The 1,102,044-nt window shown below is 42.7% G+C and overlaps 4 protein-coding genes across 11 annotated transcripts; 3 read left to right on the top strand and 1 right to left on the bottom strand.

Moving 5' to 3' along the window:
• The first annotated feature begins 66,214 nt into the window (after positions 1 to 66,214).
• On the top strand, positions 66,215 to 74,209 carry LOC121571234 (60S ribosomal protein L34). The gene is made up of 5 exons (XM_041882577.1): positions 66,215 to 66,252; positions 66,763 to 66,835; positions 67,101 to 67,200; positions 69,648 to 69,751; positions 74,072 to 74,209. Exons 2-5 carry the CDS (start codon positions 66,771 to 66,773, stop codon positions 74,154 to 74,156), a joined length of 354 nt encoding a protein of 117 aa, XP_041738511.1. The 5' UTR covers positions 66,215 to 66,252; positions 66,763 to 66,770; the 3' UTR covers positions 74,157 to 74,209.
• A 4,388-nt stretch (positions 74,210 to 78,597) lies between these two features.
• Positions 78,598 to 88,911, top strand: LOC121571233 (oligosaccharyltransferase complex subunit ostc). The gene is made up of 4 exons (XM_041882576.2): positions 78,598 to 79,202; positions 85,287 to 85,380; positions 85,545 to 85,742; positions 88,666 to 88,911. The coding sequence occupies exons 1-4, from the start codon at positions 79,064 to 79,066 to the stop codon at positions 88,682 to 88,684; spliced, it is 450 nt and encodes a 149-aa protein (XP_041738510.1). The 5' UTR covers positions 78,598 to 79,063; the 3' UTR covers positions 88,685 to 88,911.
• Positions 88,912 to 132,301: 43,390 nt separating this feature from the next.
• On the bottom strand, positions 132,302 to 648,713 carry LOC121571232 (collagen alpha-1(XXV) chain-like). 8 transcript variants are annotated; one of them, XM_041882570.1, is made up of 37 exons: positions 648,070 to 648,713; positions 647,839 to 647,914; positions 418,443 to 418,487; positions 389,687 to 389,694; positions 342,153 to 342,179; positions 334,865 to 334,891; positions 295,155 to 295,226; positions 292,323 to 292,439; positions 284,523 to 284,558; positions 260,510 to 260,536; positions 250,637 to 250,681; positions 247,227 to 247,253; positions 245,985 to 246,029; positions 218,608 to 218,640; positions 216,756 to 216,791; positions 214,548 to 214,592; positions 186,366 to 186,428; positions 168,345 to 168,413; positions 167,413 to 167,457; positions 167,000 to 167,044; positions 166,088 to 166,165; positions 165,497 to 165,520; positions 160,112 to 160,156; positions 155,097 to 155,141; positions 154,378 to 154,458; positions 154,119 to 154,181; positions 153,930 to 153,980; positions 149,042 to 149,068; positions 145,210 to 145,290; positions 144,793 to 144,828; positions 143,475 to 143,528; positions 143,299 to 143,352; positions 143,005 to 143,031; positions 142,515 to 142,568; positions 136,695 to 136,772; positions 134,594 to 134,632; positions 132,302 to 133,649 (listed from the first exon to the last, which is right to left on the bottom strand). In XM_041882570.1, exons 1-37 carry the CDS (start codon positions 648,364 to 648,366, stop codon positions 133,623 to 133,625), a joined length of 2,049 nt encoding a protein of 682 aa, XP_041738504.1. In that variant the 5' UTR covers positions 648,367 to 648,713; the 3' UTR covers positions 132,302 to 133,622. The 8 variants fall into 8 exon arrangements, with proteins under 8 accessions (XP_041738504.1, XP_041738503.1, XP_041738501.1 ...); XM_041882569.1 differs by lacking the exon at positions 142,515 to 142,568 and adding an exon at positions 137,114 to 137,200 and having other exon boundaries at positions 132,302 to 134,339; XM_041882567.1 differs by lacking the exon at positions 142,515 to 142,568 and adding an exon at positions 137,114 to 137,200.
• A 278,928-nt stretch (positions 648,714 to 927,641) lies between these two features.
• On the top strand, positions 927,642 to 1,084,340 carry LOC121572726 (ADAMTS-like protein 1). The gene is made up of 13 exons (XM_041884748.1): positions 927,642 to 927,805; positions 946,692 to 946,819; positions 981,485 to 981,530; positions 982,077 to 982,313; positions 993,094 to 993,220; positions 993,929 to 994,003; positions 1,058,885 to 1,059,042; positions 1,066,435 to 1,066,546; positions 1,066,822 to 1,066,960; positions 1,068,023 to 1,068,073; positions 1,068,367 to 1,068,571; positions 1,071,478 to 1,071,625; positions 1,084,252 to 1,084,340. Exons 1-13 carry the CDS (start codon positions 927,752 to 927,754, stop codon positions 1,084,338 to 1,084,340), a joined length of 1,569 nt encoding a protein of 522 aa, XP_041740682.1. The 5' UTR covers positions 927,642 to 927,751.
• Positions 1,084,341 to 1,102,044: the final 17,704 nt, after the last annotated feature.

The following is a 1,102,044-nucleotide window of genomic DNA, read 5'->3' as shown; positions in this document are numbered from 1 at the left end:
ATTGCCCTCCCTCCCCACCTGCAGTTAACCCAAAATGGGCATAGAGACAGACAGTAACCTGACTGCATTCCTGCTATCAATATCCACTTACCATTGAAAGACAGATGCGTTCATGGACAATTCACACTGATTGACCCACCCACGTTGTCAGAAGCTCAGAACTACAAAATTGAGATGGACGACTTGCTTTCTCCCCTCAAAGCCTCAAACTCTTGACTACTATTCCAACCAACATATTGTGCACTTCCATAATGGCTTGTTATATATTTTTTTTTAATTCATGCATAGCCTACCAAATACACTAAACTCTTTTCACATTTAACAAAAATGCCTTTCAGAAATAGAACGCAAATTAAAAAGTAAGAAAATTAACAAATAGATAAAACAGCTATGGTATGCATTATAGTTATGGTATGCATTACATTATACGTACCATAAGGCATTGTGACAATACATTATGAACAGGGTACTCGTAGGAGGTGTTACCAAAACTATAACAGTATGACTAACGAGAGTATTGGACTTCATTTGATCAGGTCAAAATGGTGACATGACTGTTCCATGCCCATACTCCTGATACTAGGAGGGATTGTGAGGCATATTCCACTACGGCAAGCACATTTGTATTTTTTGTATTTGTATATGCCAAGGCAGCAGATACTCTTCCTGGGGTCAAGCAACATTAAGGCAGTTATATACAATTTAAAATATTAAATTACATTACATTTCATAACAATATACCCAATACATTTAGTGTGTTCCCTCAGGCCATTACTCCAGTTACACATATTTACTATACAACATCCATGTGTACATGTGTGTAGAGTGCGTGTCTTATCATGTGTATGTGTGTCTGTGCCTCTGTGTGTGTCTATTCACAGTCCCCGCTGTTCTATCAGATTTATTTGTATCTGTTTTTTAAATCTGATTCTACTGCTTGCATCAGTTACCTGATGTGGAATAGAGTTCCATGTAGCCATGGCTCTATGTAGTACTGTGCGCCTCCCATAGTCTGTTCTTGACTTGGGGATTGTGAAGAGACCTTTGGTGGCATGTCTTGTGGGGTATGCATGGGTGTCCGAGCTGTGTGCTAGTAGCTTAAATAGACACCTTGGTGCATTCAGCATTTCAACACTTCTTACAAAAACAAGTGGTGATGAAGTCAATCATATTATTAATGTTAGCTCTCCGTGTACATTTAAGGGCCAGCCGTGCTGCCCTGTTCTGAGACAATTGTAATTTTCCGAGGTCCCTCTTTGTGGCACCTGACAACACGACCAATTTGTAAGTCGCTCTGGATAAGAGCGTCTGCTAAATGACGTAAATGTAAATGACTAAACAGTAGTCCAGGTGCGACAAAACTAGAGCCTGTATGACCTGCCTTGTTGATAGAGTTGTTAAAAAGGCAGAGCAGCACTTTATTATGGACAGACTTCTCCCCATCTTAGCTAGTGTTGTATCAACGTGTTTTGACCATGACATTTTACAATCCACTCCAAGCAGTTTAGTCACCTCAACTTTCTCAATTTCCACATTATTTATTACAAAGTTTAGTTGAGATTTAGGGTTTAGTGAATGATTTGTCCCAAATACAATGCTTTCAGTTTGTGAAATATTTAGGACTAACTTATTCCTTGCCACCCATTCTGAAACTAACTGCAGCTCTTTGTTAAGTGTTGCAGTGATTTCACTTGCTGTAGTAGCTGACGTGTATAGTGTTGAGTCATCCACATAGACACACTGGCTTTACTCAAGGCCAGGGGCATGTCATTAATAAAGATTGAAAAAAGTAAGGGGCCTAGACAGCTGCCCTGGGGAATTCCTGATTCTACCTGGATTATGTTGGAGAGTCTTCCATTAAAGAACACCCTCTGTGTTCTGTTAGACAGGTAACTCTTTATCCACAATATAGCAGGGGTTGTAAAGCCATAACACATAAATTTTTCCAGCAGCAGACTACGATCAATAATGTCAAAATCCGCACTGAAGTCTAACAAAACAGCTCCCACAATCTTTTTATCATCAATTTCTCTCAGCCAATCATCAGTCATTTGTGTAAGTGTCGTGCTTGTTGAATGTCCTTCCCTATAAGCATACTGAAGGTCTGTTGTCAATTTGTTTACAGTAAAATAGCATTGTTTCCAAAAGTATAGTAAGGGTTGGTAACAGGCTGATTGGTCGGCTATTTGAGCCAGTAAAGGGGGCTTTACTATTCTTGGCTAGCGGAATTAGTTTTGCTTCCGTCCAGGCCTGAGGGCACACACTTTCTAGTAGGCTTAGATTGAAGATATGGCTAATAGGAGTGGCAATATTGTCCGCTATTATCCTAAGTAATTTTCCATCCAAGTTGTCAGACACCGGTGGTTTGTCATTGTCGATAGACAACACTTCTTCCTCACTCACTTTACGGAATTCAAAATTACAATGCTTGTCTTTCATAATTTGATCAGTTGTACTTAGATGTGGTGTCAGTGTTTTTTGCTGGCATGTCATGCCTACATTTGCTAATCTTGCCAATGGAAGAAAAAAATTGGACATAAAGGTGCAGTTTTCAAAAAAAGATATAACTTTTCAACATGGTGACCCTACTTTACTCAAAGGGGCAATCTGCAGTTCAAACAACAACAAAGCAGGCACCTTGCCACTGTTTTCATAAACGGCTAAGGAATGGGGCTGGAGTAATGTAAGCACTCTCAAATAGACAGAACTTTGGATGCAAGGACATTAAATCAAAATAGTTTTAACCATAGCCGGGATTCTATCTGTAGGCCAGTGCTCTGGACTGCCGACAATGCGATTTTTAAAGGTCATTTCTGATTGAGCCGACATACTGTATACAGCATTTACCATGAATGTGTAAAGGACATCATGCTGCTTGCTCTGGACAACCGACAATGCGTTTTTTAAGGGGACACACTTCAGGCTGAGTGGGTTTCACAAATCCTCATCTGTGCAAATGCAAAATCCACAATGCGGGAACATTGCCTTTAAAAGCTGCATCGTCTACAACCCGCAATCAGATTTAATCCCATCTCATGATTTGAGGCTATACAATGTTTGTTTATAAGTACATGGTTTACAAACAATTGAGTACAACAAGCTTATTTTGGGGGTTCTGATGTAATACGACAGTTGAACTAAGCTCATGAGGCATTTACAAGTTATATAAGAATCAATGGGTATTGTAGCGATCCTCGCTATATGAGCCACGTTACAATTCCCACCAAGTGTGTTAACCCTACTGGCGTGATGTGTAGGGTGTTGGCCTTTCACGCCAGAGACCCAGGTTCACTTCCCTGCCCTGACGATTGCTACAATGGTGTTAGAAGAGGGATGATGCCTTCAGCACGCATGACCGGACGTTTGAGGGGGTGGCGGTAGGTCAAAGCATGGGGACGTGCCTTCCCGTTTGGAGGGGGAAGTGTAGCGATGCTTGCTATATGAGCCAGGTACAATTCCCACCAAGTGGGCAAACTCTATTGGTGCGATGCGTAGGGTGTTTGCCTTTCACGCCAGCACCAGGGTTCGCTTCCCTGCCCTGCCGTTTGCTATATTATAATTAATTTAGAATCCCAAAAATGTACAGTTGAAGTGGGAAGTTTACATTCACCTTAGCCAAATACATTTAAACTCAGTTTTTCCCAATTCCTGCCATTTAATCCTAGTAAAAATTCCCTGTCTTAGGTCAGTTAGGATCACCACTTTATTTTAAGAATGTGAAATGTCAGAATATAAGTAGAGATAATTATTTATTTCAGCTTTTATTTATTTCATCACATTCCCAGTGGGTCAGAAGTTTATATACTCTCAATTAGTATTTGGTAGCATTGCCTTTAAATTGTTTAACTACGGTCAAACGTTTCGGGTAGCCTTCCACAAGCTTCCCACAATAAGTTGGGTGAATTTTGACCCATTCCTCCTGACAGAGCTGGTGTAACTGAGTCAGGTTTGTAGGCCTCCTTACTCGCACACGCTTTTTCAGTTCTGCCCACAAATGTTCTATAGGATTGAGGTCAGGGCTTTGTGATGGCCACTCCAATACCTTGACTTTGTTGTCCTTAAGCCATTTTGCCACAACTTTGGAAGTATGCTTGGGGTCATTGTCCATTTGGAAGACCCATTTGCGACCAAGCTTTAAGTTCCTGACTGATGTCTTGAGATGTTGCTTCAATATATCCACATAATTTTCCTTCCTCATGACACCATCTATTTTGTGAAGTGCACCAGTCCCTCCTGCAGCAAAGTACCACCACAGCATGATGCTGCCACCCCCGTGCTTCACGGTTGGGATGGTGTTCTTCGGCTTGGACATTTCTCCAAAAAGTATGATCTTTGTCCCCATGTGCAGTTGCAAACCGTAGTCTGGCTTTTTTATTGCGGTTTTGGAGCAGTGGCTTCTTCCTTGCTGAGTGGCCTTTCAGGTTATGTCGATATAGGACTCGTTTTACTGTGGATATAGATAATTTTGTACCTGTTTCCTCCAGCATTTTATAATAATATATAATATAATATGCCATTTAGCAGATGCTTTTATCCAAAGCGACTTACAGTCATGCGTGCATAAATCTTTTTGTGTATGGGTGGTCCCGGGGATCGAACCCACTACCCTGGCGGTAGAGCGCCATGCTCTACCAGCTGAGCTACAGAGGACCACCATCTTCACAAGGTCCTTTGCTGTTGTTCTGGGATTGATTTGCACATTTCGCACCAAAGTACGTTCATCACTAGGAGACAGAACGCGTCTCCTTCCTGAGCGGTTTGACGGCTGCGTGGTCCCATGGTGTTTATACTTGCGTACTATTGTTTGTACAGCTGAACGTGGTACCTTCAGGCATTTGGAAATTGCTCCCAAGGATGAACCAGACTTGTGGAGGTCTAAAAAAAAAATTCTGAGGTCTTGGCTGATTTCTTTTGATTTTCCCATGATGTCAAGCAAAGAGGCACTGAGTTTGAAGGTAGGCCTTGGAATACATCCACAGGTACACCTACAATTGACTCAAATGATGTCAATTAGCCTATCAGAAGCTTCTAAAGCCATGACATAATTTTCTGGAATTTTCCAAGCTGTTTAAAGGCACAGTCAACTTAGTGTATGTAAACTTCTGACCCACTGGAATTGTGATACAGTGAATTATAAGTGAAATAATCTGTCCATAAACAATTGTTGGAAAAATTACTTGTGTCATGCACAAAGTAGATGTCCTAACCGACTTGCCAAAACTACAGTTTGTTAACAAGAAATTTGTGGAGTGGTTGAAAAATGTGTTTTAATGACTCCAACCTAAGTGTATGTAAACTTCTGACTTCAACTGTATGTATCAATCGCAGATTGGCAATATCAATCAATCAATCAATTTTATTTTATATAGCCCTTCTTACATCAGCTAATATCTCGAAGTGCTTTACAGAAACCCAGCCTAAAACCCCAAACAGCTAGTAATGCAGGTGTAGAAGCACGGTGGCTAGGAAAAACTCCCTAGAAAGGCCAAAACCTAGGAAGAAACCTAGAGAGGAACCAGGCTATGAGGGGTGGCCAGTCCTCTTCTGGCTGTGCCGGGTGGAGATTATAACAGAACCATGCCAAGATGTTCAAAAATGTTCATAAGTGACAAGCATGGTCAAATAATAATCAGGAATAAATCTCAGTTGGCTTTTCATAGCCGATCATTAAGAGTTGAAAACAGCAGGTCTGGGACAGGTAGGGGTTCCATAACCGCAGGCAGAACAGTTGAAACTGGAATAGCAGCAAGGCCAGGCGGACTGGGGACAGCAAGGAGTCACCACGGCCGGTAGTCCCGACGTATGGTCCTAGGGCTCAGGTCTCTCAGTTGGCTTTTCATAGCCGATCATTAAGAGTTGAAAACAGCAGGTCTGGGACAGGTAGGGGTTTCGTAACCGCAGGCAGAACAGTTGAAACTGGAATAGCAGCAAGGCCAGGCGGACTGGGGACAGCAAGGTGTCAGCATGCCCGGTAGTCCTGACGTATGGTCCTAGGGCTCAGGTTCTCAGAGAGAAAGAGAGAACGAGAGAATTAGAGAGAGCATACTTAAATTCACACAGGACACTGGATAAGACAGGAGAAGTACTCCAGGTATAACCAACTAACCCCAGCCCCCCGACACATAAACTACTGCAGCATAAATACTGGAGGCTGAGACAGGAGCGGTCCGGAGACACTGTGGCCCCATCCGAAGAAACCCCCGGTTTCAAACAATAACAAAGTAGGTACCCTGCCACTGTTTTGGTAAAAAGATGAGTGATGGGGCTGGACAAATGTAACCACTCATAAACAGAGCTATGGATGCAAGGTGTAATAATATAATAATTATAGTTTTAATCATCTATTGAGGCTATACAGTGTTTGTTCACATTTACATTGTTTACAAACATTGGAGTAAAACAAGCTTATATATTGGGTTCTGATGGGTTACGACAGTTGAACTAAGCTCATGAAGTGTTTCTAAGTTACGTTATTCAATAATTAATTAATGGGTATATATCATTAATTCTATGTCCAAAAATGAATATACCAATCCCAGATTGCCCCCAATAAAAGATTATATCCATATTTCAATATATCATAACAATTATTATTATTAGAGCTGTCAGAGTTAATCAGTTAACTCAAGTTAACGTTTTGTAATGTTAGTACACCATTTTTTCTTTATCAATTTACCTGATTTTGTTAAGTGTTACTCTGGACAAAATCAAGATTTGAATATTAAAAATAAAAAATCTTAAATGACAGTTAAATTTAAGCAAATTCTGCATTTGCGATTAATCGTGATTATTCACAGCAAATCCTGCGATTAACTCGATTATATTTTTTTTATCGTTTGACAGCCCTAATTATGAATGTTGCTCGGCTCATTATCAAAAACAATAACAGGGGATATACATAATGCATTCAGTAGACAAGTCACAGCCAATGTTCTCTCTAAACTGTGCACGTGAGCGGGCACACAGTAGCGAAGACAGCTGGGCAGCTCCCCCAGGACTGCTGTACAGAGCGCAGAAGAAATATCAGTCCATGAAGAGAAGCATGAAATTGAACATCACTTAACTTTCAAGAGTTTTCCCTGTTAGTTAACACTATCAACGTTTCCCTTTACTGTGGCAATTGTGATCGAATCAATGCAATATTAGCCACTTTCAGTGCAACATTGTCACGGTTTCGGCCGAGGCGGCCCCTTCTCCTTGTTCGGGCAGGCTTCGGCGGTCGTCGTCTCCGGAGTACTAGCTGCCACCGTTCGATGTTTCATGTTTGATTGGTTTTGTCTGTTTGTCACACCTGTTTAGTGTTTAGTCTCATTAGGCACCCTATTTAGTTCCCTTGTGTTAGGTCAGGTGTTGTGTGTAATTGTTCTACTGTCGTGTGGTTGTTTGGTCCTCTGGATTTTTGTTCTCTCTTATTTCGTGTTGTTATAGAGAGTCCTGCACGTTGTGCACACTTACTTTGTACAGTTTAGTGTGCGTTTGTTTTCGCCTGTGGCCTGTTGCCGTGTTTGGCGTGTACTACGGACTTCACTAAAAGACCTTTGGATTTATATCTCTGTGTCCTGCGTGTGATTCCACATCCCACTACACTCCACTCCTGACAAACATACTGAAACAAAACAAACTATGCAAGATATTTTGCTGTAGGCAGAATGCTTTGGAGTAGGATTCTGTAATAATGGTATGGGAATAATAATGCATTTTGTTTTGTAAAGTGGTTTCTTGCATCAAACAATACAACAACATTTTCAGTCACCTCCTTGTCTGAAGGACAAGTGGATAAACAGGTTAATGTCAAGCCCTGCATGTTTTTTTTCTTCAAAAGTCTCATGGAATGTAGGCCTACCTTGAACACCACACATTGGCTGCTACTGTAGGCTGAATGATAGAACAGCTATTTCCATGTTAAAATGTTATGGGATGTATTTTCTCCATTGTTATTGATGGTAGGCCACTCTGGTAGGCCTACATTATGATGAAATAGCCATCGTAGCCTACTTGGCCACTGTTAAATCTGTAACTTAAAGTGTGTACAGCCTCAGTGTTCACAGTAAACATGTGCTGGAAGTTGCACAGAATTTTCACAACATTCAAGTTTGCACTCAGCAGAAAAGAATTAGAGGGAACATTCATCATAACACCTTTATCAGTGTCGCAGTATCATCCATAACAACCTAAATGGCACATTTATTCAAAATAATTCATTAGGAGTTTTCAAAATAATTCCCAGGGGTAATGATAGCCTGATGACAGACTACACCTATGGCCTACTACACTAACCCATTATGTGTCTGTTTAATTAATGCATTATCTATGGACTGCATTTTAACCCGTTATGTGTCTGTTTAATTAATGCATTATCTATGGACTATCAATGATTCAATGATTCTCTATCAATGATTCTTTAGAAATACATATTGTGTGTAATATCATACATTTCTCCATAGGAGAAACCAACGTGGTCTCCCAGGGACTTCTAATTCAACTTTGGTTTGAACTGTCAGGAGCGACGTGTATGTGGTGAGTGAAGTCAAGCGCAGGACACAGAGATACTAGCAGACGTACTTTACTGATAGTAAAGAACAAACAAAACCTCCGAACCGGGAGGAAAACAAAATACACGTAATACGACAAAAGCGATGCCGAATCCGCCTAGACACAAACAATAACACACAAATACCAAACGTGAGACATGGGTAAATATAGGATCTACAATCAAACATAATAGACAACAGGTGTAACCACTCAAGACAAAACAAGACAAACACCGAAACATCGATCGGCAGTAGCTAGTACTCCGGGGACGACGAACGCCGAAGCCTGCCCGAGCAAGGAGGAGGAGCAGCCTCGGCAGAATCCGTGACATGAACACTGTCTGATGCAAAAGCCCACTGGGCCACTGATTTATTTGCGTGTTTCAGAGTTTAATTGCTTTGCTTGATCCATTATGCATTGGCGTGCACTCCTCATAATGGATTGGGCAATGCCTCTCACGATTAGGCTCCCTAGACATCCGACTCCAAAGTTTTTTCCTGAGAATGTCTACATCCATTAGACAAGTTAATTAAAATGAGTGTTTGATTGATGGATGGGTATATAAGTAGGCCATTTGATCAATCAGATGGTTGCAGAAGATTTACTGTGCTGGAAGGAGTTTTCTGTTTATCTGTCAGTATTGAAGTTTGGTGAATTGAGTGTGCAAAATCACATTTTGTTTCAGGAGGCTGCAAATGTTGTGTTTCTGAAGTCGCCTGTGTATACTCATTGGAATAGCTTTTTTGAAAGGCTGAACAGTTCATTTTTTAGAACCGTATACACTGGGTGTACAAAAAGTTATGAACTCTCTCCATGACATAGACTGTACAGGTGAATCCAGGTGAATCCAGGTGAAAGCTATGATCCCTTATTGATTGATGTCACTTGTTAAATCCACTTCAATCAGTGTAGATGAAGGGGAGGAAACAGGTTAAAGAAGGGTTTTTAAGCCTTGAAACAATTGAGACATGGATTATGTATGTGTGCCTTTCAGAGAGTGAGTGGGCAAGACAAAATATGTTAAGTGCCATTGAACGGGGTATGGTAGTAGGTGGGGGGGTGTGCCGGTGCGCAACTCAATATTACGAAGGTCTTCCTAATGTTTGGTATACTCAGTGTATGTAAATCATGTAGTTCCATACCCACCGTACAATATTTAATTCAATAATGTATGTCACTTAGCAGAGACATTTATCCAAAGCAACTTACAATACAGTGAGTGGATCCGATTTTAGTATGTGATCTCTGCAGGACTTGAACCTACAACGTGGCCATGCTAGCGCCATGCTCATGCCACACTGGACTAATTCAAGCTAGACTGCCACAACCCTGTATGTAAATGTCCGTGACTGAAATACTTGTTAATTTCAGTCAGTTTTGTGGTCATAAAGGTAGTTTAAATAACTAGATTTGTGTTTGAAATATCTGCCAAATGACAAATGTACACTGAAATATGTTTCCACTGGAATATTGATGTTCTTGGAATGTTAAACAAGCCAAAAATATATATTTATAATTTGTAACTATTCTATTAATCCCATAAAAATGCAGAATTTAGTTGTTAAATTAGAAAACCTTTTCCCAAGGTCTGTCCCCTGACCAACCTACTATGGTTTCCCCACTAAATCTAGACCATTTCCACTACTGGGTAACAATATCCATGCACCGTATGTGGTGAATATAACAGTAATATAAAGTAACAATGGCCAATGGCCTGTGTGTGCACAACACTTCCTGACTACAACCAACCCCTCTTCACATGTGGCAATGATTTTGCCTATCAAATGAGATTCTGACATTAAGTCAGCTCTTTTTCCACAATGGGCACCCAGCCTCCTCCTCATTGAGTGGCACATATCTGGCTGCATCTCCAGCATAAAAGTGATGACTGGTCATGGGGCTTATTTTGATTCCTCTGAAATCTGCACGAAACAAAACAACAGAATTATCCACCCCGGCCCTACCCCCCATACCACCCTCAGTTTGGGCCAGCAGCTAAATCCGTGCTTTTGTGTGCCACATAGTTGGGTGCAGTTGTCAGCAATGGGAAGGGGGTGTGGGGGGTGGGGGGGGGTCTGTGGAGCTTTTCCAGCGAAGAGGGAGAGAGATGCATCCACCAAAGCAAATTTAACCTCACTAACCACAATTATTGCCAAAGGCTTGTGGCTTGGTGGTTGAAACAGTAAAAGTGTAGGGTCATCCAAACAGGATTTTTTTTCTGGAGGACTCTGGGATGAGATTAAATGATGGCCTAACATAGGCTGTAGGCTAATCCCCCTACTCAACCACAATACTGACCAAAGAGGCTTGGATAGGCCTGTAGGAGACCAGCTCCAGCTGTGCTTACTGCATGAACACCACAGACTACAATTAACAGAACAAATATTACATCTTTTGTTTTATAAATGTAAATGCTGCCTTCTCCATCTAACATACTGTATGTATCTTCTTGCACTTTAGCTGCCTGTTTAGGTGTACGATTGACTCCCACAGCTATTCACCAGAGATTTGTAGTTGGAACAGAGTGGGGAAAGTTTGCACAGTTTGAGATATTAGAGGTACAGTATACATATTTGGAATGGAGCAGCAAAACCAATGAGCAGAGAGGGGATGAAATGTGAATATTCATTTTAGTTGTCCCGCTAAAGAGATTAGGGGAACGATAATCCACAGGAAGGTCTCTTACTGGTAAATCCTGGGTCTGATTAGACAAGGGAAAGTGAGACACCAGCGCTCACTCGCACCTCATACATATCATCATGATGCACATAAAAAGCTTGCACGAGCACTAGCAACAAGAGTTTGCATGAATAGTGCCCCAAATACTCTTCAATGTATACACTCTGTTATGTGTCAATCTACTTTTATGTGTCCATCTCTGTGTTCATTATTGTCAGGAGTGTATGCCCATTGTAATGTAATAGGGACAATAATTGTCACTGCTAGGGGAGTTGTCATGTGCGACTCATACAGACCAAAACACATTGACATGATGATACAAGTTGTTATACCCATTTTCAATGTAAAGAACAACCAATTATTGGATTGTATATCGTGATAGTACAGTTATTGTCTCATCACCAGGGGAAGGATATTTCAGTCAAAAGTGAAACAGAGGCATGTAAACATTGGCTAAGCCCCAAAGACACTGAGCCACCTATCACCTCATGAGTTGAGTCAAAAGACTGCAGGACTGATCATTGGATCCATCCACACAGGAGTTTCTTCAGACGACTTCGCTCATCTCCTATTGCTGTAAGGAACTGGGTGGGACATAGATCATTTATTTCCTCTAGGGCCATAGTGGAAGACATTTGTTTAGTTTACTCATCATACTGTAACTAATACAGAGCTTACGATGAGTCAAAGCACAAACACATTTGGGAATCACTATAACAGTTGCTGTTTCTGCCAGTTTATAGTTTAGCTCAGCACTCAATTGACCAACAATGTGTTTTTCGAGTCTCTGCTCACCTACTTTCTCCTTCCACAGTGGATTGCCTCTAATGAAGTCGTTATATCCTAATATTACACCAGCATGCAGAAATTCTGAGGTCACTTTGAGCGTCCTACAAGATCACCCGTATAATATAACAGGCATGCCAAATAGTTGCCATATTATCAACACAATACAGGCCAGGGCCTTTTTACAGCAAAATCATACTGAATATGGATCAAATGCATTAGTTAATATTCCATTGTGTTTATGCATTTTCTTTAATCCATAGAATTCTATTTGAAGTAGAAAGATGTTCTATACCTCTCAGTAACTCATTTTATTATGGCATTGCATGACATGGTTGGCCTTGTATGTTCTTGTTAATGTTTTGCTTCCTTGTCATTTTTATTACCCAAGTAGAAAACTGGGAAATAACTTTTATTTAACCTTTATTTAACCAAGCAAGTCATGTAAGAACAAATTCTTATTTACAATGACTGCCAGGAAAGAGACAAGGAGCAATGTGTTCTCAGATTTCTTAAAATAATAAAGCCCTCAATAAATTATATTTTTGTTATATCTTAAACGTTTACTTTTTAAACAAAACATTAACTATGCCGCACAAAACTTCCATGAGCATGTTAATAAAACATTTTTACATTGACATTTTAAATCCAAGACATTATGTACTTGTATACATCTGAATTTAGTGTGTGACAGGCTTATTAAAAGTAAAAGTAATGTACTAAGCATTGTCAATATAAAAAGTAGTGGGGGAAATTATACCCCACCGGAATGGCAACGTCTTATCGATTTAATTGTACTATTTTATATTTTATACTAACAGTGACATCATTACAAGTAAGTGCGCCAATATTGTTAATGACATCCATGTTTACACAGATCTGACTATAAAATCAATCATTACAATAATGTATTAGTTATGTATTCAAAATATCACTCTAAAGCTTTCATTTTATATACAGATATACACTGAGTGTACAAACATCGGTTTGAGTGTGTCAAGAACTGCAATGCTGCTGCGTTTTTCACACTGAACAGTTTCCCATGTGTATCAAGAATGGTCCACCACCCAAAGGACATCCAGCCAACTTGACACAACTGTGCGAAGCATTGGAGTCAACATGGGCCAGCATCCCCGTGGAACGCTTTCGACACCTTGTAGAGTCCATGACCCGAAATTGAGGCTGTTCTGTTCTGAGGACAAAATGGGGTGCAACTCAATATCAGGAAGGTGTTCCTAATGTTTTGTACAGTCAGTGTACAGTATATTACATCTTACATGGATGGACAAAAGCCATCAAACCCATCTCCATATTTTCCGTGGACGTTATCTCTCATTGAGAAATCTGATGTGGGAGCAGCATTGATACAGAGTGTGCACCGTATTATAAGGTTAATCTCCATCACCCCACACTACTATGGACCGACCTGCTGGGCCACAGACAGAAGAGAGGAGGTGTGGGGCAGGAACTGGAAGTCCGTCCCTGTCGAGGACGATGTCAATGACTGAAAGAATTTAGGAGAACCAGGCAAAAATAAAAAATAAAATGTTTCATGCTGCAATGTTATTAGGGGACGAAAGCAGAGCTATAATCCTATTTTAATCGCAGTGGGATTTATTAAACAGAAGCAGCAGGTTTAAATCTCAGCAGATTATATGCCAGGCCTAAGGAGATGCCCAGTGAGCTTGTGTAATCAAGTGCACTTAAGGTAAAACAGTCCTGATGCAGTCCTCCTATCTGTGGTCACCATTCAGACGAGACTGTCCAAACCTGGAACTAGGACAGAGAGTAAAACCTATTTGCTAAGAAGGGTTGGGGTCAATTCATTAATTCAACACATTGGAATGCATAGAATTAAATCAATCAAATCAATGAAAAAATGCCCATTATAAAAAAAAATATTTACTTCATATAAACTTCCTGAGTTGAGTGAGTTTATCTGGTATGCACGGTTTTTATCCCAACTCCCTTTTGACCCTAACAGTCTTTTGACATGTCTGACATTGGGACCTTCTACAGATGGCTGTGTTTATTTGGAAACATGGGTGTGTAGGCTCTGTTTGCCTTAGGATCATGTCATGGATTACTGAGACTGTGTATTAAAGGTTCAATGAAGTCGTTTCTATCTCAAAAAAGCAAATAATTTCTGGGTAACAATTAAGTACCTTAATGTGATTGCTTTCAATTAAAAATGGTCAAAAATAAACAAAAATAGCTTCTTAGCAAAGGGCAAATTCTCAAGCAATAATTTTGCTAGGACTGTCTGGGAATGGTCTGAGTGGGGAGGGGAAAACTGAAAATTAGCTGTTATTGGCAGAGAGATTTGGAACACTCCTTTCTTATTGGTCTATTAACTAATTTACCGCATGGAGATGTCACCATGGAAGGCCAAAACTCCATCTCACCAAAACAGGCTGAAATTTCAGGCAGTCTTTTCAAACAGTTCTTACACTAAAAGGGCATTATCATCATTTTTCACAGTATTATTCCAACCTCAGTGTGGAAATATAAATAAAACATAGGAAAATCACGTTTTTGACTGCACTGGGCCTTTAAGTGAAATTAGTGTGCACAGCCCTATTGGACTAGTTGGACAGAGGAAATAAGGTTAATCCAGGACTTGGTACATCTGGATTTAATCAAATCAATCCTTTGAATCCTGAGTCTTTTTTTTCTACCTTGGTGGCCCTAACTAAGGCTGGATTTGCAATAGGGAATAGATTAAAGCCACAATCCTGAATTTGTGATTCAGCCAAACAGCAGCCCCACAACTTGTTTTCCTATGAAGCTGAGGCATGGGGCTGGAGAAATGTAACCCATCTCAAATACATAGATGGAGCCACAGATGCACGGACTGACATTCCATGAGATCAACATGATACTCCTAAACATGTTTCTGAGCTATAGGCTACCATAGAGATACATAGGCCTATACCATACCATACCATGATTGATTAATTGATTGATTTTATTTTGGGTAAAAGCATTTGAAAGGTTTAAAATCTGTTTAACCCTTTACACTCATACCCATATACGGATTGAGTGTCTCACCATCGATGAGGTGGTCTGTTGAGTAAAGTTGAGAAAGTTGTATTAGATATGAGATATTAATAGCAGTAGTTGTTTTACAGGATTATATATTGCATTGGAGTCAAGACTGGAGCCAAGTCTACAGACCAAGACCCATCCTCTTAAAACCAAGAACCAAAGCTATGATGCGATCACAACCAGTTTAAATGCTGAAACACAAGAAGCAAGACTCCATCTCAATTTTAGTCATATTTTAGACAAAATCACCTGCAAATCCAATGCCGGAGAGGGATTGTGAGTCTCCCCTCGGGATCAAGGTAGCTGTCCAGACCATGGAACACCAGTTCCTCCCCAGGCACCGCGGCTGCCCACTGGAGACTGTCCTCAACCACATAGGCATGTGCATGGCTGTTGAAACTAGAGGGAGTCATGAGCTTTCCACACAAATACCAGCTGCCCAATATGCTGTATATGTGGTTTACATTGAAGAACACTGGAATCTCCTCAGTGTGCGCCATCCCAATCACCAGACAATCACCAATCTGGTTTGACACGCTGTCTACAGTAATGCACTTTGTTTTGCTGACATGGTCTGGATTCAGATCCTCCCCAAATCTAGCCTGCAGAGCACAAGTGACAGAGACCGGGAGGGCACGAATTGGGATGTCTCTTGTGTCTGCGCAGAGTGGTACTGTGCTTCCTAAGCATGTGTTCTTTGACTGCTCCCAGCATTGTCTCATCTGGTGTCATTTGGCCAGTGTCTTTGCAATGTTTTTGTAGTTGCAGATGATGTGCAATTCTCTTGAAGTACTGATGTTTGGCTTCAAAGCGCATACACGACAGATGGATAAGTGGTCCACATGCCATCAGCAGTCGGGGGTAATGGATCAGAAAGTACATCTTGGGTGTTTGCTTGTTTGGGAAGACTTCTTGAAAAAGAGCATGCAATTCCATAATTTTCTCTTCCAGGTATGGTACCCAAGACCTTTTGATGGTAGGTGCCATGATTATGTCCCCAATGTCTCTCAGTAACAGGTACACTTCCCATGCATCACAGCTAACTATTTGGGACCCAATCATTTGGGGAAGCAATCTAAAGATGGTGAATTTCTCAGATGCACTCCCAGCCAGATGCCCATTCTTCCTCAGGACATGCTCAGATAGTGGTGATGGTCTGGATGATCTGTCGTAGTTCCCATAGGGGACGTTATCAATCTCGTAATTTAGCTGGACCACAGTGATTTGTTATTTCTTCACAAGCTCCTGTAACACCAACCTCAGTACAGCAGGTATGATGCCCTCAAGGAAGTCATGCATCACGTCAGGGGGAAATAAATACATCATTGGTGAAGGTGCATATGTCATGTCAGAGATGCAGCATGGACTTCTGACACCATAGACTCTTGCATTTTCTGGGTTTTCTTAGACTGCCTGCAGGTGGTAGCTGTAATTTGTTGAGTCACGCATGGTAAACTCCTCCTCTGTAAACTTCTAACAGATCTCGTCCTTGGTTGCTGTGCAAAAGCGACAGATCCTTCCTGAACTTAAGTCTTTTGATTAACCAGCAACATCATGGGAAGAGAGGTTGTCGGCAGAGATTCTGGCAATGGTGGCACGAAAGACATTGTTTTCTCCGTAGCACTCCAAAGAAACACCTTGTGTCTCCAGCAGTCTGATATCATCAAGCAGAGTCTGGAAGACTTCATCATAACTTGTTACTCCTTTCTGAATTAGCTTGTGTTGTATCAGGGTGGAGAGGTAAATGTTTTGCAGCTGAGATGTGTGTTTTTTGTCAAGATTGCCAATTTTGAAATACACAGCTGAAAGTTTGTGTTTTCCTTTTTTTGATCGAAGTGGATTGACAACCTCAAATTCATCTATATAAAAATGAAGCTGCATCGTTTGTTTTTGCGTGAGCAAGGGATTGCTCTTGAAAAAATTCCCATCTGTGAAATCACTCAAGATTTAATCGTTGGCAGGTTCTCCTTCTCTATTTAAGCTCACCCAAACATCTTCATTTTGTGCCACCTTCTTCAAAAGGTCAGGTAGTGGGATGTACTGAAAACTGCCTCTGTCCTGTTCTTCACCGCTGTATCTCTCTCGGTCTAACCATTCCCATTTCTTCACAGCAGTATTGCTCCAGCATCCACTCTGTGTTGATGCTTCTCATGCACTCTACAAAAACCTTTGTCTGGTTTAAAAGCTCACACAAGTCATTGTCCTCATCTACATTGATGTGAATGTTTCTAAGATGGAATTTCAAGGCATCATTGTAGTGGGACATAAATTCATCAAAATTAGAATGAAGATCCTCCAAAATACTGCTCTGCACAGTCGCAGGAACACAATGCTTCTCACTGATCTTCAACATGAAAAGGCAGAGGTTTCTCTTAAGGCCTCTAACCAGGTCTTCAGTTTTGAAGTCCACGGACTCAATAACATTAGTTGCAGGCGCCCACATAGTTGCAGGCGCCCACATTAGTTGCAGGCGCCCACATCGTTGTTCACATTACAGAACCATTAGGCCTATCTGTCAGCAAATCTTTGTGTTTTCTCTATATATGTGTCCTATATGACGCAAAGCATTTATATGTTTTCATGCAACCTCCAAGTCCACATGTTAACAGGAACCCTGGCTCACTCTGGTGATACTGACCAATGTGGCAAATCTGTTTTATGAGCAAAAAAAATGCTTGTTGCATATTGGGCAGTTATACAAAGCAGGCATTTTGACTGGTGTTGACTGGCAGGTAGCTTAGCAGTTAAAACATTTGAATTGTCCAGCCGACAAGGTGAAAAAATCTGTTGTTCTGTCCTTGAGCAAGACAGTTATAAGACCTCCACAACAAGAGCTACCCGGTAGTTGGGTTAAAAGCGGAAGTCAAGTTTTGGTTGGACCTTGCAGGCAATTGACGATCAAAAATTATTTAAATTGAAAACCTTGGAAAGGAGAGGAGTAGTCCTCCAACTGATTTTGATGAAGTCACTGGCAGACATCCTCCACTGACCATCCATATACTTCAGAATTTCTGAAAAGAAACAACAGAATCAGGTTTCATGCCGGAGTCCAGTTAGGCTATGCAAAGGCACTACATACCCTGTCCCCACCAGGTATACCCATGAAATGACCAAAACCAACTCACCAAAGACACTGGTGTGCCATTTGAATGCCATTTGTATGCTAATAGATTTCAGTTTGTATTGACTGCTATGTAGGTTAAATGTACACTTCAAATGCAGCTGTCCTACAACATATCCTTACCTTCTTCTTGATCCCAATTGCATTGTGTCCATGTTCTGTCCTATAAGAATTTCAAAGGAAGAGAAAATGTGTCAAAGAATAGTCTTACAAGCATTTAAAAAATATATATGTTAAATAAATATGAAAGATAAAGGGCATCGACATACAATTGAATGCAAAATAGAAGAACATATAAGAGAAAGCAATAGCCAATACAGTACTGCCATACAGTAAATGTACTGCCATACAGGCCTAATATCAAATTTCAAGCTATCTTTGTAAACAAATTGTTCAATATTTCATCAGGCTGACTTGAAAGATTATACTCAACATTTTGCTGTGTGGCAATACTGTGTTTGGATTCTGAAGGGCACGCATTTATACAAAGAGGTAGTCTAGTCACTGTATTAATCCCATTATGCATTTGAATCCGATCTATAGCTACCATCTAAGCTATTAATTTCCCTCCACAAGGGGGCATACATGTAACATTTCCAAAATGGGATAGTATTGTACATGTAATGTTATGCCCCATTGTGAGTTCATAATAGTATTGTATGCTGTAGCATGTTATATAAAGTGTCACGACTTCCGCCGAGGCTGCCTCCCCTCCTTGTTCGGGCAGGTTTCGGCGTTCGGCGTCACCGGCTTACTAGCTACTACCGATCCATTTATCATCACTCCATTTGTCTTGTCTTCAATCACACACACCTGGTCCTTATTCCCTCATTAGTCATGGTATAAGTGTTCCCTCTGTTTCCTTGTCTGTGTGGGTGATTGGTTGTGAAGCTCGGTGGAGCTCGTGTATTGTGTATCGACGGGAGTATTTTCCCGTGTGCCTTGTATTTTCCAGTGGGCCTGTTTTGTGCCCTGGAGTGTGTTTGACGCATTTCTGCGTAAACCTGTATTTTGCAGATTGTCACGAGTTGCTAAGCCAGAACCCAGAAGCAGACCAGGACAAGGTAAGTTGAAACGAAGGTGAGTGTTTATTTACAAGTTCAAGAGTGATGCTGAATAATCCAGGGAACAGAGCGGGCGGCGTTGATTAGTTGTTGGGGGTGCAGTGGTTGATCCCATCCTGGGTCGGCAGCCGCCGACCACCAGGCAGAGGTTGGATGAAGGTTCGGACGGGTGACTGCAGATGGAACAAAACGGGGTAAGTAAGCAACAAACCAACAAGGTGCAAAAACAACAAAACTAACGCTAGGCTCTAAGACTGATACTCTGGTAAACCTACTGTTCATGGCTAACGATCCGGCAGGGAATGGATGTTAGGCCAGAGCCTAAGAAGGGTGATGATCAGGACCAGGTGTGCAGATTGCTGATGGGATGCAGGTGCGGAAATCAAGAGAGCTCCCCGGAGCGTTCCAGAACCCTCGGGAAACTGGAGATCACGAACATAACAACTAGTCCACAGACAGGACCCGACTCAGACTGCCGGGATCGTTACAGTACCCCCTCCGACGAACGCCACCGGGCGGACTCCCGGAGCGCCAGGATGGAGGCGGTAGAAGTCACTGATGAGGTCAGCATCTAGGACCTGTCGCCGCGGAATCCAACTCCTCTCTTCAGGACCATACCCCTCCCAGTCCACGAGATACTGGAAACCCCGGCCCCGCCGTCTGGAATCCATGATGCGACGCACCGTGTAGGCAGGACCACCTCCGATCATCCGAGGAGGAGGAGGAGGAGGCGGAGGAGGCAACAGAGGACTGAGGAAAACAGGCTTGAGGCAGGAGACATGAAAGGTGGGATGGACTCTGAGCGTCCTCGGGAGTTTGAGTCGAACTGCCACCGGATTGATCACCTTCTCCACCACAAACGGACCAATGAACTTCGGTAACAACTTCCTAGACTCAGTCCGTAAAGGAAGATCCCGTGTGGCCAACCAGACCCTATCTCCGATGGTGTAGGTGGGAGCGGGGATCCGGCGACGATTCGCCTGGAGCTGATACCGGTCCGAAACTCTAAGGAGTGCTTTTCTGGCCCGATGCCAGGTCCGGTGGCAACGACGAATATGGACCTGAACAGAAGGCACTGAGAGCTCCTTCTCCTGAGAAGGGAACAAGGGAGGTTGGTAGCCATACAGGCACTGGAAGGGAGACATCCCAGTGGCAGATGTAGGGAGAGTATTGTGGGCATACTCAACCCAAGGCAACTGAGAGACCCAGGAGGTGGGGTTGGAAGAGGCCAGACAGCGTAGCGTGGATTCCATCTTCTGGTTGGCTCTCTCCGCCTGACCATTAGATTGGGGGTGAAAACCAGATGTGAGACTGACTGTAGCTCCAATGGCCAAACAGAAGGACTTCCAGACAGCAGAGGTAAACTGAGGGCCACGGTCGGAAACGATATCACTGGGCAACCCGTGGACCCTGAAAACCTCCCCTAACCAGGATCTCGGACGTCTCCGAGGCAGAGGGAAGCTTGGCAATAGGCACAAAGTGGGCGAACTTGCTGAATCTGTCCACGATAGTCAGAACGACCGTGTTCCCCTCAGAAGCGGGCAACCCAGTGACAAAGTCCAGGGCCAGATGCGACCATGGTCGCCGGGGAATAGGAAGGGGGTGAAGTAGTCCAGAGCTGGGCCGATTGGTACTCTTATTCTGCGCACACACTGGACAGGCAGCAACATAACCCCGAGTATCTCGGCCATGGCAGGCCACCAAAAATGTCTGCGAAGAAACGCCATTGTCCGAGCCACGCCAGGGTGACAAGCCATCTTGCTGGCGTGGGACCATTTGAGGACAGCAGGACGAACCGACTCAGGCACAAACAACCGACCGGGTGGACCGTTACCGGGACCGGGCTGAGTCCGAAGGGCCGCCAGCACCTCCTCCTCAATCTTCCACATAACTGCTCCCACGACGCAGTTCCGGGGGAGAATTGTCTCGGTCTTGGACCCACTCTCCTCCGTCTTGGAGAACATCCGGGACAAGGCGTCCGCCTTGCCGTTCTTAGATCCAGGTCGGAACGTCAGGGAAAACTTGAATCGTCCGAAAAACAACGCCCACCTGGCCTGACGGGAGTTGAGACGTTTAGCCGATTGCACGTAAGCAAGATTCTTGTGGTCAGTCCAGACAATAAACGGTTGCTCCGCCCCCTCCAACCAGTGGCGCCACTCCTCCAAGGCAAGTTTCACCGCGAGAAGCTCCCGGTTACCCACATCGTAATTCCTCTCCGCAGGCGAAAGGCGACGAGAGTAGTAGGCGCAGGGATGGAGTTTACTGTCCGTGGAGCATCGCTGCGACAGGATGGCGCCAACTCCCACATCAGACGCGTCCACTTCAACGACGAACTGACGGGCCGTGTCCGGTTGAGAGAGAATCGGTGCGTTGGTGAATCGCCTCTTCAAATCCAGAAACGCTCGATCCGCCTCCGGATTCCACTTGAAGGTCCTGATACTGGAAGTCAAGGCAGTTAACGGAGCGGCCACACGGCTGTAATCCCGGATGAATCTGCGGTAGAAATTCGCAAACCCCAAAAATCTCTGGAGCTGCAATCTCGTACCGGGCTGGGCCCATTCCAGAACCGCTCTAACCTTCTCCTGGTCCATCCTAATCTCTCCCCTGGAGATGATGTACCCGAGAAAGGATGTCGTGTGGGCGTGAAACTCGCACTTCTCGGCCTTCACGAACAGGCGATTCTCCAACAATCGCTGCAGAACCTGCCGGACATGCTGGACGTGGTCGGAAGGTTCCTTCGAGAAGATCAGAATGTCATCCAGGTAAACAAACACAAAGAGACCGATCATATCTCTCAGGACGTCGTTCACCATACTCTGGAATACCGCTGGAGCATTGGTCAGTCCAAACGGCATCACCTGATACCGAAGTGACCCATCGGTGTATTGAAACCCGTCAACCACTCGTCCCCCTCTCTGATCCGGACCATGTGATACGCATTGCGTAGGTCTAGCTTGGTGAACACCGTAGCACCCTGTAAGGAGTCGAAGGCAGAACTCATCAAGGGCAGGGGATACTTGTTCTTGACCGTGATGTCATTCAACCCCCGATAATCAATACACGGTCGAAGAGAGCCATCCTTCTTACCCACAAAGAAGAATCCTGCCCCCAGGGGTGATGACGAGGACGAACGAGACCAGCAGCTAGGGACTCCTTGATGTAGGTCTCCAAAGCCTCACGTTCAGGTCGGGAGATACTGTATAACCTTCCCTTGGGGTAGACAGCTCCAGGGAACAGGTTGATGGCACAATCATATGGTCGGTGGGGAGGGAGTGACAGAGCCTTCTGCTTACTGAAAACTTCCCCCAAATCGTGATATGTCTCGGGAACCAGGGACAAATCTGGGGGGTTTAGCCTCAATCACCTGACTGGGAACCGAATGGGGGCAGGCAGTCTTGAGACAGTTAGCATGACAATCAAGGCTCCAACTCGTTACCTTGCCCGTCACCCAATCGAACGTGGGATTGTGTTCCTTCAGCCAGGGGTATCCAAGGACCAGAGGAACCTGGGAAGACGGCAGAATGAAGAATGAAATCATCTCAGAATGATTCCCCGACAACCGCATCTTAACCGGTTCAGTCCTCATCGTGATACGTGCCAGACTACTGCCGTCCAGAGTGGTAGCTTCAATGGCTTCCGGCAATTGCTCCTTGGAAAGCCCCAGCTGTTCCACCAACTCGGCATCTAGAAAGCTTCCATCGGCACCTGAATCGATAAAAGCGTTAATCGCTAAGCTCTGATTCCTGTTCATAAGGGTAGCCGGGAAACGGGGTCTGACAGAGGTATTGAGAGGTCGAAACTGGCTCGCTAAAAGTCCTCCCAACTTTAGCGAGCCGCGCAGTTTGACGACCCGACTGGAACCTGAGAAGCTGATCGGTTGGACGGAGCCCATTGCTTCTCCCTCCTTCGCTCTCGGACTCGATTATCCACCCGAATAGACAAGGCTACCAAGCTGTCCAGGTCACTAGACTCCGGATAGGAGATCAACTCATCCTTGAGCTGCTCCGACAGACCCTGGTAAAAGGCCGCTTGCAGAGCCTCCTCATTCCACCCACTCTCCACAGCCAACGTCTTGAACTCGATCACGAAGTCGGCCACGCTGCGAGTTCCTTGGCGAAGCGAAAACAGGCGCCTAGCTGCGTCCCTCCCTCGGACGGAATGGTCGAAGAGCTTCCTCATCTCGGCCGTGAACCCCTGGTATGAAGCCATGCAGGGATCCTGTCGTTCCCAAACGGCTGAAGCCCACTCCAGCGCTCGACCACGCAGCAACTCAATCACAAAGGCTGTCCTAGCCTTGTCTGTGGCATAAGAGTAGGGCTGTAGATCGAACACTAATCCACACTGCATAAGGAAGGAACGGCATCTTCCCAGCTCCCCCTCATATTTATCCGGTGTCGGAACCTTGGGCTCACGGAAGGACACAGCTTCAGAAGCGGCAGGCGAGATGGGTGAAACCGGTAGTGGATCTTCCACCGGACACTTGCGTTGGTTCTGGACCTCCGTCAGACCGGTAGAAAGGTTCCGAACTGACAACGCGATCTCCTGTAGTACCGTGCTATGATGGCCCAACATCTTCTCCTGCTGGGTAATGGCATGGCGAACAGAGTCCAGGTCCGCTGGGTTCATTACTGGCCGGATCGTTCTGTCACGAGTTGCTAAGCCAGAACCCAGAAGCAGACCAGGACAAGGTAAGTTGAAACGAAGGTGAGTGTTTATTTACAAGTTCAAGAGTGATGCTGAATAATCCAGGGAACAGAGCGGGCGGCGTTGATTAGTTGTTGGGGGTGCAGTGGTTGATCCCATCCTGGGTCGGCAGCCGCCGACCACCAGGCAGAGGTTGGATGAAGGTTCCGGACGGGTGACTGCAGATGGAACAAAACGGGGGTAAGTAAGCAACAAACCAACAAGGTGCAAAAACAACAAAACTAACGCTAGGCTCTAAGACTGATACTCTGGTAAACCTACTGTTCATGGCTAACGATCCGGCAGGGAATGGATGTTAGGCCAGAGCCTAAGAAGGGTGATGATCAGGACCAGGTGTGCAGATTGCTGATGGGATGCAGGTGCGGAAATCAAGAGAGCTCCCCGGAGCGTTCCAGAACCCTCGGGAAACTGGAGATCACGAACATAACAACTAGTCCACAGACAGGACCCGACTCAGACTGCCGGGATCGTTACAAGATTAAAGCCTGTTATTCTGTGATTTACCCTCCTGCACCTGACTTCTTCAACACCACCTCATCACATAACGAGGAAGTCCTCCATTGACAGATTCAGTCTCGTCTGGACAGGTCACCATCCTTAGTTAGTTAGTTAGTTAGTTAGTTAGTTAGTTAGTTAGTTAGTTAGTTACTTAGTTAGTTAGTTAGTTAATTAATTAATTAGTTAGTTAGTTAATTAATTAATTAGTTAGTTAGTTAGCTAGCTAGCGTCAATGAAACTAGCTAGTTCATTCTCACAAAAGTGAGATAACTGCTCTAGATTGGATACTTACGTTAATGAGTGTAAAGCCATGTTGGCTTTATGGAAACAATATACAATATATGGGACAGAATATAGTTCAGGAAATAATACAAACCTAGTTCTGCCTAGTTAGGACATAACGTTAGCTAATGTTAGCTAGCTAGCTAATGTAGCACACACAACGGTCAAACCCGGCTTTCTAATATTTACGTTAATTCTTCTGAACTATAGCTAGCTAACGTGACAGCTAATGTTATGGAAGCTATTTACAGAAGACCATAATTGTCTTCATTATTCATTAGTATTTTATTATTTCGATACATATTCAGAGCCAAACATCAACCCAACTTACCTTTTTAACTGTTGTCGCATTCAAACGTGGCACAAGCGTTTTCAGTTGCAATTGCGAAGTTCCCCAAAGAAATCCAGCAACAATGGGGGTTCCTCGATGAACCCCACCTCCTAAGAAGTTATTTGAATAACCTTTTGTGGCTGTTTTTCATTGCCGAGAACCCTAAGGTTCTTTGAGGATCTTTGAGGATCTTAGAAGAACTCCAGTTGAACCCCTAATTGTTAAAGTGTACCCTGGGTTGTTCTGAACAGAATGAGCCTATGTTTGTTTATTGCGAACACGCACCTGAATGCACACATGAATTCTTTCTATGCGCACCAAAATTACGATCTGTTTCCACAAATTGCCCTGTGAAAGCCTAACACTGTATATTGTGACTTAGCTAGTCATGTTGGCAAAAGAACAAGCTTTCAAATGATGCCCACCTGACCCAGATTGCGATTTATAATGGGCTGTTTTTGGATTGCCCTAACAACAACAGTAATTGTGTGATGATGGGGATGCAGGGCTGTGTTTCAAACAAAACAACTAAAAGTGTGCTTGTTCTAGTTCTTCAGTGGCACAGCTAGGAGAGTAAATGTAAAATGCACTTATAAAATCAACAGTGTAATGTTTGGATTCAGTCTTGTGTCAGGTGAACTGTTGTGTCCTCAACTTTGGTCTAATCATTTCCCCGTAGTCTCCTAACTGTTCCCTTTCGATTGCTACCATGCTTATGCATATGCTTTTCATATTTCTTCTGTAAGAAACATTTAAATTTAGCCCTATCCATATAGGCCAATTCCCACAAGTGTAAAGGGTTAAAAGTACAATAAACCCAGAGGATGACACATCAACGCATACAAACACTTATTTCCAATGTGTAGGACAAAAACAGGACACAACGCACAGTGAAATACATGGAAATACACAGGAAAATACATGGGCCTATGATAAGCAGCTAACTAGCCTACATCATAATAAATCATACAAGAATCAAGACCATAATAAGCAGTTAACTAGTGTACATCACAATAATAAAAGAGATAGAGATACTACATACAGTATATTCATATACAAATTAGGACTGACCCCAATTAGTCAACTAGTCAATTGTTTGGTCGTTAGGCTGTTGGTCGACCGAGATTATTTTAGTCGAGAAGTAACAAATATATTTATATATTTGCGCCCATCTTGGTGAACTAATCCATTGTGGACGCCGAGACTAAAAGACAATTTATGCTTGATCCGAAAATGTGGTCGGAGGCTCCATATGGAGGGTGTGACGCAATTGCGGAGCCTGCAGAGGCATGCAGAGGCCAAATCGAGCTCTGTACCGCATCGCCATGCACCTCTCAAATGTTGTAACAATGCAGAGGGCTCTGTATAAAGTGCATTCGGAAAGAATTCAGACCCCATGACTTTTTACACATTCTGTTACGTTACAGACTTATTCTAAAATGTATTAAATTAAATGTTCCCCTCATCAATCTACACACAATACCCCATAATGACAAAGTGAAAACTGGTTTTTAGAAATGTTTTCACATTTATTAAACATAAAAAACAGAAATACCTTATTTACATTAGTATTCAGACCTTTTGTTATGATACTCGAAATTGAGCTCAGGTGCATCCTGTTTCCAATTATCATTCTTGAGATGTTTGTACAACTTGATTGGAGTCCATCTGTGGTAAATTCAAATGACTGGACATGATTTGGAAAGGCACACACCTGTCTATATACGGTTCACAAGTTGACAGTGCATGTCAGAGCAAAAACCAGCCATGAGGTCGAAGGAATTGTTTGTACAGCGCCGAGACAGGATTGTGTCGAGGCACAGATCTGGGGAAGGGTACCCAAACATTTCTGCAGCATTGAAGGTCCCCAAGAACACAGTGGCCTCCATCATTCTTAAATGGAAGACGTTTGGAACCACCAAGACTCTTCCTAGAGCTGGCCGCCCGGCCAAACTGAGCAATCGGGGGAGAAGGGCCTTGGCCAGGGAGGTGACCAAGAACCCGATGTTCACTCTGACAGAGCTCCAGAGTTCCTCTGTGGAGATGGGAGAACCTTCCAGAAGGACAACCATCTCTGCAGCACTCCACCAATCAGGCCTTTACTCCTCAGTAAAAGGCACATGACAGCCCAAAGACAGCCTAAAGAACTCTCAGACCATGAGAAACAAGATTCTATGGTCTGATGAAACCAAGATTGAACTCTTTGGCCTGAATGCCAAGCGTCATGTCTGGTGGAAACATGGCACCATCCCTAGAGTGACTCATGGTGGTAGCAGCATCATGCTGTGGGGATGTTTTTCAGCAGCAGGGACTGGGAGACTAGTCAGGATCGAGGTAAAGATGAATGGAGCAGAGTACAGAGAGATCCTTGATGAAAACCTGCTCCAGAGCGCTCAGGACCTCAGACTGGGGCGAAGGTTCACCTTCCAACAGGACAACGAAGCCAAGCACACAGCCAAGACAATGCAGGAGTGGCTTCGGGACAAGTCTCTGAATGTCATTGAGTGGCCCAGCCAGAGCCCGAACTCGAACCCGATCTAACATCTCTGGAAAGACCTGTAATCGCTGCCAAAGGTGCTTCAACAAAGTACTGAGTAAAGGGTCTGAATACTTATGTAAATGTGATATTTCAGTTTTTTATTTAGTTTAAATATGCTAAAATTTCTAAAAACCTTTCATTTTGGGGTATTGTGTGTAGATTAATGAGGGGGGGAAAAAACAATTTAATCCATTTTAGAATAAGGCTGTAACGTAACAAAATCTGGAAAAAGTCAAGGGGTTTCCGAATGCACTGTAGCTCAGTGGTGACTCGTCATTCAGGGCAGGTGGGGCAGAGCCATAGAGTTACATTAGAAGTGCCCATCCAAGAAGGCTCAAGGTCATTGGCCACAGATAAAATGACGTCAAATCACAATATATCTACCTTAGCTTTGATTGGACTGATCATGTCAACATCATACTTTCAAAATCTTAGTTAGCAAGCTAGACAAGCAGTCATCATGAATCACATCGACAATCTACTGGCAAATCCTTTTCAATCCTTGTCATATGAAGATAAATTATAGATAAAACGTATCGGTGCTCATCGGCCATTGGACATAAACATTACACAACAAGTTGGAAATCGCAAATTCAACAATGAGTGGTTTGGAAGGAATCAGTGGCTAACTACAAGCGATGCAAAGCAATCACTAGCGTGCTATTCAGTGGAGTGGGTGTGTGAACCAAGTCTGGGTTTAAGGGTCTCTTTTCCAAGCTTAAAAGGATAAACATTCAACACCATGGGCCAGAAAAGTTTGAATACATTGGCCATGCTGTCAATCCAGCATGACTTCTGCTGTGTTCAAAACAACTGTAAACTCAGAACTGTGAAATCTCAGACTTCAGTGAGTTCAAGACAACTGGGAACTAGGAAAAAAACGAGCTCCGACTGGGATAATATGTTTTGAACGGTTATCCAACTCTGAATTCAAAGTCGGGAACTTAGGCGTCTTTGTCTTTTTCCGAGTTGTCCCAGTTGTCTTGAAAGCACCATAAATCCAGAGAATTCCAGACTTTGAGGACAAAGTTAAATGACAAAATTTGCCCACAAGGAGCGCCGCGCCACCAAAATGTATTGTATGCTGCTGCATAAATGATGTAATATGCCAGGGAGATATGTATACTGTAGCTAAGAAAGTAATACTAAGTGTATGTTGTTTGGTAAGCTGTTAGTGCCTCACCCTAATAATTTGGTCCTTTTCCCCCTCATAACTTAGCCTACTGTTCTGACTTGGTGGTGCACATGTAGCCTATAGCCTGTTTTAGAGAAATATAATAATTTAATATTGTAAGAGCTTTCATTGTCTGCTTATATGCCCCCTTTATTTATATTACAGTTCTGACTTGGTGTACAGTCGTGGTCAAAAGTTTTGAGAATGACACAAATACAAATTTTCACAAAGTCTGCTGCCTCAGTTTTGATGATGGCAATTTGCATATGCTCCAGAACAGTGGCGGCTCCTGAAAAAATTCTCAGGGGGGCAATTTTTCTGATGATTTAGGTGACCTACACACATTTTAAAAAATATATGTCCAGCAACAACATGAAGACAGGGGCAGCATATAAGTCAATACCAGAAGCATTTATTGACTGATCTCAAAAGTGTTGGCTTACAAAAGCAAAATAAGTTATCACAGTAAAAATAATCAAGGGTGTTCTTTCACATTCCTCAACACTGCATAAACAATATGCATTTCCATAAAACACCTCATCTAATTGTGCCACAAAATTGACAAGTCCAAGAAAAATACCAGGGTTGGTGGAGCCCTCAGTTTCATCTTTGCCTCGCAAAGCTAACTCAAACACTCCGCAAAACTTCACACACTGGATTAGCCGGCTGAGGATGTGGCGGTTCTTGCTAACCTCATCGTTGTGGCGGCGGACAGCTAGCCTGTATCCCTCATCCAGTTGAGTGGCAATGTTCACTCTCCCCAAAGCAGACAATCTCAAACAGCTATCCATGTGGGTCTTTGACAGCTCATGTTTCTTAATCTTTTCTGAAAGATGGTGCATGTCCGTTACACCAGTCGCTGTCCAAGCGGTGCTGTCTGCCGTGCCGCCTTCAGGGTGAAAGAGTAAGCAGGGGTAGCAGAAGACTGCATTAGCTACATCGCAGCCTGCTAGCCAGGTTTTTCGTTCGTACCAATTTTTGGAAAATCCTCGGGTGTAGGACTTTCCCCCTTTAGTAGAAACCTGTTGAATTATTAAATTTGGTCTGGGAGGTCCTAATTGTTTCGTTGCCAATTTATCTTGATTTGTTCGCAGACAAAAAGGAACTTCTTTCAAAGAGATAATCGAGTTGCACTGAACGCTAGCCATCTTGACAGTAGTACGTGAATTGATTGACGCTGCTACCCGCTCTTTTCTTAGTTACGTTCATGGTTATGTTACGTATGACGAAAGCGCGTAAGTGCAAGCCCTCCCGGAACCCATAGAGATTGTATTGAAAGCTCTGATATTTGAAAAAAAAGATTTTACATGAGAGTCTATGAGAGACTTCTGGGGCGATTTTCAACCTGACTGAAATCGCCCCAAAAGGGGCGGGGCCATTTGAAGCACGACTTTAGCCTGATTGGACATTTAGTGGCAGATCAGACGTCTAGATTAGAACACTGATAACTACTGTTGCCGTGATATAATTGATTAGAAAAAAAATCCCTTCCTTTTCCCGTTTGGCAGTGCGTCGCCCATATCGCCCTAATGAACACACCGCCCCTGCTCCAGAATGTCATGAAGATTGATCAGATGAATTGCAATTAATTGCAAAGTCCCTCTTTGCCATGAAAATGAACTTAATCCCAAAAAGGCATTTCCACTGCATTTCAGCCCTGCCACAAAAGGACCAGCTGACATCATGTCAGTGATTCTCTCGTTAACACAGGTGAGAGTGTTGACGAGGACAAGGCTGGAGATCACTCTGTCATGCTGATTGAGTTAGAATAACAGACTGGAAGCTTTAAAAGGAGGGTAGTGCTTGAAATCATTGTTCTTCCTCTGTTAACCATGGTTCCCTGCAAGGAAACATGTGCCGTCATCATTGCTTTGCGCAAAAAGGGCTTCACAGGCAAGGATATTGCTGCTAGTAAGATTGCACCTAAATCAACCATTTATCGGATCATCAAGAACTTCAAGGAGAGAGGTTCAACTGTTGTGAAGAAGGCGTCAGAGCGCCCAAGAAAGTCCAGCAAGTGCCAGGACCGTCTCCTAAAGTTGATTCAGCTGTGGGATCGGGGCACCACCAGTGCAGAGCTTGCTCAGGAATGGCAGCAGGCAGGTGTGCGCGCACAGTGAGGCGAAGACTTTTGGAGGATGGCCTGATGTCAAGAAGGGCAGTAAAGAAGCCACTTCTCTCCAGGAAAAACATCAGGGACAGACTGATATTCTGCAAAAGGTACAGGGATTGGACAGCTGAGGACTGGGGTAAAGTCATTTTCTCTGATGAATCCCCTTCCGATTGTTTGGTGAGCGCTACCATCAGTCCTGTGTCATGCCAACAGTAAAGCATCCTGAGACCATTCATGTGTGGGGTTGCTTCTCAGCCAATGGAGTGGGCTCACTCACAATTTTGCTTAAGAACACAGCCATGAATAAAGAATGGTACCAACACATCCTCCGAGAGCAACTTCTCCCAACCATCCAAGAACAGTTTGGTGACGAACAATGCCTTTTCTAGCATGATGGAGCACCTTGCCATAAGGCAAACGTGATAACTAAGTGGCTCGGGGAACAAAACATCAACATTTTGGGTCCATGGCCAGGACACTCCACAGACCTTAATCCCATTGAGAACTTGTGGTCAATCCTCAAGAGGCGGGTGGACAAACAAAAACCCACAGATTCTGACAAACTCCAAGCATTGATTATGCAAGAATGGGCTGCCATCAGTCAGGATGTGGCCCAGAAGTTAATTGACAGCATGCCAGGGCGGATTGCAGAGGTCTTGAAAAAGAAGGGTCAACACTGGAAATATTGACTCTTTGCATAAACTTTATGTAATTGTCAATAAAAGCCTTTGAAACTTATGGAATGCTTGTAATTATACTTCAGTATACCATAGTAACATCTGACAAAAATATCTCATAACACTGAAGCAGCGAACTTTGTGAAGACCAATACTTGTGTCATTCTCAAAACTTTTGACCACGACTGTACAGGGAGAATACTCTTAAGAACAGCTCTTGTTCTGAATTCTGTCGCTGTACATTTCAAAAGGGCTGAACAAATAGTTATATTGACTACGTCCGTCCTAGCTGTCACGCCCTGACTCAAGGGACTTGTATTTGTTGAGTCAGGGTGTGTATTTTCTGTGTTGGGTTTGTCTATGTTAGATTCTAGTATGTCTAGATCTATGTTGGCCTGTGTGGTTCCCAATCAGAGGCAGCTGTCGCTCGTTGTCTCTGATTGGGGACAATACTTAGGCAGCCTTTTGGCACGAGTTAGTTGTGGGATCTTGTTCCGTGTGAGGTATGTTATTTGTCTACCTTGGACGTCATGTTTCGTTTGTTGTTTTGTCGTGTATTCAGTACGTAAATAAATATGAATGCATATCACGCTGCGCCTTGGTCCTTCTCGTCTATTAACGATCGTGACACTAGCTCGCTCATTAATGTCTTCATAGAAATTACGGATAGCCTCTTATCAGCTCATCGTCCCTTATGCCATAGTTTGTACATCTCAATTGTCAGTAGAAACCACATTTGTTTAAGCAAGTCAGCCATATCAACTATGTTTTTTTTAAAGGCAGTAAATGAAGCTGAATTAACTGTGACAGACAAGGCTCCACTGATAGCCAGGAGTAGCAGTGGTAAGGATTCACTCCATGGTTCTGAAAAGAAGCTCTGCTGTTGGGAAAGCTTTGTGTAGGCCCTAACAGTTTGTGGGCACCGTTTGTCACCGTTATAGTGCAATTAATGTATTGTTTAGTGTTGTGTTGTGTAGTGGCTTTGCTGGCATGCATCTTACATTTTGGGGGGAAATTTGCACCATCAAGATCTACATGCTAAAATCTCCAATGGTATAGCTCCGCATTGACATGATTGGTTGACGGTAACTGGGGGCGGTACATCCTGTATAAAAACAAACTCATTTCCTTGACAACAGCTCTGCACTGCTCTGCGAAGCGCACGAAGTATGAATGCCCTGACTTTTGCTGAGGCCATATCACCATAAATGCTGCATGGCCAATGCAGGCTTCGGATTGACCATGCGCCCAGATGCACAATGCACTTCTCTCTCCAGAATGTGATCTCTCCCACCAATTTGTGAACATTCATTGTTTCATAACTTCATTGTGTGAATTGTTTGCGTTTGATTGTTAGTGTATATAATTTCCCCATTACATATATCACCAGTAGTATATTTACCGTTAATTCCTATAATTTCTAATCTACAATGTTTGTTACTTAGATTATGGTAAATTCTGTTAATGCATTCAATATTATTATTCCAGTTTTCCCGTTCTCATTGTCGGAGTCAAAACATTGTTTGCAGAGTGCACAACCTATGCTACACTTGTGAGAAACAAGTTTTGGTTTATTTCATTCCATTTACGAGTTTTGTCAATTTAGTAATTGTCTTTAGTTTGGAGCGCGTGTGTCAATGTTGAGTAAGGACGCACGTGCATAGAAGTAGGCCTATAGGCTACTTGGCCTGCGCGCAAATGTAGTCATATAAATGTGCCCATTTGGGGATCTTATAGTATTTCTGATTGGCTTAACGCACCACCAATAATGACCTGTGGAGCGTCTCAAAGCAATGTTTTCTTCACCTCAAACAGCAAGCAAACAAAGTCTGTTTTTACATGCATTGAGAATTACAATAGTTCCTCAATGTATTTGAAAAATCTTTCCAGCTCTCTCCCTTTTGATAACCACTCGGCGTGAAAGGGAAAAATGTAATGCTCTGATCCAGTGGAAAAGTCATAAAATAGGCCAACCTGATTACTTCTTATCAGTGCTTGACTTGGATTGAAATAGGTTCTGGTGCTCATTTTGGGTGCTGGTACTGTTTATATTCAGGTGCAGGAGCTCCATAATACTTTTCAGCTAATATTCTATAAGAGGAACAGGAGCTCAAGCACTGGAGTATTTGAGGTGCCGGTACTCAGCTCTGGTGAGCTCCTGCCCAAGTCAAGCACTGCTTCTTATCCCTTGTGCAAATTGCCTACAGCTGTGTCTGTCCCGAGCTCACTGGCATCGGAAACTGAGGGCCCAGAATATTTTATACAATGTTTCAAGTTCGTTGCAGACAGGCCATGTGCAGCCAATGTGATTTATAGGATATTTATTTTTATCACAATATTTTCTACCTGCAGGCTGCAATGTTTTCATTTGTTGGCTTTATGTAGGCTATATTTACACATAGTTAGCAATAGCAATATAAGTTACTTTTTAGGGTTGTATCATTTTAATTTAGATTTGTATATACTTTTGATTAACCACATGACAATGATTTTGAGATATGAAGACGTTATTATAAATTAAATGAAACTGTTTCACGAAAATGTGCATATAACCGGCATGCAGATCGGTAGAAATGGTAGGGTAAATTGGCATTCCACATGAGAAAGGTTGCTCGTATAGCCTAATACCGGCAACTTCAGGAGAGTAATGGCAGAATCTGCCTTCAGGAGAGTAATGGCAGAATCTGCGAAAGCCAGCAGGAGTGGGAGGAGAATAGTTGGGTCAGGTTAAGGTATTTTTCTTCTGGTTATCTAGATCTCTGGCGCCCTCTTGAGGCATTTGTCTTATTTCATCCAATCGTAAGCTTAAAGCATCAGACAAGCTCAATGCATATAGTTGATTTTATTAGAACACATAGGGTGTGTCTATATATGGAAAAATACACATTTAGGACAGCCCTAATACAAATACACTATATATACAAAAGTATGTGGACACAGCCAGTAAGGCCATGAGCACACCGCCATGCAATCTCCATAGACAAACACTGGCAGTAGAATGGCCATACTGAAGAGCTCAGTGACTTTCAACGTGGCACTGTCATAGGATGCCACCTTTCCAACAAATCAGTTCGTCACATTTCTGCCCTGCTAGAGCTGTCCCGGTCAACTGTAAGTGCTGTTATTGTGAAGTGGAAACGTCTAGGACAGCCGCAAAGTGGTAGGCCACACAAGCTCACAGAAAGGGACCGCCGAGTGCTGAAGCGCGTATTGAGTAAAAATCTTCTGTCCTCGGTTACAACACTCACTACCGAGTTCCAAACTGCCTCTGGAAGCAATGTCAGCACAAGAACTGTTCGTTGGGAGCTTCATGAAATGGGTTTCCATGGCTGAGGAGCTAAACACAAGCCTAAGATCATCATGCGCAATGCCAAGCGTCGGCTGGAGTGTTGTAAAGCTCGCGACCATTGGACTCTGGAGCAGTGGAAATGCCTTTTCTGGAGTGATTAATCATGCTTCACCATCTGGCAGTCTGACGGACAAATCTGGGTTTGGCGGATGCCAGGAGAATGCTACCTGCCTCAATGCATAGTGCCAACTGTACAGTTTGGTGGAGGAGGAATAATGGTCTGGGGTGATTTTTAATGGTTTGGGCTATGCCCCTTAGTTCCAATGAAGGGAAATCCTACAGCATACAATGACATTCTAGACGATTCTGTGCTTCCAACTTTGTGGCAACAGTTTGGGGAAGGCCCTTTCCTGTTTCAGCATGACAATGCCCCCGTGCACAAAGCGAGGTCCATATAGAAATGTTTTTTTCGAGATCGGTGTGAAAGAACTTGACTGGCCTGCAGAGAGCCCTGACCTCAACCCCATCGAACACCTTTGGGATGAATTTAAACGCAGACTACGAGCCAGGCCTAATCGCCCAACATCAGTGCCCGACCTCACTAATGCTCTTGTGGCTGAATGGAAGCAAGTCCTCGCAGCAATGTTCCAACATCTAGTGGAAAGCCTTCCCAGAAGAGTGGATGCTGTTATAGCAGCAAAGGGGGGACCAACTCCATATTAATGCCCATGATTTTGGAATGAGATGTTCGACGAGCAGGTGTCCTCATACCTTTGGTCATGTAATGTATGTTCTATATAATTCTGTGTAGGCTACATTGTTTGTTTACAAAGACTCAAATAACAACAAAAGGATAAACAATTGAGTGAATCAACCTTATGTTTTGAGTTATGATGGGTTAAGACTGTTGCACTAAGCTGATAACCCATTGGGCATAAACTGTTGAATCAATGTTGTTTCCACGTTATTTCAACCAAAGAATTCAATTTGATGACAGTGAATCAACGTGGAAAACTGATTGGATTTGAAAAAACGTAAGGGAATATATATATTTTTTTACCCAACTTTTAACCTAAATCCAATAACATGGTGAAATGTTTTGTCGATTTCACGTTGACTAAGAGCAAGTGCTGCATATAAAACATTTATCAAAGTACTAGTAGTTGCACCTTGTCTTGCCAAATAGAAGGTGAATCGTGATAGTGAGCTTAGTTGAATAGACCTTTCTATGTGCCAATGGTGTCACGCAGTTCAATTAAGAAATTTAAAGGATGCCAAGCTCACCATCTGTTGGCAGAGCTTGGCACATTTCTGACTGTGACAAAGCAGTTTTGAGGAGACAACATCGGGAACCATTTTGAGCTATTGTTCTTATATATACCTATAGACAGCAGATTGCTGATAAGACATTTTATCCACCCCATTACAAATATGACTCAACCATAGCGGCCTGCATTATGTAAGGCACAAGAGTAAGGGATTTCTTTTTTCCAATCAACAAAAAAAGTCACATTGATAAACACCTAAACAGATTTTTTAGAAAAAGGAGCTGAGGATGACGTTACAGTACAGCATTTAGGGCATAAACGCGCTAATTTGAAGATGACCTTGTACCTTTTTAAAATTCCAATGGATTCATCCTATACCATGCTTTGTCTAGCTGGTGCACATGCAGATGCCTTCCTTCCTTACTCAAAAAGAGAGAGCTAATTATGGTTTTATTAGGACAGAGCAGTGGAAATCTATCAACCAGGAGAGGTAAACCTGTGGGAAACCAGTAGCAGAGGCCCTCATGCTTGCTGTAGCTCAGGGACAAGGTCCCAGAGGGTAAGGGGGGCAGGTGGTTAAGGAAGCTCTATACTTGGAGATCTATGCACTTGCCAGGTGTGCAACCACAGGAAGTCTGAAGCACAGTGCTTTCACAGCAACTGAAGGAGGAGTGTGTGCGCGTGCGTGTGTGTGTGTGTGTGTGCGTGTGAAATTGCATTATTTCCATTTGCCACAATATGATGGGCAGGAGAAGAGAGCTATGTCTCATTGTTGGGGGCAATGAGAGAGGCTTCAGCATTCATTTACACCTCGAGAATATTCAAACACTTGGTATGATACTGCTGCCACCAACTGGACAATAAATAATATTCCATGTGGTGTATGAAATGGACACATTATTTATTCTAATTTCCTGTCATTTACTGGTCTCTGATTTGAAAGAACTGACCAGTTGAAAGTCAGCCAAATGATGAGCTTCCACCATACTGTTTTGACTTGTCAAGTATTTTCCAATAAATGCAGGTGAAGAAGTGAAACAAGGACAAGACAACTTTTTTGACAATTTCCTAGAACCCTTTTGGTTCCAGATAGAACCCTTTCAGGTTCCATGTAGAACCCTTTCCACATATGGTTCTACATGGAACCCAAAAGAGTTCTACCTGGAACCAAAAAGGGTTCTACCTAGAACCAAAAAGAGTTCTACCTGGAACCAAAAAGGATTCTTCCTAGAACCAAAAAGGTCCTACGAGGACAGCCAAATAACCCTTTTGGAACCCTTTTCTCTAAGTGTGTATGATGTTTTTAAACCTCTTTGGAAACAGGCCTAGTTACTATATTATGTTCAAAATATACAATTAATCAAATCAAATCATTGAATCAAATTTCAAACAGTGCAATACACATTCATAGTGACATACAAGGCTAATAATAATCAAATACAATAAAACAAGAACTAAAACTCCAGTCTGGGCTTTGTTTGTCAGCTAAATGACAGCCTACACATGTATACAGCTGAGGGATGGGCCGAAGGGATTGTACAGTCGTGGTCAAAAGTTTTGAGAATGATGCAAGTATTGGTCTTCACAAAGTTTGCTGCTTCAGTGTTTTTAGATATTTTTGTCAGATGTTACTGTGGTACACTGAAGTATAATTACAAGCATTCCATAAGTGTCAAAGGCTTTTATTGACAATTACATTAAGTTTATGCAAAGAGTCAATATTTGCTTTCTTTTTCAAGACCTCTGCAATCCGCCCTGGCATGCTGTCAATTAACTTCTGGGCCACATCCTGACTGATGGCAGCCCATTCTTGCATAATCAATGCTTGGAGTTTGTCAGAATTTGTGGGGTTTTGTTTGTCCACCCGCCTCTTGAGGATTGACCACAAGTTCTCAATGGGATTAAGGTCTGGGGAGTTTCCTGGCCATGGACCCAAAATGTCGATGTTTTGTTCCCCGAGCCACTTAGTTATCACGTTTGCCTTATGGCAAGGTGCTCTATCATGCTGGAAAAGGCATTGTTCGTCACCAAACTGTTCTTGGATGGTTGGGAGAAGTTGCTCTCGGAGGATGTGTTGGTACCATTCTTTATTCATGGCTGTGTTCTTAGGCAAAATTGTGATTGAGCCCACACCCTTGGTTGAAAAGCAACCCCACACATGAATGGTCTCAGGATGCTTTACTGTTGGCATGACACAGGACTGATGGTAGCGCTCACCTTGTCTTCTCCGGACAAGGTGTTTTCCGGATGCCCCAAACAACCGGAAAGGGGATTCATCAGAGAAAATGACTTTACCCCAGTCCTCAGCAGTCCAATCCCTGTACCTTTTGCAGAATATCAGTCTGTCCCTGATTTTTCCTGGAGAGAAGTGGCTTCCTCGCTGCCCTTCTTGACACCAGGCCATCCTCCAAAAGTCTTTGCCTCACTGTGCGTGCAGATGCACTCACACCTGCCTGCTGCCATTCCTGAGCAAGCTCTGCACTGGTGGTGCCTCGATCCCGCAGCTGAATCAACTTTAGGAGACAGTCCTTGCGCTTGCTGGACTTTCTTGGGCGCCCTGAAGCCTTCTTCACAACAATTGAACCTCTCTCCTTGAAGTTCTTGATGATCCGATAAATGGTTGATTTAGGTGCAATCTTACCAGCAGCAATATCCTTGCCTGTGAAGCCCTTTTTGTGCAAAGCAATGATGACGGCACATGTTTCCTTGCAGGGAACCATGGTTAACAGAGGAAGAACAATTATTTCAAGCACCACCCTCCTTTTAAAGCTTCCAGTCTGTTATTCTAACTCAATCAGCATGACAGAGTGATCTCCAGCCTTGTCCTCGTCAACACTGACGTCACCTGTGTTAACGAGAGAATCACTGACATGATGTCAGCTGGTCCTTTTGTGGCAGGGCTGAAATGCAGTGGAATTTTTAGGGGGGGCATTAAGTTCATTTTCATGGCAAAGAGAGACTTTGCAATTAATTGCAATTAATCTGATCACTCTTCATAACATTCTGGAGTATATGCAAATTGCCATCATAAAAACTGAGGCAGCAGACTTTGTGAAAATTAATATTTGTGTCATTCTCAAAACTTTTGACCACGACTGTAACCCTTCTCCCAAAAAAAGGGAAATCATGTTGATTTGTATTTTGAGGGAACTATGCCTTTATGATAGTTGGATGGCGGGCCGCAAGTTAACTGGCTATGTGAATATTGTAATTATAATCGTTTAGGTGATTTTTCATGCCAAAAATAATTATCCGTGGGTGTCTCAATGGGAGGTCACACATTCATCACTAGTTGGCAGCATATTATAAGAAGATGCAGAAATATCCAGTGCTGAGAGAACTTCAAATTCCACACCAGGGTAGGCGGCTGTCTGATGGAGTCTCAGTCTTCTCTGCTGAAATGCTAGCACTAGAACTAGTGTGGGCATTTGCGTGGGTGGATGAAGTCTAGAGCACATCCAGACTTAATCAAGCTGTTGATAGCGCTTGAATAAATAACTAAAAAATGTTTTGTTGTCACATACACGGGATAGGGGCCAGAGATAGACTCTAGTGCCCAAAAGCCTGTTTTAGCATGGGCAGTGCCATGGAGGACTTTCACCATTTTGAAGTAGTCAGCTGGGTGGGACTTCCTATGGGTAAAGGAAGGGTCACATAATACTATCCAGGTCATCAAGAGGGATCATCCAATGAATTATACTTGTGAGCAAACATTCCATAACTGCAGGTGGCAATAAATCGGCAACCTTGGATTTATACTTGTTCAAACAACAGACTCCAGGTGGCAGTATGTGGCAGGGCTTGCAAACTATCACAGATTACAAAGGGAAACCCAGCCGCGAGCTGCCCAGTGACACAAGCCTACCAGACGAGCTAAATGCCTTCTATGCTCGTTTCGAGGCAAGCAACACTGTACCATGCATGAGAGCACCAGCTGTCCCAGACGACTGTGTGATCACGCTCTCCGTAGCTGATGTGAGTAAGACCTTTAAACAGGTTAACATTCACAAGGCCGCAGGGCCAGACAGATTACCAGGACATGTACTCAGAGCATGCGCTGACCAGCTGGCAAGTGTCTTCACTGACATTGTCAAGCTCTCCCTGACCCAGTCTGTCATACCTACAGTACGTTTCAAGTAGACCACCATAGTCCATGTGCCCAAGAACGCCAAGGTAAACTGCCTAAATGACTACTGCCCAGTAGCACTCACATCTGTAGCCATAAAATGCCTTGAAAGGCTGGTCATTGCCCACACCAACAGATCCACAGATGACGCAATCTATATTGCACTCCACACTGCTCTTTCCCACCTGGACAAAAGGAACACCTACGTGAGAATGCTGTTCATTGACTACAGCTCAGCGTTCAACACGATAGTGCCCTCCAAGCTCATCACTAAGCTAAGGACCCTGGGACTGAACACCTCTCTCTGCAACTGGCTCCTGGACTTCCTGACGGGCCGCCCCCAGGTGGTGAGGGTAGGCAACATCACATCCGCGATGCATGCTCAGTCCCCTCCTGTACTCCCTGTTCACCCATGACCGCATGACAGAGCACGACTCCAACACCATCATTTTTGCCGACGACACGACGGTGGTAGGCCTGCCTGATCACCGACGATGATGAGACAGCGTATAGGGAGGAGGTCAGAGACCTGGCAGTGTGTTGCCAGTACAACAACCTCTCTCTCAATGTGGGCAAGACAAAGGAGCTTATCGTGGACTACAGGAAACGGAGGGCCGAACACGCCCCCATTCATATCAATGGGGCTGTAGTGGAGCAGGTCGAGAGCTTCAAGTTCCTCGGTGTCCACATCACTAAGGACCTATCATGGTCCAAACACACCAACACAGTCGTGAAAAGGCACGACAATGCCTCTTATGCCTCAGGAGGCTGAATAGATTTGACATGGGCCCTCAGATCCTCAAAAAGTTATACAGCTGCACCATTGAGAGCATCTTGACTGGCTGCATCACCGCTTCGTAAGGCAACTGCTTGGCATCCGACAACAAGGCGCTACAGAGGGGAGTGTGTACGGCCCAGTACATCACTGGGGCCGAACTCCCTGCCCTCCGGAGGAAGGCCCAAAAAATTGTCAAAGACTACAGCCACCCAAGTCATAGACTGTTCTCTCTGCTACCGCACGGCAAGTGGTACCGGAGCGCCAAGTTTGGGACCAAAAGGCTCCTGAACAGCTTCTACCCCAAGCCATAAGACTGCTGAACAGTTAATCAAATGGCTACCCGGACTATTTACAATGACCCCCTTTATTATTTATTAATTAATCTTTTTTCTCACTTGACTCTATCCACGCACTCACACTTACTACACTGACACTCCAACACACACACACACGCACACACACACACACAATATAAGCTCACACACACATGCATATTGACGCCACACACACACTCTCACACAGACACACTTTCACACTCTTCATACAGTGCCTTCGGAAAGTATTCAGACCCCTTGACTTTTTCCACATTTTGTTAGGATACAGTCTTATTCAAAAATTTGGAAAATAGTTTTTTTCCCTCATCAATCTACACACAATACCCCATAATGACAAGCAAAAACTTGTCAAATTATACTTTTTTGCTAATTCATTACAAATAGAAAACTGAAATATCACATTTACATATGTATTCAAATCCTTTACTCAGTACTTTGTTGAAGCACCTTTGGCAGCGATTACAGCCTTGAGTTTTCTTGGGTATGACGCTATAAGTTTGGCACACCTGTATTTGGGGAGTTTCTCCAATTATTCTCTGCAGATCCTCTCAAGCTCTGTCAGGTTAGATGAGGAGCGTTGCTGCACAGCTACTTTCAGGTCTCTCCAGAGATGTTCGATCCGGTTCAAGTCCGGGCTCTGGCTGGGCCACTCAAGGACATTCAGAGACTTGTCCCGAAGCCACTCCTGCGTTGTCTTGGCTGTGTGCTTAGGGTCGTTGTCCTGTTGGCATGTGAACCGTCGCCCCAGTATGAGGTCCTGAGCACTCTGGAGCAGGTTTTCATCAAGGTTCTCTCTGTACTTTGCTCCATTCATCTTTGCCTCGATCCTGACTAGTCTATCAGTACCTGCTGCTGTAAAACATCCCCACAGCATGATGCTGCCACCACCATTCTTCACCGTAGGGATGGTGCCAGGTTTCTTCCAGAAGTGACGCTTGGCATTCAGGCCAAAGAGTTCAATCTGGGTTTCATCAGACCAGAGAATCTTGTTTCTCATGGTCTGAGAATCTTTAGGTGCCTTTTGGCAAACTCCAAGCTGACTGTCATATGCCTTTAACTGAGGAGTGGCTTCTGTCTGGCCACTCTACCATAAAGGCCTGATTGGTGGAGTGCTGCAGAGATGGTTGTCCTTCTGGAAGGTTCTCCCATCTCCACAGAGGAATTCTAGAGCTCTGTCAGAATGACCATCAGGTTCTTGGTCACCTCCCTGACCAAGGCCCTCCTCCCCCGATTGCTCAGTTTGGCCGGGCGGCCAGCTCTAGGAAGAGTCTTGGTGTTTCCAAACGTCTTCCTTTTAAGAATGATGGAGGCCACTATGTTCATGGCAATCTTCAATGCTGCAGAAATGTTTTGGTACCCTTCCCCAGATCTGTGCCTCGACACGGTCATGTCTCGGAACTCTACGGCAATTCCTTTGACTTCATGGCTTGGTTTTTGCTCTGACATGCACTGTCAACTTGTGGACCTTATATAGACAGGTGTGTGCCTTTCCAAATCATGTCCAATCAATTGAATTTACCACAGAATTTATTCTGCAATGATCACGGAAATAAAATAAATAGATTTTCGCTCTTCTCACTAACGGCAAATGATTGCATCTTGTTATTTCTTCCTGTTTTGGGGATTTTATGAATAAGCTTGCCATCATATTCCCCATTTGCACAAAATACTACTTGCCTGCTTGCAATGCAATACTTCAACCACCAGAAATTGTGCACACGCATGGTCAAAAATGTGCGGGAAGTTAAGCTCATTCTCACCTCAAGTAACATTTTGGTATAAATGTTTTGGTTTTGGTATTTTATTAGGATCCCCATTAGCTGTTGCAAAAGCAGGAGCTACTCTTCCTGGGGTCCACACAAAACATGAAACATGACATAATACAGAACATTAATAGACAAGAACAGCTCAAGAACAGAACTACATACATTTCTTTTAAAGGCACACGTAGCCTAGATATCAATACATACACACAAACTATCTAGGTCAAATAGGGGAGAGGCGTTGTGCCGTGCTGTTTATTTGAGCAAATTGAGGTGGAACGGAGTTCCATGCAATAATGACTGTATATAATACTGTACGCTTTCTTGAATTTGTTCTGGATTTGGGGACTGTGAAAAGACCCCTGGTGGCATGTCTGGTGGTGTGGTGATGTGAAGGAGTCAGGAGCAGGAGCATAAATCACAGAATAACAGGTTTATTCCATTGACACAGCGGTACGCAGCAATGCGTCAAACACTCCAGTGCGGAAATATACAGCGCACTAGAAACAACAAGGCACACGGGTGAATGTCCCGGCGATACAAAATACTGAGCTCCATCGAGCTAAACTAACCTCCACAATAAACAATCACACACAAAGACAAGGGGGCAGAGGGAACACTTATACAGGTACTGATGAGGGGAATTGAAACCAGGTGTGTGTAATAAACAAGACAAAACAAATGGAATGATGAGATGAGGAGCGGCAGTGGCTAGATGACCGGTGACGACGAACGCCGAAGCCTGCCCGAACAAGGAGAACAAGGAGAGGAGGCAGCTTCGGAGGAAGTCGTGACAGGTGGGGTAAGTGTGTGTGTCAGAGCTGTGTGTAAGTTGACTATGCAAACAATTAAGAAGTGATGCAGTCAGTCTCTCCTCAACTCTTAGCCAAGAGAGACTGGCATGCATAGTATTTATATCAGCCCTCTGATTACAATGAAGAGCAAGATGTGCTGCTCTGTTTTGGGCCAGCTGCAACTTAACTAGGTCTTTCCTTGCAGCACTGGACCACACGACTGGACAATAATCAAGATTAGACAAAACTAGAGCCTGCATAACTTGCTTTTTGGAGTGTGGTGTCAAAAAAACAGAGCATCTCTTTATTACGGACAGACCTCTCCCCATATTTACAACCATTGAATCTATATGTTTTGACCATGATAGTTTACAATCTAAAGTAACGCCAAGTAATTTAGTCTCCTCAACTTGTTCAACAGCCACACCATTCATTACCAGATTCAGCTGAGGTCTAGAACTTAGGGAATGATTTGTACCAAATACAATGCTCTTAGTTTTAGAGATCTTCAGGATCAGTTTATTAGTGGCCACCCATTCCAAAACAGACTGCAACTCTTTGTTAAGGGTTTCAGTGACTTCATAAGCTGTGGCTGCTGATGCGTATATGGCTGAATCATCAGAATACATGGACACACATGCTTTGTTTAATGCCAGTGGCAGGTCATTGGTAAAAATAGAAAAGAGTAGAGGGCCTAGAGAGCTGCCCTCTGGTTCACCACACTTGACATGTTTGACATTAGAGAAGCTTCCATTAAAAAATTACCTTTGAGTTCTATTAGATAGATAGCTTTGAATCCATAATATGGCAGAGGTTGAAAAGCCATAACACATATGTTTTTTCAACAACAGGTTATGGTCAATAATATCAAAGGCTGCACTGAAATCTAACAGTACAGCTCCCACAATCTTCTTATTATCAATTTCTTTCAACCAATCATCAGTCATTTGTGTCAGTGCAGTACATGTTGAGTGCCCTTCCCTATAAGCATGCTGTAAGTCTGTTGTTAATTTGTTTACAGAGAAATAGCATTGTATTTGGTCAAACACAATATTTTCCAACAGTTTGCTAAGAGCTGGCAGCAAGCTTATAGGTCTGCTGTTAGAACCAGTAAAGGCCGCTTTACCATTCTTGGGGAGCGGAATTACTTTGACTTCCCTCCAGGCCTGAGGACAAAGACTTTCCTCTAGGCTCAGATTAAAGATATGACAGATTGGAGGGGCTATAGAGTCAGCTACCATCCTCAGTAGCTTTCCATCTAAGTTGTCAATGCCAGGAGGTTTGTCATTATTGATCGATAACAATAATTTTTCCACCTCTCCCACACTAACTTTACAAAATTCAAACTTATGCATTAATACGATGGCTCACTGCTCATTGTTGGCATTTCCTGCCTACGTTTGCCCACTTTGCCAATGAAGTAATCAATAAAATAATTGGCAATATCAAATGGTTTTGTGATGAATAAGCCATCTAATTCAATGAAAGATGGAGTTGAATTTGTCTTTCTGCCCATAATTTCATTTAAAGTACTCCAAAGTTTTTTTCCATAATTCTTTATAAATCAAATCAAATCAAATCAAATGTGTCACATACGCGTGTTTAGCAGATGTTATTGCGGGTGTAGCGAAATGCTTGTGCTTCTAGGTCCGACAATATCTAACAATTTTACAACATATACCCAATACACACAAATCTAGTAAGGAATGGAATTTAAGAATATATGCATATATGGACAAGCAATGACAGAGCGGCATGGACTAAGATGCAGTAGAATATTATAGAATATTGCAAAGACTTGGGCGCTACGGGAGAGTGTGAGAGAAACATCTGCATGAGCTCAGCCATCCACATAAAGAGATGCACGTGCAATTATTGAACTGGGAACATTTTCACGCTGTGAGAAATTTTACAACATGACGTCACAATCACAACACAATCACTGGGAAGATTTTTACAAGACACAGGAAACGTGCCCAGTGGCTCTGACCTCCAGGGGGACCACATTGATTTTGTTAGTCACTCTCACTACGATATCATTAACATGGCATTCGAGATGCAGACAATTACATTGATGGAAGTTACAATCTATCTGCAATATTAAAGCTGATCTGCCCCCTAAAAACAACTTCACAATTTGCAATTATATGCCATTCGCATATAATTGCAGGAAAATAGCTTTAAAACTGCAACATTTTCTCTACGCCTCATGGCAAAATTTTCCGTAATAAATCAGACCTGTCGTAAAACTGTGCGTGCGTGAATGAGCATTAAAACTCAAACCGGAAAACACCCTCCATTCACCTTTCATGGTGACAATAAGGCCCTTTAATTGCTGTATACTTTGAAACTATTGGAATTAGGCCACGGCAGTTTCTATAAGAAAGAGCAATGTCAATTTTGATCACATTTCTGTAGAGATGTGGGCCGAATGTTTTTATATTTTGCAGTGACTTTTTCTACTAAACATGCATGTTGCCTATACAGCTAGTGCCTGTCCGTGGATTTTGCAGATTGATTGTATATCCAAAGCAATTCAAAAGTAGGCTAGATGCTACAGCACACTCTTCTATGCAAAACACAAATTGTTGTTCAATATTTAGTTTATCAATAGATTATTGGGTTTCTAAGTCCTGCCTTGGTATGTGCTCTGAGATTAAAGAGGCAATGATGTCGCGCTCCTATCGCACAGCAATACTGTAACCTACCCATACTGTCAAATATTTCAAAGAGGTTTTCGACACCCACCATCTCAGATTGTTCTGAAATCGATTCTGTAGTTAGAAACATTATTTTGTTGAAATATAATTTGATCTCTGAGAAACTAAGCTAATTGATTGCACGCAAATTGGCCATTTTAATTTATAGGATTCATACTGTGTATTCTTCAATAAATATAGTATCTAAAATCCAATTTGGACCATAATTCTTCCTAACAATTAGTAAAACATGAGGAATCCAATAAAATGATCAATATCCACCAACAGACCCCCACTCACCCCACACCAATCCCACCCCAACAACCAGTATACACAGTATCAGTTCTCTATGTCTGACAAGTAGTATGGAGCATTGCTTCTTCATTCTTTGCAATGTATTCCCTGTGAATCTGGTGATGTTTTTTTTCTTGTTCAGAGACATTGGCTATTGAAGTCGCTTGCGTTCTTTACCATAAATTAGTGTGAAAGTACCAAGTTTTGCCCACTAGATGCTGCTGTTCCAGCTTTTGCCACCACACCCTTTTATCCATTTTGCTGGTCTCGTGTTTATTAAATGGATCACAACATTTCCTTTGCAACTTTGGGTAGAAACCACTAGCTTTTGCTCATGATGAAAATAAAATGTGTGGTCAATTGTGTGGTCAAGCCAGTCATCCATGAAAGCAATTCAGTTTGTCCTTCTCTTAGGCTACATTTGTTTCCAGGAAACAGCCCCTCTGTGTGTGGTTTATTCTCTTAAAAAAGGTCTGAATTAGTTATACCATTCCTGGTGATTGGCGAACAAGCAAACCACTGGGCAACATGGAGGATGACCACACAATTTATTTTCATCATGCGCAAAAGCAATTGGTTTTCTACCCAAAGTTGCAAAGAAAATGTTGTGATCCAGTTGATAAACACAAGAGACCAGCAAAAGGATAAAGGGTGTGGTGGCAATAACAGGAACAGCGGCAACTAGCGGGCAAAACGTGGTATGTTCACACTAATTTATGGTATAGAATGCAAGCGACTTCAATGTCTAATTTCTCTGAACATGGGAAAATAACACCACCAGATTCACAGGGAGTACATTGCAAAGGTAAGCAGCAGCTCCATACTACTTGTCAGACATAGAGAATTGATACTGTATACTGGTTGTTGGGGTAGGATTGGCATGTGGTGTGTGGGGTCCGTGGGTGGCTTTTGATAATTTTATTGGATTCCTCATGTCTTAATCATTGTTAGGAAGAATTATGGTCCAAATCGGATGTTAGGTACTATATTTATTGAAGATTATAATAATCCTATAAATTAAAATGACACATTTGTGTGCTATCAATTAGCTTAATTTCTCAGAGATCAAATTATATGTCAATGAAATAATGTTTAAGGAATGCAAATCTTATTTGTTTCTAACTACAGAAACGATTTCAGAACAATCTGAGATGGTGGGTGACATGGTTTGCTGAAATGACAGAATTACCCTCACATAAGCTACCAGTCTATTTACTGTGTTGGCAGAATGTTTTAATATTTTGCAATAATTTATGTTGTATCTGGCAAAGGACTGTGTCAGTTTCTATAGGAGAAAACATTGGCAAATTGTTGTGGACTTGTCAACAGAACGTTTGAATTCAACAATGTTTTGGGTATTTTCCCAGGACATTTTTTGAAAGTTGAAGCTCATTTACAAACACGCATCAATGGAGCACACAGATGATCGTGTTATCACATTCACATTAATTATTTGAATATTACTTACAATTCTGTATTAATATCAGTGATGTATTGTTAAAAAAAGTGGTTAATGGGTAAACTATAAACTCCAGGGGAGCGATCGAGATAAGACGAACGAAAACTTATGGCATTAATAAACTGTATTTTTTGCATTTTGATTGCATTTTAATGTAGGCTTATAGGGAAGATAGGCCATGTGGAGATGTTCATATTGAAACATATCTTAATTTTTCTTAAGTTCCTAACTTGTTTGATAAGATTAGTACAGATTTTCTCAGGGGACCCCACATGGGACCCGACCTCAAGTTTGCGAACAACTGTACTAACTAACCACTGAGCGCCACATCACTGTCTGTCTCAGTAGCCTAGCCTACTCTCTGTAAAGAAAAGTTATTATGAGAACTTAGTAGCCAATTTTTTGCTCCTGCTGAGGTAGGCTCCGTTAGCTTCTAACTTCATGCTTCTAGCTGGCAAAAGCCTCGTTCACATTACCCATAAGCTCTCCGTTACGTTGTGCCTGATGTCAAGCATTTCAATGGGGACGTCCACAACGGAGTGAAATCGCAACGCCCCCTTGCGGTTGAAGGTTCCATTGCGAGACAGACGCTGCATACTTTCTAACTTGACATTGTCTTCAGTCAAGCCAGAGTATGTCGAAGAACAGGAAGTTACCAAACCACAGAAGAAGATGAACATTTGGTTTTTGGTGATGGCTTTATGGGATAACTAGCAACTTATAAACAATTACCCATTGCTATTAGTGAGTACTATTTGTATAGTAATGTTAAATAATACACATTGGCTGCAGTGGCGTGTATTCATGGATTCCAAGGGAAGCCAGGCTTCTGCAAATATTTGAGTAAAAACAAAATACAAATGATAAAATAATTTATCTTTCGTCTCTCTGCGTTTTCACAATTTCCCTTCAGTTCACAAGCTCTTAGAAATCTTAAATAATTATCCAATCAGCGTTGAGCTGAGCTCAACTGTGGGTTGTCCTGGCACAGCAAAACACCCCCAAGAGAGGCCAGTTTGGATTTGACGTCACACTAATCAAATCACATCCAAAGCAAAATGTCATTGTCAGAAAAATTTCTCTGTTTCTGGTCTGCTTGTGTTGATGTCCTGCTGTAGCTAGCTTGCTAAATTGGCCTGTTCCTAAGCCATGGATGGAGATGGGGATTTGGACTTGTGGTTTTGACTTAATTCTCTGTACAGGCCAATGATTGAGACGGCGATTCTGATCTAACCATTAATTCATATATTGTGCCACTGGCCTGAGACGATTGACGTTCAATATGTAGCCTAGCTAGATGTAGCCTAGTAGGCTCACATTAACTAGCTAAAATCAAATCAAATTGTATTTGTCGAATACAACAGGTGTAGACCTTATAGTGAAATGCTTACTTACAAGCCCTTAACCAACAATGCAGTTTTAAGAAAAATAAGTGTTAAAGTATTTACTAAATAAACTGAAGTAAAAAATAATAATAAAAGGAAATAAGAAGAAAATAGAAAAATAACAAATAATTAAAGAGCAACAATAAAATAACAGTAACGAGGCTATATACAGGTTAATTGAGGTAATATGTACAGTACCAGTCAAAAGTTCGGACACACCTACTCATTCCAGGATTTTTCTTTATTTTTCTTATTTTCTACATTGTAGAATAGTAGTGCAGACATCAAAACTATGAAATAACACATATGGAATCATGTAGTAACCAAAAAAGTGTTAAACAAATCAAAATATATTTTATATTTGAGATTCTTCAAAGTAGCCACCCTTTGCCTTAATGACAGCTTTGCACACTCTTGGCATTTTCTCAACCAGCTTCATGAGGTAGCCACCTGGAATGCATTTGAATTAACAGATGTTCCTTGTTAAAAGTTATATATTTGTATTTATTTTTTTGCTTTGTTTTTATTGAGGAACACAAAGAAAATACAAATAAAGTAAAAGATCAACAAAAAAGGTCTGGCAGGTACAGCACACATCATACGTTACAGTGACATCATCAGATTACAGTGACATCATCTTTGAATTAGACAATTTTCAAGTACGAAACCCATTTTTCCCAGTATACATGGCCTCTCTCCTCATGAGTTCTTAAAGCAAAGGTCATACGTTCCATTTGGTGTATTTCTTTAACAATATCTATCCATTGTGTCACGGTGGGAGGGTCTTTTTGTAGCCATTTCCTAGTGATAGCCTTTTTACTGGCTGCCAGTAGGACCTTTTCTCTATTGTGTAAGTTATCAGGTATTTCACCCAAATACAAATAAATTAAAGTTTGTTCTATGTCAAATCCCATTATTTTTCCAATGTTAGATCTTATTTCTCCACAGTAAGTTTTGATTGCGGGGCAGGACCAAAATATATGAGAGTGATCCACTCTCGATAGCCCACATTCTCTCTAACGAGTGTTGGGAGCCAGTCTGTTTTGATTTCAGTTTAGGTGTTATAAAGAAACGTATAACATTCTTCCAACAGAATTCTCTCCAAGACCTTGAGTTGGTAGAGCTTAGTTGAGTCTCAAATATGTTTAACCATGTTTCATCAGTTATTTCAATATTAAGTTCCTCCTCCCATTTCTGTTTAATATCGTTTGTAGAATGTTTCTTTGAGAATAGAATACCCAAGTAAAGATTTGAAATAGTTTTTTTGTTACTCCCCAAGTTGTATGCGTTAGTGAATACTTGGATACATTTTTGAAGTGCTTAAGGGTCAATCACTTTTATCTCCCTTAAAAAATAGTGTCGAACTTGTAGGTATCTGTAAAAATCTTGTTTATCCAAGCCATGTTTTTTGCTTAGGTCCTGGAAGTTCTCTAGGTCCCCATTCCTTATAATTGTACAAAATGATGTGATGCCTTTCTGCGTCCACTGTTTAAATCTGCTATCCTGAATTGCAGGGATGAAGCTGGGGTCGTATGCGGGCCAACTCAGCAGTTTGACCTCTCTGTCTAAATGAATTTGCTTAACTACCCTAACCAATGTCTAAGAGAGAAATCAATCCACTGATTTTGTCTATTGTATATTTATATTACCATGTCCTTATTACCCAAAACTGACTGTATGGGTATCTCTGTCAAAGTAGTCTCGATGTCTTTCCATTTGGATTCATATTCTGAATTGCACCAACACACCAGAGTTCTCAATTGGGCTGACACAAAATAATCCTTTAGGTTTGGTAAGCCCATGCCCCCACTGTTTTTTGGTAATTGTAATGTTGTATATCTAATTCTTGGTCTCTTACTGTTCCAGATAAACCTTGATATCCGTTTATCCCATTCCCTAAACTGTTTAGGAGGGATTTCTATGAGCAGTGATTGGAACAAATATAGTAACCTCAGCAGGATATTCATTTTGATTGTTTCAATTCTACTACTAAGATCCAAGGGAAGTGAATTCCACCTGTCCAGGTCGTCATATATTTTCTTGTTGATGTGAGCGTAATTCATGTCATAAAGTTTGGGTGTATCTTTTGGTAGATTTACTCCAATATATTTAATGGATGAGGAGGTCCACTGGAAGTTACTGTATACTTACTCTTCAGCTCTTCCTGTGGGTTATAATTATATACTAGGGCTTGGGTCTTGTGTACGTTAAGCACATACACTGAATATGTTCCAAATGTTTGTAAAACATCCACCGATCTAGGTACACTTGAGCCTGGGTCTTTAAGGAATAACAGAACGTCATCAGCATACATGCATATCTTATGTTCACTGCCTCTTATTGTTATTCCCTCTAAAGATGGGTCCTGTCTTATTGCCTGTGCTAATGGCTCGATGTACAAGGAGAAGGGCGTGGGTGAAATATTACTGCCTAATCTTATCGTTCATAACAATTGTCCATTAATCTTTATTCTAGCAGTCTGACATGAATACAGTATTTTGATGCATTGTATCACTTCTTTGTTGAAACCAAATCTATCCATAACTTGGAATAGATAATCCCATCCCACTGAATCGAATGCTTTTTCTGCATCTAGACTGATTAATATAGCACTTGTCATATTCTGAGTAATGTGGTCCATGACATGTAGTGTTCTCCTTATGTTGTCCTGTGTCTGTCTATTTCATATGAAACCAGTTTGATCCCCGTCAATCAATTCTGGGATTATGTCCTCGATTCTTTTGGCTATTATTGATGCATATAGTTTATAATCCATGTTAAGAATTGCAATAGGTCTATAGGAACTGCATTCCTTCTTATCTTTACCCTCTTTTGGGATTACAGATATGGCTTCTCTCCACGATGGTGGTAGATCCCCCTCCCGCGGAGTCCAGTTAAAACAGGCCTGAAGTAGAGGTGTTAGTTGTTCTCTGAAGGCTTTGAACCATTCTGAAGGGAAGCCATCAGTGCCTGGAGATTTGTTTGCTTTTAGATTAGATAAATTTTTTCAGTAGTAATTTCTGAAGTAAGTCTATCAGGGGAGCTCAAGTGAGTTCAAAAAATGCTCTATTGTCTGTGCATCTGCCTTCTCTGGTTGCTTGTACAGATTTGTGTACTATGATTATAATATGCCATTTTATAATATGCCATTTAGCAGACGCTTTTATCCAAAGCGACTTACAGTCATGTGTGCATACATTTTTACATATGGGTGGTCCCGGGGATCAAACCCACTACCCTGGCATTACAAGCGCCATGCTCTACCAATTGAGCTGTATTTCATACAGTTTGCATGTAATCGTCTTTGTTTTGGGGTCTTTTATTTTGAAAGTTGTATTCTGTGCTTGTTGTTTCTGAGTCTCCATGCTAGTAATTTTGTTGCCTGCTTCATAATATCGTGGTTTCAGGAACCTGAGCTTTTTCTCTACTTCTCCACCATAAATCTGGTCAATTTCTTGTTTTACCTTTTGAATCTCTTGTAATATAAGAGGGTCTTTGTGATGACTATGAGATCGTTCTAAGTTTCCTGTAATTTCAGCAATTTCTGTGCTTTAATATTTTTCTTGATGGATAATAACCGCCTTAGCTGCATCCCACAATGTAGCAGGAGATACTTCCTCATTATCATTATTCTCCAGATAGATGTTCAATTCTGTCTTTATTGATTCCTTGAATGCTAGATCACTCGGCATGCTTGTATTAAGCCTCAATAGAGTATTTCTTGGTTTGCTATCAAGGTGTAGAGTTAGGTAAACTCCATTATGATCTGATAAGTCACTCTGCCCGATCCTACAATCCTTAAGCCTGTGTCTATCTGCACTGTACATGAAAAAGTAGTCTAACCTGGAGTATTCAGTGTGGCGGGCTGAGTAAAAAGTATAGTCCCTATCTGACATGTGGATGTCGCGCCATACATCAAGCAGTCCTAAATCCTGCTAATCATTTTAGCAACCAGACAAATGTTACTGTTTTGATTTGTGCTGTCCAATTTTGAGTTTAAAATCATGTTAAAAATCCCCTTCACAGATAAGAGTGCCAGAGGTTTCTGTAGCAATTAAATCAAACACCTTCCTGTAGAAGACCATGTCACTCCCCGGAGGCATGTATACATTAAATAATGTAAGTTCCTTGTTATCCAGTTTACATTTAACAAAGATAAATCTCCCCTCCTTGTCTTTTATTTCTGATATAAACTCAAAATTAACTGAATTTGGAATCAAGATGGCAACGCCCCTTCTACCCATTTTATAAGAAGAAAAAAAGGTATTCCTATATCCCATTTTCTTGAGTTTCTCGTGTTCAGGAGGGGATAAATCAAATCAAATCAAATCAAATTTTATTGGTCACATGCGCCGAATACAACAGGTGCAGACATTACAGTGAAATGCTTACTTACAGCCCTTAACCAACAGTGCATTTATTTTTAACAAAAAAAGTAAAAATAAAACAACAACAAAAAAAGTGTTGAGAAAAAAAGAGCAGAAGTAAAATAAAGTAACAGTAGGGAGGCTATATATACAGGGGGGTACCGTTGCAGAGTCAATGTGCGGGGGCACCGGCTAGTTGAGGTAGTTGAGGTAATATGTACATGTGGGTAGAGTTAAAGTGACTATGCATAAATAATTAACAGAGTAGCAGCAGCGTAAAAAGGATGGGGTGGGGGGCAGTGCAAATAGTCCGGGTAGCCATGATTAGCTGTTCAGGAGTCTTATGGCTTGGGGGGTAGAAGCTGTTGAGAAGTCTTTTGGACCTAGACTTGGCACTCCGGTACTGCTTGCCGTGCGGTAGCAGAGAGAACAGTCTATGACTAGGGTGGCTGGAGTCTTTGACAATTTTGAGGGCCTTCCTCTGACACCGCCTGGTATAGAGGTCCTGGATGGCAGGAAACTTGGCCCCAGTGATGTACTGGGCCGTACGCACTACCCTCTGTAGTGCCTTGCGGTCGGAGGCCAAGCAGTTGCCATACCAGGGCGGCAGGTAGCTTAGTGGTTAAGAGCATTGTGCCAGTAACCGAAAGGTCGCTGGTTCTAATCCCCGAGCCGACTAGGTGAAAAATCTGTCGATGTGCCCTTGAGCAAGGCACTTAACCCTAATTGCTCCTGTAAGTCGCTCTGGATAAGAGCGTCTGCTAAATGACTAATTATTATTATTATTATACCAGGCGGTGATGCAACCAGTCAGGATGCTCTCGATGGTGCAGCTGTAGAATTTTTTGAGGATCTGAGGACCCATGCCAAATCTTTTCAGTCTCCTGAGGGGGAATAGGCTTTGTCGTGCCCTCTTCACGACTGTCTTGGTGTGTTTGGACCATGATAGTTCATTGGTGATGTGGACACCAAGGAACTTCTAGCTCTCAACCTGTTCCACTACAGCCCCGTCGATGAGAATGGGGGCGTGCTCAGTCCTCTTTTTTTTCCTGTAGTCCACAATCATCTCCTTTGTCTTGGTCACGTTGAGGGAGAGGTTGTTGTCCTGGCACCACACGGCCAGGTCTCTGACCTCCTCCCTATAGGCTGTCTCATCGTTGTCGGTGATCAGGCCTACCACTGTTGTGTCGTCGGCAAACTTAATGATGGTGTTGGAGTCGTGCCTGGCCATGCAGTCATGGGTGAACAGAGAGTACAGGAAGGGACTGAGCACGCACCCCTGAGGGGCCCCCGTGTTGAGGATCAGTGTGACAGATGTGTTGTTACCTACCCTTACCACCTGGGGGCGGCCCGTCAGGAAGTCCAGGATCCAGTTGCAGAGGGAGGTCTTTAGTCCCAGGATCCTTAGCTTAGTGATGAGCTTAGAGGGCACTATGGTGTTGAATGCTGAGCTGTAGTCAATGAATAGCATTCTCACGTAGGTGTTCCTCTTGTCCAGGTGGGAAAGGGCAGTGTGGAGTGCAATAGAGATTGCATCATCTGTGGATCTGTTGGGGCGGTATGCAAATTGGAGTGGGTCTAGGGTTTCTGGGATAATGCTGTTGATGTGAGCCATGACCAGCCTTTCAAAGCACTTCATGGCTACAGACGTCAGTGCTACGGGTCGGTAGTCATTTAGGCAGGTTATCTTAGAGTCCTTGGGCACGGGGACTATGGTGGTCTGCTTGAAACATGTTGGTATTACAGACTCAGTCAGGGACATGTTGAAAATGTCAGTGAAGACACTTGCCAGTTGGTCAGCACATGCTCGGAGTACACGTCCTGGTAATCCGTCTGGCCCTGCGGCCTTGTGAATGTTGACCTGCTTAAAAGTCTTACTCACATCGGCTACGGAGAGCGTGATCACATAGTCATCCGGAACAGCTGGTGCTCTCATGCATGCTTCAGTGTTGCTTGCCTCGAAGCGAGCATAGAAGTGGTTTAGCTCGTCTGGTAGGCTTGTGTCACTGGGCAGCTCGCGGCTGTGCTTCCCTTTGTAGTCTGTAATAGTTTTCAAGCCCTGCCACATCCGACGAGCATCAGAGCCAGTGTAGTACGATTCAATCTTAGTCCTGTATTGACTCTTTGCCTGTTTGATGGTTCGTCGGAGGTCATAGCGGGATTTCTTATAAGCGTCCGGGTTAGAGTCCCGTTCCTTGAAAGCGGCAGCTCTACCCTTTAGCTCAGTGCGGATGTTTCCTGTAATCCATGGCTTCTGGTTGGGGTATGTACGTACGGTCACTGTGGGGACGACATCATCGATGCACTTATTGATGAAGCCAGTGACTGATGTTGTGTACTCCTCAATGCTGTCTGAAGAATCCCGGAACATGTTCCAGTCTGTGCTAGCAAAACAGTCCTGTAGCTTAGCATCTGCGTCATCTGACCACTTTTTTTATTAACCGAGTCACTGGTGCTTCCTGATAAGTGAGTTACCTGCCAGAATAGTATGTCAACTCTCTCCCGTTTCATATTTGCTATTACCTTACTTCTCTTGATGGCACTCCCCAGTCTGTTTCCATTGAGGCTTATGACCTTAAATTCCCGATGATGCATCGATATAAAAAACAACCTGTGTACCATAACAGCCTGCTTAACATGAGCCTAAAAATGAACGAAAAAACAAGAACAATAAAAAAGCAAACCGAAGTGGGAAAATACTTTGTTATTTGGACTCCCATGTCACAGGACTGTCTCTTGCCTCTGGAATTTGAGGGGATGAGCCTGTCCGCTGGAGGGGCCCCTCACTCATATATGAAAATGCGTGATGCAGTCGCAAACAAGACCTGTTGGAACCGAAAATAAAAAGGGCGCCCATTTCGTCGCTTATACACATCGGTTAATTACAAGTGAAAACGATATAGATAATGCGTACATGTCATCATCCTCCCCATGATATGCCCTTCTGTCACCCTGTTGTCACTGTGTCATTCATCATTAGATAATAGATATGTTATTAACGTGACCATACATAATGTGTCCATAAAGAACACATACATTTGGCTACTCACCCTTGCTCAGCATTGTGGGAAAATAGGGGAGACATTTTACGTATTGCAATGTCAACTGTAACAACCCAATATGTCTAACAGCTCGCGTTAACTTTTAAGTCTGTTAAATCCGATTCAGTGTCTTCCATCTTCTCGTTGGAAATGCCTGAGTCTCTCGAATGTGAACGTCCGCTCGCCGAGGTGACTTCCCTCTTTCTCTCACGGTCCATGGGAAGACCTGCTCAAGTCTTTCTGCAGGTGAAGACGCCTTTCTCCTGGTGGTATACTCCACTGGTATGCCCCTCAACTTCAGGTCCTCAGCCGCCTCCTCTGCATGCTCGTATGTAACCGGGCCATTATCCAGAAATACCCGCATTTTTGCCGGGGATGGTGTTTGGAAGCAAATCCCTTTTTCTTTTAGTGCTTTCTTGATGGGGGTGTATTCCTTCCTTCTTTTCAGTATCTCTCCCGTGTAGTCATGATTGAAGAACACTCGTTGTCCTTGGAAGTTAACAGGCTTTTTCCAGGCTGCGCGAAATACTTTCTGTTTAATAATAATTAGTCATTTAGCAGACGCTCTTATCCAGAGCGACTTACAGGAGCAATTAGGGTTAAGTGCCTTGCTCAAGGGCACATCGACAGATTTTTCACCTAGTCGGCTCGGGGATTAGAACCAGCGACCTTTCGGTTACTGGCACAACGCTCTTAACCACTAAGCTACCTGCCGCCCTGTTTGATTGAGAATTGTAGGAACCGTACCACTATGGATCTTGATGGGGCGCCACTGGGTGGTTTTGAGGCCAGAGCTCGGTGTGCTCTCTCGATTCCCAGGTCAGTGTCGTCTTCAAGTATTTATTTGAATAGACCCCCCACGAATTTGGGCATAGTCTTTTTCTGCAGCCTCTAGCACAGAATAAAGTCAAATGTTATTACGACATGAAAAACCTTTGAGTTCTGTCACTTTTGCCTGTAGTGCGTGTTGGCTTTTCAAAAACTGTACAAGTATGTCCTTGACCGCAGTGTTCCATGTGTCTGTTTTGTTAAAAGTTAATTTGTGGAATTTATTTCCTTCTTAATGCGTTTGAGCCAATCAGTTGTGTTGTGACAAGGTAGCCCTATTTGGTAAAAGACCAAGTCCATATTATGGCAAGAACAGCTCAAATATGCAAAGAGAAACGACAGTCCATCATTACTTTAAGACATGAAGGTCAGTCAATCCGGAACATTTCAAGAACTTTGAATGTTTCTTCAAGTGCAGTCGCAAAAACCATCTCTCAACTGGCTCTCATGAGGACCTCCACAGGAAAGGAAGACCCAGAGTAACCTCTGCTGCAGAGGACAAGTTCATTAGAGTTAACTGCACCTCAGATTGCAGCCCAAATAAATTATTCACAGAGTTCAAGTAACAGACACATCTCAACATCAACTGTTCAGAGGAGACTGCGTGAATCAGGCCTTCATGGACGAATTGCTGCTAATTGGTAGAGCACGGCGCTTGTAACGCCAAGGTAGTGGGTTCGATCCCCGGGACCACCCATACACAAAAATGTATGCACGCATGACTGTAAGTCGCTTTGGATAAAAGCGTCTGCTAAATGGCATATTATTATTATTTTATTATAAACCACTACTAAAGGACACCAATAAGAAGAAGAGAGGGGGGGGCTTTGCTGGTGACACTGTCTGTGATTTATTTAGAATTCAAGGCACACTTAACCAGCATGGCTACCACAGCATTCTGCAGCGATACGCCATCTGGTTTGGCCTTAGTGGGACTATCATCTGTTTTCAACAGGACAATGACCCAAAACACACCTTCAGGCTGCGTAAGGGCTATTTGACCAAGAAGGAGAGCGATGGAGTGCTGCATCAGATGACCTGGCCTCCACAATCACCCGACCTCAACCCAATTGAGATGGTTTGGGATGAGTTGGACCGCAGAGTGAAGGAAAAGCAGCCAACAAGTGCTCAGCATATGTGGGAACTCCTTCAAGACTGTTGGAAAAGCATTCCAGGTGAAGCTGGTTGAGAGAATGCCAAGTGTACAAAGCTGTCATCAAGAAAACGAGTGGCTACATTGAAGAATCTAAAATATAACATATATTTAACAACACTTTTTTGGTTACTACATGATTCCATATGTGTTATTTCATAGTTTTGATGTCTTCACTATTATTCTAAAATAAAAAAATAAAACCCTTGAATGAGTAGGTGTGTCCAAACCTTTGACTGGTACTGTATATATATATATATATATATATGTGTGTGTGTGTGTATGAATGAATATACTGTATGTATGTATGTATGTATGTTACAGGAGGGGGTCACAGTTCCGGAGCAACCCACTAGGTGTCATCCTCCAGCACCTCCTCACTCACAGTCTGGACTAATCATCATCCTATTGGTGTCACCTGTGTCTATTTGTTCACCTGTGTATTTATGCCCTCACTTCCCTCTGTACCCTTGCTCAGTTTTCTCTGCTAGTTTGTCTATGACCAGCAGTACTACTCAGTGTCTGATCGGAGACCTATGTACAGGTACATGAGAAGTGTTCTCCCTGTTTCGTTATTTGTTTCAGTCTTAGATAGTATTTCGTATTTTGGCTGTCAGACGGTTTTTGGAGACTGATTTGCTCCGCCTTTCTTTTATCGTGATAAGTCCGTTATTTTGTATTTTGGCTTCGGGACCACCAGTAAAGATCCTTGTTTCACCATCTCTGCCTACTGCCTACTATATATCCTGCACCGCATCTGGGTCACACCTCACCCCAACCCTTACATATGTGTGTATGTATGTATGTATGTATGTATGTATGTAGTCTATACAGTGCCTTCAGAAAGTATTCACACCCCTTGACTTTTACCGTATTTTATTGTGTTACAGCTTGAATTTGAAATGGATTAAATTGAGATTATGTGTCACTGGCCTACACACAATACCCCATAATGTCAAAGTGGAATTATATTTTTCGAAATGATTACAAATTAATTAAAAATGAAAAGCTGAAATGTCTTAAAGTCAATTGGTATTCAACCCCTTTGTTATGGCAAGCCTAAATAAGTTCAGGAGTAAAAATGTGCTTAACAAGTCATATAATAAGTTGCATGTGCTCACTCTGTGTGCAATACTAAATCAAATCAAATCAAATTGTATTGGTCACATACACATATTTAGCAGATGTTATTGTGGGTGTAGCGAAATGATTGTGTTCCTAGCTCCAACAGTGCAGTAGTATCAAACAATTCATAACAATACACACAAATCTAAAAGTAAAATAATGGAATTAAGAAATATATAAATATTAGGACGAGCAATGTCGGAGTGGCATTGACTAAAATACAGTAGAATAGAATACAGTATATACATATGAAATGAGTAAAGCAATATGTAAACACTATTAAAGAGACTAGTGTTTCATTATTAAAGTGACCAGTGACTCCATGTCTATGTACATAGGGCAGCAACCTCTAAGGTGCAGGGTTGAGTAACCGGGTGGAAGCCGGCTAGTGATGGCTATTTAACAGTCTGATGGCCTTGAGATAGAAGCAGTTTTTCAGTCTTTCGTTCCCAGCTTTGATGCACCTGTACTAACCTCGCCTTCTGGATGATAGCGGGGTGAACAGGCAGTGGCTCGGGTGGTAGTTGTCCTTGATGATCTTTTTGGCCTTCCTGTGACATCGGGTGCTGTAGGTGTCCTGGAGGGCAGGCAGTGTGCCCCCGGTGATGCTTTGGGCAGACCGCACCACCCTCTGGAGAGCCCTGCGGTTGCGGGCGGTGCAGTTGCCGTACCAGGCGGTGATACAGCCCGACAGGATGCTGTCAATTGTGCATCTGTAAAAGTTTGTGAGGGTCTTAAGGGCCAAGCTGAATTTCTTCAGCCTCCTGAGGTTGAAGTGGTGCTGTTGCGCCTTCTTCACCACACTGTCTGTGTGGGTGAACCATTTCAGATTGTCAGTGATGTGTACGCCGAGGAACTTGGCGTACACAACATGATTTTCTAATGACTACCTCATCTCTGTACCCCACACATACAATTATCTGTAAGGTCCCGCAGTCGAGCATTGAATTTCAAACACAGATTCAACCACAAAGACCACAGAGGTTTTCCAATGCCTCGCAAATAAGGGCACCTATTGGTAGATTAAAAAATTAAATAAAAAGCAGACATTGAATATCCCTTTGAGCATGGTGAAGTTGTTAATTACACTTTGGATGGTGTATCAATACACTCAGTCACTACAAAGATACAGGCGTCCTTCCTAACTCAGTTGCCGGAGAGGAAGGAAACCTCTCATGGATTTCACCATGAGGCCAATGGTGACTTTAAAACAGTTACAGAGTTTAATGGCTTTGATAGGAGAAAACTGAGGATGGATCAACAACATGGTAGTTACTCCACAATACTAACCTAAATGACAATGTGAAAAGAAGGAAGCTTGTTTGCAATATGGCACTAAAGTAAAATGGCAACAAATACAAAGCGTTATGTTCGTGGCAAATCGAACACAACACATCACTGAGTACCACTTTTCATATTTTCAAGCATGGTGGTGGCTGCATCATGTTATGGGTATGCTTGTCATCGGCAAGGACTAGGGAGTTTTTTAGGATAAAAATAAATGGAATAGAGCTAAGCACAGGCAAAATCCTAGAGGAAAACCTGGTTCAGTCTGCTTTCCAACAGACACTGGGATACAAATTCACCTTACAACAGGACAATAACCTAAAACACAAGGCCAAATATAAACTGGAGATGCTTACCAAGACGACATTGAATGTTCCTGAGTGGCCTAGTTAAAGTTTTGACTTAAATCGGCCTGAAAATCTATGGCAAGACTTGAAAATGGCTGTCTAGCAATGGTCAACAACCTTTTTTTTTGACAAAATGTTAAAAAAAGGTATAATCTTTGTAAATGATTTCATCGGTAGGACTGGTGGAGTTATGTCGCACATGCAGCTAACAAAAACATATGGAAATGTCTGCTCTACCCAAAATTACAACCAAATAATTGCAGCCTTACCGCAAAAATGGAAGAGGAAAGTGGAAGGAGGAGAAAGTAAGGAACTTGTCTGTTGGCCTTGCATTAAAGAACATAATTGGTTAAGGAAAACTGATAAATAAAAAAGTATATCCGTTTCATTTAAGGACCAAAGGATTGACAGCCGTCCCATATAGATAGTTGGGAAGAGATTTTTGACGTACCGATCCCATGGCATAGTGTTTATGAACTGATACGCAAAACGACACCGGATTCAAAATTTAGAATCTTTCAATTTAAATTATTATATAAAATTCTTGCTACCAATAGAATGTTATTTATATGGGGGATACAATCTTCCCAGCTCTGCAGATTTTGCTGCGAAGAGACAGAATCACTAGATCATTTGTTTTGGTACTGTCCATTTGTAGCTTGTTTTTGGACACTGGTCCAGGAATGGCTAAAGGATTGCAATATTTACCTGGAGCTAACCCTGCAGATAGCACTACTGGGTGATCTGAAAAGTCATAGTCAATCGATCAATAACATAATAATTCTATTAGCAAAAATGTTTATTTTCAATTCACAAACTGTAGAAACAATGAGAATAGAAAGGTTCAGAACTTTTTAAAGACATCACAGTACAGTTGAAATATATATGGCAACTAGAAATCCTATATGGATGGTGTTAAAAGATCGATGGGAGGTGTTGAATGGAATTGAAGGATGGGACTAATAACAACTAACAATAACAAGATAACTAATAATGTAGGCACGCTGTGTCCATAATAAGTGTATGGGTTGTAGGTTGGGAGCTTTTGTGAAGGAGCACAGTTAGAAAGATATGGCATATAGAAGCAAACCGGATGGACATCATGAAAATGATCAGAGAGGTTGAGAGTAGAAGATGTTCAGGAGAAAGAACAAACAAAATGTAATTAGTGACTGTGTACATAAAATGTAGATAGTGGGTATGGGCTGGAAGTAGAGGCCTAGGCGTTGTTGTTCACTAGTTTACTCCAAGTGGGGAAAGGGTGGCGGGGTTGGAAAGTAATAAAGGGGAATATATATATATATTTTTTTTAAGGATATGTATGTATGTATGTATGTATGTATGTATGTATGTATGTATGTATGTATGTATGTATGTATGTACACTGCTCAAAAAAATTAAGGGAACACTTAAAAAACACAATGTAACTCCAAGTCAATCACACTTCTGTGAAATCAAACTGTCCACTTAGGAAGCAACACTGATTGACAATACATTTCACATGCTGTTGTGCAAATGGAATAGACAACAGGTGGAAATTATAGGCAATTAGCAAGACACCCCCAATTAAGGACTGGTTTTGTAGGTGGTGACCACTTCTCAGTTCCTATGCTTCCTGGCTGATGTTTTGGTCACTTTTGAATGCTGGCGGTGCTTTCACTCTAGTGGTAGCATGAGACGGAGTCTACAACCCACACAAGTGGCTCAGGTAGTGCAGCTCATCCAGGATGGCACATCAATGCAAGCTGTGGCAAGAAGGTTTGCTGTGTCTGTCAGCGTAGTGTCCAGAGCATGGAGGCGCTACCAGGAGGGCAACAACCCAGCAGCAGGACCGCTACCTCCGCCTTTGTGCAAGCAGGAGCAGGAGGAGCACTGCCAGAGCCCTGCAAAATGACCTCCAGCAGGCCACAAATGTGCATGTGTCTGCTCAAATGGTTTTTGCAGGTTTTCCTACTTACAAAGCATGTAGAGGTCTGAAATGTTTATCATAGGTACACTTCAACTGTGAGAGACGGAATCTAAAACTAAAATCCAGAAAATCACATTGTATGATTTTTAAGTAATTAATTTGCATTTTATTGCATGACATAAGTATTTGATCACCTACCAACCAGTAAGAATTCCGGCTGTCACAGACCTGTTCGTTTTTCTTTAAGAAGCCCTCCTGTTCTCCACTCATTACCTGTATTAACTGCACCTGTTTGAACTCGTTATCTGTATAAAAGACACCTGTCCACACACTCAATCAAACAGACTCCAACCTCTCCACAATGGCCAAGACCAGAGAGCTGTGTAAGGACATCAGGGATAAAATTGTAGACCTGCACAAGGCTGGGATGGGCTACAGGACAATAGGCAAGCAGCTTGGTGAGAAGGCAACAATTGTTGACGCAATTATTAGAAAATGGAAGAAGTTCAAGATGACGGTCAATCACCCTCGATCTGGGGCTCCATGAAAGATCTCACCTCGTGGGGCATCAATGATCATGAGGAAGGTGAGGGATCAGCCCAGAACTACACGGCAGGACCTGGTCAATGACCTGAAGAGAGCTGGGACCACAGTCTCAAAGAAAACCATTAGTAACACACTACGCCGTCATGGATTAAAATCCTGCAGCGCACTCAAGGTCCCCCTGCTCAAGCCAGCGCATGTCCAGGCCCGTCTGAAGTTTGCCAATGACCATCTGGATGATCCAGAGGAGGAATGGGAGAAGGTCATGTGGTCTGATGAGACAAAAATAGAGCTTTTTGGTCTAAACTCCACTCGCAGTGTTTGGAGGAAGAAGAAGGATGAGTACAACCCCAAGAACACCATCCCAACCGTGAAGCATGGAGGTGGAAACATCATTCTTTGGGGATGCTTTTCTGCAAAGGGGACAGGACGACTGCACCGTATTGAGGGGAGGATGGATGGGGCCATGTATCGCGAGATCTTGGCCAACAACCTCCTTCCCTCAGTAAGAGCATTGTAGATGGGTCGTGGCTGGGTCTTCCAGCATGACAATGACCCGAAACACAGCCAGGGCAAGCAACTAAGGAGTGGTTCCGTAAGAAGCATCTCAAGGTCCTGGAGTGGCCTAGCCAGTCTCCAGACCTGAACCCAATAGAAAATATTTGGAGGGAGCTGAAAGTCCGTATTGCCCAGCGACAGCCCTGAAACCTGAAGGATCTGGAGAAGGTCTGTATGGAGGAGTGGGCCAAAATCCCTGCTGCAGTGTGTGCAAACCTGGTCAAGACCTACAGGAAACGTATGATCTCTGTAATTGCAAACAAAGGTTTCTGTACCAAATATTAAGTTCTGCTTTTCTGATGTATCAAATAATTATGTCATGCTATAAAATGCAAATTACTTACTTAAAAATCATACAATGTGATTTTCTGGATTTTTGTTTTAGATTCCGTCTCACATAGTTGAAGTATACCTATGATAAGAATTACAGACCTCTACATGCTTTGTAAGTAGGAAAACCTGCAAAATCGGCAGTGTATCAAATACTTGTTCTCCCCACTGTGTGTATATATATATATATATAAAACATGGGGGATTGGAAGTGATGCAGACAATTACATTGATGGAAGTTACAATCTATCTGCAATATTAAGGTGATCTACCCCCCAAAAAAAATGAAAAATGAATTTTAAAAAAGATTAACAAAAGAGAAACACATAATACAATTAAAATAAACAAAAATGGTCAAGAACCAACTTGAAAGAGCTTGAACTATTTTTTAAAGAATACTGTCCAAATATTGTACAATCCAGGTTTGCAAAGCTCTCAGAGACATACCCAGAAAGACTAACAGCTGTAGTTGCTGCCAAAGGTGATTCTAACATGTATAAAAAAAACAAAAAAAACACAGATTTTCTCTCTTCTCGCTAATGGCAAATGGTTGCATTCTTGTTAATATGTTTTCCTGTTTTTAGGTTTTATGAATAAGCTTTTAATCATATCCCTTATTTGCACAAAATACTTACTTGCCAGCTTGCACTACAACATCTCAACCACTAGCATATGTGCGTAAGCATGGTCTAAAGTTTGTGGGGAGGTGAGCATATTCTCACGTCAAGTATATATTTTTTAAATAAATGCTCACTTTTGCATGAAAACTGGCGTACTGCACATTTTGGGCTATATTTTGTACGTGCGCAAGGTTTATAAATGAGGCCCCTGCACCTACGAGTGTGAGGCTATCAGATATATAAATGTGCAATTCTCAAGCCGACCTGCGAAAGGCAGCAATACGCAACACAGCGTCCATTCTGCGGGAAATTCACAGGAAGAAGAAGAAGAAGAAGAAGAAAAGAAGAAGTTCAACTTCCACAGCAGCGTCTTTAGTCTTTCCTTTTCCGGTTGCGTTGATAAAGGGTATGCGGCCTAAATTTCGTCGCTTATTTTTAGTCAAAGTAATCTGATGTAATCTGTGTCTATATAATATGAATATCGTATTTCAAAGACTATATTTCCAGTGTTAGAAAGACGTTAACACGTTGATGAGAATATTTCATGTTATCCTAGTACTTTGTTGGATTCGACCCTTAAGTATCATGCCTTCAGTAACATTAGCCCAATGCAGAAACGACAAAAAAATTGCCGCTGTAGTCTTGCTGCATTAAGTTCTTGTGTTTAAATGGCCAAACTAAGGTGTCTTCTTCCACGTAAAATCATATGTTTTCATCTTTGATATTTGATAAATGTGTTAGGTAGCTAACGTAGCTTACTTGGTTACACTGTCTTGCGCAGTAATGTTGACTCCATCGGCAGGCCCCGATACCATTGCATAATGAACAAACTAGCTAGTTAAATATCTAGGTAGGTAGTTATGTAATCAATCGGTGGAAGACGTTATACTACTGACCTACAATCATGTATTTACAGGTATCAACATGGTCCAGCGCCTAACTTACCGTCGTAGGTTGTCCTACAACACCGCATCCAACAAAACTAGGCTGTAAGTAGCTATAGCTAGCTAATTACATTGCAATTCCCATGGCTTTTTGCCATTCTTGGTTACTGCAGTGCCTGGCTTTTCTCGTGATCTAAACGGTTTGATTGTTGATAGTAAGTGGTACTGACTTGCACGTGGTTGTGTCTAGTTAGTTATTGATTTTAAATAGGAAGTAGTATTGGAAAAATGAATTATGTAAGCATGTTTTCATCCCTCAAAATATTGTGGCCAACTTTGCATAGTGTAATGTGTATTCCCCCACTTACAGGTCCCGCACTCCTGGTAACCGCATTGTGTACCTGTACACCAAGAAGGTGGGCAAGGCACCCAAGTCTGCATGCGGAATCTGCCCTGGTAGACTGCGTGGAGTAAGTATTGTCCCATGTACATCTTATCCCACTGCATAGTATACAAACTGGTATTTTTCAGGTCTGTTTCTGTTGTGGTGAAAATGCACTACATGACCAAACGTATGTGGACACCTGCTTGAACATCTCATTCCAAAATCATGGGCATTAATATGGAGTTGGTCCTCCCCTTTTGCTAATATAACAGCCTCCACTCTTCCTCGAAGGCTTTCCACTAGATGTTGGAACATTGCTGTGGGGACAACCTTCCATTGAGCCACAAGAGCATTGGTGAGGTCGTGCACTGATTTTGGGCGATTAGGCCCACATTCGGCATTTCAATTCTTCCCAAAGGTGTTCGTTGAGGTCAGGTGTCTGTGCAGGCCAGTCAAGTTCTTAAACACTGATATCGACAAACCATTTCTGTATGGACTTCGCTTTGTGCATGGGAGCATTGTCATGCTGAAATAGGGAAGGGCATTCCAAAAATTGTTGCTACAAAGTTGGAAGCACAGAATCGTCTAGAATGTCATTGTATGCTGTAGCATTAAGATCTCTTCACTGGAACTAAGGGGCCTAGCCCGAACCATGAAAAACAGCCCCAGACCGTTATGCCTCCTCCACCAAACTTTACAGTTGGCACTATGCATTGGGGCAGGCTAGGTTCTCCTGACATCCACCAAACCCGGATTTGTCTGTCAGACTGCCAAATGGTGAAGCGTGATTCATCACTCCAGAGAAGGCGTTTCCACTGCTCCAGAGTCCAATGGTGGCAAACTTTACACCACACCAGCCGATGCTTGGCATTGCACATGGTGATCTTAAACTTGTGTGCGGCTGATCGGCCATGGAAACCCATTTCATGAAGCTCCCGACGAACAGTTATTGTGCTAACGTTGCTTCCAGAGGAAGTTTGGAACTCTGCAGTGAGTGTTGCAACTGAGAACAATTTTTACGCACTGCACGCTTCAGCGGTCCCGTTCTGTGAGCTTGTGGCCTACCACTTCGTGGCTGAGTCGTTGTTGCTCCACTAATTTGAAGGGGCATCCACGCCTCCCGAGTGGCGCAGTGGTCTAAGGCACTGTATCGCAGTGCTAGTTGTGCCACTAGAGATCCTGGTTTGAATCCAGGCTCTGTCGTAGCGGGCCGCGACCGAGAGACCCATGGGGCGGCGCACAATGGGCCCAGCGTCGTCCAGGGTAGGGTAGGGGAGGGAATGGCCGGCAGGGATGTAGTTCAGTTGGTATATGGGTTGTCACTGGTATAATGTGGCCTTCTCGTTTTACTCAGTGCTGATCTGGAGACTAAGGGTGCTTCAACCAAAACAAATGTCTGCCGTAGTGGTGTGGGTGGGAAGAAATTATTTGATAAGAATGCGGTTTTACATTTTCAATTGGTTGGCAGATACATAATTACTTTTCTGACACTGGGCTCAACAATACTAAGCCCCAACTCACTGCTTCCACTGACTATTGAGTTGCTGTGTTTTTACATATCAGTTTGTATGGTTTTGAAGGCGCCCTAAGGATGGGTGAAAGCGGTACGTTGAATGCCCAGCCCATCAGCTAGGCCTATTGGCTTTCTCATGCTTTTCTTACCTGCAGATGAAGGAAAGTAAGGCAAACCATGGCTCTATTTGAATTCTTTTGACTTTTTTCTTCTTGTGACTACCTTTTTAACTATAATAATAATAATATGCTATTTAGCAGACGCTTTTATCCAAAGCGACTTAGTCTTGCGTGCATAATTTTTTGTTGTTGTGTATGGGTGGTCCCGGGGATCGAACCCACTACCTTGGCGTTACAAGTGCCGTGCTCTACCAGCTGAGCTACAGAGGACCAAGGGAAGTGAGAAGAGGGTGGCATTTAATCAAACAATCTTTAAGGAGAAGTTCACTTTATTTGAACCTAATCTATTTCAGCTGTTATAGATGTGCCCAGACACTTTTGTAAAGGTGTTGTTTTTGGGTAACTTACTCCTCCAGCGATATACCTCCTCATGCTCGTTCAGCAGTTGTAGGGGCATAACATGAGCAAAGGCTCCAAAAACACACAAATACATTGTTTAAAACTGTAACACTCTCAGTATACTGATGTAGATCTGTACTGTTGTACACATGGATTTGTCATCCCCAACTTTGTATTCCATTTTGAGCGACTCCAGTGATCTCCTACCAACTGTGCTGCACGGGCTACACAGAAGCAGCACAGCTGGTAGGGGAAACTGCTAGAAATCGGAATGACAACTTGACATGTTTCTCAAACAAGTGAGATTGCAAAAAGTGTCTGGGCACTTCTAACATGCCATAACTTTTGATATTTTGTTCAAATAAAGTCAACTTTTCCTTTAACAATGGCTGTGGCATTTCACTTTTTCAAAATGTCTTCTCCCATATCGTTTCTCCTGAACATAAACCTGGGTTCAGGTTTTGTTAAATCTGTGCTCACAAGCATTTCTTTGTCTTAAAGATCCGGGCGGTGAGACCCCAGGTCCTGATGAGGCTCTCAAAGACAAAGAAGCACGTCAGCAGGGCCTACGGCGGTGCCATGTGTGCCAAGTGTGTGCGTGATAGGTAAGAATGTATCCCTAACACCGTCTTCTGAAGAATCTGTCCCAAGTGTTGTGTATATGTCAGGTAAAATGTGCAGTTTATGAGATTAATATCTAGCTAAATGTGAAGGGTGAATGACTACAACTACCCATACTAGCGTATTACATAAACTGCATACTATGTACTCATCGTCGCATACTATTTAGCCCGTACCATTTAGTAAGAAGTGGCAGCAATTTAAGTAGCGGCTCCTGACTGCGGGTGGATTTTTCCAAATTTAACAGACATGCATCGCATTAACCAGAATGATAATGGCTAATTTCAATTAATTTCTCTAAACTGAATATAACAGGAATGGAGTTGTAGGCCTACTCAGGCTGGTTATACAGTGAGGGAAAAAAGTATTTGATCCCCTGCTGATTTTGTTCGTTTGCCCACTGACAAAGACATGATCAGTCTATAATTTTAATGGTAGGTTTATTTGAACAGTGAGAGACAGGATAACAACAACAAAATCCAGAAAAACGCATGTCAAAAATGTTATAAATTGATTTGCATTTTAATGAGGGAAATAAGTATTTGACCCCTCTGCAAAACATGACTTAGTACTTGTTGGCAATCACAGAGGTCAGACGTTTCTTGTAGTTGGCCACCAGGTTTGCACACATCTCAGGAGGGATTTTGTCCCACTCCTCTTTGCAGATCTTCTCCAAGTCATTAAGGTTTCGAGGCTGACGTTTGGCAACTCGAACCTTCAGCTCCCTCCACAGATTTTCTATGGGATTAAGGTCTGGAGACTGGCTAGGCCACTCCAGGACCTTAATGTGCTTCTTCTTGAGCCACTCCTTTGTTGCCTTGGCCGTGTGTTTTGGGTCATTGTCATGCTGGAATACCAATCCACAACCCATTTTCAATGCCCTGGCTGAGGGAAGGAGTTTCTCACCCAAGATTTGACGATACATTGCCCCGTCCATCGTCCCTTTGATGCGGTGAAGTTGTCCTGTCCCCTTAGCAGAAAAACACCCCCAAAGCATAATGTTTCCACCTCCATGTTTGACGGTGGGGATGGTGTTCTTTGGGTCATAGGCAGCATTCCTCCTCCTCCAAACACAGCGAGTTGAGTTGATGGCAAAGAGCTCGATTTTGGTCTCATCTGACCACAACACTTTCACCCAGTTCTCCTCTGAATCATTCAATGTTCATTGGCAAACTTCAGACGGGCCTGTATATTTGCTTTCTTGAGCAGGGGGACCTTGCGTGCGCTGCAGGATTTCAGTCCTTCACGGCGTAGTGTGTTACCAATTGTTTTCTTGGTGACTATGGTCCCAGCTGCCTTGAGATCATTGACAAGATCCTCCCGTGTAGTTCTGGGCTGATTTCTCATGATCATTGCAACTCTACGAGGTGAGATCTTGCATGGAGCCCCAGGCCGAGGGAGATTGACAGTTCTTTTGTGTTTCTTCCATTTGCGAATAATCGCACCAACTGTTGTCACCTTCTCACCAAGCTGCTTGGCGATGGTCTTGTAGCCCATTCCAGCCTTGTGTAGGTCTACAATTTTGTCCCTGACATCCTTGGAGAGCTCTTTGGTCTTGGCCATGGTGGAGAGTTTGGAATCTGATTGATTGCTTCTGTGGACAGGTGTCTTTTTATACAGGTAACAAGCTGAGATTAGGAGCACTCCCTTTAAGAGTGTGCTCCTAATCTCAGCTCGTTACCTGTATAAAAGACAACTGGGAGCCAGAAATCTTTCTGATTGAGAGGGGGTCAAATACTTATTTCCCTCATTAAAATGCAAATCAATTTATAACATTTTTGACATGCGTTTTTCTGGCTTTTTTTGTTATTGTGTCTCTCACTGTTCAAATAAACCTACCATTACAATTATAGACTGATAATTTCTTTGTCAGTGGGAAAACATACAAAATCAGCAGAGGATCAAATACTTTTTTCCCTCACTGTAGGTAGACTATCACGTTCAACCTATACCGTAGCCCATCTATCCTAATTTAAAGACTGAAACCAGACGCAGATAACATTTAAACATTTATTAGTAAAACCAAAGTGCTGTAACGTACATAAATTAAATCTAATTGCCTAGTACACACAAACTTTTCAAATGTTCAAATCAAAAGGCTATTGTACAGAAATGTGGACAGTCAGGTGCATCACAAATTCAGAACCGCTGGACAGCAACCTGATTTAACTTAAGCACTGTCCATTTTAGATCAGAATGACTGTGAAGGCTTGATCCATTAATTAAATAGGTAGCCTAGCCAACAACAAACGATCCTTATGTTAAAAAACGAAAGGCCTGATTAACATGACATCACCACGTGTCATGCTTGATTGCGTTTTCCTGCTATTCGTTGATTTCGGTAGTGCCTCCCCATATCTAATTGATCAGCTGTTGTAAAAGCTGACATAAGTATGACATCTGGGCATTTAAAGTATACTCAAAAATAATTGGTAGACTGAGTCTGTTCTTTCGACCAATCTATTGGTTAACGTATTTTTCCCATAGACACACCCTATGTTTTAATAAAATCAACTATAAGCACTGCGCTTGTCTGATGCTTTAAGCGCACTGTTTAATTAAGACACACACATGACTCGGGAGCCCGATGGCCACACTGTAAAAAAAAGACGCCGAATGCCTGTGACTGGTGCATGTTGTCTCTTCCATGCTGCAGCAAAAAGACACCACAGCACAGCAAGTGTCTATTGCGCTGTCCATGCTGAAGCTCCAACGTAATTTCAGCCATTTAGTTTCTTTCTTGTTTCCCTTAATGCCAAGAGTGTGCAAAGCTGTCATCAAGGCAAAGGGTGGCTATTTGAAGAATCTCAAATATAAAATATTTTGATTTGGTTAACACTTTATTGGTTACTACATGATTCCATATGTTTTATTTCAGAGTTTTGATGTATTCACTATTCTACAATGTAGAAAATAGTAAAAATAAAGAAGTTTTGACCGGTTGTGTATGTGTGTGTGTGTGTGATATATATATATATATATATATATATATATATATATATATATATATATATATATATATATATATATATATAAATAAACTGACTGAACAGGACAGAAACCAGACACATGCTCATTGCTCACATGGAGCATGTAAATGGTATGAAATAAACCAAAACTTGTTTCTCAGAAGTGTAGCAGGTTGTGAACTCTGCAAATAACATTTGTACTCTGAGAGAGAGACCAGTACATTACTGTATTACTACATGCATTACATTAACATACTTTTTTTTTTCAAATGACCGGGGTTAACGGTAAATTGCCTGTTTTACAAACGGTAGGTTACCACATGAACATTCATAAAAGTACATTGTGGGCCGACACTGTATGGCCTAGGCTACTATTCTACTTTGCGGGGATAGCAGGGTGGCATATTGGCCAGGACCGGGCCTGATTAGCGTTGACTAGTCTATAAATGTAAGAAAAGTTTATCAAATTATACCATGCCAGGTTGGAGCAGATTGGAGCATTCCATTTGACACATTAGCAAAAAAATTTACTCACGTGCCATAGCCTATAGCGCTCTACACCGCTGCGCATCAGTTGGAAAAATGTAGACAGATTTAAGTTAGCAAAACAATTGCTTATCATTAGTAAAAACTCTCGCTATTAGGTAGTTTATATACATGAAAATGAAGTTTATAAAAATTACACCTAAAATTAATGTATGCCTATTTTAACTGTTTTTTGACAGTTATTTTCATGACTGTCTTCATCCATAGCCGTCAGTTACATGGATATTCAATAACCGTCACAGCCCTACTCCTGCCCCCTGGGTGGTTCTGGCTGACAGGGTTTACTTGCATATTGGACTAACTATGCCAGAAAGATGTTATTGCTTTCAAGGCACCAGCCAGCCATAGTTTAATTTCTATCCTTAACAGTTTAAGTGCATTTTGTTTGCTTCAGCAGCTGCTGGTTAGCTTAGAATGCTCTTGTAAATTTAATGTGCTAGGATTAAAAACTACATTCTTTACAGGTAAGTCCAATCCTAATGACATCTCTCTCAAACTGATCAGTTGTGATTTTAAGTAGATGGTGGTTACGTTTTAGCTGTTTTTTGTCAAAGAATGTCACTGAGATTTTTTCTGGGGTGCACTGTGAAAAGCAGTGAAACTTCCTATGGGCAAAAAATAAAGATGTAGGATGTTTCTACAATCTGCATTGGTCTTTGCAACATGCATTCATTTGATTTTTCGTAGTGTTGACATTTGGTCGGTATTTGTAAAGTAACCATCAATGGCATGTCCTGAACATCTCAAAGTTAACTGATCCACTAACCTTCACCCTTCTGTCTACCACAGGATCAAGCGTGCTTTCCTGATTGAGGAGCAGAAGATCGTTGTCAAGGTCCTTAAAGCACAGGCTCAGAGTCAGAAATCTAAGTAAATGTGTATTTGTACTGCAACATAACAAATAATTAAAAATGTGTCGTGTCCTGACTCATGGTGCAACTGTCCATAGTATTCCTACATTTGAAGTTTGAGGGCAGTGTTTCTCGATGTGGACTACCATTTTGTAGTTTTGAATGAGACTGAAGTTTGTAAACTGAGTGGACTACTGAACATTGTCCTATTGACTTTGAAAGTGTTGACACTGACATTACATTTAAGGAATTGTTTTTACTCAAGCTTAGGCAGATTACATGAAATATTAAAATGGTGTTGCATGCGCTTGTAATTCTGACGGTGAGCAGGCTTTTTAAAAAACATATTTACTAATGTTCAGTGGCTGTTGCGGCTATCAAGCTGGCTAAGTGTTCTATAGGCTTTACATTTTTGGAATACTCTGGCTACCCACAGGATTCTATATAGCAGAAAATCTTCATACGGTTTGAAATATTCCACCAGAGAATCTGTGAAAAGATGGAAGGGCTACCAAAGACATTACTTTAGGGCTACCTACATTTACATTTTAGTCATTTAGCAGACGCTCTTATCCAGAGCGACTTACAGTTAGTGAGTGCATACATTATTAGATACCTATCAATGGACAGAATGGTGTCTCAGCTATTTGTGATTTTGATAGGATTTCATCCAATATACCAGAGGATGATGAATGATATAAATACTAACAGAGTATTACCAAAGATACTTTAACCTCTTTAATCTGTCATTAGCTACCCTTTAACTTTTTTTTTTACCCTTTTGTGGTCAGTGCTATCTGGGATCCTTGGGATGTCCTTACCCTAAGCATTGATGTGGTGGTGAAGGAGTCAATCACAGACGTTCCATTGACCAGATTGGTGCACATTCAACAATTCTTATTTAACAAAGTGGATATTCTGCAAATCTGTTATTGATGTATTGTAACAGGCCCACAATGTAGTTAAGTCCGATTTTGCTGTTTTTCGCTGCATAACATAGAAGTTGTCCCTTTTCAGGTTTAAAAGTGACTGCTAAATGCTAACTCCCGTTTAAGCTGGTTAGCATACAGCAATCGGTGGCGGTAGTGAAACGACTAATGCAGTTGATTGGTAATGATGACATGAACATGTGTTGGGGTTGACATCCATACAAGCATCAAATGATTTTTACCTCAACATGGTGTGAAATACAAACAATATCCTAAATGTAGGCAAATTTTTCTGGGGGCCAATGAGGCGACTTGCGAATTTGAACCACTGATGGTTGGTGGCACTTTAATTGGGGAGAACGGGCTTGTGGTTATGGCTGGAGCAGAATGAGTGGCCATTATTATGAGCCGTTCTCCCCTCAGCAGCCTCCACTGATTTGAATATGTGGCAAGAGAAAAGATAATTTGCCCTTATTAAACCCCGCCAGATCATTTTCCATCAATGGATGTCGTTTTTAACTCGTTTGACAGCAATAAGGCCCGAGGGGGTGTGGTATATGGCCAATATACCACGGCTAAGGGCTGTTCTTAAGCATGACGGAACGCAGAGTGCCTGGATACAGCCGTTAGCCGTGGTATATTGGCCATATATCACACCCCCTCGGGCCTTATTGCTGTCAAACGAGTTAAAAACGACATGAAAAATGTATGCACTCACTAACTGTAAGTCGCTCTGGATAAGAGCGTCTGCTAAATGACTAAAATGTAAATGTATAGCCCATGATAGGCCTACATCTCTTTCAGAAAGTCAACAGTAGCCTAGGCAAGATGTAAACTGAACGATTTAATAGTTTGCTTAGTTCAAATTAACAGACTAATTTATTCAACATGAATAGATTTCGAGGTATGAAGTGCTTGTTTCCCAATTGTCTGCTGGAATAGGGTACTGAGGATGGGGTCATAATTTAAATCACTGAATTAAATATTAATAATATGTATATGAACTGAATATGCTTTTTTTAACCGGTAGCCTAATCTGACTACTGTTGCGTCAATCTAATGCGTTCTAACTGATTGGCAATTGCGATAGAGCTTTGATAACTTCCAATTTAAGTAACTAAGCATGTTCATTAATAATTTCATAATAACAAGGCTACATCAAACTGAAGTTATAGGCTATTTATGAAATTGATTTCCCAGCTCCATGTAGGTTACACAAGTGGCACAAATTGATTTGCAATTACTCCAGTGATATCGTCATTTCAACATACACTACTGTTCAAAAGTTTGGGGGCACTTAGAAATGTCCTTGTTTTCAAAAGAAAAGCTATTTGCTTGTCTATTTAAATAACATCAAATTGATCAGAAATACAGTGTAGACATTGTTAATGTTGTAAATGGCTATTGTAGCTGGAAACGGCTGATTTTTAATAGAATATCTACATAGGCATACAGAGGCCCATTATCAGCAACCATCAGTCCTGTGTTCCAATGGCAGGTTGTGTTTGCTAATCCAAGTTTATCGTTTTAAAAGGCTAATTGATCATTAGAAAAGCCTTTTGCAATTATGTTAGCACAGCTGAAAACTTGTGCTGATTAAAGAAGCAATAAAACTGACCTTGAGACTAGTTGAGTATCTGGAGCACCAGCAATTGTGGGTTCGATTACAGAATCAAAATGGCCAGAAACAAATAACTTTTTTTCTGAAACTCGTCAGTCTATTCTTGTTCTGAGAAATGAAGGCTATTCCATGCGAGAAATTGCCAAGAAACTGAAGATCTCGTACAACGCTGTGTACTACTCCCTTCACAGAACAGCGCAAACTGGCTCTAACCAGAATAGAAAGAGGAGTGGGAGGCCCCGGTGCACAACTGTGCAAGAGGACAAATACATTAGTGTCTAGTTTGAGAAACCGACGCCTCACAGGTCCTCAACTGGCAGCTTCATTAAATAGTGCCCGCAAAACACCAGTCTCAACGTCAACAGTGAAGAGGCGACTCCGGGATGCTGACCTTCTAGGCAGAGTTGCAAAGAAAAAAACATATCTCAGACTGGCCATTAAAAAGAAAATATTAAGATGGGCAAAAGAACACAGACACTGCACAGAGGAAGATTGGAAAACATTGTTATGGACAGACCAATGGAAATTTGAGGTGTTCCGATCACAAAGAATAACATTTGTGAGACGCAGACCAAATGAAAAGATGCTGGAGGAGTGCTTGATGCCATCTGTCAAGCATGGTGGAGACAATGTGATGGTCTGGGGGTGCTTTGGTGGTGGTAAAGTGGGAGAGTTGTACAGGGCAACGCCATGCCATACCCTGTGGACGGCACTTGATTGGAGCCAATTTCCTCCTACAACAGGACAATGACCCAAAGCACAGCTCCAAACTATGCAAGAACTATTTAGGGAAGAAGCAGTCAGCTGATATTCTGTCTATAATGGAGTGGCCAGTACAGTCACTGGATCTCAACCCTATTGAGCTGTTGTAGGCTGCAGGTAGCTTCGTGGGTAAGAGCCTTGTGCCAGTAACCGAAAGGTCGCTGGTTCTAATCCCCGAGCTGACTAGGTGAAAAATCTGTCGATGTGCCCTTAAGCAAGGCATTTAACCCTAATTGCTCATGTAAATCGTTCTGGATAAGAGTGTCTGCTAAATGACTAAAATGTAAATGTTGTGGGAGCAGCTTGACCCTATGGCATCAAGCCAATCCAATTTGTGGGAGGTGCTTCAGGAAGCATGGGGTGAAATCTCTTCAGATTACCTCAACAAATTGACAACTAGATTGCCAAAGGTCTGCAAGGCTGTAATTACTGCAAATGTAGGATTCTTTGACAAAAGCAAAGTTTGAAGGACACAATTATTATTTATATTACAAATCATTATTTCTAACCTTGTCAATGACTACATTTCCTATGCATTTTGCTATATTTCATATTCAATCTCATTTCATGTATGTTTTCATGGAAAACAAGGACATTTCTAAGTGACCCCAAACTTTTGAACGGTAGTGTATGTATTGTATCAAATGGTAGCCTACAATAAGATATACATTAATAGGCTACTTGATTGCCAACAGAGAGGCAAATGTATAATTATCCACATTTAATGTAAGTTTCATTGAGGACTTTTCCCATAAAAAGAAGCACGCGAGGGAGTTCCATAACTTCCATTTCAATGTTCCACTCGGCCAGCCCCCGAGACCCATGAACTGAGCATGCATAAAACACTAAGCTTGATACAGTTTTCTTTACGCTAAATCAACATTCGAATGCAGTTTAAACCACCTCCGAGCGAATGTATGTAGTAATGCGCTATAGTGCGCCCAAAGTCGTTTTCCAGTGCTTTGTTGCCATTATTTATTGATGTGCATAAATTCTAGTATATTAATCTGTTTTATGGAAAAAGGGTTGGAAATTGGTGTCTCAATAATGACAATCTAAATCGCCTACCTACAGCTCACGTGACTCAGGCAATAGTTGTAGCTCACTCTCACTCAGCAACAGCCTGCCTCACTGCCTGACAGTCAGCAGCAGGTCACAGTGAATTATATACATTTTAAGAGAAATGCCATGGCGGCCGTGGTGCAATTTAGAAATAGCCCAAAAATCCGCAACCACTACATTTTCACCCGCAACATCGTTTTGAAAGTAAACTGCGTGGTTGCAACTTGGCAACACTGATAGGGGTAGATAGCGAGGATCATTTTGTTCTAGAACCTTTGACTATCGCACAACAACTACGTCACCACTACGGTCTTATCAGATAAATGACACATTTAAAAGTAAAATAGACTTTTGGTCACATTTTGTCAGTGTTCGAGTACAGTTATTTTGGATATTACATTTTTCCATTCATGAAATCCATTCTCTCATTCAAATTCTGGCATTGGCTTATTAAGTGTTTATCTACGAACTAGATTTTCGGTACTTCCTGGACACGTCGACGTAGCAGCCAGAAACCAGAAATCTTTTTACCGAAAGAGTCAATTCATATTGAATTATGGAGACATTATACGGTCTACCTTTCGCAGTGTTGGAATGTCCAAATATAAAACTCAAAAAGCCATCATGGTTGCACATGCCGTCGGCTATGACAGTCTATGCGATCGTTATTGTTTCGTACTTTCTCATCACTGGAGGTAAGTTGTCGAACACTGCTGCTAGCTAACGTTAGCTAGCTAATTTGCTGTAACATATGCTTAATAAAGCCTTTGGCTGTAACGTTATGAACCAAGTTACATCAATCTACTAACTAGCTATGTGTTAACGTTATTCAACCATCACGATTATTGTATGCAGTTAGTGATAGCTGGGTTTCTCAACGTTAGTCTTAGTCGACTCAACTCCACGATTTACATTGGAGTTGACTGGTGGTTGGACTGGTACTCCGTCACATAAAATGACGTTTATATATATAAAACAATGTGTGTAATTGTGGGCTATTGTTTGGGTGCTGAAAATAGTAGTTTTTTTAAATTACTAAATATTATGTGACATCAGAGCTCCAGTCCGCCCACACCAGTCGCTGCTTAACTCCATTTTAAATGGTGGAGTTGAGTGAGTTTCATCAGCTACTTAACTCCAGGATTTGTAACTCATGTAAAATGATTTAGTTAACATACACATTGAGGAAAGACTCTGCCAGTACATGCAGTCAGACCTATACAATCAGCTAATCAGTGTTGCAAAAATGAAGGGATTTCATAAGAACACAGGGAGATAGCTAAATTAACATTACAAACCTCCGTTTTGTGCCAACCATCAACCGAATTTGCTTTTTCCAAGCACACCCATTCTGTTAACATCTGACTCGACCTGTGATCTGTTCCTGCAGTCATGGTAACAATTTTTTTGATGTAGCTAGTGAACTACTTTTTTAAAGTAACTTTAGTTAAACTTTAGTTGACTCCTGAGTGGCGCAGTGGTCTAAGGCACTGCATCGCAGTGCTAACTGTGCCACTAGAGATCCTGGTTCGAATCCAGGCTCTGTCGCAGCCGGCCGCGACCGGGAGACTCATGGGCGGCGCAAAATTGGCCCAGCGTCGTCCAGGATAGGGGAGGGAATGGCCGGCAGGGATGTAGCTCAGTTGATAGAGCATGGCGTTTGCAACGCCAGGGTTGTGGGTTCGATTCCCACGGGGGGCCAGTATAAAAAAATATGTATTCACTAACTGTAAGTCGCTCTGGATAAGAGTGTCTGCTAAATGACTAAAATGTAAAATGTAAATGTAAACAAACTAGCTATAATTCTAAGGGTAGCTTTACTGTGTAGCTCAATGTCTTTCAGTGTCAGTGAAGTAATTGGTAGCTTGGTAATTTTGACTTTAATTAATCAGGCTGTAATACTTGCTTAATTGGTATAAACAATCTGAAACTAATACCTGCAAAATTGTGTAAATGTTCCGTACAAGCTAGAATTTTGAATGCAATTACATTTAAACATACTCTACCAGTATCTGTGCGGTTTGTCCTTCAGCTGCTCGAAATTTGAGACAATATCTACAGGGAAGTATTGTTTACCCAACTTTTTGAGAGCCCATAGGTACAGTGCATTCGGAAATTATTCAGACCCCTTGACTTTTTCCACATTTTGGTTACGTTGCAGCCTTATTCTAAAATGGATTACATTGTATTCCCCCCACCCCCCCCCACTCATCAATCTACACACAAGATCCCATAATGACAAAACAAAAACAGTTTTTTAGAAATGTTTGCACATTTATTAAAAATAAAAAACGGAAATATCAAATTTACATAAGTATTCAGACCCTTTACTCAGTACTTTGTTGAAGCACCTTTGGAAGTGATTACGACCTCGATTCCTCTTGGGTATGACGCTACAAGCTTGGCACACCTGTATTTGGGGAGTTTCTTCCATTCTTCTCTGCAGATCCGCTCAAGCTCTGTCAGGTTGGATGGGGAGCGTAGCTGCACAGCTATTTTCAGGTCTCTCCAGAGATGTTTGATCGGGTTCAAGTCCGGGCTCTGGCTGGGCCACTCAAGGACATTCAGAGACTTGTCACAAAGCCACTCCTACGTTGTCTTGGCTGTGTGCTTAGGGTCATCCTGTTGGAAGGTGCCAAGCCAAATTTCTTCAGCCACCTGAGGTTGAAGAGGCTCCATTGCGCCTTCTTCACCACACTGTCTGCGTGGGTGGACCATTTCAGTTTGTCAGTGATGTGTACGCCAAGGAACTTGAAGCTTTCCACCTTCTCCACTGTGGTCCCGTCGATGTGGATAGGGGGGTGCACCCTCTGCTGTTTTACTGAAGTCCATGATAATCTGTTTTGTTGACGTTGAGTGAGGTTAATTTTCCTGGCACCACACTCCTAGAGCCCTCACCTCATCCCTGTAGGCTGTCTCATCATTGTTGGTAATCAAGCCGACTACTGTTGTGTCGTCTGCAAACTTGATGATTGAGTTGGAGGCGTGCTTGGCCACACAGTCATGGGTGAACAGGGAGTACAGGAGGGGGCTGAGCACGCACCCTTGAGGGGCCCCAGTATTGAGGATCAGCAAAGTGGAGATGTTGTTTCCTATCTTCACCACCTGGGGGCAGCCCGTCAGGAAGTCCAGGACCCAGTTAAACAGGGCGGTGTTCAGACCCAGGGCATCAAGCTTAATGATGAGCTTGGAGGGTACTATGGTGTTGAATGCTGAGCTATAGTCAATGAAGAGCATTCTTACATAGGTATTCCTCTTGTCCAGATGTGATTGTGCAGTGTGATGGCGATTGCATCGCCTGTGGATGTATTTGGGCAGTAAGCAAATTGAAGTGGGTCTAGGGTGACAGAAAGGTAAGGTAGAGGTGATATGATCCTTGACTAGTCTCTCAATGCACTTCATGATGACAGAGGTGAGTGCTACGGGGCGATAGTCATTTAGTTCAGTTACCTTTGCTTTCTTGGGTACAGGAACAATGGTGGCCATCTTGAAGCATGTGGGGACCGCAGACTGGGATAGGGAGAGATTGAATATGTCCGTAAACACACCAGCCAGCTGGTCTGCGCATGCTCTGAGGACGCGGCTAGGGATGCCGTCTGAGCCGGCAGCCTTGCGGGGGTTAACATGCTTAAATGTCTTACTCACGTCGGCCACGGAGAAGGAGAGCCCACAGTCCTTGGTAGTGGGCCACGTCGGTGGCACTGTGTTATCCTCAAAGCGGGCGAAGAAGGTGTTTAGCTTGTCCTGAAGCAAGACGTCGGTGTCTGCGACGTGGCTGGTTTTCCAGTCTAAGGTCCTGAGCGCTCTGGAGCAGGTTTTCATCAAGGATCTCTCTGTACTTTGCTCCGTTCATCTTTCTCTCAATCCTGACTAGTCTCCCAGACCCTGCCGCTGAAAAACATCCCCACAGCATGATGCTGCCACCACCATGCTTCACCGTAGGGATGGTGCCTGGTTTCCTCCAGACGTGATGCTTGGCATTCAGGCCAAAGAGTTCAATCTTGGTTTCATCAGACCATAGAATCTTGTTTCTCATGATCTAAGAGTCCTTTAGGTGCCTTTTGGCAAACTCCAAGCGGGCTGTCGTGCCTTTTACTGAGGAGTGGCTTCTGTCTGGCTACTACCATAAAGGCCTGATTGGTGTAGTGCTGCAGAGATGGTTGTCCTTCTGGAAGGTTCTCCCATCTCCACAGAGGAACTCTGGAGCTTTGTCAGAGTGACCATTGGGTTCTTGGTCACCTCCCTGACCAAGGCCCTTCTCCCACGATTTCTCAGTTTGGCCGGGTGGCCAGCTCTAGGAAGAGTCTTGGTGGTTCCAAACTTCTTCCATTTAAGAATGATAGAAGCCACTGTGGTACCCTTCCCCAGATCTGTGCCTCGACACAATCCTGTCTCGGAGCCGTACGGACAATTTCTTCGACCTCATGGCTTGGTTTTTGCTCTGACATCCACTGTCAACTATGGGACATTATATAGACAGGTGTGTGCCTTTCCAAATTATGTCCAATCAATTGAATTTACCACAGGTGGACTCCAATCAAGTTGTAGGAACATCTCAAGGATGATCAATGGAAACAGGATGCACCTGAGCTCAATTTTGAGTCTCATAGCAAAGGGTCTGAATACTTATGTAAATAAGGTATTTACTAACATTTCTAAATCTGTTTTCGCTTGTCATTATGGGGTATTGTTTGTAGATTGATGAGGAAAAAAAAGTAATTCAATCAATTTTAGAATTGTACTGTAACGTAACAAAATGTGGAAAAAGTCAATGGGTCTGATTTACTTTCCGAATGCACTGTATATGGTTCGGTTTAGCGCCGAGGTAAAGTGAGTTTTATATTGGATATTCGGTTTTTCTCTCCTCAATAGCGATTGAACCAATCTTGCCATGACAATGAAAATAGTATATTCTGAATCAGGGGAGGGAGAACAATCCACACGTTTTGTGATTTTTGTGTATTTTTGTATAAAACATAAATCACTCAAAAGGTGTGGATTGTTCTCCCTCTCCTTATTCAGAATATACTATATTCAAGGTCATGGCATGCTTGGTTCAATAGCTACACTGAACAAAAATATAAACGCAACATGTTAAGTGTTGGTCCCATGTTTCATGAGCTGAAATAAAAGATCTCAGACATTTTCCATACGCACAAAAAGCTTATTTCCCTCAAAAAAAATTGACAAATTTGTTTACATCCCTGTCAGTGAGCATTTCTCCTTTGCCAAGACAATCCATCCACCTGACAGGTGTGGCATATCAAGAAGCTGATTAAACAGCATGATCATTACACAGGTGCACCTTGTGGTGGGGACAAAAGGCCACTCTAAAATGTGCAGTTTTGTCACACAATGCAACAGATGTCTCAAGTTGAGGGAGTGTGTAAATGGCATGCTGACTGCAGGAATGTCCACCAGAGCTGTTGCAAGAGAATGTAATGTTCATTTCTCTAACATAAGCCGCCTCCAACGTTGTATTAGAGAATTTGGTAGTACGTCCACTCAGCCTCACAACCGCAGACCACATATATGGCGTTGTGTGGGCAAGTGGTTTGCTGATGGCAACGTTGTGAACAGAGTGCCCCATGGTGGCGGTGGGGTTATGGTATGGTCAGGCATAAGCAACAGACAACAAACACTATTGCATTTTAGCGATAGGCAATTTGAATGCACAGAGATACTGTGGCGAGATCCTGAGGCCCACTGTCGTGCCATTCATCCGCTGCCTCCATCATCTCATGTTTCATCATGAAAGTATGAAAAAATATATAAAATAAATAAATGTATGCACTCACTAACTGTAAGTCGCTCTGGATAAGAGCGTCTGCTAAATGACTAAAAATGTAAGAAATGATCATGCACAGCCCCATGTCGCAAGGATCTCTGTACACAATTCCTGGAAGCTGAAAATGTCCCAGTTCTTTCATAGCCTGCATACTCACCCATTGAGCATGTTTGGGATGCTCTATATTGACATGCACGACAGCGTGTTCCAGTTCCCACCAATATCCAGCAACTTCGCACAGCCATTGAAGAGGAGTGGGACAACATTCCACAGGTCACAATCAACAGCCTGATCAACTCTATGCAACCGTGATGCAGCGCTGCATGAGGCAAATGTTGGTCACACCAGATACTGACTGATTTTCTGATCCACGCCTCTACCTTTTTTTTAAAGGTATCAACAGATGCATATGGGCCCCGTGTAGCTCAGTTGGTAGAGCATGGCGCTTGCAACGCCAGGGTTGTGGGTTCGATTCCCACGGGGGGCCAGTATAATTTTTAAAAATAAAGAAATGTATACACTCACTAACTGTAAGTCACTCTGGATAAGAGCGTCTGCTAAATGACGAAACAATACTTTCCTGTGGATATTTTGTGTCAAATTTTGAGCAGCTGAAGGACAAACCGCACAGAAAACCGGTGGAGTTAAGTTTAAATGTCATTTTATTCAACACTATATACCAATTGTGTATTACAGCCTGATTAATCACACTAGGTAATGTTAAACTATATTCTCAGAGTAGCTTCCCCAACACTGCGGCTAATAAACCTTGAGTCGTTTATTAGCCGATTTGAATAGGCTACGTATAGCAAACCAGCAAGCCAGCTCAGATGGTCTGGGCTAGCATTGCACCCTCTTTTGCCCTCGCACATCACGTTTACCATGCCAATTCATATACTATGCCAATGCATAGCTAACTATTGATTGTATTTCTAGTTACTTTAGCTAAATATTTCCAATGGCTTTCATCGTGTCGCTCTCCAATCTGCAGGTATCATCTACGATGTCATTGTGGAACCACCTAGTGTGGGTTCAATGACCGATGAACATGGGCACCAGCGGCCAGTTGCCTTTTTGGCATACAGGTAAGTACGCAGCCTCTTTGCCAGTGTATGCTGTTCCTGCATTGTCAACGCTTGGGGCCATCATTTACACCATTCATTATCATAATTATCTGCATTGTATTGCCAAAAATTGTAAGGGTAGTCAGTAGTCATAACCACCTTTATTTGTTCTCTTTCCCATGAAGAGTGAATGGCCAGTACATCATGGAAGGGTTGGCCTCCAGTTTCCTCTTCACAATGGGAGGCTTGGGCTTCATAATCCTGGATCGCTCCAATGCCCCAAACATCCCTAAACTCAACCGCTTCCTCCTGCTTTTCATTGGTTTTGTAAGCGTCCTGCTCAGCTTCTTCATGGCCAGGGTGTTCATGAGAATGAAACTGCCGTAAGTACTCTTGTGAAGATTTAAAAGGGTGCCTCCAAACCAAACCAAAACACATTAAACTCATGTCCTTGGGGTGGGGAGAAATGTGCTACTTATCTGATGGACAGTGCAACACAACCCTAGGCCCTTCCCCAACGCACTGCTCCCATTGAAAACCATTACGTTGCTGCGTTTTTTACACATTTGTTTGTCTAGTTTAAAGGCGACCTAATCGTCACAACACAAGCAACACTCTTGATAGGATGGTTGAGATTGATGTTTGGGTTTTGGACTACCACTCAAAATATGTATCTCATTTGATACCACTCAATGAGAGGATATTCCACTCAAAATAGACCTGGGTTCCTTCAGTTCGATTCAACGTTTGCTACGTTGCGTGGCGTTTTGTAGTGAATTACATGTTTCCCCAAAATGGTGTGCACCATCCTTCAACAGCCTTTGGTGGGAGTGGCGAGGTGTGGCCTGATCAATATGGGTGTGACCATTTCAGATCGCAAAACACACCATACACATTCTCCCTCTGGGCCACCATAATCACACTGTTCTTCAACTAGTCGTTCAGTACAGTACCGTCTTCTTTCAACCCTGCTCAATCGTACTGAACGCACCAGTCTTCGTGACAGTGAAGTCTATTGCAGGACAACTCTCCTTTGAAATGTTGTAATGCATCAAAACACCAGATTTAAAAAGTAACTTAAAAAAATTATAATCGAATGCAGACATTCTCCTTAAAAGGATACTGTTGTAATATGATTTGGGTTGGAGCGTTTGTAAGGTGTTTTCGACCCGTGTTTCCCAAACCTCTCCTCGAAGTACCCCCAGCCAGCCTAGTTATTTCATGTATTCCAGAACCAGCACTGCTGATTCAACTAATCAAGGGCTTAATGATTTATAAGACCATTTGAATCGGCTGTGCTAGTTCTAGAAAACATCAAAGAATTGGACTGGCTAGGGGCAAAGATGGTGGATAAATGAAGATGTCTTACTCAGGCAGTTTACCGTTGGAAAAAATGGGCAAGGTTCTTGTCTGTCTTAGTGATCGTTCCCGCTCTCGCGTGAGCATGCTTTACCGCGTGAGCTCACGGTTCCTCCATAATATCTGGCATGCTCACACCAGAGAGGGCACACCCACTTACACAGACAATATTTTTTTCAATGGGAAACTGCCCAATAACAGCTGGCTATGGTCTACATATTGTCCCCCTCCCTGATCGCCCCGCCCTGCCCCGACCAGAAGAAATTAACCAGTGAGATGTCTCGCTTTCTCTACCGTCTCAGGCTGGGGGTATGCGAGGTTTGGGAAACACTAGGTGTTTCTCAAAATGCATACTACCATGCTCCCAGCACGCATATTGGAGCACAGGAGGGTCAGAGTATGAGTCCAAATCAAAGTGTGCGAAGCAGAGCACAGGGCACTTCTCGACTGCGTACTCCGTTTGTACATATTTTGGAGCATGCATCAATGCAATCTTCAACAGAAAGTATGGACAGAAATAAGAAGCAACCATGTAAAAAATTACGTAAATGTGATTGAAATCAAAATGTCTTAACCATTATTTGAGCTGAAGCGAGAGAAAATAAACTCAGACTTCAGAATGAAATATTGCCCAATCACATCACATATGTTGCTTGACTCCAATATTTTATATTGGTGCTTTAATAAATACATGTTGTGTTAATTTTGGCATGTTTACCTGCCTACAATACCCATGAGCTAGTGTGCGTAGATCACAAGCCCATAGTAATTTAATAGGGCTTACTGGCTAGCTAGCCAGATAGCCACGACGAATTGTTAGCTAGCTACCCACGAAGAATTGTCATCTACCTTGCATAACATTAGTTTTAGGTCATTTTTGCCTGTTATACTATCTAGTTAGACCATTTACTCAGTACTTTGTTGAAGCACCTTTGGCAGCGATTAAAGCTTAGTCTTCTTTGGTATGACGCTACAAGCTTGGCACCTGTATTTGGGGAGGTTCTCCCATTCTTCTCTGCAGATCCTCTCAAGCTCTGTCAGGTTGGATGGATGAAGGCCATTGATAAATGCCGAAACATCAAGCTTAAAAATAGTTGTTTAAATAAAATGAGTTTTTAATGGTGAGCGAGCGTTTCGCCTTTTCAATAATGAATTATTTGGTTGCACCTCGACTCACGTTGGTTGAGCGCCATCCACTTCTTTCCAAGGTACACTACATTACCAAAAGAATGTGGACACCTGCTCGTCGAACATCTCATTCCAAAATCATGGGCATTAATATGGAGTTGATTAATATGGAGTTGCTGCTATAACAGCCTCCACTCTTCTGGGAAGGCTTTCCACTAGATGTAGGAACATTGTTGTGGGGACTTGCTTCCATTCAGCCACGAGCATTAGTGAGGTTGGGCACTGATGTTGGGCGATTAAGCCTGGCTCGCAGTTGGTGTTCCAATTCATCCCAAAGGTATTCAATGGGGTTGAGGTCAGGGCTCTGTGCAGGCTAAGTTCTTCCACACCGACCTCGACAAACCATTTTGTCGAGGTCGGCTGAGCCGTTGTTGCTCCTAGACGTTTCCACTTCACGATAACAGCAGTTACAGTTGACCGGGGTAGCTCTAGCAAGGCAGAAATTTGGAGAACTGACTTGTTGGCATCCTATGATGGTACCGCGTTAAAAGTCACTGAGCTCTTCAGTAAGGCCATTCTACTGCCAATGTTTGTCTATGGAGATTGCACGGCTGTGTGCTAGATTTTATACACTTGTCAGCAGCGGGTGTGGCTGAAATAGCCCAATCCACTAATTTGAAGGGGTGTCCACATACTTGTGTATATATCAATCAGCTATTTACCTGAACTGCTGACAAATATTTAAAAAGTGTTAATTTTGACTGCACGTGTTGGAAGCATACTCTAATCTGTCTCTACCTTTCCTTTATTTCCCTGCAGTGGGTACCTCATGGGTTAAAGATGGACACAACACATTACCAAGACGAAGAAAGAAGGGCAAAGACAACTATAACTTGCACATTCACTGTTGATTATGGACTGAAGCTTCAATTGATTTAAGGCAGCCTAAACATTTATAACACAGATTTAAATTGCAAATTTAGAATTGACAGTAACATCGTTCCCTAGAAATAAGTATTTGACCATGTTTGAGTGACGTATTAAAGGCCAGTGCAGTCAAAATGAGATTTTCCTGTGTTTTATATATATTTCCAAACTATGAGGTTGTAATAATAAATAAATAAAATACTGGGAAATTGTGAAAATGATAATGCTGTTTTAGTGTAAGCTGTTTGAAAAGACTGCCTGAAATTAAAGCCTGTGTTGGTGGGATGGAGTTTTTGCGTGCCTGTCGACATTACCAGGCGGTATAAGTTAATACAGGGTTTCCAAACTTGGTTCTGGGGCCCACCCTGGGTACACATTTCATTTATATGATGAGTTGGTCATTTGAATCAGCTGTTTAGTGCTAGGGCAAAAACCAAAATGTGGCCCCAGGACAGAGTTTGGGGAAAAACTGAGTTAATAACAGTTTCAAACCTATAACAGCTAGTTTTCAGGTTGCATATCCCTTCCATTAGGGTTGTCCAATTAGGCCCCTCACTCAGACCACTTACAGATAGTATTAGCAAATTCTTGCTTGATAAATTGCTCTTTGATAAGAAGCTATTTTTTTTTTTTTTTTACCAGTTTATTAGGGGAAAAAGTAACAATAAATAAGTAGACCAGAGCCAGCTGTTATTGTGCAGTTTCCCATTGAAAACAATGGTCAAGGTTCCTGTCTAAGTGAGCGTTCCCCCTCTCTCGTGACCATCTTTGAGCATGCTTTCCCTTGTGAGCTCACGCAGGACAGCATGCTCACGCAAGAGAGGGAACCTTGACCTGAAACCGAAGTGGAAGTGAGACACCCCACTCCCTTATTTTTTTCTGGCTACATAAGCAGACCAGACCCAGCTGCTATTGCATTGTTGTCAATGGGAGAACCACCCCGTTAAGCAGACCCGAACTGACAATAGTTTTCGGTGGAAACGGCCTTTATGCGACCTTTATTGTCCACCATCTTTGCTATTGCTATCCTGTCTTCAGTCAGAGAGGAAAAGGTGAAATGAGAGGGTTTACTCCGCCCAAAATTTGTCCATGAAAATAAAACCACTAAATGTTAATATCTAATTTGCTATGTAAGGCTAGGTTGTTACGAATGCGCTGATATAAGTGGCATTTCAGCATCTGAAAAAATAGACGTTATATCAGAGTTGTGCCTGTTCACACGCGTATCTGCCCTCTCATTGGCTAGAATGGTCCCACCTGATCTTGCCGCCTTGCCTGCCTGCCATTTTTGAGGACACGTATTTCCAATTTTAGAGTGGTGACTTGACTATTTTGTAAAAAAAATATATATAATATTTTCTTCAGTTTAGTAATGCAGATGGTCAGAAGATGTGGAGATAAAGCCACTATTCTTAGACTCTTGAGATCAATGATTTATATGTACACTAGATGACTGACAGGGGGGCGCTGTTTTCAAGCCACCGTGCCTCTACAATAACAAAATACTTAAATACATGTAATTGTAGTCCTTGATGGAGGGACACTCCATATATTATCCACAATGAATGGAGTTAAGAATCTGAACAGGCAGTAAATATGAGGTTGGGGTTATCGAAAATATATGTTTTGTAGACAAGGCATTCATTGTAAATGCCTTTGAACGTGTAGCAATTGTGTTTTTCTATTAGAAACTGAAATAAATGTTCTTTCCATAAAGTTTGTCCTTCTGTGATCATGCTTTCTAATATACAAGTAATATCCTTCTTCTTACTTAGATCCTCCAGAAAAAAAATATATATATTTGTTTACCAAGTGCAATGTCCATATCCTGTTCAAGTCCTGTTAACATCTTACAGCACTTATTGACAATTTAACTCAAAAGTTCCTGATCACCACTAGCACAGTTGGGATTGCAAATGTGTAAACATAACCGCTTTCCTGAGGTGGGTCTTTGGTTGGGTCTTTTATCTATTTTACTATGTCAATATGCCTTTGTTGTAAATGTTTCGGTGCCAAACTGGTGGCAGTTGTGAAAAAAGTCAATAGTTGGAAGAGTTTCTGAGTTAATAGAAATAATGCCATTGTTGATTAGATGCTTTTTTCATTAATTAGGGTATTTTCTCTTGAACCATATGGTCTATCCACTAGAAACTCATGGACAATATGGACATATATATTTAAAAAAATGAATACTATATATGAATACATTGTTTTTAAGTTATTCAAGTATAAATTACAAAAGTTACCATATATTACCTGTTAATTACCAACATTACAAAAGATTCCAGTAACTTTGGTGAATTACCGGTAGCTCTGCAACCCTCCCTTTGTGACTATACATGTAACAATGACCCATTGCCTAACATAGTGCCCTCTAGTGTTATTATTATTATTATTATTTATTATTTTATTATTATTATTATTTTTATTATTATTATATTATTTAGTGTACAAATTAAGTGGCACAGACAAACTACAGCTCACTACACAACACAACAACCCCATAAGTAGGCCACAATTGATATTTTGGCAGTGATATCAATAGCAATCATTTAAAACTGAGATCTGCGATTGGCGCAACAGCCATTTGTTATTGTTTTTCTATTGCGGAAATGAGCATCCAGCATCGTGGAAAAATACATCTTAATTTGTATCAGCATCTTTCTGTTTACAGAGGTGAAAAACATCCATAATGCAACCGTTCACATCTCCGCAACAGATGATTCTTCTTGATTATTTTATACATTATTACCAAAGATTATACAATTTGTGGTAGTATTGAATCTAAACTGAATTCATGCTAGTGAAACAGCCTGAATTCTGTTTGGATCACAGGGTGGCAGTGCATGATGAAATAAGTATATAGAGAAGATAAACTTTGCTGGATGTCCAAAAGGTGGTGCTCTTTCCCTCTCACAGCTCAAATTGAGAGCAGCGCACGGGGCCAGTAACAGATCTTCCAAAAGCACTTTGTTTAATGTTTCATTATGCTTTCTTTCAGGTTCGACATTGTTATATGGTGGTATAATACATTTTGTATTGTAGATATGTGGTGGTGTAATAATGTTATGTGATGTACAGTTTTATCTTTTGTTTTATGTGTGATGTAAGTGCCTTAATGTGTTTGGACCCCAGGAAGAGTAGCTGCTGCCTTGGCAAATACAAATTCAGTTTCTACCCCATTACAAATGAGTAATTTATATCTGCAACTCTATTACCAGTCTGGTTACATTGTTTGAACATGTGGGCATGTCCAGACACAGGACCTTCTATGGAACAAGTGTCAAGTTATACTTCACTGACTTTATTGTCCCACTGTTTGCAGTATCACATGCTTCTTGTTGTGATAATTATTCTCAGCAGGTTCTTCTGAGAGACAGTAGCATAACACCAAACCAACAAACAATTCAATAATCTCAATGAAACATTTGTAGAACAAAACCAGAGTCAGTATAGAACAGTTAACATTATATATTTGGGTAGCACTTTTGTGTACAATGCTGAAATAAGAGGGTAGCGTCTGGAAAGTACCAGGAAACAACAGCGAAATAAGACTGCAACATCCAGGTAGGAATGCGGTAATTACCCATTAATAGTTTGTTTGTAGCTGCTAAGTACTGATATAAAGAGTGATGAATTATCATGGTTGTTATGTAGGAACAACTGTTCGTTACTGAATATCAATAATAGAGGCTATACTTATTAAGAATGTTCTTGGAACTTTCACTTATGCTGTATGTGGGCCATCAAAAAAAGTTGCCTGTTTAAGTCTTGTTTCCGATTACTTTCCTGTCATTACCCAGTTATTTCAGCACCGTACTTAAGTAAATATTATGTATCTTACCTGTTACTTCATGTGTACAGTCGTGGTCAAAAGTTTTGAGAATGACACAACTATTGGTCTTCACAAAATTCGCTGCTGCTTCAGTGTTATGAGATATTTTTGTCAGATGTTACTATGGTATACTGAAGTATAATTACAAGCATTCCATAAGTGTCAAAGGCTTTTATTGACAATTACATTAAGTTTATGCAAAGAGTCAATATTTGCAGTGTTGACCCTTCTTTTTCAAGACCTCTGCAATCCGCCCTGGCATGCTGTCAATTAACTTCAGGGCCACATCCTGACTGATGGCAGCCCATTCTTGCATAATCAATGCTTGAAGTTTGTCAGAATTTGTGGGGTTTTGTTTGTCCACCCGCCTCTTGAAGATCGACCACAAGTTCTCAATGGGATTAAGGTCTGGGGAGTTTCTTGGCCATGGACCCAAAATGTTGATGTTTTGTTCCCCCAGCCACTTAGTTATCACTTTTGCCTTATGGCAAGGTGCTCCATCATGCTGGAAAAGGCATTGGTCGTCACCAAACTGTTCTTGGATGGTTGGGAGAAGTTGCGTTGGATGTGTTGGTACCATTCTTTATTCATGGCTGTGTTCTTAGGCAAAATTGTGAGTGAGCCCACTCCCTTGGCTGAGAAGCTACCCCACACATGAATGGTCTCAGGATGCTTTACTGTTGGCATGACACAGGACTGATGGTAGCGCTCACATTGTCTTCTCCGGACAAGCTTTTTTCCGGATGCCCCAAACAATCGGAAAGAGGATTCATCAGAGAAAATGACTTTACCCCAGTCCTCAGCAGTCCAATCCCTGTACCTTTTGCAGAATATCAGTCTGTCCCTGATGTTTTTCCTGGAGAGAAGTGGCTTCTTTGCTGCCCGTTCTTGACACCAGGCCATCCTCCAAAATACCTAATCCCAATTGCGATGTTGTGGCAGAAGCAGTGCGGTTTAGCGGGGTTGTGTTTCGGAGGACGCACGGCTCTCGACCTTCGCCTCTCCCGAGTCCGTACGGGACTTGCAGCGATGGGACAAGACTGTAACTACCAATTGGATATGACGAAATTGGGGAGTAAAGGGGGTAAAAACTGTTTGAAAACCCACAAATGTCGCTGAGTTAAACCAGGTCTGCATGCAAGAGTGGGCCAAAATCCCTCCACAGCGCTGTGAGGGACTGATCAACAACTACAGGAAGCATTTGGTTGCAGTCATTGCAGCTTAAAAGTGGCACAACCAGTTATTGAGGTTAAGGGGGCAATTACTTTTTCACACAGGGGAATTGGGTGTTGCATAACTTTGTTAATTAAATAAATAAAATAAGTTTGTTATGTTATTTGTAGACTCAGGTTCCCTTTATCTAATATTATGTTTTGGTTGAAGATCTGATAACATTCAGTATAAAAACATATGCAAAAATAGAGATAATCAGAAAGGGGGCATATCTTTTTTCATAGCACTGTATGTCTATAGGTGTAAGGTTAGTTTAGTGTAGAGATTCTACTGTACCTTCACATAGGACCTGAGGTGATGTTCCAGTCCCCCCTCGTGACACTGAGCTACATTATGAACCATCACTCTGGAAACAGGAACAGCCAGTATTACTCCTAGCTAACAACCTCATTAAAATATTGTTGTTGTTGTGTTATAATATTTTGCCTATGCCACCATTTGCAGAATGCTTACCTGCATGTGAATATAGTGCGGGAAGAAGGAATCCGGACACAATGTGGACACGGTAGACACATTTAAATGTAGGTGTAGACGCATGGTGTTTGAAATTCCATGATCAGAACTCCATGATCAAAAGACAAATACTGCATTAACTGTCAAGTCTATACATGGCCTTGGTGACTTGAGTAGTACAGACCTGTGTGTAGACAGTAGAGATCAGGTGAGTTGACACTTTGAACAACGGCTTCCCTCCATCCACCCATTTAATTTCTGGACCAGAGTGCAAAAAATTAATGGTATTTAAGGAACTGTAAAAAAGCTACTGTAATTCTTTACTGAGACTGAGTAGAGACCCATTACTGTCTGGAAGCAGTGGGTTACATGGATTACATTTAAATGTTAATAATTCAGAATTCTATTATATTCCCTTCCCTCCCCTCTCCTACCTTGATGCAGGGCCGGCACCAGAACGAATCATTTGGATGGGCATTTGATTTCTATAGGCGGACACGTTTTCGTAACGTGTGCATGCGCTTGTTAATGGGTGTTATAATAAAGACCATAGGCAGCTTGTGAGTTTCAAGTTTGTGGAAGCTTACAATTTATCCTACCATTTCTACCTATCTTTTATATGCACATTTTTGTGGAACAGTTTCATTTCAATTATAATGTTTTCAATTATTGCCACGTGGTTAATCATAAAAATCTTAATTAAAACGATAAGAATGTAAAAGTTAAAATTAAACTAATGCAAGAGCACCAGCCTTTGCCATATGGACACATTGATAGCCTACACCATGATCCGTTGGTGGCTAAAGAAATTAGCACATGAAACTCAGAGATAGCCTATAGGCCAATGCAGCAGTAGGCCTATAGCTTCTATCGTCAACTAAGTAAAATACATAGGCCTAAATCTGACAAATAAAAACAGTATAAAATATCCTGATGAAAATTCAGGTTCTTTCAATCGCATTAATCTCTCTACTCCGCCTCTCTTTCTATCTGTATTGTCTTGAGCTATCGCCAGTGCAAGCAAACATATCAACTCAGCAGGTTGGCGTGCTCAGGTGCACACGCTCCTTCAACGGTATCAGGACAGAGAAACCACTCAAATGGAGCACTCCAAACAAAAGACAATGAAAAGATTGACAAAACTCCTAAATTATGGTTATGAAATTAACCAAAACTTGTTTCTCACAAGTGTAGCAGGTGGTGAACTCTGCAAACAACATTCCCACTCCGAGAATGAGAACGGTAAATGACTATAATACATGCATGAACAGAAATTCATGCAACAAAATGACGGGGTAAACAATCAAAGGGCAAACAATTCACACGACGAAACAATGAATGTGCAAGAATTGGCAGGAGACATCGGAGCACATTCTGGAGAGCTGAGTGCATGCATTCTGGAGAGGCCCATATCTTTACTACAACCCCCTTCACTTCTTCTTGTCTCAACATTTTAAATTATACTCAAGACAAATTATCTTCACACATTTTAGATGCTTTTCACTGACAGCCGCAACTCAATAATCAGCTAGGCCTTTTGCCACACGTGCTGCCCAAATTGCTGGCTTCCTAAATAGTCATGGGCCTACTGTATGCTATGCATGTGATTTTAAAAAATCCACAGCTTTTTTATTTTTAAAGAAGCTAATGATCCTCTATTGTCTAAGTCAAGCTCTCTGGTAAATTATTTTGAATGATTTTATTTAGATACAAGTAATTATATAATATTGGCAAAATATCAATTTACTTTAGGGGAAGCCAGCATTCGAACAGTGCACTGTGCACCCGCCAAATTTCCCTTCTAATTCGCAAGGGGCTGAAACCAGAGATCTGTATATAATGACGAGAGATCTGTCTATAATGAAGAGATGCTCATGTCTCCGCCCTAACAATGTGCGTCGTCCCAAAGGCGGCAATGCAGGCGACAAGCTTAGGTCTGCATATTATTCCCATAGAAACGCATTGGGCGGGCCTCCCGAGTGGTGCAGCGGTCTATGGAGTCACTACAGACCCGGGTTCGATCCCAGGCTGTGTCACAACCGGCCTTGACCGGGAGTCCCATAGGGCAGTGCACAATTGGCCCAGCATCGTCCGGGTTAGGGGAGGGTTTGGCATTCTAGGGACTCCTTGTGGCGGGCCAGGCGCCTGCAGGCTGACTTCGGTCGTCAATTGAACAGTGTTTCCTCCGACACATTGGTGTGTGCGGGTGTTAAGAAACGTGGTTTGGCGGGTCATGTTTCGGAGGATGCATGACTCGACCTTCGCCTCTCATGAGTGGCGCAGTGGTCTAAGGCACTGCATCGCAGTGCTAACTGTGCCACTAGAGATCCTGGTTCGAATCCAGGCTCTGTCGCAGCCGGCCGCGACCGGGAGACTCATGGGCGGCGCACAATTGGCCCAGCGTCGTCCAGGGTAGGGGAGGGAATGGCCGGCAGGGATGTAGCTCAGTTGATAGAGCATGGCGTTTGCAACGCCAGGGTTGTGGGTTCGATTCCCACGGGGGGCCAGTATAAAAAAAAAAATGTATTCACTAACTGTAAGTTGCTCTGGATAAGAGCGTCTGCTAAATGACTAAAATGTAAAATGTATGAGCCCGTTGGGGAGTTGCAGTGATGAGACAAGATCGTACCCACGAAAAAGGGGGTAAAATAAAAAAAAAAGAAACGCATTGGGCTTATTCAGGACAGATTTTGGCGAGAGTGAGCCCTCTCGCGTTGCCTTTTCCTCTATGCTGAAAATATCGAGTGAAACAGCGCTGCTCTGTCTTACTATATGTAGCCCATGTATCTGATGCTGTCTGGCCAGAAAAACTATGACATGCCATACTCCTTTTGTCCAGACAGCATCAGATACATGGTCTACACATACGGAAACAGAGGGGCAGTGTTTCGCTTGCTCGGATGCTTTATCTGAGATTGATGCGTCTTTCTGTCAGCATGCATCTCGGTCAAATAAATTATCAATATTTCAATGTTTTATTTGGATGGGCAAGGAGGTATGGTAGGGCGGGCCCATAATGCCGGCCCTGCTAGGCAACAACACATTAATCAAACAATGCACAACAAATGACTTGGCTAGCTAGCATGCAAGCCTAGATGGAGCGTTCTGCTAGCCAAGTCACAGCTAGCAGCATTTCTTGCTTTTTTAATGAGATAACATTAATGTTCCAATTTCTTATCTTCAAACCAGTCGGGTTAGTGTGGTTTGTCCTGGCAATGCATTCTTCTTTAGTCCCTGAATGAAAACAGATCGAAAAAGACGATTTGCAACATTTGTTATTAGCTGGCTAGCAAGATCACCAATTTTTCCTGTACAACTGCGGTCCTTCCGTGGGGTGCTGAAATTCATACTTTTAATAAAAACTTTTAGCGAATACAACCACCAACTTTTTCTTCATTGCTTGTGTGCTGCCATCCTGTTAGAAGGTAACAGATTATTTTATTATAGTGGTTAAGAGTGACTTTCATTGGGTTCCATGGTGTTTATCGCCCCCTAGTGGAGCTTTCTGGTACTTAGAATAATGTACAAAAAACAGAAGTAAAGTAGTCATTCTGCACGCAGACAAGCAGCTAGAAACAACGCTACTGTACAGTTCTTTCTGTGCAACTATTTCTTGTTACGCTTCAGCCTCTGAAAATATTTGTTTGTAAGTTCAATTCAAGCATATTGCTAGTGATGATAATATTGTTAATGATATAATTGTTTACTTATCAATGATAGTTGGTTACATTTACTCATGCAAATTGCATTGACTTTCATGGATGTCGTCAGCTGTATTAGTTTGCTTGTGCGTCATGTAAAAGAAGTGTAAAACATACTATAGTTTGTTACTGTTTCTAGTGTAATATGCTTTGTTATTGTACAGAGGTGTTTGCACATTATTAGAGTAATGAAAGGAGTTGGCTAGTTGTTACTCATAGAGTAATTATCTATTTGGTTTGTCGTCATGTCAGATACATGGTAACTTGGCACTTGCTTTGTATTTATGCAACTTCAACTTGAAATGTATAATGTACAGCTACAGTATGTCAATGTGAATTGAATACTAAAGTATATTATGTTCTGTATTTGCAGTTTCACAACATAAACGTTTTCAATACATTAGTTCAAGAAAAGTCATGCCTTGGAAGTTTTATTGAAGACTCAGTTGTTAGCTATCTGTCTAGTTTTGCATGGGAACGCAATTCCAGGGCAGAATAGTGAAAAAACATCATCACGGCGGGCTCAAGCACAAGAATAATCGCATGTGGTGGTTATGATTCTACGTTCATTAGCCAACAAAGCCTCTGATCCTAGGGATGACCAGCAGTCTACGATGCAGCAACCAGAGGCAAATGTTCGACAGAAAGAGGAAGAGGAGCGAGTAAGAGAGATGGAGGAGCCTCTTCAGCACATTGAGAACTTGTCTCAGTCTACAAGATCAAGGTCATCAAAACAGTCAAGCAGATCCTCAACGGCGAGTTCTGCAGCCATCAAAGCACGTGCCAAAGCGGAAGCAGCGCGTGCTCAAGTCTCCTATGCTGAAAAGGAAGCTTCTGTGATGAAACAAAAAGCTGACCTTGAAGCAAGTCTATATGTTCTCCAAGTTGAGAGAACAACTGCTGCTGTGTTGGCTGAAGCTGCAGCCTTTGAAGAAGCTGTAGAGTCAGAACGCAGAGAGCTCCACAAAGAACTCAACACAGGGACACAGCCCTTAAGTCCAGTCCAACGTACTTGTGAGTATGTACAACAACATGCTAGGCCCTACTTTGCTGAACTGCCATTTGAAGTAGAGACACAAAAGCTTAGTGTTGACCCAGCTACACGCCACAATCCAGAAAGTAGCAAACAACGGAGCATGAGCAGAGACTCTCCGTTCAAAAGAAATGAAGAGCAGCATGGTGGAAAGGGAAAACAAGCCCACTTCCAGTCACCGACACAAAGCTTCCCTGAGCCACAAGTGGCACCAGAACTCACCAAGTACCTCCGCCGTGAGATGGTGAGTTCCGGACTCCTGAAGTTTGATGATCGTCCTGAAAATGATTGGGCATGGAAAGCATCTTTTCTCAGTGCGACCAGAGACATGAATCTATCAGCCAGGGAAGAGTTAGATCGAATTACCAAGTGGCTAGGGGCAGAGTCATCTGAGCAAGCAAAGAGATTAGATTAGATCTGTGCATATTCTCAATGCAACAGCAGGGCTTAACATGGTCTGGCAATGACTAGAAGAGTGCTATGGTACACCCGAAGTGATCGAGAATTGTTGAAGAAAATTGATGATTTTCCAAAACTGTCTAACAAAGACAATCACAAACTAAGAGAACTGGGTGACATTCTTCTTGAACTGGAGTGTGCTAAAGAAGAAGGGTACTGATAGATTAATTATTAATGACTAATTATTACACCCTGAAACTGTGTGAAATGTGTTAGAATGTGTGAGTGTAGGACCAGTAAAGATTATGACATTGTGTTACTATTTAGCAATGTGAGTAAGAGTTAGGCCAGACAACAAAGGACAAGGAGAACTGTCTACAGGCAACTGAGATAACTGAGGAATTTAGGGAGGAGAGAAACTGTTAGGCTTTTTAATGAGTATGAAATATGGTGCAGGATATTGTGAGGCAGCCTATGTGTGTGTGTGTGTGTGTGTATGTGTATGTGTGTGACCTAATGGTTAGGAGAGCAGTTTTAAAGTGGAAAACTACAGCCCGCCTACAGAGAGGAGGGATGTTTGTATGACGTATGAGTATAAAAGATGGACTCTGAAATTGTGATGGCAGAATTCTCAATGAATAAATCTCTGACTATGCAGACCGGGACGCTGTCCGTTCCTTCATTTTGGGAGACGCACAGAGACACTGAAATAGTTTGTTAAATAATTCACATAACAGCTTGGTCCTCCGAGCTCGGAATCCAATACCTGCCTCTGTCATTCCAGGTAACTCTGAAAACCGTTGACGGGCGAATGATACATTCGTAAATAGAAAGTCCTGCCCTTTGACATTAAGGGTTAAGACAGGCCAGAGGACACCTGATTAATGACAGAGACGGTGACGGAATCCAAACCTACATTGAATCTCGGCTGCAAGGATAGGTCAGTAGTCTTTATTAATTACTTGGTGAAATTGATTTGAGAACCTGCTAAAATATTGACTGAGGGTAACGTCATCATTTAAAGTAGCAAATTGATCAATGCGTAGCCATTTTAAGGTAGCCAATTTAAGGTTGTAGCCGGTAGCCAATTTAAGGTTGTAGCCGGTAGCCGATTTAAGGTTGGTGGGTCTGTAACGATTCACGGTAATAGGCCATTACCAAAAGAAACTTCCATGTGGTTGTATAGAGAAGAGGGAGAACCCATTCCTGTTGTATGAGACTGTCAGGAATTGTCAAGATTACATTGTGGGGATAAATTCCTCCGTAGAGTAGGAGATAATTATGGGGGACTAGTCAAGAATACCTATACAGGGAGGGGCGATTCCAGGTGTTGTGGTGTGAAGCTATTTTGAATTACTTGTTATATTGACTTGTTATATAGAAGAGTATGGCTTTTGGAGGCTCGAAAGAGAGTCAGAAAAGACTAGAGAATTTAAACACAGAGAGTTGAAGAGATTAGAGAGCTATAATAAGTCAGGGAGGCAGAATAGGGGAGGAGATAAGAGGAAGTGCTTTAACTGTAACAAGGAAGGTCATTTTGCAAGAGAGTGTGAGGCCCCGTGTAAATACTGTAACAAAACAGGTCATAACCATCGCGACTGCAGAGATAAAGGAAAGGGCAGTGTCCGGGAAATGACAGTCTATTTTTTGGTTCCACGGGTAAAAAGTTTGAAGAAGTGATTTGTGTCGATTAAGAATTGGCAAAAAACGCCACAAAGGGATTATTTGGGAGGTACCTATACATTTCTAACGATATATATGTATGAACTTGCTCACCCAAATGTAGACGTACGTCGTGGGTGAGAAAGTAGAGAATATGAGTTTAAGGTTGTACCGTTGTTGGATCATGTGATAAGGTTTAATGGGTAATCAGACCATAACTAATGTGGTTATAGAAGTTATAGAAGTAATGTATAATAGAGTAGAAAGTGAGAGACAGTACATAGTTCAAATGATAGGAATATAATTAAATGTATGCTTATCAACGATAGCAAGTATTTGTTTTATTAATTAGGGCCTAATCAGAGAGAACAGTTAAAGAAATTGAATAGCGAACTGAAAATTGCTATAGAGTTGGGACAATGATTTGAGTTGAGAACAAAGCAAAATAATTGATGGTTCTAGTTCGCGGGTAAAAGAGTTGTACTTGCTTGACTGGATCGAGCAGAAGTTTGAATAGTTGAATGAAAAGCATTTCTTTGACAAATTCTAATGGTTATTACTTTATTGTATAGGTTGGGTAACACCAGTGGTGTATGAAGACATGAAGGTTTTGGGGGCTTTGGTAAGAAGGGGGCGTGTACAAGAAAGTTAGGTCCTAGAAGGTATGGTAAATACATTTGCACTGGGGAACGCTCATGTCCTTGGGCAAGGGTGTTTAAACATACCTGGGGAACATACTAGGAGAATGGAATGGACGCAGTACACCGATGGGGAATTAAACAAACCCATTATAAATGTAAAACGGAACTGGTGATAATGGTAAAGTCAATTATGCAAGGAACTATTGGGCCTGTGTTGATGATTTCGGGGCAGATATATGTTTGAGGTTCATTTTTCAGGAGAGAAATTAATCTTCCACCCCCAAGACAGAACAGCAGGTAGATCTAATGTTATCACCAGAGGTACCAAAAAACTAGTCTAATACCCCTTGGAAGGCCGTCAGAAGGAATCCTAATTAGCACTAAACCACCAAGGGTAGAATATTTCCTCTTGCAGGAAATGAACCAAGGAGAAGTAGAAGGAATTTCAAATGAGAACTTCTGGGTAAGGTGGATGAACTACACAGCTAGGGCGTTGGGTCAAACGAATTGTTATGCCTGTTCAACAGGTAGGCCAACCGTTGTAACTGCACCTATGCCTCAGACCATGTTCTCTTGTGTGATAGATTTGGGATCAAACCAAACCTCACCTAATTGTTCTGATATTAAAATAACCACTCTTAAAAAGGATAATACTAAGCCACCCCAATTCACCATGAACCCCAGAGATTATCAATGTTATAGACACCAAAGTAATGCAAATCACAGATCAAATTGGAGAAGGGTTTACAACAACGTTTTTCTGGTGGGTTACAATTGATAAAAATGTTGACTGGATTAATTACATCTACAAAGGTTCGTTAATTAGACAGGGGATGCAGTGAAGAGAATCTCAGGCCAACTATCCGCCACCTCACTCATGACCTGCAGAATAGTTTGGTTCTCGAAATGCTTTTAGCAGAGAAGGGCGGATTTGCAAGATGGTGGGAGGTCATTGTTGTATGTTTATCCCCAACAATAATAATATAATAATATGCCATTTAGCAGACGCTTTTATCCAAAGCGACTTACAGTCATGCGTGCATACATTTTTTTGTGTATGGGTGGTCCCGGGGATCGAACCCACTACCTTGGCGTTACAAGCGCCGTGCTCTACCAGCTGAGCTACAGATACAGCCCCAGATGGTACAGTAACTAGAGCACTGGCAGGTCTCACTGCATTAAGTAAAGAATGGGCTGAGAACTGGGGGGTGAATACATCAATGACTGGTTGGTTTGATCAAATGTTTGGTAAATGGAAAACTATTGTTGTAACTATTTTAGACGCGGCAATCGCGTCTATGGGTATGCTTGTTCTTTGTGGATGTTGTCTTATTCCCTGTGTCCGAGGGTTGGTGAGCAAGGCGTTGAAGAATGCAGTATCACAGCAGATGGTGAGATACGACCCAATCCCGGACTTCGACCTAAGGAATGAAGAATATGACCCACCAGGCTTGGTGGAGGATGACGACTATTCAGATAGTTTGAGACTGGATGAAACTTTTCTTAGTTCTAATGTGTGAAGGTTGCAGTGAAAATCTGATGAAGAACTGTGACTGGATGTTTACCTAGAACTATAGATTTCTAGTTTAAAAGTTATTGTAATGATATTTTGTGTATTACAGTCTTGTTTTAAGTATGATGTACTAGTTAACCAATGTTGCAGGATGTGATGAAGCAAATGTTCTTTACTATAGGCTTAGACTGTTGTTTCCAGATAGTGGGTAAACAGGTTAGGTACCATTGCTAAAGAGTAATGTTACGCTTTTAATCATGGGGTAACCCTGATGAACCTGTATTGAATGAGACCATTTTTTATGTTTTTATATGCAAACCAACTTATATGCTTCAATGTGTGTGATTCATTTCTATAACAACATATATTTTATATGTGTGTAATATTTAGTAAAAGTTTGGATTGATAGATTAATTATTATTGACTAATTATTACACCCTGAAACTGTGTGAAATGTGTTAGAATGTGTGAGTGTAGGACCAGTAAAGATTATGACATTGTGTTACTATTTAGCAATGTGAGTAAGAGTTAGGCCAAACAACAAAGGACAAGGATAATTGTCTACAGGCATCTGAGATAACTGAGGAATTTAGGGAGGAGAGAAACTGTTAGGCTTTTTAATAGTATGAAATATGGTGCAGGATATTGTGAGGCAGCCTATGTGTGTGTGTGTGTGTGTGTGTGTGTGTGTATGTGTATGTGTGTGACCTAATGGTTAGGAGAGCAGTTTTAAAGTGGAAAACTACAGCCCGCCTACAGAGAGGAGGGATGTTTGTATGACGTATGAGTATAAAAGATGGACTCTGAAATTGTGATGGCAGAATTCTCAATTAATAAATCTCTGACTATGCAGACCGGGACTCTGTCCGTTCCTTCATTTTGGGAGACGCACAGAGAAACTGAAATAGTTTGTTAAATAATTCACATAACAGGTACCTTCCAGGCCTCGCTTATCTGGACACATTTCGGGGGGTAAACCCTATAGTAGAGAAACTTCCATTCAGTTTACAAGAAAAAGCACAGGGATCCAAATACAAGGAGGACTATCGGGTAGCATTTCCACCATTCTCGTTTTTCTCGAGATTCATCAGGAACCAGGCAAAAATTTGAAACGACCCCAGCTTCACCCTCTACACCTCAACTACCCAGGTGTCTGTGAAAAGTGAGAAACCTGTCAGGTACAGCAGCAAGACACCTGTGACTGTACACAAAACAGATGTGTCATCTGAGCCCTCAGACCACCAAACCAAACCCAGTAAGACAAAGGTTGAAAGCCCTGACCATCACTGTCCAATACATAACAAGCCTCATCCTCTTAAAAACGTGTCGTGGGTTTAGATACAAAACTCTAGATGAGCGCAAATCTTATCTCAAAGAGAATGGCATTTGTTTCCGATGTTGTGGGTCAAGTTGTGGGTCAACTCAGCACAGAGCTAAATACTGTAAGGTGTCAATCAAGTGCTCCGAGTGTGACAGCGACAGACATCTTGCTGCTCTGCATCCAGGTCCAGCCCCTTCAACTATAGACACTGCTACAGCAGAGAAAGAGCATGGCGGGGAGCAAGGTGAAGATGCTCTTCTATCAGTCACCTCAAAGTGTACCGAGATCTGTGGTGAGGCAGCCAATCCAAGATCATGTTCAAAAATATGCCTAGTCAAAGCTTATCCAGCTGGGAAAAGAGAGAAAGCTGTCAAAATGTATGTAGTGCTTGATGAACAGAGCAACAAATCTCTGGCCAAGACAGAGTTTTTCAATCTCTTCAACATCAATGACAACTCTGCTCCATACACCATGAAGACCTGTTCTGGGTAACAGAGACTTCAGGCAGGAGAGCCGTCAACTTCATGGTGGAGTCTATAGACGGACACAAGCAGCTCACTCTCCCTACTCTGATAGAGTGTGACATGATGCCAGACGATAGAATGGAGATTCCCTCCCCAGACATTGCACATTATTATCCCCATCTGCAACCAGTGGCGGACACAAGGTACGAGAACAAATCAATGGGCCCTACGACACTCCTTATGCACAGCGACTCGACCTCGGGTGGGACATCGTGGGTGAGGTTTGTCTGGGAACGGCTCACCGACCAGCCAGTGTTAACGTGTTCAGGACAAACATACTTCACAATGGTCGCACGTCCTATCTGAGCCCTTGCCCTGACATCATGTGAAAGACATCAGGTGAAAGAGAACTACAGCACTCGAGAGATCCAAGCACAACTGTGAACACAGACAGCCTGGGATGTTCTGTGTTCAACAAAACACAAGACGATGATAAACCAGCACCATCTGTGGAAGACAAAGCTTTCTTGGACATTATGGACAAACAGGTTTTCCAGGATGTTGGAAACAACTGGGTGGCTCCACTACCCTTTCGCCCCACTAGACGTTGTCTTCATAATAACAGGGAGCAGGCCATGAAGCGTCTCACATCACTTCGCAGGATTTTAGACAAAAAGCCTGACATGAAACTTCATTTTATTGACTTCATGCAAAAGATGCTGGTTAACGACCAAGCCGAACATTCTCCGACACTAGAGGGAGACAAAGAACGCTGGTATCTGCCAATATTTGGTGTTTATAAGAGTGGTGTTTGACTCCAGCGCTGAGTGTCAAGGCGTGTCATTGAACAACGTCCTGCTCAGGGGTCCAGACTTAAACAACACACTCTTGGGCATCCTAATGCGCTTCCGCAAGGATTGCATTGCACTAACGACAGATGTGCAACAAATGTTTTACTGTTTTGGTGTACGTGAGGATCACAGAGATTACTTAAGGTTTCTCTGGTATGAAGAAAACAACCCAGATAGAAACATAACTGAGTACAGGATGAAAGTCCATGTATTTGGGAACAGCCCCTCACCAGCCGTAGCCATCTACTGCATGAGACGAGCAGCTCTACAGGGTGAGAAGGAACACGGGTCAGAACCCAAGCAGTTTGTAGTGAGGAACTTTTCCAGAAGAAGCTATCAACATTATGAGAAAAACACAAGCAATGTTAGCGGAGTCCAACATGAAACTACACAAGATTGCATCCAATAGCAAAACAGTCATGGAAGCCTTCCCCATGGAGGACCGTGCCAAAGACTTAAAAGACTTGGAACTCGGAGTGGATCCTCTCCCTTTTTAACGGAGCCTGGGACTTGCCTGGAACCTGGAAACAGACAGCTTCACATTCCAGGTGTCCCACAATGAGAAGCCTTTTACACGGAGAGGCATCCTGTCCACAGTGAATAGTCTTTATGACCCCCTTGGGTTTGTGGCTCCAATAACAATGCAAGGTAAAGCCTTAATCAGAGAACTCTCTTCTGATCAGAGTGAGTGGGATGCCCCCCTTCCCACAGAAAAAGAAGAGGAATGGAAAATGTGGAAGGAATCTTTGATGGAGTTGCAACATCTGTATATTCAGCGGCCCTACATCCCAGTCTCCTTGTCTACCACTCAAAGAAGAGTGCTGCACATCTTCTCGGATGCCTCTACAGTAGCCATAGGAGCGGTAGCCTATCTGAGAGTTATTGACTCGGAAGGTCAATGCCATGTTGGATTTGTCATGGGGAAATCTAAATTGGCCCCTCGACCGGCCCACACTATCCTACGCCTAGAACTGTGTGCGGCTGTGCTAGCTGTTGAGATGTATGAACTGATCAGAGACGAAATAGACATTGATGTAAATGCAGCCATGTTCTACACAGACAGTAAGATAGTTCTCGTTACATCCACAATGTCACCAAAATATTTTATGTGTTTGTTGCCAATAGGGTAACTCGCATCAGGAAGTCTACCCATCCAGACCAGTGGTGTTACGTAAACACTGACAGCAATCCAGCAGACCATGCAACCAGGCCCATACTAGCCGCACTCTTAAAGCACACCAGTTGGTTCTCAGGTCCCCCTTTTCTGGCCCAAGCAAACTGAAGTGAGTCTGAGACCATCAAATTTGACCTTGTAGAGCCTGACGCAGAGATTCGGCCAGACGTCACTGCTTTCGTCAGTAAGGTTTCTGGAGCTCAATTCGGCTCGCATCTCTTTGAGAGGTTCTCGAACTGGAAAGCTCTCAATCGAGCCACAGCACGACTCATTCATGTTGCCAGATCCTTCCACGAAAGTGCGGATGACAACAACTGCAGAGGCTGGCATCAGTGTAAAAAAACATGCAGTACAAGTGAGTTGTCACAAGCCAAAACAGCAATCATTCACTGTGTGCAACATAAAGCCTTCAAAGAGGAATTCAAATGCCTTGAGAAAGGAAAAGAGTTACCAAAACAAAGTACACTCAAAAAGCTGAACCCAGTGATTGATGAGGATGGGTTGCTGAGGGTGGGAGGCAGATTATCCTCTGCCGACCTGTCACAAGACGAAAAACATCCTCTCATCATCCCACGGACGCATCATGTCGCCACTCTGCTGGTAAGACATTATCACGAGCAAGTAGCTCACCAGGGCCGTCATTTTTCAGATGGAACTATTCGAGCAGCAGGCTTCTGGAATGTTGGGAGCAAACATCTGGTCTCTGGTATCATCCACAAGTGTGTCACTTGCCGTAAGGTTGGAGGGAAGTCAGTTCACCAAAAGATGGCGGACTTACCTGCAGACAGACTCACATCTGAGCCACCATTCACCAGCATTGGGCTTGATGTGTTTGGACCATGGAATGTCATAACTCGTCGCACTAGAGGTGGTAGTGCAGACTCCAAGCGCTGGGCGGTACTCTTTACATGTATGTCTACTAGAGCAGTCCATATTGAGCTCATCGAATCCATGTCCACATCCAGCTTCATCAACGCGCTGAGGCGTTTTTTCTCTATCCGTGGTCCAGCAAAAGTGCTACGCTCTGATCGAGGTACAAACTTTATAGGTGCCTGCAGGGAACTGGGAATCGACACAAATGACTCAGAGCTGACTAAATACCTCTCAGACAAGGGATGTACTTGGATATTTAATCCCCCACATTCGTCTCATATGGGTGATTCTTGGGAGAGACTCATTGGGGTTGCCAGATGTATCCTTGATGCTATGCTGTTTCAGACGGGCTCCACTCGTCTCACACATGAGGTCTTGAGCACTCTTATGTCTGAAGTTATGGCAATAATCAATGCGAGACCCCTAGTGTCAGTGTCAACCGATCCCGACATGCCTGCCATTCTCACACCCTCAATGTTACTGACACAAAAGACCAGCGCTACCTCAGCCCCTTCTGGATATTTCCACATGAACGACCTTCATGGAAAACAGTGGAAGCAAGTCCAGTGTCTCGCTGACCATTTTTGGAAAAGGTGGAGACAGGAGTACCTGACAACACTGCAAAGCCAAATGTAAAAGTGGGAGATGTTGTCTTATTGAAAGACAGTCAGGTGCACAGAAATGACTGGCCAGTCGGACTTGTGGTCAAAACCTTTCCCAGTACTGACGAAAAGGTCAGGAAAGTAGAACTAAAGGTTGTCAAGCAAGGGACTGCTAAGGTGTTTCTGAGACCAATCTTAGAGATTGTTGTTCTGCTTTCTGAAGCATCCTAGAGGCAAAATGTTTTATTTCATAGTGGCACAATTTCATTATACCAGGCAGAGAGTGTGCTGCCATCCTGTTAGAAGGTAACAGATTATTTTATTATAGTGGTTAAGAGTGACTTTCATTGTGTTCCATGGTGTTTATCGCCCCCTAGTGGAGCTTTCTGGTACTTAGAATAATGTACAAAAACCGGAAGTAAAGTAGTCATTCTGCACGCAGACAAGCAGCTAAAAACAACGTACTGTACAGTTCTTTCTGTGCAACTATTTCTTGTTACGCTTCAGCCTCTGAAAATATTTGTTTGTAAGTTCAATTCAAGCATATTGCTAGTGATGATAATATTGTTAATGATATAATTGTTTACTTATCTATATTAGTTGGTTACATTTACTCACTCAAATTGCATTGACTTTCATGGATGTCGTCAGCTGTATTAGTTTGCTCGTGCGTCATGTAAAAGAAGTGTAAAACATACTATAGTTTGTTACTGTTTCTAGTGTAATATGCTTTGTTATTGTACAGAGGTATTTGCACATTATTAGAGTAATGAAAGGAGTTGGCTAGTTGTTACTCATAGAGTAATTATCTATTTGGTTTGTCGTCATGTCAGATACATGGTAACTTGGCACTTGCTTTGTATTTATGCAACTTCAACTTGAAATGTATAATGTACAGCTACAGTATGTCAATGTGAATTGAATACTAAAGTATATTATGTTCTGTATTTGCAGTTTCACAACATACATGTTTTCAATACATTAGTTCAAGAAAAGTCATGCCTTGGAAGTTTTATTGAAGACTCAGTTGTTAGCTATCTGTCTAGTTTTGCATGGGAACGCAATTCCAGGGCAAATGTCCCTAAAACTGACCAAATAATAGTACTTTTACGCTGATCTGCTCACTCGTGGACAACAACATCCAAACTGGATAATAACTCAAAACAACTTCTAAGGCTAGAGCATTTTATAGACAAATACTACCAACGCAGTCAACACCATAACATGGTGGAGAGTAAACACGGAAAGAATGGAGAACCAAACTCTAAAAGAAAACGAAGAGACTCTTCGACGGACACCGATGACCCATTTTCACCACCTTATACGGTAAGTGTGGAAACCGAACTGCTAAAATCTATAAACAATAAATTAGTTGTGGTTGAGTTAGTCCGTAAAGATATACAAGAGATGAAGGCGAGCATAGAAATGAGTGATGAGAAAGCCTTGAAAAATTAATGAAAAAGCTGAAGGGTACAGTCAATGTTATCGAAGCTGACGTTAATGAACTTAAAAAGGATGTTAAGAGAATCCCTGCTTGATATATAGACTAGATCAATGCGCAAAATGACTAGATCAATGCGCAAAATGAATGAAAGGAAAAGATCCAGAGAGTGTAGTGAAAGAATTCATGGTAAAAGCTCTGCAGATCCCACTGTCGACCAAAGTAAACTCGAACGCGTACATCGTTTCGGACAGAGAGGACAGCGATACGAGCGCCCAATAGTTGCCAAATTTGTATCCTTCAAAGATAAATAATGGTTAAAAGCCTGGGCAAAAGACTTGCTGGCTTTAAAATAGGCATGAATGATCAGTTCCCAAAGGAAATCGCAGAACAACGCAAAGTACTGTATCCACTCTTCAAAGACAATAGACTAAAAGGGAGACGTGTAGCTTTCGTAGTCGACAAGTTATACATTGATAACCAACTGTTCCGAGACACCAAGACCATGGCTATTCTAAATAAAATGGAACATCCAACACTATTAATAGTAGTAAAAATAAAACAGAAATAATAAAATACAACAATTCATAAAGAAACTATGAATAAACTATACTATTCAAGTCAGGGAATGTTGTAAAATAATTTGTATTACATTTTTTATGTATAGTATTTATAAATAGATAAAAGATAGGACAATTTATGAAATAATAAATCCCCAAATAGAAGGAACTGGAACAAAAAAGTACCCAAAGCCCAAAATTAGGGAGGAATCAACAAGGTAGAAATAAAAACACGACAAACAGAGGATATGAAAGGCACAGTATGTGGGTATGTGCAGGTGTATATGTGAGGGGAGTGCGGGTGTGTTGGAAGATTAGGTGCCTGTGTGTTTTGTGTGATTGGAAAAGTGTGATGAGTTGAGTGAGTGAGTAAGGAAAATGGTTACAAATGCAAAAGCCCATGTGTGTCCTGGCTGCACAGAATAATCAAACGGTCTGACTGCACAGAGGTGCTTGGGAAGATGGGTCTCAACGAGGGACCAACTTGTGTGGGTTTTGGGGGAAGGGGGATATCCGAGCTCCATCAGCTAGAACTAGATATTGGATAATAAAACCTTCCCATTCCTGCTTCTTAAACAGTCAAACTGCATACTCATTCACACATCAAGTCTTCTCTTGAGTTGGGCTCGGGGATGGCACAACTGTTTAACATTTGAGCTTATGGTTGTGTGTGTGTGTGTGTGTGCGGAGGGTGGGGGGGGTTGTCGATATATGGGTGGAAGGGGAAGGAGGTGTTTGTTTGGGAGGGGTGGGGTGAGTGTATGCATCCCACATCTGCTGACAAAAATGTAGAATTCCTACTGCCAGCCCTTGTTATAGGTAACAATCCTTCGTAGAAGTGCTTATACTATTATGCATATTATTCCTCAATTGTGGGAAGAAATTAAGATATGGAAGATTAGAGGTTTACTTAGTCGCACCTACAGTATGCTTAACAGTGCAAATATCATGTAGTCACCCTTTGCCTTGATGACAGCTTTGCACACTCTTGGCATTCTCTCACCTGAAATGCATTTCAATTAACAGGTGTGCCTTCTTAAAAGTTAATTTGTGGAATTTATTTCGTTCTTAATGCGTTTGAGCCAATTAGTTGTGTTGTGACAAGGTAGGGGTGGTATACAGAAGATAGCCCTATTTGGTAAAAGACCAAGTCCATATTATGGCAAGAACAGCTCAAATAAGAAAAGAGAAAAGACAGTCCATCATTACTTTAAGATATGAAGGTCAGTCAATAAGAAACATTTCAAGAACTTTGAAAGTTTCTTCAAGTGCAGTCGCAAGAATTATCAAGCACTATGATGAAAGTGCCTCTCATGAGGACCGCCACAGGAAAGGAATACCCAGAGTTACCTCTGCTGCAGACGATAAGTTCATTGGAGTTACCAGCCTCAGAAATTGCAGCCCAAATAAATGCTTCACAGAGTTCAAGTAACAGACACATCTCAACATCAACTGTTCAGAGGAGACTGCGTGAATCAGGCCTTCATGGTCGAATTGCTGCAAAGAAACCACTACTAAATGACACCAATGAGAAGAAGATACTTTCTTGGGCCAAGAAACACGAGCAATGGACATTAGACCGGTCGAAAATCTGTCCTTTGGTCCAAATTTGAGATTTTTGGTTCCAACCGCTGTGTCTTTGTGAGACCAGGTGTGGGTGAATGGATGATCTCTGCATGTGCAGTTCCCACCGTAAAGCATGGAGGAGGAGGTGTTATGGTGTGGGGATGCTTTGCAAGTGACACTGTCTGTGATTTATTTAGAATTCAAGGCACATTTAACTGCATGGCTACCAAAGCATTCTGCAGCGATACGCCATTCCATCTGGTTTGGGCTTAGTGGGACTATCATTTGTTTTTCAACAGGACAATGACCCAACACACCTCCAGGCTGTGTAATGGCTATTTTACCAAGAAGGAGAGTGATGGAGTGCTGCATCAGATGACCTGGCCTCCACAATCCTCCGACCTCAACCCAATTGAGATGGTTTGGGATGAGTCGGACGGCAAAGTGAAGGAAAAGCAGCCAACAAGTGCTCAGTATATGTGGGAACTCCTTCAAGACTGTTGGAAAAGCATTCTAGGTGAAGCTGGTTGGGAGAATGCCAAGAGTGTGCAAAGCTGTCATCAAGGCAAAGGGTGGCTATTTGAATAATCAATTTTTTGGTTACTACATGATTCCATATGTGTTATTTCATCGTTTTGACATCTTCACTATTATTCTACAATGTAGAAGATAGTAAAAATAAAGAAAAACCCTTGAATGAGTAGGTGTGTCCAAACTTTTGACTGGTACTGTATATTATGGTAGGTATAATCAAAACTTGTATATCATTATGGTAAGTGGCGAAATAAGTATAGCTAGTTATAATTGTAATGGCTTAGCAGATAATAAGAAAAAACTATCAGTTTTTACATGGCTAAAAGAGAAGGAATATATTATCTATTGTTCCATTCTGTCACGCCCTGGCTCTGGGGACTCTTATATGTTGAGCCAGGGTGTGTAGGTTTCATTGTTTAGTTTTCTAGGTTTGTTTTCTAGCTCTTGTATATCTATGTTGGCTAGGGTGGTTCCCAATCAGAGGCAGCTGTAGCTTGTTGTCTCTGATTGGGGTCCATACTTAGGCAGCCTGTTTGGCATGTATGTTTTGTGGGATCTTGTTCCGGAAGGTTTGTGTATTTAACCTAGGACTTCACGTATCGTTTATTGTTTTGGTTCGTTGTGTGTACAAGTAATAAAGATGTACGCTTCTCACGCTGCGCCTTGGTCCGCTTCTTCCCATAACGATCGTGACAGAAGATCCCACCTCGACTGGATCAAGCAGCGTGACGATGAGAGAGGATGGACCTGGGAGGAGATGAGTGAGAGTCTGGCATGAGCACGGGGGAGAGACAAGCCCAAAAATTTTTTAGGGGGGGGGCTCACGCCGTGGACGACGAGGCAGCAGGAGGCCGCGATAGAGCGGTTCAGCAGGTTGGCAGAGGAGGCCACCAGGTTACGGGGGCCACTGGTCACGAGGGAGAAGGATAGTGTGGAGGCACGGCGAGAGGAACTGAGTAGGCAGCAGAGGGAGCGGAGGTTTATGAGGAAACCCAGTCCCGCTCCTCGCACCAAGCAAGTGGTGTGTGTCACCAGTCCGGTCCGGCCCGTTCCTGATTCCCGCACAAGGCCAGTGGTGTGTGTTCCCAGTACGGTCAGGCCCGTTCCTGCTCCCCGCACTAAGCCTGTGGTGCGCGTCGCCAGCCCGGTCCGGCCTGTTCCTGCTCCCTGCACCAAGCCAGTGGTGCGCGTCGTCAGCCCGGTCCGGCCCGCTCCTGCTCCCCGCACCAAGCCAGTGATGCGCGTTGTCAGCCCGGTCCGACCCGTTCCTGCTCCCCGCACCAAGCCAGTGGTGCACGTCGTCAGTCCAGCACGGCCCGTGCCTGTTCCACCGGTGCCTGGTCCGGCACCGGTCAGCTGCTCCACTCCGGAGCCAGAGCAATCCGCTCCACCGGTGTCCAGTCCAGCTCCGGCCAGCGGGACCAGACCAGGGGCGCTACGGGGGGGTAGAGAGAGAGTGGTGGTCACGCCCGGAGCCGGATCCGCCTCCGAGGCGGAATGCCTACCCGGCCCCTACCCTCTTGTGTTTGGTTGGCGCGGTTGCAGTCCGCGCCTTTGGGGGGGGGGGGGGTACTGTCACGCCCTGGCTCTGGGGACTCTTATATGTTGAGCCAGGGTGTGTAGGTTTCATTGTTTAGTTTTCTAGGTTTGTGTTCTAGTTCTTGTATATCTATGTTGGCCAGGGTGGTTCCCAATCAGAGGCAGCTGTAGCTTGTTGTCTCTGATTGGGGACAATACTTAGGCAGCCTGTTTGGCATGTATGTTTTGTGGGATCTTGTTCCGGAAGGTTTGTGTATTTAACCTAGGACTTCACGTATCGTTTATTGTTTTGGTTCGTTGTGTGTACAAGTAATAAAGATGTACGCTTCTCACGCTGCGCCTTGGTCCGCTTCTTCCCATAACGATCGTGACACATTCAAATATTTTTTATTGAACACACACAATAATGATGTATAGGTATCTTGTAGAAAAGACAAGTATGCAATTCTTATATAAACATAAACGAGCAGACAGATACAAAAATACCCAGAGTTCTATGTACAAAATAAATAAAACAAAATAAGACATACAGAACAAGGACACGTAAACAGAAAGAGGGCAGATGTCACCCACCATATCTCCCCCCCCCCCCCCTCCCCACTGCCATCCAAGGGTAGATTAAAATATTACAAGTGAGAGTGCGTTAAAATGTACAAATTCACAGCGCCGAATGGTCCAAGTAAGAGAGGAGAGGCTGCCAGATTTCATAAAATGTTGATAATTTATTCCTCAGAATATATCTAATTCTTTCTAAGAGTGTTTGCCAAATCGCTGAGCCATAATTTGGTAGAGGGAGCTTCCTTCCTTTTCCAAAACAACAAGATTATTATTTTTGCCGAAATGAGAGTGTAGGAGATGAGTAGTTTTTGGGGGTTGGTTAATCTGTTTAGGGTTTTTGACACTCCCAGAATGATCAGATGTGGGTCTGGGTAAATTGAAGTCTCCAGAACTTCAGAGAGGATCCTTAAAATTCCACACCAATAACCAATCAATTTAGAGCATAGGGCAAAGGAGTGGAGTAGTGTACCCTCCGCAGCATGACATTTATCACACATAGGGGATGTACCAGGAAATATCCTATGCAGCTTAGTTTTGGAGTTGTGTAATCTGTGTAATACCTTGAATTGCATGAGACGATGTCTGGAGTTAATGGAGCAGGTGTGGATATACTCCAAGCTATCTTCCCAGTCTGCCACAGAAATGTCAGTCCCTAGCTCTTCCTCCCATTTTGCCTTAATGGCATCTGTAGAAGGTGTGCTAACAGACTGAAAAGCGTCATATAGACGAGATATACGTTTGCCTGAGGTGGGACACATTTTTATGCATCTGTCAAACATGGAAGGTTTAGCATTTCCAAATGCTGGAAGATGTTTCTAACATCGTCTCTAATCTGTAGGTATGTGAAAAAGTTACTTCTGGGAAGATTATAGGTTTCCCTCAGCAAATCAAAGGAGGCAAAGGTCCCTTCTATATATAGATCCTCTATGGTATTTATCCCTAGCTCTCCCCATCACTCAAAGGTGTTATCAAGGTTAGAGGGGGCAAATGAGGTATTCCTCACAGTAGGGGGCAGGAATGATATTGGTCTAAGGTCAAAGTGGACCTTAATTTGCTTCCAGATTCGGATTGTGCTACATATAATAGGATTGTTACTATAAAGTGACATCTCCAAATTGACAGGGGACAAAATCACAGCGCCAATAGAGATGGGGTGGCAATCCTCACACTCCATACTAAGCCAAATGGATGACAGAAGTGTGTCATCCAGCCAAAACGTAACAGCACGGAGGTTAGCGGCCCAATAGTAAAATATTAAATTTGGGAGAGACAATCCTCCTTCCATCTTGGACTTACAGAGGTGTTTTTTTTTACCTATCCTGTGTGTTTTATAATCCCAGAGGAATGGATTGATAATTGAGTCCAGTTGTTTATGAAAGGACTTAGGTATGAATACTGGGATGTTCTGGAATAGGTAAAGCAGTTGTGGGAGGAAGACCATTTTAATGGGATTCATTCTTCAGAGCAGGGAAATTGTATGTTTGCCTTGAGTTTTTGCATCGGAGGGGGGAAATTCTCTTTAAACAGAGAGAAGTATTGTTTGGTAACTACAATTCCTAGATAGGAAAATGTATCTGAAGATAACTTAAATGGAAGAAGTTCTAACCAAGAGGTTTTGCCACCGTATCGGCATTAATTCGCTCTTGTTCCAATTTATTCTGTATCCCGAGAAGGTACCAAACAAGTTAATCAAATCAAGAATATCTGGAATACTAGATTGAGGTTCTGTTACATAGAGGATAATGCCATCTGCGTATAGATACATCTTATTTAGAGTATCTTTAGTATTATAGCCGTGTATTGCTGCATGAGATCTGATTGCCTGAGCGAGAGGTTCAGTACGAAAATGTATGCACTCACTAACTGTAAGTCGCTCTGGATAAGAGTGTCTGCTAAATGACAACATTTTAAAAATGTAATGGCTAGAGCAAAAAGCAGAGGCGACAACGCACAACCCTGCCTTGTCCCTCTATGAAGGTTAAATTGGGGCGACAATGATTGTTTAGTGAGTATTCTTGCACAGGGGTTCCTATATAAAAGCTGGATCCATTTTATGAACCCATCTCCAATATTACATTTCTGTAGGACCTTAAATAGATAGGACCACTCAACTTGGTCAAAGGCCTTTTCGGTGTCAAGAGATATAACGGCAAGGTCCACGTTGGGTAACCTCTGAGAATATATAACGTTGAAGAGGCGCCTGAGATTGAAGAATGAGTTTCTGTTAGGGATAAAGCCGGTCTGGTCCGAATGGACCACTTTGCCCACTAAGGTGCTAAGCCTGTTAGCCAGAGTTTTTGCTAAAATCTTTTGGTCTGTATTGAGGAGAGATATTGGTCTGTATGACCCTACCTCTTCCGGATCTTTACCCTTTTTATGTCTAACGGTAATAAATGCCTCATCCAAAGTAGGTGGGAGAGCTCCATCCTCATTGGCCTGAACCAACATTTTGAGCAGGTAGGGAGAGAGCATGTTACTGAATGTTTTATAGAATTCACCAGGGAACCTATCTCGGCCCGGGGTCTTGCCACTCTTTAGATATTTAATTGTTTCTCCCATTTCTCCAAGAGATATTTCCTTATTCAGGAAGTTAGAATCTTCCTGGTTCAGTCCTCCAAAAAGTTTTGCATAATTAAGGGGTTAGGATCTGCTTTAGATGCATATAGAGTCTCGGAAAAACTGACGGAATCTGTCATTGATGTCCTTGGGAGAAGAGAGTAATTCCACAGATGCAGATTTAACTTTGTGAATCAATCGGTCACTCTCAGTTTTTCGAAGTTGTCTGGCAAGTAATTTGTGTGGTTTGTCACCAAACTCAAAATATTGTTGCTTGGCATAGAGAACATATTTTGCAATTTTAGCTGAGAGAATCTGATTATATTCAAATTTTAAAGCAGTTCTTTTTTTAAAATGTTTCTCCATAGCTGGATGACTAGCATTCTCCCTATCCAGTAAGTGAATTTGTCCCTCCAATGCTACTAATTTTTCTCTGCTTTTCCTACTCCTGGCAGCCTGAAAGGAGATGATACAGCCTTCAGTGTTTCCCACAATAATGCTGGGGAAGTCTGTGTTGTCGTTGGTATCAAAGAAAAATGTAATTTGGTCTTTAAGATGTTCACAGAATGTTGGTTCTGTGAGGAGCTGAGGATTCAACCTCCAGACCCTCTCGTTTGATATGTCACCCAATCTCAGGGAAAAGGTGAGTGGACTGTGGTCAGAGATTATAATATCATGATACCTTACATTACAGGTATAAGGGAGTAATTTCGCATCAACCAAAAATTTGTCAATTTGGGTATAAACATTGTAAAAATTAGAATAAAATGAGTATTCCCTACCCGTTGGGTATGTACAGTACCAGTCAAAAGTTTGGACACACCTACTCATTCAAGGGTTTTTCTTTATTTTTACTATTTTTTACAATGTAGAATAATAGTGAAGACATCAAAACTATGAAATAACACAGATGGAATCATGTAGTAACCAAAAAAGTGTTAAACAAATCAAAATATATGTTATATTTGAGATTCTTCAAATAAAATCAGATGACCTGGCCTCCACAATCCCCCGACCTCAACCCAACTGAGACAGTTTGGGATGAGTCAGACAGCAGAGTGAAGGAAAAGCAGCTCAGCATATGTGGGAACTCCTTCAAGACTGTTGGAAAAGCATTCCAGGTGAAGCTGGTTGAGAGAATGCCAAGATCTGTCATCCAGGCAAAGGGTGGCTATTCGAAGAATCTCAAATATAAAATATATTTTGATTTGTTCAACACTTTTTTGGTTACTATATGATTCCATATGTGTTATTTCATAGTTTTGATATCTTCACTATTATTCTACAATGTAAAAAATATGAAAAAAAAAAAAAAACCTTGAATGAGTAGGTGTGTCCAAACTTTTGACTGGTAGTGTAGGTATTCGCTTGAATAGGAGGTAGGGGTACACCGGGTAGAGGATCTATGACCAGGTTAGCATGTGAGATTTCTGGAATAAGGGCAAGGACTCTTTTGAAAATCATTATAATAATAATAAAAATAATTTTTATATATATACAGTACCAGTCAAAAGTTTGGACACACCAACTCATTCATAGAATAATAGTGAAGACATCAAAACGATGAAATAACACATATTGGAATCATGTAGTAACCAGAAAAGTGTTAAACAAATCAAAATATATTTTATATTTGAGATTCTTCAAATAGCCACCCTTTGCCTTGATGACAGCTTTGCACACTCTTGGCATTCTCTCAACCAGCTTCACCTGGAATGCTTTTCCAATAGTCTTGAAGGAGTTCCCACATATGCTGAGCACTTGTTGGCTGCTTTTCCTTCACTCATCCCAAACCATCTCAATTGGGTTGAGGTCGGGGGATTGTGGAGGCCAGGTCATCTGATGCGGCACTCCATCACTCTCCTTCTTGGTAAAATAGCCCTTACACAGCCTGGAGGTATGTTGGGTCATTGTCCTGTTGAAAAACAAATGATAGTCCCACTAAGCCCAAACCAGATGGAATGGCGTATCGCTGCAGAATGCTGGTGGTAGCCATGCTAGTTAAGTGTGCCTTGAACTCTAAATAAATCACAGACAGTGTCAACAGCAAAGCACCCCCACACCATAACGCCACCTCCTCCATGCTTTACGGTGGGAGATACACATGCGGAGATCATCCATTCACCCACACCGCGTCTCACAAAGACACAGTGGTTGGAACCAAATATCTCAAATTTGGACTCCAGACGAAAGGACAGATTTCCACTGGTCTAATGTCCATTGTTCATGTTTCTTGGCCCAAGCAGTTGTCTTCTTCTTATTGGTGTCCTTTAGTAGTGTTTACTTTGCATCAATTCGACCATGAAGGCCTGATTCACACACTCCCCTCTGAACAGTTGATGTTGGGATGTGTTTGTCACTTGAACTCTGTGAAGCATTTATTTGGGCTGCAATTTCTGAGGCTGGTAACTCCAATGAACTTATCCTCTGGAGCAGAGGTAACTCTGGGTCTTCCATTCCTGTGGCGGACCTCATGGGAGCCAGTTTCATCATAGCACTTGATGGTTTTTGCTACTGCACTTGAAGAAACTTTCAAAGTTCTTAAAATGTTTCTTATTGACTGACCTTCATATCTTAAAGTAATGATGGTCTGTCGTTTCTCTTTGCATATTTGAGCTGTTCTGGCCATAATATGGACTTGGTCTTTCACCAAATAGGGCTATCTTCTGTATACCCCCCATACCTTTTCACAACACAACTGATTGGCTCAAACGCATTAAGAAGGAAAGAAATTCCACAAATTAACTTTTAAGAAGGCACACCTGTTAATTGAGAAGCATTCCAGGTGACTACCACATGAAGCTGGTTGATAGAATGCCAAGTGTGCAAAGCTGTCGTCAAGATAAAGGGTGGCTATTTGAACAATCTCAAATATAAAATATATTTTTATTTGTTTAACACTTTTTTGGTTACTACATGATTCCATATGTGTTATGTCATCGTTTTGATGTCTTCACAATTATTCAAAAATGTAAAAAATATATTAAAGAAAAGAAAAACACTTGAATGAGAAGGTGTGTCCAAACCTTTGACTGGTAGTGCACATACACACACATAGAAACATTATATGCACACACACACATATACATATATACACACATACATTGATATACACATACACACATACAGTGAGGGAGAACAAGTATTTGATACACTGCCGATTTTGCAGGTTGTACTCATCCTTCTTCTTCCTCCAAACACGGCGAATGGAGTTTAGAACAAAAAGCTATATTTTTGTCTCATCAGACCACATGACCTTCTCCCATTCCTCCTCTGGATCATCCAGATGGTCATTGGCAAACTTCAGACGGGCCTGGACATGCGCTGGCTTGAGCAGGGGGACCTTGCATGCGCTGCAGGATTTTAATCCATGACGGCGTAGTGTGTTACTAATGGTTTTCTTTGAGACTGTGGTCCCAGCTCTCTTCAGGTCATTGACCAGGTCCTGCCGTGTAGTTCAGGGCTGAACCCTCACCTTCCTCATGATCATTGATGCCCCACGAGGTGAGATCTTGCATGGAGCCCCAACCGAGGATGATTGACCGTCATCTTGAACTTCTTCCATTTTCGAATAATTGCGAATATTGTCCTGTAGCCCATCCCAGCCTTGTGCAGGTCTACAATTTTATCCCTGATGTCCTTACACAGCTCTCTGGTCTTGGCCATTGTGGAGAGGTTGGAGTCTGTTTGATTGAGTGTGTGGACAGGTGTCTTTTATACAGGTAACGAGTTCAAACAGGTGCAGTTAATACAGGTAATGAGTGGAGAACAGGAGGGCTTCTTAAAGAAATTCTAACAGGTCTGTGAGAGCCGGAAGTCTTACTGGTTGGTAGGTGATCAAATACTTATGTCATGCAATAAAATGCAAATTAATTACTTAAAAATCATACAATGTGATTTTCTGGATTTTTGTTTTAGATTCCGTCTCTCACAGTTGAAGTGTACCTATGATAAAAATTACAGACCTCATGCTTTGTAAGTAGGAAAACCTGCAAAATTGGCAGTGTATCAAATACTTGTTCTCCCCACTGTATATATATTTTTGTGTGGGGGGAATTGATCTGCGGGCCTACATGGGGCGGCACCACTTGCCCATCCCTGACATAGAAGAGGAGCTGTTGAAGCCCTAATATTAAGAGAAGAAGTGGCAGGAGTGACTTTAAAAGGAAGTCCTGTAAATGAAGACTAAAAGGTTATTTGAAAGACTGCATTTATTTGGCTCCAACAGTACAGTCATATGAAATGGTTTTGAGATCATGTGTGCAGAAGAATCCATAATCTAATAGTACATTTAAATAATTTGCAAACTTGTAAAAAAAAATCTGTGATACAAATACAGAATGGCTAATGTGTGCAGAAGAATCCATAATCTGATAGCACATTTAAATAATTTGCAAACTTGTAAAAAAATCTGTGATACAAATACAGAATAGACAAAAAACAACAACATAAATGCAATTTCAATTATTCAAAAACCTTGAGATGGATTTAGTTGTTGCATTTAACTTTGAGAATAGTTAGACAACTATGTTCAATTTAAGTTCTACTGGTACATTTCCGGCTTCTATTAGTTGCATTATTGCACTGAGGGCAATAGGCTATAGTGTAAGGAGGATATTATAGGAAATGTCAGTATGTAATTTAAATAAAACTGGGAGTTGAAAAGTGGGTGCCTGGTACTTGGTGGGTTATAGAAGTGTGTATGAACTATGTGACGACCCCCCTATATTTAAGCAATAAGGCCCAAGGGGGTGTGGTATATGGCCAATATACCACGGCTAAGGGCTGTTCTTACGCACAATGCAACGTGGAGTGCCTGGATACAGCCCTCAGCCGTGGTATATTGGCCATATACCACAAACACCCGAGGTGCCTTATTGCTATTATAAACTTGTTACCAACGTAATCAGGGCAGTAAAAATAAATATTTTGTCATACCCATGGTATACGTTCTGATAAACCACGTCTGTCAGCCAATCAGCATTCAGGGCTCGAACCACCCCATTTATAACAGCCTTTAAATGTATTTTTGTAACTTGATAATATATCACAACCAAATGACCCTTAATACATTGAACAAAGATAAAAAGAAGAATCAGCTGCACGTTAACTGAAGACACAGCACCATTGTAGTACAACATGTTACAAAGGTTCTAAATAAAAGACAGACAGAATCACAGACAAATTATGTTTTTTCTATCACACCATTAAACTAGAGCAAATTATTTATGGACAGCAATTGAGGCAAAAATAACTAAATTCAAATCAAGCCTCAAAATATGGATAACAAGAAAGTATATATACAAGTTTGAAAACAAAATTGACTTGTAAATCAAAACCTTTGTGTTTTTTCTATGCCAATGTAGTGGTACTTTTCATGAGGGAACAAATTGATTAACATTTGTCCTATTTGTCCTGTTATTAAACTGTTAAGCTGCATTCTGATGCTGTACCAACGTATAAATTGCACTTTTGTCAAATGAGCACATATTAAACTGCACATTTATAATCCACTATAACAAACTACATTCAATGCAAAGAGAGAAATAGAGAAAGAACAATATCATCTTATTTATGCTGCTTGTCGGGGACAGACAACATTTTAGCCAAGCCCATCAATACTTCCTTTGCTTATGACATACACTACCAGTCAAAAGTTTGGACACACCTACTCATTCAAGGGTTTTTCTTTATTTTTCACTATTTATTACATTGTAGAATAATACTGAAGACATCAAAACTATGAAATAACACTTATGGAATCATGTAGCAACCAAAAAAGTGTTAAACAAATCAAAATATATTTTATATTTGAGATTCTTCAAATAGCCACCATTTGCCTTGACGACAGCTTTGCACACTCTTGACATTATCTCAACCAGCTTCATGGAATGCATTTAAATTAACAGGTGGGCCTTCTTAAAAGTTAATTTGTGGAATTTCTTTCCTCCTTAATGCATTTGAGCATTAACTTGTGTGGGTGTTGGGGGAAGGGGGATATCCGAGCTCCATCAGCTAGAACTAGATATTGGATAATAAAACCTTCCCATTCCTGCTTCTTAAACAGTCAAACTGCATACTCATTCACACATCAAGTCGATATATGGGTGGAAGGGGAAAGTGGTGTTTGTTTGGGAGGGGTGGGGTGAGTGTATGCATCCCACATCTGCTGACAAAAATGTAGAATTCCTACTGCCAGCCCTTGTTATAGGTAACAATCCTTCGTAGAAGTGCTTATACTATTATGCATATTATTCCTCAATTGTGGGAAGAAATTAAGATATAGAAGATTAGAGGTTTACTTAGTCGCACCTACAGTATGCTTAACAGTGCAAATATCATGTAGTCACCCTTTGCCTTGATGACAGCTTTGCACACTCTTGGCATTCTCTCACCTGAAATGCATTTCAATTAACAGGTGTGCCTTCTTAAAAGTTAATTTGTGGAATTTATTTCGTTCTTAATGCGTTTGAGCCAATTAGTTGTGTTGTGACAAGGTAGGGGTGGTATACAGAAGATAGCCCTATTTGGTAAAAGACCAAGTCCATATTATGGCAAGAACAGCTCAAATAAGCAAAGAGAAACAACAGTCCATCATTACTTTAAGACATGAAGGTCAGTCAATACGGAACATTTCAAGAACTTTTAACTTTCTACAAGTGCAGTCGCAAAAACCATCAAGCGCTGTGATGAAACTGGCTCTCATGAGGACCGCCACAGGAATGGAAGACCCAGAGTTACCTCTGCTGCAGAGGATAAGTTCATTAGAGTTACCAGCCTCAGAAATTGCAGCCCAAGTAAATGCTTCACAGAGTTCAAGAAACAGACACATCTCAACATCAACTGTTCAAAGAAGACTGCATGAATCAGGCCTTCATGGTCGAATTTCTGCAAACAAACCACCTCCCGAGTGGCGCAGTGGTCTAAGGCACTGCTTCGCATTGCTAGCTGTGCCACTAGAGATCCTGGTTCGAATCCAGGCTCTGTCGTAGCTGGCCGCGACCGGGAGACCCATGGGGCGGCGCACAATTGGTCCAGGGTAAGGGAGGGAATGGCCGGCAGGGATGTAGCTCAGTTGGTAGAGCATGGCATTTGCAACGCCAGGGTTGTGGGTTTGAGTCCAGTATGGATTTTTTTTTAAATGTATGCACTCACTAACTGTAAGTCGCTCTGGATAAGAGCGTCTGCTAAATGACTAAAATGTAATATAAAATGTAAAGGACACCAGTAAGAAGAAGAGACTTGCTTGGACCAAGAAACACGATCAATGGACATTAGACCAGTGGAAATCTGTCCTTTGGTCTGGAGTCCAAATTGGAGATTATTGGTTCCAACCGCTGTATCTTTGTGAGACGCAGTGTGGGTGAACGGGTGATCTCCGCATGTGTATTTCCCACAGTAAAGCATGGAGGAGGAGGTGTTATGGTGACACTGTCTGTGATTTATTTAGAATTCAAGGTACACTTAACCAGCATGGCTACGACAGTATTCTGCAGTGATACACCATCCCATCTGGTTTGGGCTTAGTGGGACTATCATTTGTTTACACCTCCAGGCTGTGTAAGGGCTATTTTACCAAGAAGGAGAGTGATGGAGTGCTGCATCAGATGACCTAGCCTCCACAGTCCCCCGACCTCCACCCAATTGAGATGGTTTGGGATGAGTCGGACCACAGAGTGAAGGAAAAGCAGCCAACAAGTGCTCAGCATATTTGGGAACTCCTTCAAGACTGTTGGAAAAGCATTCCAGGTGATGCTGGTTGAGAGAATGCCAAGAGTGTGCAAAGCTGTCAACAAGGCAAAGGGTGGCTATTTGAGGAATCTCAAATATAAATTATATTTTGATTTGTTTAACACTTTTTTGGTTACTACATGATTCCATATGTGTTATTTCATAGTTTTTATGTCTTCACTATTATTCTACAATGTAGAAAATAATAAAAATAAAGAAAAACTGGAATGAGTAGGTGTGTCTAAACTTTTGACTGGTACTGTACATAACTTGAAATAAGAAAAATTTAATATCAAGGTCTGCAAAATTGGAAGTGAACTAGCACTGTAAATAAGATATGACCAATATCAAGTTGATAATGACAACAAACTTCCTTCACATTGTATGTAATGTACTTGTGTGATATCTTATAACATGATCCAATGCCCCACTATGATAGATAAAGCTGTGGAAACTTACCTTCAAAAGCTACCCCCATTTAATAAGGAATGCCTGTTTTAAAGAAATACTAAAATAAATAATGTACCACTTAAAATAGTCAGATAAATAAAAGGTATATGCACAAAATGATTTAAACTGTTACATGAAAAACAATAAAGAAACCTCTTTTGTCTTATGGTTGTCATGGATAGTGAATACCCTTTAGAGCTTTTTCAAACAAGTAAAGTTGATAGCACCATAATAACACCATGATCTATTATTCATTATACAACGGGTGGGTCTAATCCTGAATGCTGATTGGTTAAAACCACATTCCAGCCGGTTTCTATTCCACAAGTTACCACCAGCTAAATCTATGACTTTAAAATGCCTATTTACACTGTTCCATCTGACTACGCAATCCACTGTCTCATCAACCAAGTCAGGTACTTTATAAACTTGATCTCCACTATAAAAAGCATCTAGACATTATCTCACATTTATTTTAGACTAACATTTAGTTTTCAACAGTGGAGATTTGTATAAACCTTGCTGTCTGTCTCTCCAACATTTGCAGCATTTGTTTCAATATTCAAATTCGATCTCCTGCTGTCCCATAGTATTGAACGTGTCGGGAGTTGGGACGAGACAGAAAGGCAGGCAGCGTTTCTCAGCTGGTCGAAATCATGAATCAGGTGGCATCATTTTTATGGATATATACAACAACAAAAAATCAACTGAAAAAAGGTAGAACGAAACGCAGCTAATTTGCAGTCTTTTCAGCTTCAGTTTGAAGTGATTGTGTTACTGTAGCTGTGTTGTTGGCTAGCTCCTCTAAACAATCGTGTCCTGACAAATGAGCACATTCTCTATGCCAGGCGAAATCACGCCTCATTAGCTCATTGTCAACACCGCAGCCATTGCTAGCTAGCCAACACTACCAGTATGGCAGTACTGTAACAACTAAATACAATATCAGTTTAGTCCATGAGAATTTTGCAACGTAAAGCTTCACTTTCTGAACATTCGAGATGTGTAGTCCACTTGTGTAGCTAGCATGACTGACTTTGTGCTAGCTAGCTAACATTTAATTATTTCTGCGTTATGAAAGGAACTCGACACGGACACGAATGATCTGTTTAGTGTGTTAACACACTATTGGTAGTTTGTTGTAACAAAGCATTGGTGATAAACCTTGTGTTATTGGATGCTAGCATGCTAGTTAGCTATGGTGTCATAGGATACAGTGCCCTGGGCGGTTTTCACTGAAGAATACTGTACCAAGTTAGCTAGCTGAATAAACTAAGTTAGAGTCTATTCCTAGAAAACATTGAACCGCTGTAGTTTACAACAATTATAATTTCTAAAGTGGAAATTGGGAGAGTTATATTTGAGTGTTTCAGTGAAAGGTAAGTGAGGGAGGCCCTCGCTTCCCCAGATGTTTAGTTAATTTTATTCTGATCTCTTTCGCATTATTGTAGCCTTTTCTGTAGCCTGTCAACTATGTGTCTGTCTATCCCTGTTCTCTCCTCTCTGCACAGGCCATACAAACGCTTCACACCGCGTGGCTGCTGCCACTCTAATCTGGTGGTCCCTGCGCACGACCCACGTGGAGTTCCAGGTCTCCGACAGCCTCTGGAACTGCCGTTCTGCGGCCAACAAGGCAGAGTTAATCTCAGCCTATGCTATCCTCCAGTCCCTCAACTGCTTGGCGCTGACGGAAACATGGATTACCACTGAAAACACTGCTACTCCTACTGCTCTTTCCTTGTCTGATCATGTGTTCTCGCATACCCCGAGAGCATCTGGTCAGCGCGGCGGTGGCACAGGAATCCTCATCTCTCCCAAGTGGACATTCTCTCTTTTCCCCCTGACCCAACTGTCTATCTCCTCATTTGAATTCCATGCTGTCACAGTCACTAGCCCATTCAAGCTTAACATCCTTATCATTTATCGCCCTCCAGGTTCACTTGGAGAGTTCATTAATGAGCTTGACGCCTTGATAAGTTCCTTTCCTGAGGATGGCTCACCCCTCACAGTTCTGGGTGACTTTAACCTCTCTACGTCTGCCTTTGACTAATTTCTCTCTGCCTCCTTCTTTCCACTCCTTTCCTCTTTTGACCTCACCCTCTCACCGTCCACCCCTACTCACAAGGCAGGCAATACGCTTGACCTCATCTTTACTAGATGCCGTTCTTCTACTATCTCACTGAAACTCCCCTCCAAGTCTCTGACCACTACTTTGTATCCTTTTCTCTCTCGCTCTCCTCCAACACTACTCACTCTGCCCCTACTCAGATGGTAATGTGCCATCGCAACCTTCGCTCTCTCCTGCTACTCTCTCCTCTTCCATCCTATCATCTCTTCCCTCTGCTAAATCCTTCTCCCTCCGATCTCCTGATTTTGCCTCCTCAACCCTCCTCCCTTTCTGCATCTTTTGACTCTCTATGTCCCCTATCCTCCCAGCCGGCTCGGTCCTCCCCTCCTGCTCCGTGGCTTGACGACTCATTGCGAGCTCACAGAACAGGGCTCCGGGCAGCTGAGCGGAAATGGAGGAAAACTAGACTCCCTGCGGACCTGTCATCTTTTCACTCCCTCCTCTCTACATTTTCTTCCTCTGTTTCTGCTGCTAAAGCCACTTTCTACCACTCTAAATGTCAAGCCTCTGCCTCTAACCCTAGGAATCTCTTTGCTACCTTCTCCTCCCTGCTGAATCCTCCTCCTCCTCCCCCTCCCTCCTCCCTCTCTGTGGATGACTTCGTCAACCATTTTTAAAAGAAGGTTGACCCATTTAATTAAAATTTTTAATATGCCATTTAGCAGACGCTTTTATCCAAAGCGACTTACAGTCATGCGTGCATAATTTTTTTTTTTGTGTATGTGTGGTCCCGGGGATCTAACCCACTACCTTGGCGTTACAAGCGCCGTGCTCTACCAGCTGAGCTACAGAGGACCACTTGTCAAATGACACAGCTGGTCCTGCTCACACTGCCCTACCCTATACTTTGACTTCTTTCTCCCCTCTCTCTCCAGATGAAATCTTGCGACTTGTGGGGGCCGGCCGCCCAACAACCTGCCCACTTGACCCTATCCCCTCCTCTCTTCTCCAGACCATTTCCGGAGACCTTCTCCCTTACCTCACCTCACCTCGCTCATCAACTCATCCTTGACCGCTAGCTATGTCCCGTCCGTCGTACATTTTACATTTACATTTTAGTAATTTAGCAGACGCTCTTATCCAGAGCGACATACAGTTAGTGAGTGCATACATATTTTTTTAAATTATTTTTTATACTGGCCCCCCGTGTCTTCAAGATAGCGAGAGTTGCACCGCTCCTCAAAAAAAACTACACTCGATCCCTCCGATGTCAACAACTACAGATCAATATCCCTTCTTTCTTTTCTCTCCAAAACTCTTGAGCGTGCCGTCTCTAGCCAACTCTCCTGCTATCTCTCTCAGAATGACCTTCTTGATCCAAACCAGTCAGGTTTCAAGACTGGTCATTCAACTGAGACTGCTCTTCTCTGTGTCACGGAGGCTCTCCGCACTGCTAAAGCTAACTCTCTCTCCTCTGTTCTTATCCTTCTAGACCTAGACCCACCTCTGGCCTGCTAGCCCCCCTACCTCTACGAAAACACAGTTCCCGCTCAGCCCAGTCAAAGCTATTCGCTGCTCTGGCACCCCAATGGTGGAACAAGCTCCCCCACGATGCCAGGACAGCGGAGTCACTGACCACCTTCCGGAGACACTTGAAACCCTACCTCTTTAAGGAATACCTGGAATAGTATAACAGTAATCCTTCTACCCCCCCTCCCCCACATAATAAAAAAGAAAAAAAAAGGGTGGCTGTCGCACTGGCTATCCTAAGTTGAATGCACCAATTTGTAAGTCGCTCTGGATAAGAGAGTCTGCTAAATGACTTAAATGTAAATTTTAAAATTGTTATGGATGTATCCAAATAAATGTCACTAGAAAACAGCTTAAACAAATGCAAATGCAGCTACTTTGCTGTTATTCTGGCTGAACATTTTGACGTGACTGTAAGTTAGCCGTAGTTGGCTAGCTAGCAAGCAAGGGATAAGATCGTTGCAAGCCAGTATGGCAATGGAACATTTAGAACGAACAACTGGGTCGCCTCCATAGATACAGAACAAAAAGAACGAACGACTGGGTCGCGTCTCTAGCAACCCTAGATTTGTGTCGGGACTATATCTTGTGGAAGGAAGAAATAGTACAAATAAATTAATCCAAATAACGTTTTTAATGAAAATATGTCAATCATTATTTTAATATGTTGGTAACCCGTTGTATAAAAGTGATAATGCCCTCGAAGCCGGTGTTTGTTGGATATATTGGAACGGTTTGTCGGCCCTCGACTTCATCTCGGGCCTAACAATACCCATGCCAATATATCCAACCAACACCGGCTTCTCGGGCATTATCACTTCACTAGCATACTATTTACTTTGTGACATCGATAGCACTGTACGGTTGGGGTGGAGTGGGCAAACTTGTCACAAAAACAAAAAAAGAACACTTTTATTATTTGATATAGGTCCGGTTTTCACAGACACAGATTAAGCCTAGTCCTGGACTCAAATGTATGCTCAATAAACATTTTCCATTGAAAGTACTTTTTAGTCCAGGACTAGGCTTAATCTGTGTCTGGGAAACCGTCCCATATTGTAGTAATTGATTTCTAATATGTGACTCGTTTCAGGAAACTAGGCATATGTCGCGGGTCACTACTTCACAGGAGAGCCATTTGAACGTAAACTTTTTCATAAAAATCCAAATGCGTTTTTTGCCATCTGAAACATGTGAACTTTCATTTGCCTTAATAACAAACTTGTATGCCATCTGTAAATACGAATACAATTGTTAAATTATGAGCCTAGTTGGTTTAGCCACAGAAAAAGACAGCAAACTTCCCGCTAGCCATGATTGGCTGAGATAATGAGTGGGCTAGACATGCCGAGAGATGAGTTCGGATTGGTCTGCCATGTAGAATGCTTCTGTCTATTTGAGCTGGTCAGTATGTGTAGGTAATCCTGTCTGTGGCTTTAAAAAAATATATATTGCATAGTAGAACTGCATAAGTGTTGCTCTCCACATTCTGGAGGACCGAGTTTTGAAATCAGTGGAATTAGAGTTTGATAGCTAAAGAGATGGAGAAAACACCTGTTTCCGGATTACATCTTCAATCGAACTAAGGGCAACCATGGCATCCGTGACAGGGAGAAGTGTCCATCCATGATGTATACGGGTAAGATAGTCTAGCTAGCTAGCTACATTTTCAGATATCACACGTTTCTAATTTTGACAGAAAGTTGTTTTCATTTCAAGTTAAAGTGTACTGTTAGCTAGCTAGCTAACGTTAGCTGGCTGGCTCGCTATCTAACGTTACAAGTATGATCTGTGTAGTAATATTATTCGTATCTCAGAGCCATTTGCTTAGCTAGTTATAGCCTAATGTTAGCTACCTAGCTAACATTGAACCTGTTTGGTTAGCTACCTGCAGATTCATGCAGGGTAGTAACGTCATGAGTTGGGATTATGGTTCATTGTTTACCTAGCTAGCTAGCTACATGTCTTAACAAAATACTTCACTATGCAAGTATCCATTTCAATAGGGCGAGTAAAATGGTCAGTGAGCTGTTCTCTCATTTGTGTCTGGAAGTAGCTAGCAAGCTAGCCAATGTTAGCCAGTTAGCTTGGGTGCTTGACTGCTGTTGTTAGGTCAGCTAGCTAACTTTACGTGTATGATCTGTGTAGTAATATTATTCGTACCTCAGAGCCATTTGCTTTGCTTGTTATAGCCTAATGTTAGCTAGCTAACATTGAACCTGGTTGGTTAGCTACCTGCAGATTCATGCAGGGTAGTAACGTTATCAGTTGGGATTATGGTTAATTGTTTACCTAGCAAGCTAGCTACATGTCTTAACAAAATACTCCACTATGCAAGTAACCATTTCAATAGAATGTCAATGCGACAACTGTTGATAGACGTAGCTGGTAAATTAAACCTTGCTGTCGTCTGAGTGTGCCAGAGCACAGAATAACTGACAAATTTACGAACGCTCAACACCCATTGAATATGGCCGGTGTCTGTAAACGTTGGAAAAAAATGTGTAAATTGTTGCCAGCAGCACAGTTGCAGTCACCAACGCTCTGGATAACATAAAAACAGCCTAACCAGCTCTGCTAGGGCAAGTAAAATGGTCTGTGAGTAGCTAGCAAGCTAGACAACGTTAGCCAGTTAGCTTGGGTGCTTGACTGCTGTTGTTAGGACAGAACGCTCGGATCAACCCTTAAAGAGATGGGTGGGGCTAAAGAGGGTGTGAATGTGTGTAGACAAAGAAGAGCTCTCCAGTAGGTACCAAAACATTCAAATGCAATTTTCTCAAAAGTGAGGTTACAAGTTTATCAACTTTCAAAGCAGAATTACTTTCCCATTGTTCCTCAACTGTAGTGTATGATTGTCACGCCCTGACCTAGAGAACTCTTGTTGGTTGGGTCAGGGTGTGAGTTTCAGTTTGAGATCTATGTGATCATATTCTATGTTGGAGATCTAGTATGTGTATGTCTAGGTTTGGCCGGGTGTGATTCCCAATCAGAGGCAGCTGTCGCTCGTTGTCTCTGATTGGGGATCATACTTAGGTACCCTGGTTGCCTACCTTAGTTGTGGGATCTTGTGTTCCTGATAGGCTTGTGGTGTTAGCCCTTAGGACCTTCACGGTTACGTTGTTTTTGTTGTTTTGTCAAGTGTTTATTTGTTCTAATAAACATGTACGCATACCACGCTGCACCTTGGTCTGACCCGTCTCTCAACGACCGTGACAATGATATACCATTTTCTAGCTCTGAGTCTCCACTTTTAACCAATGTCAAAAACACAATTTCAAATTTTGCTACACTAGACCGAATATTATTATGCATAAAAAATCATTGTGCATAAGGGCATTGTTGGGATTATGAAATCCTTAACATTAAGAAATGAAGAAATAGGCCCACTTTTTTTGTCGAAATTGCTTTGGAATGTGATGTAAATGGCAATGAATCTGATTCTGGGTTACAAATTCAACTGAAATGAAATGTGTTTGAGAAAACAAAATAATAAAAAAAGGTTGAATGTTTCGTATGGTGTACTGTAGACATTATCCAGTTGATGCAAACTGACACTTGACATTTGGATAAAACAACAATTATCTAGCAACAAATTATGGATATACCGAAAGGCATTTTCACCTATACTGAATTACCAGGTCAAAATGTACAAAAAGCTTATTGTTGCAGACATATTACTGCATTTAAATGTAAAGATACATGAAACTTGCAGTGAAGCACATTGTAACTCACAGAATGAATTTTACACTTAATGGCCAGCAAGTGTTATATATCTCAGTGTTTGCACATACTGTATGCTTCTTCAAATGAGTGTAAAATCTGATGCTGTGTAATCATAAAAATGACTTAAATCTTTGCGACAAACAAATTCCCTTTGTGTTACACAGAAGTTTATGTTCATTTGAAGCCATAATGTACATGCCATATTAACACCCAGTAATATCAACGTTCAATATATATTAAGAGTGCAACATAGGTGTTTTTATACTTTAACAATTTACAAGAGGTTACCATTGCGCAATAAAGACCATTCCAATTACTCAAAGCAGGACAAAAAGTTGCACAGTTCTGATAAAGGAATGAATAACAAAATCTTGAGGCACCAAAGGCTGTTATACACAGAAAAAAGTATTACAAGTAAGTACAAGAGTAAAACTTCAAATAAAAAGGCAGAATTCCATCTTGACCTTGTAGTGTTGTGACTGTAACATTGTTACAGGCAGACACACTCCTTGATCGCCATGGAGACCAGTGATTGGCAGGAGAGATGATTGGAGTCTCCTTGCCGAGGCCCACTGTCTCCCCTACTTGGAGGGATCCCAAACAGGTCCGTTGAATCCGAAGTCCTTGTCAGCCTAACCCATTTCCGATTGTCTGTGCACAGTGCAGTGAGCTCCCACACTCTCCTCCAAGTCCAATAACAAGTGGTCATTGGCAGCAGGGAACGGGCCCTTGGACCCACCCAAGTGCAACGGTGAAGACCTGTATCTATTGACTCATTGCAGATCCCACCACAATAAAGAAAATCAACCCAAATTGACTTCCTGGGGAACAATTCTTTTTAAGCCACCAGCCAAGGCGTGACTCCCTTTGGAACATTAAAAGAAAAAGGAGCAAATAAAACCACAAATCTAAAGCTCTGGGTTTTCTTTTTTGAGTAGGTAAGATTGACTGACAGCCAGTTAGTGTTTTGCTGAAGCCATAAAATTTGACCACACAACAATGAAATATGTGCTGTATATCAATACATATAGCCTAAATATAGTTTGGAACAGTCGTCATGCTCTTTGGGGAGTGGGGAGGGTGTTTTGTTGGAATGGAGTCTTTTAAGCTAGTAGTATGTCATGAATGGATGGTGAGCTCAAGCTTTTAAGAGCCAGTCCAGATCCCTACAATGCCTCCTTCTCCTCATCCTCTGCTCACACAACCTCCTTTTCAGTCTTCTTACTACCCTTGAATCAAATTTTGCCATGACATTCCAATCTGTGCCCAAGCACTCTGGTCATGCAAGGACTGGGACTAAACACCTTTGTGTGTGTGCAAGTTCTGCTGCTGGCCAAGGATCTGGACTCCACGATGTGGATGTGAGAGTGACACACGTTCCACATAGTGAGGTGAGTAGAAGCAGCTAGGAGTGATGGACCTTTGCTCTTTTTCATTGTACACATACAATACAGTATATTTCATCTTTATTTTATATTTTCCATTTAAAAAAACTATAAATACCAAAAAAGAAGCATTATTTACAAACTCCATGCTTTTCGGGTTAGATTGATCACTGCAAGAAAAACAACAGAGAAAGATATAGTGAGATGAGGTAAGAGACAGACATGGGGTGACCATTTTTAGGCCTGAAAAATGTAGATATTTCACACACCACTCACATATTTATGTGAACCAACGAATATAAAAAAAAACATGCTTATGGCCAAGGCTGAGTAAAGCTCAAATCCTCACCCAGAGACGTTAACTCTTTCTGTGTGTGTGTGTACTGGGATTTAACAGGGATTACATTACCGAGATAATGCTTACCTTCTGCCAACATCCAGGCATTGGTAGTCCGTCTGGGCCCTAGTAAGGGGAGCAGAAAGGGGAAGAAATTACCAGTTAGTGACAAAAAATTGTGACAGAAACAGACATTTTATTGCCCAAAACTGACATTCACAAATGTTTGTTTGATGTTGTGTCTCTAAGTCTGTGATTACGTTGTACAAGGTCTTTGAAGGAGTGTACCTCATATCTCCAGCACAAGTACAAAAATAGTGTTGTTATTTCAAAACTGGGATTCCCAAATATATGATGATGTCTGTGATGGAATGTTTCATATGCAGTAGTTTTTGAGTCCTATCTTGTGCTGCAATAGGCATAAGACATATAACCCCGTGATGTAAGATTTTTAGTTGACAGACACAGGGCTTTCACTGCAGAGATGAAGTACACTACTTTACAGACATTAAAGGGATAGTCCAGGATTTTGGCAATTAACCCCCTTATCTACTTCCCCAGTCAGATGAACTCGTGGATACGCATTTTATGTCTCTGCGTGCAGTTTAAAGGAAGTTGCTAGCTAGCGTTAGTGCAATTGTTAACTAGTGTTAGCACAATGACTGGAAGTCTATGGGAACAGTTGGTATACTCTTGTAGACTTCCAGTCATTGCGCCACCGCTAGTTAGCATTGGCTTACGAAACTACCTCTAACTTCCTTCATACTGGATGCAGAGACATAAAAATGGCATCCACGAGTTCATCTGACTCTGGGGGAGAAGATAAAGAGCTTCATTGTCAAAATCCCAAACTATCCCTTTAACAGACATTATACTATTTAAGATTAGAGGTTCAACTTCAAACCATCATTTTTCATTAAATGATTTGTTACATTTTCTTTACATCCAGAGCATAGTACATGACTCAATCTAATTTCATAAAAAATCTAGTGATACATTTATCATATAACTTATGTTTTAGTTAATTGCTTGTGTAATTTAGATATTGCATGTTTAAATAGTCTTGTTTTCAATCAAAATCTAAAGGGAAAATGTAATGCCATGCTCAGGTTTGATGATGTTTTATCACATTTCAATGAATTCTCACTCATGCAGGTTATATAAAGTAAAATTAATCTCATCATGCAATGATATGGTCCTCCCTTAGGTTTATATTTAGTTAATGTATTCAAAATGTATCCAAAGTTATGAATAATTAAAATGCCATTGTACAGGGTCTATAGTCCTAAACAAATGTGAAACTGTAAACATATAGCAAACATATCAACACTCTTGAAGTGTAATTTGTTCGGTGAGAATAATATGTTGACATACATTTAATCTAGCTTGATATATTAACTCATGAAGGACCCTTGGCACAAAAGCAATCATCAGTTCCATGCATTACATACCATTCATTAACGACATCTCAGAAATCACACAAGATAAGAACACTTCTCCCCGAAACCAAACGAGAATTACAAATTTGAGTTGTAGCTGGCATTGGAAAGGTCTAGGGCAATAACTGATTTCACATCTTCCCTCCTTGGTCATGGTGTGCCCAATTGGTACAAGTACAGAAGGGGGAGAGGGAGTTAAAGGTAGGAGGGGTAAGGTCCATGCTCCAATTGCACGGAAACTCATCAGTAAAGAAGAAAACTGATGAAACTAAGACTTTAGCTTGCCATGGTTAGAGTCCATTTTGGAACTGGGGATGTTAAAGAAATGTGGAAGCGAAACAGTCCATTTAAGGAAGGGTATTGTTTCTAGGAAAGAGTCCCTGTACACTTATTGAAAAAGTAGGGGGAGGAGGATTAAGTTAGAAGGATACATCTCAAGGGAGAATACAATAGATCCACTGCTTTACATTTACGTACAGTGGCATTCCATTGCAGATTTACAGTAGGTCTGTATCTGGTATGTATCTAAGAAGGGCTGCTTGCAGTCAGTTAGTCAGGAAGAAGTGTGTTGTTGTTGTGGTAGCATTTATGGCACTAAAAGAGACAATACATGTCTGAAAAACCTGGAGGTGATTTAGAATGTGAGCTGGTGGTAATTTGTAGTGGGAGTTGATGGATGATTTGGTGGGTGGGTCCAATCATGCTGAAGCCATGCATTGGAGAGGTAGAAGAAAAGAGGAATACTGTACCAATTGGCATGGGGCATCCAGCCCATCCAGACCAGGCTGCCCTGGCTCTCCCTTTTCACCCTTAAAGCCCCGGAACCCCTGTTCGTAAAGATGACCTGGGAGTGTTACTGGGAAAGATGTGGACGGAGCACCCAATGCATCCCCCAGCTAAGGGGATAAGATCGGGGGAAAGAAGGAGCCACCCTGTGACCTACAGACACCTAGATCCAGCCCATCATCCAATAATTTAGTCAATGGAATATCTGGTCCTTTGCCCAGGTCTTAGCACTGGCCAATAGGACTTCAGAGGGACATAATCCATTTCTGTGATATTAAGCTTTTTCAGGGATTTTTCACAACCGCTGGGTGCCAAGTTAGCCAGGGGGGATCCTCCTTTTTGGGGGTCCACTGTCTTACGTCGCTCTTAGCTTGGGACATACCAATGGGCAGGGTGCATCTAATCCAGGGGCACCCTGTTCTCCTTTCTCCCCCTTAGGCCCTTTTTTGCCCTTCTTTCCCTTCTCCCCCTGTGGATACAATGGTTTGGTCAGGTCAATAATTATTTCCACTCACAGATGAAGGGTGAATATTCTGAGTCCAATGAGAATGAACATTTGTGTATATATTTTTTTTTTGTCCATTTGATTCACAATTTGGAAATCTCATGTAACTAATCAAATTAGAAGATGGAACTAAACCTTGACTATAATGTCACTGTCCATAACTCACTGTTTGCAGAATTTCACAAAGCACATTGTTGGCTAAACTGCATCTCATATGAACTATCATTCCCTGGGTATTAGGGTATAGCAAGGCCAATTTAAACATCATACAGATGTAGAATCTGATCACACTGTTGCAGAAGAACTTTCCTGCAATTCAGGAAATTTAAAACGTGTAGTGTATTTGAGGTTTAAAAAGGCTTCTGAAGTTTGTCATTTCCGCTTTGAAATTTGAGACTTGATTTCCCCTTACAAAAAATGTATCAACCCCTACAAAAAAGTCCATTAATTATAATCCACATAATAATTCACATTTCCTGTTGCTGCAGGATTATTTTCCTGCTGTAGCAAACTGGCACGAATTAAGATCCTACATCTGTATAAAGTAGAGATCTCCGTGAAGGTTATACTTTTCGGTTGCACTTTATTCTACAGCACTGTTTCCACTGGTATATGTTAACAATTGGTACTTTCTGGTACTCATTAAAAAAGATTATACACTTCAACCTGGTTCCACAAAACTATCTGGTTACAAAAGGGATTTGATAAATCCCAAAGAAACCTAAGTTAAAAAAATATACATGTATTCCTTCCAATGACTGATTGTCATGGCACTGAATAGATTAATCCGCACAATGGTTTACAATGGTCAGAATAGTCAGCTCAAAACATTAGCACGACCCCGCAAATGAAGGGGGAGAGATTAAAAGCTATTGCTTATAGAGGATGGGAAGACATACTGTAGTCAATATTAGATAGGAGAGGTACTAGAATTAGGGACCGGAAAATGGGAAGTCCAGAACATTCCTCAGAATAGGAAGAGCGGGAAGGAGCATAGGAGAGTCACTTGGGACTTAAGAGGGCACAAGGGAGGAGAAAGAGTAGCAGGGAAAACACCTCCAGAGGCACAGAAGACACCCCATTCCCCCAACAAGAAACAGCAAAAACTGTATCCCTTTTCACAGTCCACTGCAAAAGTGCATAATAATGGTTGAGGTCTGTTCCATTTCCACTGAGTCTATTCAGAAAGTGAATTGAAATGTAATTTATTTCTCCGAAAATTTGACCATTATTTTCAGTAATAATTGTTTCTTTTCAATTCATGTAGTGAATTAAAGTTTCCTGAATTGATTTACAATGGAAAAGGCCTCAACCATGAAATCATGGAAATACCCATGTTGCCAGAAGCAAAGCGTTAGTGTAGCCTTGAGAGCTGTTGTGGGTAAACACAGACTTAGACTAGATTAAACCATAAGATATGGTTTCATAATGCATTAGGTCTGAAGAAATGTTGAAAACACAATCGGAATGAGATTTGAAAAAAGACCATAGAGGAAGCTTAGTGAACATGGAAAATGCAAATTTAGTTATTCATATTTGCAAAAAGAATTTGTGGCAGCATTATAGTGAAGAAATATAGGATGCATTGATTGTACTGTGTAGGCCAGGGATGGGAAATTCCAGTCCTTGGGGACTGGAGTTGCCCATCCCTGGTGTAGGCAAAAAAAGGGATAGAGTTTAATTGGGAAGAATTTACACTCATCATAACACTAAAGCAGTATACTGACACAGACGCTCAATGTTACAGGCCATTTAAAAGGGTCAGGTCAACAACAGTCCAAAGAACACAAAGTGGGATGTTAGAAGGTTAATGCTCATGATTGAAAACTGCAGAAAACCAATAGAAAGATGAGTTACAACTGCCTGTTGTCAATGGACAAACTCTCAATTCACTTTTAGTTTAATTGAGTTCAGCTTCTTATTAAGTGCCTTCGGAAAGTATTCAGACCCCTTTACTTTTTCCACTTTGTCACGTTACAGCCTTATTCTAAAATGGATTAAATAAATGAAAAAACTCAGCAATCTACACACAACACCCCATAATGAAAACAGGTTTCTAGAATTTTTTACACACATAAATAAAAATAAAATACCTTATTTACATAAGTATTCAGACCCTTTGCTATGAGATTCGAAATTGAGCTCAGGTCCATCCTGTTTCCATTGATCATCCTTGAGATGTTTTTACAACTTGATTGGAGTCCACCTGTGGTAAATTCAATTGATTGGACATGATTTGGAAAGGCACACACCTGTCTATATAAGGTCCAACAGCTGACAGTGCAAGTCAGAGCAAAAACCAAGCCATGAGGTCGAAGGAATTGCCCGTAGAGCTCAGAGACAGGATTGTGTCGAGGCACAGATCTGGGGAAGGGTACCAAAAAAATGTCTGCAGCTTTGAAGGTGCCCAAGAACACAGTGGCCTCCATTATGCTGAAATGGAAGAAGTTTGGAACCACCAAGACTCTTCCTAGAGGCACATGACAGCCCACTTGGAGTTTGCCAAGAGGCACCTAAAGACTCTCAGACCATGAGGAACAAGATTCTCTGGTCTGATGAAACCAAGATTGAACTCTTTGGCCTGAAAGCCAAAGGTCACTTCTAGAGGAAACCAGGCAACATCCCTACGTTGAAGCATGGTGGTGGCAGCATCATGCTGTGGGGATGTTTTTCAGCGGCAGGGACTGGGAGACTAGTCAGGATCGAGGCAAAGATGAACGGAGCAAAGTACAGAGAGATCCTTGATGAAAACCTGCTCCAGAGCGCTCAGGACCTCAGACTGGGGTGAAGGTTCACCTTCCAACAGGACAACGACCCTAAGCACACAGCCAAGACAACGCAGGAGTGGCTTCGGGATAAGTCTCTGAATGTCCTTGAGTGGCCCAGCCAGAGCCCGGACTTGAATCGGATCAAACATCTCTGGAGAGACCTGAAAATAGCTGTGCAGCAACGCTCCCCATCCAACCTGACAGAGCTTGAGAGGATCTGCAGAGAAGAATAGGAGAAACTCCTCAAATACAGGCATGCCAAGCTCATAACGTCATACCCAAGAAGACTCGAGGCTGTAATCGCTGCCAAAGGTGCCATGACCAAGTAATGAGTAAAGGCTTATGTAAATTTGATATTTCCGTTATTTTTTTAAAATATATAAATTAGCAAAAATGTATAAAAAACAGTTTTTGCTTTGTCATTATGGGGTATTGTGTGTATATTGATGAGGGGAAAAAACAATTTAATCAATTTTAGAATAAGGCTGTAACCTAACAAAATGTGGAAAAAGTCAAGGGGTCTGAATACTTTCCAAAGGCACTGTAAGTGTTATAAAAAAAAGTAAAGAAAAATATATTTCAATCACAGTTTTCGGAGGCTTTAAAATGTGATTGGATTAAAATGATTTTGATAAATGAGATGACAAATTATTCGATGGTGGATAACAAAAGTTGATGTGAGAGAATTGATAATGGAATTTAGAGTTAATTGGACTTTAATCGACTGTAACGTATGTACAGTAGGTATGACCCTCATAATGACTCATACAAATGCTCATACAAATTTGTACAGCACATTATTACCATGAAAGTATCCTGAGACCCATTATTTGTCATCAGTGACAGCTATGTCAAATACCATACCACTCCTTCCATATTGTCATAACAACTGTCATACATGTATGTCCACTCAGTTAAAGTTAAATTACATTTTCGAAAGTATATCCACTTTGTAGTTACAAGGCTTAGTTCCTTTCCCTCATTGTCCATTGACACCAGTTCTTCAAGGTAACATTATGGGAGTGATATTCATTCCCTAAGGTAGCATATCTAGATCTACAGTTGAAGTCGGAAGTTTACATACACCTTAGCCAAATACATTTAAACTCAGTTTTTCACAATTCCTGACATTTAATCCTAGTAAAAATTCCCTGTCTTAGGTCAGTTAGGATCACCACTTTATTTTAAGAATGTGAAATGTCAGAATAATAGTAGAGATAATGATTTATTTCAGCTTTTATTTCTTTCATCACATTCCCAGTGGGTCAGAAGTTTACATACACTCAATTAGTATTTGGTAGCATTGCCTTTAAATTGTTTAACTTGGGTCAAACGTTTCGGTTAGCCTTCCACAAGCTTCGCACAATAAGTTGAGTGAATTTTGGCCCATACCTCCTGACAGAGGTGGTGTAACTGAGTCAGGTTTGTAGGCCTCAACTTTGGAAGTATGCTTGGGGTCATTGTCCATTTGGAAGACCCATTTGCGACCAAGCTTTAACTTCCTGACTGATGTCTTGAGATGTTGCTTCAATATATCCACATAATTTTCTTTCCTCATGATGCCATCTATTTTGTGAAGTGCACCAGTCCCTCCTGCAGCAAAGCACCCCCACAGCATGATGCTGCCACCCCTGTGCTTCACGGTTGGGATGGTGTTCTTCGGCTTGCAAGCAACAACCTTTTTCCTCCAAACATAACGATGGTCATTATGGCCAAACAGTTCTATTTTTGTTTCATCAGACCAGAGGACATTTCTCCAAAAAGTACGATCTTTGTCCCCATGTGCAAACCGTAGTCTGGCTTTTTTATGGCGGTTTTGGAGCAGTGGCTTCTTCCTTGCTGAGCGGCCTTTCAGGTTACTGTGGATATAGATACTTTTGTACCTGTTTCCTCCAGCATCTTCACAAGGTCCTTTGCTGTTGTTCTGGGATTGATTTGCACTTCTCGCACCAAAGTACGTTCATCTCTAGGAGACAGAACGCATCACCTTCCTGAGCGGTATGACGGCTGCATGGTCCCATGGTGTTTATACTTGCGTAATATTGTTTGTACAGATGAACGTGGTACCTTCAGGTGTTTGGAAATTGCTCCCAAGGATGAACCAGACTTGTGAAGGTCTACAATTTATTTTCTGAGGTCTTGGCTGATTTCTTTTGATTTTCCCATGATGTCAAGCAAAGAGGCACTGAGTTTGAAGGTAGGCCTTGAAATACATTCACAGGTACACCTCCAATTGACTCAAATGATGAATTTTCCAAGCTGTTTAAAGGCACAGTCAACTTAGTGTATGTAAACTTCTGACCCACTGGAATTGTGATACAGTGAATTATAAGTGAAATAATCTGTCTGTAAACAATTGTTGTAAAAATTACTTGGGTCATGCACAAAGTAGATGTCCTAACCGACTTGCCAAAACTATAGTTTGTTAACAAGTAATGTGTGGAGTGGTTGAAAAACGAGTTTTAATGACTACAACCTAAGTGTATGTAAACTTCCGACTTCAACTGTACCTTTTCTCCTCTTTCCCCCAGGTCGCCTTTCTCTCCCCTTAAGCCTGGCAACCCCTGCAAAATACAACTCTAGTTCAGTACTGGTGCCCTGGGTAGTGTATCTGATAAACCTGATCTAGGAACAGTATAGATAGAACGTCCAAGGAGGTTCTGTTTCCTCTCTGACAATGTTACACCCCTAGAAAAGCGAGAAGATGAACAGAGAGTAGGAAATAGAGAGGGGGACAGTAAGAGATACAGAGAGAACACAAAGGGATACAGAGAGAGCATTATGGGGAAAATGTGTATACTCAGAAAGAGAGACTAGTGCTGCCATTTTGACAGCCTTATACATCCAGTATATTTGCAGAATGTACTTTGATACAGAGCATACTTTATGGTGAAATGAAATTACTCTCCTCTTGAAGAACAAATTAAGAAGAACAGTTTGGGATATAGGAATTACAGATATCACAAGTCTGACAGGGACAGACATAACTGCCTCACTCACATCAAGGCCAGGTGTTCCAGCCGCTCCCTAAAAGTAAACACAGAATAAAGTAAGAACCTTTTCAGATACATGAAACTATAATTGAATTGTATTGAAACAATGCCAAGTTGTTTTGTATTGAAACAATGCCAAATTCTATTTCAAGTTAGTTCTTGTATATGCCAAATTATGTCACCAAATGACAAATTCTCAAGTTAGTTATGAAGTTGTGAGACTGATATTAAGATTGTGTTTGTTATTTGGACTGGATTGGAGTGTTGGCTGGGGGTTTTGATTTTATCAGAGCACACTTACAGGAAGTCCATAAGGCCCCCTTGGCCCGGGTTCACCTGCAGCTCCTCTCTCACCCTGACACAAGCACAAATAGGTATCACATTTTAATAACACACATCTACCAAAAGGCTATCAAAGTTAGTGTGGTAGCTAGCTAACACAGTCAACTATGCAAATATCATATATCACACACTTACTATGTCCCCCTTTGGCCCGGCTGGACCGGAGGGACCCACAGGCCCGTCCATACCCTGTGGAGAGGTGGAGACAAGGGTAAGAAAGACCCTCAGGTAAGACCACACTTTGGTCAGGCTACATTCCCATATACTGTACCATAATGTTGATTATGGTCCACCCGAAAAGTGAGCTCCAATTTCACATTCCAAATAATGGACATAGGGCATTGTATTTTGCAGCTAGACAAAATGCAATATTATATTGAATGATTCAAGTTGATAGAATATTGGAACACTGAGCAGCTGCTTGTTCTCATGCACTGGACACGAGAGACAAATAATGTATGAGTGAGTGTTAATGCTGTGTTAATGGCACACTCATCTATAAAAACAAAGAGAGTCGCACACTTCATATGTATAACCTCCCAGTAATTTATTGGGTAAAAAAACACCAACGTTTCGGCATCACTGTGCCTTCTTCGGGGTCTGGCACACTCATCGACAGACAATCAAGAACCTTGAAATGCCTGCTGTCATTATACACTGAGTATACAAAACATTAAGAACACCTGCTCCTTCCATGACATAGACTGACCAGGTGAATCCAGGTGAAAGCTATGATCCCTTATTGATGTAACTTCTTAAATCCACTTCAATCAGTGTAGATGGAAGGAAGGAGACAGGTTAAATAATAATTTTTATGCCTTGAAACAATTGAGACATGGATTGTGTATGTGTGCCATTCAGAGGGTGAATGGGCAAGACAAAAGATTTGAGTGCCTTTGAATGGGGTATGGCAGTAGGTGCCAGGCACACCGGTTTGAGTCAACAACTACAACGCTGCTGGGGTTTTTCACCCTCAACAGTTTCCCGTGTGTATCAAGAATGGTCCACCACCCAAAGGACATCCAGCCAACTTGACACAAGTGTGGAAAGCATTGGAATCAATATGGGCCAGCATCCCTGTGGAATGCTTTCGACACTTTGTAGAGTCCATGCCCCGATGAATTGAGGCTGTTCTGAGGGAAAAAGGGGGGGTACAACTCAATATTAGGAAGGTGTTCCTAATGTTTGGTATACTCAGTGTAGTTATCTCTCTTGTTCCTGCAACTGGGGGCTTTGAACTTTTAAGATTGAAAGCCATGCTGAATATTGGTGTTGGCTTTGAAAGGGGGCAATTCAGTTTTCAATATCGAATTAAAACAGTATACATAACCTTTTCTTGTCTATAAAGATAGCGGAACAGAATATCCATTCAGTGGATGGAGGCTGTCAACAATAGGTTTCAGGATACATGGGGAGGGATTGGGGGGGTGAAGCTGGGTCACAAGAAACTCACCCTAATTCCAGGCTTGCCGTCCAAGCCGGAGGCTCCCTGTGCCGTTATGGAGGGATGAGTGACATGAACAAGGCGGGATTAGTACAAGATGAACACAGTGAAACGGACACTTATTGTTGAACGTCGTTATTGGGACAGGGGGGAAATACAACAAAACGTCACAGGGAGGTTGAAATGCTGTCGGCACAAGCAGGCGAATGAGAGAGAGAAAGACAAACACAGGAGGAGACAGACAGACAGACAAACAGACACAGACACAAAAGAGACACATAAATATATGCTGTGCAGGAATGCACACAAAGAGCAGGAAGTAGGTCAGGGGCTGAAAGCAGAAAAGAGGCTTTTGGGGTGGAAAATGGAGGACAGGGTTGGGGTGGTGGGATTATTTCACAGGATGGAGGACTGTGTTGTACTTACGGGGAGGCCCAGTGGTCCTCTGTCCCCCTTGTGCCCTGACTCCCCGCGCACTCCCTTCAGACCATGATTCCCAGCCTCCCCCTAAATGCAAGAAGAGTGGCAGAGGTTAGGAGCAGGGGATGGGCAATACAATGATGGACAGAATTTAGTAGACACATACACTGCACAAATTTGTATGAGCATTTGAGTCATTATGAGGGTCATACCTACTGTACATATGTTAAATTCGATTAGTCCAATTAACTCTAAATTTCATCATCAATTCTCTCACGTCAACTTTTGTTATCCACCATCGAATAATTTGTCATCTCATTTATCAAAATCATTTTAATCAAATCAAATTTTGAAGTGATTGAAATATGTTTTTCTTTACTTCTTTTTGTTAACACAAAGTATTCAGACTCCTTGACTTTTTCCACATTTTGTTAGGTTACAGCCTTATTCTAAAATTGATTAAATTGTTTTTCCCCCTCATCAATCTACACACAATACCCCATAATGACAAAGCAAAAGCAGGATTTTCAATAATTTCTCTGTACTTTGCCCCGTTTATCTTTCCCTCGATCCTGACAAATTTCCCAGTCCCTGCCACTGAAAAACATCCCCAGAGTATGATGCTGCCACCACCATGCTTCACCATAGGGATGGTACCAGGTTTCCTCCAGACATGACGCTTGGCATTTAGGCCAAAGAGTTCAATCTTGGTTTCATCAGACCATAGAATCTTGTTTCTCATGGTCTGAGAGTCTTTAGGTGCCTCTTGGCAAACTCCAAGCGGGCTGTCATGAGCCTTTTACTGAGGAGTGGCTTCCGTCTGGCCACTCTACCATAAAGGACTGATTGGTGGAGTGCTGCAGAGATGGATGTCCTTCTGGAAGGTTCTCCCATCTCCACAGAGGAACTCTGGAGCTCTGTCAGAGTGACCATCGGGTTCTTGGTCACCTCCCTGACCAAGGCCCTTCTCCCCAGATTGTTCAGTTTGGCCGGGTGGCCAGCTCTAGGAAGAATCTGGGTGGTTCCAAACTTCTTCCATTTAAGAATGATGGAGGCCACTGTTTTCTTGGGGACCTTCAATGCTGCAGACATTTTTTGGTACCCTTCCCCAGATCTGTGCCTCGACACAATCCTGTCTCAGAGTTCTACGGACAATTCCTTTGACCTCATGGCTTGGTTTTTGCTCTGACTTGCACTGTCAACTGTTGGACCTTATATAGACAGGTGTATGCCTTTCAAAATCATGGCCAATCAATTGAATTTACCACAGGTGGACTCCAATCAAGTTGTAAAAACATCTCAAGGATGATCAATGGAAACAGGATGCACCTGAGCTCAATTTCGAATCTCATAGCAAAGGGTCTGAATACTTATGTAAATAAGGTATTTTATTTTTATTTATTTTTGTAAAACATTCTAAAAACCTGTTTTCGCGTTTTCATTATGGGGTACTGTGTGTAGATTGATGAGGAACATACATAATTTTATAAATTTTAGAATAAGGCTGTAGCATAACAACATTTGGAAAAAGTAAAGTGGTCTGAATACTTTCCGAATGCACTGTAATAACTGCAGAGCTCTCTGCACCTTGATGCTCTGGTGCCTCAAGGGCAGTTGAATTTGTTAATGGAGGACCACATTGTTGAGGAATGTGTTTGCTTCTTAAATTGATTATAGCATTGTATGCTTTTATTACGTTGTATGTTTAAATGTTGTAAATTGTATAAATTGTGTTCATGCAGGGCTCCCTAGAAAAAGAGGCCTTGGTGTCAATGGGGAACCCTGATAAAATAAAGGTTAAACAAATAATATTAATAAATAAATAAAAATGTCCCAAATATAATTTTATCCAGCCAAATTGGTCTGGTAGAATTATAAAAAATGGATTGGATTGGAGAGAATTGGGGTTGGGCCAAGTTTAAATACGTTAAAAATGCTTAATTCCTGCCCGCCCCCTCAAACCATCTAATACATCTAACAATCTAATACAACTGGATTCATGAAATTAACATGTTGGAAACTTTGCTTTCACCCAACAAATCCTATCAGAACAGAACAGACTAAAGTGGGAAAGAAAGAAGGATTCAATTTCAAAGTATTCTACCACAGCCCATATTTCTGGGCAGAACATTGGAATTTGCAGCATGGTATACTGTACATATCAGTACCTAACAAGGAAAGGTATAATAAGGTATTACATACAGTTGAAGTCGGAGGTTTACATACACTTAGGTTGGAGTCATTAAAACTTGTTTTTCAACCACTCCACACATTTCTTGTTAACAAACTATAGTTTTGGTAAGTCGGTTAGAACATCTGCTTTGTGCATGACAAGTAATTTTTCCCAACAATTGTTTACAGACAGATTATTTCACTTATAATTCACTGTATCACAATTCCAGTGGGTCAGAAGTTTACATCCACTAAGTTGACTGTGCCTTTAAACAGCTTGTGAAATTTCAGAAAATGATGTCATGGCTTTAGAAGCTTCTGATAGGCTAATTGACATAATTTGAGTCAATTGGAGGTGCACATGTGGATGTATTTCAAGGCCTACCTTCAAACTCAGTGCCTCTTTGCTTGACATCATGGGAAAATCAAAAGAAATCAGCCAAGACCTCAGAAAATAAATTGTAGACCTCCACAAGTCTGGTTCATCCTTGGGAGAAATTTCCAAACACCTGAAGGTACCACATTCATCTGTACAAACAATAGTACGCAAGTATAAACACCATGGGACCACACAGCCGTCATACCGCTCAGGAAGGAGACGCGTTCTGTCTCCTAGAAATCAATGTACTTTGGTGCGAAAAGTGCCTTTCAATCCCAGAACAACAGCAAAGGACCTTGTGAAGATGCTGGAGGAAACAGGTACAAAAGTATCTATATCCACAGTAAAACGAGCCCTATATCGACATAACATGAAAGGCCACTCAGCAAGGAAGTAGCCACTGCTCCAAAACCACCATAGAAAAGCCAGACTACGGTTTGCAACTGCACATGGGGACAAAGATCGTACCTTTTGGAGAAATGTCCTCTGGTCTGATGAAACAAAAATAGAACTGTTTGGCCATAATGACCATCGTTATGTTTAGAGGAAAAAGGGGGACGCTTGCAAGCCAAAGAACACCATCCCAACCGTGAAGCACGGGGGTGGCAGCATCATGCTGTGGGGGTGCTTTGCTGCAGGAGGGACTGGTGCACTTCACAAAATAGATGGCATCATGAGGAAGGAAAATTATGTGGATATATTGAAGCAATATCTCAAGACATCAGTCAGGAAGTTAAAGCTTGGTCGCAATGGTTCTTCCAAATGGACAATGACCCCAAGCACACTTCCAAAGTTGTGGCAAAATGGCTTAAGGACAACAAAGTCAAGGTATTGAGTGGCCATCACAAAGCCCTGACCTCAATCCTATAGAAAATGTGTGGGCAGAACTGAAAAAGCGTGTGCGAGCAGGGAGGCCTACAAACCTGACTCAGTTACACCAGCTCTGTCAGGAGGAATGGGCCAAAATTCACCCAACTTATTGTGGGAAGCTTGTGGAAGGCTACCCAAAAAGTTTGACCCAAGATAAACTATTTAAAGTCAATGCTACCAAATACTAATTGCGTGTATGTAAACTTCTGACCCACTGGGAATGTGATGAAAGAACTAAAAGCTAAAATAATTCATTCTCTCTACTATTATTCTGACATTTTGGCTAAGGCGTATGTAAACTTCCGACTTCAACTGTATATCTAATGGTTAAACTTTTTACATTTTAATGTGGGGCATGCATGCATTATTAATAAAAGCAAAAGCAGCTGTCTTTTACATTTTCTTGTTTGGATTTACCTTTGGTCCAGGGAATCCATGGGGTCCCTGAAAAATAGAATCAAGAAAACATGTTTTCATTAATTGTATCAGTTAGTTTGACCTGATGATGTTTTTACAAATCTGCAACATGGAATGAATGTAATTTCTTACTAAATTACATTTTCAGGAATATGCATTAGGAGCAAGGTATAAGCATTCACTTTAGAAGGAGCTACGGTTGTGAAACTCAACACATTATCTTATCAGTGGATCCATGATACACTTTTAATGTACAGTGCCTTGCAAAAGTATTCATCCCCCTTGGCGTTTTTCCTATTTTGTTGCATTACAACCTGTAATTTAAATAGATTTTTATTTGGATTTCATGTAATGGACATACACAAAATAGTCAAAATTGGTGCAGTTAAATGAAAAAAATAACTCAGTTAAATGAAAAAAAATTCAAATAAATAAATAACGGAAAAGTGGTGCGTGTATATGTATTCACCCCCTTTGCTATGAAGCCCCTAAATAAGATCTGGTGCAACCAATTACCTTCAGAAGTCACATAATTAGTTAAATAAAGTCCACCTGTGTGCAAGTGTCACATGATCTCAGTATATATACACCTGTTCTGAAAGGCCCCAGAGTCTGCAACACCTCTAAGCAAGGGGCACCACCAAGCAAGCAGCAATATGAAGATCAAGGAGCTCTCCAAACAGGTCAGGGACAAAGTTGTGGAGAAGTACAGATCAGGGTTGGGTTATAATACAATATCTGAAACTTTGAACATCCTACGGAGCACCATTAAATCATTATTTAAAAATGTGGGGATGTTTTTCTTTTTTTTTCTTCGGCAGGGACTGGGGAACTGGTCAGAATTGAAGGAATGATGGATGGCGCTAAATACAGGGAAATTCTTGAGGGAAACCTGTTTCAGCCTTCCAGAGATTTCAGACTGGAACGGAGGTTCACCTTCCAGCAGGACAATGACCCTAAGCATACTGCTAAAGCAACACTCAAGTGGTTTAAGGGGAAACATTTAAATGTCTTAGAATGGCCTAGTCAAAGCCCAGACCTCAATCTAATTGAGAGTCTTTGGTATGTCTTAAAGATTGCTGTACACCAGCGGAACCCATCCAACTTGGAGGAGCTGGATCAGTTTTGCCTTGAAGAATGGGCAAAAATCCCAGTGGCTAGATGTGCCAAGCTTATAGAGACATACCCCAAGAGAAGGTGGCTCTACAAAGTATTGACTTTGAGGGGGGAGGTGAATAGTTATGCACGCTCAAGTTTTCAGTTTTTTTGTCTTATTTGTTGTTTGTTTCACAATAAAAAGTATTTTGCATCTTCAAAGTGGTAGGCATGTTGTGTAAATCAAATGATACAAACCCCCAAAAAATCAATTTTAATTCCAGGTTGTAAGGCAACAAAATAGAAAAAATGCCAATGGGTTGAATACTTTCGCAAGCCACTGTACCTCTGTTGTTGCATCCAAGAAAGTTTATGTATGCTAACATTGCGGAGTAACTTTGGGAAGATAACTAGACCTACTGTATATTGCTGAGTGAACATGCAGATAATGGGAAAAGTGGATTTCCATAAGGAAAAGTGTTGCTGACTCATTTAGCATTTCAGGTGCAAAAAGCCCTTAACACTCCAGATTGGATAAGTCAGTTTGACCATAAATAAAACCTACTTGGCTTTCAACAGTATTTATCTGGTTGCTTTCCCATACACATTAAAGAGGAGCTGAACCCAAAAAACAACTTCTCTGGTCGAAAACGGCCGATGTGGCATCAATATTAGTCAGATACATCTATTCTAGTGCCAACAGGATACATTTGGTTATAAAGTCAGTATTTTCCAATACTGAGATTTGCGAGATTTAAGAAATCGTTGCCAATGTTATGTTGAAAGAACAGGACCTGTTCTTTATAAACAGCTTGGGTTTTTCCACCTCAAACATCCTCACATTCGTGAGCTAATGTTAGCATCAATTTATTCCTTTAGCCAAAGTCATAGTACGGTGGCTGTATATATCTCAACTACGGTGAGTGAAGAGGAACAAACAATGATAACTGCCAGAATACGATATAGCGAACATAACACACCCATATCAAACCACACCCTCAAGACGCAATTCGCGTTTCAGAAATAGTTTTTCTTAATGAGGAGTCGGAAAAGTGAGGTAAATCAGTGAGTTCAGCCCCCATTTAAACCTACTACCTGACTAAAAAGCATTCCCAATGGAGATTCTTAATTGAAAGAGCTTTTTAGTCCAGGACTAGGCTTAATCTGTGTCTGGGAAACCAGCCCATCATAACCAGAGGTACAGATAGTTAGTTTGACAATCAGAACAAATTACTTTTTTGTCAACTGCCTATGATAAATAAAACCATGCAAACATTAAATTCAACTACTTGACTTGTGTCTGTGCCCCAGGGTGATAAGTCCTGGAGAGTGCATAAGATTTCTCTGCATAATTTGGGAGATAAAAACATTATGAACATTATCATCAGTAGATGCAGAAGTCATTTAATTTAGTTGTCCACCACTGGGGACATACTGTAGTTTATCCTATGTCAGATTTGTAACCCAGTGTATTTTGAATGAATGCCTCTGAGTAATGAGTGGGAGTGTCAGCTGTTATGGGTGACCAGGCTATCTATGGGAATCATCCAGAGAGTAGGGAGACGCTCTTATTCAGAGCGACTTACAGGAGCAATTAGGGTTAAGTGCCTTGCTCAAGGGCACATCGACAGATTTTTCACATAGTCGGCTCGGGGATTAGAACCAGCGACCTTTCGGTTACTGGCACAACGCTCTTAACCACTAAGCTACCTGCCGCCCCATGATACCTCAGTATATAGTTGTCAGAAAAGGGTGGGGAAGATCTTGTCCCTTTGAACTATGACACATATCGCAAACACTGTATAACAGCAACACTCAATACTCATCAACAATTACTTCAATTACATAACACATTATAACAGCTTGGACTGAAACTCCATGACACTGAATCCAAAATTCACTGCCAATCTAAAATCCAACTGGCTGTCTGGCTTGTATTTACATTTCATTGTATGGTAATATGCCTGTAGGCCCCTGGATAGACCAGCCAGAGATGCATTTTAGTGAATGAATGAATGAAACTGTATTTTCACGTCAAATCAGCAGTTGGCAACCCATCCCTCATGGGATTAATTGACACATGAACAAACATTACAATAATTCACAGTGATAATTCTTCTGGTGTTCTGCAAAGTGCGCACCGCATACAGAATGAAAAGGAAATCATTACATAATAGTAGATAAGGTTATCCAAGCAATAATATCCTTAGCGCAGTAAAAAAAAACACAAAGAAAACCCGATTAAAAACAGTAAAATTAAACAGAAAAATTAAACCCAGTACAAAGAGAATATTCAAGTGTGAGAGATATAGGCCATCACACAACTTTGCTATATGTCTGGAGCTAAATATTTTTTATAATTTAATTATAGGTCGCTCTTTATCTTTTATTCCAGGCTTTATCAAAAAATTCAGCTAACGGAAATACACAATGGACAAAAAACATCTTCGTTTCTCTTCACCACTCATAATGCCAGGGTATATCTGGTGTGCTTTCTGGAATAAGGGCAAGCGTATATCGTGGAAGAAAAGGCAATAGAGGATCAAATGAATTTCATTCTCTATCTCTTCGAGGTCACAATTGTTACATAGTCTGCTATGTTATGGACACATGTTTTTTAGATACCTCTTAGCACCCAACACTCATGCTGAATAGTCCAGAACAGGACACACACATGTCTCATAGAGTTTGGAATATGTTGCATAACCAATATCTTTTAGTTTTTCCTATAACTCCCCCAAGAGTGCTACTTGCTGAGTTGGCCAGGGCAGATGTGCAGTATAGAAAGGTCATATGTTCATCAAAATTAAGACTTAAATATTTATAATCGCTAGTAAACTCAATAATTTCTTCACCAAAACTTCTCTTAGTACCTGGTTCTCTAAAATGATTTATCTGTGTTTTTTTCCTGATTGATCATGAGTCTCCATCTTATGCACCAATTGACTGCACATAATAACATTTCTAAAGATCATCAGTTCAGTTTATGTCATCAAAATAATATAATCAGCAAATAGGAGGATACGTAGCATTTCATCATCATAACGTACTCCAATATTTAACTGTTTAATTTATTTTGCCAAATCATTAATAAACATAGCAAACAAAGTCAGTGATACGGTGTCGCATTGTTTTATACATGAGGGTGTGGGAAACCAATCTGTATGATATTCGTTAACACGCACACAGGCAGTTGGTTTGTAGAGGGACTGCATTGTGTGATAAAATTTCCCATCAACCCCTATCTTTATCAAACTATAGGCTAAAAGACCCCTATTTGCAACATCTAAAGCTTTCTGGAAATCAATTAAACATACAAAAGTAGGCTTATTTTCCTTTAGTCTATTTCTGACTATTGTGCAGACTGAGAAGATATGGTCGATACAGGCTCTGGATTGTTTTGATCCTCCAAAAAGGTAATTAACCTACTGATGAGGATGGATTAATATAATTTATAGACCGTACTTAGTAAACTTAAGCCCCTATAGTTCAGTGGCACTCTCTGGTAATTTTTAAAGGTTTGGTAATGGGATTCACTTTACAGTGAATCCCAGTTGTTTTAATGGATATTCTAGGGTAGGGGTTGCAGCTCTGGTCCTCGAGGGCCACAAAGGTGTCACACTTTTACTCCAACCCAACATTAACGCACCAGATTAATATAAACAACTAATAGTCTTCACTTTACACCACAATTACAATTTGTTTCATAAGATGTGTGTTAGAGTTAAGTGTGACGTAAATGCGGCCCTTGAGGACTAGAACTGCCCAACCCTGATTTAGGGGGACAACTCACCATGGGGCCTGGGGGTCCATGGAGCCCAGGTGCTCCAGGTTGGCCAATAATCTGTATGTGAGAGGGAGACATCCAATCAGGTTGAAATAATATAACTCACATGGTTAAATAATCACCTTCATATAGCTTTTGTTTGTGGTCATACACTGACAGTTTGCCAAGCAGGCCTCTGAAGTGGAGTTCACTTACTGAGGGCCCTTGAGGACCAGGCAGACCGGTATCACCCTTATCTCCTTTCAATCCGTTGACGCCCTAGGAAACAGGACATTCATTATTACATACTAAAGAAGGCTGCTCAAAGTGTTCAAGACAGTCAGCATATTTGATCTATAGTGCTGTCCTACAAAAGAAGCTATAGTGATAGTTCTCGAAGATGAAGCTATTTGCTTTCGCTTATTGGAGTCAAGAATAATTTGATATGTGTTAAGGTTAGTGGATAGACTCTTACTGGTAAACCAGGTAAGCCAACAGTTCCTTTTTCTCCAGATGTGCCAGGGATTCCAATGTCTCCTTTGGAACCTTTAAAACCCTGGGAATACAGTAGATAGAGTAATCAGAATGACAATCAAAATGGGAAAATTTAATTGCAGGGGTATCAAACTCAATTCCTGGAGGGCTGTGTGTCTGCAGGTTTTCGCTCCTCCCTTGTATTTAATTCATCCATTAAAGACATGTTCCGTAACTTTGGCGACTTTGGGCTGGATGTGTCAATGTGTAGTTCTTTCATGCATAATCTATGAGCAGAATGACTGTTTTAGCTCAATTAGTTACAAAATCCTGTTTTCTGGAAGCTTTGTGGCACCCTTTTTCCTATATTTTCCCACATGCGGGCAGCCACCTAGCAGTTCGAGTTCCAGCCAATGAGCTTCAGCCCCTCACCATTTGAGTGACAGCTAGCAAGATACACACAGCAGAGCAAGAGAGAGAGCAATGACATGATGCACATATCTGCACATATATGTTGCAGTGTGCAATTTTCGGGGACTACTTTTGGCTCGTGAGTGCTACTTTCAGAACTACTGGCTAAAAAAGTATACAAAAGTACCGGATAATATCTTTAAGGTCAATGAGTCCAATGTAAATTGTACAAATCTTAAAGAATGGCTTTTAATGGTCTATATCTTTACTAGGCATGACTGGGTAATGAGACTTCTTGGGTCTACTTACCCTTTCACCATCCAGCCCAGGGAGGCCAGGCATGCCTTGATCTCCCTGAATCAGAGAATGGATTGTGACAAACGCATAGCAAAAATGTATAGTGACTTGCTGCAGACCTGGGTTCAAATACTATTTCAATCACTTTCACATACATTTCAAAGTAAATATTTGGATATTTTTTCACTTGGAAAATATTGGCATGTATTTGAAAATACAAATATTTAAATACTCCCATGCATTTCAGCCCAGGTCTGTTTGGTCATAGGGTTATTTGAAATCATGTATTTGAAAATAAGTATTTGAAAATAGTAGGCTATTTGTAGAAAGTTATTTTAAAATACTTTAAAATACTTCTAATAGAAGTAGTTGATTCTGCAACACATTTGAAAATACTAAAATACACAAAATGTAAGTAACAAATACTTAAATACACATGTATTTGAACCCAGGCCTGACCTGTTTTGAGTGAATGTTCCATTGTACAGTGCTTTCAGAAAGTATTCATACCGCTTGACTTATTCCACATGTTGTTGTCTTACAGCCTGAATTAAACATTTAAATATTTATTTTTTTCTCACCCATTTACACACAATGCCCCATAATGACAAAGTGAAAACATGTTTTTAGAAATATATGCAAATGATTTGAAAATGAAATACAGAAATTACATACGTATTCACACCCCTGAGTCAAAACTTTATAGAAGCACATTTGGCAGCAAATACAGCTGTGTGTCTTTCTGGGTAAGTCTAAGAGCTTTCCACAACTGGATTGTGCAACATTAGCCCATTATTCTTCTCAACATTCTTCAAGCTCTGTCAAATTGGTTGTTGATCATTGCTAGACAACCATTTTCAGGTCTTGCCATAGATTTAAGTCAAAACTCGGCCACTCAGGAACATTCACTGTCTTCTTGGTAAGCAACTCCAGTGTAGATTTGGCCTTGTGTTTTAGGTTATTGTTCTGCTGAAAGGTGTCTGATGGAAAGCAGACTGAACCATGTCTTTCCTCTAGAATGTAGCCTGTGCTTAGCTCCATTCTGTTTCTTTTTTATCCTGAAAAAACTTCAGTCCTTAATGATTACAAGCATACCCATAACATGATGCAGCCACCACTATGCTTGAAAATATGAAGAGTGGTACTCAGTAATGTGTTGTATTGGATTTGCCCCCAAAATAACATTTACATTTTAGTCATTTAGCAGACGCTCTTATCCAGAGCGACTTACAGTTAGTGAGTGCATACATTTTCATACTGGCCCCCCGTGGGAAATGAACTCACAACCCTGGCGTTGCAAGTGCCATGCTCTACCAACTGAGCTACAGGGGACACCACTTTGTATTCAGTACAAAAATATTTTTGCAGTATTATTTTAGTGCCTAGTTGCAAACGGGATGCATGTTTAGGAATATTTGTATTCTGTACAGGTTCCTTCTTTGCACTCTGTCAATTAGGTTAGTATTGTGGAGTAACTACAATATTGTTGATCCTTCCTCAGTTTTCTCCAATCATAGCCATTAAACTCTGAAACTGTTTTAAAGTCACGATTGGCCTCATGGAGAAATCCCAGAGCAGTTTCCTTCCTCTCTGGCAACTGTGTTAGGAAGGACTCCTGTATAATAATAATAATAATATGCCATTTAGCAGACGCTTTTTTCCAAATCGACTTACAGTCATGCGTGCATAATTTTTTTTTTGTGTATGGGTGGTCCCGGGGATCAAACCCACTACCTTAGCTTTACAAGCGCCATGCTCTACCAGCTGAGCTACAGAGGACCACAGAGGACCACCTGTACAGAGGACCACCTGTATCTTTGTAGTTGATGCACCATCCAAAGTGTAATTAATAACTTTGCCATGCTCAAAATGTATATTTAATGTCTGCTTTTTTATTTTGTTACGTTCCTCAGCAAGAAAACCAAATAATGTAGCTTAAACAGTAGGGGGAACTAAAAAAGAGTCACAGACAACAACCAAAACGAAACAGGTGTGACATCAATCTACAACCAAAACCACTAACGCGGAAACATCAGTCTACTTACTAATGTGCTAAAAGTCCAATCTCAAAACATGAATGGAAAAACCAAGACCTGTAACAATTTTAACTCATCAATAGGTGCCCTTATTTGCTAGGCATTGGAAAACCTCCCTGGTCTTTGTGGTTGAATCCGTGTTTGAAATTCACTGCTCAACTGAGGGACCTTACAGATAATTGTGTGTGTGGGGTACAGAGATGAGGTAGTCATTCAAAAATAATGTTAAACCATGCAACTAATTATGTGACTAGTTAAGCACATCCTGAAATTATTTAGGCTTGCCATAACTAAGGCTTTGAATACTTATTGACTCAAGACATTTCAGCTTTTTATTTGTAATTAATTAGTAAAAATTTAGAAAACTTAATTCCACTTTGACGTTATGGGGTATTGTGTGTAGGCCAGTGACAAAAAAATCTAAATTGAATCGATTTAAAATGTAGGCTGTAACACAACAAAATGTGGAAAAAGTCAAGGGGTGTGAATCAATTTTTTTCCTTTTCTTTCTTTCTTTTTTTACATTCCAAAAACAAACGTATACATACGAACGACAACTTACAGACACATACAAACAATGACTACATCTCACCTGCCCAGACCCGCCTGCTCACACCCCCATCCCTAGTGCCTCCATTATTGTTTGCCACTTGGTCTTAAATTGTACCAATTCGTTTTTCTCAGTCGCCCATGCTATTTCAATATTTCAATAATAAATCATTAGATTTTTCCATTGTGTCAATGATGGCGGATTGATTGACTTCCAAGTTTTTAATATAAGGTTTTTCAAAATGAGTGGTGAGAAAATAATCTTCCAGCCCATTGGGTATCTAACTACACCCCCATATGTCATGTCTTGAAATATGCAGACAGATGGATTAAAAGTAAGTTTATATTGTAATACTTCTTACAGCCAACTTTCTAGCTCTGCCCACAACTTCCAAACTTTATAGCATTCCCAAAAAGCATGGATTATTGAGTCATTATTAGTTTTACACTTGAGACATGACTATCGTTGTGCTGTAGAATTTGTGAATTTTGTCACTTGTATAATAAATTCCATACATTAGTTTATACTGGATTAAGCATACATTTTAGTTAACTGTAATTTCGTTAGTTATGCTCCAACTTTCCCTCCATCTTATGCCAACATCAGTTCTTTTTAAATCTTGGTTCCAATAGTTTCTATTTTTTTCTAAGAGATTGTCAGTTGGATATGCTCTCTACAAGGTTTGTAGATATTTCCTATCATGGTCCTCTGTAGCTCAGCTGGTAGAGCACGGCGCTTGTAACGCCAAGGTAGTGGGTTCGATCCCCGGGACCACCCATATACAAAGAAAATGTATGCACGCATGACTGTAAGTCGCTTTGGATAAAAGCGTCTGCTAAATGGCATATGATTATATGAACATCCTTTTCTGTATTAAATAAGATTCCCTCAAGGTTGTGCTGATGTCCAAAAGATTTCAAATCGAAATTTCATGATATGTAACTTTTAAATTGCATGTATTTGAAACTATACTGAATAAAAATATAAACGCAACATGCAACAATTTCTAAGATTTTAATCGAGTTACAGTTCATATAAGGAAATCAGTCAATTGAAATACATTCATTAGGCCCTAATCTATGGATTTCACATGACTGGGAGTACAGATATGCATCTGTTGGTCACAGATACCTTAAAAAAAGGTAGGGGCGTGGATCAGAAAACCAGTCCGTATCTGATGTGACCACCATTTGCCTCATGCAGCGCGACATATCTCCTTCGCATAGAGTTGATCAGGCTGTTGATTGCGGCCTGTGGAATGTTGTTCCACTCCTCTTCAATGGCTGTGCGAAGTTGTTGGACATTGGCGGGAACTGGAACACGCTGTCATACACGTCGATCCAGATAATTCCAAACATGCTCAATGAGTGACATGTCTGGTGAGTATGCAGGGCATGGAAGAACTGGGACATTTTCAACTTCCAGGAATTGTGTACAGATCCTTGCGACATGGTGCTGTGCATTATCATGTTGAAACATGAGGTGATGGCGGCGGATGAATAGCATTACAATAGGCCTCAGGATCTCGTCACGGTATCTCTGTGCATTCAAATTGCCATCGATAAAATGCAATTGTGTTCATTGTCCATAGCTCATGTCTGCCCATACCATAACCCCACCGCCACAATGTTGACAATAGCAAACCGCACACCCACACAACGTCTGCCATCTGACCGGTACAGTTGAAACTGGGATTCATCTATGAAGAGCACACTTCTCCAGCGTGCCAGTGGCCATTGAAGGTTAGCATTTGCCCACTGAATTTGATTACGATGCCGAACTGCAGTCAGGCCAAGACCCTGGTGAGGACGACGAGCACGCAGATGAGCTTCCCTGAGACGGTTTCTGACAGTTTGTGCAGAAATACCCTGGTTGTGCAACCCCCCAGTTTCATCAGCTGTCCGGGTGGCTGGTCACAGACGATCCCACAGATGAAGAAGCTGGATGTGGACGTCCTTGTTACACGTGGTCTGCGGTTGTGAGGCCGGTTGGATGTACTGCCAAACTCTATAAAACAAACATTCAATTCTCTGGCAACAGCTCTGGTGGATACCTGTTACATTTGAGTCCTGTCTAATTATTTTTGGAAGCGGTTCAATTGCCAGTGCAAACAGGAGGGGAGAGAGAGGACATCCCTGTCTTGTGCCACTTTCTAAATAAATGTCATCAGATAATGTATTATTCGTGTATATTTTAGCTTTAGGATATTTATACAATATTTTTATTAAATGTATTATTTCAGCTGGAAAGTTGAAACCTTCCAAAGTTTTGAATAGAAAAGGGGTGTGAATACTTTCTAAAGGCACTGTATGTACTGTGTGTTAGATACACACACACAAACACACACACACACACACACAGTGTATCATTGGCTTATGCACAGATAAGTTACTGTACTGAAGTTAAAACAGAACCATGATTTCAATACAATGATGGATTACCTTGATTCCCGCCGGTCCTGATAGTCCAGGAGGCCCAGGGGGACCCTAAATTCACAAGATAAATATGTTATTATTATTACCATCATACACACATGTAGTACATAAAAAAAGACCAAGGTTGGCGTCAATTCCACTCCAATTCAGTCAATGCTGCAATTAAATAAAAAGTCAGTAACCATGTTTCCATCCAACCATTTTTATGCAAGTGAAGTACCTGTTGGATACAAAACTCACGACATGCCTGATGGAAACAGCAATTGTCTGTAAACTTTCCTACATTTTGACAAAACTAAAACACTTTCGAAAGGAGTGGATAATTGTTTTGTTGATGAAGTAGAAAAGGATTTCCCAAACTCTGTCCATTATTATGTGGATTATAATTAATGACAATTTTTGTTGGGGTTGATACATTTTTCTTAAGGGAAAATCAAGACTGAAATTTCAAAGTGGAAATTATAAACTTCAGAAGTTTTGTAAAACCTCAATACACTGCAAGTTTAAAATTGGGTGATAAAAAAAAAAATCCTACATCTGTATAGTGCATATGCCAAGACCAGAGTGGGCACATTTGCTGTTTATTGCAAGACTTTGTGCATAACCATCGACACGGTTAAAAAAACAGGATGGAAATACATAGAACTTCTGTTGTTGTCTTTTCAGTATATGACAACGTGCTTTTTATGTGCACTACGTCATCATGTACAGCTTTTTATTCGCAACAAGCCAGTTTGATGGAAACACATCGCTTCCTTTAAAATTTGCATATTTTTTTGTGTGGGAATATTTGAATATTCGCTTGAAAAACTTTAGACAAATGGATGGAAACCTAACTATTGCCCCAAAAAAATAGGAAAATAATAGACAATTGTAAACTCATCACTTAAATTGACTGAATTGGAATAGACACAAACATATCCACACACGTTAGGAATCACTTGAGAATAAACATGACACAATGATGATAAAAATAAAAAATAAAACGATCACAACAATTCCCACACCAAGGTCACAAGTGGGTCAATTGCAACTAACATCATCAGGATATCACCTTATTTCTTAGGTTTAAAATCAACTCCATATCCTCTGAAAATACACTTGTTTCAACTAATTAAAGTGCATTCGGAAAGTATTCAGACCCCTTGACTTTTTCCACATTTTGTTATGTAACAGCCTTATTCTAAAATTGATTAAATAGTTTTTCCCCCTCATCAATCTACACACAATACCCCATAATGACAAAGCAAAAACAGGTTTTTGGAAATTTTGGCAAATCTAAAATAAATAACTGAAATATGACATTTACATAAGTATTCAGACCCTTTACTCAGTACTTCGTTTAAGCACCTTTGGCAGCGATTAAAGCCTCGAGTCTTCTTGGGTATGACGCTACAAGCTTGGCACACCTGTATTTGGGGAGTTCCTCCCATTCTTCTCTGCAGATACTTTCAAGCTCTGTCAGATTGGATGGGGAGCATCGCTGCACAGCTATTTTCAGGTCTTTCCAGAGATGTTCAATCGGGTTCAAGTCTGGGCTCTGGCTGGGCCACTCAAGGACATTCAGAGACTTGTCCAGAAGCCACTCCTGCGTTGTCTTGGCTGTGTGCTTAGGGTTGTTGTCCTGTTGGAAGATGAACCTTCGCCCCAGTCTGAGGTCCTGAGCGCTCTGGAGCAGGTTTTCATCAAGGATCTCTCTGTACTTTGCTCTGTTCAGCTTTCCCTCTACCCTGACTAGTGTCCCAGTCCCTGCTGCTGAAAAACATCCCCACAGCATGATGCTGACCCCACCATGCTTCACCGTAGGGATGGTGCAAGGTTTCCTCCAGATGTGACGCTTGGCATTCAGGTCAAAGAGTTCAATCTTGATTTCATCAGACCAGAGAATCTTGTTTCTCATGGCCTGAGAGTCTTTAGGTGCCCTTTGGTAAACTCCAAGCAGGCTGTCATGTGCATTTTACTGAGGAGTGGCTTCCGTCTGGCCACTCTGCAGACTGTCATGTGCCTTTTACTGAGGAGTGGCTTCCGTCTGGCCACTCTACCATGAAGGCCTGATTGGTGGAATGCTGCAGAGATGGTTGTCCTTCTGGAGCTCTGTCAGAGTGACCATCGGGCCACTGTGTTCTTGGGGACCTTTAATGCTTCTTGGGGACCTTTAATGCACAGATCTGGGTTACTCTTCCCCAGATCTGTGCCTCAACACAATCCTGTCTCGGAGGTCTACGGACAATTCCTTCAACCTCATGGCTTGGTTTTAGCTCTGACATGCACTGTCAACTGTGGGACCTTATATAGACAGATGTGTGCCTTTCCAAATAATGTCCAATCAATATAATTGACTTGAGGAGGACTCCAATCAAGACCATGGTGCTTGCCTACGGAGCTGTGAGGGGAACGGCACCTCCTTACCTTCAGGCTCTGATCAGTCCCTACACCCAAACGAGGGCATTGCGTTCTTCCACCTCTGGCCTGCTGGTCCCCCTACCTCTGCGGAAGCACAGTTCCCGCTCAGCCCAGTCAAAACTGTTCGCTGCTCTGGCACCCCAATGGTGGAACAAGCTCCCTCACGACGCCAGGACAGCGGAGTCACTGACCACCTTCCGGAGACACTTGAAACCCTACCTCTTTAAGGAATACCTGGGATAGTATAAAAGTAATCCTTCTACCCCACCCCCACAAAAATAATAAAAAATAATAATAATAAATATAAAAATTAATAAAATATATATATATATTTTTTTTTAAACAACAACTATATATATATATATATATATATATATATATATATATATATATATATATATAAAACAAATTAAATTTTAAAATATACTCTAAAAAATAAATAAATTAAAATTGTAAAGTGGTTGTCCCACTGGTTATCATAAGGTGAATGCACCAATTTGTAAGTCGCTCTGGATAAGAGCGTCTGCTAAATGACGTAAATGTAATGTAAATGTAATGATCAATGGAAACAGGATGCACCTGAGCTCAATTTCGAGTCTCATAGCAAAGGGTCTGAATACTTATGTAAATAAGGTATCAGTGCTTTTTTTGTATAAGTTTGCAAAGAATTCTTAAAACCTGTTTTCACTTTGTCATTATGGGGTATTGGGTATAGATTGATGAGGATTTTTATTTATTTAATCCATTTTAGAATAAGGCGGAACATTTTGAAAAAGTCAAGGGGTCTGAATACTTTCCGAATGCACTGTATATTTACATTTTAGTCATTTAGCAGACGCTCTTATCCAGAGCGACTTACAGGAGCAATTAGGGTTAAGTGCCTTGCTCAAGGGCACATCGACAGATTTTTCACCTAGTCGGCTCGGGGATTAGAACCAGCGACCTTTCGGTTACTGGCACAACGCTCTAAACCACCTGCTACCTACAAGTATTCAACCCTATTCCAGGGCTAGTTATGGACCGTCAATAAATTACACAATGTAAATGGGATAATATTTTCATGTTGCACACCTTTTGGTTTTCTCATTAAATGCTTTCAATATTTGTATACAGTGGGGAAAAAAAGTATTTAGTCAGCCACCAATTGTGCAAGTTCTCCCACTTAAAAAGATGAGAGAGGCCTGTAATTTTCATCATAGGTACACGTCAACTATGACAGACAAAATGAGATTTTTTTTCTCCAGAAAATCACATTGTAGGATTTTTAATGAATTTATTTGCAAATTATGGTGGAAAATAAGTATTTGGTCAATAACAAAAGTTTCTCAATACTTTGTTATATACCCTTTGTTGGCAATGACACAGGTCAAACGTTTTCTGTAAGTCTTCACAAGGTTTTCACACACTGTTGCTGGTATTTTGGCCCATTCCTCCATGCAGATCTCCTCTAGAGCAGTGATGTTTTGGGGCTGTCGCTGGGCAACACGGACTTTCAACTCCCTCCAAAGATTTTCTATGGGGTTGAGATCTGGAGACTGGCTAGGCCACTCCAGGACCTTGAAATGCTTCTTACGAAGCCACTCCTTCGTTGCCCGGGCAGTGTGTTTGGGATCATTGTCATGCTGAAAGACCCAGCCACGTTTCATCTTCAATGCCCTTGCTGATGGAAGGAGGTTTTCACTCAAAATCTCACGATACATGGCCCCATTCATTCTTTCCTTTACACGGATCAGTCGTCCTGGTCCCTTTGCAGAAAAACAGCCCCAAAGCATGATGTTTCCACCCCCATGCTTCACAGTAGGTATGGTGTTCTCTGAGTTTTTACCAAAAAGTTATATTTTGGTTTCATCTGACCATATGACATTCTCCCAATCCTCTTCTGGATCATCCAAATGCACTCTAGCAAACTTCAGACGGGCCTGGACATGTACTGGCTTAAGCAGGGGGACACGTCTGGCACTGCAGGATTTGAGTCCCTGGCGGCGTAGTGTGTTACTGATGGTAGGCTTTGTTACTTTGGTCCCAGCTCTCTGCAGGTCATTCACTAGGTCCCCTCGTGTGGTTCTGGGATTTTTGCTCACCGTTCTTGTGATCATTTTGACCCCACGGGGTGAGATCTTCAGTGGTCTTGTATGTCTTCCATTTCCTAATAATTGCTCCCACAGTTGATTTCTTCAAACCAAGCTGCTTACCTATTGCAGATTCAGTCTTCCCAGCCTGGTGCAGGTCTACAATTTTGTTTCTGGTGTCCTTTGACAGCTCTTTGGTCTTGGCCATAGTGGAGTTTGGAGTGTGACTGTTTGAGGTTGTGGACAGGTGTCTTTTATACTGATAACAAGTTCAAACAGGTGCCATTAATACAGGTAACGAGTGGAGGACAGAGGAGCCTCTTAAAGAAGAAGTTACAGGTCTGTGAGAGCCAGAAATCTTGCTTGTTTGTAGGTGACCAAATACTTATTTTCCACCATAATTTGCAAATAAATTCATTAAAAATCCTACGATTTTCTGGATTTTTTTTCCTCAATTTGTCTGTCATAGTTGACGTGTACCTATGATGAAAATTACAGGCCTCTCTCATCTTTTTAAGTGGGAGAACTTGCACAATTGGTGGCTGACTAAATACTTTTTTCCCCCACTGTATGTATTTCTACAACTGTTGCGTAGCCTTAATTCTGTTACATACCATGTTTTCCTAATCATCTCGCAAATATCAGTTTTGGACAAGACTGACTATGACCAAAATTATACTATTTACACTTGTAGTCAATTTTGACACTAGAATAAATGTTTCTGACTCATATCGATGCCACATAGGCCGATTTCAAAAGGAGAAGTAACTTTTTTGGTTCTTTAAGCAACAATGTGTGGGAGTTATGTGTTAGTTAGAAAAGAGGATGAGGAGCAGGGGAGGGCAGGGTAGGGTTGGGTTCATGCCGGGCCAAAGGTGCATTACTCATATATCACACAGACAGAATAGAGGTGAATTACCGTCACTGTAATAGTGGTAATCTTCTGTGGTCCGCCAGGGAGGAGGCGAAAAATAAGATAACTGGTTATGCACCAAACAAACCTGTGTGTCAGCATGCTTTTTAGTTCTCTCTCCTTGCTAACCTAGTCCACAAACTGTTCCAGATGGAATTTGAACTGTCTGGAAAATTCGAAAACATTGTACAGTACACTCAGATGGCTTACGGCCACTTTGGCCAGTATATGTTCACAAGCAATTTTACAAGTCAGATAGTAGGATGAAAATGAAATCTTGTCACAATGTTTTAAAGGGCACTGTAGTTTTAAGACTTCCATCTTTCCACAGAAGCACCAAAGTATACCCTTTCAAGTCCATCAAGGACTATGGAAGAAAATATATATATGGATGCTAAAGATTGTGGTGGGTGCCACATAAAACATATTTCACCATTAATCCAAGTTAAAATAGTACTTAAGTTAAAAAGAGGGACATCAAAACAACTAATCTAACAGAAATAAAGAAATACAGCTCAAAATGTAAATACAACAGGTAAAATATTGCCAGAAAACAATGTTTAACTAAAGCTGGAGAGCAGACCAGCAGTTTCTGACCTGTAAAGCCTCTTGGATGTTACCGTTGTAATCAATGATTTCAGTGGCTCCTTGGTCACCTTTCTGCCCAGGGGGTCCCTGCGTGCGGATAACATTTAGATGTTTATTAAAATCCATAGAATAAAGGGCTGAAGTTCAATATCATTAAACACAAAAACAATGTTTAAAGGGATAGTTAACTTTTAGTAGTCCTCTGTTAATTACAATACCCCCAAAATGTGCATGTTCTATATTGACTGCTGACTGCAAATTTTCTTCAGGATTGTATTAACAGTGAACTAATAAATAAAATACTAAAATATTGGATTGTACCTGGATTGTACAAGATTTGCACATTATTCTTTAAAAAATTCCAGTGTATATTTGGCCTTGTGTTTTAGGTTATTGTCCTGCTGAAAGGTGAATTTGTCTCCCAGTGTCTGTTGGAAAGCAGACTGAATCAAACTTTCCTCTTGGGTTTCGCCTGTGATTAGCTCTATTCCGTTTCTTTTTATCCCAAAAAACTCCCTAGTCTTTGCCGATGACAAGCATACCTATAACATGATGCAGCCAACATCATGCTTGAAATTATACAACGGGTGGGTCTAATCCTGAATGCTGATTGGTTAAAACCGCATTCCAGCCAGTGTCTATTCCACAAGTTACCACCGGCTAAATCTATGACGTTACAATGCCTATTTACTCTGTTCCATCTGACTGCGCAATCCACTGTCTCATAAGCCCAGCCAGGCACTTTATAAACTTCATCCCCACTATAAAAAGCATCTAGACATTATCTCACATTTCTTTTAGACTAACATTTAGTTTTCAACAGCGGAGATTTGTATAAACCTTGCTCTCTGTTTCTTGCTCTCTGTTTAAGATTCATTCGTCAACTTTTTTTAATTTTTATATTCTGTTGAGGGCACTCACCCTTGGTCCCATGGAGCCCAGGTCTCCCTTGTCTCCTGTTCCTCCCTGAGTTATAGTAAGAAAGGACTGTAAGATGTATGAATATGCATGGAGTACAGTCATTTATCACAAACTTAGACCTACAGTGGCTTAGAACAGAGTAGAATAATACATTATCCATTTGCTGAAAACAATATTTTGTTATCTTTTCCACATGAACATTTACTCATTGGGAATGTGCAGTGTGCACTTTGTAATTGTAATTGTGTAATTCCTCAATATATCAATGTTGGCCAAGCATCATCAGCCATACATATGATTGAGAAGGGCAACAGTAGATTTGTAGTAATAATAATAATAATAATAATAATAATAATAATAATAATAATAATAATAATAATAGTAATAATAATAATTAGCAGTCATGCAATGACCTTTGAACCTCTAGGGCCTGGGTTCCCTGCCTCTCCTGGCCCTCCCTGCAGGAGACAAGGAGCAACAGTGGAGTAGTAAGTCACCACATGACCCCTCAGTATGAACAGACACTTTTGATAGTAAGACAAGGCTATCAAATACATTACATATTGTGACTTTAAACATTTTCTAGTCCACATCACAGAGGAATATCATATTAAACCAAAGGTGGCATGGAAGGCTAACCAGAAGTTTATTCTTGATAAAGTTTTTCATGTTTGCTTCATCAAATTCAATGACCTTTTGGCATAATAAGAAATCCAATCAAATTCTGTTTATTTGATCTCCAGTAAATGCAAATGGAGGGTTTATTCCCTTTGGTACTCCATTTGAAAAGGCTGTCAATTCTGTTCCCACTCTCATTCCAAACGAATATTTACTGGTATGATAATCACTAATTCAGCCATCTTTGTCCTTACAAAGTGCACTACATTAGCAGCAATGACATCTGAGGTGTGACATTCTTCAACTTTACCCTGGCTAGAAAACTTTTGTCGATTTAAGCCAGTGCTCTGAATGCATACAAAACAGAATATGTTCCTTAATCAATGTGTAATAAGGAAGACCTCTACAATTGGTCAAAGTTTGGAAAACCCTTCATTCATTGAATCTTCCTGGTCTACTTCCTAGTCTATCAGAAACTTCCTAGTCAACTGTGAACTGAAGGCTTGCTTCATCTTGCATGTTTGGAAACATAAAAGCCACTAGAGTGCAGCAAATACTGTACCAATGATCCAAAAGGTAGAGCTTAGAATGTTAGAAAAATAACATGCACTTGCTTGAAACTAAAATGTGTGCCTCTCGAATAACATCAATGAATGGTCTCTCTCTCTTGTGTCCCAAGCCAGCTTCCCCGCAATCACCCTCCCCCCGGGTTAACCACAACACTGACCTTTTGACCGGGCGGTCCAATCTCGCCCCGCTCTCCTTTGCTTGGTGGGCCAAGTTCCCCTCGCTCGCCCTGGAGACAGTGGAGAAGAAAGACACTTTCAGGAATTGGGGCCTGGAGGGCTCTATCTCTCGCTGACCCCTTTACCCATGGATGGATCTCCCATCTCATCATTACATGAATGCACACACTGGGCTCTATTCTAACAAATCTAATGCAATGGCAAATCTTAGAGCTGGCAGTAGGGCTATAGGTCTGGGGGTGTCAGAAATATTTTTGCTTTATACTGCGGCAATTATGAGCGCAATAGCTAGCGGTGGCATGAAAGGGCTGGGTTTTGATGAATAAATACATTTTAAGTGTGGCGAGGGCTTGGCCACTCACTTGCTTAATACTGCATGCCGTTGTCTCAAGTTCTGTAGGTAATTGACAGTCTTTGCGTCATCATCAACTCCAAGTCCACTGTGGATTTTTACAGTTTATTAAATAGCCTAGGCTACAGTAACGAGTAATAGCAACAGTAAAGAAAATACATTCAGTGTTTGCTCAATATTTTTAGTATTTAGTATTTATTAGGATCGCTAATTAGCTGCTGCCGAGGCAGTGGCTACTCTTCCTGGGGTCCAAACAGGAAACAACACAACATAAAATACATAATATACATAAATATACATAGCACAACATTTACATTACAATTTAGTCACTCAGCAGATGCTCCCATCCAGAGTGACCCACAGCTAGTGCATTCATCTTAAGATAGCCAGACGAGACAACCACATACCACAGTCCCCAACCAAGTATAACATACATAATACAATGCAAAATATAATACGCAATGCATAAAAATGGCTGTGTCTGACAGTCAACATTGTTGTAATTGGCTTCAACGAGTAGCCTAGGCCTTTACGCATTGCACTTCTCCTCAAATAAAACATACTAGGCTCCCGTAAATTGTATTGTACAGTCGTGGTCAAATGTTTTGAGAATGACACAAATATACATTTTCACAAAGTCTGCTGCCTCAGTTTTTATGATGGCAATTTGCATATACTCCAGAATGTTATGAAGAGAGACCAGATTAATTGCAATTAATTGCAAAGTCCCTCTTGCAAAATCCCCAAAAAACATTTCCACTGCATTTCAGCCCTGCCACAAAAGACTGGAGATCACTCTGTCATGCTGATTGAGTTAGAATAACAGACTGGAAGCTTTAAAAGGAGGGTGGTGTTTGAAATCATTGTTCTTCCTCTGTTAACCATGTTTCCCTGCAAGGAAACACGTGCCGTCATCATTGCTTTGCTCAAAAAGGGCTTCACAGGCAAGGATATTGCTGCTAGTAAGATTGCACCTAAATCAACCATTTATCGGATCATCAAGAATTTCAAGGAGAGAGGTTCAATTGTTGTGAAGAAGGCTTCTGGGCGCACAAGAAAGTCCAGCAAGCTCCAGGACCTTCTCCTAAAGTTGATTCAGCTGCGCGATCGGGGCACCACCAGTGCAGAGCTTGCTCAGGAATGACAGCAGGCAGGTGTGAGTGCATCTGCACGCACAGTGAGGAGAATACTTTTGTAGGAAGGCCTGGTGTCAAGAAGGGCAGCGAGGAAGCCACTTCTCTCCAGGAAAAACATCAGGGACAGACTGATATTGTGCAAAAGGTACAGGGATTGGACTGCTGAGGACTGGGGTAAAGTCATTTTCTCTGATGAATCCCCTTTCCGATTGTTTGGGGCATCCGGAAAAAAGCTTGTCCAGAGAAGACAAGGTTCTCAGCCAAGGGAGTGGGCTCACTCACAATTTTGCCTAAGAACACAGCCATGAATAAAGAATGGTACCAACAGATCCTCAGAGAGCAACTTCTCCCAACCATCCAAGAACAGTTTGGTGACGACCAATGCCTTTTCCAGCATGATGGAGCACCTTGCCATAAGGCAAAAGTGATAACTAAGTGGCTCGGGGAACAAAACATTGACATTTTGGGTCCATGGCCAGGAAACTCCCCAGACCTTAATCCCATTGAGAACTTGTGGTCGATCTTCAAGAGGCGGGTGGACAAACAAAACCCCACAAATTCTGACAAACTCCAAGCATTGATTATGCAAGAATGGGCTGCCATCAATCAGGATGTGGCCCAGAAGTTAATTGACAGCATGCCAGGGCAGATTGCAGAGGTCTTGAAAAAGAAGGGTCAACACTGCAAATATTGACTCTTTGCATAAACTTAATGTAATTGTCAATAAAAGCCTTTGACACTTATGTAATGCTTGTAATTATACTTCAGTGTACCATAGTAACATCTGACAAAAATATCTTGAAACACTGAAGCAGCAAACTTTGTGAAGACCAATACTTGTGTCATTCTCAAAACGTTTGACCACAACTGTATGTGTGCGGCACGTTCTCAATAAGCAAGATATAGCCTAGGCCTACCGTTGATATGGTGTTATAGGACTGAATAATTTGAATATGTTTGGAGGAGCGCGTATTTGGTAACCGGACAAGAGGCGCTCTTTGGAAATGTGGATGGATACAAGCCAAGTGGAGTAGCCTGTGCACTGCAGGTAAGCTTATGTGAATTGTGAATATTGCAAAAGCATGATGGCAAAAGCCTCATGAGTAGACCATTTAGAAAACTTTTATGGATAGGCTACTTGGCTAATGCATGGCCAAGATAAGAAAGACACCAGACCAGACACGTTGCTGTTGAACCAGCTTTCGTTATAGTAAGGGTAGCCTATAAGGGCTTGTTTTTTTATAAAACCAAACGGAAAACAAGCAATTGTTACAGGAAAATAACTGAAATATTTCTAAATGTCAGTGTCATCGGATCATCTCATCTCTCGTTCCATGTTGGGCATATAGCCTAAATTTAGGGTTTTCTGCGCACATCCAAAATAATCAGGAACTAGCTAAAATAATGTACAATAGCCTACATAGATAAAAAAAAGGGGATAATCCCTTTTAATAAAGCTTTGGTGATTAAGATTTATTTCAACAAGGTCTCATGAGCCAAACCCTTTATGATAGTCTTGACTACTTGGCGAATGCATTGGGCAGGACAAAAAATAAACAGACTTCATTGAGAGGAGGGGAGGCTATGCTTGGTTTTTCATCAAATGAAACAAAATGGGAAAAACAATTGTTTTTTATGTTTCTAAATACGAGGTTTACGGGCACAAAAAGCACATCTGTCATGTTTGGATTTGGCTTCACACCAATCACATCTAAAGGCAAATGTCATTTACAGAAAAAAATGTAAATTGTTGTGTTGTTGTCCTCCAGTGTCTAGCTAGCTAGCTAAAATCGGGCCTTTCCTAAATTAGCCATGGCTGGAGATAGGAATTTGGACTTCTGGTTTTACTTAATTCTCCAAACTGGCCAATGATTATAACGGTGATTCTGATCCAACCATAAATTCATACATTGTGCCCCTGGCTTGAGAGGATGGAAGTTCAATATGTAGCTAGATGTAATAGGCAAATGTTTACTAGCTGGCCTAGCGAGCAAGCATTTTAGCCAGGTAGCCTAGGACAACAAAAACTAAAAGCGTGTACTGTATGACAGAGTCATAGACCGTTTCACATTGCCGTTTCTCTACATGTCGGTTGTTTTGATCTAGGACGCCTACAAGCCTCACAAGACTAGTCTGAAGGTAGCCGGGTACCAGTTTAAAAAATGAATGGAAGTATACATGGAGATAGTTTAGTGCCTAAAATGGCTAAAATAAGGGGTTAAATATATGTACAACATTATTTTGTTTTTTTAAGTCTCCTGATCTTTCTTATGTCTCTCAGATATAGGACAGACACTGCAGAGCAAACTTCCTTTTGATAAAAATGTTTTACTATCTGTTTATCCATATAATGAAGCTATTTGTTATTCAATGCTTTTCTATGGGCTAATTTGTTTCAAAATCTAATAGCAAAATGATCCTTGGTATGACCATCTTAAAACAATTCCATATGTCAGTTTAGTAGAACCCCCCCTCTCCCGGCTTAGACTTTTAATTAAGGATTAAAATTGTAATTTCGACAGACAGCTTTGCAGCATAGCTAAATAGGATGACTCCTTGGGGAGCACAGAGATACTGTTAGATGGTTGTCTGGCTGGCTAGCTCCTACTGCCTGGACAAGCATCCAGCTGCAGATTATGTGCGCTTAGGCCGCCTGGTCTGCGAACCTCAAAGTGCATGTGGTTGCGTCTCAGATTGTATTTTTGAGTCTGAGTTGGTATGTGCACATGCAGCACTCTAACACCCTGGACCCAGGGCTCTAAAGTGCAATCAATTTGGTCGCATATGCAATGAAATATTTTGCTGTGCAACCTGGAGTTTTATTTTGGGAGCACCCGTGCGACTAAAAGAAAATCCCCCGCAAAATTAAATGCGTAACAATATTTCGCCGCAACACTCTTCTCTACACTGCTCAAACAAGAGGCTGCTTGGTTCCAGTTTCCTGGCCACACACACCAAACCCCACCCCCTGTCACTCAAGCAGGCAGCACACAGTTCCTTCACGCTGTTTATTCTCTCAACATGCTGTCAATTCATGCACTCAACATATTATTTTAAAACAAGAACGATGATGCTTTCCATATTGCTTCTACATTTGAATCCACATGTTTGCTCTATTATACTATTAGTTTGTGTATCTTGTTCTCTGCTGGCATGTGCTGGCATGTGCCTAAAATAATGTTAATTGCTAATTCTAATCGCTAACTAGCTAGCTGGCTAGCTAAATGCCATTTAGCTAAATGCATTAGCTAGTGCAAAGCGAACATTAGCGCTAATACAGGTTGCTACCAGTGGTAGCATTTTCTGAATCAGATAGCCTATTCTAAAATCTTTTAAAATCTATTCAAATATGATTAGGGTCCCCTGGGAAACACCGACCAACAGTTTGGTTCTTACCCTGTCATAACTCCTACCTGGCTTTTTTATTTGGTGTCATGCCAAACATTGATAACCATAGAATTAGAATATTCATTCTATTTCTATGAGGTCATTCTTTTATTTAATGAAAAAAACATTACAAACCGAACCGACCTCAAAATGAACTAATCGCTCAGCAATACAGTTTTTCTCGATTGCTAAGACACATTTTTTGAAACCTTCACCCATTTTCTCCAAACTTTAAACACAAAACCAAATTGTCAAACTACATTCACAAAACCTCTGACTCTTCTGGCAAAAACAAACAATCGCCTCAAAACCATTTACTCTGTGCTCAAAATCAAACAATGCTTTCAGACCATACACACAGCCAGTCAATATATAAACACTACAGAGCGTTCATTAGACACTACATAAAACAATTGAGAACACAGCGTCCAGGGCATGTAGTTACAGAATTTTATTTTTATTGTATATAGTAAACGCATTTTGCAATTAAAACAAAAAGTATATTAATCACAACTTAGTACAGTGAATATATTGTATACTGTAAGTACTGCAAGTAATACAGTATTGAATGTCTGTATATTCAGCACTTGCATAAAAATACAGTAGTCCAACTGCAAAAGCCCAAAGAACAAAGAAAACTCTAAATGAAAAGCAAATTACAGTACACTCAAAAATGTTGTGCAACTGCGAAATCAAAGTCAATGAGAGATTCATTCTGCCTCAGCATCACGTCTTTGTGCTGGTTCCGGCCAGAGGACTTTGTCCACATCATAGGCAACGTTGTCCCTTGCCAGGCAACGGGGGGAAAACCCTCTGGGGTGCCGGATCTAGCCTTGACAACACTCCACACCTATGTCATCACAAATGAGCCCATTGCCTGTAAGAGATTTTCCCTGGTATATGGGTTTCGGTCATAGACCTTCCACCGCCACGCAGAGAAAAACAATTCTATTGGGTTGAGGAAAGGGCTGTATGGTGGAAGGCAAACATTTATGAATCGCTGGTTGATGTTGAACCACTTGCGTATCCGGACACCACTGTGAAAGCTGACATTGTCCCAAACCACGACATAGACAGGATGCACTGCCTGCTGATGATCCTGCTGCTCACGCTCAAACAAAACCTCCCGAAGACCACCCAGAAATGTAAGAAGATGTTCAGTGTTATATGGCCCCAGGGTTGCATGACGGTGGAGAACCCCACGATTACTTATGGCTGCACAAAGGGTGACATTGCCACCACGCTGGCCAGGGACTTCCACAATGGCACGTTGGCCAATTATGTTCCTGCCTCTCCTTCTCCTCTTCGCCAGATTGAACCCTGCTTCATCTACAAAAATGTATTCATGGGGCCTTTCCATGGAATCCAATTCAAACACTCTCTATATATAAAAATAGATAAATAAGTAGTTTAGTAAGTTTAGTAAGTGATACAGAAAGACAGACTTCTGCAAAAGTGCATTTGTATGCACTCCTGATTTACATACACTACAATATAGTGCAGTTTACAGTAACAGTAGGCTAGTAGCATAGCATTGTACTGTAAGCATCAGCGCTGAAAGTGTCTGAGTGTACACTTACTTGCACATACTGAAATCGTAGATATTTGACCCTTTCTGAGTTGTGCTCAAAGGGTACTCTGTACACTTGCTTCATGCGTACCCTGTTGCGCTGGAGGACACGGTCAATGGTAGAAAGGCTGACACTGTTGATTCCTTCAAAGTTTACATTGTGTTCAACAACTCTTTGCTGTATTTCACGCAGTCGGATGGCATTGTTTTGAAGGACCATATTAACAATGAGAGCCTCTTGCTGTTGGTAGAACATAGCAGGCCTTCCACCCTCATGTGGTACTCTTGCAATTCTACAAAAAGGGAAAATGCAGTTACAAACTTATACATAAAGTAAAAATAGTAATGGACATTACTTCTATACGTAAAATATTGTATGTTAAGATTTTTTTTTACATTATTTACCCAGTCCCCTTTCTATTGACAAAATGATGTACTGAATCAAATGTATCCAGTAAACTTTCAATGACCAAAATAAAAAGAAACAATTACCTGTTCTCTTCTCTGAATGTCCTGATTATGGTGGCCACAGAGAATCTGCTCAAATTGGGTTGTACTCTTTGTCCTGCGTCCCTCATTGTCATTCCATGAACAACAACATGGTCTATCACAGTTGCTCGAATTTCTTTTGAAATTACTGTTCTTGGTCTTGGTCTTGGTCTTGCTCTTCCTCGTCCTCGTACTCTTCCTCCTCGTCCACCACCTCTTACACGTACTCTTCCTCCTCTGCCTCTCAGATTGTTTCCATCCATTGTTGGTATCAACATTCAACGCACCTGTGCCACCTGTGCACTCTGAACTGGCTTATATTCTGTACAATTGGTTTGATCACATCATTAGAAACAAGTCTGAACAATTTGGAGTCGTTGTGTGTAAACGATGACAACTGTGTTGTAGTTGTGTTTAACTTTTGCCGCCTGTGTTTACCATTTTGTAACACAAGTGCATCACAGTGCGAAATGTGTTTTAGTGAGTGAGAATGTGTTTAGAGTTTTGCAAAAAGAGTGATTGATTCGACAAATGGGTTTAGGCCACTGAGCATTTGGTTCAGAGAATGGGGTTTAGTGTTTTAGCAATTCAGAAAAACTGTAATACCCAGGTCTATTGGTTGGCTAATGTTCTACGTGATTGCTTCCAGTCCTGAAGTTAAGGAAGGAGAGAGAGAGAGAGAGAGAGAGAGAGAGAGAGAGAGAGAGAGAGAGAGACTACCGAAATCTCTGTTATGCTATTGTTAATTGGAAATAAAACATTTACATGCGATATACTATAGTATAAACGCAAGTCAAATAGCTAGAACTGACATACACTCAAACAAATCTACTAAGGTAGAAAAACAACCACATGTAAAAGTAAAAAGTTTATATAACCGTTACTGAGAATGTCGTTGTAGTTAATCTGGTATGTTGGTTAGTTTATTGTCCCTTAAACTCTGCTGGCTTGGGGAGCTGGCAGAGAAGCTCATAGCTGAGCAAGAAGCAGATGGGAGCACAAAGCTCCTGAAATCTTCACAATACCATGGTTAATTTGAATTAAAACTGTTGAATGTAAAGAAGTTCTTTTTTTTCATTTAGAAGTTAAGATGAATGTAACTCAGAGCTGGAGCTGACACAAATGATTCATTTGGGAGGTACCTGTTCTAATTGAGTTGATTACCTGAATACGTGCTTTCATCTGTGTCTGGTGTTAGCTAGTTACTGGTTAGCTAGGTTTTCAGCCAGCATGGAACAAAAGCAGGGGTTGCCCAAAACTCATGGCATGTGAACATATTGACATCAATATTATTCATGATATATGAATATTGTCTGACAGTATATATATATATACAGTGGGGAGAACAAGTATTTGATACACTGCCGATTTTGCAGGTTTTCCTACTTACAAAGCATGTAGAGGTCTGTAATTTGTATCAAAAATCCAGAAAATCACATTGTATGATTTTTAAGCAATAATTTGAATTTTATTGCAGAGAATGATTTATTGAGAGAATGATTTATTTCAGCTTTTATTTCTTTCATCACATTCCCAGTGGGTCAGAAGTTTACATACACTCAATTAGTATTTGGTAGCATTGCCTTTCAATTGTTTAACTTGGGTCAAACGTTTCGGGTAGCCTTTCACGAGCTTGCACATGCTTTGTCAGTTCTGCCCACAAATGTTCTATAGGATTGAGGTCAGGGCTTTGTGATGGCCACTCCAATACCTTGACTTTGTAGTCCTTAAGCCATTTTGCCACAACTTTGGAAGTGTGCTTGGGGTCATTGTCCATTTGGAAGACCCATTTGCGACCAAGCTTTAACTTCCTGACTGATGTCTTGAGATGTTGCTTCAATATATCCTCATAATTTTCCTTCCTCATGATGCCATCTATTTTGTGAAGTGCACCAGTCCCTCCTGCAGCAAAGCACCCCCACAGCATGATGCTGCCACCCCCGTGCTTCACGGTTGGGATGGTGTTTTTCGGCTTGCAAGCGTCCACCTTTTTCCTCCAAACTTAACGATGGTCATTATGGCCCAAAAGTTCTATTTTTGTTTCATCAGACCAGAGGACATTTCTCCAAAAAGTACGATCTTTGTCCCCATGTGCAGTTGCAAACCGTGGTCTGGCTTTTTTATGCCGGTTTTGGAGCAGTGGCTTCTTTCTTGCTGAGCGGCCTTTCAGGTTATGTCGATATAGGATTCGTTTTACTGTGGATATATGTCACGCCCTGGCTCTGGGACTCTGTTATGTTGAGCCAGGGTGTGTTGTTTCTATGTGTTTTGTGTACTAGGGTGATTATCTAGTATTTTGTTTCTATGTTGGCCGGTGTGGTTCTCAATCAGAGGCAACGTGTATCAGCTGTTGCTTGTTGTCTCTGATTGGGTACCATACTTAGGCAGCCTGTTTTCCACAGTGTGTTGTGGGATCTTGTTCCGTTTGGGTTTGTGTAACCATAGGACTTCACGTTTCGTATCGTTTGTTGTTTTGTTCGTGTGGTCATTCAAATTAAAAGTATGTTCGCATTCCACGCTGCGCCTTGGTCCTCTGTGTATGACGATCGTGACAATATAGATACTTTTGTACCTGTTTCCTCCAGCATCTTCACAAGGTCCTTTGCTGTTGTTCTGGGATTGATTTGCACTTTTCGCACCAAAGTACGTTAATCTCTAGAGACAGAATGCATCTCCTTCCTGAGCGGTATGACGGCTGCGTGGTCCCATGGTGTCTATACTTGCGTACTATTGTTTGTACAGATGAATGTGGTACCTTCAGGTGTTTGGAAATTGCTCCCAAGGATGAACCAGACTTGTGGAGGTCTACAATAATTTTTCCTAGGTCTTGGCTGATTTCTTTTAATTTTCCCATGATGTCAAGCAAAGAGGCACTGAGTTTGAAGGTAGGCCTTGAAATACATCCACAGGTACACCTCCAATTGACTCAAATGATGTCAATTAGCCTATCAGAAGCTTCTAAAGCCATGATGTCATTTTCTGGAATTTTCCAAGCTGTTTAAAGGCACAGTCAACTTAGTGTATGTAAACTTCTGACCCAATGGAATTGTGTTACAGTGAATTATAAGTGAAATAATCTGTCTGTAAACAATTGTTGTAAAAATTACTTGTGTCATGCACAAAGTAGATATCCTAACCGACTTGCCAAAACTATAGTTTGTTAACAAGAAATGTGTGGATTGGTTGAAAAACTAGTTTTAATGACTCCAACCTAAGTGTATGTAAACTTCTGACTTCAACTGTATATATATATATATATATATATATATATATATATATATATATATATATATATATATATATATATATATATATATACAGTGGGGAGAACAAGTATTTGATACACTGCCGATTTTGCAGGTTTTCCTACTTACTAAGCATGTAGAGGTCTGTAGTTTTTATCATAGGTACACTTCAACTGTGAGAGACGGAATCTAAAACAAAAATCCAGAAAATCACATTGTATGATTTTTAAGTAATTAATTTGCATTTTATTGAATGACATAAGTATTTGATCACCTACCAACCAGTAAGAATTCCGGCTCTCACAGACCTGTTAGTTTTTCTTTAAGAAGCCCTCCTGTTCTCCACTCATTACCTGTATTAACTGCACCTGTTTGAACTCGTTACCTGTATAAAAGAAACCTGTCCACACACTCAATCAAACAGACTCCAACCTCTCCACAATGGCCAAGACCAGAGAGCTGTGTAAGGACATCAGGGATACAATTGTAGACCTGCACAAGGCTGGGATGGGCTACAGGACAATAGGCAAGCAGCTTGGTGAGAAGGCAACAACTGTTGGCGCAATTATTAGAAAATGGAAGAAGTTCAAGATGACGGTCAATCACCCTCGGTCTGGGGCTCCATGCAAGATCTCACCTCATGGGGCATCAATGATCATGAGGAAGGTGAGGGATCAGCCCAGAACTACACGGCAGGACCTGGTCAATGACCTGAAGAGAGCTGGGACCACAGTCTCAAAGAAAACCATTAGTAACACACTACGCCGTCATGGATTAAAATCCTGCAGCGCACGCAAGGTCCCCCTGCTCAAGCCAGGGCATGTCCAGGCCCGTCTGAAGTTTGCCAATGACCATCTGGATGATCCAGAGGAGGAATGGGAGAAGGTCATGTGGTCTGATGAGACAAAAATAGACCTTTTTGGTCTAAACTCCACTCGCTGTGTTTGGAGGAAGAAGAAGGATGAGTACAACCCCAAGAACACCATCCCAGCCGTGAAGCATGGAAGTGGAAACATCATTCTTTGGGGATGCTTTTCTGCAAAGGGCACAGGACGACTGCACCGTATTGAGGGGAGGATGGATGGGGCCATGCATCGCGAGATCTTGGCCAACAACCTCCTTTCCTCAGTAAGAGCATTGAAGATGGGTCGTGGCTGGGTCTTCCAGCATGACAATGACCCGAAACACACAGCCAGGGCAACTAAGGAGTGGCTCCGTAAGAAGCATCTCAAGGTCCTGGAGTGGCCTAGCCAGTCTCCAGACCTGAACCCAATAGATAATCTTTGAAGGGAGCTGAAAGTCCGTATTGCCCAGCGACAGCCCCGAAACCTGAAGGATGTGGAGAAGGTCTGTATGGAGGAGTGGGCCAAAATCCCTGCTGCAGTGTGTGCCAACCTGGTCAAGACCTACAGGAAACGTATGATCTCTGTAATTGCAAACAAAGGTTTCTGTACCAAATATTAAGTTCTGCTTTTCTGATGTATCAAATACTTATGTCATGCAATAAAATGCAAATTAATTACTTAAAAATCATACAATGTGATTTTCTGGATTTTTGTTTTAGATTCCATCTCTCACAGTTGAAGTGTACCTATGATAAAAATTACAGACCTCTACATGCTTTGTAAGTAGGAAAACCTGCAAAATTGGCAGTGTATCAAATACTTGTTCTCCCCACTGTATATATACACACACGCACATATACACACATATATACACACACACAGTGTCTTCAGAAAGTATTCAGACCCCTTGACTTTTTCCAAATTTATTTACGTTACAGCCTTATTCTAAAATGTATTAAATTGTTTTTTTTCCCTCATCAATCTACACACAATACCACATAATGACAAAGCAAAAACAGTTTTTTTGAAATGTTTGCTAATTCATAAAAAATTTAAAACGGAAATATGACATTTACATAAGTGTTCAGACCCTTTACTCAGTACTTTGTTGAAGCACCTTTGGCAGCGATTACAGCCTTGAGTCTTTTTGGGTATGACGCTGCAAGCTTGGCACACCTGTATTTGGGGAGTTTCTCCCATTCTTCTCTGAATATACTCTCAAGCTCTGTCAGGTTGGATGGGGCGTGTTGCTGCACAGCTATTTTCAGGTCTCTCCAGAGATGTTAGATTGGGTTCAAGTTCGGGAACTGGCTGGGCCACTCAGGGACATTCAGAGACTTGTCCTGAAGCCACTCCTGCGTTGTCTTGGCTGTGTGCTTAGGGTCGTTGTCCTGTTGGAAGGTGAACCTTCGCCCCAGTCTGAGGTCCTGAGCGCTCTGGAGCAGGTTTTCATCAAGGTTCTCTCTGTACTTTGCTCGGTTCATCTTTGCCTCGATCCTGAATAGTCTCCCTGCCGCTGAAAAACATCACTACAGCATGATGCTGCCACCACTATGCTTCGCCGTAGGGATGGTGCCAGGTTTCCTCCAGATGTGAAGCTTGGCATTCAGGCCAAAGAGTTCAATCTTGGTTTCATCAGACCAGAGAATCTTGTTTCTCATGCTCTAAGAGTATTTAGGTGCCTCTTGGCAAACTCCAAGCAGGCTGTCATGTGCCTTTTAATGAGGAGTGGCCTCCGTCTGGCCACTCTACCTTAAAGGCCTGATTGGTGGAGTGCTGCAGAGATGGTTGTCCTTCTGGAAGGTTCTCCCATCTCCACAGAGGAACTCTAGAGCTATGTCAAAGTGATCATCGGGTTCTTGGTCACCTCCCTGACAAAGGCCCTTCTCCCCCGATTGCTCAGTTTGGCTGGGTGGCCAGCTCTAGGAAGAGTCTTGGAGGCCACTGTGTTCTTGGGGGCCTTCAATGTTGCAGAAATGTTTTGGTACTCTTCCCCAGATCTGTTCCTCAACACAATCCTGTGTCGGAGTTCTACGGACAATTCCTTCGACTTCATGATTTGGTGTTTGCTCTGACATGCACTGTCAACTGTGTGCCTTTCCAGATCATGTCCAATCAATTGAATTTACCACAGGTGGACTCCAATCAAGAAAAATCTCAAGGATGATCAATGGAAACAGGATGCACCTGAGCTCAACTTCAAGTCTCATAGCAAAGGGTCTGAAGACTTATGTAAATAAGGATTTTTTTAAAACAATTTGCTAAAATTTCTAAAAACCTATGGGGTATTGTGTGTAGATTACTGAGGATTTTATTTTATTTAATCAATTTTAGAATAAGTCTGTAACGTAACAAAATGTGTGAAAAAGTCAAGGGGTCTGAATACTTTCCGATTGCACTGTATATACACTGCTCAAAAAAATAAAGGGAACACTTAAACAACACATCCTAGATCTGAATGAATGAAATAATATTATTAAATACTTTTTTCTTTACATAGTTGAATGTGCTGACAACACAATCACACACAAATTATCAATGGAAATCAAATGTATCAACCCATGGAGGTCTGGATTTGGAGTCACCCTCAAAATTAAAGTGGAAAACCACACTACAGGCTGATCCAACTTTGATGTAATGTCCTTAAAACAAGTCAAAATGATGCTCAGTAGTGTGTGTGGCCTCCACGTGCCTGTATGACCTCCCTACAACGCCTGGGCATGCTCCTGATGAGGTGGCGGATGGTCTCCTTAGGGATCTCTTCCCAGACCTGGACTAAAGCATCCGCCAACTCCTGGACAGTCTGTGTAGCAACGTGGCGTTGGTGGATGGAGCGAGACATGATGTCCCAGATGTGCTCAATTGGATTCAGGTCTGGGGAATGGGCGAGACAGTCCATAGCATCAATGCCTTCCTCTTGCAGGAACTGCTGACACACTCCAGCCACATGAGGTCTAGCATTGTCTTGCATTAGGAGGAACCCAGGGCCAACCGCACCAGCATATGGTCTCACAAGGGGTCTGAGGATCTCATCTCGGTACCTAATGGCAGTTAGGCTACCTCTGGCGAGCACATGGAGGGCTGTGCGGCCCCCCAAAGAAATGCCACCCCACACCATGACTGACCCACCGCCAAACCGGTCATGCTGGAGGATGTTGCAGGCAGCAGAACGTTCTCCACGGCGTCTCCAGACTCTGTCACGTCTGTCACGTGCTCAGTGTGAACCTGCTTTCATCTGTGAAGAGCACAGGGCGCCAGTGGCGAATTTGCCAATCTTGGTGTTCTCTGGCAAATGCCAAACGTCCTGCACGGTGTTGGGCTGTAAGCACAACCCCCCACCTGTGGACGTCGGGCCCTCATACCACCCTCATGGAGTCTGTTTCTGACCGTTTGAGCAGACACATGCACATTTGTGGCCTGCTGGAGGTCATTTTGCAGGGCTCTGGCAGTGCTCCTCCTGCTCCTCCTTGCACAAAGGCGGAGGTAGCGGTCCTGCTGCTGGGTTGTTGCCCTCCTACGGCCTCCTCCACGTCTCCTGATGTACTGGCCTGTCTCCTGGTAGCGCCTCCATGCTCTGGACACTATGCTGACAGACACAGCATACCTTCTTGCCACAGCTCGCATTGATGTGCCATCCTGGATGAGCTGCACTACCTGAGCCACTTGTGTGGGTTGTAGACTCCGTCTCATGCTACCACTAGAGTGAAAGCACCGCCAGCATTCAAAAGTGACCAAAACATCAACCAGGAAGCATAGGAACTGAGAAGTGGTCTGTGGTCACCACCTGAAGAACCACTTCTTTATTGGGGGTGTCTTGCTAATTGCCTATAATTTCCACCTGTTGTCTATTCCATTTGCACAACAGCATGTGACATTTATTGTCAATCAGTGTTGCTTCCTAACTGGACCGTTTGATTTCACAGAAGTGTGATTGACTTGGAGTTACATTGTGTTGTTTAAGTGTTCCCTTTATTTTTTTGAGCAGTGTATATACAGTACCAGTCAAAAGTTTGGACACACCTACTCATTCAAGGGGTTTTCTTTATTTGTACTATTTTCTACATTGTAGAATAACAGCGAAGAAATCAAAACTATGAAATAACATATATGGAATCATGTAGTAACCAAAAAAGTATTAAAGAAATCAAAACATATTGTATATTTGAGATTCTTCAAAGTAGCCACCGTTTGCCTTGATGACAGCTTTCCACACTCTTGGCATTCTCTCAAACAGCTTCATGAGGTAGTCACCTGGAATTCATTTCAATGAACAGGTGTGCCTTGTTAAAAGTTAATTTGTGGAATGTCTTTCCTTCTTAATGCGTTTGAGCCAATCAGTTGTGTTGTGACAAGTTAGGTTGGGTATACAGAAGATAGCCCTATTTGGTAAAATACCAAGTTCATATTATGGCAAGAACACCTCAGATAAGCAAAGAGAAACGACAGGCTCTCATGAGGATCACCAAAGGAAAGGAAGACCCAGAGTTACCTCTGCTGCAGAGGATAAGTTAATTAGAGTTAACTGCACCTCAGATTGCAGCCCAAATAAATACTTCACAGAGTTCAAGTAACAGACACATCTCAACATCAGCTGTTGAGAGGAGACTGCGTGAATCAGGCCTTCATGGTCGAAATGCTGCTAAGAAACCACTACTAACACCAATAAGAAGGAGAGACTTGCTTGGGCCAAGAAACACAAGCAATTAACATTAGACTGGTGGAAATCTATCCTTTGGTCTGATGAGTCCAAATGTGAGATTTTTGGTTCCAACTGCCGTGTCTTTGTAAGACGCAGAATAGGTGAACGGATTATCTCCTAATGTGTGGTTCCCACTGTGCAGCATGGAGGAGAAGGTGTGAAGGTGTGGGGGTGCTTTGCTGGTGACACTGTCAGTGATTTATTTAGAATTCAAGGCACACTTTACCAGCTTGGCTACCACAGCATTCAGCAGCGATACGCCATCCTATCTGGTTTGCGCTTAGTGGGACTATCATTTGTTTTTCAACAGGACAATGACCCAGCACACCTCCAGACCATCACTAGCATATTAGAGGCTGCTGCTGCCTATTGAAATCACTGGCCACTTTAAGAAATGGAACACTAGTCATTTTAATAATGTTTACATATCTTGCACTACTCATCTCAGATGTATATACTGTATTCTATTCTATAATATTCTACTGTATCTTAGTCCATGCCGCTCTGTCATTGCTTGCCCATATATATATATATATATATTCTTAAATTCCATTCCTTACTAGATTTGTGTGTATTGGTATATGTTGTGAAATTGTTAGATATTACTTGTTAGATATTACTGCACTGTCGGAGCTAGAAGCACAAGCATTTCGCTATACCCGCAATAACATCTGCTAAACACGTGTATGTGACAAATAAAATGTGATTTGATTTGATTTGATTTGACTGTGTAATGGCTATTTTACCAAGAAGGTGAGTGATGGAGTGCTGCATCAGATGACCTGGCCTCCACAATCACCCGACCTCAACCCAATTGAGATGGTTTGGGATGAGTTGGACCGCAGAGTGAAGGAAAAGCAGCCAACAAGTGCTTCGCATATGCGGGAACTCCTTCAAGACTGTTAGAAAAGCATTCCAGGTGAAGCTGTTTGATTGTGCAAATCTGTAATCAAGGCAAAGGTTGGCTACTTTGAAGAATCTCAAATATAAAATCTATTTTGATTTGTTTAACACTTTTTTGGTTACTACATGATTCCATATGTGTTATTTCATAGTTTTGATGTCTTCACTATTATTCTACAATGTAGAAAATAGTACAAATAAAGAAAACTCCTTGAATGAGTAGGTGTGTCCAAACTTTTGACTGGTACTGTATGTATGTAATGTACCAAGACCTCACTCTGTAAAGTTTCAACAAAAATTGTCCAAGATTAACTAGCTAGGTAGCTTGATAAACAGTGGTGACAATTCCATTTGGGCTAGCTAGCTAACTTATACAGCCAACATTTAGCCTATATTGATGCTGTTACAATAACCAAACAGGATAAACCCATAATTTGTGAAACCATGACGTGAGTTGCTTTGTGTATCAGTAAATTTGCTTGAGATAATCTCACTGCAACACTGCTCACTGCGTCCATGTTGCTTGACATAGGCATTTTCAAAGAACTGTCAGTCAAGGTGAGTTCCCCGCCCACTCACTCTGTCTTTCAGACTTCGGGAAAAAATTATTTTGGGTGATGTTCTAGTCATTTAAAAGGCTAGTTTACATGGGAACCAGACTGACTGTTCGGGACCTTTAAGTAGATCCAAATACTTTTTTTTGTGTATGGTAACAACTTATGGATACTCACAGATGTTATTTTGCCCAGTTACCCCTTCAATTCAGTGTAATCATATATTATTGTTTGTTGGTTGTACACCACATACAGTACATAATAGAGTGGTAACAATACAATAACAATGTGGTACAGGGATTCCCTGCCTGCATGCCTGTCTGTCTGTCTATGTGTCTGTCTGAGTCTCACCAATTTACCCATTGCAGCTTTATCTCAAACTCTTTTGCATACTGTTGACGCATACATTTTTGCATTAAATGCAATGTATTGACTTATGGGTAATAGACCTTGATGCCTAACTTTTCGCAAAAGCTTCACTTTCTGTGGCTTATCAATGACACCATGTTGTAATGGAGGGGTTGATCCCAGATCTGGTCTACAGGCAAATTCGACCTGGATATTGACACCCAGGAGCTAAGCCCAAACACTGTAGAAACAGATCTATAAAAGTTCTAAATAACCATGACAGACAATGACAATGATAGATTGGAAAATGGCCTTGACAGTGATAGATCTGATTGTCATTTTAATTACCTTTTAAAAGCATTCTTGGGTAACCCTCCTTTAACAACCCAGAATCCCCCATCTGTTTAGCCATCCAATCACGCACTACTGTACAGTATATTACATATGATATACATGGTTCAAATTGATTCGTACCTTGGTTCCTGGTAGTCCTGGGAGCCCTGGTTCTCCCTGAGGTCCTAGGAATCCAGGCTCACCCTGTAATCAGAAAGGATATAAGAGATGTGTCACAAAAAAAAGATGTTTCTGTTGTTACTACTATGCACGCAGGCATACACACACGCACACACACTAGCCACAATCAACAACAGTGCCCAAACAACATATGCTGTGGTTTCACACGCTGTAATGATTGCTCCTCTCGGAATACCATCTATAAAAATGTAAGGGCAGACTAAGCAAGCCCAAATTTGTAACTGAAGTGTATTTAGCTTAAGTGTTTCTAAATTCAAGTCTGCTGCCTGTTCTGGTCTGTAGATACATGAGCCCTTTAGATTCCGAAGTGACAAAACATTTCCACTTTGGTGTTAGATATAACAGGACGATTCCAATGGCGGAATAAAATGATTCTTGCCATGAGCAATACCTAGTAATGCTGTACACTCGTAGAAGTAAAGGTGCCTGGAAGAACCTTTTGGGTGGCCATTCCAGTGGAACCTTTCCAGTTCAAAAAGGGTATTTGAGGAACCCCTGTGTAAAAGGTTTAATCCGGAACCTTTTGTGATAGGAGGGGTTACATTTTTAACCTTTTTAATAATATATTGTAGAGGTGGCAGCCTATCAGATTGGAGGTATGGCTTTCAAAAAGCTATTTTTGGCCACCCGTTAACGTAAATGTCACTCCTGTTCATCATGTTAAGTTAGTACACAGTAATTTTTGACTTTCCTTGAATATTGATGCATATTACATATTCTAATAGAATAATTTACATTACTGAATACATATACAGTGGGGAAAAAATTATTTAGTCAGCCACCAATTGTGCAAGTTCTCCCACTTAAAAAGATGAGAGAGGCCTGTAATTGTCATCATAGGTACACGTCAACTATGACAGACAAATTGAGATTTTTTTTCTCCAGAAAATCACATTGTAGGATTTTTTTATAAATTTATTTGTAAATTATGGTGGAAAATAAGTATTTGGTCACCTACAAACAAGCAAGATTTCTGGTTCTCACAGACCTGTAACTTCTTCTTTAAGAGGCTCCTCTGTCCTCCACTCGTTACCTGTATTAATGGCACCTGTTTGAACTTGTTATCAGTATAAAAGACACCTGTCCACAACCTCAAACAGTCACACTCCAAACTCCACTATGGCCAAGACCAAAGAGCTGTCAAAGGACACCAGAAACAAAATTGTAGACCTGCACCAGGCTGGGAAGACTGAATCTGCAATAGGTAAGCAGCTTGGTTTGAAGAAATCAACTGTGGGAGCAATTATTAGGAAATGGAAGACATACAACACCACTGATAATCTCCCTTGATCTGGGGCTCCACGCAAGATCTCACCCCGTGGGGTCAAAATGATCACAAGAACGGTGAGCAAAAATCCCAGAACCACACGGGGGGACCTAGTGAATGACCTGCAGAGAGCTGGGACCAAAGTAACAAAGCCTACCATCAGTAACACACTACGCCGCCAGGGACTCAAATCCTGCAGTGCCAGACGTGTACCCCTGCTTAAGCCAGTACATGTCCAGGCCTGTCTGAAGTTTGCTAGAGTGCATTTGGATGATCCAGAAGAGGATTGGGAGAATGTCATATGGTCAGATGAAACCAAAATAGAACTTTTTTGGTAAAAACTCAACTCGTCGTGTTTGGAGGACAAAGAATGCTGAGTTGCATCCAAAGAACACCATACCTACTGCGAAGCATGGGGGTGGAAACATCATGCTTTGGGGCTGTTTTTCTGCAAAGGGACCAGGACGACTGATCCGTGTAAAGGAAAGAATGAATGGGGCCATGTATCATGAGATTTTGAGTGAAAACCTCCTCCCATCAGCAAGGGCATTGAAGATGAAACGTGGCTGGGTCTTTCAGCATGACAATGATCCCAAACACACCGCCCGGGCAACGAAGGAGTGGCTTCATAAGAAGCATTTCAAGGTCCTAGAGTGGCCTAGCCAGTCTCCAGATCTCAACCCCATAGAAAATCTTTGGAGGGAGTTGAAAGTCTGTGTTGCCCAGCGACAGCCCCAAAACATCACTGCTCTAGAGGAGATCTGCATCGAGGAATGGGCCAAAATACCAGCAACAGTGTGTGAAAACCTTGTGAAGACTTACAGAAAATGTTTGACCTGTGTCACTGCTAACAAAGGGTATATAACTGTCACGGTTTACTAAGCCAGAACCCAGAAGCAGACCAGGACAAGGTGAGTTGAAACGAAGGTGAGTATTTATTTAACAGATTCAAAAAACGATGTAGAATAATCCAGGGGACAGAGCGGACGGCGGAGATGAGTTGGTGGAGGTGCAGTGGTAGATCCAAGAATGGCTCGGCAGCCGCCGACAACCAGGCAGGGGTTGGGTGAAGGTTCTGGGAGATTGACTGCAGATAGAAACAAAATGGAGGTAAGTACACGGCAAGCCAACAAGGTGCAAAACAACAAAACTAACGCTAGAAACTCCAAGGCTGATACTCTGACAAACATACTGTTCATGGCTAATGATCCGGCAGGGAATGGATGTCAGGTCAGGGCTTAAGAAGGGTGATGATCAGGACCATGTGTGCAGACCGCTGATGAGATGCAGGTGCGGTTAATCGGGAGATCTCCCGCCTAGCAATGTCGCCCGGCAACCAGGCCGGGAGCGTTCACGAACCCTCAGGAAACTGGAGATTCCGAGCAGAAAAATGGCAACACAGGCAGGAACCGACTCAGGATGCAGGGTTCATGACAGTACCCCCCCTCCGACGAACGCCACCGGGCGGACTACCCGGAGCGCCAGGATGGAGGCGGTAGAAGTCACGAAGGAGGTCAGCATCCAGGATCTGGCGCCGAGGAATCCAACTCCTCTCTTCAGGACCATACCCCTCCCAGTCCACGAGATACTGGAAACCCCCGCCCCGCCGTCTGGAATCCATAATGCGGCGCACCGTGTAGGCAGGACCACCTCCGATCATCCGAGGGGGAGGAGGAGGAGGCGGAGGGGGTAACAGAGGACTGAGGAGAACAGGCTTGAGGCAGGAGACATGAAAGGTGGGATAGACTCTGAGCGTTCTAGGTAACTTGAGTCGAACCGCCACAGGATTGATCACCTTCTCCACCACAAACGGACCAATGAACTTCGGTGACAGTTTCTTAGACTCAGTCCGCAGAGGAAGATCCCGTGTGGCCAACCAGACCCTATCTCCGATGGTATAGGTGGGGGCGGGAATCCGGCGACGATTCGCCTGGAGCTGATACCGGTCAGAAACTCTAAGGAGGGCCTTTCTGGCCCGATGCCAGGTCCGGTGGCAACGACGAATGTGGGCCTGAACAGAGGGCACTGAGAGATCCTTCTCCTGAGAGGGAAACAAGGGAGGTTGGTAGCCATACAGGCACTGGAAGGGAGACATCCCAGTGGCAGATGTAGGGAGAGTATTGTGGGCATACTCAACCCAAGGCAACTGAGAGACCCAGGAGGTGGGGTTGGAGGAGACAAGGCAGCGTAGCATGGATTCCATCTTCTGGTTGGCTCTCTCCGCCTGACCATTAGATTGGGGGTGAAAACCAGATGTGAGACTGACTGTAGCTCCAATGGCCAAACAGAAAGACTTCCAGACAGCAGAGGTAAACTGAGGGCCACGGTCGGAAACTATGTCACTGGGCAACCCGTGGACCCTGAAAACCTCCCTAACCAGGATCTCGGGAGGGGGTGAAGTAGTCCAGAGCTGGGCCGGTTGGCACTCTTATTCTGCGCACACACTGGACAGGCAGCAACAAACCTCCGAGTATCTTCTCCCATGGCCGGCCACCAAAATCGTCTGCGAAGTAACGCCATCGTCCGGGCCACGCCAGGGTGACAAGCCATCTTGCTGGCGTGGGACCATTGGAGGACAGCAGAACGAACCGACTCAGGCACAACCAAACGACCGGGTGGACCATTACCGGGACCGGGCTGCGTCCGAAGGGCCGCCATTACCTCCTCCTCAATCCTCCACATAACTGCTCCCACGACACAGTTCCGGGGAAGAATAATCTCGGTCTTGGCCCCACTCTCCTCCGTCTTGGAGAACATCCGGGACAAGGCTTCCGCCTTGCCGTTCTTAGACCCAGGTCGGAACGTCAGGGAAAAATTAAAGCGTCCGAAAAACAAAGCCCACCTGGCCTGACGGGAGTTGAGACGTCTAGCCGATTGCACGTAAGCAAGATTCTTGTGGTCGGTCCAGACAATAAACGCGGTTGCTCCGCCCCCTCCAACCAGTGGCGCCACTCCTCCAAGGCAAGCTTCACCGAGAAGCTCCCGGTTACCCACATCGTAGTTCCTCTCCGCAGACGAAAGACGACCGAGAGTAGTAGGCGCAGGGATGGAGTTTCCCGTCAGTGGAGCATCGCTGGGACAGGATGGCGCCAACCCCCACATCAGACGCACCGATTCTCTCTCAACCTGACACGGCGAACTTTCCACGACGAACTGACGGGCCGTGTCAGGTTGAGAGAGAATCGGTGCGTTGGTGAATCGCCTCTTCAAATCCAGGAACGCTCGGTCCGCCTCAGGGTTCCAACTGAAGGTCCTGGTACTGGAAGTCAGGGCAGTTAAAGGAGCGGCCACACGGCTGTAATCCCGGATGAATCTGCGATAGAAATTCGCAAACCCCAGAAACCTCTGGAGCTGCAATCTCGTACCGGGCTGGGCCCATTCCAGAACCGCCTAACCTTCTCCTGGTCCATCCTGATCTCTCCCCTGGAGATGATGTACCCGAGGAAGGATGTAGTGTGGGCGTGAAATTCGCACTTCTCGGCCTTCACGAACAGGCGATTCTCCAACAATCGCTGCAGAACCTGCCTGACATGCTGGACGTGGCTGGAAGGTTCCTTCGAGAAGATAAGAATGTCATCCAGGTAAACAAACACAAAGAGACCGATCATATCTCTCAGGACGTCATTCACCATACTCTGGAACACTGCTGGAGCATTGGTCAGTCCAAACGGCATCACCTGATACTCGAAGTGACCCATCGGTGTATTGAAACCCCGTCAACCACTTCGTCCCCCTCTCTGATCCGGACCAGGTGATACGCATTGCGTGGGTCTAGCTTGGTGAACACAGTAGCACCCTGTAAGGAGTCGAAGGCAGAGCTCATCAAGGGCAGGGGATACTTGTTCTTGACCGTGATATCATTCAACCCCCGATAATCAATACACGGTCGAAGAGAGCCATCCTTCTTACCCACAAAGAAGAATCCGGCCCCCAGAGGTGATGATGAGGGACGAATGAGACCAGCCGCTAGGGACTCCTTGATGTAGGTCTCCAAAGCCTCACGTTCAGGTCGGGAGATGCTGTATAACCGTCCCTTGGGATAGACAGCTCCGGGGAACAGGTTTATGGCACAGTCATATGGTCGGTGGGGAGGGAGTGACAGAGCCCTCTGCTTACTGAACACTTCCCCCAAATCGTGATATGTCTCGGGAACCAGGGACAAATCTGGGGGTCTAGCCTCAATCACCTGACTGGGAACAGAATGGGAACAGGCAGTCTTGAGGCAGTTAGCATGACACTCAAGGCTCCAACTAGTTACCTTGCCAGTCACCCAATCGAACGTGGGATTGTGTTCTTTCAGCCAGGGGTATCCAAGGACCAGAGGAACATGGGAAGAAGGCAGAATGAAGAATGAGATCACCTCAGAATGATTCCCTGACAACAGCATCTTAACCGGTTCAGTCCTCATCGTGATACGTGCCAGACTACTGCCGTTCAGAGTGGTAGCTTCAATGGCTTCCGGTAATCGGCTCCTTGGAAAGCCCCAGCTGTTCCACCACTTCGGCATCAATAAAGCTTCCATCGGCACCTGAATCGATCGAAAGCGTTAATCGCTAGACTCTGATTCCTGTTCATGAGGGTAGCCGGGAAACGGGGTCTGACAGAGGTATTGAGAGGTTGAAACTGGCTCGCTAAAAGTCCTCCCAACTTTAGCGAGCCGAGCAGTTTGACGACCGCCGGGAACAAGTGGACGGGCCCCATTGCTTCTCCCTCCTTCTCTCTCGAACTCGGTTATCCACCCGAATAGACCAGGCTACCAAGCTGTCCAGGTCACTAGGCTCCGGATAGGAGATCAACTCATCCTTGAGCTGCTCCGACAGCCCCTGGTAAAAGGCCGCTTGCAGAGACTCCTCATTCCACCCACTCTCCACAGCCAAAGTCCTGAACTCGATCACGAAGTCGGCAACGCTGCGAGTTCCTTGGCGAAGCGAAAACAGGCGCCTAGCTGCGTCCATACCTCGGACGGGATGGTCAAATAGCTTCCTCATCTCGGCCGTGAACTCCTGGTATGAGGCCATGCAGGTGTCCTGTTGTTCCCAAACGGCTGAAGCCCACTCCAGAGCTCGACCACGCAGCAACTGAATGACAAAGGCTATCCTAGCCTTGTCTGTGGCATAAGAGTGGGGCTGTAGATCGAACACTAATCCACACTGCATAAGGAAAGAACGGCATCTTCCCAACTCCCCCTCATATTTATCAGGCGTCGGAACCTTGGGCTCACGGAAGGGCGCAGCTCCAGAAGCGGCAGGCGAGATGGGTGAAACCGGTCTTGGATTCTCCACCGGCAAACTGAGCTGAGCTTGGATCTTCGTCAGACTGGTAGAAAAGTTCAGAACGGACAAAGCTATCTCCTGTAGCACCGTGCTATGTTGTCCCAACATCTTCTCCTGATGGGTAATGGCATGGCGAACAGAGTCCAGGTCCGCTGGGTTCATTTCTGGCCGGATCGTTCTGTCACGGTTTACTAAGCCAGAACCCAGAAGCAGACCAGGACAAGGTGAGTTGAAACGAAGGTGAGTATTTATTTAACAGATTCAAAAAACGATGTAGAATAATCCAGGGGACAGAGCGGACGGCGGAGATGAGTTGGTGGAGGTGCAGTGGTAGATCCAAGAATGGCTCGGCAGCCGCCGACAACCAGGCAGGGGTTGGGTGAAGGTTCTGGGAGATTGACTGCAGATAGAAACAAAACGGAGGTAAGTACACGGCAAGCCAACAAGGTGCAAAACAACAAAACTAACGCTAGAAACTCCAAGGCTGATACTCTGACAAACATACTGTTCATGGCTAACGATCCGGCAGGGAATGGATGTCAGGTCAGGGCTTAAGAAGGGTGATGATCAGGACCAGGTGTGCAGACCGCTGATGAGATGCAGGTGCGGTTAATCGGGAGATCTCCCGCCTAGCAACGTCGCCCGGCAACCAGGCCGGGAGCGTTCACGAACCCTCAGGAAACTGGAGATTCCGAGCAGAAAAATGGCAACACAGGCAGGAACCGACTCAGGATGCAGGGTTCATGACAATAACAAAGTATTGAGAAACTTTTGTTATTGACCAAATACTTATTTTCCACCATAATTTGCAAATAAATTCATTAAGAATCCTACAATGTGATTTTCTGGATTTTCTTTTCTCATTTTGTCTGTCATAGTTGACGTGTACCTATGATGAAAATTACAGGCCTCTCTCATCTTTTTAAGTGGGAGAACTTGCACAATTGGTGGCTGACTAAATCCTTTTTTCCCCACTGTACTGTAGTACTAAAGTGGTAACTATTCCAACTTGCTTAGGCTCTTGAGGAACTAAAACACCTCTGTTAGCCTCATTGAAACTACCAATGTAATGTGTTTAAGTGTTTAACCATATCATGTGATGACAATACAACAGAACAAATTAACAGGAATGACATTTACTCTAACTCTAGCCAAAAAAATATATAACTTTAAAGCCACGCCCCTACTAAGCTAAGCCTCCATTCCAGGGTTCCTCCAGGAACCTGTTGCTACATTGAACTGTTAAAGGTTCCTCCAAGAACCCCCTCTACTAACTGAAGGTGCAGATATGAAGGGTTCCTTGAGAGTCTCCAGGGTTCCTTGAATCACCACTAATTCAAAGATAGAAAGCTCTGATGTTGAGCTTTTTTAAGGTCTTTATTATTTATTCATTCGTTGTAATACCTTTTCAACCCACAAGACCTAGTAAATAGTAAATAGTATTTATTTTTGGTATTTGTGTATTTTATTAGCTGTTGCAAAAGCCTGGAGTCCACACAGAACATGAAATGTGACATAATACAGAACATTAATAGACAAGAACAGCTCAAGGGCAGAACAACATACCTTTAAAAATGGCACACATAGCCTACATATCAATACATACAAACAAAATATCTAGGTCAAATAGGGGAGAGGCATTGTGCCGTGAGGTGTTGCTTTATCTGTTTTTTAAAACCAGGTTTGCTGTTCATTTGAGCAATATGAGATGGAAGGGAGTTCCATGCAATAATGGCTCTATATAATACTGTACACTTTCTGGAATTTGTTCTGGATTTGGGGACTATGAAAAGACCCCTGGTGGCATGTCTGGTGGGGGAAGTGTGTGTGTCAGAGCTGTGCGTAAGTTGATTATGCAAACACAATATTTATTATAAAAAGAAGAAGTGATGCTGTCATGCACGCTGAGTGTGGATGTGGTGTAGGGAATCAAGCGCAGGCACACCAGAGTTCGTCAACAGTCTTTAGTGGTGCAAAACAACTCCAAACAGGAGAAAATAGCCAACCCAACCGGGAGGCGATAACGACAAAAACGCACACAACACAGTGCGTAAAACAAGGAAAAGCGCACGCAGTGCGGACTCTACAAATACACAGAAACGAGAGTCAAAAATCCCATGAACACGTACAGCTGACAAGAACAATCACACATAACACCTGACCCAAAATAACGAAACTAAATAAGGAACACAATCAAACACTAACAAGGGACAGGTGTTACAAACAGACAAAACCAAACAAACATGAAACATTGAACGGTGGCAGCTAGTACTCCGGAGACGACGACCGCCGAAGCCTGCCCGAACAAGGAGGAGGAGCAGCCTCGGCCGAAACCGTGACAGTACCCCCCTTGAGCCAGCGGCTCCAGCCGTGCGCCGACCCGGCTCGGGGACGACCCGGACGACGGAGCAGGGCGCGTAGGATGACCCCGATGGAACTCGGTCAGCAGGGACTGGTCCAATATGTCCCTCCTTGGCACCCAGCACCGCTCCTCCGGGCCGTACCCCTCCCACTCCACGAGATATTGAAGACCCCCCATCCGGCGTCTCGAATCAAGGATGGACCTCACAGTGTACGCCGGAGCCCCTCGATGTCCAACGGGGGCGGAGGAGTCTCCTCTATCTCATACTCCTGGAGTGGACCAGCTACCACCGGCCTGAGGAGAGACACATGGAACGAGGGGTTAATATTCCTATAGTCAATAGGCAGTTCTAACCTGTAACACACCTCGTTCAACCTCCTCAGGACTTTAAATGGCCCCACAAACCGCCGACCCAGCTTCCGGCAGGGCAGGCGGAGGGGCAGGTTCCTGGTCGAGAGCCAGACTCGATCTCCAGGTGCGTACACAGGCCCCTCACTGCGGTGGAGATCGGCGCTCGTTTTCTGCCGACGGATGGCCCGCTGCAGATGTACGTGGGCAGCGTTCCATGTTTCCTCCGAGCGCCGCACCCATTCATCCACCGCAGGGGCCTCGATCTGGCTCTCGTGCCAAGGTGCCAGAACCGGCTGGTACCCTAACACACACTGGAAAGGGATTAGTTGGGTGGAGGAGTGGCGGAGAGAGTTCTGTGCCATCTCGGCCCACGGAACGTATCTCGCCCACTCCTCCGGCCGGCCCTGGCAATAAGACCTCAGAAACCTACCCACCTCCTGGTTAACACGTTCAACCTGCCCATTACTCTCCGGATGGTAACCCGAGGTAAGGCTTACCGAAACCCCCAACCGTTCCATAAACGCTCTCCACACTCTGGAGGTGAACTGGGGGCCTCGATCAGACACTATATCCTCGGGTACCCCGTAATGCCGGAAGACATGGGTAAACAGAGCCTCAGCGGTCTGTAGGGCAGTGGGTAGACCCGGCATGGGAAGGAGACGACAGGCCTTCGAGAACCGATCCACAACGACCAGGATGGTAGTATTTCCCTGTGAGGGGGAAGGTCGGTAACAAAATCCACCCGAGAGGTGGGACCAGGGTCGTTGTGGAACGGGCAGGGGTTGTAGCTACCCCTGGGCAAATGTCTGGGCGCCTTACACTGGGCACACACCGAACAGGAGGAGACATAAATCCTCACATCCCTAGCTAACGTTGGCCACCAGTACTTCGTGCTAAGGCAGTGAACTGTCCGGCCGATACCCGGATGTCCAGAGGAGGGGGACGTATGAGCCCAATAAATGAGGCGATCGCGTACCTCGAACGGAACGTACGTCCGACCCACTGGACACTGTGGAGGACTTGGGTCGGTACGTAACGCCCGCTCGATCTCGGCATCAACCTCCCACACCACCGGTGCAACCAGACAGGACTCTGGTAGTATGGGAGTGGGCTCAACGGACCTCTCCTTCGCGTCATACCGCCGAGACAGAGCATCTGCCTTCCCGTTCTGGGACCCAGGGATGTAAGTAATTTTGAACACAAACCGGGCTAGAAACATAGTCCAGCGGGCCTGGCGAGGATTCAGTCTCCTAGCTGCCCGGATGTATTCCAGGTTACGGTGGTCAGTTAGAATGAGGAAAGGGTGTTGAGCCCCCTCAAGCCAATGCCGCCACACCTTTAGGGCCTGTACCACGGCTAACAGCTCCCTGTCTCCTACGTCATAATTCCGCTCCACCGGACTGAGCTTTTTCGAATAAAACGCACAGGGACGGAGTTTAGGTGGTGTGCCAGAACGTTGGGAAAGAACGGCCCCTATACCGGCCTCTGACGCGTCCACCTCTACCTGGAAAGGTAAAGAGGGATCCGGATGCGCCAACACCGGCGCCGAGGTAAACAGGTCCTTCAGTTTCCCAAAAGCCCTGTCCGCCTCAGCTGACCACCGCAAGCGCACCGAACCCCCTTCAACAGAGACGTAATGGGAGCTGCCACCTGTCCAAAACCCGGATAAACCTCCGGTAATAATTTGCAAAACCCAAGAACTGTTGCACCTCCTTCACAGTGGTTGGGGTCTGCCAATTACGCACAGCTGACACCCGGTCTACCTCCATCTTCACCCCTGACGCAGACAACTGATAACCCAGAAAGGAGACCGACTTCTGAAAGAACAGACATTTCTCTGCCTTGACATATAGGTCATGCTCCAACAGCCTCCTCAATACTCGGCGCACCAGGGCTACATGCTCTGCTCGGGTAGGACTGTACACCAGAATATCGTCGATGTACACAACTACTCCCTGTCCCTGCATGTCCCGGAAAATCTCATCGACGAAGGATTGGAAGACTGAGGGAGCATTCATTAACCCATATGGCATGACTAGATACTCGTAATGTCCGGAAGTCGTGCTAAACGCTGTCTTCCATTCATCGCCCTCTCTAATGCGCACCAAGTTATATGCGCTCCTGAGATCCAATTTTGTAAAGAACTGCGCACCGTGCAATGACTCCGTCATAGTCGCAATCAGAGGAAGTGGATAGCTGTACTTCACCGTAATCTGATTGAGACCGCGGTAATCAATACACGGGCGCAGACCTCCATCCTTTTTCTTCACAAAAAATAAACTTGAGGAAGCGGGTGAAGTGGAGGCCCGTATGTATCCCTGTCTCAGAGACTCAGCGATGTACGTCTCCATTGCCTTCCTCTCCTCTTGAGACAAGGGATACACATGGCTCATGCGGGAGAGCTGCTCCTGACTGGAGATCTATCGCACAATCCCCCCGTCTATGAGGTGGCAGCTGCGCGGCCCTAGTTTTACTAAACACCAGTTTCAAATCCTCATACTCGGGGGGAATATGCAGTGCTGGCATTAGATTCGGACTTTCCACCGAGGTCGCCCCTATGGAAACACCCAGACACCGCCCCTCACACTGGGCAGACCACCCTTTAAGAGCTTTCTCTCGCCACAAAATAGTAGGGTCATGGGTCATCAACCAGGGAAGGCCCAGCACTACCGGATACGCAGGAGAGTCAATCAGATAGAGCTGAATCGTCTCCTCATGACCCTCCTGCGCCATCATCTTAAGGGGTGCCGTGACCTCCCTAATCAACCCAGATCCTAACGGACGGCTATCTAGGGCATGAACAGGGAAAGGTTTATCAACGGGAAGGAGGGGAATCCCTAACTCTACACAGAACTGGCGATATACAAAATTCCCAGCTGCGCCTGAATCTACCAGCGCCTTATGCTGGGAACGAGGTGCAACCTGTGGAAAACAAACAGGCAACGTTAGGTGAACGACAGAAAGCTCTGGGTAAGTAGGGCGCCTACTCACCTGGGGGGACCCCCCAATGCGTGACCTGCCTTCTCCTCCACCGGGGGACCCTCCCCAACACCTAGCCGCGGTGTGCCCTCCACGGCCACAGTTAGTGCAGGTAACGGCCCCCTCGGGTTCCTACTCCTCCGTTCTCTAGCGCCCAGCACCCCGAGCTCCATAGGACTCGGCTCGGAGGTGCTGGAGGGTGAAATGGGCGAACCCCACCCGGGACGTCCACGGGTGGCGAGCAGGGTATCCAGCCGAATGGCCATGTCGACAAGTTGGTCAAATGTCAACGAGGTGTCCCTGCACGCCAACTCTCTCTGGACGTCCTCCCGGAGGCTGCAACGGAAGTGGTCTATGAGGGCCCGCTCATTCCACCCTGCATCGGCCGCTAGAGTCCGGAATTCTAAAGCAAAGTCCTGGGCGCTCCTCATCCCCTGTCGGAGGTAGAACAGACGCTCCCCGCCGCCTTCCCTTCCGGTGGATGGTCAAACACAGCACGGAAGCGGCGGGAGAACTCCGCATAGGTAGTGGTAGCGGAGTCCATTCTCCTCCATTCGGCGTTGGCCCACTCCAACGCCTTGCCGGTGAGACAGGAGATGAGGGCTGAGACGCTCTCGTGTCCCGAGGGCGCCGGGTGTACGGTGGCGAGGTAGAGCTCCACTTGCAGCAGGAACCCTTGACACCCGGCAGCGGAGCCGTCGTACGCCCTCGGGAGCGAGAGCCGAATCCCACTGGGTTCCGTAAGTGGGACAGGAGGACTGACCGATGGGGATGGTTCGGTAGGTGGGGTCGTGGGTACCCGCTGGTTTCCCATCGGTGGAGAGTGTTCATCACCCCTCCAGGGCATGACAGACCTGGTTAATCCGGTCCTCCTGCCCACGAAGACGTTCCTCCATGCTTGCTGTTGGCGCGGTCGCTCCTGCTGATTCCATGGGTGATGTGTGATTCTGTCACGCACGCTGAGTGTGGATGTGGTGTAGGGAATCAAGCGCAGGCACACCAGAGTTCGTCAACAGTCTTTAGTGGTGCAAAACAACTCCAAACAGGAGAAAATAGCCAACCCAACCGGGAGGCGATAACGACAAAAACGCACACAACACAGTGCGTAAAACAAGGAAAAGCGCACGCAGTGCGGACTCTCCAAATACACAGAAACGAGAGTCAAAAATCCCATGAACACGTACAGCTGACAAGAACAATCACACATAACACCTGACCCAAAATAACGAAACTAAATAAGGAACACAATCAAACACTAACAAGGGACAGGTGTTACAAACAGACAAAACCAAACAAACATGAAACATTGAACGGTGGCAGCTAGTACTCCGGAGACGACGACCGCCGAAGCCTGCCCGAACAAGGAGGAGGAGCAGCCTCGGCCGAAACCGTGACAGATGCAGTCAGTCTCTCCTCAACTCATAGCCAAGAGAGACTGGCATGCATAGTATTTACAGTATATTAGCGCTCTGATTACAATGAAGAGCAACAAGTACAGCTCTGTTCTGGGCCAGCTACAGCGTAACTAGGTCTTTCTTAGCAGCACTTGACCACATGGCTGGACAATAATTAAGATACGACAAAACTAGAGCCTGCAGGTAACACCAAGTAATGTAGTCTCCTCAACTTGGTCAACAGCAACATCTAGCGCTTAGGGAATGATTTGTAGCAAATACAATGCTTCGTTTTAGAGATGTTCAGGACCAGTTTATTACTGGCCACCAATTCCAAAACTGACTGCAACTCCTTGTTAAGGGTTTTAATGAGTAGGCTGGGCATGCCGAGAGATGAGTTCGTATTGGTCTGCCATGTAGCATGCTTCTGTCTATTTGAGCTGGTCAGTATGTGTAGGTAATCCTGTCTAACACAGCTTTTTAAAAAATATATTGCGTAGTAGAACTGCATAAGTGTTGCGCTCCACTTTCTGGAGGACCGAGTTTTGAAATCAGTGGAATTAGAGTATGATAGCTAAGGAGATGGAGAAAACACCTGTCTCCGGATTACATCTTCAAACTAAGTGCAACCACGGCATCCGTGAGAGAGGGAAAAGCATCCATCCATGTATACGGGTAAGATAGTCTAGCTAACTACATTTTCAGATATTACACGTTTCTAATTTTGACAGAAAATCGTTTTCATTTCAAGTTAAAGTGTACTGTTAGCTAGCTAGCTAACCTTAGATGTATGATCTGTGTAGTAATATTATTAGTATCGCAGAGCCATTTGCTTTGCTAGTTATAGCCTAATGTTAGCTAACTAACATTGAACCAGGTTGGTTAGCTACCTGCAGATTCATGCAGGGTAGTAACGTCATGAGTTGGGATTATGGTAAATTGTTTAACTAGCTAGCTACTGGTCTTAACAAAAGACTCCACTATGCAAGTATCCATTTCAATATGGCGAGTAAAATGGTCAGAGTGAGCTGTTCTTGTAGAGTGTGTCTGGATGTAGCTAGCAAGCTAGCCAACGTTAGGCAGTTAGCTTGGGTGCTTGACTGCTGTTTGTTACGTCAGCTAGCTAACGTTACATGTATGATCTGTGTAGTAATATTATTCATATCTCAGAGCCATTTGCTTTGCTAGTTATAGCCTAATGTTAGCTAGCTAACATTGAAAGTTAGCTATTTGCAGATTAATGCAGGGTAGTAATGTCATGAGTTGGGATTATGGTTCATTGTTTACCTAGCTTACATTTACATTTTAGTCATTTAGCAGACGCTCTTATCCAGAGCGACTTACAGGAGCAATTAGGGTTAAGTGCCTTGCTCAAAGGCACATCAACAGATTTTTCACCTAGTCGGCTCGGGGATTAGAACCAGCGACCTTTCGATTACTGGCACAACGCTCTTAACCACTAAGCTACCTAGCTACATGTCTTAACAAAAGACTCCACTATGCAAGTAACCATTTCAATAGAATGTCAATGATGTCACTGCGACAACTGTTGATAGACGTAGCTGGTAAATTTGGTCTGGCTATCTACTCTGATTTCAGAGCACTCTCGTCTAAGTGTGCCAGAGCGCAGAATAACTGACAAATTTACGAACGGTCAACACCTGTTGAATATGGCCGGTGTCAGTAAACGTTGGCAAAAAAAGCGTAAATTGTTGCCAGCAGCACAGTTGCCGTCACCAACGCTCTGGATAACATAAAAACAGCCTAACCAGCTCTGCTAGGGCGAGTAAAATGGTCAGAGTGAGCTATTCTCTAATTTGTGTCTGGAAGTAGCTAGCCAACGTTAGCTTGGGTGTGTCGTATATGAAGATTATGACTTTGTTAATGTTTTTAAGTGGAATCTGAGAGGAGGTTTATTTGGCAGAAAGAGAGACGTTTTTAGTGTGACGCCACATACAAAATACAGGAAGTGTGTGTTGTAGACAGGGGATTGGACAGTAGAGGGAGCCACCCATATCTTGGGAAGATTATATATACTGGGTAAAAAGGAAGAAGAGGTTAGAGCGGCCATTGCAATCTGAGACGCCGTTCTCCGGGTGGTCATGACATCCGTAAACTCATGCTGAAAGCTTGTGATATGAATAAACTTATGATCAAGGTTCAGTATGAGCGGACTCCTTTGTTTATCAGCAATAATTGCCAGCATTGACTCGACACTACAAATGGCGTCACGAAAAGGGAGGGTCTGCATCTCTCCTTTGTTCCATTCATTGCCGCCAGGCTGACTCGTTCTGAAGTCATGGCCAGATAAGGGTGAGTTTTTTTTCTCACCACTTTGGAAATGTGTTAGTTTGGAGGCTATTTGAGTGTGCACTGGAGAGATGTACCGTTAGGACCGATGTGTGGCTCGTGTTGCTTTATTGCTGAGAACTGGGGGTCTGGCTAATCATTATAAAAAATTATGCACTGGTAAACAGCGCAAAAGGGGGGAGAGCCTATAGATTGGCTATAGAGATATGTTGCTTGAATAGGAATTCAAGAACAATCGATGGAAGTGAATAAGGCAGAGATACGTATACATATTAGGGCGTTGCGAATCTGGAAAAGACCTCGGAACGAGGCGACCCCTAGGGTGGGCCTAAAATCCTGATAACGCATTCTGTGTTTTAGGTGGGTTCTGGGAACTCGAGTTTATGGAATATACATTCTATTGCATGTTACCGCTCAGCTGGTGGTTGACGAAGCATTTGTTTGATGTAACCTCTCATAGGATATCTATTGAACTCACGGCAGCATAAAGTTAGGGACAAAGGAAAAATGTATTTAGGCGCAATGCAGGTTACATTGTTGCCTGCCACATGGTACTTACATGCTAATGCTAAATGCTAATGCTAAATGCTAATTATGCTACATGCTAACGTGTGACCTTAGAGGGCCATTGCGATGGAATAAAGCCTCTTAAATTATGTTTGTGTGTGTAGAATTTACGTTCTATGCTTTGTGAGCTCTGTTAAGTGTTATTGTTTGACTATAAGGGGTAAAAGAGAGGAGCTATAGCAGAATGCTAACGTTCTGTTGTCTGGAGCTGCTTGAGGGCTCCCTTCCACGGTGAAATCGTATTGATAAATGTACCGCGCATGCGTGTGATTTTACGGCAATAGATTATGACACGTTTGATTTTACGGCACTACACTACAACACGTGGGATTTTACTAAACTACAACACGTGTGATTTTACGACACTAGAGTGACGTAGGGAGCAATCCTCTGTTACACTGGGTGCAAGGGGAGGAGACAGAGACACAGACGAAGGAACAAAGAGAAGAGATTTGAACACGAATGGAATGTTCTGGTTGTTACATTGGCTGTTGTTTGAAGATGAAACTATTTATTGAGACATATTGAATTGATAAATGAGAGAGATATGTTGACGGATTAAAAATAAAAATAATTAAATAAAAAAATAAAATAAAAATGTTATTGAGCTATTTGAATGCGATTCCTGAGTTAATTCTTAGAGCGAATGTGAACGGAGGAATATTGAATGGTTGAAGTGACTCAGTGACTGCATAAACTGCTAAATTCTTTTTCTGTTTCTCTGTTCTTTTGTCATATGAGTGGCGATGGGACGAGAGAGAGAGAAAGAGAGGAGGTGCTGACGTGTACATCACATGACAAGGGTTGACACGACAGAGGATCGAGTCAAAAGGTTTTGGTGCTGTTCTGCTTACAAAATCTTCCCCTACAGGATATTTGATGTTATGACAATTTCACAGAGACTTGGCAAAATACTGATTCATTAAAATTTGCATTTTTTGAGTTTCTGTGCATCAGTTGGTTTGATTACAGTTCTGTTGGAAATCGAGTACTGACATTATTCTGTAAAATTAAGATAATTGGGTGCTTATAAAGCAAGGGGGTTTATGGGTATTGTAGTGTTGTAGGATTAGAAGTCTTTATTTTTTGGATTGCTCTGAAGTTGACTACTTGCATTTACTTTCCTGATGGGATGTGGTAAAATAGCCACTAATTGATAAATTAGTAAAATAGGATATAGAAAAAAAAAATTTCTTTAGAATATTCATAATTTTTTAATGAATTTTTTATTTTTTTTTATTTATATTTTGAATCTAAATTTTTTGAATATTTTTTTTTTAATTTTTTTTTTTTGAATAATCATATTTTTATTGATTGATTTGGGGGAAAGAAAAAAAAAATACATATATATTTTTTAGGTTATATTAATAATTAAAGGGAGGAAGCCATAGGCTATATAGTCTAAAATAAAATAATTCACAATAAAGGAATATAAAAGGGTTGTTACAATGGGGAAAAACGACATAAAGGCTATGAAGGTAATTACACCTGTTGATATAGTTGAAAATATTAAACGTTGCAATACTATTAACTAAAGGGTATCTGGAAAAGGGAATAAAAGTTGGCCTGACATTGAACAACCATAGCTAGTAGAGGGGACTCTTAACCCTGACGTCATCAACATAATGAAAGTGCTTCTGTCAATTCATAAAGCAGTCAAAAGAAGGGAAAAAAGGGAACTACGTAAAGAAAAGAGACAGAGAGCTGGGTGTTCTTAAGTTGTCCTTCATTCTCAAACAAAAACTGATAAAAGATTCCAGCGATAAGATAAACAAAGGTATAGAGAAAATGCTAAAGGAAGAGAAGGCGACAGAAAAACTAATGGCAGAAGTTAGTACACCTTTCTCACATACGGATTCAGCAAAAAGACCCCCACCTTATGAGAAGGAAGTAGAGCTTAGGGATGTTTATCCTCAGCTTCCAGTGATCATCCAGGAGGGTGATTATTGCATCAGAGATGAAGATGAACGAAAAATAGATAGAGGACAAGCAGAAACGACAATAAAAATGAATCCAAAACTCCAGAAGTAAGAAAAAAACGAGATGTCTGGAAACTGAAGAGAAGAGGAAAAACCTGCTGAGAAAAGGATCCCAAGAATGGGAGGAGAAGAATACATTGAGGCCAAGGAAAGAGAGAAAAGTAAGAAGATGATGGAAGATGATATTTCGAGGGCAAAACTTAGAATATAAGCTGTTGAAGAATACTGATATGTCAACAACAAGAAGGAACAGGACCAAGAAACTTTCAGAAAACTCAATCAAATACAACTGGTGGAGAATAAGAAGGAGAAGAGAAGCTTTGGTTATGAAGAATCAGAGTGAACCAAATCAACAATCACTGCTACAGCTTCAACTGAACAAGGTCAAACGCAATTGTACCAGCCACCAATGGAGGTACCAGTTGTTATTCATATCCACAGCCAGTTTCTGGACAGACACAGAATTGGAGAGGAAGAGGACGAGAAGACTTAGAAAGAGGAAGATTTAAGTCATCCTTCCAGCAACTTTCAGAAGAGTGTTATAATTGTGGACAGGGTGGTTACTTTACCTGTGAGTGCAATGGGCCAGGAGGAAACAACAGAGGACATTTCTGAGGAAGATAAAGGAGCAAGTGAAGATCACCTGTTCTCCAGGTGAACCCTTAAAGGAGCAATGAGTCTAGAGTGCCTAGAAGATCCGAAGGGGGGTGTCAGCTGATAGCACCGATTTAGGGAGAGGAAGAAAATATCCAACAATTGAAGTGAAAATAAAAAGGACTATGAGAAGTGATGGTGAATAGAGGAAAAGCTTTTATCTGTGTTGAGCCTAAAGAGGTTAAACATCTCACCATGTAAAATTAACTGATTAGGATAGGGATTTGAGGTAGTAAAACAGCTAATTACTCTTAAGGAACCAATTGAGCTCTGCTATAAAAAATCAAAGAGAAATTAAAATAGACATACTAATATTAGAACATATACCTATTGCATTGTTGGGAAGAGATGCATTGTGTAAATTGAACTGTACAATAAGATGTACACTAGACGGCTGTCTGGTAGAAGATTTTAAAAAGTAGGGTTTTTGGGAATCATATTTGCTTAAGAAGATAATATCATAGGAAGGATGATAATCTATTAGACTGACTATTAGACAATCTGTCTGAAAAATAAAGTTAAAAGGGGTGACTGTTATTCTGGGTTACATTCCTACACAAAGAGATTTCAAACTAGGCTAAAAGATGTTCGATCGTTTGCCAAGTCTGTGTGTAAAGAAGTCAGAAGCAGGTGGGGACTTCCCAATCACATATTCTAAAAATTGGTGGTAGGAGGATTTTGTGAATAAATCAGTGGAAAAGTTTTTTAAAAGTTAGGAGAAAAGATTAGATTAAAAAGTTAAGAAAACTAAGATTGAAGGAACTCTAGGACAGTAAGCTAAGTTTCAAAGTTAGTAGTAAGAGAGAGAGAACAGTGGTGAAGGACATTTTAGAGTTTAGTGGGAAGATAGATATGATAGGAGTTTAGATCTGTTAGGAGCAGATGCATTGAGAAAGTATGCGTTGCTGAATGATAAGAGAAGATTGAGGGTGATTGAGTATCTATATTTACAATTCCCAGCAGGAAGATCAAGGTAATTGTAGGTGTATTTTTTATAATCAAAAGTTTGAAAGTGAGGGTTTAGAGTAGGAAGAGAGAGTGAATGTAGTGACACTAGTGGTGATAGATGGAAGTACAAGTAAAGAGTTCAAAGCTTTGGGGAAACTAGATGAAACAACGACAATGACATCAACACTTCAGCCTATTATAACAACAGTGAGAAGCAATTCAACTCTTTCAACATTGATAGTTATTAAAGCCATAAATATATCGCATTTGATTACAAGGGAACCAATAGCTCCAGCACCAATTTTAGAGGAAAAAGACTGTTATTAGGGTTAGGATGGGTGATACAGCTCATCTTCCTTGTAACTGTGAGAGATAGAGTGGGGGAGGGGACGTTCCTCCCACATGGAGAGATAATTATGGAGAAGAAGTATTGTTATCAGGACCAGAAGTAGAAGCTGTTGCACCTAGTCAAAGGAAGTATAGTTTGTACAACGATATGAAGTGGAAGAGGGTTATGAGTGATTGTTCACTTATTTTGCGTAATGTTACAGAGAAAGATCAGGGAGAATATATGTGTACTTATCTAGTGCAAGCATTAAAATTTGTTCCGGTTAAGAATTATTGGTTAAAAGGCTATGTAATTCGTAAAGTGACGCTTATAATGGAAGAGTTGAAGTCTGTTGAAGCTTCCACAGTCACCGAAGGAGTTCAGGAGAAGTATATTACAGTAGCCACTCCAACAGTAAATAATACACAGAGGATATCGGTAGCTTTCCCACTAGAAGTAGTTAAGGGTGTTAATACATCAACTAAATCAACTACTTTAATGATAACTTTGAAAGGGATTAATGGTACGACGGCAATAACAAATGTAGGAAGTATGACACCGACACCAACAACAACTTTTCTGAAATTAAAGGATGAAGCAAGAGTGACTCGGGAGTTTATGGTACGGATGGAGAGTGCTGTCAATGGTAGTAAGGATAGGGTTAAAATAGGAGAGCAGATGGTGGTAGAGAAGAATATAGATTCATCTGAAATAGTGAAGGATACTATCATGGAGGTACAGGATGAGTTCTTTGATTTTAATGACAGACAAGGAGAGGTATCTGATCAGTACCGCTCGTTAGGGAAGAGAGAAACTAAATGGAAGGCATATGGGTTTGATTCTTCTGTTGTGAAAATTAAAGATGGATGGGCAGGTAGGAATCTTTGGTTCCAGCAGCTAGCTCATTCTATAAGATCAGTGAGGAATCTTGAGGGTCCATGTCTGTTGAGAATTCCAGCACCAGACACGTGGGGTTCCATTTTAGAGACGGTCGCTCGACCTCTATCAAGTACGTGTCAATCTTATGCTTTGTCATGGCTGTTGTATCAGCAACAATCATTAACAGATAAAATAATGTCGTTGTCAAAACATTTGTTTAAGCCTAGGTTTAAGTGTTCTTGGTTAAATGAATTACCCTATGTGAATATGTGAAGAGCCTTGGCGTGACCCTGGACAACACCCTGTCGTTCTCCGCCAACATCAAGGCGGTGACCCGATCCTGCAGGTTCATGCTCTACAACATTCGGAGAGTACGACCCTGCCTTACACAGGAAGCGGCACAGGTCCTAATCCAGGCACTTGTCATCTCCCGTCTGGATTACTGCAACTCGCTGTTGGCTGGGCTCCCTGCCTGTGCCATTAAACCCCTACAACTCATCCAGAATGCCGCAGCCCGTCTGGTGTTCAACCTTCCCAAGTTCTCTCACGTCACCCCCCTCCTCCGCACACTCCACTGGCTTCCAGTTGAAGCTCGCATCCGTTACAAGACCATGGTGCTTGCCTATGGAGCAGTGAGGGGAACGGCACCTCCGTACCTTCAGGCTCTGATCAGTCCCTACACCCAGGCGAGGGCATTGCGTTCATCCACCTCTGGCCTGCTGGCTCCCCTTCCTCTGCGGAAGCATAGTTCCCGCTCAGCCCAGTCAAAGCTGTTCGCTGCTCTGGCACCCCAATGGTGGAACAAGCTCCCTCACGACGTCAGGACAGCGGAGTCACTCACCACCTTCCGGAGACATTTGAAACCCCACCTCTTTAAGGAACACCTGGGATAGGATAAAGTAATCCTTCTACCCCCACCAAAAAAAAAAAGTATAATTGTAAAGTGGTTATCCCACTGGCTATAGGGTGAATGCACCAATTTGTAGTCGCTCTGGATAAGAGCGTCTGCTAAATGACGTAAATGTGCCCTTGAGCAAGGCACTTAACCCTAATTGCTCCTGTAAGTCGCTCTGGATAAGAGCGTCTGCTAAATGACTAAAATGTAAAAATGTAAATGAATTTGTTAGATGGGAAGGAAAATCAGGTAACAGCGAACCCTGAAGCATTGGAGGTGAAACCAGTGAGGGCTAAAAGTTGTTTTTGTTCTAATAAAACATATGATGGAAGGGGTATGTTTATGGGAATATCAGATTGTGATGATTATATGATGACTTTGGGTAAGCATGACCTGAAGGGTAGTAATGAGAAATATAATGTTACTTTTTATGTTCCAGTTAGTAAGAAGAGCAGGACTTTGATGGTGAAAGATTAGCTTTTGCCTGACAATGTGACTATTGGGAATTTTAGAGATATTTGGAGGGTTTGTGGTGATAAAGCGTATATATTCTTACCCTATGGATGGACAGGATGTTGTTACATGTCAACGTTGAAGCTTCCATATGAGGTTTCTACCATTAAAAGAGGGGTAGCACCGGACACAGATAAATCTGAATCTAGGTTTGGAAATAGGGTGAAAAGAGACATGGCGACATTTCATAGTCTGGGAAGCCTATCATTGGAGGATAAGTCTAAGAGAGAAGGGGGGACTTTTTCCATGGTATGGTGTACATTTTTGGCAGATCATATTGATAATATTAGCTATACTTTGATTTCAGATAGTTATAGATGCATTGAAGAATATAAGGGATGCATTTGGTAGATCTGAAGGAGCTGGATGGTCAGCGAAGTCTTGGTTGCAAGATCAGTTAGGCCCAGTGGGAGCAGTGATGGTTTACGATTTAATAGCAGCTTTGATAGCACTGTGTGTGATGTTTGTAATTTGTTACTGACCTTTGAGAAAGCTATGATATTGAGATAGGTTGGAGTAGTGATGCCTGGAGACAACGCTCAGATGCCGTTGTTGACTGTTCCTGATCTGGATGAAGATGGACAAGTGGGACTGGATGGAGTATTGATGGATAAATATCCTTTTTGATTATTTGATCATTTTTCAATTTTCTTTTTCAATATTAGTGTGATTTTAGTATGATGTTATGAATCAAAGGGGGGAAATAGGATAATGTGATTCATACATCATTTATATATAATTTTTATATTCTTAGTTGATATTGATGTTTTAATTTGAAAATGTTGTTTTGCAAAAGATACTGTTTGGTCTTTTCTTTTCTTCCAGAAGCATTTGGGGGAATATGTAGAGATTGAAATACTCAAACAAGGACAATATGAAAGGAGAATGACTGGAGGAGATGGAACAAGGAAGGTGTGGAAATGTTCCGATTCCATCATCAACGATGCATTGGAAGAGGAGACTACGGAGGAGATGAAGTGTAGTGGACTACATTCCAGTGTCTGCAATGAAATATAGACATATTTGCATGTGTAATACATAATGTGTGTCATATTCTTAGGTATTACTTTTTGTAGAATGATATTTGATGTTATTGGATACATGTGGGGATCTTAGATGTTTTTGTTTATTTCGGGAATGTTTAGGGACATGGAGTTTAGGCAGGGATAGAGATCCACTGTAGGGTCTGATGGGTCGACCAGCCTGAGAGTGGACATTTTGGATAGTATTTTGTTTGCTGGGGCTTTCATGTGTATTTAATGGCATCATAGTTTCAAATGCATTGATAAAGATTTATGAGTTGATTTGGAGTACCTAGGTGGTTGCCTGGGGCAGAGGGACCGTGAGAGAATTTTACTGTCTTGATTGATGGATGGATATTTGGAAAGAAGGCTGCCAGACAGTTTTTCGCTCTCACACTCCATAAAGATTTGTTCATATTTCATAGTAATGTATTCACACTCCATAAAGATTTGTTCATATTTCATAGTAATGTATTCACACTTCATAAAGATTTGTTCATATTTCATAGAAAGGTATTTACACTCCAGAGGGAAATGTTTTTGGTTTAATGTTAAAGATACTCAATAAGATAAATTGTTACTTGTCATAATCCTATTCTGTTTGTTTTCTAGACTTTTTAGTCTCGAAGGGGGGAATGTCGTATATGAAGATTATGACTTTGTTAATGTTTTTAAGTGGAATCTGAGAGGAGGTTTATTTGGCAGAAAGAGAGCCGTTTTTAGTGTGACGCCACATACAAAATACAGGAAGTGTGTGTTGTAGACAGGGGATTGGACAGTAGAGGGAGCCACCCATATCTTGGGAAGATTATATATACTGGGTAAAAAGGAAGAAGAGGTTAGAGCGGCCATTGCAATCTGGGACGCCGTTCTCCGGGTGGTCATGACATCCGTAAACTCATGCTGAAAGCTTGTGATATGAATAAACTTATGATCAAGGTTCAGTATGAGCGGACTCCTTTGTTTATCAGCAATAATTGCCAGCATTGACTCGACACTACAGGTGCTTGACTGCTGTTGTTAGGACAAATGCTTGGATCAACTCTTAATGAGATGGGTGGGGCTAAAGCTTAAGAGAGTGTGAACAATGCTGAATGGGTGTAGACAAAGAAGAGCTCTCCAGTAGGTACCAAAACATTCAAAGGCCATTTTCTCAAAAGTGTGGTTACAAGTTTATCAACTTTCAAAGCAGAATTACTTTCCCATTGTTCCTCAAATGTTGTGTATGATATACAATTTTCTAGCTCTGAGTCTCTACGTGGTCCTCTGTAGCTCAGCTGGTAGAGCACAGCGCTTGTAACGCCAAGGTAGTGGGTTCGATCCCCGGGACCACCCATACACAAAAAAAATGTATGCACGCATGACTGTAAGTCGCTTTGGATAAAAGCGTCTGATAAATGGCATATTATTATTATTATTATTTTATCCAATGTAAAAAACACAATTTCAAATGCTGCTACATAAGACCGAATAGAGCCGGTCGGTCACATTAGAAGCTTCCATTGAAGAAAACCCTCAGAGTTCTATTAGATAGATAGCTCTGAATCCACAATATGGCAGAGGTTGAAAAGCCATAAAACATACGTTTTCTCAACAACAGGTTATGGTCAATAATATCAAAGGCAGCACTGAAATCTAACATACAGCTACCACAATCTTCTTATTATCATTTTTTTTTAACCAATCTTCAGTCATTTGTGTCAGTGCAGTACATGTTGAGTGCCCTTCTCTATAAGCATGCTGAAAGTCTGTTGTCAATTTGTTTACAGAGAAATAGCATTGTATTTGCTCAAACACAATTTTTTCCAACAGTTTGCTAAGAGCAAGCTGATTGGTCTGCTGTTAGAACCAGTAAAGGCCGCTTTACCACTCTTGGCTTCCCTCCATTCCTGAGGACAAACACCTTCCTCTAGACTCAGAATAAAGATATGACAGATAGGAGTTGTCAATGCCAGGAGGTTTGTCATTATTGTTCGATAACAATACTTTTTTCCACCTGTCCCACACTAACTTGAATATGCCTCACTGTTCATTGTTGCCATTTCCTGCTTAAGTTTGCCCACTTTGCCAATTAAGTAATCATTTAAATAATTGCCAACATCAAATGGTTTTGTGATGAAAGAACAGTGCCTTCAGAAAGTATTGACACCCCCTTGACTTTTTCCACAATTTGTTGTTACAGCCTTAATTGAAAATTGATCAAATTGAGATCTTTTGTCACTGGCTGTAACACAACAAAATGTGAAATAAGTCAAAGGGTATGAATACTTTATGTAAATATGGCACTGTAAATATGATGATTTCATATGCTATGAACAACCTATTCTTGACAAATGGGTGAATAGGGACTGAAATATTTGTTTGATAATTTACATATACGTTGCATTTACAATCAACTTTACAAATGACATCCTATAAGAGTTCAGCTGCCTTATTACTATAACAAATTATAATTTAACTTGTGGTTAGGGAAGAGTAGCCTTATTTCTGGGTCACGGCTTTCATTAATTCTTGTGTCCCTCCCCTCCTGAAATGTACAGAGTCAGCTGGCGACTCTACAAATTGGATACAATCTCAGCTTTCAGCTCCTATAAGTTGTCTATCTGTGATTAACAAAAAGTGGTTTTGTTTCACGTCTACAAATAATGAAAAAAACATTTGAGGGGTGAACGTGGGGAACCGAATCTCATCTGTGAAAGATGTGAATTTGGCTCCCAGACTTGCATACTGCTACTACTGCTTTTTGAGCTCCAGACAACGACAACGTTGAGCACCAGACAACAATTATAAGTTATAAAAAACATTCTCGGAAGATTGTAATTCCTCACTGCAGGAACAATAGGTAGTGAGAAGTGCACCTCATTCTGACCCACGCTAGATTTTTGCAGTGTGTAAAAAAATAACTAATAATTGTCAGGTAAAAATGTATTTGAACTCACATTTCATGATCAGACATAATGGTAGTCAACCTTTTAGGCTTAACATTAGAAATGTGCTATTTTTCATGGGTTTAAACACTACTGAACGAAGAGCCATTTGGGAACCAAATGAACGGCGCTTTTAGGTGAACGGAGCCAAAAGATCCGGCTCACAGAAAAGACTCGGAATGCCCATCGCTAGAACAATGGGACTAGTTGCTAACGATGCGGAAGGTTCTTAGGTTCTTAGTTTCTTAGCGATGTCTTTCCTCCACAAATTGACAGAGTCCGACAAGCGAATGAAAGTGTAGGCGGGACTTCCCAGCTTCCAATGTCTGTGGATATGTAACCCGATACCCCAGAGCCTTCTGAGGCAAGCTCAATTCAAGCAGGGAAGCGTGGCTATTAGCCTAAACCGTCCCGAAGCAAATTGGTTTAACAGAGGCTGATTTATAAGCGAATTACCTTGATAAAACAATTAAACTATTAAAATATCCCTGAAATCAGGGACTTTACGCTTAACAGGTTTTAAGGACAACACTGGGAGGGAGCTTTAAAGCTCACATGCCTTGTGCTACTGGAATATCTTACAGTAGTGTGTGGACTAATCAGAGATATTGGGCGACCAACTTCCCCTGTCGTGAAAGGCTATGCAATGGCCAGTGGGTACTTGGCCATATTTCGACTGACTGAAGAAGTGTGAAAAGGTTGCCCATAGTGCTTGGTAAGTTCAATCAAGACCATAATGGAGAAGTATATATATTTTTTTGCTGTAGAAGAAGATGTGAGTATTACGTTAGTGCAACATTGTTAGCTTCCAAAAGTATTCAGCACTTTTAAAAATCAAACCAGGGTTATACTGTATAAAAGGCCAACAGGTTATAAGCATACACAAGTGGTACAGGCAAACAAACTAAAACATCAACAAGCATTATCACAATGGCTGTTTTAGCATTGCTTTATAGCTCAGTAATATGACAATATGTTCTGAGTGAACATAAATACTCTAGTGATGTAAATTGTTGACTGCTTACGTGAAGAGTGGATTAGTAACATAACGTACCTCAGGTGTGCTTGTAGACGTTTATTTCCCACTGAAGTGAAAATCAAGTGCTCATTTGCCCAACAAATCATCATTATCATAATCCTTGAATGATGCATTACATACAGTAGATGCTCTTTCAGATGAGGTGGAACTAAAGGAAATGTCAGTGACCAATCATTTAGTGGTATGCCTGATTGCAGCATTGCCAGGTGTGTATTTATCAATCAGCACTGCTATTCAGCTGGCCAACTCACAACACAATCTGATCGTATGTTCCATACTAATTTGAGCAATAATTTGCATTTGTTTCTGTGAATGACATGTGAATAGTTTCATCCTTGACCATTGAATCATGAACAATTAATGACAAATCTGTATTAGCTTACATTTTAATGTTGGTAGCTGGGAATTCTTTGGGATGAAGTCAACAGAATTTACCTTAATCCCGGGAAGTCCAGGCAGCCCTGGAAGTCCTGGCTCTCCCTACACAGGAAACAATGTTACAGCCGAGTCGAGCCTCTGTCCTGGGGCCTTCAACAGCAGTCTCTACCCTCTCTATAACTGGGTCCCAAAAAGCTCTACAATGAGCTGGGCCCTGATGAAGATTACAACTTGCACTTGTGTTATGTACCAGTGTTATATGCAATCATCGTTAGATAGGTGTACTGTGTTGCTGATTATGTTGACTAATAGAGTTAAGAGGTCTGCAAAGGCTTCAAAGGGATTCAATTCAGTAAGTTTGGATTGTTTACTACTGAGATTTAATTTTCATTAAAGGCGCAATCAGCTGATGAAACAATAACAAAGGCGACACCCCGCCTCTGTTTTGGTAAAATGCTGAGAGATGGTGCTGTAGAAACGTCACCACTCTCAAATTCATACACAGAGCTATGGATGCAAAGACTGACCATCTATGATATCAAAATTATAGTTTTAAAGCTATACAGTGTTGGTTTACATTCACATTGCTAACAAACATTGGAGTAAGACTAGACAATATTTTGGGTTATGATGGGGTATGACAGTTGAACTAAGCTCATGAGGCATTTATAAGTTATATTCCTCAAGAATCAATGGGTTTATATCATTAATTTATAAGTCCAAATATGGATGTAGCAACTTCAGATTGCCCTTTAAGGCAATGTCATTCTCAAGTGGAGAATTCTGGACTCGCATACAGAGCACAAAAGGATGAAACCTAAATTGGGATTGAGTGAACTATGGAAAAGGCAAGAGGCCAAGTACTTTATACGATTTCTTAAAAGCATTTCAACATACAATCTTCTGACTATGAATAATTTAACGCACTATTTAAGTATATTACATTTATGACATATGAGAAAAAATATTTTGCACTGTTGACAATGATCAAGCGTAATGGCACTTAGAACTCAGCGAGAGACCTGTAAATTACAATTGAGCCTCCTGAAAGCATTGTAAATGTAATTAATAAAAGTAGCTCATCTGGAAATACTCCTTAACAAGCTCCACCGACCGTCACCCAAATTAATTATTCAATGGAGATCAACAGTTCCCTAATAGGCAACTGGAAGAGAAATACAACTTCGTAAGAAAGCATATTTAAGCAAATAGATAGAACGACTGTGAACTGCCATAAAACCGCATAAAGATCTGACTCTGTGTCAGGCGGAACCTGTTTTGCAGCAGCAGCAAAGGGCTGCCTGTTGTCCTCATGGACTCTTTTTCTGAGAGGGAAAATAATGGGGTATGGCTCTTGGTAGTAAATAGTGTGATTAGGTGGGATCCTAGTGCAGTCATGACAGCAGCTCTGCAATGGCTAGTGGGTACTTGTCCATATTTTTCCTAGCAAATGTTTCTGTCGTTGCAAGAAAATAAATGTCAGGCACTGCTATTAAAAGTACCAAGCTGGCTTTTTGTCAGGATGGGGTGCTTTACTTTGTACTCTGTGGCCGATATTCAATCAATTTGTGCAGACACTTTCAGAAGTTTGTAGGATTAGCAGAGCAGGCTGTCCCAGGTGGATGGAATCACTGATCATCAGAACTGAACAGGGGCCAAGGGACTGTAAATTTCTAAATCAAGTGTCAACTTCTTCCATCTGAGACACTGCTGGGAAAATCAAACACACTTCTGAAAGCTCTATCTGACTCCCCACCCCTGTTTCGGTAAAAAGCTGAGGGATGGGGCTGGAGAAATATAACCACTCTCAAATTCATAGAGAGAGCTATGGATGCAAGGACTGACCATCCATGATATCAAAATTATAGTTTTAACCATGTTTTAAGGCTATTAAGTGTTTGTTTGCATTTACTTTGTTTACAAATATTGGAGTAAAATAGGCTTATATTTAGGGTTCTGATGGTGTACGGCAGTTGAACTAAGCTCACGAGGCATTTATAAGTTATATTCTTCAAGAATCAATGGGTACATATCATTAATTTATTAGTCCAAAAATGTATGGAGCACACTTTTTTGGCTGTAATGGTGTAACATTACGCAGATATTGCAAAATCACACCTACAAATGTACCTTTAGGTTAGGAAGCACTTTATCACACTATCACATTCTAATATCAATCTGAGAAAATAAAAAGGTATTCCTATTGTGAGGATTTAGAAACTTGGGAAACACGTGCCATGGGATTGTAGTGCAGGCTAGTCTTACCTTTGCTCCCCCACGTCCTGGCTCTCCTGGTTCACCCTGTAATACAGACAGATAGAGAGCTCACTTTTAACCATTACGGTTAGCAATAACGATGGATGCAATTATTTATTTTGTTCTTCCCTTAATATTACCTGTGTCATTCCATGCATAAAGCGCCTTTTAGGTAGTGTAATTTTCTCAAAAATGATTTATTTCAGCTAATTTTAACATGCTGTCAGCACATGTTCAACTTCATAACACACGTTTTCCCATCTCAATAGGTTAAATCAGCATTTCCCAAACTAGGGGTCACGACCCCATGTGGGGTCACCTGATTTGAAAATGGGGTCTCGAGTGAAACTCTGAAATAACATTTAAAAAATTGTGCTTGGTTCATAGAACTGGGGTTACGTCAGTAACCTCCGGTAGCCGCTAGATGCAGTTGTAATAAACACAGCGGTTTCTGTTTTATTTCTACAAATGTGGCTCCATCTTTTGAACAGTTTAAATATTATGACCCCATATTATGATCACATACATCACTGAAAGACAAGACTCAAAGGAACACATATGTGTTTCCCTCTACACAGGACTCATTAGAACCAAGTGGACAAGACCAGGCACTAAATCAGATTGAGGGAAAAAAACATAATCAATGATGATATTATTTTCTACACAGAAGATCATACAAAATGATTGCCTGATGATCTTCTGAACTTCCCAGTACCTTGGTGCATTTCAGTCATTTCAAACAATACTTCCTTCAGATTTAAATACTGTCAAAAGTGCTGTTGAACTGATTTGTAATAAACCAATAAAAAAAGTTAACATTGGCCGTTGATTACATCAATTTATTTATATGGTAGGGTCGTGAAAAAAAATTGATATCAAAATGGGGTCGAGGGCCAAAAAAGTTTGGGAACCTCTGGGTTAAATTAAGAAAAATTACTATTAAAGTGACAGGGTTGACAATAACAGTTTTGACGATTTCATCTTTAATCAGCCATAATTTAAGATGGAGGGGCAGGCAATTTAATGCAATCTTAACAAAAAATGTGTTGATGTTAAAACATTTCTAGCCTATCTACCTCTGGGTAACAGGGTTGACGTGTTACGCTCGACACGCTCAGTTTTTCACCACAAAACACCAGAAAATGGCCAAAAAGCGTAGAACCAGCTCATCTGCTTTTACGCTATAATTTGACTATCAGATGTTCAATGATAAAAATTATAATAATACAAAAAATATATATATATCGTTTCACCATTTTAAAACAAGAGTTCAGTTCCTGTTAATAAGTAAAAATAGTCAGAAATGACTTTACCAAAACAAAATAAACTAGGGCTATAAAATGATGGTGAAAATCTTGGGGTTAAGTGTCTTAACATCTTCCTAGAATGTGGAAAAACATGAAAATAAATATTTTTAAAAATACACTGTTATTTTAATTTTTGAAGATAGAAAGAGCAAAATGATGTTGCAACGAACAGCACCACAGATGTTGAGATAAGTGAGATGCAAGACTTTGCTCTCACACAGTCACAGAGAGTATCTGCGCATGTGCACTGGTGCACTTCATCCTGCTACAACACGTAGCTACAGGACCAAAACAGCGGAGAAGTTTAGCCTTAAGCTTCAACGCTCTTAGTTGTTGAGTAAATTGACACACTATGTGTTTACTTCATGCATGCAATGTCATCTCGCTGAGTCTACCTTTAACATAGTTTAGTTTAGATAGAGCATAGACGTGTATCATCCAACTGTTAAATTGAGTGTTTTATCAAAATGTACACACATAATGTCTGAAGGACATAAAAGGCACTCTATTCGTGGAACAACCCACCTATTTCAGCATTTAACCCAAAAACGTACCTTGATGCCTGCCGCAGAGGAGCCCGCATCACCCTACAAAAGAAGAAGAATAACAACATCTTTACTCGCAACATCTCATTGTTACAGACATACCAGCTACCAGACCCGGTCTCAGGGATGGATAACTCTGGAGATCCCTTCGGTCTGCACTGAGTTAATTACAGTGCATTCGGAAAGTATTCAGACCCCTTGACTTTTTCCACATTTTGTTACGTTACAGCCTTATTCTAAAATTGATTAAATTGTGTTTTTTTCCCTCATCAATCTATACACAATACCCCATAATGATGAAGCAAAAACAGGTTTTCAGATATTTTAGCAAATTTATAACAAAAATAAAAAAAGGAAATATCACATTTTCATAAGCATTGAGACCCTTTACTCAGTACTTTGTTGAATCAATTTTGGCAGCGATTACAGCCTTGAGTCTTCTTGGGTACGATGCTACAAGCTTGGCACACCTGTATTTGGGAAGTTTCTCCCATTCTTCTCTGCACATCCTCTCAAGCTCTGTCAGGTTGCACAGCTATTTTCAGATCTCTCCAGAGATGTTTGATTGGGTTCAAGTCCAGGCTCTGGCTGGGCCACTCAAGGACATTCAGAGACTTGTCCCGAAGCCACTCCTGCATTGTCTTGGCTGTGTGCTTAGGGTCGTTGTCCCGTTGGAAGGTGAACCTTCACCCCAGTCTGAGGTCCTGAGCGCTCTGGAGCAGGTTTTCATCAAGGATCTCTCTGTACTTTGCTCCGTTCATCTTTCCCTCGATCCTGACTACTCTCCCAGTCCCTGCCACTGAAAAACATCCCCACAGCATGATGCTGCCACCACCATGCTTCACCGTAGGGATTGTATTGGCCAGGTGATGAGCGGTGCCTGGTTTCCTCCAGACGTGACGCTTGGCATTCAGGCCAAAGAGTTCAATCTTGGTTTCATCAGACCAGAGAGTCTTGTTTCTCATGGTCTGAGAGTCCTTTAAATGCCATTTGGCAAACTGCAAGCGGGCTGTCATGTGCCTTTTACTGAGGAGTGGCTTCCGTCTGTCCTCTCTACAATAGAGGCCTGATTGGTGGAGTACTGCAGAGATGGTTGTCCTCCTGGAAGCTTCTCCCATCTCCAGAGGAACTCTGGAGCTCTATCAGAGTGACTTTCGGGTTCTTGGTCACATCCCTGACCAAGGCCCTTCTCCCCCGATTGCTCAGTTGGGAAGAGTCTTGTTGGTGTCAAACTTCTTCCATTTAAGAATGGTGGAGGCCACTGTGTTCTTGGGGAACTTCAATGCTGCAGACATTTTTTGGTACCCTTCCCCAGATCTGTGCCTCGACACAATCCTGTCTCGGAACGCTACGGACAATTCCTTCAACCTCATGGCTTGGTTTTTTGCTCTGACATGCACTGTCAACTGTGTGACCTTATATAGACAGGTGTGTGCCTTTCCAAATCCTGCCAATCAATTGAATTTACCACAGGTGGACTGCAATCAAGTTGTAGAAACATCTCAAAGATGATCAATGGAAACAGGATGCACCTGAGCTCAATTTCCAGTCTCATAGCAAAGGGTCTGAATACTTATGTAAATAAATTCTAAAAATCTGTTTTTGCTTCGTCATTATGAGGTACTGTGTGTAGATTAATGAGGAAAACAATTAATTTAATAAATTTTAGAATAAGACTGTAACGTAACAAAATGTAGAAAAAGTCAAGTGGTCTGAATACTTTCCGAATGCATGTACGTGTTCCCCAGCAGAAGTCTGACATCCCCAGGGAAGAGCAAGGCTCTTTCTGTGGCCGGTATCATTTCTGTAGTGTAACAACACAAATCATGGTATAAGCAGAAAGTAAGGAGAAGAAAGTGTGAGTGGTGACACAGCGCTTCAGTATTTGATACTTTTTAAAACACTCATACGTTTTATATTTTTAAAACGCATATATTTTATAACTTACAACTTTTGTTTTACAGTGGGGAGAACAATTATTTGATACACTGCCGATTTTACAGGTTTTCCTACTTACAAAGCATGTAGAGGTCTGTAACTTTTATCATAGGTACACTTCAACTGTGAGAGACGGAATCTAAAACAAAAATCCAGAAAATCACATTGTATGATTTTTAAGTAATTAATTTGCATTTTATTGCATGACATAAGCATTTGATACATCAGAAAAGCAGAACTTAATATTTGGTACAGAAACCTTTGTTTGCAATTACAGAGATCATAAGTTTCCTGTAGGTCTTGACCAGGTTTGCACACACTGCAGCAGGGATTTTGGCCCACTCCTCCATACAGACCTTCTCCAGATCCTTCAGGTTTCGGGGCTGTCGCTGGGCAATACGGAATTCAGCTCCCTCCAAATATTTTCTATTGGGTTCAGGTCTGGAGACTGGCTAGGCCACTCCAGGACCTTGAGATGTTTCTTACGGAGCCACTCCTTAGTTGCCCTGGCTGTGTGTTTCGGGTCGTTGTCATGCTGGAAGACCCAGCCACGACCCATCTTCAATGCTCTTACTGAGGGAAGGAGGCTGTTGGCCAAGATCTCGCGATACATGGCCCCATCCATCCTCCCCTCAATACGGTGCAGTCGTCCTGTCCCCTTTGCAGAAAAGCATCCCCAAAGAATGATGTTTCCACCTCCATGCTTCACGGTTGGGATGGTGTTCTTAGGGTTGTACTCATCCTTCTTCTTCCTCCAAACACGGCGAGTGGAGTTTAGACCAAAAAGCTATATTTTTGTCTCATCAGACCACATGACCTTCTCCCATTCCTCCTCTGGATCATCCAGATGGTCATTGGCAAACTTCAGACGGGCCTGGACATGCGCTGGCTTGAGCAGGGGGACTTTGCGTGCGCTGCAGGATTTTAATCCATGACGGCGTAGTGTGTTACTAATGGTTTTCTTTGAGACTGTGGTCCCAGCTCTCTTCAGGTCATTGACCAGGTCCCTGCCGTGTAGTTCTGGGCTGATCCCTCACCTTCCTCATGATCATTGATGCCCCACGAGGTGAGATCTTGCATGGAGCCCCAGACCGAGGGTGATTGACCATCATCTTGAACTTCTTCCATTTTCTAATAATTGCGCCAACAGTTGTTGCCTTCTCACCAAGCTGCTTGCCTATTGTCCTGTAGCCCATCCCAGCCTTGTGCAGGTCTACAAGCTGTTTTCAACTCATTTAGAGGGCTTAAGCTGTTACATATAAAAATGCAAAGTTTGATGTCAAAGATGGACGTTCTTGATATCTGGGTGCATGACACGAGCCCGGATATTCTGGTTCTCACAGGAACGGCTAAATGGTTTGATCCCGGATAAGGACATTGACATTGCTGATTACAACATCTTCAGGTGTGACAGACTACAGTATACTGTATATGTGAAATCAACTCTTGTTCTCTAAATATCACTATCCCCCCAATTGTTTTGCTTTTGGTTATAGATGTGGCCATAAAACAAACTATGCATTTATATGTTGCGGGGATTATTTCAAGCCTTTTCTCTCATCTGAAGTGATGCTTTTAATCAGCATTTTATCTCGGCAGGCTTTTTATTTGAAATAAATGGTGGTTTAGTTGACCCTGGTCAGTCATTTGACTGCTCTTCCCTCTCTCAGTCTTTAGTTGGCATGATGGAAGATTCGTCAACTTCTAGTGAATGTGCTAGAAACCCTGCTTAAAATGTGCTAGACACCCTGGGGCTGTGATAGATGAATTTGTATGTTTAATGTAATGACTAATATATTCCACCCCGATATTGTATAACTGTGTAAACTGTGTTAGAGTTATAAGACAATAAAACATTCCAATTTGGAAGGGGACCTGGAAACAGTTAAACATTAACATTCCAACAGGGAAGGAGATCTAGAAACTGTTAAACTTAAACATTCTATCCTGTGGAAAGTCACAGGTCGCCTAAAGGTGGGTGGAGCATGGTCCTTTATGTGAACGCATATAAAAAGGCTGTTCTTTTTAGCGGGAGAGCTCTCATTAATAAAAGACTGATCTATTGCAGACTGGGACTTTGTTAATTCTTTATTAACCAGAGCCTTAGAACCTCTGAGAATTATTCAAAGCTTGAGTGATAGTTGAGTTCAACCATTGAGATAGCAAAATTCTCGTGACAGGCTGCTTTGCTTGATCCTTTCTTGCTGCAGCCTTTTGCTCCCCTGATTGTGGAATCATTTGACACATATTATTTCCCTGACGATTATCTTGGGTAATTTCCCTAGGCTCTGGAAGGCACACTGTGTTTCTTCTTATGGTCCTGTGTGGCTCAGTTGGTAGAGCATGGTGCTTGCAGCACCAGAGTTGTGGGTTTGATTCCCACGGGGGACCAGTATGAAGTAAATGTATGTACTCTGGATAAGACCATCTGCTAAAATGTATGTTGAGTTTCCTTGATAATACTTAAGGGTAGAATTTGGGCCCTGTAATTTTAACTATCTTTAAAAACAATATTGGTTTGTCTGTAAGAAATTGTAACCTCCACTTGTATTCAGATGATACTGTTATGTATTCTGTTGCCCCTTCTGTTAACAAGGCTCTTTCAGAGCTACAATCTGCTTTATTTGCTTTGCAGAAAGCCTTTCTTGAACTGAAATTAGTACTTAATGCAGGTTAACTAAGTATATGTTATTTTCCAAAAAGCTTAATAATGTATCAGATGATTTATGCATACAGTGCATTCAGAAAGTATTCAGGACACTCCGCTTTTGAAATATAAAAAATAAAACACAGAAATACCTTATTTACCTAAGTATTCAGATCCATTACTATGAGACTCGAAATTGAGCTCAGGTGCATCATGTTTCCATTGATCATCTTGAGAGGTTTCTACAACTTGATTGGAGTCCACCTGTGGTAAATTCAATTGATTGGACATGATTTGGAAAGGCACACACCTGTCTATATAAGTCCCACAGTTGACAATGCATGTCAGAGCAAATACCAAGCCATGAGGTTGAAGGAACTGTCAGTAGAGCTCTGAGACAGGATTGTGTCGAGCATTGAAGATCCCCAAGAACACAGTGGCCTCCACCATTCTTAAATGGAAGAAGAAGAAGTTTGGACCCACCAACACTCTTCCTAGAGCTACCCGCCCGGCCAAACTGAGCAATCGGGGAGAAGTGCCTTGGTCAGAGAGGTGACTAAGAACCCGATTGTCACTCTGACAGAGCTCCAGAGTTCCTCTGTGGAGATGGGCTAACCTTCCAGAAGGACAACAATCTCTGCAACACTCCACAAATAAAGCATTTATGGTAGAGTGGCCAGACGGAAGCCACTCTTCAGTAAAAGGCACATGACAGCCTGCTTGGAGTTTGCCAAATGGCACCTAAAGGACTCTTTGACCATGAGAAACAAGATTCTCTGGTCTGATGAAACCAAGATTGAACTCTTTGGCCTGAATGCCAAAGAGTTCAATACCATCCCTACGGTAAAGCATGGTGGTGGCAGCATCATGCTGTGGGGATGTTTTTCAGCGGCAGGGACTGGGAGACTAGTCAGGATCGAGGGAAAGATTAACAGAGTATAGAGAGATCCTTGATGAAAACCTGCTCCAGATCTCTCAGGACCTCAGACTGGGGCGAAGGATCACCTTGAGTGGCCCAGCCAGAGCCCACTTGGAGTTTGCCAAAAGACACCTAAAGACTCTCAGACCATGAGAAACAAGATTCTCTGGTCTGATCTTTGGCCTGAATGCGTCACATCTGGAGGAAACCTGGCACCATCCCTACGGTGAAGCATGGTGGTGGCAGCATCATGCTGTGGGGATGTTTTTCAGTGGCAGGGACTGGGAGACATGTCAGGATCGAGGCAAAGATGAACAGAGCAAAGTACAGAGAGATCTTTGATGAAAACCTGCTCCAGAGCGCTCAGGACCTCAGACTGGGGCGAAGGCTCACCTTCCAAAAGGACAACAACTCTAATCACACAGCCAAAACAACGCAGGAGTGGCTTCGGGACAAGTCTCTGAATGTCCTTGAGTGGCCCAGCCAGAGCCCGGACTTGAACCCGATCAAACATCTCTAGAGAGACCTGAAAATATCTGTGCAGCGACACTCCCCCTCCAACTTAACAGAGCTTGAGAGGATCTGCAGAGATGAATGGGAGAAATTCCCCAAATACAGGTGTGCCAAGCTTGTAGCGTCATACCCAAGAAGACTCGAGGCTGTAATCGCTGCCAAAGGTGCTTCAACAAAGTACTAAGTAAACGGTTTGAATACTTATGTAAATGTCATATTTCAGTTTTCTTTTTTTTTATACATTTACCAAATTTTCTAAAATCCTGTTTTTGCTTTGTTATTATGGGGTATTGTGTGTAGAGTGATGAGGGGAAAAAAAACGATTTCATTCATTTTAGAATAAGGCTGTAACGTAACAAAATGTGGAAAAAGTGAAGGGGTCTGAATTCTTTCCGAATGCACTGTATGTACATTGGATGGTGCTCACATTGATTGTGTCCCTGCTTATAAATATCTGGGTAGCTTTCAAAAAGCATATTAATGAGTTAGTTAAGAAGTTAAGAATTAAAATGGGCTTCCTTTATAGGAATAGGCTGCCTCTCTTTTAATAGCAGAAAACAAATAATTCAGTCGACATTCATACCAGTGATAGATTATGTTGATATTGTCTATATGAATGCGGCTGCCACTGTATTGGAACCTTTGGACGCAGTTTATCATAGCGCACTGCGCTTATTTACGGGCGACAGGTTCAGTACACATCACTGCTTTCTGTATCAGATTTAGGGAAGGGGATAGCAGCTCTGTAGAGTGTTCACTAGCTGGCACAGTGGTCACTAGCTGGGATAGCCACAAAATCTGATTTTAAACCTAACCTTAACCCTAACCTTAACCACACTGGTAACCCTAATGACTTAAATTTAAACCAAAAAGCTAATTTTTGTTTTCATGACTTTTCACAATATAGACAATTTTGACTTTGCAGCTGGCCTAAGGGGAAATCGCTCAGTTCTGCCTCCAGGACAAGACTCATGAAAATAAATGTCAACCTGCAAGGGGATAGCTCTAGCGATTGTAGGGCCGTTGGTGGGGTAGGGAACAGAGAGTGAGGGGCTGGGCCTTTTGACTGGTGCCGATTTTGCGGTTCTACTTCACATGCGCCTTGCTCTCAGAAGTTGCCAAGGAATGCCTGCCCTGGCTTTTATGGGAGTCATTACGATGCACATTACATTACAATACAAGGCATGTTTATTTGCTGAATTTTTATGTTGCCAATAAACTGCATCAATAGTTACAGCTGGATATCGCTCTGCTCAAACTTTTTTTTTACAGATGTTTTCACAACTTAGCACTAGCTTGTTACAAATTTAATTGAGGCTAAAACAGATACGATGATCTGAGGGGATGGATTTTACACTACAGCTTGTGCTATTCTTCAGCTCTGAAGAACAGGTTCCTCATGCACATATGTTTTGATCACTGTATCTAGCTACTGATTAGTAGCTAAAGTTCACAATCTGCTTTTGAATGAGCATTTAAACAAATATCCAGTATGTTTAACCCCCCTTTTCTTTGTTACAGTTTTTTTTGATTGCTTAAGCACGATTTTCAAAACAGGGCCCGTGTTTTCAAAACACTACACACAATTAGCACAACCACACACCCAATTAGCAAAACACTACAGATCCTTTGCAAAATTAAACACTCTTGTAAAAACTATACACTTCTTTTTAAAAAACCACACTTTGTTACCATATGAAACACACACGTTTCACATTACTATACTCTGTTTGCACGAGTTACACTCTGCTGTGATAAACCTAAAACACTTTTAGCACTTATACTTCCCTATGATTAGAGTAGGCTACTCTCAACAAAGTACAAATATAATGTAAATTCACCAAACACTACACAAGACCAATGTTGCAGACTGAAGAAACTCATTTATTTCTCAACACGCCCAAAATGTTGACATGGAGATTCATAATACTGTAACCAAACGTCACTTTACGTATTGTAAGTTCAAAAAAATTTTTAAAAAATAACTAGACATTGTCTCTTCGCCTAGCTGGATCTGGCCAGAGAATTTCATCAACATCGCAGGCAATGTTGTCATTAGCAAGACACCTTGGAAAGAAACGTCTTGAATGACGAATCCATCCTTGCATTGCTGCTACCTCCATCTGGTCACAGGCCTCCTCCATGGCTTGGATGAGGGGTACCTCAGCCTGGAGACGGAGATCATATACCTTCCACCGCCATGCCGAGAAAAACTATTCTATAGGGTTGAGGAATGGAGAGTATGGTGGAAGATATAGGACGGTGAAATGTGGATGTTGCTGAAACCAGTTCTGAACCAGAGCAGAGCGGTGGAAAGACACATTGTCCCAGACAACAATGTATTGCATATGATCGATTTGATTTGCTGCTGTTATGTTGTGCAATTGGTCCAAGAATGTAAGTATGAGTGCTGTGTTGTAAGGGCCCATATGGGCATGGCGGTGGAGGACCCCATTCTGTGTAATGGCTGCACAGAGTGTTATATTACCCCCACGTTGCCCTGGGACATTGACTATAGCCCTGTGGCCAATGATGTTTCTTCCCCTCCTTCGTGTTCTCGTCAGGTTGAACCCAGCCTCATCTACGTAAATGAACTCATGCTGGATCTCCCTCTCCATCCATTCGTAAAACTCTCTGAAAAACAGTGTCAGGCAAAATTGTGTAGTTCAGTGTAGATCTAGTATACATATTACAGTACAGTAAAAGATTATGAGACAGTATGCAAGATCACACTGCTAAAGTGAATACATACCTCTGCATAATCATGCCGCAGTCGTTTCACCCTTTCGGAATTGCGCTCGAAAGGCACTCGATAAATTTGCTTCATTTGAATATGTTTTTTTTTAGGATGCGTGCCAGTGTTGATGTTGAGACCTGATGGATATCGTTGAAAATGGCGTGGTTATTGACAATGTTAGCTTGGAGCTGCTTGAGTGTTATAGCATTGTTGGCCAAAACCATGTTTACTATCTCCCTCTCTTGCTGTTCTGTGAACATAGGAGGCCTTCCCCCTTGTCGTCCCTGACCCTCAATCCTATGTAGAAAAAAAAACAGTATACAATAGTACAGTAATTTCACAGGAAAAGGTAACAGAAGTGCTGATAGTGCATAGAATATAGTACTGTAAGCAGTTACTGAAACCGTGCAGATGTTTTTGATATGATGATATTTTTACAATACCTATTTTCCAGTCGAAATGTTCTCATCACACTTGCCACTGTATATCGGCTTAGATTTGGCTGTACTCGCAGTCCAGCCTCCCTCAGCGTCAGGCCGTGGTTGACAATGTGGTCAACCAGTGTTGCGCGGATCTCATTTGTCAGATTCGGTCCTCTTTGAGCACCTTCTTGTCTTCCTCTTCCTCTTCCTCTTCCTCCCCTTCCTCCTCCTCCTCCTCCTCCTCGTTCTCCTCCTCGTCCTCCTCGTTCTCCTCGTCCTCCTCGTCCTCCTCGTTCTCCTCCCTCGTCCTCCTCGTTCTCCTCGTCCTCCTCGTCCTCCTCGTTCTCCTCGTCCTCCTCCTCGTTCTCCTCGTCCTCCTCGTCCTCCTCGTTCTCCTCGTCCTCCTCCTCGTTCTCCTCGTCGTCGTCCTCCTCCTCCTCCTCGTCTTACTCTTTCTCTGACTCTTTCCATTGTGCTTGAAGACCGATGAACTCACCTGCTGCTTTTTATAGTGCTTATACACCTGATTGGTGTGTCTACAATTAACAAACGAGTGTTTGCACACCTGATGACTGTGTTGAACCAATTGGTTGGACGGTGTGGTAATTTGACAGTCAGTGCTTTGGTATTGCAAGGACGTGACTTCATGATAGATTTTTGTGTGTAATGTATGTTAAGTGTGTTTAGTGTTTTGCAAATCACTGTGTGTAGAGTTTTGCAACAAGTGTAAGGTTGACAATGTGCTTATAGTTGTGCAAATATGGGCTGATGTTTTGCTTTTTTGAGTGTAAGGTTTTGCTAATAGTGTACTACTTTTAATTTTAGTGTGTAAGCAATCCAAAAAAACTGTAATACAAAATGGCACAAGGACAAGGATCTGGATATATATTGAGCAATGTGATTAAAGGCTTTGTTTTGGCTCTGATAGACTGTCAGATTGTAACTGTGCAGATATCAAAGTAAATGCTGTTGTGAACCTGTTGATTTCTGGTAGAGAATCTGCCTTTGTTACAATTGTCTGTTACAATTACCTGGGCCTCTCAAGAAAACATGGTAAATATAACTTAACCGAGGCAATCAATGGGCGTCAAATGGATGCATCTGACTGCCTGCAATACAAAACTCACATACATACTGTATATTTATTGTCAACTGAACATTTGAAAAGTTAAAAAACTTTATTATGGTGATACTAAAGTTACCACATAAAATCCACTAAACTTGCCATATGAAGACATTTGCAAAGTATCTGCAGCCTGTTCGAATTTTCGCAATGGATATGTGACAAGTGAGGCTTGCAAAACCATTGAAGCACAAAATGGTTTTGATATTAGTACTGTTTGAATATTAGTGGCATAGGGAGGTATACAACCAATCAACACTAAACTCTGCAGCTCCTGCCAAACAATTACCACTGGTGACAGGTGACACAAACAGTTGTAGCCATGCTACGACACAAGACAAACCAAGCCAGAGAAGTGACTGAAAGGTCTCAAGATGTTGAGTAACAGTACAATGCATACTGACACATCGCTTAATCACTCCCAAGTGAAAGACAGTAATCAAGAAAGATGAAAAAGAGGCTAAGACGCCAAGAGGCACCATAAAAAGTGCTGATGTGTCCCAATTGGGACTATTACCACGGCTAAGCTATAGCCTGTGACTTACACAGAGCACAGCAGGGCAGGGTGCTGTCGATGTGGCAGCACCTTGTCATAAAAGCCAATAATAGACGTCAAAAAAGTAGAAAACTGTGTATTGGCACTTAAATAATAGCATAAAGCCCATATGTAAGATGCATGAAACAGGCGGTTGCCATGCAGCAGTGGTGCCAGTGAGGGTGACCGAAGTAGAGTATTAATCAGGCTATGAAGCCAAAGCGGTGTGGTGACTAATTTGTACCATGGGCAGAGATGAGCGTCATACTCAATATTATAGCCTGGGGCTTTGGCGTTAATCCCTGCCTCAGTTTTCCTCTAATGATTGAGCAACAGTATATGTGAGGGACCATAAATTCTGATTGGCTCAGAGACCAGCTAGTGGCACTGCCAGCAGTTGAACCATAGCCAGATGACTGACCTCAAATTTGAAAGGTAACTCTTCACCACTATGGCCCAGGCCAAGCTCCCACAGCTCTCCTAGTCTAAACCTACTCAAGATCCAATTAGAGAGTTTACTTGGTTTAGCTTTTTTGACCGGAAAATGATTTTTCCACCTCACATGTCTGACTTTTGGACAGAGCTAGTCACAGCTAATTTCACACCTTGTTAAATATTTACACATATTACACAAAAAAGTTATTGTTTTAAGGAGCTAAAGCCATGCATGTAAACTGTGGTGAGATTTGTTTGTACCGCAGCCAGTGCTGGACATGTAAAAGGGGTTAGAGAGAGAATGTTGAAATGGAACAGATTCTGTCCTGCTTGGCAAATGGTTTATCAAAATTATTGAATACCAATGCTGTTTTTTAACAAACGCGCCAGAGTTTGAAAGTTTTTGTTATATTGAACATGACATAACAATATAGACATTTCAACTAATTATATGAAGAGTGCTCTCTCTTGGTCCTCTTTGTGTTATGATGCAAGTTAACCCTTTTACCAAAGAGCACCTTCTACCTATTGTATTCCAGCAGTGCTTCACTTCCTTCAATTTTCTTTAGACTAGAATGTTGAAAAAGGTGAGAAGAAATCCTTTATTCTTCAATGCATGCTGCTTTTGATTCGAAGATATAGGCCTACTCAGAATCGCTTGTTATGAAAGGCATTTAATGTTTATGTTTTTTTAATAACTGCAAGATGTGTTACGACTATGTTTTGGATGGCCATCTGTGCCAGCACAGCTTTTTCTAGGATCTGGTGTTCTGCTCTGACAAGCTCATTGGTGCCCCCATCACTTGAAGAGTTGGGGGGCATGGAGGGGGGAAGCTTGTGTCATTTTGTGTTTTTCACACTTTACATAGCAGCTGTCAAAACAATCTCACTTTATATCTGTGCAAACTCAGAGCTGACTATTCTCATTGCCATCTCTGTTTCACCAACCACATTGCAGATCCCATAGCTTCACCCTGTAACGCATATTATCACATGTTTCCTGGTGTCTGTGTGCACTGGGCTTAATTCTCATCTCCAGTATGGGAGCACCCAAAGCCCCTGCCTCCTTTGAAAGGGCTTCACAAAAAGCAATTGACAAAACCTGGACCCTCGAGTGGGTTTTAGTCGGTTAGTTCGTAATACAGAACCCAACTTGCTCATTGGTGAATCACACATCGTCTGCCTCGTCTAATCAATGCTTAGTTGCTTTTGGTTATGACAATAGTTTATTATCTAAATTGTCTAGTAGTAGTTAGTATCTAAGCAGCCAAGGCATATACCACCATGAGAGGGGGAACTGAGAGAGAGCATAAGGTTATACAACAGCCCATATACCATGAAATGTGTCGCTTTGCATCTTCCTATTACCTTCTGGTGTTTTCCACAATGATATCCATGAGAGCTACTAAACAATCAAATCCTGTGCATCTGACTGTTGTTAGATTAGTTTAGATATGCAGAGACTTTGAGTTATTCCGTGATTTATTTACCACCATATGTTTGCGTTCTTGTGTTCTTTGGAAAAAGTCTGCTGCTCACATTTTGCACCCGAGACAAGAGACAAGGTTTGATAAACTACTATTGTTCATCTAGATGAAGGAGACAAGAGACAAGGTTTGATAAACTACTATTGTTAATCTAGATGAAGAATAACCTGCTTTTTAACTTCCCACTGGGCACACCATGTAATTTCAACGTGGACAATTTCAGTAATATTTGGTTGAGCCCTTCATGGATGAGATTACAAACTACACTGAACCAAAAAATGTACGCAACATGTAGAGTGTTGGTCCCATGTTACATGAGGTGAAATAAAATATTCCAGAAATTCTCCATACGCAAAAAAAGCATATTTCTCTCAAATGTTTTGCTCAAATTTGTTTACATCCCTTCAGTGAGCATTTCTCCTTTGTCAAGATAATCCATCCATCTGACAGGTGTGGCATATCAAGAAGCTGATTAAACAGCATGACCATTACACAGGTGCACCTTGTGCTGGGGAAAATAAAAGGTCACTCTAAAATGTGCAGTTTTGTCACACAACGCCACAGATGTCTCAAAGTCTTTCTAAATGGTCTACTCGTGAGACTTTTGCCGTCATGCTTTTGCATTATTCACAATTCACATCGGCCTACCTGCAGTGCATACTCTTGTACGGTTACCAAAGATGTGATCCTCTAAACATATTCAACATTTTCAGTCCTATAACGCCATATCAACGGTAGGCATAGGCTATATCTTGTATATTGAGTAAGTACAATACAATTTACGGGAGCCTAGTATTTTTTTTTTTTTACATGCGATGCGTAAAGGCCTAGACTCGCTGAAGCCAATTACAGCAATGTTGACTGTCAACACTACAAACATATTGAGCAATGTTGAGCAACATGGATGTTTGTTTTTTTACTGTTGCTATCCCTCGTTACTGTAGCCTATGCTATTTAATAAACTGTAGCATCAACCACAATGGACTCAGATGAGAATATTCTGTGCCAACGCAAAGGCTGTCAATAACCTACAGAAGTTGAGACAAACGCATGCAGTATTAAGCTATGGAATGTTTGATTGGCCAGTGAGTGGCCAAGCCCTCGTCACACCTACAAATTGTTTATTAATCAAAACCCAGCCCTTTCACGCCACCACCAGCTATTGAACTCATAATTCCGGGTGTGAAAATAGCAAAAATATTTCTGACACATCACGGACATATAACGCTACCGCCAGCGCTTAGATTTACCATTGCATTAGGTTTGTTAAAATAGAGTCCCCAATGTGCTATGCTTACAGGTGTGATGAGGGCTTGGCCACTCAGAGTAAAAAATATAACAAATCCTTTGTTCTCTATAGAACTTTCAGATCTTGTTATAATGAGAAATCAGGCCTGAGCCAAGGCTAGAACAATGTCTTCTTTTCAGGTAATTGAGAAATAGATGCACTTCCTCAATCAAGTAAGCTAAATCTAGCTACTTTCTAAGTGCTATCTCAAGTACTGCTGGTGATATGTCTACATTTTGGAAAACAGTTAATGACTGAAGCGTGGAAATTCCTCTCCTTCCCTGCCTAAGCAAGTTGTGTCAGACTCATTACTGAAAAATAAATAGATAAGTGATCACTTTAATAAGCATTTTATCTCGGCAGGCTTTTTACTTGAAATAAATTGTTGTTTAATTGACCCTGGTCAGCCAGTTGACTGTCTGCCCCTCTCTCCAGCCTGGTCACATAGACTAGACGTAACATAGTAAAGGTAAATCCGGGACACTCAAATTAGTATGATATGTTACATTTGGTATGGTTACATGAGACAGAAGGTTACTTCAGACAAAAAAGAAAGGAGGGTAGTTGGTCGGAGTGGATAGGTAGGCATATAACGCAAACGTCTAGCAACTCAAAGGCTGTGAGTTCTAATCTCATCACGAACAACATTAACATTTTAGCTAATCAGCAACTTTGCAATTATTTACTACTATCTAGCTACTTTGCAACTACTTAGCATGTTAGCTAACCCCTCCCCTAACCCTAACCTTAGCCGTTTTAGCCAACCCTTCCCCTAACCCTAACCTTAACCCTTTAACCTAACTCCTAACTCCTAACCTTAACCCTAACCCCTAGCCTAGCTAACATTAGCCAGCCAGCTAACATTAGTGTTAGCCACCTAGCTAACATTAGCAGCAACAAATTGTAATTTGTAACATATACAACATGGATTATTGGACATCCACAAATGAATATATACCATCCGAAATGTAACTAAATGGAGTGTCTTGGATTTACATACAGAATAATACGAAATGCTCTAAGACCAGGTTGCTTTCCCAGGCTCTAGTTGGCTCAATCAAAGTTCTGTCAACTTCTAGTGAATATTTGTTAATTTCAACAACTTTCTACTTGTGATGTGCTAGATGCATTGCAAAAGATTGATGTAGAAAAATACACTCGGGCTGATTTGCGTGATCCTTTCTTGCTGCAGCTTTCTGCTTCTCTGATTACAAAATCTGTAACACATATTTGTTTACCTTACAATTATTTCTGGTACCATCCCCAGGGTCTGGAAGGCGGCCCACATACTCCCCCTTCACAAAGGTGGTGACCCGTGTGACCTAAATAATTATCGCCCCATTTCCAAACTCTCCTTGGGAAATACTAGAATCCTTGGCAAATACTCAACTTAGATCCTTTTAAACTACAAAATGTATTCTAAATGTACACCAGTCAGGTTTCAGACCAAGTCATAGTAACATCTCTGCTATTTCTTTGGTTTTAACCCATAAGAGTCTAAGCCCTGTCTAAGCCGGGGGGTTCTTCTAAGCTATATGGAATTGTTTTAAGAAGGTCATACCAAGGATCATTTAACTATTTGATTTTGAATTTTAAGACCCCTTGAAGTATAAAAATATATATATACAGTGGGGAGAACAAGTATTTGATACACTGCCAATTTTACAGGTTTTCCTACTTACAAAGCACGTAGAGGTCTGTAACTTTTATCATAGGTACACTTCAACTGTGAGAGACGGAATCTAAAACAAAAATCTAGAAAATCACATTGTATGATTTTTAAGTAATTTATTTGCATTTTATTGCATGACATAAGTATTTGATACATCAGAAAAGCAGAACTTAATATTTGGTACAGGAACGTTTGTTTGCAATTACAGAGATCATACGTTTCCTATAGGTCTTGACAAGGTTTGCACACACTGCAGCAGGGATTTTGGCACACTCCTCCATACAGACCTTCTCCAGATCCTTCAGGTTTTGGGGCTGTCGCTGGGCAATACGGACTTTCAGCACCATCCAAAGATTTTCTATTGGGTTCAGGTCTGCAGACTGGCTAGGCCACTCCAGGACCTTGAGATGCTTCTTACGGAGCCACTCCTTAGTTTCCCTGGCTGTGTGTTTCGGGTCGTTGTCATGCTGGAAGACCCAGCCACGACCCATCTTCAATGCTCTTACTGAGGGAAGGAGGTTGTTGGCCAAGATCTCGCGATACATGGCCCCATCCATCCTCCCCTCAATACGGTGCAGTCGTCCTGTCCCCTTTGCAGAAAAGCATCCCCAAAGAATGATGTTTCCACCTCCATACTTCACGGTTGGGATAGTGTTCTTGGGGATGTACTCATCCTTCTTCTTCCTCCAAACACGGCGAGTGGAGTTTAGACCAAAAATATATATTTTTGTCTCATCAGACCACATGACCTTCTCCCATTCCTCCTCTGTATCATCCAGATGGTCATTGGCAAACTTCAGACAGGCCTGGACATGCGCTGGCTTGAGCAGGGGGACCTTGCGTGCGCTGCAGGATTTTAATCCATGACGACGTAGTATGTTACTAATGGTTTTCTTTGAGACTGTGGTCCCAGCTCTCTTCAGGTCATTGACCAGATCCTGCCGTGTAGTTTTGGGCTGATCCCTCACCTTCCTCATGATCATTGATGCCCCACGAGGTGAGATCTTGCATGGAGCCCCAGACCGAGGGTGATTGACCGTCATCTTGAACTTCTTCCATTTTCTAATAATTGCGCCAACAGTTGTTGCCTTCTCACCAAGCTGCTTGCCTATTGTCCTGTAGCCCATCCCAGCCTTGTGCAGGTCTACAATTTTATCCCTGATGTCCTTACACAGCTCTCTGGTCTTGGCCATTGTGGAGAGGTTGGAGTCTGTTTGATTGAGTGTGTGGACAGGTGTCTTTTATACAGGTAACGAGTTCAAACAGGTGCAGTTAATACAGGTAATGAGTGGAGAACAGGAGGGCTTCTTAAAGAAAAACTAACAGGTCTGTGAGAGCCGGAATTCTTACTGGTTGGTAGGTGATCAAATACTTATGTCATGCAATAAAATGCAAATTAATTACTTAAAAATCATACAATGTGATTTTCTGGATTTTTGTTTTAGATTCCGTTTCTCACCGTTGAAGTGTACCTATGATAAAAATTACAGACCTCTACATGCTTTGTAAGTAGGAAAACCTGCAAAATCGGCAGTGTATCAAATACTTGTTCTCCCCACTGTTTATATATATATATATATATATATATATATATATATATATATATATATATATATATATATATATATATATATATATGTATATATATATATATATATATATTTGATGAAACATTATTTTGGGCCTTACTGCTATTAACCCATACAAACGTATTGAATAAAAGATTCACTAAATGGAACAACAGAAAGTCGCAAAAAATCTAAAGGAAGTTTGTTCTGAAGTGTCTGTCATATATATGTGCGATATAACAAAGGTCAGGCAACATTATATATGTTTTTATATGTATTTAACCCCTTATGTTTTGGCACTAAACAGTCTAAGCCCTGTCTAAGCAAGGGGATGTCTAAGCAAGGGGAGGGGCAGGAGGGGTGGTTCTACTAAGCTATATAGAATTGTTTTAAGAAGGTCATACCAATAATCATTTTGCTATTTGATTTAGAAATGTAAGACCCCTTGAAGTATCAAAAAAACATATTACAAAATAATTTAATGAAAAATATTATTTGGCCTTACTGCTATTAACCCATACAAAATAATTGAATAACAGATTCACTACATGGAACAACAGGTAGTCCCCAAAAAATAATCTAAAGGAAGTTTGTTCTGAAGTGTCTGTCCTATATCTTTTTTATGTGTATTTAACCCCTTACTTTTGGCACTCTCCTTATATACAGTGCCTTCGGAAAGTATTCAGACCCCTTGAATTTTTCCACATTTTGTTACGTTAGAGGCTTATTCTAAATGGATTAGGTATTCAGACCCTTTGCATAAGTATTCATACCCTTTGCCATGAGAATTGAAATTGAGCTCAGGTGCATCCTGTTTCCATTGATCATCCTTGAGATGTTTCAACAACTTGATTGGAGTCCACCTGTGGTAAATTCAACTGGTTGGACATGATTTGGAAAGGCACACACCTGTCTACATAAGGTCCCACAGTTGACAGTGCATATCAGAGCAAAAACCAAGCCATGATGTCGAAGGAATTGTCCGTAGCGCTCTGAGACAGGATTGTGTCGAGGCACAGATCTGGGGAAGGATACCAAAATATTTCTGCAGCACTGAAGGTCCCCAAGAACACAGTGGCCTCCATCATTCTTAAATGGAAGAAGTTTGGAACCACCAAGACTCTTCCTAGAGCTGGCCGACCGGCCAAACTGAGCAATCGGGGGAGAAGGAGTGCTCAGGACCTCAGACTGGGGCGAAGGTTCACCTTCCAAAAGGACAACAACCCTAAGCACACAGCCAAGACAACGCAGGAGTGGCTTTGGGACAAGTCTCTGAATGTCCTTGAGTGGCCAGCCAGAGCCTGGACTTGAACCCGATCGAACATCTCTAGAGAGACCTGAAAATAGCTGTGCAGCAACTTGACAGCGCTTGAGAGGATCTGCAGAGAAGACTGGGAGAAACTCCCCAAATACAGGTGTGCCAAGCTTGTAGTGTCATACCCAAAAAGACTCAATGCTGTAATCGCTGCCAAAGGTGCTTCAACAAAGTACTGTGTAAAGGGTCTGAATACTTATGTCAATGTGATATTTCAGTTTAAATTTTTTATAAATGAGCAAAAATGACAAATAATTTGTTTTTGATTTTTCATTATGGGGTATTGTGTGTAGATTGATGAGGGGAATAAAAAAAAATCAATTTTAGAATAAGGCTGTAATATAACAAAATGTGGAAAAAGTCAAGGGGTATGAAGGTACTGTACTTCCATTAATTTTTTCAATTGGTACCGGGGGACCTTCAGAAAAGTATTGTGCGGCCTGTGAGCAACCTAGAACATGTACGTGTTTGCGAGAGCCTCACCATCATATTAGTGTGTAACCCAAACTGTTCGGACACTACAGACAGAAGTTGGCAGATCGGCTGTACTGACTTCAGACGAGTCCCAAGACCCTATGGGGGTTGTAGAGCCAAACGTAGAGCAGAACACCATTATGTTAGTGAGAGTCTCATCTTTCCATAGAGGGGTCATAATAGTTTGCAGGCCAAACTGTTCGGACACTACAGACAATTTTGTGAGAAGACCGACTTTCGGGATGTCTCATGGTCTGACAAACACCGCTCTAGCTCTGTCACCTTTCACCACAAATGCGAAAGTGTGACATAGAAATTTGCAGTGGATTGAGATGGATCCAATGCAAAAAACAGATATCTCTAGTTTAAACTCACAGATTTTGATGTTTTTTTTTTATTATGCTACCTAATTAGATTTCCGCGGAGGCGTGGACATTGACCTTAAGGGTTTTTAAATGATGTTCTTAATTGTTTGGATGAGAAGAAACACTGTTCAGCCCTTTTTATTGACCTGTCTAAAGTATTTGACACTGTGGATCACTCATTACTTATTCAGAGGTATTCATAAATTGGCCTGGACCAGGCTGCATTAGCTGGTTTGAAAATCAGAACACAGTGTGTATTTACTGATGGTGTTAATTCTGGTTTTCTGGAGATAACAAAGGGTGTCCCACAGGGCTTGATTCTTGGTCCGGTTCTTTTCACTATTTACTTTAACAATATTTATTTATCTGTAAAAACTTTCACCTGTATGCAGATAACACTGTGGTGTATGCTATTGCCCCCACAACTGACCAGGCTCTGTCATAGCTTTAGTCTGCCTTTATTTCCCTGCAGAAAGCCTTGGTTGAACTGAAAGTTGTACTTTCAAGTATATGTTATTTTCCAAATCACATAAAAATGCATCTGATGATTTATGCATACGTACTTTGGATGGTGCCCTTATTGATCATGTCCCCACTTATAAATATGTGCACATCTGGATTGACAAAAGCTATCGTTGATGAGTTAGTTATGAAATTAAGACATAGGCTTCTTCTATAAGAACAGGTCCTGCCTTTCGTTAAATAGCAGAAAACAAATAATTCATTCCGGTTATTGACTATGGCAATATCGCCTATATGAAGACGATACTGCCACTGTATTGAAGCCATTGGATGCAGTTTATCATAGCACATTGCGCTTTATTATGGGCGATAGGTTCAGTACACGTCATTGCATTTTGTATCAGAAAGTAGGCTGGCCCTCCTTGAAGTCTCATAGATCAATGCATTGCACTCTTTTTGTCTATAAAGCCCTCTTGCATAAACGTCCACCATTACCTCATTGTTAACCTTCAGACGTATAAATTACCAGACCCGGACTCAGGGAGATTCCTTCAATCTCCACCGAGTTAAGTAAATCTGTTTTTAGTTTTTCTGCACCTCTCATGTGGAATGATCTCCAAAAGTCCTTAAAGTTGGTGGAGTTGGTGCCTTAGGGCAGTTCAGGCAGATGTTAGAGGGCCTTTTTACTGAAGAATGTGTTTGTTTCATATGATTGTGTTTTGCTTTTCGTGTTTTGTGTTTTGTGTTTTGTGTTTGCTTTTCATGTATAGTGTAATTGTTGTTTATTAATGTGTTCATGCAGGGCTTATCTGCAAAAGAGACCGTGCGTTACTCCCTGCTTAAATAAAGGTTAAATAAAATATGGAAATAGGGACGTTTCTTTTTCCATGGTGTGTCTACTGTGGGACTGGAATGTGATGTGGCATATGTATCAGACTTTTATTCTGATTTCCATCCATACCTGTAATCTATTTGGCAAGGGCTCACAGGAGCTTGGTGGCACCTTAATTGGGGAGCACGGGCTCGTGGTAATGGCTGGAGTGGAATTAGTGAAATGGTATCAAAAACATCAAACACACGGTTTCGCGCCATTCCAGACATTATTATGAGCTGTGCTCCCCTCAGCAGCCTCCTGTGCAAGGACTTCTGGGATCAGTCAGAGCTGCCATGATGTAGTGTGTGGAGTTGTCGCTAATCCCTCTCCCCTTATTTTTTATTTGATATCCCCTCATGAGTTATGCAGAGACTCATCATTAAAGTTTGCCATCTAATGCACTTATGTACGCATTGTGTCAGCTTCTTCAAGATCAACAACACGAGACCTTACACTAGTGAGTGGTTAAGGTAAGGTTTATGGTTAGAAGTTAAATCATGCCTAGATTTGAACTGCTGCCACTCGCAGATTTGAAGTCTGATGTGTTACTCTGCCACCCCCAACCTAACACCTACTGTATCTTGCCACTTCCTCTTATGACTCTTGCGGCATCTTCACTCCACATGGGGGTGAAGCATCCACATTGTTGGCATACAACATACAGCATATTCAAATGCACACAAACTGAGTTTCCGGTAACACTTTATAATAATAATAATTTATAAGGAATTTACAAACAGTTTTCTCACCATTTATTAATGTTAGTAAGCTAGTTATTCACACATTTTTAAACAACTTTTGAACAATGTATTAATGATTAATAAGATCATTCATAAGATGTTTAATATAGGTCCTTATAAACCAGTGTTTTCCTAACTGTGGTACGCATACCCTCAGGGGTATGGGTGAGGCCTCCAAGAGTTATGCGAAAAAATCTCACATGCACAATTGCAAATGTTCTATTTCCAAACATTGCATTCTCCACACATTGTGCTGTCAGGCCTCTGTCAAAGAATGGTCCAATATAAAGCTAGTCTTGTGCACTCTCTTAGTGTTTCCTCTGTGTTCATTTAGTCGCACTGCTAAATTGCTGCCGCCACGCCTCAAAAATATGGAACACGAAATAGTATTTCTGCCGGCACATGCCAGAGCTGTCCACATTAAGCTTTCCTCAGCCAACAAGACGAGTAACGAACAGCAAAATCAGACAACCTCATAGTAGAATACGCTAGTTTACCATATTTAATGTGAGGAAAGAATATTCCCCTCGAGGCACTTTCAAGTTGTGATGGCCACAGGGAGATAAACATGCATTCTGATAAGCCCAGTCATTGCATAACATTTCTTAATGCAATCCATGGAAAAACACACTTTTGAAAGCATACCGTATTTGATGGCCACAGCTATAAGAGGGGGATCCCAGCTTTCCCTTGCTACTATACAGAACAAAAGTATAAACGCAACATGCAAACAATTCAACGATTTCACTGAGTTACAATTCATATAAGGAAATCAGTCAATTGAAATAAATTAATTAGGCCCTAATCTATGGATTTCACATGACTGGGCAGGGGCACAGCCATGGGTTGGCCTGGGAGGGCATAGGTCCACCCCCTTGGGAGCCAGGCCTAGCCAATCAGAATGAATTTTTCCCCACAAAAGGGCTTTATTACAGACAGAAATACTCCTCAATTTCATCAGCTGTCCGGGTGGCTTGTGTCAGACGATCCCGCAGGTAAAGAAGCCGGATGTGGAGGTCATGGGCTGGCGTGGTTACAAGCGGTCTTCGGTTGTGAGGCCGGTTGAACTTGAGACATCTGTGGCATTGTGTTGTGTGACAAAACTGCACATTGTAGAGTGTCCTTTTATTGTCCCCAGCACAAGGTGTGCCTGTGTAATGATCATGCTGTTTAATCAGCTTCTTGATATGCTACACCGGTCAGGTGGATGGATTATCTTGGCAAAGGAGAAATGCTCACTAACAGGGATGTAAACAAATTTGTGCACAACATTTGAGAGAAATATGTTTTTCTGCGTATGGAACATTTCTGGAATATTTTATTTCAGCTCATGAGACATGGGACCAACACTTTACATGTTGCGTTTATATTTTTGTTCAGTATACATTTATTTCTCAACTCCTAAAAATGAGCGAACTGCACCATTTTAAAATGTGAGTATTTAGCAGCATGGTTTAGGCATGTTAGCGCTCAGCCTGTCGCATTGAGTGCATAGTGGAGAACGGGGCAAACATTTTACCGGGGTCAGTTGTAACATATATTCACAGAGTGTTTATACATCATTGGCTGTGTACCAGTGGAACGTTTTTTGGGGACATTGAAGTTATCAATATGTTGTATGTAATTATTTTTCTAATGAATCTATAGGCCTAATGTAGCACAGTCAAATTGTATTAATGTGAAATTAATTAATATCTATTATAAATGTGTTGAAAAGCTCTTCTTCAAATGCAACTGAGATGCTTTTTTGAATGTTAAATTAATACAAAGTCATTATAAATGTGTAAAAAATATCTAAGCACCTATAAATACAATCGTTTTCAAGCCCACTTTCTGTCATAAGCCTCTTTCAAAAAAAAATGTGGAGTGTAGTAAAATGTGTGGTGCGTGTTAGTGCTGTCCATGGTGGTGAAATGGGTACTCGAGGAAGGTTGAAGTTCAAAAGTGGTAATTGGTTGGTAAAATAATAAGCACACAACACAGGATATTTAAAGACCCCCTCCAGCAATTTTCTAACTTTTCCCGTTGAAATATTATATCTCAAGTATAAATACAGTAATGTACACACACTTAAGGGTAAAAAAAAAGCTAAATACATATCTGCTATTTTCTAGTTGTCAATTCAAGGAGTCGGCAGGGGTTGGTTTGTGTCATCGGCCATGCTTGCGGGAACAATAGAGGCCAAGCCCACCCTGCCATGTTATGTGAAGACCTGCACCACCTATTGAAATGCACCTTTTGTTAGGTAAATCATGTGATAAATGAAGTGCTAAGGTGGCTGGAGGGGGTCTTTAACCTTTTCACGTGCGAGTTCCAAATATCTCTAACGGTCGCCCCAGTGTAAAAAAAATGTAAGCGCATGATGTCAGATTGCACTCACTGTTCCAAAATTTGATTGTTATGCAACAGGGCAGTTAACCTGCGCTGCCCTCAAACTAAGGCAAACTGCCTGCTAATTTTCTATAGGCTATGTTTCAATTTCTAATTATTTTCTAACAAGTTAGATTTTCTAACAATAGTTTGAATTGAGGTGTGTTCCGCCTCCTAATTAATTCACATAACAAGTAGCCCGTTTCACTGTTGTGGACACTTTATGCTTGAGGCTTTACTGAGCCGGACAAACTTCTCTCTTCGACGAGAGCCCAAGCACTTCCCCAGTGTTTCCCCAGATCAAGTATGAATACATTGCACATCTCTAGTTAGAACAGGCCTTGCACAAACTTTTTACCCCTGGCACATTTTCTGGCTGGCGACCGCATTATCTTCATTGTTGTTTTCCTTACAAATAATAACTTTGGACATGTGTGTGTTCCTATCAAAGTAAGTGCCTTATTTTCTGTATATCGTGTTGTCGTTTCTACTGTAGCATTCCATTGTATGTTTAGAGCATAATGTATTTACTGTTTTATTTACATGTTTTCAAGTACTGGTGACAACTCATGCAATCTTATTCTTGCATAGATTGTAATATGATATATGTAAAAAACGTTTTGGAAGGTTGTACTGATTATGATGAGCTAATGCTACAGTGAGGGAAAAAAGTATTTGTTGCCTTGGCCGTGTGTTTTGGGTCATTGTCATGCTGGAATACCCATCCACGACCCATTTTCAATGCTCTGGCTGAGGGAAGGAGGTTCTCACCCAAGATTTGATGGTACATGGCCCCGTCCATCGTCCCTTTGAAGCGGTGAAGTTGTCCTGTCCCCTTAGCAGAAAAACACCCCCAAAGCATAATGTTTCCACCTCCATGTTTGACGGTGGGGATGGTCCCCTGCTGATTTTGTATGTTTGCCCACTGACAAAGAAATGATCAGTCTATAATGTTAATGGTAGGTTTATTTGAACAGTGAGAGACAGAATAACAACAACAAAAATCCAGAAAAACGCATGTCAAAAATGGTATAAATTGATTTGCATTTTAATGAGGGAAATAAGTATTTGACCCCCTCTCAATCAGAAAGATTTCTGGCTCCCAGGTGTCTTTTATACAGGTAACGAGCTGAGATTAGGAGCACACTCTTAAAGGGAGTGCTCCTAATCCAAGCTTGTTACCTGTATAAAAGACACCTGTCCACAGAAGCAATCAATCAATCAGATTCCAAACTCTCCACCATGGCCAAGACCAAAGAGCTCTCCAAGGATGTCAGGGACAAGATTGTAGACCTACAAAAGGCTGGAATGGCTACAAGACCATCGCCAAGCAGCTTGGTGAGAAGGTGACAACAGTTGGTGCGATTATTCGCAAATGGAAGAAACACAAAATAACTGTCAATTTCCCTCGGCCTGGGGCTCCATGCAAGATCTCACCTCGTGGAGTTGCAATGATCATGAGAACGGTGAGGAATCAGCCCAGAACTACACGGGAGGATCTTGTCAATGAACTCAAGGCAGCTGGGAAAACAATTGGTAACACACTACGCCGTGAAGGACTGAAATCCTGCAGCGCCCGCAAGGTCCCCCTGCTCAAGAAAGCACATATACATGCCCGTCTGAAGTTTGCCAATGAACATCTGAATGATTCAGAGGAGAACTTGGTGAAAGTGTTGTGGTCAGATGAGACCAAAATGGAGCTCTTTGGCATCAACTCAACTCGCCGTGTTTGGAGGAGGAGGAATGCTGCCTATGACCCCAAGAACACCATCCCCACCGTCAAACATGGAGGTGGAAACATTATGCTTTGGGGTGTTATTTTCTCTATATGTTAACAAATACTGACAGTAGGCCTATATAGGCTATTTTCTCAGCACATACAATGCATATGCTCTTGGCTGAGGTCAATATCAGGATCTTGATATGCATTTTGATATGCTAAATAAGGACAATTTCTAATGCTTATTTGAGTTTTGAGGACATGCTCAATAATTAGGCAAATATTATATCCATATAATTCTTTCAGACACTATAATTTTTGTATTCCCTCTGGATAATGACGCACACAAACCACAAGCTAAAAAGCACTCTAACTGGTAGCCTAGCAACAATAATCACTTATTTTCTGCTGCGGTGTTCCAACTGTCATTTTTGAATTTGGGCGGAACAAATGAGTGTGTCAACAGTGTGATCGAACTGACAACTGGAGAAACAAATAAGTGAGAAGCTGTTCAGAAAATACCCCAAAGAAGTTAAAGCTAGAGTGAGTAACTAATTTCAGATATGTTTTATTTATCTTAGTAACTAGAATTAAGAACATTAGCTAATTTGGCGAGTAGCCAGTAGGGCTAGCTAGCCTTGATAGGGGAGTAAAAGCTAACTTGTAGCCTAGCTAACAAATAACGAAATTGCCTTGAAGGGAAAACATTTTTATACCCTATTAAACCTCAAGGTGACAGGTAATGTTTTAAAACGTTTTAAGTATTTTCTATTACTGGTTAATCTAAGCTAACTAGCAAGCAAACTAACTAAGGAACTTGGCTAGCTAGTTAGTTAGTTCCAGTTCGTTTTCTCGTCATGAATGAAGCAGGTAACGTTAGAGTTGCTACCTTGTGCTATGGATATGTGAAATGAAAATATTGTCTTGCAATATCGACAAAATTGTATTAATGATTTATGCATTGACAATTTGGAGTGGATCAGAGACCAACACTCTACCACCACATTGGGTCTGGACTGCGAGGGCCCGTAGCTGACGACCCAATCTCCACCCCCCATCGCATCGTCCATAATAACAAACAGGGCAGACATTGGTATTGAGGGAAAAGGGAAGGGGTCTGAATACTTTCCGAATGCACTGTGCTCTTTATATCTAATATTGACCCATTTTGACCAGTGCCTGCCCTGCGTGCCTGGTCGGTATTCGGCCATGATTATTACAAGTTTAGATAGCAGGCTAGACTAATTTACCAATCTAAAAATTGTTAGCAGACATGCTAATTGAGTGATTGTCAGTGACTGACATAACAAGAGAAAAACTGTTGATTCACAACCAAATTTCGAAATTGCACCTCGTGTATTCTACTATTCTAACTCTAAACAGTAAGTTGAGACCCGACTGAGTTTTTAAACCAACCAATAAATGTTTTTTAGCTTAGCAGCCGGGAGCCCTAAGCAACCGTTTATGTTGCTTATGTCTGGAGCCGGCCCTGCTTAATGATAAATGGTCCCATATTAGCTCAAAAAGCATCCAACCAGGAATTTAACAAAACCGAAGCGCAACAATTAGGCCCACTTACGTTCAAAGAAAGAGTGTTAACTGTCAGGGGTGCCTGCCTTCTTTGTTTAGGTTCTGGTTTCTCTAGCTATTGGTGCTCCTTTCCAACATTGGTTTCTCACATGGCTAACATTAAGCTGTTGCTCCTTTCTAGAGCTAGGTCCTCGCTCCATCAGGTTCGAGGAGTAAACACAAAGGAAGGAATGTGAAGTTGAATTTACATACCTTCTCCCCGGCTTCACCTCTTTGACCATCTTCTCCCAAGTCACCCTGTGTGAAAAACAGCAGATAAGCAAAGATACAGTACCAACAATTCTGAAATGGCTTATACATAATTTACAAACAGATAGGAACGTTGCAAATTAAATGGCAACATTGTGGCTATTCAAAGCAGAACACATGTTCTAATAAATAGTAGCTTCACAGGATTTGTTAACAAATGTCAGTTGACAGCAGGCAAAGCTCAGTAACACACTATAGGGGCTGATTTCACATCTTGGCTTCTGTAGTCTCGTCCATAGTCTCGACTAACATGAGAAACACCATAAATGTGGACAATTGCAAGAGCATTGAACAGATTGCTGCTGGAATCACTGAGAGGTAGTGAGAAGAGGCTATGTCCCTTTGGGCATGCTAAACAAGGCCCTGGTGCCATTGAGCTGAATGAGTCACCACATCCCCTCCTGCCTCCCTGGGCCAGGGGACGGGGTGAGAGTTTTCACCTACCTCTCGCACCTAGCCAACAATAGCAAATCAAATCTTTAGAACCGAAGGGACGGAGCTGGGACTTTTGTTTGCGCATCATCACTGCTGCATAGGTTCCTAATCTTGGCTGATTAGGTTCCACCAAGGCCTTGCAACAGAGCTCGGTCTTAGGAGGGCTCAGTGACTCAACTTCATTGACTCTGCTGATGTCCGTAAAATTGGAGGGACTTGTGACATGCTCTCTAAAGATGGTTTGCTTCTAACGTCACAAGTTTGTCTAGGGCTTAGAGATAAAGTGATTCCATGGAACCTTTCTATAAATGACAACACTGCAATGTTGTATGGACCGGTATAAAACTAATCCTGATTAGTCAACTACTATATGTAATCTTAATGGCAGTCATGACCATGTCAAGTTAGTTGTCATAACCTATTATGACTTATTATGCCTGTCCATGACATGTCTTATATCATGCTACAGTTTAAAGATGGAAAAACAAGTTAACTGTTACTCTAAAACAAGTTAGCTATAAAACATTCATAACTTGAACTTTAGTGAAGATCTCCAATTGATATCCATGCACAATTAAAAACTGAAAATAGTGAGTAGCCCTTAAAACCAATACAGAAAAGCTGTTTTCACAAGATCATTTAACATTATAGAATAATATATTTTAGAACCTCAATAAAATAAAATAAAATTTGCATGGGAGGGATGGGTGGGCTGAACATGAAGTCTGAAGATTAAAATCAGGTCTTTACCTTTTCACCTCGCTCTCCCATTTCACCCTATTGGAAAATAAAGCAGATGGCGTTAAATCACACAAAAGCTCTGGGAATGTTGAGGTTAGGGGAAATTATGGCAGCCAGTCCCAGATTGTATCTGGGGTTAAATTCACATTTGATTATAAAAACGGGTCTCATGTTTCGGCTGCTCCCTCCTTAGATACCCTCTTTGTTGTTAAACATGTTTGACATTCTCTAAACATTATCCAATGATTTAAAAGAAACTCTCTCATACACTGACGAGATATTACGCTCAGGCCGGGATTCAATCCGATCCGCATTAGATCCGCGTTATAGCGCGTTTGACATTTAAAGATAATTTCCGATTGAGCTGAAATGCGTTTACAGTGAAGCGTTTACCGTGAATGCAATCTCTGCGAACATCTGGGAAATGCCTTTTTAAGTCACATTGGGGCTGTCCAGCCTGCTGCGCTATTAATTGAATTACTGGCCTCAGTCTAAAGCACAGAGCTAACACAACCTGCTAACGCTGTTGTTCTACCAATACCCCAATATCACAGGATATTGGGTAACAGAGGGCATAATTACACCAGTATATTTACCTCACTGATTTGAAATTTTTAATTTGTTTCACAGGACTCACAGATGACCATGGTGACATGGTAACATGGTTGATTGTTATGACAATGTTCAACTCTATAAAACTTTTTTTTTTTTTAACTATAGTGCATAAACCTATCATGTTTCCAATCAGTATTTATAAAAAGAAAGAAACTCCATCACTTGTATGTTTTCTTCATAAAGGAGAGCAGTTTACAACTCTCTATAAAACGCTGTTGAAGGCCTATTGACAGAAATGTCCATTAAATTGTTTGTGGAGCATCCAAGATCACCAGTGTTTTGGAGTGTATTCATTTTCTTCCTCCAGCTCTGTAAATGTATGACTCACAAAATGATAATATTTTGACCATTGAAGCAGGTATCTTGAAAGTGTAGGATTATGGCAAATGATTTGAAAAACAAGTGTTGAGGAAACAAAAAGAAACAAAAGCCTGGCTCCAAGAATATGTCACGAATGCAATGTGTTGAACGATAAGAGCATCCATGACAGTGTGTCACAAACCTTGGCACCAGGGATTCCATCTAATCCTGATGTACCCACATCCCCCTACAGACAACAAAACACACAGCTTATTCAGATGTCCTGTATCTCTAGAAATCATTTAAACACAGAAGGAAGGTTATGAGGTAAAATGAGGCCCTCGGTTTTTAATAATATAATAATAATATGCCATTTAGCAGACACTTTTATCCAAAGCGACTTACAGTCATGTGTGCATACATTTTTACGTATGGGTGGTCCCGGGGATCGAACCCACTACCCTGGCGTTACAAGCACCATGCTCTACCAATTGAGCTACAGAGGACCCCCAGGTACAAATAACCTCAAAGTAGGTTATAGGTTTGATTACATTTAGGTCAAAGAATAGGGCAACTCGCTAACTGTGTATTTCCTATGATTAACAACATGATAGCAACCTGAAAAGATATTGAAACATATGTATAACTGAAACGTATCTATGGCCAGGCTACCTACTGTAAGTTGCATTCACTATCACATTATTTATAGATCTATGGGCCATGGTTTTTCACTGGCTGGCACTTTATGTACTGTACTGTATGGTGCACGTGCACCTCTGTTGATTCAACACACTTTCACAGCTTATTGTGAAATATACACAAATTACTTATTCGAAATTCATGACAGGTCCACTTTTTCGTGTGTATTACATGATTTTCATCACAACGCATTTTGTGTGTATTACACGGTTTTCTTTCTTCATAACGCATTCGTGTACATTACACAAATTCCAATTTGTTGTGGCTAACATTAGCTAGGCTAGCTAGGTGGATAACGCTAGCTAGGCTAGGGGTTAGGGTTATGTTTAGGGGTTAGGGTTAGGTAACATGCTAGCTAAGTAGTTAAAGGGTTAAGGTTAGTGATAGGGTTAATGTTAGGGTTAGGAGAAGGGATAGCTAACATACGAAGTAGTTGCAAAGTAGCTAAAAAGTAGTAAGCAGTTGCAAAGTTGCTAATTAGCTAAAATACTAAAGTTGTCCATGATGAGATTCAAACACACACCCTTTGGGTTGCTAAACGTTCGCGTTATACTCTCACCTATCCTCCCCGACCAACCTTCCTCTTATCGTTTCTGTCTTAAGTAACCAATTGTCTATATGTGATTGTAATTCACTACAAACAAAATTGTGTACTGCACATGAAAAAATACACTTTTTCGTGTGCCTGACACAAATTTCCAATAAGCAATTTCACAATAATCTGTGGGTTGGTTGATTGGATAGCAGTCTCTTAGATTTGATTGATATTATCTGAGGTGTTGTAAAATACATCCATACAGGCAACCATTGCCTCAAGCTTAGCGTTGAAGTCCATGTGATGTCGTTTTATGCCTCATACTATTTCTTGGTGTTTTTTAAAAGGTTTAATAAACCATGTTTATTTGGAAGTCCAAGCATTGTTTACATGAATAGGAGTGATGCACAGTTTCAAACATTACAATGTTCAAATCAAACATTGAGTCAATAGCTACATACAGTACTATTTAAGATCAAGGGCGTTACCCATGTAATGCTAATAAAACCCATACATCATGCAATTATCTATAGGCCTGCACATGGACGTAATTGACATAACGATGATGGAATGTTGTCATAATGATGATGGAATTTGATTAAAATCCGCCATGAGTGTTGCTCCTTTCATATCTTTTAAACGTTTGCTGAGACTACAAAGACAGTACCTAAGAGTTTTTGTGTTGTTGTTATTTTCAGGAAAATACTTCATTATCTTTGTAATGGGGAAATGTGTTAAACTGTTTTTCTTTTCATGAATAGATACTTTGTGTGAATTAACTTTTAAATCAATTTTTTTTAAAGCTTTGGGTGAAATAATGTGGTATAAGCGGGTAGATTCACAGCCCGCTTATACCACATTACTTTGTGGTTACGGCTTTGAGATGCAGCACAAAGGATTTCTTATAAACAGGATAGTGGTTTGACCATTTCAGAATCCATGCCAGAATTCCTTCAATAAGACGGAAGCGACATGAGGCCAAAAGAACAAATGGGATTACTGACAATTGAATACCAGGTAGTATGAAACCTATTAAAATAAAAACAAAGAAATAGCTTCAAGGATGAGACAGGAATATGTATTTTGAGGTATGTGTCATCCCTACAAATAAAAACCCACAGCTATATAATATTTGCACAGCAGGATATTAGAAAGGAACAACTAGATTATTATCCTAGGTTGTTAGGTAATCTGCAAATAAAGCTATTTGAAACTGTAATCTCCCTATGTGTCACGTCTATCAGGTCTTCCTCTATAACAATGATTTTACCTTCAGCCCATCAACACCTGGGACGCCAGGAGGCCCAAGGGAACCCTGTAAGAGAGCCAAAAACAAATACAACTTAGATTACATTACATTTTTGATGTAGTATGCTTGTATGCATCTTGGGGAAGGTGACTATGATGTGCAGTCCTAATTATTAAGTGTTTTCCCCTGTTAAGACTAGTTGTATCATGATTTAATGAAAGGTATCATAAGCAGACTGACATAACTTCTCAGTGTTGAATGATTATTTGACAGTTCTGGAGAAGTCAGATTTACGGTTGCCACTAAGGGCTTATTCTCACAGAATAGAGTTATCAGGACGAAATTTCTATTTACGTAATATGTACATAGTGAAGGGAATGTCATGAGCCGAGAGAGGGTTCGGTTGACGTTCTTACTTCGCAGCTCAAAAGTACCGTAAATGTCACAGTAGCCATTAGCCAGGAGGCTAAGCATTGCAAACTATTCTACTAGCTAGCTAGCTAGCTACTAGCTAACGTTAAGCAAGCAACTCTTCCTGCTTCTTGTGGACCCGTGAAAGGTTCAACAAATTGTGTGAGTGGTAGGAATGGGCGGATTTCTCCATTCCCTTCTCCGGCCGTTGTATTGGGCAGTTCAACAGTGAGAAATGTCTAAGTCCCTGGAACAAAAACTTTGTGCTATCCAGGAGCACGAGTCCAGGACATCAATAAGCTGCTCCCAAACGTTTTAAACCTGCATCAGGAAATTGAGTCTATCATAGTTAATGTGGGATTCAATGACATTATGAAGGGCAGCTCAGAACAGCTGAAGATGGATTTTAAAGAACTGATTGGGTCACTGCTTGACACCAACAAATGCCCCATAATATCTGGCCCTCTGCCCTCCCTAAATCGTGGCATTGAACGTTTCAGCTGACATTTAGCCCTCCATAACTGGCTATGAGACTATTGTAGCTCTGTGGGTGTAACATTTATTGACCATTTTGATACCTTCTGGAAACAAAGCTCGTTTTATAAGGCTGCGTTGAGACAATGACTTATCAATGACCTAAGCCCAGCTCAGTTAATCCCTACCATTGTATCGCTGAGTTGTCATAATGCTTCAGCAAATGTACATTATCCCAGGGGCATTGGAAGACACAATGTAAGTAACCTAATGTAGTCCCTCTAACTGCCCTGAATGCCTCTGCTGATGCCACAGATATTGTGTGCAGTAATCATGTGCCTAAGAACCAGATTTATACTGTTAGCACTTAGCCGGTGTGCCCAAGGAGGCAGTCCACTCTGTGCAGCTCACCGTGCACTAACATGAAGAACATGAGCACATTTACTGCTGCTAAGCTTCCCAGTAAAGCGCTAAAAACAAGTAAGCATCCCAGAAGAAAAGTGCTCAAAATAGCCCACGTTAACATATGTAGTTTATAAAACAAGGTTCATGAAATCAATAATTTGCTAGTAACAGATGACATTCATATTCTGACTATCTTTGAAACTCACTTAGATAATACCTTTGATGATACATTGGTAGTAATACAAGGTTATAAAAAATCTCAGAAAATATAGAAATGCCAATGGTGGAGGTGTTGCTGTTTACATTAAGAACCACATTCCTGTGAAGATTAGAGAAGATCTCATGTTAAATACTGTTGAGGTAATATGGCTACAGGTTCATCTGCCTCACCTAAAGCCAATTCCAGTGGGAAGCTGCTATAGACCACCAAGTGCTAACAGTTAGTATCTGGATAACATGTGTGAAATGCTTTATAATGTATGTGATATCAGTAGAGAGGTATACTTTCTGGGTGATTTAAATATTGACTGGCTTTCATCAGGCTGCCCACTCAAGAGAAAGCTTCAAACTGTAACCAGTGCCTGTAACCTGGTTCAGGTTATCAATCAACCTACCAGGGTGGTTACAAACAGTACAGGAATTAAATCATCAACATGTATTGATCATATCTTTACTAATGCTGCAGATATTTGTTTGAAAGCAGTATCCAAATCCATTGGATGTAGTGATCACAATATTGCAGCTATATCTAGGAAAACCAAAGTTCCAAAGGCTGGGCCTAATATTGTGTATAAGAGGTCATACAAGACGTTTTGTAGTGATTCATATGTTGTTGATGTAAAGAATATATGTTGGTCCGTGGTGTGAAATGAGGAGCAAACAGACACTGCACTTGACACATTTATGAAATTGTTTATTCCAGTTACTAATAAACATTCACCCATTAAGAAAATGACTGTAAAAACTGTTAAATCCCCGTGGATTGATGAGGAATTGAAAAATGTTATGGTTGAGAGGGATGAGGCAAAAGGAATGGAAAATAAGTCTGGCTGCACAACCGATTGGCAAATGTATTGCAAATTGAGAAATCATGTGACTAAACTGAAAAAAAGAAGAAACAACACTATGAAAAAAGGAGCACCTTAAATGCAATGTTGGGAGAAAAGGCAAACTCAGCTCCATCATTCATTGAATCAGATGGCTCATTCATCACAACACCAACTGATATTGCCAACTACTGTAATACTTTTTTAATTGGCAAGATTAGCCAACTTTTGCAACCATTGCTGACACTCCACATCCAAGTATATTTGACAAAATTAAGAAAGACAAGCATTGTAATTTTGAATTCCGTAAAGTGAGTGTGGAAGTGGTGGACAATTTATTGTTGTCTATTAACAATGACAAGCCACCAGGGTCTGAAAACATGGATGGAAAATTGCTGAGGATAACAGCGGATGATATTGCCACTCCAATTTGCCATATTTTCAGTTTAAGCCTACTAGAATGTGTGTGCCCCCGGCTTGGAGGGAAGCAAAAGTCATTCCGCTACCTAAGAATAGTAAAGCCCCCTTTACTGGCTCAAACAGCCAACCAATTAGCCTGTTACCAACCCTTAGTAAACTATTGGAAAAAATTGTGTTTGACCAGATACAATGCTATTTTACTATAAACAAACTTTCAGCATGCTTATAGAGAAGGGCAATCAACAAGCACAGCACTTACACAAATGACTGATGATTGGCTGAGAGAAATTGATAATAAAAAAGATTGTGGGGGCTGTTTTGTTAGACTTCAGTGCGGCTTTTGACATTATCGATCACAGTCGGCTGCTGGAAAAACGTACCTGTTATGGCTTTACACCCCCTGCTATAATGTGGATAAAGAGTTACTTGTCTAACAGAACACAGAGGGTGTTCTTTAATGGAAGCCTCTCAAACATAATCCAGGTACAATCAGGAATTCCCAAGGGCAGCTGTCTAGGCCCCTTGCTTTTTTCCATCTTTACTAATGACATGCCACTGCCTTTGAGTAAAGCCAGTGTGTATACAGTGGGGGAAAAAAGTATTTAGTCAGCCACCAATTGTGTAAGTTCTCCCACTTAAAAAGATGAGAGAGATCTGTAATTTTCATCATAGGTACACGTCAACTATGACAGACAAAATTAGATTTTTTTTCTCCAGAAAATCACATTGTAGGATTTTTAATGAATTTATTTGCAAATGATGGTGGAAAATAAGTATTTGGTCAATAACAAAAGTTTCTCAATACTTTGTTATATACCCTTTGTTGGCAATGACACAGGTCAAACGTTTTCTGTAAGTCTTCACAAGGTTTTCACACACTGTTGCAGGTATTTTGGCCCATTCCTCCATGCAGATCTCCTCTAGAGCAGTGATGTTTTGGGGCTGTCGCTGGGCAACACGGACTTTCAACTCCCTCCAAAGATTTTCTATGGGGTTGAGATCTGGAGACTGGCTAGGCCACTCCAGGACCTTGAAATTCTTCTTACAAAGCCACTCCTTCGTTGCCCGGGCGGTGTGTTTGGGATCATTGTCATGCTGAAAGACCCAGCCACGTTTCATCTTCAATGCCCTTGCTGATGGAAGGAGGTTTTCAAATCAAATCAAATTTTATTGGCCACATGCGCCGAAGACAACAGGTGCAGACATTACAGTGAAAGGCTTACTTACAGCCCTTAACCAACAGTGCATTTATTTTTAACAAAAAAGTAAAAATAAAACAACAACAAAAAAAGTGTTGAGAAAAAAAGAGCAGAAGTAAAATAAAATAACAGTAGGGAGGCTATATATACAGGGGGGTACCGGTGCAGAGTCAATGTGCGGGGGCACCGGCTAGTTTCACTCAAAATCTCACGATACATTGTCCCATTCATTCTTTCCTTTACACGGATCAGTCGTCCTGGTCCCTTTGCAGAAAAACAGCCCCAAAGCATGATGTTTCCACCCCCATGCTTCACAGTAGGTATGGTGTTCTTTGGATGCATCTCAGCATTCTTTGTCCTCCAAACACGACGAGTTGAGTTTTTACCAAAAAGTTCTATTTTGGTTTCATCTGACCATATGACATTCTCCCAATCCTCTTCTGGATCATCCAAATGCACTCTAGCAAACTTCAGACGGGCCTGGACATGTACTGGCTTAAGCAGGAGGACACGTCTGGCACTGCAGGATTTGAGTCCCTGGCGGCGTAGTGTGTTACTGATGGTAGGCTTTGTTACTTTGGTCCCAGCTCTCTGCAGGTCATTCACTAGATCCCCCCGTGTGGTTCTGGGATTTTTGCTCACCGTTCTTGTGATCATTTTGACCCCATGGGGTGAGATCTTGCGTGGAGCCCCAGATCGAGGGAGATTATCAGTGGTCTTGTATGTCTTCCATTTCCTAATAATTGCTCCCACAGTTGATTTCTTCAAACCAAGCGGCTTACCTATTGCAGATTCAGTCTTCCCAGCCTGGTGCAGGTCTACAATTTTGTTTCTGGTGTCCTTTGACAGCTCTTTGGTCTTGGCCATAGTGGAGTTTGGAGTGTGACTGTTTGAGGTTGTGGACAGGTGTCTTTTATACTGATAACAAGTTCAAACAGGTGCCATTAATACAGGTAACGAGTGGAGGACAGAGGAGCCTCTTAAAGACGAAGTTACAGGTCTATGAGAGCCAGAAATCTTGCTTGTTTGTAGGTGACCAAATACTTATTTTCCACCATAATTTGCAAATAAATTCATAAAAAATCCTACAATGTGATTTTCTGGATTTTTTTTTCTCAATTTGCCTGTCATAGTTGACGTGTACCTATGATGAACATAACAGGCCTCTCTCATCTTTTTAAGTGGGAGAACTTGCACAATTGGTGGCTGACTAAATACTTTTTTCCCCCACTGTATGTATGCGGATGACTCAACACTATACACGTCAGCTACTACAGCAACTGAAATAACTGGAACACTTAACAAAGAGTTGCAGTTAATTTCGGAATGGGTGGCAAGGAATAAGTAAGTCCTGAATATTTCCAAAACTAAAAGCATTGTATTTGGGTCAAATCATTCACTAAACCTTAAACCTCAACTACATCTCATAATGAATCATGTGGAAATTGAGCAGGTTGAGGTGACTAAACTGCTTGGAGTAACCTTGGATGGTAGACTGTCATGGTCAAAGCATATTGATACAACAGTAGCTAAGATGGTGAGAACAAGGCATGTCCTACAGGCCTTAGTTTTGTCGCACCTAGACTACTGTTCAGTAGTGTGGTCAGGTGCCACAAAAGAGGGACTTGGGAAAATTGCAGTTGGCTCAGAACTGGGCAGCACGGCTGGCCCTTAAAACTACACGGAGAGCTAACATTAATGACATGCATGTCAGTCTCTCCTGGCTAAGAGTGGAAGAGAGATTGACTTCATCACTGCTTGTTTTTGTAAGAGGTGTCGACAAGCTGAATGTACTGAGCTGTCTGTTTGGAATACTGGCACACCCATGCATACCCCAGAAGACATGCCACCAGAGGTCTCTTCACAGTCCCCAAGTTCAGAACAGACTGTGGGAGGCACACAATACTACATAGAGCCATGACTACAAGGAACTCTATTCCACATCAAGTAACTCATGCAATAAAATTTGATTTAAAAAACAGATACAAATACACCTTATGGAACAGCGGGGACTGTGAAGAGACACAAACAGAGGCACAGACACATGCATACACATGATAACATATGCACTATACACACACGTACACATGGATTTTGTGTTGTAGATATGTGGAAGTAGAGTAGTGGCCTGAGGGCACACACTTAATCTGTTGTGAATTTATTGTAATGTTTTTAAAATAGTATAACTGCCTAAATTTTGCTGGACCCCAGGAAGAGTAGCTGCTGCCTTGGCAACAGCTAATGGGGATCCATAATAAATACAAATAAATACAAATCTACCATATTACACTCTTATTGTTGTTTGGATCCTGGATGCTGATAATAATAATAATATACCATTTAGCAGACACTTTTATCGAAAGCGACTTACAGTCATGCGTGCATACATTTTTGTGTATGGGTGGTCCCGGGGATTGAACCCACTACCTTGGCGTTACAAGCGCCGTGCTCTACCAGCTGAGCTACAGAGGACCACAATGGGACAAGCAGCGTTCCAAGCCATGCTGTATTGGCCGTCACAGATACACCTATGCCTGCTTACAGTTCCATCCAAAAATTATCACTGCGCTTCCATAAGAATACCATGTTCATGTTGCTGTCCGAATCATCTCTTGTATTTTATCTCTTATTTCCCCTTTCTTCCAGCCTAGCATAGTCAGGGCCAGACGGATTACCAGGACGTGTACTCCGAGCATGTGCTGAGCAACTGGCAAGTGTCTTCACCGACATTTACAACATGTCCCTGACTGAGTCTGTAATACCAACATGTTTCAAGCAGACCACCATAGTCCCCGTGCCCAAGGACACTAAGATAACCTGCCTAAAAGACTACCGACCCGTAGCACTGACGTCTGTAGCCATGAAGTGCTTTGAAAGGCTGGTCATGGCTCACATCAACACCATTATCCCAGAAACCCTAGACCCACTCCAATTTGCATACCGCCCCAACAGATCCACAGATGATGCAGTCTCTATTGCACTCCACACTGCCCTTTCCCACCTGGACAAGAGGAAAACCTATGTGAGAATGCTATTAATTGACTACAGCTCAGCGTTCAACACCATAGTGCCCTCAAAGCTTATCCCTAAGCTAAGGATCCTGGGACTAAACACCTCCCTCTGCAACTGGATCCTGGACTTCCTGACGGGCCGCCCCCAGGTGGTAAGGGTAGGTAACAACACATCTGCCACGCTGATCCTCAACACGGGGGCCCCTCAGGGGTGCGTGCTCAGTCCCCTCCTGTACTCCCTGTTCACCCATGACTGCATGGCCAGGCACAACTCCAACACCATCATTAAGTTTGCCGACAACACAACAGTGGTAGGCCTGATCACCGACAACGATGAGACAGCCTATATGGAGGAGGTCAGAGACCTGGCCGTGTGGTGCCAGGATAACAACCTCTCCCTCAACGTGACCAAGACAAAGGAAATGATTGTGGACTACAGGAAAAAAAAGAGGACTGAGCACGCCCCCATTCTCATCAACAGGGCTGTAGTGGAACAGGTTGAGAGCTTCAAGTTCCTTGGTGTCCACATCACCAACAAACTATCATGGTCCAAACACACCAAGACAGTCGTGAAGAGGGAACGACAAAGCCTATTCCCCCTCAGGAGACTGAAAAGATTTGGCATGGGTCCTCAGATATTCTCCTGAACAGCTAATCATGGCTACCAGGACTATTTTCACCCCCACCCCATCTTTTTTACGCTGCTGCTACTCTGTTAATTATTTATGCATAGTCACTTTAACTCTACCCACATGTACATATTACCTCAACTAGCCGGTGCCCCCACACATTGACTCTGCACCGGTACCCCCCTGTATATAGCCTCCCTACTGTTATTTTATTTTACTACTGCTCGTTTTTTCCCCAACACTTTTTTGTTGTTGTTTTACTGTACTTTTTTATAAAAAAATTAATGCATTGTTGGTTAAGGGCTGTAAGTAAGCATTTCACGGACTTCAGTATGACTATATAAGTGCAGGTCAACATAGTTTTATATGATTCAGAACAATGACGAGACCGCCTACCCAACAATGTCGAGACCGCCTACAGGGAGGAGGTGAGGGCTCTGGGAGTGTGGTGCCAGGAAAATAACCTCTCACTCAACATCAACAAAACAAAGGAGATGATCGTGGACTTCAGGAAACAGCAGAGGGTGCACCCCCCTATCCACATCGACGGGACCGCAGTGGAGAAGGTGGAAAGCTTCAAGTTCCTTGGCGTACACATCACCGACAAACTGAAATGGTCCACCCACGCAGACAGTGTGGTGAAGAAGGCACAACAGAGCATCTTCAACCTCAGGAGGTTGAAGAAATGTGGCTTATCACCTAAAACCCTCACAAACTTTTACAGATGCACAATTGAGAGCATCCTGTCGAACTGTATCACCACCTGGTACGGCAACTGCGCCGCCCACAACCGCAGGGCTCTCCAGAGGGTGGTGCGGTCTGTCGAACGCATTACCGGGGGCAAACTACCCGCCCTCCAAGACACATACAGCACCCGATGTCACAGGAAGGCCAAAAAGATCATCAAGGACATCAACCACCCGAGCCACTGCCTGTTCACCCCGCTATCATCCAGAAGGCGAGGTCAGTACAGGTGCATCAAAGCTGGGACCGAGAGAATGAAAAACAGCTTCTATCTCAAGGCCATCAGACTGTTAAATAGCCATCACTAGCACATTAGAGGCTGCTGCTGCTGCCTATTGAAATCACTGGCCACTTTAAGAAATGGAACACTAGTCACTTTAATAATGTTTACATATCTGCACTACTCATCTCATATGTATATACTGCATTGCTTGTCCATATATGTATATATCCTTAAATCCCATTCCTTACTTTTTTGTGTGTATTGGGTATTTGTTGTGTAATTGTTAGATATTACTGCACTGTCGGAGCTAGAAGCACAAGCATTTCGCTACACCCACTATAACATCTGCTAAACACATTTACATTTACGTCATTTAGCAGACAATCTTATCCAGAGCGACATACAATTAGTGAGTGCATACGTACCGTATTTTCCGCACTATAAGGCGCACCGGAGTATAAGCCGCAGCAGCTAAATTGAATGATATTGAATGATGTGTACATATATAAGCCACACTGGACTATAAGCCGCAGGTGTTTTAATGTTTAATTACCATATGTAAGGGTTCGTGCACAGAGGGGATTGTCGGGAAAGAGACAAACTGTCTCGCTCTCGTAATGTCTGTCTGTCTTGCTCTCGTTCTGTCTCTCGTTCTGTCTCTCGTACCACTCTCGGTTCCACTTTTACTTTTGCGCGCTACCTGTCTCACTCTTTTCCGGCCTCCAGCTTTTCCTGCTGGAGCCCGCCGCTTAAAGGTGGGGGGCGCGGACCGGTCATAGAGCCCATAGAGTTAAAGTTGGTGGACTGTAACCTGTAAAATCCATAGATTTAGGAGGTCTTCCAGTGGCCGTTAGCTGTAAAAATCCATAGATTAGCCGCACCGTTATATAAGCCGCAGGGTCGAAAAATTGGAAAAAAGGCGCGGCTTATAGTCCGAAAATTACGGTAATTTTTATTTTTTCATACTGGCCCCCAGTGGGAATCGAACCCACAACCCTGGCGTTGCAAACGCCATGCTCTACCAACTGAGCTACATCCCTACCGGCCATTCCCTCCCCTACCCTGGACCAATTGTGCGCCGCCCCATGGGCCTCCCGGTCGCGGCCGGCTATGACAGAGCCTGGATTCGAACCAGGATCTCTAGTGGCACAGCTAGCACTTCGATGCAGTGCCTTAGACCACTGCACCACTCGTGACAAATACTATGTGACAAATACAATTTGATTTGATTTGATTTGAGAAGCGAATGAATGCATTATTCACCTTCCGATTTACCTAAGGGAGAAACTTTGCTGGTTTAAGAATGGTTATAGAAGATTAAATCAACTCTACCTTTTGTCCTGGTGGCCCCTCAGGTCCCTAGAAAGAAAGAGGAAAATTATTCATGATGTTAGATGAAATAATATGATTTCCTCTGCCAACACGGTCACAAGGGAGAGACTCGCCCTGCCCCTAGTGGTATGGTTTAATTCCCTGAAAACAAAAATGTGTCGTTAGGACGTCATGAAATGGTTGCCTAAAGTCGCCAGGATGTTTTGTCATATTCCTGTGGAGGTTTTGTTTACTTCCCGGTTTGTTCCTGGGACGTCCCTGAGGATGATTTTAGGACATTCTCGGTTGTGTCATGGTCCTGTGGAGGTTTTGTCTACTTCCCGGTTTGTTCCTGGGACATCTCTGATGATGATTTTAGGATGTTCTCGGGGACATTGTGTCATGGTCCTATGGAGGTTTTGTCAAGTTCCCGGTTTTTTCCGGAGATGTCCCCAAGGGATGTCCTCACCTGGTTTTGAACTCACAAGATCTTGGTTCACGGCAATGACTGCTGTCACTTGTATTGCTACACTTTGCACTTCGAAGTAAATCTCAGCTCTGTTAAAAATACACTCAAATGTTTTATCATAATGATATAGTAGTAACATAATTACAGAGCAATATGCAACACCAACATTAGACAACTATACAGAAAATCCTCAAATTGCTGAAATAAGTCAATCAAATTAATGATGAGAGAATAGTCTGATCCTAATAACTGAAATAGCAGTGCCGATAGCGCTCTTTTGCTAAGTGTAGAGATGTAATTTAGGTAATAAATGTGTAGGGGACTTCTGAGAATGCTACTGACTTTTGTGGGGCTGCAGAAAGATCAGCATACTCCAAATCCAGAGGTTGTGAGTTCAAATCCCAGGGATTGTCTATACCATTCTCAGATGTCCCCTACACAGCTATGTTAAATTGTATTCTTCATACTATAAAATAATATAAAAGAATGCCACGGAATTCTAAGCAAATCTTGTCTGCTAAATAAACTAGTGTAGCCCACATCCATATGGCATAGCCAGATCAGGGCCTAACTTATGGACAACTCAGAGTATGCTATTATGTTCTTCTGAAATAGATTTCCTTCATACAATATCATGTTTCTTTAGACCTGTCTAAATTAAATAATGGATTTATTGTGATGGTGTAGGCTATATTAAATTGATTTATTATACTTTTTAAAAATGTAAATATTCAAAAGGTCTGCATCAGTGGCTTGTAGGAGCCAGGAGATGCTAAATGTGTTTATATTAATTGCCGGTCAATTACCGTGAGACCGGCAGTTATTTGCTTAACAATCACCGGCTGACAAAATGTCATGACTGCCACAGCCCTAGGTGGGGTCATATTAAAAAGGTAGTACTATAAAAGTGATCATGTCAAATGTAATCATAGTGTCAGATTTCCTACACTATTTTAGCTGAACATCGTCCCACTTACCTTAAACCCCCCATCCCATTTCATTACTTTACTGGTTTGGGACACCTGGGACCATCATGCGACGTCCTGACGACTGGTAAAACAAATGTCATGAGAAAGTATTGAAAATGTCCTCAACGACATCCTGGTAACTTACAGAGAACCTGACAAAGGACCCCTTGGGACCATCATGCAACGTCCTAATGACTGGTAAAATAAATGACCAGTCCTGGTAACTTACAGGGAACTAGTCAAAGTGTGACCAATTTGCCTAGCATATGCAATTAAATATTTTACTGTGTGACCTGGAGTTTTATTTTGGTAGAACCAGTGCGGCTAAAAGAAAATCCAATGAAAAAATGTAATGCAATATTTTGTCGCAACATTCTTCTGTACACTGCTCAAACAAGACAGTCTGTCTCCTACGGTTGCTTGCTTCCAGTTCCCGGGCCACACACACCAAGCTCCGCCCCGTGTCACTCAAGCCGGCAGCACACAGTTCCTTCATGCTGTTTATTCATGCATTCAACATATTATTTCAAAACAAGAACAATGCTGCTTTCCACATTGCTTCTAAATATGAATCCACATTTTCTCTATTATACTATTAGTTTGTGCATCTTGCTCTCTGCAAAACGTGAGTTAGTTAGTCTAAGGAAGCTGGCATGTGCCTAAAATAATGCTAACAGTTAACTAGCTAGCTGGCTAGCTGAATGCCATTTAGCTAAATGCAGTGGTGGTGTAGATCAGCATGTTGTTTGTGCAATGACATGTTCTGAATCAGATAGCCTTTTCTAAAATATTTGTCTAAATTCAACATCTATTCAAATGTGATTAGGTTCCCCTGGGAAACACTGACCAACACTTTGGTTCCTACCCTGTCATACCTCCTACCTGGCTTTTTCATTTGTTGTCATGCCAAACAACACCAACCATAGAATTAGAATAATCATTATATTTCTATGATTACAACAGTTCACCCAAGTGTGTTGATCTCCATTGAATGTACAAAACATTGGGAACACCTGATATTTCCATGACATAGACTGGCCAGGTGAATCCAGGTGAAAGCTATGATCCCTTATTGATGTCACTTGTTAAATCCACTTTAATCAGTGTAGATGAAGGGAAGGAGACAGGTTGAAGAAGGATTTTAAGGCTTGAGACAATTGAAACATGGATTGTGTATGTGTGCCATTCAGACGGTGAATGGGCAAGACAAAATATTTAAGTGCCTTTGAATGGGGTATGGTAGTGGGTGCCAGGCGCACCAGTTTGAGTGTGTCAAGAACTGCAACGCTGTTGGATTTTTCATGCTCAACAGTTTCCCGTGTGTATCAAGAATGGTTCACCACCCAATGGACATCCAGCCAACTTGACACAACTGTGGGAAGCATTGGAGACAACATGGTCCACCATCCCTGTGGATGCTTTCAACACCTCATAGAGTCCATGCCCTGAGGAATTGAGGCTGTTCTGAGGGCAAAAGGGGGTGCAACTCAATATTAGGAAGGTTAATGTTTTGTACACTCAGTGTATATCGCAAGTCAAATTGCAAAATTTGGTAAAACAATCGCTATTCAATTGTTTTACCATATTGTGTAGCCCTACTAACAACCTGGTAATTTTACCAGTATATGCAAACATTTAGGGGCACAGAAAGAAGTAAAAGTGATATCTTCTTCAGGAGATGTGCTTCCAAAGTAAGTAGGATTCATACAGGCCAAATGTAGGCTATATCTCAATCAATTAAAACATATATTTCTCTGGTGCTTCTACATTTTATGTGGTGCTCCTAACTTTTCTAAGTTAGGAGCACCAGTGCTACCATTTTTTTGGGGGGGAGCCCTGCTTGGGACCATCATTAAACATCCTAACGACTATTAAAATAAATGTCCTGAGAACGGTATTAAAAAGTCCTGACATGGTCCTCACTGACGTCCTGGTAACTTACATGGAACTAGACAGAGAACGTTCCCTTGTGATCATCATTTAACATCCAAAAGGTACACTAAATATCCTGAGAATGTTCAAAAAAAATATTTCATGATATCCTGGAATGTACCGGGAACTACACAAACCCCTTTTGGGTACCATGACACAACGTTCTGGTGGCAGCAAACTAGGACCTATTTAGAACATCCCTGTGTGTTTATAGAAGTCATTCCCTAATGGTCATTCAAATACCTTATTGTAACGTTCTGTCGGTAGTAAACCAGGACCTGTACTGGACTTTTTGTAAATGTCCCAAGGACAACGCCAAGACGTTATTGTCACGTTCTGTCTGTAACAATCCAGGACCAGTCTAAAACGTCCCCTTGTTGTCATTGAATGTCTAGAGGACAACGTCCTGTCAGAACAAAATAGGGACCTATTTGTAACGTTCCCTATTGGTTATGCTAAGACCTTATTGTAATGTTCTGTCTGTAATAATACAGGACCTGTCTGAAACGTCCCCTTGTGGTCATTGAATGTTCCAAGGATAATATTCTATCAGAACCAAATAGGAACCTTATTTGTAATGTGTAACGTCCCCTATTGGACATTAAAATACATTTTTTATAACGCTATCCTGCAACCAAATTGGGACCTGTACTAAATGTCCCCTTATGGTCCCAAGGTTAACGTCATGTTTTAATGTTCCTAGAAAGTTCTCAGAATATCATTGGGATAAAGTCTCGCCAAAACCTTAAAAGGGACCTAATGGGAACAACGCCTAATATCCTTATGACGTCCCCTGTTTGCTGGCTAGTGAGCAATGAGCACAAACCCTCAAGGCAGTTTAAGAAAATAATTACAATCAATCCCTTGTTAAATTTTTGGTAAGAAAAAATACAGTGTGCTTTGGATCGTAAATATAAATTTTGAATGAGGTCAGAATAAAGAAAGCGCTAGTGATTGTATTTTACATGTAGATTTTTCCTTCATTTCTTCCCCTTCCATGGCAAAATTACATTTATTGTCTTTTATTTTACTGGGCAAGTCAGTTAAGAACAAATTCTTATTTACAATGACGGCCTACACCGGCCAAACCCGGACGACGCTGAGATGCAGTGCCTTAGACCACTAAGCCACTTGGGAGCCCAATTGTCTATGGAATTACAGTTGAAGTCAGAAGTTTACATGCACCTTAGCCAAATACATTTAAACTCAGTTTTTCACAATTCCTGACATATAATCATAGTAAGAATTCCCTGTCTTAGGTCAGTTAGGATCACCACTTTATTTTAAGAATGTGAAATGTCAGAATAATAGTAGAGAGAATGATTTATTTCAGCTTTTATTTCTTTCATCACATTCCCAGTGGGTCAGAGGTTTACATACACTCAATTAGTATTTGGTAGTATTGCCTTTAAATTATTTAACTTGGGTCAAACGTTTCGGGTACCCTTCCACAAGCTTCCCACAATAAGTTGGGTGAATGTTGGCCCATTCCTCCTGACAGACCTGGTGTAACTGAGTCAGGTTTGTAGGCCTCCTTGCTCGCACACGCTTTTTCAGTTCTGACCACAAATGTTCTATAGGATTGAGGTCAGGGCTTTGTGATGGCCACTCCAATACCTTGACTTTGTTGTCCTTAAGCCATTTTGCCACAACTTTGGAAGTTTGCTTGGGGTCATTGTCCATTTAGAAGACCCATTTGCGACCAATCTTTAACTTCCTGACTGATGTCTTGAGATGTTGCTTCAATATATCCACATAATTTTCCTTCATCATGATGCCATCTATTTTGTGAAGTGCACCAGTCCCTCCTGCAGCAAAGCACCCCCACAGCATGATGCTGCCACCCCCGTGCTTCACGGTTGGGATGGTGTTCTTCGGCATGCAATTAACCCCCTTTTTCCTCCAAACATAACGATGGTCATTATGGCCAAACAGTTATATTCTTGTTTCATCAGACCAGAGGACATTTCTCCAAAAAGTACGATCGTTGTCCCCATGTGCAGTTGCAAACTGTAGTCTGGCTTTTTATGGTGGTTTTGGAGCAGTGGCTTCTTCCTTGCTGAGCGGCCTTTCAGGTTATGTCGATATAAGACTTGTTTTACTGTGGATATAGATACTTTTGTACCTGTTTCCTCCAGCATCTTCACAAGGTCCTTTGCTGTTGTTCTGGGATTGATTTGCACTTTTCGCACCCAAGTACGTTCATCTCTAGGAGACAGAATGCGTCTCCTTCCTAAGCGGTATGACGGCTGCGTGGTCCCATGGTGTTTATACTTGCATACTATTGTTTATACAGATGAACGTGGTACCTTCAGGCGTTTGGAAATTGGTCTACAATTTGTTTTCTGAGGTCTTGGCTGATTTCTTTTGATTTTCCCATGAAGTCAAGCAAAGAGGCACTGAGTTTGAAGGTAGGCCTTGAAATACATCCACAGATATAACTCCAATTGAATCAAATGATGTCAATTAGCCTATCAGAAGCTTCTAAAGCCATGACATAATTTTCTGGAATTTTCAAAGCTGTTTAATGGCACAGTCAACTTAGTGTACCCACTGGAATTGTGATACAGTGAATTATAAGTGAAATAATCTGTCTGTAAACAATTGTTGGAAAAATTACTTGTGTCATGCACAAAGTAGATGTCCTAACTGACTTGCCAAAACTACAGTTTGTTACAAGAAATTTGTGGAGTGGTTGAAAAACGAGTTTTAATAATTCCAACCTAAGTGTAGGTAAACTTCCGACTTCAACTGTACATTGGACTTGTCCAGGACTGAATAAAAGAAGATTGCAAATGTCTCATTGCATACTATAAAAAAAAAAAAAAACAAGGTCATAGATAGTCTACAGTGGCAGCTGCATTGTTTCTAGGCCTTTGTGGACCCACAGTGGAAGATGAGCCAGAATGGTGCATTGTTTGATTAAGAACTATTTGATCCTCCAGGAAGCCATTTTGGACCTGCAACTAGCTGAAGAACAGTTCCCTTGGCAAGTCATTGGAGGAAAAAAGCTGTCTGACTGACAGTGAAAAGTTTCAGACACAAAGGCGCATGGCGGCGTCGTCTTCAACTGGATTCACTCTCAATTTCAGCCGATGGGCTAGAGAACACTATGCTGTTGAGAGGCCACCTCAGTCCATCAACACCTGCTTACTGGGCTGTTGTGACACTATTGTTTGCAAAAAATTATTGCGCAGTCGGTTCACTGGAAGATGCCATTTGGCGCATCACAGTGCTGTCCTCCAAATTGGGATGGAGCCAGGAGGCTCTTCAGATCACGCCCCAGTCAACCTGAACAAGGGCTGTGTATGGAACAACAGTTAACCTTTAACTGGCATTCTGCTGATCTCGTCTAATGTAAAAGGCCTGTGAAAAGACAGGCGGCATACACCCACAGTACCATTTTCCCATTTCTCTCTCTTCCTTGAAGTGATGAATCTTCACATTATGTTGAAAATAAAATTGGGAGCAAGAGCATGGAGATTCTCCATTTAGTCAGATGCCACACTTCACATTTCGCACAGCCCAGACGTGTAAGGGGGCTGAGTAGCCGTTCGAAGGGGGCAGTGTAGCGATCCTCGCTATTTAAGCTACGTTACAATTCCCACCAAGTAAGTTAATCCTTTTGGAGCAATGAGTACAAAAAAATATTTAAATGTATGCACTCACTACTGTAAGTCGCTCTGGATAAGAGCTTCTGCTTAATGACTAACATGTAAATATATAAAATGTAGGCTGTTTGCTTTTCACCCCAGTGACCCAGGTTCTATTCCCTGCCCCGCAATAATTCCCACCTCTACAATAAACTATTTTTTCTTTCTTTTTTTCTCACTCGCTCCACATAAAAAACATGACATTCGTTAAACAGTTAATACAATTTGTATTCCAAATTCAACAGGCCTTCAAAGCTTTGTTTGCATGTTTAAGAGGCTGGCCTGTAAAAATACCTGCGGCTCCATGTTCTCTCTCGTAATGGCCTACAGTTGCAGAGGCTTTCCTATGATTAGAGAACCTTAATAAATGAACAACTTCTCCCCTACCTACCACGAGAATAATAAAAAAAATGTAGTAGTCTGGAAAAGCTTTTGTTAGCAATACTCACTGGTTCAGGAAAAACATCTTTATGACCCACTTGGTATGTGAGCGCATGGGCCGCTTGCTATAGAGCTAATTAGCCTAGCTGGAGCTGAGAGCATTCAAAGCCAAGGAGTTTCTTCTGGAAAATCAAGAGCCTCTTGTGGACAGGGCAATGCTGCCTTGTCTTCAGCTTAGATTATTGACATTGAGAACATATTTTATTTGGAAATATGTCAGAAAAATGTCCATTGTGGTTATGTGAGCTTGTTTGCAATAAACAACCGAAACTATGTAACCCAATACACAAATACACAACATGAACTAACCATTCAGAAGAGGTCCGTTTGACCAACCCAGTTACTGAATGCAGTGATTGGTTCATGCATTAATTCATGACCGGGAAATAACTGACTTCATTGCCAGTGGACTGGCTTTATTCCCACACTCTACATTAGAACCTCTGCCAACTGTAGAAGACGTTGAAAAGCTTTGTCAGAGTACAGCTCTCATCGAGGGGCCCTGGGAAACTGTGGCCAGGATTCAATCAAAGGGGCATTGTTGACAAGTGCATTGCACTTGACTTGTAAAGACAATTTATAGTGCCTTCAGAAATTATTCACACCCCTTGACGTTTTCCACATTTTGTTGTGTTACAGCCTGAATGTAATTTCTATTTTTGTCACTGGCCTACACACAATACCCCATAATGTCAAAGTGGAATGAGTTTTTTTGAAATTTTTACAAATGAATAATAAATCAAAACCTGAAAAACCTAGAGTCAATAAGTATTCAACCCCTTTGTTATGGCAGACCTAAATAAGTTCAGGAGTAATAATGTGCTTACAAGTCACATAATAAGTTGCATGGACTCACTCTGTGTGCAATAAAAGCGTTTAACATGATTTTTGAATAATTACCTCATCTCTGTACCCCACACATACAATTATCTGTAAGGTCCCTCAGTCGAGCAGTATATTTCAAACACAGATTCAACCACAAATACCAGGGAGGTTTTCTTATGCCTGGCAAAGAAGGGTACCTATTAGTAGATGGTGCCCTTTGAGCATGGATAAGTTATTAATTACACTTTGGATGGTGTATCCATACACCCAGTCACTACAAAGATACAGGCATCCTTCCTAACAGTTGCTGGAGAGGAAGGAAACCACTCAGGGATTTCACCATGAGGCCAATGGTGACTTTAAAACAGTCACATAGCTTTATGGCTGTGATAGGAGAACACTGAGGATGGATCAACAACATTGTAGTTACTCCACAATACTAACCTAATTGCCAGATTGAAAAGAAGGAAGCCTGTAAAGAATAAAAATATTCCAAAACATGCATTGTGTTTGCAACAAGGAACTAAAGTAATACTGCTAAAAATGTGGCAAAGCAATTCACTTTTTGTCCTTGTCACCACCGGCCGAGGCTGCCTCCCCTCCTTGTTCGGGCAGGCTTCGGCGTTCGTCATCACCGGAGTACTAACCACTGCCGCCCCAATCATCATCACAATTGTCTTGTCACGTTATCACACACACCTGGTTCTAATCCCCTAATTAGTCAGTGTATAAGTGTTCCCTCTGCCCCCTTGTCCTTGTGGGTGATTGTTTATTGTGAAGGTTAGTGGAGCTCGGTGGAGCTCGTGTATTTTGTTCGACAGGAGTATTTTCCTGTGTGCCTTGTATTTTCCAGTGCACCTGTTTTGTGCCCTGGAGTATGTTTGACGCAGTTCTGCGTAAACCTGTATTTTGTGGATTAAAGCCTGTTATTCTGTGATTTACCCTCCTGCGCCTGACTCCTTCAACACCACCTCATCACAGTCCTGAATACAAATTGTTACGTTTGGGGCAAATCCAAAAAGTTACTGAGTACCACTCTCCATATTTTCAAGCATAGTGGTGGCCGCATCATGTTATGGGTATGCTTGTAATCATTAAGGACTGGGGAGTTTTCAGGATAAAAAAGAAATGGAATGGAGCTAAGTACAGGCAAAATACCACCAGACACTGGGAGATAATAACCTAATCTACACTGGAGTTGCTTATCAAGAAGACAGTGAATGTTACTGAGTGGCCGAGTTACAGTTTTGACTTAAATCTACTTGAAAATCTATGACAAGACCTGAAAATGGTTGTCTAGCAGCATCCAATTTGACTGAGCTTGGAGAATTTTGAAAATAATAATGGGCAAATGTTGCACAATCCAGATGTGGAAAGCTCTTAGAGACTTACCCAGAAAGTCTCACAGCTTTAATCGCTGCCAAAGGTGCTTCTACAAAGTATTGACTCAGGTGTGAATACTTACAGTGAGGGAAAAAAGTATTTGATCCGCTGCTGATTTTGTACGTTTGCCCACTGACAAAGAAATGATCAGTCTATAATTTTAATGGTAGGTTTATTTGAACAGTGAGAGACAGAATAACAACAAATAAATCCAGAAAAACACATAAATTGATTTGCATTTTAATGAGGGAAATGTGTATTTGACCCCCTCTCAATCAGAAAGATTTCTGGCTTCCAGGAGTCTTTTATACAGGTAACGAAATGAGATTAGGAGCACACTCTTAAAGGTCCACATAAGCAATCAATCAATCAGATTCCAAACTCTCCACCATGGCCAAGTCCAAAGAGCTCTCCAAGGATGTCAGGGACAAGATTGTAGACCTGCACAAGGCTGGAATGAGCTACAAGACCATCGCCAAGCAGCTTGGTGAGAAGGTGACAACAGTTGGTGCGATTATTCGCAAATGGAAGAAACACAAAATAACTGTCAATCTCCCTCGGCCTGGGGCTCCATGCAAGATCTCACCTCGTGAAGTTGCAATGATCATGAGAACGGTGAGGAATCAGCCCAGAACTACACAGGAGGAGCTTGTCAATGATCTCAAGGCAGCTGGGACCATAGTCACCAAGAAAACAATTGGTAACACACTACGCCGTGAAGGACTGAAATCCTGCAGCGCCCGCAAGGTCCCACGCTCAAGAAAGCACATATACAGGCCCGTCTGAAGTTTGCCAATGAACATCTGAATGATTCAGAGGAGAACTGGGTGAAAGTGTTGTGGTCAGATGAGACCAAAATGGAGCTCTTTGGCATCAACTCAACTCGCCGTGTTTGGAGGAGGAGGAATGCTGCCTATGACCCCAAGAACACCATCCCCACCGTCAAACATGGAGGTGGAAACATTATGCTTTGGGGGTGTTTTTCTGCTAAGGGGACAGGACAACTTCACCGCATCAAAGGGACGATGGACGGGGCCATGTACCGTCAAATCTTGGGTGAGAACCTCCTTCCCTCAGCCAGGGCATTGAAAATGGGTCGTGGATGGGTATTCCAGAATAACAATGACCCAAAACACACGGCCAAGGCAACAAAGGAGTGGCTCAAGAAGAAACACATTAAGCTCCTGGAGTGGTCTCCAGACCTTAATCCCATAGACAATCTGTGGAGGGAGCTGAAGGTTCGAGTTGCCAAACGTCAGCCTCGAAACCTAAATGACTTGGAGAAGATCTGCAAAGAGGAGTTGGACAAAATCCCTCCTGAGATGTGTGCAAACCTGGTGGCCAACTACAAGAAACGTCTGACCTCTGTGATTGTCAACAAGGGTTTTGCCACCAAGTACTAAGTCATGTTTTGCAGAGGGGTCAAATACTTATTTCCCTCATTAAAATGCAAATCAATTTATAATATTTTTGACATGCGTCTCTCACTGTTCAGATAAACCTACCATTAAAATTATATCTGTATTTCATTTTCAATACATTTGAAACATTTTCTAAAAACATGTTTTCACTTTGTCATTATGGGGTAATGTGTCTAGATGGGTGAGAAAAAAACAACAATTTGATTCATTTTGAATTTAGGCTGTTCACTTGAACCGACATCCGTAGCGTTTAAAGTGAATGCAATCTCTGCAAACATCAGGGAAATTACATTTAAAAGGTGTATTGTCGACAGTGCAGTGCACTGCTTCAGCTCAAGGTCAAAATGATAATGAGCTTATTCAACAAATCACCAGAGACATTTTTTAAAGGTAAAAGCATTTTCTACCAAACATATAATTTCACTCGATTTCAGGTCCTTCAAGCGTGTCTTTTGCTATTTACTGAAACATCTTTGCTCCTTATGTTTGGCTGGGATATTAAAGGAAACTTAATATCAAGGATACCAACATTTAAAAGTACTTTATCTCCTCATTACAAAAGGGTATGACCCCACATGCCTGCAATGCATCTCATTAAATGTCTCAGGTGAGTGTCTAGCACTATGCTGTGGTAACCTTTTGAATGATAGGATGGAGGAAATACAGTCATTCCCCTCAAAATGGACAACAACTCCATGAAACAGTGGGGAGAACGTTTCCATTGCACAATGCACATGGAATACCATTTACAATATCTCACTCATGTTCCATATTTAGCCTTTTGAAACATATTCAAACGCCGGATGAAAACTGTGTGCACGGCTGCAAACCACCTTTGGAAAGCAGAAGACCCCCTAATTTTCCTCAGCAAGACCTTATGGCACTGATGATTTCAAATTGATTAGTGAAAATATTTCCTTTTGCCCATCCTTTCTACTCCATTGAAGCTTAATCCTCCTAACCAGCACCAGATGTCCTGGATGGCTTTGGAAAACTTTGGAATTTACTTTAACCTCTTTAAGAATAGCATCTACATCCAAACGCTGAGCTGTGTCAAGTGGGCACTGACTCCTGGAGGCTGTCTTAGAGAAGCATCAACAGTGTCATGGCTCCATTGTCCTTCCAGAAATGCAGTTACCCAAAACATGATTTACTGCTTCAAAGACATCTCTGTATACCACCCCACTTGAGTTTCTCTTGGTTTGTGATTTTTATCTCCACAGCTGAGAAGTTTGGGGAGAACCAAGGGAGTCAAATGTCTGAGGCTGAAACTCAAGAGACTGACAACCTGCAGACTGACAACACAATTGTGTTTCGGCAGTGGCATTTTATGACAGTTGGGATGTGTATGCTCGTCTTACACTGCTTTAAAGGCAGAGGGATTCCCAAATGATGAACATTTTCATTGTTAAAAGTACTCGTTCCAGGAAACTAGGTGTATGTCGCGCGTCACTACTTCACAAGAGAGCCATTTGAACTTCAACTTTTTTTTTATCAAAATGCGGTTTTTGGCAGAAATACCTTCTCAAACATGTGAACTTTCATGTGCCTTAATAACAAACTTGTATGCCATCTGTAAATACGAATAAAATTGTTAAATTATGAGCCTAGTTGGTTTAGCCACGGAAAAAGACAGCAACCTTCCAGCTAGCCATGATTGGCTGAAATAATGAGTGGGCTGGACATGCCGAGAGATGAGTTCGGATTGGTCTGCCATGTAGCACACTTCTGTCTATAACATGAGTGGGTCAGTATGTGTAGGTAATCCTTTCTAACGCAGCTTTTTTGAAAGATATCACGTAGTAGAACTGCATAAGTGTTTGCTCTCCACTTTCTGAAGGACCGAGTTTTGAAATCAGTGGAATTAGAGTATGATAGCTAAGGAGATGGAGAAAATTCTGGCGTCGAAAAGAGAACACACAGTAGGCTGTTGTATAAAACACCTGTCTCCGGATTACATATTCAAACTAAGGGCAACCATGGCATCCATGCCAGAGAGGGTGAAGCGTCCATCCATGTATACGGGTAAGATAGTCTAGCTAGCTACATTTTCAGATATTACACGTTTCTAATTTTGTCAAAAAGTCATTTTCATTTCAAGTTAAAGTGTACTGTTAGCTAGCTAGCTAACTTTATCTGGCAGGCTCGCTAGCTAACGTTACATGTATGATCTGTGTAGTAATATTATTTGTATCTCAGAGCCATTTGCATTGCTAGCCTAATGTTAACGTTGAACCTGGTTGGTTAGCTACCTGCAGATTCATGCAAGGTAGTAACGTTATGAGTTGGGATTATGGTTCATTGTTTAGCTAGCTAGCAAGCTAGCTACATGTCTAAATAAAAGACTCCACTATGCAAGTAATCATTTCAATAGAATGTTCATGATGTCACAGCGACAACTGTCGATAGACGTAGCTGGTAAATTCGCTCTGGCTATCTACTCCGATTTCAGAGCTCTCTCGTCTGAGTGTGCCAGAGCGCAGAATAACTGACACATTTACGAACACTCAACACCCGTTGAATATGGCCGGTGTCAGTAAACATTGGCAAAAAAGCGTAATTAAATTGTTGCCAGCAGCACAGTTGCAGTCACCAATGCTCTGGATAACATAAAAACAGCCTAACCAGCTCTGCTAGGGCGAGTAAAATGGTCAGAGTGAGCTGTTCTCTCATTTGTGTCTGGAAGTAGCTAGCAGGTTAGCCAACGTCCAGTTATCTTGGGTTGCTTTACTGCTGTTATTATGTTAGAACGCTCAAATCAACTCTGCTCCTCGGCCAGAGCGTCCAGTGTGCACTCTGAATGCTCCGAGAGCGAAATGCTCTGAATTTACGAACTGACAATCTGACAACGCTCTGAGTTTACGAACGCCCAGAAAAAACTCTGGCAATCCAGATTAAATTTATGAACACACCTGTGGTATAAACCAGCCTTTAGTCTTGAAATCTTTGGTTGTTTAGTACATGGCCTCACATGTGAATCCTTAAAGAGGTGGGTGGGGCTAAAGCTTAAGAGGGTGTGAACGATCCTGAATGGGTGTAGACAAAGAAGAGATCTCCAGTATGTGTACCAAAACATTCAAGGGCCATTTTCTCAAAAGTGATTTTACAAGTTTATCAACATTCAAAGCAGAATTACTTTCTCATTGTTCCTCAACTGTAGTGTATGATATACCATGTTCTAGCTCTGAGTCTCTACTTTTATCCAATGTAAAAAACATAATTTAAAATGTTGCTACATAAGACCGAATCGAGCCGGTCGGTCACATATGTGTCACTGTTCAAATAAACTGCTGGAATACTATGCCTTGACTCATGAATTACAGTTCACAGGATATATTTTTCACTCAAAGTACTGTGTAAGTGCATTCTAATTTTGAGAGTGATTTACAATTAATCTTTTGACAAATGTGATGGCAGCTGTTTTGACTTGTATTATAGGGACTAAACGTTAGTGAGGACCTCTGACCTGTGGAACATAGAGGATGCAGAACATTGGGGTTAATTCCTCACCATAAACCTGCATGAGCAGGTTTTTCTTAAAAACATGTATTTAATAACATTTGCTATGAACCACTTGTCTGTAATGCATTGTAATTACATTCAGTCAATTGTGTATTCAGAAAGGGTATTTTAAGGAGCCATGAGCTGCTATGAATGCTTATAGCACGTTTCATAATCGATTATAGGTGTGATAGAAAACATAATGAATGTACTGAGGTGGATAGACGGTAATATTGTAACTATAACCATTTCTTCTTCTATCCCAGAGAGGTAGACATGAAGCAAACTCAAGCAAACAGAGACAAAGCACGGTGTCAATTTGACAGAGAGCATGACCCAATGTTATTTGGTCTAAAAAGAAACAGCAAAAGGGTGGGTTGAATAATACATTGGTACCCCCTTTCTTTCTCTCTCTCTATCACACTCTCTCACTCAAGCCAGTGATGATGGAATCAGAGAGAATAGCACTGGAGATAACTCTGTTTCTCTGGCACCCCATGAACTTGTGAAATTTTTGATCACCCAGTGTATTCGTTTGTATTTGTATTTTTTGTATTTATTATGGATCCCCATTAGCTGCTGTCAAATTAAGGCAGTTATACCATTTAAAAAACATTACAATACATTCATAATAGATTTCACAACACATTAAGTGTGTGCCTTCAGGCCCCTACTCCACTACCACATATCTACAACACAAAATCCATTTGTACGTGTGTGTATAGTGCGTATGTTATCATGTGTGTGAATGCATGTGTCTGTGCCTATGTTTGTGTTGCTTCACAGTCCCCGCTGTTCCATACGGTGTACTTTTTATCTATTTTTTAAATCTGATTTTACTGCTTGCATCAATTACCTGATGTGGAATAGAGTTCCATTTAGTCATGGCTCTATGTAGTGCTGTGCACCTTCCATAGTCTGTTCTGGACTTGGGGACTGTGAAGAGACATCTGGTGGCATGTCTTGTGGGGTATGCATGGGTGTCTGAGCTGTGTGCTAGTCGTTTAAACAGACAGCTCGGTGCATTCAACATGTCAATAACTCTCACAATTACAAGTAGTGATGAAGTCAATCTCTCCTCCACTTTGAGCCAGGAGAGATTGACATGCATATTATTCATGTTTGCTCTCTGTGTACATCCAAGGGCCAGCCGTGCTGCCCTGTTCTGAGCCAATTGCAATTTTCCTAAGTCCCTCTTTGTGGCACCTGACCACACGGCTGAACAGTAGTCCAGGTGCGACAAAACTAGAGCCTGTAGGACCTGCCTTGTTGATAGTGCTGTTAAGAATGCAGAGCAGCGCTTTATTATGGACAGACTTCTCCCCATCTTAGCTACTGTTGTATCAATATGTTTTGACCATGACATTTTACAATCCAGGGTTACTCCAAGCAGTTTAGTCACCTCAACTTGCCCAATTTCCACATTATTTATTACAAGATTTAGTTGAGGTTTAGGGTTTAGTGAATGATTTGTCCCAAATACAATGCTTTTAGTTGCCACGCATTCTGAAACTACAGTGGTTCTTCCTTTAAAAGTTGTGGGGTGCTACGGAATGGTATGGCACGTTCGAGTGCATGACGTCATAGTATTTTACTGTCAGCCATTGTTGCCATTAATGCTAGTTCGACCACCAGAGGGCAACTTTGAGAAGCTAAGTTATTGAAATGACATAGAGCTGTAGACCTAAGAGTCCTGTTTACTGTAGCTGTAATAGCTTAACTTAATTATTGGCATAAAGGCCTACTTCAATATACAGTATGTCAATCAATCATTCATTCATTTGTGCATGTCATCACTCAGCATACAAGTCATCCATGTCTTTAAATACAGTCAAGCGTTGTAGTTATAAAACGAAATAACAAAGGGAGCCTTGAATAATTAAACAATGAATAAACCGCAACATGTCGGCTAAAGCGAATTAGTTCATGAATGCATTTGACTGTTTTTAATATTGGCTGTACTAGAGACATTAAAACCTTTTTTTGTTAGAACAGACTATATGGGATTGATTATAATTTGTTTGTAAATTATTATTGTATTTGTTGTGCTGTTTATACTGTTAATTAAAGTGATTAATATTATGGTGTATCTATTCCAAGAAAAATGAAAATGCATTTTAAAGTAGCCTATGTAGGCCTCAGGGTTTCCGTTAGGAAAATATGGCGCTGTACAACGTGACGGGTCGGGAGTAGACCTAGGCTACTAACTGACTGCGAGTGGAGAGCAAAATAATCCTAACATTTCCACACCCTAATTATAGGCTAACCAATACCCAAACGAAGATTCAGTGAAAATAAAAATCTGATTGATTTATCAAGACCAGTCCCCATGCTTGTCTCAAAGCAGCGCGAAACGGTGCTGAAATAGTTGACCACACATGGGTAGGCTATTGCTTCAAATCCTATTATAACAATTGGAGGACGTTGGGTGTTTCAGTAAGCAATAATTTGTTGCCTTCTATTGCATTAGCCTACTTTATTCCCATATTTCTGTCATTCAGTGATATTTATTCCCATAGTAATTCATTATGGATCCATCCAGATGTGGTTAGAAAACAGTGCATGTGGTGGGCTATGCAAAGAGATGGGTGAAGTGACATGCCTCGCAAACCTCCATTAATACATTTAAAGTCCCTAAACTCTGCAAGAGTCTATTGTCCTGCTGATAGCCCATCAAGGGTGGATGGCTTCTTTTGTATTCCAATTTATTGGAAAGGCTGCTAAACCATTTACACCTGGCCCACAGCATTGTTGCGTACTTACAGTACAGTGCACTTTCACTCCATACTCCGCCTGACTTTCTACCAATGCCACCAGATTATTATTTCTATTGTTGCTATCTATTCGGTAACATTCCACAAGTATTTTACTAGGCAAGTCAGTTAAGAACAAATTGTTATTTACAATGACGGCCTGCACCGGCCAAACCTGGACGACTCTGGGCCAATTGTGCGCCACCCTACGGGACTCCCAATCACAGCCGGTTGTGATACAGCCTGGAATCGAACCAGGAGGTCTGTAGTGACGCCTCAAGCATCACTGCGCCTTAGATCACTGCGCCACTCGGGAGTGGATGTATCAACTTGTTAAATTAGCAGACCTCACTTGCATATATTCAGTCAACACATGTATTTTAAGAATATAATGGAATATGACAGCCCATTTTAGTTTCTCTTAGAATATAAACCTTACAGTGTAACAACAGTTTTAGTAAGTAATGAGCTACGGTCCAGTTACAGCTTCTTCTGACAAAGTAGAAAAAATAAAAAGTGTATTTTTGTGTGCGCGCGGGACAGAGGAAGAGCAATTCTTGCACTATTGTTCTAAATTCAATCACTCTCTTCTTCTTCTTCATCCTCATCATTAAGTTCACTCCCATTCAACAACTCCAAATCACTTTTGCATGTGCTCCAAAGGGATAACTTGAAATAACATGATATAGGTTAATTAAATAATCAAAAGGAAAAATTTGATTATTTATTTGCATAGAGGATGCATTTTAGGCATATCAGGTGAATTAGGCCTCATGTAAAATCATTGTCAAAAGTGCAAGAGATACTGTTGCATGACAAACAGGTTTTAAAACAGACACATTTGTGAAATTGCTTTTTCCAACATTGCGGTTGCATGAGGCTTGGTGATCACAGAATCAGTAGGATATTAAACAAACACTCAAATAGGCAACAGAAGCAGGAACAGCATAAGGCTGAGTGACTCACTCATTCCTGGGTTTCGTTCAAAATAAGTTATATTGCAGGGTTAAAGACACATTCTTTCTGATTGTCTTTAGCATGCAGTCTATCCTTTTGTTACAGCTAATTTTGTTTGAATTATTATGTAGATTATAATAAAGTAATATATTTGTAGGGGTTTATGCTTTTTTCGTTAGGGCAAATCTAGTCTGTGATATTGAGTTAGAAATGTAAAACGTTAGAGTACTTAAGCATTGAATACATCACAAGTTTGGCCATTTCTTTGGCCATTAGGCTACACTTTACAATAGGACTCAACTCTGACTGACCGCAACATCTATCGGTAATTTAAACGGTGGCACAAATTGGGGGATTTTTCACACCTAGCCGAGCTATTAGACTACCCTTTGGTAAATTAATGGAGGTGTGAATGTTTCAGTCAGTCTCTCTCCTATCGCACTAGAGTCCTGCATCAGGCAAAAAAATATCAGCTGGCGGGTGGTCCCGGAGTTGAGAGAGAACTTGGGTAAATACAATGGCGCAATTACACTTGAGATGAGGGCTGCCGATTTTCAAAAAATAGGAAACTTGTGCCTTACAGCCCATTACATAAACGAAGAGTTGATGTTATCCACCACGGAGTGGGACAGTTATTAAGGCCAGCTATTGTGAAAGAATACTTGTGGATCTTGTTGATATCCTCTATCGCTTCAAGATGCCTACTGTCCACCTGGTAATTGTGTGGTTCCAAAGGATAAAGCGTCACCTTCGGATGGATGGTGTGGTTTCAGAGAGAAGCCAGCTGCGAGCCTGCGACCAGGCACAGTGGATGACATCCTTTTCCTGCACAGCAATTTTAAGAAATCCAGTGATGAATGGACTGTTTTTGAAGTTATTGTTTTAGTATATTTATTTGTTGTCCAATATTAGAAGGGTCTTTAAAGCGATTTGAGTTGTCAGTGTGCCGCATTGTGAAAAAATATATTTATCTGTTCTTAATTCATGGCAGGGTTTCTTTTTAGCCAAATGTTGAATAGACATGCAGACAAATTAATTAATGCAGGAAAAAAATAATAATAGCCTACTGTCTGTAGACATAAAAACAATTAGGCTAAATAAATTGATATTATTTTGTTGGGTAATGGATCAGCTCTTGGAACTCATTAAGAGGTGGCTTCTATCTTCAATATAATCATTCAGTCAGAAGGTTAAACCAATTGGTCTTAGGCCTGCAGTAAATTAAATTAGATTACCAGGTTCCTTTTTCATTAGGTTATAATAATCTATGCCTTCTGGGAATGTTATAAAGTCCAGAAGTATTACAATGGAAATGTACTTTTAATCCGTCTGTCTGCATATTTCAAGACATGGCATATAAGGGTGCAGTGAGATGGGTTGGACGATACTTTTCTCATCAATCATCTTTAAAACTGAAAATCAACCAATGTAAGCCTTTAAATGCTTTATTATCCAAATGTTGAAAGTGCGTGTGGGCGACACAGCGATACAAAATGGTGCAGTTTGAGGCCATGTGGCGGAGAGTGATGCTGGAGATGGGGGTGTGAGCAGGTGGGTCTGGGCAGGTGTGATGTCGTTGTCGTTTGTATGTGAATGTTTTGTATTGTCTAAAAAATTATAAATTAAATAAGGAAAAATGACAAGCTTGCAACACGCATCTGATTATTCATTATGAATATGATTTATTTTGTGTACATTATTCATTGTAACCACAATGTCACAAATAATTGAACACACACAACATGAGCAGATTAACTTGGTCAAAACATTTCTTTATTAAAGACTATCAGAAAGAATGTTTGTACTTATTTTTTGTTGTTGATCCAAAGCCACGAATGAGTGAGTCACTCAGCTTTATGCTGACAAATATATTTTTATGCTGCGAAATAGCCTACTAAATAGGCCAAGCCTAAAGTAATATATTAAATTGCCTAAATAAACTAGTACATTTCATTAAAAAATGAAGTAGCTCAGGTCTTGAAAATATGGGCAACCTTTTCCCCCTCCCTATCCTCGCTGGACTCTCTTTCATTCAGTTTCGTTTTCACATCAGCAAAGAAGGCCTCTGTGTTTCAGAAACTCACTTTATATAGAGTGGCCATCACTCTTTCGCACTGTGGTAAATAAAGCCAGTTTGTTATTTAGAATGATTTCTTTATGTTTTTAGATTGAGATAAACCATGCCTATTTTTTTGAATATCGTCAGTCCACATGTCAAGTGTAATTGCGCCATTGTATTTACCCAAGTTCTTTCTCAACTCCAAGACCACCCACTAGCAATTTTGTTGTTGTTGCCTGATGCAGGACTAGTGCCAGAGAAGAGAGACTCTCGGACTGAAACATTCACACCTCCATTAATTTACAAAAATATAGTCAATTTGTGCCACAGTGCAATGACAGAATGATGCAATTTGCCACAATCTGCCACCATCTACCACAAAAGGTCGCAGCATAAGCTCAAACTTTTAATTGAGGAACCACTGTAACAGCAGCTCTTTGTTAAGTGTTGCAGTTTTTCAGTTGCTGTAGTAGCTGACGTGTATAGTGTTGACTGATCCGCATACATAAACAAAAAGCCAGTGGCATGTCGTTAGTAAAGATTGAAAAAAGTAAGGGACCTAGACAGCTGTCCTAGGGAATTCCTGATTCTACCCGGATTATGTTGGAGAGGCTTCCATTAAAGAACACCCTCTGTGTTCTGTTAGACAGGTAACTCTTTATTCACAATATAGCAGGGGATGTAAAGCAGCAGATGATGATCAATGGTGTCAAAAGCCACACTGAAGACTAAAAAAACAGCCCCCACAATCTTTTTTATCATCAATTTCTCTCTGCCAATCATCAGTCATTTGTGTAAGTGCTGTGCTTGTTGAATGTTCTTCCCAATTAGCGTGCTGAAAGTCTGTTGTCAACTTGTTTACTGTAAAATAAAAAACACAATTTTTTCGAAAAGTTTATTAAGAATTGGTAACAGGCTGATAGGTGGGCTATTTCAGCCAGTTAAGGGGGCTTTACTATTCTTAGGTAGCGAAATTACTTTTGCTTCCCTCCAGGCCTGAGGGCACACAATGTCTAGTAGGCTTAAATTGAAGATATGGCAAAAAGGGGTGGCACTATTGTCCGCTATTATCCTCAGTAATTGTCCATCCAAGTTGTCAGAACCCGGCGGCTTGTTATTGTTGATAGACAACAATCATGTTTTCCCCTCTTCCACACTCATTTTACGGAATTAAAAATTACAATTCTTGTCTTTCATAATTTAGACAGATATACTTGGATGTGTAGTGTCAGCAATTGTTGCTGGCATGTCATGCCTAAGTTAGCTAATCTTGCCAATGAAAAAAAATATTTAAGTAGTTGGCAATATCAGCCGGTTTTGTGACGAATGAGCCATCTGATTCAATGAATGATGGAGATGAGTTTGCCTTTTTTCCCAAGATTTCATTGAAGGTGCTCCAAAGCTATTTACTCTCATTCTTTATGTCATTTATCTTTGTTTCATAGTGTAGTTTCTTCTTCTTTATATTCAGTTTAGTCACATGATTTATCAATTTGCAGTATCGGTTGTGCAGCCAGACTTATTTGCCATTCCTTTGGCCTCATCCCTCTCAACCATACCATTTTTCAATTCCTCATCAATCCACGGGGATTTAACAGTTTTTACAGTCATTTTCTTAATGGGTGAATGCGTATTAGTAACTGGGATAAGCAATTTCATAAATGTGTCAAGTGCAACGTCTGTTTGCTCCTCATTTCACACCACGGACCAACAAATATTCTTTACATCAACAACATAGTAATAACTACAAAACATATTGTATGACCTCTTATACACTATATTAGGCCCAGCCTTTGGAACTTTGGTTTTCCTAGATATGGCTACTATATTGTGATCACTACATCCGATGGATCTGGATACTGCTTTCAAGCACATTTCTGCAGCATTAGTAAAGATATTATCAATACATGTTGATGATTTTATTCCTGTGCTGTTTGTAACTACCCTGGTAGGTTGACTGATTACCTGAACCAGGTTGCAGGCACTGGTTACAGTTTGAAGCTTTTTCTTGAGTGGGCAGCTTGATGAAAGCCAGTCAATATTTAAATCACCCAGAAAATATACCTCTCTGTTGATATCACATACATTATCAAGCATTTCACACATGCTTTCCAGATACTGACTGTTAGCACTTGGTAGTCTATAGCAGCTTCCCACCAGAATGAGCTTTAGGCGAGGCAGATGAACCTATAGCCATATTACTTCAACAGTATTTAACATGAGATCCTCTCTAATCTTTACAGGAATGTGGTTCTGAATATAAACAGCAACACCTCCACCACTGGCATTTCTGTATTTTCTGTAAATGTTATAACCTTGTACTGCTACCACTGTCTCGTCAAAGGTATTGTCTACGTGAGTTTCAGAGATAGTCAGAAGATGAATGTCATCTGTTACTAGCAAGTTATTAATTTCATGAACCTTGTTTCTTAAGCTACATATATTAACTTGGGCAATTTTGAGCACTTTTCTGGGATGCTTGCTTGTTTTCATTGCTTTACTGGGAAGCTTAGCAGAAGTTTCTTACGTAGGCTGGTGACCTGCGTAATCAAGGAAGCCACCTCAAGCCTATAATCCTCGGCAAGCAAACAATTGCCGCATTGGAACTCTGAGTGATCCAGTTTGTCCCGAAACAAAGCGTAGTATATACAGCTCCTACAGTGCTGTAACCGTTTATTTACTTCTCCAGACAAAGAGGGCTCCATTGTAAAACTCATCTTTGACTAACTTCGTTAGCTTGATGGCTGGCAGCTTAGCTAGGTTTGCAGCTCTGTCAAGCTGTCTTAAACCTGTCAGTAAATCGGGATTCCAGGACAAGACATAGCGGTCTTAGCTGTTAAAAGTTTGGTATTTATATTTAACGAAGATTGGTTATGTTTTAATCAAAAATAACAAACCAAGTGTTTACAGCATACAGTATTCAGCTTTCCCATTTTCTGTCCTCACTTCTTTGGCATCAGAAGATACAGTCTGGGTTGACATATTCTATGCATTTTTATGAGGGACCTTTCATGAAATGCCTTATTTGCTAAACACCAAAAGCAGTATCCAATTGTTGTTACTTTGAACAGTTTGCCTCTATAATGGACTTAATGTGTGAAAATAAACATTTTTGTAAAATGCTGTTGTCATTCACCATGGTTAAAATAAATCAGTTATTTAAATTCCCGTAAAAATTGATTGCATGATGCAAATATAAACATTTTAAATGAGAGGCAGCTTCCTTAAGTGATTGCATTTGCATACTAAATTACTTCAACAAAATACTTTATGTTGATTGATTATTGTGAGAGAGAATATATGCCACAGTTGAACATATTAATCTAACTGGCAAACCATCTAAGTACAGAAAACGTGGCAAGGCATAATTTTTCCAAGGGGCAACATGTGGTCTTACTTTCCTGAAGTACACAGCTCCTCAGTCAAGTACTTTAGATCCTCAACATGGCAATATTTTATATTATTATTGTGGAAACAGACATCTAAATATAATCTCAACAATATCCTTTAACAATTAGGCACAAAAAAGCTATGGCAATGGTAATAATTTGTCCATCTCTGGATTCATTTCACAGAATCAGTTAAATGTAGGCAAAAAGCTAAATAACCACAGCATTGAGTTATTGGGTAAATCAGCATTGGAAGAAGTGTATGTCATAATGACCTACTTACCATCAGTCCTAGCTCTCCTGTGGTCCCAGGATCTCCCTGTACAAATATAAAATAGCCAATTAGTAAAACGGAGATAAAAGGCTTGAAATCATAGTTGGTGGTAAATTATTGGATTGGATTGTAACATACAATTATTTTAATTTCAAATAAGAAATGTGGTTATGAACATTTGGATTGGAATTTCGGGTTGTGCAGATGGATGTTAGTATTCAATACTGAGGCAAATTCAGCAGTTGATGCAGATTCTGGATAAAATGCAGCAATCCACATCTTAATTAGGTGTCCATCCCTCCTCTTGCATCTGGCGGACTCTACTTTGAATAGCAATTGGTTCAAATGAACATTTCTGTATTGGTGCAGTTCTGGGCTGCATGTACCAATTCTTTATGTAGATACAGTGAGGGAAAAAAGTATTTGATCCCCTGCTGATTGTGTACGTTTGCCCACTGACAAATAAATTATCAGTCTAGAATTTTAATGGTAGGTTTATTTGAACAGAGAGAGACAGAATAACAACTAAAAAATCCAGAAAAACGCATGTCAAATATGTTATAAATTGATTTGCATTTTAATGAGGGAAATAAGTATTTGACCCCCTCTCAATCAGAAAGATTTCTGGCTCCCAGGTGTCTTTTATACAGGTAACGAGCTGAGATTAGGAGCACACTCTTAAAGGGAGTGTTCCTAATCTCAGCTTGTTACCTGTATAAAAGACACCTGTCCACAGAAGCAATCAATCAATCAGATTCCAAACTCTCCACCATGGCCAAGACCAAAGAGCTCTCCAAGGATGTCAGGGACAAGATTGTAGACCTACACAAGGCTGGAATGGGCTACAAGACCATCGCCAAGCAGCTTGGTGAGAAGGTGACAACAGTTGGTGCGATTATTCGCAAATGGAAGAAACACAAAATAACTGTCAATCTCCCTCGGCCTGGGACTCCATGCAAGATCTCACCTCGTGGAGTTGCAATGATCATGAGAACGGTGAGGAATCAGCCCAGAACTACACGGGAGGATCTTGTCAATGATCTCAAGGCAGCTGGGACCATAGTCACCAAGAAAACAATTGGTAACACACTACGCCATGAAGGACTGAAATCCTGCAGCGCCCGCAAGGACATCTGAATGATTCAGAGGAGAACTGGGTGAAAGTGTTGTGGTCAGATGAGACCAAAATCGAGCTCTTTGGCATCAACTCAACTCGCCATGTTTGGAGGAGGAGGAATGCTGCCTATGACCCCAAGAACACCATCCCTACCGTCAAACATGGAGGTGGAAACATTATGCTTTGGGGGTGTTTTTCTGCTAAGGGGACAACTTCACCGCATCAAAGGGACGACGGACGGGGCCATGTACCGTCAAATCTTGGGTGAGAACCTCCTTCCCTCAGCCAGGGCATTGAAAATTGGTCGTGGATGGGTATTCCAGCATGACAATGACCCAAAACTCATGGCCAAGGCAACAAAGGAGTGGCTCAAGAAGAAGCACATTAAGGTCCTGGAGTGGCCTAGCCAGTCTCTAGACCTTAATCACATAGAAAATCTGTGGAGGGAGCTGAAGGTTCAAGTGCCAAACGTCAGGCTCGAAACCTTAATGACTTGGAGAAGATCTGCAAAGAGGAGTGGGACAAAATCCCTCCTGAGATGTGTGCAAACCTGGTGGCCAACTACAAGAAACGTCTGACCTCTGTGATTGCCAACAAGGGTTTTGCCACCAAGTACTAAGTCATGTTTTGCAGAGGGGTCAACTACTTATTTCCCTCATTAAAATGTAAATCAATTTATAACATTTTTGACATGCATTTTTCTGGATTGTTTTGTTGTTATTCTGTCTCTCACTGTTCAAATAACCCTACCATTAAAATTATAGACTGATCATGTCTTTGTCAGTGGGCAAACGTACAAAATCAGCAGGGGATCAAATACTTTTTTCCCTCATTGTATGGCCATGTGACACCTTCCCAATTTGGCCCTATGGAGCTGCTGACCAATTTGGAAAACTGGTGTCCTAGAGTGTAAAAGGTTGAATCTGCAATGGCACTGAAGCTAAACATCTTTATTTAGACATATCCTGTCTTTTTGTAAAAGTGTTGTGGTCTTATCATAAAGGCATTTTGTTAAAATGAGTATCATGCAGCTCCACATGTATCTTTCATCTCTGCTCAATAACATCATTAATCAATAGCCTTCAAAGTCATCCAATATTAGAATCTGAAGAGGCACAATATGATTTGATGGGCTCTATTTTAGGCTGGTGATAAGGCTGCACGACTGTCAAACACACACTCGTTGGCAATTTCAGGGCTCTGCTATTTTCTTACCCTTGCGCCAGGGTTAGTAATTTACCTGTCTAACATCAGCTCGCTTGCGCTGAGGTGGTAGAGGTGCAAGTATTTGAGGTGTGTCCTTAAAAACGTGTGCTAAAGTGTCAATTTCAGGCAGTGCAGCTGGGGATATTTAAGACCAACCAAAAGCTGGTCTTAGCGGTAAGGCAGTTGGTTATGGCATCAATTTTGACAGTGGAACCGCACAGTAACCTAATCAGTAGCCTAATCAGTAGCCTATCACCAATGTTTTATTAAAATATCACCTTGGGAGCAGCAAAAACAGTCAACAGATATTCCCCTTTTTCTTTCGATTTTTTGTCCAGCTCTTGTGAAAGATTTGGACTCATTATGTGCGATGCCCATTTAATTAAATATGTCAGTGACTGTAGGAAGCCTGTTTAGAAACATCAAGTTGTTAAAAAGACTGCTTATTGTTTTTCATTTTATTGTTTTATTAAAAAAAATATGCATCTTCCACTTTCCTCTGTTGGACCCAAATGTAAAATCGTGGGAATTCCGATCACTCTCCATGGTGCTGAATACGCTTTGATATTTGCCTGTTCGTTTGTTTACCTTTATAATTCTTTATGTGGCAAAGTCACCATACAGGCCATATCAACAGCAAAGGTATAATCTTATTAGAACGTTTGATAGGCAATGTCGATGGCTCGGATATGCAATGTCTTGCAACGTCTTCAACGGATAGTAAATACACAACTTGAAGCAGCCACATAAAAATCTTCGGAGCAGGTTTTTATTTTGCCAGTGAGTGGTCAAGCCCTCTTCACACCGACAATGTATTAATTCCTAGAATGCCTGCCTCTTTATGCTAATGCCAGGCAGGGCCAGCACCAGAACGAATCAGATGGACGGTCATTTGATTTCCATAGGGGGGCATGTTTTTTTCACGGGACAGAAAACATTTTTTATGGGTTTTATAGTAAAGACATAATTTAACTGTAATTTTTTTTTCTTTTTAATGTGGCATAAACACAACCAGTCATGACATTTTCATCTGATTGTCAAACAAATCACTGTGCACTGTGCACCAACTTTCCTTCAATTCTAGTGGTGTAGTGCAATTTTTGTTTACGTGAGGGAGCACAACATTTATATTTAAATGAAGTCATAATTTCTCAATCAAAGTTTGTACCAACAGATGTAGCCTATTGAATATCATTGTAGAATAGGCCTATGAATACAATTAATCCTTCAATTGCAACGTCTGCCTATGACCACACATACAGTGAGGGAAAAAAGTATTTGATCCCCTGCTGATTTTGTACGTTTGCCCACTGACAAAGAAATGATCAGTCTATAATGTTTATGGTAGGTTTATATGAACAGTGAGAGACAGAATAACAACAAAAAAATCCAGAAAATGCGTGTCAAAAATGTTATAAATTGATTTGCATTTTAATGAGGGAAATAAGTATTTGACCCCTCTGCAAAACATGACTTAGTACTTGGTGGCAAAACCCTTGTTGGCAATCACAGAGGTCAGACGTTTCTTGTAGTTGGCCACCAGGTTTGCACACATCTCAGGAGGGATTTTGTTCCACTCCTCTTTGCAGATCTTCTCCAAGTCATTAAGGTTTCGAGGCTGACGTTTGGCAACTCGAACCTTCAGCTTCCTCCACAGATTTTCTATGGGATTAAGGTCTAGAGACTGGTTAGGCCACTCCAGGACCTTAATGTGCTTCTTCTTGAGCCACTCCTTTGTTGCCTTGGCCGTGTGTTTTGGATCATTGTCAACTGGAATACCCATTTACGACCCATTTTCAATGGCCTGGCTGAGGGAAGGAGGTTCTCACCCAAGATTTAACGGTACATGGCCCCGTCCATCCTCCCTTTGATGCGGTGAAGTTGTCCTGTCCCCTTAGCAGAAAAACACCCCAAAGCATAATGTTTCCACCTCCATGTTTGACAGTGGGGATGGTGTTCTTGGGGTCATAGGCAGCATTCCTCCTCCTCCAAACACGGCGAGTTGAGTTGATGCCAAAGAGCTCCATTTTGGTCTCATCTGACCACAACACTTTCACCCAGTTCTCCTCTGAATCATTCAGATGTTCATTGGCAAATTTCAGACGGCCCTGTATATGTGCTTTCTTGAGCAGGGGGACCTTGCGGGCGCTGCAGGATTTCAGTCCTTCACGGCGTAGTGTGTTACCAATTGTTTTCTTAGTGACTATGTTCCCAGCTGCCTTGAGATCATTGACAATATCCTCCCGTGTAGTTCTGGGCTGATTCCTCACCGTTCTCATGATCATTGCAACTCCACGAGCTGACATCTTTTTTATTTTAATGTTTATATTTTTTTTAAATTTTGGTTGGGGTAGATCAGCTTAATATTGCAGATAGATTGTAACTTCCATCAATGTAATTGTCTGCGACATTTCCAATCCCCCATGTTTTTTATATATATACTCCCCTTTATTACTTTTCAACCCCGCCATCCTTTCCCTACTTGGGGTAAATTAGTGAACAACAATGCTTAGGCCTCTACTTCCAGCTTACAGTGGGGAAAAAAAGTATTTAGTCAGCCACCAATTGTGCAAGTTCTCCCACTTAAAAAGATGAGAGAGGGCTGTAATTTTCATCATAGGTACACGTCAACTATGACAGACAAAATGAGAAAAAAAAATCTCCAGAAGATCACATTGTAGGATTTTTAATGAATTTATTTGCAAATTATGGTGGAAAATAAGTATTTGGTCAATAACTAAAGTTTCTCAATACTTTGTTATATACCCTTTATTGGCAATGACACAGGTCAAACGTTTTCTGTAAGTCTTCACAAGGTTTTCAAACACTGTTGCTGGTATTTTGGCCCATTCCTCCATGCAGATCTCCTCTAGAGCAGTGAAGTTTTGGGGCTGTCGCTGGGCAACACAGACTTTCAACTCCCTCCAAAGATTTTCTATGGGGTTGAGATCTGGAGACTGGCTAGGCCACTCCATGACCTTGAAATGCTTCTTACGAAGCCACTCCTTCGTTGCCCGGGCAGTGTGTTTGGGATCATTGTCATGCTGAAAGACCCAGCAACGTTTCATCTTCAATGCCCTTGCTGATGAAAGGAGGTTTTCACTCAAAATCTCACGATACATGGCCCCATTCATTATTTCCTTTATACGGATCAGTCGTCCTGGTCCCTTTGCAGAAAAACAGCCCCAAAGCATGATGTTTCCACCCCCATGCTTCACAGTAGGTATGGTGTTCTTTGGATGCAACTCAGCATTCTTTGTCCTCCAAACACGACGAGCTGAGTTTTTAACAAAAAAATATATTTTGGTTTCATCTGACCATATGACATTCTCCCAATCCTCTTCTGGATCATCCAAACGCACTCTAGCAAACTTCAGACGGGCCTGGACATGTACTGGCTTAAGCAGGGGGACACATCTGGCACTGCAGGATTTGAGTCCCTGGCGGCGTAGTGTGTTACTGATGGTAGGCTTTGTTACTTTGGTCCCAGCTCTCTGCAGGTCATTCACTAGGTCCCCCCGTGTGGTTCTGGGATTTTTGCTCACCATTCTTGTGATCATTTTGACCCCACGGGGTGAGATCTTGCGTGGAGCCCCAGATCGAGGGAGATTGTCAGTGGTCTTGTATGTCTTCCATTTCCTAATAATTGCTCCCACAGTTGATTTCTTCAAACCAAGCTGCTTACCTATTGCAGATTCAGTCTTCCCAGCCTGGTGCAGGTCTACAATTTTGTTTCTGGTGTCCTTTGACAGCTCTTTGGTCTTGGCCATAGTGGAGTTTGGAGTGTGACTGTTTGAGGTTTTGGACAGGTGTCTTTTATACTGATAACAAGTTCAAACAGGTGCCATTAATACAGGTAACGAGTGGAGGACAGGTCTGTGAGAGCCAGAAATCTTTCTTGTTTGTAGGTGACCAAATACTTATTTTCCACCATAATTTGCAAATAAATTCATTAAAAATCCTACAATGTGATTTTCTGGATTTTTTTTTCTCAATTTGTCTGTCATAGTTGACATGTACCTATAATGAAAATTACAGGCCTCTCTCTTCTTTTTAAGTGGGAGAACTTGCACAATTGGTGGCTGACTAAATACTTTTTTCCCCCACTGTACTTCCAAAGTTGTGGCAAAATGGTTTAAGGACAACAAAGTCAAGGTATTGGAATGGCCATCACAAAGCCCTGACCTCAATCCTATTGAAAATTTGTGGGCAGAACTGAAAAAGCGGGTGCGAGCAAGGAGGCCTACAAACCTGACTCAGTTACACCAGCTCTGTCAAGAGGAATGGGCCAAAATTCACCCAATTTATTGTGGGAAGCTTGTGGAAGGCTACCAGAAACGTTTGACCCAAGTTAAACAATTTAAAGGCAATGCTACCAAATACTAATTGAGTGTATGTAAACTTCTGACCCACTGGGAATGTGATGAAAGAAATAAAAAGCTGAAATAAATAATTATTTCTACAATTATTCTGACATTTCACATTCTTAAAATAAAGTGGTGATCCTAACTGACCTAAAACAGGGAATCTTCTAGATAATGAAGGCTTTATGAAGCTTTTATAAGCTGAACGTCATTTAAAGCGGGACCTGAAGGCAAGGAGGTATGGTAGGACAGGCCAGACCCCCTAAGGCCCACCCATAATGCCGGCCCTGATGCCTGGTGTTGCACCCATAATTCCGCTGTCAAAATATCATAAATATTTCTGACACACCCACAATGCAACAGAGTCACATGAGTGTGCTAAGATTTACGTTTGCGTAAGGTTTGTTAAAATACAGCCCGATATGTTACAGCAATTGTCTGAGTAAGACAGGCTTTCCAAAGTAATTTGCACATTTCCAAACTACCCTGCTGAAGCCAACCAGAGAAATTGTTGTATTGTTCGCTTTTCACTTTGTGTCTCAAATTCTTATGACAACGTCTGACACCCTCCCTGAGTGATTCATACGAGCAGCGATTTAAATAGCAAGTGAGAACTGCAGCAAGAAAAGTTTAATCTGTTGGAAAAATGGAACAAGCATAACAACCCCGCTTCAATTTCTGAAATGAGCAACTGGAAGGGTTGCAAACAATAATGATCTAACTTGGAGCAAAACAGATAAACAACACTTAATAGTTTGCGCTCCCGCTGTTGTGCCGAAAGAACAAAGATCAGTTGGTACCCTGTGAAGGTTTTATGACAGTACATAATTGACAGGCTTTCTATTTTTCTTCACAGGCAGAATGCACATAAATTAGCACAATGCCATTAACAGGCGTGAACACATGGAAGAAGTTATATTAAATGGAAAGCAAATGAGTTAAACATCTGTATAGAGAGGCAGATGCATGAATAGATGAATAGATACAGCATAAAGGCGATCGGAAGCAGTGTCGTTTGTGTTGCATTCATTAAAGGGGTTTCCCCTTTGTGCCATTTCACCGGACAATGACAGAGATGGACTGTACTGCACCCATATCAACATACAGCAATACTGTACTCACCGGCAGACCTGGCACTCCCCGGGGCCCATCCTTGCCTGTGTCCCCTGGTGGCCCTCTGGGGCCAGGGGGACCTGGGGGCCCAGGAGGCCCTGGTGGACCTGCTGAACCCTGATCTCCCTGTAGAGCAACATAAGAAGTCAGATCATTGCATTAAAATGGCTTCAGCCTTTTAGATAAATAATGAAGGTATCAGTAGAGCAACCATTAGAAATAATAGTGAAATTAGTCATTGGTTTGGTGTGGAAAACCTCCATAGGGAACATGGAGGGAAGTTTGCAACTCTTACTTTAGTGTTTCAGATGTTAAGTCAATAACACTGGAGTAGGATTTTAGACATGACGTTATTTACTAACAATATCTAACTGGTCTATATCTGATATATTGTGTAAAATAATTTCTACTTGGAGTATTCCCAATTGGATCTTTCCAGTTTAATTATGCTTAAAGGTCCAATGCAGCCATTTTTATCTAACTATCAAATCATTTCTGGGCAACAATGAAGTACCTTACTGTGATTGTTATACATTAAAATGATCAAAAATAAACAAAAGTAGCTTCTTCGCAAAGAGCAATTTCTCAAGCAACAATTTTGCTAGGACTGTCTAGGAGTGGTCTGAGTGAGGAGGGGAAAACTGAATACTAGCTTTTATTGGCAGAGAGGTTTGGGTCTCTTTCTTGATGTTCGATTAACTAATTTATCACCTGATGATGTCACTAGGCAGGCCCAAACTCCATAACACCAAAACAGGCTGAAACTTCATGCAGTCTTTTCAAACAGCTCTTACACTAAAAGGGCATTATCATCATGTTCACAATTTTACAGTATTATTCCAACCTCATAATGTGAAAAAAATACAGTACCTGTCAAAAGTTTGGACACACCTACTCATTTTTACAATTTTTTACATTGTAGAATAATAGTGAAGACATCAAAACTATGAAATAACACATATGGAATTATGTAGTAACCAAAAAAGTGTTAAACAAATCAAAATATACTTTATATTTGAGATTCTTCAAAGTAGCCACTATTTGCCTTGATGACAGCTTTGCACACTCTTGGCATTCTCTCATCCAGCTTCATGAGGTAGTCACCTGGAATGCATTTCAATTAACGGGTGTGCCTTGTTAAAAGTTAATTTGTGGAATTTCTTTCCTTCTTAATGTGTTTGAGCCAATCAGTTGTGTTGTGACAAGCTAGGGTTAATATACAGAAGATAGCCCTATTTGGCAAAAGACCAAGTCCATATTATGGCAAGAACAGCTCAAATAAGCAAAGAGAAACAGTCCATCATTACTTTAAGACATTAAGGTCAGTCAATCCAGAACATTTCAAGAACCTTTAAAGTTTCTTCAAGTGCAGTCGCAAAAACCATCAAGCGCTATGATGAAACTGGCTCTCATGAGGACCGCCACAGCAAAGGAAGACAAAGGAGTTACCTCTGCTGCAGAGGATACGTTTATTAGAGGTACCAGCCTCAGAAATCGGCAATTAACTGCACCTCAGATTGCAGCCCAAATAAATACTTCACAAAGTTCAAGGAACAGACACATCTCAACATCAACTGTTCAGAGGAGACTGCGTGAATCAGGCCTTCATGGTCGAATTGCTGCAAAGAAACCACTACTAAAGGACGCCAATAAGAAGAAGAGACTTGCTTGGGCCAAGAAACACGAGCAATGGACATTAGACCGGTGGAAATCTGTCCTTTGGTCTGATGAATCCAAATTTGAGATTGATGGTTCCAACCGCCGTGTCTTTGTGAGATGCAGAGTAGGTGAACGGATGATCTCCGCATGTGTGGTTTCCACCGTGAAGCACGGAGGAGGAGGTGTGATGGTGTGTGGGGGCTTTGCTAGTGACACTGTCAGTGATTTATTTAGAATTCAAGGCACACTTAACCAGCATGGCTACCACAGCATTCTGCATCGATACGCCATCCCATCTGGTTTGCGCTTAGTGGGACTGTTTTTCAACAGGACAATGACCCAAAACACACCTCCAGGCTGTGTAAGGGCTATTTGACCAAGAAGGAGAGTGATGGAGTGCTGCATAAGATGACCTGGCATCCACAATCACCCGACCTCAAACCAATTGAGATGGTTTGGGATGCGTTGGACCGCAGAGTGAAGGAAAAGCAGTCAACAAGTGCTCCGCATATGTGGAAACTCCTTCAAGACTGTTGGAAAAGCATTCCAGGTGACTACATGAAGCTGGTTGAGAGAATGCCAAGAGTGTGCAAAGCTGTCATCAAGGCAAAGGGTGGCTACTTTGAAGAACCTCAAATATAAAATATATTTTTATTTGTTTAACACTTTTTTGGTTACTACATGATTTCATAGTTTTGATGTCTTCACTATTATTCTACAATGTAGAACATAGTAAAAATAAAGAAAAACCCTGGAATGAGTAGGTGTGTCCAAACTTTTGACTGGTACTGTATATAAAACACAGGAAAATCACATTTTTGACTGCACTGCGCCTTTAATGACCAGTAATGGCTTAATAATTTAGACAAATCTGTCTACACTAAGCTTTGACAAACACCAATAGAAAGTGTCAGGTTTTGATTAAGATGAATATAAAACATTCTGCAAATGTATTCTTTAGTTACAATTGACAATGTATGAAGATCATTCATTCCACCTCTAAACTAAATGTACAGTATGCTTCTAGACATTCCTCTAAAATGACAGAATGGGAAGCAGAGTTCTTCTGATAGGTCTGTCTAAAGGCTGTCTGGCATGCAAGCTGAGGAATGAAAAGGGAGAAGTTGTCAGGTGAGAGGCCCCTTCGAAGGAAAGAGAAAGACGAACAAGGACAGCCACTACCTTAATAAGCCGCCGCTTTATGAGCTGCTGGTCAGCGGAAAGAAAGCCATGATTGATCTTAGGGAAGACCATCTGAGCGAGCAGGTGTGTGAGGTCAAGAGGTCGAAGGTCAGAGGTGAGAGAGGTTGGAGGAGGATGAGGTCCCAGAAGAAGAGGAGGAAGGAGGCAAAGGGGAAAAAATTGATTTAATTAGAAGTTGCGTCACGATACCCAACTAAGCACCTCCACGGATTGGGAGAAATCCACACTTTTCCACCACAGTGGCTTTGGAAATGTGGACTTCATTTTGGAGCCAGAGCCCATAATTACCACCTCAGGGGTGCTGGGATGCCACACTAGGCTCGCAGACGCAGGAAAAATGGGGACTCCTCCTCTGTGGAGGTGCTGTCATCATCAAAGTAGTGCTTAGTGCCAAGTCAGACCCCTGGAGTTGCACATATAGAGAGCTGCATGGTTGACCTTCTGAAGTGTTTTTTAAGGTGGGCATGTATATCTGGCGGTGTCCATTGGTATAATCTAGAATGATCTATTACTGGAAAGAGAAATCATGTATGTTGGAGTTGAATTTGTGTGATTGAAATATGGAAATCATACTCCAAAATGTTATCACAAGCGCATACAGGTGACTGCCAAAATAAAGGAAACACCAACATAAAGTGTATTTATAGGGCTTTGTGGCACCACGGGCCATCAGAACAGCTTCAATGCGCCCTGGCATAGATTCTACAAGTGTGTGGAGGAATGCATCACCATTCTTCCTTGAGAAATTCAATAATTTGGTGTTTTGTTGATGGTGGTTGAAAACTCAGCAATAGAATTTCCAATACGTGTTCAATTGGGTTGAGATCTGGTGACTGAGACACGCACACCCTTTAAACCCCCTATGCTCCTCTGAGACCTCTTCTTCTAGCCATGGTAGTCAACTGGGAATTTTTTATACATTACCCTAAGCATGATGGGATGTTAATTGCTTAATTAACTCAGGAACCACACCTGTGTGGAAGCACCTGCTTTCAATATACTTTGTATCCCTCATTTACTCAAGTGTTTCCTTTATTTTGTCTGTTACCTGTATATTTAGCACTTAATAGCCCATTGAAAATTATACCTCGGATTGAGAGATTTGCGCTGAACCATGGGTATGGGATTTAAAAACATTTAGCCACTTTTGTTTATCATTTCATGTTGCTGAGTTCCTTCCATTCATTCAGCATCATTGGACATTAGCCTGACCATGTCTTGGTTAGAAAAATGACAATTCTAGTCGTAATCAACTCCACATTGGGTTATAAAAAGCTACATTTTGCTTTCAATGGGGCACTGGCATCTTGCATAGAAAGGAAACCCCGCAGGTAAAAGACTGTTGGTGGCACTGAGGGGACAATGATAATTAATTGTCCCTGATTAATTAGATACTACTGTGCCTGGCCCTGGTCTGTCATCGGGGCCAGCAGTAAGGGCCCGACAGTGATGCATTCATCTTCAGTGTGTGCCGTCCAGGGGTCAGACTGAGCAGCTAGGCCACACCAACAAACCTTGACAGTCAGGATTTGATTGCTCTGCAAAGCAGCCAGTGTAGGGAGACCAGGCAATCCCTTAAAGGACAGACATCACAAGATGGCACAACACAAACAAAACATAGAGAACTCCAGACACAACACAATCAAAGTTATGAAAACATCCATAACAGCAGAGTAGTCAAGCTATCTGTTCCACATTTCACTGACTTCAACAAGCCATATTGTTTTGTCTCCTCAATATTTTTTTCATTTACGTTATAACAGACTTAAAATGTTCATTCATCTCTGTAAAACAGAGAAAACCAGTTTGAGTATTTTAAATACATTTCAATTAATTGTACTACATGCTAACAACATCAAATGTTGCTTTGATGATTGTCTTTATTGTTTGCCAAACACCTGTCAATGCAATTGCAACCCAAGAGGATTTGTCAATGGACTTATTCCCTGATTATAATTGTTTTGTTAGATTACAGGTCTTTTTTCAAACCATATCATACCTTTTTTTATTTTACCATACCTTTTTTTATTTACCATATCATAGAATTCAAATGTAACCAAGTAAGCTAGTGGCCAATACTCAAAAAGGCCTTTAGTTTTTGACATACCCCTGCCCGAGGTATAACAAAGCACAACCATGTTTTTCCATATCTCTAAGGTCTCCCATATATGAAATGGATGGTTGTATAATTTTTTTTACTGCAAAAGTGGTTAAATTGATAGATATTGTGACACACACCCTTAACTCAAACAAGTTTTCATTTTGTCATTATCGGGTATTGTGTGTAGATGGGTGAGAAACATCTATTTAAACCATTTTGAATTTAGGCTGTAACTGTAACACAATTTTTTTTTAATAAGTCAAGGCATATGAATACTTTCTGAAGGCACTGTACATGTAAACAGAAGTACTAGTGACCAGTATCAGGATATATAATAATGGTAATGGCAATCAATAATCAATGGACAGCAGCATAATGGAATAATACATCTAATCAATATGTAACGATTCCGGCAGTCTGAGTCGGTTCCGGTCTGTGTATTAGTTTTTCTGCTCGGGATCTCCAGTTTCCCGAGGGTTCTAGAACGCTCCCTGCCTGGTTGCCGGGCTACGTTGCTAGGCGGGAGCTCTCCTGATTTCCACACCTGCATTCCATCAGCAATCTGCACACCTGGCCCTGATCATCACCTTCATAAGCTCTGACCTGACATCCATTCCCTGCCGGATCGTTAGCCATGAACAGTATGTTTATCAGCGGATCAGTCCTAGAGCTTAGAGCATTAGTTTTGTTGTTTTGCACCTTGTTTGCTTGTCGTATGCTTACCTCCGTTTTGTTCTCCCTACAGTCACTCGTCCGGAACCTTCACCCAACCTCTGCCTGATGGTCGGCGGCTGCCGAGCCATCATTGGACCAACCCCTGCACCCTCTACAACTCATCCACGCCGCCCGCTCTGTTCCCTGGATTATTCAACATCACCCGTGGATCAGTTAAATAAACACTCACCTTTGACACCACTTACCTTGTCCTGGTCTGCTTCTGGGTTCTGGCTTAGTAAACCGTGACAGAACGATCCGGCCAGTATGAACCCAGCGGACCTGGACTCTGTTCGCCAGGCCATTTCCCATCAGGAGAAGATGTTGGGCCATCATAGCACGGAGCTACAGGAGATCGCGTTGGCAGTTCGGAACCTTTCTACCGGTCTGACGGAGGTCCAGAACCAGCGCAAGTTTCCGGTGGAGGATCCACTACCGGTTTCACCCATCTCGCCTGCCGCTTCTGGAGCTGTGTCCTTCCGTGAGCCCAAGGTTCCGACGCCGGATAAATATGAGGGGGAGCTGGGAAGATGCCGTTCTTTCCTTATGCAGTGTGGGTTAGTGTTCGATCTACAGCCCTACTCTTATGCCACAGACAAGGCTAGGATAGCCTTTGTGATTGAGTTGCTGCGTGGTCGAGCGCTGGAGTGGGCTTCAGCCGTTTGGGAACGACAGGACCCCTGCATGGCTTCATACCAGGGGTTCACGGCCGAGATGAGGAAGCTCTTCGACCATTCCGTCCGAGGGAGGGACGCAGCTAGGCGCCTGTTTTCGCTTCGCCAAGGAACTCGCAGCGTGGCCGACTTTGTGATCGAGTTCAAGACGTTGGCTGTGGAGAGTGGGTGGAATGAGGAGTCTCTGCAAGCGGCCTTTTACCAGGGTCTGTCGGAGCAGCTCAAGGATGAGTTGATCTCCTATCCGGAGCCTAGTGACCTGGACAGCTTGGTAGCCTTGTCTATTCGGGTGGATAATCGAGTCCGAGAGCGAAGGAGGGAGAAGCAATGGGTTCCGTCCAATCGATCAGCTTCTCAGGTTCCAGTCGGGTCGGTGATTGGACCAGAATACGTCGATCATCGTCCACCACACAGGATTAGTGGAGAGGTCCTGTCTCCCGATTCTGAACCAATGCAAGTAGGGCGGCACGGGTTAACCAAGGAGGAACGCCAACTCAGACGTAGGACTAACTGTTGCCTCTACTGTGGTGGTTCGGGACATTACCTCGCCACCTGTTCCCGGCGGTCGTCAAACTGCGCGGCTCGCTAAAGTTGGGAGGACTTTTAGCGAGCCAGTTTCGACCTCTCAATACCTCTGTCAGACCCGTTTCCCGGCTACCCTTATGAACAGGAATCAGAGCTTAGCGATTAACGCTTTATCGATTCAGGTGCCGATGGGACGTTTTCTTGATGCCGAGTTGGTGGAACAGCTGGGGCTTTCCAAGGAGCAATTGCCGGAAGCCATTGAAGCGACCACTCTGAACGGCAGTAGTCTGGCACGTATCACGATGAGGACTGAACCGGTTAAGATGCTGTTGTCGGGGAATCATTCTGAGATGATTTCATTCTTCATTCTGCCGTCTTCCCATGTTCCTCTGGTCCTTGGATACCCCTGGCTGAAGGAACACAATCCCACGTTCGATTGGGTGACGGGCAAGGTAACGAAGTTGGAGCCTTGATTGTCATGCTAACTGTCTCAAGACTGCCTGTCCCCATTCGGTTCCCAGTCAGGTGATTGAGGCTAAACCCCCAGATTTGTCCCTGGTTCCCGAGACATATCACGATTTGGGGGAAGTGTTCAGTAAGCAGAAGGCTCTGTCACTCCCTCCCCACCGACCATATGATTGTGCCATCAACCTGTTCCCTGGAGCTGTCTACCCCAAGGGAAGGTTATACAGTATCTCCCGACCTGAACGTGAGGCTTTGGAGACCTACATCAAGGAGTCCCTAGCTGCTGGTCTCGTTCGTCCCTCGTCATCACCCCTGGGGGCAGGATTCTTCTTTGTGGGTAAGAAGGATGGCTCTCTTCGACCGTGTATTGATTATCGGGGGTTGAATGACATCACGGTCAAGAACAAGTATCCCCTGCCCTTGATGAGCTCTGCCTTCGACTCCTTACAGGGTGCTACGGTGTTCACCAAACTAGACCTACGCAATGCGTATCACATGGTCCGGATCAGAGAGGGGGACGAGTGGTTGACGGGTTTCAATACACCGATGGGTCACTTGAGTATCAGGTGATGCCGTTTGGACTGACCAATGCTCCAGCGGTATTCCAGAGTATGGTGAACGACGTCCTGAGAGATATGATCGGTCTCTTTGTGTTTGTTTACCTGGATGACATTCTGATCTTCTCGAAGGAACCTTCCGACCACGTCCAGCATGTCCGGCAGGTTCTGCAGCGATTGTTGGAGAATCGCCTGTTCGTGAAGGCTGAGAAGTGCGAGTTTCACGCCCACACGACATCCTTTCTCGGGTACATCATCTCCAGGGGAGAGATTAGGATGGACCAGGAGAAGGTTAGAGCGGTTCTGGAATGGGCCCAGCCCGGTACGAATTGCAGCTCCAGAGATTTTTGGGGTTTGCGAATTTCTACCGCAGATTCATCCGGGATTACAGCCGTGTGGCCGCTCCGTTAACTGCCTTGACTTCCAGTATCAGGACCTTCAAGTGGAATCCGGAGGCGGATCGAGCGTTTCTGGATTTGAAGAGGCGATTCACCAACGCACCGATTCTCTCTCAACCGGACACGGCCCGTCAGTTCGTCGTTGAAGTGGACGCGTCTGATGTGGGAGTTGGCGCCATCCTGTCGCAGCGATGCTCCACGGACAGTAAACTCCATCCCTGCGCCTACTACTCTCGTCGCCTTTCGCCTGCGGAGAGGAATTACGATGTGGGTAACCGGGAGCTTCTCGCGGTGAAACTTGCCTTGGAGGAGTGGCGCCACTGGTTGGAGGGGGCGGAGCAACCGTTTATTGTCTGGACTGACCACAAGAATCTTGCTTACGTGCAATCGGCTAGACGTCTCAACTCCCGTCAGGCCAGGTGGGCGTTGTTTTTCGGACGATTCAATTTTTCCCTGACGTTCCGACCTGGATCTAAGAACGGCAAGGCGGACGCCTTGTCCCGGATGTTCTCCAAGACGGAAGAGAGTGGGTCCAAGACCGAGACAATTCTCCCCCGGAACTGCGTCGTGGGAGCAGTCAGGTGGAAGATTGAGGAGGAGGTGATGGCGGCCCTTCGGACGCAGCCCGGTCCCGGTAACGGTCCACCCGGTCGGTTGTTTGTGCCTGAGTCGGTCCGTCCTGCTGTCCTCAAATGGTCCCACGCCAGCAAGATGGCTTGTCACCCTGGCGTGGCTCGGACGATGGCGTTTCTTCGCAGACGTTTTTGGTGGCCTGCCATGGCCGAGGATACTCGGGGTTTTGTTGCTGCCTGTCCAGTGTGTGCGCAGAATAAGAGTACCAATCGGCCCAGCTCTGGACTACTTCACCCCCCTTCCTATTCCCCGGCGACCATGGTCGCATCTGGCCCTGGACTTTGTCACTGGGTTGCCCTCTTCTGAGGGGAACACGGTCGTTCTGACTATCGTGGACAGATTCAGCAAGTTCGCCCACTTTGTGCCAATTGCCAAGCTTCCCTCTGCCTCGGAGACGTCCGAGATCCTGGTTAGGGAGGTTTTCAGGGTCCACGGTTTGCCCAGTGATATCGTTTCCGACCGTGGCCCTCAGTTTACCTCTGCTGTCTGGAAGTCCTTCTGTTTGGCCATTGGAGCTACAGTCAGTCTCACATCTGGTTTTCACCCCCAATCTAATGGTCAGGCGGAGAGAGCCAACCAGAAGATGGAATCCACGCTACGCTGCCTTGTCTCTTCCAACCCCACCTCCTGGGTCTCTCAGTTGCCTTGGGTTGAGTATGCCCACAATACTCTCCCTACATCTGCCACTGGGATGTCTCCCTTCCAGTGCCTGTATGGCTACCAACCTCCCTTGTTCCCTTCTCAGGAGAAGGAGCTCTCAGTGCCCTCTGTTCAGGCCCATATTCGTCGTTGCCACCGGACCTGGCATCGGGCCAGAAAGGCACTCCTTAGAGTTTCGGACCGGTATCAGCTCCAGGCGAATCGTCGCCGGATCCCCGCTCCCACCTATACCATCGGAGATAGGGGTCTGGTTGGCCACACGGGATCTTCCTTTACGGACTGAGTCTAGGAAGTTGTTACCGAAGTTCATTGGTCCGTTTGTGGTGGAGAAGGTGATCAATCCGGTGGCAGTTCGACTCAAACTACCGAGGGACGCTCAGAGTCCATCCCACCTTTCATGTCTCCTGCCTCAAGCCTGTTTTCCTCAGTCCTCTGTTGCCTCCTCCGCCTCCTCCTCCTCCTCCTCGGATGATCGGAGGTGGTCCTGCCTACACGGTGCGACGCATCATGGATTCCAGACGGCGGGGCCGGGGTTTCCAGTATCTCGTGGACTGGGAGGGGTATGGTCCTGAAGAGAGGAGTTGGATTCCGCGGCGACAGATCCTAGATGCTGACCTCATTCGTGACTTCTACCGCCTCCACCCTGGCGCTCCGGGGAGTCCGCCCGGTGGCGTTCGTCGGAGGGGGGGTACTGTAACGATTCCGGCAGTCTGAGTCGGTTCCGGTCTGTGTATTAGTTTTTCTGCTCGGGATCTCCAGTTTCCCGAGGGTTCTAGAACGCTCCCTGCCTGGTTGCCGGGCTACGTTGCTAGGCGGGAGCTCTCCTGATTTCCACACCTGCATTCCATCAGCAATCTGCACACCTGGCCCTGATCATCACCTTCATAAGCTCTGACCTGACATCCATTCCCTGCCGGATCGTTAGCCATGAACAGTATGTTTATCAGCGGATCAGTCCTAGAGCTTAGAGCATTAGTTTTGTTGTTTTGCACCTTGTTTGCTTGTCGTATGCTTACCTCCGTTTTGTTCTCCCTACAGTCACTCGTCCGGAACCTTCACCCAACCTCTGCCTGATGGTCGGCGGCTGCCGAGCCATCATTGGACCAACCCCTGCACCCTCTACAACTCATCCACGCCGCCCGCTCTGTTCCCTGGATTATTCAACATCACCCGTGGATCAGTTAAATAAACACTCACCTTTGACACCACTTACCTTGTCCTGGTCTGCTTCTGGGTTCTGGCTTAGTAAACCGTGACACAATAATCATATTAGCAGCAGCGTAGGTTGTGTCTGAGTGGGTAGAGACCTGTGGATGGGCATAGAGTCAGTGTGGATAGTCTGTGGGAGAGGGAGAGCAGTAGTAGTTAGCCATTTCACAGTCATATGGCCAGGGGATAGAAGCTGTTTAGGAGTCTTGATGCACCATTACCGCCTGCCAGACAGGAGCATGGAGAACAGTCCATGTCTAAAATCTGGAGTCTTTGGCAAATTTTCTGGCCTTTCTCAGACACCGCCTGGCATGTACGTCCTGGATGACTGGGAGCTTGTCCTCAGTAATCCACTGGGCTCTGTAGGGCCTTCCGGTTGCGGGCGGTGCAATTGCCATACCAGACGGTGATACAACCAGTCAGGATACTCTCAATGGGCAAAGGTTCTTCTGTGGATTTTATATATACAGCCCCTAGTATTGCAATTATGTTAGCCCCCCCTAGATTTGACTCCAAATCCAATAAGGCATCCAAAATCCAATATGGCTGCCACAATGGTGGTTTATTCACCCGTATATGTTAACATTTTAAATTAGATATTGTTTTTAGATTTGTATACTGCAATTATGACCGGTCCTCAAGACAATTTTTGTGTACTTCAACTATGTTAGGAATCCAATATGCCCACCATATACACACTCAAACACCTTTGTCTGGATATGTAAAAAGGCAACACCAAGCATTCCAAGTCACAAGCCTCTTTGAGGATCAAAGAGAATCCAACCCTGGACTCTGACACCCTCTCCCTAGCTCTCCAACTTGCCCCCACTGTACTATAACTTGCACCTCCAAGATTGGGTTCTTAAGTCACCTCCTTATCATTTAGAAGTGAGCTTTGATTCATTGCTAGTCCAATACGTCTGCCTGAATCCAAAATGACCTTCCACTGGCTGACAGTATTTGGGATGCACAGTGCGATCTTCCTGTTTGGGTTGAGCTGACACATTGCTTCTTCCAGATAATCATGTCCACCATCCTGGCTGTCTGCCCTGGAGTTTCCTTATATGTTGACTTGATGACATTATGGTGTATGGGGAGGATGAAACCACACATGACAAGCGCATAAAGCAGGTGTTCACTACAATCAACCAACAAAACCTGACACTCATTGACAAGAAATGCCATAGAGATAGGAATTCATAGGAATTGTACCTGTTCAATGTCAATGCCATCCTGAATCTCCCAGAACTGTCCTCGATAGGCCCACTCCACCATCAGTCCTCCCCTCAGGCAGTTATTAGAGACAGAGACACCATGGAACTGGACTGCTACATGTCAGGAGGCTATTCAACAGCCAAAATGTAATCTGGAAATTGCTGGTGTGCATTGCCATCATACCTATTTTGCTGCCAACCATGGCTGGCCAGCCCATGTGACACCTAAACTGGACTCGAATGTGAAGAATGAGAGTGGGGTGACTCATGCATTGGTCTGGGAAACTGTGCAGTAATCTCAACATCCCTATAAGGACATATGCAAACAAGAGGAACCTTGGGATGGTAAAACCTCCTGTATGTGATCGTTTACAGTGACTGGGGATTGACTGTGAGATAGTGGTCTTTGTGCACCATGCTTAATCAGTTCCACCTCCTCTGCAACCCTTTAACTGTCCATCATTGCCCAGGGATCATCTTCAAATGTATATGAGTCTAGAGCTGTGCTATGTCCCTCACAACCAATGCTTCTTAGTCATAGTCTATGACCTAGCTACACTAACTAACCTCTCTAAGTAACCTGAGGTCACCCTCACAGGTTCTGTCACTCTCCACTGTAACTTGGTTACGCTACTGTGTGCTTGTGTCGTTTAAGCCTTGTTATTATATTTTGTGGAATTGCCCATTGTTGATATGCTGTAAGTGTGTGAATGATATTAAAACATGAACACACACTGAAAAACTAGATGCTTGGGCAATTCAAACACAACAGAGGCATGGCAGTGCCACACCCTAGATATACCAAGAGCCTTATGAAACCCTTTAAAATACAGAATAACACAAAATGAACCAGGGCTACTTACAATATATGCAGGCGAAGGTGTTAGAGTGAAATCATGTTGGCCATATTGGATTCAGAATCAAATTGATTTACACTAACAGTCTTTATAGGCATGAGTGTTGTACACAATTCTGAAAAAAATGCCTCATTAAATGTATTTATTTTACCCTTATTTTACCAGGTAAGTTGACTGACAACACATTATCATTTACATCAACGACCTGGGGAATAGTTACAGGGGAGAGGTGGGGGGATGAATGAGCTAATTGGAAGCTGGGGATGATTAGGTAGCCATGAGGGCCAGATGGGGAATTTAGCCAGGCCACCGGGGTTAACACCCCTACTCTTACGATAAGTGGCATGGGATCTTTAGTGACCACAGAGACTCAGGTCATCCATTTAACATCCCATCCAAAAGATGGCACCCTACACAGAGCAATGTTCCCAATCACTGCCCTGGGGCATTGGGATATTTTTTTAGACCAGAGGAAAGAGTGCCTCCTACTGGCCCTCCAACACCACTTCCAGCAGCATCTGGTCTCCTGAACAGGGACCAACCAGGACCAACCCTGCTTAGCTTCAGAGGTAAGCCAGCAGTTGGATGCAGGGTGGTATGCTGCATAATTGATATTTACATGTGATTTAACCTCAAGTGTTATGTCAGCCATATTGGATTTTTGATGCCATATTGGATTTTAGGCTAAATATAAAGATAATATGTGATAATCGTTTAAGGAACCTTGGACCCCCAAAAATGTTATTTCGATGTTGGAGCCCACTTGTTTTCCTTTGAGCCGATTACAATAGCCACAACATTAAAAAAACATGTAACTATACTCAGGCAGGACAACATTAAGATATCCTAATGCTGTTTGTTTATGTATGTATGTAACTACTTGTATTCCAAATTTGAGCAATATCAGAGGTTGCAATATTACATGAGCTTATGTGGCCCACCCTCCCTCCAGCCAAGCATTATTCTGCACTGTTTGAGTTAAGGGGGTGTGTCACAATATCTATCAATTTAACCACTTTTGCAGTAAAATATTTTTACACAACCATCCATTTCATATATGGGAGACCTTAGACATATGGAAAAACATGGTTGTGCTTTGTTATACAGTACCTCGGGTAGGGGTAGTTCAACATTATGGGGGACTCGCCACAAGCCTATATACAATCTCTTGATTCCAAATGTACGCAAAGGGTTCAATGTGGCTTGTCTCTCTTTCTCCAGTTGGATCAGTAACATACATAGACATAGGTTAAGATTTCCAGCAAAGCAAAAAATAACATTGTTCAGAGGGGGAAAAATATTTTCTGTGGAAATTCATAACAGCTGTGATACACTCTTGAAAAGTGAACAATGAATATATGACCTGCTTCACTTGTGAAGAGAATACACTCATTTATACAGCTGAGCACTGGCTTCAGTGTCCAGGGACAGCATAGATATGTTCCCAAAGAGGGATTTTGAGTTTTGTTTGATTAAGCAAAGTCCAGTGATTTCATATGATTGAGAACCATGGTATAGTGATCATACTTCGGTTACTTGGACATTATAAATACCATTTAAGACATTTTGCAGACAGTGGGATTCTTGTTTCCATGTAGTGTACCCTTGCCTGCCAAATGCAAAAAGAACACATTGGCTTTAAAGCAGTAAGGAGTGATAATCATGTTTTATATTTTGTTAGGATTTTGGTTTAAAGATTTATTGAAACCTGGAATTGCAGGGGTGGTTGGTAGGATGATGTTCTGTTGATTGAAGTATTCTAATTATCCTACTGGTTAATACAACATGCTTGTTGACAAAAGTCAGATGTAGATCCTATTGAGTATATCACTGACTGTGTTTTCAACCAACCATTGTGTGAGCATAAAATACAATCGGCATCTTTAAATGTTGGCCATACCACTGCCTTTCCAGAGAGTGAAATATAATTCAAAATGCATGGCTCATTGAGGAGATGAAAGCTAAGACAGCCTCACTGACTGTGTCCCAAATGACACCCTATTACCTACATAATGTACTACTTTTCACCTAAGCCCTATGGATGCTGTTCAATAGTAGTGCACTATATAGGGAATAAGGTGCCATTTGGAATGCGGCCAATGTCTTCTATTTCGGTGTATGAGTGTGCAACAGGGATTGACATGCAAATATTTCCCATCAAGTTCTTTGCAACCACAAACATCTTGAAGACAGAAATGGAACCGGGCACACGAGTGCCAGATTAGTAAGGGGATGACTACCAAAGAGTCTGGGCAACATCTCTTGTGGTGCTCAGTGCCTGGATGTAAACTGGCAATGTGCTAGCTCTCTGGGCTAGAGTATGTTAGATTTGTGATCGGTTCGATACATTTGCTAGGAGACAGTGGGACTTAGGCATTGATCCACCACCTTTCACAAGATGCCAGCGGTCTGTGTAAGCTCTCGTTATACACTGCTGGCTTGGCCAGAGTCTACCACTCCTGCTAGGTGTGGGTTAGTGCACTAGCCACAATGTGAGCATTCATAGATATGGGTGAGAATGGTAATGCATATGGGTGAGAATGGTAATGCATGATGGTTGACTGAGAATCACAACCATTTGCAAATCATTTTTAGTTTTTCTCTCTGAATAGGATGTGGAATATTTGGTAGAGTAACATTACCATGTACTTGCCTGCAGCAGGATGATTGCAGTTGTAGTAAACAAAATGCCCAATATGGGGAGAATCAAAAACAAACATATGACATCCATCCCCCACCATCACCATCAACCCAACAGACACACTAACTAACCTCTCTCTCTCTCTCTCTCTCTCTCTCTCTCTCTCTCTCTCTCTCTCTCTCTCTCTCTCTCTCTCTCTCTCTCTCTCTCTCTCTCTCTCTCTCTCTCTCTCTCTCTCTCTCTCTCTCTCTCTCTCTCTCTCTCTCTCTCTCTCTCTCTCTCTCTCTCTCTCTCTCTCTCATCAAATTGTAGAAACATCTCAAGGATGATCAATGGAAACAGGATGCACCTGAGCTCAATTTCGAGTCTCATAGCAAAGGGTCTGAATACTTATGTAAATAAGGTCCTTCTGTTTTTCTTTTTAATACATTTGCTAAGATTCTAAAAAAAACTGTTTTCACTTTGTCATTATGGGGTATTGTGTGTAGATTGATGAGGATTTTTATTTATTTAATTCATTTTAGAATAAGGCTGTAATGTAACAAAATGTGGAAAAAGTCAAGGGGTCTGAATTCTTTCCGAATGCACTGAATATCCATAATTTGTGTCAAAATTGGACAAGCTCACTTAGCTCAGTAAATTTGGTTGGGTTTCCTCTAACTTTTTATCTGAGCTTTGCGCCTTTCATATTTCATTTATCTGACCCATAACATGATGCTGCCACCACAATACTTGAAAATACAAAGGGATCAACAACATTGCATTCATTCCACATTACTGACCTGTATGAACATGTGAAAAGCTTGTTTAAAAAAAAAATCCACTCTAAATCATTCATTCTGTTTCAAAAAAGGCAGTTTCGTAATAATGCAAGACAACACGGCAACGAAATTGACTATGGCCTAAATTTAAAACTACAGGCTTGGGTCCAATTCAATACAACACAAAGTGAAAACCTCTGTATTTTCAAGTATTGTGGTGGCAACATCATGTTATGGGTATGCTTGCCACTGGCAGGGACTGGGGAGTTGGTCAGGATAAAGTAGCAAAGCCCAGGTGAAAAGTTAGAGGAAAAACCTGCCTGAAAAGCTAACCCTAGGATATAGTTTATTTTCTCAGTGGGACAATTACACAATTTTTTATATCAAAGACACACCAGAATGGCTTTCCAATAGGTGTTGAGTGTTCATGAGTGGTCCAGCCTCAGTCCTGATTTAAATTTGCTTGAAAATCAGAGACAAGGTTTGAATATTGCTGTCCATCAATGACTCCCACCCAAATTTACTGAGCTTGAGCAATTTTGTGAATAACAATAATTTTGACAAAAAACTGTGAATAAATGTTGCCCTAAGAGTTGTGCAAAGTTGGTAGAATCATATTCAAAATTATTCACAGCTGTAATGGCTACCAAAGGTGCTTCCACCAGTATTAACTCTGGGGTGTGAAAACATACACAATCAAGACATATTAATTTGGAAAATGGTCTATAACTTTTCTTTCACTTTGTAAATGTGGATTAGGTTGTGTAGATAAGTAGGAGAATGTATTCCCATTTGAGATGTAATTTTAAGGCAGCAAAATGTGAAGACTGCAAGATTTTAACTAGTGACTGTAGCGCCACTGATATTGCCAACTACTTTAATGATTTTTTCATTGGCACGATTAGCAAACTTAGGCATGACATGCCAGCAACAAACGCTGACACTACACATCCAAGTATATCTGACCAAATTATGAAAGACAAGCAATTGTAATTTTGAATTCCGTAAAGCAGGTGTGGAAGAGGTGAAAACATTATTGTTGTCTATCAATAATGACAAGCCACCGGGGTCTGAGAACTTGGATGGAAATTACTGAGGATAATAGCTGACGATATTCCCACTCCTATTTGCCATATCTTCAATTTAAGCCTACTAGAAAGCGTGTGCCCTCAGGCCTGGAGGGAAGCAAAAGTTATTCCCATACCTAAGAATAGTAAAGCCCCCTTAACTGGCTCAAATAGCCGACCAAACAGCCTGTTACCAGCCCTTAGTAAACTTTTGGAAAACATTGTGTTTGACCAGATACAATGCTATTTTACAGTATACAAACAGACTTTCAGCACGCTTATAGGGAAGGACATTTAACATGCACAACACTTACACAAATGACTGATGATTGGCTGAGATAAATTGATGATAAAAATATTGTGGGGGGATGTTTTGTTAGACTTCAGTGCGGCTTTTGACATTATCGATCATAGTCTGTTGCTGGAAGAACTTATGTGTTATGGCTTTACACTCCCCGTTATATTGTGGATAAAGAGTTACAGTACCTGTCTAACAGAACACAGAGGGTGTTCTTTAAGGAAGCCTCTCCAACAAAATCCAGGTAGAATCAGGAATTCCCCAGGGCAGCTGTCTAGGCCCCTTACTTTTTTCAATCTTTACTAACGACATGCCACTGGCTTTGAGTAAAGCCAGTGTGTCTATGTATGTGGATGACTCAACACTATACACGTCAGCTACCACAGCAACTGAAATGACAGCAACACTTAACAAAGAGCGGCAGTTAGTTTCAGAATAGGTGGCAAGGAATAAGTTAGTCCTAAATATTTTAAAAACTAAAAACATTGTATTTGGGACAAGTCATTCACTAAACCCTAAACCTCAACTAAATCTTGTGATGAATAATGTGGAAATTGAGCAAGTTGAGGCGACTAAACTGCTTGGAGTAACCCTGGATTGTAAACTGTCATGGTCAAAACATATTGATACAACAGTAGCTAGGATGGGGAGAAGTCTCTCCATAATAAAGCACTGCTCTGCATTCTTAACAGCACTATCAACAAGGCAGGTCCTACAGGCCCTAGTTTTGTCGCACCTGGACTACTGTTCAGTTGAGTGGTCTGGTGCCACATAGAGGGACTTAGGAAAATTGCAATTGGCTCAGAACAGGGCAGCACGGCTGGCCTTTGGATGTACACAGAGAGCTAACATTAATAATATGCATGTCAATCTCTCCTGGCTCAAAGTGGAGGAGAGATTGACTTCATCACTACTTGTATTTGTGAGAGGTATTGACATGTTGAATGCACCGAGCTGTCTGTTTGAACTACTGGTACACAGCTTGGACACCTATGCATACCCTACAACACATGCCACCAGAGGTGTCTTCACAGTCCCCAAGTCCAGAACAGACTATGGGAGGCGAACAGTACTACATAGAGCCATGACTACATGGAACTCTATTCCACATCAAGTAACTCATGCCAGCAGTAAAATTAGATTTAAAAAACAGATAAAAATACACCTTATGGAACAGCGGGGACTGTGAAGCAACAAACATAGACACATGCATACAAACACACAAGAACATACGCACTATACACACATACACATGGATTTTGTGTTATAGATATGTGGTAGTAGAGTAGAGGCCTGAGGACACACACTTAATATGTTGAGAAATATGTTATGAATGTATTGTAATATTTTAAAATGTATAACTGCAAATGTTTTGCTGGACCCTGGGAAGAGTAGCTGCTGCCTTGGCAGCAGCTATTCGGGATCCATAATAAATACAAATACAAATACTGTACGTAAACTAGGCACTATACAATTTTGGTTCAGTAGTTATCAGTTTTGAGCCGTTTGAGTGATAATTGAATGTATTATTAAAGGTGACAGGCAAAGGTTTCTCTGTTTGTTAAAACCTTTCTTTATTCATATAAATACATATATATATATTTATATTTTGTTCACTAAGAGATTGATATGACATAGGCTTTACCACCTGTATATAGCCTCACTACTGTTACTTTACTGCATTTATTTTTTACTTATCTACTGTTTACTTAACACTTATCTTTCTTAAAACTGCATTGTTGGTTAAGGGCTTGTAAGTAAGCATTTCACTGTAAAGTCTACACGCGTTGTATTCGGCTTATGTGACAAATAAAATGTGCTTTGATTTGATTTAAATGCTCTTCTGGAATGCTTGGAAAGTATGTCATTTGTGGGCATTGTGAAAATTCCATAATCTGGAAAGATTTAAAAGTTATCTGATTTTAAAGCACAATTTAACACATCTCTGAGCTTACATGTGCAATATTGTACTGTTGAGAGCACAATCAGAACTGTATTTCATGTTTTTTTCATGATCCATCTATTCCAGTCAGGAAATAATCCAGTGCTGGGATTTAAAAGTAGTTTTCACCTTTCACTTGCACCACACAGTCAGTTGGATATGTTGCAGAATGAGACGACAAGACACTGTTCTTCATCTACATAACGATAATAAATCACTTGAATGACACTACTTTTTACAGTGATCTTTAAAGGGGAATAATGTTCCTTAACCCCTCTGACTCGTTGTTGGACTGTCAGTAAAAATGTGCACCTCTCCCACTCAGGAAGAGCGAGATAGAGCTAGAGCGTGAGCTACGTCACAACACTCACTGCAGTGCTATATAGAACTTTGTGAAATAAGGCAAATCTACAAAGAATATAAACGTTCTGTCACAGCAAAAATAGTACATTTGGGAAGTCCAATCGATTGTGAGACATGGCATATACATTACATTTTTGGTGATAAATGTGGGTTGCGGGTTCACAATTGTACCTTTTCTGAGATCTCTACCAAGCAAGGAGGAAAGGAGCCGTAATCCCACCTCCCACTTTTACCTTGCAACCCTATTGGACATAATTTCACCTGCCAATCAACATTTTCCATCTTCCCTCTATGACTGTAGGATACATCCCTTGTTGCATGGTATGATCTTTACGGCATAATATATCTACTAAAATGAGAGGGAAAGACTTGTGAGTGTGCAACATAACGTCCACTTCATAGGACAGTGTTTCCCAACTCCGGTCCTCGAGTACCCCCAACAGTACATATGTTTGTTGTAGCCCCGGACAAGCACACCTGATTCTACTTGTCAACTAATCATCAAGCCCTTGACAAGTTGAATTAGGTGAGTTTGTCTGGAGCTACAACAAATATGTGTACTATTGGGGGTATTGGAGGACTGGAGTTGGCAAACACTGTCATAGGATGACAAATGGGCTAAAATGCTAATGTTATGTTATGTTATGTTATGTTATGTTACAAATGTTTCATTAGATTGTAACTTTCCTACAGTAGCCAGCTGACAGCCAACATATCCTTGTAAATTAATTTCTGTTGCAGATATAATAGATAGCCTAGGTACTGATGTATGCATCTATCGAAGACTCAAACCTGGATGAAACCTTATAGCATATTGCGCAATATATTCCAAAATTCGAACAAAATACACCAGCAACATAATTTAGGAGATAAAGGTTGAGAGCACAATGTTTCTGATCAGATCGACAATTATATTCTAATGTATTTGTGTGGCTAGGATGCCATCTTTAGAGTACAGCATTTTCTGCTTGGTTTCCAGAGCATTGAAAGAGAGAAATGAAATAGGCTACTACGAGGTCTGATGATGCTTCTGACAATATAGTAAAAGGCGTGTTGTGTTGGGTGATGTAGGCTATTTTGAAAACTGCCAGTGTGTTGTGTTTATGAGGAGCCCCCGTGTGTGTTGTTGCATGAGCTGGCTGCTGTTTCATCCTTGCTTGGCAGAGATCTCAGAAAAGGTCAAATTGTTAACCCGCGACCCAAATCTATCACATAAAATTTATATGCCATATCTCACAATCGATTGGACTTCCCGAATTTAGTATTTTCGCTGTGACAGAACGTTTATATTTTTCGTAGATTTGCTTTATTCCACAAAGTTCGATCTACTGCTGCAGTGAGTGGCGGGCTTTATAACATGGCTAAGTAGCTCTGGCTCTAGCTCTACCTCACTCTCCCTGAGTGAGAGAGGTGCACACTTTGACTAACAGTCCAACAACAAGTCAGAGGGGTTTAGGAACATAGACACATTTTTCGAAATTTGCCATTATTCCCCTTTAAGGCCTTTCCAGACAAGCAGCTGTGGACGGAGTGGCTCATACATTTTCAACGGACCTGGCGGGGGGTGGAATTCTATCCAGCCGGAGTGTTCGGCGGTGCTTGTGCACGTAAAACACCCAGCTAGCTAACCTTGTATTCACAGTACATTGGGCAGAAACGGTCCGTTTATCTATATGGCAACATTTGATGAGAAATATCTGATAGCTGAATTAATTGTATGTGGTAGTTAGCCAGTTTTGGTTAGCTAGTTAACTAGCTAGTTGGCTGCAGCAACAATGGCTGTCTATCTAGCTAACTAGCTTACTTCTTGGGAAACAATATTTCTGGTAAGTTGTTTAGCTAACTAACTAGCAAGCTAATGTTCATTATAAAATGTATTTTCAACTCGAAATGTTTAGTTAGTTAGCTAGCTAGTCTTAGCTATTTGAATGGCAGCCTCATCACACTGATTGGGAATCCACTGACTGACTGTAGCTAGCTAATCATCTAGATCATATACAGTTGAAGTCGGAAGTTTACATACACTTAGGTTGGAGTCATTAAAACTCATTTTTCAACCACTCCACAAATGTCTTGCTAACAAACTATAGTTTTGGCAAGTCAGTTAGGACATCTACTTTGTGCATGACACAAGTAATTTTTCCAACAATTGTTTACAGACAGATTATTTCACTTATAATTAACTGCATCACAATTCCAGTGGGTCAGAAGTTTACATACACTAAGTTGACTGTGCCTTTAAACAGCTTGGAAAATTCCAGAAAATTATGTAATTGATTTAGAAGCTTCTGATAGGCTAATTGACATAATTTGAGTCAATTGGATGTGTACCTGTGGATGTATTTCAAGGCCTACCTTCAAACTCAGTGCCTCTTTGCTTGACATCATGGGAAAATCAAAATAAATCAGCCAATACCTCAGAAAACAAATTGTAGACCTGCACAAGTCTGGTTCAACTTTGGGAGCAATTTCCAAACACCAGAAGGTACCACTTTCATCTGTACAAACAATAGTACGCAAGTATAAACACCATGGGACCACGCAGCCGTCATACCGCTCAGGAAGGAGACGCATTCTGTCTCCTAGAGATGAACATACTTTGGTGCGAAAAGTGCAAATCATTCCCAGAACAACAGCAAAGGACCTTGTGAAGATGCTGGAGGAAACAGGTACAACAATATCTATATCCACAGTAAAACAAGTCTTATATCGACATAACCTGAAAGGCCGCTCAGCAAGGAAGAAGCCACTGCTCCAAAACCGCCATAAAAAAGCCAGACTACGGTTTGCAACTGCACATCGGGACAAAGATCATACTTTTTGGAGAAATATCCTGTGGTCTGATGAAAGAAAAATATAACTGTTTGGCCATAATGACCATCATTATGTTTGGAGGAAAAAGGGGGACGCTTGCAAGCTGAAGAACACCATCCCAACTGTGAAGCACGGGGGTGGCAGCATCATGTTGTGGGGGTGCTTTGCTGCAGGAGAGACTGGTGCACTTCACAAAATAGATGGCATCATGAGGAAGGAAAATTATGTGGATATATTGAAGCAACATCTCAAGACATCAGTCATGAAGTTAAAGCTTGGTCGCAAATGGGTCTTCCAAATGGACAATGACCCCAAGCATATTTCCAAAGTTGTGGCAAAATGGCTTAAGGACAACAAAGTCAAGGTATTGGAGTGGCCTTCCCAAAGCCCTGACCTCAATCCTATAGAACATTGGTGGGCAGAACTGAAAAAGTGTGTGCGAGCAAGGAGGCCTACAAACATGACTCAGTTACACCAGCTCTGTCAGGAGGAATGGGCCAAAATTCACCCAACTTATTGTGGGAAGCGTGTGGAAGGCTACCCAAAATGTTTGACCCAAGTTAAACAATTTAAAGGCAATGCTACCAAATACTAATTGAGTGTATGTAAACTTCTGACCCACTAGGAATGTTATGAAATAAATAAAATATAAAATAACTCATTCTCTCTACTAATATTCTGACATTTCACATTCTTAAAATAAAGTGGTGATCCTAACTGACCTAAGACAGGTAACTTTTACTAGGATTAAATGTCAGGTATTGTGAAAAACTGAGTTTAAATGTATTTGGTTAAGGTGTATGTAAACTTCCGACTTCAACTGATGTACTAGTCTGTACCATTTTTCAAGTCTACTGCAAACCAATTTTAAAGATCTGTTTCCCTATGACACTGTAGAAGTAGCAACATGACCTTTCCGGTAGTTGGCAAGGTGTAGGCCTATTCAGGGCACTGAATTCCGGATTTTGTAATACCAATTTCTAAGATTTAATCCAAACCCGATTGCCGCAATCCAATCAGAAAAGTTTACCCAAATCAGGTGAAACGTAGCAGTCAGTCTTCCAGTAAATAAATGGGGAAAGGAAAGATAATTTCACGCAAGGCAAGCATTACCCCTCCTGATTTCATTTAGTTGAGGGAGATTTTTCTATCCAGATAGAGTTTCTGAAGTCTTTAATTTATGTTCAACCTTTTAATGGAATGATCTGCCATAATGTAACCTCGTCCTCAGACTATTGTGCACAGCGCATATAAGCCTGGTACGTCAACTATTCAAAGTTGGCCATAGAATTCTATGGGAGTGACTTTACTGTGTAAAGTATTTGTCATCATTTAATTTTAGCAAATCACATGACTATGAGGCGTGGCTCTGTGCTTGTGGTGTGCTAGTGTACAGGGTTAGGGTTAGGTGTTGTGGGAGTTGATTGGTTGGTAGATTAAGACGATTAAGCCAATGCCTATGCGCCGGGAGTTTCTCCCAGTCTTTCTGTATTGGCTAATGAAGGCCAAGTTTCATGCATTGGTCCACCAGACTCTTCGCGTATTTGGGTGGAAGTGCCTGGGAATGAGATTAGTCATAATGTAAAACCATTTCTTTCCCAACCATCTCTCAGAGTAAATATATACTACTTTAAAACTCACTGTCACAATACGATAATTTCATTAATACACACATGTGTGTGTGCACATACACATGCCCACATACTGTAGTAGGCTTTGGTGAAAGACTATAGGGACATGGAGTCAGACAGGTCAAAACAAATGAAATGACCCACTAAGATGACATATTGACTTTGGACATTATATTAGGTAAATGTAGTGGAACCGAATTATGAAGATTGGCTTAATGAGTGAAGCAGTAATAGGATAAGTAGTATTTGCCCTTGACATTCTTACAGCAAAGTTATAGTTTAAAAAGCAGTGTTCTAAAGTCTTTCATATGGAAAATCAATTTGCATACATATTTGTAACGTCCCGCTGTTTTGATTGCTTATGTTTATAAGAACTGAGGTCGGAGCGTTCGTATACTTTATTTTAATTTTACTCAGAAGTTTGCTGGCATTACATGGTTCACATGGCATCACTCCCCCTGTCTGGCTACTGTAAAACATTGTAACTGGAATCCCACAGTACGAATACACGGACTGGTCAGTATAAATTTCACTTGGGATACAACATTAAGGTTTTTAACTATTTCACAGTCTTTGAACTTGATTAATTACATCTCTTCATTGAAATATCTTGGAGGTCTTCTATTGGTTCTCATAGAGTATTGAGGGTTTGGATCTGGATCCGGGTTTTGATCTGGTTGTTCAGCGGCATGTGGACAAGTGTTCAGGTCGTCCTCTTCTTCCGACAGCTCGGGGTCAAAGTCAACAGGTATTGACGGTGGGAGCTTTTTGAAGAAGGATGTTTCTGGTTACCAGACGTCCAGAGCGTGTCACCGTTATAATCGATCAATTGATTCTCACGACTTTGTAAGGTTTAGGATCATAGGGAGTCATAGGGAGTTTTCCTTCGACATGCTGACGGCAGTGTACCATGTCTCCTGGTTTGAGTGTGGAGGGTCGTGCTCGGTTCTTGTAGTCAGCAGTCTCGTTCATGCGTTGCTTTGCACGTTAGTCAGTGTCATGTAGCTTGGTGTTTGGTGCGAAGTGAGGCATTGTGGTAAGTGTACTGCAGAGTTTTCTTCAAAACATCAGCTCTGCTGGGGTTTGTTGAGTAGTTCCTTGAGGGGTTGCGTGGTAGTTTCTCAGAAAACTGTAGAGATTTTGTTTCCAAGGTTTTCCTTCAGAGTTTGTGGCTTTGACAGTTTTCCTGAGTGTTCTCATGAAGCGTTCTGCTTCGGCATTAGCTCTCGGCCAGTAAGGTGTTATTTTCTATGTTTAAATCCAAGGTAGTGGCTGAAATCTCTGAAGGACTGTCCATTGATGTCACGATCGTTGAGAGACGGGTCTCATGTTTATTAACTAAATAAACATACAACAAAACAAGAAACAACGTAACGTGAAGTCCTACGGATATACACATACAAGCCTAAATGGAACAAGATCCCACAACAAAAGTAGGCAAACAGGCTACTTAAGTATGATCCCCAATCAGAGACAACGAGCGACAGCTGCCTCTGATTGGGAATCACACCCGGCCAAACCTAGAAATACACATCTAGATCCTAAACATAGACATTCTAACATAGATCCTCACGCCCTGACCAAACCAACTAAAGACAACCGGCCTCTCAAGGTCAGGGCGTGACAGTACCCCCCCACCAAAGGTGCGTACTCTGGCCGCACCAACCTGACTCATTAGGGGAGGGTCCGGGTGGGCTTTTAGCCTCGGAGGCGGATCCGGCTCCGGGCGTGATGACCTCTTCCTCTCTGCCTCCCCGTTGCGCCCCTGGTCTGGTCTGGACCTCGGCGCGATGCTTCCCCTCTCCTTCCTCCCACGATGCACCAAGCCCTGTCTGGACCCTGGTGTGGGAGACCCCGAACCTGGAGAGGGGCGGACGTCTGGGCCTGGATCGGCAATCCTCCCGCGATGCACCAAGCCCTGTCTGGACCCTGGTGTGGGAGACCCGAAACCTGGAGAGGGGCTGACGTCTGGGCCTGGATCGGCAATCCCCCCACGATGCACCAAGCCCTGTCTGGACCCTGGTGTGAGAGACCCCGAACCTGGAGAGGGGCTGATGTCTGGGTCTGGAGTGGAGCCGCTGACCGGAGCTGGACTGGACCCCGGTGGAGCGGAATGCTCTGACTCCGGAATGGAGCCGCTGACCGGAGCTGGATCAGGCACCGGTGGAGCGGAACGCTCTGACTCCGGAATGGAGCCGCTGACCGGAGCTGGACTGGGCACAGGTGGAGCGGACTGCTCTGGCTCCGGAGTGGAGCCGCTGACCGGAGCTGAACTGGACCCCGGTGGAGCGGACTACTCTGACTCCGGAGTGGAGCCGCTGACCTGAGCTGGACTGGGCACCGGTGGAGCGGACTGCTCTGGCTCCAGAGTGGAGCAGCTGACCGTTGCTGGACCAGGCACCGGTAGAACAGGCCGGACCGGACTGGGGACACGCACCACTGGTCTGGTGTGAGGAGCAGGAATGGGCCGGGCCGGACTGGAGACACGCACCACAGGTTTGGTGCGGGGAGTAGGTACGGGGCTTACTGGACTGGATACACGCACCACTGGATTGGTGCGGGGAGCAGGTATGGGGCGTGCCGGGCTGGCGACAGGCACCACTGGTTTGGTGCCAGGAGCTGGCACGGGCCGTACCGGACTGGATACGTGCACCACTGGTTTGGTGCGGGGAGCAGGTACGGGGCGTACCGGGCTGGCGACACGCACCACTGGTTTGGTGCGGGGAGCAGGTACGGGCCGTACTGGACTGGATACACGCACCACAGGTTTGGTGCGGGGAGCAGGTACGAGGCTTACCGGGCTGGTGAGGCGCACTGGTGACACAGTGCGTAGAACCGGAGCAGGATATACTGGACCGTGGAGGCGTACTGGAGGTCTGGAGTGTACAGCTGGCACAACCCGTCCTGGCTGGATGCCCACTCTCGCACGACACGTGCAGGGCGCTGGCACAGGACGCACTGGGCTGTGAACGCGCGCTGGAGACCAGGAGCGTTGAGCCGGCACAACCCGTCCTGGCTGGATGCCCACTTTCGCACGACACGTGCGGGGCGCTGGCACAAGACGCACCGGGCTGTGCATGCGCACTGGCGACACAGTGCATATCTCCACATACTTAGGTTCCTCTATGAACACACGCTCCTTCTGTTGCCTGACCAGCTCCTCTCTCCTTGCCTCCACTACTTCCTTCTCCCTTTGAGCCTCCTGTAGCGCCTCCCTCTGAACGGATACCTCCTGCTCACTCTGATCTAACAGCCCCTGTAACGTGGTGGCCTCCTCTCTCAGACTCTCGATCCGCAGGTCTTGGAGGACCTCTAGAATAGCGGCCTTCTCCTCTCTAGTCAGCCCTTTCCCGGCCTCCTGCTGCCTCGTCGTCCACCCCGTGAGCCCCCCCCAAAACATTTTCTTGGGGCTGCTTCTCGGGCTTCCTCTTCGGCCGGCACCGTTGATGTCGCCGTTGATCCTCTCCTACCCGGGCTTCCTCCTACATAGCCTTACCGTAACGGACGGCTTCCTCCTCAGTGATTTTCCCCCAACCGAGGAGGACATCTACCAACGTAGCCTCCCGTTGAGTCCCAGGCGTTTGCTACTGGGCACGCTGCTTGGTCCGTTTTTGGTGGGATCTTCTGTCACGATCGTTGAGAGACGGGCCAGACCAAGGTGCAGCATGAAAAGCGTACATGTTTATTAACTAAATAAACATACAACAAAACAAGAAACAACGTAACGTGAAGTCCTCCGGCTATACACATACAAGCCTAAATGGAACAAGATCCCACAACTAAGGTAGGCAAACAGGCTACTTAAGTATGATCCCCAATCAGAGACAACGAGCGACAGCTGCCTCTGTTTGGGAATCACACCCGGCCAAACCTAGAAATACACATCTAGATCCTAAACATAGAAATTCTAACATAGATCCTCACGCCCTGACCAAACCAACTAAAGACAACCGGCCTCTCAAGGCCAGGGCGTGACAATTGAAGGGAGGTCCGTTGTCAGTTTTTTTTAACAATCTCAGTTACTCCAAAGGAGGAGAAATCTTTGTCAAGCTTGGGAATGACAGAAGTGGCAGATGTGGACTTTACGATTTCAACTTCCAGATAACTTGAGTATTCGTCGACGACTACAAGCAGGTAGTCACCCGATGGGAAAGGACCACAGAAATCGACTGATACTTCTAGCCATGGACCTTTGGGTAGTTTCGACATAGACAGTGCTTCCATAGGATTTTCTGCAGTGGCAGCTTGACATGGAATGCAGTGCTGAATTGCTTTTTCCACCATGTCATCTATGCCTGGAAACCAAACCTCTCTCAGTAGCTGTTTTGTTTTCACAATACCTAGATGTCCTGTGTGAGCTAGGTTGATTGCTTTTTTATGGATAGAGGCTGGCAGAACAAGCCATGTTCCTCTCAGAATGATGTTTGCTTGAGCATTGATTGTTAGTTCATGTCTAATGCGAAAGAGTACTTTTAATATGTGTCACATGGTGAATCTAGCCAGGTTCCTGTGGACAATAGGCACATCACCTTCTGTAGTCTTTCTTTGTTTCTTATTGCACCTCTTCTAGAGTTATCACTTTGGGAACTGTGTTGTCAATGATAAAGTTCACATATTCCTCTGCCATGCGAGAGGTTCTTTGTGGTGTTTCCCTTGCGATGGGATGTCTTGACATGTAGTCGGCAGGGTTGTCTTTACCAGCTTTGAACTTCACAGTGTAGCTGTAGGGTTGTAGTCTCAGTCTCCATCGCTCCAGTCGTGCGTCTTTTGGGTTGTTGAAGATAAGCTCTAGTGGTTTATGGTCTGTGATGACCGTGAAGTGAGCTCCGTAGAGATACAAGTGAAGTGTGAGTAGCACTGTTCAACCTCTGAAAGCGCTCGGCTGGCATATTACATTTTTACATTTTAGTCATTTAGCAGATGCTCTTATCCAGAGCGACTTACAGGAGCAATTAGGGTTAAGTGCCTTGCTCAAGGGCACATCGACAGATCTTTCACCTAGTCGGCTCGGGGATCAGAACTAGCGACCTTTCGGTTACTGGAACAACGCTCTTAACCACTAAGCTACCTGCCGCCCAATGGTATGGGCGTCTTTGTCGCTTGTAGGGTTGTGCTGACTTAGTATGGCACCTAAACGAACTGGGCTGGCGTCAACTAACAGTGTCGACCTCTTGGCTGGGTCAAAGTAGGCTGTCGGCGTGTGCTGCATCAGACGTGTTCTTACATTTTTCATCGCAGACTGGTGCTGTATTCCCCATGACCAGGTGTGATCTTTTCTTGTGAACTCACGAAGAGGCTGTGCGGTTGTTGCGAAGTCTGGTATGAACCGTGAGCAGTATTGTATCATACCAAGTAGAATGCGAACTACCGAGACATTTTGAGGTGCTGGCAGATTCTGTATGGCTTTGTATCACATTTGTCTTTGTTCAGCATGATATTTTTCTCTCTCAATCTCTGAAACACAGCTTTGAGACTTGCGTTGTGTTCATCTTGAAATCTACCGTAGACTAGGATGTCATCGCTCATGTTTCTCACGTTGTGAATGCCTTGCAGCACTTGCTGTATTGTATTTTGAAACACCTCGGCAGCTGAATTTATGCCAAAGTTCAGTCTGGTGTAGCTCCAGATGCCAGTATGTGTAGTGAAGGTTGTGATATACCTTGAGTCTGGATGTAACTCAAGCTGGTGGTATCCAGCATTACAATCTAGCTTGGAGAACATCACTGCTCCATTCAGATCATGGATGAGGTCATCAACCGTTGGTGTGATGTGTCGTTCACGTTGTATTGCTGTGTTCGGAAGGCCCATGTCACAGACACAAACTTTATCATGCGTCTTGGGTTTTGGTGTGACCACTAAGCTCCTGTTTTCCTATGCCTTGGAAGAGGTCCTGGTATTTCTTGGTAAGCTGGCTTATGAATGAACCATCAGCTGGTTCACTTGGAGTGGACAGAGAGTTTATTATTTTCTGAAGTCCAAGGTCTGTTGCTGTCTGACAGCTAAGTAGTGAGCCAGAGTGACCTTTGATTACATAGAAAATGGTATCCACCATCTTAGTCTTGGAGCGGACTGGTGCTGTGAATTTTCCTCTCAGTGGAAGTGGTTCGGATGAGCCGTAAGCAAAGATGTTTGCCTTAGCCTGTTTTAATTCACAGCTGGGCTTTAACTTGTCATATGTGACATCATCAACAATGTTAATGCTTGCTCCCGAATCAACAATAACATCCACAGTTGTGTTCATAATGGTAACTTGGATATGTGGTTGCGATGGTTTCTGTGGTGTACACACAACATACACATAATCATCATCATCAGAGCTTGGTGAGGTGTCTTGTTCTTGTGTATTTTTATCATCTTGTGACTGCACTTTATGGACTTTGTGTTTCGGACGCTGTTGGGTTAGTTTTTCAGCAACTGGAGGAGTGGACTCGGTGGTTTGTGATCTACATCTTTTCCTCCATGCAGGGCAGTTTGTTTGTCCTCCGTCGTGTGGGAATTGTCCTCCACAATTATTGCATGTTCTGTTTTGACGTTTGTCACTTTCATTTTTGTAGCCCTGGCTTTTGTTATAGTTTTACAGCACACATTGAAAGTTATTTTTGTGATTTTGATTGAGCATTCTCCATGCCTGCAGCTTGTTTATCTTGTGCCCTACCTGTATCAAGTAGTTATTGAAGAGCCATTTAATATTTAAGCGCCATCCGGCGGAGGAGCGCGGAACTGCAGTGACTTGATTTCTTAATCAACATTTGCAAACTCGCATCTGGATGCTAATTGCCTCAATCTTGTGTGGTAAGCATCCAAGGTTTCGCTTTCATTTTGTCTTGCTTGTCTGAAAACGTAGGTTTCATATTCTGTGTTGACTTTTGGACAGAAATATGCATTGAGCTTGGCTACAGCTGTATCACCATACAGTCATCAGCTGCTTGGGTATCTTGCAGTGTGTCAAATATATCATACACACCGACCCTGCATAGCGTAACAGTAATGCCCTTTTCTGTGTGTTATCCACAATGTCTAATGCCACTAGAAAATTGTTGAATCTGTTGATCCATCTTTTCCACCTCGAGCCGATTTAGCTGGGTTCTGTGTGCACATCAAAGATCGGAAAGTTCTTTAAACTAGCCATAGTGGGATTGTACTGTAATGTACAATGTTAGCTAGCTGATTCCGACGTTAGCTTGGCTGTTGTTGCTATCTGCGTTTACTCACATAGGCACGTCGTTCGTCTTGTAAATTGCATTCTTCTCTTGTGCGTTTCAATCGTCGCCAATTGTAACGTCCTGCTGTTTAGATTGCTTATGTTTATAAGAACTGAGGTCGGGGCGTTCGTATACTTTATTTTAACTTTACTCAGAAGTACAGTGGGGAAAGAAAGTATTTAGTCAGCCACCAATTGTGCAAGTTCTCCTACTTAAAAAGATGAGAGAGGCCTATAATTTTCATCATAGGTACACGTCAACTATGACAGACAAATTGAGAAAATATTTTCCAGAAAATCACATTGTAGGATTTTTAATGAATTTATTTGCAAATTTTTATGGTGGAAAATAAGTATTTGGTCACCTACCAACAAGCAAGATTTCTGGCTCTCACAGACCTGTAACTTCTTCTTTAAGAGGCTCCTCTGTCCTCCACTCGTTACCTGTATTAATGGCACCTGTTTGAACTTGTTATCAGTATAAAAGACACCTGTCCACAACCTCAAACAGTCACACTCCAAACTCCACTATGGCCAAGACCAAAGAGCTGTCAAAGGACACCAGAAACAAAATTGTAGACCTGCACCAGGCTGGGAAGACTGAATCTGCAATAGGTAAGCAGCTTGGTTTGAAGAAATCAACTGTGGGAGCAATTATTAGGAAATGGAAGACATACAAGACCACTGATAATCTCCCTCGATCTGGGGCTCCACGCAAGATCTCACCCCGTGGGGTCAAAATGATCACAAGAACGGTGAGCAAAAATCCCAGAACCACACAGGGGGACCTAGTGAATGACCTGCAGAGAGCTGGGACCAAAGTAACAAAGCCTACCAGCAGTAACACACTATGCCGGCAGGGACTCAAATCCTGCAGTGCCAGACGTGTCCCCCTGCTTAAGCCAGTACATGTCCAGGCCCGTCTGAAGTTAGAGTGCATTTGGATGATCCAGAAGAGGATTGGGAGAATGTCATATGGTCAGATGAAACCAAAATATAACTTTTTGGTAAAAACTCAACTCGTTGTGTTTGGAGGACAAAGAATGCTGAGTTGCATCCAAAGAACACCATACCTACTGTGAAGCATGGGGGTGGAAACATCATGCTTTGGGGCTGTTTTTCTGCAAAGGGACCAGGACGACTGATCCGTGTAAAGGAAAGAATGAATGGGGCCATGTATCGTGAGATTTTGAGTGAAAACCTCCTTCCATCAGCAAAGGGAATTAAAGATGAAACGTGGCTGGGTCTTTCAGCATGACAATGATCCCAAACACACCGCCAGGCAACGAAGGAGTGGCTTTGTAAGAAGCATTTCAAGGTCCTGGAGTGGCCTAGCCAGTCTCCAGATCTCAACCCCATAGAAAATCTTTGGAGGGAGTTGAAAGTCTGTGTTGCCCAGCGACAGCCCCAAAACATCACTGCTCTAGAGGAGATATGCATAGAGGAATGGGCCAAAATACCAGCAACAGTGTGTGAAAACCTTGTGAAGACTTACAGAAAACGTTTGACCTGTGTCATTGCCAACAAAGGGTATATAACAAAGTATTGAGAAACTTTTGTTATTGACCAAATACTTATTTTCCACCATAATTTGCAAATAAATTCATTTAAAATCCTACAATGTGATTTTCTGGAATTTTTTTTCTCATTTTGTCTGTCATAGTTGACGTGTACCTATGATGAAAATTACAGGCCTCTCTCATCTTTTTAAGTGGGAGAACTTGCATAATTGGTGGCTGACTAAATACTTTTTTCCCCCACTGTATGCTGGCATTACATGGTTCACATGGCATATCACTCCCACTGTCTTGCTACTGTAAAACATGGAACTGGAATCCCACGGTATGAATACACGGACTGGATAATGGCATAATGTTCACTACATTACAATATTCAATATACGTTTATGCTTTTCAAAATGCAATATTTAAATTACTTTTGAAATGGTTTTCTTGTCATTTGAGGTGACAGGCAAAGGTCTCCATGTAAACCATAACACTTAATAATCATGTTTATTTAGGCTTCATTAAATAAGCCAAAAAAACATGTTTGTCTATGACTACATTTTGGCTACAATTTCTATTTTCTGGTGAAGATGTCATTTTGTGGCCATAGAATGCAAGGATGACAACCTTTGTGGGCAAAAAGCAAATGTCTTACTGCAAGAAACACAAACAAAAGACATGGCTCATTTTATAGATCAGAAATTAAACTAATGATAAGACAATATGTGAAAAGACACTTGTATATCTGGGGAATAAACATGTCAATAATGATCACTCATATGCAGATAATGAGATACAGTTGAAGTCGGAAGTTTACATACACCTTAGCCAAATCAATTTGTGGATCACTCATTACTTATTCAGAGGCTTTCTTCAATTGGCCTGTACCAGCCTGAGTGTAACTGGTTTGAAAATGATTTAACGGACAGAACGCAGTGTGTATTTACTGATGATGTTAAATCAGGTTTTCTGGACAGGGATCGATTCTTGGTCCGGTTCGTTTTATATTAACAATATTTGTTATCTTAAAAAAAATATATATATAATAATAATTCACCTGTATGCAGATGATACTGTTGTGTATGTTATTGCCCCCACGGCTGACTAGGCTATTTCGGAGCTTCAATCTGCTTTCATTGCTTTGCAGAAAGCCTTTGTTGAACTGACATTGGTATTTAATGCAGGTAAAAGCAAGTTATGTTATTTTCCAAATCATGTAAAAATACATCTGATGATTTAGGCATACGTACATTGGATGTGCCCTCATTGACTGTGTCCCCACTTATACATTTCTAGGCATCTGGATTGATGATAGGCTTTCCTTAAAAAAGCATGTTGATGAGTTAGTTAAGAATTAAAATTGGGTTATTTTATAGGAATAGGTCATGCCTTTCGTTAAATAGCAGAAAACAAATCATTCAGAAAATTTGACTGTGATGTGTTGTGTTGGATTTTCCCCAAACATAACACTTTGTATTCAGGAAATTAAGTTAATTTCTTTACCACATTTTTTGCAGTTTTACTTTAGTGCCTTATTGCAAACAGGTTGCATGTTTTGGAATATTTGTGTTCTGTACAGGCTTCCTTCTTTTCACTCTGTCATTTAGGTTAGTATTGTGGAGTAACTATAATGTTGTTGATCCATCCTTAGTTTCCGCCTATCACAAACATTAAAATCTGTAACTGTTTTAAACATGGTGAAATACCTGAGCGGTTTCATTCCCCTCCAGCAACTGAGTAAGAAGGATGCCTGTATTTTGTATTGACTGGCTATATTGCTACACCATCCAAAGTGTAATTAATAACTTCACCATGCTCAAAGATATATTCAGTGTCTGCTTTTCTAATTAAAATGTTTACCTATTCAACCACAAAGACCAGGGAGGTTTTCCAATAACTCACATTGGAAAACCTCCCTGGTCTTTGTGGTTGCATCTGTGTTTGAAATCACTGCTCAACTGAGGGACCTTACAGATATTGTGTGGGGTACGGAGATAGGTAGTCATCAAAAATCATGTTAAACACTATTATTGCACACAGTGAGTCCATGCAACTTATTATGTGACTTGTTAAGCACATTTTTACTCCTGAACTTATTTAGGCTTGCAATAGCAAAGGCGTTGAATACTTATTCACTCAAGACATTTCAGCTTTTCGTTTTAAATTAATTTGTAAGAACATAATTCCTCTTTGACATTATGGGGTATTGTGTGTAGGCCAGTGACACAAAATCTAAATTTGATCAATTTTATATTCAGGCTGTAACACAACGAAATGTGGAAAAAGTCAAGGGGTGTGAAGACTTTCTGAAGGCACTTTCCCAAGGTCATTGCTGTAAATGAGAATGTATTCTCAATCAACTCACCTGGTAAAATAAGGAATAATATATATTATACAGTTGAAGTCGGAAGTTTACATACACCTTAACCAAATACATTTAAACTCAGTTTTTCACAATTCCTGATATTTAATCCTAGTAAAAATTCCCTGTCTTTGGTCAGATAGGATCCCCACTTTATTTTAAGAATGTGAAATGTCAGAATAATAGTAGAGAGAATGATTTATTTCAGCTTTTATTTATTTCATCACATTCCCAGTGGGTCAGAAGTTTACATACACTCAATTAGTATTTGGTAGCATTGCCTTTAAATTGTTTAACTTGGGTCAAACGTTTCGGGTAGACGTCCACAAGCTTACCACAATAAGTTGGGTGAATTTTGGCCCATTCCTATTGACAGAGCTGGTGTAACTGAGTCAGGTTTGTAGGCCTCCTTGCTCGCACACGCTTTTTCAGTTCTGCCCACATATTTTCTATAGGATTGAGGTCAGGGCTTTGGGAAGGCCACTCCAATACCTTGACTTTGTTGTCCTTAAGCCATTTTTCCACAACTTTGGAAGTATGCTTGGGTCATTGTCCATTTGGAAGACCCATTTGCGACCAAGATTTAACTTCCTGACTGATGTCTTGAGATGTTGCTTCAATATATCCATATAATTTTCATTCCTCATGATGCCATCTATTTTGTGAAGTGCACCAGTCCCTCCTGCAGCAAAGCACCCCCACAGCATGATGCTGCCACCCCCATGCTTCACGGTTGGGATGGTGTTCTTCAGTTTGCAAGTAACCCCATTTTTCCTCCAAACATAACAATGGTCATTATGGCCAAACTGTTCTATTTCTGTTTCATCAGACCAGAGGACATTTCTCCAAAAAGTACGATCTTTGTCCCCATGTGTAGTTGCAAACCGTAGCCTGGCTTTTTTATGGCAGTTTTGGAGCAGTGGCTTCTTCCTTGCTGAGCGGCCTTTCAGGTTATGTCAATATAGGACTTGTTTTACTGTGGATATCGATACTTTTGTACCTGTTTCCTCCAGCATCTTCACAAGGTCCTTTGCTGTTGTTCTGGGATTGATTTGCACTTTTCGCACCAAAGTACGTAACATCTCTAGGAGACATAACGCGTCTCCTTCCTGAGTGGTATCCCATGGTGTTTATACTTGCGTACAATTGTTTATACAGATGAATGTGGTACCTTCAGGCGTTTGGAAATTGCTCCCAAGGATGAACCAGACTTGTAGAGGTCTACAATTTGTTTTCTGAGGTCTTGGCTGATAACTTTTGATTTTCCCATGATGTCAAGCAAAGAGGCACTGAGTTTGAACGTAGGCCATGAAATACATCCACAGGTACACCTCCAATTGACTCAAATTATGTCCATTAGCCTATCAGAAGCTTCAAAGCCATGACATCAGTTTCTAGAATTTTCCAAGCTGTTTAAAGGCACAGTCAACTTAGTGTATGTAAACTTCTGACCCACTGGAATTGTGATACAGTGGATTATAAGTGAAATAATCTGTCTGTAAACAATTGTTGGAAAAATTACTTGTGTCATGCACAAAGTAGATGTCCTAACCGACTTGCCAAAATTATAGTTTGTTAACAAGAAAGTTGTGGATTGGTTGAAAAACAAGTTTGAATGACTCCAACCTAAGTGTATGTAAACTTCCGAATCAACTGTAGCTGAATACTGTATGGAAAATTGTTAGTTAGAAGTTAAGAATTAAAGTGGGCTTCCTTTATAGGAATGGGGCATGCCTTTCATTAAATTGTAGAAAACAAATAATTCAGTCGACATTCATTCCGGCTTTAGATTATGAAAATATCATCTATATGAATGCAGCTGCCACTGTATTGAGGCAATTGGACACAGTTTATCATAGCACACTACACTTTATTATGGGCGATAGGTTCAGTACACATCACTGCATTCTGTATCAGAAAGTCTCGTAGATTAATGCACTGCTCTCTTTTTGTTTATAAAGCCCTCGTGCAGACTTCCGCCAAACCTTACTTCATTGTTAAATTACAGACATATTGTACGAGTCACCAGACCCGATCACAGGGATGGCTAGCTCTGGAGATCTCTTCGGAAGTGAATGAAACAATAATAGAAATAATAATATATACATATTTACAACTCTAACAATGATAAATATTCATTGGACATTTGCTGAGGAATGTTTTTTTTTAATGATCATGTTTTGAAAGTTACTTTTCTTAAATTGCTTGTAATATTTTTCAATGTTTTTATTGCGTTGGAATTGTAAATATTGTGAAATTGTATGCTGCCCTATAAAGGCAAAACACAGTAACTACACTTTTGGTCAACATTAAGTTAAGACTGAAATCAGGCTTTGTAGTATCTGTTTTATCTTGTGATAAAATGTCCTGGTGTTCCGTTTCAGAGAAAATGGAGTGTAAAATTTACAGTAACTACAAAATCTAATTAAAAACTAACACAAACAGTAGTTACTGAAGTTGCTACACTTTGACTTTGTTTCACCATGTTTTGACTGCAGTTACCCGCTCTGCCATACAAAGGGAAAGAGCAGTAACTACAACAGGGTTTCCCAAACTCAATCCTCGGGACCCCAAGGGGTGCCCTAGCACTACACAGCTGATTCAAATAATCAACAAATCATCAAGCTTTGATCATCTGAATCATCTGTGTAGTGTTAGGGCAAAAAATTTAACGTGCACCCGTTGGGGTCCCGAGGACTGAGTTTGGGAAACGCTGAACTACACAAACAGTGAAACTGAGAAGAATGTATTAAAGTGTATTTGCTGTCCAGGTAAATACGTGATAATGCACTGATGTATTATCTTATTATGAAGTAATGTTTTACTCATATCAACCATGACAACTGATTTGACCAAATGAATTACCATAAAAAGTCAAACAGAAAAACAACATGAAAGTTGGACAAACACCTTTAGATTATAGTTAAATAATAGATACTTCGATACTACTGCACTGTTGGAGCTAGGAACACTAGCATTTCGCTACACCCGCAATAACATCTGCTAAATATGTGTATGTGACCAATAAAATTGGATTTAATTTGATACTGCACAAAGTCAAATATTTCAAGTATAAACATTCTGCATGATGAAATAGTCCTTATCTTATGGCCAAAAAATGGTTGAGGGTTACTACAAAACAACATTCAAAACATGAAAACATAACTACATAAAACCATTGAATACAGTTGGAATGTACTTAGAACTCTCAAACTGTTTCCATCAAACAGAAAAATTATAAGAAAGTTGGATAAACACATCTAGATTGTAGATACTGCACATTTCCTTTGCATTACTCATATAGTTGTTTATGTGGAACTGACAGCATTTTAGTAACATTAAATCTTAGTAAATGCATGCTTGTCCCAACCCACATTTTTACAACTGAAGGGGAACTTGCCCACCCATTTGATCATTGCCAAATAAATTTAATTGAAAACTAAGGGTGCGTTCATAAATTGCCTCCAGTGTGTTAGAATGTGCTCTGCGTCATTCGTAAATTCAGAGCGTTGTCAGATTGTCTGTTTGTAAATTCAGAGTGTTTCGCTCTCCCTAGCGTTCAGAGCGCACACTGCACGATTGACACCGGATGCTCTGGCCGAGTAGTAGGGTTGATCCGAGCGTTCCTTACAATGGCAGTCAAGCACCCAAGCTAACTGGCTAAAATTGGCTAGCTTGCTAGCTACTTCCAGACACAAATGAGAGAACACCTCACTCTGACCATTTTACTTGCCCTTGCAGAGCTGGTTAGGCTGTTTACGTTATCTACAGTTTGTGACTAAATGTTACTTTTTTTGCCTACGTTTACTGACACCGGTCTTATTCAGCAGGTGTTGCACGTTTGTAAATTAATAAGTTATTCTGCGCTCTGGCACACTCAGATGAGAGTGCTCTGAAATCGGAGTAGATAGCCAGAGTGAATTTACATACGCAAGAGATATGCTAACTGGGTAACAGTAATTCAAGTTCAGAATAGCTAGCTAGCTAGCAAAGCAATTAAAATGTTTTGCTAGCTAACTAAATGACACCTGCATCTCTAACTGTAGCTACTGAAAAACAATATAAGGGGAGAAAGTAGGTCACTCACCCACTACTAAAACGAAGACAAGACATACTCCCAGCTAGCTAACGTTAGGCTCTGTGTTTTTAGCTTGCAAAATAAATAGTTACATAAATAGGTACACTAGCCTATTTAGCCACATTACAACTGACTTGTGATCATTGCCCTTGTTAGTTTGATTGTATTGACATTCCCAGCCTTAGTTACATTCGTCCGTTTTTGTCCAAAATATTGAGTCATTGAAACTGAAACAGTGTATCCCGAATGGGTGGAGGCAGCAAACAATGTACCAGGCCAGCTGTGATTTACAACCTATTTTTTGGACTACCACAAAATGTATTGGTGAATTATAATAATAATGCTTTGAACTGCATCCATCTATTCTGTCAACAATACCTTACTGTACGTCATGTAAATAGGTCAAATCAGTGGTCATGATTGATATGCAACAAAAATATACTTCATAATAAGACGGTCCAGCAGTGCATTATCAATTATCTACCTACAACATATTTGGCTGGCTAGCAAAAAAACTTTAAAGACATTTTTCTCAGTTTCACTGTTGGCATAGTTACTGCATTTTGCTTTTGTAGGGCAGTATGATTGTGTGCAGTGCTCCCTTGCAAAACAGGCCTTGGTCTCAATGGGATCCCCCTGTTTAAATAAATAAATTGTATTTACCCTCTATTATTCCTTCTATTCACCACTTCAAAAATATCAGTTTTGAAAATTGTATAATGTATTTTTATGCTATTGGATTAAATGTTCATTACATTTTCTAAATGGTGAGCCTATCATTATCTAGAGCAGGGCTCTCCAACCCTGTTCCTGGAGAGCTACCATTCTGTAGGTTTTTGCTCCAACCCTAATCTAGCGCACCTGATTCTAATAATTGGCTGGATGGTAAAATAAATCAATTTATTTACAACTGGGGTTGAAACGAAAACCTACCGCTCTCCAGGAACAGGGTTGGAGAGCCCTGATTTGATGTAAAAGTTGATTAAAGTACAGTGGCTTGCGAAAGTATTCACCCCCCTTGGCATTTTTCCGATTTTGTTGCCTTACAACCTGGAAGTTGTAAGGCAACAATACTTTGTAGAGTCACCTTTTGCAGCAATTTCAGCTGCAAGTCTCTTGGGGTATGTCTCTATAAGCTTGGCACATCTAGCCACTGGGATTTTTGCACATTCTTCAAGGCAAAACTGCCCCAGCTCCTTCAAGTTGGATGGGTTCCGCTGGTGTACCGCAATCTTTAAGTCATACCACAGATTCTCAATTGGATTGAGGTCTGGGCTTTGACTAGGCCATTCCAAGACATTTAAATGTTTCCCCTTACACCACTTGAGTGTTGCTTTAGCAGTATGCTTAGGGTCATTGTCTTGCTGGAAGGTGAACCTCCGTCCCAGTCTCAAATCTCTGGAAGATTGAAACAGGTTTCCCTCAAGAATTTCCCTGTATTTAGTGGCATCCATCATTCCTTCAATTTTGACCAGTTTCCCAGTCCCTGTCGATGAAAAACATCCCCACAGCATGATGCTGCCACCGCCATGCTTCACTGTGGGGATGGTGTTCTTGGGGTGATGAGAGGTGTTGGGTTTACACCAGACATAGCGTTTTCCTTGATGGCCAAAAAGTTCAATTTTAGTCTCATCTGACCAGAGTACCTTCTTCCATATGTTTGGGGAGTCTCCCACATGCCTTTTGGCGAACGCCAAATGTGTTTTCTTATTTTTTTCTTTAAGCAATGGCTTTTTTCTGGCCACTCTTCTGTAAAGCCCAGGTCTGTGGAGTGTACGGCTTGAAGTGGTCCTATGGGCATATACTCCAATCTCCGCTGTGGAGCTTTGCAGCTCCTTCAGGGTTATCTTTGGTCTCTTTGTTGCCTCTCTGATTAATGCCCTCCTTGCCTGGTCCGTGAGTTTTGGTGGGCGGCCCTCTCTTGGCAGGTTTGTTGTGGTGCCATATTATTTCCATTTTTTAATAATGGATTTAATGGTGCTCCGTGGGATGTTCAAAGTTTCTGATCTTTTTTTATAACGCAACCCTGATCTGTACTTCTCCACAACTTTGTCCCTGACCTGTTTGGAGAGCTCCTTGGTCTTCATGTTGCCGCTTGCTTGGTGGTGCCCCTTGCTTAGTGGTGTTGCAGACTCTGGGGCCTTTCAGAACAGGTGTATATATACTGAGATCATGTGACACTTAGATTGCACACAGGTGGACTTTATTTAACTAATTATGTGACTTCTGAAGGTAATTGGTTGCACCAGATGTTATTTAGGGAAAATGAACTGAGCTACCTGGAGATACAGAACCAAGTTAATGCAATCAACTTTAAACAAACCTACACATTTGGATAGTCTGTATTTGGGAAAGATCGTTTAAATAAAAAAGGGCACTTCAAATCAGACAGCTAACTGCTAGATACTGGACTGAGATGAAAGTTATTTATTTTTTAGTTTGTCGGGCAAGGAAAAACATTCACATTATCGTCATTTAGATGGTGTGGTTTTATCAAAATGTCAAACAACTGAGCTGAAAATTATTAAAGTATTCAATTGGTCTTGATGTGTTGAGTATTGAAGTGAGTCATAGGTAATTACAGAGAGGGATATTTAGATTTACATTTTAGTCATTTAGCAGACGCTCTTATCCAGAGCGACTTAAAGTTAGGGGATATAATGGTGAGGCCTTCTGCAGATTTCTTACCCATGTCATTATGACTCCTATGATAAAGTTACAATTAGGATGCCTGATGAACAACTTGAAAAACAGCAAAAGGGAAATATATTTGCCAAAAAATGTGGCTGTCAAAGTGATTTCACCGAAAGCATTGCTTACATTTTTTACACTTTGGTTTCAGATTTTTTTTAATAAAGCATTAAAACGATTATCTTTTGCAAAACAAGAAGAACCACATCCCAGGAATCCCATGCATCTCAGACCTTTTGCCTACATTTTGGGTGAGGGAGACATACAATCACAAAAAGTCACATTCAACAGCCAATCAGAAAAGGACAAGAAGGAGCAAACCACATACCCGCGGTCCTTGGTCGCCTTGATCCCCCTGCAAGAGGCAGAAAGAATTGTCTTGAAATACAAGTATCAACCAGACACACACACACACACAAACACAAACACACACACACAGACACACAGAATGAAAATCGTTGAGGCATAATTCAAAACATATTGATGAAGAAAAATAATAGTCAACCTCAAATATTCATTGTGGTTGAGAGTAAAACCACTTCTGATAACACAGACTGATGTGAATAGGGTTGAGGGGAAGGGGTAGAAGGATGTGGTGTGTGTTTGGGGAAGTTTGGTGAGGCATGCTGTCTGTGATTGAGGAGGGGAGACCCAAGAGATCTCTCCTGGCTCATAGTCTTTTGGTTCATCATCTCTTTGGACAGTTCCCCTGAGAAAGAAACTATGAAAGGCTCAGTTTACACTGTGGTTCAAGTGTGTGTGAATATGTGGTGTATGTGTGTGTGTGCGGGAGGGGGGTATGATCATGGACCAAATTCTTAGTTTTAGGCTACTATTTTGCTCATGGGTGTAGTAAAGTGTTCCACTTTCTGTCCAATGAGGTCCTTTTTGGACAATATTACTGTTTAGGTGACCCCTTTGGTTCAAGAGCACCCCAGAGGCAGAAGGTCTGTATAGCCTCTTTAAAAAGGTGCAATCTGCGATTGATACATCAATTTTTAGAAATGTAAATGAATGATATATACCCATTGATTATTTATTGAAGAATATAACTTATAGATTTTTGGAAAACCGTAAATGCACTGAAGCTTGGAAATTCCTCTCCTTCCCTGCCAAAGCAAATTGTGTTAGACTTTGGCATCATTACAGAGATGTTTTAAATAAATGATGCTTTTAATCAGCATTTTATCTCGGCAGGGTTTGTATTTGAAATAAATTGTGGTTTTGGTGGTTTAATTGACCCTGGTCAGTCAGTCGACTGCTTTCCCCTCTCCCAGCCCCCAGTTGGCTCGATGGAAGATCAGTCAACTTCTATTAAATGTTTTTGTACCTGTACTTGGATGTTTAAAAAAATCCACTGGGGCAGATTTGCTTTCTTTCTTGCTACAGCTTGCTGCTCCCTTGATAGCGGAAACTTTAACACATATTTTTGACCTGACGGTGGTTTCTGGTTCCATCCCCAGGGTCTGGAAGACAGCCCATATACTCCCCCTTTGTAAAGGTGGTCCGTGTGACTTAAATAATTATTGCCCTATTTCTAAAATCTCTTGCCTAGCTAAAATCTTAGAATCCTTGGTAAATACTCAACTTTGATTCTTTTTAACTACAAAATGTATTCTAAATGATCCTCAGTCGGGTTTCAGACCTGGCCATAGCACCATCTCTGCTGCCTCTAGGGTTTTAAATTATGCTATTAATTGTATGGATAGGAAGAAACACTGTGCAGCCCTTTTTATTGACCTATCTAAGGCTTTTGACACTGTGGATCACTCATTACTTATTCAGAGGCTTTCTTCAATTGGCCTGTACCAGCCTGAGTGTAACTGGTTTGAAAATGATTTAACGTACAGAACGCAGTGTGCATTTACTGATGATGTTAAATCAGGTTTTCTGGACATAACAAAGGGTGTCCCACAGGGATCGATTCTTGGTCCAGTTCTTTTTACATTAACAATAATAATAATAATAATAATAATAATAATAATAATTCACCTGTATGCAGATGATACTGTTGTGTATGTTATTGCCCCCACGGCTGACTAGCCTATTTCGGAGCTTCAATCTGCCTTTATTGCCTTGCAGAAAGCCTTTGTTGAACTGAAATTGGTATTTAATGCAGGTAAAAGCAAGTTATGTTATTTTCCAAATCATGTAAAAATGTATCTGATGATTTAGGCATACGTACATTGGATGTGCCCTCATTGATTGTGTCCCCACTTATACATTTCTAGGCATCTGGATTGATGATAAAAAGGCTTTCCTTAAAAAAGCATGTTGATGAGTTAGTTAAGAATTAAAATGGGGTTATTTTATAGGAATAGGTCATGCCTTTCGTGAAATAGCAGAACACAAATCATTCAGAAAATTTGACTGTGATGTGTTGTGTTGGATTTGCCCCAAACATAACACTTTGTATTCAGGACATTAAGTTAATTTCTTTACCACATTTTTTGCAGTTTTACTTTAGTGCTTTATTGCAAACAGGTTGCATGTTTTGGAATATTTGTGTTCTGTACAGGCTTCCTTCTTTTCACTCTGTCATTTAGGTTAGTATTGTGGAGTAACTATAATGTTGTTGATCCATCCTTAGTTTCCGCCTATCACAAACATTAAAATCTGTAACTGTTTTAAACATGGTGAAATACCTGAGCGGTTTCATTCCCCTCCGGCAACTGAGTAAGAAGGATGCCTGTATTTTGTCGTGACTGGCTGTATTGCTACACCATCCAAAGTGTAATTAATAACTTCACCATGCTCAAAGATATATTCAGTGTCTGCTTTTCTAATTAAAATGTTTACCTATTCAACCACAAAGACCAGGGAGGTTTTCCAATGGCTCGCAAAGAAGGGCAAAGACCAAGGAGGTTTTCCAATAACTCGCATTGGAAAACCTCCCTGGTCTTTGTGGTTGCATCTGTGTTTGAAATTCACTGCTCAACTGAGTGACCATACATATATTGTGTGGGGTACGGAGATAGGTAGTCATCAAAAATCATGTTAAACACTATTATTGCACACAGATTGAGTCCATGCAACTTATTATGTGACTTGTTAAGCACATTTTTACTCCTGAACTTATTTGGCTTGCAATAACAAAGGTGTTGAATACTTATTCACTCAAGACATTTCAGCTTTTCGTTTTAAGTGAATTTGTAAGAACATAATTCCTCTTTGACATTATGGGGTATTAAGTGTAGGCCAGTGACACAAAATCTAAATTTGATCAATTTTAAATTCAGGCTGTAACACAACAAAAGCCATGACATCATTTTGTGGAATGTTCTAAGCTGTTTAAAGCCACAGTCAAAGGGTGATAAAACATTTATTCTGGAATGACAGTAATTTAAGACGTGCCAATTCTTAGTATTTTTTAAAAACTTGCATTAACAATAAAACTGACATGAACTACCACCGAACTAGCACATCCTCAGACTTTGTACTTTATTCAACTTGGGTGGGTGATTGAACACAGTTGCTGTTTCAACATTGAACAGCAATGGCTGTAGTTGAATGAGAGGCCAAACAATATGCAAGTGTTTCCAATTACCAAATGTCAGTTAGCTACACTAGCATAAACCTCAACTTTTGAATGAGCCATTCTGTGGTCAAAGATTATTGAAAAGGTCTTGCATTTACTGTATGTGTTGTGCCCTGATCGACACACAATTTGTTGATGGGGTCCATTGAGTTATTAAAGGGGTCTGACTGAACAACAAGGATTGATATCAAACATAACTTTAATTAAACCCAAATACCAACAGCTGTCAGATATCTATCTAAAAACAAATGGATTCAGGAAATCATTCTCAACCCTATTAGAGCTTTGCAATGCCTGTTAGTCGAGCAAGACAGAGGAAGACAGAGCAGCCCTATGTCCATTGTGTGTGAAGCGAGGGGTCTCAGCCATTTTCATGGTTTTATTCTTCCCAAGCAAGGCTCATGGGTACATATTCGTCCCCAAGTCTACACACTTATAAAGAGACAGTGTGGCTATTTCTCATGCTCAGTGTGACACTCTGGCTCCATGGACTTTGATTATTGAGCCAGGGTTGTTCATTTTCTTTTGGGTGTATTTCTATGTTGGTTTCTAGGTGTTCATTTCTATGTTGTGGTGGTTCTTGATTATTCATGTGACTCCCAATCGGAGGTAACGAGTGACAGCTGTCGGCTCGTTATCTCTGATTGGGAGCCATATTTAAACTGTTGTGGTTTCACTGTGTGTTTGTGGGTTTTTGTTCCGTTTTCGGTCTGTTGTACCGTGGACTTCATTTGAGTCGTCTTTTGTTTTGTATTTGGTTACTTTGATTAATAAAGTCATGTTTCTTGGACACGTTGCGCCTTGGTCATACTTGGACGACATAGACGATCGTGACAGAAAAACCCACCACAAAAAGACCAAGCAGCGTGTCAAGCGGCAACAGGACCTACCTACACAGGATTTATGGACTCCCATAAAGGATTCATGGACATGGGAGGAGATTCTGGATGGTAAGGGGCCTTGGGATCAACCGGGAGAATATCGCCGTCCTCGTGAAGAGCGGGAGGCAGCTAAAGCCGAGAGGCGGCGATATGAGGAGGCAGCACGGAGGCAAGGCTGGAAGCCCGAGAGTACTACCCAAGAATTTCTTGGGGAGGAAGCGCCAGGTATGGAGAGAACGCTGGTGGATGTCCTCCTCGGCTGGGGACATATTACGCAGGAGGAGGCCGTCCCGGTACCGGAGGGCGATGAAGGGGGAGAACCTGGCAGGAGAGGAGCAACGGCATCAGCAGGGCCATCGTCGGAAGGACGAGAGGCAACCCCAAAAATTTTTTGGGGGGGGCACATGGCTTGGGCGCCTGGGCAGCAGGAGGCTGCCACAGGGAGATGTGGAGAGAAGGCTATCGGATTACGGGAGCCATTGGCGAGTAGAGGGAGGGAAGTTGTTGTGGCACGGCGTGAGAGACTGAAGTGTGTTACCAGTCCGGTCCGGCCCGTTCCTGATCCCCAGTTAAGGCCAGTGGTGTGTGTTCCCGGTACGGACCGGCCTGTTCCTGCTCCACGCACCGGGTCCGCGATGTGCGTCGCCAGCCCGGCCCGGCCTGTTCCGGCCACTCGCACCGGGGATACGGTGCGCGTCGCCGGCCCGGCCCGGCCTGTTCCTGCTCCACGCACGGATCCTGCGGGGTGCGTCGCCAGCCCGACCCGGCCTGTTCCTGCTCCACGCACGAATCCTACGGGGTGCGTCACCAGTCCAGCCCGGCCTGTTCCTGCTCCACGCACGAATCCTACGGGGTGCGTCACCAGTCCAGCCCGGCCTGTTCCTGCTCCACGCACGGAGCCTACGGGGTGCGTCGCCAGCCGGCCAGAGTCTGCCGTCTGCCCAATGGCGCCTGAACTGGCCGTCTGCCCAACGGCGCCTGAACTGCCCGTCTGCCCAACGGCGCTTGAACTGCCCGTCTGCCCTATGGCGTCTGAACTGCCCGTCTGCCAAGCGCTGCATAAGCCGCCCGTCTGTACTGAGCCTGCAAAGCCGCCCGTCTGCCATGAGCCTTCAGAGCCGTCCGCCAGACCGGAGCCGCTAGAGCCTTCCGCCAGACAGGAGCCGCTAGAGCCTTCCGCCAGACAGAATCATACACCAGCTATGGAATCAGCAGGAGCCGACGCAGCCCATACTAGACTGGAAGCCCAGGTTCGGGGCCAGCAAGAGCAGCTCCTGCAGATGGGAGCCGCCCTGCTGGAGGTGATGACCGCAATCCGAGGCTGGGGTCCGCCTCCACCGCCAGCCGCCCAGCCAGCACCATCAGCCAGCCATGAGCAGCCAGATCCGTCAACCAGCCACGAGCAGCCAGATCCGTCAGCCAGCCATGAGCAGCCAGATCCGTCAGCCAGCCACGAGCAGCCAGATCCATCAGCCAGCCATGAGCAGCCAGATCCGTCAGCCAGCCATGAGCAGCCAGATCCGTCAGCCAGCCATGAGCAGCCAGATCCGTCAGCCAGCCATGAGCAGCCAGACCCGTCAGCCAGCCATGAGCAGCCAGATCCGTCAGCCAGCCATGAGCAGCCAGATCCGTCAGCCAGCCATGAGCAGCCAGACCCGTCAGCCAGCCATGAGCAGCCAGATCCGTCAGCCAGCCATGAGCAGCCAGATCCGTCAGCCAGCCATGAGCAGCCAGATCCGTCAGCCAGCCATGAGCAGCAAGATCCGTCAGCCAGCCATGAGCCGTCCAGCCAGGATCCGCCAGAGCCGTCCAGCCAGGATCCGCCAGAGCCGTCCTGCCAGGATCCGCCAGAGCCGTCTAGCCAGGATCCGCCAGAGCCGTCTAGCCAGGATCCGCCAGAGCCGTCCAGCCAGGATCCGCCAGAGCCGTCCAGCCAGGATCCGCCAGAGCCGTCCAGCCAGGATCCGCCAGAGCCGTCCAGCAAGGATCCGCCAGAGCCGTCCAGCCAGGATCCGCCAGAGCCGTCCAGCCCGGATCCGCCAGCCAGCCAGGATCAGCCAGAGCCAACCAGCCAGGATCCGCCATTCAGTCCGGAGCTGCCCCTTAGTCCGGTGCTGCCCCTTAGTCCGGTGCTGCCCCTTAGCCCGGTGCTGCCCCTTAGCCCGGTGCTGCCCCTTAGCCCGGTGCTGCCCCTTAGTCCGGTGCTGCCCCTGAGTCCGGTGATGCCTCTTAGTCCAGTGCTGCCCCTTAATCCTGTGGGGTTTAGTTGGGGGGTGGTCATTTGGAGGAGGCTACGTAAGCGGGTAGTGACTATGGTGGGGTGGGGACCACGACCAGTGCCAGAGCCGCCACCATGGACAGACGCCCACCCAGACCCTCCCCTAGACTGTATGCTGGTGCGCCCGGAGTTCGCACCTTTAGGGGGCGTACTGTGACACTCTGGCTCCATGGACTTTGATTATTGAGCCAGGGTTGTTCATTTTCTTTTGGGTGTATTTCTATGTTGGTTTCTAGGTGTTCATTTCTATGTTGTGGTGGTTCTTGATTATTCATGTGACTCCCAATCGGAGGTAACGAGTGACAGCTGTCGGCTCGTTATCTCTGATTGGGAGCCATATTTAAACTGTTGTGGTTTCACTGTGTGTTTGTGGGTTTTTGTTCCGTTTTCGGTCTGTTGTACCGTGGACTTCATTTGAGTCGTCTTTTGTTTTGTATTTGGTTACTTTGATTAATAAAGTCATGTTTCTTGGACACGTTGCGCCTTGGTCATACTTGGACGACATAGACGATCGTGACACTCAGCTGCCATTCTAAGGAGGAATGTTCTGCGAAGCATTTAAGCACTTCAGTTCGGGTCCTGGTGTTTAGTCATTAATGTAGTGTGCCGTAGATGTGTGAACGACAAACATTCAGAACTGAGACTTGAGGTCGTTAGGACTTCTTTTTTAAAGGGGACCTGCAGAATACCAGGCAAATTACATTATTTATGGCCACATTTAATTAGAGAATAAAGTAAAGTCATATGTTAATGCTTTTGACCCCAAAATGTACTGTACGGGAGGGTGGGAAATGCGAATAAATTATGGATCATGTCCATGCCAATGCCAGAGAAATCAAAGAAAGTTAGTCCTTGGAAAGTAATGCATTAATTACATTTTGAACATATGAATAAAACATATAAACATTTGTTTACCTACCTTCTCACCCTGTGGACCAGGAGTACCCTATTGGGGGGGAAACGTTCAATGAAGAAAGCAGAGCTTTTTAGACATCTTAACAGAAATCTTAACAGAATGCAAATAAAGTCCATGTTTACCAATGGGCATAAATCCAGCAATATCCAACCACATTCTGGCAAGTGGTAGGCAGAAACTACCCACTGGGCACAGATATAATTTATAATTTTGATACAAATTTGGTTGAGGTGTCAACTAACGTGAATTCAATGTGAAATCAACCAAAAATGTAAAAGGTCATGGGATGAACAAGAGTATTTTAACACAGGATGCTGTCCGTATGCTCAGTAATAGGCATAATGAGGTCACCCAGTTTTTTAAAACCTGTTTTGTTGCAGGGACTAGCATGTCAAGGGTTTCCCTCCTTTGAGCACCACTTACAGTAAAACTGCCATTTGAACTCTAATTAAATCAGTGTCAGCTTACTAACTGACCAAACGGTCAGCAACATTTTACCTACCAGATGTAAGACTGTTCAAAATCAAATAAAATAAAAATCAAATATTTGTATTTGTCACATGCACCAAATACAATAAGTGTAGACTTTACCATGAAATTCTTCTTAAGTGCCCTTCCCAATGATGCAGAGTTAAAAATAAGCTATACACTGAGTGTAAAAAACATTATGAATACCTGCTCTTTCCATTACATAGACTGACCAGGTGAATCCAGGTGAAAGCTATGATCCTGTATTGATGTCACTTGTTAAATCCACTTCAATCAGTGTACATGAAGGGGAGGAGATATGTTAAAGAAGGATTCTTAAGCCTTGACACAATTGAGACATGGATTGTGTATGTGTGCCATTCAGAGGGTGAATGGGCAAGACAAACTATTTAAGTGCCTTTGAAAGGGGTATGGTAGTAGGTGCTAGGCGCACTGGTTTGTGTCAAGAACTGTAACGCTGCTGGGTTTTTCACACTCCACAGTTTCCCATGTGTATCACACATGGTTCACCACCCAAAGGACATCCAGCCAACTTGACACAACTGTGGGATGTATTGGAGTCAACATGGGCCAGCATCCCTGTGGAACACTTTCGACACCTTGTAGAGTCCATGCCCCAACAAATTGAGGCTGTTCTGAGGGCAAAAGGAGGGGTGCAACTCAATATTAGGAATGTGTTCTTAATGTTTTGTACACAGGGAGTACCAGTACCATAACAATGTGCAGGGGTACAATGAATTTGAGGTAGATATGTACACTGAACAAAAATATAAACCCAATGTGCAAAAATGTCAAAGATTTGCAGTTCATCTAAGGAATGTCAAAGAGTTACAATTCATCTAAGGAAATCAGTCAATTGAAATGAATTCATAAAGCCCTAATCTATGCATTTCACATGACTGTGAATACAGATATGCATCTGTTGATGACATATCTCTTAAAATAAAGGGAGGGAGTGGATCAGAAAACCAGTGTGACCACCATTTGCCTCATGCAAATGGTTGATCAGGCTGTTGATTGTGGTCCCACTCCTCTTCAATGGCTGTGCGAAGTTGCTGGATATTGGCAGGAACTGGAACACGCTGTCGTACACGTCAACCCAGAGCATGCTCACCAGACATGTCAACCATTGAGCATGTTTGGTCAATGGGTGACATGTCTGGTGAGTTTTTAAATTGAACCTTTATTTCACTAGGCAAGTCAGTTAAGAACAAACTCTTATTTACAATGACGGCCTACCCCGGCCAAACCCGGACAAAGCTGGGCCAATTGTGCGGCACCCTATGGGACTCCCAATTACGGCCGGATTATGATACAGCCTGGAATCGAACCAGGGTCTGTAGTGACACCTCTAGCACTGAGATGCAGTGCCTTAGACCGCTGCGCCACTCGGGAGCAACATGAGGTGATGGTGGCGGGTGAATGGCACGACAATGGGCCTCAGGATCTCATCACGGTATCTCTGTGCATTCTAATTGCCAATGATAAAATGCAAATGCAAATAAAATAAAATTTCATTTGCCACATGCCCCGAATACAACAGGTGTAGACATTACAGTGAAATGCTTACTTACAAGCCCTTAACCAACAATGCCATTTTTTAAAGAAAAAGTAAAATAAAAAAAAGCAAATCACTAAAGACCAGCAGTAAAATAAAATAACAGTAGGGAGGCTACATACAGGGGGGTACCGGTACAGAGTCAATGTGATTCTAGTCGAGGTAATTGAGATAATATGTACATGTGGGAGAGTTAAAGTGACTATGCATAAATAATAAACAGAGTAGCAGCAGCGTAAAATAGGGGGATGGGGTGGGGTGGGGTGGGGGGGCAGTGCAAATAGTCCGGGTAGCCTTGATTAGCTGTTCAGGAGTCTTAAGGCTTGGGGGTAGAAGCTGTTGAGAAGCCTTTTGGAACTAGACTTGGCACTCCGGTACCGCTTGCCGTGCGGTAGCAGAGAGAACAGTCTATGACTAGGGTGGCTGGAATCTTTGCCAATTTTTAGGGCCTTCCTCTGACACCGCCTGGTATAGAGGTCCTGGATGGCAGGAAGCTTGGCCCCAGTGATGTACTGGGCCGTACGCACTACCCTCTGTAGTGCCTTGCGGTCGGAGGCTGAGCAGTTGCCATAACAGGCGGTGATGCAACTAGTCTGGATGCTCTCGATGGTGCAGCTGTATAACTTTTTGAGGATCTGAGGACACATGCCAAATCTTTTCAGTCTCCTGAGGGGGAATAGGCTTTGTCGTGCCCTCTTCACGACTGTCTTGGTGTGTTTGGACCATGATAGTTTTTTGGTGATGAGGACACTAAGGAACTTGAAGCTCTCAACCTATTCCAATACAGCCCCGTCGATGAGAATGGGGGCGTGATCAGCCCTCTTTTTTTCCCTGTAGTCCACAATCATCTCCTTTGTCTTGATCACGTTGAGGGAGAGGTTGTTATCCTGGCACCACATGGCCAGGTCTCTGACCTCCTCCCTATAGGCTGTCTCATCGTTGTCAGGACAAGACCCTGGTGAGTACGACGAGCACACAGATTAGTTTCCCTGAGACGGTTTCTGACAGTTTGTACAGAAATTCTTCGGTTGTGCAAACCCACAGTTTCATCAGCTCTCCGGGTGGCTGGTCTCAGATGATCCCGCAGGTGAAGAAGACAGACGTGGAGGTCCTGGGCTGTCTTGGTTACACGTGGTCTGCGGTTGTGAGGCCTGTTGGACGTACTGCCAAATTCTCTAAAACAATGTTGGAGGCGGCTTATGATAGAGAAATTAACATCCAATTATCTGGCAACAGCTCTGGTGGACATTCCTGCAGTCAGCATGCCAATTGCACATTCCCTCAAAACTTGAGACATCTGTGGCATTGTGTTGTGTGACAAAACTGCACATTTTAGAGTGGCCTTTTATTGTCCACAGCACAAGGTGCACCTGTGTAATGATCATGCTGTTTAATCAGCTTCTTGATATGCCACACCTGTCAGGTGAATGGATTATCTTGGAAAAAGGAAGCCTAAGGCGGAAGCTTCTCACTTTAACCAGTGCCTGTAATCTGGTTCAGGTTATTAATCAACCTATCAGGGTGTTTTCAAACACTACAGGAACAAGATCATCCACACATTTTTACATCACATTTGTACTAATACTGTTCTAAAGCTTTATCCGTACCCATTGGACGTAGTGTTCAAGTAGTGGCTATATCCAGGAAAGCCAAAGTTCCAAAAGCTGGGTCTAAAATAGTGTATAAAATAACATACAAAATACTTTGCTGTGACTCATGTGGGTTATGTAAAACATACACTGCTCAAAAAAAAAAAGGGAACACTAAAATAACACATCCTAGATCTGAATGAATGAAATAATCTTATAAAATACTTTTTTCTTTACATAGTTGAATGTGCTGACAACAAAATCACACAAAAATTATCATTGGAAATCAATTGTATCAATGCTCATGCTACCACTAGAGTGAAATCACCGCCAGCATTCAAAAGTGACCAAAACATCAGCCAGGAAACATAGGAACTGAGAAGTGGTCTGTGGTCACCACCTACAAAACCAGTCCTTTATTGGGGGTGTCTTGCTAATTGCCTATAATTTCCACCTGTTGTCTATTCCATTTGCACAACAGCATGTGAAATTTATTGTCAATCAGTGTTGCTTCCCAAGTGGACAGTTTGATTTCACAGAAGTGTGATTGACTTGGAGTTACATTGTGTTGTTTAAGTGTTCCCTTTATTTTTTTGAGCAGTGTACTTGTTGGTCTGATGCACTTGATGGATTTATGAAATTACTATTTAAAATGATTGATTAACTGAAACTGACTGTTAGAACTGTTAAGGCTCCGTGGATTGATGAGGAATTTAAAAACTGTATGGTTGAAAGAGATGGGGCAAAAAGAGTGGCTAATAAGTCTTGCTGCACATCTGACTGGCTGACTTACAGCAAATTGAGAAATTATGAAACTCAACAACAAAAAAAGAATAAACTCTATTATGAAGCCAAGATCAATGAAAAAAAGGAAGATGAAAAAAAAAAAAAATTGGGAGTACTTTAAATTAAATTATGGGCAGAAAGACAAATTACTGAATCAGATGGCTTATTCATCACAAAACCATTTTATTTTGCCAATTATTTTAATGATTACTTCATTGGCAAAGTGGACAATCTTAGGCAGCCATCGTACTCATGCATAAAAAAAAAGAAATAATGTCATGTTTCAGAGGACGCATGACGTGACCTTCGCCTCTTCCGAGCCCGTTGAGGGGAGTTGCAGCGATGAGACAAGAGCAAAATTGGGAAGAAAAAGGGGGTATACAAATAATAAAAATAATTAATGAAAGAAAAGCATTGCAAATTAGAATTTTGTAAAGTTAGTGTAGGAGAGGTGGAAAAATTATTGTTATCGAGGATGGTAACTGACTCTATAGCCACTCCTATCTGTCATATCTTTAACCCATAAGAGTCCAAGCCCTGTTTAAACCGGGAGAGGGGGGGTGGGGTACCACTAAGCTATATGGAATTGTTTTAAGGTCATAACAAGGATCATTTTGCTATTTAATGTAGAATTTTAAAACCCCTTGAAGTATCCCCAAAAATATATAAAAACATTATTTGATGAACATTTATTTTTGGCCTTACTGCTATTAACCCATACAAACGCATTGAATAACAGATTCACTACATGGAACAACATGTAGAAGTTATTTGGCCACTTTAGTTGTGATACAAACCTTATCAAAACATATAGGCCTATGGGCGACTATGTTTTGAAAAAGACGCAAAAAAAGGCATGCGCTGTTTCTTGCCCTACTGCACACAAGCTGGGCATCATTGACAAGTGATAATATAGCATTCACAAGTGATAGGCTAATATTGTCACCCATCAGGCTGTTCTTGATTTAATCTTGTCTTTACATATACTAAATACTATATGTGTAAAATTTGTTTTGTCACACAACACAATGCCACACATGTCTTACGTTTTGAAGGGAGCATGTAATTGGCATGCTGACTGCAGGAATGCCCACCAGAGCTGTTGCCAGAGAATTGAATTTTAATTTCTCTACCATAAACCAATGTTGTTTTAGAGAATTTGGCAGTACATCCAACCGGCCTCACAACCGCAGACCACATGTAACCATGCCAGCAGAGGTCTGTCCGTAATAAGGTGATCAGAATCAAATTGAATCAAATTGTATTTGTCATATGCGCCGAATACAACAGGTGTAAACCTTACCATGAAATGCTTACTTACAAGTCTTTAACCAACAATGCAGTTTTAAGAATATTGAGTTAAGAAAATATTTACTAAATAAACGAGTACTACATTTTTTAAGTAACACAATAAATTAACAACAATGAGGCTATATATAGGGGGTACCAGTACCGAGTCAATGTGCGGGGGTACAGGTTAGTCGAGGTAATGTGTACATGTAGGTAAGGGTAAAGTGACTATGCATAGATAATAAACAGTGAGTAGCAGCAGTGGGGGGTGTCAATGCAAATATTCTGGGTGGCCATTTGATTAATTGTTCAGCAGTCTTATGGCTTGGGGTTAGAAGCTGTTAAGGAGCCTTTTGGACCTAGACTTGGCGCTCCAGTACCACTTGCGGTAGCAGAGAGAACAGTTTATGACTTGGGTGACAGGAGTCTTTTAAAAATGTTTGGGCCTTCCTCTGACACTGCCTAGTATATAGGTCCTGGATGGCAGGAAGCTTGGCCACAGTGATGTACTGGGCCGTCTACATCACACTCTGTAGCGCTTTGCGGTCGAAGGAGGTGTAGTTGCCATACCAAGCGGTGATGCAGCCAGTCAAGATGGTCTCAATGGTCCAGCTGTAGAAATGTTTGAGGATCTGAGGGCCCATGCCAAATCTTTTCAGCCTCCTGAGCGGGAAGAGGCGCTGTCGTGCCCTCTTCACGACAATGCGGGTGTATGTGAACCATGTTAAGTCCCTAGTGATGTGGACACCAAGGAATTTGAAACTCTCTACCCACTCCAGTACAGCGCCTTTGATGTAGATGGGGGCGTGCCCTGTTTCCTGTAGTCCACGATCAGCTCCTTGGTCTTACTGACATTGAGGGAGAGGTTGTTGTCCTGGCACCATACTGCCAGGTCTCATCTCCATCAGTGATCATGCCTACCACTGTCGTGTCGTCAGCAAACTTGATAATGGTGTTGGAGTCGTGCCTGCCCATGCAGTTGTGGGTGAACAGGAAGCACAAGAGGGAACTAAGCACACACCCCTGAGGGGCCCCTGTGTTGAAGGTCAGTAAGGCAGATCTATTGGGGCGGTATGCAAATTGGAGTGTTCCAGGGTGTCTGGGATGATGGTGTTGATGTGTGTCATGACCAGCAGTTCAAAGCACTTCATGAATCCAGATGTACGTGTTACGGGATGATAGACATTTAGGCAGGTTACCTTGGAGTTCTTGGGGACAGGGACACTGGTAGTCAGCTTGAAACATGTTGTAATTACAGGCTGGGACAAGGAGAGTTTGATCTATGCATGCTCTGAGTACGTGCCCTGGTATTCCGCCTGGCCCGGCAGCCTTGCAAGTGTTAAAGGCCCAGAGCAGTCAGACATGTAATTTTCCTGTGCCTTCGGAAAGTATTCAGACCACTTGACTTTTTCCACATTTTGTTACGTTACAGCCTTATTCTAAAATTGATTAAATTGTTTTTTTTTCCCTCATCATTATACACACAATACCCCATAATGACAAAGCAAAAACAATTTTTTTTAAAACGTTTGCTAATTTATAAAAAATCAAAAACGGAAATATCACATTTACATAATTATTCAGACCCTTTACACAGTACTATGTTGAACACCTTTGTCAGCGATTACAGCATCAAGTCTTCATGGGTATGACGCTACAAGCTTGGCACACCTGTATTTGATGAGTTTCTCCCATTCTTCTCTGCAGATCCTCTCAAGCTCTATCAGGTTGGATGGTGAGCGTCGCTGCACAGCTATTTTCAGGTATCTCCAGAGATGTTCGATCGGGTTCAAGTCTGGGCTCTGGCTGGGCCACTCAAGGACATTCAGAGACTTGTCCCGAAAGCACTCCTGTGTTGTCTTGGCTGTGTGCTTAGAGTTGTTGTCCTGTTGGAAGGTGAACCTTCGCCCCAGTCTGAGGTTCTGAGTGCTCTGGAGCAGGTTTTCATCAAGGATCTCTCTGTACTTTGTTCCGTTCATCTTTGTCTCGATCCTGAATAGTCTCCCAGTCCCTGCCACTGAAAAACATCCCCAGAGCATGATGCTGCCACCACCATGCTTCACTGTAGGGATGGTGCCAGGTTTCCTCCAGACGTGACGCTTGGCATTCAGGCCAAATAGTTCAATCTTGGTTTCATCAGACCAGAGAATCTTGTTTCTCATGGTCTGAGAGTCCTTTAGGTGCCTTTTAGCAAACTGTGCCTTTTACTGAGGAGTGGCTTCCGTCTGGCCACTCTACCATAAAGGCCTGATTGGTGGAGTGCTGCAGAGATGGTTGTCCTTCTGGAAGGTTCTCCAATCTCCACAGAGGAACTCTGGAGCTCTGTCAGAGTGACCATCAGGTTCTTGGTCACCTCTCTGACCAAGGCCCTTCTCCCACGATTGCTCAGTTTGGCCAGGCGGACAGTTCTAGGAAGAGCTTTGGTGGTTCCAAACTTCTTCCATTTAAGAATGATGGAGGCCACTGTGGTCTTGGGGACCTTCAATGCTGCATAAATGTTTTGGTACCCTTCCCCAGATCTGTGCCTCGACAGCACAGCCTCTCGTTTTAACAATAAGTTGTCGAGGTCACGTTATATCGGCATCGAACATGTCACCCTCCCTAGGAGATGGGGTGACCTCGACAACTTATTGTTAAAACGATCTTTAATTTAAAGACCCTTGCTCCCTTCGGTCTCAACATAGACTTTGATTTGAAGCCATTCTTGTGATTTTGCTATTCATTGTAAATGTTTGTAGGCCTATGTAGCCAAGTTGTATCTATGATCGTATGCTATCCATGTTTTTTGTATGTTCTGTTCATCTGTGAATTAACCAATGCTATTATGCCACACCCAGACATGATTACAGACACCTGTGTGTGTCCTTTGACACTATTTAAACTAGTGACCCGCAGTTTTTGTCATTATATCCTGATGAAGACAGCTTGTCTATCGAAACGTTTGTTATTAGGTTATTAAATTATTGCATCTGAGCTCCTAGAGTGTGCGGCTCTCCTTTTCCTTTCCAAGTGTTTTACTCCGTTAGCCAGCACCTTGCCTAAATAGGTGTGCATTTCTTTCGCGTCTATATCAATCAATTGAATTGACCACAGGTGGACTCCAATCAAGTTGTAAAAACATCTCAAAGATGATCAATGGAAACAGGATGCACCTGAGCTCAATTTCTAGTCTCATAGCAAAGTGTCTGAAAACCTATGTAAATAAGGTATTTCTTTTTTTAAATGGTATATATTTTTTTATACTACAAACCTGTTTTCACTTTGTCATTATGGGGTTAAAAAAAAATTATATTTAATCAATTTTAGAATAAGGCTGTATCGTATTTTTTTTGTGGAAAAAGTCAAGGGGTCTGAATACTTTCCGAAGGCACTGTAGATGTCTGGTTTCAGCCTCTTGCAAGTTGGAAAGGAAAGTTGGCGGGTGCACAGTGCACTGTTAGGATGCTGTATTGCCCTAAAGTAAATTCATGTTTTGCCAAAATCATATACAGTGAGGGAAAAAAGTATTTGATCCCCTGCTGATTTTGTACATTTGCCCACTGACAAAGACATGATCAGTCTATAATTTTAATGGTAGGTATATTTGAACAGTGAGAGACAAAATAACAACAAAAAAATCCAGAAAAACGCATGTCGAAAATGTTATAAATTGATTTGCATTTTATTGAGGGAAATAAGTATTTGACCCCTCTGCAAAACATGACTTAGTATTTGGTGGCAAAACCCTTGTTGGCAATCACAGAGGTCAGACGTTTCTTATAGTTGGCCACCAGGTTTGCACAAATCTCAGGAGGGATTTTGTCCCACTCCTCTTTGCAGATCTTCTCCAAGTCATTAAGGTTTCGAGGCTGACGTTTGGCAACTCGAACCTTCAGCTTCCTCCACAGATTTTCTATGGGATTAAGGTCTGGAGACTGGCTAGGCCACTCCAGGACCTTAATGTGCTTCTTCTTGAGCCACTCCTTTGTTGCCTTGGCCGTGTGATTTGGGTCATTGTCATGCTGGAATACCCATCCACGACCCATTTTCAATGCCCTGGCTGAGGGAAGGAGGTTCTCACCCAAGATTTGACGGTACATGGCCCCGTCCATCGTCCCTTTGATGCGGTGAAGTTGTCCTGTCCCCTTAGCAGAAAAAACACCCCCAAAGCATAATGTTTCCACCTCCATGTTTGACGGTGGGGATGGTGTTCTTGGGGTCATAGGCAGCATTCCTCCTCCTCCAAACACGGCGAGTTGAGTTGATGCCAAAGAGCTCGATTTTGGTCTCATCTGACCACAACACTTTCACCCAGTTCTCCTCTGAATCATTCAGATGTTCATTGGCAAACTTCAGACGGCCCTGTATATGTGCTTTCTTGAGCAGGGGGGACCTTGCGGGCGCTGCAGGATTTCAGTCCTTCACGGCGTAGTGTGTTACCAATTGTTTTCTTGGTGACTATGGTCCCAGCTGCCTTGAGATCATTGACAAGATCCTCTCATGTAGTTCTGGGCTGATTCCTCACCGTTCTCATGATCATTGCAGCTCCACGAGGTGAGATCTTGAATGGAGCCCCAGGCCGAGGGAGATTGACAGTTATTATGTGTTTCTTCCATTTGCGAATAATCGCACCAACTGTTGTTACCTTCTCACCAAGCTGCTTGGCGATGGTCTTGTAGCCCATTCCAGCCTTGTTTCGGTCTACAATCTTGTCCCTGCCATCCTTGGAGAGATCTTTGGTCTTGGCCATGGTGGAGGGTTTGGAATCTGATTGATTGAATGCTTCTGTGGACAGGTGTCTTTTATACAGGTAACAAGATGAGATTAGGAGCACTCCCATTAAGAGTGTGCTCCTAATCTCAGCTCATTACCTGTATAAAAGACACCTGGGAGACAGAAACCTTTCTGATTGAGAGGGGGTCAAATACTTATTTCCCTCATTAAAATGCAAATCAATTTATAACATTTTTGACATGCATTTTTCTGGATTTTTTGGTTGTTATTTTGTCTCTCAATGTTCAAATAAACCTACCATTACAATTAAAGACTGATCATTTTTTTGTCAGTGGGCAAATGTACAAAATCAGCAGGGGATCAAATACTTTTTTCCCTCACTGTAATTACTCCTTTCTAAATAAAATTGTTCAAAATACTTCACCAGGGAGCATGACTTTGCCACAGATGATCATTAGCGTCTTTAAAATAAATTGCTGTGGATTATTTCAAATCAAGTTTTTTTGCGAAGCCCGCAATTTGGGTAGTGTGTGTGGCAATATGTTTAGCTGATTGAGTTGCAGCTGTCAGTGAAAAGCGTCTAGAATATATGTGAAGATAATGTGTTTTGAGTATAATTTAAAATGTTGAGAGGGGTGTGGCGAAGATATGGTGCATCTCCAGAATGCATGCATATGTAGGAAAGTGCCCATTTGGCAATGTCTTATTTCTGATTGTCTTAACTCACCACATACACCACTCATGATTTATTCACCTCACACAAGTCAACAAAGTCAGTTTTTTTAACATCCATTGCAAATTATAGTTTCATCAGTATTTGAAAAATCTTTCCAACACTCCCGGCCTCGATAATCGCCAAGCCTCGGTGTGAAAGAGCAAAATATCACAATCTGATGATCCCATATATCCAGTGGTCACTGGTGCAGGAAACTTTGAGGGCCCGGAATAGGCTAGTTGATACAATGTTGCAAGTTCGTGAGCAACAGCTTCGGGCTGGACCCTGTGATAATTTGATACAATGTTGAACTTCACTAGCAATAGCTCAAGTCAAGACAGATAGAAAGGGAGGCAGACAGGCGGAGAAGAGAGGTGAATGTGATTGAAAGAACCAGAATTTTTATCAGGATATTGTCGACTGTTTTTATTTTGTCGGCTTTAGGCCTATGTATTTTACTTAGTTAATGATGAAAGCTATTGGCCTACTGCTGCATTGGCCTATAGGCTATCTCTGAGTTCTATGCTCTCATTTCTTTGGCCGCCAATGGAACACAGTTTATCAATGTGTCCATTTGGCAGAGGCTAGTGCTCTCGCCATAGTTGAATTTGAACTTTTAGGTTTTTATAATTTTACTTCAGATTTTTATGATTAACCACGTGACAATGATTTTGAGAAATGAAAACGTTATTATTGAAAGGGAAAATGTTCCACGAAAATGTGCATATATAAATATTCGTAACTGGCACACATATTGGTAGAAATTCTAGGATTAATTGTAAGCTTCCCCAAACTTGAAACTCATGAGCTGCCTATGGTCTTTACTATTACAACAATTTAAAAAATGTGTGCACACATAGGAGGTCCCGTGAGAAAACGGGCCCACCTATCGAAATCAAATGCCCGTCCAACTGATTTGTTTTGGCGCCGGGTCTGTTGTGCATGTGACGAAAACGAGTGCAGCAACGCACTGTCGTGCTTGCGGTGGCAGAAGGGCGGGGGAGGGGACTTTTTAAGAGATTCATGAGTTTATGAGAAATTATATAGTTCGATGGGCAATTTGTTGCATTTAAAGTTAGAATAGAAAAATAGACTAGAAATACAATAAAAAGTAATGAGTTTAAAAAAACACCACCAATCAAAAGGGCACTTTTGCCATAGGAGGGCAAAATGGCAGGTGCTCCAGCACCCCTATATGTGCACGTGCCTGGTTCTAATGCAGCCCATGCCAATGACCGTCAGTCCATGGGTTCAAATTTTATTTGAAATAATTTCAAATACTTTGTCAGTGCTTGATTGAGCTTACCTGGCTTATTGGACAAATATAATAGTCCTAAAATAGTAAGCCCCACCCATCTGGCACTCCCAGAAGACTAGATCAAATCCTCAAAATATGACAACATTTTCAATTAGTATTTGAACCCAGGTCGGCTGACTGTTATTGTGGAACGTACATCTTGCACATGTTGTTTATCTGGCTCAAGACCATTGGGTCAGTTTAAGGATTGATGGGATTTTGTGGTCAAATAAGTATGTTTGTGGTTTAAGATTAAGAGTCAGCATCAGGAAAATCATCACTAATGAATTGTGCCATAACACAACTATCCTCATCAAAGCTGCATGTTCGCAAGCACTCATGGATTTTTTCCAGACATGGCAAGAGACCATTTGGCTTAAATATATAAAACAAATATGACTGGTTGTGCACTAACAGTAATCTGTAGATTGATGGTATAAAATACGTTGACCTGTGTTTGTTTGTGTTGTTCTCACTGTACGAGTCCACTGACCCAGAAAGCAAGCCTACAGACTCAGACTTTTTGGTGGTACATCGCCACACCAATTCAAGTCTGGAACGAAAGTGATCCAGAGATATTTCAGTAGCTTTACTCTTCAGCCAAGTTTCACAACACTGTGCTAAGGAAATATAGCTCCAATAGGATTTCAGCCCTTCCACATAGTTATTTGGTGTGCAGGGCCCACTCTTATTGGAGCAGAGTGGCAGAAGAAATCTGATGAATCCAATGTCACAGATGGTATTGCGGGGGAAGTGCCGGCTCATGGGAACAGTCATTTTCCTCCTGGAACAGTGTTATAGTCCACACCTTTAAAGGACATAGGCTGATGTTTCCTTTGCTGGCCCCTGAAAGGGGCATGATATACAGAGAACATCGGGTGGTATTCTGACTTGAGATCAGTCAATCATTTATGTAATTTATTATTAGCAGACAAGACACGCATATATTCCCCTGCCCTTATCATAGTCAAACCACATACATTTTATAGTAAGAATACAATTGCTTGGCAAACGTAGGAGTGTTAGAACCCTTAGAATCTGCTCTTTCCGATGATCTATACACTACATTAAAAAAAAGGTTATAGAGGGGTTCTTTGTCAGGGGTGAGGGTGATATTTGTACCCATTTTTTGGGGGGGAATATCAGGAAGGGTTCTTTACTTCTATGATGGTTGTGAAGAACCATCCTGTTCTTCCCCTCTCCACCATGTTTTCCTTTTATACCATGAAATGCTACACTGTTAAAAAGTTTTTGTAATTTTACGGTACACTACAGTCTACCGGCTGCACTGAAAGTACAATAAACAGAAAAAACGTTAATGAATTTGTATATCTGAATTTAGGTGGTATTGTTGTAAAAGGATAGTATGCTGCTTCCTTGAGACTATAACTCACTTGGGATTTATACTCACAACCTCCTGGTTGCTAATGACATGAATTTCCTGCTACACCACCAGGTCTGTGGGCATGACAGAGATTGGCCACAGATTCAATGGCAATAATACATTTCTGCACTGTGCTAAACCCCTAGCGCCAGGGTTGGTAATTGACCTGTCTTATAGCAGCTCGCTTGAGCTGAGGTGGGAGGGGTGAGCCAATGTGCCAATTTCAAGCAGCACTACTGATATACTAATACATGGTTGTTATAACTAGGACTATTGTAGGGTTACTGTATACTATTTAATAAACTATCTTCAATGTACAGGACAAACATCCATGCCTCCTGCCGAAGAGCCTTAGGCCTATGTGTGCACACATTGCCTTCTGCTCATGGAACGAGAGATGTGATTTATGATATCATGCTTCTGACCCGATCCTATATAGAAATATTGTTGTTGTTTTAAAAAAACTGATTGTTTTTCATTTAATTTGATTTGAAAAATCTAACTTATTTGAAAGATTCACTGTCCATGGGTTTATGTTGAGAACGTACATGACTCGAAAGCAATGCAATTTTGTCTACTATTTCTGGAGAAGTGCAAATATGATCTGTAAGATGGTTCCATGATGTTTATAAAACATTACATTTGGGAGCAGTATAACGGTGAGTGGACATTCCCCCTTAATCTTCATATTGGATCTTTGTCTAGCTCAAAGTTTGGATGTTAATAAAACCTTCCATAGTCAAAGTTGCCTTGTCTGTATTATATGCTCAGGGGGAGCAATTATGGTGCCTGCAACTGTATTTAGACATAGCCTATTTTTATTAGAATTTGATTAGAATTATACTCTCTTTAGTCCTCATCAATAGCCTGGTGAATTTAATCTTGCTTATTGACTACGTTTGGCATGTCCAGACTGCAATTTATAGCAGGCCTAGCCCCTATATCAGTGTGAATGCTTTAGCCTATGTTTAACAAAGAAGCATAATGAAGCAATACAATTAGAATAATGTGGACAGCAAACATGTTCAGCATATTTAGCAAATATGGGGCAGGCTATTTAACGAACTAGGCTATAACGGACTAACAATCCAATTGGAGTTGATGACAACACATACATAAAAGGATGTAAAATACACAACTTGAAGCAACAACATATTTAGCCATGGAGCACATTCTGATTGGCCAGTCAGGTGTCAAGCCTCGACACGCCCACATCTTGTTTAGTCATCAAAACCTAGCCCTTTCGCGCCACCGCCAGCTACTGCGCCCATAATTCGGTTGTAAAAATAGCAATAATACACCCCCGCCCCTATAGCGCTACCGCCAGCACTAACATTTACCATTTCGTTAGGTTTGTTAAAATAGAGCCCCTAATGTAAAATGTGCATCAATGCTTTGGGGATTTGAACTTGCAAGGTTTTGTGAGAAAGTGCATTAATGTTTCAGCAGTGTCACCAGATACAGACAGTGCATTCGGAAAATATTCAGACCCTATACTTTTTCCACATTTTGTTGCGTTACAGCCTTATTCTAAAATGGATTTAAAAAATATAAAAAATCCCCATCAATCTACACACAATACCCCATAATGACAAAGTGAAAACAGGCTTTTAGAAATGTTTGCAAATGTATTAAAACTTATAAACAGAAACCCTTTGCTATGAGACTCGAAATTGAGCTCAGGTGCATCCTGTTTCCATTAATCATCCTTGAGATGTTTCTACAACTTGTGGTAAATGCAATTGATTGGACATTATTTGAAAAGGCACACACCTGTCTATATAAGGTCCCACAGTTGACAGTGCATGTCAGAGCAAAAACCAAGCCATGAGGTCGAAGGAATTGTCCGTACAGCTCCGAGACAGGATTGTGTCGAGGCACAGATCTGGGGAAGGGTACCAAAACAATTCTGCAGCATCGAAGGTCCCCAAGAACACAGTGACCTCCATCATTCTTAAATGGAAGAAGTTTGGAACCACCAATACTCTTCCTAGAGCAGGCCACCCGGGGGAGAAGGTCCTTGGTCAGGGAGGTTGACCAAGAACCCGATGGTCACTCTGACAGAGCTCCAGAGGTCCTCTGTGGAGATGGGAGAACCTTTCAGAAGGACAACCATCTCTGCAGCACTCCACCAATCAGGCCTTTATGGTAGAGTGGCCAGACGGAAGCCACTCCTCAGTAAAAGGCACATGACAACCTGCTTGGAGTTTGCCAAAAGGCACCTAAAGGACTCTCAGACCATGAGAAACAAGATTCTCTGGTCTGATGAAACCAAGATTGAACTCTTTGGCCTGAATGCCAAGTGACACATCTGGAGGAAACCTGGCACCATCCCTACGGTGAAGCATGGTGGTGGCAGCATCATGCTGTGGAGATGTTTTTCAGTGGCAGGGCTTGGGAGACTAGTCAGGATCAAGGGAAAGATGAATGGAGAAAAGTACAGAGAGATACTTGACGAAAACCTGCTCAGGACCTCAGACTGGGGCGAAGGTTCACCTTCCAACAGGACAATGACCCTAAGCACACAGCCAAGCCAATGCAGGAATGGCATTGGGACTATTCTCTGAATGTCCTTGAGTGGCCCAGCCAGAGCCTGGACTTAAACCCGATCTAACATCGCTGGAGAGACCTGAAAATAGCTGTGCAGCGATGCTCCCCATCCAACCTGACAGAGCTTGAGAGGATCTGCAGAGAAGAATGGGAGAAACTCCCCAAATACAGGTGTGCCAAGTTTGTAGCACCATACCCAATAAGACTCTAGGCTGTAATGCTGCCAAATGTGTTCAACAAAGTACTGAGTAAAGGGTCTGAATACTTATGCCAATGTGATATTTCATTTATTTTATTTTTTTATACATTTGCAAAAATGTATAAAAACCTATATTTGCGTTTTCATTATAGGGTATTGTATATAGATTGATGAGGGGGAAAAAACTATTTAATCAATTTTAGAATAAGGCTGTATAGTAACAAAATGTGGAAAAAGTAAAGGTGTCTGAATATTTTCCGAATGCACTATATGTATTACCAAGAATATCTTAAGAGTTTCATTACAAAACACTATATATCCTTTTCCAGAAATGTTGGTAAATTACCTTTTATTGTTTAAATAACTGGTTTTTTTTTTCACCCCACCTAATCATGGCATGGAGTTGTTCAATGCAAGACACGTATTTGTTTGAAATCTCTCACTCATGTTTTGTTGCAAAACACTATATATCCACCTCACTCTCAGAGAAATAAGTAGTACTGCTAGGTTTTACACAATCAAATGTGACAAATAACTACATTTTTAATAAAGATCTCTACAAATGATACATTTGTGACATCTATAAAACAGTTGAAGTCGGAAGTTTACATACACTTGGAGTCATTAAAACTCAATTTTCAACCACTCCACATATTTCTTGTTAACAAACTATAGTTTTGGCAAGTCGGTTATGACACAAGTTATGACACAAGTAATTTTCCAACAATTGTTTACAAACATATTATTTCACTTATAATTCACTGTATCACAGCTTGGAAAATTCCAGAAAATGATGTCATGGCTTTAGAAGCTTCTGATAGGCTAATTGACATAATTTGAGTCAATTGGAGGTGTACCTGTGGATGTATTTCAAGGCCTACCTTCAAACTCAGTGCCTCTTTGCATGACATCATTGGAAAATCAAAAGAAATCAGCCAAAATTGTAGACCTCCACAAGTGTGGTTCATCATTGGGAGTAATTTCCAAACGCCTGAAGGTACCACGTTCATCTGTACAAACAATAGTACACAAGTATAAACACGCAGCCGTCACACCGCTCAGGAAGGAGACGCGTTCTGTCTCCTAGAGATGAACGTACTTTTGTGCGTCAATCAATCCCAGAACAACAGCAAAGGACCTTGTGAAGATGCTGGAGGAAACAGGTACAAAATTATCTATATCCACAGTAAAATTAGTCATTTATCGACATAACCTGAAAGGCCACTCAGCAAGGAAGAAGCCACTGCTCCAAAACCGCCATAAAAAAGCCAGACTACAGTTTGCAACTGCACATGGTGACAAAGATCATACATTTTGGAGAAATGTCCTCTGGTCTGATGAAACAAAATAGAACTGTTTGGCCATATTGACCATCGTTATGTTTGGAGGAAAAATGGGGTTGCTTGCAAGCCGAAGAACACCATCCCAACCGTGAAGCACGGGGGTGTCAGCATCATGCTGTGGGGGTGCTTTGATGCAGGAGGGACTGGTGCACTTCACAAAATAGATGGCATTATGAGGAAGGGAAATTATGTGGATATATTGAAGCAACATCTCAAGACATCAGTCAGGAAGTTAAAGCTTGGTCGCAAATGGGTCTTCCAAATGGACAATGACCCCAATCATACTTCCAAAGTTGTGGCAAATGGCTTAAGGACAACAAAGTCAAGGTATTGGAGTGGCCATCACAAAGCCCTGACCTCAATCCTATAGAACATTTGTGGGCAGAACTGAAAATGTGTGTGTGAGCAAGGAGGCCTACAAACCTGACTCAGTTACACCAGCTCTGTCAGGAGGAATGGGCCAACATTCATACAACTTATTGTGGGAAGCTTGTGGAAGGCTACCCGAAACATTTGACCTAAGTTAAACAATTTAAAGGCAATGCTACCATATACTAATTGAGTGTATGTAAACTTCTGACCCACTGGGAGTGTGATGAAAGAAATAAAAGCTGAAATAAATAATTCTCTCTGCTATTATTCTGACATTTCACACTCTTAAAATAAAGTGGTGATCCTAACTGACCTAAGACAGGGAATTTTTACTAGGATTAAATGTCAGGAATTGTGAAAAACTGAGTTTAAATGTATTTGGCTAAGGTGTATGTAAACTTCAGACTTCAACTGTAGGACACACCTACTCATTCAAGGGTTGTTCTTTATTTTTTTACTATTTTCTACATTGTAGAATAATAGTGAAGACATCAAAACTATGAAATAACACATATGGAATCATGTAATAACCAAAAAAAGTGTTAAACAAATCAACATTTATTTTATATTTGAAATTATTCAAAGTAGCCACCCTTTGCCTTGATGACAGCGTTGCACACTCCTGGCATTCTCTCAACCAGCTTCATGAGGTAGTCACCTGGAATGCATTTCAATTAACAGGTGTGCCTTCTTAAAAGTTAATTTGTGGAATTTATTTCCTTCTTAATGCATTTGAGCCAATCAGTTGTGTTGTGACAAGGTAGGGGTGGTATACAGAAGATAGCCCTATTTGGTAAAAGACCAAGTCCATGTTATGGCAAGAACAGCTCAAATAAGCAAAGAGAAACTTTAAGACATGAAGGTCAGCCAATCTGGAACATTTCAAGAACTTTGAAAGTTTCTTCAAGTGCAGTCGCAAAAACCATTGAGCGCTATGATGAAACTGGCTCTCATGAGGACCGCGACAGGAAAGGAAGACCCAGAGTTACCTCTGCTGCAGAGGATAAGTTCATTAGAGTTAACTGCACCTCAGATTGCAGCACAAATAAATGCTTCACAGAGTTCAAGTAACAGACACAGCTCAACATCAACTGTTCAGAGGAGACAACATGAATCAGGCCTTGATGGTCGAATTGCGGCAAAGAAACCACTAGTAAAGGACACCAATAATAAGAAGAGACTTGCTTGGGCCAAGAAACACGAGCAATGGACATTAGACGGGTGGAAACCTGTCCTTTGGTCTGATGAGTCCAAATTGGAGAATTTGGGTTCCAACCCCCGTGTCTTTTTGATACGCAGAGTAGGTGATCGGATGATCTCTGCATGTGTGGTTCCCACCGGGAAGCATGGAGGAAGACGTGTGATGGTGTGTGGGAGCTTTGCTGGTGACACTGTCTGTGATTTATTTAGAGTTCAAGGCACACTTAACCAGCATGGCTACCACAGCATTCTGCAGCGATATGCCATCTGGTTTGCGCTTAGTGGGACTATCATTTGTTTTTCAACAGAACAATGACCCAAAACAAACCTCAAGGCTGTGTAAGGGCTATTTGACCAAGAAGGAGAGTGATGGAGTGCTGCATCAGATGTCCTGGCCTCCACAATCCCCTGACCTCAACCCAATTGAGATGGTTTGGGATGAGTTGGACCGCAGAGTGAAAAGCAGCCAACAAGTGCTCAGCATATTTGGGAACTCCTTCAAGACTGTTGGAAAAGCATTCCTCATTAAGCTGGTTGAGAGAATGCCAATACTGTGCAAAGCTGTCATCAAGGCAAAGGGTGGCTATTTGAAGAATCTCAAATATAAAACATATTTTGATTTGTTTAACACTTTATTAGTTACTACATGATTCCATATGTGTTATTTCATAGTTTTGATGTCTTCACTATTATTCTACAATTTAAAAAATAGTAAAAATAAAGAAAAACCCTTGAATGAGTAGGTGTGTCCAAACCTTTGACTGGTAGTGTATACTTTGTATTTTTTTTAATGAAATCAATACACTAATATGAGATCTTTGTGTAAAATATTTACATTTAACATTTTAGTCATTTAGCAGATGCGACATACAGTTAGTCCATTCACCTAAGATCACTAGGAGAGACAACCACATATCACAATCAAATATACTGGATAAAAACATTATATTCCAGCTAAACAAAGGATATATAGCGTTTTGCAACAAAACCCATTATAATACCGATCTAAAATCTATTTAAAACAAATCTGAGGATATATTATTTTACACACACATGAAGGTACCCATAAACAATCATTTCTGATTGTCACGTCTCCTCCCGTTGCTCCCCTCCGGCGCTCTGATTCGCCGGTCTACTGAGCCACCGGACTGAGCGCACCACCTCGGCAACACCGGAATGGAAACCAAACACACCCTAATCACCTCCAGCGCACCTGCACCTCATCACCACCCCTATTTAGCCCTGGACTGTTCTGTATGATGTTGTGTGTGATTGTTAAGCTTCGTGTCGTTTACTCTATCTTTGTTATTTCACTTTCTCATTGTTAAGTAAACCTTGAAATTGTTATTTCCTGTGCCTGCGTCCTGCCTCTTCGTATACTCAACACTCGTCACAGAATCACACACCAAACGAAAATGGATGCAGCAGGAGTTTCCCAGTGCCTCGACCAGCACCAGCAGCAGCTTGCCCAGTTGAACGCTGCCATGCAGGAAGTGCTCCAAACTCTGCATAATCTGCCCAGTGCTCCGGTTCCACCTCAGGGAGCGGCGAGTGCCCCCAATCCACCTGTTCCCGTGCTATCACCCACTTCTGTGGGAACCCTCGCCCTACCGGAGTGCTATGTCGGTAAAACTACTAAATGTAGTGGGTTCCTGCTACAGGTTTCACTTTATCTGGCGTGTCAGCCTGGGGCATATCCCTCTGACCAAGCCAGGATAGCGCTGGTGATTTCGCTACTTAAAGGAAAGGCGCTGGATTGGGCCACGGCAGTCTGGGAAGGAGAGGAGGCAGTGGCGCTTCCCTACCCCACTTTCCTAGCTCGGTTCAGGGCGGTGTTTGATCATCCCACAGAGGGAAAGGATGGGGGTGAGCATCTCCTCCATCTACAACAGAGAGAGGAGCCTGAGTACGCTCTGAGCTTTCGCACAGTGGTGTCTTCTGGCTGGAATGAGCGTGCTCTGCGCACGGCCTTCAGGAGAGGACATCAAGATGGAACTCGCATGTCAGGACGACGAAGATGGACCTTGATACCATCATCACCACGTCCATCCGTATTGACGACATGTTGAGAGAGAGACGGCGTTGCTAACACCTCCCGGAGCCTCAACGCTCACCCCATCTGAGCTATGGAAGCCGCCCTGCTTCCGAGTCCTCACCCATGGAGGTGGGCAGCACGCCTACACCACCACATATCTTCTGGCGGCTCCCTATCTAGGCGGTATGACTCCCGTCGCTGCTCCATGAGTGTTACGTCAGCTCCTATCACAAAACCATTGTTTTTAGTTCCCATAACGGTGACTGGTTATTCCTTCTCTTCCATTTCTACTGCAATGATAGATTCCGGATCAGCAGGGAACCTTATAGATAGGGAGCTGGTCTCTGAATGGGGGTTGCCCACCGTGCCACTGCCATCTCCGCTACTCGTCACCTCACTGGACAATAAACCCCTTGGATCAGGCACCATTCCGCACGTCACTCTCCCCATCACCATCACCATTCCCACACTACCGGAGCACCACGAGGAGCTGTCATTCCACATCGTCACGTCACCCCTTCACCGGATCGTCTTGGGATTGCCCTGGCTCAGACTACACAACCCCACCATCAATTGGAGCACCAAGAGGATCACAGCCTGATCCACCTCATGCCGGAAGACCTGCCTGCCGGCGGTTTGTTGTTCCACGTTAGTGGAGAGTCCGGAGTTCGCCCTCCAGCCCAACATTACACGTGAGTACACGGATCTCTCCGATGTCATCTCTTCATTAAAGGCTACGTGTCTCCCTCCTCACAGGCCCTGGGACTGCGCCATTGACCTGCTGGAGGGACAACACCCCCTGAAGAGTTGAAATTACCCCCTTTCCATGGCGGAGACTGAGGCCATGGAGAAGTATGTGGTGGAGACCCTGAAACAGGGGTTCATCAGACGCTCTACCTTTCCTGCCTCTGCCAGCTTCTTCTTCTTGGCCAAAAAAGACAGAGGACTGAGAACATGCATTGACTACAGGGGGCTGAACGCAGTCACCACCACGTACTGTTACCCCCTTCCTCTGGTTCCGTCGGCCATCGAGCAGCTACGAGGGGCCGGTACTTTACCAAGTTGGACCTGAGGAGTGCCTACAACCTGATCCGAATCCGGGAAGGAGACGAGTGGAAGATGACATTCAGCACTACCTCAGGCTACTATGAATACTGCGTCATGTCCTATGGCCTCACCAACGCACCTTCTGTGTTCCAGTCCTTCGTCAATGACGTGTTCCGGGACATGCTGAGTAGACAGGTGGTGGTGTACATCGACAATATCCTGATATACTCAGCTACGTTCGAGGAGCACGTCAGGGACGTCCGAGCTGTCCTACTCCGCCTCCGGGAAAACAGCCTGTTGGTGAAGGGGGAGAAATGGGAATTCCACCAACAGACCATCTCCTTCCTGGGATACCGGATGAGTCCTCAGGGGGTGTTCATGGAAGGAGTGAAGACGGACGCCGTCAGGTCATGGCCAGTTCCCACCACCATCAAGGGCCTACAAAGCTTCCTGGGCTTCGCTAATTTTTACCAGCGTTTCATCAGGTCCTTCAGCTCCATAGCCGCCCCGCTCACCTCTCTCCTTAAGGGTGGCCCTCAGAAACAGGCTTGGAACCCTGAGGCTGACGCTGCCTTCAAGAGGCTGAAGGAGACGTTCACCACAGCGCCCATCCTAAAACACCCAGATCCATCTCGTCCTTTCATCCTGGAGGTGGATGCATCGGAGGAGGGCGTGGGTGCGGTCCTCTCCCAGCGGCACGGTAAGCCAGAGAAAAGGTATCCCTGTGCCTTTTTCTCTAAAAACCTTACCCCCACAGAGAGGAACTATGGAGTTGGAGACAGGGAGCTGTTGGCGGTGGTCCTCGCTCTGGAGGAATGGAGACACTGGCTGGAGGGCGCAGTCCATCCATTCCGGTTTCTTACTGACCACCGGAATTTGGAGCACATACGGGCAGCGAAATGTATTAACTTGTCAAGCCAGGTGGGCCCAATTTCTCACTCGCTTCCAATTCATTCTGTCCTACCGCCCAGGATCCCAGCATGTGAAGGCCGACACACTCTCCAGGATGCACCATACCGGAGAAAGGAAGGATCTGGGGGGTCCTATCCTGCCCTCGTCTCTCATCGTTGCACCTGTCATTTGGGATGGGGGGGGTTTACTGTCACGTCTCCTCCCATTGGTCCCCTCCTGCACTCTGATTCGCCGGTCTACTGAGCCACCGGTCTGAGCGCACCACCTCGGCAACACCGGAATGGAAACCCAACGCACCCTAATCACTTCCAGCGCACCTGCACCTCATCAACACCCCTATTTATCCCTGGACTGTTCTGTATGATGTTGTGTGTGATTGTTAAGCTTTGTGTCGTTTACTCATCTTTGTTATTTCTCTTTCTCATTGTTACGTAAACCTTGACATTGTTAATTCCTGTGTCTGCGTCCTGCCTTTTCGTATACTCAGTACTTGTCACACTGATGAAAAAGACACAATGAAAACAGGGTTTGGAACAAACCTCTTCATATATTCACACACTCTCAAAAACAAGGGTACGGTTAGGGTACAGTGTTGTTCCCTGGGATACAAAAAAGTCAAAGTTGCATATAAGGTACCTTCAGAGGTAGGCCTACACATAGGAGCTCACATGGTACTGGTCGGTACCTTTTTGGGTACATGTACGTATAATCTAGTATAATGGTACATTTTCAGTGGTTGATGGTTATGTTATTAAGGTCGAGCACCTCTTAACACTGTCAATTCTGCAATCTTTGTAAGAGCATGTGACAATAAAGAGCTGCGCTGCTCATCAGCCTCTTCATTCAAAATTTGACAATTTATAATATTGTCACCCATCAGACTTTTCAATGTAATCTTGTCTTTAGGCTACATGTTTTATTATATGTGTGCAATTAGTTTCAATATACACTCACTGGCCAGTTTATTAGGTACACCACCCTGTTCACGAAAATTGATCGCTCCTACAAGACAGTGAGTCACATGGCTGTGGCTTGCTATACAAAGCATGCAGACAGGCATCGAGGCATTCAGTTACAGTTCGATTGAATGCTAGAATGGGTAAAACGAGTGACCTAAGCGACTTTGAGCGTGGTATGATTGTTGGTGAAAAGCACAGTATGTCAGAAACGTCCATCCTCCTGGGCTTTTCATGCATGACAGTGTCTAGGGTTAACCGAGAATGGTGTGACAAACAAAAAGCATCCAGTCAGCGGCAGTCCTGTGGGCGAAAATAGCTTGTTGATGAGAGAGGTTGAAGGTGAATGGCAAGAATTGTGTGAGCTAACAGGCGGGCCACAAAAAGACAAATAACGGCACAGTACAACAGTGGTGTGCAGAACGGCATCTCGGAACACACAACTCATCGATCATTTGGCTATTGCAGCAGACGACCACACCGGGATCCACTCCTATCAGATAAGAACACGAAAAAGTGGCTCCAGTGGGCACGCAAACACCAACACTGGACAATTGAGTGGAAAAACATTGCCTGGTCTGACAAATCCCGGTTCCTGTTGCGTCATGCTGATGGCAGAGTCATTATTTGGCGTAAGAAGCATGAGTCCATGGACCCATCCTTCCTGGTGTCAACAGTACAGGCTGGTGGCAGTAGTGTACCGCCGTCCAATCTGCAGCAACTATGTGATGCCGTCTTGCCCCGAAAAATGTAGGTTGTTCTGGAGGCAAAGGGGGGTCCGACCCGGTACTAGATGACTGTACCTAATATACTGGCTGGTAAGTGTAGTTTAGGTGTAGTATCACGCTGTAATGCTGAACTTCCATAACACTGATTGAAAAGAGACCTTAAATTCACCTAAAGGTGTTTATCTGTTATAGGGTGAAAAATATTATCCACCTGGTTACCAAAGTAACAAAGAACGACAACTAGAAGCAAACATTATGTGTTAGTAAATAATTGTTTTCAGCATTGTTGGCCACATATCCGCTAGCTTTGATCAGTTCACTGGCAGTTTTTCACTTTGAACACATTCACACTATCAGATAGTGAGCTTTGAAAGCTTTGACAAGCCTATTTGTCTTTGTTGATTACAGAACCTAACATGAGTGTTTTACAAAAGTATCACACGTGAAACAATCCATCAGACTTCCTGTTTTAGAGTAAATGTAGTAAGGCATACATTTATAGTAACGCTTAATAGACAAAGATCTCATTGATTGCATTGGACAAAATAAAAAAATGCTTATTATAACATTGCCTTTAAATTTCAATCGCGCTATAGCGCTGATCTTCCATGATACGGATTGAATCTAGTTCCTAGTTTATCATAAGTAAGTTGCCCATTCATTGATGTGCATTGCTCCCATCATATGTACGTGTCACGCACTTGCCCTCTCAAGCCCTAGAATAATTGGCTTCCATTTGGAAGCAATGTTCATTATACTGTATTTGCACATCACTTGGACAGGCAGATGTCCACTGGAGATGTTCCAGTCAGCTCTGGGGGTACAGCGAAAGCCTGTCATTGAGGCGCAAAAAGCAATTATCCCCAGATGAATTAGGAAATTGCTGCCTCTTCTCCTGTTCAAGCAATTTCTGTACCCTCATGATCTGAGTATGCCTTCAATCATGAGGGTTTATCTACAGATGTGTGCAATATTTGCCTGTTCATTTCTATTCGACCACCCCTGTCAGTGCTTGAAGTGCCGGTACTCATTTTACACCATTATAGAGTATCATATTTAAGAGCAAAATATTCTATAATAGGTTATGTATAGTGCAACAGAAATGTTGAGGTACAAGCATACAATTGTAATAATGGTAATAATAGACTGGATGTAGCACTTTTCCAGGTGCTCAGGGTCCTTTACATTGTATGGGGTAAACTCACCCTATCCACTTCCAATGTCACACCCCAGCAGTGTTTTTATTCTGTCACATACCGTAAGAACTTATACATGTATAGCTGCAGATTCCAAGTCACACCATGTCCTCGTTCTCCAATGGTCTCAATAAGCGGATGTTTAAAAAGAGGAAACCCCTGGCACACTTGAGAGAAAAAGGGGGAAAACATTAAAAGACTGACATGAAGGGCCTGTAGAAACAGCGCCAAACCCACAGGGCCCTGGAGAACCTGGCCTCACAGAGCAGTCAAATTTGATAATGTAAGTTACCCCACTTAATATCAATATTAAACAGTAAATTATGTTCTATAAAATCTTTTGGCTTTCATTTGGGTGCACTTCATTTGTGGCCCTTGCACTGCAGATTGCTGTGGAATAAAATAACAGAGAGCAGTGGGATCAAGACTCTCTCCGGTCTGCATTGGCCTGTATTGTAAATACTGTAGCTGGAGAAAAAACATAATCAGAAACAGTTGGAAATCAGCCTGAAATAATTTGCTAATGAAACTGTTTTATTCTCATTAGCATTGACAGAAGCTGCTCTCCTTTGAAGAGCCCTGTAATCAACCATGTGAGAATGCCTAACCTGCTATTATCACTCTGAATAAAAAGCCTAGACAGCACATCTATTCACATCTGAAAAGGCCTGAGTTCTGTCATCCCTGTTTCAGATGTTTAAAGGAGAGGTCAGGGCACTGAATAGCCATATTTTACCCGGCTTTTCTCCTATAACTTTCCAAAAACGTGATGGATGAGAGTTTGACAGGACTCTGGAGCACGAAGCTGGACGGCTTCCACAGTTTTCACTGTTGTTGACATGAGCAAAATTGTTCTAGTGGGTTTGGCCACATGATATTGGTACAATCTTGTGAAACAATCCACCTAATCCAAGGAGATGCATTTAGTCAGATGTACCAATATAGACCAATAGACCTACGCACTACTTCTGTCTAAAATAAGCTGTATTGGTTTAAATCGGATAGGATTGTAAGTGTGTCGAGATCCAGCAAATCAATCAATCAAACAGAACTTATTTCCATGTAAGAAGAAGCAGTGCCAACTGGACTGGCTACTGATGTACACTGTTGGCCACATGGAACAACTAATTTCCTCCTGAGGCACTGGCATTCCAAAATATACAGGCTAAAAGCCACTGCTTTTACAGCCTCTTTATTTACAGCCATCTCGTTTTTTTTAAAGCACCTAAATAACTTTAGTAAATGTGGGGCTGGACAGGCAACAATGCTGTGCTCATGAGGCCACAGCGGCAATGAGGCCTCTTGGGTATACTGTAGATAAACTAAAAAGGGGCGACTCAAAAAGGTATACTGTAAGTTAGGATACTCTGGCATAATGCATGTCCCCTTCATACTCAGGTGACCCTCCTGCACACAGTATGTCAAACAAAGCAGGAAGTTAACCCTCCAATGGAGCCCACATGCTTGGCATGCTTCATCAACAAAGGATTACCTGCTTCAAAGAAAGACCTTTGAGCACTTATGGTGTCGGTGGCCGCCACAATTATAAGTGGGAATAAGTACGACTGCCATGGCAGATCCTAACTTATGAGTTAATAATAAAACCAACAGTGGCAATTGTTGTAAAACACAGCTGCAAAAAATGGTTTGTAGATTGAGCTGGTCTCCACTTTAGGAAAGTGAAGTTAATATGGCAAGATAAGTCATTTCTTCTGACTATTGATAGGGACAACTTATTCGATCAGGGGACAATATGGTGTGGTAATTGTTGCATTACGTTTGATCCATCCATGTCTTATCGACTGCCAGCAAACATGTCTTTCAGTATGAAAAACCCCCGTTACATAAAAAACGTGTGCCTTACTAAGCATTTCCCGCAAGCTTTCTTCTCTACAAACTAGTGCTGTCTCATGAGAGCTCTCTGGATAAACAAACTGACTATGAGGAGGTGGTGATAATTGCAAAAGTTAATTAGCCATCTCCGGACAGAGGACTTGATGGGGGTATCATTGCGAGCAATACCTCAAGCACATTTTTTACAACACGCAATTCACAGACCTGGAATTGAGAAGCACAGATTTCTTTTTATCATATCCATCTGTTCGTTCTGCATAGGAACCCTCAATCATATTATTATCGTGGGCCCCTGGGGAACTTTTTTTGGGTGGGAAACTAATGGAGGACAGGGATGTGAAAAATCAAAGTAAAACGGGCAGGAATGGACAACCATAAGTGGCTGGTGCTTGTTGGAGGAATCCTGATGCAGAGGTTAGGCGGGATAGGAAAAAGACACTGGAAAACTGACTTGGGAATGGCATCTGGATCCCATATCAACAGTGTATCACAATTAGCCTGCATAAAATAGTTTTAGTGTGATTGTGTGTGTGTGTGCATGCATGTGTGTGTACGTGTTTGTGTGTACTTGTTTGTATACGGTGCCTTGCAAAATTATTCATCCCCCTTGGCGTTTTTCCTATTTTGTTGAATTAAAACCTGTAATTTAAATTTATTTTTATCTGGATTTCATGTAATGGACAAACACAAAATAGTCCAAATTGGTAAAGTGAAATGAAAAAAATAACTTGTTTCAAAAAATCAAAAAAATAAATAACAGAAAAGTGGTGCGTGCATATGTATTCACCCCCTTTGCTATGAAGCCCCTAAAAAAAGATCTGGTGCAACCAATTACCTTCAGAAGTCACATAATTAGTTAAATAAAGTCCACCTGTGTGCAATCTAAGTGTCACATGATCTGTCACATGATCTCAGTATATAGTGGGAAAAAAAGTATTTAGTCAGCCACCAATTGTGCAAGTTCTCCCACTTAAAAATATGAGAGAGGCCTGTAATATTCATCATAGGTACACGTCAACTATGACAGACAAATTGAGAATTTTTTTTCCCAAAAAACACATTGTAGGATTTTTTATGAATTTATTTGCAAATTATGGTGGAAAATAAGTATTTGGTCACCTACAAACAAGCAAGATTTCTGGCTCTCACAGACCTGTAACTTCTTCTTTAAGAGGCTCCTCTGTCCTCAACTCGTTACCTGTATTAATGGCAACTGTTTGAACTTGTTATCAGTATAAAAGACACCTGTCCACAACCTCAAACAGTCACACTCCAAACTCCACTATGGCCAAGACCAAAGAGCTGTCAAAGGACACCAGAAACAAAATTGTAGACCTGCACCAGGCTGGGAAGACTGAATCTGCAATAGGTAAGCAGCTTGGTTTGAAGAAATCAACTGTGGGAGCAATTATTAGGAAATGGAAGACATACAAGACCACTGATAATCTCCCTCGATCTGGGGCTCCACGCAAGATCTCACCCCGTGGGGTCAAAATGATCACAAGAACGGTGAGCAAAAATCTCAGAACCACACGGGGGACCTAGTGAATGACCTGCAGAGAGCTGGGACCAAAGTAACAAAGCCTACCATCAGTAACACACTACGCCGCCAGGGACTCAAATCCTGCAGTGCTAGACGTGTCCCCCTGCTTAAGCCAGTACATGTCCAGGCCCGTCTGAAGTTTGCTAGAGTGCATTTGGATGATCCAGAAGAGGATTGGGAGAATGTCATATGGTCAGATGAAACCAAAATATAACTTTTTGGTAAAAACTCAACTCGTCGTGTTTGGAGGACAAAGAATGCTGAGTTGCATCCAAAGAACACCATACCTACTGTGAAGCATTGGGGTGGAAACATCATGCTTTGGGGCTGTTTTTCTGCAAAGGGACCAGGACGACTGATCCATGTAAAGAAAATAATGAATGGGGCCATGTATCGTGAGATTTTGAGTGAAAACCTCCTTCCATCAGCAAGGGCATTGAAGATGAAACGTGGCTGGGTCTTTCAGCATGACAATGATCCCAAACACACTGCCCGGGCAACGAAGGAGTGGCTTCGTAAGAAGCATTTCAAGGTCCTGGAGTGGCCTAGCCAGTCTCCAGATCTCAACCCCATAGAAAATCTTTGGAGGGAGTTGAAAGTCAGTGTTGCCCAGCCACAGCCACAAAACATCACTGCTCTAGAGGAGATCTGCATGGAGGAATGGGCCAAAATACCAGCAACAGTGTGTGAAAACCTTGTGAAGACTTACAGAAAACGTTTGACCTGTGTCATTGCCAACAAAGGGTATATAACAAAGTATTGAGAAACTTTTGTTATTGACCAAATACTTATTTTCCACCATAATTTGCAAATAAATTCATTAAAAATCCTACAATGTGATTTTCTGGAGAAAAAAAATTCTGATTTTGTCTGTCATAGTTGACGTATACCTATGATGAAATTTACAGGCCTCTCTCATCTTTTTAAGTGGGAGAACTTGCACAATTGGTGGCTGACTAAATACTTTTTTCCCCCACTGTATATACACCTGTTCTGAAAGGCCCCAGAGTCTGCAACACCACTAAGCAAGGGGCACCACCAAGCAAGTGGCACCATGAAGACCAAGAAGCTCTCCAAACAGGTCAGGGACAAAGTTGTGGAGAAGTACAGATCAGGGTTGGGTTCTAAAAATATATCAGAAACTTTGAACATCCCACGGAGCGCCATTAAATTAATTATAAAAAAATGGAAAGAATATGGCACCACAACAAACCTGCCAAGAGAGGACCGCCCACCAAAACTCACGGACCAGGCAAGGAGGGCATTAATCAGAGGCAAAGCTCCACAGTGGAGATTGGAGTATCTGTCCATAGGACCACTTTAAGCCGTACACTCCACAGTGCTGGGCTTTATGGAAGAGTGGCCAGAAAAGAGCCATTGCTTAAAAAATTAAATTTTAAAAAAGCAAACACGTTCGCCAAAAGCCATGTGGGAGACTCCCCAAATATATGGAAGAAGGTACTCTGGTCAGATGAGACTAAAATTGAGCTTTTTGGCCATAAAATAAAACACTATATCTGGCGCAAACCCAACACCTCTCATCACCCCGAGAACACCATCCCCACATTGAAGCATGGTGGTGGCAGCATCATGCTGTGGGGATGTTTTTCATTGGCAGGGACTGGGAAACTGGTCAGAATTGAAGGAATGATGGATGGCGCTAAATACAGGGAAATTCTTCAGGGAAACCTGTTTCAGTCTTCCAGTGATTTGAGACTGGGACGGAGGTTCACCTTCCAGCAGGACAATGACCCTAATCATACTGCTAAAGCAACACTTGAGAGTTGTAAGGGGAAACATTTAAATGTCTTGGAATAGCCTAGTCAAAGCCCAGACCTCAATCCAATTGAGAATATGTGGTATGACTTAAAGATTGCTGTACACCAGCGGAACCCATCCAACTTGAAGGAGCTGGAGCAGTTTTGCCTTGAAGAATGGGCAAAAATCCCAGTGGCTAGATGTGCCAAGCTTATAGAGACAAAGTATTGACTTTGGAGGGGGTGAATAGGTATGCAAGCTCAAGTTTTCAGTTTTTTGTCTTATTTCTTGTTTGTTTCACAATAAAACATATTTTGCATCTTCAAAGTGGTAGGCATGTTGTGTATATCAAATGATACAAACCCCCCAAAAATCAATTGTAATTCCAGGTTGTAAGGCAACAAAATAGGAAAAAAAGGGGGGTGAATACTTTTGCAAGCCACTGTACTTGTGTAGGACTCACTCAGGAGGGTTGTGTCATAAAACTCCTTCGGGCCTCATTCCCTGCCAGTCTAGCTAATTAGCAGGGTCACCTTGCAATTAGGGAGGTACTGCTGTGGAGGCCAGTCCCTACTAATGATGCAGACCCAAGTGGGTCACACTGAAGGGACCAAGGCCAGCAAATCAAGGACAGCTCATTCCTGTATCTCTGTATTCATCCTCAACTAGCACAATGATTCAACCAGTCGTTAGGAATTGCCAGCATCTCTATGGTATGCACACATAGCCACACCAACCAGTGATAGGGGCAGTGACGTGCGGTGTGGTCAGTGGTAGGTAGGCACTGGCTATTATTAAAGCCAGATTTACACACAAATAAACATTGATGAAGCCCAAGTTCACCATACAACTGATAGCTCCAACAACCAGAGTGGCATTGGCTATTAACCAAAATTAATAAACAATTTTCACCACACATAAACACCGATGTAGCCATGATACACAAACTTCAGTCTCTGATTGACGCATATTTCATATCATCGGACAAAATCACACACAGCTCAACTCTAACAGCCATAGTCATCCACAGCCGATAAGTGGCACTAAAGACCAATATAATATGAACAATATAATAACCTGTTTAGCTTGCTTGCACATTCAGTCACACTCAGCTTTAAACAAACAAGCTAGCTAGCATATTATCTTGTTAAACTGTTAAATGAGTAGCTAGCAAGCTACGCGTTATCCAAAATAAGAGACATATAATGTATTCTACAGTGCACTTGTGTTGCTGCATGCAGAATGCAAACGGCACCACACTGAAAAATGACAGCAAACTTCTGGGGTGATTTTCTATTAACAGCTGATGAGCTCTGCTGCGCTCGTTTTTGAGAATTGATACAGACATTTTATATTGTTACGAAGCTTACAATCCTATGTCGTGGTCCATGTGACTGATAATGATGGAGCAAGTCACATATGTTTTATATAAATTTGTATAATAAACCAGTTATTCTCATTTTCATTCAACAAAGGAAAATGCATTTAGGCCGACCTTCACTTGTAAATTAAATACATTTGAATGAAAAATTGTTTGAGGTGCATAATATCCATTTTGTCAGGTTACCGTTTATGCTAGCTAGCTAGCTAGCTTCGTTAACATTAGTTGACACTCAGGGGATGCCAGAGCCAAACTATGTAGACACGTCCAAATAAGCAATGCCTATTTTGTATGAAATCCACTCAATTAAATAAATAAAGCTAGTGTCACAGGGTAGGCAGCGAAGCCCTATGCCTGTCCTGTCCATCAACAGTGACTGGAGTCAGGAACACGCGTGTACCAACAATTTAAATGCATTTCAATGAAGGCACAGATCAGCGATGCATACCCTGGCGCCTTTCCAGATGTTTTGATGCAGTTGTAGACAATTTGGGGATTTTGAGCATAAAAATACAAATACACTGCTCAAAAAAAGAAAGGGAACACTTAAACAACACAATGTAACTCCAAGTCAATCACACTTCTGTGAAATCAAACTGTCCACTTAGGAAGCAACACTGATTGACAATACATTTCACATGCTGTTGTGCAAATGGAATAGACAACAGGTGGACATTATAGGCAATTAGCAAGACACCCCCAATAAAGGAGTGGTTCTGCAGGTGGTGACCAAAGACCACTTCTCAGTTCCTATGCTTCCTGGCTGATGTTTTGTTCACTTTTGAATGCTGGCGGTGCTTTCACTCTAGTGTTAGCATGAGACGGAGTCTACAACCCACAAGTGGCTCAGGTAGTGCAGCTCATCCAGGATGGCACATCAATGCGAGCTGTGGCAAGAAGGTTTGCTGTGTCTGTCAGCGTAGTGTCTAGAGCATGGAGGCGCTACCAGGAGACAGGCCAGTACATCAGGAGACGTGGAGGAGGCCGTAGGAGGGCAACAACCCAGCAGCAGGACTGCTACCTCCGCCTTTGCGCAAGGAGGAGCAGGAGGAGCACTGCCAGAGCCCTGCAAAATGACCTCCAGCAGGCCACAAATGTGCATGTGTCTGCTCAAACGGTCAGAAATAGACTCCATGAGGGTGGTATGAGGGCCCGACATCCACAGGTGGGGGTTGTGCTTACAGCCCAACACCGTGCAGGACATTTGGCATTTGCCAGAGAACACCAAGATTGGCAAATTCGCCACTGGCGCCCTGTGCTCTTCACAGATGAAAGCAGGTTCACACTGAGCACATGTGACAGACATGACAGAGTCTGGAGACGCCGTGGAGAACGTTCTGCTGCCTGCAACACCCTGGGTTCCTCCTAATGCAAGACAATGCTAGACCTCATGTGGCTTGAGTGTGTCAGCAGTTCCTGCAAGAGGAAAGCATTGATGCTATGGACTGGCCCGCCCGTTCCCCAGACCTGAATCCAATTGAGCACATCTGGGACATCATGTCTCGCTCCATCCACCAACGCCACGTTGCACCACAGACTGTCCAGGAGTTGCCGGATGCTTTAGTCCAGGTCTGGGAGGAGATCCCTCAGGAGACCATCCGCCACCTCATCAGGAGCATGCCCAGGCATTGTAGGGAGGTCATACAGGCACGTGGAGGCCAGACACACTACTGAGCCTCATTTTGACTTGTTTTAAGGACATTACATCAAAGTTGGATCAGCCTTTAGTGTGGTTTTCCACTTTAATTTTGAGGGTGACTCCAAATCCAGACCTCCATGGGTTGATACATTTGATTTCCATTGATAATTTTTGTGTGATTTTGTTGTCAGCACATTCAACTATGTAAAGAAAAAAGTATTTAATAAGATTATTTCATTCATTCAGATCTAGGATGTGTTATTTTAGTGTTCCCTTAATTTTTTTGAGCAGTGTATATATATTTCTTTGGGGGGGGGAATGAATATATATACACTACCATTCAAAAGGTTGGGGTCACTTAGAAATGTCCTTGTTTTCGAAAAAAAAAAAAGCAATATTTTTTCCATTACAATTACATCAAATTGATCAGAAATGCAGTGTAGACATTGTTAATGTTGTAAATGGCTATTGTAGCTGGAAACGGCTGATTTTTAATGGAATATCTACATAGGCGTACAGAGGTCCATTTTCAGCAACCATCAGTCCTGTGTTCCAATGGCACGTTGTGTTTGCTAGTCCAAGTTGATCATTTTCAAAGGCTAGTTGATCATTAGAAAACCCTTTTGCAATTATGTTAGCACAGCTGAAAACTGTTGTGCTGATTAAAGAAGCAATAAAAATGGTCTTCTTGAGACTAGTTGAGTATCTGGAGCATCAGCAATTGTGGGTTCGATTACAGGCTCAAAATGGCCAGAAACAAATAACTTTCCTCTGAAACACATCAGTCTATTCTTGTTCTGAGAAATGAAGGCTATTCCATGCGAGAAATTGCCAAGAAACTGAAGATCTCGTACAACGCTGTGTACTACTCCCTTCACAGAACAGCACAAACTGGCTCTAACCAGAATAGAAAGAGGAGTGGGAGGCCCCGGTGCACAACTGAGCAAGAGGACAAATACATTAGTGTCTAGTTTGAGAAACAGACGCCTCACAGGTCCTCAACTGGCAGCTTAATTAAATAGTACCCACAAAACACCATTCTCAACGTCAACAGTGAAGTGGCGACTCCGGGATGATGACCTTCTAGGCAGAGTTGCAAAGAAAAAGCCATATCTCAGACTGGCCAATAAAAATAAAAGATTAAGATGGGCAAAAGAACACAGACACTGGAGAGAGGAAAATTGGAAAAAAAGGGTTATGGACAGACAAATCGAAGTTTGAGGTGTTCGGATCACAAAGAAGAACATTTGTGAGACGCAGACCAAATGAAAAGATGCTGGAGGAGTGCTTGATGCCATCTGTCAAGCATGGTGGAGGCAATGTGATGGTATGGGGGTGCTTTGGTGGTGGTAAAGTGGGAGATTTGTAAAGGGTAAAAGGGATTTTGAAGAAGGAAGGCTATCACTCCATTCTGCAACGCCATGCCATACCCTGTGGACGGTGCTTGATTGGAGCCAATTTCCTTCTACAACAGGACAATGACCCAAAGCACAGCTCCAAACTATGCAATAACTATTTAGGGAAGAAGCAGTCAGCTGGTATTCTGTCTACAATGGAGTGGCCAGCACAGTCACCGGATCTCAACCCTATTGAGCTGGTACCCATCCAACTTGTGGGAGGTACTTCAGGAAGCATGGGGTGACATCTCTTCAGATAACCTCAACAAATTGACAACTAGAATGCCTACATGTCCTACTCATTTTGCTATATTTCCTATTCAAACTAATTTCATGTATGTTTTCATGGAAAACAAGGACATTTCTAAGTGACCCCAAACGTTTGAATGGTAGTGTATATTTTTTTGGGGGGGCTTTTCATGATTAGATTATCACAGACCCTACCTACCCTGACTGCACGCCACTGGATGGGGTAGAGGTATACATTAGGAGGGAGGACATGGGGATTCTCTGTAGCACCCTGTTTGCAGTCCTCTAACACCATGCAGTCTTGACAATTTCATAGTAAGATGAGGCGAACGTTAGAAATCTAGGATGTCATGGAACCAATCATAAAGCCTCTCCTTGACTACTGACTAAGCATTGTTACTGAGAGCCTCACTTTCAGAGTTGTAACACTGCTCATGTCATTATTTTTAACTACCTGTCAAACCAAAAGCCATGTTTTTTCAACGGAATAATAATGTTATTTTATTTACCACTGCTCATCCTTTGATGATCCACTGTCTTCATCATTTTTTTTTTTATGTCAAAGTCAAGACAAAGTTGAGATGACAAATCCCCAGTAGCATTTGAATGCTGCAATGTCTTTAATCTAGTAACAGAATCTTGGCAAAAGGCATTGAGAGCACCTGATATCACGTATACAGAGTAGCAAAGAGAGTTGGGTAGCACTTTAGGTAACAAACCATGGGCTAGTTGTGATATTTAAAGGGATATAACAGTGGAAATAATGAGAAACTAGGGAAACTAGGGAAAGGGGATACCTAGTCAGTTGCACAACTGAATGCATTCAACCTCTGAATCAGAGAGGTGTGGGGGGCTGCCTTAATCGACGTCTACATCATCGGTGTCCGGTGAGCAGTTGTTGTTGGGGGTTAACTGCCTTGCTCAAGGGCAGAACAGCAGATTCTTCCACCTTGCTGGCTCGAGGATTTTTTAACCAGTGACCTTCGGTTACAGGCCCAACGCTCTTAACCGCTAGACTACCTACCGCACCATCTCTATTTCCAGGTAACTAACCATGGGCTAGTGGGAAGTCTGGAAGGGATTGGGGGGAAACTACATTGGTAACTACTGCTGGTAACTAATGGTAAATACTGGTAATTACCTAGTAAATACATTATTATTACCATGTATTACTAGCTCCAAAAGGCTCCTTAACAGCTTCTACCCCCAAGCTATAAGACAATTAATGAAATGGCCACCCGGACTATTTACCAGACTATTTACATTGACACAGCTGCTACTCGTTGTTTATTATCTATGCATAGTCACTTTACCCCAACCTACATGTACAAACTACCTCGTTTAACCTATACCCCACACATTGACTCGGTACTGGTACCCCCTGTGTAAGGGTTGGTGTGAGGTGTGACCCAGGTGCGGTGCAGGATATACAGTAGGCAGTAGGCAGAGATGGTGAAACAAGGATATTTACTGGTGGTCCCGAAGCCAGAATACAAAAATAACGGACTTATCACGATAAAAGAAAGGCGGAGAAAATACATCTCCAAAAACCGTCTGACAGCCAAAATACGAAATACTACCTACGACTGAAACAAATAACGAAACAGGGAGAACACTTCTCAAGAACCTGCACATAGGTCTCCGATCAGACACTGAGTAGTACACAGGGAAGTGAGCGCATAAATACACAGGTGAACAGGTAGACACAGGTGACACCAATAGGATACTGATTAGTCCAGACTGTGAGTGAGGAGGTGCCTAAGGTTGTCGAAGGATGACACCTAGTGGGTCGCTCAGGCAGCTCCCTTAAGGAGAGTTTGTCCTTCATCCCCTCCGATAGCCCCTGCATGTAAAGGACGACCAGGGCGGCCTGCTACCATCCTGCCTCTCGAGCCCGGGTCCGGAACTCCACGGAGTAGTCCGCCACCGGATGGTCTCCCTGCCGACAGACCGTGAGCCGCCTCCTGGCCTCATGCCCCGACACCACCCGAGAGGTGTCGAACACCTTGCGTAGCTACCGGGTGAATTGGTAGCAGTCAGAGCACACCGGAGTTTGGCTCTCCCACTCTGCGGTAGCCCAGGAAAGGGCCTGACTCGTCAACAGAGTGATGATGTAGGCCACCCGGCCCTGCTCCGTCGGGAAGGAGGAGGGTTGTAGGCTGAATACCAGGGAACACTGGGTGAGGAATTCCCTGCAGCCCTCTGGCCGTCCGTCATATCTCTCCGGAGGTGGTAGGCGGGGTTCCCGCGATGTCGCAGGCGAGACTGGAGACGGCGCTCTCGCGGCTTCCGCTCCAACGGCTGTCGGGGCTGGTTGGGTGTCCACCCAGCTCTACACGGTGATCGTCAGCTGGTGGAGATTCTCGATGATCTGCTGCTGGCTGCGGTCGTGTTGGTTCAGCACAGCTCCCTGTGTTGCCAATGCGCTCTGATACTGTGCTGCCTCGGCTCAGTTTTCTGTAAGGGTTGGTGTGAGGTGTGACCCAGGTGCAGTGCAGGATATGCAGTAGGCAGTAGGTAGAGATTTTGAAACAAGAATCTTTACTGGTGGTCCCGAAGCCAGAATACAAAAATAACGGACTTTATCACGATAAAAGAAAGGCGGAGCAAATAAGTATACAAAAAAACGTCTGACAGCCAAAATATGAAATACTACCTACGACTGAAACAAATAACAAAACAGGGGGAACACTTCTCAAGTACCTGTACATAGGTCTCCGATCAGACACTGAGTAGTACTGCTGGTCATAGAGAAACTAGCAGAGAAAACTGAGCAAGGGAACACAGGGAAGTGAGGGCATAAATACACAGGTGAACAGGTGACACTAATAGGATACCGATTAGTCCAGACTGTGAGTGATGAAGTGCCTAAGGTTGTTGGAGGATGACACCTAGTGGGTCACTCAGGAACTGCGACCCCCTTCTGTAACACCCTTGTATATATCCTCATTATTGTTATGTAATTTTATTGTGTTACTTTATATTATCATTATTACTTTAGTTTATTTAGTAAATATTTTCTCAACTCTATTTCTTGAACTGCATTGTTGGTTAAGGTCTTAAGTAAGCATTTCACAGTAAGGTCTACACCTGTTGTATTCGGCGCATGTGACAAATACAAATGTATTTTATTTGATGTAATTACCCTGTTATTACCGAGCTGTATTGTAAAGTGCTACCGAGAGTTTACCCGTTACTACATTTGAGATCAAAAGCCATTCTCTCAGAAAGGCCCAGTGCATCAATAACACTAAACACACTACTGTTTGAGTTGTACTGCACTTTTGTCTAACTACACTCACACCAGATAGATATTGATCCTTCTCTACATCAACATTCAACAATCTTTTACTCAAGTCATAGTCGTTAGTCTTTATATGCCTTTTACCCACTGTTGCCAGATAATTTAAATTCTCTACCATACACTGCCTCCAATGTTGTTTTAGAGAATTTGTCAGTACGTCCAACCAGCCTCACAACTACAGGCCAAGTGTAACCACGCCCGGGACCTCCTCTTCCGGCTTCTTCACCTGCAGGATGGTCTGAGGAGGGGTGGGCGGGAGGGTGCTGAGGAGTATCTATGTCTGTTATAAAGCCCTTTTGTGGGGAAAACATTCTGATTGGCTGGGCCTGGCTCCCCAGTGGGTGGACTTGGCTGCCAAGTGGGTGGGCCAATGCCCTCCCAGGCCCAGCCATGGCTGCACCTGGAAGGTCATGTGAAATCCATATATTAGGGCCAAATTAATTTATTTCAATTCACTGATTTCCTTAAATGAGCTGTAACTCAGTAAAATATTTGACATTTTTGCAAGTTGCGTTTACATTTTTATTCAGTATAATTACGTAGACACATCCATATCATCCTGAGCTATCAGAGATGGCAAGTAGAGCAGAGACTTCTTCAGGTCTGTAAAGTGTTCTATTAAGGTTGTCCATTCTATACTAATCAAATGGTTGTACCGCATGATTGTGTCAAAGTAACTGCTTTACCTCCTTTGCTGAAAAACAAGACCTGCTAAGGGCACAACAGGAGGAAAAGACTGACATCTTAAAGGCCAAACTCTTAATGTTGTCACACTGCAGGGAGGTTTCCAAAGGCAAATGGTGTCATGTTAAATTCAGGTTTACTTTATTTTGAGCACTGCCAGAAGACATACAGTACGTGCTTATGCATGTGCTCAAGCTTGTGTGAGTCTGTTTGTGACTGTTTATTAGACTAGAGTGATTTGAATATTTACAAAATATTCCTGCTTTACACACACACAGAGACACCCACCAATTCGTTATTTGTGGTATATAGAGTACAATAGCAGTTGGAAAACATTTTCCAATGCAGTAATATTGCCCTTGACACACGTCGCATACACACACCTTTTGCGCATGCGCGCACACACACACAAACACACGCTTAATCCTTCCCTGACATTACAACTACACACATTTAATTTTATGGCACAAATGAAAAGAGGGCTTGCTATTACTGTTCTGGATAAGAACACACACACACACACATATACGTTGGAGTTAGCTCGCACATCCCTGGAGTCGGATAAAAAGGTGTGTAAAAACAGGGGCCTTCTCCTCCTCAGAGTGAAAGTGATCAAAGTCCAGCTGGAGTATGTTTTATTAACAGGTGCGCTGCATTATGGATGAAGGCGAGGACTGGCTCCCGCGTGTCACCCCTGTGCATCTAATCCTGCCACCGCAGTTGCATAATTCATATGCTGTGACAGATCATTATCTCGAACGGCATCAAAGGCTTCAAAATCACAGCTGTTCTCTAAAACCAGGGCCTGAAGAAGAAACCTGCCACATCTGTACACCCAGCTAGCACATAACGTTCTAAGAACCATATGTTTCGTACAGCTTGGTGAGAGCGTGGTTGTCCTATGGTTATTTTGCATACTACCGTCCAACAACTTTCTTGGAATGGTGCTGGATAGTTTATTGGCTTTGGAAAATGTCTTAGCACATTTAAGGAACTTGCCAGAAAAAGGTTATTTTCTTGGTATTTCATTACTTCAACATAACTTTTCCAAAAAGTTCAAACATGGTTACATTTAATAAACCTTTTGGTAATGTTCTAGGAACATTCTCCAACTGGTTTGACATTGGGAATTTTCTGAAATTGTTCGAATAACGTTAAGAAACAATGTTCTTCTGTGGGAATTTCAGTACTTCCATAGAACATTCCAGAGAAGTGCCCATGTGGTTCTATTTGAGGTCATATTTTTTATAAATTCTGAGAACATTCTCGGAAATGGTGTGACTTAAGCACAATTCTCAGAACGTCCAGAGAATGGTTCTTGGCAATATTCTGGGAATGTTCTAAAAAATTGAATTGTACACATTAACATCAATAAGCTCTCAATTCCATTCTCAGAACATGAAGAAAATGTTCCATAAAACCACAAGAAAACTTTAGTAACATTCAGAGAATTTTATAAGAATGTTATTTAAAAACATACATTCCGTTCTCAGCATCAACAAAACTCTCTCTATCCTCTATCTTGTTAAGTGTGTTCAGGTGTGTTGGCCGCACCCACTAATTAGCCACACCTGATCATAATGAGTGCTTGTTTCCTTTGAAACAGGGTCTGTTTGAATAGACTAAAATAAACAGATTTGTATGCAGAAATAAACATTGCACACTAGCTCCATCCTGGTGGCACAGTGGACTAATTCAATAGATAGACAACAGAAGATAATAGGTTTGAATGTCACTGATGCCGTGTCACAATAAAAAAAAATGTATGTTCGCATGAGTAATGAATTTCCATGTGTCCTATCTGTGTTTGGAGTTCAAAAAGTTTAATACAAAATAAGCTAGTAGTGCTATTTGAGTCTTATTTAAATAACCTATCAAACCTCCCAGGAAAACATTCAAGGAACCAGAGTAAAACATTATCAGAACCTCACAGCAACCTAAAAATAAACATTTCCATAACAGGCAAAATGTTCACTTCTGTTCTCAGAAAGTACAAAAAACTATCAGTTTTACCGTTCAGGAAATATATGGTGTTGTTCCCACAACCAATGTGAAGCCAAAAATATATGTTCCCACAACTTCCAAGGAGCCAAATGTGGAAGCTGGGCAGGCTCCAAAGTGTCACAGTTGGAGGTTGATTTGTTGGATTGTGTGGTTGCTGTTATTGTGCAGAATATTGAGTGTTAAAGTTTACACTATTTATTTTAAGTTATACAGTATAAAATATACAGTTGAAGTCGGAAGTTTACATACACCTTAGCCAACTACATTTAAACTCAGTTTTTCACAGTTCCTGATATTTAATCAGGATCACCACTTTATTTTAAGAATGTGAAATGTCAGAATAATAGTAGAGAGAATGATTTATTTCAGCTTTTATTTATTTCATAACATTCCCAGTGGGTCAGAAGATTACATACACTCAATTAGTATTTGGTAGCATTGCCTTTAAATTGTTTAACTTGGGTCAAACGTTTCCACAAGCTTCCCACAATAAGTTGGGTGAATGTTGGCCCATTCCTCCTGACAGAGCTGGTGTAACTGAGTCAGGCCTCCTTGCTCGCACACACTTTTTCAGTTCTGCCCACAAATGTTCTATAGGATTGAGGTCAGGGCTTTGTGATGGCCACTCCAATACCTTGACTTTGTTGTCCTTAAGCCATCTTGCCACAACTTTGGAAGTATGCTTGGGGTCATTGTCCATTTGGAAGACCCATTTGCGACCAAGCTTTAACTTCCTGACTGATGTCTTGAGATGTTGCTTCAATATATCCACATAATTTTCCTTCCTCATGATGCCATCTATTTTGTGAAGTGCACCAGTCCCTCCTGCAGCAAAGCACCCCCACAGCATGATGCTGCCACCCCTGTGCTTCACGGTTGGAATGGTGTTCTTCGGTTTGCAAGTGACCCCCTTTTTCCTCCAAACATAACAATGTTCATTATGGCCAAACAGTTCTATTTTTGTTTCATCAGACCAGATGACATTTCTCCAAAAAGTATGATCTTTGTCACCATGTGCAGTTGCAAACTGTAGTCTGGCTTTGTTATGGCGGTTTTGGAGCAGTGGCTTCTTCCTTGCTGAGCGGCCTTTCAGGTTATGTTGATATAGGACTCGTTTTACTGTGGATATAGATACTTTTGTACCTGTTTCCTCCAGCATCTTCACAAGGTCCTTTGCTGTTGTTCTGGGATTGATTTACACTTTTCGCACCAAAATACATTCATCTCTAGGAGACAGAACGCGTCTCCTTCCTGAGCGGTATGACGGCTGCGTGGTCCCATGGTGTTTATACTTGCGTACTATTGTTTGTACAGATGAACGTGGTAACTTCAGGCATTTGGAAATTGCTCCCAAGGATGAACCAGACTTGTGGACGTCTACAATTCGTTTTCTGAGGTCTTGGCTGATTTCTTTTGATTTTCCCATGATGTCAAGCAAAGAGGCACTGAGTTTGAAGGTAGGCCTTGACATACATCCACAGGTACACCTCCAATTGACTCAAAATGTCAATTAGCCTATCAGAAGTTTCTAAAGCCATGACATAATTTTCTGGAATTTTCCAAGCTGTTTAAAGGCACAGTCAACTTAGTGTATGTAAACTTCTGACCCACTGGAATTGTGATACAGTGAATTATAAGTGAAATAATATGTCTGTAAAGAATTGTTGGAAAAATAACTTGTGTCATGCACAAAGTAGATGTCCTAACCGACTTGACAGAACTATAGTTTGTTAACAATACATTTGTGGAGTGGTTGAAAAATTTAGTTTTAATGACTCCAACCTAAGAGTATGTAAACTTCCAACTTCAACTGTAGATGGGTGGTGCTGGTGAATAAATATAGAAGAGACGGCTCATATAGGACTGAGTTTTATGTTTTGGTTCCTGCTAAATGGTGTGCATACTTAGTGGCATGTGCTCATGGGGTGAAGTAAGATGCTTCCTAGCTAGCACATTTTGTTCCTTGAATGTTGTGGGAATGTACACTACATGTCAAAAGTTTGGTTGCACCTACTCATTCAAGGGTTTTTTCTTTATTTTATATTTTTTACATTGTAGAATAATAGTGAAGACATCAAAACTATGAAATAACACATATGGAATCATGTAGTAACCAAAAAGGTGTTAAACACATTAAAATATATATTTTATATTTCAGATTCTTTGAATAGCCACCCTTTACCTTGGTGACAGCTTTGCACACTATATGGGGTTGTTATCAATAACGTCATATTTCGTTCTATTTCAAACATTCCATTCCCAGCTGGGGGGCAAGCCTGCAGCCCGCTCCAATGCATTACAGTGCAAAACACAGCTGGAGTACACCTCTATCTCGCAATTTTTTCCACCCTTTAATTTGATATTTTAGTGGTATAAAATAAAAATAATACAAGTTTACTATACCTGTCAAGTACTGTGCCTCACCTATAGATTTACGGGCTACCGGACCCAGGCTCAGGGATGGCTAACTCTGGAGATCCCTTCGATCTCCACTGAGGTGGGTAGATATGCTATTAGTTTTTTGTGTGGAATGATCTACAATACACTTTAAGATTTGAGGAATTGGTGCTTCAGACGGTTGATAGGGACCTTTTTACTGAAGAATGTGTATTATTTATGATTGTGCTTTACTTTTTGTCTATTGTTGTGTATATTAAGTTGTATTTTAATGTGTATATGACTGTGTAGTTTAATGTGTTTATTGTATTTTGATGTGTATTGTGATGCTATACAGGTCTCATCTGGAAAAGAGACATTGGTCTCAGCATTGACTCCCTGTCAAAATAAATATTTAATAAATACAACTACTTCTAAACTTCCAACAATAAAATCAACCATGGATGAATGATAATATACCTAGCTACACATTGAAATTATGGTGTCCTATGTTGGGAAAATCAGATGTCAATGTTGCCTACATAAACCCAACCTCACTGAGGATGGATCAACAACCAGTCAATGGTATTAGCGGAGCTGGGGGTATTCCTGCCCCACAGCAGGTAAATTGAACGTTCTGCACCTTCTTGTGATGTTTATTGATAACAACCTGTGTACAATTTTCAATGTAGTGCCTTTACACAATGAGAAACCTAATATTTCTTAAATTACTTTGTAATTTCAATGACAATTTTTGTATGAACATGTTTGCTTTTTATAATAAACAAATTTCTTTACAGGGTTAAATATTAATTTATAGGGCAAAACATGTGCTTTCAAAGTAGCTAGAGATTTATATAGGCCCAACATAGGCATCTCTATCAATTTAAGAAATCATATTTTTGGTGCACCCAAATTTTATGTTGTGCTCCTAACTTTTTTAAGTTGGGCGCACCAGTGTACCAAAGAAAATGTATTTCGTTTTTAGTTGCAGCCAAACTCTTTTCTTTCCTTGTCTGAGCCAGTCAGAGAATGTACGGCTCATACACCGAATGCTTTTCCAATCACTCTTGAAGACAAGACAATATGTCACACTATACATCCCCCTATAATAAAACATAATCACTTAATTAATCATGATCCCCTTGCAGGATCTACAGTATGTAGATAAGCAAGAAAAGTAAACGGGGAAGCAACGTGAATGTCTTTTCCATTGTTTTATGCTAGACATTAGCATTAATGAAATCTGTCCTAACGCCTTCTGAGTAAACAGACATATTTGAAACCACAGGTCCCTGTCTATTAATCAGTGCTAAGTGACACTTAAGCTATGCAGAGATGTTTGTAATGGATGCACCATGGTCAGTTTGAGGGTCAGTTTGGTTCAGAACACTGGCAACAAATTAACCAATTTTCAACGGGAGCCTATTGAATATGCATGGAGATGTGATCTCTGCAAGCCCGGGGTGGGCATAATGAATGAGAAACCACATGATATCCATTATTGCCACTTTAAAACATATGCCGTTGATATTTCTTTCCAAAGTAGGATTTTTGACCATCATTGTCAGATGATTGCATTCTATGAAGACACAATATAATTTGCAGAAATCCATAAATAGAGGGAAAATATATTCTGTAGAAATCAGGCTGGTGGACTTTCATTTGGCCTGGCTGGGTGTATAGAAATCGACACCTCAGCAGTACAACCCGTCCAGAGCTCAGGGTTGCCAGAACCTGCCACAACACAGTGTTGCCAGTTACGCATCCCCCCAATCTCCTTTCCTCCCCTTTAACCTAGGGACTGCAAAGACGCCACCCCTTCCCTTCTGAAATCCCGACTGTCCGTAATGACTTTGTCAACATGACGTAGTGGTCTGCTGGTGGAAGCGTGTCAGACAACAGTAGATCAGGTCCGGGATGCGAGACCTGCCAGAGGGAGTTGAGAGGCAAGAGCACCTGCATTCACTTACCACCCCCAGGGGCAAAGTTATGGATGTGGCCATAAGCCAAAATATGCATTTATCTGTTGCAGAATTAGGTAAATCTGCATTCAATGTTTTTGCGCCCCGTGATTAGAATGATCTGCAGAACTCTCTGCACCTTCATGATCTGTTACCGCTATGGCAGTTCAAGTTGTTGATGGAGGACCTCCGTGTTGAGGAATGTGAATGCTTTTCTTAAATTGCTTCTACATAGAGTTTTTATTGAGTTGTATTTGTAAATGTTATACATTTGTATGATTTGTGTACATGCAGGGCTCCCTTCAGAAAGAGGCCTTGGTCTCAATGGGATTTCCCTACTAAAATAAGGTAAAATAAAATAAAATAAATAAAAAGGCATTGAGCAGCTGAGGACGCCCAGCGGATTAACTTACTACTTTTATGTTTGACCCGGTTACCACTTCTGCCCCTGTAGTGTCAGAGAGCCCCTGGTGGTTATATATATGAGTTTGTCTTCATCTTCAGAATCACAGGAGTTTTCCATCTGTGGAGGTCGAGTAATTCTGTGATCACTCGGCACATAATGAAGTGTGACACTTCTTTGGGTACAGGGGGCTGGCAGCGAGTGGGGTTGGTGGTGGGGTGATTGCAAACCATGCTGCCCTAGATGAGAGGAAAGGTCCCCTATTAGGGGAAGGCATGGATGAAAATATGATTTTAATCATATAGTCAGATTACATGGGCAAACTGAAAGGTTTTTGTCCAGCACACAAAGAGCTTATATTATTTGTGGTTGGATTTGCTGGATTTGCCGTTCAGAGGGTACAACACAAAATTACTTTACTTGGGGGGAAATATGTAACAAGTACTTTGCTCAGATGTGGCATTTGTGATAGCACACACTATATTAACATTACCAGAATTATCTGGCAACAGAAGGTTGCTATAGTGCATGGATTCCCTTGGATCCATTGATCTGCATCTGTTTTGTACCTTTGAGTCATACATACCACACTCAGAGAGGCTGTGAAGTCATGTATACTTACAGGAGGTCCTGAAAAAGAATAAACAAACAAGAGCAAAAGTTAGTACACCTTTTATTCAACTGTCAATCAGATCCATATCTCCTAAGTAAATAAGCAAAACAAAAACACATGTACCGTAAACACTTCCACTGATATCCCCATATCTCAATGAGTTTAAATATACACATTAATTCATGTACCGCATACCAGACGGGGAACTATAAAGAGACATATGCGACAGTGCTTCTGGATACTTTGTTCAATACCCACTAAATCAAGGCATTATATTTCTGCATAACTGCAAAATCACAGCTTTATTATACCCGTGGCATTTAACCCTGGCAGCGTGACAATCCCTGTTATCCGCTTTCAACACTGTGGGCCAACAATGACAGGGGCTGGTTTGGTCACGACTACTTTTTGGAGGTGTCTGATTTCACTGCTACAAGGGTTTTCTTGCTTGTTAAAACGGTCACCCATTTTGCGAGGTGATACCACCAAAGATGGTGGATAAATGAAGAAGGTTCACTCAGGCCGCAATACCAGCTGGGGCTGGTCTACTTAATTCATTGACTTTCATTGAACCAAAGAAAATACAATAAATAAAAAAATAGAGTGGGGTGTCTCACTTCCTCTTCCGTCTCTGGGGATACTCCCATTCTTTCCCAATTACTTGTGCTCAAAGGCATCTGCACCATAGCACTTCAGGCCTCACTTCAGAGCCCTGCAAATCATTAGGGAAGCCCAGCTGCTCCACCGGAAAGAAACTGTGGAATTGTTTTTATGAGCAATTTTTCACTGGTCTTTATTATAATTATTGTTTTATTGTTTGGTGAGTAAGGCTACTTATTTTTTGGCTTTTTTTGTAAACATTTTGTATTTTGTTGACTTGGTCCTCTGTTGTACACAGGTGAAGTTCGTTAGGGATGCTAAATAAGCGTGAAGGGGAGGATATGATGTCACTGATGGGGCTTGGCAAACAACTGGGCTAGTTATACTGTAGCTACTAGCTAGTTGTGAACTGGAAATATTCCTGCATTAATGTTTAAAAGGGCAATCTGCGGTTCAAACAATAAGGAGGGATGGGGCTGGAGAAATCTAACCACAATCAAATTTGTGGACAGAGCTATGGATACAAGGACTGACCATCCATTAGATCAAAATGATAGGTTGTTTTGAAGGTGATGTTTATGCTTTGAAGGTATACAGTGTTCATTTACAATTGCATTGTTTACAAACAATATAGTTAAACAACCCTACCATACCCTCTCTCTCTCTCTGGTTTAACGTAAGCCATTCCTCCCTCTGCTCCACGCGGCAGTGGGGAAGCACGTCTGCAAACAAATAACTATTCCCTTAGCAGCAGCTCACTGTGTGGCCTTGCTCACATGGGAAAATGGAGGAGCTCCACTTTACCCCCTCGGGGCCTTTTTAAGATACTAGCCAGGGATGGAAGTCAGCATGTCCTCTCTCCTTCCGCTCTCATCAGCCTAATGGAGCAGGATGACAGATTGCCAGTCGCCATCTATCTTGTTCCTCTTCCCATGCTATGAAGCATTTTGCCTCAACACTGTCTATTGCACACAAGTGAACACAATAGTACAGGCTCACGTGTGCACCTCCTCGGAAATGCTACCAGGAGGTGCCATCCCTCAAGGTGAGTGAGGCAGGGAATAAAACCTGATAACACTTCCCCATTCTCTCTGTGGATTCCTGTCACTTTTGTGCAGCTCATCCCAGGGTTTTTTAATGTGTTTGGTTTCCCAGGGGAACAGGTTTTCTTGGCTCACTACGAAACTGCCTCAGCCCACAAGGTTTTTTTTTCATTCTTTTTTTTCGGCAAGCCTTTGGTGACTCCGCTTAATTGATGGAGAACCCTCTCTATTGCACTAGAGAACAATCAATACATGTACATTTTAGTCATTTAGCAGACACGCTTATCCAGAGTCACAGTTAGTGAGTGCATACATTTTTTTCATACTGGCCCCCCGTGGGAAACAAACCCACAACCCTGGCGTTGCAAGCGCCCTGCTCTACCAAATGAGCTACACGGGACCCCGTGTAAACTTTCTGGTTCAAAGTTAAACAACTGCTTTCCGCAGTCCCAGCTTGCCTTAGGGAGGTGAAAAGCTTGTGGGAAAAGCCCTTAACCAAAAATATCCTTGCTAGGAGCTTCCCTAGCCTAGACATGCAAAATATGGAGGAACTTGGGTTTCGTAATGCCCCTATGGTGAAGCGTAGCTGGCTGACCACCTCAACCTCATACGTCATGCTATTAACACTGCCAGTACCTCCCTCCCTGGAAAGATGGAACACTTTTCTGCCTCCATTTTCCAGAAGACGTACAAAGCCTTGGTCCAATCAATTAGAGCACTTAACATGACCTCTTTACTGATGGCTTATAAGGCCGAGTTACAGGAAGAGGTGGGGAAACAACTGGATTCGGACACCCTGAATACACATGCCTGGGATGAGATCTGTATGATTACAGACCTAAAACTCGGCACATCCTGTAATGCCGTCCGAGGCTGTGGTCGTACCATGAGCCTGGCGGTGGTGGGAGAGAGGGCACTTTGGCTAAGCTTGTCCAGCTTGATAGACAAATAAAACGTGGCCCTCCTGGATGCCCCTGTGTTACCCAAGGAGCTGTTTGGGGCCCACTGTCGCTGCCATGTGGCAGAAGTGTGACATGAGTAAAAAAAAAGACTCAGCTCAATTGATGGAAAACCCTCTCTATCGAGCTAGAGAACAGTAAGTACAGTATTTCATTACTTAAACTTTCTGGTTCAACTAAAAAAGAAAAGGGGAGGGAACGGCGCCCTTATTAAGCAACCGAGCCCCAGACAGCTATCTGGAACTCCTAAGTCCACAACTCTCAGGCATTTTTCTTGTCCGATTTCTACCATGTGCTTGGTTCATGCTGTCGGGCCACTACCCACTCTACCTCCCTTTCTTTTTTGTATTTGTATTTATTATGGATCCCCACGTCTTTCTGGGGTCCAGCAAAATTAAGGCAGTTATACAATTTTAAAAACATTACAATACATTTCACAACACATTAAGTGGTTGCCCTCAGGCCACTGCTCTACTACCACATATCTACAACACAAAATCCATGTGTAAATGTGTGTATAGTGCGTATGTTATCGTGTGTGTATGCATGTGTCTGTGCCTGTGTGTGTGTGTCTCTTCACATTCCCCACAGTTCCATTTCTTTTCTACTTTACTGCTTGCATGAGTTACTTGATGCGGAATAGAGTTTGATGTAGTCATGGCTCTATGTATTACTGTACACCTCCCATAGAGACTTCTGATGGCATGTTTTGTGGGGTATGGATGGGTGCCGAGCTGTGTGCTAGTAGTTTAAACAGACGGCTCGGTGCAATCCACATGTCAATACCTCTCACAAATACAAGTAGTGATGAAGTCAATCTTTCCTCTACTTTGAGCCAGGAGAGATTGACATGCATATTATTAATGTTAGCTCTCCGTGTACAGTTAAAGGCCAGCCGTGCTGCCCTGTTCTGGGCCAATTGTAATTTTCCTACATCCCTCTTTGTGGCACCTGACCACACGACTGTACAGTAGTCCAGGTGCGACAAAAACGAGGGCCTGTAGGACCTGCCTTGTTGATAGCATTGTAAGAAGGCAGAGCAGGGCTTTATTATGGACAGACCATCTTAGCTACTGTTGCATCAAAGTGTTTTGACCATGACAGTTTACAATCCAGGGTTACTCAAGCAGTTTAGTCTTCTCAACTTGCTCAATTTCCACAAATGTAATTACAATATTTACTTGAGGTTTAGGGTTTAGTGAATTATTTATTTTTTCTCCAAATACAATGCTTTTATTTATTTATTTTATATTTGGGACTAACTTATTTCTTGCCACTCCATTCCGAAACTGACTGCAGCTCTTTATTAAGTGTTGCAGTGATTTCACTTGCTGCGGTAGCTGACTTGTATAGTGTTGAGTCATCAGCATACATAGACACACAGGCTTTCCTCAGAGCCAGTGGCAGGCTATTAGTGATGATTGAAAAGAGTAAGGGGCCTAGACAGCTGCCCTGGGGAATGACTAACTCTACCTGGATTAAGTTGGAGAGGCTTCCATTAAAGAACACCCTCTGTGTTCTGTTAGACAGGTGTGACGACCCTCCCACTCTGTCTGCCGTATTCTCTCTTTGCTCTTGTTTCCTTATTAGGATGCCGGTGGGCGGAGTTGGGGGGGTCGTCAGTTACATGGGAAACACCTGGGCCGGGTGTGTCCCAGGATAAATGGACCTCTTCCACATTCATTGGGGAGACTCTCTCCAGGCAGATACTTTGATCTTGGTTGTGATATTTTTGAGGCTTTTTTGGGTTGTTTGCTTTGGCACTTTTCAACACTTTTCCATATTACATTTATGCATGCAAACACTCACGTACACTACTGATTACTGATTACACACACCATTGTTATTTGATTTAGTTTACTTTAATTAATAAATATATACTTTGAGTACTCCTTGTCTCCACGTGTCTCCCTTTTGTTACGAACTTGAGCCGGTTCGTAACAAGTGGGGGGCTCGTCTGGGATTTTGAACTGGTTGTGTTTGGGAGAACGTGGAGTTAATGTCCAATTCTGTAGGGTTTTTCTTTGTAAATTTTGTTAGTTTGTTTGAGTTTGATAGGCCAGTATTGGTTGCCTTTGGGTTTTGTACTGCGTTGGAGAGAGTACATTGGTTAGTTTCCAGTCCCTGCCCAGCCTGGAAACTCTTGCTCTACTCGCTGTTGGGACATCGGTCTGAGGTGAGTACAATCGGCTGTGTACCTCAGTGGGAGATTGGGTAGGGTAGTGACATTTGCTACCCGGAGCTATAGCTTTTTCCCCTGATAGGCTTAGTGACGTGTTTTGTTTTGGGATACGTTGGGCATGGTTAAATGTTTGTAATTTTTGTGTGGTGTCAGTGGACTGAGCAGTTGTCTCGGGGCACATCCGTGGCTTGGGGAAATCTACCAGCGTGCTGGGGGTTTAATTCCTTGCCAGCGGGCTACAGTGCGTAATTACCCACCGCAAATCTGCACGAAGACTAGGGTTGAGTTATTGTAGGTTTTGGGGAAGCTCCATATCCCAGCTCTTTTCTGTGGTGCTCGGTGTGATTGTATTTCTCTTGTGTCTGGTGTGCTCAGCAGAGGGGTTGAGCAAGATTATTATGATCTATATATATTTAATTTTTTTTTTCCTGATTATGGCGTCTAATGTAGACGAGTTCATTCGCTTTCCATCAGAAGAACTGTTAGAATTATGTACTAAAGAACAGCTGTTGAAGGTTGCTGAACACTACAAGGTTGAAATTAGTGATAAACGTCTAAAAAATTCTATTAGGTTAATATTGAAGGCCAATTTGATGGAGAGTGGTATTCTGGATGTTACCACTGGGGCAGCCTCTGCTGAGGACACGTTGTCTCCCCGATATGTTACAATGACCGTTCCATCGGTTAGTCATAGTAGTCTTCTTTTTGAACAGCAGAAAGAACTGCTTCTGTTACAGCTAGGGCATGATCGTGTAAAATATGAAAGGGAATTGGAATTTAAACAGGATATGGAGCGTGCTAAAATCAAGCTGCAACAAGAGCGACTAGAGTTGGTTAGGGAAGGAAAGCTCTCAGGGGAGAGTTTGCTCTGGGAAGGTGACCCAGAGTTACCTAGGGGTCGTTCCTCTTTTGGTCGTAATCCAGAGACATTTGATGTTGTAGGGAATTTACGGTTGTTGCCCCAGTTTAATGAAAAGGACCCGGAGACATTCTTTTCGTTGTTTGAGCGTGTTGCTGACGCTAGGAGTTGGCCTGATTCTGATCGCACTTTGATGTTGCAGTGTGTGCTGACTGGTAAAGCGCAAGAAGCATATTCAGCTCTTAGCGTAGCAGACAGTGTTAGTTATGAGAAGGTTAAAACGGCTGTGTTACAGAGTTACGAATTGGTCCCTGAGGCTTACCGCCAACGATTTAGAACTTTAAAAAGGGATGATCAGCAGACTCATGTTGAGTTTGCGCGAATATTATCTTCACAGTTCAATCGCTGGTGTTCTGCCTCTGCAGTTATGACTTTCCAAGGGCTGTGTGATCTGATTATGTTAGAACAATTTAAGGACACAATCCCTGATCGTATAGCGACGTACATTAACGAACGAAAAATAAAGACTGTTGCTGAAGCTGCGGTTTTGGCAGATGAATATGTGTTGACTCACAAAAATGTTTTTGCCGAACCCCGTATTCGGAGTGAGTGGGGGCGTTCGCAGAGATTTGGGCCTCGCTCGCCGAGATACTTCGGTTCCCGGGCAGAGTTTCATTCAAATAGGGTTGAGCCTGATACCCGTGGTAAAACTGACGTTGGTCAAGAGTGTCACTACTGTCAAGAATTAGGTCATTGGAAAAATGAATGTCCGATTCTTAGATCTAGGGGTAAATTCAGTACAGGTGCTTATGGTAAATCGAGGCCTGCAGCGTTAGCCGCGTCTGTTAAACATCAGTTCACTCAAGACGCATTGTCTCCTGCCCGGAGCCAGGTGAAGGGTTATATTGATCCCGACTATTTACCTTTCGTTACGGAGGGTTTTGTGTCTATGGTAGGAAGTAAGAACCTAGTGCCAGTAAAGATCCTAAGAGACACAGGTGCCTCTGAATCATTTGTGTTGGAGTCTGTGTTACCCTTCTCTGCGGAGACTGATTCGGGGAATAGTGTTCTAATCAGGGGAATAGGTTTGAACACTCTGTCAGTTCCATTGCATAAACTGATGTTGGATTGTGGACTGGTGAAAGGTGAGGTTGTTGTGGGGGTGCGTCCTTCATTGCCTATTGAGGGTATTGACGTGATCCTTGGAAATAACTTGGCTGGGGAGCGTGTGTGGCCTATCGTGTCTCCATCTTTAGTGGTTTCCACTAAGCCGTCAATTGTAGGGATTCCTGATGAGAGTGCGCAGGATTTCCCAGAGGTGTTTTCTGCGTGTGCAGTGACGCGTTCTATGATCCATGACGACCTGGTCACGGAGCTGGCTAACGAGAATACCATAAAGAAGTCTGTTACTGTTTTCCCTGTTATCCCGTTATCTGTATCCCGCTCCGATTTAATCGAGGCGCAACGGACTGACCCTACATTAGAAGAGTTGCGGGACCAAATTGTGTCTGTGGAACAGTTGGGAGATGTCGCACAGGGCTATTTTCTCCAAGAGGAGGTCCTGATGAGAAAGTGGATGTCTCATGGTAGTTGTTTTCTGGGGAGGCGATTAGTCAGGTTGTGGTACCAGTTAAGCTTCGTGAGTTGGTGCTGACAACTTCTCACAACGACGTTGCTGGGCATATGGGTGTGAGAAAAACCTACAATCGCATATTACGACATTTTTTTGGCCAAGATTAAAGAGGGATGTTTCTGATTTCATCAAAACTTGTCACACCTGTCAATTAACTGGTAAACCTAATCAAGCTATTAAGCCGGTACCACTGTTCCCTATTCCTGTACTCAGTAACCCTTTTGAGTATCTGATTATTGACTGTGTTGGTCCTCTGCCTCGTTCCAGAAAGGGTAGTAATTATTTGTTGACTGTGATGTGTCAGACCACTAGGTTTCCTGCTGCCTATCCTCTCAGGTCTATCACGACTAAGTCTGTGTTAAAAGCTTTGACTCAGTTTTTCTCACTGTTTGGAATCCCTAAGGTCATTCAAAGTGATCAAGGATCTAATTTCACCTCTAATCTCTTTGGACAGGTTCTCCAACAACTCCATATTAAACACAACTTGGCTAGCGCTTATCATGCCCAAAGTCAAGGAGCACTGGAACGTTTCCATCAAACGCTTAAGTCTTTGTTGAGATCTTATTGTACTGAGATGGATAGGGATTGGGAGGAGGGGTTGCCTTGGTTACTGTTAGCTGCTAGGGAGGTTTCACAGGAGAGCACAGGTTTTAGCCCAAATGACCTAGTGTTTGGACATAAGGTGCGTGGGCTTTTATCTGTTCTCCAGGATGACTGGAAGTCTCCCGAGCCTCCTCAGTCCCTGTTATCATATGTGTGTGATTTTCGGCGACGCTTGTATGCCGCTGGTGAAATGGCTAAAGAGAAGCTATCATCTTCACAGGACAGGATGAAGAGCATATATGATCGGCGAGCTGAGCCTCGTCACTTTAGTCCAGGTGATCAGGTTCTGGCTCTGCTGCCAATTGTTGGTTCTCCTTTTCAAGCCAAGTTTCAAGGTCCATATACAGTGGTGCGCCAGGACACTGAGCAAAATTATCTAGTTGCCACTCCAGAACGGAGGAAAGCACATCAACTGTGCCATATAAATTTGTTAAAACCCTATTATGCACGTTCCTCTGAGACTGAACAGGGGGAGTCTACAGAGGACGGTAAGGCTGTTCTTTTGGCTGATACTGTTTATTCCCTGGATTCTGGTCATGCTAGGTCTGTGCAGGAGCAGGAAGATGTTTCTGGTCCCGACGATTGCATACTGCAGGGTAGATTGAAGAATTCAGAGACACTGGAGATTTTAGATAGTCTTCTTACTCATCTACCTGTTGATGGGCGGAAAGAGATGGTGGGTCTGATTCGGAGATTTCCAGGGTTGTTTTCTGATACACCAACACGTACAAACTTAATAGAACATGATATTGACATTGGAGATGCTGACCCCATTCGTCAACGGTTCTATAGAGTTTCTTCAGAGAAACTGCGTTGTCTGGATGCTGAGGTCAGGTACATGCTGGAGAGTAAAATAGCAGAGCCTTCTTTCTCCAGTTGGGCTTCTCCCTGTATCTTGGTCAGTAAATCGGATGGAACAAACAGATTTTGTACGGACTACCGTAAGGTAAACGATGTCACTAAGCCGGATTCATTTCCTCTTCCTCGGATGGAGGACTGCGTTGATCAAGTCGGGCGCAGCTAAGTTTGTGAGCAAATTTGACCTGTTAAAGGGCTATTGGCAGGTGCCACTGACGAGTAGGGCACGTGAAATCTCTGCCTTTATTACACCTTTTGGTCTGTACTCGTATTCGGTTATGAGTTTCGGGCTGCGTAATGCGCCTGCAACTTTTCAGCGACTTATGAACAGGGTTGTCTCTGGTCTGGCCGGGTGCGCTGTTTATCTGGACGATGTAGTGATATATGCAGATACTTGGGAGGAACATCTGTCCCGTATTCAAGCCTTGTTCGAACGTCTGGCTGCGGGTCGTCTCACGATAAATTTGGCTAAATGTGAGTTTGCTCAGGCGACTGTGACATACCTTGGAAAGGTGGTTGGTCAGGGTGAAGTGCGTCCTGTTCGGGCTAAAGTGGTAGCTATTGATGCTTTTCCACTACCAACTACTAAAAAGGAACTGATGCGTTTCTTGGGAATGATTGGGTATTATCGTGGTTTTTGTAGGAACTTCTCTATTGTGGTCGCTCCCTTGACAGATTTGCTGAAAGCTAAGGCTGTGTACGTATGGTCTTCTCATTGTCAACAGGCTTTCGAAGATGCAAAGAGGTTGCTTACTTCAACTCCGGTACTGGCTGCTCCTCGTGTGGATTTGTCATTTACCTTGCAGGTGGATGCTAGTCATGTGGGGGCGGGTGCAGTGTTGCTGCAAGCAGATGTGGCTGGGGTTGAGAGGCCTGTTAGTTTCTTTTCCAAAAGTTTAACCATTATCAGTTGAACTATTCTGTCATTGAAAAAGAAGCATTAGCACTTATATGGGCGCTACAACACTTTGAAGTGTATGTTGGGTCGGGTGTAGTACCTATTGTGGTTTACACCGACCATAACCCTCTCACATTTTTGAGGTCCATGAGGTGTCCTAATCAGAGGATAATGAGATGGTGTTTATTTTTACAATCTTTCCATCTAGATGTGCGGCACATCCGGGGGACTGATAACGTGATTGCTGATGCGCTCTCTCGTGCGCCCTGTTCATGAATATTGATGTGACCGACCAGTGTTTGATTTTGTCATGTTCTATCTTTCCTGTTTGTCCCCTCCTAGTCTTGTGTTTTTCTTTCCTCTTAAAGGTTGCTTCCTGGGTAAAGGTTGCTGAGGTCTGGAGAGGAGGATGATGGGTGGGGCAAGTGGAGGGGTGAACATGTACAACTTGTCGGTTTTGGGACGCAGGGGCTGGTACGTTGGGCCGGGGTCCTTGTTGGTCCCCGGTCTTATGGGGGGGGGTGTGACGACCCTCCCACTCTGTCTGCCGTATTCTCTCTTTGCTCTTGTTTCCTTATTAGGATGCCGGTGGGCGGAGTTGGGGGGGTCGTCAGTTACATGGGAAACACCTGGGCCGGGTGTGTCCCAGGATAAATGGACCTCTTCCACATTCATTGGGGAGACTCTCTCCAGGCAGATACTTTGATCTTGGTTGTGATATTTTTGAGGCTTTTTGGGGTTGTTTGCTTTGGCACTTTTCAACACTTTTCCATATTACATTTATGCATGCAAACACTCACGTACACTACTGATTACTGATTACACACACCATTGTTATTTGATTTAGTTTACTTTAATTAATAAATATATACTTTGAGTACTCCTTGTCTCCACGTGTCTCCCTTTTGTTACGAACTTGAGCCGGTTCGTGACACAGGTAACTCTTTATCCACAATATAGCAGGGGTTGTAAAGCAATAACACACGTTTTTCCAGCAGCAGATTCTGATTGATAATGTCAAAAGCTGCACTGAAGTCTAACAAAACAGCTCCCACAATCATTTTATAATCAATTCATCTCAGCCAATCATCAGTCCTTTGTTGATTGCCCTTCCCTATAACCGTGCTGAAAATATGTTGTTAATTTGTTTACTGTGAAATAGCATTGTATCTGGTCAAACTCAATTTTTTCCTAAAATTAACTAAGGGTTGGTAACAGGCTGATTGGTCGGCTGTTTGAGCCACTAAAGTGTGTTTTGCTATTCTTGGGTAGCGGAATTACTTTTGCTTCCCTCCAGCCCTGAGGGCACACACTTCCCTGTAGGCTTACATTGAAGAGATGGCAAGGAGTGGCAATATCATCCACTATCATCCTCAGTAATCTTCCATCCAAGTTGTCAGACCCAGGAGGCTTGTCATTGTTGATATACAACAATAATGTTTTCCCGTCTTCCACACTCACTTTATGGAATTCAAAATTACAATGCTTGTCTTTCATAATTTGGTCAGTTATGCATGGATGTGTAGGTTCAGCATTTGTTGTTGGCATGTCATGCCTAAGTTTGCTAACCTTTCCAAAGTAGTTGGCAATATCAGTGGGTTTTCCTTTTTGTTCAGCTTATTCACATGATTTCTCAATTTACAGTTTGTTTACCAATCGTCTGTGTAGCCATACTTATTTGCCATTCCTTTTGCCTCATCCCTCTCAACCATGAAATGTTTAATTTCCTCATCAATCCACAGGGATTTAACAGTTTTTACAGTCATTTTCTTAATGGGTGCATGCTTATTAGTAACTGGAATAAGCAATATCATAAATGTGTCAAGTGCTGCATCTGGTTACTCCTCATTACACACCACAGACCAGCAAATATTCTTTGCATCTTCAACATAGGAATCACTACAAAACGTATTGTATGACTTCTTATACACTATATTAAACCCACACTTTGGAACTTTATTCTTCCTAGATATGGCTACTATTTTATGATCACTACATGCAATGGATTTAAATACTGCTTTCGAGCACATTTCTGCAGCATTAGTAAAGATGTGATCACTACATGTGGATGATTTTATTCCTGTGCTGTTTGTAAATACCCTGTTAGGTTGACTGATAACCTGAACCAGGTTGCAGGCACTGGTTACAGTTTGAATCTTTTTCTTGAGTGGGTAGCTTGATGAAAGACAGTCAATATTTAGGTCACCCAGAAAATATACCTCTATGTTGATATCACATACATTATCAAGCATTTCACACATATTATCCAGATACTGACTGCTAGCACTTGGTGGTCTATAGCAGCTTCCCACAGGAATGGGCTTTAGGTGAGGCATGTGAACCTGTAGCCATATTAATTCAACAGCATTTGACATGAGATCCTCTCTAAGCTTTACAGGAATATGACTCTGAACATACAAAGCAACACCTCCACCATTGGCATTCCTGTCTCTTCTGGGAGCGAGTGGCTGGGGATATTTTTGCTCTTGGTAACCCTCCTCCTTGGAGTAGGGCCAAGACAAACATGCTCTACTGCTCCGGATTAGGACGTCTGGATACCAGTATGTTCCTTCTACCTTGTTAGGTACACCATCTGATGGCCTACATCATTTCGCCGGCTGCTCTCTCTCGCAAAAATCCCCGCTCAGTGACATGTACAGCCATACCTGTCCCCGCTCACTAAAGGCACAGTCCAAGAGGATCGAGCATGTTTTTCAGAAAATAATGCTCTACTCATATGCCTCGGACACATTATGAGGTATCCCAGTTAACTGTAACACACTCTCTGCCCCTTTTGCAGCATTGTTACACCCAAGGGTGAGCCTGACACGCGCACAGAGCCGTCTTCCAACCGCTAGTATGGAGCCTGCCTTACACATCTTTCCAGACTGTTTCACTAGACTGTTAGAAGTGACAACCCTGTGGGGGTTTGGAGACTCCATCACCTAATGTTGAAAACGCACCACTAGGGGTGGAAACGCTAGCACACCCTTGGCAAGGGTGAAGCTTTAAACCTTTTCATTCCTCTATGCCTGATACTCCCCACTCTGGTCAGAGTGAGGGAATAAGGCTTATCCCTCATCCTACACAGCAAATTATCCAGTGTTAAATCAGCACTGACAGTGTTAAATTTAACACTGGTCCAGTGTCTATACGGGTCCACACTTTATCAGAAGTACGTGATCAATGACGTTCAAAGCTTTGTTTTGTCGAACAACCACCTGATTGGTTTGGTATTGGTTTCGGTAGAAGACAAAAAGGCTACCCTGCGCACGTGCTACGGCATGTGCGATGTAATCTTTAATAATTTGGCTGTTCTAAATTATTTTGACCAGCAGGTGCCACTAGTGTTGATCAAAGACTTGAGAACTGGTTGGAAATGCTTAACACTTCAGGAAGCTTTGTTTCCCAATCACTCGTTTTCAGGCCTGCAAGTAACATTATGATGGCTTGCAAAGTGATGTGTAATTCATATTAGAATCCAGCCAGAGTGGGGATATCCAGTATTTTGAATTTGTATTCACCTGCAACCTGCATTCAGAATGACTTTTAGCTTGGGAAAAATAAGATGAGCCTACATAAACCATCTAAACTGGAACAACCATTTCAGTAACGTGTGCAATAAATCTAGGCAACAGATTGGATTACTTCAGAAAAATTTATATTATTTATATTTGCGTAGCATAAGATTAATTAATAAATCAATGCACATGCAAAAATATAGATACAGAAACAAGCAATTCAAAAATCTACCTGCAATAGAACATGCTAGGGAAATATGATAATGAAGGGTGTGGTTTTTCTTTAACACTGGTTATTAACACCAACACTTGGATATTTTACACCAATGAGTGTTAATTGAACACTTACAAAATTAATTTAACACCTAAATCAACTCTAGAAATGTTACACTGAAAAATCAACACTAGGTACAGATGAAGTCGGAAGTTTAGCCAAATACATTTAAACTCAGTTTTTCACAATTCTTGACATTTAATCCTAGTAACAATTCCCTGTCTTAGGTCAGTTAGGATCACCACTTTATTTTTAAGAATGTGAAATGTCAGAATAATAGTAGAGAGAATTATTTATTTCAGCTTTTATTTCGTTCATCACATTCCCAGTGGGTCAGAAGTTTACATACACTCAATTAGTATTTGGTAGCATTGCCTTTAAATACTTTAACTTGGGTCAAACGTTTCGGGTAGCCTTCCACAAGCTTCCCACAATAATTTGGGTGAATGTTGGCCCATTCCTCCTGACAGAGCTGGTGTAACTGAGTCAGGTTTGCAGGCCTCCTTGCTCGCACACGCTTTTTCAGTTCTGACAATACACTTTCTATAGGATTGAGGTCAGACCTTTGTGATGGCCACTCCAATACCTTGACTTTGTTGTCCTTAAGCCATTTTGCCACAAGTTTGGAAGTATGCTTGGGGTAATTGTCCATTCGGAAGACCCATTTTCGACCAAGCTTTAACTTCCTGACTGATGTCTTGAGATGTTGCTTCAATATATCCACATAATTTACCTTCCTCATGATGCCATCTATTTTGTGAAGTGCACCAGTCCCTCCTTTAGCAAAGCACCACCACAGCATGATGCTGCCACCCCCGTGCTTCACGGTTGGGATGGTGTTCTTCAGCTTACAAGCAACCCCCTTTTTCCTCCAAACATAACGATGGTCATTATGGCCAAAAAGTTATATTTTTGTTTCATCAGACCAGAGGACATTTCTCCAAAAAGTATGATCTTTGTCACCATGTGCAGTTGCAAACCGTAGTCTGGCTTTTTTATGGCGGTTTTGGAGCAGTGGCTTCTTCCTTGCTGAGCGGCCTTTCAGGTTATGTCGATATAGGACTCGTTTTACTGTGGCTATAGATTATTTTGTACCTGTTTCCTCCAGCATCTTCACAAGGTCCTTTGCTGTTGTTCTGGGATTGATTTGCACTTTTCGCACCAAAGTACGTTCATCTTTTGGAGACAGAACGCGTCTCCTTCCTGAGCGGTATGACGGCTGCGTGATCCCATGCTGTTTATACTTGCGTACTATTGTTTGTACAGATGAACGTGGTACCTTCAAGCGTTTGGAAATTGCTCCCAAGGATGAACTTTTTTTCTTTTTTTTTCTGAGGTCTTGGCTGATTTCTTTTGATTTTCCCATGATGTCAAGCAAAGAGGCACTGAGTTTGAAGTTAGGCCTTGAAATACATCCACAGGTGCACATCCAATTGACTCAAATGATGTCAATTAGCCTATCAGAAGCTTCTAAAGCCATGACATCATTTTCTGGAATTTTCCAAGCTGTTTAAAGGCACAGTCAACTTAGTGTATGTAAACTTCTGACCCACTGGAATTGTGATACAGTGAACTATAAGTGAAATAATCTGTCTGTAATGAATTGTTGGAAAAATTACTTGTGTCATGCACAAAGTAGATGTCCTAACCGACTTGCCAAAACTATAGTTTGTTAACAAGAAATTTGTGGAGTGGTTGAAAAACGAGTTTTAATGACTCCAACCTAAGTGTATGTAAACTTCTGACTTCAACTGTAACTAACACTGGTCAATTTGCTGTGTAAAGCCACTCGATGGCCAGAGAAGCTCTTTACAACCAGCCCTGGCAGCTACCGTTACTCAGGGATCTTTTGACCTGAGTGAACTGAGCGATTTTCTAACCTCACCCAGTACCATGGTCCTCTGGACCTGGAGCGTGGGTTGTTAACCCCAGTGTCTTGGCTAAATTCCCAATCTGGCCCTCATACCGTCATGGCCACCTAATCATCCCTAGCTTACAATTGGCTCATTCATCCCCTCTCTTCCTCCCTGTAACTCTTCCGCAGGTCACTGCTGTAAAATATAATATGTTCTCATTCATTGTAAAATAACGGTCAATAAATTAATAAATATTGCACTTGAGGCTTTTATACAGCAGCCTTTCGAGCCACTGAAAAACATGGACACATGATACTGTATTTCTCATTCTGCTTTACTGATGCCCTTGCACCAGCTATTATAGTGACGTAAACATTACTGCACAGTCAAAATCATGTTTTACATTAAATGTGATGATATGTGGATGAAATCAGATGAAAAATCTTTATTTTAGTGACCTTGATTGTATTTCAGCTATCCCTGACCCTGATTTAGTTTTCAGCCTTTTTACAGATGTATTCAATACTTTTGTGGATAATCATGCTCCATTAACAAAAATTAAGAGTTAAAGGTAGTTTGAATGCCTGGTACACTCCGGAATGATCAGAAGTCATTCATAAAAGAGATGATGCTTGGGTCCAGGCCAGGAACACAGGCTTAGCCCTGGACTGGCAAGCTTTAAAAGCAACTGACAAATCATTTTGTCAGACAAATCAGAAAGGCTAAAACTGATTATTCTGTAACCACTCTTTTGGATTGTAATGGAACCCGGCTAAATTCAGGAAAACTGTCAAATCCCTGAAGGGTTCTATTTCCTCCTCTCTGCCACAACAAATTAATTCAGACACTGGCCTCATAACGGAAAATAAATGCCATCATTTATCCATTTAATCACCATTTTATTTCTTTTAAATAAATTCTAAGCCTATTCACAATAATATTGGGCTGGATGCTGATAGGGGAAACTTGCTGAATGATCAGAGAAATTCTAGTCAAAGCTTTTCTTTTAGGCTATTTACAGAAAAATAAGTCATGGATGCTTTGCTAACAATAGACAACAAGAAATCCACAGGGGCCAACCAACTGCCTAAATAACCCATCTTTTTAACATTGTTATCAGGAAATATTCAAAGTATGGAAATCAGCACTTGTGCTGCCACTCCATAAGTGCGGGGATAGTAGTGATCTTAATAATTATCGCACCATTTCAAGGGTTCCTTGTCTAGCTAAGATTATTGAATCCTTGGTAAATGTATAGCTTTGCTCTTTTTTATCTGAGAAATGTATTTTGAATTTAAACCAATCAGGGTTTAGGCCTGGGCATAGCACTATTACAGCACCCAGTTTAGTTTTTAATGATCTTGTCAATGCTTTAGACACTAAAATGAAATGTGATGCTTTATTTATGGACCTGTCAAAAGCTTTTGATACTGTTGATCATGCTATTTTATTTAATAAGTTGTCCTCAATAGGCCTGAGCTCTGACGCCTGTTTGTGGTTTCGTGATTATCTTAGCGACAGAACCATTGTGATTGATGGGGTTAAGTCTGCATTTATTGATGTACATAAAGGTGTACCACATGGGTTGATGTTGGTACCTATTCTCTTCACTATTTATATAAAAACCATTGGTCAATTATTATTTATATTTTTTTACTTCGTCTAATGTATATGTGGATGATATTATTATGTATGCTATTGCCACGACTGTTGATCTGGCTGTGTCAAAACTACAGTCAGATGTTATTGCTATGCTTCATACAGGCAAAACGAAATACATGTTATTTTCAAACTCTCGTAAGAATGTTTCAGATTAACTACATGTTCACTCATTAGATGGTTCGCCAATCGAATGAGTGCCCATATATAAATACTGTATTGATAAGGATTTGAAGCTTAGAAAACATATACAGTGAGGGAAAACAGTATTTGCCCACTGACAAAGACATGATCAGTCTATAATTTTAATGGTAGGTTTATTTGAACAGTGATAGACAGAAAAACAACAACAAATTCCAGAAAATGCATGTCAAAAATGTTATAAATTGATTTGCATTTTAATGAGGGAAATAAGTATTTGACCCCTCTTAAAAAAACATGACTTAGTACTTGGTAGGCCTGACCTTGTTGGCAATCACAGAGGTCAGACGTTTCTTGTAGTTGGCCACCAGGTTTGCACACATCTCAGGAGGGATTTTGTTCCACTCCTCTTTGCAGATCTTCTCCAAGTCATTAAGGATTCGAGGCTGACGTTTGGCAACTCAAACCTTCAGCTCCCTCCACAGATTTTCTATGGGATTAAGGTCTGGAGACTGGCTAGGCCACTCCAGGACCTTAATGTGCTACTTCTTGAGCCACTCCTTTGTTGCCTTGGCCGTGTGTTTTGGGTCATTGTCATGCTGGAATACCCATCCACGACCCATTTTCAATGCCCTGGCTAAGGGAAGGAGGTTCTCACCCAAGATTAGACGGTACATGGCCCCGTCCATCGTCCCTTTGATGCGGTGAAGTTGTCCTGTCCCCTTACCAGAAAAACACCCCCAAAGCATAATGTTTCCACCTCCATGTTAGACGGTGGGGATGGTGTTCTTGGGGTCATAGGCAGCATTCCTCCTCTTCCAAACATGGCGAGTTGAGTTGATGCCAAATAGCTCCATTTTGGTCTCATCTGACCACAACACTTTCACCCAGTTCTCCTCTGAATCATTCAGATGTTCATTGGCAAACTTCAGACAGCCCTGTATATGTGCTTTCTTGAGCAGGGGGATCTTGCGGGTGCTTCAGGATTTCAGTCCTTCACGATGTAGTGTGTTACCAATTGTTTTCTTGGTGACTATGGTCCCAGCTGCCTTGAAATCATTGACTAGATCCTCCCGTATAGTTCTGGGCTGATTCCTCACCGTTCTCATGATCATTGCAACTCCACGAGGTGAGATCTTGCATGGAGCCCCAGGCCGAGGGAGATTGACAGTTCATTTGTGTTTCTTCCGTTTGCGAATAATCGCACCAACTGTTGTCACCTTCTCACCAAGCTGCTTGGTGATGGTCTTGTAGCCCATTCCAGCCTTGTGTAGGTCAAAAAAATTGTCCTTGACATCCTTGGAGAGCTCTTTGGTCTTGGCCATGGTGGAGAGTTTGGAATCTGATTGATTGATTGCTTCTGTGGACAGGTGTCTTTTATACAGGTAGCAAGCTGAGATTAGGAGCACTCCCTTTAAGAGTGTGCTCCTAAACTCAGCTCGTTACCTGTATAAAATACACCGGGGAGCCAGAAATCTTTCTGATTGAGAGGGGGTCAAATAATTATTTCCCTCATTAAAATGCAAATCAATTTATAAAATTTTTGACAAACATTTTTCTGGATTTTTTTGTTGTTATTCTGTCTCTCACTGTTCAAATAAACCTTTACTATAGACTGATCATGTCTTTGTAAGTGGGCAAACATACAACATCAGCAGGGGATGAAATACTTTTTTCCCTCACTATATAAATTTATATATATATATGATATATATATATATATATATATATATATATATATATATATATATATATATATATATATATATATATCCTTTAAAAAATATTTGTTCTTTATTACTTTGTAACCCTACCACGCCTCCACGAATTGGAGTAAACTAGTGAACAACAACGCTTAGGCCTCTACTACCAGCTTATACAGTTGATGTCGGACGTTTACATACACTTAGGTTGGAGTCATTAAAACTTGTTTTCAACCACTCCAAATGTCTTGTTAACAAACAATAGTTTTGGCAAGTTTGTTAGGACATCTACTTTGTGCATGACACAAATAATTTTTCCACCAATTGTTTACATACAGACTATTTCACTTATAATTCACTGTATCACAATTCCAGTGAGTCAGAAGTTGACATACACTAAGTTGACTGTGCCTTTAAACAGCTTGGAAAATTCCAGAAAATGATGTCATGGCTTTAGAAGCTTCTGATAGGCTAATTGACATCATTTGAGTCAATTGGAGGTGTACCTGTGGATGTATTTCAAGGCCTACCTTCAAACTCAGTGCCTCTTTGATTGACATCATGGGAAAATCAAAAGAAATCAGCCAAGTCCTCCGAAAATTTTTTGTAGACCTCCACAAGTCTGGTTCATCCTTGGGAGCAATTTCCAAACGCCTGAAGGTACCACATTCATCTGTACAAACAATTGTACGCAGGTATAAACACCATGGGACCACGCAGCTGTCATACCGCTCAGGAAGGAGACACGTTCTGTCTCCTAGAGAATAACGTACTTTGGTGCGAAAAGTGCAAAACAATCCCAGAACAACAACAGAGGACCTTGTGAAGATGCTGGAGGAAACAGGTACAAAAATATCTATATCCACAGTAAAACGAGTCGAATATCGACATAACCTTAAAGGCCGCTGATATAGTGTTGTATGAACAAAGTTAAATCTGTTAGATAGGTAACTCTTGGTGCCACAGTCTGAATGCCAAGGATTCTAGTATGTCGAGGGAGCTTACTGGGGTTTATCTTAGAATGATTGATAGAAAATATACTGACTTGGGTACAAGCAAGTACCATCAGAGAGGGGAGTGCCCACTGATGGTTACCAGATGTTGTTGAAGAAACGTGTAACATGAAGTATATAAACTCCGATATTTCCTTTGTCCAGGGTTCGGATGACAAGAGGCAAAGCATGTGCCGATTGTTAAACGAACCCGGTACCGTAGTCAAATAAATACTTTGTATCAACTCTCCATATAAGTGTTTAAGTATATTCTTTCATCCTGAACTTCTCGATACCAGAAACTCATCATAACATATTGTCGTCTGAACGAACAGGATGCAGTTTACAGCTAAACTGACAGGTAAGCAGACTCATTTTATTATTATGTTAAAATCTGCTTATCTGTGGTAAAGCTGAGATGTAACAAACGTTTAAAAGTCTATATTTTAAGGGGGACGATGAGTGGTGTTGAGGTACAGTGGGGAGAACAAGTATTTGATACACTGCCGATTTTGCAGGTTTTCCTACTTACAAAGCATGTAGAGGTCTCTAATTTTTATCATAGGTAAACTTCAACTGTGAGAGACGGAATCTAAAACAAAAATCCAGAAAATCACATTGTATGATTTTTAAGTAATTCATTTGCATTTTATTGCATGACATAAGTATTTGATACATCAGAAAAGCAGAACTTAATATTTGGTACAGAAACCTTTGTTTGCAATTACAGAGATCATACGTTTCCTGTAGGTCTTGACCAGGTTTGCACACACTGCAGCAGGGATTTTGGCCCACTCCTCCATACAGACCTTCTCCAGATCCTTCAGGTTTCGATGGGCAATACAGACTTTCAGCTCCCTCCAAAGATTTTCTATTGGGTTCAGGTCTGGAGACTGGCTAGGCCACTCCAGGACCTTGAGATGCTTCTTACGGAGACACTCCTTAGTTGCCCTGGCTGTGTGTTTCGGGTCATTGTCATGCTGGAAGACCCAGCCACGACCCATCTTCAATGCTCTTATTGAGGGAAGGAGGTTGTTGGCCAAGATCTCGCGATACATGGCCCCATCCATCCTCCCCTCAATACGGTGCAGTCATCCTGTCCCCTTTGCAGAAAAGCATTCCCAAAGAATGATGTTTCCACCTCCATGCTTCATGGTTGGGATGGTGTTCTTGGGGTTGTACTCATCCTTCTTCTTCCTCCAAACACGGCGAGTGGAGATTAGACCAAAAAGCTCAATTTCTGTCTCATCAGACCACATGACCTTCTCCCATTCCTCCTCTGGATCATCCAGATGGTCATTGGCAAACTTCAGACAGGCCTGGACATGCGCTGGCTTGAGCAGGGGGACCTTGCGTGCGCTGCAGGATTTTAATCCATGACGGCGTAGTGTGTTACTAATGGTTTTCTTTGAGACTGTGGTCCCAGCTCTCTTCAGGTCATTGACCAGGTCCTGCCGTGTAGTTCTGGGCTGATCCCTCACCTTCCTCATGATCATTGATGCCCCACGAGGTGAGATCTTGCATGGAGCCCCAGACCGAGGGTGATTGTCAACTTGAACTTCTTCCATTTTCTAATAATTGCGCCAACAGTTGTTGCCTTCTCACCAAGCTGCTTGCCTATTGTCCTGTAGCCCATCCCAGCCTTGTGTATGTTTACAATTGTATCCCTGATGTCCTTACACAGCTCTCTGGTCTTGGCCATTGTGGAGAGGTTGGAGTCTGTTTGATTGAGTGTGTGGACAGGTGTCTTTTATACAGGTAACAAGTTCAAACAAGTGCAGTTAATACAGGTAATGAGTGGAGAACAGGAGGGCTTCTTAAAGAAAAACTAACAGGTCTGTGAGAGCCGGAATTCTTACTGGTTGGTAGGTGATCAAATACTTATGTCATGCAATAAAATGCAAATGAATTACTTAAAAATCATACAATGTGATTTTCTGGATTTTTGTTTTAGATTCCGTCTCTCACAGTTGAAGTGTACCTATGATAAAAATTACAGACCTCTACATGCTTTGTAAGTAGGAAAACCTGCAAAATCGGCAGTGTATCAAATACTTGTTCTCCCCACTGTATGTAAGGGATGTAAGTAGAAAGATAAAATTACACAATAACAGGGTGCTATGATTCTAAGCAGGGTTTGTTCAGAGTAAAGACCAAACACAAAAGAGAAGAAGGAGAGTGGGTTTAACAAGATTGGGCGTAGGGTCTTTTATTGTGTACGACAATATAACATGTGATAAGATAGGTTCGAGTCCTAAGTAAGAAATATATATTTTTCAGAGGTTCAAGTCCTCAAGGAATTATAATAAAGTGTTAGATGTGAAGAGGTTCAAGGCCTCAACCATGTTATAAAAGCCCTATGAGAAAATTAGTATTTTGTTGAAGGTTCAAGTCTTTGGTGGAAGGTTAAAGTCGTTGATAGAAGATTAGAGTCCTTTGTAAAAGTCCTATAAGTTAAAATAAGCCATAATTACGGGAGTGACAGCAATATAGAGGAGAAGTACAAATTAAGGAGGTTCAGTCTTCTGAGAGGTAGAGTACCTTGGTGAAGAGAGAATTAGTCCTGTGTGAATTACTCCAAACGGTCAGGAGAGTAAACAATAAATCATACTGCATAAAGAATCAGAGCAGATACAAATGAGCCTGTTGAATCATAGCACCGAAGACAAAATAGGCAAGCATAATTTTAATGAAGATCAATGTGGAGATTTGATTCAAACATTTAATTACTAATATTGTATAAACTAATAATACATGAAAATGGGGAGTCAATTCAGTATACCGGTTACGGGCAAGACAGTGACAATGAAGAATAAATCAGAGCTTAATTAACCTCGAAGAAAGCAAAAGGAAATGACAAAATTATTACAGACAAATCCACATTTTAAACAAGTCTCTTTTAAAAGTACAAATGCACAAATGGATGTTAAGTAAATTAGGATTTTTCTATGAGGAACCATTTCTCAGTGCTGTATCAGCATGGACAGATAATGAGTATCCTCAAGAAGGTGTTTTTAAAAGGGATAAGTTACAGATAACGCGAAAATACACTGCTCAAAAACATAAAGGGAACACTGACAATGTAACTCCAAGTCAATCAAACTTCTGTGAAATAAAACTGTCCACTTAGGAAGCAACACTGATTGACAATACATTTCACATGCTGTTGTGCAAATGGAATAGACAACAGGTGGAAATTATAGGCAATTAGCAAGACACCCCCAATAAAGGACTGGTTTTGCAGGTGGTGACCACAGACCACGTTTCAGTTCCTATGCTTCCTGGCTGATGTTTTGGTCACTTTTGAATGCTGCCGGTGCTTTCACTCTAGTGGTAGCATGAGACGGAGTCTACAACCCACACAAGTGGCTCAGGTAGTGCAGCTCATCCAGGATGGCACATCAATGCGAGCTGTGGCAAGAAGGTTTGCTGTGTCTGTCAGCGTAGTGTCCAGAGCATGGAGGCACTACCAGGAGACAGGCCAGTACATCAGGAGACGTGGAGGAGGCCGTAGGAGGGCAACAACCCAGCAGCAGGACTGCTACCTCCGCCTTTGTGCAAGGAGGAGCAGGAGGAGCACTGCCAGAGCCCTGCAAAATGACCTCCAGCAGGCCACACATGTGCATGTGTCTGCTCAAATGGTCAGAAACAGACTCCATGAGGGTGGTATGAGGGTCCGATGTCCAAAGGTGGGGGTTGTGCTTACAGCCCAACACCGTGCAGGACGTTTGGCATTTGCCAGAGAACACCAAGATTGGCAAATTCGCCACTGGCGCCCTGTGCTCTTCACATATGAAAGCAGGTTCACACTGAGCACGTGACAGACGTGACAGAGTCTGGAGACGCCGTGGAGAATGTTCTGCTGCCTGCAACATCCTCCAGCATGACCGATTTGGCGGTGGGTCAGTCATGGTGTGGGGTGGCATTTCTTTGGGGGGCCGCACAGCCCTCCATGTGCTCGCCAGAGGTAGCCTGACTGCCATTAGGTACCGAGATGAGATCCTCAGACCCCTTGTGAGACCATATGCTGGTGCGGTTGGCCCTGGGTTCCTCCTAATGCAAGACAATGCTAGACCTCATGTGGCTGGAGTGTGTCAGCAGTTCCTGCAAGAGGAAGGCATTGATGCTATGGACTGGCCCGCCCGTTCCCCAGACCTGAATCCAATTGAGCACATCTGGGACATCATGTCTCGCTCCATCCACCAACGTCACGTTGCACCACAGACTGTCCAGGAGTTGGCGGATGCTTTAGTCCAGGTCTGGGAGGAGATCCCTCAGGAGACCATCCGCCACCTCATCAGGAGCATGCCCAGGCGTTGTAGGGAGGTCATACAGGCACGTGGAGGCCACACACACTACTGAGCCCCATTTTGACTTGTTTTAAGGACATTACATCAAAGTTGGATCAGCCTGTAGTGTGGTTTTCCACTTTAATTTTGAGTGTGACTCCAAATCCAGACCTCCATGGGTTGATAAATTTGATTACCTATGATACTTTTTGTGTGATTTTGTTGTCAGCACATTCAACTATGTAAATAAAAAAAGTATTTAATAAGATTATTTCATTCATTCAGATCTAGGATGTGTTATTTTAGTGTTCCCTTAATTTTTTTGAGCAGTGTATATCATTGACAATATCACCGTAAGCAACACAAAATGGGATTTAGATTATATGAAAGAGGCGTATAAAGCATGCAATTTAATGAGCGCACGATGTCAAGGAAATATAATTAATAAGGATAAAAAGTCAGCTAAGTTAAGTAATTCAATGGAACAACATGGGCTATCTTATGAACAAAGGCAGAAAGTAATTTGAATCTGAAGGGTGCATAATAAGTTATAGAAATGGATATGATAATTTGATATAAGTTTGGATAAGAAGTTTCAATATATAACATAATTAGGTCATAGGAGTAGTATGGAGATTGTGATGCTGTTTTAGAGAGTAGTGGAAAAGTCTGTATTTTCTGGGAGGATCCCATGGCAGGCAGGGCAGTGTCCTGGAAACTACAGTCTGTTTTTTTGGTTCCACTGGCAGTATGTTTGTAGAGTACCTAGGAGTTCTAACGTTCTAGGTGGATTATGTGAATATATGAAAAAATGATGCATTTTATGTGTGTTTAAGCGATTACTAGAGATTTGATAAAGTAATAATTTGAAGATTATTAGTATACAATATGTTAATCCCAAAATATAGATGTACGTCAGGGGTGGGAAACGATAAATAAAAGTTTTCGGAGTTGGTGCCGTTTATGGATCATGTGATAGAGATAAGGTTTAAGGAATAAACTGCCTATAAGGACTGGAATTTATAGACATAACTTATAACATAGTACAAAGCCAATTTAGGGTTTCCATTAAACAAATTATAATTGAGGAGCTATGGTGAGGAAGTGAAGGAATTTCATTATGGATCAGATGTTAAGATGACAAACAATTGTAATTGCGCTATTTGTGGGATTTCTGTGTCATTTCAATAGCATTGGGGCAATGGCATAGAGTAAACAAATCTGGGTTTCTGAGTGTAATTCTACTGTTGGTATGTGTTGCTTAGACAGATACTACAAAGTATTTGGTTTGGTGATGTAGAATGGAAGATTTATCAGCGTGCTTGATTCAAATTGAATGACCATTATTTAACAGGAATAGCGAGACGATTGAGATATTTTTTTGCATTGCCTAAGGGTTTGCTAGATTAAACAATTATGCATTTAGATTGGTGACATAACTTGCTCTGCGACCTTGAAGTAGTTCCGCAACTTTTGTGGAGCGACGGGTAATGGTGCTTCGAGGGGGACTGTTGTTAATGTGTGCAGAGGGTCCCTGGTTCAAGCCCAGGTAGGGAAGGAAGCAAAACTGTTACATTGATGCTGTTGACCTGAATCACTGGCTGAATTGATAAGATTATACAAAAGAGATTGTCTTACCAACCCATGGCGGATAGTATAACATAGTAATTAAAGTTTCATCCCTGTGAATAGATGTTTTGTTTGTTTTGACTATAACTTAAAAATAATTTGTAATCTGCTAAAGTACCGTTAGATGGAAAGACAGTGGTAGAGGATAAAAGAGATTGTAGAGGGTTTTCTGTGTTAAAAAGTAAGTAGGTTAATTGGGAGATGAGAAATGTGGCATTGGATTGTTTAAGTAGACTGGTATTAAAATAATTATTTCTAGTTAGGACAATGAAAATATTATTATTATTATGCAGTAGTGGTTTGTGGATATAATTTACTAATGCCATGATTTAGTAAATGGGTGAAAGAGAGTCTTGCTGGCTGGGCTATATCGGGATGTAAAGGATGCATAGGGTAAGGTGGAGCAGACATCTAGATAGTTGAATATAGAACGTTCTTTGACAATTTGTAATTATTATTATTAAATTATATAGTTTGTTTAAACACCAGTGAGTTATGCAGACAGTTAATTAATTCTAAAAACAATAATCTGTTTCTGGTACGTTGAACAATGGGAGATAGTTTTTACTATTAGGCTGATGGAGTAGTAAAACTTTTTTTGTAAGTTCTGAAGTTATTAAACAATAGGTTGCTATTTTAAAACATATATTTTCATACTTATAAAACTGCCGAATGTAACTAACATCTCTTCCCAAGACCACATACATGGGAACATCTGTAAAAGGAAATGAAAGCCCTTTTCTCCTGGAAAATAAAGTTTACAAATTGTTAACATTTACTCGTAATCATCAACAAGCATGACGACGATAATTCCACTGTCTTCCCTTAACTCATTAATTGTTTGTTTCAATGTAATTCCTCGTGACTACTCCAGAAGAAGATTACATAAAATCTCTCATAAGATGAAAACCACTCAAGGTTCTCTGAGTTTACAATGAATATTTTTAAATGATTACTCTTTATACCTCATTCCTTTTAAGTCTCACAATGATTATCACCTCCAAAATCAGCTTCATTTTATCCCATATCAAATCATCATGGAATCGTTACTGGATGACTTACCCCTTAGATTGGTCCTGTCACCCCTCTAAACGTAATATTTGAGACATTCACACATATAATCACTTAGTACGCGTAAAGAATCAATGATATTCCAAGCGTCTATTAAAAAGTTGTTTGAGACCATCTCCTACGCCTTCCTTAACATACCACGTTTCATTGAGTTGACTACACCTCTCTAAACCTATATTCCCTTTTTGGTCATGTAATCATCTCCACTTGTTGCATTGTCTCATTTACAACTGCGACCTGGCCAAGATAAAGCAAAGCAGTGTGATAAAAACAACAAACACAGAGTTACATATGGAATAAACTAAATGTACAGTCAATAACACAATAGAAAAAATATATATATACAGTGTGTGCAAATGTAGTAAGTTATGGCCGGTAAGGCAATAAATAGGCCATAGTGCAAAATAATTACATTTTAGTATTAACACTGGAGTGATTGATGTGCAGAAGATGATGTGCAAATAGAGATACTCGGGTGCAAATGAGCAAAATAAATAACAATGTAAATAACAATATCGGGATGAGGTATTTGGGTGGGCTAATTACAGATGGGCTGTGTACAGGTGCAGTGATCAGTAAGCTGCTCTGACAACTGATGCTTAAAGATAGTGAGGGAGATAAGTGTCTCCAGCTTCAGAGAATTGTGCAGTTCGTTCCAGTCATTTGCAGCAGAGAACTGGAAGGAATGGCGGCCAAAGGAGGTGTTGGCTTTGGGGATGACCAGTGAGATATACCTGCTGGAATGCATACTACGGGTGGGTGTTGCTATGGTGACCAATGAGCTAAGATAAGGCGGGGATTTGCCTAGAAGAGATTTATAGATGACCTGGAGCCAGTGGGTTTGGCGATGAATATGTAGTGAGGGCCAGCCAACGAGAGCGTACAGGTCACAATGGTGGGTAGTATATGGGGCTTTGGTGACAAAACGGATGGCACTGTGATAGACTACATCCAATTTGCTGAATAGAGTGTTGGAAGCTATTTTGTAAATGACATCGGCGAAGTCAAGTATCGGTAGGATAGTCCGTTTTACGAGGGCATGTTTAGCAGCATGAGTGAAGGAGGCTTTGTTGCGAAATAGGAAGCCGATTCTAGATTTAACTTTGGATTGGAGATGCTTAATGTGAGTCTAGAAGGAGAGTTTACGGTCTAACCAGACACCTAGGTATTTGAAGTTGTCCACATATTCTAAGTCAGACCCGCCGAGAGTAGAGATTCTAGTCGGGCGGGCGGGTGCAAGCAGCATTCAATTGAAGAACATGCATTTAGTTTTACTAGCGTTTAAGAGCAGTTGGAGGCCACGGAAGGAGTGTTGTATGGCATTGAAGCTCGTTTGGAGGTTTGTTAACACAGTGACCAATGAAGGGCCAGATGTATATAAAATGGTGTCGTCTGCGTAGATGTGGATCTGCGAGTCACCAGCAGCAAGAGCGACAAATGCTGGCTGTAACACAACAAAAAGTGGAAAAAGTGAAGGGGTGTGAATGCTTTCTGAAAACTGCCAAAATGCATTGGAATAACCATTTCACATCCTGTTAAAAAAGGATACCTTGACATGGGGGGAGCATTTAACGGTAAAATGTTTACTTATTAATGTGGCATGAACCCAACCTGTCATGATGTTGTCATCTGATTGTCAAACAAATAACTTTAAAAGTAGGCTACCTGTGCACGTTCGTTTTGTAAAAAGACGCCTGAAAAGGGGCTCAAATACGGGACTGTCCTGGCATGACAAGTGCAACCACATGAGGAAAAATTGTTTAAAAGCATGACATAGTTTTATTTGGAATAACATTTTATTTTCATATTTGCCACCGTAGCAGTTAAACATTGCATTTTAAACAAATAGGAGAATGGTTACATTAGCATTTTTTAGAGCCCCCACAAACTTTGTCTTTTCAGGGGGGTTGAGCCCCCCAATCCCCGTAATTCGTACTCTGGTGGGAGGGTAAAACTCCACTGGATTGAGAGTGATCTGTGAGTGTGCACACTTACCAAGTTCACCATTCCGGCCTCTTCTTCCCCGCTTTCCTGGCGAGCCTGCATAGAGAGAAGCACAAAACATTTCTGGTCAGGGCTTCCATTCTTCAGTTTTCTATTCTACAATTTGCGTTTTTCTTTTAAATGCCCTCAGGTTCAAACCACCCTAAATCAGAGCTGTGTCAAAGTATTGCCATTGGATCTTCTACACCTCAAGCATCCCAAGGTTTATTAAGTATTTAGACACAATTTACGCACATACTCTCTTGCTGCAAGAGTGATCATTTTGGTTTCATCTCTTTCTTTTTCTTGGTGATATTCTTTTCAGCTTGGATGCCGTGATTTCTAATTTGTTTTTATAACAGTCACTTTCAGTTTGCCTCTCCCCTTGCACCCTCTGTGAACAGCTCAATTAATGTTCTGCCGGAAGAATAAAACAATTACACACATTTTTAAGTTTTACATGCTGGAAACTCCACTGCCATGTACGTGGGTAGTCCTCAGTGCTGTCCGGACGACCTCTGGAGATGTAAGCGCCGCTTTCCCAAAATGTTGCTTCTTCATGGGGGAAATTAGCATGCTTTGCTATGGGGGCTGGTGCTCAAAAACCAGGTTTTATAAGTGTCAGGGATACTCTGCATGGCTTATGGTTGTTACAGTATGTAAATACATGTCTTGACCCAATACTAAAAACTCTGGCAATTGTATTGACTTTTCACCATGAACTTTTGCACAGAGTGAAACTAAGGTAAGCACAGACCTAACATGGGCCTGCCATATTCCATCATCATCTGAGGGGAGGTCCAATCCAAACCAACCAAGCGAGACAAACCTCACTTCTTGGTTTTCACCACAGATTTTATCCAGATCTAGTCAGCAACAGTGTGAAACATAATTGTAAAGTCATTTTGACCACTGTTCTGACAAACATTGTGTTTTATTATTTTTGTGCAGTCTGTTGCTGTATACATCTTTTAAATAATAATTTATTCAATAGCTGGAGATTAATGGCATCCCAGATGTAATATACTTGAGTGTAAAATTCAGGATTATGCTGCTTCACTGTATGATGTTTGGTTCCCAACATGTTCCCACTGTTTGGAGATGGCCCGGCCTCAGATTCTGCTCATTTTGGTGGCGGGCTTAGGGTCTGTAGCTACAGTGGAGAAGTTTGCCTCTCACTTTACTATTGTCTGGTGTGTAGATGTAAGAGACATCTTTTTTATGTAAAGAAAAATCTACCCGTTTGTTCTTATCTTAATTTACAGTAATAAGCCATTGAACGAGCATGAATGACCAACCTGTTTAGTAAAATACTTAAGGCTCGCACACATCGCACCGAATGTGGATCTAGTGTTTGTCTGCCAATCTTTCAGCGTGATGATTTTTAGGGACCACCCGCTGTAAATGTCTGACTGACGACATTTTTAATCAGAGGTGCTAAGTACTCTCGGCTAGCAAATGCTATTGATGTGTCTGAGCACTTAAAGGAAAGATTCACTTATTTTGAATGTTATGTTGTTTTTGTGCATCTCTGAGCGATATTCTATCGATTCCCAGGGTCATTTAATGTTTTCATGTGTATCTGAGCTATTGCCGTATCAAGCAGGCAGAAATTTGGCCGGTATGACGTAGCATTGTGATAAAGCCGCTCTCACTACAATGGAAGTTAATATGAATATGACTTTTAGATTGTGAAAAGTCTATCATACATGTCAGATTTACTGGCCGATGTCATAACGCAGAAGGTTGTCTTCTCTCGAATGAGCCATTTATCATATTTTTGTGATATTCCTGCCTTGAGAAATCAACAACATTTCTCCTATTTGTCTGCCTCTTCAGTCCAGAGTGCATTGCATTGCATTGGTGCCGTTGCAGGGCCGTTACGAATGTCATAGGTAAAAATGTCATAAGTAACATACTTCAAAACATACTTCCTTTTGATCTATTTTTTTTGTATCTTTTTTTGCCATGTATGAATGTGTTATTCAATGTGTTTCTATGGGATAATTGCAGCAAGACCAAATTCAATGTTTCATCAAATCATTTTTGTAGGCATTTGAGCTCATGGGCTCTAATGAACTGTTTGATTAGATTTTTGAACACATTTGCATTGATGTCAGAATGATTAGAGGGACAATAGAGTGCTGAGTACCAGGCGGTTAGCAGGCTTGGTAGGCTACTAATGACCAGCAGCAGCATCAGAGCTTGGTGAATTACCGACTAAATGGTCATGTGGAATTTGACTGCCTTCATGACTCGTGATCGCTGGTGTGGTGGTAATATGGTCACCGCAACAGCCCTAGTCATGACCCATGGAGAACAGTTTCTAGTTTAGCCTATTTTAGCCTGGTCATTTCTGATGAGCCTATACACTACATTAATAATTAGGTATGATATAAAAACTGAGCTCTGTCCACGGTCCTATGAGCATATGACGTGTCCTTCGAAACTCTCCAATGCGCAACCGAGCGTTTAATACCTGACCCGTCCGGTCTCTCCTGGACTGCGTCACCTTCAGTGACAGTCCCGAGGAAAAGTGCCTCACAGTTTGACAACCAAGTTGGCAATGCGATTAGACTATGGTTTACAATGTTTATTTATCAAAATATGTAGGCTACTATGCCATAAAGTAATTTATCCGATGCCCCCCATCCGGCTATATGGCAAGCCGCTCTGCGCCCCCTGTATTGCTTGCCATATAGCCGGATGGGGGGCATCGGATAAATTACTTCCCAGCCATTTTCGTATTTTTGCAGTAGCCTAGATTTTCAGGGAAATGTTTCGTAGAGATATAGGCTACTTTGACTGGACAATTAGCCTACGATACGAAAAATTGACTATTGAATAGGCCAAAAGTTAATGATTGAGGACGAGGTTAATGCAGTATTCCATGGTGTCCGTGTCTATACCAGTGGTGTCGGTCAAGCAGTAATGCGTCCATAGACCTACTGACAACTGTGCATCTAGCCCGCTTGAGGCTGGACTCAAATTCTACTTTGATTTAGGGCCTATACCTGCTGTAGACGGGTCACATAGGCCTATAGGCTATGCCATCGTTGGATGTGGTAAATAATGTAAAGCTATTTTGTGACAATGTATTTGTGTTGCAAATTTGCTATAGGGCTATACTTAAACAAAATTGCATTGAAAAAAATTCATAGATCCAGTGATTTACCATCCGTAAGCTACAGGACAGGATACCGCTATATGGTTTGATGCATCTTTTTTGGGATTCGTGGGATAAACGGTTATCCCTTGTTAAGTCGGAACAGCCTCAGCTCATATGTTTAGGCCTATACTAAGCTCCTATATGTCCGCTCATGATGACATTTATAATGATTATATGTGGAAGCGTTGCCTGAGAAAAACGTGCGCGCTATAGGCTTGCTTATAGACAATTTGTTTATCATCTCAGGCACTGGCCTCTAATTGGCACTGAGCTATCTTCCCTGTAATCTGACAGGTCCAGGATCCTGGACATTGTTGATAAAAGAAGCAGGTGCTGAGAGTTTGTTTTTATTTTTTATTTTAGTCACTTAGCAGACGCTCTTATCCTGAGTGACTTACAGTTAGTGAGTGCATAATTTTTTTTTCATACTGGCCCCCCGTGGGAATTGAACCCACAACCCTGGCGTTGCAAGCTCCATGCTCTACCAACTGAGCTACACGGGACCACGTGTTCTAGATGAGAGCCAACAGGTGAGACTATTATAGAATCTCTATTATAGAGACTTAGCCTAAGTAATTGAGATAGGCAGTGCTTGCCACTGAGTGTGTTATTGTATTGGAGATCTTGTTCCCTTTGCAGGTCTCGACAAGGAAGTATTGTCAGTATACCTCCACCTGGAATTTCTACATTGGCTGGTTACCTGCATTAAAAGGTGGCATTTCGAAAAGAGGCATGCAACTCCGGGGAGGAAAAACATGACCACTGCTCCGAGCCCTGCATGAGAGACGGAAGACGGGAGGCTACAGGATACAAAGCTCTCCAACTCTGCTGTTGAGACATGGTCATTTCTGAACTTACCTACTAATACAGCGTGAGTTATTTAGGCTATGTCATCCTGTTAACTTTTATACCAAACTTTTCCCTGTCCTTCCAGCCTCCGCATTACCTGCTAGCCTACCGTCGAGGAAGTCGACCTACGAACGCACAAACAGGCAGCCTCTCCAACACCCATACATGGATCTTGACCTCGAATCTCAGAATGCCACTTCTACCCATGACAGCAGCCTTCCAGACAACACTCTCTAGCCCTGCTAAAAGGGACAATCTTCCAATTAGGCCTACCTCAAACTTTGGCGTGAGTGAGCTTACAGTGTCAATACCTTACAGTGTCAATAGGCCTATGGATGCAATTAGGCCTACAGCATGACAACACTATTGGTAGGCTATAGAGACGAACACCATGGAATACTGTTACCGTAGGCCTATTAATTTGTAGCTTAATCGAATCGCAGGCTATTGTCCAGTCAAAGTAGTGTATATTTCTATGAAACATTTCCCCCACAATACTGCTAAAATACCATCACTTTTGAAATCGTTGGGAAGTAATTTATCCAATGCCATTGATCATATAGGCCTAATATCTAGCTCCATCTGTGTCACAGATGTGGGGCTATAGCTAAATTGCTGGAAATGTGGGAAGCGTGGAATTCAAGAAAACAGCTGCTGGTTGTCAGTGAAACAGCAGCGCAGAGAGATGCAGAGGAAAGTCTGTTTTAAGTTGTTCGCTATCCACTTGTAGGCGTGGGCTACTTTTTATCTGTCTTATATGGTCAGCCACTCTGTGCCCCTGCAATGGCATAGTTGCCTACATAATTGGACAAATAAACATTGTAAACCATAGCCTAGCCTACCTCATTGCCAATTTGTTTTTCAAAGTGTGAGGCACTTTTCCCCAGGACTGTCTGGAGAACACTGAAGGTGACACAGTCCAGGAGAGACCGACAGATCAGGGCCTAGTTTCCCAGTTGCGATGTAACTTAAAGGGACATTCAGCAGTTACTACATCCATGTTTGGACTTATAAATTAATGATATGTACCCATTGATTCCTGAAGAATATAAAATGCATCACGAGTCTAGTTCAACTGTGGTACCCCCTCAGAACACAAAATATAAGCTTGTTTTATCCGTTTGTAAAAAAAAAAGTTTTTAAACAAACAATATATAGCCTCAAAACACGGTTTAAACCATAATGTTGATATCATGGATGGTCATTCCTTGCATCCATAGCGCTGTCTATGAATTTGAGAGTGTTATCATTTCTCCAACCCCATTCCTCAGCTTTTTATTAACAAACCATGGTGGGGAGACCCCTTTGTTATTGTTTCTACTGCTGATTGCCGCTTTATGCATTACCATGGTCGTACCAGATGCATCGTTATTTACGATCCACCTTTTTAAGTGTTTCACATGATTCCATTGGGGGTGCTGTCCAGTTCCCTGGTGCTGAAATTGTTGCTGCTTGCGTCATAAGCAAACACGACTAATAGCCCACATTTCATGTGAAACATAGGCTAAGCCTATACATTTCACAGACTAGTTTTTACGAAAATAAATAAATAACACCATAATCTACAAACTAACCATTTTCATAATGTAATGTTGATTGATTTCAAGATTTGAACCCCGGTGGTCTTCTTTCCTTCACAGTGCTTTAGCACACTGCACCACAATGTTTTGACTTCTGTGTTATGACCTGATCTCTGTTGTTTTTTGTTTTTTTTACTACATGGTGTACTTATGTTTTTTTGTTTTGTATATAATTTTTTGTTCACATATGTCTAGATGTTTTAGGGACTAAAGATGGAAATGAGCTATTAGCTAAATCTGGTGTGACATGTTTTCTCAGTGCTCTGAAACTTAGCCTATGTTTTAATTGTGCATTGTCCTTGCCAAATAAACATAATAATAAAATACATACAGTGAGGAAAAAAAATATTAAGTCAGCCACCAATTGTGCAAGTTCTCCCACTTAAAAAGATGAGAGAGGCCTGTAAATTTCATCATAGGTACACGACAACTATGACAGACAAAATGAGGAAAACAAAGCCAGAAAATCACATAGTAGGATTTTTTATGAATTTATTTGCAAATTATGGTGGAAAATAAGTATTTGGTCAATAACAAAAGTTTCTCAATACTTTGTTATATACCCTTTGTTGGCAATGACACAGGTCAAACGTTTTCTGTAAGTCTTCACAAGGTTTTCACACACTGTTGCTGGTATTTTGGCCCATTCCTCCATGCATATCTCCTCTAGAGCAGTGATGTTTTGGGGCTGTCGCTGGGCAACACAGACTTTCAACTCCCTCCAAAGATTTTCTATGGGGTTGAGATCTGGAGACTGGCTAGGCCACTCCAGGACCTTGAAATGCTTCTTACGAAGCCAGTCCTTCGTTGCCCGGGCGGTGTGTTTGGGATCATTGTCATGCTGAAAGACTCAGCCATGTTTCATCTTCAATGCCCTTGCTGATGGAAGGAGGTTTGCACTCAAAATCTCACGATACATGGCCCCATTCATTCTTTCCTTTACACAGATCAGTCGTCCTGGTCCCTTTGCAGAAAAATGTTTCCACCCCCATGCTTCACAGTAGGTATGGTGTTCTTTGGATGCAACTCAGCATTCTTTGTCCTCCAAACACGACGAGTTGAGTTTTTACCAAAAAGTTCTATTTTGGTTTCATCTGACCATATGACATTCTCCCAATCCTCTTCTGGATAATCCAAATGCACTCTAGCAAACTTCAGACGGGCCTGGACATGTACTGGCTTAAGCAGGGGGACACGTCTGGCACTGCAGGATTTGAGTCCCTGGCGGCATAGTGTGTTACTGATGGTAGGCTTTGTTACTTTGGTCCCAGCTCTCTGCAGGTCATTCACTAGGTCCCTCCGTGTGGTTCTGGGATTTTTGCTCACCGTTCTTGTGATCATTTTGACCCCACGGGGTGAGATCTTGCGTGGAGCCCCAGATCGAGGGAGATTATCAGTGGTCTTGTATGTCTTCCATTTCCTAATAATTGCTCCCACAGTTGATTTCTTCAAACCAAGCTGCTTACCTATTGCAGATTCAGTCTTCCCAGCCTGGTGCAGGTCTACAATTTTGTTTCTGGTGTCCTTTGACAGCTCTTTGGTCTTGGCCATAGTGGAGTTTGGAGTGTGACAGTTTGAGGTTGTGGGCAGGTGTTTTTTATACTGATAACAAGTTCAAACAGGTGCCATTAATACAGGTAACGAGTGGAGGACAGAGGAGCCTCTTAAAGAAGAAGTTACAGGTTTATGAGAGCCAGAAATCTTGCTTGTTCGTAGGTGACCAAATACTTATTTTCCACCATAATTTGCAAATAAATGCATAAAAAATCATTCAATGTGAATTTCCGGATTTTTTCTCTCTCAATTTGTCTGTCATAGTTGACGTGTACCTATGATGAAAATTACAGGCCTCTCTCATCTTTTTAAGTGGGAGAACTTGCACAATTGGTGGCTGACTAAATACTTTTTTTCCCCACTGTCTCTCAGATAGTTTCCTTTTAGCCACAAATATATACAGTAACTAACCCTCTACTGCACAACAACAATTCTGAGGATGTGTCCATCGCCACGGTCTGGAGAAAACTCCCCACTGTGTAAAAGCACAAGGCTGTTTGAAGCTGCAACTCAGCGCAAAGTTGCAGCGGGTTGGTCCACTGATTGAGGGAGACACAAGGTAGAGCAGTCTGAGTATCTCCTCTTGTGGGACCCTGTATTTTTGCCCCATCTTTGTGAGTCTGCAACGGGCTCAGGTTGTTGAGAATATGTGCATTTATATACACCAACCGACTGCCCGGCTGGCGCCACCGGTTATTTTGGAGAACAACAATCTTCTGAATCTTCTGACGTCTGACAATGGCTTGGCGTTTATAGTGTTCCAGGTGTTTCCAATTTGTGCCGGATAAGATTCAGCTTGGGATAAAAATAATTTTGACAAAATGTTACAAATACATATTTCAAATATTATACATTACCCAAATAAAACATTTATCATTGTATGATCATGCCCATTTACACAAAACTCTTATAAATTGTTTTAGAATTATATCTTGTGAGGTAACGCAGAAAATAAGCCTAACGGTGCACTTTGGCTGCTCTATGACTGGTATGGATCCCTCGTAGATGTGCAAGGGTTTCAAGAGCCACGTTACTAACGAAGGTTCTGGGAAACACCTCAGCTAGTAAACATACATTGTAAGATGGTTCTAACAAAGATTTTAACGCTATACTAAGGCTCTGGGAAACGAGGCCTAGGGATAGGTTCTAACGATCCTATGGTTCTAACGATGAACCAACAATATTTTGGGAAACTGGGCCCTGGTCTTTATGCACGGTTGTGCATCGGAGTTTCAAAGGACGTGTCATATGATATGCTATAGGTCCGTGGACAGAGCTCTTTTTTATATCATACCTTATTATTGATGCAGTTTATAAGCGCATCACAAATGGCCAGATCCTGACATGGGCTGAACTAAAAACTGTTCTCCATTGGTCATGACCACTGTATAGATCATTGGTCATGGCGCGCAAATTTCACTGGACCGCAGCTGACTGCCCATGTGGTTATGTTATTTAAGTTCGTAGGCACTGAAGCTTGTGGTTATTGGTGGCATGTTATAGAGCCTATACACAATTATGTAGGCTATAGGTTAGTCCTTAAGGTTGTAAAAGTTGTGGAAGTGACTGTCTCTCTGACCTAGGCCAATTTGGACTCAGGACTGGTCACATGACCCACTACAGTGGACTGTCAATCATCAAATCATTGGAATGAGAAACTTATTTTTTATAAATAATGTTTATCTGTTTATTAGATTACATATGCAGATCAAAAACATGAAAAAGGACACATTTATAATTTTCTGTGTTGTCAGGAAGCCATGACTATTAATTGTCCAAGACCTACGATGCAAGGGTCAAACCAGAACCGATAATTAAAAACACAACATTTGAAAAATCAAATCATTATTCCGTTTCTCGTTATTTATTATTTCCTTCAGACAATAAAAACAAAAAACAAAATTGTTTATGTGTTGTTTGATTTCAGATTCAAATAAAATAAATGAGGAACGACCCATTAATCATTTTTTATCTCGTCATCTAATAGAACATATTAATTGGCCAAAAAGTACACGGACCCACGAAGTAGGATAATTATCTTGACCACCGTAACAAGATAGACACCAAAATGTTCCATACGCACAAAAAGCTTAGTCTCAAGTTCTGAGAGAGCATGCGATTGGTATGCTGACTGCAGGAATGTCCACCAGAGCTGTTGCCAGAGAATTGAATGTTCATTTCTCTACCATAAGCCGCCTCCAACAACATTTTAGAGAATTTGCCAGTACGTACAACCGCAGACCACTTGTAACCACATCAGCCCAGGACCTCCACATCCGGCTTCTTCACCTGCGGGATCGTCTGAGACCAGCCACCCAGACAGTTGTGGGTTTGCACAACCAAACAATTTCTGCATAAACTGTCAGAAACAACTTAGGGAAGCTCATCTGCGTGCTCGTTATCCTCACCAGGGTCTTGACCTGACTGTAGTTTGGCGTCGTAACTGACTTTAGTGGACAAACACTCACCTTCGATGGCCACTGACATGCTGGAGAAGTCCTCTTCACGGATTAATTGCGGTTTCAACTGTACTGGGCAGATGCCAGACATTGTGTATGACGTTGTGTGGGCGAGCGGTTTGCTGATGTCAACGTTGTGAACAGAGTGCCCCATGGTGGCGGTGGGGTTATGGTATGGGTAGGCACAAGCTACAGACAACAAACACAACTGCATTTTATCGATGGCAATTTGAATGCACAGAGGTACCGTGACGAGATCCTGAGGCCCATTGTTGTGCCATTCATCCGCCGCCATCACCTCATGTTTCAGCATGAAAATGCACTGCCCCATGATGCAAGGATCTGTAAACAATTCCTGGAAGCTGAAAATGTCCCAGTTATTTCATGGCCTGCATACTCACCAGACATGTCACCCATTGAGCATGTTTGGGATCGACGTGTACGACAGTGTGTTCCAGTTCCCCCCAATATCCAGCAACTTCGCACAGCCATTGAAGAGGAGTGGGACAACATTCCACAGCCAAACCCCAGACTTGAATACCATTGAAAATATGTGGGAAGTCTTGAAGATTGTGTTCACCGCCGCTCCACATCTAACCTAATAGAGCTTGAGAAAATATGCAAGGAAGAATGGGAGAAAATCCCCAAATCCAGATGACACAGACATATCCAAGACGACTCAAAGCTGTAATAGCCGCCAAAGGTGGTTCTACAAAATATTGACTCGGGTGTGTAAATGAGATTTTTCAGTATTTCATTTTCAATAAATTGGCAGACATTTCTACAAACCTGTTTTTAGTTAGTCATTATGGGGTAGTGTGTGTAGATGGGTGAAAAATATATATTTAATCCATTTTGAATTCAGGCTATCAAGGGGTATGAATACTTTCTGAAGGGACTGTATACCATGCTACACCAATATATTTTAACTGTAGGCTACTGATTTAAGATGCATGCCACAATACCTCTTTATCTGATTATACCTTCTACATATTAACTGTATAAGGATACTGAAACTGTATGACTGAATTTTTTTTTTCTCAACATGCTCTAAACATTACATTTGCAGTAAATTTGAAAAATGGTACAGTACATGTCAAGTTAAAGCTAAATACTGTATGGAAAATTGTATTTAGCATTTATTATTCCTTCTATTTAGCACTCCAAAAACATCATTTTACAAAATAAAATAAAATAGAATTTCTGCTATTGGATTGAATGTTAATTAAAATGACTGAACTGTGTGCCGATCATTATTTGATGTATTGGTGACTAAACTAAGTGTTGTTATGGTATTTCACTTTTTTTTTGCATGAGTGACTCAGGGATGAAAGATGTGTTCAAATCCAATGACTGCAGAGTCAAATGTTTTGAACAAATGACAAGGGGCATTACAAGTGTTATCAGTTTTGAGTTTTGCACTTAGAGTTTAGAAAATATGCCACTTACATCTGAAAAATGTGTGTGTGTGTGTGTGTGTGTGTGTGTGTGTGTACAAGGATTTGTACATTGCTAGACATGACCACCTTGTTGACCTGATAGCCAGCGAGGTGAGACAAGTGGTCTCACCAACAGCACACATGCATAAACATTCTTGTGTAAGGGGAAGCCGGTTTGATGTTGACGATGATGTGTTTTCCTGTGTGCCAAATACGCCAGGGGGGAGGCCAGAAGGAGGTGTTCATTTTGGAAGTGGGCTGCTCATTTGACGGCTACATGGAGCAGGCCTTTGCCAAGAAGCTGCTTAAGTACCAGCCCCTCGTGGCACGCTTGGACAGCCTCGGGTGTAGGTGCAAGCTGGTGGCACTGATATTCGGCAGTCTAGGCCACGTACACAGGCTTGCAATGCGTGGCCTCCAGATTGCGGGCCTGACAAAAACTACTGCTCTGTTTCAGCTGTAGTTGGCAGCCTAGCTGTTTGGAGAAGGAGGTACTTTCTGTACCCTTGAGTGGCATGCATACAGGGACCTATGAAATGTTTGGATCCTTTTTTTGTAAATTTGATTGGTGGATTCAAATAAAGTATTTAAAATGTGTGTGTGCGTGTGCAGAGGTAGGGCTCTTTCACAAATACATATTGTTCTGATTATTGGTCTAATCACACATACACCACTAGGCTATCAATGCCTATGTACAGAATCCTGAGACCTGGCATTGTATATAAACATGACATGGATGGTGGCAACTTCATTAAGGGTCCAACTCAGTAATCTCAGTTTCCTCCCTTTAATCTCCTTTCCTTGGCCTGCTCTTTCAACTTCATATAGACTAAGGTTCCATATACTTTCAGGTTGTACAACTGATGTACAACATATTTGACACAACAGATATTTTGGTGAGACAATATATAAACTCAGCAAAAAAAGAAAATTCCCTTTTCAAAGATAATTCGTAAAAATCCAAATAACTTCACAGATCTTCATTGTAAAGGGTTTAAACACTGTTTCCCATGCTTGTTCAATGAACCATAAACAATTAATGAACATGCACCTGTGGAACAGTCGTTAAGACACTAACAGCTTACAGACGGTAGGCAATTAAGGTTACAGTTATGAAAATTAGGACACTAAAGAGGACTTTCTACTGACTCTGAAAAACACCAAAAGAAAGATGCCCATGGTCCCTGCTCATCTGCGTGAACGTGCCTTAGGCATGCTGCAAAAAGGCATGAGGACTGCAAATGTGGCCAGGGCAATAAATTGCAATGTCCGTACTGTGAGACGCCTAAGACAGCGCTACAGGGAGACAGGACGGACAGCTGATCATCCTCACAGTGGCAGACCACGTGTAACAACACCTGCACAGGATCGGTACATCCAAACATCACACCTGCGGGACAAGTACAGGATGGCAACAACAACTGCCCGAGTTACACCAGGAACGCACAATCCCTCCATCAGTGCTCAGATTGTCCGCAATAGGCTGAGAGAGGCTGGACTGAGGGCTTGTAGGCCTGTTCACCAGACATCACTGGCAGCTCCTCACCAGACATCACCGGCAACAATGTTGCCTATGGGCACAAACCCACCGTCGCTGGACCAGACAGGACTGGCAAAAAGTGCTCTGACGAGTCACTGTTTTGTCTCACCAGGGATGAGGGTCGGATTTGCGTTTATCGTCGAAAGAATGAGTGTTACACCGAGGCCTGTACTCTGGAACGGGATCGATTTGGAGGTGGAGGGTCCGTCATGGTCTGGGGCGGTGTGTCACAGCATCATCGGACTGAGCTTGTTGTCATTGCAGGCAATCTCAACGCTGTGCGTTACAGGGAAGACATCCTCCCTCATGTGGTACCCTTCCTGCAGGCTCATCCTGACATGACCCTCCAGCATGACAATGTCACCAGCCATACTGCTCGTTCTGTGCGTGATTTCCTGAAAGACAGGAATGTCAGTGTTCTGGCATGGCCAGCGAAGAGCCCGGATCTCAATCCCATTGAGCACGTCTGGGACCTGTTGGATTAGAGGGTGAGGGCTAAGGCCATTCCCCCCAGAAATGTCTGGGAACTAGCAGGTGCCTTGGTGGAAGAGTGGGGTAACATCTCACAGCAAGAACAGGCAAATATAGTGCAGTCCATGAGGAGGAGATGCACTGCAGTAGTTAATGCTGGTGGTCACACCAGATACTGACTGTTACTTTTGATTTTGACTCCCCCTTTGTTCAGGGACACATTATTCAATTTATGTTAGTCACATGTCTGTGGAGCTTGTTCATTTTATGTCTCAGTTGTTGAATATTGTTATGTTCATACAAATATTTACACATGTTAAGTTTGCTGAAAATAAATGCAGTTGACAGTGAAATGACGTTTATTTTTTTGCTGAGTTTAGTTTGTCTGCACAAAAATGTTTACACAACCATTTTGCAGTGTCTCCACAGCACTTGCATAATTGTTTTTGTGCAGAAACATGTCGTTTTATCACGACCTGCCACACCCTGATCTGTTTCACCTGTCTTTGTGATTGTCTCCAAACCCCTCCAGGTGTCGCCCATCTTCCCTATTATCGCCAGTGTATTTATACCTGTGTTCTCTGTTTGTCTGTTGCCAGTTCGTTTTGTTTCGTCAAGCCTACCAGCAGTTTTCCCCTTGCTCCTGTCTTTCTCAAGTTCCTGTTTTCTGCTGCCCTGACCCTAAGCCTGCCTGCTGTTCTCTACCTTGTCACACCACCCTGGATTATTGACCTCTGCCTGCCCTGAGACTGCCTGCCATTCTGTACCTTTTGGACTCTGATCTGGATTTCTGACCTCTGCCTGCCCTTGACCTGTTGTTTGCCTGCCACCTGTTCTTGTAATAAACTTGTCTTACTTCGACACTGTCTGCATCTGGGTCTTCTCCTGAAACGTGATAACAACCGTTGAGCCAAAAGTGTTGTACAGCAGTTGTGAGTGTGTACAATGTGAGTGTGTAGATGGGCACTTTGGAATCCATGCTGCATCCAAATTGAGGAATACATTTTTTTATTAGGTATTTTTTGCTTACAAAGCCAAGTATGGTAACTGTGTTGACATCTGATTCGGACTGCCCCAGAGGTGTTTTATTTTTTATTTTTTTGTACCTTAACTCTATATATTAAGTGCTGGATTACGTTTTTATTTTACACTTACATTTTATTTTTAAAGATAAAAATAGAGCTGTCCTACTCTGCTCTGATCCAGCACTTTAATGAGCGTGAAAATTCAGACTTGGGGGCGATGGGGCATTTTTGGACACATGGTCCACTTGGCAGACTCTTGACAGGCTGTATCTAGAATGGGGCCCATGAAAGCCCCACACCGAGGGGCCAAGATACGTTTTCATATATTTCAATTTAAGCTGGGCAATCATCTTTTTCTAGTTCTCATATAATTAAACAGATTATAAAATCAGCCTCCATATCTCTTCTATCCCTCTATAAATCACAGGAAGACAAGCTGATTCATTTAGCTGGTTTCACTTAACCTTGGCCGCAAGGAAATTGCATGGCTAACTCAAATTCTTTGCTGTGTTTGAAAGGCATTAAGACAGGAGATTTGGGAGGCAGGCTGTACCTGTAAATTGCAAACAAACTAATAACCTTGACAATGCAAAGGATTCAGGATAATTATTAGATAAACAGAGAGCAAAGACAACGGTGAGGAGGAGAATAGTTTTGGTAAAGGGCTTATGAGAGGAACCTGAATGCTATTTCCAGGCCACCCATTTGTTGCATGCCAAGCCCAGCAAAAATCCTAGCCAGTGTTTTGATCAAATCTATACCTATTTTGCTTTTGTGCGTACAAGATGATCCCAGAATGCACTCTGCATTGGGTTACCTGCATGGCATGACAAGTCTCCACTCAAACAGAACTGAGCTTGTTTCTTCTATTTGAGTGACTTGTATATGGAGCTTTAATCTTTGCATTCATTTATTTTCATGTATCAATAGCACAGAACATGTATGTAACCATCAACTCTCACAAATACTGTTTAATCAAAGACTACAAAGTCATGGTTGATTCATTTACAGACAGAACTAGGCAAGGAATGATGGAATTGGGAACCTTTTCCTATGAAAATGTACTATGTTTGGGTTCAAATTTTGTTTCCAGACCAATAATTTTACTAGTAACTGGCCTCTCTTTGAGCTTCTGTTCCAAGGTTTCCCATAGCTATAAAAATGGAATTATACAGGAGCACATTCTTACTTCTTTATTTACAATAGGGGACCAGTGTGGTACATAAGCTCGACCACACATACAGTTGAAGTCGGAAGTTTACATACACTTAGGTTGGAGACATTAAAACTTGTTTTTCAACCACTCAACAAATATCTTGTTAACAAACTATAGTTTTGGCAAGTCGGTTAGGACATCTACTTTGTGCATGACACAAGTAATTTTTTCAACAATTGTTTACAGCAGATTATTTCACTTATAATTCACTGCATCACAATTCCAGTGGGTCAGAAGTTTACATACACTAAGTTGACTGTGCCTTTAAACAGTTTGGAAAATTCCAGAAAATGATGTCATGGCTTTAGAAGCTTCTGATAGGCTAATTGACATCATTTGAGTCAATTGGAGGTGTACCTGTGGATGTATTTCAAGGCCTACCTTCAAACTCAGTGCCTCTTTGCTTGACATCATGGGAAAATCAAAAGAAATCAGCCAAGACCTCAGAAAAACAATTGTAGACCTCCACAAGTCTGGTTCATCCTTGGGAGCAATTTCCAAATGCCTGAAGGTACCACGTTCATCTGTACAAACAATAGTACGCAAGTATAAACACCATGGGACCACGCAGCCGTCATACCGCTCAGGAAGGAGACGCTTTCTGTCTCCTAGAGATGAACATACTTTGGTGCGAAAAGTTCAAATCAATCCCAGAACAACAGCAAAGGACCATGTGAAGATGCTGGAGGAAACAGGTACAAAAGTATCTATATCCACAGTAAAACGAGTCCTATATCGACATAACCTGAAAGGCCTCTCAGCAAGGAAGAAGCCACTGCTCCAAAACCACCATAAAAAAGTCAGACTACGGTTTGCAACTGCACATGGGGACAAAGATCGTACTTTTTGGAGAAATGTCATCTAAATGACGAAACAAAAATAGAACTGTTTGGCCATAATGACCATTGTTATGTTTGGAGGAAAAAGGGGGTCGCTTGCAAGCCGAAGAACACCATCCCAACCGTGAAGCACAGGAGTGGCAGCATCATGCTGTGGGGATGCTTTGCTGCAGGAGTGACTGGTGCACTTCACAAAATAAATGGCATCGTGAGGAAGGAAAATTTGGTGGATATATTGAAGCAACATCTCAAGACATCAGTCAGGAAGTTAAAGCTTGGTAGCAAATGGGTCTTCCAAATGGACAATGACCCCAAGCATACTTCCAAAGTTGTGGCAAAATGGCTTAAGGAAAACAAAGTCAAAGTATTGGAGTGGCCATCACAAAGCCCTGACCTCAATCCTATAGAAAATGTGTGGGCAGAACTGAAAAAGCGTGTGTGAGCAAGGAGGCCTACAAACCTGACTCAGTTACACCAGCTCTGTCAGGAGGAATGGGCCAAAATGCACACAACTTATTGTGGGAAGCTTGTGGAAGGCTACCTGAACCGTTTGACCCAAATTAAACAATTTAAAGGCAATGCTACCAAATACTAATTGAGTGTATGTAAACTTTTGACCCACTGGGAATGTGATGAAATAAATAAAAGCTGAAATAAATTATTCTCTCTACTATTATTCTGACATTTCACACCTAAAACAGGGGATTTTTACTAGGATTAAATGTCAGGAATTGTGAAAAACTGAGTTTAAATGTATTTGGCTAAAGTGTATGTAAACTTCCGACTTCAACTATACAACATGTTGGCGCCATCGTTAATGCAAGGTCCACTTGCTTTGAACAAGGGAAGGGTTCATATTTATAGATTCTGAGATAAACACAGACTTTACCAATACATTTAAATGTCTAACCTCTAAAGTGATGGAAATATATTCAGACTGTTCCCTCTTCCATGAGTAGTACATTGTACAGGGCTAAAAATGCTATTGACCGCTATTGTGTTTCAACATCAACTACCGATCCATCCAACAGTAGCATTTAACCCTAAAAGTCAATTTTGAACCCCTTTTTTTTATCCTTCAAAAAAATTTGGACGTTGTCAAGCAACTAGTTACCAACAAAAAAAAACACAATTTGCAAAGATTTCTGTGTTTATATGGAGGAATGAAAAATAATCTCTCTTTTGTACACTAGCTGAAAAATGTTACTCAATCGTGCACTTTGTGATTAAAAACGCCAAATTTCGCACAGAAGTTGATGTATGTATCCTGAAAAGATATAGATATGGAGCCCCCTGGACTGTTCTGAGATAAAGACACCAAATTTATCACAGAGCTATATGTATGGAGAGAACGAGACAGAGAGAAAAATTGAGCTATAGAGTAGGCCTAAATCTGTCTCTGTCGTAGACCACAGTCATTGCATTCAATAGCCCTCAGGCCCCAACAGTCCTCTGGCACACCCTCTCCAGGTGATGTCTATGCAGTAGAGGCCCCACTAAACCCCCAGAGGATATACTGTATCTAACTTTGTGAATGTCTCAAGAGATACCTGGATTCAAATATGTTAATTTGTGCCCCATATCGGGCACTTTCTTGGTCAAATTGCAGTTGTACCATTGTACACCTATTTTGACTATAAGTAAAAAATATAAATACACATTTAGCCTCCAGTCAATGTCTCTATACAAAGTCTCATCTTTGAGATGCAATTGGAACTGAGTTGATAGTCCATATCATTCCAAGGTTAGAGCAAAATGTCTGATATGGCACCGGCGTCCATATCGGCGGTCATTTTAGGTCGTACCGGATAGCCGGTATGTCAGATTAGCTCAATCGCCAATTTCTCAGCCTCTGAGTATCACGGAAACACACAATGAATAACAAATAATGTTAATGACAAGTTGCTATGGATGAAATGTATCAAAATAACAGTTAAAAACATACAAAAAATGTATATTTTTAAACATCAAATTTGACTATAAATGTGTGGGGAATCTAAATCATAATAAAGGTTTAAAAAAGTGTTATTGCTTGACAATTTGTTTTTGCAATCATTACCAATCTGGGGTCATTTTTGGCGCTTTAAGGTATATACATATGTTGGGGCTTTTAGTGTTTGTCAAAGCAACAGTTTCCAAGAAAGTGTATGCACATTAAAGATAGAGCAAATTGAAATTAGACATTTGTACGGGAAATAGTGGGTTTTATTTCTGCAAACTGGGCACTGATTGTGGGACTGTTGCAGTCGATTACCTGTTCAAGTGGCAGCATACTGTTCATGTTAAGCTGTTTATTACTGCGTATGTTCCATGAGAACTTGTCACTGCCTCACATTTGTGGGAGGGAGAATAAAGGCAACATCAACGCTCGGCTGTTCCCTCCCTTAAAGAGGAGTTAAGTTATTTCGGAGGCCACATGTGAAGACACTTTGGACCCAACTCTAAACTAAACCATCCCCAACGACTGTCTCTGTTCTGTATCAGCCATTTAACTGTGGAATGTTCCATCTAGCCTTTCTAGCGTGCCTGGTTCTCACAACACGTGTCATGCACAGCGACTGCCCTTACCACTTAAGTGCCCATGATTACCAAACATTAACTTTTCTTTTGTTTCTTTGTGCCGCAACCACAATCCACTTAGCACCTACTTTGGCATTCAGACATTTTCTCAAGTGCCACTTCATAAAACGTCACTGCAATAATGCCCAGCCAGTCAATTTGGTTGATAAATCTGTCCGCATTCAGAAAATTATTATTCAAACTGTGAAAAAAATACTGCTTGGGATATTTAGCCTACATTGGCTACTGATTGAGACGCACAGGGCCGGATTAAGAAATACCCCCCACCCCCTCCAGTACACAATCATATTCTGTAAACAAATCCGTGCACCAACATGCAATTCGATGCGTGGTAAATTTACTGTTGAAGTAAAAGCCCCTTTATAATAAAGCCATAACAACATTTGCAATGTGGCATAGGCTACAGTTGAGCAGAGGCATTTTTTTATTTATTTCCATAAATGGGAAACATTTGTTAGCAGGGTGCCACAAAAAAATTGGCCGTTGAAAAACAGCATCTCATGCAATTCAATGTCATTTTCATGACAGAAGGCATTAGATGCAAAACATTTTATACCACACAAATGACCAAAATGAGTGGCTACGCTGACACTGATAAACTGGGATCAATCTGGTATTGAAAAAAACAACAACAATGCAGTTTTAAGAAAAATAAGAGTTAAGGAAATATTTACTAAATAAACTAAAGTAAAACAATTAAAGAGAAACAATAAAATAACAATAACGAGGCTATACACAGGGGGTACCGGTACCGAGCCAATGTGCGGTGGTACAGGTTTGTCGAGGTAATTGAGGTAATATATACATGTAGGTAAGGGTAAAGTGACTATGCATAGATAATGAACAGCGAGTAGCAGCAGTGTAAAAAAGGGGGGAGTCAATGCAAAAAGTATGGGTAGCCATTTGATTAGCAGTTCAGCAGTCTTATGGCTTGGGAGTAGATGCTGTTAAGAAGCCTTTTGGACCTAGATTTGGCACTCCGGTACCGCTTTCCGTGCGGTAGCAGAGAGAACAGTCTATGACTAGGGTGGTTGGAGTCTTTGGCCATTTTTAGGGCCTTCCTCTTACACTGCCTGGTATAGAGGTCCTGGATGGCAGGAAGCTTGGGCCCAGTGATGTACTGGGCTGTACGCACTACCCTCTGTAGCGCCTTGCGGTCGGAGGCCAATCAGTTACCATACTAGGAGGTGATGCAACCAGTCAGGATGCTCTCGATGGTGCAGTTGTATAACCTTTTGAGGATCTGAGGACCCATGCCAAATCTTTTCAGTCTCCTGAGGGGGAATAGGCGTTGTCGTGCCCTCTTCACGACTGTCTTGGTGTGTTTGGAACATTATAGTTTGTTGGTGATGTGGACTCCAAGGAACTTGAAGCTCTCAACCTGCTCTACTACAGCCCTGTCGATAAGAATGGGGGCGTGCTCTGCCCTCCTTTTCCTGTAGTCCACAATCATCTCCTTTGTCTTGATCAGGTTGAGGGAGAGGTTGTTGTCCTGGCACCACACGGCCAGGTCTCTGACCTCCTCCCTATAGGCTGTCTCATCGTTGTTGGTGATCAGGCTTACCACCATTGTGTCGTCGGCAAACTTAATGATGGTGTTGGAGTCGTGCTTGGCCATGCAGTCATGGGTGAACAGGGAGTACAGGAGGGGACTAAGCACGCACCCCTGAGGGGTCCCCGTGTTGAGGATCAGTGTGGCTGATGTGCTGTTGCCTACCCTTAACACCTGGGGGTGGCCCGTCAGGAAGTTCAGGATCCAGTTGCAGAGGGAGGGGTTCAGTCCCAGGGTCCTTAGCTTAGTGATGAGCTTTGAAGGCACTATGGTGTTGAACGCTGAGCTGTAGTCAATGAACAGCATTCTCATGTAGGTGTTCCTTTTGTTCAGGTGGGAAAGGCAGTGTTGACTGCAATAGAGATTGCGTCATCTGTGGATCTGTTGGGGTGGAATGCGAATTGGAGTGGGTTTAGGGTTTCTGGGATGATGGTGTTGATGTGAGCCATGACCAGCCTTTCAAAGCACTTTATGGCTACAGACGTGAGTGCTACGGGTCGGTAGGCATTTACGCAGGTTACCTTGCTGTTCTTGGGCACAGGGACTATGGTGGTCTGCTTGAAACATGTAGGTATTACAGACTCACTCAGGGACAGGTTGAAAATGTCAGTGAAGGCAGTAGGTCAGTGCATGGTCTGAGTACACGTCCTGGAAATCTGTCTGGCTCTGTGGCCTTGGTAATATTGAACTGTTTAAAGGTCTTACTCACATCGGCTACGGAGAGCGTGATCACACAGTCATCCAGAACAGCTGGTGCTCTCGTGCATGCTTCCGTGTTGCTTACCTCGTAGCGAGGAACAATAGCCCAGGCCAATGAAGTGAAACACAGATTGTACAATATATATATACAGTGCCTTCGGAACGTATTCAGACCCCTTAACTTTTTCCACATTTTATTACGTTACAGCCTTATTCTAAAATGGATTAAATAAATACAAATCCTCAGCAATCTACAAACAATATCCCATAATGACAAAGCAAAAACAGGTTTTTAGAGATATTTGCAAATGTATTGCAAAAATACCTAAATTATGTAAGTATTCAGACCCTTTGTTATGAGACTCGAAATTGAGCTCAGGTGCATCCTGTTTCCATTGATCATCCTTGAGATGTTTCTACAACTTCATTGGAGTCCACCTGTGGTATATTTAATTGATTGGACATGATTTGGAAAGGCACACACCTGTCTATATAAGGTCCCACAGTTGACAGTGCATGTCAGAGCAAAAACAAAGCCATTCGGTCGAAGGAATTGTCCGTAGAGCTCTGAGACAGGATTGTGTCGAGGCACAGATCTGGGGAAGGGTACCAAAAAATGTATGCAGCATTGAAGGTCCCCAAGAACACTGTTGCCTCCATCCTTCTTAAATGGAAGAAGTTTGGAACCACCCAGACGCCTCCTAGAGCTGGCCGCCCGGCTAAACTGATCAATCGGGGGAGAAGGGCCTTGGTCAGGAAGGTGACCAAGAACCCGATGGTTACTCTGACAAAGCTCTAGAGTTCCTATGTGGAGATGGGATAACCTTCCAGAAGGACAACCATCTCCGCAGCACTCCACCAATCAGGCCTTCATGATAGAGTGGCCAGATGGAAGCCACTCCTCAGTAAAAGGCACATGACAGCCCGCTTGACATTTGCCAAAAGCCACCTAAAGACTCTGACCATGAGAAACAAGATTATCTGGTCTGATGAAACTAATATTGAACTCTTTGGCCTGAATGCAAATCAAATCAAATTGTATTGGTCACATACACATGTTTAGCAGATGTCATTGTGGGTGTAGCGAAATGCTTTTGTTTCTGGCTACAACAGTGCAGTAATGTCTAACAATTCACAACAATACACAAAATTCACACAATCTAAAAGTAAAATAATGGAATTAAGAAATATATAAATATTAGGACGAGCAATGTCGGAGTGGCATAGACTAAAATAGAGTAGAATATAATACAGTAGAATATAATACAGTATATGCAGTATATATAAAGTAAAAATATGTAAACTTTATTAAAGCGTCACGTCTGGAGGAAACCTGGCACCATCCCTATGGTGAAGCATGGTGGAGGCAGCATCATGATGTGGGTATATTTTTCAGCGGTAGGGACTGGGAGACTAGTCAGGATTGAGGGAAAGATGAACAGAGCAGAATACAGAGAGATAATTAATGAAATCCTGCTCCAGAGTACTCAGGATCTCAGACTGGGGCGAATGTTCAACTTCCAACAGGACAATGACCCTAAGCACACAGCCAAGACAATGCAGGAATGGCTTAGGGACAAGTCCCTGAATGTGCTTGAGTGTTCAAGCCAGAGCCCGGATTTCAACCCGATCGAACATCTCTGGAGAGATGTGAAAATAGCTGTGCCGCAACGCTCCCCATCCAACCTGACAGAGCTTGAGAGGATCTGCAGAGAAGATTGGGAGAAACTCCCCAAATACAGGTGTGCCAAGCTTGTAGTGTCATACCCAAGAAGACTCGAGGCTGTAATTGCTGCTAAAGGTGCTTAAACAAAGTACTAAGTAAAGTGTCTGAATACTTATGTAAATGTGATATTTCAAAAAAAGAAAAATTATAATTAGCAAAAATGTATAGAAATATGTTTTGGCTTTGTCATTATGGGATATTTTGTGTAGATTGATGAGGGGGAAAAAACAATATAATCAATTTTAGAATAAAACTGTAACCTAACAAAATCAAGGGGGGAAAAGTCAAGGGGTAGGAATAATTTCCGAAGGCACTGTATATATATATATATATATATATATATATATATATATATATATATATACAGTGGGGGGGAAAAGTATTTAGTCAGCCACCAATTGTGCAAGTTCTCCCACTTAAAAAGATGACAGAGGCCTGTAATTTTCATCATAGGTACACATCAACTATGACAGACAAATTGAGATTTTTTTTTTTCTCCAGAAAATCACATTGTAGGATTTTTAATGAATTTATTTGCAAATTATGGTGGAAAATAAGTATTTGGTCACCTACAAACAAGCAAGATTTCTGGCTCTCACAGACCTGTAACTTCTTCTTTAAGAGGCTCCTCTGTCCTCCACTCGTTACCTGTATTAACGGCACCTGTTTGAACTTGTTATCAGTATAAAAGACACCTGTCCACAACCTCAAACAGTCACACTCCAAACTCCACTATGGCCAAGACCAAAGAGCTGTCAAAGGACACCAGAAACAAAATTGTAGACCTGCACCAGGCTGGGAAGACTGAATCTGCAATAGGTAAGCAGCTTGGTTTGAAGAAATCAACTGTGGGAGCAATTATTAGGAAATGGAAGACATACAAGACCACTGATAATCTCCCTCGATCTGGGGGCTCCATGCAAGATCTCACCCGTGGGGTCAAAATGATCACAAGAACGGTGAGCAAAAATCCCAGAACCACACGGGGGGACCTAGTGAATGACCTGCAGAGAGCTGGGACCAAAGTAACAAAGCCTACCATCAGTAACACACTACGCCGCCAGGGACTCAAATCCTGCAGTGCCAGACGTGTCCCCCTGCTTAAGCCAGTACATGTCCAGGCCCGTCTGAAGTTTGCTAGAGTGCATTTGGATGATCCAGAAGAGGATTGGGAGAATGTCATATGGTCAGATGAAACCAAAATAGAATGTTTTGGTAAAAACTCAACCCGTCGTGTTTGGAGGACAAAGAATGCTGAGTTGCATCCAAAGAACACCATACCTACTGTGAAGCATGGGGGTGGAAACAACATGCTTTGGGGCTGTTTATCTGCAAAGGGACCAGGACGACTGATCCGTGTAAAGGAAAGAATGAATGGGGCCATGTATCGTGAGATTTTGAGTGAAAACCTCCTTCCATCAGCAAGGGCATTGAAGATGAAACGTGGCTGGGTCTTTCAGCATGACAATGATCCCAAACACACCGCCCGGGCAACGAAGGAGTGGCTTCGTAAGAAGCATTTCAATGTCCTGGAGTGACCTAGCCAGTCTCCAGATCTCAACCCCATAGAAAATCTTTGGAGGGAGTTGAAAGTCTGTGTTGCCCAGCGACAGCCCCAAAACATCACTGCTCTAGAGGAGATCTGCATGGAGGAATGGGCCAAAATACCAGCAACAGTGTGTGAAAACCTTGTGAAGACTTACAGAAAACGTTTGACCTGTGTCATTGCCAACAAAGGGTATATAACAAAGTATTGAGAAACTTTTGTTATTGACCAAATACTTATTTTCCACCATCATTTGCAAATAAACCCATTAAAAATCCTACAATGTGATTTTCTGGATTTTTTTTCTTTCTCATTTTGTCTGTCATAGTTGACGTGTATCTATGATGAAAATTACAGGCCTCTCTCATCTTTTTAAGTGGGAAAACTTGCACAATTGGTGGCTGACTAAATACTTTTTTCCCCCACTGTATATATATAGGGTCTCCCGAGTGGTCTAAGGCACTGCAGTGCTTGAGGCGTAACTACAGATCCGGTTTCGATCATGGGCTGTGTCGCAGCCGGCCGCGACCGGGAGACCCATGAGGCGACGCACAATTGGCCCAGCGTCGTCCGGGTTAGGGGAGGGTTTGGCCGGCCGGGATATCCTTGTCCCATTGCGCTCTAACGACTCCTGTGGCGGGCCGGGCGCATGCCGCACATTGGTGCAGCTGGCTTCCAGGTTAAGCGAGCAGTGTGTTTTGACAGGTTCGTGTTTCGGAGGACGCATGGCTCTCGACCTTCGCCGTTTGGGAGTTGCAGCGATGGGACAAGACTGTAACTACCAATTATATGTCACGAAATTGAAGAGAAAAAGGGTTAAACCGTATATACAGTGGGGAGAACAAGTGTTTGATACACTGCCAATTTTGCAGGTTTTCCTACTTACAAAGCATGTAGAGGTCTGTAATTTTTATCATAGGTACACTTCAACTGTGAGAGACGGAATCTAAAACAAAAATCCAGAAAATCACATTGTATAATTTCTAAGTAATTAATTTGCATTTTATTGCATGACATAAGTATTTGATCACCTACCAACCAGTAAGAATTCCGGCTCACACAGACCTGTTAGTTTTTCTTTAAGAAGCCCTCCTGTTCTCCACTCATTACCTGTATTAACTGCACCTGTTTGAACTCGTTACCTGTATAAAATACACCTGTCCACACACTCAATCAAACAGACTCCAACCTCTCCACAATGGCCAAGACCAGAGAGCTGTGTAAGGACATCAGGGATAAAATTGTAGACCTGCACAAGGCTGGGATGGGCTACAGGACAATAGGCAAGCAGCTTGGTGAGAAGGCAACAACACTTGCCGCAATTATTAGAAAATGGAAGAAGTTCAAGATGACGGTCAATCACCCTCGGTCTGGGGCTCCATGCAAGATCTCACCTCGTGGGGCATCAATGATAATGAGGAAGGTGAGGGATCAGCCCAGAACTACACGGCAGGACCTGGTCAATGGCCTGAAGAGAGCTGGGACCACAGTCTCAAAAAAAACATTAGCAACACACTACGCCGTCATGGATTAAAATCCTGCAGCGCACGCAAGGTCCCCCTGCTCAAGCCAGGGCATGTCCAGGCCCGTCTGAAGCTTGCCAATGACCATCTGGATGATCCAGAGGAGGAATGGGAGAAGGTCATGTGGTCTGATGAGTACAACACCAAGAACACCATCCCAACCGTGAAGCATGGAGGTGGAAACATCATTCTTTGGGGATGCTTTTCTGTAAAGGGGACAGGACGACTGCACCGTATTGAGGGGAGGATGGATGGGGCCATGTATCGCGAGATCTTGGCCAACAACCTCCTTCCCTCAGTAAGAGCATTGAAGATGGGTCGTGGCTTGGTCTTCCAGCATGACAACGACCCGAAACACACAGCCAGGGCAACTAAGGAGTGGCTCCGTAAGAAGCATCTCAAGGTCCTGGAGTGGCCTAGCCAGTTTCCAGACCTGAACCCAATAGAAAATCTTTGGAGGGAGCTGAAAGTCTGTATTGCCCAGCGACAGCCCCAAAACCTGAAGGATCTGGAGAAGGTCTGTATGGAGGAGAGCGCCAAAATCCCTGCTGCAGTGTGTGCAAACCTGGTCAAGACCTACAGGAAACGTATGATCTCTGTAATTGCAAACAAAGGTTTCTGTACCAAATATTAAGTTCTGCTTTTCTGATGTATCAAATCCTTATGTCATGCAATAAAATGTAAATTAATTACTTAAAAATCATACAATGTGATTTTCTGGATTTTTTTTATAGATTCCGTCTCTCACAGTTGAAGTGTACCTATGATAAAAATTACAGACCTCTACATGCTTTGTAAGTAGGAAAAGCGGCGAAATCGGCAGTGTATCAAATACTTGTTCTCCCCACTGTGTATATATATATATATATATATATATAAAAGAAAGATGTATACACTACCAGTCAAAAGTTTGGACACACCTACTTTTTTTCTATTACTATTTTTTACATTGTAGAATAATAGTGAAGACATCAAAACTATGAAACAATGCATATGTAGTAACCAAAAAAGTGTTAAACAAATCAAAATATATTTTATATTTGAGATTCTTCAAATAGCCACCCTTTGCCTTGATGACAGCTTTGCACACTCTTGGCATTCTCTCAACCAGCTTCATGACATAGTCACCTGGAATGCATTTCAAATAACAGGTGTGCCTTCTGAAAAGTTAATTTGTGGAATTTATTTCCTTCTTAATGCGTTTGAGCCAATCAGTTGTGTTGTGACAAGGTAGCCCTATTTGGTAAAAGACCAAGTCCATATTATGTCAAGAACAGCTCAAATAAGCAAAGAGAAACAACAGTCCATCATTACTTTAAGACATGAAGGTCAGTCAATCCGGAACATTTCAAGAACTTTTAACTTTCTACAAGTGCAGTCGCAAAAAACATCAAGCGCTGTGATGAAACTGGCTCTCATGAGGACCGCCACAGGAATGGAAGACCCAGACTTACCTCTGCTGCAGAGGATAAGTTCATTAGAGTTACCAGCCTCAGAAATTGCAGCCCAAGTAAATGCTTCACAGAGTTCAAGAAACAGACACATCTCAACATCAACTGTTCAAAGAAGACTGCGTGAATCAGCCCTTCATGGTCGAATTGCTGCAAAGAAACCACTACTAAAGGACACCAGTAAGAAGAAGAGACTTGCTTGGACCAAGAAACACGATCGATGGATATTAGACCAGTGGAAATCTGTCCTTTGGTCTGGAGTCCAAATTGGAGATTTTTGGTTCCAACCGCCGTGGCTTTGTGAGATGCGGTGTGGGTGAATGGATAATCTCCGCATGTGTATTTCCCACCATAAAGCATGGAGGAGGAGGTGTTATAGTGTGGGGGTGCTTTGCTGGTGACACTGTATGTGATTTATTTAGAATTCAAGGCACATTTAACCAGCATGGCTACCACAGCATTCTGCAGCAATACGCCATCCCATCTGATTTGGGCTTAGTGGGAGTATCATTTGTTTTTCAACAGGACAATGACCCAACACACCTCCAGGCTGTGTAAGGGCTATTTTACCAAGAAGGAAAGTGATGGAGTGCTAAATTAGATGACCTGTCCTCCACCATCCCCCGACCTCAACCCAATTGAGATGGTTTGGGATGAGTCGGACCACAGAGTGAAGGAAAAGCAGCCAACAAGTGCTCAGCATATGTGGGAACTCCTTCAAGACTGTTGGAAAAGCGTTCCAGGTGAAGCTGGTTGAGAGAATGGCAAGAGTGTGCAAAGCTGTCATCAAGGCAAAGGGTGGCTACTTTGAAGAATCTAAAATATATAGTCATTTTTTTAAAACACTTTTTTGGTTACTACATGATTCCATATGTGTTATTTCATAGTTTTGATGTTATTCTACAAGGTAGAAAATAGTAAAAAATAAAGGAAAACCCTTAATATGAATAGGTGCGTCCAAACTTTTGACTGGTACTGTATACATTGTATTTTTATTTTTTATTTATTTATAGGGTACAGTAGGCTACTAAATACAATTTCCTGTGGCACACTGACTCACGTAATGATGAAGATGAAGCCATACGCTACTACTCACAGGGATGGCCGATGTGCTCCTCTTGGCAATATCCTCAAGATGAGCTACTTTGAAAAACAGTGCTGCTGTTCGCACAAAATTGGGAGTTGTTGAGATAAAATGGTTTACATTGGTTATACAGACAGATTCAGCGGTAGGCATTTGCTTTCCAAACTGTATGTTTTTCCCGTGATTGTATTTAGAAATTTGCAAAAGGAAAACAGACAGCCACAACCAACCATTTAAATATAATCCATAGATGGCAGTTTCCATTCAAGTCATGTCTGGCAGCCATTGCTAATGTTCTCATGAGTTTAATACTCAAATTGCCAGGGTAAGAGGTTCCAAAATCATTCTATGGATTGTATGTCTAAGGCCACAATGCAACAAGCTGTATATTTGGCACATAGGCAACCGGTAACTGCCAAAGTAAAGAAAACAATTTAGTAAAGGAGGTATACAAAGTTTATGTTATGGTGTGTCGGGTGCATTTTCCTGGCAGGGTTTAGGTCAGCCCCGATAAGCCCATGCATTAATCCGGCCCTCGAGACGCAGGGCCCATTCTAGCTTGGTTTGTCAGGGTGGGCAATTGTAAATGTGAATTGGGCAAAGTTGGAGGTAATAATGCATTTAGGTTATAGTTTATGGAAATGCATAAATACACTACACCAAAAGCTAGATTTTATCGCTGTTTTAAAACGCATTTCCTTCAATTCTACGTAGTAATGAGTTAGGATCACTACTTTGTCAATTGATTTGGTGGCATGTTTAATCTATGCAAATAAATTATATATGAATGTATTTGTATTTACATTAGGTTATAGCCTACAAATAGCTATACCACGTAGTCACATGCCTATTAGGCTATAGGCCTACTGCACATTATCGTTGTTTCTTCCTGAACTGGCTGAATGGTAGAGCTATCCTTCAGCACCACAAGTTGGTTCAACTTCTATAACATCATTGTGCGATGCCTGGCACTGTCTTTTCTCCAATCGCTTAAAATGATATCTCATCAAGATCTGCTGCCTACGCTTAACAGTCATACTCATCACTTATTATGATTATTATTACAAATAGAAGATTAACACTTCTCACAATTGTGCTTGTTCAGTAAAGTTAGATTAAAGACAAATAAATATCTCGCAAGATCACATAATGATTAATTAGCATTTTACATAACAGAACCAAATATACAGTTGAAGTCGGAAGTTTACATACACTTAGGTTGGAGTCATTAAAACTAGTTTTCCAACCACTCCACACATTTCTTGTTAACTAACTATAGTTTTGGCAAGTCGGTTAGGACATCTACTTTGTGCATGACACAAGTCATTTTTCCAACAATTGTTTACAGACAGATTATTTCACTTATAATCCACAGTATCACAATTCCAGTGGGTCAGAAGTTTACATACACTAAGTTGACTGTGCCTTTAAACAGTTTGGAAAATTCCAGAAAATGATGTCATGGCTTTAGAAGCTTCTGATAGGCTAATTGACATTATTTGAGTCAATTGGAGGTGTACCTGTGGATGTATTTCAAGGCCTACCTTCAAACCCAGTGACTCTTTGCTTGACATCATGGGAAAATCAAAAGAAATCAGCCAAGACCTCAGAAAAAAAGTTGTGGACCTCCACAAGTCTGGTTCATCCTTGGGAGCAAATTCCAAACGCCTGAAGGCACCACGTTCATCTGTACAAACAATAGTACGCAAGTATAAACACCATGGGACCACGCAGCCGTCACACCGCTCAGGTAGGAGACGCGTTCTGTCTCCTAGAGATTAACGTACTTTGGTGTGAAAAGTGCAAATCAATCCCAGAACAACAGCAAAGGACCTTGTGAAGATGCTGGAGGAAACAGGTACAAAAGTATCTATATCCACAGTAAAACGAGTCATATATCGACATAACCTGAAAGGCCGCTCAGCAAGGAAGAAGCCACTGTTCCAAAACCGCCATAAAAAAGCCAGACTACGGTTTGCAAATGCACATGGGGACAAAGATCGTACTTTCTGGAGAAATGTCCTCTGGTCTGATGAAACAAAAATAGAACAGTTTGGCCATAATAACCATTGTTATGTTTGGAGGAAAAAGGGGGACGCTTGCAAGCCGAAGAACACCATCCCAACCCTGAAGCACGGGGGTGGCAGCATCATGCTGTGGTGGTGTTTTTCTGCAGGAGGGTCTGGTGCACTTCACAAATAGATGGCATCATGAGGAAGGAAAATTATGTGGATATATTGAAGCAACATCTCAAGACATCAGTCAGGAAGTTAAAGCTTGGTCGCAAATGGGTCTTCCAAATGGACAATGACCCCAAGCATACTTCCAAAGTTGTGCCAAAATGGCTTAAGGACAACAAATTCAAGGTATTGGAGTGGCCATCACAAAGCCCTGACCTCAATCCTATAGAAAATGTGTGGGCAGAACTGAAAAAGTGTGTGCGAACAAGGAAGCCTACAAACCTGACTCAGTTACACCAGCTCTGTCAGGAGGAATGGGCCAAAATTTACCCAAATTATTGTGGGAAGCTTGTGGAAGGTACCCAAAATCTTTGAACCAAGTTAAACAATTTAAAGGCAATGCCACCAAATACTAATTGAGTGTATGCAAACTTCTGACCCACCGGGAATGTGATGAAAGGAATAAAAGCTGAGATAAATCATTCTCTCTACTATTATTCTGACATTTCACATTCTTAAAATAAAGTGGTGATCCTAACTGACCTAAGACAGGGAATTATTACTAGGATTAAATATCAGGAATTGTGAAAAACTGAGTTTAAATGTATTTGGCTAAGGTGTATGTAAACTTCCGACTTCAACTGTACTACTACAGCATAGTAGGCCTATAACCTTACTGTTACACAGAAAACACCTCCTCATTTCTAATGCCATTTTAGGATGGTTAGCTGAAGCTGAATAGTAAAAAAAATAAAAATAATCACGTGCCACTAGGCAGGATATACTGTATGCTTTGACTGAAACAAAATACAAGAAAAGCTAATAGTTTGTTTAAACCATCTGCTCAAATTCGCCCATGAAACTGATTGAGATCAATCAAATGATTGGCATGGAGATGTAGTTTGGTAAAATGTGAAGAATTATCATTCACAATTGACATTGAAATTAAGTAGCATATGCCTAACTTGGTGTTTAAGGGAATTAAAAATATAACATTTTCTTTAGACAATATGTGTGGGCATAGGCATATGTTGCAATTGGAGGATACATTGTATGCATATCCTACACTGAGTTTACAAAACATTACGAACACCTGCTCTTTCCATGACAGACTGACCAGGTGAATCCAGGTGAAAACTATGATCCCTTATTGATGGCACCTGTTAAATCCTCTTCAATCAGTGTAGATAAAGTGGAGGAGGAAGATTAAATAAGTATTTTTAAGCCTTGAGACAATTGAGATATGGTTTGTGTATGTGTGCCATTCAGAGGTTGTATGGGCAAGACAACATATTTAAGTGCCTTTGAATGGGCTATGGCAGTAGGTGCCAGGCACACTGGTTTGAGTGTGTCAAGAACTACAAAGCTGCAGCTACAGTTTCCCGTGTGTATCAAGAATGGTTCACCACCCAAAGAAATCAGCCAGAGGAACAGTAAAACACATCAACATTCAAGACCAACACATTTATTTACGCCACAACCCCACAGTGCCATAATGCCATTCACCCAGTTGGAAGAACCGATAGCTGTGTAGTATGTTATACAAATCCCATGTTGAAAATAAACTGGTGCATCGAGAGCATTATCAACTGAGCCTCTTAGCATTGTCTTTAGAGCTATGTATTGCAAACCTAAGATAAGAGCATGAGCCGCAAGTGGTATGGTCCCAATGAAACCGGTCTTGTGAAAAGCACGCCAGTGAAGCCGCAAGAAAATTAAGCTTTGAATATTGTTTCTTGTTGCGTGGCTCACAAGGGTAAAGTGGCTTAAGCTTCCTCCGGGATACAGTTCCAGTGTAGCAGGCTGGCAGCTAACAACCTTCAAGGACGGGCTGGTTTCATGACGTGAACGCTACGCCCCCAGTGCCACAGCTCTGTGTTATACTGTAGGCTACCTCTCCGCTTCTTTTGTTTTTGGCAATTACTACCAAGTGGCACAGCAGCCTGGTCCCTATAGCAATCAGAGTGTAGCTGTTTCCAATAAAGAAGGGGGGGTTTATGGGGCCTTGAGTTTACACTAGGAGGGATGCAGCTCTGGTAAGGAGCGGGAGTGGGAGATGGCTCCACTACCTCCCTCCCCCAAGCTGCAAATGCTCAGTCCCGGGCATGTCAACTTCCACATGCCAAAACACTGCCAGAGAGCCACTTTGATGTCGGTCTCGGCGCACTCTTTACGGCCGTGCTACAATAATCCCGCACATAACCTTTGATTAAATGGGGCTTAATGAAGGCCTCGGCCTCTGCATTTTTTTTTCTGTGTGTACAGTAAAAACCCTTCTGTGCACCATCCACCTTATTACTATTGTTTTACCTTGTTAAAAAGCCCCCTTAAAAATGCCAGTTTGGTTGTTATACGGTGAAAAAGCACAGCTTAGTAAAAATGGAGCGATGTGTAATTAGATTCAATATAATGGCGAGATAATGGTGAGAGGTTTACCACACTTATCAATCTCGATCGGGTTCTGTTTCTTACATTTCTGATTAATTAAACAGCTGGACCATGGACTCTATAGGTGTACCCTCAGAGCAAGCTTGTTGTCCGTCAGCTGTCTGTGACATGAAACACTGGACAGTGACACAGCTACGCTAAACATTAGCATCCCTTTCCTCATGTCACAAGAAGAGAGTTTTGATGGTACTGTATAGTTATTGATCAGTGGAGTACTACATAGAGCCACGACTACATGGAACTCTATTCCACATCAAGTAACTCATGCAAGCAGTAAAATTAGATTAAAAAAACAGATCAAAATAGACCTTATGGAACAGTGGGGACTGTGAAGCAACACTAACATAGGCACAGACATAAGCATACAAACACATGATAACATACACACTATACACCCACGTACACATGGATTTTGTGTTGTAGGTATGTGGTAATAGAGTAGTGACCTGAGGGCACACACTTAAGGTGGTGTGCAATCTTTTGTGAATGCATTGTAATGTTTTTAAAATGGTATAACTGCCTTAATTTTGCTGGACCCGAGGAAGAGTAGCTGCCGCCTTGGCCTTGGCAGCAGCTAATGGGGATCCATATTAAATAAAATATACAAAAAATACTGAACAAAAATATAAATGCAACATGTTAAGTGTTGGTCCCATGTTTCATAAGCTGAAATAAAAGATCCCAGACATTTTCCATATGCACAAAAAGCTTTTTTCTCTCAAATCTTGTGCACAAATTTGTTTATATCCCTGTTAGTGAACATTTGTCCTTAATTCATAAACCTGACAAGTGTGGCATATTAAGAAGTTGATTAAACAGCATGATCATTACACAGGTGCACCTTGTGCTGGGGAAAATAAAAGGCCACTCTAAAATGAGCAGTTTTATCACACAACACAATGCCACAGATGTGTCAAGTTTTGAGGGAGCATGCAATTGGCATGCTGACTGCAGGAATGTCCACAGTACAGCATTGAGTACAGTTTGTTTAGTTCATTAGGATCCCCATTAGCTACTGCACATATTGGGGTTCACATAAAATGTACAAATACATGACAAAGTACATAACAGTAATAGACAAGAACAACATAAGATATTACACTACATTCTAAATAAATAATAGTTATACTGTATATAGGAAAGACACCAAGAGAAATAAAAATACTATTTACACATTACTCATATATCCATATTTGTATATACAGTACAGTTAAATTATTGTAAATCTTAAGAAAGAGGAGACGGGCTGTTATACATGGTTTTTATCTGTTTTTTAAAGGTAAACTTGCTTTTTCCCTGAGTAACCTCTAGTGGTAGAGCATTCCACGATGACATGGCTCTCTGTACATAACTGAGCGACACATTAAATCTGTTTTTGGTTTGGGTACCGTGAAGAAACACATAGTGGCGTGTCTAGTGGGGTATGTACACTACCATTCAAAAGTTTGGGGTCACTTAGCAAGAGGACAAATACATTAGAGTGTCTAGTTTGAGAAACAGACGCCTCACAGGTCCTCAACTGGCAGCTTCATTAAATAGTACCCGCAAAACACCAGTCTCAACATCAACAGTGAAGAGGCAACTCCGGGATGCTGACCTTCTAGGCAGAGTTGAAAAGAAAAAGCCATATCTCAGACTGCCCATCTAAGAACCGATATAGCCCCTGGTTCTCCTCAGACTTGACTGCCCTTGACCAGCACAAAAACATCCTGTGGCGTACAGCATTAGCATCAAATAGCCCCCGCGATATGCAACTTTTCAGGGAAGTTAGGAACCAATATACACAAGCAGTCAGGAAAGCAAAGGCTAACTTTTTCAAACAGAAATTTGCATCCTGTAGCACTAACTCCAAAAAGTTTTGGGACACTGTAAAGTCCATGGAGAATAAGAGCACTTCCTCCCAGCTGCCCACTGCACTGAGGCTAGGAAACAATATCACCACCGATAAATCTACAATAATCGAGAATTTCAACAAGCATTTTGCTACAGCTGGCCATGCTTTCCATCTGGCTACCACTAACCCGGCCACCAACTCTGCACCCTCTGCTGCAACTTGCCCATGCCCCCCCCGCTTCTCCTTCACACAAATTCAGACAGCTGATGTTTTGAAAGTGCTGCAAAATCTGGACCCCTACAAATCAGCTGGGCTAGACAATCTGGACCCTTTCTTTCTAAAACTAGCCGCCGAAATTGTCGCAACCCCTATTACTAGTCTGTTCAACCTCTCTTTCATAACGTCTGAGATCCCCAGAGATTGGAAAGCTGCCGCGGTCATCCCCCTCTTCAAAGGGGGGTGACACTCTAGATCCAAACTGCTACAGACCTATATCCATCCTGCCCTGCCTTTCGAAAGTATTTGAAAGCCAAGTTAACAAACAGATCACCGACCATTTCGAATACCACCGTACCTTCTCCGCTATGCAATCCGGTTTCCGAGCTGGTCACGGGTGCACTTCAGCCACGCTCAAGGTCCTAAACAATATTATAACCGCCATTGATAATAAACAGTACTGTGCAGCCGTCTTCATCGACCTGGCCAAGGCTTTCGACTCTGTCAACCACCGCATTCTTATTGGCAGACTAAATAGCCTTGGTTTCTCAAATGACTGCCTCGCCTGGTTCACCAACTACTTCTCAGATAGAGTTCAGTGTGTCAAATCGGAGGGCCTGTTGTCTGGACCTATGGCAGTCTCTATGGGGGTGCCACAGGGTTCAATTCTTGGGCCGACACTTTTCTCCGTGTATATCAATGATGTCGCTCTTGCTGCTGGTGACTCTCAGATCTACCTCTACGCAGACGACACCATTTTGTATACATCTGGCCCTTCATTGGACACTGTGTTAACAAACCTCCAAACGAGCTTCAATGCCATACAACAATCCTTCAGTAGCCTCCAAATGCTCTTAAACACTAGTAAAACTAAATGCATGCTTTTCAATCGAACGCTGCTGGCACCCGCCCACCCGACTAGAATCACCACTCTCGACGGGTCTGACCTAGAGTATGTGGACAACTACAAATACCTAGGTGTCTGGTTAGACTGTAAACTCAACTTCCAGACTCACATAAAGAATCTCCAATCCAAAGTTAAATCTAGAATCGGCTTCCTATTTCGCAACAAAGCCTCCTTCACTCATGCTGCCAAACATGCCCTCGTAAAACTGACTATCCTACCGATCCTTGACTTCGGCGATGTCATTTACAAAATAGCCTCCAACACTCTACTCAGCAAATTGGATGTAGTCTATCACAGTGCCATCCGTTTTGTCTCCAAAGCCCCATACACTACCCACCACTGTGACCTGTACGCTCTTGTTGGCTGGTCCTCACTACATGTTCGTCGTCAAACCCACTGGCTCCAGGCCATCTATAAATCACTGCTAGGTAAATCCCTGCCTTATCTTAGCTCATTGGTCACCATAGCAGCACCCACCCGTAGTCTGCGCTCCAGTAGGTACAGTGGGGAAAAAAAGTATTTAGTCAGCCACCAATTGTGCAAGTTCTCCCACTTAAAAAGATGAGAGAGGCCTGTAATTTTCATCATTGGTACACGTCAACTATGACAGACAAAATTAGAAAAAAAAATCCAGAAAATCACATTGTAGGATTTGTAATGAATTTATTTGCACGTTATGGTGGAAAATAAGTATTTGGTCAATAACAAAAGTTTCTCAATACTTTGTTATATACCCTTTGTTGGCAATGACACAGGTCAAACATTTTCTGTAAGTCTTCACAAGGTCTTCACACACTGTTGCTGGTATTTTGGCCCATTCCTCCATGCAGATCTCCTCTAGAGCAGTGATGTTTTGGGGCTGTCGCTGGGCAACACAGACTTTCAACTCCCTCCAAAGATTTTCTATGGGGTTGAGATCTGGAGACTGGCTAGGCCACTCCAGGTCCTTGAAATGCTTCTTACGAAGCCACTCCTTCGTTGCCCGGGTGGTGTGTTTGGGATCATTGTCATGCTGAAAGACCCAGCCACGTTTCATCTTCAATGCCCTTGCTGATGGAAGGAGATTTTCACTCAAAATCTCACGATACATGGCCCCATTCATTCTTTCCTTTACACGGATCAGTCGTCCTGGTCCCTTTGCAGAAAAACAGCCCCAAAGCATGATGTTTCCACCCCCATGCTTCACAGTAGGTATGGTGTTGTTTGGATGCAACTCAGCATTCTTTGTCCTCCAAACACGACGAGTTGAGTTTTTACCAAAAAGTTATATTTTGGTTTCATCTGACCATATGACATTCTCCCAATCCTCTTCTGGATCATCCAAATGCACTCTAGCAAACTTCAGACGAGCCTGGACATGTACTGGCTTAAGCAGGGGGACACTACAGGATTTGAGTCCCTGGCGGCGTAGTGTGTTACTGATGGTAGGCTTTGTTACTTTGGTCCCAGCTCTCTGCAGGTCATTCACTAGGTCCCCCCGTGTGGTTCTGGGATTTTTGCTCACCGTTCTTGTGATCATTTTGACACCACGGGGTGAGATCTTGCGTGGAGCCCCAGATCGAGGGAGATTATCAGTGGTCTTGTATGTCTTCCATTTCCTAATAATTGCTCCCACAGTTGATTTATTCAAACCAAGCTGCTTACCTATTGCAGATTCAGTCTTCCTAGCCTGGTGCAGGTCTACAATTTTGTTTCTGGTGTCCTTTGACAGCTCTTTGGTCTTGGCCATAGTGGAGTTTGGAGTGTGACTGTTTGAGGTTGTGGACAGGTGTCGTTTATACTGATAACAAGTTCAAACAGGTGCCATTAATACAGGTAGCGAGTGGAGGACAGAGTAGCCTCTTAAAGAAGAAGTTACAGGTCTGTGAGAGCCAGAAATCTTGCTTGTTTGTAGGTGACCAAATACTTATTTTCCACCATAATTTGCAAATAAATTCATTAAAAATCCTACAATGTGATTTTCTGGATTTTTTTCTCTCAATTTGTCTGTCATAGTTGACGTGTACCTATGATGAAAATTACAGGCCTCTCTCATCTTTTTAAGTGGGAGAACTTGCACAATTGGTGGCTGACTAAATACTTTTTTACCCCACTGTATATCTCACTGGTCATTCCCAAAGCCAAAACCTCCTTTGGCCGCCATTCCTTCCAGTTCTCTGCTGCCAATGACTGGAACGAATTGCAAAAATCTCTGAAGCTGGAGACTCTTATCTCCCTCAATAACTTTAAGCATCAGTTGTCAGAGCACCTTACCGATCACTGCACCTGTACACAGCCCATCTGAAATTAGCCCACCCAACTACCTCATCCCTATATTGTTATTTATTTTGCTCTTTTGCACCCCAGTATCTCTATTTGCACATAATCTCTTGCACATCTAGCATTCCAGTGTTAATACTATTGTAATTATTCTGCACTATAGCCTATTTATTGCCTTACCTCCATAACTTGCTACATTTGCACACACTGTATATATATTTTCTGTTGTATTTTTGACTTTATGTTTTTTACCCCATATGTAACTCTGTGTTGTTTTTATTGCACTGCTTTGCTTTATCTTGGCCAGGTCGCAGTTGTAAATGAGAACCTGTTCTCAACTGGCTTACCTGGTTAAATAAAGGTGAAATAAAAAATAAATAAATAAAAAATATTTTCATGTTATTGGCCAGTCTGAGATATGGCTTTTTTCTTTGCAACTCTACCTAGAAGGTCAGCATCCCGGAGTCGCCTCTTCACTGTTGACGTTGAGACTTTTGCGGGTACTATTTAATGAAGCTGCCAGTTGAGGACCTGTGAGGCGTCTGTTTCTCAAACTAGACACTAATGTATTTGTCCTCTTGCTCAGTTGTGCACCGGGGCCTCCCACTCCACTTTCTATTCTGTTTAGAGCCCGTTTGCGCTGTTCTGTGAAGGGAGTAGTACACAGCGTTGTACGAGATCTTCAGTTTCTTGGCAATTTCTCACATGGAATAGCCTTCATTTCTCAGAACAAGAATAGACTGACGAGTTTCAGAAGAAAGTTATTTGTTTCTGGCCATTTTAAGCCTGTAATCGAACCCACAATTGCTGATGCTCCAGATACTCAACTAGTCTCAAGGCCAGTTTTATTGCTTCTTTAATCAGCACAACAGTTTTCAGATGGCTAACATAATTGCAAAAGGGTTTTCTAATGATCAATTAGCCTTTTAAAATGATAAATTTGGATTAGCAAACAACGTGCCATTGGAACGCAGGACTGATAGTTGCTGATAATGGGCCTCTGTATGCCTATGTAGATATTCCATAAAACATCAGCCGTTTCCAGCTACAATAGCCATTTACAACATTAGCAATGTCTACACTGTATTTCTGATCAATTTGATGTTATTTTAATGGACAAAAAAAAAGTGTATGCAAATAGTTTATACAAGTGGTTAGGCCTTTTCAACACATAAATGTTTTTTAAAAATACTTGAAGAGAAGTACTCAAATTCTCCTCTACCCTCTGTTAGGCCTACTGCTGCTAGGTAGCTCTCTCTGCTCTCTCCCTCCCCTCTGTCTGTCCTTGATTGCAGGAGTGAAGTCTGGTGTGCGGGAGTCAGGGTTCCAGCTGCAGCTCATTCACCATAATCACCTCAGCCTTTAAGACCCGGTCAAACTTACCACTCATCGTCAGATCATAGTCAAGACGACCATGTTAGTCTCGCTGCCAACTCAACCTGGTTATTTTTTGCTCTTTGTGTTTTTTGTCTGTTCTATTTACTTTTTCTCCTGTGCCACAGATATTTGGAACCTGACTCCTGCCTCCGCTTCACTCCTGCCACCACCATCCTGCTCTCCACTACCGGACCTCTCTTTTGGACTCATCACGGACACTAGGACATTACGGTACCACACCTGCCCTGATCTGGATCTGTTACCCTCCCTGTAACCTGGACTTGCTCTTCCCCTATATTTGGAAACCTGGACTTTGAACATTGTATAAACCTGTTAATACTTCTCTGGCTTTGTGTACTTGTCTGCATTTGGGTTCTTATCCAGTTAAATCATAACAGTATGATCTGACCAACATGAACCCAGCAGACAGTAGCTCGGATACCACCCCAGAGTGCACTGAAATTTGGACTGCCATAGCCAATCAGGGCATTTTACTTGGCCAACATGATACCCTGTTTAAGACGATTGCTGAGGACAGTCAGGTGCTGCTTAATCAGGTTCAATTACTCACCAATCAAGTGTCTGCCCTTACTACCCCTTCAGCCCAGATCAGAGAGCCTTTTGTTCCTGCTCCAGAGCGCTATGACGGGAACATGGGAACCTGTGGCGATTTTTTGACTCAATGCTCGTTAGTGTTTGAACAACAGCCCCTCACCTACGCCTCAGAAAGAGCCCGTATTGCCTACCTTATTAACTCTACTAGCGGTTCCGCTCGTGCCTGGGGATCCGCGGTCTGGGAGAGTCAGTCGGACATTTGCAACGCTTTACGTTGCCTTCACCACGGAGATGAGGAAGGTTTTGACCACCCCGCACGAGGCAAGGAGGCTGCGAAACGGTTGTTTTCTCTTCGACAGGGGGCTCGTAGTGTGGCGGAGATGGCAGTGGAGTTTCGGACTTTAGCAGCAGTGAGTGGTTGGAATGACGAGGCATTACAAGGAGTGTTCATCAATGCTTTGTCTGAGACTTTAAAAGATGAATTGGTGTCATATGATGAATCGGCTACGCTGGATAATCTTATTTCACTCACTATCAGGTTGGATAATCGGATTCGGGAGCGCCGCCGGGAGAGGAGTGTTAGTTCCAAGCAACCTGTCTGTCATCAACAAACTCCTCCCTGCATCTTCCCTACGGAGAAAGCCGTGTCTTCCCGAGTCGATACGAGGAGCACTGAACCCGAAGCCATGGAGGTGGGTCGTGCACGGTTGTCCTCAGAGGAGCGTGCACGTCGTATTCAGGCTCGGGTCTGCCTGTATTGTGGAGAAGCTGGTCATTTCGTTCCTTCCTGCCCAGTTCGTCCCGGGGAAAAGGGCCGGCTCATCATTAATGGGAGAAGTTTTGGTGAGCCGAGCAGCGGATTCTTCCTCTTCTCCCCGCATTCTGCTCCAGGCATCCCTCCAGTGGCAGTCCCAGAATTTCTCTGTTAGTGCGCTGATTGACTCTGGTGCCGACGAAAGCTTTTTGGATAGAGAGTGGGCTCAACAAATGGATTTGGAGACTGTTCCTATGGACTGTCCGCTGCAGGCTAAGGGTCTAAATGGACAATTGTTGACCCGTATTACCCATCAAACTGTTCCTGTTTGTCTTAGAGTGTCGGGAAATCATCAGGAGAACATTCAATTCCATATTATCGACTGCCCACAGACACCCCTGGTCCTTGGTATTCCCTGGCTCATAAGACACAATCCACACATTGATTGGGTGACAGGTAACATTGTTTCATGGAGCACATTTTGTCATGTGAATTGTTTGTGTTCTGCTCAGACTCCTGCCAGTACTGTGCCTCAACCTCCACTGGAGTCCATGGATCTCTCTGCTGTCCCTGACGTGTATCATGACCTGGCATCCGTTTTCTGCAAACACAGAGCTACCTCTCTTCCTCCTCACCGGCCTTACGACTGCGCCATTGACCTCCAGCCAGGAGCCCCGCTCCCCAGCAGTCGCCTGTACAATCTCTCCCGGCCGGAGACGGAGGCTATGGAGAACTACATTCGGGACTCCTTGGCGGCAGGTATTATGCGTCCTTCCTCGTCACCTGTAGGAGCGGGATTCTTTTTGTTGCTAAGAAGGATAAGACCCTCAGACCCTGTATTGATTACCGTGGTCTTAACAACATCACCATTAAGAACAAGTATTCTCTGCCTTTGATTAATTCTGCTTTTTCCCCTCCTTCATGGTGCTACCATCTTTACGAAACTGGATCTACGAAATGCGTATCACCTGGTGCGCATTCGTAAGGGTGATGAATGGAAGACTGCCTTCAACACACCCTTGGGACATTTTGAGTATCTGGTTATGCCTTTTGGGTTGTCCAATGCCCCTGCTGTTTTTCAGGCACTAGTCAATGATGTCCTTCGGGACATGTTGAATCGGTTTGTTTTTGTCTATCTGGATGATATCTTGATTTTCTCAGAGTCCTCCCAGGAACATGAACTGCATGTGCGCCAGGTGTTGCAAAGGTTGTTGGAGAACAAACTGTTTGTGAAGATGGAGAAATGTGAATTTCATGTGTCTGAGACCTCTTTTTGGGTTACATCATAGCTCAGGGGGAGTTGCGGATGGACCCAGCTAAGATCTCTGCTGTCACGGACTGGCCAGCTCCCCTCTACCCGCAAAACAACTTCAACGATTCCTGGGGTTTGCGAACTTCTATAGGAGGTTCATCAAGGACTACAGCCGCATTGCGGCACCACTCACCGCTCTCACCTCCATTTCACGACCGTTCGCTTGGAATGAAGGGGCCGAATCAGCGTTCGAAGAACTGAAACATCGCTTCGCCTCGGCTCCCATTCTGATGCAGCCGGACCCCGACCGCCAGTTTGTCGTGGAGGTGGATGCATCCGACACTGGGGTAGGTGCAGTGTTGTCACAACGTTCTCCTGAAGATAACAAACTGCATCCCTGTGCTTTTCTCTCAAGGAAACTTTCTCAGGCAGAGAGGAATTATGATGTTGGCAATCGTGAACTGCTCGCCGTTAAGCTGGCTCTCGAGGAGTGGCGACATTGGTTGGAGGGGGCGGAACAACCCTTCATCGTTTGGACGGATCATAAGAATCTGGCTTACCTCCAGTCAGCAAAGCAGCTCAACCCCCGTCAAGCCAGGTGGGCACTATTTTTTGGGAGATTCAATTTTTCTCTGTCTTACCGTCCTGGGTCACGCAACGTCAAGCCTGACGCCCTGTCTCGTGTTCATTCGGCTGTTGATACTGGTAGTAACCCTGAACCCATTTTGCCTCCTACCTGCAGTATTGCAGTCATCACATGTGACATCGAGGGGATTGTTAGACAGGCTCAACATCATCAAGCTGACCCTGGGAGGGGTCCTCCTAACCGGATGTTTGTCCCTGAGTCTGCTCGCTCCCAGGTACTTCAGTGGGCTCACTCGTCTCCCCTTACCTGTCACCCTGGAGTTTCGCGGACCCTTGACTTTGTGCGACGGAAGTTCTGGTGGACCACGATGGAGGCGGACACTCGAGCCTTCATTGCTGCTTGTACGGTATGTGCACGAAGTAAAAACTCCACCCAGGCCAGCGCTGGTCATCTACGACCTCTACCTATACCCAGCCGGCCCTGGTCGCATATCGCTATGGATTTTGTCACTGGACTTCCCCCCTCGTCTGGTAAGACTGTCATTCTTACGGTGATTGATCGTTTTTCTAAGTTCGCTCATTTTTTGGCCCTACCTAAACTGCCCACTGCCAGAGAGACTGCTGATATTTTGGTTGAACATGTGTTCCGCTCTCATGGTCTACCCACGGATATTGTCTCTGACAGGGGTCCCCAGTTTGTCTCCCAGGTGTGGAAAGCTTTCTGTAAAGCTTTGGGCATTACATCCAGCCTGTCCTCTGGATATCACCCCCAGACCAACGGGCAAGCCGAGAGAGCGAACCAGGAGATGGAGACCGCTCTTCGCTGTGTCACTGGGTCTAACCCTGGGTCATGGAGCTCCATGCTCCCCTGGGTGGAATATGCTCATAACACCTTGACTAACGCTTCCTCTGGTTTGTCTCCTTTTCTGTGTGCTCTGGGTTATCAACCTCCCCTGTTCCCTTCCCAAGAGAGGGAACTGGCGGTACCTCGGTGCAGTCCCACATGCGCCGCTGCTTCAAGGTCTGGAGGAAGGCCAGGGTAGCTCTGTCCCGAGCTTCGGCGTACATGCAGAGGCAAGCCAACAGTCACCGGTCCCAGGCTCCCGGTTACTCTCCTGGTCAAGAGGTATGGCTGAAGTCACGGGACCTTCCATTGAAGGTGGAGTCTAAGAAGATGGCGCCTCGTTTTATAGGACCGTTCAAGATACTGTCTATTGTTAACCCCTGCGCGGTTAAGCTACAGCTTCCTGCCTCCCTACGGGTTCATTCCACCTTTCATGTTTCCCAGATTAAGCCTGTGTCGGTTAGCCCTCTGTGCCCGCCCTCTCGTCCCCCTCCTCCGCCCAGGATCGTGGGTGGGGGTCCGGTCTACACTGTCCGGCGACTTCTGGATGTTCGCCGCCGAGGTCGTGGTTTCCAGTACCTGGTGGATTGGGAGGGTTATGGTCCCGAGGAACGTTCCTGGGTGCCCAGGAGCTTCATTGTGGATCCTGCTCTGGTCCGAGAGTTTCATAGGTTACATCCCGAGCAAACCCCGTCGGCCGCCAGGTGGCGTCCGTAGAGGGGGGGTACTGTTAGGCCTACTGCTGCTAGGTAGCTCTCTCTGCTCTCTCCCTCCCCTCTGTCTGTCCTTGATTGCAGGAGTGAAGTCTGGTGTGCGGGAGTCAGGGTTCCAGCTGCAGCTCATTCACCATAATCACCTCAGCCTTTAAGACCCGGTCAAACTTACCACTCATCGTCAGATCATAGTCAAGACGACCATGTTAGTCTCGCTGCCAACTCAACCTGGTTATTTTTTGCTCTTTGTGTTTTTTGTCTGTTCTATTTACTTTTTCTCCTGTGCCACAGATATTTGGAACCTGACTCCTGCCTCCGCTTCACTCCTGCCACCACCATCCTGCTCTCCACTACCGGACCTCTCTTTTGGACTCATCACGGACACTAGGACATTACGGTACCACACCTGCCCTGATCTGGATCTGTTACCCTCCCTGTAACCTGGACTTGCTCTTCCCCTATATTTGGAAACCTGGACTTTGAACATTGTATAAACCTGTTAATACTTCTCTGGCTTCGTGTACTTGTCTGCATTTGGGTTCTTATCCAGTTAAATCATAACACCCTCAACCATGAAATAGTATCATGCATGTTGTTGATGTTAGTTCTGTGTGTGCAGTTAAGGGCAAAGTGTGCTGCTTTGTTTTGAGCCAGCTGCAGCCTTACTAGGTATTTATTTGCTGCACCTGACCATATTACCGAACAGTTATCAAGATGGGACAAGATTAAAGCCTGAACAACTTGTACAGTTGATCTTTGTGTGTGGAGTGCGATTGAGATTGCGTCATCTGTGGATCTGTTGGGGCGGTATGCGAATTGGAGTGGGTCTAGGGTTTCCGGGATGATGGTGTTGATGTGAGCCATGACCAGCCTTTCAAAGCACTCCATGGCTAATAATGTGAGTGCTATGGGTTGGTAGTCATTTAGGCAGGTTACCTTCGCTTTCTTGGGCACAGGAAAGTGGTGGTCTGCTTGAAACATGTAGGTATTACAGACTCAGTCAGGGAGAGGTTAAAAATGTCAGTGAAGACACTTGCCAGTTCGTCCGCGCATGCTCTGAGTAGACGTCCTGGTAATCCATCTGGCCCCGCGGCCTTGTGAATGCTGACCTGTTTAAAGGTCTTGCTCACAGAGAGTGATCACACAGTCGTCCGGAACAGCTGGTGCTCTCATGCATGCTTCAGTGTTACTTGCCTCGAAGCGAGCATAAAATGCATTTGCCCATCTGGTAGGCTCACGTCACTTGGCAGCTCGAGGCTGGGTTTCCCTTAGTAGTCCGTAATAGTTTGCAAACCCTGCCACATTCGACGAGTGTCAGAGCCGGTGTAGTAGGATTCAATCTTAGTCCTGTATTGACACTTTGCCTGTTTGATGGTTCATCTGAGGGCATAGTGGGATTTGTTATAAGTGTCTGGATTAGTGTCCCGCTCCTTGAAAGTGGCAGCTCTAGTCTTTAGCACGGTGTGGATGTTGCCTGTAATCCATGGCTTCTGGTTGGGATATGTACGTACGGTCACTGTGGGGACGACGTTGTTGATGCACTTATTGATGAAGCCGGTGACTGAGGTGGTATACTCCTCAACGCCATTGGATGAATCCCGGAACATATTCCAGTCTGTGCTAGCAAAACAGTCCTGTAGCATCTGACCCTTTTCGTATTGAGCGAGTCACTGTTACTTTCTGCTTTAGTTTTTGCTTGTAAGCAGGAATCAGGAAGATATAATTATGGTTAGATTTTCCAAATGGGGGGAGAGGGAGAGCGTTGTACGAGTATATGTGTGTGGAGTAAAGGTGGTCTAGAGTTTTATTCCCCTCTGGTTGCACATGTGACATGCTGGTAGAAATGAAGTAAAACAGATATAAGTTTGCCTGCATTAAAGTCCCCAGCCACTAGGAGTGCCACTTCTGGATGAATTATTTTGTATTTGCTTATGGCCTTTTACAGCTCGTTTATCCCATCACAGCTATTGAACTCCGTAGCTGTTTTAAAATCACCAATGGCCTCATGGTGACAAACCTGACCAGTTTCCTTCCTGTCCTGCAGCTCAGTTCAGAAGGACAACTTGTATATTTGATGTGTCTGGGTGGTTTAATACATCATCCACAGCATAATTATAAACTTGACCATACTTAAAGCGATATTCAATGTCTGATTTGTTATTGTTACCCTTCTACCAATCACTGACCTTCTTTGTTAGGCTTTCGAAAAGCTCCCTGGTCTTTGTAGTTGAATGTGTGCTTGAAAGTCAATACTTAACTGAGGGACTTTAAATATGTTGTATGTATGGGGACAGAGGAAGGGGTAGTCATAAAAAAATCATGTCAACTCCTATTATTTCACAGTGAGTCCATGTAACTTATTATGTGATTTGCTAAACAAATTTTACTACTTTTTGACTTGAGCCGGAGAGTGTCGCCACCAGCGACTCCGCAAACGGCAGAGACACCGACTCAAATGAGCTCACCGAAGTCGAGGCCGAGCCCTTTGAGGAGGCAACCGAGGAAGAACACCCGTTAATGGTGGATCAGTCAATTACGGCACTTCAGTCAGTCGAGGGGAAATATGTCAGTGATGCTGGGCAAGAAATTGAAAAGGCTTGCGTGTTCAGGTGCACTTGCAAGTCCAACGAAGGGAGGCCCTGCTGTTTGCTTTTTACCCTCATCGTGACCAGATGAATTAACTTACCAATGGTAAGTGCTTGCCATTCAACTATTAGTCAAGTTCATTTGGCTGTGATTGTGTAATGTGTGTGTGTGTGTGTGTTTCTATGTCTGTCTATCTGTCAGTGTTTTTGTGTTAGTGATGAGGCACAAGTAGACTGACTAACTAGCTAGCTAGCTAGTGTATTAAATCCAAGTGTGTGTGAGTGAATGTGTGGCGAGAGAGAAGTGGAGGATGTGTATCCCATGCAACCTAGATAGCTACTGTATGTAGCTAGTAACTTATGGGACCTGTGTGTGTGTGTGTGTGTGTGTGTGTGTGTGTGTGTGTGTGTGTGTGTGTGTGTGTGCATGTGTGTGTGCTTATGTTTGTCCTAAAGACAGGTTACATAAATGCATGAAATGGCCATCTATAAAGTTATCACATATTTTAGCCATCTATAAAGTTGTTAAACATGACCAATTTACAAAAGTGTGCATGTGTGTGTGTGTGTGTGTGTGTGTGTGTGTGTGTGTGTGTGTGTGTGTGTGTGTGTGTGTGTGTTTTGTGTGTGTGTACTGTTTGTGGTGTGTGCTTTTTGGTGTACAGTGGGGAGAACAAGTATTTGATACACTGCCAATTTTGCAGGTTTTCCTACTTACAAAGCATGTAGAGGTCTGTAATTTTTATCATAGGTACACTTCAACTGTGAGAGACGGAATCTAAAACAAAAATCCAGAAAAATCACATTGTATGATTTTTAAGTAATTCATTTGCATTTTATTGCATGACATAAGTATTTGATCACCTACCAACCAGTAAGAATTCCGGCTCTCACAGACCTGTCAGTTTTTCTTTAAGAAGACCTCCTGTTCTCCACTCATTACCTGTATTAACTGCACCTGTTTGAACTCGTTACCTGTATAAAAGACGCCTTTCCACACACTCAATCAAACAGACTCCAACCTCTCCACAATGGCCAAGACCAGAGAGCTGTGTAAGGACATCAGGGATAAAATTGTAGACCTGCACAAGGCTGGGATGGGCTACAGGACAATAGGCAAGCAGCTTGGTGAGAAGGACAACTGTTGGCGCAATTATTAGAAAATGGAAGAAGTTCAAGATGACGGTCAATCACCCTCGGTCTGGGGCTCCATGCAAGATCTCACCTCGTGGGTCATCAATGATCAAGAGGAAGGTGAGGGATCAGCCCAGAATTACACAGCAGGACCTGGTCAATGACCTGAAGAGAGCTGGGACCAAAGTCTCAAAGAAAACCATTAGTAACACACTACGCCGTCATGGATTAAAATCCTGCAGCGCACGCAAGGTCCCCCTGCTCAAGCCAGCGCATGTCCAGGCCCGTCTGAAGTTTGCCAATGACCATCTGGATGATCCGGAGGAATGGGAGAAGGTAATGTGGTCTGATGAGACAAAAATTGAGCTTTTTGGTCTAAACTCCACTCGCCGTGTTTGGAGGAAGAATAAGAATGAGTACAACCCCAAGAACACCATCCCAACCATGAAGCATGGAGGTGGAAACATCATTCTTTGGGGATGCTTTGCTGCAAAGGGGACAGGACGACTGCACCGTATTGAGGGGAGGATGGATGGGGCCATGTATCGCGAGATCTTGGCCAACAACCTCCTTCCCTCAGTAAGAGCATTGAAGATGGGTCGTGGCTGGGTCTTCCAGCATGACAACGACCCGAAACACACAGCCAGGGCAACTAAGGAGTGGCTCCGTAAGAAGCATCTTAAGGTCCTGGAGTGGCCTAGCCAGTCTCCAGACCTGAACCCAATAGAAAATCTTTGGAGGGAGCTGAAAGTCTGTATTGCCCAGCGACAGCCCCAAAACCTGAAGGATCTGGAGAAGGTCTGTATGGAGGAGAGCGCCAAAATCCCTGCTGCAGTGTGTGCAAACCTGGTCAAGAACTACAGGAAATGAATGATCTCTGTAATTGCAAACAAAGGTTTCTGTACCAAATATTAAGTTCTGCTTTTCTGATGTATCAAATACTCATGTCATGCAATAAAATGCAAATTAATTACTTAAAAATCATACAATGTGATTTTCTGGATTTTTGTTGTAGATTCCGTCTCTCACAGTTGAAGTGTACCTATGATAAAAATTACAGACCTCTACATGCTTTGTAAGTAGGAAAACCTGCAAAATCGGCAGTGTATCAAATACTTGTTCTCCCCACTGTATATACATAAATGGGAAGCAGGCACACATCTTTCACTGACCTGTGTAAAGACAGAGTGACAGGGGTGTGACAATTAATTTTCATTGCTCGTATGTTCTTTTGTTGTTGTTGATAGGTGCACTATCATTCTGACCATATGCTGCCAGGTCACAAGTGTGGCTTGTTTGGTGTCTGCTGTGAAGGAATACCTCAACAAGTCAACTACTTGATTGATGAAGGCATGTCATCCAGGAAAGGCAGCAGCACAGTCATCAACTATATGCACCAACTACGGAGTTGGGGAAACACGTGTGGACCTGAATTGTGACAACTGCAGTGGCCAAAACAAGAACATGTTTGTGCTCTGATATTGTGCCTGACGAACCATGCACAACCTCCACCACAGTCTGGACCTTCACTTCCTGATCACAGGCCACACCAAGTTTGCCCCCAACTGGTGCTTCGGCCTCATCAAGCAGTGCTTCAGAAAGACCAGAGTGAACACTTTGTCAGAGATTACAGGTGTGGTTAGGGACAGCACTGTGACAGTGGTCACCATCCCACAGCTGGTTGGACTGGAGGATGTACAGTGCAGGTGGAAAGCTATGGCTGGCAACAACACCTGACTCCATACTTCAGGCCGCTGCCACAGATCAAGCAGTACCAGCACTTCAGGTGAATATCATTTTCATTGAATTGTATGAGGTTATTCTTATTATCTAAACTTGGGAGGTGAATTGATGTTATGCAAGCTTGTAATGTCTTATTTTATTTTTTTCTATTTTCCAGTTTTCCAGCTTTGATGCTCTGGAGCCGGGTGTTGTTGTCGCCAAGGAGCGTTCGGACTCAGTCGGGACTGGACACAACTAGACAAACATATATTTTTGAGAAGATCAGGGAGTTTTGTGACGAAGAAGACATGGACATCACATGCCCTGCACCAAAGTCAAGGGCAGGACAGAAACAGGCTCTCCGAATATAGATTCCCTTGTTCATGCGTGGTGCGGACGGACCAGTTCTATACTGGGGCGAGTTCCCAGTTATCTGGACTATCTGCAGTGCCTCTATGCACATTCACATGACTTTCTCCTAACACACACCCACACGCCATATGCTGCTGCTACTATTTTGTTTTGTATCCTGCTGCTCAGCCACTTTACCCCTGATTGTATGCATATAACTACCTCATCTATCACCAATGTCACTGATATCGTTATTGATATTGTTCTTGTACATACTGTATGCTATTTTGTTCTTTCTCTACTGTCATTGACACTTTTTGTTCTTTTTTTTTTATATTGACATTTTCTATTTTTGATATTGCTACTATGCATAAATGCAAGTAACCATTTCTCTGTACCGTTTACACCTTCTGTAGAGACCCATCCACTTAGCTAGATGTGGCTGTGGGGTGGTTATAGCATTTATTCTGGGTAAGCATCATCTAATAATTATAAAATATTAATAAAATAGTTTTATTTGGACACTTTCAAAATGTTTTTTTTATTTTTATATTACTACTATGCAAATATGCAAGTAACCATTTCACTGCACTGTTGACAGCTTCTGTATCCTGTGCATGTGACAAATAAACTTTGATTTTATATCATATAGTGTGTGTTTACCAGACACGGTAATGTGAAGAACAACATGACCTGCACCAAAGTCAGATTAGAATTTGGCCAAGGACTAGATCAAGTGTATTTTTACCTTGAGTTTTCCCTTTTGTTGGCTACTACTTTTACCACATTTAGTCTTGAAATCTTTGGTTGTTTACTACACTACCTTACTCACTCTGTTTAACACATGGCCTCACATGTGAATCCTTAAAGAGATAGGTGGGGCTAAGCCATAAGAGGGTGTGAACGATGATGAATGGGTGTAGACAAAGAAGAGCTCTCCAGTAGGTGTACCAAAACATTTTCTCAAAAATGGGGTTACAAGTTTATCAACATTCAAAGCAGAATTACTCAACTGCAGTGTATGATATAAAAATGTCTAGCTCTGAGTCTCTGCTTTTATCCAATATAAAAAAACAGCATTTAAAATGTTGCTACATAGGACCGAATCCAGGTGGTGGGTCACATATTAGTGTGTAGCCCAAACTATTTGGCCGCTACAGACAGAAGTTTGCAGATCGTTCTGACGCTACAGACGATTCTGTGAGAAGACCGATTTTCGGGATGTCTCATGGTCTGACAAACACGGCTCTAGCTCTGTCACCTTTCACCGCAGATGTGGAAGTGTGACATCGGCGGATGTGGTGGATTGAGAATCATCCAATGCAAAACAGATACCTCTAGCTTAAACTGACATATTTGTATGGGGATTTTGTTAAAATGCTAATTGTATTTCCGCGGATATCGACTCTAGGGGGTTAAGTACCTCAATGGGCCATAAAGGAAATCACACTACAAACTATCACCCTCATGCACTTAAGGAAATTATGAATATGTTGGACACATTAGAATTAGTGGATATATGGAGTCTTACAAATCCAGACCCTAGTGAGATATACATGGAGGAGGCTTAATCAAGCTTCTTGTCTTGAATACTTTCTTGTATCCTTCGCGCTGGTACCAAAGTACAAAATAAATCTCATAGGGGGCAGAATGCGGTTGGATCATCATATAATTGACATCCACATTACCCTAACAGAATTTCCACGTGGGCAAGGATATTGTAAATTTAATCAAAGACTACTGGATGACAACCTGTTTTTAACCAAGAAAAAATATTTTACAACTGACTTTTTCCTGCTTAACATAGGTACAACAGATCCCCTTATTGTATGGGACAATTTTAAATGTGCTTTCAAAGGTCATGCAATTCAATACTCATCTTTAAAACAAAAACAATTTTGGTCAGAAGAGTTCATATTAACAAAGGAAATAGAGGAAATAACAGTACAGATAGATAGCAATAAAAACTGTACCATAGAGGTACAAAATAATAATTATTATTATTTAGGAACGATGAAGTGTGATATAAAGTGAACTGGATGGAAAATGGTGAGAAATGCATCAAATAATTAAAAAAATTGTAAAAAAGAACGTTTTTACAAATGTCATCCATAATTCACCAAATGTTATTTTCAAAGAGGAAGAAAAATACTTTAAGCATATGCTTGCTTTTCAGTGTCCTCCATTTCCACTAACTGAAGTTAAATAAGTAAATAATTTTGTCCTAATAATACTGTAAAATTAACAGCTGTACAGAAAGACTTGTGTGGGGGCGGCAGGTAGCTTAGTGGTTAAGAGTGTTGTGCCAGTAACCGAAAGGTCGCTGGTTCTAATGCCAGAGCCGACTAGGTGAAAAATCTGCCGATGTGCCCTTGAGCAAGGAACTTAACCCTAATTGCTCATGTAAGTCGCTCTGGATAAGAGTGTCTGCTAAATGACTAAAATGTAAAATTGCAGAGGAGGAACTTCTTCATGCAATTAAAGACTTTATGCCAGTGAAAACTCCAGGGCTGGATGGCATACCAGTGGAGGTATATCACACCTTTTTCGATGTACTCAAAGATCCACTATTAGCATGTTTTAACCACTTCTATAAAAATTGTAAACTATAAGGTACTCAGCAAGAAGGTCTGATTTCACTATTGCTGAAACAGGACCCAAGTGGTAAGTATAAAGATCCAGTCTCCCTAAAACACTGTAAGCCCTTACACTTCAGTGTTCTGATGCAAAAACCCTTACAAAATGCATAGTGCATAGATTAAAAAGATGTTGTCGGATATTATTCATCCTGATCAGACAGTTATTTTACATGGACAATACATTGGAGATAATATAAGATCAGTAAGTCTAGGAAAAACCTAGGAAACCAAGTCTGGTATTCATAGCAGATTTAGAAAAGGCTTAAACTACGACTAGAATTGATATATATAAATGTGTGGACTATTTTAATTTAGGAAAAGCTCATATACAATGGGATAAAGTTATGTATATTAACCCCAAGTGGAAAATAATAAATAATGGCCACTTCTCAAAAAGTAATACATTGTCAAGAGGAGTAATAGAAGGTTGGTATATCTATTTGTTATGGCCATCGAAATGTTAGCTATTAAAATCAGATCCACCAACAACATAGGGGGCTAGAAATCCAGGGCTTAAAAACAAAGGAGTCATTGTACGCTGACGAGTCAAGTTTCCTCTTAAATCCACAATCTGGATCCCTGCTCAGCCTCATAAAGGATATAGATATTTGTTCTAGCCTCTCTGGTTTGCAACCAAACTATGATAAGTGTACCATATTACGTATTGGATTGAAAAAAAAAAAAAAAAAACTTTTAAATGACCATGTAGTTTACCAATTAAATGGTCTGACAGTGAAGTGGACATACTCAGTATCAGTAACGTTTATGATAAGGGAGGCCAATTAATCTTTCTCATGACCATGGCCTTATTTCTATTACAGCATGTTGGATGACTCTCATTCATATTCCATTCACCCAGTTCAATGTAACATCGATAGGTTTTGGCTACTACATGATACTAAAATTGTCCCTATACCCATTGTCATGACTTGCCCTCATCGGTTGAGGATCAAACATGTCGGCTTGGCAAGGTTTGAACACCCCCTTTCCTGGGGGCCAGTTCTACGACCGGTCATAAATACCGTGCAGACTTTCTCTTCTGTGCCATGAATTGGGAGAAAGGTCCCCTTTGTTAACAAAGGATGTCTTCCCGCCAAGACACCAACATCCAATAGTGGATAATGAAACAATATTCCTACTTAAAAGAATGTGGGAAATGGTTGGTGGGGACTTAAAGAACAATCATGTCAAATTTGTTACTATGTTGTGATGTCATTAAAGACGGTGGAACAACATAACTGTATCTCTGGGGAGGTACACTTCCCAGTTATGAGGTTTGCATCTAATTGTTGTATAAAACAAAATGATTAAGTATAATAATACTTTTGTGAAGATGTGATTTTAGCATTCTAGATGAGATTATTGTTTTCCATATTGATTTGTTCTCAGTCAGTGGCCACGCCCAGATGAGCACAAACATGATGGAACGCCCCTTTTACCCCGAGTGCATAAAAAGCCTTGAAAAACATGTTAACATTAGACCAGCAAGCCCCACGGCTTAAAACGGTTGAAACTCTACAGACCAGCAGACGTGAAGCGTGAGCCAAACGTTGCAAATGGTTGAATTTCTACCAGACCAGTAAGCCCCACGGCTTCAAATGTTTGACACTCTACAAGACCAAGAAGCGTGAAGCTGAAGCTACACGTTACAAAATGGTTAGACTAGAAAGACCAGAAAATGTGAGACGTTAGTCCACGCGTTTGAAATGGAGAAACTCTGAAACTCTCAACATGAGGTGAAGAAGACAATGCACTAGACCTTATCATCTCAGTCTGCAGCTGGCATGTATAGTCGTCTAGAGACCTTTCACTAAAGACACGAGTTGGGAAGGACAATCCCTCTCAGACAACCGCTGGTACATCTGAAGTATCCATCCTAACCACCACTACGACCAGAAACTCTACCAAGGACATTGAGATCTCTGGTGGGCAAACCAGAGTCCTACATCATCAACTCAACTATCGAGGACAGCAACACATAAATACAATTTGCATTTCTAATCCGAATGAGCGGTTATTAGGGTGCATAAGTATTATGATTACTAGTTTTCAAAGTAACTATGATAGTTTGAATCTCTGTCTCTCCCTTCCATTCTGACCCCTCCATTACCCAAGCATTCATGCTAATGTTAGTCCAGTCCACTAGGGACCTATTTTCATTGTATTAAGTTAGTAATTAATAACCTATGTGTGTGTATGTTTGTATTGTGTTATTTAGTTAGTTAGTAAATAAATGAATAATTAAGCCAATTTGTGTATTGCAGATTAATCAATAAGGTTAGGGTTCTTGCAGGTTCAAGGATTATGCGACGTTCAGAATGAGACTGATAAGAGGTAATTATTTGATAATTGACTGTTATCGATATAGCCCATATATATCTTCTAAGAGTCTAATTCGGGAGATGTGACTCGTTAAACAACTTATTCCGTGGTGCCCCAAATTCCTAATGAGTTAATTGTTACACGATACATTTTATTGAGTGACAATTAAACATAGCTAATTGATTTGATAAATAACAGTCATACTTTAAAGTAAGTCACGTCACGACACCATCATGAAGTTGCTATAACCTTGCCTATGAATGAAAGTTTACAATGTAGGTGCACACAGGTCGAGAGAACATTTTGAAATGACAGACAGTGACATATGGACAGACAGTGCCACATTCAATACCGCCTTGCACACTCTTGCCTGCATCTAGCTTATCATTAGTCCAACAGTTGCAAACGAGAGTTTATATTTGACAAATGCAGGTATTTCTATCCCCGTTTCGTTTGCTTCCGTTTAAGAAACATTTTTCAACAGAATTGGCGGAATGAATACACACCTGACCACGCATAAACAGAGTTAACTTTCATAGCAGCCACGTTGTATTCATTCTAGCCTCTATGCACTTTCCTACTCTCACCTTTTTCCTTAATTTGTGGACTTCAATGAACAACACATCAGCTGTATGTCACCAGGTAAAAAAAAAAAAAGCCAAGCCAAACCATTTCATAACCGCTACACACAGCCTACATCGTTGTCCCCATATTAGCTAAAGTAATGTCCTAGTCAACATAGCTAATAGAACTAATGCGTTAGTAAACCCGCTACAATCATGCAGTGACATTACAGTGTATAGTCAGTAAGCAGTTAGACCGGCGGGCCCCGGTGGCAATAAATTAATAAAACCAGAAGCTTAACTTAACTTGGAAGAGTTCCAGTTTTGTGTTGAATAGTCATAGCCAGCTACCTAACATAGCATCCCTCTGTTTGAGCCGGGTGTTTGAGTAACTAAACTAGCCAGCTGCATTTGCTAGCTAAGTCAGTGAAACTGAAAAGAAATGACAATCTCTCTTGCTGTTCAACTATTGTCTTTCTCTCTCTTTGAGTCAACTACTCACCACATTTTGCGCACTGCAGTGCTAGCTAGCTGTAGCTTATGCTTTCAGTACTACATTCATTCTCTGATCCTTTGATTGGGTGGACAACATGTCAGTTCATGCTGCAAGAGCTCTGATAGGTTGGAGGAGGTCCTCTGGAAGTTGTCATATTTATTGTGTAAGTCTATGGAAGGGGGTGAGAACCAAGAGCCTCCTAGGTTTTGTATTGAAGTCAATGTACCAAGAGGAGGACGGAAGCTAGCTGTCCTCCGGCTACACCATGATGCTACCCTACAGAGTGCTGTTGAGGCTACTATAGACATTCATTGCAAAACAGTGTGTTTTAATCAATTATTTGGTGACATTGAATTTATTTAGTATAGTTTTATCTAAGAAATGATAACTTTTTCAATGTTTTACCATTTTTATTTTTATGAAATTCACTGTGGAGGATGGTCCTCCCCTTCCTCTTCTGAGGAGCCCCCACTGCTCGGTATTCATATCCCTAAATAAATATGATTAATCAAAGAAAATTAACTAAAAACTAGGTAGGTTTCCCCATTTTATCGGTGGATTAATTGTTGGAGTAGAGAAAACACAAATTTGTATGATTCAAAATGGGTCAAAATTCTAAAAAGGTCCAGCAAAAAAAAATGACCACATGTGACTCGTTACAGAAAGATGTGGGTATGTCGCACGTCACTACTTCACAGGAGAGGCATTTGAATGTAATAAACAGTTTTATTTGCAGAAATGCCTTCTTGAACATGTGCTCTCTGATACTGTGGATATTTGAAAGATCCATTGGATTTACTAATATTTTCATCATGAACTACATGCAAAGCGTAGCTACAGCTTTCAATACCAGTGTTGTCATATCAAATCAAACTTTATTTGTCACATGTGCCGAATACAAAAGGTGTAGACCTTACTGTGAAATGCATACATTACAAGCACTTAACCAACAATTCAATTCAAGAAAGAGTTACGCAATTTTTTACCAAATAAATTAAAGTTAAAAATAATAAAAAGTAACACAATAAAATAACATAACAAGGCTATATACAGGGGGTACCGGTACCGAGTCAATGTGTGGGGGTACAGGTTAGTTGAGGTAATTTGTACATGTAGGTAGGGGTAAAATGACTATGCATATATAATAGACAGTGGGTAGCAGCAGTGTAAAAGCGAATGGGGGGTGTGTCAATGTAAATAGTCCGGGTGGCCATTTGATTAGCTGTTCAGCAGTTTTATGGCTTGGGGGTAGAAGCTGTTAAGGAACCTTTTGGTCTTAGACTTGGCACTCCGGTACCGCTTTCCGTGCGGTAGCAGATACAACAGTCTATGACTTGGGTGACTGGAGTCTTTGACAATTTTTTGGGTTTTCCTATGACACCGCCTACTATATAGGTCCTGGATGGCAGGAAGCTTGGCCCCAGTGATGTACTGGGCCGTACGCACTACGCTCTGTAGCGCCTTACGGTCAGATGCCCGCCTTTTCCTGTAGTCCACGATCAGCTCCTTTGTCTTGCTCACATTGAGGGAGAGGTTGTTCTCCTGGCACCACACTGCCAGGTCTCTCACCTCATCCCTATAGGCTGTCTCATCGTTGTCGGTGATCAGGCCTACCACTGTTGTGTCGTCAGCAAACTTAATGATGGTGTTGGCCACGCAGTTGTGGGTGAACAGGGAGTACAGGAGGGGACTAAGCACGCACCCCTGAGGGCCCCAGTGTTGAGGATCAGTGTGGCAGACGTGTTGTTGCTTACCCTTATCACTTGGGGGCCGCCCGTCAGGAAGTCCAGGATCCAGTTGCAGAGGGAGGTGTTTAGTCCCAGGGCTTAGTGGGCACTATGGTGTTGAACGCTGAGCTGTAGTCAATGAACAGCATTCTCACATAGGTGTTCCTTTTGTCCAGGTAGGAAAGGGCAGTGTGGAGTGTGATTGAGATTGCGTCATCTGTGGATATGTTGGGGCGATATGCTGGGTCTAGGGTATCCGGGATGATGCTGTTGATGTGAGCCATGACCAGCCTTTCAAAGCACTTCATGGCTACCGACGTGAGTGCTACGGGGAAGTAATCATTTAGGCAGGTTACCTTCCCTTCCTAGGGCACAGGGACTATTGTGGTCTGCTTGAAACATGTAGGTATTACAGACTGGGTCAGGGAGAGGTTGAAAATGTCAGTGAAGACACTTGCCAGCTGGAACATGCATGCTTTGAATACACGTCCTGGTAATCCGTCTTGCCCCGCGGCTTTGTGAATGTTGACCTGTTTAAAGGTCTTGCTCACATCGGCTACCGAGAGCGTTATCACACAGTTGACCGGAACAGCTGGTGCTCTCATGCATGCTTCAGTGTTGCTTGCCTCAAAGCAAGCAACTTTAAAAGGGATTTAGCATGTCTGGTATGCTCGCGTCACTGAGCAGCTCGCGGCTGGGTTTCCCTTGTAGTCCGTAATAGTGTTCAAGGCCTGCCACATCCGATGAGCGTCAGAGCCGGTGTAGTACGATTCAATCTTAATCCTGTATTGACGCTTTGCCTGTTTGATGGTTCGTCTGAGGGCATAGCGGGATTTCTTATAAGCATCCGGATTAGTGTCCCTGCTCCTTGAAAGTGGCAGCTCTTGTCTTTAGCACGGTGTGGATGTTGCCTGTAATCCATGGCTTCTGGTTGGGATATGTACGTACGGTCACTGTGGGGACGTCGACGTCAATGTACTTATTGATGAAGCTGATGACTGAGGTGGTATACTCCTCAATGCCATTAGATGAACCTAGTAACATATTCCAGTCTGTGTTAGCAACAGTCATGTAGCGTAGTGTCTCCGTCATCTGACCACTTCGGTATTGAGCAAGTCTCTGGTACTTCCTGCTTTAGTTAGAATCAGGAGGATATAATTATGGTCAGATTTGCCAAATGGAGGGCGAGGGAGAGCTTTGTATGTGTCTCTGTGTGACATGCTTGTAGAAATTAGGTAAAACAGATTGAAGTTTGCCTGCATTGAAGTCCCCGGCCACTAGGTGTGCCGCTTCTGGATGAGCATTTTCTTGTTTGATTATGGCCTTATACAGCTCGTTGATGTCAGTCTTAGTGCCAGTATTTGTTTGTGGTGGTAAATAGACGGCTACGAATAATATAGATGAGAACTCTCTTGGTAGATAGTGTGGTCTACAACTTATCATAAGGTACTCTACCTCAGGCGAGCAATACCTCGAGACTTATTTTATATTAGACATTGCGCAACAGCTGTTATTGACAAATAGACACACACCCCCGCCCCTCGTCTTACCAGACGTAGCTTCTCTGTCCTGCCGATACATGGAAAATCCCGCCAGCTCTATATTATCAGTGTCATAGTTCAGGCACAACATAGTGAAACATAAGATATTACAGTTTTTGATGTAGATCATCCATTTTGTTTTCCAATGATTGCACGTTGGCCAATAGAACGGATGTATAGTGGAAGATTACTCACTCACCTAGTAATTCTCAGAAGGCAGCCCGACCTCCGCCCCCTTTTGCTCCATCTTTTCTTAAGGCAAATGAAGGGGATTTGGTCCCGTTCCCGAGAAAGCAGTATATTCTTCGTGTCTGACTTGTTAAAGAAAAAATATTCATCCAGTGTGAGGTGAGTAATAGCTGTTCTGATGTCCAAAAGTTATTTTCGGTCATAAGAGACGGTAGCAGCAACATTATGTACACAATACGTTTTTAAAAACTAACAAAATAGCACAGTTGGTTAGGAGCCTGTAAAATGGCAGCCATCCCCTCCGGCGCCATTACATACATCTGAATACAGCTGCTGGTATCAACACAGCTACACTACCAGTCAAAAGTTTGGAGACACCTACTCATTCAAGGGTTTTTCTTTATGTTTACATTGTAAAATAATAGTGAAGGCATCAAAACTATAAAATAGCACATATGGAATCATGTAGTAACCAAAAAAGTGTTAAACAAATCAAAATATATTTTCTATTTGAGATTCTTCAAATAGCCACCCTTTGCCTTGATGACAGCTTTGCACACTCTTGGCATTCTCTCAACCAGCTTCATGAGGTAGTCACCTGGAATGCATTTCAATTAAATAGGTGTGCCTTCTTAAAAGTTAATTTGTGGAATTTATTCTTAATGCTGTGATGTCACGAGAGGCTGTGTCCTGGAGGGACGTTACATCCCCCTGAGGTGGCTGCAAACCCAGACAGCTATGGCTCCATCTGCTGGTATGGTCGGGAACTCCACCCCTCTATGGCCAATCTTCCCACGCAGCTGAAACAAATGAGGAGCTGATGAGCTGAAGGTTTGGGAAGGGAAGAGACACACTGAGGGAGTGTGTGGGGGGTGAAGAGACACAGTCTCCAACCTGGGCTCTCTGGAGGACAAGAGTGCTGCACGTCCACTTCCATGAGGAATATAAGGATTTGGAGATACTTACCTTTGGGAAATACTCACCTTTGGATATATGCACCTGTGGAAATACGTGAGAGACATTTGGAAGGACTTTTTTGCTGGGTTGGCCACTAGCTGCAACGTGGACTACAGTAAGGCTGGGGAAAAGTTATCGGAGCGAGTGAGAATTATGATTTTGGATGTGGAAGAGACATCCCTGAACTGTTAACCCTTAAAGAGCCACAAGAGAACAGAATTTGGTTATATTTTCGTTAATTTCCCAAGACCTATAATAAAATCCTTGTTTTGTTTGAACCTTGTCTCCTTGCACTACTTGAGCAATCCCGCTGAAAGCTGTGTAGCCTCTCGTGACGTCACAGATGGTGGAGAATACGGGCACGCTCAAGCGTTAATAGTGCATGTCAGAGGAGGATACCAAAGGTTTGATCACCCAGTTTTCCAAGTTGGCCGTAGGCTCCCCGCCGACTGAAATGGAGGACATATTGAAAGCCCTTGTTGCTGGCCAGCAAGCCCAGATGCAAGCAAACGTGGCTCTCTTGGAGGAGCAAAAGAAAGCCAACCTTCTGAAGGCAGAGGAATTGCAGTTGCAGAGACAGAGGGTTGTCCAAAATACCCGCCCAATAAAGGCAAGTGACTTTATATCTAAGATGGGAGCTACCGATGACATTGAGGCATACCTGCATGCATTTGAGGCCACGGCCACTAGGGAAGCCTGGCCCAAGCAACAGTGGGTTGGTCTGTTAGCCCCCTTTCTAACCGGGGAATCGCTGAATGCTGTCCGGGACCTGGGCCCTGACCAGGTTACTGACTATGATGCCCTGAAGTCTGAGATCCTCAGCAGATATGGACTCACAAAGTTTGGTATGGCCCAGCGCTTTCACAGCTGGACCTTCCAACCAGACCAACCTCCTCGGGCGCAGATGCATGAACTTGTCCGAATCGCAAGGAAATGGCTGGATCCGCAGAGGAATACAGCAGCGGCGGTGGTGGAGGCCGTTGTGGTGGATCGTTACCTACGCGCCCTGCCTTATGAGGCAAAACGGTTCATCAGTCAACAGGACTTGACCACGGCTGATCTGACCGTGGAAGCTGTGGAAAAGTACCAGGCCACAGCGGAGATGCTGAATGCTTCCCGAAAAGACCCCAGGAGTGCGGCCCCACCACAAATGGGAAGAACCCGTCCAAAGGACCCCAAGGTCTCGAACCCAGCCACGTCAGGACTTATCCCGGCTCCAGGGGGAGCCAGAAACCAGGCGGGTCCAAGAAGAGTACACCAGGAGGGGGAAACTCGACAGTGTTACCGGTGTGGGGAGATGGGACATATCTCCTGGCAGTGTGGGAAACCAGCCGATGAACCTATGCCCACTGCGGAGTCCTCCAGCTCAGCACCCACACACCGTTTTGCCTCGCTCTTGGGAGTCGTAGATGGCGGCCCAGATCGACCCCCCACCTGCCCGGTAACTGTGAATCACCATGATGTGGAGGCCTTACTGGATTCTGGTAGCCGGGCCACCCTGGTGCGTAAGGATTTGGTGGGCCCAACGTGTCTGACCCCCGGGGAAAGTCCTCCCAGTTTCCTGTGTCCATGGGGACACCAGAGAATACCCCATTACTGAACTTACAATGACCAGCACACGGGGAACCATACACACGACGGCGGGGGTGGTTGATTCCCTCCCCGTCCCTGTCCTAATTGGACGAGACTGCCCAGCCTTTTACCCACTCTGGAGAGAGTCTCAGGAGAGGATAACCCGAGTACCTCGGAAACGGAGAGGCAAGACTCATCCTGGGAAGGCTCCGGTGCAATCCTCCGAATTACTCACTCCCGCCCGGGCTCTGATAGGGATGGCAGGTGCCCAGACCGACACAGAGACGGAGCTACAGAATCTGGACAAAGAACTGTCTGGTCTGAAGGGGACCGCTGAGAGGTATCGTTTGTTAAAGCAACAGTTAGACATGAAGACAGAAGAGTTAGATATCCTCCAGGCTAAACTCCAACAGAGCTCCTTCCATAAGCAACAGGGGGAGCTGGAGAGGCTGCGCAGGACCATCGAGGAGTGTGAGGAGACCCTGCGCAGTAGTAAGGAGGTCCAGAAGAAGGCAGAGGAGAAGTACAAGGTGTTGGAGAACAAGATGAAGAATGCGGAGGCAGAGAGAGAGAAGGAACTGAAAGCTGCTCAACAGAAGCTAAACTCTGCTAAAACCAAGGCTGATGCGTTCAGTAAGAAACTCAAGGAGAGACAACAGGAGGCTGAGTCCCTGGTCCTAGAGGTGGAGGAGTTGAAGAGAGAGCAGGCTGGCAAGCACCACGGCAATGCGGACGCCCTCTCCCGGCGTGATGCCTTCTTCGCTGCCTTTACCCGACGAGGACGTCGGTCCCGAGGAGGGGGATGTGTGATGTCACGAGAGGCTGTGTCCTGGAGGGACGTTACATCCCCCTGAGGTGGCTGCAAACCCAGACAGCTATGGCTCCATCTGCTGGTATGGTCGGGAACTCCACCCCTCTATGGCCAATCTTCCCACGCAGCTGAAACAAATGAGGAGCTGATGAGCTGAAGGTTTGGGAAGGGAAGAGACACACTGAGGGGAGTGTGTGGGGGGTGAAGAGACACAGTCTCCAACCTGGGCTCTCTGGAGGACAAGAGTGCTGCACGTCCACTTCCATGAGGAATATAAGGATTTGGAGATACTTACCTTTGGGAAATACTCACCTTTGGATATATGCACCTGTGGAAATACGTGAGAGACATTTGGAAGGACTTTTTGCTGGGTTGGCCACTAGCTGCAACGTGGACTACAGTAAGGCTGGGGAAAAGTTATCGGAGCGAGTGAGAATTATGATTTTGGATGTGGAAGAGACATCCCTGAACTGTTAACCCTTAAAGAGCCACAAGAGAACAGAATTTGGTTATATTTTCGTTAATTTCCCAAGACCTATAATAAAATCCTTGTTTTGTTTGAACCTTGTCTCCTTGCACTACTTGAGCAATCCCGCTGAAAGCTGTGTAGCCTCTCGTGACGTCACAATGCGTTTGAGCCAAACAAGTGTGCTGTGACAAGGTAGGGGTGGTATACAGAAGATAGCCATATTTGGTAAAAGACCAAGTCCATATTATGGCAAGAGCAGCTTAAATAAGCAAAGAGAAACGACAGTCCATCATTACTTTAAGACATGAAGGTCAGTCAATATGGAACATTTCAAGAACTTTGAAAGTTTCTTCAAGTGCATTCACAAAAACCATCAAACGCTATGATGCAACTGGCTCTCATGAGGACCGCCACAGGAATGGAAGACCCATAGTTACCTCTGCTTCAGAGGATTAGTTCATTAGAGTTACCAGCCTCATAAATTGCAGCCCAAATAAATGCTTCACAGAGTTCAAGTCACAGACACATCTCAACATCAACTGTTCAGAGGGGACTGTGTGAATCAGGCCTTCATGGTCGAATTGCTGCAAAGAAACCACTACTAAAGGACACCAATAAGAAGAAGAGACCTGCTTGAGCCAAGAAACACGAGCAATGGACATTAGACCGGTGGAAATGTGTCCTTTGGTCTGGAGTCCAAATTGGCGATTTTTGGTTCCAACCGCTCTGGCTTTGCGAGACACGGTGTAGGTGAACAGATGATCTCCACATGTGTATTTCCCACCGTAAAGCATGGAGGAGGAGATGTTATGGTGTGGGGATGCTGGTGACACTGTTATGGTGTGGGGATGCTGGTGACACTTAACCAGCATGGCTACCATTCTGCAGCGATATGCCATCCCATCTGATTTGGGCTTAGTGGGACTATCATTTGTTTTTCAACAGGACAATGACCCAACACACCTTCAGGCTGTGTAAGGGCTATTTGAGTGATGGAGTGCTGCATCAGATGACCTGGCCTCCACAATCCCCGAACTCAACCCAATTGGGATGGTTTGGGATGAGTCGGACCGCAGAGTGAAGGAAAAGCAGCCAACAAGTGCTCAGCATATATGGGAACTCCTTCAAGACTGTTGGAAAATAATTTCAGTTGAAGCTGGTTGAGAGAATGCCAAGAGTGTGCAAAGCTGTCATCAAGGCAAAGGGTGGCTATTTGAAGAATCTCAAATATAAAATATATTTTGATTTGTTTAACACTTTTTTGCTTACTCAATTATTCCATATGTGTTATTTCATAGTTTTGATGTATTCACTATTATTCTACAATGTAGAAAATAGTAAAAGTAAAGAACAACCCTTGAGTAGGTGTGTCCAAAACCTTTGACTGGTACTGTATGTCTTCTGTGGCTAAAGCTAGACTGGTTGAAGCCGAGTGGGAAGGATTATTTTATAAGTGTTTCAGTCTGCCGTGAATCATCATAATCCCTACAATGGTAAGAGTCTACAGTTAAAATGCCAAGATAGCTACATGTACATACGTTATTGTCTCAACTGTATCAAAATGTCGTTTCCAGCTAGCTTGACAGTTGCATACAGGTACCGTTATAGCTTGCTTTGTCCCGCAATGAGCCATTGTTTACAGATGGATCGTTGTGGGACGAAGTGACATTAAGACAGCTAGCTGAGCTGGCCAGTTGCATTCTGCTGTTAATGTTGATTGCTGGCGTGCTAAGGCATGCATGACATGATGATAATATTTTTCATGTTTGCCAGTTTGTCATGTTTAACTAGCTAGCTACCGAAAATAGCCACTGTGGTGTGAATGCTAATCGATAAGCAAGCTAATCAAACCCCATGTTGCTAAATCGGCTAGATAGCTAGCCACGATGAAATTATAGCTAAATAGCTAGCTAGCTATTGGATTGTAGATATCAAGGTATTTTTTAGCATGCTCAACTAGCTGGCTAGCTAGATGAATACCATTTACATCTAGCTAGATGTTAATTATGAAGCTAAATGTTTGCTAAATCTAGCTAGTTATCTTGTATCTGCATTGCCATTTTTGGACTGAAAGCAGGTTAAGTGTGTACAGGGCATTGTAGTAAAGCTGTAGCAGTCAACAGGCAATAACAAGTTATGGGACATTAATTAATTCATGTTTTAACCAATTTTCTGGAAATTGTCTTTCAGCATAAACCTGCTCTCCGCCACCAATACAAGTAGATGATCGAGGGTGAACAAGCAACACTTCAGGTATTTTGTCTTTGTACTTTGAGTTTATTGCTTGGACTTGGGGGTCAAATAATGTTATTGCTGGTATGCAAGGTTTTAATGTTGTATCTATTTTTAAGGCTTTAGAGGGTGTGAACGATGCTAAAAGGACGTAAACAAAGAACAGCACTGTAGCTGTTCAAAGTGAAAAGTTATCTTTATTATACAACAATAGGCCATTTAAATATTGTAAATGGTTTGCCTAATGGGGTAACTTGGTCACAATGTTCAGATAATCCATTTTGGCAATTTGGTGAAAGTATTCATTTTCTAAATATAAACTCAGCAAAAAAATGTCCTCTCACTGTCAACTGTGTTTATATTCAGCAAACTTAACATGTAAATATTTGTATGAACATAACAAGATTCAACAACTGAGACACAAACTGAACAAGTTCCACAGACATGTGACTAACAGAAATGGAATAATGTGTCCCTGAACAAAGGGGGAGTCAAAATCAAAAGTAACAGTCAGTATCTGGTGTGACCACCAGCATTAACTACTGCAGTGCATCTCCTCCTCATGGACTGCACTAGATTTGCCTGTTCTTGCTGTGAGATGTTACCCCACTCTTCCACCAAGGCACCTGCTAGTTCCCAGACATTTCTGGGGGGAATGGCCCTAGCCCTCACCCTCTGATCCAACAGGTCCCAGACGTGCTCAATGGGATTGAGATCCGGGCACTTCGCTGGCCATGGCAGAACACTGACATTCCTGTCTTGCAGGAAATCACGCACAGCAGTATGGCTGGTTGCATTGTCATGCTGGAGGGTCATGTCAGGATGAGCCTGCAGGAAGGGTACCACATGAGGGAGGAGGATGTCTTCCCTGTAACGCACAGTGTTGAGATTGCCTGCAATGACAACAAGCTCAGTCCGATGATGCTGTGACACATCGCCCCAGACCATGACGGACCCTCCACCTCCAAATTGATCCCGCTCGCAACACCAGGGTTGTGGGTTCAATGACAAAAAAATAATAAAAAATAGACATAACAGCTCATCACCCATGGTAGGGAAGAGTTGGGTAAGTTGAGCAAAAGTGTAAAGTTGAGCCACCTCTTGTTTCTAGGAAACCATACACAAAATGTATCATTTGACCAAATATTTAGGAAGAGGTCATAATTTAATGGAGTATGTGAAGGAAGAAACTACATGGAAAAAGTGGGTTGCAAGTTATGTCCAAAAAACAGATTTTCACCAAATTAATTTATTGTGTTGGAGGTTGCATGATGCTTGTATCTAAATCAAAGTAGGGAATTTAGCTTCACTATGAGGTCCTAAACATAGCATGGAAGTGCTAATATAGTCAAAATGTTTGCCTTGGGGTAAGTTGAGCAAATGTAAGTGTTTTCTTCCCAGGCGTAATACAAGGCATTATCGCTAGGATATGAGGTAACAACAGGGCCTGGCCTATGTTAAAAATGTTTTTTAAAAAGTACAGAGTGTTTGTTAGGTGTTAAGCCTGTGTTAAAGGATGCTTAAAATGATTAAAAGACAAAAAAGTGATTGTGAATGTGTTGAATAGACATGGTTTTCAGGAAGCTAGCAGTATGTCGCACATCACTACTTCAAAGGAGAGGCATTTGAACGTAAAACATATTTCTTTAGCTAAATGCATTTTTGGGCAGAAATGCCTTCTGGAACATGTGAACTTGCATGTGCCTTGACCCTTTAGAACCCATAGAGGCTATTACTATAGCGGCCGCGAACGGCCTTGTTTTTCGAACAATAATATCTGTGTCGATTTTGCAAAATGTACTTGCTAACAACCTGTTGTCGCATTCGCGTGCCTGTTGTCGTCAACCAGAAACAGGGTATGCTGTCATTTTATTTTTTTATTTTTTTTACTCATTACTTAAAATGACTGCGCCGAAGCAAACACGACTTTTCACTGTGAAAGTGGCTGTATCTATGTTGGTTGGTGATACGGATTCGGAGACATCCTTGCACTTTGAAAAGTGATGATGCCGAGGTAAGTAAACAGCAAATATATGTTTGGTGTTGTCAAGGTTTGATGCTGTGAAATTTGGGGAATAGCGCTCAGATTAGCAAGTCATGACTTGGTTGGTACAGGCGAGCACATCAGCGGTAGAGATCGAAATGATTGCTCTCTGTCTCATGGAAATAGTTGCAGCGTTTAGCTGTATTTAGTCAGTTAACTAGTTGGTTGTTTTGTCTTGTTTCTACTGATGTAATTCATATGGAAACAGCCCAAGCTGCTTGCTATAGCTACAGCTTGCTAACTAGTGGAGCTGGAGCTCATATGATGACTTGGATATGTGTTTACATAGCCAGCTAACAAGTTGCTTGCTTTGTCCAGTTTCTACCGAGTCAATTCATTTGGAAAATGTCCCAGCTTCATAACTAATCAGCTAACATTGGTGAACTCTGTAGTTAGTCTGTCAGGCAAGAAAGCAAGAGTTGATTGGAGGAGAGATAAAAAGAGAGAGTGTGTGTGGGGAAGAGGGAGAGCACACCCGAGAGGGGAGCCTACGGTTCCATGAAATGTGTCTGCCCCAAGTCCCACCATTCACCCTTGTACCACACAGCCTGGGTCTAAAGTGACAGTGGCAGGGGTTTTTGAGTTTTTTTAAGAAAGTGGTAGGAACTTACATCTGTTCCAGAGCTTGTAATGGATTATAACAAGAAAATGGGCAGGGTTGACCATATTGACCAACTGAGGAGCTATTACAATGTTGGACGCACAGGCAGTAAATGGTGGAAGTATGTGTTTTGGGGGATGTTCAACACTGCCATCATAAATGCATACATTGTGTGGGGGACCCTGCAAAGGCCCCTTCTCAGAAACCGCAGGCGCTGCTCCCTAAAGGCATTCAAAATGCAGCTTGTGTATTCACTTTGTGATATAGCTACAGTGGCAGGAAGAGGGGAGCCAAGATGTGGACCCAGGGCGTGTGGACCGAGTTGTAACTCATTTGAAAGCAGGTGAAGTTTGAAGGTCGCAAGAGAGGGTATGTGGTGTGCATCCGGAGTGGACGCAGGGCAAAGAGTGGGACATGTGTAGTGCTCTACACTCTGTGGGTGCTCTACGTGTTCTGTGCCACTTTGCAGGATGGGGCAGTGCTTCCAGAAGTTACATGACATGTTGTAGGCTAAATACAAACAACATAGTGACAGTTTAAAATATGAACAGTTGTTATGTTTTGTATCTTCTCTCTTCTTTATCTGTCTCTATCTAATAATTGTTGCATTCACTGAATTGTTGTCAAAGTAGGCTACTATTTCTACATTTTGTGTCAGACCTGGTCTGTACTAAATCTAATTGAGAGAGGTTACCTACATTTCGAAATAGTCTCTGAATAGTTGTTTGCATTTTTACATTGTTACAGAAGTCAGAATTGTTATCTACTTTGTGTGGGTTTTGAAATACTTTGTGAATATGGTCACATTTTGGATAATTGTATGTATGTATATGTAAATAATATTTATAAATACAATATATTATACTTGGTACATTTTGAGTGAGTAATTTAGTGTTGAGTGTTAATAGTTTTTTGATAGTGAGTATTATTCCTATTGACATGAATGTGATGTGATATTAAAGAAGGAGGTTGTGCTCTTTAAAAGTTTTAACTTGTAATTGTCATTTGTTCTTTGTTTTTGTCTGTTTGTTTGAAATGTGTGCGAAAATTAGCTCTATCTTGAAAATTCTCAGTAATCTACAGAAGCATTCTAGAATTCTATTGTGGTCTAAAGGGTTAATAATACACTTGTATGCCATCTGTAAATATGAAAACAATTGTTAAATTACAATCCTTTCCCACTAGCAATGATTGGCTGATATAATGGATGGGCTGGACATGCTGTGAGATGAGTTCGGATTGATCTGCCATGTAGCATGCGTCTGTCTATAACGTGACCTGCTCAGTATGTGTAGATAATCCTTGCTACTGTGGCTTTTTTGAAATGTATAACGTTAGCCATGAAGAACTGAAAAAGTGTTGCTACTGCTCTCAACATTGCCACCCTGAAATTAGCAGGCGCTATCGACAAAGATCAGTGGGAAAAATATGTAATGGACTAGTTTTTGCACACGGTCAGTGTGAACCGGAGTGACTTGACACAACATGGGCCAAATAAGCTGTACAAACAAAACGGAAACGACACATGACATCTTATTTAGTTTGCTAAAGGGGTTCCAGTCTGCCGTGAAGCGTTCATCCATGTACAGTGGGGAGAACAAGTATTTGATACACTGCCGATTTTGCAGGTTTTCCTACTTACAAAGCATGTAGAGGTCTGTCATTTTTATCATAGGTACACTTCAACTGTGAGAGACGGAATCTAAAACAAAAATCCAGAAAATCACATTGTATGATTTTTAAGTAATTAATTTGCATTTTATTGCATGACATAAGTATTTGATACATCAGAAAAGCAGAACTTAATATTTGGTACAGAAACCTTTGTTTGCAATTATAGAGATCATACGTTTCCTGTAGGTCTTGACTAGGTTTGCACACACTGCAGCAGGGATTTTGGCCCACTCCTCCATACAGACCTTCTCCAGATCCTTCAGGTTTCGGGGCTGTCGCTGGGTAATACGGACTTTCAGCTCCCTCCAAAGATTTTCTATTGGGTTCAGGTCTGGAGACTGGCTAGGCCACTCCAGGACCTTGAGATGCTTCTTACCGAGCCACTCCTTAGTTGCCCTGGCTGTGTGTTTCGGGTCGTTGTCATGCTGGAAGACCCATCTTCAATGCTCTTACTGAGGGAAAGAGGTTGTTGGCCAAGATCTCGCGATACATGGCCCCATCCATCCTCTCCTCAATACGGTGCAGTCGTCCTGTCCCCTTTGCAGAAAAGCATCCCCAAAGAATGATGTTTCCACCTCCATGCTTCACGGTTGGGATGGTGTTCTTGGGGTTGTACTCATCCTTCTTCTTCCTCCAAACACGGCGAGTGGAGTTTAGACCAAAAAGCTCTATTTTTGTCTCATCAGACCACATGACCTTCTCCCATTCCTCCTCTGGATCATCCAGATGGTCATTGGCAAACTTCAGACGGGCCTGGACATGCGCTGGCTTGAGCAGGGGGACCTTGCATGCGCTGCAGGATTTTAATCCATGACGGCGTAGTATGTTCCTTATGGTTTTCTTTGAGACTGTGGTCCCAGCTCTCTTCAGGTCATTGACCAGGTCCTGCCGTGTAGTTATGGGCTGATCCCTCACCTTCCTCATGATCATTGATGCCCCACGAGGTGAGATCTTGCATGGAGCCCCAGACCGAGGATGATTGATCGTCATCTTGAACTTCTTCCATTTTCTAATAATTGCACCAACAGTTGTTGCCTTCTCACCAAGCTGCTTGCCTATTGTCCTGTAGCCCATCCCAGCCTTGTGCAGGTCTACAATTTTATCCCTGATGTCCTTACACAGCTCTTTGGTCTTGGCCATTGTGGAGAGGTTGGAGTCTGTTTGATTGAGTGTGTGGACAGGTGTCTTTTATACAGGTAACGAGTTGAAATAGGTGCAGTTAATACAGGTAATGAGTGGAGAACAGGAGGGCTTCTTAAAGAAAAACTAACAGGTCTGTGAGAGCCGGAATTCTTACTGGTTGGTAGGTGATCAAATACTTATGTCATGCAATAAAATGCAAATTAATTACTTAAAAATCATACAATGTGATTTTCTGGATTTTTGTTTTAGATTTCGTCTCTCACAGTTGAAGTGTACCTATGATAAAAATGACAGACCTCTACATACTTTGTAAGTAGGAAAACCTGCAAAATCGGCAGTGTATCAAATACTTGTTCTCCCCACTGTATATGGGTAAGAGTCTAGCTAAATTTTCTGATATTATACATTTTAAATTTTGACAGAAAGTCGTTTTCATTGCAAGTTAAAGCGTACTGTTAGCTAGCTAGCGAACGTTAGCTTCATTGCCCGCTAGCTAATGTTATGTGTATGATATGTGTAGTAATATTATTAGTATCTGAGAAATCCATTTGCATTGCTAGTTATAGCCTAATGTTAGCTAGCTAACATTGATCCTGGTGGGTTAGCTACCTGCAGATTCATACAGAGTAGTAACATCATGAGTTGTGATTGTGGTTAATTGTTTAGCTAGATACATGTCTTAACAAAAGACTCCACTATGCAAGTAACCATTTCAATAGAATATTCATGATGTCACTGCGACAAATGTTGATAGACGTAGCTGGTAAATTTGCTCTGGCTATCTACTCCGATTTCAGAGCACTCTCATCTGAGTGTGCCAGAGCGCAGAATAACTGACAAATTTACGAACGCTCAACACCCGTTGATTTTTTTATTGATTTTTATTTAACCTTTATTTAACCAGGTAAGCCAGTTGAGAACAAGTTCCCATTTACAACTGCGACCTGGCCAAGATAAAGCAAAGCAGTGCGATAAAAACAACAACACAGAGTTACATATGGGGTAAACAAATCATAAAGTCAAAAATACAACAGAAAAAATATATATACTGTGTGTGTGAATGTAGTAAGTTATGGAGGTAAGGCAGTAAATAGGCCATAGTGCAAAATAGTTCCAATTTCGTATTAACACTGGAATGATAGATGTGCAAAAGATGATGTGCAAATAGAGATACTGGGGTGCAAATTAGCAAAATAAATAACAATATGGGGATGAGGCAGTTGGGTGGGCTAATTTCAGAATGGCTGTGTACAGGTGCAGTGATCGGTAGCTGCTCTGACAACTGACACTTAAAGTTAGTGAGGGAGATAAGAGTCTCCAGCTTCAGAGATTTTTGCAGTTCGTTCCAGTCATTGGCAGCAGATAACTGGAAGGAATGACGGCCAAAGGAGGTGTTGGCTTTGGGGATGACCAGTGAGATATACCTGCTGGAGCGCAGACTACGGGTGGGTGTTGCTATGGTGACCAGTGAGCTAAGATAAGACAGGGATTTGCCTAGCAGTGATTTATAGATGACCTTGAGCCAGTGGGTTTGACGACAAATATGTAGTGAGGGCCAGCCAACAAGAGCATACAGGTCACAATGGTGGGTAGTATATGGGGCTTTGGTGACAAAACGAATGGCACTGTGATAGAATACATCCAATTTGCTGAGTAGAGTGTTGGAGGCTATTTTGTAGATGATATCGCCGAAGTCAAGGATCAGTAGGATAGTCAGTTTTACGAGGGCATGTTTGGCAGCATGAGTGAAGGAGGCTTTGTTGCGAAATAGGAAGCCGATTCTAGATCTAACTTTTGATTGAAGATGCTTAATGTGAGTCTGGAAGGAGAGTTTACAGTCTAACCAGACACCTAGGTATTTGTAGTTGTCCACATACTCTAGGTCAGACCCGCCGAGAGTAGTGATTCTAGTCGGGTGGGTGGGTGCAAGCAGCGTTCGGTTGAAGAGCATGCATTTAGTTTTACTAGTGTTTAAGAGCCTGACACGCAAAACGACACCGGATTCAAAAATTATAATCTTTCAATTTAAATTATTATATAAAATTATTGCTACCAATAGAATGTTATTTATATGGGGGATACAATCTTCCCAGCTCTGCAGATTTTGCTGTGAAGAGACAGAATCATTAGATCATTTGTTTTGGTTCTGTCCATTTGTAGCTTGTTTTTGGACACAGGTCCAGGAATGGCTAAAGGATTGCAATATTTACCTGGAACTAACCTTGCAGATAGCATTACTGGGTGATCTAAAAAGTCATAGTCAATCAATCAATAATATAATAATACTTTTAGCAAAAATGTTTATTTTTAATTCACAATCTGTAGAATCAATGAGAATAGAAAGGTTCAGAACTTTTGTAAAACATCACAGTACGGTTGAAATATATATGGCAAATAGAAATCCTATATGGATGGTGTTAAGAGATAGATGGAAGGTATTGAATAGAGTTGAAGGATGGGACTAATAACAAATAACAACAAATAATAACAAAGATAGCTAATAATGTAAGCATACTGTGTCCATAATAAGTATATAGGTTGTATGTTGGGAGCTTTTGGGAAAGAGCACAGTTAGAAAGATATGGCATATAGAAGCAAACCGGATGGACATCATGAAAATGATCGGAGAGGTTGAGAGTAGAAGAAGTTCAGGAGCAAAAAATAAATAATATATATATATATATATATATATATATATATATATATATATATATATATATATAATATAATTATTGTAAAATTAACTCTGTCCATAAGGTGTAGATAGTAAGTATAGACCGGAAGTAGAGGCCTGGGCATTGTTGTTCACTAATTTACTCCAAGTAGGGAAAGGATGGTGGGGTTGAAAAGTAATAAAGGGGAATATATATATAAAAAACATGGGGGATTGGAAGTGATGCAGACAATTACATTGATTGAATATACAATCTATCTGCAATATTAAGCTGATCCATCCCCCCGCCCAAAAAAAATAGTGTTTAAGAGCAGTTTAAGAGCAGTTGGAGGCTACGGAAGGAGTGTTGTATGGCGTTGAAGCTCGTTTGGAGGTTTGTTAACACAGTGTCCAATGAAGGGCCAGATGTATACAAAATGGTGTCCTCCGCATAGAGGTGGGATCCGAGCGTCACCAGCAGCAAGAGTGACATCATTGATATACACAGAGAATAGAGTCGGCCCGAGATTGAACCCAGTGGCACCCCCATAGAGACGGCTAGAGGTCCAGACAACAGGCCCTCCGATTTGACAAATTGAACTCTATCTGAGAAGTTGTTGGTGAACTAGGCGAGGCAGTCATTAGAGAAACCAAGGCTATTTAGTCTGCCAATAAGAATGCGGTGGTTGACAGAGTCGAAAGCCTTGGCCAGGTCGATGAAGACGGCTGCGCAGTACTGTCTTTTATCGATCACGGTTATAATATCGTTCAGGACCTTGAGCGTGGCTGAGGTGCACCCATGACCAGCTCGGAAACCGGATTGCATAGCGGAGAAGGTACGGTGGGATTTGAAATGGTCGGTGATCTGTTTGTTAACTTGGCTTTCAAATACTTTCGAAAGGCAGGGCAGGATGGATATAGGTCTGTAACAGTTTGGATCTAGAGTGTTACCCCCTTTGAAGAGGGGGATGACCGCGGCAGCATTCCAATCTCTGGGGATCTCAGACGTTGCGAAAGAGGTTGAACAGGCTAGTAATAGGGGTTACGACAATTATGGCGGCTAATTTTAGAAAGAAAGGGTCCAGATTGTCTAGCCCAGCTGATTTGTAGGGGTCCTGATTTTTCAGCTCTTTCAGAACATCAGCTGTCTGAATTTGTGTGAAGGAGAAGCGGGGGGCATGGGCAAGTTGCAGTGGAGGGTGCAGAGCGAGCTGGTGGCCGGGGTAGTGGTAGCCAGGTGGAAGGCATGGCCAGCCGTAGCAAAATGCTTGTTGAAATTCTCGATTATTGTAGATTTATCGGTGGTGACAGTGTTTCCTAGCCTCAGTGCAGTTGGGAGGAGGTGCTCTTATTTTCCATGGACTTTACAGTGTCCCAAAACTTTTTGGAGTTAGTGCTACAGGATGCAAATTTCTGTTTGAAAAAGCTAGCCTTTGCTTTCCTAACTGATTGTGTATATTGGTTCCTGACTTCCCTGAAAAGTTGCATATCGCGGGGGCTGTTCGATGCTAATGCAGTACGCCACAGGATGTTTTTGTGCTGGTCAAGGGCAGTCAAGTCTGAGGAGAACCAGGGGCTATATCTGTTCTTAAATCTGAATTTTTTGAATGGGGCATGCTTATTTAAGATTGAGAAGAAAGCACTTTTAAAGAACAACCAGGCATCCTCTACTGACGGAATGAGGTCAATAACCATCCAGGATACCCGGGCCAGGTCAATTAGAAAGGCCTGCTCGCTAAAGTGTTTGACAGTGATGAGGGGTGGTCGTTTGACCGCGGACCCATTACGGACACAGGCAATAAGGCAGTGATTGCTGATATCCTGGTTGAAGACAGCGGAGGTGTATTTAGAGGGTACATTTGTCAGGATGATATATATGAGGGTGCCCATGTTTACAGATTTAGGGTTGTACCTGGTAGGTTCGTTGATAATTTGTGTGAGATTGAGGGCATCTAGTTTAGATTGTAGGTTGGCTGGGGTGTTAAGCATATCCCAGTTTAGGTCACCAAGCAGTGTGAGGATAGACAGGGGGCAATCAGTTCACATATGGTGTCCAGGGCACAGCTCGGGGCTGAGGGGGGTCTGTAGCAAGCGGCAACAGTGAGAGACTTATTTCTGGAAAGGTGGATTTTTAGAAGTAGAAGCTCAAACTGTTTGGGCACAGACCTGGATAGTACGATAGAGCTCTGCAGGCTATCTCTACAGTAGATTGCAACCCCACCCCCGTTGGCAGTTCTATCGAGACGGAAAATGTTGTAGTTGGGGATGGACATTTCTGAATTTTTGGTGGCCTTCCTAGGCCAGGATTCAGACACTGCTAGAACATCAGGGTTGGCGGAGTGTGCTAACGCAGTGAATAATTCAAACTTAGGGAGGAGGCTTCGGATGTTAACGTGCAAGAAACCAAGGCTTTTACAGTTACAGAAGTTAACAAATGATAACGCCGGGGGAGTAGGAGTGATTATGGGGGCTACAGGGTTAACCTCTACATCACCAGAGGAACAGAGGAGTAGAATAAGGATACGGCTAAAGGCTTTAAGTACTGGTCTTCTAGTGCGTTGGGTACAAAGAAAAAAAGGGGCAGATTTCCGAGCGTTGTAGAATAGATTCAGGGCATTATGTACAGACAAGGATATGGAAGGATATGAGTACAGTGGAGGTAAACCTAAGCGTTGGGTAACGATGAAAGAGATAGCATCACTGGAGGCACCGATTGAGTCGGTCTCCGCGTGTATGTGGGGTGGGAAAAAGGAGCTATCTAAGGCAGGTTGAGCTTGGCTGGGGGATCTACAGTGAAATAGTACAATAAGAAATAATCGAAACAGCAATAAGCAAGACATACTGACATGGGAGAGAGGCATAAAGCAATCACAGGTATTATTCGAGAGAGCTAAGACAACAGCTGGTAATGGCGACAATGTTTGGGCTGAGGCTAAATATAAACAGGATGTGGTACCGTATAAAGTCCAGCAGGCATCAGCTGTATAGCTGAGTTATCATAAGGTCCGGTGAACAGCAATAGGAGAGTTCGGAGGTAATTCGGGGGCTGCTACAGCACTGGCGAGCAAGACGCCACGGCTTGCATGTGCTAGCGGGCCGGGGCTAGCAGATGGATCTTTGTGGTCGACGTCGTAACGGGAAGCCTGTTGAAAGCACATCAGACGATTTCGTCGGCAGACCAGTCGTGTTGGATCGGCGGGGCTCCATGTCAACACTAGGAGGTCCCGTCCAGTTGACAGAGAGGTAGATAGCCGGGAGATGGGCCTGGCTCGAGGCTAGCTCAAGGCTGATTAGCCAACAACAACATCCATTTGGTTGCATCTAGCTAGTTGCGATGATCCGATATGATATGGGTCGATAATGCGCTGTGCAGACAGTGCAGACTGGCCGATAATAGTCCAGGCTAGAGCTGGCTGGTAGGTAGTGCAGGCCACGGACAATGGTGAAAAAACGCTACTCCCGTCCGGGAAACAGAGAGGTAGATAGCCGTGATATGGGCCTGTCTCGAGGCTAGCTCAAGGCTAACTGGTGCTTGCTTCGGGGGCAGTGGTGATTAGCCAACAGCAACATCCATTCGGTTGCAGCTAGCTAGTTGCGATCCGGTGTTAATGTCCAGTGATTCAGTTATTCCGGCAGAAAATCAGATGTTCTGGGTGAAAACCGCTAACGGTGGCTAATAGCAAGTAGCTAGTTAGCTGGCTAGCTAGTTTCAACTGTAGATTCTAGATAAAAGGTAAGTCAATAATAGAATCCGTTCCACATTGAGTGAGGCGGGTTGCAGGAAAGTATATTTTGTAGAAGGATGAAAAGTGTGATAGGGAAATATGTACGAAAAATACAAAAAAATACAAAAAAACTGGCTATTTACACAGACACACAACAAAGAACACGACCGCACTGCTACGCCATCTTGGGTGTCAGTAAACGTTGGCAAAAAAGCGTAATTAAATTGTTGCCTGCACCACAGTTGCAGTCACCAACGCTCTGGATAACATAAAAAACTGCCTAACCAGATCTGCTAGGGCGAGTAAAATGGTCAGAGTGAGCTAGCCAAAGTTAGCTTGGGTGCTTGACTGCTGTTGTTAGGACAGAACTCTCGGATCAACCCTACTCCTCGGCCAGAGCGTGCAGTGTACACTCTGACAGCGAAACGCTCTGAATTTATGAACGGACAATCTGATAACGCTCTGAGTTTACGGGCGGAGCTATAGCTTAAGAGGGTGTGAACGATCCTGAATGGGTGTAGACATAGAAGAGCTCTCCAGTAGGTGTAGCATTCAAAGGCCATTTTCTCAAAAGTGACGTTACAAGTTTATCAACTTTCAAAGCAGAATTACTTTCCCATTGTTCCTCAACTGTACTGTATGATATACCATTTTCTAGCTCTGAGTCTCTACTTTTATCCAATGTAAAAAACTAAATTTCTAATTTTGCTACATAAGACCGAATCAAGCCGGTCGGTCACATATACACTCCACCTTCCGTGCACCAATCCTAAAGATAGCATAATACTCAAAGGTTCAGCATTAAAATTGGCAGCTGTGACTTTTCAAATTAGAGCTGACTGATCTGATGTGTGTTAATCTTTCACAGTTAATAAGAATGGTGGGGTATTTGATTCTATACAGTTCAAGGCAAGGCACCTCATTTAGAGCATGACAAGGAGAAGACCAAGTTCAAGACAAAGGAGGCAGTTGACAGAAGTTGGGAGTGAATGAGGCCCTATGGCAATGCTAACTCAACAGATTAAGGCTATTAGTAGCTCAGTAAGGGAACTAAATAACCAAAATCTGTCTTGGGGAATCAACTACAGCCAAGGTAAGTGGAAAAATCATCTTTGGTTGTATGAGTGGAACAAGTAAATCAGTCTAATCATGAAGTTAGCTGGCCATAATGACGAGGCAGCTAATGATGAATAGGGGAGAGCGAGAGAAAAATGTAAGGGGCAACAACAAACGCTATGCTTTTCCATTCAGTAGTTCAAGTGGTACAAATAGAATAGCCTGATTGATAATATGACTTTGAATGTATGTTTGAACTGTTAGACTGTAAGAATGAAGAGTTATCTGTCTTGGTTCTCTATTCAATCAAACCCTCATTGCAGAACATCTGCAGGTATAAACATACATTTTCTCCCTGTAGTCACACAAAGAGTGGTTTATGATACTGTAAAAATAGGTGGTGGACTCCTCTCACAGGTAAATGCTTCCAGATTTCTGATATTTGTATTTGTATTTATTAAGGGTCCCCATTAGCTGCTACCAAGGCAGCAGCTACTCTTCCTAGGGTCCAGCAACATTAAGGCAGTTATATACAATAAAAAAATATTACATGACATTTCATAACACATTAAGTGTGTTCCCTCAGGCCACTACTCTACTATCACATATCTACAATACAGAATCCATGTGTACGTGTGTGTAGAGTGTGTGTCTTATCATGTGTATGTGTGTTTGTGCCTGTGTGTGTCTCTTCACAGTCCCGCTGTTCCATAAGGTGTATTTTTATCTGTTTTTTAACAGATAAAAATACACCTTATGGAACAGAGGTGACTGTGAAGAGACACATGATGTATGTGTGTGAGTGCAGGCAACATTTTTACAAAAATGACATCTGCAGTTTTTGACTGAATCCAGACCTAGTTGCAGAAAACCACCAAAAAATGTATTCTTACATTAACACAATAATCCGTTTTTCATTCAGAAGACTAATACAGCAAAATAAAAGGAAATGGCCTGTCTCTTGTATAACAATGATCGGAATATTGGTACAGTAAGGAACATAGTTGTCTTCCTTCAAAGCCATGCACATGCTTCAAATGAAATATGTTCATAATATGCAGTGAAAAGGCAGTTTTTCATTAAAACATTTAATTAACGAGCCACTCTAAAATAATAAAAGGAGGTATAAAAAGCAATGTAATCTCTGACTGAAGCCTGGCATTACCATGGCTATGTAAATGGTAGCCAGGACTAATTGTTTGTTTGTTTATCGAATGTGATAAAATAAGTTTAAGCTGGCCATGAGTGCTCTGCCCACAACAAAGGGGGATGGGAATGCTAGAGGGACCAAGTCTGAGGGGTAAAATCATTACCATCTGTCTCCAGCAGGAGAGTGGTAATGGTGATTAGCAAGAGAGGCTCACTAGGGATTCTGCTGTGGACAAGATAGAGATGGGGATTGGGAAGGAGAGAGAACGAGGAAAAGAAAGTGAGGAAGAGAAATAGAGAGATGAGAGAAGGTGAGCAAGAGAGAAAGTGATCAAGAAAGAGAGAGGAAGAGAAATAAAGTGAGTGAGGTGAGATAGAGAAGAGAGATAGAGAATGGTTTACAGCAAGAGAGAGGGATGTAGTGAGAGAGTAAGAGTCAGGGTAGGCCCTACAAGGCAGCTCATTGACCATTTCCATCCCATGAGCCAAACTAAATAAAAATAGCTAATTTTCACTTAATTCTGGGAGACCTGTTCTAATGTTTTCTCCCCCAAATCACACACTCCCACAACCTGCACCATCATCCACCATGTAGATCCATTGACTTGAGGATCCCATTCCTTCCTGTTCTAAACCAAGGCCTTCCTACCTCAACCCTGTTTCTCTGATATTATGAGTGAGACATATCACAGTGGGATTCAACCGAATCTCCTAAGTAGCTTGAAGGACCAATCATACACGTCTGTCAGAGACAGGCAGGTAAAGTGACGAATGAGGGAGCCCCTCATACTAAAGAGACACTCGCCTGCCCTCTGATCATTCTCGAGCATGCCGAACTTCCTCACACTCTTGCGAGTAGGGGAATGTGTTGAGATGTCTTACTCATAATATCAGAGAACCGAGGTTACACAAGTAACCTTAAGTTCTCTTTCAATAATTTGTTTAGACTCACAGTGGGATATAGCCAACTCCCATATCGCACATGCTTTTCCGAAGCCAGGCAGTCTCAATATCAACCCTCAGATGCCCCGAAAATGAGGACATTATGCTCCAATGAAGGCAAAGTGACGTCTAGTCAGTAGAACCCCTTAAAAGTATGAGGGGATGCTCAACAAGCCGCATCGCAAATCTCCGACAAGGAGATACCCCTGAACAGTGTTCAAGAGGTAGCCATACCTCTGGTGGAGTGAGCCCTTAGGCTCTCCGAAGGCTGTAACCCCATGCTATTATAGACCAATATAATACCTTCTACAATTCAATGAGACAACCGTTGATGAGAGAGGGGCCTCCCCTTGCAGGGAGGTGCCCAGGAATTGGTTGTTCTTGCGCAAAACTCTCATCATATCCAAGTATATGCGAAACGCGCGTACTGGACACATGCTGTAACTGCTCCTCTTCCATAGAAAGGAAAGCGGCGGGTGGAACACCACAAGCTCCAGTGAGACAACTGTAATTGCCACTAATCTTGGGTATAAAGGTGGGGTTTGGGCAATAAGGTGACCTTGGAAAAGCCCTGGGAAAACTGTAGGCATGAATGGTGAAATGACAGTGCATGTAGCTCACTCGTCGCTTGGACCTAAGGGCAACCAGTAAAGTGGTATGTAAAGCAACCAGTAAAGCGATTTTTCATCTCCACTGTTTCCAGCGGCTCAAAATGCTGCTGTGAAATAGCCTCAAGCACAATAGACAAATCCCATGACTGGGCTAAAGGCTTCGGAACTGGATGTAAGTGACGTGCCCCCCTTAACAAAACGACATAACAGTGGGTCTTTTCCCACCGTATTTTTGTCGAAGCCTGTATAACAGGCCGAGATAGCAACTAAATAGACCTTAACAGTGGAGAAAGCCTTCCCTCTGTCCAAAAGGTCATCCAAGAAGCATAAAACCTTGGATACAGATCATAGGTAAGGAATTATCTGTTTTCGGAAACACCACTTCTCAAAAACACAACACCTATTTCCATACAGCGAGCATGTACAAGGGGCCCTAGCACTCTTGATTGTCTCAATGACTCCAAAAGGCAAACCTCTCATGAGCAAGGCCCAGAGGGCCATGGCTTCTAGGTGGGGCTGGAAAATCTCTCTGTTCGCTTGGGTCAGCAGATCCCTGCGTAACGGGAGTTGCCAAGGCTTGTCATATAGCAGGAGAGTGATAAGCCTTCTTTCCACACTCTGGCCAGAGTGGGAAGTATGATGCTGAGGGGAGGAAATACATAAAGCAACACCCTTGGCCAAGGTTGTGCAAGCGTGTCCACCCCCAGTAGTGCGTCTCCTGCTAGTACAAAGAAAAACAGACAATGCACGTTTTCTTGCAATGTGAAGAGATCTACGGATGCTTGACCGTATCTCTCTCAGATCTGTTTCACCACTTGGGGAAGGAGTCTCCAGTCCCTTAGATGGGGATTCCTTCTGGCCAATAAGTCTGCTCCTGCGTTCAGTACGTCTGGAATAGGAGTCGCGCATAGGGACAGTAGGTGTGCTCTGCTCCACAGAATAATCCTGACGTGTGAGTGCCACCCTGGCGGTTGATGTATGCAACTACAGTCGTATTGTCAATTCTGATCAAGACGTGATCGAAGGGAGGGTAGAAAGTGTTTCAGTGAAATAAACACTGTCAGCAGTTCAATGTTATTTATGTGAGCAATGCAGAGTTGTGTTTATTGCATTTCCCTCATGAACTGCGGCCCAGCCCTGTCGTCCCCATTTACCTCATTGCCACTACCCCTAGGGGAGTGCAGGGAACAAAGATCAAGGGGCTCTTCCAGTGACGGAGAACCGAGAGACATGCGGAAGTCACCTTTATCTGGCAATTGAGGTGATGCCGTGTATACAGAAGTTGGGTAAACATCCAGCGCTGGAAGTCTCTCATCCCCAGTAGGCCAAGAGGTAACCCAGCACAAGGAGGCATGTCTTGAACTTGACTGAGCGCCCCCTGTGGAACAGGGAGAGGCACTGCCGGAACGACTTGCTGCGGTCTTCCTAGAGTGTTGCCTGATATACGAGAGAATTCAGCATTACGCCTAGGTACTTTATTCTCTGTGTTGGCACGAAACAGCTTTTTCTGATTAATCTTGAACCTTAGCTCAGAGAGATGGGTTACAAAGAACGTTGTGTCTCGTACCACTTGCTCCCGGGACGGGGACCAAAGCAGATAATGTAGGCGGAGACTCTCAGCCCCTTGTATCTTAGGGGTGCGAGAGCTGGAGTCTGTGCTCCACCTGAGAGGATGCAGGCCAGAACACAGAATCAGCTGTTGGCTGCCCTCTCTGCCACAGGGGGCATACCCCTAGGTCGGGGACCAGTGATGCCTCAACCACCGGTGGCTTGTTGAGGCTCAGCCCCTCCATTTCCTTGACATTCATGTTGCCAAAAGTCCAGTTTGGACCTTGCCAGTCAAAGGTTTATCCCAATTGTGTTTAGCTTCCGCCACACAAGCTGGGATAGCTGGGAGAAGTTGTTTGCCTGGGACGGTGCGAGAGTAGAGTTTCTTCCCATCGTATCAGTCCCTCTCTGCGTTGTCATCCCCCATGGGTTCGGGCCACTCGACACTAAGTCTGGTCGCTGCCCGTTCGCAGAATATCTGTCATCCACCATTGATGCTCTCCCTCATCGTCCTGTTCGACAGCCAGGCAGACTACACACAGGGAGTGTGTGTCCTTGCCCAAAATGGTCGCTCCGCATAGGCACGGGTGTGACGGTGCTGGGGCAGGGGCTAAGGCCTTGCTTGATACAACCCTGGGCCGAGCTAGCAGGTTACATGGCTCCAAGAAACAGCTAATCCGAGAACAAAGTGAAACGGTACCAGCGTTCGCCACTTGGTCTAGTAGCCTAGCTAGTTAGCACAGTGCTAGCCGGTGCAGCTAATCCTATAACAATGTGAACATAGCTAGCATTTGCCATGTGGGCTAGTTGCCTAACTAGTTAGCACAAAGTTAGCCAAAGGAGCTAGTTCTAGGTTGGTCTTGTGATGAACGAAAGCATGGCTCTCAACTGATAAGCAGTGTTGCTAGGATGGTTGGTCTAGTCAATGCCGGTGGTGGGTTTAACTAAACGAGAGAGCGAACTAGTAATTATACCCTTCCAGGTAGAAAAGCTAGTCGGTAGGATAGCCAGCCTTGCGGCGAGCAAGTCAGGTTTGCTAAGCCTTGCAGCTAAGCTAATCAAGTCTATGCAGCTAGCTGTGTGACGCTAGCTACAACAGGAGATGAAGGAAGAAAAGTGATGAAGCAAATCCTTACCCGAAGCGAAAACGTTCCTTTCGGTAAAATCACCCAACACAAAAGACGAGCGCTGATAACCCTGCGCTCGGCAGTGTAACCTTAACGGCATACAAAACAGATCAAGTCGTGCTGAGGAGAGCTAAGTAGAACTCTTCTGTGAGGAAGAGAGGTGAGAATGATCAGAGGGCAGGCGAGTGGCTCTTTAGTACGAGAGGAGGGATTCCCTCATTCCCCACTTGACCGTTCTGTCTCTGACAGACACGTATGATTGGTCCTTCCAGCTACTTAGGAGATTGTGGTGAATCACACTGTGAGACGTCAAAATGGATAATTGAAAGAGAATTGTAAAGAGAACTGTAAATTCTGAGCTAAGAGGTGAAAGGAAAAAAAACTAATTTCACATGGCCTGGTGTCAGATTCCCTCTCATTTAAATTCCTGAGTCAAAAAATTTGACAGGTTGAATAAACCAAAAGCTACAAAGAGCTTCTGTGACTCAATGGCCTTTCATGAGTCTGTGAATGAGGAATGCTTCACAAGTGAAATATGCCTTCTAGTAGGCTACATGATTCTCACACATGACTACATCCAAGAATCTTTAGGCTGTCCTTCCTTTCATTCCTTCCTACAAAATTAGAAAACAGGTTAAGACTGTGCATCACAGAAGATGTGGAGATGAACTACTGTAAACAAGACTCAGGGTTAGAATATCTAGCATGCCAATAGAGATGATTACTTCTAAACCTGTTGTAGGTTCTCAATATTCATTATCAGTATGGGTGTAAAATGAGAGCGACCCAGGATGGCGGACCGAATTGATTGTATTACAAGGCAAATTGCTTTGATTTGCTCTCGGGCCCAATGTGATAAATGCTCCAGAAGAAACATTTTATTGTACAAATCATACAAAAGCACTCCACATAATAACAGGGACTTAGGGCTGTTGCGGTGACCGTATTACCGCCACACCGGCAGTCATGAGTCATGAGTCATGACCGCAGTCAAATTCCATGTAATCTCCTTTTATGCAATATGGACATTCGTTGGTAGTACCCAACTAGCTAATGACCATCAGGTTGCTAATGGCCTGGTACTCAGTGCTCTATTGTCCCTCTAACCACTCTGCCATCAATGCAAATGAAATCAAAAATCACATCAAACACTTACAGTTGAAGTCGGAAGTTTACATACACATAGGTTTGAGTCATTAAAACGTGTTTTTCAACCACTCCACAAATCTCTTGTTAACAAACTACACTTTTGGCAAGTTGGTTAGGACATCTACTTTGTGCATGGCACAAGTCATTTTTCCAACAATTGTTTACAGACAGATTATTTCACTTATAATTCACTGTATCACAATTCCAGTTGTTCATAAGTTTACATACACTAAGTTGACTGTGCCTTTAAACAGCTTTGAAAATTCCTGAACATGAGGTCATGGCTTTAGAAGCTTCTGATAGGCTATTTGACATCATTTGAGTCAATTGGAGGTGTACCTGTGGATGTATTTCAAGGCCTACCTTCAAACTCAGTGCCTCTTTGCTTGACATCATGGGAAAATCTAAAGAAATCAGCCAAGACCTCAGAAAAACAATTGTAGACCTCCACAAGTCTGGTTCATCCTTGGGAGCAATTTCCAAACACCTGAAGTGTCACACCCTGGTTCTGGGACTCATTAATGTGAGCCAGGGTGTGTGCAGTCTATGTGGTTTTGTTCTATGTTGGGTGTCAAAGTGTTGTAAATATGTTGATTAGTCATGTGACTCCCAATCGGAGGTAACGAGGGTCAGCTGCCGGCTCGTTATCTCTGATTGGGAGCCATATTTATTCTGTATGTGGTCTTGTGGGCATTGTGGGTTATTGTTCATTGTTCAGTAGTATTCACTGAGGACTTCACGATCGTGGTTTGTTCTGTATTCTCGTGTGATTATTAAAGTCAAGATGTTCACTCCCAACGCTGCGCTTTGGTCATACTTCATTGGCGATCGTGACAGAATAACCCACCAAAAGAGGACCAAGCAGCGCGTCCAGGAGCAAGGGGTCTGGACACAGGAGTTATGGATGCCTCCTAAGGACTTTTGGACATGGGAGGAGATTCGGGCTGGAAAGGGTCCTTGGGCACAACCGGAGGAACATCATCGCCCTCGTGAAGAGCTGGAGGCAGCTGCAGCCGAGAGGAGGTGGTCTGAGGAGGAATATCACCGCCCTCGTGAAGAGCTGGAGGCAGCTGCAGCCGAGAGGAGGTGGTATGAAGAGGAAGCGCGGAGTCGAGGCTGGAAGCCCGTGGTTACTCCCCAAAACATTTTTGGGGGGGGGCACATGGCTTGGGCGCCTGGGCAGCAGGAGGCTGCCACAGGGAGAAAAGGAGAGAAGGCTATCGGATTACGGGAGCCATTGGCGAGTAGAGGGAGGGAAGTTGTTGTGGCACGGCATGAGAGACTGAAGTGTGTTCCCAGTCTGGTCCGGTCCGTTCTTGATCCCCAGTTAAGGCCAGTGGTGGGTGTTCCCGGTACGGTCCGGCCTGTTCCTACTCCACGCACCAGGTCCACGATGTGCGTCGCCAGCCGGCCTGAACTGGCCGTCTGCCCAACGCCGTCTGAACTGCCCGTCTGCCCAACGCCGTCTGAACTGGCCGTCTGCCCAACGGCGCCTGAACTGCCCGGCTGCCCAACGCCGTCTGAACTGCCCGTCTGCCCAACGCCGTCTGAACTGCCCGTCTGCCCAACGCCGTCTGAACTGTCCGTCTGCCCAACGCCGTCTGAACTGTCCGTCTGCCCAACGCCGTCTGAACTGCCCGTCTGTACTGAGCCTGCAAAGCCGCCCGTCTGCCATGAGCCTTCAGAGCCGTCCGCCAGACCCGGGAGCCGCTAGAGCTCTCCGCCAGACAGGATCAGCCAGAGCCTTCCGCCAGACAGGATCAGCCAGAGCCTTCCGCCAGACAGGATCAGCCAGAGCCTTCCGCCAGACAGGAGCAGCCAGAGCCTTCCGTCAGACCGGATCAGCCAGAGCCTTCCGCCAGACAGGATCAGCCAGAGCCTTCCGCCAGACAGGATCAGCCAGAGCCTTCCGCCAGACAGGAGCAGCCAGAGCCTTCCGTCAGACCGGATCAGCCAGAGCCTTCCGCCAGACAGGATCAGCCAGAGCCTTCCGCCAGACAGGAGCAGCCAGAGCCTTCCGTCAGACCGGATCAGCCAGAGCCTTCCGTCAGACCGGATCAGCCAGAGCCTTCCGCCAGACAGGATCAGCCAGAGCCTTCCGCCAGACAGGAGCAGCCAGAGCCTTCCGCCAGACAGGATCAGCCAGAGCCTTCCGCCAGACAGGATCAGCCAGAGCCTTCCGCCAGACAGGAGCAGCCAGAGCCTTCCGTCAGACCGGATCAGCCAGAGCCTTCCGCCAGACAGGATCAGCCAGAGCCTTCCGCCAGCCATGAGCAGCCAGATCCGTCAGCCAGCCATGAGCAGCCAGATCCGTCAGCCAGCTATGAGCAGCCAGATCCGTCAGCCAGCCATGAGCAGCCAGATCCGTCAGCCAGCCATGAGCAGCCAGATCCGTCAGCCAGCCATGAGCAGCCAGACCCGTCAGCCAGCCATGAGCAGCCAGATCCGTCAGCCAGCCATGAGCAGCCAGATCCGTCAGCCAGCCATGAGCAGCCAGATCCGTCAGCCAGCCATGAGCAGCCAGATCCGTCAGCCCGCCAGGATCCGCCAGATCCGTCAGCCAGCCAGGATCCGCCATCTAGTCAGGTACTGCCCCTGAGTCCGGTGCTGCCCCTTAGCCCGGTACTGCCCCTTAGTCCTGTACTGCCCTTTAGTCCGGTACTGCCCCGTAGTCCGGTGCTGCCCCTTAAACCAGTGGGGGTCATTTGGAGGAACCTACGTAAGCGGGTAGTGACGATGGTGGGGTGGTGGTCTAGGCCGGAGCCAGAACCGCCACCGAGGAGGTATGCCCGCCCAGCCCTCCCCTGTTTGGGGGTTTTGAGGCGCGGTCGCAGTCCGCGCCTTTAGGGGGGGGTACTGTCACACCCTGGTTCTGGGACTCATTAATGTGAGCCAGGGTGTGTGCAGTCTATGTGGTTTTGTTCTATGTTGGGTGTCAAAGTGTTGTAATTATGTTGATTAGTCATGTGACTCCCAATCGGAGGTAACGAGGGTCAGCTGCCGGCTCGTTATCTCTGATTGGGAGCCATATTTATTCTGTATGTGGTCTTGTGGGCATTGTGGGTTATTGTTCATTGTTCAGTAGTATTCACTGAGGACTTCACGATCGTGGTTTGTTCTGTATTCTCGTGTGATTATTAAAGTCAAGATGTTCACTCCCAACGCTGCGCTTTGGTCATACTTCATTGGCGATCGTGACATGAAGGTACCACGTTCATCTGTACAAACAATAGTACGCAAGTATAAACACCTTGGGACCACGCAGCTGTCATACCGCTCAGGAAGGAGACGCGTTCTGTCTCCTAGAGATGAACGTACTTTGGTGTGAACGAGTTCAACTGTATCATTAAAAAAGCATTGTGCTTTTAAAACTCACCATTAGGCTAAATTTCTTGACTTCACTGTGATGATCAATTTGGAGAAAGAAGTTCAACAACAGGTTGAAACTGAGTGGAAAACATGGTCATTGTAGATGTTGTTTCAAGGCCTAACACAATGAAATGGACAGCCCTTTCTAAGGTGACGATTAATTCAAAACAACATATGCATATTAGAGCTTATGCGCTGAGGTGAGAGGGGTGGCAATATATGAGGTGTGTCCTTAGAAACGTGCGTCAAAGTGCCAATTTCACTATGCACCAACCGAAAGCTGGTCTTAGCTGTAAAGTGGTTGGATATGGCATGGATTTTTACAATGGAAGCGCAGCCTATCCAGCCCTGACGCACAGTGCCCATATATGCACATGGAACAAGACAGATGTGCTTTTTGTGCCCGGAAACATTTTCATTTCATTCGATTAAAAACCAAGGATAGCCTCCCCTCCTCTCAATGAAGACTGTTTTTTTTTTGTCCTGCCCAATGCATTGTCCAAGTAGTCAAGACTATCGATAAAGGTTTTGGCTCGTGAGACTACTTTGAAATACATCTTAATCACCAAAGCTTTCTAAAAGATCAAGTTTGGAAGCAGCAAAACATTGAGAGGACATCCCCTTTTAATCTATGTAGGCTATTGTACATAATTTTAGCCAGCTCCTATTATTAACAAACTATTATATTCCAAACACACCATGACAGTCGTGAATGGCGCACGACAACACCTTTTCCCCCTCAGGAGACAGCTGCACCATCAAGACCATCCTGACCGGTTGCATCTCCGCCTGGTATGGCAACTGCTCGGCATCCGACCGTAGGGTGCTACAGAGGGTAGTGCGTACGGCACAGTACATCACTGGGGCCACGCTTCCTGCCATCCAGGACCTATATACTAGGCGGTGTCAGAGGAAGGCCCAAGAAATGGTGAAAGACTGTTCTCTCTGCTACTGCACGGCAAGCGGTACTGAAGCATCAATACCAGTACCCCCTGTATATAGCCTCGTTATTGTTATTTTATTGTGTTATTTTTTATTTTATTTTTTACTTTATTTAGTAAATATTTTCTTAACTCTATTTCTTGAACTGCATTGTTGGTGAAGGGCTTGTAAGTAAGCATTTCACGGTAAGGTCTACACCTGTTGTATTCGGCCATGTGACACAATTTGATTTGATTTGATTATTATTATTTTGGTTGTGAATAAAACAAAAAACTCCATGTTGGCTATATGTGAACCATCCCTTTAAATTTAACAAACTAATTTTGACTAAGTGTTAGAGATACTGCATAAGCATATCCTGTCTTCTAAATGAGCAAGCCTACATCCAATGACATACAATAGGCCAACTCATATTCTGTTCTTCTGAAATACATTTTCTTCTTATCATAATGTTTTTTTTAGACCTTCCTAAAATAAATAATGGATTTATTGTGATGGTGTATATTCAATTGATTTATTATACTTTTTTTTAAATGTAGATGTTCCAAAGGCGTGCATCAGCTGCTTGTATGCGGCTTGTATGCGTGGAGGCCTAAACTTGTTTATGTTATTTAACGGTCAATTACTGTAAGACCAGCAGTCTTTTGCATGACAATAACCGGCTGACAAAATGTCATGACCACCACAGCCCTACTGGAAAAATAGGCAAACACCAAAGACAATAGCAATTTAGATGAGTTCATATTCGGCCAACAACCAGCTAACTTCATTTATTTGAGTGATATTCACCCACACTGTGTGATAACGAAAAAGGAAAGAAAACCCTTCATCATTTTACAACTTCTCTGCTTTCTTTGTCTATCTATCTATATGCCCACCTGCACATTCCTGAACAACGATCTTTGACCTTTCAGTAGTTATGGGTTACACTTCCCACAATTACCCAATGAGTGGGCCATTGTTAACCTGATTGACATTAACAGCGTGAAGCCAGTTTGGGAACGTAACCCTAGAGCAGCTGGCCTCTGACCTTGGTGACCCACACATATTATTTTAACACTCTGCTCCCAGTTCTGTCCAGTCATGGACCCAAGAGAGTGCCACACCACTCTAAATGAAGGGGGTTACCTTCTCAAAACAGCCAAGGACACAGAGGGGAGTTTGAATAAAGAGGCAGTGGAGGTATGCGTAAGCCTACAGTACATTTAGTATGCACCTGTCTGTGTTTGTGTGGACCCCTGGTGCGTTCACAGGGATACGGAGTAGAAAATCCTTGCATCCTTTGCCTGATATTTTGCTGATATAGGCTAGCTATGCTTCTTCAAAGTTGCTGTTTGGAGTATATTATGCACAAATAATGTGTAATGTGTCAGCTTTCTGAGCAGGAAATGATGGGTGTATCTCGTGTGTTTTGTGGGTACCCATTAAAAAGGAGGGCATATTTTCATGAAGTTTTCCTCAAAGAGGTGAGATGTCTGCTGAGCAGAGTAAAGTGCAGGCTAGACACGCAATATTGCATGTGGAAAATGTGCTTGACATAACCAAAGCATAAGCATTGACCCTATTTAAATTAAACTGCTGATGCATAAAAGGAAATGCGTTGGGCATAGGTGGGCAACCGACATTTCCAACCTTGGAGTTGGTTGGACCCTCCTTTTACCTGGATGTTCAGGTTTTGCAAAGCAGTTTCTCTTCCAGACTGTAATTACACCCCAAAAAACAACTTGAAAAGTCAGATTTAAGTCCCCAACCCAAGTAAGATCATTTTCAGAGAGCCAGCCAAAATGTATCCCTGAGCATTTTCGAAACATGGCTAAATATGACTCTTTTGCATTACATATGTAGGAAAAAGCTAAATAACAAATTTGACAATTAGCAAAAAGAGAATCCTCACAGGAAAGTTCTCAGATAGTTTCTCACGATCTGTCAGTAGCTGAGTGTTGAGGCGGTGAGGAATCAAGCGCAGGAAACACGGGCGTTCGTCAACAGACTTTAGTAACAAGATAACAGCACCAAACAGGCGAACAGCCAACCCAACCGGGAGGCAAAATACAAAGTACGCACACTACACACAGTGCGTAAAAATGACGATAGCGCACACAGTGCGGACTCTCGGCAAAACAACAATCCTGAGAGTAATACCAAAGAGCAACAGCTTGACCAATAAACAATACCACATAACACCTGCCCCCACACACGAAAACTAAATAGGCAACCAAATCAAACACTAACAAGGGACAGGTGTACAAACAGACAAAACCAAACAAACATGAAACATCGAACGGTGGCAGCTAGTACTCCGGGGACGACGACCGCCGAAGCCTGCCCGAACAAGGAGGAGGAGCAGCCTCGGCCGAAACCGTGACACAATCTCAATTAAAACATTCAAGTTGAACAATCTCTGAACAATGCTAACTTTATAACACACCCTGTAATGTTTATATGACTTCCAGAAAAATGTAGCATTTGATTTGAAATATGATTAATTTGGGTTGACTTCATTTTACAACTTGTTAGAGAGTCCATGTTTTATGCAAATATAATTACTTTCACTTGTTGGGAGTCATATGCAGTTAAGTAAACCATCTTCTCAGTCATGTATTTATACCACTCGGTGCAGTCTTAACCTGGACAAATGCTAACCTCACAACATCTGAAACCTAGCTTAATCCAAATATGTATGGTCAGAGTAGAGACTACACTACAATCCAGTCCACTACAATACAATGCTGTCCTGTCCACTTAAGCTTGTTCAATATCAACCTCCACACATATTCCATTCTGACACTGAACAACACCATACACACTAATGTTTAGTTACCCATCTTGCTTTGTGTATGTTACAAACAAAGCTTTTTAACCATCTGCTGAAATCTAACCCTGGTAACTGTATACCCACTAAGTACAAGGCTCTGTCCCATATTACTATCCATTTGGTACAACCTAAAGGCCCTAATATATTTATGTATTATGTATTTATGTATCATATACAGTGGGGGAAAAAAGTATTTAGTCAGCCACCAATTGTGCAAGTTCTCCCACTTAAAAAGATGAGAGAGGCCTGTAATCTTCATCATAGGTACACGTCAACTATGACAGACAAAATGAGATTTTTTTTCCAGAAAATCACATTGTAGGATTTATGAATTTATTTGCAAATTATGGTGGAAAATAAGTATTTGGTCAATAACAAAAGTGTCTCAATACTTTGTTATATACCCTTTGTTGGCAATGACACAGGTCAAACGTTTTATGTAAGTCTTCACAAGGTTTTCACACACTGTTGCTGGTATTTTGGCCCATTCCTCCATGCAGATCTCCTCTAGAGCAGTGATGTTTTGGGGCTGTCGCTGGGCAACACGGACTTTCAACTCCCTCCAAAGATTTTCTATGGGGTTGAGATCTGGAGACTGGCTAGGCCACTCCAGGACCTTGAAATGCTTCTTACGAAGCCACTCCTTCGTTGCCCGGGCGGTGTGTTTGGGTTCATTGTCATGCTGAAAGACCCAGCCACGTTTCATCTTCAATGCCCTTGCTGATGGAAGGAGGTTTTCACTCAAAATCTCACGATACATGGCCCCATTCATTCTTTCCTTTAAACGGATCAGTCGTCCTGGTCCCTTTGCAGAAAAACAGCCCCAAAGCATGATGTTTCCAGCCCCATGCTTTACAGTAGGTATGGTGTTCTTTGGATGCAACTCAGCATTCTTTGTCCTCCAAACACGATGAGTTGAGTTTTTACCAAAAAGTTCTATTTTGGTTTCATCTGACCATATGACATTCTCCCAATCCTCTTCTGGATCATCCAAATGCACTCTAGCAAACTTCAGACGGGCCTGGACATGTACTGGCTTAAGCAGGGGGACACGTCTTGCACTGCAGGATTTGAGTCCCTGGCGGCGTAGTGTGTTACTGATGGTAGGCTTTGTTACTTTGGTCCCAGCTGTCTGCAGGTCATTCACTAGGTCCCCCGTGTGGTTCTGGGATTTTTGCTAACCGTTCTTGTGATCATTTTGACCCCACGGGGTGAGATCTTGCGTGGAGCCCCAGATCGAGGGAGATTATCAGTGGTCTTGTATGTCTTCCATTTCCTAATAATTGCTCCCACAGTTGATTTCTTCAAACCAAGCTGCTTACCTATTGCAGATTCAGTCTTCCCAGCCTGGTGCAGGTCTACAATTTTGTTTCTGGTGTCCTTTGACAGCTCTTTGGTCTTGGCCATAGTGGAGTTTGGAGTGTGACTGTTTGAGGTTGTGGACAGGTGTCTTTTATACTGATAACAAGTTCAAACAGGTGCCATTAATACAGGTAACGAGTGGAGGACAGAGGAGCCTCTTAAAAAGAAGTTACAGGTCTGTGAGAGCCAGAAATCTTGTTTGTTTGTAGGTGACCAAATACTTATTTTCCACCATAATTTGCAAATAAATTCATAAAAAATCCTACAATGTGATTTTCTGGAAAAAATATTCTCAATTTGTCTGTCATAGTTGACATGTACCTATGATGAAAATTACAGGCATCTCTCATCTTTTTAAGTGGGAGAACTTGCACAATTGGTGGCTGACTAAATACTTTTTTCCCCCACTGTATGTCTTGTTTTGCATGCTTTGTACAAAATAATAAAATGCAGTACGGCAGGATCTTTATACAACACAGCTCTTTATTAGCTAGCTATAACTGGAAATATTCATGTCTCTGGCCATGATCAGCTGAAATGACCTCACAACATAGATGGTCTTAATCAATCATATTGCAGTATGATATGGCGGTAGAATGCAACCAATTACAATTCAGTATGTTGACACATGAATATTACATCCCCATTCTTTAAAAAAAGACAAGCATTCTCCATATTTTCAAGTGTTTCTTTTGAATACATGCTCTGTAGTTTGAACTCAAGGTAAGAAACCATGTATACTGCATACTTCACCTACTGCATCAACATAACAGACTCTGAAACTTTTAGAACCAAGCTTTCTCAGCAACTCAGCTTTTCACTGTAGCAATGACATCTCAACATTTCAAATAAATACAACACCAAAGCATTTCAAGTTAACTTTTCAATAACATGTTTATAGTCTGGAACTCTTTTAGGGCAGTGATCTGTCTACACCCTTTGTTCAGTAGGTGACAACGATTGCGGCGGTACACCGCTCCTTCTGCGGTGCAGACGTGATATGAGCTTTCAGTGTCAGCTGGCTGGATGACGATTGCTGTCTTCCAGTAGCCATGCTTCTGGATTCTAACTGACTCTCCGTTGTTCAGTGGTGGCAGTGGTCTAGCTGACCTGTCGTAGTATCGTTTTTGGTGTTGTTGTCTCTGTGCACATGTTGCATGCATTTCCTTGTAGCTGACAACCTCAGGTTGCAGCTGCTGGTTGGTGCTGGGAAGGATTGAGTGAAGTCTGTGGCTCATGAACAGCTGGGCTGGTGATTTGAAGTTGTCAATTGAAGTGTTGTGGTACTAAAGGAGACTGAGGTAGGGGTCTCTCTTGTCTGCTTTTGCTTTTAGCAATTTGCACCGATTTTTCAGCAAGGCCATTACTTTGAGGGTAATGTGGGCTTGTGATGACGTGTGTGAAATCCCATGCTTTTGAGAAGGATTCAAACTCCTTTGATTTGTAACAGGGGCCATTGTCTGATATTAAAGTCTCTACGATGCCATGCCTGGAAAGGCTGATTTCAGGTTGTGGATCACAGCTGTGAAGCTTGTCGATTTCGAAGTATCTGCTGTAGTAGTCCACTGTTATGATGTAGTCCTTGTTGTTCCAAGTGAACAGATTGGTTGCCAGGACCTGCCAGGTTCGTTCTGCAACAGGGATGTCTTTGCCTGGACGGTGAGTGATTGTGAAGTCGTATTTTTGTAGTTGAAGGATCATTCTCTGTAGCCTTGGCGGGGCTGCGGCTAACGGTTTCCTCGTGATTGACTCGAGGGGCTTGTGGTTGGATTCCACAATGACTTGTTGTCCATAGTAGTAATGATGGAAACGCTTACATCCGAACAGAATGGCGTAGAGCTCCTTTTCGATTTCAGTGTAGTTGATTTCACAGTCTGTGAGAGATTTGGAAGCTTAGCCGATGGGCTTTCCTTCTTGCAGTACCGCTGCACCTAGTCTATACTTCGACGCGTCCACTTGGAGTCTGAGCTCTTTGTTGGGGTCGTAGTAGACAAGGATTGGTCCTGGTTCTCTCGTGACAAAGTCTTTCACTTTCTGGAAAGTGCTTGTCCCAGAGGAACTCACTGGACTGCTTTAGCAGCTGACGCAGGGATGCATTAGCATTGGAGAGGCTTGGTGTGAACTTGGCTAAGTAGTTGACCATGCCAAGCACTGTTTACAGCTCTGCATGGTTCTTTGGTGGCTCCATTTCCTTTATGGTTGAGATATTCTGTAGATCTGGCTTTATTCCATTTGCTGTGAGAAGATGTCCAAAGTAGCTGACCTCTGTAGCGCCGACTGTGCTCTTTTCAGGGTTGAGCCGGATTCCTCTCTCACAGGATCTTTGCAACATCGCGCGGAGGTTTCTTTCGTGTTCCTCTTTGGTTCGACCATAGACAAGGATGTCATCCACAATTGCCACGACTCCGTCGAGGCCTTCGTACACCTCGTCGATCTTTCGCTGAAACTCGTCTTGGGCTGAGATAACCCCAAAAGGCAGGCGACGAAACCTGCAGCGTCCAAACAGTGTGTTGAATGTTGTGAGCTTACATTTGTATTTGAGTGATGTCATCTAGCGTCGGTAAGGGATAATGGGAGCATTTGATAGCCTTGTTCAAGTCACTTGGGTCGAGAAATACTCTGAACTTGCCTGTGTATGGTTTCTCAACCACCACAAACGCGTTGACCCAATCCGTCGGTTCTGTAACCTGACAATGTCCGATTGCTCCATGCTCTCTAACTCTTTCTTCAGAGGGGCACTGAGAGCAAGGGAAATATTTATTGGTGGGTAGACCACAGGGGTTGCGTCTGGGTCAAGGTGAATGGTACATTCTCCTGGGAATAGTCCTATTCCTTCAGCAAACTCCTCCATGACATTCTCTGTCTCCACTGGTGCTATTACTGATCAAACTAGCTGGATGAGACCAAGCACTGCAGGTGCTCGAGTGTCAACAATGTAACATCATGTCACCTTCCTTGTCTTTGCATTTGAAAGTGCATGTGCCTTTTACTGGGAGCTGTTCACTACCATAACCAGTCAGTCTGCAAGTGGTGGGCTGTAGCTGGTACTTAGATGTCAAGCTCCGGTACTCGTTCAGAGGAATAATGTTTACTTGTGCACCAGTGTCTAGTTTGAACTTTAGCTCTGTGCCTTGTGTTCCTAACTCAATGTCAGAAAAGGCTTGCTCTGTATCTGATATCTGACTTTTCTGTGTCACTGAATCAATAAACAGTTCATCAGCATTTTACTCTTTGATTGACATTTCATCTTCACTCATTTGTGTACTGTTTTCCCACGGTAAGATCTGCACACTTTTGCACACTGGTACAGTTGAAACCGGGATTCATCTGTGAAGAGCACACTTCTCCAGCGTGCCAGTGGCCATCTAAGGTGAGCATTTTCCCGCTGAAGTCGGTTACGATGCCAAACTGCAGTTAGGTCAAGACCCTGGTGAGGACGACCTGCGCACAGATGAGCTTCCTTGAGACGGTTTCTGACAGTTTGTGCAAATATTTTTTGGTTGTGCAAATCCACAGTTTCATGAGATGTCCGGGTGGCTCGTCTCGCAGGTGAAGAAGCCGGATGTGGTTACACGTCGTCTGCGGTTGTGAGGCAGGTTGGATGTACTGCCAAATTCTCTAAAATGACATTGGAGGCGGCTTATGGCAACACCTCTGGTGGACATTCCTGCAGTCAGCATGCCAATTGCACGCTCCCTCAAAACTTGATACATCTGTGGCATTGTGTTGTGTGACAAAACTGCACATTTTAGAGTGGCCTGTAAACAAATCTGTGCACAACATTTGAGAGAAATAAGCTTTTTGCGCATATGGAACATTTCTGGGATCTTTTATTTCAGCTAATGAAACATGGGATCAACACATTTCATGTTGCATTTCTATTTTGTTTAATATAGTTGGGTCTTGTGGCTGCTTCACAACCGTGATTGTCAGAAAGGATATTAATCTTGCAGTAAACACCACTCTCTGAAGTTTGCTGAATATTTGTTCCTGTTATTAAGGTGTCCCTTTTCAAAGTTGCTTCTGGTGCGAGTCATTAGACCATGTTCAGATCCAGGGCTGGAAAACATTTCCATTTTATTTTCCCTGTCAGAATTTATAATGACAATAGTTTTGAGATGTGTAATTGCTGGACGTTGCAGCATGTGCTGTTGACTCTGGCCTGAGAGGCAAAAATAATTAACATGCTGAACATTGACTGTATTTATTTGAGTAAAGGGTAGCCAGAGCCCTGGAGTTTGCCAGTGCCTACCTCTGGCATTCAAAGCTCAACATCTGGGCTTGATTCATCAAGATATATGCACCAACGTGCAAACAAACATAATGAACAAAATACCCCAAAAAATGACTCACAGGATTAACAAACAAATTGAAATAAACAAACAAACCAGGATGTAACAAGCCAATTTTTGTGGCTATTTTTAAATCGAGATGCTTCTGGTCTCAATAATCATGCCTCACTGGGACTTGATGACAGGGGATTGCACAGGGTCAATTTGAGCTTTTGATTCAGCAAAGTTTGGCCTTATTTATCGTTATACACAATAAATGGGAATGGGGAAAACGGTAAAAAAATCAACAAACTCCTTTTGGAACATAATTTTTTTGCAAGGTTTGGGAGGGAGTTTGCCCTTTTACTGAGTACTATCAAGTAGTATACTGACCAAATATGTCAAATACACTCAATGAATATGAAATCATATACAGTGGGGTCACCCTTGATGAAGATGAGCAATAATTACTTTATATAAATAATTAAAATACTGAGCTCTACTGTATGTAAAACATTTTGGATAATTATATCATGTTATACTAATACTATTGCTCAGGTAAAGATATGTTGTTTAACAAGTAATATTTTTTTTCTCAGAAAGGTAGGGGTCAAAATTATTGCCACTACTGAAGATTTGTGTAAATAAAGTAGTCAAAAGTTTTGAATTTGGTCCCATATTCCTAGCACACAATGACAACATCAAGGTTGTGACTCTACACACTTGTTGGATGCATTTGCAGTTTGTTTTTCCCAATAGAAATGAATGGTAAACTATGTAGTGTGTCATTTTGGAGTCACTTTTTATTTAATGAATTTTTTTTGTAAGAATAGAATATGTTTCTAAACAATTCAACATTAATGTGGATGCTACCATGATTACGGATAATCCTGAATTAATTGTGAATAATGATTAGTGAGAAATGTAGGGTCAAAGATCACACACCCAAGACATGCTGATCTCCCCTGTTAATGACAATGGTGAGAGGTTAGCATGTCTTGGGGGTATGATCTTTGACCCTTTGTAACTTTCTCACTCATTAAATATTACTGATTAAACAAAATATCTTTCTCTGAGAAATTGTATTGGTACAAAAGCATATAATTTCCCAATTTTTTGGAGCATAAAATATAGCTTAGTATTTTAATTATTTATTTTATACTGTACATACAGTGCAAATAAAAATGCTATACATTAACCATTTTCCTAATGTAATAGTAAAAACTGCAAATAATAGTTTATTTGACACAGGATATAACAAAATCCTACTGGGCAAGTGAGATTAAGGATTTAATGTGTTGCTTCCGATGTGATTTGATGTTGGTACTTTGAGGGATAAATGCTCCAAAAGAAGCCATAACAGCATTTCAAGAGTGTAGCCATGGGTTCAATCATAATGTCACTATCAAAGTCACTAAACGTTGCTAGTGTACAGTATAAAGGGCACTATATGAGAAGTAAACCCTTGGATTTCATATAGCAGCTAGAATGACTTTATGGTCTGAAATAATTGTCCTTGTCACCTTTCATTTGTCACACATTTTATGAAAGATGCACTGTGTCCCACCAGACCAGGGAAAGATAACTTTTCGCATTCCCCTCTACCGGCAAGTGGCTTTATGAATTGATATCATAACCCAGAGTCTCTGAACCATTCAAGATAGATTTGAAGTACAATTACCAATTATTCTATTTTTAGGTCCAAGCATCTGCAGAGAATCATATGCAATGTCTTTTGGCTGGCTCTCCAGGTTTTGCTTCATTCTTTACAGATGCAATTCTCCTCTGATATACAGTGTAATCATTTCTGTTGAAATTAAATGTTTTTCTATCAAATGCTTTTTACATCGTTGACATGTGTCACTAGGGCTCCAGAAAAGAATTTTGCTGGGACCACGTATACAACATGCTGTAAGGTTCTGTATTTATTTTCTTAGTTCACCTTGTGTTCTTGAACGTAGCCCTGTTTCTTTGTGTTCTTGAAAGTAGCCCTGTATTTCATTTTTGTTCATTGATTTCACCTGTTTTAGTTACTCACCTGGTCTCATCAGCTCCTTATTTAGTTCAATTCATTTTGTTTGTGCTTTGTGAGGTATTGTTCATTTTGACTCTACTAAGCCTTTTCCTAGCTCGTTTGTGAGAACCAGTTATATCCTTCAGTCCTAGTTTTTGATTATCCTGCCTGTTTGCCTACCTGTGTATGACCATTGCCTGCCTGTGACCACGATTCCTGCCTTTTGCGAAGGCGAAATAAACACCTGTCGCGCTCTGCGCGTGAATCTACACCTTTTTCTCAGAGTATTCATTCCAATGCCCAGAGTGAAGGAGAATGGATTGTGTGAAGGTTAATTGCATTTGTTTAAATGTTAGAATACAACAGAGATTCCCCAAAATAGAGCTTTAATGTGCACCAGGTTTTGGAACAACAGCTAGCTATTGAACTGTAGCCTTAAACTCTGACCTAGCCCCCATACGCTCTTGCCATCCCCCACAGGAATGTTCTAGTGACAGGAAGGCATAGTACGTTAATACTCCTGTGGTCCAACAGGTGCTGGCCATTGGGAGAGGCTAATTGTGAAAGTCTCAATGAAGACCAGTCTAAAGCCAGTGCTCTGGTAGTACATGTGGCGTCCACTCAAGAGTGTGAGCTGAAAGCAGTGGCCAGCTGCTGGGACTGGCCAGGCAGAAAAAAATCATAGGTAGCTATAGGAGAGATGTGTTCACTGACACATTGATGCTGTTTGGTTGTTAACAGGTCTCCAGCTGGTGTCTGGTGTGTGTTTGGGCATGTTAGCATGCCACTGTTTACATAAGCGGGTATGTGTGCTAGCATGTGTGCACCATGTATGTGTTTGTGTGAAAGTATCAGACCCCCTGGCCCTGACACAAGTGGCCATGAGAACAGGGAGACAACAGGGGCCATTTATTTTGACAGCTTGCGTCTAGGATTGGCAGAATGCAGACCACAAGCTCCAGGACCACAGTGAATGATTGAATGGTCCAATCGTAAATAAAGTGCATGGTGCAGGAATCGGGTTACACAAAGTGAAAGTTTAGAAACGGTAGCAGCTTTGTCACTTTCTTGGTGGGTTTTCATGGTTTTGAACCACTTTTCTTCCAAAGATACAGGGACAGTGCCTTAATAAGTTTGCATACATCTCAATCTCTTATTGATAAGGGTTATTAGACATAGCTTATGCTTCTGAAGACATTGCTGGTCTGTCTGCCACAAAATTTAATTTTAAAAGACATGAAAACATCTCTGAGTCATTGATAGCACATAGAGAACAACAGGATGAATAATAATTTATATTATTACTTTTCCAGCAATATTCCCTTCGGTCTCTACCACAGGGGGTTGGAGTATATGTGGTTTGAGTTTCCTGTCCAAAACCTTCTGGTGTAGCAGATGTCAGTTAATGAATACTCTTAGGTGACTTCAAATGAGACGAGACTGAGATGTGATGGCACCCCATCGAAACAGCTCCCCCTGCTACACACTTCTCCATCTACACACATCCCAAATGAGCCGAAGGATCCAGGAATGATATCTCCTCCACTCACTGATGAGGGGCATAGCTGCTTCATACGTTACCCTCTATCTACTCCTTGACAGCACTTTATAAACATGGATGCTGCTAAATTAATTCCTGAAGGTTTATTTTATTTTCATTAGCTGTTGCATAAGCCACATATATTCTTCATGGGGTCCACAAACATAAAAACATGAAAGCACAACATAATCCAAAATAAGAAAAGAAAATAGAACATAAACAATTACATACAGTGGCTTGCGAAAGTATTCACCCCCTTTGGCATTTTTCCTATTTTGTTGCCTTACAATCTGGAATTAAAATGGATTTTTTGGGGGGGTTGTATCATTTGATTTACACAACATGCCTACCACTTTAAAGATGCAAAATAAATAAGAAATAAGTAAAAAAAACAGAAAACCTGAGAGTGCATAACTATTCACCCCCCCCCGAAGTCAATACGCCACGCAGTCATGGGTGAACAGGGAGCACAGGAGGGGGCTGAGCACGCACCCTTGTGGGGCCCCAGTGTTGAGGATCAGCGAAGTGGAGATGTTGTTTCCTACCTTCACCACCTGGGGGCAGCCCGTCAGGAAGTCCAGGACCCAGTTGCACAACGTGGGGTTCAGAACCAGGGCCTAGTGCTTAATGATGAGCTTGGAGGGTACTATGATGTTGAATGCTGAGCTATAGTCAATGAACAGCATTCTTACATAGGTATTCCTCTTGTCCAGATGGGATAGGGCAATGTGCAGTGTGATGGCGATTACAAATTGAAGTGGGTCTAGGGTGACAGGTGAGGCAGAGGTGATATGATCCTTGACTAGTCTCTCACAGCACGTCATGATGACAGAGGTGAGTGCTACGGGGCGATAGTCATTTAGTTCTGTTACCTTTGCTTTCTTGGGTACAGGAACAATGGTGTCCATCTTGAAGCAAGTGGGAATAGCAGACTGGGAAAGGGAGAGATTGAATATGTCCGTAAACACACCAGCCAGCTGGTCTGCGCATACTCTGAGGATGCAGCTAGGGATGTCGTCTGGGCCGGCAGCCTTGCGGGGGTTAAAATGCTTCAATCTCTTAACCACGCTCTCCATAGCTGATGTGAGTAAGACCTTTAAACAGCTCAACATTCACAAGGTTGCAGGGCCAGAAGGATTACCAGGACGTGTACTCAGAGCATGCACTGACCAACTGTCAAGTGTCTTAACTGACATTTTCATCATGTCCCTGACTGAGTCTGTAAATCCAGCATGTTTCAAGTGGACCACCATAGTCCCTGTGCCCAAGAACACTAAGGTAACCTGCCTAAATGACTACCGACCCGTAGCACTCACGACTGTAGCCATGAAGTGCTTTGAAAGGCTGGTCATGGCTCACAACACCATTATCCCAGAAACCCACTCCAATTTGCATACCGCCCCAATTTCTATTGCACTCCACACTGCCCTTTCCAACCTGGACAAAAGGAACACCTACGTGAGAATGCTATTCATTGACTACAGCTCAGCGTTCAACACCATAGTGCCCTCAAAGCTCATCACTAAGCTAAGGACCCTGGAACTAAACACCTCCCTCTGCAACTGGATCCTGGACTTCCTGACGGGCCACACCCAGGTGGTAAGGGTAGGTAACAACATATCTGCCATGCTGATCCTCAACACGGGGGCCCCTCAGGGGTGTGTGCTCAGTCCCCTCCTGTACTCCCTGTTCACCCATGACTGCATGGCAAAGCACGACTCCAACACCATTATTAAGTTTGCCGACGACAACAGTGGTAGGCCTGATCACCGACAACGATGAGACAGCCTATAGGGAGGAGGTCAGAGACCTGGCCGTGTGGTGGCAGGATAACAACCTCTCCCTCAACGTGATCAAGACAAAGGAGATGATTGTGGACTACAGGAAAAGGAGGACCGAGCACGCCCACATTCTCATCGACAGGGCTGTAGTGGAGCAGGTTGAGAGCTTCAACTTCCTTGGTGTCCACATCACCAACAAACTATCATGGTCCAAACACACCAAGACAGTTGTGAAGACGGCACGACAAAGCTTATTCCCCCTCAGGAGACTGAAAAGATTTGGCATGGGTCCTCAGATCCTCAAAAAGTTATACAGCTGCACTATCGAGAGCATCATGACTGGTTGCATCACCGGCTGGTATGGCAACTGCTCGGCCTCTGACCGCAAGGCACTACAGAGGGTAGTGCGTATGGCCCAGTACATCACTAGGGCCAAGCTTCCTGCCATCCAGGACCTCTATACCAGGAGGTGTCAGAGGAAGGCCCTAAAGATTGGCAAAGACTCCAGCCACCCTAGTCATAGACTGTTCTCTCTGCTACTGCACGGCAAGCGGTACCGGAGCGCCAAGTCTAGGTCCAAAAGGCTTCTTAACAGCCTCTACCCCCAAGCCATAAGACTCCTGAATAGCAAATCAAATGGCTACCCAGACTATTTGCCTTGCTGCTCTTTAATTATTTGTTATTTTTTCTATTTTTCTTCTTTTTTGATATTTACTTATCTATTTTTAACTTAAAACTGCATTGTTGGTTAAGGGCTTTTAAGTAAGCATTTCACTGTAAGGTCTACACCTGTTGTATTTGGCGCATGTGACAAATAAAATTATTATTATTTATTTTTTAGCTGCAGATGAATGGCACGACAATGGGCCTCAGGATCTCGTCACGGTATCTCTGTCCATTCAAATTGCCATCGATAAAATGCAATTGTGTTTTTTGTCCGTAGCTTATGCCTGCCCATACCATAACCCCACCGCCACCATGGGGCACTCTGTTCATAATGTTGACATTCGCCTGCACAACGGCATACACATGGTCTGCGGAGGCCGGTTGGACGTACTGCTAAATTCTCTAAAATGGCGGCTTATGGTAGAGAAATGAACATTTACTTCTCTGACAACAGCTCTGGTGGACATTCCTGCAGTCAGCATGCCAATTGCATGCTCACTGTAAAACTTGAGACGTGTGGCATTGTGTTGTGTGACAAAATTGCATATTTTAGAGTGGCCTTTTATTGTCCCCTGCACAAGGTGCACCTGTGTAATAATCATGCTGTTTAATCAGCTTTTTGATTTGGCACACCTGTCAGCTGGATGGATTATCTTGTCAAAGGAGAAATGCTTACTAACAGGGATGTAAACAAATGTGTGCACAAAATTTGAGAGAAATAAGCTTTTTGTGCATATGAAACATTTTGGGGATATTTTAGTTCAGCTCAAGAAACAGGGGACCAACACTTTACATGTTGCATTTATAATTTTTTTCAGTATATTTTAGGTAGTAAAAACACAGGGTGGTGGTAAAGCTAGCTAGCTAACATTTCCCCATCATTCACTAATGTAGTTAGCTAGCTAGCTAGCTAGCTAGCTAGCTAAGCACTGGCACAATGTCAACACATTTTCCAACTCGGTCAATAAATGTTACAAAATCACCATGAAACATTTAGTTAACAATGTTATTTCACTATTTTTACAGTGTCCAGTTGCTTCAATAGAGTGTAAGCTGCATTCATATAAATGATACAACCATAGTCTAAAATCGTAATGAATGTCGACTGAATGATTTGTTTTCTGGTATTCAATGTAAGCCATGACTTTTTCCTATAAAATATGCCAATTTTAATTCTTAACTAACTCATCAACATGTATTTTGAATGAGAGCCTACACTCCTAGAAAAATTGTTTCAAAAGGGTTCTTCAGCTGTCCCCATAGGAGAACCCTTTTTGGTTTCAGGTAGAACCCTTTTTGAAACTCACCACATTATATTATTCCTTAAATTAATAATAATACTAATGATCCTCTTAAGATAAATAACTGCACGGTAGCAACCCCAGTGTATGCAGCAATGATGATTCTAAATGTAAACCTTCCCCCAAAGTTAAGACTTTGAGAAATAAAAACGGAGTTTAATCATTACTACTTCAGAATGAGCTCATGCCTCTCATCCAGGCTCAGGTGGTTGGTGCATCATGCTAGTCAAACCAGAGTTTGGTTCACACATGGGCCACATACTAAATATATGTGTAATTGGAAATCTCTTTTTTAAAAAAATGTATCCAAAAAGAACCAAAACAAATAATTAAATAAAGAAGTGTTGGGGCTGGTATAGAAGGATATGATTAAATTGAGAAGACACTGCCTCCAGCTGAATGCCATCTGGCTGCCACCAATCCGACTTTGCTAAAGACCCGTAGATCTCTACATGTCTCCCTTTTTATTTACAAGGCCCTACTTCATAAACTTCTGTCTTATCTAACTTTGCTGTTGAAGTATAGACACCTGAGTTGCCTAACCCGTTCACAGGATTGGTTAAATCTTGAAGTTCCTTGAGTCTCCACCGAACTAGGTAAATATGCTTTTTATGCACCCGTATTGTTGGAGCAAAATTCTAAATTTAATCTTGATGTTCTGGTGCCGTTCGGGCAATTTAAAGTATTGATTGGGGACTTATTTGTGGAGGAATGTAACAGTTTTACTGGGTGATTTGTGGTGTTTTATGTGTGCTTCCCATGACTGTATTTTTGTATTTTAATGCGTACACTATATGTTTGGGTATAATGTGTATATTTTTGTTGTATATACAGGGCAAATTTGTAAAAGAGACCTAGGTCTCAATATGTTTTCCCAAGTGCCCCTAAAGGTTATATATGTGTGTGTATGTATGTGTGTGTATATATATATATATATATATATACACAGTGAGGGAAAAAAGTATTTAATCCCCTGCTGATTTTGTACGTTTGCCCACTGACAAAGAAATGATCAGTCTATAATTTTAATGGTAGGTTTATTTGAACAGTGAGAGACTGAATAACAACAACAAAAAATCTAGAAAAATGCATGTCAAAAATGTTATAAATTGATTTGCATTTTAATGAGGGAAATAAGTATTTGACCCCCTCTCAATCAGAAAGATGTCTGGCTCCCAGGTGTCTTTTATACAGGTAACGAGCTGAGATTAGGAGCACACCCTTAAAGGGAGTGCTCCTATTCTCAGCTTGTTACCTTTATAAAAGACACCTGTCCACAGAAGCAATCAATCAATCAGATTCCAAACTCTCCACCATGGCCAAGACCAAAGAGCTCTCCAAGGATGTCAGGGACAAGATTGTAGACCTACACAAGGTTATTATGGGCTACAAGACCATCGCCAAGCAGCTTGGTGAGAAGGTGACAACAGTTGGTGCGATTATTCGCAAATGGAAGAAACCCAAAAGAACTGTCAATCTCCCTCTGCCTGGGGCTCCATGCAAGATCTCACCTCGTGGAGTTGCAATGATCATGAGAACGGTGAGGAATCAGCCCAGAACTACACGGGAGGATATTGTCAATGATCTCAAGGCAGCTGGGACCATAGTCACCAATAAAACAATTGGTAACACACTACGCCATGAAGGACTGAAATCCTGCAGTGCCCGCAATGTCCCCCTGTTCAAGAAAGCACATATACATGCCCGTCTGAAGTTTGCCAATGAACATCTGAATGATTCAGAGGAGAACTGGGTGAAAGTGTTGCAGTCAGATGAGACCAAAATCTAGCTCTTTGGCATCAACTCAACTCGCCGTGTTTGGAGGAGGAGGAATGCTGCCTATGACCCCAAGAACACCATCCCCACCGTCAAACATGGAGGTGGAAACATTATGCTTTGGGGGTGTTTTTTTTATTAAGGGGACAGGACAACTTCCCCACATCAAAGGGACGATGGACAGGGCCATGTACCGTCAAATCTTGGGTGAGAACCTCCTTCCCTCAGCCAGTGCATTGAAAATGGGTCGTAAATGGGTATTCCAGCATGACAATGACCCAAAACACACGGCCAAGGCAACAAAGGAGTTGCTCAAGAAGAAGAATATTAACGTCCTGGAGTGGCCTAGCCAGTCTCCAGACCTTAATCCCATAGAAAATCTGTGGAGGGAGCTGAAGAATCGAGTTGCCAAACGTCAGCCTCGAAACCTTAATGACTTGGAGAAGATCTGCAAAGAGGAGTGGGACAAAATCCCTCCTGAGATGTGTGCAAACCTGGTGGCCAACTACAAGAAACATCTGACCTCTGTGATTGCCAACAAGGGTTTTGCCACCAAGTACTAAGTCATGTTTTGCAGAGGGGTCAAATACTTATTTCACTCATTAAATTGCAAATCAATTGATAACATTTTTGACATGCGTTTTTCTGGATTTCTTTGTTGTTATTCTGTCTCTCACTGTTCAAATAAACCTACCATTAAAATTATAGACTGATCATTTCTTTGTCAGTGGGCAAACGTACAAAATCAGCAGGGGATCAAATACTTTTTTCCCTCACTGTATATATATACACACTACCGTTCAAAAGTTTGGGGTCACTTAGGAATTTCCTTGTTTTTGAATGAAAAGCAATATTTTTGTCCATTAAAATAACATCAAATTGATCAGAAATACAGTGTAGACATTGTTAATGTTGTAAATGCCATTGTAGCTGGAAACGGCTGATTTTTTATGGAATATCTACATAGGCATACAGAGGCCCATTATCAGCAACCATCAGTCCTGTGTTCCAATGGCACGTTGTGTTTGCTAATCCAAGTTCATCATTTTAAATGGCTAATTGATCATTAGAAAACCCTTTTGCAATTATGTTAGCACAGCTGAAAATTGTTGTGCTGATTAAAGAAGCAATAAAACTGGCCTTCTTGAGATTAGTTGAGTATCTGGAGCATCAGCAATTGTGGGTTTGATTACAGGCTCAAAATGGCCAGAAACAAAAAACGTTCTTCTGAAACTCGTCAGTCTATTCTTGTTCTGAGAAATGAAGGCTATTCTATGTGAGAAATTGCCAAGAAACTGAAGATCTCGTACAACGCTGTGTACTACTCCCTTCACAGAACAGCGCAAACTGGCTCTAACCAGAATAGAAAGAGGAGTGGGAGGCCCCGGTGCACAACTGAGCAAGAGGACAAATACATTAGTGTCTAGTTTAAGAAACAGGCGCCTCACAGGTCCTCAATTGGCAGCTTCATTAAATAGTACCCACAAAACACCAGTCTCAACGTTAACAGTGAAGAGGTGACTCCGGGATGCTGACCTTCTAGGCAGAGTTGCAAAGAAAAAGCCATATCTCAGACTGCCCATCTTAATCTTTTCTTTTTATTGGCCAGTCAGACATGCCTGGCCTATGGGAAGGACATTACAAATATGCAGACGACAGGCATGTCTGACATGACGTGAACGCAGTGATTTTGACCAGCGGGGAAACCCACCAAACAGTTACCCTCTAAGGATCAAATAAGGGGATTATGGGAAAATGAGGCATCTGGGCAACATTAAGTGACAACTTAGCTAATGTGTACCAGCACAGTGTTTGAGTCAGCGGGTTTCACTCAGGCTCAGTTTGCATTTTCCATTTCCTCTCATCTAATTCCTGACGCCTGCATGCTCGTCAATGGGGTGTTTGTTGTAATGTTTGTACAGTGCAGAGGCAGTCTCCACAACACTCCTACAGACACAGGCTGTATCCTAATAGTCTTAGGTAGCTTTCTCTCCCTTTCTCCTTACCTTCAACTACACTGGAGTCTGTCCTTATTGACAAAGAAAAGGAACAGTGTACTGTACTCTATGTGAATCACGAGGTCCTTTCAGATCTGTGGTTATGAGGCAAAAGAGAGACAAGGAAAGGAAGCTTTTCAAGTCTACTGTGACACAGCCACATGGAAGCATATGGGAACTGGCCTGCCCTATGTCACTACTGGATAGAGTAACACTATACCTGTAATATATGTGACAGGGTACTTTGGCGTAACCGATCATGAAAATGCACAAATTATTAATTAATATGACATCATTAAGTTATCCTAGTCCCACTTTAACAGCACAATCTCTTACAAAAAGAATACTGCTGAACTTGAAGGTGAATATTATTTTTATTTAGTCTTTTTTTTTTAACACACAACCTAATGGTCCATCTCCCTCTGTAAATTTGAATGTGCCTGAGAAAAAATACTCTTACTGCTCTCAATAGCATCTCCGAGCTCATTGCTGTGAATTCATTTGTGTATGTACCAGCCTCCGCAGGGGGCTGGAGGGGGGCGCATTTGAAAAAGGCGGTAATGTGTACACTCATCCACCGCGTAAACAATCAGTGGTGTTGGTCCTCTCTGAATAATCCATGAGCGAACACGGCCAGGAAACAATAATTAATTCACTTGCTCTGCCTCTGCTGCCGAAAACGACACTCTGTGGATTTGCAGTGCAAAGGACAGAGAGCATACTAATGATCGCATTTGCACTTTATTTATACAAGACGTGCGCACCGCAGAATTAGAGTAAGGGAGGGTCATGTGGCGTTAAAAGTAATTTCCATGAAACATTCATGGAGATAAAGGTTAATTGTTTTTTCCAGGGGACTTTCGATGACTAATTGATACGGTGTACCTTTGAAGGCAGGGGGAACCACTCCTTGTTTCTTTATGGCGTAATGGGGTTGTTCCACAAATTGAGTAACGGGGATGTTCAGAAAGAGTAATGGGGTTGTTCCACGAATAGAGCACCTTTTCCGTCCCTATGATATTTTAAACAGAAATGGTGCGGCAATATTGCATTTTAAAAGCCTGTTCTATTAAATGAAGTGCCCTGTAATATGAACCACACAGAACTTTTTCGAAATCTGCATTTTGACATGTCCTCTGTCATATTTTTACAACTTTTACGAACATTTTAACCTACTTAACCCAAAAATGTCTCACATTTCGCCATCATTGTAAAGCCCTAGTTATTTTGTTGCTTTGACAAAGTCATTTCTGAAGAGTATTATTTATTAGTGATTAATATACGTCTGTCGCTCATTTTAAGGTCAACCCTGTTACATCAACTGAACTCTCGTTTTAATATGGTGAAACCCTGTTACCCATAGATAGATAGGCAACAAATGTTTTAACAATATTTTTTGGGGGTGAAGCTTGCATTAAATTGTCCCTCCCTGTTGCACACAACAAGCTTCCATTCCCCATCTCAAGGGTATTTATCAAATCAACCCTGTTACTTTGTGGCACTTCATTAGCACTTACTGTAGTTTATTTTATTTCATTTAACCTCTTGAGGTGGGAAAATATATTTTTTATTAAGTTAAACATGTGCTCTTTATGACAGAATGTTACAATTATTTCACTAGCCAAAGCACACTTTATTGGTGTAAGGTTGAGTAAGATTCTCACTATCTGGTGTTGCTAACATTTACGTTAGCAACCTTTTGAGCTTCTAGTCATGAAATCTATGCAGCCTACTCAATCACTTTTTATAGCTACTGTTTACAGGCCTCCTGGGCTATATACAGCGTTCCTCATTGAGTTCCCTGAACTCCTATCAGACATTGTAGTCATGGCAGATAATATTCTAATTTTTGGTGACTTCAATATTCACATGGAAAAGTCCACAGACCCACTCCAAAAGGCTTTCGGAGCCATCATTGACTCAGTGGGTTTTGTCTAACATGTCTCCGGACCTATTCATTGCCACAGTCATACCCTGGATCTAGCTTTGTCCCGTGGAATAAATAGTGTGGATCTAAATGCTTTTCCTCATAAGCCTGGACTATCATAGCACTAAGACTGCACTCGTGAAGGTGGTAAATTACATTTAAATGGCATCAGACCTAGGCTCTGCATCTGTCTTTGTCATCCTAGACCTTACTGCTGCTTTTGACACCATAGATCACCACATTCTTTTGGAGAGATTGGAAACCCTAATTGGTCTACACGGACAAGTTCTTGCCAGGTGTAGATCTTATCTGTCGGAAAGATATCAGTTCATCTCTGTGGATGGTTTGTCCTCTGACAAATCAAATGTAAGTTTTGGTGTTCCTCAAGGTTCCGTTTTAGGATCACTATTGTTTTCACTATATATTCTACCTCTTGGTGATGTCATTCGGAAATACAATTTAAACTTTCACTGCTAGAAGGAGGACACACAGCTGTACATTTCGATGAAACATGCTGAAGCCCAAAAATTGCCTACCCTGGAAGCCTGTGTTTCAGACATAAGGAAGTAGATGGCGGAATTTTTTCAAACTTTTAAACTCTGACAAAACAGAGATGCTAGTTCTAGTTTCCAAGCAACAAAGACATCTGCTGTTGGATCTGACAATTCTGACAAACATATTGATGGTTTTACAGTCGTCTCCGATAAAACTGTGAAGGACCTCGGCGTTACTCTGGACCCTGATCTCGCTTTTGTCGAACATATCAAGAATATTTCAAGGACATCTTTTTTCCATCTTCGTAACATTGCAAAAATCAAAAAACTTTTTGTCCAAACATTATGCAAAAAAGCTCAGGGACATGATTTTGTCACTTCTAGATTAGACTAATGCAATGCTCTACTCTCCGGCTACCTGGATAAAGCACTAAATAAACTTAAGTTAGTCCTAAACAAGACTGGTAGAATCTTGACTAGAACCAAATAATTTGATCATATTACTCCAGTGGTAGCTGGAGGCTAGGGCTGAGGCTAGGGCTGATTTCAAGGTTTTACTGCTAACCTACAAAATATTACATGGACTTGCTCCTACCTATCTCTCCGATTTGGTCCTACCGTACATACCTACACGTACGCTACGGTCACAAGACGCAGGCTTTCTTATTGTTCCAAGAATTGTTAAACAAACAGCTGGAGGCAGGGCTTTCTCCTATAGATCTAAATTTTTATGGAATGGTCTGCCTATCCATGTGAGAGACTCAGACTTTGTCTATATATTTAAGACTTTACTGAAGACTCATATCTTCAGTAGGTCCTATGATTGAGTGTCGTCTGGCCCAGGGGTGCGAAGGTGAACGGCATGGCACTGGAGCGACAAACCACCCTTGCTGTCTCTGCCTGGCTGTTTCCCCTCTCTCCACTGGGATTCTCTGCCTCTGACCCTATCACTGGCATACTAGTGCTCTTCCATGCCATCCCTAGGAGGGGTGTGTCACTTGAGTGGGTTGAGTCATTGACGTGATCTTCCTGTCCGGTTTTGCACCCCCTCGGGCTTGTGCGGTGGAGGATATCTTCGTGGGCCTTGTCTCAGGGTAGTAAGTTGGTGGTCTGTTGATATCCCTCTAGTGGTGTGGGGGCTGTGCTTTGGCAAAGTGGGTGGGGTTATATCCTGCCTGGTTGGCTCTGTCCGGGGGTATCGTTGGACGGGGCCACAGTGTCCCCCGACCCTCCCCTGTCTCAGCTTCTAGTAGCTGTGCTGCAATAGTCTATGTGCCGGGGGGCTAGTGTCAGTCTGTTAAATCTGGTGTAATTCTCCTGTCTTATCTGGTGTTCTGTGTGAATTTAAGTATGCTCCCTCTAATTCTCTCTCGCTCTCTCCCCTCCCGGAGGACCTGAGCCCTAGGACCATGCCTCAGGACTACCTGGCCTGATGACTCCTGGCTGTCCCCAGTCCACCTGGTCGTGCTGCTGCTCCAGTTTCAACTGTTCTGCCTGCGGCTACGGAACCCTGACCTGTTCACCGGACGTGCTACCTTATCCCGGACCTGCTGTTTTCGACTCTCTCTCTCTCTCTCTCTACACCGCACCTGCTGTCTCGACCTCTGAATGCCCGGCTCTGAAAAGCCAACTGATATTTACTCCTGAGGTACTAACCTGTTGCAACCTCTACAACCACTGTGATTATTATTTCACCCTGCTGGTAATCTATGTACGTTTTAACATATTGAAGAACAATCTTGCCTTAATAGCTATGTACTCTTATAATCTCCACCCGGCACAGCCAGAAGTGGACTGGCCACCCCTCAGAACCTGGTTCCTTTCTAGGGAATGTTTCCTAGCCACCGTGCTTCTACATCTGCATTGCTTGCGGTTTGGAGTTTAGGCTTGGTTTCTGTATAGCACATTGTGATATCTGCTGATGTACAAAGGGCTTTATAAATGCATTTGATTGATTGATTGATCTGTGTATTGTTTGTTTTGGGTGCCCTTACAACATAAACACATGTCAAATTTGTAGTTCACATGTGAAATCGCATTTCCATATGTGAAATAGCTGTTTTCACGTTAAGCTTAAATTTCACGTGAAACCATATTTTCACATGTATTAAAAGTTTGTTTTCACATGTTAACACCACCTTTTCACATGTGAGAAGAAAAACATGTTGTTCTCACCTAATGTGAATTGCTGTTGCACATGAAATTTGCAGTTTCACATGTGAAAATCTTACGTTCACCTGTGGAATTGCAAGATCACATGTGAAAATCAATCACGTGAAAATCTAATTTGCAGATTCCGTAATGCCATTCTGTAAAACGGTAACTTAGCCTACCTGAGTATAATAATTTGAGTGTTAAAAAAATAAATGTCTTATTTCTGAGCCATCCATTGTTACTTCTTCATACGTTGGTCAGTGACCGTTGGAAGAAGCCCAGTGAAAAGAACAGAGAAGCTAGCGCTCCGTGTCTCCTAATTTATCATTTTTGACATTTAAAATTAGCACTGTCAGACTTTTTGTAACTGTAGTGGCCGGCAGGGATGTAGTACCTCCCTTGTGGCGCAGTGGTCTAAGGCACTGCATCGCAGTGCTAGCTGTGCCACTAGAGATCCTGGTTTGAATCCAGGCTCTGTCGTAGCCGGCCGCGATCGGGAGACCAATTGGGCGGCGCACAATTGGTCCAGGGTAGGGGAGGGAATGGCCAGCAGGGATGTAGCTCAGTTGGTAGAGCATGGCGTTTGCAATGGCAGGGTTGTGGGTTCGATTCCCACGGGGGGCCAGTATTAAAAATAAAAATAATGTATGCACTCACTAACTGTAAGTCGCTCTGGATAAGAGCGTCTGCTAAATGACTAAAATATAAATATAGTGCAAAAATATTTTTCATTGCATTATCTGAAAACATCCAAATGACATACAGTGGGGAAAAAAAGTATTTAGTCAGGCACCAATTGTGCAAGTTCTCCCACTTAAAAAGATGAGAGAGGCCTGTAATTTTCATCATAGGTACACGTCAACTATGACAGACAAATTGAGAAAAAAAAATCCAGAAAATCACATTGTAGGATTTTTTATGAATTTATTTGCAAATTATGGTGGAAAATAAGTATTTGGTCACCTACAAACAAGCAAGATTTCTGGCTCTCACAGACCTGTAACTTCTTCTTTAAGAGGCTCCTCTGTCCTCCACTCGTTACCTGTATTAATGGCACCTGTTTGAACTTGTTATCAGTACAAAAGATACCTGTCCACAACCTCAAACAATCACACTCCAAACTCCACTATGGCCAAGACCAAAATCCTGTCAAAGGACACCAGAAACAAAATTGTAGACCTGCACCAGGCTGGGAAGACTGAATCTGCAATAGGTAAGCAGCTTGGTTTGAAGAAATCAACTGTGGGAGCAATTATTAGGAAATGGAAGACATACAAGACCACTGATAATCTCCCTCGATCTGGGGCTCCACGCAAGATCTCACCCTGTGGGGTCAAAATGATCACAAGAACGGTGAGCAAAAATCCCAGAACCACACGGGGGGGACCTAGTGAATGACCTGCAGAGAGCTGGGACCAAAGTAACAAAGCCTACCATCAGTAACACACTACGCCGCCAGGGACTCAAATCCTGCAGTGCCAGACATTTCCCCCTGCTTAAGCCAGTACATGTCCAGGCCCGTCTGAAGTTTGCTAGAGTGCATTTGGATGATCCAGAAGAGGATTGGGAGAATGTCAAATGGTCAGATGAAACCAAAATAGAACTTTTTGGTAAAAACTCAACTCGTCGTGTTTGGAGGACAAAGAATGCTGAGTTGCATCCAAAGAACACCATACCTACTGTGAAGCATGGGGGTGGAAACATCATGCTTTGGGGCTGTTTTTCTGCAAAGGGACCAGGACGACTGATCCGTGTAAAGGAAAGAATGAATGGGGCCATGTATCGTGAGATTTTGAGTGAAAACCTCCTTCCATCAGCAAGGGCATTGAAGATGAAACGTGGCTGGGTCTTTCAGCATGACAATGATCCCAAACACACCGCCCGGGCAACGAAGGAGTGGCTTCGTAAGAAGCATTTCAAGGTCCTGGAGTGGCCTAGCCAGTCTCCAGATCTCAACCCCATAGAAAATCTTTGGAGGGAGTTGAAAGTCCGTGTTGCCCAGCGACAGCCCCAAAACATCACTGCTCTAGAGGAGATCTGCATGGAGGAATGGGCCAAAATACCAGCAACAGTGTGTGAAAACCTTGTGAAGACTTACAGAAAACGTTTGACCTGTGTCATTGCCAACAAAGGGTATATAACAAAGTATTGAGAAACTTTTGTTATTGACCAAATACTTATTTTCCACCATAATTTGCAAATAAATTCATTAAAAATCCTACAATGTGATTTTCTGGATTTTTTTTTCTCATTTTGTCTGTCATAGTTGACGTGTACCTATGATGAAAATTACAGGCCTCTCTCATCTTTTTAAGTGGGAGAAATTGCACAATTGGTGGCTGACTAAATACTTTTTTCCCCCACTGTATACTATACAGCTAAGAACAACAATGCGATGTCAAAACAAGTTGACTTTGTGGTTAAAGATAGTGTGTTTATCAATTTACCTGATTTTGCTAACAGTTACTTTAGACAAAATCAAAACGGCAAATCCTGCGATAAACTCAATTACAACATTTTAATCGTTTGACAGCCCTAGTTGACATTAAAATGTGAAAATACACGTGAAAGTGTAGCGGACATGAGTCGGTAATGGTTGCTCATGGTCAAGTGATGGGTAGCCCCGAAAGACACTTAAAGATTTGTGTTGGCCCTCTTGGTCGAATGGTCAAGACACTGGCGTCTCCCATGGGAGACCCGGTTGTAGTCCCACCAGTTACAAAAGCACACATGAGAAACGTATAATATAACATGTGAAATGTTGGGAAACCACGTGTCTGAGTCATGTGAGAATCCATGTGAAACTTCACACGTGTCCGAAAACCACGTCTGACTCACGTGTCTGTTTTTTCCATGTAAAATATTTGGGTGATCACGTGTCCGAAAACTGTCTTCATTTTGGCATACTTTTTTAGATTTAGTCTAGTCTTAGTCATTTTAACTAAAATATAATTCAATATTAGTCATATTTTTGTCATTTGAATAATTAGCTAATCTAGTTAATGTAAAAATTACGAAAACAGTGGGCCATTTTAGAAAAATAAATGCCCTTTCCTTTTAGTCATATTTTAGCCACATCACATTTGTATTTCCTGATTAACCTATAGTAAACATAAATCACTGACTTCCATGTGCACAAACATACAGCCAACTGCCAAAATAAAGGAAATACCAACATAAAGTGTCTTAATAGGGTGTTGGACCAACATGATCCAGAACAGCTTCAATGCACCTTGGAATATATTCCACAGGTGTCTGGAACTCTATTGGAAGGATGTGTTTTGTTGAAGGTGATGGAAAATGTTGTCTCAGGCGCTGCTCCAGAATCTCCCATAAGTGTTCAGTTGGGTTGAGATTGGGTGACTGAGACGACCATGGCATATGGTTTACATCGTTTTCATGCTCATCAAACTATTCAGTGACCACTTGTGGGATGGGGGCATTGGCATCCTATGGGGGCATAGCCACGGTAGCCAAAATAATGGCCTGCCCAGCATTTTTATACATGACCCTAAGCATGATGGAATGTTAATTGCTTAATTAACTCAGGAACCACACCTGGGTGGAAGCACCTGCTTTCATTATACATTGTATCCCTAATTTACTGAAGTGTTTGCATTATTTTGGAAACACAGCCTTGTCCTACCAACATATTTTTCTGCTAATATCCTATCACATGATTATCTTCCCAACAGCCAAATTGGCAGAATAATCAAATAAAATTTTATTTGTCACATAAACGTGTTTAGCAGATGTTATAGCGGGTATAGCGAAATGCTTGTGCTTCTAGCTCCGACAGTGCAGTAATATCTAACAATTTCACAACATATACCCAATACACACAAAAGGAATGGGATTTAAGAATATATACATATATGGACAAGCAATGACAGAGCGGCATGGACTAAGATACAGTAGAATATTATAGAACAGAATGCAGTATATGCATATGAGATGAGTAGTGCAAGATATGTAAACATTATTAAAGTGACTAGTGTTCCATTTCTTAAAGTGGCCAGTGATTTCAATAGGCAGCAGCAGCAGCCTCTAATGTGCTAGTGATGGCTATTTAACAGTCTGATGGCCTTGAGATAGAATTTGTTTTTCATTCTATCAGTCCCAGCTTTGATGCCCTGTACTGACCTCACCTTCTGGATGATAGCGGGGTGAACAGGCAATGGCTCGGGTGGTTGATGTCCTTGATGATCTTTTTGGCCTTCCTGTGACATCGGGTGTTGTATGTGGAGGGCGGGTAGTTTGCCCCCGGTAATGCGTTCGGCAGACCGCACCACCCTCTGGAGAGCCCTGCGGTTGTAGGCGGTGCAGTTGCCGTACCAGGCGGTGATACAGCCCGACAGGATGCTCTCAATTGTGCATCTGTAAAAGTTTGTGAGGGTTTTAGGTGCTAAGCCACATTTCTTCAGCCTCCTGAGGTTGAAGAGGCTCTGTTGCGCCTTCTTCACCACACTGTCTGCGTGGGTGGACCATTTCAGTTTGTCGTGATGTGTACTCCAAGGAACTTGAAGCTTTCCACCTTCTCCACTGTGGTCCCGTCGATGTGGATAGGGGGGTGCACCCTCTGCTGTTTGCTGAAGTCCACAATCATCTCCTTTGTTTTGTTGATGTTGAGTGAGAGGTTATTTTCCTGGCACCACACTCCCAGAGCCCTCACCTCCTCCCTGTAGGCGGTCTCGTTGTTGTTGCTAATCAAGCCTACTATTGTTGGGTCGTCTGCAAACTTGATGATTGAGTTGGAGGCGTGCTTGGCCACGCAGTCATGGGTGAACAGGGACTACAGGAGGGGGCTGAGTACGCACCCTTGTGGGGCCCCAGTGTTGAGGATCAGCGAAGTGGAGATGTTGTTTCCTACCTTCACCACCTGGGGGCGGCCAGTCAGGAAGTCCAGGACCCAGTTGCACAGGGCAGGGTTCAGACCCAGGCCCTCAAGCTTAATGATGAGCTTGGAGGGTACTATGGTGTTGAATGCTGAGCTATAGTCAATGAACAGCATTCTTACATAGGTATTCCTCTTGTCCAGATGGGATAGGGCAGTGTGCAGTGTGATGGCGATTGCATCGTCTGTGGATCTATTGGGGCGGTAAGCAAATTGAAGTGGATCTAGGGTGACAGGTAAGGTAGAGGTGATATGATCCTTGACTAGTCTCTCAAAGCACTTCATGATGACAGAGGTGAGTGCTACAGGGCGATAGTCATTTAGTTCAGTTACCTTTGCTTTCTTGGGTACAGGAACAATGGTGGCCATCTTGAAGCACGTGGGGACAGCAGACTGGGATAGGGAGAGATTGAATATGTCCGTGAACACACCAGCCAGCTGGTCTGCGCATGCTCTGAGGATGCTGCTAGGGATGCCGTCTGGGCCGGCAGCCTTGCGGGGGTTAACATGCTTAAATGTCTTAATCACGTCGGCCATGGAGAAGGAGAGGCCACAGTCCTTGGTAGTGGGCCTCGTCAGTGGCACTGTGTTATCCTCAAAGCGGGCGAAGAAGGTGTTTAGCTTGTCTGGAAGCTAGACGTCGGTGTCGGCGATGTGGCTGGTTTTCTTTTTGTAGTCCGTGATTGTCTGTAGATCCTGCCACTTATGTCTCGTGTCTGAGCCGTTGAATTGCGACTCCACTTTGTCTCTATACTGATGTTTTGCCAGTTTAATTTCCTTGCGGAGTAAGTAGCTACACTGTTTGTATTCTGCCATATTCCCAGTCACCTTGCCATGGTTGAATGCGGTGGTTCGCGCATTTAGATTTGCGCGAATGCTGCCGTCTATCCACGGTTTCTGGTTAGGGTAGGTTTTAATAGTCACAGTGGGCACACCATCACCTATACACTTCCTGATAAACTCAGTCACTGTTTCAGTGTATTCGTCTAAATTATTTTCGGAAGCTACCCAGAACATATCCCAGTACGCGTGATCAAAACAATCTTGAAGTGTGGATTCCGATTGGTCAGACCAGCATTGAATAGTCCTTAGCACGGGTACAGGATCATTACATTGCAGCGGATTAAAAAATCACACCAATTGACAGGACTACAGACTAACATTTTCTCCAGTGCCACCAACTTTTTCAGTTGGTGGTACCATCCCATGATTTGGTCACACCAATTTATTTCCGCGCCGTCATGCCATAGAAAACATTTGTTATCATTAATCTTAGAAAGGTATTCACAGTGCTTTAGACTGTATAAAAGACTACTGAGATGGGAGGCTATTCAAGAAATAAGTTGTTTCATCTAACATATCCAAGCAGGACTGCATGGTTCAAGATATTTTGATGTGCAGCCTTATCTAGTGATTATCATGAATTGAGAGTTGACAATAGGGTATTGTTATATTTTACTGTTAAAATAGGGCTCCAGAATTGAATTGAATGTTTAGCTCGCAGACAATCAATTACACATTTAACTGGCACAGCCAAGACAGGGTCGCAAAATGTGATTAAATGGTTGCAGTCTGGAGCCCTGCCCCTTGACATAGGCTACTGTAGCTATTATATATTCTAATCAAAGGTGTGTATTAAGTAGTGGTCTGATGGGTTCCAGCAAACTACTAGCTAGCATTATCAATATGTTATTAGCCTACCTGAGCGTATATATTGGGATGATGTGCTTTCAGATGTTTCTTGAGGTTGATAGTATTTTTCCCCGTCAACTTGTGGGTGCAAACACTGTCTTCTCCCATGGAATCATTGCATTCAGTCTTGTTTGAATTGACACAATAAGTAAAGTGGTTCCAAACGTTGCCCTTTTTTCTACCGGGAGCTTTTACCACCTTAGCCATGGCGTGTACCTTATTTGCATCAATGATTTGTTGCCGCCAGATTGCAAATAACTTTGAAAAGATCTCAATCTCTCCAAAAACTGTTGTCCAGTCCACTTACTAGTCAGATTTTAGTCACAGAGATAATTTAGTTTCATCTCATTTTCGTCAACCCAAACAAAAACCGTTTTTAGTTTAGAGTTGTTTCTGTGTCTATTTAGTCAGTTATCGTCTCATCAAAAATAGGTGTTTGATGAATATTAACACTGGTTTAACTCATGTGACATATACAGTATAAAAACATTTTATATGTGGAATTGTTCACATGATTTGTGTGTTCAAACGTGTCTGAAAACTTTCCACGTGATTTTTTTTAACCTGATTTTTTTTTAAATAAAGGGTGAGCTTCTGGAGAATGGCAAAATTAATCATTTTTGGTTTCACATCATCTGTCTTGTTGGCTAAATGTATCCAAATCCACATTCGAGGGTATACGGGAGCTGCAGCATGCCAAACAAACAGCAGAACACAGACACACATACTGTACACCCACACATCTCCCCTTCCACTCCCATGGAAGCACCTGACGTGACAACTGTGTCTGATCGAAGGCTGTGGCATGTGGACAGAAGGTCCGGCATGTTAACGTTGGCAGCCTGCCTCCCATTTCAAAGCCGGGGGAGCCAAGGCTGTTGTGTTCCCCAAAGCCATTCGAGAGAGATAACCTATGACCTTGTCACCCACACTCGGATCACATCCACTACTCACTCTTTCATGTGTTATACCCTCTACCCCCTACCATGCCCTCATCTTTCAACTGCAGATGTGTATCACTTACAGAGTTCCTCAACAGAGCTGGTTTACAACATGGGCAAGCAAACAGATGCCCTTCAGGAAATGACTGTCGCACTGCAACAGTTGTGACAAGTTTGTTCATGGTGGTCATTTGAAGCAGGTGGTGTGAAGGATTGATTATCATAGCATCACTAGCTATGTTTCCATCCAATTGGCGACATATTTTCATGTGAATATTCTCCCACCAGTGGTGTGTTTCCACCAAACGGACTTGTTGCGGATAAAAATCATTGCGTGACGACATAGTGCACACAAAATGTACTTTTTCGCTTACATTTTCATGTACCGAATAAAATTCAAATGTGTTTCCATCCCATTTTCAAAAACTGTTGCGTTAAATAGCAAATGTGCCTACTCTGGTCTTTGTGCACTCTAGCCAACAGCTCGCATAGGCTCGTCTACAGCGGGTAGGCTCGTCTACCTGATGAGAATGTTTTTTGTCAAATGGCAGTCAACCATCGATCATCATGTCACCAGAATAAGACCCTCAAAATGTATTGGAAAGGAGCATCAAGCTCATCACCGTGCACTTTCACCAACCTGTGAAGTTCATCAAATTAATTTAATCTGTAGCCTAATAAACTGCATGGTTTCCCGAGTTGTAGTGGGAGGACCACACACCATGTCATAGTGTGACACTAAGTTTACTTCAATATCAGGTACATGCACAGATAGGGCTCTACCTGTGCAGAGCACATGCCCCTTTGCCCTTCCAGTCTCCAAAGTGCTCTTTTCGGTCAATTTGGTGGTGGAATAATGTAGTTTATTTTTATTTATATATATATATATATATATATATATATATATATATATATATATATATATATATATATATATATATATATATATATATATATATATATACACATACATACATTTTTGTCATTGTTATTCTGAATTCAGTGCCTGCAAGTTGTCATAAAATTCTCATCTCAAATAAAAAATGTATTGGTCGCGTACACATATTTTGCAGGTCTTATCGAAGTGCAGCGAAAAGCTTGTGTTTCTTGTTCCAACAGTGCAGTAATAGCTAACAAAACAAAACATACACACAAATCCCCAAAAAATTTAAAGAAAGGAATTAAGAAATACCAGGACGACTAATGTCAGAGTCCGGAATATAAATATATACAGTATGTATATGATGCTGTGTATAGACATTATGGACAGTATATGAATAGAAAAGGTGTGTACAGTAGTAGTTATATAGGATGAGCCTTGACTAGAATACAGTCTATACATATGAAGTGGGTAAAACAGTATGTAAACATTATTAAAAGTGACTATGCTTCAGAAACAAAAAGTTGTGTGTCTTCATTGTTGACCAATGACCAGTCATCAGCATTGGCGTGCAAAAGTGGGCACACATATCCAGATGAATGACCAGAAAGAACTTAATTTCCTTCAGTTTTGCTAGGTAAAAACAGAGTAGTCCTACGTTTATCATGCATATAAGTTTAGCAATCTACTACTGACTCATCTTTGCCAGAACAATAACACCTGATGATTTGATTGATCATTTTCATATTTCAGATAGCCAGTAGCCACCCAAACTAGGCCTATGTCTAAAGGTAAGCAGCTGTAACATCGCAATGGTTCAATATTATGGGATGAAGATGTTACATATTCTGGCAAATGTATTACGATTTTTGAGGAAGAACAGTGCTACCCGGCAGACAATGAGCACTCTGCAGGCAGGCTGCCCTCCAAAGTGATGGCACGGTCTTTCCATCCGATCCTGCAACCTCCGCTACAAGTAGGCCATATTATTTTGCTTGCTCTGGACTCCAGAGAACCCACTGGGCATAGATGTCAATTCAACATCTATTCCACATTGGTTCAACGAAATGTAATTGAAATGACGTGGAAACAGTGTTGCTTCAACCAGTGTGTGCCCAGTGGGAAGTGACATGATATATCCCTAATTTATATTGCCTGCTAACATTAATTACTTTCAGCTCCAAATGCAGGTGTAAAACGCAGTTTATTTCTGTAGCCTGTCTTGCATTTTGAAAATGCATCACCGTTTATGGCTGTAATGACAGGCTACATTTGCGCAGCGATTGTTTGCGCAAGTTCTGTCCCCCTCCTTTTTGGGTTTGAAAACCACTGGTATACATGATAGTGGCAACAAATATAGTTGGGTTGTATATAGTATTGGTAGGCTACAGTATGTCTTACAATTTTCAAAATAGTTTTGCACTTAACTCATCAGATTGTGTTGCTTTCTCCTATTCTTGTAATAATTGCTCAACGAGTCTGTGAGAGTGGTTGCAGGATTATTTATTTTTTTGGGGGGTGCCTTTTTTATGGTTTGAGTACATGCCTCCAAAAGGTCTGTGCATGGCCCTGTTCAATATGATGGTTATTATATAAATATTTGCACATAAAGGAGGTTACACTGAGTATTGAAATTACAGTACAAAAGCTTGACTTGAAAGCAAATTGCCTGAACACTAAAAATGAATTTTTCCGCTTCTATATCACTCGCTACATACTGAGACTGCCATAATTAAAGCCGTTTGTGGTGACGTCAAAATGAGGGATGTAGTACAAAATAAAGTAATCAGGGATTGGATCATCTCTAACCAATCAGAGTATCAAAGCCAATGACAAATTTTTCTAAACGCTGCTTTACCACGTGTGTTCTGGCTCTGGCCCAACCCATCGGTTCTGAGACCAATCAGACGATCGACAATGGATTTCCATTCTAGAAATAGTCTGGGAGGTACTCCGATCCAGACTCATTGCAGAGAAGAGAAGAAACTAAAGTACGTGGGCATGGCATAGCGTTTGGCCGGAGCAAGGAGTTTGGGTAGCCAGGCAAGAAAGCAAAACCGCTAACCCAGAATTCACAGTTGGCAAGACTATTAGCAACCTAGCTACCAGTAATTTTCAATAGGAAACATGAGGAGTCTCTCACTCTGTCTCTGTCATTTCTCTCTTTTTTACCTTCTGTCATTCCCACTCTAAGCGAAGCAGAGGTTGTTCTAACCTTGGCTTCATCACTCCTCCCATTCCAGTCCGTCTCTGGCCTCCAGTACTTAAGCATGGCCAGTGAGTGCCAGGCGTAGATATATGTGCCAGCTACATGCCCAGCCTGCATGCACGTACAGGGCTCCCCATTCTCGCCTGATTAATGATTTAAAGCCCAGGGTGTAATGAGTGCCCCAGCCCAACAGGTGGCATCCATCATCACCGCCCAGAGGGCTGGCTGTGCCAGGATGACCAATGGAGGGGGAGTGGGTAGGGAGTGGGGGTGGGGGCACTGCACTGGCACAGAGTAAACACTAAAGCCCATCACTGAGCCCTGTGCAGCCTGCAAGCCAGGGTTATCTCCCGTCCGCAGCCCAGTCAGCTGGCCCCCTTTGACTGGGAGCTTTGTCATTAATTTTTATGTGTGTACCGCATCAGTTTAATATTTCTTACGTGAGTATAGAGTGAAAAATTCAACCATATCATCATAAAAGTTATAACAATGATTTCATCCCAGAAATATTTTTAATGGAATAGCACAAAGCCAACTCTCAGAGGCATAATGCAGCCTTACGAAAAGCTTATAGGGATCATACACATTACGCCAATCCCCACATAATGACCATATCAGGCTGATTGATGAGATTAAGGGTCTGATTGCCCTGGGTTGGTGCAGTCTACTACTCGGATGGCTGGTGAAGCACTGCAATTAAGTGCCAGGGATTTAAAGTATTTTCGTTTGATCCTTTAATCGCACACGTCAGCATTAAAGCAAGCCCTCCTACTATTGTCGCTGCCCATTTCTGTCCTGCTTGACATTTCCAGACACTTTTTTTCTTTGTGTTGCTCAGTTAAAATACCATCCTGATGTTGCGCACTTGGATGGAATACTTGAGGACAAATATGCAGGGTTGTGAGTGGAGTCCAATATACCGAGGCTGACTCCCTTTGCAATCCCTTGGTTATTGCATAAATCACGCTTATTATTTCAGAAAACACTCAAGCACCGCAGGGGAGATGAAATGAGAATTTGTTGCCGAGACTCATCTCATTTGTACTCCGTTTGTACGTTTGAAAGGCACAGTGTAAATTGCAGGATGTGTGAGTACCAAGATAAGTAAGGCCCAGGGGACTCTAGAACCATTCCAGACTCATTTCTGTGGTGAGAACATCAGGGCGTTCTGCCTCTCAAACCTTAACTTTTTGTAGGGTGTTCACTTTTTGCATGGAAAAGCTAACTAAGCCAGTGATGTTACAACCACTTCAAAGCTCTGTTTATCCTCTCCACCAGGGATTTAGTGGCCTTTGATCTGAATGAATGTGTTTATTTTCATTACATATTAATTTACATAATGAACTTTAGCTTCCTTGGCACTCCACTTGGTTGTGTTTCTATAAAGTATGATGGTAATTAAGAAGAACATTTCAAATTTTCTTTCACACTTTTCAATGCTCAATACAGCAGCTACTGTATGTTGGGTATGTTTTTATTAGTGTTGAATTGTGTATATTTCATAACTTTGATTCATTATATTGCTGTAAATCAACCTATTTCAGTGGCATTTAATGAGGGAGCTGGAATGAAACACATTATATCAGTGTCTAAAATAATTAAATACCAGTTAGAAGTGCTAAAATAAGTGACATACCTGAACCATGGCGATCCAAAATAAACCAATTGATTTTGCAGGTCCAAGTGTCAGAGGAATGGAGAGAGAGGGGAAAGAAAATGATAGAAAACATGGTCAATATTTTGACAACGTTCAGGAAATATTTTTTTTTATGGCAAAGCAGCTGTGAACTCACCCGAAAAACAGTTTTTGACCCAGACTAGAGAAAATGTTAGCCCACACGTCAATCAAATATATACACAGCATTCCCTATCTGTCAACGAAGTGTATGCCCCCTTCTCAATTGAACATTTCTGATCACACGTCTTGTTTTTCTGAAATATAGGTAGACCCAGCAATATAACAACATCATAAGAAGCAGGGCGACTTGCTGCTAACATAAATCAACAACAACAAACTTAAAAACTGCCACTATTGGCTCTTCTCTATGTGCACGTCTCAAGTGGTGGGTATGTCTCAAGTGGGGGACAAGTCAATTTTTGCAGATTTGCAGACCCCCTTCCCCCATCCTTTGTATGATGATGTCATATTGTAGTGTGCCTATATTATTCATATTGTACAGTTGTTTCACTTGGATATACCTTACTCAAAAGGTGACAAGTCGGAACGCCAGGCAGAATACTGGCTCCAACATTTTCATCAGACTGACCATGGCTATCACATTTCACTTTATTAGGAGTTCACAGCAAAGATTGATTTGAAGAAAAAGGCCATGAGTAACTTGGTTAAAAAGAATTGCACTGATTGGCCTATAGTGGGCACTGTTATAAGCAGTCTCACTTAAACCCTCATATCCGTCACCCCGTTTGACCTAGACACTGTAAACATTGTATGTAGGGGTCTTTACTCATGCTGAACAAATTTGTCTTACGGTCCGTCAGGATAGATTTTCCTCCATCTTGGACAATTTGGAAAACCTTTGAAAAACATATTCTCATTAACCATAAGTCCAAATAACACCAAATTGTAGGCCCATGGTACATTTCCTAACTTAGTTTGAGAAAAGCCAAGGGAACTTGAAAAACGTTTTAGGGTCATCAAAGACATTACCATGATGAACCATGTTACGTTTGGCATTTATATTGTAAAAAAATAAGGTGACTATTAACAATTGACTTTTTTGACTATGTAGCGCTAATGCTTAAAATAATCTTCTTCTTTTTTTTTCTCATTGACTAAAAGTCAGATTCACTCCAAATGTGGTCTTTGGACTCATCACAATAGTCCCTAAAGAGTTTCATAAAATAATGTTGATGCATTCAAAGATGGCCACACTATATCAGTAGGCATCCGCTAGTATGCTCAAATATTTAAAAAAAACTTTAAAATCGTCTTCTCATGAACCATAGGACCAAATGACCAAATGTGGAATGTAGGCCCATGGTTAGGGCTGTTGCGGTGACCGTATTACCGTCACACCGGCAGTCATGAGTCATGACCGCAGTCAAATTCCACGTAATCTCCTTCCATATGCATATTAGAGCTTATGCATACGCATAGTCCTATATATGAGCCCAAGCCCCCCCCCCCCAAAAAAACGAAATAAAAATCATGATTGTGATGATTGTGCCTACTGCATATTACGCACGGCAGAAAAACATACAAAAATACACTGATTTAAGATGTCTTTGGTACATAATTGGTCTAGCCTATACTCCACAATTAAACAAATTCTAGTAATCACCTTTGAGTGTGGACTGTATTATTATTCATACTGGATGGACTGGTTACCTTATGCTATGCTCGAAACGTTCTATCCATAAGTCTGGGAGAGAACGTATAGGCCTAGGCGATGCTGTTGGTTCATTGATTGTGCAGGGCGGCTTACAAAGTTAGCCTACAAGAGAATTTGTATTTGATTTTGAATAGCCTAGTAATTGGGCATTTTTTCATAATAATAGGCTAACACATTACCTTTAGCTACAGAATTTCTCACCACCATGCATTTCCATCTCCTCCCCTCTCTCTCCTTCATTCCTTTCTCGAGTGCAGAGAGGGGCTGTCAACAGTTTAATAAAATAAAAAAAATATTAATATTTTTTTTCTATGATGTTCCCGAACAGATTTCACCAAATTAAGCACTGGTTAGCTGCAGGAACATGGTTGGAGAGCCCATGGCATACAGAGTTTGGACGGAATATCACCTGTCGCGTGGCGAGAGGCTGCATGCTCCTCAAACAGTGGTTGATGCGTGAAGTGAAGTAAGTGTTCTTATAAGCCCAGACATTTCTATATCCAATCCTGTGTGAAAGCAGAGTTTTGATGGTTGTCACTAAAAAGAGAAGGATTCCAGCTGCTATTATATTTATTTCTCAGCTGCTCATCTATAAAACCGGAGTAGCAGCCTCCATTTGCTTTCCGAGTGCATACAGATGACATTTATTTTTTCCCCTGCGCCTGTTCGTCCCCATTTGATAATGGGCCAGTCTAAATTGAAACAAATTTTACATATAGTAAAGACAAGATTCAATTGAGAATAGTCTGATTGGTGAAAATATGATCACTTGATGAGAGAACAGGGTGTGCAGCCTGAGGCAAGGAACAAAGCGCAAGCTTTTTTTTGTGCAACTTTTTCAAATAGTCAATAGCCTATAGTCGCATCATGCAGCGCATATATGTTTTGATTTTCCATATATGTTTGTATCATTCACAACTAAATGTGCCAAATAACTCTAAATCTAGCGTATAGAACTTGTTTCAAATGATCACTTTTACGCACAACATAGCCACTTCATATGTGCACTCGCCCCGAAATGGAAAGAATATTCTTTCTATTTTACTCAGCAAAGTTCAATTGTATTATTCTTACAATAAAATAATATCATATAAAATAATGGCACAGGATTTATAAGCATATCTTATCTGCTTAAATGAACTAGCCTACAGCCTATGGTATAGTGCATAGCCAGATAATATAAAGTAGGCCGACTCAAATTCGGTTCTTCTGAAATACATTTTCATATCCTAAGACCTGTCTAGGTCTTGTGTGGCTCAGTTGGTAGAGCATGGTTCTTGCAATGCCAAGGTTGTGGATTCGATTCCCAAGGGGGACCAGTACAAAGAAATGTATGCACTCACTACTGTAAGTCACTCTGGATAAGAGCATCTGCTAAATGACTGAAAAGTACAATAAATAATGGATGTATTGTGATGGTGTACTGTATATTAGATGGATGTATTATACTTTTTTAAATGTAGATATATAAGGTGTGCATGAGTGGCTTGTTTGCCTGGAGATGCTCAAATGTTTTATGTTAATTAACAGTCAGTTACCGTGAGACTGGCAGTCATTTGCATGACAATAACCGGCTGACAAAAATTCATTACCACCACAGCCCTACCCATGGTACATGTTTTAACATAGTTTGAGAAAATCCAAGGGATTGGTCAAAAGATGGCTGTGTTATTGACAAATCAAAAACATGATTTTGCGTGTCCATTTAAACCACTCGAAATCCACTCCACAGTGGCCTATCAACTTGAAACTTGTCATCCTCACTATCATGGACGTGCCTAAAATGAACCACACTGAATTTGGTATTGATATCTCAAAAACACGGTAACTATTAACAACTCATTCTTTGTATATGTAACGCTAATGCTCAAAGTCAACTGCAATCATCTTCTCCTCATGAACCACGTCAGATTCACTCCAAAAATAGTTGCTGCATTCAAATATGTCCGCATTGTACCTATAGATGCACATTAGAACAGAAGTCGGAAGTTTACATACACTTAGGTTGGAGTCATTAAAACTCGTTTTTCAACCACTTCACAAATTTCTTGTTAACAAACTATAGATTTGGCAAGTCGGTTAGGACATCTGCTTTGTGCATGACACAAGTAATTTTTCCAACAATTGTTTACAGACAGATTATATCACTTATAATTCACTGTATCACAATTCCAGTGGGTCAGAAGTTTACATACACTAAGTTGACTGTGCCTTTAAACAGCTTGGAAAATTCCAGAAAATTAGGTAATGGCTTTATAAGCTTCTGAGAGGCTAATTGACATAATTTGAGTCAATTGGAGGTGTACCTGTGGATGTATTTCAAGACCTACCTTCAAACTCAGTGCCTCTTTGCTTGACATCATGGGAAAATCTAAAGAAATCAGCCAAGACCTCAGAAAAAAAAATGTGTAGACCTCCACAAGTCTGGTTCATCCTTTGGAGCAATTTCCAAACGACTGAAGGTACCACGTTCATCTGTACAAACAATAGAACGCAAGTATAAACACCATGCGACCACGCAGCCGTCATACCTGTCACGGTTTCGGCCGAGGCTGCTCCTTCTCCTTGTTCGGGCAGGCTTCGGCGGTCGTCGTCTCCGGAGTACTAGCTGCCACCGTTCTATGTTTCGATGTTTGATTGGTTTTGTCTGTTTTGTTACACCTGTTCCTTGTTAGTGTTAATTGCGTCCTATAAGTTCTCTTGAGTTTTGTCATGTGTTGTGTGTAATTGTTCGTTGTCACTGTGGGATGCTAGTTCGTTTTTGTTCTCTCTGTTCGGTGTAGTAGAGAGCTCCGCACTTTTGTGCCTTTGTATGTACTTTACCGGGGTGCGTAAAGTTTGCTTGCCTGCCAGGTCGTATGTAGCCGTGTTTGGCTTGTTCTTTTTGTCTTCACTAAAGACGTCAGTACGAAGCCTCTGTGTGTCCTGCGCTTGATTCCACACCACTTCTACACTCAACTGTGACAATACCGCTCAGGAAGGAGACGCATTCTGTCTCCTAGTGATGAACGTACTTTGGTGTGAAAAGTGCAAATCAATCCCAGAACAACAGCAAAGGACCTTGTGAAGATGCTGAAGGAAACAGGTACAAAAGTATCTATATCCACAGTAAAACGAGTCCTATATCAACATAACCTGAAAGGCCTCTCAGCAAGGAAGAAGCCACTGCTCCAAAACCGCCATAAAAAAGCCAGACTACTGTTTGCAACTGCACATGGGGACAAAGATCGTACTTTTTGGAGAAATGTCCTCTGGTCTGATGAAACAAAAATAGAACTGTTTGGCCATAATGACCATTGTTATGTTTGGAGGAAAAAGGGGGTCGCTTGCAAGCCGAAGAACACCATCCCATCTGTGAAGCACAGGGTTGGCAGCAACATGCTGTGGGGGTGCTTTGCTGCAGGAGGGACTGGTGCACTTCACAAAATAGATGGCCTCATGAGGAAGGAAAATGATGTGGATATATTGAAGCAACATCTCAAGATATCAGTCAGGAAGTTAAAGCTTGGTCGCAAATGGGTCTTCCAAATGGACTATGACCCCAAGCATACTTCCAAAGTTGTGGCAAAATGGCTTAAGGACAACAAAGTCAAGGTATTGGAGTGGCCATCACAAAGCCTTGACCTCAATCCTATAGAACATTTGTGGGCAGAACTGAAAAAGCGTGTGTAAACTTCGGACCCACTGGGAATGTGATTAAAGAAATAAAAGCTGAAATAAAGCATTCTCTCTACCATTGTTCAGATATTTCACATTCTTAAAATAAAGTGGTGATCCTAACTGACCTAAGACAGGGAATTTTTACTAGGATTAAATGTCAGGAATAGTGAAAAACTGAGTTTAAATGTATTTGGCTAAGGTGTATGTAAACCTCCGACTTCAACTGTATGCTAATGAAAAAAAACTACTTTAAATATCATCATATTGACTCTAGAAAAACAGACACATTTATCAATATAGAGGTCCCGATCATTACTCTGAAATGACCAAGGGGGACCAGAACATCTCATTTCAGAGAGCTCTAAAAGCAGCTTTACCCAACTCTATGGAGACTGATGAGGCCTCCAGTGTTATCCAAGCATGAGACTGGGTTTGGTAATTTGTAAGTCTAAATTTAATTACTGATGATACATACATAGGAAGTTTCTGCATTTGTTATTTTTGATACAAAACACAATGGTGAGTTTTATAACCATCACCAGTAATTAACCTAAGGGCACAATGGAAAACAGCATTTTGTGGTATATAAGTGTAGATGCTGCTGCATGCATACCGATAATATCCCCATAATCGAAAATAGACATAATAGTGGCCTGGACAATGTCCTTACTGTTTACAAAAGTCTGATATGCTTTGTTTCTGTAAAATAAACCAACCTTGAACTTCAACTTCTTCCCTAGCTCAGTAACAATTTTTTTCAATTACAGTTTGTCATCAAGCCAGAGAGTAACATATTTGTAGGAAGGAACTCGCTCAATTTGTGTACAGTTCAAACTAGTCATTACAAATCCCATTTAAATCTGGGTTTTAGGACCTTGAAAGAAAGCATGTGTTTTGTTTGCATTTAGCACTAACATTAGATCCAATAGTGACCTCTGGAGTGTTTGAAAATCAGACTTCAAATGTGAAAATGTTTGGTCAACCGATGGAGCATTAGAAAACAATATCATCTGCATACAAATGAATATTATATATATATTTTTACAACATTACCAATGTTATGTATATAGATTGTAAACAGTAGTGGGCCAAGTATTGAACCTTGGGTCCCCCCTTTACATAACAAGGAACTCAGATTTGACCCCATCTACCTTGATGGCCTGAATTATGTCATTGAGATCATTATGAAACCATCGGCAAGCATCAATACCCAATCCTATCGAGGACAGCTTATTCAACAGAATAACATGGTCTACAGTATCAAAAGCTTTTGACAAGTCTGCAAACATGGCATCACAATTATTTCTATCATCTAAGGCATTTGCAATATCATTTACAACAAGCATGGTAGCCGTAGTGGTGCTATGTTTAGGTCTGAATCCGGATTGATTAACATTAAGAATACCATTTACAGATAGAAAATAACATAGTTGTTTGATGACCAATGATTCTAGTAGTTTCGCAAGACAAGGGAGCCTGGAAAAGGGTCGATAATTATCAAGATCACTACTATCCCCACCCTTATGGAGTGGTAGCACAAAGGCTGCTTTCCACACTTTTGGAATATTTCCTGATGCTAAAGTTAAATAAAAGATGTGTGTTAGCCAGCATTGAGGGGTGCTGCATCCTGCATACTATATAGGTTGACTGAACATCCATCGAGGCAACTGGAGGCTGTATGTGGGAAGAACAGTCAACTGACTGGCCAACACCAGTATGACTGGCCAAGACCGGCCAAGAGCAGTACTGGCCAAGACCAGAATGACCACCATTTCAGTAATGATGCATGAGTCTAAAACTACTTGCTTAGGCGGGGAAGTAGAGGAATTACCCAGGTTCAGTGAATTAACGTTTATCCAAAATTTAGAGGGCTCACTAACAGAGTCTGTCATAGCACTAAGGAAGTAGTTTGTTTTGGCCTGTTTAACCGAGGCAGTGTACCTATTTCTCAATTGCCTAAATAGCTGCCAATCAGCTAATGAGACAGTTTGTCTAGCCTTGGCCCAGGCAAACTTTCTTATCAAGAGGTCTGAGAGTACCATGGGTTAGTTCAGTTTTTCATCAATCTACACACAATACCCCATAATGGCCAAGCTAAAACATGTTTTTAGAAAATTTTGCAAATGAATAAAAAACTTAAAAACATAAATATCTTATTTACTTAATTATTCAGATGCTTTGCTATGAGACTCAAAATTGAGCTCAGGTGTATCCTGTATCCATTGATCATCCTTGAGATGTTTCTAGAACTTGACTGGAGTCCACCTGTGGTAAATTCAATTGATTGGACATGATTTGGAAAGGCACACACCTGTCTATATAAAGGTCCCACAGTTGACAGTGCATGTCAGAGCAAAAACCAAGCAATGAGGTTGAAGGAATTGTCCGTAGAGCTCCGAGACAGGATTGTGTCGAGGCACAGATCTGGAGAAGGGTACCAAAAAATGTCTGCAGCATTGAAGGTCCCCAAGAACACAGTGGCCTCCATCATTCTTAAATGGAAGAAGTTTGGAACCACCAAGACTCTTGGCCACCTGACCAAACTGAGCAATCGGGGGAGAAGGGCCTTGGTCAAGGAGGTGACCAAGAATTTGATGGTCACTTTGACAGAGCTCCAGAGTTCCTCTGTAGAGATGGGAGAACCTTCCAGAAGGACAACTATCTCTACAGCACTCCACCAATCAGGCCTTTATGGTAGAGTGGCCAGACGGAAGCCACTCCTCAGTAAAAGGCACATGACCGCCCGCTTGGAGTTTGCCAAAAGGCACCTAAAGAATCTCAGACCATGAGAAACAACATTCTCTGGTCTGATGAAACCAAGATTGAACTCTTTGGCCTTAATGCCAAGCGTCACGTCTGGAAGAAACCTGGCGCCATTCCTACGGTGAAGCATGGTGGTGGCAGCATTATGCTGTGGGGATGTTTTTCAGCGGCAGGGACTGGGAGACTAGTCAGGACCGAGGGAAAAATGAAAGGAGCAAAGTACAGAGAGATCCTTGATGAAAACCTGCTCCAGAGCGCTCAGGACCTCAGATTGGGGCAAAGGTTCACCTTCCAACAGCACAACAACCCTAAGCACACAGCCAAGACAACGTAGGAGTGGCTTCGGGACAAGTCTCTGAATGTCCTTGAGTGGCCCAGCCAGAGCCTGGACTTGAACCCGAACATAGCTGCGCAGCGATACTCCCCATCCAACCTGACAGAGCTTGAGAGGATCTGCAGAGAAGAATGGGAGAAACTCCCCAAATACAGGTGTGCTAAGCTTGTAGCGTCATACCCAAGAAGACTCGAGGCTGTAATCGCTGCCAAAGGTGCTTCAACAAAGTACTGAGTAAAGGGTCTGAATACTAATGTAAATGTCATATTTCAGTTTTTTATTTGTTATAAATTTTCTAAGAACCTGTTTTTGCATTGTCATTATGGGGTATTGTGTGTAGATTGATGAGGGAAAAAAACAATTTAATCAATTTTAGAATAATGCTGTAACATAACAAAATGTGGAAAAGGTCAAGGGGTCTGAATACTTTCCGAATGTACTGTATTTGGTATATGCTGATTGCTCTGTGTTATTGTTGTCTGTATGGAAAATGTAAAATAAAATGTTTGAAAGAAGTATTTTGGAACGTTAATGTGGAGTGTACCAGCTGAGAATTAAATAATTTACACAAACATATTGACAAAATAAAGTCCCATATTTCAAAGATAACCGCAATATACCAATACACTAACGCTGAAAATATTTAACAAATCTTAACATAAACCATTAGTCAATTTAACCCCAGAATAGGTATATAAACGCAATACATTAATTAATTACTTTAAGAATGAATACCTGCTGCATTCTAACATAACCAACCTACAGCACTTGACTAAACGTCACTTGCGTCATCCTTATGGTATTGAGAAATAAACCTTGTATTTATTATTACATTTAATTTAATCAGGGGAGCCAAATTGAGACCAGGGTCTCATTTTCAATGGTGCACTGAAGCCATATAGTAAAATAACAAGTGTATTACATTAGAACATCAATAACATCACAGCCATCATAAAATCAATCAATCAAAACAATTTCACACCTCGGTGAACTCATTTACAGTGCCTTGGCATTTTTCTTATTTAGTTGCCTTAAAACCTGGAATTAAAATGGATTTTTGGGGGGGTTTATATCATTTGATTTACACAACATGCCTACCACTTTGAAGATGCAAAATATTTTTTACAAGAAATAAGAAAAAAAAACTGAAAAATTGAGCGTGCATAACTATTCTACCTCAAAACTTTGTTGAGCCACCTTTTGCAGCAATTACAGCTGCAAATCTATTGGGGTATGTCTCTATAAGCTTGGCACATCTAGCCACTGGGATTTATGCCCATTCTTCAAGGCAAAACTGCTCCAGCTCCTTCAAGTTGGATGGGTTCCGCTGGTGTACAGCAATCTTTAAGTCATACCACAGATTTTCAATTGGATTGAGGTCTGGGCATTGACTAGGCCATTCCAATACATTTAAATGTTTCCCCTTAAACCACTCAAGTGTTGCATTAGCAGTATGCTTAGGGTCATTGTCCTGCTGGAAGGTGATCCTCCGTCCCATTCTCAAATCTCTGGAAGTCTGAAACAGGTTTCCCTCATGAATTTCCCTGTATTTAACGCCATCCATCATTCCTTCAATTCTGACCAGTTTCCCAGTCCCTGCCGAGCTTCTTTAAGCAATGGCTTTTTTCTGGCCACTCTTCCGTAAAGCCCAGCTCTGTGGAGTGTACGGCTTAAAGTGGTCCTATGGACAGATACTCCAATCTCCGTTGTGAAGCTTTGCAGCTCCTTCAGGGTTATCTTTGGTCTCTTTGTTGCCTTTCTGATTAATGCCCTCCTTGCCTTGTCTGTGAGTTTGGTGGGTGGCCCTCTCTTGGCAGGTTTGTTGTGGTGCCATATTCTTCAATTTTTTAATAATGGATTCAATGGTGCTCCGTGGGATGTTCAAAGTTTCGGATATATGTTTATAACCCAACCCTGACCTGTACTTCTCCACAACTTTGTCCCTGACCTGTTTGGAGAGCTCCTTGGTCTTCATGTGGCTGCTTGCTTGGTGGTGCCCCTTGCTTAGCGGTGTTGCATACTCTGGGGCCTTTCAGAACAGGTGTATATATACTGAGATCATGTGACAGATCATGTGACACTTAGATTGCACACATGTGGACTTTATTTGACTTCTGAAGGTAATTGGTTGCACCAGATCTTATTTAGGGGCTTCATACAGTGAGGGAAAAAAGTATTTGATCCCCTGCTGATTTTGTACGTTTGCCCACTGGCAAAGACATGATCAGTCTATAATTTTAATGGTAGATTTATTTGAACAGTGAGAGACAGAATAATAACAACAAAATCCAGAAAAATGCATCTCAAAAATGTTATAAATTGATTTGCATTTTATTGAGGGAAATAAGTATTTGACCCTTCTGCAAAACATGACTTAGTACTTGGTGGCAAAACCCTTGTTGGCAATCACAGAGGTAAGTCGTTTCTTGTAGTTGGCCACCAGGTTTGCACACATCTCAGGAGGGATTTTTGTCCCACTCCTCTTTGCAGATCTTCTCCAAGTCATTAAGGTTTCGAGGCAACTCGAACGTTCAGCTCCCTCCACAGATTTTCTATGTGATTAAGGTCTGGAGACTGGCTAGGCCACTCCAGGACCTTGATGTGCTTCTTCTTGAGCCACTCCTTTGTTGCCTTGGCCATGTGTTTTGGGTCATTGTCATGCTGGAATTTTCAATGCCCTGGTCCTCTGTAGCTCAGCTGGTAGAGCACGGCGCTTGTAACGCCAAGGTAGTGGGTTCGATCCCCGGGACCACCCATACACAAAAATAAAATAAAAATGTATGCACGCATGACTGTAAGTCGCTTTGGATAAAAGCGTCTGCTAAATGGCATATTATATTATTATTATTATATTACATGGCCCCGTCCATCGTCCCTTTGATGTGGTGAAGTTGTCCTGTCCCCTTAGCAGAAAAACACCCCCAAAGCATAATGTTTCCACCTCCATGTTTGATGGTGGGGATGGTGTTCTTGGGGTCATAAGCAGCATTCCTCCTCCTCCAAACACGGCGAGTTGAGTTGATGCCAAAAAGCTCCATTTTCTTCTCATCTGACCACAACACTTTCACCCAATTGTCCTCTGAATCATTCAGATGTTCATTGGCAAACTTCAGACGGGCCTGTATATGTGCTTTCTTGAGCAGGAGGACCTTGCGGGCGCTGCAAGGATTTCAGTCCTTCACGGCGTAGTGTGTTACCAATCGTTTTCTTGGTGACTATGGTCCCAGCTGCCTTGAGATCATTGACAAGATCCTCCCGTGTAGTTCTGGGCTGATTCCTCAACGTTCTCATGATCATTGCAACTCCCCGAGGTGAGATCTTGCATGGAGCCCAAGCCGAGGGAGATTGACAGTTATTTTGTGTTTCTTCCATTTGCGAATAATCGCACCAACTGTTGTCACCTTCTCACCAAGCTGCTTGGCGATAGTCTTGCAGCCCATTCCAGCCTTGTGTAGGTCTACAATCTTGTCCCTGACATCCTTGGAGAGCTCTTTGGTCTTGGTCATGGTGGAGAGTTTGGAATCTGATTGATTGATTGCTTCTGTAGACAGGTGTCTTTTATACAGGTAACAAACTGAGATTAGGAGCACTCCCTTTAAGAGTGTGCTCCTAATCTCAGCTCGTTACCTGTATAAAAGACACCTCGGAGCCAGAAATCTTTCTGATTGAGAGGGGGTCAAATACTTATTTCCCTCATTTAAAATGCAAATCAATTTATAACATTTTTGACATGCGTTTTTCTGGATTTTTTACCATTACATGAAATCCAAATAAAAATCAATTTAAATTACAGGTTATAATACAACAAAATAGGAAAAATGCCAAGGGGGATGAATACTTTTGCAAGGCACTGTATGGTAAACTGGTCGCCAATGCTGGTTACATTGTGTATGGTGCAAATCTTGAGCAATGGGTCCTACAGAAATAAATCATAAGGATATCATTAATGTCTTTAATAGCCATTACAGACTCCAAATGAGTGTGGTTGAGCTATTGGGCTGGATGGATTTTTCTGTTGTTGAGAATATACACATCCCATTGAGAGAGTTTTACCTCTTTTAACTGTAATTAAATATAAATCATTCACTACACAATACATTGTATATTTCATTTGACAGTTGAAAATGTGTAATGGTAAACAAAAGCATGGATTCTCTCTATGGGCTTCATTGAGATACTTTACCAAGTACATTGTGAACATGTCTGTAGCTATTTGCTCCACCAACAGGTGTTAACATTGCCACAATGAACACTAGGCTGGTAGGGAACAGAAGGAATGCCTATAGCACAACTGCCGTCTACCCATCTTTCTCCAGTTCCCTCTCTTTCCAGGAAACGTTTCTCCCAGATCTGTGTGTGGCATCTATTAATTCGGGACTCACCTGGGACTCGCGTCTCCACATCTGGCTCTCCCAGCTAAGGAGACTTTCAACACCCGTTTGAGAGAGCAAGTAATTGGGATGCCCTCTACCCTTACTCCCCAACCCACAGGGTTAATGTTCCAAATAAATATACACAGCATTGATTTACATCCCATTCTTCCTACATTCTCTGACAGCACACCCTCCATTGGCGGAGGCTCTGGAGAGGGCCTGTAAAGTCATCCCTAGTGGCCAGAGTGGGAACCAATCAAAATACATCCTCCTGGTGGTCAGATAGGAGACCTCCATCACAGGAGAATCAAGTTATATAAACTAAGTGACAAATCCCAACAGCTGAAGGCTAAACTGTGTCGCTATAGGTCCCATTCTGGAGCAGTGTTGTGCTTAGTTCAGAAATGTTTTATTGGCTCTCATTCAACACATGACTTGAAATTTGAATTGAATTGGCCACACCCCACATGATGTAGAATTTGAGTTTGAGTGACAGGAATTAGAATTTAATTCAGTGGAATTCAAAGAAATTCCACTCAGTCATAGAACATGAGTTTAATTGACTCTGACAGGTCACACTTCCAGATATCAATGAATATATCCCTTTTCTCTGGAAACAATGTTCATATACACTTGTAACCTTAGTGCTTAGAATAGGCAATTATATTTCCACCAACAACCATTTCATTTGTTTGTCATCTTTTTGAAGGCTTTAGGGTCAACTTGAGGGTTAAACTAATGCATTCTGGGAAATGTACACTGAATAAAAATATTAACACAACATGCAACAATTTCAAAGATTTTACCGAGTTACAGTTCATATAAGGAAATCAGTCAATTGAAATACATTCATTTGGCCCTAATCTATGGATTCACATGACTGGGAATACAGATATGCATCTGTTGGTCACAGATACCTTAAACAAAAAGGTAGGGGCATGGATCAGAAAACTAGTCAGTATCTGGTGTGACCACCATTTGCTTCATGCAGAGCGACAACTCCGTCGCATAGAGTTGATCAGGCCTGTGGAATGTTGTCCCATTCCTCTTCAATGGTTGTGGAAAGTTGCTGGATATTGACGGGAACTGGAACATGCTGTCGTACACGGTGATCCAGAGCATCCCAAACATGCTCAATGGGTGACATGTCTGGTGAGTATGCAGGCCATGAAAGAACAGGGACATTTTCAGCTTCCATGAATTGTGTACAGATCCTTGCGACATGGGACCGTGCATTATCATGGTGAAATATATGAGGTGATGGAAGCGGATGAATGGCACAACAATGGGCCTTAGGATCTCATCACGGTAACTTTGTGCATTCAAATTGCCATCAATAAAGTGCAATTGTGTTCTTTGTCCGTAGCTTATGCGTGCCCATACCATAACCCCACCAACACCATTGGGCAATCTGTTAACAACGTTGACATCAGCAAACCGCTCGCGCACACGACGCCATACTGTAATGACGCTCCAGGAGAGTGAGGATCCATTTGCAGTTTTATTACAATCTTGGTCGTACAAACAGGGTCAATCGCCAGCAGACACAACAGTAGGGATAAGGCAACTCGTAATCCGGGTACAGGCATAAGGTCAGGGCAGGCAGCAAGCTTACAACAATCAGTCCAGTAAAGAATATAGTCCAAGGCAGACAGCAAAGAATCAAGGAGGGAAAAACAGTCCAGAGTAAATCCACGGGTAGACAGACACAGGCGAAAACGCACAGAAATGATCACCAGGGCTAACAAGACTTCGCAAAGAGAGAGAGTTAGAGAGCACCTAAATAGTCTACTGATGGGAGTCAGGTGCAACGGTAATCAGAGCCAGGTATGTGGGAAATGAAGTTCAGGGGTTTAATACTCAGGAGAGGGTTCCCTCTGGTGGTGAGCAGGAGGAACAGCGGGAGTCTCGTTTGTGACAGAGCCCCCCCCCTGCGAGCGGCTCCTGACGCGAAAAGGCGAACGACGCCGGGGTCTTCCTCGAGGTCGGGGGCCGGTTTCTCCGGGTGCGTCCTATGGAACTCAGTCATGAGTGCGGGGTCGAGTATGTCCTCTGTATTAACCCAGGATCGCTCTTCCGGTCCGTACCCCTCCCAATCCACCAGATATTGGAGGAGCCTGCCCCGGCGTCTGGAATCGAGTAGATCTCGAACCTGATATGCCTCCTCGCCGTCCACCAAGATGGGTGGGGGGGCCCTGATCACTGGTCTGCTCCTCCTCCTCCGCTCTCGGACCACCAGCGGGTTTGAGAAGTGATACATGAAAAGTGGGAGAGATACGATAATTAGAGGGTAATGCCAAACGGAAGGAAACTGGTGTAATCTGTTTAACAATTTGGAAGGGACCTACATACCTGGGACTGAGTTTCTTGCAAGGAAGTCTGAGGCGTAGGTCTCGAGTGGATAGCCAGACCCATTGACCTGGAGTATATTCGGGATTGGGGCGACGGTGACGATTGGCCTGCAACTTCTGTCTCCTGACAGCACGTAGCAGGTGGGTGTGAGCCTGACTCCAGATGTCCTCGCTTCTCTGGAGCCAGTCGTTGACAGAGGGTACCTCGGTGGGTTCCCCTGACCATGGAAATAGGGGGAGGTTGGAAGCCCATTACACATTGGAATGGAGTTAGACCGGTGGAGGGTTTCTGGAGTGAGTTCTGTGCATACTCCGCCCACATGAGGAATCGACTCCAGTCTGCTTGGTTCTGATGACAGTAGGCTCTGAGAAACCGGGTGACTTCCTGATTGAGGCGTTCTGTCTGACCATTAGATTGTGGGTGATATCCTGACGTGAGGCTAATGTTGATGTTGAGTTGTTGGAAGAATGCTGACCATACTCTGGATGTGAATTGGGGCCCCCGGTCCGACACGATGTCCTCAGGCAGGCCATAGAAGCGAAACACAAGGTTGCACATGAGTTCGGCTGTTTCCAATGCAGTAGGCAGTTTGGGAAGTGGAATCAACCGGCAGGCCTTGGAGAAGCGATCTATGACAGTGAGTATTGTGGTGTTCCCATTGGACTTGGGAAGATCGGTAATAAAGTCTATGGCAAGATGGGACCATGGTCGGTGGGGAACTGGCAGTGGTTGCAGTAGGCCCGATGGTAGTTGTCTGAGATGTTTGCTTGTGTTACAGGTGGTGCATTCGTTAATGAATTTTATTGTGTCTGCCCGCAAGGTTGGCCACCAAAAGCTGTTCTGAAGCAGGTGAACAGTGGCAGCGATTCCAGGATGACCGGAGCTGAGTACGGAGTGAACTTGCTGTAGCACTTTCTGACAGAGATCTTGAGGTACAAAAGTTTTGTTAGGGGGCATTCGGGAGGAGGGGTCTTTTGTGAATTGGCCTGGGTGAGCTCTGTCATGATGTCCCACTGAATAGGGGCCACGATTAATGACTCAGGAAGTAGGGTTTCCTTGGATTCAGTGGGAACTACACCGTCGTGTTGGCGTGACAATGCGTCTGCTTTGGTGTTCTTTGAACCGGGACGATAGGTAACGGTGAAGTCAAATCGTGTAAAGAAGAGAGCCCACCTCGCTTGTCTGGGATTCAGTCTCTTGGCAGATCGCAAGTATTCCAGATTCTTGTGGTCAGTTAGAATCACAAACGGGTGTTTAGCTCCCTCCAGCCAATGACGCCACTCCTCCATAGCTGCTTTCATGGCCAACAGTTCTCGGTTACCGACGTCGTAGTTCTGTTCGGCTGGACTAAGTTTGCGGGAGTAATAGGCGCACGGATAGAGCTTGAGTGGGGATCCGTGCCGCTGTGAGAGGATGGCTCCAATGCCCGTATTAGAAGCGTCCACCTCAACTGTAAACGGGATTTCCGGATTAGGGTGGTGGAGGATGGGAGCAGATGTGAAACGTGACTTGAGTTCTGCGAAAGCCTCCTGTGCTGTAGTTGACCAGGTGAGGTGTGGTGCATTTCTCTTAGTCATAGAGGTTAAGGGAGAGGCTACCGAGCTGAAATTCCTGATGAAGCGTCGGTAGAAGTTAGCAAATCCCAAGAAGCGTTGTAACTCCTTTAAGGTTACTGGCAGTGGCCAGTCTAGAACGGCCTTGACCTTCTTCTCGTCCATGGCGACTCCTTCCTGGTTGATGATGTAGCCCAAGAAAGACGTGGAAGTCTGGTGAAATTCGCACTTCTCTGCTTTGGCGTATAATTGGTGATCAATGAGTCGTTGTAATACTGTTCTCACGTGTTGCACGTGTTCCTCATAGGTGTTGGAATAGACGAGAATGTCATCGATGTAAACAATTACCCAACGATTAAGCATGTCCCGAAAGACGTCATTGATAAACGACTGAAATACGGACGGACTATTGGACAGCCCGAAAGGCATAACCAAATACTCATAGTGCCCAGTGCTGGTAGAGAAGGCTGTCTTCCATTCATCACCGTCCCGGATGCGAATGAGATTGTAGGCGCTGCGGAGGTCCAGTTTGGAGAAGTACTTGGCTTTGCGGAGTTGTTCTAGGGCAGCTGGTACCAGCGGTAAAGGATATCGAAACTTGACGGTGATGTCGTTGAGACCCCGGTAGTCGATACAAGGGCGTAGGCCACCGTCTTTTTTTTTAACAAAGAAGAAGCCAGAGGCTGCAGGTGATGTCGACGTTCTAATGAACCCCTTCGAAAGTTCCTCCTCGATGTAATTGTTCATGGCTTCTGATTCGGGTTGTGATAGAGGGAAGATTCGGCCCTTAGGTGGTGTTGTGCCTGGTAATAGTTCGATGGAACAGTCGCTTGATCGGTGGGGAGGGAGTTCCATCGCCTTGGTCTTGCTAAAAGCTTCGATGAGGTCAGAGTATTCAATGGGAAGAGTGGGGGAAAAGGACCGCTCGTCCTGTAGCGTGACGGTCTGAATGGAGAGTGAAGGGCTGCCAGTTAAGCAGTTGGAGTGACATGACGGGTCCCATTCGATGATACGACCCTCCCTCCATGAGATGAGGGGATTATGTTGACGTAGCCAGGGGAGTCCAAGAATAACCGGGTTATGAGGTGATGAGATGACGTAGAAACGAATTACCTCAGTGTGAAGGGTACCGGTCTGTAGTTGAAGGTCCACGGTGGTGTGCAGGACCCTCCCATCGCCGAGAGGCCGTCCATCTAGCGCCTCCACTGCCAATTGAGAGTTACAGGAGATTAATGGGAGTTGTTGTTGTTGGGCAAACTCGTGAGACATAAAGTTCCCGGCTGCTCCTGAGTCTAATAGAGCTGATGTGGATATATGATTGCCCTCTAGAGATAATACTATAGGTACTTTGATGCAAGAACTGGAGTGATGTGCTTGAACACAAGGACTCACCGAAGAGGGATTACGAGGAGGTGGTCTTGTGGGGCAAAAACGCCCTCAGATGGCCCGGTTGACCACAATAGAGGCAGAGATGTTGACGTATGCGGCGTTCTCGTTCTTCCGGAGTCAGGTGAGTATATCCGAGCTGCATGGGTTCAGTTTGAGACAGAGTGACCGGGTATTGTGTGCTGGTGGGTACCGTTCTGAGTGGACGACGTGAACGAATCAGATTGTCAATCTGAATGGTTAGTTCGATGAATTGATTCAGCGATCTCCCTTCATCTCGGCAGGCCAGTTCGGATTGCAACTCCAAGCTGAGTCCCTTGCGAAAGAGCAGTTTAAGTGTGCTCTCCACCCAGTCGGTTTGAGCTGCTAGAGTGCGAAATGTCAAAGCATATTCTGCTGCGGTATTCCTGCCCTGGCTCAACGCAAGTAGTCGGTCATCAGCTCTCATACCTCCCTCCGGGTGTTCAAATATTTCCCGGAAGCGTTGAAGAAAGGTACCAAACGATGGGAAAGCAGTGCCATCCTCTCTCCAAACCGCCGTCACCCACTCTAACGCCTTGTCAGTGAGGAGTGAGCATACCAAGGAAATCTTGCTGGCATCGGTGACATACATCGCTGGTTGTTGATCAATAAATAATGAACATTGCAGTAGAAATCCCTTACTTTTAGTTGGGTTGCCGTCGAATTTATCAGGGAGAGCCAGACGTGGGTTAACTGTGAGTGACGGTGGTGGAGAAGCGCCCACACTCGCGTTCGGTTGAGGAGGGGCTGGGTTCGTTAGCGACACCGGCAACCTCTGTAGCGTCCTGACGAGTTCCTCTGTTACTGTAGTTAAATGGGTTAGCTGCTGTTGATGAATGGCGAGTTGATTAGCTTGAGTGGAGATCTCCGTGGACATCTGAACCAGAGCTGCTGGATCGTGTGTTGGCGAAGTCTTCTGTAATGACGCTCCAGGAGAGTGAGGATCCATTTGCAGTTTTATTACAATCTTGGTCGTACAAACAGGGTCAATCGCCAGCAGACACAACAGTAGGGATAAGGCAACTCGTAATCCGGGTACAGGCATAAGGTCAGGGCAGGCAGCAAGCTTACAACAATCAGTCCAGTAAAGAATATAGTCCAAGGCAGACAGCAAAGAATCAAGGAGGGAAAAACAGTCCAGAGTAAATCCACGGGTAGACAGACACAGGCGAAAACGCACAGAAATGATCACCAGGGCTAACAAGACTTCGCAAAGAGAGAGAGTTAGAGAGCACCTAAATAGTCTACTGATGGGAGTCAGGTGCAACGGTAATCAGAGCCAGGTATGTGGGAAATGAAGTTCAGGGGTTTAATACTCAGGAGAGGGTTCCCTCTGGTGGTGAGCAGGAGGAACAGCGGGAGTCTCGTTTGTGACACATACACACCGTCTGCCATATTCCCGGTACAGTTCATGATATGCCACACCTGTCAGGTGGATGGATTATCTTGGCAAAGGAGAAATGCTCACTAACAGGGATGTAAACAAATTTGTGCACAACATTTGAGAGAAATACGCTTTTTGTGCGTATGGAACATTTCTGGGATATTTTATTTCAGCTCATGAAACATGGGACCAACACTTTATATGTTGACCTTATATTTTTGTTCAGTGTAGTATTTTCCCCATATTTAACAACATTTAAGTGATTAATGAAATTTAATAACTTTTCCTTGATCATTCATTTTAAGAGTTTGTCCTGAAAATCAATTGTTTCAATATTTTATATGCATGTATATAACAACATGTTTGATGTTTTATGTACAAAATGTATATTTCTAAGACTACACCTAATATAGAATGTTTACTAATTAGATTCAAATTCAATTCAAATTCAATAATTGAATTGGAATTTATGAGGCACAACCCGGTTATGGAGGGCCACTCAACTCACTTTTAATATTTTCTTAAATCTGTCCCAAAATATAGCGAGTGGGGCAGAATCGAGAGAGAGAGAGTTAGTGGGGACACCCTGGAGGGGAACAGCTGTCTGAGAGATTGCTCCAATGTGTGAGCGCAGGAGAAAGAATCATTTCGTTCCCTGCGGTTTGCCGCTTCACTGTGGACCTTTCATCTAAGCGCCTCGGACAAAGGCCCCATCCATACGGGACAACTAATGAGTGGGGAGGGAGAGCGTAAACATTTTCCGAGAAGAGCATTAATCAAATTAATTTCACTCAGTCATAGAACATGAGAGTTTCATTGAATCTGACAGGTCACACTTCCAGATACCAAAGAATATATCACTTGACTGTAAACCGGCTTCTCAGATAGTTGGTTTGTGGAGAAGGGACCTGAAGAACGTGGAATGGGCACAGTGGCTTGTACCCTATGATAGAGCAAATATGTAAGGGTGGCATTCCACTCTCATATAACAAAGGTCCTTTCATCTGGTCCTAGACAGACTCATTCCTTGCTCTTTGAGATGTTTCTCTACTGCGCTGATAACAGAAAATAAATTGTTCCAGGCATATGCAGGATCAGCTTTATACAAGACCTCCGACAATGCAGATAGAGTTACCCATTTTGCTGTGGTTCTGTGATGCTTCTGGCATGAATGTATACTCCCCATTGTTTCCATTTTAATGAAAACATTACTGTTCCACCACAAATGCCAAAGGGTAACATATGTAACTTTTACAAGCCACACCAGTAATTTGATATAAATATGGGCCAGTTTCCACTATTAAATTGTTTGTATATAAATTCCCAGGTATTAGTGAAACAGATGGTTGGTAGCGTGAAGGGTTTTACAATTAAAGTTTTAAATTGCCATTTCAAAGAAAGCACATCATGTTCACCAAGGTCACATTTCATCTCGAATATATTCAGAAGTGTGAAGGAGTGGGTGAATTTGTTTCTGAAAACCTGTGCAAAGCCTTTTAAGTCCAAAATGTCCCTGTGTCCTGCCACTGAACTGATGAACAGCAACATGGACTCATGCCTCAGGAAACTAATTTTTAGGAGGGAGCATTCTAGTCAAAAGGAGGGCATCCTTTCAGTGATTTTTAGGGGAAAGTGGGATGATAGCAGCCTTATGGTAAATAGCTCATGGTTTCATCCTTTATTAAGGAGTCCGATCAATGTGACAATTCATGATGATTTGATTTCACAATATAAAATACATAATGCCAAACCAGGCTTCAAATACATGTACCAAAATTGCTGAGGATAATATACACAAAATGCAAGACTTAGTCACTGCCTAAAATTACCTGTATCACGGTGTAATTTTGTCATGACATCAAATGTTTCAGATCTGAATACTGGAGTTTCAAAATGCATCAGCTTGAAATGTGTCAGATTCTATGTCAGATTCTGATATACACTGAGTGTACAAAACATTCGAACACCTTCCTAAGTTGCACCCCCTTTTGCCCTCAGAATAGCCTCAATTCTTCAGGTCATGGACCCTACAAGGTGTCGAAAGCGTTCCACAGGGATGCTGGCCCATGTTGACTCCAATGCTTCCCACAGTTTTGTCAAGTTGGCTGGATGTCCTTTGGGTTTTGGACCATTCTTGATACACACGGGAAACTGTTGAGCGTGAAAAACCCAGCAGCGTTGCAGTTCTTGACACACTCAAAACGGTGCGCTGGCACCTACTAACCCGTTCAAAGGCACTTAAATATTTTGTCTTGCCCATTCACCCCCTGAATGGCACACAAACAATCCATATCTCAAGGCTTAAAAATCCTTCTTTAACCTGTCTCCTCCCCTTCATCTACAATGATTGAAGTAGATTTAACAAGTGACATCAATAAGGGATCATAGCTTTAACCTGGATTCACCTGGTCAGTCTGTGTCATGGAAAGAGCATGTGTTTTGTACACTCAGTGTATAGTGGCACTGTTTGATACAATTAATCCAGGTGCTTGGATACATCCTGATATATGAGAAACATTATGCCTGACAGTTTACAGTCCTGTCAGTATTCCCTACAAGTAAAATAATTGGCTGTTGGTGAGATGGGTAGAGGCTCCGCTGGAGGGAACATCCAATGAAATCAAATTAAATTAAATTTCTAACGGTCAACGTTGACACAGGTATTTTTCAAGCTCAATCTTTTCAAAAATGTCAAGCCTCTCCACAAGCTGTGACTTGATTTCAACAAGAAGACTTTAATGGACCCAACAAAGTCGACGAAGGATTTCAATGAAGGGCCGAGGTAAGGGAACAATTTATACAGTAGGTCTAATGTCTGAACATCTAACGTTTGCTATAAATGTCAATTATTTGCTATCCAGCTAACTTTTGGCTAGCTACCAATTTAGTTAACATCAGATAACTAAGCAGGGATTAATAAAATAAATGGGAGGGAGCTAAGCACAGGCAAAATCCTAGAGGAAATCCTGCTTCAGTCAGACACTGGGAAAGGTTTTTACCATTCAGCAGGAGAATAACCTACAAGGCCAAATCTACATTGAAGTTGCTCACCAAGAAGACAGTGAATGTTCCTGAGTGGCCAAGATACAGTTTTGACTTTAAAAGAATCTATGGCAAGACTTGAAAAGTGCTGTCTAGCCATGATCCCTAACACCTTGGCAGAGCTTGAAGAATTTTGAAAAGAATAATGGGCAAATATTGCACAAGCCAGGTGTGCAAAGGTCTTAAGCTTTGTTCACACTGCAGGCCTTAATGCTAAAATCAGTTTTGTTTTTCAAATCCGCTTTGGAATACTGACTGTCCAAACAGCAAGTTACAAGTGACCAAATCGGATTTGAGTGTGTTCAGACTGTCATGGTAATGGCGGGTGTGTGTGCACTGCAGTGGTGTAGGCTGATTTGTGGTGGTGCTCGTGCTTCCTCTCACTCAAAAGTTGTTGTGTAGCCACGCCTGCCATGGAAGTTTTCCAGTTCAAAATCATAGTGTACACTTTTAAAGCCTCAAAAGGATAAGATTATCAAACTTTTGGGCTAAACTCAACAGTCAACTAGCTAGCTTACTGTTTAGTTCAACAAGCTCTCACAGTATCGCTGCAGAAATAGAAGTTTATCCATGTTGCTCCAAACATCAAATTTAGAAGGTTAAGGGTTAAGGTTTTGAATAGGGGTTAAAACAAACAACAAAAGTGAGTGTCCACTTCTGGGATTGAACACGCAACCTTCTGATCCAGAGTCATGGGATCCAGAGTCCACAACACGCTAGCAAAACCCAAGCCTACTTAATGTTAAAATCTCTCACTGTTGCCCCTAGTGGCCAGTTTTGAAGGCATTTCCTGACGTCCTCAGGACATGGATAGACTTCCTTGTCACTCTTGAGTGATTTGTCTGGTTTAGTTTTCTAGCACAAACAATTAACAAGCTAGTTACCTACCACATGTTCTTGTCAAACTGTCAACAGAGTAACTAGCAAGCGACAACGTATGCCAAATAACACTCTAAAAAAACACTTGAGGGCAAATAAATCTGATTTGTGCTTCTAACATGTATTGAATACTTATCTAATCAAGGTATATTAGTGTTACATTTTTTTATTAATCTTTAAAAAAAAATAAAAAATAATCTTCCACTTTGACATTACAGTATTTTGTGTAGAAGTTGGTGAATACTTATGAAACCCACCGTATATTTATGGAAGTATTGCAAATGATTTCCCCTTCTGCTTTATCAGTTTTTTAGCACAAAAGCTAACAGTTATTTGAATAGGACTCAAAGGAGGCCTTAAAATTACAGGTTGCCAATGGTAGTTCTTAAAAGCCTTGTGTAGCATAAGCTTTAGCAAGTTAATGACTGGAACAAACGTCTGTTGAGGCATTGACAGCACACATTACTTGATTTGATCCAATAAGACATATGATACTGTCGCAAAGCTAACTAAAAAGCAGTATTCCCCAAGTGAGGATGATCTTCACTTCAGCAGTGATGAATTCATGAACTTCTTCAACGAAAAGTCTGCATAGAACTGCCAGGAACTCAGATCAATGGAGACAATCACGTTTTTTAAATCCTGTTTCTCTTGACACATTCATGAAAATAGTCATGGCCTCTAAAACTTCCAGCTGCCTACTGGACCCTATTCCAACTAAACTACTGAAAGAGCTACTTCCTGTGCTTGTCCCCTCTATGTTGAACATAATAAATGGCTCCATATCCACTAGATGTGTACTAAACTCACTAAAAGTGGAAGTAATAAAGCCTCTCCTGAAAAAGCCAAACCTTGACCCGGGAAATGTAAAACACTATTGGCCTATATCGAATCTCCCATTCCTCTACAAAAAGCTGTTGCTCAGCAACTCACTGCCTTCCTGAAGATTAATAATGTATACGAATCACTCCAGTCTAGCTTTAGAACCCATCATGGTACTGAGACCGCACTCATGAAGGTGGTAAATGACCTTTTAATGGCATCAGACCAAGGCTCTGCATCTGTCCTTGTTCCCTAGACCTTAGTGCCACTTTTGACACCATTGATCACCACATTATTTTGGAGAGATTGTTAACCTAAATTGGTCTACGCAGACAAGTTATTTCCTTGTTTAGAACATATCTGTTGGAAAGATATCATTTTGTCTCTGTGGATGGTTTGTCCTCTGACAAATCAATGGTACATTTCGGTGTTCCTCAAGTTTCCGTTTTAGGACCACTATTGTTTTCACTATATATTCTACCTCTTGGTGATGTCATTCGGACACACAAGGTCAACTTTAACTGGTATGCAGACGGCACACAGCTGTACATTTCGATGAAACATGGTGAAGCCCCAAAATTGTCTACCCTGGAAGCCTGTGTTTCAGACATAAGGAAGTGGATGGCGGAAAATGTTTTAATTTTAAACTCAGACAAAACAGAGATGCTAGTTCTAGTTCCCAAAAACAAACAGATTTGCTGTGTGATCTAATATATGCTTTTGTCACTTCAAGATTGGACTACTGCAATGCTCTACTCTCAGGCTACCCGGATAAAGCACTAAATAAACTTAAGCTAGTGCTAAATATGGCAACTAGAATCTTGACTAGAACCCAAAAATGTGATCATATTATTACAGTGCTAGCCTCTGGCTTCCTGTTAAGGCTAGGGCTGATTGCAAGGTTTTACTGCTAACCTACAAAGCATTAAATGGACTTGCTCCTACCTATCTCTCTAATTTGGTCCTGCAGTACATACAGTGGGGAGAACAAGTATTTGATACACTGCCGATTTTGCAGGTTTTCCTACTTACAAAGCATGTAGAGGTCTGTAATTTTTATCATAGGTACACTTCAACTGTGAGAGACGGAATCTAAAACAAAAATCCAGAAAATCACATTGTATGATATTTAAGTAATTCATTTGCATTTTATTGCATGACATAATTATTTGATACATCAGAAAAGCAGAACTTAATATTTGGTACAGAAACCTTTGTTTGCAATTACAGAGATCATACGTTTCCTGTAGGTCTTGACCAGGTTTGCACACACTGCAGCTGGGATTTTGGCCCACTCCTCCATACAGACCTTCTCCAGATCCTTCAGGTTTCGGGGCTGTCGCTGGGCAATACGGACTTTCAGCTCCCTCCAAAGATGTTCTATTGGGTTCAGGTCTGGAGACTGGCTAGGCCACTCCAGGACCTTGAGATGCTTCTTACGGAGCCACTCCTTAGTTGCTCTGGCTGTGTGTTTCGGGTCGTTGTCATGCTGGAAGACCCAGCCACGACCCATCTTCAATGCTCTTACTAAGGGAAGGAGGTTGCTGGCCAAGATCTCGCGATACATCCATCCTCCCCTCAATACGGTGCAGTCGTCCTGTCCCCTTTGCAGAAAAGCATCCCCAAAGAATGATGTTTCCACCTCCATTCTTCACGGTTGGGATGGTGTTCTTGGGGTTGTACTCATCCTTCTTCTTCCTCCAAACACGGTGAGTGGAGTTTAGACCAAAAAGCTCTATTTTTGTCTCATCAGACCACATGACCTTCTCCCATTCCTCCTCTGGATCATCCAGATGGTCATTGGCAAACTTCAGACGGGCCTGGACATGCGCTGGCTTGAGCAGGGGGACCTTGCGTGCACTGCAGGATTTTAATCCATGACGGAGTAGTGTGTTACTAATGGTTTTCTTTGAGACTGTGGTCCCAGCTCTCTTCAGGTCATTGACCAGGTCCTGCCGTGTAGTTCTGGGCTGATCCCTCACCTTCCTCATGATCATTGATGCCCCACGAGGTGAGATCTTGCATGGAGCCCCAGACCGAGGATGATTGACCGCCATCTTGAACTTCTTCCATTTTCTAATAATTGCGCCAACAGTTCTCACCAAGCTGCTTGCCTATTGTCCTGTAGCCCATCCCAGCCTTGTGCAGGTCTACAATTGTATCCCTGATGTCCTTACACAGCTCTCTGGTCTCGGCCATTGTGGAGAGGTTGGAGTCTGTTTGATTGAGTGTGTGGACAGGTGTCTTTTATACAGGTAACGAGTTCAAACAGGTGCAGTTAATACAGGTAATGAGTGGAGAACAGGAGGGCTTCTTAAAGAAAAACTAACAGGTCTGTGAGAGCCGGAATTCTTACTGGTTGGTAGGTGATCAAATACTTATGTCATGCAATAAAATGCAAATTAATTACTTAAAAATCATACAATGTGATTTTCTGGATTTTTTTAGATTCCGTTTCTCACCGTTGAAGTGTACCTATGATAAAAATTACAGACCTCTACATGCATTGTAAGTAGGAAAACCTGCAAAATCGGCAGTGTATCAAATACTTATTCTCCCCACTGTACCTACCCGTACGCTACAGTCACAAGACGCAGGCCTGCTTATTGTTCCTAGAATTTCTAAGCAAACAGCTGGAGGCAGGGCTTTCTCCTATTGAGCTCAATTTTTATGCCATGGTCTGCTGAGCCATGTGAGAGACCTTTAAGTCTTTACTGAAGACTCATCTATTCAGTAGGTCCTATGATTCAGTATAGTCTGGCCCAGGGGTGCAAAGGTGAATGTGAAGGCACTGAAGTGACGAACCACCCTGGCTGTCTTTGCCTGGCAGGCTCCCCTCTCTCCAATGGAATTCTCTGCCTCTGACACTATTACTGGGGTTGAGTCACTGGCTTGCTAGTGCTCTCCCATGTCGTCCCATTTCTTAACCAAGTGTCACATCTCCTCCCGTTGCTCCACTCCGGCGCTCTGATTCACCGGTCTACTGAGCCACCGGACTGAGCGCACCACCTCGGCAACACCGGAATGGAAACCCAACGCACCCTAATCACCTCCAGCGCACCTGCATCTCATCATCTCATCACCACCCCTATATAGCCCTTGGACAGTTCTGGATGATATTGTGTGTGATTGTTAAGCTTTGTGTCGTTGATTCTATCGTTGTTATTTCTCTTGCTCATTGTTAAGTAAACCTTGACCTTGTTAATTCCTGCGTCCTGCCTCTTCGTATACTCAGTATGCGAACTTATAAGGAGTTTATATATACTCAATAAAATGGTATGTTGTTGAGTAGGACTACACAAATTGTAGGCCTCATTCATCAGTGTAGGGTTACAAGCCAGACTAATATATTTAGAACAGCCACCAAGACTGAACCAAAAGTAGACTTCAACCTAACAAGCCTTGAACAAAGCTAAAAAGACAAAAAAACACTAGCCTAACTTATATCACAGCAGACTGTAGACTGGTGATAAACGGGTAGGGGGGCTCTGTATTAGCGGAGCATTAAAACCAAACACTATCAGCTGGACTTCGCTGGCAGCTGTTGGTGATATCTGAGGTTTCTAGAGCACCTTTCTGATGCCCCCTCCCCAGATTCCTCTCTGTCATCATTTTATGAAGACATCTGGGCAGTGCATGAAAGCCATGCGTGGCACACCCTTGTGGGAACTAACATGTCCCCTACATGTCAGAAGTCGACTAATTACTAACAGGGTAACATAGCGAGAGAGGAAGGGTGGATGAATGCGAGTGAGTGACATTTTTGAATTGTGAATCACTTCACGTAGAGTGGATGAAAACAATTTAAGAGGGTGCCATTCACTTAAAGATGCACTATGCAGAAATTGCTCTGCCATTTCCTGGTTGCTAAAATTCTAATAGTTTGCCTAATTTCAGATTTGTGACAAAACAAGCAAGTATAGTGTAGAGAATCATTGTACCATCTAAACCTCTGTGAAATATATTTTCCCATAACCAAAAATATTGTATTTTCAGCTGTTTGAGGCTTGTGTACAAAACAGAAAGTAAAAGACGCTAAGCTGAAACTTAAGAACGGGAAGCATAGAAATAGCGCACATAGAACATATCTAAATTTTCTTAGACTTGCTTTCAATGCCAATGACAGATACAGTGGGGAAAAAAAGTATTTAGTCAGCCACCAATTGTGCAAGTTCTCCCACTTAAAAAGATGAGAGAGGCCTGTAATTTTCATCATAGGTACACATCAACTATGACAGACAAAATGAGAAAAAAAATTCCAGAAAATCACATTGTAGGATTTTTAATGAATTTATTTGCAAATTATGGTGGAAAATAAGTATTTGGTCAATAACAAAAGTTTCTCAATACTTTGTTATATACCCTTTGTTGGCAATGACACAGGTCAAACGTTTTCTGTAAGTCTTCACAAGGTTTTCACACACTGTTGCTGGTATTTTGGCCCATTCCTCCATGCAAATCTCCTCTAGAGCAGTGATGTTTTGGGGCTTTCGCTGGGCAACACTGACTTTCAACTCCCTCCAAATATTTTCTATGGGGGTTGAGATCTGGAGACTGGCTAGGCCACTCCAGGACCTTGAAATGGTTCTTACGAAGCCACTCCTTCATTGCCCGGGCGGTGTGTTTGGGATCATTGTCATGCTGAAAGACCCAGCCACGTTTCATCTTCAATGCCCTTGCTGATGGAAGGAGGTTTTCACTCAAAATCTCATGATACATGGCCCCATTCATTCTTTCCTTTACACGGATCAGTCGTCCTGGTCCCTTTGCAGAAAAACAGCCCCCATGCTTCCTGGTCCCTTTGCAATGTTTCCACCCCCATGCTTCACAGTAGGTATGGTGTTCTATGGATGCAACTCAGCATTATTTGTCCTCCAAACACGACGAGTTGAGTTTTGACCAAAAAGTTATATTTTGGTTTCATCTGACCATATGACATTCTCCCAATCCTATTCTGGATCATCCAAATGCACTCTAGCAAACTTCAGACGGGCCTGGACATGTACTGGCTTAAGCAGGGGGACACATCTGGCACTGCAGGATTTGAGTCCCTGGTGGCGTAGTGTGTTACTGATGGTAGGCTTTGTTACTTTGGTCCCAGCTTTCTGCAGGTCATTCACTAGGTCCCCCCGTGTGGTTCTGGGATTTTTGCTCACCGTTCTTGTGATCATTTTGACCCCACGGGGTGAGATCTTGCGTGGAGCCCCAGATCGAAGGAGATTATCAGTGGTCGTGTATGTCTTCCATTTCCTAATAATTGCTCCCACAGTTGATTTCTTCAAACCAAGCTGCTTACCTATTGCAGATTCAGTCTTCCCAGCCTGGTGCAGGTCTACAATTTTGTTTCTGGTGTCCTTTGACAGCTCTTTGGTCTTGGCCATAGTGGAGTTTGGAGTGTGACTGTTTGAGGTTGTGGACAGGTGTCTTTTATACTGATAACAAGTTCAAACAGGTGCCATTAATACAGGTAACGAGTGGAGGACAGAGGAGCCTCTTAAAGAAGAAGTTACAGGTCTGTGAGCGCCAGAAATCTTGCTTGTTTGTAGGTGACCAAATACTTATTTTCCACCATAAATTCATAAAAAATCCTACAATGTGATTTTCTGGATTTTTTTTTTCTCATTTTGTCTGTCATAGTTGACGTGTACCTATGATGAAAATTACAGGCCTCTTTCATCTTTTTAAGTGGGAGAACTTGCACAATTGGTGGCTGACTAAATACTTTTTTCCCCCACTGTATATAACACACATTTCTATGTGAATTTGGTCAGGTCGCCCAAAAAGTTACATATTGCAGCTTTAAAAGTGATTTATTTTTCATTATACAACGGGTGCGTCTAATCCTGAATGATGATTGGTTAAAACCGAATTCCAGCCGCTGTCTATTCCACAAGTTACCACCGTCTAAATCTACATTTAAGTCATTTAGCAGACGCTCTTATCCAGAGCGACTTACAAATTGGTGCAATCTATGACGTTAAAATGCCTATTTAATCTGTTCCATTTGACTGCGCAATCCACTGTCTCATCAGCACAGACAAGCAATTTATGAACTTGATCTCCACTATAAAAAGCATCTAGACATTATCTCACATTTCTTTTAGACTAACATTTAGTTTTCAACAGCGGAGATTTGTATAAACCTTGCTGTCTGTCTCCGACATTTGCAACATTGTTTCAATATTCAAATTCAATCTCAAGTTGTCCCATAGTAATGAACGTGTCAGGAGTCGGGGCAAGACAAACAGGCAGGCAGCGTTTCTCAACCAGTCGAAATCATGAATCAGCTGGCATCATTTTTATGGATATATATATATACAAAAAAAATTTAGTTGAAAAAATGTCAAACGAAACGAAGTGCAGCTAGTTTGCAGTAATTGTGTTAGCTGTGTTGTTGGCTAGCTCCTCTGAACAACAGTGTCCTGACAAGTGAGCACATTTTCTTTGCCAGGCGAAATCGCACCTCATTAGCTCATTGTTATGGATGAATCCAAATAAATGTATCTAGAAAACAGCAAAGAAAATGCTAATGCATCTACAGTGAGGGGAAAAAGTATTTGATCCCCTGCTGATTTTGTACGTTTGCCCACTGACAAAGAAATGATCGGTCTATAATTTTAATGGTAGGTTTATTTGAACAGTGAGAGACAGAATAGCAACAAAGAAATCCAGAAAAACGCATGTCAAAAATGTTATGAATTGATTTGCATTTTAATGAGGGAAATAAGTATTTGACCCCCTCTCAATCAGAAAGATTTCTGGCACCCAGGTGTCTTTTATACAGGTAACGAGCTGAGATTAGGAGCACACTCTTAAAGGGAGTGCTCCTAATCTCAGCTTGTTACCTGTATAAAAGACACCTGTCCACAGAAGCAATCAATCAATCAGATTCCAAACTCTCAACCATGGCCAAGACCAAAGAGCTCTCCAAGGATGTCAGGGACAAGATTGTAGACCTACACAAGGCTGGAATGGGCTACAAGACCATCGCCAAGCAGCTTGGTGAGAAGGTGACAACAGTTGGTGCGATTATTCGCAAATGGAAGAAACACAAAGGAACTGTCAATCTCCCTCGGCCTGGGGCTCCATGCAAGATCTCACCTCGTGGAGTTGCAATGATCATGAGAACGGTGAGGAATCAGCCCAGAAATACACGGGAGGATCTTGTCAATGATCTCAAGGCAGCTGGGACCATAGTCACCAAGAAAACAATTGGTAACACACTACGCCGTGAAGGACTAAAATCCTGCAGCGCCCGCAAGGTCCCCCTGCTCAAGAAAGCACATATACAGGGCCGTCTGAAGATTGCCAATTAACATCTGAATGATTCAGAGGAGAACTGGGTGAAAGTGTTGTGGTCAGATGAGACCAAAATCGAGCTCTTTGGCATCAACTCAACTCGTTGTGTTTGGAGGACGAGGAATGCTGCCTATGACACCAAGAACACCATCCCCACCGACAAACATGGAGGTGGAAACATTATGCTTTCGGGGTGTTTTTCTGCTAAGGGGACAGGACAACTTCACTGCATCAAAGGGACGATGGACGGGGCCATCTACCGTCAAATCTTGAGTGAGAACCTCCTTCCCTCAGCCAGGGCATTGAAAATGGGTCGTGGATGGGTATTCCAGCATGACAATGACCCAAAACACACGGCCAAGGCAACAAAGGAGTGGCTCAAGAAGAAGCACAGTAAGGTCCTGGAGTGGCCTAGCCAGTCTCCAGACCTTAATCCCATAGAAAATCTGTGGAGGGAGCTGAAGGTTCGAGTTGCTAAACGTCAGCCTCGAAACCTTAATGACTTGGAGAAGATCTGCAAAGAGGAGTGGAACAAAATCCCTCCTGAGATGTGTGCAAACCTGGTGGCCAACTACAAGAAACGTCTGACCTCTGTGATTGCCAACAAGAGTTTTGCCACCAAGTACTAAGTCATGTTTTGCAGAGGGGTCAAATACTTATTTCCGTCATTAAAATGCAAATCAATTTATAACATTTTTGACATGCGTTTTTCTGGATTTCTTTGTTGTTATTCTGTCTCTCACTGTTCAAATAAACCTACCATTAAAATTAGAGACTGATCGTGTCTTTGTCAGTGGGCAAATGTACAAAATCAGCAGGGGATCAAATACTTTTTTCCCTCACTGTACTTTGCTGTTATTCTGGCTACACTTTTTGACGTGACTAAGTTAGCCATAGTTGGCTAGCTAGCCAGCAATGGATAAGAACGTTGCCAGCCAGTATGGCAATGAAACATTTAGAACAGGGGTGTCAAACTCATTTTAGCTCAGGGGCCACATGGAGGAAAATCTATTCCCAAGTGGGCCGGACCGGAAAAATCATGGTATATATAACTTAAAAACAACAACTTCAGATTGTTTTCTTTGTTTTAATACAATCAAGATACAACATAAAGCTGGAGCCTGAGGACAGTGTGTCCAAAATAGTACAAGCACAACATCACTATTAATCATAAAACACGTCAAGTTTATTTGAAAATTCTAAAGAAAAAGAACACACAAACACACAATGCCTCAGTGATTAACAGAACTGTTTCACAGATCACAGAACTATATCAGGGTGTCATTTCTCAGGCAGAAATGTAGATAAAAAATAATGAAATCCTGTTCCCCAAACAAGTGCAAGAACCACAGAGTCAAGAATAGGTTAAATATACAAATAAAATAAAATCAATTAAAAACAATAGCACATCAACATAAAAACATATAAACATAAAGCTGGAGCCTGAGGACAGTGTCCAAAAGCACAACATCACTATTAATCATAAAACACCTCAAGTTATTTAAAAGTTCTGAGGACAAAGAACACACAAACACACAATGCCTCAGTGATTAACAGAACTGTTTCACAGATCACAGAACTATATCAGGGTGTCATTTCTCAGGCAGAAATGTAGATAAAAATAATGAAATCCTGTTCCCCAAACAAGTGCAAGAACCACAGAGTCAAGAATAGGTTAAATATACAAATAAAATAAAATCCATTAAAAACAATAGCACATCAACATAAAAACATATAAACATAAAGCTGGAGCCTGAGGACAGTGTCCAAAAGCACAACATCACTATTAATCATAAAACACATCAAGTTTATTTGAAAATTCTAAAGAAAAAGAACACACAAACACACAATGCCTCAGTGATTAACAGAACTGTTTCACAGATCACAGAACTATATCAGGGTGTCATTTCTCAGGCAGAAATGTAGATAAAAATAATGAAATCCTGTTCCCCAAACAAGTGCAAGAACCACAGAGTCAAGAATAGGTTAAATATACAAATAAAATAAAATCCATTAAAAACAATAGCACATCAACATAAAAACATATAAACATAAAGCTGGAGCCTGAGGACAGTGTCCAAAAGCACAACATCACTATTAATCATAAAACACATCAAGTTTATTTGAAAATTCTAAAGAAAAAGAACACACAAACACACAATGCCTCAGTGATTAACAGAACTGTTTCACAGATCACAGAACTATATCAGGGTGTCATTTCTCAGGCAGAAATGTAGATAAAAATAATGAAATCCTGTTCCCCAAACAAGTGCAAGAACCACAGAGTCAAGAATAGGTTAAATATACAAATAAAATAAAATCCATTAAAAACAATAGCACATCAACATAAAAACATATAAACATAAAGCTGGAGCCTGAGGACAGTGTCCAAAAGCACAACATCACTATTAATCATAAAACACATCAAGTTTATTTGAAAATTCTAAAGAAAAAGAACACACAAACACACAATGCCTCAGTGATTAACAGAACTGTTTCACAGATCACAGAACTATATCAGGGTGTCATTTCTCAGGCAGAAATGTAGATAAAAATAATGAAATCCTGTTCCCCAAACAAGTGCAAGAACCACAGAGTCAAGAATAGGTTAAATATACAAATAAAATAAAATCCATTAAAAACAATAGCACATCAACATAAAAACATATAAACATAAAGCTGGAGCCTGAGGACAGTGTCCAAAAGCACAACATCACTATTAATCATAAAACACATCAAGTTTATTTGAAAATTCTAAAGAAAAAGAACACACAAACACACAATGCCTCAGTGATTAACAGAACTGTTTCACAGATCACAGAACTATATCAGGGTGTCATTTCTCAGGCAGAAATGTAGATAAAAATAATGAAATCCTGTTCCCCAAACAAGTGCAAGAACCACAGAGTCAAGAATAGGTTAAATATACAAATAAAATAAAATCAATTAAAAACAATAGCACATCAACATAAAAACATATAAACATAAAGCTGGAGCCTGAGGACAGTGTCCAAAAGCACAACATCACTATTAATCATAAAACACCTCAAGTTATTTGAAAGTTCTGAGGACAAAGAACACACAAACACACAATGCCTCAGTGATTCACAGAAGTATATCACAGATCACAGAACTATATCAGGGTGTCATTTCTCAGGCAGAAATGTAGATAAAAATAATGAAATCCTGATCCCCAAACAAGTGCAAGAACCACAGAGTCAAGAATAGGTTAAATATACAAATAAAATCAATTAAAAACAATAGCACATCAACATAAAAACATAAACATAAATCTGAAAGCGTTGCTCAAACTCCCGTAACAGTCCCGTTATTTTATCTTTGAACCGCTTCATGTCTGCCACATGTTGGGTCGCGCACACATTTTTCAGACAGGGGAAGTGAGCTGCATCACCACCGGCAAGTTGCGTCTCCCACAATGACAGCTTCAACTTGAAAGAACGTATGCTGTCATAATACTGCGTGACAACTTTGTTGCGCCCTTGCAGCTGTTTGTTCAAGTTATTCAGGTGCTCTGTAACATCCACCATAAATGCAAGGTCCTGCATCCATTCTGCAGAATGAAATTCTAACACTGGTTTGCCCTTTTCTTCCATGAACTGTTCAATTTCTTCTCGTAAATCAAAGAAACGCCTCAGCACAGCACCTTGGCTTAACCATCTTACCTCAGTGTGGTATGGCAGGCATAGATGTGGTCTTTCTCTCTGAGAAGGCTGTCAAACTGACGGTGATTCAGGCTTCTGGATCGGATTAAATTAACAGTTTGGATGACCACCTTCATGACGTTATCCATCTTTAATGACTTGCAACACAAAGCCTCCTGGTGCAAAATACAGTGAAAAGTAAAAAAATCACGTCCTCCATTTGCAGATTGCACTTTCTCTCTGAACTTTGTCACAACGCCTGCTTTTTTTCCCGATCATTGAGGGCGCACCATCTGTAGCCAGGCTGACAGCGCGGGACCAGTCCACTCCGACCCTGTCCAGCGCGCCGACGAGTGCGGTAAAAATATCAGCTGCTGTCGTTGTATCTGTCATCGGCACCAACTCCACGAACTCCTCGGTGACGGTCAATGTGTCATCAACTCCGCGGATGAAAATGGCCAGTTGTGCAACATCTGTAATGTCCGTGCTTTCATCAATTGCAACCGAAAAACACAATAAATGACTTTACTTTTTGCTTCAACTGGCTGTCCAAATCCACTGAAAGATCGGAAATCCTGTCTGCAACTGTGTTTCTTGTCAGGCTGATATTTGCAAAAGCCTGCCGCTTTTCAGGGCACACAATCTCCGCTGCCTTCATCATGCATGTTTTTACAAATTCACCCTCACTAAATGGTTTTGAAGCCACTGCGATTTCATTAGCAATGAGGTAGCTAGCTTTCACTGCAGCGTCACTGATGTCTCGGCTGTGAGTAAACACAGACTGCTGTTTCTTCAGACCCGCCAACAGTTCATTCACCTTCTCTCATCTCCGCTGTCCTTGAAAGTTGTCATATTTGTCGGCATGAAGACTCACATAGTGGCGACGAAGGTTATATTCTTTCAGCACTGCAACATGCTCTGAACACACCAAACATACAGCTTTCCCATTCAATTCCGTGAATAAATAGGATGACCATTTTTCTTGGAACACTCTGCACTCTGCGTCCAATTTTCTCTTTTTTGACAGAGACATATTGGGGCAATGAGGGTGCCAAAGCACATAATGTTAAAAGTAGAAGCCGTAATAAATATCGCCGGCAAAACAAAGTAGCTCATTGGCTGCACGTGCTTGACCTACTTGCTCTGCCCTGGTATAAACAGTTTGCTTGCTTAACACAATTGCTATTGCGCCATCCAGTGGACGCAATTGGAACAGCAGTTCATTTTATTGAAAAATTGCAGCGCATTTTTATACTTTACAAAAAAAAAACAAAAAAAAAAGTATTATTATATATATATATATATATATTTTTTTATCATCTCGCGGGCCGGATTAAACCCGTTTGCGGGCCTGATCCGGCCCGCGGGCCGTACGTTTGACACCCCTGATTTAGAACAAACGACCATAGATACAGAACAAAAAGACTGAATGACTTGGTCGCATCTCTAGCAACCGAACCGATAGAACGAATGACCAGCCGGCTTGGGTAGCAACCCTAAATTTGTGTCGGGACTATATATTGTGGAGGGATGAAATAGTCTCTGGCCTAACAACACCCGTGCCAATGTATCCTCCAAACACCGGCTTCTCGGGCATTATCACTTCATTAAATTATTCACTGACATTCTGATAGACTGATGTCAACACACTTAGAAAAAAGACTTCCAAAAGGGTTCTTTGGCTGTCCCCATATGAGAAACCTTTTTGGTTCAACATGGAACCCAAATGGGTTTTACCTGGAACCGAAAAGGTTTCTTCAAAGGGTTCTTCTATGGGGACAGCCGAAGAACCCTTTTCGGTTCTAGACAGTGCAGGCTTAAATGTTGTTAGGCAGTGAACTATCCCTATACCCAAGGGAAGTTTGTGTGTGTTTGGTCATTGTAGTTAATTACTATGTTTTATGTGCTAAACCATGTAGAATATTGGCCTGTTGGAAACTACAACTCCCTACTACATTGCACAGTTCAGGCTGGATCCGATTTATCTGTATAGAAACAGTGTAATGTGCGCATTGAGCTCACAGATGTATTCAAAAGTTTAGCCAGATGGCTCTATGGCTGGTTATGGAGCTGCATTTGTCATAAGCATTGATTTAGGGAAAACTTCGCCACAGATGGAAACCACTGGCCCATCTTTGACTTCGACACCTATCTCAATAGTTTTGGCATCTTCCATGAATTGCAGCGGCAAATACGCCATAGAAATAGTTGGAAAGAATAAGATGAAGGTCTGGTAATATGACTAACTATTGAAAGATAGCTGACATGAGTTTTCCACATTGTAATGGACATGGTGCAACTTTTGGTAGGTAGGCTGCTGGCAGGCTTCGGCTGCAGTACAGCAAATCCAAGTCAGACCGTGCTTATGGATTTCACAGGGAACGTGAAATCATAGGCTACAATTACATGTAACTATAAGTTCCTTGAATTTTATTTTGCGGGTGCCTTTTCATTATCTGGATAGACACTTGTGGTTTGTAGCTAACACCAATCACACCAATCAAAGCAGTGGAGCATGTAGTGAAGCAAAACTTTAGGAGGTCAAAACCATTCATCTTGGGGCGACGGGGGAGAGCGGGTTTGCAAAATGCTATCATATCACACAATTATAGCAAATTATATAATTTTCACCTACTCATTCCAGGGTTTTTCTTTATTTTTACTATTTTCTACATTGTAGAATAATAGTGACAACACCAAAACTATGAAATAACACACATGGAATCATGTAGTAACCAAAAAACTGTTAAACAAATCAAAATATGTTTTATATTTGAGATTCTTCAAAGTAGCCACCCTTTGCCTTGATCACAGCTTTGCACACTCTTGGCATTCTCTCAACCAGCTTCATGAGGAATGCTTTTCCAACAGCCTTGAAGGAGTTCCCACATATGCTGAGCACTTGTTGGCTGCTTTTTCTTCACTCTGCGGTCCAACTCATCCCAAACCATCTCGATTGGGTTGAGGTCGGGTGATTGTGGAGGACAGGTCATCTGATGCAACACTCCATCACTCTCCTTGGTCAAATAGCCCTTACACAGCCTGAGGTGTGTTTTGGGTCATTGTCCTGTTGAAAAACAAATTATAGTCCCACTAAGCGCAAACCAGATGGGATGGCGCATCGCTGCAGAATGCTGTGGTAGCCATGCTGGTTAAGTGTGCCTTGAATTCTAAATAAACCACAGACAGTGTCACCATCAAAGCACCCCCACACTATCACACCTCCTCCATGCTTCACGGTGGGAACCACACATGCGGAGATAATCCGTTCACCTACTCTGCGTCTCACAAAGACACGGCGGTTGGAACCAAAAATCTCAAATCTGGACTCATCAGACCAAAGGACAGATTTCCACCGGTCTAATGTCCATTGCTCGTGTTTCTTAGCCCAAGCAAGTCTCTTTTTATTATTGGTGTCCTTTAGTAGTGCCTTCTTTGCAGCAAGGCCTGATTCATGCAGTCTCCTCTGAACAGTTGATGTTGAGATGTGTCTGTTACTTGAACTGTGAAGCACGTATTTGGCCTGCAGTTTCTGAGGCTGGTAACTCTGATGAACTTATCCTCTGCAGCAGAGGTAACTTCGGGTCTTCCTTTCCTGTGGCGGTCCTCATGATAGCGCTTGATGGTTTCATCATAGCGCTTGATGGTTTTTGCGACTGCACTTTAAGAAACTTTAAAAGTTCTTGAAATTTTACGGATTGACTGATCTTCATGTCTTAAAGTAATGATGGACTGTCGTTTCTCTTTGCTTATTTGAGCTGTTCTTGCCATTATATTGACTTGGTCTTTTACCAAATAGGGCTATCTTCTGCATACCCCTCCCTACCTTGTCACAACACAACTGATTGTCTCAAACGCATTAAGAAGGAAATAAATTCCACAAATTAACTTTTAAGAAGGCACACCTGTTAAATTAAATGCATTGCAGGTGACTACCTCATGAAGCTGGTTGAGAGAATGCCAAGAGTGTGCAAAGCTGTCGTCAAGGCAAAGGGTGGCTACTTTGAAGAATCTCAAATATAAATATATTTTTATTTGTTTAACACTTTTTTGGTTACTACATGATTCCATGTGTGTTATTTCTACAATGTAGAAAATAGCAAAAATAAAGAAAAACCCTTGAATGAGTAGGTGTGGGGACGACGTCATCAATGCACTTATTGATGAAGCCAGTGACTGATATGGTGTACACCTCAATGCCATCGGAAGAATCCTGGAACAGATTCCAGTCTGTGCAAGGAAAACAGTCCTGTAGCTTAGCATCTGCGTCATCTGACCACTTCCTTATTAACAGAGTCACTGGTGCCTCCTGCTTTAGTGTTTGCTTATAAGCAGGAATCAGGAGGATAGAATTATGGTCAGTTTTGCCAAATGGAGGGCGAGGGAGAGCATTGTACGTGTCTCTGTGTGTGGAGTAAAGGTGGTATAGAGTTTTTTTCCCCCTCTGGTTGCATATTTAACATGCTGGTAGAAATTAGGTTGAATGGATTTAAGTTTCCCTGCATTAAAGTCCCCGGCCACTAGGAGCGCTGCCTCTGGATGAGCGTTTTCCTGTTTGCTTATGGCCTTATACAGCTCATTGAGTGCAATCTTAGTGCCAGCATCGGTTTGTGGTGGTAAATAGACAGCCATGAAAAATATAGAAGAAAACTCTCTTGGTAAATAGTGTGGTCTACAGCTTATCATGAGATACTCTACCTCAGGCGAGCAAAACCTTGAGACTTCCTTAGTACTAGATTTCGTGCACCAGCTGTTGTTTACAAATATACACAGACCACCACCCCTTGTCTTACCGGAGTCAGCCGTTCTATCCTGCCGATGTAGCGTATATCCCGCCAGCTGTATTTTATCCATGTCATTGTTCAGCAACGACTCGGCGAAACATAAGATATTACAGTTTTTTATGTCCCGTTGGTAGGATATCCTTGATATTAGGTTGTCCATTTTGTTTTCCAATGATTGTATGTTGGCTAATAGGAGTGATGGAAGAGGAAGATTACTCACTCGCCGTCGTATTTCCTTACAAGGCACCCCGACCTACACCCACGATATCCCCATCTCTTTCTTATGCGAATGACAGGGATTTGGGCCTTGTCGGGTGTCTGTAGAATATCCCTCGCGTCCAACTCGTTGAAGAAAAAATATTAGTCCAATACGAGGTGAGTAATCGCTGTCCTGATATCCAGAAGCTATTTTTGGTCATAAGAGACAGTGGCAGAAACATTATGTACAGACTATATTAGAAATAACGCGAAAAAAACACACATCATAGGACAATTGGTTAGGGGGCCGTAAAACGGCAGCCATCTCCTCCAGCACCATCTTTTCACTGTCAGTCCTCTTAGAGTCTTTACCCAACAAAGTCATGTTAGGATATATCAGTTATCCTGTTAGAGCTTTTGTGCCGAATCCACTGCTCTGTTTCAGGTTCAATGTTTATGGTAACGTCGCAGCAGTTTGTAGGAGGGAGATTCCAAGATGTGGGAAGTGTGCAGGAGTGCATGGGATAGAGGATTATGTAGTTTTGGTGTATAAAGTTGTGTGCCAATTGTAGGGGTGCCCATGTTTGCTGGAGATAGGAAGTGTCCAGTGTGAGAGAGGCAGGTTGAGGTGGCTAGAGTCAGAGTAGTGCAGAAGGTGTCGTATGTGGAGGCAGTGAAGAAAGTAGAGGAGGATGGGTCAAGTGTAAGGGATCCTGAAAGGATCTGTGCCGGCACAGAGGGATAGGCCAATGAGTGATATATGCTTCAGTAAGGTTGGCTTCTTAGCATTCATAGCAATGGTTGTCAACTGTACCACAGAAATGGAACGTAAATCCTATAAAATAGATGTTGTGGTGGCAGCTGGGTATACAAGATTTTACTTCAGAAGAGTTACAGGGTGTGTTGAGTGGTGGTGTCCCGTCCTCCAAGGCCGTTGGCATGGTGCAGGAGTAGATAGTGTCAAAGTAGTGGTATGGGGTAATGGGTTCTTAATGTGTAGGGTTAGTATGAAAGGTTTTTATTTTTAATTTTTTTGTATTCTTATTATTATTATTATAATGTTTGTATTTTTTTATATTACAAAGTATAATTAATTAATATTATAGTCCACTTGGGGCAGTAATGCAACATATTGGATGCCAACCTCCATTAAACTCCAAAGAAGAAGAAGAAGATTCAAATGAACAGCTTTGTATGAATAAAAATACATAACATCGCATGCTAGCTCCATCTTGGTTGTGCAGTGGACTAATTCCATGGATAGAGAACATATCCTAGGTTTGAATCTCACTGACGCCGAGCCACAATAAAAACAAAATGTTGGCGTGGGTCCTATCTGTGTTTGGAGTTCAAAACAGTTCATCCAAACTAAGCTAGTGTTATTGAAATATATTATTAGAACATTATTAACGTTAATAAAACATCAGAGGAAAACTTTCAGGGAACCATAATAAAACATTCTCAGAACCTCCTTGCAACCTAAACATTAATGTTCCCAGAACAGGCAATATTTTCACTTCTGTTCTCAGAACGTTTAAAAGCGTTACATTTTACAGGTCAGGAAATGTATGGCTTCGTTCCCACAACCAATGTGAAACCAAAAATATATGTTCCCACAACTTCCAAGGAACTAAATGTGCTAGCTGGGAAGAAGTAAGCCAGGGTATTCCTCTCGTGCATTCAGTCTGACACATTCTACTATTCTACTAGCCCATACAGAATTATTATGGCAAGAACAGCTCAAATAAGCAAAGAGAAACAACAGTCCATCATTACTTTAAGACATGAAGGTCAGTCAATACGGAACATTTCAAGAACTTTGAACGTTTCTTCAAGTGCAGTCGCAAACACCATCAAGCGCTATGATGAAACTGGCTCTCACCAGGACCGCCACAGGTAAGGAAGACCTAGAGTTACCTCTGCTGCAGAGGATAAGTTCATTAGAGTTATTTACCAGCCTCAGAAATTGCAGCCCAAATAAATGCTTCACAGAGTTCAAGTAACAGACACATCTCAACATCAACTGATCAGAGGAGACAGCGTGAATCAGGCCTTCATGGTCAAATTGCTGCGAAGAAACCACTACTAAAGGACACCAATAATAAGAAGAGACTTGCTTGGGCCAAGAACCAAGAGCAATGGATGGACATTAGACCAGTAGAAATTTGACCTTTGGTCTGGAGTCCAAATTTGAGATTTTTGGTTCAAACCGCTGTGTCTTTGTGAGACGCAGTGTGGGTGAACGGATGATCTACGCATGTGTAGTTCCCACCGTAAAGCATGGAGGAGGAGGTGTTATGGTGTGGGGGTGCTTTGCTGGTGACACTGTCTGTGATAAATGTAGAATTCAAGGCACACTTAACCAGCATGGCTACCACAGCATTCTGCAGCGATATGCCATCCCATCTGGTTTAGGCTTAGTGGGACTATCATTTGTTTTTAAACAGGACAATGACCCAACACACCTCCAGGCTGTGTAAGGGCTATTTTACCAAGAAGGAGAGTGATGGACTGCTGCATCAGATGACCTCGCCTCCACAATCCCACGACCTCATCCCAATTTAGATGGTTTGGGATGAGTCGGACGGCAGAGTGAAGGAAAAGCAGCCAACAAGTGCTCAGCATATGTGGGAACTCCTTCAATACTGTTGGAAAAGCATTCCAGGTGAAGCTGGTTGAGAGAATGCAAAGAGTGTCCAGACTTTTGACTGGTACTGTGTATATATACAGTATATTCACACCCAATGACTTTTCCCACATTTTGTTGTGTTACAGCCTGAATTTAAAATTGATTGATATTTATTGTCACTGGCCTACACACAATAACCCATAATGTAAAAGTAGAATTATGTTTTTTTGGATTTTTTACAAATTAATTAAAAATGAAAAGCTGAAATGTCTTTCGTCAATAAGTATTCAACCCCTTTGTTATGGCAAGCCTAAATGAGTTCAGGAATAGAAATGTGCTTAACAAGTCAGAATAAGTTGCATGGACTCACTCTGTGTGCAATAATAGTGTTTAACATGATTTTTGAATGACTACCTCATCTCTGTACCCCACACATACAATTATCTGTAAGGGCCCTCAGTCGAGCAGTGAATTTCAAACACATATTCAAACACAAATAAAAAAAATATGTGACATTAAATATATTTTCCCCCATATGGGAGGTACTTCAGTAACACATGAAGAGTAAAATATCTACAAACTCACTCAATGAAAGACAATCACACGAATATAAATCCAACACAGACAGATTTGAGGCCATAGATATCAGATGGTGACAGAGTGTTTGGTAGAAAGAACAATGAAGCTGTGGTAAACAGACTGTGTGTGTCACACTCAGTTGATATTGAGATGTGATGTGGCCACAGTCAGTGACAGTTGTGAGTAATGGCCGAGACCTGTCCACATGCATGGCTGCCCAGTCTGGGTATAAATGCACAGCCTGACTGTTGGCTTGTGTGAGACAAGGCACATGGGAGATATTACTGGTTTGATGGCATTTTCAGTGCAATTGCACTAGCTGTAAAACGGTTTGAATTCAGGCGCCCGGCTGCCAAGAGAAACACCTGCTCCTGTGTCGGATCCAAAGCATTCTGGGCCGAGCCCTGTGAGCCTTCCATGGAGTGGTGGTTTGGGGCCAGGGTGTCAGGCAGGGGGGAAGACGTGGTCAGAGGGAGAGCTATGTCTGTGCACTTCAAATGGAGGCTGAGTGGTAAACGACTGACTGATAGGACCCAATGCTGACCATTTTCAGGGGTCTGAAACTAAAAACTCTGTCAGTCAAGGGTGACTTGTTACATTTATTTTATTTTCAAAAGGAGCTCATTCCTGGTGGTGTTGGTTGAGGCAGGAGTGGGGACCTGTAGGCAAACCCCCCACAGACATTCCAGGGCTAAGCAAAACAAATAACTAAAATAATTAATGTAAGATATTGAGATGTATTTCTCACCACTTTGGCATGAACAGTCTGCAATGTACAGTGGGGGAAAAAAGTATTTAGTCAGCCACCAATTGTGCAAGTTCTCCCACTTAAAAAGATGAGAGAGACCTGTAATTTTCATCATAGGTACACGTCAACTATGACAGGCAAATTGAGAAAAAAAAATCTAGAAAATCACATTGTAGGATTTTTAATGAATTTATTTGCAAATTAAGGTGGAAAATAAGTATTTGGTCACCTACAAACAAGCAAGATTTCTGTCTCTCACAGACCTGTAACTTCTTCTTTAAGAGGCTCCTCTGTCCTCCACTCGTTACCTGTATTAATGGCACTTGTTTGAACTTGTTATCAGTATAAAATACACCTGTCCACAACCTCAAACGGTCACACTCCAAACTCCACTACGGCCAAGACCAAAGAGCTGTCAAAGGACACCAGAAACAAAATTGTAGACCTGCACCAGGCTGGGAAGACTGAATCTGCAATAGGTAAGCAGCTTGGTTTGAAGAAATCAACTGTGGGAGCAATTATTAGGAAATGGAAGACATACAAGACCACTGATAATCTCCCTCGATCTGGGGCTCCACGCAAGATCTCACCCCGTGGGGTCAAAATGATCACAAGAACGGTGAGAAAAATCCCAGAACCACACGGGGGGACCTAGTGAATGACCTGCAGAGAGCTGGGTCCAAAGTAACAAAGCCTACCATCAGTAACACACTACGCCGCCAGGGACTCAAATCCTGCAGTGCCAGACGTGTCCCCCTGCTTAAGCCAGTACATGTCCAGGCCCGTCTGAAGTTTGTTAGAGTGCATTTGGATGATCCAGAAGAGGATTGGGAGAATGTCATATGGTCAGATGAAACCAAAATATAACTTTTTGGTAAAAACTCAACTCGTCGTGTTTGGAGGACAAAGAATGCTGAGTTGCATCCAAAGAACACCATACCTACTGTGAAGCATGGGGGTGGAAACATCATGCTTTGGGGCTTTTTTTCTGCAAAGGGACCAGGACGACTGATCCGTGTAAAGGAAAGAATGAATGGGGCCATGTATCGTGAGATTTTGAGTGAAAACCTCCTTCCATCAGCAAGGGCATTGAAGATGAAATGTGGCTGGGTCTTTCAGCATGACAATGATCCCAAACACACCGCCCGGGCAACGAAGGAGTGGCTTCCCAGTGACAGCCCCAAAACATAACTGCTCTAGAGGAGATCTGCATGGAGGAATGGGCCAAAATACCAGCAACAGTGTGTGAAAACCTTGTGAAGACTTACAGAAAACGTTTGACCTGTGTCATTGCCAACAAAGGGTATATAACAAAGTATTGAGAAACTTTTGTTATTGACCAAATACTTATTTTCCACCATAATTTGCAAATAAATTCATAAAAAATCCTACAATGTGATTTTCTGGATTTTCTTTTCTCATTTTGTCTATCATAGTTGACGTGTACCTATGATGAAAATTACAGGCCTCTCTCATCTTTTTAAGTGGGAGAACTTGCACAATTGGTGGCTGACTAAATACTTTTTTCCCCACTGTATGTTACTGATTGGAAATAGAGCCCAGTTCACTCAATTCTACAAGTTATTTTACATTTGATTTAGAATGGGAAGATAAATTACATGAGGAGAGTGAATTTGGGTAAAAGGAAAGACTAGTTAAAGACCTTCTGTGCTGCTATGAGTCGATTTTGCGATCTCAGTGTGCTCAGTCAAAGTGGCAGGTAATGTCCTTGCCATTAATCAAAGTAGCCCAAAGCTCAGCGGAGAGACGACTCTCACTTCTCAACACTGAGCTGAAAAAAAAAAATGTGTTCTCTGTTTTAAGTCACAGGTTCATCCTTTTGCCCATTTAAGACAAATAGAGGAATAGAGAGAGCAGCGCTCCACTTTCACACAGCTCATCCTCTCCTCTATCTACCATCTGTTGCTTTAGTCTGGGCCAAACTCCATTGATGTTCAAGCAAGGCTTTTTTCCAACTGATTCGATGCCTCTCTATCTTCTTAGTCAAATGCATCCTCCTCTGTCACATCCTATCTATCTCCAAAAAGGAGATGTTGCAAAACCCGTGTCTCCATAAAGGCTGTTGAGCCGTGACATTGGACGATCTGGCCCTACATTAATATCATGTTTACTCTCACAGGGGATGAACGGCTAGATTTTTGGCTCTGGGTCCAGTGCCAGACGTTTAAAACGCACAAGGATTGGAGTTGCCAGCTGCTCTAGCGCCTCAACAGCCCCAACCTCAACCCCCCCTCACCCTAATCCCCCCCTCCACACACAGACTCCCAATTCCATTACTTCCTGAACCCCTGCTGCACTTGACACCAGGAGCCAACCCAGCTAGTACATAAAGTTCTGAGAACCATATAATTCTTAGCTTGGTGAGAGCGTGGTTGTCCTATGGTTATTTTGCATACAACCTTCCCATAACTCTCTGGGAATGGTGCAGGATAGTTGCTTGGCTTTGGAACATTCTCAGCACATTTAAGGAATTTGACAAAAAACATAATTTAATCCTTGTTTAGTGAAGAAGAGAAATCTTAAAAACTGTTCTCCTCAAGGGTTTTCACATGATGGGCTCTATTTTAACAAACCTAACACAACGCTAAGCACTGGCAGTAGCACTATAGGTCCGGGGGTGTGTCAGAAATATTTTAGCTATTTTCACAGCCGTTATTATGACTGCAATAGCTGGCTGTGGCGCGAAAGGGCTGAGTTTTGATGAATAAACAAGTTGTAGGTGTGACGAGGGCTTGGCCACTCACTTGCCAATCAAGGCGTTCCATGGCTTAATACTGCATGCATTTGTCTCAAGTTCTGTTGGTTATTGACGGTCTTTGCGTTGTCGAGGGGGCATGGAATATTCTCGTCCTAGTCCATTGTGGATTGATACTACAGTTTATTAAATAGCATAGGCTACAGTAACGAGCGATAGCAACAGTAAAAAAAAACTTCCCAGGTCTGAATTAGTCTCTTATTAGCAGGAGAGGATGAAAAACAGAAGTGTTTCGGCCCTCCAGGACCAACACTGAACAGCTTTGATCTACACTGAGAGTACAAAACATTAGGAACAACTTCTCTTTCCATGATATAGACTGACCAGGTAAATCCAGTTGAAAGCTATGTTCCCTTATTGATGTCACTTGTTAAATCCACTTCATTCAGTGTAGATGAAGGGGAGGAGACAGATTAAAGAAGGATTTATAAGCTTTGAGACAATTGAGACATGGATTGTGTATGTGTATCGTTCAGAGGGTGAATGGGCAAGGCAAAAGATTTAAGTGCCTTTGAACGGGGTATGATAATAGGTGCCAGGCGCACCGGTTTGAGTGTGTCAAGAACTGCAACACTGCTGGGTTTTTCAAGCTCAACAGTTTCCCAAGTGTATCAAGAATGGTCCACCACCAAAAAGACATCCAGCCAACTTGACACAACTGTGGGATGCATTGGCCAGCATCCCGGTGGAACACTTTTGACACATTGTAGAGTCCATGTCCCGACAAATTGAAGCTGTTTTGAGAGCAAAAGGGGGTGCAACTCAATATTAGGATATAATAATAATAATTATAATAATTATAATTAGTCATTTAGCAGACGCTCTTATCCAGAGCGACTTACAGGAGCAATTAGGGTTAAGTGCCTTGCTCAAGGGCACATCGACAGATTTTTCACCTAGTCGGCTCGGGGATTAGAACCAGCGACCTTTCGGTTACTGGCACAACGCTCTTAACCACTAAGCTACCTGCCGCCCCGGATGCTGTGTTCCTAATGTCTTGTACACTCAGTGTATATGAACGCAGCTGCCAGTGGAACAATCTTCAAAATGTTCTTAAATTGGATGTTTTGGTGCCTCAAGGGCAATTTAGAAAGCTGATTGAGGACCTTATTACTGATGTTGTTTTTTTATGACAGTTTACTTTTTGTTTTCTTTCTGCTTGCATTTTGTATTTGTATTTTGATGTGTGTATTTAATTTCTGCAATTCAGGGCTCATCTGTAAACGAGACATTGGTCTCAGTACGACTCCCTGATAAAATAAAGGTTAAATATAAAATAAAAACATATATTGTTTGCAAGACCAGACAGTATATCACCATAATCTCAGTGTTCATTTTTGGAAATTGCCATAATTTCAGTGCATCTAATTTGTAAACATTTGAACTGTATAAAATGATAACTGTTTTCAATTTCACCCCAAAAAAAATTATCTATTTTTTGTTATGTAAGTGTTGTGATGATGCGCTAAATCCCTGAACCAAGAGTTGGTGTTCTTATAGATCCAACAGAAAACCTTTCAGTAGCGGTGCGTGGGTAAAATCACTGGGGAAGCCAAGCCAGTAAAAAGCCATATTACAATGTATGTTGTGATAATTGCGTTGTTTGATCTATAACCCATTCGTTCATATGCCACGTGACATACCATTAGGCCAATACAACAAATAGACAACAGTCACACAGTGGCGGAATAAATTCAACTACACATGTGTTTGTTCCATCCCAAAACTGGAGAGCAACATCTTTCCAGTGAAGTCCACAAAGCAAATATTGCATGTAACAAACAGTTACATTACCTACAGCATGGTCAAGCAAGTTAATGTTTGACAGTTTACTAAACAACTACTGATTTAGAACCACAGAGTTACCACAAGTCAGCACAAAGACAACAGGAGCACTGCCTCCGCTATTCCAGCACCATTTCAACTTAAACATTTAAACATCATCAAATCAACTAGGCTATATATACTTAGTTTAATACAGTTAGAACAAACTTAAAGATACCAAAAACAATTTAGTCCAATCAATGTTCCTAAATATCATATGGCTGTCCATGGTACTGATTTCTGTGTGTGTGTGCATTAGTAAAACAATTTATTGACTCACCCTACTTGTAGACTAGTTGAACGCCAACGCCATCCTCCTCTCTTTCATGATGGCAAAAAGGTATATGGCTCTGTCATACAGTACGCTTTCAGTTGTACGGTTTTAGTTTTTGTTGTCATAGGCTACCTAGCTAAAATGCTTGCTAGCCTAACTTCCTCGCATGGGCAACAATGAACCAGCTAAGTTAGCTAGCTAGTTAACGTGAGCCTACTAGGCTACATATTGAGCTTCAATTGTCTCAACCCAGTGGCACAATATATGAATTTATGGTTAAATCAGAATCACGTCCTAATCATTGGCCTGTACAAAACTACAAGTCCAAATCCCCATCTCCACCCATGACTTAGGAAAGGGACGATTTAGCAAGATAGCTACTGCAGGACAACAACACAAGCAGACCAGAAACAGACACGTTTTTCTGACAATGATGTTTTGCTTTGGATGTGACTTAATTGGTGTGAAGCCAAATCCAAACTCAATTCAACGCTGATTGGCTAATTATTTTTAATTTATTTTTAATCAAGGAAGGCCAAATGTGACCGACCGGCTCTATTCGGTCTTATGTAGCAAAATTTAAAATTGTGTTTTTACGATGCTTAAAAGTACAGACTCAGAGCTAGAAAATGGTATATCATACACTACAGTTGAGGAACAATGGGAAAGTAATTCTGCTTTGAAATGTGATAAACTTGTAACCTCACCTTTGAGAAAATGGCCCTTGAATGTTTTGGTACACCTACTGGAGAGCTCTTTTTTTTAAATTATTTGATAAATATTGCAGATAGACTGTAACTTCCATCAATGTAATTGTCTGCATCACTTCCAATCCCCCACCACCCCTTCCGTAATTGGAGTAAACTAGTGAACAACAATGCTTAGGCCTCTAATTCCAGCTTACACATACTATATATACTTTATGGACACAGTCAATTTTACAATAATTCTATTTTGTTTGTTTTTACTTCTGAACTTCCTCTACCCTCAACCTCTCTGATCATTTTCATGATGTCCATCCGGTTTGCTTTTATATGCCATATCTTTCTAGCTGTGCTCTTTCTTTGTCTACACCCATTCAGCATCGTTCACACCCTCTTAAGCCTCAGCCCCACCCATCTCTTTAAGATTCACATGTGAGGCCATGTACTAAACAACCAAAGATTTCAAGAGTAAAGGCTGGTTTATACTACGGGTGTGTTCGTAAATTTAATATAGAGTGCCAGAGTGTGCTCTGGGCGTTCATAAAGTCAGAGCGTTGTCAGATTGTCCATTTGTAAATTCAGAGCGTTTCGCTCTCGGAGCATTCAGAGCGCACACTGGATGCTCTGGCCGAGGAGTAGGGTTGATCCGAGCGTTCTAACCTAACAACAGCAGTCAAGCACCCAAGCTAACTGGCTAACGTTGGCTAGCTTGCTAGCTACTTCCAGACACAAATGAGAGAACAGCTCACTCTCACCATTTTACTCGCCCTAGCAGAGCTGGTTAGGCTGTTTTTATGTTATCCAGAGTGTTGGTGACTGCAACTGTGCCGCAGGCAACAATTTAATTACGCTTTTTTTGCCAATGTTTACTGACACCAGCCTTATTCAACAGGTGTTGAGCGTTCGTAAATTTGTCAGTTATTCTGCGCTCTGGCACACGCAGACAAAAGTGCTCTGAAATCGGAGTAGATAGCCAGAGCAAATTTACCAGTAACGTCTATCGACAGTTGTCGCAGTGACATCATGAACATTCTACTGAAATGGTTACTTGCATAGTGGAGTCTTTTGTTTAGACATGTAGCTAGCTAGCTAAACAATGAACCATAATCCCAACTCATAACGTTACTACCCTGCATGAATCTGCAGGTAGCTAACCAACCAGGTTCAATGTTTGTTAGCTAACATTAGGCTAGAATTAGCAATGCAAATAGCTCTGAGATACGAATAATATTACTACACAGATCATACACGTAATGTTAGCTAGCGAGCCAGCCAGCTAACGTTAGCTAGCTAGCTAACAGTACACTTTAACTTGAAATGAAAATGACTTTTTGACAAAATTAGAAACGTGTAATATCTGAAAATGTAGCTAGCTAGACTATCTTACCCGTATACATGGATGAAGGCTTCTCCCTCTCTGTCATGGATGCCATGGTTGCCCTTAGTTTGAAGATGTAATCCGGACACAGGTGTTTTATACAACAGCCTTCTGTGTGTTCTCTTTTCCCCTCCGTCTGCATATTTGCAATCAAACGCCAGAATTTTCTCCATCTCCTTAGCTATCATACTCTAATTCCACTGATTTCAAAATGTGGTCCTCCAGAAAGTATGTGATATCTTTCAAAAAAGCTGTGTTAGAAAGGACATACTGACAAGCTCATGTTATAGACAGAAGCGCGCTACGACCAATCCGAACTCATCTCTCGGCATGTCCAGCCCACTCATTATCTCAGCCCATCATGGCTAGAGGGAAGGTTGCCGTCTTTTTCCGTGGCTACAACAACTAGGCTCGTAATTTAAAAAAAACTATTTGTATTTACAGATGGCATACACGTTTGTTATTAAGGCACAAGAATGTTCACATATTCCAGAAGGCATTTCTGCCAAAAACAGCATTTTGATTTAAAGAAAAGTTTACATTGAAATGGCTCTCCTGTGAAGTAGTGAAGTGCAACATACACCTAGTTTCCTGAAACGAGTCACAAATGCTTTCTGGCATCAATCAATCAAATACTACAGCAGCAACATGTCATACTATTTTGGTCCAGACAGCATCACATACATGGGCTACACATACTGAGACAGAGGAGCGCTGTTTCCCTCGCTCAAATGATTTCTCCAGTGAGATTCAGGCACTTGCGAAAAAAATGAATTATAATAATTATAAAATATTTGTATTGTCAAATATTTGGGGAAGCCTGGCTTCTCTAGGCATCCATTAATACACGCCACTGAAACCTTTGTATTCCATTTAGCCCATTTCAGCCATTACCGGAGAGTGTTTGACAGGTCATTACAAATGTTTCTGTGGTCACAGCGTTAAAAGGGAAAAAACGAATGCACATGCAAGAATAGGAAAGAGTTGCAAGTGTAAAATGGCTGAAAAGGATAAATCCTCAGGTGGGTGGGGCATGCGTGTTGCTACTTAGATAAATATATATTTCACACTTTCGTGACCCAAATCATATTTTTTTATGTTTTTAGTATGTTAGGGCCTACAAGCATTTCGCTACACCCGCAATAACATCTGCTAAATATGTGTATGCGACCAATAAAATGTATTTGATTCTTTCTTTTCACCTAGCTTTTTGCACATATAAATTGTTGTGGCAGTTGAATTGGAAGTTTCAGACTTCTACGGATTACGTCATGAGTCTCAACCCCTCAGACCACTTATAGTGGGGTCCGAAATTATTGACAGATTTGCAAAAATGACTGTATAAAATACATTATTCAAATACTGCACTATATTGTATGCATAGATCCTTGATAGCCTTCGTCTGCGCTTATGGACTGCCCTCTTCAATTCAAACCACAGGTTTTCATTGGGTCTCAAGTAATTGTTATTAGGGGCGATAGGTTCAGTACACATCACTGCATTCTGTATCAGAAAGTAGGCTGGCCTCTCTTAAGTCTCGTAGATCAATGCACTGCTCTCTTTTTGTTTATAAAGACCTTCTGCCATACCTTACTTCATTGTTAAATTACAGACATATGAGTCACCAGACCCGATCACTGGAATCACTGAACTCTAGAGGTCCGGTTGATCCCTACAGAATTAGGTAAATCTGCTTTCTGTTTTTTTTTTCACCACGTATATGGAATGATGTGCAGAACTCTCTGCACCTTGATGGTCTGGTGCCTCTAGGACAGTTCAAGTTGTTAATGAAGGACCTTATTGTTGAGGAATATATTAGTTCTGAAACTGCTTGTAGTATTGTATGTTTTTATTACTTTGCATGTTTGAATGTTGTACATATTGTAAATTGAGTTCATGCAGGGCTCCCTGTTAAATAAATAATTAAAGTACAGAGACTTTATCCTGGCAGATGCAACCAGGTTTTGTCAAAAATGTCCTGGTACTGGGTTATGTTCATGATGCCGTTGACCTTAACAAGGATCCCAGTAACAGTTGAAGCAAAATAGCCCCATAACATCAAAGATCCACCACATTTTACAGTAGGTATTGGGTTATTTTCTGCTCATGCATTGTCATTTGGATGCCAACCCCACCACTGGTGTGCGTGGCCAAAGAGCGCTACTTTCATGTCATCTGACCAAAGCACCAGTTCCAATACAAGGACAAGGATGCAATTGCGGCCCGCAATTCTGGGCATTCCTGCTTGTGGGCCTTCCTGCATCTGCAGGAACCCCTCTTTATACTTATATTGGTCAATTTTCAAGTTAGGACAGGTGTCAGGTGACAGGGGCGCTCCAGTACATTAGGTGGTGTTAATGCACAATAATGTTGGATGCCAGCCACTGGTAAACCCCAAAGAAGAAGGGTCAGGAGCGACAACAGTAGCTAGCTAGACGTACACCGGTAGAAAGTGTCCATCACTCCACCTGTCTGCACTGTTTTTCCGCAGTTGTGTTAACGACGACGAGGGCAGGTGTTCGGCAGGCGGGAGCGAAGGACACTGTGCTAGCTTTGCCAGCTAGTCCTAAGGAGGACTATGGTACACAGCATGCGGGAGGCGGGGCCGACTCCCTGTGCTAGCTAACTAGCAAGCTAGCACACGGTGTCGCTAACTAGCAAGCTAGCTGGTTAGCTAGCAAACAGTGTCATGCATGAACCAATGGGATACTCGAGGGGAATACCCACATGCAGGAACGCCCCGAATTGTCAGCTGCACACTATTGAATCCAAGAGCCAATGCCGTTTAGCAAACTCCAGGTGTTTACTGTACATTTGTTGACTATTTTCCAGGGTAGCGCATGGAGGACAAAACGTTTGTTCCATGGACAAAAAGTAAACACTGCAATATAAGCGCTTTGGTCTGGGACTTATTTACTGCAATATAAGCACTTTGGTCTGGGACTTATTTACTGAGTTTGAACATTCTCAATGATGAGGATAAAAAATGCCAGATAGAATAGATGCAACTCTCCATTATGTGGAATAAAGAATGATGCCCGGTCTATACCTAATATGTCTATCTGCAATAGTGTGAATGTTCCTACCAACTGAAAAAGCCCTTGCTCCCCGCCCTTCCGTTACACCCTTATTTTAAGAGATACAATGGGACAAATTTGATTACGCGCTGACCTCAGTGCCCCTTTAATAATGAAATACAATCAACTGTAATTTATACTGTCCGAGTTGCATGCCCATGGCATAAAAAAGGTGTCTTCCATAAAAGGGGAAGTGCACTGCCAGCATGTTGTCTGGGGTGGACAGAGGGTTGGGGAGTTAACTGATTACATGTAATCAGTTAGATAACACAATTCCAAACTTCTCCTGACCTCAACTCTTAATGTTATTGTGTTTTAATACATGGGTGAGTCTGACAGGAATATATTTTCACCTTGCTACAACTACTATAATGAGAGTTATGAATACTTAATTCCTTCTAACTAGGCTAGTAACCTTCCCTCTAAGAACATAAGTAAGATTCTAGGCACTGTCTTACCTACAGTTGATAGATAACATACAGTTGGCTGGGATTTCCGTGCATCGGCAGGACAGAACAGCTACGTCTGGTAAGACGAGGGGTGGTGGTGTGTTTTTGTTTGTCAATAACAGCTGGTGTGCGATGTCTAATATTAAGGAGGTCTCGAGGTATTGCTCGCCTGAGGTAGAGTACCTCATGATAAGCTGTAGACCACACTATCTACCAGTTTATCTATATATTTCGTAGCCGTCCATTTACCACCACAAACCGATGCTGGCACTAAGACCGCACTCAACGAGCTGTATAAGGCCATAAGCAAACAAGAAAATGCTCATCCCAAAGCGGCACTCCTAGTGGCCGGGGACTTAATGCAGGCAAACTTAACTCCGTTTTACCTCATTTCTACCAGCATGTCACGTGCAACCAGATGGAAAAAAATCTATAGACCACCTTTACTCCACACACAGAGACGCATACAAAGCTCTCCCTCGCACTCCATTTGGCAAATCTGACCATAATTCTATCCTCCTGATTCCTGCTTACAAGCAAAAACTAAAGCAGGAAGTACCAGTGACTCGCTCAATACGGAAGTGGTCAGATGACGCGGATGCTACAGGTCTGTTTTGCTAGCACAGACTGGAATATGTTGTGGGATTCATCCAATGGCATTGAGGAGTATACCACCTCATTCACCGGCTTCATCAATAAGTGCATCGACGACGTCATTCCCACAGTGACCGTACGTACATATACCAACCAGAAGCAATGGATTACAGGCAACAGCCGCACCGAGCTAAAGGCTAGAGCTGCTGCTTTCAAGAAGTGGGAAACTAAACCGGAAGCTTACAAGAAATCCCGCTATGCCCTCAGACGAACCATCAAACAGGCAAAGCGTCAATACAGAACTAAGACTGAATCCTACTACACAGGCTCTGACGCTCGTCGGATGTGGCAGGGCTTGCAAACTATTACGGACTACCAAGGGACACCCAGCCGCGAGCTGCCCAGTGACGCGAGGCTACCAGACGAGATAAATGCCTTTTATGTTCGCTTCGAGGCAAGCAACACTGAAGCATACATGAAAGCACCAGCTGTTCCGGACGACTGTGTGATCACGCTCTCCGTAGCCGATGTGAGCAAGACCTTTAAACAGGTCAACATTCACAAGGCCGTGGGGCCAGATGGATTACCAGGATGTGTACTCAGAGCATGCGCGGACCAACTGGCAAGTAATTTCACTGACATTTTCAACCTGTAATACCTACATGTTTCAAGCAGACCACCATAGTCCCTGTGCCAAAGAAAGCGAAGGTAACCTGCCTAAATGACTACCACCCCGTAGCACATGTCGGTAGCCATGAAGTGCTTTGAAAGGCTGGTCATGGCTAACATCAACACCATCATCCCGGAAACCCTAGACCCACTCCAATTCGCATACCGCCCCAACAGATCAACAGATAACACAATCTCAATCGCAATCCACAATGCCCTTTCCCACCTGGACAAAAGGAACACCTATGTGAGAATGCTGTTCATTGATTACAGCTCAGTGTTCAACACCACCGTGCCCACAAAGTTCATCACTAAGCTTAGGACCCTGGGACTAAACACCTCCCTCTGCAACTGGATCCAGGACTTCCTCACGGGCCACCCCCAGGTGGTAAGAGTAGGCAACAACACATCTGCCACGTTGATCCTCCCTGTTCACCCACGACTACGTGGCCAAGCATGACTCCAACACCATTATTAAGTTTGCTGACGACCCAACAGCAGTAGGCCTTGCAGTGTGGTGCCAGGACAACAACCTCTCCCTCAACGTGAGCAAGACAAAGGAGCTGATCGTGCACTACAGGAAACGGAGGGCCGAACACGCCCCCATTCACATCGACAGGGCTGTAGTGAAGCGGGTCGAGAGTTTCAAGTTCCTTAGTGTCCACATCACCAACAAACTATGTGTCCAAACACACCAAGACAATCGTGAAGAGGGCGCGACAACACCTTTTCCCCCTCAGGAGATTTGGCATGGGTCCCCAGATCCTCAAAAAGTTATACAGCTGCACCATCGAGAGCATCCTGACCGGTTGCAGCACCGCCTGGTATGGCAACTGCTCGGCATCCGACCGTAAGGCACTACAGAGGGTAGTGCTGGATAAGAGCGTCTACTAAATGACTAAAATGTAAATGTAGTGCGAACGGCCCAGTACATCACTAGGACCAAGCTTCCTGCCATCCAGGACCTATATACTAGACAGTGTCAGAGGAAGGCCCAAAAAATTGTCAAGGCCTCCAGTCACCCAAGTCATACACTGTTCTCTCTGCTACTGCACGGCAAGCGGTCCTGGAGCAAGTCTAGGTCCAAAAGGCTCCTTAACAGCTTCTACCCCCAAGCCATAAGACTGCTGAACAATTAATCAAATTGCCACCCGGACTATTTACATTGAGATTCTCCTTTGTTTTTACACTGATGCTACTCGCTGTTTATTATCTATGCATAGTCACTTTACCCCTACCTATGTACAAATTACCTCGACTAACCTGTACCCCCACACATTGACTCGGTACTGGTACCCCCTGTATATAGCCTCATTATTGTTATTTTATTGTGTTACTTTTTATTTAATTTTTTATATTTTATAAAATATATATATTTTCTTAACCAAAAATGCAGTTCAATAAATTGTTAAGGGCTTGTAAGTAAGCATTTCACGGTAAGGTCAACACCTGTTATATTTTGCGCATGTGACAAATAAAATTTGACATGATTTTGAAGACATGGCCAAACCTTTCTGACAGTTAATAATAACCCCTGTTCCCTCTGTACAAAATATTAATCTCAAAACTTTGAAGTGTCCTTTTTCTTCCTATACCTTCCAGCATTAAGCATAGTTTTCTATTCAATTTAAAGGGCTGGACTATCTCAAAAAACATGCTTAGTTTTAACAAGTCCTTGCAGGGGATGTACATACCAATGTTGCCATAGGCTATTTGAGATGCAAAACAGAGGGGTTCGGCAGATCCAGTGACATACATGGCTGAGCTCTTCTCAGCCCCACTGCTTTTGACTTTAAGCCAGTTGTCATGTACTTTGGGGAGAGCCAAGGCAGTAACAGGTGCATGGCCCTTTTAAACGGTGCATGGCTCACCATGCCAGCATGAATACTGGGTGACTTGAAGCAAGCACCCTACTTAACGTGAAGGTACTGCATATCATTGACCTCTGGAAAATTAGGAAAGAGATGAAGAGTGGAGCAAGAGATGGCCAGTTGGTGTACATCTGTTCAGAGGTTGAGTTGAATGAGTACATCAGGGATTGAAAGATGAGTGAATACATAAGGTAGAATGGGGCATGATGTGGTATGTTAGAAGGAGTTGTGATTCTCAAATTCCAACAGCAGGTACAGTATGTCTGGGTGACCCAGTTCCTTGGGTAAATCAGGCTTGACTTATGGACATGCCCTACACGGAAATAAGTGTGTAGCATATTACTACAGCTTTTGCGAAGTGGGATGATGATTGGCCATGCATGTCTCCAACTCAATCATCAAGGTTGCTGATGACCCAACAGTGGTAGGTCTGATTACCAACAATGATAAGACAGCCTACAGGGAGGGTCAAAAGCTTCAAGTTCCTCGGCATGCACATCACTGACAACTTGAAATGGTCACTTGATACAGACAGCGTGGTGAAGAAGGCGCAACAGCACCTCTTCAACCTCAGGAGGCTGAAGAAATTTGTCTTGGCCCCTAAGACCCTCACGAACTTCTACAGATGCACAACTGAGAGCATCCTGTCGGTCTATATCACCGCCTGGTACCACATTTGCACCGTCTACAACTGCAGTGCTCTCCAGAGGGTGGTGCGGTCAGCCCAACGCATCAACAGGGGTACTTAATCACTGTTCTAGCCGGCTACCACCCGGTACTCTACCCTGCACTTTAGAGACTGCTGCCCTATGTTCATAGAGTCATTGAACACCGGTCACTTTAATGTTTACATACTGTTTCACCCACTTTATATGTACACTACCAGTCAAAAGTTTGGACACCCCTACTCATTCAAGGGTTTTTCTTTATTTTTACTATTTTCTAAATTGTACAATAATAGTGAAGACATCAAAACTATTAAATAACACACATGGAATCATGTAGTAACCAAAAAAGTGTTAAACAAATCAAAATATATTTTATATTTGAGATTCTTCAAATAGCAACCCTTTGCCTTGATGACAGCTTTGCACACTCTTGGCATTCTCTCAACCAGCTTCACCTGGAATGCTTTTCCAACAGTCTTGAAGGAGTTCACACATATGCTGAGGACTTGTTGGCTGCTTTTCCTTTACTCTGCCGTCCGACTCATCCCAAACCATCTCAATTGGGTTGAGGTCGGGCGATTGTAGAGGCCTAGTGACATTATCCACTCACACTGTCACCACAGGCTTTCATTCTGAATAAAATTTCCCAGAACAATGGCCGACCATTGTCATCCGTCAATCCCACGATATGTGGTGTGTTTTGGCCTGGAGGTGTTCATAACATAGGGTGGCAGGTAGCCTAGTGGTTAAGAGTGTTGGGCCAGTAACCGAAAGATTGCTGGTTTGAATCCCCCGGCGAAAAATATGTTGATGTGCTATTCAGCATGGCACTTAACCCTAATTCGCTCTGGATAAGCATGTCTGCTAAATGACTTAATAGTAAATAACTTTGGGACGAGTGGATGGAGCAGAACCGCTGGGCTACAGAATGGAGACATACTGAGCTATTGTAGCTTCAAGACACAGCACATTATCTTGTTCCATGACATTGATGTGTATATTTAATACAGGGCTCATCTATAAAAGAGACCTTGGCCTCAGCATGACTCCCTGTCAAAATAAAGGTTAAATTAACATGTCCAAGGCCAAATTGGTAACACACACAAAATAAAATAATCACAAAGAAGGCAAACATTCTATTTTGGATCATTTACGAGCATTGTTTTAAGACTCGTCATAACAACTTTCCATGTTATTAATAATACAGTGTGACACATACCTATTTAATTGAACACCACTCCTGAAGTTCACTTGAACAAAAATGTAGTTGTTTTATTCTATTCTAAAAGTACCTTTTGTCTCTACTGTTTGGAAGTGACCTGGTATGGTGAGTTTTCCAGGGGTCAGGGCAAAGGCTTTCAAGTCATTTCCACTCACACTGTCACCTTGCCAACACCTCCAGGACTGAGACTGCACCATGGGGCATGCATCTCCTTCCCCAATAATTATATTGTATAAAAAGGATCAGAGATGCAAGACAATTGTGTCATCTGCATCTGCATTGCTGTATTTCACAAGTACAGTAGTAACATCATGATACTCTATAAGTAATACTTCTTCCCAAATATGCATTGCCAACATAAGGAAAATGTACTTATTTATTTGAAAAAGTAATTGATTTAAAATATCTGGAGCATATTTATCTCAAGTCTCAACTGGGGTTGGGCGGTATCCAGATCTTCATACCGTTCCTGTACCATACCAGGGTATACGGTATTACCGGCAGTATACAGGGTACACAGTATTACCCCCCCGCCTAAGCCTAGTCTCAACATATGTTAGGATACCTTTTTTAGTATGAGCACGTAGGGACTCATCTAAACAGATGGCCAGAAAAGCTCATGATGTCCTGTTTTCTATTTCTGGCTAAATATTGAAGTGTTGTTCAGCTGCCTGGTTTGCTATTCTAATGTGAGGTCTCTAAGGTCAAAGGCCTTGTCTACTCTGAGTGTACCCAATCATAAACAGTGGCCACTACATCCCAGCTCCCCTTCTGTTGTCAGTATTGACGTTTGGGTGATATCTGTGGCATCTCCCAGCAGCCTCCCTGGGTTAGAAAGCTGTCGATTGATGGATGGGCTCAGGGAGACCTCCTCAAAGACGGCCGTCCGTCTGTCTTCTGTCCCTGTGCCAGATGGCCATGGGTTATGTCTGCCTGTCTGCCTTCTAGGCACGGCCGGCTTGTCAACATGAGCGACCAGCCTGGTGGTGTGGTGGCATGGTGCTGCTTATAACCATATGTGGTGACCTTGGCTTAGCTAAATCTGGAGCTGACACAGTGCCTTGCAACCCTCACTCTAAAACCACAAAACTATAACACTGACCAAAGACTCGCAGAGGCTGTTGTTTTAACATTTAGACATAAATGCATACGCTTTTCACCATTTATCAATTGCAACAAGAGCTGGTGAGTAATATGATCATAATTCATCATTAAAAGAATGATACAATAATTTATTATTAAAGAATGATACACTGATTTTCAGTGTTCAATACATACTAGGAGCCAGGGCATTCTCCATATGAAGGCCAGCTCTGAGTAATGTTAAACATATGATATATTAGGCACAGTCACTCTCTAACCTCATTTTGACTATATTTGACATCATGTTAGTCAGCACTGGTTTTAATGTGCATGCCAGCCAAGAAAAGCTTCCTGTTCACATCACAGAACATCACATCACTGACCGTCAGGAGTATTGAGATGTATTTTGTTCTCTAATGGAACCTCTAGTAGCTGCCAATACTCACAAGCTGCCTGAAAGAGCCTGGATATTAATGGCACCACCACTTTAAACTGTGAAAGAACACCCCAAGAGTAGGCCTATCCCATGGCCAGAGGATCAGATTCTCCCAGGATATACAGTTGAAGTCGGAAGTTTACATACACTTAGGTTGGAGTCATTAAAACTCGTTTTTCAACCACTCAACAAATGTCTTGTTAACAAACTATAGTTTTGGCAAATCGGTTAGGACATCTACTTTGTGCATGACACAAGTCATTTTTCCAACTATTGTTTATAGACAGATTATTTCACTTATAATTCACTTTATCACAATTCCAGTGGGTCAGATGGTTACATAAACTAAGTTGACTGTGCCTTTAAACAGCTTGGAAAATTCCAGAAAATGATGTCATGGCTTTAGAAGCTCCTGATAGGCTAATTGACATCATTTGAGTCAATTGGAGGTGTACCTGTGGATGTATTTCAAGGCCTACCTTCAAACTCACTGCCTCTTTGCTTGACATCATGGGAAAATCAAAAGAAATCAGCGAAGACCTCAGAAAAATTTTGTAGACCTCCACAAGTCTGGTTCATCCTTGGGAGCAATTTTCAAACGCCTGAAGGTACCACGCTCATCTGTATAAACAATAGTATGCAAGTATAAACACCATGAGACCACGCAGCCGTCATACCGCTCAGGAAGGAGACGCGTTCTGTCTCCTAGAGATGAATGTACTTTCGTGTGAAAAGTGCAAATTAATCCCAGAACAACATCAAAGGACCTTGTGAAGATGCTGGAGGAAACAGGTACAAAAGTATCTACAGTAAAACAAGTCCTATATCAACATAACCTGAAAGGCCGCTCAGCAAGAAAGAAGCCACTGCTCCAAAACCGCCATAAAAAACCAAGACTACGGTTTACAACTGCACATGGGGACAAAGATTGTACTTTTTGGAGAAATGTCCTCTGGTCTGATGAAATCGTTATGTTTGGAGGAAAAAGGGGGTCGCTTGCAAGCCGAAGAACACCATCCCAACCGTGAAGCACGGGGGTGGCAGCATCATGCTGTGGGGGTGCTTTGCTGCAGGAGGGACTGGTGCACTTCACAAAATAGATGGCATCATGAGGAAGGAAAATTATGTGGATATATTGAAGCAACATCTCAAGACATCAGTCAGGAAGTTAACGCTTGGTCGCAAATGGGTCTTCCAAATGGACAATGACCCCAAGCATACTTCCAAAGTTGTGGCAAAAATGGCTTAAGGACAACAAAGTCAAGTTATTGAAGTGGCCATCACAAAGCCCTGACCTCAATCCTATAGAAAATGTGTGGGCAGAACTGAAAAAGCGTGTGTGAGCAAGGAGGCCTACAAACCTGACTCCGTTACACCAGCTCTATCAGGAGGAATGGGCCAAAATTCACCCAACGTATTGTGGGAAGCTTGTGGAAGGCTACCCGAAACGTTTGACACAAGTTAAACAATTTAAAGACAATGTTACCCAATAATAATTTAGTGTATGTAAACTTCTGACCCACTGGGAGTGTGATGAAAGAAATAAAAGCTGAAATAAATAATTCTCTCTACTATTATTCTGACATTTCACATTCTTAAAATAAAGTGGTGATCCTAACTGACCTAAGACAGGGAATTTGTAATAGGATTAAATGTCAGGAATTGTGAAAAGATGATGAGTTTAAATATGTTTGGCGAAGGTGTATGTAAACTTCCGACTTCAACTGTAGGGCTTAGGGTCTCGGCTTTGGGCAGCAAAAAATGGCACATTAAATCATCTGAAGAAAACAACACGTGATCCCAGAGGATTAGGGGGACTAGTTTAGCCTGAGCTGGCAGCAAGGTCTTCATTGAAGCCGTCAGGATTTACTAAAGCTACCTAGCCACGGGCCACCATACAGCTGCAAGGTGAGTGGAGTGTCAGATGTAGTGTTTTTTCTTTTGTGGTTAAGTGACCTCACTGCTTTCACTGGGGATTTTGAGCGTGCACATTGGAGTTTGTGTTGTTTCACTGAGTGTTGGTAAAGGGGGATGAATTGGATACATCTATGCCCATTCAACTGTGGCATATTGTGAGCTATTTAACTAGCTCTCACAGTCTCGATCATCCATGTTTCTCAAACGTCAAATTTCGAAGTTGTTCCAAACGTCAAAGATCGAAGTGTTTAAGGTTAAGTTTAGGCATTTACTCCCAATTTGTAAGGTTAGGGTTAAGTTAAGGGTTAAATCTTAAGGTAAGGCTTAAGGTTTGGGATAGGCTTAAAACAAAAATATAAATAACAACTTTCTATTGCTGGATTTGAACTTAGGAATCAGAGGCAAATGCTTACGCCTATCCACCATCCCTGTCCACAATGCCATAGCAAAATCGAAACCTTCTTGAAGGTAACAGCACTCACTGTTGCCCCTAGTGGCCGGTTTCCACGTCATCTCCCGACGTCCTCAGACATGGATGGACATCAAATACTGACTTGTATCACGGGTGACATGGCTGGAGATATTAGGGGCTTGTCACTTTAAACTTGCATAATATGAAAAGGTTTTTATGACAGTCATACTGAGTCATTCTTTGATATTATACCAATGAACATCAGATTTACTTTATTTGACACGTAATAATAAGAATAAGAATAACAGAAGAAAGAAAGCCTGGACAGTGTTATAACATCAGTGATAACAAGCATGTGAACATAGCAGTTATATACTAATGTTTACCCCCCCAAGGGTAAAGAGAGAAACACAACAGTGGGAAACACAAGCCATGCCCTTCAGCTTCCTCGCTCCCTGTCATCTGTTTTCTGTTTCAGTGGCACAATATAAACAGAAGCAAGCCAGGGAGGCCTTGCGGCATAGCCCCTGCCCCTGCCCCAGCCCCAGCCCCAGCCCCTGCCCCACCCCCTGCCCTACCCCCTGCCCCAGCCACAGCCCCAGCCACAGCCCCAGCCACAGCCCCTGCCCCAGCCCCTGCCCCAGCCCCTGCCCCTGCCCCAGCCCCTGCCCCTGCCCCTGCCCCAGCCCCTAGCCTTCCCTAATCCCCAGCACAACCACTTTCGACAGGCAGCAGACACTGACCCGTCCCATGGGTGGAAGGCCAGCCTGTCAGGATAGAACAAAGCCTGGCCACATGTGTGCACACCTCAAGTTACTCCCTGATGGAAGTGCACAGCTCCGCAGTAGGATTATTGAGGGGTAGCAGAGAACCCTTCCTCATTAACTATGGAAATATTATTTTACATACAATACAGAACTACATCATGTATTTTTGAAACTTCCAATTGTCAAAAAAAAATTATGATGATTCAACTTTTCTCAAGTGTGGAATGAACTAGTCTAAAAGTCAACGCTACTTCTCCATATCAGACCTGATAGTAGATACAAGTTTAGGCTACACCATTACATTTACATTTTAGTCATTTAGCAGACGCTCTTATCCAGAGCGACTTACAGTTAGTGAGTGCATACATTATTTTTTAATTTTTTTCATACTGGCCCCCCGTGGGAATCGAACCCACAACCCTGGCGTTGCAAACGCCATGCTCTACCAACTGAGCTACATCCCTGCCGGCCATTCCCTCCCCTACCCTGGACCAATTGTGCGCCGCCCCATGGGTCTCCAAGGTCGCGGCCGGCTACAACAGAGCCTGGATTTGAACCAGGATCTCTAGTGGCACAGCTAGCACTGCGATGCAGTGCCTTAGACCACTGCGCCACTCAGGAGACATAAAAGGTCAGCCTGCTGAAACATCCTTTTCCATTCAAGTAGACTTCATTCCAGCCCTGAGCCTGCTCAGTCATGTGGCAGCATGCCGTATATCAATCTCCTATTCACCCCATCTCAAGACACGGGTGTTAATCCACCATCTTGGCTGAGGCCCAGATGCATCAGACATGTTCCATGTTAATCCTCCATTAAATAATTACTAAATGTTGTCATGTCCTTCAGAGTGTCTGGCATATCATCTCAAGTATACCAGAAACCCTTGCGCTCTAGGACCAAATTGCAGAAGGTTAGTCATTTCATTCTCCTGCACTTGATGGTATAACAGTGAAAGCCTTCACAGTAGTGGCAATCTTAATGCAAGGCATAGCGACCAGATTGGAGGATGGTGTTAGCAGATATCAAATAAAACTGGATGAGTAGGAACAGGGGCACAACTTTCACTGGGAACCGGGAGTACCCCCCCCCACACACACATTCTAAAATGTCATTTTTGTCCCCCCCATTTTTATCATTGCACTGTGATACAAAAAAAAGTGGTATCTGTGTGCTTTAGGACCATACGGACGCCTCAGAGCGGTCGAGTAGGCTGTTTGGCGATTTCAGCTGGCTGGATTTAGAACCACTCTGTTCGAGTGTGCGGACAGGCTGTGTGAAGTCAAAGCTTCACACAGCCTGTCTGCAGCTGCTGTCTCTCTGTGTTGCGTTTTTCTCAGAGTTGTAAAAGCAAGCAGAGCAGAAACTGGCTACTCTTTATTTGACTGATGTAGCTGGCAAGGTAACTGCTGTTTGACATAACAGAAAACATTTATTTATTCCCAGTACAGCGCTAGTAGTGTAACTGACATGTAACGTTAGCTAATGTTTCATCCCCTCTCGACTGAAGTTATGTCTGAAGAGAATGAACTAGCTACCACATCCAGTTCAGCTCTAGCCTCTAATTATCTGTCAGATAGCAGTATCTAACAGCTGTTGTGTGTAAGGAAATGTTTTGTAGCCTTTTTGTCCCATCTCAACAGAAGTAAATTAACTTGGCTAGTATTCGCCAGTTGATGTACCATTAGAGCTAGCCAAAAGTTGGCTAACGTTAGCCACTGTAGCTAGCTCACTAACTTTAGGTATTATTTTTGCTTCAATCACACTAGACCTGAATCAAACGATGAAACCTGCAGCCAAACGATTAAAGACCGATATTCTGACGTTTTTTGACAGAGCCATGTGAGTTTTTATTAGAGTCAGTATAGCAATGTAACGTTATTGATCTGTCAGTTTCCCTAGCGAATTCCCTACTTTTCACACTGACAAGGTATAAACAGCTCTACAGACTATAAAGTCATTGTGCACAGTCAGTACACAGCACAATATTGATGATGATGAATGGATACAGATACTGTATGTTTGAATGCCCAGTCATGTTCATATAACCTCAGATATAAATTATTGCAGTTTAAGACCATCCATAGAACATCCTATATACCAGTGAAACTAAATATCATGCACTCAGAAATGTAATTCCTCTGCTGGAAGTGTAAAACACAAAAGGGGGCATACAGTGCATTCGGAAAGTATTCAGACCCCTTCCCTTTTTCCAAATTTTGTTACGTTACAGGCTTATTCTAAAATTGATTAAATTAGTTTTTTTCCTCATCAATCTACACACAATACCCCATAATGACAAACCGAAAACAGGTTTTTAGACATGTTTGCAAATGTATAAAAAAAAAACAGAAATAACTTATTTACATAAGTATTCAGACCTTTTGCTATGAGACTCGAAATTAAACTCAGGTGCATCCTGTTTCCATTGATCATTCTTGAGATGTTTCTACAACTTGATTGGAGTCCACCTGTGGTAAATTCAATTGATTGGACATGATTTCGAAAGGCTCACATCTGTCTATATAAGGTCCCACAGTTGACAGTGCATGTCAAAGCAAAAACAAAGCCATGAAGTCGAAGGAATTGTCCGTAGAACTCAGAGACAGGATTGTGTCGAGGCACAGATCAGGGGAAGGGCACCAAACAATTTCTACAGCATTGCAGGTCCCCAAGAACACAGTGGCCTCCATCATTCTTAAATGGAAGAAGTTTGGAACCACCAAGACTCTTCCTAGAGCTGGCCGCCCGGCCAAACTGAGCAATCGGGGGAGAAGGGCCTTGGTCAGGGAGGTGTCCAAGAACCCAATGGTCACTCTGACAAAGCTCCAGAGTTCCTCTATGGAGATGGGAGAACCTTCCAGAAGGACAACCATCTCTACAGCACTTCACCAATCAGGCCTTTATGGTAGAGTGGCCAGATGGAAGCCACTCCTCAGTAAAAGGATCGAGGGAAAGATGAACGGAGCAAAGTACAGAGAGATCCTTGATGAAAACCTGCTCCAGAGCGCTCCGGACCTCAGACTGGGGTGAAGGTTCACCTTCCAACAGGACAACGACCCTAAGCACACAGCCAAGACAATGCAGGAGTGGCTTCGGGACAAGTCTCTGAATGCCAGAGCCCTGACTTGAACCCGATCTAACATCTCTGGAGAGACCTGAAAATAGCTGTGCAGCAACGCTCCCCATCCAACCTGACAGAGCTTGAGTGGATCTGCAGAGAAGAATGGGAGAAACTCCCCAAATACAGGTGTGCCAAACTTGTAGTGTCATACCCAAGAAGACAAGGCTGTAATCACTGCTAAAGGTGCTACAACAAAGTACTGAGTAAAGCGTCTGAATACTTATGTAAATGTAATATGTTATTTTATCTCAGCATGTCTATAGATTCTCCCTTCTACCTGTTTTTGTTTGCTTGGAAATATTGATACTGGAGACTGTTATCAGAAGAAACTGTGTAACCTAGCATTTATAGTGGCTAATAAATGCATTGCCATTAATTGAAAGGTTACTTATCCTCCCACAATTTCACAATGGATTGCAGAATTGTCAAGTTATGTATCACTATATTTTATTTATTACAAGATCAAGGGTATACTGTACAACTTTTATAAGGTCTGGGTGCCTTATATGGAATAGCCTACTGTATGACAAAAGGGGTCTGTATTGAACACATTACATTTTTTTAGTTGCGCAGTCGCAAATAGCATATTTATTTTCATGGCACACATGTGTGATTTGCACCTGTCTCAGTGGACTAATCCATTGAGGAGGCCGCAGGGATGCCACGGTCCAAGAATATGGGGATTGTGGCTCTGTCCAGACTGCGCTCTCTCCCGTCATTTCGTGGGTATTCATTGTTTCATAACTTCATTGTGTGCATTGTTTGCTGTGTCTATTAATTCCCCATTACATACATCACCAGTAGTAGCCTACATTTACTGTTAATTCCCATAATTTCTCATCTGTAATGTTTGTTTGGTTATGGTCATTTCTGTTAATGCATTCAATATATTATTATTACAGTTCTGAGAAACAAGTTTTTGTTTATTTCATTACATTTACGAGTTTTGTCAATTTATTCATCATCTTTTGTTCGAAACGCTCCTGTCAAATGTGGAGTAAAACCCAAAAGGGGACATAGGCCTATAAATATGCCTATTTGGGGATATCTGATAGTATTTCTGATTGTGTTAACTCACCACCACTAATGAGCTGTGGCGCTCCTCAAAGTAATTTTTCTTCACCTCAAACAGCAAGTAAACGAAGTCTGTTTTTAGAATCAATTGAGAATGACAATAGTTCCTCAAAGTATTTGAACAATATTTCCAGCTCTCTCCATTTCGATAACCACTCGGCATGAAAGGGAAAAATGTAATGTCCTGATCCAGTGGAAACGTCACAAAATACCTAATTACTTCTTAACCCTTGCACAAATAGCCTACAGCTGTGTCTGTCCCGAGCTCACTGGCGTAGGAAACTGAGGGCCCAGAATATTTTATACAATGTTTCAAGTTTGCTAGTGCAAGTTTTGGGATGACCCAGTTGATAATTGATACAATGTTTCAAGATCGTTGCAGACAGGCCATGCATAGCCAATGTGATTTATAGGATATTCATTTTTATCAGGATATGTTCTACCTGCAGGCTGCAATGTTTTTATGTGTTGGCTTTATGTAGGTTTTTATTACATAGTTGGCAATGGCAATAAAAGTTACTTTTAGATTAGCATATTTTTTTTTCAATTTAGATAGAATGTAGGTTAACCACAGACAATGATTTTGAGATACAAAGACTATAATAATTTAAATGAATCTGTTCCACCAAAATGTGCATATGAAAATCATAACTGGCGCGCAGATTGGTAGAAATTGTAAAATAAATTGGCACTCCAAATGGAAAAGGTTGCTGCCGACCACTGGCGTAGCCTATTACTGGCAACTTCAGGAGCATAATGGCAGAATCTGCGAAGGCCAGCAGCAGCGGGAGAAGGAGGGTCAGGAACAGGTTTTTTTCTTCTGGTTAGGCTATCGTGATCTCTGGCTCCCTCGAGTCATTTGTGTCTTCATTATTTAATCAAACAGCATGCTTAAAGCATCAGACAAGTTCAGTATACAGTGGGGGGAAAAAGTATTTAGTCAGCCACCAATTGTGCAAGTTCTCCCACTTAAAAAGATCAGAGAGGCCTGTAATTTTCATCATAGGTACACGTCAACTATGACAGACAGAATGAGAAAATAAAATCCAGAAAATCACATTGTAGGATTTTTAATGAATTTATTTGCAAATTATGGTGGAAAATAAGTATTTGGTCAATAACAAAAGTTTCTCAATACTTTGTTATATACCCTTTGTTGGCAATGACACAGGTCAAACGTTTTCTGTAAGTCTTCACAAGGTTTTCACACACTGTTGCTGGTATTTTGGCCCATTCCTCCATGCAGATCTCCTCTAGAGCAGTGATGTTTTGGGGCTGTCGCTGGGCAACAAAGACTTTCAACTCCCTCCAAAGATTTTTTATGGGGTTGAGATCTGGAGACTGGCTAGGCCACTCCAGGACCTTGAAATGCTTCTTACGAAGCCACTCCTTCGTTGCCCGGGCGGTGTGTTTGGGATCATTGTCATGCTGAAAGACCCAGCCACGTTTCATCTTTAATGCCCTTGCTGATGGAAGGAGGTTTTCACTCAAAATCTCACGATACATGGCCCCATTCATTCTTTCCTTTACACGGATCAGTCGTCCTGGTCCCTTTGCAGAAAAACAGCACCAAAGCATGATGTTTCCACCCCCATGCTTCACAGTAGGTATGGTGTTCTTTGGATGCAACTCAGCATTCTTTGTCCTCCAAACACGACGAGTTGAATTTTTACCAAAAAGTTCTATTTTGGTTTCATCTGAACATATGACATTCTCCCAATCCTCTTCTGGTTCATCCAAATGCACTCTAGCAAACTTCAGACGGGCCTGGACATGTACTGGCTTAAGCAGGGGGACACGTCTGGCACTGCAGGATTTGAGTCCCTGGCGGCGTAGTGTGTTACTGATGGTAGGCTTTGCTACTTTGGTCCCAGCTCTCTGCAGGTCATTCACTAGGTCCCCCCGTGTGGTTCTGGGATTTTTGCTCACCGTTCTTGTGATCATTTTGACCCCACGGTGTGAGATCTTGCGTGGAGCCCCAGATCGAGGGAGATTATCAGTGGTCTTGTATGTCTTCCATTTTCTAATAATTGCTCCCACAGTTGATTTCTTCAAACCAAGCTGCTTACCTATTGCAGATTCAGTCTTCCCAGCCTGGTGCAGGTCTACAATTTTGTTTCTGGTGTCCTTTGACAGCTCTTTGGTCTTGGCCATAGTGGAGTTTGGAGTGTGACTGTTTGAGGTTGTGGACAGGTGTCTTTTATACTGATAACAAGTTCAAACAGGTGCCATTAATACAGGTAATGAGTGGAGGACAGAGGAGCCTCTTAAAGAAGAAGTTACAGGTCTGTGAGAGCCAGAAATCTTGCTTGTTTGTAGGTGACCAAATACTTATTTTCCACCATCATTTGCAAATAAATTCATAAAAAATCCTACAATGTGATTTTCTGGATTTCTTTTCCTCAATTTGTCTGTCATAGTTGACGTGTACCTATGATGAAAATTACAGGCCTCTCTCATCTTTTTAAGTGGGAGAACTTGCACAATTGGTGGCTGACTAAATACTTTTCCCCCCCACTGTATACAGTTGATTTTATTAAAACACATAGTCTATATATGGAAAAATGCACGTTTTAAAATCTCTACCAATCGATTGGTCGAAAGAAAAGACCACTCTTGGTGGACCAAGATTTTTTTTAGTTGGGGACAGCCCTAGTAGAAATTCAGGAAATGAGCTTTAGATGCCCCAAAACCCTGCCAGGTTATGTCCCACCCATTTCTAAAACCAAAGTTGCGCCCCTGAGTAGGAATACCATTTGTGGCTGCCGAGTTATCAGCTCTCTGTTTTCTTCACCATTATTTCCCACTCTAGCAGGCGCTAAGAAACTATGCTGTTATCAACCATCCAACACTTTCAGCAGCACCTGCCTTACATTAACAATCCTGGGCAAAAATGAATGGACTTGAACAATGTATACTGTTTGTATGCTCTAAAAAGCATAGGTCATATTTTTCTATATTTTTCTCTGCATTGTTGGGAAGGGCTTCTAAATAAGCATTTCAATGTTAGTCTACACCTGTTGTATACGAAGCATGTGACAAATATAATTTGATTTGATTTGAACCCCATAGCATTCTGTATATATAATATAGAATCTTTGGAGGTTGCCTGAGCTCATTGACAACAGCTACATGAGTGAGAGACCGAGTTATGAGCTCTGTATTTTGTCCACCATTATTTGCAAGTATACAAAAGTTATTTCAGAGTTATGCTTACGACAGCTGGAGCTAAGAAACTATGAATTCATATAGTTAACAAAAATTTAGCTTTTTCACTCAAATATGCTGTTATCAATCATTCAACACATTCAGCAGCTTCTGCCTTACATTAGCTTTGCTGGACCAAAAATTGATGGAATGCGGTCCTGTGTGGCTCAGTCTGTAGAGCATGGCGCTTAAAATGCCAAATGTCGTGGGTTCGAATCTAGCTGGGACCAACAATATGAAAAATGTACAGTATGCACGGATGACTGTAAGTTGCTTTAGATAAGTGACTGCTAAATGGCATATATTATTATTGAACAGTGTATACTGTTTGTAGGCTCTAAAAACCAAACCACAACGCAACCTGTCAAGAAAATATATACTATTTTGAGGTTGCCTGAGTTGATTGACAACAGCCTAATAAGTAAGTGAAAAATATGATATATGTATGCATTTTGAGTGAACCATCCCTTTAAATTGAACAAACTAATTTTGACTAAGTGTTAGAGATACAGTATGTGGTCAGTAGCTGGTAAATTATTTTTGCAAGCTTGAGGTGGCATATGAAGTGAACCGGGCCTTTTCCTCAGCAGACCTAGCAACAGAAGTCCTTAGCCAGAGAAAAAACCTCTGAAGCACAGCTGGAGGCCGTGTTACCACTGGTTGTTCCAGACAATCTCTGGCTTGGTATTAGTGTCATTTTTCCGAACACTCTCTGTTGTGCTCAATCACATGGGTGGTGTGCCATTTTTACATAATGAACCATGCAGACTTCCTCACTCCCCAGTGTGCCTGGGCCCTCAGAAGACTGGAGTGTGAGGAAGAACATTTTGGCTTGGTCTTTGTTGTGCTTCCCTAGGGGTCATCAAATACGCCCTCATCTTTCATTAAGTTGTTTATGTTGGGAATTTGTTCATAGCAATATTTTCCAACTTAACATAACCCTTTATCCTTATGTACTTTTTTTACTTTTTAATCTGGCTCCTTTTTTCCCTCTGAAGAGTGGTTGAATCTATATTGAATTTACAAAAAAACTCCTGTTTAGACGTTTGACTTAAAATTCACTGAGATGGTCTGTGACTAAGTGCAGATGTTTTCATGTTTTGGAGGCCAGTGAGAGGAAAGCTTCGGGGGCAAACGAGAGCAGGACTGGTGTACCACATGAGAGTGACTGTTGATGGAAAACCTGGACCATCTGCACACGACTCGAATCAAAACCAAGCCATAAGTGTTTTTCCACGCATTCTTGAGAGACAAGAGGAACATGCCAGACGCCAATGCCACTGTGTATCCCTGACATCTCTGAGGTTGCGGGTGGACAAACCCCTCCAGTAGATGCAACGAGTGATACAAAACAGTGGCGGCTTTGATATGGTGTGCAAATATTGACATTCTCCAGGGAGGCTCTTGCGGGACCTGAGACACAGACCTCCCCTGCTCCCCACACCTGCTGCGGTAGGCAGCCTTGTTTACACCCCGCCGATTGTAAATGTCAAGAAGAGGCACAGGGGCACCCAGAGATGCCAAGAGTTCACACACTCTTCTTTGTTAGCCCAGGATCCACAGGAGTTAGACTCTTTTCTGCTCGGTGGGGGCTGGAGCTGCGCCAATCATCTGTCAGGAATGAGCTTGAGATGCAACACCCCTGCGTTGAGAATAACATGTCAACCCTGTGATTGATTGATAGATAGTTTACATACACTGTGTTGACTGTGCCTTTAAACAGCTTGGAAAATTCCAGAAAATGATGTCATGGCTTTAGAAGCTTCTGATAGGCTAATTGACATCATTTGAGTCAATTGGAGGTGTACCTGTGGATGTATTTCAAGGCCTACCGTCAAACTCACTGCCTCTTTGCTTGACATCATGGGAAAATCAAAAGAAATCAGCCAAGACCTCAGAAAAATAATTGTAGACCTCCACAAGTCTGGTTCATCCTTGGGAGCAATTTCCAAACGCCTGAAGGTACCACTTTCATCTGTAAAAACAATCGTACGCTTTGTATATACACCATGGGACCACACAGCCAATATAACGCTCAGGAAGGAGACACGTTCTGTCTCCTAGAGATTAACGTACTTTGGTGCGAAAAGTGCAAATCAATCCCAGAACAACAGCAAAGGACCTTGTGAAGATGCTGGAGGAAGCAGGTACAAAAGTATCTATATCCACAGTAAAACGATTCCTATATCGACATAACCTGAAAGGCTGCTCAGCATGGAAGAAGCCACTGCTCCAAAACCGCCATAAAAAAGCCAGACTACGGTTTGCAACTACACATGGGGACAAAGATCATACTTTTTGGAGAAATGTACTCTGGTCTGATGAAACAAAAATAGAACTGTTTGGCCATAATGACCATCGTTATGTTTGGAGGAAAAAGGGGGTCGCTTGCAAGCCGAAGAACACCACCGTGAAGCACGGGGGTGGCAGCATCATGCTGTGGGGGTGCTTTGCTGCAGGAGGGACTGGTGCACTTCACAAAATAGATGGCATCACGAGGAAGGAAAATTATGTGGATATATTGAAGCAACATCTCAAGACATCAGTCAGGAAGTTAAAGCTTGATCGCAAATGGATCTTCCAAATGGACAATGACCCCAAGCATACTTCCAAAGTTTTGGCAAAATGGCTTAAGGACAACAAAGTCAAGGTATTGGAGTGGCCATCACAAAGCCCTGACCTCAATCCTAGAAAATGTGTGGGCAGAACTGAAAAAGTGTGTGCGAGCAAGGAGGCCTACAAACCTGACTCAGTTACACCAGCTCTGTCAGGAGGAATGGGCCAAAATTCACCCAACCTATTGTGGGAAGCTTATGGAAGGCTACCCGAAACATTTGACCCAAGTTAAACAATTTAAAGGCAATGCTACCAAATACTAATTGAGTGTATGTAAACTTCTGACCCACTGTGAAATAAAAGCTGAAATAAATCATTCTCTCTTTTATTATAATTACATTTCACATTCTTAAAATAAAATAAAAGACAGGGAAGTTTTACTAGGATTAAATGTCAGGAATTGTGAAAAACTGAGTTTAAATGTATTTGGCTAAGGTGTATGCAAACTTCCGACTTCAACTGTATTTTCAAGCCTGTTTGAGGACGCTCAGTGACCCGACCCTTTCGGGGGACCGTATCAGCCACGCACACTCATAGCTGCTCCACTTGGACATGGAAGCATTTTTCCCACCAGCCCACTTTCTGTTTGTGGTTTGGTGTTTATTTTGGCAGCTTTTTTATCTAGCCCAGTCATCAAACAAAATAAACAGCCATCAGCCATATATCCAAAGAGCATGTCAGGCTACTTTCACTGAAACAGGGGAGAGAGGGAGGGACAGAATGAGGGAGGGATAGAGGGAAGAAGATAGAAGTAGAAGAAAGGATGAGTGTATCACTATAGGCCTTTCATGATTCAAAGATTGCTTGTAAAGAGAATGTTGCCACTGGTTGAAATCAAACTGCTCAACAAAGTATTTTATGCGGCAGGGAATGGTATCAAAGGGGCGTGTCAGGTTTTTTCAGGGGATAACCCCTGTCGATTAGAGATTATTTTGCTTTGGCTCATTCTTTACCATCAGGGCTTGCCATAGAGAAAGGGTGGACATCTGATTGAAGAGAGAGAAAGAATCTTGGAAGTTGTAGCGCAGACAGCAACACAATGAGGAGAGTTAAGTGAATAATTATTAGGCCATGACTGGTTTGTGTAAACATGGGAAATTCTTTAGCACAGGGCAATTAAAAACCGTTGGTTTGGGAAGTAAAATACAAATAAAATACCCCAACCATCAATAATAAACATAAAACTTAGCCATAGCAACTAAATCCATGCCTGACAAAAATATTTATCAGTCTGAACTTCACACGTAAAAGTGCCTTGGAATAACTACATTCCTCCGGGAGTCCATATGGCCCAGAGCGTCTTTGGTTCAACTCTTGGGTTTTGTTGAGTTATTCCCTAGTCCCCCTGAGTGGAAGGGTAGACATTTTGTGAGGACCCCATAGTCTTATTGGGTCTGACGTTTGGAGCAATACAGACATTGTCTATTCCCTCTGTTTGACCTCAGCAGCCTACAACTGAGAGAGTGAGTCTGAAATCACAGGACCGATAGCAAGACAATGCATCAAGTGAAAGCAGGGAGTGCAGTTTCACTTTTGTTTGACCGTTGCCAGACAAAACAAGCATTGATATTGGTTGAGACGCGTTCTAAGCCATACACATTTTTTTTTAGCATGGGTAAGCCTATGATGCAGAAATGGGCGTCTTGTTTTCTGTTCCATCTGAAAAATGTCTGCACATCCAATGTCCCATCAGCCCAGCCTGTCGCACCCTGATCTGTTTCACCTGTCTTTGTGCTTGTCTCCATCCTCTTCCAGGTGTCGCCCATCTTCCCCTGGGCATTTATACCTGTGTTCTCTGTTTGTCTGTTGCCAGTTCATCTTGTCTCGTCAAGCCTTCCAGCGTGTTTTTCGTACTCCTGGTTTCTTGAGCCCTGTTTTCTAGTTTTCCCGGTTTTGATCTTTCTGCCTGCCCTGACCCTGAGCGCCGTTCTGTACCGTTTTACACTGCCATGGATTACTGACCTCTGGCTGCCCCGACCCTGAGCCTGCCTGCCGCTCTGTACCTTACGGACTCTGCCCTGGACTACCGACCACTGCCTGCCCTTGACCTGTTCTTTGCCTGCCCCCTGTTTATATAATGAACGTCCGTTATTCTAACTGTCTGCATCTGGGTCTTTTCCTGAGCCGTGATACAGCCAGCCAATTAATTAACTTGATCTCCACTGTAAAAAGCATCTAGACATTATTTCCCCTTCTAGCCTAACACCTGGTTTGCAACAATGGGGGTTTGTACAAACGTTGCTGTCTGTCTCTTGACATTTGCAACATTGTTTCAATATTGAAATTCGATATCCACTGTCCTATTGAGAATTAATTAACGTGTCAGGACGAGACGGACATAATTTCTCAGCCAGTCGAAATCATGAATCAGCATCATTTTTATGGATATATACAAATCAATGTCAATAGAAAAACAAACTAAATGAAATGCAGCTACTTAGCTCATTGTTATGGATGTATCCAAACAGCTTTAACAAATGCAAATGCAGCTACTTTGCTGTTATTATAGCTGCACTGATTGACCTGACTGTGTTAGCCGTAGTTGGCTAGCTAGCAAGCAAAGGTTAAGAGAGTTGCCAGCCAGGATGGCAACAGAACATTTAGAACGAACGACTGGGTCATAGATATAGAACAAAAATACTTAACGACTGGGTCGCGTCTCTACCAATCTACCTAACCAGAATGAACGGCCAGCCGGGACTAGGCCTATATTTTCATTCAGGGATGAAATAGTAGCCTATGAATACATTTATCAAAATAATGTTTTTTTATTAAATTGGTAACCCATTGTGGAAAAGCAATTGTACACTCGAGGTTGTGCAAAACAACTTTTTTAGCACGGCTGTGCTGATCTACGGTACTCGGCTCCGCCTCGTACCTTTGACCCCAGCACAGCCATGCTAAAAATGAAGTGTACAAATATCTTTATTTTCTTCAACTGTATTGTACTAATTGTAATATATTATTGATTAATAAACAATAATGATTTGATTTAGACTAAGTTTGTTGAAGATACTCAATGCACTCAACAGCAATATTATAGGTTTGAGATTGTTGGAAAAGGTCATTTGTTTTCAAGGTCAAGGGCACCGTGATGGATTCCAGTTCATCCCTTGCTATTTAACAGTCTGATGGAGAGGTTGTGACTAGTGACTAGTTCCAACACCTTGAATCTGTCACGCTGACACCAAGTAATGGCTGTTCTGATATCCAGAAGCTATTTTCGGTCATAAGAGATGGTAGCATCAACATTGTGTACAAAATCCGTTACAAACAATGCGAAAAAGCACACAAAATACCACAATTGGTTAGGAGCCCGTAAAAACGGCAGCCATCCTCTCCAGCGCCATTCTATTTGTGGGTTCAAATCCGGCCCACTGCCCATTTCACACATTCTCTACTACCATCTTTCCCACTATCTCTACTCTGTCTAACAAAAAAGGTGCTCACTCCACTCCCCTCCCCTCCCACTGTATACTCTGTTCACATTATATTTCAACTGCTCAATCCGCTTTATTGATCTTCCATCTCTGATTTACACTACATGTTAAGGCATTCTAGGTATCTTTAAAAAGCCAAGGATTACAATGAGCAGTCGAGTAATGCCAGGGATTAAAGGAAGTTGATAATGTATGTCCTACGAGGATAATTAGAAACGTCGCTCTGGATAAGAGCGTCTGCTAAATGACTAAAATGTAACGTAAATGAAACAGTTGAACATATGGGTGTGTGGAGTAGCATATGGGATTGATCCCTTACAACCTGTCCACCTCCTGCAAAACATTTGACAGTCGCTTGTAAACTGATGAAGCATTCCAAGGATTTCCCATAAAGCAAATGAGTCCACAAGAGCACAGGTTGACTACATGGAATTCAACATTCCTGTGTGTAATGTTTATTATTATTTTTTAAGATGACCCGTTCCCAAAAATCAGCAGATACCTCAAAGATAATTAAAACACCTCCCTGGAGGTGCTGAAAGAGAAATAATCTCAAAAACAGCGTGCTTAATGCCATAAAATCATGAATAATGCATACTGGATTAATAAATTACACCGTGTGGTGGGTGTGTCCTGTTCTCCATTGTTAATAACTTAAAGACCCAATGCAGCAGTTTATATCTCAATATCAAATCATTTCTGGGTAACAATTAAGTACCTTACTGTAATGGTTTTCCGTTAACATTTTAAAAAAGAAACAAGAATAGCTTTTAACACTAGGGGCTCTATTTTAACAAACCTAACACAATGGTCAATCTAAGCGCTATAGGTTCGGGGGTATGTCAGAAATATTAGTACTTTTTTTACAAGCACAATTATCGGCGCAGATGCTGGCGTTGGCGCGAAAGGCTTGGGTTTTGATGAATAAACAAGTTGTGGGTGTGTCGAGGCTTGGCGCCTCACTGGCCAATCAGAAAGTGCTCCATGGCTAAATATGTGGTTGCTTCAAGGTCTTTTATGAATTGCCTTGGAATCATCTCCAATTCCAATGTTAGTCCGCTATAGTTTGTTAAACAGCTTACAAAAACAAAATGTAGACCTATCCCATCTTTGCTAAATATGTTAACTTGAACCTGTTTGCAGTCCACATTCTTGTACATTCAATTCTCACTTATATAGGGGCTAGGCCTACTGTAAATTGCATTATGGCTGAGCATGGATATGCCAAATGTCGTCAATAAGAAAGATTACATTTACAAAAAAGAGAGCAAATAATTCTAATGAAATTCTAAACAAAACAAAAACTTGTTTTAAGTAGGTTACAGTGAGGGACAAAAGTATTTGATCTCCTGCTGATTTTGTACGTTTGCCCACTGACAAAGACATTATCAGTCTATAATTTTAATGGTAGGTTTATTTGAACAGTGAGAGACAGAATAACAACAACAAAATCCAGAAAAACGCATGTAAAAAATGTTATAAATTGAGTCTTTGAACTCTCTGCAAAACATGACTTAGGACTTGGTGGCAAAACCCTTGTTGGCAATCACAGAGGTCAGATGTTTCTTGTAGTTGGCCACCAGGTTTGCACACATCTCAGGAGGGATTTTGTCCCACTCCTCTTTGCAGATCTTCTCCAAGTCATTAAGGTTTCGAGGCTGACGTTTGGCAACTCGAACCTTCAGCTCCCTCCACAGATTTTCTATGGGATTAAGGTCTGGAGACTGGCTAGGCCACTCCAGGACCTTACTGTGCTTCTTCTTGAGCCACTCCTTTGTTGCCTTGGCCGTGTGTTTTGGGTCATTGTCATGCTGGAATACCCATCCACGACCCATTTTCAATGCCCTGGCTGAGGGAAGGAGGTTCTCACCCAAGATTTGACGGTACATGGCCCCGTCCATCGTCCCTTTGATGCGGTGAAGTTGTCCTGTTCCCTTAGCAGAAAAACACCCCCAAAGCATAATGTTTCCACCTCCATGTTTGACGGTGGGGATGGTGTTCTTGGGGTCATAGGCAGCATTCCTCCTCCTCCAAACACGGCGAGTTGAGTTGATGCCAAAGAGCTCCATTTTGGTCTCATCTGACCACAACACTTTCACCCAGTTCTCCTCTGAATCATTCAGATGTTCATTGGCAAACTTCAGACAGCCCTGTATATGTGCATTCTTGAGCAGGGGGACCTTGCGGGCGCTGCAGGATTTCAGTCCTTCACAGTGTAGTGTGTTACCAATTGTTTTCTTGGTGACTATGGTCCCAGCTGCCTTGAGATCATTGACAAGATCCTCTCGTGTAGTTCTGGGCTGATTCCTCACCGTTCTCATGATCATTGCAACTCCACGAGGTGAGATCTTGCATGGAGCCCCAGGCCGAGGGAGATTGACAGTTCTTTTGTGTTTCTTCCATTTGCGAATAATCGCACCAACTGTTGTCACCTTCTCAACAAGCTGCTTGGCGATGGTCTTGTAGCCCATTCCAGCCTTGTGTAGGTCTACAATCTTGTCCCTGACATCCTTGGAGAGCTCTTTGGTCTTGGCCATGGTGGAGAGTTTGGAATCTGATTGATTGATTGCTTCTGTGGACAGGTGAATTTTATACAGGTAACAAGCTGAGATTAGGAGCACTCCCTTTAAGAGTGTGCTCCTAATCTCAACTCGTTACCTGTATAAAAAGACACCTGGGAGCCAGAAATCTTTCTGATTGAGAGGGGGTCAAATACTTATTTCCCTCATTAAAATGCAAATCAATTTGTAACATTTTTGACATGCGTTTTTCTGGATTGTTTTGTTGTTATTCTGTCTCTCACTGTTCAAATAAACCTACCATTAAAATTATAGACTGATCATTTCTTTGTCAGTGGGCAAAGGTACAAAATCAGCAGGGGATCAAATACTTTTTTCCCTCACTGTATGTCTAAATACACTTACATGCACCATAATTGCTTCCCATGGGCATATAATATTAAAACAACGTGGACTATGGAGGGTTTTACTCACATCCAAACTTTTCACAGTAGCTGGACAAAGATCCAATATAAATAGAAATGGATAATGTCCACTCACTGTTATACTGCTCCCAAATAGGCCTAGTTTTATGAACACTCGGAACCATCTTACAGATCAGATCGCATTCACGCATCTCCAGAATTTGCATTGCAAGCGCGCCATGGACGCTGTCACCATTAAAACAAGAAAGGTGAATCATTCTAATAAGTTTGGTTGTAATAAAATTTAACGAAAAACAAGCATATCATTCAAATGTTTTTTAACAACAACAATAAATAAACGTAAAATGTAATGATAGCGTAAAATCGAGGGCTTTGGTTTTGAACATATGAAATGGAAAACAAGCAATTTTTACAGGTTACAGAAAACTTCAAAATTCTCTTATCTCGTTTCATGATGGGCATGGACACGTAGCCAACATCATGGAGGGGTTTTTACGAACGTCCAAAACGGGACCTTCAAAAAAATAATGTAACTGTAAGTCGCTCTGGATAAGAGCGTCTGCTAAATGACTAAAATGTAAAATGTGGGCCTGCCTACAATGCATAGATAAAAAGGGAATGTCAGCTCACTGTTTTACTCCTCTCAAACTTGATATTTTAATAAAGCTTTGGTGATTAAGATGTATTTCCAAGCGGTCTCAGGTATCCAAACCCTTTATTGACACACTTGACTACTTTGCGATTGCATTGGGCAGACAAAAAAAGCCTTAATTGAGAAGAGGGGAGGCTATGCTTGTTTCTTTATCAAATTAAACAAAATGGTAAAACAGGACAATGACCCAACACACCTCCAGGCTGTATAAAGGCTATTTTACCAAGAAGGAGAGTGATGGAGTGCTGCATCAGATGACCTGGCCTCCACAGTCCCCCAACCTCAACCAAATTGAGATGGTTTGGGATGAGTCGGACCGCAGATTGAAGGAAAAGCAGCCAACAAGTGCTCAGCATATGTGGGAACTCCTTCAAGACTGTTGGAAAAGCATTCCAGTTGAAGCTGGTTGAGAGAATGCCAAGAGTGTGCAAAGCTGTCATCAAGGCAAAGGGTGGCTATTTGAAGAATCTCAAATATAAATGTATTTTGATTTGTTTAACACTTTTTTGGTTACTACATGATTGCATTTGTGTTATTTTATAGTGTTGATGTCTTCATTATTATTCTACAATGTAGAAAATAGTAAAAATAAATAAAAATGTTTACTGACACCGGCCATATTCAACGGGTGTTGAGCGTTCGTAAATTTGTCAGTTATTCTGCGCTCTGGCACACTCAGACGAGAGTGCTCTGAAATTGGAGTAGATAGCCAGAGCGAATTTACCAGCTACATCTATCGACAGCTGTCGCAGTGACATCATAAATATTCTATTGAAACAGTTACTTGCATAGTGGAGTCTTTTGTTTAGACATGTAGCTAGCTACCTAAACAATTAACCATAATCCCATAACGTTACTACCCTGCATGAATCTGCAGGTAGCTAACCAACTAGGTTCAATGTTAGCTAGCTAACATTAGGCTATAACTAGCAATGTAAATGGCTCGGTGATACAAATAATAGTACTACACAGATCATACAAGTAACGTTAGCTAGCGAGTCAGCCATCTAAGCTAGCTAGCTAACAGTACACTTTCACTTGAAATGAAAACAAATTTCTGACAAAATTAGAAACGTGTAATATCTGAAAATGTAGCTAGCTAGACTCTCTTACCCGTATACATCGATGGACGCTTCTCCCTCTCTGGCAGGGATGCCATGGTGGCCCTTAGTTTGAAGATGTAATCCGGAGCTTTCTGTGTTCTCTTTTCGACTCCGTCTGCATATTTGCCATCAAACGCCAGAATTTTCTCCATCTCCTTAGCTATCATACTCTTATTCCACTGATTTCAAAACTCGGTCCTCCAGAAAGTGGAGAGCAACACTTATGCAGTTTTACTACGTGATATCTTTCAAAAAAGCCTCGTTAGAAAGGATTACCTACACATACTGACCAGCTCATATTATAGACAGAAGTGCGCTACATGGCAGACCAATCCGAACTCATTTCTCGGCAAGTCCAGCCAACTCATTGTCTCAGCCAATCATGGCTAGCGGGAAGGTTGCTTGTAATTTAAAAATTTTATTTGTATTTACAGATGGCATACAAGTTTGTTATTAAGGGACATGAAAGTTCACATGATCCAGAAGGCATTTCTGCCAAAAAACACATTTTGATTTCTTTTAAGGTTTACGTTCAAATGGCGCTCCTTTGATGCGCGACATACGCCTAGTTTCCTGAAATGAGTCACAATTGTCTAAAGTTGGCTAGCTTGCTAGCTACTTCCAGAAACAAGTGAGAGAACACCTCACTGACCATTTTACACTCCATAGCAGAGCTGTTTAGACTGTTTTTAAGATATAGGGCTGCTTTGATAGAGGCCAATGAGGCCATGCCTCAAAGGAACACCTCCCTCGCTGTCAGCATGTTTCCATCAGCAGGTTACGAGATAGGGGTAATTATAAGTGATGGAGGTATGCATTGTGTCCTTGTCTGAGTTTGGAGAAAGATAGAGAATAAGCTATTCAAAGCAGACACGCTCCATGAAATAGTATGAGTTACCCAGCTAGGAGAGTAGGAGAGAATGAGGCCAATTTCATTTTTAAACAAATACTAATTGGTAGCTCAAACAGTTTATGAAAAAAGCTGCAAAAATACACATTAGTGCTCCAGTCCTCCCTGTCATAATTAGCAATGTTATGTCCCATAGAAGTGCTGCCAATGTACGTACCGTAATTTATGTGCCTCTAACTCTCCCGAATACCTCTGTCAATCAGGCAATACCTCTGTCAACCCGGCAGCTAGTGCTATTAGTGCTATTAGTTCTACTGTGACTTCCACAAATATGGAGACCACCTCGGTTTTCAAATCATGTAAAGACTTGGGCTGTTGCATGTAAACGTGCAAAGCTTGATGTCAAAATCGACCTTCTTGATGTCTGGGTGCATGATACGAGCCCTGATATTCTGGTTCTCACAGAACTGGCTCAATGGTTTGATCATGGATAAAGACATGATTACAACATCTTCAGGTGTGATAGACTGGGGGAGGGGTTTCTATATATGTGAAATCGAGACTTGTGGCATCATGTTTTCTAAGTGTCACTATCCCAAAAAAGTTTGAGTGTTGGTTATAGATGTGGCCTTATGCCAAAATATGCATTTGTTTGTAACCGGGATTTACCGACCCACTGCTGCACTGATGGATGCTGTTGATACAATTTCTGAATATTTAAAATATTTTCTACCATCTGAATTAGTTATTTTAGGAGATTTTAACCTTGATTGGCTTACCCTGGCCTCTGATCATTTGAATAATATATGTCTTGACTTTAACCTGACTCAACTAATCTCCAAACCTACATGGATTCATGTAAGAAACCCAGCAAACTCCTCGCTGATTAACAAAATGTTGGCAAATAGTCACTACAAGTACTTGAGTGGTATCTTTGCTAATGAGATCAGTGATCACTGTCCTGTTGGAAATATTAGATATACCAAACAGACAAACTTTGAGCCTTGTATAATTATGTCAAAAGAATCTCCCCAGGTGTCTATCAGCTGCATGCCTGACCCTGAATTGTCTCTCGAACTTTTCTCCTCTATTTTTATTTATCTGGCAGACCTTTAAATGCCTTAGAGTTAAAAATATAAAAAATCCTTGCTTCTCTATAGCAGTGGTTGCCAACTCCGGTCCTTGAGTAACCCCAACAGTACACATATTTATAATAGCCCCGGATAAGCACACCTGATTCAACTTGTCAACTAATTATCAGGCCCTCAATTAGTTGAATGAGGTATGTTTGTCCGGGGATAGAACAAAATGGGTGCTGTTGGGGCTACTCAAGGACTGGAGTTGGGAACCACTGCTCTATAGAACTTTCAGATCACATTATGATGAGGAATTAGGCCAAGGCCAGGGCCAAGGCTAGAAAAACTGACTGGGTAGCTGATTGGCAGTGTTTGAGGCAATTGAGAATAGATGTACTTCCTGAATTAAGAAAGCAAAATCAAGCTACTTTCTAAGTTCTATCTCAGACTCTGCTGGTGATATGTGAAAGTTTTGGAAAACAGTTAATGCACTGAAGTGTGGAAATTCCTCTCCTTCCCTGCCTAAGCAAGTTGTGTCAGACTCTGGAATCATCTGCAGACCAGCTGGCTGGAGTGTTTACAGACATATTCAATCTCTCCCTATCCCAGTGTGCTGTTCCCACAGGCTTCAAGAGGGCCACCATTGTTCCTGTACCTAAGAAAGCAAAGGTAACTGAACTAAATTACTATAGCCCTGTAGCACTCACCTCTGTCATCATGAAGTGCTTTGAGAGACTAGTCAAGGATCAGATCACCTCTACCTTACCTGTCACCCTGCAGACGACACAACAGTAGTAGGCTTGATTACCAACAATGATGAGACCGCATACAGGGAGGAGGTGAGGGCTCTGGGAGTGTGGTGCCAGGAAAATAACCTCTCACTCAACATCAACAAAACAAAGGAGATGATCGTGGACTTCAGGAAACAGCAGAGGGTGCACCCCCCTATCCACATCGACGGGACCGCAGTGGAGAAGGTGGAAAGCTTCAAGTTCCTTGGCGTACCCATCACCGACAAACTGAAATGGTCCACCCACGCAGACAGTGTGGTGAAGAAGGCTTATCACCTAAAACCCTCACAAACTTTTTACTGGTACGGCAACTGCACCGCCCACAACCGCAAGGCTCTCCAGAGGGTGTGTCTGCCGAACACATTACCGGGGGCAAACTACCCGCCAACCAAGACACATAGAGCACCCAATGTCACAGGAAGGACAAAAAGATCATCAAGGACATCAACCACCCGAGCCACTGCCTGTTCACCCCGCTATCATCCAGAAAGCGAGGTCAGTACAGGTGCATCAAAGCTGGGACCGAGAGAATGAAAAACAGCTTCTATCTCAAGGCCATCAGACTGTTAAATAGCCATCACTAGCACATTAGAGGCTGCTGCTGCCTATTGAAATCACTGGCCACTTTAAGAAATGGAACACTAGTCACTTTAATAATGTTTACATATCTTGCACTACTCATCTCATTTACGTCATTTTGCAGACACTCTTATCCAGAGCGATTTACAGGAGCAATTAGGATTAAGTGCCTTGCTCTAGGGCACATCGACAGATTTTTCACCTAGTCGGCTCGGGGATTAGAACCAGCGACCTTTCAGTTACTGGCACAACGCTCTTAACCACTAAGCTACCTGCCGCCCCATCTCATATGTATATACTGCATTCTATTCTATAATATTCTTCTGTATTTTAGTCCATGCCGCTCTGTCATTGGTTGGCCATATATGTATATATTCTTAAATCCCATTCCTTACTTTTTTTGTGTGTATTGGGTATATGTTGTGAAATTGTTAGATATTACTGCACTGTCGGAGCTAGAAACACAAGCATTTCACTACACCCGCTATAACATCTGTTAAACACGTGTATGTGACAAATAACATTTGATTTGATGTATTAGACGCCTTGCTTAAGATTGATATGGATAGGAGGAAGCACTGTGCTGCCCTCTTTATTGAGTTATCGAATTATGTTTTATGTTTTGCTTTTAGTATATTGATGTGAATATTGATGTGTATATTGTTGTGTTTATTGATGTGTATTGATGTGTACATCATGTATACTGTCAAAATAAAGGTAAAAAAAAAATAAAAAATGGGTACATTTCCATATTTTGCCCTTTCATCATGTTTGCTGGGAAAATTTTCAAAACATTAAAATATTAATGAGCTGTTCAGCTTTACATACCATGGAACGTTTCTTTGGGAGAAAAATACATTCATTACAACCATGCATCAATGCATGTCATGTTTCCATGATTCCTAGCCTACAAACTTCTTCCCAGATGGATTGCTTCATTAACTGATATAATTTTGTATGTCTGCGCCCTCTTTTATACCAATCACACCACCATATATCAACCACCATAATATAACACACACTGATATTCTAAGCGTGCATTTATATTTCTTGACTTTTATCAAATATAAAAAGCCACATGGATTGCTAGAGTGGCATTATTCATACTATACAAGACTGGAAATTAGACACACTATTTTCGGTCCACCATACAGAGCATTGGAACATTTATCAAGCCGTCAAAATTAAAATTTACCAGCAGTCTAGCCAGCTCAGCCCATATCAAATGAACGTCCAATTAAATTAAAGCGAAGGGTTGCCACTCCCGCCGTGGGTTTTCCTGGCCTAGCTGCGGCTAACACAGCTGTTTTCACCCTCTGCTTCATCAGATACAAGTGCAGGGCCCATGAGCAGCTCTCAAGCTACCATGGACCATGAGGCACCTCTACGGTCATGGGGTCACAACCGTTGAACCTTGTCTGACACTGACACAGGAGGGTTGCAGGACACTTGCATTACACTGAGTAATTTGACACATGGTAACCCAATGTCAGACATCTTTGAGGTAACGCCGGCGATATGTGATAGCATCTTTACATCTCTCATAGGCCTACTCACAAATAACAACATCACAGTGCTTGCATTTCATATCGGAGATACACTGAAGCATTAACCTTTTGCTGCAGTGGGCTAAATCAGGGTCACACAGAGTGTTTCTCGATAGTCTTAAACAAATCTACTTTGAAACAAAAGTATACACCTCACAGACATGATATAGGCTTAAAGATATAGGGTTGGATACCATGTTGGATATAGAGTTGAAATGTACTCCATTTTGAGTTTGCATCCCAATATTACACTTTATATACAGTATTTGATCCCCTGCTGATTTTGTACGTTTGCCCACTGACAAAGAAATGATCAGTCTATAATTTTAATGGTAGGTTTATTTGAACAGTGAGAGACAGAATAACAACAAAACAATCCAGGAAAACGCATGTCAAAAATGTTATAAATTGATTTGCATTTTAAATGAGGGAAATAAGTATTTGACCCCCTCTCAATCAGAAAGATTTCTGGCTCCCAGGTGTCTTTTATACAGGTAACGAGCTGAGATTAGGAGCACACTCTTAAAGGGAGTGCTCCTAATCTCACCTTGTTACCTGTATAAAATTCACCTGTCCACAGAACCAATCAATCAATCAGATTCCAAACTCTCCACCATGGCCAAGACCAAAGAGCTCTCCAAGGATGTCAGGGACAAGATTGTAGACCTACACAAGGCTGGAATGGGCTACAAGACCATCGCCAAGCAGCTTGGTGAGAAGGTGACAACAGTTGGTGCGATTATTCGCAAATGGAAGAAACACAAAAGAACTGTCAATCTCCCTCGGCCTGGGGCTCCATGCAAGATCTCACCTCGTGGAGTTGCAATGATCATGAGAACGGTGAGGAATCAGCCCAGATCTACACGAGAGGATCTTGTCAATGATCTCAAGGCAGCTGGGAACCATAGTCACCAAGAAAACAATTGGTAACACACTACACTGTGAAAGACTGAAATCCTGCAGCGCCCACAAGGTCCCCCTGCTCAAGAATGCACATATACAGGGCCGTCTGAAGTTTGCCAATGAACATCTGAATGATTCAGAGGAGAACTGGGTGAAAGTGTTGTGGTCAGATGAGACCAAAATTGAGCTTTTTGGCATCAACTCGCCGTGTTTGGAGGAGGAGGAATGCTGCCTATGACCCCAAGAACACCATCCCCACCGTCAAACATGGAGGTGGAAACATTATGCTTTGGGGGTGTTTTTCTGCTAAGGGGACAGGACAACTTCACCGCATCAAAGGGACTATGGACGGGGCCATGTACCGTCAAATCTTGGGTGAGAACCTCCTTCCCTCAGCCAGGGCATTGAAAATGGGTCGTGGATGGGTATTCCAGCATGACAATGACCCAAAACACACGGCCAAGGCAACAAAGGAGTGGCTCAAGAAGAAGCACATTAAGGTCCTGGAGTGGCCTAGCCAGTCTCCAGACCTTAATCCCATAGAAAATCTGTGGAGGGAGCTGAAGGTTCGAGTTGCCAAACGTCAGCCTCGAAACCTTAATGACTTGGAGAAGATCTGCAAAGAGGAGTGGGACAAAATCCCTCCTGAGATGTGTGCAAACTTGGTGGCCAACTACAAGAAACGTCTGACCTCTGATTGCCAACAAGGGTTTTGCCACCAAGTACTAAGTCATGTTTTGCAGAGGGGTCAAATAATTATTTCCCTCATTAAAATGCAAATCAATTTATAACATTTTTGACATGCGTTTTTCTGGATTTTTTGTTGTTATTCTGTTTCTCACTGTTCAAATAAACCTACCATTAAATTATAGACTGATCATTTCTTTGTCAGTGGGCAAACGTACAAAATTAGCAGGGGATCAAATACTTTTTTCCCTCACTGTACATCACAGAAGACTGAAATATAACAAAACCGTTTGACAAAGAAACACTGGATTTTCATAGCTTAAAAAAAGAAAGTTGATTAATTATGAAATTATGATAAATATGAACACTCCACTCATGAGGCCACTAGAGGGTGATTTGGTCATCAGACTGCAGGAAAGGGCTACATAAAGATTGATCAATGAAAGAGGCGATTTGGAGAGCACATTCACAATGAAATTCTGTACACTGCACAAACAAGAATACATGTAAACTCAAAAATTGTATCTTAACAGCTATCCACCTCATTTTCGAAAGGGTTCAAAACACGGAAGCCAAACGGGGAAACTATGGATACAACTTCCTCCGCGCTCGTGCATTATCATAATTAATATACGCGCCATGAGAAATCCCTACATTTGCATGTTTCTGTTAGCCGATACATCCTGACAAAATACACCCTATTACTGGCCTGCTAATGTCCCTGGACCTTGTAGCCTAAACTGGCGAGAAAATACCCATAACTGATCCATACGGTTGCCCAATCAGGCAGGCTAGACGCAGTTATTTTGCAATTAATATTCATTCAAAATGCCAGGCTTTTGAGCAGTTATTAAAACGACACTGCCGTTTACAGCCTATACTAGAGTTTTGTACTCGAAAACAATAATAACATTCTTCATTACATTATGTTGTTGTAACCTAGGTGGGATACATTCACTGTCCCTAAAAAACTGAATCAATAGGGTAGCTTTTCGAGCTGCGTGTCCGGGGACTGGGAGCGAACATAGTGTAGGCTACCTATGATTTAGTTATCTGATCAAGTTTTAATTTCTTGGCACCATCCCTATGGTTAAGCATGGTGGTGGCAGCATCATGCTGTGGGGATGTTTTTCAGCGGCAGGGACTGGGAGACTAAGGTTTGTATCACAACTAAAGTGGCCAAATAACTTCTTAAAATTAAGCACATGAATCCGCTTTACAAGGGGTGTAGAGCCTAACTGGCATATAAAAGCAGCGTGTGAGTTTCAAGTTTGGGGAAGATAATTCTCACCATAAAAATGCACCTTTATAATAAAAGCATTACATGTATAATTGCTTTTGCGGTCACTTTTGATAATGGTGTTTTCCGCTAATGGAACATTGCGCTTATAATGTGAAGAAACAGCCTAATAGTTTATCAACATTTTAAGCTAAACGTTCTGATCTGTTGCGTCAGCCACATTGCATAAAAAAGGTTTTTTGATGCTAGTGGTTTTATTTATTTGGGATCTATTGCATCCCACAACTGTCCCAGACTATGTTTGGAATATTTATTTCTCGCACAGAATAGAATAGGTCGACTTTTGTACTATGGAGGATAGTGGATTGACATAGGCTAGTGGTTTTGCTGTTTGTTAGGCCTACTCATCTTGTTGGCTGACGAAAAGTAAATGTGGACAGTTCTTCCAATATCTTCAAAATGCACCTCGGAATTGGATAAGGACGCGCGCAGTTGTGTCCACGATGTGTATGTCTTAACGTGTAGCCTGTGATAAAGACCCGATCACGTGAGTGAGAGACGCAGCACACTCAGGGAGAAGAGCACAATGAAGCACTCCGGGCCGCAAAAGGCATGGATTTTTTTAGGGTGCATTACGGCCACAAAGGGGATGCCGACGTGAAATTCGAGGCATTATCAAGTGCTTGTCAAATAGTGAATGAGAGACTATTGGAGTGTGTACAGCCTGCGCAAAAACAAAGCAGAGCTCACATATAGCCCAATGTTTGTAGAACAACTAAAGTTACATTAATAACTCTAAATTAAGCATATAGGAGTACCTATTTATTTTGTTAACTGCACAACATAGAATAGCCGCATGTGCGCACTCCCTCAAATCGTTTGGAGAACATTTTTCTATTTTATTCAGCTTTGTTCAATTGTATTCTTCATACTATAAAATAATATTAAATAATGCCACGGAATTATAAGCTAATCTTGTCTGCTAAATGAACTAGTGTAGCCCACAGCATAGCCACATCAGGACCTAACATAAGGACAACTCAGAGTATGCTATTCTTTTCTTCTGAAATATACTACATTTTCTTCATATCATGCTTCTTTAGACCTGTCTAAAATAAATAATGGATTTATTGTGAAGGTGTAAGCTATATTACCTCGATTTATTAGACTTCTTTAAATGGCTTGTAGGCTATGTGCGAAAGCCAGGAGACGCTAAATGTGTTTATGTTAATTAACGATCAATTACCGTGAGACCGACAGTTATTTGCTTGACAATCACCGGCTTGACAATTGACCGCCACAGCCCTATTCAGACCCATTACTCAGTACTTTGTTGAAGCATCTTTGGCAGCGATTACAGCCACGATTCTTCTTGGGTATGACGCTACAAGCTTGGCACCCCTGTATTTGGGGAGTTTCTCCCATTCTTCTCTGCAGATCCTCTCAAGCTCTGTCAGGTTGTATGGGGAGCGATGCTGCACAGCTATTTTCAGGTCTCTCCAGAGATGTTCGATCGGGTTCAAGTCCGGGCTCTGGCTGGGCCACTCAAGGACATTCAGAGACTTGTTCCAAAGCCACTCCTGTCTTGTCTTGGCTGTGTGCTTAGGGTCGTTGTCCTGTTGGAAGATGAACCTCAGTGGCAGGTCCTGAGCGCTCTGGAGAAGGTTTTCATCTTTCCTTTGATCCTGACTAGTCTCCCAGTCCCTGCCACTGAGAAACATCCCCACCTCATGATGCTGCCACCACCATGCTTCACCGTAGGGATGGTGCCAGGTTTCCTCCAGACATTACGCTTGGCATTCAAGCCAAAGAGTTCAATCTTGGTTTCACCAGAGAATCTTGTTTCTCATGGTCTGAGAGTCTTTAGGTGCCTTTTGGCAAACTCCAAGCAGGCTGTCATGTGCCTTTTATTGAGGAGTGGCTTCCGTCTGGCCACTCTATCATAAAGGCCTGATTGGTGGAGTGCTGCAGAGATGGTTGTCCTGCTGGAAGGTTCTCCCATCTCCACAGAGGAACTCTGGAGCTCTGTCAGAGTGACCATCGGGTTCTTGGTCACCTCCCTGATTGCTCAGTTTGGCCGTGCGGTAAGCTCTAGGAAGAGTCTTGGTGGTTCCAAACTTCTTCCAGATCTGTTCCTCGAAACAATCCTGTCTCGGAGCTCTACAGACAATTCCTTCGACCTCATGGCTTGATTTTTGATCTGACATGCACTGTCAACTGTGGGACCTTATATAGACAGGTGTGTGCCTGTCCAAATCATGTCCAATCAATTTAATTTACCACAGGTGGACTCCAATCAAGTTGTAGAAACATCTCAAGGATGATCATTGGAAACAGGATGCACCTGAGCTCAATTTCGAGTCTCATAGCAAAGGTCTGAATACTTATGTAAATAAGGTATTTCCGTTTTTTCTTGTTAATCAATGTGCAAAAATGTCGCTTTTTCATTATGTGGTATTGTGTGTAAATTGATGAGGAACACTTTTATTTAATCCATTTTAGAATAAGGCTGTAAGTAACAAAATGTGGAAAAAGAGCTTCCTCTCATATTTCTCTTGTTTTTTTATTTGAAACTATTAGGCATACTATTCCATGACTTGACTGTTTCATTCAGGTCACATGAGTAACAGCTTGATTTCTTTAGGGTGAAGATTATTTCTAAACAATCAACATGGCATGTGCAAATTTTTCAGTTTCTCATGAAAACAGGTAAACCTATTTTAAATAACATTCCCACAATTTATCAGTCGGGTTAAAACCAGTGATCTAGAAACTATAGGTGTGGCATGAGTGCATATATCTGAGCATGCATGTGTGCTTTTAACTTTGCAAGAGTCTTTATGTGAGATTGTGAGCCTTTACATGTGTTTATTAGTCTTTTAAGCCCCATTTATACCTGGTTCTAACATGTGTCTGTTGTCCTGATCTTGTCCACATACTGATTTGCCCACATTTGTTGACAGGTGTAGACAATCAAAAGATGCAATGTGATCTGATTGTGATTAGATCTTTCTGACCACCTCCGGAGGTAGTCGAATACGCATCTTGTATGGATATCCTTGAAGTGTAAACGAATCCGGACAACGAAACCTATATTTGGCCAACGTCACAGTTGTCCTGCACACAAAAAAAAAAAAAATCACACCGGCCAGTTGAATTAAGATCATGGTCTTTAGAAACCAAGTGCCTACTGGCACTGCGGTCGGATATGCCACAGACCAATACCGCGTCCAGCTCTGAATAAAATGGGCATATAGAAATTAAGATATTTATGAAGAGATATTGACCCGAATGACAGAGAAATAGGTATCCCGTTCCCACATCCAATGCCAGCGCAAAATCGAATATTTGAAAACTTCGTAGACTACAGAAAGGTCAAGGACTGTAATAGCAGAATAACAGAACTGAACTACAAATGTATTGGGGATGCATGCAGGGACGGACTATGATGGAGTTGCAGCAGAAGAGCACAGTGCGTGGTAAGTGTATGGCAAGGTGTAATGGGTACGCCTAATTTTACACCTGTACCTTTAGATCTTGCCAGAATTAACGGTGCGCTATTCATGGTGAATAGTCTATTTCAGTTGCTATATCAGATACGAAAATAATACATTGGTATTATAATGCAATCATTTTCAATGTTATTATATTATATTCTGTGAATCTTTGAGCATTTTCTAGTTATCCATAAAGTGCTGAAGATGTCCAAACTGTTCAATATAGGCTTCAATAGGAAGGACTCTTTAGGCTACTTTTAGATTTACACTTTATTCCTTTATAAATCCATTTGCTTTACATGTGTTCTCCTTTGCACATTTTATCGATTGCCGCTTTTATACATGCATTTTCATAATTGGACTACATGTCTTGCTATAGAGCTTCAATCTGCCTTTATTGCCCTAAAGAAAGCCTTTGTTGAACTGAAATATGTACTTAATGCAAGTAAAACCAACTATATGTAATTTTCCAAATCACATAAAATTGTATCTGATGATTTATGCATACGTACTTTGGATGGTGCCCTCATTGATTGTGTCCCCGCATATAAATATTTGGGAATCTGGATTGACGAAAATCTATCTTTCAAAAAGCATGTTGATGAGTTAGTTAATATATTAAGAATTAAAATAGGCTTCTTCTATAGGCACAGGTGTTGTCTTTCGTTAAATAGCAGGAAACAAATAATTCAGTCAACATTTATTCTGGTTATTGACTATATGAATGCAGCTGCCACTGTATTGAAGCCATTGGACGTAGTTTATCACAGCGTGTTGCGCTTTATTACGGGCGATAGGTTCAGTATACATTTGCATTTTGTATCAGAATGTGGGCTGGCCTTCCTTGAAGTCTCGTAGATTGATGCATTGTGCTGTTTTTGTCTATAAAGCCCTCTTGCATAAACTTCTGCCATACCTTACCTAATTGTTAACCTCAGGGATGGCTAACTCTGGAGATCCCTCCGATCTCCACGGAGTTTGGTAGATATGATTTTAGTTTTTTTGCACCTTAAGTGTGGAATGATCTACAACGCACCTAAACATTTGGGGAATTGTTGCCTCTAGGGCATTTCAGACAGTTGTTAGGGCACCTTTTTTGAGAATGACACAAGTATTGGTCTTCACAAAGTTCGCTGCTTCGGTGTTATGAGATATTTTTGTCAGATGTTAGTTACTATGGTATACTGAAGTATAATTACAAGCATTCCATAAGTGTCAAAGGCTTTTATTGACAATTACATTAAGTTTATGCAAAGAGTCAATATTTGCAGTGTTGACCCTTCTTTTTCAAGACCTCTGCAATCTGCCCTGGCATGCTGTCAATTAACTTCTGGGCCACATCCTGACTGATGGCAGCCCATTCTTGCATAATCAATGCTTGGAGTTTGTCAGAATTTGTGGGTTTTTGTTTGTCCACCCGCCTCTTGAGGATCGACCACAAGTTCTCAATGGGATTAAGGTCTGGGGAGTTTCCTGTCCATGGACCCAAAATGTCGATGTTTTGTTCCCCGAGCCACTTAGTTATCACTTTTGCCTTATGGCAAGGTGCTCCATCATGCTGGAAAAAGGCATTGGTCGTCACCAAACTGTTCTTGGATGGTTGGGAGAAGTTGCTCTCGGACGATGTGTTGGTACCATTCTTTAATCATGGCTGTGTTCTTAGGAAAAATTGCGAGTGAGCCCACTCCCTTGGCTGAGAAGCAACCCCACACATGAATGGTCTCAGGATGCTTTACTGATGGCATGACACAGGACTGATGGTAGCGCTCACCTTGTCTTTTCCGGACAAGCTTTTTTCCGGATGCCCCAAACAAATCGGAATGGGGATTCAGAGAAAATGACTTTACCCCAGTCCTCAGCAGTCCGATCCCTGTACCTTTTGCAGAATATCAGTCTGTCCCTGATGTTTTTCCTGGAGATAAGTGGCTTCTTTGCTGCCCTTCTGGACACCAGGCCATCCTCCAAAGGTCTTCACCTCACTGTGCATGCAGATGCACTCACACCTTCCTGCTGCCATTCCTGAGCAAGCTCTGCACTGGTGGTGCCCCGATCCCGCAGCTGAATCAACTTTAGGAGACGGTCCTGGCGCTTGCTGGACTTTCTTGGGCGCCCTGACGCATTCTTCACAACAATTGAACCTCTCTCCTTGAAGTTCTTGATGATCCGAAAAATGGTTGATTTAGGTGCAATCTTACTAGCAGCAATATCCTTGCCTGTGAAGCCCTGTTTGTGCAAAGCAATGATGACGGCACGCGTTTCCTTGCAGGTAACCATGGTTAACAGAGGAAGAACAATGATTTCAAGCACCACCCTCCTTTTAAAGCTTCCAGTCTGTTATTCTAACTCAATCAGCATGACAGAGTGATCTCCAGCCTTGTCCTCGTCACCTGTGTTAATGAGAGAATCACTGACAGTGGAAATGTTTTTTAGGGATTAAGTTCATTTTCATGGCAAAGAGGGACTTTGCAATTAATTGCAATCATCTGATCACTCTTCATGACATTCTGGAGTATATGAAAATTGCCATCATCAAAACTGAGGTAGCAGTCTTTGTGAAAATTAGTATTTGTGTCATTCTCAAAACTTTTGACCACGACTGTATAGTTGTGTATAATGACATGTATTTTAATGTGTATATTCATGTGTTTATTGTATTTTTATGTGCATTGTTGTGCTATACAGGGTTCAACTGGACAAGAGAACTTGGTCCCAGCATTGACTCACTGTCAAAATAAAAGGTAAATACACTACATGACCAAAAGTATGTGGACACCTGCTCATCGAACATCATTTCAATATCATGGGCATTAATATGGAGTTGATCCCCACTTTGCTGCTATAACAGCCTCCACTCTTCTAGGAAGGCTTTCCTCTAGATGTTGGAATATTGCTGCGGGGGCTGATCTGTATGGACCTCGCTTTGTGCACTGGAGCATTGTCATGCTGAAACAGGAAAGGGCTTTACCCAAACTGTTGCCACAAAGTTGGAAGCACAGAATCGTCTAGATGCTGTAGTGTTAAGATTTCCCTTCACTGGAACTAAGAGGCCTAGCCCGAACCATGAATAACACCCCCAGACCATTATTCCTCCTCCACCAAACTTTACAGTTGGCACACCATTTGACCAGATAGCATTTTCCTGGCATCCGCCAAACCCAGCCACCCTAGTCATAGACTGTTCTCTCTGCTACCGCAAGGCAAGCGGTACCGGAGCGCCAAGTCTATGTCCAAGAGGCTTCTAAACAGCTTCTACCCCCATGTCATAAGACTACCCAGACTATTTGCATTGCCCCCCACCCCTCTTTTATGCTGCTGCTACTCTCTGTTTATGATCTATGCATAGTCACTTTAATAACTCTACCTACATGTACATATTACCCCAATTACCTCGACTAACCGGTGCCTCCGGTTGATTTGATTTGATTTGATTGGTCCATCGGACTGCCAGATGGTGAAGTGTGATTCATCACTCCAGAGAACGCGTTTCCACTGCACCATAGTCAAATGGCAGCGAGCTTTACACCACTCCTGAGTGGCGCAGCGGTCTAAGACACTGCATCTCAGTGCTTGAGGCATCACTACAGACCCCCTGGTTTGATTCCAGGCTGTATCACAACCGGCCGTGATTGGGAGTCCCATAGGGCGGTGCACAATTGGCTCAGCGTCGTCCGGGTTTGGCCGTTGTAGGCCGTCATTGTAAATAAGAATTTGTTCTTAACTGACTTGCCTAGTTAAATAAAGGTAAAATTTACACATTTAAAAAACTCCAGCCGACGCTTGGCATTGCGCATGGTGATCTTAGGCTTGATTGCGGCTGCTCGGCCATGGAAACCCATTTCATGAAGCTCCCGACGAACAGTTCTTGTGCTGAAGTTGCTTCCAGAGGCAGTTTGAAACTTGGTAGTGAGTGTTGCAAGCGCTCGGTGGTCCCGTTCTGTGAGTTTGTGTGGCCTACCACTTCGCGGCTGAGCCGTAGTTGCTCCTAGACGTTTCCACTTCACAATAACAGCACTTACAGTTGACCAGGTCAGAAATTTGATGAACTGACTTATTGGAAAGGTGGCATCCTATGACGGTGCCACGTTGAACGTCACTGAGCTCTTCAGCATGGCCATTCTACTGCCAATGTTTGTCTATGGAGATTGCATGGCTATTTGCGCAATTTTATACACCTGTCAGCAACGGGCGTGGCTGAAATAGCCGAATCCACTAATTTAAAAAGTGGTGTCCACATACTTTTGTATATATAGTGAAGATTATCATATTGAGGTTCTGTTATTGAGGTTCTGTTATCTGTTATCTCTGTTATCACTGTTATCACTGATCAATGATTTGGAGGAAACTAAATCATGGTCATTCTCCCAGCATGTTGCTTTTTTTCCCCTTTGGTACTGTTTAGGCCTATACTAAATGTTATTTAAAATACATGATTACAAAAATATAAAGACAACGGATGTAAAGCATCCATGTGTAAAGAACAGCCCTGTCCAGACCTGTTTGGATAATGCGTTGCGCCATTCGGAGATGCACTTTGTAGCCTACTCTGTAACTTAACCTGTTTCTGTTTTTACTGTGTGCATTAGGGCCTAAGTGTCATTTTTATTTATACTGTGCAGTAATTGTATTTTGTACACACATCCAGATACTCAGCTCGTTTGTGTGGTGACTTTTTTAGGGAAGGAAAAATTCTCTGAATATTTATTTGTATGGCTGTGGACAGGTCGAGGTTATCGGGACAGTCTTTAACAAAAATAGACTGTAACGATTGACTATAAAAGTGTGCTGTTTTCCGACGATTTATACAGCTTGTGACATAATGTGACGTTCAAGTCAGGTTGGATTATTTTGCATACAGGGAAGTACCAGGAAATCTGGTCACAATACGGACAATGTGGGCAGATAAGAGACACATTTTATTACCATGTGTAGACGCAAAAAATCTCTATCAGATAGTGATCGGCTCATCTTGATCGAATGACGACAACCACATGTTATGCAAGGTGTAAGCACGACTTTAGATACATAGCATAATTTCACATCACATTTAGCACAGCTTGGTAGATGAAGAGCTGACTGGGAGAGTGCAGCTTTGGGTGGGCTTAGCCAAGACACAGATCATCAGTCTAGCCACAAGGTATCCCTGTCTCTTACCAACCATACAGTACGGGAAAGAGAGATAGAGCAGTGGGGGTCCTCTACACTGACAAACACACTGCCTGTGTGTGGCCCGATGGCAGGAAAGGCCAGCGGTCTGATTCAACATCTTCCCTTTGAGGTCGACCTCACAGCGCCCCAGGGGAGTCTGGGAGCACACATCTCTAGGCCAATGGCTGAGGGAAACTAATTGGTTCCATTCACTTTTTCACTTTGAACCGTCGCCCGCTCCATGTTGTCCTTGGATGAGTCGGAGAGGCTTGTATTTACTGAAACTAATGTCCCTCTCTATTTCGTGCGTGCGTGCACACACATAAACACAAACACACACCCCCCCAACACAGTGGTCCCAGACTCCATCACACTTCTCCCGGCCCTTCTTCCACGCTGCGGTGCGCTGCCCATGTTGTCAGGGAGGTGGGGGGTGAATACGCAACGCAAGAGCAAAGCACCGCTGCTTGTGAGCTACATGTTTTATTTAAGCTCCCATTCAACAACAGGCCTGATTTGGAATGCAGATGCACACAAAAAGAAAAAAGCTGCCAATACTGAAACAATTAAAGCACATTGCAGGGGAAGCACTTCACAGTAAGGCACACTAACCAGAACGTGACTTAGCCACAGAGGCCAACAAGTGCTAGACAAATAGCAAAGGAATTGCCATAAAGATGCTGAGGGAAAAAATAAAGGGCAAAGTTACACAACACTGGTTTCACATGGGCATCATCAAAGCCATCCAACCAGCTCAAATATATTTATTTGCATTTGCAATGTTGTTGCGCAATCAGTTAGCAAAGTAATGCTTTTTAATGTATGTAATATTGTCTCCGGCTGGAGCAGCCTAATACTTTTAATTATCTATATATTCAATTAATCAATCAGTAGAAAAGGTTATCAGTGCTGGTCTAGTGGTAGCACTGCCAACTCCGAACCACACATTGCCCCACTGGGCATTGGTTCAAATCCCACCCTGCCAATTTTGCCTCTGTCTCCCAATCTCATTCCTCTCTGTATCTAGCCAGTAAATAAAAAACGATGAAAGCAGAGTCGATTTACACTCTCTTTTTTTAAAGAGAAAAATTTAAGATTAGGCCTACTGAAAAGCAAAGCTATCCCGGATACAAGGGGTTTCATGGCACATCAATGGGCTAGCTGGTGAACACCTAACTGGGATGCCGACCTGGAGAATACCCTGAAGCTATGGCCCATCTCTCTGTCTGAGCTGCCGCTCCATCGACTCTGGCTGTAATAAAATGAAGACTATGAAAAATACATTACGGTTCCCCCTAAAGAAGGCTATGCCTGAGCCACAGGCTGTGACCACAGCAAGGATTGCATTGAGTGAATCTATTCAGACCGAGAAATGAGACACTTCGCCTAACAATGAGGCTTTCCAAGCAAGCATTGGCAATAGTATGGTGAAAGCTGGACTTGCTTTAGAATGTAAAACACTGCACCATACCATACTCTAACAACACATTAAAATATCTCCACTGATGTCTTTATATTATAACAATGACACTGTTTGTTGTCCTCTATACATGCTTGTATGCCCTCAAAGAGGCAGAGAGAGGAGGCAAAAACAAATCTGGAATGTATTTTTTAATTGAATAAAAATGAATGGCACGCAGATGATTGGGATTTAGAACAGAGACTAACATAATTGCGAAATACCTATTATGGTTCATACTTCCAGTACTGCTGGCTCATTAATTTCAAAAATTTACCCCAGACTGATTTTGAATAGATTTTAGATTAAGTAGATTTTTTAGTAGATTTTTTTTGGAAAATTACTTTAAACCGTTGTTCTTACTTCCTTATCCTGGTGAAACGCATTGTGTACAAGCTTTTGGAGGAAGCTGTACTTGCTAAGCAAGCAGCGTGACATCCTTTACAATCATGCCAAGTGACTCGGATCTGCAGTTGCACTCAGCTCAATGCTGAGGATGCTGTGGAGTGAGTTTGGGGGGGTTAATGTAGCATATGGGGATGTGTGAAACTCACGAATAGCTAGCTTTTTTTTTTACATTGTCTTTATGACGTAGGATACGACTGATGGACAAGGTGCACATAATAATGTGAACCATGTTGCAGAGCCATCCATCATTCATGTTCCCCTCATTCACTCCAATCAACAAATCTAGTATATGGGCTCTATAACAGCACAGCAACCAAAAGCCTAATAAAACATTATTCAATGTCTATTACAATGCTATAAATGTAATGCGCAATGTTTAAGATATTTTTTTGTATAGACGAGGTAAAAGTGTGACAAATGCCAGTTTCATACTAGAAATTATGTCATACAGTGTGCCTCTATTGATTCTATAAAAGCAAGAGGACAGATTACAGTGCATTCGGAAAGTATTCAGACTCTTTGACTCTTTCCACATATTGTTATATTATAGCCTTATTCTAAAATGGATTAAATTAATTGTTTTCCTCATCAATCTACACACAATACCCCATAATGACAAAGCGAAAACAGGCTTTTAGCAAATGTATAAAAAATTAATAAATAATAATACCTTATTTACATAAGTATTCAGACCCTTTGCTATGAGACTCGAAATTGAGCTCACGTGCATCCTTTCCGTTGATCATCCTTGAGATGTTTTTAGAACTTGATTGGAGTCCACCTGTGGTAAATTCAATTGATTGGACATGATTTGGAAAGGCACACACCTGTCTATATAAGGACCCACAGGTGAGAGTGCATGTCAGAGCAAAAACAAAGCCATGAGGTCGAAGGAATTGTCCAAAGAGCTCCAAGACAGGATTATGTCAAGGCATAGATCTGGGGAAGAGTAACAAAACATTTCTGCAGCTTTGAAGGTCCCCAAGAACACAGTGGCCTCCATCATTCTTAAATGGAAGAAGTTTGGAACCACCAAAACTGTTCCTAGAGCTGGCCGCTTGGCCAAACTGAGCAATCGGGGAAGAAGGGCCTTAGTCAGGGAGGTGACCAAGAACCTGATGGTCACTCTGACAGAGCTCCAGAGTTCTTCTGTGGAGATGGGAGAACCTTCCAGAAGGATAACCATCTCTGCAGCACTCCACCAATCAGGCCTTTATGATAGAGTGGCCAGACGGAAGCCACTCCTCTGTAAAAGGCACATGACAGCCCTCTTGGAGTTTGCCAAAAGGTACCTAAAGGACTCTCAGACCATGAGAAACAAGATTCTCTGGTCTGATGAAACCAAGATTGAACTGTTTGGCCAGAATGGCAAGAGTCACGTCTGGATAAACCTGGCACCATCCCTACGGTGAAGCATGTGGCAGGTACTGGGAGACTAGTCAGGATCGAGGGAAAGCTGAACGGAGCAAAGTACAGAGAGATCCTTGATGAAAACCTGGTCCAGAGCGCTCAGGACAACGACCCTAAGCACACAGCCAAGACAATGCAGAAGTGGCTTCGGGACAAGTTTCTGAATGTCCTTGAGTGGCCCAGCCAGAGCCTGGACCTGAACCCGATCTAACATCTCTGGAGAGACCTGAAAATAGCTGTCCAGCGACGCTCCCCATCCAACCTGACAGAGCTTGAGAGGATCTGCAGAGAAGAATGAAGAACTCCCCAAGGTGTGCCAAGCTTGTAGCGTTATACCCAAGAAGACTCGAGGCTGTAATCGCTGCTAAAGGTACTTCAACAAAGTACTGAGTAAAGGGGTTTGAATACTTATTTAAATGTTATATTTACGTGATAAAAAAAAAAAGAATCTGCAGAAATGTCTAAAAACCTGTTTTTGCTTTGTCATTATGGGGAATATGTGTAGATAAATTAGGGGGGAAAAAACAATTTAATATGTTTTAGAATAAGGCTGTAACGTAACAAAATGTGGAAAAACTCAAGGGGTCTGAATACTTTCTGAATGCACTGTAAAAGTGAATTTTGACACGTGGCAAAAATGCACCAACATAACCCCATATTATCCCAAATTATTCGGATCTTGATCAGTTTTACAAGAATAAGTGTTTCCATCTGCTGGTGAAAACTGGGAATTTCAGTGGATTTATCAAGCAGATTTATAGCCTACAGTGTAATAAATACATTGAAACAAGCAACAAAAAAAACAGAGTTTAGTGGGGTATACCATAGGTTATTTTGAGGAATATGTGAGGGTTTTAGAATACGTTGTACTTCTGTATTTTAACTGCATATGCCTGCCTATGCCTGTATAGAGCTAACACAAACTGCTATATTGAGTTAGGCTAGTAATAGTAATTTTTTAAAAAAAAATTTTTTTTAGTACACATGAAGACAGTTAGTTGTCTGCATCCTTGCTCTGTGCTTGTGTACTATCAGCACATGTGCATGACTGTAGGCTATGTAGCCTATCAGAGGGTAAAATATGCATTAGTAGGGAGCAGGCGTTGAGACACCGCCCACTCTTCAGACAACTATGCAGCGCTTCTATAGGTGTTAAATACCCCTCTTTCTGTTTGGTGTAGTGGTGATACAGCTGTCCACATCCCTTATACTCCCCCTCAACTATCAACACATGAGGAAAGACAGGAATAGTGTCAGATCGGGCTAGTGACCAGTCTCTCCTTGTGCACTGGCAATATATACTGCATATGGCTATTGACTTGACTTCTACTAATTTTGCGCATCCCATCATTGAAATGTATAGCTCTTACATAGTTTTGGCAAAGGCAATTGTAGCCTATTATAAAATAACACTGTTGGGAGCTTCATATTAGTCTAACTCAGTATTCATCATCATTGCACCATGCAGGCAAATACACCTATAGACTATGTAAACCATCACATTGTCGCCTCAAGGGCCACGGCTTAACCTACACAATTGGATTGTCATGTTTGATCAATGCAGTTGAAAGAATTAGGCCTAGCCTAAAGCGATTTGGTGAGCCCACTGTTCTAAACAATATTTAGATAGGCCTATAGGATAGCCTCCTTGCGATAGGCTACTTTATCACTATTGTTATACAAACTCAATAAAACATTGTGACGGTAAAGTGCATTATTAAACGCGGTCTTACCTGGGGGACAGTTGCAATCAGGACTAGGGCTAACTTGTCGGGCAATCCGTATCTTGGCGAAATGTTCATAGGAGCGCTGTAAATTCAAAACGAACGTTAACTTAAATAAACTTGAAAAGCAAACGCTTACTCGCTTTTCATTCAACATTATTAAAACTGATAAGGGAATACACTCATATTGTTAAATATATAAACATACAAGCGTGCAGTCAAGTGCTCGTGGATGCTTACCTGTGACAGGAGCTCATTCACTCTCTCTTGAATCAATGAATTAAACTGATCCACCGAAAAGCCGGACACCCGGTGAAAGACGTGCTCGCCATGTCCAGTTTCCAAATCCAGGACCCTGTCATTGATCTCTGATGTTTGCAGACTTAAAAATATACAAAAGGCAAGGGACGCCACAGAGAATAAAGACGAGATAACGTTCATGACAGTTGTGCAGCAATATTGCCGCTTCAAAGATGCAGCTTCTCTCTCCATTTTTTCAGCGCACTTATGTGCTCCCCTGGTCTCTGAAACCTTCATGACTATTTCTTGACCATGGAACACTAAACGCAATCTGCATGTACAGTCGGTCAAGAATAATATAAATTATGATGTCTACGTTTCTGACGACGCGACGTCAACGCACAATGTTAGCCGGTCCTACAGCGAGAGCGACGCGCTCTCTCACCAAAAATCTTCGCTCTGAGGCGCTGCAAAACAGTGCATCCTGTGACTGATTTCACGGTTGAAGCAACTCCTACAAACTTATTGCACTGCTGGAGAAAATAATTATCGCCACCCTAGGCTTCTGGCAGTAAAACCATGAAAACTAAAACTGGAAAGGTAGGCTACTACAGTGAGAGCAGAAACCGCACTTGAATGGCAAATGTTTTCGCACAGAGTAGAGCGTGCTCGCTTTCAATATTACAGTCGGCTAACACGCCTCCAAATCTGTCCTGTCTCATTAACATAATTTATGACATGCTCCTCTCGTGAGCCTGGATCCAACAATCATATGTTATGTTATTCATTTGACAGGACAAATGGGTGCCAATTTAAAGATAAAGTCACAGACAATATCAGATAATGTAGGATCTGTATAGGCTTTTACCCATAATACTTTTTTTATGGATTCAAAAGCCACAAATGTCTGCTGAAACCATGACTTTAAAATAGATGGTTGATGCCATTCAACCAACAACCGTCTGTATGGGAGCTCATTCATAAATTAAGCTATGTTGGGTTTATACATTATAGTTTACAATTGCACTTTCATATTAGTAGGCCTACATAATTTTGCTTTATTGGAACTAACAAATAATGATAGCCAGCAACCAAGTGGTTGGACCAATTTCCCAAAAGTGAACGATGTGTATAATCAAGTTTTGCTTGCTAGCCAACCTACAACGTCAATGCAGCTTTCAAGCCAATCTAAATTTACTTGAATTAAATATATGAAACTGATCATGACTAGTTTTCATCTAATTTCACTGCGATTGGTTAGTCAACGTCCAATAATACGGCAATAATATGATTAATCACTGAGATGACTTATTTGCGTTGTCAATCAATGACATTAATTATTTGAGTTGCTGGCTTCATTAAAAACGTAAAAACGTTTAATCACTGAGATGAATTATTTGCGTTGCTGGCTTCATTAAAAACGTTTAATCTCATGGATTTTGGATGTCCTTGGATTTAGTTATTTGTTCGAGGGCATATACATGAGGCCAACGTTACCATAGTATCCAGGCGGCATACATACACACCCAGTCTCATTACTTTTCGTGAATGATATCGCTCAATTTAGACAATGTGAAATTATAATACAAAATCATTTGTTTAGCTTCTTTCTATTCTGTAGCTGCATGAAATAGCAAACATAACGTGAATTCAGCGATTACATTTGTTTACGTCATCTTTGTGGCTTCTGATGAAACAATAACATCCATTAATGTAGTTAGGCTTAGCCAACCTGTACTCTGTGATTTAGCGGTTAGCGGTGTGTTGAATAAATACAACAATCTGGAGATGAGCGAGTGCTCGGCTCGTTTTCGACAGTGTGCACCCCGTTATGCGTGCTGAAATCTACACCCACAGTGACCTATAGCACCGCCCACCGGGCGAAATGGCGTGAAAATAGTGTGTCCCAGTAGGACATACACTGAGGACATTAAGGACTTCCTAATATTAAATTGCACCCCCCGTTTTCGTCGGGGCATGGACTCTATAAGGTGTCGAAAGCGTTCCATGTTGACTCCAATGCTTCCCACAGTGTCAAGTTGGCTGGATGTCCTTTGGGTGGTGGACCATTCTTAATACACATGGGGAATTGTTGAGCATGAAAACCCCAGCAGAGTTGCTGTTCTTGACCCAAACCGGTGTGCCTGACACCTACTACCCTACCATGTTCAAAGGCACTTACATATTTTGTCTTGCCCATTCACCATCTAAATGGCACACATACACAATCCATGTCTCAAGGCTTAAACAACCTTCTTTAACCTGTCTCCTACCCCTTCATCTACACTGATTGAAGTGGATTTAACAAGTGACATCAATAAAGGATCATAGATTTCACCTGGATTCACCTGGTCAGTCTGTCATGGAAAGAGCAGGTGTCCTTAATGTTTTGTACACTCAGTGAAGCTGTTATCCAAGTGTTTGGTAGAAGACACGACCCAGTAAGCAAAATGACATCTAAAATAAATATTTTTAGGTTCATATTAGGTTCTGAATTAAAGGTGAAAATACGTATTTTGCGAACATTGAAAATACATTTTCCGGATGTTGAAAATACGTATTTTCCAGACTTTGAACTCAAGTTCATTTTTGGTTAAGAAATAACATTGAAAATACATAATTTACAGACACTGAAATACATTTCACAAAGCATTATATCACAATAACTATGTTTAAATCAATGTAATAAAGGAAAGAGGAGCCAACTGAAGATTAAAACATAGAATGTTTGGTGTTGCTCCCATGTTCATTTACATTTTAGTCATTTAGCAGACACTCTTATCCAGTGCATATATTATTTTTCATATTTTTTATTTTTCATACTGGCCCCCCATGGGAATCGAACCCACAACCCTGGCGTTGCAAACGCCATGCTCTACCAACTGAGCTACATCCCTGCTGTCCATTCCCTCCCCTACCCTGGACGACGCTGGGCCAATTGTGCGCCGCCCCATGGGTCTCCCGGTCGCGGCCGGCTACGACAGAGCCTGGATTCGAACCAGGATCTCTAGTGGCACAGCTAGAATCACGGACGTTGATCATAATCATAAAAGTATTTGTTTGGTTTAGATTTGGTCAGGTCCGAACCGGCCTTGATTTGTACAGTACATTACAATAAAGTAGAGCACAGTAGAGTACAGTACAGTACAGCGCAGTAAAGTATAATATAGTGTAATGTACTGTTATGTACCCTACTTTACTCTAATGTACTCTACACTGCTGAACCACTGCACCACTCAGGAGACATTTGTCACATGCACTTATATTAGCTTTTTCAAAGCTTTAAAACTGGCAGCAATAATGTTTCAAATAGTCCAACCTATCTAATAAACCAACAGACCACTTCAACTACTATAACATTCTCAGTAACGGTTACAGAATATGTTATTCTTGCTATGACTGTGATATGTTGTTGTTTATCTACCTTAGTTGAATGCGCTGTAAGTCGATCTGGATAAGAGCATTGGCTGAATGACTAAAATATAAATGTAAACGTTAAAACAAACACTTGCAGAGCATGCTGGGTATTATTCTAATGACCTCCGCCTCCAAACAAATACACATTTGGTAGATCCGACCAGACCAAATCTGAACGAATCATAGACGTCTAGGCAGTAGAGTAGAGTAGAGTGCAGTTTAGTTCAGCAGTGTAGAGTACATTAGAGTAAAGTAGGGTACATTACAGTGTATTATACTTTACTGCACTGTACTATACTCTACTGTGCTCTACTTTATTGTAATGTCTGTACAAATCAAGGCCGGTTCGGACCTGACCAAATCTGAACCAAACAAATACTTTTATGATTATGATCAACGTCCGTGATTTTTGGTCAACAGGGTTCTGCTCAATTCAGAAATTAATTGAGAATGCCTCATGAATTCCATTCAATTCTTGAATTGAATTTGAATTGAAATGGTGAACAGGATACTGAATTACAATTGGAATTTGAATTAAAGTAAATATAATTGAATTCAGTGAAATTTAAATGCCTCTTCTATTCTACAGTATATTAGGTGTAGTCTATACAAATATACATATTGTACATAAAACATGTTGTTGTATACAGTGCCTTCAGAAAGTATTGACACCCCTTGACTTTTTCACATTTTGATGTGTTATAGCTTGAATTTAAAATTGATTCAATTGAGATGTTTTGTCACTGCCCTACACCCAATACCCCATATTGTCAAAGTGGAATTAGATTTTTTTGGACATTTTTACAAATTAATTAAAAATGAAAAGCTGAAATGTCTTGAGTCAATAAGTATTCAACACCTTTCTTATGGCAAGAAAACTGAGGATGGATCAACAACATTGTAGTTACTCCACAATACTAACCTAAATGACAGTGAAAAGAAGGAAGCCTGTACAGAATTTAAAAAAAATATTCCAAAACATGCATCCTGTTTGCAGCAAGGCAATAAAGCAATACTGCAAAAAAAAGCCTTTTTTTCTGAATACAAAGTGTTATGTTTGGGGCAAATGCAATACAACACACTACTAAGTACCACTCTCCATATTTTCAACCATATTATGGGTATGCTTGTAATTCGTTAAGGACTGGGGAGTTTTTCAGCATATAAAAGAAACAGAATGAAGCTAATCACAGGCAAAATCCTAGAGGAAAACCTGCTTTAGTTTGCTTTCCACCAGACACTGGAAGATAATTTAACCTTTCAGCAGGACAATAACCTGAAACACAAGGCCAAATCTACACTGGAGTTGCTTACCAAGAAGACAGTAAATGTTCCTGAGTGGCCGAGATACAGTTTTCACTTAAATCTGCTTGAAAATCTATGGCATGACCTGACAATGGTTGTCTAGCAATGATCAACAACCAATTTGACAGAGCTTGAAGAATTTTAAGCAAATGCTGCACAATCCAGGTGTGGAAAGCTTGTAAAGACTTACCCAGAAAGACTCACAGCTGTAATCGCTGCCAAAGGTGATTCTAACATGTAATCTAATCAAGATATATTAGTGTTTTGTGTAGATCGTTGAAAAAAAAGACAATTAAATCCATTGTAATCCCACTTGGTAACACAACAAAATGTGGAAAAAGTAAAGGTGTGTGAATACTTTCTGAAGGCACTGTACATGCATATAAAATATTGATGAAGCAATAGATTTTCAGGACAAACTTAAAATGATCAAGCAAAGCATCCTGTATGCAAATATTCTAAGTTATTACATTTCACAGAATGCATTAGTTTAACCCACAAGTTGACCCTAAAGCCTTCAAAAACAACCCAAACAAATAAAATGGCTATTCTAAGCACTAAGGTCAAAGAGTATATGAAGGTTGTTTCCAGAGAAAAGTCATATATTCTTTGGTATCTGATTCAATGAAACTCTAATTTTCTATGACAGTGGAATTTATTTGAATTGCACTGAATTAAATTCTACTTCCTGTCACTCAAACTCAAATTCTACATCCTATGGGGTGTGGCCAATTCAATTCGAATGAGTTGAATGGGAGTCAATTCCAAAATTCTGAATTGAGCACAACCCTGGTGGGGACCTCTACTTTTGATACTCATGTGGTCAAAACAAAGTGTAAAAGGCTTACTGATTGTACCATCATTTAATCTTGATGTAGCACAAGGTTATATTATCTACATCAAACGACAGAACTGAACATTGTTTGGCTACGAGCCCATAACATAGTCAAACAATGAAATATGCCATTCAGCCGAATTGATTGGATGCATGTTCGACCGAGGGATGAACCCCATGTGGAGATGGCGCAGCTACAGTGCCTTCCAGTGCTCAGACATGCGCCTGTGGTTGCTAGCAACCCCACCGTCTGTCTCTGTCCCCAACTTCTGTCTGGCTTTCGCTATGGGTTTGTGTGAACTGTTTTTGATAAGTAGGCCTCCATGCATTGTTGTGCAGGAGAAGTAATGCAATGTAAACAAAGAAGTCATGATTAAATGTATGTACAGGATCCCTAGTGCATAGAAATAAAACAGATCCTTTATAGTCCACATTTCAACAGAAATGTGGACTACATACACACACACACACACACACACACACACAGAGAACAGCGGCAGAACAGCACTGCTGGAGCAATTGCAGGGTTTAAGTGCCTTGCAGGGTAGGCTACAATGACAGTGAATGGCACCTGGGGGCAGAGACCAGCAGCCCTTACGGTTGACAGTTCAGTTCCCACTTTGGCCTGGGACTTGTACCAGCACCCTTCCGGCTACTGGTCCGCCTCTACCATCACATAGGCTTATCACATACAGTACCAGTCAAAAGTTTGAACACAGCTACTCATTCAAAGGTTTTTATTTATTTTTTACTATTTTCTACATTGTAGAATAATAGTGAAGACATCAAAACTATGAAATAACACATATGGAATCATGTAGTAACAAAAAAAGTGTTAAACAAATCAAAATATATTTTAGATTTTAGATTCTTCAAAGTAGCCACCCTTTGCCTTGACGACAGCTTTTCACACTCTTGACCTATTGAGCTTCATGCCTAATGCAATAATGTCATCTAGTGGCTAAGAGGAATACTGCGAGTCCCATGCCTTCATTTAATTTAATGTATTATATAATCACCCTGTTCTTCTCTCAAAACCATTCTGTGATACTCTTTTGACCCATGTGGTTTGACCCATGTGGAAAAGAGCTTACCAATAATTACTGTAACACGGTTTGATAAATTGAGCTATACGTTTCCCCAGGGTTACACTGAGGAGTCACGCAGAAGGACACAAAGTAGCCTAGATCCCAATTCTGCTTGTTGGTTGCAATTGCCTCTATATCTATAATTGGGTAAGAAGGTTGCACTTAATTAGGCATTCATAAGTTCAACGGGTGTATATCGTTAATCAAAATGACCATTGGACAACAGGAAACCATCCAGACTCCCTTTACACACATTATAACATATGCACTATACACATGTACACATGGATTTTGTGTTGTAGATAAGTGGTAGTAAAGTAGTGGCCTGAGGGCACATACTTAATGTGTTGTGAAATCTGTTGTGAATGTATTGTAATGTTTTTTAAATTGTATAACTGCCATATATTTTGCTGGGCCCCAGGAAGCCTAGGCAGCAGCTAATGTGGATCCTTAATAAATACAAATACAAACTGGACTTGCTTTTCGATTATTTAAAATTGCCTGTGATTACACTGTACTCTAGTGTTAAGAAGGATGGAAAAATGTGAGGCTTAGTTCAAAGAACCGCGGTTACGTGAGTAACCTCCGATATCCGCTATTAGCAGTTGGGAGAAACAGAGCAGTTTCTGTTTTCTTCCTACAAATGTGGCTCTAACTTTTGAACGGTTTTATGACCCCATTCCTGAAATCTATGACTCTCAGGAAAACATTTGTCAGCACAAAATGACTGGATGGAAAAATAACATATTCATTGAAAGCAATGATGATATTCTTTTCTAATCATACATTTCAGTCACTTCAAATTGAAATACTGTAAAAAAAAAATACTGTCAGACTGATTTGTAAACATTGGGTATTGATGACATAAATTTTTCACATGCTGGGGTGGCAAACATTTTCTGATATCAAAATGGGGTCATAGGCCAAAGAAGTTTGGTAACCCCTGGACTAATATAATACGATCTTATGAAGTATACCAGATAGTATGAAAAAAACATAATAATAATGTATGCACTCACTAACTGTAAGTCGTCTGCTAAATGACTCAAATGTAAATGTAATATATATTTTAATTGTCATTTTGACAGTGGTGTGACCCAGGGAGTGGCTAAGAGAATGTCAGCGTCTGTTTTTGTCATCTTGGGGAGTTTGACTTAGGTAATTGTGAGGGGAGGCTGACGTGAGCATGGTATACCCCAACCTGAGTCTTTTTGGAATACAGGTTTGCCTGCAAGGCATTTTCTTTTCACTGAAAAGTTAATTGTGAAGTACAGTGAGGGAAAAAAGTATTTGATCCCCTGCTGATTTTGTACGTTTGCCCACTGACAAAGAAATGATCAGTCTATAATTTTAATGGTAGGTTTATTTGAACAGTGAGAGACAGAATAACAACAAAAAAATCCAGAAAAACGCATGTCAAAAATGTTATAAATTGATTTGCATTTTAATGAGGGAAATAATTATTTGACCCCTCTGCAAAACATGACTTAGTATTTGGTGGCAAAACCCTTGTTGGCAATCACAGAGGTCAGACGTTTCTTGTAGTTGGCCATCAGGTTTGCACACATCTCAGGAGGGATTTTGTCCCACTCCTCTTTGCAGATCTTCTCCAAGTCATTAAGGTTTCGCTGATGTTTGGCAACTCGAACCTTCAGCTCCCTCTACAGATTTTCTATGGGATTAAGGTCTGGAGACTGGCTAGGCCACTCCAGGACCTTAATGTGCTTCTTCTTGAGCCACTCCTTTGTTGCGTTGGCGGTGTGTTTTGGGTCATTGTCATGCTGGAATACCCATCCACGACCCATTTTCAATGCCTTGGCTGAGGGAAGGAGTTTCTCACCCGGTATATGGCCCTGTCCATCGTCCCTTTGATGCGGTGAAGTTGTCCTGTCCCCTTAGCAGAAAAACACCCCCAAAGCATAATGTTTCCACCTCCATGTTTGACGGTGGGGATGGTGTTCTTGGGGTAATAGGCAGCATTCCTCCTCCTCCAAACACAGCGAGTTGAGTTGATGCCAAAGAGCTCGATTTTGGTCTCATCTGACCACAACACTTTCACCCAGTTCTCCTCTGAATCATTCAGATGTTCATTGGCAAACTTCAGACGGGCATGTATATGTGCTTTCTTGAGCAGGGGAACTTTGCGGGCGCTGCAGGATTTCATTCCTTTACGGCGTAGTGTGTTACCAATTGTTTTCTTGGTGACTATGGTCCCAGCTGCCTTGAGATCATTGACAAGATCCTCCCTTGTAGTTCTGGGCTGATTCCTCACCGTTCTCATGATCATTGCAACTCCACGAGGTGAGATCTTGCATGGAGCCCCAGGCCGAAGGAGATTGACAGTTATTTTGTGTTTCTTCCATTTGTGAATAATCGCACCAACTGTTGTCACCTTCTCACCAAGCTGCTTGGCGATGGTCTTGTAGCCCATTCCAGCCTTGTGTAGGTCTACAATCTTGTCCCTGACATCCTTGGAGAGCTCTTTGGTCTTGGCGATGGTGGAGAGTTTGGAATCTGATTGATTGATTGCTTCTGTGGACAGGTGTCTTTTATACAGGTACAAACTGAGATTAGGAGCACACCCTTTAAGAGTGTGCTCCTAATCTCAGCTCGTTACCTGTATAAAAGACACATGGGAGCCAGAAATCGTTCTCATTGAGAGGGGGTCAAATACTTATTTGCCTCATTAAAATGCAAATCAATTTATAACATTTTTGACATGCGTTTTTCTGGATTTTTTTGTTGTTATTCTGTCTCTCACTGTTCAAATAAACCTACCATTAAAATTATAGACTGATCATTTCTTTGTCAGTGGGCAAACGTACAACATCAGCAGGGGATCAAATACTTTTTTCCCTCACTGTATGCAAATATGCATTGTTTAAAATTATTTTATAAATATAACTTCTGCCCCTGCAATATTTCTGCCCTTACGACTGCTACAAGCTCCATATTTACAGTACCAACCAAGTAAGTACCAGTTTAAAAGCGGCTTGTAAAAAAGTGTTACCAATACCAACTGAGTTTTGATAACAAGTTTGCAGAGCAAGATCGAATGTTATTCAAAATATATGAGAAGAAAGAAGACGAGTAGCCGGCCAGTACGTTGCAATAAACATTAGTGAATTATTAACATAATATATTTACAAAAGAATACATATGGGAGCAGTCAGCATAGTACAACAGGACGCACAACTGCAAAGCGTTGCGACTACTAGAGTCTTCCTCAGGCAGCGTTGTGGATGGAAGCTGACATGTCTCTAGAAATAGAGGTGGGGACAGGTAAATGTCACATGACAGGTAAATAACTATATACAAAACAAATCTACAACATTATCACTTCAGTGTATAGAGGCAACATGAATAATAATATAGCGCACAAATGTATAGACAGATTATGCACTGGTGCGTAAAATACATTGTATAAAATCACACTGTGGCGGTAATAAAAAACTAAGCAGAGCAAGGAAGTACTACACAAAGGCTAAATACTGGTCAGTATAGGAAAAACGATGTATACTAGAGAAAACAGTTCAGCTCTAGTTTATCCGTGGGGAGCGACAGTATCTAGGAGGTGGATCCATTTAGCCTCTTTTGTAGTAAGAAACGGTCAAAATCTCCATCTCTCACATTTTTCTGCAATTTCTCTACTACCCAGAACTTCAGTTCATTGACTGTGTGTTGAATAAAGTGGGCTGCGAAAGGGTAGTTCTTGGCCTTGCGTCTAATAGAGCTTTTGTGTTCTATGATCCGTGTTCTCAGGAGCGTATGGTCTTCCCGATGTATAATTTGGAGCACGGCACTGGATGACGTAGATGACTCCTTCGGAACCGCATGTAGTCAGGCTCTTCAGGGTGATGGGCTTGTTGGTTTTTGGATCTGGAAATTGTTTAACTTTTTGTGATTGTGTGCAACAGGAACAGTGTGCACAGGGGTAATGGCCTATTTGTATTTGTATTTATTATTGATCCTCATTCCCATTAGTTACTCTTCCTGGGGTCCAGCAAAATTAAGGCAGTTATACAATTTTAAAAACATTACAATACATTCACAACAGATTTCTCAACACATTAAGTGTGCGCCCGTACTCTACTACCACATATCTACAACACAAAATCCATGTGTATGTGTGTGTATAGTACGTATTTTATCCTGTGTGTGTATGCATGTGTCTGTGCCTATGTTTGTGTTGCTTCACAGTCCCCACTGTTCCATAAGGTCCATAAGGTGTATTTGTATCTGTTTTTTAAATCTAATTGTACTGCTTGCATGAGTTACTTGAATTGGAATAGAGTTCCATGTACAGTGCCTTGCAAAAGCATTAATCCCCCTTGGCGTTTTTTTTATTTTGTTATATTACAACCTGTAATTTAAATTGATTTTTATTTGGATTTCATGTAATGGACATACACAAAATAGTCCAAATTGGTGAAGTGAAATGAAAAAAATAACTTGTTTCAAAATATTCTAAAAAATAAATAACGGAAATGTGGTGCGTGCATATGTATTTACCCCCTTTGCTATGAAGCCCCTAAATAAGATCTGGTGCAACTAATTACCTTCAGAAGTCACATAAGTAGTTAAATAATGTCCACCTGTGTGCAATCGAAGTGTCACATGATCTGTCACATGATCTCAGTATATATACACATGTTCTGAAAAGTCCCAGAGTCTGCAACACCACTAAGTAAGCGGCACCATGAAGATCAAGGAGCTCTCCAAACAGGTCAGGGACAAAGTTGTGGAGAAGTACAGAACAGGGTTGGGTTATAAAAAAATATCTGAAACTTTGAACATCCCATTATAAAAAAATTGAAAGAATATGGCACCACAACAAACCTGCAAAGAGATGGCCGCCCACCAAAACTCATGGACCAGGCAAGGAGGGCATTAATCAGAGAGGCAACACAGAGACCAAAGATAACCCTGAAGGAGCTGCAAAGCTCCACAGCTGAGATTGGAGTATACCCCAAGAGACTTGCAGCTGTAATTGCTGCAAAAGGTGGCTCTACAAAGTATTGACTTTGGGGTGGTGAATAGTTATGCACGCTCAAGTGTTATGTTTTTTTGTCTTATTTCTTGTTTGCTTCACCCAAAAAATATTTTGCATCTTCAAAGTGGTAGGCATGTTGTGTAAATCAAATGATACAAACCCCCAAAAAAGGTTTTTCAAACAGGCAGGAGGTGAGGGTATGACGTACAGGTGCATTGCACTATGGTATAGTTGCAGAGGACAAATGGTAGCAGTGGTAAAGCTAAATGACAAACAGTCGCGCTATCTTTGTGCATGTCCGTTATTCAGGAAGTTAAAAAGGAATAGAAAATACTGTGCCATTTTTTGTTCATGTATTACATTTCGATCTTGGTTGAAAACACTGAACATATATATGGAAGATGTCATTACAGCGTGAGCTCTGATGACTGATCACTAGACAGGAACTACAATGAAGGTCTGGGGTTGTTGCTGACATTCAGGTGGTGTACAAAAATGCAATTTCTAATGATGGAGATGACTGCAGTGGGATATTACCATGTGGTTAGCTCTGTGCATGACCCTCTTGTGTTTTGACAATATTCCATCTTGTATTCCATCCTCCCCCTGCAAGGCGGCAAGCCAGGATTAGCGCGCCGGCTGTTTGTGCTGGCAAAGGGGCAGCTATTCGCAGCTATATTTTCAGTCCCTGTTGCTGACAACCATACAGACTCCTGGTAATTATGATATAATAGACAATGATCTAAAACCAAATGTCCAGGCTCCACCAGCCGAGCCAGTTTACAGAAAACAGCTGCTTAAATAGGCACTAGAAGAACATAAATCATGTCTCAGTGTGTGTAAGCTATTTGGGCAATTTGACAGACAATCTCTTTGTTTTGGATGTGTTAGCTTGAGTTTTGCTGAAGAGCAGGTGCCATTACCAACCTGGAAGCGAGCCCTTGCTTTCTGCGGTTTCTCTGCATTTTCTGTTTGCAGCCATCCTGGCCTTGGGGAAAGGTGTGTCTGCGCTAAATCCCGCCCACTCAAACAACAATTGTGCCTTGCTCTGGGACCCAGTGGAGTGAGAGGAAGTGGAAGGTCTCTAGCTGCTACTTCTGCCGCCAGACTCAAACACAGCAGACACACCCAACACGCACTGACAATTAATAAAGTCACAAATAAATGGCCAACGTTCTCCTGTTCAGGTCAGTGTTGACATTGTTGATTTATAATCATGTTAGCCTGCTAGCTACTTGCTATGTAATGTTAGATGCTAACCTTTGTGTGTTCGATAATGTAGCTATAAGACAACGTTAGCTAACGTTAGCTAGCCATCTTGGATTCGGATTGTTTTGTACTTACTAATAAGGAGTCTACTCTAGCTATTATTGCATTCACATAGGATTTACGGTATTTAGCCTGTAAAATTTGTTGGCCAATATTTATATGACCCCCTTAGAAACAGACCAATTGTTACTACATTCTTGCCTGCATACACCTTTTATACATCCTGTGTGCATGACGGCATGCTGTGGTAGTAGTGGTGTGCAGAATTTACACTATCCAAAATAGATCCATTAATAATTTGTTTATGCAGGTCCTAAGAAATATAATAAGACTAACTAAATGTATTCCAAAAAATTGAATAGCATATTTTGAGTTCATGGGTCTGTACAGCCATGGCTGCGCCATCCAAATGAAATCAATAGTTTGTTATTTTGTTCATTAAAAAGACAAGACACACCTACCCGATCACAGTCAACACACACATATTTTATAGTAAGAATATAATGGAATATAATATAATAAAATACACAACTTGTGTCACGGGAACATGTGGAACCGCTGTCATATAAAAAAAGATATATTTTGAAAACAGAGCCCAAGCCCATGCTTTTTTGATCCACGTTTCATCTCTTTCCTAACCTCACTCCACTTTGTTAGGGAGCACGCCTAGGGTCTTACCTTCATCATGACTTGTTTCAGGCGACTAATCCGTGACAGGATCTTTTATTTCTGAGGCTCTGTATTCATGAGTGCGCAAATTCTCACAGTATCTCGTGCCGAAACAGGGATTACATTTACATTTTAGTTATTTAGCAGACGCTCTTATCCAGAGCAACTTACAGTTAGTGAGTGCATACATTTTCATACTTTTTTCATACAGGCCCCCCGTGGGAAACAAACCCACAACCCTGGCGTTGCAAGCGCCATGCTCTACCAACTGAGCTACACAGGGTTACCGTGTAGCTAGATTAGATACATACCGGTATTTAAATCATAGTTACATGCCAAAAATATGATATTCACAATGTCACTAAGCAAAAAACAAACAACCAATACATCAATAGCCACAGCAATGTCGAAACATGATTTTGTCATGATTTCAGTACCATTTGCTTGATTTTGTGGACCCACGACTATGGTGTATCGACATTAGCTAGCTAGCTAATGTTAGCATGCTAGCAACGCTAGTCAGCAAAGGCTGCGACATGATAGTCAGCTCGAGTAAACTAGCTAGCATTAGCTACCTTGCTAGCCAGCTTATCAAGCTCTAGTTCAATGGAAACCGATGCAATCCTGCTGGCTAACGGCTAGCTGGATGACCAGTGGTGACAGTGAGGTCCCTATGAGATTTGAGGCTTTAGTAAGTGCCATCGTGCAGAAATAGCAAAGAAAATACTGGTTGATGAGCTGGCTAGCTAGCAAGATCGCTATCCCTGTTCTTAGTGTGCATGCACAAATGCATGACGACACATTGTATCGAAGTCTATAAGGCTATCTAGCTAGCTAGTAGAGGGTTACAAAAACGTTGGTACACAGATGCATAGCTCTTACAATTATATTTTGTTCTAGCCAATGACAATACGTATTGCAAAGTAAATATCTGCGTCAAATATATCTCATTGCATCGCATACTAGTGGATAGAATATATAGTTGTTTTTTTTACAGAGGAAAGGGGACTCACCCAACATCAAGCTTGTATGATAGCTAGATAGCTAGTGGCCGAGGATGAAAAACCTGGTGACCACTAGATGTCCTTGTATACCCATATTTAGATCAAATGCACTTGATCAGTACTGTGTGAATGACAGGCCCATTCAATCTACACTGAACAAAAATATAAAATGCAACATGCAATAATTCCAAATATTTAACTGAGTTACAGTTCAGATAAGTCAATTGAAATACAGTAAATTCATTAGGCCCTAACCTATGGATTTGAAATGACTGGGAATACAGATATGCATTGGTTGGTCACAGGTAGGGGCGTGGATCAGAAAACCAGTCAGCATCTGGTGTGACCACCATTTGTCTAATGCAGCGTGACATCTCCATCGCATAGAGTTGATCAGGCTGTTGATTGTGGCCTGTGGAATGTTGTCCCACTCCTTTTCAATGGCTTTAACACTCTGTCATACACGTTGACATACACGGGTAGCTGGTCTCAGACGATCCCGCAGGTGAAGAAGCCGGTTTGGAGGTCCTGGGCTGGCGTGGTGACATTTGGTCTGCGGTTTTGAGGCCGGTTGGACATACCGCCAAATCCTCTAAAATGACATTGGCCTCCAACTTATGGTAGAGAAATGAACATTCAATTCTCTGGCAACAGCTCTGGTGGACATTCCTGCAGTCAGCATACCAATTGCACGCTCCCTCAAAACTTGAGACATCTGTGCCATTGTGTTATGTGACAAAACTGCACCATTTAATGGCCTTTTATTGTCACCAGCACAAGGTGCACCTGTATAATGATCATGCTGTTTAATCATGCCTCACCTGTCAGGTGGATGGATATCTTGGCAAAAGAGAAATGCTCACTAACAGGGATGTAAACAAATCTGTGCACAAAATTTGAGAGAAATAAGCTTTTTGTGCATATGGAAAATTTCTGGGATCTTTAATTTCAGCTCATGAAACATGGGACCAACACTTTACATGTTGCGTTTATATTTTTGTTCACTGTATTTTGGGGTATCTATAATAATCTTAATTTTTTCATACTCAGCAGGTAGGGGCCTAGGTACTTCAGATAATTTGTCTTCATCAATGGTTTCATGTGAGCTTAGGTTGCATCTCCCATCTTAAAGTGTAAGGCAGTTGATCTCACAAAGTATACTGTATTTCCATTTCTCCTGGATTGTCATTTCTCATTTAATTAGCCCCACTTCACCCCAGAAATGCAAATCAGTTGTCAAATCAGTTTACAGACAAAATACATTGATGTATGCATGTGTCTAACCGATCCATAGGTGTTCTCCAAAATGTCCCAGATATGTTAATATACAAATCATATGCAACAGTTACAATTTACACCAGTGCAGCAAACTAGTGGACTCTATCAAGTACTGTTGAAATCAATTTGATCTGTGGGTATACGCTGATACCTCGTGGTCGTATGGTTGATTTCCCCCTAACCATAATTTTGATCTCCCCCTCGCTGTTCATTGTTGTGAACTGGTATTTCCCTGAAAACTGTCTCCACTTCTTTCCTGTGCAATAACTATGAGCTAAATGTCAGAGAAAATGTGGACTAATATGCAATGTATTGACAGATAATTTTGTCGTATTCATTTTCTATGCGATAGCAAGATGTATAGCTAATGGAGATGACAAATCTAGCTAATGTTACAGCTAATAAAATATCATTGCATGAGAGCTGCATCTGTGTATACAGTGGGGAAAACAAGTATTTAGTCAGCCACCAATTGTGCAAGGTCTCCCACTTAAAAAGATGAGAGAGGCCTGTAATTCTCATCATAGGTACACGTCAAATATGACAGACAAAATGAGAATTTTTTTCTCCAGAAAATCACATTGTAGGATTTTTTATGAATTTATTTGCAAATTATGGTGGAAAATAAGTATTTGGTCAATAACAAAAGTTTCTCAATACTTTGTTATATACCCTTTGTTGGCAATGACACAGGTCAAATGTTTTCTGTAAGTCTTCACAAGGTTTTCACACACTGTTGCTGGTATTTTGGCCCATTCCTCCATGCAGATCTCCTCTAGAGCAGTGATGTTTTGGGGCTGTCGCTGGGCAACACGGACTTTCAACTCCCTCCAAAGATTTTCTATGGGGTTGAGATCTGTAGACTGGCTAGGCCACTCCAGGACCTTGAAATGCTTCTTACGAAGCCACTCCTTCGTTGCCCGGGCGGTGTGTTTGGGATCATTGTCATGCTGAAAGACCCAGCCACGTTTCATCTTCAATGCCCTTGCTGATGGAAGGAGGTTTTCACTAAAAATCTCACGATACATGGCCCCATTCATGCTTTCATTTACACGGATCAGTCGTCCTGGTCCCTTTGCAGAAAAACAGCCCCAAAGCATGATGTTTCCACCCCATGCTTCACAGTAGGTATGGTGTTCTTTGGATGCAACTCAGCATTCTTTGTCCTCCAAACACGACGAGTTGAGTTTTTTACGAAAAAGTTCTATTTTGGTTTCATCTGACCATATGACATTCTCCCAATCCTCTTCTGGATCATCCAAATGCACTCTAGCAAACTTCAGACGGGCCTGGACATGTACTGGCTTAAGCAGGGGGACACGTCTGGCACTGCAGGATTTGAGTCCCTGGCGGCGTAGTGTGTTACTGATGGTAGGCTTTGTTACTTTGGTCCCAGCTCTCTGCAGGTCATTCACTAGGTCCCCCCGTGTGGTTCTGGGATTTTTGCTCACCGTTCTTGTGATCATTTTGACCCCACGGGGTGAGATCTTGCGTGGAGCCCCAGATCGATGGAGATTATCAGTGGTCTTGTATGTCTTCCATTTCCTAATAATTGCTCCCACAGTTGATTTCTTCAAACCAAGCTGCTTACCTATTGCAGATTCAATCTTCCCAGCCTGGTGCAGGTCTACAATTTTGTTTCTGGTGTCCTTTGACAGCTCTTTGGTCTTGGCCATAGTGGAGTTTGGAGTGTGACTGTTTGAGGTTGTGGACAGGTGTCTTTTATACTGATAACAAGTTCAAACAGGTGCCATTAATACAGGTAACGAGTGGAGGACAGAGGAGCCTCTTAAAGAAGAAGTTACAGGTCTGTGAGAGCCAGAAATCTTGCTTGTTTGTAGGTGACCAAATACTTATTTTCCACCATAATTTGCAAATAAATTCATTAAAAATCCTACAATGTGATTTTCTGGATTTCTTTTTCTCAATTTGTCTGTCATAGTTGACGTGTACCTATGATGAAAATTACAGGCCTCTCTCATCTTTTTAAGTGGGAGAACTTGCACAATTGGTGGCTGACTAAATACTTTTTTCCCCCACTGTATGCCAGTGTTTTTGTGTCCCATAGGACAGTCCGTCCTATTTGTAATGTTGACACAACACCAGACACAGTCTACCATCTTTGACAGCACTGGTCCTGCCATGCATGCAAAGCTAGCTAGCATCCTCTTTGATAACTGGTATACCTTGCTAGCTAATTTAGCAAATAAAATACAGTTTGATGGACCACACTGTCACCACTGGTCATCTAGCTAGCCACGTAGCCAGCAGGGTTGCATCGGTTTCCATTGGACTAGACTTGAGCTTGCTAGCTAGGTGGCATGCTAACATTAGATAGCTAGCTAATGATGATACACCATAGTCATGGGTCCGCAAAAAATCAAGCAAATGGTACTGAACTCATGACAAAATCATGTTTTGACATTGTAGTGGCTATTGCTGTTTTGGTTGTTTGTTTTTTGCATAGTGACATATATCATATTTTTGGCATTTACAGTTGAAGTCAGAAGTTTACATACACTTAAATTGGAGTCAATAAAACTAGTTTTCAACCACTCCACAAATTTCTTGTTAACAAACTATCGTTTTGGCAAGTCAATTAGGACATCTACTTTGTGCATGACACAAGTAATTTTTCCAACAATTGTTTACAGACAGATTATTTCACTTATAATTCACTGTATCACAATTCAGGTTGGCCAGAAGTTTACATACACTAAGTTGACTGTGCCTTTAAACAGCTTGGAGAATTCCAGAAAATGATGTCATGGCTTTAGAAGCTTCTGATAGGCTAATTGACATAATTTGAGTCAATTGGAGGTGTACCTGTGGATGTATTTCAAGGCCTACCTTCAAACTCAGTGCCTCTTTGCTTGACATCATGGGAACATCAAAGGATATCAGCCAAGACCTCAGAAAATAAATTGTAGACCTCCAAAAGTCTGGTTCATCATTGGGAGCAATTTCCAAATGCCTGAAGGTACCACGTTCATCTGTACAAACAATAGTATGCAAGTATAAACACCATGGGACCACGCAGCCGTCATACCGCTCAGGAAGGAGACGCATTCTGTCTCCTAGTGATGAACGTACTTTGGTGTGAAAAGTGCAAATCAATCCCAGAACAACAGCAAAGGACCTTGTGAAGATGCTGAAGGAAACAGGTACAAAAGTATCTATATCCACAGTAAAACGAGTCCTATATCAACATAACCTGAAAGGCCTCTCAGCAAGGAAGAAGCCACTGCTCCAAAACCGCCATAAAAAAGCCAGACTACTGTTTGCAACTGCACATGGGGACAAAGATCGTACTTTTTGGAGAAATGTCCTCTGGTCTGATGAAACAAAAATAGATCTGTTTGGCCATAATGACCATTGTTATGTTTGGAGGAAAAAGGGGGTCGCTTGCAAGCCGAAGAACACCATCCCATCTGTGAAGCACAGGGTTGGCAGTAACATGCTGTGGGGGTGCTTTGCTGCAGGAGGGACTGGTGCACTTCACAAAATAGATGGCCTCATGAGGAAGGAAAATTAGGTGGATATATTGAAGCAACATCTCAAGACATCAGTCAGGAAGTTAAAGCTTGGTCTCAAATGGGTCTTCGAAATGGACAATGACCCGAAGTATACTTCCAAAGTTGTGGCAAAATTGCTTAAGGACAACAAAGTCAAGGTATTGGAGTGGCCATCACAAAGCCCTGACCTCAAACCTATAGAAAATTTGTGGGCAGAACTGAAAAAGTGTTTGCGTGCAAGGAGGCCTACAAACCTGACTCAGTTACACCAGCTCTGTCAGGATGAATGGGCCAAAATTCACCCAACTTCTTGTGGGAAGCTTGTGGAAGGCTACCCGAAACGTTTGACCCATGTTAAACAATTTAAAGGCATTGCTACCAAATACTAATTGAGTGTATGTAAACTTCTGACCCACTGCGAATGTGATGAAAGAAATAAAAGCTGAAATAAATCATTCTCTCTACTTTTATTCTGACATTTCACATTCTTAAAATAAAGTGGTGATCCTAACTGACCTAAAACAGGGAATTTTTACTAGGATTAAATGTCAGGAATTGTGAAAAACGTTTAAATGTACTTGGCTAAGGAGTATGTAAACTTCTGACTTCAACTGTATCTCTGATTTAACTAGCTGTATCTAATTCAGTTTTGGAATGATGACTCAAGTCCCAAATTCCTGCGAGATACTGCAAGAATTTGTGCACTCACGGATACGGAGTCTCAGAAATAAAAGATCCGGTCACGGATTAGTAGCCACTACCTAGAAAATAATAGCAATCTTATTTCAAAAGCATGTGAGTCTAGTTCATACTTCACAACCTCCTAGTACCCCTGGTTGGGAACCACTGATCTAGTTGACCACACACGGGTAGGCTATTGCTCCAAATGTATTACAAGAATTGGATGACTTTGGGAGATTCAGTAAGCAACAATGATACATGCCTTCAATTTCATTCTTTATGGATCCATCCAGTTGTGGTTAAGAAAACAATGCATGTGTAGTGGTGGGCTATGCGAAGAGATGAGCGACGTGAGATGCCTTGCAAAGTTTAGAACTGGCAGGAGGATAGTTAATGGGCGCTGACTAACAACCATCAAGAGTTTAAGAGCGTAGTGTGTGCTAATGCCGCCTCAGCAATACGACTATGTTTCATACTAAGCCGTAGTTAGAACTTTACAGAAATGATTACTAGGTTTTTGGCTGAAATACACGTTTTGGCTTTGATACCGGCAATACCTTTCAGATATAAAGAAAAGGTGGAAAAAAGTTGGCGGTATGATAAAGTTGGCAAAAAATGTCTTAGTATGAAAGGGATATAGTCAGCTACATTATCTAAATAACATGAACCTCACAAGATGCCGTAATGCTTTGTTTCAACTAACGTTAGCTAGTGAGCTAAAGCTAGATGTGCAGATTGTTGACACAACATTATGGTTTGCTGATGATAATGCTAGCTAGCTAGGTGGTTGGTTGTCCAATATTGGACTAAAGAAGCCTAACGTTACTCCTTAGTCCAAGGACCTTACATGTTCTGTTTAAAGGACGAATTGACTCTTGAAGCCAAAACAGCCAAATACTCTAGAAACATAAATCCCTCTACTTCCATATCACATCGAAATCATTTCACAAATGCAAAATACACACTTACTGTACACTGTTTTAACCGGTTTTGACACAGTTGCAACCAACAGTTTTTCAGTAACAACACGTTTGTGGTATCTTGTCTTCCGTTTAAACACAGGTGTTCGGAGACGAAGATCGCTAATTAGCACAGGTAGTCCACTCTGTCTTCTGTCTGTTTTCCGTAAACAAGCGCTTTACCGTGTGGGAACACTAACCATATAAAAGTATGTATGAATGTAACTTTTTTTTTGTTATTTGCCGATTAATAGATAAGGTCCTTATGCTTCCAAAACCATACCGCAAGCGATGTGTGTTAATGTTTGGACTGAGCGTCGCGGCTCTGAACAAAACTGCCCCCTTCAGAAGACGCCTTCGTCCAATGACTCTTATGTGCTTATGTGTAATGTAATAGAGAGTCATGATCAAGGGCTAGGTGGTTGGTAGCATTTTCACCTCATGATCACCTCAGACAATGCATCCAGCTATACAATTCAGTATAGTAACAACACACAAACATTTATTTCTCAGGGATCTGATGGAGTCTGATTTCAAGGGAACCTGAGGCTGTACAAGTTGTGGTTGTGTAAAACTTAACACTGAAAGAGAGGTAAGAAATCCTATATCAGAATCAGAATCACGTTTATTCACCAAGTACACATACCCAGAATTAAGCCTTAGTGAGAAGGTGCTGCCAGCAATAGACAAACAGAATACAGACACAAATCCACATAGACATCATACAGAATATACAATATCGGAAGAGTAAACATAAAACTCTGGAGTATAGGCTTATTACAGTGGGAATATACAATTTACAGAGGGTATACTGTACATCAATATAAGCAGAGGGTGGGATGCTGCTGTGGCGAATATATACAGTGCAGTGTTGTGCAGAGCTGTACATAGTACAAATGCAGTTTAGTGCAGATTTGTATTAGACGTCATTGTTGACAAGGTGCAGTTATCGGCTCAATGCACTCACTTAATCCCTATGAGTCCAATGGCCGGTGGATGAGGGCCACAGCATTGGGGCTGAAACTGTTCAGGTGGCAGGCGGTTTTGGACATGATTGACCTAAACCATCTGCCAGAGGGGAGTCCTTGAAAGATGGGGTATCTGGCGTAGGCAGGGTCGTCGATGAGCTTACACTCTAATAAAAAAGGGTTCCAAAAGGGTTCTTCAGCTGTCCCCATAACAGTACAATTTTTGGTTCCAGGTAGAACCCTTTTGGGTTCCAGGTAGAACCCTTTTGGGTTCCAGGAAGAACCCTTTTGGGCTCCATGTAGAACCCTCTGTAAAAAGGTTCTACAAGGAACCCAAAAGGGTTCTTCAAAGGGTTCTCCTATGGGGAGAGCCGAATAACCCTTTAAGGATCTAGATAGCACCTTCTTTTCTAAGAGTGTACCTGCACGCTTCCTTGTCCTGGAGGCATGCAGGTCCTTGATGGAGGGGAGGTGACAGCCGAGGTAGTGTACTGTGTGCGCTGTGTGATAAGATTTTTTTTGTTATGCTTTGTGATTCAATTATAACATGATTGGTAATTGACAAATAGTTTGCTATGTTTGCCCTTTCAGCACATACAGTACAGCATTGATCCCTATTGTTAACGAGGTCATCAGAGCCGGTGTGACAGCGATGCATCTTTAGGGTCTTTGGCATCATCTATGGCTGACTGTCTCCTCCATCCAACAGGTCCAAACTACAGAATGACATTGAAACAAGTTGTTACTGCAATGTTGAGAGGAAAGCTCTCCCTTAGTGCGTGGTGCTGCATACACCCACTGTATCCTGCGCACATGACAAATAAACGTTGATTTTGATTTGATAATATAATATTGATGGAATATGAGTAATCCGGACTACCAAGCACTCTGATTTGATGTTTCTGGATCCCTTATTGCTTGGGACAGCAACAGTGTAACATGTGTCATGCTAATGTAACCATCCTATTAATTGATTGCCCATAGTCGACCAATCACAAAGCATAACAAAAAACTGCATATAACATTTACCTATTTCAGTGTTGAGTTTTTTACACAACCACAACTTGTACAGCCTCAGGTTCCCTCAAAATCACCCACCCAACTAACTAGCATTATAATCAACTAGAGACCTTCCACTTCCTCTTACTCCACTGGCTCCTAGAACGAGGCACGAGTGGGCCGGATTTAGCGCAAAGACACCTTTCCCCAAGGCCAGCCCAGCGGCTATTTCCTGAGAAATTCACACGCTGTCTGTGTAAATGGACCATTTCAGGTTGTCAGGGATGTGCACGCCGAGGAACTTGAAGCTTTTGACCATCTCCACTGTGGCCCCATCAATGTGGATGGGCGCGTGCTCTCTCTGCTGTCTCCTGTAGTCTAGTAACATCTCCTTCATTTTGTTGAGGGAGAGGATATTTTCCTGTCACGACTCCGCCAGGGCTCTCACCTCCTCACTGTAGGCTGTCTCGTCGTTGTTGGTATTCAGACCTACCACTGTTGTGTCGTCAGCAAACTTGATGATTGAGTAGGAGACGTGCGTGGCCAAGCAGTCACAGGTGAACAGGAAGTACAGGAGGGGGCTGAGCACGCACCCCTGTATTACGTCCATCTCATATTATGTCTATCTCTGAAAAACTACCCAAGAAAGGGCTGAAAAAAGCACAAATTAATTTTCAGTGCCTTTGACTTTTTCCACATTTTGTTACGTTACAGCCTTATTTTAAAATGGATTAAATACAAAATATCCCTCAGCAATCTACACACAATACCCCATAATGACAAAGCGAAAACAGGTTTTTAGAAATGTTTGCAAATTCATAAAAAATGAAAAACAGAAAAATTGTATTTACGTAAGTATTCAGACCCTTTGCTATGAAACTCGAAATTGAGCTCAGGTGCGTCCTGTTTTCATTGATCATCCTTGAGATGTTTCTACAACTTGATTGGAGTCCACCTGTGGTAAATTTAATTGGGCATGATTTGGAAAGGCACACACCTGTGTATATAAGGTCCAAAAGTTGACAGTGCATGCCGAAGCAAAAACCAAGCCATGAGGTCAAAGGAATTGTCCGTAGAGCACCGAGACAGGATTGTGTTGAAGCACAGATCTGTTGAAGGGTACCAAAAAAGTCTGTGGCATTGAAGGTCCCCAAGAACACATAGTGGCCCCCATCATTCTTAAATGGAAGAAGTTTGGAACCACCAAGACTCTTCCTAGAGCTGGCCACATGGCTAAACTGAGCACCGGGGGAGAAGGGCCTTGGTCAGGGAGGTGAACAAGAACCCGAAGGTCACTCTGACAGAGCTCTAGAGTTCCTCTGTGGAGATGGGAGAACCTTCCAGAAGGACAACCATCTCTGCAGCACTCCACCAATCAGGCCTTTATGTTAGAGTGGCCAGACGGAAGCCACTCCTCAGTAAAAGATACATGACAGCTCGCTTGGAGTTTGCCAAAAGGCACCTAAAGACTCTCAGACCATGATAAACAAGATTCTCTGGTCTGATGAAACCAAGATTGAACTCTTTGGCCTGAATGCCAAGCGTCACGTCTGGAGGAAACCTGGCACCATCCCTATGGTGAAGCATGGTGGTGGCAGCATCATGCTGTGGGGATGTTTTTCAGCGGCAGGGACTGGGAGACTAGTCAGGGTCGAGGCAAAGATTAATGGAGATCCTTGATGAAAACCTGCTCTAGAGAGCTCAGGACCTCAGACTGGGGTGACGGTTCACCTTCCAACAGGACAACGACAATGCAGGAGTGGCTTTGGGACAAGTGGAGTGATGAGAATGGGATCGGCAGTAGCTAGTACTTCGGTGACGGCGAACGCCGAAGCCTGCCCGAACCAGGAGGGGGGGTGCAGCCTCGGCGGAAGACGTGACAGGCTGTGTCTGAGGATCACCCCCACCCGACTAGAATCACCACTCTAGACGGGTCTGACCTAGAGTATGTGGACAACTACAAATACCTAGGTGTCTGGTTAGACTGTAAACTCTCCTTCCAGACTCACATTAAGCATCTCCAATCCAAAGTTAAATCTAGAATCGGCTTCCTATTTCGCAACAAAGCCTCCTTCACTCATGCAGCCAAACATGCCCTCGTAAAATTGACTATCCTACCGATCCTTGACTTCGGCGATGTCATTTACAAAATAGCCTCCAACACTCTACTCAGCAAATTGGATGTAGTCTATCACAGTGCCATCCGTTTTGTCACCAAAGCCCCATATACTACCCACCATTGTGACCTGTACGCTCTTGTTGGCTGGTCCTCACTACATATTCGTCGCCAAACCCACTGGCTCCAGGCCATCTATAAATCACTGCTAGGCAAATCACCACATTATCTTAGCTCATTGGTCACCATAGCAACACCCACCCGTAGTATGCGCTCCAGCAGGTATATCTCACTGGTCATCCCCAAAGCCAACACCTCCTTTGGCTGCCATTCCTTCCAGTTCTCTACTGCCAATGACTGGAACGAACTGCAAAAATCTCTGAAACTGGAGACTCTTATCTCCCTCACTAACTTTAAACATCAGTTGTCAGAGCACCTTATCGATCACTGCACCTGTACACAGCCCATCTGAAATTGTTCTCAGTCAGTGGCCACGCCCAGATGTGCACAAACATGATAAAACACCCCTTTTCTACTCAAGTATAAAACCCCTCCTGACGAAATTAACCTCAGACCAAGCAGATTACAGTATAAACCGGATGTTGCAAATGGTTGAATTTCTACCAGACCAGGAAGCGTGAAGCTGAAGCTACACGGCTTAAAATGGTTAAACTCTACAGACCAGCCGACATGCAGCGCGAGTTGAATATGGCAAAATTGTGAAACTCTGAAACTCTCAACCTCTACACGAGGTGAAGAAGACAACGCACTAGACCTTATCATTTCAGTCTGCAGCTGGCATGTATAGTCATCTAGAGACCTTTCACTAAAGACACGAGTTGGGAAGGACTATCCCTCTCAGACAACCGTTGGTACATCTGAAGTATTCATTCTAACCACCACTACGACCAGAAACTCTACCAAGGACATTGGGATCTCTGGTGGGCATACCAGAGTCCTACATCATCAACTCAACTATCGAGGACAGCTACACGTAAATACATATTGCATTTCTAATCCGAATGGTTCAAGGATTATGCGACGTTCAGAATGAGACTGATAAGAGGTCATTATTTAATAAGTGACTGTTATCGATATATAACATATCTTCTAAGAGTTTAATTCGGGAGATGGTAACTCGTTAAACAACTTCTTCTGTGGTGCCCCAAATTCCTAATGAGTTAATTGTTACATGATTTAATCGAGTGACAATTAAAACATAGTTAGTTGATTTGATAAATAACAGTCACGTCACGACAGCTGTAACGTAACAAAATGTGGAAAAAGTCAAGGGGTCTTAATACTTTCCGAAGGCACTGTATGTTGCCAAGAGTGTGCAAAGCTGTCTCTTGGGTGGCTAATTTGAAGAATCAAAGGGTGGCTACTTTGAAGAATCTCAAATATAAAATATATTTTGATTTCTTTAACACTTTTTTGGTTACTACATGATTCCATATCTGTTATTTCATAGTTTTGATGTCTTCACTATTATTCTACAATGTAGAAAATAGTAAAAATAAAGAAAAACCCTGGAATGAGTAGGTGTGTCCAAGCTTTTGACTGGTACTGTATATCAATGTAAGCCTACTAGAATGTCTTCACTATTATTCTACAATGTAGAAAATAGTTTAAAAAAAGAAAAACCCTGGAATGAGTAGGTGTGTCCAAGCTTTTGACTGGTACTGCATATCAATATCAGCAAAAGTAATTCCGCTACCCAAGAGTGGTAAAGCGGCCTTTACTGGTTCTAACAGCAGACCTATGAGCTTCTTGCCAGCTCTTAGCAAACTTAGCAAAATTGTGTTTGACCAAATACAATGCTATTTCTCTGTAAATAAATTGACAACAGACTTTAAGCATATTTATAGAGAAGGGTACACAACATGTACTGCACTGACACAAATGACTGATGATTGGTTGAAAGAAATTGATAATAAGATTGTGGGAGCTGTACTGCAGCCTTTGATATATTATTGAGCACCTGTTGTTGAGAAAACATGTTTTATGGCTCAACCTCTCCCATATCGTGGATTCAGAGCTTTCTATCTAATAAAACTCAGAGGGTTTTCTTTAACGGAAGCTTCTCTAATGTCAAACATGTAGGGTGTGGTGTACGGCAAAGCAGCTCTCTAGGCCCTCTACTTGCTCAATTACCACATTATTTATTACAAGATTTTTGTTGAGGTTCATTATTTAGTGAATGATTTGTCCCAAATGCAATGCTTTTAGTTGTTGAAATATTTAGGATTAACGTATTCCTTGCCACCCATTCTGAAATGACTGTTGCAGTCATTTCAGTCGCTGCAGTAGCTGACATGTATAGTGTTGAGTCATCCACATACAGTACATAGACACACTGGCTTTACTTAAATCCAGTGGCTTGTCGTTAGTAAAGTTTGAAAAAAGTAAGGGGCCTAGACAGATGCCCTGGGGAATTCCTGATTTTACCTGGATTATGTTGGAGAGTCTTCTATTAAAGAACAACCTCTGTGTTCTGATAGACAGGTACTTCTTTATCCACAATATAGCAGGGGGTGTAAAGCCATAACACATAGGTTTTTCCAGCAACAGACTATGATCGATAATGTAAAAAGCTGCACTGAAGTCTAACAAAACAGCCCCCACAATATTTGTATCATCAATTTCTCTAAGCCAGTCATCAGTCATGTGTGTAAGTGCTGTGCTTGTTGAACGTTCGTCCCTATAAGCGTGCTGAAAGTCTGTTGTCAATTTGTTTATTGTAAAAGAGCATTGTACCTGGTCAAACAAAGGGTTGGTAACAGGCTGAATGGTCGGCTATTTGAGCCAGTAACGTGAGCTTTACTATCCTTAGGTAGGGGAATAACTTTTGCTTCCCTCCTCATCTGAGGGCACACCCTTTCTAGTAGGCTTAACTTGAAGTTATGGCAAATAGGAGTGGCAATATCATCCGCTATTATCCTCAGTAATTTTCCATCCAAGTTGTCAGACCCCGGTTGCTTGTCATTGTTGATAGACAACAATAATTTTTCACCTCTTCCACACTTACTTTACAGAATTCAAAATGACAATGCTTGTCTTTCATAATTTGGTCAGATATACTTGGATGTGTAGTGTCAGTGTTTGTTGCTGGCATGTGAAGCCTAAGTATGCTATCTTACCAATGAAAAAATCATTAAAGTAGTTGGCAATATCAGTGGGTTTTGTGATGAATGAGCCATCTGATTCAATGAATGATGGAGCTGAGTTAGCCTTTTTGCCAAAAATTTCATTTAAGGTGCTCCAAAGCTTTTACTATCATTCTTTATGTCATTTATCTTTGTTTCATAGTGTAGTTTCTTCTTCTTTTTATTCAGTTTAGTCACATGATTTCTCAATTTGCAGTACGTTTGCCAATCGGTTGTACAGCCAGACCTAGTTGCCATTTATTTTGCCTCATCCCTCTCAACCATACAGTTTTTAAATTCCTCATCAATCCACGGGGATTTAACAGTTTTTACAGTCATTTTCTTAATGGGTACATGCTTATTAGTAACTGGAATAAGCAATTTCATAAATGTGTCAAGTGCAGCGTCTGGTTGCTCCTCATTACACACCACGGACCAACAAATATTCTTTACATCAACAACATAGGAATCGCTACAAAACTTTTGTATGACCTCTTCTACACTATATTAGGCCCAGCCTTTGGAACTTTGGTTTTCCTAGATATTACTACTATATTGTGATCACTACATCCGATGGATTTGGATACTGCTTTCAAACTAATTTCTGCAGCATTAGTAAAGATGTGATCAATACATGTTTATGATTTCATTCCTGTGCTGTTTGTAACTACCCTGGTAGGTTGATTGATAACCTGAACCAGGTTGCAGGCACTAGTTACAGTTTGAAGCTTTCTCTTGAGTGGGCAGCCTGATGAAAGCCAGTCAATATTTAAATCAGCCAGAAAATATACCTCTCTATTGATATCACATACATTATCAAGCATTTCACACGTTATCCAGATACTGACTGTTAGCACTTGATGGTCATGGGTAGCTTCCCACCAAACTGGGCTTTAGGTGAGGCAGATGAACCTGCAGCCATATTACCTCAACAGTATTTAACATGAGATCCTCTCTAAGCTTTACAGGAATGTGGTTCTGAATATAAACAGCCACACCTCCACCTTTGGCATTTCTGTTTTTTTTCTGTAGATCTTATAACCATGTATTGCTACCACTGTATCATCAAAGGTATTAAGTGAGTTTCAGAGATTGTCAGAATATGAATGTCATCTGTTACTAGCAAATTATTGATTTCATGAACCTTGTTTCTTAAGCCACATATGTTAACGTGGGCTATTTTTAACAATTTTCTGGGATTCTTGATTGTTTTCTTGCTATACTGGGAAGCTTAGCAGAGGTAGACATGCACAAGTTATTTATGTTAGTGCAGGGTGAGCTGCACACAGTGGACTTCTTGCTAGGGCACACAACCTCAGTGCTAACAGTATAGGCATATGATTACTGCATACAATAGCTGTAGGATCAGCAGAGGCATTCAGGGCAGTAAGAGGGACATAACTTAGGTTATTTACATTGTGTCTTCCAACGCCCCTGGGATGATGTACATTTGCTGAAGCATTATGACAACTCAGCGATGCAATGGTAGGGATTAAATGAGCTGGGCTTGGGTCATTGATAAGTCATTGTCTCAACGAAGCCTTATAATGCTGTGAAAGGATCCAGGAACCCAAATTATTTGGGTGGATCCCATCCTCCTTATAATACGAGCTTTGTTTCCAGAAGGTATCAAAATTGTCAATAAATGTTACACCCACAGAGCTGCAATAGTCTCGTAGCCAGTTATGGAGGGCTAAAAGTCTGCTGAACTGTTCAATGCCACGATTTAGGGAGGTTAGAGGGCCAGATATTATGGCCGTTTGTTGGTGTCATGTAGTGACCCAATCAGTTCTTTAAAATCCATCTTCAGCTGTTCTGAGCTGCCCTTCATAATGTCATTTGACCCCACATGAACCATGACAGTATCAGTCCCCGGTGACTAACACACAGCCTTGGGAAGCAACCTGGTGATATCCTGAACCTTAGCCCCAGGTACAGATTTATGCCACACCATCGAACTCCCTATCACAATAGCCGGAATGATCCAGCCTCTGCCGTGTCTCGAGCCACAGAACTCACCTGAGAAGATGGCTGCTGAGACGCCGGCTACGTGCAGGCCACAACAGCCAAAGGGACAGAGCTCTGACCCAGCGGAGGGGGGCCACGGTGGCCCAGGCTGTGCTCAGGCAGTTGATTGACTAGGACAGGGAGAGGTAGCTGGAGGGACATCCACAGCCATGGAGGGAACACCCAAGTCCCCGGCAGAAGACAGCTGGTACAGGGGCTCAAAGTGATTTGAAAGTCTTAAGTCTGGACGCGGGTGAAGAAGGCAGGTGCGCCAAGAACGATTCTTCTCCTTCTTTCTGGTTCCGACATGCATCCAATTACGCTCACCAGGAGTTGAACAATGAGCAGCCATTTTCTCGTTCAAGCTAGTAGAGGGGTGCAGTGGCAGAAATTGATCATAGTCCAGGAAGGTCCCATTATGATCCTCTTGGATGTTTTGTTAGGAAGCATTTAAAGGTGCCGATTGTCTCATGGAATCCTTATTCAGTTCAAGGCGCTTGGTCAAATAGTTTATGTCTTCATGAAGAGTAATAATCCTTTCTTTAGCTGCATAAAGTTCAATACGTTTTACACAAATGAAGGTGTGCATTGGACCTTTCCCCGTGACAACTATGAACATGTCGCAGATTATACACTTAATAGCACGCAAGTCCCCAGCAGATTCAAAGGTGTTTTCACTGATGAACGCCAACAGTCCAAGGGAACAAACATTTTCCGGCACCGCCGGGGACTTACAGTGAGGGAAAAAAGTATTTGATCCCCTGCTGATTTTGTACGTTTGCCCACTGACAAAGACATGATCAGTCTATAATTTTAATGGTAGATTTATTTGAACAGTGAGACAGAATAACAACAAAGAAATCCAGAAAAACGAATGTCAAAAAATGTTATAAATTGATTTAATGAGGGAAATAAGTATTTGACCCCTCTGCAAAACATGACTTAGTACTTAGTGGCAAAACCCTTGTTGGCAATCACAGAGGTCTGTTAGGCCTACTGCTGATAGGTAGCTCTCTCTGCTCTCTCCCTCCCCTCTGTCTGTCCTTGATTGCAGGAGTGAAGTCTGGTGTGCGGGAGTCAGGGTTCCAGCTGCAGCTCATTCACCATATCACCTCAGCCTTTAAGACCCGGTCAAACTTACCACTCATCGTCAGATCATAGTCAAGACGACCATGTTAGTCTCGCTGCCGACTCAACCTGTTTATTTTTGCTCTTTGTGTTTTGGCCTGTTCTATTTACTTTTTCTCCTGTGCCACAGATATTTGGAACCTGACTCCTGCCTCCGCTTCACTCCTGCCACCACCATCCTGCTCTCCATTACCGGACCTCTCTTTTGGACTCACCACGGACACTAGGACATTACGGTACCACACCTGCCCTGATCTGGATCTGTTACCCTCCCTGTACCTGGACTTGCTCTTCCCATATATTTGGAAACCTGGACTTTGAACATTGTAAATAAACCTGTTAAAACTTCTCTGGCTTGGTGTACTTGTCTGCATTTGGGTTCTTATCCAGTTAAATCATAACAGTATGATCTGACCAACATGAACCCAGCAGACAGTAGCTCGGATACCACCCCAGAGTGCACTCAAATTTGGACTGCCATAGCCAATCAGGGCATTTTACTTGGCCAACATGATACCCTGTTTAAAACGATTGCTGAGGACAGTCAGGTGCTGCTTAATCAGGTTCAATTACTCTCCAATCAAGTATCTGCCCTTACTACCCCTTCAGCCCAGATCAGAGAGCCTTTTGTTCCTGCTCCAGAGCGCTATGACGGGAACATGGGAACCTGTGGCGATTTTTTGACTCAATGCTCGTTAGTGTTTGAACAACAGCCCCTCACCTACGCCTCAGAAAGAGCCCGTATTGCCTACCTTATCAACTCTACTAGCGGTTCCGCTTCGTGCCTGGGGATCCGCGGTCTGGGAGAGTCAGTCGGACATTTGCAACGCTTACGTTGCCTTCACCACGGAGATGAGGAAGGTTTTGACCACCCCGTACGAGGCAAGGAGGCTGCGAAACGGCTGTTTTCTCTTCGGCAGGGGGCTCGTAGTGTGGCGGAGATGGCAGTGGAGTTTCGGACTTTAGCAGCAGTGAGTGGTTGGAATGACGAGGCATTACAAGGAGTGTTCATCAATGCTTTGTCTGAGACCTTAAAAGATGAATTGGTGTCATATGATGAATCGCCTACGCTGGATAATCTTATTTCACTCACTATCAGGTTGGATAATCGGATTCGGGAGCGCCGCCGGGAGAGGAGTGTTAGTTCCAAGCAACCTGTCTGTCATCAACAAACTCCTCCCTGCATCGTCCCTACGGAGAGAGCCGTGTCTTCCCGAGTCGATACGAGGAGCACTGAACCCGAAGCCATGGAGGTGGGTCGTGCACGGTTGTCCTCAGAGGAGCGTGCACGTCGTATTCAGGCTCGGGTCTGCCTGTATTGTGGAGAAGCTGGTCATTTCGTTCCTTCCTGCCCAGTTCGTCCGGGAAAAGGGCCGGCTCATCATTAATGGGAGAAGTTTTGGTGAGCCGAGCAGCGGATTCTTCCTCTTCTCCCCGCATTCTGCTCCAGGCATCCCTCCAGTGGCAGTCCCAGAATTTCTCTGTTAGTGCGCTGATGGACTCTGGTGCCGACGAAAGCTTTTGGATAGAGAGTGGGCTCAACAAATGGATTTGGAGACTGTTCCTATGGACTGTCCGCTGCAGGCTAAGGGTCTAAATGGACAATTGTTGACCCGCATTACCCATCAGACTGTTCCTGTTTGTCTTAGAGTGTCGGGAAATCATCAGGAGAACATTCAATTCCATATTATCGACTGCCCACAGACTCCCCTGGTCCTTGGTATCCCCTGGCTCATAAAACACAATCCACACATTGATTGGGTGACAGGTAGCATTGTTTCATGGAGCACATTTTGTCATGTGAATTGTTTGTGTTCTGCTCAGACTCCTGCCAGTACTGTGCCTCAACCTCCACTGGAGTCCATGGATCTTTCTGCTGTTCCTGACGTGTATCATGACCTGGCATCCGTTTTCTGCAAACACAGAGCTACTTCTCTTCCTCCTCACCGGCCTTACGACTGCGCCATTGACCTCCAGCCAGGAGCCCCGCTCCCCAGCAGTCGCCTGTACAATCTCTCCCGGCCGGAGACGGAGGCTATGGAGAACTACATTCGGGACTCCTTGGCGGCAGGTATTATGCGTCCTTCCTCGTCACCTGTAGGAGCGGGATTCTTTTTTGTTGCTAAGAAGGATAAGACCCTCAGACCCTGTATTGATTACCGTGGACTTAACAACATCACCATTAAGAACAAGTATTCTCTGCCTTTGATTAATTCTGCTTTTCCCCTCCTTCATGGTGCTACCATCTTTACGAAACTGGATCTACGAAATGCGTATCACCTGGTGCGCATTCGTAAGGGTGATGAATGGAAGACTGCCTTCAACACACCCTTGGGACATTTTGAGTATCGGGTTATGCCTTTTGGGTTGTCTAATGCCCCTGCTGTTTTTCAGGCACTAGTCAATGATGTCCTTCGGGACATGTTGAATCGGTTTGTTTTTGTCTATCTGGATGATATCTTGATTTTCTCAGAGTCCTCCCAGGAACATGAACTGCATGTGCGCCAGGTGTTGCAAAGGTTGTTGGAGAACAAACTGTTTGTGAAGATGGAGAAATGTGAATTTCATGTGTCTGAGACCTCTTTTTTGGGTTACATCATAGCTCAGGGGGAGCTGCGGATGGACCCAGCTAAGATCTCTGCTGTCACGGACTGGCCAGCTCCCTCTACCCGCAAACAACTTCAACGATTCCTGGGGTTTGCGAACTTCTATAGGAGGTTCATCAAGGACTACAGCCGCATTGCGGCGCCACTCACCGCTCTCACCTCCATCTCACGACCGTTCGCTTGGAATGAAGGGGCCGAATCAGCGTTCGAAGAACTGAAACATCGCTCGCCTCGGCTCCCATTCTGATGCAGCCGGACCCCGACCGCCAGTTTGTCGTGGAGGTGGATGCATCCGACACTGGGGTAGGTGCAGTGTTGTCACAACGTTCTCCTGAAGATAACAAACTGCATCCCTGTGCTTTTCTCTCAAGGAAACTTTCTCAGGCAGAGAGGAATTATGATGTTGGAAATCGTGAACTGCTCGCCGTTAAGCTGGCTCTCGAGGAGTGGCGACATTGGTTGGAGGGGGCGGAACAACCCTTCATCGTTTGGACGGATCATAAGAATCTGGCTTACCTCCAGTCAGCGAAGCAGCTCAACCCCCGTCAAGCCAGGTGGGCACTATTTTTTGGGAGATTCAATTTTTCTCTGTCTTACCGTCCTGGGTCACGCAACGTCAAGCCTGACGCCCTGTCTCGTGTTCATTCGGCTGTTGATACTGGTAGTAACCCTGAACCCATTTTGCCTCCTACCTGCAGTATTGCAGTCATCACATGTGACATCGAGGGGATTGTTAGACAGGCTCAACATCATCAAGCTGACCCTGGGAGGGGTCCTCCTAACCGGATGTTTGTCCCTGAGTCTGCTCGCTCCCAGGTACTTCAGTGGGCTCACTCGTCTCCCCTTACCTGTCACCCTGGAGTTTCGCGGACCCTTGACTTTGTGCGACGGAAGTTCTGGTGGGCCACGATGGAGGCGGACACTCGAGCCTTCATTGCTGCTTGTACGGTATGTGCACGAAGTAAAAACTCCACCCAGGCCAGCGCTGGTCATCTACGACCTCTACCTATACCCAGCCGGCCCTGGTCGCATATCGCTATGGATTTTGTCACTGGACTTCCCCCTCATCTGGTAAGACTGTCATTCTTACGGTGATTGATCGTTTTTCTAAGTTCGCTCATTTTTTGGCCCTACCTAAACTGCCCACTGCCAGAGAGACGGCTGATATTTTGGTTGAACATGTGTTCCGCTCTCATGGTCTACCCACGGATATTGTCTCTGACAGGGGTCCCCAGTTTGTCTCCCCAGGTGTGGAAAGCTTTCTGTAAAGCTTTGGGCATTACATCCAGCCTGTCCTCTGGATATCACCCCCAGACCAACGGGCAAGCCGAGAGAGCGAACCAGGAGATGGAGACCGCACTTCGCTGTGTCACTGGGTCTAACCCTGGGTCATGGAGCTCCATGCTCCCCTGGGTGGAATATGCTCATAACACCTTGACTAACGCTTCCTCTGGTTTGTCTCCTTTTCTGTGTGCTCTGGGTTATCAACCTCCCCTGTTCCCTTCCCAAGAGAGGGAACTTGCGGTACCCTCGGTGCAGTCCCACATGCGCCGCTGCTTCAAGGTCTGGAGGAAGGCCAGGGTAGCTCTGTCCCGAGCTCGGCGTACATGCAGAGGCAAGCCAACCGTCACCGGTCCCAGGCTCCCGGTTACTCTCCTGGTCAAGAGGTATGGCTGAAGTCAGGGACCTTCCATTGAAGGTGGAGTCTAAGAAGATGGCGCCTCGTTTTATAGGACCGTTCAAGATACTGTCTATTGTTAACCCCTGCGCGGTTAAGCTACAGCTTCCTGCCTCCCTACGGGTTCATTCCACCTTTCATGTTTCCCAGATTAAGCCTGTGTCGGTTAGCCCTTTGTGCCCGCCCTCTCGTCCCCCTCCTCCGCCCAAGATCGTGGGTGGGGGTCCGGTCTACACTGTCCGGCGACTTCTGGATGTTCGCCGCTGAGGTCGTCGTTTCCAGTACCTGGTGGATTGGGAGGGTTATGGTCCCGAGGAACGTTCCTGGGTGCCCAGGAGCTTCATTGTGGATCCTGATCTGGTCCGAGAGTTTCATAGGTTACATCCCGATAAACCCCGTCGCCGCCAGGTGGCGTCCGTGAGAGGGGGGTACTGTTAGGCCTACTGCTGATAGGTAGCTCTCTCTGCTCTCTCCCTCCCCTCTGTCTGTCCTTGATTGCAGGAGTGAAGTCTGGTGTGCGGGAGTCAGGGTTCCAGCTGCAGCTCATTCACCATATCACCTCAGCCTTTAAGACCCGGTCAAACTTACCACTCATCGTCAGATCATAGTCAAGACGACCATGTTAGTCTCGCTGCCGACTCAACCTGTTTATTTTTGCTCTTTGTGTTTGCCTGTTCTATTTACTTTTTCTCCTGTGCCACAGATATTTGGAACCTGACTCCTGCCTCCGCTTCACTCCTGCCACCACCATCCTGCTCTCCATTACCGGACCTCTCTTTTGGACTCACCACGGACACTAGGACATTACGGTACCACACCTGCCCTGATCTGGATCTGTTACCCTCCCTGTACCTGGACTTGCTCTTCCCATATATTTGGAAACCTGGACTTTGAACATTGTAAATAAACCTGTTAAAACTTCTCTGGCTTGGTGTACTTGTCTGCATTTGGGTTCTTATCCAGTTAAATCATAACAAGGTCAGACGTTTCTTGTAGTTGGCCACCAGGTTTGCACACATCTCAGGAGGGAATTTGTTCCACTTCTCTTTGCAGATCTTCTCCAAGTCATTAAGGTTTCGAGGCTGACGTTTGGCAACTCGAACCTTCAGCTCCCTCCACAGAATTTCTATGGGATTAAGTTCTGTAGACTGGCTAGGCCACTCCAGGACCTTAATGTGCTTCTTCTTGAGCCACTCCTTTGTTGCCTTGGCCGTGTGTTTTGGGTCATTGTCATGCTGGAATACCCATCCATGACCCATTTTCAATGCCCTGGCTGAGGGAAGGAGGTTCTCACCCAAGACTTGACGTCCCTTTGATGCAGTGAAGTTGTCCTGTCCCCTTAGCAGAAAAACACCAACAAAGCATAATGTTTCCACCTCCATGTTTGACGGTGGGGATGGTGTTCTTGGGGTCATAGGCAGCATTCCTCCTCCTCCAAACACGGCGAGTTGAGTTGATGCCAAAAAGCTCGATTTTGGTCTCATCTGACCACAACACTTTCACCCAGTTCTCCTCTGAATCATTCAGATGTTCATTGGCAAACTTCAGATGGCCCTGTATATGTGCGTTCTTGAGCAGGGGGACCTTGCGGGCGCTGCATGATTTCAGTCCTTCACGGCGTAGTGTGTTACCAATTGTTTTCTTGGTGACTATGGTCCCAGCTGCCTTGAGATCATTGACAAGATCCTCCCGTGTAGTTCTGGGCTGATTCTTCACCGTTCTCATGATCATTGCAACTCCACGAGGTGAGATCTTGCATGGAGCCCCAGGCCGAGGGAGATTGACAGTTCTTTTGTGTTTCTTCCATTTGCGAATAATCGCACCAACTGTTGTCACCTTCTCACCAAGCTGCTTGGCGATGGTCTTGTAGCCCATTCCAGCCTTGTGTAGGTCTACAATCTTGTCCCTGACATCCTTGGAGAGCTCTTTGGTCTTGGCCATGGTGGAGAGTTTGGAATCTGATTGATTGATTGCTTCTGTGGACAGGTGTCTTTTATACAGGTAACAAACTGAGATTAGGAGCACTCCCTTTAAGAGTGTGCTCCTAATCTCAGCTCGTTACCTGTATAAAAGACACCTGGGAGCCAGAAATCTTTCTGATTGAGAGGGGGTCAAATACTTATTTCCCTCATTAAAATGCAAATCAATTTATAACATTTCTGACATGGGTTTGTCTGGATTTCTTTGTTGTTATTCTGTCTCTCACTGTTCAAATAAACCTACCATTAAAATTATAGACTGATATTTTCTTTGTCAGTGGTTTAACGTACAAAATCAGCAGGGGATCAAATACTTTTTTCCCTCACTGTAGATGTTCCCTCCATGGCCGCAGATGCCCCCATCAGCACCTCGCACAACTGTGTTGTTATCTGTCTTTTTCTGTGAAGAGCGAGAGCGAAGTGCAGGGGGGTGGGTGATGGCTGGGTCGGTTGTCAGTGGCAGGTCGCCGGCTGTTCCTTGCTATGCACCGGCCTGGCTTCGTGTTAGCGTTTGGTGTAGCCTCTCAGAGCTGTGTCGGTTGTGTCCCCAGTGTCTGTAGTCGTAGGGGATACAAAACATACAGTTACAGCATGTACCGACCAACAATTGGAGTCACACTGAGAAGCTGGAAGTAAGGACTTTCCTTTAGTAGTTCTATAGAGAGCGTTGCATGAGTTGAGCTCTTGGTAGCCTGGCTCGGTTGTTGGTATCCAGGTACTAAAGCGTCCGGGGTGAAAAAGTTGAATGAAAAAAGTTGAGAGAGGAAAAACCAAGACATTGGTAAATGTGTTAAATGCAGAGTTTTGATTAAGTGATTATTAAAAGTAAAAAAACAAAAGTTTGGCCGGTAGCCAAGTCGCAACAAACAGCACAGCAGCACGACAACGCAGAAGTGAGCTGTTTCCTTCCTCTCCGGCAACTGAGTTAGGAAGGAAACCGCTATCTTTGTAGAGACTGGGTGAATTGATACAGCATCCAAAGTGTAATTAATAACTTCCCCATGTTCAAAGGGATATTCAACGCCTGCTAATAAGCTAGAGTATATGGAATTGTTTTAAGAAGGTCATACCAAGGATAATTTTGCCATTTGATTTAGAATTTTAAGATTCCTTGAAGTATCAAAAGAATATATAAAAAAATGATTTCATTACATTTTATATTTGGCCTTCTGCTATTAGCCCATACAAACACATTGAATAACAGATTCACTACATGGAACAACAGAGAGTCCCCCCAAAAAAATCTAAAGGAAGTTTGTTCTGAAGTGTCTGTCCTATATCTGAGAGATATAAGAAATGAAACATTTGTTATTATTTTAATAAATGTATTTAAGCCCTTATTTTTGGCACTAAACAGTTGAAACCCTGTCTAATCCAGGGGTGGGGGTTAGGGGGTACTAAGCTAAATGGAATTGTTTTAAGAACGTCATACCAAGGATCATTTTGCTATTTGATATTGAATTTTAAGACCCCTTGACTACCAGTCAAAAGTCTGGACATACCTACTCATTCTACAATGTAAAAAATAGTAAAAATAAAGAAAAACCCTTGAATGAGTAGGTGTTTCCAAACTTTTGACTGGTACTGTATATAAAAAAATATTTGATTAACATTTTTATTTGGCCTTACTGTTATTAGCACATACAAACAGATTGAATAACAGATTCACTACATGGAGCAACAGATAGTCCCCCCCAAAAAAAAATCTAAAGGGAGTTTGTTCTGAAGTGTCTGTCCTATATTTGAGAGATATAAGACAGTATTTAATCCCTTATTTTTGGCACTAAACAGTCTCCATACTGTATTTCCATAAATTTAGTGTGTAGCTCAAACTGTTTGGACGCTACAGACAGAAGTTGGCAGATCGGCTGTACCGACTTCAGTCCCAAGATGCTTTTGGGGGTCGTAGATAAAAACCGAGAGCACCATTGTGTTTGTGAGAGTCTCATCTTTCCATAGACGTTTGGATGCTACAGACAATTTTGTGAGAAGACCGATTTTCGGGATGTTTCATGGTCTGACAAACACCGCTCAAGCTCTGTCACCTTTCACCGCAGATGCTGAAGTGCGACATCGGCGGATGCAGTGGATTGAGACGCATCCAATGCAAAAACCCAGATATTGCTAGCTTAAACTGATGGATGTTTATGGGGATGCAAGTGCCAAATTATGTAGACATGGCCAAATGTGCAGGGTTTACCGAAACAACATGTTTAGGTAATACGCATGAACAAAATATGAAATTGGCTCAATGCAATAAATGAAGGTACTTCAAGCTAGGCAAAGCAGTGATGCCTATGCTGACCCTGTCCATTGACAGTGACTGGATTTAGGAACAGCTGCACGTTTCAACGATTTGAATGGATGGAAAGGAAGGAATGAAGACCCTGGCGCCTTTCCTGAGGTTTTGATGCAGTTCTAGCAGATTTTTTGATTTTGAGCATAAAACCACCAGAATCATTGAGACAAAAAACATTAAATAAAGAAGCTTTATTTTAAATTAGATGTATTAGATCACAGGGTAACTAAGCATTGCCTACTATGCCTACCCTGACTGCACGTCATTGCGTCTAGTTCAAAGGTCTTGCTCAAGTTCATGTCATGTCTTTTGATGTAGAAATTACCTCATCGAATAGAATAAAAAACATCAATTGAGGGGCACTAAGGGTAGCACAGGTATCCAATAAAATAGTGATGCAGGTTCTATGGGGTAGCCTACTGCACTACTGACTAAACCTAGTTAAATTATTGATGTTCATCCTATGAAGTTTAGGTGTTGACATCTCCAACAGGAATGCAGGTAACAATTTCTCACCTGCATTTGGGAGAGGTGTGGTCTAGTTGAGATTGCCACTTTTCTTGTGGATTGATGAGTAGACCTATTAGTAAAGAATGTCTACAGAACAGACATAGCTCTGAGGGTATTAGATGAAGGAGAGTGCTTAGGTTAAAATAAAGAAAATGGCATGAATTATATGTGCATCTCATGTGCTTGAAGTTCTTTTTACCCAGCAGGTGAAAAAGCAATGGTCTTTTTCAAATTCCCCATGTTAGGAACAAGGTTTGGTTCCTTTTCACATGTTTAGATAGAGTAATCGAATTACAGAAACCAATCTGTCACTTTTTGGCGCGAGCCTCGCGCAATGGCTCGGAGAGGCTGTTTCTTTAAGAATGTAAGGTGGGAGAGCCCCTCACTGACGCACCACTGGTATGCAAACATACATTTTGCTGGGCACAATATTCTGTAAGCGACTATGAAGTGTCACGTTGTCACAAGAAAACTTTTTTTGAGAGTGTGTAATAAGGAGTCGAAGAGAGGTGGACAATTATCCAACTCTGTTCCCAAATGCGACTGATCTTACACAGTAGGTCATCAGAGTTTCCTCAAAATTTCCCTCATCATTGCCTTTAGCTCACCCAGGACTCAGCCGAAGAAACTGACAACTGGAGACATAGCACGGAACATGTTCGGAGCTGCAGGAGTTCTTCTTTTTCTGGCTTTATGTGTGAAGGTAGGACTTTAGCCTCTTTAAATGTAGCTGACACGACTCGTATTGCGTAAATTTACAGCCGGGAAGTCTTATTTCCACTATTTTGAATGCATGATTATTTAGCATAAAGGGATGACATTTCCACTACAGTCTGAAAGTCAAAGTTCTATTGGATTTTATATATAAATATTTTCTAATTCACACCTTCCTGCAAGCATGACCTCATTGGTCTGATGTGGGTATTAGGTGGGCAAGGTGGGCATGGGCTAGCCCTCACCAGCCTAGCACGGGCTAGCCCAGTATGAGGTAGCCCACACTAGCCTGACATGGGCTAGCAAACACCAGCCCAACATGGGCCAGCCCACACCAAGCCCAAGCTGTAAAAATAAATCCTGTTATTTTTAGGGTAACTTACTGGCAACCTGTAAGTTATTGTAAAAAAAGGTACAGCATGTTACCGTAAATTCCAAATAAACTTTGGTTTAACAGTACATTACTGTAAACTTTAAATTAAAGATATGTAACCATTTGATTCTTGAATATAACTTATAAAAGCTTGTTTTACTCCAATGCTTGTAAACAAAGAAAATGTAAACAAACACTAGCCTCAAAACTATGGTTAAAACTATAATTTTGATATCATGGATGGTCAGTCCTTGCATCCATATCTCTTTCTATGAATTTGAGAGAGGTTATATTTCTCCAGCCCATCCCTCAGCTTTTTACCGAACCAGGGGTGGGGAGCCCGCTTTGTTATTGTTTCTACTGCTAATTGTCATTTTAAGGCTTGAAAATTATGCAATGTATGCATTAAATTAAATTGTAATGAATAAATTATAGATTCCTATTCAATAGAAAAAGTGCATTGCCGAATGTGGGTAGCCTACATGGGGCCAATATTTTTGCCTGCATTGGGCCCATATCGTGCCAATATGGGCATGTTTGCTGGGAAAGATGGGCTTATTTCAGGCAAAGTGAGGGCTGCCTTCAGATATGGGCTGGCCACACTGGGCAAATGCCTTGGGGGCCAACGTGTAGCCGAAGAGCAAAGGTGCATTGGCCCAATGTTGGCAGCCTACATGGGGCCAATATTTTTGCCCGCATTGGGCCCACATCGTGCCAATGTGGACATGTATGCTGGGCTGTTAATCCATTTCAAACATAATTTTGAGCTAATAAGCACATAGCCTAGGCCAGCTGTAAATGTCTGATAGCTTACTATAATCTTAGACTGTTATTTACAGTTGTGGATAATTTATATGAAAACTGTTGTATTGAGCTTCACACATTCACATGTTGTTGGGACTTAAATTCAATCTATGCGAGTTATCATTCATAGCACATCAACACTTTTGAAGCTGTAACTAAAAATGTACACTACCGGACAAAAGATTAAGAACACTTACTCATTCAAGGGTATACAGAAGATAGCCATATTTGGTAAAAGACCAAGTCCAAATTATGGCAAGAACAGCTCAAATAAGCAAAGAGAAATTACAGTCCATCATTACTTAAAGACATTAAGGTCAGTCAATCCGGACAATTTCAAGAACTTTGAAAGTTTCTTCAAGTGCAGTCGCAAAAATCATCAAGCGCTGGAAGACCCAGAGTTACCTCTGCTGCAGAGGATAAGTTCATTAGAGTTCAGAAATTGCAGCCAAAATAAATGCTTCACAGAGTTCAAGTCACAGACACATCTCAACATCAACGGTTCAGAGGGGACTGTGTGAATCAGGCCTTCATGGTCAAATTGCTGTAAAGAAACCACTACTAAAGGACACCAATAAGAAGAAGAGACTTGCTTGGGCCAAGAAACACAAGCAATGGACATTAGACCGGTGGAAATGTGTCCTTTGGTCTGCAGTCCAAATTTGAGATTTTTGGTTTCAAATCAAATCAAATTTTATTGGTCACATACAAGTGTTTAGCAGATGTTATTGCGGCTGTAGAGAAATGCTTGTCCTTCTAGCTCCAACAGTGCAGTAATATCTAACAAGTAATATCTAACAATTTCACAACATATACCCAATACACACCAAATCTAAGTAAGGAATGAATTAAGAATTTATACATATATGGACAAGCGATGTTAGAGCGGCATGGACTAAGATACCGTAGAATAGTATAGAATACAGTATATACATATGAGATGAGTAATGCAAGATATGTAAATATTATTATAGTGGCTAGTGTTCCATTTCTTAAAGTGGCCAGTGATTTCTAGTCTATGTCTATAGGCAGCAGCCTCTAATGTGCTAGTGATGGCTGTTTAACAGTCTGATGGCCTTGAGATAGAAGCTGTTGTTCAGTCTCTTGGTCCCAGCTTTGATGCACCTGTACTGACCTCGCCTTCTGGATGACAGCGGGGTGAACAGGCAATGGCTCGGGTGGTTGATGTCCTTGATGATCTTTTTGGCCTTCCTGTGACATCGGGTGCTGTAGCTGTCCTGGAGGGCGGAAAGTTTGCAACCGTTAATGCGTTGTGCAGACTGCACCACCCTCTGGACAGCCTTGTGGTCGCGTGCGGTGCAGTTGCCGTACCAGGCGGTGATACAGCCCGACAGGATGCTCTCAATTGTGCATCTGTAAAAGTTTGTGAGGGTTTTTGGTGCCAAGCCAAATTTCTTTAGCCTCCTGAGGTTCAATAGGCTCTGTTGCGCCTTCATCACCACACTGTCTGTGTGGGTGGTTCATTTCAGTTTGTCAGTGATGTGTACGCCAAGGAACTTGAAGCTTTCCACCTTCTCCACTGTGGTCCCGTCAATGTGGATAGGGGGGTGCACCCTCTGCTGTTTCCTGAAGTCCACGATCATCTCCTTTGTTTTGATGACGTTGAGTGAGAGGTTATTTTCCTGGCACCACACTCCCAGAGCCCCTCACCTCCTCCCTGTAGGCTGTCTCGTCATTGTGGGTAATCAAGCCTACTACTGTTGTGTCGTCTGCAAACTTGATGATTGAGTTGGAGGCGTGGTTCAGACCCAGTGCCTCAAGCTTAATTATGAGCTTGGAAGGTACTATGGTGTTGAATGCTGAGCTATAGTCAATGAACAGCATTCTTACATAGGTATTCCTCTTGTCCAGATGGTATAGGGCAGTGTGCAGAGTGATGGCGATTGCATCGTCTGTGGATCTATTGGGGCGGTAAGCAAATTGAAATGGGTCTAGGGTGGCAGGTAAGGTAGAGGTGATATGATCCTTGACTAGTCTCTCAAAGCACTTCATGATGACAGACCTTTGCTTTCTTGGGTACAGGAACAATGGTGGCCATCTTGAAGCATGTGGAGACAGCAGACTGGGATAGGGAGAGATTGAATATGTCCATAAACACACCAGCCAGCTGGCTGCGCATGCTCTGAGGATGCGGCTAGGGATGCCGTCTGGGCCGACAGCCTTGCGAGGGTTAAAACGTTTAAATGTTTTACTCACGTTGGCCACGGAGAAGGAGAGTCCACAGTTCTTGGTTGCGGGCCGCGTCGGTGGCACTGTGTTATCCTCAAAGCGGGCGAAGAAGGTGTTTAGCTTGTCCGGAAGCAAGACGTCGGTCTCTGCGATGTGGCTGGTTTTCCTTTTGTAGTCCGTTATTGTCTGTAGACCCTGCCATATACGTCTCCTGTCTGAGAGTTGAATTGCGACTCCACTTTGTCTCTATTCTGACATTTTGCTTGTTTGATTGCCTTGCGGCGTGAATAGCTACACTGTTGGAAAAGCATTCCATGTGAAGCTGGTTGAGAGAATGCCAAGAGTGTGCAAAGCTGTCATCAAGGAAAAGAGTAGCTATTTGAAGAATCTAAAATATATTTTGATTTGTTTAACACTTTTTTGGTTACTACATGATTCCATATGTGTTATTTCATAGTGAAGACATCAAAACTATTATTCTACAATGTAGAAAGTAGTAAAAATAAAGAAAAACCCTTGAATGAGTAGGTGTGTCCAAACTTTTGACGGGTAGTGTATATAAATGATATTTTTCTTCCAGTTCTGCTATGTTTATTGGAATTTCTTAAAAACTTGTCAGAAATACCATATTTTTTAGCTGTTGCATAGCTATTTGAGGACTGTCAGTGATGGCCTTTTAATTCAGAGATTATATTGTATTGATTCACTATGTTAAAGCTGCATTATGTCACTTTTTGGACGACGAGACCAAATTCACATAGAATGTGAGTTATAGATCTATCATTCTCATTTACAGCAAGTCTAAGAAGTGGTAGATATGTTCTGTGTGTGCTATTTCTATGCTTCCCGTTCCTACGTTTCGTTTTTGCATCTTTTACTTTTGTTTTTGTACACCAGGTTCAAACAGCTGAAAAGGCTATATTTGTGGTTATTGAAAATATATTTCACAGGGGTTTAGATGGTACAATGATTCTCTATAGTGGGTTTGTATTGTCATATCAACTGAAATTAGGTGAACTATTAGCATTTTTGCAACCAGGGATTGGCTGAGCGATGTCTGCATATTGCACCTTTAATTATGATTAATAATGTTGATCACAGTCAAAACCTTGGTTTTTATCTTCCATTCAAAATTAACTGTTTCACCCTTAGGTCTATTAGAGATTCATGATACTGTATGTACCTGTACATAGCATAACCATATCAAATATGATTGATCTAGTATAATATATGGAATATCTGGTCAATATAATGGATAATCTGTGATCGGGCCCAACGTGAGCAGCAGCACTAAACTGTTGGGGCTGATAGTCCAGCCAATCGTGCACTTGATTGACCAATGAGACTACCTGCCCCCTCTGACCTTCTCCTCCAATTGGTTTTGAGAAGGTGAGGAGAGAGGACATGAGGAGTATGCCAGTGAGATTCGCCAAGGGTCTCAGACTTGGGTCTCCCATCCTGTAGGCCAACTCACTAATCACTGCTCCAATAGGGTTAAGACCATAGAGAATGATAGAGGCCTCTAGTGGCCAAAATGCCATTTTAGCATGGGCAGCGCTATTGAGGGCTTCCACCATGCTTCCACTATTTTAAAGTAGTCAAATAGGTTGGAATTCCTATGGTTTGTAGCCTCAGTGGCGCTGCCCATGCTGTCACAGACCGTATAATGGCACCGATATAAAGATGAATCCTCTATCTAGCTCTATGGTTAAGACACTATCCAAGGGTTGCTACAGTATGTGATTTGGCACTTGGGCCCCCTTACAGCTGTCACCACTGTCAGAGAGAGAGAGGGATGCAGCCTTGAAGATTTAGGAGTACTGACTGTTGGTGGAGTGTTTCAGTTACGTTAGCTAGCTGGCACTGTTAATCTCAACGGTGTGTTTGATTCTAGTATCAGAGTCAATTCAAATTGAAATTCAGGAAGTGATTTGAAATTAAGTCAAAAATAGAAGAACTTCAAACAAATTGCTTATTTTCAGTTTGTTGATAGTCATTGGAAATATAAGGCCTTTTTCAATGATTGAATTGGAATTCCATTTTCAATTGAGCTACTTCATGAATTGATGACTTCAATTCGAATTGACCCCATCCCGGTCTCCTATGAAAGTGTCCTCAGAGGATGAGTACTGATGCGTTCTCTAGTGTAAGATAGGTAAGACAGAGTTTACAGGACTAAGTGCTATGAGGTCCATGGTTGTAACAAATGTAATTGCAGGCATTATAGAGGAGATAAAGTGATGTGAAGATTCAGTGGCAGTTAGCACATCTTAGTCATCAACACAGACCAGTGAGTCAGCACTGTGTGAAACACACACACACCAATGTGCAGTTGTGCATAGTCTCTCTGTCCATATCCCTCCCTTCCTCTCTTTCTCTCTCGATGACACACACACACACACACACATACTGTCTTCTATAACTAACCTTGTGGGGACACACAATTCAGTCCCATTCAAAATTATATTTTCCCTAACCCCTAACCTTAACCCCTAAACCTAATTCAAACCCTAAAACTAATTCTGACCTTAACCCTAAACCACCTAGAAATAGCATTTTACCTTGTGGGGACGAACAAAATGTACCCTGTTGGTCACTTCTGGTCTTCTGGTCCCCACAAGTATAGTTAAACACGTCCACACACACCAGTGGTGGCCGCTGATTGACTGAATACCTGAGGCGGTGTATTGTCAACAAAGCAGCATGACGGTTGTTTTTTTGGGAAGATATATAAAGTAATATGTGCATTTGAACAACACCATAAATGCACCAATTTCACTTTTGCATGAAAAAACAGAATCATCTCTGCTACACATGCTACCACTGTTTTGATGACCAAAAGTTATATTTTTTGAACGAGTAGTGTGCAGCCAGCTCACGAGTTTATCAGTGACACAAGCACAGGGAAAACACAACAAGCACAGATGTGACAAGTGAAAGAAATGATCAAACTGGGAATAGCTAGCTAGCATAATGTCACAAGCTAACCAGTACCTTTAGTTGGACTTGATTGGCATGTGAGTTAGCAAGCTAGCTACCAGTACGCTAGCTTGCCGGTAGCTAGTGTCCACCTAACTAGCATCTAATGGCAGGAGAAACAAAATACAGTGTTGCGAATTGGACACAGACATGTTTTTTTTGTCCTACCAGATGTCCGGTTCAGTTCCCAGGGTCCCAATGACTTTCATTATTATTTATTTACAAGTTCTTTGCAATTTGCTTTTTAGCGCCATCTGTTCGGTATTAGTATTTTATTAGGATCCCCATTAGTTGTTGCAAAAGAAGCAGCTACTCTTCCTGTGGTCCACACAAAACATGACATAATACAGAACGTGACTAGACAAGAACAGCTCAAGGACAGAACTAACTGATAGAGCAGACCCATAGAGATAGAGAACTCATCTTTGTATCTGTGCCATTATAGCGTCTGACAGCATGGGCAGCGTCTGACAGCATCTCCATTTTGAAGTAGTCCATTTTCTTCTTCACGATTGGCTGATCCTCCTGATGACCCGGTTGGATATAACTCCAACAGGGTCACCAGGAGGATCAGCCAATGAAGTTGGAAGCCCCACCTAGTTGACTACATTAAAAAGGTGGAAGCCCACATTGGCGCTGCCCATGCTAATACAGCCGTTTGGCCACTAGAGGCCTCTAATCAAATTAAATCACATGTTATTTGCCACATGCGCCGAATACAACAGGTGTAGACCTTTCAGTGAAATACTTACTTAAAAGGCATTAACCAACAATGCCGTTTTAAGAAAAAATACGTGTTAAGTAAAACATTGATAAGTAACAAATAATTAAAGAGCAGCAGTAAAACAAAATAACAGTAGGGAGGCTATATACAGGGGGTATCAGTACAGAGTCAATGTGCGGGGGCACCGGTTAGTCGAGGTAATTGAGGTAATATGTACATGTGGGTAGAGTTAAAGTGACTATGCATAGATAATAAACAGAGTAGCAGCAGCTTAAAAGAGGGGGTGGGGGGAACAATGCAAATAGTCTGGGTAGCCATGATTAGCTGTTCAGGAGTCTTATGGCTTGGGGGTAGAAGCTGTTAAGAAGCCTTTTGGACCTAGACTTGGCGCTCCGTTACCGCTTGCCGTGCGGTAGCAGAGAGAACAGTCTATGACTAGGGTGGCTGGAGTCTTTGACAATTTTTAGGGCCTTCCTCTGACACCGCCTGGTATAGAGGTCCTAGATGGCAGGAAGCTTGGCCCCAGTGATGTACTGGGCTGTACGCACTACCAACTGTAGTGCCTTGCGGTCGGAGGCCGAGCAGTTGCCATCCAGGCGGTGATGCAACCAGTCAGGATGCTCTCGATGGTGCAGCTGAACCCATGCCAAATCTTTTCAATCTCCTGAGGGGAATAGGCTTTGTCGTGCCCTCTTCACGACTGTCTTGATGTGTTTGGACCATGATAGTTTGTTGGTGATGTGGGCACCAAGGAACGTGAAGCTCTCAACCTGTACCACTACAGCCCCGTTGATGAGAATGGGGGTGTGCTCAGTCCTCTCTTTTTTCCTGTAGTCCACAATCATCTCCTTTGTCTTGATCACGTTGAGGGAGAGGTTGTTATCCTGGCACCACACGGCCTGGTCTCTGACCTCCTCCCTATAGGCTGTCTCATCGTTGTCGTTGGTCAGGCCTACCACTGTTGTGTGCAAAGCTGTCATCAAGGCAAAGGGTGGCTATTTGAAATATAAAATATATTTTGATTTGTTTAACACTTTTTTGGTTACTACATGATTCCATATGTGTTATTTCATAGTTTTGATGTCTTCACTATTATTCTACAATGTAGAACATTGTAAAAATAAAGAAAAACCCTTGAATGAATAGGTGTTCTAAAACTTTTGACCAGTAGTGTATTTCTGTATTTTGTTGGAAAATACTGGATTATTATTGTTTTACAATTTGTTTTTTTGACCTATCATAAGTGAGGCACCACCCCTAACGCCTTAATGGACAGGCTGACACACACACACAGGCTTCCAAGCAGTCACTTTAAAAATAACAACTGGAACCTATTAGGGGCTGCTCTATATGAGGACATTTTTCAAGTTCAGGGCCTTTGGTCCTTTTGACACACTCTTTTCATACCCTTTCCACAGAGAATAGGCAGTGCAGAGCTGAGGAATTAACCGTGTGTGTGAGATGGGGAAAGTCGAACGAATCTGTTGCTTTATTCCTCAGTTGTTCACAATAGACCTCCTTTTGTGGGTGACATGATGACGTACTCTGAGTGAATCTTTGAGGGTCTTGCTGTTCCTTTTAGACTCATCACTCTCCTCTCCCTGCAAAGAAAAGCTTTCCAAACTGGCTATTGCTTCTCCTGAATGTGACTGAATTGTGCTGTGTACATCAGTGGCCAGTAGAAGCGATGCCTTCAAAAGAGCATATCTCAATTCACCAAGGTCAATATGGAGCCAGTAAGAGAACATAATGGTCTCTTTGGAGACAGGGATTGTAGATACTTTTTTATGGCTTTTTCAGATATATCATGTCTTTGTACCACCGCTATTATTTACATAGGACAAATATATATATATATATATATTAAAGATATTCCTTTAATGTTAAAGGTCAACTGCATTTCCTGATTTGGCCTTCTTTTTCATCAATACTCATTAAGAAATGCTAGCGGCCATGACTAAATGCAAACAAGAGTTGTCTTGGGGGTGTGGTTTGATGTTGTTTCTTGGGTGTGTTTTTGCCATTCAATCACAACAAACAAGGACTGTAGCTAGACAGTTCGAGTTGAAATGTTATTAAAAAAAACCTGGCAACATACATCAAACATGTCATCAGGTTTGCTTGATTATCAGCTAGCTAGCTAGCTAACGTTAGCTAGCAGGGATCAAAACTGTCTTCAGGTGCAACGTTAGCTATGCAAATCTTCCTCTCACATTACACGTTAGGGAGAGGCTATGTATTTAGCTAGTTACATCACAGAATTATAGCCTAGTATCATAGCAGCATAGCCCATCAGATAATGACATATAGCTACCTAGCTAGCTAACTAGCTATAAACAAAATGCAGTGAGGGGAAAAAAAAAACATTTTATTTTGACAGGGAAGTCATACTGAGACTAGGGCCTCTTTTACGGATGAGCCCTGCATAAATACATCAAACATATACAATATACAAAATTATAAAACATATTATGAAAAACAGACACATCATTACTCTGAACTGACCAAGGGGGACCATAACATCTAATTTCAGAGAGCTCTGTAAGTTGTTCCACATAAAGGGTGCAAAAAAACTAAAGGCTGCTTTATCAAACTCTGTGGAGACCAAAGGCAGTGTTATCCAAGCTTGTGGCCGGGTTTTGCAATTTGTAAGTCTAAATTGAATTAATGATGATAGATACATAGGAAGTTTCTGCATTAGTGCTTTGTAGATAAACACATACAAAGAGGCCCAACCCAGTTTTTGATACAAATCACATAACCATCACCAGTAATTAACCTAAGGACTCAATGGAAAACAGCATCTAGTGGTTTAAGTGAAGATGCTGATGCATGCATACAGATAATATCCCCATAATCTAAAATAGACATACAAATGGCCTGGACAATTTCCTTCCTATTAACAAGAATCTGACATGCTTTGTTTCTGTAAAAGAAACAAACCTTGAACTTCAACTTCTTCACCAGCTCAGTGACATGTTTTTTAAATGACAGTTTGTCATCAAGCCAGATGCCAAGATATTTGGAGGAAGGAACTCGCTCAATTTGTGTACCGTTCAAACTAGTCATTTACAAATTCATTTGCATTTAGCACTAACTTTAGATCCAATAGCACCTCCTGCGGTGCTTGAAAATCAAACTTAAAATGTGAAAAGGTTTGGGCAACCAATGGAGCAATGGAGTACAACACTATCATCTGGATACAAATGAATATTACAAATGTTTACAGCATTACCAATGTTATTTCTATAGACTGTAAACAGTGTTGTCCGAGTATCAAACCTTGAGGCAACCCAAGGAACTCAGATTTGACCCCATCTACCTTGATGGCCTGAGTTATGTAATTGAGATAATTATGAAACCATCGGCAAGCATCAGTACCCAACCCTATCAAGGACAGCTTATTCAACAGAATAACATGGTCTACAAAAGCTTTTGACATGTCTACAAACATGGCAGCACAATTCTTTATATCATCTAAGGCATTTGCAATATAATTTACAACAAGCATGGTAGCTGTAGTGTTACTTACCAACCATACACCAGTCTTAGATTCGACGGTTGACAGCCCAAGTAGAAGCTAGTCGGATTTAATCCATATCCTGGCCATCTGCCCAAGATTGTTGAACAACTTTATGGAAGCCCATTTTCACTAGAGTATCTATTTCCCGAGCAAGGGCAGGTACTATCCACTGTCAATGGAAGACGTTCCAGTGGGCAAGTTTGTTTTGCCTCCCCCAGGTAGGCAGGGTTCTCACTTTTTACCATTCCATTGGTCCTCCTAAGGAGAGGTCTCCGCCCACCTGGGGAACCAGGCCATGCAAAGCGAACTCGCCCAGTCTTTTCCCAGAAAACACGATGCAACCACTAAATAGGCAAAAGGGGGCATGAATTGTTGACATAATTGTAATCCAAACCTAACCTTCATTTATCTTTGTGATGCCCTCAGGTTCCAAACTCAGTTTTAGATGAGACTGAATAAACTGAGTTTATAATGATCCTATTTACACTTGGTAGTACATTTTAACACTAGAATAAAGGTTTCTGACTCCTAGGTCACCGAGTGGCGCAGTGGTCTAAAGCACTGCATCGCAGTGCTAGCTGTGCCACTAGAGATCCTGGTTCGAATCCAGGCTCTGTCGTAGCCGGCCGTGACCGGGAGACCCATGGGGCGGCGCTAAATTGGCCCAGTGTTGTCCAGGGTAGGGGAGGGAATGGCCGGCAGGGATGTAGCTCAGTTGGTAGAGCATGGCGTTTGCAACACAAGGGTTGTGGGTTTGATTCACTCACTAACTGTAAGTCGCTCTGGATAAGAACGTCTGCTAAATAACTAAAATGTAAATGTATCGATGCCACATAGGCAGTTTATTTAATGTTTGTGTCAAATCAAGAGTTGTTTCTCATTTGGAGCGTTCATGATATGCAGGTTAAAATACCAAAACCAACTGTTGAAACAGGTTGAAACGCATATTAAACATTCATGGACATTTAGCTAGCTTGCTGTTGCTAACTAATTTTACCTGGGTTGTTATTTTACCTGAAATGCATATGGTCCTTTTTTCTGCTGGATCTTTGTAGAATTTTGACCCATTTTGATTCACACAAAATCGTGTGTTCTCTACTGTGACAATTAATCCACAGATAGTTTTTATTTATTTTTCTTTGATTAATCTCTCCTTGTTCATTCTTCTTCTGTGGATTTTATATGGCGGTTGGCAACCAACTTTAAGGTGCATTACCGCCACCAACTGGACTGGAGTGTGGAGTGTGGACCTTGTTAATCTTTCAATCACTACGTGGGTATATGCACATACCAATGAGTAGATGGCTGAGGCTTCTATTGAATCTGATCAGCCTGCCAGGAATTAGCTCACCGACTGGATCAGATATGCAGCTGCCTATAAATCACTTTGACAGCTAATCTGCCTCCAAGGAATGGAGCTCACCCACTGTAAATTGTAAGTGTCCCTTATAATGATAAACTCAGCAAAAAAAGAAACGTCCTCTCACTGTCGACTGCATTTATTTTCAGCAAACTTAACATGTGTAAATATTTGTATGAATATCACAACATTCAACAACTGAGACATAAACTGAACAAGTTCCACAGACATGTGACTAACAGAAATTGAATAATGTGTCCCTGAACAAAGGTAACAGTCATATCTGGTGTGGCCACCAGCTGCATTAAGTACTGCAGTGCATCTCCTCCTCATGGACTGCACCAGAGTTGCCAGTTCTTGCTGTGAGATGTTACCACACTCTTCCACCAAGGCACCTGCAAGTTTCTGGACATTTCTGGGGGGAATGGCCCTAGCCCTCACCCTCCAATCCAACAGGTCCCAGACGTGCTCAATGGGATTGAGATCCGGGCTCTTCGCTGGCCATGGCAGAACACTGACATTCCTGTCTTGCACGAAATCACACACAGAACGAGCAGTATGGCTGGTGACATTGTCATGCTGGAGGGTCATGTCAGGATGAGCCTGCAGGAAGGGTACCACATGAGGGAGGAGGATGTCTTCCCTGTAACGCACAGCGTTGAGATTGCCTGCAATGACAACAAGCTCAGTCTGATGATGCTGTGACACACCGCCCCAGACCATGACGGACCCTCCACCTCCAAATCGATCCCACTCCAGAGTACAGGCCTTGGTGTAACGCTCATTCCTTCGACGATAAACGCAAATCCGACCATCACCCCTGGTGAGACAAAACCGTGACTCGTCAGTGAAGAGCACTTTTTGCCAGTCCTGTCTGGTGCAGCGATGGTGGGTTTGTGCCCATAGGCGACGTTGTTGCCGGTGATGTCTGGTGAGGAGCTGCCTTACAACAGGCCTACAAGCCCTCAGTCCAGCCTCTCTCAGCCTATAGCGGACAGTCTGTGCACTGATGGAGGGATTGTGCGTTCCTGGTGTAACTCGGGCAGTTGTTGTTGCCATCCTGTACCTGTCCCGCAGGTGTGATGTTCGGATGTACCGATCCTGTGCAGGTGTTGTTACACGTGGTCTGCCACTGCGAGGACGATCAGCTGTCCGTCCTGTCTCCCTGTAGCGCTGTCATAGGCGTCTCACAGTACAGACATTGCAATTTATTGCCCTGGCCACATCTGCAGTCCTCAAGCCTCCTTGCAGCCTGCCTAAGGCACGTTCACGCAGATGAGCAGTGACCCTGGGCATCTTTCTTTTGGTGTTTTTCAGTCAGTTGAAAGGCCTCTTTAGTGTCCTAAGTTTTCATAACTGTGACCTTAATTGCCTACCGTCTGTAAGCTGTTAGTATCTTAACGACCGTTCCACAGGTGCATGTTCATTAATTGTTTATGGTTCATTGAATAAGCATGGGAAACAGTGTTTAAACCCTTTACAATGAAGATCTGTCAAGGCTGCCTGTCAGGCATCGTTCAGTGCTCAAATGCCCCATGAGTGCATTGAGATCAATGCATCCACAGGGTCCTTGATGAGGTGGTTATCGTGCATCTGTACAAATGAATGGATGATACGTGGTACTTTTGACAAAACAACTTTTGTTATGTATTGATCATAGTCCCCTGTAGCTCAGTTGGTAGAGCATGGCGCTTGCAACGCCCGGGTTGTGGGTTCGTTTCCCACGGGGGGCCAGTATGAAAATGTATGCACTCACTGACTGTAAGTCGCTCTGGATAAGAGCGTCTGCTAAATGACTAAAATGTAAAATGAGATACTGTTGTGATCTCGACATAACAAGGGAATACTTATTTTTATTCATATGTCCTCTGGACTTCCGTAATTCTTTACATCACGTCTGAAAAAAACAATGTATTGGCAAATATATCGGAATCTGTGTTTAATGCCTGCCAAAAATCAGTATCGGTATCGGACCCACAACTCTCATATCGGTCGGGCTCTAGTTGTAAAGACTAATTTACACCTTCAGTTTCTACACTGTTCTGCGATATCGAACATCCACTTGTCTGAACAAGTCCGCACAAACTCCAGAATCTTGTTGATGCGGACCGGAGCATAGGTTTGACTGTTGTACTCTTTGAGGTTTTTGTCAAACAATCCAGAGTTTCCTCCAATTCTTTGTTCTCTGATTTAAATGTTTGTATGCTTGTATGCTCCCATCTCACTGTCTGCAGTTTTGTTGTTGTTTTCTCCTTCGATTGGGAGAAACAGGGTAAATGTTACCGTCTGTATTTCTTTACTGTGTTCAATACACCCTAAAACATAAAAAAGAGTTACGATAAGAAACATGGCATTCACATCTTTATTCAAGTACATGATAGTACAATAGGCCTAGCCTGTATGAGAATGGGTGATTTTTAACCAAACTTCATGGTAGTAATTGGTCGGCTTAGTCCACTTTGATTTAGCTTTTATCACTCACTACATATTACTCAATACATGTTTTTGAGCCACAGCCACTATTTATGGGCATTCTCATTTCTGTTTTGTCAGTTGGTACTCCTTTTATTGCATGGCACATTTTAAGAATATACTAGCCACAATCACTATATGACAACATTCAAGTTTATGTTCTGTCATTATGTAAAGACATTGTCCCTGCAAGTATCTTACTACAGTATGTTCTTCAAGTTACAGAGTTGGGGACAGAGGGTTAGGGTAAAAACGTCAATTAGCACCCCCTCGTTCCAACACAGCCACCCAGCTTGATCATAAAGAACTGAAAAGATCTAGTTAGCTTTTATTATGCTTTGTTGTGGACATGAGACGAATGGAAATCATATTATTTGTGATAGGGGTCCCATCTGAGACTTTAAAGAAAAGCCTCAGAAACATCTGGCCAGGGCTGGGGAGCCAGTTTCTTGGAGTGCGTTAAAAAGATAGTGTTTTCAGTTACACTGTGAAAGCCCTCCTACTCATCTCATTGTTCCCATCTGGCCCTTATTTGAGGAGTGGGACTGAGAGGGCCTATTGCTTCGGTGAGAAGGGGGAGTGGGTTGCACTTTGTATTGCATTCCCCTCTCCAAGAATACTCTATCACTTTAGTTATTAAGATAAGAAAGGGCACTTGATGGGTACCATCCAAGTGTTTGTTATTTTTCCTTGTTCACGTATTTATTGGTTATTCTTCTGCCTCTGACCTCAGATGCATTTGGGATGCACTCTTCTGACCTGGATATCTGGTGACCCTGCCAAGTGGGAAGTCCCTCGTCACCCTTTCCTCTACAGTGGTTTAGCACTGTTTACTGAGATTGGGCAGAACCGGCTTAATATGTACTGAACAGTGTTTCCCCTAGATTGTATTAGGCGGGGCGCAGAAAGAGTCACCCGAATAAACATTTAAACACTGCCAAGCTTTTCAATGAAAGGACATAATATGTGCCAGTTTACTTTAGTTAGGATAGGGGGACATTGATGCACCTGGGCAGCATCTAAAGATACTTGAGGGGGTAGAGGAAATGGTCCAGCTATTCTCTAAAACTGTGGAATTCTAGTTTCCCTTGCCTTCACTTGATGCTGAGCACTAATAACATGGTGTGACTGAGTACTCCAAAATAGCCAACGTCAGTAATGTCAAAGTGTAAGCAGGAGGGCAAGTCAAGAGTGCAAAAGTGAACGGTCATAACGAGCGATTTGTGGCGTAGGATTTCACATATTTTCGTGCCTCAGAATAGAATGGAGGGTTTTCATTGTGCCACAGTGCACAGTTCTCTCCTCTTGTTGTTCCCCCCCCTCCTTCACTGACCAGCAGTTGCAACCTGTAACCAGCAGAAAGCATTGAAGTAGCAGAGGGATTTCCCGCCTCAGAGTTCACCTGCGACGGCCACCACCACCGATCCACTCCCATCTCAGATGGCCCTTTAAACCCCCATTGTGTTTCTGCAGGTGGCTCCTCTCTCCCCCAGTGTTATTCCATTGTTTCCCCAACATTCTTGTTCTCTCATCATGAGGTTTATTTGTTGTTGCCGGTCCCGGGCCGAGCTTGAAAGCGGAGCTCCTGGCATCCTGTCCTTTGATTAAACATCTTGGGCCTGTCTTGAGAGAGCGCCCAGCCTCTCCATCAGCATGATTGAGCGTTGTTGTTTTATCCTATTGTGTGTTCCTGGATGGGAGTTCAAACCATTGTGGTGGTCTGCGTGCATCATCTGGCCTGCACATTGAGGACCGCACAGCGGCCGAGCCACAGAACCCAGACCAGCTATCAATACTGCATGGGTCTGTGCTTGCATTTGACTCTCTCTGCTTGACGCTGCTGCCCCGGTCCCTTACCTGACCTGACCTGGGATCTGTGCCTGAGCAGGAATATTGTGGCAGGAGTGTGGTTGAGTACTCTAACAAGAGGGGCGCAGCAGCACCATGCCTCCTAATTAGAGGGGAGAACAGGTACCAATGGGAGAAATGTTATCAGTGGGGAATGCATCTCAGCAATGCCTTTCATGAGGATGATCTTTGAACACGTTTGTGATTTAGTGTTCAATTCAATCTACCTGATTTTTAGTATTTATGCAACAGCTCTTTTTCTCATCTTCAAATTGAATTACTTGTTTATTCAAATAAAATCACTGAATGGTTTTCGGTACTGTAAAACCCTACTACTACTACTGGGTTGTTTTTGGTAAAACACTCTCAATGTAACAGTTGGATCACATACAGGTACGCTCTAAGTAAACTAAACCATGTCAAGAATTCCAATAGTATTGTGTTTTCATTATAATAAATGAGTTGTTTTCTTTGAAAATCCTAACTTTTAGCATGTCCCACATCTTGTTTGTCTGACTTCTATGATATTTTAATCCACTTAACCCCAACATTTCCCCAGGTTGTCACCATCGTTGTAAAGCCCTAGTTATTTTGTTACTTTGACAAAGTCATTTCTGAAGATGATTATTTATTTAATGTCATTAGTGATCGATTTACACGTCCCTCAGGTTTAAGGTCAACCCTGTTACGTGAACTGTTTTAATAAGTGACTCGTTTCAGGAAACTAGGCGTGTCGCGCCACCCTACTTTACAGGAGAGCCATTTGAATGTAAAAAAAAAAATTATAAACAAAATGTGTTTTTTGGCAGAAATGCCCTCTGAAACATGTGAACTTTCATTTGCCTTAATAACAAATTTGTATGCCATCTGTAAATACGAATAAAATGGTCAAATTACGAGCCTAGTTGGTTTAGCCACAGAAAAAGACAGCAACCTTCCCAATAGCAATGATTGGCTGAGATAATGAGTGGGCTGGACATGCCGAGAGATGAGTTCGGATTGGTCTATTTGAGCTGGTCAGTATGTGTAGGTAATCCAGTCTAACACCATTTAAAAAAAGATGTATGTCGTAGTAGAACTGCATAAGTGCTGCTCTCCACTTTCTTTGAGGACCGAGTTTTGAAATCAGTAGAATTAGAGAATGATAGCTAAGGAGAGGGAGAAAATTCTGGCGTTTGATTGCAAATATGCAGATGTAGTCGAAAAGAGAACACCGAAGGCTTTACATCTTCAAACTAAGGGCAACCATGGCATCCGTGAGAGAGGGAGAAGCGTCCGTCCATGTGTACAGGTAAGATAGTCTAGCTAGCTACATTTTCAGATATTACACGTTTCAAATTTTCTCCGAAAGTCAATTAAAGTTGAAGTGTACTGTTAGCTAGCTAGATAACGTTAGCTGGCTGGCTGGCTAGCTAACGCTACATGTATGATATGTGTAGTAATATTATTTGTATCTCAGAGATATTTGCTTTGCTAGTTATAGCCTAATGTTAGCTAGCTAACATTGTACCTTGTTGGTTAGCAACCTGCAGATTCATGCAGGGTAGTAATGTCATGAGTTGGGATTACGGTTCATTGTTTAGCTAGCTACATATCTTAACAAAAGACTCCACTATGCAAGTATACATTTCAATAGGGCGAGTAAAATGGTCAGAGTGTTCTCTCATTTGTGTCTGGAAGTAGCTAGCAAGCTAGCCAACGTTAGCCAGTTATCTTGGGTGCTTGACTGCTGTTGTTAGGTCAGCTAGCTAACGTTACATGTATGATCTGTGTAGTAATATCATTCATATCTCAGAGCCATCTGCTTTGCTGGTTATAGCCTAATGTTAGCTAGCTAACATTGAACCTGGTTGGTTAGCTACCTGCAGATTCATGCAGGGTAGTAAAATCATGAGTTGGGATTATGGTTAATTGTTTAGCTAGCTAGCCAGCTAGCTACATGTCTTAACAAAAGTCTCCTATGCAAATAACCATTTCAATAGAATGTTAATGATGTCACTGCGACAAATGTTGATAGATGTAGCAGGTAAATTCGCTCTGGCTATCTACTCCGATTTCAGAGCACTCTCGTCTGAGTGTGCCAGAGTGCAGAATAACTGACAAATTTGAATCAAATCAAGTTTTATTAACAGGTGTAGACCTTACAGTGAAATTACTTACAAGCCCTTAACCAACAATGCAGTTTTAAGAAAAATAAGTGCTAAAAACAGATAAGTAAAAAAAAATTACAATAAAAAAAATAAAAAAAATAAAAAATAATTAAAGAGCAGCAGTAAAATAACAGTACAGAGGCTATATACAGGGGGTACCGGTACAGAGTCAATGTGCGGGGCCACAGGTTACTCAAGGTAATTGAGGTAATATGTACATGTAGGTAGAGTTAAAGTGACTCTGCATAGATAATAAAATGAGAGTAGCAGCAGCGTAAAAGAGGGTGGGACAATGCAAATAGTCCGGGTAGCCATTTGATTAGCTGTTCAGGAGTCGTATGGTTTGGGGGTAGAAGCTGTTAAGAAGCCTTTTGGACCTAGACTTGGCGCTCCGGTACCGCTTGCCGTGCGGTAGCAGAGAGAACAGTCTATGACTAGGGTGGCTGGAGTCTTTGACAATTTTTAGGGCCTTCCTCTGACACCGCCTGGAATAGAGGTGCTGGATGGCAGGAAGCTTGGCCCCGGTGATGTACTTGGCCGTACGCGCTACCTTCTGTAGTGCCTTGCGGTTGGAGGCCGAGCAGTTGCAATACCAGTTAATGATGCAACCGGTCAGGATGCTCTCGATGGTGCAGCTGTAGAACGTTTTGAGGATCTGAGGACCCATGCCAAATCTTTTCAGTCTCCTTAGGGGGAATAGGCTTTGTCGTGCCCTCTTCATGACTGCCTTGGTGTGTTTGGACCATGATAGTTTGTTGGTAAAGTGGACACCAAGGAACTTTAAGCTCTCAACCTGCTCCACTATAGCCCCGTCGATGAGAATGGGGGCGTGCTCGGTCCTCCTTTTCCTGTAGTCCACAATCATCTCCTTTGTCTTGATCACGTTGAGGGAGAGGTTGTTATCCTGGCACCACACGGCCAGGTCTCTGACCTCTTCCCTATAGGCTGTCTCATCGTTGTCTGTGATCAGGCCTACCACTGTTGTGTCATCGGCAAACTTAATGATGGTATTGGAGTCATGCCTGGCCATGCAGTCATGGGTGAACAGGGATTACAGGAGGGGACTGAGCACGCACCCCTGAGGGGCCCCCGTGTTGAGGATCAGCGTGGCAGATGTGTTGTTACCTACCCTTAACCACCTGGGGGCGGCCCGTCAGGAAGTCCAGGATCCAGTTGCAGAGGGAGGTGTTTAGTCCCAGGGTCCTTAGTTTAGGGATGAGCTTTGAGGGCACTCAACACCCATTGAATATGGCCGGTGTCAGTAAACATTGGCAAAAAAGCGTAAATTGTTGCCAGCAGCACAGTTGCAGTCATCAACGCTCTGGATAACATAACTGCCTAACCTGCTAGGGCGAGTAAAATGGTCAGAGTGATCTGTTCTCTCATATGTGTCTGGAAGTAGCTAGCCAACGTTAGCCAGTTAGCTTGGGTGCTTGACTGCTGTTGTTAGGACAGAACGCTCGGATCATACCTTAAAGAGATGGGTGGGGCTAAAGCTTAAGAGGGTGTGAACGATGCTGAATGGTTGTAGACAAAGAAGAGCTCTCCAGTAGGTGTACCAAAACATTCAAAGACCATTTTCTCAAAAGTGAGGTTACAAGTTTATCAACCTTCAAAGCAGAATTACTTTCCCATTGTTCCTCAACTGTAGTGTCTGATATACAATTTTCTAGCTCTGTCTCTAATTATATCCAATGTAAAAAACACAATTACAAATTTTGCTACATAAGAAACATTGAAAATCTAATAGTCAAATCATAGTGAGCTGGTGAGCTGGTTCTACTATTTTTGGAAATGTTCTGGTGTTTTGTGGTGGTAAACTGAGAGCGTCTTACCCATAGGCTAGAAATGTCAAGTCCAAATTTTTTTGTTTAGCTTGCAGTCAATTTCCCCTGCCTGTTGCACACAACAAGCTTAAATTCCCTCTGTCACAAAGGGAGTTATGTTTAATTAAATATGAAATCGTCAACCCTGTTACGGTCAACCCTGTTACGGTCAACCCTGTTACTTTAATTGTCACATTTGTATAATTTTTTTATACGTTTTTTTTTTTGTATCTCTGGAGATGGGAAACATGTTTGTTATTAAGTTGAACATGTGTTTATGACAGAATGTAAAAATTACATTACATTTTTGAAAGATTACACTACAATAGCTTATAATTACACTACCCAAAAGGCACTCTATTCGTGGTATGACACTACTACTACTTCCAGTTGGAGTGAGCTATACGTGAGAAAGCAGAAGGAGAAGGAAACATTGAGAGTAATATAAATGGAGTACCTTGAGCATTTGTGGAGAATAAGCACACACAGAAGGAAGGATGCACTATAGAAAAATGAAGCGTGAGGGATGGTGTGAGGGAGAGAGAGGAGAAAGAGAGGGGGTTGCAGTCAGCATCTGTGGAGAGTAAGCACACACACCAGAATGTATAGAAACAGGGGGAAATTGATGGCGTGACAGAGTAGAGAGAGGTACAGTGAAGTGATGACCCATGCACTGAAGAAGAGACGGATACTGATGGAGTGATGGAGAGAGAAAAAATGATATTGTAAACAGGACACCAAGGGCTTTAGAACCATGATGTAGAAGGGGGCCATTGATAGAGAAAGGAGTGAGTGAAGAGGCTGTTTTTGCAATACAAATGTCCATGTTATACAAATAAAACATTTTAGTGTTGGGAGTTCTTGAAAAACAGACAGGCAGATGTTAGAAAGTGAGAGAGAGAAAGAGGCAGACGAGGGGGAGAGTGAGATGGATAGTGGAGAGTGTGTATCAGCAGGGCTCCAGACTAATGTTTTTACTAAGAGCCAATTTATGCTTGATCCGAAAATGTGGTCGGAGGCACCGTATGGATGGTGTGACGCAATTGCGGAGCCTCAGGAAGCACGCACAGGCCAAATTGAGCTCTGTACCGCATCGCCGTGCGCCAAAATTCTGCCATGGCTCCACACAAAAGAAAACAAAGCAATCATCTTACAAACTCATTCACAGTGCTACGGAGATGGTATGATTAAATAAGTTGTTTCATCTAACACGTCCAAACACAAATGCATTATTCAATATATTTTCTTTAACAACCTAAAACCAGCAATTGTGATACATTTTGGGTTGATATATACAATTAGGCAATTGTTGATATATTTTACTCTCAAAATAGGGCCCCAGCATTTGATTAATTTGGTTCAATAGAGATTCATATTTTTTTGCATTAATATCACATAGGCTAATTCACCATATGAGGAAGTGGAAACTCAAAACGAATTAGCTAATTCGCTAAATGTATAAGGCTGCTAGTTAGATGTGTAATTGATTAATCGAACAATACATTTAATGTCCTAAAAAACTTTGCATTGACTCCTACCCAACCTACAGTGAGCTCCAATAGTCTTGGGACAGTGACACATTTGTTTTTGTTTTGGCTCTGTATGTACTCCAATTACTATGAGGTTAAAGTGCAGACTGTCAGCTTTAATTTGAGGGTATTTTCATTCATATGGGGTGAACAGTTTAGAAATTACAGCACTTTTTGTACATAGTCCCATTTTAGGGGACCAAATGGATTGGGACAAATTCACTTACAGTGCGTTCGGAAAGTATTCAGACCCCTTCCCTTTTTCCACATTTTGTTACATTACAGCCTTATTTTAAAATGGATTAAATAAAACATTTCCCTCATCAATCTAAAAACAATACCCGATAATGACAAAGTGAAAACAGGTTTTTAGAAATTCTTGCAAATGTATTAAAAATAAAAAACAGAAATACCTTATTTACATAAGTATTCAGAACCTTTGCAATGACATTTTACATTTTAGTCATTTAGCAGACGCTCTTATCCAGAGCGACTTACAGTTAGTGAGTGCATACATTTTCATACTGGCCCCCCGTGGGAAACGAACCCACAACCCTTGCATTGCAAGCGCCATGCTCTACCAACTGAGCTACAGGAGACTCGAAATTGAGCTCAGGTGCATCCTGTTTCCATTGATCATCCTTGAGATGTTTCTACAACATGATAGGATCCACCTGTGGTAAATTAAATTGATTGGACATGAATTTGAAAGGCACACACCTGTCTATATAAGGTCCCACAGTTGACAGTGCATGTCAGAGAAGTAACCAAGCCATGAGGTTGAAGGAATTGTCCGTAGAGCTCCGAGACAGGATTGTGTCGAGGCACAGATCTGGAGAAGGGTACCAAAACATTTCTGCAGCATTGAAGGTCCCCAAGAACACAGTGGTCTCTATCATTCTTAAATGGAAGAAGTTTGGACCCACCAAGACTCTTCCTAGAGCTGGCTGTCCGGCCAAACTGAGCAATCGGGGGAGAAGGGCCTTGGTCAGGGAGGTGACCAAGAACCTGATGGTCACTCTGACAGAGCTCCAGAGTTCCTCTGTGGGGATGGGAGAACCTTCCAGAAGGACAACAGTCTCTGCAGCACTCCACCAATCAGGCCTTTATGGTAGTGGCCAGACGAAAGCCACTCCCCAGTAAAAGGCACATGACAGCCCGCTTGGAGTTTGCCAAAAGGCACATTAAGGACTCTCAAACCATGAGAAACAAGATTATCTGCTCTGATGAAACCAAGATTGAACACTTTGACCTGAATGCCAAGCGTCATGTCTGGAGGAAACCTGGCAACATCCCTACGGTGAAGCATGGTGGTGGCAGAATCATGCTGTGGGGATGTTTTTCAGTGGCAGGAACTGGGAGAATAGTCAGGATCGAGGAAAAGAATAACGGAGCAAAGTACAGAAAGCTCCTTGATGAAAGCCTGCTCCAGGGCCCTCAGGACATAGCCCGGGCTTGAACCCGATCGAACATCTCTGGAGAGACCTGAAAATAGCTGTGCAGTAACGCTCCCCATCCAACCTGACAGAGCTTGAGAGGATCTGCAGAGAAAAATCAGAGAAACTCCCAAAAACAGGTGTGCCAAGCTTGTAGCATCATACCCAAGAAGATTCAAGGCTGTAATTGCTGCCGAAGGTGCTTCAACAAAGTACTGAGTAAAAGGTCTGAATAATTTGGACTCCAGACCAAATATCCACCGGTCTAATGTCCATTGCTCGTGTTTCTTGGCCCAAGCAAGTCTCTTATTATTGGTGTCCTTTAGTAATGTTTTCTTTGCAGCAATTCGACCAAGAAGGCTGATTCACAGGCCTTCATCTCCTCTGAACATTTGATGTTGAGATGTGTCTGTTACTAGAACTCTGTGAAGCATTTATTTGGGCTGCAATTTCTGAGGCTGGTAACTCTAAAAACGTATCCTCTGCAGCAGAGGTAACTATGGGTCTTCCATTCCTGTGGCGGTCCTCATGAGAGCCAGTGTTATCATAGCGCTTGATGGTTTTTGCGACTGCACTTGAAGACACTTTCAAAGTTCTTAAAATTGTCCGTATTGACTGACCTTCATATCTTAAAGTAATGATGGACTGTAGTTTCTCTTTGCTTATTTGAGCTTTTCTTGCCCCCCCCTCCCCCTGATTTTCTCAAACGCATTAAGGAGGATAGAAATTCCACAAAATTAACTTTTAAAGCACACCTGTTAATTGAAATGCATTCCAGGTGACTACCTCATGAAGCTGGTTGAGATAATGCCAAGAGTGTGCAAAGCTGTCATCAAGGCAAAGGGTGGTGTCACGACTTCCACCGAGGCTGCCTCCCCTCCTTGTTCGAGCAGGCTTCGGCGTTCGTCGTCACCGGCATACTAACCACTGCCGCCCCAATTATCATCATCACATTTGTCTTGTCTTGTCAATCACACACACCTGGTTCTAATCCCCTCATCAGTCCGTGTATAAGTGTTCCCTCTGCCCCCTTGTCCTTGTGGGTGATTGTTTGAATGTGAGAGTAGTGTAGCTCGGAGGAGCTACTCGTACCATTTTGTTGTCAGGGTAGATATTTCCCCTGTGCCAATGTATTGTATGGAGATACCGTTACAGTGTATTGCCAGGGTAGATAGTTTCCCCTGTGCCTGTTTCGTTTGTCGCTATTCCAGCGTATTTTTGTGTAACGAAGGAATAAACTCTGTATTCTGTGATTACCCTCCTGCACCTTACTCCTTCCATCACACTCATCACAGAATCACCCACCCGCTATGGAGTCAGCGGGAGAAGAGCGCATGCCTGAGTCGTGGCACAAGTCCAGGAGCATTCCACAATGCTGGCCAGCTTGTGGGAAGCGATGGATCGGGTTCTTCTTCAGGTCGACCCGATCTGTCGAGACCAGCTGGCCAACCGGAGCCAGCCAGCTACACCACAGCACCCGGAGGGATCCAGATAATCCGACCACGGGTGTTCGATGGGACGGCGGCGCTCTGCCAAGGATTCCTCCTCCAACTGGAGCTTTACTTCTCCAGCACCAGGCCGGCGCCATCGGAGCGGGAGAAGGTGTCCGTCCTCATTTCTTGCCTCTGTGGGAAAGCCCTGGAGTGGGCCAACGCGGTGTGGAACGAAGGAGGAGCCGCGTTGTAGGACTACGGGGAGTTCGCTCTGGTCCACCTGAGGCAGGGGACGAGGACCGCGCAGGACTTCGCGTTGGAGTTTCGGACTCTGGCAGCGGGGTCCGGGTGGAACGAGTGGGCCCTGATCGACCATTTCCGGTGCCATCTGCGGGAGGACGTCCGACGGGAGCTAGACTGCCGGAACACCATGTTGTCCCTTACGAAACTGGAGGACATGGCCATTCGTTTGGACAACCTGCTGGCAGCCAGAGGACGTCCTGGTAGGGGTTTGCCCGTTTCCACCCCGGACGACTCGAATCCCGAGCTGATGGAGCTGGGTGGAGCCGCCGTCCGAGAGAGCGGAGGAAGACAGCAACAGTTGTTGCACGGACGGACAGAACACCACACGTCGTAGTCAATGTTCTTTTGGGCCTGGAGGCGGCAGGCAGGGCACTCTCGCATCACCCCAGGTATCGAACACCCACACTTGTTCAGAGCCCTCTGCTGCACACTGTACCCTACCTATCCACTTTCCCGATAACATGTTAGATCGCCAGTGTAAGGCGCTAGTCGATTCAGGCGCAGCTGGGAACTTTATGGACAGGGCATTCGCACGCCGTCAAGGCATTTCATTGGTTCCCCTATCCTTTCCACTCCCCATCCGAGCACTTGATAGTCGACCATTAGGGATGGGTTTGTTACGGAAGTCACTATACCAGTCACCATGATCACCCAGGAGACACATTGTGAGCAGGTATTTTTTTGATTATTGAGTCTCCTGCGTTCCCTGTGGTATTAGGTATCCCTTGGCTAGCACTCCACAACCCCACCTTCTCATGGCCGCAGAGGGCTCTCACTGGGTGGTCGCGAGAGTGTCAGGGTAGGTGTCTAGGTGTTTCCGTTGGTGCAACCACGGTGGAAAGTCCAGACGGTACCTCCACCGTGCGCATTCCCCCCGAATACCTCGATTTGGCGCACGCATTTTCCAAGACACGTGCGACTAAATTACCACCTTATAGGGCGGGGGATTGCGCGATAAACCTTCGGGTAGACGCTCTACCTCCCAGGAGTCATGTGTACCCCCTGTCGCAGGTTGAAACGGAGGCTATGGAAACATACGTCACGAGTCCCTGGGCCAGGGGTATATACGTCCCTCCACTTCACTGGAGTTTCTTAATTGTGAAGAAGAAAGAGCATTGCACCCGAGCATTGATTATCGATCACTGAACAAGGAGACGATTAGATTTAGTTGTCCTCTCCCCCTCATTCCTTCAGTGATTGAGTCAATGCATGGGGCGCGCTTCTTCTCTAAGCTAGATCTCAGGAGGGCATACAACCTGGTGCGTGTTCGGGAGGGGGATGAGTGGAAGATAGCATTCAGCACAACCACGGGGCATTATGAATACCTGGTGATGCACTACGGTTTGATGAATGCTCCATCCGTCTTCCAGAACGAGGTGTTTCGGGACATGCTTGGTCGCGGTGTGGTGGTCTACATAGATGACATCCTGGATTCGAGGCGTCGGGTGGGGGGCCTTCAGTACCTCGTGGAGTGGGAGGGGTATGGTCCGGAGGAATGGTGCTGGGTCCCGGTGAGGGATATCCTCGATCCCTCCCTGTTGCGGGATTTCCACCGTCGCCATCCGGCTCGCCCTACTCCGCGTCCTCCTGGCCGTCCCAGAGGCCGGGGTCGGCACCATGCTGGAGCTGCGCGTCAAGGGGGTGGGGGTGGTTACTGTCACGACTTCCGGCGAGGCTGCCTCCCCTCCTTGTTCGGGCAGGCTTCGGCGTTCGTCGTCACCAGCTTACTAACCACTGCCGCCCCAATTATCATCATCACATTTGTCTTGTCTTGTCAATCACACACACCTGGTTCTATTCCCCTCATTAGTCTGTGTATAACTGTTCCCTCTGCCCCCTTGTCCTTGTGGGTGATTGTTTGAATGTGAGAGTAGTGTAGCTCGGTGGAGCTACTCGTACCATTTAGTTGCCAGGGTAGATATTTCCCCTGTGCCGATGTATTGTATGGAGAACTCTTTGTTATTGTTTATACTGCTGATTCCACTTTAACACTAGAACCGCCGTAGGCCAATGGCCACTGCCATTTGATTTAGTAAACTAAAACGAATCAGCCAAAAGAAAAGCTATGTCCTGCTCCTTCCCTGCCTTTTCCTAATTGTTTGTATTTTACACTGCTCATTTGTCAGAATTTAGAAATCACAAACAGAAAAGTATTTAGAGCCTTTTTACCTGTTTCTTTCACACCTATTCCTAACTTAACCCACCAAGACAATGTGCTGTAGGACGTTGGTACCCAGCCAGGCGCTAATGCGTCTCTCTCTCCTCACTGAATGAATGACAAATGGATGAATGGGCAATAATTATGCACCTTAATTCACAATTTAATTTAAATTAGGCCTAACTGAAAGATAAGGAGGGTGAAGAGGTTGATTTTAATTCAATTTAGAAAGACAATAGTGTAATGATGAGTTTGTGTTATGCCTATTTATCAGCAGCAAATACTTTGACCGCGCGCCTTGCGGGTTGAAACATTCTCTTTTACAGGACTGTTTTATTTACTGTAACTCTATTACTAATATAATGTATTGTAAGGGAAATAAAAACTGCTACGTGTTGCAGTAGGTCTTTAGAATAATGCAAAACATATCCTTGACTCTATCCAAGTTGATGAGCGGGGAACAAACAATGCCAGTCAGCCTGCACAGCCGGCCCATCGAAAATACAGCTAAACTATACCGAAATTAATTTCACACATAATAAGAGTATCAACAAATGACTGTTTAATATCTTGTCATGAATATATTTCCACAAATATTTCTTTACTCAATTCATCCTTTACAATTGTTCATGCACTGGTGCTTTTGTTTAGGAATACGGCAAATAACTTCACCTCTGCACCTGGCTGGTTATGTTATTATTATCTTTTTCGTTTCTCCTTTGTCAAAAGAAGCTGTGACTGGACTTTATTAGTTACTATAACTCTATTACTAATCAAATCTACAAACAAAGTTGATCAAATGGATTACACTGTAATGTTTTTATTGTAAGGGAAACGAAAATAAGCTATGCGCTTATGTTTTTTCTTGGACTTTGTAGAATTATACAAAACCTATCCTTGACTCCATTGACAAATAACCATTGTTGTTTTATTAATTGATATATTTCCACAAATATTTTTTCATGCAATTAATCCTTTAAAATAGACTATGCACTCTTTATCAAGCATTGGTGCTTATGTTTGCGCACCTTGAGGGGTTGATATGCATCTGATGCATATGCTAAAGGTACGCCCGGCAACGTTCTCTAGTTATGAAGTTGACATGTTAATGAAGCATTACAGATCAAATTGAAGTATCTTGAGTTTTGAATTGCGTGTTCTACAACCTTGTGACTGGGACAGGCAATGTAACATACATTACGTTTCTTAGGAAAGGGTTTTGTGAAACACGCACCTTACATCGGGTCATCATGAAACTTTCTCTGTAAAGCCTATTGTCATCAAGGGTTTATATGGTCTGTAATTGGTTTCTCTCTTTTCATGGTCAGTATCCTTTTTCAGCATTATGATATCCATAACATCCATAATGTTTTGTGGATGTGAACGATATGGATTTGGATCTTAGCTTCAGAATCTTGTGCATTCATCACATTTTGTGTGCTTGTTCTGAGATGTATTCTTCAGACTTAAACTGAAGCAATTGTTAATATCTTGTAAATTGTGTTCTTAAAAAAAAAATCAAATTGGTAGTTAGTCTTGTCCCATCGCTGCAACTCTTGTACGGACTCGGGACAGGCGAAGGTCGAGAGCCATGCGTCCTCTGAAACACGACCTTGCCAAGCTGCTCTGCTTCTTGACACATTGCTCACTTAACCCGGAAGCCAGCTACACCAATGTGTCTGAGGAAACACTGTACAACTGGCGACCGTGTCAGCATGCATGAGCCCGGCCCGCCACAGGAGTCGCTAGAGCGCGATGGGACAAGGTCATCCCGACCGGCCAAACCCTCCCCTAACCCGGACGACGCTGGGCCAATTGAATGCTGCCTCCTGGGTCTCTTGGTCGCGGCCGGCTACGACAGAGCCTGGGATCAAACACGGGTCTGTAGTGACGCTGCAAGTACTGCGATGCAGTGCCTTAGACTGCTGTGCCACTCAGGCGGCCGTAAACGATGTGTTCTAACTAAGATTTTCTTAGAAAGGATTTGCTGAAATGCATTTCTGATACATGGCAATACTGTTTTGAAGACAGAAAGATGAGAAGAGCGTTTATCAAAAATCTGTGAATAGTCCTGGAGTAGTCTTTTTCAAATGAAAGTCCCCCAGAATAAACTGACTTCACCCAGTATCCAGAAGCGTGGATCAGGGGAGAATGACTGCCCCCTCTCATTGAAGCCACAGAAGTTCAACTTGAGTTGCTCAATGAGAGTGGGAAGCACTGAGCTAGCCTGCAATGCCACTCCCTCTTTTACATGACTCTTGCCTGGCTAAACTGATTGACAGGAGGGTGCAGCATGAATGTGGTTCTGTGTGGGACAGGTAGAGAGCCCTCAGTCATCACATGGGAAAGTAATCATTAGGGGCAAATCATTACATGATCAGGGCAGAATCCACACCCAAGTATGTACAGCTACAGCAATGGCTGTTTATTAGTATAGAGTCAATGAGAGAAAGCAAGATATGGAGAGAGACACTTGGACTTTTTGTCTTTATTTAATGAGCGATCATCATTATACAAAAAAACACATGACCCCCCCCACCAGAAATGCATTGCGTACAACCAAACCTCAACACACCCACATTACAATACAATGCAATACACTTTACAAAGTACATTTAACCCACTTTCTTCAACAGTAAATACAGCCACCCTGAGCCCCCCATACCTCCTGAAATACCTCCACATTATTGATAATCTTTTAGTACTCAAACTCGATCCTAAGGCACGCAGAGACCATTCCTCTGTTGCCCCACTACCTCTGACCCGGGTCCTTCTGGTAGCCTAGCGGTTAGAGCTTTGGTCCAGTAACCGAAAGGTCGCTGGTTTAAATACCCGAGCCAACAAGGTGAAACATCTGTCAATGTGCCCTTGAGCAAGGCACTTAACCCCAATTTGCTCCAGGGGCGCCATACTACTATGGATGACCCTTTAAAACAACACATTTCACTGCAACTATCAAGTTTATGTGACAATACATTATTATTTTTGGTTATCCAAATGGCCAATTTGGCCAATCAAAAAATACAACAATGTACACTTGGCCCTTTCACTGTGAGAATATCTCGGCCCCATCACAAACATCCACACAGAAAAAAACTGACACCCCTCCCCAACCCCTGGGTCAACCCGAGCCAACCAGCTATCAGTCACCAGGGCCCCATTTATCATTTAGCACTGGCGGTCAAAGCGAACAATCATGTTATAGCACTTAATTCTAGTGATGTTACATTTGATACCAGAGCTCTAATGCGTCAAAATCGCTAAGCAGTTACTTCGAAGCAGTTACTTCAAACCTTTTTCACAGAAGCACGTGATCTATGACGTTTGAAGCTGGGTTTTGTCAAACAACCACCTGATTGGTTTGGTATTGGTTACGGTAGAAGACAAAAACGCTACTCTGCGCACACGCTACAGTGTGTGGGATGTCATCTATAATAGTTTGGCTGCTCTAAATTATTTTGACCAGCCGGTCAAACCCTCAATGCTTCAGAAAGCTTAGTTTCCCCATCATTACTTAATTCATTGCTACACTGATTGAGTTTTGGAGTGCTCAAAGCATTTCGATTAACGAACAACATGATCAAACAAACTATGTTCAAATTTGGGCTCACATGTAACACAAGCTGTGAAGTGGCCAGGTTGGTGCGTGCAGGGTTTGAAGGGATACCATGCCTCCAGGTGTAGTGTAGGATGTATGCTCATGTTCTCCAGGTATTAGCTAGGACTTTTCTGCAGCCTAAGGAGATTAAGGTACAGACAAGCCACTTAACCCTCCCGTTGTCCTAGGGTCAAAATGACCCGCCACTGTGTTGAACCAACTTTATTTAATTTTTATATTTTGGGGATAATTTGTGAGAAGGAGGCAGTGAGACTTTAAAGTCTCCTTCTCACAAATGATCCAAAAAATATAAAAATTAAATAAAGTTGGTTCAACACAGTGCCGGGTCATTTTGATCCTAGGACAACGGGAGGGTTAAGCATTGTTACAAGCGTGTGTGTGTGTGTGTGTGTGTGTGTGTGTGTGTGAGTGAGTGTGAGTGTGTGTGTGTGTGTGCATGCATAGATCACATTCAATTATGCGTGTGACAGTGGTATCAGTGGAACAATGTGTTCTGTGCTCATGTGTACAGTAGGCCTACAGAATTACTGTGTATTACTGAGTGTGTGATGCATTCATAAACACAACGTCAGCAGAAACAGCAAACTAAATTAGTCTTCACCATTATTCTTTGCACTCACGGCTTCATGCATGACATATCAAATGAAGAATTGCTAGCTAACTGCTAACTCTCTAACTGTCCCTTTTCCTCGCTCTGCCCTACCTTAGCGCCCAGGTTTCCTGCTCTCCAGGAAGGTTTCCCTCTGAGTGGCCAGCAGTGGCCCAAATATGTTTGTATGTTTTTAACACACCTGTATTAGGGGAGTTTCTCCCATTCTTCTCTGCAGATCATCTCAAGCTCTGTCAGGTTGGATGGGGAGTGTTGCTGCACAGCTATTTTCAGGTCTCTCCAGAAATGCCCATTTCCCTCCCCCATATCACAATTCGTGCCACCAATAAGTGAGAAACCTACATGTCAAGTATAGACCATATATTGTGTTCCTTACAGGTTATAGAAAAGATCAAAAGCTCTGAACTAGCCGTATAGACCCCAGTCCTACATACCTACAGTGGGGAAAAAAAGTATTTAGTCAGCCACCAATTGTGCAAGTTCTCCCACTTAAAAAGATGAGAGAGGCCTGTAATTTTCATCATAGGTACACGTCAACTATGACAGACAAAATGAGATTTTTTTTTCCAGAAAATCACATTGTAGGATTTTTAATGAATTTATTTGCTAATTATGGTGGAAAATAAGTGTTTGGTCAATAACAAAAGTTTCTCAATCTGGTGAGGGCAGCCCCATCTGCAGTTTAGCTCGCAAAATTGACTGCTCTATTTGACTCACATCTGGATCATTTCCGGTAATATTTCTCCACACTTGATGAACTCTTGACACATAGGCTCTCAGATTTTCTTGTTGTCCTAGTGGGTCAATCAGAATGTTGTCAGGATGCACATTTGTTGGAAACATATCTTTCAGTGTTCTCCACAGCCGATTTCTACTTGCAGCTAACAACTCAGGATCATTCACCGCAGTCCCCACATATCGATTAAGTCCAGCTCTCTGAAAAATGTATTCCATACCTGGAATCCCAAGGAGATTAGCCAAAAGTCTCTTAATGTCTCCTATGGCAGACTGTGTTCCCACCGTAATTTCTTCCAATTTAGAAATCCAAGGATATGCTCCATCTTGAAGAGTAGGCAGCTTCTGAAGTATATCTGACATATCTGTATTCTGCAAAGGCTTATACTCCAGGTTCTGTCCTCGAATTATCACTGGCATCATCTTCTTAATCGTGCTCCCTTTTCTTGGCCGCAATATATATTTCCTCTGCAATTTCTGAGATTCTTTTTTCAGCAGTTTTTCCTTCTGTATCTTCAATTTCTTGAGTTGTTCTTCCAATTATCTTACTTCTTCTAAATTATTCGCCTTATCCAAGCATGTTATGCATCGATCCATATCTCTTTCTATTTCTTCTGTGCTAGTCATTGTAGAATAAAATCCTCTTGAACATGAAGCAACTTTAATCTCCAAATCTTCATCGCCTGTCTTCATCTTGACTTTCATCAGAACTCGGATCTCTTGTATCCTTCTTCTTCCAACTTCCATCACCTCTTCTTTCCGCTCTGGCCAACCTCTGTCTGATCACAGGGTCATATCCACCCATGATCTCTTCTGAATCACTCTGATCATCATCATCATCTTCAAATTCCATCCTCCTGAACTTCACTCTACCCTTAGTTTCCAGACATGTCGTTTTCTTCTTACTTTTGAAGTTTGGATTCATCTTTATGGTTGTTTCTGCTTGTCCTCTCTCTATTATTCGCTCATCTTCATCTCTGATGCAATAATCACCCTCCTGAATGATCATTGGAAGCTGAGGATAGACGTCCTTAAACTCTACTTCTTCCTCGTAAGGTGGGGGCCTTTTTGCTGAATCCGTATGTGAGAAAGGTGTATTGACTTCTGCCATTAGTTTTTCTGTTACCTTCGCCTCTTTTGCCATTTTTTCTATACCTCTGTCTCTTTCATCTTTTGTATCTTTTATCAGTTTTTGTCCCTCATTTTCAAACAACTTAAGAACACCCAGCTCTCTTTGTCTCTTTTCTTTACGATGTTCCCCTTTTTTCCCCTTCTTTTGATCTGCCTTATATGTGGCCACAAGCACTTGCATTATTTTAATTACATCTGGGTTAAGAGTCCCTTCCACTGGCCATGGTTGTTCAATGTCAGGCCAACGTTTATTCCATTTTCCAGACAACCTTGCAATACCATTAACTAGAGGATTACTATTTTGTACTACATCAACAGGAGTAATTACTTTTGTAGTTTTTATGTCCTTTTTCCGCATTGTAACAACTTTTTTATATTCCTTTATTGTGAATTATTGTATTATTATTATTATTATTTCAAACGAATTAATTTGTAAACCAAAAAATAATTTAAGCTATGTTGCTTATCATTCCCTCCTAATTATTATATTTTAAAACATATATATTATTTTATGTATTTTTCTTCTACTTATTTTTTATTTATTTATTTTTTACCAAATTATTGATTAGTGGCAATCTTACCACATCCGATAAAGAAATGTAAAGGAAACTAGTCAACTTCAGAGCAATCAAAAAAGAAAGACAAGTAATCCAGCAACACTACAGCACCCACAAACCAATTGCTTGATAAGCACCCAATCACTTTAATTTTACAGAATAATCTCAGTGTTGTATTTCAAACACAACTCTAATCAAAACTCATGCACAAAAAAAACCCTAATGTGCAATTCTCAATTACACCAATTGATCTGTCTGTTGCCAAGTCCCTGTCAAATGGTCACAACATGAAATATTCTATGCATACACAATGTATCTATTATATCCTGTAAGGGAAAGTAAGTTTGTGGATAGAACAGTACTGGCCTTAATTGGAATGGATCCAGGACAGCCCATGCTGTCGCATGACGCACTGGTCAGCACCTCCTCCCTCTCTGTCTACTCCTTCTCGTTTCTCACATCACAGGAGAACAAAAGAAACAGACAAGAATTTAGTCTTTTATGCACTCACTGGGTTATTTCAACCATACAATACCCTTTTAGACATACCTATGTTCACATTCGCGCTAAGAAATAAGCAAACAGCTTAACTCAGGAATATTATAAATAGCGCAATAATATTTTATTTTATTTATTTATTTACTTTTAATCCGTCAACATAACTCTCATTTATAAATTCAATGGATCTCAATCAAATAGTTTCATAATTAAGCAACAGCCACTTAACAAACAGAATACTTTATTCGTGTGTACTCAAAGTCCCCCTCCTTCTTTTTCAGATCTAATTCTCCCAGCAGCTCAGTGCAGGCAGGGGAGTGGCATATTTGCTCTGTGTAACTCTAAACTCATAAAATCCCACACATGCGCAGCTCATTTACTAGTGCGATTTCAAGGTGAGAGGAGCTCTCCCAAAAGTAACTTTTCTCTAAGTCAAACAGCAGACAGACCAGCTGTCCCTCCGTTCTTTCCAACACAGACAAACAGTAACACTGAACAAAACGCACAAACCAACACAAAACATAGAACACAAATCCTACTTCGAAGTTTCTTAACTTTACTATCTTCACTACAGTATACATTTTTCCTTAGTTCCTTGTCCTATTCCATTCTATTCATTTTCCCTTTAATTTTATTCAAGCCAATTTGCCTGGGCCCAGTGTTATCAATTCCTTTTTTTCCCTTAGATATTGTATTATATTCACACTCCCCCCTGTTTGCGTTGTTTTCAACGCAAACAACTTTAGAAATTTAGAACGGATTCTCATCCCACAGCAAATAACAGCAAAGCGCACACACAAGTTCTTAACGGTGCATCCCCCAACGCACACACAGGCACACGAACTGACCAGCACCCAAAGTTGTGAGAAAGCTCACCTTATCTGCCGGCCTCTGTAGCGGGAGTCAGGTCGGAGCTCATGATGCAACGCTGAACAGACGCAACTCGTCCCAAAATCCTCATCGCCAATTTCTGTGGTGGCCGAACAACGATGCTGATATGCTGTGTTGATAAGAAATCTGCTGACACTGTACTTTGGTTATAAAGGTTTATTATATCAAAAGATTTCAGCGTCAATTTACAGATTTCTGCAGAATCTGGAGAACAACTAACCCAATCTCAAATATGATTATTCTCTCCGTCCTTTGTTCAAAACCTGGTATATATCCTATGTAACATAAGATGGGTGTTTTGAATAGACCAATCCCTGGCCTCCACATATCCAAATGTCCTCTATTTCAGGGGGCCCCTATAGTAATGATTTCCAGATGTTTCAGCAAGGCAGAGTAAAGTTCATCTAACACACCATTTGCAAACGTCAGCCAAAATTATAAACTGTTCAGATACTACAATAGTTAACTGTAAATACTACAGTATACTACAGTAAATCCTACAGTATTCACTGTAGTGTTTTTCGGACAGTTCGCAAGAACACTACAGTGAATACTACAGTAAATTCAGAAAAAACACTACAGTGAATACTATAGAATCTATACCATAGTATATTATTGTATGTTTTCATGTGGATGGCAACCCGAAGCATGGCTTAGCGTCAGTCCTGTTTGATTCAGTTGGGCGCATTAAGTGATGCTATGTTTATTTTTTTTTATTTTTCTGAGTTTGGCCCAATATGTTCAAATTATTATTTTTCTCACTGAAGGTCGAATAGCAACGGTTCGCCACTGCTTCACACACATCTGGAGAAGAGTCAGAGGCCAGAATGGTTTTCTCCATCAGAGAGAGAGAAAGAGAGTATGAACGAGTGTGTGTATGTGCGGTGTATGCTGCGTGTGTATTTACGGTATACACTGAGTATACAAAACATTAAGAACACCTGCTCTTTCCATCAATCAATCAATCAAGCACATTTATTTATAAAGCCCTTTTTACATCAGCAAATGTCACAAAGTGCTATACAGAAACCCAGCCTAAAACCCCAAACAGCAAGCAATGCAGATGTAGAAGCACGGTGGCTAGGAAAAACTCCCTAGAAAGGCAGAAACCTAGGAAGAAACCTAGAGAGGAACCAGGCTCTGAGGGGTGGCCCTTCTGGCTGTGCCGGGTGGAGATTATAACAGTACATGGCCATTAAGGCCAGATTTTTCTCCAAGATGTTCAAACCTTCATAGATGACCAGCAGGGTCAAATAATAATCACAGTGGTTGTAGAGGTTGCAACAGTTCAGTACATCAGGAGTAAATGTCACTTGGCTTTTCATAGCCGGGCATTTAGAGGTTGAAATAGCAGGTGTGGTAGAGAGAGAGAGTTGAAAACAGCAGGACTGGGACAAGGTAGCACGTCCGGTGAACAGGTCAGGGTTCCATAGCCGCAGGCAGAAGAGTGGAAACTGGAGCAGCAGCACGACCAGGTGGACTGGGGACAGCAAGGAGTCATCAGGCCAGGTAGTCCTGAGGCATGGTCCTAGGGCTCAGGTCCTCCGGGAGGGGAGGGAGAGAGGGAGAGAGAGCATACTTAAATTCACACAGGACACCGGATAAGACAGGTAAATAAAACCAGATATAACAGACTGACCCTAGCCCCCCGGCACATAGACTATTGCAGCATAGATACTGGAGGCTGAGACAGGGGGGGTCGGGAGACACTATGGCCAAAGCACAGCCCCCACACCACCAGAGGGATATCAACAGACCACCAACCTACTACCCTGAGACAAGGCTGAGTATAGCCCACAAAGATCTCCTCCACTACGCGAGCCCGAGGGGGCGACAAACCAGACAGGAAGATCACGTCAGTGACTCAACCCACTCAAGTGACGCACCCCTCCTAGGGACGGCATGGAAAGCACCAGTAAGCCAGTGACTCAGCCCCCGCAATAGGGTCAGAGGCAGAGAATCCCAATGGAGAGACAGGAACCGGCCAGACAGAGACAGAAAGGGCGGTTTGTCGCTCCAGTGCCTTTCTGTTCAACTTCGCACCACTGGGCCAGACTACACTCAATCATAGGACCTACTGAAGAGATGAGTCTTCAGTACAGACTTAAAGGTCAAGACCGAGTCTGCGTCTCTCACATGGATACGCAGACCATTCCATAAAGATTGAGCTCTATAGGAGAAAGCCCTGCCTCCAGCTGTTTGCTTAGAAATTCTAGGGACAGTAAGGAGGCCTGCGTCTTGTGACCGTAGCATACGTGTAGGTATGTACGGCAGGACCAAATCAGAGAGATAGGTAGGAGCAAGCCCATGTAGCTTTGTAGGTTAGCACTAGCCTTAACAGGAAGCCAGTGTAGAGATGTTTTCCATGACATAGACTGACCAGGTGACTCCAGGTGAAAGCTATGATCCCTTATTGAGGTCATTTGTTAAATTGACTTCATTCAGTGTAGATGAAGGGGAGAAGACAGGTTAAAGAAGGATGTTTAAGCCTTGAGACAAATTGAGACATGGATTGTGTATGTGTGCCATTCAGATTGTGAATGGGCAAGACAAAATATTGAAGTGCCTTTGAAAGGGTATGGTAGTAGGTGCTTGGCGCACCGGTTTGTGTCATACCCCCCCCCCCCACCCCAAAGTCAATATTTTGTAGAGCCACCTTTTGCAGCAATTACAGCTGCACGTCTCTTGGGGTATGTCTCTATAAGCTTGGCACATTTAGCCACTGGGATTTTTGCCCATTCTTCAAGGCAAAACTGCCCCAGCTCCTTCAAGTTGGATGGGTTCCGCTGGTGTACAGCAATCTTTAAGTCATACCACATATTCTCAATTGGATTGAGGTCTGGGCTTTGACTAGGTTATTCCAAGACATTTAAATGTTTTCCCTTAAACCACTTGAGTGTTGCTTTAGCAGTATGCTTAGGGTCATTGTCCTGCTGGAAGGTGAACCTCCGTCCCAGTCTCAGATCTCTGGAAGAGTGAAACAGGTTTCCCTCAAGAATTTCCCTGTATTTAGCGCCATCTGTCATTCCTTCAATTCTGACCAGTTTCCCAGTCCCTGCCGATGAAAAACATCCCCACAGCACAATGCTGCCAACACCATGCTTCACTGTGTTCTCGGAGTGATGAGAGGTGTTGGGTTTGCGCCAGACATAGCTTTTTCCTTGATGGCCAAAAAGCTCAATTTTAGTCTCATCTGACCAGATTACCTTCTTCCATATGTTTGGGGAGTCTCCCACATGCCTTTTGACGAACACCAAACATGTTTGCTTATTTTTTTCTTTAAGCAATGGCTTTTTTCTGGCCACTCTTCCATAAAGCCCAGCTCTGTGGAGTGTACGGCTTAAAGTGGTCGGACGCAGGCAATGAGGCAGTGATCGCTGAGATCCTGGTTGAAGACATCAGAGGTGTATTTAGAGGGTAAATTAGTCAGGATGATATCTATGCTTACGGATTTAGGGTTGTACCTGGTAGGTTCCTTGATCATTTGTGTGAGATTGAGGGCATCTAGTTTAGATTGTAGGATGGCCGGGGTGTTCAGCATATCCCAGTTTAGGTCACCAAGCAGTACGAACTCTGAGGATAGATGGGGGGCAACCAATTCACATATGGTGTCCAGGGCACAACTGGGGGCTGAGGGGGGTCTGTAGCAAGCGGCAACAGTGAGAGACTTATTTCTGGAAAGGTGGATTTTTAGAAGTAGAAGCTCAAACTGTTTGGGCACAGACCTGTATAGTATATGATAGAGCTCTGCAGGCTCTCTCTACAGTAGATTGCAACTCCGCCCCCTTTGGCAGTTCTATCTAGACAGAAAATGTTGTAGTTCGGGATGGACATTTCTGAATTTTTGGTGGCCTTTCTAAGCCAAGATTCAGACACTGCTAGAACATCAGGGTTGGCAGAGTGTGCTAAAGCAGTGAATAACTCAAACTTGGGGAGGAGGCTTCTGATGTTAACATGCAAGAAACCAAGGCTTTTACAGTTACAGAAGTCAACAAATGATAGCACCTGGGGGGTAGGAGTGATACTGGGGGCTACAGGGCCTGGGTTAACCTCTACATCACCAGAGGAACAGAGGAGGAATAGAATAAGGATACGGCTAAAGGCTTTAAGAACTGGTCTTCTAGTGCATTGGGTACAGAGAATAAAAGGGGCAGATTTCCGGGCGGTGTAGAATAGATTCAGGGCATTATGTACAGACAAGGATATGGGTACAGTGGAGGTACACCTAAGCATTGGGTAACTATGAAAGAGATAGCATCACTGGAGTTACCGATTGAGCCGGTCTCCGTGTGTATGGGGCGTGGGACAAAGGAGCTCTCTGAAGCTGGTTGAGCGGAACTTGGGGCTCTACAGTGAAATTGTATAATAAGAACTAACCCAAACAGCAGTAGGCTAGGTATATTGACATGGGAGAGAGGCATAACGCAATCACAGGCGTTAATCGAGAGGGCTAAGACAACATCTGGTAATGGCGAAGAAATTTTGGGCTGAGGCTAAACAGATGAACAGGATGGGGTAGAGTGTAAAGGAACAATCCAGCAGGCATTAGTTGTGTAGCTGAGTGATCATAAAGTCCAGTGAACAGCACTAAGTAAGTCCGGGAGCAGTTCGTAGGCTGCTACAGCACAGGCGAGCAGGAGGCACGGCTGTTGATTGCGCGTGCTAGCGGGCCGTGGCTAGCAGATGGATCTTCGTGGTCGTCGCAACGGGAAGCCTGTTGAAACCCCATCAGCCGATTACGTCTGCAGACCAACACTAGGAGGTCCCGTCCGGTTGACAGAGACGTAGATAGCTGGGAGATGGGCCTGGCTCGAGGCTAGCTCAAGGCTAACTGGTACGTTGGGACAGTGTTGATTAGCCAACAACAGCCATTCGGTTGCAGCTAGCTAGTTGCGATGGTCCGGTGTTAAGGTCCAGTGATTCAGTGATTCTGGCAGAAAATCCGATATGCTCTGGGTCGATAGCACGCTGTGCAGACTGGCCGATAATTGTCCAGGCTAGAGCTGGCTGGTAGGTAGTGCAGGCCACGGACAGTGGTGAAGACCGCTAATGGTGGCTAATAGCAAGTATCTAGTTAACTGGCTAGCTGGCTAGTTTCAGCCGTAGGTTCTTGATAAAGATAAATAAATTATAGAATCCGTTCCACATTGGGTGAGGTGGGTTGCAGGAAAGTATATTTAGTTAAAGGATGGAAAGTGAGAGAGAAATATATACGATAAAAAAAAAATAAAAGGCTATTTACACGAGGACACAACAGAATACACGACCGCACTACTACGCCATCTTCGATATATCCTTGAACCTCAGGAACTTGACCACTATCAGCCTGGGCCTGTCACCTGGGCCGGTGGTGGGTTTTCCAGTTCTGTGGGCACGCTCCACCTCAATCTTACTGTGGTCCATCTTCAGTTTCTCCGACATCCATTTCCCTCATTTTGTCCAATGACTCCGTACAGGTCTCGTGGAGATTCTGCAATTCCATCCACAACCATGTTGTTCCGCATTTATTGTCCCTCGAGATAATCTGATTTCTCCATCATTGTTATCATGGATTCACATACAGAACTAATGTCATCTCTCAATGACTTACAGATTGCTGTCATCTTGCCGTTCTGCTGTTTAAACTCATCGAGCTGACCCTGGGTGAACTGCAAACTGTTCTTCAGGTCCTGGACCTCTCTGGTCAGGTCGTCCATTCTTTTATTAGTTGACTCCACCAGTATTTTGACAAACACTTGAAGCTATTTTCTTGTTGTGGTAACAACTGCTTGTAGAACTATTTTTGTTCATTTAAAAGATCCTTCACCTGTGATAGAGACTTTCCTCAACGGTACTCCCACCGGCTTTGGTCTTTGTCATAGTAGCAACTTAGGTTACACTGTTACTCCTCGCAGTTCCAGAAAGGGTAGGTCGCAGGGAAGATTGAAAACAACAACATACAGCAGGGATCTAGACACCCACAAGCCTGGGACAATCCGCAGCGCCAGCCACAATGGCTAACTGCGTTGCGGGCTGCATTCAAGCCCTCAAGAAAACCCTGAGAGCTTGACAGGCAGGTAGGCTAGCTGCTACACTAAACAGCTCCTCAGACCCGGCCTTGGTCAGCAGAATCACTGGACAGATAGTAGCAGTCCCAGCAACTGATACCAACCGCGTCGCGAGATCCAAACTCAAAAGGTAGCTAGCTACTAAGAAAACGTTTCAATAGACTTTCAAAACTTTCCAAAACAACAAACCGAGCTCTCCCTCATTCCGCGTTCAACAGGAAGTGACATGTACAGTGACAGCATGGTCATGTTGTTCTTCACTTTACCATCTCTGGTAAACACACACTATGTCAAATAAAATAAAGGTTTATTTGTCACATGCACAGGATACAGAAGGTGTAAACAGTACAGTGAAATGGTTACTTGCATAATGGAGTCATTTGTTTAGACATGTAGCTAGCTAGCTAAACAATGAACCATAATCCCAACTCATAGCGTTACTACCCTGCATGAATCTACAGGTAGCTAAAGCTAACCAACTAGGTTAAATGTTTGCTAGCTAGCTAACATTAAGCTATAACTAGCCATGCAAATGGTCTGAGATACAAATAATATTACTACACAGATCATACACGTAACGTTAGCTAGCGAGCCAGCCAGCTAGCTAATTTTAGCTAGCTAGCTAACAGTACGCTTTCACTTGCAATGAAAATGACTTTCTGACTAAATAAGATATCTGAAAATGTAGCTAGCTAGACTCTCTTACCCGTATACATGGATGAACGCTTCTCCTTCTCTGTCACGGATGCCATGGTTGCCCTTAGTTTGAAGATGTCCAGCCCATCCATTATCTCAACCAATCATGGCTAGCGGGTTCCTGTATTTTTCTGTGGCTAATCCAAATAGGCTCATAATTTAACAATTGTATTTGTATTTACAGATGGCATACAAGTTTGTTAATAAGACACAAGAAAGTGCACATGTTCCAGAAGGCATTTCTGCCAAAAAATGCATTTTGATTTACGTTCAAATGCCTCTCCTGTGAAGAAGTAGTGACTCGTGACATATGCCTAGTTTCCTGAAAAGAGTCATATTTATGAATGTGTTATTCAATGTGTTTCTATGGGCTTTAACAGTAAAGGCCATATTCAATATAGCTAAATGATCCATGGTATGACCATCTTAAAACAATTCATAAGGTGTATACTTTTAGAGGGTAAAGAGCAACTGCCCATGAAAACCAACTTCTCCTTTTGAAAATGGCCTATGTGGCATCAGATGAGTCCAAACCATTTATTCTAGTGTCAAAATGTACAACAAAGTGTAGTGTAAATAGGATAATTTTGGTCATAAAGTCAGTCTCGTCCAAAACTGAGTTTTGTAAGTGAGTTACTTGAGGGTTAGGTATATTTTACTTACCTGCCCACTTTTGCCAATGATGCCCAATTGCCCAGAGACAACACGTTGTGGTCCTCCCACAGCTGCCATGTGGACAATGCAGTACAAGTCTGCATATGGGTGCAATGCACACACATTTCGCCCCAGCAAATAGGAGTGAAAATGGGCTTCCTTAAAGTTGGTGCAAACTTCCAATGCTTTTCAACAATATTGCCAGATGGTAAGGAATGGATTACATCTGACACTTTCACTTCTGTGACTGGTATTGGTGAGTATGTTAGCTAAGTAGATAGCTCGTACTAGCTAGCTAGGATAGTAGCTACTTTTGGTTATGACATTATTTGACAATGCTAGCGAGCCAGGCTAGCTATGATACCACAGATGAAAGGGGAATGATACTGTAGCTAGCTAAATACATCAAGCTAACATGTAATGTGATATAGCATATCAGAGGAAGATATGCATAGCTCACGTTAGCTAGCTAGCTACCTTGCTAACAACAGCTAACTGTAGCCTATTGGCATTTAGGGTCAATACAGGGCATGCATTTGGATACTAGCGTGCTAGCTAATCATAGGATGTCGCCAGCTTGCTTTCATTAATGTTTCAACTCAAACTGGCTAGCTAACGTTAGCTAGCTAGCCAACTTATTTCAACTAGGACAAAGATATTGACAACTAACATTAACCCAAAACAACATGCCTGTTCTCAAAAGTGAGTGTATTTTCAAAAATATATGGATGGTACTTGTCTACTACAAATATAGCTAGCTGTGTTTATTGAGTGATGATATATTATTTCATTCACAGGCTATGCACAAACCCTGGTGGATTTGTGGTTCAGCAGCCTAGTGGGAACCCCCCTACCATATCGGGAGCTTTAGCCCCACCCACATGGTCCTCTGTAGCTCAATTGGTAGAGCATGGCGCTTGTAACGCCAGCGTAGTGGGTTCGATCCCCGGGACCACCCATACGTAAAAATGTATGCGCACATGACTGTAAGTCGCTTTGGATAAAAGCGTCTGCTAAATGGCATATTATTATTATTATTATTATTAATCTCTTTAAGGGTTGATTTGAGCATTCTGTACTAACAGAAGTCAAGCACCCAAGCTAACTTGCTAGCTACTTCCAGACACAAGCTCACAGAACAGCTCACTGAACATTATTCACCCTAGCAGAGCTGGTTAGGCTGTTATGTTATCCAGAGTGTTGGTGACTGCAACTGTGCTGTCAGATTGTCCGATCGTAAATTCAAAACGTGTCGCTCTCGGAGCGGTTAGAGAGCACACCGGATGCTCTGGCCGATGAGTAGTGTTGATCCGAATGTTCTGACCTCACAACGGCAGTCAAGCATCCAAGCTAACTGGCTAACATTGGCTTGTTTGCTAGCTACTTCCAGACACATAATGAGTGAACAACCCACTCTGACCATTTTACTCGCCCTAGCAGAGCTGGTTAGGCTGTTTTCATATTATCCAGAATGTTGGTGACTGTAACTGTGCTGCTGGCAACAATTTAATTACGCTTTTTTGCCAATGTTTACTGACACCGGCCATATTCAACGGGTGTTGAGCATTCGTAAATTCATCAGTTATTCTGCGCTCTGGCACACTCAGATGAGAGTTACTTGCCTAGTAGAGTATTTTATTAAGACATGTAGCTAGCTAACTAGGTAATGAATATGGCCAGACTGAATTTACGAACGCACCCGAAATGGTTACTTGCATAGTGGAGTCTTTTGTTAAGACATGTAGCTAGCTAGCTAGGTGATGAATATGGCCAGACTGAATTTACGAACGTACCCAAATTGGTTACTTGCATAGTGGAGTCTTTTGTTAAGACATGTAGCTAGCTAGCTAGCTAGCTAGGTAAACAATGAACCATAATCACAACTCATGACATTACTACCCTGCATGCATCTGCAGGTAGCTAACCAACCAGGTTCAATGTTAGCTAGCTAACATTAGGCTTTAGCTAGCTAAGCAAATGGCTCTGAGATATGAATAATAAGGTCATACACGTAACGTTAGCTAGCGAGCCAGCCAGCTAACGTTAGCTAGCTAGCTAGGTAAACAATGAACCATAGTCACAACTCATGACGTTACTACCCTGCATGAATCTGCAGGTAGCTAACCAACCAGGTTCGATGTTAGCTAGCTAACATTAGGCTATAGCTAGCCAAGCAAATGGCTCTTTCTGTCAAAATTTGAAATGTGTAATATCTGAAAATGTAGCTAGCTAGACTATCTTACCCGTATACATCATTCATGAATGGACGCGTCTCATGTCGGATGCCATGGTTGCCCTTAGTTTGAAGATGTAATCCGGAGGTGTTTTCTCCATCTTCTTAGCGATCATACTCGAATTCCACTGATTTCAAAACTCGGTCCTCCAGAAAGTGGAGAGCAACACTTATTATTTACAACAAAAAAAAAATATTAAGTACCATACAATTCCCTTATTTACATTTTAGTCATTTAGCAGACACTCTTATCCAGAGCACCTTACAGTTAGTGAGTACATAGATTTTTCATACTGGTCCCCAGTGGGAATCGAACCCACAACCCTGGCGTTGCAAGCGCCATGCTCTACCAACTGAGCTACACGATACATTTTTTAAAAAGCCGCATTAGACAGGATTACCTAGACATACTGACCAGCTCAAATAGACAGAAGCATTCTATATGGCAGACCAATCCAAACTCATCTCTCAGCATGTCCAGCTCACTCATTATATCAGCCAATCATGGATAGCGGGAAGGTTGCTGTCTTTTTCTTTGGCTAAACCAACTAGGCTCATAATTTAACAGTTTTATTCGTATTTACAGATGGCATACAAGTTTGTTATTAAGGCAGATAAAAGTTCACATGTTTGAGAAGGCATTTCTACCAAAAAACACATATTTAAAAAAAAATATTTACGTTCAAACGGCTCTCCTGTGAAGTAGTGACCCGCGACATATGCCTAGTTTCCTGAAATGGGTCACATATATTTATTGAGTCATGAAAGAGGAAGTCTTCACAAAACAGTTCTGAGATCTGAGCCTTGAAAAATACTCAGTATCTCAAAACTATACATTTTGCAGATAAAACCTTTATAGTCCCAAGTCCTTGATTATTCATTTCATAGGTTCTGGTCCTCTTTTTAAATGACTTAGCTTTTTTTTTCACCACTTTTTCAGAATAATGGCCATAACATAAGCTATTTATGGTAAAAACAAATAAATACAGGTGCCTTAGAGCATGTTTAAGGCCCTTAGGAGAGCCATTGCTGTTTTTGTCTTGTTCTATATCAATACGAAAACCTCCATGGATGGTGTATTTTACAAAAATGACAAACTTACTACATTATATTGATAACTAGCGAGTAGTTTACTGACTTTGGGTGTCAGAGACCAGAAAAATATATCAGTTTACTCAACCAGAGCTAAGCTTTAGCAATGTTGCTACTTATCCGTAGGATATAGTGCATTTGTCATTTTAGAGAACTATCGCTTTAACAAAATCTATTATTAACATTATTTAATATATTTGATGATTTGACTAGAAAGAAGGAAGGGTTTTTTCTTCATTTAATCACTAAATGTCTGTACTTTGAAATTGAAATAATGTAACATTCTGTGCCAGATAGAACCTTATGGTTGAACCCAGATTTACATTTCAGAGCCATCTGCGATTTAGAAATGTCTTAGGATTTTGATACTCTGCACTTTAGGCACATTTAAGGTGAGGACCTTAATGAGTTATGAAAGAAGAATTCACAACAAAACAGTTCTGAGATTTGGGATGTGAAAAATGTAATGCTCTATGTCTCAGAACTATGCTTTGCGCAGATAGAACCTTATAGTCCCAAGGTCTCACTCTGCCGGGGAGGGAACACCCAGATGCATCCGGTTTTCGGGGGAAATGGAAAGAGAGCTTTTGGAAGTTAACAAGGCAACACTCCATCTTAACTCCTCCTCAACATTTACTGGATTGGTTCAACAGTGCAGAAGAGAACTTCCCCTGACAGTTATTTTTAGGTCACACTTTATTTGGATAGTTGGTGATAATAAAGGTTAGGGTAAAACATATATATTTTTCAACATACACTGCATAGGTGCAGTGAAATGTGTTGTTTTACAGGGTCAGCCATTAGAAGTACGGCGCCTCTGGAGCAAATTAAGGTTAAGTGCCTTGCTCAACGGCACACAGACATATTTTTTACCTTGTCGGCTCGGGTATTCAAACTAGCGACCTTTCGGTTACTGGCCCAACGCTCTAACCGCTAGGCTAGTTGAACTGTTACTGTAGAGCATCTACAGATGGACTATCCAAATGAATGTATTTATTCCCCCATCAGGACCAGAAAGAAAGAGGAAAGAAACGCTGCTCAGGCGTTAATTTTACGCCTGCTACGTCAGGTTATTGATAATGTAATCAGTACTGTATGTTTTGTGCGTCTTGTATGTTATAAGGAGGTGCACCATTCCACTGTGCCAATGGACTACTACTTGGCCCGAGTGAGTAATGCCAACCAGTCAATGCCATGCTGGTACGTGTCAACTTGTGAATTAGCTGTGAATCATGATCTCTGATTGGCTATGTTCAACCGTGTATTTACTGTTTGCTTCCATGAGTGTATGGTGAGTCCTTCTCTCTCTCCCTCCCTCTGTGATATAGGAGCTGGGTCGGATATAGGAGCCGAAGTCGGGCTCCTTCATGACCAGTATATGTTACGAGAGGGCCTGGAGCTGATCTACCCCGCCATGTCCATCAGGCATTGGCAAACACCTCAGAAGGAACAAAAGGTGATAAGACCGTACATCACAAGTGTTTAGCAATATCACCCTTTCAAGACATGTGCCACTGATCAACGCTTCCTCGTTTTTCTACAGATGAAGGACAAGAATAGTAAAGCCCCCTTTACTGGCTCAAATAGCCGACCAATCAGCAAATAGCCGACCAATCAGCCTGTTACCAACCCTTAGTAAACCTTTGAAAAAATGGTTTGACCAGATACAATGATATTTTACAGTAACAAATTGACAACAAACCTTCAGCATGCTTATAGGGAAGGACATTCAAAAAGCACAGCACTTACACAAATTACTGATGATTGGCTGAGAGAAATTGATGATAAAAAGATTGTGGGGGCTGTTTTGTTAGATTTCAGTTTTGCTTTTGACATATTCAGTCATAGTCTGCTGCTGGAAAAACGTTATGGCTTTACACCCCCTGCTATATTGTGGATAAAAAGTTACCTGTCTAACAGAACGCAGAGGGTGTTCTTTAATGGAACCCTCTCCAACATAATCCAGGTAGAATCAGGAATTCCCCAGGGCAGCTTTCTAGGCCCCTTACTTTCTTCAATCTTTACTAATGACATGCTTCTGGCTTTGAGTAAAGCCAGTGTGTCTATGTATGTGGATGATTCAACGCTATACATGTCAGCTACTACAGCGACTGAAATGACTGCAACACTTAACAAAGAGCTGCAGTTAGTTTCAGAGTGGGTGGCAAGGAATAAATATTACAAAAACTAAAAGCATTGTATTTGGGACAAATCGTTCACTAAACCCTAAACCTCAACTAAATATTGTAATAAATAATGTGGAAATTGAGCAAGTTGAGGTGATTCAACTGCTTGGAGTAATCCTGGATTTGAAACTGTCATGGTCAAAACATATTGATACAACAGTAGCTAAGATGGGGAGAAGTTTGTCCATAATAAAGCGCTGCTCTACCTTCTTAACACCACTATCAACAAGGCAGGTCCTACAGGCCCTAGTTTTGTCTCACCTGGACTACTGTTCAGTAGTGTGGTCAGGTGCCACAAAAAGGGACTTAGGAAAATTGCAATTGGTTCAGAACAGGGCAGCACGGCTGGCCCTTGGATTTACACAGAGAGCTAATATTAATATCTCTCCTGGCTCAAAGTGGAGGAGAGATTGACTTCATCACTGCTTGTATTTATGAGAGGTATTGACATGTTGAATCCGCCGAGCTGTCTCTTTGAACTACTGGCGCACAGCTCGGACACCTATGCATACCCCACAAGACATGCCACCAGAGGTCTCTTCACAGTCCCCAAGTCCAGAACAGACTATGGGAGGCACACAGTACTACATAGAGCCATGACTACATGGAACTCTATAACACATCAAGTAACTGATGCAAGCAGTACAATTTGATTTAAAAAAAAGATAAAAATACACATTTTGGAACAGCGGGGACTGTGAAGCAACACAAGCATAGGCACAGACACATGCATATACACATATGTACACATGGATTTTGTACTGTAGATATGTGGTAGTGGTGGAGTAGGGGCCTGAGGGCACACAGTGTGTTGTGAAATCTGTGAATGTATTGTAATATTTTTAACATTTGTGACGTCACGAGAGGCTACACAGCTTTCAGCGGGATTGCTCAAGTAGTGCAAGGAGACAAGGTTCAAACAAAACAAGGATTTTATTATAGGTCTTGGGAAATTAACGAAAATATAACAAAATTCTGTTCTCTTGTGGCTCTTTAAGGGTTAACAGTTCAGGGATGTCTCTTCCACATCCAAAATCATAATTCTCACTCGCTCAGATAACTTTTTCCCCAGCCTTACTGTAGTCCACGTTGCAGCTAGTGGCCAACCCAGCAAAACGTCCTTCCAAATGTCCCACACGTATTTCCACCGGTGCATATATCCAAAGGTGAGTATTTCCCAAAGGTAAGTATCTCCAAATCCTTATATTCCTCATGGAAGTGGACGTGCAGCACTCTTGTCCTCCAGAGAGCCCAGCTTGGAGACTGTGTCTCTTCCCTTCCCAAACCTTCAGCTCATCAGCTCCTCATTTGTTTCAGCTGCGTGGGAAGATTGGCCATAGAGGGGTGGAGTTCCCGACCATACCAGCAGATGGAGCCATAGCTGTCTGGGTTTGCAGCCACCTCAGGGGGATGTAACGTCCCTCCAGGACACAGCCTCTCGTGACATCACACATCCCCCTCCTCGGGACCGACGTCCTCGTCGGGTAAAGGCAGCGAAGAAGGCATCACGCCGGGAGAGGGCGTCCGCATTGCCGTGGTGCTTGCCAGACTGCTCTCTCTTCAACTCCTCCAACTCTAGGACCAGGGACTCAGCCTCCTGTTGTCTCTCCTTGAGTTTCTTACTGAACGCATCAGCCTTGGTTTTGCAGAGTTTAGCTTCTGTTGAGCAGCTTTCAGTTCCTTCTCTCTCTCTGCCTCCGCATTCTTCATCTTGTTCTCCAACACCTTGTACTTCTCCTCTGCCTTCTTCTGGACCTCCTTACTACTGCGCAGGGTCTCCTCACACTCCTCGATGGTCCTGCGCAGCCTCTCCAGCTCCTCCTGTTGCTTAGGGAAGGAGCTCTGTTGGAGTTTAGCCTGGAGGATATCTAACTCTTCTGTCTTCATGTCTAACTGTTGCTTTAACAAACGATACCTCTCAGCGGTCCCCTTCAGACCAGACAGTTCTTTGTCCAGATTCTGTAGCTCCGTCTCTGTGTCGGTCTGGGCACCTGCCATCCCCTATCAGAGCCCGGGGCGGGGAGTGAGTAATTCGGAGGATTGCACCGGAGCCTTCCCAGGATGAGTCTTGCCTCTCCGTTTCCGAGGTACTCGGGTTATCCTCTCCTGAGACTCTCTCCAGAGTGGGTAAAAGGCTGGGCAGTCTCGTCCAATTAGGACAGGGACGGGAGGGAATCAACCACCCCCGCCGTCGTGTGTATGGTTCCCCGTGTGCTGGTCATTGTAAGTTCAGTAATGGGGTATTCTCTGGTGTCCCCATGGACACAGGAAACTGGGAGGACTTTCCCCGGGGTCAGACACGTTGGGCCCACCAAATCCTTACGCACCAGGGTGGCCCGGCTACCAGAATCCAGTAAGGCCTCCACATTATGGTGATTCACAGTTACCGGGCAGGTGGGGGGTCGATCTGGGCCGCCATCCACGACTCCCAAGAGCGAGGCAAAACGGTGTGTGGGTGCTGAGCTGGAGGACTCCGCAGTGGGCATAGGTTCATCGGCTGGTTTCCCACACTGCCAGGAGATATGTCCCATCTCCCCACACCGGTAACACTGTCGAGTTTCCCCCTCCTGGTGTACTCTTCTTGGACCCGCCTGGTTTCTGGCTCCCCCTGGAGCCGGGATAAGTCCTGACGTGGCTGGGTTCGAGACCTTGGGGTCCTTTGGACGGGTTCTTCCCATTTGTGGTGGGGCCGCACTCCTGGGGTCTTTTCGGGGAAGCATTCAGCATCTCCGCTGTGGCCTGGTACTTTTCCACAGCTTCCACGGTCAGATCAGCCGTGGTCAAGGCCTGTTGACTGATGAACCGTTTTGCCTCATAAGGCAGGGGCGCGTAGGTAACGATCCACCACAACGGCCTCCACCACCGCCGCTGCTGTATTCCTCTGCGGATCCAGCCATTTCCTTGCGATTCGGACAAGTTCATGCATCTGCGCCCGAGGAGGTTGGTCTGGTTGGAAGGTCCAGCTGTGAAAGCGCTGGGCCATACCAAACTTTGTGAGTCCATATCTGCTGAGGATCTCAGACTTCAGGGCATCATAGTCAGTAACCTGGTCAGGGCCCAGGTCCCGGACAGCATTCAGCGATTCCCCGGTTAGAAAGGGGGCTAACAGACCAACCCACTGTTGCTTGGGCCAGGCTTCCCTAGTGGCCGTGGCCTCAAATGCATGCAGGTATGCCTCAATGTCATCGGTAGCTCCCATCTTAGATATAAAGTCACTTGCCTTTATTGGGCGGGTATTTTGGACAACCCTCTGTCTCTGCAACTGCAATTCCTCTGCCTTCAGAAGGTTGGCTTTCTTTTGCTCCTCCAAGAGAGCCACGTTTGCTTGCATCTGGGCATGCTGGCCAGCAACAAGGGCTTTCAATATGTCCTCCATTTCAGTCGGCGGGGAGCCTACGGCCAACTTGGAAAACTGGGTGATCAAACCTTCGGTATCCTCCTCTGACATGCACTATTAACGCTTGAGCGTGCCCGTATTCTCCACCATCTGTGACGTCACGAGAGGCTACACAGCTTTCAGCGGGATTGCTCAAGTAGTGCAAGGAGACAAGGTTCAAACAAAACAAGGATTTTATTATAGGTCTTGGGAAATTAACGAAAATATAACAAAATTCTGTTCTCTTGTGGCTCTTTAAGGGTTAACAGTTCAGGGATGTCTCTTCCACATCCAAAATCATAATTCTCACTCAGCTCAGATAACTTTTCCCCAGCCTTACTGTAGTCCACGTTGCAGCTAGTGGCCAACCCAGCAAAACGTCCTTCCAAATGTCCCACACGTATTTCCACCGGTGCATATATCCAAAGGTGAGTATTTCCCAAAGGTAAGTATCTCCAAATCCTTATATTCCTCATGGAAGTGGACGTGCAGCACTCTTGTCCTCCAGAGAGCCCAGCTTGGAGACTGTGTCTCTTCCCTTCCCAAACCTTCAGCTCATCAGCTCCTCATTTGTTTCAGCTGCGTGGGAAGATTGGCCATAGAGGGGTGGAGTTCCCGACCATACCAGCAGATGGAGCCATAGCTGTCTGGGTTTGCAGCCACCTCAGGGGGATGTAACGTCCCTCCAGGACACAGCCTCTCGTGACATCACACATTGTATAAACTGCCTTAATTTTGCTGGACCCCAGGAAGTGTAGCTGCTGCCTTGTCAGCAGCTATCAGAGGGGGGGGGGGGGTATTATTCAAACATGTCAGGGAACATGTCTTATATGGTACACCATACAGGCAGGTTTGACAACTGACATGTTTGTCAAGCTAGCCCCATCACCACTCAACAAAATGCTGATAGGCGCAGTATCTGTATTGGCTGTGAATGACAATAGAAGATGAAAGACGAGTGTAATATTTGCACAATGTTATATTAGCGGAACACTGCTTCTACAGTATTATATGAAGGATGGTTTATTCTACACTGAACAAAAATATAAATGCAACAATTTTAAAGATTTTACTGAGTTACAGTTCATATAAGGAAATCAGTCAATTTAAATAAATTAGGCCATGGGGCCTCGCAAGTGGCACAGCGGTCTAAGACACTGCATCGCAGTGCTAGAGGCGTCACTGCAGACCCTGTTCCCGGGCTGTATCACAACCGGCCGTGATCGGGAGTCTCATAGGGCGGCGCACAATTGGCCCAGCGTCATCAGGGTTAGAGAAGGGTTTGACGGGTAGGCTTTACTTGGCTCATTGCGCTCTAGCGACTCCTTGTGGCGAGCCGGGTTAAGCGGTCATGTTTCGGCGGACGCATGACTCGACCTTCGCCTCCCGAGCCCGTTGGGGCGTTACAGCGATGAGACAAGATCGAAAAAGGGGGTAAAAAAATAATGAATCATAATGTCAAGTTCTGCGTGATTTCTGGCTGACCACAGCTCTGCCCAAACTTGAAAACGGCTTTATCCTTGATGAACGCAAAGGACAACTCAAAACTGTTCACTTTATGATTTTTTATTGTCATAAAGATGGAACAGAATAGGTTGATAACCTTCAAACCACACAAACAAAAAACCATGGATTAGTTACAAATAACTCTCAATTCCACTTTCTCAAAAATAAGCATAAACTAATGTTACTGAATCCTCAAACCTAACCAAACAATCATTTCATCATTTAGATTAACCTAGGATCATTGCAAGTTAATAATTAAATATCAATATCATAATTAAACATTTAACAATACACATGATTATAGTAACGTTACTGTCAAGTACTACGTTCACATAATGAAGTCTTCACTATTAAATTTAATTAATAATTGTATTGTATGTTACAACCAAACAAAAGGGCATACAGAAGCATGAATTCACAACACATTCTGTCCTACCAGTTGCGTCTTTGGATGATCAGGAGCTGTGGTCATTGGTATCTCTTCTCAGGAATGAGTGAGAGCCAAGTAAGCTTTTACCAAACATTTCGATGCCATGCACATGCACTGCTTGTGGGTGCGCAGGTTAATATGGTCCCCAGAGCACTTCCTGGTGGTTGGTTTCAACAGCCCCGGTTGCATGGTTGCCCCCTGCAGGTTGGGAGTGCTTTGAGCACCCTGGGTGGATTTAGGCTTGAGTGCTCGGTATAGCTTGTAGTCAGGAATTGACACAACACCTCCCACTTGACCTCCTGGTTCTTCAACCCAAGGAGGTCACACAGAACTGTGATGTGTTGGATTCAGTTACTCTATTTTTGATCCTGTTGCTGCTGCTCTTCAACTGGAAGCAAGACAACTATCCGTCTGACATCCCTGTGAAGAACTGTTGCTGGTATCTTGATTGAATGTTTTCCCATCTTTTTAGTGGGCTTCACAGTTGCGACTGGGTAGCTGGGGAAGGATCGGAGATATACATCCCTCACAATTCCCTTCTTGTCAGTGTTAACGTCAATAACTCTGGCAAGCCTGTACTGACCTCTCAAGGCGTTCTGGTCGGCCAGCCAGACGACATCTCCAATTGCCACATTCCTGTGAGCGGTGTGCCACTTGGTCCGGACAAACAGGTTTGGTCCGGCTAACTGACTCCATTTCCTCCAGAATCGGTCAACTTCTGTTTGGATGGTTCTTAATCTCTTGTAGGAGTAACCTTCAAAGTCAAAGGTCCCTGGATCTCCTCTGGGTCCGGTTCGTCCGAGTAGAAGTGAATTTGGGCTAATGTATTCTACACAGTCCTCTCTGCTCTGAGTCCTGGCATCAATAGGCCGCTCATTGGCAAGGTTGGAAGCCATATAAAGGAAAGTCTGAAATTCACCCCATGTGAGGACTCCATTACCTCCCAGATTGTGTAAAGCCCGCTTCACAGTTCGGACAGCGGCTTCAGCAGCTCCGTTTCTGTGAGGTGAGTCTGCTGGATGGATCCTCCAGCTCCATTCTGTGCCATGCTTGGAAACGTCGTTTTCAAGCTTCGACTTCTCCAGCCGGTCCAGAAACATGTAGAGTTCTTTGAGGGCAGGTCTGGCTCCGACAAAGTTTTTTCCAGGATCCGACCACAATTTCCTTGGATGCCCTCTCAGTGCCGTAAATCTTTGGTAGGCTAACAGGGCCTTAAGTTTCCTGCATGTCACACAGTTATCCACGATCTTTTGAGCTAGTTTCCGGCCTCTTACCACCCACGCTTTCCTTCTCATCCGGAGGAGTGTGCCTGCGATGTCTTCATGATTTGTCTTGTGGGCTTCTTGAGCTAGAAGGGAGGATACCCATGACGTGCAGGGCAAGATTGGTACTGCAGTTTTTCTTCATTAAAGATTTGGAATCTTCCTCCACAGAGCAAGAGTCCAGTGTTTTCCTCTTTGACCACAGCAAGCCTGCTGAGTGTGGTGTCTGGCCAGGTTACATCCTTTTGGGCTGCAAGGAAGAGATCCCTGAGTGCATCTTCACACTCCATGATGGTAAGTGTAGCTTTCTTGATTCTGGACCTGATCTCAAGAGCTGAAGGAATTTCCTTTTTCTTTGGCTTGCTTGTGGTGGTGGTCTTGGCTAGCATTTCTTTCCACCTTGTGGCAGCTCTCCACACCCAGGCAATGACTCTTGTCAACCTGGTTAAACTGCTGAACTTGCTGATGTTAAGGATATTCCCCACTGAATAACCAGAAGGTGGTCTTTGGACTTGGATTTGTTGCCCTCTTCCATTAGGGCTGCTTTGCAGGTCTTTACCTTTGTCAGAGGTTGGAGATATTGGTATACGTGGAGCATGTTGGATTTCTTTCCCCACCTGCGCTCGGGTCAGTGCTGCTGTAAAACATTTCCTTTGGAGCTTGTTTATGCCTTCTTTGGCATCTGCAGCGACTTCTTTGGCTGACTTTGTCGGCCAATCCTCTACAGGTCGTTTCAGAAACTCTGGGCCGTTCTGCCACACAGAGTTCTCTTTGAGGTCCTCTGGGGTTGCTCCTCTTGTCATGAGGTCAGCAATGTTTTGCTCACCTGGAATCCATCTCCAGTCCTCAACTGATGTGGACTTCTGGATCTCTCCCACTCTGTTTGCAAAAAAGGTCTGGTACCCATAACTGTCCCTTTGGATTCCACCCAGCACAGTTTGAGTATCTAACAGATGGATCCAACGTCCTACTTGCATCCGACTGTGCTTTTCAATGTATTTCCTGAGTCTTGCAGCGAACACAGCACCACAGACTTCAGCCTTCACTGGTTCTCCCTTTTGGTCAAGTGGTGTAAGCTTGGCTTTGGACTCAACAAGTCGGACCAGGATGCCTTGCTCGGTCTCCCACCTGAAGTATGCCACTGCTCCATAACTCTGGTCGCTCCCATCTGAGAATGTTATTCCCCAGGGTTCTCCAATCCTTTTGACTGGAGTCAGGCTTCTATGGAAGGTAATTTGGTTGAGGTGTCTGTATTCCTCAAACAGGCGGATTGCTTCTCCTCTAAGTTTCTCAGACAGAGGTGTGTCCCATGTGTCTCTTGTTAGAGCTTTGCCTCCAGTTTCTTGGAATGCTTTTCTGACTAAAATGGCTCCTTTCTGTTTGGCAGGTGTTGCAAGGCCTATTGGGTCATACAAACTAGCTACTTGGCTAAGCAGTTGCCTTCTGGTCAGTGGGTTTGGAGTTTTCATTCTCACTTCCTCTCCAACGAGATCTTGACTGATCCTCATCTTCTTTTGTCTCTTTGAGAAGTTTATCGAGGTCATGAGGTACAGTTGTCTGATTCGACTAAATAACCAACTCCAAGGGCTCTGTTGTCTCCTTCTCTCACTTGGTTGGGGAGGATGAAGACTTCATCTGATGATGTTGGATGTTCTGATGTAGATGTTTGCCTCCCACTTTGGCCTGATCGGACCCACGGCTTGAGGAAGAATCCACCTGCCTTTAGGATTTCTTCGACTCTTTTGGTGGTTCCGTCTAGCTTTTCCAGGTCATTATGGGATGTCAGGATGTCATCTACGTAGGAATCCTCTTCAAGGACCCTCCGTTCCTCTTTCAGATGTGTGAACATGGGCAACTTCGCTGTTCCTCTCATGGCTAGTTGTGCGATACACCCTGCTGGTCGATCGCCCATGTTGACCCTGGTGATGGCATATTCCTCAATGTCCCCATCATCACCGTCTCTCCAGAGGAATCTATGGAGGTGCATCTCCAGGTCTTCGAGCCACACAGAATTGTACATCTTTTTGATGTCGCCGAGAGCAGCATGGATTCCTCTCCTGAACCTTAGCAGTACCGCTCGAATAGGATTAAGTACATCAGGCCCTTTCAGAAGAAGGTCATTCATGCTGCTTCCTCTAAACCTCTGGCTGCTGTTCCATACCAGTCGGACAGGTGTAGTTATAGAGTGTGGGTTTGGTGCTATCAAGTGACTGACGTACCATACTGGACCTTTCCAGTCGGCAATGGTCTTTCTAGTGAGTTTCTTTGCTGCCTTCCTTTCCACCATCTCATGAACTTGAGTTGTGTATGCTGCACGCCAATCTGGTTCTCTCTTGAGTTGTTTCTCCGTCCTCAGAAACGTGGCTTCCACTGCGCTTCTGTTGTTGGGCAGGGAACTTGGATCTTCAATCCAAGGGTATTTTGTGTCCCAGGGAGGCTCCTGACTATGCACATCTGACTCCACGTAACTGAGACCTTGCCTGATTATCTCAAGCTCTCTTTCTTCACTAAGAGTCATGTCTTTGCCTCCTGGTTGACAGTTACCACAACGACATCCTCCACACATGGGTTCACAGGCCGCACCAATGCTGTCCCACTTCCACCAGTCCAAGAACCCTTTGCCAATAACAGTGGTTTTAGTTTCAGCTCTAGATTCTTGCATCTCAGCAATTTCTTGATACTTTACTGCTGTGATTCTCATAGATCGTGCAAAATGAGTTTCAGAATTGTGCAGGGCCATGTCCACTACTTCACAGAGGTCTGGATGTGCTCCTCCAACAGTCTTTCCTAAAGGGCTCTCCCACAGGACAAGATCTCCTACTACCTTTACTCTCTGTGGAGCAAGTCTTCCTTCCCGGTGGCTTATGAGAAGCTCAACATGTTCTGGACTGTGAAGGTCTTCCAGGTTGGTATCGGTGAAGAACTTCTTGAGGTGTTGTGCTTTGATTGCTCTGTGAACTTTTGCAATCTCATCCAACCCATACCAGATCAGCTCATGAGCTTTCTCCGTGCCTCTTGGTGTCTTGACTCTCACCTTGAGTAAGTATCTTTTGGTCTTCACCTTCATGGCCATGCCTCCAACTCCATGGACGACTAGTGTGATCCTTTCACTTCGAAGCTTCAGTCTCCTGGCGGCTGTGTGAGTGATGTAGTTGGTGTCTGATGCTAAGTCAATGAGAGTTCCAATTTTCTGCCCTGCGTTAGTAGTTACTTCGAGAAGCATAAGAATAACTGGTAATTCACGTGTGCTTGAGTCCATTACCCCAGGAAGGCTTCCTCCAGTGCAGTGTGATTTTGCCATGTTGGTGAAAGCATTCCTGAATTTTTCTGCCACGTCCGGGGTGAGCTCACGTATTAATCTCTCTTGCTCCTCTGTGAATGTTTGCCTCCTGGTGCTGGGTTTTTCCACTTTCACGTATTCTTTCCTCTTAGCCCCTCCTTTAAGGCAGAGAAAGAAATGGTGATCCGAGGAGCTTCCTCTTTTGCAGTCTCTGTTTCTGCAAAGGTAAGTGTCCGTACATTCCTCATCCTCTCCATGACATCTGAGGCATCTTCTGCATGCTCCCAGTCCTTCGACAGCATTCAGCTTCTCACTAGGCTTTAGTTCTTTGAACTGCTTACAAAAGAAAATCTTCTCACGGTGCTTTTCATCTCCACACACAACGCATCTTCCCTTTCTCGTGGACCTTGTGGAAGCATACCGCTTCTCCGGGTACGTAGCTTTCTTTTCAGGGTTTTCACTTCCACCCAACTGGTCTAGTTTCTCCAGTATGTCCTCTTGTGTCTTTAAAAATCTTAGAAGGCTGTCGAAGTGATTGTCCGGTGTGACTCCATTTCTTGGGTTGACCATGAATGTCAGCCAGTCCCTCTTCATGTTATCCGGCAGCTTGCCCTCTATGGATCTGATGACAAGGGGATTCTTTATGGCTCCACTGCTTTCGAGCTCCGTGAGGTCATTCAGGGCCTTTTCCACAGCTTGAATCAGGTCAATAACCTTCCTTGGTTGGTGTGACTTTAAAGGAGGGATCCTCTCCAGGTCCTCAATTATCTCCAAAGCAATTGTTGGCTTGTTTCCATACCGGTTTTGGAGTACTCTAAACATGTCTTCAGCACTGTTATATGATGACAGGCGCAGGTCTCTACATATTCTCTCGTCCACACTGTCAAGAAGTTGAAACTTCTTCACCTCCACTGAACCAGTCGGCTCTCCCTGCTTTTGCAGGCTCTCCCAGTCTTTCCTCCATCTGTGGAAATTCCTCCTAAGCCCAGTGAATTTAGGTAGACTGGTTGGTTTTATTCTCACCACTGGTTGTGGGACTGCTCTTGGTTGAAGCTCTGTAGGTCTTCTGTCCTCTTCTGCAATTCTCTGTGCGATGAGGAATTCTGTTATTTTGGCCTCGAGGTTACTGCCGAATATTCTCAGATCTTTTACTCTGCCTTTCAGATCTGCAGTCTCATCGTGTGGGACCCATTTTTCCCAGTCTTTCAGGCTTTCACTTGCATCATGGATTAGCTTCCTCGCTCTTTCCAGCTGTAGTTCATAGCCGTCCCTGTTAATAGCAGTGACGGGGGTTTCTTTGGCTCTGTCACAGGCTTTCTCCGCTTCTTGGATTGCAAAGTCTACCTCCTCTTTACCGTATCTTGGCCAGAGGTTGAATTGGACTGCCTCTCGGATTTCCTCCAATTTCATGTCGCACTCTTCAATCGTCCTTTCAAGATCAGCATGCTGGTCCTTGTCGAGCTTGACCTCTTCATCTCCCTTAGTTCCCGCTTCAGCCAGTAGGCCAGCCGCGTAGTCATCATTTGAATCACCGACACTTCTAGCCAGGGAACTGAGCTTGCTGAACTCCTCTTGTAGTTCATGCTTAATCATACCAGCTGCAGCTTTACTCAGGTAGTTCGCTTGTCTGGTGAAAGCAGATTTGGCTAAGGTCCGCTCTTGCTTCAGTTGCTTGACTGTTTTCCCAAAAGTTTCCTTGGCCATGGTGTAGAGTTTCACAGGCAATTCTTCCTTTGCGTCGACAGCTTGACTTCAGCCCTTTGATCCTCGTCTTCACTGCCGCGCTGGTTATCAACTGTCAAGTTCTGCGTGATTTCTGGCTGACCACAGCTCTGCCCAAACTTGAAAACGGCTTTATCCTTGATGAACGCAAAGGACAACTCAAAACTGTTCACTTTATGATTTTTTATTGTCATAAAGATGGAACAGAATAGGTTGATAACCTTCAAACCACACAAACAAAAAACCATGGATTAGTTACAAATAACTCTCAATTCCACTTTCTCAAAAATAAGCATAAACTAATGTTACTGAATCCTCAAACCTAACCAAACAATCATTTCATCATTTAGATTAACCTAGGATCATTGCAAGTTAATAATTAAATATCAATATCATAATTAAACATTTAACAATACACATGATTATAGTAACGTTACTGTCAAGTACTACGTTCACATAATGAAGTCTTCACTATTTAATTTAATTAATAATTGTATTGTATGTTACAACCAAACAAAAGGGCATACAGAAGCATGAATTCACAACACATTCTGTCCTACCAGTTGCGTCTTTGGATGATCAGGAGCTGTGGTCATTGGTATCTCTTCTCAGGAATGAGTGAGAGCCAAGTAAGCTTTTACCAAACATTTCGATGCCATGCACATGCACTGCTTGTGGGTGCGCAGGTTAATATGGTCCCCAGAGCACTTCCTGGTGGTTGGTTTCAACAGCTCCGGTTGCATGGTTGCCCCCTGCAGGTTGGGAGTGCTTTGAGCACCCTGGGTGGATTTAGGCTTGAGTGCTCGGTATAGCTTGTAGTCAGGAATTGACACAACTCATAATAATAATCCAAAATTAATTAGGCCATAATCTATGGATTTCATATGACTGGGAATACAGATATGCATCTGTCCGTCACAGATACCTTAAAAAAAAGGTAGGGGCGTGGATCAGAATACCATTCAGTATCTGGTGTGACCACCATTTGCCTTCTGCAGGCCGACACATCTCCTTCGCATAGAGTTGATCAGGCTGTTGATTGTGGCCTGTGGAATGTTGTTCAACTCCTCTTCAATGGTTGTGCGAAGTTGCTGGACATTGGCAGGAACTGGAACGCGCTGTCGTAGATGTCGATCCAGAGCACCCCAAATGGGTGACATGTTTGGTAAGTATGCAGGCCATGGATGAACTGGGACATTTTCAGCTTCCAGGAATTGTGTACAGATCCTTGCAACATGGGGCCGTGCATTATCATGCTGAAACATGAGGTTATGGCGGCGGATGAATGGCACGACATTGGGCCTCAGGATATCATCACAGTTTCTCTGTGCATTCAAATTGCCATCGATAAAATGCAATTGTGTTTGTTGTCCGTAGCTTATGCCTGCCCACACTATAACCCCACCGCCACCATGGGGCACTCTGTTTACAATATTGTAAACAACCCCACCGCTAACCCACACAACGCCATACACATTATCTGCGGTTGTGAGGCTGGTTGGACATACTGCCTGTGTTCCAATGTGAATTCTTTAAGAGATGTGTGGGTCTAAGGCTTTAGTGGGTGTGAACGATGCTAAATGGGCGTAAACGAAGAACAGTACTGTAGCTGTTCAATGTGAAAGGTTATCTTTATTATACAACAATCGGCCATTTAATACTGTTAGTTTGCCTAATGGGGTAACTTGGTTAGATAATGTTCAAAGAATCCATTTTGGCAATTTGGTGAAAGTCTTCCTTTTCTAAAGTGTGAATGGAATTGTATGTTTATCAACTTTTAAAGCAGCATTACTTCTCCATGTTTCATCCAACTACATTCTGTACTTTTATCCATTGAAAATGTTTGGAACATAAGGCTGAAAAGACGGTGGGTCACGTGGTTGTTTCGCCTGGCTATCTTAAGATGAATGCACTAGCTGTGGGTCGCTCTGGATGGAAGCGTCTGCTGAATGGCTAAATTGTCATGTAAATGTAGTGCTATATATGTATGTATATTATATGTTGGGTTGTTTCCTGTTTAGAGCCCAGGAGAGTAGCCACTGCCTCGGCAGCAGCTAATTGGGGATCCTAATATATATATATTTTTTTATTTTGTCATTTAGCAGATGCTCTTATCCAGAGCGACTTACAGTTAATGAGTGAATACATGTTTTTTTGTTTTTTTTCATACTACAGTACACTCAAACTGGGCAATGTTTGTGCAGTGAAGCATACCCCATAGGAGTTTGGGAATTTGTCCCCCGGGAAAGACCTAACAGTGGACATTTTACATTTACATTTTAGTCATTTAGCAGACACTCTTATCCAGAGCGGCTTACAGTTAGTGAGTGCATACATTTTCATACTGGCCCCCCGTGGGAAACGAACCCACAACCCTGGCGTTGCAAGCGCTATGCTCTACCAACTGAGCTACAGGGGATCATAAGCAGACATAAGGAGAGATTAATTAGCTGACCATCAAGATGGCGAGACAGTCAGGAGGGTAGAAGTCCTCAACTTCAAAACTTCTCTCCATAGCAAAGCTAGCTTAGCTTACCTCGCTGTACTACTCACTACAGCCCTTGTTTATTGTGATTAAATGGCAAAGACACACCCAAGAAACACCCACATCAAACACATCCCCAACACAACTCGCATTTGGCTTCAGTCATGTCTGCTAACATTTCTTAATGAGCAATATGAAAAATGGTAAACACTGCAGATGTCAGCTCAACCATAAATTACCTATAAAAGTAAAGTGCAGTGTGATGTCAGTGCATTACGGTTTGTTCCCGTACTAAAACTCTTAAAAAGTTAAGGATTTCAGTTTTGTTGTTGCTGTCTGTGACAATATTGCTTACATTTATTGCTTAAACACTACAGATACCGTATCTGCGGTGAAAGGTGAAAGAGCTCGAGCTGTGTTTGTCAGACCATGAGACATCCCGAAAATCGGTCTTCTCACAAAATCATGAGAAGGCCTACAAACTATTATGACTAGATGACTCTCACTAACACGATGGTGTTCTCCTACAAGCGTCTTGGGACTCATCTGAAGTTGGTACAGCCGATCTGCCAGCTTCTGTCTGTAGCGTCCAAAACAGTATGGACTACACACTTCCTCTTTGAAAGGTGAGACTCTCACGAACACGTACACGTTGGTTGCATCACAAGACTCGTCTGAAGGTCCCTCGGTACCAGATGAAACCATTAATGGAAGTATACTCTAATGGAGACTGTTTAGAGCCAAAAATGAGGGGTTAAATACATGTAAAAAATATATATGTATACAGTGCCTTCGGAAAGTATTCTGTCCCCTTGACTTTTTCCACATTTTGTTTTACGTTACAGCTTTATTCTAAAATGTTATTTTTTTTTATCTCAGCAATCTACACACAATACCCCATAATGACAAAGTGAAAATAGGTTTTTAGAATTTCTGCAGCATTGAAGGTCCCCAAGAACACAGTGGCCTCCATCATTCTTAAATGGAAGAAGTTTGGAACCACCAAGACTCTTCCTGGAGCTGGCCGCCCGGCCAAACTGAGCAATCGGGGGAGAAGGGCCTTGGTCAGGGAGGTCACCAAGAACCCGATGATCATTCTGACAGAGCTCCAGAGTTGATCTGTGGAGATGGGAGAAACTTCCAGAAGGACAACCATCTCTGCAGCACTCCACCAATCAGGCCTTAATGGTAGAGTGGCCAGACGGAAGCCACTCCTCTGTAAAAGGCACATGACAGCCCGCTTGGAGTTTGCCAAAAGGCACCTAAAGGACTCAGACCATGAGAAACAAGATTCTCTGGTCTGATGAAACCAAGATTGAACTCTGGAGGAAACCTGGCACCATCCCTACGGTGAAGCATGGTGGTGGGAGCATCATGCTGTGGGGATGTGTATTCAGCGGCAGGGACTGGGAGACTATTTAGGATCGAGGGAAAGATTAACGGAGCAAAGTACAGATAGATCCTTGATGGAAACCTGCTCCAGAGCGCTCAGGACCTCAGACTGGGACGAAGGTTCACCTTCCAACGGGACAATAATTCTAAGCACACAGCCAAGACAACGCAGGAGTGCATTCGGGACAAGTTTCTAAATGTCCTTGAGTGGCCCAGCCAGAGCCCGGACTTGAACCCATCGAACATCTCTGGAGAGACCTGAAAGTAGCTGTGCAGCGACACTCCCCATCCAACCAGACAGAGCTTGAGAGGATCTGCAGAGAAGAATTGGAGAAACTCCCCAAATACAGGTGTGCCAAGCTTGTAAAGTCATACCCAAGAAGACTCGAGGCTGTAGTCGGTGCCAAAGATGCTTTAACAAAGTACTGAGTAAAGGGTCTGAATACTTATGTAAATGTAATATTTCATGTTATTATTTTTTTATACATTTTCAACATTTTCTAAAAACATGTTTTTGCTTTGTCACAATGGGCTATTTTGGGTAGATTGATGAGGGGAAAAACTATTTATCAATTTTAGAATAAGGCTGTAACATAACAAAATGTGGAAAAAGTCAAGGGGTCTGAATACCTTCCAAATGCACTGTAGGAGTACCTGTTTATTTGTTAACCACTCAAAACAGCCCATCGACAGGGCCACAGTAGCGAGTGTCAAGAGCTTCAAGTTCCTCGGTGTCCACATCACTATAGGACTTAAAATGGTCCTTTCACACCAGAACAGTTGTGAAGAAGGCACGCCTCTTCTCCCTCAAGAGGCTGAAATGATTTGGCATGGCCCCTCAGATCTTCAGGAATTTACATACTAACTGAGAGCATCCTGACTGCAATGACCACGACTGGAAGGCCCTACAGAGTGTGGTGAGGACGGCCCAGTGCATTGCTGGGGGCGAGCTCCCAGCCATCCAGGACGAACATGCCAGGAGATGTATGAGAAAGGCCCAAAACATTTCCAAAGACTCCAGCCACCCGAGACATGTACTGTTTCCATGCTCCCGTCCAGCAGGCGGTACCGGTTTATCAAGGGTCAGACAAACATACTCCTAAACAGCTTCTATCCCCTGGCCATAAGACTGTTAAATGGCTAACTACTACTGCTCTCCCTCTGCCACAGACTATCCACACTGACTCTATGACTATCCACAGGTCTCTACCCACTCAGACACAACCTACGCTACTGCTAAATTGATTATTGATTAGATTTATTATTCCATTATGCTGCTGTCCATTGATTAGACATTGCCATTACCAAATGCATCTACAGTGCCTTCAGAAAGTATTCATACCACTTGACTTATTCCACATATTTTCGTGTTATAGCCTGAATTCAAAATGGATTCAATTGATTATTTTTTCTCACCCCTACACACAATACCCCACGTCAAAACATGTTTTTAGAAATTTTTGAAAATGTATTGAAAATTAATACAGAAATACTGTATCTCATTTACATAGGTATTCACATCCCTGAGTCAATACTTTGTAGAAGCACCTTTGGCAGCGATTACAGCTGTGAATCTTTCTGGGTAAGTCTCTAAGAGCTTTCCACTCCTGGATTTTGCAACATTTGCCCATTATTATTTTCAAAATTCTTCAAGCTCCGTCTAATTAGTTGTTGATCATTGCTAGACAACCATTTTCAGGTCTTGCCCTAGATTTTCAAGTAGATGTAAGTCAAAAGTGTAAGTCGGCCACTCAGGAACATTCACTGTCTTCTTGGTAAGCAGTGTAGATTCAGCCTTGTGTTTTAGGTTATTGTCCAACTGAAACACAAATTAATTCCCCAGTGTCTGGTGGAAAGCAGACTGAACCAGGTTTTCCTATAGGATTTTTGCCTGAGCTTAGTCCCATTCAGTTTATTTTTCATCCTGAAAAACTCCCCAGTCCTTAATGATTACAAGCATACCCATAACATGATGCAGCCAACCCTATGCTTGAAAATATGGAGAGTGTTAGTCAGTAATGTGCTGTATTGGATTGGCCACAAACATAACACTTTGTATTCAGGACAAAAAGTTAATTGCTTTGCCACATTTTTGCAGTATTACTTTAGTGCATGGTTACAAACAGGATGCATGTTTATTTTATTTTATTATTCTCTACAGGGTTCCTTCTTTTCACTCTGTCAGTTAGATTAGTATTGTAACTACACTTTTTTAATCCATCCTCAGTTTTCTCCATCACAGCCATTAAACTCTGTAACCTCATGGTGAAATCCCTGAGCGGTTTCCTTCCTCTCCAACAACTAAGTTAGGAAGGACGCCTGTATCTTTGTAGTGACTGGGCATATTGATACACCATCCAAAGTGTAATTACTAACTTCACCATGCTCAAAGGGATATTCAATGTCTGCTTTTTTAAATTTGTACCCATCTACCAATAGGTGCCCTTCTTTGCAAGGCATTGGGAAACCTCCCTGGTCTTTGTGGTTGAATCTGTGTTTGTAATTCACTGCTGGGCTGAGGGACCTTACAGATAATTGTGTGTGGGGTACAGAGATGAGGTAGTCATTCAAAAATCATGTTAAACACTATTATTGCACACCGAGTGAGTCCTTGCAACTTATGTGACTTGTTAAGCAAATTGGTCCCCGTGAAGTTATTTAGGATTGCCATAACAAAGGGGTTGAATACTTATTGACTCAAGACATTTCAGCATTTTTGATTAATTTGTAAGAATTTTGAAAAACATTGCAACTATAATTGACATTATAGGGTATTGTGTGTAGGACAGTGACAAAATGTTTACATTTAATCCATTTTAAATGCAGTCTGTAACACAACAAAATGTGGACAAAGTGTGGACAAAGGGGTGTGAATACTTTCCAGTCAAAAGTTTGGACACACCTACTCATTCAAGGGTTTTTCTTGATTTTTACTCTTTTTTACATTGTAGAATAATAGTGAAGACATCAAACCTATGAAATAACACATATGGAATCATGTAGTAACCAACAAAGTGTTAAACAAATCAAGATATGTTTTATATTTGAGATTCTTCAAATAGCCACCCTTTCCCTTAATGACAGCTTTGCACACGCTTGGCATTCTCTCAACCAGCTTCACCTGGAATGCTTTTCCAACAGTTTTGAAGGAGTTCCCACATATGCTGAGCACTTGTTGGCTGTTTTTCCTTCACTCTGTGGTCCGACTCATCCCAAACCATCTCAATTTGGTTGTCGGGGGATTGGGGAGGCCAGGTCATCTGATGCAGCACTCCATCACTCTCCTTCTTGGTACGTTATGTTGTAAAATGGCAAAGTGTAAAGTACGCATTATAAGGTGTCTGTTATTTCATTGACTTTAAATCTTTGTCATATTTCTTACTTTTTATTATTATTAAGCACGCTACACCTCTTACACCATTTAAACTAGAAACGCCATTCAAACTTTAAAACGTGTAAACTAGTCAGGACCAGTGTGCTTACATACAACTTTATTATATTTTGTATGCTTTTTAAGTTATACATTTTGGTATGACATCTTGGTCTACTTCTCTGCTCTTCAAATCTGAACGCGGAATAAAAATGACTTATTCCAATAAAAAGTTACAGCTGTTTCAGTATCCGCATCAACAACATTTTCTGTAACTCTGTAACAGAAATGTTGACAAGTTAGACAAAAAAATTGGAGGGTATGACATCTTCGTCTTCTTCTCTGCTATTCAAATATGGCAATGGCACAAACATATCCACTATGGATCTAACTGTTTTAGTAACTGCATTAAATTATTTACAACTTTTTCCAAACAACTGCCATTTTGACCACTCCCCCAACACATCAGAAAAGCTTAGAGCATATTAAATCTTCCTCCACTTGTCTGCTTTTCAAATCTGAGAACGGATCTTACAACACTATCATGAATCTAGCAAAGACGTTTTGTGGGTCAGAATGCAGAATTAGTTTAGTTTCAAAGTACAAACGTTTTTTTAGCATGTTTCTCACACTGGCTTTAGCCATTGAGGGAGCAGGCCTGCCAAGGTAACTACTGCACACAACCACACAGCTACTGACCACACAACTACTGACCACAACCACACAACTTGCCTAGCATCAACTGCCTCCGACAACAACTGCCTCTGTTCACTCGCTTCATATTTCACCAGATCATTTCTCATTGTGCTTCTTAAAGTTTTCATACGCAGCAACTGTAGTTTTCACTGACTGCAACCACACAACTACTGACCGCAACAACACAACTACTGACCACAACCTCACAAGGAGGGACATGGGAAAATTGCATTGGCTAAGAACAGGGCAGCACGGCTGGCCCTTAAAAGTACACGGAGAGCTAACATTAATGACATGCATGTTAGTCTCTAAACCACACAACTAATGACCACAACCACTGACCACAACTACTAACCACAACTACACAATTACTGACCATGCAACTACTGACCACAACTACTGACCACACAACTACTGAACCACAAGCACACAACTACTGACCACAACTACTGAACAATACAGACCACAGCTACTGACCACAACCACTGACCATAACTACTGAACCACACACCTATTTACGAAAACGACTGACCACAACTACAGAATGGCACAACTACTGACTACACAACTACTTATCGGCACAACTACTGACCACAACCACACAACTACTGACCACGCAACTACTGACCAGAACTACTGAACCACATAACTAATTACCACAACCACAAAACTAATGACAAATACAGTCCACAACTACTGACCACAACCATAACTACTGAACCACACACCTATTTAGGAAAACTACTGACCACTACTACTGACCAACAGAGAGGTATATTTTCTGTGTGATTTAAACATTGACTGGCTTTTATCAAGCTGCCCACTTAAGAAAAAACTTCAAACTGTAACCAGTGCCTGCAACCTGGTTCAGGTTATCAGTCAACCTACCAGGGTAGTTACAAACAGCACAGGAATTAAATCATCAAAATGTTTTGATCATATATTTACTAATGCTGCAGAAATTAGCTTGAAAGCAGTATCCAAATCCATTGGATATAGTGATCACAATATAGTAGCCATATCTAGGAAAACCACAGTTCCAAAGGCTGGGCCTGATATAGTGTATAAGAGGTCATACAATACGTTTTGTAGTGATTCCTATGTTGATGATGTAAATAATATTTGTTGGTCCGTGGTGTGTAATGATGAGCAAACAGAAACAGAGGCTTCACATGACACATTTATGAAATTGCTTATTCCAGTTACTAAGAAGCATGCACCCTCTAAGAAAATGACTGTAAAAACTGTTAAATCCCTGTGGATTGATAAGGAATTGAAAAATCGTATGGTTGAGAGGGATAAGGCAAAAGGAATGGCAAATAAGTCTGGCTGCAAAACCGATTGGCAAACCTATTGCAAATTGATAAATAATTTGACTAAATTGAATAAAAAGAAGAAGAAACAACACTATGAAACAAAGATAAATGATAGTAAAAATCTTTGGAGCACCTTACATTTTATTTTGGGGAAAAGGCTAATTCAGCTCCATCATTCATTGAATCAGATGGCTCATTCATCACAAAACCCACTGATATTGCCAACTACTTTAATGATTTTTTCATTGGCAAGATTTGCAAACTTAGGCATGACATGCCAGCAACAAACGCTGACACTACACATCCAAGTACAGTGAGGGAAAAAAGTATTTGATCCCCTGCTGATTTTGTAAGTTTGCCCACTGACAAAGACATGATCAGTCTATAATTTTAATGTTAGGTTTATTTGAACAGTGACAGACAGAATAGCAACAAAAAAATCCAGAAAAAAAACGCATGTCAAAAATGTTATACATTGATTTGCATTTTAATAAGGGAAATAAGTATTTGACCCCTCTGCAAAACATGACTTAGTATTTGGTGGCAAAACCATTGTTGGCAATCACAGAGGTCAGATGTTTCTTGTAGTTGGCCACCAGGTTTGCACATATCTCAGGAGGGATTATGTTCCACTCCTCTTTGCAGATCTTCTCCAAGTCATTAAGGTTTCGAGGCTGACGTTTGGCAACTCAAACCTTCAGCTCCCTCCACAGATTTTCTATGGGATTAAGGTCTGGAGACTAGCTAGGCCACTCCAGGACTTTAATGTGCCTCTTCTTGAGCCACTCCTTTGTTGCCTTGGCCATGTGTTTTGGGTCATTGTCATGCTGGAATACCCATCCACAATGCCCTGGCTGAGGGAAGGAGGTTCTCACCCAAGATTTGATGGTACATGGCCCCGTCCATCGTCCCTTTGATGCAGTGAAGTTGTCCTGTCCCCTTAGCAGAAAAACACCTCCAAAGCATAATGTTTCCACCTCCATGTTTGACGGTGGGGATGGTGTTCTTGGGGTCATAGGCAGCATTCCTCCTCCTCCAAACACGGCGAGTTGAGTTGATGCCAAAGAGCTAGATTTTGGTCTCATCTGACCACAACAGTTTCACCCAGTTCTCCTCTGAATCATTCAGATGTTCATTGGCAAATTTCAGATGGCCCTGTATATGTGCTTTCTTGAGCAGGGGGACCTTGCGGGCGCTGCAGGATTTCAGTCCTTCACGGCGTAGTGTGTTACCAATTGTTTTCTTGGTGACTATGGTCCCAGCTACCTTGAGATAATTGACAAGATCCTCCCGTGTAGTTCTAGGCTGATTCCTCACCGTTCTCATGATCATTGCAACTCCACGAGGTGAGATCTTGCATGGAGCCCCAGGCCGAGGGAGATTGACAGTTCTTTTGTGTTTCTTCCATTTGCGAATAATCACACCAACTGTTGTCACCTTCTCACCAAGCTGCTTGACGATGGTCTTGCAGCCCATTCCAGCCTTGTGTAGGTCTACAATCTTGTCCCTGACATCCTTGGAGAGCTCTTTGGTCTTGGCCATGGTGGAGGGTTTGGAATCTGATTGATTGATTGCTTCTGTGGACAGGTGTCTTTTATACAGGTAACAAACTGAGATTAGGAGCACTCCCTTTAAGAGTGTGCTCCTAATCTCAGCTTGTTACCTGTATAAAAGACACCTGGGGGTCAAATACTTATTTCCCTCATTAAAATGCAAATCAATTTATAACATTTTTGACGTGTTTTTCTGGATTTTTTTTTTGTTATTCTGTCTCTCACTGTTCAAATAAACCTACCATTAAAATTATAGACTGATCATTTCTTTGTCAGTTGGAAAACGTACAAAATCAGAAGGGGATCAAATACTTTTTTCCCTCACTGTATATCTGACCAAATTATGATTTATGAATTCGGTAAAGTGAGTGTGGAAGAGGTGAAAAAGTATTGTTGTCTATTAACAATGACAAGCCACCGGGGTCTGACAACTTGGATGGAAAATTACTGAGGATAATAGCGGACGTTATTGCCACTCCCATTTCCCATATTTTCAATTTATGCCAACTAGAATGTGTGTGCCCCAAGGCTTGGAGGGAAGCAAAAGTCATTCTGCTACCTAAGAATAGTAAAGCCCCCTTTACTGGCTCAAATACCTGACCAATTAGCCTGTTACTAGCCTTTGGTAAACTATTGGAAAAAATTGTGTTTGACCAGATACAATGCTATTTTACAGTAAACAAATTGACAACAAACTTTCAGCATAGAGAAGGACATTCAACAAGCACATCACTTAAACAAATGACTGATGATTGGCTGAGAGAAATTGATGATAAAAAGATTGTGGGGGCTGTTTTGGTAGACTTCAGTGTGGCTTTTGACATTATCAATCATAGTCTGCTGCTGGAAAAATGTATGTTATGGCTTTACACCACCTGCTATAACGTGTAATAAAGAGTTACTTGTCTAAAAGAACACAGAGTGTGTTCTTTAATATGTGGAAAAAACTTAATCCAGGTATAATCAGGAATTCCCCAGGTTAGCTGTCTATGCCCCTTACTTTTTTCCATCTTACTAATGACATGCCACTGTCTTTGAGTAAAGCCAGTGTGTCTATGTATGTGGATGACTCAACACTATACACGTCAGCTACTACAGCAACTGAAATAACTGCAACACTTAACAAAGAGTTGCAGTTATTTTCAGAATGTGTTTCAAGGAATAAGTTAGTCCTGAATATTTCCAAAACTAAAAGCATTGTATTTGGGTCAAATCATTCACTAAACCCTAAACCTCAACTACATCTCGTAATGAATAATGTGGAAATTGAGCAAGTTGAGGAAACTAAACTGCTTGGAGTAACCTTGGATTGTAAACTGTCATGGTCAAAGCATATTGATACAACAGTAGCTAAGATGGGGAGAAGTATGTCCATAATTAAGCGCTGCTCTGCCTTCTTAACAACACTATCAACAAGGCAGGTCCTACAGGCCCTAGTTTGTCGCACCTAGACTATTGTTCAGTAGTGTGGTCAGGTGCCACAAAGAGGGACTTGGGAAAATTGCAATTGGCTCAGAACAGGGCAGCACGGCTGGCCCTGAAATGTACACGGAGAGCTAACATTAATGACATGCATATCAGTCTCTCCTGGCTTAGAGTGGAAGAGAGATTGACTTCATCACTGCTTGTTTTTGTAAGAGGTGTTGACAAGCTGAATGTACCGAGCTGTCTGTTTGGAATACTGGCACACATCTCGGACACCCATGCATACCCCACAAGACATGCCAACAGAGGTCTCTTCACAATCCCCAAGTCCAGAACAGACTATGGGAGGCGCACAATACTACATAGAGCCATGACTACATGGAACTCTATTCCACATCAGGTAACTGATGCAAGCAGTAGAATCAGATTAAAAAAACTGGTAAAAATACACGTTATGGAACAACGGGGACTGTGAAGAGACATGCACAAAGGTATAGACACATGCATACTCACACATTGTAATATTGTTGTATGGTGGTATTAAACATTTTGTATTGTAGATAGGTAGTGGTGTAATAATGTTATATGATGTACTGTTTTATATTTTGTTTTATGTGTACATGTAAGTGTTTTAATATGTTTGGAGCCCAAGAAGATGTTTGGAGCCCAGAGGCGGCGCTCCTAGTGGCCTGGGACTTTAATGCAGGGAAACATAAATCCATTTTACCTCATTTCTACCAGCATGTTAAATGTGCAACCAGAGGGAAAAAACACTAGACCACCTTTACTCCACACACAGAGACGCGTACAAAGCTCTCCCTCGCCCTCCTTTTGGCAAATCTGATCATAAGTCTATCCTCCTGATTCCTACTTGCAAGCAAAAACTAAAGCAGGAAGCACCAGTGACTCAGTCAATAATTAAGTGGTCAGATGAAGCAGATGCTAAGCTACAGGACTGTTTTGCTAGCACAGACTGGAATATGTTCCGGGATTCGTCCGATGGCATTGAGGAGTACACCACATCAGTCACTGGCTTCATCAATAAGTGCATCGATGACGTCATCCCCACAGTGACTGTACGTACCCCAACCAGAAGCCATGGATTACAGGCAACATCCGCAATGAGCTAAAGGGTAGAGCTGCCGCTTTCAAGGAGCGGGACTCTAACCCGGAAGCTTATAAGAAATCCTGCTATACCCTCTGACGAACCATCAAACAGGCAAAGCGTCAATATAGGACTATGATCGAATCGTACTACACCGGCTCCGATGCTCGTTGGATGTGGCAGGGCTTGCAAACTATTGCAGACTACAAAAGGGAAGCACATCCGCGAGATGCCTAGTGACACGAGCCTACCAGACAACCTAAATTACTTCTGTGCTCGCTTCGAGGCAAATAACACTGAAACATGCATGAGAGCATCAGCTGTTCCCCTCTCCGTAGCCGATGCGAGTAAGACCTTTAAACAGGTCAACATTCACAAGGCAGCAGGGCCAGACGGATTACCAGGACGTGTACTCCGAGCATGCGCTGACCAACTGGCAAGTGTCTTCACCATTTCAACCTCTGCCTGTCTGAGTCTGTAATACCAACATGTTTCAAGCAGACCACCATAGTCCCTGTGTCCAAGAACACTAAGGTAACCTGGCTAAATGACTACCGACCCATAACACTCACGTCTGTAGCCATGAAGTGCTTTGAAATGCTTGTCATGGCTCACATCAACACCATTATCCCAGAAACCTTAGACCCACTCCAATTTGCATACCGCCCCAACAGATCCACAGATGATGCAATCTCTATTGCGCTCCACACTGCCCTTTCACACCTGGACAAAAGGAACACACTGCAACTGGATCCTGGACTTCCTGACGGGCCGCCCCCAGGTGGTAAGGGTAGGTAACAACACATCCACCACGCTGATCCTCAACACGGGGGCCCCTCAGGGGTGTGTGCTCAGTCCCCTCCTGTAATCCCTGTTCACTCATGACTGCATGGCCAGGCACGACTCCAACACCATCATTAAGTTTGCAGATGACACAACAGTGGTAGGCCTGATCACCCACAACGACGAGACATCCTATAGGGAGGAGGTCAGAGACCTGGCTGTGTGGTGCCACGACAACAACCTCTCCCTCAACATTATCAAGACAAAGGAGATGATTGTGGACTACAGAAAAAAAGAAGAGGACCGAGCACACCCCCATTCTCATCCACGGGGCTGTAGTGGAGCTTCAAGTTCCTTGGTGTCCAGATCACCAAGGCCGGCAGGTAGCTTAGTGGTTAAGAGCGTTGTGCCAGTAACCGAAAGGTTGCTGGTTCTAATCCCCGAGCCGACTAGGTGAAAAATCTGTCGATGTGCCCTTGAGCAAGGCACTTAACCCTAATTGCACCTGTAAGTCGCTCTGGATAAGAGCGTCTGCTAAATGACTAATTATCATATATAATTATTACTAACATGGTACAAGCACGACAAAACCTATTCCCCCTCAGGAGACTGAAAATATTTGGCATGGGTCTTCAGATCCTCAAAAGGTTCTACAGCTGCACCATCGAGGGCAACCTGACTGGTTGCATCACTGCCTGGTATGGCAACTGCTCTGCCGCCAACCTAAAGGCACTACAGATGGTAATGCGTACAGCCTAGTACATCACCGGGATCAAGCTCCCTGCCATCCAGGACCTCTATACCAGGCTGTGTCAGAGGAAGGCCCTAAAAATTGAGAAAGACTCCAGCCACCCTAGTCATAGACAGCCTCCACTCTTCTGGGAAGGCGTTCCACTAGATGTTGGAACATTTCTGCGGGGACTTGCTTCCATTCAGCTACAAGAGCATTAGTGAGGTTGGGCGATTAGGCCTGGCTCGCAGTTGTGGAGGCTGTTATAACAGCAAAGGGGGGACCAACTTCATATGAATGCCCATGATTTTGGAATGAGCTGTTCGATGAGCAGGTGTCCACACACATTTGTTCATGTAGTGTATATTCATTTTGATATACTACATTTATGTAAATATAATTTTAGGGGGAGCTGAGGTCTGTTGACTAGAGGGTATACAGGTGGAACAAATATTATTTGCTGCAACAAATCATATTTGTATACAGGTGGAACAAATCATATTCACTCTTCTGGGAAGGCTTTCCACTAGATGTTGGAACATTGCTGCGGGGACTTGCTTCCATTCAGCCACAAGAGCATTAGTGAGGTCGGGCACTGATGTTGGGCGATCAGGCCTGGCTCGCAGTCGGCGTTACAATTAATCCTCAAGGTGTTCGATGGGGTTGAGGTCAGGGCTCTGTGCAGGCCAGTCAAGTTGTTCCACACCAATCCTGACAAACCATTTCTGTATGGACCTCACTTTGTGCACGGGGACATTGTCATGCTGAAACAGGAAAGGGCCTTCCCCAAACTGTTGCCACAAAGTTGGAAGCACAGAATCGTCTAGAATGTCATTGTATGCTGTAGCGTTAAGATCTCTCTTCACTGGAACTAAGGAGCCTAGCCCGAACCATGAAAAACAGCACAAGACCATTATTCCTCCTCCACCAAACTTTATAGTTGGCACTATGCATTGGGGCAGGTAGCATTCTCCTGGCATCCACCAAAACCAAATTTGTCCGTCGGACTGCCAGTTAGTGAAGCAGTGAGTGTTGCAACCGAGGACAGACGATTTGTACGGGCTATGCGCTTCAGCATTCGGCGGTCCTGTTCTGTGAGCTTGTGTATCCTACCACTTCGCTGAGCCGTTGATGCTCCTAGACGTTTCCACTCACAATAACAGCACTTACAGTTGCCTGGGGCAGCTCTAACAGTGCAGAAATTTGACTAACTTACTTGTTGCAAAGGTGGCATCCTATGACAGTGCCACGTTGAAAGTCACTGAGCTCTTCAGTAAGGCCATTCTATTGCCAATGTTTGTCTATGGAGATTGCATCGCTGTGTGCTCGATTTTATACACCTGTCAGCAACATGTGTGGCTGAAATAGCCGAATACACTAATTTGAAGGGGTGTCCACATATTTTTGACTCTGCCTTGGATTACGAACCTCTGCCTGCCCTCGACCTGCCCTTTTGCCTGTCCCTTTGTTATTATAAATATTCTGAGAACTGAACCATCTGTCTCCTGTGTCTGCATCTGGGTCATATCCTGAGTCGTGATACTGAAGTCGGTAATGCTGATGTGCCAACTTCTGTCTGTAGCATCCGAAACGTTTGAGCTACAAACTAATATGGGATTAAATATGTCCCCCCTAATTTTTTATTTTTTTTAAATCCTGAGCTTTCTTATATCTCCTAGATATAGGACATATACTTCAAAACCTTATTCCTAGTGATGCATTTTTTTACTGTCTTTTTTGCCATTAATGAATGTGTTATTCAATGCATTTATAATAATAATAATAATAATAATAATAATAATAATAATAATAATAATAATAATATGCCATTTAGCAGACGCTTTTATCCAAAGCGACTTAGTCATGTGTGCATACATTTTTACGTATGGGTGGTCCCGGGGATCGAACCCACTACCCTGGCGTTACAACCACCATTTCTATGAGCTATAGTAGTAAAGGCGAATGGGGTCCTAAAATTGAAAATCAAATAGCTAAATGATCCATGGTATGACCATCTTAAAACAGTTCCATAGATGTTAGTTTAGTCCCATGTCCCACATTATTTGAAATTGTCTGACTGAATGCTAAGCAATTGGAACAAGTCAACTGTTATCTTATTGATGACAGTTTGTTTGTGGACCGCTTCCCACAATCTGTCTTGTGAAAAGACCAAGGCAAAACCTGAAAGCAATTGCTGTATGCAGCCCAGATGGAGTGTGCCTCTTGTGAACCTCCAGTGTCCTCATTCAACACACCCTTCTCTGACAGTAGGAGAAGAGTGACAAGCCCCATGGAAGCGAGAGCCACTTTTGACCCTACTGTCACTTAGTGCTAAATGTTTTTTCCTGAGATAACTGCTGCTCGCTGGCTCAGGCAGCCCTACACCAGCAAAAACAAACACTGCCTGCACTGTGTTTGGGAAAGACTGCTGCGATGCAAATACACATAATAAACACAGCTACTGGAGCTTAAGAGTACACACACAAAGACAAAGACAAACACACAAGCTCAGAGATACACTGGTTCATGGATACACACACACGTGCACACTTACAGGCACGGGCACACCCACACAAACACACATACAAAGATATACTGACAAGCATAAACACACACATACACACTGTTAGACAAGCGTTCTATGTACTCACGCACATGGCGTCAGATAAATCTCTGACGGCATGTTAAAGAGTTTAAATGGCGCCTATGATCTGTCTGTTTAATACAAGGGGAATGTGTAGGGCTAGATGTGCTAACCCTTTCTCTTTTTTCTCTCAAACACCACTATGGCTGTAGTCTTTGTCTGGTTCAGGCATCCTCGCATGAACGCTCTTCCTTGGCTTTTAAACAGTTACATGACTTTGATAGAAAGGTTAAAAAAACTCTTCAATATGTTGTAACATCATAGTATTGCAATCATTGTCATCGCGGACATGATACCTGAAGTATTGCGTAGTTTTATTATTATTTTTTTTTATTTCACCTTTATTTAACCAGGTAAACCAGTTGAGAACAAGTTCTCATTTACAACTGCGACCTGGCCAAGATAAAGCAAAGCAGTGCGATAAAAACAACAACACAGAGTTACATATGGGGTAAAACAAAACAAAGTCAAAAATACAACAGAAATACATATAATATACAGTGTGCAAATTTAGCAAGTTATGGAGGTAAGGCAATAAAATAGGCTATAGTGCAAAATAATTACAATTAGTATTAACACTGGAATGATAGATGTGCAAGAGATGATGTGCAAATAGAGATACTGGGGTACAAATGAGCAAAATAAATAACAATATAGGGATGAGGTAGTTGGGCGGGCTAATTTCAGATGGGCTGTGTACAGGTGCAGTGATCGGTAAGGTGCTCTGACAACTGATGCTTAAAGTTAGTGAGGGAGATAAGTGTCTCCAGCTTCAGAGATTTTTGCAATTTGTTCCAGTCATTGGCAGCAGAGAACTGGAAGGAATTGCGGCCAAAGGAGGTGTTGGCTTTGGGGATGACCAGTGAGATATACCCGCTGGAGCGCAGACTACGGGTGGGTGTTGCTATGGTGACCAATGAGCTAAGATAAGGCGGGGATTTGCCTAGCAGTGATTTATAGATGGCCTGGAGCCAGTGGGTTTGGCGACGAATATGTAGTGAGGACCAGCCAACAAGAGCGTACAGGTCACAGTGGTGGGTATTATATGGGGCTTTGGAGACAAAACGGATGGCACTGTGATAGACAACATCCAATTTGCTGAGTAGAGTGTTGGAGGCTATTTTGTAAATGACATCGCCGAAGTCAAGGATCGGTAGGATAGTCAGTTTTACGAGGGCATGTTTGGCAGCATGAGTGAAGGAGGCTTTGTTGCGAAATAGGAAACCGATTCTAGATTTAACTTTGGATTGGAGATTCTTAATGTGAGTCTGGAAGGAGAGTTTACAGTCTAACCAGACACCTAGATATTTGTAGTTGTCCACATACTCTAGGTCAGACCCGTCGAGAGTAGTGATTCTAGTCGGGTGGGCGGGTGCAAGCAGCGTTCGGTTGAAGAGCATGCATTTAGTTTTACTAGTGTTTAAGAGCAGTTGGAGGCTACTGAAGGAGTGTTGTATGGAATTGAAGCTCGTTTGGAGGTTTGTTAACACAGTGTCCAATGAAGGGCCAGATGTATACAAAATGGTGTCGTCTGCGTAGAGGTGGATCTGAGAGTCACCAGCAGCAAGAGCGACGTCATTGATATACACAGAGAAAAGAGTCGGCCCAAGAATTGAACCCTGTGGCACCCCCATAGAGACTGCCATAGGTCCAGACAACAGGCCCTCCGATTTGACACATTGAACTCTATCTGAGAAGTAGTTGGTGAACCAGGCGAGGCAGTCATTTGAGAAACCAAGGCTATTTAGTCTGCCAATAAGAATGCAGTGGTTGACAGAGTCGAAAGCCTTGGCCAGGTCAATGAAAACGGCTGCACAGTACTGTCTATTATCGATCGCGGTTATAATATCGTTTAGGACCTTGAGCGTGGCTGAAGTGCACCCATGACCAGCTCGGAAACCGGATTGCATAGCGGAGAAGGTACGGTGGGATTCGAAATGGTCGGTGATCTGTTTGTTGACTTGGCTTTCAAAAACTTTTGAAAGGCAGGGCAGGATGGATATGGGTCTGTAACAGTTTGGATCTAGAGTGTCACCCCCTTTGAAGAGGGGGATGACCGCGGCAGCTTTCCAATCTCTGGGGATCTTAGACGTTACGAAAGAGAGGTTGAACAGGCTAGTAATAGGGGTTGCGACAATTTCGGCGGCTAGTTTTAGAAAGAAAGGGTCCAGATTGTCTAGCCCAGATGATTTGTAGGGGTCCAGATTTTGCAGCTCTTTTAGAACATCAGCTGTCTGGATTTGTGTGAAGGAGAAGCGGGGGGCATGGGCAAGTTGCAGCGGAGGGTGCAGAGCTGGTGGCCAGGGTAGTGGTAGCCAGGTGGAAAGCATGGCCAGCCGTAGCAAAATGCTTGTTGAAATTCTCGATTATTGTAGATTTATCGGTGGTGATAGTGTTTCCTAGCCTCAGTGTAGTGGGCAGCTGGGAGGAAGTGCTCTTATTTTCCATGGACTTTACAGTGTCCCAGAACTTTTTGGAGTTAGTGCTACAGGATGCAAATTTCTGTTTGAAAAAGTTAGCCTTTGCTTTCCTAACTGCTTGTGTATATTGGTTCCTAACTTCCCTGAAAAGTTGCATATCGCGGGGGCTATTTGATGCTAATGCAGTACGCCACGGGATGTTTTTGTGCTGGTCAAGGGCAGTCAAGTCTGAGGAGAACCAGGGGCTATATCTGTTCTTAGTTCTGTATTTTTTAATGGGGCATGTCTATTTAAGATTGAGAGGAAATTACTTTTAAAGAACAACCAGGCATCCTCTACTGACGGAATGAGATCTATATCCATCCAGGATACCTGGGCCAGGTCAATTAGGAAGGCCTGCTCGCTGAAGTGTTTTTGGGAGCGTTTGACAGTGATGAGGGGTGGTCGTTTGACCGCGTGGACCCAGTTACGGACGCAGGCAATAAGGCAGTGATCGCTGAGATCCTGGTTGAAGACAGCGGAGGTGTATTTAGAGGGTAAGTTAGTCAGGATGATATCTATGAGGGTACCCATGTTTACGGATTTAGGGTTGTACCTGGTAGGTTCGTTGATAATTTGTGTGAGATTGAGGGCATCTAGTTTAGATTGTAGGATGGCCGGGGTGTTAAGCATATCCCAATTTAGGTCACCAAGCAGTACGAACTCTGAGGATAGATGGGGGGCAATCAATTCACATATGGTGGTGTCCAGGGCACAGCTGGGGGCTGAGGGGGGTCTGTAGAAAGCGGCAACAGTGAGAGATTTATTTCTGGAAAGGTGGATTTTTAGAAGTAGAAGCTCAAACTGTTTGGGCACAGACCTGGATAGTATGATGGAGCTCTGCAGGCTATATCTACAGTAGATTGCAACTCCACCCCCTTTGGCAGTTCTATCTAGACGGAAAATGTTATAGTTGGGGATGGAAATTTCAGAATTTTTGGTGGCCTTCCTAAGCCAGGATTCAGACACTGCTAGAACATCAGGGTTGGCGGAGTGTGCTAACGCAGTGAATAACTCAAACTTAGGAAGGAGGCTTCTGATATTTATGTGCAGAAAACCAAGACTTGTACGGTTACAGAAGTCAACAAATGATAGCTCCTGGGGAGTGACCCATGACCCTCCCAAACACCATTTGGGATACACTTCATTCTAGAAAATTGTTCCATACCCTCTGAGGCAAGTGATGACACATAACTATGGGTTGTCTATACTAGCTTCTATCAATCATATTACCTTCATCTACACATTCCTATCCATGTGGCCCTCTGTAGCTCAATTGGTAGAGCATGGTGCTTGTAATGCCAGGGTAGTGGGTTTGATCCCCAGGACCACCCATACGTAAAAATGTATGCACACATGACTGTGAGTCGCTTTGGATAAAAGCATCTGCTAAATGGCATATTATATTATATTATAAAAGGGGTGAACAACGGCAGAAGGTAGGGAACAAGTCTCTCAAATGAAATGCTGTCGTAACCCCTCAAGCTACTGTATCATGGTGATAAACTAGATGATGTAGTATATCATCATTAGGTTTCAGGCTTCTTCACCATACAGTATTCAATCAGTACAAGAGTATCAGAATGTTGATTTGCATTATCGATTTGATTATCTCTGGAAAACAATTACAAACAGATACATACCTAACAGGGAGGTGTGACAAGGGAGGAGAGCGTAGTCCAAGTAGGAATTACTTGCACTTTTGCCATAGCCTATACTAAGTATACTAAGTATAGGCTATGCAAGTAATTCTCATGGAAAAATGCAACTGATGTATACAAGTGTTGGGCACCAATATGAAAAGTTAATATCGATATCAGTTGCATTTTTCCATTTGTTATAGATATCATTTCAAAATACTGTATTCTATTCTATAATATTCTACTGTATCTTAGTCCATGCCGCTCTGTCATTGCTTGTCCATATACGTATATATTCTTCAATTCCATTCCTTACTAGATTTGTGTGTATTGGGTATATGTTGTGAAATTGTTAGATATTACTTGTTAGATATTACTGCACTGTCGGAGCTAGAAGCACAAGCATTTCACTACACCCGCAATAACATCTGCTAAACACGTGTATGTGACAAATAACATTTGATTTGATTTATATCAGAAGAACGTAACTGTGATGTTCACTATTCTGTTAATTTCCAGATAACTGGTTGCCCATTAGCCAGCTTTGAATGTTCTGGGATCCTAAAACCTACCCAACCAGTTCGAATGCAGGAACAGTGTCATGACTTCCTCCGAAGCTGCCTCCTCTCCTTGTTCAGGCAGGCTTCGGCGTTCGTCGTCACCTGCCTTTTAGCCACTGCCGCTCCTCATCTGATCATTCCATCTGTTTTGTCTTGTTTATTACACACACCTGGTTTCAATTCCCCTCATCAGTACCTGTATAAGTGTTCCCTCTGCCCCTTGTCTTTGTGTGTGATTGTTTATTGTGGAGGTTATATGAGCTCGGTGGAGCTCCTTGTACTTTGTATCGACATATATACGGAATAAACCTTTTTCTGTGATTTACCCTCCTGTGCCTGACTCCGTCCAAATCACACGCCACAAACATGTATGCTTTTTTACATAATAGGTTAAGAAGAAGGATAAAACACATATACTGTAGATGAGTAAACTAAGAATAAAACTGGGCTTCTTCTATAGAAATAGACTGTCTCTCACTTAATAGTAGAAAACAGATTGTTCCTGTTGGCCCTAGATTATGGCCATATTTGTTATTTTTTATTTAATTTATTAAGGATCCCCATTAGCTACTGCCAAGGCAGCAGCTACTCTTCCTGGGGTCCAGCAACATTAAGGCAGTTATATACAGTTTAAAATATTACATCATTACATTTCATAACACTTTACCCAATACATTTAGTGTGTAAATGCAGTTGCCACTTCATTAAACTAGAAAAGCCAGGCCTCGAGGGACCCCACTTTGAGGCTATAAGCAGTCATTTTGACTGCAACAATCTAACAGTCTAATAAATATATGTCATATATTATTTGGGGAAAATTATTATTTTGTTGTGTTTATGAAGGTGTTGGGTAACATTATAATAGGAAAAAAAGACAAATTAAGGACGGGGGCATGACTGTAAAAATGGCAGAGATATTTTAAATTAATATGCAGTCAAAATGACTGCCTATGCGCTTCTAGTGTTACGGCCATCAGATGCTGTTTAACACAGCCCACTCCGTTTTATCACTGGCGACTGATTTCGCACTCATCACTGCATTCTCTATCAGAAAGTGGGCTGGCCGTCATTGGAGACACATAGATCAAAACATTGCACCCTGTTAATTTATAAAGATCTTATGCAAAAACTTACACACAGTATGACCTTACATCGTTACTAACCTACAGAAGTATGAGATACCATGCCTGCTTGCAGGGATGGCTAACTCTTGAAATTCCTTCTGTCACTACACATTTAGGTAAAATGGCTTTTAGTTTTTACGCGCGGCACCACACATATGGAACAATATTCAGAATACCCTACAATTGGAAGCAGAGGAATGTGTGTGTGTTTTTTGTGTGTGTGTTTATGTGTTTCCTATATGCTTGATTGATGTAACTGTTAGCTAGCTAGTACATCCAAGTGGTTAGATACTTTTTCTTCTGCTGCCTGAAAATGAACAGCTCAAATGAGAGTATGGATTATGATTTGGGAAAATAAAGACTTGGTCGATAGAACATTATGTCAACACTTCAATCTTCGGATTTACCAACATTATGAATCAGGCAGCAAGAATGCCATGGAATATGGAAATTAAGATTGTTAGTTGGTTGGGCAACTTTGCCAAGGAGGGCCTTATTTTAGGTGGAGGAATGCGGCAGTGGTCCCAAAACTATCGCAGACAGTGCTTTGAGAGGAGGCTTCGTGGCACACATTACTCTCAAACGCAATTTATAAAATTCTGTGGAACAAATTTGTTGGCCCTTGTAATGGAATGTGTCTGAATGGCTCCTCTTAGATTGCTTTCTCCTTTTCTCCTTTGCAATGCTTTTATGTATGTCACTGGGGCCTATTTGGTTGGCCCACGGAGACGTGTGGTTTCCATTCAGCCCCTGGGCTGCGAGATTGGTTCTGCGTCTCTTTCAAAGAAAATAGTGAGTACTTGGTTGGACTTCTGGGAGGTCTGGCAAGTGCCACTTACATGAGCAGAGAGGAGGTACGGCATGGGCACTGCCAGGCGGACAATAGTATGCCAACATAGAGAAGGAAGATGAAGAAGAGGAACGTGTAACAAGACCAATTGAAGACCTTTACCAAGATGGAGATATTATGTTGCTTTGCTTGTCAAACACTGTGTTTAGCTTGCAGTAAGTTGAGCCCCCCCAAGACCCCAACGGAGGATAGTGGTTATATATGGTACCAGCAATTTAGTCCACTACCTTGTTTTCCAATATGTTTTTAATTGATTCTGTCTTCTTGCTTAGTAAGAAAGTAGGTCCTGTGTCGCTCAGTTGGTAGAGCATGGCACTTGCAATGTCAGGATCGTAGGTTTGATTTCCACTGGGGCTTCTCCTTCGACAATGTCTGCACACGTTATTCTAAATCACATTGGATAAAAGCGTCTGCTCAATGGCATTATAAGTAGGAATATGTCCTAGTATCCTTCAGACTCACTACATATTGTGGCCTCTACACACACCTGGAATCAATAAGGGTAGCATTTTTCGGTTATAAAACAGATGTTAGTCTGCGGCAGTCTCTAGCTTTACTACAGCTAAAGATGGGTTATCTATGCTATGGTCACACACACGCACGCTGTACCCCAACATTGACAGAGACAGCTGTGTTAGTTCAAACAGTCCAACTCCACCACCACCCTTATTCACACTGATATGTGCAGAGGCCATTGACAGATGTACTGTGGGCTTCAGCATTGTGCCAAGCTTTCACTTTCTTTCCTAAGACACTTTTGGGATTCGAAAACATTGACTCTTTACCATAAAATACAAAATTGGTGCCCCTCTTAGGGCTCTAAATTTAAAAAATTCATTGGTAGCACTGGTGGTTCTAACTTAAAAAAGTTAGGAGCACCACAAAATGTAGGAGCACAGTCAATGTTTTTCATTGATTGAGATATAACCTACATTGGGCCAACAGTATACGAATCCTACTTATACTACAAAAGTATGTGGACACCCCTTCAAATTAGTAGATTCGGCTATTTCAGGTGTATAAAATCGAGCACACAGCCATGCAATATCCATTGACAAACATTGACAGTAGAATGGCCCGTACTGAAGAGCTCAGTGACTTTCAACGTGGCACCATCATAGGATGCCACCTTTCCAACAAGTCAGTTCGTAAAAACTCTACCCTGCTAGAGCTGCCCCGGTCAACTGTAAGTGCTGTTATTGTGAATTGGAAACGTCTAGAAGCAACAACGGCTCAACCCAGAAATAAAACATGAGTACCTGTTTCATAATTATCCAGAAATAAAAAATGATTGAAAAAAAAGGTGCCTTATGTACAGCATTTTTCTTATTTTGACACAGGCTAAAGGCGTTGTTTTAAATAAACATACTTTTTTAACTTTCAAGCTCACAGAACGGGACCGCCGAGTGCTGAATCATGTAGTTCATAAAAAAAAATCTGTCCTCTGTTGCAACACTCACTACCGATTTCCAAACTGCCTCTGGAATCAATGTCAGCACATTAACTGTTTTCAGGAGCTTCATGAAATGGGTTTCCATGGCCGAGCAGCCACACACAAGCCTAAGATCACCATGCACAATGCCAAGCATCGGCTGGCCCTTAAATGTACACGGAGAGCTAACATTAATAATATGCATGTCAATCTCTCATGGCTCAAAGTGGAGCAGAGATTGACTTCATCACTACTTGTTTTTGTAAGAAGTGTTGACAAGCTGAATGTACCGAGCTGTTTGTTTAAACTACTAGCACACAGCTCGGACACCCATGCATACCCAACAAGACATGCCACCAGAGGTCTCTCCACAATCCACAAATCCAGAACAGACTATGGGAGGCGCACAGTACTACATAGAGCCATGACTACATGGAACTCTATTCCACATCAGGTAACTGATACATGCAGTAGAATCAGATTTTAAAAAAACTGGTAAAAGTACAACTTATGGAACAGCGGGGACTGTGAAGAGACACACACAAAGGTACAGACACGCATACGTGCACAAGCGCTAGCACACACACTCTACATACACATAGGTTGTAAAATTGTTGTATGGTGGTATTGTACATTTTGTATTTTAGATACAGTGGGGAAAAAAAGTATTTAGTCAGCCACCAATTGTGCAAGTTCTCCCATTTAAAAAGATAAGAGAGGCCTGTAATTTACAAGTACAAGTCAACTATGACAGACAAATTGAGGAAAAAAAATCCAGAAAATCACATTGTAGGACTTTTTATGAATTTATTTGCAAATTATGGTGGAAAATAAGTATTTGGTCACCTACAAACAAGCAAGATTTCTGGCTCTCACAGACCTGTAACTTCTTCTTTAAGAGGCTCCTCTGTCCTCCACTCGTTACCTGTATTAATGGCACCTGTTTGAACTTGTTATCAGTATAAAAGACACCTGTCCACAACCTCAAACAGTCACACTCCTAAACTCCACTATGGCCAAGACCAAAGAGCTGTCAAAGGACACCAGAAACAAAATTGTAGACCTGCACCAGGCTGGGAAGACTGCATCTGCAATAGGTAAGCAGCTTGGTTTGAAGAAATGAACTGTGGGAGCAATTATTAGGAAATGGAAGACATACAAGACCACTGATAATCTCCCTCGATCTGGGGCTCCACGCAAGATCTCACCCCGTGGGGTCAAAATGATCACAAGAACGGTGAGCAAAAATCCCAGAACCACACGGGGGGACCTAGTGAATGACCTGCAGAGAGCTGGGACCAAAGTAACAAAGCCTACCATCAGTAACACACTATGCCGCCAGGGACTCAAATCCTGCAGTGCAAGACGTGTCCCCCCTGCTTAAGCCAGTACATGCCCGTCTGAAGTTTGCTAGAGTGCATTTGGATGATCCAGAAGAGGATTGGGAGAATGTCATATGGTCAGATGAAACCAAAATAGAACTTTTGGTAAAAACTCAACTCGTCGTGTTTGGAGGACAAAGAATGCTGAGTTGCATCCAAATAACACCATACCTACTGTGAAGCATGGGGGTGGAAACATCATGCTTTGGGGCTGTTTTTCTTCAAAGGGACCAGGACGACTGATCCGTGTAAAGGAAAGAATGAATGGGGCCATGTATCGTGAGATTTTGAGTGAAAACTTCCTTCCATCAGCAAGGGCATTGAAGATGAAACGTGGCTGGGTCTTTCAGCATGACAATGATCCCAAACACACCGCCCGGGCAACGAAGGAGTGAGCTTCGTAAGAAGCATTTCAAGGTCCTGGAGTGGCCTAGCCAGTCTCCAGATCTCAACCCCATAGAAAATCTTTGGAGGGAGTTGAAAGTCCGTGTTGCCCAGCGACAGCCCAGCGACAGCCCAAAAACATCACTGCTCTAGAGGAGATCTGCATGGAGGAATAGGCCAAAATACCAGCAACAGTGTGTGAAAAACCTTGTGAAGACTTACAGACAACGTTTGACCTGTGTCATTGCCAATAAAAGGGTATATAACAAAGTATTGAGAAACTTTTGTTATTGACCAAATACTTATTTTCCACCATAATTTGCAAATAAATTCATTAAAAATCCTACAATATGATTTTCTGGAGAAAACATTTCTTATTTTGTCTGTCATAGTTGACGTGTACCTATGATGAAAATTACAGGCCTCTCTCATCTTTTTAAGTGGGAGAACTTGCACAATTGGTGGCTGACTAAATACTTTTTTTCCCCACTGTACATATATGGACAAGCGATGTTAGAGCGGCACGGACTAAGATACCGTAGAATAGTATAGAATACAGTATATACATATGAGATGAGTAATGCAAGATATGCAAATATTATTAAAGTGGCTAGTGTTCCATTTCTTAAAGTGGCCAGTGATTTCAATAGGCAGCAGCAGCCTCAAATGTGCTAGTGATGGCTATTTAACAGTCTGATGGCCTTGAGATAGAAGCTGTTTTTCATTCTCTCGGTCCCAGCTTTGATGCACCTGTACTGATCTCGCCTTCTGGATGATAGCGGGGTGAACAGGCAGTGGCTCGGGTGGTTGATGTCCTTGATTATCTTTTTGGCCTTCCTGTGACATCGGGTGCTGTAGGTGTCTTGGAGGGTGGGTAGGTTGTCCCCGGTAATGCGTTCCGCAGACAGCACCACCCTCTGGAGAGCCCTGCAGTTGCGGGCGGTGCAGTTGCCGTACCAGGCGGTGATACAGCCGGACAGGATGCTCTCAATTGTGCATCTGTAAAGGTTTGTGATTGTTTTAGGTGCCAAGCCAAATTTCTTCAGCCTCCTGAGGTTGAAGAGGCTCTGTTGCGCCTTCTTCACCACACTGTCTGTGTGGGTGGACCATTTCAGTTTGTCAGTGATGTTTACGCTAAGGAACTTGAAGCTTTCCACCTTCTCCACTGCGGTCCCATCAATGTGGATAGGGGGGTGCACCCTCTGCTATTTCCTGAAGTCCACGATCATCTCCCTTGTTTTGTTGACGTTGAGTGAGAGGTTATTGCCCTGGCACCACACTCCCAGAGCCCTCATCTCCTCCCTGTAGGCGGTCTCGTCATTGTGGGTAATCAAGCCTACTACTGTTGTGTAATCTGCAAACTTGATGATTGAGATGGAGGCGTGCTTGGCCCCGCAGTCATGGGTGAACAGGGAGTACAGGAGGGGGCTGAGCACGCACCCTTGTGGGGCCCCAGTGTTGAGGATCAGCGAAGTGGAGATGTTTTTTCCTACCTTCACCACCTGGGGGCGGCCCGTCAGGAAGTCCAGGACCCAGTTGCACAGGGCGGGGTTCAGACCCAGGGCCTCGAGCTTAATTATGAGCTTGGAGGGTACTATTTTGTTGAATGCTGATCTATAGTCAATGAACAGCATTCTTACATAGGTATTCCTCTTGTCCAGATGGGATAGGGCAGTGTGCAGTGTGATGGCGATTGCATCGTCTGTGGATCTATTGGGGTGGTAAGCAAATTGAAGTGGGTCTAGAGTGACAGGTAAGGTAGAGGTGATATGATCCTTGACTAGTCTCTCAAAGCACTTCATGATGACAGAGGTGAGTGCTACGGGGCGATAGTCATTTAGTTCAGTTATATTTTGCATCTTCAAAGTGGTAGGCATGTTGTGTAAATCAAAGGATACAAACCCCAAAAAAAATCAATTTTATTTCCAGGTTGTAAGGCAACAAAATAGGAAAAATGCCAAGGGGGGTGAATACCGCAAGCCGCTGTATTGCATCTTAGCCTATGCCGCTCTGACAATTACATTGCTCATCCATATATTTATATATTGTTATTCCATTCCTTTACTTAGATTTTGTGTGTATTAGGTAATTGTTGTGGAATTGTTAGATATTACTTGCTAGATATTCCTGCGCTGTCTGAACTAGAAGCACAACATTTCGCTACACTCTCAATAACATCTGCTAACCATGTGTATATGACAAATAAATTTGATTTGAATTAAGAACTATATACTTTCACAATGCGATTCGTCACTCAAATCACATTGAGAAAAAAGAGCCTTCTAATTAGCCTTCTTACCCAATGAAAGCCTATAGCCGACATAACAAAACAATACCTTTACATTTAATATTGTTTAGATAATCAAAATAGTTTATGCCTAATTCAAACTTAAATAAACCATTCCCACAATTGAATATAGGCTGCAAAAATAGGCTACATTTATTTAGTAGGCTATTCAAACCTTTCAGAATCAGACTCCTTGACTTTTTCTACATTTTGTTACATTACAGCCTTATTCTAAAATTGATTAAATAAAACAATTTCCTCAGCAATCTACACACAATACCCCATAATGACAATGTGAAAACAGGTTTTTAGAAATGTTTGCAAATTTACTAAAAACAAAAAACAGATACCTTATTTACATAAGTATTCAGACCCTTTGCTATGAGACTCGAAATTGAGCTCAAGTGCATCCGGTTTCCATTGATCAACCATGAGATGTTTCTACAACTTGATTGGAGTCCACCTGTGGTAAATTCAATTGATTGGACATGATTTGGAAAGGCACACACCTGTCTATATAAGGTCCCACAGTTGACAGTGCATGTCAGAGCAAAAACCAAGCCATGAGGTCGAAGGAATTGTCCGTAGAGCTCAGAGACAGGATTGTGTCGAGGCACAGATCTGGGGAAGGGTACCAAAACATTTCTGCAGCATTGAAGGTCCCTAAGAACATAGTGGCCTCCATAATTCTTAAATGGAAGTTTGTAACCACCAAACTGAGAAATCGGGGGAGAAGGGCCTTGGTACCTCTGAGAGAGCTCTAGAATTCCTCGGTGGAGATGGGAGGACCTTCCAGAAGGACAACCATCTCTGCAGCACTCCACCAATCAGGCCTATATGGTAGAGTGGCCAGACGGAAGTCACTCCTCAGTAAAAGGCACGACAGCCCGCTTGGAGTTTGTCAAAAGGCACATAAAGACTCTCAGACCATGATAAACAAGTTTTTCTGGTCTGATGAAACCAAGATTGAACTCTTTGGCCTGAATGCCAAGCATCACATCTGGAGGAAACCTGGCACCATCCCTACGGTGAAGCATGGTGGTGGCAGTATCATTCTGTGGGGATGTTTTTCAGTGGCAGGGACTGGGAGATTAGTCAGGATCGAGGGAAAGATGAAAGGAGCAAAGTATAGAGAGATCCTTGATGGAAAGTGCTCAGGACCTCAGACTGGGGCGAAGGTTCACCATCCAACAGGACAATGACCACAAGCACACAGCCAAGACAACGCAGGAGTGGCTTCGGGACAAGTCTCTGAATGTCCTTGAGTGGTCCAGCCAGAGCCCGGACTTGAACCTGATCGAACATCAATGGAGAGACTTGAAAATAGCTGTGCAGCAATGCTCCCCTTCCAACCTGACAGATCTTGAGAGAATCTGCAGAGAAGAATGGGAGAAACTCCCCAAACACAGGTGTGCCAAGCTTCTAGCATCATACCCAAGAAGACTCAGCTGGTAGAGCACGGCGCTTATAACGCCAAGGTAGTGGGTTCGATCCCCGGGACCACCCATACACAAAAAAATTTTATGCACGCATGACTGTAAGTCGCTTTGGATAAAAGCGTCTGCTAAATGGCATATTATTATTATTATTAATCGCTGCCAAAGGTGCTTCAACAAAGTACTGAGTAAAGGGTCTGAATACTTACTGTATGTAAATGTAATATTTCACTGTTCTTTTTTAATACATTCTCTTTGTCATTATGGGGTATTGTGTGTGGATTGATGAGGAGAAAAAAAAACACTTTAATCCGTTTTAGAATAAGGCTGTAACGTAACAAAATGTGGAAAAAGTCAAGGGGTCTCAATACTTTCCAAATGCACTGTATACTCAGAATTTTACTGATATGGTGAGTTTAGTCACCTCAACTTGCTCAATTTGCTCAAGTTGAGGTTTAGGGTTAAGTGAATGATTTGTCCCAAATACAATGCTTTGAGTTTTTTAAATATTTTGGACTAACTTATTCCTTGTCTCCCATTCTGAAAATAACTGCAACTCTTTGTTAAGTGCTGCAGTCATTTCAGTCACTGTAGTAGTTGACATGTATATTGTTGAGTCATCCGCATACATAGACACTCTGGCTTTATTCAAAGCCAGTGGCATGTCATTAGTAAAGATTGAAAAAAGTAATGTGCCTAGACAGCTGCCCTGGGGAATTCCTGATTCTACCTGGATTATGTTAGAGATGCTTCCATTAAAGAGCACCCTCTGTGTTCTGTTAGACAGGTAACTCTTTATCCACAATATAGCAGGGGGTGTAAAGCCATAACACATACGTTTTTACAGCAGCAGACTATAACAAAACAGCCCCCACAATCTTTTTATCATACATTTCTCTCAGCCAATCTTTAATCATTTGTGTAAATGCTGTGCTGTGCTTGTTGAATGTCCTTTTCTATAAGCATACTGAAAGTTTGTTGTCAATTTATTTACTGTAAAATAGCACACAATTATGACCACAACCACACATCTTCTGACCACAACTACTGACCAAAACCACACAACATCTGACCACATCTAGTGACCACAGCCACACAACTAATGACAGGAACCACACAACTTCTGGCCTCAACCACACAACTGCTGACCACATCTAGTGACCATAACCACACAACTTCTGACCAACACCACACAACTTCTGACCACAACCACACAACTTCTGACCACAGCCACACAACTGCTGACCACATATAGTGAACACAACCACACAACTACTGAAGAGAACCACATAACTATTGACCACAACCTCACCACTTATAACCATATCTAGTGACCACAACCACACAGCTACTGACAACAACCACACAACTGCTTACCACATCTATTGACCATAACCACACAACTACTGACCACAACCACACAACTTATGATAAAAAATGTACTGACTATTCAACTTCTGACCACACAACTACTGACAATCAGCTACTGACCACAACAACTGACCACAACAAAACAACTTCTGACCACAACCACACAAATGCTGACCACATCTTGAAACAACAACCACACAACTAATGATCACTCTACTGCTGACCACAAATTCTGACCACAACCACACAACTTCTGACCAGAACCACACAGCTATTTACCACATTCACACAACTTCTGACGACATCTAGTGACCACAACCACACAACTACAGACCACAACACACAACTACTGACCACAAACATACGACTGCTGACCACATCTACTGACAACAACCACACAACTTATGATAAAAAACCTACTGACCATTTTTCTGCTGACCACAACTACTGACCAAAACCAAACAATTACTGAGAACAACCACATAACTTCTGACCGCAACCACACAACTGCTTACCACATCTAGTGACAACAAACCCACAACCACACAACAAAACCTCTAGTGACCATAAGGATACAGCTATTGACCACTCAACTGCTGACCACAACTTCTGATCACAACCACACAACATCTGGCCACAACCACATAAGTATTGACCACAACCACACAACTTCTGACCATTATCTAGTGACCACAGCACACAGCTACTTACAACAACAACACAACATCTGCCCACAACCACACAACTGCATACCACATCTATTGAACACATCCACACAATTAATAACCACAACCTCACAACTTATGATAACATACCTGCTGACCACAACTACTGACCACAATCACACAACTTCTGCCCACAACCACACAACTTATGACCACATCTAGTGACCACAACCACACAACTACTGATCACTCGACTGCTGACCACAACATCTGACCACAACTGCACAACTTCTGACCAGAACCAATCAACTACTGACCACAACCACACAACTTCTTTCGACATCTAATGACCACAACCACACAACTTCTGACAACAAACATATGACTGCTGACCACATTTAGTGACCACAAAAACGTAACTACTGACCACAATAACACAACTTCTGATCACAACCACATGACTTCTGACCACAACCACACAACTACTGACTACAACCACACAACTTCTCATCATATCTAGTGACCACAAATACACAACCACTGACATCATCCATACAACTTCTGACCGCAACCACACAACTGCTTACCACATCTAGTAACCACAACCACACATCTGAGCACAGCCACAAAAACTGACGACAACTACTGACAAAAACAACCGACCACAACCACACACTGACTGACCACAGTACATAACTACTGACCAAAACCACACAACCTCTGACCCCAAACACATGACTGCTGACCACATTTAGTGAGCACAAAGACATAACTACTGACCACAACCACACACATTTTGACCTCAACCACACAACTACTGACCACAACCATACAACTTCTTATCACATCTAGTGACCACAAGCATAAAAACTACTGACAACAACCATACAACTTCAGACCGCAATCACACAACTGCTTACCACATCTAATAACCACAACCACACAACTTCTGAACAGAACCAAACAACTTCTGACAACAACCACACAGCTGCTGACCACAACCACACAACTTCTGAGCAGAACCACACAACTTCTTACAACGTCTATTGACCACAACCACACAACTACTGACAACAACCACACAACTACTGACCACAACCACACTCCTGCTGACCACATCTAGTGACCACAAATAAAAAACTGCTGACCACAACCACAGAACATCTAACCAAAACCACATGCGTTTTGACCACAACCACACAACTACTGACCACAACCACACAACTTCTGACCACATCTAGTGACCACAACCACACAACTACTGACAACAACCAAACAACTTCTGAACGCAACCACACAACAACTTAACACATCTAGTAACCAGAACCACACAACTTCTGATAACAACCACACAACTACTAACAACAACCACACAACTTATGATAACACACCATCTGACCATTCAACTGCTGAACACAACTACTAACCACAACCACACAACTTTTGACAACAACCACATGACTGCTGATCACATTTAGTGACCACAAAAACATAACTACTGACCACAACCACACGACTTCAGACAACAACTACAGACCACAACCACATATATTCTGACCTCATCTAGTGTCCACAACCACAAAACTACTGAGAACAACCACACAACTTCTGACCTCAACCACACAACTGCTTACCACATCTAGTAACCACAACCACGCAACCTCTGAGCACAAAGAGTGACCACAAGCAAAGAAACTACAGATATCAACCATACAACTTCTGACCGCAACCACACAACTGCTTACACATCTAGTATCCACAACCACACCTTCTGACCAGAACCATACAACTACTGACCACAACCACAACTGTTCTGACCACAACCACAAAACTACTGACAACAACCACACAACGTATGATAAAAAACCTACTGACCATTTTTCTGCTGACCACAACTACTGACCAAAACCAAACAATTACTGAGAACAACCACATAACTTCTGACCGCAACCACACAACTGCTTACAACATCTAGTGACAACAAACCCACAACCACACAACAAAACCTCTAGTGACCATAAGGATACAACTATTGACCACTCAACTGCTGACCACAACTTCTGATCACAACCACACAACATCTGGCCACAACCACATAACTATTGACCACAACCACACAATTTCTGACCATTATCTAGTGACCACAGCACACAGCTACTTACATCAACAACACAACTTCTGCCCACAACCACACAACTGCATACCACATCTATTGAACACATCCACAAAATTAATAACCACAACGTCACAACTTATGATAACATACCTGCTGACCACAACTACTGACCACAATCACACAACTTCTGCCCACAACCACACAACTTATGACCACATCTAGTGACCACAACCACACAACTACTGATCACTCGACTGCTGACCACAACATCTGACCACAACTGTACAACTTCTGACCAGAACCAATCAACTACTGACCACAACCACACAACTTCTTTCGACATCTAATGACCACAACCACACAACTTCTGACAACAAACATATGACTGCTGACCACATTTAGTGACCACAAAAACGTAACTACTGACCACAATAACACAACTTCTGACCACAACCACATGACTTCTGACCACAACCACACAACTACTGACTACAACCACACAACTTCTCATTACATCTAGTGACCACAAATACACAACCACTGACATCATCCATACAACTTCTGACCGCAACCACACAACTGCTTACCACATCTAGTAACCACAACCACACATCTGAGCACAGCCACAAAAACTGACGACAACTACTGACAAAAACAACTGACCACAACCACACACTGACTGACCACAGTATATAACTACTGACCACAACCACACAACCTCTGACCACGAACACACGACTGCTGACCACATTTAGTGAGCACAAAGACATAACTACTGACCACAACCACACACATTTTGACCTCAACCACACAACTACTGACCACAACCATACAACTTCTTATCACATCTAGTGACCACAAGCATAAAAACTACTGACAACAACCATACAACTTCAGACCGCAATCACACAACTGCTTAACACATCTAGTATCCACAACCACACAACTTTTGACCACAACCACACAACTACTGACCACAACCAAAATACTTCTGACCTCAACCACATAACTACTGATAACAACCATACAACTTATGATAAAACACCTACTGACCATTCAACTGCTGACCACAACTACTGACCACAACCACAAAAACTGCTGATCACATTTAGTGACCACAAAATATAACTACTGTCAACAAACACACAATTCTGACCACATCAAGTGACCATAACCACACCACTACTGAGAACAACCACACAACTTCTGTATGCAACCACACAACTGCTTACCACATGTAGTTACCACAACCACCCAACCTCTGAGCACATCGAGTGACCACAACCACACAACTACTGAAAACAACCACAGAATTTCTGACCGCAACCACACAACTGCTTACCACATCTAGTAATCACAACCATGCAACCTCTGAGCACATATAGTGACCACAACCACTACTCCAAACAACCACATAAATTCTGACCGCAACCACTTAACACGTCTATTAACCACAACCACACAACTTTTGACCACAATCACACAACCACTGACCACTACTACTGAGCATGAACCACACAACTGCTTACCACATCTATTGACCACAACCACACAACTTCTGACCGTAACCACACAACTGCTTAACACATCTAGTATTCACAACCACACAACTACCGACCACAACCACACCACTTCTGACCACAACCACATAACTACTTATAACAACCACACAACTTATTATAAAACAACTAATGACTATTCAACTGCTGATCACATCTAGTGACCACAAAAACATAATTATTGACAACAACAAAACAATTCTGATCACAACCACATGACTTCTGACCACAACAACTACTGACCACAACCACATAAATTCTGACCACATCGAGTGACCACAACGACACCACTACTGAGAACAACCACACAACTTCTGAACGTAACCACACAATTTCTGACCGCAGCCACAAAACTGCTTAACACGTCTATTAACCACAACCACACAACTACTGACCACTACTACTGAGCAAAACCACACAACTGCTTACCACATATATTGACCACTACCACACAACTAATGACCACAATCACACAACCTCTGACCACAACCACACAACTACTGACCACAATCACACAATTGCTGAACACAAACAGCGTCTGAACACACAACTTCTGACCATTCAACTGCTAACCACAATATTGACCTCAACCACACAACTTCTGACCACAACCACATGAGTGCTGATCACATCTAGTGAACACAAAAACATAACTACTGACCACAACCACACAACTTCTGACCACATATAGTGACCACAACCACACAACTACTGAGAACAACCACACAACTTCGGACCAGAACCAAACAACTACTGACCAAAACCACACAACTAATGACCACAACCACACAACTTCTGACCACAACCACACAACTACTGACCACAACCACAAAACTTTTGAACACATCTATTGAGCACAACCATACAACTACTGACAGCAACCACAAAACTTCTGACCACAACCACACAACTTCTGACCACATGTAGTGACCACAACCACACAACTACTGAGAACAACCACACAACTTCTGACTGCAACCCCACAACTGCTTACTATATCTAGTAACCACAACCACACACCATCTGAGCACAACCACACAACTACTGACCACAACTACTGACGTAAACAAATTACCACAACCACACAACGACTGACCACAACCACACAACTACTGACCACAACCATACAACCTATGATAAAACACCTACTGACCATTCAACTACTGACCACAACTACTGACAACAACCACACAACCTCTGACCACAAACAAATGTATGCTGATCACTTCTGGTGACCACAAAGACATAACTACTGATCACAACCACACAACTTCTGACCACTACCACACAAGTGCTGACCACAACCACACAACTTCTGACTGCAACTACACAACATCTTACCAGATCTAGTAACCACAACCATACACAATCTGAGCACAACCACATAACTACTGACGAAAACAAATGACCACAACCAAACAACTACTGAGAACAACCACACAACTTCTGACCACAACCACACAACTGATTACCATATCTAGTGACCACAACCACACACCAACACAATAAAACCTATAGTGACCACAAGCATACAACTACTCACCACTCAACTGCTCACCACAAATTCTGACCACAACCACACAACATCTGACCATAACTACTGACCACAACCACATACCTATTGACCACAACCACACCACTTATGACCATATCTAGTGACCACAACAACACAGCTACTGACCACAACACACAACTACTGACCACAAACACACAACTACTGACCACAACCACAAAACTTCTTATCACATCTAATGACCACAAGCACACACCTACTGACAACAACCATACAACTTTGACCGCAACCACACAACATCTGACCACAACTACTGACCACAACCACATACCTATTGACCACAGCCACACCACTTATGACCATATCTAGTGACCACAACAACACAGCTATTGACAACAACTACACAACTGCTTACCACATCTATTGACCATAACCACACAACTACTGACCACAACCACACAACTTATAATAAAACATTTACTGACCATTTAACCTCTGACCACACAACTACTGACCAATCATCTACTGACCACAACAACTGACCACAACCAAACAACTTCTGACCACAACCACACAACTATTTACCACATCCACACAACTTCTGACGACATCTAGTGACCACAACCACACAACTACTGACTACAACACACAACTACTGACCACAAACACACAACTACTGACCACAACCACACGATTTCTGACCACAATGACACAACTTCTGACCACATCTAGTGACCACAAATACATAACGGTTGACCACAACTACTGCTCTGGTCTGCACTAGCTCTGGTCCTGCTCTGGTCCTGCACATAGCTAGTTTGCTCTGGCTTGCCCTTGCTCTGGTCTAGCTCTGGTCTGTGCTATAAATTATAACTATTTAAATATGCATAAATTAGAATATAATACCTACCAATAATAATTGTAACTCTTGAACCGTTCAAGCTAGATACACCAAACCAACTTTCACATGTTCAGGCTATTCTAACTTCAAATTCTTTAGACTTGTATTAACTAATAACTATAAATTACCAGAAATTAGCATAAGATATCACACCAACAGTAACTCTTGAACCATTCAAGCTAGATACAGCAAACCAAGTTTCATATGTTCCGGCTATTCTTACTTTTCATTGACCTACTTTTTCAACTATAACCAGTCACCACAATTACCACTGCAGACACTTTAAAACTGTTTTGCTTTAAATAGTAAATTGTTTTCAACTTCTACCGCTACCACAAAAATAATTTTAAAGAGCTTTAGCAAGCCCCTCAGCTTTACTTGTAAAGTTAACATCTAGTTAATTAATGTGAACATTTGTGAGTATGAGAGTGTTAGCTACTGTTGCATTATCTTGATCGGTTAAGCTATCTGTAGGGGTCTTTTAAAGGGGCATTCAGTAGTTGCTACATCAATTTTTGGACTCATAAATTAATGATATGTACCTATTGATTCTTAAAGAATATATCTTATTCCTCATGAGGTTAGTTCAACTGTCGTACTACATCAGAACCAAAAATATAAGTTTGTTATATTCCAATGTTTGTAAACATAGTAATTGTAAACAACCATGGTTATTATTATTATTATTTAAAACTATCATTCTGCAATCAAGGATGGTCAGTCCTTGCAGCCATAACACTATCTATGAATTTGAGAGGTGTTACATTTCTCCAGCCCCATCCCTCAGCTTTTCACTGAAAGAGGGTCGGAGAGGGCACTTTTTTATTGTTTCATTTGCTGATTGCCACTTTAAGGTTCAGATTTTACACTGTTTTGCTAGAAGGGAAATACAAGTTTTTCCTTGCATTTGAAAATTCTGTTGAGTAGGAAGTTCTTTTTTTATTGACTTGAAAAGGGAAATTACAACAATGTTATTGAAACATTATTGCACTAAACGATTTCTCTTATTTCTAACCATTTCTCTAATTGCAGAATACATTCAACAATAGTTTAATTTGTAACTTTTGGTTGATGCATAAATACTTACTCTGGAGTAGGGGCGTTGAGAATTGAGAATGGCCTCTACAGGGCAGGCTATCCTACCACCCTTTACATGTAGCTAATGTAAAAATCATATTCACATATTCACATAGAAATTAATGCAATTCACGTTAGTTTTTATGGTAGCTATTTGATATGATTGTAAATACAAATGTGTTTTTACTTAGCTAGTTTTTTGTTTGATTTTCATTACATAAACTTCACTCTGAATTGTGTGTTTATCTTTTTTGTGAAAAATGTCCACGATTCAACAAACTGGATCACATTGTTATATTGTATTAGAGTAAACTTGAAAGTATCTGGTATTTACATGGAATTAGCAACCGCTTTACTTTACAGCCCTCTCACCTTATATCTACCCTGTAAGTGGGAAGGTGGTACCATGTAACTACAGGGTTAGATCACAGACAGATTTGCTGTTGGCTTCATGGAATGGAGTCATCCAATGTGGTAACTACATTGTATCTATGTGGAATTAGAAACCACTTCATTTTACAGGCCTCTTACCTCCTACCTACACTGTGTGAAGGTGGTACCACCCCAAAGGATTAGCTGGTAAATAGCATGATATTTACCATGATACAAGGTCAGAATACGCATAGAGAGAAAAGTGCATAAAAGGGAATTACGTTCCATTTACACGCGCTTAACTCTGGTCGGAATTCCCTTATGCAATACGCCAGGAGGTGACGAATTTGCAGATACCAGATTAGGTTTGGACCTGGCGAAATGTCTAAGCTATTCCGACCGCTAGGGGCAATGTGAGCTCAGACTCCAGCTCCAAAGGTCACGTGTTCAATCCCATGTTTTTTTTTTTTTTTTTACCCTATCCCTAACCTTAACCCTTCCGAATGAATGTAAAAACGTACGTTTTAGTTTCACTTTTGCTGAGTTTGACTGACAGCTAAGATAAGTCACCACACGGCGTAATTAAAACATCAAGCCATAAAGTAATTCTGTGACAGCTAAGATACGGCAACACATGGCGTAATTCAAAACAAAGTTTAATGGTTGTGTACACAGATTTGCAGATGTTTTCGCAGGTGCAGCGAAATGGTTGTGTTTCTATCCCCATCAGTGCAGTAATACCTAGCAATATAAAACAATACACACATAATCAAAAAAGCAAAAATAAATAAATTAAGAAATATCAGAACAAGCAATGTCCAGAATATATACACTACCAGTCAAAAGTGGTCCTCTGTAGCTCAGCTGGTAGAGCATGGCGCTTGTAACGCCAAGGTAGTGGGTTCGATCCCCGCGACCACCCATACACAAAAATGTATGCACGCATGACTGTAAGTCGCTTTGGATAAAAGCGTCTGCTAAATGGCATATTATTTATTTTTTATTTTATTTAAACGTTTGAACACACCTACTCATTCAATGGTTTTTCTTTATTTTTAGACATAAAAACTATTAAATAACACAAACAAATCAAAATATATTTCATTTTTGAGATTCTTCAAATAGCCACCCTTTGCCTTGATGACACCTTTGCACACTCTTGGCTTTGTCTCAACCAGCTTCTTGAGGTAGTCACCTGGAATGCATTTCATTTAACAGGTGTGCCTTCTTAAAAGTTAATTTGTGGAATTTCTTTCCTTCTTAATGCGTTTGAGCCAATCAGTTGTGTTGTGACAAGGTAGGGGGGTATACAGAAGATAGCCCTATTTGGTAAAACACTAAGTCCATATTATGGCAAGAAAAGCTCAAATAAGCAAAGAGAAACGACAGTCCATTATTACTTTAAGACATGAAGGTCAGTCAATACGGAACATTTCAAGAAATGTTAACGTTTCTTCAAGTGCAGCCGCAAAAACCATCAAGCCTTATGATGAAACTGGCTCTCATGAGGACCGCCACAGGAATGGAAGACCCAGAGTTACCTCTGCTGCAGAGGATAAGTTCATTAGAGTTACCAGCTTCAAAAATTGCAGCCCAAATAAATGCTTCACAGTGTTAAAGTCACAGACACATCTCAACATCAACTGTTCAGAGGAGACTGTGTGAATCAGGCCTTCATGGTCGAATTGCTGCAAAGAAACCACTACTAAAGGACACCAATAAGAAGAAGAGACCTGCCTGGGCCAATAAACACGAGCAATGGACATTAGACCGGTGTGAATTTGTGCTTTGGTCTGGAGTCCAAATTTGAGATTTTTGGTTCCAACCGCCGTGTCTTTGTGCGACGCTGTGTGGGTGAACGGATGATCTCTGCATGTGTATTTCCCACCGTAAAGCATGGAGGAGGAGGTGTTATGGTGTGGGGGTGCTTTGCTGGTGACACTGTCTGTGATTTATTTAGAATTCAAGGCACACTTAACCAGCATGGCTACCACAGCATTCTACAGCAATACACCATCCCATCTGGTTTGGGCTTAGTGGGAATATCATTTGTTTTCAACAGCACAATGACCCAACACACCTCCAGGCTGTAAAAGGGCTATTTTACCAAAAAGGAGAGTGATGGAGTGCTGCATCAGATAACCTGGCCTCTGTAGGTACTCTTACAGTATATGCTTAAATTAGAGTTATTAATGTAACTTTAGTTGTTTGATAAACGTTGGGCTAATGATGATTTGAAAAAGTTGCATTAAAGTCATGAGCTCTGCTTTGTTTTTTTGCGCATGCTGTACACACTTCATCAGTCTCTCATTCACAATTTGACAAGCACTTGATGAACTGCTAACGTTAGCCATCAAGCTAACAAAGTTAGTCCCAGATTAGTTTTCCAATGGAGCCCTCTTTATCTGGAGAAGTAAATTAACGTTTCCAGCGCTGTAGGAGCTGTATCTACTACGCTTTGTTTCGGGACAAACTGGATCACTCAGAGTTCCAATGCGTCAATTGTTATTTGCCGAGGATTATAGGCTTGAGGTGGCTTCCTTGCTCAAGCAGGTAGCCAGCCTATGTAAGAAACTGGGGAAAACGCAGAGTGGAATGTTTACCTTGCTGGTGGATAGACAGCATTCGTGCATGTTGGATGCGTCTCCATCTTTTTCGTGTGTCGTTATCCGACTGGCTGGTGTTGCCCGGAGTTCGTTGGCCAGGGGAGCCATCTCCTGCCTCTCCTACCCCATCTGATAGAGGAGTCAAAGGGGCACAGCAAGAGGAGCATGGCAATCAACGATGGTCGCATGTCACGAACCATGGAAGCCGAAGACAGCAGCCTCCCGCAAAGCAGTCTACACTCCCAACTAGAGGTCATGAGAGGATACGAACATCGAATAGATTCACCGCCCTGGAGCCTGATCTTCCTGCACTTTTGTTGCTGGGGGTACCTGTGTATGCCACCGCTGTGCCTACTCCTACTCCTTCCCCTACGATTTCGAAGTTGGCGTCGGCAACCTTCCGTCCCTGCTCTGGATCAAGTGGGGCTTGTCCATCTGTTGGAGGCCTGCAACATCCTGTGAAGCATGGGAGTGGGTGGATTTCCTCGTCAATCTCGCCAGCCGTGACTTTGGGCAGCTCCATGGTAAGAAATATGACTGTTCCTGGTGCAAAAACAATGTCATGCTCCCGAATGTACTACGCCAGGACATTGACATCGATTCTATCACTGTCTATGAGGGTTTTAATTACATTATGAAGGGCATATCTGGATTTTAAAGACCGGATTGACTCTCTGCTAGACAGTAATAAAATATATATATCTGGCCCTGTGCCCTCTCTGAATCATGGCATTGAAAGCTTTAGAATGATTCTTTCTCTTCACAACTGGCAACATGCTCAGCTAACAAGGACCGTAACTGAGACATTTGTAACATTCCCCTTAAGTCTTCCAGAGGTACTGAATATAGCCCGTTTGGGACATTATAGGCACATTCATAACATTTCTAATAAGTATTATAGAGGTTATAAATAACAGGTCGCTATACAGACATCATGGGAACATTAAAAACGTTCCTTGGTAGTCCATGAAAGGTTCTGAATATCATGTTATTTTGGAGATATCCTAGGAACATTTCGTAACGTTACATTTAGAGCTATAGTTTGTCTTCATATAACGTTACAATCGGAATGATATAAATACATGTTTGAACATTGTCTGTAAGTTTCACAATAACGTTATCATGACTTATGTGGGGACTAAAATTACTTTGTGGTCATGTCCTGGAACGTAATTTTGGTGGCTGGGTGATTATTGAAGCTCAGTGGGTGTAACTTTTGTTGACAATTTCTATACCTTTTGGAAACAAACACATTTTATAAGGAGGATGGGATCCACCCAAATCATTTGGGTTCCTGGATCCTTTCACAGCATTATAAGGCTGCATTGAGACAATGACTAATCAATGACCCAAGCCCATCTCAGTTAATCCCTACCATTGTGTCGATGAGTCATCATAATGCTTTAGCAAATGTACATTATACCAGGGACTTTGGTAGATACAATGTAAGTAACGTTATTTATGTCCCTATAACTGCCCTGAATGACTTTGCTTATCCTATAGCTATTGTATGCAGCAATCATGTGCCTATGAACCAGATTTATGCTTTTAGCACTGAGGCGGTATGCCCTAGTAGGAAGTCCACTGAGCTCACCCTGCACTAACATAAATAACATGAGAATATCTACAACTTCTAAGCTTTCCAGTAAAGCAATGAAAACAAGTAAGCATCCCAGAAAAGTGCTCAAAATAGCCCACGTTAACATATGTAGCTTAAGAAACAAGGTTCATGAAATTATTAACTTGCTAGTAACAGATGACATCCATATTCTGACCATCTCTGAAACTTAGACAATATCTTTGATGACACATTGGTAGCAATATAAGGTTATATAATTTACATAAAAGACAGAAACGCCAGTGGTGGAGGTGTTGCTGTTTATATTCAGAACCACATTCCTGTAAAGATTAGAGATGATCTCATGTTAAATACTGTTGAAGTTATATGGCTACAGGTTAATCTGCCTCACCTAAAGCACATTCTTGTGGGAAGCTGCTAACAGTCAGTATCTGGATAACATGTGTGAAATGCTTGATAATGTATGTGATATCAACAGAGAGGTATATTTTCTGGGTGATATAAATATTGACTGGCTTTCACCAAGCTGCCCACTCAAGAAAAAGCTTCAAACTGTAACCAGTGCCTGCAACCTGGTTCAGGTTCAGTCAACCTACCAGGGTAGTTACAAATAGCACAGGAATGAAATCATCAACATGTATTGATCACATATTTACTAATTCTGCAGAAATATGCTTGAAAGCAGTATCCAGATCAATTGGATGTAGTGATCATAATATATTAGCCATATTTAGGAAAACCAACGTTCCAAAGGCTGGGCCTAATATAGTGTATAAGAGGTCATACAATAAGTTTTGTAGTGATTCCTATGTTGTTGATGTAAAGAATATTTGTTGGTCCCTGGTGTGTAATGAGGAGAAAACAGACGTTGCACTTGACACATTTATGAAATTGTTTATCACAGTTACTAATAAGCATGCACCCATTAAGAAAATGACAGAAAAACTGTTAACTCCCAGTGGATTGATGAGGAATTGAAGAATAGTATGGGTGAGAGGGACGAAGCAAAGGATACATTGATGATACAAATATTTTGGGGCTGTTTTGTTAGATTTCAGTGTGGCTTTTTACATTATCGATGATAGTCTGCTGCTGGAAAAACATATGTGTTATGGCTTTACACCCCCTGCTATATTGTGGATAAAGAGTTACCTGTCTAACAGAACACAGAAGGTGTTCTTTAATGGAAGCCTATCCAACATAATCCAGGTAAAATCAGGAATTCGTTTTTTAATCTTTACTAAAGACATGCCACAGGCTTTGAGTAAAGCCAGTGTGTCTATGTATGCGGATGACTCAACACTATACACGTTAGCTACTACAGCGACTGAAATGACTGCAACACTTCACAAAGAGCTGCAGTTAGTTTCAGAATGGGTGGCAAGGAATAAGTTAGGTCTAACCCTAACCCTACCCCTATTTCAATAACTAAAAGCATTGTATTTGGAAAAATCATTCAATAAACCCTAAACCTCAACTAAATATTGTAATACATAACGTGGAAATTGAGTAATTTGAGGTGACTAAACTGCTTGGAGTAACCCTGGATTGTAAACTGTCATGGCCAAAACATATTGATACAACAGTAGCTAAAAAAGGGAGAAGTCTGTCCATAATAAAGTGCTGCTCTACCTCCTTAACAGCACTATCAACAAGGTAGGTCCTACAGGCTCTAGTTTTGTCGCACCTGGACTACTGTTCAGTTGTGTGGTCAGGTGCCACAAAGAAGGACTTAAGAAAATTACAATTGGCTCAGAACAGGGCAGCACGGCTGGCCCTTGGATGTACACAGAGAGCAAACATTAATAATATGTATGTCAATCTCTCCTGGCTGAAAGTGGGGGAGAGATTGACTTCATCACTACTTGTATTTGTGAGAGGTATTGACATGTTGAATGCACGAGCTGTCTGTTTCAACTACTGGCACACAGCTCATACACCCACCATGCATAACCCACAAGACATGCCATCAGAGTTCTCTTCACAGTCCCCAAGTCCAGAATAGACTGTGGGAGGCACACATTACTACATAGAGCCATGACTACATGGAACTCTGTTCCACATCAGGTAACTGATGCAAGCAGTAGAATCAGATTTAAAAAATAGATAAAAATAAATCTTATGGAACAGCGGGGACTGTGAAGCAACACAAACATAGGCGCAGACGCATGCATACGCATACATGATAACACACGACTATACACACACGTACACATGGATTCTATGTTGTAGATATGTGGCAGTGGAGTAGGGGCCTGAGGACACAAATCTGTTATGAATGTATTGTAATGTTTTCAAAATAGTGTAACTGCCTTAATGTTGCCGGTCCCCAGGAAGAGTAGCTGCTGCATTAAAAGCAGTAGCTAACGGGGATCCATAACAAATACAAATACAAATACAAATGCCTCACATTTCCCAGTGACTTTCCCTTTGCGTGGCCGTAATGCCCCCTAAAAAAATCCATGCCTTTTGCGTCCAGTGACCGTTGTGCCCTTGGGCTTAATATAATAATTATAATTCACATCTTACTCACATGGTTCTCCATCAGGTGATCGGGTCTTTCTCACAGGCTACAAGTGAAGACAGACACATCGGGGACGCAACTGCGTGCATCCTTATCCAATTACGAGGTGCATATTGAAGATATTGGAAGAACTGTCCACATGTACTTTTCATAAGTCAACAAGATGAGTAGGCCTAATGTACAGCAAAAACACTAGCCTATGTCAATCTACTATCATTCACAAGTGATAATATATAATTCACAAGTGATTGGCCAATATTGTCAGCCATCAGACTATTCTTGATTAAATCTTGTCTTTACATACACTAAATAATACATGTGTGAAATTTGTTTTGATTTAGAATGGACCATTATCATGCACCTGTCTCAAAACAGGGGCAGGGGAAAAAATACACGTCATCTATACACTTAGAGTTGAAGTCGGAGGTCTACATACACCTTAGCCAAATACATTTAAACTCAGTATTTCACAATTGCTGACATTTAATCCTAGTAAAAATTCTCCGTCTTAGGTCAGTTAGGATCACCACTTTATTTTAAGAATGGGAAATGTCACAATAATACTAGAGATAATTATTTATTTCAGCTTTTATTTCTTTCATCATATTCCCAGTGGGTCAGAAGTTTACATACACTCAATTAGTATTTGGTAGCATTGCCTTTAAATTGTTTAACTTGGGTCAAACATGACGAGTACCTTTACACAAGCTTCCCACAATAAGTTGGGTGAATTTTGGCCCATTCCTCCTGACAGAGCTGGTGTAACTGAATCAGGTTTGTAGGCCTCATTGCTCGCACACGCTTTTTCAGTTCTGCCCACAAATGTTCTATAGGATTGAGGTCAGGGCTTTGTGATGGCCACTCCAATACCTTGACTTTGTTGTCCTTAAGCCATTTTGCCACAACTTTGGAAGTATGCTTGGGGTCATTGTCCATTTGGAAGACCCATTTGCGACCAAGCTTTAACTTCCAGACTGATGTCTTGGGATCTTGCTTCAATATATCCACTTAATTTTCCTTCCTCATGATGCCATCAATTTTGTGAAGTGCACCAATCCCTCCTGCAGCAAAGCACCCCCACAGCATGATGCTGCCACCCCCGTGTTTCACGGTTGGGATGGTGTTCTTCAGGCTTGCAAGCGACCCCCATTTTCCTCCAAACATAGCGATGGTCATTATGGCCAAACAGTTCTATTTTTGTTTCGTCAGACAAGAGGACATTTCTCCAAGAAGTACGATCTTCGTCCCCATGTGCAGTTGCAAACCGTAGTCTGGTTTTTTTATGGCAGTTTTGGAGCAGTAGCTTCTTCCTTGCTGGGCAGCCTATCAGGTTATGTCGATATAGGACTTGTTTTACTGTGGATATAGATACATTTGTACCTGTCTCCTCCAGCATCTTCACAAGGTCCTTTGCTGTTGTTCTGTGATTGATTTGCACTTTTCGCACCAAAGTACGTTCATCTCTAGGAGACAGAACGCGTCTCCTTCCTGAGCGATATGATGGCTGCGTGGTCCCATGGTGTTTATACTTGCGTACTATTGTTTGTACAGATGAACGTGGTACCTTCAGGCATTTAGAAATTGCTCGCAAGGATGAACCAGACTTGTGGAGGTCCCAAAAGAAATCTGAGGTCTTGGCTGATTTCTTTTGATTTTCCCATGATGTCAAGCAAAGAGGCACTGAGTTTGAAGGTAGGCCTTGAAATACATCCACAGGTACACCTCCAATTGACTCAAATGATGTCAATTAGCCTATCAGAAGCTTCTAAAGCCATTACATCATTTTCTGGAATTTTCCAAGCTGTTTAAAGGCACAGTCAACTTAGTGTATGTAAACTTCTGACCCTCTGGAATTGTGATACATTGAATTATAAGTGAAATAATCTGTCTGTAATCAATTGTTGGAAATATTACTTGTGTCATGCACAAAGTAGATGTTTTAACCGACTTGCCAAAACTGTAGTTTGTTAACAAGAAATTTGTGGAGTGGTTGGAAAATTATTTTTAATGACTCCAACCTAAGTGTATGTAAACTTCTGACTTCAACTATAAATGATGATGATTGAGTTAGAGACGTGCTGGTGCCATGCAGTCATGGGTGAACAGGGAGTACAGGAGGGGGCTGAGCACACACCCGTGGGTCCCACGTGTTGAGGATCAGCGTGGCGGACGTGTTGTTGCCTACCTTCACTACTTGGGGTGGTTCAGGAAGTCCTGGACCCAGTTGCACAGTGAGTGGTTCACACCCAAGGCCCTGAGCTTAGTGATGAGCTTGAAGGGCACTATGGTGTTGAAGGCTGAGCTTTAGTCAATGAACAACATTCTTACATAGGTAGTTCTCTTGTCCAGGTGGGATAGGGCAGTGTGTAGCGCAATGGCGATTGCGTCATCCGTGGATCTGTTGGGGTGGTATGCAAATTGTAGTGGGTCTAGGGTGTCGGGTAAGGTGGAGGTGGTATAGTCCTTAACGAGCCTCTCAGAGCACTTCATGATAACAGAAGTGTGTGCTACGTGGCGATAGTAATTTAGTTCAGTTACCTTTGCTTTCTTGGGAATAGGTACAATGGTGGACATCTTGAAGCAAGTGGGGACAACAGACTGGGTTATGGAGAGATTGATTATGTCCGTAAAACACTACAGCCAGCTGGTCTGCACTTGCTCTATGGACGCGGCTTGAGATGCCGTCTGGACCAGCAGCCTTGCAAGGGTTAACACGCTTAAATCACTTACTCACGTTGGCCACGGAGAATGAGAGCACACAGTTCTTGTGCGAGGCACGGTCCCGTGTCGGCGGCTCTGTTGTTTTCCCCAAAGTGGGCGAAGAAGATGTTTAGGTTGTCCGAGAGCGAGGCGTCTGTGTCCGCGACATGGCTGGCTTTCCCTTTATAATCCATGATTGTCTGGAGTCCCTGTCTCGTGTCTGAGCCGTTGTATTGCAACTCCACTTTGTTCCTGTACTGTCGTTTTGCCTCTTTGATTGCCTTACGGAGGTCATAGCTGGCCTGTTTGTACACATCCATGTTCCCAGTCACCTTGCCATGGTTAAATGTGGTGGTTAGAGCTTTCACACTTTCACTTTTGCGCGAATGCTGCAATCTATCCATGGTTTTTGGATTGGGCAAGTATCCCAATCCGCATGATCAAAACAATCTTGAAGCATAGATTCCGATTGGTCAGACCAACATTGAACAGTCCTTACCACGGGTGCTTCCTGCTTAAGTTTCTGCCTATATGTGGGGAGGAGCAGAATGGAGGCGTGATCTGATTTGCCGAATGGAGGACGGGGGAGGGCCTTGTAGCCGTCCCAGAAGGGAGAGTCAGGCCATGGTGTAATTATGTTACTGCAGTTCTGTCACAGGATTTTTGTTTCATTTGGAGATTGGGTTGCAAGTTATAGGCCTACTGCTGCATTGGCCAGTAGGCCATCTCTGAGTTCCATGCGCTCATTTCTTAAGCTGCCAATGGATCACGGTGTATCAATGTGTCAATATGGCAGAGGCTGGTGCTCTTGCATTAGTTTAATTTTTATAATTTTAATTCAGATTTGTATGATTAAACACGTGACAATGATTTTGAGAAACAAAAACTTTATTATTGAAATGAAACTGTTCCACGGAAATGCGTATATGAAAATCAGAACTGGCACGTAGATTGGTAGAAATGGTAGGATAAGTTGTAAACTTCCCCAAACTTGAAACTCATGCGCCGCCTATGATCTTTACTATAGCACATTATTATTTTTTATCGCACACATAGGAGGTCTCGTGAATTTTTTTGGCCCCTCTATGGAAATCAAATGCCTGTCAAACTGATTTGTTCTGGTTCCGGCCCTCTCCCACCTGAATCTAGGAGATTTGCGTACATACCCCAACGGCTTCCTATTTTGCAGCAAAGCCTCCTTCACTCATGCTGCCAAACATGCCCTCGTAAAACTGACTATCCTACCGATCCTTGACTTCGGCGATGTAATTTACAAAATAGCCTCCAACACTCTACTCAGCAAATTGGATGCAGTCTATCACAGTGCCATCCGTTTTGTCACCAAAGCCCCATATACTACCCACCACTGTGACCTGTACGCTCTTGTTGGCTGGTCCTCACTACATATTCGTTGCCAAACCCACTGGCTCCAGGCCATCTATAAATCACTGCTAGGCAAATCCCCACCTTATCTTAGCTCATTGGTCACCATAGCAACACCCACCCGTAGTATGCGCTCCAGCAGGTATATCTCACTGGTCATCCCCAAAGCCAACACCTCCTTTGGCCGCCATTCCTTCCAGTTCTCTGCTGCCAGTGACTGGAACGAACTGCAAAAATCTCTGAAGCTGGAGACTCTTATCTTCCTCACTAACTTTAAGCATCAGTTGTCAGAGCACCTTACCGATCACTGCACCTGTACACAGCCCATCTGAAATTAGCCCACCCAACTACCTCATCCCCATATTGTTATTTATTTTGCTCATTTGCACCCCAGTATCTCTATTTGCACATCATCTCTTGCACATCTATCGTTCTAGTGTTAATACTAATTGTAATTATTTTGCACTATGGCCGATTTATTGCCTTACCTCCATAACTTGCTACATTTGCACACACTGTATACATATATTTTATGTTGTATTTTTGACTTTATGTTTTGTTTTACCCCATATGTAACACTGTGTTGTTGTTTTTATCGCACTGCTTTGCTTTATCTTGGCCAGGTCACAGTTGTAAATGAGAACTTGTTCTCAACTGGCTTACCTGGTTAAATAAAGGTTAAATAAAAATTTAAATAAAAATTGGAACATAACTCATATCTGACCTTGTAAAAGTTGTTTGGAGCAACTTACCTTCTCCCTCAACACAGAGCATAGCCATTCCCTGCACCTCCTCTTTCTCCTCCCTCTCCTCAGCATGCAACATCTGCACATTCCACCCAGCCTCTCGCACTCCCCCCTGTCCCTGAAATGTGCTACAGTGCTTAACGCCCCGGCCCCCGCTCTCAAACGCTCCATTTCCCTGTGTAAATGTTTTCCAAAGTCACCGCTCCTGGATATCCATTTCAACCATTTAGTAACTCAGCGACTATCCCCACCTGCCAGGTTTCACAATTAAAAGCAGGCTTTGTGTAGTATGGTGATATCTCTAGTCTCCGGGTTAGTGTGTGTGCATGTGGCGTGTGTGCGCTGATGTGTATGTGCGTGTGTCTGTGTGTGTGTGTCGGCCTGCCTGTGTTCGCTGTGCCATTGGAAACAATAACGGCAGGGGGAAGGTTACCATTGCTACGTGGGCTCTGGACAAACCTCTCCCCCTCTCCACAACTTTTCTCATATCCTTCAGCTCACCAGTCAGTAGAATAATAAAGTCAACACAGTGCTTCTGAGCTTGTAAGCCCTCCATGTGATGTGACACATAAACTTGTCACAGACCATGTAGTCTCTGTCTTCTTCTAGGACTTCATGTGACTGGTCAATCTTGCGAGTAAACAAAATAAAATATTCTGCATAACTTGGGAGGATAGGGGAAGTCCACTTCCATTATTAATTAAAACAATTTTTATAGCAGGAAATTGGTGAAGTGAAATAAAAATAATTACTTGTTTCAAAAATTGTTGAAACAAGTAATTAGGTGGAGAGGGATCCGTGCGTAATGCCTGCTCTATATCCGCGTCCATCGCCCATACTACCGGCGCGACAATGCAGGAGGCCGGCAGTATGAGAGTGTTGTATGAGAGTGTCATACAGCCGCTACAGTGTGTCTGCCTTCACGTTCTTCATACCCGGGATGTATGATAGAGTGAAATCAAACCGGGTGAAGAATAGGGCCCACCTGGCCTGGCGAGAATTGAGCCTCCTCACTGCCCGGATGTACTCCAGGTTACGGTGGTCCGTCCAAACAACGAAAGGGTGTTTTGCCCCCTCGAGCCAATGCCTCCACACGGTCAAGGCTCGGACAACAGCCAACAGCTCCCGATCACCAACGCCATAGTTCTGCTCCGCCGGGCTGAGCTTCTTCGAAAAGAACCCACAGGGGCGGAGCTTGGGTGGCGTACCCGAGTGTTGAGACAGGACAGCTCCTATCCCAACCTCGGACGCATCCACCTCCACTACGAACGGTAGTGATGAATCGGGGTGGGCCAGTACTGGGGCTGAGGTGAACAGACCCCGCATTTTTCTGAAGGCCAAGTCAGCCTCAGCAGACCAGCAGAGCCGGGACGGCACACCCTTCAACAGGGAGGTAATGGGAGCTGCGACCTTGCCAAAGACCCGTATAAACCTCAGATAATAGTTGGCAAAGCCAAGGAAGCGCTGCACCTCCTTAACTGTGGCTGGAGTCGGCCAATTACGCACGGCTGAAATGCGATCTCCCTCCATCTCCACACCTGAGGTGGAAATGCGGTATCTGCTGGAAAAACATACACTTCTCTGCCTTAGCATAAAGGTCATTTTCCAACAGTTGGGCCAGCACCTTGCGAACGAGGGACACATACAGTGGGGAGAATAAGTATTTGATACACTGCCGATTTTGCAGGTTTTCCTACTTACAAAGCATGTAGAGGTCTGCAATTTTTACCATATGTACACTTCAACTGTGAGAGACGGAATCTAAAACAAAAATCCAGAAAATCACATTGTATGATTTTTAAGTAATTAATTTGCATTTTATTGCATGACATAAGTATTTGATACATCAGAAAAGCAGAACTTAATATTTGGTAAAGAAACCTTTGTTTACAATTACAGAGATCATACGTTTCCTGTAGATCTTGACCAGGTTTGCACACACTGCAGCAGGGATTTTGGCCCACTCCTCCATAGACCTTCTCCAGATCCTTCAGGTTTCGGGGCTGTAGCTGGGCAATACGGACTTTCAGCTCCCTCCAATAATTTCTATTGGGTTCAGGTCTGGAGACTGGCTAGGCCACTCCAGGACCTTGAGATGCTTCTTACGGAGCCACTCCTTAGTTGCCCTGGCTGTGTGTTTCGGTTTGTTGTCATGCTGGAAGACCCAGCCACGACCCATCTTCAATGCTCTTACTGAGGGAAGGAGGTTGTTGGCCAAGATCTCGCAATACATGGCCCCATCCATCCTCCCCTCAATCGTCCTGTCCCCTTTGCAGAAAAGCATCCCCAAAGAATTATGTTTCCACCTCCATGCTTCACGGTTGGGATGGTGTTCTTGGGGTTGTATTCATCCTTCTTCTTCCTCCAAACACGGCGAGTGGATTTTAGACCAAAAAGCTCTATTTTTGTCTCATCAGACCACATGACCTTCTCCCATTCCTCCTCTGGATCATCCAGATGGTCATTGGCAAACTTCAGACGGGCCTGGACATGTGCTGGCTTGAGCAGGGGGACCTTGCGTGCGCTGCAGGATTTTAATCCATGACGGCATAGTGTGTTACTACTGGTTTTCTTTGAGACTGTGGTCCCAGCTCTCTTCAGGTCATTGACCAGGTCCTGCCGTGTAGTTCTGGGCTGATCCCTCACCTTCCTCATGATCATTGATGCCCCACGAAGTGAGATCTTGCATGGAGCCCCAGACCGAGGGTGATTGACCGTCATCTTGAACTTCTAATAATTGCGCCAACAGTTGTTGCCTTCTCACCAATCTGCTTGCATATTGTCCTGTAGCCCATCCCAGCCTTGTGCAGGTCTACAATTTTATCCCTGATGTCCTTACACAGCTCTCTGGTCTAGGCTATTGTGGAGAGGTTGGAGTCTGTTTGATTGAGTATGTGGACAGGTGTCTTTTATACAGGTAACGAGTTCAAACAGGTGCAGTTAATACAGGTAATGAGTGGAGAACAGGAGGGCTTCTTAAAGAAAAACTAACAGGTCTGTGAGAGCCGGAATTCTTACTGGTTGGTAGGTGATCAAATACTTATGTCATGCAATAAAATGCAAATTAATTACTTAAAAATCATACAATGTGATTTTCTGGATTTTTGTTTTAGATTCCGTCTCTCACAGTTGAAGTGTACCTATGATAAAAATTACAGACCTCTACATGCTTTGTAAGTAGGAAAACCTGCAAAATCGGCAGTGTATCAAATACTTGTTCTCCCCACTGTATATGACTCCTGGGAGGTACAGCGTCTACCCAGAGCCATTCATCCCGGAGCGTGTGTGTAAATGCTGGAGAAGTAGAGCTCCAGTTGGAGAATAAATCCTTGGCACAGCGCCGCTGTCCCGTCGAACTCCCCTGGTCGGGATATCTGGATCCCTCCGGGTGCTGGGTTGTAGGTGGCGGGATCCGGTTGACCAGCTGGTCTCGACGGATCGGGCTCTCTCCTCTCCAGGCGTTGGATGACCTGAAGAAGCCAACCCCATCGCTTCACCCAAGCTGGCTAACATAGTTGAATGCTCCTGGACCCGTTCCATGACTCCAGGCATGTGCGTCTCTCCCGCTGACTCCATTGTCGGGTGGGTGATTCTGTGATGAGGTGGTGTTGAAGAAGTCAGGCGCAGGAGGGTAAAACACAGAAAAACTGGCTTTAATCTGCAAAAAATACAGGTTTACGCAGAAATGCGTCAAACACACTCCAGGGCAGAAAACAGGCGCACTGGAAAATACAAGGCACACGGGAAAATACACCCATCGATACACAATACACAAGCTCCACCGAGCTTCACAAACCTCCACAATAAACAGTCACCCACACAGACAAGGAAACAGAGGGAACACTTATACCATGACTAATGAGGGAATAAGGACCAGGTGTGTGTGGTTGAAGACAAGACAAATGGAGTGATGATAAATGGATCGGCAGTAGCTAGTAAGCCCGTGACGCCGAACGCCAAAACCTGCCCGAACAAGGAGGGGAGGCAGCCTCGGCGGAAGTCGTGACAGCAGGTCTGTCTCACTGTCTATGCTATTGGATTGAGATCAATGGACATCATCAAATCAAGACCCAATCTTAATTTACCCATTGTGACGCACAGAAGTTCCAATCTCCATTTTAGACGAGACTGACTTTATGACCAAAATTATCCTATTTACACTTTGTAGTCAATTTTGAAACTACAATAACTGTTTCTGACTCATATCGATGCCACAAAGGTGTTTCTCAAAGGGATTTGTTGCTTTTTAAAGGCAGTCGCTCTTTAATGTCATTGTATACTTTTGTTTTGGTGTTGTGTGGGGAAACCATGTATGTAATGTGTTTGGTTAGCTGCTTTGACCTTAAGTCCAGAGGGAGAAGAATGGAGAGATCACACACACACCAGGGCCCAGATGCACTCTTGAACCAACGATAACAAATGGCGAGCCATTCATCATGGGCTGTCAGGAAAACAAATGGAATTTTTGTCTTAAGTGGGTGTGATGGAAGATGTAAACTGGGTGGATAATCGAAAGCAGAGAAATTATGTCAGAGCTGGCAATTATGTCAGAGCTGGCTTTTCAGCTTTTTCTTCCATTGATTGAAAAGATATCTTGGCTAGTAACATCTGGAGGCCACAGAGGAATATTCACTGTGAAGTTCGAGTTTTGGATCGTAGCATGGACATGATCGGACAGTTTGCCCTCAGGGATCTTTTTGATGGTCTTAGTTGGATAGGACAGGAAACAATACTATTTTGACACTACTATAAAATTTTGTCACTATTGAGGTGCAGCACAGTACACTATAATATAGTAGTGAATTTATTAAGAACAAGTTATTTCATCATTGTATGTAAGCTTTATTCAAACAAAACCTGTCTATGTTTATAGAGTATCTGTATGTTCTTATTCTGAAAACGTGAAGCCTCTATTTGTGAGGGACTCCCTAAAGTACAGTACCCAAAACCATTGTGCAATTTTATTTGACCATTTGTTGATAGGCTACTGCAGTATTTCAATTGAATGGAGCTCTAAATTACACCAAGATGAGTATATGAGCAGTCACTGTGACAGGGACAGTTTTATGGTCTGTCTATGACAGTATGATGTACTGTGAGATGACACAGATATGCAACACCTCTCTTGTCTTGCTCTTTCTTTAACTTTAAAGGCTCCCGTCCTGTACATCGCCAAATTATGTTCCCCCATGCACACTGTCTGGTACAGGAAGGGCTGGCATGTTTGAGGAAGTGGCATGGCCGTCCACGGGGATATGTCCGGACATTGTCCTCTGCACTCTGTCACTGTCCTCACCAGCTTCACCCTGGGAAACCCCATCTGCCCTGGTCATGTGGGCATGGCAGCAATTCCTAACCCTAACCCTGCAGATAGCACTACTGTGTGATCTGAAAAGTAAATCGGTCAATAATATAATAATACTTTTAGCAAAAAAAATAAAAAAATTTACAATCTGTAGAAACAAGGAGAATAGAAGGGTTCAGAACTTTTGTGAAACATCACTAGTTTACTCCAATTAGGGAAGGGGTGTGGGGTTGGAAAGTATTTAAAAAAGGATATGTATATAAATATGTTCAGTGGGGAGAACAAGTATTTGATACACTGCCGATTTTGCAGGTTTTCCTACTTACAAAGCATGTAGAGGTCTGTAATTTTTATCATAGGTACACTTCAACTGTGAGCGACGGAATCTAAAACAAAAATCCAGAAAATCACATTGTATGATTTTTAAGTAATTAATTTGCATTTTATTGCATGACATAAGTATTTGATACATCAGAAAAGCAGAACTTAATATTTGTTACAGAAACCTTTTTTTGCAATTACAGAGATCATACGTTTCCTGTAGGTCTTGACCAGGTTTGCACACACTGCAGCAGGGATTTTGGCCCACTCCTCCATACAGACCTTCTCAAGATCCTTCAGGTTTCGGGGCTGTCGCTGGGCAATACGGAATTTCAGCTCCCTCCAAAGATTTTCTATTGGGTTCAGGTCTGGAGACTGGCTAGGCCACTCCAGGACCTTGAGATGCTTCTTACGGAGAAAATCCTTAGTTGCCCTGGCTTTGTGTTTCCGGTCGTTGTCATGCTGGAAGACCCAGCCACGACCCATCTTCAATGCTCTTACTGAGGGAAGGAGGTTGTTGGCCAAGATCTCGCGATACATGGCCCCATCCATCCTCCCCTCAATAAGGTGCAGTCATCCTGTCCCTTTTGCAGAAAAGCATCCCCAAAAAATTATGTTTCCACCTCCATGCTTCATGGTTGGGATGGTGTTCTTGGGGTTGTACTCATCCTTCTTCTTCCTCCAAACACGGCGAGTGGAGTTTAGACCAAAAAGCTCTATTTTTGTCTCATCAGACCACATGACCTTCTCCCATTCCTCCTCTGGATCATCCAGATGGTCATTGGCAAACTTCAGACGGGCCTGGACATGCGCTGGCTTGAGCAGGGGGACCTTGCGTGCGCTGCAGGATTTTAATCCATGACGGTGTAGTGTGTTACTAATGGTTTTCTTTGAGACTGTGGTCCCAGCTCTCTTCAGGTCATTGACCAGGTCCTGCCGTGTAGTTCTGGGCTGATCCCTCACCTTCCTCATGATCATTGATGCCCCACGAGGTGAGATCTTGCATGGAGCACCAGACCGAGGGTGATTTACCGTCATCTTGAACTTCTTCCATTTTCTAATAATTGCGCCAACAGTTGTTGCCTTCTCACCAAGCTGCTTGCCTATTGTCCTGTAGCCCATCCCAGCCTTGTGCAGGTCTACAATTTTATCCCTGATGTCCTTACACAGCTCTCTGGTCTTGGCCATTGTGGAGAGGTTGGAGTCTGTTTGATTGAGTGTGTGGACAGGTCTCTTTTATACAGGTAACGAGTTCAAACAGGTGCAGTTAATACAGGTAATGAGTGGAGAACAGGAGGGCTTTCTAAAGAAAAACTAACAGGTTGTCACGCTCGTCGGGAACAGAGGAGGACCAAGGCGCAGCGTTGAATGCGAACATATTTATTTAATTAATGATCACACGATCAAAAACAACAAAACGACAGTCAATGGTCAAACACAAACCAACACGAACAAGAAACCACAATGAATGAATGCCTAACGGCTACCTAAGTATGACTCCCAATCAGAGACAACGAGCTACAGCCGTCTCTGATTGGGAGCCACCCTGGCCAACATAGATATACACCAACTAGAACCAACACACATGAAAACTCACACCCTGGCTCAACATACTAGAGTCCCCAGAGCCAGGGCGTGACAGTACCCCCCCCTAAAGGCGCGGACTCCGACCGCGCCAACCAAATACCACAGGGGAGGGACCGGGTGGGCATGATCCCCACTCGCTCTCTAACCCCCCAAAGTACCCCTGGTCCGGTCTTGCCCTGCTGACCGGAGCTGGACTGCACACTGGTGGAGTGGATTGCTCTAGCTCCGGCGTGAAGCAGCTGACCCGTGCTGAACCAGGCACCAGTGGAACAGGCACGGGCTGTGCCGGACTGACGACGCACACCACTGGCTTGGTGTGGGGAGCAGGAACGGCCCGAGCCGGGCTGACGCAAACGCACCCCTGACTTGGTGCGCGGGAGCAGGAGCGGGCCGAACCGGGCTGACGCAAACGCACCACTGACTTGGTGCGGGGAGCAGGAACGGGCCGAGCCGGGCTGACGAAGCGCACCGCTGACTTGGTGCGGGAGCAGGAACGGGCCGAGCCGGCTGACGAAGCGCACCACTGACTTGGTGCGGGGAGCAGGAACGGGCCGAGCCGGGCTGACGGAGCGCACCACTGACTTGGTGCGGGAGCAGGAACGGGCCGAGCCGGGCTGACGAAGCGCACCACTGACTTGGTGCGGGGAGCAGGAACGGGCCGAGCCGGGCTGACGAGCGCACCACTGACTTGGTGCGGGGAGCAAGAACGGGCCGAGCCGGGCTGACGGCGCACCATTGGCCTGGTGCGGGGAGCAGGAACAGGCCGGACCGTACTGGGGACACACACCACTGGTCCTACGCAGGGATCTGGAATGGGCCGGACCGGACTGGTAACACACCCCAGTACCTCTCGCCGTGCCTCTACACCTTCCATCCCCTCTTCGACCAGTGGCCCCCGTAACCTGGCGGCCTCCTCTGCCAACCCGCTGGGCCGCTCTGCCGCGGTCTCCTGCTGGCCCGTCGTCCACGGCGTTAGCCCCCCCCCTAAAAAATTTCTGGGCGTCTCTCCTACCCGTGGACCAAGTCTCCATGTCCCTCGCCAGCCTTTCGCCCTTCTGCCTCCATGTCAAGCCCTTCTCTTCCTCACCCGGCTTGACACAGTCGAGGAGGCGAAGGAGATCTGCTAGAGATCTCCCTGGCGATGGCTCCTGGACACGCTGCTTGGTCCAGTCTTGGTGGTTTCTTCTGTCACGCTCGTCGGGAACAGAGGAGGACCAAGGCGCAGCGTTGAATGCGAACATATTTATTTAATTAATGATCACACGATCAAAAACAACAAAACGATGACGTGACAGTCAATGGTCAAACACAAACCAACACGAACAAGAAACCACAATGAATGAATGCCTAACGGCTACCTAAGTATGACTCCCAATCAGAGACAACGAGCTACAGCCGTCTCTGATTGGGAGCCACCCTGGCCAACATAGATATACACCAACTAGAACCAACACACATGAAAACTCACACCCTGGCTCAACATACTAGAGTCCCCAGAGCCAGGGCGTGACACAGGTCTGTGAGAGCCGGAATTCTTACTGGTTGGTAGGTGATCAAATACTTATGTCATGCAATAAAATGCAAATTAATTACTTAAAAATCATAAATTGTGATTTTCTGGATTTTTGTTTTAGATTCCATCTCTCACAGTTGAAGTGTACCTATGATAAAAATTACAGACCTCTACATGCTTTGTAAGTAGGAAAACCTGCAAAATCGGCAGTGTATCAAATACTTGTTCTCCCCACTGTATGTATATGTATTTATATGTATGTATATATACACTGCTCAAAAAAATAAAGGGAACACTAAAATAACACATCCTAGATCTGAATGAATGAAATAATCTTATGAAATACTTTTTTCTTTACATAGTTGAATGTGCTGACAACAAAATCACACAAAAATTATCAATGGAAATCAAATGTATCAACCCATGGAGGTCTGGATTTGGAGTCACCCTCAAAATTAAAGTGGAAAACCACACTACCGGCTGATCCAACTTTGATGTAATGTCCTTAAAACAAGTCAAAATGAGGCTCAGTAGTGTGTGTAGCCTCCACGTGCCTGTATGACCTCCCTACAACGCCTGGGCATGCTCCTGATGAGGTGGCGGATGGTCTCCTGAGGGATCTCTTCCCAGACCTGGACTAAAGCATCCGCCAACTCCTGGACAGTCTGTGGTGCAATGTGGCGTTGGTGGATGGAGCGAGACATGATGTCCCAGATGTGCTCAACTGGATTCAGGTCTGGGGAACGGGCGGTCCACAGCATCAATGCCTTCCTCTTGCAGGAACTGCTGACACACTCCAGCCACATGAGGTCTAGCATTGTCTTGCATTAGGAGGAACCCAGGGCCAACCACACCAGCATATGGTCTCACAAGGGGTCTGAGGATCTCATCTCGGTACCTAATGACAGTCAGGCTACCTCTGGCGAGCACATGGAGGGCTGTGCGGCCCCCCAAAGAAATGCCACCCCACACCATGACTGACCCACCGCCAAACCGGTCATGCTGGAGGATGTTGCAGGCAGCAGAACGTTCTCCACGGCGTCTCCAGACTCTGTCACGTCTGTCACATGTGCTCAGTGTGAACGTGCTTTCATCTGTGAAGAGCACAGGGTGCCAGTGGCGAATTTGCCAATCTTGGTGTTCTTTGACAAATGCCAAACATTTACATTACATTTACATTTACGTCATTTAGCAGACGCTCTTATCCAGAGCGACTTACAGTTAATGAATACATACAGTGGGGAAAAAAAGTATTTAGTCAGCCGCCAATTGTGCAAGTTCTCCCACTTAAAAAGATGAGAGAGGCCTGTAATTTTCATCATAGGTACACGTCAACTATGACAGACAAAATGAGAAAAAAAAATCCAGAAAATCAAATTGTAGGATTTTTAATGAATTTATTTGCAAATGATGGTGGAAAATAAGTATTTGGTCAATAACAAAAGTTTCTCAATACTTTGTTATATACCCTTTGTTGGCAATGACACAGGTCAAACGTTTTATGTAAGTCTTCACAAGGTTTTAACACACTGTTGCTGGTATTTTGGCCCATTCCTCCATGCAGATCTCCTCTAGAGCAGTGATGTTTTGGGGCTCTCACTGGGCAACACAGACTTTCAACTCCCTCCAAAGATTTTCTATGGGATTGAGATCTGGAGACTGGCTAGGCCACTCCAGGACCTTGAAATGCTTCTTACGAAGCCACTCCTTCGTTGCCCGGGCGGTGTGTTTGGGATCATTGTCATGCTGAAAGACCCAGCCACGTGTCATCTTCAATGCCCTTGCTGATGGAAGGAGGTTTTCACTCAAAATCTCACGATACATGGCCCCATTCATTCTTTCCTTTACACGGATCAGTCGTCCTGGTCCCTTTGCAGAAAAACAGCCCCAAAGCATGATGTTTCCACCCCCATGCTTCACAGTAGGTATGGTGTTCTTTGGATGCAACTCAGCATTCTTGTCCTCCAAACACAACGAGTTGAGTTTTTACCAAAAAAGTTATATTTTGGTTTCATCTGACCATATGACATTCTCCCAATCCTCTTCTGGATCATCCAAATGCACTCTAGCAAACTTCAGACGGGCCTGGACATGTACTGGCTTAAGCAGGGGGACACGTCTGACACTGCAGGATTTGAGTCCCTGGGGGCGCAGTGTGTTACTGATGGTAGGCTTGTTACTTTGGTCCCAGCTCTCTGCAGGTCATTCACTAGGTCCCCCCGTGTGGTTCTGGGATTTTTGCTCACCGTTCTTGTGATCATTTTGACCCCACTGGGTGAGATCTTGCGTGGAGCCCCAGATCGAGGGAGATTATCAGTGGTCTTGTATGTCTTCCATTTCTTAATAATTGCTCCCACAGTAGATTTTTTCAAACCAAGCTGCTTACCTATTGCAGATTCAGTCTTCCCAGCCTGGTGCAGGTCTACCATTTTGTTTCTGGTGTCCTTTGACAGCTCTTTGGTCTTGGCCATAGTGGAGTTTGGAGTGTGACTGTTTGAGGTTGTGGACAGGTGTCTTTTATACTGATAACAAGTTCAAACAGGTGCCATTAATACAGGTAACGAGTGGAGGACAGAGGAGCCTCTTAAAGAAGAAGTTACAGGTCTGTGAGAGCCAGAAATCTTGCTTGTTTGAAGTTGACCAAATACTTATTTTCCACCATAATTTGCAAATAAATTCATTAAAAATCCTACAATGTGAGTTTCTGGATTTTCTTTTCTCATTTTGTCTGTCATAGTTGACGTGTACATATGATGAAAATTACAGGCCTCTCTCATCTTTTTAAGTGGGAGAACTTGCACAATTGGTGGCTGACTAAATACTTTTTTTCCCCACTGTATATCTATATATTTTTTTTATACTGGCCCCCCGTGGGAATCGAACCCACAACCCTGGCGTTGCAAACGCCATGCTCTATCAACTGAGCTACATCCCTGCCGGCCATTCCCTCCCCTACCCTGGACGACGCTGGGCCAATTGTGCACCGCCCATGAGTCTCCCGGTCGCGGCCGGCTGCGACAGAGCCGCGACCGGAAACGTCCTGCACGGTGTTGGGCTGTAAGCACAACCCCCACCTGTGGACGTCGGGCCCTTATACCACCCTCATGGAGTCTGTTTCTGACCGTTTGAGCAGACACATGCACATTTGTGGCCTGCTGGAGGTCATTTTGCAGGGCTCTGGCAGTGCTCCTCCTGCTCCTCCTTGCACAAAGGCGGAGGTAGCAGTCCTGCTGCTGGGTTGACTCTGAAGCTCACAGGAATGGTCTTCGAATGTCTGAAGGGGTGAGCACACATTAATGCTTCAGTATGAAGCAGGAGTTTTGATACAGGTATCCAAATTGACTCAATAATCACATAGTGACTGTCAGGATACCCTCTCATAGTGCTCTATAATCTTCATGAAATTGCCAGAAAATTAGAGCTGTTGATTCACATGTTCAGAATAACTTCTGTAGATGATCCACGTGCCTAGCTGGGTACATTTTGGGTAGTGTAACTTTGTAAAAAAAACGGATTCATTTCACCTAATTTTTACATTCTTTCATAAAGAAAACATGTTCAGCTTGATAAAAAAAATGTTTTCAATCTCAAGGGGATAACAATGTAATTGTTTTGGGGGGAAGCTTTCCCTTCCTTATTGCACACAACATGCTTCAATCCCCCCTGTCAAAAGGGGATTTATGGTTGATTTAAGATGAAAACCTCAACCATGTTACGGTCAACCCTGTTACTTTAATGGCACTTTATTGGCTCTTACTATAGTAATTTTGTATTTATTTAAAGCATTTCTAGCATATATCTATTGGTAACAGGGTTGACGTGTTATGCTCGAAGCGCTCCGTTTTCCACCACAAAACACCAGAAAATTGCCAAAAAATAGAACCAGCTCACCTGCTTTTATACTATGATTTGAATATTATATGTTTAAGAAATGTTGGGGTTAAGTGGGTTGAAATCTTCCTAGAAGTCGGAAAAACATGACGAGGGACATGCCAAAATGTTTGGCACTTTATTCATATAAAAAATCAGATTTAGTCAATTGTCCATATTAAAGGGCACTTCATTTATTATAACAGGCTTTTAACATTTAATATTGGTGCACAATTTCTACTTAAAATATCAAAGCGACTCAGAATGTACTCTATTCGTCGAGCAACCCAGCTGGCTAGTCCATGCTGACCTCTTCTCCAACTCTCTAGCTTTGTGGTTCTCATAGAAGGACAGAAGGCCCTAAATCATAAGTAGAAACTCAACGCCTACAAGGTGGTGTGACGGCATGTACCATCTGGGATTGTGGACGAGGTTTCCACGTAGTGTGTGTGTGTGTGGTCATTTAGTTGGGGTAGACATCCAATTTAACATTACAGTGGGGGAAAAAAGTATTTAGTCAGCCACCAATTGTGCAAGTTCTCCCACTTATAAAAGATGAGAGAGGCCTGTAATTTTCATCATAGGAACACGTCAACTATGACAGACAAAATGAGAATTTTTTTTCTCCAGAAAATCACATTGTAGGATTTTTAATGAATTTATTTGCAAATTATGGTGGAAAATAAGTATTTGGTCACCTACAAACAAGCAAGATTTCTGGCTCTCACAGACCTGTAACTTCTTCTTTAAGAGGCTCCTCTGTCCTCCACTCGTTACCTGTATTAATGGCACCTGTTTGAACTTGTTATCAGTATAAAAGACACCTGTCCACAACCTCAAACAGTCACACTCCAAACTCCACTATGGCCAAGACCAAAGAGCTGTCAAAGGACACCAGAAACAAAATTGTAGACCTGCACCAGGCTGGGAAGACTGAATCTGCAATAGGTAAGCAGCTTGGTTTGAAGAAATCAACTGTGGGAGCAATTATTAGGAAATGGAAGTGTCACGGTTTACTAAGCCAGAACCCAGAAGCAGACCAGGACAAGGTGAGTTGAAACGAAGGTGAGTATTTATTTAACAGCTTCAAAAAATGATGTAGAATAATCCAGGGGACAGAGCGGACGGTGGAGATGAGTTGGTGGAGGTGCAGTGGTAGATCCAAGAATGGCTCGGCAGCCGCCGACAACCAGGCAGGGGTTGGGTGAAGGTTCCGGGAGATTGACTGCAGATAGAAACAAAACGGAGGTAAGTACACGGCAAGCCAACCAGGTGCAAAACAACAAAACTAATGCTAGAAACTCCAAGGCTGATACACTGACAAACATACTGTTCATGGCTAACGATCCGGCAGGGAATGGATGTTAGGCCAGAGCCTAAGAAGGGTGATGATCAGGACCAGGTGTGCAGATTGCTGATGGGATGCAGGTGCGGAAATCAAGAGAGCTCCCCGGAGCGTTCCAGAACCCTCGGGGAAACTGGAGATCACGAGCAGAAAAACTAGTCCACAGACAGGACCCGACTCAGACTGCCGGGATCGTTACAGTACCCCCCCTCCGACGAACGCCACCGGGCGGACTCCCGGAGCGCCAGGATGGAGGCGGTAGAAGTCACTGATGAGGTCAGCATCTAGGATCTGTCGCCGCGGGAATCCAACTCCTCTCTTCAGGACCATACCCCTCCCAGTCCACGAGATACTGGAAACCCCGGCCCCGCCGTCTGGAATCCATGATGCGTCGCACCGTGTAGGCAGGACCACCTCCGATCATCCGAGGAGGAGGAGGAGGAGGCGGAGGAGGCAACAGAGGACTGAGGAAAACAGGCTTGAGGCAGGAGACATGAAAGGTGGGATGGACTCTGAGCGTCCTCGGGAGTTTGAGTCGAACTGCCACCGGATTGATCACCTTCTCCACCACAAACGGACCAATGAACTTCGGTAACAACTTCCTAGACTCAGTCCGTAAAGGAAGATCCCGTGTGGCCAACCAGACCCTATCTCCGATGGTGTAGGTGGGAGCGGGGATCCGGCGACGATTCGCCTGGAGCTGATACGGTCCGAAACTCTAAGGAGTGCCTTTCTGGCCCGATGCCAGGTCCGGTGGCAACGACGAATATGGGCCTGAACAGAAGGCACTGAGAGCTCCTTCTCCTGAGAAGGGAACAAGGGAGGTTGGTAGCCATACAGGCACTGGAAGGGAGACATCCCAGTGGCAGATGTAGGGAGAGTATTGTGGGCATACTCAACCCAAGGCAACTGAGAGACCCAGGAGGTGGGGTTGGAAGAGGCCAGGCAGCGTAGCGTGGATTCCATCTTCTGGTTGGCTCTCTCCGCCTGACCATTAGATTGGGGGTGAAAACCAGATGTGAGACTGACTGTAGCTCCAATGGCCAAACAGAAGGACTTCCAGACAGCAGAGGTAAACTGAGGGCCACGGTCGGAAACGATATCACTGGGCAACCCGTGGACCCTGAAAACCTCCCTAACCAGGATCTCGGACGTCTCCGAGGCAGAGGGAAGCTTGGCAATTGGCACAAAGTGGGCGAACTTGCTGAATCTGTCCACGATAGTCAGAACGACCGTGTTCCCCTCAGAAGCGGGCAACCCAGTGACAAAGTCCAGGGCCAGATGCGACCATGGTCGCCGGGGAATAGGAAGGGGGTGAAGTAGTCCAGAGCTGGGCCGATTGGTACTCTTATTCTGCGCACACACTGGACAGGCAGCAACATAACCCCGAGTATCCTCGGCCATGGCAGGCCACCAAAAACGTCTGCGAAGAAACGCCATCGTCCGAGCCACGCCAGGGTGACAAGCCATCTTGCTGGCGTGGGACCATTTGAGGACCGCAGGACGAACCGACTCAGGCACAAACAACCGACCGGGTGGACCGTTACCGGGACCGGGCTGCGTCCGAAGAGCCGCCATCACCTCCTCCTCAATCTTCCACCTAACAGCTCCCACGACGCAGTTCCGGGGAAGAATTGTCTCGGTCTTGGACCCACTCTCCTCCGTCTTGGAGAACATCCGAGACAAGGCGTCCGCCTTGCCGTTCTTAGATCCAGGTCGGAACGTCAGGGAAAAATTGAATCGTCCGAAAAACAACGACCACCTGGCCTGACGGGAGTTGAGACGTCTAGCCGATTGCACGTAAGCAAGATTCTTGTGGTCAGTCCAGACAATAAACGGCTGCTCCGCCCCTCCAACCAGTGGCGCCACTCCTCCAAGGCAAGTTTCACCGCGAGAAGCTCCCGGTTACCCACATCGTAATTCCTCTCCGCAGGCGAAAGGCGACGAGAGTAGTAGGCGCAGGGATGGAGTTTACTGTCCGTGGAGCATCGCTGCGACAGGATGGCGCTAACTCCCACATCGGACGCGTCCACTTCAACGGCGAACTGACGGGCCGTGTCGGTTGAGAGAGAATCGGTGCGTTGGTGAATCGCCTCTTCAAATCCAGAAACGCTCGATCCGCCTCCGGATTCCACTTGAAGCTCCTGATACTGGAAGTCAAGGCCGTTAACGGAGCGGCCACACGGCTGTAATCCCGGATGAATCTGCGGTAGAAATTCGCAAACCCCAAAAATCTCTGGAGCTGCAATCTCGTACCGGGCTGGGCCCATTCCAGAACCGCTCTAACCTTCTCCTGGTCCATCCTAATCTCTCCCCTGGAGATGATGTACCCGAGAAAGGATGTCGTGTGGGCGTGAAACTCGCACTTCTCGGCCTTCACGAACAGGCGATTCTCCAACAATCGCTGCAGAACCTGCCGGACATGCTGGACGTGGTCGGAAGGTTCCTTCGAGAAGATCAGAATGTCATCCAGGTAAACAAACACAAAGAGACCGATCATATCTCTCAGGACGTCGTTCACCATACTCTGGAATACCGCTGGAGCATTGGTCAGTCCAAACGGCATCACCTGATACTCGAAGTGACCCATCGGTGTATTGAAACCCGTCAACCACTCGTCTCCCTCTCTGATCCGGACCATGTGATACGCATTGCGTAGGTCTAGCTTGGTGAACACCGTAGCACCCTGTAAGGAGTCGAAGGCAGAACTCATCAAGGGCAGGGGATACTTGTTCTTGACCGTGATGTCATTCAACCCCCGATAATCAATACACGGTCGAAGAGAGCCATCCTTCTTACCCACAAAGAAGAATCCTGCCCCCAGGGGTGATGACGAGGACGAACGAGACCAGCAGCTAGGGACTCCTTGATGTAGGTCTCCAAAGCCTCACGTTCAGGGCGGGAGATACTGTATAACCTTCCCTTGGGGTAGACAGCTCCAGGGAACAGGTTGATGGCACAATCATATGGTCGGTGGGGAGGGAGTGACAGAGCCTTCTGCTTACTGAACACTTCCCCAAATCGTGATATGTCTCGGGAACCAGGGACAAATCTGGGGGTTTAGCCTCAATCACCTGACTGGGAACCGAATGGGGACAGGCAGTCTTGAGACAGTTAGCATGACAATCAAGGCTCCAACTCGTTACCTTGCCCGTCACCCAATCGAACGTGGGATTGTGTTCCTTCAGCCAGGGGTATCCAAGGACCAGAGGAACATGGGAAGACGGCAGAATGAAGAATGAAATCATCTCCGAATGATTCCCCGACAACAGCATCTTAACCGGTTCAGTCCTCATCGTGATACGTGCCAGACTACTGCCGTTCAGAGTGGTCGCTTCAATGGCTTCCGGCAATTGCTCCTTGGAAAGCCCCAGCTGTTCCACCAACTCGGCATCAAGAAAGCTTCCATCGGCACCTGAATCGATAAAAGCGTTAATCGCTAAGCTCTGATTCCTGTTCACAAGGGTAGCCGGGAAACGGGGTCTGACAGAGGTATTGAGAGGTCGAAACTGGCTCGCTAAAAGTCCTCCCAACTTTAGCGAGCCGCGCAGTTTGACGACCGCCGGGAACAGGTGGCGAGGTAATGTCCCGAACCACCACAGTAGAGGCAACAGTTAGTCCTACGTCTGAGTTGGCGTTCCTCCTTGGTTAACCCGTGCCGCCCTACTTGCATTGGTTCAGAATCGGGAGACAGGACCTCTCCACTAATCCTGTGTGGTGGACGATGATCGACGTATTCTGGTCCAATCTCCGACCCGACTGGAACCTGAGAAGCTGATCGATTGGACGGACCCCATTGCTTCTCCCTCCTTCGCTCTCGGACTCGATTATCCACCCGGATAGACAAGGCTACCAAGCTGTCCAGGTCACTAGGCTCCGGATAGGAGATCAACTCATCCTTGAGCTGCTCCGACAGACCCTGGTAAAAGGCCGCTTGCAGAGACTCCTCATTCCACCCACTCTCCACAGCCAACGTCTTGAACTCGATCACGAAGTCGGCCACGCTGCGTAGTTCCTTGGTGAAGCGAAAACAGGCGCCTAGCTGCGTCCCTCCCTCGGACGGAATGGTCGAAGAGCTTCCTCATCTCGGCCGTGAACCCCGGGTATGAAGCCATGCAGGGGTCTTGTCGTTCCCAAACGGCTGAAGCCCACTCCAGCGCTCGACCACGCAGCAACTCAATCACAAAGGCTATCCTAGCCTTGTCTGTGGCATAAGAGTAGGGCTGTAGATCGAACACTAACCCACACTGCATGAGGAAAGAACGGCATCTTCCCAGCTCCCCCTCATATTTATCCGGCGTCGGAACCTTGGGCTCACGGAAGGACACCGCTCCAGACGCGGCAGGCGGGATGGGTGAAACCGGTAGTGGATCCTCCACCGGAAACTTGCGCTGGTTCTGGACCTCCGTCAGACCGGTAGAAAGGTTCCGAACTGCCAACGCGATCTCCTGTAGCTCCGTGCTATGATGGCCCAACATCTTCTCCTGATGGGTAATGGCATGGCGAACAGAGTCCAGGTCCGCTGGGTTCATTACTGGCCGGATCGTTCTGTCACGGTTTACTAAGCCAGAACCCAGAAGCAGACCAGGACAAGGTGAGTTGAAACGAAGGTGAGTATTTATTTAACAGCTTCAAAAAATGATGTAGAATAATCCAGGGGACAGAGCGGACGGTGGAGATGAGTTGGTGGAGGTGCAGTGGTAGATCCAAGAATGGCTCGGCAGCCGCCGACAACCAGGCAGGGGGTTGGGTGAAGGTTCCGGGAGATTGACTGCAGATAGAAACAAAACGGAGGTAAGTACACGGCAAGCCAACCAGGTGCAAAACAACAAAACTAATGCTAGAAACTCCAAGGCTGATACACTGACAAACATACTGTTCATGGCTAACGATCCGGCAGGGAATGGATGTTAGGCCAGAGCCTAAGAAGGGTGATGATCAGGACCAGGTGTGCAGATTGCTGATGGGATGCAGGTGCGGAAATCAAGAGAGCTCCCCGGAGCGTTCCAGAACCCTCGGGAAACTGGAGATCACGAGCAGAAAAACTAGTCCACAGACAGGACCCGACTCAGACTGCCGGGATCGTTACAGGAAGACATACAAGACCACTGATAATCTCCCTCGATCTGGGGCTCCACGCAAGATCTCACCCCGTGGGGTCTAAATTATCACAAGAACGGTGAGCAAAAATCCCAGAACCACACGGGGGGACCTAGTAAATGACCTGCAGAGAGCTGGGACCAAAGTAACAAAGCCTACCATCAGTAACACACTACGCCGCCAGGGACTCAAATCCTGCAGTGCCAGATGTGTCCCCCTGCTTAAGCCAGTACATGTCCAGGCCCGTCTGAAGTTTGCTAGAGTGCGTTTGGATGATCCAGAAGAGGATTGGGAGGATGTCATTTGGTCAGATGAAACCAAAATAGAACTTTTTGGTAAAAACTCAACTCGTCGTGTTTGGAGGACAAAGAATGCTGAGTTGCATCCAAAGAACACCATACCTACTGTGAAGCATGGGGGTGGAAACATCATGCTTTGGGGCTGTTTTTCTGCAAATGGACCAGGACGACTGATCCGTGTAAAGGAAAGAATGAATGGGGCCATGTATCGTGAGATTTTAAATGAAAACCTCCTTCCATCAGCAAGGGCATTGAAGATGAAATGTGGCTGGGTCTTTCAGCATGACAATGATCCCAAACACACCGCCCGGGCAATGAAGGAGTGGCTTCGTAAGAAGCATTTCAAGGTCCTGGAGTGGCCTAGCCAGTCTCCAGATCTCAACCCCATAGAAAATCTTTGGAGGGAGTTGAAAGTCTGTGTTGCCCAGCGACAGCCCCAAAACATCACTGCTCTAGAGGAGATCTGCATGGAGGAATGGGCCAAAATACCAGCAACAGTGTGTGAAAACCTTGTGAAGACTTACAGAAAACATTTGACCTGTGTCATTGCCAACAAAGTATTGAGAAACTTTTGTTATTGACCAAATACTTATTTTCCACCATAACTTGCCAATAAATTCATTAAAAATCCTACAATGTGATTTTCTGGATTTTTTTTTCTCATTTTGTCTGTCATAGTTGACGTGTACCTATGGTGATAATTACAGGCCTCTCTCATCTTTTTAAGTGGGAGAACTTGCACAATTGGTGGCTGACTAAATACTTTTTTCCCCACTGTACACCTCTCCCACTAACAGCAATTCCACATGCAAACTCAGGGCTTTGGATTACATGGCTGTACATACAATGTTGGGAAAAGCACTTAGCCTGGATGAGGCTTGTGCTTCTGTACTGGCACTGTTGTGGCTCCCTGTACAGCTCTCTGAGCTGTCAGAGCGTGTTGAGGGCCTCGTTAAATACCTCCATATTAAATATAATAGTGGTCGTTACCTGACCAGGAAATGGCTTCTTGGTTTGTTCTATATAAAGATTTTGGGATATGAAGGTCCTAGGCCTGGATTTTGTATCTTTGTCTGTTTGCATTATATTGGGAAAAAAAGTAGGAAACAAAACCCCTCAAATTCTGAGTTGAAGTAAGATTGTGTTAAGTTATTAATTATGTTGCTCCAGTGTGGTGTGGTGTGTGTGTGTGTGTGTGTGTGTGTGTGTGTGTGTGTGTGTGTGTGTGTGTGTGTGTGTGTGTGTGTGTGTGTGTGTGTGTGAGCGTGAGCGTGTGAGCGTATGTGCTAGGCGTTCACAGACAGAAATCATGTGGTTCTTGGATCGGGATAGAGGTAGCTGAGGAACACTCAACTCCGTTCTCTTACATCAAGACGGAGTTGAGTATTGATAACTGGTCGCACGATTTGCTAGTTGCACGATTTGCTAGTCACCATCAGTCGTTAATTGTAAAAATGTAAATTCTGAACACATTTACCTGTACCTATGTTTGCCCTGTACAACATAGGTAAGCGTTTTCAGAAGACCCACCTGTTCCGAGAGGCTTTTAAAGTGAAGGCCTAATGCACCATACTCTGCTGTACATGTCTTAACTGCTCTCTTGCCATTGTTTTTATTGATGTGATGTTTATTTTATTGTATTTTTTTACTGTAGCACTTCGTGTTTTTGAAAAGGGTGTAACAAATAAAATGTATTATTATTACTAGTAGATGTAGTATTAGTATGTGTGAATCCCTTAACCAACCATTTATGTTAACATATTTATTAGGTTATTATAGGTTATTAATTACATTAGTATACATACAGTTACAATAGAACAACATGTTCATGTTACAATTCATTCAACTCCTCTAATTTGGCATCAAAGATAAATAAGGTAAGGCCAAAAATAATGATTTTGTCATTTATCTTTAAACATAGATGATCCACGTTTTTAGAACTCAGCTAACGCTTGTCAGAAGCCTCTGCACTTTTGTGTGGATAGGAAGACCATTGTAGTTTACTTGTTGAGGTCATGGCACCTGTATGTTTTATGTTCGATCTTCTCAGCAGATCTGCCACCCCAACTCCCCAGCATAAACTGTCCCATCTCTGAGATACATCCCAGGTCCATGGTACACAATGTTGTTCTCTAACAGCCTCAATGTTTCCCGCTGGCTGTGACTTCTGGCATGTGTTGTAGTCAGATGGCAATCCATTTAGTACATCATTTGTTACGCGGAGTGGAACATGGGAACCCAAGAGCAGACTCAGACGAGGAGACTGGGATGAAGTAACCATGGTATTTATTGAGACACAGGGGGGAGATGGAGTGCAGGTCAGGGGAAACTGCTGGAAACCAGGTGCGGAGGCTGCGGCTGGAGCGAGAGGGGTTGAAACAGGGTGAGCAGGTCCGGAGGGGAATCCAAGGGAGTAGTAGAGTGGGGAATCCAGGAAAGAGTAGCAGGATGACGAGACGTGGGACTGGAGACAGAGACCAGAGTCAGAGCGGACAGAAATGTAGCGGAGAGGAAAACAGCGTCAGGCAAGGAAAACAGGCACAACAGGATATGAATAGTAACAAACGGCTAGAACCGTAGACTGACTGAGCAGAGATTACGATCTGGCAGTGTGGAAGTGGCAGGACTGAGTATTTGTAGAGGTCTTGATTATGTAACAGGTTGCAGCTGGTGGGGATCTGCTCTGACTCCAGCACACCTGTCTCCGCCCACACAATCACACACAGAGAGAGAGAACGGGGGGAGTGGCGGCAGGTCAAGGAGACACAAGATGAGCAGTAGAGGGCGTTGCAAGAGCAGATGTGACAGTACTCTCCCCCCTCTACTGGCGCCAACCAGGCTTATCTGGGTGTGGTATAGAAATCCCGTAAGAGGGAGGGGTCCAGAATGTGAAGGCGGGGCACCCAGCAGCGCTCCTCAGGCCCGTATCCCTCCTAGTCAACCAGGTACTGCCAGCCACGACCCCGGCGGCGCACGTCCAGAAGCTGCCGGACGGTATAGGCAGGATGGTCACCGATGAGCCGAGGGGATAGAGGAGCTGCTGCAGGAGGAGACAGGTGACAGGAGCAGACAGGTTTAATCAGGGATATAGAGAGGCTGGGAGTTTCAGGTGCACCGCAGAGGGGTTAATGACACAGTCAATTTCAAAGGGACCAATGAATCGGGGAGAAAGTTTCTTCAATGCCACCTTCAATGGCAGGTCCTTAGATGAGAGCCATACCTTTTGACCCGGGGTGTAGACTGGAGCTAAGGCACAGCAGGGGTGTTATTAAGACCAAAAGGCATGACCAAATACTCAAAGTGACCAAGTGGTGTGTTGAACACAATCTTCCGCTCGTTCCCCTCTCTTATGCGGACAAGGTGGTAGGCATTCCGGAGGTCGAGTTTTGTAAACACAGAGGCACCATGGAGGGGGGCAAAAGCAGAGCTGATGAGTGGCAAGGGATACTTGTTCTTAACAGTGATATTATTCAGCCAACGGAAGTCAATGGACAGCCTCAGTGACCCATCCTTCTTCTTCACAAAGAAAAACCCAGCACCCACCGGAGAGGAAAATGGCTTGATAAGTCCTGCAGCCAAAGAATCCTGGATGTACCTCTCCATAGCCTCTTGTTCGGGATGAGAGAGGTTAAACAACCGGCTACTGGGGAGAGGAGCTCCAGGCCAATGGCGCAGTCGTACGGCCGATGAGGCGGCAACGACAGGGCGTGGTGCTTGCTGAACACAGGAGCTAGATCGTGATACTCGGGGAGGAACTGATGACAGGTCTGGAGGTTCTGGAATGAACTGGGGCACAGACAAGGCAGGGGGAAGGGCAGAATGTAAACAATTAGAGTGACAAAATGAACTCCAAGTGTTTACTTTTTTCGGCGGTCCAGTCAATCTGTGGGTTGTGTAGCTTTAACCATGGATGTCCAAGAACCAGGGGAGAGTAAGGACAGTCGATTATGTGGAAACTGATATTTTCCTGGTGATTTCCAGAGAGACGCAGGATGATCGGGACGGTTCTCTCACAGACACGAGTGAGGAGCTGTCCATTGAGAGCATTGGCATCGAGGGGTGAATCGAGTGGGACAGTGTCCAGGCCCAACTGGGTAACTCTCAGCGGCGTGGGTGCGGAACTCACATGCCATCTCAGCAACACTATGGGGGACTTGACGGAGGGTCAGGAGTCGTTTAGCGGCATCCTTACCACAGACCGGGTGGTCGAAGACTTTCTTCATCTCCTCCGTGAATCTGGAGTAGGAGAAGCAGATGGGGGACTGTCTCTCCCAAACCGCCGTGGCCCAGGAAAGCGCTGCTCCACAGAGGCAGCCAATCAGAAAGGAAATCTTGGCCCGTTCGCTAGCATAAGAGTTGGGCTGTTGCTCAAATACTAGTGAACATTGTACCAAAAAGGCTCTGCAGGCTCCAAGATTGCCATCGTAACACTCGGGAGTCAGAACAAATGGCTCCCGGAACGGAGGAGAAAGACAGGCTCTGTGAAAACTCCTTGATGTGCTCCAGAAGGGTCTTCAGGTCTTGGTCATTTTGCTCGAGCAGGGCGCCTTGGCCGATGAGGGTTTGGTGGAGAGTAGCAGAGTCTGCTGGGTTCATCTCTTTGGCCAGATCGTAAAGTTACGCGGAGTGGAACAGGGGAACCCAAGAGCAGACTCAGACGAGGAGACTAGGATGAAGTACCAAGGTATTTATTGAGACACCGGGGGGAGATGGAGGGCAGGTCAGGGGAAACTGCTGGAAACCAGGTACGGAGGCAGCGGCTGGAGCAAGGGGGGTTGAGACAGGGTGAGCAGGTCCGGAGGGGAATCCAAGGGAGTAGTAGAGTGGGGAATCCAGGACAGAGTAGCAGGATGACGAGACGTGGGACTGGAGACAGAGACCAGAGTCAGAGCAGGCAGAACTGTAGCGGAGAGGAAAACAGCGTCAGGCAAGGAAAACAGATACAACAGGATATGAATAGTAACAAACGGCTAGAACCGTAGACTGACTGAGCAGAGATTACGATCTGGCAGTGTGGAAGTGGCAGGACTGAGTATTTGTAGAGGTCTTGATTAGGGAACAGGTTGCAGCTAGTGGGGATCTGCTCTGACTCCAGCACACCTGTCTCCGCCCACACAATCACACACACACACACAGAGAGAGAGAGGGAGAGGGAGAGAGTACTGGGGGAGTGGCGGCAGGTCAAGGAGACACAGGATTAGCAGTAGAGGGCATTGCAGGAGCAGATGTGACAGCATTGGGCTCCAGTGTCAGTGGTCCTGACCTGATAGGAGAAACACATAATAGCAAAAGTCATTATTCATTCTAAAGATATTATGCTACGAATGGGCAGCAATCCTATGAATTAGTGCATCAATTACAACAAATATGAAACCATCTCCTAGCAACTTCTGTTGTAGCACAGATGTCGACTCTATGCAGTCTCCTAACCTAAGGTGGTGGAACTACATTTAGATTTTTTAATTTAGCAGATGCTCTTATCCAGAGGGACTTACAGGAGCAATTAGGGTTAAGTGCCTTGCTCAAGGGCACATCAACAGATTATTCACCTAGTCGGCTCGGGGATACAAACCAGCAACCTTTTGGTTTCGGTTACTGGCCCAACGATCTTAACGTTGTTTGAGGCTATGGGGTAGGCATGTGCAAAGCCTAGCGCATAGGTACTAGGTTCTGTAAACTGAAAGACATCAGAAGGGACGTCACTCTTGAAACCCTTTACATAGATTGTGCTGATGTCTTTAAGCGCCTCTGTTTTTATTTGTTTACCTAGTATGGGTGTAAACTTATCTAATTGTGGCCTTGTAGTTTATTTGCATCATACAGTATATTGTATATTTTATTTGTGTAGCACAATCTATTTAGTGTGTGTCATACAGTCTATTAATTTGCATCACACACTGTTTGGGTCACACAACAATGAATGAGCAATGACAGCACAGCTTCTAAAAGTATTTACTCAGTACAAATCTGTAGAACATTGGTCACACATTTTAACCATTCATAAAAACACAGCTTAGTGTTTTAATAAAATCATTGGATAATGATAAGTCTGTGTAGAACCATTGTGCCTCAACTAAACCTTAAAGGGACAATGAAGAATATAACCTATAAATGCCTCATCAGCTGAGTTCAACTGTCGTACCCCATCAGAACCCAAAATATAAGCATGTTTTACTCCAACATTTGTAAACATTGTAAATGTAAATAAACACTGTATAGCCTCAAAATGTGCTTGTTATGCAACATATGCTTAAAAACTAATATTCTTAACACTATCATGTTGATCTCTTGGATGGTTAGTCCTTGCATCAATAGCTCTGTCTATGAATTTAAAAGTAGTTACATTTTTCCAGGCCCTGTTCAGCTTTTTACCAAAACAGAGGCGGGGTGCTTGTTTCAACTTCGGATTGCCCCTTTAAGGGCCACTTTCCTGGCCTAACCTAGTTCTGAACTAAAAGGCATGCTTAATAAAAAACTCCATTCAAAGTGCTTTTTAGTCCAGGACAGTGGTGGCCCGTCCATTATTTTCATTATTTTCAAGGATTATGTTTAAAATGTCAATAAAGGTTTGGTTAATGAATGCACATTGTACTGTTAAAAAAATATTTTGTTCAAAACAAGCAGTTCAGTTACCGTTTGGCTTAGCGCCCAGCACTTGGATTACATTGCCAGCTATTACTGTACATTGCTTACTATTGGAGGGGACTGCAGCATTGAGATTGCAGGATTTCATCACATAATTTTCACATCACAAAGTAAATGGACCGTCCTGGGGCGTTGAAATGAATGCCCAGGTCTTCTGGGTCTGCTCTATCAGGTACTGAACAGATGGAGTTAAAGAGCAAATTGCAATGAATTTTTTAATAAATCATCATGACAGTCATTTGGAGCCTGAGACCTTAATTGGACATCCACATCCATACATTAGCTAGAACCTTCTCACAGATCGTTCTAAAAATGTAACTTTTGGTATCTGGCAGGACGCTGTTAGTATTATTTCTGAGTATTTAAAACTTTTACTGTAATCTGAATGAGTTGTTTTAGGGGATTTTAACTTAGATTGGTTTACCCCGGCCTCAGACCATTTTAAGAATATTTGTCTTGACTTTAACATGACTCAACTGATTGCAAAATCCACACGGATGAATGCTAAACATCCAGCAAACTCCTCACTGATTGACCTTATTCTGACAAATAGCCCCCACAAGTATTTGTCCAGTGGTGTCTTTGGTAATGAGCTCAGTGATCACTGTTCCTATTGCATGTATTAGAGATACTAAACCGATGAACACTGATCCTTGTATAATTATGAATATATATATTTTTTAATCCCCACAAGTTTTTCTTCATAATACAGTGCATTCAGAAAGTATTTTGTTGTGTTACAGAAAGTATTTTGTTGCTCACAGAACAGAGCTCCGGGCAGCGGAGCGGAAATGGAAGAAAACTAAACTCCCTGCCGACCTGGCTTCTTTTCACTCCCTCCTCTCTACATTTTCTTCATCTGTTTCTGCTGCTAAGGCCACCTTCTACCACTCTAAATTCCAAGCATCTGCCTCTAACCCTAGGAAGCTCTTTGCCACATTTTCCTCCCTCCTGAATCCTCCTCCCCCCTCCTCTCTCTCTCGTGGATGACTTCGTCAACCACTTTGAAAAAGAAGGTTGACGACATCCGATCCTCGTTTGTTAAGTCTAATGACACTGTTGGTCCTGCTCACACTGCCCTACCCTATGCTCTGACTTCTTTCTCCCCTCTCTCTCCAGATAAAATCCTGCGACTTGTGACTGCAGGCCGCCCAACAACCTGCCCGCTTGACCCCATCCCCTCCTCTCTTCTCCAGACCATCTCCGGTGACCTTCTCCCCTACCTCACCTCGCTGATCAACTCATCCTTGACCGCTGGTCATGTCCCTTCCGTCTTCAAGAGAGCGAGAGTTGCTCCCCTTCTCAAAAAAACCAACACTCGACCCCACTGATGTCAACAACTACAGACCAGTATCCCTTCTTTCTTTCTTTCCAAAACTATTGAGCGTGCCGTCTTTAGCCAACTCTCTTGCTATCTCTCTCAGAATGACCTTCTTGATCCAAACCAATCAGGTTTCAGGACTGGTCATTCAACTGAGACTGCTCTTCTCTGTGTCACGGAGACTCTCCGCACTGCTAAAGCTAACTCTCTCTCCTCTGCTCTTGTCCTTCTAGACCTGTCTGCTGCCTTTGATACTGTGAACCATCAGATCCTCCTCTCCACCCTCTCCGAGCTGGGCATCTCCGGCGCGGCTCACTCCTGGATTGCGTCCTACCTGACCGGTCGCTCCTACCAAGTGGCGTGGCGAAGCTGTCTCCGCACCACGCGCTCTCACCACTGGTGTCCCCCAGGGCTCAGTTCTAGGCCCTCTCCTTTTCTCCCTATACACCAAGTCACTTGGCTCTGTCATATCCTCACATGGCCTTTCATATCATTGCTACGCTGACGATACACAACTAATCTTCTCCTTTCCCCCTTCTGATAACCAGGTGGCGAATCGCATCTCTGCATGTCTGGCAGACATATCAGTATGGATGACGGATCACCACCTCAAGCTGAACCCTGGCAAGACGGAGCTGCTCTTCCTCCCGGGAAGGACTGCCCGTTCCATGATCTCGCCATCACGGTTGACAACTCCGCTGTGTCCTCCTCCCAGAGTGCGAAGAGCCTAGGCGTGACCCTGGACAACACCCTGTCGTTCTCCGCCAACATCAAGGCGGTGACCCGCTCCTGCAGGTTCATGCTCTACAACATTCGGAGAGTACGACCCTGCCTTACACAAGAAGCGGCACAGGTCCTAATCCAGGCACTTGTCATCTCCCGTCTGGACTACTGCAACTCGCTGTTGGCTGGCCTCCTGCCTGTGCCATTAAACCCCTACAACTCATCCAGAATGCCGCAGCCCGTCTGGTGTTCAACCTTCCCAAGTTCTCTCACGTCACCCCCTCCTCCGCACACTCCACTGGCTTCCAGTTGAAGCTCGCATCCGCTACAAGACCATGGTGCTTGCCTATGGAGCAGTGAGGGGAACGGCACCTCTGTACCTTCAGGCTCTGATCAGTCCCTACACCCAAACGAGGGCATTGCGTTCATCCACCTCTGGCCTGCTGGCTCCCCTTCCTCTGCGGAAGCATAGCTCCCCCCTCAGCCCAGTCAAAACTGTTCGCTGCTCTGGCACCCCAATGGTGGAACAAGCTCCCTCACGACGCCAGGACAGCGGAGTCACTCACCACCTTCCGGAGACATTTGAAACCCCACCTCTTTAAGGAATACCTGGGATAGGATAAAGTAATCCTTCTAACCCCCCAAATTGTAAAGTGGTTATCCCACTGGCTATAGGGGTGAACGTACCAATTTGTGAGTCGCTCTGGCTAAGAGCGTCTGCTAAATGACGTTAATGTGCCCTTGAGCAAGGCACTTGACCCTAATTGCTCCTGTAAGTCGCTCTGGTTAAGAGCGTCTGCTAAATGACTAAAATGTAAATGTAAATGTTACAGCCTGAATACAAAATGGATTAAATAGATTGTTTTCCCCACCCAGCTACACACAATACCCCATAATGACAAAGTGAAAACATGTTTTTAGAAATGTTATTGAAAATGAAAATACAGAAATATCTCATTTACAGTAGTATTCACAACCCTGAGTCAATACATGTTAGAATCACCTTTGGTAGTGATTAGTCTTTCTAGGTAAGTCTATAAGAGCTTTGTACACATGGATTGTACAATATTTGCGCATTATTCTATTTAAAACTGTCATGTTGGTTGTTGATCATTGCTACAGCCATTTTCAAGTCTTGCCATAGATTTTCAAGCTGATTTAATTCAAAACAGTAACTAGGCCACTCAGGAACATTCAATGTTGTGTTGGTAAGCAACTCCAGTTGTGTACTGAGTGTACAAAACATTAAGGACACCTCCTCTTTCCATCACATAGACTGACCATGTGAATCTAGGTGAAAGCTATAATCCCTTATTGATGCCACTTATTAAATCCACTTCAATCAGTGTAGATGAAGGGAAGAGACAGGTTAAAGAATGAATTTTAAGCCTTGAGACATTTGAGACTTGGATTGTGTATGTGTGCCATTCAGAGGGTGAATGGCCAAGACAAAATATTTAAGTGCCTTTGAACAGGGTATGGTAGTAGGTGCCAGGCGCACCGGTTTGTGTTAAGAACTGCAATGCTTTTGGGCTTTTCACGCTCAACAGTTTCCTGTGTGTATCAAGAATGGTTGACCACCCAAAAGACATCAAGCCAACTTGACACAACTGTGGGAAGCATAGGAGTCAACATGGGCCTTGTAGAGTCCATGCCCCAAATAATTTAGGCTGTTCTGGGGGCAAAAGGGGGAAAGGGGTGCAACTCAAGAGTAGGAAGGTGTTCTTAATGTTTTGTACACTCAGTGTATATTTGGTGTTTTAGGTTATTGTCCTGCTGAAAGGTGAATTTGTCTCCCAGTGTCTGTTGGAAAGCAGACTGAACAAGGTTATCCTCTAGGATTTTGCCTGTGCTTAGCCCTATTCGGTTTCCCTAGTCCTTGCAGATGACAAGCATACACATAACATGATGCAGCCACCACAATGCTTGAAAATATGAAGGGTGGCACTCAGTGATGTGTTGTGTTGGATTTGCCCCAAACATAACACTTTGTATTCAGGACAAAGTTAATTTCTTTGCCACATTTTTTGCAGTTTTACTTCAGTGGCTTATTGCAAGCAGGGTGCAAGTTTTGTAATATTTGTATTATGTACAGGCTTCCTTCTTTTTACTCTGTCATTTAGGTTAGTATTGTAGAGTAACTACAATGTTCTTGATCCATCCTCAGTTTTCTCCTATCACAGCCATTAAACTCTGTAACTGTTTTAAAGTCACCATTGGCCTCATGGTGAAATCCCTGAGCAGTTTCCTTCCTCTCTGGCAACTGTGTTAGGAAGGACACCTATATCTTTGTAGTGACTGGGTCTATTCATACACCATCCAAAGTGTAATTAATAACTTCACCATGCTCAAATGGATATTTAATGTCTGCTTCTTTTTCTTTACCCATCGACCAATAGGTGCCCTTCTTTGCAAGGCATTAGAAAACCTCCCTGGTCTTTGTGGTTGAATCTGTGTTTGAAATTCACTGCTTGACTGAGGGTCCTTGCAGATAATTGTATGTGTGGGGTACAGAGATGAGGTAGTCATTAAAAAATAATGTTAAGCATATCCAGAGGTTGTCTTTGGGAAATAGACGTATGAGTGCTGCCAGCATTGCTGCAGAGGTTGAAGGGGTGGGGGGTCAGCCTGTCAGTGCTCAGACTACACGCCGCACACTGCATCAAATTGGTCTGAATGGCTGTCGTCCCAGAAGGAAGCCTCTTCTAAAGATGATGCACAAGAATGCCCGCAAACAGTTTGCCGAAGACAAGCAGACTAAGGACATGGATTACTGGAACCATGTCCTGTCGTCTGATGAGACCAAGATAAACTTATTTGGTTGAGATGGTGTCAAGCGTGTGTGGCGGCAACCAGGTGAGGAGTACAAAGACAAGTGTGTCTTGCGTACAGTCAAGCATGGTGGTGGGAGTGTCATGGTCTGGGGCTGCATGAGTGCTGCCGGCACTGGGGAGCTACAGTTCATTGAGGGAACCATGAATGCCAACATGTACTGTGACATACTGAAGCAGAGCATGATCCCCTCCCTTCGGAGACTGGGCCGCAGGGCAGTATTCCAACATGATAACGACCCCAAACACACCTCCAAGACGACCACTGCCTTGCTTGAAGCTGAGGGTAAAGGTGATGGACTGGCCAAGTATGTCTCCAGAACTAAACCCTATTGAGCATCTGTGGGGCATCCTCAAACGGAAGGTGGAGGAGTGCAAGGTCTCTAACATCCACCAGCTCTGTGATGTCATCATGGAGGAGTGGAAGAGGACTCCAGTGGCAACCTGTGAAGCTCTGGTGATCTCCATGCCCAAGAGGGTTAAGGCAGTGCTGGAAAATGATGGTGGCCACACAAAATATTGACACTTTGGGCCCAATTTGGACATTTTCTCTTAGGAGTGTACTCACTTTTGTTGCCAGCGGTTTAGACATTAATGGCTGTGTGTTGTGTTATTTTGAGGGGACAGCAAATGTACACTGTTATACAAGCTGTACACTCACTACTTTACATTGTAGCAAAGTGTCATTTCTTCAGTGTTGTCACATGAAAAGATATACTCAAATATTTACAAAAATGTGAGGGGTGTACTCACTTTTGTGAAATACTGTACTACAAATACCAACGTCAAGAGGTGTCGTTGGACAGACGGCGGAGAGGCAGCATGGCAGACATAGTTGGATCACCAAACCCCTCCAGCAATGTCTGCCAGTAAACAACACAAGACAAATGAGCTGACAGGTACTGGTGGACCAGTGGATTGTTGAGGAGGTACAGTGAGGGAAATAAGTATTTGACCCCCTCTCAATCAGAAAGATTTCTGGCTCCCAGGTGTCTTTTATACAGGTTAACGAGCTGAGATTAGGAGCACACTCTTAAAGGGAGTTTTATTTGAACAGTGAGAGACAGAATAACAACAAAAAAATCCAGAAAAACTCATGTCAGAAATGTTATAAATTGATTTGCATTTTAATGAGGGAAATAAGTATTTGACCCCCTCTCAATGAGAAATATTGCTGGGTCCCAGGTGTCTATTATACAGGTAACGAGCTGAGATTAGGAGCACACTCTTAAAGGGAGTGCTCCTAATCTCAGCTTGTTACCTGTATAAAAGACACCTGTCCACAGAAGCAATAAATCAATCAGATTCCAAACTCTCCACCATGGCCAAGACCATAGAGCTCTCCAAGGATGTCAGGGACAAGATTGTAGACCTACACAAGGCTGGAATGTGCTACGAGACCATCGCCAAGCAGCTTGGTGAGAAGGTGACAACAGTTGGTGCGATTATTCGCAAATGGAAGAAACACAAAAGAACTGTCAATCTCCCTCGGCCTGGGGCTCCATGCAAGATCTCACCTCGTGGAGTTGCAATGATCATGAGAACGGTGAGGAATCAGCCCAGAACTACACGGGAGGATCTTGTCAATGATCTCAAGGCAGCTGGGACCATAGTCACCAATAAAACAATTGATAACACACTACGCCGTGAAGGACTGAAATCCTGCAGTGCCCGCAAGGTCCCCCTGCTCAAGAAGCACATATACAGGCCCGTCTGAAGTTTGCCAATGAACATCTGAATGATTCAGAGGAGAACTGGGTGATCAGATGTTGTGGTCAGATGAGACCAAAATGGAGCTCTTTGGCATCAAATCAACTCGCCGTGTTTGGAGGAGGAGGAATGCTGCCTATGACCCCAAGAACACCACCCCACTGTCAAACATGGAGGTGGAAACATTATACGTTGGGGGTGTTTTTCTACTGAGGGGACAGGACAACTTCACCGCATCAAAGGGACGATGGACGGGACCAAGTACCGTCAAATCTTGGGTGAGAACCTCTTTCCCTCATTAAAATGCAAATCAATTTATAACATTTTTGACATGCGTTTTTATGGATTTTTTTGTTGTTATTTTGTCTCTCTGTTCAAATAAACCTACCATTAAAATTATAGACTGATCATTTCTTTGTCAGTGGGAAAATGTAAAAAAATCAGCGGGGGATCAAATACTTTTTTCCCTCACTGTATATACACTACCAGTCAAAAGTTTTAGAACACCTACTCATTCAAGTGTTTTTCTTTATTTTGTAGAATAATAGTGAAGACATCAAACTATGAAATAACACATATGGAGTCATGTAGTAACCAAAAAAGTGTTAAACAAATCAAAACATATTATATATTTGAGATTCTTCAAATAGCCACCCTTTGCCTTGACAGCTTTACACACTCTTGGCATTCTCTCAACCAGCTTCATGAGGTAGTCACCTTGAATGCCTTTCAATTAACAGGTGTGGATTCTTAAAAGTTAATTTGTGGAATTTCTTTCCTTCTTAATGCGTTTGAGCCAATCAGTTGTGTTATGACAAGGTAGAGTCCCCTGTAGCTCAGTTGGTAGAGCATGGCGCTTGCAACGCCAGGGTTGTGGGTTCGTTACAGTATGAAAATGCATGCACTCACTAACTGTAAGTCACTCTAGGTAAGAGCGTCTGCTAAATGACTAAAATGTAGAGGTGGTATACAGAAGACAGCCTTATTTGGTAAAAGACTAAGTCCATATTATGTCAAGAACAGCTCAAATAAGCAAAGAGTAATGACAGTCCATCATTACTTTAAGACATGAAGGTCAGTCAATCTGGAATATTTCAAGAACTTTGAAAGTTTCTTCAAGTGCAGTCACAAAACCCATCAAGCGCTATGATGAAACTGGCTCTCATGAGGACTGCCACAGGAAAGGAAGACCCAGAGTTACCTCTGCTGCAGAGGATACATTCATTAGAGTTAACTGCACCTCAGATTGTAGCCAAAATAAATGCTTCACAGAGTTCAAGTAACAGACACATTTCAACATCAACTGTTCAGAGGAGACTGCGTGAATCAGGCCTTCATGGTCGAATTGCTGCAAAGAAACCACTACTAAAGGGCACCAATAAGAAGAAGAGACTTGCTTGGGCAAATGGACATTAGACTGGTGGAAATCTGTCCTTTGGTCTGATGAGTCCAAATTAGATTTTTGGTTCCAAACCCTGTGTCTTTGTGAGTTGCAGAGTAGGTGAATGGATGATCTCTGCATGTGTGGTTCCCACCGTGAAGCATGGAGGAGGAGGTGTGATGGTGCTTTGCTGGTGACACTGTTTGTGATTTATTTAGAATTCTTTATTTTTTATTTTTATTTCACCTTTATTTAACCAGGTAAGCCAGTTGAGAACAGGTTCTCATTTACAACTGCGACCTGGCCAAGATAAAGCAAAGTAGTGCAATAAAAACAACACAGAGTTACATATGGGGTAAAGAAAAAAAACATAAAGACAGAAAATACAACAGAAAATATATATACAGTGTCTGCAAATGTAGCAAGTTATGGAGGTAAGGCAATAAATGGGCTATAGTGCAGAATAATTACAATAGTATTAACACTGGAATGCTAGATGTGCAAGAGATTATGTGCAAATAGAGATACTGGGGTGCAAAAGAGCAAATTAAATAACAATATAGGGATGAGGTAGTTGGGTGGGCTAATTTCAGATGGGCTGTGTACAGGTGCAGTGATCGGTAAGGTGCTCTGACAACTGATGCTTAAAGTTATTGGGGGAGATAAGAGTCTCCAGCTTCAGAGATTTTTGCAATTCGTTCCAGTCATTGGCAGCAGAGAACTGGAAGGAATGGCGGCCAAAGGAGGTGTTGGCTTTGGGAATGACCAGTGAGATATACCTGCTGGAGCGCAGACTACGGGTGGGTGCTGCTATGGTGACCAATGAGCTAAGATAGGGTGGGGATTTGCCTAGCAGTGATTTATAGATGGCCTGGAGCCAGTGGGTTTGACGACGAACATGTAGTGAGGACCAGCCAACAAGAGCGTACAGGTCACAGTGGTGGGTAGTGTATGGGGCTTTGGAGACAAAACGGATGGCACTGTGATAGACTACATCCAATTTGCTGAGTAGAGTGTTGGAGGCTATTTTGTAAATGACATCGCCGAAGTCAAGGATCGGTAGGATAGTCAGTTTTACGAGGGCATGTTTGGCAGCATGAGTGAAGGAGGCTTTGTTGCGAAATAGGAAGCCGATTCTAGATTTAACTTTGGATTGGAGATTCTTTATGTGAGTCTGGAAGTTGAGTTTACAGTCTAACCAGACACCTAGATATTTGTAGTTGTCCACATACTCTAGGTCAGACCCGTCGAGAGTGGTGATTCTAGTCGGGTGGGCGGGTGCTAGCAGCGTTCGATTGAAAAGCATGCATTTAGTTTTACTAGTGTTTAAGAGCAGTTGAAGGCTACTGAAGGATTGTTGTATGGCATTGAAGCTCGTTTGGAGGTTTGTTAACACAGTGTCCAATGAAGGGCCAGATGTATACAAAATGGTGTCGTCTGCGTGAGAGGTGGATCTGAGAGTCACCAGCAGCAAGAGCGACATCATTGATATACACGGAGAAAAGTGTCGGCCCAAGAATTGAACCCTGTGGCACCCCCATAGAGACTGCCATAGGTCCAGACAACAGGCCCTCCGATTTGACACACTGAACTCTATCTGAGAAGTAGTTGGTGAACCAGGCGAGGCAGTCATTTGAGAAACCAAGGCTATTTAGTCTGCCAATAAGAATGCGGTGGTTGACAGAGTCGAAAGCCTTGGCCAGGTCGATGAAGACGGCTGCACAGTACTGTCTATTATCAATCGCGGTTATAATATCGTTTAGGACCTTGAGCGTGGCTGAAGTGCACCCGTGACCAGCTCGGAAACCGGATTGCATAAGCGGAGAAGGTACGGTGGTATTCGAAATGGTCGATGATCTGTTTGTTAACTTGGCTTTCGAATACTTTCGAAAGGCAGGGCAGGATGGATATAGGTCTGTAGCAGTTTGGATCTAGAGTGTCACCCCCTTTGAAGAGGGGGATGACCGCGGCAGCTTTCCAATCTCTGGGGATCTCAGACGTTATGAAAGAGAGGTTGAACAGACTAGTAATAGGGGTTGCGACAATTTGGCGGCTAGTTTTAGGAAGAAAGGGTCCAGATTGTCTAGCCCAGCTGATTTGTAGGGGTCCAGATTTTGCAGCGCTTTCAAAACATCAACTGTCTGAATTTGTGTGAAGGAGAAGCGGGGGGGCATGGGCAAGTTGCAGCAGAGGGTGCAGAGTTGGTGGCCGGGTTAGTGGTAGCCAGATGGAAAGCATGGCCAGCTGTAGCAAAATGCTTGTTGAAATTCTCGATTATTGTAGATTTATCGGTGGTGATAGTGTTTCCTAGCCTCAGTGCAGTGGGCAGCTGGGAGGAAGTGCTCTTATTCTCCATGGACTTTACAGTGTCCCAAAACTTTTTGGAGTTAGTGCTACAGGATGCAAATTTCTGTTTGAAAAAGTTAGCCTTTGCTTTCCTGACTGCTTGTGTATATTGGTTCCTAACTTCCCTGAAAAGTTGCATATCGCGGGGGCTATTTGATGCTAATGCTGTACGCCACAGGATGTTTTTGTGCTGGTCAAGGGCAGTCAAGTCTGAGGAGAACCAGGGCTATATCGGTTCTTAGTTCTGTATTTTTTTGAATGGGGCATGTTTATTTAAGATTGAGAGGAAATTACTTTTAAGGAACAACCAGGCATCCTCTACTGACGGAATGAGATCTATATCCATCCAGGATACCTGGGCCAGGTCAATTAGGAAGGCCTCCTCGCTAAAGTGTTTTAGGGAGCGTTTGACAGTGATGAGGGGTGGTCGTTTGACCGCGGACCCGTTACGGACGCAGGCAATAAGGCAGTGATCGCTGAGATCCTGGTTATAGACAGCTGAGGTGTATTTAGAGGGTATATTAGTCAGGATGATATCTATGAGGGTACCCATGTTTAAGGATTTAGGGTTGTACCTGGTAGGTTCGTTGATAATTTGCGTGAGGTTGAGGGCATCTAGCTTGGATTGTAGGATGGCTGGGGTATTAAGCATATCCCAATTTAGGTCACTAAGCAGTACAAACTCAGAGGATAAATGGGGGGCAATCAATTCACATATGGTGTCCAGGGCACAGCTGGGGGCTGAGGGGGGTCTGTAGCAAGCGGCAACAGTGAGAGACTTATTTCTGGAAAGGTGGATTTTTAGAAGTAGAAGCTCAAACTGTTTGGGCACAGACCTGGATAGTATGATAGAGCTCTGCAGGCTATCTCTACAGTAGATTGCAACTCCACCCCCTTTGGCAGTTCTATCTAGACGGAAAATGTTATAGTTGGGGATGGAAATTTCAGAATTTTTGGTGGCCTTCCTGAGCCAGGATTCAGACACTGCTAGAACATCAGGGTTGGCAGAGTGTGCTAACGCAGTGAATAACTCAAACTTAGGAAGTAGACTTCTGATATTTATGTGCAAGAAACCAAGACTTTTGCGATTACAGAAGTCAAGGCACACTTAACCAGCATAGCTATCACGGCATTCTGCAGTGATACGCCATCCCATCTGGTTTGCACAAAACACACATCCAGGCTGTGTAAGGGCTATTTGACCAAGAAGGAGAGTGAAGGAAAAGCAGCCAACAAGTGCTCAGCATATGTGGGAACTCCTTCAAGACTGTTGGAAAAGCATTACAGGTGACTACCTCATGAAGCTTGTTGAGGGAATGCCAAGAGTGTGCAAAGCTGTCATCAAGGCAAAGGGTGGCTATATTTTGAACACTTTTTTGGTTACTACATGATTCCATATGTGCTATTTCATAGTTCTGATGTCTTCCCTATTATTCTCCAGAAAAGCCCAATTATAATATGAGGTTGGTGTTAATACTGTTATTTATGTGCTTTGGAGGTCTGTCTTGCCCTGAGTTTACTTCTTCTTTCTCTCCGTGGTCTACTCTCACTTTGAAATCTGACCCTAGGGGAAAGGAATGTTTCACAAGGACTGGCACCCTGTTCCACCTCTGTGTCACAAAAACATGTGCATACGTGACCGACCGCCTCGATTCGTCTTATATAGCAACATTTTAAATTGTGTTTTTTACATTGGATAAAAGTAGAGACTCAGCTACACAATGGTATATCATACACTGCAGTTGAGGAACAGGAAAATAAACTCACAACAAGATCATTATTTACAAGTTAATGGCGAGCCAATTACAGAATATAGCTTATGGTTGTGAGTGTGACGAAATAAAAGCAGGGCATTCTACCGGAGAATTTTAGAACATGGACACTGTCTCGGTTGGCCTAACGCTATATCCTAATTTGACTTTGGTGCAGGTCATGTTGTTCTTCACATTACCTTCTCTGGTAAACACATACTATATCAAATAAAATCTATGTTTTTTTGTCACATGAACAGGATAAAGAAGGTGTAAACGGAACAGTGAAGTGGTTACTTGCATAGTGGAGTCTTTTGTTTAGACATGTAGCTAGCTAGCTAAACAATTAACCATAATCCCAACTCATTGTGAATGAATCTGCAGGTAGCTAACCAACCAGGTTCAATGTTAGCTAGCTATTTGATAAAGAAAAAAGTCACAGATAATACTAAGCTGCAGTTCCGCGCGCCTCCGCAGGATGGCGCTAAACAATGGTTCAATGGCTCTCCAACAACTACTTGATACAGGCAGTGCACAAGAAACAATGAATAAACAAGCTGCAGGCATGGAGAATGCTCAATCAAAATCACAAAAATAACTTGCAGTGTGCGCTGTACAAAAATATAACAAAGCCAGGGCTACAAAAATGAAAGCGACAAACATCAAAACAGAACATGCAATAACTGTGGAGGACAATTCCCACACAACGGAGGACAAACAAACTGCCCTGCAAGGGGGATTTTTTTTTAAGGAAGTGGAAAGTTGAATCACTTAAAAAAATGCTGTAGATCACAAACCACCGAGTCCACTCCTCCAGTTGCTGAAAAACTAACCCAACAGTGTCCGAAACACAAAGTGCATAAAGTGCAGTCACAAGATGACAAAAAAGACACAAAAACAAGACACCTCACCAAGCTCTGATGATGATGATTATGTGTATGTTGTGTGTACACCACAGAAACCATCGCAACCAGACATCCAAGTTACCTTTATGAACACAACTGTGGATGTTATTGTTGATTCGGGAGCAAGCGTTAACATTGTTGATGTTTTCACATGACAAGCTAAAGCCCAGCTGTGAATTAAAACAGGCTAAGGCAAACATCTTTGCTTATGGCTCATCCAAACTACTTCCACTGACAGGAAAATTCACAGCACCAGTCCGCTCCAAGACTAAGATGGTGGATACCACTTTCTATGTAATCAAAGGTGACTCTGGCTCATTACTTAGCTGTCAGAGAGCAACAGACCTCCGACTTCTGAAAATAATCAACTCTCTGCCCACTCCAAGTGAACCAGCTATGGTCCATTCATATACCAGGACCTCTTCCAAGGCATCGGAAAACTCAGAGACTTTCAAGTGAAGCTGAACATTGATGACACAACCAGCAGTACAACCACACAGGAGGATTCCTTTTCACATGAAAGAAAAGGTTCAACAGGAGCTTGACACACTACAAAGCCAAGACATCATTGAAAAAATCTGCGGGCCAACGCCATGGGTATCCCCAATAGTGGTCACACCAAAAGCCTGATAAAGTTTGTGTCTGTGTCAACATGCGCCTTCCAAACAGAGCAATACAATGTGAACGACACATCACACCAATGGTTGATGACCTCATCCATGATCTGAATGGAGCAGTGGTGTTCCCCAAGCTAGATCTTAATGCTGGATACCACCAGCTTGAGTTACATCCAGACTTCACTACACATACTGGCCTCTGGAGATACACCAGACTGAACTTTGGCATAAATTCAGCTGCCGAGGTGTTTCAAAATGTAATGCAGCAAGTGCTGCAAGGCATTCCCAACGTGAGAAATATGAGCGATGACATCCTAGTCAGTCTACGGTAGATCCCAAGATGAACACAACACAAGTCTCAAAGCTGTGTTTCAGAGATTGAGAGGGAAAAATCTTGACAAATGCGAATACAGCAAAACAACACTTGAGTTTTACGGCTATGTTTTCTCAGAGAAAGGCATTTCGGTAGATCCAAAGAAAATCAAAGCCATACAGAATCTGCCAGCACCTCAAAATGTCTCTGTAGTTCACAGTCTACTTGGTATGATACAATACTACTTGGTATACAATACAATACGGTTCATACCAGACTTCGCAACAACCGCACAGCCTCTTCGTGAGCTCACAAGAAAAGATCACACCTGGTCAAGGGGACAACAGCACCAGTCTGCGATTAAAAATGTAAGAACTAACAGTGTCTGATGCAGCACACGCCGACAGCCTACTTTGACCCAGCCAAGAGGTCGACACTGTTAGTTGACGCCAGCCCAGTTTGTTTCAAATAAAATAAAATACAATTTTATTGACCACATGCGCCGAATACAACCGGTGCAAACATTACAGTGAAATGCTTACTTACAGCCCTTAACCAACAGTGCATTTATTTTTTATAAAAAAGTAAAATAAAACAACAACAAAAAAGTGTTGAGAAAAAAAGAGTAAAAGTAAAATAAAATAACAGTAGGTAGGCTATATATACAGGGGGTACCGGTGCAGAGTCAATGTGCGGGGGCACCGGCTAGTTGAGGTAGTTGAAGTAATATGTACATGTGGGTAGAGTTAAAGTGACTATGCATAAATAATTAACAGAGTAGCAGCAGCGTAAAAAGATAGGGTGGGGGGTGGGGGGGGGGCAGTGCAAATAGTCCGGGTAGCCATGATTAGCTGTTCAGGAATCTTATGGCTTGGGGGTAGAAGCTGTTGAGAAGTCTTTTGGACCTAGACTTGGCACTCCGGTACCGCTTGCCGTGCGGTGGCAGAGAGAACAGTCTATGACTAGGGTGGCTGGAGTCTTTGACAATTTTGAGGGTCTTCCTCTGACACCGCCTGGTATAGAGGTCCTGGATGGCAGGAAGCTTGGCCCCAGTGATGTACTGGGCCGTACGCATTACCCTCTGTAGTGCCTTGCGGTCGGAGGCCAAGCAGTTGGCATACCAGGCGGTGATGCAACCAATCAGGATGCTCTTGATGGTGCAGCTGTATAATTTTTTGAGGATCTGAGGACCCATGCAAAATCTTTTCAGTCTCCTGAGGGGGATTAGGCTTTGTCGTGCCCTCTTCACGACTGTCTTGGTGTGTTTGGACCATGTTAGTTTGTTGGTGATGTGGACATCAAGGAACTTGAAGCTCTCAACCTGTTCCACTACAGCCCTGTCGATGAGAATGGGGGCATGCTCAGTCCTCTTTTTTTCCCCCTGTAGTCAACAATCATCTCCTTTGTCTTGGTCACGTTGAGGGAGAGGTTGTTATCCTGGCACCACACGGCCAGGTCTCTGACCTCCTCCCTATATGCTGTCTCATCGTTGTCGGTGATCAGGCCTACCACTGTTGTGTTGTCGGCAAACGTAATGATGGTGTTGAGTCGTGCCTGGCCATGCAGTCATGGGTGAACAGGGAGTACAGGAGGGGACTGAGCACACACCCCTGAGGGGCCCCCGTGTTGAGGATCAGTGTGGCAGATGTGTTGTTACATACCCTTACCACCTGGGGGCGGCCCATCAGGAAGTCCAGGATCCAGTTGCAGAGGGAGGTGTTTAGTCCCAGGATCCTTAGCTTAGTGATGAGCTTTGAGGGCACTATGGTGTTGAATGCTGAGCTGTAGTCAATGAATAGCATTTTCACGTAGGTGTTCCTCTTGTCCAGGTGGGAAAGGGCAGTGTGGAGTGCAAGATAAATTGGGGCGGTATGCAAATTGAAGTGGGTCTAGTGTTTCTGGGATAATGGTGTTGATGTGAGCCATGACCAGCCTTTCAAAACATGGCTACAGACGTCAGTGCTACGGGTCTGTAGTCATTTAGGCAGGTTATCTTAGTGTCCTTGGGCACGGGGACTATGGTGATCTGCTTGAAACATGTTGGTATTACAGTCTCAGTCAGGGACATGTTGAAAATGTCAGTGAAGACACTTGCCAGTTGGTCAGCACATGCTCGGAGTACACGTCCTGGTAATCCGTCTGGCCCTGCGGCCTTGTAAATGTTGACCTGCTTAAAAGTCTTACTCACATCGGCTACGGAGAGCGTGATCACATAGTCATCCGGAACAGCTGGTGCTCTCATGCATGCTTCAGTGTTGCTTGCCTCGAAGCGAGCATAGAAGTGGTTTAGCTCGTCTGGAAATCTTGTGTCACTGGGCAACTCGCGGCTGTGCTTTCCTTTGTAGTCTGTAATAGTTTTCAAGCCCTGCCACATCCGACGAGCGTCAGAGCCGGTGTAGTACGATTCAATCTTAGTCCTGTATTGACTCTTTGCCTGTTTGATGGTTCGTTGGAGGGCATAGCGGGATTTCTTATAAGCGTCCGGGTTAGAGTCCCGCTCCTTGAAAGCGGCAGCTCTACCCTTTAGCTCAGTGCGGATGTTTTCTGTAATCCATGGCTTCTGGTTGGGGAATGTACGTACGGTCACTGTGGGGACGACATCATCGATGCACTTATTGATGAAGCCAGTGACTGATGTGGTGTACTCCTCAATGCTATCTGAAGATTCCCGGAACATGTTCCAGTCTGTGCTAGCAAAACAGTCCTGTAGCTTAGCATCTGCGTCATCTGACCACTTTTTTATTAACCGAGTCACTGGTGCTTCCTGCTTTAGTTTTTGCTTATAAGCAGGAATCAGGAGGATAGAGTTATGGTCAGATTTGCCAAATGGAGGGCGAGGGAGAGCTTTATATGCGTCTCTGTGTGTGGAGTAAAGGTGGTCTAGAGTTTTTTTTTTCCTCTGGTTGCACATTTAACATGCTGGTAAAAATTAGGTAGAACAAATGTAAGTTTCCCTGCATTAAAGTCCCCTGCCACTAGGAACGTTGCCTCTGGATGAGCATTTTTCTGTTCACTTATGACCTTATACAGCTCATTCAGTGCAATCTTAATGCCAGCATTGGTTTGTGGTGGTAAATAGACAGCTATGAAAAATATAGAAACAGGTGCCATACTAAGTCAGCACAACCCTACAAGTGACAAAGACACCAATATAATTGCATATGCCAGCCGAGCGCTTTCAGAGGTTGGACAGCGACACTCATAAACTGAGAGAGAAGCTCTGGCAATCATCTGGGCATGTGAACACTTTCACTTGTATCTCTACGGAGCTCACTTCACGGTCATCACAGACCATTTACCACTAGAGCTTTTCTTCAACAACCCAAAAGCCACACCCCCAGCACGACTTGAGCGGTGGAGACTGAGACTACAACCCTACAGCTACACTGTGAAGTACAAAGCCGGTAAAGACAACTCTGCCGACTACATGTCAAGACAACCCATCGCAGGGGAAACACCACAAAGAACCTCTCGCATGGCAGAGGAATATGTGAACTGTATCATTGACAACACAGTTCCCAAAGCGATGACTCTAGAAAAGGTGCAAGAAGAAACAAAGAAAGACTCAGCTCTACAGAAGGTGATGTGCCTATTGTCCACAGGAACCTGGCTAGATTCACCACGTGACACACAATATGCTGATTTCCAAACATCAAAAGCACTCTTTCGCATGAGACATGAACTAACAATCAATGCTCAAGCAAACATCATTCTGAGAGGAACACGGCTCGTTCTTCCAGCCTCTCTCCATAAAAAAGCAATCAACCTATAGTAGCTCACACAGGACATCTAGGTATTGTGAAAACAAAACAGCTACTGAGAGAGAAGGTTTGGTTTCCAGGCATAGATGACATGGTGGAAAAAGCAATTCAGCAATGCATTCCATGTCAAGCTGCCACTGCAGAAAATCCTAAGGAACCACTGTTTATGTCGAAACTTCCCAAAGGTCCATGGCTAGAAGTATCAGTCGATTTCTGTGGTCCTTTCCCATCGGGTGATTACCTACTTGTAGTTGTCGACAAATACTCAAGGTATCCAGAGCTGATGTTTGGAAGAACTCTGCAGTACACTTCCCACAATGCCTCACTTCACACCAAACACCAAGCTATGTGACACTGACCAACGTGCAAAGCAACGCATGAAAGAGACTACAAGAACTGAGCACGACCCTCCACACTCAAACCAGAAGACATGGTACTCTGCCGTCAGCAAGTCAAAGGAAAACTAATGACTCCATACGATCCTAAACCTTACAAAGTCATGAGAATCAAAGGATCGATGATAACGGTAACACGCTCTGGACGTCTGCTAACCAGAAACTCATCCTTCTTCAAAAAACTCCCAACGTCAATACCTGTTGACTTTGACCCCGAGCTGTCGGAAGAAGAGGACGACTTGAAAACTTGTCCACATGCTGCTGAACAACCAGAATCGATACTCTATGAGAACCAATAAATGACCTCCAAGATAACTAATTGAAGTAAACATTTTAATGACCAATAGTGATAACCTTTATTATGAAATAAGGGAGGGATGTAATGTAGATAACATTATGCCATAATCCAGTCCGTGTATTGGTACTGTGGGATTCCAGTTCCTTGTTTTACAGTAGCCAGACAGTGGGAGGGATATGTCATGTGAGCCATGTTACAACAAACAAAATTACAAACATGTTACCATGTTTAATGTTGGCCTCACTAGTCCATTTCCTCACTGTTTGCTTAACAGGCTTGGCAGTTTTCAGTCTTTGTCTGTATGTGGGGATGAGTTGGAGCATCACATGGTCAGAGTTCCCCAGTAGCATGCGGGGGGTAGCATTGTATGCTCCTTTGATGGTGCTGTATACATGATCCAAGGTATTCTGCTCTCTAATATGGCATTTCACCAGTTGTTTGTGTCTGGGCAGCTCGTCGCTCAGAATGTTGTGAATAAAATCACACCGCCTCATTTTGATTTGTTAAAGAGTTCAGGGACGGGATCAGCTCTGTACAGTTGAAATCCAGGCATTTTTACTGCTTCGTTTGGTGTAGAGTTATTCAACCAGGTTTTCGTAAAGCAGAAAGCACAGGTGAGAGTGAAGTTATCTTTTGTAGTTATCAAAACTTCAACAGTTTTGTTGGCAAGTAAACACACATTGGAGAGGAACATGCCGGGAAGCAGAGCCCGGAGCCCCCGTCTCCTAAAGCGCACGATAGCCCTGGCACATCTCCCCCCTCCTCCTCCCGTGTACAGTCCCATTGTCTCGGATAGTATTCTGACTCGTAGTCAGGGTGGGATTTTGGTTTAGATTATGGCCACTAGATGGAAGCAGTGTGTGTACAAAGTTTCAGATTGATCCAGTGAAGCATTGCAATACTGGACTATTTTGTATCAAGTCTGCCCAAATGTGCCGAATTGGTCAATTGATACATTTTCAAGTACATAACTATAGAGAACATACAAAAATGATATGGTAATAAAAAATGTAAGTTTACACACTCCCATGATGGTTCATTAGCTTATGCACTGACTTTCACACATCTAGATGGCCGGCGGGGTGGGTGTGGAGCCAGAGACAGCAGGGGTTCAAACTGTAGAACCCAGTTCCTACATTTGAATATAAACATGGATTTTATCAAACAAAACTATGCTACATTTTATCTCTGGGACCCTTAGGATGACAAATCAGAGCAAGATTACTGAATGTAAGTACATTATTTACCTTCAGAGGTGAATGTATCAAACCAGTTGCACTCTCCTCAAACAATAGCATGGTATTTGTTCACCGTAATAGCTACTGTAAATTGGACAGTGCAGTTAGATTAACAAGAATTTAAGATGTCTGCCCATATAAGACATGTCTATGTCCTGGAAAGTTTGCTATTACTTACAACAGTCATGCTAATCACATTATTGCACGTTAGGTCAACCGTCCCGTATACGGGACACCGATCCCGTAGAGTTTAAAGACAGAGAGTGTTTGGCTGTCATGCTCCATTAGGCCTTGGTTCAGCCAGGTTTCAGCCTGCCTCCTTCTCAACCAGGATGAAGGTGGTCTATGAATGATACAAAAAAAGTCCTTCAGGATTTGGACAGACTGCTTATTGTTTTTCATTTATTATTTTGTCAAAAAATGCATCTTCCACTTTCCTCTGTTGGACCTAACTGTCAAATCACGGGAATTCCGCTATAGTGTTGAATCTGCTTGTAGGCTATATAGTCCTTGGGATCTGGAATCCTTGGTACGTCCAACTTTGACGTTACCCCATTCAAATGGTTGAGAGTTAAGGTTAGAGTTTCCAGATAGCACTAACCTAGGCTATATTTTTGCCTGTTTGTTTGTTTACCTCTTATGTGGCAAAGTCACTATTGGCCATATCAACGGCGATGGTAGGCTATGGCTACACTGTACATTTCCCCCTGTAAATGTACAGCATTATCCTTACTGTAAAACATTACATTATGCTGTAATATGTTTTACAGTAAGAAAAATAGTACTGTCAAACAGCAAAATTACAGTATTAAGCTGGCAACTCTGGTGCCAGTATAATGCTGTATACTGTATTTACAGTGAAATTCTCCCTGAAATCTAAATGTAAGAAAAACAATACATTTGTACATAAAATACATTTATTCAAATGTGTAACAACATTAACAAATATACTAAATTATTGACAATAGAAGTAACAGCAGTTAACACATACGTAGCCAAATAACATACACTAATTTAAAAACTACATTGTGTGCCTGTGTGTGGGGAGTGTGGGGGGAGAGAGAGGCAAAGAGAGAGGGAGATGGAGTTAAAATTGGGATTGGGTGCAATCCTAAATCTACGATCAGGAGCTCTATTCAGGGTAAGGGGGTTCAGAGGCGGTGAAACACACAACGGGACTGTCACAAACGTTGAGTGAAGGATCGGACCATGGTGCAGCATGGTATGCGTACATATTAATTTATTCAAGAAACACCGACAACAGAATGTGAAGTTCTACAGGCTACACAGCAACAAGCCAAACCAGAAACAAGATCCCACAAACAAAGGTAGGAACATGGCTGCCTAAGTATGATCCCCAATCAGAGACAACGATCGACAGCTGCCTCTGATTTGGAACCACACCCGGCCAACATAGAAATAGACAACCTATACAGTACACCCCAAATCACACCCTGACCTAACCAACTAGAGAATAAACGAATCTCCAAGGTCAGGGCGTGACAGGGACAGTTTGGGTCAGGAGAGCATCCAGGAGAGAGAAGTCAGCACAGCATCAAGTATTTGTATTTGTATTTATTACGGACCCCCATTAGCGGCTGCCAAGGCAGCAGCTACTCTTCCTGGGGTCCAATCACAATTTACATACAATAAAACAATACATAACACAACACATTATTACACACTGCTCTACCATAACATATTTACAATACAAAATCAATAATACAGCAAAATAACAATATTAAAATGTGTGTGTGTTGAGTGCGTGTGTTAGCATGTGTTTGCGAATGCTGTGTGTATGCCTGTGTGTGTGTGTGTTTGTGTCTCTTCACAGTCCGCGCTGTTCCATAAAGTGTAGTTTTATATGTTTTTTTAATCTGATTTTACTGCTTGACTGAGTTATTGTACATGATGTGGAATAGAGTTCCATGTAGTCATGGCTCTATGTAGTACTGTGTGTTTCCCGTAGTCTTTTCTGGACTTGGGGACTGTGAAGAGACCTCTGGTGGCATGTCTCGTGGGGTATGCATTGGTGTCCGAGCTGTGTGCCAGCATTCCAAACAGACAGCTCGGTACATTCAGCTTGTCTACACCTCTTAAAAAAACAAGCAGTGATGAAGTCAATCTCTCTTCCACTCTAAGCCAGGAGAGACTAACATGCATGTAATTAATGTTAGCTCTCCGTGTACTTTTAAGGGCCAGACGTGCTGCCCTGTTCTGAGCCAACTGCAATTTTCCCATGTCCCTCCTTGTGGCACCTGACCACACTATTGAAAAGTAGTCTACGTGCGACAAAACTAGGGCCTGTAGGACCTGCCTTGTTGATAGTGTTGTTAAGAAGGCCTAAACAGCTGCCCTGGGGAATTCCTGATTCTACCTGGATTAAGTTTGAGAGGCTTCCATTAAAGAACACCCTCTGTGTTCTGTTAGAGAAGTAACTCTTTATCCACATTATAGCATGGGGTGTCAAGCCATAACACATATGTTCTTACAGCAGCAGACTATGATCGATAATGTCAAAAGCAGCACTGAAGTCTAACAAAACAGCCCCCACAATTATTTAATCATCAATGTCTCTCAGCCAATCATCAGTCATTTGTGTAAGTGATATGCTTGTTCAATATCCTTCTCTATAAGCATGCTGAAAGTTTGTTGTCAATTTGTTTACTGTAAAATAGCATTGTATCTGATCAAACACCATTTTTTCCAATAGTTTACTAAGGGTTGGTAACAGGCTAATTGGTTGGCTATTTGAGCATTAAAGGGGGCTCAGGTAGCGGAATGACTTTTGCTTCCAAGCCTTGGGGCACACACATTCTTGTAGGCTTAAATTGAAAATATGGCAAATAGGAGTGGCAATATCGTCCGCTATTATCCTCAGTAATTTTCCATCCAAGTTGTCAGACCCCGGTGGCTTGTCATTGTTAATAGACAACAATAATTTGTTCACCTCTTCCACACTTTCTTTACGGAATTCAAAATTACAATGCTTGTCTTTCATAATTTGGTCAGATATACTTGGATGTGTAGTGTCAGCAATTGTTGCTGGCATGTCATGCCTAAGTTTGCTAATCATGCCAATGAAAAAACGATTAAAGTAGTTAGCAATATCAGTTGGTTTTGTGATGAATGAGCCATCTGATTCAATGAATGATGGAGCTGAGTTTGTCTTTTTTCCCAAAATTTCATTTAAGGTGCTCCCAAAAAAAATTCTATCATTTTTTATGTAATTTATCCTTGTTTCATAGTGTTGTTTCTTCTTCTTTTTATTCAGTTTAGTCACATGATTTCTCAATTTGCAATACGTTTGCCAATCGGTTGTGCAGCCAGACTTATTTGCCTTTCCTTTTGCCTCATCCCTCTCAACCATACCATTTTTTAATTCCTCATCAATCCACGGGGATTTAACAGTTCTTACAGTCATTTTCTTAATGGGTGCATGCTTATTAGTAACTGGAATAAGCAATTTCATAAATGCGTAAAGTGCAGTGTCTGTTTGCTCCTCATTACACACCACGGACCAACATATATTCTTCACATCAACATAGGAATCACTTCTTGTATAACCTCTTATACACAATATTAGGCCCAGCCTTTGGAACTTTGGTTTTCCTAGATATGGCTACTATATTGTGATCGCTACATTCAATGGATTTGGATACTGCTTTCAAACAAATCTCTGCAGCATTGGTAAAGATATGACCAATACATGTTAATGATTTAATTCCTGTACTATTTGTAACTACCCTGGTAGGTTGACTGATAACCTGAACCAGGTTGCAGGCACTGATTACAGTTTGAAGCTTTCTTTTGAGTGGGCAGCCTGATGAAAGCCAGTCAATATTTAAAATCACCCAGAAAGTATACCTCTCTATTGATATCAAATACATTATCAAGCATTTTACACATGTTATCCAGATTCTGACTGTTAGCGCTTGGTGGTCCATAGCAGCTTCCCACCAGAATTGGCTTTAGGTGAGGCAGATGAACCTGTAGCCATATTACTTCAACAGTATTTAACATGAGATACTCTCTAGTCTTCACAGGAATGTGGTTCTGAATATAAACAGCAACACCACCATTGACATTTCTATATTTTCTGTAAATGTTATAACCTTGTATTTCTACCACTGTATCATCAAAGGTATTATCTAAGTGAGTTTCAGAGATAGTCAGAATATGAATGTCCTCTGTTACTAGCAAATTATTGATTTCATGAACCTTGTTTCTTAAGCTACATATGTTAACGTGGGCTATTTTGAGCAATTTTCTTCTCGGATGCTGACTTGTTTTTATTGCTTTACTGGGAAGCTTAGCAGCAGTAGATGTGGTCATGTTCTTTATGTTAGTGCAGGGTGAGGTGCAGACAGTGGCCTTCCTCCTCAGGCACACCGGCTCAGTGCTAACAGTGTAAATCTGGTTCTTAGGCACATGATTACTACATACAATAGCTGTAGGATCAGCAGAGGCATTCAGGGCAGTTAGAGGGACATAAATTAGGTTACTTATATTGTGTCTACCGACGCCCCTGGTGTAATGTACATTTGCTGAAGCATTTTGAGAACTCTGCGTCACAATGGTAGGGATTAGCTTAGCTGGGCTTGGGTCATTGCTAAGTCAATGTCTCAACGCATCCTTATAGTGCTGTGAAAGGATCCAGGAACCCAAATGATTTGGGTGGATCCCATCCTCCTTATAAAACGTGTTTTGTTTCCAAAAGGTACCAAAATTGCTAACAAAAGTTACACCCATTGAGCTGCAATAATCACGTAGCCAGTTGTAAAGAGCAAGAATCCTGCTAAAGCATTCAATGCCACGATTCAGAGAGGGCACAGGGCCAGATATGATTGTTTTTTTATTAGTGTCAATCAGTTCTTTAAAATCCAGTTTCAACTGTTCAGAGCTGCCCTTCATAATGTTGTTAATACCCACATGGACTACGATAGAATCGATTTCTGTGTCCTGACTTAGTACATTCGGGAGCAGCTTTGTAATGTCATTTACTCGAGCTCCGGGATAGGACATTGTTTTTGCACCAGGAACGGTCACATTTCTTACCATGGAGCTGCCCAAAATCACGGCTGGTGAGAAGGACGAGGAAATCCGCCCACTCCCACGCTTCACAGGATGCAGGCCTCCGACAGATGGAGAAGCCCCGCTCGATCTAGAGCAGGGACGGAAAGTTGCCGACGTTGACTTAGAAATCGTAGTAGTAGACACTGCAGCCGCAGACACAGGCACCCCAGCGACGAAGGTGCAGGAAGATAAAGCTCCAGGATGGCGTGACTATTCGTTGTTTGTATCCGTTTTGGGTGTCTCATTGGGAGTGTAGACTGCTTTGCAGTAGGTCGCTGTCTTCGGCTTCCACGGCTTGTGACATGCGACCATCGTTGATAGCCTTTCTCCTCATGCAGTGTTCCTTCGACGACGCTATCAAATGGGGGAGCTCCGGGCAACACCCGCCAGTCGGATAACGACAAACGACAAGGCGGAGATGCATCCAACAAGCGCGAACGCAGTCCAGCCACCGGTGTAGAAAATGTAAACATTCCACTCTGTGTTTTCCCCAGTTTCTTACATATGCTGGCGACCTGCGTGATCAAGGAAGCCACCTCAAGCCTCGGCAAGTAAACAATTGCGGCATTGGAACTCTGAGTGATCCGGTTTGTCCCGAAACGAAGCGTAATAAATACAGCTCCTTCAGCGCTGGAACTTTTCATTTAGTTCTCCAGACAAAGAGGGCTCCATTGCAAAACTCATCTAGTACTAACTTTGTTAGCTTGATGGCAAGCAGCTTAGCGTCTCTGTCAAGCAGGCTTCAACCGGTCTCTTAAGCGGGATTCCGGGACAAGAAATAGCAGTCCTAGCTGTTAAAAGCTAACCGTGTCGTGGAATCCACGCAAAAACAAGTTCTGTATTCGTTTTTATTAATAGCGTTTTTGTTTTCCAGCATACAATGTTCAGGTGTTCCTCATGGGGCTCTGTAACAATCTTCCTCCGTTCTGATTTATCAGCTCTTCTCACAACTAGGACAAGCATAGAAAAATAAAGAAAATAATGAGAGACTAACAGAAATTGAATAATGTGTCCCTGAACAAAGGGCGGGGGTGTCAAAATCAAAAGTAACAGTCAGTATCTGGTGTGGTCACCAGCTGCATTAAGTACTGCAATGCATCTCCTCCTCATGGACTGCACCAGATTTGCAAGTTCTTGCTGTGAGATGTTACCCCACTCTTCCACCAAGGCACCTGTAAGTTCCCGGACATTTCTGGGGGTAATGGCCCTAGCCCTCACCCTCTGATCCAACAGGTCCCAAACGTGCTCAATGGGCTCTTCGCTGGCCATGGCAGAACACTGACATTCCTGTTTTGAAGGAAATCACGCACAGAACGAGCAGTATGGCTGGTGGCATTGTCATGCTGGAGGGTCATGTCAGGATGAGCCTGCAGGAAGGGTACCACATAAGGGAGGAGGATGTTTTCCCTGTAACGCACAGCGTTGAGATTGCCTGCAATGACAACAAGCTCAGTCCGATGATGCTGTGACACATCGCCCCAGACCATGACGGAGCCTCCACCTCCAAATCGATCCCGCTCCAGAGTACGGTGTAACGCTCATTCCTTCGACGATAAACGCGAATCCGACCATCACCCCTGGTGAGACAAAACCGCAACTCATCAGTGAAGAGCACTTTTTGCCAGTGCTGTCTGTTCCAGCGACGGTGGGTTTGTGCCCATAAGCGACGTTGTTGCCAATGATGTCTGGTGAGGACCTGCCTTACAACAGGCCTACAACCCCTCAGTACAGCCTCTCTCAGCCTATTGCAGACAGTCTGAGCACTGATGGATGGATTGTGAGTTCCTGGTGTAACTCGGGCAGTTGTTGTTACCATCCTGTACCTGTCCCACTGGTGTGATGTTCGGATGTACCGATCCTGTGCAGGTGTTGTTCCACGTGGTCTGCCACTGTGAGGACGATCAGCTGTCCGTCCTGTCTCCCTGTAGCGCTGTCTTAGGTGTGTCACAGTACAGACATTGCAATTTATTGCCCTGGTCACATCTGCAGTCCTCATGCCTCCTTTCAGCATGCCTAAGGCATGTTCACGCAGATGAGCAGGGACCCTGGACATCTTCAGTTTAGCTTACAGCTGTGACACTGTGATAAAGCTGCCCAGTGGAAGGACCTTAGGTCAGCAGGCAACTCAATACAGCACTGGTCATTTGCTTTAGCGGCTGAAGCTCGCGAGATGTGGTTTACATGTAACATTAATGCTGTAAAACAGATTAACAGTATTTTCCAGTGCATTCTACTGTGTTTTACTGTTGAAATTACAGAAAAATCTTAGAGTGTATACATTGCATTCAGAAAGTATTCACTACCCCATAATGACAAAGTGAAAACAGGTTTTTAGACATTTTTGCAGATGTATTACATAGACAGTACCTTATTTACATACGTATTCAGAACCTTTGCAATGAGACTCGAAATTGAGCACTGTCTATATAAGGTCCCACTGTGCATGTCAGAGCAAAAACCAAGCCATGAGGTTGAAGGAATTGTCCGTAGAGCTCAGAGACAGAATTGTGTTACCAAAACATTTCTGCAGCATTGAAGGTCCCCAAGAATACAGTGGCCTCCATCATTCTTAAATGGAAGAAGTTTGGTACCACCAAGACTCTTCCTAGAGTTGGCCACCCGGCCAAACTGAGCAATCGTGGGAGAAGGGCCTTGGTCAGGGATATGACGAAGAACCCGATTGTGACTCTGATAGAGCTCCAGAGTTCCTCTGAGGAGATGGGAGAACCTTCCAGAAGGACAACCATCTCTGCAGCACTCCACCAATCAGGCCTTTATGTTATAGCACCAGACGGAAGCCACTCCTCAGTAAAAGGCACATGACAGCCCGCTTGGATTTTGCCAAAAGGCCCTAAAGGACTCTCAGACCATGAGAAACAAGATTCTCTGCTCTGATGAAACCAAGATTGAACTCTTTGGTCTGAATGCCAAGCGTCACGTCTGGAGGAAATCAGGCACTGCTCATCACCTGGCCAATACCATCCCTACTGTGAAGCATGGTGGTGGCAGCATCATGCTGTAGGGATGTTTTTCAGTGGCAGGGACTGGGAGCCTAGTCAGGATCAAGGAAAATATGAAAACCTTCTCCAGAGCACTCAGGACCTCAGACTGTGGCGAAGGTTCACCTTCCAACAGGACAACGACCCTAAGCACACAGCCAAAACAACACAGGAGAGGCTTCGGAACAAGTCTCTGAATGTCCTTGAGTGGCCCAGCCAGAGCCCGGACTTGAACCCGATCGAACATCTCTGGAGAGACCTGAAAATAGCTGTGCATCGACGTTCCCCATCCAACCTGACTGAGCTTAAGAGGATCTGTGCAGAGGAATGGGAGAAACTCCCCAAATACTGATGTGCCAAGCTTGGTGCGTCATACCCAAGAAGACTCGAGGCTGTAATCACTGCCAATGTTTTTTTTTGAAAAAACTGTTTTTGCTTTATCATTATGGGCTATTGTGTGTAGATTGATGAGGGGAAATAACCATATAATCCATTTTAGAATAAGGCTGTAACATAACAAAATGTGGAAAGAGTTAAGGGGTCTGAATGCACTATATACAGTTGAAGTTGGAAGTTTACATACACTTAGGTTGGAGTCATTAAAGCTCGTTTTTCAACCACTCCACAAATGTCTTGTTAACACAGTTTTGGCAAGTCGGTTAGGACATCTACTTTGTGCATGACACAATTAATTTTTCCAACAATTGTTTACAGACAGATTATTTCACTTATAATTCACTATATCACAATTCCAGGGGGTCAGAAGTTTACATACACTAAGTTGACTGTGCCTTTAAACAGCTTGGGAAATTCCAGAAAATGATGTAATGGCTTTAGAAGCTTCTGATAGGCTAATTGACATCATTTGAGTCAATTGGAGGTGTACCTGTGGATGTATTTCAAGGCCTACCTTCAAACTCAGTGCCTCTTTGCTTGACATCATGGGACAATCAAACGAAATCAGCCAAGACCTCAGAAAGAAAATTGTAGACCTCCACAAGTCTGGTTCATCCTTGGGAGTAATTTCCAAATGCCTGAAGGTACCACGTTCATCTGTACAAACAATAGTACGCAAGTATAAACACCATGGGACCACGCAGCCGTCATACCGCTCAGAAAGGAGACGAGTTCTGTCTCCTAGAGATGAACGTACTTTGGTGCGAAAAGTGCAAATCAATCCCAGAACAATAGCAAAGGACCCTGTGAAGATGCTGGAGGAAACAGGTACAAAAGTATCTATATCCACAGTAAAACGAGTCCTATATCGACATAACCTGAAAGGCTGCTCAGCAAGGAAGAAGCTACTGCTCCAAAACTGCCACAAAAAAGCCAGACTATGGTTTGCAAGTGCACATGGGGACAAAGATCGTACTTTTTGGAGAAATGTCCTCTGGTCTTATGAAACAAAAATAGAACTGTTTGGCCATAATGACCATCGTTATGTTTGGAGGAAAAAGGGGGTCGCTTGGAAGCCTGAAGAACACCATCCCAACCGTGAAGCACGGGGGGTGGCAGCATCATGCTGTGGGGGTGCTTTTTTGCAGGAGGGACTGGTACACTTCACAAAATAGATGGCATCATGAGGAAGGAAAATTATGTGGATATATTGAAGCAACATCTCAAGACATCAGTCTGGAAGTTAAAGCTTGGTCGCAAATGGGTCTTCCATATGGACAATGACCCCAAGCATACTTCCAAAGTTGTGGCAAAATGGCTTAAGGACAACAAAGTCAAGGTATTGGAGTGGCCATCACAAAGCCCTGACCTCAATCCTATAGAAGTGCTGATGCGCGTAACACGTTAAAATCGTCTCCATGGCTGAGCAGCCGCACACAAGCCTAGATCACCATGCGCAATGCCAAGTGTCAGCTGGAGTGGTGTAAAGCTCGCCGCCATTCACCCTCTGGCAGTCCGACTGACTAATCTGGGTTTGGTGGAGGCCAGGAGAACGCTACCTGCCCCAATGCATATTGCCAACTATAAAGTTTGGTGGAGGACGAATAAAGGTCTGTGGCTGTTTTTCATGGTTCGGCTAGGCCCCTTTGTTCCAGTGAATGCTACAGCATACAATTACATTCTAGATGATTCTGTGCTTCCAACTTTGTGGTAACAGTTTTGGGAAGGCCATTTCCTGTTTCAGCATGACAATGCCCCCGTGCACAAAGCGAGGTCCATACAGAACTGGTTTGCACAGAGCACTGACCTCAACCCCATTGAACACCTTTTGGATGACCTGGAACGCCGAATGCGAGCCAGGCCTAATCGCCCAACATCAGTGCCCGACCTCACTAATGCTCATGGCTGAATGGAAGCAAGTCCCTGCAGCAATGTTCCAACAATTAGTGGAAAGCCTTCCCAGAAGAGTGGTGGATTTGATAGGGGGGACCAACTCCATATTAATGCCCATGATTTTGGAATGAGATGTTCGACGAGCAGGTGTCCACATACTTTTGGTCATGTAGCTGCAATAGCTTCAACCTTGTCAAATTGTTTTGTAATAGCCAATGTACACTACCGTTCAAAAGTTTGGGGTCACTTAGACATTTCCTTGCTTAACTGAAAGCAGTCTTTCCTAACTCAGATGAGACCTGTGGAACCTCTAGAACCAACCAATGTTCAGAGTGAGTCTTATAGTTACTAGATTTCCAAATTAGAAGTGAGGTGAGGTAGTATAGGAGTTTATGGAGAAGTGCTTTATTTACAAATAATAGCCAATGTTGGGGCCTTCTGGTAGTCAGAGACTTCCAGCCAACATAACTTTATAAGAGACTATGATGCGCACGGAAATGTTCACCAGTGAAAAAACTCAAGGCAGACTGAATCTAGAGGTTTTAACACGTGGTTGCCGCGTGCATGTAGATTGAGTCGCCATAGTCAATTACTGTTGCTTGAACAATCTTCCTCCTATTTTCAAAAGTGAGACAGGATTTATTTCTATACAGGAAACCAATCTTTACTTCCAACTTTTTAGTCAGCTTATCAATGTGTATTTTAAAGGACAGCTTATCATCAATCCAAATACCAAGTGATTCTTGAATTTAATCAAAGCCAAGCTGAAGGATGGACTGAGGGGGCACTGGGAATAAATAACGGTGTCATCCACATAGAGATGTAAGCCCCAGTTATTATTATTCAGGGAAAAACCAACATTATTTATCGTAAATAGTGAACCGTAAAGAGCCTAGTATTGAGCCTTGTGGGACATTGACTTCTATCATGCAGGTCATTTTTTTTACCAGCCACAGGCTGCTTGGTCTAGAGGCCAATTTTGGATTAGTCTCCATAGCAGGAGTGCATGGTCAACTGTATTGAATGCTTTCAACCGATCTATATAAGGGCAGCGCTGCGCTGTTCCTGTCTAGTGTGTTAACTATGTAATTTATGACTAGAGAAGCAGCCAAGATGGTGCTGTGTCCTGGTCTAAAGCCTGACTGGTGAGCATTCAGAATAAATGTCAATATAAAAAGGACAGCAGCTGAGAATTTACTGGTTGTGGTAATGGATGACCCATGGAGCGTTTCATCCACATACCCAAGGAATGCTGTTGTTTCAGATGCCTCTGCAGCCTAAGTGATTGAGTTGAGGGCATTAGTGCAGATTTGATTTGTCACTTTTAAACGTTGACTCCAGGGCGCTTTCCCTCAGTCCTTCATCACTTTATCACAGGGATGGCTAACTCTTGAGGTCCCATTGATCTCTACAGAATTAGGTAAATCTGCATTCAGTGTTTTTGCGCCCTGTGTATGGAATGCTGCAGAGTTCTTTGCACCTTGATGCTCTGTTATCTCTAGGACAGTTCAGGTTGTTGATGGAGGACCTTCATGTTGAGGAATGTGATTGCTTTTCTTAAATTGCTTGTAAATATTGTGTTTTTATTGTGTTGTATTTGTACATTTGTATAATTTGTATGATTTGTGTTCATGCAGGGCTCCCTTGAAAAAGAGGTGTTGGTCTCATTGGGATTTCCCTGCTAAAATATATAAATATATATTAAAAATTATTATGGTGGTTGATTTAGAGCACTGGAGGCTCAAATCCCCCCACCGCTCCTTCTCCCCTGTCCCCCAAATCCATCTTGGCATCGGCACTAGAGACACACAGTTGACCCAGACCATTACAGGCTGTTTATGACCCAGATAGAGAGAGAGAGATATACTTTAGGGGCTTCAGAGCAAAGGGGGTGTATACATATGCACACACCACTTTTCCGTTATAAATTTTTTTAACAAGTAATTTTTTTCATTTCACTTCACCAATTTGGACTATTTTGTGTATGTCCATTACATGAAATCCAAATAAAAATCCATTTAAATTACAGGTTGTAATGCAACAAAATAGGAAAAACGCCAAGGGGGATGAATACTTTTGCAAGGCACTGTATAAACTACATGACCAAAAGTATGTGGACACATGTTCGTCGAACATCTCATTCCAAAATCATGGGCATTAATATGGAGTTGGTCCCCCTGTGCTGCTATAACAGCCTCCACTCTTCTGGGAAGGCTTTCCAATAGATGTTGGAACATTGCTGCAGGGACTTGCTTCCATTCAGCCACGAGAGCATTAGTGAGATCGGGCAGTGATGTTGGGCAATTAGGCCTGGCTCGCAGTTGGCGTTCCAATTCATCCCAAAGGTGTTCGATGGGGTTGAGGTCAGGGCTCTGTGCAGGCCAGTCAAGTTCTTCCACACCAATCTCGACAAACCATTTCTGTATGGACCTCGCTTTGTGCACGGGGGCATTGTCAAGCTGAAACAGGAAAGGGTCTTCCCCAAACTGTTGCCACAAAGTTGGAAGCACAGAATTGTCTAGAATGTCATTGTATGCTATAGCGTTAAGATTCCCCTTCACTGGAACTAAGAGGCGTAGCCCGAACCATGAAAAGTAGCCCCAGACCATTATTCCTCCTCCACCAAACTTTACAGTTGGCACTATGCATTGAGGCAGGTGGCGTTCTCCTGGCATCCGCCAGATCCAGATTTGTCCGTTGGACTGGCAGATGGTTGAGCGTGATTCATCACTCCAGAGATCGCGTTTCCACTGCTCCAGAGTCCAATGATGGCGAGCTTTCCACTGCTCCAGCCGGTGCTTGGTATTGCGCATGGTGATCTTAAGCTTGTGTGCGGCTGTGTGTCCTTGGAAACCCATTTCATGAAGCTCCGGATGAACAGTTATTGTGCTGATATTGCTTCCAAAGCAGTTTGGAACTTGGTAGTGAGGGTTGAAAATTTTTACACGCTTCAGCACTCGGCGGTCCCGTTCTGTGAGCTTGTGTGGCCTAACCACTTCGCGGTTGAGCTGTTCTTGCTCCTAGACGTTTCCACTTCACAATAACAACACGTACAGTTGACCGGGGCAGCTCTAGCATGGCAGAAATTTGACGAACTGACTTGTTGGAAAGGTGGCATCCTTTGACGGTGCCACGTTGAAAGTCACGGAGCTCTTCTGTAAGGCCATTCTACTGCCAATGTTTGTCTATGGAGATTGCAGCAACGGGTGTGGCTGAAATAGCCGAATTCACTAATTTGAATTTGTGTCCACATACTTTTGTATATATAGTGTTGTTTAGACGAACTTTGCTAGCAATAGTAATGGCAACATTGCCATCTCTTTAAACAACAGTACATTTGATGACATTATATGGCAAAGTTGTTTACTATAAATGATTTCCCTACTTTAGCAATGGCATTGTATTTCCATGCCACTATAAATTAGTGTAATTTCAACGAAACAGTCACATTTGTCTCTGAGGTGCAACCCATGTCTAGAGCACAAATCATTATTGGATGCAGCTGTGGTGGTACTAGCTAACACATGTCTGACTACAACAGTGTACTAACTAGTAGCAACATTCCCAAACCAACCCAGGGCCATAGCAAAACATGTCACAGTTGGTTACACCTGTCAACAATGGGTGTGGCTGAAATGGCCGAATCCACGAATTTGAAGGGGTGTCCACATACTTTTGAAAATATTGTGTATCTATCAGTATCCCTGCATTCTCTCAACCAGCTTCACCTGGAATGCTTTTCCAACAGTCTTGAAGGAGTTCCCACATATTCTTAGCATTTGATGGCTGCTTTTCCTTCACTCTGCCATCCACCTCATCCCAAACCATCTCAATTGGGTTGAGGTCGGGGGATTGTGGAGGCCAGGTCATCTGATGCAGCACTCCATCACTCTCCTTCTTGGTAAGACAGCCCTTACACAGCCTGGAGGTGTGTTGGGTCATTGTCCTGTTGAAAAACAAATTATAGTCCCAGTAAGTCCAAACCAGATGGGATGGCGTATCGCTGCAGAAGGCTGTGGTAGCCATGCTGGTTAAGTGTGCCTTGAATTCTAAATATGGTTTAAATTATGGTTGGAACTACACATGATCATCAGTTCACCACACAGAGTCTCACAAAGAAACGGCGGTTGGAACCAAAAATCTCAAATTTGGACTCCAGACCAAAGGACAGATTTCCACCGTTCTAATGTCAATTGCTCGTGTTTATTGGACCAAGCAAGTCTCTTCTTATTATTGGTGTCCTTTAGCAGTGGTTTCTTTGCAGCAATACGACCATGAATGCCTGATTCACACAGTCCCCTCTGAACAGTTGATGTTGAGATGTGTCTTGAACTCTGTGAAGCATTTATGTGGCGGCAATTTCTGAGGCTGGTAACTCTAATGAACTTATCCTCTGCAGCAGAGGTAACTCTGGATCTTCCATTCCTGTGGTGGTCCTCATGAGAGCCAGTTTCATCATAGCGGTTGATGGTTTTTGCGACTGCACTTGAAGAAATGTTCAGTATTGACTGATCTTCATGTCTTAAAGTGGTGATTGACTGTCGTTTCTCTTTGCTTATTTGAGCTGTTCTTGCCAAAATAGGGCACCCAAGAAACAGATTCCAACATCTGTCAAATGTAATACTTCCCCCCAAAAAACTAATCCTCCTCCAAATATGGTATTTTACAGTTAATACCTTGTCACAACACAACTGATTGGCTCAGACACATTAAGAAGGAAAGAAATTCCACAAATTAACTTTTAAGAAGGCACACCTGTTAATTGAAATGCATTCCAGGTGACTACCTCATGAAGCTGGTTGAGAGAATGCCAAGAGTGCTCAAAGCTGTCATCAAGGCAAAGGGTGGCTATTTGAAGCATCTCAAATATAAAATATATCTTGATTTGTTTAACACTTTTTTGTTACTACATGATTCCATATATGTTATTTCATAGTTTTGATGTCTTCACTATTATTCTACAATGTGAAAAATAGTAAAAATAAAGAAAAACCTTTGAATGACTAGGTGTGTCCAAGCTTTTACCTTCGGAAAGTATTCAGACCCCTTGACTTTTTCAACATTTTGTTACGTTACAGCCTTATTCTATTTTTTCATCATCAGTACCCCATAATGACAAAGGAAAAACAGGTTTTTAGATTTTTTTGCAAAAAACAAACGAACAAAAAACAAAAATATCTAATTACATAAGTATTCAGACCCTTTACTCAGTACTTTGTTGAAGCACCTTTGGCAGCGATTACAGTATTGAGTGTTCTTGGGTATGACACTACAAGCTTGGCACACGTGTATTTGGGGAGTTTCTACCATTCCTCTCTGCACATCCTCTCAAGCTCTGTCAGGTTGGATTGGGAGCGTTGCTGCAATGCTATTTTCAGGTCTCTCCAGAGATGTTCAATCGGGTTCAAGTCCGGGCTCTGGCTGGGCCACTTAAGGACATACAGAGACTTGTCCCGAAGACACTCCTGCGTTGTCTTGGCTGTGTTCTTAGGGTCGTTGTCCTATTGGAAGGTGAACCTTCGCCCCAGTCTGATGTCTGAGAGCGCTGGAGCAGGTTTTCATCAAGGATGTCTCTGTACTTTGCTCCTTTCATCTTTCCCTTGAACCTGACTAGTCTCCCAGTCCCTGCCGCTGAAAAACATCCCCACAGCTTGATGCTGCCAACATCATGCTTCACTGTAGGGATGGTTCCAGGTTTCCTACAGACGTGACGCTTGGCATTCAGGCCAAAGAGTTCAATCTTGGTTTCAGCAGACCAGAGAATCTTTTTTCTTATGGTCTGAGAGTCTTTAGGTGCCTTTTGTCAAACTCCAAGTGTGCTGTCATGTGCCTTTTACTGAGGATTGGCTTCCATCTGGCCACTCTACCATAAAGGTCTGATTGGTGGAGTGCTGCAGAGATGGTTGTCCTTCTGGAAGGTTCTCCCATCTCCACATAGGAACTCTAGAGCTCTGTCAGAGTGACCATCAACTCCATGACCAAGGCCCTCCCCCGATTGCTCAGTTTGGCTGGGCGGCCAGCTCTGGGAAGAGTCTTGGTGGTTCCAAACTTCTTCCATTTAAGAATGATGGAGGCTACTGTGTTCTTGGGGATCTTCAATGCTGCAGACATTTTTTGGTACCCTTCCCCAGATCTGTGCCTCGACATAACCCTGTCTCGGAGCTCTACGGTTTTTGCTCTGACATGCACTGTCAACTGTGGGACCTTATATAGACAGGTGTGTGCCTTTCCAAATAATGTCCAATCAATTGAATTTACCACAGGTGGACTTAAATTTAGTTGTAGAATCATCTCAAGGAAAATCAATGAAAACAGGATGCACATGAGCTCAATTTCGAGTCTCAAAGCAAAGGGTCTGAATACTTATGTAAATAAGGTATCTTTAAAAAAAATTTTTTTAACAAATTCTAAAAACCTGTGTTCGCTTTGTCATTATGGGGTATTGTGTGTAGATTGCTGAGGGAAATATTTTTTTTCATCCATTTTAGAATAAGGCTGTAACATAACAAAATGTGGAAAAAGGGAAGGGGTCTGAGTATATTCCGAAGGCACTGTATGTGTATATATATATTTATATATATATATATATATATATATATATATATATAAACTCAGCAAAAAAAGAAACTAAGATAATTTGTAAAAATCCAAATAACGTCACAGATCTTCATTGTAAAGGGTTTAAACCACTGTTTCCCATGCTTGTTCAATGAACCATAAACAATTAATGAACATGCACCTGTGGAACGGTAGTTAAGACACTAACAGCTTACAGACGGTAAGCAATTAAGGTCACAGTTATAAAAACTTAGGACACTAAAGAGGCCTTTCTACTGACTCTGAAAAACACCAAATGAAAGATGCCCAGGGTCCCTGCTCATCTGTGTGAACATGCCTTAGGTATGCTGCAAGGAGGCATGAGGACTGCAGATGTGGCTAGGGCAATAAATTGCAATGTCCGTACTGTGAGACGCCTAAAACAGCGCTACAGGGAGACAAAACTGACAGCTGTTCGACCTCGCAGTGGCAGACCACGTGGAACAACACCTGCACAGGATCGGTACATCCAAACATCACACCTGCGGGACAGGTACAGGATGGCAACAACAACTGTCCGAGTTACACCAGGAACGCACAATCCCTCCATCAGTGCTCAGACTGTCCACAATAGGCTGAGAGAGGCTGGACTGAGGGCTTGTAGGCCTGTTGTAAGGCAGGTCCTCACCAGACATCACCGGCAACAACGTCGCCTATGGACACAAACCCACTGTCGCTGGACTAGACAGGACTGGCTAAAAGTGCTCTTCACTGACGATTCGCGGTTTTGTCTCACCAGGGGTGGTGGTCGGATTTGCATTTATCGTCGAAGGAATGAGGCCTGTTCTCTGGAGCGGGATCGATTTGGAGGTTGAGGGTCCGTCATGGTCTGGGGCGGTGTGTCACAGCATCGTCGGACTGAGCTTGTTGTCATTGCAGGCAATCTCAACGCTGTGCGTTACAGGGAAGACATCCTCCTCCCTCGTGGTACCCTTCCTGCATGCTCATCCTGACATGACCCTCCAGCATGACAATGCCACCAGCCATACTGCTCGTTCTGTGCGTGATTTCCTGCCAGACAGGAATGTCAGTGTTCTGCCATGGCCAGCAAAGAGCCTGGATCTCAATCCTATTGAGCATGTCTGGGACCTGTTGGATCAGAGGGTGAGGGCTAGGGCCATTCCCCCCAGAATTGTCCGGGAACTTGCAGGTGCCTTGGTGGAAGAGTGGGGTAACATCTCACAGCAAGAACTGGCAAATCTGGTGCAGTCCATGAGGAGGAGATGCACTGCAGTACTTAATGCAGCTGGTGGCCACACCAGATACTGACTGTTACCCCCCCTTTGTTCAGGGACACATTATTCAATTCCTGTTAGTCACATGTCTGTGGAACTTGTTCAGTTTATGTCTCAGTTGTTGAATCTTGTTATGTTCATAGAAATATTTACACATGTTAAGTTTGCTGAAAATAAACGCAGTTCACAGTGAGAGGACGTTTATATATATACAGCTGCGGAAAAAATTAAGAGACCACTGCAAAATTATCAGTTTCTCTGATTTTACTATTTATAGGTATGTGTTTGGGTAAAAATAACATTTTTGTTTTATTCTATAATCTACTGACAACATTTCTCCCAAATTCCAAATAAAAATATTGTCATTTAGAGCATTTATTTACATCTGGTGGCCACACCAGATACTGACTGTTACCCCCCCTTTGTTCAGGGACACATTATTCAATTTCTGTTAGTCACATGTCTGTGGAACTTGTTCAGTTTATGTCTCAGTTGTTGAATCTTGTTATGTTCATAGAAATATTTACACATGTTAAGTTTGCTGAAAATAAACGCAGTTCACAGTGAGAGGACGTTTATATATATACAGCTGCGGAAAAAATTAAGAGACCACTGCAAAATTATCAGTTTCTCTGGTTTTACTATTTATAGGTATGTGTTTGGGTAAAAATAACATTTTTGTTTTATTCTATAATCTACTGACAACATTTCTCCCAAATTCCAAATAAAAATATTGTCATTTAGAGCATTTATTTACAGAAAATGACAACTGGTCAAAATAACAAAAAAGATGCAGTGTTGTCAGACCTTGAATAATGCAAAGAACGTTCATTTTTAAACAACACAATAGTATTGTTTTAACTTAGGAGATAGTTCAGAAATCAATATTTGGTGGAATAACCCTGATTTTCAATCACAGCTTTCATGCGTCTTGGTATGCTCTCCACCAGTCTTTCACATTGATGTTGGGTGACTTTATGCCACTGCTGGCGTAAAAATTCAAGCAGCTCGGCTTTGTTTGATGTCTTGTGACCATCCATCTTCCTCTTGATCACATTCCAGAAGTTTTCAATGGGGTTCAGGTCTGGAGATTGGGCTGGCCATGACATTGTCTTGATCTGGTGGTCCTCCATCCACACCTTGATTGACCTGGCTGTGTGGCATGGCGCATTGTCCTGCTGGAAAAACCAATCCTCAGAGTTGGGGAACAATGTCAGAGTAAAAGGAAGCAAGTTTTCTTGTAGGCCTCTCCAGGTCTCCGTCTAACCATTAGACAACCAGGTGTTGGGCAAAGCTGAAAATTGGACTCATCAGAGAAGATGACCTTACTCCAGTCCTCTACAGTCCAATCCTCATGGTCTTTTGCAAACCTCAGCCTGGCTCTTCTTGGCTTCTCATTGATGAAGGGCTTTTTTCTAGCTTTGCATGACTTCAGCCCTGCCCCTAGGAGCCTGTTTCGAACCGTCCTCGCCATGCACTTCACTCCAGCTGCCGTTTGCCATTATTTTTGTAGGTCACTTGATGTCATCCTACGGTTGTTGAGTGACATTCGAATGAGTTGGCGGTCATCCCGGTCAGTTGAGAGTCGTTTTTCGCCCTCTGCTGGTCTGTAGCTTTGTTGTCCCCAATGTCTGCTGCTTGACCTTGTTCTTATGAACCGCCGTCTTTGACATTTTAAGGATGGAAGCAACCTGACGCTCACTGTATCCCTCTGCCAGTAAAACTCTTTTGGCATGGTCAATAGTTATTTTTTGATTAATATTACTTTTGAGGTACTATTAGCACTGTTTTTGCCATCCAGCTGGTCCTATTGCAAGAGGATAGTGATGACCACAGCAGTGGTTTTTATACTTTTCCTCGTTAAATAAGATTTAGTTCATGTGATCACCTAATCAGTACCTAATTCAGTAGAATGAGGTGTGCCTGTGTTGGAATTCAACAGACACTGGAATGGAATGGCTGTCATACATGTAGAGATGCTGATTTAAGAAAGATTTGCAATGGTCTCTTAATTTTTTCCACAGCTGTATGTACACTACCGTTCAAAAGTTTGGGGTCACTTAGAAATGTCCTTGTTTTCGAAAAAATAAATACAAATGACCATTAAAATAACATCAAATGTATGGCTATTGTAGCTGGAAATTGCTGATTTTTTATCGAATATCTACATAGGCCCATTATCAGCAACCAGCCGTCCTGTCTTCTAATGGCACGTTGTGTTTGCTAATCCAAGTTTATCATTTTGAAAGGCGAATTGATCATTAGAAAACCCTTTTGCAATTATGTTAGCACAGCTGAAAACTGAAAAATGGCCTTCTTGAGACTAGTTGAGTATCTGGAGCATCAGCAATTGTGGGTTCGATTACAGGCTAAAAATGTCCAGAAACAAATAACTTTCTTCTGAAACCCGCCAGTCTATTCTTGTTCTGAGAAATGAAGGCTATTCCATGCGAGAAATTGCCATGAAACTGAAGATCCTGTACAATGCTGTGTACTACTCCCTTCACAGAACAGCGCAAACTGGCTCTAACCAGATAGACATTAGAGTGTCTAGTTTGAGAAACAGGCGTCTCACAGGTCCTCAACTGGCAGCTTCATTAAATAGTACCCGCAAAACACCAGTCTCAACGTCAACAGTGAAGAGGCGACTCCGGGATGCTGACCTTCTAGGCAGAGTTGCAAAGAAAAAGCCATATCTCAGACTGGCCAATAAAAAGAAAAGATTAAGATGGGCAGTCTGAGGTATGGCTTTTTCTTTGCAACTCTGCCTAGAAGGTCAGCATCCCGAATCGCCCAGCTCGACACCCACCCCGCCCGGCCATCTACATGTGTGAAAGTTGGTGTATGAGCTAATGATCCATCATGTATGACATTCCTGGGAGTTTGTAAACTTATATTTTGTATTACCATATCATTTTTGTATGTTCTCTATAGTTATGTACTTGAAAATGTATCAATTTACCAATTTGGCACATTTGGGCAGACTTGATACAAAAATAGTCCAGTATTGCCACGCTTCACTGGATCAATCTGAAACTTTGCACACACAATGCTGCCATCTAGTGGCAAAAAATCTAAATTGTGTCTAAACTGCAATATTATATTGTGGCCTTTCTCTTGCATTTCAAAGATTTAAAAAAATTAAATAATAGAAAGATTGTTTTAAAAATCTTTTACCAGATCTAATGTGTTGTATTCTCCTACATTAATTTCATATTTCCACAAACTTCAAAGTCTTTCCTTTGTAATATTAAATAACATTTATAGTAAGTATAGTATTTTATAAAAGGATAAAACGATATAACAAGCAGAATAATACATCTTTAAATACAAATAATTAGAACATGGCTTTTTTGGCGGGAGGTTGTTGTTTTGGCGGATGGTTGTTGTGGTTGGTCCTGTGTTCTCTCTGGCGTCATTTCCCCCTTGCGGCAGATGTGGATGCGGGTGCGTTTGCACGCTCGGCCCATTTCTTCCGCAGTCAACCATGTGGTGTGCATTTTTGTGTTTGAAAAGGTGCGGCGTTAAGCGAGTGAGAGGGGAAATGGTTGCATATCCCAGAGCCGACCGGGGGTCTATGAGCAGGGGTAGTGAGAGAGAGCTTTCAATTTTGTGTAGATGAGGGATATACATTTTTAAATATAGTATACATCTAATCTAATTATTAATTGTCCTATCATGATGAAAAGATCCCTAACCCTATAACCTGGACACCTACCTGAGCGACCCATACACCAAAGAGAAGTTCCCATCTATTTTATGGACCTGCTGTGAATATGCAGCCTAAACAGAGAAATAAATGCGGTCAGAGACCTACTTGAGCAGCACCGCCCCCTCAAGATTCTGAGCCTGCCTGGCAGGGTTGGTCCTACAAAGCCAGAGCCCCCTGATGGGAGAGCATAATATACAAGGAAATTCTCAAAGCTGCTAATGAGAACCTTGACGACCTTTTACCTAGCCGGTGGGGATTCCGGTGGGGTACGCCCACCCAGGTAGTGGCAGTGCTGGCAACACTGGCTGCAGTAACCCATGGGGAGGGGGGTCACACTCGGACAATCAGAGAGGGGGTTTATCATTGTGGCCCAGGTGGCACAAAATAATCAAAGGTCTGACCGCATGGAGATGCTTGGGAAAATGGTTACAACAGGGGATCAGAGTGTTTGTGTCTCATGTGAAGAGGTTGGATCTGATCTCCATCACCTAGGACTTGACATAGATTAAGTAGATTAATCAAATCTCACATTGTTATCAATTTCTGCTCAATCTGCATGCTTTCTCAATCAGCTTTAACTGTATGTGCACTCGTAGATCAAGTTATTTCTCGAGTTGGGCTCTGGGATATAACAGCCGTTGAGTATCTGATTTTATGATGGATTGTGGAGGAGGGGGGTTGAGTGTGTTGGAGTATGTGAGTATGTGCGTGTGTGCTTTTCTGGCATCTGTTGTGGGGGGGTGGGGATGTTGGGGGGAGGGTATGGGATGGACCACGGGAATGATTTGCTAGGATAATAATTGCTTGTCAATGAATTAAATGTAATACAATGGCAATCCGGGTTATATGTTAGAATCCTATGCGTGAACTGCCGACATTATTACGCATATTAATTGATAATGATGGAAAATAGGATATGCATAATTAAAAAAAAAAAAAGTTATATATATATATATATATATATATATATATATATATATAGAGAGAGAGAGAGAGAGAGAGAGAGAGAGAGAGAGAGAGAGAGAGGTGAAAGCATTGGAAATGCTTTTGGCGGTTAATCTGCTTCTGTTTTGTGGGTGGCACTGTGTGCTGTTTTCGATGGATGGGTCCTGGCCTCTCGGGGCCTTAGGGATACGGAGGGACGTGGGTGGGATGATGATCACTGGGATGACTGCTCAACTTGGGATGGGGAGGGGCTTTAGCGGGGGAATTAGTGGAGAACAATTGAAGGGTTACTCCGTAGCAATGCAAATATCACGGTACAGCTATATGGAAACTCAATCATTACGCTATTTTTTATTGGTACATTTACAAACATCTATAATGATAAATAGACTTGAAACTCGTATCTCATTATGGTGTATGGTGAACTAAGTGTAGCCAGTTATAATTGTAATGGCTTAGCTGATAATAACAAAAGAAGAACAATATTTACATGGCTCAAAGAGAAGGAATATAATATCTATTCTATACAGGAAACTCATTCAACAATTCGAGATGAAGTAGCGTGGAAAAAAAGAATGGGGGAAATATACTTCTCCCATGGGCAAAGAAATTCAAAAGGGGTGATGATATTAATTAATAGTAATTTCGATCCGAATGTGCAAATTGTCCAAATAGATACGCAAGGTTGATGGATTATTTTAAATATGTTATTGGACCATAAACAGATATGGCTCATTAACCTTTACGGACCAAATAATGATGATCCACAATTCTTTGACAATATATATAATAAATTATCAAGCCTGCAAGCAACTCAAGACAATATTATTATGGTGGGGGATTATAATACTGTTTTAAATAGCTCAATGGACCGTAAAGGAAATCACACCACAAACAATCACCCACATGCTCTTAAGGAAATTGTGAATGTCATGGATACATTAGAACTAGTAGATATATGGAGGCTTAAATATACTGATCTAGTGAGATATACATGGCGGAGACTGAATCAAGCTAGTTGTCTTGACTTCTTTCTTATCTCATTCTCGTTGGCACCAAAAGTAAAAAATGTGTTGATAGGGGACAGAATGCAGTCGGACCATCATATAATAGGCATATACATTACTCTTACTGAATTTCCACGTGGGTGAGGATATTGGAAATTTAATCAAAGCCTATTGGATGATAATTTATTTATAATTAGAACAAAGGAATTTATAACTGACTTTTTCCAACATAACATAGGTACAGCGAATCCCCTTATTGTATGGGACACCTTTAAATGTGCCTTTAGAGGCCATGCAATTCAGTACTCATCTCGAAAACAAAAGCAATTTAGGTCAAAAGAGTTTATACTAAGAAAGGAAATAGAAAGTCTAACAGAACAGATAGATGGCAATAAAAACTGTAACATAGAGGCTCAGAATAAATTAGAGGAAAAACAAAAAGAAATGGAGAAACTTATTCAAGAAAGATCAAGTGTAATATATTATAAAAATAAAGCAAACTGGATGGCATATGGGGAAAAATGCACAAAATTATTTTTTAATCTTCAACATAGGAATGCTACCAAAAAGAACTTAATGAAACTGGTTACAGTTGACGGAGTCACCCATAATTCACCAAATGATATTTTGAAGGAAGAAACAAAGTACTTTAAGCATTTGTTTTCTTTTCGGTCGCCTCCATCTCCTCTAACTGAAGCTAATTGTAGAGATTTTTTTTCTATTGATAATGTCAAATTAACAGCCACACAGAAAGACTCATGTGAAGGTGAAATTACAGAGGAGGAACTTCTGGATGCAATTAAAGACTTTAAGTCCGGGAAAACTCCAGGGTTGGATGGCATACCAGTCGAGGTATACCAAACCTTTTTTGATATACTAAGAGGACCGTTATTAGCATGTTTTAACCACTCCTATGTAAATGGTAGATTATCTGACACTCAAGAAGAAGGTCTGATCTCATTATTACTGAAACAGGATACAAGTGGAAAATATAAAGATCCAGTCCATTTACAAAATTGGAGGCCCCTTACACTTCAGTGTTGTGATGCAAAAATCCTAGCAAAATGTATAGCGCATAGAATTAAAAATCTATTGTCGGATATTATTCATTCTAATCAGACAGGTTTTTTACATGGAAGATACATTGGAGATAATATAAGGCAAGTATTGGAAACAATAGAACACTATGGAAAATATGGGAAACCAGGCCTGCTATTCATAGCAGACTTCGAAAAGGCATTTGATAAAGTTCGACTGGGGTTTATATATAAATGCCTGGAGCATTTCAATTTTGGAGAATCTCTTATAAAATGGGTCAAAATCATGTATAGTAACACTAGGTGTAAAATAGTAAATAATGGCTATTTCTCAGAAAGTTTTAAACTGTCAAGAGGAGTGAAACAAGGTTGTCCACTATCGGCATATCTATTTATTGTGGCCATCGAGATGTTAGCTATTAAAATCAGATCCAATAATAATATCAGAGGATTAGAAATACAGGGCTTAAAAACAAAGGTGTCATTGTACGCAGATGATTCATGTTTTCTTTTAGATCCACAACTAGAATCCCTCCACAGCCTCATAGAGGATCTAGATACATTTTCTAACCTCTCTGGATTACAACCAAATTATGACAAATGTACTATATTACGTATTGGATCACAAAAAAATAAAAATTTTACATTACCATGTAGTTTACCAATAAAATGGTCTGATGGTGATGTGGATATACTCGGAATACATATCCCAAAGGAAATAAATGATCTCACTTCAATACATCTTAATAGAAAGTTAGCAAAAATAGATAAGATCTTACTACCATGGGAAGGAAAATACCTGTCAATTTGTGGAAAAATCACCCTGATTAACTCTTTAGTATTATCCCAGTTTACCTATTTGCTTATGGTCTTGCCTACGCCTAGCAAACAGTTTTTTAAATTATATGAGAAAAAAATATTCAATTTTATTTGGAACGGCAAGCCAGACAAAATTAAAAGAGCATATTTATATAATGAATATGAATTCGGAGGAAAGAAATTATTAAATATTAAAGCATTAGACCTATCACTAAAATCTTCAGTCATACAAAAGTTATACTTAAATCCGAACTGGTTCTCAAGCAAATTAGTAAAATAATCTCCCAAATGTCACTATTTCTAAAACAAGCCATAGAAAGTTGGTTGCAATTTCAATTTAATCCTCCAGAAACGACAGAACAAATAATGCAACAAATATTGTGGTTAAATTCAAATATACTAATTGACAAAAAACCTTTATTTTTTTACAGAATGTTTAAAAAAGGTATAATCTTCGTAAATGATATCATCGGTAGGACTGGTGGAGTTATGTCGCACATGCAGCTAACAAAAACAAATGGAAATGTCTGCTCTACCCAAAATTACAACCAAATAATTGCAGCCTTACCGCAAAAGTGGAAGAGGAAAGTGGAAGGGGGAGAAAGTAAGGAACTTGTCTGTCGGCCTTGCATTAAAGAACATAATTGGTTAAGGAAAACTGTGATAAATAAAAAAGTATATCAGTTTCACTTAAGGACCAAAGGATTGACAGCCGTCCCATATAGATTGCAAAATAGTTGGGAAGAGATCTTTGACGTACCGATCCCATGGCATAGTGTTTATGAACTGACAGACGACACCGGATTCAAAAATTAGAATCTTTCAATTTAAATTATTATATAAAATTCTTGCTACCAATAGAATGTTATTTATATGGGGGATACAATCTTCCCAGCTCTGCAGATTTTGCTGTGAAGAGACAGAATAATTAGATTAATTGTTTTGGTTCTGTCCATTTGTAGCTTGTTTTTGGACACAGGTCCAGGAATGGTTAAAGGATTGCAATATTTACCTGGAACTAACCTTGCAGATAACATTACTGGGTGATCTGAAAAGTCATAGTCAATCAATCAATAATATAATAATACTTTTAGCAAAAATGTTTATTTTTAATTCACAATCTGTAGAAGCAATGAGAATAGAAAGGTTCAGAACTTTTGTAAAACATCACAGTACGGTTGAAATATATATGGCAAATAGAAATCCTATATGGATGGTGTTAAGAGATAGATGGGAGGTATTGAATAGAGTTGAAGGATGGGACTAATAACAAATAACAACAAATAATATCAAAGATAGCTAATAATGTAAGCATACTGTGTCCATAATAAGTATATAGGTTGCATGTTGGGAGCTTTTGGGAAAGAGCACAGTTAGAAAGATATGGCATATAGAAGCAAACCGGATGGACATCATGAAAATGATCGGAGAGGTTGAGAGTAGAAGTATATATAATAGAATTATTGTAAAATTAACTCTGTCCATAAGGTGTAGATAGTAAGTATAGACCGGAAGTAGAGGCCTGGGCATTGTTGTTCACTAATTTACTCCAAGTAGGGAAAGGATGGTGGGGTTGAAAAGTAATAAAGGGGAGTATATATATTAAAAAATTAAAAGAAAAAAGAAAAAGAAAAACATGGGGGATTGGAAGTGATGCAGACAATTACATTGATAGAAGATACAATCTATATGCAATATTAAGCTGATCCATCCCCCCCCCCACCCCCCAAAAAAGAAAATAAAAAAAAAGTGTTTCCTTTCAAATTGTATCAATAATATGCATATCCTTGCTTCAGGTCTCGAATTACAGGCAGTTAGATTTGGGTATGTCATTTTAGGCGAAAATTGAAAAAAAAGGGTCAGATCCTTAAGAGGTTAAACACCATGCAATGAATAACAGGGAGAGTTTGCTGCACATCCTTGCTATCCTTGATTACTTGTTCCATGGCAGTGTTTGAGTGCCGTCCAGTGAAATTCAGAGAACACACTGAATGTGTTGTTATTAAAGCTGAAGGATTTAAAAAATGAAATGTGATATTCCAAAAATGTACTCTAGTGTAGTACCTCTTTGATTTGCCATTGATCAGTTGACTTTTTTCCAAGGTGGTGGAGGGGAATGGAGATGCCATTTTTATTAGGGAGTTCACCCTGATTCATCGTGACGATCTTCCAGAGGAGCCTCTCCATGAAGGCCCCAGAAGCCACAAGCCAGAGGACCAGGTGAGTGCCTGACTAGAAAACACTTTGCAGATCTTTCTTTCTATAGCACAAGAAAATACACACAGCATGTATAAAATTCTGCCCAAAATGTCAAATATTATTCATAGCCAATATTCAGACATTACTCCTATACTGTAGTCAAAGTAACATAAGCAAATGTGTGTTGTTGTGGAAAAGTGGGAGGGGTAGGTGAGTCCAAACATGGATGATGATGTGAAATGCCTCATTCTGGGCGGAGTGGGCTTTTGGCTTTTTTGCGTCACTGGCCTCCACTCTGTCAACAGTGATGGCACAGATGTTTCTTTAGGCCAGGGCTCTCCAACTCTATTCCTGGAGAGCTACCGTCCTGTAGGTTTTTGCTCCAACCCCAATCTAGCACACTTGATTCTAATAGTTAGCTGGTTGATAAGCTGAATCAGGATAGTTACAACTGGGGTTGGAGTGAAAACCTACAGGGGGGGAGCTCTCCAGGAACAGGGTTGGAGAGCCCTGCTCTAAGCCAATAACTCAGCCAGCTGTCTGATCTAACAGGGGCGTGGTCACCAAGCATTGTCTTCATAGTGAACATAGTCGCTTGGCTCTACCATCGCTCGGTAACTTCACCAACAACATTTCTCATGGTGCAAATCAATAAACACTTCATTCTAATTAAGTTTGGAGTGACTTGTTTGTAACACAGCATTAGATTAGTTTTTCTGGATGTTTTTTCAGGAAACGCCCCTTTATCAAAATAATAATCTGTTGAGTTCTGCTGCATATTGTGTTTATGTCATCTGTCTCCTTATAGGGAATAAGTCATAGCCCATCCTGGTAATTAATTTGAATGATCGGATAGCTCAAGAGGCTGCACAAACTAGTAAATGGATGTCCTAATCATAAAACAGCTATAGCCAGTATTCAACAAACTCTTTCAGTATGTGTCCTATGACATTTTAGGGCCTGCATGAAAATGCCTTATATTCTTACAATGAAAGTTGTCTCAAATAGGGCTGTTACGGTGACCGTATTACTACCACACCAGCGGTCACGAGTCTTGATGGCAGTCAAATTCCACGTGACCGTTTAGTCACGGTAATTAGGCTTCTCCAAGCTCTGATGCTGCTGATGGTCATTAGTAGCCTACCAAACTTGCTAACTGTGTCACGCCCTGGCTCTGGGGACACTGTTATGTTGAGCCAGGGTGTGTAGATTTGTGTTGTAGTTCTAGTTGGTTCATTTCTATGTTGGCCAGTGTGGTTCTCAGTCAGAGGCAACGAGTGTCAGCTGTGGCTGGTTGTCTCTGATTGGGAACCACATTTAAACAGGCTGTTTTCCCACAGTAGTTGTGGGATCTTGTTTCTAGTCTGTTGTGTTAGACCGTGAACTGTCACGTTATCGTTTTGTTGTTTTTTGATCGTGTCTCTAAAGAGTATGTTTGCCTGCAACGCTGCGCCTTGGTCCTCATCTCTGTTAGACGATCGTGACAGAAGATCCCACCAAGACTGGACCAAGCAGCAAGTCCAGGAGCCAGCGCCTGAGAGATCTCTAGCGGATCTCCTTCGCCTCCTCGACTGGGTCAAGCCATGTGAGGAAGAGAGGGGCTTGACGTGGAAGCAGAAGGGCGAAAGGCTGGCAAAAAGTATGGAGACCTGGTCCACGGGTAGGAGTGAAGCCCATAAATTTTTTAGGGGGGGGCTAACGCCGTGGACGACGGGGCAGCAGGAGACCGCGACAGAGCAGCCCAGTGGGTTGGCAGAGGAGGCCGCCAGGTTACGGGGGCCACTGGTCGAAGAGGGGAAGGAAGGTGTAGAGGCATGGCGAGAGGTACTGGGGTGTGTTACCAGTCCGGTCCGGCCCGTTCCTGATCCCTGCATAGGGCCAGTGGTGTGTGTCCCCAGTACGGTCCGGCCTGTTCCTGTTCCTCGCATCGAGCCTGTGGTGTGCGTCGCCAGCCCGGTCCGGTCCGCTCCTGCTCCCCACAACAAGCCAGTGGTGTGCGTCGTCAGTCCGGCACGGCCCGTGCCTGTTCCCCACACCATGCCAGTGGTGTGCGTCGCCAGCCCGGTCCGCTCCTGCTCCCCACACCAAGCCAGTGGTGTGCGTCGTCAGTCCGGCACGGCCCGTGCCTGTTCCACCGGTGCCTGGTCCGGCACCGGTCAGCTGCTTCACGCCGGAGCTAGAGCAATCCGCTCCACCAGTGTGCAGTCCAGCTCCGGTCAGCGGGGCCAGACCGGACCAGGGGTACTTTGGGGGGTTGGAGAGGGAGTGGGGATCAGGCCCGGAGCCGGATCCGCCGCCAAGGCGGAGTGCCCACCCGGTCCCTCCCCTGTGGTATTTAGTTGACGTGGTCGGAGTCCGCGCCTTTAGGGGGGGGTACTGTCACGCCCTGGCTCTGGGGACACTGTTATGTTGAGCCAGGGTGTGTAGATTTGTGTTGTAGTTCTAGTTGGTTCATTTCTATGTTGGCCAGTGTGGTTCTCAGTCAGAGGCAACGAGTGTCAGCTGTGGCTGGTTGTCTCTGATTGGGAACCACATTTAAACAGGCTGTTTTCCCACAGTAGTTGTGGGATCTTGTTTCTAGTCTGTTGTGTTAGACCGTGAACTGTCACGTTATCGTTTTGTTGTTTTTTGATCGTGTCTCTAAAGAGTATGTTTGCCTGCAACGCTGCGCCTTGGTCCTCATCTCTGTTAGACGATCGCGACAAACTGCCTGGTACTCCGCACTCTATTGTCCCTCTAATCGCTCTGGCATCAATGCAAATGTGATCGAAAATCTAATCAAACACTTCATGAGAGCCCATGAGCTCATGTTGCACAACATTTCTATAGGCTATGCAATTGCGTGAGAAAACAGAGTGATGGCCTCTATTTAAAAAAGGAGGATCCCATCAGCATTCTATAGGCTAGGCCTACTATATTTATTTCTCAACCTTCCTAATATTAAGCACATTTCTTCTCTTAAAACAGGATTATAGCCCACCTGGCTGGCATGAAAATGAACTACGGGAAAAGCGTCCTCCATTTGCTATTTAAGTGCATGTATTTTTTTTTTTACCTGCCCCTGTTTCGAGACAGGTGCATGATAATGGTCCATTCTAAATCAAAACAAATTTCCCACATATATGATTTAGTATATGTAAAGACAAGATTAAATCAAGAATAGCGTGATGGGGATATATATCACTTGTGAATGATATATTTTCACTTGTGAATGACGCCCAGCTTAAGGCAAACAGCACATGCTTTTTTTTACGACTTTTTCAAATCATAGTCACACACCTCATGTAGCCTAGCCCAAAGGCCTATATGTTTTGATAAGGTTTGTATCACAACTAAAGTGGCCAAATAACTTATTAAAATGAAGCACATTAATCCGCTTTACAACAGGTGTACAGCCTAACTGGCATAAATACGCAGCGCGTCAGTTTAAAGTTTGAGGAAGATCATTTTCACCATTAAAATTCACCTTTATAATGAAAGCATTACATGCATAATCGCATTTGTGGTCACTTTTGAGAATGGTGTTTTCCTGCTAATGGAACATTCGCACTTATAGCCTACTGCCGTGTGCGCATTGCTGCACTTATAATGTGAAGAAATAGCCTAATAGTTTATCAACATTTTAAGCTAAACATTCTCATCTGTTGCTTAAAACAGTTTTTTTGATTCAAGTGGTTGTATTAATTTGGGATCTATCGTATAAAACTATGTTTAGAATATTTATTTATTGCACAGAATAGGTCAACTTTGGGGGATAGTAGATTGATATAGGCTAGTGCTTTTGCTGTTCGTTACTCATCTTGTTGGCTGTCGAAAAGTAAATGTGAACAGTTTTTTAGTTTAATATGCGCCTCGGAATTGGATGAGGATTCGTGCAGTTGCATCCCCAATGTGTCTGTCTTCTCTTGTAGCCTGTGAGAAAGACCTGATCACCTGACTGAGAGCCATGTGAATGAGAGGTGCTTCGGCACCCATCAGGGAGAAGGGAATTGTAATTATTATATTCAGCCCAAGGGAACAACAGCTACTGGCCGCAAAAGGCATGGATTTTTTAAAAAGGGATTATGGCCACACAAAGGGGATGCAGCCGGGAAATCCGAGGCATTATCAAGTGCTTGTCAAATTCTGAATGAGAGACTGATGAAGTGTGTATAGCCTGCGCAAAAAACAAAGCAGAGCTCATGCCTTTTTTATTTAACCTTTATTTAACTAGGCAAGTTAGTTAAGAACAAATTCTTATTTACAATGACGGTCTACCCCAGCCAAACCCAGATGATGCTGGGCCAATTGTGCGCCGCCCTATGGGACTCTCAATCACGGCTGGGTTATGATACAGCCTGTAATCGAACCAGGGTCTGTAGTGACGCCTCTAGTACTGAGCTGCAGTGCCTTAGACGGCTGTGCCACTCGGGAACCTTGCAAGCAACTTTTTTGCATCATGCAGCCTTAGAATGTATTACAAATCAAAACATATAGCTCAACATTTGTATCACAACTAAAGTTACATAAATAACTCTACATTTAGCATATAGGAGTACCTGTTTCTCTTTTAACTGCTCAACACAGAATAGCAGCACGCGCGCACTCCCTCAAATCATTTGGAGAAAATATCCTTTCTATTTTATTCAGCTATGTTCAATTGTATTCTTCATACTATAAAATAATGCCACTGAATTCTAAGCTAATCGTGTCTGCTAAATGAATTACCGTAGCCCACAGCTATATGGCATAGCCAAATCAGGGCATAACATAAGGAAAAATCGTATTTCACTTAGCAGTCTAAAGTGGCGTCCTCTCCTTCCAAAAATATATATTCAGCTGTTGAGTCTAAACTATATTCACTAAGTCCTCATCTACTAGTTCTATGACACTTTCCAGGTCGATTTTTGTTATAATCTCGTCCAACTCTGTATACCTGGACTTTGATTTAGCTTTTTCAGTATTAGTAGCCATATTGTACTTTCAAAATTTGCAGAAAACTTTGTTTACTAAATACAGCTGTGCGTAACGCGATGCACCACTTTCTTGTTTAGATTTCCAATGGACACTAAACTGCATTGCGCGCGTGCTTAATAAACAGGCTTTTCCTCAGACAAAGGACCATCTCATACTCCTGTAAAACCCAGCTCATTGGCTATCTAGCTAGCTATGTTCCAAAACGATAGGTGGTCATTGGACCAAGATACAGTCAATTTATTGTTACATGTTAAATACTGATTAAATGATATAGCTACAGGTTCATCTGCCTCACCTAAAGCACATTCTTGTGGGAAGCTGCTATAGACCACCAAGTGCTAACAGTCAGTATCAGGATAACATGTGGGTGCTGTTTAGTTAGAACTTCAGTGCGGCTTTTGACATTATCGATCATAGTCTGCTGCTGGAAAGAACGTATGTGTTATGGCTTTACACCTCCTGCTATAATGTGGATAAAGAGTTAGAAACAGCCAATCAAATTCTCTCAGCCAATCATCAGTAATTTGTGTAAGTGCCAAGCTTGTTGAATGTCCTTCCCTATAAGCGTGCTGAAAGCCTGCTGTCTATTTGTTTACCTTAAAATAGCATTGTATCTGGTCAAACACAATTTTTTCCAAAAGTTTACTAAGGGTTGGTAACAGGTTGATTGGTTGGCTATTTGATGCAGTAAAGGGGGCTTAACAACTATTGGGTAGTATAATTACTCTTGCCTCCCTCCAGGCCTGAGGGCACACACTTTCTATTAGGCTTAGACTGAATATATGGTAAATACTGTAGGAGTGGCAATATTGTCCACTATTATCCTCAGTAATTTTCCATCCAAATTGTCAGACCCCGGAGGTTTGTCATTGTTGATAGACAACAATAATTTGTTCAATTCTTCCACACTCACTTTACGGATTTCAAAATTACAATAATTGTCTTTCATAATAATAATAACAACAACGTAACTTATGTAACATATACTGTGTCTGTAAAACCTATATAGGTTATAGTTAATAACTTTTGTGAAAGAGTACAGTTTGAAAAATATGGCAAATAGAAATCAAACCATATGGACATCAGAAATAGATGGGAGAGGTTGAAGGTAGAGGAAGGACAGGAGTAAAAACAAACAAAATATATATATTATAAAATAGACTGTGTCCATAAAATATATATAGTATGTATAAGCTGAAAGTAGAGACCTAAGCGTTGTTGTTCACTTGTTTACTCCAATTAGGGGAGGGGTGGTACGGTTAGAAAGTAATAAAGGAAAATATATTTAAAAAATAGGAATGAGTATATATATATGCATGTATATGTATTTATATGTATGTATGTATGTATGTATGTATGTATGTATGTATGAATGTGTCACGGTTTCGGCCGAGGCTGCTCCTTCTCCTTGTTCGGGCAGGCTTCGGCGGTCGTCGTCCCCGGAGTACTAGCTACCACCGTTCGATGTTTCATGTTTGTTTGGTTTTGTCTGGTTGTACACCTGTCCCTTGTTAGTCTTTGATTTTGTTTCCTATTTAGTTATCGTGTGTTGGGTCAGGTGTTATGTGTGATTATTATTGTCAGCTGTTGCCATTGAGGAGTTTCCTCTCTCATAACTTTGTATTTGAGAGTTCGCACTGCGTGCGCTTTTTTCTTGTATTTCGCACTGTTGTTGTTGTTGTGCGTAATTGTTCGTGCCACCCGGTTGGGTTGGCGACTCACTCCTGTTTTTGGATATACTAAAGTCTGTTGACGAACACCCTGGTTCCTGCGCTTGATTCCCTGCACCACATCCACACGCAGCGTTCTGACAGAATCACACATCCCACTATGGAATCAGCAGGAGCAGCCGCGCCAACGGACATTATGGAAGACCGTCTTCGTGGGCAGGAGGACAGGATCAACCAGATCGGTCACGCCCTGGATCAGGTGATGAACACTCTCCACCGATGGGAGACCAGCGGGGTACCCACGCCCCCACCTACCGGACCATCCCCATCGGTCAGTCCTCCTGTCCCCCTTCCGAACCCAGCGGGATTCGGCTCTCCCTCCCGAGGGCGTACGACGGCTCCGCTGCCGGGTGTCAAGGGTTCTTGCTGCAAGTGGAGCTCTACCTCGCCACCGTACACCCGGCTCCCTCGGGACACGAGAGCGTCTCCGCCCTCATCTCCTGTCTCACCGGCAAGGCGTTGGAGTGGGCCAACGCCGAATGGAGGAGAATAGACGCCGCTACTGTTACCTATGCGGAGTTCTCCCGCCGCTTCCGTGCCGTGTTTGACCATCCACCGGAGGGGAAGGCGGCGGGGGAGCGTCTGTTCTACCTCCGACAGGGGATGAGGAGCGCACAGGTTTTTGCGTTGGAGTTCCGGACTCTAGCGGCAGATGCAGGGTGGAATGAGCGGGCCCTCATAGACCACTTCCGCTGCAGCCTCCGGGAGGACGTCCAGAGAGAGTTGGCGTGCAGGGATACCACCTTGTCGTTTGACCAGCTGGTCGACATGGCCATTCGGCTGGACACCCTGCTCGCTACCCGTGGACGTCCCGGGTGGGGGTTGCCCATTCCACCTTCCAGCACCTCCGAGCCGAGCCCTATGGAGCTCGGAGGTGCTGGCGCTAGGGAACGGAGGAGTAGGAACCCGAGGGGGGCCGTTCCCTGCACCAACTGTGGCCGTGGAGGGCACACCGCGGCTAGGTGTTGGGGAGGGTCTCCTGGTGGAGGTGAGGTCAGGCCAGGCATTGGGGAGTCCTCCCAGGTGAGTAGGCGCCCTACTTACCCAGAGCTTTCTGTCGTTCACCTAACCTTGCCTGTTTGTTTTCCACAGGTTGCACCTCGTTCCCAGCATAAGGCGCTGGTAGATTCAGGCGCAGCTGGGAATTTTGTAGATCGCCAGTTCTGTGTAAAGTTAGGGATTCCCCTCCGTCCCGTTGATAAGCCTTTCCCTGTACATGCCCTAGATAGCCGTCCATTAGGATCTGGGTTGATTAGGGAGGTCACAGCGCTCTTAAGATGGTGACGCAGGGGGTCATGAGGAGACGATTCAGCTCTATCTGATTGACTCTCCTGCGTATCCGGTGGTACTGGGGCTTCCCTGGTTAATTACCCATGACCCTACTATTTCGTGGCGAGAGAAAGCTCTTACAGGGTGGTCTGCTCAGTGTGTGGGGCTGTGTCTGGGTGTTTCCATAGGGGCGACCTCGGTGGAGAGTCCGAATCTAATGCCAGCACTGCAGATTCCCCCTGAGTATGAGGATTTGAAACTGGTGTTCAGTAAGACTAGGGCGGCGCAGCTGCCGCCTCATAGACAGGGGGATTGTGCGATAGATCTCCAGTCAGGAGCAGCCCTCCCCGCGGAGCCATGTGTATCCCTTGTCCCAAGAGGAGAGGAAGGCAATGGAAACTTACATCGCCGAGTCTCTGAGACAGGGATACATACGGGGCCTCCACTTCACCCGCTTCCTCAAGCTTCTTTTTGTGAAGAAAAAGATGGGAGGTCTGCGCCCGTGTATTGATTACCGCGGTCTCAATCAGATTACAGTGAAGTACAGCTATCCACTTCCTCTGATTGCGACTATGACGGAGTCATTACACGGTGCTCAGTTCTTCACAAAATTGGATCTTAGGAGCGCATATAACTTGGTGCGCATTAGAGAGGGCGATGAATGGAAGACAGCATTTAGCACGACCTCCGGTCATTACGAGTATCTCGTCATGCCATATGGGTTAATGAATGCTCCCTCAGTCTTCCAATCCTTTGTAGATGAGATTTTCCGGGACATGCAGGGGCAGGGAGTAGTCGTGTACATAGACGATATTCTGATGTACAGTTCTACCCGAGCTGAGCATGTAGCCCTGGTGCGCCGAGTGTTGAGGAGGCTGTTGGAGCATGACCTATATGTCAAGGCAGAGAAATGTCTGTTCTTTCAGAAGTCGGTCTCCTTTTTGGGTTATCAATTGTCTGCGTCAGGGGTGAAGATGGAGGTTGACCGGGTGTCAGCTGTGCGTAATTGGCAAACCCCAACCACTGTGAAAGAGGTGCAACAGTTCTTGGGCTTTGCAAATTATTACCTGAGGTTTATCCGGGGTTTTGGACAGGTGGCAGTTGAAGGGGGGTCCGGTGCGCTTGCAGTGGTCAGCTGAGGCGGACAGGGCTTTTGGGAGACTGAAGGACCTGTTTACCTCAGCGCCGGTGTTGGCGCATCCGGATCCCGCTTTACCGTTCCAGGTAGAGGTTGACGCGTCCGAGGCTGGTATTGGGGCCGTTCTCTCACAACGGTCTGGCACACCACCTAAACTCCGCCCCTGTGCTTTTTATTCTAAGAAGCTCAGTCCGGCGGAGCGGAATTATGACGTAGGGGACAGGGAGCTGTTAGCCGTGGTACAGGCCCTAAAGGTGTGGAGGCATTGGCTTGAGGGGGCTCAACACCCTTTCCTCATTCTAATTGACCACCGTAACCTGGAATACATCCGGGCAGCTAGGAGACTGAATCCTCGCCAGGCCCGCTGGACTATGTTTCTAGCCCGGTTTGTGTTTAAAATCACTTACATCCCTGGGTCCCAGAACGGGAAGGCAGATGCCCTGTCTCGGCGATATGACACGGAGGAGAGGTCCGTTGAGCCCACTCCCATACTACCGAAGTCTTGTCTGGTTGCACCGGTGGTATGGGAGGTCGATGCCGAGATCGAGCGGGCGTTACGCACCGACCCAAGTCCTCCCCAGTGTCCTGTGGGTCGGACGTACGTTCCGCTCGAGGTACGCGATCGCCTCATTTATTGGGCTCATACGTCCCCCTCCTCTGGACATCCAGGTATCGGCCGGACAGTTCACTGCCTTAGCACTAAGTACTGGTGGCCAACGTTAGCCAGGGATGTGAGGATTTATGTCTCCTCCTGTTCGGTGTGTGCCCAGTGTAAGGCGCCCAGACATTTGCCCAGGGGTAAGCTACAACCCCTGCCCGTTCCACAACGACCCTGGTCCCACCTCTCGTGGATTTTGTTACAGACCTTCCCCTCTCACAGGGGAATACTACCATCCTGGTCGTTGTGGATCGGTTCTCGAAGGCCTGTCGTCTCCTACCCATGCCGGGTCTACCTACTGCCCTACAGACCGCTGAGGCTCTGTTTACCCATGTCTTCCGGCATTACGGGGTACCCGAGGATATAGTGTCTGATCGAGGCCCCCAGTTCACCTCCAGAGTGTGGAGAGCGTTTATGGAACGGTTGGGGGTTTCGGTGAGCCTTACCTCGGGTTACCACCCGGAGAGTAATGGGCAGGTTGAACGTGTCAACCAGGATGTGGGGAGGTTTCTGAGGTCTTATTGCCAGGTCCGGCCGGAGGAGTGGGCGAGATACGTTCCGTGGGCCGAGATGGCGCAGAACTCTCTCCGCCACTCCTCCACCCAACTAACCCCTTTCCAGTGTGTGTTAGGGTACCAGCCGGTTCTGGCACCTTGGCACGAGAGCCAGATCGAGGCCCCTGCGGTGGATGAGTGGGTGCGGCACTCGGAGGAGACGTGGAACGCTGCCCACGTTCACCTGCAGCGGGCCATCCGTCGGCATAAGACGAGCGCCGATCTCCACCGCAGTGAGGGGCCTGTGTACGCACCTGGAGATCGAGTCTGGCTCTCGACCAGAAACCTGCCCCTCCGCCTGCCCTGCCGGAAGCTGGGTCGGCGGTTTGTGGGGCCATTTAAAGTCCTGAGGAGGTTGAACGAGGTGTGTTACAGGTTAGAACTGCCTATTGAGTACAGGAATATTAACCCCTCGTTTCATGTGTCTCTCCTCAGGCCGGTGGTAGCTGGTCCACTCCAGGATTATGAGATAGAGGAGATTCCTCCGCCCCGTTGGACATCGAGGGGGCTCCGGCGTACACTGTGAGGTCCATCCTTGATTCGAGACGCCGGATGGGGGTCTCCAATATCTCGTGGAGTGGGAGGGTACGGCCCGGAGGAGCGGTGCTGGGTGCCGAGGAGGGACATATTAGACCTGTCCCTGCTGACCGAGTTCCATCGGGGTCATCCTACGCGCCCTGCTCCGCGTCGTCCTGGTCGTCCCCGAGGCCGGGATCGGCGCACGGCTGGAGCCGCGCGTCAAGGGGGGGTACTGTCACGGTTTCGGCCGAGGCTGCTCCTTCTCCTTGTTCGGGCAGGCTTCGGCGGTCGTCGTCCCCGGAGTACTAGCTACCACCGTTCGATGTTTCATGTTTGTTTGGTTTTGTCTGGTTGTACACCTGTCCCTTGTTAGTCTTTGATTTTGTTTCCTATTTAGTTATCGTGTGTTGGGTCAGGTGTTATGTGTGATTATTATTGTCAGCTGTTGCCATTGAGGAGTTTCCTCTCTCATAACTTTGTATTTGAGAGTTCGCACTGCGTGCGCTTTTTTCTTGTATTTCGCACTGTTGTTGTTGTGCGTAGTTGTTCGTGCCACCCGGTTGGGTTGGCGACTCATTCCTGTTTTTGGATATACTAAAGTCTGTTGACGAACACCCTGGTTCCTGCGCTTGATTCCCTGCACCACATCCACACGCAGCGTTCTGACAGTATGTGTATATGTATCTCTTTACATTTGTATGTATACAGTACCATTCAAAAGTTTGGACATACCTACTCATTCAAGGGTTTTTCTTTATTTTTACTATTTTCTACATTGTAGAATAATAGTGAAGCCATCAAAACTATGAAATAACACATATGGAATCATGTAGTAACCAAAAAAGTGTTAAACAAATCAAAATATATTATATATTTTAGATTCTTCAAAGTAGCCACCCTTTGCCTTGATGACAGCTTTGCAAACTCATGAAATTCTCTCAATCAGCTTCATGAGGTAGTCACCAGGAATGCATTTCAATTAACAGGTGTGCCTTCTTTAAAGTTAATTTGTGGAATCTTTTTCCTTCTTAATGCGTTTGATCCAATCAGTTTTTTTTTTGTGACCAGGTAGGGGGGGTATACAGAAGATAGACCTATTTGGTAAAATACCAAGTCCACATTATGGCAAGAACAGCTCAAATAAGCAAAGAGAAACAACAGTCCATAATTACTTTAAGACATGAAGATCAGTCAATACTGAACATTTCAAGAACTTTGACAGTTTCTTCAAGTGCAGCCGCAAAAACCATTAAGCGCTATGATGAAACTGGCTCTCATGAGGACCGCTACAGGAAGGGAAGACCCGGAGTCACATCAATTTTTCACAGGGGACTGTGTGAATCAGTCCTTCATGGTCGAATTGCTGCAAAGAAACCACTACTAAAGGACACCAATAATAAGAAGAGACCTGCGTGGGCCAAGAAACACAAGCAATGGAAATTAATCCTGTGGAAATTAGTCATTTGGTCTGGAGTCAAATTGGACAATTTTGGTTCAAACCGCAGTGTCTTTGTGAGACGCAGTGTGAGTGAACGGATGATCTCCGCATGTGTAGTTCCCACCGTAAAGCATGGTGGAGGAGGTGTTATGTTGTGGGGATGCCTTGCTGGTGACACTGTCTGTGATGTATTTAGAATTCAAGGCACACTTATACATCATGGCTACCACAGCATTCTGCAGTGATACGCTATCCCATCTGGTTTGGGCTTAGTGGGACTATCATTTGTTTTTCAACAGGATAATGACCCAACACACCTCCAGGCTGTGTAAGGCTATTTTACCTAGAAGTAGAGTGATGGAGTGCTGCATCAGATGACCTGGCCTCCACAATCCCCCAACCCAATTGAGATGGTTTTTGGATGAGTCGGACGGCAGAGTGAAGGAAAAACAGCCAACAAGTGCTCAGCATATGTGGGAACTCCTTCAATACTGTTGGAAAAGCACTCCAGGTGAAGCTGGCTGAGAGAATACCAAGAGTGTGCAATGCTGTCATCAAGGCAAAGGGTGGCTATTTGAAGAATCTCAAATATAAAATATATTTTGATTTGTTTAACACTTTTATGGTTACTACATGATTCCATATGTGTTATTTCCTGATGGAAAAAAACTATGTGTTGTGGCTTTTCACCCCCTGCTATATTGTGGATAAATAGTTACCTGTCTAACAGAACAGAGGGTGTCCTTTAATGGAAGCCTCTCCAACATAATCCAGGTAGAATCAGGAATTCCCCAGGGCTGCTGTCTAGGCCCCTTACTTTTTTCAATCTTTACTAATGACATGACACTGGCCTTGAGTAAAGCCAGTGTGTGTATGTATGCGGATGACTCAACACTATACACGTCAGCTACTACAGCAAGTGGAATCACTGCAACACTTAACAAAGAGCTGCAGTTAGTTTCAGAATGGGTGCCAAGGAATAAGTTAGTCCTAACTATTTCTAAAACTAAAAGCATTGTATTTGGGACAAATCATTCACTAAACCCCAAATTCTCAACTAAATAAATAATGTGGAAATTGAGCAAGTTGAAGTGACTAAACTGCTTGGAGTAACCCTGTATTGTAAACTGTCATGGTCAAAACATGTTATACAACAGCAGCTGAGATGGGAAGATGTTTGTCGATAATAAAACCCTGCTCTACCTTTTTAACAACAAGGCAGGTCTTACAGGCTCTAATTTTGTCGCACCTGGACTACTGTTCAGTCATGTGGTCAGGTGCCACATAGAGGGACCTCGGAAAATTTAATAAATAATGACATGCTGTAAGGTTCCGTATTTATTTTCTTAGTTTACCTTGTGCTCTTGAACGTAGCCCTGTTTCTTTGTGTTCTTGAATGTAGCCCTGTCTTTTATTTTTGTTAATTGATTTCACCTGTTTAGTTACTCACCTGGTCTCATCAGCTCCTTATTTAGTTCAGTTATTTCTGTTTGTGGCTTGTGAGGTATTGTTCGTTTTGACTCTACTAAGCCTTTTCCTAGCTCATTTGTGAGAACCAGTTTTAGCCTTCAGTCCTAGTTTTGTTTCACCTGCCTGTTTGCCTACCTGTGTATGACCATTGCCTGCCTGTGACCATGATTCCTGCCTCCTGCGAAGGCGTAATAAACACCTGAAGCGCTCTGCGTGTGAATCTAGACCTTTTTCTCCCTGAGTACTCATTACAGAATACCTCACCAAAAATGGAATGGATTCAGCGGAGCTACAGTGGTGCCTAACCCGGCAAGAGGAGCGTATGGAGGTAATCGGCCATCTTCTCTGCCAGCCTATCCCTACTCCCCCGATGCCAGGTATCGTAACCCATAGCCCTCCTTCATTCGTATCCATGCCTGGAAAATATGACGGTTCACCTGGGAAATGTCAGGGATTTCTGATGCAATGCAGCAAATACATTGAGCACAACCCCACGAACTTCGCCACCGACAAGAGCAGGGTGGATTTAGTTGTGTCTCTACTCACAGGCAAAGCCCTGGATTGGGCCACCGCCATATGGACTGCCAACAGCACAGAACTTGGATCCGAGACCCATTTACACACCCTCTTCAAAGAGGTATTCGATCACTCTCCTTCCGGTCGTCCTATAGGGGACCTCCTCATAGACCTTCAACAAGGACGCAATTCAGCTTCCAAGTATGCCCTCGAGTTCCGCACCATGGCTGCAGGGAATGGATGGAGTGAGGCTGCTTTACTTGACCTCAACAGGGAACTTCAGGTGGAGCTGGCCTGTAGAGGTGACTTTCAGGATTTAAATCAATATATTCGTATATCCATCTCCATTGACCACCTCATCGCCGACCGCCAAAGAACTCTGCCACCCAGGAACCTGAAACCTTCTCTTTCCATGATTCCGTCATCCCGTCCGAGTCTTCCAGAGCCCATGCAGTTGGGTCATGCTTGATAGATTCGGGAGCAGCATGTAGTTTTATCGATCACCAGCTAGTACAAGAGCTTGACATTGATCTTACACCTGTCAGCCCTCCCTTAAGGATTAACATCATGGACGGACAGCCATTGGGCACAGGCTTTATTACGCACATGACACAGAGCTTTACCCTCCAGATTGGAGTCTTCCACACCGAAACCATTCAACTCATGGAACTCTCATCCCCCAAACAGCCACTCATCCTTGGACACCCCTGCCATGTCGTGGCGACAAGGTGAACTACTGTCCTGGTCTTCTACCTGCTTCACCAGTTGTCTCAGCCTACCCTGCAGAGCCACCACCATTGAGGACTCTACCTCTGCTGTGCCACCCAACATACCATCTGAATACACCCAGTACAGCAATGTCTTCGGCAAACTCAAGGCCTCCACTCTGCCACCACATCGCCCAGGGGACTGTGCTATTGACTTACTCAATGAAATGTTCCCACCGAAGGGCTGTGTTTACCCCCTATCTATCCCGGAAAATGAGGCAAAGGAGAACTACATTGATGAAGCACTCGAAAACGGTTTCATTCATCCTTCTTCTTCGCCGGCTGCGTCCAGCTTCTTCTTCATTGGAAAAAAGGATGGTGGATTATGTATTGATTACCATTCCCTGAATGACGTTACGGTCAAGAACCATTTCCCTCTTCCACTGATCCCAGCGACCCTTGAACAAGTGGGCCATGCCAACATCTATACAAAACTCGACCTGCGGAGTGCTTATAACCTTGTCCGTATACATGAAGGAGACGAATGGAAAACTGCCTTTATCACCACACGAGGGCATTATGAATACCTGATCATGTCCTACGGCCTTACTAATGCCTCCGCCATCTTCCAATCCTTTATGAACAAGGTTTTCTAGGATATGATCAATCGCTTTCTCATCGTCTACATTGATGACATCCTGATTTACTCCCACTCCCTGAAGGAACACATACAGTATGTACAAAGTGTTCTTCAACGGCTCCTTGACCATAACCTTTATGTGAAGACTGAAAAGAGCACCTTCCATATAACCTCAGTAAACTTCCTCGGTTTCGTACTGACACCTGGAGGGGTCAGCATGGATGAGAACAAAGTCACCGCCATCAGTAACTGGCCCAAACCCACCACCGTTAAGGAACTCCAACGTTTCATTGGGTTCTCCAACTCCTATTGCCGGTTCATTCGGAACTTCAGTTCTACTGTCGCTCCCCTCACTGCCCTTACCAGCCAAAAGAACTGGACCCTTTAATGGACTGATACCGCACTGACTGCTTTCAACACCTTGAAACGCCTCTTCACCTCAGCTCCTGTCCTTCACCAACCTGATCCGACCCTTCCTTTCACACTGGAGGTGGATGCCTCCGAAGTAGGAGTACGAGCCATACTGGTTGGAGGGCGCACAACATCCCTTTCTTGTCCTAACAGATCATCGTAATCTGGAATATATCAGAGGGGCCAAGAGGTTAAACTCCAGACAAGCCCGCTGGGCTCTCTTCTTCACACGCTTCCATTTTCATGTTACTTACATCCCTGAAAAGAATAACGTAAAAGCTGATGCTATCTCCCGCCAGTTTGAACTTCCGACCAGTAACTCAGACCCTACACCTATTCTTCCTTCCTCTTGCATTATGGGACCGGTACAGTGGGAGATTCACTCTGCCATACAAGAAGCCCTAACCTCAGACCCGGATCCTCCTGAGACACCAGCTGGGAAGAGTTACGTACCAGCAGCTGTTAAACCCCAACTGATTAAATGGTGTCACACGGCCTTGGGGTCAGGACATCCGGGCATTACACAAACCACTGAATTTCTAGCCCGTAAATTCTGGTGGTCGTCACTGGCATCCGACGTCAGGGATTACGTACTCTCCTGTCCAGTCTGCGCCCAAACCAAAACCCCTCGTCATCTCCCTTCCGGTGAGCTTCAACCTTTGCCAATCCCTCACAGACCCTGGTCCCACATAGCTGTTGACTTCATCACAGACCTTCCTGAATCCTCTGGTAACACCACCATCGTTGTCATAGTAGACAGTTTTTTAAAAAATGTGTCGGCTGGTTCCTCTTCCTCATTTACCTAGCGCCATGGAATTGGCTGAGTGTATGTTCCAACAGGTGCTCCGTCTGTATGGGATTCCAGAGGACATCGTCACTGACCGCGGGCCCCAGTTTGTCTCCCGGGTGTGGTGAGCCTTCTGTGACCGACTGGGGGTCGCCCTCAGCCTCTCCTCCGGGTACCATCCCCAGGCCAACGGGCAGACGGAACGCCTGAACCAAGAAATAGGGAAGTACCTCCGCCAACAATGTTCTGCCTCTCCACACGACTGGAGTCGGTATATGGCCTAGGCCAAATATGCTCAGAAGTCACTCATTCATTCATCCCTCATGTTTCCCTGGGAGACGGAGCCTGGTACTTTCCCAGCTGTAGACGACTGGTTTTGGTATAGTGAGCGGGTATGGGAGACCGCTCACCGGCATCTGCAGGAAGCCTCTAATACCCAGAAACGCTTTGCCGACAGACGCCGCCGACCTACGCCACTCTTTCACCCCAGACAGTGTGTGTGGTTCTCTACCAGAGACAACCGGCACTACCATCCCTGCAAAAAGTTCTGTCCTCGCTTCATTGGTCCCTTCAAGATAACCATTGCATCAACCCTGTCACGTACCGCCTCCAGTTACCCCGTCAGTATAAAAATCTCCTCATCCTTCCATGTGTCTCTGTTAAAACCGGTCACCTACAGTCCTCTTCATCCTCCAGTCTCAACCCACAGTGCGCCCCCACCGTTGGACGGGAACCTGCCTACGCCATCCTTGATTCCAAACGCCTGAGAGGTCGCATCCACTATCTAGTGGACTGGGAAGGTTATGGGCCTGAAGAACGGTCCTGGGTCCCAAACCAGGACATCCTCGACCCTGATGATTCAGGCATTCCACCGTAACGTCCCGCTCCCCGATCTCGGGGTCGACCACCTGGACATCAGCCTCGACGCAGAACGTCTGGTCAGTCCATGTCGAACCAGCCTGCCGGACCTCGCCCACGAGGTAGGCGGCCGCCTCTGCTCCACCCTCCGGTGCCGTTGGGTCATCAAGAGCATCCCTTGAACGTAGCCCTCTCTTTCATTTTTGTTCATTGATTTCACCTGTGTTAGTTACTCACCTGGTCTCATCAGCTTCTTATTTAGTTCATGTCTTTCTGTTTGTGCCTTGTGAGGTATTTACATTATACATTTTAGTCATTCAGCAGACGCTCTTATCCAGAGCGACTTACAGTTAGTGAGTGCATACATTTTCATACTGGCCCCCCGTGGGAATCGAACCCACAACCCTGGCGTTGCAAGCACCATGCTCTACCAACTGAGCTACAGGAGGCCCTTACATTGTTCGGTTTGTTCGTTTTGACTCTACTAAGCCTTTTACTAGCACGTTTGTGAGAACCAGTTTTAGCCTTCAGTCCTAGTTTTGTTTCACCTGCCTGTTTGCCTACCTGTGTATGACCATTGCCTGCCTGTGACCCCGATTCCTGCCTTCTGCAAAGGCGTAATAAACACCTGCCGCGCTCTGCGCGTGAATCTACACCTTTTTCTCCCTGAGTATTCATTACACAGGCAGATGTGAGATGCAGGAGGATGGCCATCTTCTCGTACTGAGTAGCCTACAGAGTAATATGAGAAGAATGCAATTGATGAATTTATGTAGATATTCCAAACAAAGTGTTTTGATAACTTTCAGGTCTAACAGTTCCATGTAGAATAAACCATCCTACACAAAACATATTTTAATGCAGGGTTGTCAAACTCATTCCATGGAGGGCCGAGTGTATTCTGGTTTTTGTTATTTCCTTTACATTTGTGTCCAATTAAGACCTAGACAACCTGGCGAGTGGTGTTCCTAACTAATTAATGACCTGAGTTGATCAATCATGTACAAGGGAGGAGCGAAAACTCGCAGACACTCAGCCCTCGTGTTTAATGTCATTCACAGCCGATACAGATACTGTACCTATTAACGTTTTGTCTGGTGGTGCTGGGGCTAACTTGTCAAACATGTCAGTCATCATACACCCCCCCCCCCCCAATAGACGTCTTGTATTATTGTATTGCTGAGTGCAAGGTCTCTCTCCATTCAGAGACATCAGCATCAAGCCCGTCTGCCAGTCTGGACTCCATCACATCATCTTGCCAGTCTCCACACACACATAGTCACTGTTCTTTTAGCAATGGCAGTTAGAATATGTCTTACACCAAATAGATACTATCTTGAAGTTTGAACAAGTCAGACTAAACCTACCTAATTCTGTTCTCCCCATCAACGACCGTTTGTGAGCAAATAAGAGGTAAAGCTGGAGGTGAGGTCTTTGCCAGATCCCATTGATGGGCATAGCAGGATAGATCAGCTCCTGGCCCCTGGTCGGTCACAAACACACACTACCAGTCAAAAGTTTGGATACACCTACTCATTCAAGGGTTTTTCTTTATTTATACTATTTTCTACATTGTAGAATAATAGGGAAGACATCAAAACTATGAAATAACACATGTGGAGTCATGTAGAAACCAAAAAAGTGTTAAACAAATCAAAATATATTTTCTATTTGAGATTCTTCAAAGTAGCCACCCTTTTCCTTGATGACAGCTTTGCACACTCTTGGCATTCTCTCAACCAGCTTCATGAGGTAGTCACCTGGAATGCATTTTAATTAACAGGTGTGCCTTCTTAAAAGTTAATTTGTGGAATTTATTTCCTTCTTATTGCGTTTGAGCCAATCAGTTGTGTTGTGACAAGGTAGGGGTGGTATACAGAAGATAGCACTATTTGGTAAAAGACCAAGTCCATATCATGGCAAGAACAGCTAAAATAAGCAAAGAGAAACGACAGTCCATTATTACTTTAAGACATGGTCAGTCAATACGGAAAATTTCAAGAACTTTTAAAGTTTCTTCAAGTGCAGTCACAAAAACTATCAAGCGCTATGATGAAACTGGCTCTCATGAGGACCACCACAGGTTTCCACTGATCATCCTTGAGATGTTTCTACAACTTCATTGGAGTCCACCTGTGATAAATTCAATTGATTGGACATGATTTGGAAAGGCACACACCTGTCTATATGAGGTCCCACAGTTGACAGTGCATGTCAGAGCAAAAACCAAGCCATGAGGTCGAAGGAATCGTCCGTAGAGCTCTGAGAGGATTGTGTCGAGGCACATATCTGGGGAAGGGTACCAAAACATCTATTCAGCATTGAATGTCCCCAAGAACACAGTGGCCTCCATCATTCTTAAATGGAAGACGTTTGGAACCACCAATACTTTTCCTAGAGCTGAGCAATTGGGGGAGAAGGGCTTTGGTCAGGGAGGTGACCAATAACCCAAAGGTCACTCTGACAGAACTCCAGAAGTCCTCTGTGGAGATGGGAGAATCTTCCAGAAGGACAACTATCTCTGCAGCACTCCACCAATCAGGCCTTTATGGTAGAGTGGCCAGACTGAAGCCTCTCCTTCGTAAAAGGCACATGACAGCCCACTTGGAGTTTGCCAAAAGGCACCTAAAGACTCAGACCATGAGAAACAAGATTCTCTGGTCTGATGAAACCAAGATTGAACTCTTTGGCCTGAATCCCAAGTGCCACATCTGTAGGAAACCTGGCACCATCGCTACGGTGAAGCATGGTGGTGGCAGCATCATGCTGTGGGGATGTTTTTCAGTGGCAGGGACTGGGAGACTAGTCAGGATCAAGGGAAAGATGAACGGAGCAAAGTACAGAGAGATCCTTGATGAAAACCTGTTCCTGAGTGCTCAGGACCTCAGACTGGGGCGAATGCTCACCTTCCAACAGGACAACGACCCTAAGCACACAGCCAAGACAATGCAGGAGTGGCTTCGAGACAAGTCTCTGAATGTCCTTGAGTGGCCCAACCAGAGCCCGGACTTGAACCCGATCGAACATCTCTAGAGAGACCTGAAAATAGCTGTGCAGCGACGCTCCCCATCCAACCTGACAGAGCTTGAGAGGATCTGCAGAGAAGAATGGGAGAAACTCCCCAAATACAGGTGTGCCAACCTTGTAGCGTCATACCAAAGAAGACTCGAGGCTGTAATCGCTGCTAAAGGTGCTTCAACAATGTGCTGAGTAAAGTGTCTGGATACTTATTTAAATGTGATATTTCAGGTTTTTATTTTTAATACATTTGCATACATTTCTAAAAACCTGTTTTTGTTTTGTCATTATGGGGTATTGTGTGTAGATTAATGAGGGGAAAAAACAATTAAATATATTTTAGAATAAGGCTGTAACGTAACAAAATGTGGAAAAAGTCAAGGGGTCTGAATACTTTCCGAATGCACTGTATACACACACACATACACAGAGAGAGAAAGCACTGATTGCATTATCAATGGTAGTTATGATTAGCCTGGTGGAACGAACCTGGTCTCTGCATTTAACTTTCTATTACGATTCAGATATCATAAAATGTGAAGTGAAATAGAACAGTGAACTAAGCGATCAGGCTGCCCTGGACATTATGCATATAAGAAATAGAAAATAAGCAACAAATCATTTCAGTCTACATCAATTGTTTCACAATTGTTTATCAAGTGTATCATAGTAATGGAGTGGGATACCTTCTGTATTTGTCCAAATGATGAGCATGTGAAAGCTGTTGCCGCTGTCAGGTGAAGGTTGCTGGCCAGATACTTGCCAGCATGTGGCTGACTGTTCCATTCATAGGAATGCTCACAGCGAGGGCATGTCTGCATGATGCTGATGAGGGGCCGGTTGATGGTCTTCTCTATGCTGCATGTTCGGCTGCAAACTGGACATCTCTCGAACTGCAGCAGGCAATCTTATGAGGTGGTGTTGAATGGTAGGACCTGTGACAGGTTGATATAGTAGACAGCCAAGTGGTCAATTGCATTTTGTTCTAAAGAAAGGACAAAGCTTTTTGCTAATGCAGTTCACAACCAAACTGACTCTACTAGTTATAATTATTTTCTCAAACTGGTTATTTCTGAATACAACTTTTCGTATTTCACTTAACACACATTACCTATCATTGTTGATGAAGCCGTCTGTGTCATCAGGGCAGTAACTCGGGTCACTATCAGAGGCCTCATGATGGCGTGTCCTTTTCATAGGAATCGAAGGAGACTGGCAACAGCGGAGAAGGTGTCACAAGGGTAGTTGTGTCGCATGACACACTTTTATTCTATGGTCTTGCCTGGCAAGCTGTGAAAATAGCAAGTGAACAGTAAATTACATTATTTTTGGAGGTTGCTAAACCATTGCAATCACATTATTAGACATATTATGATACCCACTTTTGCTCCTTCTGGTAGGTCCAGGCATTCATTCATGACCAGGGGATCAGTGTGGCACCCAACTGTACACTTTGTCTAACAGAAAAACACCATTGTCATCATCCCTTAATTATAAACATAGCTCGAGAAATAACGTAATCTCATGTGGAAGCTAATTCTATGCTTTACAGATGACTGACTGGCTCCAGATTGGATTCAGGCCGGTGACACCGTTACACCATGTAACCAACTGTGATATGTTTTGCTATGGCCCTGGGTTGATTTGGGATTGTTGCTGCTAGTTAGTACAGTGTTGTAGTCAGACATGAGTTAGCTAGTACCACCATAGCTGCATCCAATATTTATTTGTGCTCTAGACATGGGTTGCACCTCGGAGGCTAATGTGACTGTTTCGTAAAAATTACACAAATTTATAGTGGCATGGAAATAATGCTATTGCTAAAGTAGGGAAATAATTTGTAGTAAACAATTTTGCCATGTTATGATGTCATCAAATGTACTGTAGTTTAGAGAGATGCCAATGTTGCCATTACTGTTACTATTAAAGTTAGTCAGAAATACTGCAGCTAGCAATGCTAATGGTAGCTAAATAAAATATGGTGGTCCCCTCAAAATATGGTGGTCCCCTCAAGTACTGCATCTAAAGTCAATCTGGTGACATCACAATCATGATAAAAGGTTTTCCTACAATTTATTTACTTTCTTTTGAAATGCTATCGTGTTTCCAAGCCAAATCGGAGTTGAATGTAAGCTAACGTCAGCTATGCTAGCACTGATAGTGATAATGATTATCAAAATATACATAACCAGATACATAACCAGCAGTCTATGGTCTAGCTACTGGTATACTCACCACCATTGGGGACCAATGAACTCCAACCACCTATTCCGCACGGTAGGGTCAAACGATCGTTGGTTGGGATTCAATGAAGGGATACGAAGTTGAAGTAGGGGCGATTTGCATGAGTTGCTTTTCAAAAAGGGCATGAATTGTTGACATAATTGTAATCCAAACTCAACCATTTATTTGTTGTGATTTACTCAGGTTCCAAACTCCGTTTTAGACGAGACTGAAATTATCCTATTTACATTTTGTAGACACTAGAATAAATGTTTCTGACTCATATCGATGCCACATATGCCATTTTCAAAGGGATTAGTTGGTTTTTAGGGGCAGTCGTTCTTTAACTGTGTCCTGATGGAGCCTGTTAATCCATTAATTGGGTTCCTTTCTGTATTGACCACAGATGTCATGAACTACATTTCCACCTACATTGAGACAAACCTCTTCCAGCTGTTGTTTTTCTACATTTCATTTCATAACTTAACCATGCTATGGTTTAATTTGGGCATATTCTGATGCAATGACCCCACATTACTATCTGAAGCTGCGGTTGCTGAACTGAACCTTGGTCACAAGTACACAGAAACTGAGCTGTGGGTACTCATGTCACGATTTAGATTACATGTGGAGACATTTCTCCTCAAGGGACACTTTCAACAAGCTTTCAAAATGCTCTTCCAACCTACCTATTCCACCTACAGTATACCAACATATACTCCTGCTTTAGAAAATAATAGTATGTCCCAATAAAGCCACCTTGGTATGTCTGGCCTCAAATTGGGAGTGGATAGACTTTCCCTTGAACCGATGAACCAATAGAAAGACTGATCTAATCAATTGATGCCTTCAAATGGACTAAATCATACAGCACTAAACTTTAGTTAACTCAGTGAAACGTGATTCTTCTTGTTTCTTGCCTGCCACTGAAACACTTTGTAACTAAACAGCACCAGATCCCACTTTGTGTGACAGATGTGTCTAATAACAACGGGGTACTCCAGGGGTAGCCAGAGAATTGCATCCGCTACACTGGAAGTGGTCAGTTACAGCGACAGAGGCCATTCCTTCTATTTATTAGAATAGCATTTTTTAAAAACCTTTCTCTCCAATTTAGGCCGGGTTTCAATCCATTCAGCGGTAGCTGACAAACACATTGCTCTAGTTTATAAATGTGTGAATAAACAGCTTACTAACAATTACAAATGTGGGAGTAATGATTAATAAAGATGAATAAACTATTTACTAATCTATTATAAATGTTTTATTACAAGTTGTTATTTTATAAGTGCTACCTATAACATCTAACTCGGCTGGGATATATTCTATAAGGACAGGTGAGTCCACAAGAGCAGCCGCTCGCCGATTTGACAGCTCTTACTGCAGTTACACCTCCGACACCACCTAAACAAGGCCTATGCATTTGTTGGCTAACAGGGACTACTGCTAATCGGATTGTATCCTGGCCTTAATCTATATAAACAGACTAACAAACTTGCACACAAATAATTACACTTATGCTTCACGGATTTCCGGGACCATAGTGCTGAAGCAAGCCCCTCTCACCTATTAGCAGGTTTATCCTCGATAGCCCCAGCCTTTCTCATGATTCAATATTAATGTTGCTTCAAAGCCAAGATAAATACGACATAATTAGCTGTGACCCAGACTGAACTGTTTTCTTTCTCCATTGGTAAACTTGTTTACGGATCCATGGAGGCCTGAGAGATTAGGAGAGAGGTTGGCGGGAGCTCTATTGCCCTCCCCAAAGGGGCACAGATGAAGTGTTTCTCGTAAATGAAAATGTTTATGCTGGTGGCTTTAGCGAAGTGGCTCAGTAGGGGGGCCTGATGGGGTAAGGAATGGGCCAGTGGGAATCAAAAGTCCTATTGTTAAGGAGAACAAAAGAGGGGAAAATGACTAATTGGCCTCATTACTTCCCATACAACCCCCTGTACTTTTTAAAGTTGTATCTGGAGTGTAAAAAATTATAATTGAAAAAAAGAAAAATGAAATACAGTACCAGTCAAAATTTTGGACACACCTACTCATTCCAGGGTTTTTCTTCATTTTTACTATTTTCTACATTGTAAAATAATAGTGAAGACATCAAAACTATGAAATAACACATATGGAATTTTTTTACATTTACATTTTACGTCATTTAGCAGACGCTCTTATCCAGAGCGACTTACAGTTAGTGCATAAATTATTCTTTTTTTTTTATTGTTACAACCCTGGCGTTGCAAACACCATGCTCTACCAACTGAGCTACCTCCCTGTATTAACCAAAAAAGTAGGAGCCACCCTTTGCCATGATGACAGCTTTGCCCACTCTTGGCATTCTCTCAACCAGCTTCATGAGGTAGTCACCTGGAATGCTTTTCAATTAACCTTGTTAAAAGTTAATTTGTGGAATTTATTTCCTTCTTAATGAGTTTGAGCCAATCAGTTGTGTTGTGACAAGGTAGGGGTGGTATACAGAAGATAGCCCTATTTGGTAAAAGACCAAGTCCATATCATGGCAAGAAAAGCTCAAATAAGCAAAGAGAAATTACAGTCCATCATTACTTTAAGACATGAAGATCAGTCAATACGGAACATTTCAAGAACTTTGAAAGTTTCTTCAAGTGCAGTCACAAAAACATCAAGCGCTATGATGAAACTGGCTCTCATGAGGACTGCCACAGGAAAGGAAGACCCAGAGTTACCTCTGCTGCAGAGGATACGTTCATTAGAGTTAACTGCACCTCAGATTGCAGCCCATAAATGCTTCACAGAGTTCAAGTAACAAACACATCTCAACATCAACTGTTCAGAGGAGACTGCGTGAATCAGGCCTTCATGGTTGAATTGCTGCAAAGAAACCACTACTAAAGGACACCAATAAGAAGAAGAGACTTGCTTGGGCCAAGAAACACGAGCAATTGACATTAGACCGGTGGAAATCTGTCCTTTGGTCTGATGATTCCAAATTTGAGATTTTTGGTTCCAACCACTGTGTCTTTGTGAGACGCATACTAGGTGAACGGATGAACGGATGTGTGGTTCCCACCATGAAGCATGGAGGAGGTGTGATGTTTTTTTGTTTTTTTTAGAATTTATTTAGAATTCAAGGCACACTTAACCAGCATGGCTACCACAGCGTTCTGCAGCGATACGTCATCCCATCTGGTTTGCGCTTAATGGGACTATCATTTGTTTTTCAACAGGACAATGACCCAAAACCCACCTCCAGGCTGTGTAAGGGCTATTTGACCAAGAAGAAGAGTGATGGAGTGCTGCATCAGATGACCTGGCCTCCACAATCCCCGACCTCAACCCAATTGAGATGGTTTGGGATGAGTTGGACCGCAGAATGAAGGAAAAGCAGTCAACAAGTGCAAAGCTGTCATCAAGGCAAAGGGTGGCTACTTTGAAGAATCTCAAATATAAAATATATTTTGATTTGTTTAACACTTTTTGGGTTACTACATTATTCCATATGTGTTATTTCATAGTTTTGATGTCTTCACTATTATTCTACAATGTAGAAAATAGTAAAAATAAAGAAAAACCTTTGAATGAGTAGGTGTGTCCAAACTTTTGACTGGTACTGTATATTTATTTAAAAAATAATAATAATCCATGCTACTGTTACATATGTAACATGTTGTGGGTGTGTCGAGGATTCACACCTCATTGGCCAATCAGAACAATGTGAATGTTAGTCCGTTATAGCCTAGTTTGTTAAATAGCCTGCCCCATATTTGCTAAATATGTATAACATGTTTCCAGTCCACATTGTTCTAAATGCATTGCTTCAATGTGGAAATACATTGTTAAACATAGGCTATAGCATTCACACTGATATAGGGGCTCGGTCTACTGTAAATTGCAGTCTGGACATGGACATGCCAAACGTAGTCAATAAGCGAGATTAAATTCTGCTGTCAAATCGGCGAGCGGCTGCTCTTGTGGACAGAACCGTCCTTATAAAATATATCCCAGCCTCGTTAGCTATTATAATAACATCTTGTAATAAAGCATTTATAATAGATTAGTAAATAGTCCATTCATCTTTATTAATCATTACTCCCACATTTGTAATTGTTAGTAAGCTGGTTATTCACACATTTATAAACTAGAGCAATGTGTTTGTCAGCTGCTGCTGATCGGACTGAATCCCGGCCTAAATTGGAGAGAAATGTTAAAAATGATTGCTATTCTGATAAATAGAAGAAATGGCCTCTGTGGCTGTAACTGTAAGTGCAGCGGATGCATTTCTCTGGCTACGCCTGGAGTACCCCGTTGTTATTAGACACATTTGTCACACAGAGTGGGATCTGGTATTGTTTAGTTACAGTGTTTCAGTGGCAGGAAAGATACAAGAAGAATCACGTTACACTGAGTTACCTAAAGGGAATGGTATTGCAACAGTGTAGTGCTGTATGATTCAGTCCATTTGAAGGCATCAATGATTAGATCAGACTTTCTATTGGTTCTTCGGTTCAAGGGAAAGTCTATCCACTGCCAAGTTGAGGCCAGACAAACCAAGGTGGCTTTTGATAAGGCCTAAAAAGACAGTGTATCATTCTAATCAAATTCTAATAAAAATGAACCAACAACTTGTTTTAAAATAGGCTTGTCTAAATACATTTACAGGCACCATAATTGCTTTCCTTGGGTGTATAATACAGACAAGGCAACTTAGACTATTGAGGGTTTTACGCACATCCAAACTTTTAACAGGAGCTAGACAAAGATCCAATATAAAGAGAAAGGGGGAATGTCCACTCACTGTTATGCTGCACCCAAATGCAATGTTTTCAGGTCATATTTGCACTTCTCCAGAAATAGCAGACAAAATTGCATTGCATTCGAGCCAAATACTTTCTCAACATAAACCCATGGACGGTGAATCTTTCTAATAAGTTTGGATTTTTGTCAAATTAAACAAAAAACAATCTGTTTTTTAAAACAACAACATTTCTAAATAGGATTGAGTCAGAAGCATGATATCATAAATCGCATCTATCGTTCCATGAGCATAAGGCAATGTGTGCACACGTAGACCTAAGGGCTATGCAGCAGTAGGCATGGTTGTTTGTCCTATCCATTTAACTCTACAATAGGCCATGTTATAACAAACATGTAGCCAATCAAGTTTTTTTTATTGGCTTCAACATGGAAATATTTGTCTATACACATTGCGTTGGCTTTTCGAAAATCCACTGCATGTTCAAGCCATGGACAGTTGGACATTGCCCAAACGTTAAAATAAGATTAATCTACCATCGCCATTGATATAGCCTGTTAGTGGCTATGCAATGTGAAAGGTAAACAAACAACTGGCAAATAGCCTAGGCTACAAGCGAAATTCAGCTCAAAGGACAGTGATCGTAATTCCCACGATTTGACTGTTAGTGTCACAAACGAGACTCCCGCTGTTCCTCCTGCTCACCACCAGAGGGAACCCTCTCCTGAGTATTAAACCCCTGAACTTCATTTCCCACATACCTGGCTCTGATTACCGTTGCACCTGACTCCCATCAGTAGACTATTTAGGTGCTCTCTAACTCTCTCTCTTTGCGAAGTCTTGTTAGCCCTGGTGATCATTTCTGTGCGTTTTTCGCCTGTGTCTGTCTACCCGTGGATTTACTCTGGACTGTTTTTCCCTCCTTGATTCTTTGCTGTCTGCCTTGGACTATATTCTTTACTGGACTGATTGTTGTAAGCTTGCTGCCTGCCCTGACCTTATGCCTGTACCCGGATTACGAGTTGCCTTATCCCTACTGTTGTGTCTGCTGGCGATTGACCCTGTTTGTACGACCAAGATTGTAATAAAACTGCAAATGGATCCTCACTCTCCTGGAGCGTCATTACAGAAGACTTCGCCAACACACGATCCAGCAGCTCTGGTTCAGATGTCCACGGAGATCTCCACTCAAGCTAATCAACTCGCCATTCATCAACAGCAGCTAACCCATTTAACTACAGTAACAGAGGAACTCGTCAGGACGCTACAGAGGTTGCCGGTGTCGCTAACGAACCCAGCCCCTCCTCAACCGAACGCGAGTGTGGGCGCTTCTCCACCACCGTCACTCACAGTTAACCCACGTCTGGCTCTCCCTGATAAATTCGACGGCAACCCAACTAAAAGTAAGGGATTTCTACTGCAATGTTCATTATTTATTGATCAACAACCAGCGATGTATGTCACCGATGCCAGCAAGATTTCCTTGGTATGCTCACTCCTCACTGACAAGGCGTTAGAGTGGGTGACGGCGGTTTGGAGAGAGGATGGCACTGCTTTCCCATCGTTTGGTACCTTTCTTCAACGCTTCCGGGAAATATTTGAACACCCGGAGGGAGGTATGAGAGCTGATGACCGACTACTTGCGTTGAGCCAGGGCAGGAATACCGCAGCAGAATATGCTTTGACATTTCGCACTCTAGCAGCTCAAACCGACTGGGTGGAGAGCACACTTAAACTGCTCTTTCAAGGGACTCAGCTTGGAGTTGCAATCCGAACTGGCCTGCCGAGATGAAGGGAGATCGCTGAATCAATTCATCGAACTAACCATTCAGATTGACAATCTGATTCGTTCACGTCGTCCACTCAGAACGGTACCCACCAGCACACAATACCGGTCACTCTGTCTCAAACTGAACCCATGCAGCTCGGATATACTCACCTGACTCCGGAAGAACGAGAACGCCGCATACGTCAACATCTCTGCCTCTATTGTGGTCAACCGGGCCATCTGAGGGCGTTTTGCCCCACAAGACCACCTCCTCGTAATCCCTCTTCGGTGAGTCCTTGTGTTCAAGCACATCACTCCAGTTCTTGCATCAAAGTACCTATAGTATTATCTCTAGAGGGCAATCATATATCCACATCAGCTCTATTAGACTCAGGAGCAGCCGGGAACTTTATGTCTCACGAGTTTGCCCAACAACAACAACTCCCATTAATCTCCTGTAACTCTCAATTGGCAGTGGAGGCGCTAGATGGACGGCCTCTCGGCGATGGGAGGGTCCTGCACACCACCGTGGACCTTCAACTACAGACCGGTACCCTTCACACTGAGGTAATTCGTTTCTACGTCATCTCATCACCTCATAACCCGGTTATTCTTGGACTCCCCTGGCTACGTCAACATAATCCCCTCATCTCATGGAGGGAGGGTCGTATCATCGAATGGGACCCGTCATGTCACTCCAACTGCTTAACTGGCAGCCCTTCACTCTCCATTCAGACCGTCACGCTACAGGACGAGCCGGTCCTTTTCCCCACTCTTCCCATTGAATACTCTGACCTCATCGAAGCTTTTAGCAAGACCAAGGCGATGGAACTCCCTCCCCACCGATCAAGCGACTGTTCCATCGAACTATTACCAGGCACAACACCACCTAAGGGCCGAATCTTCCCTCTATCACAACCCGAATCAGAAGCCATGAACAATTACATCGAGGAGGAACTTTCGAAGGGGTTCATTAGAACGTCGACATCACCTGCAGCCTCTGGCTTCTTCTTTGTTAAAAAAAAGACGGTGGCCTACGCCCTTGTATCGACTACCGGGGTCTCAACGACATCACCGTCAAGTTTCGATATCCTTTACCGCTGGTACCAGCTGCCCTAGAACAACTCCGCAAAGCCAAGTACTTCTCCAAACTGGACCTCCGTAGCGCCTACAATCTCATTCGCATCCGGGACGGTGATGAATGGAAGACAGCCTTCTCTACCAGCACTGGGCACTATGAGTATTTGGTTATGCCTTTCGGGCTGTCCAATAGTCCGTCCGTATTTCAGTCGTTTATCAATGACGTCTTTCGGGACATGCTTAATCGTTGGGTAATTGTTTACATCGATGACATTCTCGTCTATTCCAACACCTATGAGGAACACGTGCAACACGTGAGAACAGTATTACAACGACTCATTGATCACCAATTATACGCCAAAGCAGAGAAGTGCGAATTTCACCAGACTTCCACGTCTTTCTTGGGCTACATCATCAACCAGGAAGGAGTCGCCATGGACGAGAAGAAGGTCAAGGCCGTTCTAGACTGGCCACTGCCAGTAACCTTAAAGGAGTTACAACGCTTCTTGGGATTTGCTAACTTCTACCGACGCTTCATCAGGAATTTCAGCTCGGTAGCCTCTCCCTTAACCTCTATGACTAAGAGAAATGCACCACACCTCACCTGGTCAACTACAGCACAGGAGGCTTTCGCAGAACTCAAGTCACGTTTCACATCTGCTCCCATCCTCCACCACCCTAATCCGGAAATCCCGTTTACAGTTGAGGTGGACGCTTCTAATACGGGCATTGGAGCCATCCTCTCACAGCGGCACGGATCCCCACTCAAGCTCTATCCGTGCGCCTATTACTCCCGCAAACTTAGTCCAGCCGAACAGAACTACGACGTCGGTAACCGAGAACTGTTGGCCATGAAAGCAGCTATGGAGGAGTGGCGTCATTGGCTGGAGGGAGCTAAACACCCGTTTGTGATTCTAACTGACCACAAGAATCTGGAATACTTGCGATCTGCCAAGAGACTGAATCCCAGACAAGCGAGGTGGGCTCTCTTCTTTCTACGATTTGACTTCACCGTTACCTATCGTCCCGGTTCAAAGAACACCAAAGCAGACGCATTGTCACGCCAACACGACGGTGTAGTTCCCACTGAATCCAAGGAAACCCTGCTTCCTGAGTCATTAATCGTGGCCCCTATTCAGTGGGACATCATGACAGAGCTCACCCAGGCCAATTCACAAAAGACCCCTCCTCCCGAATGCCCCCTAACAAAACTTTTGTACCTCAAGATCTCTGTCAGAAAGTGCTACAGCAAGTTCACTCCGTACTCAGCTCCGGTCATCCTGGAATCGCTGCCACTGTTCACCTGCTTCAGAACAGCTTTTGGTGGCCAACCTTGCGGGCAGACACAATAAAATTCATTAACGAATGCACCACCTGTAACACAAGCAAACATCTCAGACAACTACCATCGGGCCTACTGCAACCACTGCCAGTTCCCCACCGACCATGGTCCCATCTTGCCATAGACTTTATTACCGATCTTCCCAAGTCCAATGGGAACACCACAATACTCACTGTCATAGATCGCTTCTCCAAGGCCTGCCGGTTGATTCCACTTCCCAAACTGCCTACTGCATTGGAAACAGCCGAACTCATGTGCAACCTTGTGTTTCGCTTCTATGGCCTGCCTGAGGACATCGTGTCGGACCGGGGGCCCCAATTCACATCCAGAGTATGGTCAGCATTCTTCCAACAACTCAACATCAACATTAGCCTCACGTCAGGATATCACCCACAATCTAATGGTCAGACAGAACGCCTCAATCAGGAAGTCACCCGGTTTCTCAGAGCCTACTGTCATCAGAACCAAGCAGACTGGAGTCGATTCCTCATGTGGGCGGAGTATGCACAGAACTCACTCCAGAAACCCTCCACCGGTCTAACTCCATTCCAATGTGTAATGGGCTTCCAACCTCCCCTATTTCCATGGTCAGGGGAACCCACCGAGGTACCCTCTGTCAACGACTGGCTCCAGAGAAGCGAGGACATCTGGAGTCAGGCTCACACCCACCTGCTACGTGCTGTCAGGAGACAGAAGTTGCAGGCCAATCGTCACCGTCGCCCCAATCCCGAATATACTCCAGGTCAATGGGTCTGGCTATCCACTCGAGACCTACGCCTCAGACTTCCTTGCAAGAAACTCAGTCCCAGGTATGTAGGTCCCTTCCAAATTGTTAAACAGATTACACCAGTTTCCTTCCGTTTGGCATTACCCTCTAATTATCGTATCTCTCCCACTTTTCATGTATCACTTCTCAAACCCGCTGGTGGTCCGAGAGCGGAGGAGGAGGAGCAGACCAGTGATCAGGGCCCCCCACCCATCTTGGTGGACGGCGAGAGGCATATCAGGTTCGAGATCTACTCGATTCCAGACGCCGGGGCAGGCTCCTCCAATATCTGGTGGATTGGGAGGGGTACGGACCGGAAGAGCGATCCTGGGTTAATACAGAGGACATACTCGACCCCGCACTCATGACTGAGTTCCATAGGACGCACCCGGAGAAACCGGCCCCCCGACCTCGAGGAAGACCCCGGCGTCGTTCGCCTTTTCGCGTCAGGAGCCGCTCGCAGGGGGGGGGCTCTGTCACAAACGAGACTCCCGCTGTTCCTCCTGCTCACCACCAGAGGGAACCCTCTCCTGAGTATTAAACCCCTGAACTTCATTTCCCACATACCTGGCTCTGATTACCGTTGCACCTGACTCCCATCAGTAGACTATTTAGGTGCTCTCTAACTCTCTCTCTTTGCGAAGTCTTGTTAGCCCTGGTGATCATTTCTGTGCGTTTTCGCCTGTGTCTGTCTACCCGTGGATTTACTCTGGACTGTTTTTCCCTCCTTGATTCTTTGCTGTCTGCCTTGGACTATATTCTTTACTGGACTGATTGTTGTAAGCTTGCTGCCTGCCCTGACCTTATGCCTGTACCCGGATTACGAGTTGCCTTATCCCTACTGTTGTGTCTGCTGGCGATTGACCCTGTTTGTACGACCAAGATTGTAATAAAACTGCAAATGGATCCTCACTCTCCTGGAGCGTCATTACAGTTAGGTCCAATAGACGAATATGGAAGATGCAATTATTTTACAAAATGATATAAAGGAAAAACAATAAGCAGTCTATTATAATAACTTGATGTTCCTAAACAGACTTCCGACAGTCACTGACACCTTTCATTCAATTGGCATCGCACATAGGCCTAATGAGTCCAATCTTTTCACAGAAGCTGCATGGACAAAAATAATGTCCAATATAAAGAAAAAATGGGAATGTATGTTGACTGTTTTGCTGCTCATTATGTTTTATTAAAACATTGGCTATAGGCTACTGATTAGGCTACTGGTCGCCTTCGCTGACAAAATTGATGACATAACCAATTACGTTACCGCTAAGATCAGCTTTTGGTGAGTCTTAAATATCACCAGTAGTGTTGCATTAAATTGGCACATTGGCGCACGTTGTTTCCACCCCTCCCACCTCAGCGCAAGTGAACTGATATAAGACAGGTAAATTACCAACCCTGCCGCCAGGGTTGGAAAATAGCAGAGTGCTGGCTTTTACAAGTTGAAATTGACAAAAAGCGTACGTTTGACACTAGTGCCGCCTTAATGCCAGGCGAAAATAGAGCACCATAAATCCGTGAACCAATATCAAGTACAAATTCTCCCTCCAGCATCCCTCCACTTTTTCTAAGTTTTAATGGGTGTCACTGGATCTCGCCTGAAAGGACATCCTTTCTGTGGCACATTTATCCAGAAAACTCAAATTAGGATGACATGTTATGTTTGGTATGGTTACATAAAACAGAATATTACTTAAGTCAAAAGTGAAAGTAGGGTGGTTGGGTAGGCATATAATGTGAATTTCTAGCAACCCAAAGGTTGCGTGTTCGAATCTCATCATGGACAACTTTAGCAAATTAGCAACTTGCAATTACTTACTACTTTTTAGCTACTTTGCAACTACTTAGCATGTTAGCTAACCCTTCCCCTAAATCCTAACCCCTAGCCTAGCTAATGCTAGCCACATAGCTAATGTTAGCCAAATCAAATTGGAATTCATAATATATCATACGTTTTGCAAAATGTGTAACATATTATACGAATTGCAATTTGTAACATATTGTACATATTGCAATTTGTAACGTATCATACGAAATGGATGATGGACATCCACAAATTAAGACATACAGTTGAAGTCGGAAGTTTACAGTGGGGAAAAAAAGTATTTAGTAAGCCACCAATTGTGCAAGTTCTCCCACTTAAAAAGATGAGAGAGGCCTGTAATTTGCATCATAGGTACACGTCAACTATGACAGACAAAATGAGAAACAAAAATCCTGAAAATCACATTGTAGGATTTGTAATGAATTTATTTGCAAATTATGGTGGAAAATAAGTATTTGGTCAATAACAAAAGTTTCTCAATACTTTGTTATATACCCTTTGTTGGCAATGACACAGGTCAAACGTTTTCTGTAAGTCTTCACAAGGTTTTCACACACTGTTGCTGGTATTTTGGCACATTCATCCATGCATATCTCCTCTAGAGCAGTGATGTTTTGGAGCTGTCGCTGGGCAACACGGACTTTCAACTCCCTCCAAAGATTTTCTATGGGGTTGAGATCTGGAGACTGGCTAGGCCACTCCAGGACCTTGAAATGCTTCTTACGAAGCCACTCCTTCGTTGCCCGGGCGGTGTGTTTGGGATCATTGTCATGCTGAAAGACCCAGCCACGTTTCATCTTCAATGCCCTTGCTGATGGAAGGAGGTGTTCACTCATTCACTCAATTCATTCTTTCCGTTACACGGATCAGTCGTCCTGGTCCCTTTGCAGAAAAACAGCCCCAAAGCATGATGTTTCCACCCCCATGCTTCACAGTAGGTATGGTGTTCTTTGGATGCAACTCAGCATTCTTTGTCCTCCAAACACGACGAGTTGAATTTTTACCAAAAAGTTATATTTTGGTTTCATCTGACCATATTACATTCTCCCAATCCTCTTCTGGATCATCCAAATGCACTCTGGCAAACTTCAGACGGGCCTGGACATGTACTGGCTTAAGCAGGGGGACGTAGTGTGTTACTGATGGTAGGCTTTGTTACTTTGGTCCCAGCTCTCTGCAGGTCATTCACTAGGTCCCCCCGTGTGGTTCTGGGATTTTTTCTCACCGTTCTTGTGATCATTTTGACCCCACGGGGTGAGATCTTGCGTGGAGCCCCAGATCGAGGGAGATTATCAGTGGTCTTGTATGTCTTCCATTTCCTAATAATTGCTCCCATAGTTGATTTCTTCAAACCAAGCTGCTTACCTATTGCAGATTCAGTCTTCCCAGCCTGGTGCAGGTCTACAATTTTGTTTCTGGTGTCCTTTGACAGCTCTTTGGTGTTGGCCATAGTGGAGTTTGGAGTGTGACTGTTTGAGGTTGTGGACAGGTGTCTTTTATACTGATAACAAGTTCAAACAGGTGCCATTAATACAAGTAACGAGTGGAGGACAGAGGAGCCTCTTAAAGAAGAAGTTACAGGTCTGTGAGAGCCAGAAATCTTGCTTGTTTGTAGGTGACCAAATACTTATTTTCCACCATAATTTGCAAATAAATTCATAAAAAATCCTACAATGTGATTTTCTGGATTTTTTTTTCTCATTTTGTCTGTCATAGTTGACGTGTACCTATGATGAAAATTACAGGCCTCTCTCATCTCTTTAAATTTGTGCAGTTTTTCAACCACTGCACACATTTCTTGTTAACAAACTATAGTTTTGGCAAGTCGGTTAGGACATCTACTTTGTGCATGACACAAGTAATTTTTCCAACAATTGTTTACAGACAGATTATTTCACTTATACTTCACTGTATCACAATTCCAGTGGGTCAGAAGTTTACATACAGTAAGTTGACTGTGCCTTTAAAAAGATTGGAAAATTCAAGAAAATGATGTCATGGCTTTAGAAGCTTCTGATAGGCTAATTTACATCATTTGAGTCAATTGGAGGTGTACCTGTGGATGTATTTCAAGGCCTACCTTCAAACTCAGTGCCTCTTTGCTTGACATCATGGGAAAATCAAAAGAAATCAGCCAAGACCTCAGAAAAACAATTGTAGACCTCCACAAGTCTGGTTCATCCTTGGGAGCAATTTCCAAACGCCTGAAGGTACCACGTTAATCTGTACAAACAATAGCACGCAAGTACAAACACCATGGGACCACGCAGCTGTCATACCGCTCAGGAAGGAGACACGTTCTGTCTCCTAGAGATTAACATACTTTGGTGCGAAAAGTGCAAATCAATCCCAGAACAACAGCAAAGGACCTTGTGAAGATGCTGGAGGAAACAGGTACAAAAGTATCTATATCCACAGTAAATCGAGTCCTATATCGACATAACCTGAAACGCCGCTCACCAAAGAAGAAGCCACTGCTCCAAAACCGCCATAAAAAAGCCAAACTACGGTTTGCAACTGCACATGGGGACAAAGATCATACTTTTTGGAGAAATGTCCTCTGGTCTGATGACAAAAAAATAGAACTGTTTGCCCATAATGACCATCGTTATGATTGGAGGAAAAAGGGGGTCGCTTGAAGCCAAAGAACACCATCCAAACCGTGAAGCACGGGGGTGACAGCATAATGCTGTGGGGGTGCTTTGCTGCAGGAAGGACTGGTGCACTTCACAAAATAGATGGCATCATGAGGAAGGAAAATTATGTGGATATATTGAAGCAACATCTCAAGACATCAGTCAGGAAGTTAAAGCTTGGTCGCAAATGGGTCTTCCAAAAGGACAATTACTCCAAGCATACTACCAAAGTTGTGATAAAATGGCTTAAGAACAACAAAGTCAAGGTATTGGAGGTAGGTTTCGCATCAACTGTTGTCACCTTCTCACCAAGCTTGTAGCCCATTCCAGCCTTGTGTAGGTCTACAATCTTGTCCCTGACATCCTTGGAGAGCTCTTTGGTCTTGGCCATGGTGGAGAGTTTGGAATCTGATTGATTGATTGCTTCTGTGGACAGGTGTCTTTTATACAGGTACAAACTGAGATTAGGAGCACACCCTTTAAGAGTGTGCTCCTAATCTCAGCTCGTTACCTGTATAAAAGACACCTGGGAGCCAGAAATCTTTCTGATTGAGAGGGGGTCAAATACTTATTTCCCTCATTAAAATGCAAATCAATTTATAACATTTCTGACATGAGTTTTTCTGGGGTTTTGTTGTTGTTATTCTGTCTCTCACTGTTCAAATAAACCTACCATTAAAATTATAAACTGATCATGTCTTTGTCAATGGGCAAACGTTCAAAAGCAGCAGGGGATCAAATACTTTTTTTCCCTCACTGTATGTTAACGTGGGCTAATTTTAACACTTTTCTGGGATGCTTGATAATTTTTCTTGCTTTACTGGGAAGCTTAGCAGAGGTAGACATACTCAGGTTATTTTATTAGTGCAGGGTGAGCTGCACACAGTGGACTTCCTACTAGGGCACACAACCTCAGTGCTAACAGTATTACTCTGGTTCATAGGCATATGATTGCTACATACAATAGCTGTAGAATCAGGCATTCTGGGCAGTAAGAGGGACATAAATTAGGTTATTTACATTGTGTCTTCCAACACCCTTAGGATCATGTACATTTGCTGAAGCATTATGACAACTCAGCGACACAATGGTAGGGATTAAATGAGCTGGATTTGGGTAATTGATAAGTAATTGATAAGTAATTGTCTCAACACAGCCTTATAATGCTGTGAAAGGATCCAGGAACCCAATTGATTTGGGTGGATCCCATCCTCCTTATAATACGAGCTTTGTTTCCAGAAGGTATCAAAATGTCAATAAATGTTACACCCACAGAGCTGCAATAGTCTCATAGACAGTTATTGAGGGCTAAAAGTCTGGTGAAACATTCAATGCCACGATTTAGGAAGGGCAGAGGGCCAGATAGTATGTGGCGTTTGTTGGTGTCAAGTAGAGACCCAATCAGTTCTTTAAAATCCATCTTCAGCTGTTCTGAGCTGCACTTCATAATGTAATTTGACCCCACATGAATCATGACAGTATCAGCCCCCGGTGACTGATTCACAGCCTCGGGAAGCAACCTGGTGATATCCTGAACTTATGCCCCAGGAAAACACAAAGTCTTTGCCCCAGGAACAGATATATGCCTCACGATCGAACATGGGGCGATGAAACAACGGAGCCCCATTCAGGGGCGATTTTCACTTGAAGCTTGGCAAAAGGGGGCATGATTTGTTGACATAATTGCAATACAAACCCTACCTTAATTTACTTGTTGTGACGCACTGAGGTTCCAAACTATGTTTTAGACAAGACGGACTTCATGACAAAAACTATCCTAGTTACACTTTGTAGTCAACTGGGTAAATGTGCTTTTAGCTTTAATGCACTATATTGCTGGAACAAAATTCAAAATACATTTAATCTTGATGTTCTTGTGCCCTTGGGTAATTTAAAGTATTGCTTGGGGATATATTTGTGGAGGAATGTAACTGTTTTTCTGGGTGATTTGTGATGTTTTATTTGTGCTTCCCAATGCTGTATTTTGCATTTTAATGTGTATACAGTTGAAGTCGGAAGTTTACATGCACTTAGGTTGGAGTCATTAAAACTTGTTTTTCAACCACTCCACACATTTCTTGTTAACAAACTATAGTTTTGGCAAGTCGGTTTGGACATCTACTTTGTGCATGACACAAGTAATTTTTCCAACAATTGTTTACAGACAAATTATTTCACTTATAATTCATAATATAACAATTCCAGTGGGTCAGAAGTTTACACACACTAAGTTGACTGTGCCTTTAACCAGTTTGGAAAATTCCAGAAAATGATGTCATGGCTTTAGAAGCTTCTGATAGGCTAATTGATATCATTTGAATCAATTGGAGGTGTACCTGTGGATGTACTCTTTGCTTGACATCATGGGATTATGAAAAGAAATCAGCCAAGACCTCAGAAAAACAATTGTAGACCTCCTCAAGTCTGGTTCATCCTTGGGAGCAATTTCCAAACGCCTGAAGGTACCACGTTCATATGTACAAACAATAATACGCAAGTATAAACACCATGGGACCACGCAGCCGTCATACCGCTCAGGAAGGAGACGTGTTCTGTTTCCTAGAGATGAACGTACTTTGGTGCGAAAAGTGCAAATCAATCCCAGAACAATAGCAAAGGACCTTGTGAAGATGCTGGAGGAAACAGGTACAAAAGTATCCATATCCACAGTAAAACGAGTCCTATATCTTCATAACCTGAAAGGCCGCTCAGCAAGGAAGAAGCCACTGCTCCAAAACCACCATAAAAAAGCCAGACTACAGTTTGCAACTGCACATGGGGACAAAGATCATACTTTTTGGAGAAACGTTCTCTGGTCTGATGAAACAAAAATAGAACTGTTTGGCCATAATGACCATCATTATGATTGGAGGAAAAAGGGCGTCGCTTGCAAGCCGAAGAACACCATCACAACCGTGAAGCACGGGGGTGACAGCATCATGCTGTGGGGGTGCTTTGCTGGGACTGGTGCACTTCACAAAATAGATGGCATCATGAGGAAGGAAAATTACGTGTATTTATTGAAGAAACATCTCAAGACATCAGTCAGGAAGTTAAAGCTTGGTCGCAAATGGGTCTTCCAAATGGACAATGACCTTAAAGATACTTCCAAAGTTGTGACAAAATGGCTTAAGGACAACAAAGTCAAGGTATTGGAGTGGCCATCACAAAGCCCTGACCTCAATCCTATACAATATTTGTCGGCGGAACTGAAAAAGCGTGTGCGAGCAAGGAGGCCTACATACCTGACTCAGTTACACCAGCTCTGTCAGGAGGAATGGGCCAAAATTCACCCAACTTATTGTGGGAAGCTTGTGGAAGGCTACCCGAAACGTTTGACCCAAGTTAAACAAGTTTGACCCCCCCCCCCAAAAAAAAGGAAACTAGAAAAATGTTTCTGACTCAGATTGATGCAACATGGGATTAGTTGGTTTTTAGGGCAGTCACTCTTTAAATATTATTTGGGGTAGTTTTTTTCAAGCATTCGGGAGGGCCGGGTAAAAATATATTTTGCTTAAAGGAGGGTCATGCATTTTCATTTCAGAAAGGTCAGATTTTCTCCGTATAGACCTTATTATAAATAACATACAGTCCCTTATGATCCTTGTTTTCAGTCTGTTGCTCAATGCTAATGTCCCGGGCCCTGAGTATCTCACCCCTCATCCCCGGAACTCGGAATTGCACCCCAGGGATGGCTGGCAGCCAGAGCCATAGTTTGGCGTCAGGGATTGTGGTAGACCTCATCTCATGAATGGAAGTGAATTAGAAAAAGGTGGGAAATTGTGCAATGTAGATAAATCTCCTGTCACGCCCTGGCTCTGGGGACTCTTTAATGTTGAGCCAGGGTGTTAGTTCCTATATTTAGTTGTTCCTTGTTTTCTGTCTAGATCGTTTAGATCTATGTTGGCCAGGGTGGTTCCCGATCAGAGGCAGCTGTTGCTCGTTGTCTCTGATTGGGACCCATACTTAGGCAGCCTGTTTTGCACAGTTGATTGTGGGATCTTGTTCCGTAAGGTTTGTTTTGGTGTATAACCTAGGACTTCACGTATCGTTTGTTTTGTTGTTTTGTATCGTGTATTAAGTATGATTAAAGAATGTACGCATATCACGCTGCTGTCACAAACGAGACTCCCGCTGTTCCTCCTGCTCACCACCAGAGGGAACCCTCTCCTGAGTATTAAACCCCTGAACTACATTTCCCACATACCTGGCTCTGATTACCGTTGCACCTGACTCCCATCAGTAGACTATTTAGGTGCTCTCAAACTCTCTCTCTTTGCGAAGTCTTGTTTACCCTGGTGATCATTTCTGAGCGTTTTCGTCTGTGTCTGTCTGCCCGTGGATTTACTCTGGACTGTTTTTCCCTCCTTGATTCTTTGCTGCCTGCCCTGGACTATATTCTTTACTGGACTGATTTTTGTAAGCTTGCTGCCTGCCCTGACCTTATGCCTGTACCTGGATTACGAGTTGCCTTATCCCTACTGTTGTGTCTGCTGGCGATTGACCCTGTTTGTACGACCCAGATTGTAATAAAACTGCAAATGGATCCTCACTCTCCTGGAGCGTCATTACAGAAGACTTCGCCAACACACGATCCAGCAGCTCTGGTTCAGATGTCCACGGAGATCTCCACTCAAGCTCACCAACTCGCCATTCATCAACAGCAGCTAACCCATTTAACTACAGTAACAGAGGAACTCGTCAGGGACGCTACAGAGGTTGCCGGTGTCGCTAACGAACCCAGCCCCTCCTCCACCGAACGCGAGTGTGGGCGCTTCTCCACCACCGTCACTCACAGTTAACCCACGTCTGGCTCTCCCTGATAAGTTCGACGGCAACCCAACTAAAAGTAAGGGATTTCTACTGCAATGTTCATTATTCATTGATCAACAACCAGCTATGTATGTCACCGATGCCAGCAAGATTTCCTTGGTATGCTCACTCCTCGCTGACAAGGCGTTAGAGTGGGTGACGGCGGTTTGGAGAGAGGATGGCACTGCTTTTCCATCGTTTGGTACCTTTCTTCAACGCTTCCGGGAAATATTTGAACACCCGGAGGGAGGTATGAGAGCTGATGACCGACTACTTGCATTGAGCCAGGGCAGGAATACCGCAGCAGAATATGCTTTGACATTTCGCACTCTAGCAGCTCAAACCGACTGGGTGGAGAGCACACTTAAACTGCTCTTTCGCAAGGGACTCAGCTTGGAGTTGCAATCCGAACTGGCCTGCCGAGATGAAGGGAAATCGCTGAATCAATTCATCGAACTAACCATTCAGATTGACAATCTGATTCGTTTCACGTCGTCCACTCAGAACGGTACCCACCAGCACACAATACCCGGTCACTCTGTCTCAAACTGAACCCATGCAGCTCGGATATACTCACCTGACTCCGGAAGAACGAGAACGCCGCATACGTCAACATCTCTGCCTCTATTGTGGTCAACCGGGCCATCTGAGGGCGTTTTGCCCCACTAGACCACCTCCTCGTAATCCCTCTTCGGTGAGTCCTTGTGTTCAAGCACATCATTCCAGGTCTTGCATCAAAGTACCTATAGTATTATCTCTAGAGGGCAATCATATATCCACATCAGCTCTATTAGACTCAGGAGCAGCCGGGAACTTTATGTCTCACGAGTTTGCCCAACAACAACAACTCCCATTAATCTCCTGTAACTCTCAATTGGCAGTGGAGGCGCTAGATGGACGGCCTCTCGGCGATGGGAGGGTCCTGCACACCACCGTGGACCTTCAACTACAGACCGGTACCCTTCACACTGAGGTAATTCGTTTCTACGTCATCTCATCACCTCATAACCCGGTTATTCTTGGACTCCCCTGGCTACGTCAACATAATCCCCTCATCTCATGGAGGGAGGGTCGTATCATCAAATGGGACCCGTTATGTCACTCCAACTGCTTAACTGGCAGCCCTTCACTCTCCATTCAGACCGTCACGCTAAAGGACGAGCCGGCCCTTTTCCCCACTCTTCCCATTGAATACTCTGACCTCATCGAAGCTTTTAGCAAGACCAAGGCGATGGAACTTCCCCCCCACCGATCAAGCGACTGTTCCATCGAACTATTACCAGGCACAACACCACCTAAGGGCCGAATCTTCCCCCTATCACAACCCGAATCAGAAGCCATGAACAACTACATCGAGGAGGAACTTTCGAAGGGGTTCATTAGAACGTCGACATCACCTGCAGCCTCTGGCTTCTTCTTTGTTAAAAAAAAGACGGTGGCCTACGCCCTTGTATCGACTACCGGGGTCTCAACGACATCACCATCAAGTTTCGATATCCTTTACCGCTGGTACCAGCTGCCCTAGAACAACTCCGCAAAGCCAAGTACTTCTCCAAACTGGACCTCCGCAGCGCCTACAATCTCATTCGCATCCGGGACGGTGATGAATGGAAGACAGCCTTCTCTACCAGCACTGGGCACTATGAGTATTTGGTGATGCCTTTCGGGCTGTCCAATAGTCCGTCCGTATTTCAGTCGTTTATCAATGACGTCTTTCGGGACATGCTTAATCGTTGGGTAATTGTTTACATCGATGACATTTCGTCTATTCCAACACCTATGAGGAACACGTGCAACACGTGAGAACAGTATTACAACGACTCATTGATCACCAATTATACGCCAAAGCAGAGAAGTGCGAATTTCACCAGACTTCCACGTCTTTCTTGGGCTACATCATCAACCAGGAGGGGAGTCGCCATGGACGAGAAGAAGGTCAAGGCCGTTCTAGACTGGCCACTGCCAGTAACCTTAAAGGAGTTACAACGCTTCTTGGGATTTGCGAACTTCTACCGACGCTTCATCAGGAATTTCAGCTCGGTAGCCTCTCCCTTAACCTCTATGACTAAGAGAAATGCACCACACCTCACCTGGTCAACTACAGCACAGGAGGCTTTCGCAGAACTCAAGTCACGTTTCACATCTGCCCCCATCCTCCACCACCCTAATCCTGAAATCCCGTTTACAGTTGAGGTGGACGCTTCTAATACGGGCATTGGAGCCATCCTCTCACAGCGGCACGGATCCCCACTCAAGCTCTATCCGTGCGCCTATTACTCCCGCAAACTTAGTCCAGCCGAACAGAACTACGACGTCGGAAACCGAGAACTGTTGGCCATGAAAGCAGCTATGGAGGAGTGGCGTCATTGGCTGGAGGGGAGCTAAACACCCGTTTGTGATTCTAACTGACCACAAGAATCTGGAATACTTGCGATCTGCCAAGAGACTGAATCCCAGACAAGCGAGGTGGGCTCTCTTCTTTACACGATTTGACTTCACCGTTACCTATCGTCCCGGTTCAAAGAACACCAAAGCAGACGCATTATCACGCCAACACGACGGTGTAGTTCCCACTGAATCCAAGGAAACCCTGCTTCCTGAGTCATTAATCGTGGCCCCTATTCAGTGGGACATCATGACAGAGCTCACCCAGGCCAATTCACAAAAGACCCATCCTCCCGAATGCCCCCCTAACAAAACTTTTGTACCTCAGGATCTCTGTCAGAAAGTGCTACAGCAAGTTCACTCCGTACTCAGCTCCGGTCATCCTGGAATCGCTGCCACTGTTCACCTGCTTCAGAACAGCTTTTGGTGGCCAACCTTGCGGGCAGACACAATAAAATTCATTAACGAATGCACCACCTGTAACACAAGCAAACATCTCAGACAACTACCATCGGGCCTACTGCAACCACTGCCAGTTCCCCACCGACCATGGTCCCATCTTGCCATAGACTTTATTACCGATCTTCCCAAGTCCAATGGGAACACCACAATACTCACTGTCATAGATCGCTTCTCCAAGGCCTGCCGGTTGATTCCACTTCCCAAACTGCCCACAGCATTGGAAACAGCCGAACTCATGTGCAACCTTGTGTTTCGCTTCTATGGCCTGCCTGAGGACATCGTGTCGGACCGGGGGCCCCAATTCACATCCAGAGTATGGTCAGCATTCTTCCAACAACTCAACATCAACATTAGCCTCACTTCAGGATATCACCCACAATCTAATGGTCAGACAGAACGCCTCAATCAGGAGATCACCCGGTTTCTCAGAGCCTACTGTCATCAGAACCAAGCAGACTGGAGTCGATTCCTCATGTGGGCGGAGTATGCACAGAACTCACTCCAGAAACCCTCTACCGGTCTAACTCCATTCCAATGTGTAATGGGCTTCCAACCTCCCCTATTTCCATGGTCAGGGGAACCCACCGAGGTACCCTCTGTCAACGACTGGCTCCAGAGAAGCGAGGACATCTGGAGTCAGGCTCACACCCACTTGCTACGTGCTGTCAGGAGACAGAAGTTGCAGGCCAATCGTCACCGTCGCCCCAATCCCGAATATACTCCAGGTCAATGGGTCTGGCTATCCACTCGAGACCTACGCCTCAGACTTCCTTGCAAGAAACTCAGTCCCAGGTATGTAGGTCCCTTCCAAATTGTTAAACAGATTACACCAGTTTCCTTCCGTTTGGCATTACCCTCTAATTATCGTATCTCTCCCACTTTTCATGTATCACTTCTCAAACCCGCTGGTGGTCCGAGAGCGGAGGAGGAGGAGCAGACCAGTGATCAGGGCCCCCCACCCATCTTGGTGGACGGCGAGAGGCATATCAGGTTCGAGATCTACTCGATTCCAGACGCCGGGGCAGGCTCCTCCAATATCTGGTGGATTGGGAGGGGTACGGACCGGAAGAGCGATCCTGGGTTAATACAGAGGACATACTCGACCCCGCACTCATGACTGAGTTCCATAGGACGCACCCGGAGAAACCGGGCCCCCGACCTCGAGGAAGACCCCGGCGTCGTTCGCCTCTTCGCGTCAGGAGCCGCTCGCAGGGGGGGGGCTCTGTCACAAACGAGACTCCCGCTGTTCCTCCTGCTCACCACCAGAGGGAACCCTCTCCTGAGTATTAAACCCCTGAACTACATTTCCCACATACCTGGCTCTGATTACCGTTGCACCTGACTCCCATCAGTAGACTATTTAGGTGCTCTCAAACTCTCTCTCTTTGCGAAGTCTTGTTTACCCTGGTGATCATTTCTGAGCGTTTTCGTCTGTGTCTGTCTGCCCGTGGATTTACTCTGGACTGTTTTTCCCTCCTTGATTCTTTGCTGCCTGCCCTGGACTATATTCTTTACTGGACTGATTTTTGTAAGCTTGCTGCCTGCCCTGACCTTATGCCTGTACCTGGATTACGAGTTGCCTTATCCCTACTGTTGTGTCTGCTGGCGATTGACCCTGTTTGTACGACCCAGATTGTAATAAAACTGCAAATGGATCCTCACTCTCCTGGAGCGTCATTACAGCTGCGGCTTGGTCCGCTTTTCATAACGATCGTGACAGAAGATCCCACCAAAATAGGACCAAGCAGCGTGTGCAGGAGCAAACGCCGGGTATGGAACAGGAGGTTACTCTGTTAGATGTCCTCCTCGGTTGGGGGAGAATCACAGAGGAGGAGGCCGTCCGCTACCAGAGGGCGATGAGGGAGGATGCCCAGGCAGGAGAGGAGAAGCGGCGCCAACCGGGCCGTCGTCGGACAGGCGAGAGTCAACCCCAAGTCATTTTTTGGGGGGGGCACACGGCATGGACGACGGGGCTGCTGGAGGCAGCTACAGGGCGAGTTTGCGGACTAGGAGAGGAGGCCACCAGGTTACGGGGGCCATTGGGGGGGAAGGAGAGTGTAGAGGCACGGCGAGAGGTACTGGGGTGTGTTACCAGTCCGGTCCGGCCCGTTCCTGAAACCCGCACAAGGCCAGTGGTGTGTGTTCCCAGTACGGTCCGGCCTGTTCCTGTCCCTCGCACCAAACCTGTGGTGCGCGTCGCCAGCCCGGCCCGGCCTGTTCCTGCTCCTCGCACCAAGCCTGTGGTGCACGTCGCCAGCCCGGTCCGGCCCGTTCCTGTTCCCCACACCAAGCCAGTGGTGCGCATCGTCAGCCCAGTCCGGCCCGTTCCTGCTACCCGCACCAAGCCAGTGGTGCGCGTCGTCAGCCCGGTCCGGCCCGTTCCTGCTCCCCGCACCAAGCCTGTGGTGCGCGTCGTCAGCCCGGTCCGGCCCGTTCCTGCTCCCGCACCAAGCCAGTGGTGCGCGTCATCAACCGGTTCGGCCCGTTCCTGCTCCCGCACCAAGCCAGTGGTGTGCGTCGTCAGCCGGTTCGGCCTGTTCCTGCTCCCGCACCAAGCCAGTGGTGCGGCGTCGGTCAACCGGTTCGGCCTGTTCCTGCTCCCCGCACCAAGCCAGTGGTGCGCGTCGTCAGCCCAATCCGGCCCGTTCCCGCTCCCCGCACCAAGCCAGTGGTGCACGTCGTCAGTCCGGCACGGTCCGTGCCTGTTCCACCTGTGCCTGGTCCGACACCGGTCAGCTGCTCCACACCGGAGCCAGAGCAATCCGCTCCACCGGTGTTCAGTCCAGCTCCGGCCAGCAGGGCCAGACCACGAGGGCGAGAGAGAGATTGGTGGTCACGCTCGGAGCCGGATCCGCCTACCCGGCCCCTCCCCTGTGGTGTTTGGTTGGCGCGGTCGCAGTCCGCGCCTTTGGGGGGGGGGTACTGTCACGCCCTGGCTCTGGGGACTCTTTAATGTTTAGTTGTTCCTTGTTTTCTGTCTAGATCGTTTAGATCTATGTTGGCCAGGGTGGTTCCCGATCAGAAGCAGCTGTTGCTCGTTGTCTCCGATTGGGAACCATACTTAGGCAGCCTGTTTTGCACAGTTGATTGTGGGATCTTGTTCCGTAAGGTTTGTTTTGGTGTATAACCTAGGACTTCACGTATCGTTTGTTTTGTATCGTGTATTAAGTACGATTAAAGAATGTACGCATATCACGCTGCGCCTTGGTCCGCTTTTCACAATGATCGTGACATCTCCCTTTGAAATGAAGCAAGTACTCAAGTTATACTTTAAAGTGAATTATAATGCATCTTCTATAAGCATTCATAGCAGCTCCTCATTACATCTGTAAATGCATTTAAGTGTAATCCATACTTCATTATGCATTACAGACAGATGTCACCCTATTTTCATAGATTTTTACAGTTTAAACACCTTGTGATTCTGCCGTGCTGAATTAACCCAGAAGTAAATGTGATATTGGAAGGTTAGGATTAAGGGTATGGTAGTGGGAGGTGTGTGTGTGTGTGTGTGTGTGTGTGTGTGTATGTTTAGGGATGTGTAAAAGTCTATAAATCCAATCATGGAGGGGAAAGCAGACACAACCATTTCTAAATTGTGATTAGAGCTGCCGACTACTTGTCTTGGAGCACACCGCATTCCTCTCAGCCTTAATTGATAGCAATTATGTGGTTTTCGATTTGGTGGGTTTGATTGGGAGTTGAATGTAAAGGAGTTTGATTTGCCAGAGCAGAGTTGCTGCTGTTGTTAAGATTAGGGCTGAATTCTTGTATGATATTTACCACAACATCATTAAGAAATAATTTTAAGGGTGGGGGCTATAGTGAAAGTACTCACTTTGATTGTCCACATTGCTTTGGAGATTTGTTTGATTTTGTGGAAGAACCTTTGCATTATTCTAAATATAAAGCTGTGATATGGAACTGAAGCATAGAAGCACTGCGTCAGTAATTAAGTGTGAGCGCTACTAGTTTGGGAGTCTAATTATCTTTATTTGCTGTTAAAGCCCAAATGATTTGCCAGCACCACTACCAAAATAACCATGCTTAATTGCATAATTTGACACAGTGCTTGTTATAAAGTTGGGGCTGTCTACAAAAAACATTTATTGAAGCCACAGTTACAGTGCACTGTGCCCAGAGCGTGAAGGCTTTGCTGGTGGTTACAGTGATATTTCATCAGAAAGGGTTTGAGTTCATGACAAACGTGGCATTTGGTTTATCCTGTTTCTCACTTGTAAGGATGTGAGAGATGGAAATACTGTTACTGTACTGTAATTTGATAGAGACCTATAGGTGAACTATAGATGATGGGATAAAGAACAGTCCCCTTTGATGACTTGCGACTGTGGGGGTCCATAACGTGAGTTTTTGAGGTGCACAAGCTATCCAGGGTTTTCTCTGGATCAAAAAGGGGAAAAATGGTGGGCGTGGCAAACGACGTGGTCGGCATGTTTGCGGGGCTGAATTCAGTCCAGCCCTGGGCAAGAACATTTTAGAGGCCCCCATCTTGGCGGCAGAGAGAACATTTTTATATTTTAAAGGTAATATCCTGCAATTCTACGCATTTTGCCATGGTTAATTCTGTGTTCTTATGCTCAAACATTATAACAAAATCAATGGGGAACCCCGGTAATAATCCGACCATGTCAAAAATACTTCTCAAAGATTATATTATTTAAAAAAATAGGTCCATTATCTTTTCTACATATTTTCTATTTGGTTCTAGTCGTGAAACATTTTTTATGTAGGCAATAGATCACAAAACAGTGTGCTTTTGGAAGGTGCAAGTGCCCTGTTCATCAGCAGCTTTACAGCATCAGGTTTGGCGGGCATTTTCAGTAGGCAGGATGTTTTGCACGGGTAGCAAAAAGAACGAGTATGATTACGCTTCCTCAATTGAACTATTATCGGGTTGAAAATGCATTTACATATTCAGACGCCTTTACTTTTTCCACATTTTGTTACGTTACAGCCTTATACTAAAATTGATTAAATAGTTTTTTTCCCTCAAGAATCTACACACAATACCCCATAATGACAAAGCAAAAACAGGTTTTTGCACATTTATACAAAAAATAAAAAACTGAAATATCACATTTAAATAAGTATTCAGACCCTTACCTTGACTCAGTGTTTTGTTGAAGCACCTTTGGCAGCAATTACAGCATCGAGTCTTCTTGGGTATGACGCTACAAGCTTGGCACACCTGTATTTGGGGAGTTTCTCTCATTCTTCTCTGCAGATTCTCTCAAGCTATGTCAGGTTGCATGGGGATCGTCCCTGCACAGCTATTGTCAGGTCTCTCCAGAGACGTTCGATCGAGTTCAAGTCCGGGCTCTGGCTGGGCCACTCAAGGACATTCAGAGACTTGTCCCGAAGCCACTCCTGCGTTGTCTTGGCTGTGTGCTTAGGGTCGTTATCCTGTAGAAAGATGAACCTTTGCCCCAGTCTGAGGTCCTTAGTGCTCTGGAGCAGGTTTTCATCAAGGATCTCTCTGTACTTTGCTCCGTTCATCTCTTCCCTCGATCCTGACTAGTCTCCCAGTCCCTGCTGCTGAAAAACATCCCCATAGCATGATGCTGCCACCACCTTGCTTCACCGTAGGGATGGTGCCAGGTTTCCTCCAGATGTGACGCTTGGCATTCAGGCCAAAGAGTTCAATCTTGGTTTCATCAGACCAGAGAATCTTGTTTCTCATGGTCTGAGTCCTTCAGGTGCCTTTTGGCAAACTCCAAGCGTGCTGTCATGTGCCTTTTACTGAGGAGTGGCTTCCGTCTGGCCTCTCTACCATAAAGGCCTGATTGGTGGAGTGCTACAGAGATGGTTGTCCTTCTGGAAGGTTATCCCATCTCCACTGAGGTACTCTGGAGCTCTGTCAGAGTGACTATCGGTTCTTGGTCACCTCCCTTCTCCCCCGATTGCTCAGTTTGGCCAGGCAGCCAGCTCTAGAAAGAGTCTTGGTGGTTCCAAACTTCTTCCATTTAGGAATGATGGAGGCCACTGTGTTCTTGGGGACCTTCAATGCGCCAAAAATATTTTGGTACCCTTCCCCAGATCTGTGCCTCGACATAATCCTGTCTCGGATTTCTACGGACAATTCCTTCAACCTCATGGCTTGGTTTTTGCTCTGACGTGCACTGTCAACTGTGGGACCTTATATAATAAGGCGTTTGCCTTTCCAAATCATGTCCAATCAAAATAATTTACCCCAGGTGGACTCCAATCAAGTTTTAGAAACATCTCAAGGATGATAAAGGGAAACAGGATGCACCTAAGCTCAATTTCGAGTCTCAAAGCAAAGGGTCTGAATACTTATGTAAATAAGGTATTTCTGTTTTGAATTTTTTATACATTTGCAAAAATTCCCAAAACTCATTTTTGCTTTGTCATTATGGTGTATTGTGTGTAGATTGATGAGGAAAAAATAATTTAATCTGTTTTTAGAATAAGGCTGTAACGTAACAAAATGTGGAAAAAGTCAATGGGTCTGAATAATTTCCGAATGCACTGTATACAGTTTGGAGCCAACAAGCGTGAGTTATGCAACTTATAAAAGAGCGAGTTATGGTTTAGCTTTCTAACAGGATGCCTGAAGAGAAATTTACAGGAAATTCTTAGAGGACATTTCCAGCACTTTTCAAGCTCATATTCATTATCTCTGGCACCATACCAATGTCTTTATATGTGAAAAATGCATTTTTTTCTACGTTTTGTAGTGAAAAAGAGAAAGTAAAAAAGTGCAATGTGATGATGTCGTCGAAAGTAAAAACATTTTTACTTTTACACTATTAGATTTGCAGTGGCGCGGGGAGCAGGACAATGCCCTCCCACTGGCTAGAAACTAATTGAATGTTTTGAAAATCACCTTTATTTTTTTTTATCCTACTCTATGACATCATCAGGTACAACTTTTTTAGGACCTTTCTTTTTATATTTTTAATTACAGAACATAGAAACAAGCTGTTTTCACATATGTAGACACTGGTATGGTGCTGGAGGTAATGAATGAGGTTGAAAATTGGTGTAATAGCCCTTTATGAGTCGTTTAGTGTTTAAAGCTAACTCTTCAAGGTGACGTCTCTGTAGTAAACCATACTGTGGACATAGGAATTGTCCCACCAAGGAATACCTGGGTATGTTTCCCCTCCCCCTCTTTAAATGTTCTTAACTTGGACTGCCAGATGTTATGAAAGGGTTAATTGAAGCTCCTCAAGATTTCCCTACCCCAAAAAAACATGTTAAAAAATGTAATATATTACAATGGAATCTGTGCAGATCACTGGATCTTACATGACCAGACTGTATCATCTAATTTGCTTGGGTCTTTTAAAGTGACCTAAGTTTTAAAGAATTGAGCAGAAGTAGATAGTGTGTGTGTGTCTGTGTGGATGCAGTATGTGTCCGTGTTGATGTGTAAGTCTATAAATCCATATATACTGAACAAAAATATGAACGCAACATGCAATAATTACGGTTACATTTCATAGAAGGAAATCAGTCAATTGAAATCAATTCATTAGGCCCTAATCTATGGCTTTCACATGACTGGGCAGGGGCGCAGCCATTGGTCGGTCTTGGAGGGCATAGGCCCACCCACTTGGGACCCAGGCCCAGCCAATCAGAATGAGTTTTTCCCACAAAAGGGCTTTATTACAGACTAAATACTCCTCAAAACTCCACATTTTAGAGTGACCTTTTATTGTCCCCAGCACAAGGTGCACCTGTGTAATGATCATGTTGTTTAATCAGCTTCTTGATATGCCACACCTCTCAGGTGGATGGATTATCTTGGCAAAGGATAAATTCTTACTAACAGGGATGCAAACAAAGTTGTGCACAACATTTGAGAGAAATAAGCTTTTTGTACATATGGAACATTTCTGGGATCTTTTATTTCAGCTCAGAAACATGGGACTTACATGTTGCTTTATATTTTTGTTCAGTACTCCAATTTTATACTCCAAGGTTATAGTTATGCTCCAAGGTTACTGTGGTATGTTCAAAGATTTTGAAGTTTTGAGAACTCCTAGTGCTGGCAGTGGAAGGTGCTAAGCTGGCCAGACCCAAGAATAGTAGGGAAGAGGGAAACAGAGGAATGAGAGAAAGAGAGAGAGGGAGGGAATTTGAAGGAGTAGGAAAGAGAGGAAAATATAAATAAATAATGACAGAGAGGTAAAGAGAAAGGAAAGTTTGAAAGAAGGATTTGTGTGTGTGCGCCTGCATGCACGTTTTGTGAATCTGCAGCTGGCCGGCTCCTTGTTGAGCTAGCCTGCTCGATTGGGGCCTCTTTTTGATTGGCTGGAAGGCTGGACTTGGGGGCTCAAGGGGTTTGGATGAGGAAGAGAGGGAGCGAGACCGTCGGGAGAACTAGAGAGTAGACGACAGGCAGACAGGACGCACACACAAAGCCAGTGACACAGAGATCGGAGCACCACGTGCCGTGTTGAGGGCTCACACACACATACAGAAGTGCACTGTTCACACACGCATGCACACACATCCCTTCAGACAGTATGGACCAAAACACCTCCGCTACGGGGCTACTGCTGACTGCACTCCTATTTCTGGTACAGTATCTACTTCAGTACTTCTGCTTGGGACATCTTTTTGGCTGGTTGGATTCAGTAGGACTTTGAGTTATATCTCTGATCCCTTTCAATAATCTTGTTTGTTTATTTCAAAAAGTAAAATGTATACTTGAATAGTCATTTGTTCTAATGGAGATTAACTAGTGCTTGGCAGATGTGCTTGCATGTATATATTATTAGGTGACATTATGCAGTTGGAATCTTCTCTTAATCCTTGAGTATTTACAGTGGTAGGTTTCCAAGGCAGATAAAATGACGATGGTATTTTCCTTTGGTTGTGCCCTGAGTAGTCTTTCTTAGCGCTTACTCCTCTCAAATTTCATTTGAAGTCATATATGAAGTTTGTAATACACATCCCACTAAGATACATAGATCAATTAGTTATTTTTTTTAGAGTAAATATCACTATATCACTGTACTGACTACCCTATGACATGAAGTCCAATACAGTACTTAGCAAGGCTCAGGAGACAAGGGCTTAAACCGATGTGAGGAGATCAGATGACTTACCAATTAAATAAAGGCTATCGCATGTATATTTACATAGTCTGTTAAAGTAGACACAGAGTAGATAATTCTCCTGTCAGAGTTTTCCATCAGTCATTTCATGCAGTCATTGACAGGTGAGTTGTCTGTCTATTGAAGTGACTGCTGAAGAAGTCTGTGTGATGCATTTCATTCTTTGTTATTACACAATGGTCTGCCTTTGCAACTGTGTAGTAAAAATGGTAAATTCACTGGTCAATAATATTATTTGGTTTGACCCTGCGGCCTGACCTGAGGGGTATACTACAAAGAAGAATCAATGAGTTATCCAGCTAACTTGCCTAAATATTCTGAAATGGGCATGTTCTAATTGACTCAACAACCAAAAACACATATTGAAGTTTAGCTTTGTTAACGTTTCTGAAAATCAGTAGATATTTTTGGTTGTTTATCAAAGTTATCTGGCTAACTCATTGAATCTACTTTGTAGTATACCCCTCGGGTAGTGAAACCTTGTGATGACTCACCTGAGTGACTGTTTTGTGTTTCATTCACTTCGAGGTTGTGCATGAACAGATTTTGGCTTCACCTGCTGGATCTTTGTGTTTGGTGCATTTTCTTTGGTTTGGAAAGGGAAAGGGGATACCTAGTCAGTTGCACAACTGAATGCATTCAACCGAAATGTGTCTTCCGCATTTAACCCAACCCCTCTGTGATAGGACCTTTCAGTACCTGCAGTTCGGATGACAGTAGCAGGTTTCCAGTGCCCTGTGTCATAATGTGAATGGTGTCTCCTGCTTGCAATGCAAGCATTTCGGTCGTAGTTTAGCTTTTGTCTGTGCTGGCACTGTTCTCACCTAGCACGCCCGGTTGCCTGACATACCACCTAAAGCTGCAGCTGGTTGGCTGTGGTAGGGAGGATAGAGCGCAGCCTTCTGCTCATTAACAGCTGTGCAGGTGATTTCAGTTTGTCCACTGGAGTGTTTCTGTAATCCAGCAGGGAGAGGTATGGGTCCTTCCTCTCTGCTCTTGCTTTCTTTAGCATGGACTTTGCTGTTTGTACAGTTTTTTGTCACTAAGAAAAGTCTGCAATTCCTAGCACGAAAAACATGGCTTTCAGTTTGTGTATGACTGCTGTTGAAGTGGTGCTGTATAGGCACTCAAGCTCAAAGTACTATAAGCCTCTACCATTGACTTGTCTCTTTTCCCATTCCTGGCCAAAATAGTATTTCTCTAGCACTGTTTACATTTCTCCATGCCCATGTGCCCTGTGCGTAATGTGTTTGAGCATGTCTTGTCTGAGTGTGTGCAGCGCACTGACTTTCTCACGCATTACACACAGGTCACATGGGAATGGAAAAATGTACTCAGCATCATTGTGGGCATTTGCTGATGACTAATGTGCACTTGTGCATCCATGCCCTCACTCAGTGTGTTGTTGTTGTATGTAATTGACTTCCTGGACAGGGTGTCCACTACTTGACTTTATGGATGTCTGGGTGCAGAGACCTGGTTGAATAATTTGAGTATGGATAAGGACGTTGCCATTGCAGATTACAATATTTTCAGATTTGATAGACAAAAAAAGAAGGGAGGGTTGGCTATTTATGTAAGATCTTCTCCTATGGCATCATGCTCTCTTAGCATCTCTGTCCCCAAAATATGTGAGCTGTTGGTTATAAAAGTGGCCATAAGCCAAAATATATACAGTTGAAGTCGGAAGTTTAGGTTGGAGACATTAAAACTCGTTTTTCAAGCACTCCACTAATTTCTTGTTAACAAACTATAGATTTGGCAAGTCGGTTAGGACATCTACTTTGTGCATGACACAAGTAATTTTTCCAACAATTGTTTACAGACAGATTATTTCACTTATAATTCACTGTATCACAATTCCAGTGGGTCAGAAGTTTACATACACTAAGTTGACTGTGCCTTTAAACAGCTTGGAAAATTCCAGAAAATGATGTCATGGCTTTGGAGGCTTCTGATAGGCTAATTGACATCATTTGAGTCAATTGGAGGTGTACCTGTGGATGTATTTCAAGGCCTACCTTCAAACTAAGTGCCTCTTTGCTTGACATCATGGGAAAATCAAAAGAAATCAGCGAAGACCTCAGAAAAAAAATTTGTAGACCTCCACAAGTCTGGTTCATCCTTGGGAGCAATTTCCAAATGCCTGAAGGTACCACGTTAATCTGTACAAACAAAAGCACGCAAGTATAAACACTATGGGACCACACAGCCATCATACCGCTCAGGAAGGAGACGCGTTCTGTCTCCTAGTGATGAACGTACTTTGGTGCGAAAAGTGCAAATTAATCCCAGAACAACAGCAAAGGACCTTGTGAAGATGCTGGAGGAAAATATCTATATCCACAGTAAAACGAGTCCTATATCGACATAACCTGAAAGGCCGCTCAGCAAGAAAGAAGCCACTGCTCCAAAACCGCCATAAAAAAGCCAGACTACGGTTTGCAACTGCACATGGGGACAAAGATCATACTTTTTGGAGAAATGTCCTCTGGTCTGATGACACAAAAATAGAACTGTTTGCCCATAATGACCATCGTTATGTTTGGAGGAAAAAGGGGGTTGCTTGCAAGCCGAAGAACACCATCCAAACCGTGAAGCACGGTGGTGGCAGCATCATGCTGTGGAGGTGCTTTGCTGCAGGAGGGACTGGTGCACTTCACAAAATAGATGACATCATGAGGAAGGAAAATTATGTGGATATATTGAAGAAACATCTCAAGACATCAGTCAGGAAGTTAAAGCTTGGTCGCAAATCGTCTTCCAAATGGACACTTACCCAAAGCATACTTCCAAAGTTGTGGCAAAATGGCTTAAGGACAACAAAGTCAAGGTATTGGAGTGGCCATCACAAAGCCCTGACCTCAATCCTATAGAAAATGTGTGGGCGGAACTGAAAAAGCGTGTGCGAGCAAGGAGGCCTACAAACCTGACTCAGTTACACCAGCTCTGTCAGGAGGAATGGGCCAAAATTCAACCAATTTATTGTGGGAAGCTTGTGGAAGGCTACCCGAAACGTTTCACCCAAGTTAAACAATTTAAAGGCAATGCTACCAAATACTAATTGAATGTATGTAAACTTCTGACCCACTGGGAATGTGATGAAATAAATAAAAGCAAAAATAAATAATTCTCTCTACTATTATTCTGACATTTCACATTCTTAAAATAAAGTGGTGATCCTAACTGACCTAAAACAGGGAACTAGGATTAAATGTCAGGAATTGTGAAAAACTGATTTTAAATGTATTTGGCTAAGGTGTACGTAAACTTCTGACTTCAACTGTATATTTATTGCTGCGGTCTACCACCCCCCAGTCGCTTTGACAGAGGCTGTTGGTATTATTTCTGATTATTTAAAACCCTTTCTGGTATCTGAACTGGTTGTGTTAGGATATCTAAATATTGATTAGCTTACACATGCCTCAGATCAGTAAGAAAATCTGTCTTGAATTCAACTTAACTCAGCTGATAACGAAAAAACCTAGCAAACTCCATTGATTGACCTTATCCTGATTAACCGTACCCATAAGTACACTGAACAAAAATATAAATGCAACATGTAAAGTGTTCGTCCCATGTTTCATGAGCTGAAATAAAAGATCCCAGAAATTTACCATATGCACAAAATGCTTATTTCTTTCAAATTTGGTGCACAAATTTGTTTACATCCCTGTTAGTGAGCATTTTTCCTTTGCCAAGATAATCCATCCCATAACAGGTGTGGTATATCAAGAAGCTTATTAAACAGCATGATCATTACACAGGTGCACCTTGTGCTGGGGACATTTAAAGGCCACTCTAAAATGTTCAGTTTTGTCACACAACACAATGCCACAGATGTTTTATGTTTTGAGGGAGCGAGCAATTGGCATCTTGACTGCAGGAATGCCCATCAGAGCTGTTGCCAGAGAATTTAATGTTAATTTGGCAGTACGTCCAACTGGCCTCACAACCGCAGACTACATGTATGGCGTCGTGTGGGCGAGCAGTTTGCTGATGTCAATATTGTGAACAGAATGCCCTATAGTGGCAGTGGAGTTATGGTATGGGCAGACATAAGCTACGGACAACAAACACAATTGCATTTTATTGATGGCAATTTGAATGCACAGATATACCGTGACGAGATCCTGAGGCCCATTGTCGTGCCATTCATCTGCCTCCATCACCTCATGTTTCAGCAAGAATCGCAAGGATCTGTACACAATTCCTGGAAGCTGAAAATGTCCCAGTTATTCCATGACCTGCATACCACTCATTGAGCATGTTTTGGATGCTCTGGATTTACATGTACAACAGCATGTTCCAGTTCCCGCCAATATCCAGAAAATTAGCACAGCCATTGAAGAGGAATGGGACAACATTCCACAGGCCACAATCAACAGCCTGATCAAGTCTATGCGAAGGGAGATATGTCGCGCTGCATGAGGCAAATGGTGGTCACACCAGATACTGACTGGTTTTCTAATCCAGGTTTTTTCTTTATTTTTACTATTTTCTATATTGTAGAATAATATTGAAGAGATAAACATTATGAAATAACACACACATATATATATATATATATATATATATATATATATATGTGTAGTAACCAAAACAGTGTTAAATCAGTGGCGCAGCGGTCGAAGGAACTTCATCTCAGTGCTTGAGGTGTCACTACAGACCCCATGGTTCGATTCCAGGCTCTATCACAACCGGCCGTGATTGGGAGTCCCATAGGCCGGCACAGAATTGGCCCAGCGTCGTCCGGGTTTGGCCGGTGTAGGCCTCCATTGTAAATAAGAATTTGTTCTTAACTGACTTGCCTAGTTAAATAAATTAAATAAACAAATAAAAATATATTTTATATTTGAGATTCTTCAAAGTAGCCACCCTTTGCCTTGATGACAGCTTTGCACACTCTTTTCATTCTCTCAACCAGCTTCACCTGGAATGCTTTTCCAACAGTCTTGAAGGAGAGCGTGATCCCACAGAACAGCTGATGCTCTCATGCATGCTTCAGCGTTGCTTGCCTCGAAGCGAGCATAAAAGTGATTTAGTCTGGTAGACTCGTGTTATTGGGCAGCTCGCGGCTGTGCTTCCCTTTGTAGTCCGTAACAGTTTCCAAGCCCTGCCACATCCGACGAGCGTTGGAGCCAGTGTAGAACAAGTCAATCTTAGTCCTGTATTGAGGCTTTACCTGTTCGATGGTTCGTCGGAGGGCATAGCGGGATTTCTTATAAGCGTCCGGGTTAGATTCCCATTCCTTTAAAGCGGCAGCTCTACCCTTTAGCTCTGTGCGGATGTTGCCTGTAATCCATGGCTTCTGGTTGGGGTATGTACGTACGGTCACTGTGGGGACGACGTCATCGATGCACTTATTGATGAAGCCAGTGACTGATGTTGTGTACTCCTCAATGCCATCGGAAGAATCCCGTAACATATTCCAGTCTGTGCTAGCAAAACAGTCCTGTAGCTTAGCATCTGCGTCATCTGACCACTTCTGTATTGAGTGAGTCACTGGTACTTCCTGCTTTAGTTTTTGCTTGTAAGCAGGAATCAGGAGGATAGTTATGGTAAGATTTGCCAAATGGAGGGCGAGGGAGAGCTTTGTATGCATCTCTGTGTGTGGAGTAAAGGTGGTCTAGAGTTTTTTTTCCTTTGGTTGCACATTTAACATACTGGTAGAAATGAGGTAAAACAGACTTAAGTTTCCCTGCATTAAAGTCTGCGGCCAACAGGAGCGCCGCCTCTGGATGAGCATTTTCTTGTTTGCTTATCACCTTATACAGCTCGTTGAGTGCAGTCTTAGTGCCAGCATCGGTTTGTGTTGGTAAATAGACAGCTACAAAAAATATAGATGAAAACTCTCTTCGTTAATAGTGTGGTCTACAGCTTATTATGAGATAGTCTCCCTCAGGCGAGCAAAACCTAGAGACTTCCTTCATATTAGATTTCGTGCACCAGCTGTTATTTACAAATATACACAGACCGCCACCCCTTGTCTTACCAGAGGCAGCTGTTCTATCTTGCCGATGCACCGAAAACCCCGCCAGCTGTATGTTGTCCATGCCGTCATTCAGCCACGACTCGGTGAAACATAAGATATTACAGTTTTTGATGTCCCGCTGGTAGGATATTCTTGATTGGAGCTCATCCATTTTATTTTCCAATGATTGTACGTTGGCTAATAAGACTGATGGTAGAGGCAGATTACCCACTCGCCATCGGATCCTTACAAGGCACCCCAACCTACGTCCCCGATATCTCTGTCTCTTCTTCATGAGAATGACGGGTATTTGGGCCTTGTCGGGTGTCTGAAGTAAATCATTTGCGTCCGACTAATTAAAGAAAACATATTCGTACAGTACAAGGTGAGTAATCGCACTCCTGATATCCAGAAGCTCTTTCGGTCATAAGAGACGGTGTCAGAAATATTATGTACAATATAAGTTACAAATAAGGCAAAAACACACAATAGCACAATTGGTTAGGAGCCCTTAAAACAGCAGCCATCTCCTCCGGCGCCATTATAATGGGGTTTAGGCCTGGCCATAGCACTATTACAGCAACCAATTTAGTTGTTAATGATCTTTTCAATGCTTTAGACACTAAAATGAAATGTGCTGCTTTGTTTGTGGACCTGTCAAAAGCTTTTGATACTGTTGATCATGCTATTTTATTGAATATGTTGTCTTAGATAGGCCTGAGCTCTGACACCTGTTCATGGTTTCATGATTATCTTAGTTACAGAACTCAGGCATCATGATTGGTGTTAAGTCTGAATTTCTTGAAGGTGTTCCGCAGGTGTACTTCCCGCAAGGGTACTGTTCTTTTCACTATTTATATAAATGCTATTGGTCAATCTATATATTTATTTATTTATTTAATCATATGCGGATGATACTATCATGTACGCAATTGCCCCCGACTGCTGACCTGGCTGTGACAAGACTACAGTCCCATTTTGCACTTGTGCAGGAAGCCCTTACTGATTTAAAACGTATGCTTAATATGGTCAAAACTAATTACATATTGTTTTCAAGTTTGCATAAGATTGTCTCAGATGGATTACATCTTTACTCATCAGATGGTTCTATAATCGAACAAGTCCCTGCATAGAAATACCTTGGTATTTGGATTGACAATGAATTATCGTAAAAAAAAATATACAACTGAGCTTAATAAGAAACTAAGATTTAAAGATACAAGATCTGTTTTTTACAGAAACAGATCTTGTCTCGTTCTAGTCAACATTTCTACCTGTTCTTGATTATGGTGATACTATTTATCAAATTGCAACTGCCTCTACTCTTAAAGCCTTGGATGCTGTTTTTCATAGCGCCCTTCGTTTTATCATAGGAGACAGTTTTATTACTCATCACTGTATTCTTTACCAAAAGGTTGGCTGGACCTCTTTGAAGTCACGTAGATCACAACATTATGCTCTTTTTGTTTAAAAAGCCCTGCTCTACGAACTTCCGACATACCTAACATCACTGTTAAGATTTAAAATGACACCTTATCAAACCACTTCACAGGGTTGGTTAACTCTGGAGACTTCTTTGGTGTCTGGAGAGTTAGGTAAATCAGCCTTTAATTTCCTTGCACCTCTAGAGGAATTGGTGCCTCTAGATCATTTCAGACAGTTGTTAGGGGACATTTTTACTGAAGAATGTGTCCGTTTTTTATGATTATTTTTAGCTTTTCTTGTATTGTTGTGTATAATTAACATGTATTTGATTGTGTAATGAATGTGTAGTTTCATGTGTTTCTTGTATTTTGAAGTGTATTGTGGTGCTATATAGGGCTTATCTGGAAAAGAGACCTTAGTCTCAGCATTGACTCACTGTCAAAATAAAAGTTAAATAAAGTTGCCTCGATGGATGGTCAGTCAACCTCACGTGACTTGGGAAATGGTAGTCAGGGTTTTTCTTTTTGGCCCTTAGTCATTAGGGGTTAAACATTTTGACCCGTCTTTGCTTAAGTATGCAGCACCCCTCATTGTTGGCTCAGTAACACACATTTTGTATTGATCTTTAGTATCAGGAAATATTCTAAAAGTGTGGAAAGCAGCTTTTGTGCTACCACTCCATAAGGGTGGTGATACAAGTGATCTTGATAAGTATCGACCCATTTTCAGGCTCCCTTATCTTGCGAAAATACTAGAATCATTGTCAACAAACAGCCATGTTACTTTCTATCTGTAAATTGTATTCTTAATGTTAATCAATCCCAGGTTTTCCAGAAATCCCGGTTGGAAGATTCCTGGAAACGGGAGGGAACAAGCAGGAAATCCAGAAAAATAGCATCATTTTGCAAGCCCAGGCCTGATGTTGCCTGTAAATTGTGAGTTTCAGGCCACTTTATTAGGGAAAACTAGGCCTCAAAATAAGGCCTCCCGGGGAAGGACTGCCCATTCCATGATCTCGCCATCACGGTTGACAACTCCGTTGTGTCCTCCTCCCAGAGTGCGAAGAGCCTTGGCGTGACCCTGGACAACACCCTGTCGTTCTCCGCTAACATCAAGGTGGTGACCCGATCCTGTAGGTTCATGCTCTACAACATTCAGAGAGTACGACCCTGCCTTACACAGGAAGCGGCACAGGTCCTAATCCAGGCACTTGCCATCTCCCGTCTGGATTACTGCAACTCGCTGTTGGCTGGGCTCCCTGCCTGTGCCATTAAACCCCTACAACTCATCCAGAATGCCGCAGCCCGTCTGGTGTTCAACCTTTCCAAGTTCTCTCACGTCACCCCACTCCTCCGTACACTCCACTGGCTTCCAGTTGAAGCTCGCATCTGCTACAAGACCATGGTGCTTGCCTATGGAGCTGTGAGGGGAACGGCACCTTCGTACCTTCAGGCTCTGATCAGTCCCTACACCCAAACGAGGGCATTGCGTTCATCCACCTCTGGCCTGCTGGCCCCCCTACCTCTGCGGAAGCACAGTTCCCGCTCAGCCCAGTCAAAACTGTTCGCTGCTCTGGCACCCCAATGGTGGAACAAGCTCCCTCACGACGCCAGGACAGCGGAGACACTCACCACCTTCCGGAGACATTTGAAACCCCACCTCTTTAAGGAATACCTGGGATAGGATAAAGTAAACCTTCTAACCCCCCTTACCCCACCCCACCCCCAAAAAACAAAACAAAAAACATATTGTAAAGTGGTTATCTCACTGGCTATAAGGTGAATGCACCAATTTGTAAGTCGCTCTGGATAAGAGCGTCTGCTAAATGACATAAATGTAAATGTAATAGTCCTTTGTTGCTCTCCACTATGATTGATGATGTATTCTTCCAGGTGTGACCAGATATTGGGAGGTCATTTTTTGCAGATGACTAGGTGCTGTGGAAGAGAGGAAGAAATATTCCCCAAACAGCCGGGAGAGTTGAAGAAGCGATCAGAGAAGTTGAGCTGTGGTCCCTCAGGTGGCTTCAAGTTCTCAGTTGAGAAAACAGACTGTGTGTTTTACTAGAAGGATGGTTGGAGAGGAAATATGCCTGAAGCTGTACGGGAAGAATCTGGAGAGGGTGGGAGTGTTTAGTATTTTATTAGGATCCCCATTAGCTACTCTAATGTACATTCTGATTGAGTGACAGCAAACTTGCCTGCCCGCTGTAAATTGAGGACACACATACACACCCAACCCTCTTCGCGCTGCTCCTAATCTGCAGCTTTTTTGCAGTGAGAACGTGCAGGGAGGTATTTTGCAGACAACTATTTAGGCATATTTAACACTTACGTTTTTTCCGATCATGAGTATTATCCGATCCTACCATCAACTGGCAATTTACGGATATGATTACGAATACGAGTATGGCCATGTCGGCACACCCCTACCAGACACACTTGTCTAAATTGATGGGTCATGTGAAAAAAATGTATAACCACCCCCAACCTACATCTAGCTAAGTGGATAGGTCACTATTGTCTAGACATGTTCATGAAATACAGTGGTATGAAAAAGTATTTGCCCCCTTTCTAATTTTCTCTACTTTTGCATATTTGTGATACTGAATGTTATCAGATCTTCAACCAAATCCTAATATTAGATAAAGGGAACATAAGTGAACAAATAACACAACAATTACATATTTATTTCATAAACAAAGTTATGCAACACCCAATTCCCCTGTGTGAAAAAGTAATTGCCCCCTTACACTCAATAACTGGTTGTGCCACCTTTATCTGCAATGACTCCAACCAAATGCTTCCTGTAGTTGTTGATCAGTCTCTCACATCGCTGTGGAGGAATTTTGGCCCACTCTTCCCTGCAGAACTGCTTTAACTCTGTGACGTGTGGGTTTTTAAGCATGAACTGCTCGTTTCAAGTCCTGCAACAACATCTCAATTGGGATTAGGTCTGGACTTTGACTAGGCCATTCCAAAACGTCCAATTTGTTGCTTTTTAGCAATTTTCATGTAGACTTGATTTGTGTGTTTTGGATCATTGTCTTGCTGCATGACCCAGCTGCGCTTCAGCTTCAGCTCACAGATGGATGGTCTGACATTCTCCTGTAGAATTCTCTGATACAGAGCAGAATTCATGGTTCCTTCTATTAAAGCAAGTCGTCCAGGTCCTGAGGCAGCAAAGCATCCCCAAACCATCACACCACCACCACCATGCTTGACCTTTGGTATGATGTTCTTACTGTGGAATGCAGTGTTTGGTCATGCAGCAAGACAATGATCCAAAACACACAATCAAGTCTACATGAAAATTGTTAAAAAGCAACAAATTGGACGTTTTGGAATGGCCTAGTCAAAGTCCAGACCTAATCCCAATTTTGATGTTTTGGCAGGACTTGAAACGAGCAGTTCATGCTTGAAAACCCACACGTCAGTGAGTTAAAGCAGTTCTGCATGGAAGAGTGGGCCAAAATTCCTCCACAGCGATGTGAGAGACTGATCAACAACTACAGGAAGCATTTGGTTGGAGTCATTGCAGATAAAGGTGGCACAACCAGTTATTGAGTGTAAGGGGGCAATTACTTTTTCACACAGGGGAATTGGGTGTTGCATAACTTTGTTTATGAAATAAATGAAATAAATATGTAATTGTTGTGTTATTTGTTCACTTATGTTCCCTTTATCTAATATTAGGTTTTGGTTGAAGATCTGATAACATTCAGTATGACAAATATGCAAAAGTAGAGAAAATTAGAAATGGGGCAAATACTTTTTCATACCACTGTATATCTACCGAGGAGTACTTTAAAAAGGCCACTGATTACCATAAGTGAAATATAGCAACAAAATATCTCTTAGTTCCCAAGTCCAGATAATGAATGTTACTACATCAAAAAGGATAATGCTTTATCTTTCTCTTGTGCGAGAACTTGGATTCATCTATCACCACCAATCTCCATAGAGAACATGACCCAATTTGAAAACCCTTCCTCCTCTTGAACCTCCTCAGGGCTTTGTTGCAGATCTTCAATAATGACAGGGAAGACAAATGTTAGTGATATGAGAAGACTTGAGTGTCCCATGGAAGCATGACCCACAACTATAGGAGGGGCACTGAAATCAAATCTCACCTAGGGTCCCAAATCATATTGAGCTGACAATGCTCCTGTCTCATGTGGAAATACACATGTTCATTTCAAAATCCTTGGGTCAGGTAAAAACAGTATTGGATTTGGGCGCGCACTTTAAGAGTTTAAATTTGTATCCAGCTGGAAATTGTCATGAAATACCCACATGTGTCACGTTCGTTTAAGGACGGGTCAGACCAAGGCGCAGCGTGAAAGGCATACATGTTTATTTCACCGAACAAAACAACAACCCAAACGAAACGTGAAGTCCTAAGGCTACACACAATACAAGATCCCACAACTAATGATACCAATAGGCTGCCTAAGTATGATCCCCAATCAGAGACAACGAGCGACAGCTGTCTCTGATTGGGAATCACACCCGGCCAAACATAGACATACAACACCTAGAATATAAACATAGAAAACACAACAGAACACCACACCCTGACTCAACATACCAGAGTCCCATAAGTCAGGGCGTGACAACGTGCAGGAAATTGTAGTAACGTTCACTGGTTCACATGTTGTTGAGCGACTCAAGGACAAAAGCGCAGTGATAGTCAACGGTGACCAAGGAGAACCAAGGTAAATAAATAGTAAGATATTAATGTAGTTACAATTTAGAGAACATTTTACATTTACATTTTAGTCATTTAGCAGACGCTCTTATCCAGAGCGACTTACAGTTAGTGAATACATATATTATAATTTTTTATACTGGCCCCCCGTGGGAATCAAACCCACAACCCTGGCGTTGCAAACGCCATGCTCTATCAACTGAGCTACATCCCTGCCGGCCATTCCCTCCCCTACCCTGGACAACGCTGGCCCAATTGTGCGCCGCCCATGAGTCTCCCGGTCGCGGCCGGCTGCGACAGAGCCTGGATTCGAACCAGGATCTCTAGTGGCACAGTTAGCACTGCGATGCAGTGCCTTAGACCACTGCGCCACTCAGGAGAACAAAAGGCGTAAATCACTGCTCCCTATCACTTATAAGTTCAAATAAACATTGATTGATTATGCACACTCATTCACACACACACACACACATACACATGTACAGACACACACACACTGGGTATAGATAATTTAAGAGAAGTAAGAGTAAGATACAGTGTGTTCCCGCAAAAAAATAATATGTTGGTCTCTTTTCTGAGATGGCAAGGAACTGCTCCATATTCCCTATAAATGTGATTTTGCACACATTTATGTTTAACTGTTGAGGATATAGCATGTTCTGGCAGTAAATTCACAAATATATACAGTATATATATTGTTCTCATCTGTTTTCTGAAATTAGGTGAACTGCACAAGGAACCGCTCCTTGCTCCATTTAATCTATAATGATGATGTGGAACCATTGAGGATACAGTGTGTTAATCTTAGATTTTAGTAACATTCCTGGCAAGTCACACTTTTGATTTTGTGTGTATAATAAAGTACACATTATGTTTACATCTTTTAAAAGAGCCCTCCTGTCCTCCTTATCTGACTAACCTCCATCAATAACGCCCAGTTCGCCCAGTTCACCACTGATTGTGTTGTTGACGATACTTGTTTTACTAGCCTGAGTTATAATACTCTTCACTGCCATTCATTTTTCACATCGTGAATTGTACAAAAATTCAAATTAATTGTGTGTTTGGTGTTGGCTTACCTAGGCCTGACGTTTGTGATAACCGTGTGGTTCTCTCTCGGACAAGTTGGGAGTTCCCTGTCAAGAGGAGAGACACGGCTTAGCTAGCCTGGAGCCTCAAATGGAGGACGCTAACAAACGTTTTCAACACTGCAGGAGCAGTGTTTATTTTACTTTATTCCGGGACAATGTGGACTGCCCAGACGTTCAATGTAGCAACTGTTTGCTTGCAGAGGACTACAGTGACGAAGTGGCTACTCTTAGCAAACAGGTAGCGAACCTACACAAGCTCCTGGGGAATCCACGCCCGCCTATTTTTTCCTTTATCTTCCACCCCAGTAGCTGGATGCCACTCTGGCCTGGTGGAAGTGTCGCAGCCGTGTCAGCTCTCCACAGCCGACTGGCCGGTACTCTTCAGGGATCCCTCCCAGAAGGGGTCTCCCACTTCCCTGGAGAATGGAGTTGGTGGGATGCTCCTGGATGACTTGGTGGATGTTCCTGTTCTCGATCCTACCAACCAGCCATGGAGCAAATGGCGTCCTCTGGCAATGGGGGCCTCCTTGGAGATGTTAAGCCCAGACATGACACAGACTAGATAAAGCTTCGCCACCCTGGAACCAGAGGCTCCGGCGCCTTCCCTGAGGGCTTCCGATTACAGATCGGATCCGAAGGTACTGTACCTGCACCTTAGTCCTCTGTTCTGTCTCCCTCTCCGATGGCTTCTACCTCAGGTTCAGATCCTCAGAGCGCACACCCTCAACAGACCGTGAGGCTGTCTGAAACTCCGGCCCATTCATCATCCATGATGGATACCACAGCTGGCTCGGTGCATCAGACCCCAGGTTTGTGAAACCACTCGAGGCGAAAGAACGGCCTGACTTCCTCAACCATTGCATCAGCTGTCGTCATCAGCAGTTCTATGGTAAGGAACATCACGGTTCCCGGGGCAAAAACCCTGTGCTATCTTGAAGCACGAGTCCAGGACATATCAAGGCTGCTTCCGACCGTTCTACAACAGCTGCCGGGAACTGACGCTGTCGGAGTCCATGTGGAGTCAAACGACATTAGGAGGGCTAGCTCAGAACTTCTGAAAGATTCCAAAAAGCGGCCAAATTATTTCAGGTCCGGTACCATCGTTGGGCCGCGGGTGTGAAAGATTCAGCAGGCTACTGGCATTACACACCTGGCTAAAATATTACTGTAGCTCTGTTGGAATCACTTTTAGAAATAACTTTGAAACCTTCTGGAAACAGAAGATGCCCTACAGGAATGATGGAGTCTATCCTAATCATCTTGGCTCCTGGACTCTGTCCAAGCATTTCAAGGCTGCGTTGAGACAATTAGTTATGTATGACCAAAGTCGAGCTGAGTTAATCCCTACAATTGTGTAGCTGAGTTGTCATAATGCTGCAGCAAATGTACATTATCGCAGGGGTGTTGGCAGACACAATGTACATAACCTAATTCATGTCCTTCTAATTGCCCTGAATGCCTATGTTGATCCTACAGCTATTGTGTACAGCAGTCATGTGCCTATGAACCAGAGTTATACTGTTAGCACTTAGGCAGTGTGCCCTAGTAGGAAGTCCACTGTGTGCAGCTCACCCTGCACTATCAGCTTAAACATCAATATCATGAGCATGTCTACTTCTGCTAAGCTTCCCAGTAAAGCAATGAAAACAATCAAGCATCTCAGAAAAGTGCTAAAAACAGCCCACATGAACATATGTAGCCTAAAAAACAAGGTTCTTGAAATCAATAACTTGCTAGTAACAGATGACATTCATATTCAGACTATCTCTGAAGCTCACTTAGATAATACATTTGATGATACAGTGGTAGCAATACATGGATATAACATCTACAGAAAATACAGAAATGTCAGTGGTGGAGGTGTTGCTGTTTATATTTGGAACCACATTCATGTAAAGATTAGAGAGGATCTCATGTTAAATACTGTTTAAGTAATAGGGCTACAGGTTAATCTGCCTCACCTAAAGCCCATTCTTCTGCGAAGCTGCTATAGACCACCAAGTGCTAACAGTCAGTATCTGGATAATATGTGTGAAATCAAATCAAATCAAAATGTATTTGTGACATGCGCCGAATACAACAGGTCTTACTTACAAGCCCTTAACCAACTATTAAGAAAATAGATTTAAGAAAATATTTACTAAATGTGATTTGTTTCAGGAAACTAGGCGTATGTCACGCGTCACTACTTCATAGGAGAGCCATTTGAACGTAAACTTTTTTTTATTTTTATCAATGCGTTATTTGGCAGGAATGCCTTCTGGAACATCTGAACTTTCATGTGCCTTAATAACAAACGTGTATGCCATCTGTAAATACGAATAAAATTGTTAAATTACGAGCCTAGTTGGTTTAGCCACAGAAAAAGACAGCAACCTTCCCGCTATTTTCTACATTGTAGAATAATAAAAACTATGAAATAACACATATGAAAATGGCGCTTACAGAGAAGGCTGCCTCGCTTCTAGTCCTTAGGAAACGTTGCAGTATATAGTTTTTTCTGTATTATTTCTTACATTGTTAGCTCAGAAAATCTTAAGTGTTATTACATACAGCCGGGAAGAACTATTGGATATCAGAGCGGCGTCAACTTACCAACACTACGACCAGGAATACGACTTTCACGAAGTGGATCCTTTGTCCGTACCACCCAGGGCATTGGAACTGATTCCAAAGGCCGACCCAAATCAAGCCGCCGGAGGAGAGGCAGCCAGAACGCTCTTCTAGTCAGACTTAGGAGGCGCGCACACCGCCCATCGCTTCCAAGTGTATTACTCGCTAATGTTCAGTCCCTAGATAACAAAGTGGATGAGATAAGTGCAATGGTTGCTTTCCAGAGAGACATCAGGGATTGTAACATACTCTGTTTTACGGAAACATGGCTCTCTCGGGATATACTGTCCCCATCCATACAGCCATCTGGGTTCTCAGTACATCACGCTGACTGGAATAAACATCTCTCCGGGAAGAAGACGGGTGGGGTGGTTTGTTTCATGATTAACAACTCATGGTGTAATTGTAACAACATACAGGAACTCAAGTCAGTTTGTTCACCTGACCTAGAATTCCTCAGAATCAAATGCCGACCGTATTATCTCCGAAGAGAATTCTCTTTGGATATTGTTACAGCCGTGTATATCCCCCCTCGAGCCGATACCACGACGGCCCTCAAGGAACTTCACTGGACTTTATGCAAACAGGAAACCATATATCCTGAGGCTGCATTTATTGTAGCTGGGGATTTTAACAAAGCAAATTTGAGAAAAAGGCTACCTAAATTCTATCAGCATATTGACTGTAGCACTCGCACTGGAAAAACACTGGATCACTGCTACACTAATTTCCGCTCTGCATACAAGGCCCTCCCCTGACCTCCTTTCGGCAAGTCTGACCACGACTCCATTTTGCTCCTCTCTTTCTATAGGCAGAAACTCAAACGGGAAGCACCATGCTAAGGACTATTCAATGCTGGTCTGACCAATCGGAATCCACGTAGCATTCGCGATAAACTGAAAGCACGAACCACCGCATTTAACCATGGTAAGGTGACGGGGAATATGGCAGAATACAAACAGAGTGGTCGTTCCCTCCGCAAGGAAATCAAACAGGCAAAACTTCAATATCGAGACAAAGTGAAGCCGCAATTCAACGGCTCAGACACGTGATGTATGTGGCAGGGTTTACAGACAATCACGGACTCCAATAGGAAAACCAGCCACGTCCCGGACACCGACGTCTTGATGCCAGACAAGCTAAACAAGTTCTTTGCCCGCTTTGAGGATAATACAGTGCCACCGACGCGGCCAGCTACCAAGAACTGTGGGCTCTCCTTCTCCGTGGCCGACGTGAGTAAGACATTTAAATGTGTTAACCCTCGCAAGGCTGCCGGCCCAGACAGCATTCCTAGCCGCGTCCTCAGAGCATGCGCAGACCACCTGGCTGGTGTGTTACGGACATATTCAATGTCTCCCTATCCCAGTCTGCTGTCCCCACATGCTTTAAGATTGCCACCATTGTTCCTGTACCCAAGAATGCAAAGGTAACTGAACTAAATGACTATCGCCCTGTAGCACTCACTTCTGTCATCATGAAGTGCTTTGAAAGACAAGGATCATATCACCTCCACCTTACCTGTCACCCTAGACCCACTTCAACTTGCTTACCGCCCCAATAGGTCCACAGACGATGCAATCGACGCTCGGAATAACATCTGCTAACCATGTGTATGTGACCAATACATTTGATTGATAACCAAAAAAGTGTTAAAGAAATCAAAATATATTTTATATTTAAGATTCTTCAAATAGCCACCCTTTGCCTTGATGACTGCTTTGCACACTCTTGGCATTCTCTCAACCAGCTTCACCTGGAATGCTTTTCCAACAGTCTTGAAGGAGTTCCCACATATGCTGAGCACTTGTTGACTGTTTTTCCTTCATTCTGCAGTCCGACTCATCCCAAACCATCTCAATTTGGTTGAGGTCAGGGGATTGTGGAGGGCATGGGATGGATATTTTCACTCTGGCTGGATTCCAATAGGAATTACACATCACTTTGCAAGCAAGCATGATGTGACTTGCAGGCTTGATGTAGCCTGTAAACCAGGAGTTTCAGACCACGTTAGGGTGTAACTAGGCCCTCAAAGAAAGGCCTTATGATATATACTATGTAATGTGTTGCAATAACTTTTCACTGGGAAATGTGCAAATAAGGTTAAATACATTGTCAAGTTGAATTGTATGATCTCTCAACCTAAAATTCTAAGTTGAGTGAACATACAATTCAACTTGACAAAGTATGTTGGTTCAGCTATATGCCCAAATGTTGAGCAAACTCACAATCTTATTGCAGCTGGTTGCCTTACAAATGCATGTTGAATCTTCTTTTTTTTTCTTTGTGCATGGTACTGTGTCCACATCACAATGTGTAGGTGCTAGGGTGTGTGCCATGGCTGGCATTGGTCAGTGGCCTACCAGTCAGTGGTTTGACATTGGTATTACATTGGAATACAACGACACATTCGAGAATGATTTGAATTGTTCGCTTTTTGAGAACAGACGGTGTTAAGTTTTGTGTATGGAGCATGTGACATGCATGTTAATGGCGGGTTGTTAAAAGGGGTGTGTCTTGTTTTTACTCTGTGTAGAGCTTGCAGACGGCACGTTCAGAAGAGGACAGGGACACCCTTTGGGACCCCTGGGGCTCCTGGAGTGAATGTTCTCGCACCTGTGGAGGAGGGGCCTCGTACTCACTTCGACGCTGCCTCAGCTCAAAGTAAGACACTCAGCCACTTATCCTCTCTCTCTCCCCTCTCCCGCTCTCTTCCCCTCTCACCTAGTCTATTTTACTCTCCAATGTCTTCTGTTTTTGCTTGTGTGTGTGTATCAAATCAAATTGTATTCGTCACATGCTTCGAAAACATCCATGGGCAATTTGTAAGCTTTTGCTGAAACTTGGCTGAGGTAATATCCTTCCTCAAAGACTGACCAATTGGACTGGTTTCCATTAAGTCCAACATGATGGAAGAGGGGTGGGTCCCTCTTGCTCCGTGGTTTATGTCCTGCCAAATGAACCCAGACGGAGTCCCTAATAGTGTGAGTAAATCTCACCGCGAGCACCGTTCCTATGGGCTATAATAGAAGTGCTCAAAATACATTTTATATGACTGTTAACCTCTTAAGGATTGGATCCTTTTTTTCAATTTTCGCCTAAAATGACATACCCAAATCTAACTGCCTGTAGCTCAGGACCTGAAGCAGAGATATATATATTCTTGATACCATTTGAAAGGAAACACTTTGAAGTTTGTGGAAATGTGAAAGTAATGTAGGAGAATATAACACATTAGAAATGGTAAAATATAATACAAACAAAAAAACATGCTTTTTCTATTATCATTTTTGTTCCATGATCTTTGAAACGCAAGAGAAAGGCCACAATATAATATTGCAGTTTAAGCACAATTTAGAGTTTGGCCATTAGATGGAAGCAGTGTGTGGAAAGTTTCAGATTGATCCAGTGCAATACTGGACTATTTTGTATCAAGTCTGCCCAAATGTGCCGAATTGGTCAATTAATACATTTTCAAGTACATAACTATAGAGAACATACAAAAATTATATGGTAATACAAAACGTAAGTTTACACCTTCCCAGGAATGTTATACATGATGGATCATTAGCTTATGCACTAACTTTCACACATCTAGATGGCCGGGCGGGGTGGGTGTGGAGCCAGAGACAGCAGGGGTTCAAACTTTAGAACCCAGTTCCTACATTTGAATATAAAAATTGATTTTATCAAACAAAACTATGCTACATTTTATCTCTGGGACCCTTAGGATGACAAATCAGAGCAAGATTACTGAATGTAAGTACATTATTTACTTTCAGAGGTGAATGTATCAAACCAGTTGCCTTGATAAGTATTTTGTTGTTGTGCACTCTCCTCAAACAATAGCATGGTATTTTTTCACTGTAATAGCTACTGTAAATTGGACAGTGCAGTTGGATTAACAAGACTTTAAGCTTTCTGCCCATATAAGACATGTCTACGTCCTGGAAAGTTTGCAGTTACTTACAATAGTCATGCTAATCACATTAGCGCACGCTAGCTCAACCATCCCATATACGGGACACCGATCCCGTAGAGGTTAAAGAGCCCTGAAGGGTTAACAGAGAGATCTATTGTGTTTCCCCACATCCAATGAGCCCTGGCCTCCATCTGTGCTTCAACCAAAAGTTGACGGAAAATGTGAGGCGCCCTGATTATCGATAACGAGTTAAGCTTGTTTCTTTAATCAGAGCCACCTTGGAGGAGGCAGCTCAATGAGAAGCACAAGCAGCACACTAAAATATCAAAGGCTGACGGGAACACACGAAGAAGCCAATTACAAAAATATTGGGAGAAAGAGATGGAGACAGCGTATGTTGTCACATTTATATACGGGGCGGGGAGATAATTAGTGCAGGATAGTTGCTTGTCACCAAGGAAAAGGGTGGCTACTTTAAATAATCTAAAATCTAACATCTATTTGGATTTCTTTAACACTTTTTTGGTTACTGCATAGAAAATAGTAAAAATAAATAATTTAAACTGGTACCGGGGGACCTTCAGACGAGTCTTGAGAGTTCTGTGGGTCCAAACCATCTGACCCAGATGTTTCTTGGGGGTCTAGTTTAAGGAGCTCCTTCAGCACCTCGGACTCAGTCACCGCCTGCAGGGAGAAACTATGCAGGGGAAAAAGAGGGAGGAGCATCGGGACTAGTTTCATTAGAAAGGGTGGGAGATGAGGAAATGTTGGACGGGCAAGGAGGCATGACTGAGTCAAATAGCAATCCTGACTTAATGAAGTGGTGATTAAAGAGCTCAGCCATGTGCTCCTTGTCAGTAACAACCAGATCATCAACATTAAGGGACATGGGCAGCTGTGAGGAGGAGGGTTTATTCTCCCGGTCTTTAACCGTTTTCCAGAACTTCTTGGAGTTGGACCCACAGAGAGAGAACTGCTCCTTAAAGTAACTAAATTTGACCTTCCGGATAGCCTGAGTGCACTTATTTCTCATTTTTCTGAATGAGACTCAGTCAGCCTGAGTATGCATGTGCCGAGCCTTCCCCAAATGAAATTCTTGAGGTGGAGTAACTCGTGCAGATCACGGTCGAACCAGGGGCTGAACCTGTTTTTAATTATCATTTTCTTTATGGGGGCATGTTTGTTAACAATACCACTGAAAATATGAAAAAAGAATGTCCAAGAGTCTTCGACAGAGGGGATCAAGCTGATTCTATACCAATTTACAGAGGCCAGGTCATGAAGGAAGGATTGCTCATTCAAGTTTTGTAGCAAGCGTCTATGACAAATCAGTACAGGTCGTTTCACTGAGCAGCCATTACGAACACAGGCTGTAAAACAGTGATCACTAAGGTCATTACACAAAACACCAGACTGATACCTATCAGGAATATTTGTGAGGATAACATCAAGGAGAGTAGCCTTTTCTGGGTGTTTGGAGTCATACAGTCGTGGTCAAAGGTTTTGAGAATGACACAAGTATTGGTCTCCACAAAGTTTGCTGCCTCTGTGTTGATGATGGCAATTTGCATATACTCCAGAATATCATGAAGAGTGGTCAGATGAATTGCAATTAACTGCAAAGTCCCTCTTTGCCATGAAAATGAACTTAATCCCCAAAAAACATTTCCAATGCATTTCAGCCCTGCCACAAAAGGACCAGCTGCCATCATGTCAGTGATTGTCTCGTTAACACAGGGGAAAGTGTTGATGAGGACAAGGCTGGAGATCACTCTGTCATGCTGTTTGAGTCAGAATAACAGACTGGAAGCTTTAAAAGTGCTTGAAATCATTGTTCTTCCTCTGTCAACCATGGTTACCTGCAAGGAAACACGTGCCGTGATCACTGCTTTGCACAAAAAGGGCTTCACAGGCCAGGATATTGCTGCTAGTAAGATTGCACCTAAATCAACCATTTATCGGATCATCAAGAACTTCAAGGAGAGAGGTTCAATTGTTATGAAGAAGGCGTCAGGGCACCCAAGAAAGTCCAGCAAGCGCCAGGACCATCTCCTAAAGTTGATTCCGCTGCAGGATCGGGGCACCACCAGTGCAGAGCTTGCTCAGGAATGGCAGCAGGCAGGTGTGAGTGTATCTGCACGCACAGTGAGGCGAAGACTTTTGGAGGATGGCCTGGTGTCAAGAAGGGCAGCAAAGAAGCCACTTCTCTCCAGGAAAAACATCAGGGACAGACTGATATTCTGCAAAAGGTACAGGGATTGGACTGCTGAGGACTGGGGTAGAGTCATTTTCTCTTATGAATCCCGGAGAAGACAAGGTGTCCTGTGTCATGCCAACAGTAAAGAATCCTTAGACCATTCATGTGTGGGGTTGCTTCTCAGCCAAGGGAGTGGGCTTACTCACAATTTTGCCTAAGAACACAGCCATGAATAAAGAATGGTACTAAAACATATTTCGAGAGCAACTTCTCCCAACCATCCAAGAACAGTTTGGTGACTACCAATGCCTTTTCCAGCATGATGGAGCACATTGCCATAAGGCAAAAGTGATAACTAAGTGGCTCGGGGAACAAAACATTGACATTTTGGGTCCATGGCCAGGATAACATTGAGAACTTGTGGTCGATCCTCAAGAGGTGGGTGGGCAAACAAAAACCCACAACTTTTGACAAACTCCAAGCATTGATTATGCAAGAATGGGCTGGCATCAGTCAGGATGTGGCCCAGAAGTTAATTGACAGCATGCCAGGGCGGATTGCAGAGGTCTTGAAAAAAAAGGGTCAACAATGCAAATATTGACTCTTTGCATAAACTGAATGTCATTTTCAATGAAAGCCTTTGACACTTATGGTATGATTATAATTATACTTCAGTGTACCATAGTAACTACTGACATAAAGATCTAAGAACACTGAAGCAGCAAACTTTGTGGAGACCAATACTTGTGTCATTCTCAAAACTTTTGACCATGACTGTACATTGTGGGATTGGTAATAATCTAAGAAAGATTTAGGGAGTCCCATTGCTTTAGGACTTGGTCAGGTGGTTTAACCCTCCCGTTGTCCTAGGGTCAAAATGACCCGCCACTGTGTTGAACCAACTTTATTTAATTTTTATATTTTTGGGATCATTTGTGAGAAGGAGGCAGTGAGACTTTAAAGAAAGTATCACTGCCTCCTTCTCACAAATGATCCAAAAAATATAAAAATTAAATAAAGTTGGTTCAACACAGTGGCGGGTCATTTTGACCCTAGGACAACGGGAGGGTTAAGCATGTCCCAGTTTAGGCCACCTCGCAGGTCAAATTCAGACTTAGTGTAAGGGGCCAGGAGAGAGCTTAGGGCATTTATGGTACAGGCCGGTGCTGATGGTGAACGATAACACCCAGCAATAGTCAACAAAGAGCTATTTGAAAGTTTAATGCTTAAAACCAGCAAATCACATTGTTTGGGGACAGACTTGGTGGAGACAACCGAGCACTGAAGGTGTTCCTTGGTAAAGATTGCCACTCCATTAACTTTGGAAGATCTGTCTTGCTGAAAAAGGTTATACAGTGCCTTGCAAAAGTATTCAACCCCCTTGGTGTTTTTCCTATTTTGTTGCATTACAACCTGTAATTAAAATTTATGTTTATTTGGATTTCATGTAATGGACATACACAAAATAGTCCAAATTAGTGAAGTGAAATGAAAAAAAATAACTTGTTTCAAAACATTCAAAAAAATAAATAACGGAAAAGTGGTGCGTGAATATGTATTCACCCTTTTGCTATGAAGCCCCTAAATAAGATCTGGTGCAAACAATTACATTCAGAAGTCACATAATTAGTTAAATAAAGTCCACTGTGTGCAATCTAAGTGTCATATGATCTCAGTATATATACACCTGTTCTGAAAGGCCCCAGAGTCTGCAACACCACTAAGCAAGGGGCACCACCAAGCAAGCGGCACCATGAAGACCAAGGAGCTCTCCAAACAGGTCAGGGACAAAGTTGTGGAGAAGTACAGATCAGGGTTGGGTTATAACAAAAAATATCTGACATTTTGAACATTCCACGGAGCGCCATTAAATACATTATTCAAAAATTGAAAGAATATGGCACCACAACAAACCTGCCAAGAGAGGGCCGCCCAACAAAACTCATGGACCAGGCAAGGAGGGCATTAATCCGAGAGGCAACATTAAGAGCAAAGATAACCCTGGAGCTACAAAGCTCCACAGCGGAGATTGGAGTATCTGTCCATAGGACCACTTTAAGCCATACACTCCACACTGTTGGGCTTTACGGAAGAGTGGCCAGAAAAAAGCCATTGCTTCAAGAAAAAAATAAGCAAACATGTTTTGTGTTCGCCAAAACACATGTTGGTGACTCCCCAACATATGGAAGAAGGTACTCTAGTCAGATGAGACTAAAATTGAGCTTTTTGGCCATCAAGGAAAACGCTATGTCTGGCGCAAACCCAACACCTCTCAACACCGTTTTTTTCATCGGCAGAGACTGGGAAACTGGTCAGAATTGAAGGAATGATGGATGGCGCTAAATACAGGGCTTCCAGAGATTTGAGACTGGGACGGAGGTTCACCTTCCAGCAGGACAATGACCTTAAGTATACTGCTAAAGCAACACTTGAGTGGTTTAAGGGGAAACATTTAAATGGAATGGAATAGCCTAGTCAACGCCCAGACCTCAATCCAATTGAGAATCTGTCGTATGACCAGCGGAACCCATCCAACTTGAAGGAGCTGGAGCAGTTTTTCCTTGAAGAATGGGCAAATATCCCAGTGGCTAGATGTGCCAAGCTTATAGAGACATACCCCAAGTGTTATGTGAATTATTTAACAAACTATTTCAGTGTCTCTGTGCGTCTCCCAAAAGGTTGTAAGTCTTTTGGATTTAAGAAACGGACAGAGTCTCGGTCTGCATAGTCAGAGATTTTATTAATTGAGAATTCTGCCATCACAATTTCAGAGACTTTTATACTCATACGTCATACAAAAATCACTCCTCTCTGTAGGCAAGCTGTAGTTTTCCACTTTATAATTGCTCTCCTGACCAATAATTCACACACACACACACATACACACATGCATACACACACATTGCACACACATTTACACATTTACACACATACATTTTCTTATCATAGTCTCTCTCCTCACTAAATTCCTCAGTTATCTTGGTTTCTCAGTTGCCTGTAGACAGTTCTCCTTGTCCTTTGTTGTCTGGCCTAACTCTTATTGCTACTACTTGCTAAATAGTAGCACAATGTCATAATCTTTACTGGTCCTACACTCACACATTACCAGGTAGTAGATTCTAACACATCTCACACAGTTTCAGAGTGTAATAATTAGTCACTACTAAGAAAGTACTAATCATACTTAAAACAAGAACATTTCACAACTATATTTAAGGGTGGAACATTTAGTCATTACTTTTAACCTGTATATAGAATTAATTTCTATATCAATCCACACTTTGACTATATTATCCACACTTTAATACACAGAAAATCATTACAATTACTTTTAAACTAGATATTTATAGTTCTAGGAAAACATCCAGTCTCAAACTATCTGAATCGTCGTCATCCTCCACCAAGCCTGGTGGGTCATTTCTTCATTCCGGGATTGGGCCGTATCTCACCATCTGCTGTGATACTGCAACTCCAACGCCTTGCTCACCAACCCTCGGACACAGGGAATAAGACAACATCCACAAAGAACAAGCATACCCATAGATGCGATTGCCTCGCCTAAAATAGTTACAACAATAGTTTTCCATTTACCAAACATGTTATCAAATCAACCAGTCATTGATGTATTCACCCCCCAGTTCTCAGCCCATTCTTTACTTAATGCAGTGAGACCTGCCAGTGCTCTAGTTACTGTACCATCTGGGGCTGTATTGTTGGGGATAAACCTACAACAATGACCTCACACCATCTTGCAAATCCGCCCTTCTCTGCTAAAAGCATTTCGAGAACCAAACTATTCTGCAGGTCATGAGTGAGGTGGCAGATAGTTGGCCTGAGATTCTCTTCACTGCATCCATTGTCTAATTAACAAACCTTTGTAGATGTAATTAATCCAGTCAACATTTTTATCAATTGTAACCCACCAGAAAAAGTTGTTGTAAACCCTTCTCCAATTTGATCTGTGATTCACATTATTTTGGTGTCTATAACATTGATAATCTCCGGGGTTCATGGTGTATTGGGGTGCCTTAGTATTATCCTTTTTAAGAGTGGTTATTTTAATATCAGAACAATTAGGTGAGGTTTGGTTTGATCCCAAATCTATCACACAAGAGAACATGGTCTGAGGCATAGGTGCAGTTACAAGGGTTGGCCTGCCTGTTGAACAGGCATAACAATTAGTTTGACCCAACGCCCTAGATGAGTTCCCCAGGTATGTTTAAACACCCTTGCCCAAGGACATGAGCGTTCCCCAGTGCAAATGTATTTACCATACCTTCTAGGACCTAACTTTCTTGTACACGCCCCCTTCTTACCAAAGCCCCCAAAACCTCCTATCTCTTCATGGGAGAAGTCTAATGGTATCTTGAATCCCCCATCTTGTCCTAAACTGACTTTAACTATTAAAATAATAATTCCCCCAATAGTCTTTCTTGGTTTCAGTATTTCTATGAGATCAAATCAGTGCACCATTTCCCTGTTTAGGTTGATCTGGATTAATCCATAATATGGTTAACATGATGATGCAGCTCAGAGTCCCCCAAAATCCCCAAAAGCGCCATCCCAATCCTGTCCCTGACCCACCTGCCTGGTACTTCCCCATACCCACACCTCTATAAACACCCCACAGTGATGAAAGGTCGGGGTAGGGTTTCTTCATTAACAGAGTTTACCCCCGAACCCTAGTGAGTCAGTTCTTCTCTTTAACTCTGTGTGTGTTCAACGGTGTTGGTATATGGGCCTACCTTTTTGCAGTGGGTAACGTGGACCCAAGTGGCTCTCTCAGCTATTCTTATAGCGAAGGCAGTTACCAATAGGACTTGGTATGGTCCCTCCCAGCGTGACTGCTTTCAATCCTTTTTCCTCAACGATTGGATCCACACCCAGTCTCCAGGTTATATACTATGAATCACATTCTCCTTTAATTCTCCTGTAGGACACAAATTCTTAGACATACGGGTATGGTTAACGAACAATGTTCTCATGTGTTCTGCTAGTGTATTCTCTAGTTCTATGTCTGCCTGTTCTGGTCCTGCCAACTGTGGCATTCTGTAAGGTCTTCCAAACACTTTCTCAAAGGGGGATAACCCATCTTTATCTGGGGTTACTCTAAATTTCTTCCCTTCACTCCGTGATAACTCTATAAAATCTATTTCCAATTGCTGGAAGGGGTACTTAGCCGGAGGATACTCATCCTGAGGTGCCCTTTGTCTGCCCTGGTGATTATTTTGAGCACAGATAACACATCTTGAACAAAAGTTTAATTTTTTAAATAATTAGTAATCCCATATGCAACAAAGTGTTGTCTAATCTGCTCTACCATCCATCCCTCCTGTTGACACATGGCTCTGCCCTTGTGTCAATATTGCATCTTAAAGACCTCCTCTCATGCCTTTAGAATTTACCAGTGTGGATGATCAATTAACACCAGAAAGTCAAAACAGAGTTCAGAGGCAATTGAAATAATTCAACGAACTGTTCCATCCCATAGTATACTAAACATTACCATCATTCTAAATATTTCATAGATGTTACTTATCCCAAGTGTTCATTAAGTCCTCATGACATTTATTCTCATAAGAAATCATGTATACCCTAAACTCCTTTAAGACTTATCACCTTTGACCTGTTGAAAACCCCCTAAAATCAAAATAACAAGGCTTACTAAACATCATACTAGGTGTGTTGTTTTTTATTTGAAAACCCCAATTAAAAAACAACAAACCAAAATAGCCAGGTCATGAGGATTCCTGCCTCAGTTTCTTAACTGGTGCCCTTTCCTTGCACAGTAACTACACGGTTCCTCACATTCTCTAGCAAAATGTCCAATTTTCTCACAATTGTAACACTTCCACTCACTCCTGTCTCCACTATTACCGTTTCCTTCTTGTCTGTCTTTGCTACCGTAACCTCTCTTCTCTCCTAGGTATTGACTAATAGTCTCGCTGTCTCCCTGTTTACACTCATGGACTTTGGAGAAGTCGGCATGTCTGTGATAATAGTCTCTCAGATTATCACAGAGTTGTGCCAATTTATCTCCATAGGCCCCTCCTTCTGCCCACTCTAGAACCGGCGCATTCCCATCTCCGGGAACCCAGTTTCCTCTCACTGCCGCCCAGTCCTTTAACACTATCTGTCTGACGCCCTCTCTAGTTCCCCTGTATTCAGCTTAAAGCTGGCGGTCAGCCATTCCATATCTCTTCTGAACTGGTGTTGTCAGGGCTGAGGTGTATGTGGTGTGGGAGTCAGGCGCAGGACACCGAAGCTTAGTCCAACAAAGTTTACTTGTGAACCACAAGGCAAAGATACAAAGAACGGCCTCAAAACGACAGAGGCGAGCAATTACGCAACTATGCGTAAAACAACAAAACAGAGAAAAACACGCAGCACTACGGACAGGCGAAAAACAACACACAACCTAACCAATACAACACAGGCAACTTATAGAACATGTAATCAGACACAAACGGACACAGGTGTGACAGACAGACAAAAGCAATCACACATAGACACCATCGATCACCACATTCTTTTGGAGAGACTGGAAACCCAAATTGGTCTACACGGACAAGTTCTGGCCTGGTTTAGATCCTACCTGTCGGAAAGATATCAGTTTGTCTCTGTGAATGGTCTGTCCTCCGACAAATCAACTGTACATTTCGGTGTTCCTCAAGGTTCCGTTTTAGGACCACTATTATTTTCACTATATATTTTACCTCTTGGGGATGTTATTCGAAAACATAATGTTAACTTTCACTGCTATGCGGATGACACACAGCTGTACATTTCAATGAAGCATGGTGAAGCCCCAAAATTGCCCTCGCTAGAAGCCTGTGTTTCAGACATAAGGAAGTGGATGGCTGAAAACTTTTTACTTTTAAACTCGGACAAAACAGAGATGCTTGTACTAGGTCCCAAGAAACAAAGAGATCTTCTGTTAAATCTGACAATTCATCTTGATGGTTGTAAAGTCGTCTCAAATAAAACTGTGAAGGACCTAGGCGTTACTCTTGACCCTGATCTCTCTTTTGACGAACATATCAAGACTGTTTCAAGGACAGCTTTTTTCCATCTACGTAACATTGCAAAAATCAGAAATTTTCTGTCCAAAAATGATGCAGAAAAATTAATCCATGCATTTGTTACTTCTAGATTAGACTACTGCAATGCTCTATTTTCCGGCTACCCCGGATAAAGCACTAAATAAACTTCAGTTAGTGCTAAATACGGCTGCTAGAATCCTGACTAGAACCAAGAAATTTGATCATATTACTCCAGTGCTAGCTTCCCTACACTGGCTTCCTGTTAAGGCAAGGGCTGATTTCAAGGTTTTACTGTTAACCTATAAAGCGTTACATGGGCTTGCTCCTACCTATCTTTCCGAGTTGGTCCTGCCGTACATACCAATACGTACGCTACGGTCACAAGACGCAGGCCTCCTAATTGTCCCTAGAATTTCTAAGCAAACAGCGGGAGGCAGGGCTTTCTCCTATAGATCTCCATTTTTATGGAACAGTCTGCCTACCCATGTGAGAGACGCAGACTCGGTCTCAACCTTTAAGTCTTTACTGAAGACTTATCTCTCTTCAGTAGGTCATATGATTGAGTGTAGTCTGGCCCAGGAGTGTGAAGGTGAACGGAAAGGCTGGAGCAACGAACAGCCCTTGCTGTCTCTGCCGGGCCGGTTCCCCTCTCCACTGGGGTTCTCTGCCTCTAACCCTGTTGCAGGGGCTGAGTCACTGGCTTGCTGGTGCTCTTTCATGCCGTCCCTGGGAGGGGTGCGTCACTTGAGTGGGTTGAGTTACTGACGTGATCTTCCTGTCTGGGTTGGCGCCCCCCTTGGTTTGTGCTGTGGTGGAGACCTCTGTGGGCTATACTCGGCCTTGTCTCAGGATTGTAAGTTGGTGGTTGGGGATATCCCTCTAGTGGTGCGGGGGCTGTGCTTTGGCGGAGTGGGTGGGGTTATATCCTTCCTGTTTGGCCCTGTCCGGGGTTTCTTCGGATGGGGCCACAGTGTCTCCGGACCGCTCCTGTCTCAGCCTCCAGTATTTATGCTGCAGTAGTTTATGTGTCGGGGGGCTGGGGTTAGTTGGTTATACCTGGAGTACTTCTCCTGTCTTATCCAGTGTCCTGTGTGAATTTAAGTATGCTCTCTCTAATTCTCTCGTTCTCTCTTTCTCTCTGAGAACCTGAGCCCTAGGACCATACGTCAGGACTACCGGGCATGATGACACCTTGCTGTCCCCAGTCCGCCTGGCCTTGCTGCTATTCCAGTTTCAACTGTTCTGCCTGCGGCTACGAAACCCCCTACCTGTCCCAGACCTGCTGTTTTCAACTCTAAATGATCGGCTATGAAAAGCCAACTGAGAGACCTGAGCCCTAGGACCATACGTCGGGACTACCGGCCGTGGTGACTCCTTGCTGTCCCCAGTCCGCCTGGCCTTGCTGCTATTCCAGTTTAAACTGTTCTGCCTGCGGTTATGGAACCCCTACCTGTCCCAGACCTGCTGTTTTAAACTCTAATGATCGGCTATGAAAAGCCAACTGAGATTTATTCCTGATTATTATTTGACCATGCTTGTCACTTATGAACATTTTTGAACATCTTGGCATGGTTCTGTTATAATCTCCACCCGGCACAGCCAGAAGAGGACTGGCCACCCCTCATAGCCTGGTTCCTCTCTAGGTTTCTTCCTAGGTTTTGCCTTTCTAGGGAGTTTTTCCTAGCCACCGTGCTTCTACACCTGCATTACTAGCTGTTTGGGGTTTTAGGCTGGGTTTCTGTACAGCACTTCGAGATATTAGCTGATGTAAGAAGGGCTATATAAAATAAAATTGATTGATTGATTGATTGATTCAACGGTGGCAGCTAGTACTCCGGGGACGACGAACACCGAAGCCTGCCCGAACCAGGAGGAGGGGCAGCCTCGGCAGAATCCGTGACAGGTGTACCCCCATTTTAGGGTGGGGTATCCCTTCCACTGCTCTCACTACATCTCTTTGCTTCGTTTACTAAATCCTGGCATTAGTAAATTCTATCCACACACCACCAAAAACGAATAACATATTTGCATACACATAACTAGAAAGCATGAATTTAATGCCATTCTTGCTTAAACAATGCAATTCAACATTTCTCATCACCCAATTTCTATTATTTTTTTTTTCACACAGGAAACCCTGTACAATCTCTATCCTCTATTGCTGACTTTCCATCTAACATTACTTTTCAACATTTCTCAAATCTAATTACCTCTGTTATCAACTAAAATTATAGCCACCTCTTATGAAACCCCCAATCTGTCATTGTTTAGAATACAGCAGATATAGGTAACTGTTCTTTCTAAGTAGACTACAAATAACACCAAACACATGCCGTAGTTGACCAGCATATATTTAATTTATCTCCATAGTATTAATATCCAATGTAGTGATTGACGTTCCTTAATGGAAACCCTAAATTGGCTTTGTACAATATTATATTAATGATGTCTCACCCATGACGTATGTCTACGTTTGGGTGAGCAAGTTAATATATAATTATTATTCCAATTATTATTTTATGAAGTCTCTAGCCTCTCATTCAACACAAATCCCCATCATCAAATATACTCCCAGAAGAACTGAAAAAAAAAACGAAACAGACTGTGATTTCCAGGACACTGCTCCTTTGTTCTGGCCTCACTATCTCTCCGAGAGTTGGCACTCCCTTAAGGTCTCTCTTACTCCTCTTTCTCTCTCCCAATCTGCTCTTGGTAAACTGCATACTTTTTTAACCTCAATATGTGTTGCTGTGCTTTTCTCCACCCTATCAAAGTATTTTTAATGGTCCTGCTTATCTCTGGTCTCATTCCACTGAGGAACGCTATATTTTTAATTGCTGATGGTAGGGCGTATCATTCCCCTGTCTCTGGTCTGGCTCGGGTATGCCACTGTTTGCGTTAAACACATCTTTAACCCTCTCTAAGTACTGGCTGACAGTCTCACTATCATCTTGTTTACACTTATGTACTTTAGAGAAGTCTGCATGATGATGGTAATGTTCTCTGAGGCTATTACACAATTCAGTTATTTTCCCAACATACCCTCCGTGATCGGCCCATGGCAAAAGTGCCCTCTGGGCATCCCCTGATACCCACTGCCCTCTAACGGCAGCCCAATCCTTACTATTCCTGTTTTGGGGTACGTCATTCTTTCTACCGCTCTGGTCACGCTCCTCTGTGTTCATGGCCTGTATACATCTAAAGTTGCTGGGGCCCCTTTCATTCCCCGCCAATAGATTAGGTAAGGCTATCAGTGGGTACTAGCCCCCTCCTACTCTCTCATCTCCTGACTCATACTGACTCCCTCCTGAGCTTAGCTCTGAATCCTCCCGTTCCTCTCTTTTCTGTTTCTTTAGATCATTACCATAATTTACATGCATTTGTTTAATCATGGACTCTAGTTTAATTACTCTCTTTTCTGTTAAATTTAGATCAGTACCACAATTTACATGCATTTGTTTAATCATGGATTCCAGTTTAATTACATCAAGTCGCCCAGTAAAGCCATTTTTTTTTCAATTAGGTAAATAATACACATTTTGTTTGTCTCTAATTTCCATGTATTTCTCGTCCCCAGTAAATCCTGGGACCTCTTGTGAGGATTTGCCTCCCATGGTTGGTACTGTTAAAAATCCCTTAGCCACCTCTTCTATATAACAAGTTATTCAAAACAGTTTCACACAGCAATTGGAATCACCCCTTCCTGTATAGGTACTAGTCCCCCAGAATTATCTCCTACTCTACGGAGGAATTCATCACCACAATGTAATCTTGATCATTCCTGACAGTCTCATACAACAGGAATGGGTTCTCCCTCCTCTTGCCACCTCTTCTATATAACAAGTTAGTTAAAACAGTTTCACACCACACCTGGAATCACCCCTTCCTGTATAGGTACTAGTCCCCCAGAATTATCTCCTATTCTACAGAGGAATTTATCCTCACTCTGTAATCTTGATCATTCCTGACAGCCCCATACAACAGGAATGGGTTCTCCCTCTTTTCTATACAACCACCTGGAATTATTCATAGATGTGACTTTTGAGCAAATATTAGGTCTCACACGTATACAACCTTACATGATTATTGGTTAACACCATCGGTAACCCGGAGTTTGTAAGGCTCCAGTTTCATGAAACGGATAGAGTTACGGCAAAATCTACAGTTGTTTGTGACTTTTGACTTTACTAATATTCTATTTCTCACACATGCTATTTTAATTCCTTCTGGTGTACACCCCTCCCTGTATTTCTTTATCCCGGATTATTTGTTGAACATTACTGTTCTATAATCTACTACAGGTTCTCTGAATACAGGGTAGTTTCTTTTGGTAATTGGCCTATTACCGTGAATCGTTACGGACCCACCAACGTTAAATTGGCTACAACCTTAAATCGGCGACCTTAAAATGGCTACGCATTGATACATTTGCTACTTTAAATTATGACGTTACCCTCAGTCAATATTTTAGCAAGTTTTCAAATCAATTCCACCAAGTAATGAATAAAGACTACTGACCTTATCCTTGCAGCCGAGATTCAATGTAGATTTGGATTCCGTCTCTGTCATTAATCAGGTGTCCTCTGGCCTGTCTTAACCCTTAATGTCAAAGGGCAGGACTTTCTATTTACGAATGTATCATTCGCCCGTCGACGGTTTTCAGAGTTACCTGGAATGACAGAGGCAGGTATTGGAATCCGGCTCGAAGGACCAAGCTGTTATGTGAATCATTTAACAAACTATTTCAGTGTCTCTTTGCATCTCCCAAAAGGTTGTAAGTCTTTTGGATTTAAGAAACGGACAGAGTCTCGGTCTGCATAGTCAGAGATTTTATTCATTGAGAATTCTGCCATCACAATTTCAGAGTCCATCTTTTATACTCATAAGTCATACAAAAATCCCTCCTCTCTGTAGGCAGGCTGTAGTTTTCCACTTTATAATTGCTCTCCTGACCATCAATTCACACACACACACACACACACACACACATACACACATGCATACACACACACGTATACACACACACACACATGCATACACACACATATGCACACACATATACACATTCACACACATACATTTTCTTATCATAGTCTCTCTCCTCCCTAAATTCCTCAGTTATCTTGGTTTCTCAGTTGCCTGTAAACAGTTCTCCTTGTCCTTTGTTGTCTGGCCTAACTCTTACTCACATTGCTAAATAGTAACACAATGTCATAATCTTTACTGGTCCTACACTCACACATTACCAGGTAGTAGATTCTAACACATCTCACACAGTTACAGAGTGTAATAATTAGTCACTACTAAGAAAGTACTAATCATACTTAAAACAAGAACATTTCACAACTATATTTAAGGGTGGAACATTTAGTCATTACTTTTAACCTGTATATAGAATTAATTTCTGTATCACCAAGACACTTGAATCTGTTATTGCTGCAAAAGGTGGCTGCACGCTCTAGTTTTCTGTTTTTTTTTGTCTTATTTCTTTTTTGTTCCACCCCAAAAAATATTTTGCAACTTCAAAGTGGTAGGCATGTTGTGTAAATCAAATTATACAAACCCCCAAAAACTCCATTTTAAATGCCAAGGGAGGTGAATACTTTCGCAAGCCACTGTAACCAGAAAGGTTAACATCAGTGTTCAAAACACTCTTTCTTAACATTTTAGTTATTTAGCAGACGCTCTTATCCAGAGCGACATACAGTTAGTGAGTGCATAGATTTTTCATACTGGCCCCCCGTGGGAACCGAACCCACAACCCTGACGTTGCAAGCGCCATGCTCTACCAACTGAGCTACAGTCTCAGTAATGACCAACACACCTGTATTTGAGATGTGAACCCACACTTTCAATTGATCCATTTGATGTAATTAGCTTCTAGTGTTAACGTGCAGAAAACCCAGGCTTTTACGAGAGCAGAAATCAGTGAAGCAGATATCAGAGCACAAGTCAGGCCCTATTATTATTCCAAATTAAAATCAAATTCGTTAACCTATAATTGTACGTTTGTAGGCCGCGTGTCCAGCACCAGCGTTGTGTCTTCTCTCCCAGCTTCATGGTTTGAAAGAGGTGCATAATTCCAGTCCATATAATACATTATATTAAAACACAGCAAAGTCATAGTCCACACTCAAAAAGATAATTGGAGCTTGTTTAATTTATTTACCCAAGAAAGCATACATCAATGGGCTTTTATGTTTTTCTATTTTGCGTAATGTGCGGTATAGCCTATCATATGTATTGGATAACAGCACAATCATTTGGGCTTTTTTTGCCTTGGGCTCATAAAATGTCTTTAATGTAGGGCTCATAAAATGTATTTATTGTAGGGCTCATCTGGCTCCGGGCTTGAATTTTCATGCCTATCAAAACTCTAATCCAAACATATTTAAAATGTCTTGCCCCCTGAGCCCTGCTCCTTTTCCCTCCGCACGCTATCAGGACCACATCGGACTGATATGTATTGCTATTTGGGCCATGGTGTGGGGGCTTTTTGATTAGTTGGTTTTAGGGGTGTTGGAACCGAATCTGATGGTTGTCTGACTCTGCTGTGTATAATTTGAGTTTTAGAATGGCACATGATTCTGTCTGTTGGTTTCAAATGCTTTAGAATACCGGTTTACCCAGGAGAAAAGTGATTTATTCTCGGGATGGAACATTTATAAAATACCGGGATAATATTTAACCCTACCCAGCAAATTCTCAAGTGTTAAAATCTCAGTGTTGAGGTAAAAAGTGTTTTGAGTGTTATATCTGAGTGTTTATTCTAGTGGGGTTAACACCAGTGGGATTGAAATTGACACCACCTGCGTTGACTACTTGAAGTGTTATTTGAATCACAGTGGTGTTGTTACTCGACCATGCTGAGTTCATTTCTGTTAACTCTCTTCGAGTTAAAAATAAGTGGGAGAGGCCTCATTATCATATTTCCCAGCATGCTTTGTTGCAGGTTGAGTATTAGAAATAGTTTGTTTAAATATGTGTTTCTTCATGCACATTGATTGATTAATTGACCTTAAACTATGCAAAGATAAATAACTTACATGTTTCTAAACTAACCCAATCTGTAAGGGGTTGGACTTATTGCACCCGTTACTGAGATGGTTGTTCCAGTTAAGATAGTCTTGTTTATCAAGTCCTTCACTGTAACCTGAATGCAGGTTGTGGGTGATAAAATATTGCAATTGTTGGATATCCTCCCTCTGACTGGATTTTGTAAGGAATTTCTAATCACTTCCCAAACATGACTTACAGATCTTATATGGCCCATGAGCCAGGATTTTAAGACCACAATGTTGAGGATAACTAGGCCATAACTAAATGCTTTACGAAATCTATAGAATTTGGTCATAAAGGGTTTACTTTTAATTTAAAAACATTCACTTAAGCCAGTCCTTCTCAAATAGTGGGGCGCGCCCCCCTGGGGGGGCTCGGAGCGATGCCAGGGGGGGCGCGTGTGACCCCGGGGAACATGCTTTTTTTTGCCGCAGGGAGTAGGTTTTTTTTGCACTGAACAAGAGCACACAGCACAGAGCAGGAGATATGAAGTGCAGATAACAAACCCTTAAGAGACACCATGGAAACATATCTAACAGGGATGAAAAGAAAGACGGAGATAATGAGACAAAGTCTCCCGAAAGCTAAGACGAGGAAATATGACGAAGCGTATGTAGCGCTTGGCTTCACTGTGACTACGGTGGGAGACGAGGAAAGACCGGTATGTTTACTGTGTCTAAAAATGTTGGCAGCGGACAGCATGAAGCCAAATAAATTAAGGCGTCACTTAAAAACATTACACCCCAATCACGCTGATAAGCCTCTTGAGTTTTTTCAGCGAAAACGTGCCGAATATTGCCAACAATCGTCCCGCTTTGTGAATGCTACTTCAGTAAACCAGCGGTCATATAAGGTGGCGTACCAAATTGCTCAGTGCAGAAAACCCCACTCCATAGCAGAGGAGCTGATACTGCCTGCAGCATTAGACATGGTCTCTGTCATGCTGGATGACGCAAGTGCTGCAAAAATAAAAACTATCCCTCTGTCCAATGACACTGTCGCCAATGACACTGTCGCCAGACGTATAGATGACATTGATAACGATCTTAAAGAACAGCTGGTAAACTCAAAGACAAACTTTTTGCCTTACAGTTCGATGAAGCAACTGACAGCAACAAAGACTGTTTATCGTTTATGTACGTTTTGACATGACAAACTCCCTGTGTGAGGATCTACTTTTTGTAAATATGTCAGAGACAGAGCCACAGCTGAAGAGCTATTCAAAATGCTGGACTACTTCCTGACTGAGAATGGGCTAAAGTGGGAGAACTGCATTGGTGTTTGCAGTGATGGTGCACAGACCATGGCAGGGATGAGAAACGGACTTTGGGCACTCATCAAGAAGGCCTCACCTAATGCTGAGTGGACACACTGTGTTATACACAGAGAAGCACTGGCATCAAGGCACCTTTCCTCTGAATTAAGTGAGGTTATGACTGACATTGTAGGTGTAGTCAATTTCATAAAGACCAGACCACTAAAAACAAGAGTCTTCTCTGCTATCTGTGAGGAGATGGGAGCTGAACATCAAGCTGTGCTGTTTCACAGTGAAGCAAGGTGGCTGTCATGAGGAAAAGTCTTGTCCTGAGTTTTTGAGCTCAGAGAGCAGATAAGAATGTTTTCGGAGCAGGAGCACAAGTATGACCTCGCAGAAAAATGTAGTGATGAGAACTTCCTGGCAAAGCTGGCCTACCTGAGTGACATATTTGGAAAGCTAAATGAACTAAATCTACAGCTTCAAGGGAAAGATAAACACCTCAGATCACAGACAAGATCAGCTCTTTCACTCGAAGGCTTGCAATGTGGGGCAGGCGACTTGATGAAGGAAATACTGATTCATTCGAGAACCTGCATGAATTTGTTGACACTACTGACTATGATGCCACCTCAGTGATTCCATATATTAAGGAGCATATTTCATCACTGATGGGATTCTTTAAAAAGTACTTCCCTGAAAACAGTTCCCAATATGACTGGGTGAGAGATCATTTCAATGCTCCAGCTCCAACTGGTTTCAGCTCTGCAGAGGAGGACCAGTTCATTGATATCACGTCTGACTCCACATTGAGACTGAGGTTCACATCACAGACACTGAGTGAATTCTGGCTGAGTGTAGAGAGGCAGTATCCACTCTTAGGGCAGAGGGCTAAGAGTGGATACTGCCTCTCTTTGTGAGACTGGCTTCTCTGCTGTTGCTGCACTGAAGACCAAGTACAGGTCCCAGCTAAACATTGAGCAGGAGCTGAGAGTTGCAGTATCATGCTTCAAACCCCGCTTCGAAAAGCTGTGCACTGCAAAACGTGCTCATTGTAGCCATTAATCCTGACTTCCTCATTTTGATTAAAAAAATAAATAAATCAGCACAAATTGTTTTATTCATTTTTGTTTTATAGGTCAAAGTGTTTCATATATTGTGCTCCTGAGTTAATGTTGCTGATCAATTTGAATGTATTGTTATTTATTGATTATATTTTATTTTATTTTTCAGTATCAAATGGTCAAAAAATGTTTACAGTTTAAATAAGGGTTGCATTTTTTTTAAATTTCAGGCAAATTGATGCACTTTAAGTATTTTCTGTTACAATGTTAATAAAGTTATTCTTTGTTGTAAGTTGATCTATATTTCTTTCTTTTTTATTTTCTTTAATTTTAATAAGGATACAATGTTATGCAGAGGTGTACATATAACAATTTTATAGACAAATTATACTATTTACAGTCGCGGCGGAGAGTTGGGGGGCGCGAAATGTTTACTTCTTCCTAGGGGGGGCGTAACAGAAAATAATTGAGAAGCACTGACTTAAGCAGTCATTTGGTGAAGGCTTCAGGTCTAAAAGTTATTGAATGCAACAACCATGTCTCTGTCACTAACAAACACAGTCATGGGTGGGTATCACTCACATTCACGCAAAAGGCATGCTAAGAAATATGCAAATAAGGCTTTAAATCAAATCAAATCAAATCAAATTTTATTGGTCACATGCCCCGAATACAACAGGTGCAGACATTACAGTGAAATGCTTACTTACAGCCCTTAACCAACAGTGCATTTATTTTAAACAAAAAAAGTAAGAATAAAACAACAACAAAAAAAAGTGTTGAGAAAAAAGAGCAGAAGTAAAATAAAGTGACAGGGAGGCTATATATACAGGGGGTACCGTTGCAGAGTCAATGTGCGGGGGGCACCGGCTAGTTGAGGTAGTTGAGGTAATATGTACATGTGGGTAGAGTTAAAGTGACTATGCATAAATACTTAACAGAGTAGCAGCAGCGTAAAAGGGATGGGGTGGGGGGGCAGTGCAAATAGTCCGGGTAGCCATGATTAGCTGTTCAGGAGTCTTATGGCTTGGGGGTAGAAGCTGTTGAGAAGTCTTTTGGACCTAGACTTGGCACTCCGGTACCGCTTGCCGTGCGGTAGCAGAGAGAACAGTCTATGACTAGGGATGCTGGAGTCTTTGACAATTTTGAGGGCCTTCCTCTGACACCGCCTGGTATAGAGGTCCTGGATGGCAGGAAGCTTTGCCCCAGTGATGTACTGGGCCGTACGCACTACCCTCTGTAGTGCCTTGCGGTCAGAGGCCAAGCAGTTGCCATACCAGGCGGTGATGCAACCAGTCAGGATGCTCTCGATGGTGCAGCTGTAGAATTTTTTGAGGATCTGAGGACCCATGCCAAATCTTTTTAGTCTCCTGAGGGGGAATAGGCTTTGTCGTGCCCTCTTCACGACTGTCTTGGTGTGTTTGGACCATGATAGTTCGTTGGTGATGTGGACACCAAGGAACTTGAAGCTCTCAACCTGTTCCACTACAGCCCCGTCGATGAGAATGGGGCGTGCTCAGTCCTCTTTTTTTTTCCTGTAGTCCACAATCATCTCCTTTGTCTTGGTCACGTTGAGGGAGAGGTTGTTGTCCTGGCACCACACGGCCAGATCTCTGACCTCCTCCCTATAGGCTGTCTCATCGTTGTCGGTGATCAGGCCTACCACTGTTGTGTCGTCGGCAAACTTAATGATGGTGTTGGAGTCGTGCCTGGCCATGCAGTCATGGGTGAACAGAGAGTACAGGAGGGGACTGAGCACGCACCCCTGAGGGGCCCCCGTGTTGAGGATCAGTGTGGCAGATGTGTTGTTACCTACCCTTACCACCTGGGGGCGGCCCGTCAGGAAGTCCAGGATCCAGTTGCAGAGGGAGGTGTTTAGTCCCAGGATCCTTAGCTTAGTGATGAGCTTAGAGGGCACTATGGTGTTGAATGCTGAGCTGTAGTCAATGAATAGCATTCTCACGTAGGTGTTCCTCTTGTCCAGGTGGGAAAGGGCAGTGTGGAGTGCGATAGAGATTGCATCATCTGTGGATCTGTTGGGGCGGTATGCAAATTGGAGTGGGTCTAGGGTTTCTGGGATTATGCTGTTGATGTGAGCCATGACCAGTCTTTCAAAGCACTTCATGGCTACAGACGTCAGTGCTACGGGTCGGTAGTCATTTAGGCAGGTTATCTTATAGTTCTTGGGCACGGGGACTATGGTGGTCTGCTTGAAACATGTTGGTATTACAGACTCAGTCAGGGACATGTTGAAAATGTCAGTGAAGACACTTGCCAGTTGGTCAGCACATGCTCGGAGTACACGTCCTGGTAATCCGTCTGGCCCTGCGGCCTTGTGAATGTTGACCTGCTTAAAAGTCTTACTCACATCGGCTACGGAGAGCGTGATCACATAGTCATCCGGAACAGCTGGTGCTCTCATGCATGCTTCAGTGTTGCTTGCCTCAGGCGAGCATAGAAGTGGTTTAGCTCGTCTGGTAGGCTTGTGTCACTGGGCAGCTCGCGGCTGTGCTTCCCTTTGTAGTCTGTAATAGTTTTCAAGCCCTGCCACATCCGACGAGTGTCAGAGCCAGTGTAGTATGATTCAATCTTAGACCTGTATTGACTCTTTGCCTGTTAGATGGTTCGTCGGATGTCATAGCGGGATTTCTTATAAGCGTCCGGGTTAGAGTCCCGTTCCTTGAAAGCGGCAGCTCTACCCTTTAGCTCAGTGCGGATGTTTCCTGTAATCCATGGCTTCTGGTTGGGGTATGCACGTACGGTCACTGTGGGGACGACATCATCGATGCACTTATTGATGAAGCCAGTGACTGATGTGGTGTACTCCTCAATGCTGTCTGAAGAATCCCGGAACATGTTCCAGTCTGTGCTAGCAAAACAGTCCTGTAGCTTAGCATCTGCGTCATCTGACCACTTTTTTATTAACCGAATCACTGGTGCTTCCTGCTTAAGTTTTTGCTTATAAGCAGGAATCAGGAGGATAGAGTTATGGTCAGATTTGCCAAATGGAGGCGAGGGAGAGCTTTGTATGCGTCTCTGTGTGTGGAGTAAAGGTGGTCTAGAGTTTTTTTTCCCTCTGGTTGCACATTTAACATGCTGGTAGAAATGAGGTAGAACGGATTTAAGTTTCCCTGCATTAAAGTCCCCGGCCACTAGGAGCGCTGCATCTGGATGAGCGTTTTCCTGTTGATTAATGGCCTTGTACAACTCATTCAGTGCAATCTTAATGCCAGCATTGGTTTGTGGTGGTAAATAGACAGCTATGAAAAATATAGATGAAAACTCTCTTGGTAAATAATGTGGTCTACAGCTTATCATAAGATACTCTAACTCAGGCGAGCAAAACCTCGAGACTTCCTTAGTATTTGATTTTGTGCACCAGCTGTTGTTTACAAATATACACAGACCGCCACCCCTTGTCTTACCAGAGTCAGCCGTTCTGTCCTGCCGATGTAGCGTATAGCCTGCTAGCTGAATGTTATCATTGTTGTCGTTCAGCCACGACTCCGTGAAACATAAGATATTACAGTTTTTAATGTCCCGTTGGTAGGATAACCGTAATCTTAAATCGTCCATTTTATTCTCAAAAGCTTGAACGTTGGCTAATAGGATTGATGGAAGAGGCAGTTTACTCGCTCGCCGTCGGATCCTTACAAGGCACCCGGATCTGCGTCCCGCGATATCTCCGTCTCTTCCTCACGCGAATGACGGGGATTTGGGCCTTGTCGGGTGTCTGTATGATATCCTTCGCGGCCGCCTCGTTGAAGAAAAAATCTTCGTCCAATGCGAGGTGAGTAATCGCTGTCCTGATATCCAGAAGCTCTTTTTGGTTATAAGAGACGATGGCAGAAACATTTTGTACAAAATAAATTACAAATAACGCGGAAAAACACACATAATAGTACAATTGGTTAGAGGGTTGGTTAGAGGGCTGTAAAACGGCAGCCATCTTCTCCGGCGCTGTTCATCTGGATCTAAGGAGTAAAACTTTACTCCTTAGTGTTAAAACAACACTCCCCAAAATACTGTAACACTACATGAGTTATTCCCTAACACTGAGATAGTGTAACAGCGTCAACTCTAATAAAGTGTTAATTTAGGTTGGAATTTGCAACACCCATGGTGTTAGGGAACCAACACTCTAGGGGTGTTAGTTTGTCAAGACTTTTAAAAGTGTTAATTTAACACTATTTCGGTGGGTAACATATACACAAGAAGAAAGTGTTACATTTAACACTGTGGGTGGTAAAATGAGAATCTCAAATTGGCTGTGTAATCTCCACTGTGCACCGGCCACCTTCAGGCCGTGGCTCAGTCACGTTTATGTGACGAAACGGTAAGGGAATTTTGTCTACTTTTTCCATGACCTTCTCCTGTCCAAGGATGGAGAATACATTCTGGGCCTGGTGTGGTTTTCCGCACAGATCTCGATTTTTGCTACCTGTCCTTCAAGCCTGGTCTTTGAAAGTGTGTTGTTTTGGGTTAGGGCTTTCACGACCCACTGTTTGGCTTGGCAGGGCAAACTGTGGGTTTAATGGGCTTGCCATGTCACGCTCTCTTCATATGCTCCCTTTTCTGTCTGAAATAATATTGTAAAATCCCTATCCCTTGTGTATCCATGACTCATAATTCTGCAATGTTGCCTCGAATCATGGCTAAAGATTAGTTAAGGGCCTATGACACAGGAATTTCTCTTATGTTACTAAAGTCAAAGCTTTCCCTTTGAATAATTTCCGCTCAGCTCAGGGATAATCGGCCTATATTATTCGCCAGCTATCGCCTATTATCTCCTGCATCAAAGGAATCCCAATTTCCAAATGTGGTTTGCTACATAATTTGGACAGAAAAACTATAGTCATCCAAAAAGCCCTGCTAAACTGCAGAATCTGTTCAGCAGACTTTCCTTCGATAGTCCTAGTATGCTGTATATCTGGAACCTATGTTAGAAAGACTGTGGCCGTGTCCGAAATGTGTATTGCTTACTAAAACGACACACTGTGTAGTAATCATCCTACATACTATTTAGAACGTACTGTTTAGTTAAAATGTATGTAGTAGGCAACAAATATCAACATACTAGAATCACCCATACTGAGAGTGCGTCATCTAATGCACAATTGTGTTGTATCAAATCACATTTCATTGGTCGCATACACATATTTGTTTCACGCCATTTGTTCATTTTGCTACAGCCCATCCCCTTTTTTATTTTCAGCTGGTTATCAGCTGTTGTCAAACACACGTGGGTCAATAGCATGCAGCGAATTCTACTAGATGAAAAGCCTAAATTAGTATGACATCATGGAATTTAACCTAATCCGTCCCAGGGACTCCAAGCCAAAATCAGAGTTTTTTTCACTACATTCAGTAAAAAAGGGTTCCAAAAGGGTTCTTCAGCTGTCCCCATAGGAGAGCCCTTTTTAGCTCCAGGTAGAACCCTTTTTGCTTCCAGATAGAAACCTCTGTGGAAAGGGTTTTACATGGAACCCAAAAGGGTTTTATCTGCGACCAAAAGGGTTCTACCTGGAACCAAAAAAGGTTATTCAAAGTGTTCTTCTATGGGGACAGCCAAATAACCATTTTAGGATCTAGATAGCCCCTTTTTTTCTAAGAGTATACTTTGATTTATACAGTTGTTGCGAAAGAATTCACCCCCCTTGGCATTTTTCCTATTTTGCTGCCTTACAACCTGGAATTAAAATAGATTTTTTGGGGGGGGGTTGTATCATTTGATTTACACAACACGTGTCACGCCCTGGCTCTGGGACTCTGTTATGTTGAGCCAGGGTGTGTTGTTTCTATGTGTTTTGTGTTCTAGGTTGATTATCTAGCTCATGTGTTTCTGTGTTGGCCGGGGTGGTTCTCAATCAGAGGCAACGAGTATCAGCTGTTGCTTGTTGTCTCTGATTGGGTCCCATACTTAGGCAGCCTGTTTTCCACAGTGTTTTGTGGGATCTTGTTCCGTGTTGGTTTTGTATTGTAACCAAGGACTTCACGTTATCGTTTTGTTTTGTTTTGTTTCGTGTGGAATAAAATAAGTATGTTCACTCATCACGCTGCGCATTGGTCCACTGTGTTCGACGATCGTGACAGAAGATCCCACCATAACTGGACCAAGCAGCGTGTCCAGGAGCCAACGCCAGAGGTGAATCTAATGGATGTCCACCTCGACTGGGTCAAGCAGCGTGTCCAGGAGCCAACGCCAGAGAGGACTCTAATGGATATCAACCTCGACTGGGTCAAGCCGCGTGAGGAGGAGAGAGGTTGGACTTGGGAGCAGAGGCTGGAGTGTCTGGCGAGAGCCATGGAGGCCATAGCCACGGGGGAGAGACGAACCCAATAAATGTTTAGGGGGGGGCTCACACCGTGGACGACGGGACTGCTGGAGGCAGATAAGGGGCGAGTTAGTGGACGAGGAGAGAAGGCCACCGGGTTACGGGAGCCATTGGCGAGTAGAGGGAAGGAAAATGTAGAGGCACGGCGAGAGGTACTGAGGTGTGTTGCCAGTCCGGTCCGGCCCGTTCCTGATCCCCGGGTAAGGCCAGTGGTGTGTGTTCCCAGTGCGGTCCGGCCTATTCCTGTCCCTCGCACCAAGCCTGTGATGCGCGTCGCCAGCCCGGTCCGGCCTGTTCCTGCCTCTCGCACCAAGCCTATGGTGCGCGTCGCCAGCCTGGCCCGGCCTGTTCCTGCTCCCCGCACCAAGCCAATGGTGCGCGTCGCCAGCCCGGCCCGGCCTGTTCCTGCTCCCCGCACCAAGCCAATGGTGCGCGTCGCCAGCCCGGCCCGGCCTGTTCCTGCTCCCCGCACCAAGCCAATGGTGCGCGTCGCCAGCCCGGCCCGGCCTGTTCCTGCTCCCCGCACCAAGCCAATGGTGCGCGTCGCCAGCCCGGCCCGGCCTGTTCCTGCTCCCCGCACCAAGCCAATGGTGCGCGTCGCCAGCCCGGCCCGGCCTGTTCCTGCTCCCCGCACCAAGCCAATGGTGCGCGTCGCCAGCCCGGTTCGACCCGTCCCTGCTCCCCGCACCAAGCCTGTGGTGTGCGTCGTCAGCCCGGTCCGGCCCGTTCCTGCTCCCCGCACCAAGCCTGTGGTGCGCGTCGTCAGTCCGGCACAGCCCATGCCTGGGTCACCGGTGCCTGGTCAGGTACCGGTCAGCTGCTCCACATCGGAGCCTAAGCAATCCGCTCCACCGATGTCCAGTCCAGCTCCAGCCAGCGGGGCCAGACCGGACCAGGGGCGCTACGAAGGGTGGTGGTCAAGCCCGGAGCCGGAACCGCCTCCGAGGAGGAATGCCCACCCGGCCCTCCCCTGTTCGGTTTTGTTTCGTGTGGAATAAAATAAGTATGTTCACTCATCACGCTGCGCATTGGTCCACTGTGTTCGACGATCGTGACAACATGCCTACCACTTTGAAGATGCAAAAAAAAAAAAAAGTGAAACAAACAAGAAATAAGACAAAAAAACTGAAAACCTGAGCGTGCATAACTAACCCCCCCCCCCAAAGTCAATACTTTGTAGAGCAACCTTTTGCAGCAATTACAGCTGCAAATCTCTTGGGGTATGTCTCTATAAGCTTGACACATCTAGCCACTGGGATTTTTGCCCATTCTTCAAGGCAAAACTACTCCAGCTCCTTCTAGTTGGATGGGTTCCGCTGGTGTACAGCAATCTTTAAGTCATACCACAGATTCTCAATTGGATTGTGGTCTGTGCTTTGACTAGGCCATTGCAAGACATTTAAATGTTTCCCCTTAAACCACTCGAGTGTTGCTTTAGCGGTATGATTAGGGTCATTGTCCTGCTGGAAGGTGAACCTCCATCCCAGTCTCAAATCTCTGGAAGTCTGAAACAGGTTTCCCTCAAGAATTTCCCTGTATTTAGTGCCATCCATCATTCCTTCAATTCTGATCAGTTTCCCAGTCCCTGCCGATGGAAAAACATGCCGACAGTATGATGCTGCCACCACCATGCTTCACTGTGGGGATGGTGATGAGAGGTGTTGGGTTTGCACCAGATATAGCATTTTCCTTGATGGCCAAAAAGCTCAATTTTAGTCTCATCTGACTAGAGTAGCTTCTTCCATATGTTTGGGGAGTCTCCCACATGCCTTTTGGCGAACAATGACTTTTTTCTGGCCACGCTTCCGTAAAGCCCAGGTCTGTGGAGTGTATGGCTTAAAGTGGTCCTATGGACAGATACTCCAATCTCCACTGTGGAGCTTTGCAGCTCCTTCAGGGTTATCTTTGGTCTCATTGTTGCCTCTCTGATTAATGCCCTCCTTGCCTGGTCCGTGAGTTTTGGTGGGTGGCCCTCTCTTGGCAGGTTTGTTGTGGTGCCAGATTATTTCCATTTTTTAATAATGTATTTAATGGTGCTCCGTGGGAAGTTCAAAGTTTCTGATATTTTTTTATAACCCAACTCTGATCTGTACTTCTCCACAACTTTGTCCCTGACCTGTTTGGAGAGCTCCTTGGTCTTCATGGTGCCGCTTGCTTGGTGGTGCCCCTTGCTTAGTGGTGTTGCAGACTCTGGGGCCTTTCAGAACAGGTATATATACTGAGATCATGTGACACTTAGATTGCATACAGGTGGACTTTATTTAACTAATTATGCGACTTCTGAAGGTACTTGTTTGCACCAGGTCTTATTAAGGGGCTTCATAGCAAAGGGGGTGAATACATATGCACGCACCACTTTTCCGTTATTTATTTTTTAGAATGTTTTGAAACAAGTTTTTTTTTTTCATTTCACTTCACCAATTTGGACTATTTTGTGTATGTCCATTACATGAAATCCAAATAAAAATAAATTTTAATTACAGGTTGTAATGCAACAAAATAGGAAAAACGCCAAGGGTGATGAATACTTTTGCAAGGCACTGTATGCATGTCTAGCCCTCATTAATTCTTACAATGAAATGTTTTATCATTTCTTTTCAGGACAACCAGTGCTACAAGTAGAATGACGTATGTTGAACAGGGAACGAGGGACCTCGGTGTATTGTTTTTATAAAGTTGTGACAGTGTCTCCTCGTATATATACTTTGATTATATATACTTTTTGATTTTTGATCCCGCGGCTCAGTTGGACTCAGTTGCTGTGAATGCTACTATCTGTCCAGGGATTCTGCAAGATTCCATGTAAAGACAGAGACACGGAAACCCAGCTAGTCTAGCTGGCTCGGCAGTCTCAAATGGTGGTCGCTATAGAACGTTCTCAACACTGCAGGAGCTGATTTTATTTTGGTTCAAGGGGGAAAAACCCTGTGCTACCCAGGAGCACGAGTACAGGTAATTACAAAGCTGCTTCCAACCGTTCTATGACAGATGCCGGGACCTGACACTGTTGTAGTCCATGTGGGGTCAAACGACATCAGGAGGGCTAGCTCGGAACTTCTGAAAATTAATTTTAAAGAACTGATTCCAGCACTGAAAGATTCCAAAAAGCGGCCAATCATTTCAGGTCCGGTACCATCGTTGGGCTGCAGGTGTGAAAGATTAATCAGGCTACTAGCAGTACACACTAAAAGATTACTGTAGCTCTGTTGGAATCACTTTTATATATAACTTTGACACATTCGGGAAACAGAAGATACTCTACAGGAATGACGAAGTCCATCCAAATCATCTTGGCGCCAGGACAAGGCTGAGTTGAGACAATGACTTATCAATGACCGAAGACCAGCTCAGTTATTCCCTACCATTGTGATGCTTAGTTGTCATAATGCTGCATCAAATGTACGTTAACCCAGGGGCATTGGCAGACACAATGTAAGTAACTTATTTTATGTCCCCCTAACTGCCCTGAATACCTCTGTTGATCCTACAGCTATTGTATGCAGTAATCATGTGCCTATGAGCCAGAGTCACACTGTTAGCATTGAGGCAGTGTTCCCTAGTAGGAAATCCACAGTGTTCAGCTCACCGTGCACAGTTCCAATATAAATAACATGAGCAAGTCTACTTCTGATAAGCTTTCCAAAAAAGCATTAAAAACAATCAAGCAACCCAGAAAAGTTTTCAAAATAGCCCATGTTAACATATGTAGCATAAGAAACAAGGTTCATGAAGTCAATAGCCTGCTTTTATCTGATTATATTCATATTCTGACTGTCTCTGAAACTCATGTAGACAATACCTTTGATGATACAGTGTTAGCAATACAGTGGACGCGCAATTGGCCCAGCGTCGTCCAGGGTAGGGGAGGGAATGGCCGGCAGGGATGTAGCTCAGTTGATAGAGCATGGCGTTTGCAACGCCAGGGTTGTGGGTTCGATTCCCACAGGGGGTATGTGGGAATCGAATAATGTCTGCACTAACTGTAAGTCGCTCTGGATAAGAGCGTCTGCTAAATGACTAAAATGTAAATGTAATACAGAAAATACAGAAATGCCTGTGGTGGAGGTGTTGCTGTTTATATTCAGAACCACCTTCCTTTAAAGATTAGAGAGGATTTCATGTTAAATACAGTTGAAGTAATATGGCTACAGGTTCATCTGCCTCACCTAAAGCCCATTCCTGTGGGAAGCTGCTATAGACCACCAAGTGCTGACAGTCAGTACCTGGATAACATGTGTGAAATGCTTGATAATGCATGTGATATCAACAGAGATGTATATTTTCTGGGTGATTTAAATATTGACTGGCTTTCAAGCTGCCCAATCAAGAAAAAGCTTCAAACTGTAACCAGTGCCTGCAACCTGGTTCAGGTAACCAGTAAACCTACCAGGGTAGTTACAAATAGCACAGGAATGAAATCATCAACATGTATTGATCATATCTTTACTAATGCTGCAGAAATGTGCTTGAAATCAGTATCCAGATCCATCGGATGTAGTGATCACAATATAGTAGCCATCTCTAAGAAAACATAAGTTCCAAAGGCTGGGCCTAATATAGCGTATAAGAGGTCATAGAATAAGTTTTGTAGCGATTCCTATGTTGTTGATGTAAAGAATATATGTTTGTCAGTGGTGTGTAATGAGGAGCAAACAGACGTTGCACTTGACACATTTATGAAATTGCTTATTCCAGTTACTAATAAGCATGCACTCATTAAGAAAATGAGTGTAAAAACTGTTCAATCCCCGTGGATTGATGAGGAATTGAAAAAGTGTATGGCTGAGAGGGATGACGCAAGAGAAATGGCAAATAAGTCTGGCTTCACAACCGATTGGCAAACGTACCGCAAGTTGAGAAATCATGTGGCTAAACTGAATAAAAAGAAGAAGAAACTACACTATGAAACAAAGAGAAATTACATAAAGAATGAACACATTATTGTTGTCTATAAACAATGACAAGCCACAGGGGTCTGACAACTTGGATGGAAAATTACTGAGGATAATAGCGGACGATATTGCCACTCCTATTTGCCATATCTTCAATTTAAGCCTACTAGAAAGTGTGTGCCCTCAGGCCTGTGTCACACCCTGGCTCTGGGGACTCTATATGTTGAGCCAGGGTGTGTAGATTCTATGTATTCTAGTTCTGTGTTGTAGGTCTATGTGTTCTATTTCTATGTTGGCCAGTGTGGTTCTCAATCAGAGGCAACGAGTGTCAGCTGTGGCTGGTTGTCTCTGATTGGGAACCATATTTAAACAGTCTGTTTTACATTCGTGTTTGTGGGATCTTGTTCCGTTTGGGTTGTGTTTACCGTAGGACGTCACGTTTTCGTTTTGTTGTTTTGTTCGTGCATTCATTATATAAATAAATATGTTCGTTCATCACGCTGCGCCTTGGTCTACTCTCATTAACGATCGTGACAGCCTGGATGGAAGCAAAAGTCATTCCGCTACCTAAGAATAGTAACGCCCCCTTTACTGACTCAAATAGCCGATCAATCATCCTGTTATCAACCCTTAGTAACGTTTTGGAAAACATTTTGTTTGACCAAATACAATACTATTTTACAGTGAAACAAATTGACAACAGACTTTCTGCACGCTTATAAGTAAGGACATTCAACAAACACAGCACTTACCCAAATGACTGATAATTGGCTGAGAGAAATTGATGATAAAAAGATTGTGGGGGCTGTTTTGTTAGAGTTCAGTGCGGCTTTTTACATTATCGATCATACTGCTGCTTGAAAAACTAATAGGTTATGGCTTTACATCCCCTGCTATATTGTGGATAAAGAGTTATCTGTCTAACAGAACACAGAGGGTGTTCTTTAATTGAAGCCTCTCCAACATAATCCAGGTAGATTCAGAAATGTCCTAGGGAACCTGTCTAGGCCATACTTTTTTCAATCTTTACTAACGACATGCCACTGACTTTGAGTAAAGCCAGTGTGTCTATGTATGCAGATGACTCAACACTATACACGTCAGCGACTACACCGACTGAAATGACTGCAACACTTAACAAAGAGCTTCAGTTAGTTTCAGAATGGGTGGCAAGGAATAATTAGTCCCATATATTTCAGAAACTAAAAGCACTGTATTTGGGACAAATCATTCACTAAAACCTAAACTGAAATGGTCCACCCACGCAGACAGTGTGGTGAAAAAGGCGCAACAGAGCCTCTTCAACCTCAGGAGGCTGAAGAAATGTGGCTTGGCACCTAAAACCCTCAAAACCTTTTACAGATGCACAATTGAGAGCATCCTGTAAGGCTGTATCACCGCCTGGTAAGGCAACTGCACTGCCCGCAACCGCTGGGCTTTCCAGAGGGTGGTGCGGTCTGCCGAACGCATTACCGGGGCCAAATTACCTGCCCTCCAGGACACCTACAGCACCCAATGTCACAGGAAGGCCAAAAAGATAATCAATGACATCAACCACCCGAGCCACTGACTGTTCACCCCGCTATCATCCAGAAGGTGAGGTCAGTACAGGTGCATCAAAGCTGGGACAGAGAGAATGAAAAACAGCTATCTCAAGGCCATCAGACTGTTAAATAGCCATCACTAGCACATTAGAGGCTGCTGCTGCCTATTGTGAAATTGTTAGATATTACTTGTTAGATATTACTGCACTGTCAGTGCTAGAAGCACAAGCATTTCGCTACACCCGCAATATCATCTGCTAAACACCTGTATGTGACAAATAAAATGTGATTTGATTTGAACTTCAAATAAATCTTGTAATAAATAATGTGGAAATTGAGCTAGTTGAGGTGACTAAACTGCTTGGAGTAACCCTGTATTTTAAACTGTCATTGTCAAAACATATTGATACAACAGTAGCTAAGATAGGGAGAAGTCAGTCCATAATAAAGCGTTGCTCTATCTTCTACACTATCAACAAGGCAGGTCCTACAGGCTCTAGTTTTGTTGCACCTGGACTACTGTTCAGTCGTGTGTTCAGGTGCCACAAAGAGGGACTTAGGAAATTGCAATTGGCTCATAACAGGGCATCACGGCTGGCCCTTGGATGTACACAGATAGCAAACATTAATAATATGCATTTCAATCTCTCATGGCTCAAGGGGGAGGAGAGATTGACTTCATCACAACTTGTATTTGTGAGAGGTATTGACATGATAAAAAATAAAAAAAACGGGTAAAAAATACATCTTATGGAACAACGGGACTGTGAAGAGACACACACAAAGGTACAGACACATGCATACGCATACATTGTGATGTTGTTGTATGGTGGTATTAAACATGTTGTATTGTAGATATGTAGTGGTGTACTAATGTTATATGATGTATTGTTTTATCTTTTGTTTTATATGTAATGTAAGTGCTTCAATATGTTTGGACCCCAGGAAAAGTATCTGCTGCTTTGGCAGCAGCTAATGGAGATCCCTAATAAATACAAATACAAATACAAATAGACGATATCGCCATAGTCTAAAGTCGGAATGAATGTCGACTTAATTATTTGTTTATGCCTATATATGAGTCTATTATATTATAGACACTATTTCCTGGGTGGAAATTGATAGAATTGACTGTTATAGCCACACAACTTCACCTATTGTCTTATACCCATGTCTGTGATCTGTAAGTATTTTAAGTTTGTCTGGGAGCTATAAGAAAGCTCTGGAAAACATCAGGAATGATCACAATGCAATACTTCTTTATGATCTTCAATGTCCAGACACCCTTACATTCTAACGAGTCCTGTGGGGCTTGTGAGCGTCATAGCAAAACAGACAAGAGTGTGTTTGTAAGAGTCTAAGCTTTCCATGATGGGGTCATATTAGCTCAAATCGTTCGGACTTTAGAGACATTTTTGTGAGAACAACCGATTTCGGGATATCTCCTGGTCTCACAAACATTGCTGGCCTGTGGCAAATAGACGCATCAAATGACGCGTCCAGGAAGTATAGCGGAACAGGCGACTCAGGAGGAGTTAATACTGGGACCAATAGATTAAAGCATACAAAAAAATATATATTTCACATACTATAAAACATTATATTTTCGCATACCCAAAATGGCTACTATTTAAAATACAAGTATGGGTATTCGGACACAGCCATTGATTTGTTCTTTGTTACGATGAAGTTGATACTATATCCGAGAAAACATAACTGAAAACTATAAATATGTTATGATGGAGCCAGGAGTACATTCAGATACAATCAGGTGAAATTGTGAAACTAAGACTGGGCATGTCTGTACTATGGAATAGGCCTAGGTATTGATCTATTCCATTTAGTGATTCAACATTAAAAACAATGTTTAAAATTAAAGTATAAATCAGTGCCAACTAAGTGTCAACTAACTTCAACAGGTCAACCCCAACTGACTGATGTATGATGCATTGGTTTAGTTTTATCCTTCATCTCCGACCTAGTTATTTCACCCACACATGCTTTTTTTTCTTTAGCAGGACCTGTGAGGGGCAGAATATCAAATATCGCACATGCAGTAATGTGGTAAGTTCAGCAAACTCATCTTTATGTAATACATGTCAAATGTTTCTTTTGAAATGGTTCAGTTATGGAATAAATTGAGACTGCAAACTGTGTTGGATATTTTATGTGGTAACTGTGTGTGAAATCGGTGGGGTTGGTAGTGTGAATGGATATTTTATGTGGTAACTGTGTGTGAAATCGGTGGGGTTGGTAGTGTGAATGGATATTTTGTGTGGTAACTGTGTGTGAAATCGGTGGGGTTGGTAGTGTGAATGGATATTTTATGTGGTAACTGTGTGTGATGGATATTTTGAAGCTAAAGCCCTGCTGAGAGGGAGAGAAGTGCATACCCCCTTTCATGTCATGACCCTTACTTATGAGTACTAAAGGCTTGCAGCACTTGAAAGATCCTCAGCTAAGAGAATAATGGACAAACATAAACAAAAGTGAATGTAACTCTTGTATGTTTATATGACATTTTTGTGTGTTTAAAGTTTTGTTCTATGTTGGGTCATAGGAAAATAAAAATCACCCCCCAAAAATGTTCTCCTCCCTGACTTCTCTTAGGAATGCCCCCCAGACGCCGGTGACTTCCGTGCCCAGCAGTGCTCTGCACATGCCGACGTACGCTACCAGGGTCGGTACCACGAGTGGCTGCCCCTGGATAACGACTCTGACAATCCCTGTGCGCTGAAATGCAAGGCCAAGGGCTCTGGGCTGGTGATGGAGCTGGCCCCCAAGGTGCTGGATGGGACACGTTGCTACACAGAGTCCCTGGACATGTGCATCAGCGGGACCTGCCAGGTCAGATAACTGCCCTCCCTCTGACACACCTCCACTGGGCAGAGAATTGGCACCAGATTTACTACGCATGTGCATTGTTTTCCAGAGATAACTAAGCATAAAGGGATTAATAAAAAGTTGATGAAGAAAGGAATGAACAAATAAAGAATGAGAAATTGCAGTAAACATCGGTAATTAATATAATTTATTGTTTTAGCTTTGTCTGTCCCTTGGCATTTACTACTTTAAGTAGCTTGAGACTAGAAATATGTGGCAAAATGATGGCATTGATTCATTACAATATTAGTCTTTAGATTTTCAATACTTTGTCAGGCTTAAAGGGATAATGCGACATTTTGGCAATAAAGCCCTTTTTTTCTACTTAACCAGAGTCAGATGTCTCTGTTTGCAGTTTGAAGGTAGTTTCTGAGCCATTGCCAAATGCATTAGCACAATGACTGGAAGTCTACAGGAACAACTAGCCAGCTTTCTCAAATGTTGCCCTCACACATCTGCAGTGAAAGGTGGCAGAGCTAGAGCGGTGTTTGTCAGACCATGAGACATCCTGAAAACCATTCTTCTCATGAAAACATCTGAACGGCTTGGCCTAGAAACTAGTATAACCCCTCTGTAGAAAGGTGAGTCTCTCACAAACACGTACATGTCACAAGACTTGTCTGAAGGTAGCCAGGTACCAGTTAAACAAATTAATGGAAGTATATATGGAGATAGTTTAGTGCTAAAAATAAGGGGTTAAATACATTTTTGTTAAATCTAAATAGTTTCCTGATCATTTCTTATATCTCTTAGATATAGGACAGACACTCCTGAACAAACTTCCTTTTAATGTATTTTGGGACTATCTGTTTATCTATGTATGAAGCTTTTATTAAATGTGTTTCTATGGGCTAATTGCAGTAAGGCCAAATTAAATGTTTCATCAAATAATATCTTTTTTGATACCTTAACGGGTCCTAAAACTCAGTCAAATAGCTAATTGATCCATCTTAAAAGAATTCCATATGTTAGCTTAGAAGAACCCCCCAAACCTCTAATCTTGCGGGAAGAGAGCCAAAGTAGTCCCAATATGAGGAAGTTGATAGAATCTTGTTTCTTATGATAATCAGTCAAATTAAGGAATGTATAAAATATTGATTACTATGTATAGCTTTGTAAGACTATAAATGACCAACCACCCAGCTTTGGAGTAGTTTGAAGGTCTATTTCCCTACTTTTGATCTAGTTTTTCCTGTAATAATAAAGAAATAATAAGCCATTTAGCAGACGCTTTTATCCAAAGCGACTTACAGTCATGCGTGCATATATATATTTTTTTTGTGTATGGGTGGTCCCAGGGATCGAACCCACTACCTTAACGTTACAAGCGCCGTGCTCTACCAGCTGAGCTACAGAGGACTACTGTAGACTGACAGTCATTGCACTAACACATTTAGCAATGGCTAAGAAACTACTTTCAAACTGCACGCAGAGACATAAAAATGGTATCCATGACTTCATATGACTCTGGGAAAGTATACATTTTTTTCGCTCTATCCCTTTAATATAAAATGGTGGGCAAACTGTTGAGCTCAAGGGCCACATTGGGATTTTGAAGTTCAACAGAAGGCTGCAAAGATTTAGTTTGGACCGATTTGTTCATCAAAATCTATTTGCGGGCCAGAAAAAGGTAAAAAAAAGTTCTTTCAAAATATACACTGAGTTTGCCAAACACTAGCAACACCTTCCTATTATTGAGTTGCACCCCCCTCCTTTTGCCCTCAGAACAGCCTCAATTTTTCGGGGCATGGACTCTACAAGGTGTTGAAAGCGTTCCACAGGGGTGCCATCCCACATTGGCGCCATTGCTTCCTACAGTTGTGTCAAGTTGCCTGGATGTCCTCTGGGTGGAGGACCATTATTGATACACACGGGAAACTGTTGCATAAAAAAATTGCATAAAAAAAAACAGCAGCGCTACTACCATACCCCGTTCACACACAATCCATGTCTCAATTGTCTCAAGGCTTAAAAATCCTTATTTAACCGGTCTCCTCCCCTTCATTTACACTGATTCAAAAGGCTTTAACAAGTGACATCAATAAGGGATCATAGCTTTCAGTTGGATTCACCTGGTCAGTCTATGTCATGGAAAGAGCAGGTGTTCTTACAGTTTTGGATACTCAATGTATAGGTATATTATCATTTCCACATACTTTCTATCTGATTTTAGACGTTCAAGTAAGGGATGCATAGATTTTGAAATTCTTGGCCGATACCGATATCCAAATGTTTTCAAATGTTATGCCGTTTTTAACCATTCTAGCACAGATATAAACTGCAACCAAGTTTCTACGTTCATAAGGCAAATAAGAAAGCATGTCAAATGAATTGAATATTGGAAAGGTGTAACAATGCATCAGAAAGGTATTGTAAAGTTCAGGAAAACATCAGGGAAGATCATGAGGTAATAATTGTGTTTGTAAAAAAGATCTGCATTTCTTTCAGTTGCAGTTTTGTCACAGTCCCCTTCTAACGTACAGTGGGGAAAAAAAGTATTTAGTCAGCCACCAATTGTGCAAGTTCTCCCACTTAAAAAGATGAGACAGGCCTGTCATTTTCATCATAGGTACACGTCAACTATGACAGACAAAATGAGAAAAAAAAATACAGAAAATCACATTGTAGGATTTTTAATGAATTTATTTGCAAATTATGGTGGAAAATAAGTATTTGGTCAATAACAAAAGTTTCTCAATACTTTGTTATATACCCTTTGTTGGCAATGACACAGGTGGCAGGCAATGACACAATGACACATATGGCAGGCGAGGTGAGTAGTCATGCTGTACTTCGCTCCGCAGGTAATATGACACATTACATTACAATGGAACGATTTGATTAGTGTAATGTTGGCTAGCTACATAGTTGTATTTGTATCAAAGATAAAGGTGTAGTATAGAGTAACTATCGAGGTTAGCTAGCCAGCTACATTCGTTCGCAGCGACGCCGTTTTTCAAACAAAGTCAACACTGCAGCCATTGCTAGCTAGCCAACACTACCAGCTAATAGCTAGCAGTACTGTAGCAACTAAATACAATATCCTTTTAGCCAGCTACATTCGTTCGCAGCGATGCCGTTTTTCAAACAAAGTCATCACCGCAGCCATTGCTAGCTAGCCAACGCTACCAGCTAGCAGTACTATAGCAACTAAATACAATATAATTTTAGCCAGCTACATTCGTTCGCAGCGACGCCGTTTTTCAAACAAAGTCAACACAGCAGCCATTGCTAGCTAGCCAACACTACCAGCTAGCAGTACTGTAGCAGCTAAATACAATATATTTGTGCTAGCTAGCCAACGTTTAATTATTGCTGCGTTATGAAAGGAACTAGACACGGACACGAATTATCTGTTTAGTGTGTTAACACACTATTGGTAGTTTGTTGTAACCAAGTATTGGTACTATACCATGTGTTATTGGATGCTAGCATGCTAGTTAGCTATGGCGTCATAGTTAGCTAGCTGAATAAAGTAAGTTGAGTCTATTCCTTGAAACATTGAACCGCTGTAGTTTACAACAATTCTAATTTCTAAAGTGGAAGTTGGGAGAGTTTTATTCGGGTGTTTCAGTGAAACAATTACAGTTTCTGAGGTGGAAGTTGGGAGAGTTATATTTGGGAGTTGTGGTGAGGGAGGCCCCGCTCTCTCCTTTCCCAGATGTTTAGTTCATTTCATTCCGATCTCCTCTGCATTATTGTAGCCATTTGCTACAGCCTGTCAACTATGCCTCTGCCTATCCCTGTTCTCTCCTCTCCGCACAGGCTACACAAACGCCTCACACCGCGTGGCTGCTGCCTCTCTAACCTGGTGGTCCCTGCACGCACCACACACCTGGAGTTCCAGGTCTCAGGCAGCCTCTGGAACTGCCGTTCTGCTGCCAACAAGGCTGACTTCATCCCAGCCTATGCTACCCTCCAGTCCCTCGACTTCCTGGCGCTGACGGAAACATGGATTACCACTGAAAACACTGCTACTCCTACTGCTCTCTCCTCGTCTGACCATGTGTTCTCGCATACCCCGAGAGCATCTGGTCAGAGGGGTGGTGGCACAGGAATCCTCATCTCTCCCAAGTGGACATTCTCAATTTTTCCCCTAACCCATCTGTCTATCTCCTCATTTGAATTCCATGCTGTCACAGTCACTAGCCCATTTAAGCTTAATATCCTTGTCATCTATCACCCTCCAGGTTCCCTTGGAGAGTTCATCAATGAGCTTGAGCGCCTTGATAAGTTCCTTTCCTGAGGATGGCTCACCCCTCACAGTTTTGGGGGATTTCAACCTCCCTACGTCTACATTTGACTAATTTCTCTCTGCCTCCTTCTTTCCACTCCTCTCCTCTTTTGACCTCACCCTCTCACCGTCCCCCCCTACTCACAAGGCAGGCAATACGCTTGACCTCATATTTACTAGATGCTGCTCTTCTACTAATCTCACTGCAACTCCCCTCCATGTCTCCGACCACTACTTTGTATCCTTTTCTCTCTCGCTCTCCTCCAACACTACTCACTCTGCCCCTACACAGATGGTAATGCGCCGCCGCAACCTTCGCTCTCTCTCTCCCACTACTCTCTCCTCTTCCATCCTATCATCTCTTCCCTCTGCTCAATCCTTCTCCCTCCAATCTCCTGATTCTTGTTCCTCAACCCTCCTCTCCTCCCTTTCTGCATCCTTTGACTCTCTGTGTCCCCTATCCTCCCGGCCGGCTCGGTCCTCCCCTCCAGCTCCGTGGCTTGATGACTCATTGCGAGCTCACAGAACAGAGCTCCGGGCAGCTGAGCGGAAATGGAAGAAAACTAGACTCCCTGCGGACCTGGCATCTTTTCACTCCCTCCTCTCTACATTTTTTTCATCTGTTTCTGCTGCTAAGGCCACTTTCTACCACTCTAAATTCCAAGCATCTGCCTCTAACCCTAGGAAGCTCTTTGCCACATTCTCCTCCCTGCTGAATCCTCCTCCCCCCCCCTCCTCCCTCTCTGTGGATGACTTCGTCAACCACTTTGAAAAGAAGGTTGACGACATCCGATCCTCGTTTGTTAAGTCTAATGACACTGCTGGTCCTGCTCACACTGCCCCTACCCTATGCTTTGACTTCTTTCTCCCCTCTCTCTCCAGATAAAATCTTGCGACTTGTGACTGCAGGCCGCCCAACAACCTGCCCGCTTGACCCCATCCCCTCCTCTCTTCTCCAGACCATCTCCGGTGACCTTCTCCCCTACCTCACCTCGCTGATCAACTCATCCTTGACCGCTGGCTATGTCCCTTCCGTCTTCAAGAGAGCGAGAGTTGCACCCCTTCTCAAAAAACCAACACTCGATCCCTCTGATGTCAACAACTACAGACCAGTATCCCTTCTTTCTTTTCTTTCCAAAACTATTGAGCGTGCCGTCTTTAGCCAACTCTCTTGCTATCTCTCTCAGAATGACCTTCTTGATCCAAACCAGTCAGGTTTCAGGACTGGTCATTCAACTGAGACTGCTCTTCTCTGTGTCACGGAGGCTCTCCGCACTTCTAAAGCTAACTCTCTCTCCTCTGCTCTTGTCCTTCTAGACCTGTCTGCTGCCTTTGATACTGTGAACCATCAGATCCTCCTCTCCCCCCTCTCCGAGCTGGGCATCTCCGGCGCGGCTCACTCTTGGATTGCGTCCTACCTGACCGGTCGCTCCTACCAAGTGGCGTGGCGAGAAGCTGTCTCCGCACCACGTGCTCTCACCACTGGTGTCCCCCAGGGCTCAGTTCTAGGCCCTCTCCTATTCTCGCTATACACCAAGTCACTTGGCTCTGTCATATCCTCACATGGCCTCTCCTATCATTGCTACGCTGACGATACACAACTAATCTTCTCCTTTCCCCCTTCTGATAACCATGTGGCGAATCGCATCTCTGCATGTCTGGCAGACATATCAGTATGGATGACGGATCACCACCTCAAGCTGAACCTTGGCAAGACGGAGCTGCTCTTCCTCCCGGGGAAGGACTGCCCGTTCCATGATCTCGCCATCACGGTTGACAACTCCGTTGTGTCCTCCTCCCAGAGTGCGAAGAGCCTTGGCGTGACCCTGGACAACACCCTGTCGTTCTCCGCTAACATCAAGGCGGTGACCCGATCCTGCAGGTTCATGCTCTACAACATTCGGAGAGTACGACCCTGCCTTACACAGGCACTTGTCATCTCCCGTCTGGATTACTGCAACTCGCTGTTGGCTGGGCTCCCTGACTGTGCCATTAAAACCCTACAACTCATCCAGAATGCTGCAGCCCGTCTGGTGTTCAACCTTCCCAGGTTTCTCACGTCACCCCGCTCCTCCGCACACTCCACTGGCTTCCAGTTGAAGCTCGCATCTGATACAAGACCATGGTGCTTGCCTATGGAGCTGTGAGGGGAACGGCACCTCCGTACCTTCAGGCTCTGATCAGTCCCTACACCCAAACGAGGGCATTGCGTTCATCCACCTCTGGCCTGCTGGCTCCCCTTCCTTTGCGAAAGCATAGTTCCCGCTCAGCCCAGTCAAAACTGTTCGCTGCTCTGGCACCCCAATGGTGGAACAAGCTCCCTCACGACGCCAGGACAGCGGAGTCACTCACCACCTTCCGGAGACATTTGAAACCCCACCTCTTTAAGGAATACCTGGGATAGGATAAAGTAATCCTTCTACCCCCTAAAAAAAAATATATATATATATATATATATTTGTAAAGTGGTTATCCCACTGGCTATAGGGTGAATGCACCAATTTGTAAGTCGCTCTGGATAAGAGCGTCTGCTAAATGACGTAAATGTAAATGTCAAATGTTTTCTGTAAGTCTTCACAAGGTTTTCACACACTGTTGCTGGTATTTTGGCCCATTCCTCCATGCAGATCTCCTCTAGAGCAGTGATGTTTTGGGGCTGTCGCTGGGCAACACGGACTTTCAACTCCCTCCAAAGATTTTCTATGGGGTTGAGATCTGGAGACTGGCTAGGCCACTCCAGGACCTTGAAATGCTTCTTACGAAGCCATTCCTTCGTTGCCCGGGCGGTGTGTTTGGGATCATTGTCATGCTGAAAGACCCAGCCACGTTTCATCTTCAATGCCCTTGCTGATGGAAGGAGGTTTTCACTCAAAATCTCACGATACATGGCCCCATTCATTCTTTCCTTTACACGGATCAGTCGTCCTGGTCCCTTTGCAGAAAAACAGCCCCAAAGCATGATGTTTCCACCCCCATGCTTCACAGTAGGTATGGTGTTCTTTGGATGCAACTCAGCATTCTTTGTCCTCCAAACATGACGAGTTGAGTTTTTACCAAAAAGTTATATTTTGGTTTCATCTGGCCATATGACATTTTCCCAATCCTCTTCTGGATCATTCAAATGCACTCTAGCAAACTTCAGACGGGCCTGGACATGTACTTGCTTAAGCAGGGGGACACGTCTGGCACTGCAGGATTTGAGTCCCTGGCGGCGTAGTGTGTTACTGATGGTAGGCTTTGTTACTTTGGTCCCAGCTCTCTGCAGGTCATTCACTAGGTCCCCCCGTGTGGTTCTGGGATTTTTGCTCACCGTTCTTGTGATCATTTTGACCCCACGGGGTGAGATCTTGTGTGGAGACCCAGATCGAGGGAGATTATCAGTGGTCTTGTATGTCTTCCATTTCCTAATAATTGCTCCCACAGTTGATTTCTTCAAACCAAGCTGCTTACCTATTGCAGATTCAGTCTTCCCAGCCTGGTGAAGGTCTACAATTTTGTTTCTGTTGTCCTTTGACAGCTCTTTGGTCTTGGCCATAGTGGAGTTTGAGTGTGACTGTTTGAGGTTGTGGACAGGTGTCTTTTATACTGATAACAAGTTCAAACAGGTGCCATTAATACAGGTAACGAGTGGAGGACAGAGGAGCCTCTTAAAGAAGAAGTTACAGGTCTGTGAGAGACAGAAATCTTGCTTGTTTGTAGGTGACCAAATACTTATTTTCCACCATAATTTGCAAATAAATTCATTAAAAATCCTACAATATGATTTTCTGGATTATTTTTTCTCAATTTGTCTGTCATAGTTCACGTGTACCTATGATGAAAATTACAGGCCTCTCTCATCTTTTTAAGTGGGAGAACTTGCACAATTGTTGGCTGACTAAATACTTTTCCCCCCACTGTATCTTGCATGGCTTGTGGGCGTCATAGAGGGAAACGTATGTGTTCCTTAGAGCCTTAGCTTTCACGAATGGGGTCATAAAGGCTAATAGCCATGAACATTCAAAAAACTGAAACCGCTCCTTTTGTCCGAACCACAAATAGCGGACATCAGAGATTACTCACTTAACCGCGGTTCTGTAAACTAAGAGGAACATTCAGTTTATATATATATATACTGTATTTATGTTGTATACTCAGGTTGCATTTGTAAAAGAGACCAAGGTCTCAATAGGTCTTCCCTGCTAAAATAAAGGTTAAATCAAAATAAAATAGAAAATTAAATAGCACATTTCATACAAGGCAGCAACACAATGCAATTCACAGGAAATACAAATTGAAAACTAAAATAAGTGGTCTTGACTCAATGTTTAGGATTTGACAGTCATAACTAACATACCATTCTGGTGGGTTAAGGTGGACGGTCGGTGTGTGACCAGTAACTATTGGGAAATAAGTGAAACAAATTTTGTGTAGCTATTCAACAGGTTGGAACTAGTCACTCAAAGATATAATGTACTTGATTTATAAAACTCACCTGCCTCTTACGAATATACAGTACTAGTCAAAAGTTTGGACACACCTACTCATTCCAGGGTTTTTCTTTATTTGTACTATTTTCTACATTGTAGAATAAGAGTGAAGACATCAAAACTATGAAATTACACATATGGAATCATGTAGTAACCAAAAAAGTGTTAAACAAATGAAAATATATTTTATATTTGAGATTCTTCAAATAGCCACCCTTTGCCTTGATGACAGCTTTGCACAATCTTGGCATGCTCAACCAGCTTCACCTAGAATGCTTTTCCAAAAGTCTTGAAGGAGTTCCCACATATACTGAGCACTTGTTGGCTGCTTTTTCTTCTCTCTGCGGTCCAATTCATCCCAAACCATCTCAGTTGGGTTGAGGTCGGGGGATTGTGGAGGCCAGGTCATCTGATGCAGCACCCCATCACTCAGCATCTTGGTAAAATAGCCCTTACATAGCCTGGAGGTGTGTTGGGTCATTGTCCTGTTGAAAAACAAATTATAGTCCCACTATGCCCAAACCAGATGGGATGGCGGATCGCTGCAGAATGCTGTGGTAGCCTTGCTGGTTAAGTGTGCCTTGAATGCTAAATAAATCACAGACAGTGTCACCAGCAAAGCACTCCCACACAATAACACCTCCTCCTCCATGCTTTACTGTGGGAAATACACATGCAGAGATCATCTGCTCACCCACACAGCGTCTCCAATTTGGACTCCAGACCAAAGGACACATTTCCACCGGTCTAATGTCCATAGCTCGTGTTTCTTGCAGTGGTTTCTTTGCTGCAATTCAACCATGAAGGCATGATTCACACAGTCTCCTCTGTACCGTTGATGTTGAGATGTGTCTGTTAATTGAACTCTGTGAAGCATTTATTTGGGCTGCAATTTCTGAGGCTGGTAACTCTAATGAACTTATCCTCTGCAGCAAAGGTATCTCTGGGTCTTCCATTCCTGTGGCGGTCCTCATGAGAGCCAGTTTCATCATAGTGCTTGATGGTTTTTGCGACTGCACTTGAAGAAACGTATTGACTGACCTTTGTGTCTTAAAGTAATGATGGACTGTCATTTCTCTTTGCTTATTTGAGCAAATTGGACTATCTTCTGTATACCACCCCTACCTTGTCACAACACAACTGATTGGCTCAAACGCATTACGAAGGAAAGAAATTCCACAAATTAACTTTTAAGAAGGCACACCTGTTAATTGAAATGCATTCCAGGTGACTACCTCATGAAGCTGGTTGAGAGAATGCCAAGAGTGTGCAAAGCTTTCATCAAGGCAAAGGGTGGCTATTTGAAGAATCTCAAATATAAAATGTATTTTCATTTGTCTAACACTTTTTTTGGTTACTACATGATTCCATATGTGTAATTTCATAGTTTTGATGTCTTCACTATTATTCTACAATGTAGAAAATAATAAAAATTAAGAAAAACCCTGGAATGAGTAGGTGTGTCCAAATCTTTGACAGGTAGTGTAGTTTTTATGAATGGTGTAAAATCTAATGGAAGCTGTGCAAAGTAAATGGCACTTTGCCAACACAAGGGCATATGCTTAGAGAATGAATAAGACATTAGAACATGTCAAAGAATGGGCTTTTGATTGACATCCATGGAAACAGTTCATTGTGCATTTTTTCCTTGTTGAAGGAAATCACAAATTGAGGTGTAGTGTGCGTAGACATGCAAGGAGTGGCTTATCCCTTTGGGATCAAGTTGTGGTTTGGCCTATGTTATCCTAACAGTCTGTATTATGCTGAAGCATCAATCAACTATTTGGTAGAGAACTACATATTTGGGCATGTCCTTGTGCAGCAAAGCACGTTGAGTCAGATTAAAGAGATTGCCCAAATTACAAATGTACCTAATCTTTTATTGATGCATATAAAGTACAGATACTCAGTTTGTATGAAAACCTTTTTAAGTTAAATTAATAATTTAGGTGAACCAAGGACAATGCCCAATAGGCAAGATGGGGGGTAAATGAAGTCAAAAAGGAGACTGAGTCTAGCTCTTCCCTTCTCCTCTTTTCAGAATGTGGGCTGTGATCTCAAGTTGGGGAGCACAGCAAAGGAGGACAACTGCGGAGTGTGCAATGGAGACGGCTCATCCTGCAGGCTGGTACGAGGATACTACAAGTCCCAGCATTCCTCGGAAAAGAGTAAGATATGGGGTGTTTGGGACGTATAATGAAGACCGGGTTTTAAGATACTATTTGAAATCTTCCAAATACTTTGAGTGTGCCTGGAGTGCCACATGGGCATGGGCTTGCATTTTTGGGACTATTCCATTGGTTCATTACTCCAGACAAGCTCAATCAAGCACAGATAAACTATTTGAAATTATTTCAAAAGTATTTCCACCCAGGTTGGCTAGAATGCTGCCATTATACTTTTATAGTTACATTAACATGTTATAACTGTGTAATATTTAGGCATTATGACAGCTATTTCATCTTACATCTTAAGAGTAAGATATTACTTTGGTTTTCTCTTTGCCCATGGATAACAAACAGTACTTGTTTTAGTCTTGAATAACCCTAAGATAACACGGCCCCTATAATACCTGGTATTGATTGATTAAAGCCCCATGCACCTGTGCTGCTGTACAAAAAGCCAGCTGAAGGAAACCCAAACCTCTGCTGAGTTAACAAAGTAAATTAGCCTACAGGACCTTATGGGCCCACTCTAATCATGGAGTGTCTATAGAGAACCACCCCACCCTATTGGATTGACATACTTGGTAATTTCACTTATTCCACAAATACATGTCACTAGTGTACACAAGTATGTTTGAGCCTTGTTTGTTGCATGAACAGTCTCATCTCAGGCATGTAATGTCTCCCTTTCTCTCTCTCTCTTTCTCGCAGCTGAGGAAACAGCCATTGTGATCCCCTATGGGAGTCGTCATGTGCGACTAGTCCTGAAAGGCCCGGATCACTTGTGTAAGTTTTGGTAGGTCTGGGGTGCTTCCATCCAGAACTATATAGAAAATCTTATCCCGGAGCTCGAGTAAGTGACATTACTAAGCTGCTCCCGAATGTACTATGTCAGGACATGGAAATCGATTCTATCGCAGTCCATGTGGGTTTTAATGACATTATGAATGGCAGCGCTGAACAGTTGGAACTGGATTTTAAAGAGCTGATTGACTCTCTGCTAGACACTAACAAAATACCCATCATATCTGGCCCTGTGCCCTCTCTGACTCGTGGCATTGAACGATTTAGCAGGATTCTTTCTCTTCACAACTGGCTACGTGATTATTGCAGCTCAATGGGTGTAACTTTTGTTGACAATTTCAATATCTTTTGGAAACAAAACACGTTTTATAAGGAGGACGGTATCCACCCAAATCATTTGGGTTCCTGGATCCTTTCACAACATTATATGGCTGCGTTGAGAAAATGACTTATCAATGACACAAGCCCAGTTCAGCTAATCCCTACCATTGTGACACAGAGTTGTCATAATGCTTCAGCAAATGTACATTACACCAGGGGCATTTGTACACACAATGTAGGTAACCTAATTTATGTCCCTCTAAAAGCCCTGAATGCCACTGCTTATCACACAGCTATTGTATGCAGCAATCATGTGCCTGTGAACCAGATTTATACCGTTAGCACTGAGGCAGTGTGCCCTAGGAGGAAGTCCACTGTGTGCAGCTCACCCTGCACTAACATAAATAACATGAGCATATCTACTTATGCTAATCTTTCCAGTAACGCAATGAAAACAAGTAAGCATCCCGGAAGAAAAGTGCTCAGAATAGCCCACGTTAACATATCTAGCTTAAGAAACAAGGTTCATGAAATCAATAATTTGCTAGTAACAGATGACATTCTTATTCTGAATATTTCTGAAACTCACTTAGATAATACCTTTGATGCAAAGTTATAACACATTTGGGGAAAAAAGGTAAACTCAGCTCCATCATTCATTGAATCAGATGGCTCATTCATCACAAAACCTACTGATATTGCCAACTACTTAAATTATTTTTTTATTGGCAAGATTAGCAAACTTAGGCATGACATGCCATTAACAAACGCTGACACTACACATCCAAGTATATCTGACCAAATTATGAAAGACAAGCACTGTAATTTTGAATTACGTAAAGTGAGTGTGAAACAATGACAAGCCACCGGGGTCTGACAATTTGGATGGAAAATTACTGAGGATAATAGCAGACGATATTGCCACTCCTATTTGCCAAATTTCAATTTAAGCCTACTAGAAAGTGGAGGGAAGCAAAAGTAATTCCGCTACCTAAGAATAGTAAAGCTCCTCTTTACTGGCTCAAATAGCAGACCAATCAGCCTGTTACCAACCCTTGGTAAACTTTTGGAAAAAATTGTGTTTGACCAGATACAATGCTATTTTACAGTGAACAAATTGACAACAAACTTTCAGTATGCTTATAGGGAAGGACATTCAACAAGCACAGCACTTACCCAAATGACTGATGATTGGCTGAGAGAAATTGATAATAAAAAGATTGTGGGGGCTGTTTTGTTAGACTTCAGTGCGGCTTTTGAAATTATCGATCATAGTCTGCTGCTGGAAAAACGTATGTGTTATGGCTTTACACCCCCTGTTATATTGTGAAAAAATAGTTACCTGTCTAATAGAACACAGAGGGTGTTCTTTAATGGAAGCCTCTCCAACATAATCCATGTAGAATCAGGAATTCCCCAGGGCAGCTGTCTAGGCCCATTACTTTTTTCAATCTTTACTAATGACATGACACTGGTTTGAGTAAAGCCAGTGTGTCTATGTATGCGGATGACTCAACACTATACATGTCAGCTACTACAGCGACTGAAATGACTGCAACACTTAAGACAGAGCTGCATTTAGTTTCAGAATGGGTGGCAAGGAATACGTTAGTCCAATATATTTCTAAAACTAATAGCATTGTATTTGGGACAAATCATTCACTAAACCCTAAACCTCAACTAAACTTGTAATAAATAATGTGGAAATTGAGCAAATTGAGTTGACTAAACTGCTTGGAGTAACCCTGGATTGTTAACTGCCATGGTCAAAACATATTGATACAACAGTAGCTAAGATGGGGAGAAGTCTGTCCATATTAAAGCGCAGCTCTACCTTCTTAACAGCACTATCAACAAGGCAGGTCGTACAGTCCCTAGTTTTGTCGCACCTGGACTACTTTTCAGTCATGTGGTCAGGTGCCACAAAAAGGGACTAATGGAAATGGCAATAGGCTCAAAACAGGGCAGCACGTCTGGCCCTTGGATGTACACAGAGATCTAATATTAATAATATGCATGTCAATCTCTCCTGGCTCAAAATGGAGGAGAGATTGACTTCATCACAACTTGTGTTTATGAGAGGTATTGACATGTTGTTAGCACCGAGCTGTCTGTTTGAACTACTGGCACACAGCTCAGACACCCATGCAAACCCCACAAGACATCTCTTCACTGTCCCCAAGTCCAGAACAGACTGGGAGGCGCACAGTACTACATAGAGCCATGACTACATGAAACTACATTCCACATCAAGTAACTGATTCAAGCAGTAAAATTTGATTTAAAAAACAGATACAAATACACCTTATGGAACAGCTGGGACTGTGAAGCAACACAACATAGGCACAGACACATGCATACACACACACAATAACATACGCACTATATACACACGTACAGATGGATTTTATACTGTAGACATGTGGTAGTGGTGGAGTAGGGGCCTGAGGGCACACAGTGTGTTGTGAAATCTGTGAATGTGTTGTAACGTTTTTAAAATTGTATAAACTGTCTTAATTTTGCTGGACCCCAGGAAGAGTAGCTGCTGCCTTTGCAGCAGCTAATCGGGATCCATAATAAATACAAATACAAATGATAAAGAGATTAATACAATTCTGGCATTTGATTGCAAATGCGGAGGGAGATGAAAAGAGAACACAGAAGGCTGTTGTATAAAACACCTGTCTCCCGAATTACATCTTCAAACTAAAGGCAACCATGGCATCCATGACAAAGAGGGGGAAAGATTTGATGATTCTTATGGCATTGCACACGGTCAGTGTGAACCAGAGTGACTTGACACAACGGGCCAAGTAAGCTGTACAAACAAAACGGAAACAACACAGGACGTCTTATTTAATGAAAGGGGTTGCAGTCTGCCGTGAAGCATTCATCCATGTATACGGGTAAGATTCTAGCAACATTTTCAGATATTATACGTTTCTAATTTTGTCAGAAAGATGCTTTCATTGCAAGTTAAAGCATACTGTTCGCTAGCTAGCTAACGTTAGCTGGCTGGCTCGCTAGCTAAAATTACGTATATGACCTGTGTAGTAATATTATCTCAGAAAGCCATTTGAAAGCTAGTTATTGCCTAATGTTAGCTAGTTAACTAACATTGATCCTAGTTGGTTAGCTTTAGCAAGCTATGACAATCGGTTTATATTGCTAGTACTCTATGGATTGGGATTATGGTTCATTGTTTAGGTAGCTAGCTAGCTATATGTCTAAACAAAAGACTCCACCTCGCCAGATGAAATACATGACCCATCAAGTTAGTCAGGTGTGTCTGACGGTGATTACGGCCATCTATTTAATAATAATGCTAAAATATTTGTATCTGGAATTTGTCTTTCAGCATCAGTAGAACACACCTGACTCTCCTCCAACAGTCATACAAGGAGAATGGTCTAATACCTCCCATCAAAAAGAGAGCCGGTACAAGCAAGCACAGGTTAAACCTGAAGCATGAGGACTTGCAGTGAGTTGTAAACTTCATCAACAACTATGCAGAGGATAATGCAATAGTATTTGTATTTGTATTTATTAGGGATCCCCATTAGCTGCTTCTAAGGCAGCAGCTATTCTTCCTGGGGTCCAAACATATTAAAACACTTATATTACATATAAAACAAAATATAAAACAGTACATCATCTGACATCATTATCATTATTACACCACTACCTATCTACAATACAAAATTATTAATACCACCATACAACAATATCACAATGTGTGCGTATGCATGGATGCCACCCAGAACACCCCTTACAAAAAAAGATAGGAGTCAGAGTGCTGTATAACTGCAGTAAACTGCAGTAAAACTGCAGTTAGAGTGCAGTATAACTGCAATTATTCTGCAATTACAGCGTCCAAAATAGCACAGTCGACTGCACTTTTACTGCAGTTTCAAAACTGCAATCTTTTTTTGTAAGGGACAAACAATTTGGTGGAAAGCTGCTGCCATCTCATGTGAGAAAAGCAGCGGTGTAGCGTCTCTACAAGGAATCGATAACAACACTTGGTATGTAAAACATAAACAACACACCTTTTGATTATCTAATTTACCTCCAACATTATTGGCACTACTTTCATTGATCTCACATTATTTGTGTATTTTTTAGAGGTACGTGTAGTCAGGCTGTCTTCCTTCAGGAATCTGTGGAGAAAATTGTTGCCCCACATCTCAAGCACTAAGCCCAGGACAGATATATGCTGGCAGTGCCAGAGGAACAACTATCAGGTCTTCAGTTCTTCCAATCTGCCAGAAGCTGTTAAATCAGCCAAGCTGAAGAAGCAACAGCAGCATCCCCTGCTTGTTTAGAGTGAGCAGACTGTCTACCAGAATATGGTTGCTGACATGCCAAGACATGCAGTTGTCTCTGGGGGGGACTACTGAACAAGCAAGCAAAGACATCAGGATGCATTACAGCTTTGATTTTGCTCAACAAGTAAGCAACATTTCCTCCTTATTACTGATGAATGTTTGTTTTTTATGTCCGTGATTTTCTTTCTGCTTGCATTTTGTATTTACAGTTGAAATCGGAAGTTTACGTACACCTTAGCCAAATACATTTAAACTCAGTTTTTCACAATTCCTGACATTTAATCCTAGTAAAAAATCCCTGTCTTAGGTCAGTTAGGATCAACTTTTTTTTAAGAGTGTGAAATGTCAGAATAATAGTACAAAGAATGATCTATTTCAGCTTTTATTTCTTTCATCACATTCCTAGTGGGTCAGAAGTTTACTTACACTCCATTAGTATTTGGTAGCATTGCCTTTAAATTGTTTAACTTGGGTCAAACGTTTTGGGTAGCCTTCCACAAGCTTCCCACAGTAAGTTGGGTGAATTTTGGCCCATTCCTCCTGACAGAGCTGGTGTAACTGAGTCAGGTTTGTAGGCCTCCTTGCTTGCACACACTTTTTCAGTTCTGCCCACACATTTTCTATAGGATTGTGGTCAGGGCTTTATGATGGCCACTCCAATACCTTGACTTTGTTGTCCTTAAGCCATTTTGCCACAACTTTGGAAGTATGCTAGGGGTCATTGTCCATTTGGAAGACCCATTTGCGACCAAGCTTTAACTTCCTGACTGATGTCTTGAGATGTTGCTTCAATATATCCACATAATTTTCCTTCCTCGTGATGCCGTCTATTTTGTGAAGTGCACCAGTCCCTCCTTCAGCAAAGCACCCCCACAGCATGATGCTGCCACCCCCTTGCTTCACGGTTGTGATGGTGTTCTTCGGCTTGCAAGCGACCTCTTTTTTCCTCCAAACATAACGATGGTCATTATGTTTCATCAGACCAGAGGACATTTCTCCAAAAAGTACGATCTTTATCCCCATGTTTAGTTTGAAACCGTAGTCTGGCTTTTTACATGGCAGTTTTGGAGCAGTGGCTTCTTCCTTGCTGAGCGGCCTTTCAGGTTATGGCGATATAGGACTCGTTTTACTGTGGATATGGATACTTTTGTACCTGTTTCCTCCAGCATCACAAGGTCCTTTGCTGTTGCTCTGGGATTGATTTGCACTTTTCACACCAAAGTAAGTTCATCTCTAGGAGACAGAACGCGTCTCCTTCCTGAGCGGTATGACGGCTGCGTTGTCCCATGGTGTTTATACTTGCATACTATTGTTTGTACAGATGAACATGGTACCTTCAGGCATTTGGAAATTGCTCCCAAGGATGAACCAGACTTGTGGAGGTCTACAATTATTTTTCTGAGGTCTTGGCTGATTTCTTTTGATTTTCCCATGATGTCAAGCAAAGAGGCACTGAGTTTGAAGGTAGGCCTTGAAACACATCCACAGGTACACCTCCAATTGACTCAAATTATGTCAATTAGCCTATCAGAAGCTTCTAAAGACATGACATCATTTTCTGGAATTTTTCAAGCTGTTTAAAGGCACAGCCAACTTAGTGCATGTAAACTTCTGACCCACTGGAATTGTGATACAGTGAATTATAATTGAAATAATCTGTCTGTAAACAATTGTTGGAAAAATTACTTGTGTCATGCACATAGTAGATGTCCTAACCGACTTGCCAAAACTATAGTTTGTTAACAATACATTTGTGGCGTGGTTGAAAAACAAGTTTTAATGACTCCAACCTAAGTGTATGTAAACTTCCGACTTCAACTGTATATTGATGTGTGTATTTTCTGTAATTTATGTAATTCAGGGCTGATCTGTAAAAGAGACCTTGGTCTCAGTATGACTCCCTGATAAAATAAAGTTTAAAAATATATACATATACACTACCGGTCAAAAATTTTAGAACACCCACTCATTCAAGGGTTTTTCTTTATTTTTACAATGTTCTACATTGTAGAATAATGGTGTAGACATCAAAACTATGAAATAACACAAATGGAATCATGTAGTAACCAAAAAGGTGTTAAGCAAATGACAAATGAGATTCTTAAAATAGCCACCCTTTGCCTTTGTCACGTCTCCTCCCGTTTTTCCCCTCTGGCGCTCTGATTTGCCGGTGTACTGAGCCACCGGTCTGAGCGCAACACCTCGGCAACACCGGATTGGAAACCCAACACACCCTAATCACCTCCAGCACACCTGCACCTCATCATCTCATCACCACCCCTATTTATCCCTGGACTGTTCTGTATGATGTTGTGTGTGATTGTTAAGCTTTGTGTCGTTTACTCTATCTTTGTTATTTCTCTTGCTCATTGTTAAGTAAACCTTGACCTTGTTAATTCCTGCGTCTGCATTCTGCCTCTTATACTCAGTACGCATCACAGCCTTGATGACAGCTTTGCACACTCTTGTCATACTCTCAACCAGCTTCACCTGGAATCCTTTTCCAACAGTCTTGAAGGAGTTCCCACATATGCTGAGCACTTGTTGGCTGCTTTTCCTTCACTCTGCGGTCCGACTCATCCCAAACCATCTCAAATGGGTTGAGGTTGGGGGATTATGGAGACCAGGTCATCTGATGCAGCACTCCATCACTCTACTTCTTGGTAAAATAGCCCTTACACAGCCTGTAGGTGTGTTGGGTCATTATCCTGTTGAAGAACAAATTATAGTCCCACTAAGCCCAAACCAGATGGAATGGCGTATCACTGCAGAATGCTGTGGTAGCCATGCTTGTTAAGTGTGCCTTGAATTCTAAATAAATCACAGACTGTGTCATCAGCAAAGCACCCCCACACCATTACACCTCCTCCTCCATGCTTTACGGTGGGAAATACACATTCGGAGATCATCCGTTCACCCACACCGCTTCTCACAAAGACCAAAAGTCTCCAATTTGGACTCCAGACCAAAGGACACATTTCCACCGGTCTAATGTCCATTGCTCGTGTTTCTTGGCCCAAGCAAGTCTCTTCTTCTTATCGGTGTCCTTTAGTAGTGGTTTCTTTGCAGCAATTCGACCATGAAGACCTGATTCACATAGACTCCTCTGAACAGTTGATGTTGAGATGTGTCTGTAACTTGAACTCTGAGAAACGTTTATTTGGGCTGGAATTTCTGAGGCTGATAACTCTAATGAACGTATCCTCTGCAGCAGAGGTAATTCTGGGTCTTCCATTCCTGTGGCGGTCCTAATGAGAGCCAGTTTCATCATAGTGCTTGATGGTTTTTGCGACTGCACTTGAAGAACCTTTCAAAGTTCTTGAAATGTTACGTATTGACTGACGTTCATATCTTAAAGTAATGATGGACTGTCGTTTCTCTTTGATTTTTTGAGCTGTTCTTGTCATAATATGGACTTGGTCTTTTACCAAATAGGGCTATCTTCTGTAACCCCCCCTCCCATCTTGTCACAGCACAACTGATTGGCTCAAAAGCATTAAGAAGGAAAGAAATTCCACAAATTAACTTTTAAGAAGGCACACCTGTTAATTGAAATGCATTCCAGGTGACTACCTCATTAAGCTGGTTGAGAGAATGCCAAGATTGTGCAATACTGTCATCAATGCAAAGGGTGGCTATTTGAAGAATCTCAAATGTAAAATAGATTTTGATTTGTTTAACACTTTTTTTGGTTACTACATGATTCCATATGTGTAATTTCATAGTTTATGTCTTCGCTGTTATTCTACAATATAGAATATCGTACAAATAAAGAAAAACCCTTGAGTTAGGTGACAGATCAAGCTCTGTGACGCGTAGACAAGATGGCGTATTGAATAGAAAGCGGTACAAACCACCTCAAGATAAGAACATAGTATTCAAAATCAGTAAGTTAGACTAAATATTAGCATTTCAAATATTTGCAGTAAATCAAATTCAATCTGGATAATAACACAAAACAAATCGTAAGGCTAGAGAAATATATCGACAAATATTACAACAACATGCAACACCCAAACATGGCGGAAGATAAACGAGGAGAACCAATCCCCAAGAGAAAACGCGACTCGTCGACTGATACAAATTATATATGCTTTTCACCACTGGGTCTGGTAAGTGTGGAAAGCGGCATGTTGATGTCGATAAATGACAAATTGGGCATACTAGAATTGGTCAGTAAGGACGTAAATGAGTTGAAAGCGAGTCTTGAAATGAGTGACGAAAAAGCAGCGATAATGGAAACAGAAACCAAAAAATTAAAAGTGACAGTAACTAAGATGGAAACGGACGTTAGGGAACTTAAAAAGGAGAACAACCTTCTGAGAGAAGCCTTACTAGACATCCAAACTAGATCAATGAGAGAAATTCTAGTACTTACGGGTATTCAGGAAAAAGAGGGAGAAATAACCAAGAATATTATGAAGGATTTCCTGCATACAGCGCTTCAAATACCACTCGAGGCTGTCGATAAAATCCAACTTGAATGTGTACAGGACAGAAATATGATCGCCCAATCATTGCCAAATTTGCATTTTTTAAGGATAAAGCTATGGTTAAAAGCCTAGGAAAAAGACTTGCTGGCACGAAAATAGGCATGAATGATCAGTTCCTGAGGGAGATTGCAGAAAGGCGCAAAGTTCTGTATCCAATCTTCAAGGAAAATAGATTAAAAGGGAAACATGTGGCACTTGTGGTCAATAAACTATATATTGACAACCAAATGTTCAGAGACACAAAGACTACTCCATGGCTATTCTAAAAGTTGTAATAGAGGAGTTGAATAATGGAACACCCAATATTAGCAATGATAGGGATTGGAATATTAAATAACATTTATAGTAAGTATAGTATTTTAAAAAGGATAAAACGATATAACAAGAAAAGATAACAAGCAGAATAATACATCTTCAAATACGACTAATTAAAACATGGCTTTTTTGGCGGGCAATTGTTGTTTTGGCGGACGGTTGTTGGGGTTGGTCCTGTGTTCTCCCTGGTGTCCTTTCCCCCTTGCGGCAGGTGTGGGATGTGGGTGCGTTTGCACGCTCGGCCCATTTCCTCCGCAGTCAACCATGTGGTGTGCATTTTTGTGTTTGGAAAGGTGTGGTGTTAATTGTGTGATAGGGGAAATAGTTGCATATCCTAGAGCCGACGGGTGTCTATGAGCAGGTGTAGTGAGAGAGAGCTTTCAATTTTGTGTAGATGAGGGATATACATTTTTAAATATAGTATACATCTAATCTAATTTTGTATTGTCCTATCATGATGGAAAGATCCCCAACCCTATATCATGGACACCCACCTGAGTGACCCATACACCAAAGAGAAGTTTCCATCTCTTTTATGGACCTGCTGTGAGTATGCAGCCCGAGTGGCGCAGTGATCTAAGGCACTGCATCTCAGTGCTTGAGGCGTCACTGCAGACCCCCTGGTTCCATTCCAGGCTGTATCACAACCGGCCGTGATTGGGAGTCCCATAGGGCGGTGCACAATTTGGCCGGTGTAGGACGTCATTGTAAATAAAAATGTGTTCTTAACTGACTTGCCTAGTTAAATAAAGGTAAAAAAATTAAAATAAACAGAAATAAATGCGGTCAGAGACCTACTTGAGCAGCACCGCCCCCTCAAGATTCTGAGCCTGCCTGGCAGGGTTGGTCCTACAAAGCCAGAGCCCCCTGATGGGAGAGCATTATATACAAGGAAATTCTCAAAGCTGCTAATGAGAACCTTGACGATCTTTTACCTAGCCGGTGGAGATTCCGGTGGGGTACCCCCACCCAGGTAGTGGCAGTGCTGGCAACACTGGCTGCAATAACCCATGGGGAGGGGGTCAGACTCAGACAATCAGAGAGGGGGTTTATCATTGTGGCCCAGGTGGCACAAAGTAATCAAAGGTCTGACTGCACGGAGAAGCTGGGCGGCAGGTAGCTTAGTGGGTAAGAGCGTTGTGCCAGTAACTGAAAGGTCACTGGTTCTAATCCCCGAGGTGACTAGGTGAAAAATCTGTCGATGTGCTCTTAAGCAAGGCACTTAACCCTAATTGCTCCTGTAAGTCGCTCTGGATAAGAGCGTCTGCTAAATGACAAAAAAATAATAAAAATATAAAAAATAAAATAAAAAGCTTGGGAAAAATGGCTACAACGGGGGACCAGAGTGTTTGTGTCTCAGGTGAAGAGGGTGGATCTGATCTCCATCACCTAGGACTTGACATAGATTAAGTAGATTAATCAAATCTCACATTGTTGTCAATTTCTGCTCAAATCTTGCATGCTTTCTCAATCAGCTGTAACTGTATGTGCACTTGTAAATCAGGTCCTTTCTTGAGTTGGGTTCTGGGATATAACAACCGTTGAGTATCTGATTTTATGGTGGATTGTGGAGGAGGGGTGTTGAGTGTGTTGGAGTATGTGAGTATGTGTGTGTGTGTTTGTCTGGCATCTGTTGTGGGGGGGGGTGGGGATGTTGGGGGGGTATGGGATGGACCACGGTAATTATTTGCTAGGATAATAATTGCTTGTCAATAAATTAAATGTAATACAATGGCAATCCGGGTTACAGTAGGGAAAAAAAGTATTTAGTCAGCCACCAATTGTGCAAGTTCTCCCACTTAAAAAGATGAGAGAGGCCTGTAATTTTCATCATAGGTACACGTCAACTATGACAGACAAATTGAGAAAAAATAAACTGAAAATCACATTGTAGGATTTTTTATGAATTTATTTGCAAATTATGGTGGAAAATAAGTATTTGGTCACCTACAAACAAGCAAGATTTCTGGCTCTCACAGACCTGTAACTTCTTCTTTAAGAGGCTCCTATGTCCTCCACTCGTTACCTGTATTAATGGCACCTGTTTGAGCTTGTTATCAGTATAAAAGACACCTGTCCACAACCTCAAACAGTCACACTCCAAACTCCACTATGGTCAAGACCAAAGAGCTGTCAAAGGACACCAGAAACAAAATTGTAGACCTGCACCAGGCTGGGAAGACTGAATCTGCAATAGGTAAGCAGCTTGGTTTGAAGAAATCAACTGTGGGAGCAATTATTAGGAAATGGAAGACATACAAGACCACTGATAATCTCCCTCGATCTGGGGCTCCACGCAAGATCTCACCCCGTGGGGTCAAAATGATCACAAGAACGGTGAGCAAAAATCCCAGAACCACACGGGGGACCTAGTGAATGACCTGCAGAGAGCTGGGACCAAAGTAACAAAGCCTACCATCAGTAACACACTACGCCGCCAGGGACTCAAATCCTGCAGTGCCAGACGTGTCCCCCTGCTTAAGCCAGTACATGTCCAGGCCCGTCTGAAGTTTGCTAGAGTGCATTTGGATGATCCAGAAGAGGATTGGGAGAATGTCATATGGTCAGATGAAACCAAAATAGAACTTTTTTGGTAAAAACTCAACTCGTCGTGTTTGGAGGACAAAGAATGCTGAGTTGCATCCAAAGAACACCATACCTACTGTGAAGCATGGGGGTGGAAACATCATGCTTTGGGGCTGTTTTTCTGCAAAGGGACCAGGACGACTGATCCGTGTAAAGGAAAGAATGAATGGGGCCATGTATCGTGAGATTTTGAGTGAAAACCTCCTTCCATCAGCAAGGGCATTGAAGATGAAACGTGGCTGGGTCTTTCAGCATGACAATGATCCCAAACACACCGCCCGGGCAACGAAGGAGTGGCTTCGTAAGAAGCATTTCAAGGTCCTGGAGTGGCCTAGCCAGTCTCCAGATCTCAACCCCATAGAAAATCTTTGGAGGGAGTTGAAAGTCCGTGTTGCCCAGCGACAGCCCCAAAACATCACTGCTCTAGAGGAGATCTGCATGGAGGAATGGGCCAAAATACCAGCAACAGTGTGTGAAAACCTTGTGAAGACTTACAGAAAACATTTGACCTGTGTCATTGCCAACAAAGGGTATATAACAAAGTATTGAGAAACTTTTGTTATTGACCAAATACTTATTTTCCACCATAATTTGCAAATAAATTCATAAAAAATCCTACAATGTGATTTTCTGGAAAGAAAATTCTCATTTTGTCTGTCATAGTTGACGTGTACCTATGATGAAAATTACAGGTCTCTCTCATCTTTTTAAGTGGGAGAACTTGCACAATTGGTGGCTGACTAAATACTTTTTTTCCCCACTGTATATGTTAAAATCCTACGTATGAACTGCCGACATTATTACGCATATTAATTGATAATGATGGAAAATAAGATATGCAAGATATTTGAATAGATATATATGTTTAAATAGTTATATATAGAGGTGACAGCATTGGAAATGCTTTTGGCGGTTAATCAGCTTCTGTTTTGTGCATGGCACTGTGTGCTGTTGTCGATTGATGGGTCCAGTTCTCTCGGGGCCCTAGAGATCCGAAGGGATGTGGATGATGGCTCAACTTGGGATGGGGAGGGGCTTTAGCGGGGGAATTAGTGGAGAACAATTGAAGGGATACTTAGTAGCAATGCAAATATCATGGTACAGCTATATGGACACTCAATCATTACAGTATTATTTATTGGTAAATTTACAAACATATATGACGATAAATAGACTTGAAACTTGTATCTCATTATGGTGTATGGCGAAATAAGTATAGCCAGTTATAATTGTAATGGCTTAGCTGATAATAACAAAAGAAGAACAATGTTTACATGGCTCAAAGAGAAGGAATATAATATCTATTGTTTACAGGAAACTCATTCAACAATTCTAGATGAAGTTGCGTGGAAAAAGGAATGGAGGGGGCGAAATATACTTCTCCCATGGGCAAAGAAATTCAAAAGGGGTGATGATAATAATTAATATTAATTTCGATCCGAATGTGTAAATTGTCCAAATAGATACGCAAGGTAGATGGATTATTTTAAATATGTTATTGGACAATAAACAGATATGGCTCATTAACATTTACGGACCAAATAATGATGATCCACACTTCTTTGACAATATATATAATAAATTATCAACCCTGCAAGCAATTCAAGACAATATTATTATGGTGGGGGATTATAATACTGTTTTAAATAGCTCAATGGACCGTAAAGGAAATCACACCACAAACAATCACCCACATGCTCTTAAGAAAACCGTGAATGTCATGGATACATTAGAACTAGTAGATACAGTGGGGAGAACAAGTATTTGATACACTGCCGATTTTGCAGGTTTTCCTACTTACAAAGCATGTAGAGGTCTGTAATTTTTATCATAGGTACACTTCAACTGTGAGAGACGGAATCTAAAACAAAAATCCAGAAAATCACATTGTATGATTTTTAAGTAATTAATTTGCATTTTATTGCATGACATAAGTATTTGATACATCAGAAAAGCAGAACTTATTATTTGGTACAGAAACCTTTGTTTGCAATTACAGAGATCATATGTTTCCTGTAGGTCTTGACCAGGTTTGCACACACTGCAGCAGGGATTTTGGCCCACTCCTCCATACAGACCTTCTCCAGATCCTTCAGGTTTCGGGGCTGTCGCTGGGCATTACGGACTTTCAGCTCCCTCCAAAGATTTTCTATTGGGTTCAGGTCTGGAGACTGGCTAGGCCATTCCAGGACCTTGAGATGCTTCTTACGGAGCCACTCCTTAGTTGCCCTGGCTGTGTGTTTCGGGTCGTTGTCATGCTGGAAGACCCAGCCACGACCCATCTTCAATGTTCTTACTGAGGGAAGGAGGTTGTTGGCCAAGATCTCGCGATACATGGCCCCATCCATCCTCCCTCAATACGGTGCAGTCGTCCTGTCCCCTTTGCAGAAAAGCATCCCCAAAGAATGATGTTTCCACCTCCATGCTTCACGGTTGGGATGGTGTTCTTGGGGTTGTACTCATCCTTCTTCTTCCTCCAAACACGGCGAGTGGAGTTTAGACCAAAAAGCCCTATTTTTGTCTCATCAGACCACATGACCTTCTCCCATTCCTCCTCTGGATCATCCAGATGGTCATTGGCAAACTTCAGACGGGCCTGGACATGCGCTGGCTTGAGAAGGGGGACCTTGCGTGCGCTGCAGGGTTTTAATCCATGACGGCGTAGTGTGTTACTAATGGTTTTCTTTGAGACTGTGGTCCCAGCTCTCTCCAGGTCATTGACCAGGTCCTGCCGTGTAGTTCTGGGCTGTTCCCTCACCTTCCTCATGATCATTGATGCCCCACGAGGTGAGATCTTGCATGGTGCCCCACACCGAGGGTGTTTGACCGTCATCTTGAACTTCTTCCATTTTCTAGTAATTGCGCCAACAGTTGTTGCCTTCTCACCAAGCTGCTTGCCTAGTGTCCTGTAGCCCATCCCAGCCTTGTGCAGGTCTACAATTTTATCCCTGATGTCCTTACACAGCTCTCTGGTCTTGGCCATTGTGGAGAGGTTGGAGTCTGTTTGATTGAGTGTGTGGACAGGTGTCTTTTATACAGGTAATGAGTTCAAACAGGTGCAGTTAATACAGGTAATGAGTGGAGAACAGGAGGGCTTCTTAAAGAAAAACTAACAGGTCTGTGAGAGCCGGAATTCATACTGGTTGGTAGGTGATCAAATACTTATGTCATGCAATAAAATGCAAATTAATTAATAAAAAATCATACAATGTGATTTTCATACAATGTGATTTTTTTTGTTTTAGGTTCCGTCTCTCACAGTTGAAGTGTACCTATGATAAAAATTACAGACCTCTAAATGCTTTGTAAGTAGGAAAACCTGCAAAATCGGCAGTGTATCAAATACTTGTTCTCCCCACTGTATATGGAGGCTTAAATAGTGAGATATACATGGCGGAGACTGAATCAAGCTAGTCGTCTTGACTTCTTTCTTATCTCATTCTCTTTGGCACCAAAAGTTTAAAAAAGTGTTGATAAGGGACAGAATGCGGTCGGACCATCATATAATTGACATATACATTACTCTTACTGAATTTCCACGTGGGCGAGGATATTGGAAATGTAATCAAAGCCTATTGGATGATAATTTATTTTTAACTAGGACAAAGGAATATATAACTGACTTTTTCCGACATAACATAGGTACAGAAAATCCCCTTATTGTATGGGACACCTTTAAATGTGCCTTTAGAGGCCATGCAATTCAGTACTCATCTCGAAAACAAAAGCAATTTAGGTCAAAAGAGTTTTTACTAACAAAGGAAATAGAAAGTCTAACAGAACAGATAGATGGCAATAAAAACTGTAACATAGAGGCTCAGAATAAATTAGATGAAAAACAAAAAGTAATCGAGAAACTTATTCAAGAAAGATCAAGTGTAATATATTATAAAAATAAAGCAAACTGGATGGAATATGGGGAAAAATGCACCAAATTATTTTTTAATCTTCAACATAGGAATGCTACCAAAAATAATTTAATGAAACTGGTTACAATTGACGGAGTAACCCATGATTCACCAAATGATATTTTGAAGGAGGAAACAAGATACTTTAAGCATATGTTTTTGTTTCAGTCGCCTCCATCTCCTCTAACTGAAGCTAATTGTAGAGATTTTTTTCTATTGATAATGTAAAATTAACAGCCAAACAGAAAGACTCGTGTGAAGGTGAAATTACAGAGGAGGAACTTCTGGATGCAATTAAAGACTTTAAGTCTGGGAAAACTCCAGGGTTGGATGGCATACCAGTCGAAGTATACCAAACCTTTTTTTTATATATTAAGAGGACAGTTATTAGCATGTTTTAACCACTCCTATGTAAATGGTATATTATCTGACACTCAAGAAGAAGGTCTGATCTCATTATTACTGAAACAGAATACAAGTGGAAAATATAAAGATCCAGTCCATTTAAAAAATTGGAGGCCCCTTACACTTCAGTGTTGTGATGCAAAAATTCTAGCAAAATGTATAGCGCATAGAATTAAAAAGGTATTGTTGGATATTATTCATTCTAATCAGACAGGTTTTTTACATGGAAGATACATTGGAGGTAATATAAGGCAAGTACTGGAAACAATAGAACATTATGGAAAATTGGAGAAACCAGGCCTGCTATTCATAGCAGACTACGAAAAGTAATTGGATAAAGTACGACTGGGGTTGATATATAAATGCCTGGAGCGTTTCAATTTAGGTGAATCTCTTATAAAATGGGTCAATATCATGTATAGTAACCCTAGGTGTAAAATAGTAAATAATGGCTATTTCTCAGAATGTTTTAAACTGTCAAGAAGAGTGAAACAAGGTTGTCCACTATTGGCATATCTATTTATTGTGGCCATCGAGATGTTAGCTATTAAAATCAGATCCAACAATAATATCAGGGGATTAGAAATCCAGGGCTTAAAAACAAAGGTGTAATTGTACGCTGATGAATCATGTTTCTTTTAAATCCACAACTAGAACCACTCCACTGCCTCGTAGAGGATCTAGATACATTTTCTAACCTCTCTGGATTACAACCAAATTATGATAAATGTACTATATTACGTATTGGATCAATAAAAAATATGATTTTTACATTGCCATGTAGTTTACCAATAAAATGGTCTGATGGTGATGGGATATACTCGGAATACATATCCCAAAGGAAGTAAATGTTCTCACTTTTATAATACAAAGTTAGCAAAAATAGATAAGATCTTGCTACCATGGAAAGGTGGGTACCTGTCAATTTGTGGAAAAATCACCCTGATTAACTCTTTAGTATTATCCCAGTTTACCTATTTGCTTATGTTCTTGCCTACGCCTAGCGAACAGTTTTATAAGTTATATGAGAAAAAAAATTAAATTTTATTTGGAACGGCAAGCCAGACAAAATTAAACGGGCCTATTTATATAATGAATATGAATTCAGAGGACAGAAATGATTAAATATTAAAGCATTAGACCTATCACTAAATGCTTCTGTTATACTAAAGTTATACTTAAATCCGAACTGGTTCTCTAGCAAATTAGTAAGATTGTCTCACCCAATGTTCAAGAATGGCCTTTTTCCCTTTATTCAGATTACAACCACTCACTTTCAGTTATTTGAAAAGGAAATCATCTCCCAGATATCACTATTTCTAAAACAAGCCATAGAAAGTTGGTTTCAATTTCAATTTAATCCTCCAGAAACGACAGAACAAATAATGCAACAAATATTGTGGTTAAACTCAAATATACTAATTGACAACAAAAAAAAAAAATTTGACCAAATGTTTAAAAAATGTATAGTCTTTGTAAATTATATAATCGGTAGGACTGGTGGAGTTATGTCGCACATGCAGCTAACAAAAACATACGGAAATGTCTGCTCTACCCAAAATTACAACAAAATAATTGCAGCCTTACCGCAAAAATGGAAGAGGAAAGTGGAAGGAGGAGAAAGTAAGGAACTTGTCTGTCGGCCTTGCATTAAAGAACATAATTGGTTAAGGAAAACTGTGATAAATAAAAAAGTATATCTGTTTAATTTAAGGATCAAAGGATTGACAGCAGTCCCATATAATTTGCTAAATAGTTGGGAAGAGATTTTTGATGTTCCGATCCCATGGCATAGTGTTTATGAACTGATACGCAAAACAACACCGGATTCAAAACTTAGAACCTTTCAATTTAAATTATTATATAAAATTCTTGCTACCAATAGAATGTTATGTGGGTGATACAATCTTCCCAGCTCTGCAGATTTTGCTGCGAAAAGACAGAATCATTAGATCATTTGTTTTGGTACTGTCCATTTGTAGCTTGTTTTTGGACACAGGTCCAGGAATGGCTAAAGGATTGCAATATTTACCTGGAGCTAACCCTGCAGATAGCACTACTGGGTGATCTGAAAATTCATAGTCAATTGATCAATAACATAATAATACTATTAGCAAAAATGTTTATTTTCAATTCACAATCTGTAGAAACAATGAGAATAGAAAGGTACAGAACTTTTGTAAGACATCACAGTACAGTTGAAATATATATGGCAAATAGAAATCCTATATGGATGGTGTTAAAAGATAGATGGGAGGTGTTGAATGGAATTGAAGGATGGGACTAATAACAACTAACAACAAACAATAACAAGATAACTAATAATGTAGGCACGCTGTGTCCATAATAAGTGTATGGGTTGTAGGTTGGGAGCTTTTGTGAAGAAGCACATTTAGAAAGATGTGGCATATAGAAGCAAACCGGATGGACATCATGAAAATGATCGGAGAGGTTGAGAGTAGAAGTAGTTCAGGAGAAAGAACAACTCCAAGTGGGGAAAGGGTGGCGGGGTTGGAAAGTAATAAAGGGGAATATATGTATATTTTTAAAGGATATGTATGTATGTTTGTATGTATGTGTGTGTGTATGTGTGAATATGTATATGTGTATGTATATGTGTATGTGTATGTATGTATATATATATATATATATATATAAAATGGGGGATTGGAAGTGATGCAGACAATTACATTGATGGAAGTTACAATCTATCTGCAATATTAAGCTGATCAACCCACTAAAAAATTAATTTAAAAAATGAAATAAAAACCCTTGAAAGAGTAGGTGTTCTAAAAGTTTTGACCAGTAGTGTATATATATATATATATATATATATATATATATATATATATATATATATATATACAGTTGAAGTCGGTAGTTTACATACACTATAGTTTTGGCAAGTCGGTTAGGTGCTTGACACAAGCAATTTTTCCAACAACTGTTTACAGACAGATTATTTCACTTATAATTCACTGTATCACAATTCCAGTGGGTCAGGAGTTTACATACACTAAGTTGACTGTGCCTTTAAACAGCTTGGAAAATTTCAGAAAATGATGTCATGGCTTTAGAAGCTTCTGATAGGCTAATTGACATAATTTGAGTCTCCTAGAGATGAACGTACTTTGGTGCGAAAAGTGCAAATCAATCGCAGAACAACAGCAAAGGACCTTGTGACGATGCTGGAGGAAACAGGTAAAAAAAGTATCTATATCCACAGTAAAACAAGTGCTATATATACACTCAGCAAGGAAGAAGCCACTGCTCCAAAACCGCCATAAAAAAGCCAGACTACGTTTTGCAACTGCACATGGGGACAAAGATCATACTTTTTGGAGAAATGTCCTCTGGTCTGATGAAACTATAATAGAACTGTTTGGCCATAATGACGGAAGGAAAGGAAAAAGGGTGTTGCTTGCAAGCCGAAGAACACCATCCCAACCGTGAAGCACGGGGGTGGCAGGATCATCCTGTGGGGGTGCTTTGCTGCAGGAGGGACTGGTGCACTTCGCAAAATAGATGGCATCATGAGGCAGGAAAATAATGGGGATATATTGAAGCAACATCTCAAGATATCAGTCAGGATGTTAAAGCTTATTTCGAAAGTTGTGGCAAAATGGCTTAAGGGCAACAAAGTCAAGGTATTGGAGTGGCCATCACAAAACCCTGACCTCAATCCTATATAAAGTTTCTGGGCAGAACTGAAAAAGTGTGTGCGAGCAAGGAGGCCTACAAACCTGACTCAGTTACACCAGCTCTGTCAGGAGTAATGGGCCAAAAATTAATCCAACTTATTGTGGGAAGCTTGTAGAAGGCTACCCGAAATGTTTTTTAATGCATTTTAATGAGGGAAATAAGTATTTGACCCCTCTGCAAAACATGACTCAGTACTTGGTGGCAAAACCCTTCTTGGCAATCACAGAGGTCAGACATTTCTTGTAGTTGGCCACCATGTTTGCACACATCTCAGGAGGGATTTTATCCCACTCCTCTTTGCAGATCTTCTCATTTACATTTATATTTACGTCATTTAGCAGACGCTCTTATCCAGAGAGACTTCCAATTCTCCAAGTCATTAAGGTTTCGAGGCAGCATTCCTCCTCCTCCAAACACGGCGAGTTGAGTTGATGGCAAAGAGCTCGATTTTGGTCTCATCTGACCACAACACTTTCACCCAGTTCTCCTCTGAATCATTCAGATGTTCATTGGCAAACTTCAGACGGGCCTGTATATGTGCTTTCTTGAGCAGGGGGACCTTGCGGGCACTGCAGGATTTCAGTTTATTATGGCGTAGTGTGTTACCAATTGTTTTCTTGGTGACTATGGTCCCAGTTGCCTTGAGATCATTGACAATATCCTCCTGTGTAGTTCTGGGCTGATTCCTCACCGTTCTCATGATCATTGCAACTGCACAAGGTGAGATCTTGCATGGAGCCCCAGGCCGAGGGAGATTGACAGTTATTTTGTGTTTCCACCATTATGCGATTAATCGCACCAACTGTTCTCACCTTATCACCAAGCTGCTTGGCGATGGTCTTGTAGCCCATTCCAGCCTTGTGTAGGTCTACAATCTTGTCCCTGACATCCTAGGAGAGCTCTTTGGTCTTGGCCATGGTGGAGAGTTTGGAATCGGATTGATTGATTGCTTCTGTGGAAAGGTGTCTTTTATACAGGTAACAAGCTGAGATTAGGAGCACTCCCTTTAAGAGTGTGCTGCTTATCTCAGCTCGTTACCTGTATAAAAGACACCTGGGAGCCAGAAATCTTTCTGATTGAGAGGGGGTCAAATACTTATTTCCCTCATTAAAATGCAAATCAATTTATAACATTGTTGACATGCGTTTTTTTCTGGATTTTTGTTGTTGTTATTCTGTCTCTCACTGTTCGAAAAAACCTACCATTAAAATAATAGACTGATCATGTCTTTGTCAGTGGGCAAACGTACAAAATCAGCAGGGGATCAAATACATTTTTCCCTCACTGTATATAGATATATATCACTACATCACCAAAAGTATTTGGACACATGCTCGTCGAACATCTCATTCCAAAATCATGGGCATTAATAAGGAGTTGGTCCCCCTTTTGCTGTTATAAAAGCCTCCACTCTTCTGGAAAGGATTTCCACTAGATGTTGGAACATTGCTGTGGGGACTTGCTTCCATTTAGCCAAAGAGCATTAGTGAGGTCGGGCACTGATGTTGGGCGATTAGGCCTGGCTCTCAGTCGGCGTTCCAATTCATCCAAAAGGTGTTCGATGAGGTTGAGGTCGGGCACTGTGCAGGCCAGTCAAGTTTTTCCACACCGATCTCGACAAACCATTTCTGTATGGACCTCGCTTTGTGAATGGAGGCATTGTCATGCTGAAACAGGAAAGGGTTTCCCCAAACTGCTGCCACAAAGCTGGAAGCACAGAATAGTCTAGAATGTCAATATATGCTGCACAGTTAAGATTTCCCTTCACTGGAGCTAAGGGGCCTAGCCCTGGACTCGGTAGTGAGTGTTGCAACTGATGACAGGTGTTTTCTATGCGCTACGCGCTTCAGCACCCTGTGGCCCCGTTCTGTGAGCTTGTGTGGCCTACCACTTCGCGGTTGAGCCGTTGTTGCTCCTAGACGTTTCCACTTTACAATAACAGGACTTACATTTGACCGTAGCAGCACTAGCAGAGCAGAAATGTGATGTACTGACTTGTTAGAAAGTTGACATGGCTGTGTGCTCGATTTTATACACCTGTCAGTAACGGTTGTTGCTGAAATAGCTGAATCCACTAATTTCAAGGGGTGTCCACATACTTTTGTATATACAGTCGAGGCCCAAAATATAGTAACTCACAATTTTCCTTAAAAATAAGTTGGAAATTTACCAAAGTATTCGGTCTCCACAATTCTTTATTTCACTGTTTATATGACAGAACCGTTGTTTTTGATTCATAGCTTAATACATCCATTTAAATCAGAAAATAAACAGAAATGGCATGACAAAATTATTGACACCCTAGACTTAATATTTGGTAGCACAGCCTTTGGTCAAAATAACTGCAATCAAGCGCTTCCTATAGCCATCTATGAGCTTTCTGCACCTCTGTACTGGCAGTTTGGCCCACTCCTCTTGTGCAAACTGCTCCAGTTCTCCCAGATTTGAAGGGTGCCTTCTCCCAACTGCTGTTTTCAAATCTCTCCTCAAGTTTTCAATAGGATTTAGATCTGGACTCATTGCTGGTCACTTCAGAACAGTCCAGCGTTTTGTCCACCATTCCTGGGTGCTTTTTGAAGTGTGCTTTGGGCCATTGTCCTGCTAGAAGGCCCATGACCTTCGACTGAGTCCCAGCTTTCTGACACTGGGTTCTACATTACTTTCCAAAATGCCTTGGTATTCTCCTGATTTGATGATTTCATGCACACGGTCAAGGCACCCAGTGCCAGAGGCAGCAAAGCAACCCCAAAACATCACTGAGCCTCCTCCATGTTTGACTGTAGGAAAGGTGTTCTTTTCTTTGAAGGCTTCATTTTGTTTTCTGTAAACATGGAGAAAAATGTGGTCTTATCTGTCCACAGGACATTCTGTCCACAAGGATTTTGGCATGTTCAGGTGTGTTTTGGAAAATTGTAGTCAGGCTTTCTTATGTCTCTCTCTCAGCAGTGGGGTCCTCCTGTTGGCGTTGGAGTTGGCGGCGGATGCTGCGAGTTGAAACTGTAGTACCTTGTGTCTGAAGGTCAGTTAAAATCTGTGTGGCAGTTGATCAAGGTGCTTTCTCCACCATTTGAACAATTCTTCGCTGCGATCTTCCATCAAGTTCTCTTGCGGCCACGTCCAGGGAGGTTAGCTACAGTGGCAAACTGGTCGAATGAGTGATTTTTATATTGCAGGCAACTGCAACTCACCACAGGTGATTTCAATTCCAAAGTAAAGGAGAATTAACTGCTTAAAGTCAAATTATTTCTAACTACTTCTAGAAGGTTCCAATAATATTGTGGAATAAGCTAACATTTAGTAAATTATTCTGATTTTTTTGTTTAGGTAAACTGCAAACCAAAGACATAAATATGTGGATACCAAAATATTTTTTAATTTCAATGGAAGAAATTGTGCATTCTTTGAAAAAAGTGCAAGGGTGCCAATATTTTTGGCCACGACTGTATAGTGTATGTACATAAATGGGAAGCAGGCACGCTGAGCTGTGTAAAGACAGACTGACAGGGGTGTGACAATTCATTTTAATTTCTCTTAATGTTCTTTTGTTGTTGTTTGCAGGTGCACTATCCTTCAGACCCTATACAGCCAGGTCACATCTACTTTTTAACTCCTCGCAAGTGTGGCATGTTTGGTGTCTGCTATGAAGGAATACCACAACAAGTCAACTACTTGATTAATGAAGGCATGTCATCCAGCAAAGGCAGCAGCGCAGTCATCAACTACATGCACCATTTCTTCACCAACTACAGAGTTTGGGAAACACTTGTGGACCTGAATTTTGACAGCTGCAGTGGCCAAAATAAGAACATGTTTGTGCTCTGGTATTGTGCCTGGCGTACCATTTACAAGCTCCACCACAGTCGGGACCTTCACTTCCTGATCTCAGGCCACACCAAGTTTGACCCTGACTGGTGCTTCGGCCTCATCAAACAGTGCTTCAGAAAGACCAGAGTGAACACTTTGTCAGAGATTGCTGGTGTGGTGAAGGACAGCACTGTGACAGGTGTTGACATCCAACAGCTGGATGGACTGGAGGATGGTACGGTGCTGGTGGAAAGCTATGGCTGGCAACAACACCTGACTCCTTACTTCAGGCCGCTGCCTCAGATCAAGCAGTACCAGCACATCAGGTGAATATAATTTTCAATCTTTACTAACGACATGCCACTGGCTTTGATTAAAGCCAGTGTGTCTATGTATGAGGATGACTCAACACTATACATGTCAGCTACTACAGCAACTGAAATAACTGCAACACTTAACAAAGGGCTGCAGTTAGTTTCAGAATGGGTGGCAAGGAATTAGTTAGTCCTAAATATTTCAAAACTAAAAGCATTGTATTTGGGACAAATCATTCACTAAACCCTAAACCTCAACTAAATATTGTAATGCATAATGTGGAAATTGAGCATGTTGAGGTGACTAAACTGCTTGGAGAAACCCTGGATTGTAAAATGTCATGGTCAAAACATATTGATACAACAGTAGTTAAGATGAGGAGAAGTCTGTCCATAATAAAGAGCTGCTCTACCTTCTTAACAGCACTATCAACAAGGCAGGTCCTACAGGCTCTAGTTTTGTCGCACCCGGACTAATGTTCAGTCGTGTGGTCAGGTGCCACAAAAAGGTACTTAGGAAAATTGCAAGTGGCTCAGAACAGGGCAGCACGGCTGGCCCTTGGATGTACACAGAGAGCAAACAGTAATGAAACGCATGTCAATCTCTCCTGGCTCAAAGTGGAGGAGAGATTGACTTCATCACTACTTGTATTTGTGAGAGGTATTGACATGTTTAAACGACTAGCACACAGCTCAGACACCCATGCATACCCCACAAGACATACCACCAGAGGTCTCTTCACAGTCCCCAAGTCCAGAACAGACTATGGGAGGCGCACAGTACTACATAGAGCCATGACTACCTGGAACTCTATTCCATATCAGGTAACTGATGCAAGCAGTAGAATGAGATTTTAAAAACAGATAAAAATACACCTAATGGAACAGCGGGAATTGTGAAGCAACACAAACATAGGCACAGAAACATGCATACACAAACGTGATAACATACACACACATACACAGGGATTTTGTGTTGTAGATATGTGATACTGGAGGGCACACACTTAGTGTGTTGTGAAATCTGTTATGAATGCATTGTAATGTTTTAATGGGGATCCATAATAAATACAAATACAAAATACAAATGAGGTTATTCTTATTATCTAAACTTGGGAGGTCAATTGATGTTATGCAAGGTTGTAATGTCTTCTCTATTTTTTTGTCTATTTTCCTGTTTTACAGCCTCGATGGTCTGGAGCCTGGTGCTGTTGTCGCCAAGGAGTGTTTGGACTCAGTCGGGACCAGGTTTCAGTTGCTGCGCAACACGGATGTCCTTCCTCCCATTAATGGTCTGCCTGTACAAGCACCACCTGGACTGGACACAACTAGACAAACTTATCTTTTTGAGAAGATCAGGGAGTTTTGCGACGAAGAGGCCATTGACATCACATGCCCTGCACCAAAGTCAAGGGCAGGACAGAAACAGGCTCTCTGAATATAGATTACCTTGTTCATGCATGGTGCGGATGGATCAGTTCATCACTGGGGTGAGTTCCCAGTCATGTGGACTATATACACTGCCTCTATTCAAATTCACATGACTCTCTCCTAACACACACAAGCCATACGTTGCTGCCACAATTATTTATTTTTTTAACTCAGCCACTTTACCCCTTATTTGTTGTTTCTCTACTGGCATTGACACTTTTTGTCCTTTTTTTTATATTGACACTTTATATTTTTGATATTGCTACTATGCAAATATGCAAGTAACCATTTCACTGTACCTTTTACACCTTCTGTAGAGAACCATCCACTTGCAAGATGTGGCTGGGGGTTATAGCACCTCCTCTATGTGATGGATGAACGTTTTCGATCCCCACGCAATGCAATTCATTAATATAATGGTTTTGTTCTATAAAGTGATCATTCTATTAATGAATTGCGTTGTGTCGGGTTCAAAAACATTCATCCACCACGTAGAGGAGGTGACTACGACAACAAATTAATCCAAAGAGAAGCCATGTGGATATATAAATGAAATTCTGTATCTCCACACGGTTTAAACAAATAATTAGATTTCACCTCCTCACTATAAGCCGCAGGTTTTATGCACCTGCCAAGCTTTTGGGAGAGTGCAATGGTTCCCTTTTGATTGGTTATAGCATTTATTTCACATGACCCATCAATTTTGTCAAGTGTGTCTGGGTAAGCGTCATCTAATATTTATAAAATATTTATATCTGGACATGTTCTGTTTTTTATTTTACTTCTATGCAAATATGCAAGGAACTATTTCACTGTACCGTTTACACCTTCTGTATCCTGTGCATGTGACAAATACACTTTGATTTTATTTGATATAGTGTGTGTTTACCAGAGATGGTAATGTGAAGAACAACATGACCTGCACCAAAATCAGATTAGGATATAGGCTAAGGACTAGATCAAGTGTATTTTTACCTGGAGTTTTTCCTTATTGTAGGCTACTACTTTTACCACTTTTAGTCTTGAAATCTTTGGTTGTTTACTACGCCACTCTCTCTGTTTTGCACATGGCTTCACATGTGAATGGGTGGGGCTAAGGCTTAAGAGGGTGTGAACGATGCTGAATGTGTGTAGACAAAGAAGAGCTCTCCAGTAGGTGTACCAAAACATTCAAGGACCATTTTCTCAAAAGTGGGGTTACAAGTTTATCAACTTTCAAAGCAGAATTACTTTGCCATTGTTCCTCAACTGCAGTTTATGATATACAATTTTCTAGCTCTGAGTCCCTACTTTTATCCAATGTAAAAAAAAAAAAAGTCTGATGTAAACAAGGAGCATATGGGGCACGTGCGGCCATGCAGCATGCTCTTCACAGACTTTGTGGCTGTGTTATCTAGTGGGAACCCCATTAGCAAGGCTCTGGTGCCTTCTTGCTGTAGGCTCAAAACAAAATAAAAAATCATACCTGCTTGCTCTAATTGTGTAGTACCTCATCTGTTCTGCTGTTTGTTTTGTCAATTTTTCGGCATGTTCTCTGTGAAGTAGGCTACAGGAGATTTGTAAATGTTTCCACCTTGGCTTAGTGCTAGCACGCTAGCTGATGGACATCTGAAATCTATCTGTTTTGGATTTCCCTGACCCTCCCTCGGCCTGGCGAAGTTTTACCATCGGATGGGCCCCAGCCATCAATCTGTAAATCTGCTCTCTCGTTGCTTTTAATCCGCAGTTATGTTTAGGTTGTGTTGCGTTCTAGCTGGTCTCCAGTGGTTGGCTAGGCTGGCTAGGCTAAATAGCTAACGTTAGTTGGCTGGCTAGCTTGTGGGCTAAGATAACTGCATATAGCTAACATTCTTTGATAACTGATTAGATGGTGTTATGTATTTCCAAAACGTTGGTTTACTTTAATGTCGCTGTAAGCTAGGTGTTGATAGCAACTGGCTGACTCATGCACTGCTAAAGTAATGTTAGCAGGCTGGTATGACTAACGTTAACAGGCTAGTTGGCTAGCAACCTTGCAAGCTGACTTGTAATAATATATTCATAAAGTAGTTGCTTGTAAGTTGGCTGAAAATTGTATTGAAACCAGTAGTCATCAATGCAAAAGATTTGGTTTAATTAGAAGTTATACATGCAAAGTTATTTCTGTTGGAGTTTATATTATAGGGAATAGTCTGGCTTGCCGGGTCCTCCATATTAAATCACCACCCGGGAAAACAATTTATTCGGTATTCTTCTGAATTCTAATCAGTTTGATGTAATAACAAAAATGTACCTTTTCTAAAATCACGCTTTTGTACCTGTGAACTATATGTAAGAAAAGTACTATCTATGGTATGAAATGTGGTACAATTATGTACCTATAACCACATACTTGAGTAAAAAAAAAAGATTTCAAAGTTACCTTTAATAGTAAATGACTCAAGTAAAAGTTAAAGTCACCCAGTAAAATACTACTTAAGTAAAAGTCTAAAAGTATTTCGTTTTAAATAGACTTAAGTATCAAAAGTAAATGTATTTGCTAAAATATACTTAACTATCTAAAGTAAACATAAAAGCATAAATCATTTAAAATTCCTTATATTAAGCAAACCAGACGGCACATTTTTTTACTTTTTTTATTGCAGGATATGAAGCATTTTGTGTTTAGGGAGTCCGCCAGATCAAAGGCAGTAGGGATGACTAGGAATGTTCTCTTGATAACTGCGTGAATTGGACCATTTTCCTGTCAAAATGTAACTAGTACTTTTGGGTGCGAGGGAAATGTATGGATAAAAAGTACATTATTTTCTTTAGGAATGTAGTGAAGTAAAAGTTGTCATGAATATAAATAGTAAAGTACAGATACCAAAAAAGAACGACTTAAGTAAAAAATACTTTAAAGTACTACTTAAGTACTTTACACCACTGCCTAAAACTAAAGGTACAAAGGATGACCTTACAAGGTACCACTAGAGTGACAAGTGTTTGTACCCCTTTAGGACAAATCTAAACCTTTTTTTCTAAGAGTGTAAGCCTGAAACTCATGGTTTACAGGCCACGTCAGGCCTGCAAGTTACATTATTCTGGCTTGCAAAGTTGTGTAATTCCTATTGGAATCCAGCCAGAGTGGGGATATAAAATATTGTGACTTTTATATCACCCGCAACCTACATTCTGCCAGGGTTGGAGAAACTAAGATATGAGACTACCAAAACAACTAAACTGTAACAAACATTTCAGTAACAGGTGCAATAAGTCCAAGTATACACACACATGATAACATACGCACTATACACACGTACACATGGATTTTGTGTTGTAGATATGTGGTAGTGGAGTAGGGGCCTGAGGGCACACACTTAGTGTGTTGTGAAATCTGTTGTGAATGTATTGCAACGTTGAAAACATTGTGTAACTGCCTTAATTTTGCTGGACCCCAGGAAGAGTAGCTGCTGCCTTGGGAGCTAATGGGGATCCATAATAAATACAAATACAAGTAACATATTGGATTAGTTTAGAAAACGTATGCCGTTTATATTTTTTGTATTGTATTTGTATTTATTATGGATCCCCATTAGCTGCTGCTTAGGCAGCAGCAACTCTTCCTGAGGTCCAGCAAAATAAAGGCAGCTATACATTTTTTAAAAACATTATAATACATTCACTGTGTGTGCCCTCAGGCCCCTACTCTACTATCACATATCCACAACACAAAATCAATGTGTACATGTGTGTATAGTGCGTATGTTATCGTGTGTTTGTATGCATGTGTCTGCGCCTATACAGTGGGGAAAAAAAGTATTTAGTCAGCCACCAATTGTGCAAGTTCTCCCACTTAAAAAGATGAGAGAGGCCTGTAATTTTCATCATAGGTACACGTCAACTATGACAGACAAAATGAGAAAAAAAAATCCAGAAAATCACATTGTAGGATTTTCAATGAATTTATTTGCAAATTATGGTGGAAAATAAGTATTTGGTCAATAACAAAAGTTTCTCAATACTTTGTTATATACCCTTTGTTGGCAATGACACAGGTCAAACGTTTTCTGTAAGTCTTCACAAGGTTTTCACACACTGTTGCTGGTATTTTCGCCCATTCCTCCATGCAGATCCCCTCTAGAGCAGGGATGTTTTGGGGCTGTCGCTGGGCATCACGGACTTTCAACTCCCTCCAAAGATTTTCTATGGGGTTGAGATCTGGAGACGGGCTAGGCCACTCCAGGACCTTGAAATGCTTCTTACGAAGCCACTCCTTCGTTGCCCGGGCGGTGTGTTTGGGATCATTGTCATGCTGAAAGACCCAGCCACGTTTCATCTTCAATGCCCTTGCTGATGGAAGGAGGTTTTCACTCAAAATCTCACGATACATGGCCATTCATTCTTTCCATTACACGGATCAGTCGTCCTGGTCCCTTTGCAGAAAAACAGCCCCAAAGCATGATGTTTCCACCCCCATGCTTCACTGTAGGTATGGTGTTCTTTGGATGCAACTCAGCATTCTTTGTCCTCCAAACACGACGAGTTGAGTTTTTACCAAAAAGTTATATTTTGGTTTCATCTGACCATATGACATTCTCCCAATCCTCTTCTGGATCATCCAAATGCACTCTAGCAAACTTCAGACGGGCCTGGACATGTACTGGCTTAAGCAGGGGGACACGTCTGGCACTGCAGGATTTGAGTCCCTGGCGGCGTAGTGTGTTACTGATGGTAGGCTTTGTTACTTTGGTCCCAGCTCTCTGCAGGTCATTCACTAGGTCCCCCGTGTGGTTCTGGGATTTTTGCTCACCGTTCTTGTGATCATTTTGACCCCACGGGGTGAGATCTTGCGTGGAGCCCCAGATCGAGGGAGATTATCAGTGGTCTTGTATGTCTTCCATTTCCTAATAATTGCTCTCACAGTTGATTTCTTCAAACCAAGCTGCTTACCTATTGCAGATTCAGTCTTCCCAGCCTGGTGCAGGTCTACAATTTTGTTTCTGGTGTCCTTTGACAGCTCTTTGGTCTTGGCCATAGTGGAGTTTGGAGTGTGACTGTTTGAGGTTGTGGACAGGTGTCTTTTATACTGATAACAAGTTCAAACAGGTGCCATTAATACAGGTAACGAGTGGAGAACAGAAGAGCCTCTTAAAGAAGAAGTTACAGGTCTGTGAGTGCCAGAAATCTTGCTTGTTTGTAGGTGACCAAATACTTATTTTTTTGCAAATAAATTCATTAAAAATCCCACAATGTGATTTTCTGGATTTTTTTTCTCAATTTATCTGCCATAGTTGACGTGTACCTATGATGAAAATTACAGGCCTCTCTCATCTTTTTAAGTGGGAGAACTTGCATAATTGGTGGCTGACCAAATACTTTTTTTCCCCACTGTATGCAATATATTTGAATAGATATATATATTTTAAATAGCTATATATATATATATATATACAGTGGGGAGAACAAGTATTTGATACACTGCCGATTTTGCAGGTTTTCCTACTTACAAAGCATGTAGAGGTCTGTAATTTTTATCATAGGAATACTTCAACTGTGTGAGACGGAATCTAAAACAAAAATCCAGAAAATCACATTGTATTATTTTTAAGTAATTCATTTGCATTTTATTGCATGACATAAGTATTTGATACATCAGAAAAGCAGAACTTAATATTTGGTACAGAAACCTTTGTTTCCAATTACAGATCATACGTTTATAATAATATGCCATTTAGCAGACGCTTTTATCCAAAGCGACTTACAGTCGTGCGTGCATACATTTTTGTGTATGGGTGGTCCCGGGGATCGAACCCACTACCTTGGCGTTACAAGCGCCGTGCTCTACCAGCTGAGCTACAGAGGACCACACGTTTCCTGTAGGTCTTGACCAGGTTTGCTGGGCAATACGGACTTTCAGCTCCCTCCAAAGATTTTATATTGGGTTCAGGTCTGGAGACTGGCTAGGCCACTCCAGGACCTTGAGATGCTTCTTACGGAGCCACTCCTTAGTTGCCCTGGCTGTGTGTTTCGGGTCGTTGTCATGCTGGAAGAGCCAGCCACGACCCATCTTCAATGCTCTTACTGAGGGAAGGAGGTTGTTGGCCAAGATCTCGCGATACATGGCCCCATCCATCCTCCCCTCAATACGGTGCAGTCATCCTGTCCCCTTTGCAGAAAAGCATCCCCAAAGAATGATGTTTCCACTTCCATGCTTCACGGTTGGGATGGTGTTCTTGGGGTTGTACTCATCCTTCTTCTTCCTCCAAACACGGCGAGTGGAGTTTAGACCAAAAAGCTATATTTTTGTCTCATCAGACCACATGACCTTCTCCCATTCCTCCTCTGGATCATCCAGATGGTCATTGGCAAACTTCAGACGGGCCTGGACATGCGCTGGCTTGAGCAGGGGGACCTTGCGTGCGCTGCAGGATTTTAATCCATGACGCCGTAGTGTGTTACTAATGGTTTTCTTTGAGACTGTGGTCCCAGCTCTCTTCAGGTCATTGACCAGGTCCTGCCGTGTAGTTCTGGGCTGATCCCTCACCTTCCTCATGATCATTGATGCCCCACGAGTTTAGATCGTGTGTGGAGCCCCAGACCGAGGGTGATTGACCGTCATCTTGAACTTCTTCAATTTTCTAATAATTGCGCCAACAGTTGTTGCCTTCTCACCAAGCTGCTTGCCTCGTGTCCTGTAGCCCATCCCAGCCTTGTGCAGGTCTACAATTTTATCCCTGATGTCCTTACACAGCTCTCTGGTCTTGGCCATTGTGGAGAGGTTGGAGTCTGTTTGATTGAGTGTGTAGACAGGTGTCTTTTATACAGGTAACGAGTTCAAACAGGTGCAGTTAATACAGGTAATGAGTGGAGAACAGGAGGGCTTCTTAAAGAAAAACTAACAGGTCTGTGCGAGCCTGGAATTCTTACTGGTTGGTAGGTGATGAAATACTTATGTCATGCAATAAAATGCAAATTAATTACTTTAAAATCATACAATGTGATTTTCTGGATTTTTGTTTTAGATTCCGTCTCTCACAGCTGAAGTGTACCTATGATAAACATTACAGACCTCTACATGCTTTGTAAGTAGGAAAACCTGCAAAATCGGCAGTGTATCAAATACTTGTTCTCCCCACTGTATATATATATATATATATATATATATATATATATATATATATATATATATATATATATATATATATATATATATATATATATATATTTGCGAGAGAAGAAAACATATGGGGGATTGGAAGTGATGCAGAAAATGACATTGATGGACGTTACAATCTATCTGCTATTTTAATGATGGTCTACTCCCAAAAAAAAAAAAAAATTAAAGAAAAATTAAAATAAACACTTCCATTGGGGTTGGTGGATGTGAGCTTGTAGATCGATGTAGATCGCTATTGTCTCTCTGTAATGTACTGTTTATATTGCTTTGTGTATATGTTGGTCTCTCTTGTCATTTGTCTTATTTAGTCATTATTAGTATTATTACTATTCTTATCTATTTATTTATTATTTGTATTTTGTAATTTGTCATTGTTTTAATTTCTTTTTTATTTAAGGGGTGGGGATGGTTGAACTGGTATTACTTACTGTTGCTGTATTGTATTGTTCTGTTGTTAAATAATAAAAAAAGAAAATATTTTAAAAAGAAAAGAAAAGCCAGTGGCATGTCGTTAGTAAAGATTGAAAAAAGTAAGGGGCCTAGAAAGCTGCCCTGGGGAATTTCTGATTCTACCTGGATTTTGATGGAGAGGCTTCCATTAACCTCTTAAGGATCTGACAATTTTTTTGAATTTTCGCCTAAAATTACGTACCCAAATCTAACTGCCTGTAGCTGAGGACCTGAAGCAAGGATATTCTTGATACCATTTCAAAGGAAACACTTTGAAGTTTTTGGAAATGTGAAATTAATGTAGGGGAATATAACACATTAGATCTGGAAAAAGTACAAACTCAAAAACTTTTTTTTTAATCATCTTTGAAATGCAAGAGAAAGGTCACAATATAATATTGCAGTTTAGGCGCAATTTAGATTTCGGCCACTAGATGGCAGCAGTGTGTGCACAAAGTTTCAGATTGATCCAGTGAAGCATTGCAATACTGGACTATTTTGTATGAAGTCTACCCAAATGTGTCGAGTTGGTCAATTAATACATGTTCAGGTACATAACTATAGAGAACATACAAAAATGATATAGTGATACAAAATGTACGATTACACCCTCCCAGGAATGTCATACATGATGGATCATTAAGCTTATACACTAACTTTCACCCATCTAGATGGCTGGGCGGGGTGGGTGTGGAGCCGGAGACAGCAGGGGTTCAAACTGTAGAACCCAGTTCCTACATTTGAATATAAAAATTGATTTTATTACATTTTAGCAGACGCTCTTATCCAGAGCGACTTACAGTTAGTGAGTGCATACATTATTATTTTAAAAAATGTCATACTGGCCCGCCGTGGGAATTGAACCCACAATTTACATTTACATTTACATCATTTAGCAGACGGTCTTATCCAGAGCGACTTACAAATTGGTGCATTCACCTTATAGCCAGTGGGATAACCACTTTACAATTTTTCTATTTTCTATTTATTATATTTATCTTTTTTTTAATACAATTTTGTAATTATTATTCTCATTTTCTAAAATGTTTTTTATTTAAAATATTTTTCTTTCTTTCTTTACTATTTTTTTTTGGGGGGGGGGGGGGGTAAGGGGGGTTAGAATGATTACTTTATCCTATCCCAGGTGTTCCTTAAAGAGGTGGGGTTTCAAATGTCTCCGGAAGGTGGTGAGTGACTCCGCTGTCCTGGCGTCGTGAGGGAGCCTGTTCCTCCATTGGGGTGCCAGAGCAGCGAACAGTTTTGACTGGGCTGAGCGGGAACTGTTCTTCAGCAGAGGTAGGGGAGCCAGCAGGCCAGAGGTGGATGAACGCAATGCCCTCGTTTGGGTGTAGAGACTGATCAGAGCCTGAAGGTACGGAGTTGCCGTTCCCCTCACAGCTCCGTAGGCAAGCACCATGGTCTTGTAGCAGATGCGAGCTTCAACTGGAAGCCAGTGTAGTGTGCGAGGAGCGGGGTGACGTGAGAGAACTTGGGAAGGTTGAACACCAGACGGGCTGCGGCATTCTGGATGAGTTGTAGGGGTTTAATGGCACAGGCAGGGAGCCCAGCCAACAGCGAGTTGCAGTAATCCAGACGGGAGATGACAAGTGCCTGGATTAGGACCTGTGCCGCTTCCTGTGTAAGGCAGGGTCGTACTCTCCGAATGTTGTAGAGCATGGACCTACAGGATCGGGTCACCGCCTTGATGTTAGCGGAGAACGACAGGGTGTTGTCCAGGGTCACGCCAAGGCTCTTCGCACTCTGGGAGGAGGACACAACGGAGTTGTCAACCGTGATGGCGAGATCATGGAACGGGCAGTCCTTCCCCGGGAGGAAGAGCAGCTCCGTCTTGCCAAGGTTCAGCTTGATAAAAACTCTGGCATTGCAAACGCCATGCTCTACCAACTGAGCTACATCCCTGCCAGACATTCCCTCTCCTACCCTAGACGACGCTGGGCCAATTGTACGCCGCCCCATGGGTATCCCAGTCTCAGCCGGCTATGACAGAGCCTGAATTCGAACCATGATCTCTAGTGGCACAGCTAGCACTGCAATGCAGTGTCTTAGACCACTGCGCCACTCTGGATTTTATCAAACAAAACTATGCAATATTTTATCTCTAGGACCCTTAGGACGACAAATCAGAGCAAGATTACTGAATGTAAGTACATGATTTACCTTCAGAGATGAATATATCAAACCAGTTGCCGTGATACGTTTTTGTTGTTGTGCACTCTCCTCAAACAATAGCATGGTATTTTTTCACTGTAATAGCTGCTGTAAATTGGACAGTGCAGTTAGATTAACAAGAATTTAAGCTTTCTGCCCATATAAGACGTATACGGTGATGTAAAAAAGTATTTGATCCCCTGCTGATTTTGTACGTTTTCCCACTGACAAAGACATGATCAGTCTATAATTTTAATGGTAGGTTTATTTGAACAATGAGAGACAGAATAACAACAACAAAATCCAGAAAAACGCATGTAAAACATTTTATAAATTGATTTGCATTTTAATGAGGGAAATAAGTATTTGACCTGTCTGCAAAACATGACTTAGTACTTGGTGGCAAAACTCTTGTTGGCAATCACAGAGGTCAGACCTTTCTTGTAGTTGCCCAACAGGTTTGCACACATCTCAGGAGGGATTTTGTCCCACTCCTCTTTGCAGATCTTCTCCAAGTCATTAAGGTTTCGAGCCTGACGTTTGGCAACTCGAACCTTCAGCTCCCTCCACATATTTTCTATGGGATTAAGGTCTGGAGACTGGCTAGGCCACTCCAGGACCTTAATGTGCTTCTGCTTGAGCCACTCCTTTGTTGCCTTGGCCGTGTGTTTTGGGTCATTGTCATGCTGGAATACTCATCCACGACCCATTTTCAATGCCCTGGCTGAGGGAAGGAGGTTCTCACGCAAGATTTGACGGTACATGGCCCCGTCCATCGTCCCTTTGATGCTGTGAAGTTGTCCTGTCCCCTTAGCAGAAAAACACCCCCAAAGCTTAATGTTTCCACCTCCATGTTTGACGGTGGGGATGGTGTTCTTGAGGTCATAGGCAGCATTCCTCCTCCTCCAAACATGGCGAGTTGAGTTGATAACAAAGAGCTTGATTTTGGTCTCATCTGACCACAACACTTTCACCCAGTTCTCCTCTGAATCATTCAGATGTTCATTGGCACACTTCAGACATGCCTGTAAATGTGCTTTCTTGAGCAGGTGGACCTTGCGGGCGCTGCAGGATTTCAGTCCTTCACGGCGTAGTGTGTTACCAATTGTTTTCTTGGTGACTATGGTCCCAGCTGCCTTGAGATCATTGACAAGATCCTCCCGTGTAGTTCTGAGCTGATTCCTCACCGTTCCCATGATCATTGCAACTCCACGAGGTGAGATCTTGCATGGAGCCCCAGGCCGAGGGAGATTGACAGTTATTTTGTGTTTCTTCCATTTGCGAATAATCGCACCAACTGTTGTCACCTTCTCACCAAGCTGCTTGGCAATGGTCTTGTAGCCCATTCCAGCCTTGAGTAGGTCTACAATCTTGTCCCTGACATCCTTGGAGAGCTCTTTGGTCTTGGCCATGGTGGAGAGTTTGGAATCTGATTGATTGATTGCTTCTGTGGACAGGTGTTGTCACGCCCTGGCTCTGGGACTCTGTTATGTTGAGCCAGGGTGTGTTGTTTCTATGTGTTTTGTGTGCTAGGGTGATATTCTAGTTAATTTGTTTTTATGTTGGCCGGTGTGGTTCTCAATCAGAGGCAACGTGAATCAGCTGTTGCTTGTTGTCTCTGATTGGGAACCATACTTAGGCAGCCTGTTTTCCACAGTGTGTTGTGGGATCTTGTTCCTTGTGGTTTTGTATTGTAACCAAGGACGTCACGTTATCGTTTTGTTCTGGAATAAAAAAGGTATGTTCACTTCTCACGCTGCGCATTGGTCCACTATGTTCGACGATCGTGACAGAAGATCCCACCATAAATGGACCAAGCAGCGTGTCCAGGAGCCAACGCCAGAGAGGACTCTAACGAAGATCAACCTCGACTGGGTCAAGCCGCGGGAGGAGGAGAGAGGCTGGACTTGGGAGCAGAGGAGCGAGAGTCTGGCGAGAGCCATGGAGGCCTGGCCCACGGGGAGGAGAGACGCCCAGAAAATGTTTAGGGGGGGGCTCACGCCGTGGACGACGGGGCAGCAGGAGGCCGCCAGGTTACGGGAGTCACTGGTCACCAGGGGGAAGGAGAATGTAGAGGCACGGCGAGAGGTACTGGGGTGTGTTGCCAGTCCGGTCCGGCCCGTTCCTGATCCCCGCGTAGGGCCAGTGGTGTGTGAACCCAGTAAGGTCCGGCATGTTCCTGCCCCTCGCACCAAGGCTGTAGTGCGCGTCGCCAGCCCGGTCCGGCCTGTTCCTGCCCCTCGCACCAAGCCAGTGGTGCGCGTCGCCAGCCCGGTCCGGCCCATTCCTGCTTCCCGCACCAAGCCAGTGGTGCGCGTCGTCAGCCCGTTTTGGTCCGTTCCTGCTCCCCGCACCAAGCCAGTGGTGCGCTTCGTCAGCCCGGTTCGGCCCGTCCCTGCTCCCCGCACCAAGCCTGTGGTGCGCGTCGTTAGCCCGGTCCGGCCTGTTCCTGCTCCCCGCACCAAGCCAGTGGTGCGCTCGTCAGCCCGGTTCGGCCCGTCCCTGCTCCCCGCACCAAGCCAATGGTGCGCGTCGTCAGCCCAGTCCGGCCTGTTCCTGCTCCCCGCACCAAGCCAGTGGTGCGCTTCGTCAGCCTGGTTCGGCCCGTCCCTGCTCCCCGCACCAAGCCAGTGGTGTGCGTCGTCAGCCCGGTCCGGCCCATCCCTGCTCCCCGCACCAAGCCTGTGGTGCGTCGTCAGTCCGGCACAGCCCTTGTCTGTTCCACCGGTGCCTGGCCCGGCACCGGTCAGCTGCTCCACTCCGGAGCTAGAGCAATCCGCTCCACAGTGTTCAGTCCAGCTCCGGCCAGCAGGGCCAGACCGGACCAGGGGCGCTTTGGGGGGTTAGAGAGGGAGTGGGGGTCATGCCTGGAGCCGGAACCGCCTCCGAGGAGGAATGCCCACCCGGCCCTCCCCTGTTCGGTTTATGTTTGGTGCGGTCGCAGTCCGCGCCTTTGGGGGGGGGGGGGGGGTACTGTCACGCCCTGGCTCTGGGACTCTGTTATGTTGAGCCAGGGTGTGTTGTTTCTATGTGTTTTGTGTGCTAGGGTGATATTCTAGTTCATTTGTTTCTATGTTGGCCGGTGTGGTTCTCAATCAGAGGCAACGTGAATCAGCTGTTGCTTGTTGTCTCTGATTGGGAACCATACTTCAATTTGTTTACTGTAAAATAGTATTGCATCTGGTCAAACACCATTTTTTCCAAAAGTATACAAAGGGTTGTGGGCTTTACTATCCTTACAGTAGGTAGGGGAATAACTTCTGCTTCCCTCCAGGCCTGAGGGCACACACTTTCTAGTAGGCTTAAATTGAAGATATGGCAAATAGGAGTGGCAATATCATCCACTATTATCCTCAGTAATTTTCCATCAAAGTTGTCAGACCCCGGTGGCTTGTCACTGTTGATAGACAACAATAATTTTCTCAACTCTTCCACACTTACTTTACGGATTGAAAAACTACAATGCTTGTCTTTCATAATTTGGTCATTTATACTTGGATGTGTAGTGTCAGCTTTTGTTGCTGGCATGTCATGCCTAAATTTGCTAATTTTGCCAATGAAAAAATCATTAAAGTAGTTGGCAATATCAGCGGGTTTTGTGATGAATGAGCTATCTGATTCAATGAATGATGAAGCAGAGTTTGCCTTTTTTCCCCCAGAATTTCATTTAAGGTGCTCCAAAGCTTTTTACTATCATTCTTTATGTAATTTATCTTTGTTTCATAGTGTAGTTTCTTCTTCTTTTTATTCAGTTTAGTCACATAATTTCTCAATTTGCAGTACATTTGACAATCGGTTGTACAGCCAGACCTATTTGCCATTTCTTTAGCCTCATCCCTCTCAACCATACAGTTTTTCAATTCCTCATCAATCCACAGGGATTTAACCGTTTTTACAATCATGTTCTTAATGGGTGCATGCTTATTAGTAGCTGGGATAAGTAATTTCATAAATGTGTCAAGTCCTGCTCCTCATTACACACCATGGACAAACAAATATTGTTTACAACATAGGAATCACTACAAAACGTATTGTATGACCTCTTATACACTATATTTGGCCCAGCCTTTGGAACTATGGTTTTCCTAGATATGGCTACTATATTGTGATCACTACATCCGATGGATTCGGAGACTGCTTTCAAGCATTAGTAAAGATACGCACTGGCCCGGCTGCGTGTTAGCGTTTGGTGTAGCCTCTCAGAGAAGTGTCGGGCCTGTCCGTAGTGTCTGTAGTCGTGGGGGATACAAAACACACAGTTACAGCATGTACTGGCCAGCAATTGGAGTCACACTCACATGCTGGAAGTAAGGACTTTCCTTTAGTAGTTCTATAGTGAGTGTTGTATGAGTTGAGCTCTTGGTAGCCTGGCTCGGTTGTTGGTATCCAGGTACTAAAGCATCCGGGGTGAAAAAGTTGAATGAAAAAAGTTGAGCAAGGAAAAAACTAAGACGTTGGTAAATGTGTTAAATGCAGAGTTTTGATTAAACGGTTATTAAAAGTAATTTAAAAAAAATGTTTGGCAGCACAGTGATGCGTATGAATTTCAGGCCACTGAATGAGGGTCAAATTAGACCCTCAAAATAAGGCCTTATGAAATGCCTATGGAATTGTGTTATATATATTTTTATGATAACATATTCACTTAGGATCTCACTTGGTGAAGTACTTGGATGAAAATGGATGAATGCATCAACCAGTCATGGGGTGGTAACTCTACAATTCACTCGAAAGGCAAGGCACTCTGGGAAATATTCAAATAAGGCTTTACACTAAACCCTATTGTATTTGCTGGCTTTGATTATTATTATTGTTATTATTAGGGCCCAGTGTTGACCGTGCATGTCAGAGCAGAAACTATACCATGAAGTCCAAGGAACTGTCTGTAGATCTCCAAGATAGAATTGTGATGAGGCATATATCTGGGGAAGGGTATAAAACAATTTCTAGTATGTTGAACATTTCCAAGATCACAGTGTTCTCCATCGTTGGGAAATTGACAAAATATGGAACTACCCAGACTCTGCCTAGAGCAGGCCGTCCGACCAAACTGAGCAAACGGGCAAGAAGGACCTTGGTCAGGGAGGTGACCAACAACCCAATGACCACTCTGACAGAACTACAGAGTTCCTTGGCTGAGATGGGAGAACCTGCCAGAAGGACAATGGTCTCTACAGCACTTCACCAATTTGGGATTTATGGGAGACTGCCAGACGGAAGCCACTCCTGAGAAAAAGGTACATGACAGCATGCCTAGAGTTTTCAAAAAGGCACGTGAAAGAATCTGAAAGCATAAGGTGAAAGATTCTGTGGTCTGATGAGACAAAAATGTAACTCTTTGGCCTGAATGCAAAGCGTTATGTCTGGATAAAATCAGGCACAGCTCTAACACAATCCCTACTGTGAAGCATGGTGGTGGCAGCATCATGCTATGGGGATGCTTTTCAGCAGCAGGGACTGGGAGACCGGTAAGGATAGACAGAACAATGAATGGAACCAAACACATGCAAATCCTTGATGAGAACTTGCTTCAGAGTGCAAATGACCTTGACCCCAAGGACAATGACCCCAACCATACAGCCAAAGCAATGCTGGAATGACTTCAGAACAAGAATGTGAACGTCCTTGAGTGGCCCAGCCAAAGCCCCATCTAACTTAACAGACCTTGAGAAAATATGCTAGGAAGAATGGGAGAAAACCCCCAAATCCAGATGTGCAAAGCTGATACAGATATACCCAAGATGACTCAAAGCTGTAATCGCCGCCAAAGGTGCTTCTACAAAGTATTGACTCTGGTGTAAATACTTATGCAAATTAGATATTTCTGTATTTCACTTAAAAAATACATTAGCAAAAATGTCTAAAAACTTATGGGGTATTGTGTGTAGATTGATTTAAAAAAAAATTGTATCCATTTTGAATTCAGGCTGTAACGCAACAACATGTGGAGTAGGTCAAGGGGTATGAATACTTTCTGAAGGCATCTATAAACCAAGGTCTTCAACACAATATTTAGTATGTCAAACAACATGGCCAGTACTGACCAATAAACATTCACGTGGTGTGGTCTGGAACACAAGTGCGTATAAATCAGACGTGGATATTCATATTGTAACAAAACATGGTACATATGTTCCAAACACTGTCAAGACTCAACATATGCAAGCACATTCAGATAGACCACACGGTGGCGCTATAATGGACACATGTTTATATCTCTTGATCTGTTGGACTTAGAGTTATGCAATTCGGCACACGTGCTCAGGGATATGAGTCTAGCTAACCTGTATCATATGGTTCAGTTTGGTTGCATGGTGGCGCTGTTGGACAAGAAAAAACATTAATTCAAGGTCATTGGCTCATAGCAGCCATATTGTTTCAGTGCATCCATAGATTGTCATGCCCTGACTCAGGGGACATTTATTTGTTGAGTCAGGGTGTGTATTTTTCTGTGTAGTATGTTCGATGTTGTGTTTTCTAGGTTTAGATCTAGGATATATAGATCTATGTTGGCCTGTGTGGTTCCCAATCAGAGGCAGCTGTCGCTCGTTGTCTCTGATTGGGGACCATACTTAGGCAGCCTATTGGCACTAGTGGGTTGTGGGATCTTGTTCCGTGTGAGGTATGTTGTTTGTCTACCTTGGACTTCACGTTTCGTTTCATTTGTTGTTTTGTCATGGTGTTTATTCAGTATAAATAAACATGTATGCATATCACGCTGCGCCTTGGTCCGTCCCATCAATCAACGAACGTGACATAGATGCTATATTATTGGTTTATTCGTATCCTCATTAGCTTTTTCCAAGCAGCCGCTATTCGTTCTGGTGTCCACACAAAAACATAAAACACAAGTAAGAAAACACTGATACACTGATGGACAAGAACAGTCACACAAATAAAAAATACAACGATAAACAAACAATACAACTATGGAATAATGTGTGTGTAGATTGTGTGTTAGAGTGTGATAGCATGTCTTTGTGTCCGTGTGTTTGTGTGTGTCATTTCACAGTCCCTTTTGTTGTTTGCTTGAGTAATTGGAGATGGGAGTTCCATGGGATCATGGCTCCATATAATACTGAAAATATTACAAAGTTATTTGATCAAATATTGAATTTGGCCTTTACTTTAGTTGTTTTTGTTTAGAATGATCATTATTCATTTTTTGTTTTCTTTTGATTTTCATTTTACAAACATAGTAGATCAAATAATAATAATAATATGCCATTTAGCAGACGCTTTTATCCAAAGCGACTTACAGTCATGCGTGCATAAATTTTTTTTGTGTATGGTGGTCCCGGGGATCGAACCCACTACCTTGGCCGTGCTCTACCAGCTGAGCTACAGAGGACCAAATACAAATACAAATCTGTTTTCACATCAATAAATGGGTTCATTATTAGGCTACTTAACACGATTTACATATTTAATAGTGTCCATGGAAGTTTTTGGAGTTAACTTGTTTTTTTGGAGTTCAGCTTTATTCTTTTTAATTCCGTTTTGATTTGTTTCAAAAATAATGTTTGAGAGGACAAAAGTTATTTCATAGTCATCAAACCTTATTGTTCACAATGCATATTATTGTCCAACACAGATCTTAAGTATTGTTATCCATGTCAGTATCAAAAACACTGTGAAAGACTGTCTTGGTATTTATACAGTGCCTTCGGAAAGTATTCAGACCCCTTGACTTTTTCCACATTTTGTTAGGTTACAGCCTTATTCTAAAATTGATTAAATTGTTTTTTCCCCCTCATCAATCTACACACAATACCCCATAATGACATAGCAAAAAAAAGTATAAACATCAGTACTTTGTTGAAGTGCCTTTGGCAGCGATTACAGACTCAAGTCTTCTTGGGTATTACGCTACAAGCTTGGCACACCTGTTTTTGGAGAGTTTCTCCCATTCTTCTCTGCAGATCCTCTCAAGGTCTGTCAGGTTGGATGGGGAGCGTTGCTGCACAGGTATTTTCAGGTCTCTCCAGAGATGTTAGATCGGGTTCAAGTATGGGCTCTGGTTGGGCCACTCAAGGACATTCAGAGACTTGTCCTGAAGCCACTCCTGCGTTGTCTTGGCTGTGTGCTTAGTGTCGTTGTCCTGTTGGAAGGTGAACCTTCGCCCCAGTCTGAGGTCCTGAGCACTCTGGAGCAGGTTTTCATCAAGGATCTCTCTGTACTTTGCTCCGTTCATCTTTCCCTCAATCCTGACTAGTCTCCCAGTCCCTGACGCTGAAAAACATCCCCACTGCATGACGCTGCCACAACCATGTTTCGCCGTAGGGATGGTGCCAAGTTTCCTCCAGACGTGACGCTTGGTATTCAGGCCAAAGAGTTTAACCTTGGTTTCACCAGACGAGAGAATCTTGTGTCTCATGGTCTGAGAGTCTTTAGGTGCCTTTTATCAAACTCCAAACGGGCTGTCATGTGCCTTTTACTGAGGAGAGGCTTCCATCTGGGCACTCTACCATAAAGGCCTTATTGGTGGAGTGCTGCAGAGATGGTTGTCCTTCTGGAAGGTTCTCCCATCTCCACAGAGAAACTCTAGAGCTCTGTCAGAGTGACCATCGGGTTCTTGGTCACCTCCCTACCAAGGCCCTTCTCCCCCGATTGATCAGTTTGGCCAGGCGGCCAGCTCTAGGAAGAGTCTTGGTGGTTCCAAACTTCTTCCATTTAAGAATGATGGAGGCCACTGTGTTCCTGGGGACCTTCAATGCTGCATACATTTTTGGGGTACCCTTCCCCAGATCTGTGCCCCGACACAATCCTGTCTCGGAGCTCTACGGACAATGGCTTGGTTTTTGCTCTGACATACACTGTCAACTGTGGGACAGACAGTTGAAGTCAGAAGTATACATACACTTAGGTTGGAGTCATTAAAACTCGTTTCTCAACCACTCCACAAATGTCTTGTTAACAAACTATAGTTTTGGCAAGTCGGTTAGGACATCTAATTTGTGCATGACACAAGTCATTTTTCCAACAATTGTTTACAGACAGATTATTTCACTTATAATTCACTGTATCACAATTCCAGTGGGTCAGAAGTTTACATACACTAAGTTGACTGTGTCTTTAAACAGATTGGAAAAATTCCAGAAAATGATGTCATGGCTTTAGAAGCTTCTGATAGGCTAATTGACAACATTTGAGTCAATTGGAGGTGTACCTGTGGATGTATTTCAAGGCCTACCTTCAAACTCAGTGCCTCAAATCAAATCAAAAGAAATCAGCCAAGACCTCAGGAAACAAATTGTAGAACTCCACAAGTCTGGTTCATCCTTGGGAGCAATTTCCAAACGTCTGAAGGTACCACATTTATCTGTACAAACAATAGTACGCAAGTGTAAACACCATGTGACCACGCAGCCATCATACCGCTCAGGAAGGAGACGCGTTCTGTCTCCTAGAGATTAACGTATGTTGGTGCGAAAAGTGCAAATCAATCCCAGAACAACAGCAAAGGACTTTGTGAAGATGCTGGAGGAAACAGGTACAAAAGTATCTATATCCACAGTAAAACGAGTCCTATATCGACATAACCTGAAAGGCCGCTCAGCAAGGAAGAAGCCACTGCTCCAAAACCACCACAAAAAAGCCAGACTACGGTTTGCAATTGCACATGGGGACAAAGAGCGTATGTTTTGGAGAAATGTCCTCTGGTCTGATTAAACAAAAACCGTTTGGCCATAACGACCATCGTTATGTTTGGAGGAAAAAGGGGGTTGCTTGCAAGCCGAAGAACACCATCCCAACCATGAAGCACGGGGGTGGCAGCATCATGCTGTGGGGGTGCTTTGCTGCAGGAGGGACTGGTGCACTTCACAAAATAGATGGCATCATAAGGAAGGAAATCTATGTGGATATATTGAAGCAACATTTCAAGACATCAGTCAGGAAATTAAAGCTTGGTCGCAAATGGGTCTTCCAAATGGACAATGACCCCAATCATACTTCCAAAGTTGTGGCAAAATGGCTTAAGGACAACAAAGTCAAGGTATTGGAGTGGCCATCACAAAGCCCTGACCTCAATCCTATAGAAAATGTGTGGGCAGAACTGAAAAAGCATGTGCGAGCAATGAGTCCTACAAACCTGACTCAGTTACACCAGCTCTGTCAGGAGGAATGGGCCAAAATTCACCCAACTTATTGTGGGAAGCTTGTGGAAGGCTACCCGAAACGTTTGACCCAAGTTAAACAATTTAAAGGCAATGCTACCAAATACTAATTGAGTGTATGTAAATTTCTGACCCACTGGGAATGTGATGAAAGAAATAAAAGCTGAAATAAATAATTATCTCTACTATTATTCTGACATTTCACATTCTTTAAATAAAGTCGTGATCCTAACTGACCTAAGACAGGGGATTTTTACTAGGATTAAATGTCAGGAATTGTGAAAAACTGAGTTTAAATGTATTTGGCTAAGGTGTATGTAAACTTCCGACTTCAACTGTAGACAGGTGTGTGCCTTTCCAAATCATGTCCAATCAATAGAATTTACCACAGGTGGACTCCAAGTTGTAGAAACATCTCAAGGATGATCAATGGAAACAGGATGCACCTGAGCTCAATTTCGAGTCTCATAGCAAAGGGTCTGAATACTTATGTAAATAAGGTATTTCAGTTTTTTCTGTTTAAATGTGTATACATTTCTAAAAACATGTTTTTGCTTTGTCCTTATGGGGTGTTGTGTGTAGATTGTTGAGGATTATAATTTTTTTAATCCATTTTAGATTAAGGCTGTAACGTAACAAAATGTGGAAAAAGTCAAAGGGACTGAATACTTCTCATCAGTTCCCATATTTCTTTAGATCTGTAGCAGTTCAATAAAATGTTTTCTAAACTCTTTTCATCACTACAATTCAGCATAGGACAAAATGTACCTTTAACAAAACAGCTCCACTACTACAGCACGCACTGGTAAACATCATACAGAAATCAACCATGCAGTATTTTCTGACAATTGTGTACTGTACTGAGTGGGGGGGAGGGATGATATAACAATTAGGAACATTAGCTTACCCTCTAAATACACCTCCGCTGTCTTCAACCAGGATCTCAGCGATCACTGCCTTATTGCCTGCGTCCGTAACGGGTCCGCGGTCAAACGACCACCCCTCATCACTGTCAAACGCTCCCTAAAACACTTTAGCGAGCAGGCCTGCCTAATTGACCTGGCCCAGGTATCCTGGATCGATATAGATCTCATTCCTTCAGTAGAGGATGCCTGGTTGTTCCTTAAAAGTAATTTCCTCTCAATCTTAAATAAACATGCCCCATTCAAAAAATACAGAACTTAGAATATATATAGCCCCTGGTTCTCCTCAGACTTGACTGCCCTTGACCAGCACAAAAACATCCTGTGGCGTATTGCATTAGCATCAAATAGCCCCCGCGATATGCAACTTTTCAGGGAAGTTAGGAACCAATATACACAAGCAGTTAGGAAAGCAAAGGCTAACTTTTTCAAACAGAAATTTGCATCCTGTAGCACTAACTCCAAAAAGTTTTGGTACACTGTAAAGTCCATGGAGAATAAGAACACTTCCTCCCAGCTGCCCACTGCACTGAGGCTAGGAAACACTGTCACCACCGATAAATCTACAATAATCGAGAATTTCAACAAGCATTTTGCTACGGCTGGCCATGCTTTACACCTGGCTACCACTACCCCGGCCACCAGCTCTGCACCCTCCGCTGGAACTTGCCCATGCCCCCCCGCTTCTCCTTCACACAAATTCAGACAGCTGATGTTCTGAAAGAGCTGCAAAATCTGGACCCCTACAGATCATCTGGGCTAGACAATCTGGACCCTTTCTTTCTAAAACTAGCCGCCGAAATTGACGCAACCCCTATTACTAGCCTGTTCAACCTCTCTTTCGTAACGTCTGAGATCCCCAGAGATTGGAAAGATGCCGCGGTCATCCCCCTCTTCAAAGGTGGTGACACTCTAGATCCAAACTGTTACAGACCTATATCCATCCTGCCCTGCCTTTCGAAAGTTTTTGAAAGCCAAGTTAAAAAACAGATCACCGACCATTTCGAATCCCACCGTACCTTCTCCGCTATGCAATCCGGTTTCCGAGCTGGTCATGGGTGCACTTCAGCCACGCTCAAGGTCCTAAATGATGTTATAACCGCGATCGATAATAGACAGTACTGTGCAGCCGTCTTCATCAACCTGGCCAAGGCTTTCGACTCTGTCAACCACCGCAATCTTATTGGCAGACTAAATAGCCTTGGTTTCTCAAATGACTGCCTCGCCTGGATCACCAACTACTTCTCAGATAGAGTTCAATGTGTCAAATCGGAGGGCCTGTTGTCTGGACCTATGGCAGTCTCTATGGGGGTGCCACAGGGTTCAATTCTTGGGCCGACTCTTTTCTCTGTGTATATCAATGATGTCGCTCTTGCTGCTGGTGACTCTCAGATCCACCTCTACGCAGACGACACCATTTTGTATACATCTGGCCCTTCATTGGACACTGTGTTAACAAACCTCCAAACGAGCTTCAATGCCATACAACACTCCTTCCGAAAGCCTCCAACTGCTCTTAAACACTAGTAAAACTAAATGCATGCTCTTCAATCGAACGCTGCTGGTACCCGCCCACCTGACTATAATCACTACTCTCGACGGGTCTGACCTAGAGTATGTGGACAACTACAAATACCTAGGTGTCTGGTTAGACTGTAAACTCTCCTTCCAGACTCACATTAAGAATCTCCAATCCAAAGTTAAATCTAGAATCGGCTTCCTATTTCGCAACAAAGCCTCCTTCACTCATGCTGCCAAACATGCCCTCGTAAAACTGATTATCCTACCGATCCTCGACTTCGGCGATGTCATTTACAAAATAGCCTCCAACATTCTACTCAGCAAATTGGATATAAACTATCACAATGCCATCCGTTTAGTCTCCAAAGCCCCATACACTACCCACCATTGTGACCTGTACGCTCTTGTTGGCTGGTCCTCACTACTGTTCGTCGCCAAACCCACTGACTCCAGGCCATCTATAAATCACTGCTAGGCAAATCCCTGCCTTATCTTAGCTCATTGGTCACCTTAGCAACACCCACCCATAGTATGCGCTCCAGCAGGTATATCTCACTGGTCATCCCCAAAGCCAACACCTCCTTTGGCCGCCATTCCTTCCAGTTCTCTGCTGCCAACGACTGGAACGAATTGCAAAAATCTCTGAAGCTGGAGACTCTTATCTCCCTCACTAACTTTAAGCATCAGTTATCAGAGCACCTTACCGATCACTGCACCTGTACACAGCCATTCTGAAATTAGCACACCCAACTACCTCATCCCTATATTGTTATTTATTTTGCTCATTTGCACCCCATTATCTCTATTTGCACATCATCTCTTGCACATCTATCATTCCAGTGTTAATACTAATTGTAATTATTTTGCACTATAGCCTATTTATTGCCTTACCTCCATAACTTGCTGCATTTGCACACACTGTATATATATTTCTGTTGTATTTTTGACTTTATGTTTTTTTTTACCCCATATGTAACTCTGTGTTGTTGTTTTTATCGCACTGCTTTGGTTTATCTTGGCCAGGTCGCTGTTGTAAATGAGAACTTGTTCTCAACTGGCTTACCTGGTTAAATAAAGGTTAAATAAACATTTTAAAAAATAGATGAAATACACATCTTAACAATATTTATTCTACATTTATAGCTAGTGTTCTTATCAGACCATTCCTTAACCTCCTCATGTACTTTAGCTTATTTTCGTAGCACAATTCATTCCACTTATATAGTTTCAGAGTAATTTAATTTAATCTTTAAATCCTATATGGATGGGAGGTTTAGAAAGCTCATCAACCATCCAAACTCCTTCTGTTTTTTCTGCGTTTAACTTCGCACCGGACACTTTCTCATATAATCCAAAATGATAATTTACTAAATTGAATGTGAATGTGAATGAATAAAGACTGTTATGTCGTCGGCATAAGCAGAGACAACTACACGTCTACTAATACCAAAAGATACACCTTTTATCCTGTCATCTTTTTAAATTATTTTTACCAAGGGGCTGATGGCCAGCCCCATAGAGTGCTGCACTAAGAGGACATCCCTGTTTTACACCTCTCTTAACATTAAAGATCACTTTTTTTCACATAATTTTGCGTACAGTAATTATATTTTTTTAGGAAACCATCTGGAAAACCTTACCATTGAAGAACTACCCATAAATACTCCCTCTAAATATAATCATATTTTTTAAAAAACTGACTCACACAGGGAGGATAATATTTATCGTACTGTACAAAGGTTATCCCACATTAATCTCCCTTTAATAGCACACGTCGGTTCTCTTTCTATTATAACATCTAGAACATCATTCAATCTATTCATAATTACTTTTACGAAAACGTTATAATCTATATTCATCATTGTGAGATGTCTCCAATTATTCAGTTCATATTCATCATTCTTTTTGTATAAAAGCAACATGACACCATGATAGAATGAATCATGAAGCATTCCCATATTCCATTCCTTCATACATCAGTTAACATTTCAGATACATCTTTAAAACTAATCTGATAAAATTAAGCTGGTTAAACCATCAGGACCTGGTAATTTACCACTGTTTAATTGCTGCATAGCCTCATTTAACTCCCCAATCGTGATTTTACCAACCAGAGCATCTGAAAAAATGTCATTACAATCATTTGGAAGGAAGGTTTTCAAAGCTTCTCTGTCTATCTGTAATTATTTGTACATATCCCTCAAAGACTGTATCCCTTCTTTCTGCACTATTAAAATTACACCTCCGGTATTTCTCATACCTTTAAGTGTTATTTTGTCCTTTCTCTCTTAAAACTCAGAAATAACAGAGGAAATATTAGGAATTTCATTGTTATTGTTCATGTCAATTCCAGATAACAATTGAATATTTAGAATCGCTTCATTGTTATATGTATTTAAATAATTTTTAAGATTCTCAATTTCATTCTCATCATTTTCAGATTTGTTGATTTTTGTTTTGAGCACAATATACTTCTCCATGATTTCTTCATATATTACATTTCTTTGTTGATTTTAAATCTTGAATTTAAATATTTATATTTCATTGTTTTCTTGACATTTTCCCAGTGCTCTTTCAAGTCTCAGTTAAACTATAAATTCCTGGCTTTTTAGACATTTAGTTATTACTTTCCAAAATGTCTTTCTGGGGCGATTCTCAAAGTCTTGAACCGCCAGGTGATTTACATTTACGTCATTTAGCAGACGCTCTTATCCAGAGCGACTTAGAGTTAGTGAATACATCTTTTTTTTTTATACTGGCCCCCCGTGGGAATCGAACGCACAACCCTGGCGTTGCAAACACCATGCTCTATCAACTGAGCTACATCCCTGCCGGCCATTCCCTCCCCTACCCTGGACCAATTGTGCACCGCCCATGAGTCTCCCGGTCACGACAGAGGCTGGATTCGAACCAGGATCTCTAGTGGCACAGTTAGCACTGCGATGCAATGCCTTAGACTACTGCGCCACTCAGGAGCACAGGTGATCAGAGTCAACCCCAACTTTAGTTTTATAATCAATAACCCTACACATACATTCGGTCAATTCTTGTTGTGGTTTTCAAATCAAACCTTATGAAATCCACTTTATCAGGGTACAATGTTTGAAAACAGTCTTTCATGTCGAACTCTTCACAGATTGTTTTCAAAGTCTTTCCCTCAGTTTTAATTTGAATGCCACCTGAGCTATCCAATCATTTGGTTCCATCACCGTATTAAAATCCCCACATATAATTTCTGAGTATCCCACACCCAAACCCCTTAGTTTTATAAATAATTGCATTTTCTTATTTGCATCAGGTGTTGTATAGACATTTATCACTCTTATTTCCATTCCTCTAAAGAAACAGTCCAATACCAATAATCGTCCTGGGATAATGTCATTTGTTTTAATAATTTCCACATGCTGGGTATTAAAGAAAATGCCCACCCCATCACCTTTATCTGACCCTATAGATATAACACATGTCCAGTGTAACCACCTGGATTTTAAATCATAGATGTCTGTAAGATCTGTTATTCTAAGTTCTTGAGCATATAAAATGTCAGTGTTCAGATGTTTTATTTCGGTCAGTTTAGTGCTTTGGTTTTTTATGATTTAACTCCAGGGACATTGCAGGTCACAACTTTGATATTTTGTATAGACATATTATATTATTTTGGGGTGGGCTTACCTTCTACTGAGGACTTAGTGTCTCATCTTTCTTTTTAACTTGGCTTTGGGATGGGAAGTGGGAACTGCGTTTCACTCCACCGATTTGAGGGGAGGGGGGCTGAGGGGGAAGGGAGTCGTAGTCAACTATTTTTCTTTCAGGGGTCGGGGAATCGGTCTTGAAATCTGATTCACTCACATCCTCAAAGGACTTCTTCCTCACTCTCACTGTGGCTGGACCTGGAGGATTTGATATTCTCGTCCACAACCTCTTCGGAGTTCTGGTTGCCCTCATATTTGAGTTAATCTCTATCGGCTTCTCTCTGGCTCACTGGTACCTGTCTTTCAGCAAAGCTCGGACCTGTAGTAGCAACCTCACACTCAGCCGTGACGCAGGGAAAATAACTTGTACTTGGGATCGGAGGCTCTTTCGCTCTCCTCTTCCGGGTCTTCCTCTGGGCTGGTTTAGGGACCAGCCCTCACTTTGTAGGCATAAGATTGGGGACACTTGAAGAAGTTGTGATCTTCTTTTTCACACAGGGTACACTTACTTGGAGACACAGACCCTGGATTTATGTCCAAGTTCTCCGCATCTCCAACCCTTCACCTCTGGTCAATCCTTAACCTGGTGGTCCAGCTCCTGGCAGATGTAACACCGAGGGTTTTGGCCAGGGATGGAGATCTTCCCATTATATGGGCCCAGGGAGACTGAGTTAGGAATTGGTATCAACTGACCTCCAGTAGGTTTGAGCATGTGCACTTTGTACTTGCGTACTGCATACCATATCCCAAACGTAGAGTATCTACAGGTTTGACTGCAGGTTGTAAAATAGTGCAGTATCCGTTTAAAAACACTTCGGCTTCGTGGTCTGGGACTCTTCCCATCTAGAACTTTACAAAGACCATCTTGACATCCAGCTCAATGGAGGACTCCACTGTCAATTCCTTCCATTTTGTAGATGACTCTTGGGATGACTGTACTTCTTGGATGCGACGTAACGGGGGTTCTTCCTTGAAGACTATCTCAAAATCGTTCTTGTTTCGGCAGTGCGATGAATTAATATACATCAGATGCACTAATCAAATTAGATTTGAATAGGAGTGTCTCTCCAACATAGCCATGGCTTGGTGGAACTGCATTGTCGGTGTATTTCAGTCTTGCCCAATACTGACCAAAATGAACGGCATATGCCGCCCCTGGATGAGCCATATGGCTCTGACAGCTCAAGGCTACTCAATAATTAGCCTATTATAATGTTTGCGAGATTCTTCCCTTTCCATAGAGGGGTCATATTAGTTTGTAGCCCATACTGTTCGGACGCTACAGACAGACATCCCTTTAAATTTACTGTAGCTTTCATTAGAATTTTCTTGGCAGACTCAGTAGAATATATACGGTTCAGAATATTAGGGATCAATGAAAGAAAGCCATGTAAATACACACATTGGTCTATTCGCCTCCTTTTCAGCACCAATTGGTAAATAAAAATGTATATTATTTAGGGTTTGGAAAATATTCATAAACAGTAAAAAGAAGTTTGAAGAGCCTTCAGGCACAAAATATATTAGTGAATCAAAAATACAGTGGATTGACTCATCCTGAATGTTGCCATATTCAATTGTTCAATCCATGAAATATAGGAAGGTGAGAAAAGTGTACAATAAGGGTTGAACAGTAGTCTATATAGTCGTTTTTAGATCTACCCTAATAATCCTCAGGCTCCAGGTTTAAACTGCTACGTTTGATCTGCATTCTATAATGATTCAAATAGGCTACAGTGCCTTGCAAAACTATTCATCCCCCTTGAAGTTTTTCCTATTTTGTTGCATTACAACCTGTAGTTTAAATTGATATTTATTTGGATTTCATGTAATGTGGTCCTCTGTAGCTCAGCTGGTAGAGCACGGCGCTTATAACGCCAAGGTAGTGGGTTCGATCCCCGGGACCACCCATACACAAAAAAAAAATGTATGCACGCATGACTGTAAGTCGCTTTGGATAAAAGCGTCTGCTAAATGGCATATTATTATAATGGACATACACAAAATAGTCCAAATTGGTGAGGTGAAATTTAAAAAATAACTTGTTTAAAAACATTTCTACAAAATAAATAACGGAAAAGTGGTGCGTGCATATCTATTCACCCCCTTTGCTATGAAGCCCCTAAATAAGATCTGGTGCAACCAATTACCTTCAGAAGTCACATAATAAGTTAAATAAAGTCCACCTGTATGCAATTTAAGTGTTACATAGTCTCAGTGTATATATACACCTGTTCTGAAAGGCCCCAGAGTCTGCAACACCAATAAGCAAGGGGCACCACCAAGCAAGCGGCACCATGAAGACCAAGGAGCTCTCCAAACAGGTCAGGGACAAAGTTGTGGAGAAGTACAAATCAGAGTTGGGTTATAAAAAAACATCCGAAACTTTGAACATCCTACGGAGCACCATTAAATCCATTATTAAAAAATTGAAAGAATATGGCACCACAACAAACCTGCCAAGAGAGGGCTGCCCACCAAAACTCATGGACCAGGCAAGGAGGGCATTAATCAGAGAGGCAATAAAGAGACCAAAGATAACCCTGAAGGAGCTTTAAAGCTCCACAGCAGAGATTGGAGTATCTGTCCATAGGACCACTTTAAGCCGTACACTCCACAGAGCTGGGCTTTTCGGAAGAGTGGCCAGAAAAAAGCCATTGCTTAAATAAAAAAATAAGCAAACATGTTTGGTGTTCGCCAAAAGGCATGTGGGAGACTCCCCAAACATATGGAAGAAGGTAGTCTAGTCAGATGAGACTAAAATTGAGCTTTTTGGCCATCAAGGAAAACGCTATGTCTGGCGCAAACACAAAACCTCTCATCAGCAGGGACTGGGAAAATGGTCAGAATTGAAAGAATGATGGAATGGCGCTAAATACAGGGAAATTCTTGAGGGAAACCTGTTTCAGTCTTCCAGAGATTTGAGATTGGGACGGAGGTTCACCTTCCAGAAGGACAATGACCCTAAGCATACTGCTAAAGCAACACTCGAGTGGTATAAAGGGAAAACCTTTAAATGTATTATAATGGCCTAGTCAAAGCCCAGACCTCAATCGAATTGAGAATATGTGGTTTGACTTAAAGATTGCTGTACACCAGCAGAACCCATCCAACTTGAAGGAGCTGGAACAGTTTTGCCTCGAAGAATGGGTAAAAATCCCAGTGGCTGGATGTGCCAAGTTTATAGAGACATACCCCAAGAGACTTGTAGCTGTAATTGCTGCAAAAGGTGGCTCTACACCTGTAATTGCTGTAAAAGGGGGGGGGTTGAGTAGTCTTCCAGAGATTCATCCCCCTTGAAATTGTTCCTATTTTGTTGCATTACAACCTTTAGTTTAAATTGATATTTATTTGGATTTCATGTAAGTGACATACACAAAATAGTCCAAATTTGTGAGGTGAAATTTAAAAAATAACTTGTTTAAAAACATTCTACAAAATAAATAAAGTGGTGCGTGCATATCTATTCACCCTCTTTGCTATGAAGCCCCTAAATAAGATCTCTTGCAACCAATTACCTTCAGAAGTCACATAATTAGTTAAATAAAGTCCACCTGTATGCAATCTACTACTCAAGTTTTCTGTTTTTTTGTCTTATTTCTTGCTTGTTTCACAATAAAAAATATTTTGCATCTTCAAAGTGGTAGGCATGTTGTGTAAATCAAATGATACAACAAAATAGGAAAAATGCCAAGGGGGGTGAATACTTTCGCAAGTTGTCCCAAATTATTGCTCAACTTGTAATACGTTAGCATAATATGATCCACTATTGCTAGCTGTCCTAAGGAACAACCACACGAACGTGACAGAGAAAAGAAAGGTAAACTATCAATGGAATGGAATGATGCAATATGTAAGGAAACTAACACTAAAGTCTGTGACAGTTATAAATGTATGTGGGTATAACTGACGGTGGCTACCGATAGTGGCTAATATTTAACACAAAGCAAATTGTTACAAATATATATACTGAAAAGTCTGGGCATATAATTAAAACATTCTAGATATCATAAATCAACTCGTTAGGTTTGGCACTATACTGTCACTTGCGCATGGCTACAGAAGCCTATAGCTTGGGTCTCCAAATTTCATCCCAAGTTATAAGGCCAGCATTTCATCAACTTCACTATGGAAAAGGAGATATGTTGATATACTTCAGTTTGATGCCATATGACTGGTTTCACATTTGTCTCCAGCATTACTAAGGTAAAATATATCTAAAACAATTGTCATTTACAATCCCCTTATTACTTATTTACCTATCTCTTATCAATAGCTCTTATCAATTTGTAAATAACAGTGCATAGAAATATTGTTATTTCTGTCAAAAAAATGTAAGTAGATGTTGTTCCACTTGGAACTGACAGGTTGCTCGACTTTATTCACAGTTTCATCGCGTGTAAAGGTGGTGGAATTATGAGGGAATTAAGTCAAGGTCAGAATACAGCGTAGACACACCTCTGCTACACCTTAATGTATTTGATCTCCACCCACAATGAATAGCAGGTGAATAGCATGCTATTCTCATGCTTAAGTTCAAGGTCAGAATATGCGTAGAGAGAAAAGTGCAAAAAAACGGAACTGCGTTCCATTTAAGCGAGTTTAACTCGGGTTGGAATTCCCCCCATTGTGAAACTCTTAAGGATCGGACCCTTTTTTTCAATATTTGCCTAAAATGACATACCCAAATCTAACTGCCTGTAGCTCAGGACCAGAAGCAAGGATATATATATTATTGATACCATTTGAAAGGAAACACTTTGAAGTTTGTGGAAATGTGAAATTAATGTAGGAGAATAAAACACATTAGATCTGGTAAAATATAATACAAACAAAAAAACATGCATTTTTTTTTAAATAATTTTTTTGTCATCTTTGAAATGCAGGAGAAAGGCCACAATATAATATTGCAGTTTAGGCGCAATTTAGATTTTGGTCACTAGATGGCAGCAGTGTGTATACAAAGTTTCAGATTGATCCAGTGAAACATTGCAATACTGGACTATTTTGTATCAAGTCTACCCAAATGTGCCGAATTGGTCAATTGATACATTTTCAAGTACATAACTATAGAGAACATTAAAAAATGATATGGTAATACAAAATGTAAGTTTGCACACTCCCAGGAATGTCATACATGATGGATCATTAGCTTATACACTAACTTTCACACATCTAGATGGCCGGGCGGGGTGGGTGTGCAGCCAGAGACAGCAGGGTTTCAAACTGTAGAACCCAGTTCCTACATTTGAATGTAAAAATTGATTTTATCAAACAAAACTATGCTACATTTTATCTCTGGGACACTTAGGATGACAAATCAGAGCAAGATTACTGAATGTAAGAACATTATTTACCTTCAGAGGTGAATGTGCTGTTACTTACAACAGTTATGCTAATCACATTAGCACACGTTAGCTCAACCGTCCCGTATATGGGACACCAATTCCGTAGAGGTTAAGGGCAAGGTGTGCTGCTCTGTGTTGAGCCTGCTGCAGCTTTGCTAGGTCTTTCTTTGCTGCACTTGACCATATTACCGGACAGTAATCAAGACTAGACAAGACCAGTATTTTTCCATTGTGTTTTATGTCATTTATCTTGGTTTGATAACATAAGTTTAGTAACAAAACAAAAGAAATACTGTATGCCAACTAATCAGCTGAGCAGCCTGACTTGTTTGCCACCTCTTTTGCATTATTTATTTGAACCATTCAATTTTTCAATTAATCATCAATCCAGGGGGCTCTAACAGTTCTCACAGTCAGTTTCTTAATTAAAAGGTGCATGCTTGTCAACAATTGTCATTAATCATTTTACAAATACTTCCAATGCTGAATCTGGATTCATTTCCTCATACACATCAGACCAACAGACATGTTTTACATCTTCAACAAAAGTCTCATGAGAAAACATTTTGTATAATATCTTATAAATTACCTCAGGTCCAACCTTTGGCTCTTTGGCTTTCCTTGTTATTGCCACCATGTTATGGTCACTACTGCCAATGGGAACTGATATTGCTTTGGAGCAAAGCTCTGCAGAATTAGAGAAGATGTGATCAATACAAGTGGATGTCACAGATCGAACACTATTGGTGTGCACTTTAGTTGGTTAAGTGATAACCTGGGTCATATTACAGGCAGTAGTCACAGTTAGAAGGTTCCTCTTGACAGGACAGCTCAGGTCACCCAGAAAATAGACCTCTCTGTTAATATCACACACATTATCAAGCATTGCACACATATTATCCAAATACTACCTGTTAGCACTTGGTAGCCTATAGCAGCACCCCAAAAGAAGAGTCTTTAGATGAGGTAGGTGAACTTGCAACCACAAAACTTGACATGAGATCCTCTCTAAGCTTTACAGGAATGTGGCTCTGAACATATACAGCAACACCTCCCCCATTCTACATACAGTGGGGAGAACAAGTATTTGATACACTGCCGATTTTGCAGGTTTTCCTACTTACAAAGCATGTAGAGGTCTGTAATTTTTATCATAGGTACACCTCAACTGTGAGAGACGGGATCTAAAACAAAAATCCAGAAAATCACATTGTATGATTTTTAAGTAATTAATTTGCATTTTATTGCATGACATAAGTATTTGATCACCTACCAACCAGTAAGAATTCCGGCTCTCACAGACCTGTTCGTTTTTCTTTAAGAAGCCCTCCTGTTCTCCACTCATTACCTGTGTTAACTGCACCTGTTTGAACTCGTTACCTGTATAAAAGACACATGTCCACACACTCAATCAAACAGACTCCAACCTCTCCACAATGGCCAAGACCAGAGCGCGGTGTAAGGACATCAGGGTTAAAATTGTAGACCTGCACAAGGCTGGGATGGACTACAGGACAATAGGCAAGCAGCTTGGTGAGAAGGCAACAACTGTTGGCGCAATTATTAGAAAATGGAAGAAGTTCAAGATGACGATCAATCACCCTCGGTCTGTGGCTCCATGCAAGATCTCACCTCGTGGGGCATCAATGATCATGAGGAAGGTGAGGGATCAGCCCAGAACTACACGGCAGGACCTGGTCAATGACCTGAAGAGAGCTGGGACCACAGTCTCAAAGAAAACCATTAGTAACACACTACGCCGTCATGGATTAAAATCCTGCAGCGCACGCAAGGTCCCCCTGCTCAAGCCAGCGCATGTCCAGGCCCGTCTGAAGTTTGCCAATGACCATCTGGATGATCCAGAGGAGGAATGGGAGAAGGTCATGTGGTCTGATGAGACAAAAATAGAGCGTTTTGGTCTAAACTCCACTCGCCGTGTTTGGAGAAAGAAGAAGGATGAGTACAACCCCAAGAACACCATCCCAACCGTGAAGCATGGAGGTGGAAAAATCATTATTTGGGGATGCTTTTCTGCAAAGGGGACAGGACGACTGCACCGTATTGAGGGGAGGATGGAAGGGGCCATGTATCGCGAGATCTTGGCCAACAACCTCCTTCCCTCAGTAAGAGCATTGGAGATTGTTCGTGGCTGGGTCTTCCATCATGACAACGACCCGAAACACACAGCCAGGGCAACTAAGGAGTGGCTCTGTAAGAAGCATCTCAAGGTCCTGGAGTGGCCTAGCCAGTCTCCAGACCTGAACCCAATAGAAAATATTTGGAGGGAGCTGAAAGTCCGCATTGCCCAGCGACAGCCCCGAAACCTGAAGGATCTGGAGAAGGTCTGTATGGAGGAGTGGGCCAAAATCCCTGTGCAAACCTGGTCAAGACCTACAGGAAACGTATGATCTCTGTAATTGCAAATAATGTTTTCTGTACCAAATATTAAGTTCTGCTTTTCTGATGTTTCAAATACTTATGTCATGCAATAAAATGCAAATTAATTACTTAAAAATCATACAATGTGATTTTCTGGATTTTTGTTTTAGATTCCGTCTCTCACAGTTGAAGTGTACCTATGATAAAAAAATTACAGACCTCTACATGCTTTGTAAGTAGGAAAACCTGCAAAATCGGCAGTGTTTCAAATACTTGTTCTCCCCACTGTAGCTATGCACAACTGCAAAAATATTGCTGCATCTCTCAACAACATTGCTGCCCTGAATTTAGCTGGTGCCGTTGACAAAGCTCAGTGCCAGAAAGTTGCGAGAGACTACTTTCCAGAGGACAATGCCATGCTGACTCACACGTGTTTACATGTAAATCCATAAAGCTGCAATATGTAACGTTTTGGGCGACGCAACCAAATTCACATAGAAATGTGTGTTATAGATCTGTCATTCTCATTGAAAGCAAGTCTAAGAAGCGGTAGAACTGTTCTATGTGCACTATTTCTATGCTTCCCGTTCTTAAGTTTCATTTTTGCGTCTTTTACTTTCAGTTTTGTACACCAGCTTCAAACAGGTGAAAATGCAATATCTTTGGTTATTAAAAATATATTTCACAGTAGTTTAGATTGTATAATGACTGCTTGTTTTGTTACATAAACTGAAATTAGGTGAAGAATTAGAATGTTACCAACCAGTAAATGGCGGAGCGATTTCTGCATATTGCACCTTTAAAGAGATGGGTGGCACTAAGGCTTAAGAGGGTGTGAATGATGCTGAATGGGCGTAAACAAAGAAGAGCTCTCTAGTATGTGTGAAAATAACAGCAAAATATTGAAAAGATTTTTTCTCAAAAGTGGGTAACAAGTTTATACATGTTCAAAGCAGCATACAATCACCATTACTTTCTCAAATTGCAGTGTATGTACCATTTTGAAGCTCTGAGTCTGTACTTCTACAAGGTGTAAAGAACAACTTTTGTCAAAAAATTACAATAAGCCTAAGATCCTCTAACAGTCACAAATGTAACACTGTTCCACTGTCTACAGTACTGTATATGTGTCCACACTTTCAGTGTTGATTTAACACTCTGTCGATTTTACACTGGAGAATTTGCTGTGTAGGTACAGTTTAAAACATTGTCAAACCTGTATTTTTAAACGTCAGATTATGCAAACTTCTGATGTTAAGGTTTAGACAATGAGATAAACACTAATGCTTAGGCACTATTTAAAAGAAAGAAAACAATACAATAAAAAAGCTTATTCAGATTCAGAAGGGTTTTATGTAGAACCCTTCTTGCCTTCCAAAGAATCCTTCTTGCCCTCCAAACAATCATCAAAGAACCCTTTCTTCCAAAAATGGTTCTTAAGATGAAAATGTTTCTAGCTAAAACTCGTTGCCTTACAAAGAACCAGAGGTGTGGACTCGAGTCATGTGACTTGGACTCGAGTCAGACTCGAGTCATGAATTTGATGACTTCAGACTCGACTCGACAAAATGTACAAAGACTTGCAACTCGACTTGGACTTTAACATCAATGACTCGTGACTTGACTTGGACTTGCGCCTTATGACCCGAGAAGACTTGCTACGAGGACTTGTAATGACTTGCAAAGGCTTGCTAAGAGGACTTGAAATGACTCGAAACTAAAATGTAGGACTTTGGACTCGACTTGAGACTTGATGGCTTTGACTTTTGACTCGACTTGGGACTTGCCTCATCTTTGACTCGACTTGACTCGGGACTCGAGGGCAAAGACTTGAGACTTACTTGTGACTTGCATAACAATGACTTTGTCCCACCTCTGCAAAGAACCCTTGTCTTCCAAAAAGGGGTCTTAAGATGGAAACGGTTCTTGGTAGAACACTATCCCTCCGCAAAGAACCCTTTTGGAACCTTTTTTTCTAAGTGTATATAAGGACTAACTTCCTCCTGTAGTTGCCGCAGTGCAATAAATGGTCAAAATTGGGAGCCATGTGCAAAAATGGGAGCCATATACTAAGGTACACTAAGGCACATTAATAACTTTAAGAATGAATGAATCGTCAGGTACACACCTAGATAAAAAAGGTGCTAAGTAGAACCATACAAGTTCTTCGGTTTCTCCCCATAGGGGAACCCTTTTTGCTGCTGGGAAGAACCCTTTGCAATGTAGGGTTCTTCAAAGAACCCCTTTTATATGGTTCTACCCTTTTATCTTTGGAGGTTCTTCCTAGGATCCTCTATAAACGGTTCCACCAGCCTTAATAACCTTTAAAATGTAATTATTTTTGATATACTGTATATCATAAGACCTTTTTTGAGGGCCAAATTATACCCTAACACAGTGGTGTTAGGAAACTCCTGGTTTACAGGCCACATCAGGCCTGCAAGTCACATTATGCTGGCTTGCAAAGGGATGTGTAATTCCTATTGGAATCCAACCAGAGTCAGGATATCCAACAAGTGGAATTGTTAATCACCCGCAACCTGCATTCAGAATGACTGCCAGGTAGGGAAGATTGAATACTAAGACTACCTCAATCATCTAAACTGGAGCAACCATCTCAGTAACGGGTGCAATAAATCCAATTACTAAAAGATTTGATTGGTTTAGAAAACTGTATGTAATTAATCAACCAATCAATCAATGTACATGCAAAAACACAGACATTACAGTTAAACAAACAATTCCGAAAATCTCCCTGCAATAGAGCATGCTGTGAAATATTATAAATGGTTCTGTGTAGAACCGTTCTAGTCTTCCAAATAATCCTTCTTGCCTTCCAAAGAATCATCAAAGAACCCTTTCTTCCAAAAACGGTTATTTGTATGTTAAAGGTTATTGGTAGAACCCTTTGCCTTACAAAGAACCCTTATGGAAACCTTTTTTTCTAAGAGTGTAAGAGTACACTAAGTGTACAAAACATGAGGAACACCTCCTCTTTCCACGACATAGACTGACCAGATGAAAGCTATGGTCCCTTATTGGTGGCACTTGTTAAATCCACTTCAATCAGTGTAGATGAAGGTGAGGAGAAAGGTTAAAGAAGCATTTCTAAGACAATTGAGACATGGATTGTGAATGTTTGCCATTCAGAGGGTGAATGAGCAAGACAAAAGATTTACTGTAAGTGCTTTTGAACGGAGTATGGTAGTTGGTGCCAGGCAAACCGGTTTGAGTGTGTCAAGAACTGCAAAGCTTCTGGGTTTTTCACTCTCAACAGCTTCCCGTGTGTATCAAGAATGGTCCACCACCCAAAGGACATCCAGCCAACTTGACACAAATGTGGGAAGCAATGGAGTCAACATGGGCCAGCATCCCTGTGGAACACTTTCGACACTATGTAGAGTCCATGCCCCAACGAATTGAGGCTCTTCTGAGGGCAAAAGGGCTGCAATTCAATAAAAATTATGTTTTGTATACTCAGTGTACAGTATATACACAATATCTCATATTTCAACAATATACAGTGGGGAGAACAAGTATTTGATACACTGCCGATTTTGCAGGTTTTCCTACTTACAAAGCATGTAGAGGTCTGTAATTTTTATCATAGGTATACTTCAACTGTGTCTGAGAAAATCACATTGTATGATTTTTAAGTAATTCATTTGCATTTTATTGCATGACATAAGTATTTGATCACCTACCAACCAGTAAGAATTCAATCTCTCACAGACCTGTTAGTTTTTCTTTAAGAAGCCCTCCTGTTCTCCACTCATTACCTGTATTAACTGCACCTGTTTGAACTCGTTACCTGTATAAAAGACACCTGTACACACACTCAATCAAACAGACTCCAATCTCTCCACAATGGCCAAGACCAGAGAGCTGTGTAAGGACATCAGGGATAAAATTGTAGACCTGCACAAGGCTGGGATGGGCTACAGGACAATAGGCAAGCAGCTTGGTGAGAAGGCAACAACTGTTGCGCAATTATTAGAAAATGGAAGAAGTTCAATATGACGGTCAATCATCCTCGGTCTGGGGCTCCATGCAAGATCTCACCTCGTGGGGCATCAATGATCATGAGGAAGGTGAGGGATCAGCCCAGAATTACACGACAGGACCTGGTCAATGACCTGAAGAGAGCTGGGACCACAGTCTCAAAGAAAACCATTAGTAACACACTACGCCGTCATGGATTAAAATCCTGCAGCGCACGCAAGGTCCCCCTGCTCAAGCCAGCACATGTCCAGGCCCGTCTGAAGTTTGCCAATGACCATCTGGATGATCCAGAGGAGGAATGGGAGAAGGTCATGTGGTCTGATGAGACAAAAATATAGCTTTTTGGTCTAAACTCCACTCGCCGTGTTTGGAGGAAGAAGAAGGATGAGTACAACCCCAAGAACACCATCCCAACCGTGAAGCATGGAGGTGGAAACATCATTCTTTGGGGATGCTTTTCTGCAAAGGGGACAGGACAACTGCACCTTATTGAGGGGAGGATGGATGGGGCCATGTATCGCGAGATCTTGGCCAACAACCTCCTTCCCTCAGTAAGAGCATTGAAGATGGGTCGTGGCTGGGTCTTCCAGCATGACAATGACCCGAAACACACAGCCAGGGCAACTAAGGAGTGGCTCCGTAAGAAGCATCTCAAGGTCCTGGAGTGGCCTAGCCAGACTGCAGACCTGAACCCAATAGAAAATCTTTGGAGGGAGCTGAAAGTCCGTATTGCCCAGCGACAGCCCCGAAACCTGAAGGATATGGAGGTCTGTAAGGAGGAGTGGGCCAACATCCCTGCTGCAGTGTGTGCAAACCTGGTCAAGACCTACAGGAAACGTATGATCTCTGTAATTGCAAACAAAGGTTTCTGTACCAAATAATAAGTTCTGCTTTTCTGATGTATCAAATACTTATGTCATGCAATAAAATGCAAATTAATTACTTAAAAATCATACAATGTGATTTTCTGGATTTTTGTTTTAGATCCCGTCTCTCACAGTTGAAGTGTACCTATGATAAAAATTACAGACCTCTACATGCTTTGTAAGTAGGAAAACCTGCAAAATCGGCAGTGTATCAAATACTTGTTCTCCCCACTGTACATGGTGCTCTGTATGTCTTCTGTGTTCCACAGAATATGGCTAAACGGCTCTAACATAACACTACATTTTATATTATGTATCCATCTGAAATGTATTGCTTTCAAGAACTGTTGATTTTTCAGGTTTTTAGTGTTGAAGTTGACACTTGGAGCCATTATACACAGTAATCATTAAAAGTAACGTTACTTTAATGAGCTGATATTGATAATGATGATGGTGGTGATGATTATGATAACAATGATGAAGATGATAAAGGGAGAAGGATCACAAACACTTGCATAACCTTCATCACACTAATGGTCATCACATCATTATTATTACCATTGTTTGTACTGTATTTTAGAATCATGCTTGCATTGTCACAGTGGTCAGTATTGTTTGTTTATTGTTGTTCTATTCTATTCCTGCTGTAGATCTGGAGAGTAAGACACTGCAGGGGGTGAAAAGAGAGCATTCTCTAGATGCTTCCAGACAGTATCACCTTGAGAACACCACTCTGGACTACCAGAAACTCCCGGACAAGGAGGTCCTGAGAATCACCGGACCCCTAGGGGCTGACTTCACCGTGAAAGTAAGAGCAAGAGAGAAATACAGTGCCTTCAGAAAGTATTCACATCCCTTGACTTTTTCCACATTTCTTTGCGTTAGAAAGTGGGATTAAAATGGATTTAATTGAAATTTTTGGTCAACGATCTACACAAAATACTCTGTAACCGTGGTAGGAACCGGTTCAGCGAACAGAACTGAAAACTGGAAAATAACATTTTTCGAGGAACAGAATCATGACCTCGAATGAAAATGATATTTTTTGGAACATTTTTACAAATTGATCAAAAATGAAAAGTTGAAATGTCTTGAGTCAATAAGTATTTAACCCCTTTGTTATGGCAAGCCTAAATAAGTTCTGGAGTAAAAATTAGCTTAACAAGTCACATAATAAGTTGCATGGACTCACTCTGTGTGCAATAATAGTAAACTGAGAATGGATCAACAACATTGTAATTACTCCACAATACTAACGTAATTGACAGAGTGAAAAGAAGGATGCCTGTACAGAATAAAACTATTCCAAAACATGCATCCTGTTTGCAACAAGTCACTAAAGTAATACTGCAAATAATGTGGAAAACCAATTAACGTTTTGTCCTAAATACAAAGTGTTATGTTTGTGGAAAATCCAATCCAACACATTACTGAGTGCCACTCTCCATATTTTCAAGCATAGTGATGCTCAAAGGGATATTCAGTGTCAGTTTTCTATTTACTGATCTACCAATAGGTGCCCTTTTTTGCGAGGCATTGGAAAACCTCCCTGGTCTTTGTGGTTGAATCTGTGGTTTAAATTCACTGCTCGACTGAGGGACCTTACAATTATCTGTATGTGTGGGGTACAGACATGAGGTTAGTCATTCAAAAATCATGTTAAACACTATTATTGCACACAGAGTGAGTCCATGCAACTTATTATGTGACTTGTTAAGCTAATTTTTACTCCTGAACTTAATTAGGCTTGCCATAAGAAAGGGGTTGAATGCTTATTGACTCAAGACATTTCAGCATTTTTTAAATTTTTTATTTGAAAAAACATAATTCCACTTTGACATTATGTGGTATTGTGTGTAGGTCAATGACAATCGCAAATTAATACATGTTTTAATTCAGGCTGTAACACAATTGTGAAAATATCCCTTTCATATACAGACAAAAATCCCACTATTTTACAATACCAGCTTTTTTATACCTGCTTTTTTGTAGATCTGAAAGGGGTTAGGGATAAAAAAAAAAAACTAAACATGGTATATTAACTCCCACCTCGAGATCTAGTCATGATTCCTTCCCAATTTGCCAGTTACCCACTGATATGTAAAAGGTGTATACCTGCAAGAAAGTGGTAAATAAGTGGTTTTGTGATATGGGGTCATGTAAACATTGCCCTATATTCTTTACAGGTAACTTACCACATTTTCTGTCTGAAATAGGTAATAGATAGAGAGTCCAACCACAGGGGATGTGCATCAATTGAGTTTATTGGCTCAAGTCTTTCACCTGGGATAACATCGCTGAGATATTTTGGGGTGTTTTTCTCCATTGAAGTTACACAGTTGTTTGCGATTTTAGAAGGATCGGGTTCTTGTTTCTCTGAACTCTTATTGACCTCTCTGTGTCACGGGGAGTTCGGGGGATTTGCTCTTGTCTGTTAAGGTTTAAACCATCGGGGCATGTGCACGGCACTTAAAATTAAATGCACACTACTTATTGTTTCACTTAATTTTTGGATGAGCCGCATGTTTTTGAGGAAATGTGTCATGTATTGAAAGCAAGGGTAGAGCCTTTTTCCCCCAAAGCTAGTTGTTGCTTTTTAGTGGTTGTGTCTGTTATGATATCACATTTTTAATATCTTTGGCTTCCTTGCATGTCCTGATGTAGTTCAGTTTTTTAAATGCCCACTTATAGCGTGCTCTTGTCAGTTACGAGAGTGACATTAGGAGACATTGGAATAGCATGCCCAGGGCTGTGTTCATCAGGCACCAAACTGAATAAAACGACCTGAATGATGGAGGAAATACCTGGACTAAGAAATGTTTAAATTTCAGTTTCCATTGCAAAATTTTATCTAGGGCTATCTAGGGTCCTGCTCTGTGCAATACCTTTGCTTTGGATGGCTTTATGTATTGTGGTGAATTTGTGGTAAGCTATAAGAAGTCCAATAGTATGAGTCATTTCTGTTTTGTAGAAGTTTGATGTAATGGTATTCTTCATTTAAAGGGAATAACAATGCCCTATGGCACATAAGAAACAGAGGAGCTCAATCAGAAAACATAAATATCTAAGGTATCCCTGCTGAAAAAATCCAGCACAGACCAGCCTTCATTACAGTTTCCCTGTAATAATAAATCCATTGCACTTACAGTACAATAAAACATATACAAATTAATATATCTTTATGAACTCTTGAAACAGTCCAAACATGACAATTCAATTCACACAGTAACATTCATTTTGTCGATTCAATTTTCATCAGTCTTCACACCTCTCCTGGAGTTAGTGACCCCAGGACTTCTGTGGGAACGTCTCTTCCTCGAGATTGCCACAGATAAGGTGTGTTTGATACTTGTAATAGCCCACAGATGGTCAGCCATCCAAACAATGTCATAAATCATGATTGACTCATCACACTGGGACTAGGCGCCAGCAAGTCACTAGATGCATCTTCATCACTGGCCTTCATCATCATTCACATTTGTTCACTCTCTATTTTCGACTACATTTTCGATGGTGACCAGCCTTCATTGTTTTTTCGCAGGTTACCAGCTTTCATTGTGTTTTTGGACACTGGTGACCAGCGTCAAGTCACATTATGCTGGCTTGCAAAGTGATGTCTAATTCCAATTGGAATCTAGACTGAGTGGGGATATCAAACAACTGGAACTTTTGTTCACCAACAATCTGCATTCAGGATGACTGCCAGGGTTAGTAAAATGAATCAATGAGACTACCTACACCATCTAAACTGGAACAACTATACTGAACAAAAATATAAACGCAACATCTAAAGTGTTGGTCCCATGTTTCATGAGCTGAAATAAAAGATCTCAGAAATGTTTTATACGCACAAAAAGCTTATTTAAAAAAAAAATGTTTGCACAAATTTGTTTACAACCCTGTTAGTGAACATTTCTCCATTGCCAAGATAATACATCCACCTGGCAGGTGTGGCATATCAAGAAGCTGATTAAACAGCATTATCATTACACATGTGCTGGGGACAATACAAGGCCACTCTAAAATGTGCAGTTTTGTCACACAACCCAATGCCACAGATTTGAGGGAGCATGCAATTGGCATGCTGACTGCAGGAATGTCCACCCGAGCTGTTGCCAGATAATTTAATGTTAATTTCTCTACCATAAGCTGTTTTAGAGAATTTGGTAGTACGACCAACCGGTCTCACAACTGCAGACCACGTGTAACCACGCCATCCCAGGACCTCTACATACTTCACCTGTGGGATCATCTGAGACCATCCACCCGGACAGCTGATGAAACTGTATTTCTGTCTGTAATAAAGCCCCTTTGTGGAGAAAAACTAATTCTGATTGGCTGGGCCTGGCTCCCCAGTGGGTGTGCCTATTCCCTCCCAGGCCCACCCATGGCTGTGCCCCTGCCAAGTCATGTGAAATCCATAGATTAGGGCCTAATGAATTTATTTCAATTGACTGATTTCCTTATATGAACTGTAACTCAGTGAAATCGTGACTCAGAAAAATGCATGTTATTTATCTTTTAAATTGAAACAAACAAATCTAGAAATTGAACTGTAATAAACTCGAACTCCATGCTAGGAAATACACGAAATGACCAAAAGTATGTGGACACCTGCTCGTTGAACATCTCATTCCAAAATCATAGGTATTAATATGGAGTTGGTCCCCCCTTTGCTGCTATAACAGCCTCCACTCTTCTGGGAAGGCTTTCCACTAGATGTTGGAACATTGCTGTGGGGATTTGCTTCCATTCAGCCACAAGAGCATTAGTTAGGTCGAGCACTGATGTTGGACGATTAGACCTGGCCTGCAGTCAGCGTTCAAATTAATCCCAAAGGTGTTCGATGGGTTGAGGTCAGGGCTCTGTGCAGGCCAGTCAAGTTATTCCACACCGATCTCGACAAACCATTTCTGTATGGACCTCGCTTTGTGTACAGGGGCATTGTCATGCTGGAACAGGAAAGGGCCTTCCCCAAACTGTTGCCACATAATCGTCTAGATTGGAAGCACAGAATCATGTAGTCAATCACCCACCATTGCACCAAATAGTGGGTTGGACCTCACTTTATATGCGCAGAAAGTAGTTTTTATCTACAAAGCCATGGAAACCCATTTCATTGCTTTTCATTTCTCCAGATGAACACTTCTTGTAGTGTACGGCCATGTAGTGTAGTGCACAGATCACACGTTGGGTTATTTTGACCTAGCCCAGTACCCTGCCCTGAACTTTAGTGACTGTCACTGGCCGGCTACCACCCGGTACTCAACCCTGCACCTTAGAGACTGCTGCCCTATGTACATAGTCATAGAACACTTGTTACTTTAATCATGTTTGCATACTGTGTTACCCACTTCATATGAATATACTGTATTATAGTCAAGGCCTATCCTATTGAACTATTGCTGTACATATATTATTCTGTTCTACAGATACACTACCGTTCAAAAGTTTGGGGTCACTTAGAAATGTCCTTGTTTTTGAAAGAAAAGCAATTTTTTGTCCATTAAAATAACATCAAATTGATCAGAAATACAGAGTAGACATTGTTAATGTTGTAAATGGCTATTGTAGCTAGAGATAAAATGAAGTGCGCTGTGGTAAACTGCATCTAATGGCTTTAATGAAGTGGCAGCTGGGTCGTTGCACAAATAGAGTTCCTTTTGCGTCCCTTTGATATATTAAAGGCCCCCACCTGAGGGAAATGCCTCCCCTATTTGGACCTAATTCCTGTTCTAGACTGGAAATTCTCGTTTTAGGTTCCACCTCCGAAGAATGACGCAGGCCGTTAATACATTTTTCACGAATTGGGGGTGGGAACTTTGTGGTGATTTCCATGTGTAGTGAAGAAATAGCAACAAGTAGGGCACTGACAGCTTTCAGTGTAGCTAGCTAGCTAATGTTATCTGTTGTTGCTGTTTCTTTAACTACACCGTATTCAAAATATTAGCCAGCTGGCTAGGCTATGGCTGGTTCTGATTATGCTTTTGTCATAAGCATTTAGGGAAAACTTTGCCACAGATGTATAGGGGAAACCACTATCTTTGACTTCACATCTATTGTTATCTCCAAAGTTTTGGCATTTTCCATAAATTGCGGCTGCGAATCTGCCATAGAAATAGAAAGAATAAGATGAATTTGTCAGACTCCAGCTACCTAAGTCTGTTCTCTCTGCTAACGCACGGCAAGAGGTACTGGAGCGCCAAGTCTGGGACCAAAAGGCTCCTGAACAGCTTCTACCCCAATGCCATAAGACTGCTGAACAGTTAATTAAACGGCTACCCAGACTTTCTGCTTTTCACCCCCTACCTACATGTACATAGTACTTCAATCAATCATCTAACCAAACATACATGTACATATTACCTCAATCAATCACCCCAACTACCTCGTACCCCAGTACACTGACTCAGTACCGGTACTCCTTGCCTGTATATAGCCTCGTTATTGTTATTTTATTGTGTTACTATTTTCTTTTTATCTATTTGTTAATTTACTTACTTTTTAACTGCATTGTTGGGGAAAAGTAAACATTTCACAGTAAAGTCTACACTTGTTGTATTCGGCGCATGTGACAAATCAAATTTGATTTGATTTGAAGCTCCAGCAATATGGATAGCCTAACTATTGAACAGTTTGAACTAGAGACACGTTTTTCTACATTTTAATGGACACGTTGCAACCTTGGTGCCACCACGTCCAATTTTTTACACCTGCTACGTTATGCTAGACACAGTGCAACTTTTGGTAGGCTACTGGCAGGCTGTTCGGCTGCGCTACAGCAATGCCAAGTCAGCCTGTGCTCATTCCATGGTTCTCACAGTTAAGGAAAGTCAAATGATAGGCTACAATGACTTTGCTCATGATGCACGCTGCATATGATATTTACTGTAACAACACTCTGAGCACATCGGACGCGAATCATGCCTCTCCCTGAACATTAGAAAGCAGATCTTTAGTTAACTTTCCTGCCAGTGTTAGACTATGGTGACACCATTTATTGAATTCAGCTGACAATACGAGTGGCGTAGTGGTCTAAGGCGCTGCATCGCAGTGCTAGCTGTGCCACTAGAGATCCTGGTTCGAATCCAGGCTCTGTCGTAGCCGACCGTGAGACCCATGGGGCGGCGCACAATTGGTCCAGGGTAGGGGAGGGAATGGCCTGCAGGGATGTAGCTCAGTTGGTAGAGCATGGCATTTGCAATGCTGGGGTTGTGGGTTCGATTCCCACGGGGGGCCAGTATAAAAAGAATAATGTATGCACGCACTAACTGTAAGTCGCTCTGGATAACAGCGTCTGCTAAATGACTAAAACAAATTATTATGGGTGACAGGTTCAGTACACATCATTGCATCCTATATCAGAAAGTAGGCTGGCCATCTTTTAAGTCTCGTAGATCGATACACTACTATAGGTTTGTTTATAAAGCCCTCTTGCACAAACTTCCGCTGTACCTTACTTACACTAAGACATATGAGTCACCAAACCCGATCACAGGGATGGCTAGCTCTAGAGGTCCCGTTGATCTCTACAGAATTAGGTAAATCGGCATTTGTGCCCTGTGTATGGAATGATCTGCAGAGCTCTCTGCACCTTGATGCTCTGTTACCTCTAGGGCAGTTCAAGTTGTTGATGAAAGACCTTGTTGAAGAATATGATCGCTTTAGATTAGCAATTGGATTAACAAATGGATTCAATATGGTCGAATGAACTAGCGGGGCAGATGCCAGTCAACGGCCGCTCCCCTGTCTCATCCCAATGTGGATTCATGTGTATCGTAGATTCATTCTCTAACGCTTCATTTTTAGAAAGACCAGAGAATTCAGAGAAAGTCCAGAGACCATGGTCTCATTCCCAAGGGTGCCCTGATCACAACAATATAACAACCAATACAAAACACAAAAAAACAAAACAGCAACCAATACAAAACACAAAATGTATGAAAACTGCTACAGTCCTCAGCTACTAGGTCCTCAATTAACACACTAAACTGCCTGAGCGTCTTTTTTTTTTTTAAAGCATACAGCATATGTCTCCAGTATGATAATGTCTAAGGACCATTTCAGTCTAGTGAAATGTCATTGTATGTGTTCATAAAACATTACAAGGGCTCATAACAATTGAAAATGCTTTTAAACTGACAAGGGTTTTAGTTTGCTGCTTAGAAATTGAATGGCTATTCTCCCATCGTTCCTCCAGGTCCAATATGCCAGCGGTGCCGACAGTGTGGTCCAGTTAATATTTTACGAGCCAATCATCCATCGTTGGAGGGAAACTGACTTCTTCCCATGTTCTGTGACCTGCGGTGGAGGTAATGGGCAACTCCTTCCTCCTAACTACAGTTTATTTTGATGTTTCTCATTTTGATGTTTCTCATTTTATTTGTATCCTTTATTTTTTATCTATTTTTCAAGTGAGATACAGTAGGTTTGCCAAGCTCATCTAATGCTTTCTGGTCAACAGACATTTGTTGATACTTTTCTGCCCAGTCTCAAAAACCTAATAGTTTATCATTGAATAGGTGGATTAAATACTATAGCAATGGGCACATTTTGGCCTGACTGCATGCCTTTTGATTGGCTGTAGGATACCAGCTGACTTCAGTGGAGTGCTTTGACCTGCACAGCGGTCGTGTGGTTGTGGACCAGTACTGTCACCACTATCCTGAGAATGTCAAGCCCAAGCCCAAACTACAGGAGTGCAACATGGACCCCTGCCTTGCCAGGTCAGTCACCTAACTGACTGCATGCCTTTAATCTTACATATGCTAATGGGGCAGTGGGTCATCCATTCCTCCACAGTGGTGTGCTATTTTGGTTGTAGTAGTTTTTCTCTTAAAGGCCCATGCAGCCATTTTTATCTCAATATCAATTTATTTCTGGGAAACAATTAAGTACCTTACTGTGATTGTTTTCAATTAAAATGGTCATATAGCAAACAAAAGTTTCTTAGCAAAGAGCATTTCCTCAAGCAATAATTTTGCTAGGACCGTATGGAAGTGTTCTGAGTGAGGAGTGTAAAACTGAAAACTAGCTGTTATTGGCAGAGAGGTTTGGAACTCTCTTTCTTATTGGTCTATTAACTAATTAGGCCAAAACTCCATCTCACCAAAACAGGCAGACATTTCAGGCGGTCTTTTCAAACAGCTCTTACACTGAAAGGCCATTATCATAATCTTCACAATTGTACAGTATTATTCCAACTTCATAGTGTGGAAATATATACTGAGTATAAAAAACATTAAGAACAAGCTCTTTCCATGACATAGACTGACCAGGTGAATCCAGATGAAAGCTATGATCCCTTATTGATGTTTCTTGTTTAACCCACTTCAATCAGTGTAGATGAAGGGGAGGAGACAGGTTAAAGAAGGATTTTTAAGCCTTGACAGAATTGAGACATGGATTGTGTATGTGACATTCAGAGGGTGAATGGGCAAGACAATAGATTTAAGTGCCTTTGAACAGGGTATGGTAGTAGGTGCCAGGCGCACCGGTTTGTGTCAAGAACTGCAACACTGCTGGGTTTTCCATGCTCAAGAGTATCCCATGTGTATCAAGAATGGTCCACCACCGAAAGGACATCCAGCCAACTTGACACAACTGTTGGAAGCATTGGAGTCAACATGGGCCAGCATCCCTGTGGAATGTCCATGCCCCGACGAATTGAGGCTGTTCTGGGGGCAAAAGGATGGGGGAGAGTGCAACTCAAACACAGGAAAATTACAGTTTCGGCTTACAGTACTGGGCTTTTAATTGGTTTTCTGTTTCGTTTCCTCTTCTTTTAGTGATGGCTACAAGCAAATCATGCCTTACGACCTCTACCATCCCCTGCCTCGGTATGTACAGCAAGTCAAATATGGATGGAGCTTTTACCCTGGAACTCTTTTTTGGTGTACAGTTGTATACTGTTGACAAATGGCACTGTGGCAGCGTTTAGTTATTCGCCCATACCCAGTCAAATGAATGTCAAATATTTAACTAGCTTGCACAGTACAATAGAGCCAATGGAATAGTCCCAGATAGGCAAACTCTTCCCACCCTGCATGTTGGTTAAGCTAAATCAAGCACACCTGATTAATTTGATTATTTATTTATTTCTTACATTTGAACCGGGTCTTTGTGCTGCCAGGTGGGAGAGTAGCCCATGGACTGCCTGTTCCACCTCCTGCAGTGGGGGGATCCAGAGCCGCTCTGTGTCCTGCGTGGAGGAGAACATTCAGGGCGTCATCACCCCTGCGGAGGAGTGGAAGTGCCTATACGCCCCCAAGATGGTCATCCTGCAGCCTTGTAACACCTTCAACTGCCCCACGTGGCTGGCACAGGAGTGGTCACCTGTAAGTCACACATTTAAGATTGTTCTACTCTAGTCTTTATGAAACTACTCCAATATGGTAGTGAAAATGTCTTAGCTTATTCGTTTTCATAGCGTATTGTAAAATATTCAGATGTTACCATTTCAACAATGTGAGAAATCTGCGGCATTTCAAGGCTCTTGTTTCAAGTCTATCTATGGCTGTCTGTGGTTAAAAGCCAGATTCCAGCCTGTAAGGTCTTGTCAGTCCGGCCTGAGTTTACCGAAGACCTCAAGCTGTTATCCAATAATGAACAGAGAGTACTTCCTCTAATTTACACAGTGTAAAATCTGCCTACAATGGCAACAACGCAAGCCTTAATTGCATGTCCGAGGGCACTGTGCTGTTAAACTACGGCTCAGGGTCTCTATGAAACATCAGAGGTTGAACCACTCAGTTCTTGAATCAAAAAATGAAATGTCCTTGGCCCAAAAAACATATTTTTTCCCCCTTCTTCTCGCCTTTACCACCTGACCCTGTAATCACGCCTCAGTGAGCAGCTCATTAGTCTCTGATTGGCTCCAGCGCCGCTGAGCTAATGACATGTTAATTAGCCAATTTGAAAAAAATCTCATGATTAATCTTCTTGGGGGTCAGGCTCAGGCAATGTGAAAAAAGTTAGCCAGACATTTCAACATGTTATCTGCCCTCCCCTTCATACCACAAGCGGTGTTCTCGCCATAGCAGGAACACTTGTGACTTCTAATGTAAACCCATGTTAAAACTTAACTCTCCCATGTAAATACCGGTACAAAACCTCCCACTCCCCTCCCTTTTAAAAACACATCGCTTTAATTAAAAGTGCAAAGTCAGCAGTGCTTGAGAGTCCTCATCTTCCCTTGCACCCCACACACACAGGTTATCCAGCCGCTGTAGTTGGATCGCCGCCTGGGGAGATAACTGGCTACGTCACTGGACAGGAGTGTTGGACAATTCACAATTAACTGCGTGATGTGGCACTACCATTGACCAATCACAAATCCAGTAGAGGTCCCCTGTGACTTTTAATTTCATGGGGAAATTAACCTCCCCTCTCCGGCAAGCACAAAGGAAGACCAGGGGAGCCAGATTTGTTCATCTTAAGATACAGTGGGCAGAACAAGTATTTGATACACTGCCGATTTTGCAGGTTTTCCTACTTACAAAGCATGTAGAGGTCTGTAATTTTTATCATAGGTACACTTCAACTGTGAGAGACGGAATCTAAAACAAAAATCCAGAAAATCACATTGTATGATTTTTAAGTAATTCATTTGCATTTTATTGCATGACATAAGTATTTGATCACCTACCAACCAGTAAGAATTCCGGCTCTCACAGACCTGTTAGTTTTTCTTAAGAAGCCCTCCTGTTCTCCACTCACTACCTGTATTAACTGCACCTGTTTGAACTCGTTACCTCTATAAAAGACACCTGTCCACACACTCAATCAAACAGACTCCAACCTCTCCACAATGGCCAAGACCAGAGAGCTGTGTAAGGACATCAGGGATACAATTGTAGACCTGCACAAGGCTGGGATGGGCTACAGGAAAATAGGCAAGCAGCTTGGTGAGAAGGCAACAACTGTTGCCGCAATTATTAGAAAATGGAAGAAGTTCAAGATGACGGTCAATCACTCTCGGTCTGGGGCTCCATGCAATATCTCACCTCGTAGGGCATCAATGATCATGAGGAAGGTGAGGGATCAGCCCAGAACTACACGGCAGGACCTGGTCAATGACCTGAAGAGAGCTGGGACCACAGTCTCAAAGAAAACCATTAGTAACACACTACGCCGTCATTGATTAAAATCCTGCAACGCACGCAAGGTCCCCCTGCTCAAGCCAGCGCATGTCCAGGCCCGTCTGAAGTTTGCCAATGACCATCTGGATGATCCAGAGGAGGAATGGGAGAAGGTCATGTGGTCTGATGAGACAAAAATATAGCTTTTTGGTCTAAACTCCACTCGCCGTGTTTGGAGGAAGAAGAAGGATGGAACCGTGATGCATGGAGGTGGAAACATCATTCTTTGGGGATACTTTTCTGCAAAGGGGACAGGACGACTGCACCGTATTGAGGGGAGGATGGATGGGGCCATGTATCGCGAGATCTTGGCCAACAACCTCCTTCTCTCAGTAAGAGCATTGAAGATGGGTCGTGGCTGAGTCTTCCAGCATGACAACGACCCGAAACACACAGCCAGGGCAACTAAGGAGTGGCTCCGTAAGAAGCATCTCAAGGTCCTGTAGTGGCCTAGCCAGTCTCCAGACCTGAACCCAATAGAAAATCTTTGGAGGGAGCTGAATGTCCGTATTGCACAGCGACAGCCACGAAACCTGAAGGATCTGGAGAAGGTCTGTATGGAGGAGTGGGCCAAAATCCCTGCTGCAGTGTGTGCAAACCTGGTCAAGACCTACAGGAAACGTATGATCTCTGTAATTGCAAACAAAGGTTTCTGTACCAAATATTAAGTTCTGCTTTTCTGATGTATCTAATACTTATGTCATGCAATAAAATGCAAATGAATTACTTAAAAATCATACAATGTGATTTTCTGGATTTTTTAGATCCCGTCTCTCACAGTTGAAGTGTACCTATGATAAAAATTACAGACCTCTACATGCTTTGTAAGTAGGAAAACCTGCAAAATCGGCAGTGTATCAATTACTTGTTCTCCCCACTGTAGCTAGGTGGGACAACCACATATCACAGGCACAGAAAGTACATTTTTCCTTAATAACGTAGCTATTAGTAGAATTTGATAGAAAGCGCTTGAATATGGAAAGATTTCAATGGTTATGAATTATTGAAACAACAAACACAACTTGCTCTAAATAAATAACTTGCATGCATCTGTAAAACGGTCAAATTGGTAAAACAACAATGTTATTTTATGTCCTCTCCAGTGCACAGTGACTTGTGGTAAGGGCCTGCGCTACAGGGTAGTCCTGTGCATCGACTACAGGGGCCTACATGCTGGAGGCTGCAACCCGACTACCAAGCCACACATCAAGGAGGAGTGTTTGGCCACTGTACCCTGCTACAAGCCCATAGGTACACATTTCCCCCCCTTCCCCACCCTAAAGTGTCTACAATTGATTGTCTGACATAACATACCAAATGCCAAATATTAGGAACATCTTCCTGATATTGAGTTGCACCCCCCATACTCTACCAACTGAGCTACAGAGGACCACAATGACAGGATAATTGTCTAGCTCAATGAAGTTACTTTAAGATTATTTGGAGATGAAGTGTGAAAAATGCTGATATCAGGGATATTGACTTGCATTGTTTTTGGGAGACAGTGGCCAGGTAAACAAAATCAAAGCATGGATTTCTGTCCATAGACTGCTTACAGAGTACAGAAAACATTTGTAAAAAAAAATGTTTGGGGTGAACTATCGCTTTAAGTGCTGTGTCTACCACATTGTAGGCCAGTGGTCAGCATCCCTGGTCCTGGACCACTACAGTGCATACTTTGGTTGGTTCCACCCCAGCACTAACCCTTCTGATTCCTCTCATCAAGCTCTTGATCACTGATTATTAGTGGAATTGGGTATTTTGCTGCTGGGATGAAACAAACGCCTGGGTCTTAACATTGCTGTATGAACTCAGAAGACCCATTTTTACATGCGAATTGGTAACACTTTATAATAACGTACATTAATAAACCATTTATAAGGCATTTACAAACTGTTTGCTCAAAAGAAAATGTTTAATATATGACCTTAAAAACCATTTACTAATCATTAGTAAAGTATTTTTGCAGTCCCTAAAGTGAGGGCGGTTTATTCTTTATAAAGACCTCATAAATGTTTTGACTGGCCAGTGTAATTTCTCACAAAAACATTGGACATGCCATTGGTAGACATTCAAGGAGTACCTGATGCTCAAAATGACCTAGAACATATCAATGTTTTAAGAATAAGCACACAACACTCAGGATGTTTAAGGATAAAAAAAATAAAAAAATTTATTCCAAAACAGTCACACGGTTGTAGTAGTGTGATGTAGCGTATTTGTATTTATTAGGGATCCCCAAGGCAGCAGCTACTCTTCCTGGGGTCCAAACATATTAAAGCACTTACATTAGATATAAAACAAAAACAGTACATCATATGACATTATTTTTACCTGTTTTTTAAAAATCTAATTATACTGCTTGCATCAGTTCCTTGGGGACTTGGGGACTGTGAAGAGACCTCTGGTGGCATGTCTTGTTTGGTATGCATGGGTGTCTGAGCTGTGTGCTAGTATTTTAAACAGACAGCTTGGTACATTCAGCTTGTCAACCCCTCTTACAAAAACAAGTAGGGATGAAGTCAATCTCTCTTCCACTTTGAGCCATGAGAGATTTGCATTTGTATTTATTACGGATCCGCATTAGTGGCTGCCAAGGCAGCAGCAACTCTTCCTGGGGTCCAACCACAATTTACATACAATAAAACAATACATAACACAACACCTTATTACACACTACTCTACCATAACATATTTACAATACAAAATCAATAATACAGCAAAATAACAATATTAAAATGTGTGTGTGTAGAGTGCGTGTTTGCGAATGCTGTGGGTGTGCCTGTGTGTGTGTGTGTGTCTCTTCACAGTCCGCGCTGTTCCATGAAGTCTATTTTTATCTGTTTTTTAAATCTGATTTTACTGCTTGACTGAGTTCCATGATGTGGAATAGAGTTCCATGTAGTCATGGCTCTATGTAGTGCTGTGCGTTTCCCGTAGTCTGTTCTGGACTTGGGGACTGTGAAGAGACCGCTGGTGGCATGTCTCGTGGGGTATGCATGGGTGTCCGAGCTGTGTGCCAGCATTGCAAACAGACAGCTCGGTACATTCAGCTTGTCTACACCTCTTACAAAAACAAGCAGTGACGAAGTCAATCTCTCTTCCACTCTAAGCCAGGAGAGACTAACATGCATGTCATTAATGTTAGCTATCCGTGTACTTTTAAGGGCCAGCCGTACTGCCCTGTTCTGAGCCAACTGCAATTTTCCCAAGTCCCTCTTTGTGGCACCTGACCACACTACTGAACAGTAGTCTAGGTGCGACAAAACGATGGCCTGTAGGACCTGCCTTGTTGATAGTGTTGTTGAGAAGGCAGAGCAGCACTTAATTATGGACATACTTCTCCCCATCTTAGCTACTGTTGTATCAATATGTTTTGACCATGACATTTTACAATCCAGGGTTACTCCAAGCAGTTTAGTCACCTCCACTTGCTCAATTTCCACATTATTCATTACGAGATGTAGTTGAGGTTTAGGGTTTAGCGAATGATTTGACCCAAATACAATGCATTTCGTTTTGGAAATATTTAGGACTAACTTATTCCTTGCCACCCATTCCGAAACTAACAGTAACTCATTGTTAACTGTTGCAGTTATTTCAGTTGCTGTAGCAGCTGACGTGTATAGTGTTGAGTCATCCGCATACATAGACACACTGGCTTTACTCAAAGCATGTCGTTAGTAAAGATGGAAAAAAGTAACAGGTCTAAACAGCTGCCCTGGGTAATTCCTGATTCTACCTGGATTAAGTTTGAGAGGCTTCCATTAAAGAACACCCTCTGTGTTCTGTTAGACAGGTAACTCTTCATTCACATAATAGCAGGGGGTGTAAAGCCATAACACATTAATTTTCCCAGCAGCAGACTATGATCGATAATGTCAAAAGCCGCACTGAAGTCTAACAAAACAGCCCCCACAATCTTTTTATCATCAATTTCTCTCATCCAATCATCAGTCATTTGTGTAAGTGCTGTGCTTGTTGAATGTCCTTCTCTATAAGGATGCTGAAAGTTTGTTGTCAATTTGTTTACTGTAAAATAGCATTGTATCTGGTCAAACACCATTTTCCATTAGTTTACTAAGGGTTGGTGACAGGCTAATTGGTCGGCTATTTGAGCCATTAAAGAGGGCATTACTATTCTTAGGTAGCGGAATGACTTTTGCTTCCCTGCAATCCTTTGGGCACATACATTCTAGTAGGCTTAAATTGAAAATATGGCAAATAGGAGTGGCAGTATCTTCCGCTATTATTCTCAGTAATTTTTCATCCAAGTTGTCAGACCCCGGTGGCTTGTCATTGTTAATAGACAATAATAATTTGTTCACCTCTTCCACACTCACTTCACGGAATTCAAAATTACAATGCTTGTCTTTCATAATTTGGTGAGATATACTTGGATGTGTAGTGTCAGCAATTGTTTACTAGCATGTCATGCCTAAGTTTGCTAATCTTGCCAATGAAAAAACGATTTAAATAGTTGGCAATATCAGTTGTTTTTTTTGATGAATGAGCCATCTGATTCAATGAATGATGGAGCTGATTTAGTCTTTTTTCCCAACATTTAATTTAAGGTGCTCCAAAGCTTTTTATTAACATTCTTTATGTCATTTATCCTTGTTTCATAGTGTTGTTTTGTCTTCTTTTTATTCAGTTTAGTCACATGATTTCTCAATTTGCAATACGTTTGCAAATCGGTTGTGCAGCCAGACTTATTTTGCCTTTCCTTTTGCCTCATCTCTGTCAACCATACTATTTTTCAATTCCTCATCAATCCACAGGGGATTTAACTGTTTTTACAGTCATTGTCTTAATGGGTGCATGCTTATTAGTAACTGGAATAAGCAATTTAATAAATGTATCAAGTGCAGAGTCTGTTTGCTCCTCATTACACACCACGGACAAACATATATTCTTTACATTAACAACATAGGAATCACTACAAATCCTGTTGTATGACCTCTTATACACAATATTAGTCCCAGCCTTTGGAACTTTGGTTTTCCTAGATATGGCTACTATATTGTGATCACTACATCCATGGATTTCGACACTGATTTCAAACAAATCTCTGCAGCATTTGTAAAGGTAAAGAAAATATGTGATCAATACATGATGATTTCATTCCTGTGCTGTTTGTAACTACCCTGGTAGGTTCACTGATAACCTGAACCAGGTTGCAGGCACTGGTTACAGTTTGAAGCTTTCTCTTGAGTGGGCAGCCTGATGAAAGCCAGTCAATATTTAAATCACCCAGAAAGTATACCTCTCTATTGATATCACATACATTTCCAAGCATTTCACACATGTTATCCAGATACTGACTGTTAGCACTTGGTGGTCTATAGCAGCTTCCCACCAGAATTGGGTTTAGGTGAGGCAGATGAACCTGTAGCCATATTACTTCAACATTATTTAACATGAGATCCTCTCTAATCTTCACAGGAATGTGGTTCTGATTATAAACAGCAACACCTCCACCATTGGCATTTCTATCTTTGTTATAAATGTTATAACCTTGTATTGGTACTCTGTATCATCAAAGGTATTATCTAAGTGAGTTTCAGAGATAGTCAGAATATGAATGTCATCAGTTACCAGCAAATTACTGATTTCATGAACTTTGTTTCTTAAGCTACATATGTTAACGTGGGCTATTAACTTGAGCACTTTTCTTCTGGGATGCTTACTTGTTTTTATTGCTTTACTGGGAAGCTTAACAGCAGTAGATGTGGTCATGTTCTTTATGTTAGTGCAGGGTGAGGTGCAGACAGTGGCCTTCCTCCTTGGGCACACCGGCTCAGTGCTAACGGTATAAACCTGGTTCTTAAGCACATGATTACTGCATACAATAGCTGTAGAATCAGCAGAGGCATTCAGGGCAGTTAGAGGGACATAATTTAGTTTACTTATATTGTGTCTACCGATGCTCCTGGTGTAATGTACATTTGCTGAACCATTTTGACAACTCTGCATCACAATGTTAGGGATTAGCAGAGCTGGGCTTGGGTCACTGCTAAGTCATTGTCTCAATGCAGCCTTATAATGCTGTGTAAGGATCCAGGAACCCAAATTATTTGGGTGGATCCCATCCTCCTTAAAAAACGTGTTTTGTTTCCAAAAGGTATTGAAATTGTTAACAAAAGTTACACCCATTGAGCTGCAATAATCACGTAGCCAGTTGTGAAGAGCAAGAATCCTGCTAATGCATTCCATACCATGATTCAGAGAGGGCACAGGGCCAGATATGATGAGTTTTGTGTTAGTGTCTAACAGAGAGTCAATCAGTTCTTTAAAATCCAGTTTCAACTGTTCAGAGCTGCCCTTCATAATGTCATTAAAACCCACATGGACTACGATGTAATCGATTTCTATGTCCTGACTTAGTACATTCGGGAGTAGCTTAGTAATGTCATTTACTTGAGCTCCGGGATAGGACATTGTTTTTGCACCAGAAACGGTCACATTTCTTACCATGGAGCTGCCCAAAATCACAGCTGGCGAGAAAGACGAGGAAATCCACCCACTCCCACGCTTCACAGGATGCAGGCCTCCGACAGATGGAGAAGCCCCGTTCGATCCAGAGCAGGGTGGAAGGTTGCCGACGTCGACTTTGAAATCGTAGTAGTAGGCACTGCAGCCGCAGACACAGGCACCCCAGCGATGAAGGTGCAGGAAGATCAAGCTCCAGGATGGCGAAACTATTTGTTGTTTGTGTCCGTTTCGGGCCTCTCGTTGGGAGTGTAGACTGCTATGTGGGAGTTTGCTGTCTTCGGCTTCCACGGCTCGTGACATCCGACCATCGTTGATTGCCTTTCTCCTCATGCTGTGCTCCTTCAACGGTGCTATCAAATGGGGGAGCTCCGGGCAACACTGGCCAGTCGGATAACGACTAACGACAAGGCTGAGATGCATCCAACAAGCGCGAACGCCATCCAGCCACCGGTGTAGAAAATGTAAACATTCCACTCTGCGTTTTCCCCAGTTTCTTACGTAGGCTGGCGACCTGCATGATCAAGGAAGCCACCTCAAGCCTATAATCCTCGGCAAGTAAACAATTGCCGCATTGGAACTCTGAGTGATCCGGTTTGTCCCTAAACAAACCATAATAGATACAGCTCCAACAGCGCTGGAACCGTTCATTTAGAGTGCCTTGCAAAAGTATTCATCCCCCTTTAAGTTTTTCCTATTTTGTTGCATTACAACCTGTAATTTAAATGGATTGTTATTTGTATTTCATGTAATGGACATACACAAAATAGTCCAAATTGGTGAAATGAAATGATACAAATAACTTGTTTCAAAAAAGTCTATACAAATAAATAACTTAAATGTGGTGCGTGCATATGTATTCACCCCCTTTGCTATGAAGCCTCTAAATAAGATCTGGTGCAACCAATTACCTTAAGAAGTCACATAATAAGTTAAATAAAGTCCACCTGTGTGCAATCAAAGTGTCAGATGATCTCAGTATATATACCTGTTCTGAAAGGCCCCAGAGTCTGCAACACCACTAAGGAAGGGGCACCACCAAGCAAGCGGCACCATGAAGACCAAGGAGCTCTCCAAACAGGTCATGGACAAAGTTTTGGAGAAGTACAGATCAGGGTTGGGTTATAAAAAATATCAGAAACTTTGAACATCCCACAGAGCACCATTAAATCCATTATAAAAAAAATTGAAAGAATATGACACCACAACAAACCTGCCAAGAGTGGGCCGCCCACCAAAACTCACGGACCAGGCAAGGAGGGCATTAATCAGAGAGGCAACAAAGAGACCAAAGATAACCCTGAAGGAGCTGGAAATCTCCACAGTGGAGATTGGAGTATCTGTCCATAGGACCACTTTAAGCCGTACACTTCACAGAGCTGGGCTTTACGGAAGAGTGGCCAGAAAAAAGCCATTGCTTAAAGAAAAAAATAAGCAAACACGTTTGGTGTTCGCTAAAAGGCATGTGGGAGACTCCCCAAACATATGGGAGAAGGGACTTTGGTCAGATGAAACTCAAATTGAGCTTTTTGACCATCAAGGAAAACGCAATGTCTGGCGCAAACCCAACACCTCTCATCACCCCGAGAACAACATCCCCACAGGGAAGCATGGTGGTGGCAGCATCGTGCTGTGGGGATGTTTTTCATCGGCAGGGACTGGGAAATTGGTCAGAATTGAAGGAATGATGGATGGCGCTAAATACAGGGAAATTCTTGAGTGAAACCTGTTTCTGTCTTCCAGAGATTTGAGACTTCCAGCAGGACAATGACCCTAAGCATACTGCTAAAGCAACACTTGAGTGGTTTAAGGGGAAACATTTAAATGTCTTGGAATGGCCTAGTCAAAGACCAGACCTCAATCCAATTGAGAATCTGTGGTATGATTGCTGTACACCAGCGGAACCCATCCAACTTGAAGGAGCTGGAGCAGTTTTGCCTTGAAGAATGGGCAAAAATCCCAGTGGCTAGATGTGCCAAGCTTATAGAGACATACCCCAAGAGACTTGCAGCTGTAATTGCTGCAAAAGATGGCTCTACAAAGTTTTTTTGGGGGGGGTGAATACTTATGCACGCTCAAGTTTTCTGTTTTTCAGTCTTATTTCTTGTTTGTTTCACAATAACAAATATTTTGCATCTTCAAAGTGGTAGGCATGTTGTGGAAATCTAATGATACAAACTCCCAAAAAATCAATTTTAATTCCAGGCTGTAAGGCAACAAAATAGGAAAAATGCCAACGGGGGTGAATACTTTCGCAAGCCACTGTAGTTCTCCAGACAAAGAGGGCTCCATTGCAAAACTAATCTGGTACTAACTTCGTTAGCTTGAAGGCTAGCAGCTTAGCGTCAAGCAGGCTTCAATCTGTCTCTTAAGCGGGATTCCGGGACAAGAAATAGCGGTCCTAGCTGATGAAAGCTAACTGCGTCGTGGAATCCACGCAAAAACAAGTTCTGTATTCGTATTTATGAATAGGGGGGGACTAATGACAGTCAGCTTGTAGGGCAGGGCAAACAGACTCCTGGAAGATGGACATGTCAAGGGAGTTGATGTTTCTAAATTTAATAGTGCGCTTGGGGTGGAGCTGGAGTGCAGAAGTACTCACAGACATTGTCATGGACCTATGGTCAGATACCATAGGTATCATGAGGTAATCACCTCATACAAGTACTTGGGCGTATGGCTAGACGGTACACTGTCCTACTCTCAGCACATATCAAAGCTGCAGGCTAAGGTTAAATCTAGACTTGGTTTCCTCTATTGTAATAACTCCTCTTTCACCCCAGCTGCCAAACTAACCCTGATTCAGATGACCATCCTACCCATGCTAGATTACGGAGACATAATTTATAGATGGCAGGTAAGGTTGCTCTCGAGCGGCTAGATGTTCTTTACCATTTGGCCAATAGATTTGCCACCAATGCTCCTTATAGGACACATCACTGCACTCTATACTCCTCTGTAAACTGGTCATTTCTTTATACCTGTCACAAGACCCACTGGTTGATGCTTATATATAAATCCCTCTTAGGCCTCACCCCCACCTATCTGAGATACCTACTGCAGCCCTCATTCTCCACATACAACACCCGTTCTGCCAGTCACATTCTGTTAAAGGTCCCCAAAGCACACACATCCCTGGTAGCTCCTCTTTTCAGTTTGCTGCAGCTAGCGACTGGAACGAGATGCAAAAAACACTAAAACTGGACAGTTTTATCTCCATCTCTTCATTCAAAGACTCAATCATGGACACTCTTACTGACAGTTTTGGCTGCTTATCGTGATGTATTGTTGTCTCTACCTTCTTGCCCTTGGTGCAGTTGTCTGTGCCCAATAATGTTTGTACCATGTGTTGTGCCGCTACCATGTTGTGCTGCTGCCATGTTGTGTTCCTACCATGTTGTTGTCATGTTGTGTTGCTACCATGCTGTGTTGTCATGTGTTGCTGCCATGCTATGTTGTTGTCTTAGGTCTCTCTTTATATGGTGTTATGTTTGTTTTAGGGGGGCGAAAGATGAGAATCACAGTGAGAGGACTGGGAGACAGGCCTAGATTCAATCAGATCAAATGTTAAGCGCCGATAGCAAACACCCGCATAGCGGATGTTTTGGTGGTGTCTGAGGTGGAACTGCGTTGGAGCGTCAAATTGCTGAGCTGCTGCTCTTGCGATCATTATCACAAAGCCACACCACTCTCGTTAGATATTCAGACCGAGAACGTGTAGGCAATTACGCTCAAATAGAAAAATCATTAAACTAAATAATGAGGATTTCTATCATCCAAATCGAGGTGTGTAGATTACATCTCACATTCCAGTGTTTGAACTTCTAAACAAGGCTGCATGGGATTTCTGTTAATGTGACTCTGTGCAACCAATGGCAATATCCGCTTTAGGTATAATGCCGGGAGTCACTTGTGGATTTGACATCTCTAATGCAGTTCCACTTCTGACACAGCCAAAACAAACGCTATGCTGATATCGGCTAAAGAGGATCTGATTGACTAGAGCACTTAATTTTAAAAGCCATGTACTAAAAATGATAAGCCAGCAGGGACAGGCAAAATGTGTATATCCATGTCCATGAGTTTCTAGACATTTTACTCTTACCCAGAGCGACTTGCAGGAGCAATTAGGGTTAAGTGCCTTGCTCAAGGTTATTTATCTCCAGATTTGTCACGTAGTTTGCTCGGGGATTCAAACCTGCGACCTTTCGGTTACTGGCCCAATGCTCTTAACCGCTAGGCTACCTGACCATGTGGTTCCAGAGAAAATAGCTTAATTAATTAAAAAAGCATCAATTAAATTATTTTCAATCAACTCTGCAACTGTTCCAACTATTGTCTTTTTTCACAACTTCCACCAGTTTGGGCCCAAAACATTTACAACAAAGACAAATTGACATAGTAAAGTAAATGTGTGTAAAACAATATATATAAATGATATTTCATGCTGCAACCCACATATTGAAGTTGAATGTTTATATTTAGGATTATGTTTTATACTTTTGTCATTCAATTTTTATTTTAAAATCATGTTATTTGATTTATTTAAATAAACAGTATGCATACAAAAGTATGTGGACACCCCTTCAAATTAGTGGATTCGGCTATTTCAGCCACACCCGTTGCTGACAGGTGTATAAAATTGAGCACACCGCCATGCAATCTCCATAGTCAAACATTGGCAGTAGAATGGCCTTATTGAAGAGCTCACTGACTTTCAATGTGGCACTTCCATAGGATGCCACCTTTCCAACAAGTCAGTTCATCAAATATCTGCCCTGCTAGAGCTGCCCCAGTCCACTGTAAGTGCTGTTATTGTGAAGTGGAAACGTCTAGGAGCAACAACGGCTCAGCCGCGTAGTGGTAGGCCATACAAGCTCACAGACTGGGACCGCTGAGTGCTGAAGCAAGTAGCGCATAAAATTAGTCTGTCCTCGGTTGCAACACTCACTACCGAATTTCAAACTGCCTCTGGAAGTAACGTCAGCACAAGAACTGTTCGAGGGAACTTCATGAGTCGAGCAGCCGCACACAAGTCTAAGATCACCATATGCAATGCCAAGTGTCAGCTGGAGTGGTGTAAAGCTCGCTGCCATTGGACTCTGGAGCATTGGAAACGCGTTCTCTGGAGTGATGAATCACTCTTCACCATCTGGTAGTCCGACGGACAAATCTGGGTTCGGCGGATGCCAGGAGAACGCTACCTGCCCGAATGCATAGTGCCAACTGTAAAGTTTGGTGGAGGAGGAATAATGGTCTGGGGCTGTTTTTATGGTTCGGGCTAGGCCCCTTTGTTCCAGTGAAGGGAAATCTTAACGCTACAGCATACAATGACGGTCTATGCAATTCTGTGCTTCCAACTTTGTGGCAACCATTTGGGGAAGGCCCTTTCCTGTTTCAGCAATGTTCCAATATCTAGTGGAAAGCTTTCCCAGAAGTGTGGAGGCTGTTATAGCAGCAAAGGGGGGACCAACTCCATATTAATGCCAATGATTTTGGAATGAGATGTTTGACGATCAGGTGTCCAAATACTTTCGAATGTAGTGTATATTACATGTGATAAGGCCACACAGAGGCCCAGCGATAATCTGAAGTACCCAAAAAGGCCACTAGATATCATCTGAAAACATTCCATATATTCCTTGAAAGTTTCCAAAATTATGGTAGTTTACTGGTAAACTTCGAAGCCACCCTATTCCCAGGTCATTTGGACTATAAATTGTGCGTTCCTGTATTATTCTCATGCTAAAATGTTTATTATATTCTACTGAGGCATTTACTTTATGTACATATTTTTATATTAAATTATTTCTTATTGTTGTTGTATTGTCGAAAAGGAACCTGCAAGTAAGCATTTCGTTGGACGGTGTATACCATGTGTATCCTGTATACGACTAATAAAACGTGAAACTTGTCATTGATGAACTCTTGGATTAGTAGAGTCTTGTTTGTTGGAGACTGTTCATTAAACAGTGCCAGTCTTAAAGGGGCCTGAGTGAGAGGCGGAAAATGTACTTTTTTAACTGGCTGCAGAGAGTCAGAAACTGCATAGAGGGAGAAGAGAGGGAGACGTACAGTTCTGTGTGAAATCTTTTGACTCATGAATGGATTTCCTACCTCCTCAATGTTTGAGCTTTTTCTGTAGAATTCAAATTTGAAGAAGTCATTTTTTCAGCTACTTACTCAGGGTTTGTTTTATACTCTTAAAACTATGATGGAATCCTCCTGAGTAAAAGATGCGAGTGTACCCCATTCCTGTACTCTGTAGTCCTTTGTAGTCCTCCAGGAGAAAATTGGTAAAACTCTTGATTAGCTACTCAAGCATGCGTAAGATATTGCCAGCAGCAAGATTTGACTTCGATTTCTAGAAAGACAATTGCTGTAGCTTACAAATGGTATGTAATAAAACATATTTAACCGTAATTGACAGGTTGGATACCGGGTCCACAAAAATAGACAGAGTTTAAAAGGGAGCATCAGGTATTCTTGAATGTCTACCAATGACATGTCCATCTTTTTGTGAGATATTACACTGGTCACTCAAGACATTTATAAAGTATTTTTTAAGTATAAATAGATTAGGGACTACAAAAATACTTTACTAATGATTAGACATTAAACATCTCATGAATGATCTTATGAATCATTAGTAATACATCATTTAAAAGTTAATCAAATGTATTAACTACCTTACTAACATTTACAAATGTGGGAGTAAATGATTAATTAATGGTGAGCAAACTGTTTGTAAATGCCTTATAAATGGTTTAGTACTGAACAGTATTATAAAGTGTTACCTGAGAAGATTTTATTTTAACTGAGTTAAAGATGCATTCCGGAATCTTAAGCACTTACAAATTCGTAACATAGTATACGAATTGGAATTCATATCTCATACAAATTGCAAAATATTGTAAAAAAAAAAAAAAAAGCAGGACTTAATATACTGTATCATAGGAAATGGATGAGGTAGTACACAATGTTTTGGCTAGTGAGCATTACTTTCAAAATTAAAGGCTGAAATTATACAACTCTGTAGCATCACTTAAATAGTGGTCACACGAATGGTCAGCGGATTCGCTGTAAATGATTCTGGCATGCTTGAATATGTTATACAAGTACAGGCATGTGGAAGGGCCTGACCTGTACCAATATTTGCCCTGTCTCTCTCTCTCGCATGTATTTCTCTCCTCTCACTTCTTGTATCCTCCCCCCTTCTCTGTCTCACTCTCTCCCCTCATCGGTTTGTATGTCTTTGTCTTTCCTTCTCCCTCTTTCAACTCCCCTCTATCTCTCACACTCTGTTGCTCACACTCACTTGCTTGCTTTCTGGCTCGCTTGCTCACTCACGCACTCTCTTTCTCTTACTTTCTCCACCGCTATAGAAAAGCTCTCGGTAGAGGCCAAGCCTCCATGGTTCAAACAGGCCATCGAGTTGGAGGAGGACACAACTGTGTCTGAAGAGCCCACGTAAGTGCCAAGGCCTCCAGGGGCCCATTACTGCTAACAGTGTTCTTTGGTCCAGATCTTGGAGACGCACAGGATTGCAAGCTTTTGTTCCAGCTCAACTGTTCAATGATACACGTTTATTCAGTACAAGGCGATTAGTTTGTAATGACTGGAGGTGTTCTCTCAACACTGTAGGGTGTACATCTGTATTTGCATATTTCCCAGCATGCCTTTCAAGTGAATGTGAGTGATACCCACCCATGACTGTGTTTGTTAGTGACAGAGATATGGTTGTTAATTTCAGTAACCTATTATCTTGAAGCTTTCACCAAATAACTGCATTAGTGAATGGTTTGCATGTCTTTGTCACACAGCAAGTTAATGTAAATGAACTCAACAAAGTTGCGTAAAACCAAGACCACGTGATTGAAAAGATGAATTTGTTGCTGCAAACTTCCCGCAAGTTTGTGGCAAATTTGCTGCAGCATATGGGCCGTGCTGGGCTAGACCGTGTTGTGCTGATGTAGGATTACTGTGGGCTAGCCTGTGCTCATTATGTGAGCAGGTTACAACCGGTGTTCCTCTCAAAAGCGGATCTCAGTTGAAACCATCACAGGTGTCCAGGCCATGTGGTAATATATTGAGAAGAAGGCACGGTTACAGTACGATGTCTCCTGATGCAGAACACAAAACAGGGAAGATTTACAATAGGAAATATCTGTTTCACAAATGTAACGTTGGTCTGTTGGGGGAGCCAAGAGAGAGCCAGGCCCTGATACAGTTTGTCTGCAATAGGCTCCCGATCCAATGGCTGTGATTTACCTGGAGGTTACACCAAGGTAGACTAGGGGCCTTTCCGTTGCCATGAAGTCCGCTGTAAGTTTCATTCCAACAGCAATCCGGCTGCTGAACAGTGGGACATAGGACAAATGTAGGCCCAATACATGGTCGACAGTAGGCCACAGAGACTGTGGATAAGTGTGCACTAACTCCTAACTTTCAAGTTTTTTCTGTACTGTGTATTATTATTGTATTGTTTTTGTGTATTTGTATACTGACTTCACAAAATGAATTTCAATGTAAATGGGCAATAAAGTATATTGTATCGTATTGTAGGTCTGGTCATGTCGACAGCCCTTTTTTCGGGCAAAGCCTGCCTAGACAGCAGTAGTTCTGTAGATGTTTATATTTCTCAACAATATGAGGTTTAATTCACTTCCAACCCACCAGTGTTTGTAAGTAATTGAGAGATCTCGTCCCCTTTTGCAGTTGGAACACATTTGTCAAGGCTGGTAACAACCAACGACTCCAGTATCAATCACTTGAATAATTCCTTGATCAACTTCTGCATTGAAAATCAATTTTGGCTGCTACCTTGATCTACCTTTCACATGGCACAGTATGTATCCAATTTTAATAAGACTGTATAGGAGCGAGAGTATAATCTTTTTTTCTAAAGTAGTGCATAAAATCTTCTAATGTTCTTGACTAAAGGCCATGAGTAACTTGGTTATAAGCAGTCTCACTTAAACCCTAATTTATGCTGCCCCGTTTGAGCTAGAGACTTGAAACTTTGTATGTAGGTGTCTCTACTCATGCTAAACACATTTACCTCAAGCACCCATAAGATCCGTCATGATAGATTTTCCTCCATCTTGCACATTTTGGAAAACCTTTGAAAAACGTATTATGAATCATAAGTCCAAATAACACCAAATTCGTTATGTAGGCCCATGGTACATCTCTTAACTTAGTTTGCGAAAAGCTAGTTGGTTAAGAGATGGCTGGGTTATTGATCAATCAGGAAATCTGATTTTACGTTCCATTTAAATCCTTTGTTAATCCACTTCACAATGGCCTATCAACTTGGAACTTTTTAGGGTCATCAAAGACCCTATACAGCGCATTTGGAAAGTATTCAGACCCTTTGACCTTTTCCACATTTTGTTATGTTGCAGCCTTATTCTAAAATGGATAAAAGTATTTTCCACCTCATCAATCTACACACAATACCCCAGAATGACAAAGCGAAAACAGGTTTTTAGACATTTTTGCAAATGTAATACAAATCAAAAACAAAAATACCTTATATACATAAGTATTCAGACCCTTTGCTATGAGACTCGAAATTGAACTCCGGTGCATCCTGTTTACATTGATCATCCTTGAGATGTTTCTACAACTTGATTGGAGTCCACCTGTGGTAAATTCAATTGATTGGACATGATTTGGAAATGCACACACCTGTCTATATAAGGTCCCACAGTTGACAGTGCATGTCAGAGCAACAACCAAGCCATGAGGTCGAAGGAATTGTCCGTAGAGCTCAGAGACAGGATTGTGTCAAGGCACAGATCTGGGGAAGGGTACCTAAACATTTCTGCAGCATTGAAGGTCCCCAAGTACACAGTGGCCTCCATCATTCTTAAATGGAAGAAGTTTGGAACCACCAAGACTCTTCCTAGAGCTGGCCGCCCGGCCAAACTGAGCAATCGGGGGATAAGGGCCTTGGTCAGGGAGGTGACCAGGAACCCGATGGTCAATCTGACTGCGCTCCAGAGTTCCTCTGTAGAGATGGGAGAATCTTCCAGAAGAACAGCCATCTCTGCAGCACTCCACCAATCAGGCTTTTATTGTAGAGTGGCCAGACGGAGGCCACTCCTCAGTAAAAGGCATATGACAGCGCGCTTGGAGTTTGCCAAAAGGCACCTAAAGACTCTCAGACCATGAGAAACAATATTCTCTGGTCTGATGAAACCAAGATTGAACTCTTTGGCCTGAATACCAAGCGTCACGTCTGGAGGAAACTTGGCACCATCCCTACGGCGAAACATGGTTGTGGCAGCGTCATGCAGTGGGGATGTTTTTCAGCGGCAGGAACTGGGAGAATAGTCAGGATCGAGGGAAAGATGAATGGAGCAAAGTACAGAGTGATCCTTGATGAAAACCTGCTACAGAGCACTCAGGACCTCAGACTGGGACGAAGGTTCACCTTCCAACAGGACAATGACCCTAAGCACACAGCCAAGACAACGCAGGAGTGGCATCCGGACAAGTCTCTGAATGTCCTTGAGTGGCCCAGCCAGCGCCCGGACTTGAACCCGATCAAACATCTCTGGAGAGACCTGAAAATACCTGTGCAGCGACGGTCCCCATCCATCCTGACAGAGGTTGAGAGGATCTGCAGAGCGGAATGAGAGAAACTCCCCAAATACAGGTGTGCCAAGCTTGTAGCGTCATACCCAAGAAGACTCGAGGCTGTAATCGCTGCCTCAGATGCTTCAACAAAGTACTGATAAATTAAATTAGCTATAATTTCAAAAAAACAGTTTTTGCTTTATCAAGGACGCACCCCTTAGCAGCCAAAAACAATTTAATCTGTTTAGGCTGTAATGTAACAAAATGTGGTCTGAATACTTTCCAAATGCACTATATATAAGGGATAAGAAATTATGCAATTAAAATTATTTCATTCTATCTGCTAAATAGATAGCTGATCTATCCCCTTAAAAACTTAAAAGGACATTACCATGATGAACCATGTTAACTCTAGAACCACCTGGCCTTTCAGCCTATAAGTATCCGCTAGAGAACTTTGTCCCCTTTAGCAAATGCATCAGATGCATATCAACCCGCAAGGTGTGCAAACATAAGCACCAACATAAGCACCAATGCTTGCTAAATAGCGCATAAACGATTGTAAAGGATTAATTGCATAAATAATTATTTGTGGAAATAAATCAATTCAAATAAATAACAACAATAGTTATTTGTTTAGTTAGAGTAAAATATATGTTTTAGAAGGTAAGTCCTAGAAAAAACTTAGGCCTATAGACTATTTTCGGATTACTGTGTAATCCATTTGATCAACTTTATTTGTAGATTCGATTAGTAATAGAGTTATAGTAATGAATAAAGTCCAGTTATAGCTTCTTTTGACAAAGCAGGAAGGAAAAAGATAAGAATATAACCAGCCAGGTGAACAGGTGAAATTATTCCGAAACAAAGGCACCAGTGCATGAACAATTGCAAAGGATGAATTGCATAAATACAGTGGGGGGGAAAAGTATTTAGTCAGCCACCAATTGTGCAAGTTCTCCCACTTAAAAAGATGAGAGAGGCCTGTAATTTTCATCATAGGTACACCTCAACTATGACAGAAAAAATGAGGAAAATAAATCCAGAAAATCACATTGTAGGATTTTTTATGAATTTATTTGCAAATTATGGTGGAAAATAAGTATTTGGTCAATAACAAAAGTTTCTCAATACTTTGTTATATACCCTTTGTTGGCAATGACACAGGTCAAACGTTTTCTGTAAGTCTTCACAAGGTTTTCACACACTGTTGCTGGTATTTTGGCCCATTCCTCCATGCAGATCTCCTCTAGAGCAGTGATGTTTTGGGGCTGTCGCTGGGCAACACGGACTTTCAACTCCCTCCAAAGATTTCCTATGGGGTTGAGATCTGGAGACTGGCTAGGCCACTCCAGGACCTTGAAATGCTTCTTACGAAGCCACTCCTTCGTTGCCCGGGCGGTGTGTTTGGGATCATTGTCATGCTGAAAGACCCAGCCACGTTTCATCTTCAATGCCCTTGCTGATGGAAGGAGGTTTTCACTCAAAATCTCACGATACATGGCCCCATTCATTCTTTCCTTTACACGGATCAGTCGTCTTGGTCCCTTTGCAGAAAAACAGCCCCAAAGCATGATGTTTCCACCCCAATGCTTCACAGTAGGTATGGTGTTCTTTGGATGCAACTCAGCATTCTTTGTCCTCCAAACACGATCGAGTTGAGTTTTTACCAAAAGTTATATTTTGGTTTCATCTGACCATATGACATTCTCCCAATCCTCTTCTGGATCATCCAAATGCACTCTAGCAAACTTCAGACGGGCCTGGACATGTACTGGCTTAAGCAGGGGGACACGTCTGGCACTGCAGGATTTGAGTCCCTGGCGGCGTAGTGTGTTACTGATGGTAGGCTTTGTTACTTTGGTCCCAGCTCTCTGCAGGTCATTCACTAGGTCCCCCCGTGTGGTTCTGGGATTTTTGCTCACCGTTCTTGTGATCATTTTGACCCCACGGCGTGAGATCTTGCGTGGAGCCCCAGATCGAGGGAGATTATCAGTGGTCTTGTAAGTCTTCCATTTCCTAATAATTGCTCCCACAGTTGATTTCTTCAAACCAAGCTGCTTACCTATTGCAGATTCAGTCTTCCCAGCCTGGTGCAGGTCTACAATTTTGTTTCTGGTGTCCTTTGACAGCTCTTTGGTCTTGGCCATAGTGGAGTTTGGAGTGTGACTGTTTGAGGTTGTGGACAGGTGTCTTTTATACTGATAACAAGTTCAAACAGGTGCCATTAATACAGGTAACGAGTGGAGGACAGAGGAGCCTCTTAAAGAAGAAGTTACAGATCTGTGAGAGCCAGAAATCTTGCTTGTTTGTAGGTGACCAAATACTTATTTTCCACCATCATTTGCAAATAAATTCATTAAAAATCCTACAATGTGATTTTCTGGATAATTTTTTCTCAATTTGTCTGTCATAGTTGACGTGTACCTATAATGAAAATTACAGGCCTCTCTCATCTTTTTAAGTGGGAGAACTTGCACAATTGGTGGCTGACTAAATACTTTTTTTCCCCACTGTACATATTTGTGGAAATATATTCATGACAAGATATAAAAAACGTAATTTTCTTGATTGTATCAGACAATGTGTTGTGCCCTTATACGCATCCCATTACACATGAATCAATCTCGTCTTCTCTTTATGCGTCGGTTCCACAGTCAGCTCACAGCTTCAGGGCTTTGTGTGAGCATGCCCCACAAACAAATCGGTTGCGCTGCACACAGTTTTCATTGGCTTTGTTCCGTGGGTACCTGCCGCAGGTGTCGCATAATCTCTGTGAAGCAATTGCATGGCATGGTCTCTCGAAAAAGTCCACCCCATACCTATCAGACCAAAATGACTCCACATTCATTCTCTTTCTGCCGTATGCCCCGCGGACATACAAGAGTGCAATAACTGCTTTGAGTTCATCCATGTCTCACCGTGGCAGTTGGGATCCCCGTCTCAGTTGGCTCTGTTCTGTTTTTTCTGCTGCGAGGCTCAGGCATCGGAGGCGGAGGCACGAAGTCAACATCAGAATCAGATGAAGATTCATCAGCCAGGTCGATTTCAAGCTCAATATCCGATCCTCCATCCTTCTCCAACTCATCTAAATTCTGCAGCATTTGCAATGCTGTTAGTGCGTCCATTCCTTTGCTTGGGGTTGCCATTGTGAACTACACACATTGTATATTGTACTCAGTGTCTGATTTGACTCTCCGAGGGGAAATTATATACCATTTCCAGCCTTAAATTGTAGGCGGTCTAATAAATTATTAGACCGCCTACAACGCCCACAATTCTTCATCATCATTACACTATTGTTCTAAATTCAATCATCCTCTTCACCTTCATCATTCAGATCAATCAAATTCAATCACCCTCTTCACCCTCCTCATCATTCAGTTCATTGAAGACACATGCACCATTATCAGTTTCTATCTGGTTTCTATCGCCCATTCATCCATTGACGACAGAATAGCACATTTATTATGTTGCTTGTTTTTGTTTAGTAGCCAGAGCAATTCTGCCGCGCGAGTGGTCATGTGCACGGATAGTTTTGGAAAAAGTGAAATTATAAAATAGAGCTGCACCTCTTGAATTTTGAGAGTTATCTGACAAAGGTAAGTGTTAAAGAAACTACGGAATATGCTCTATCTGATACTATATAGAAATCAACATGTTTTAGATGCATGTGACTCTGAAGGAGAATTTGATAAAGTGATGCTCCTTTCCCTGTATCTGTCAATTACAAGATGTGCCCATCTCTTCATGTACAATTTGACAATTTATAGGCCTAATATTGTCACTCATCGGATTATTGTCAATTTCTGACCTGACACCTGGATTCGGTTTTATGTAGCAAAATTTGAAATTGTGTTTTTTACACTGGATAAAAGTAGAGACTCTGAGCTAGAAAATGGTATATCATACACTGCAGTTGAGGAACAATGGGAAAGTAATTCTGCTTTGAAAGATTATAAAAGTGTAACCCCACTTTTGAGAAAATGGGGACTGTGAAGAGACCTCTTGTGGCATGTCTTGTGGGGTTTGCATGGGTGTCCGAGCTGTGTGCCAGTATTCCAAACAGACAGCTCGATACATTCAGCTTGTCAACACCTCTTACAAAAACAAAAAGCGATGAAGTCAATCTCTCTTCCACTCTAAGCCAGGAGTGACTGACATGCATGTCATTCATGTTAGCTCTCCATGTACTTTTAAGGGCCAGCCGTGCTGCCCTGTTCTGAGCCAACTACAATTTTCCCAAGTCTCTCTTTGTGGCACCTGACCACACTACTGAACAGTAGTCTAGGTGCGACAAAACGATGGCCTGTCAGACCTGCCTTGTTGATAGTGTTGTTAAGAAGGCAGAGCAGCGCTTAATTATGGACATACTTCTCCCCATCTTAGCTACTGTTGCATCAATATGCTCTGACCATGACAGTTTACAATCCAGGGTTACTCCAAGCAGTTTAGTCACCTCAACTTGCTCAATTTCCATATTATTCATTACGAGATGTAGTTGAGGTTTAGGGTTTAGTGAATGATTTGACCCAAATACAATGCTTTTAGTTTTGGAAATATTTAGGACTAACTTTTTCCTTGCCACCCATTCCGAAACTAACTGCAACTCTTTGTTCAGTGTTGCAGTTATTTCAGTTGCTGTAGTAGCTGATGTGTATAGTGTTGAGTCATCCGCATACATAGATACACTCCTTTACTCAAAGCCAGTGGCATGTCGTTAGTAAAGATGGGGAAAAGTAACGGGCCTAGACAGCTGCCCTGGGGAATTCCTGATTCTACCTGGATAATTTTTTGAGTGGCTTCCATTAAAGAACACCCTCTGTGTTCTGTTAGAGAAGTAACTCTTTATCCACATTATAGCAGGTAGGTTAGTGGGTAAGAGCATTGTGCCAGTAACCGAAAGGTCGCTGGTTCTAATCCCCGAGCCGACTAGGTGAAAAATCTGTCGATGTGCTCTTGAGCAAGGCACTTAACCCTAATTGCTCCTATAAGTCGCTCTGGATAAGAGCGTCTGCTAAATGACTAAAAATGTAAACTGTAAAATAGCAGGGGGTGTAAAGCCATAAAACATACGTTTTTCCAGCAGCAGACTATGATCGATAATGTCAAAAGCCACACTGAAGTCTAACAAAACAGCCCCCACAATCTTTTTATCATCAATTTCTCTCAGCCAATCATCAGTCATTTGTGTAAGTGCTGTGCTTGTTGAATGTCCTTCTCTATAAGGATGCTGAAAGTTTGTTGTCAATTTGTTTACTGTAAAATAGCATTGTATCTGGTCAAACACAATTTTTTCCGATGGATTACTAAGGCTTGGTAACAGGCTAATTGGTCGGCTGTTTGAGCCAGTACAGGGTGCTTTACTATTCTCAGGTAGCGGAATGACTTTTGCTTCCAAGCCTTGGGGCACACACATTCTTGTAGGCTTAAATTGAAAATATGGCAAATAGGAGTGGCAATATTGTCCGCTATTATTCTCAGTAATTTTCCATCCAAGTTGTCAGAGCCCGGTGGCTTGTCATTGTTAATAGACAACAATATTTTTTTCACCTTTTCCACACTCGCTTTACAGATTTCAAATTTACAATGCTTGTCTTTCATAATTTGGTCAGATATACTTGGATGTGTAGTGTCAGCAATTGTTGCTGGCATGTCATGCCTACGTTTGCTAATCTTGCCAATTAAAAATTATTAAAGTAGTTGGCAATATCAGTTGGTTTTGGGATTAATGAGCCATCGGATTCAATGAATGATGGAGCTGAGTTTGCCTTTTTCCCCAAAATTGTATTTAAGGTGATCCAAAGCTTTTTACTATCATTCTTTATGTCATTTATCCTTGTTTCATAGTGTTGTTTCGTCTTCTTTTTATTCAGTTTAGTCACATGATTTCTCAATTTGCAATACGTTTGCCAATCGGTTGTGCAGCCAGACTTATTTGCCATTCCTTTTGCCTCATCCCTCTCAACCATACAATTTTTCAATTCCTCATCAATCCACATGGATTTAACTGTTTTTACAGTCATTTTCTTAATGGGTGCATGCTTATAGTAACTGGAATAAGCAATTTCATAAATGTGTCAAGTGCAGTGTCTGTTTGCACCTCATTACACACCACCGACCAACATATATTCTTTACATCAACAACATATGAATCACTACAAAACTTATTGTATGACCTCTTAAATGTTCTGAGAATGTTCCAAAGCCAAGAAACTATCCTCCAACATTCCCAGAAAGTTGTGGGAGGTTGTATGCAAAATAACCATGAGGCAACCACACTCTAACAATTATTTTCTTAGAACTTTTTGCGCTAGCTGGGAAATTAGACAAGATCTGCTCTTGGTCAGGGCCCAGACATCTCTCCTGCTCCCCTGCTACGTGCTCTCCATCCCATTCTCTCTTTCTCTGCTAGTCTCTTTCCCTCTTTCGCTCTCTCTCTCTTCCCTCTTTCTCTCATCTTTCTTTGTGCAGTTGAATGTGTGACAGCCCTGGGCGTCATCTATTTCACACTTGTGAAAGAGAGTTGGCAATCAATTGTTCCAGCTTCAGAGAGGCCAATGAAGTCCATTGATCTATAAGCATTTCCCCTCTCTAATTAATTCTTAAAGACGAGGAAGGAAAAATCAAAAGCAATTTACCCAAGAGAGGCCGACCCTAATGCTTCACATCTGTTTAGTTAACCGCAGCAGAGCTGGATTTCAGAAATGCTTTGTCAATTCATGAACTTAGCAGCAAATTACTAAAACCTATGAGAGGGAGGAGATGCCAAAACCGACATCATTCCCTATGTGAATTTTGCATTACTGCTGCTCTGCACTCAGCACATCCATGCCAGCCTACAATTATTCAGGAGAATACGTCTTTACTAATACCGGTGCTTTTTTTGCATTTGTGTGTGCATACACGTCCATGTGTGTGCGTACACATCCATGTATGCGCACTTGTGCATCTGTGTAGGTTTATCCGCGGACCCTGGTTGCCTTGCAGTAGGACATGTGGTGCAGGGACACAGCGGCGTGCAGTGAAGTGCCAGATCCTGCTGTCCTTCTCCCAGTCTGTGACTGACCTACCCGATGATGAGTGTGAGGGGCCCAAGCCTCCAGAAAGCCAGCCCTGCTACCGCACCCCCTGCCCTGGGCTAGAAGGCCAAGAAGAGGAAGATGGGTCCCCACAGAAAGAGGAGCTCCATGACTGGGAGTATGAGGGCTTCACAGAGTGCTCCGAGAGCTGTGGTGGAGGTATGATGCAAGGGTGTTCACAGTCAATTGCGCCAACAGAAACACTCACCTCGATATGTATTTGGACAGTGAAACTACATATTTTTTTTATTTGGCAACAGTACAGAACGTCACCTTTTAGTTTAGGGTATTTTCATACATATCTGTTTTACCATTTAGAAATGAAAGCACTGGGGCCTCCCGAGTGGCGCAGCGTTCTAAGGCACTGTGTCGCAGTGCTGAGGCATCACTACAGCCTTGGGTTCGATTCCAGGGTGTGACAGCTGCCTGTGAGACCCCTTGAGGCGGCGCACAATTGGCCTGGCGTCATCCAGGTTAGGGGAGAGTTTGGCAGGATGGAATTTCCTTGTCTCATCGTGCTCTAACAACTCCTTGAGGCGGGCCGGGCGCCTGCAAGCTGTCATCAGTTGGACAGTGTTTCCTCCGACACATTGGTGCGGCTGGCTTCCGGGTTAAGTAAGCAGTGTGTCAAGAAGCAGTGCGGCTTGGCAGGGTCGTATTTTGGAGGACGCTCTTGACCTTCACCTCTCCCGAGTCCGTAAGGGAGTTGCAGCGATGAGACAAGACTGTAACTACCAATTGGATAATATAAAAAAGGGGTACAAAAAAAAATAGAAATAATGGAAGCAGTTTGTTAATATTGTGTTTATAAAATCATAAAATGACTTTGGGATTAAGGTTTTTTTCCATTAAGGTTTTGTTCATGTGTTAGTGCTATGTTATTGTTGAGGAATACATAATAGTACTGTTATACTGATAGTACCCACTGGCTATCATAAAGGGAATGCACCAATTTGTAAGTCGCTCTGGATAAGAGCGTCTGCTAAATGACGTAAATGTAAATGTACTGTAGATAAGCCCCCAAGCAGCAAAAAACTAAAATAAATACAGACTAGAAAGGTCATTTTACATAAAGAGAAACTGTGTGGCTTTCTTCACCTGGCCAAAACTATTTTTATGATAGTTAAAGAAGTTTAGAAGTTGAAATTGCTTAGTGTTGAAAAATGTAGGCTAATTTAGTAGTAGAGGTATTGACTGTATTACAGTAGTGGGATGGTAGCCTTTAGTGGTGTACAGTCTTGGTCAAAAGTTTTGAGAATTACACAAATATTAATTTTCACAAAGTCTGCTGCCTCAGTTTTTATGATGCCAATTTGCATATACTCCAGAATGTTATGAAGAGTGATCAGATGAATTGCAATTAATTGCAAAGTCCGTCTTTGCCATGGAAATGAACTTAATCCCAAAAAAACATTTCCACTGCATTTCAGCCCTGCCACAAAAGGACCAGCTGATATCATGTCATTGATTCTCTCGTTAACACAGGTGAGAGTGTTGACGAGGACAAGGCTGGAGATCACTCTGTCATGCTGATTGAGTTAGAATAACAGACTGGAAGCTTTAAAAGGAGGGTAGTGCTTGAAATCGTTGTTCTTCCTCTGTTAACCATGGTTACCTGCAAGGAAACACATGCCGTCATCATTGCTTTGCACAAAAATGGCTTCACAGGCAAGGATATTGCTGCTAGTAAGACTGCACCTAAATCAACCATTTATCAGATCATCAAGAACTTCAAGGAGAGAGGTTCAATTGTTGTGAAGAAGGCTTCAGGGCGCCCAAGAAAGTCCAGCAAGTGCCAGGACCGTCTCCTAAAGTTGATTCAGCTGCGGGATCGGGGCACCACCAGTGCAGAGCTTGCTCAGGAATGGCAGCAGGCAGGTGTGAGTGCATCTGCAAGCACAGTGAGGCGAAGACTTTTGGAGGATGGCCTGGTGTCAAGAAGGGCAGCGAGGAAGCCACTTCTCCCCAGGAAAAACATCAGGGACAGACTGATATTGTGCAAAAGGTACAGGGATTCGACTGCTGAGGACTGGGGTAAAGCCATTTTCTCTGATGAATTCCCTTTCCGATTGTTTGGGGCATCCGGAAAAAAGCTTGTCCGGAGAAGACAAGGTGAGCGCTACCATCAGTCCTGTGTCATGCCAACAGTAAAGCATCCTGAGATCATTCATGTGTGGGGTTGCTTCTCAGCCAAGGGAGTGGGCTCACTCACAATTTTGCCTAAGAACACAGCCATGAATAAAGAATGGTACCAACACATCCTCCGAGAGCAACTTCACCCAACCATCCAAGAACAGTTTGGTGACGAACAATGTCTTTTCCAGCATGATGGAGCACCTTGCCATAAGGCAAAAGTGATAACTAAGTGACCTTAATCCCATTGAGAACTTGTGGTCAATCCTCAAGAGACGGGTGGACAAACAAAAACAAACAAATTCTAACAAACTCCAAGCATTGATTATGCAAGAATGGGCTGCCATCTGTCAGGATGTGGCCCAGAAGTTAATTGACAGCATGCCTGGGCGGATTGCAGAGGTCTTGAAAAAAAAGGGTCAACACTGCAAATATTGACTATTTTCATAAACTTAATGTAATTGTCAATAAAAGCCTTTGACACTTATGGAATGCTTGTAATTATACTTCAGTATACCATAGTAACATCTGACAAAAATTTCTAAAAACACTGAAGCAGCAAACATTGTGTAGACCCAAACTTGTGTCATTCTCAAAACTTTTGACCACGACTGTAGTAAAAGTAGTGACTGTGGATCATCACACAGCACCCCATTTGAAGTACAGTAGAAGGACAGCGTCTGCTGCCCCATTAGTCTCTGAAAGAAGCAGGGTTATAGATTTATGTTAGGCAACCTTCAACACAGACTGACGTCACACCCTGAACATGTATTTACTGCGGACCAGGCCAGACCCATAGCAGGCATCTCTGCTGTTTTGATGTTCATTTCGCCCCATTTGATGCAATCACGCCTTGTTTTCACAATGCCCTAATATTTGGGTCGCTCCATTGCACCTGCTGTTTCCAATGTTCATGTTTGTGTATGTGTGCCTGCGGCACGTGTTAATGTGTGCCTATGAACAGCGATATATGTGAATGTGTGTGCTTGCTTTACAGGTGTCTATCTGCTCTCATATTTTACACTTACATTTACTCTCGCACTACATCAGTGTCTCTTACCAAAATGTAGAATGAATGAGAGGGGGATTAAGTGAGGGAGAATTTCACTTTGCACCTTCAAATACCCCCTTTCCTCAAAGTGGATTTAAAAGCTGCTAAGAGAAGTTATGTGGCGACCAATGTGTTGCTAGAATTAAGGCCAGAGTTGTGCCAGGAAGGGTTTGACTCCAGGCAGTCAGATGCCACCTAGAAAAGGCTGATAGAGAAGGGCTTATGTCCCATTTCTTTCTTCTAACATCAACCAATCAACATGATTCAACAACTGTTCAGTTTTCCAGAGTGCCTGATAAAACAAAAAGGGCTTGTTTCTCAGACCCAGATGAAATGAAACCCTAATGAAATAACTTTTGAATTCAGAAATTGGGTTTGTTAGTGATATTAATTTAATTTGGGTCTTGGAAACCGGCCCATGAAGTGTATGCCTGCCCTGACTGGTGTGATGTTTTGTGGTTGTAGGAGTGAAGGAGGCGGTGGTGATCTGTCTGAACAAGCAGACAAGGGAAGCCTCAGATGAGAGTCTGTGTGTGAACTCACACCGGCCCCCACAGCTCCTCCAGGTCTGTGGCGCCCAGACCTGCCCTCCCAGGTAAGACAAACCTAGCCTGATGTGGCCAAGTTTTGGGGCAACCCAGATAACAAAACATCTATGAACCATTAGAGCGTGGTTGCCCCATGGTTATTTTGCATACAACATTTCCACAGCTTATTGGGAATGTTGCGGGATACTTGTTTGGTTTTGGAACATTCATAGCCCATTTAAAGGTCCTGAACAGTCATTGTGATTCCCATTTAAAATAGCCTTTTGAGTGACCAAAACAAAACAAATAAAATCAATGTTTATTGGTTGCGTATACAGACTGGCAGATGTAATCGCAGGTGCAGTGAAATGCTTGTGTTTTTACCTGCAGTAATAAAACCTAGCAATACAAAACAATACACACATTTAAGAAATATCAGAATGAGCAATGTCAGAGTCTGGAATATATATATATACACACAGGATATATACACAGAGTATAAATACAGTATATACAGTTGAAGTCGAAAGTTTACATACACCTTAGCCAAAGACATTTAAACTCAGTTTTTCACAATTCCTGACATTTAATCCTAGTAAAAATTCATTGTCTTAGGTCAGTTAGTATCACCACTTTATTTTAAGAATGTGAAATGTCAGAATAATAGTAGAGAGAATTATTTATTTCAGCTTTTATTTCTTTCATCACATTCCCAGTGGGTCAGACGTTTACATACACTCAATTAGTATTTGGTAGCATTGCCTTTAAATTGTTTAACTTGGGTCAAACGTTTCGGGTAGCCTTCCACAAGCTTCCCACAATAAGTTGGGTGAATGTTGGCCCATTCCTCCTGACAGAGCTGGTGTAACTGAGTCAGGTTTGTAGGACTCCTTGCTCGCACACGCTTTTTCAGTTCTGCCCACACATTTTCTATAGGATTGAGGTCAGGGCTTTGTGATGACCACTCCAATTCCTTGACTTTGTTGTCCTTAAGCCATTTTGCCACAACTTTGGAAGTATGCTTGGGGTCACTGTCCATTTGAAAGACCTATTTGCGACCAAGCTTTAACTTCCTGACTGATGTCTTGAGATGTTGCTTCAATATATCCACATAATTTTCCTTCCTCATGATGCCATCTATTTTGTGAAGTGCACCAGTCCCTCCTGCAGCAAAGCACCCCCACAGCATAATGCTGCCACCCCCGTGCTTCACTGTTGGGATGATGTTCTTCGGCTTGCAAGCCACACCCTATTTCCTCCAAACATAACAATGGTCATTATGGATTTCTATTTTTGTTTCATCAGACAAGAGGATGTTTCTCCAAAAAGTACGATCTTTGTCCTCATGTGAAGTTGCAAACCGTAGTCTGGCTTTTTTATGGCGGTTTTGGAGCAGTGGCTTCTTTCTTGCTGAGCTGCCTTTCAGGTTATGTTGATATAGTACTTGTTTTACTGTGGATATAGATACTATTGTGCCTGTTTCCTCCAGCATCTTCACAAGGTCCTTTGCTGTTGTTCTGGGATTGATTTGCAATTGCTCAATATTGTGTTACCGATTGGGTTAGACTGCTGAGCTAAAGCCTAGGCATTGTCTTTAAGTCTCTGTCACACCCTGATCTTTTTCACCTGTCTTTTGTGATTGTCTCCACCCCCCTCCAGGTGTCGCCCATCTTCCCCATTATCCCAAGTGTATTGATACCTGTGCTCGCTGTTTGTCTGTTGCCAGTTTGTTTTGTCTCGTCAAGCCTACCAGCGGTTTTCCACTTGCTCCTGTTATTCTCAGGTTCCTGTTTTCTAGTTTTCCTGGTTTTGTCCATTCTGCCTGCCCTGACCCTGAGCCTGCCAGTCGTTCTGTACCTTGTCACACCACCCTGGATTATTGACTTCTGCCTGCCCTGACCCTAAGACTGCCTGCCGTTCTGTACCTTTTGGACTCTGATCTGGATTACTGACCTCTGCCTGACCTTGACCTGTAGTTTGCCTTCCCCCTGGTTTGTAATAAACTTTTGTTACTTCGACACTGTCTGCATCTGGGTCTTCTCCTGAAACGTAATATTACGAACTGGCCCTGACTGACTCGGACCATCTCCGCAATTTCATCTCCTCCCAAGGAGCCACCATTGGAAGGCACGAGGAGTTGCTTCGTTGTCTCATGGAAGGGTTCCAGACCTTGGCCGAACGCCATGACCGAGCGTTTAACACATTGCTGGAGCAATTCTGCGGGTTGTCTGTTAGGCAGCCTATCACGACGGTAGCCTCCCAGCCCCTCAGTAACCCGGCTGTTAGCAGCGTGGTCTCCCCGGCCACCCCGATTTCCCAAGAACCCCTCTTTCCTGCCCTGGAACGCTTCGCTGGAGAGTCAGGAACCTGTTGGGTATTTCTCTCTCAGTGTTTGCTCATCATCAAGCTGCAGCCCTCCTCCTTCCCCTCGGACCGCTCTGAGATAGCGTTCCTCATCACGCAGTGTGGGAACAACAGTCTGCCGTATGCTTCAGTCTGGAGGAGTTCATGCAGGAGGTAAAGAAGGTTTTCGATGCTCCATTGTCCGGGAGAGAGGCTGCCCGGAAGTTACTCCAGCTTCGGCAAGAATCTCGCAGTGTAGCAGACTATGCAGTGGATTTCCGCACGTTGGCAGCTGAGTCTGCCTGGAACCCGGAAGCGCTGTTCGACACATTCCTGCACGGTGATCGGAGGAAGTAAAGGACGAGCTTGCAGCCCGGGAACTACCGACGGATATCGACTCGCTCATCGCCTTGACCATTCGGATCGATGGACGACTACGGGAACGAAGGAAGGAGAAGAAGCCCGATTCCACGCACCCGCCCAAGGAATCCACCTCGCCTCCGAGGCATCCCAGAAATCTGAGATAACCCGAGGCTACCCGAGTTCCCCCGAGAGTCTCCGAAGTCTGCTGATTCACCTCTTCCCGAGCCGATGCAACTAGGCAGAGCTAGGCTGTCTCCAGCTGAACGACAATACAGGCTTCACACGAAGAGTTGCCTGTATTGCGGGACTACTGGTCATTTGAGTCCACCTGTCCACTAAAAGACCAGGCTCACCGGTAGGAGCGAGTACTCTGGTGGACCATACCGATAACTTTTCCATTCCCCTTACTCACACCCCCTTTCATGCCATCTTGCTGTGGGGGAACCAGTCGAAATCTCTTCAGGTACTCATCGACTCTGGGGCCGATGAGAGCTTTATGGACGCTACCCTGGCGTCCGAGCTGGGCATCCCCACTCAGCACCTCTCCATTCCCATGGACATTAGCGCGCTGGACGGGCGCTCTATAGCCCGGGTCACCCACAATACCACCCCCATCAACCTACGAGTATCAGGGAACCACAGCGAGACAATACAATTCCTGCTAATTAAGTCTCCTCAGGTCCCGTGGTTTTGGGTTTCTCCTACATTGAGGACTCCCTAGCTGCCGGGGTCATCCATCCTTCTGCCTCCCCTGCCGGTGCAGGGTTCTTCTTTGTGGAGAAGAAGGACAAAACCCTGCGCCCGTGCATCAACTACCGGGGCCTCAACGACATCACGGTGAAGAACCGCTAACTGCTACCACTCATCTCCTCGGCCTTCAAGCAGCTCCAGGGGGCCAACGTATTCTCCAAGCTGGACCTACAGAACATCTACCACCTGGTGTGGATTCGGGTATCATTTGGCCTTACCAATGCTCCAGCTGTGTTACAGGCCCTGGTTAATGATGTTCTTCGCGATATGTTGAACCGTTTCAACTTCGTCTACCTCGACGACATCCTGATCTTCTCCCGCTCAGTCCAAGAACACGTGCTC

This window comes from Coregonus clupeaformis, chromosome 8 (genome assembly GCF_020615455.1).
Source record: "Coregonus clupeaformis isolate EN_2021a chromosome 8, ASM2061545v1, whole genome shotgun sequence".
NCBI classification, from domain to species: domain Eukaryota; kingdom Metazoa; phylum Chordata; class Actinopteri; order Salmoniformes; family Salmonidae; genus Coregonus; species Coregonus clupeaformis.
This window is presented reverse-complemented; position numbering and strand designations above follow the sequence as displayed.

What these genes read in the sequence shown, in the direction of transcription:
- LOC121571234 (XM_041882577.1), top strand. Translation starts at nt 66,771, where the DNA reads ATGGTCCAGCGCCTAACTTACCGTCGTAGGTTGTCCTACAACACCGCA. An exon ending in GCCCTGGTAGACTGCGTGGA is followed by an intron (nt 67,201 to 69,647) that starts GTAAGTATTGTC and finishes TTTGTCTTAAAG; the next exon opens with ATCCGGGCGGTGAGACCCCA. An exon ending in GCCAAGTGTGTGCGTGATAG is followed by an intron (nt 69,752 to 74,071) that starts GTAAGAATGTAT and finishes TGTCTACCACAG; the next exon opens with GATCAAGCGTGCTTTCCTGA.
- LOC121571233 (XM_041882576.2), top strand. Translation starts at nt 79,064, where the DNA reads ATGGAGACATTATACGGTCTACCTTTCGCAGTGTTGGAATGTCCAAAT. An exon ending in GTACTTTCTCATCACTGGAG is followed by an intron (nt 79,203 to 85,286) that starts GTAAGTTGTCGA and finishes TCCAATCTGCAG; the next exon opens with GTATCATCTACGATGTCATT. An exon ending in GTTGCCTTTTTGGCATACAG is followed by an intron (nt 85,381 to 85,544) that starts GTAAGTACGCAG and finishes TTTCCCATGAAG; the next exon opens with AGTGAATGGCCAGTACATCA.
- LOC121571232 (XM_041882567.1), bottom strand. Translation starts at nt 648,366, where the DNA reads ATGAAGGTTTCAGAGACCAGGGGAGCACATAAGTGCGCTGAAAAAATG. An exon ending in CTGGGCTGGATGGTGAAAGG is followed by an intron (nt 154,459 to 155,096) that starts GTAAGTAGACCC and finishes CTGTATTCCCAG; the next exon opens with GGTTTTAAAGGTTCCAAAGG. An exon ending in ATGGACCCCCAGGCCCCATG is followed by an intron (nt 149,069 to 153,929) that starts GTGAGTTGTCCC and finishes TCTATTTTTCAG; the next exon opens with GGACCCCATGGATTCCCTGG.
- LOC121572726 (XM_041884748.1), top strand. Translation starts at nt 927,752, where the DNA reads ATGGACCAAAACACCTCCGCTACGGGGCTACTGCTGACTGCACTCCTA. An exon ending in ATGGACCCCTGCCTTGCCAG is followed by an intron (nt 1,066,961 to 1,068,022) that starts GTCAGTCACCTA and finishes CTCTTCTTTTAG; the next exon opens with TGATGGCTACAAGCAAATCA. An exon ending in CTCTACCATCCCCTGCCTCG is followed by an intron (nt 1,068,074 to 1,068,366) that starts GTATGTACAGCA and finishes TTGTGCTGCCAG; the next exon opens with GTGGGAGAGTAGCCCATGGA.